Source organism: Heterodontus francisci, chromosome 13 (genome assembly GCF_036365525.1).
Source record: "Heterodontus francisci isolate sHetFra1 chromosome 13, sHetFra1.hap1, whole genome shotgun sequence".
Taxonomy (NCBI): domain Eukaryota; kingdom Metazoa; phylum Chordata; class Chondrichthyes; order Heterodontiformes; family Heterodontidae; genus Heterodontus; species Heterodontus francisci.
Window position 1 is genome coordinate 55,631,094 of NC_090383.1, and position 1,102,868 is coordinate 56,733,961.

General features: G+C 43.8%; 5 protein-coding genes, 1 non-coding gene and 1 pseudogene across 14 annotated transcripts; 4 read left to right on the top strand and 3 right to left on the bottom strand.

Annotated features, from left to right (window-relative positions):
- Positions 1 to 242,136: 242,136 nt before the first annotated feature.
- pde10a (phosphodiesterase 10A) lies at positions 242,137 to 807,416 on the top strand. The gene is made up of 23 exons (XM_068044845.1): positions 242,137 to 242,397; positions 386,457 to 386,585; positions 422,372 to 422,431; positions 503,543 to 503,571; positions 505,236 to 505,356; positions 506,803 to 506,852; positions 556,813 to 556,950; positions 562,401 to 562,556; positions 563,338 to 563,388; positions 576,711 to 576,769; positions 583,920 to 583,971; positions 589,883 to 590,025; positions 597,919 to 598,011; positions 639,954 to 640,140; positions 679,151 to 679,293; positions 704,260 to 704,343; positions 704,890 to 705,040; positions 726,455 to 726,610; positions 743,549 to 743,721; positions 750,257 to 750,368; positions 760,600 to 760,680; positions 765,581 to 765,669; positions 803,906 to 807,416. The coding sequence occupies exons 1-23, from the start codon at positions 242,334 to 242,336 to the stop codon at positions 804,006 to 804,008; spliced, it is 2,424 nt and encodes an 807-aa protein (XP_067900946.1). The 5' UTR covers positions 242,137 to 242,333; the 3' UTR covers positions 804,009 to 807,416.
- LOC137376665 (histone chaperone ASF1 pseudogene) lies at positions 683,728 to 685,849 on the top strand (annotated as a pseudogene).
- A 43,082-nt stretch (positions 807,417 to 850,498) lies between the features above and the next one.
- rbbp9 (retinoblastoma binding protein 9) lies at positions 850,499 to 867,022 on the bottom strand. 3 transcript variants are annotated; one of them, XM_068044847.1, is made up of 6 exons: positions 866,595 to 866,929; positions 858,018 to 858,060; positions 857,812 to 857,917; positions 857,129 to 857,214; positions 855,115 to 855,161; positions 850,798 to 851,006 (listed from the first exon to the last, which is right to left on the bottom strand). In XM_068044847.1, exons 1-6 carry the CDS (start codon positions 866,709 to 866,711, stop codon positions 850,893 to 850,895), a joined length of 513 nt encoding a protein of 170 aa, XP_067900948.1. In that variant the 5' UTR covers positions 866,712 to 866,929; the 3' UTR covers positions 850,798 to 850,892. The 3 variants fall into 3 exon arrangements, with proteins under 3 accessions (XP_067900949.1, XP_067900947.1, XP_067900948.1); XM_068044848.1 differs by lacking the exons at positions 855,115 to 855,161; positions 866,595 to 866,929 and adding an exon at positions 866,961 to 867,022 and having other exon boundaries at positions 850,499 to 851,006; XM_068044846.1 differs by lacking the exon at positions 855,115 to 855,161 and having other exon boundaries at positions 850,499 to 851,006; positions 866,595 to 866,924.
- A 31,068-nt stretch (positions 867,023 to 898,090) lies between these two features.
- On the bottom strand, positions 898,091 to 917,430 carry LOC137376791 (glycine N-acyltransferase-like protein 3). Its single transcript, XM_068045801.1, has 5 exons — positions 917,110 to 917,430; positions 916,314 to 916,421; positions 914,695 to 914,812; positions 901,153 to 901,279; positions 898,091 to 898,925 (listed from the first exon to the last, which is right to left on the bottom strand). Exons 1-5 carry the CDS (start codon positions 917,185 to 917,187, stop codon positions 898,508 to 898,510), a joined length of 849 nt encoding a protein of 282 aa, XP_067901902.1. The 5' UTR covers positions 917,188 to 917,430; the 3' UTR covers positions 898,091 to 898,507.
- Positions 917,431 to 947,190: 29,760 nt separating this feature from the next.
- Positions 947,191 to 1,000,970, top strand: LOC137376390 (protein transport protein Sec23B). 6 transcript variants are annotated; one of them, XM_068044849.1, is made up of 20 exons: positions 947,191 to 947,297; positions 957,948 to 958,183; positions 960,612 to 960,669; positions 963,422 to 963,508; positions 963,696 to 963,932; positions 965,542 to 965,624; positions 966,448 to 966,592; positions 967,550 to 967,708; positions 974,147 to 974,262; positions 977,082 to 977,205; positions 980,074 to 980,154; positions 980,672 to 980,761; positions 988,509 to 988,615; positions 991,896 to 992,049; positions 992,159 to 992,236; positions 993,825 to 993,986; positions 995,301 to 995,387; positions 997,115 to 997,270; positions 997,841 to 997,906; positions 1,000,118 to 1,000,970. In XM_068044849.1, exons 2-20 carry the CDS (start codon positions 957,963 to 957,965, stop codon positions 1,000,205 to 1,000,207), a joined length of 2,301 nt encoding a protein of 766 aa, XP_067900950.1. In that variant the 5' UTR covers positions 947,191 to 947,297; positions 957,948 to 957,962; the 3' UTR covers positions 1,000,208 to 1,000,970. The 6 variants fall into 6 exon arrangements, with proteins under 6 accessions (XP_067900950.1, XP_067900953.1, XP_067900951.1 ...); XM_068044852.1 differs by having other exon boundaries at positions 957,948 to 958,064; XM_068044850.1 differs by lacking the exon at positions 947,191 to 947,297 and adding an exon at positions 947,318 to 947,520.
- A 6,515-nt stretch (positions 1,000,971 to 1,007,485) lies between these two features.
- On the top strand, positions 1,007,486 to 1,069,948 carry LOC137376391 (glycine N-acyltransferase-like protein 3). Of its 2 annotated transcripts, XM_068044857.1 has the most exons (7): positions 1,007,486 to 1,007,639; positions 1,009,396 to 1,009,473; positions 1,032,910 to 1,033,081; positions 1,038,342 to 1,038,449; positions 1,045,363 to 1,045,483; positions 1,060,550 to 1,060,682; positions 1,068,425 to 1,069,948. In XM_068044857.1, the coding sequence occupies exons 3-7, from the start codon at positions 1,033,004 to 1,033,006 to the stop codon at positions 1,068,834 to 1,068,836; spliced, it is 852 nt and encodes a 283-aa protein (XP_067900958.1). In that variant the 5' UTR covers positions 1,007,486 to 1,007,639; positions 1,009,396 to 1,009,473; positions 1,032,910 to 1,033,003; the 3' UTR covers positions 1,068,837 to 1,069,948. The 2 variants fall into 2 exon arrangements, with proteins under 2 accessions (XP_067900958.1, XP_067900957.1); XM_068044856.1 differs by lacking the exon at positions 1,009,396 to 1,009,473.
- Positions 1,026,783 to 1,026,856, bottom strand: trnai-aau (transfer RNA isoleucine (anticodon AAU)). Its single transcript has one exon. It is a non-coding gene; the product is annotated as a tRNA-Ile (tRNA).
- Positions 1,069,949 to 1,102,868: the final 32,920 nt, after the last annotated feature.

Sequence of the window (1,102,868 nt, forward strand, 5' to 3'; positions counted from 1 at the left end):
TGGCAGACAGGAAACAAAGAGTAGGAATAAACGGGTCTTTTTCCGAGTGGCAGGCAGTGACTAGTGGGGTACCACAGGGATCAGTGCTAGGACCCCAGCTATTCACAGTGTATATTAATGATATAGATGAGGAAATTAAATATAATATATCCAGGTTTGCAGATGACACAAAGCTGGGTGGGAGTGTGAGCTGTAAGGAAGATGCGGAGAAGCTCCAGTGTGATTTGGACAGGTTGAGTGAGTGGGCAAATACATGGCAGATGCAGTATAATGTGGATAAATGTGAGGTTATCCACTTTGGTAGCAAAAACAGAAAGGCAGATTATTTTCTGAACGGCGATAGATTGGGAAAGGGGGAGGTGCAGCAAGACCTGGGTGTCCTTGTGCACCAGTTGCTGAAAGTAAGCATGCAGATGCAGCAGGTAGTTAAGAAGGCAAATGGTATGTTGGCCTTCATAGCAAGAGGTTTCAAGTACAGGAGCAAGGATGTCTTGTTGCAATTATACAAGGCATTGGTGAGACCACATCTGGAGTATTGTGTGCAGTTTGGTCTCCTTATCTGAAGAAGGATGTTCTTGCTATGGAGGGAGTGCAGCGAAGGTTCATCAGACTGATTCCTGAGATGGCAGGACTGACGCATGAAGAGAGATTGGGTTGATTAGGCTTGTATTCGCTGGAGTTCAGAAGAATGAGAGGGGATCTCATGGAAACCTACAACATTCTAACAGGACTGGACAGACTAGATGCAGGAAGGATGTTCCCAATGGTGGGAGATCCAGGACCAGGGGTCACAGTCAAAGGATAAGGGGTAAGCCATTTAGGACTGAGATGAGGAGAGATTTCTTCACTCAGAGAGTGGTGAACCTGTAGAATTCTCTACCATGGAAAGCAGTTGATGCCAAATCATTAAATATATTCAAGAAAGAGTTAGATATAGTTCTTATGGCTAATGGGATCAATGGATATGGGGAGAAAACAGGAACAGGTTACTGAGTTTGGATGATCAGCAATGATCGTATTGAATGGCGGAGCAGGCTCGAAGGGCCGACTGGCCTACTCCTGCTCCTATTTTTTTCTAAAGGATGACATAATGACAATAGTAAGAAAGAACCTTGGCTCAGTAGAATCAGTATGGGTGGAGATTAAGAATGACAAGTTTGAGGGAACACTGGTGGGAGTAGTCTATAGGTCCCCTATTCTGTTGAATAGAGCATTAAGCAAGAAATAATTGGAGCTTGTAACAAAGGCAATGTAATAATCATGAGAGACTTTAAACTTCATATAGGCTGGACAAATCAAATTGGCAAAGGTAGTCTGTAAAGTGAGTTTGTAGAATGCTTTCATGACAGGTTCCCAGAACAATATGTTGTGGAACCAATTAGGGATAAAGGTATTCTGGATCTAGTATATTGCAATGATGCAGGGCTATTTAGTAATCTCATTCCTCTGGGAAAAAGTGATCATAATACAATTGGATTCCATATTAAGTTTGAGAACAACTTACTTAAGTCCAAAAAAAATCTTAAACTTAAACAAAACCAATTACATAGGTATGAGGGAAAGCTGGCTAAGGTTAATTGAGCAACTAGACTAAAGGATATAGTGGTAAACAAACTGTGGGAAACACTTAAAGAAATGATTAAAAATTTTCAACAAAAATACATTCCATTAAAAAACAAAGGATCAATGAGAAAGATCCATCTGTGTCTTACTAGGGAGGTTAAGGGTAGTATTAGATTAAAAGAAGGACCTTATAACATTGCAATTAAGCCTGAGGATTGGGAGAGTTTCAGAAACCAGCAAATGGTGACCAAAAAGTTGATAAAATGGGGAAAAATAGAATGAGAGCTCTTATAAGTATATAAAAAGGAGAGTAGCCAAAGTAAAAGTAGTCTAACAAACTTGATTAAATGTTTTGAGGAGGTGACAGCTGTGTAGATGAGCTTAAGGCAGTTGATGTAGTCTACATGGACTTCAGTAAGGCTTTTTTAAGGTCCCACATGGGAGATTGGTTAAAAAGGTAAGAGCCCATGGGATCCAGGGCAATTTGGCAAATTGGATCCAAAATTGGCTTAGTGGCAGGAGGCAGAGGGTGATGGTCAATTGTTGTTTTTGCGAGTGGAAGCCTGTGACCGGCGGTGTACCACAGGGATCGGTGCTGGGACCCTTGCTGTTTGTAGTGTACATTAATGATTTAGACGTGAATATAGGAGGTATGATCAGTAAGTTCGCACATGACACAAAAATTGGCGGTGTTGTAAGTAGTGAGGAGGAAAGCCTTAAATTAAAGGAAGATATAGATGGGCTGGTAAGATGGACAGAACAGTGGCAAATGGAATTTAATCCTGAGAAGTGTGAGGTGATGTATTTTGGGAGGACTAACAAGGCATGGGAATATACAATGGATAGCAGGACCCTAGGAAGTACAGAGGGTCAGAGAGACCTTGGTGTACTTGTCCATAGATCACTGAAGGCAGCAGCACAGGTAGATAAGGTGGTTAGGAAGGCACATGGGATACTTGCCTTTATTAGTCGAGGCATAGAATATAAGAGCAGGGAGATTATGGCGGAGCTGTATAAAATGCTAGTTAGGCCACAGCTGGAGTACTGTGTACAGTTCTGGTCACCACACAATAGGAAGGATGTAATTGCACTGGAGAGGGTGCAGAGGAGATTCACCAGGATGTTGCCTGGGCTGGAGCATTTCAGCTATGAAGAGAGACTGGATAGGCTAGCATTGTTTTCCTTAGAGCAGAGAAGGCTGAGGGGGGATCTGATTGAGGTGTACAAAATTATGAGGGGCATTGATAGGATAGATAGGATAGGATAGCCTGTGTGGAGTTTGCAAGTTCTCCCTGTGTCTGCGTGGGTTTCCTCCGGGTGCTCCGGTTTCCTCCCACAGCCAAAAGACTTGCAGGTTGATAGGTGAATTGGCCATTATAAAAAAAAATTGTCACTAGTATAGGTCGGTGGTAGGGGAATGTAGGGACAGATGAGGATGTGGTAGAATATGGGATTAGTGTAGGATTAGTATAAATGGGTGGTTAATGGTCGGCACAGACTCGGTGGGCCGAAGGGCCTGTTTCAGTGCTGTATCTCTAAATCTAAATCTAAATCTAAAGATAGGAAGAAACGTTTTCCCTTAGCGGAGGGATCAATAACCAGGGGGCATAGATTTAAGGTAAGGGGCAGGAGGTTTAGACGGGATTTGAGGAAAAATGTTTTCACCCAGAGGATGGTTGGAATCTGGAACACACTATCTGAAGGGGTGGTAGAGGCAGGAACCCTCACAACATTTAAGAAGTATTTAGATGTGCACTTGAAAAGCCATAGCATACAAGGCTAGGGGCCAAGTGCTGGAATATGGAATTAGAATAGATAGATGCTTGATAGCCGGCACAGACACGATGGGCCGAAGGGCCTGTTTCTGTGCTGTATAACTCTATGACTCTATGACTCTAAATGTTGGTCCCTTAGAGGCAGAGACAGGAAAAATTATCATGGGAAATGAGGAAATGACAGACAAATTGAACAAATATTTTGTGTCTGTCTTCACAGTAGAAGACACAAATTACATACCAGAAGTAGAGGATAACCGAAGAGTGAGGAACTTAAGATAATTAATATCATAAAGTATTAGAGAAGCTTAAGGGACTAAAAACCAACAAATCCCTAGGACCTGATGGCCTACATTCCAGGGTTCTAAAAGAGGTAGCTTCAGAGATAATGGATAAATTCTTTATGATTTTTCCAAAATTCCATAGATTCTCGAGCAGTCCCAACAAACATAAAGTTAGCAAATGTAACACTGCTATTCAAGAAAGGAGGGAGAAAGAAAACAGGGAACTACAGGCCAGTTTGCCTGACATCAGTCATCGGGAAAATGCTGAAATTTATTATTCAGGAAGTCTTCCCAATGCACTTAGAAACCATAGTATGATTAGACAGAATCAACATCGTCTTATGAAAGGGAAATCATGTTGGACAAACTGATGAGTCTCAGGATACGGGGTAAACCTGAGCACCAGCAACAGGCAGAAAAGGAAGGTGAGGATGCTCCGAATTATAACATCCAGGAACGGCCTCAACAAAAACGGGCACTGGCACATCATCGCATCCTCAGGACAAGGATAAATTATCTTCAAATTTCAGAGAGGCAATGTCAGAGATGCCTAAGAGATGTCATGTGAAATGGTCACAGAAATTTGCAGGATCCTGCAGCATGACCTGCTGTCGCTCAGCTTCGGTGGGAATCCCATGCCAGTTGCCTTCAAGGTGACTACTGCACTCTATTATTTCTCCAGCGGCTCCTTCCAGGGATCCACGGGAGACATATGTGGCATCTCGCATCAAAGAGGTGATCAATGCCCTTTTTCGATGTAATTTCATCAACTTACCTGTCGACAAGGACAGCCAGGCAGCAAGGTCTGTGGCACTCAGCGCCATCGCTGTGTTCCCTAGAGTGTAAGAGGTGATCGATTGTCCTCATGTGACCATTAGACCAGCCTGCTGTCTTTGTTAATCACAAAGGCTTCCACTCTTTAAGCGTACAGCTGGTTTGCGACCATAGGAGAAAAATCATGCATGTTTGCGCACATTTCCCAGGGAGATGTCATGACTCCTACATTTTGAGGAACTCCCAGCTGCCAGCAGTTTTTGAGGAACCAGCCGAAGTGGACGGCTAGATCCTGGGTGATAAGGGTTACCCACTTTGTTCATGGTCAATGACACCAGTATGTCATCCACAAAGTGTCACTGAAGAGGGGTACAATGTCGCTCACGCATCCACCAGAGCCATCATTGAACACACCATTGGCATGCTGAAGATGTGATTCTGTTGTCTTGACTGGTCTGGAGGGGCTCTTCAGTTTGCGCCACAGAGGGTGTCACGAATAATCGTTGTCTGCTGTGCTTTGCACAACCTTACAATTAGACGTGGCAATATTCTGCAGGTGGAGGAACAGGTGGGACACCAGTCCTGTTCAAGTGAGGATGACTATGAAGAGAGTGAGGAGGAGGACAACAATGACAATTATGCCATCATCGATATGAGGGCCATTGGGAGACGTGCAAGGGACATCAGGGAGAACCTAATTTATGCACATTTCAGCCAACAGTAAGCCAAATCATCAAGGAACGTTGGGAGGAGAAACATAACAATTCCCCACAGAAATTCCCTTTTCCATGAGGACTTATGCATCGCTGCAATCTTAATGAAGCATTGCTGCACTTTCATGTGATTGGCATTCGAAATCATCTAAGGGCTATGAAGAATGCGACTACACACCACTGCAAGCAGCATTAAGTTATGGCCATAGCGGCATGACAGTATAGGAAAAATTATTAATCATGAATGGGAAAACAGCCATCATTGAAGAGTGAAGGCTCAAATTCCAATGAAATATGGACACTGGACATTTCCTGAGATGCTTTGTAAGCATTATTACTTTCCTGCCATAGGCATCCAAAAAATGTCTTCGTATCCACCTGTAACCGAGCAAAACATGACTGAGAGTGGATCAAACTTTGCATGAAATAAAAATGTTTGAATACATCTTTGCAATCGTTACAATTTGTACAGCACCCGTGTCACCTTCATGCTCAAAACTGTTTCAATTTTCTTTTTCAGCCACTACATCTCGGTGCTACCCCAGCATTAGCAGATGAGGTGGAGGCAGTCTGCTCAGTGTGCTGCCCTGTTCCTGTGGATGACTGTGGCGAGCGTCGTCTGGAGGAACAGAGCCTTGATGGCTCTATCCTACTGGGGGTGTGCAGCACTGGTGCTTGCGTATCCCCCATGTGCGCGCCTGCTGGAGTTAAGGGGGTCAATGTCAGGGGAGAAGACAAGACGCTGCTTACCCTGGGGGTGTCCTGAGAGGAAGGCCCAAGGCAGTTGGCATGTGCTCCTCCTCCATCTGTGTGCACAATGGCACCTGCTTGTCTCCCTGAGGGGAAGGAGCACTTGGAGGGAGGTCCAGATTCCTCATCCCCCTCTCGCTTAGTCTCAGCTGCATGGAGTCCATGGGAACAGCGATGGACTGCAGGTTAGATCACATATGGCTCGAGACTCAACACAGAGCTCTCTACTGAGGAAGCCATATGCTCAAATGCCTGGGACATGGCAGACATCATGGCTTACATGGACTCCTCCACGGCACGTGCAAAACCACACATGACCTCAGACACCTCTGACATATTTTCCACATGGCTTTGCTGCACATCCAGTAGACTTCTCATAGCAACAAACAGAGGATCGTCATGAGCGTGGGGCTGGGAAAGGGTCTGGTCCTCTACAATCCTCTGATTGTCAAGGTCCCTCAGCTGCTGGGATGCATCCGTGACCCAGATTCTAATTTTAACCCCCCCACGGACCGTGTGGATGTATCTGCGCTGGTGGAGGTGGAAGAAGAGGCAGGTGACGGTGCACCCTCTGGGCCATTGGCTTCTTCTTCCTTCCCAGAGTAGGGATTCTTGGCCCACCTGGTGTTCTGCGACTTGAGTGCAGGTACCTGCAGTGCAGACACAAACAGAGGCATTTTAAGCATGTGCTTCACATGAGTTTACACAATTTCCTTTAGCTACCACATACGACTGCAACAGCAGTCTTACGCCTTGTGGCTCTTGCTTGCCATCACCTCTCGCCCTGCCTCTCTCCTCTATCGCGATCTCCGAAGCCTCCTCCTCAGCTGTGGTCAGCAGCCTGATTTCAGGGACTCCCTTCTCCTGTCTTAGCCCGCTCACGCTGACTGGGGCTTCGTTTATCTTGCTACAGACAGTACAGATTTAATGACATGGCAAATGATGCATCACAACCATTGCATATATGCATCAACATCACTCATTCTGCATTGGCTTTTGCATGACACCTCCAAGCACATAAACAATGTCAATCTTCAGCTTTTATTAAATGGCACCCAGGCTGCTCACGTATACTACTGCTTTCCTTGCATACCCTCTGCCTTAAAGACACAGAGCCATGGAAGAAATCAATGGAGCAGCTTTGCCAGGACCCCACTTACCCTCGCTGATCTAAGCAAGTCATTGATTCGCTTGTGGTACTGCACCCATGTTCTAAAGTTACTTCACAGTTTGAGAGCTCCTCCGCTACCTCCATTCAGGCCGCCTTGGTGAAGCGGGAAGGTCTTTGCACTCCATCTGCAGGGAAGGGACTTCCCGCCTTTCCCTGACGGCTTGGAGGAGAACCTGCAGGGAGGCATCACTGCTCTGTGGGGTAGGACGCTGTTGCTGACTGCCATGTCATTCACTTTGGTTGTAGGAAAAATAAATGATATGAAGTTGGTGGTGACTTTCACAAAGTAAGTGAGGCAAAAACATTTTAATTTAAGTAAAGACTTCGAATTCAGTTTGTCTGAAGATACTTACATGAAAGGAAGGCTGCTGATCCTTGAGGCTGAAAGCACAGAATGCTTTATATCTGTGGTGATCATGGTGCTTGGTGCAGTGATGGATTCCACCAATGAGAGACCACACCCACAGCATGATCCCATGTGTACCCTGTTCCCGTCGCCACATGGCTAATGTAAGTACAAAATTGCAAAAGAAACAGGAATGTCGGCAGGAGCGTAAGTTATGACAACTTCCAGTCCCGCTGTTGGGATCACAGCGGCACTCATAAGATTCCACCCACAGTCTCAGGACAAGGGGCCAATCATTTAGGACTGAGATGAGGAGAAATTTCTTCACGCAGAGGGTTGTGAATTTTTGAAGTTGTCTACCCACGAGGGTTGTGGATGCTCCATTGTTGAATATATTTAAGGCTGGGATAGACAGCTTTTTGATCTCTCGGGGAATCAAGGGATATGGGGAGCAGGAGTTAAAGTGGAGTTGAAGCAGAAGATCAGCCATGATTGTATTAAATGGTGGAGCAGTCTCAAGGGTCTACTCCCACTCCTATTTTTTATGTTCTTGTGTCCTGGATGTAGTGCCAAAAGAACTTCACACAAGTGGTCAAGGTCAGTGAATACATCTTAAAAGCCACATCCTTACAACTGAACCGCTACCACTCCTATTTCTTATGTTCTTATGTTTCTCTAGGATGACTGGCATACTGACCATTTACCCTACTGTAAATACTGACGTAAAGCAATTATTCAGCATGTCCACCAATTCCATCTTTTCATTGACAACATTACTGTTAACAGTTTTGAAGGGGCCCGTATTGCTTCTCACCACCCTCTTTTTCCCAATATAATAGTCAAAGTTTTTTGTGTTGATTTTGATATCACTTGCAAGTTTCTTTTCATACTCCCTTTTTGTTGCTCTTACTATCTGCTTTGTCACCCTTTGCTGTTATTTGTATCTTTCCCATTCGCCAGTATCCATGCTTTTCTTTTTGCATTTTGTATGCTTTCTCTTTTAGTATTGTATGTTATCCATTACCTCTTTACTTGTCCATGGCTGCCTTTTTGGCAAGTTGGGCTTTTGCCGTTTAGGGGTATAAACTGGTTCTGTATCATATTAAAATCTTTTTGAACACCTCCCACTGTCCTTCTGTCATTTTACCCATGAACAGATTGTCTCAGTTTACTGTGGACAATCTCTGTGTCATCCCATTGAAGTTAGCCTGACCTAAATCTCAAATCTCAGTAGCTGTTTCACATTTCTCCCTTTCAAACACTATGTTGAACTTGATCATATTCTGATCATAAATGTTCATGCACCATGCTGTTAATTAAATCTGGCTCATTACTCACTACTAAATCTAATATACCATGCCCCTTGTTGGTTCGAGGACATATTGCTACAGAAACCTATCCCAGACACACTCAAGAAATTCACTACACGGGGAATTTTATGCTCTCCCCTGCATGGGTTTGGAGGCAGGGAGGGCATATAATCAGGTGGGATGGTGGTGAGGAGGAGACCCCCGCCACCTTCCCACCTCTGCTGAAATTAAGTCTGGGGCGGGAAGGCCTGTAAACGGCCTTCCTGCCCCACTGCCAATTGAGGCCCTTAAGTGGGCAATTAATGCCCAATTAAGGGCCTCATCCTGCCGCTGCCACAATTAGCCCAGCAGTGGGCCTGTCGCTGTATGGGAAGCACAGCAAGAAAAACCATGCAGGTTGTATGCTGGCTCCAGGGGGTGGGGGAGCCCTCTCATTAAAAGGCACTTCATGCCTGAACAAGGGACCCAGCATCGGGAAGCGGGGAGCAGCCTGCTGAGAGCCAACCCCTGCCCTTGCTGACGACACCCCACACATCCCCCTCCATTGCAACCCCCATCCCTGCAGACCACTTCCCTGACTTACCTGTGGCCTCGGGCAGGTGCTCCCCAGCAGCAGCCACCGCCTCCGCAGTGGCACTGCTCAGTTAAAGAGTTGACAGCCTCTGGTTGGCCAGCAGCCCTCAATGGGCAAGACTTCCGTTGCCGGGGAATGCATACGCGATAAACACACACGCAGATAGAGACATAAAATGTAGAAAAGAATAAAGGGGAAAAATTTGAGGCAATTTCGGGATTATAATTACAATCCTTTAAATTCAATGTGGAGTCTTTGCTTGCCAGTAAGTCCTGCAATTCGTTGGGACCCAGTGCACGCTTCAACTTGTTTCTATGTCGGAGTCTTTTCTCTCTTGAGGTTTATGTGTCTTCTGTGGGTCCGGTGGCTTGGAAGAAAGCAAGAGACAGACAGCCATGAGAGAGAGGCTTTCTTGTTCCAGCTTCAGTTGCAAAACTGCCATCTCAATTCAAACTGTCCTGTATCTCATTCAAAAGCCTGGATTAGCCAGTTAGTCATGTGACCAGCTCGTTTAACCGGTCCTGGCTTTTGTAGATTGTATCATCTTAGCAGTCCCTGGAATGCACTTCCTCACACCTTCAATGTCCGGTGATCAAAATCCATCAGGGTTAATTGGCCCAGGGAGTAATTCTTTGTCGCCACAAGCACCGTTTCTTAGTATGCAAATGTACTCCAGTCAAAGGTCTGGTGATCTCTTGAACAAGTCATTCGTTCACTCCTGTAACAGTTTAAAATCAATGTTCATATGACAAAATTAATATGCCTCATTTTTGGCAGGTGGGGGTCTGCATGGAAAAAGAAAAGAGAATATGAATGCAAGCTAGTGAGAAACATAAAGACAGACTGTAAAAGCTTCTTTAAGTATGTGAAAAGGAAAAGATTAGCGAGGACAAATGTGGGTCCATTACAGGCGGAGACAGGAGAGTTTATAATGGAGGATAGGGAAATGACGGAGAAACTAAACAATTACTTTGTGTCTTTCTTCACGTTTGAAGGTACAGAAAATTTCCCAGAAATACGAGAGAACTAAGGGACTTGTAAAAATGAGGAACTGAAAGGAATTAGTATTAGGGGAGGTGGTGGTGTAGTGGTAATGTCAGTAGACTAGTAACCCAGAGACCCAGGCTAATGCTCTGGGGACATGGGTTCGAATCCCACCACGGCAGATTGAATTAATAAATCTGGAATTAAAAAGCTAATTTAGTGGTGATCATGAAACCATTGTCGATTGTTGAGAAAACCCATCTCATTCACTTGTCCTTTAGAGAAGGAAATCTGCTGTCCTTACCTGGTCTGGCCTACAGGTGACTCCAGACCCACAGCAATGTGGTTGACTCTTAAATGCCCTCTGAAATGGCCTATCAAGCCATTCAGTTGTATCAAACCGCTACAAAGCCTAAGAAAAGGAATGAAACCGGGCAGACCATCGACCTAGGCACCGGAAATGACAATGGCAAACCCAGCCCTGTCAACCCTGCAAAGTCCTCCTTACTAACATCTGGGGGCTTGTACCAAAGTTGGGAGAGCTGTCCCACAGACTAGTCAAGCAGCAGCCTGACATAGTCATACTCACGGAATCATACCTTGCAGACAATGCCCCAGACATCGCCATCACCATCCCCGGGTATGTCATGTCCCACCGGCAGGACAGACTCACCAGAGGTGGTGACACAGTGGTATACAGTCAGGAGGGAGTTGCCCTGGGAGTCCTCAATATCAACTCTGGACCCCATGAAGTCTCATGGCATCAGGTCAAACATGGACAAGGAAACGCCCTTCTGATTATCACCTACCGCCACCACCCTCCACCCTCCCCCACCCCGCCAGCTGATGAATCTGTGCTTCTCCATGTTGCACACCAATTGGAAGAATCACTGAGGGTAACAAGGACACAAATTGTACTCTGGTTGGGGACTTAAATGTGCATCACCAAGAGTGGCTCAGTAGCACTACTAGAGACCGAGCTGGCCAAGTCCTAAAGGACAGAGCTGCTAGATTGGGTCTGCGGCAGGTGGTGAAGGAACCAAAAAAAGGGAAAAACCTACTTGACCTCATCCTCAGCAATCTACCTGTTGCAGATTTATCTGACCATGACATTATTGGTAGGAGTGACCACAGCGTCTTCACATTGAGGGTACACACCATCGTGTTGTGTGGCACTACCACCATACTAAATGGGATAAATTTCAAACAGATCTAGCAACTCAAAACTGGGCATTCATGAGGCGCTGTGGACCACCATCAGAAGCAGCAAAATTGTATTCAACCACAATCTGTGACTCATGACCTGGCATATCCCCCACTCTACCATCAAGCCAGGGGACCAGCCCTGGTTCAAAGAAGAGTGCAGGAGGGCATGCCAGGAGCAGCACCAGGCATACTTCAAAATGAGGTGTCAGCTGGTGAAGCTACAACACAGGACTACTTGCATGCTGAACAGTGGAAGCAGCATGCCAGTCTTCTGTGGGCCCTGACAATAATCCGGCAATAGTACTGAAATCTTGTGCTCCAGAACTAGCCATGCCCCTAGTCAAACTGTTCCAGTACAGCAACAATACTGGCATCTACCCAACAATATGGAAAATTGCCCAGGTACGTCCTGTGCATAAAAAGCAGGACCAATCCAACCTGGCCAATTACCACCCTATCAGTCTACTCCTGATCATCAGCAAAGAGATGGAAGGTGTCGTCGACAGCGCTATCAACTGGCACTTGCCCAGCAATAACCTGCTCAGTGACGCACAGTTTGGGTTCCACCATGGCCACTCAGCTCCTGACCTCATTACAGCCTTGGTCCAAACATGGACAAAAGAGCTGAACTCAAGAGGTGAGGTGAGAATGACTGCCCTTGACACCATGGCAGCATTTGACCAAGTAGGCCATCAAGGAGCCCTAGTAAAACTGGAGTCAACGGGAATCAGGGCAAAACTCTCCACGGGTTGGAGTCATACCTAGCACAAAGGAATATGGTTGTGGTTGTAGGAGGTCAATCATCTCAGTCCCGAGACATCACTGCAGGAGTTCCTCAGGGTAGTGTCCTTGGCCCAACCATCTTCAGCTGCTTCATTAATGACCTTCCTTCTATCATAAGGTCAGAAGTGGAGATTTTCACTGATGATTGCACAATGTTCAGCACCATTCTCAACTCCTCAGATACTGAAGCAGTCCATGTCCATTTGCAGCAAGTCATGGACAACATCCAGGCTTGAACTGATAAGTGGAAAGCAACACTCGCACCACACAAGTGCCAGGCAATGACCATCTCCCCTTGACGTTCAATGGCATTACCATCGCTGGAACCCCCATTCTCAACAACCTGTGGTGGGGGGGGGGGGGTGGTAATCATTGACCAGAAACTGAACTGGGACAGCCATATAAATGCTGTGGCTACAACAGCAGGTCAGAGGCTGGGAATTCTGCAGCACATAACCCACCTCCTGTCTCCTCAAAGCCTGTCCACCATCGACAAGGCACAAGTCAGGAGTGTGATGGAATACTCTCCATTTAACTGGATGGATGCAGCTCCAACAACACTCAAGAAGCATGACACCATCCAGGACAAAGCAGCCCACTTGATTGGCACCTCATCCACCACCTTCAACTTTCACTCCCTCCACCACCGACGCACAGTGGCAGCAGTGTGTACCATCTGCAAGATGCATTGCAGCAACTCACCAAGGCTCCTTCGACAGCATCTTCCAAACCCACAACCTCTACCACCTAGAAGGACAAGGGCAGCAGATGCATGGGCGCACCACCACCTGCAAGTTCCCCTCCAAGCCACACACCATCCTGACTTGGAACTATATCGCCATTCCTTCACTCTCACTGGGACAAAATCCTGGAACTCAATTCCTAATAGCACTTTTGGTGTACCTGCACCCCAAGGACTGCAGCTATTCAAGAAGGCAGCTCACCATCACCTTCTCAAGGGAAATTAGAGATGGGCAATAAATGCTGGCCTAGCCAATGACTCCCAAATTCCCCGAATGAATAAAACAAAAGAGGTCGTACTCAAAAAGTTAACTGGATTGAAGGTTGATACATTCCCTGGACCAGATGAGCAACACCCAGAGTGTTGAAGGAGGTGGCTATAGAGACAATGGATGCATTGGTGGTTATCTTTCAAAATTCTGGAGATTCTGGAAGGAATCCTGATGATTGGAAAGTAGCAAATGTAAATCCACTATTTAAGAAAGGAGCGAGAGAGAAACCAGGGAATTACAGACCTGTCAGTTTGACGTCAGTAGTAGGGAAAATGTTAGAATCTATTGTAAAGGATGTGATAACTAGACACTTAGAAAATAATGATATGATTGGGCAGAGTCAACATAGATTTATGAAAGAGAAATCATGTTTGACAAACCTGTTGGATTTTTTGAGGATGTTATTTGTAGCATAGATAAAGGAGAACTAGTGGGATGTGGTGTATTTGGATTTTCAGAAGACTTTTGATAAGGTCCCACACAGGAGGTTAGTAAACAAAATTAGAGCACATGGGATTGGGGGTAATAAACTAGTATGGATCGAGAATTGGTTAACATACTGAAAACAAAGCATAGGAATAGGTTGCGTTTGCTGACAACACAACCACTAGGTGGCACAGTACTTGCATATGCACAAATGTAGCCTCATGCACTGAAACGTCACTGTCTGTGATATTTTTTGGCAGCTGCCAGTAGTAAAGATGGCGCTGCTCAATTTATCACAGGATCAAAAACAAATAAAACCCAAATGCCTACAGTGGCTGCGATCGCCGCCTCCATCCCACTCCCAACAGTACCCCACTCCCTCCTGCCATAGCACTTCTCTTTGCCGTTGCCTCCCACACCCATCTGCTCGCTGCTTGATCCATGCTTCGCCACTTCTCCCCCCTCAGCCACTCTCTCCCCGCTTCACCATCACCTGTGGGCCACTCACTCCCAGCCTCGCCTCTTCATCCCCTCTGCCCTGCCTCTGCTCCCTGCTCCCTCCCACTTCCGCTCCCCGCTCTATCCCTCTCGCAGTCTCCCTCCCCTCCCTTGCCTATCTTGTCACTCTCTCTCTCCGCCGTGCGGGAAGAAAGGTGGCGATCACGGGAGGGAGCATGGACCAGAAGCAGGAGGGAGCAGGGACCAGAGGTGGGCAGGAGCAGGGAAGCAGAAGCAGAGCATAGGAGAGGAAGCGGCAAAGCCGGAGCGACTGGCTCACAGGTAGGTGAGCGGGGGGTGGTGAAGCGGGGAGCGAGCGGCCGAGGGTGGAGAAGTGGCAAGGCAGGGAGCAAGTGGCGAGCAAACGTTGCAGTAAGTGATGGCGTTTTCACGCGCATGACGAGTTAGTCCTGGCAAGCCAGGTGCTGACGTAGGCTGTGCACAGGCAGCACCATACTGACAGCAAAAGTCCATTCTGCGTGTGTGTGAAGCCGGGAGCGCTCTAATAACGTCGGTGCTGGGTTGTGTTGTCAGGAGTCAGTTTGTGGGAATAAAAGGGTCATTCTCAGGATGGCAGGCTGTTACTCGTGGGGTACCGCAAGGATCAGTGCCAGAGCCACAGCTGTTCACAATCTATTTGGATGTGGGGACCAAATGTAATATTTCCAAATTTGCTGATGACACAAAATTAGGTGGGAATGTAAATTATGAGGAGGCTGCAAGGAGGCTTCAAGGGGACTAAGTGAATGGGCAAGAACACAGCAGATGGAATATAATGTGAATAAGTGTGAATTGATCCAATTTGGTAGAAATAAACAGAAAGACGGAGTATTTCTTAAATGGTGAGAAGTTGGGAAATGTTGATGTCCAAAGGGACCTGGGTGTCTTTGTTCAGGAGTCACTAAAAGCTTGCATGCAGGTGTAGCAAGCAATTAGGAAGGCAAGTGGTATGTTGGCCTTCATCGCAAGGGGTTTTGAGTACAGGAGTAAAGAAGTCTTGCTGCAATTGTATAGAACCTTGGTGAAACTGCACTTGCAGTATTGTGTACAGTTTTGGTCTCCTTATCTAAGGAAGGATATACCTGCCATCAAGGGAGTGCAATGGATGTTCACCAGACTAATCCCTGGGATGGCAGAATTGACTTATGAGGAGAGATTGAGGAAACTGGGCCTGTATTCTGTATAGTTTCTAAGAATGAGAGGTGATCTCATTGAAACTTACAAACTTCTTACAGGATGTGACAGGGAGGATGTAGATAGGATATTTCCTCTGGCTGGTGAGTCTAGATCTAGGGGACGTAGTCTCAGAATAAGGGGTAAGCCATTTAAGACTGAGATGAAGAGGAATTTCTTCACTCAGAGGATGGTGAATCTTTGGAATTCTGTACCCCCAGAGGGCTGTGGAAGCTCAATCATCGAGCATGTTCAAGAGAGAAATCGATAGCTATCTGGATACTAATGACATCAAGGGATAATGGGGACAGCACGGAAGGTAGGTGTTCAGCTATGATCTAATTGATTGGCGGAACAGGCTCAACGGGCTGAATGGCCTACTCCTGCCCCTATGTTCCTATATTTTACTCACATATTTCTTATTTCTCTCACCTGGTTTAATTAATTTACATCTTTTAATTTTCCCTTTACCTGTAGTGCCTAAAGCATAATTTCAGACTGTTACTCTAGTCTCTTCCCTTTTATTTGAAACTGTTATCTATACTATCTTTTCCACCTGAGCCCTCCCCACACCTGCTTGTTTTAGGTCCTTGTGACTGCCGTATCTATCCTTTCCACTAGGACCCTGGTCTCAGCCCAGATCAGGTGAAGCCTGTTGCAATGGTACAGTCCCTTCCTATCAAAGTACTGGTACCAGTATCCCATGAAATGGAACCCCTCTTTCCCACACCACTGTTTCAGCCATGTGTTCACCTCTCTGATCTACTTATCCATATGCCAATGATCCAAAGATTCTAACCCTTGGGGTCCTGTTCTTTAATTTAGTTCCTAGTTCCTGATACTCTCCAAACAGGAACTCTTGCCTACTATTTCCTATTGTTACGACCAGGTGAGAAAGTGTCTAGGGGTCCCTCTCAGCCTTCACCCAGTCTTACTGTAACAGGATTTTATTTTTAAACACACTGTGTTTTGAGCTCCCCCTTGGTGAATCCTTATTCACCGTTTTCCAATTATAAGGCAAAGAAATGAGCTCAAACAGGCATTCTTAGGTTTAAAGAAGAAAAGTGAAATTTATTAAAACTTAAACTTAAACTCTAATTCGGTTAACGCCTACGGATAAACCACACGCCCACACTAGCATGCATAGGCAATACACATGTACATATAGGGACAGAAAAGAACAGAAGAAAAAAATAAAGTGGAAAGGTTTGAGGCAGTATCTGAAGAGTTGTTAGGGTTGTTCGAGCTCACTGTCCTTGCTTGTCGGTAATTCCTGCTTTTCGTTGGGGCCCAGTATTCTTCTTAAACCTTGTTCACTGTCGAAGTCTTTTCTCCCTTGGGGTTCAAATGTCTTCAATGGATTCTGAAGCTGGTGAGAAAGAGATGGGAGCAGACGGTAGAGGCTGTGGCGAGCCAGCCACACGAGGTCTTTTCAGTCCAGGAGCCAAGAGCATTCTGACAGTTCAATAGCTGTCTCTACAATTTAAAACTCCCCAAGTTGGCCAGCTGGGTAGTCACATGACTGGTATAACCAATTCTGACTTTGTATATTGGGTGGGTCAGGGAATGGCCCTTTGTCTACAAATACTGTCTGTCAATATGCAGAAATGCCTTTCCAGCCATAGCAGGCCTTCTCTTCTTCCCAGCAACTATTTGAAATTTAATGTCCATGTGGCGAAATTAATATGCCTTATTCTTGGCAGGTGGGAGCCTGCATGACATTATGTTCTTGGCCCCAAAATGGATCACAATGACTGGATCCTTTCCCTTTCCAATATCTTTCCAAGCTGGTTTTAGATGTCCTTTACTTTTGCAACAGGTAGGGAACAAAACATGCGGGACTCTTGACCTTGCTTACAAATGACGCTATCTGTTCCCCTAATGAGTGAATTCCCTACAACCATCACATTCGGCTTCCCCTCCTCCGCGCCCCCCCCACCCCACCCCCACTTTGGGCAGCCTCTTGTGCCAAAATGTCATGGTCCACATTCTGGTTGCCCGTCCGATAATCTTTATATCTTTATCCTTATCCTCACATGTAGCAAATACATCATACCCGTTGGATAGGATCAGTTTCATTGGTTCCTCATTCTCAATCTCACCTGGGTTCCCTTACTCTGTACACCAACTCCTTTCTGAACCTGTACCTCTCTACTAGGTGTCTGGAGTTTGCAGACGACACAGGGTGGGAGTGTGAACTGTGAGGAGGATGCAGAAAAGCTCCAGTGTGATTTGGACAGGTTGAGTGAGTGGGCAAATACATGGCAGATGCAGTATAATGTGGATAAACGTGAGGTTATCCACTTTGGTGGCAAAAAAAGAAAGGAAAATTATTATCTGAACTGTGATAGATTGGGAAAGGTGAAGGTGCAGCGGGACCTGGGTGTCCTTGTGCCCCAGTCGCTGAAAGTAAGCATGCAGGTGCAGCAGGCAGTTAAGAAGGCAAATGGTATGTTGGCCTTCATAGCAAGAGGATTCGAGTACAGGAGCAAGGATGTCTTGCTGCAATTATACAAGGCCTTGGTGAGACCACATCTGGAGTACTATGTGCAGTTTTGGTCTCCTTATCCGAGCAAATGTTCTTGCTATGGAGGGAGTGCAGCGAAGGTTCACCAGACTGATTCCTGGGATGGCGGGACTGATGTATGAAGAGAGATTGGGTCGATTAGGCTTGTATTCGCTAGAGCTTAGAAGAATGAGAGGGGATCTCATTGAAACCTACAAAATTCTAACAGGACTGGACAGACTAGATGCAGAATGGATGTTCCCAATGGCGGGGGAGTCCAGGACCAGGGGTCACAGTCTAAGGATAAGGGGTAAGCCATTTAGGTCTGAGATGAGGAGAGATTTCTTCACGCAGAGAGTGGTGAACCTGTGGAATTCTCTACTGTGGAAAGCAGTTGAGGAAAAATCATTAATTATATTCAAGAAAGAGTTAGATATAGTTCTTAGGGCTAAAGGGGTCAAGGGATACAGGGAGAAAGCGGGAACAGGGTACTGAGTTTGGATGATCAGCCATGATTGTATTGAACGACGGTGCAGGCTCGAAGGGCCTAGTGGTCTACTCCTGCTCCTATTTTTCTATGTTTCTATGTTTGTATGGAATAAACTGTGCATATACTGCCCCCCCTCCCTTATGTATCGGAGTATCATCAACTCGCCCTCCAGCTCAATGACTCTGATCCGGATAGTTTGGAGACGGAGACATCTACTGCAGATGTGTTCACTCAGGACAGTCTCACTATTCACAAACTCCGACATAACTGCTGCCCAGACACAACCTGCTCTGCCATATCTTAGTGTAAATGATTTATATTATTTATATCTACATTTTAGCTTGTTCTAAGTTTTCTTTTCTTTTCCTACACACTAACTTGCACTAAGCAGTGGATAACATTTTTAATTTCTTACTACCGCAAGTTTACAAGAACCACCACAAGTATCGGACTCTGGGTCAAAATCCTGGAACTCCCTTCCTAACACCACTGTTGGTGTACCTGCACCCCAAGGACTGCAGCTATTCAAGAAGGCAGCTCACCACCACCTTCTCAAGGGCAATTAGAGATGGGCAATAAATGCTGGCCGAGCCAATGATGCCCACATCCCATGAACGAATAAAAAAAAAGCAGCACCTCCTTCCCTCTCTGCACTGAATTCCCAGGGGGTGAGGAGGGGCTGGGGGGCGTGCTGGGAGGGATGAGGAGAGGTGGGGTCGGGGGATGGGGGCATTTGGGGGTGACCATCCAGTGACAGCCACCTTGACGGCTGCTGGCAATTCCTGACCAACAAGTCCACTGGGAAGCAGGTTTTGTTCCAGGAGGCTGCAGATGTCATCAGTGACCTGCCATGAAAGCCTGAGCTTCCTGAGCACTGGTGCTCACACATGCCAAGAAAGCTGATTCTCTGCCTGTAGACCTTGTGTTGGGTGTCTCGCTTCTTTGGAGCTGAATCTTGTGACGGAGGTTGGCAGGGGGATATCACACAAAATGGCAAGGGGTGGCGTCGGGTGCCATGCCCAACATTGTCCTGACCCCCAGCCATTTTGTCTGGGGTAGGGAAGGCCAAGGATGGCCTTCCTACCCCAGGCCAATTGACATCCTTAAGTAGCCACTTAATGGCCATCAAAGGGCAGCCTCCCACATCTACTCTGATTTTATTGAAGTTGGAGGGTCCTGCCGCTGCATGGAGGCACCACCAGGTGAGACCTGGCGACCTCCTAGTGGGCCCTCCTTACCTCCTGTGGGGGTAAGCCATGACCCCTGGAGGCCACCCCCAGCAGCAATGGCCGACCCTGAAAAGACACCCCCCCCCCACCACAACCCTCACCAACTACCCGCCCCACGCCATTGCTGGGGCCTGGCTGACCGTCCCCACCGACCCCAATCCGATTTAACTGCATCCTGGAGTCTCAAATATCTTCTCCACTGTCAGCCTCTTGCAATACTGGCAGTGGCTACCACTCCGAGTGCTGCTGCTGTACTGTAGAGCTGCTGGCCATCTGATTTTCTGGCAGCTGTGGAGGATCCCTTAAAGGGATCGTATCCTCGACACCGGGCAGTTAATTGGCTGCCCGCCATGAAATTGACTGAGGGTCTGATAGTTGGTCGAGGCGAGGTCTCCCCCCACCTTCGGGCCCGCTGCCGGAACCCCTGTCACCGAGCTAAAATCCTGGCCTCTGTGTCCATCCCTATACCCTGTAAAGCTGCATGTGGCTGAAGAGAAGGCAGCTGGTGCTGCTGCTGGTGTTGCTCTGGCTGCTTTTGGTGCTTTTGGTGTTGGTGTTGCTGCTCCTCTTGTTTTTCATCAGAAGTGCAAGGTAGAGCTGCAGAAGATGAATGAAATGCAATGCAGCTTAATTGACTTCCAAGAAGTTGGAAATCTCCTGTTATGCAGAGAAAGCACACTCTCAGAAGAAGTGCTGTGAGAACCAGCCTCTCACCTGGCCATGGCTGGAGCTCTTCAGTTTCACTGTTCAAAGCCTTCCCAGCTGTCGGTTTCACTGAAGAAGCACTCCCTGCTGTGCATTCAGCTGCAAGTTTCTGACAGCTCAGGAAACAGATGCGTTGGCTATTAAAGCCAGGATGGCTGGTTATATCAGCAAGTTAATTACCTATTTGCATATCTTAATTACTTACTTGACAGCTCCAAGGGAGTTCCCTGCTCACCTGCACACCTGCCCAGGTGAAGCCCAGATGTGGGCGGGATGTTATCAGGTTCCCAACCCCACATCACTTTTAGGAGCTAATATAAAAGCAAAATACTGTGGATGCTGGAAATCTGAATAAAAACAGAAACACAAGAACACAAGAAATAGGAGCAGGAGTAGACCACATGGCCAGTCAAGTCTGCTCCGCCATTCAATACAATCATGGCTGATCCGAGGCTTCAACACCACTTTCCCTCCTGTTTGCCATATCCCTTGATTCCATGAGAAACCAAAATTCTGTCTATCTCAGCCTTAAATGTATTTAACAATGGAGCATCCACAGCATTCTGGAGAAGAGAATTCCAAAGATTCAAAACCTTTTGAGTGAAGTAATTTCTCTGCATCTCAGTCCTAAATGATTGGCCCCTTATCCTCAGACTATGCTGGAAAAACTCAACAGGTCTGGCAGCATCTGTGGAGAGAAAAACAAAGTTGACGTTTCAAGTTGGATATGACTCTTCTTCCCGCATGCACTCAAACCTGCCTCCTCTTACCTGTTAAAATTTGGCCCTAGCACTGTTAACACTTCACTCTTTTCATGATCACTTTGTGCTACCATTTCAGATGATAACTTGCTGCATCAAATATCTCCTCATCTCCCCTCTAGTTCATTATCACTAACAAACTACATGAATTTACTTCTGATCAATTGGTGGAATACTTGATTAATCCTTTCCATCCCGGGTCCTTGGCACTTTGCTGTATGGCTGTGAAACATGGGTGACTTACAGCTACCAGGAAAAGAAGCTCAATCATTTCCATCTTCACTGCATAATGCAGTGCATTATGGGTATATGCTGGCAAGAGAAAAATCACAAATGTGGCAAATAATCTCAAAGGCAGAGCTCCCAAGTGTGTTGGCATTAATCAAACAGATGCGACTTCAGTGGATCAGACATGTCCACAGGATGAAAGATGGTCGCATACCCAAGGACCTTCTGTATGGTGAGGTAGCCGGGGCCAGATGATCAGTGAGGTGCCCAAAGCTCCGCTTCAAGGATGCTTGCAGGTGTGACATGAAGGCCCTAAATGTCGACTATTGCACTTGGGAGTCACTAGCTGACAAAAGAAGGGAACGGCGACACAGCCTGTGGACTGGTGTGCACTACCATGATGACTAATTGCTACAACATCTTGGCAACAGGCACCAACGTCAAAAACAACAACTCACAGCATCACTTGGCAGCTTCACGTGCAGCACTTGTGGCAGAAACTGCATCTCAAGGATTGGCCTTCACAGCCATCAACAAAGGTGCACCAAGAGTAGACACCACACCTAAATGGATTGTTCGCTGCGTGTCCATCATCTTTCATAGATGGAAGGATGCCAACCATCAATCCCAGTCTGATACATTCATCTGATGTTAACTGGAGCCTGATAACCTACAAGACTGGTGCGGCCACTCAGCATTGCTTTCAGACAGGAATGATTATCAGGAACGATGCTATAGATCCCAACCTGTTACATTATACACTCATCACAGGAATCACACACATGGGTGTAAATAGAGAGATGCTTCAAATGCTTAACAAGTAAACCTGTTATCAGATTACATTGCAAGTATTTCTACAGAGTATTGGATCTATATTGCGGAAACCTTACATCACATGTCAAGCACAAGTAACAGAACATAAACAATTCACATATATATCAAGCCAACAGTCTGTATCAAGCCAACGGGATAACCTTGAACTCCAGCAGCAGTGGAAACACGCCAATATTGGATCAGCTACCCATTCCACCACTCCAACTCTGCTCCATTTTATTTCTAAACATTAGTAATTCAGTGCAGTGACAGACATTCCCTAAAAAAGTCAGTTAATACATTCACACCAGGGAACACTTGCGGAGCATCTTTTGAGAAAAATTTTACAACTTTATTTTAGCAGATTAGTTGTTATAATATTGTGCTAAATTGTTCTCTTTACTTGGCACAAAAATATTATAATCTGGACAGATGGCGATGGAAATTGAAGCCAGGCCCAGTTACACAAGATCTCATTCCTACTTTGCCTATCAAAATTGCCTGGTAGGTGTGTTATGAGACCAAACAAATGAAATACATTGTGCAATATGTTGTCTCCCATTTGTTCCCAGCGATACTGAACATGTGGTATGCCAGTGTATTCCTTGCATAATGTTATGGAGGATCCTTTGGGTATTTAACATTTAAAAGGTTGGCTTCCATATTGTGATTTATTGTAATCAGGAAACTGGCCTATTAAACAAACAAAGTATTTCTTGAAAAGTTTTAAAAAATTCAAGTCCTTCAGGTGGTTGTGAGAATTATTTATGCTGTGACAAGGCACCACAGGGTGTTTCTAGGAACATATCTGAAGTGGGTGTTCCAGCCACAGCACAAATGGCACAGTAGTGGCTAAAGATGGTGGCAGTGAGATGAGGCCTCGCCTCTGGAAGCCAGCCATTTTGAAACTCTTCTTTGGCTCAAAGGGGAAATGTGGGGAGAGGAGGCCATTATCGGCCATTGGAGCGTGGCCTGGAGGATGGAAGCTGCATCGGGTAGTGGTTCTGTAGGAGGGGAGCTGGAGGAGTCCAGATTGTAGGTAAAGGGGTTCAAGGGTCTTCACTGCAACCGCAGGGGTGGAAGAATCCAGATAGGAGGCAAAGGGGTCTTCAGGACTGCTGCTGCAGTGATCCGGATGAACAAGGCAGCACTGCATGCAGGGCTGGCAGACCTTAAAAGATGGTGCCAGCACCTGCCTGTCTATCAAGTGATGCCGAGATCAGCGTCTCGTTGCCTGCACCCACTTGACCACTGGATGGGTCCCGGGCCTCCATGTCATTAATTGGCCAGCAGCCGTGTGATCGCGGTCAGCTGGCTGCATTTTCCTCGTGCAGCAAAAGCACCCGCTTCAGGTGCTGCCACCAAGACCTGCGCGTGCGTATAAAATTCAGCCCACCATGTTCAATGTTCCTCATTTACTATCTTAATGTTACAACATTGAACACACTACTTACTCCGTTTCACTGACAATTATGCATTTAAAATACAAATTACATATTGAAAACTAAATACAATTTTAAAATTGTTCCCCTTTTTACATTTTTGAGTCTTCCCTAACTTTTATACCCTGCAGTATTTCAGCTCTCAGATGACTTTCACAGTTGATTGTCAACTTTCCATACATTCAAGCATGTCTATCATCACCTTGAGACATTGGTAATGTGCCTTGGAAACAAACAGCTAGCTACTGGACTTATGCCTCCACATGATCTCACTTTGGCCTTCAAAAACAGTAACGCATCACCTCAGATCTGGTTATAAGTTTAAAATGTCAAATGATTTACCACAAGATGAATAAGTACATAAGTAACAACCATACAATAGCGATGTATTTACAGTGGTTGTCCTTCCATCTAATTCCTCGAGTGAACAAAAATCATAAGATCTCAGGATACAAATTTCAAGGGAGTTCTCACAATCGCCCTCTGTAATTTCAGCAGAAGATCACCTAAAAATGTAAGAACAAAAGAACTAGGAGCATGAGTAGACCATGCGGCCCCTCAAGGTTGCACCTCCATTCAATACGATCATGGCTGATCTTCTATCTCAACACCACTTTTCGGCCCGCTCCCCATATCCCTTGATTCCCTGGGAGATCAAAAATCTGTCAATCTTAGTCTTAAATATACTCAACAATGGAGCATCCACAGCATTCTGGGATTGACAATTCCAAAGATTTACAATCCTTTGCGTGAAGAAAGTTCTCCTTATCTCAGGACTAGATGATTGGCTCCTTATCCTGAGTCTGTGACCCCCACCACCTCCCACCTCCTCCCCGTGTTCTAGATTCCCCAGCCAGGGGAAACAACCTCTCAGTGTCCATCCTGTCAAGCTCTCTCAGGATCTTATATGTTTCAATGAGATCATCTCACATTCTTCTAAACTCCAGGGAGTATAGGCCTAATTTACTCAACCTCTCATCAGAGAACAACACTCTCATTCCAGGAATCAATCTAGTGAACTTTCAATGTACCACCTCCAAAGCTAGTACATCCTTCCTGAGATATTGTGATCAAAACTGCACACAGTACACCAGGTGCAGCCTCACTAAATCCCTATACAATAGTAGCAAGACTTCCTTATTCTAGTACTCCAATCCCCTTGCAATAAAGGCCAACAAGCCTTTTGCCATCCTAATTACTTGCTGTACCTGCTTGCTAGCTTTCTGGGCTGGATTTTACCAGCCTTCTGAAGAGGGGTTGGGAGTCAGGAGGCCTCATATAATGGCAGCGGAAAGCGTCGGGAGGAGAGCACAAACTCATCCAGCTGCCATGGGATACTCTGATCAGCGGGAACAGCTGTGGCGCTGTTGTCCGCCAACCGGAGGTAGGCAATCAATTAAACCAATTAATTGGCCAATCAAGGCCACTTCCCACCCACACCGGCATTTTACTGGCATCAGGACGGGCCCCTGCCGGGTGGGGCAGCCACCAGGTAAATCATGACAGCCTTCCAGTGGGTTCCTGGGCAGGGGGATACATCCTTAATGGCTGGTCCATGGCTTACAGAGAGTGATCTCTCAACATGGAGGCACCTTCTTCTTCCTGCAGCCACAGCAGCGGCCACCTCTATCGATGGCACCGCAGGGCCTGCCGAGTTGTCGGCCCTCTGATTGAGCCGGTAGCTCTGAGAGGTGGGCCGCTGTCCTTAATTGGACAGTGGTCCCGACAGTAGCCTCTTAATTGGCCACCACTGCTAAAATGGCAGCCATAGTCACACTGCCTGTCCATAGAGGCTAGTGACCCACAGTCGGTCCCGAGGGCAGGACAACCTGTCTTTTGATAAAATTCCGGTCTCTGAGTTCCTTTTACAAGTACACCAAGTCTCTCTGAACATCAACATTTAAAAGTTACACGCCTTTTAAATAATATTCTGCTTTTCTATTCTTAATACCAAAGTGAAAAACCTCACACTTCCTCACATTATACTCTATCTGCCAGCTTGTTGCCCACTCACCTAACCTGTCTATATCCCTTTGCAGCCTCTTTGTGTCTTCCTCACAACTTAAATTCCTAATTAGGTTTGTATCATCAGCAAATTTGAGTATATTACTCTTGGTCTGTTGGACAAAGTCATTGATATAGATCGTAAATAGCTGAGGCCCCAGCACTGAAACTTGTGGCACGCCTGTCAACTTGAAAATGCCCTGTTTATCCCTATTTTCTGCCTCCTGTCCATTAACTAATCCCTCCTCCATGCCAATATATTACCCCCAACTCCATGAGCCTTTATCTTATGTATTAATCTTTTGTGTGACACCTTATCAAATGCCTTTTGGAAATCCAAGTATAATACATCGACTGGTTCTCCTTTATCTAGCCTACTAATTATATCCTCAAAAAGCTCTAATAAATTTGTCAAACACGATTTTGCTTTTGTAGAATCATGTTGATTTTGTCTGATCATACTATGTTTTTCTAAGTGCATTGTTAAGATTTCCTTAATAATACATTCCAGCATTTTCTTGATGACTGATGTCAGGCTAACTGATCTGTAGTTACCTGTTTTCTCTCTCCCTCCTTGAATAGCGATGCTACCTTTGGTAACTTACAATCCCACTGGGACTGTTCTGGAAGCTAGGACCTAGAATGTAGGCCATCAGGTCCTGGGGAGTTGTTGGGTTTTAGTCCCTTCAGTTTCTCCAATATTTTTTTCTCTGCTGATATTAATTATCTTAATATACTCACTCTTATTGGTCCCTTGGCTGCCCTTTATTTTGTTCAATATTTTGTTCAACGTCTCTGTCATTTCCTCATTCCCCAAGATAATTTCTCCTGTCTCTGCATCTAAGGGGGAATGTTTACTTTAGTTACTTTCCTTTGTCATGAAAACCCACAAGCCAAATGGGAAAATATTAATTTCATCGGTAGGAACCTTGCCTGAGACTTTTGCTGGAAATTCTTACAAATAACTTCTTTTAAAAAGAGTAACCTGACAGCCAAGATGGCCACTGATATTTACATTTGAAACACCAAAGGATTAGACGGGAGGCAGCATGACTGATTCAACCCAGCCAGAACAATGGGGTGCCCTCTGATTAAATTACCTGAAATGACTTTATCAACACGGCCGTCAAGAGCTATCAGCACCCATTGACTTTGAAAGAGCCAAACCCCTCCAAGTGTGACTGAACAGCTTAAGGTGTGGCAACTTGAATCTCAGAGAAGATTCCAGCAGAGCCTCATTAACCCAACAAAGATCTTTGGGAATATCATGTGACTGCTGTGGCAGCTCTGGAGAGGCTAAGCTTTGTCAGTCAGAAAGGTGAACAGTAAACTGAAAGCCATCAAGGAGGCAACTCTCTCTCTCTCTCTCCAGTAAAGATCCAGAGAAACCTCGGCTGCAACTGCTAAAGCCTCAAAGCTACAGATCAGCACAGCCAGCAACTAGGGAACAAAGATCAAACCCCCTCTTCTGCTTTCCGGAGCCTGAGAAGCAACCATGCATGTGGCCCAGCAAGGCCTTCAGGACAAAAATTTCAACTAAGGACTCTGGGACTGATGTTCAGTATTTAAATTCCATTTATTACAGACACTACTCCAACCACCCAATTCTGTTTTCCCTCTGTAATCTATTTGTGTGTGTGTATGTGACTCTTGTTTGAATGTGTGCGTGGATGCAGACATATTTTAGTAATTTTAACCGGGGATAGAGTGTTAAGGATAATAAACTTACATCTTCCTTGTTTAAACTCAAGAAAACCTGTCTGATTGGTTCTTTGGCAATTATATTAGAGGAACAGGAGCAAGTGCTTACTGAGGTGGTAAGTTCAATCACTGTGTAAACAGGATAAACCCTGTGGCGGTCAAACTAGAGAAGGGGCAAAAGGGGAGCCTGAGACCCCTCCCTCACTTGATCGTAACAGAAATTTGAGGGCTCTAGTCCGTGATCGGAACCCACAGACAAACGAGAAATTGGAAGTGGGAAACCAAATTGATCTCGATCAAAAAAAACTCCAATACAGGTTTTCTTCTGGTTTTTGCTGCAAGAATACCAACATGTCCGCATCCAAGGTGAGTACCTTCCCAAGCCAGGGTGAAGTAACTTAGAATAAGTTTTTATTTATTCATTCATGGGATGTGGACTTCACTGGCTATGCAAGTATTTAATGCCCATCCCCAATTGCCCTTGAGAAAGTGGTGGTGAGTTACAGGCCCTATCTATGTCAGAGTTGAGGAATGCAGCTGGGCAGTTTGGGATTACTTTCTGTGCAAAAGCTAAGAAATCCAAAATCCTAAGACTTTGTGACCAACCTTTTTCACTCGAACCTGAAGAGTCAGAGACAGGGTTAGAATCAAACTCAGGCAGGGTAATTTTTATTTTTAAAATTTTTTTTTAGAGATACAGCACTGAAACAGGCCCTTTGGCCCACCGAGTCTGTGCCGACCAACAACCACCCATTTATACTAACCCTACAGTAATCCCATATTCCCTATCACCTCCCTACACCAGGGGCAATTTACAATGGCCAATTGACCTATCACCTGCAAGTCTTTTGGATGAGGGAGGAAACCAGAGCACCCGGCGAAAACCCACACAGACACAGGGAGAACTTGCAAACTCCACACAGGCAGTACCCAGAATCAATTTGTACATAGGAAATTCGAATTGGAATTCCAGAGAGAAGAGAAAGAAAAAGAGAGAGAAGAGAGGGAAAGAGAGAGAATTTTCCAGAAGGAGAAGGAGGAAAGGGAGCTAGGGGGCGACATGGTAACTCCAGTGAAAGCATGGCCAGTGTGGAAGCTACACTTAATTCAGGACCGTGTGCTGAGCTCCGAAAGTTCTCCCAGTTGATTCCAAAGGTCAATGAGGGAGATATAAGAGCAGTTTTTTTTCATGTTTGAAAAGCTTACAAGATAGATGAAATGGCTGGCCGAGATCTGGACGCGTTAGGGAACTGGAGCTGGAGCTGGATGAACTTCGGATCATTCAGGAGGCGGAGGGGGCTATTGAGAGGAGTTATAGGGAGGTAATCACACCTCAGGTAAAAGAAGTAGGTAGATGGGTTACCGTCAGGGGAAGTAGAGGGAACCAGCAGGCCGTTTCCCTCAACAACAGGTATACCGTTTTGGATACTGTTGGGGGGGGGGACTTACCAGGGGTAAGCAATGGGGTACAGGTCTCTGGCACAGAGTCTGTCCCTGTTGCTCAGAAGGGAAGGGGGAAGAGGAGCAGAGCATTCGTCATTGGGGACTCCATAGTTAGGGGAACAGATAGGAGGTTCTGTGGGAACGAGAGAGACTCACGGTTGGTGTGTTGCCTCCCAGGTGCCAGGGTTCGTGATGTCTCGAATCATGTTTTTGGGATCCTTAAGGGGGAGGGGGAGCAGCCCCAAGTCATGGTCCACATAGGCACCAACGACATAGGTAGGAAGAGAGATGGGGATTTAAGGCAGAAATTCAGGGAGCTAGGGTGGAAGCTTAGAGCGAGAACAAACAGAGTAGTTATCTCTGGGTTGTTGCCCGTGCCACGTGCTAGCGAAGCGAGGAATAGGGAGAGAGAGGAGTTGAACACGTGGCTGCAGGGATGGTGTAGGAGGGAGGGTTTTGGTTTCCTGGATAATTGGGGCTCTTTTTGGGGTAGGTGGGACCTCTACAAACAGGATGGTCTTCACCTGAACCAGAGGGGTACCAATATCCTGGGGGGGAGATTTGCTAGTGCTCTTCGGGGGGGTTTAAACTAATTCAGCAGGGGTATGGGAACCTAAATTGTAGTTCCAGTGTACAGGATGTTGAGAGTAGTGAGGTCAGGGATAAGGTTACAAGGACGCAAGAGGGCACTGGCAAGCAAGAACTTGGTTTAAAGTGTGTCTACTTCAACGCCAGGAGCATCCGGAATAAGGTGGGTGAGCTTGCAGCATGGGTTGGTACCTGGGATCTCAATGTTGTGGCCATTTCGGAGACATGGGTAGAGCAGGGGCAGGAATGGATGTTGCAGGTTCCGGGATTTAGATGTTTCAGTAAGAACAGAGAAGATGGTAAAAGAGGGGGGGAGGTGGCATTGTTAATCAAGGAGAGTATTACGGCGGCAGAAAAGACGTTTGAGGACTCGTCTACTGAGGTAGTATGGGCCGAGGTTAAAAACAGGAGAGGAGAGGTCACCCTGTTCGGAGTTTTCTATAGACCTCCGAATAGTTCCACAGATGTAGAGGAAAGGATAGCGAAGATGATTCTCGACAGGAGCGAGAGTAACAGGGTAGTTGTTATGGGGGACTTTAACTTTCCAAATATTGACTGGAAATACTATAGTTCGAGTACTTTAGATGGGTCAGTTTTTGTCCAGTGTGTGCAGGAGGGTTTTCTGACACAGTATGTAGACAGGCCAACCAGGGGCGATGCCACATTGGATTTCGTACTGGGTAATGAACCCGGCCAGGTGTTAGATTTAGATGTAGGTGAGCACTTTGGTGATAGTGATAACAATTCGGTTAGGTTTACCTTAGCGATGGGCAGGGATAGGTATATACCGCAGGGCAAGAATTATAGCTGGGGGAAAGGAAATTATGATGCGATTAGGCAAGATTTAGGATGCGTAGGATGGGGAAGGAAACTGCAGGTGATGGGCACAATCGAAATGTGGAGCTTATTCAAGGAGCAGCTACTGCGTGTCCTTGATAAGTATGTACCTGTCAGGCAGGGAGGAAGTTGTCGAGCGAGGGAGCCGTGGTTTACTAAAGAAGTTGAAGCGCTTGTCAAGAGGAAGAAGAAGGCTTATGTTAGGATGAGACGTGAAGGCTCAGTTAGGGCGCTTGAGAGTTACAAGCTAGCCAGGAAGGATCTAAAGGGAGAGCTAAGAAGAGCGAGGAGAGGACACGAGAAGTCATTGGCGGATAGGATCAAGGAAAACCCTAAGGCTTTCTATAGGTATATCAGGAATAAAAGAATGACTAGAGTTAGATTATAGCCAATCAAGGATAGTAGTGGGAAGTTGTGTGTGGAATCAGAGGAGATAGGGGAAGCGTTAAATGAAAATTTTTCGTCAGTATTTACAGTAGAGAAAGAAAATGTTGTCGAGGAGAATACTGAGATTCAGACTACTAGGCTAGATGGGATTGAGGTTCACAAGGAGGAGGTGTTAGCAATTTTGGAAAGTGTGAAAATAGATAAGTCCCCTGGGCCAGATGGGATTTATCCTAGGATTCTCTGGGAAGCTAGGGAGGAGATTGCAGAGCCTTTGTCCTTGATCTTTATGTCGTCATTGTCGACAGGAATAGTGCCGGAAGACTGGAGGATAGCAAATGTTGTCCCCTTGTTCAAGAAGGGGAGTAGAGACAGCCCTGGTAATTATAGACCTGTGAGCCTTACTTCGGTTGTGGGTAAAATGTTGGAAAAGGTTATAAGAGGTTATTTATAATCATCTTGAAAAGAATAAGTTCATAAGCGATAGTCAGCACGGTTTTGTGAAGGGTAGGTCGTGCCTCACAAACCTTATTGAGTTTTTTGAGAAGGTGACCAAACAGGTGGATGAGGGTAAAGCCGTGGATGTGGTGTATATGGATTTCAGTAAGGCGTTTGATAAGGTTCCCCACGGTAGGCTATTGCAGAAAATACGGAAGTATGGGATTGAAGGTGATTTAGTGCTTTGGATAAGATATTGGCTAGCTGAAAGAGGACAGAGGGTGGTGGTTGATGGCAAATGTTCATCCTGGAGTTTAGTTACTAGTGGTGTACCGCAAGGATCTGTTTTGGGGCCACTGCTGTTTGTCATTTTTATAAATGACCTGGATGAGGGTGTAGAAGGGTGGGTTAGTAAATTTGCGGATGATACGAAGGTCGGTGGAGTTGTGGATAGTGCCGAAGGATGTTGCAGGGTACAGAGGGACATAGATAGGCTGCAGAGCTGGGCTGAGAGATGGCAAATGGAGTTTAATGCGGAAAAGTGCGAGGTGATTCACTTTGGAAGGAGTAACAGGAATGCAGAGTACTGGGCTAATGGGAAGATTCTTGGTAGTGTAGATGAGCAGAGAGATCTTGGTGTCCAGGTACATAAATCCCTGAAAGTTGCCACCCAGGTTAATAGGGCTGTTAAGAAGGCATATGGTGTGTTAGCTTTTATTAGTAGGGGGATCGAGTTTCGGAGCCACGAGGTCATGCTGCAGCTGTACAAAACTCTGGTGCGGCCGCACCTGGAGTATTGTGTGCAGTTCTGGTCACCGCATTATAGGAAGGATGTGGAAGCTTTGGAAAGGATGCAGAGGAGATTTACTAGGATGTTGCCTGGTATGGAGGGAAGGTCTTACGAGGAAAGGCTGAGGGACTTGAGGTTGTTTTCGTTAGAGAGAAGGAGGAGGAGAGGTGACTTAATAGAGACATATAAGATAATCAGAGGGTTAGATAGGGTGGATAGTGAGAGTCTTTTTCCTCGGATGGTGATGGCAAATACGAGGGGACATAGCTTTAAGTTGAGGGGTGATAGATATAGGACAGATGTTAGAGGTAGTTTCTTTACTCAGAGAGTAGTAGGGGCGTGGAACGCCATGCCTGCAACAGTAGTAGACTCGCCAACTTTAAGGGCATTTAAGTGGTCATTGGATAGACATATGGATGAAAATGGAATAGTGTAGGTCAGATGGTTTCACAGGTCGGCGCAACATCGAGGGCCGAAGGGCCTGTACTGCGCTGTAATGTTCTATGTTCTATGTTCTATGGACCTTACTACTACAAAGCAATCTAACAGGAAAAGTCCATGAGGTTTACTCACTGTTGCCAGCTGAAAGTTCATCAGACTATGAATTGACTAAATTTTTTTTTATTCATTCATGCGACGTGGGCATTGCTGGCAAGGCCAGCATTTATTGCCTATACCCAATCGCCCTTGAGAAGGTGGTGGTGAACTGCCTTCTTGAATCACTGCAGTCCAGTGAGGTATGTACACCCACAGTGCTGTTAGGAAGGGAGTTCCAAGAGTTTGACCCAGCAACAATGAAAGAATGGCGATATAGTTCCAAGGCAGGATGGTGTGTGAGTTGGAGGGAAACTTGCAGGTGGTGGTGTCCTTGTCCTTGTCCTTCTAGTTGGTAGAGGTCACGGGTTTGGAAGGTGCTGTCTAAGGAGCCTTGGTGCATTGCTGCAGTGCATCTTGTAGATGATACACACTGCTGCCATTGTGCGTCGGTGGTGGAGGGAGCGAATGTTTGTGGATGGGGTGCCAATCAAGCAGGCTGCTTTGTCCTGGATGATGTTGAGCTTCTTGAGTGTTGTTGGAGCTGCACCCATCCAGGCAAGTGGAGAGTATTCCATCACACTCCTGACTTGTGCCTTGTAGATGATGGGCAGGCTTTGGGAAGTCAGAATTCCAAGCCTCTGACCTGCTCTTGTAGCCACGCTATTTATATGACTGCTCCAGTTCAGTTTCTGGTCAATGGTAACCCCTAGGATGTTGATAGTGGGGGATTCAGTGATCTTAATGCCATTGAATGTCAAGGGGAGATGGTTAAATTCTCTCTCCTTGGAGAACATCATTGCCTGGCACTTGTGTGGCACGAATGTTACTTGCCACTTATCAGCCCAAGCCTGGATATTGTCCAGGTCTTGCTGCATTTCTACACGGACTGCTTCAGTATCTGAGGAGTTGTGAATGGTGCTGAACATTGTGCAATCATCAGCGAATATCCCCACTTCTGACCTAATGATTGAAGGAAGGTCATTGATGAAGCAGCTGAAGATGGTTGGGCCTAGGACACTACCCTGAGGAACTCCTGCAGTGATGTCCTGGAGCTGAGATGATTGACCTCCAACAACCACAACCATCTTCCTTTGCGCGGGGTATGACTCCAACCAGCGGAGAGTTTTCCCCTGATTCCCATTGACTTCAGTTTTGCTAGGGCGCCTTGATGCCATACTCGGTCAAATGATCGCTTCACCTCTTGAATTCAGCTCTTTTGTCCATGTTTGAATCAAGGCTGTAATGAGGTCAGGAGCTGAGTGACCCTGACGGAACACAAACTGAGCGTCACTGAGCAGGTTATTGCTAAGCAAGTGCCTCTTGATAGCACTGTCGATGACACCTTTCATCACTTTGCTGATGATTGTGAGTAGACTGATGGGGCAGTAATTCGCCGGGTTGGACTTGTCCTGCTTTTTGTATACAGGACATACCTGGGCATTTTTCCACATTGCCAGGTAGATGCCAGTGTTGTAGCTGTACTAGAACAGCTTGGCTAGGGGCATAGCAAGTTCTGGAGAACAGGTCTTCAGTACTATTGCCGGAATATTGTCCGGGCCCATTGCCTTTGCAGTATCCAGTGCCTTCAGTCATTTCTTGATATCACGCAGAGTGAATCGAATTGGATGAAGTCTGGCATCTGTGATGCTAGGGACTTCAGGAGGAGGCCGAGATGGATCATCAACTCGGCACTTCTGGCTGACGATTGTTGCAAATACTGCAGCCTTATCTTTCGCACTGATGTGCTGGGCTCCCCCATCATTGAGGATGGGGATATTTGTGGAGCCACCGCCTCCAGTTAGTTGTTTAATTGTCCACCACATTCATGACTGGATGTGGCAGGACTGCAGAGCTTAGATGTGATCCATTGGTTATGGGATCGCTTAGCTCTGTCCATCGCATGCTGCTTACTCAGTTTGGCTCGCAAGTAGTCCTGTGTTGTAGCTTCACCAGGTTGACACCTCATTTTGAGGTATGCCTGGTGCTGCCCCTGGCATGCCCTCTTGCATTCTTCATTGAACCAGGTTTGGTCTCCTGTCTTGATGGTAATGCTACCCTCGGGGCATATGAGCTAGTACCGGAATCATACCGCCAGAAATTCCATAACCTCCGGAAACAGCCTGATCAAACTTACCTCGAGTTTGAAAGAAGTAAGCATCTGGCTTTTGACCCGTGGTTAAGGGTCCTTAAATTACAGTGCATGTATGAAAACCTCAGAGAAGTGATTCTTCTCGAGGAATTTAAAAACTCTCTGCCCCTTTCTATAAAAACTCATGTGGAGGAACAACACGTTCAGAGCCAGGCAAGCCGCAGTTCTGGCTGATGAGCTTGCTCTCATATATAAGTCCATAGCCCGAGGGAAACCCTTCCCTAGTCACCCCCACAAATCCGAAAAGGATAAAAATAGGAGGATGATAGGAGCCCAAACAGTCCTGGAAGACAGAGGAAAGCTGGACACACAGGGGGCCCTGCTTAAGCCAAAAAAGAAGTGCTGAGAGTAGGAGTGAGACCCGGAGGCCTGTGTGTTTCCATTGTAACAAGGCAGGTCACTTCCGAGCTGACTGCTGGAAGCTATGGGGAAAGCCTGGAGCATTAATCAGGGCACACCCAACCAGTGCAAGAAAAGAGGCCCTGATGGAAAGTACAGCAGAGCAGGCTGTGGCTTTAACTGCAACAGCAGGAAGGCCCAGAAATCATACTGCCGTGGGTGCAGAAAAATGTAACAAGATCCCTGAAGATTATCAGGATTTTGTATCCAAAGGGAGAGTAACCCCATACCCTCGAGTGGGGCAAGCAAGCCCATTGTCATGCTCAGGGATACAGGGGCTACCAGATCCCTTTTGCTGGGAAAAGGCCCCAGAGAGTGCAGTAAATATGAGAATGGTAGTGAATGGTATCGGAGGGCGGTGTATGTCCGTTCCTTTATATCGGGTACACTTGGAGTGCGATCTAGTTTTGGGACCAGTGACCACGGAGATTATCCCTCGTTTGCCTGTTGACTGGGTTGACCTGCTCCTAGGTAATGATCTGGTGGGGGCGAAGGTGGTAGCTTCCCCAATAGTGGTAGAGAGACCGAAGGGGTTCAGAGAGAAGGGGCAGTTGCAGGAGGCAGTCCCTTTTTCCCCTGATTGTGTGGTGACTTGGGATATGGCTAAACCTGAGAGGAGACTGAACTGGTGCTGCAGACAGATGATCCTGCTGTCTGGTTGTCTGGAACCTTCTTTGGGGAATTAGAGGACCCAGGGAATAGTTTAAACTAATCTTTTCTAGTTGAGGCTCAATAAGCCGACCCAGTATTGAGGAAGTTAGCACAGGCTGCCCAAACTGAAACTGAAGCAGACGAAGACCCTGATTGCTACTATGTAAAGAATGAGGTACTGATGAGGAAGTGGAGCTCTCCTCACAGAGTTGCGGACAAAGAGTGGACAGTGGCTCACCAGATAATGGTGCCGCCAAGGTATCATAGAGAAATATTAGGAATGGCCCACGAACTTATAATGGCTGTACATGTCAGTGTACGAAAAACTAAAGCCCGCATAAGACAGCAGTTTGACTGGCCAAAACTCCACAAAGATGCAGTGAAATTCTGTAAAACTTGCACATGTGCCAGGTTGTGAGGAAGCCCCAACCTGCAGTAAAATCTGCACCTCTAATTCCTGTACCAGCTTTTGGGGAACCCTCCAGCACAGGGCTGGTGAATTGTGAGGGACCCCTGCCGAGAAAAAAAGGGGACAGACAAGCGCAGGTCTGGCAGACAGTTAGGGAGGAAGGGGATGAAAAGGACAGTGAGGACAGGTTAAAGGAGGATTCCCAAATGGAACCCCCTACTGTCCGGTCAGCCAACCCTGAAATGTTGGGAAAATTAGACGCCACACTCTCCTACGTAAATGCCGGCCAAAGAAGCACCCTACCAAGGCTACTAATAGCATTTACAGAAACATGCAAGGACAAGGAAAGTCCCCAAAAAGGCAACCCAACAGTGAGGGTGATGCTTCAACTAGTCGGTATGCTGCAGGCAAGTGCAGTGGAATCTGAACAGATACCTATGAGCAGGAATGTCCCAGAGGACATGGGGGGAATTAGCAAAGAGACCCTCCCCACAGTAAACGGAAAAAGGAAACAAAAATGCCCTAAAGTGAGCAGCACTTGTATGACTCACCAGAACACTCAAAGTGAGGTCAGGGTAGATCTATCCAATGCAGAAACCAATAATCAGGGCTCAATCCCAAAGTTAATCAAATCCAACAATTTCACTTCAGACTCCAGCCAGAGCAAGGCCCTGAGGAAAGCTCAGGCACCTCACATGGGCTTGAAACCAATTTATCACCCAATACCACCATAGGGAGAGAAAATATCAAGCTATTGGAACCTGAAGAGTTAGAACCACGTGTTGCAGAAACAGCAGCTGAGGGGTGCTAGCTTGTGCATGCAGAACATGCCCTAGACATTCATGGAAATTTACAGACACCAAGCTTCCCCAACAATGACATGTTTATTAAGATGTTGATCCCCAGATTATTGCAAACTGATACTAAAGAAACTTTAAATCCATTGGACGACACCTAAGCATCCCAGCCCAACCTCAAGGGAATAGATCAGTTAAATCGAACTTGCTGCTGCAGAGAATAAAAAAGACAAGCTGCAACAATTTTAAGATTCCTGAGTGAATGAGGGTGAATGAAAAAATTAACGTGCATTTTCCCTTTGTTTTCTTTTCAACTCTTGTAATGAAATGCTCCCATTATCGCATTCATTCTGCATGGTACGGAGGCGTCATGAAAACCCACAAGACAAATGGGAAAATATTAATTTCATCAGTTGGAACCTTGCCTGAGACTTGTGCTGGAAATTCTTACAAATAACTTCTTTTAAAAAGCTGGCAGCCAAGATGGCCACTGAAATTTACATTTGAAACAACAAAGGATTAGACGGAGATAACATGGCTGATGCAACCTAACCAGAACAATGGGTGTTCTCTGAGTAAATTACCTGAAATGGCTTTATCAACATGGTTGTCAAGAGCCATCAACATCCATTGACTTTGAAAGAGCCAAACCCCTCCAAGTGTGACTGAACAGCTTAAGGTGTGGCGTCTTGAATCTCGGAGAAGATTCCGGAAGGGCCTCATTAACCCAACACAAAGCTTTCGGAATATCATGTGACTGCTATGTAGCTCTGGAGAGGCTAAGCTTTGTCAGTCAGAAAAGAGAACAGTAACTAAAAGCCATCAAGGAGGCAACTCTCTCTCTCTCTCTCCAGTAAAGATCCAGAGAATCCTTAGCTGCAACTGCTAAAGCCTCAAACCTGCAGACCAGCACAGCCAGCAACTAGGAGACAAAGATCAAACCCCCTCTTCTGCCTTCCGGAGCCTGAGAAGCAAGACTGCAACCATGCATGTGGTCCAGTGAGGACTTCAGGACAACAATTTCAACTAAGGACTCTGGGACTGATGTTCAGTGTTTAAATTCCATTTATTACAGACTCTACTCCAACCACACAAGTCTGTTTTCCCTCTGTAATCTATTTGTGTGTGTATGTGTGACTCTTGTGTGTACATGTGCATGGATGCGAAGCATATTTTAGTAATTTTAACCGGGGTTAGAATGTTAAGGATAATAAACATACATCTTCCTTGTTTAAACTCAAGAAAACCTGTCTGATTGGTTCTTTGGCAATTATATTCGAGGAACAGGAGCAAGTCCTCACTGAGGTGGTAAGTTCAATCACTGTGTAAACAGGATAAACCCTGTTGCGGTCAAACTAGAGAAGGGCGACAGGGGGAACCTGAGACCCCTTCCTCACCTGGACATAACAACTTGCAAAAGAGCTTACAATTTCTTTTTATATTCCTGGCTACTTTACGCTCCTATTCTATTTTTTCCCTTTTTGTCAACTGTTTGGTTGCCTTTTGCTGGTTTCTAAAACATTCCCAATCCTAAGGTTTACTACTATTCTTTGCAACATTATAAACCTCTTCTTTTAATCTAATACTATCCCTAACTTCCCTAGTCAGGTACAAATAAAAGATTCCATGTTGCTACTTTGGAAAAAAGCAGAGATATTCTTTCCATTGTCCTTGCCAATATTTATTCCTCAACAAACACCTAAAATCAAATTATCTGGTCATTATTATTTTGCTGGTTATAGGGCATTGCTGTGTGCAAATACGTTATAAAATGCTTTGGGATGTTTTGAGATTGTGACAGGCATTATATAAATGCAGGTCTTGCTTTTTATAATCCTTTGCAAACTATTGTTCCTTGAAATTCTTGCCACTGTGAAAGTCTAATTAAATCTACTGTTTCTGGGAGATTCCAATTGATTTGTTTTCTTTCAGGAATTTCAAATCAATCGGTTCTTTTCAAACTGACTGTCTAATTCAAACAGAATTGGTCTTTTACTATGCTAGAAAGGAGTTATTGCAACTTTCTGGACTATCTGACCAGTCAAATTTAAAAAGGAACTTCCAGCCATAGACAAACTGATAAATCACACAATATTGTTTAAGTTTGAATTATGCCTCTCACCAGCCTGTAACCAATGAAATTTAGCTTGGTACAAGAATCTGAACTGCAGTTGTTTTTCTTGAAAATTGCTTACGCTCTGTGACTAGACATGAAGGGACAGCTAAATATACCTAATTTTTGTCATACCTCTATGATAGAACATTTTCCCTTTTTACCAGCATAACAGCAGCTTCTTAGCAATCTCTCAAATAATCTCCCAATGATTTGGCATCCAGTGGAAAGTGTGATATGGACACTGAGGGCTGAATTTTCCAGGTCCTGCAGAGGAGGGTTAGGAGGTGGGTCCAGGAGATAAGTTGCAAATTAGTGCGTCAGGTTGGCTATTCAATGCCTGCCCACTGCCAAGCAATCTTGCAGAGGCAGGGTCAATGCAGCAGCAGCTACCCACCTGGCAGCAACAGGTAGCCAATTAAGCCCATTAATGGGCCAACTGGGGGAATGTTGATGGCACCACTGGGCTCTTCTCAATGACTGATGGGCCTCCCCACTGAGGACAAAGCCCAGTAGGCCACTGGAGGCAGACTCCCAGTGGCAGGCTGGGGGACCATTGAAGCCTCCATTCTATCACCCCAACACAGACCTGCTGGAATGTGATGACCACAGCTGTGGGATTTCCCTCCACAATGATGACCTGACAGCTGTGAGCATGCATGATTTTTAATTTTTCTCAATGCTGCAGAGGGTGCCTCCATTTTGAGGTGACCTCACGGTCTCCTGCCTGCCTCAGCAGCACCCATCACTCCTGGTGGGGCTGCCAGCCAGATATCACAGGGGGCCCTCCTATTGGGCTTCCTGCTTCTATGCTCTGCTGTTCATAATTGAATGGAATTCCCAGAAGCAGCATCTTAATTGGCCACCATCAGGAAGATTGAAACCGATGTTCCACCACGGCCGCTTCCACGCCCAACCCTGAATTGAGGCTGAAGTCAGGATCACGACTAAACTGGGAAATTTCAGTCCTGAGTGTCTGGATTGTAAAATGTTCCATTTCCCAGTATTAACTTGCTTCATCTTGTCACATGCAACAAAGTCAGTCTTAAGATTGCATGGTCTTGGTTGACTGTAATGCTAGCCTTTGATCCAGTGGCAGTGAATCAAGACTTAAATGTAGTTCTGCAGCAAGATGTACATGACATGTACATGACTTTAATGTGTAAACTTGATATTTTACATTATATAGTGTTATGACCAGGTGAGAAAGGTGTCTAGGGGTCTCTTTCAGCCTTCACCTGGTCTTATTGTAACAGGATTTAATTTTAAACACATCGTGTTTTGAGCTCCCCCTTTGGTGAATCCTTGTTCACCACTTTCAAATTATAAGGCAAAGAAATGAGCACAAACAGGCCTTCTTAGGTTTAAAGAAGAAAAGTGAAATTTATTAAAACTTAAACTCTAATTCCGTTAATGCCTACGGATACACACCGCACCCCATGCTAGTATGCAGACATGATATGCAAATAGAGACAGAAAAGAGCCGGAAAAAAAATAGAGAGGTTTGAGGCAATCTCTGAAGAGAGTTTTTTGTTACTGTGCTTCGAGCTTGCTGTAGAGTCCTTGATTGTAGGTTGTCTTGCTTTTCGTTGTGGCCCAGTATTCTTCTTAAACCTTGTTCACTGTAGGAGACTTTTCTCTCTTGGGGTTCATGTGTCTTCAATGGATCTTCAGTTCCGTGAGATAGAGATGGGAGCAGACAGGAGAGAGATGTTTTCAGTCCAGGAGAAAAGAACTTTCTCAGTTCAAATTCTCTGTGGCAAGTTCAAATTCAAAAATCTCCAACAGCCAGTTAGTCATGTGACTAAACTGGCTTGACCAGGTCTTCTGTGTATTGGGAGAGCAGGGACTGGTTCCTTTGATCCAACACTGTCTGCTAGTATGCCAAAAAGGTCTTTGTGGCGAGGGGCCTGGAAATTACTTGCCCTCTTTTCTTCCCAGCAACAATTTTAAGTTTAATGTCAATGTGAGGAAACTAATGTGTCTCATTCTTGGTAGGTGTGGCCTGCATGACAATAGACTAAAGATACCAGTTCTTTAAGGATGTTGTCTAAGCATAGTTAAAAATAAAAGCAAAGACTGGTTTATACTTTTGTCTTCTTCATCTCTTCAGTGTCTAGTGGCACATGAGGCAACTCTTTTCTTTCACTGCTGTACATTCAGCAGATCATGCTCCAGAACAAAATCCCACTTTTTACTTAGACATGTCATGAGCCTGACTCTCAACTCGCTACCAGGACAACCGGTAAGGGGATCACCCCTCCACTCCCATCGACATGAGTACCTTGCTGGATATCATTCCAGTATTTAGAGGCCAAAGCTCTGGTCTGTTGTTTGCCTGGGCACTTATTAATTTACGTACGGAAAATGGTTTTATTCAATTAGCTATAAATCTAAATTACTGGGCTTTACCTGTTTTTTGCATCATTAAAGGATTCCACTATACTTTGTCTTTACCAATAAAAGGACTTTCTGGGCTGCCCTTTGAACTTGGCAGTGCACCCGCATTCGCTGGCCGCCGCCGAGCCCCCGCGATATTAATCGCGAGGGCTCATTTCCATTTCCGCACCACCCCCCTGCCCCCATATTACCCGGGGAGAGGCGGGACATTCAACGCAGTGAGGAAGCCTTTGACAGCTGTGCAGCAGGTGCTGGGCCCTATTTAAGCGCCCCAGCACCTGTTTCCTGACAGCTGTCAAAGAAATACTTGCCTGACTACTGAAGAGTGGAACTGCTGTCAATCTGGCAGCAAAGCAGAAAGTGCTGCAGAAATCCAGCAGGTCAGGCAGCATCTGTGGAGAGAGAAGCAGAGTTAACTTGTCCAAGTTCACAGAGCTGAAAGTTAACTCTGCTTCTCTCTCCACAGATGCTGCCTGACCTGCTGAGTGACCCCAACACTTTCCGCTTTGCTGCCACATACTTACCCTGCTGTGTCCCAGTGTCCTGTGAAGTTGTGATCCTCTTCTCCCACTCAAGTGTAACATTCCTTCTCGTAGGCGTGCCGTACCGGGGTGAATAAAAATTTGCACATTCCAGGACGTGAGACTTAAATAGACCATAAAAGGTATTACAGAGGTTTACAGAGAACACAATGACACAAATGGGAATGCACAGGTGTCACAGCAATGTAAATACATCTTTCACTAAATGTTCCTCACCAACATGTGTGTCCTTTTATCTGTGTGAATGATGTGTGCCAGCATGTAGCACCAATGTCACATCCCTTTGCACCGTTGGCCCTTCAGGAGACCCAACGTATGCAATAACATCATTGCCAGGCCACCATTACTCATGAGTGTCTCCACGGACTCAGTGACATGGACATTGGCTCAGTCAGCTGCTGCCTCTAATGGTTTACACAGGGATGCTGCAGATGTGGACTGGTGCACAGCAGGTGAGCGAGGGTGATGGGTGGCTTGCAGAGTTCATGTCAGTTCCTATGGAGCAGACAGCCTTTGTCTGATAAGCCACTTCCGTACATCCCTACCTCACTGCTAGCCCTGCGTGCACAGCCTGGGTGCCATCTGCCCTCCCATGCATCTTTCATGTTGTAGGTCCTCAGCGTCCTCATAGTCCGAGGAGGAATCCTGTTGATGTCTCTCCTCATCATGCCAGGCCTGGCCCCTATTGGGTGCGTAGTTGTGCAGAGCAGCAAAGAAAGGAGCTGGCCTTTTCGGCCTGTAGTACATGCCGATCTCCTGCTCAATGGTGACTCATGTAGCTCAGTGGCTGGCGTTGTATCTCTCCTCTGCAGCAATGATGGGGTCTCTCAATGGTGTCAGGAGCTATGTCTGCAAGGGATGACCCTTATCTCTAAGAAGTTACCCCTCCATCTGAGTCAGTTCAGTGAACAGTGGTTTTAGTTTTAGTTTCAGAGATACAGCACTGAAACAGGCCCTTCGGCCCACCGAGTCTGTGCCGACCATAAACCACCCATTTATGCTAATCCTACACTAATCCCATATTCCTACCACATCCCCACCTGTCCCTATATTTCCCGACCACCTACCTATACTAGGGGCAATTTATAATGGCCAATTTACCTACCAACCTGCAAGTCTTTGGCATGTGGGAGGAAACTGGAGCACCCGGAGAAAACCCATGCAGACACAGGGAGAACTTGCAAACTCCACACAGGCAGTACCCAGAATGGAACCCGGGTCGCTGGAGCTGTGAGGCTGCGGTGCTAACCACTGCGCCACTGTGCCGCCCTGCAAACTCCACACAGGCAGTACCCAGAAGCCTGGGAAGCCTGGTGGCAGCCGGGAATGGCGCAAGACCCAGGTGTCATGGCAGCTGCCTGAAAAACAGTCACACATTCAAAGCAAGCATCTGCAGTGGTCACATACCAGCTTCACCTAGATTGAGAGGGCTCCTTTAATGGTGATGTCTGCAGGTGGTAGCCTGGCAGTAGGCCTGATGGCCACATGAGTGCAGTCTATGAACATTACAACCTATGGATCTCTGGCAATGGTGCCAGAACCAATGGCCCTCTGGGCCTAGCTGTCAGAGTCTGCCCTGAAGCAGATATCCTCACTGGCCCTCCAGTGCAGGGCATTGGTTACCTCCCTGCTGCAGTGGTGCACTGCTGACTGTGTGACCCCACAAAGGTCTCTGGTGGGCCCCTAAAAAAGTGCAGAGGCGTCAGGCTTGAGAACCACTGCCGCTATGAGGACCAAAGGCATGGAATGTCCACTGGAGCCCATGGACTGCCAGTCATCCTTGAGCAGGGCACAGAGACATGTCACCACCCTCTCTACATGCGCAATCGCCTCTTACACTGGTGCTCTGACATCCGATGGCATGTCATGTGGAGCCTTTGGATGCACAGTAATTGTAATGACGATCTTCCTTTGGGAGCTGCTGCTCACGACCAGGGGCCTGTACGTGGATCACACCTGCACGTTGATATTGCCTCTGGCACATACGGATCCTCACATGCAGAAGATCAAACAATGTAGGATGAACCATACCTATTTCCATGTGATAAATAAAGTTGAACCCTGCATGTATTCGAAGGTTCCTATCAGGACAGGGATTGGTGTTGACGGGTACATCAGCTGCTTTCCTGGATCAACTATGTGGCGTTCCATGGCATTGCCCATCTTGGCCAACACTCAGAGTGGCACAGCATGACCACATCAAGATCCTACCAGCTGAATTGATTGCCCCCACCATCCATACAACTTTAATGCTCCTGCCCTTTCTGGCACCCTCCCCACACACAGGGTGCCTAGTGTGTCATTGCCCCCTCACAAACACAAACACAAACAAACATAGAGCGTATGCTGTTAACGGAGGGATGGTACACAGTACCTCCCTTCATGCCAGCAGAGCTTTCCCACCAGTAATCCCAGACCCTTTCCCTTTTAGAATGCAGAGTGAGACCCCTGTGTATCCCCCCTCCCTCCTCCCTTTAGGTATGCAGAGTGAGATGCCTGAAAAGAAACTTGCCTTCTGCCGCGAAACCTTCTACCTCTGTGGACCCACCGGCTTTTCCAATCGTGAATGGGACGGCAGGTGACAGCCGCCTGTTCATCGAAAAATCAGGAGGTGTCAGTCGAGAGGCGGCGGGCTGCATAATCAGCAAAGGTAAGTACTGTTTACCGTATGCTGATTTTGGTGCCGCCACTATGCGACAGGGGAGCCGCAATGAGGTCCCGCCACCACCGGTAATATGCGGCAGGCCCTTCTTGATGTCACGGGTCGAGGCGGGCCTCTTCCCGCAGAATTTTATCGGCCCCCGCGTCGCGTCCCGCGGTGTTGAGAGGCCGGTAAAATTCAGCCCTCTGTGTGTGATACAATTCATTGGCTATATTCCTCCAGGAAGAATAGATGAAAGCAGGATTTCACACAAAAACTTTACAGATTTGGCCAAATGTCAATTTTAGATCTTCTAAATCTCCAATGTTCTGGAAGAGAACCTGTATGAAGTGCGGTAAAATTATTTATATTTAAATAGTGCATGAGTGCAGTCCAATGTCACCTAATCCTGCAGGAACCATGTAATTTTACAGGTAATGGTGAAAAGAGAATTAGCCTTGTAAATGATACAAGAAAATGCTGATTTGTCTTTTTGAAAATTTATTTTCAGAGCTGTCTTCAATGATTTTTTAAAAAATAGTATTCATAATCTTAAACTCTGGTTTCTGCTGAGTTAGCTGGTTTAAGATGCAGGGCCTCAGCATCCTGTGACCAAGGAGAGGGGAAAAAAATCAGGTATCCTGTTCTTGATCCTGAAATCCTGCTAGACAAGTGCCAGGTATGAACATTATGAGAGGGCAGGGGTGCACTCACCCACCATGGGAAAATAGCTTGCTATCATTTGTCTTCAAAAATGGATATTACAAATGGCCACTGGGGTGAGGTACTGGAGGGCAACTAGTGGCTCTGGAACCATACACCAATATGAGTTAACTTGTTAGGAAGAGAAGAGAAAATTGGAAAAATAAATAAATTTACCTATACAGTATATTGTTATGAAAATCCATTGTACAGAATAGTTTGTAAAAACACGCTTCAGGTATTTTAAAGGTTACACATTACCTATGTGTTGTTGTTGGCAGTAATGGGGAGCATTGTTACTAACAGCACCTTTGTGATTGAGAGCCAAATGATAACTGTAAGCTGCTGCCAGGTTTCAAATAATCCCTTCTTCAATGAAGCGAGCAGCAAGGAAGCATTAGAAAAGCGAGCTGGCCAGTTGGGGAACGAGTACACCTCAGCAGAAATATATCCCTTGTACCATATTTCCTCTTCTTGTGAGTTACACCAGTAATGGCGATGAAAGGAAATATAGGCTAGTCTTCTGTCCACCACAGTGCCTTTGCAATTTTCTTAAACAAAAATTTGCATTTAACATTATGTTAACATAATTAAATCTCTCAAGGTGCTTCAAAGAGTGTTTTCAGACAAAATTTGACACCGAGCCACACAATATTTTAGAATAGGAAAAGTTTAATCATAGAGGTAGGTTTTAGAAAGCGTTCTAAAGGGGGAGAGACAGGTGGAGAGGTTTCGGGATTGAATTCCAGAGATTAAGGTCTAGACAGCTAAAGTCATGGCTGCCAATGGAGAGGGGAAGGAAATCAGGGATGCATAAGAGGCCAGAATTGGAGGAAAGCATATTTCTCAGAGGGTTGCCACGCTGGGGGAGGTTACAGAGATAGGTACATAAGGATTAGAACTTTAAACTTGTGCTGTTGCTTGGCTGGGAGCCAACGTTGATCAGTGAGTACAGAGGTGATGGGTGAACAGGTCTTGGTGCGAGTCAGGATATGGGTGGCAGAGTTTTGGATGAGCTCAAGTTTACGGAGGGTGGAAGATGGAAGGCCAGCCAGGAGAGCATCGGGATAGTCAAGCCTGGAGGTTGTAAAAAAATTCAGGACACACTTTCTCAAATAATCATGTCCAAGGAACAGTTCTCCAGATGTGCATACAGAGAGCCATTGGTAGATTTGGTAAAGTTTGCTTCTGAGTTATGGTAAGTTGGCCTACATTTACATTCTGACGGCCAAAACAATGGCAATAATTTAAGTAAGGTAATTTGATAATTATCACCAGTGGAGGAAAACTACATGGTCAAATAGGAGTGGAGGTGTCAGCTGATACAACCTGCTGTTGCCCAGTATTATCAGCTCGGAAGGAAATTCTTATTTACTGTTCAACAAGTAGTTTAGACGCAGTTTGTAATCCCAATGTATTATGTCATGTTAAATGCAACATTGTACTTTCTAGTACCAAACCCCACATTAAAATGTTAAATTCCTGCAGCATGAACCCAGCAATTCATGCACAGGTTCATTTCTCAGCTCTGCTTCCATATATTTCTTTAACAAAAAGGTTAGCATATTCATTACCAAATGGCTCAAAGAGTAAAAGATTGTAGGAGCATGTGTTAATCCTTCAACTGCTGACAGGTCTAGAATATAGAATCATTGGAGTTTTACCACACAGAGCACTGTTTGCCCATCATGCCTGTGTCAGCTCTCTAAAAGAGAGGGACTCTCCCCCACAGGGGACATGGTCCTCTGCCCTACCCTTTCCCCATAAACTTTTAACATTTTTCATTTTCAAGTATTTATCCATTTCACTTTTAAAGATGCTACTGGTTTAGTTTCACAAGTCTCCCTACTCTTTCCTTTTGCTTTTTTGATGATGATCAATTCACCCAACCACTCAACATAGTTTTCCTTATTTACCTTCTGATAGATTCATTGAGTCGTTTACGCCACAAAAGGAGGTCATTCGGCCCAACGAGTCCATGCTGGCTCTCCACAGAGCTATGCTGTCAGTCCCATTCCCCAGCTCGATCCCTGTAGCCCTGTAAGTCTCAAAGCCTTTCATCATTCTGAACGTCTCTATTAGAACTTCACTTAAGCTTCTTTGTTCTACTGAAATGAAGCCCATATCTTTAATATTGTCATGCAGGCCCCCACCTGCCAAAAATGAGGCACATTTATTTCGCCACATGGACATTAAATTGTAAAATTGTTACTGGAAAGAAAAGAAAGCCTATTACAGGGGGTTGCCAAGCCCCTGACTGGAAAGACATTTGCAGAGAAACAGACAGTGCTTGGAAAGGACAAAGGGGCCACTCCCTGCTCCAATTTAATCCACAATGGGCTTTTGATTACCAGACATTGAAGGTGGAGAAGCTAGCATTCCAGGTTAACTGCTAAGATGGCCGAATACACAAACAGACGTGGTCAGACCAGATTAGTCACATGACTAACTGGCTGTTGGAGTTTTTTGAATTTGAACTTGTCACAGAGAATTTGAACTCAGAAAGCTCTTTGCTCCTGGACTGGAAAAGACTTCTCTCCTGTCTGCTCTCATCTCTCTCACCAGCTTCAGAAATCATTGAAAACATATGAAGCCCAAGAGAGAAAAGTCTTCTACAGTGAACAAGGTTTAAGAAGAATACTGGACCCCAACGAAAAGCAAGATCTACCTGCAATCAAGGACTACAGTGAGCTCGAAGCACAGTAACAAAAACTCTTCTTCAGAGATTGCCTCAAACCTCTCTATTTTTCTTCTGCTCTTTTCTGTCTCTATTTGCATGTGCATATTACATCTGCATATTAGCATGGGGTGCGGCGTGTATCCGTAGGCGTTAATGGAAGAGTTTAAGTTTTAATAAATTTCACTTTTCTTCTTTAAACCTAAGAAAGCCTGTTTGTGCTCATTTCTTTGCCTTTTAACTGGAAAGTGATGAACAAGGATTCACCAAGGGGGAGCTCAAAACACGGTGTGTTTAAAATTAAAACCCTGTTACAACAAGACCAGCTGAAGGCTGAAAAAGACCCCTTACACACCTTTCTCAACTGATCGTAACAATTTCCTATCTCTGGTATCACCAATGAAATTCTTCTGCACACTTTCTATGATCTTGGACGTCCAGGTCAGGACACAATATTCAAACCCCAATATGACCGGTGGTTCACATGTTTATTTTTATCTCTCTTTTATACTAGAGGCCCCTATTATTAAAACTTAAGACTGCTTATGTTTTTTATTTCAATGGCTTTGCCTATTTTTAAAGATGTGTGTATTTAAATCTGTCAGTATCTCTGCTCTTCTGCTCCTTTTTAATGATTCTTAAAGGTTGGACTAAAATGCACCCGCTGTTAGAATCAGAGAAACTTAAACAGTAGAAGAGAGAATTTACGGGGAGAAAGAGCAATGAATGGATGGCAGCAAATGGCCACGGATAGACATGCTTAGTGAGGAGCTCTGGAGTGAGCCGACTGCCCAGGAGTCATCTGTGTCTTAACTAGCACCAAGTCCCATTCACCTATCACCCCTGTGCTCGCTGACCTACTTTGGCTTCCGGTCAAGCAATGTCTTGATTTTAAAATTCAGATCCTTGTTTTCAAATCCCTCCATGGCCTCGCCCTTCCCTATCTCTGTAATTTCTTGCAGCTCCACAACCCTCTGAGATATCAACGCTCCTCTAATTCTGACCTCTTGTGCATCCCCAATTTTAATCACCCATTGGTGGTAGTGCCTTCAGTTGCCTAGGCCCTAAGCTCTGGAATACCTTCCCACACAGGAGTGATGCAGTGGTTAGCACCACAGCCTCACAGCTCTAGTGACCCGGGTTCAGTTCTGGGTACTGCCTGTGTGGAGTTTGCAAGTTCTCCCTGTGACCACATGGGTTTCTGCCGGGTGCTCTGGTTTCCTCCCACAGCCAAAGATTTGCAGGTTGATAGGCAAATTGGCCATTGTAAATTGCCCCTAGTGTAGGGAATGTGGGATTAATGTAGGGTTGGTATAAATGGGTGGTTGATGGTCAGCACAGACTCAGTGGGCCAAAGGGCCTGTTTCAGTGCTGTATCTCTCTCTACCTCCCTATTTGCTTTCTTCCTTTAAGGCAATCCTTACAACCTACCTCTTTGACCAAGCTTTTGGTCATCTGACCTAATATCTGCTTATGTGGGTGAATGTCATATTTTGTTTGATAATGCTCCTGTGAAGTGCCTGGGGATGCTTTATTACATTAAATGTGCACTATCTTCTTCTTCTTTGGCCTCCTTATCTCGAGGGACAATGGGTAAGCGGCTGGAGGTGGTCAGTGGTGTGTGAAGCAGCACCTGGAGTGGCTATAAAGGCCAATTCTAGAGTGACAGGCTCTTCAGCAGGTGCTGCAGAAAAATTTGTTTGTCGGGGCTGTGACACAGTTGGCTCTCCCCTTACGCTTCTGTCTTTTTCCCTGCCAACTGCTAAGTCTCTTCGACTCGCCACACTTTAGCCCCGCCTTTATGGCTGCCCGCCAGCTCTGGCGAACACTGGTAACTGACTCCCACGACTTGTGATCAATGTCACAGGACTTCATGTCGCGTTTGCAGACGTCTTTAAAGCGGAGACATGGACGGCCGGTGGGTCTGATACCAGTGGTGAGCTCGCTGTACAATGTGTCTTTGGGGATCCTGCCATCTTCCATGCGGCTCACATGGCCAAGCCATCTCAAGCGCCGCTGACTCAGTAGTGTGTATAAGCTGGAGATGTTGGCCGCCTCGAGGACTTCTGTGTTGGAGATACGGTCCTGCCACCTGATGCCAAGTATTCCCTGGAAGCAGCGAAGATGGAATGAATTGAGAAGTCGCTCTTGGCTGACGTACATTGTCCAGGCCTCGCTGCCATAGAGCAAGGTACTGAGGACACAGGCCTGATACACTCGGACTTTTGTGTACCGTGTCAGTGCGCCATTTTCCCACACTCTCTTGGCCAGTCTATACACAGCAGTGGAAGCCTTTCCCATGCGCTTGTTGATTTCTGCATCTAGAGGCAGGTTACTGGTGATAGTTGAGCCTAGGTAGGTGAACTCTTTAACCACTTCCAGAGCGTGGTCACCAATATTGATGGATGGTGCATTTCTGACGTCCTGTCCCATGATGTTCATTTTCTTGAGGCTGATGTTTAGGCCAAATTGATTGCAGACAGCCGCAAACCTGTCGATGAGACTCTGCAGACACTCTTCAGTGTGAGATGTTAAAGCAGCATCGTCAGCAAAGAGGAGTTCCCTGATGAGGACTTTCCGTACTTTGGACTTCGCTCTTAGACGGGCAAGGTTGAACAACCTGCCCCCGATCTTGTGTGGAGCAAAATTCCTTCTTCTGAAGACTTGAATGCATGTGAGAGCAGCAGGGAGAAGAAAATCCCAAAAAGTGTGGGTGCGAGAACACAGCCCTGTTTCACGCCACTCAGGATAGGAAAGGGCTCTGATGAGGTGCCGCTATGTTGAATTGTCATGGAATGAGGTGATGATACTTAGTAGCTTTGGTGGACATCCAATCTTATCTAGTAGTCTGAAGAGACCACGTCTGTTGACGAGGTCAAAGGCTTTGGTGAGATCAATGAAAGCAATGTAGAGGGGCATCTGTTGTTCACGGCATTTCTCCTGTGTCTGATGAAGGGAGAACAGCATGTCAATGGTCGGTCTCTCTGCACGAAAGCCACACTGTGCCTCAGGGTAGACGCGCTCGGCCAGCTTCTGGAGCCTGTTTAAAGCGACTCGGGCAAAGACTTTCCTCACTATGCTGAGCAGGGAGATTCCACGGTAGTTGTTGCAGTCACCGCGGTCACCTTTGTTTTTATAGAGGGTGATGATATTGGCATCGCGCATGTCCTGAGGTACTGCTCCCTCGTCCCAGCACAGGCAAAGCAGTTCATGTAGTGCTGAGAGTATGGTAGGCTTGGCACTCTTGATTATTTCAGGGGTAATGCTGTCCTTCCCAGGGGCTTTTCCACTGGCTAGAGAATCAATGGCATCACTGAGTTCCGATTTTGTTGGCTGTACGTCCAGCTCATCCATGCCTGGTAGAGGCTGGGCTGCGTTGAGGGCAGTCTCGGTGACAACATTCTCCCTAGAGTACAGTTCTAGGTAGTGCTCAACCCAGCGGTCCATTTGCTTGCGTTGGTCAGTGATTATGTCCCCTGATTTAGATTTGAGGGGGGCGATCTTCTTGATGCCATCATACATTCCTCCGATGTTTCTGGTGTCTGAGGCCAGCTGAATATGACTGCATAGGTGTTGCCAGTAGTCATTTGCGCAGCGCCTGGCTGTTCTTTGTGCAGTGCTTCTGGCTGCTTTAAGTGCTACGGATGTTAACTCGCTGGGGGCTTTCTTGTAGTTCAACAGTGCAATGCGCTTAGTGGCTATGACAGGTTCCAGCTCTTCAATATGGGATTGAAACCAGTCTGCATTCCTCTTCGCACTATAAATATATCATTATGATATATTCAAGATAATTAAATAATACTCATTATGACCGATAACAACAGTATAACTGTACCAACTGTGTGACTTTGCCATGCTTGCAGTTATATTACAAAGACTTTAAACATATAATGGTAGAGATCCTGCTGGGTTGCACGAGTTTTGCCACATAATTCACCTTAACTTGGCCAAACCAGTGTAAAAGATTGAGGAATTTCAAGCACCAGTTAGGTCCGGTGCAAATTAAGTAATCTTTTGTGCTGGTTTAAAAAACATCATGCTGGAAGCCAGTCTTGCCCACAAAATTGGCCATGCACGCAGGTCAAATTAATGAGTATGGCGAGTTTCCACGAATTACTCCAACTTGTGGCCCTTTGATGAGGCTCTTCAAATTAAACGCCTTTTTAGGCACAAAGATAATAGTAGGCACTCTTTAAAGTTTAGTATTGAATTTACTAAGAAACTAACGAGTGGGCACCACTGAAACTAGTAAATGGTTCAGTATAGATTTTTTAAAAGTCATTTTCGGTTATTTAAAACCAGGTAGTGGACTAAACACTCTTCTTAAAATGTTTGTGAGAAACCTAATTTCAGCTCTCTTACTAAGGTGCACAGGGCTACCACTCATAAATAAATCAAGGAATACTTAAAAATAGCAGGGGGAAAACAATTACATTTTAAAATGCTGTACAATTGAGCTGGTTCATGTAAGATTTTACATTTGCAATTATACAAGTTTGAGCAGAAATTTGAAGCATAACTCCACCAGAAAACCAGTGCAATCCTGACCACAATTTGTACCCAGATTGCTGATTGCACCAAAGTGGAAAATCTGACTCATACTCTTTTATATTCTCAGGTACTGCAGCACAAGGATCTGATGGAGCACTGATTACTGGTAAGTGAGCATGAGGTAAACTTTTTCAAAGAGACGGGTGCTATTTTTTAATACACTGCATATTAGAAGGGACTTCAGAACTGTTTTGCATTTTAAATTCAGATGACTTGTACAAACTGTGCGAGATTTACTTTTGTGGTTCATGATATCATTGAAACTCCTTTCACATATTATAATAGTAGCTTCCTAGATCTGGGAGAGAGTACAGGGCAGTACATACGAACATACGAATTAGGAGCAGGAGTAGGCCACTCGGCCCTTCGAGCCTGTTCTGCCATTCAATAAGTTCATGGCTGAACTGATTAGTCCACATTTCCACCTACCCCCGATTACCTTCCAGCCCCTTGCTTATCAAGAATCTATCTACCTCTGCCTTAAAAATATTCAAAGACTCTGCTTCCACCACCTTTTGAGGAAGAGAATTCCAAAGACTCACGACCCTCTGAGAGAAAAAATTTCTCCTCATCTCTGTCCCTTATTTTTAAACAGTGACCCCTAGTTCGAGATTCTCCCACAAAAGGAAACATCCTTTCCACATCCACCCTGTCAAGACCCCTCAGGATCTTATATGTTTCAATCAAATAGCCTCTTACTCTTCTAAATTCCAGCGGATACAAGCCTAGCCTGTCCAATTTTTCCTCATAAGATAGCCTGCCCATTCCAGGTATTAGTCAAGTAAACCTTCTCTGTACTGCCTCCAATGCATTTACATCCTTCCTTAAATAAGGAGACCAATACTGTACACAGTACTCCAGATGTGGTCTCACCAATGCCCTGTATGGCTGAAGCATAACTTCCCTACTTTTGTATCAATTCCCCTAGCAATAAACGATAACATTCTATTAGCTTTCCTAATTACGTGCTGTACCTGCATACTAACTTTTTGTGATTCATGCACAAGGACACCTAGATCCTTCTGCATCTCAGAGTCTGCAATCCCACACCATTTAGATAATATGCTTCTTTTTTATTCTTCCTGCCAAAGTGGACAATTTCCCACTTTCCCACATTACACTCCATTTGCCAAGTCTTTGGCCACTCATTTAACCTATCAACACCCCTTTGTTAGCCCCCTTATGTCCTCTTCACAAGTTACTTTCTTATCTATCTTTGTGTAATCAGCAAAGTTAGCAACTATACCTTCGGTCCCTTCATCTAAGTCATTTATATAAATTATAAAAGGTTGAGGCCCCAGCAAAGATCCCTGTGGCACACCACTCGTTACATCTTGCCAACTAGAAAATTATTATTTATTACCCATTATTACCCATTATGCCTACTCTGTTTCCTGTTAGCAAGCCAATCTTCTATCCATGCCAATATATTACCCCCTACACCATGAGCTTTTATTTTCTGCAATAACCTTTGATGTGGCACCTTATCAAATGCCTTCTGGAAATCTAAGTGCAATACATCCACCGGTTCCCCTTTATCCACAACACATGTAACTCCCTCAAAGAACTCCAATAAATTGGTTAAACATAATTTTCCTTTTACAAAACCATGTTGATTCTGCCTGATTACCTTGAATTTTTCTAAATGCTCTGCAATAATGTCTTTCATAATAGCTTCTAACATTTTCCCTAAGACAGATGTTAAGCTAACTGGCCTGTAGTTTCCTACTTTCTGTCTCCCTCCCTTTTTGAATAAAGGAGTTACATTTGCTATTTTCCAATCTAATGGAACCTTCCCCGACTCTAGGGAATTTTGGAAAATTAAAACTAATGCATCAACTATCTCACTAGCCACTTCTTTTAACACCCTAGGATGAAGTCCATCAGGACTTGACTTGTCAGTCCGCAGCTCCAACAATTTGTTCAGTACCACTTCCCTGGTGATTGTAATTTTCTTGAGTTCCTCCCTCCCTTCCATTTCCTGACTGACAGCTAATACTAGGATGTTACTTGTATCCTCAATAGTGAAGACCCATGCAAAATATCTGTTCAATTCATTTGCCATCTCCTTATTATCCATTATTAATACCCCAGATTTACTTTCTATAGGATCAATGCTCACTTTGTTAACTCTTTTCTTTTTCAAATATCTCTAGAAACTCTTACTATCTGTTTTTATATTTCTGGCTAGCTTTCTCTTGTACTCTAATTTTACCTACCTTATCAATCTTTTAGTCATTCTTTGCTGCTTTTTATATTCTGTCCAATCTTCTGACCTGCATCCCATCTTTGCACAATTATAGGCTTTTTCTTTAAATTTGATATTATCTTTAACTGTTTTAGTTAATCACGGATGGCGGGTCCCACCCTTGGAATTTTTCTTTCTCGTTGAAATATATCTATTCTGTGTATTCTGAAATAGCCCCTTAAATGTCTGCCATTGCATCTCTATTGACCTATCCCTTAACCTGATTTGCCAGTTCACTTTAGCTAGCTCTGCTTTCACACCCTCATAATTGCCCTTATTTAAGTTTAAAATGCTAGTCTTGGACCCACTCTTCTCTCCCTAAAACTGAATGTAAAATTAAATCATATTATGATCACTGCTACTTCGGGGCGCCTTAACTATGAGGTCATTACTTAATCCTGTTTCATTGCACAATACCAGTTCTCATATAGCCTGCTCTCTAGTTGGCTCCAGAACATATTGTTCCAAGAAAATATCCCAAAAATATTCTATGTACTCCTCATCTAGACTACCTCTGCCCATTTGATTTTTCCAGTCTATATGCAGGTTAAAATCCTCCATAATTATCCCCCAGTAATCACACTGAGGGATTTACTCTTGAGGACAATGCATGACTGTTAGAATTTCAGAATGTTAATGAAATTAGTAATATTAGCATAGATGAATGTATTATTTTAGATTGAATTAAGAAACCAAAAATAGATAGAACAGCCGGGCCGGGTGATATCAATCCGAGGGTAAATGGGTGCCATGTTGTACAAATCCCTTGCCTATGTTTTTAGTAGCTCACTGCACTCTGGTACAGTTCTCATAGTAAGGAGGCTAATGTAGTCACCATCTTTAAAAAAGGTGACAAGACGGACCCGGATAACTATAGGGCCATTAGTTTGATATTATTAATAAGAAAGATGCTTGGGGGAATCATTAAGAATCCAATCTGTGATTACTACGATAGAAAGCGCCATATTATGGACACCCAACATGACTTCAAAAAAGGGGATCTGGTCTTACAAATTTAAGAAGTCACCAAGATGGTAGATGAGGGAAGACTAATAGAGCAAAAAACCTTTGGCGTGGGTTTCCACCGGGTGCTCCGGTTTCCTCCCACACCCAAAGACTTGCAGGTTGAAAGGTAAATTGGCCATTGTAAATTGTCCCTAGTGTAGGTAGGTGTAGGAGGTTGGTGGGGATGTGGTAAGGAATATGGGATTAATGCAGGATTGGTATAAATGGGTAGTTGTTGGTCAGCACAGACTCGGTGGGCTGAAAGGCCTGTTTCAGTGCTGTATCTCTCTATGACTCTATGACTCTAAGTTACCACACAAGAAGCTTCTCTTTAAGTATTAGTGGCAATATAATGAGCTAGATTGGGAACTGACTAGAAGGCCGTAGACAGAAGATAGCTTTAAAGGATTTGGATCTGTTTCGATACCAATCACCAGTAGTGTTCTGCAGGAATCTGTGTTGGGACCATTAATCTTTACTATATTTATTAATCTAGATGCAAGTGTTGGGGCACAATCTGCTAATTTTCAGATGATTTTAAGGTTTGTTCAAGTGTCAGGACTGTAGACAATGCTCGATGACTTCTTGATGTTTTGGAAGATTGGGCTCATGACTGGAAAATGGTGTTTAATTTGGAAAAGTGCAGTGTTATGCATGTGGGCAAGGTGAATGCTCAACATATGTACGCTCATCAGAGACAAACATTAAAGAAGGTGAAGAAAGAAAGAGATCTGAGTATTCGAGTGCATAGATCTCAAACGATTCGTGAGCAATGCCATGAAGTGAATAGGGTGTTGGGTTGCATTCATAGGACAATTGACTATCAGACAAAACATTTTATTTTGTCCTTGAAGAAGACCTTGGTCTGGACTCAGATGGAACACTGTGTCCAGTTTTGCTCTCTGCACATTGTTGGTAATATTGATGCTTTTTAAGGGTGAAAAATAAGGCCAAAAGACTAATTCTCAATTTAAAGCATCTTAGTTATCAGCTAAAAGAGCTGGGACTCACTTTAGAGATGTGTAGACTTAGGGGTGATATGATTGAGGTTTATAAGATCATGAAGGTAATAGTTTGAGTTCACTGTTAGTTCCAATTTAAAAGGTTAGGGAGGAGCAGGAGTCACAATTGTAAGTTGTATAAGGCCAGATCTAGGTTAGATGTCAGCATCTGGTTTGCTTCCCAGAGAATAGTGGACTTCTGGAACAGGCCTTGTGCGCTGGACACCAATTCACTGAATTCCTTCCAGCAAGGGCTGGAGCGAAAATCACCCCTTACTAAAGATAGATACTGGAAGGAATTATCAGGACAAGAGTGATTTGAATCGTTGACGTCGGTGGGAGAGGGTGGGGGAGGGGGCAGCCGGATACAGAATATTCCAGATTTTTTTCTGCCCTAATTGATCTGAGATGTTAATCTCTTTTTTCGTGTCTTCCAAGAAGGTTTTGTGGTTTTGGGTGGGTGAAGAGTGTATATATTGTGATATTCAAGGCATTACAATTGTTTGGGACAGGCTAGATGAACCAAAGGATTTTCTTCTGTCTGTCATTGTTTCTATGCTCATAGGTAGGGTGTCAAGGCCTTAGAGTGGGTGTATTTATTTGAACAGCTCAGGGATGTGGGACTTCAGTTACATGGTGAAACCAGAGAAGCTGGTAGCATAGTAGATTAAGGGAAGATTTTATACTGGTGCTCAAAATCATGAAGGATTTTGACAAAGTAAATAAGGAGAAACTGTTTCCAGTAGCAAAAGGGTTTATAACCAGATGACACAGATTGAAGGTAAGTGGCAAAAGAGCCAGAGACGAGATTAGGAGAAAAATTTTACGCAATGAATTGTTATGATCTGGAATAGACTGCCTGAAAATGTTATGGAAGCAGATTCAATAAAAACTTACGAAAAGGAATTGGATAAATACTTGAAGGAGAAAAATTTGCAGGACTATGGGGAAAGGGCAGGGGAATGGGACTAATTTCTTTCAAAGAGCCAGCAGTGCGATGAAGGGCTGAAAGGCCTCATTCTGTGCTGTGTCATTTTATGATTCTATGAAATTATGTAATAAATGATGAGTGTAGCTTGAGCAGTTCATCACTATTGCTGACCTCACGATTATGTTAGTCGTTTAGTAGTACAGAACTTGAGTATTGCTGAAAATAGAGACATGTTGTCGAAGCTTTTCGTCTTGCGCTCATGAGGTCAATCGCGAGAATAACCAATCAGAGTCAAGCTGCCTGGTTTTATTTTTAAACAAAGCTTGGCAGTTAACTGTCAGTTACCGTAAACTGGTGCATTCGCCATGGCAATGCCTGTACCAATCAGAGTTCATTTGACAACCAATAAGCACTCTCTTCTCATGCAATATAAGTTGTTGTTTTCCCTTACACTGGTTATTCTTGCGATTGTCTTGATGAGTGCAAGATAAAAATCTTCGATAACATGTCTTTATTTTCAGCGATTACATTAATGTTAAACTTGTCCCTGGCACCTCTTCATTTTATCATGTGTAGGCTATCACTGTAAACAAGGGTGAACTGTGAGGATTTTGCTTTTGATTTTTATTGTGTTGAGCAGCCATCTGTATTGAGGACTCTCAGCATGTTCTGTGTCTGTAAGCCATGATGGCATTCATACAAGAGAATGTGAGGCGATGATTAAAAATAATTAGCCATTGACTCAGTTCTATATTTAGAGTATTCTATATGCAGTAATTATAGACGGTCCCTTTAATGGTATCTTTAGAGCATTGGCATGTCTTACCAACAGCAATTTGCATGTACATAATGGCATCGTGTCCTGACAGTATTTTATAAGAGCAAGAGTGGAATTTGGGAACAAAGGAATAAAGGTATAGTTGAAAAAATATATTTGAAGGGGCCTTTGAAGGCAGAGATACAAATAGAAAAGCAAAATTGTCTTGGAAGTGAGTTTCAGCTAATCCATAAAAGATCACACACTGATCATAGAGCAGAAAGGCTACAAGAACAAGCAATAATCCAGAATCAGAGGAACAGAGCATATGGATGCCGATGTATGCCATCAGGAGAATAAGGTGTGGCAAAGGCGTATAGGACTTGAAAACCAGAAGGTAGATTTGGGGCACAAGAAGGCATTTCAGCTGGATGAAGAAGGGATTGGTGAGTATGGTGAACTTTGTGCAGGAATAAATTGGTTTAGCTGAAGTTTATCAAAGATAGAGACATGGAGGCTCGTGAGGAGACCACCTGAGAAATTAAACCTTGAGATGGTGAAAAGATGGATGAGACTTTCAGCAGCAGTAGAGTAAGGTCAGGAAATAAGTAGGCAATATTCCAGAGGTGCAGGAGAATGGGCTTGATGATGGAACAGATGTGGAATTGAAAGCTCAGCTCACAGTTGAATGAAATACCAAATGTGTGTCTTGCCAAGTTTAGGCTGAGCCAGCAGCCAGAGAAGCTGAAGGAAGATTGAACCAGAGTTACGTAGATACGATTAAGCCAAGCAAGGTGGATTCAGTTTGTTAAAGTTTACTGCAGGAAGTTTTGGCTTATCCAGGATTTCGTGTCAAGAGAGACAGCACCCAGCATCCCTGCAGTCAAAGGTCATGGTGGAGAGGTTGATTTGAATATCATACGCATACACATAGAAGCCGACTGCATGTTTGCAGATGATGTCACCCAGTGGTTGTATGTAGATGATAAATAGAAGGGAACAAAGGGTGGAACTCTGGGCACACTGAAGGAGGTCAAGGGAAATTTTTCAGGAGATGACATAACTGCTTTGGGACAGGTGGGAATGGAACAATGAGAAAGCAGTGCCGCATCAGAGGGTCATGGAGAGGAAGATGTGGAGGGGAATAGAATTTCAATGTTAATTGCTTACTAATTGTGTTTAATTGTATGCAGGTGGTGGGCATTAACTGGTGTTTCACTTGAATCCCTATAAATAGTGTTACGACTGACAACTCCAGTCAAAGCCCCCAATCAAAATGTGCAATACTGAATGTGGTGGGAGAAATGCACTGTTACTTCAATCCCGTCCCTCCACAGGTTGCCTAACATACCACTTTAAACTTTCCAAATTAAAGAAAGACCTAGTCAAAATGTACCATCTATTAACCCCTGAATGAGGCTAATCAAACCAGATGTCCTTAAATCAACAAATTAACTGTTTAATCAGAAAACTAAATTTTAAACACTATGAAGATATAAACAACATTTAAAATAGAAAAAATTAGAGTCCTTGCAAATTTACAGTCCAATGTTGCTTGAAGTCCTCACAGCCGTCCAATGGGGAAAAAAGGTTCTTCCACAGTAGAACAGTCTGTAGTCTAACTCCAGCAGTAAATGATGCTTTCCTTCTCCTTTTCAACAATTAACAACTAGCAAACACGTCCAATAGAATTAATCTGACTTTAGAGTTTTTGAGGGGTAAAAGATTTTTACAGTCTAACTTCCCTTCCTTCAGTTGAAATTACCAGAAATTTCGGTTTTGGCTTGACTTTTTTTAGAATTTTGAGAGATAATAATTAAACAGACAAAATTCTCTTCCTTCAGCTTAAATGGCAGAGAGCTAGTCTTTCAGGTGCTAACACCAGTTGTCTGTCTGTGTTCTCTGTTAGAACAAACTGTCTCCTACTAAAAAGCCAGTTCAAAACTGAACTGTAACAAATGTATCGCATGATGCTCAATCCAAGTGGCTGTACCCTTTGAATCAAAGTCTCCGAATAGCTGTATCCAAGGCAACGAAAATGCACCTTCTCGGTAACTCCAGAGGCCTACTGGTTCTTAAAGCAGTACAGCTCCTTTTCCAGCCTTAAAGCCAAACCACATATTCCCGACTGGGATACATATTTGTCTTTAGCTATTCTGGCTAAGAATTATGCTGTAGGATTGCATGCTGGGAATTTTGGGGATGCACGTCCATTTTAATGAGAATGCATATCATAAAATGGCCCTGCACGCAAATTCCCGATACATGCTCCTGACACACAAAACTTTTAAAAGAGCTATAATCAAAATAAATGCTCTGCAAAATTTCAGCAGGTATAATCTACTCACTTTAATTCAAAGTTGATGAAGTGAAATTTTCTGATAATTCACATTTGTTAGGAACTAAATTCTAATATTTCTATCTGATGTTATATTGCTTCATTCAAAATATTGGATAATTTGAGTTTTTTAAGTATAGAGAAAAGCAATTTTGAATCAGCAGCTGTAGACTGTGGCCAAAATTTTACTTGTTGCTTGGCAGTAGGCTGGGAAGCTGAAAGGCTGGCATAAGGACGCGGGAATGCATCAGGGGTGTGCCTGACATCTTCCTGCTGCCATGCCATGGAATGCGGGAAAATTGGCAGCTGTGGTGCCCTCTGGAAGCCCAATTGAGACAGCGGAGTGGCCAATTAAGCGCCTCTTCCCACTTTCGCAGGCATTTTGCTGCGTGGGTAGGCAGTCCAGTTCAACCTGGTAGCTTCTCAGCAAGGTCCAGTGGGGGCACCTCCTTTGTGGGCACTCCATGGCCCATGAAGGGGCCCCCCAGTGCCAATAGATGCCACAACAACAGTGGTGCTGCCTGCCCTCAACAACAACAACCACCACCCCCCACCCCCACTGCCTGCCTGGCCCTGGCTTCCGCAGACCCCACTATCTGTCTTTGAAGGTGCACAGCCATCAAGGTTCCCTCATCTTGCAGCTGCAGCCCCATAAATGGTTAACACTAGCAGTGGCACTGCTGAGCTGATTGGACAGGCAGCTCTTGGAGATGGGCCACCACCCTTAATAAGGATGGCAGCCCTGGCAGGAATATGCCACCTCGGGTCCTGCTGCCAGTCGAAGCAGGTTCGCCTCCTGTTTTCGGCCCCGGCAGTGGGACTTCAACTGCTGATATAAAATTCAGCCTCAACTTTATATTTTCAAAGTATGTCAGTATTTGGCCAGTTGAGGGCGCTGCACAACATCAGTTCACTAAGATAGATATTTTCTTCCTCCAAGTGACGAAGGGCACAACATTTCACCAAGATACTATTCCCATCGGAATCACTGAACTGAACAATGATATGCATGCTATGGCACGGTTTTCTGGATAGTTTCAATTGTTCTTTAAGAAGTAGGATAAGATTTGTAATAATGCCACTATTAAACTGCTGTAAATTGATATAAAACAAAATTATCAGCAATTGGCATAAGGTAGCTTCAGTTTTTAATCTTGTCGAAAACCTATCCAAGGTCCTGTCCTCTCCTGAAGACTTTGCCAGTGTGTGGTTCCACAAGGCACTGGGTGTCCTCAGTACAATGGTGTCATTCTTCATGAATGGTGGCAGCCTGTTCAACTATGAGGGGTATGACAGCCAAACCACTTCCTTCTGTCATGGGGCCTTTATTATTGGCTCTGTAGTAGCTATAGTAGTCATTATCTTAAATTCTGCAGTGCTTGGGCATATTTCCCAGTGCCACATGAAAAGGGAGCCCGTGCTCACAGCTCAGAAATCAGAGAAGACCCAGTGATGTACCTGTTTTACTACTGCTAAAATCTCTGATTGGGCACATAATTTTTTCTAAAACTGTGTGATTTTACTTTCCCCAATGTTCTTCCTTTCTTTTATAAAGGTGCTGAATTCAGACTGGAATAAGATTTCACAGATAACAGCTTCTCTTTGGCACCTTGCCTAAGTTGCCATTCTTCATGTGTGACCCTGGACACTGGGTATGCTACCTGATTGTGGAGGAGAGCCAACACAGCTCAGCCCAGTATGCTCTGTCCTCAACTAACAATGTGACAAGTGTAGTTGCAAATTTGCATCTTTAAACAATAGTGATTGCACTTTAAAAATAAGCAATCTGAACATGGGGATAGAGCTGTGTGGGTTCTTTTAGTTTGTGTTGATCATGTGAAGTCCTTTCCACTCAGTACAGTTCTGCATGTGAAAACTGTTTTCTTTTCGGTCCTGGTGCTATATCAGCAAGTACCATGCTCCCTATGTTGACGTAATGGTGCTATATAGAACTTTTCAATTCCCATGGTGTTTTAGGGGACCTTATTTAAGGAAGGATATAAATGTGTTGGAGGCACTTCATGCCCTACACGCTAAGGGTGACACCAAAATATGAAGCTAAAATCTTTCAACTTAAATAATGATAAAATAAAAAATCCCTGCAAAGATCTAAAATAAAAACAGAAAATGCTGGAAATACATTGCAGATCTGTATATTTCTAGTTTTTTCTGCTTATATTGAAAAGCATTTATTTTTATTTTATTTTTGTAATTAAGAAGAAGTAAAAACTATATGAAAAATAAGCGATTTTGTGTGAATCACTGAAATTATGTGAGTTCCTAATAAAGATTTTGTTTATTATAGAGACGCGGCTGGACTTTCCTCTGCCTACCATGACACTGCTCCATGTGCCATGTAGATCAGGCTGGTGCCAATAACTCCACTCTACAGAAATTTAGATGAACTGTCCTTTGGTCCAAATGAACTGTCCGTGTTTATGCTCCATGTGAGGTCATTGTTCTCTTAATTACCTCTTCCCACCCTGCCTGTGTATCCCTCTATTACCTTCTCATGCATTCATCAAGCGTCCCCTTAAATGATGGGCATATATCAGTTGACTGAGGTGGCAGGTGAACATGTCTCTACTGCCTGAAAGACCAGCACAGTTCCTTCCTTAGCTACAGTGCCTAAAGGTTCTGAGCTCACAGGCGCTGCTTCTAATAAGAGGTTGCTGTCTGATAAGTGAAATCAACAGGAGTCACTTGGTTCCATGCAAAATAGCTTGTAAATTCTGGCTGGGTGTATGCAGAAGTCCATTAACCAGATCTATGTAGTTATGGATGAATGGCTGGATATCTACATTGCAGTCTATAATGGAGCACCTGGTAATCCCAGGGAAATCCATAGTAAAGGCCTTCGTGGCCGGTTAGAGTATCTCTTATGAATGCTTAAGTTGGTGGTATGGAGATCTTGCACTCTAAACTATAAGGGGGAATCAGAATGAGAGAACCTTGAGGCAGTGATCCAAAGATCTGATTTCTGCCCAGAGGTCTCTTCTGATATAGGTCAATGGTCATGCTAAGAGAGTACTTAAAGCAGTGGCATGGCTAGAGTATGCATGGTTGAGGTGACACCTCTAACTACTCATGCAGGGTATCTGTGCAAGTAACAGTAATGGTGCCAGAAAATGGACAGGACCAGCCAATCACAGCAGCAGCAGATATGACTGAATTCATTGCAAGGCCATCTCATGAGCCAGCTGTCTGTATCCCAAACAGCTCTCAGTGAAACCTGCAGCTAGTAAATACATATTTTTTCCACATGGAAATCACCTAGAAGTCTTTGGTTAGGGTTAGACATTACACACAACACAGTAACACTAAGAAGCAAAGGAAGAATGTGCATTTATTTATCACCATTCTTGATCCTGACAAAAGTGCTTCATGGTGAATGAAGTACCTTTGGGTTGTATTTACTGTTGTAATGTAGGGCAACGCAGCATCTGGAATGTGCAGAGCGATATCCCACAAACAGCAATAATGTACAAGACCAGATAATCCGGTTTTAGTACTGTTGATTGAGGGATTGGTGTTGCTTAAGACACTGGGAGAAGTCCTTTGTTCTTCTTTGAATAAGTGGAAAGACTGTGATAAAACTCACTGGCAGCACTCACCCATGACACTAAATTGATTCCAATGTATCCGAGCTTTGTCCAATATTTTAGTTCTGATTGCTTGGAAGAAGGTATCAGCACAACAAAGGATGGACATTGAAAGTAGTTGAGGAAGTGCAGGGGACAGTGTTACAGAACATGTCTTGACTCACTTTATTGTCTCTATGTGGACTGGAGGGTCCTTCAAAGAGCATCTTAGCTGAATTTATCTGGTATTAATGCCTGGCACTCCAGCTTCTCAGCTCCACTGCATTTCAGAAGCTATAGCTAGTTAATGTCTGTTTCCTGCTGTGGCATTGATTCCGGATTTGCCCCCTAGTCCTCCATGGTTGAGGCCTCTTTGTACTGCAGGTGACAGTGATGACTCTTGAGTAGGGTGCTTTTTTGGAAGACATCCCCAATCTGTCCAGCCATCTGAAACACTGCTTCAAGATGCCATTTGTATATTTGGTTGCCTGAGTCTCTGTCTGTATTAGCCAGGGCTGAAGAGGCCTTGGTCTCCAAGTGTCTCCTCACCTGCACAAAAGCCTTTCACGCTGAAAGCACTGAGATGCTGCTTGGGAAGTCAGCATTAAGCTACATTATACGGTGTTGGTAGTCTCTGGCCAGCTGCACAATGATGAAGTAGAACACTTTTCTCCACATGTGGACCATTGCATTACTGTTAGGAGCCCAAATTTCCATTTGCATATCATCAGTCAACACTGTACTTTGGAAAGTCCAGCACAAAGTCCAGACATCATTTAGTGGGGAAGATGAATGTGTTGGTCCCACCTGAATCAAACATCACCACCTGTTTAAAGAATCTTTGGACACCAAATTGGCTTACTTCTGATATCACTGTTAGCCTGAAAGGCACTGTAGAGCTGTAGTCACAGGAATAATCACTGCACTTCCACTTACAGAAGAACATAAGAAATAGGAGCAGGAGTAGACTATGTAGCCCCTCAAGCCTGCTTTGCAGTCAATAAGATCATGGCTGATCTGATCTTGGCCTCAATTGCACTTTCTTGTCTGTTCCACATAAACCTTGACTCTTATAATTCAAGAATCTGTCCATCTCAGCCTTGGATATATTCATTGACTCAGCCTCTACAACTTTCTGGGGTAAAGAATTCCATAGATTCACCACCCTCAATGAAGAAATTCATTCTAATCTCCACCTTAAATGACTTTGCCTTTGCTGTTGCAGTACTGCTGAGCAGTTGTCCCCTTGCCTGGAGTCCCTCTGCTGCAGTACTGCTGAGCTGTTGACACTTCCTGCATTCTGCCAAGGTGACTGCTCCATACTTCTCTCCTTTTTAGGGATTGCAAGTGGCTATGCAGGCGGAAGTGGGACATGGGAGGGAGGCACTACAACTGTGCTGGCAGAGGGGCTTTGGCATCACCTCATCCTGATAGACGCATGGCTGCATCTTGGCCATGGGCCATCTTCTTTCACAGTTCATCACCGCACCCCCCCACCCTCCCCAGTTAACTCCCCTGAGAGCAGATGGGAGCATGAGCTATATGTGATACCCCAGTAGGGGGTCTAGGGGCTGCCACTAGCAGAACTGTCATGTCAATCTGTCTGCCGAAGTATGACTATCTCCCACTTTCCACTTGCATGACAACAGGGCCCAGAGCAGGAGGGAGGCAACCCAGACTGGAAGAGGCATCCCAGATCTTTGGCCTATGTCCACAGCGGAGGACAAGGCACGAGAATTACCAGGGACCCAGGGCGGTTGCTCTATATCTGATGGAGAGACTAGGGTCTCCATGTAACAGAATGAGGATTGTCTCCCATCAACCTACATTTCACTTCTGCAGACATAAATCACACATGGTTGGCATGAAGAGATCTGCACAGCCTAACCCACACACGTTTGCGTTGTCTCATGCAGGTCGGCATTCACAGGAAATTCCAGCAGAAGGGGGACAGCCGTCAACCTCTGAGGAGAAGCAGTCAGAGGATGCACCATCACATGACTCTCCTGCACCTTCCACCAGCGCAGATACTTTCACCTCGGTAGGTTTCCACTCAGCTTTAGAATCGGGGTCACAAGTTGGTGAGAGCACCGAGCACACGCCCAAGCTGCTGGCTGAGGCTGAGACAGCCAAGACCTCTGACAGTCGGAGGACTGTGGGTGGCCAGGCCCATGCTGAGCCCCAGGCTGATGACGAGCCTCTGGTGTTGACAGCACAGGGCATGCTTGAGTTGTAGAGAGGGGTAAGGCAACATCTGGCAGAGATGCCAGAGGCAATGCGCAGTCACGAGCGAACAATGAAGGAGTCCATCCATGCCATGACTGCTGCCGTGTCTTAGGCAGGTGAGTGTATGGCTTCCTCCATCAAGAGGTTAACAACCCTCATGGAGAGCCAGATCCAACAAATGCACGCAGACCTGCACACCATCACCTTGGCCATGAGCTTGATGCAGCAGTGGCAAGGCAAGAGAAGGACAAGGTGCCTGGAGTCTTCTCCAGCTCCTCGTCCTTCTCTGGTCAGCTGGGAAGTTCAAGTGAGCCTTGAAAGGAAGGAGGATAGGCTGACCGCCACATCTGGGGCTCCCTCAGGGCACTCCAAGCATGGACACTAGCTCCTCAGCCCCTCCAGTGAGCCCAGCTCCAATGGTCACGACACCTGAGAGAGTGCACGAAACCCTCAAGTAGCCGGGGCTTTCCCGGCTTCAGGCAGCCAGAGAGCGGCCGCCAAAGTCATCAGAGGCCAAGGGGCAGCCTGATCAGCAGTCTGGCTCCAGCCCAGCTGCTAGCACTGGGAACACACTTCATAGAATCACTCGTAAACGTATAAAGAAAATCACCTAGAGACACTTAGGGTTTCATGGGTTTTTGACATTTGACATTTGCTTCATCATATAAAGCTCTTTTGTTTTTGAAATTAACCTTCATTGTGTAAAAGTGATTATTTTATCATGCATTAATTGTGAGGAAATCATGAGGACAAACTTTTTCACACAGCGAGTGGTTAAGGTCTGGAATGCACTGCCTGAGAACATGGTGGAGGCAGGTTTAATTGAAGTATTCAAAAGGGAATTAGACAGTTATATGAAAAAGAAGAATGTGCAGGATTATGGGGAGAAGGCAGGGGAATGGAACTGAGGCAATTGCTCATTTGGAGAGCCAGGGCGGACACAATGGGCCAAATGGCCTCCTTCTGTCATTCTGTAAGCTACTGACTTCACCCTTCCTCCTTAGTTGCTGCCAATGTAGGCACAGTCTACATTTAAATATGACACCCCCATGGGCCATAGTGCATGCTTCAGCTGGGCACTAGGCGTGGAAGACAACTAGAAAGCAGGCAACAGACTGCATGCCTTGAGGCGAGTCTTTTTGTTTTTACTCTGAGTGGCTATCATGGTGGTTGGAAGTGGGTTAGTATGACATTGCCTTTTGCCTCCTTGGCCCGTTTCTCAATCTGCCTGGCCTCCGATTCTAAGGCTTTAACATCCAGTGCTCCTTGCTCATCTCCCTCCTCCATGCCGTCCACGTCAGTGGAGGTGGAGGAATATCATTCAATCATGTCCTTGTCATGCAAGGCCTCCCCCTCTGTACATTCCTTAAAGGCACAAAAACCCCAAAAGTAAAGGCAGTCAATTGTGGATAACAAAGGAAGTTCGGAATTGTATAAGATTAAAAGAAAAGGCCTATAAAGTTGCCAGAAATAGTAGTAAACCCGAGGATTGGGAGGATTTTAGAATACAGCAAAGGAGGACAAAGAAACTGATAAAGAAAGGGAGAATAGAAAATGAATGTAAGCTAGCAATAAAATATAAGAATGGACTGTAAAAGCTTCTGTAAGTATGTAAAAAGGAAACGTTTAGCTAAGACAAATGTGAGTCCATTACACCAGAGTCAGGAGAATTTATAATGGGGAATAGAGAAATGGCAGAGAAGTTGTGTCTGTCTTCACTGAGAAAGAAACAAGAAAGCTCCCAGAATTAGAGATCCAAGGAATTAGGGGGAATGAGGAATTGAAGGAAATTAGTATTACTAAGAAGGTTGTATTGGAGAAATTAATGGGACTGAAGGTTGATAAGTCCACAGGACCTGCTATTCTACATCCCAGAGTGTTGAAAGAGGTGGCTATGGAGATAGTGGATGCATTGCTGATCATCTTCCAAAATTCTATAGATTCTGGAGCAGTTCCTGCAGATTGGAAGGTCACAAGTGTCACCCCACTATTTAAGAAGGGAGGGGGAGAGAAAATTGGGAATTATAGAACTGTTAGCCTCACATCAATCATTGGGAAAATGCTAGAATCTATTCTAAAGGATGTGATAAATGGACACTTGGATAATAATGATCTCATTGGGCATAGTCAACACGGATTTATGAATGGGAAATTATGTTTGACAAACCTGTTGGAGGTTTTTGAGGATGCTACTAACGGAATTGATGAAGGGGAGTCAGTGGATGCAGTATATTTGGATTTTCAGAAGGCTTTTGATAAAGTCCCCCACAGAAGGTTGGTTAGCAAATTTAAAGCACAAGGGATAGGAGGTAATATACTGGCATGGATTAAGGATTGGTTAACAGGCAGAAAGCAAAGAGTAGGAATAAACAGGTCATTCGTGCATTGGCAGGCTGTGACTAGTGGGGCACCCCAGGGATCAGTGCTTGTGCCCTAGCTGTTCATAATATATATCAATGATTTGGATGTGGGAACCAAATGTAGTATTTCCAAGTTCGCGGATAACACAAAACTAGGTGGGAATATGTGTTGTGAGGAAGATGCAAAGTGGCTTCAAGGGGATTTGGACAGACTTAGTGAGTGGGCAAGAACGTGGCAGATGGAATATAATGTGGAAAAATGTGAGGTTATCCACTTTGGTAGGAGGAATAGATGTGCAGAATATTTCTTAAATGATAAGAGATTAGGAAGTAGATGTACAAAGGGACCTGGGTGTCCTCGTCAATAAGTAACTGAAAGCTAACATGCAGGTACAGCAAGCAATTAAGAAGGCTAATGGTATGTTAGCCTTTATTGCAAGAGGATTTGAGCACAGGAGAAGCAAAGTCTTGCTTCAATTGGAAAGAACCTTGGTTAGACCACACCTGGAGTACTGTGTGCAGCTTTGGTCCCCTTGAAGTGATTTATGACTTTAACCCTTTAACCCAAGTCAGGAGTCCATCCCTATAAATCTCCTTTAATCAAGTTCAAACCAGACAAATTCTCAGATACTTATTTGGGTCCAAAGAATTGTACTAGCTTTCCCTCAAAGAAAGAAAACCAACAGAGAATAGTACCATCTTTTGGATAGCTTATTTTTAATATTTATGGCTAAGTCATAAATATCCCAGATATTATAAGGGTCTGAGAAACTCTCTTCAATATGGATCTCTCCACTTAAAGAGACACAGAGAGGGGGTTCTTGTAGTTGTATGCAGAATACTACGTGAGATGATTTATTAACATTTATAGATGTATTAAAGAATTTAACATGTAATAAACTTCTTAAGTGGATAAGTATATCACAATATCAAATATTACTGAGAGACATCACACACATTCTTATTTTTAACATAGAATCCAAAAGTTTAACCTTGCGAATATTACAGCAAAATTATCTTAAAATATCCAGAATATCCATCAAAATTTAAAGTCAACTTTTACCTTAAATCCCCAAGTAAGGCATGGGATGAGAAGTGTTGTTTGAGGATACAACACTTCTAAACTTGGCTTTCAAACCCTCTCATTTTTATACTGCTTCTAAGGTGTTATCTGACTTCTAGCATTTATGTGACCTTCCTGTGTTCCTTTTAAAATCCATATTTTTAATTACCATTCCCACTTAATGTTTTACTGGAAGTCAAAGTTGTGAGCTTTTATCTGGTCAAAATGTTTATAATTGTATTTACTTAAGCTTTCTCGTTCCTGTGAGTACATTTCATTTATTGTTATTTGCCCTTCCCATGGTACCCCAAAGCAACCTCTAGAGCCGACCTGCCTGCACAAGCCAATTAAGTCTGTTGCTACCTCTTACTGACAGGATATTTCAATGTGTGTGTTTATCTTCCAAGCCCCTGACAACAGAGAGACAAATTGATTTCTCAAATTGTTCATAACAGGGACCTTGAAATTTTCTAACTTCTTAAAGGGGAATGTCTGTGAGTTCTAAAAACTGACCATCCATTCAATCTCTAACTCTAAAAGGCATAATACGCTATTTCCCAATTCTACTTAAGCCTTTTATACCTATATTCCATCACACCCTTACCTTAGGAAGGATATTATTGCCATAGAGGGAATGCAACAAAGGTTCACCAGAGTTGTTCCCGGGATGGCGGGACTGTACTTTGAAGAGAGATTGGGGAAACTGGGCCTGTATTATCTAGAGTTTCGAAGAATGAGAGGTGATCTCATTGAAACCTACAAAATATTTAAAGGGATAAACAGTGTAGCTGCAGCTAAGATGTTTCCCCTGGTTGGGGAGTATAGAACCAGGGGACACAATTTCAAAATAAGGGGGAAGACACATAGGACTGTTACGACCAGGTGAGAAGGTCCTTCTAACAGAACTTAGGGATGCAGGTTTCACTGTAGGTTGGGGTCTCCCCTCAACCTGGCACATGTGGCAACTCCTGCAGTACTCCATCACATAATTGTGGAGTTTTGGCAAGTCAAACTGCTGTCTTATGTGGGCTTTGGTCTTTCGTATACCGGCATGTACAGCCTCTGTAGTCTCATGGACCCTTCTTAATATTTCTCCCCGGTCCCTCTGCGGCATCACCAATTGGTGAGCTACTGTCCACACCTTGACCTCAGGTCTGTGAGGAGAACTCCATTTCCTCATCAGTACCTCATTCTTTAAATAGTAGCAATCAGGGACTCTCTCTGCTTCACTTTCAGATTGGGCAACCTGTGTTAACTTTCACAATACTGGGTCAGCTCACTGAGCCTCACCTAGGGAAAATCCATTTAATTCATTCCCTGGGTCTCCTAACTTTCCAAAGAAAGTCTAGGTGAGGTAGACCTCATGGTCATCCGCCTGCAGTGCCAATCCAGTCTCCTGTGGGGGAGCTGGTTTGATCAGGCGCTGAACCACTACAAATTCAGGGAAACTGCAGGGAACCATCTTCTGCCACGGCCCTGTCTCTCTGACCTCTTGCAGTCTTTCTTTCACTCCTGGGGGTCTATTACCTTCACCCCCGCTAGATCATTACCAAGGAGCAGGTCAACCCCGTCCACAGACAAACTAGGGACAATCCTTACGGTCACGATCCCGCAACTAGGTTGCACTCCAGGTGCACCCGGTGTACAGGTACAGGCAGACACTGCCGTCCAATACCATTCACCACCATTTTGGTGTTCACTGCACACTCTGGGGGAAAGGTCAGGCCTTTTCCCAGTAAAAGGGATCTAGTGGCCCCATGTCCCTGAGAATCACTATTGGGTGGCTTGCCCAACTTGTGATGTATGGGGTGTCTTTCCCTTCAGACACAAAACCCTGATAACCTTCAGGAATCCTATTAACTTTTCCTGCACTGGCCGTAGTAAGCTTTATGGATTGCACTCTTACTGCAGTTAAAGCCACAGCTTGTTCTGTGCTTTCCATTAGGGTCCCGTCTTCACTGAGTGGGTGTGCCCTGATTAACCCTATCGGTTTTGCCTTTAGTTTCCAGCAGTCGGCTTTTAAATGCCCTGCTTTATTACAATGGATGCACACAGCTCTCTGGGTCTCACTCTTACTCACAGCACCTTCCTTTTTGGCTGGAGGAGGTCTCCCTGTGTCTCCTGCTTTCCTTTCTCTCCCAGGACTGCCTGGGCGGAGATCATCTTCGCACCCTATGTGCTTTTTGGATTTGTGGGGATGATTAGAAAAGGTTCTCTCCTGGGAAACTGACTTATAAATTAAAGCAAATTCATCAGCCAGAACTGTTGCTTGCCGGGCTCCCTGAACCTGCTGCTCCTCTACATGGGTCTTTAATGAGAGTAGGAGAGAGTTTTTAAATCCCTTTAACAAAATTACTTCACTGACAGTTTCATAGCTGAGTTGTATTTTAAGTGCCCTCAGGCACTGGTCAAATGCCAGCCGCTTACTTCTTTCAAACTCCAGATAAGTTTGATTAGCTTGCTTTTTGAGGGTTTTAAACTTTTGGTGACAGGCTTCGGGTACTAATTCATATGCCCCGAGGGTAGCATTTTTGGTCAATTTATAATTTGATGAACTCTCATCTGGCAACAAGGGATAAACCAGTTAGCCTTCTTTGTATTAAAAGAGATCAGATCTCAGCTGGCCATTTTAGCTGCCTTGCCAGTTTCTCAAAAGACACAAAAAAAATTCTTCCACATCTTCCTCATTGAATTTTGGAATGAGTTGAGCAAACTTTAGCAATTTTGTACCCAGCCCTGAATTACATTCCTTCATATTGGCAATGCTTTCACTGGGGTTACTCCCCTAATTAACTCAAGCTGCTTCAGCTCTCTTTCTTTGGATTCTTTCTGGAATATTCTTTCTCTCTTTCTCTCCTGCCTCTCTCTTTCCCTCTCCTTTCTTTAATTTTCTTCATGTTCCTTCTGGAAGGCTCTTTCTTTCTCCCTCTCCTGTCTCTTTCACTTTCTCTCTCTTTACCTGTCTTCTCGTTTAAGTTTCCTTGGTTCCAATTGTATCTTTGCTAGCAGTACCCTCTCTGGCTCTGCTTCTAACACTGCTTCTGCTTCTTCAGATTCAAGGGGAAAATGGTGGGTCACTCACCTTAGGAGTTCAGACTTCCTAGACTTGCCACATACAGTGATCCCACATTGCTCAGCCATTTTTCTCAATTCCTCCATAGACAGTGCTTTTGACTTATCACAAGTTACATCGCCCCAGCTTGGAGAGCTACTCGCTTCAGTTGCAGACATGTTAGTATTCAATCACACACAACCACAAGAAAACCTGTATTAATCTTTGCTCTTTTTGATTGGGAACAATTTGGCTTCCCACATCCAATTTCTCTCATTCATCTGTGGGTAAAATTCCAGATGCTAGCACCCAAATTTCTGTTATGACCAGGTGTGAAAGGTGTCTAGGGGTCTTTTGTTGTCTTTACCTGGTCTTATTGCAGCAGGGTTTTATTTTTAAACACACTGTGTTTTGAGCTCCCCCTTTTGTGAATCCTTGTTCACAGCTTTCCAATTATAAGACAAAGAAACCAAGTCACACAGGTTTTCTGAGGTTTAAAGAAGAAAAATGAAATGTTATTAAACCATAAACTTAAACTCTAATATGGTTAACACCTACGGATATACGACGCGCCCACATAGCATGCACACGCGATACACAGATTTAAATAGGGACAGAAAAGAGGAGAGGGAAATATAGTAGCAAGGGGTTTGAAGCAATATCAGAAGAGCTTCTTGTTTACTGTGCTTTGAAATCACTTGACTGCAGGTAGTCTTGCTGTTCGTTGGAGCCCAGTGTTCTTCTTAAATCTTGTTCACATCAGAGACCTTTCTCTCTTTGAGGTTCACGTGTTTTCACAAGATTCAGTTCCATGGGAAAGAGATGGAGGCAGGCAGGACTGGCGAGGAGGTTCTGTTCCAACCAGGAGCACAAGGCTTTTTGAGTTCAAATCCTGTTTTCTCCAATTTAAAACTCTCAGTTCAAACCTCTGCAACGGCCAGTTAGTCATGTGACTAAAACTGGTCTGACCACTTCTCCTGTGTATTGAGGAAGCAACGATTGTGTCCCCATTATTCCAACACTGTCTGTTACTACGCAAATGTCTTTCCAGTCAGGGGCTTGCAATTTTAAGTTTTAATGTTCATGTGGCAAAATAATGTGTGCCTCAGTCTTGGCAAGTGGTTGGGGGGGGGGGGGGTGGGTTTCCCTGACAATATTGATGACTAATATAAAAGAAAATTCAAATCTCTTACAAACACATAAACAGTAAAGGAATGGTGGTGCAGATTAGGGACAAGAAAAAATATATTCTTGTGAAGGCAGAGAGCATGGCTGAGGCCCTAAATGAATACTTTGCACAAGTCTTTACTGGAGAAGAAAAGGATATTAATGTAGCAGTAAAAGAGGAGGCAACAGCAATATTGGATAGGATGAAGATAGATAAAGAGGAGCTACTTAAAAGGTTGGCAATTCTCAAGGCAGAAAGTTCACCTAGTCCAGATGGGATGCATTCGAGGTTAGAGGGAAGTAAAGGTAGAAATTGTGGAGGTTCTGACTGACCAGAACCCTCTGCAGAGAGGCTGACATACCTCTGACAGCCAATGCTGTTTCCTGGCCATTGCCAATGATTGGGTGGGCATGCCCTTCCTACCAATTTCACATTCATTCTTCATCACATTTGAGGCTATAAGCTGGACATCATGTGCTGCATTCACCTTGTCCGCACACATCAGGTCATTGATCATTTTACTGCACTGCAGCCATATATGAGCAACAATCCCACAGCTGCTCACTTCCTCCATGATCTCCATCCAGGCTTGCTTTGTTTTCCAGGCCGGTCTCCTCCTCCCATGCCAGGGAAGAGGACCACCCTCCTAGCCCAAGTAGCCAGCAGGAACACCTGCAGGGAGGCATCTGTGAACCGTGGGGCCACCCTTGATTTCCCTTCAGCCATCTCGGGATGTGTTTCGGTTACCAGGGCTTCCTCTCTGGTCTCTCTGGGGCTGCTGCTTTTGCAACTACTATTGGGTACCATTTAAATATAGCACCAGCCTTGACTATGCAGGGACCTCCGCCTGCCGCACCACCCAATTGGATGACTCCCCCTCCTGCCGGACATTAACTGGCCAGCTCTGAGAAGATTTGGAATGCAAACCTGCCCCCGCATCTATGGCACCCGCTTCTCGTCCCTATGTCAGGACTTCAGGGCTTCCAGGAAATCCCGGCCACAGTAACAGGAGAAGGCCATTTAGCGTCGCCATTCAATGAGATCATGGCTGATCTGTGACCTAACTCTATATACCCGCCTTTGCCCCCTAATACCTTTGGCTAACAAAAATCCATAAAAATCAGATTTAAAATTAACAACTAATCTAGCATCAATTGCCATTTGCAGAAGAGAGTTCCACACTTCCATCACCCTTTGTGTGAAGAAGTGTTTCCTAATTTTACTGTTGAAAGGTCAGGTTCTCATTTTTTGACGATGCACCCTCTCCTGGACTCCCCAACCAGAAGAAATAATTTCGCCAACACTATCCTGTCCGTTTCCCTTAATATTCTGAAAACTTTAATCAAACCCCCTCTTAACCTTCCAAATTCCAGGGAATACAACCCTCATTTGTTTAATCTCTCAAAGCATTTTACAGCCAATGAAATACTTTTGAAGTGTAGTCATTGTTGTAATGTAGGAAACACAGCAGCCAATTTGCACACAGCAAGTTCCTACAAACAGCAACGTGATAATTGCCAGATAATTTGTTTTTGTGATGTTGATTGAGGGATAAATATAGGCCAGGACACCAGGGAGAACTCCCCTGCTCGTCTTCAAAATAGTTCCACAGGATCTTTTACATCCACCTGAGAGGGCAGACAGGGCCTCAGTTTTAACAGCTCATCTGAAGACAGCACCTCCAGCAGTGCAGAACTCCCTCAGTACTATACTGGAGTGCCAACCTACATTTTTGTGCTCCAGTTGTCGAGTAGACTTGAACGCACAACCTTATGACTTTGAGGCATACAGTGCTAACAACTGAGCCATGGCTGACACCAATCTAAAGGAAAAATTCCCAAATTGAGAGAACTTAGGAAGATTATAGTTAGGGCATCCAATGATCTTATCTACTTCTTTAAACCATGGGTTGGAAACTATCTGATCCTGGGGATTTGTCACTCTTTGTTGCCATTAATGTCTACATTACTGTTATCTTGCTTACATTAGTTTTGTTGAGTCCCCGATTTAAGTTTCTTTGGAATGTCTGGCAAGCTAACCTCTTCTTCTACTGTAAAAACTGAGGCAAAGTAATTATTCAGCATATCCGCATTTCCTTATTTTCATTGATAATATCACCATTATCAGTTTTCAAGGGGCCCACATTAATTTTAACCACTCTCTTTTTCCTAATCAGAAAAATTTTTGTTTTGATTTTGATATTCCTTGCAAATTTCTTTTCATATTCCCTTTTCATAGCTCTTACTATCTTTTTAGTCATTCTTTGATGTTCTTTGTATCTTTCCCATTCACCAGGATCTGTGCTATATTTAGCATTTTTATATGTTTTTTCTTTTAGTTTTATGTTGTCTTTTACCTCTTTAGTTATCCATGGGTGCCTTCTCTGATAAGTAGAGTTCTTGCCCCATAAGGGTATAAACTGGTTCTGTATCGTATTAAATTCTTTTTTGAACACCTCCCACCGATCTTCTGTCATTTTACCCATCAACAGATTTGCCCCGTTTACTGTGAGCAGTCTCTCTCATTTCATTGAAGTCAACCTTACCTAAATCTAGAATCTTAGTAGTTGTTTCACATTTCTCCCTTTCAAACATTACATTGAAGTCGATCACTTTATGATCACTATTAGATAAATGTTCATGCAACGTTAGACTGTTAACTAAATCTAGCTCATTTATCTAATATGACCTGCCCCCTCATTGGTTCTAGAATGTATTGTTGCAGAAAACTATCCTGAACACAATCAGGAAATTAACTACCTTTCTGACATGCGCTAATTTGCATATCCAAATTTATATGAAAGTTAATATCTCTCATTGAAACCATTCTGCCTTTGCTACATGTTTGTCTAATCTTGGCACATATACAAGGTACCACTTCACAGCTACTACCAGAGGGGCTATACACAACTACCACTCCAGTCTTAATTCCTTTCCTATTTCTTAATTCTGCCCATAAATTTTCCACTGCTTGCTTAACTCTCATTATATCCTCTCTTATCATTGAACTGGGTTCACCCTTAATCACTGAGGCTATTCCTCCAGCTCTACCATTTTCCCTATCTTTCTTGTCGACCTTATAACCTGGTATATTTAGTTCTCAGTCCTGAACGTCTTGCAGCCCTGCCTCAGTAATGGCTACCGTGTCATACCCGTCCAAGTTGAATTTGTGCCTGCAATTCATTCAATTTGTTCTTTATACTTCATGTGTTTGCATGAAGAACGCTTAGTTGGCCACACACCTGAACTTGTCCTTATGCTCTAATGTTTTACTCAAACGTTTCCTATTTCTCTCTCCTGATTTAATTACTTTACATATTTCCCTAATCTCTCTTCCTTTACCTGTAGTGCCTAAAGCACTATTTCTGACTGTTACTCTACTCTCTTCCCTCTATTTGTTCTCTTTGTTTTCAAACTATTTAAAACTATTATCTATGCTACCTTTTCCACCTGAGCCCTCCTCACAACTTATTAGTTTAAACTCCTTGTAACCGTCCTATTTATGCTTTCGGCTAGGATCCTGGTCCCAGCCTGGTTCAGGTTGAAGCTAGTGGAACATTTCAGTTGTATATCCCAGAAATTTTTTAAATGGGATGTGAGGGTTTCTGCCTCTATCACCCTTTCAGGTGGTGAGTTCCAGACTCGCACCACCCTCTGGATGAAAACATTTCCCCTCAACTCTCCTCTAATCCTTCTGCCAATTACTTTAAATCTATGCCTCCTGGTTATTGACCTCACTGCTAGGAGAAATAGGTCACTCCTATCCACTCTATCTACACCCCTTATAATTTTATACACCTCAACTAAATCACCCCTCTTTGCTCCAAGGAAAACAGCGCCAACTTATCCAATCTTTCCTCATAGCCAAAGTTCTCTATTTCTGGCAGCATCCTCATAAATCTCCATTGAACCTTCTCCAGTGCCATCAAATCATTCTTACAGTGATTAGAACTTTACACAGTACTCTAGTTTTGACTTAACTAGTGTTTTATACAATTCTAGCATAACATCCTTGCTCTTGTTTTCTAGGCCTTAGCTAATAAAAGAAAGTATCCCATTTACCTTCTTAACCACCTCATCTACCTCTCCTGCTACCTTCAGGGATCTGTGGACATGCTCTGAAAGGTTCCTCTGATCCTCGCCACTTCTCAGTATCCTACCATTTATTGTGCATTTCCTTGCCTTGTTTGCCCTTCCCAAATGTATTACCTCACACTTTTCTGGACTGAATTCCATTGCCACTTTTCTGCCACTTCAGTTATCTGTAGAGACTGGAAAATCTAGGGTTGTTCTCCTTACAGCAGAGACGGTTAACAGGAGATTTGGAAAAGGTATTCAAGATCATGCACAGTTTTGATACAGCAAAAAAGGAGAAACTGTTTCCGGTGGCAAAAGAGTCAGTAACCAAAGGACACAAATTTAAGGCTATTGGCCAAAAACAAAGGGCAACATGTGGAAACATTTTTTACAAAGCAAGTTGCTGTGATCTGGAATGCAATGTCAGAAAGGATGGTGGGAGCAGATTCAACAGTTACATTCAAATAAATTGGATGAATATTTGAAGGGAACATATGAACAGGGCTCTGGGAAAAGAGCATGGGAACAGGACTAATTTCAACGCTCTCCCAAGCACCGGCACGATGAGCTGAATGGCTTCCTTCTGTGCTGTGTCATTCTATGATTCCATGGGGGCTAAATTGGGCTTTGTAGCAATGTTTTATGGGTGCTAACTGGCTTCTTAAAGATCGAAAGTGACATGCACAATGTGCGCACCAGATTAGTAAAGGAATTTGCATACATGCACCTAATGACAGCCAGAACAGATACAGGGCAGGCAGATCACGACATCAAACAGTATACAATGCTAATTTAACCTCAGCGCTGCCATTTTTGGAGCTCCACGATGCAGCTTATGCCCTCTTTTAACCTCGCACAGCTGAATACGCTGTTAAACGGCATGAAGAACCTGTCAACCAGTGCTATTTAAAGGGATCAGGAACTACTTACAGGTTAGTTCCTGAACTATTTCCTCTGGTTGCTGGTGCAATTTTGCACGTTTTGGTGCTTTTCCATAATTGTCTGAAGTTTCAGTAGTCTAAAAGGAGTGCTCTGGCTGGTGATGAAGTATGTTTTTGGTGAGTCAAAGGCTTGTGCTGAAACCAGTTGCTTGCAGACATGGGTGTCCTGGTAGAAATTTCTCTTGGAATTGAGCATGACTGAGAAAGTGATGTGTAGCCATGTGGAGCGGTAAAAAATCTGCTAGAAGAGGGAGGAGGAGGGGGAGAAGGGCTCTCAGCAGAAGGCCATATCTGGAGATGGTCTTTTACCTCATGTTCACTCTCAATCAATGCTTGAGACAAATGCACTTAACTAAACACAGCTCCAATCTGCAACTGCTGCAGCCACAACTCCAACCTCAGAGCAGAGCAATGATCACATTTCCTGTGGCTGTCAAGGGTGACTGTAGCTCTGGAATACTGGGCAACAAGGGTTATCCACTGATGACATGGCTCCTGGCTGCAGTCCAGAACTCACACACACGTGTACAACAGGCATACAATGAGAGCCATGCTGCCACAAGGAATATTATACAGTACACCACCAGCATCCTCAAGCAATGCTTCCGCTGCCTGGACCACTCTGGAGCAGCCCTGCAGTAATTACTTGAGCAGGTATCAAGATTTGTGATAGCATGCTGTAAGCTGCACTACCTGACCATTATGAAAGAACAGCACATACCATCACCCATCAGGCAAGTAGCTGAGGAGCAGGAACATAAGAAAGTGGAGGAGGAAGTAAAGGAGGAGGAGGAAGCTGAAGGAGGAGGAAGCAGTCTGAGCTTCCAATACAGCATTCACACTGTTGATGGGAGCTGTTTATGCTACAATGCAAGCTGCAATGTTGGCCATCAGACCCTGCATAATGGTGGGTTCAACAGGTGTGCTGATGGAAGTGACCACCATTATATGTTGGAAAGTATGGGCTGCAAGCTTTGCGCAAAGCCCTGTGACAAGCTTTTGCTGGAGTCCTCCATGCTCCTTGACATCGAGCACAGGATTTCTAGCAAGCTTTCTAGTGCACCAATGTGATTTGGTTGCATACATCCATTAGCCTTCTTCTATAGCTTGGCCTATCAAAGTCCTCATCCAAGTCCTCTGCAGCAGAACTAGGGTGCAATGTTAATTGTATATTAATTGTATGTAGGTGGTAGGCAGTAACTGGGGATTCTTTTGTGCTCCAAAGAAAGGAACAGACTAAAACTATGGTTGTTGGATATGGAGGTGCATGTTTGTATTGTGTATCTTTGTAAATAAGTTCTTATAAAAGTGTGTAAATATTGGCTCCAGTTTTATCCTTCGCCACCTAGCTTTCTGGAATATAACATACAACCTCACCCTTCAGCAAGCTCTCCTTTCACCCTGCCCTGGGTGCAACTACTTGTGCCCAGTTTCTCACCATATGCAGCGCCCTTCTCTAACCTAGCCTCTAAAATACAATCTTGTATTGTAGTCTTTGAGCTGCTGGCTGTGAGTGTGAGATTGAGTGACAGTGACTGTTCACGCTCACTTTCTTCTTCCTCTTCCTCCACTGGGCAGATTCCAGTTCTTGATTATCTGAAATGAAAACGGGACAAGGATTGGCTTGTGGTGAGGGGAGAGGAGAATGTAAGAAGTGTGTGCTTACACCATCTGTAGTTTATAGGAACATAGGAAATAGGAGCAGGAGTAGGCCATTCGGCCCCTCAGGCCTGCTCCACCATTCAATTAGATCATGGTTGATCTTCAACCTCAGTGCCATTTTCCCGCACTATCCCCATATCCCTTGATATCTTTAAGATCTAGGAATCTATTGATCTCTGTCTTGAATGTACTCAATGACGGAGCCTCCACAGCCCTCTGGGGTAGAGAATTCCAAAGATTCACCACCTTCTGAGTGAAGCAGTTCCTCCTCATCTCAGTCCTAAATGGCCTACCTCTTATTCTGAGACTGTGTCCCCTGGTTCTAGACTCCCTTAGCCAGGGGAAATATCCTTCCTGCATCAACCCTGTCGAGCCCTGTAACAATTTTGTACGCTTCAGTGAGATCACCTTTCATTCTTCTAAACTCCAGAGAATATATTTTATGAGTGAGAAGAGGTTGAGGGATGAGGGAGAACTAGGATGAGAGAAAGAGGATTAGATATGCAGATATCATCAATTGCTTCAGCCCTGATAGTGGCCACAGTCTCAATGATGCCGCTCCCCATGATGGCCAGTTTGCACACACTGACATCTATTCAACCATGAGAGTCACATCATACATAGAAACATAGAAAATAGGAGCAGGAGTAGGCCATTCGGCCCTTCGAACCCGCTCTACCATTCATTATGATCATGGCTGATCATTCAACTCAGTAACCTGTTCCCGCTTTGTCCCCATATCCTTTGATCCTTTTAGACCCAAGAGCTATATCTAACTCCTTCTTGAAAACATACAATGTTTTGGCCTGAAGTGCTTTCTGTGGTAGCGAATTCCACAGGCTCACCACTCTCTGGGTGAGGAAATTTCTCCTCATCTCAGTCCTGAAAGGTTTACCCCATATCCTTAGACTATGACCCCTGGTTCTGGACTCCCCCACAATCAGGAACATCCTTCCTGCATCTACCCTGTCAATACAAACCTATTGCATGACACTCGATGACACACTTCCCTGTTTCTTGCAGGAGAAGGTGGCACATAACAGCAGACAGCAAGAACTGACAGGAGGAAGACAAGCTCGTTTGTATGTTTTAACCCCTATTGAAGGAAAGGTCCTAGCCATCATGGGAAGGGGCATCGCTGAGGCTGTGGCCACTGGCAGGGCTGAAGCCATTGATGATGAACAATGATGTTGATCCTCTGTTCCACCTCATCCACCAAAGACTCCAGGGTAGTGTCTAAAACCTTGATGCAAGCTCTCTACCATAGTTAGCCATTGTTGAACCTTCCACAGCACATTTTTGAAAGTACTCTCACCACCTCCAGCAGCCACATTGCACCTCCCCTTTAAGAGGCACAGGCTAACTTTAAGTAGTGCTAGGTATACGTGATATCACGCCCCCCCCCCCCCCCCCCCCCCGTTGATGTGTGCAGCCAATGAACAGGGTGGGGAGGGCTAGCCACACTCAGCAATCATTTAAAAGAGCAAGCAGCATATTATTTATCTATCCCTTTGTTGAATAGAAGGACCACATGAGTAAATAGAGAAAAACTGTTTCCAGTGGCTTAAGGATCAGTAACCAGAGGACACAGCTACATAATTGGCAAAAGCACCAGAGGGGAGATGAGGAGACTTTTTTTTAACATTGCAAGTTGTTATGATCCGGAATGTACTGTCTGAAAGGGTGGTGGAGGCAGATTTAGTAGTAACTTTTAAAAGGGAATTGAAACGTTTCTTTGGGCTATGATGAAAGAGCGGTGGAGTGGAACTAACTGGATAGAACTAACTGGATAGCTCTTTCAAAGAGCTGGGCACAATGGGCTGAATCTATCAAAACCTCACAGAGATGTTCAAAATTCTATTAAAACTGCCCCTTATCTTCTCTGCTTTAAGGAGAACAATCCCGGCTTCTCTAGTTTCTCCACAGGTCTGAAATCCTTCATCCCTGGTGCCATTGTAGTAAATCTCCATCTGCACCAAGACAGATGGTGGAGACCGGTAGGAATCTGATCTGCTACGTACCAATCAAGTAGGAGTATTGAGGAGAACTATTGGATATTACAGAATGTAATCTGCAAGCCTCGCATCCAAAAATGTGTTGAAAGAATACTTATTCCGTCCTTCCGTTACACAACTGGGATCTGTTGTGAATCAGTTTGTTTTTAAACGCTTGCTGCAAATAGTTTTGCATTCTTCAGCGATACAGGCAGAAAATGCTGGAGATGCACAGCAAATCAGTCTGCATATGCAGAGAGAAAAGGCAAGTTAAGGACTTTCCAGGTGTGTAATTTGCGCTCGATAACCGCGGCCGGAAAATTGCACATTGCGTTACTATCTTACAGACGCTTAACACAGTTGTAGTAAATGCCTCCCCATTGATCATTATTTTAAAACCGTTTGCTCTGTTGGGTATTTGCATTGCAATCATAGGCATGTTTTAATAGAACAAAGAAATTGCTTATGAACATACATACGCAGTATGTAATTCTATGGTGAGTCACCCTCCACTCCACTGAAACCAACCTGGACCTCAATGTCGTTTTGAATATATGAGCCAATAGCTCACAATATGACCTTTATCATTTCCCTGAGCACTCTGAAGTAAATAGCATTTGCTTCCACAGCACCATCAGCCGTAAGCAGGTGAATCTTCCTTAAAACCATTTCAGCATAGATTCACTTGGATACTACCAAAAATGAGGCTTGACGTTATAAAGAAAGGTACACATTTGATGGACTGAATGGTCTGTTTGTGCTGTACTCAGTCATTGCCTTTACCCAGTTAGCTATCAATCATAACAGACCAGGGAAACTCAAAATAGGAAACTTCTGTTCATTTGCGAGCCTTACTTTGTGGAATGCTTTAGTGTTTGGTGAAAATGTTGTTCGAGTAAAATTTTGCACCTGCGGATGTCAGTTGGCTAAATAGATATTGTAACATTTTATTGCAACGTTGAGGTGCCGTATGTACTGAAGGTAACAACTTTTGCAGCATCTGATCATTAGGCACCTGGAGGAGTGGGGAGGCCCTCTATTTAGGATGAGACAGGTTTCATTTTATCCCTGCCATGTCTGTGACCTGAATTTCCTCTGTCTATTCCTGTGTCCATTTTGGCTGCTGTTCTAGACAAAAACCTGTAATACTTTTTTTAACTTTGGGCCCCTCTGTTACATCTGCTCTCCTCTCTCAATCATGCTACCTTTTAATTTTCCCCTCTTTGATACTTTGCCCTTCCAAATTCCTACCCTAACCCATGACTACTCCTTTGCCTTCCTACTCTGCTGCCATCATTCCAGGCTTGACACCCTCTTGGAAGCCCACAACAACTTTGTGATTCTTTTGACATTTTCCAAAGAGCCCTTTGAGGCACCAATCGCTGCATCCTTACAAACAAACACCAACCATCCCAATCCTCTTTCACTGACCTACCCAATCAGCTTGGGGGGTAACCTCGCTATCCTTCTTCCAATCTTGCATACGTCACCCAGCACTACCCACTTGAACACTGCTAATAGACCAATCACCTTCCCCCTCTTCATTTCCCTCCAGAATGTCCATTCACTCATTAACAAAGCCCTTGCCATTCATTGTCTTATTGTGGATGATTGCACTGACATCCTGGTTTTGACTGAAATGCAGTTTGCAGCTGGCAACACCTAGTTCCTTCCTGAAGGCTCTTGTCTGGATATACTTTCCATCACTTGCCCTGTCCAAACACCCGCAGTGGTGGCATGACTGGTCTCTCCCCATCTCTTGTCCCTCTCCTCCTTTTGAGCAGCTCATCATGTTCCATCCCTCTCACCTTCTTTAAAATACTCATTGTCTACCAGCCACCACCAGCTCCACACCCCCTACATGTCCCATCCCTTGTTTCTCGCCAAGATATTGTCCCTACTCTCCTTACTCAATCTCTGCACTGATTCTTCATGCTCGGTTACTTCAAGCATTGTCTTAGCTCCCATTTCCCTCTCTCCTCTGAATTTACTGCCCTCCGGTTCTCCCTAAACATTTCCCTCCATATAAATTCTCCTACTCATATTTTAATGGCTACTCCCTCAACCCATCCATCCCCTGTTTCTTCCCTACTGTGCTTTTGATTACTGGCAAGGTTATATCTGAGCACGAAAACAAAAGCAAAATACTGTGGATGCTAGAAATCTGAAACAAAAAAGAAAATGCTCGAAATAGTCAGCAAGTCAGGCAGCATCTGTGGAGAGAAAAACAGTTAACGTTTCAGGTCTGTGTGACCTTTCATCAGAACTGGCAAAGGTTAGAAATGTAATAGGTTTTGAACAAGTGGGAGGGGGAGTGTGATAGCGTGGAGGGCAGGAGAGATTAAATGACAAAAGTTTTCATGGTGCAAAGCCAAATGAAGAAACAAACGATGTTTGGATGAGTTGCAAATGGCAGTATAGCATGTTAATCTGTTAATTGTATAATCAATGGTTTGATTAGATGCAGGTGAAGGGTGTTAATTGGGGTCTTAGTTGAACATTTCTAAGCAGACACTCAGAGACTGCTGAAGGGTTTTGAGTGAGGAGCTATATGTTTGTAATCCTTTTAATCGGCACAATAAATGTGAAACTGAGTGCATGTAGGCTGCAGCATTATCTGTCCATAACAAGCTTTCTGGAGTTTAATGTGGTAGCAGAGGATGGTTTCCACAACCTTCAGCTTTAGGCAACTAGGATTTTTTGGGGGGTGGATGGAAAACTGAAATCTTGGGGGCTAATGTAGAAAATATGGCAGAAAACCAGTGTAAATTGTCAAGGTATGATTACCCTTCAATGTTCTTGGAGTCTGAACTATATGACCAGTGGAAGAATCAAGTGGACATGTGAATACAGGTTATCAAAGAGGAAACAAGGTAAGGCCTTGGTGTTGCCATTTCCTACCAAAAGTATAATCAGAAGTAGTGTTTTGTGAACTGGATGCTCGCCAGCTGGATACTGATGAAGGGTTGGATCTCCTGTTAGAATTCTTAAATGAAATTTATAAGAAAGATGACCTATATGAGGCATGGTCAGACTTTGATAGATTTTGGAAAACAGATGGTTATTCAATGGAGGAATATATCATGGACTTTAACAGACTGTATAGAAGATTGAGGAAATTCAATTTGGAGATCCTGGTTCAGTGCTAGCTTTTTAAATTGCTAGATTGTGCTAGAGTTTCACATACGGACAGATTCCTGATTCTAACTGGGGTTTGGTTCTTGGACAAAGACTGTCTGTTGGGACAAATTTCTGCTGCCTTACAGAAATCCCTGGGGCAGCAGTCATTTCTTACAACCCTGGTAGAACATGCAGGGCATTCTGCGGTGACCCAAAGAATGGAGGACTCGATGTGTATTAGATTTTGAAATAATCCAGATACTGGAAGCAGGCATAAGTGCAATGGAAGAGTTAAAGACAGAAGGATTGAAGATGAAAGCACCTTTAGCAGGTCTGACTATTACAGTGGAAGACAGAATTGGAACAGCAATCATAGACAAATGAATTCCAGGAATGCCCAAGGAACAGTTAATAGGTACTTGAGATGTGACAAAGTATCATTAGGCAATGAACTGCCCAAAGCAGAGGGGCAAAGTCTTCGAAATAAAACACAACACTGAATTCTGAGGCAGGAGAAGAAGATATTGATGGGATCTGAACAAATTTTACTAGTCACAAGGAGTTTTATTCCTTTGATGAATGTTAGTTGCAGATTTGTTCAACTGTGCTGTATTGGATAGTGCTTGCACATTGACAGTATGTGGAACTGATTGGTTACAGTGTTATCTGGATTCACTCAGTATTGAGGATCAACGCAAGGTTAAAGAGTATAAAAGTACTACCAGCTTTAGGTTTGGTGATGAAAACACATTGAAGTCACTGTAGAGAGTAGTAATTCAATGTAAAATAGCTGGGGTAAGCCACTTTCAATACTGATGTAGTCTCCAGTAAGATACCTTTACTGTTGAGTAAACCTTCAATGAAAAAGGCACAAGTGAAACTTGATTATGGAACACGTTAAGGCATTGTTGGGAAGCCAGTAATTTTGCATTTTACCCATTCAGGGCATTATTGTATCCCCTTAACAAAACCTGATGTTTCTAGTTAGTGTTTTGGAGAAGTATTGAAGGTATCAGGTGTTAAGAATCAGAGATAAAAGGCAAATTGTCTTAAAGTTACACAGACAATTTTCTCATCCTTGTCAGAGATTAAAAACCCTGCTAAAGGATGCCGGTATGATTGATGAAGCATATATGAGGATAATAGAAGCGATTTAGTGAAAAGTGTGAAATCTGTAACCAGTATCGGAGGATACCATCATGTCCTATTGTCAGCCTTCCATTGGCAGGTGATTTTAAAGAGGTCGTTGCCATGGATTTAAAGGTATGGGACAAAGACAGGAATATTTTAATTCTACATTTTATAGACCTAGCAACTAGATTTAGTCTTTCTACAATAATACATTGTAAGGACGAAAGTGTGATTACAGACAAAATTATGGAGAAATGGATAGGGACTGGGCATGGGGCACCAACTAAGTTTCTGACTAATACTGGAGGGGAATTTGCCAATGACACGTTCAGGGATATGTGTGAAAACATGAACATTACGGTTATGAATACTGCAGCTGAAAGTCCTTTCAGCAGTGGGCTTTGTGAAAGGAATCACGCAGTGGTTGTTGAAATGTTACATAAAATCTTAGCTGACCAGCCAAACTGCAAGTTGACAACTGCCCTGGTAGGGGCGGTTCATGCAAAAAATTTGCTTCAGATGGTTGGAGGATATAGTCTCTATCAGTTGGTCTCTGGGTGGAATATCAAATTGCCTTCTGTACTGTGTGACAGTCCTCCTGCTCTAGAAGGTATTACAATTAGTTCAATTTTTTTCTACATATTTGAATGCTTTACATGCAGGGATATGGGCTTTCATCAAGGCTGCGATTTGAGAAATTCGCGGAGCTCTGAGGAATTTACTTCGAGTTTGGTCCATTATAAAAGAGAGGGCCATAGGGAAAGGAAGGGCTCCGGTAAGGTAATCGGTCGGGGTGGTAATACAGTAGTCATCAAGCATGGAAATCAAACTGTTCAGGTTCATTCCTCGCGATTAATCAGGGTTGATTACAAAATCTCAGAATCTGAGCAGCTGATAGAGGGAAAAAGAGGCACCTTGTTCCTCAAATACTCTTTTCGTCTTTTGTGATGAAGGTCCTGAGGCACAAGTAGATCAAGAATTGGATGATAATGTAACTGATCATGATGCTCAGGAAAGAGCTTTCTCATCCAAAGGCCAATTGCCCCGAATAGGTACTTGTGTGACGCATTCCAGAGGGTCTTGTAAATGGAGGGATGCGACAATTGTGGAGTGTGCAGGAAAATCTACAGGAAAGTTTAAATATTAGTTAAATGTTCAAGATGATCAAGAAGCAAGATCCATAGACTGGCAGAATGGGGTGAAAGTGTGGAGGGTAAGAAAGCGCAGTGCAAGTTCTAATAGTGGGTCTAGAAGTGACTCTTGTATAAGGAAGTGATCACGTATCGGAGAAACAGCCTCCAATAAAGTGCGAGGGAGATCTTCTAGCAGTAGTTTCAAAAGACATCAAAGTGCTAATAGAGGCCATAGTCTGAACAGATTCCACAATGAAACAAAGGCTAGAGGGCCGTCTCGGAATAGAACTAGAAGCAGAAATGCTCATAAGCAGGAGGTTTTAGTGGCTGCCAATAAACTTGAGGATAAAAGCCACATTTGTGTAAGGTGATACGCTACTCTCTAAGTATCTGAAATCACTTGGAGGCTGCAGATATGCAAGGAAAATTATGGAAACTGAACAAATGGGTCTTGTGGAGGCAGTGGATATGCGGTTCTATTTGTCAAATATTTTGGGTGAAACTCTGAACAAGGGACATACAGAAGATAGGATACCCATTGAATGTTCTGTGGATAATTGTCCCACAAGGAACAATGTACATTACAAGAAGTGTGAGTGAGAATAGACTACATATTGATCTTGCTGGATTGAAACAAATGCTGGAGAGAGAGAATTTCCAAACTTAAATGTGCAGATGCAAGTCATCAGCTATCTGATTCTTTTCACAAAAAGAAATGCGAGTACAAAGAAATTGTTACAGGTGCCAGAGGAGAGGCATCTCACATTGTAATACTTTGTACCCAAGATGGAATTTATTTTGATTTATTTTGTAATGTTCTTTGAGCATGTTAATACTTTGTGCATAATATGGAATTTATTTTGAAATGATGTTTGAGCATGTTAATCCAATTTGTATTGTAAAGGAAGGGAATCTGTTAATTGTGTATCAATGGTTTGATTATATGCAGGTGAAGGGTGTTAATTCGGGTCTTAGTTGAGCACTTATAAGCAGACACTTAATGAGACTGGTGAAGGGTTTTGAGTGAGGAGCTACATGTCTGTAATCCTTTTACTCGGCACAATAAATGTGAAACTGAGTAAATATAGGCTCCAGCATTATCCTTCTATAACTAGCTTCCTGGAGTTTAACATAGCAGCTGTATGTACCAAATCCGGCCCTTAGTGTGTGATAGGGTATGGGGGTGCAGGGTTTTGTAAAGGGATTGAGAAAGAAACATGGGGTGTGGGAGGAGGGGGACAAACCAGCAAAAAAAAGAAAGATTGGGGGCAGACATTTACTATCTAAAATTACTGAACTCAATAATTGTGTCCAGAAGGGTATAAAGTGCCCAGTTGAAACATTAGGTGCTGTTTTTTGAGCTTCTGTTAAGCTTCATTGGAACACTGTAGCAAGCCAAGGACAGAATGGAGCAAGGTGGAGAATTAAAGGGCACTTTACATCCTCCCAGCTGTTTTTTTTTGCTAGTTTGTTTTTCCCCTCGAACCCATTAATCATCATTTCCTGACCCCCATGCTGGTTGACGTTGGAAATAATTCCCTCTCCTCAGATGCAGTTTTCCCCCCCATCACTTTCAAACCATTGTCATCGCCCCATCTCCTCAAAACAAAAGTACCCTCAACCGTCTGTCAGCTCCCATCTCAATTTCAACCTCCCTATCTTCTTCAAAGTCCTTGAATATGTTGTCACCAACCTTCCTACAACTCCCTTTTTGAAACTCTCCAATTAAATTTACACCTCTGCCACAGTACTGAAATTACATTCTCTGTAACTGTGATCAGACTGCATTATCTCCTTGTCCTCCCCTGACTTTAATAAGGTCGATTACACGTCTCCTTTGTTCAATTAAGTAGGATTGCCTGCACTTGATTCCACTCTTATCTATCTGGAGTATGTTCAGCAATGGCCCTGCACAGTTACCTCCAAATTCCTCCAAGCACATATAAGCTCCTCTTCCTCATCTGCATGCTGTCCCTTGGCAACACCATCTGCAGACATGGGTTCAGCTTCCATATGTATGTTTGTCAGCCATCTCAATTTTCCACCAACTCACTTGATCCCTCTACTGCCTCTGTATTGTCAAATTACTTGTCCCACAGCCAGTCTTAGATGAGCTAAAATTTCCTACAGCTTAACATTGGTAACACCAAAACCATCATCTTAAGGCCCCATCAAACTCTGTATCCTTGCCACTGATTCTGTAACCCCTCTCCAGCCATTGTCTCAGGTAGAACCAGGCTGCTCGCAACATCAGTCCTATCCAACCCTAATCTGATGTTCTGTCCATCATGTTCGCGGGAATGAATCTAGGAGAATCACTCAACACTCAAGTCTGCTCCAATGTCAAACAGTTTATTTAGTTACGCCAGTGGGGAGCAGGTCACTGGGCTGTCCAGATGCCTCTCCACCGAACAAAGGAAAATCCACAACAGATATACAGTTACTCAGCCCATCCCAGCTGGACATAATCCAATCATAACGGTTAGTGATTACATATATTACATTCATTACCAATAAATTTATTAATTTTGCATCATGTGGTTGTGGGGATAGCTCATGGTACGCCCCTGACCATCTCAGCTTGTTTACCAAACCCCCCCCCCCCCCCCCCTTATCAACTACCCTTGAGTCTTCACAATGAATCCTTCTACCTCTATCAGGCCTGCATTCCTAGTTGCTTTGTGTAGTCCGCAATTAGACAGAGCAGCTGTCTTATGCACTGATATGGGGGGCCCGCCTTGGTCAGGCTAATTGCCTGTGCTAAGCAGTACCATGCTCAAGGCTGCAAGCTAACTAACTTGTCCCACAATGCCTTGGGTACATACCCCATTTTGTAACAATATGTGGCTACACTTTCATCATATATAGATATATGTGTGTGTATTTAGCTGCATTGGCCACAATTTATCCCTCGACAATCACAAAGACTATCTACTTCCACGTCCATAAATACCACTCTTATCCCAGCCCAGCTGCTGTTGAAATTCTCATCCATGTGTTTGTCAGTTCTAGACTTAATTATTCCAATGCTCCCCTCGTTGGCCTCCTATATTGCATCCGCTGCAAACTTCATCTCATCCAAAACCCTGCATCCCCATACCCTATCACACTAAGGGCTGGATTTGGTGCTGGAGGTGGGACTTCCTGTACCGGGCTGAAAAGGCAGGGGGAGCCCTGTCTCTGCCTTTTTGTGCCCCCCGGAGCGATCCTCTGGTCTTTTTAAATCAAAGTTTCAGGAGATGGGATCCCTGTCCCTTTTTAAAAGGATGGGGATCCTGTCTCCAAGAGCAGCTGGCCAATCAGAGGACCAGCAGCTCAGAAGTATCAGCAGCGCCACCAGGAGCAGTGGCCACTGCCAGCACTGCAGAGGCCTCAGACCCAGGCCCACAGTGGAACCCCGTAACAGAGGTAAGTGAGGCGGGGTTGCTGGGACCAGTCCGGTAGGTCCTGGCGAGCGAAGGGTCGGGGTGTGGACCTGCAGTCCAGGGGGAGGGAGGTCCCTGGAGGGTAAAGTTGTTCCTGGCAGCAGCCCTCCATGGGCCACAAATTGCCCATGAAGGAGGGACCCACCCACAAACCTGCAGGGAGGGCGCCAAGTTTTACAAGGCGTCCTCCCCGTGCAGCAGAGGACCCCCCCTCCCCACTGGTACAATCCCAGTGGTGGTGGGAAGATGCCCTTAATTGGTCCTTTAATAGGCCACTTAACGGCCTCAATTGGCCTCTGGGCAGGAAGGCCACTGTCGGCCTATCATGCCCCCTCGGAAGATCACTGGGCGACAGGGAGGCAATGGGCCCTCCACCCTGCCACCCCCTCACCCCACCATCCCTCTCAGTACTCCATACCCTGCCTCAGGTGGCCTCACAAAATCCCAGCCCAAGTTCCACTCACTCATCATCCCTGTTCTCTCTGACCTACATTGGATTCTGATTTCCCAACACCTCAAATTTAAAATTCTCATACTTTAAATTCCATCATGGTCTTAACCCTCACTACCTCCATCACCTCCTCCAGCCCTATAATGTCCACCTCCCCATTTCTTTGACTCAGGCTTCTTGTACATCTCTCCCTCCCTTCACCACACCATTAGCACCCGTGCGTTCAGCTGCCTAGGCCTCACTCTCTGAAATTCCCTTCCTTAACCCCCACCCCACTCCACCCTCACTTCCTTTTGAAGACGTTCCCTGAAGCCCATTCCTTGAGCATGCTTTTGCTCGCCCTATCCCAATACCTACTTGTTTGTCTCAGTGTTCATTTTTTGCTGACAACTCCATGAAGGGCCTTTGGGTGTCTTTTTTTTTCTATATTAAAGGTGTTATATAAATGTTTGTTGTAACATTCTGTAATTCTTTGGCAACATCTGCAGAGTGAGGATAACAATTGTCATAGAGCCATACAGCACAGAAACAGGCCCTTCGGCCCATCGTGTCTGTGCCGGCCATCAAGCACCTAACTATTCTAGTCCCATTTTCCAGCAGTTGGCCCGTAGCCTTGTATGCTATGGTGTTTCAAGTGCTCATCTAAATACTACTTAAATGTTGAGGGTTCCTGCCTCTACCACCACTTCAGGCAGTGTATTCCAAATTGTGTATTTATTTAGTATCAAATCTACAAAACAATTGTCACATGAGACTGACATTCCTCCTACTCCATTTAAATAGACTGTGGTTGAAGCTGCATCAAGTTAGCTTCCCAATATGAGTATCAGAGGGGTAGGCTGAGAGTTCACAACAGCAATTATCTGCATCACAATTCTCCAATCTAAGTTGAGTGTGTAGGTGCACATATGCCCTCCAGAGAGAAAGAAGCCAGCTCATCCTACCATTTTCAGTGGCCTGTTGCAGAGTGGAACTGGCAGAAACCTAACAATGTTACTACACCATATTGCCTTTAATGTAGTAAAATGTCCCAAGAGTGTTATCAAACAAAATCTGACACTGAGCCACATGAGATTTCAGGATATCAGGAAAAATAAGAAAAAGGGAATGGGGAAGATTCGTAAAAGCTCATTGGGCAGAATTTTTGATTGTATTCAAAAGTGGAACTGGAGGCAGGAGGGCATGAAATTTGGCGTTGGAGAGTGGCGTGCCATGTTGCTGGGATGTTCCTGCCTCTGGGCCATTTTCATTTCTGGAGGCGCGGGTTGGTGACTGCTACCCATCCACAAGCAACAGGTCGCCTATTCGGCCAATTAAATGGCCGATTAAGGCCATTCAGCAGAAGCTGACTAGAATTTTTCATTCGGCTTGCAGGCCCCCCACTGAGGCCAAAACACGGTTGGGGGATGGAGGCAGCCACCCGCGGCAGACCGGGGAGGGGCCAGAACTCCATCTCGGCTAGGGAACGCTCCCTGTCGGCCACAGCTGTGGCTGCCGGCCATCCAATGGAGGGACTGCCCCTCCACCAAACAGACAGGAAGCCGTGGCTTTTTAAAATTGTGAGGTGCCATCTCTCTCTCTCTCTCTCTCTCTCTCTCTCTCATATGCATCAGTAGCTCCCACTTCAAACAGTGGAGCTGCTGATGTGCCATTGCTGAAGGACCTCCCATTGGCCCTCCAGCCTCAGGAGCCCACTTACCATTCTCAATTGGACAGCGAGCACACTCCCTGGCCACTAATTAGCCATCCCTACAGAAATCACATCAGACGTCTAGATCCGAAACTTCACCCAACATCCGGGTCCCAAACCCAAAACAAAAATCCAGTCCATTATTGTTTTTAACCACCAATTTCTCACCGAATACAGAAGTCATTTAGCATTTCCTACCTTATCTATCCAGAAAGATCCAACAATCATGAACACGACATCTACCTGTCCCTGAAGTGATGACGAGGTTTTAGCATTAACTACCTTATCCAGAAGCCTAACCCAGGTACTATTCGTTCTTTCTGCAAAGTAGGATTTCAGTCTTCATTCATTTGATTTTGTGGCCACTTGACCTACAGTCATTAAAATTGAACGAGTGTTGTAGATCCTGAGGGGACTTGACAGGGTGGATGCTGAGAGGTTGCTTCCCCTTATGGCAGAGACTAGAACTAGGGGACACAGTTTAAAAAATTAAGGGGTCTCTAAGGCTGAGTTGGATAGATTCTTGATTGACAAGGAAGTCAAAGGTTATGGGGATAACAGGAAAGGAGAGTTGAGGCCACAATCCGATCAGCCATGATCTTATCAAATGGTGGAACAGGCTTGAGGGGCCAAATGGCCAACTCCTACTCCTAATTTGTATGCTCGTATGCATACTATTTAATATTTATACACCTTTCAAAACTGAATGCTTAAGTTTTTCTCGACTTTGTTCACAACTCTGAGACTAAATAGCAGTGTCATGGCTCTTTAAGACTGGATTCATTCAAATCCCTCTTTGTAAAATCCTGAAAGAAGCAAATTCCTGACAAAGCTATAAAGGCAAATTATCTTCATCATTTCCTTTTGAGTTCTTTGATTCATTCTGGGCGTCACCGGCCAGGCCAGAATTTCTTATCCATTTTTAGCTTCCCTAAAAAGGTGGTGGTGAGCCACCTTCTTGAATTACTGCTGTCCATGTCTTGAAGGTGCTTCTGTAATGCTGTTAGGCAGGGCTTTTCAGGATTTTGACCCACTGGAGATGAAGGGACAGCAATGATTAATGTCCAAGTCAATATGATGTGTGACTTTGGGGAATTTGGAGGTGCTGGTGTTCCCATACACTTGCTGCCCTTGTCTTTCTAGGTATTGAAACTCAAATTTTTGGGAGATGTAGCTGGAAAGAAATGCGGCATGTTACAGATAGTTCGTTCTGTAGCCACCGTACATCAGTTTTGAGGATCGTGGTGTTTAGATCAGTGGACAAAGCAACTATCAGGCAGAGTGCTTTTCCTGGATAGTGTTGAGTTTCTTGACTCCTGACTTGTGCCTTGTAGATTGTGGAGAGGGAACCACTCTGCAGAATATGATACGCAGCCACTTACTTGCTCCAGTAGCCACATCGTTTATGTGGCTGATTTAAATTGAATTTTTGGGTTTTGGACAATGATAATTCCACTGACCTGTCAGAGGGAGGTGGTTCGGGCTCTCTCTTGTTGGAGATGTTCATGCCTACCCCTTATGTGGCGCAACTATTACAAGCCACTTATAAGCCCAAGTCCAAGACTTGTTGTATATGGACATAGATTCCTTCATTATCTGTGGAATTGTGAATGGAGATGAACACTATGTAATCATCAGAGAACAGCCCCACTCCTGACCTTTATTGTGGAGGGAAGGTCATTAGTGAAATTGGGTTCTAGGAAGCTGCTCCGATGAGCTTCTGTAGTAATGTATTGGCTCTGAGAGGATTGGCCTCAAACAATCACAACTTTCTTTTGTGCGAGGTGTGATTCCAGTCACTGGAGAGTTTTGCCTCTCAGAGCCACTAACTTCAGTTTTGCTAGGGCTCCTTGGTGCTACCTTGACGAATATTGCCTTGATATCAAGGGCAGTCACTCTCATCTCTGCTCTGAAATTCAGCTCTTGTGTCCATGTTTGAACCAAGGTTGTCACGAAATCAGGAGCAAGTGGTTTTGGTGGAACCCAAACTGAGCATTGGTTATTAGTGAGTAAGTGCCATTTTATAACACTGTTGATGACTCCTTCCATCACTTTGTTGCTGATCGAACTGTAATTTGCCATGTTGGAATTTTCCTCATTTTTGTGAATACCTTGCATTGTAGGTTTATTTGTGATATACAGGCCCACAGGTTTTCTGTATATCCTGACCTATGGTATATAGGATCAATTTCTACTTTATTTCTTTTGCTGATGTCTGGTGGAAATGTAATGAGCAGAGGATGCCTTAAATCAATGTGGACAATTGTAATTCATTTATAGATGCCTGGCTCTTGGAATGTATTGTTACACACTGAATCTAATTCAGATGCAACTTATGGTGTTCAGATTTAATTATGGAATTCTATTTCGTTACAACAAAGTGTATCAATTAATTATTTTTACAGCCACATAGCACCCTTCTCAGTTGTAACAGTTTTTGATCTTAGCTTACAGGACCTGCTGACTTTTGTATGCTATATAGCATTCCACATTTCACAAACGTTGGTTGTAGATTGCATCTCATACTAATAGTTTGGAAGTATTTTGTCTATCATATGAAAGAATGTATATACAAAAATATTTTGTACATAATTGGTAAATTTAGTGCAATTATTTACATAAAGACTCAGGTGAATTACATGAAAGAAGTGGATTCAGATGGTAAGTGGAAGCACTGGGAAATTGTTCCTCAAACTTTAACCAGAGGAATCTACCCTGAATAGAAGTTAGAACTTAGAAGTTAGAACAGAGGGCAGGAGAAACTTCATTTCACAAGGCAATGTGAGGCTGTGGAATTCACTTCCAATATTAATGGTTGAGGCAGAAATCTGTCAACATTCAAGATTAGATCAGATAAGGTGGAGGAAGGTAAAGGGGATGAAAAGATATGGGAACAGGGTGGGTACATTTGATGCGGATTATTTGCTCGTTCACCAACATGGACTGGTTGGAATGAATGGCCTGTTTGTGTTGTAACTTCTGTGTTTCTATCCCATGCCCCCCTTGTGGATTTGCACACACCAACAGAAATTGTAAAATCAGGCTCAGGACCTTTGTTCTATGTACACATGTACATTTGTGAGGTGGAATTTGGTGTGGTTAATGGAAGCTCACTAGGTTTTATATTAATTATTATGCATATTTTTTGCATGCTTAGTATTGACCTTCACAATTTTAATTTTTGTTGTGCTGAACTTCTACTTGCAATTTCAGATGGCTGCTGCTGCAATTTAAATATACCCAGGAAGATTTTGGGGATGGCTATGGGCGTGTCAACCTCCATTCTCTGAAATGATTTGGATAAGGAGGATCATTTCAAGATGGGTCATCATTTACATGTCCAAAGACACCTCAGTTGTGTGAATTCTTGCCACTACCCAAGGACATTGGCATACCTCCAGTTCACTGTGGATGCACTGACAGAGCTATGTCATCTTCCATGGTCTGCAAATTATGTCAAGGACTGGTATAGCTCTTCCTGATGTTTTGAAGTTCACAACCATATTAATCTTCTTTGCCATGGTTTCTTTTCAAGCCACTGCAGAAGACAGGCCAGTCAGTTTGCAGTTCTATCCTCTGTAGAGCAAGTCACTTCTGCCATGTTTATCCTAGTACGTGACTTTATCATTTTCCATGGGAAAAGAAGTCAGCAACTGGAGATTGCACAGTACCAGTGTGGCCATCCAAAGTTCTCAGTACCTGTCTAATTTCTACATGAATAGGAAGGGCATCAATTCTCTTAATGTGCAAATTGTGTTTGACCACAACCATTATCATCCTGCATGTTAACATTCCCCTGCAAATCCATGTTTGAAGGTGGTACAGCACATTCAGATGACTCTCAAAAGACCAAAGTTAGTCCTGACCTCAAACCCAGACAGCAACAGAGAACAGATATAACACCCATGCCAAATCACAAGGGAGTATATCATAGGAACTCTGTAGTGATCTGCTATTTGAACCATTCGGGCAATTGCTGCTTTACAGATTACCTTTATCTGTTGTATACTGCATAATTATGCAATGCAGAGAGTGATAAGCATGCAACTGAATGATAAGGAAGTCAATGGAGCAGACCTACAAAGAAGACTTGGGAGAGGAGGGTGCAAAGATAGAGCGATGTGCAGGCTGAGCGAGTGGCTGAAAAATGTAGCAAACAAAAATTGCTATGAGCCTCCTTAGATAGTCAAGAATATAATCCTTTAGATGCCAGATGAGCCTGAAAAAGCTCATGCTCAACATGGCTGTACTTTCCAGTACCTTCCCATTCTCAAGAACTTGCTCAATCCTTGACATGGCCCAGCTAAAATAGGACGGCTGAGTGGACATCTTCAGAAAAACTCATCTCATCGAACGACACTATGTGCTGGGAACCCAGGTGAAGGTCCAGTTCACCATCATAAAAGGATGTAGAGGTAGTGGAGAGGGTGCAAAATAAATTGACAAGGATAATACCAAACCTACAAAGTTATACCTATGAGGAAAAGATGAGCAGACAGGGTTTCTTTTCTGTCAAAAAGAGAAGGCTGTGGGATAATCTAATAGAGGTCTTTAAAATTCTGAAAGATTTTCATAAATTCAGAGCATCTCCCCTTGATATTCAATGGCATGACATTTGCTGAATCCACCACTATCAACATCCTAGGGGCTACCATTGACCAGAAACTCCACTGGAGTAGCCATATAAATACCATGGCTACAAGAGCAGGTCAGAGACTAGGAATCCCGTGGCGAGTATCTCTCCTCCTGACTCCCCAAAGCCTGTCCACCATCTGCAAGGCACAAGTCAGGAGTGTGATGGAATACTCTTCACCTTGCCTGAATGGGTGCAGCTCTCGCCACACTCAAGAAGCTCAACACCATCCAGGACAAAGCAGCCCACTTGATTGGCACCCCAACTGCAACATTCACTCCCTCCACCACTGCACAGTGGCAGCAGTGTGTACCATCTACAAGATGCACTGCAGCAAAGCACTAATGCTGCTTAGACAGCACCTTCCAAACCTGTGACCTCTACCAACTAGAAGGACAAGTGCAGCAGATGCATGGGAACACCACCACCTGCAAGTTCCCCTCCAACTCGCACACCATCCTGGCTTGGAACTATATCGCCGTTCCTGCACTGTCGCTGGGTCAAAATCCTGGAACTCCCTTCCTAACAACACTCTGGGTGTACCTACCCCACATGGACTGCAACTGTTCAAGAAGGCAGCTCACCACCACCTTAAGGGCAAGGAATGAAACCAGACGGACCACCAGGCATCGACCTAGGCACCGGAAGCGACAACGGCAAACCCAGCCCTGTCGACCCTGCAAAGTCCTCCTTACTAACATCTGGGGGCTTGTGCCAAAGTTGGGAGAGCTGTCCCACAGACTAGTCAAGCAACAGCCTGACATAGTCATTCTCACAGAATCATACCTTTACAGACAATGTCCCAGACACTGCCATCACCATCCCCGGGTACGTCCTGTCCCACCGGCAGGACAGACCCAGCAGAGGTGGTGGCACAGTGGTATACAATAGGGAGGGAGTTGCCCTGGGAGTCCTCAACATCGACTCCGGACTCCATGAAGTCTCATGGCATCAGGTCAAACATGGGCAAGGTAACCTCCTACTGATTACCACCTACTGCCCTCCCTCAGCTGATGACTCAGTACTCCATGTTCAACAGCACTTGGAGGAGGCACTTAGGGTGACAAGGGTGCAGAATGTATTCTGGGTGGGGGACTTCAATGATCATCAAGAGTGGCTCGGTAGCACCTCTACTGACCGAGCTGGCTGAGTCCTAAAGGACATGGCTGCTAAACTGGGTCTGCAGCAGGTGGTGGGGGAACCAACACGAGGGAAGAACATGCTCTACCTCATCCTCAACAATCTGCCTGCCGCAGATGCATCTGTCCATGACAGTATTGGTAGGAGTGACCACTGCACAGTCCTTGTGGAGACGAAGTCCCGCCTTCACGTTGAGGATACCGTCCATGTTGTGTGGCACTATCACCATGCTGAATGGGATAGTTTCGAACAGATCCAGCAATGCAAAACTGGGCATCCATGAGGCGCTGTGGGCCATGAGCAGCAGCAGAATTGTACTCAACCACAATCTGTGACCTTATGGCCTGGTGTGTACCCCCCCACTCTACCATTGCCATCAAGCCACAGCAACCTGGTTCAATAAAGAGTGTAGGAGGACATACCAGGAGCAGCACCAGGCATACCTCAATGAGGTGTCAACCTGGTGAAGCTACAATCCAGGACTACTTGCATGCCAAACTGCATAAGCAGCATGCGATAGACAGAGCTAAGTGATCCCATAACCAACGGATCAGATCTAAGCTCTGCAATCCTGCCACATCCAGCCGAGAATGGTGGTGGACAATTAAACAACTAACTGGAGGAGGTGGCTCCACAAATATCCCCATCTTCAATGATGGGGACGCCCAGCACATCAGTGCGAAAGATAAGGCTGAAGCATTTGCAACAATCTTCAGCCAGAAGTGCCGAGTTGATGATCCATCTCGGCCTCCGACTGAAGTCCCCAACATCACAAATGCCAGTCTTCAGCCAATTCGATTCACTCCGCGTGATATCAAGAAACGACTGAAGGCACTGGATACTGCAAAAGCTACGGGCCCTGACTATATTCCGGCAATAGTACTGATGACCTGTGCTCCAGAACTTGCCGTGCCCCTAGCCAAACTGTTCCAGTACAGCTACAACACTGGCATCTACCCTGCAATATGGAAAATTGCCCAGGTACATCCTGTACACAAATCAGGACAAATCCAACCCGGCCAACTACCGCCCCATTAGCCTACTCTCAATCATCAGTGAAGTGATGGAAGGTGTCACCAACAGTGCCATCAAGCAACACTTAATAAGCAACAACCTGTTCAGTGACGCTCAGTTTGGGTTCTGCCAGGGCCACTCAGCTCCTGACCTCATTACAGCCTTGGTTCAAACATGGACAAAAGAGCTGAACGCAAGAGGTGAGGTGAGTGACTGCCCTTGACATCAAGGCAGCATTTGACCGAGTATGGCATCAAGGAGCCCTCACAAAACAACTGAGGTCAATGGGAATCGGGGAAAACCCTCTGCTGGCTGGAGTCATACCTAGCACAAAGGAAGATGGCTGTGGTTGTTGGAGGTCAATCATCTGAGCTCCAGGACATCACTACAGGAGTTCCTCAGGGTAGTGTCCTAGGCCCGACCATCTTCAGCTGCTTCATCAATGACCGACCTTCAATTATGAGGTCAGAAGTGGGGATGTTCGCTGATAATTGCACGATGTTCAGCACCATTCGTGACTCCTCAGATACTGAAGCAGTCCGTGTAGAAATGCAGCAAGACCTGGACAATATCCAGGCTTGGGCTGATAAGTGGCAAGTAACATTCGCACCACACAAGTGCCAGGCAATGACCATCTCCAACAAGAGAGAATCTAACCATCTCCCCTTGACATTCAATGGCATTACCATCGCTGAATCCCCCACTATCAACATCCTAGGGGCTACCATTGACCAGAAACTCCACTGGAGTAGCCATATAAATACTGTGGCTACAAGAGCAGGTCAGAGGCTAGGAACGCTGAGGCGAGTAACTCACCTCCTGACTCCCCAAAGCCTGTCTGCCATCTACAAGGCAGAAGTCAGGAGCGTGATGGAATACTCTCCACTTGCCTGGATGGGTGCAGCTCCAACAACATTCAAGAAGCTCGACACCATCCAGGACAAAGCAGCCTGCTTGATTGGCACCCCATCTACAAACATTCACTCCCTCCACCACTGACGCACAGTGGCAGCAGTGTGTACCATCTACAAGATGCAATGCACCAAGGCTGCTCAGACAGCACCTTCCAAACCCACGACCTCTACCAACTAGAAGGACAAGGACAGCAAATGCATGGGAACACCACCACCTGCAAGTTCCACTCCAAGTCACACGCCATCCTGACTTGGAACTATATTGCCGTTCCTTTACTGTCGCTGGGTCAAAATCCTGGAACTCCCTTCCTAACAGCACTGTGGGTGTACCTACCCCACATGGACTGCAGTGGTTCAAGAAGGCAGCTCACCACCTTCTCAAGGGCAATTAGGGATGGGCAATAAATGCTGGCCTGGCCAGCGATGTCCACATCCCATGACAAATAAAAGAAAAACCCTGCTGCTGGGCGACAGGACCTGGATTTAAATAAATTAATTAGATGAATAAATTTAAATCCACTTGCCTTGAGTCTTCAGGGCTCACTGATTTTCGGCACAGCGGCCAACGCTCCCGTGCCTTCAATTCCCAGTCTTCGGAAAGCAGGCGTGACGTTGGTGGGAAGGGGTTGTAGCTAAGGTTTTTACTGCATTGGGTGGACGGGGTCAAATAAGCATCAGAGTAGGAGATGGTGAGAAAGGGTGCACTTTCAATTTTGGGGGCGTGGGAGAAGGTCAGAATTCAAAGCTAAGTGTTTTAGGGCGGGATAGGGCAAGAACCTACTGTAATTTTTATTGGTGAGTGGGAAAGGGGCGTTACAATTTTTTGTAAATTTTCGGAGGGTTGACTTTAAAAATACAAATTTGTCGGCTCTTTAAAAATGGTGCCAGCACCTGCGCACAGGCTTCAGACAGCCCGCCCTTCCACATGATGTGGGGTTGGGGGCGAGCCATCCCTGCCATTTAAATGAGCCGCCACGTGGGAGAGCGACGGCAGGCTCTTGAAATTCAGCCCATTGTGCTGACAAAGTCAAACAACTGGAAGCTTTTGCTACCATTAATATCATGTGCCCAAAGAAAGTTGGCAAACACACACTCGGGGTTAAGATTGAAACCGGAGCTAGCACAAATATTCTACCAGTAAAGGATATGTACCAGAGTCGTTGGAAATCAATGATACAAATGACAACTGCAAAGTTACTGGCATAAAACGGGTCACCCATCCCTTGCAGTGGCACACTGACAATGCAGTGCAGCTTTGGCAAGTCAGCATGGAAACTGCAGATGTTTTACCCTGTAGACACGAGTGGGCCAGCAGTGGCAGGATCAGCAGCATGTGGGGACCTCAACATTGTGAATAGCCACGAAGTCACCAAGGTACCCTTTACAGCAGAAGAGACCAAAGGTACCCGCATTGAGTCTGTCCACAACCTGCAACAAATGTACCCAGACCGGTTTGACACCATAGGAGATTTCAAAGGCAATGCCGTACTGAACTTCAGAGGATGCAATTCTGTCAATCGACCCTCCCAGAAAGTGCAGTGCACACATACAAGAAAAGCTTAAGCACGAGTTGGATGACATGGAACGCAATGGCAACATCCATTCTGTGCATCATCACACAGACTGGTGCAACTCAATTACGTGCGTGCTAGAGAAGGATGGAGCAATCAGGGTATGTCTAGATCAGAGGTGTATAAACCACTCCCTGAGGAGATGCCCCCACAAGATTCCAACACCAAAGGAATTGAATCCCAAGTTCACAGGAGGCAAATTCTTCTCCAAGTTGGATGCGAAACATGGATATTGGTCGCTACACTTGGCTAAGGAATCTCAGGAAGTCACCACCTTCAGAACACCATTTGGAAGATATTGCTTCTAAAGACTCCCCTTCGGTTTATCTGTCAGTCAAGATCCGTTTCAGCAGAATATGGATAGAATTATAGAAAACGTGCCTGTCCGCATTGCCAATGATATTGCGGTAAAGAAGAGCATGATTGAAATCTTCATGCACTGATGGCAGTAGCTGGTCACGAAGGGCTTGTTTTAACAGCAAATGCCAGGTGAATGTAAGTCAGATCCATTTCTTTGGCTCCATCTATTCAGGTTACAGAATCCGTCCTGACTCGGGCAAAGTCAAAGATGTAAGGCATATGCCTACCCCACTAAGCAAGGAAGATCTACAGGGATGTCTTGGACTTTTCAACTGCTTGCTGGGTGATTGTGATTTCACCAAGTTCTTCTCTTCCTTCAAACTCCTGATTTTACAGCTGTTACTGGAATGTTTGTATCGTCTATAGTGAAGACAGAAGCAAAATATTTGTTCATTTCATCCGCCATTTTCTTATCTACTATTAACTCCCCAGTCTCACTCTCTAAAGGACCAACACTCACTTTACTTATTTTTTTCCTTTTTACATACCTGTAGAAACTCTTTTGCTATCCATTTTTACATTTCTAGCTCTCTTCCTCTCATACTCTAATTTCTTTCTCCTGATTTAACCTTTTTGTCATTCTCTGCCATTCTTCATATTCTGACCAATCATCTGACCTGCCACTCAGCTTTGCACAATTATATGCTTTTTCCTTAAGTTTGATGCTTTCTTTAACTTTAGTTAACCACGGATGGTGGATCCTCCCCTTAGAATCTTTCCTTATAGTAGGAATATACTTATCCTGAGTATTCTGAAATATCTGCTTGAATGTGGGTGGCGCAGTGGTTAGTACTGCCGCCTCACAGCTCCACTGACCCGGGTTCGGTTCTGGGTACTGCCTGTGCGGAGTTTGCAAGTTCTCCCTGTGACTGCGTGGGTTTCTGCTGGGTGCTCAGGTTTCCTCCCACAGCCAAAGACTTGCAGGATGATGGGTAAATTGGCCATTGTAAATTGCCCCTAGTGTAGGGAGGTGGTAGGGGGTATGGGATTAATGTAGGATTAGTATAAATGGGTGGTTGATGGTCAGCACAGCCTCGGTGGGCCGAAGGGCCTATTTCATTGCTGTATTTCTCTATAACTCTAATGTCTGCCACTGCTTCTGCATTGATCTATCTCCTAGCCTAGTAACTGAGTTCACTTCAGCTAGCTCAGCTTTCATGCCCACATTGTTGCTCTTATTTAAATTTAAAATACTAGTCTTCAACTCGCTCTTCTCTCTTTCAAACTGGATGTAAAATTCAATCATATTGTGGTCGCTGCTACCGAGAGGTGCCTTTTACTCTGAGGTCATTCATTAATCCTGTCACATTACACAATACCAAGTATAATATAACCTGATCTCTGGTTGGTTCCAGAACATGCTGCTCTAAGAAACTATCCCAAAAGCATTCTGTGAACTCCTCATCCAGGCTACTATTGCCGATCTGATTTTTCCAGTTTAGATGTAGATTAAAATCACCCATGATTACTGCCATTCCACAAGCACCCACTATTTCTTCTTGTATACTTCGTCCTACATTATGGTTACATTATGGATAGTGACCATAACTATGATTGATTTAAGGTAGTCATGAAAAAGGACAAAAATAGACTAGAAATAAATAAAGGTACTGAATTGGGGGAAGGTCGATTTCAATATGATAAAACAGGCCAAAGTGGACTGGGAGCAGTTGCTTGTAGGAAAGTCTACATCAGACCAATGGGAGTCATTCAAAGAGGAAATAGTGAGAGTTCAGAGCCAACATGTACCCGTTAAGGTGAAGGGTAGGACCAACAAGTCCCGAGAACCCTGAATGCTAAGGGATATAGAGGATTGGATCAGGAAAAAAAAAAAGGAGGCTTATGGCAGATTCAGAGCGCTGAAAACAGCTGAGACACTAGAGGAGTATAGAAAGTGTAGGGGGTACTTAAAGTAATTAGGAGAGCCAAGAGGGAACATGAAAAAACCCTGGCTGGCAAGATAAAATAAAATCCCAAGGCGTTTTATTAGGATATTAAGGGCAAGATGATAACCAGGGAAAGGGTAAGACCCATTAGAGACCAAAGTGGCAATCTGTGTGTGGAGCCGGAGGACATAGATGAGGTTTTAAATGATTACTTTTCATCTGTATTCACTATGGAGCAGGACGATGTAGGTGTAGAGATCAGGGAGGGGGATTGTGATATACTTGAACATATGAGCATTGAAAGGGAAGAAGTATTAGCTGTTTTAGCAGGCTTAAAAGTGGATAAATCCCCAGGCCCAGATGAGATGTATCCCAAGCTATTGTGAGGCAAGGGAGGAGATAGCAGGTGCTCCTGACACAAATTTTCAAATCCTCTCTGGCTACAGGAGAGGTGCCAGAGGATTGGAGGACTGCGAATGTGGTGCCATTATTCAAGAAGCGTAGCAGGGATAAACCAGGTAATTACAGGCCAGTGAGTCGAACATCAGTGGTTGGGAAACTATTGGAAAAGATTCTGAGGGACAGGATTAATCTCCACTTGGAGAGGCAGGGATTAATCCGGGATAGTCAGCATGGCTTTGTCCGGGAGAGATCATGTCTAACGAACTTGATTTGAATTTTTCGAGGCGGTGACTAGATGTGTAAATGAGGGTAAAGCAGTTAATGGAGTCTACATGGACTTCAGTCAGGCTTTTGATAAGATCCTGCATGGCAGATTACTTAAGAAAGTAAGAGCCCATGGGATCCAGGGCAATTTGGCAAATTGGATCCAAAATTGGCTTAGTGGCAGGAGGCAGAGGGTAATGGTCGAGGGTTGTTTTTTTGCAAGTGGAAGCCTGTGACCAGTGGTGTACTACAGGGATCAGCGTTGGGACCCTTGCTGTTTGTAGTGTACATTAATGATTTAAACGTGAATATAGGAGGTATGATCAGTAAGTTCGCAAACGACATGAAAATTGTTGGTGTCGTTAATAGTGAGGAGGAAAGCCTTGGATTACAGGACAATATACATGGGCTGGTAAAATGGGCAGAGCAGTGGCAAATTGAATTTAATCCTGAGAAGTGTGAGATGATGCATTTTGGGAGGACTAACAAGGCAAGGGAATATACAATGGATGGTAGGACCCTAGGAAGTACAGAGGGTCAGAGAAATCTTGGTGTACTTGTCCATAGATCACTGAAGGCAGCAGCATAGGTAGATAAGGTTGTTAGGAAGGCATATGGGATACTTGCCTTTATTAGTCGAGGCATAGAATATAAGAGCAGGGAGGTTATGATGGAGCTGTATAAAATGCTAGTTAGGCCATAGCTGGAGTACTGTGTATAGTTCTGGGCACCACACTATAGGAAGGATGTGATTGCACTGGAGAGGGTGCAGAGGAGATTCAACAGGATACTGCCTAGGCTGGAGCATTTCAGCTATGAAGAGAGACTGAAAAGGCTAGAGTTGTTTTCCTTAGAGCAGAGAAGGCTGAGGGGGGACATGATTGAGGTATACAAAATTATGAGGGGCATTGATAGGTTAGATAGGAAGAAACTTTTTCCCTTAGTGGAGGTGTCAATAACCAGGGGGCATAGATTTAAGGTAAGGGGCAGGAGGTTTAGAGGGGATTTGAGGAAAAATATTTTTACTCAGAGGGTGGTTTGAATTTGAATGTACTGTCTGAAGGGGTGGTAGAGGCAGGAACCCTCACAACTTTTAAGTATTTAGATGAACACTTGAAATGCCATAGCATACAAGGCTATGGGTCAAGTGCTGGAAAATGGGAATAGACTAGTTAGGTGCTTGATGGCCAGCATGGACACGATGGGCCGAACAGCCTGTTTCTTTGCTGTATAATTCTATGACTCTACAGTTAGGGGGCCTGTAGACCACTCCCAATAGTGACTTTTTGCCCCTACTGTTCCTCACGTTCACCCAAATTGATTCTACACCCTGATCTCATGAAACAAGGTCATCGCTAACTCTTGCACCAATGCCATTCTTGCTACCCCTCCACCTTTACCTAGCTTCCTATTCTTCTTGAACATCATATACCCCTCAATATTCAGGGCCCAATCCTGGTCATCCTGCAGCCACATCTCCGTAATGGTTATCAGATCAACTTCTGAAAATTCAGAAATGGTAAGAATGTAGAACTCAGGGAATAGTTGAGGTTAAAAGTAAGCTAGATAAGCAAATAAGGGAGAAGGGAATAGAGGGCTAGGTGAGGATGGATGAGAAGTGGCTTGAGTGGAGCATAAATAGTGGCATGGACTAGTTGGGCTGAATGGCTTGTTTATGTGCTATATATTCTCAGTAATTCTATCTACATTACATGTGAATAATCCAGAGAAACAGCCATTTTGGTGAAATACTTTGTCACTTCTAAACAATTTATGTATTTTCAATCCAGCAGAGTGTCCAAGATATCAAAATCAGCTGTCTCATTGGTCATGAGGAATAGAGCAAGAACCATCTCCTCATGTGGAATCAAGGTCTTGATGGTTGCCTGGCCCTCTGCCTGCTGTGATTCTCTCCTACTGGTAATGCACATCTTTGTGCAAAAAGACAGCTTGCTTCAGTTTGGTATTGATGTGGGAATGAAAATCAAGTTTGGGGCAGGGAAGCACCATATAATTTGCTGCCTGATTTGCCTTGCTACTTCTGTTGCTATCCCACCCAACTTCAGATAGGATAGCAGAGAAAAATGTAGGCCATGTGTCTTCTACTTCCTAAATGTGTACCTTCTAAATGGCATGTTAGTGGGAGGAAACAGTGAAGTGGATGGTTGCTGAAAGTCAGGGTTTGCCTGAAAGTATGAAGATGGATCCCAAATGCTCTGGGGGCATAGTCACAGGATCGGTGATAACAGTGATGTGTTAAGGTTAGGATCTCAAACAAGGAAAGCTCAGTTGTGTAGGTTCTTGGAATGGTCACACTGCCCTTGGTGGCTTGCAACACACTGAGGTAGTCGTATGTCACTGCACTGTACATTTTGGAAGGAAGAATGAGAGGCAATATAAACTAAATAGTACAATTTTAAAGGGGTTGCAGGAACAGAGGCACCTGGGGGTTCACATACACATATCGTTGAAAGTAGCTGGAAACGTTGATCTGGCTATTTAAAAAAAAAAAAATCATATAGGGATCCTTTGCTTTATAAACAGGAACAGAGTACAAAAGCAAGGAAGTTTGATGTGTATACATCGTCCATTCTGAGGGTATCGACCCCTCCACTATTACTTGTGAGGCAACTACCTTCAAATAGTTGTTCCTCACCCAGTTATGTGAGGCAGTAATCTCAGGCCAATTCTGACCTCTCGAACACTCCCAATTTTAATTGCTCCACCATTGGCGGCTATTCCTGCAGCTGCCTAGGCCCTAAGCTCTGGATATCCCTCGCAAAATCTCTCCACCTCTCTTTCCTCCTTTTAAGACCTTCAAACCTACCTCTTTGACCAAACTTTTGGTCATCTAACCTAATCTCTCCTTGTGTCGCTTGCTTTTGTTTTATAACGCTCCTGTAGAGCATCTTGGGATGCTTTTTATTACATTAAAAGCACTATATAAATGCATGTTGTTATTGCTAAACCTTTTTAAATAACTTGTTGGGCCTCACCTGGAGTATTGTGTCCAATTCTGAACACCATAGTGTAGGAAAGATGACAAGGCCTTGGGGAGGGTGCAGAGAAGATTTACTAGAAATATGTCCGGGATGAGGGACTTCAGTTATTGGTTGCATTTTCTAGTGTGTTCTGGGTGGAAGCCTGGAAATGTAACACCATTATTTAAGAAAGGAGGGAGAGACAAAACCGGGAACTACAGACCTGTTAGCCTAACATCAGTAGTAGGGAAAATGCTAGAATCTGTTATAAAGGATGTGATGACTGGACACTTAGAAAATAATGGTAGGATTGAGCAGAGTCAACATGGATTTATGAAAGGGAAATAATGTTTGACAAACCTGTTGGAATTGTTTGAGGATGTAACTAGCAGACAGATAAGGAGGAACCACTGGATGTGGTGTATTTGGATTTTCGGAAGACTTTTGATCAGGTCCCATACAAGTTAGTAAGCCAAATTAAAGCACATGGGATTGGGGATAATCTACTGGCATGGATTGTGAATTGGTTAATGGAGAGAAAACCGAGGGGAGGAATAAATGGCTCACTCTCAGGATGGCAGGCTGTGACTACTGAGCTACTGCAAGGATCAGTGCTTGGGCCTCAGCTATTCACAATCTATATCAATGATGTGCGGACCAAATGTAATTTTTCCAAATTTGCTGATGACACAAAACTAGGTGAGAATGTGAGTTGGATGCAAAAAGGCTTCAAGGGGATTTAGATAGGCTAAGCGAGTGGGCACGAACATGGCAGATGGAATATAATGTGGAAAAATGTGAAGTTATCCACTTTGGTAGGACAAACAGAAATAGAATATTTCTTAAGTGGTGAGAGATTGAGAAGTGTTGATGTCCAAAGGTTCATAAGTCACTGAAAGCTAATATGCAGATGCAGCAAGCAATTAGGAAGGCAAATGGTATGTTGGCCTTTATTGAAAAGGGATTTGAGTAAGGAAGTCTTGCTGCAATTGTATAGAGCATTGGTGAGACCGCACCTGGAGTGTTGTGTGCAGTTTTGGTCTCCTTACTGAAGGAAGTGTATACTTACCATTGAGGGAGTGCAACGAAGGTTCACCAGACTGATCCCTGGGATGATGGGATTGTCCTATGAGGAGAAATTGAGGAGACTGGACCTATATTCTCTGGAGTTTAGAAGAATGAGAGATGAGCTCATTGAAGCATGCAAAATTCTTACAGGGCTCAACAGGGTTGATGCAGGAAGGATGTTGCCCCTGGCTGGGGAGTCCAGAACCGGGGGGGACAGTCTCAGAATAAGGGGCAGGCCATTTAGGACTGAGATGCGGAGGGATTTCTTCACTCAGAGGGTGGTAAATCTTAGGAATTCTCTACCCCAGAGGGCTGTGGAGGCTCAGTCACTGAGTATGTTCAAGACCGAGATCGTCACTTCTAGGTGTTAAAGATATCGAGGGATATGGGGATAGTGTAGGAAAATGGTGTTTGATGTAGAAGATCGGCCATGATCTGGTTTAATGGCGGAGGAGGCTGGAGAAGGCAGATGGCCTACTCCTGCTCCTATTTCCTATGTTCCGTCTTGTTAAACGGGCAATTTTTCTCAAAGTGGCATTTTACCAAAATACCCACATGAAGTTAGACAGCCTTCTCAAACTTCATATGCATTACTATAGCAGGAATGAATTGCTGGGACAAGGTTCCCTATTGCATTATCATTGCATTAATGGTGGAAGTCAACTGCTAGGAAAGAAAAATTCTTCAATCTCTATACTATCTCAACATTGAGTTATGCCACATTTTTTTCTCTGTACATTTGAGTTCAATTCTCAGTTCTGAAATATGATCAAAAGAGATGCATTTTCAGGAATTACGCCAAGGTCACAGTCCCTGAACTGCACAGTAAGGTTTCTGTATCTCTGTCTTGTGAACAATGAGTTTCCTTTTTTTATATTTCAAATTTCTTAAGTTTCCATGCTCAGAAAATCTGGCCACAGGGCATATGTTATTATATTCATCCTGCTTGCTGACAATTGATCATTGCATCAGTCTCAGCTTGTGCGTCACAAAAGCTTTGGAATGGTGCCAGATAAAACTGTAGCTGTGATGCTGCTGAGAAACAAAGGCATTTGCGGGGAGGGCTGCAAAGCCTTATCAAAACAGACTGGCACTTTGACGCAGTTAATACTCAAATCTGTAGATATGCTGCATGACATTTTATACCCAGGGCGCGTCTTGCTACTGTTCCACCGGCGAGAATCAGGATGTGCAATGCACTTGAGAAACATCTTCCAGAGCTTGTTCTTTCCCTTGTTTGTTTTTGCCTCTAGCCATTTTTTTCTCAATCTCTCCTGAAGGCACTGACGTTTGCTAAGATATGGGGCCAGAGGCACCACCATCCTCTCATCTAAAATTATACATTGACGGCTGGAAGGCCGTTTGACTTGTGGGGACCATTGTAATCAAACCTGGTTCTATTTTCTGGTAACAATCAGATCCAGGAGCTTGGCTGATTTTTTTTCTCTCCTGGTCCAGGGACGCTGTAGCTAACTGTAGTGTCTGAACTACCACCATCAGCATTCTCATCAAAGACCAGGAGTCAAAGCAGGGATTTTCCTGTCTGTATAGTGGTCATTTAAAAATAAATCTGCAGCATTTATCTTCCTGAACAAACTACAGAATCTTAAAGCTTTTGGTTTTCATAAAAATAACAGGCAGGTCAAATACACAACTCTAATTGAAAAACTTTAAAAGGTGCACTGTATTTGTGAAAGAAGCATTTGGCCAACCTTCAGGGGAAAAAGCCATAGAATCACAAATCATAGAAATTACAACAGAGGAAGAGTTTTATTTTCACTTAAATAAAAGCAAAATACTGCAGATGCTGGAAATCCAAAATAGAAACAAGAAATTCTGGAAATACTCAGCAGGTCTGGCAGCATCTGTGCAGAGAAGCAGAGTTAACGTTTCAGGTCAGTGACCCTTCAGAACTGGCAAATATTAGAAATGTAAAAGGTTTTAAGCAAGTAAAGCAGGGGTGGGACAAGAGATAACAAAGGTGAAGGTGTTGATAGGACAGGATCACAGAGAATAACTGACCAGAAGGTCATGAAACAAAGGCGAACGGTATGTTAGTGGTGTGCTGAAAGACAAAGCGTTAATACAGATAGGGTGTGAATGACTGTAAAGCACAGAGCACTCCAAGCACAACATAAAAAAACACATTAAACAAAACCAAAACAGTGGGTAAGCACAGTGGAAACAAACTAAACAAACTGAAAAAACTAAAATAAAATAACCAAATAAAAAGGAAAAAGTAACTAAGCATAAAAAGGAGGACCCGTCATGCTCTGAAATTATTGAACTCAATGTTCAGTCCGGTAGGGTGCCTAAATCAATAAATGAGATGCTGTTCCTGGAGCTTGTGTTGATGTTCGTTGGAACACTGCAGCAATCCCAGGACAGAGATGTGCGCATGACAGCAGGGGTGTGTTGAAATGGCCAGCAACCAGAAGCTCGGGGTCAAGCTTATGGACTAAGCGGAGGTGTTCTGCAAAGCGGTCATCAAATCTGTGCAACCCACAAACTGCAGGAGCAGTTGTTCCCAAATAAGGGGTTAGTCACATGACTAACCTGCTGGCCAACTTGGAGTTTTGAATTGTGCTCACAGGACAGTTTGAAGACAGAGACTGCAGATTGTAACTGAACCTGGAACAAGAGAGCCTCTCTCCTGGCTGTGTGTCTCTCGTTTTCTCAGCTATCTCTGCACCCACTGAAGTCGCTGAAACCTCAAGAGAGAAAAGACTCCTACATCGAAACAAGTTAAAGCGCCCCAACGAATGGCAAGACTTACTGGCAACCAAAGACTCCACATCGAACTCAAAGGACTGTAATTACAACCCAGCTATTTCCTCAAACATTTCCCCTTTTATGCTTTCTACTTTTTCTGTCTCTATCTGCCTTTGTGTTTATCGTGTATGCATGCTAGCGTGGTCGCGTCACATACTCGTAGTCGTTAACCGAATTAGAGTTTAAGGATAATAAACTTCCATCTTGCTTGTTTAAATGTAAGAAAACCTGTCAGATTGATTTATTTGCCTTACAATTGGAAAGAGTAAACAAGGATCCACTGAGGGGGAGCTAAAACACGGTGTTTTTAAAATTAAACCTTGTTACGGTTAAACCAGGCAGAGGCTGAGTGGGAACCCCTAGACCCCTTTCTCACCTGGTTGGTTCAAACAAGGTGTTCCAAAGCTGTAATGAGGTCAGGAGCTGAGTGGCCCTGGCGGAACCCAAACTGAGCATCAGTGAGCAGGTTATTGCTAAGCAAGTGCCACTTGATGGCACTTTCCATCACTTTACTGATGATCAAGAGTAACTGCTGGAGTGGTAATTGGCTGGGTTGGATTTGTCCTGATTTTTGTGTATAGGACATGACTGGGCAATTTTCCATATTGTCAGGTAGATGCCAGTGTTGTAGCTGTACTGGAACAGCTTGGCTAGGTGTGCGGCAAGTTCTGGAGCACAGGTCTTCAATGCTATTGCTGGAATGTTGTCAGGGCCCATAGCCTTTGCAGTATCCAGTGCCTTTAGTTGTACTGAATCGAATTGGCTGAAGACTGGCATCTGTGATGCTGGGGACTTCAGGAGGAAGCCGAGATGGATCATCAACTCGGCACTTCGCTTCTCTTATTTCCTTCTTCACTTCCCTCTAAGCTTTCTATATTTATCCTGGTTCTCACTTGTATTATCAACCTTGCATCTGTCATACACACCCTCTGTCTGCTTCACCTAACTCCCTATCTCTTTGATCATTGAGGGAGCTCTGGATATGTTTGTCCAACCTTTTCCCCCTCCCAGGAATGTACCTCGACTGTACCCAAACTAGCTCCTCTTTAAAGACAGCCCTTGTTCTGTTACAGTTTTGCCTGTCAATCCTTGATTCCAGTTTATCTGAGCCAGATCCATTCTCACCCCATTGAAATTAGCCCTCCCCCAATTAATTATTTTTACTCTGGATTGCTCCTCGTCTCTTTCCTTAGATAACTTAAACCCTATGCTACTATAACCACTGTCCCCTAAGTGTTCCCCTACTGATACTTGTTCCATTTGACCCACCTCATTTCCCAAAACCAGTTCCAGCAGTGCCTCCTTCCACATTAGACAGGAAATATACTCATATGGAAAATTCTCCTGAACATACTTCAGGAAATCTTTCCCCGCCTCAGCCATTTACACTGTTACTATCCCAGTCTATATTATAATTAAAATCCCCCATTATAACCACTATATAGTTTTTGCACTTCTGTTATTTCCTTGCAAATTTGTTCCTCTATACCTTTCCCACTAGTTGGTGGCCTATAAAATACACCCAGTAGTGTAATTGTACCTCTAATGTTTCTTAGCTCTAACCAAGTAGATTCTATCCTTGATCTCTCTAGGACATCCTCTCTCTCCAGCACTATAACATTGTCCTTAATCGCACAGTGGTGCAGTGGTTAGCACTGCAGCCTCACAGCTCCAGGGACCCGGGTTCGATTCTGGGTACTGCCTGTGCGGAGTTTGCAAGTTCTCCCTGTGACTGCGTGGGTTTTCGCCGGGTGCTCCGGTTTCCCCTCTCAGCCAAAGACTTGCAGGTTGATAGGTAAATTGGCCATTGTAAATTGCCCCTAGTGTAGGTAGGTGGAAGGGAATATGGGATTACTGCAGGTTTGTATAAACGGGTGGTTGCTGGTCGGCACAGACTCAGTGGGCCGAAGGGCCTGTTTCATTGCTGTATCTCTAAATAAATACTGACACCTTTCCTTCCCTATCTTTCCAGAACACCTTGTATCCAGTCCTGCCCTTTTTTGAGCCGGGTCTCCATTAGTGCCACAACGTCATATTCCCACGTGGTTATCTGCACTTTCAGCTCACCAACCTTATTTACCACATCCATGCATTCACTTACATGCACAGTAAATCTATTTTAGACCTTATTGTGCTCCCTGTTACTCTGACCCCACATAATACCCTAATATTTCTTACTCTGATATATCTGTCTCTCCCAATTCCTTGTGCATGTTGTTTTTCCTCTCTGATGCTACCTCTTGGTTCCCAACCTCTGTCAAGTTAGTTTAAACCCTCTCCAATAGCACTAGCAAATCACCCTGCAAGGAGATTGGGGCCTACTCTGTTCAGCTGCAGCCCACCCAGCCTGTGTTGGTGTCATCTCCCCCAGAAACTGTTCCAATGTCCCAGGAATCTAAAGCCCTCCCTCCTGCATCTTCTCTCCAGACACACATTAACCTGCTCTATCTTCCTATTTCTATACACACTAGCAAGTGGTACTGTGAGTAATCTGGAGGCTACTAGCTTTGAGGTCCTGCTTGCTAGTTTCTTTCTTGGCTCCCATAAAACTGCCTGCAGGACCTCATCTCTCTTTCTACCTATGTCATTGGTACTGATATGAACCATGACTGCTGACTGTTCTCCTTCCCCCTGAGAGTGCTATGCAGCCGCTCAGTGATATCATTGACCCTGGCACCAGGGAAGCAATATACCATCAATTCACATCTGCGGCTGCAGAAATGTCTGTCTGCTTCTCTAGCTATAGAATCCCCTATCACCATTGCTTCCCAATCTTCCTTCTGTCACCTGTTCAGCTGAGCCATCTGTGGTGCTGTGATATTGTCACTGGCTGCACTCCCCGGAGGAACCATCATACTCGCCATTATTCAGAACTGAATGCCAGTTGGAAAGCAAGATGCAGTCCTGGGACTCCTGCACTACCTGCATCACCCTTCTTGATTGCCTGGTGGTCACTCATTCCCTCTTGGCCTGCATACCATTAAGCTGCAGGGTGGCCACATGTAGAAATGTGCTATCCATGAAACTCTCAGCCTCGAGGATACACCACAGTGACACCAGCTGCCAGTCCAGCTCAGAAACCCAAAGCTTGCACTGCTCCAGCTGACAACACTTCCTGTACAGGTGATTGTGTGGGACAATATGTCCTTATGCACAAATCCTTAAAGGTGGCACAGCAAGTTGATAAGGTGGTTAAAAAAGGATATGGGTTACTCAGGTTTATAAATATAGGAATAGAATATAAAAGCAAACAGATCATGCTAGCACATTGTAAAACATGAGTTAGGCCTCAGCTGATGCATTGTGAACCATTTGGGGCATCGCACTTCAAGAAAAATGGAAAATGCTTTCAATGGGGGACAGAGGAGGTTTATCGGGATGTTACCAGGGATGAGGTTCTTGAGTTATGAGGAGAGATTGGAAAATATAGAACTATTCTCCTTGGAACAGAGAAGGCTAAGATGTGACAGAATAGAGGTTTTCTTGATGCAGAGAGGGTTCAATAGAATAGATAGAGAAAATCTATTCCCTCTGGCGAGTGGCTCAATAATCCGAGGTCATGGGCTGGATTTTAAGGAGCCCTTGACATCAGGATCCGTGGCAGGGGGAGCCTGAAGATGGCCCTGAATGAGGCCCGCCACGGACCTCGACGCCAGCAGGGCCTGGCCCACTCCTCCCAGTGGTGGCGGGGCACCGTGGTGGCCCCCCCCCCCCACCCCCTCCCACCATTCGTGACAAGAGTGTTTCGTCTTTATGCTTTCCGATTCCCTGATGTTGGAAAGAATCACACTTTAAAACTTGGAAAAGGCTGGAGTCAGTCTTTTTATTTCAGCACCATGCTCTGGCCATAGGGCTGATTCAACTGGTTCTTGTGCTACATATAACATGACTTCCCCCCACTGGAACACTTACACATAGGAACTAATTAGCTAGGAACTAGTTGTTAACACTTTACAGATAGTATACACAATATATAACATATATAACAGCGCAATCACCATATGCAAATAAAGTAAATTAATAGATTTGCATGTACTTACCATTAATCTTGAGTTCCTGCTGTGATCTTTGGCCCGGTGGCTGGCACTCCCGAGCCTTCGGATCCCCATCTGGGGAAATGAGGCACAACATTGATGGGGAGGGGGGAGGAGTTAAGTTTTTCAGTGCGGGGGGGGGGTTGGCGGGGAACGGGGTCAAACTAATGTCATGGGTGTAGGGGATCGTAGGAAGGGTTGTAGTTTAAAGTTTGTGCAGTTTGGTGGGGGGGAAGGTTAGATGGTAAAGGTGTTTTGGGGGGGAATGGCAAATTAATTTAATTGGTTTGGGGGTGAAAGGGGGCAAAATAAATGTATTTACTGAATGTCATTTAATTTCTCTTTAAATATTTAAATTAGCCAGTAGGACTAACAGCCCTTTAAGAATGGCTTCAGCACCTGTGTACAGGCAGCTGACACCATTGCCAGGGGACGGCCCACCCCCTATACGTGATCAGCGGGGGGGGGGCGGCCTGCCCCGGCTATTTAAATGAGCTGCTGCACTTGAGTTTGTGGCAGCTCACGGGCCTCCATTTTTTCGCTCACCGCCAAAATCGGCAGTGGGCACATATAATCCAGCCCCATAGATTGAAAGTTATTGGCAATAGATATAGAGGGGAGCTGAGGAGAATTTTTTCACTGAGTTGCTGGGATCTGAAATGCTTTAGCTGTAAAGGTGATAGAATCAGCTTCTATGAATAATTTTAGAAGTGAGTTGAACAGGTACTTGAGGATGAGGAACTTAGTGTTACAGGCAAAAAGTGGAGGCGGGTGCTGGACTAAAACAACTATTTCAAAGAGCCAGCAGAGACATGATGGGCTGAATAGTCTCCTTCTGTGTCGTAAGTTTCTATGGTTTTGCTGCCCTTTCCCCATATCCTTTCATATTAATTTTCAAATACTTATATAGTTCCTATTTAAATGATGTACCATCTACCTCATTGGCTATTTATGATCTATCATTCCAGGTTGTTATAACCCTCTATATGAAAACATTTTTGTTTAACTTTTTCCTTCATTCCTTTCATGATAATTTTGAAGCAATACCCCTTTTGTTACCAATTCACCAGTCGGCGGAAACAATCTTTTACTATTTATCCTCTCTAAAGCTTCCATAATTTTCAACGTTTCTAGCAGATCACTTTGTAACCTTCTCTGTTCCAGTAAAACTTTTTTGAATTTTTCTTCATAACTTTCACCTCTTATTTCTGATTTAATTCTTTCCAAAGCTTTTATATCCTTACAAATAATGACCCAGATTTTCACAAATTATCCTCCCTGTGATCCAACTAATTTCTTGTGCAAATTCAGAATCACTCCCTTGCTTTTATCAGCAATAGGTAAAATCCAAACTCTCATTTCTTCTCTTTATGACAATCTGCACTTTCAGCAATAAACATCTATATTCATACGTCTCCAGATCTCTCTCTTCTCCCCATCCTTCTCGCAGTTTTGCAATTTAAGGTATCGTTCCCATCAATGCTCGTATTCCTAATTTTTCACATTTCTCTGCATTGAACTGCAGCTGCCATCTTTCTGCCAAGTCTGCTGATGTGTCTACCTCATCCAGTAATCTCTTGCATTGTTCCACACAGTTTGCCATGATGTCTAATTTGGTACCATCAGTAAAGTTTGATATCATTCCTCTTGTATCAAATGCTTGTACATAAAAGATGTCTCAGCATAGATTCCCAAGCCACATCTCTACTCATATCCCAGCAATACAAATGCTCTCTATACATTTCCTTTTAATATCATGTGGTTTAATTTTTATAATATGCCTTTTATGTGGCACCTTATGAAATGCTGCCTGAAAATTAATTTATACAAAATCCAATGCATTCCCTGTATCTCTACACCCAGGACTATCCTCAAAAAATTCAATGAAATTAGTCAAGTATAACCTGAACATCCCTGATTAGCCCATGACTTCCAATGTTGACCCATTTCATCCCTTTATTATACATCCCGATGTTTACTCACAACTGAAGTAAGATTATTTGGTCAGTCCTGAAATCTCTTTTGTTGAACATTTGCCACCCTCCAATCCTTTGGCAAAACTCTTGCTTTTAAGGATGTTTGAAAAGTTATGGTCAGTGCCTCTGCCTTTCCCAACTCCTTCAGTATTCTGGATACAAATCTGAGTCTGCTGATTTTTTTAAAACTTCTACTTCCATTAATTTAATTAATATATTGGCCTTTTGAATATTCATCTACAGTTGTGCCTCTTTCACGCACCCCCCACCCCCGCCAAGATTCTTCCTGTTCTACTTTCACCTTCTTATGTAAAAACTGGAGTGAAGTACTTAGTAAGCATTGCAGCCAATCCCTATCTCTCAAGTACAAGATGTCTCCCTTCATCTCTAAGTGCTACTGGCCTTTCTTTGACTGTCCCATTAATGAACAGCTTATAAAAGCTCTTTTAATTTTTCTTCAAGTTTCTATTTATTTTATGCATCTTCTTTCATACTTCCTCAGCTTGCTAATCTTCCATTTTTCTTCCTTTCCATATCTTTTTTTCTCATTGTCTTTTCTATAACATCTGCCCCATATTTATCATATGTCCTTTTTTATTGCTCTGCCATCTATTTATCCATGGAACCTCCACCTTTGTTGAATCCCCTATATTCCTGGTAAGAAAGTATTTCACCTGCACCTAATGTACCTAATATGCGTTTTTTTGTCACTCTGATGATTCACAAGGCATGGTGGTGATGGGTTTTGATATGATTGTAAATAGTGCAGGAAAGCTTTTACAAACTTTTTTTCATGAAGACTGTGGCCTTTAACTAGCGTTCATTTCTGTCTGTACCAATACATACACATGCAGTAAATGTTCTATGTTATCTGTCATCTCAAAAAAAAAAATCTTATTAAGTGTGGGCAACATTAGCAAAGCTGCATTTATTGTCCATGCCTAATTGCTTTGAGAATGTGATGGTGGGGCCTCTCTTTGAATGGCTACAGACCTTGTGGTAATGGTGTTAGATTCAGAATTTTGTAGTGATTTTTGTTCGCATTTTGACTCTGTGACAATGAAGGAATAATGGCATATGTTTAAATAGGATGATGTATGACATCATTATTAAGTTCCCATGATGTTTCTGCTTTTTATCTATCCCGGTGGCGTAGGCCACCAGAAGCTAAGTGATATTTGGGTAGTAAGTTTAGTGAGTTACTGCAGAACATCCTGCGGACAATACATAATGCAGACTATGCTGCTGTGGAGGATATAAATGTTGAGTTCAGTTACGGAGGCTCTGAACTATCAGACATGGTATCTTGACAGTCCTGCCTGAAGATCTGAACTGACTTCATGCCATGAACAATCTGCCATCTGCTAGTCCTAGCAAGGCAGGAATTCAGTAAAAGTGAATTCACAATTATTGGTGAATTTGCTCGTGTCTGCAACAGTGTGTTGCGCTAGTGCTCTCAGTAAATATGACGTCACATCATCACTAATATTATAGGAGGGATTTAAACTGCCCCTGCCCTAAGGAATTGAGTGGGTGACTTACCTTCTCCATCATGATTTTAAAAGGCCTGATTTGTCAGACGTGTGTGGCACCTGCCTGAATCAGGCAAAAGCCTCATATTTTATGTAAATTGAGCTCCTATTACGTCAATTGGATCCCAACACCAGGAAGTCAGCAGGACACCCTCAGTGGCAGCCCTGGCAACACGAACCTGGTCAGACCACAGAATGGGCCCTGATAGATACATCAAAACTTTCCTTTTTGGGGTCGTACAGAGCAGGAATGCTCCTCTGGACCTCACTAGAGAAGTGTAGGCCCCTCCTTCCTGGATTCCCACCCTCCTGCCAGGATTCCCACTCGCCATATCCTGAATTATCGATGGCCCTGTTTTGGGCGGGATGTCAGCCAATAACATGTTAATGAAGCCTGGCTGTTAAAACTGACTGGGAATCCCACTGCTGGACTGGCTGGCTGCTTTCCCACCCAGGAGATAAAATTCTCAGCATAATATTTTTCTTGAGAAAGAAGTTGTTTAAAATAACTTTCATATAAAACTGAGCATCAGCCAATGGTACAGTGCTTGGGGGCCACATCTGTCATTCTACACCATGAGGTGGTCTAACAATTGTTTGTGCTCAGGATTTCCCATGTGGTGAGTTTGATGTCAACTTTGAGAGAAGGTAGAGAATATAAGACAAGCCTTTTGTCACAGTGATTGAGGGATTACAGGTCAGTTACCCTAGTCATTCTTGCGCCACAGTGAGGAGGGTCAAAGAAAGAATCTACTTACTCCATTGAGGCCCCTATCTCTCAAATAATGATGAGCAGAGGCCCAGGCAGACAGGAATTTGATCAGGATTAGGTAACTCCTGAATATGACAGGACTGAAGAAGTTATGTAGATCCTACTGATAGATTTGACTTTCAGTGGTTTGCCATTGAGTAGTCTACTTATCCATCAGTATGTTAAATATTACAAGAAAATCTTACTATGTAAGATTACTATAATTAGTTATGCTTAAGCTGGGTAATTTGAAATGCTCAAGGTGATTTGATATCTCCCATATCTTTGTTCATGGAAATTCTGAAAACTATTCACTAAGGAGATGTGTACCTTAAGTGACTGCTTCTGGTGATGATTCATGGAAACTAGTCACCTAATTAAGTCAATGAATTGTGTTTGTTGATTTTAAAATAGCTCTGTGTATAGGAAAGTAGTCCCAGTCCTCACACCAGAAATGTAAACTAGAGAACAACAAATGCTTATTTGTTGAAGCTTTATGCAGGTAGTAAACTCTGAATTCATTGTACTAATCAGCTTGCCTTAACCAAGGAATAAACTGGTCTTATGACTTAAAAGTATATTACAATCGTTGCATTTTGGAATGGTACTTAAATTATGCCATTATTATGTTGCATTGCCACATGTCAAATTATTTTATAGGCACTGACTTTGAGGAAATTAGCACCAATACTAGTGTGTGTACCTTTTAATTAAAGAGACATCACCTTCCTCAGAAAGAATTTTTTGTTGAAGTGAAGTTATCCACCTGTATCTACGCTTACCCCTATACATGGACAAAAGGAATTTTCCCCTATCTATAATTTCCTTTAATGCAAATTGTGAACAAATGTTAGTGATGCACATCCTGATTGAGAAGAATAGTGGAATCACAAGCAGGCTTGTGTATAGTGTCATGCCCAGTAAAGGCATGTCCTATTCATAACTTTAAATATGGTCTATATTCAGCATAGAATCCTCTGGAGTTCAATTTCTTTTCAAACGAACCACAATGGACTTTAAAATGCTGCATCAGATTGTTGCCGAGGGTCAGGTAACTTTTATAATTTTGGCCCAGACTCTGAAGTATCTCAAGTCTCTGGACAGTTCCTAATTGAATGTCCATGGGTGGAGTGCCTCCCTTGAATGGACATAGCACGATGAAACCATGGGCTGGATTTTACAGAGGCCTCGACATCAGGTTCTGTGGTGGGGGGAGGCATGAAGATTGCCCCGGATGAGGCCCGCCACTGACCTTAACACCGTCAGGGCCCGGCCCAACCTCCATGGAGGCGGAGAGGCCTCATGGTGGCACCCGGCCACGTGGCGACAGGCCCTGCATTTAAATATTTAAATAAATCTACATACCTGACTTAATTGCAAGCCTGCCTCTGCCTCCGGTCCCATTGCGCTCTTCATGCCACTGGCCAGCACACCCGCGCCTTCCGATCCCCGTCCGGGGAATCAAGGCACCACACTGGTCGGGAGGGGGGGAAGAGGTCAGTTTTTTTTGTGCAGTAGTGGGAGGGAGCAGCGATAAAGTCTTCTTATGGGTGGATGGGATGGTGGGAAGGGGTAAAGTTTATAGTTGATGCACTTTGAGGGGGGAAAGCTCATTTGTAAAAGGAAAGTGTTTTGGGCTGGAAAGGGCAAGTATTTAATGTGGTTTTTGGAGGGGTGGGAGAGGTGCAAAAATATCTGTTTTAATTTTTTAAAATAAATGTTTACTGTGTTCTTAAAAAATCCCGCAAGGGTTCAAAGCCCTTTAAAAATGGTATCAGCGCCTGCGCACAGGCAGCTGATGCCATTGCCAGTGTTGGATGGGCTGCCCCCTCCATGTGATTGGGGGGAGGGGCAGCCTGCCCTGGCTATTTAAATGAGCCACCACGCTTGGAGTCACAGCAGTTCTTTGGTGTGTGAGCTGCCATATTTTTGCCCACTGCTGATTTTCAGCAGCGGGTCTATAGAATTCAGCCTCATTCATGGAACTCTCTCCTCCTATTGTTTGTGGTCTCACCCAAAGTCAATATCTATAGACTCCTCGGGCTGAATTTTACATGGCCCCCAACGTTGGGCTCCGTGGCGGGGGGGACGAAAGATCATTCCAGCAGCAGCCCGCCACAGAGCCCAACTCCGGATGGGCCGAACCCGATCTTCCTGGCAGCGGCGAGGCTCCATGGTGGCAAGACCTACGGTTGGGTTTTCTACAACATCATAGGGAGGGGAGCAGGATTTGGCAACAATAGTCAGGTCAATTTCAGGCGGATTAAGGGTCAGAGTTGGCATGTCGATAGTAATGGGAGTAGGAACGGAGGGAGGAATGGCATGAATAAACTGATGATTACACTGAGCACAGTAATCAGGGGAGGCTCAATGATAACGGAGGGAAGGATAATGGTAACATTGGGTGGGTCAAGGGTGAGGGGTTCAGGCTGGAAATTTGCAGGAGGAGGTTGGAAGGTGGGGAGACTTGCCCTGAATTCTACACGCACCAGTTTCTCCAATGATAATGCAAACTACATGGCCACTCAAGGATTGCAAGGAGAATGGGAGGAGACAAACGATAGTGAGTGTGTCTTCCACCTGGCTGCAATTTTAAGGCGGCTATAAGGGAGCTTTTCATTGCCAAGATGTTTTAGCTCACTGGCAACAGAGGGCTGAATCGCCATGCTCTTCTTATTTATTGTTCAGAAAAACCGCAGCGACATGGGTCTCATACACTCAATTTGTCTAATACCATGGGAAGAAGAACAAAGAGAGACTAAGGAGGGGTTTTTTCCCTCAACTTACGATGCCTGAATGCCAACAACAGGCAGAAAAAGGTGAGGATGCTCTAAATGATAACATCCAGGAATGGCCTTATCGAAGACGAGCACTGGCACATCATCACATCCTCAGGACAAAGACAAATTACCTTCAAATATCAGACAAGCAAGGCCAGAGATGCCTAAGGATGTCACGTGAAATGGTTACAGAAGTTTGTAGAATCCTGCGGCATGACCTGAAACTACTTGGCTTTGATGAGAATCCAATGCCAGTTGCCCTCAAGGTGACTGCTGCACTCAGTTTATTTGCTAGCGGGGCCTTCCAGGGATCCACGGGCAACATATGTGGCATACCACAGTCTGTGACCCTTAGGTGCAACAAAGAGGTGACCAATGCCCTTTTTTGATGTGCCAATGATTTCATCTACTTACTTGTAGACGAGGACAGCCAGGCAGCCAAGTCTGTGGCCTTTGGCGCCATCACTGAATTCCCTAAAGTGCAAGGAGTGATCGACAGTACTCAAGTGGCCATTAGAGCTCCCTGGGCCCAGCCTGCTGTATTTGTGAATCCCAAAGGCTTCCACTCTTTAAACATATAACTGGTTTGCGAGCACAGGAGAAGAATCATGCTTGTTTGCATACGTTTTACAGAGATCTGTCACGACTCATATTCTGAGAAACTCCCAGCTGCCAGATGTTTTTGAGGAACCAGCCGAAGTAGATGGCTGGATCCTGGGTGACTAGGGTTACCCAGTTTGTACATGGTTGGTGACACCTGTATGGCATCCCCAAAGTGCTGCTGAAGAGAGGTACAATGCTGCTAACACATCCACCATAGCCATCATTGACCACACCATTGGCATGCTGAAAATGCGATTCTGTTGCCTTGATTTGTCTTGAGAGGCTCTTCAGTATGTGTCACAGAGGGTGTCACGAATAATCGTTGTCTGCTGTGCCTTGCACAATCTTTCAATTAGACACAGCACCATTCTGCAGGTGAAGTAACAGGAGAAACACCAGTCCTCCTGAGATGAGGATGACTATGAAGAGGGTGAGGAGGAGGACAACAATGCCAATGATGCCATTACAGATATGAGGCCATGGAGAGACATGCAAGGGACATCAGGGAGAACCTCATTTGCACGTTTCAGCCAACATTAAGCCACTTCATCAAGGAGCGTTGGGATGAGAAACATAAATATTTTCCACATATATTCACATACGCCTGATGTCTTATTCATTGCTGCAATGTTAAAGAAGCTCTGCTGCACCTTGATGTGATTGGCAGATGAAATGTTTTATGGGCGACAATGGCTGCAAATACATACCACTGCAAGCAGCGTAAGGTTGTGACCACAGAACCACAAATGTAAGGCATGTCAGTAGTGGAAAAAGTGAATAATCTTCAATTGACAAACAGCCATCATTGAAGACTGAAGACTCGAATAGCAATGAGAAATGGACACTGGACATTTTCTGACACGCTTTGCAAGCATCAATGCGTTCCTGCCATAGGCCTCCAATGAACATTTTCGTTTTCATCTGAAACAAAGTAAATGATTTTTGAGAGTGCATGAAATGTTAAAGTAAATAAAGATGTGTTGAAACTTATTGAACAGTTACACGCTATTTACATCACCCGCGTCACCTTCATGCTCAAAACTGTTTCAATTTGCTTTCTCTGCCACTACATCTAGGTGCTCCCCCGACATTAGCAGCTGAGGTGGAGGCAGTCTGCTCAGTGTACTGCCAAGTTGCTGTGGATGACTGTGGCTGGCATTTTCTGGAGGAGCGGGGCCTTGATGGCTCCATCCTACTGGGGGGTCTGCAGCAATGGTGCTTGAGTATCCCCCATGTGCGCGCCTGCTGGAAGTATGGGGGTGAATGTCGAGGCAGAGGGGGGTGAACAAGATGCCATTTACCCTAGGGGTGTCCTGAGAGGACGGTCCTGGCCAGCTGGCACGTGCTCCTCCTCCAGCTAGGTGCACGATGGCACCTGCCAGTCTCCTTGAGGGGAAGGAGCACCTGTAGGGAAGTCCAAGTTCCTCATCCCCCTCTTGCTTAAACTCTGCTTATGAAATCCTGGCCACTGTCTCTGAGCTTGAAACTTAACGAGAGCTGTAAGAAACCAGTTAGATCGTAAGTAGGTGCGAACGGCCACCATCCATCCCCCATTGTGTAGCAATGGCTTCGACCTTCAAATCATTCTGGGTGGACAATAGTTGTATTGATCAGGTGGTTGCTCGACCAAAACTAATTGGCAGATATCAAATCTGATTACTTCAAGCACCAGAGAGAGACTGAGCAGTCTGCAAAACAACAGCTGCAGAGACCGCAGCAAAGGCAAAACACCTGTACCTTAACTAGAGATAACTACATCTTAAGGCCTCCAGGCCTGTTCCTTTTCAAGCCACCTGTACAGAAAACTGACCTCCTAGTAATAAGACGATAAGCAAGTAACTTTGTGACCTGCTGAAAACCCACCTCTTCAAGAGAATCCTGCAACAATTTCGATATACAACTCTGGCTATCGTGTCCACCTAACTAGACTTCAGGAGTGAAAACGCTGCCTTCACCGGGCCCACAATGCATGCCTTTTCCCCAAGACGAGCGAAATCATGTGACTTATGAACTATTTCTTTGTGTGCACTTTTGCAAAAGTGCACTCTCTTTAACAACTTTCTCGTGTGTGTGTGTGTGTGTGTGTCCGCCATTTATTGCCCATCCCTAATTGCCCTTGAGAAGGTGGTGGTGAGCTGCCTTCTTGAACTGCTGCAGTCCATTAGATTAGAGATACAGCACTGAAACAGGCCCTTCGGCCCACCGAGTCTGTGCCGAACATCAACCACCCATTTATACTAATCCTACATTCCTACCAAACATCCCCACCTGTCCCTATATTTCCCTACCACCTACCTACACTAGTGACAATTTATAATGGCCAATTTACCTATCAACCTGCAAGTCTTTTGGCTTGTGGGAGGAAACCGGAGCACCCGGAGAAAACCCACGCAGACACAGGGAGAACTTGCAAACTCCACACAGGCAGTACCCGGAATCGAACCCGGGTCCCTGGAGCTGTGAGGCTGCAGTGCTAACCACTGCGCCACTGTGCCGCCCATGTGAGGTCAGTACACCCAAAGTGCTGTTAGGAAGGGAGTTCCAGGATTTTGACCCAGCAACAGTAAAGGAACAGCGATATAGTTCCAAGTCAGGATGGTGTGTGACTTGGAGGGGAACTTGCAGGTGGTGGTGTTCTCATGCATTTGCTGCCCTTGTCCTTCTAGATGGTAGAGGTCGCAGGTTTGGAAAGTACTGTCTAAGGAGCCTTGGTGCATTGCTGCAGTGCATCTTGTAGATGATGCACACTGCTACCACTGTGCGTCGGTGGTGGAGGGAGTGAATGTTTGTGGATGGGGTGCCAATCAAGCAGGCTGCTTTGTCCTGGATGGTGTCGAGATTCTTGAGTGTTGTTGGAGCTGAACCCATCCAGGCAGGTGGAGAGTATTCCATCACACTCCTGACTTGTGCCTTGTAGATGGTGGACAGGCCTTGGGGAGTCAGGAGATGAGTTACTCGCTGCAGGATTCCTAGCCTCTGACCTGCTCTTGTAGCCACGGTATTTATATGACTACTCCAGTTCAGTTTCTGGTCAATGGTAGCCCCTAGGATGTTGATAGTGGGGGATTCAGCGATGGTAATGTCATTGAATGTCAAGGGGAGATGATTAGGTTCTCTCTTGTTGGAGATGGTCATTGTCTGGCACTTGTGTGGCGCGAATGTTACTTGCCACGTATCAGCTCAAGCCTGGATATTGTCCCGGTTTTGCTGCATTTCTACACTGACTGCTTCAGTATCTGAGGAGTCACGAATGGTGCTGAACATTGTGCAATCATCAGCAAACGTCCCCACTTCTGACCTCATAATTGAAGGAAGGTCATTGATGAAGCAGCTGAAGATGTTTGGGCCTAGGACAGTACCCTAAGGAACTCCTGCAGTGATGTCCTGGAGCTCAGAAGATTGACCTCCAGCAACCACAACCATCTTCCTTTGTGCTAGGCATGACTCCATCCAGTGGAGAGTTTCCCCCGATTCCCATTGACTGCAGTTTTGCTAGGGCTCCTTGATGCCCTACTCAGCCAAATGCTGCCTTGATGTCGAGGGCAGTCACTCTCACCTCACCTCTTGAGGTCAGCTCATTTGTCCATGTTTGAACCAAGGCTGTAATAAGGTAAGGAGCTGAGTGGTCCTGGTGGAACCCAAACTGAGCAGGTTATAAGCAAGTGCCGCTTGATAGCACTGTTGATGACAATTTCCATCACTTTACTGATGATTGAAAGTTGACTGATGGGGCAGTAATTGGCCGGTTGCACTTGTCCTGCTTTTTGTGTACAGGACATACCTGGGCAATTTTCCACATTGCCAGGTAGATGCCAGTGTTGTAGCTGAACTCGAACAGCTTGGCTAGGGGCGCGGCAAGTTCTGGAGCACAGGTCTTCATTACTATTGCCAGAATATTGTCAGGGCCCATAGCCTTTGCAGTATCCAGTGCCTTCAGTCGTTTCTTCATATCAAGCGGAATGAATCAAATTTGTTGAGGTCTGGCATCTGTGATGCTGGGAACTTCAGCAGGAGGCTGAGATGGATGATCAACTCGGCACTTCTGGCTGAAGATTGTTGCAAATGCTTCAGCCTTATCTTTCGCACTGATGTGCTGGGCTCCCCCATCATTGAGGATGGGGATATTTGTGGAGCCGCCACCTCCAGTTAGTTGTTTAATTGTCCACCACCATTCACGGCTGGATGTGGCAGGACTACAGAGCTTCGATCTGATCCATTGGTTATGGGATCGCTTAGCTCTGTCTATTGCATGCTGTTTATGCAGTTTGGCAGGCAAGTGGTGCTCTGTTGTAGCTTCACCAGGCTGACACCTCATTTTGAGATATGCCTGGTGCTGCTCCTGGCATGCCCTCCGGCACTCTTCATTGAACCAGATTGCTGTGGCTTGATGATAATGGTAGAGTGGGGGACACGCCAGGCCATAAGGTCACAGATTGTGGTTGAGTACAATTCTGTTGCTGCTGATGGTCCACAGCGCCTCACGGATGCCCAGTTTTGCATTGCTAGATCTGTTCGAAAGCTATCCCATTTAGCACGATGATAGTACCACACAACACGATGGACGGTATCCTTAATGTGAAGACAGGACTTCGTCTCCACAAGGTCTGTGTGGTGGTCACTCCTACCAATATTGTCATGGACAGATGCATCTGCGGCAGGCAGATTGGTGAGGGCAAGGTCAAGTATGTTTTTCCCTCTTGTTGATTTCCTCGCCACCTGCCGCATACCCAGCCTAGCAGATATGTCCTTTAGGACTTGGCCAGCTCGGTCAGTAGTGGTGTCTGCAAGCCACTCTTGGTGATGGACATTGAAGTCCCCCACCCAATGTATATTCTGCGCCCTCGCCACCCTCAGTGCTTCCTCCAAGTCGTGTTCAACACGGAGGAGTACTGACTCATAAGCTGAGGGAGGGCGGTAGGTGGTAATCAGCAGGAGGTTTCCTTGCCCATGTTTGACCTGATACCATGAGACTTCATGGGGTCCTGAGTCCATGTTGAGGACTCCTAGGGCAGCTCCCTCCCTACTGTATCCCATTGTCCCGCCACCTCTGCTGGGTCTGTCCTGCCTGTGGGACAGGATATACCCGGGGATGGTGGTGGCAGTATCTGGGACATTTTCTGTAAGGTATGATTCCGTGAGTATGACCATGTCAGGCTGTTGCTTGACTAGTCTGTGGGACAGCTCTCCCAACTTTGGCACAAACCCCCAGATGTTAGTCAGGAGGGTCAACAGGGCTGGGTTTGCCATAGTTGTTTCCGGTGCCTAGGTCAATGCCAGGTGGTCCGTCCGGTTTCATTCCTTTTTATTGACTTCGTAGCGGTTAGATATAACTGAGTGGCTTGCTAGGCCATTTCAGAGGGCATGTAAGTGTCAACCACATTGCTGTGGGTCTGGAGTTACATGTAGGCCAGACCAGGTAAGGACGGCAGATTTCCTTCCCTAAAGGATATTCGTGAACTAGATGAGTTTTTACACCAATCAACAATGGTTTCATGGCCATCATTAGCTTTTTAATTCCAGATTTTCTATTAATTGAATTCAAATTCCACCTTCTGCTGTGGTGGGATTCGAACCCATGTCTGGTTTACTAGTCCAGTGACAATACCGCTATGCCACCACCTCCCCATAACAATAGCAAAAAGTGATTTACTTTAAATAATTCTATATAACATACGGCTCACATATGCGGTTTATTTTGGGTCTTGTGAATTCTTCTACGAAGTAACTGATGCAGAGAGCGACTTTTAAGAGAGTAATATGGTAAGCAGTCTAAAGGCTATGTACCACACTGTTAAATCCAATCTCCTCATTAATTTGAGTTTAATGGACATCTTTGATTACCAGATCAAGCTCAGGCACGAATGTATACAATTTTTGTTTAAGTTATTTAGACCATGAATGAATATTAACATGCTCATTCTCTGAAGTTCCAGCATTGGGCATTCACACACCTGTTATTTACCTGATATTGTTTGTCTGAGTTTTTCCTATTAAGTTTGGGGGAATGGGGCTAGATGAATTGTTCTTGCAGAGAGCCAGCATAGGCATGACTGGCTGAATGGCATCCTTCTGTGCTGTAACCATTCTATGATTCTAAGTTGAGGGAATATCAACTCTGGGCTGCCAAAGGTAAACATTAAGTACCCCCATATCAGAGTAAAGATCTATCTGCTTTAAGAATATCCAACCTAAGAAGGGTGCCTACACATGTACCCATTACTCATGCCAACTGTAATCCCAGCTCTGCCCTCTCATCCCATCATTGTGGGATGGATGTAAAGCCAAGGTCCAAAGACAAACTGTCCCCTTTCTCATTGAGCCAGTCAATATCCTTGTGGATTAAGCTAAAGGGGCACTAAATTCATGAAACCATTATTGATCTATTTTGTTTAAATTTGGAGAGGAAGAGCCAGAAGGACCTTATATCAACTTTATCATAATGATTTCATGCAAAATTGAGAAAATAATACCTATCGACATGATTACTTAAATTTGTGTGTTTATTTATATTTATAATATATACACACAAAATGCAGAAGCATTTTCAGTTTTCATTTCAGATTTCCAGTATTTGCAGTTCTTTGCTTTTTATATGCCTGTGAAGAAGTTTGTTTATTATAGTGGTAAACCAAATTGGGTGCTGGGGAGGGTGTGTTGAGAAAGGAGAATAATATATAATACATCATAATTTAAGACCAGAAAATAGTTCCAATGATAAATCTTAAGATCAAATCTGAAGTTAATAGTAAGGATAAAGGTTTGTATTCTCCAGGAGAAACTTCAGGCTTGACACCTGCACTTAGCAGACTTTTATACTTGCACTGTGTGATTCAACGTTTCATTCTATTGGCCTTACACCAGCTGTTTCACTGATATCAAGTGGAAACAGCAATAACATGTATGAACCAAGGCTGTAGAGACTCTAAAATTTGATGAGAAAAGTTCCTCTATCCATTACATTTATTGCTCAATCTAAGGTGCATTTCATTGGAACAGGAGTAGGCCAATTATCCTCTCGAGCTTGTTCCGCCATTCAGTGAAATCGTAGCTGATCTGCGACCCCACTCCATATATCTGCCTTTTCCCCATATCCCTTAATACCTTTGGATAACAAGAATCTATTAATCTCAGTTTTAAAATTAATAATTAACCTAGCATCAAATTGGCTTTTGCAGAAGAGTTCCAAACTTTTCCCACCCTTTGTGTGTACAAGTGTTTCCGAATTTCACTCCTGAAAGGTCTGGTTCTAATTATTAGACTATTAACCCAGTCCGAGACTCACGAATTAATGGAATAGTTTCTCTCTCTGCACCCTTTCTATTCCTCTTAATATCTTGAAAACGTCAATCAAATCACCATTTAACCTTCTAAATTCAGGGAATACAACCCTAGTTTGTATATTTCTCCTCATACTTTAAACCTTGATGTCCAGGTATTATTCAGGTTAATCTATGCTGTGCTCCCCCACAAGACCGATATAGTCTTCACAAGGCGTCGTGCCCAAAACTGCTCACAATGAGCGGAATCTTTATGGTCTTAGAATATGAGCGTGAGTCGGGACAATTCCGGAGTCCCGACTCCCCCCACTGGCTGTCAGCTCGCCCGCCTGGGAAACCTTCCCAGCCGGGTGAGGCTCCTGAGACTGCAGGCCCTATCAGAGGAAGGATGGCAGCACGCCCCCCCCCCCACATCCCCCACCCCCAGTGGTGTGCACTTGAAATTTTAAAATGTTTTATTTTTTCTTACTTTTTCTTTTCATCTCTTTTCTCTCTGTCCTTTCATCCAATCTTTCTTTCCTTCTCTTTTTTTTTCCTTTGTTTCTCTGTTTCTCAACCTTTAAATCTCATTGGTTAACGTTATAGACTGCTGGTCCCTAAGGTCTCAGATCCATTCATATCAGTTCATACCTCCAGCAATTTGCAGTGTGAAGAGAGCAGGGAAAATGTCTAACTAACGGGGCACACTGCGAAAATCCTCCCTCCAGCAAAATCTGGGCCAGTATGTAAGAAAAAAGAACTAGGAACAGAAAACCATGCTGCCTGCTGCAGGACTAGTAAGACTGGTTTTCTGTTACATATCACATGACTCTCCAGTGCAACCATGAATGTGGCCCAACTGGAACACTTACACAAAACAACTAGTTCCTAGCTAATTAGTTCCTAACACTTTACAGATCGTCTAACAATATATAACATCCCTCTTTCTTTAAAACATAATGCCCCTATATCAATATAACTGTCAATATAACTAAAGAAGATTATCAACCGACTTTTGGAAATAATATGAACCCCTTTTTAGAGTCTTTTATAGCGTGTATTTTTCTAAAAAATATTATTCACTATCGCTTGGGTGGTCAGATGCTGTGCCTCCATTTTGTAGATTTGACATTTGTTGCACTCAGTGGTGAGTTGGCACGCTGTACAGGCGATGTTGTGTCAATTGCTGGTGATAATGTTGTCTCGCTGGGTAGTGATGTTTCCGGTATTGTTGATGGTCTTTTCTATTGTTCCAGCTCAGGTGTAGGTTGAATATGGATTCTGTTCCTTCTCATTTGGTTACCGGTTTTGGTCTCCATGATCTATGACCTTGGAGTCTCAGATTCAACAACAACTTTTGCTGGGCTCCAGGTTTTCATGATTGGATCCTGTACATGTACAGTTTGTCCTTTTAACAGCTCGGGTAGGGACTTAGCATACTTGTTGAAGTGTTGCTGTCCTCTTACCTGTGCTTCAGTGAGTTGTCTCATTTCCTCCTGGTCACTTGTTACATTCACTAGGTGATGAATCTTTATGCCTAGATCTTCTATCTCGTGTTTCGCCTGTGGTGACAACCGAGATAGGGTGTCTGCAGCACCATTTCTCTTCCTGGCTTATATTTCAGAGTGAAATCGTAACTCTAAAGTCTCGAGTAACCTCTGTAGTCTTGCTGGTGCTTTACATAGATTTTTCTTGTAGATCTGCTCCAGTGGACAATGATCACTCTCCACTGTGAACTTCCTCCCATAGAGATATGTGTGGAACTTCTCTCATCCATGCACGACTACCAAAAGCGCTTTTTTTTTATATGTTGGCATATCTTGTCTCAGATGATAGACCTTTGGATACAAATGCTATTGGCTTTCCCTCTTGTACCAGGGCTGCTCCCAGTCCTTTTGTGGAAGCATCTACTTGCAGAGTGACAGGTTTCTTTCTGTCGTAGTATGACAAACTTGTCTCCTTGCATGCTACCTTTTTGAGTTTGTTGAAACTCCTAACACGTGACTCTGACCACTGGTACGCTACATGTTCTTTCATCAGCTCCCGCAGGTTTGCTGTGTGTTATAACATGTGCGGAATAAAGGAGCTCATGTATTGGATCAAACCAAAGGAAACTTCTCAACTCTCTGTTATCTCTTGGGGCTTCCATCCCAGAGATGGCTGAGATTCTTTCAGGACTCGGCTTGACTCCGTCAGGTGTGTACACCATTCCGAAGAACTGGCACTCTGTCACTTTCACAAAGCATTTTTCTGCGTTTAGCTTAATCCCAGCTTTCCTAATTCTCTCCATGGCTTCATGTAAATGGTTGTCATGATCTTTTCCATCTACACCATATATCTGGACATAATCTGCTATGCCGACTGCTTATTTGCATCCTCTGTCTGTCTCGTCTACTTTCTGTTCTGGCCTACTTTGAGGCCAAAGGGTAGACGCAGGAATTTGTACCGTCCAAAGGGTGTGTTGAATGTTGTCAACAATGAAGATTCTGCGTCTAGCTTCACATTCCAGTAGCTATTTCTGGCATCAAGCTTGCTGAAAACTTTTGCTCCTGCCAGTGCCGGTGTGATTTCTTCCAATGTTGGAATAGGATAGTGATCCCTCTTTATTGCTTGATTAAGATCTTTGGGATCCAGGGAAATTCTTAGCCAACCATTTGGCATCTCTCTCACCATGATGGAATTTACCCAATCTGTAGGCTCTGCGAATCTGGTGATCATCTTCTTTTCTTCCATTTCTCGGAGCTCTCTTTCAAGCTTTCCTTTTAGTTCTACTGGTACTTTACATAGGGTTCAATCACTGGTTTCATTGCTGGGTCAATAGTGATGTGATACTCAAACTCTTCGAAGCATCCAACCGTCTCATCAAAACACTCTGGATACATTTGTACCAGATCTTTTTTGCTTCTGATCAAAGGGTGCTTTTCAACAGGTGTACTGTCTTCAACCCTCAGTGTCATCTCCTTCACCTCATGGTTTACTGAGATAACCTGCAGCTCTTCACAGGATAGCTGCACCATCTGTTTCTGTGACGTAGAACATACAGTTAACATCTTTTCCTTTGTGTGTCCCTCTGATTTGGGTTGTTCCTAGCTGTCAAATCTCAGTTCCCCCAAATGCTGTTAGCATGATGATGTTTGGTTTCAGAGCACCTTTCCTTGGATAACCATTTTCCTCCAAATTTTCAGGAAAAATCTTCTGGTATAGTCTGAGTGGGATGATGTTACTCTGCACTCCAGTATCAATCTTCACCTTCAGATTTATTGTCGTGGGTTTATTTCTCACCCTCTTCCTGATCTGAATGGTTGTGAATTTCTTTTCTCTGGGAACTGTCACATCCAGACATTTCGAGCGATTGTATGGTTCCTATGTCTATTATGTTCTCAAACCCATCCTCATCTTCCAGGGTATGGATGTTTTGGTTTCTTTTGCTACTCATTCGTCCTGTTACTCTGGCTCTGATGACTCGTCTACCACCTTCTTGCCTTGTTCTGCATATCTTTTCCCAGTGATCGGTCTTTCCGCAAGCTCTGCAGATTGATCCATAAGCGGGACATTTCCTTCTGTCCATCAATTCACATGGTCGTCCACAGCTCCTGCACTGTTTGGTGTACATTCTTTTGTTGTTTCACTGCATCAATCTGCTGCCTTTCTCTTGGCTTAACTGAAGGCTAGCCATTTGGAAGGTCAGTGTCTTCATCTGTCTGCTCGTGGCTTCATGTGCTCTGGCAATGTCTACAGCCTGCGATATTGTGAGCTTGTCCTTTCCGATTAGAGCTTTCCATACTTCAGGATGTGCAGAACCCCAAATTAGCTGATCTATCAGCCATTCATCTGTGTCCTTATATTTACATTTTTTGGCTGCATTTTTCAATCTTGTTACAAAACTGTCAATAGGCTCACCTAGATCCTGTCTGAGGCCTTGAAATTCATAATTGGTATATCCGATGATTGATTTGATTTTGGCTGGAGATAGCTGCTGAATCTTTCAAAAATTTTGTCTGGGTTTCTGCTGCCCTTTTCACTTAGGTCCCAGCTGTTAAATAAATGTAATCCTTTATCTCCAGCCCACAGAAGGATATAGCTGACCCTCCCCTCTTCACTAGTGCCTTTTAGGAAACTACTGAATGTCAACCTGCACCTTTTGTTTAAACTTCTCATGTCTGTATGACATTATCAGCTTCCCATGTAATTATGGGCTGTAGCTGTGCATTCATTCCTGTCCCAGCTGACATTTCATTTTTCGTTTTCGCATGAGTCACACTCAGTTTTTCTTTCTCTCTGGCACTAATTTGGGTCAATTTTCCCAATCTATTTCTTTTAAAATGCTCTAGGTTTACTCACAGCCACTCGCTGCCACCATGTTACATATTTTTGTTGTTTTCTGGTTCCCAGATGTTGGAAATAATCACACTTTAAACTTGGAAAGGCTTGAGCTTTTCATTTATTTGTTCAGCCACCGTGCTGCCTGCACTGCACTGAGACATTGGGTGGCTTCTGCTTATGCTGCAAATGGAAGCAAATGGAAATTGGTTACCAGATGCTGCATCACCGGGAGGTCCACAAGTGCTGTTATGGAGTTGGCCACCACTTCCACATTAGAAGGGATGGGCTCCAAGCACTGTGCCAAATTGGAGTCTGACTTCTCCATGCATGACAGTCACAAGAGGCTATGTGGCATGCCTACCAATGCACCCAGCATCTGGTGTGCATGCCCCTCACCGTTCTCCTGTATGCCATCCTGTTGAAGTCATCATCTGAATTCTCTGCAGCAGAACTCATCTGCGACCTCCCTCTCCGATGAGCTGGCACATTCCCCCTGGCCTGGCTGCAAGCCACCCATACCCAGTGACCCTCCATGTGCTGATTCTGACTCTATACTATCCTCTGTTAAATGTGCAGAGCCAATATCTGAGCTGCTGGCTGAAATAGTCAGATCAAGTGACTGTATTTCTTCATCAGAGGCCTGCCTGCCTTCAGAAAATCTATTAAATTTATCTGGACTCAAAAGTCAACAGCTTCTTGCTGAGGCTACAGTGGCCAGTCAGGCCGTAGTTCTTGACTATCTGAAAGCAGGAATGTGTTAGGTTGAAGGAAAGGTGGGGTGGTGGAGTGGAAAGTAAGAGGTCCATGGTCCCACTATCTGCAGCTTGCACTTCATGCCAGATAGCAGGATGAGGGTGAAGTGGGATTTGAGAAGGGTCATAAGGCAGGAACATACCATCATCCTGAATGTTCTCAGTGCTGGATGCTGTGGCCTTAGTAGCAGCCATCCCTATGAGATGGAGCACCATCCGGACTGCTCAGTCGGTTCCGGCGTACGTGTCCCCGAATGGTCCTGTGCTGCTTCATGTGGTTATGTGCTATCTTGTCCTGCAAGAGAGAGGGAAGGACATCAGTGATTGTGTAGCACTGTGTTTGAGTGGTGTGCTCGCCATAGCTGAATTGCTGGAGTAACTTGGTAGCTGTGAGAGGTGAGTGTGAGGCTGGTAGCATTGGTATGTGTGAGAGGGTGAGGTAGAGTATCTGAATGTTAGGCATGAGTCCTGAGTGCTGATGGGTCAGTGATGGGGATGTGGTGCATTGAGCAGTGTGAGATTTTGGTGGTGAGGTGGGTAGGAAATGTCATGTGAAGATGCATTCATTGACCTTGACCAGCCATATGAGGTGTTATAAATGCTGGACTTTGAACATGCTTCTGTTTTTCAAAATTGTGACTTTTTTCCAAAAGTTTAAGATGAAGTCTGGAAGGTCAGGTGACCCCCACATCCACTCTGCTAAAGGATAAGACAGATCAAAGACCTTTTTTGAGAAAAAAAAAAACAGACTGCAGGGTTAACATCTGAAGAACAATGGGTTTTGCCCTCCCAGACTTTCAGGTCATGAATCAGGGAGTCAGTGATTCTGAAGATGCAAATGAACCAAGTAGCTCTTAAGACCTGGAAACATTGGAAGGCCTAGGTGGCTCTGTGAAACTAGAATCTGGACTCTGCATATTGGAACAGCTCTATAAGCTATTGACTTTTGACTCCAGATAAAGTTAACAGATTTTCTGAAGGTAGGCAGACTGTAAGGACGACAGCCAGTGGTTATAGGAACATAGGATTGCAGCCTCGAGAAAGAGAAAGGAGATATCTACTCTCGGAAGCCTGATGTAACAAAAGACTGCAAAAACTTGAACCTGTTTTGAAAGTTGGAGCTTGTGGAGAAGTGGAAGACCAGCAGGATCATCAGGAATCGCTTTATTCATGGACGTCCAGGTCAAACGTGCTCGGAGAAGTGAGCAAGCAGGACATTCATTTTTGAAAAAAATCAGGGAGATCAAACCCATTGCAACTGGGAGGAGTTTGGGACTTTTAACGACAAAGATTTTGCCATCAAAGGACTGTGTAATTTAGAAGTGTGGTATGAGGTTTTCAGGTATTTTAATAAGTAAAGAAAATACCTTTCTTTGTAATCTGGGGCATCAGCTACTTACAAAATACTGGTTGGTCAATGGGGGACTTTTTTTTCAGTTTAATTATAATAAAAGTCTTATAGAGTCATAGAGTTATACAGCACAGAAACTGGCCCTTTGGCCCACCGTGTCTGTGCCAGCCATCAAGCATCTACCTATTCTAATCCCATTTTCTAGCACTTGGACCGTAGCCTTGTATACTATGGCATTTCAAGTGCACATCTAAATACTACTTAAATGTTGTGAGGGTTCCTGACTCTACCACCCCTTCAGATAGTGTGTTCCAGATTCCAACCACCCTCTGGGTGAAAGAATCTTTCCTCAAATCCCCTCTAAACCTCCTGCCCTTTACCTTAAATCTATGCCCCCTGGTTATTGACACCTCCACTAAGGGAAAAAGTTTCTTCCTAGCTATCCTATCAATGCCCCTCATAATTTTGTATACCTCCATCAGGTCCCCCCTCAGCCTTCTCTGCTCTAAGGAAAACAACCCAAGCCTATCCAGTCTCTCTTCATAGCTGAAATGTTCCAGCCCAAGCAACATCCTGGTGAATCTCCTCTGCACCCTCTCCAGGGCAATCACATCCTTACTATAGTGTGGAGACCAGAACTGTACATAGTACTCCAGCTGTGGCCTAAATAGTGTTTTATACAGCTCCATCAAAACCTCCCTGCTCTTATATTCTATGCCTCGGCTAATGAAGGCAAGTATCCCATATGCCTTCCTAACTACCTTATCTACCTGTGCTGCTGCCTTCAGTGATCTATGGACAAGTCCACCAAGGTCCCTCTGTACTTCCTAGGGTCCTACCATCCCTTGTATATTCCCTTGCCTTGTTAGTCTGCCCAAAATGCATCACCTCCCACTTCTCAGGATTAAATTCCATTTGCCACTGCTCCACCCATCTTACCAGCCCATCTATACTGTCCTGTAATCTAAGGCTTTCCTCCTCACTATTTACAACACCACCAATTTTCCTGTCATCTGCAACTTTACTGATCATACCTCCTATATTCACGTCTAAATCATTAATGTACACTACAAACAGCAAGTGTCTCAGCACCCCATGGTACACCACTGGTCACAGGCTTCCACTCGCAAAAACAACTCTCGATCATCACCCTCTGCCTCCTGCCACTAAGCCAATTTTGGATTCAATTTGCAAAATTACCCTGGATCCCATGGGCTCTTGCATTCTTAAGGTTCCGCATGGGAGATTGGTTATCAAAAGCCTTACTGAAGTCAATGTAGACTACATCAACTGCCATACCCTCATCAATACATCTCGTCACCGCCTCGAAAAATTCAATCAGGTTTGTTGGACACAATCTCCCCCTGACAAAGCCATGCTGACTATCCCTGATTAATCCCTGCCTCTCCAAATGGAGATTAATCCTGTCCCTCAGAATTTTTTCCAATAGTTTCCCTACCACTGATGTTAGACTCACTGGCCTGTAATGACCTAGTTTATCCCTGCTACCCTTCTTGAATAATGGTACTGCATTCGCTGTCCTCCAGTCCTCTGGTACCTCTCCTGTGGCCAGAGAGGATTTGAAAATTTGTGTCAGAGGCCCTGCTATTTCCTCCCTTGCCTCACATAACAGCCTGGGATACATCTCATCTGGGCCTGGGGATTTATCCACTTTTAAGCCTGTTAAAACAGCTAATATGTCCTCCCTTTCAATGCTAATTCGTTCAAGTATATCACAAACCCCCTCCCTGATCTCTACACCTACATCGTCCTTCTCCATAGTGAACACCGATGAAAAGTAATCATTTAAAACCTCACCTATGTCCTCTGGCTCCACACACAGACTGCCACTCTGGTCCCTAATGGGCCTTATCTTTCCCTGGTTATCCTCTTGCCCTTAATATGCTTATAAAACACCTTGGGATTTTCCTTTATCTTGTCTGCCAGTGTTTTTTCATGTCCCCTCTTCGCTCTCCTAATTACTTATTTAAGTACCCCCCCACCCCTACACTTTCTATCCTCCTCTAGGGCCTCTGCTGTTTTCAGTGCTTTGAACCTGCCATAAGCCTCTTTTTTTTTTTTCCTTATCCAATCCTCTATATCCCTTGGCATCCAGGGTTCCCTGGACTTGTTGGTCCTACCCTTCACCTTTTACGGGAACATGTTGGCCCTAAACTCTCTGTTTCCTTTTTAAATGACTCCCACTGGTCTGTTGTAGACTTTCCTACAAGTAGCTGCTCCCAGTCCACTTTGGCCAGATCCTGTTTTATCATATTGAAATCGGCCTTCCCCCAATTCAGGACTTTTATTTCCGGTCCCTCTTTGTCCTTTTCCATAACTACCTTAAATCTTAGAGTTATGGTCACTATCCCCAAACTGCTTCCTCACTGACACTTCTACCACTTGTCCAGCTTCATTCCCTAGGATTAGGTCCAATATCACCCCTTCTCTTGTTGGACTTTCTAAGTGCTGGCTCAAAAAGCTCTCCTGTATGCACTTTAAGAATTCCGCCCCCCCACCCCCCCCCCCCCCCCCCTTTAAGCCTTTAGACTCAGAATATCCCAATTGATATTGGGGAAGTTGAAATCCCCTACTATTATTACCCTATTATTTTTACACCTCTCTGAGATTTGCCTACATATCTGCTCCTCTATCTCTCTCCCTGACAGTTTGGAGGCCTGTAGTACACTCCCAGCCAAGTGATTGCCCCCTTTTTTTGTTTTTAAGTTCTACCCCTATGGCCTCATTTGAGGAACCATCTAAGATCTCAGACCTCCTTACTGCAGTAATTGACTCTTTGATCAACAGTGCCACGCCACCACCTCTTTTACACCCTCCCATGTCACGCCTGAAGATTCTATGCTGTGGAATATTGAGCTGCCAGTCTTGCCCTTCCCTCAACCATGTCTCTGTAACAGCAATATCATATTCCCATGTGTTAATCAATGCCCTCAAGCCTTACTAGTCGACTCCTTGCGTTAAAACAGATGCAATCCAGCCTTGCATTATTTGCTTGTGCCTTAACAGGTGTATATTTGCTCTGCCTGCCAGACTGTCTCAGTTTCTCTTCTATATTTGACTGTGCATAACCCCCTACTGTACCTCCGCTCTGTTTTCCCATCCCCCTGCCAAATTAGTTTAAACCCCGCCCCCCGCAACAGCACTTGAAAACATCCCAGCAAGGATGTTGGTCCGTTTCCGGGTTAGGTGCAATCCGTCCAGCTTGAACAGGTCCCACCTTCACTAGAAACAGACCCAGTGATCTAGGAAACTAAAGCCTTCCCTCCTGCACCATGTCTTCAGCCATGCATTCATCTGCTCTATCCTCCTATTCCTATACTCACTAGCATATGGCACCAGGAGTAATCCAGAGATTACAACCTTTGAGGTCCTGCTTTTTAATCTGCTACCTAGTTCCCTAAATTCTTGATGCAGAACCTCATCCCTCTTTCTGTCTGTCTTTGGTAGCAATGTGTACCACGACCTCTGATTGCTCACCCTCCTCCTTCAGAATGTCCTACAGCCGCTCGGTGACATCCTTGACCCGAGAACCAAGGAGGCAACGTACTATCCTGGAGTCATGTTTGCGGCTACAGAAATGCCTGTCTGTTCCCCTTACGATTGAATCCCCCATCACTACAGCCCTGCCACTCTTCTTCCTCCCCTCCTGTGCAGCAGAGCTACCCATGGTGCCATGAACTTGGCTCTTGCTGCTTGAACTTGGCTCTTGCATGAAATATTGTTGTGTAATTCTTTAAATTGGTCTTGGGGATCATATCTCGTATTTTAATGTTAACTGTCTCACTGAGGTCATAACAGAGAACATTTTTCAGCATTGCTGTCTGGTGCTTGGGGCCAGACTCCTAGAATTGACCTGGATGGCAACCTGCTCACATTCCCTTCTCAGGCTGCACCTTGAGGACCTCCTGTTCCCCTTGTCAGAGCATGGCATCTTTCCTCCTTTCCACCTTCATCGCTAAAGCCTCTCGTGGCATATCAAAAAACCTAGAAGTCATCTCCCTTGCCTGTTTCTCCATTTGCTGTGTTTTTCCTTCCAGCCAACTCTTACAGTCTGTGACAGCTGCTGTGATCTGATTGTAGCTCCTCTTTAAGACAGGCAAGCTGCCTTTAAGATGCTCAGGCTCACTGTGTATCGTGCTAGCCATGCATGCTGCTGGACCTCCTGTTGAGCGGCAGCTAGTTAGCACAGTGTTTTGCACTGGACTGCTTGCTGAAATCATTTAGATATTTTGATGAGCAGGCAGCCCGAAGTTTGCATGCTGCCTGCATCAACGAGACCTGGTATGGAGTAACTGTGCATTGCGGTCCCTATGCCCAAAAACAGGCCTTATCCAATTTTCCCCAAACATTTGACTCTTGGTTGAAAGTTTGTATCCTTGTTGGTGATGAACAGTTTTATCTGCCCATTTTTCAATCAATTAAGCTAGTCTAGTTCCCCTTCATCTCGCTAAAATTTATTCCTTTCTACACCCTCCAGTGGATGTGACAGGAAACAATAAGTGCCAGGGGAGACCTTTACTGAGATCTTTAAAATATGAAAGGGCACAAAGATGAATCCAGAATATTACTTCAAGGCAAGTCACACCAGTATGATAAGTGGATATACATTTTAATAAGATTTTAAGAAATAAGAAACTTGCATTTCTATAGTGCCTTTCACAACCTCAGGAGATCCCAAAGCACATTACAGCCAATGAAGTAATTTTGAAGTGTTAGTTACTGTTGTAATGAAGGAAACACAGAAGCCAATTTGTGCACAGCAAAGTCCCACAATGCATCAAAGAACAAAGAACAGTACAGCACAGGAACAGGCCATTTGGCCCTCCAAGCCTCCGCTGATCTTGATGCCTGCCTAAACTAACACCTTCTGCACTTCCGGGGCCCATATCCCTCTATTCCCTTCCTGTTCATGTATTTGTCAAGATGTCTCTTAAACGTCGCTATCGTATCTGCTTCCACCACCTCCCCTGGCAGCAAGTTCCAGGCACTCACCACCCTCTGTGTATAAAAAAAAACAACTTGCCTCTCACATCCCCTCTAAACTTTGCCCCTCGCACCTTAAACCTATGTCCCCTAGTAACTGACTCTTCCACCCTGGGAAAAAGCTTCTGACTATCCACTCTGTCCATGCCGCTCATAACTTTGTAAACCTCGATCATGTCGCCCCTCCACCTCCGTCGTTCCAGTGAAAACAATTCGAGTTTTTCCAACCTCTCCTCATAGCTAATGCCCTCCAGACCAGGCAACATCCTGGTAAACCTCCTCTGTACCCTCTCCAAAGCCTCCACGTCCTTCTGGTAGTGTGGCGACCAGAATTGCACGCAATATTCTCAGTGTGGCCTAACTAAGGTTCTGTACAGCTGCAACATGACTTGCCAATTTTTATACTCTATGCCCCGACTGACGAAGGCAAGCATGCCGAATGCCTTCTTGACTACCTTATCCACCTGCGTTGCCAGTTTCAGTAACCTGTGGACCAGTACGCCCAGATCTCTCTGCCTGACAATACTCCTAAGGGTTCTGCCATTTACTGTATACCTCCCACCTGCATTAGACCTTCCAAAATGCATTACCTCACATTTGTCCGGATTAAACTCCATCTGCCATTTCTCCGCCCAAGTTTCCAACCGATCTATATCCTGATGTATCCTCTGACAATCCTCATCATTATCCGCAACTCCACCAACCTTTTGTGTCGTCCGCAAACTTACTAATCAGACCAGCTACATTTTCCTCCAAATCATTTATATATACTACAAACCGCAAAGGTCCCAGCACTGATCCCTGCGGAACACCACTAGTCACATCCCTCCATTCAGAAAAACACCCATCCACTGATACCCTCCGTCTTCTATGACCGAGCAAGTTCTGTATCCATCTTGCCAGCTCACCTCTGATCCCGTGTGACTTCACCTTTTGTACCAGTCTGCCATGCGGGACCTTGTCAAAGGCTTTACTAAAGTCCATATAGATAACATCTACTGCCCTCCCTTCATCAATCATCTTTGTCACTTCCTCAAAAAAAATTCAATCAAATTAGTAAGACACGACCTCCCCTTCACAAAACCATGCTGTCTCTCGCTAATGAGTTCGTTTGTTTCCAAATGGGAGTAAATCCTATCCCGAATAATCCTCTCTAATAGTTTCCCTACCACTGACGTAAGGCTCACCGGCCTATTATTTCCTGGATTATCCTTGCCACCCTTCTTAAACAAAGGAACAACGTTGGCTATTCTCCAGTCCTCTGGGACCTCACCTGTAGCCAATGAGGATGCAAAGAATTCTGTCAAGGCCCTAGCAATTTCCTCCCTTGCCTCCCTCAGTATTCTAGGGTAGATCCCATCAGGCCCTGGGGACTTATCTACCTTAATGCTTTGCAAGACACCCAACACCTGTTCCTATTTGATAATGAGATGACTGAGACTATTTGCACTCCCTTCCCTCGGCTCATCATCCACCAGGTCCTTCTCTTTGGTGAATACTGATGCAAAGTACACATTTAGCACCTCGCCCATTTCCTCTGGCTCCACACATAGATTCCCATCTCTGTCCTTGAGTGGGCCAACCCTTTCCCTGGTTACTCTTGCTCTTTATATACGTATAAAAAGCCTTGGGATTTTCATTAATCCTGTTTGCCAATGACTTTTCATGACCCCTTTTAGCCCTCCTAACTCCTTGCTTAAGTTCCTTCCTACTGTCTTTATATTCCTCAAGTGCTTTGTCTGTTCCTAGCCTTCCAGCCCTTACAAATGCTTCCTTTTTCTTTTTGACTAGGCTCACCATATCCCGCGTTATCCAAGCTTCCCGAAACGTGCCAAACTTGTCTCTCTTCCTCACAGGAACATGCTGGTCCTGGATTCTAATCAGCTGACATTTGAAAGACTCCCACATGTCATCAATCAATGTTCATGTGGTGAAATTAATTTTCCTCGTTCTTGGCAGGTGGGGGTGGGGGGGGGGGGGGGGGTTGGTGGCTTTCCTGATACCTCCGCACCCAGGGGAATGAAATGCGATTTGAAAAAAATGGTGCATTTCATTACAGGCTTTGAGAGAAATAAGATATAGAAAGAAAAACCATACATTTCTCTCATTCATTTCCATTCATTCATCAATCTTAAAGCCTATTAAAATTGTGTTTTCTGGGTGCCAGGGCTGTTTTCATGTCCCCTTTTTTTCCTCAGGAGAGTTAGCAGTGGGTGGGTCTATCCTGAACTCTCTGAATCATGCAAAGACTTTAGACTACAGGGGATGGTGCTTCCCTTTTCCTCTGAATGTGGGGGAGGATTCTTTGTCACATTCTCCTTTGATCTCTGGGATACTGCTACCTGCAGGTATGTGTGTAGATTGACTGCATGCTCCTGTGTCACGCTGGTGCAGTGGTTAGCACCGCAGCCTCACAGCTCCAGCGACCCGGGTTCAGTTCTGGGTACTGCCTGTGCGGAGGTTGCAAGTTCTCCCTATGACTGCGTGGGTTTCTGCTGGGTGCTTCAGTTTTTCTCCCATAACCAAAAACTTGCAGGTTGATAGGTAAATTGGCCATTGTAAATTGCCCCTAGTTTAAGTAGGTGATAGGAGAATGGTGGGGATGTGGTAGGGAGTGTGGGATTAATGTAGGATTAGTACAAATGGGTGGTTGTTGGTTGGCACAGACTCGGTGGGCCGAAGGGCCTATCTCAGTGCTGCATCTCTGTATGACTAGATGAGGCATCACCCTCATGGTTTCTGTGCCCCCTGGAGGTCTCCCTTTGTCTCTGCATGTTCCTGTATATGCTGTTAGCAATTCTGGTGGGGTGCTTCTAGAATCTGCATTTACATAAGAGGATGTGGAGTCAAACTTTTCACATTTTTCGGGGTTGGTTGACCAGACAGTAGAGTCCTTTAAAGTGCCCCCATGGACATCTTTTCCCCTTCTCTTTCTAAACCTTTGCCAGCCGTGTGCTTGCCTGTCCCCTTTTGTTCTCAGCGGGGGTCCCTTACAGTTCACTAGCTCTCTGCTGGAGGGTCCTCCAAACATTGGTACAGGACTTAGAGGTGCAAGTTTCACTGTAGGTTGGGGTTTCCCCTCAACCCCTGGCACATGTGGCAACTCCTGCAGTACTCCACCACGTCTTTGTGGAGTTTTGACCAGTCAAACTGCTGTCTTATGTGGGCTTTGGCATGTACAGCCACTGTAGTCCCCCTAGGCCCTTCTTAGTATTCCTCTCCAGTACCTCTGCGGCACCACTAACTGAAGAACTACTGTCCACTCCTTACTCACAGGTCTGTGTGGAGAACTCCATTTCCTCATCAGTACCTCATTCTTTAAATAGTAGCAATCAGGGACTCCCAAGTCTACATGGACTTCAGTAAGGCTTTTGATAAAGTCCAACATGGGAGATTGGTTAAGAAGGTAAGAGCCCATGGGATCCAGGGCAATTTGGCAAATTGGATCCAAAATTGGCTTAGTTGCAGGAGGCGGAGGGTGTTGATCGAGGGTTGTTTATGCGAGTGGAAGCCTGTGACCAGTGGTGTACCACAGGGATCGGTGCTGGGATCCTTGCTGTTTGTAGTGTACATTAATGATTTAGATGTGAATATAGGAGGTATGATCAGTAAGTTCGCAGATGACATGAAAATTGGTGGTGTTGTAAATAGTGAGGAGGAAAGCCTTGGATTACAGGACAATATACATGGGCTGGTAAGATGGGCAGAGAAGTGGCAAATGGAATTTAATCCTGAGAAGTGTGAGGTGATGCATTTTGGGCAGACTAACAAGGCAAGGGAATATACAATGGATGGTTGGACCGTAGGGAGTACAGAGGGTCAGAGAGATCTTGGTGTACTTGTCCATAGATCACTGAAGGCAGCAGCATAGGTAGATAAGTTGGTTAGGAAGGCATATGGGATACCTGCCTTTATTAGCCGGGGCAAAGAATATAAGAGCAGGGAGGTTATGAAAGAGCTGTATAAAATGATAGCCAGGCCACAGCTGGAGTGCTGTGTACAGTTCTGGTCGCCACACTATAGGAAGTATGTGATTGCCTTGAAGAAGAGATTCACCAGGATGTTGCCTGGACTGGAGCATTTCAGCTATGAAGAGAGACTGGATAGGCTAGGGTTGTTTTCCTTAGAGCAGAGAAGGCTGAGGCGGGACCTGATTGAGGTATACAAAACTATGAGGAGCATTGATAGGGTAGATAGAAAGAAACTTTTTCCCTTAGCGGAGGTGTCAATAACCAGGGGGCATAGATTTAAGGTAAGGGGCAGGAGGTTTAGAGGGAATTTGAGGAAAAATATTTTCACCTAGAGGGTTGTTGGAATCTGGAACACACTGCCTGAAGGGGTGGTAGAGGCAGATACCCTCACAACATTTAAGAAGTATTTAGATGTGCACTTGAAATGCCATAGCATACAAGGCTACGGTCCAAGTGTTGGAAAATGGGATTAGAATAGATAGGTGCTTCATGGCCAGCATGGACACAATGGGCCAAAGGGCCAGTTTCTGTGCTGTCTAACTCTCATACTCCATGACACTACATGTCGGTCATGCACCATCTTCATTCTCTCTTGTTTATCGAGCAATGTCTCCTGCATCTCGGAGAATTTGGATAGATGCTAGCTTCGCAGAGCCGTCCCTATTTGTCAGCCAAACATGATCTATGCTAGTGATAGTAAGCCCATATCCATTGGTATAGCTCTAAGGTGTAACATGGCAACACGAAAATCTTGTTTTTTTTGTCCTACACTTCAGGATATGTGATTTAACTGTGCAAACCCTTCGCTCAGCAAGACGGTTAGATCTAGGTGGTGAGGACGTCACATGGTTTACGCCCCATTTGGCGTAAACATCCCTGAAAGGTCTGCCTGTGTACTGTGGGCCATAGTCAAAAATAATTTCTTCAGGTGCACTGAACAGACTGAATATGGCACTCAACGTGTCTGCGACAACCGCACTTGAAGCGTCTTTTATCTGCCTGACAATTAGAAATTTGGAGAAGTAATTAATAACTGAGATAAAGTTGTGTCCATTCACAGTAAATAATTCAGTGGTGATTTTGGACCAAGGGACTGACAGAATCTCGTGTAGATATTCTTTACATTGTTGTGGCTGGTGGCTCTGGCGTGCCTCGCACATCCTCACTAACATTTCGATGTCACCATTGATCCCTGGCTAATAAATACTGTCTCATGACAGTCGTCTCATTTGCTCTTTACCCATATGGCCTTGGTGAAGTTGTGACGATATCCTGTCGGAGAGTTTTGGGCACAAGCACGTTTTCCTTTGAAGGTTACGCCTCTCTATAAGACGAAAAGCATCTGAGAATTTCTGGGACCTCTTTTATCATATCAGGCCATCCTTCTATGATGACTGTCCCTAGTGCCTTCAGTTTTGGGTCATTGGCTGTTTCTGATTGCAGTTGGACACATTTGTGCTGACCAAAATGCAATAAATCGATTTTGAGCACGTCTTCAACCTTGACGTCCATGCCGTCGTGTGGGACTAGTGGGACTTCTTCATTCTTGTTTGGATTTGGCAATCTGCTTAGCATATCCGAGGTGACCATTTTGGTACCCGGTTTGTGCAACCATCGAAGTTGTCCCCCTGTACTTTCACTAAAAGTCACTGTAGTCGAGGTGGTGTACTTGTCAATGGTTTGTGCCAGATCATCTCCAGTGGTTTATGGTCAGTTTCCACAATGAACCGCTTACCAAACAGGTAGGTGTGGAACCTTGTGATCCCAAACACCAGAGCAAGTGTTTCACACTCTATGTTTCAGTAATTGGATTGTGCTGAAGATAAACTTTTGGATCCGAATGCAATTGGTTTGCCCTCCTGCAGGATGCACGCTCATAGCCCTTTCTGTGAAACATAGACTTCCAGGATTGTCTTCTTCCTTGGATCACAGTACTGCAGGATACAGGTTTCTGCTGACAATGCTTATTTGAGAGTCTCAAACATATGCTGATGGTCCTCCTGCCACACATATGGTACTTTTTTTAGCGCCGCAATGATGATGATTTGTCAGAAAAATGTGGAATCTATGGTGCCAAGAAGTTGAAAAATCCAAGATATCTCTGTAGATCTTCTTTGTCTTGTGGAGTAGGCAATATGCCTTACATCTTCAACTTTGCCTGGGTCAGGACGGATTCCGCAACCTGAATAGATGGAGCCAAAGAAATTGATCTGATTTACATTCACCTGGCACTTGCTGTTAAAAACAAGCACTTCATGATGAGCTACTGCCATCAGTGAGTGAAGATTTCAATCACAGTCTTCTTTGGTTTTGCCCATTCTCACAATGTCATCGACAATGCATTTACATCCAGGCACGTTTTCTGCAATTCTGTCCATATGCTGCTGAAACGGATCTTGACTGACAGATAAGCCGAAGGGTAGTCTCTGGAAGCAATATCTTCCAAATGGTGTTCTGAATGTGGTGACTTCCTGAGATTCCTTAGCTAGGTGTACTGACCAATATCCAAGTTTTGCATCCAATTTGGAAAAAATTGGGTTCCTGTGAACTTGGGATTCAATTCCTCTAGTGTTGGAATTCTGTGGGGCATTTCTTTAGGGAATTGTTTTGACGCCTCGGATTTAAACATATCCTGATTGCTCCATCCTTCTTTAATACGCACGTAATTGAGTTTGCAAGTTCTGCCTGTGACCGCGTGGGTTTCCTCCGGGTGCTCAGGTTTCCTCCCACATGCCAAAGACTTGCAGGTTGATAGGTAAATTGACCATTGTAAAGTTGCCCCTAGTGTAGGTAGGTGGTTGGGGATGTGAGAGGGAAAAAATGGGATTAATGTAGGATTAGTATAAATGGGTGGTTGATGGTCGGCGCGGACTCATTGGACCGAAGGGCATGTTTCGGTGCTGTATCTCTCGATGACCTCATCAACACAATACGTGAGGTTCACAATGTGAGACATCTGCTCATCTTCTGGCTGAGAATCTCTCCACTCTGAGTCTTGTCTCAGGGCTACTTCGCTGTGGACTTCGTGTATCACCTTGCGTTTGTGCAGGTCCCTGGTGTTCTCCTTGCTGCTGTTGCCATGCTGCTGCGCCTATCTTCTGTTTGTTTGAGTCCTATTTTGATCTCTGGCTATGTCTTTGGAGCCAGATTTCTTGCATAGGCGGGCCCAGTGTCCTTTTGCACCGCACGCCTTGCACAGGTCTTGAAATGCAGGACAGCTTCGCAATGAGTGGGACAAACTGCAGTTGCCACACAGCTTGCTTGCTTTTTGTGACCTTGTTACCGTGCCAATACTGTCGGCTGCATCTAGTGCTTGCAGATGTTGTTGTCCGGCTATACTGGTTTTATATTTCCTGTCATCTTTTAGCAGCGCATCAATGCTGTGACCTTTTTTTTCCCAAGAGGTCTTTTTGAAATGCTTCAATAGGTGTTGAGACAATCACCAGCTCCATTATTTGTTCTGACAGCTCAGTTTCTGAAAAATCGTATTCGTTCCCTTACTACGGCATCTATTAACAAATTGATCTCTTGAGTCCTGTGACTTTTGCCTGTAGGACAGCAACTCCAGGCGGTGAATTCTAAAATTCACTCTTGCCTGAAGCTGATCATCTCGCACTTTCCATATCTTTGCGGGATCTTTCTGGTCATCTTCAGATGAGTCAGAGATATTGACTCTGTAACCCCTCATTTCCAACTGCTGTCGGTATTTTCACAGCCTGCTTCTCTGGTTCTGCAACAGCTTGGTCTATGAAGCATAACTACATTCTTTGTTTAAAAAGTTTGAACTCTGATGGGGCATCAATAACCTTCCAGTTCATGCTGAGAAATTTGATATCCATCCTTTTGCTTTCTGCTTTATATTTCACTTTGTTCAGCTCTGTGTGTGTCTTCAGCAATGTACTTATTTTGACTTTTTTTATTTGTGTCTTAAAACTTGTTCTATTGACTCTGCGTTGTTCCCAATTGCAGCCCACTCTTTTTTATCTTTGTTTAAATTTAAGTGCGCTTTTTCTTTGTTCAGTGCAGGGCTCCTGACAACCCTTTACATTTTAAATAGCACAGTCCTGACTCAGCTGACTGCTTGCCCAACTCCCGCAAATATACTGACAATTTGTGCAGTAAGCAAGCCTTATTTTCTTCCGTTTCCTGTACTACAGGAACTTCTGACTTCTAGTACTGCTTTTAAATCTTGTTTGCTGTTACACCAATGGTCTTCAAGCTTGTATTTTGTCTTTTAATGAAAGCAATCACTGCTGTACACCACCGCTGCCACCATACCATGCGTTTCTTTGTGTTATCTTATGCAACACAATGAGGTACGTGGATTCCAGTTTCTTGAAGATCTCTAGAAAGTTTATTAACAGCTGAAACTAATGCATACAATACAGAGCAAACTCTGTACAGATCCTTTGTCCAGGGTGTTGCAGTGCACAGTGACTGTGGCTTCTAGTCACAAGACTACATCCTGATACATAGTTCATTAGCATACTGAGGTCTTAAAGGGACATCAGACTCAAAAGCGATAATACAAGAACCGTGGTGGATTGAAGGAGATTATTGACCCTCTTGCAGCGCTTGGGCTAGTTTCGGAGTGTGACCCCAAGGCTGCTGACCTCCTTTGTGATATCCGTCCAGGCTTGCTTGGTCAGGTGGGAGGGTCTCTTCCTGCTGTCCCTTGGGAAGAGGAGTTCCTGCCTTTCCCTTAAAGCCTGGAGAAGAATCAGCAAAGAGGCATTGCTAAACCATAGTCATCCAGTATCTTCCACCTGATATGGCCCCTCCTGGCTATGGGTCAGCTTCTGGCCTGATGAGGCCTTGGTCAGCAGCGCAGCAGTACAGGATCTCCAGCCGGGGGTTCAGCAGCACAGTATACTGGACTTTAAGCACCTGCCACTGCTCCCGGCGGCGGGCGAAGAAAATGGCAGCCTGCATGAACGGGCCGTGCACCGCTGAGCCAACACAATCTCCCATGCAGCAGCTCATTTAAATACCCCAGTCAGCTCACACTCCCCTCCCCCCCCCCCAAAATCACGTTGAGAGGGCAGGCTCTCCAACGCTGGCAATTGCGTCAGATGCCTGTGCAAAGGCGCTAGCGTCCTTTTTAAAGGGCAGCCAGCCCTGCCGGTTAATTTAAATTTTTAAAGAGATACCCTCCCCACAATGTACTGAACAAAATTCTATCACCCTTTTCCCACCCTTCCCCAATAACAATAAAATTAAGTATCTGCCCTTCCCCTCCAAAACACTTAACTTACAAATACGACTCTACCCCCTCCCCCCGCCCACAAGACTGTACAAAGTTCACAGTTCACCCCTTCCCGCCATCCCCTACATTGAAAGATGATTTCACCCTGTCCCCACCCCCGCACTAAAAATCTTACGTTACCCCCTTTCCCACCAGTGTGGTACCTGCTTTCTTCAGACGGGGAAATGATGGCACAGGTGTGCCGGCCGCCGCTCTGAAGATTGCGGCGGGACCGTAAGATAGCAGGTAAGTGTACTTTAATGTATTCATTTTATTCATTAACATATTTAAATGCAGATCCTGTTGCCCAGCGGCGGGGGGTGCTGCCATGGAACCTCTCCGCCTCTGGGAGGATCTGGCCTAGCCTGCCCAGCAGCGGGGGGCTCCGTGGCTGGCCACTGCCTGAATGATCTTCCGCCACCCTGCACCCCCCCCCCCCCACCCCTCCCCAGCCACGGAGCCTGACATCAGGGGCCCTGTAAAATCCAGGCCAGAGTCTCCAGCCAGTGGGGTCAGCAGCACAGGGTCTCCAGCCAGTAGCACAAAGGGAAACCAGGATCAAACTCAACAAGTGAAGCTGGAGTTTAAGCAGGGCTGACAGTGTTTTAAATATGGCTCCAGCACCTGAGTTTGTCTCAACTGATAACGCCATCGGCATCTTGTCACCCGCCCCTATCCTCCAATGGGATAGGCCTCGCGCCTCCTGCATTCTAATGGGCCAGCCACCGTGTGATTGCATTGGCAGGCTGCACAAGTGACATGCGGTGATGCCACCATCATCTGCCACCGCCAGAACCCGCCACAGGCTGATAAGATTCAGCCCTTTATGTGCAGATTTCTCTCAAGTATTGTGTCTTTGAAATTCTTGGCTAGCTTTACTGTGTGAATTCTGGGCGAGTTCTGTAATGTTTCTAGTTGGCACCTTTAAAGCAATGCAAAAGATGATTGTTATCTAACATTTATAAATTTGCAGCAACATTTTGATAAGTTTCTGGATTTAATATTGACAAGATTGCTTGTTTCAGTGCCATGTTGTGTCTTTATTTTGCTAAAAAGTTACAACAGTCTTCATTTGTTTCATTTATATTCACAGTACCTTGCACAAACAACAACATTCTGGGAGATAGATAATCACAGAATAAAATTATATAAGTTACAAGACTTGTGTTTAGGTTCAGCCTGCCTGACCCACTAGATTACACTGTCTTTTCCAAGACTGAACTACAGCAACACTGTCATAGTACTTGTTGAGTGCTGAACCTGGCATGAGCCATAGTGCTGTTTCGTTCCCTCACGCACTGCCAAGTGAGCATGATACTGGCAATGGAGTCTGGTTGTGCTCCCTTGCTGTTACTGCTGCCTATTTAAATTTGTTGTATGTTTCTGAATTTTCAAAACATTGCATTGGATTATTAAGTTGACTTGGTAAAGCTTTCTAATACAGTTTATGAACTTAAAAGTAGTCAGCACTGTTTTCAGTTTAGTGCTTAACACATGTATTGTTTATTAAGATCCAGATATCTGTTTTGAAGGATGGAATTTTGCCAGTAGGAAGTCAGATCAATTTTCCAAAGAGTTGCAACTTAATATGCAATTCATACGTTACTGCAATTGTCAGTAACAGGTGAATTGCAACTACAACACATTTTCAGTTCAGATTGTGGAAATTTCCAAAAAATATTAAGGCGCAACCATTTTCCCACAGTTAAGTTGCGATTTCATTGTGACCACTTCATCTGACTTAAATTGCTTACTATCGAAGGCAGTGTCAAATGTTCTCTGTAAATCTGTCAGCTACATAATCTGTATTATGGCAACTCCTTTGAGCCACTTAGTATTGTACTTTCTATATTTTATCTTTTATATTGACGTCGGCACCCAGACAGGCAATGTAGCTTCAGTGCTGGAGCCTAGATAGGGATTTAAATTCCCACTGTCAGACAAGTTGATATATTTAGGTATAATTCTGAACACATTTTATAATACGAACATATGAATTAGGGGCAGGAGTAGGCCACTCTGCCCCTCGAGCCTGCTCCGCCATTCAACAAGATCATGGCTGATCTGATTGTAATCTCAACTGCACATTTCCGCCTACCCCTGATGACCTTTCACCCCCTTGCTTATCAAGAATTTATCTACCTCTGCCTTAAAAATATTCAAAGGTTCTGCTTCCACTGCCTTTTGAGGAAGAGAGTTCCAAAGACTCATGACCCTCTGAGAAAACATTTCTCCTCATCTGTCTTAAATGGGCGACCCCTAGTTCTAGATTCACCCATAAGAGAAAACATCCTTTCCACATTCACCCTGTCAAGACCCCTCAGGATCTTATATGTTTCAATCAAGTCGCCCCATTACTCTTCTGAACTCCAGTGGATACAAGCCTAGCCTGTCCAACCTTTCCTCATAAGACAACTCGCCCATTCCAGGTATTAGTCCAGTAAACCTTCTCTGAACTGCTTCCAACTCATTTACATCCTTCCTTAAATAAGGAGACTAATACTGTACACAGTACTCCAGATGTGGTCTCACCAATGCCCTGTATAACTGAAGCATAACCTCCTACTTTTGTATACAATTCCCCTCGCAAAAAATTATAACATTCTATTAGCTTTCCAAATGACGTACCGTACCTGCACACTAACCTTTTGCAATTCATGTGCTAGGACACCCAGATCCTTCTGCATCTCAGAGCTCTGCAATCTCTCAGCATTTAAATAATATGCTTTTTTAATTCCTCCTGCCAAAATGAACAATTTCACATTTTGCAACATTATACTCCATTTGCCAGATCTTTGCCCACTCACTTAATCTATCTATATCCCTTTGTAGCCTCTTCATAACTTACTTTCCTACCGATCTCTATGTCATCAGCAAATTTAGCAACCATACCTTCGGTCCCTTCATAGGAACGTAGGAGCAGGTGTAGGCCATTCAGCCCATCGAGCCTGCTCTGCCATTCAACACAATCATGGCTGATCATCCACTTCAATGCCTTTTCCCCACACTATTCCCATATTCCTTTATGCCGTTGGTATTTAGAAATCTGTCAAGCTCTGCTTTAAACATACTCAATGACTGAGCTTCCACATCCAAGTCATTTATATAAATTGTAGAAGTTGAGGCCCCAACAGCGATCCCTGTGGCACACCACTTGTTACATCTTGCCAACCAGAAAATGATCCATTTATGCCTACTCTCTGCTTCCTGTTAGCCAGCCAATTTTCTATGCCAATGCCATGCCAGTATGTTACCCCTTACACCATGAGCTTTTATTTTCCACAACAACCTTTGATGTGGCACCTTTATCAAATGCCTTCTGGAAATCTAAGTACAGTACATCCACCAGTTCCCCTTTATCCATAGCAATGTTACTTCTTCAAAGAACTCCAATAAATTGGTTAAACATGATTTCCCTTTCACAAAACCATGTTGACTCTTCCTGATTACCTTGAATTTTTCTAAGTACCCTGCTATAACATCTTTAATAATAGCTTCTAACATTTTCCCTATGACAGATATTTAGCTAACTTGCCTGTAGTTTCATGCTTTCTGACTCCCTCTCTTTTTGAATAAAGGAGTTACATTGGTTGTTTTCCAATCTAATGGGACGTTCCCGAATCAATGGGAATTTTGGAAAATTAAAATCAACGCATCAACTATCTCACTAGCCACTTCTTTTAACACCCTAGGATGAAGTCCATCAGGACCCGGGGACTTGTCAGCCCGCAGCTCCAATGATTTGCTCAGTACCACTTCCCTGGTGATTGTAATTTTGTAGAGTTCCTCCCTCCCTTCCATTTCCTGATTTACAGCTAATTCTGGGATGTTACTTGCATCCTCTATAGTGTAGACCAATGCAAAATCTGTCAAATTCATCTGCCATCTCCTTATTTTCCATTATTAATTCCCCAGACTCAGTTTGTTAACGCTTCTTTCTAACTCTCTATAGAAGCTCTTACTATCTGTTTTTATATTTCTAGCTGGCTTTCTCTCATACTCCTAATTTTTCCCTCATTATTAATCTTTTCATCATTCTTTGCTGTTTTTTATATTCTGTCCAATCTTCTGACCAGCCTCCCATCATCGTACTATTATATGCTTTTTCTTTCATTTTGATACTATCTTTAACTTTTCTAGTTAACCAAGGATGGTGCGTCCTCCCCTTGGAATTTTTCTTTCTCGTTGGAATGTATCTATTCTATATATTCTGAAATATCCCCTTAAATGTCTGCCACTGAATCTCGATTGACCTATCCCTTAACATACTTTACCAGTTCATTTTAGCTAGCTCTGCTTTCATGCCCTCATAAGTGCCCTTATTTAAGTTTAAAATACTAGTCTTAGATCCACTCTTCTCTCCCTCAAACTGAATGTAAAGTTCAATCATATTATGATCGCTGCTGCTTAGGGGCACCTTCACTATGAGGTCATTAATTAATCCTATCTCCTTGCACAGTACCAGGTCTAGTATAGCCTGCTCTCTGCTTAGCTCCAGAATGTGCTGTTCTAAGAAACTATTCTGAAAGCATTCTATGAACTTCTCATCTAGGCTATCTTTGCCCATCTGATTTTGCCAGTCTATATGTAGATTAAAATCCCCCATGATTATCACGAGCTTCCATTATTTCTTCCTTTATACCCCATCCTACAGTGTGGTTACTGTTAGGGGGCCTGTACACCACTCCCACAATTGACTTGTCTTTATCATTTCTCATCTCTACCCAAACCGCTTCTACATCCTGGTTTCCTGAACTTAGGTCATCCCTCTCTATTGTGCTAATATCATCATTAATTAACAGAGCCACCCCTCCACCTTTTCCTACCTTCCTATCCTTCCTAAATGTCATGTACACTTCAATATTCAGGTCCCAATATATGTCATCCTGCAGCCATGTCTCTATAATGGCTATCAGATGGTACTTAATTATTTCTATTTGTGCTATCACTTCATCTGTTTTGTTTTGAATGCTACATTGTTACGACTGCGGCGGGTGCAACGTACTGTTAATTCAGCCCTGGCATTCCAAGATGTGCTGTTCTAAGAAACTATCCTGAAAGCATTCTATGAACTCCTCATCTAGGCTACCTTCGCTGCATATTATTAAGTTTACACACCCAATCGGAAAACAGCCCAATTAAACACTCTTGCAACCCCAGAATGAAACAGACCAAACCAGGTATCTTTAAACAGCAACAAATTAACTTTTCTGTTTTTGAAAAAACTAAATCTTAAGATTATCTATGTTTAAAGATTTTATAACGCCCTAGTTTTAACCTAACTCCCACATTTGCACACATACAATGTTAAACTAACAGTCAACCAGTTTTAAAGTGGAGTTTTTAAAATTAGCTGTCTTTTAACAATAAATAAAGTAAATTTTTGTAGGTTATGTTCCTGATGGATGAGGTCTTCTAATGTGAAAACAGACAAAGATCACTCGAAGTCTTCATCCGGACTTGATGCAAATAGTCCATCAGTACATAGGCATTCAGCTCCGGCTACAGTAGAATTAAACAGTTCTTTGAACAATGAACACATCAATACAAATAATTTCTTGAAAAAGAAAAGCTTATTTTCTTTACTCAAAGATTCAACCCAGCCCATAGCTCATTGTAGAATTTTTGGCTGAGAGAGAATAAACAGCTGCTTTTCTCTTCAACAAATACAAGAAATGCTGGATTCACTCAGCAGGTCTGGCAGCATCTGTGGAAAGAGAAGCAGAGTTAACGTTTCGGGTCAGTGACCCTTCTTCGGAACTGGAGAAGGGTCACTGACCCGAAACGTTAACTCTGCTTCTCTTTCCACAGATGCTGCCAGACCTGCTGAGTGAATCCAGCATTTCTTGTATTTGTTTCAGATTTCCAGCATCCGCAGTATTTTGCTTTTGCTTTTCTCTTCAGTTCACCTCGCTGGAAAGTGTCTCAAAACGAACTGGTTTCTGCCAGTTCCACATAGATGGTAGATGTAATCTAATCGTAGAAATATTTGTCATACTCCCATTCAGTGAATGAAATTGATCTGTCTTGTACAGCACCACACAGCTCGGGGAAAGTTCTGAAGATGGGTCACTGACCTGGAACGTTAACTCTGCTTCTCTTTCCACAGATGCTGCCAGACCTGCTGAGTATTTCCAGTATTTCTTGTTTTTAATTTCAGGGAAAGTTGTCTTGTAGGTAACCATGGGACTCCCTGCAAGCACAGAAGTTTGAATTGTTTGCTTATTTAAATATAGCACAATGCCACAAAAGAACGTCGCTCTCTTCAAAACTTATCGATGCCACTCTTCCATTTTCATTATGAATTGCCTCTGTGGTTTTATAGTTTACACATTATATCAAACTCCCTTATTCTGCAGATGAAATAAAGATATGCTAGCCTAGACAATGCATGCCAGAAGATTATTCAGCTATGGAGACCATCACAGCTGCAACCATTCCTGCCTTCACATGACATCAACACGTGCACTTTCCAGCATGAATATGGAATATCAAGGTTACTATACTCTTTGTACCAAATAAAGATGATAGTCTGTGTTTAAGGTAGTTGGAGTTTATTTACAAACGTGTATCATCTATGGCTGCCACTACAGTACTCCTCACATGAGGCTCTGTACAATCTGTGACATCACATCCTGCAATGATGTTTACAGTCTATTTACATATCTACCTTGCAACAACCGACATCACATGATACTACATCTCCCCCCCACCCCCCCCCCCAAGTCTCTGACTTCATTCATCAGGTTAAGTAACACTGTGGCGTTCTCACGACTCTGCCGCAACACGTTCTCCTTTTCACTTGAAGATGTTTGGGGCTTAAAGTCTCTTAGTTCTTCCTTTTCACTTTCTTGTCTTTGAGTGGAACTACTTGATGACTCCAGTCTCTATCTGGGTTGTCCTCTGGGTTGTCTGCTGATTGTCGTATCACCAGTTCATCAACACTCTCTCTGATGACTGATTCTCTTGCATTTCTTCCATTTGTTTCTTCTGTGGAACTGGTACCAATGATCATCTGTTCATTCTTGTCATCCCCTGGTCGGTCTGGATGATGTATAATCCCGGATATGGTGATTTCTCTATCACTTCTCCGTATCTATTCCCGTCTTTAACCCAAACTGATTCTCCAGGTTGGATGTCTGACAGATTTCTTACTCTGTAGGTCTATCATAATTCTCAGCTTGAATTGACAGCTCTCTAACCTCTCTCTCCCTCAATTGTTCCAAGTCTTCTGCACTAATTCATGTCTTTAGTGTACTTGGGAGAATAGGAAGTTGTGTCTTCAACCTTCTCGTTAATAATTCAAAGGGGCTAACCCATTCTGAAGTGGTGTAGATCAATAGCTTAACAGTGCCAGTTGAAAACCTTTATTTTTCTTCAATTCATACACCTCTCTCAGCTTCTCTATTGGCCTGAGGGTATCTCGGTGAATTGGTGACATGAACAAATCCATATGTTTCAGTAAACTCTTTGAAACTTTTGTTCACAAGTTGTGGCCCATTGCCAGATATCTCAATATCTGGAATGCCATATGTAGCAAAATTTTCTCTCAAAGATCTGATCACAGCCTCTGACTTCTGGCCATGTAGTAGCTTAACTTCAACTCATTTCGAGTAACAGTCAACGACAATAAGGAACATCTTCCCTAGATGCTCAAACAGATTCATTCCTAGACATCTGGATGGAAACGAAGATGAAATGAGTGGCTCTCTCACCTCTTAACTAATAGTAGCACACGTAGTGCATGTGGACATAATTTTTTCGATATCTTTTGATATCTGGAGCCACCATACTGAGTTGCTCGCTCTTGCTCCATATTTATTGATCCCTAAATGACCTTGGTGTAATTTCTCCAAGATCTTAAAGCTATTGGGATGACAAATCTTTCATTGTAGACTAGCAAATCATCCACAATACTCAGATAACCTCATTGCTTATGATATTTCCTTAAAACCGGCTTATGTGGCATATATGCAGGCCAACTTTTTTTCATTTATGGGATGTGGGCATCGCTGGCTAGGCCAGCATTTATTGCCCATCCTTAATTGCCCATGAGAAGGTGGTGGTGAGCTGCCTTCTTGAACTGCTGCAGTCCATGTGGGGTAGGTACACACACAATGCTGTTCGGAAGGGAGTTCCAGGATTTTGACCCAGCGCCAGTGAAGGAACAGCAATATAGTTCCAAGTCAGGATGGTGTGTGGCTTGGAGAGGAATTTGCAGGTGGTGGTGTTCCCATGCATTTGCTGCCCTTGTCCTTCTAGTTTAGTTTAGTTTAGTTTAGAGATACAGCACTGAAACAGGCCCTTCGGCCCACCGAGTCTGTGCCGACCATCAACCACCCACTTATACTAATCCTACACTAATCCCATATCCCTACCACATCCCCACCTGTCCCTATATTTCCCTACCACCTACCTATACTAGGGGCAATTTATAATGGCCAATTAACCTATCAACCTGCAAGTCTTTGGCATGTGGGAGGAAACCGGAGCACCCGGCGGAAACCCACGCGGACACAGGGAGAACTTGCAAACTCCACACAGGCAGTACCCAGAATTGAACCTGGGTCGCTGGAGCTGTGAGGTCGTGGGTTTGGAAGGTGCTGTCTAAGGAGTCTTGGTGCATTGCTGCAGTGCATCTTGTAGATGATACACATTGCTGCCACTGTGCGTCAGTGGTGGAGGGAGTGAATGTTTGTGAATGGGGTGCCAATCAAGCGGGCTGCCTTGTCCTGGATGGTGTTGAGCTTCTGGAGTGTTGGAGCTGTAACCATCCAGGCAAGTGGAGAGTATTCCATCACACTCCTGACTTGTGCCTTGTAGATAGTGGACAGGCTTTGGGGAGTCAGGAGGTAGGTTACTCACTGTAGGATTCCTAGCCTCTGACCTGCTTTTGTAGCCACAGTATTTTTATGGCTATTCCAGTTCAGTTTCTGGTCAATGGTAAGGCCCAAGATGTCGATAATGGGGGAATTCAGCGATTGTAATGCCATTGAATGTCAAGGGGAGATGGTTAGATTCTTTCTTGTTTGAGATAGTCATTGCCTGGCACTTGTGTGGCCTGAATGTTACTTGCCACTTATCAGCCCAAGCCTGGATACTGTCCTGGTCTTGCTGCATTTCTACACGGACTGCTTCAGTATCTGAGGAGTTGCGAATGGTGCTGAACATGGTGCAATCATCAGCAAACATCCCCACTTCTGACCTTATGACTGAAGGAAGGTCATTGATGAAGCAGCTGAAGATGTTTGGGCCTAGGACACTACCCTGAGGAACTCCTGCAGTGATGTCCTGGAGCTGAGATGATTGACTTCCAACAACCACAATGATCTTCCTTTGCGCTAGGTACAACTCCAACCAGCGGAGAATTTTCCCCCTGATTACCATTGACGCCACTTTTGCTAGGGCTCCTTGATGCCATACTCGGTCAAATGCTGCCTTGATGTCGAGGTTGATCACTCTCACCTCACCTCTTGAGTTCAGCTCTTTTGTCCATGTTTGAACCAAGGCTGTAATGAGGTCAGGAGCTGACAATATTCTCATACCTTGTTGTCTTTCTGCAAGTTTCTGATTTCACTCAATTTTTTAGCTGTTGCCAGTAAATTTTCAGTAATTGTTCAAGCAAAGACTGCTACTTACTTCAAAAGTAAGACATCTCTTTCTTCAGGTCTTCCAATTGCTGCTCATGAGAATGCATCTGCTGTTATCCGAAGAAGGGTCACTGACCCGAGACGTTAACTCTGCTTCTCTTTCTACAGATGCTGCCAGACCTGCTGAGTGAATCCAGCATTTCTTGTTTTTGTTTCAGATTTCCAGCATCCGCAGTATTTTGCTTTTATTATATGCTGTTATTTCTTGTTTACTGGAACATATTCAGTCGTCAAATTAAACCTCATTAGTCTGAGTCGAAATCTTTTTTGCCCTTGGAGATAACTTTGCTCGCTCTTTTTTAAATTCAATCATGTCACAAATGGCTCGTGGTCAGTTTCAATCTTGAACTTAAGGCCCAATACGTAGCCCAAAAACTTTTCGCATGCGCACGTTGCTGCCAACGCTTCCTTCTCAATAACTGCATATCTCTGTTTGATTTCAGTTAACAAACGAGAAGTGAAATACACAGGCCTGTGTCTTCCATCCTTCTGGATTTGAAACAAGATTGCACCTAATCCTATTGCTGATGCATCCATTGCAATTATGGTCGTTAGGTGTGGTTCATAATGTGATAACACCTTTGATGAAGTTAACATCTCTTTGATTTTCTCAAAGGATTTTTTCTGGCTTTCTCCTCAATACCACATATTACTGCTCTTTAGCAATTGTCGCAAGGGCTCGTTTATCGTAGATAAATTTGGTAAGAATTTCCCTACCTGACTTACCATTCTCATGAGTCTTTACAGTTCTGTTATGTTCTTAGGTTCTGGGAAATCTTTTATTGCCTTCATTTTCTGTGGGTCTGCCATGATACCTGACCCATCAATTATGTGACCAAGGAACCTCACTGTTGTCTGCGACATTTAACATGTGACCTGCTTCTTCTAGTCTTTTTAATACTGCTCTTACCCTGTGTCATGTTCTTTCTGGTTTGCTCCGTGAATTAAATCGTCGTCCATGTGACAAATTATTCTATCGAAAGCCTTCCAGGATTCTTGACATTGTTCTCTGAAAGATCTCCGGTGCCGATGTTATACCAAATGGTAACCTATTGAAACAGAATCTCCCAAATGGTGTGAAAAATGTCAACAATTTAGACTCTTCGTCCAATGGTAACTGCCAGAATCCACTGCATCTAATTTTGTAAATATGGAGCTTTGTCCCAGTTTTGCTAAACTTTCATCCACTGATACCATTGGGTGGATCTCTCTCTCTACTGCTTTGTTAAGTTGAGGGAGGTCTACACAGATTCTTATGGATCCATTTGGTTTCTTTACTGGAACCGTACCAGAAGACCATCTAGTTGTTTAAGTTACTGCTGATATCACTCCTTGGTTCACCGATGCTTCTATTTTTTAAAACCTTTTTCCAGTAGTGGGTGTGGGACCTTTCTCAGTGTAAATAAACATACAGGCTCTCCTTCTTTTCTCAGACTTAATTTTCCCAATCCTCTAAATAGCTTTGGGAATTTAGCCCTAAAATCTATTGGTTGGTTCTCTTGTCCCTTAATTTCTTCCACCCTAAATCAGTTGTAGGTCGATACATGTCTTCCTGCTGAGTAATGAACAACTCTGATTCTTAATAATACACAGCGTTTCAGGAATCTCTTTATTCTTGTATCTTAGTCATTCTCAGTTCCTCTATAACTTTCAGCTTGATGCCTGCAGGCCCATATACTTGTTTGTTGTTCTAAAGCTTCCCTTCTTAAGTCATAGTTCCTTACCCAATAGAATAGAAACCGCTGCTCCTGTGTCTAATTTACAGCTAGTTTTATTTTCTCCGACTATGATATCCGTTGTCCAGCAATTTTCATTTGCTCCTTGTATTTCTTCTAAGAAAGGAGTTTCAATCGTTTGCTCATCTTGTACCTCGTTTATTCACATGTTTAAACAATTTGTCCCTTTGCTGGTCTGCATCATTTGCTTCTTGCTGCAACATATAGACTAGAAATGTCCCTTTTTTCTACATAGGAAACATTCCGCCTCCCTGGCTGGGCAATTTTCCCGACTTTACCTCTCTCGGCCACGCCTACTGCAATTCAGTGCTGCTACCTCTTTTGGACTTTTTTGGTGCCATTGAACCATAGAAAAATTACGGCACAGAAGGAGGCCATTGAACCCATCTTGTCTGCGCCGGCTGAAAAAACTAGCTGCCCAATCTAGTCCCACCTTCCAACACCTGATCTGTAGCCTTGCAGGTTGCAGCACTTCAGGTGCATGTCCAGGTAGCTTTTGAATGAGTTGAGGGTTTCTGCCTCCACTACTATTCCAGTCACTGAATTCCAGATACCCACCACCCTCTGGGTGAAAAGGTTTTCCTCATGTCCCATCTAATCCTTCTACCAATCACCTTAAATCTGTGCCCCCTGGTAATTGGCCTCTCCAGTAGGAGAAACAGGGCCTTCCTGTCTACTCTATCTGGGGCCCCTCATAATTTTGTACACCTCAATTAAGTCACCCCTCAGCCTCCTCTGTTCTAAGGAAAACAACCCTCACCGATTCAATATTTCCTCATAGCTGCAACTTGCAAGCCCTGGCAACATTCTTGTAAATCTCCTCTGTACTCTCTCCAGAGCAATTATATCCTTCCTGTGATGTGGTGACCAGAACTGTACGCAATACTCCAGCTGTGACCTAACCAGCGTTTTATACAGTTCCAGCATTACATCCCTGCTTTTGTATTCTATACCTCGACCAATAAAGGAAAGCATTCCATATGCCTTCTTCACCACTCTATCTACCCGTCCTGCCACCTTCAGGAACCTGTGGACATGCACTCCAAGGTCTGTCACTTCTTCTACCCCTCTCAATATCCTCCCATTTATTGTGTATTCCCTCCCCAAATGCATTGCCTCACACTTCTCTGGATTGAATTCCATTTGCCACTTTTCCGCCCAATCAACCAAACCATTGATGTCATTCTGGAGTCTACAGCTATCCTCTTTACGATCAACTACATGGCCAATTTTTGTGTCATCAGCAAATTTCCCAATCATGCCTCCCACATTTAAGTCCAAATTGTTAATATACACTACAAACAGCAAGGGACTCAACACTGAGCCCTGTGGAATGCCAGTGGAAACTGCTTTCCATTTGCAAAAACATCCATCAACTACTACCCTTTGTTTCGTGTCACTGAGCCAATTTTAGATCCAACTTGCCACATTCCCCTGTATCCCACAGGCTTTCATTTTACTAACCAGTCTGCCATGCAGGACCTTGTCAAATGCCTTACTAAAATCCATGTAGACCACATCCACTGCACTACCCTCATCAACCCTCCATGTTACTTTCTCAAAAAACTCAATCAAGTTAGTAAGACAGGAACAAAAACAAGAAATGCTGGAATCACTCAGCAGGTCTGGCAGCATCTGTGGAAAGAGAAGCAGAGTTAACGTTTCGGGTCAGTGACCCTTCTTCGGAACTAGTAAGACAGGACCTTCTCTTAACAAATCCATGCTGACTATCCCTGATTAATCTGTGCCTTTCTAAGTGGCAGTTTATCCTGTGTCTCAGAATTGATTCTAATAATTTACCCACCACTGAGGTCAGACTGACCGGCCTATAATTATTTGGCCTATCCCTAGCACCCTTTTTAAACAATGGACTAATGTTTGCAGATCTCCAATCCTCTGGCACCTCGCCCGTATCCAGTGAGGATTTGAAGAGATCCTCAGTGCATCCACTATTTCTTCCCTGGCTTCCTTTAACAACCTGGGATGCAATCCATCCGGCCCTGGCGATTTATCCACTTTCATGGATGTCAGACCTTCTAGTACTTCCTCTCCCATTATACTAATGGTATCTAATATTTCACACTCCTCTTTTACTACAATGTCTGCATCATCCCTCTCCTTTGTGAAGACAAGAGACAAAAAACTAATTAAGAACCCTGTCCACATCTTCTGCATCCACGCATAAGTTCTCCTGTACATCTCTGATAGGGCCTCCTTTTCCTTAGTTATCCTCTTGCTCTTAATGTACTGATAAATCATCTTTGGGTTTATCTTGATTTTTACCTGCCAATAATTTTTCATGTCCTCTCTTTGCTTTCCTAATTTCCTTTTTTACTTCTATACTCCTCTAGGATTTCTAAAGTATTAAGTTTCTTGTGATTGTCATAAGCTTTCTTTTTTTGCTTTAATTTACCCTGTAAGCTTCCAGATAACCAGGGGGCTCTAGATTTGGCTGTACTACCGTTTATTTTTGTGGGGACATGCCTACACTGTGCCTGTAGAATCTCTCTTTTGAATGCCTCCCACTGGTTTGCCACTGATTTTTCTTCAAGTAGCTGTATCCAGTTCACTTTCGCCAGGCCACCTCTCAGTTTCGTAAAATTTGCCTTCTCCCATTCCGTTCCATTGTTTTCACAAACTCCACTCAGTCTAATGTCTTCGAGATTGGACTCTCCCTGTCCCTTCGAATTACGGGTCGGTTTCTAACCTCCCAACGTCTGCTTAGCTGAATGGGTTTTTGTAAACTCAGGTCTTCCCTTGACTGTTGTTGATCTGACGGTGCATCGTCAATAACCCCGAATACGATTCTATCTCGAATCAATTCCTCATGCAAGCTTCCATACTCGCAATCTTCAGCGATCTTGTATAGGTCATTAATAAATGATGCAACGCTTTTCCCTTTTCTCCGGGTTAGCTTATTAAATTTTGTCCATTCAACGATAAGGTTTTTCCTAATCTTGAAATACCCTTCTATAGCTTTCATGACTTTAGCATGAGTAGTTTGTTTCTCATCAATTTCTTGGGTTATGAGAATGTCATCTGCACACTCCGCCATGGTGTATAACAATGTACTGACCTGCTCTTTGTCTGGTCTCTGAGCTAAACTCGACACAAAATGGTACCTCAAACCTCCGGACCCATATCGGCCACGCTTCGGCTTGCTTCAGACCTGCTACCTGCTGGAAGGCCTCTGGCAAGGTCAATGAATTTTCCATCCTCTGTTTTATCGATGTTTTTGTTATATCATTTCTTTTCTACGATCACTATTCAACTGCCACCATGTAATATCTGGGTTGCTATACTCTTTGCACCAAATTAAGATAGGGTTATAGTCTGTGGGTTAAGGTAACTGGTGTTTATTTATAAACGTCTATCATCTTTGGCTGCCACTACGATACTCCTCACCCTGAGGCTCTGTACAATCTGTGACATCACATCCTGTAATGATGCTTACAGTCTATTTAAATATCTACCTAGTAACAACCTACATCACATTGTACTACAGAATCGACCGCTATTGATCAGTTGGAGGCTGATTCACTGCTCCAGACCACAGGCACTGACCCTAATTATAAAGGCCCAGCTGTGCACTAACTCAACACAAACTGAGAACCAATCAAGAGAGCTTTCTGGTTTGTATAGCCAGCAGTTCAGTGCTTTTACTTACATTGCCATAGGTGGAGTCCGTACGAAAGTATATAAGTATAAAAGGAATTTAAGAGTACTTGCACATACAGGGAGATTCATTCAAATGAACAACTAAAATTTTCAAAGTCTGAAAAAGTGCAGTTACAAACATAGGCTTTGCAGCTGAACAACTGCAGAATTTCTTTTACACAACATTTGTAAACCAACTGGAGGTTGGAATAGGAAGCCTGGGAAAAGGGAATGCCCAAGGTTTCCTTGTGTGGCTGAGAATAGCACTCTGCTTCTCCTGTTCCACAAAGAAACCTGAAATGAAAATTTAAAAACTTAACTGCCCAGACTTCTTCCAGACCAAACTCCCCGTCCAGCAGTCTGGCCTGACGGGGAAGAAATCACTGGCCCCATTTAGGTCTCTGACTAAAGCAGCAGATCAGGCCTCAGTGTGTATAATTAAACAGGATCCACTGCCTTCCTTCAGTGTCTTGATTGCTTGCTCAGAAGAGCAGCTCAATATTCAAACCCATCGCGAAAGCAGCAGGATTGGAGGAGATAAGTGACTGTCCTCATTTTAACTGCTCAGCTCCCATCAAGTGGGAAAGTTAAAATTGGCACCTAAACTTTGAATGGGGCTTGTTTCCATTGTATTTCCAATGGTCAGTGCTATGGAAATCAACACATGTTCAAACATATTGCGACAGAATTTACTGTAAAATAATGGTAAGGCTAACCGTGCTTAGCGATATTTATGTGAAAATGAGACAGCAACTTCAGGCGAGTACAGATGTACAGTTCAGCTGTGCCTGCAATCTGATTCCTCTGGACTTTGGGAGATTTGGTGAAATTGGACAACCTGATGTTAGAGATGAAAGTGTTGATTATGCTGACCACTCACCTGTTTGATAGATCTGTCAGCAGCAAATTGTCAAGTACTGCAGATGATCCCTACGCTAGCTTGGAAGGAATTAAAAGCAGTAAATTTGAGCGTGGTGGTCACCTTGATATTTATCCCTCTGTTAAAGGTCACTTGCTAGTAAAGTTCTGCAACTGCTTAATTCCTTGCTCGCGCAGAACCAGTGAAGGCGACTGGCCAGGTTGGTGTGCCAGGGTCTGCAGATAGTTTTGGCACAATGATGGGTGTCAAAAGTTTAATTCAGCTGCCATTCTGCTTCTCCTGCTGAAACCTGAAATAAGATTAAAACTTACCTGCCGGAACCTCTTCCAGACCAAAATCCCCTCCCAGCAGTCTGGCCTCACAGGGAAGCCATCATGCCTTCTTTCACCTTCTATTACTGCTATTAAATACTGTGCCTTAACAGGAAATCCTATCATTTAAAAAAAAATAGATTTGCCATACTGCACAAGGCTCTATAGCTTGCAGTCAATCCCTGAGCTAGGGTGAACTTTTGTATTGTAAGAGTCCCCTTAAGCACCATTTCAGATCCTCTCAAGATAATACATTTGTTGAATGTATCCCAGAAGGAAAAAACAGTTTGATCCAGTTCAAATTTCAAATGGCCTCAACTGGTTTCCACTGGACGCTTTATTTGTAGCTGTCTTTCTGATGATTGTGAAGATGTTTAGTTGCTTTTGGATTAACATTACTAATTCTTCCATCCTCTGATCCAAAAAAGCACAAAAATACCGGAAGAACAAAAGCATCCACACAAAAGCCTCTGTGTGCTCCTTTGCACATATGTGTGGAATTTCTCTTTATTTCCACTCATTGTGCTGAACGCAAGGAGCAATCCCACCATAAATGTGTGAAATTGCACAAACACGTATTTTTAAATATAATTCGAATTACACGGAACTTGTTAACAAGCCCCTGCAAATTCTGTGCGAGAGCATTTTAGACCAGACCAGTCCGGAGAATTTTACTGCCCAAATGCAGTGGTGATCTGGCAAAACCAATTGCAGCCCTCCCACAGCTATTTCACACCAGCAGGATCATCCACTGCATTGAGGAGTAAAAGCAGCGAAGGATTATTTTTCCCCCTCTCCTCCAAATTATTTTCATTTAACAGTTGCAAATTTTAAGATTACATCAGCGTATTCTCTGTACATTAGTAGATTTTGCAACATGAATGTCACAATGTTAAGCATTTTCCCCTAGATTTCTTTCTTTAGGACTTTGTGTTCCATTCAGTCTTTTCTCTTTTTTCTGATTAACATGGATTAATTTATGAAGTGCCTGCCACAAAATTCTCTTTGAGGATCAGCAGTTTTTCTTCCCACAGGAATCTTCTGCCTGTGTCACAGATCATGGTCGTTAGTTGTTGCCTCATGCTCGAGGGATTTCTAGGATTCATTTTCTACATTAAAAAGTGATGCACATTTAAAGGAAGCGTTATCACCTCAGTGAGGAGTTTGTAAACTGGCCTAGTTCCTGGGACAGTCTGTTCCAAAAATTTTGCTCTTACGCAGCTGTGTTGACCAACTTGGAGATCACACTGCAGCAACCCAAACTTTTCCCGAGTTGTGCATTTTTTCAACTGGCTTTCAGAAAAACTAGGCTAACAGCTAAATGTAAGTAGATAAGGAGGCCGGGTTCAAGCAAATGAACGACACATTGGGCACTGATATTTTCACGGAAAATGATCAATGACTGCCATTTAGTGGAGACAAAACACTGGAATCATTTAAGAAACAGTATCCTTTTCTCCCTTGGAATCCAAATACACACACTTGCAGAATGAGTCACTGACAGCAGCAGTAACAGTGGCTAATATTTAAATAAAAACAGAAAGTGCTGGAAATACTCAGCAGGTCAGGCAGCATCTGTGGAGAGAGAAGCAGAGTTAATATTTCAGGTCTGTGATCTGTGACACTTAGTTTTTATTTCAGATTTCCAGCATCTGCAGTATTTTGCTTTTATTTTGGTGGCTAATACTTATTGTCCTCAGTGAAGCGAATTTTTTGCACCCCAACTGCAGGCACTGCTGAGGTCTGGTCAGCACAAAAAGAAGCTCTCCTATTTATGAACAAAGCAAACTGACTCGTAGAACACTTTCAAATGATTTAAAAAGGCAAATTACATAACATTGAATAGTAATTTTAATTATATTAACTGTTAGATTGCCACTTTGGTAGGAAGAATAGAAAATCAGATTATTTTTTAAATTATGAGAAACTTAAATGTTGAGTGTCCTCGTACAAGAAACACGGAAAGCAAGCAATTAAGGAAGTTAAAAAGCGTGTTGGTCTTTGTTGTGGGGGTAGGTGTCTGCTAGAGTACAAGAGTAAGAAAATCTAGCTACAATATGAAAAGGAAGAACAGGGTTATGGGGAGAAGGCAGAGGGGAATAGATCTGAGGGAGTTGCTCTTTCAGAGAGCCGGTGTGGACATGATAGGCCGAATGGCCTCCTTCTGCACTGTGACAATTCTGTGATTCTGTGAGTTGGGCTTTGAAGAGACCATGCCTGGAGTACTATGCACAGTTCTGGTCTCCTTATCTAAGAATGGATATACTTGACTTGGAAGCAGTACAGTGAAAGTTCACTAGATTGATTCCTATGATGAGAGGTCGAGTAGTGTGGGTCTCTACTCTCTGGAGTTCAGATGAATAAGAGGTGATCTCATTGAAACATGCAAGATTTTGAGGGGGCTTGACAGGGTAGATGCTGAGAGCTGGAGAGTCTAAAACTCGGACTCTCAGGATAAGGGGACAATCATTTAAGACGAAAATTAGGAGAAATTTCTTCACTCAGAGGGGTGTGAATCTTTGGAATTCTCTAGACAGATTTTGGATTCAGGGGGAAATCAAAGGATACGGAGATTGGGCAGGAAAGTGGAGGTGAGGTCCAAGATCAGTTATAATCTTATTGAATGGCAGAGCAGGTTTGATGGATCATAAGGCCTACTCCGGCTCCTATTTCTTATCTTCTTATGTTGAGGTCAAGGGAAATCTCTGCCTCTGTCTCCCACACTGTAAAGCTTAAATAATAGTTACAGAAATAAAACAACTCAAATGTTGGGACCTTTTTAGAGTATCGCAGCACTATTTACTACTAAAGTATACTGAAAACCAAACTTCAATTTAAAAAATTAAAAACTTCATCTGCTTTTATCTTGTTGTGCTTTCTCTTCCTAGTCACCCTTCTTTCTTGTTCACTTTGCCCCATTTTTGCCTTTTATAACTTAATACTTTTTTTGTACCTACCCAGTCTTTGCTCACCTATTTTCCCTAAAGAAGTAATCTTCTAATTAGGCTGTTTCCCTTTTTTTTCCCAAGAACACAAGAAATAGGAGCAGGAGTAGACCATATGGCCTATCGAGCCTGCTTCACCATTCTAAACAATTATGGCTGATCTTAGCTCCACTTTCCTGCCCACTTACCATATCCCCTTCACTGAGAGACCAAAAGTCTGCCTGTCCCAGCCTTCAATATATTCAACGATGGAGCATGCACAACCCTCTGGGGTAGAGAATTCCAAAGATTCACAACCCTTTGAAGTCATTTATCCTCATCTCAGTCCTAAATGATCGGCCCCTATCCTGAGACTGTGTCCCCGTATTTTAGATTCCCCAACCAGCGGAAATAATCTCTCAGTATCTATCCTATACAGCTCCTTTAGAATCTTATATGTTTCAATGAGGTCATCTCTCATTCTTCTAAACTCCAGAGAATACAGCCCCAATTTACTTACCCACTCATCATAGGACAACCCCCTCATTCTAGAGACCAATCTAGTGAATCTTCACTGTACTGCCTCTGATGCAAGTATATTCTTACTTAAATGTGGGGACCAAAACTACACACAGTACTGCAGATGTGGTCTCACCAAAACACTGTACAATTATAGCAACACTTCCTTATTCCTGTACTCCAATCCCCTTGCAATAAAAGCCAACATGCTGTTTGTCTTCCTAATTGCTTGCTGTACCTGCACGTTAACTTTCTGTGTTCTTTGTACAAGCATACCCAAGTCTCTTTGATCAACACTTACAAGTTTCACACCTTTTAAAAAATATTAAAATATTCTGCTTTTCTATTCTTACAACCAAAGTGAATAACTTCACACTTCCCTAAATTATACTCAATGTGCCATCTTGTTGACCACTCACTTAACCTGTCTATATCCCTTTGCAGCCCCTCTGTGGCCTCCCCACGGCTTACCTTTCCACCTACCTTTGTGTCATCAGCAAACCTAGATACATTACTCTCTGACTTTTCATCTAAGTCATTAATATTAATTGTAAATAGCTCAGGCCCCAGCACTGATCCTTGCAGCACTCCACTATTTAGTGCCTACCAACTTGAACATGCCCTGTTTATACCCACTATTAACTTCCTGTCCATTAACCAATCATCTATCCATGCTAATATATTCTAACTCCACGAGCCCTTGTCTTGCCAATTAACCTTTTGTGTGGCACCTTATTGAATGCCTTTTGGAAATTCATATGTACTACAGCTACTGGTTCCCCTTTATTTACCCTACTAGTTACATCCTCAGAAAACTCTAATAAATTTGTCAAACAGGATTTCCCTTTAGTAAAACCATGTTGACTTGTTCTAATCATACTGTGCTTTTCTGAGTGCATTGTTAAGACTTCCTTCATAATAGATTCTAGCATTTTCCCAACAACTGATGTTAGACTAACTGGCCTGTAGTTCCCTATTTTCTCTTTCCCTCTTTTCTTGAAAAGTGGTGTAATATTTGCCAACTTCCAATCTGATGGGACCATTCCCAATCTAAGGAATTTTTGAAAAATCATAGCTAGCGCATCCACTAGCTCTGCAGCTATCTCTTTCAGAACCCTAGGGTGTAGTGCATCAGGTCCTGGAGATCTGTCAGATTTTAGTCCCTTAAGTTTCTTCAATACTTTTTCTCTGCTGATATGAATTTCCTTAATTTTCTTACTCTTTTTAGCCCTAGGTTACAGTCTATTTCTCGTCGGGAATTTGTGTCTTCCACTGTAAAGACAGACACAAAATTTTTGTTCAATGCCTCTGCCATTTCCTCATTCCCCATGATAATTTCTCCTGTCTCTACTTCTAAGGAACCAACATTTACTTTAGCTATTCTTCCTTTTGATATACCTATACAAGTTCTTACTATCTGTTTTTATATTACTGGCTAGTTTGCCCTCATATTCTATTTTTCCTTTTTTATCAACTCTTTGGTGATCCTTTGCTGGTTTCTAAAATAATCCCAATCCTCAGACTTGCTACTCTTTTTTGCAACATTGTAAGCCTCTTATTTTAATCTGATACTATTCTTAACTTCCTGAGTGATTCACAGATGGGTCTTTCTTGCTGAGTCTTTGTTTTTCAAAGGAATATGTTTTTGTTGAACATTGTGAATTGTTTATTTATTTAGACATACAGCACTGAAACAGGCCCTTCGGCCCACCAAGTCTGTGCTGACCAACAACCACCCATTTATACTAATCCTACATTAATCCCATATTCCCTACCACCTGCCTACACTAGGGGCAATTTACAATGGCCAATTTACCTATCAAGCCTCAAGTCTTTGGCTGTGGGAGGAAACCGGAGCACCTGGCAGAAACCCACACGGTCACAGGGAGAACTTGCAAACTCCGCACAGGCAGTACCCAGAACTGAACCCGGGTCGCTGGAGCTGTGGTGGAGGCTGCGGTGCTAACCACTACGCCAATGTGCTGCCTTTCTTTAAAGGTTTCCCATTGTTCATTTACTACCATATCTTTTAGTCTATTTACCCAGTTTACCTTAGCCAGTTCTCCCCTCATGCCTACGTAATTGGCTTTAAGTTTAAGATTCTTGTTTGTAATTGGAGTATGTCACTTCCAAACTTAACATGGAATTCAATGGGATTATGATCAATGCTTCCCAGTGGATCTTTTACTATGACATTGCTAATTAACCCTGCTTCATTACACAATACTAAATCTCAGATAGCTTTATCCCTCATTTGCTCCACACGTATTGCTCCAAGAAACTGTCCACAAAACATTCTACAAACTCATCTTCTAGACCACTCCTTCCAATTTCATTGTCCCAGTCTATATGAAGATTAAAGTCCCCCACAATTATTACATTGCCTTTCTTATAAGCTCCAATAATTTCTTGTTTAATGCTCCGTTCAACGGTATAACTATTGTTAGGGGGCCTATAAACTACTCCCACCAGTGTTTACTGATTCTTGCTATTCCTTATTTCCACCCATACTGATTCTACTGATTCTACTTCATGATCTTCTGAGGCCAGATCCTTTCTCACTAATGCTCTTATGTGGTTAGCACCGCAGCCTCACAGCTCCAGTGACCCAGGTTCAATTCTGGGTACTGCCTGTGTGGAGTTTGCAAGTTCTCCCTGTGTCTGCGTGGGTTTCCTCCGGGTGCTCCGGTTTCCTCCCACATGCCAAAGACTTGCAGGTTGATAGGTAAATTGGCCATTAGCAATTGCCCCTAGTATAGGTAGGTGGTAGGGAAATATAGGGATAGGTGGAGATGTGGTAGGAATATGGAATTAGTGTAGGATTAGTATAAATGGGTGGTCGGCACAGACTCGGTGGGCCGAAGGGCCTGTTTCAGTGCTGTATCTCTAAACTAAACCATCAGTGCTACCCCTCCTTCTTTGCCATTCTGTCTGTCTTTCTGAAATATTGTGTACTCTGGAATATTTATTTCCCAACCTTGATTACCATGTAACCACGTCTCTGTGATGCCAATTAGATCTAAATCAAGTACCTCTATTTGTGCCACTAGTTCATCTATCTTATTGCAAATGCTTCGCGCATTCAGATAAAGAACTTTTAATTTCATTTGTTGCTTCTATTCCCTTCAGTGACCTTATTTGCTGATGTACATTTTTTGTTCAACTCTCTGTCCCTTCCATTATTTGTCTTTACCCACAACATTATACTGTCCCAATGCCTTGGCCTTTCTCCTTGGATTTCTAAATCTCCTCTCTCCCTAACCCTCCCTCCCTCTGTTGGTTCACAACCTCTAGTCTTGTCTTCTGGCTCATTCTTGAGTTTGTACACATTGTTCCATCCTCCACACTCTGATTATCATTATCCTTATTGCTCTCTTGCCTTCTCCTCTCTCTTTAATTTATTACATCTTCCCTCACTTTATCCCTCTCCCCCACTATTTAGTTTAAACCCCTCTCTACTGCCCTAGTTATACAACTCGCCAGAACACTGGTCCCAGCACTGTTCAGGTATAGACTGTCCCAATGGTACAACTCCCACTTTCCCCAGTACTGGTGCCAGTGCCCCATGAATCGAAACCCATTTCTCCCACACCAATCCTTGAGCCACACATTTAACAGTCTAATCTTAATAACCATATACCAATTTGCTCATGGCTCAGGTAATAACCCAGAGATTATTACCTTTGAGGTTCTGCTTTTTATTTTAGCCCCTAGCTGCTCATACTCCCTATGCAGAACCTCTTTCCTCGTTCTATCTATGTCATTGGTACCCATTTGTTCCGTGACAAATGGATCCTTCCCCTCCCACAGCAAGTTCCTCTCCAGCCCTGAGCAGATGTCCTGAACCCTGGCACCGGGCCGGCAACACAGCCCTCTGGGCTCTCACTCTTGCCTGCAGAGAACGGTGTCTACCCCCTGACTATACTGTCCCCTACTCCCACTGCATTGCTATTTACTCCCCCCCACTTGAATGGCTTCCTGTACCTCAGTGCCATGGTCAGTTTGCTCATCCACCTTGCAGCCCTTGCGCTCATCCGTACAAGCTAAAAGAACCTCAAACCTGTTGGACAATTGCAAGGGTTGAGGCTCCTCCACTTCTGCCTTCTCAATCCCCTTACCTGCCTCACTTGTAGTCACACCCTCCTGTCCCTGACCACTGACCAAATCAGAAGACGCTAGCCTATGGGGTATGACTGCCTTCTGGAACAAAGTGCCCAGGTAATTTTCCCCCTCCCTGATGCATCGCAGTGTTTGTAGCTCGGCCTCCAGCTCACTGACTCGGAGCTGAAGCTCCTCGGGCCACAGACACTTTCTGCAGATGTGGCTGCCGTGGATCACACTGGTGTCCACCAGCTCCCACATACTGTAGCTGCAACACATCACCTGCCCTGCCATCCTGATTAGTTATTTAAAACACAATTAATTGTTTACTTAATTAATAGGAAATATTCACCAGCCAATCTATTAATCTTTACCACTATTAGTAAATGAACATTACAATTACTAAAATTACCCAAGTTTTGAAAGATAAAATGAGAAAAAACTCACTAACCAACTACCTATTTTCCTGTGACGTCAACTTTGATCTTTCTCAGAACATGGTCGGTCTGCTCTGGTGGCCTGGACTGGACTGAATAGCTCTTTTAAGTTCTCCACTGGTCTCACTCTCTCTCACTCTTTCCCGCCACCACCGCTCTTTTAAACTGTAATAAAAACAAGAAATACTGGAAATACTCAGCAGGTCTGGCAGCATCTGTGGAGAGAGAAGCAGAGTTAACGTATCAGTTCTGATGAAGGGTCACTGACCTGAAATGTTAACTCTGCTTCTCTCTCCACAGATGCTGCCAGACCTGCTGAGTATTTCCAGCATTTCTTGTTTTTATTTCAGATTTCCAGCATCTGCAGTATTTTGCTTTTATTTTAAATTGTACTAGTCTCACTCAGTCTCGCTCCTTCCTGCCGCCACTCTTTTAAATTCTCCGGGTTTCGCTCAGTCTTGCTCCTTCCCGCTGCCGCTGTTCTTTTAAACTGTGCTGGTCTCGCTCAGTTTCTGACTGTGGTGTTGTGTAAAATTCTAGCCTTCGAGGGGCAGATTTGTTGGGGTGAAATTGGCCGTGGATGGTAGCATTAAATGAGTTCTAGCAAATCAGCGGCCTGTTTTACACTCTTCCCGATTGACTCAGCTGCCTCCCAAAAGTCCATGGCATTAAAATCAAATGTCGAAGCTGAGGCACCTGTAATTTTCCTCATATAGTGAGTGTATGACACTTCCCCATGGAGCAACAACGATGTAACACATGACCCAGTATCATTGTGCTGCAGTCATCCTTTTCCATTTAAATTTGGGAAAAAGCAGCAAAAAGACCGATTCTTTCTTTTGGGCCTCCTTATCTCGAGAGACAATGGATACGCGCCTGGAGGTGGTCAGTGGTTTGTGAAGCAGCGCCTGGAGTGGCTATAAAGGCCAATTCTGGAGTGACAGGCTCTTCCACAGGTGCTGCAGAGAAATTTGTTTGTCGGGGCTGTTGCACAGTTGGCTCTCCCCTTGCGCCTCTGTCTTTTTTCCTGCCAACTACTAAGTCTCTTCGACTCGCCACAATTTAGCCCTGTCTTTATGGCTGCCCGCCAGCTCTGGCGAATGCTGGCAACTGACTCCCACGACTTGTGATCAATGTCACACGATTTCATGTCGCGTTTGCAGACGTCTTTAAAGCGGAGACATGGACGGCCGGTGGGTCTGATACCAGTGGCGAGCTCGCTGTACAATGTGTCTTTGGGGATCCTGCCATCTTCCATGCGGCTCACATGGCCAAGCCATCTCAAGCGCCGCTGACTCAGTAGTGTGTATAAGCTGGGGGTGTTGGCCGCTTCAAGGACTTCTGTGTTGGAGATATAGTCCTGCCACCGGATGCCAAGTATTCTCCGAAGGCAGTGAAGATGGAATGAATTGAGACGTCGCTCTTGGCTGGCATACGTTGTCCAGGCCTCGCTGCCGTAGAGCAAGGTACTGAGGACACAGGCCTGATACACTCGGACGTTTGTGTTCCGTGTCAGTGCGCCATTTTCCCACACTCTCTTGGCCAGTCTGGACATAGCAGTGGAAGCCTTACCCATGCGCTTGTTGATTTCTGCATCTAGAGACAGGTTACTGGTGATAGTTGAGCCTAGGTAGGTGAACTCTTGAACCACTTCCAGAGCGTGGTCGCCAATATTGATGGATGGAGCATTTCTGACGTCCTGCCCCATGATGTTCGTTTTCTTGAGGCTGATGGTTAGGCCAAATTCATTGCAGGCACACGCAAACCTGTCGATGAGACTCTGCAGGCACTCTTCAGTGTGAGATGTTAAAGCAGCATCGTCAGCAAAGAGGAGTTCTCTGATGAGGACTTTCCGTACTTTGGACTTCGCTCTTAGACGGGCAAGGTTGAACAACCTGCCCCCTGATCTCGTGTGGAGGAAAATTCCTTCTTCAGAGGACTTGAACGCATGTGAAAGCAGCAGGGAGAAGAAAATCCCAAAAAGTGTGGGTGCGAGAACACAGCCCTGTTTCACACCACTCAGGATAGGAAAGGGCTCTGATGAGGAGCCACCATGTTGAATTGTGCCTTTCATATTGTCATGGAATTGTGATGATACTTAGTAGCTTTGGTGGACATCCGATCTTTTCTAGTAGTCTGAAGAGACCACGTCTGCTGACGAGGTCAAAGGCTTTGGTCAGATCAATGAAAGCAATGTAGAGGGGCATCTGTTGTTCACGGCATTTCTCCTGTATCTGACGAAGGGAGAACAGCATGTCAATGGTCGATCTCTCTGCACGAAAGCCACACTGTGCCTCAGGGTAGATGCGCTCGGCCAGCTTCTGGAGCCTGTTCAGAGCGACTCGAGCAAAGACTTTCCCCACTATGCTGAGCAGGGAGATTCCACGGTAGTTGTTGCAGTCACCGCGGTCACCTTTGTTTTTATAGAGGGTGATGATGTTGGCATCGCGCATGTCCTGGGGTACTGCTCCCTCGTCCCAGCACAGGCATAGCAGTTCATGTAGTGCTGAGAGTATAGCAGGCTTGGCACTCTTGATTATTTCAGGGGTAATGCTGTCCTTCCCAGGGGCTTTTCCGCTGGCTAGGGAATCAATGGCATCACTGAGTTCCGATTTGGTTGGCTGTATGTCCAGCTCATCCATGACTGGTAGAGGCTGGGCTGCATTGAGGGCTGTCTCAGTGACAGCATTCTCCCTGGAGTACAGTTCTAGGTAGTGCTCAACCCAGCGGTCCATCTGTTTGCGTTGGTCAGTGATTATGTCCCCCGATTTAGATTTGAGGGGGGCGATCTTCTTGATGGTTGGCCCAAGAGCTCTCTTCATGCCATCATACATTCCTCTGATGTTTCCGGTGTCTGAGGCCAGCTGAATATGACTGCATAGGTGTTGCCAGTAGTCGTTTGCGCAACGCCTAGCTGTTCTTTGTGCAGTACTTCTGGCTGCTTTAAGTGCTGCGGATGTTAAATCGCTGGGGGCTTTCTTGTAGTTCAACAGTGCAATGCGCTTAGCGGCTATGACAGGTTCCAGCTCTTCATTATGAGATTGAAACCAGTCTGGATTTCTCTTCGCACTTTTGCCGTAGGTGGTCAAAGCTGATTCATAGATGGCGTCTCTGATGTGGGCCCACTTGGTCTCAGCATCCCCTGTGGGAGTGTTTTGAAGGGCTGTTACAAGTGAATTTAGAAATTTTTGTAACAGCTGTGGGTGAGAAATTTTGCTCGTGTTGATGCGCGGGTGGCCCTTCTGCTTGGAATGATGCAACTTCTTTGGTCTGAGTCTAACCTTGCTGCACACCAGGGAGTGGTCGGTGTCGCAGTCCGCACTGTGGAAGCTGCGTGTGATTTGAACACTGTTTAAGGCGGCTCGCCTTGTGACAATGAGGTCTAGCTGGTGCCAACGACGTGATCTTGGGTGCCTCCATGAAACCTGGTGACAGGGTTTAGTGTGAAAGAACGAGTTGGTGATGCAGAGGTTATGATAGGTACAGAACTCAAGCAGTCTCTGCCCGTTCTCATTCATCCTTCCAACGCCATAGCGCCCAAGGCAGGAGGGCCATGAGTCATGGTCGGCCCCAACCCTGGCATGAAAGTCCCCCAGCAGGAATAGGTGTTCGGTGTTGGGGATGCTGCTAATGATGTTATGGAGTTGTTCATAGAACTGGTCTTTAGCTTCAGGTGCGGAGCAGAGTGTTGGAGCATAGATGCTGAGTAGGTGTACTGGACCAGAGGTGGTGAGCAGTTGGATGGACAGTATGCGTTCCGAGCCATTTGAGGGAGGCTCTATCATGCTGAGCAAGGAGTTTCTGATGGCGAAGCCCACTCCATGCTGTCTTGGTTCTTCAGGATCCCTGCCCTGCCAGAAGAAGGTGTAGTCTTGCTCTGCTAGAGAGCCACTCGCGGGGAGGCGAGTCTCCTGAAGTGCTGCAATGTCCACATTGAATCTACTGAGCTCGTTGTTAGTGATGGCGGTCTTCCGAGAATCGTTGATTTGTGTAAGGTCTTCCGACAGGCCAGGACACATAGTTCTGACGTTCCAGCTTGCAAAGCGAAGGGCTGGTACCTTCTTTCCTTTTTGCATGTTGTTTGGTGCGGTGTATCAGTCCACCTTTCGGGCAATGACCCTGAGCTCCAAGCACCCATTGAAGCAGGCAGACTGTGGCGGGACAGAACCTTATTGACCGGGGGCTGCCCAGTTTGAGGCGGGCGGTAGCTGTCCAGTGAGGTGCAATGACCTCTCCCACCGACAAAGGCAACCCGTGGCACCCAGTTTCTACGCCAATTTATCTGGACTTATAACCCGTAACTGCTGCCTTCCGTGTTGTTTTAGTCGCTGTGAGGCAACTATGGAGTGACCTCTCCATGGCGCATGCCTGGGCAAATTTATGGAGGTTGAGAGTTGCCCAGTCGTCAAAACCCCCCTCTCGGCCTTTCTGGTGGGGTCCAAAGGAGTGCAGGACACGACGTTTGGCACCAGTATGGCTGCAGGAACTGCCGGAAACATCCCAAAGGTGACACATGACCGCCTACGGGGTTCCGCTCCGGATTTTCTGTTAGGGTTTACTCCCTTAGCCTTGGTCTCTCCCGAGACGCCCACAAGGCAGTGGGGTTGTTGGGGCCCCTACACAGGTGTAGGATGGTGCCGGTGGGAGGAGGGGATGCAAGGGGGAGGGGTAGAGGGAGGGGGTGGGGGGGGGGGTGCAGGGGAAGGGGGTGCGGGGTGAAGATGGTGCGGGGGGGGGCGGGCTGGGACGGGGTTGTGAGGGGGTGAGCTGAGAGGGTGGAGCAGGGAAGGGGACGGGGGTGGGGGGGGTGGAAGGAGGGTAAAGGGGGGGGAGGGGGGGGGGGAAGCTGGTGCAGGTAATAAGCCATTTCCTCAGTGCCCACCATCGACGTCCGGAAAGCTCATCCACGTCCTTCGGGAGGTGAAGCATCATTTGGCAGACTTAGAGGTGATTACATTTGCTAAGGGTTTTTTTTTGCAGTGGTTTAAGTAAAGGCATGCAGCATTGCCGACAGTGCGCTGCAGATGCTCTCCGAGCCATCTCCCGCGGGCGCTTTGAAGTTGCGGCCGGGGGGCGCCGTTCGTGGATTTTTTGGGTGTTCGGGGCACCTTTTCTCAGGACTTCTCTCGGGTCCCGCAGCTCCTTCTTCACCTCAATGGACTTACCGCATGCCGTGGCTGCAGACACTCTGGACTGTGAAGACAGCAGGATCGAAGATTGAAGTATCGGCAGCTGTTCTCGTCAGTTTCATCCGGATCAATTTCATTGAGAAAACAAAGAGCAGGTGTGGCTGGGGGAGGGCAGTGGGCCCAGGTAACATACACTAAACTAACTGTTAACTTTTAGATAGGGCTAAAATGAACTGATTTAAAGAGCAGGGAAATTTAAACAGTTTAAGAGGGCAGATTGGGGGAGAAAACGTTAGGGATGGGAGTAGATGGTCATGGATAGAGTTGAACAGCAAGGGAGCTTCCTAGGGAGCTTCCAGCCCAGGAGCCATCTTGAACTAAGCAGAAAAAAGACCTATTAAACTAACATAAAAAGAGCAGCAACAATGAAATGCTTAATTAAATTTAAGTGAAAGAAAGAACTTGCCTTTATATAGCATCTTTCATGTCCTCAAGACGTTCCAAAGTGCTTCATAGCCAATGAGATATTTTTGCAGTGTAGTCACTGTTGTGACAGAAAAATGTAGCAGCCAACATGCACACAGTAAGGTCCCACAAACAACTGGCACTAGGAATCGACATAAACACTGTATTTATGCCCAAACAGCTGGTTAGGACATGCTCTCGCCACCAAAATGCTGTGCAGCCTTTTTAATGATCGCGACCAGGTAATTTAAGTGACAGTCAGCCCCTTAATGAGCCTCTGGGTGGCCACCCTAGCACAGACATCCACTCCTTTACCAAGATGGTGTCTTGCACTAAACACAGGCTAAAGTGGCATCTCAGCTGAAGACTTCACCTTGACTACCGTGGAGGATCGTTATTGCCTGAGCACATTCTGAAAATCGCCCCCACAAACTTTACTTTTACTGTAGGCAGTCCTAGACAAAATTTGTACCAGTGTGTATTTCATACATATAACTTTTCAGATGATGAATATTTGACATGAAGGTCATATTTTTGTGTCAAATGACTAATAACCTGCTGCACATCTGCTCTGCAGTCAGTAGCAGAACGCCATTTTTTTGAGAGCGATGTCTCCTCTGATGTAATTGATAAATTTTTCCAACATCTCTGCCAAGAATAGAGTTAGGCAAAATTTTCATTCCTGTTGCAGTTTACAGCTTATCATTCAGTAATACTGACCTAGTTTTGCTGACCAACTACAAAATTATTCAGTGCTGTTGACTGATGCTGAAATGGGTGCAAAGATGTCTGAGGCACCAGCCCCCCAGTTCCCCACCCATCTATGAAGCTTCAGAATATTGAGTCATAAAACTATAGAATGATTTGGCACAGGAGGCTGCCATTCGGTCCATCATGTCTGTATCCTGTCTTTAAAAGAGCTATCCAATAGTCACACACTCCTGCTCTTTCCCCATGGCCCTTTGAAATTTTCCACTTCAATTATTTATCCAATTCCCTTTTGAAAGTTAGTATTGAATCTGCTTCCACCACCCTTTCAGGCAATTCATTCCAGATCATAGCAACTCGCTCCGTAAATCTTTTTTTCCTGCTGTCCACTCAGATTCTTTTACTAATTCTCTTAAATCTATGTACTTTGCTTACCAACCCTTCTGCCACTGGAAACAGTTTCTCTCTATTTTTGTATCAAATCCCTCATGATTTTGAACACCTCTGTCAAATCTTCCATTAACCTTCTCTGTTCTAAAGAGATCCCAGCTTCTCCACATCTCTGGTACCATTCTGGTAAATCTCAACAGCAGTTTCTAATGGGGTTCTACATGGCTCAGCACTAGATCCCTTGCTTTTTGTGGTATATATCAATGATTTAGACTTAAATGTAGGGTGCATGATTAAGAAGTTTGCATTTGATACAAAAATTGATTGTGTGGTTGATAGAAAACTGTTGCTATCAATGGACTGGTCAGGTGGGCAGAAAAATGGCAAATGAAGTTCAATCCAGAGAAATGTGAGGCAATGCATTTGGAAAGAGCAAATAAGGCATGGGAATAGACAATATATGGTAAGATACTGAAAAGTGCAGAGGAACAGAGGGACCTTGGTGTGCAAGTCCACAGATCCCTGAAGGCAGCAGGACAGGTAGAAAAGGTGGTCAAGAAGGCACACGGGACACTTTCCTTAAAATAAAGGCAAAATACTGCAGATGCTAGAAATCTGAAATAAAAACAAAGTGCTGGAAATACTCAGCAGATCAGGCAGTATCTGAGGAGAAAGAAGCAGAGTTAACATTTCAGATCTGTGACCTTTCATCAGAACTGGTACATTTTCCTTTATTGGCAGAAGCCTAGAGTATAAGGGCGGGGAGTTTATTCTGTAACTACAAAACACTAGTTAGGCTCCAGTTACAGTACTGCATACAGTTCTGGTCACCACATTACAGGAATTATGTGATTGCACTAGAGAGGGTACAGAAGAGATTTAAGAGGAAGTTACCAAGAATGATGAATTTTAGCTATGAGGAATGATTGAATAGATTTTAGATTAGATTAGAGATACAGCACTGAAACAGGCCCTTCGGCCCACCGAGTCTGTGCCGACCATCAACCACCCATTTATACTAATCCTACACTAATCCCATATTCCTACCAAACATCCCCATCTGTCCCTATATTTCCCTACCACCTACCTATACTAGTGACAATTATAACGGCCAATTTACCTACCAACCTGCAAGTCTTTTGGCTTGTGGGAGGAAACCGGAGCACCCGGAGAAAACCCACGCAGACACAGGGAGAACTTGCAAACTCCACACAGGCAGTACCCAGAATCGAACCCAGGTCCCTGGAGCTGTGAGGCTGCAGTGCTAACCACTGCGCCACTGTGCCGCCCTGATGTTGTTTTCTTCAGAACAGTGGAGGCTGAAAGAGATTTAATTGAGGTGTACAAAATTATGAGGGGCCTTGATATCTAAGAAGGATTTATTTGCCTTAGAAGAGGTCAATAACCAGGGGGCATAGATTTAAAGTAATTGGCAGAAGGATTGGAGGGGGAGTTGAGAAGAAATATTTTCACCCAGAAGGTGATGGCTATCTGGAACTCACTGCCTGGTAGAAGCAAAAACCCTCATCACATTTTTAAAAAAACTTGGATATGCGCTTGATTTGCTATAACCTACTGGGTTATGGACCAAGAGCTGAAAAGTGGAATTCCGCTCTTTTTTGGCTGGCGCTGACATGGTGAGCTGAATGGCCTCCTTCTGTGCCATATATTTTCTATGTTAATTTTATTCTTCCCTGTTTCATGGTTTTCTCCATTGTGAAGTGCTCATTGGTACTGGCTTCTGGTCATCTTTATACTGCTTTCTGCCTTTTAAAATTACCTGAGAGGTACTGCTTAACAGTGTCCTCAATCACATTTGAATGTGATTATTCTGGGACTTCATGTTCCAACTAATGAGCATTAAGATGCATTCATATAGTTTGTAGCTTTAATCCAAATTAAAGTGACTTTGGACTGTAGTATGTGTCGAGCACAATTTTGCCCTACTCTGGCATAAATTAAAGTAGGACCTCATTACTGTTATTAATACTATTTTAATCGAACTCCACAAAGCACATCTTCATCTTGCTAAATTTGTCAGACTTGAAGGTATTTTAAGTAAATATAATATACAAGGTTCATTGGCCTTCTCAGTAATCATTTTCAGTCTTCAATAAACTGGTAATAATGATTTGATAAATCATTAGTCCATGAGGATGAATGATACCATACATCAGTGACAGTAAGTGCATTAGCTGTCAGTATCAGCACTGAAAGCCATTACTGGCCAAAAAAAACACACATCAATAAACTTCATTGTATTAAATTATAAAATGAGACACATATCTGAGTGGTTTCAAGGCTGAGAACTAATCCAGGTTTTAAAATAACTGTTGAATTGTCAACACTACAATCTACAATATCATTTGAGTTTCAGTAATTTCAGGATGTTTCAACATATTGGCAGGACTTAAAGCAAGTAAACTTTTTTTTTTATAGATGTAGTATATTTTAATTAAATAAAAACAAGAAATGCTGGAAATCCTCAAGAGTTCTGATGAAGGGTCACTAACCTGAAACATTAACTCTGCTTCTCTCTCCACAGATGCTGCCAGAGCTGCTGAGTATTTCCAGCATTTTTTGTTTTTATTTCAGATTTCCAGCATCTGCAGTATTTTGCTTTCATTTTGATTAAATGTTTGTTTCTTTAAAGAATGCACAGTCCAATTCAAAGTTACAAAATCCAGCCAAAATTATTGAAAAACAGCATTATTTTTTTTAACATATTGGGCTTGATTTTGCATATTTAAATTCAAAGCTGCAGCACCTTAATGAGCAAAAATTGTTGGTAAACCAGGGGCTGACTGCTCAGTGAATAGTCAGCACCTGGAAATGGGAGTTGGTTCCGGCTCCCAACCCCACATGGTCTGCTTTCAGCCAATTAAAGGTCAGGGAGTGGGCTCACTATCCAATCAGGGTCAGTGGGTGGGCTCCTGATGCTGGAGGGCCAATGGAGAAAGACCTTCCAGCACCTGTGATCAGAAGCCCTACTGGCTGAGGTGGGAGCTGCCATTCTGTAGATGGAGAGAGGGCGAGAAAGGCAGGTAAGTTTTTTATGTTTTAAAAAGATACAGCTGCCTGGCCATGATCTTGAAGGGGCAACCCCTCCAGGGAACGGCCAGTGACCGCTGCTGTGACCCGCTGGCCATTATACGTCCGATGGGAGGGTGGGTAGTGGGACCTTGTATGATCCATTGCCTTAATGGGCCCTGTAATTGCTAGTAATTGGCTATCTGTTGGAAAGCCACAGGCAGCCAGTGTGACCCTGATCGCCCTCATTCACAATGGCTCGGGGTCGGTATCTTGGCAGGGAACCAGCATGGAGGCCGGCGGCACCAAAGTACACACCTGCCCACCTCCGATCTGGACCTTGAATTGATTTAAAAACCTAGCCCCAGATGTTTATTTACATACAGAATGATGTAAAATGCATTGGATTCCATCTTTGTGTTTCCTGTGCAAAAGTCACTACGCCAAAAGTGGTGATCAAGGCTGTTCCGATTCTTCTAACACACCAAAAGAACGTTTCGTAGCAACTTGGCCTTCATGAACATATGCCCTTTTAACTCGGGAGCGTCAGAAAAAATAAAAAGAAAACTTTTCCGCTGTGGATCAACTAAGTATCACACACATTTTATATGCTTGCCACATTAGTGTCCTTCCAGGAAGCAGAAATGCAGTAAAACCAACTTATCAATAACTGATGGGACAGTCTCAAGGTCTTTTCACCAATTACCAGTTAAATAAAAACTACTGTTATCTGTTAACAACTGAAAATACACAAGGAAAGTAAGACATTTAATAGCAACATATTTAATGTGAAGTTAATTGTCTATAATGCCCTCTTTTAACTCAATTATAATTGATATAATTGGCAAGTATTTACAGTAAAAGATACATATTTTTTCATCTTTTACTGTAAATATTTGCCAATTATATCAATTATAATTGAGGTAAAAGAGGGCATTATAGACAATTAACTTCACATTAAATATGTTGCTATTAAATGTCTTAATTTCCTTGCGTATTTTCAGTTGTTAACAGATATTCTGTACGTGGCGCAGGTCTGGCCCATACCCCACTCCTGCGCCGTGGCGGTCACCCAAGCCATTTTCCGCTTCATCTGAGGATCCAAAATGGACCAGGTCCTGAGGGACACGATGTTCAAACCTCTGGATAAGGGCGGGAAAAATGTACCCAACGTGGCCCTCATCCTGATGACCACCTTCGTGTGCGGCTGCATCAAGCTGTGTGTAGACCTCCAGTACGCAAACTCCAAGTGTCACTACGTGCTGAGGTTCTATCTGTCCCCGGTGTTGCGAAGGATGGGCCTGGTCACATTGCCGCGGAACGCTCCATGCAGTTGGACCGTGCCGTACCACCTATCCTTCGTGGAGCAGTTTCTGCGGGAAAGCACCTTTGACCACCGATCCATCAGGCAATGGTCTGCACGGAATGTCCTCAAGGCCCTACGGGAAAAGGAGACGGTGGATCCTGTCGGATGGTTCCCCGAGCAGACTGCCAAAGTAATTTGGCGGAATGCCTCATCACCAGAACTTTCAAACAAGCACCAAGATGTAGCTTGGCTGGTGGTGAGAAGAGCCCTCCCCGTCAGATCCTTCCTGCACGCCCGAAGTCTCGCCCCCTCTGCACAATGCCCCCGCGGTGGCTGTGGTGGGGAAGAGACGGTTGCCCACCTCCTCCTGGAATGTGTCTTTGCAAAGTGGGTGTGGAAAGAGATGCAGTGGTTTTTGTCGAGGTTCATCCCAAGCAGCTCGGTAACACAGGGGTCTGTGCTCTATGGGCTGTTCCCAGGGACACACACCGAGCAAACATCAACTGCTGCTGGAGGACTATCGACTCGGTGAAAGACGCCCTTTGGTCTGCCCGAAACTTGCTGGTCTTCCAGCGCAAAGAGTTGTCCACGACCGAATGTTGCAGACTGGCACATTCCAAGGACCAGGACTACGTGCTGAGGGACGCACTAAAGCTTGGGGCAGCCGCAGCAAAGGCTCAATGGGGAAAGACCACAGTGTAAAGTCCCCCCACCAAGCTGAACCGAGGGGCTGGATCCATGGGAAACCCCTCAAACTGTATTGGGAAAATTTTCGTTTGCTGTAAAATGTAAAGATGTAATTGGCATGACAAATGTGAAATGGAAGGGTTGTGAGGCAACTGATGATTACAATGAAGCAAACGGACCTCCTTTGCACTGTTTGTAATTTTTGACTTGGTGCTGTTTGAAACTGGTAATGTATTTTTTTTACAGATTTTTATGAATAAAGTATATTTTGGAAATAAGAAAATATTTTTTTTCTCAAAATTGATAACCCTGTAAAATAACTTTAAATTAATAAACATAAGTTAATTACCTTGAAAATAATTCATATTTCTATAAGCTTATAATTTACTCTTTCTGATGACTTATTTTTCAGTATTTAATAAAGGTATATGTTGTCAGCCAGTGGTAATATAGTAAAAGTAGATCCAGTAGGACATTTCTGGACATTTAGGTCAGATCATGAGAGCAACTGGTTTTGTTTCATACAATCTTAACATGAGTACCATCTTGGTCTTTTCTCTGACAGAAATGCTAAACATATAGCATGGTGATTTAAAAAGATAAGTTGTGGTAATTTAGCCTCGCATTCTGCACACTGCCAGCATCGTTACTGCAAGGTTTATTTTCTATTTAATATGGAGGTACATTTTTACATAAACATTAAAGCCAATTGGTCATATGAGACAGTCTGTAATTGTCTAGGGTCTGTCTAGCATAGCTTGCTTAGTGTTATAAAATTTTACCCAAGTTTTTGCTCCAACAACTACTCTTTACCAATTTACCCAAACAATAAATATGATGATTTGAGTTTTGTTGCTGTAGTTAATATAATCCGCACGTTGCTCATTAGTACTAGCTCAATCTGCTGATGACTTGGGGAGGGTCAGGATCTGGACCTTGGTGGGGTCAGGCATTATAGAAAACAAAATGACACATATTTTGCTAAGTTATTACAGGTTATATAGCCAATCACACCAGTACATTGAAAATAAAAATCTAAAACAATTTTCTGTTTGCACTCATTGGATTGCATTTGTGACACCATCGTGCAGTGCAACCCATACAATATATTTTCCCTGCCATCTATAATCAATGCCGCAAGGGTTTTGTGCAACTTTGCTGCAGAAGAAGTAGGATCATTGGGAAATGGTGTCACATTGTGATAGATGTCCAATAAGCTGCACCATGCTGTAGGATATAAGGTCATGTCATTCCCTTCACAGTAACTCATTGATTGCAGTTGTGCAATTCAGAGTAGAGTGCCTAGTGAAGGCCAGTTTCTACCTCAGGAAAATCAATCATCTCCCGTTGCTCTGAAGCACTCCCCAGCAACCAGTTGCAAAGTTGCATCAACAGAAGCTACTCTATCAAGTATAAGTTGGTGGGTATTGGGACCAAAGAGGGGAAGTGGGAAAAAAAAACTTTCGGCAGAAAGGCCTTGAGCATTGATACCACTACCCTGAGTGGAACCGTTAATTTTGTCGGTATTTTTAAATAGTCAGTGAAGGAATGCTTCACTACTTCCTAACATATTTTTATAAAGTTGAATTGGAGTCTTTAGTAACTTGCACCCAAAATGAAAATAATTAATTCGCTGCACTTTATGGGTGGAATTTAATGAGACCCTTGGGAGCAGGTTGGGAGGCCGGTGGGGGTGGGGGGTGTGGGGTGTGGGCTGTAAAATGGCAAAGGGAGGTGGAGGTTGGCATGCCCATCACTCCTGATGTCATGGAAATCTATCAATGGCGGGGAAGATGGAGGATGGCCTTCCCACCCAGAGGCTGGTTGAAGCTCCAGACCTCATTATGGCCTTTCTCCAAACATGGACACAAGAACTGAATTCCAATGAGGTGAAAGTGACTGCCCTTGACACCAAAGCAGCATTTGACCAAGAGTGGCATCAAGGAGTCCTAGCAAAATTGAAGTCAATGGGAATCAGAGAAAGCTCACTACTAGTTGGAGTCATACCTAGCACAAAGGAAGATGGTTGTGGTTGTTGCAGGCCTATCATCACAGCCCCAGGATATTGCTGAAGGAGTTCCTCAGGGCAGTATCCTAGTCCGGGCCATCTTCAATTGCCTCGTCAATGTCCTTCCCTTCATCATAAGTGGGGATGTTGGCTGATGATTGTACAGTGTTCCAATTTAATTCACAACTCCTCAGATAATGAGGAAATCCATGCCCAAATGCAGCAAGACCTAGACAACATTCAGCCTTGGGCTGATGAGTGCCAAGTAACATTCTTGCCACACAGGTGTCATGCAGTGACTATCTCCAATGAAAGAAAGTCTAACCACCTACCCTTGACATTCAATGGCATTAGCATTGTTGACTACTAACATCCTGGGTGTCATCATTGACCAGAAACCTAACTGGACCAGCTATATAAATACTGTGACTACAAGAGCAAGTCAGAGGCTGGGTAATCTCTGGCAAGTGACTCATCTGCTGACTCCTCAATGCCTTTCCACCATCTACAAGACACAGTCAGGAACGTGATGGAATAATCTCCACTTGAAATCATTGATTGTCTCTGCTTCCACCCACTTTGTGGGCAGCGAGTTCCAGGTCATTACCACCCACTGCACCTCTGAAGTTGTGTGATACTGAACACATGGATTCTAACCTGAAAAATGGGATGTTTAAGGAATATCATACCTACAGGCAGGTTCTGAGGTCAATCTCTGATGATGTGCAGCAACTGACAGGTGTGACTTTCAAGTCAATAGCTGTCTTTAGCAGCAATCTCATGAAAGCTTTGTGTTCCTTGGAGCCACCAATGGAGTGAGAGGCATCTTCACTGGAATCTGCAGCAGATCCCAGCTAAGGAGTGACCAGGAACTAGACAGTGCCTCCAACTCTTCAGGAGCACAGACTGCAACTCTAGTGGCAATAGGAGACAGAATGGAATATAGTATGAGTTTCAACTTCCAGACTGTGATGACTGCTGTGTCTCAGGGCTTTCAGCTAACATTAGGCCAGCCATCTCACTGATCAATAGGACCACAGATCCAGAGCCTGGTGGAATGGTGATGGCTTGTGCCCACCTGCCTGATACTGCCATTACTTAACACAGCAGCATATGCCAAACCTCCAGTCTCCCTCTTCAGAGTACCATGCCAGTGGAACATGAAAGGTGAGATCCGGCTTCCCCCGAACAGGCTTTAGAGATGCAAGCAGCAGTCCTTCCCTGTCAGCATGAAGCTGCCATATGACAAGGGCCATATTAGTTCAATGAGCCTTTTGTAGAACATGAGCAACTAATCATTTCCTGCAATTCTATCCTTCAGGTGGCATATAGAAAAAGCATGAGGATAAGTTGAAAGCAAAGGCACGCGCAGGCACCTAGTGAAGCACACTATTACGAAAAAGAAGGTTGGTTCTGTGCACTTTGGAATTCACTGCATTAAAATAGAGTTAACATCCGTAGCACTTAAAGCAGCCAGAAGCACTGCACAAAGAACAGCCAGGCGCTGCGCAAATGACTACTGGCAACACCTAAGCAGTCATATTCAGCTGGCCTCTGACACCGGAAACATCGGAGGAATGCATGATGACATTAAGAGAGCTTTTGGGCCAACCATCAAGAAGATTGCCCCCCTCAAATCTAAATCAGGGGACACAATCACTGACCAACGCAAGCAAATGGACCGCTGGGTGGAGCGCTACCTAGAACTGTACTCCAGGGAAAATGTTGTCACTGAGACCGCCCTCAATGCAGCCCAGTCTCTGCCAGTCATGGATGAGCTGGACGTACAGCCAACAAAATCGGAACTCAGTGATGCCATTGATTCTCCAGCCAGCGGAAAAGACCTTGGGAAGGACGGCATTACCCCTGAAATAATCAAGAGTGCCAAGCCTGCTATACTTTCAGCACTGTACGAACTGCTTTGCCTGTGCTGGGGCGAGGGAGCAGTACCACAGGACATGGGCAATGCCAATATCATCACCCTCTATAAGAACAAGGGTGACCACGGTGACTGCAACAACTACCGTGGAATCTCCCTGCTCAGCATAGTGGGGAAAGTCGTTGATCGAGTCGCTTTAAACAGGCTCCAGAACCTGGCTGAGAGTGTCTACCCTGAGGCACAGTGTGGCTTTCGAGCAGAGAGATCCACCATTGACATGCCGTTCTCCCTTCGCCAGCTACAGGAGAAATGCCGTGAACAACAGATGCCCCTCTACATTGATTTCATTGATCTCACCAAAGTCTTTGACCTCGTCAGCAGACGTGGTCTCTTCAGACTACTGGAAAAGATCGGATGTCCACCAAAGCTACGAAGTATCATCACCTCATTCCATGACAATATGAAAGGCACAATTCATAGCGGCGCATCATCAGACCCCTTTCCTATCCTGAGTGGCGTGAAACAGGGCTGTGTTCTCACACCTACACTGTTTGGGATCATCTTCTCCCTGCTGCTCTCACATGCGTTCAAGTCTTCAGAAGAAGAAATTTTCCTCCACACAAGATCAGGTGGCAGGTTGTTCAACCTTGCCCGTCTAAGAGCGAAGACCAAAGTACGGAAAGTCCTCATCAGGGAATTTCTCTTTGCTGACGATGCTGCATTAACATCTCACACTGAAGAGTGTCGCCAGAGACTCATCGACAGTATTGTGGCTGCCTGCAACGAATTTGGCCTAACCATCAGCCTCAAGAAAACGAACATCATGGGACAGGATGTCAGAAATGCTCCATCCAACAACATCGGCGACCACGCTCTGGAAGTGGTTCAAGAGTTCACCTACCTAGGCTCAACTATCACCAGTAACCTGTCTCTCGATGTAGAAATCAACAAGTGCATGGGAAAGGCTTCCACTGCTATGTCCAGACTGGCCAAGAGAGTGTGGGAAAATGGCGCACTGACATGGAACACAAAAGTCCGAGTGTATCAAGCCTGTGTCCTCAGTACTTTGCTCTACGGCAGCGAGGCCTGGACAATGTATGTCAGCCAAGAGCGACGTCTCAATTCATTCCATCTTTGTTGCCTCCGGAGAATCCTTGGCAGCAGGTGGCAGGACCATATCTCCAACACAGAAGTCCTTGAGGTGGCCAACATCCCCTGCATATACACCCTGCTGAGCCAGCGGCGCTTGAGATGTCTTGGCCATGTGAGCCGCATGGAAGATGGCAGGATCCCCAAGGACACATTATACAGCGAGCTCGTCACTGGTATCAGACCCACCGGCCGTCCTTGATCACAGGAAAGTGCAACGGCAAACCCAGACCTGTCGACCCTGCAAAGTCCTCCTTGCTAACATCAGGGGGCTTGTGCCAAAGTTGGGAGAGCTTTCCCACAGACTAGTCAAGCAATAGCCTGACATAATCATACTCACCGAATCATACCTCACAATGTCCCAAACACCGCCATCACCATCCCCAGGTATGTCCTGTCCCACCGGCAGGACAGACCCAGCAGAGGTGGTGGCACAGTGGTAAACAGTCGGGAGGGAGTTGCCCTTGGAGTCCTCAACATTGACTCCGGACCCCATGAAGTCTCATGGCATCAGGTCAACCATGGGCAAGGAAACCTCCTGCTGATTGCTACCTACCACTCGCCCTCCGCTGATGACTCAGTACTCCTCCATGTTGAACACCACTTGGATGAAGTACTGAGGATGGCAACGGTGCAGAATGTACTCTGGGTGGGGGACTTCAATGTCCATCACCAAGAGTGGTTCGGTAGCACCACTACTGACCAAGCTGTCCGAGTCCTAAAGGACATAGCTGCTAGAGTGAGTCTGCGGCAGGTGGTGAGGCAACCAACAAGAGGGCAAAACATACTTGACCTCGTCCTCACTAATCTGCCTGTTGCAGATGTATCTGTCCATGACAGTATTGGTAGGAGTGACCACCGCACAGTTCTTGTGCAGACGAAGTCCCACCTTCACATTGAGGATAACTTCCATCAAGCATTTGCAACCATCTTCAGCCAGAAGTGCTGAGTGGATGATCCATCTCGGCCTCCGCCTGAAGCCCCCAGCATCACAATGCCAGTCTTCAGCCAATTCGATTCACTCCACATGATATCAAGAAACGACTGAAGGCGCTGGAGACTGCAAAGGCTATGGGCCCTGAAAATACTCTGGTAATAGTACTGAAGACCTGTGCTCCAGAACTTGCCGTGCCCCTAGCCAAGCTGTTCCAGTACAGCTACAACACTGGCATCTACCCGGCAATGTGGAAAATTGCCCAAGTATGTCCTGTACATAAAAAGCAGGACAAATCTAACCCAGCCAATTACCGCCCCATCAGTCTACTCTCGATCATCAGTAAAGTGATGGAAGGTGTCGTCGACAGCGTTATCAAGCGACACTTGCTTAGCAATAACCTGCTCAGTGACGCTCAGTTTGGGTTCTGCCAGGGCCACTCAGCTCCTGACCTCATTACAGCCTTGGTTCATATATGGACAGAAGAGCTAAACTCCAGACATGAGAGTGACTGCCCTTGGTATCAAGGCAGCATTTAACCGAGTATGGCGTCGAGGAGCCCTCGCAAAACTGGAATCAGGGGGAAAACTCTCCGCTGGTTGGAGTCATACCTCGCGCAAAGGAAGATGATTGTGGTTGTTGGAGGTCAATCATCTCAGTTCCAGGACATTACTATAGGAGATCCTCAGGGTAGTGTCCTAGGCCCAACCATCTTCAGCTGCTTCATCAATGACCTTCACTCCATCATAAGGTTAGAAGTGGGGATGATTGCACAATGTTCAGCACCATTCGCGACTCCTCAGACACTGAAGCAGTCGGTGTAGAAATGCAGCAAGACCTGGACAATATCCAGGCTTGGGCTGAGAAGTGACAAGTAACATTCGCGCCACACAAGTGCCAGGCAATGACTATCTCAAACAAGAGAGAATCTAACCATCTCCCCTTGACATTCAATGGCACTCCAGTCGCTGCATCCCCCACATTCAGCATCGTGGGGGTTATCATTGACCAGAAACTGAACTAGAGTAGCCATATAAATACCATGGCTATAAGAGCAGGTCAGAGGCTGGGAATCCTGCGGCAAGTAACTCACCTCCTGACTCCCCAAAGCCTGTCCACCATCTACAACGGACAAGTCAGGAGTGTGATGGAATGCTCTCCACTTGCCTGGTTGGGTGCAGTTCCAACAACACTCAAGAAGCTCAACACCATCCAGGACAAAGCAGCCCACTTGATTGGCACACCATCGACAAATATTCATTCTCTCCATCACCAACGCACAGTGGCAGCAGTGTATACAATCTACAAGATGCACTGCAGCAACGCACCAAGGCTGCTTCAACAGCACCTTTCAAACCCATGACCTCTACCACCTAGAAGGACAAGGGCAGCAGTTACACCAACACCTACAAGTTCCCCTCCAAGCCACATGCCATCCTGACTTGGAACTATTTCGCCGTTCCTTCACGGTCGCTGGGTCAAAATCCTGGAACTCCCTTCCTAACAGCACTTTGGGTGTACCTACCCCACATGGATTGCACCGGTTCAAGAAGGCAGCTCACCACCACCTTCTCAAGGGTAATTAGGGTTGGGCAATAAATGCTGTCCTAGCCAGCGATGCCCACATCCCATGAATGAATAAAATATATCTCTACATATTGGTTGCCAACAAAGGGTCATTATAATTTATTGTAGGGAAGACCCAGCACATGCTGGAGCAGATCCCTATGCAGCAGGATAACGTCCACATGGTATCTTCTAATAGAACATGCTTTGTTTACAGCTCACTCAATTGTGAAAAATCCAGATCATTAGAGTGTGCAATAAAAACAGAAAGTGCTGGAAATACTCAGCAGGTCAGGCAGTATCTGTGGAGAGAGAAGTAGTTGCTGAGTATTTCCAGCACTTTCTGTTTTTATTTCAGATTTCCAGCATCTGCAGTATTTTGCTTTTATTTCATTAGAGTGTGCAATTTGTACAACTCTCAAAGGTTACATCGTAGAGAGAGTTTACTTAACACCCCATCATCCTTACATTTTACAAAGAGGCTTTCAATAATTCCACGAACACAGAACCTTTTGACTACATTGATTAGACCAAGAATGTAGGTTAGTGGCTACTTTATATTCTACAAGTGAGGTAAATGTGGATACTGAAGGCTCATTTAAAAAGAATTATGCTGTATATTTGAGCATGCATTATTTTGTTCAGTCTCTACCATTCCTTTCCTTAAAGATATGACTTATGCTTAGTGTCAGCTTGGTTCATATGGGTGTTTAAGTTCCCATAGTACTATTTGGAGAAGAACAAGGAGTTCTATCAGTATCTTCATCAACATTCTTCCCTCAACCAACAGCACCACATAGTCTTCATAACTGAGCCCAATTCTGTTCTTACACGACATCCATTCTCTTTGAACTTTAACAATTACCCAATATCTATGAAATGGGAACCCTGAATAATTTTTCCCTTTCCAGCCCAAACGATCCACCCGGAAGGGTTCTTCCTCTGCTCTGAGGGGCCTAACAGCTTTGCCTCTCAGAATTTGTAATTTAAGTGCACACCACCTCGGGCACCTCCATGTTGTGCCGTCCACGCGGTCTCCCACCTGTCTCAGCAGCGCTTACCTCTCCCAGTGGGAATGCTGAGGTTCCAGAGCTGCCAGCTCTCTGATTGGACCAGTAGCATTGGAAGCCCGCGATGGCGAGCAGCAAGGTGACCAAATAGGAGGCCACCTCTGGAAAGATTGCGCCGTCATGCGCACAACCCAGTTAGTGCGGGTTTGGGACCCCCATTTTGTCCCAACATCTGGTCCCAAATCCCTAAGAAAATCCAGCCCATCTTATTGTCAACTTTGAAAGCTGAAACAATATCAATTCTATCAGACTGATGCTCAGGTAAAGACACATATACTTAACAGGCAATTGGACAGTTTATTCACAGTACTTCTTTAATTTATTAATTTCTCCTCAAAATGTCAAAACAACAAAGATGCTGCTCCATTGCTGCACTTCAACATAAAATTGATCCTTGAAGTTGCCCACTTCTTACATGCAAGATGCTTGTATCTCCGTCCACTTCATTCTAACTGCTGAGGGGAGCAAGTAAGCCTGAGATATGCAATTGAAAATCTTTCAAAAATATACAGAAACAAAGGACATTAAAAACTGTTGGCTGAATTTTAAGTTTGCAATATGCTGGAAGTAGGGCTGTCTGGTAGCCCACGGGAAACCTGTAACTAAGTGCAACGCACCTGTCAGTGGCTTTTTAATCCTGCATTGCAGTACCATATCATTTATGGGTTTCCCTGCCAATTAGTGTCAGTGGTGTGATGATGACCCACATGAAACAATTTCAAATCCTGTTTTAAAGGGATGCACCAAGCATGCAATTTGATGGAGTTTGGAGTTGGGAGCACATTAAAGGAATTGGTAGAATGGAGTCCTGACATTCAAAAGTAGCACTTTGTTTTAGTGAAGACTCCTTGGATGTTCTCCGGGGGACTGTAAGGGCCTGTAGAGAGATACTCTGCCCCACTGACAGGAAGAAAAAGCTTGCAGGTCAAACAAAGGTGTGGCTGGAGGTTGTCCATGAGATCAGCAGCAGGACACATACCAATTCTAGATTTGATCCCGACATTCCATACATACTAACACTAAACTACAATACATCAAAAGAAAAATAGTGCAGACTTCAGATAACATGGAGCCAAGAAGATACACTCATGTTTTTCTCAATATCTCCTAATGATTCTGATACCATGGTTATATGGTCCACTTAAGCTCTTCAATCACTTTATTACTATAAACAGTAGCCAAACAACATGTCCCAGACCCTCAAGACATGGATGAATGACTTTACTTCAACTAAGCCTGTTTCACAAAGCATCCCTTATCAGCAGAATTGAAAGCTGTTTTAACTCAACTTTACTGATCTTGCAAATAATGAGATACGTTGGTAAAGTGTACCCACATTTCCACAACCAACTGCATGAAGCATCAAACATGACAGTCCAATGAGTGTGTGCAGGCCTTTACAAATGGCTTTCATACTATGAATGCAACCTTAAATAGGATGCATAATATCCTAGCCTTGGCAATTCATCATCCCAGTGATCTGCAGCAAGGTATTCTCTGGCTCATTGCTAGCAGGGGAGAATGAGTGGGCCATGAGAGGGTTGATTCTGAAAGGGAACATACAAGTGGGAACTTGGCTCAATGTGCTTCCACTTTTCAGCCATTCTCCCCCACCCTCATCTCAGTCAGTACCCCACATGTTGCCTCGTGTCCTGAAGACCAAGTCTGTCCCTGCACAGATGCAGTGGAGCAGTCTTTGCTGGGGCCCTCACAGAGTCCAAACCACAGAGAACATTGGCCAAGAGCAGCTCAGCAGTCAGAAGAGGGATCTGATCAGCCTGTCTCTACCTCTGCTGGTACACTGTGTACTTTGATGGGTATACTGGTGGAACCTTAAGCAATAATGAGGGCATCCCAGCCAGCAAAGATCGCTGCTGCTGATGTATTGGCCACATCACTTTCCGCCTCCTCCTCCTCCTGCTTCTCCTTGGAATTGTCTGAACAGGCTCTGTGCCCTGTGCCTTGTTCCTCTTGCAGGTTCATACCTGACTGCTGTGCAATGGTGTGCAGAGCACAGCACACCACAACCCTTCTGGAGACCCTGGCTGGTGCGTAATGAAGGGTGCCTCCAGATTTGTCCACGCACCTGAAGCACATGTTCAGAATGCCAATGGCTTGCTCTGTGACACATCTGGTTGTTATATGGCTTTCATTTTATTGCTTCTGGCCCTCATTGCTTGTGTTCTCACAGGTGCCATCAGCCACGTTTTAAGTGGGTATCCCTTGTCTCTGAACAGCCAGCTGGTCACTCTGGTTTGAGGTGCAAAGAGATCAGAGAGGGTGGACTGTCGCAGGAAGAAAGCGACCCGAGAATCTTGCTCACACCCACATAAAGATCTTTTTGTGGTTTCACACCAGCTGCACATTGATGGAATGGAAGCCCATGCAGTTTTTGAATAATCCTGGGTGATCTGGAGGTGCCTTAATTGCCACGTATGTGCAACTGAGGATGTCCTGTACCTGTGGGAAGCCAGCCAGAGCCACAAACCCAGGTGTCCGCTCATTCTGATTGGCATTATTGCAGGTAAAATTGACATAATTGCCAACCTTGGCAAACAAGCCATCAGTCACCTGTCTTCTGCACTGCGGGCCTCCGACTGTGAGATCTTGTAGATATCTTTGACAGAACCCTGGAAGAATCCAGAGGTAAAGAAGTTGAGTGCGGTAATGACTTTGATAGCCATCAGTGTGGCCAACAATCCAGTTGGCAGCAGGTGTTGTGCAGGTAGGCTGCAAATGTCTTCCACCACCTAATGCAAGACCCGGAGCCTCCTGAGATTTTGGTATTCTAATATGTCAAGGAAGCTTATTCTCTGCCTGTGTAGTGGGTATGTCCTCCTGCGAGCTGCTCCTCTTTGCTGATTCACTGTCTGCTGTGGAACTGCAGGTTGTTGCTGCCTGTGAAACTCCTGCGTCTCTTGATGTTGATGTTGCTGCTGCTCCTGCTGGTGCTGGTGCTGGTCGTCTTGGTCCTCGTCTGATATCTAAAGTAACACAAATATGTGTGACACCTATGCTGGTCTGATAGATCAGAACTCCAAAGTGCAGAGCATAAGTAAAAACCTCCAAAGTGTAGGTTGTATCTCCAAAGTTGTCGAAGTAGCCTCCAAAGTGTGTAAAGTAACCTCTCAGCACAAGTATTGTGGACAAAGCCTTTCACACAAGCAGGCAGGTGAGGTTTCAGTACTTATTGACATTTTTCCTGTCATGCATTTAAGCCCCTTCAATTGTCATTGAGTTCTCTCCTTGCTTTCACTGTCAAGTTCCAGGAAGCCTGGAAAGCCCATGGACCCACAATTAAATTCCAAAAGTCATATTACTTTTGCTCCAATTGAGCAATTAAGATATTGAAATTGACAGCCCCCTCTCCTGAGGGTTGCACTCATGCAGCCGAATGCGATGGAGTTAAATGTAGAAGCATGGTTTTTTGAAAGGGAAATCATGTTTAACTGATTTATTGGAGTTCTTTGAAGGAGTAGCTGCGCTGTGGATAATGGGGAGCCTATTGACATACTGTACTTGGATTTCCAGAAGGCATTTGACAAGGTGCCACATAAAAGGTTATTGCGCAAAGTAGGAGCTCATGGAGTAAGGGGTGACATATTAGCATGGATAGAAGATTGGCTGGCTGGCAGAAAACAGAGAGTATGCAGGAATGGGTCCTTTTCTGATTGGCAGGATGTGATGAGTGGAATCCTGCAGGGGGCTGTGTTGGGGCCTCAACCTTATACAATTTATATCAATGACTTGGATGAGGGGAGTGATGGTATGGTAGCTAAATTTGCAGATATGCTAATATGTTACCCTTACATCATGAGCTCCTACTTTGCGCAGAAACCTTCTATGTGGCATCTTGTCAAATGCCTTCTGCATCTCTTTCAAGGCAGATTACGACCATACAAACATATGACTTAGGACCAGAAGTAGGCCATTCGGCACTTCTAGCCTGCTCCGCCATTAAATAAGATCATGGCTGATCTGTTGGTGTCTCGAATTCCACACTCTCATCCACCCCCAATAACCTGTGATTCCCTTGTCTAACAAGAATATATCTACCTCCGCCTTAAAACTATTCAATGACCCTGCCTCCATCACCTTCTGAGGCAGAGAGTTCCGAAGTCGCACAACTCTCTGAGAGAAAAAAATTCTCCCCATCTCTGTCCTAAAAGGGCAACCTCTAATTTTAAAACAGTGCCTCCTAGTTCTGGACTCCCCCCACAAGAGGAAACATCCTTTCCACATCCATCTTGTCAAGACAGTTCAGGACCTTATAAACTTCAATCAAGTCTCTCCTCACTTTTCTTAACTCCAGTGAAAACAAGCCCAGTCTGTCCAACCTTTCTTCATAAGACTGCCCGTTCATTCCAGGTATCAATCTAGTAAACCTCCTCTGAGCCGCCTCCAAAAGCACTTACATCCTTCCTTAAATAAGGAGACCAAAACTGCACACAGTATTCGAGATGTAGTCTCACCAATGTGCTGTGTAATTGAAGCATAACATCTTTACTTTTATTTTCAATTCCTCTCATAATAAAGAATAACATTCCACTAGCCTTCTTTATTACTTACTGTACCTGCATACTAACTTTTTGTGACTCATGCACTAGAACACCTAGATCCCTCTGCACCTTGAAATTCTGCAATTGTTCTCTGTTTAAGTAATACTCTGCTTTTTAATTCTTCCTGCCAAATTGAACAACTTCACATTTTCCCAAATTATACTCCACCTGCCAGATTTTTGCCCACTCACTCAACCTATTTATATCAGTCTGCAAGCTCCTTATGTCCTCTTCACAACACATTTTCCTACCTATCTTTGTGTCATCTGCAAATTTAGCTTCCATGCCATCACTCCCCTCATCTAAGTCATTAATATAAATTGTAAAAAGTTGAGGCCCCAGCACAGCCCCCTGCAGGATTCCACTTGTCACATCCTGCTAATCAGAAAAGGACCCATTTATGCATACTGTGCGTTTTCTGCCAGCCAGCCAGCCAATCTTCTATCCATGGTAATATGTTACCCCATACACCATGAGCTTCTACTTTGTGCAATAACCTTATATGTGGCACCTTGCCAAATGCCTTCTGGAAATCCAAGTACAGCACATCAACGGGCTCCCCTTTATCCACAGCGCATGTTACTCCTTCAAAAGAACTCCAATAAATTGGTTAAACATGATTTTCCTTTCAAAAAACCATGCTGACTACTCCCGATTACCTTGAGTTTTTCTAAGTGCCCAGCTATAGCCGCCTTAATGATCAATTCGAGCACCTACCCCATGACTGACGTCAAGCTAACTAGCCTATGGTTACCTGTTTTCTGCCTACATTCCCCCACCCCCCTCCCACACTTCTTGAATAGAGGGGCTATATTTGCTACTTTCCAGTCTGATGGAACCTTTCAAGAATCTAGTGAATTTTGAAAAATTAACGCCAGCGCATCTACTACCTCATTAGCCACCTCTTTCAAGACCCTAGGATGAAGCCCATCAGGACCCAGGGACTTGTCATTCTGCAGCTCCATCAGTTTACTGAGAACCGCTTCCCTGGTGATTGTAATTTCACCAAGTTCCTCTCTTCCTTTCACCTCCTGACTTACAGCTATTACTGGAACATTTTTGGTATCCTCTATAGTGAAGGCTGAGCAAAATATTTGTTCATTTCATCCGCCATTTCCTTATTATCTTCTATTAACTACTCATTCTTACTCTCTAGAGGACCAACACTCACTTTACTTACTCTTTTCCTTTTTTTAAATACCTGTAGAAACTCTTGCTATCCATTTTCACATTTCTAGCTAACGTTCTTTCATACTCTAATTTCTTTCTCCTGATTAATTTTTTTAGTCATTCTCTGCCATTCTTTACATTCTGACCAATCATCTGACCTGCCACTCATCTTTGCACAATTATATGCTTTTTCCTTAAGTTTGATGCTTTTCTTAACTTCTTTAGTTAAACAAGAACTTTTCTCTTTTGTAAGAATATACTTATTCTGAGTATTCTGAAATATCCCCTTATATATCTGCCACTCTTTATTGATCCATCTCCTAGCCTAGTAACAAAGTTCACTTCAGCTAGCTCGGCTTTGATGTCCACATCGTTGCCCTTATTTAAGTTTAAAATATTAGTCTTAGACCCACTCTTCTCTCTTTCAAACTGGATGTAAAATTCAATCATATTGTGGTCACTGCTACCTAGACGTGCCTTTACTCTGAGATTATTATTTAATCCTGTCACATTACACAATAAGTCTAATATAACCTGCTCTCTGGTTGTTGCCAGAACGTGCTGCTCTAAGAAACTATCTTGAAAGCATTCTATGAACTCCTCATAGAGGCTACTACTGCCAATCTGATTTGTTCAATTTATATGTAGATCAAAATCACCCATGATTATTTCCATCCCTTTATCACAAGCACCCTATATTTCTTCTTGTATACTTCTTCCTACATTGTGGTTACTGTTAGGGGACCTATAGACCACTCCCACTAGTGATGTCTTTCCCCTACTATTCCTCATCTCTATCCAACCAATTCTACATCCTGATCTCCTGAACCAAGGTCACTTCTAACTATTGCACCAACGCCATCCTTGATTAACAGTGCTACCCCTCCACCTTTATCTAGCTTCTTATTCTTCTTGAATGTCATATACCCCTCAATATTCAAGACCTAATCCTTGTCATCCTGCAGCCACATCTCTGTAATGGCTATCAGATCACATTTATTTACTCCAATATGTGCTATCAGTTCGTCTACTTTGTTATGAATGCTACATGCATTCAGATACAGAGCCATTAGTTTTGTGTTTTTGTTATCTTTGTAATATCTAGTCTTGGCTATCAAGATAATTATGTGTCCTGTAAATATCCATTACCTGTATAATCTAGTTATGGAACAGCCTTGGAGAGATGTCACCAGGTTTGATAGTTGCTGTGTTCTTAGGTTTTTTTCTCTCTGTCCCTTCCTGCCTTTCTCTGACCTTCGTTTCCCGTATTACTATTCTGCTCCCCTGTCTTGACTCTACCCCTTGGTATGCTACATCTAACCAGGCTTGATCCCTCACCTCCTCCTTGTTTAGTTTAAAGCCCTGTCTACTTCCCTAGCTATACGGTTTTCTAGAACACTGGTCCTAGCGCGGTTCAGGTACAGACCGTCCCAACAGTACAGCCCCCACGTTCCCTAGTACTGGTGCCAGTACCCCACAAATCAAAATCCACTTCTCCCACACCAGTCTTTGAGCCACATATTCATTTTACTAATCTTATGGCACGTGGCTCAGGTAGTAATCCAGAGATGATTACCCTTTAGGTTATGCTCTTCAATTTGGTGCCTAGCTCCTCAGACAGTCTATGCAGAACCTTTTTCCTAGTCCCACCTAGAATTGGAGCCAGCTCTCCTACGTGATCACACTTTTCCAGGACTTAACCCCTCTCACCACCTGCACACAATCCCACACACTCACCGACATTAAAACTCCCTCCTGTATCTCTGATAGTTATATTAACTGGTCAGCCATTCACGGATTATCAATTACATAGGTTGTTTGTCCCAACCACTTTGAATGATCAGTGATTAATGAATAATAACAATTTGTCCAGGCAGTTATGGGGGACATTACTAGATAGGATGACACCAATGACACTACATTCAAGAAATGTTAACGTATAAATTATCGTTTGTTTGATAAGAAAAATACCCAGATAAATATGAATGTTTAAGTCAGATGAAAGCAATCAGCAATTGACTTTAATTGTATGTAGCAGGAAGGAATCTAATAAATAATCTATATAGGAAAAATATATCATGTTATCACATTTTCACTGCTACTAAAAATGTCAGCAAGCATATTAATCATCTTTTCTATTACTTTTGGAACTCATCTTGCTTAAACTAGCATAATAATTATACATGGATTTCCAAATTCATAATTCCATATCAACCTACATATTCCCCACCTTGAGGGTGAAGAAAAGCTGATCCCTCAAAGTTACTATATGTAATGATAGTACACTTGATACATATAATTACATTACTATTCTACAAACACCCGTGACAAATATATTTTGCAAATCTATGCTTTAAGCTCCGATGTTCAGACTTCCAGTTTCAGCTTCCTATGATAGATACATAACAAATATACAGAAAAAGCAAACAATATACTTCCATGCTTCAATCAGTTGCTTGAGCCCTACAATTTTACCCGCAAATTCCCACTGTTCAACTGTCCCTGCCTTGGCAGGTGTTTAAAGCAGAGATTGACAGATTTCTAAACACAAATGACATAAGGAGATATGAGGATAGTGTGGGAAAAAGGCATTGAAGTGGATGATCATATTGAATGGCAGAGCAGGCTCGATGGGCTGAATGGCCTGCTCCTGCTGCTATGTTCCTATGTAACATAAAATTAGTAATTGACTGGGACTGTTACTCAGTTTGGTAAAACACAAACAGATTTTATGAATTAGCACTCTCAATAGAGATTCTTGTGTTATGAAACAAACTATATGTTGGTTTTTGAAAGAACTGCAGAAACACAAGTAAAAAGTATTTGGCCTTTAGTCAGTCTTGTTAGCAAGACTAAAAAATTTACCAAGGCAATGTTTGGTCAGGAACATTCTTATCAGTAGGCACAAGTGAGTATGAGCAGATAATGGTGACAAAGACAGCTGTGGAGAGTCCACGTTGGAGACTGCTGTCCTTTTCTTGCTCTGCTCAGCTGGATAGAGATGCTGAACCCAGGGTCTATCGATTAACAGGATAATGCTAGAGGCTCGGCAGCAAGTGTACGATGTGGTGGCAGTCCTTCCAGGCACACATTCCACAATGGCTCAGAGGATGGAGGAGTCCAGCCCAAACATTTGCAGGCCCTTTCAAAGATACAATCTTCCATTGAAAGTCTGGCCTCCTCTATGGGAACTGTATCAACGCATGCTAATGCAGGCCCAGATGGTGACCTTGCAAATTCTGACACCAGCATGTCTACCAGCTTCCATATGTAGTTAGTTTAGACGTTGGACAGAATTTAGTGAGGCTGTTTGGAGCGGGAATGGAGGCATGTGGTTTGTCCCACTCACTGCGAGATGGTCCTGCATTTCAAGATCTGTGCAAGGAATGCGGGGGAAAAGGACACTTTCCCCGCCTATGCAAGAAATCTGGCTTCAAAGACATAGCCAGAAGTTACAATCGGACACAAACAAACAGATACAACACTGGCATCTACCCGGCAATGTGGAAAATTGCCCTGTACACAAAAAGCAGGTCAAGTCCAACCTGGCCAATTACCTCCCCATCAGTCTACTCTCAATCATCAGTAAAGTGATGGAAGGTGTCATCAACAGTGCTATCAAGCAGCACTTGCTTAGCAATAACCTGCTCAGTGATGCTCAGTTTGGGTTCCGCCATGGCCACTCAGCTCCTGACCTCATTACAGCCTTGGTTCAAACATGGAAAAAAGAGCCGAACTCAAGAGGTGAGGTGAGAGTGACTGCCCTTGACATCAGGGCAGCATTTGACCGAGTATGGCATCAAGGAGCCCTAGCAAAACTGGAGTCAATGGGAATCATGGGGAAAACTCTCTGCTGGTTGGAGTCATACCTAGCGCAAAGGAAGATGGCTGTGGAGGTCAATCATTTGAGCTCCAGAACATCACTGCAGGAGTTCCTCAGGGTAGTGTCCTAGGTCCAACCATCTTCAGCTGCTTCATCAGTGACCTTCCTTCAATCATAAGGTCAGAAGTGGGGATGTTTGCTGATGATTGTACAATGATCAGCACCATTAGTGATTCCTCAGATGCTGAAGCAGTCCATGTAGAAATGCAGTAAGACCTGGACAATATCCAGGCTTGGGCTGATAGGTGGCAGGTAACATTTGCGCCACAGAAATGCCAGGCAATGACCATCTCCAACAAAAGAGAGTCTAACCATCTCCCCTTGACATTCAACGGCTTTACCATCGCTGGATCCCCCACTATCAACATCCTAGGGGCTACCATTGACCAGAAACTGAACTGGAGTAGCCATATAAATACCATGGCTACAAGAGCAGGTCAGAGGCTAGGAATCCTGCGGCGAGTAACTCACCTCCTGACTCCCCAAAGCCTGTCCACCATCTACAAGGCACAAGTCAGGAGTGTGCTGGAATACTGTCCACTTGCCTGGATTGGTGCAGCTCCAACAACACTCAAGAAGCTCGACACCATCCAGAACAAAGCAGCCCGCTTGATTGTCACACCATCCACAAACATTCACTCCTTCCATCACCGATGCACAGTGGCAGCAGTGTGTGCCATCTACAGGATGCACTGCAGCAACTCACCAAGGCTCCTTAGAAAGCACCTTCCAAACCCGCGACCTGTACCACCTTGAAGGTCAAGAGCAGCAGATGCATGGGAACACCACCACCTGCAAATTCCCGTCCAAGTCACACACCATCCTGACTTGGAACTATATCGCCGTTCCTTCACTGTCGCTGGGTCAAAATCCTGGAACTCCCTTCCTAACAGCACTGTGGGCATACCTACCTCACATGGACTGCAGCGGTTCAAGAAGGCAGCTCACCACCACCTTCTCAAGGGCAATTAGGGATGGGCAATAAATGCTGGCCTGGCCAGTGATGCCCACATCCCATGAATGAATTAAAAAAAAGAAAACAGGCGCACCAACATGGCAACAGCAGCAAGGAGAGCGCCAGAGACCTGCGTAAACGCAAGCCGATACACGAAGTCCACTGCGTAATAGACCTGAGACAAGACTCAGAGTGGTGCGATAATGAGCCAGAAGACGAGCAGGCATTTCACACTGTCACCCTGACACATTCTGTTAATGAAGTCAAACAACTGGAAGCTTTTGCTACTATTAATATCATGTGCCCAAAGAAAATTGGCAAACACACACTCAGGACTAAGATTGACATAGGAGCTACTGCAAATATCCTACAATTGATCCTGAAGGATATGTAAAAGGGTCATTGGAAATTAATGATACAACCAACAACTGCAAAGTTAACTGCCTACAGATAGGTCATCCATCCCTTGCAGTGGCACACTAACAATGCCATGCAGCTATGGCAAGTTGACATGGAAACCACAAATATTTTACCTGGTAGACACGAGCAGACCAGCAGTGGCAGGGCGACCAGCATGTAAGGACAGCAACATTGTCACTAGCCATGAGATCACCAAGGTACCCATTAGAGCAGAAGAGCCCAAGGGTACCCGCATTGAGTCAGTCCAGGACTTACAACAAATGTACAGAGATAGCTTCGATGCCATAGTTGATTTCAAAGGCAATGCCATACCGCACCTCAGAGAGGATATATTTCTATCAATCGACCCTCCCAGAAAGTGCAGTATGCGTGTACAAGAAAAGCTTAAGTGCATGTTGGACGACATGGTATGAATGGCATCATCCGTTGTGTGCATCATCACACAGACTGGTGCAGATCAATTACGTGCGTACTGAAGAAGAATGGAGCAATCAGGGTATGTCTAGATCCGAAATGTTTAAATCTCTCCCTAAAGAGATGCCCCTACAAGATTCCAACACTAGAGGAATTGAATCCCAAGTTCAGAGGAACAAATTCTTCTCCAAATTGAATGCTCAACATGGATATTGGTCAGTACACCTAGTTGAGGAATCTCAGGAAGTCACCAACATCAGAACACCATTTGGAAGATATTGCTTCCAGAGACTACCCATCAGCTCATCTGTCAGTCAAGATCTGTTTCAGCCGCATATGGACAGAATTATAGAAAACGTGCCTGGATGTATATGCATTGCTGACAATATTGCAGTAATGGGCAAAACCAAAGAAGAACATGATCGAAATCTTCATTCACTGATGGCAGTAGCTCGTCACGAAGGGCTCGTTTTTAACAGCAAGAAGTGCCAGGTGAAGGTAAGTCAGATCAATTGCTTTCACTCCATCTATTCAGGCTGCAGAATCCATCCTGACCCAGGCAAAGTCGAAGATGTAAGGTATATGCCAACTCCACAAGACAAAGAAGATCTACAGAGATATCTTGGATGTTTCAACGTCTTGGCACCATACATTCCAAATTTCTCTGACAAATCATCATTGAGAGAGGTCCTAAAGAAAGAAGTACCATATGTGTGGCAGGAGGACCATCAGTATACGTTTGAGTCTCTCAAGCAAGCATTGTCAGCAGAAACCTGTATCCTGCAGGACTATGATCCAAGGAAGAAGACAATCTTGGAAGTCGACGCCTCACAGAAAGGACCAGGAGCGTGCATCCTGCAGGATGGCAAACCAATTACATTCAGATCCAAAAGTTTATCCTCAGCACAATCCAATTACTGAAACATGGAGCATGAAATGCTTGCTCTGGTGTTTGGGATCACAAGGTTCCACACCTACCTATTCAGTAAGCTGTTCATTGTGGAACCCGACTACAAACCACTGGAGATGATCTGGCGTAAACCATTGGCAAGCGCACCACCTCGACTACAGTGACTTTTAGTAAAAGTACAGGGGTATGACTTCGATGTCTGCTACAAACCAGCTAGTAAAATGGTCACCTCTGATAAGATGAGCAGATTGCCAAATCCTGACAAGAATGAAGAAGTTCTGCTGGACCTACAAGTAGACAGCATGGACATGGTGGTGGAAGATGTGCTCAAAATCGATTTTTTTTGCATTTTGGTCAGCACAAATGTGACCAACTGCAGTCAGAAACATTCAGTGACCCACAACTGAAGGCACTGTGGGGAGTCATCATAGAAGGATGGCCTGATACGATAAAAGAGGTGCCAGAAACCCTCAGATGCATTTGGCCTTATAGAGATGAACCCGGTATCTCGAGAGGCGTAACCTTCAAAGGAAAATAAGTGATTGTGCCCAAAGCTCTCCGACAGGATATCGTGTCACAACTTCACCAAGGCCATTTGGGTATAGAGCAAACAAGACGACTGGCACAAGACAGTGTTTATTGGCCAGGGATCAATGGCGACATCAAAAAGTTAGTGAGGAAGTGCGAGGCACGCCAGAGCCACCGGCCACAACAAGTAAAGAGTATCTACACCCTCACGAGATTCTGTCAGTCCCATGGTCCAAAATCACCACTGATCTATGTACCGTGAATGGAGACGACTTTATCTTATTCACTGCTTATTTCTTCAAATTTCCAATTGTCAGACAGGTAAAATACACTTCAAGCACGGTTCCCACAGACACATTGAGTGCCAGATTCAGTCTGTTTGGTGCACCTGAAGAAATTATTTCTGACAATGGGCCACAGTATACGGGCAGACCTTTCAGGGATATGTGTGCCGAATCGGGCGTAAATCCTGTGACGTCCTCACCACATTACCCGAGATCTAACGGTCTTGTCGAGTGAATGGTTTGCACAGTTAAATCACTTATCCTGAAGTGTAGGACAACGACATCTCAGTGCTACACTTATGGCTATGGGCTTACCGTCACCAGCATGTTTGGCAGACAAGTGAGAATGATTCTGCCAAGCCATGACCTGTCCAAATTCTCCGAGATACGGGAGACACTGCTCAAAGAATAAGGGAGAATGAAGATAGTGAATGACCAACATGCAGGGGCGGAACTACCTGAACTACACGTAGGACAAAAGGTCAGGGTCATACACCCCACAATGAGAACATGCTTACCCGCGGAGGTACTCAAAGTCTGCAGTGAACCTAGGTCTTACGAGGTTACAACATCTAACGAAGCAGTGTTGAGGAGGAACCAAAGCCAATTAAGAGAAGTGTGCAATACTCCAATTGTGCACAGCAGACTCAAAAGAGCACATTCTGACGATGAGGGTGTGACGGAACAACAGGACAACAACCAACACATTGACAACACGTCTGCAAGCTAAGAACAGCCAAGTGTGAAATCAACGTCCCTAGAAGGTTACACCATAACAAGATCTGGAAGGGTTGGCTGACCACCAAAACAATATACGGACTCTTAAGCTTCTGCACTCATAAATTTCACAATCCCTATCTTTATATGTGTAAACTTTATAATCCCTATTCCTGTATAACTAATTTTAATATTGTCTAATTTTATGTGTTTTTACTTGTAGCGTACAAGACTTATCTTTGGAAAGAAAGGGGATATTGTATGATCACTTAAAGAGTGATGTCCCTTTAAGAATTCAGTGGGCTAATGAGCTAAGTACCTACCAGGATGTAGTCATGTGACTAGAAGCCATAGTCACTCTGCATTGTAACACCCTGGAGAAAGGTTCTGTATTTAGTTTGCTCTGTATTGTATGTACTCGTTTAGCTGCAAATAAACCCTCTAGAGGTCTTCAATGAACTGAAATCCATGTACCTCACTGTGCTGCTTAAGATAACACAAAGAATCTCATGACAGAGTAAGAGGTGACTTGATTGAAACAAATAAGATCCTGAGGGGTCTTGACAGGGTGGATGTGGAAAGGATGTTTCCTCTTGTGGGAGAATCTAGAACTAGGGGTCACTATTTAAAAATAAGGGATTGCCAATTTAAGACAGAGATGAGAAATTTTTTCTCTCAGCGGGTCGTGAGTCTTTGGAACTGTCTTCCTGAAAAGGTGGTGGAAACAGAGTCCTTGGATATTTTTAAGGCAGAGGCAGATAGATTCTTGATAAGCAAGGGGATGAAAGGTTATTGAGGGTAGGTGCAAATGTGGAGTTGAGGTTACAATCAGATCAGCCATGATCTTGTTGAATGGCGGAGCAGGCTTGAGGGGCCGAATGGCCTACTCCTGCTCCTAATTCGTATGTTCATATGTATGTTTGACCTTGCTCCCTACTTTTTTCAACCCAGTGGGCTGTTATCCAACAATGGCCCCTTTTAACATTCTCTTACCTGATCCTGGACTGTCGCCCACACTGTGACTTGGGACCAGATCCCTGGACCTGGATGTTTCATTGTTTGTGACATTTCTAACCTTTGCCAGTTCTGATGAAAGGTCACGGACCTGAAACGTTAACTCTGCTTCTCTCTCCACAGATGCTGCCTGATCTGCTGAGTATTTCCAGCATTTTCTATTTTTATTCGGGGTGGCACAGTGGCGCAGTGGTTAGCACCGCAGCCTCACAGCTCCAGCGACCCTGGTTCGGTTCTGGGTACTGCCTGTGCGGAGTTTGCAAGTTCTCCCTGTGACCGTGTAGGTTTCTGCCGGGTGCTCCGGTTTCCTCCCACAGCTAAAGACTTGCAGGATGATAGGTAAATTGGCCATTGTAAATTTCCCCTAGTGTAGGTAAGTGGTAGGAGAATTGAGGGAAGGTGGGGATGTGGTAGGGAATATGGGATTAATATAAATTGGTGGTTGATGGTCAGCACAGACTCGGTGGGCCAAAGGGCCTGTTTCAGTGCTGTATCTATGACTCTATTTCAGATTTCCAGCATCTGCAGTATTTTGTTTTTTATTTTAGTGGACATGAATTAAGTTGCACCAGGCAACAGAGTGGCCACACAACTGCTAACACAGCACTTTTTTGTGCATTGCAGAACTGGATGCAACAAAAAATGAAGAAGAAGATGGGGTAACCCTGATAATAAAGGATGAGATAAAAGCAATAGTGAAAAAGGATCTTATCCCAGAAAATCAGAATGTAGAATCAGTATGGATGGAGCTACAAAATAACAAAGGGAAGAAAACACTCGTGGGGGTAGTTTATAGATCCCATAACAGTAATCATAGTGATGGACAGGAAGTTAGAGGAACGTGTAAGTAGGGCAATGTAATAATCATGGGGGACTTTAATCTTCATATGGACTGGAGGACTAGTTCGTGGGATGCACTCAAGACAGTTTTTTAGAACAATTATGTCAAAGAACCAATTAAGGAACAGGCTAGTTTCAATACAATATTATGCAATGAGACAGGGTGAATTAATAATTCTATAGGAAAAGATGCTTTGCGGAAGAGTGATCATAATCTGATAGAATTTCATATTTAGTTTGAGAGTGATGTGATTTAAGTCTGAAACTAGGGTTTTAAGTTTACAAAAGCCAAATACAGAGGTGGTAGAGGGGAGTTGACTGAGGTAGATTGGGAATTTAGGTTAAAAGATATGATGGCAGATAAGCAATCACAAACATTTTTAATAAATAAAGAAAGCTTGGTCAAAGAGGTCATTTTTAAGGAGTGACGAAGAGAGAGAGAGGCAGAAAGGTTTACAACAATGACAACAGCAGTTTATATAGCAAGCTCCAACATAATAAAACATCCCATGGCTCTTCACAGGAGCATTATAAAACAAAATATGACTCCAAGCCACATAAGGAGAAATTGGGCTAGATATAATGGGCCCCCTGGAGAGGGTCCAGGAGACGGGGGCCCATAGAATTGCGAGGGGAGATGGGGGGCGGGGTGGGTGGGTGTGGCAGGCCCATTGCCTTCCCATCACAATATGATTTAGTCGGGGATGGGAACCGCCGAAGAAAGCCTTCCCACCCAGAGGAAAATTGAGGCCCTTAAGTGGCCTATTATTAGTCCTCTGCCATGTGGGGAAGTTGCCCAGTGAAATGGGGTGACCTCACAGTGGGCTTGGGTTGAGGGGCTTCCTCTGTGGGAAATCTATGGCCCACGGAGGATCCGCCGCAGCAGTCCACCCACCTCCAGTAACAACGCCCCCCCAGCCATCTGGTGGCAATCCACCCACCTCCCGTAACACCTCCCCGCACATATCGCCCATCCCCCTCCTCCCATCCGGACTGACCGCAGCAACCCCCTGCCTCACTTACCTCCTGTAGTACTGGCAGTGTTCATCACTGCCGGTGGCACTGCCAATACTACTGAGCTGCCGGCTCTCAGTTTGGCTCTGGGAAGCAGGATCCCTTAAAGGGGATAGGGATCCTGGCGCCTGGCTGTTAATTGCCTGAGTTTCATTGAATCATGCTGGGTGGGGCTCCAAAAGGCCGACACAGGTTTCCCACCACCTTTTCGGCCCAGCACCAGGATCCCGACTGGCACGACTAAATCCAGCCCATTAGGTCTGATGACCAAAAGCTTGGTGAAAGAGATAGGCTTTAAGGAGTGTCTTAAAGGAGGAAAGTGAAGTAGAGAGGCGGAGAGTCGTAGGGAGGGTATTCCAGAGCTTGGGGCCTAGGCAACTGAAGGGGCAGCCAGCAATGGTAGAATGATTAAAATCAGGAATGCTCAAGAGTCCAGAATGAGAGGAGCGCAGATATTCCGAATGTTGTGGCTGGAGGATATTACAAAGATAGAGAGGCCATGGAGGGATTTGAAACCAAAGATGAGAATTATAAAATCAAGATGTTGCTTGACCAGTGTAGTTCAGTGAGCACAACGGCCAGCACTTGGTGCGAGTTATGACACAGGCAGCAGAGTTTTGGATGACCTCCAGTTTACGGAAGGTAGAATGTGCGAGACCAGCCGGGGTGCATTTGAATAGTCAAGTCTAGAAGTAATGAAGGTATGAATGAGGGTTTTGACAGCAGATGAGCTGAGGCAAGGACAAAGTCAAGCGATGTTATAGAGCTTCCAGAGCTTAGGGCCTAAAGAAAATGTTCATTTATACAGCAGCTTTCATGACCACAGAATATTTCAAAGCACTTTACAACCAATGAAGTACATCCGAAAGATGGCACCTCCGACAGTACAGTAGTCCCTCAGTATTGCGCTGGAGTGTTACCCTTGATTTTTGTGCTCAAGTTCTGGAATAGGACTTCAACCCACAACCTTCTGACCCAAAGGCAGGGGTGCTACCAACTGAGCAACAGCTGACACTCACAGCTAATATTTTAAAGAAATAATTCATAATTCTCAATGAGTCATAGAGTCATTTACAATACAGAAGGAGTCCACTCAGCCCATCGAGCCTTTGCTTGCTCTCCACGGAGCAATCCAGTCAGTCTCACTCCCCCGCTCAGTCCCCAAAGCCCTGCAAGTTTATTTCCTTCAAGTGGTCATCCAGTTTCCTTTTGAAATCATTGATTGTCTCCACTTCTACCACCCTCGTGGGCAACGAGTTTCAGTTCCTTACCAGCTGCTGTGTAACAAAGTTCTTCCTCACATTCCCCTGCATCTCTTTCCCAAAACCTTCAATTTGTGACCCTTAGTCCTTGTACCATTAGTTAATGGGAACAGTTTTTCCTTGTCTAACTTATCTAAACCTGTCTTAATCTTGTACACCTCTATCATATCTCCACTCAATCTCCTTTGCTCCAATGAGAACAACACCAGCTTTTCCAACCTAACCCTACAATTAATCCTTCATCTCTGAAACCATCCTAGTAAATCTCCTATGCAGCCTCGCAAGGACCCTCGCATCCTTCCTAAAATGCCTCTGTTTATGAAGCCCAAGATTCCAAAAGCTTTGCTAACCACTCTTCTGCCACCTTCAAAGACGATGGATATGCACCCCCTGTCCCTCTGTTACTGCACACTCTTTAGAACTGTGCTATTAAGTATATATTGTCTCTCTCTACTCCTTCTGCCAAAATGCATCACCTCATACTTGTCAGTATTAAATGCCATCTGCCACCTCTCTGCCCATTCTGCTAGTCTATCTAGGTCCTGTTACAGGCAGTTCATATCATCCTCACTGTTTGCCACACCTCCAAGTTTGGTGTCATTGGCAAATTTGATATTCTGCTATATTCCAAGATCCAAGTCATTCATATATAGCAAAAAAAGCAGTGGTCCTAACACTGACACTTGGGGAATACCACTGTCTAACCTCCTCCAGTCTGAAAAAACAGTCAATAATTTTGTTGAGCAGCCTTTTATGTGGCACTTTGTCAAACGCGGTCTTAAAATCCATATCAACATCATCCACTGCATTCCCTAACCTTCTCTGTTACTTCATCAAAAAATTCAGTTAGATTAGCCAGCACTATCTGTTGTTAAGACCAGGTGAGAAAGGGGTCTAGGGGTTCCCTCTCAGCCTTTGCCTGTTTTGACCATAACAGGGTTTAGTTTTTAAAACATCCTGTTTTTAGCTCCCCCTCAGTGAATCCATGTTCACTGCTCTCTAATTGTAAGGCAAAGAAATCAACCAGACAGGTTTTCTTAGATTTAAACAAGAAAGGTGAAAGTTTATTAACCTTAAACTCTATTTCGGTTCATGACTACAAATATGCAACGCGACCATGCTAGCATGCACATGCGATAAACACACACGCAGATGGAAACAGAAGAGTAGAAAGAATAAAGGGGAAAAGTTTGAGGCAATAGCTGGGGTTTATTTACTGTCCTTTGAGTTCGATGTCAAGTCGTTGCCGGTAGGTCTTGCCGTTTCATTGAGGCCGTGTGCACGCTTTAAAACTTGTTTCGATGTAGGAATCTTTTCTCTCTTGAGGCTTAAGTGACTTCATTGGGTCCGGAGATTTATGAGAGAGAGAGAGCTAGCCAGGAGAGAGGCTTTCTTCTTCCAAGTTCAGTTGCAATCTGATCCAAACTGTTCTGTGAGCAGTTCAAAACCAAACCTGGGCCAGCATGTTAGTCATGTGACCAGTTGTTTTTTAACAAACCCTCCTGCGTTTTTGTGTATTCCTTTCATCTTAGCAGACACCCGCAGTGAGGTGGGGGGGAGGTGGGGAATGGAATGCTGGCTTGTTCCACATTCAGTGTCTGGTGATCAAAATCCATTTATGTTAATTGGATCAGGGAACAGTTCCCTTGTCTTTTCAGGAAACTGTCTCTTAGTATGCAAAAATGTTTCTAACCACTGCTGTGATTTCTTTAAACAAGATATCTTTTCAGTCCAGCAACATTTTAAAATTAATAGTCATATGACGAAATTAATATGCCTGATTCTACGCTGGTGGGGTCTTCATGACACTGTCTTTTACAAATATATGCTGGCTACCCTTAATTACTCAAACCTCTCCAAGTCCTTGTTGATTTTTTTCCCCTGGTTATTGTTTCTAAAATCTTACACACCACTCATGTCAAACTAACTGGCCTGTAGTTTCTAGGACTGTACTCATACCCTTTCTTGAATAAGGGTGTCACATTTGTCCCTCCCAAATCCTCTGGCACCTCCCCTGTATCCAGAGAAGATTGGAAGATTATGACAAGCCCTTCTGCTGTCTCCACCCCCACTTCCTTTAACAACCTGAGATGCAAGCCATCTGGACCAGGTGACTTATCTACCCTAAGCATAGCCAGCCTTTTCAGTATGCGTTCCCTTAAGGAATAAAAATTCCACTGGAAAAGTGGTTTGGCCATGGCTAATTAGAGAAGTTAAGGAAGTATTAGATTAAAAAGAGGCTTACAATGTTGGCAAAAAGCGTAGTAAGCTTAAGGATTAGGAGGGGCTTAAACATCAGCAAAGGATGACCAAGAAATTGATGGAGGGAAAAAATAGAACATGAAAGTAAACTCTCAAGAAATATAAAAACAGATTGTAAGAGCTTATACAAGTATGTAAAAAGAAGAGATGAGTAAACTTGGGTCCTGTAGAGCCAGTGACAGGAGAAATTATATTGGAGAATAGGAAATGACAGAGACATTAAACAAATATTGTGGGCAGAATTTTAACTGTTGAAGGGGGAGGGTTTGGGTGCGGGTAGAGTTTCAAGCTTCAAAAAGTGCTGGCAGGTTGGGGAGCCTGTCATGATCCCACCCACTTTCAGGTTAAACCAGGGCACATTGGAGGCGAGCAGGAAACCCCCATAGAGCTGTTGAGCAAGTAATTTAAATATTTAAATTGTGAGTTAATTATGTTTTTTACCTAGTATTCTGGCTTTAACAGCTAGCAACAGGTTTCCTGAGTTGCATGAAAATCATTAGGGTAAGTAAGGAGAGAACACAGCGGGGAACCATTGTTCAATCAAACTGACAGGTTTGAAAGCACTGCATAGCTGCTTGACTGCCTCTGGGAAAGGCTTGTGCTCACAGCACTTGTTCAGAAAGTATGCTTTCACTGCTTCAAAGGTGCTTTCCAACATTTTGGAAATCATTTTACCTACCTTGAACTTTAATAACTTTGATCTGTTCTTCTCTGCTGTCAGCCTTCACTGAAGCATGGGAGTAGCTTATTTAACTCTACCTTGGATCTCTTTATAAGGAACAAGAGGTGCAACAACAGCAACACCAACTCCAACAGCACCAGGAACAGCAGGACCAACATGAGCAGCAGCACCAGCTGCATTCTCCTTAGTCACATGCCACTCCACAGGACAGAGGGATGGACACAGTTCGAAGAAGCTGATACCCCCAACACAGGGTCTACAAACAGAGAATAAGCTTTCTTGATATGTGTGAGCACCCGTGCCTCATGAAGCTCAGGCTTTCACGGCAGCTCATTGCTGACATCTGCAGCCTCCTGGAGGAAGACCTCCTTCACTGTGGACCCAGTGGGCATGCATTGCCAGGAGCCATCAAGGTGACTATCACTGGAGAGTCACCCCTAGTTCTCTGCCTCTTCCTGGTGTTGTGCACTGTCTTCTCCTGTAAGGAGAGAAATACAAGTGAGAGAAATGGATTGTGCAGGAAGATACAATGATAACATTTGTGGAGGGTGACTGATAGATGAGTGTGAGATGTCAATAAAATGAGGGAGAGGGTGAGTGTTGGCTGTTCATATGGGGATATGAGGAGGTGCCTAGAGAGAGAGGAATGAGTGGAACTGTAGGGTGTGTTGGTCTGAGGAGCGCTGTGTAGGAAAATGCTGGGGAATTAATTAGTATTAATAAAGAAAAAGTACCATAGAAATTAATTTGACAAAAAAAATAAAATCCCTTGGATCCGATGGCCTACACACTAGGATTTTAAAAGAGTTGGCTGTATTGGTTTTGATTTTCCAGAATTCCCTAGATTCTAGCATGGTCCCCATGGATTGTAAGGTAGCAAATGTAACCCGGCTGATCAAGAAGGGAGTGGAAGAGTAAACAGGGAACTGTAGGTCAGTTAGTCTGATATCTGCAGTAGGGAAAATGCAAGAATCTATCATTAATAATGGTATCAGGGCACTTGGAAAATCACAATGGGATGGATTTTGTGGAGCAGGTGGGGCTTCCAGCACTGGTCAGAAAAGGCGGGTGGAACCCCGCCTCAGCTTTCACATGCCCCCCAAAGCGATCCGCCTGTCTTTTCAAACCTAAGTGTAGCGCACCAGGATCCCTGTCCTTTTAAAGACAGGGATCCCACCTCGAAGAGCTGCTGGCCAATCACAGGGCCGGCAGCTCAGCAGTACCACTAGGTGCAGTGGCATCTGCCGGTACTGCAGAGGCCTTGGATCTGGGCCCAACGCTGGAACCACAGACCTCCAGTAAGTGAGGCGGGTCGACAGGGCCTATCCAAAAGGCCCTGGCAAGGGAGGGTAGGGAGGTGTGTGAAGTCTAGGGGGAGGGATGTCCATGGAGTTGTAGAGATCCTCCGTGGGTCACAGATTGCCCACAGAGGAGGGACTGTCCCGTAGCCCGCAAAGAGTGCACCTCATTTGACAAGGTGCCCTCCCTGTGTAGCGGAGGCAACCCCAGCCACTGGTTAGATTCCAGCAGCAGCAGGAAGAGGCCTTAGGTGGCTATTAATAGGCAAAATCATTTGGCGACGGGGAGGTGACGGGCTCTTGGTGCCCCACCAACCATCGTGATTCTATGAGACCCCCACGTCTGACCATGCCTCAGGGGGGCCCATAAAATCCAGCCCAATATGTCTAGACAGACTCAACATGGTTTCATGAAAGGGAAATCATGTGGTATATTAGGATTTTCGGAAGCCATTTGATAAGATGCCACATAAGAGGTTGTTACACAAGATTCAGGTTCATGGGTTGGGGATAACGTGTTAGCATTGATTGGGGATTGGTTAACGGACCAAAACAAACAGTAGGAATAAACAGTCATTTTCAGGATGGCAGGGTGTAACTAGTAGAATGCTGCAAGGATCAGTGCTTGGGCCTCAGCTATTTGCAATATATATCAATGACTCAAATGAGGGGCCTGAATATAATATTAGCAACAGCAACTTGTATTTATATAGTGCCTTTAACATAATAAAACATCACAAGATGCTTCACTGGAGGGTTCTAAAGCAAAATTTGACACAGAGCCATAGACATCAGGGCAGATGACCAGAGCTCGGTCAAAGAGGTAGCTTTCAAGGAGCTTCTTAAAGGAGGAAAATTAAGTAGAAAGGCAGGGAATTTTTAGAGCTTAGGGCCTTGGCAGCTGAAGGCATGGCCACCAATGGTTGAATGATTAACACTGGGAATGCTCAAAAGGCCACAATTTTTTTTACTTATTCATGCGATATGGCTGTCACTGGCAAGGCCAACATTTATTGCCCATCCCTAATTGCCTTTGAGAAGGTGGATGCCTTCCATGTGGTGTAGGTACACCCACAGTGTGTTAGGAAGGGAGTTCCATGATTTTGACCCAGCAAAAGTGAAGGAACAGCAATTTATTTCCAAGTAAGGATGGTGTGTGACTTGGAGGGGAACTTGCAAATGGTAATGTTCCCATGCCTTTGACCTTCTAGGTGATAGAATTTGTGGGTTTGGAAGGTGCAGTCGAAGGAGCCTTGGCAAGTTGCTGCAGTGCATGTTGTAAATTGTACACACTGCAGCCACGGTGTGCCGGTGAGGGAGGGTATGAATGTTTATTGTGGTGGATATTATATTCCAGAAAACCAGTTGGTGAAGGATAGAACTAGAGCTGATCTTTCACACTTTCATAAGCATTTATTTGCAGAGTTAAGTTATATATTACAAGGCCCTCCTAACCCAACCACCATAGCTTCAGATACAAAGACAGAAAATGTTGGAAATACTCAGCAGGTCAGACGCCACCTGTGGAGAGAGAAACAGAGTTAACATTTCAGGTTGTGAGCTTTCATCAGAACCATATATTCAGCATGTGTCTGTTTATAGGGGTACAAGTGAGTCCTCAGTTAATGCCCATCACCTACATACAATTAAATGTAATTAATATACAATTACCAGTGGTTAGGGTGCCAGTCAAGCAGACTGCCTTGTCCTGGATGTCGTTTAGCTTCTTGAATGCTGTTGCATCTCCACTCATCCAAGCACATGCGGTATTCCATCCCACTCCTGATTTGTGCCGTGTAGATGATGGACAGGCTTTGGGAGTCAAGAGGTGAGTTGCTGCAGAATTCCCAGCCTCTGACTTGCTGTTGTAGCTACAGTATTTATGTGGCTGGTCCAGTTAAGTTTCTGGTCAATGATGACTCCCCAGGATGTTAATAATTTTTTTTTATTCATTCATGGGATGTGGGCGTCGCTGGCCAGGCCAGCATTTATTGCCCATCCCTAATTGCCCTTGAGAAGGTGGTGGTGGATGCCTTCAATGTGGTACACCCACAGTGCTGTTAGGAAGGGAGTTCCAGGATTTTGATCCAGCGACAGTGAAGGAACAGCGATATAGTTTGAAGTCGTGGTTGTGTTCCCATGCATTTGCTGCCCTTGTCCTTCTAGTTGGTAGAGGTCGCTGGTTTGGAAGGTGCTGTCTAAGGAGCCTTGGTGCATTGCTGCAGTGCATCTTGTAGATGGTACACACTGCTGCCACTGCATTGGTGATGGAGGGAGTGAATGTTTGTGGATGGGGTGCCAATCAAGCGGGCTGCTTTGTCCTGGATGGTGTCGAGCTTCTTGAATGTTGTTGGAGCTGCACCCATCCAGGCAAGTGGAGAGTATTCCATCACACTCCTGACTTGTGCCTTGTAGATGGTGGATAGGCTTTGGGGAGTCAGGAGGTGAGTTACTTGCCGCAGGATTCCTAGCCTCTGACCTGCTCTTGTAGCCACAGTATTTATATGGGTACTCCAATTCAGTTTCTGGTCAATGGTAGCCCCTAGGATGTTGATAGTGGGGGATTCAGAGATGGAATGCCATTGAATGTCAAGGGGAGATGGTTAGATTCTCTCTTGTTGGAGATGGTCATTGCCTGTCACTTGTGTGGCACGAGTGTTACTTGCCACTTATCAGTCCAAGCCTGGATATTGTCCAGGTCTTGCTGCATTTCTACATGGACTGCTTCAGTCTCTGAGGAGTCACGAATGGTGCTGAACATTGTGCAATCATCAGCAAGCATCCCCACTTCTGACCTTATGATTGAAGGAAGGTCACTGATGAAGCAGCTGAAGATGGTTGGGCCCAGGACACTACCCTGAGGAACTCCTGCAGTGATGTCCTGGAGCTGAGAAGATTGACCTCCAACAACCACAGCCATCTTCATTTGCACTAGGTGTAACTCCAACCAGCTGAGGGTTTCCCCCTGATTCCCATTGACCTCAGTTTTGTTAGAGCTCCTTGATGCCATACTCGGTCAAATGCTGCCTTGATGTCAAGGGCAGTCACTCTCACCTCACCTCTTGAGTTCAGTTCTTTTGTCCATGTTTGAACCAAGGCTGTGATGAGGTCAGGAGCTGAGTGGCCCTGTGGAACCCAAACTGAGCATCACTGAGCAGGTTATTGCTAAGCAAGTGCCGCTTGATGGCACTGTTGATAACACCTTCCATCGCTTTATTGATGATTGAGAGTAGGCTGATGGGGCAGTAATTGGCCGGGTTGGACTTGTCCTGCTTTTCGTGTACAGGACATACCTGGGCAATTTTCCGCATTGCAGGGTAGATGCCAGTGTTGTAGCTGTACTGGAACAGCTTGGCTAGGGGCGCGGCACGTTCTGGAGCACAGGTCGTCAGAACTATTGCCGGAATATTGTCAGGGCCCATAGCCTTTGCAGTATCCAGTGCCTTCAGTCGTTTCTTGATATCACGCGGAGTGAATCGAATTGGCTGAGGTCTAGCATCTGTGATGCCGTTGAATGTCATGGGGAGCTGATTAGTTTCTCTCTTGTTGGAGATTCTCATTGCCTGGCCTGGCACAAGGGTGTTGCATGAATTTTACTTGCTACTTAGCAGCCCAAGCCTGAATTTGTCCAGATCTTGCTGTATGCGGACATGGACCGTTTCATTATCTGAGGAGTTGTGAATGGAACTAAAAACTCTGCAATCATTAGCAAATGTCCCCACTTCTGACCTTATAATGGAGGGAAGGCCATTGATGAAGCAGCTGAAGATAGTTGGGCCGATGACACTGCCCTGAGGAACTCCTGCAGCGATGTTCTGGGGCTGAGATTGTTGGCCTTCAACACCCACAACCATCTTCCTTCTGACCAGTGGAGAGTTTTCATCTGGGGTCAAATATGGCACCAAAATTGCAAACAGTCTGGTTCAGCCTAAGTTTCCAGGGAGATGGATGGAGTTGGTTGCTAGAGAGCAGAGTTTGTGGTGGGGACCGAAGACAACAACTTCTGTCTTCCCAATATTTAGTTGGAGGAGATTTCTGCTCCTCCGATACTGGAAGTTGGACAAGCAGTCTGAAAATTGTTACGACCAGTTGAGGAAGGAGTCTAGGGTTCCCTCTCACCCTTCACCTGGTCTTACTGTAACAGGGTTTAATTTTAAACCTTTTTTTTAGCTCCCTCTTAGTGAATCCTTGTTCGCTAACTTCCAATTATAAGGCAAAAAACTAGCCAAACAGGTTTTCTTAGATTTAAAGAAAAAAGGTTGAATTTTATTAAACTTAAACTCTAATTCGGTTAATGCCTACGGATAGGCATTGCGCCCACGCTAGCATGCATACGCGATACACACATGCAGATAGAGACAGAAAAAAGCAGAAGAAATAAAGTGGAAAAGTTTGAGGTAATATCTGAAGATGGTTTTGGTTATTGTTCTTCGAGCTCGCTGTAAAGTCCTTGATTGTAGGCAGGTCTTGCTTTTCGTTGGGGCCCAGTATTCTTCTTAAACCTTGTTTGATGTAGGAGACTTTTCTCTCTTGAAGCTCATGTATCGTCAGTGGGTCCAGAGGTTTGTGAGAAAGAGATGAGAGCAGATAGGAGAGGTCTTCTCACTCCAGGAGCAAACAGTCTTTTCTGAGTTCATAAACTCTGTGGCCAGTTCAAAAAACCCTGGACCAGCCACTTAATCATGTGACCAGCTGGTTTAACCAGTCCTGGCTTTTGTGGATTGTATCACCTTAGCAGTCTCTGGAATGCTGTTCCTTACACCTTCAATATCTGATGATCAAAATCCATTGTGGGTCGAATGTGTCAGGGAATGGTCTTTTTGTCTCCTCAAGCACTGTCTGTTAGAATGCAAATGTTTATCAGCTAAGTGTCTGCCAGCCCTTGTAACAGGCCTTCTCTTCTTCCCAGCAAGTTTAAAATCAATGTTCATAGGACAAAATTAATATGCCTCATTCATGGCAGGTGGGGGCCTTCATGACACAATTTAGAGATTGTGGAGCAGTCGGGAGAGGTGATGGTGAAGTAAAGCTGGATGTCGTCAGCATATTTGTGGAAACTGACGCTGTGTTTTCGGATGATGGTGCTAAGAGGAGCATGTAGGTTTCTAAGTTTGCTGATGATACAAAGTTAGCTGAGAAAATAAGCTATGAGGAGAACATAAAGAGACTGCAAAGTGATATAGACAGGTTAAATGACTGGGCAAAAGGGCGGCTGAGGGAGTATAATGTGGGGAAGTGAGAAATCATCCACTTTGGTAGAAAGAATGAAAAAGCAGAATATTTATTAAAAGGTGAGAAACTATTAAATGTTGGGATTCAGAAGGACTTGGGGCTCCCTCTACTCAAGTCATATAAAGTTACCATGCAGGTACAGCAAGTATTTTGAAGGCAAGTGGTATGTTAGCTTTTATTGCAAGGGGTTGGAGTATTAGAGTAAGGAAGTCTTGCTGCAGTTATATAGGGATTTGGTGAGACCACACCTAGAATACCATGTATGGTTTTTGTCTCTTTACTTAAGGAAGGATATACTTGTCTTCGAGGGGGTACAACAAAGGTTCACTAGATTGATTCTCTGGATGAGAAGGTTGTCCTATGAGCAGAGATTGAATAGAATAGAATTATATTCTCTGGAGTTTAGAAAAATGAGAGATGATCTCATTGAAATGTATAAAATTCTTAAGGGGCTTAACAGAGTAAATGCTGAGAGGCTGTTTCTCCTGGTTTTAGAACCTAGAACTAAGGGTGATAAATCAGAATAAGGGGTTGACCATTTAGGACTGAGATGAGATGTTTTTTCACTCAGTGTTGTGAATCTTTGGAATTTTTTACCCAAGAGGGCTGTGGATGCTCAGTTGTTGAATCTATTCAAGACTATGATTGACAGGGTTTTGGGCACTGAGGGAATCAAGGGATATGGGGATAAGGCAGGAAAGTGGAGTTGATGTAAAATTTCAGCCGTGATCTTATTGAATGGCGGAGCAGGTTCGAAGGGCCATGTTGGACTGCTTTCCTATTCTATCTTGTTTTGTTACTTTGAACACATATTACTTGGAACAATTGCAGAATCCAATCTTTATCTTTAACAAGCTCATGTTACACAACCCAACATGAGTACTCAATCAAATCATACAGTACATTTCTATATGATTATATGGAGACGTGGTGGTGTAGTGGACTAGTAATCCAGAGGCTCAGGCTAATGCCCTGGGTCATGGGTTCAAATCCCACCACGGCAGCTGGTGGAACTTAAATTCAATTAATTAATAAAAGTCTGGTATTGGAAGCTAGTCTCAGTAATGGGGCCATGAAGCTATCATCGATTATTGTAAAAACCCATCTGATTCACTAAATGTCCTACGGGGAAGGAAGTTACCTGTCCTGACCTGGTCTGGCCTACAAGTGTGTCCTGACCTGGTCTGGCCTACAAGTGACTCCAGACCCACTGCAATGTGGTTGACTCTTAACTGCCCTCTGAAATGGCCCAGCAAGCCATTCTGATGAAGGGCCACTGACCTGAAATGTTAACTCTGCTTCTCTCTCCACAAATGCTGCCAGACATGCTGAGTATTTCCAGCATTTCTTGTTTTTATTTCAGATTTCCAGATCTGCAGTATTTTGCTTTTATTATATAGCAAGCCATTCATTCAAGGGGAATTAGGGATGGGCAAAAATGCTCACCTTGCTCACATCCCATGAAAGAATAAAAAACATTATTGAGTTCAGGATTCACCATAAGAATTCAGATACATCAGCTTTACAATACAACTTGTATTGTTAGTTGCTTATTACCTAAATTCGTGTCAGTTTATGTGTCTAGACATTTATCATCTTCACTTGGAATTTTCAATCACATCATTAAATGGCCCATCCTGACCCTTTACATGTGTTCATCATTTATTTTTGCACTTTATTTGAACCATATTTTTTAATAAATTGTTTGTAACTGATCTCTTAATAAAGCTATCCAGCAATACCCTTTGTCGATTGCAAGTCCTGTTCAACTAATGCATATTAACCCTCATTGCTTACATCCTGCCATGTCCATGTTTGGATGATATTGGATTGCATAGGATTACATAGGATAAATGGCACAGAAAAAAGGCCATTTGGCCCAACTGATCTATGCTGGCATTTTGCTCCATTCGAGTCTCATCCCACCTTTCCTCATCTAAATCTATAACCGTAACCCTCTATTCCCTTCTCCCTCATATGCTTGTCTATCTTCCCCTTATCTTTGCTTCAACCACTCCCTGTGGTAGCGAGTTCCACAGTTTGAGCACTCCTTGAGTAGAGAAGTTTCTTCTGAATTCCCTATTGGATTTCTTGGTGACTATCTTATTTTGATGGCCTTGAGTTATGCTCTTCCCAAAAATGGAAATATTCTTTCTGTATCCACTCTATCAAAACCTTTTATAATTTTGAAGGTCTCTATTAGGTCACCCCTCAGCCTTCTTATTCCAAGGGAAAAGAGACCCATGCTTGTAAATCTTCTATGCTACCTCTCCAGTGCCTCTATATCCTTTTTATAATATGGCGACCAGAACTGCAAGCAGTACTCTATAAGTGTGATTGATACATGTTTAGCATAACTTTCCTACTTTTCAATTCAATCCCTCTAGAAATAAAGCCTAGTGCTTAGTTTGTTTCTTTTATGGCCTTGCTAACCTGTGGTGCAACCTTTAGTGATTGGTGTATTATTTACTATTATTATTATTATTTACTGTGAGATCCCTTTGTTTCTCTACCCCACACTTGCATCTTCCAGTTAATAAGTTACCACTCTATTCTTCCTACCAAAGATAATAAGTGACCTCCCAATTCTTTCTACCTGGGCTGTTCAGATTCTTCTCATTCATATGCATATCGTATCCTTTTTTTTAAGGTCAGAAGCCATTCATTGTTAGGTCCAGTAGATGCTTGACATTGGATTTGATTATTTGGTTTCATTTTCTGACAACGCAATCACTGGGTGGCGCAGTACTGGCTCATGCGCAAATGCAGCTTCATCGATTGAAACGTTACTGTCTGTGGCATCTCAGGCAGCTGCCAGTAATAAAAATGGAGCTGCACAATTTGGCACAAAAGAAATTGAAGCCAAACCCCCTCACCTCTCAATGGCTGCTCCCTCCCGCGATTGCCACTTCTCTTCCCCGCTCCCTCCCATGCCCACCTTCTTGCCGTTCCATCCTGCCACTTCAGACTGCTCGCCATTCCCTCCTGCCACTCGCTCCCCAACTCACCGCCCAGAGAAATGGTGGGGGGTGGGGAGCGAGCAGGGTGCCAGCGGCGAGGCGGGAAGTGAGCAGCGGGATGGAGCGGCGAACAGACAGAAGCGGCAAAGAGTCAGGAGCGGCGAGCAAGTGGGAGCAGTCTTGAGCAGGTGGGTGTGGGAGAGAACAGAGAGAGGGAGTGGCGAAGAGAAGTGGTGATGGAGATGCCGATTGCAGGAGGGGATGCAGGCGGTGAATGCAGCCATTGAGGGGTGAAGCAGTACTTGGACGTCATCACGGCTCACGTCATTACATGGTGACATTGACGTGCGCACGTGCACACCGAGACTGACAAGCTGGCAAATGTTCGGACGCACTGATGAGGTCAGCGATCACTCTGTGCATGCTCTGCATTGTCAGGAGACACTCCATTATTATTTACCACTCCTGGCATCCATTCTGGCTCAATCAGATCATCCAGTATAACCTACAGGATCCCTCCACCAAAGTGTGAATTTAGTCCATCCTCTTCTGCTCTATTAGCACATGCTATAGTAAAAATAAAGTCTTGCATTTCTGTAGCACCTTTTATGACCTCAGGATGTCCGAAAGTGCTTTTCAGCCAATGAAGTACTTTTGAATTGTAATTGCTATTGTAATGTAAGAAACGTGGCAGCCAATTTGTACACAGCCAGTTCCCATGAACTGCAATGTGGTAATGACCAGCATAATCTGCTTTTAGTGATGGCAATTAAAGGAGAAATATTGGTAATGACACCAGGGATAACTCCCCTGTTCTTCTTGGAAATAGTGCCATGGGATTTTTTTACGTCCACCTGAAAGAGCAGATGGGACCGAGCCTCAGTTTAATGTCTCATCCAAAAGATGGCACCTCAGACAGTAGCTCCCTTAGTACTGCACTGGAATATCAACCTAGATTTTTGTGCTTATGTTCCCTGTATCAGGACATGAACCCACAACCTTCTGTCTTAAAGATAGGAATACACAAGAAATAGGAACAGGAGTAGACCATATGGGCCATCGAGCCTGCTGCGCCATTCAATATGATCGTGCTGATCTTAGGCTTCAGCTCCACTTTCTCGCCCGCTCCCCATATCCCTTGATCCCCTGAGATACCAAAAATCTGTCTATCCCAGCCTTAAATGTATTCAACGATAGAGCATCCACAACCCTCTGGGGTAGAGAATTCCAAAGATTCACAACCCTTTGAGTGAAGTAATTTCACCTCAACTCAGTCCTAAATGATCAGCCACTTATCCTGAGACTGTGCCCCCGTGTTTTAGATTCCACAAACAGCGGAAATAATCTCTCAGTGTCTACCCTATCCAGCCCCTTCAAAATCTTGTATGTTTCAATGAGATCACCTCTCATTTTTCTAAACTCCAGATTACTAAATTACTCAGCCTCTCATCATAGGACAACCCCCTCATCCCAAAGACGAATTTAGTGAACCTTCGCTGTACCGCCTCCAATGCAAGTATATCCTTTCTTAAATGTGGAGACCAAAACTGCACACATTACTCCAGATGTGATCTCACCAATTGTACAATTGTAGCAAGACTTCTTTATTCCTGTATTCCAATCCCCTTGCAATAAAGGCATGCCATTTGCTTTCCTAATTATTTGCTGTATACCTGCATGCTAGTTTTCTGAGTTCCTTGTACAAGCACACCCAAGTCTCTTTGAACATCAACACTTACAAGTTTCACACCTTTTAAAAAATATCCTGCTTTTCTATTCTTACGACCAAAGCAAATAACTTGACACATCCCTACATTATACTCCATCTGCAATTTTGTTGCCCACTCACTTAACCTGTCTCGATCTCTTTGCAGCCTCTCTGTGTCATCCCCACAGCTTACCTTTCCACTTGCCTTTGTATCATCAGCAAATTTAGATACATTACTCCCTGTCTCTTCATCTAATTCATTAATATAGATTGTAAATAGCTGAGCCTGCGGCACTCCATAATTCATTGCATGCCATCTTGAAAATGCCCCGATTATGCCCACTCTTTGCTTCCTGTCAATTAGCCAATCCTCTATCCATGCTAATATATTACCCCCAACTCTATGAGCTCTTATTTTGCCTATTAACCTTTTTTGTGACACCTTATCGTATGCCTTTTGGAAATCCAGGAAAAAAATCTGCTGATTCCCTCTTATCTACCCTACTAGTTACATCCTCAAAAACTCTTAAGAAATTTGTCAAACAGGATTTCCCTTTAGTAAAACCATGTTGACTTGTTCTAATCATACTGTGCTTATCTTAGTGCATTGTAAAGACTTCCTTATTCAGAGATTCCAGCATTTTCCCAATGACTGATGTTAGGCTAACTTGCCTTTCGTTCCCTGTTTAATCTCTCCCATCTTGAAAAGCGCTGTAACATTTGCCAACTTCCAATCTGATGGAACCGTGACCGAATCTAAGGAATTTTGGAAAATCACAGTGAGCGCTTCCCCTAGCTCTGCTGCTATCTCTTTTAGAACCCTAGGGTGTAGGCCATCAGGTCTCGGAGATTAGTCAGATTTTAGTCCCCTATGTTTCTCCAATACTTTTTCTCTGCTAATATTAATTTCCTTAATTTCCTCACTTTTTTTAGCCCTTAGGTTACCATCTATTTCTGGTATGAAACTTGTGTCTTCTATTGTGAAGACAGACATAAAATATTTGTTCAATGCCTCTGTCATTTCATCATTCCCCATGATAATTTGTCCTGTCTCTGCTTCTAACGGACCAACATTTACTTTAGCTACTCTGTTCCTTTTTATATACCTATAAAAGCTCTTACAATCTGTTTTTATATTACTGGCTAGTTTACTCCCATTCTATTTTTCTTCTTTTTTATCAACTTTTTGGTGGCCCTTTGCTGGTTTCTCCCAATCATCAGACTTGCTATTCTTTTTTGCAACATTGTAAGCCTCTTCTTTCAATCTAATACTATCCTTAATTTCCTGAGTGAACCACTCATGAATCTTTCTTGCTGAGCTTTTGTTTTTCAATGGAATGTATTTTTGTTGAACATTTTGAATTATTCCTTTAAAGATTTCCACTGTTCATTGACATTACTAATTAACCCTGCTTCATGACACAATACTAGATCTAAGATGGATTTAGCCCTGGTTGATTCCACAAGGTATTGCTCCAAGAAACTGTCCCCAAAACATTCTATAAATTCATCTTCTAGACCACTCTTGCCAATTTCATTGTCCCTGTCTATATGAAGATTAAACTCACCCATGATTTGCCATTGCCTTTGCTACAAGCTCCAATAATTTCTTGTTTAATGCTCTGTCCAATGGTATAACTATCATTGGCGGGGGGGGGGGGGGGGGGGTGGGGGGTTGCTATAAACTACTCCCACCAGTGCTTTCTGATTCTTGCTTTGCCTAATTTCCACCCATACTGATTCTACTTCATGATCTTCTGAGGTCAGATCCTTTCTCACTAATGCCCTTATGTCATCCCTTACTATCAGGGCTACCCCTCCTCCTGTACCCTGGAATATTTATTTCCCAACCGTGATCACCGTTTAATCATGTCTCTGTAATGGCAATTAGATCTAAATCATGTACCTCTATTTGTGCCACTAGTTCATCTATCTTATTGCAGATGCTTTGCGCATTCAGATAAAGAAACTTTAAATTTTTTACTTCTATTCCTTGCAATGACCTTATTCACTGATGTACAATTTTTATTAAACTCTCTGTCCCTTTCTGTCCCATTCTGCTTGTCTTTACCCACAATGCTATACTGTTGTGATGCCTCAACCTTTCTCTTTAGTTTCTAAATCTCCCTACACTTGAACCCTCCCCCACTCATCAGTTCACAACCTCTAGCCTTATCTGCTGGCACACTGTTAAGTTTGTACGCTCTGTCCCTTCCTGCCACACTCTGATTATCATTACCCTTATTGCTATCTTGCTTTCTTGCCTTCTCCTCTTTCTTTGAGCTATCATATCTTCCCTCTCTTAATCCCTCGCCCCATTATTTAATTTAAAGCCCTCTGTACCGCTCTAGTTATATGATCGCGCCAAAACACTGGTCCCCGCACAGTTCTGGTGAAGACTGTCCCAATGGTACAGCTCCCACTTTCCCCAGTACTGGTGCCAGTGACCCGTGAATTGAAACTAATTTCTCCCACACCAATCTTTGAGCCACGCATTTAACTCTCTAATCTTATTGACCCTACTATAATTTGCTTGTGGCTCACGTAATAATTCAGAGGTTATTACCTTTGAGGTTCTGCTTTTTAATTTAGCCTCTAGCTGCTCATACTCCCTATGCCGAGCCTCTTTCCTAGTCCTATCTATGGTGTTGGTACCCACATGACTACAACTCGCTTTTGTCTGCAGAGACGGTGTCTGTGCCCCTGACTATACTATTTCCTGCTACCACTACATTCCTATTTACTTCCCCCACTTGAATGGCTTCCTGTACCACGGTGTCATGGTCAGTTCGCTCATCCAATCTTTTTTTCTCTCAGAGGATTGTGCGACTTTGGAACTCTGCCTCAGAAAGTGGTGGAGATGGGGGTCATTGAATATTTTTAAGGCCTAAGTAGATAGATTCTTGTTAGGCAAGGGAATCAAAGATTATCAGGAGTAGATGGGAGTGTGGAATTCGAGACACAAACAGATCAGCCATAATATTATTGAATGGCGGAGCAGGCTAGATGAACCAAATGACCTACTTCTGCTCTCTCCCACTGTAGGTTCCTCTTCAGCCCTGAGCAGATGTCCCAAACCCTGGCAACACAGCCTCCTGGACTCTCACTCTTGGCTGTAGAGACAGTGTCTATCCCTCTCACTATACTATCTCCTGCTACCACTACATTCCTATTTACTCCCCCCCCCCCCCCCCCACACCCCGCTTGAATGACTTCCTGTGCCACGGTGTCATTGTCAGTTCGCTCATCCAACCTGCAGCGCTCGCTCTCATCCATACAAGTTAAAAGAACCTCAAACCTGTTGGACAATTGCAAGGGTTAAGGCTCCTCCACTTCTGCCTTCTCAATCCCCTTACCTACCTCACTCACAGTCACACCCTCTTGTCCCTGACCACTGACCAAATCAAAAGACCCTACCCTAAGGGGTGTGACTGCCTTCCAAAGTGTCCAGGTAACTTTCCCCTTTCGTGATGCACCGAAGTGTCTGTAGCTCGGCGTTCCAGCTCACTGACTCTGAGCCAAAGCTCCTTGAGCCACAGACACTTCTTGCAGATGCGTTTGCCGTGTATCACACTGGTGTCCACCAGTTCCCACATACTGCAGCTGCAGCACATCACCTGCCCTGCCATCTTTATAATATGTTAATTAATTTTCTTAATTGATTTATAATTAATTAACCCCACTACTACTGAGCCCCTCTACTAATAAACTTTACTACAGTTGATAAACCTTACTACAACCAATAAAACCTTACTAATACATTACCCGAGCCTCAGAAGATTCTTATTCTTATTATTTCAAACAATGCTATACGAACTCCAATTAAAATTCCTTAATTTAGATAAGAGACAGAGAGAAAATGTTCACCAACCAATCACATCTTCTTTTCTGGAACGTCACACATCAATTCCTCTTTACCCCTCTGCACCGAATTCTCACATGAACCAAATTCCCACACTCTGACAACGTCTCACTCAGACGACGTCTCCTCTCCATGCGCCCCTTGGCTACCAACTAAGCCGTTGCTGACATGATACACATTTCATACTGATTGACTGGCTCCTCTGATGTTAACTAAGTGCTACAGAATTACAATTGCAGGTGTGTTCTGACCATGCACACATTTTGTCTCAGGTCTGACAGGTATCATATAGTTCAAAATAATGCATTCCTGTCTGTTGCCATAACAAAGAAATAAGAAGTGTTGTACTTGAACACATTTTCCGGGTGCAGAGGATTTTTCCCCCAAAAGTCTAACTGCTGCTGTAATGATCCTGAACTTTTTTCCCCAAAAATTTTTATCATAAAATTATAAAAGTACATTACATAATAGTTCAAATTTGACTTTACATAAAGTTCAATACAGACCAGTTTCTTTCAATACAGTACATGAGATGCCTCACTACACTTGCCATAATTGTTTTATTTACAATGTACATTTCATGTCAAACATTGTCAGGTGCATGTAGCCTGAGGGATTTTACCTGAGATGTCAACCTGGTGAAACTACAACACAGGACTATCTGCGTGCCAAACTGCGTAAGCAGCATGCGATAGACAGAGCTAAGCGATCCCATAACCAACGGATCAGATCTAAGCTCTGTAGTCCTGCCACATCCAGCTGTGAATGGTGGTGGACAATTGAACTACTAACTGGAGGAGGTGGCTCCACAAATATCCCTATCCTCAATGATGGGGGAGCCCAGCACATCAGTGCAAAAGATAAGGCTGAAGCATTTACAACAATCTTCAGCCAGAAGTGCTGAGTTGATGATCCATCTCGACATCCTCCTGAAGTCCCCAGCATCATAGATGCCAGACTTCATCCAATTCGATTCACTCCGCGTGATAGCAAGAACTGACTGAAGGCACTGGATACTGCAAAGGCTATGGGCCCTGACAATATTCCAGTAATAGTACTGAAGACCTGTGCTCAGAACTTGCCGCGCCCCTAGCCAAGCTGTTCCAGTACAGCTACAACACTGGCATCTACCCTGCAATGTGGAAAATTGCCCAGGTATGTCCTGTACACAAAAAGCAGGACAAGTCCAACCTGGCCAATTACCACCCCATCAGCCTATTCTCAATCATCAGTAAACCGATGGAAGGTGTCATCAACAGTGCCATCAAGCGACACTTACTAAGCAATAACCTGCTCAGTGACGCTCAGTTTGGGTTCCGCCAGGGCCACTCAGCTCCTGACCTCATTACAGCCTTGGTTCAAACATGGACAAAAGAGCTGAACTCAAGAGGTGAGGTGAGAGTGACTGCTCTTGACATCAAGGCAGCATTTGACCGAGTATGGCATCAAGGAGCCCTAGCAAAACTGAGGTCAATGGGAATCAGGGGGAAAACCCTCTGCTGGCTGAGTCATACCTAGCGCAAAGGAAGATGGTTGTGGTTGTTGGAGGTCAATCATCTGAGCTCTAGGACATCACTGCAGGAGTTCCTCAGGGTAGTGTCCTAGGCCCAACCATCTTCAGCTGCTTTATCAATGACTTTCCTTCAGTCATAAGGTCAGAAGTGGGGATGTTTGCTGATGATTGCACAATGTTCAGCACCATTCAAAACTCCTCAGATACTGAAGCAGTCCGTTTAGAAATGCAGCAAGACCTGGACAATATCCAGGCTTGGGCTGATAAGTGGCAAGTAACATTCGCGCCACACAAGTGCCAGGCAATGACCATCTCCAACAAGAGAGAATCTAACCATCTCCCCTTGACATTCAATGGCATTACCATCGCTGAATCCCCCACTATCAACAGCCTAGGGGCTACCATTGACCAGAAACTGAACTGGAGTAGCCGTATAAATACCATGGCTACAAGAGCAGGTCAGAGGCTAGGAATCCTGCGGCGAGGAACTCGCCTCTTGACTCCCCAAAGCCTGTCCATCATCTAAAATGCACAAGTCAGGAGAGTTATGGAATACTCTCCACTTGCCTGGATGGGTGCAGCTCCAACAACACTCAAGAAGCTCCACACCATCCAGGACAAAGCTTGATTCGCACCCCATCTACAAACATTCACTCCCTCCACCACCGACGCACAATGGCAGCAGTGTGTACCATCTACAAGATGCACTGCAGCAATGCACCAAGGCTCCTTAGACAGCACCTTCCAAACCCGTGACCTCTACCAACTAGAAGGACAAGGGCAGCAAATGCATGGGAACACCATCACCTGCAAGTTCCCCTCCAAGTCACACACCATCCTGTCTTGGAACTATATCGCCGTTCCTTCACTGTTGCTGGGTCAAAATCCTGGAACTCCCTTCCTAACAGCACTGTGGGTGTACCTACCCAACATGGACTGCAGCAGTTCAAGAAGTCAGCCCACCACCACCTTCTCAAGGGCAATTAGGGATGGGCAATAAATGCTGGCCTGGCCAGCAATGCCCACATCCCATGAATTAAATTTAAAAAAACATGGTTTCCAACCCTTTGGTGTACTGTGACAGGAGGGCTCTAGACTGTGGCCTTTCCCCACTGAGCCTTTGCGGCTGCTGCCCCAGGTTTTAGCGTGTACCTCGGCATGTAGTCCTGCACCTTGGAATGTGCCAGTCTACAACACTTGGTTGTCGACAGCTCTTTACACTGGCAGACCAGCAATTTTTGAGTAGACCAAAGAGCATTGTTCACCAAGTTGATGGACTTCCAGCACCAGTTGATGTTTATCTCGGTGTGTGTCCCTAGGAGCAGCCCATAGAGCACTGAATCCTGAGTCATGGAGCTGTTGGGATTGTTACGACTAGGTGAGAAATGTGTCTAGGGGTCTGTTACTATCTTCACCTGGTCTTATTGTAACAGGGTTTAATTTTAAATGCACTGTGTTTTGAGCTCCCCCTTTGTGAATCCTTGTTCACAACGTTCCAATTATAAAGCAAAGAAATGAGCACAAACAGGCTTTCTTTGGTTTAAAGAAGAAAGATGAAATTTATTAAACCTTAAACTTGAACTCTGATACAGTTAACACCTATGGATATACGACGTGCCCACGCTAGCATGCACATGCAATACACACATGCAAATAGGGACAGGAAAGAGCAGAAGAAAAGTAGAACAGTTTGAGGCACTCTCTTGCCACTGTGCTTGGAGCTCGCTGTAGTCTTTGATTGAAGATATGGCCTTGCGTTTCGTTGGGGCTCAGTGTTTCATTTAAACCTTGTTCACATAGGAGACTTTTTCTTTCTTTGAGTTTACGTGTCTTCAATGGTTTCCGAATCTGGTGACAGCGAGATGAGGGCAGACAGGAGAGAGGTCTTATCAAACCAGGAGCCAGGAGCTTTCTCTGTTCAAAATCTGCTTTTCCAGCTTAAAACACCCCTAATTGGCCAGCAGGTGGTCACGTGACTGACTAGTTTGACCAAGTCTCTTCTGTGTATTGGGGAAGCAACCACTGGGTCCTTTTTGTTCCAACACGGCTAGTACTATGCAAATGTCCTTCCAATCAGGGTCTTGCAATTTTAAATAAAAACAAGAAATGCTGGAACCACTCAGCAGGTCTGGCAGCATCTGTGAAAAGAGAAGCAGAGTTAACGTTTCGGGTCAGTGACCCTTCTTCGGAACTGACAAATATTAGAAAAGTCACAGGTTATAAGCAAGTGAGGTGGGGGTGGGGCAAGAGATAACAAAGGAGGTCTAGATTGGACCAGGCCACATAGCTGACCAAAAGGTCACGGAGCAAAGGCAAACAATATGTTAATGGTGTGTTGAAAGCCAAAGCATTAGTACAGATTAGGTGTTAATACACGGAATATTGAACAGCAGCAAGTGCAAACCTGAAAAAAAACAGTGGGTAAGCAAACTGAACAATTAAGATGAAATGAAATAAATGCAAAAAAAAGATTGTAAAAAATGTAAAAAAGAATGTAAAAAAAAGGAAGAAAAAAATAACTAAAAATGAAAGTAAAATGGGGGGCTGTCATGCTCTGAAATTATTGAATTCAATGTTCAGTCCGGCTGGCTGTAGTGTGCCTAATCGGTAGATGAGATGCTGTTCCTCGAGCTTGCGTTGATATTCACTGGAACACTGCAGCAATCCCAGGACAGAGATGTGTGCATGAGAGCAGGGGGGAGTGTTGAAATGGCAAGCAACCGGAAGCTCAGGGTCCTGCTTGCGGACTGAGCGGAGATGTTCCGCAAAGCGGTCACCCAGTCTGCGCTTGGTCTCCCCAATGTAGAGGAGACCACACTGTGAGCAGCGAATACAGTTTTAATGTTCATGTGGCGAAATCATGTGTGCCTCAGTCTTGGCAGGTGGGCGGTTTGCCTGACAGGATGAACCTCAGCAAAACCACTGCATCTCTTTCCACACCTGCTTTGCAAAGGCAAATTCCAGAAGGAGGTGGGCAACGGTCTCTTCCCTACTGCAGATGCCTTGAGGGCAGCATGCATTGGCGCTGAGACTCCAGGTGTGCATGAAGGATTTGATGGGAAGGGCCCTCATCACCACCAGCATGTTGCTTGTTTGAAAGTTCTGGCCATGGGGCATTCTGCCAAATGAGTTTGGCAGTCTGCTCAGAGAACCATCTAACAGAATGCAGCATCTCCTTTTCCCACAGGGCCTCGAGGAACTTACATGCAGAACATTGCCTGATGGACTTGTGGTCAAGTGTGGTTTTTTAGTAAATTTATGGCAGCAGCGATAGATAAAAGCAATGCTTGCTATGTTTATCTGGAACTGTGATAAAATTGCTAGCGCATAAAGGTACATATCTTTTTATCTTGCGCGCAATTTTTCAAAAAACATTATATGAAAAAGCGTTCTTGAGATTTAGTCCAGGGAGTATTTGTTCGGTTTACCAGATTAATCAACCTGCTTGCAATTTTAAACTTCTTTGCGAAATGAAGCATATCTTATCTATTTGTATTCCGGATTATTTGAATATGAATATAACTTCCTGGAAAAGCTTTTAAAACAACGAGTTGTGGTTCAGGAAAGGTTTAAAGATGTTCATTTTATAACTTGGAACTGTGCGCATTTAAAGAGCTCTGCTTTTCGGATTTCTTTTTGCGATTTAGGTGAAAGATTAAAGTTGTAGATGTAACTGATTCCGACTGTCTTGATTTTGTTGAGTTGAATCTTTTGTCAAACAATAATCTAAATATACTTGAAAAAATAATGTGCAAATCAGTTTTAATGATGACTTAAATCTAACATTTTGCACGTATCTTGTCATCATAACGAATTGGAGATTCGAGTGAAAGGCTGGTTGGGTCGAGAACTAAGTTTAAAATGTTCACATTTTCGGAATTTGCTAGATTTGGTGCGTTTCATATTACGAACTCTGTGACTGTGTTGGAAAGCAGAGGATGCCGTTGAGATGGAAACGAAAATAGCGAAACATTTTTCAAAACATGTTATTAATCATATGGATATTTCGTTTCCTCGCTAATTCATTATTTCTTATGATTAGAAGATATGTGATCTAATTTTCAATATTTTTTTTCCAAATTGTCCTTTTGGATATGTGACAGATCTTTCATATTAAGAACTACATTGCTGTAATCAGACAGTGATCTGTATTGGTTATTCTTCCTCTGCACCTTTACCAAAAACGCAGTGGAAATCTGATGGTAAACTCCCGTCGAGCAGACAGTGGTCACCCAGAACCTGTGTTTCATTCGGCTCCGAAAAAAACACAAAACCAAAACGAACTGCAGGTTAGATGTGCTTGCACTTAATAATACACAAAGATGAAAATAAGTAAAACGAAATAACTTTATTGAATCTTATTCCTTGCAATTTGGATGTGGGTATTGGGGGTTGCAATTTAAACTTAATTGTCCGCTTTTGCATATTAACTACAGGACACATTTATCCGCAGATACTTTATAGTTATTTCACATTATTGCGTTATAAAAACATTAGCTGGATTATGTTTACATAAATGAATTTTACTCCAGGTCAAAACTTGAAATACAATCTCAAAATGATGGTTAGTCTCTTGTTCGAAAATAAGGCTTTTAACTTTGTTTCTGCGGCGCTGTTCTTTCTTTCACATCTTAAACATCACACAGACCAGTGAATGAAAGGCACGTGTAGATCGAAATAATTTGGAGGGAAATGTCCGAGCGCTGTTTTAACTTTGTTAGTACATGTAAGTAAAGCCTCTAGAAGCGTTTTGAAATGGAATATTGAACTGAAACGAGATAACCTTGTCAATAACGCCATCGGCATTGCAAAACTGATTGGCATAGTCATTTTGTAAAAGAAAAACAAAATGGGGATGATCTGATTACTTTTTGCATCTAGACCCGCTAATCCAAATTAAGAGTTAAATATTGAGTGGATGGGCCTCTAGACAGGTTTTCTTCGCTTGAACAAGACACAGTTGCTGCACGTTCGTTGAGCAACTTCACAGCTTTTGAATACCTTTCGAAACCCCCGTTCTCAAACATCTATTTCTGTCAAAAAATGATATTGTTTTTCTGATATGCTTCACATACTCTGACAGTTGGGATCAGCTTTCCAGTTTGGATTAATGTGTAAAGGTGGTGGAAAGGTGGCTTTGTATTTAAAAAAGGGGGCGTTAGATATACATTCAGTATTCCTAAGTAAAGATCGTAATATTGAATTCCACTTTAACATTAAATGTATGGTGTTTATAGGTACGCATTCATTTGTGACTATAGCTTCAACAGCGACCCATGGTAACACAAGTACATGTTCCAGTCCATTGAAAGCGGCACTTTAGATCGTGTTGCACCAGTTGCTACAAGGTGCAATAACTAGAGATTTAAGATTAACAGTTGAATAAATTCATGGTTTGACCTAATACCTGTCATATCATAACGCCGTTAAACCAAATACGGAATTGTCAAAATGCTGTTTTCTGAAACGTATGTTGAAATTGGAGCTAAAATCGGGTTCATCACGATGTGATTATTTTTGCCTGAATTCGAGTTCACGTTACAATGCTGCGTGTCATAACTTCGAGAATAATAAATCAGAATTGGCAAATTTTGTGCCTTCATAGATTGACCAAACTATATTTTATATGAATGACTTACATGATTAATGATTGAATTTAACGTGTGTAAAATGTGAGTGTTACAGGACTACGTGTTCTTACTGTCACGTCTTTTGATAATGGGCACGGTTCGCTATTGATCCTGAGGCTCATTGCCTCATTTTTTTCCACGCGATAGGCTTAAGACTCCAAAAGCACTTAAAGTCATAAGGGACTGTGTGGGGCTCAGCAGACGTCAGCAAGTCGTAAATAGCACATCTGCAGGAAATCCCTTGGAAGGCCTCTCCTACAAGACAATGCACAGTGAGACTTTCTTCTGCCACATTAAAATGAATTGCAATGAGGTTTATTGCTTTATGTAGACACAAGCTACATGTCAAAAAACGGACCCATGTTATTAATACAATGTCCTACGAACAATTACCTTTTATCAAGATTAAAAACAGTAAGAATTTTACGATTGCATGTTATCCTTTGGGGTTTTTTTAAGTCGATACAAAAATCAGAGATCGAAAACGCGTATCAGTGTTGCAGTAAAAGACATGATTAAAGGCTGTAGCTATAACTTTTTGAAAAACCTGTGTATGATTTTTTACCGCGTTTGAATCGAACTCTATTATCCTTACATCTGTGGTGTGTGGTCATCAAATGAAATTACGACAGCCTATGTTAAAAAAAATGAAATTAAGGGATTGAAATGGGATCGTGAACTTTAAATTCTCAGTGCAGGGAAACTCAAACTGGCATATTGTGTGTTTGGGTAAACATAAAAGCTTTGCGCCTGTCACAGACCTTAATCAAGATTCAGTAACAGGAACATAGGAGCAGGAGTAGGCCATTCAGCCCATCGAGCCCGCCCCGCCATTTAATATGATCATGGTTGATCATCCACTTCAATGCCTTTTCCCCACGCTATCCCCATATCTCCTCTTGTCATTTGTATTTAGAAATCTGTCAATCTCTGCTTTAAACATACTGAATGACTGAGCTTCCACAGTCCTCTGAGGTAGAGAATTTCAAAGATTCACAACCCTCTGAGTAAAGACATTTCTCCTCATCTCTGTCCTAAGTGGCTTCCCCCTTAACTTGAAATTGTGTCCCCTGGTTCAAAACTCACCAAGCAGGGGAAACATCTTAGCTGCATCTATTATAAAAGCAAAATACTGCAGATGCTGGAAATCCAAAATAAAAACAAGAAATGCTGGAAATACTGAGCAGGTCAGGCAGCATTTGTGGAGAGAGAAGCAGAGTTAACGTTTCTAATAACCTTAGGGTAGATGCAGCTGATCTATATTTGTATTATAGTCTGTCCCTTTAAGTTACAAGGGTTAAGGTTGGCTGCCGGGCTGCCCACACTGTGCTAATGTAATCTGTGTGTAAATTGAGGATTTATAGTGTATCCCTAGAAACACCTGCTTTCTTTTTTCTCCCTCACCTTCTATAATGAGGTGAGCAGCTTATTTTTTTTTAAACCATGTGCTTGCCTTAAACCTGTCCTTCATGTTTTTGCTTTTGGACAAAGCTATTCATTATTCTGCCATTAACACTCTCTCTGGGCCAATGCTTTGTCTTTAACTACAACTATTAACACTTCTTTTGCCTTTTGTTCTGTGACTTCTCTGTCGTTAATCTCTCCTGCCTTCTGCCCTTTCACACACCTTCCGTTTTGTTCTTCTTCCCCCTCCCGCCTTTCACATTTCAACGTCCATTACATTTCTAAGGTTTGCCAGTTCTGATGAAAGGTCACAGACCTGAAACGTTAACACTGCTCCTCTCTCCATAAATGTTGCCAGACCTGCTCAGTATTTCCAGCACTTTCTATTTATATATCGCCTTATTTCCTATTATGTCTTTTCCAGATTCTGTACGTTGGAAGATCTGATCTCACTGCAGCAGATTCAGAAAAAAAGTGTTTTGTAAAGAGCAGAAAAAGAGGTGTCAGTAACTGGAGCAACCTTGTGGACTTTCTGTTGCAAGGTCATAAAGCAGAATCTGTGACGCCTGGCACATATTTAAGACATACCTCATTCCCAGTCATTCATTTACAATTTTACCTTTACTAAAAAAATACAAATAAATAAGTGGATCGCTGCAATGTTTCGTGGTTTACAGGTCTTTGCATTGCCCTGGTTAGTTGCAGTAAGAAGCGGCCGATGAGATCCCCACCCCCTCTCCCTCCCCCTCCCTGTCCCCACCCCCTCCCTCTCCCTGTCCCCACCCCCTCCCCCTCCCTGTCCCACCTCCCCTCCCCCGGGCACCGCTCAGCAGAGCCGGCCCGGCCCGGCCCGGCCTCTCAATGTTTGCTCCTGACAGGCAGACGATCCACCCTTCCAGCAGCATCCTCAGTGCTGCAGACAGCACTTTCCTCTCTCCCACTCGAGGAGCTCAGAACAATCTCCGGCATCAACTCCTTCTTCAGGATTATAGCGTGTGGGAAACGGAACGCAGGGCAGAGCCGGGGCTCTCTCCCGGATTGGCCGGTAGCAGCACCGGCACCGGGCAGACATGGGAGACAGAGCCGAGTCCTCGGGCTGCTTGCGGAGATTTGCCAACTGCCTCTTTGGCCACAGTAGGTTCCCTCAGTCACCTCCCGCCGGTTTCCCTCAGCCTTTGGCCGCTGATATGGGGGGGTGGGGGGTTGTGTGGAGGGGGGGTGGGGGGTTGTGTGGAGGTGGGGGGGGGTTGTGTGGAGGTGGGGGGGGGTTGTGTGGAGGTGGGGGGGGTTGTGTGGAGATGGAGGGGGGGGTTGTGTGGAGGTGGGGGGGGGGGGTTGTGTGGAGATGGAGGGGGGGGGTTGTGTGGAGGTGGGGGGGGGGGGTTGTGTGGAGATGGAGGGGGGGGGGTTGTGTGGAGATGGAGGGGTGGGGGGGAGGAGGGGGGGTTGTGTGATGGAGGGGTGGGGGGAGGAGGAGGGGTGGGGGGGAGGAGGAGGGGGAGGAGGAGGAGGAGGAGGAGGGGGGTGGAGGAGGAGGGGGGTGGTGGAGGAGGAGGAGGGGGGTGGTGGAGGAGGAGGAGGGGGGTGGGGGGGAGGAGGAGGGGGGTGGGGGGGAGAGGAGGGGGGTGGGGGGGAGGAGGAGGGGGGTGGAGGAGGAGGAGGAGGGGGGTGGGGGGGAGGAGGAGGGGGGTGGGTGGGGGAGGAGGGGGGAGGTGGGGGGGTGGGGGGGAGGAGGAGGGGGGTGGAGGGGGGGTGGGGGGAGGAGGAGGGGGTGGGGGAGGAGGAGGGGGGGGTGGGGGGGGAGGAGGAGGGGGGGTGGGGGGGAGGAGGAGGAGGGGGGGGGAGGAGGAGGAGGGGGGGTGGGGGGGAGGAGGAGGAGGGGGGGTGGGGGGAGGGGGAGGAGGAGGAGGGGGGGTGGGGGGGAGGAGGAGGAGGGGTGGGGGGAGGAGGAGGGGGGGGGGGAGGAGGAGGGGGGTGGGGGGGGAGGAGGAGGAGGGTGGGGGGGGAGGAGGAGGAGGATGGGGGTGGAGGAGGAGGAGGAGGGTGGGGGTGGAGGAGGAGGAGGAGGGTGGGGGTGGAGGAGGAGGAGGAGGGTGGGGGTGGAGGAGGAGGAGGAGGGTGGGGGTGGAGGAGGAGGAGGAGGGTGGGGGGGAGGAGGAGGAGGAGGAGGAGGGGGGTGGGGAGGAGGAGGAGGAGGGGGTGGGGGGGAGGAGGAGGGGGGGGTGGGGGGGAGGAGGAGGGGGGGGTGGGGGGGAGGAGGAGGGGGGTGGGGGGGAGGAGGAGGGGGGTGGAGGGGAGGAGGAGGAGGGGGGTGGGGGGGAGGAGGAGGGGGGGGAGGAGGAGGGGGGTGGGGGGGGAGGAGGAGGGGGGGTGGGGGGGGGAGGAGGAGGGGGGTGGGGGGGGAGGAGGAGGGGGGTGGGGGGGGAGGAGGAGGAGGGAGGAGGAGGGGGGGGAGGAGGAGGAGGGGGGTGGGGGGGAGGTGGTGGTGGGGGAGGGGTGAGGAGGTGTAGGGGTGGGAGACGAGGGGGGAGAGGGGATGATGGGGAGGGGAGGAGGCGAGGTGTGGGCACAGGAGGAGGAAGGGGTGATGGAAGTTGTGGGGAAGAGGGAGGGGATTAGGAGAGGGGGAGTAGAGCTTGGGAAATCCGGTGGTGGACAGGCACCTGGGCTGGGTAATGGTGGGTGGGAGCCTGTCGGACTGAGAGGGTACGGGTTGGTGAATGATGGGTGAAAGCTTTATGGGGATGTTAGTGGATTGGATTTTGGGAGAGTGGGGTCAGTGTCCTGGATGGTGGGTTTGGGTGCATGACTGTGGATGTGAGCGGTGAGAGGACAGGGTGGTGCTCAGGGACTCGGCTAAGGGTGTGATGGTTGTTTTGGGGGAGGGCGGTGGGAGTGACGACGTTGGCTTTATGATGGTTATAGTGACGGGGAGAGGGAGCTGCTCTCAGTGCCACACGCGCTTGTGGTAATACTGTGGCGGGCTCTTGCCCTGGTTTCCGAGTCGGCTCAGAATTTCCCTCAGAAGGAGCAGCCCCGCGGATTCCTTCGATTTATGGCGTACAGCAGACCAGGTTTAAGATTGTTACGTCGTCAGAGATTCCGAGCAGGTCTTAGTAACAGCTTTTATCCTCAATAATATCTATTACACCACCTTCATATTGAGAGCGGGCGAACAACACGAGGGGAATCGTGTCCCTGCACCTGGAAACAGGTTCACGTGAGAGTAATTGGGCCTGGGGCGGTGGCTCCTTCACCTCCCTGTCACTGGGCGGGTGTTGGCCGCGGCCACCCCATCTGTACCCCCACTTCAATCTTTTTGGTGGTCTGTCAGGTTCTGGAGAAATGGGGAGGAGTAGTAAACATCAACTAGTCTCATGGTCTATTCAGTGAGTATGGCACCTTAGAAGATCAAGGAATTTTGTTTTAGTGGCTGCAGTGTCAGCCATGTATTGTCCAAAAGCACCTGCTGAATTTGTTGGTGATATGAAGGCTTCGTTTTAGGTTTGAGTTATTATTAGATCCTTAATTTACTACGTTTGATTCTTGTGACCTAATGACATTTTTTTTCCAAAACCAAGTTCAAAAGTGGAAGTTTTGTCTTTAAAAGGAGTGACTAGAAATGCCAACATAGCATCTTTTAAGTTGTTTTTAAGTAATCTAGCTTTCTCAGTTTGTTTCCAGTTTTCAATTCATGTTTTGATGTAAGTTTCTTATGGAGGGTCTATAATCCAGAAACTTTGGTAGCTTGTATCTTGTCACAGTTCGCCTTATATATTTTATATTTGCAATAATTTACGTTTACAAAAAAAATCAATAAAACATGGGAAGTGCTTGATAGATTAACAATTACTTCAACATATTTTAGTCAAAGATTCTTTGGGTTAGCTTTTCTTTGCACTGGTAGTTATTGTAACAAAGTAGTAATAACAGGAATGTTAAATTCTAAAAAGTTCTCATCAACCAGAGAGTAATATTTCAAGTATTTGTATGTTTCAGTGTAGTACTTGTACTAAATAGCTGTTTTCACAAGGGTATTGACCCATATATCTGGGAAATTCTCTCGAGTTGAAAGCATTAATTCTTTGCTGGATACTATTTTACTGCCCCAGCCAGATGACCATTCTTCTTGTGCGAATCTAGTTTATCAGTGTTGGTAGGCGATTGAACTTGTGTGGTGTGGAGGTTGGGGTGTGATGAGACGGTGGTGGTCAGCAAGACTTCTCTGGTTGACCTTAAGTTTTCTCCAGTTATCGAAATTCTGTCTACCGACAAAATTGTCATCGGCTCTGCAATTATGCCATGGGATGCGAGTGGGCAAACACTACTACAGTTGTCTGAAGTTCCTAAATCCTATTTTTCCAAAGGTTAGTTGTTTTAAAATAAATACATCAATTCTTTCATTAAAATATACTTTGGTGTAATTTCAAGCCATGGTTTATGAGAAGGAAAGAGCCAGAAGCACCAGGCTGTCATTTTTATCATTGTCATGTGCATCATATTGGCAACATTTAATTTCAACAAAAATTAAACTGATGCCCCAAAACATTTCATTCAACTTTTCAGGGTTATTAATGGCTCTTAAAATGTGCAAAATTGTAATTTAAATGATGAAACATTGTATTGCGTTTACATTTAAAAATGTAACATCCTTCATGAAAAACTGGCAAACGTTTTACATCCTGAGGGAGAATTGCTGTGAACTAGTCTTCTGTCACTGAAATGCTATGATTTGACATGTTTATTATGTTGTATATTTGAAAATAAAAAATGTTTTGTGTGGGAAGGTCACTATCACTTTTGTCACATTATTGTACAAAATCTTTTGAGTTTGAATATGTATTTGCAAACAAAAAGTGGTTATCATACGCATTCTTGAAGATAATACCTCTTTCGTCCAAGAGTATTTTCAAACTTCCTTTTGATGTAATTTATTTAACAAACCCTAAGCTAGTTTGTTCCATTTCTCTTCAACCTATCACCTGATTAGGTCTAGTTGAGTGAATGTGAAGGATTCCCTTGCATGTGATGCCTTGGAATTGGATTAGGCTGCAGGTGTGCAACATTGCCAATGTCAGTTTAACCAGCCTACCCACAAAATTAAACTGGATTAGGTAGCATGACTGAAACCATTGTTCCCAATCTCTCCTCTTTAATATAAAGAAACCTGATATGGTGGGTTGGTTGAAACATTCTGTTTGGAATATAAAACTCTTATACCACCAATGTTGCATATTAAGGTATGCTTTCTAAAAAATGAGACAAATTTGTAGCCTTGCATTCCAGTTCACAAAGTAATACTATACCACCTTCATAGCTTGGCATTGCATCATTGTAAAGCATTGTAAACCATTGTATGGTTGGGGTAATAGTGAGGTTGGTCTGCAATTAGTTTGAAGCTGTTTCAAGATAATCCAGATAGTACATCAGATGCTTTTACATATTTAACATGGGATGCTGGTACATTTTTAATATCAGTAAAGAACTGATGGGACTTAAATATAGTTGGTGTCCAAATGGAGCTTTATGTCCACCTTTAATTGTATATATGGGTAGAAGTGTGGTGCTGTACTTTAGCTGAGTACAGAGCAGTGTGAATTCAGCAATTTAAGTTTGTAATTTGGTTTAGTTTATTTCGTGAGAATGTGAATCAAAGTTCCAGTGGCAGCAATTTTACAGCTTACCAGATGCTAGATAAAAGATGTATTGCTGTAAATCAGGTGATATATTATGTTGTAATTCAGGGGAAATAGTAGTAGAACCTAAATATTCTGATTACTGAAATACACTTATTTAACAGCTACTTGATGTCATTGTTACTATGACTTACTGTAATCTCTAATCTGGTGTATTTTGATGCAATTATCTGTGAAAATAATGAAACAGAACACATGTCTCATATAAAAGCAAAATGCTGCGGATGCTGGAAATCTGAAATAAAAACCAAGTGCTAGAAATACCCAGCAGGTCTGGCAGCATCTGTGGAGAGAGAAGCAGAATTAATGTTTCAGGTCTGTAACCTTTTCAGAACTGGCAAAGATTCCGGTTTTCTGATTAGGCACTCTACAGCCTTCCGGACAGAACATTGAATTCAGTAATTTCAGAGCATGACTGAACCGTTATATTTTATTTTATTTTGTTTTGTCATTTTTTTTTTTTTACCATGTGCCTGATTTAAACTTGTTTTTTCCTGTTTGTGCTTTCGGACAGAGCTGTTCATTATTCTGTCATTAACAGTGTCTGCACTAATGCTTTGTCTTTCACCACACCACTAGTACACTCCCTTTGCCCCATGACCGCTTTGTCAGTTAACCTCTCCTGCCTTCTACCCTATCACACACTTTACCTTTTGTTCTCTTCCTCCCCCCCTCCCCCCCACTACACTTGCTTAAAACCTATTACATTTCTAACCTTTGCCAGTTCCGATTAAAGGTCAAAGACCTGAAGTGTTAACTCTACTTCTCTCTCCACAGATGCTGCCAGAACGCATGTCTATATGCACACAGATACAAAAAAAGGCTGAGAATCCAGACTTGTATCTTCAAAAAAGACCTTGATGTGTGCCTCCTCCTCTAACATGTAAAATAGGAGCTTTGTTTTGTCTGATTGTTTCCAGTGTTAAATGGTCAGCTTGGTCCCTATTGACCAGAGGCACATGGTTAAGTTTTTGTGTGTAACTTCTTCCAATATGGTTGGATCTATGTTGCGTGCACTGCAAATTTTGAAAAATATAGGAGCTGCTTCATAGCTTTGTTGATCAGAATCTGTGACTTAGGCAGTGGTTCAATAAAGGGGTTATTGGATCCTTTTTGTGGTTGTTACAATATAAATCTATAACTACACGTTTTACAGTATTTTGATACATTTTTGTGAAGAGATTTTGGGGAATGCTGTGTGAAATAACATTATTTAAGAGTGCAGGAATTAAACCATGATTCAAATCTAGGATTTCTGGAGAACTTTTAGGGTGCATTTACATTACATCTGTTCAGATGTCAAATGGTTTCGCTGCAGTTGTGTAAATGCATTGTGGAGGTGGAGTCCATTTGATTTCCCTTGCCTGGACCTAAATACCTGATTATACTTACTGGTTTCAGTGATTCTGTCTAATTCAAAAAGAGGAACCTCATTGTTTCAATATAACAGCAAATCCCTGGATAATTTCCAAGAAATTGACTTATTTGACAGTCATATTCTGTAAAAAGTTTAATGAGAGTTAAGTAACTGCTATATACTAGAATATAATTTTACTTTCCTCTTCTAAAGGAATGGTTCCATCGACACCGTCTATCCTTCAGTATCCTGACTAAATATTCACACTTAGTATTTGAGCCTAGATAGTGAGTGCTGGCAGCCAATTTATTTTAGAGACATCACAACTGAGCCTGTCCTCTCCTAATTGCACAAGTGCACTTTCCTGCAGAGGTCGCTAGATAGTAATGATAAACCGAAGTTGTGGGCAATGTGAACAGAAAATGCCATAAATTCTTGGGGCGAAAGGGATCAAAGGATATGGGGAGAAAGCGGGAACAGTTTACTGAGTTGGATGATCGGCCATGATCATAATGAATGGTGGAGCAGGCTCGAAGGGCCGAATGGCCTACTGCTCCTATTTTCTATGTTTCAACAGATCTGGCAGCATCTGTGTAGAGAGAAGCAGTTAATGTTTCACATCTGTGACCCTTCATCAGAACTGGCAGAAGTTAGAAATGTAACAGTTTTTGAGCAAGTGAAGGTGGGGTGGGGGGGAAGAAATACTAGAAGGAAGGACTGTGACAGGATGGAGGGGGAGAGATTAAATGACAGATGTCGTGAGACAGAATGCAAATGGAGTGCTAAATAGTCTAAAGACAAAGCACGAGTCTATAGAGTGCTAATGGCAGAATAATGAACAGCTTTGTACGAAAGCAAAAACATGAAAAATAAGTTTAAGACTAGCATATGGATAAAAGAAAATATATATACAAAAAATAATGGGGCTCATGGTCTGAAATTATTGAGTCCAAAAGGCTGTAGAGTGCCTAATCAGAAGATGAGGTGCTCTTCTTCGAGCTTGCTTTGATGTTCACTGGAACACTGCAGTAGGCTGAGGCCATAAATGTGGGCATGGGAACAAGATGGTGAATTAAAATGGCAAGCAACCAGAAGCTTGAGATCATGCTTGTGGACCGAATGGAGGTGTTCTGCAAAGCGGTCAACCAATCTGCGTTTGGTCTCCCCAATGTAGAGGATACCACACTGAGCATTGTTTTTCTTATCTTTTTGTTATATGCCAAAGGTAGATGAAACATTGGTTGATCAAACATTGGTTTGTTTTCAGTTTTTTTTCTTCACCCCTTTGCTGCCTCTGTGCTTGCTTAAAGCCTGTTACATCTCTCAATTTTTTTTTTAGTTCTGACAAAAGATCATCGACCTGAAACATTAACTCTGTTTCTACCACCATAAATGCTGTCTGTCCTTCTGAGTATGTTCAGCATTTTCTGTTTTTATTTCAGATTTTCAGCATCCGCAGTATTTTGCTTTTGTATTAGCGTTTAATTCACTACCTATTCTCTTCCAGGATTGCCCACCTTAAAGTTCTGCTCTTTTCTTCGATGGGATTTCCATTTTTCTCCTTTACTTTGTTCAACTTAATTGCTTTCTATTTCCCTTCTCATGTTTGATCAGGTATCTACCAAAAACTCACTTTCACAGCCATATCTCTTTCCTCAGCAACTGATTCCGGTTCCATGTGGATTCCTATTAAAATTCCATGCTTCATATTTCCAATCCACCCATGATTACAGATATTCCCAAGATATTTGGCGTTTCTCAAACTACTGCTCTTGTCGCATCCTGGGATCTACATTCAACACCATGCAAAGCCAGATGTATGCTCTCGACCTTTTTCTCTCCTGGCCTGCAGTTCCATTTCATTCTTCACATCTGTCCCTTTTTCAGAAAAAAGTGTTGTCTTTCAGGTGTCAAGGAGCGCAAGTTTTAGCAGCTCTTGGATGCCAGTGCCGATCCAGATCCTCCTTCCCCTTCGCTTTCCTTTGACCCCACCCTTTTTCCAAAATCATCCTTTGCTGTGTTTTCACTAACACCTTTGACTTTCCCCACTCTGACCCGAATGGTTGGTCCTCAGCAGAGGCCCCAATTTCATTCCCTTACACCCCACATCAGTGAATTCTGAGCTCTTTATTTCCCCCATGGCCCCGCCACCCCCACCACCATTGCCTTCACCCCCTCCCCCCTGTGTCCACTTCTTTGGCCCAGAATATTCAACCCCTTAGCGCACACAGAGTGGATCCTCTCTCCTGTCTTCAGAATTCTTGTTGCACCTGGACCCCTTCGTCTGGCCTCTTGCCCTTTCTAGATCTTTTCATTGAGAACTGCCGGCATGACATTGGCCGCTTCAATTTCTCTGCTCTCCTCACTCATTTAACCTATTTCCCTTTGAACTTGCAGCACTCCATTCTCTCAGATCCAACATTGATATTGTCATTAAATCTGCTGACAAGAGTGGTGGTCTTTGGTGAACTGACCTCTACGTAGCGAAAGCTGAACGCCAACTCTGACACCTCCCCCGGACCACGATCCTGTCGCCGAACATCAAGTCATTGTTTCAGAGACTGTCATTAATCTGGTCTCCTCTGGAAATCTCTCTACGGCCTCTGACCTCACAGTCTCCCAATCCCACACAGCCTGCTTCTGCCTCCTCCCCAAGATCCACAAACAGGACTGTTTTTGGGAAGGATGTGATGGAGCTTGAGTGTTCAGAAGAGATTTACCGGAATGGTTCCAGAGAGGAAATTTAGCTACAGGGTTAGGTTGGAGAAACTAGGGTTGTTCTCGGAACAAAAGGGGTTGAGGAGAGATCTGATAGAGGTGTACAAGATTATGACAGGTTTAGATAAGGTAGACCAAGAAAAACTGTTCCCTTTAGTGGATGGTACTAGGACGAGGCATGCACATATTTAAGGTTTTGGGCAAGAGACACGGTCAGGGGGTGGGGGGGGGGGGGGGGTGGGGTAGCGGAATTTGAGGATGATTTCTTTTATGCAGTGAGCGGTAATGCCCTGAAACACTCTCTTTGAGGGTGGTGGAAGCAGAGACGATCAATTATTCAAAAGGAAGTTGGATAGGCACTCTAGGGAAATCAACTTGCAGGACTACGGGGATAGATCGAGGGAGTGGGACTGATTGGACAACTCCTTCTGTGCTGTAATGACTCTCGGATTCTGCTCTCGTAGACCCATCGTTTTGGCTTGTTCTTGCCCCATGGAACTTGATTCTTAACTATCTCTACTCTTTTTTTCTTTTTTTTTCAGTATCTTCTGACCTACATTGGCAAATTTTCTGATGGCTTCCGCATTTTGGCCCTAACCTGTCTCCTTTTCCACGTGCATGTCCAATCCCTCTGCACTTTCATCCCCCACCAGGATGGCTTGAGAGCTCTCCATTTCTTCTTTGAAAGGAGGCACATCCAGTTCCCATCCACCAACACCCTCCACTGCCTGGGTGAACCTTTTTCACATTGAACAAGTCCTTTGACTCCATTCATTTCCTCCAAACAAAAGGTGTTGCTATGGGAACATGTATGGGCCCTGGTTATGCCTGTCTTCATGGGAAATGTGGAACATTCCAATCCTAGTCAGGTTCTGTCCCTTTTTTTTCCTTTCTGTTACATTGATGGCTATATCAGTGCCGTTTCTTGCTCTCACCCCGAACTGGAAAATTTCATAACTTAGCTACCAAATTCCATCCCTCCTTTGCCTTCATATGGTCTATCTCTGGCTCTTTCCTTCCTCAACTTCTTTATCTCCATTTCTAGGGATAGGCAACATTCAATATCCACTGACTTCAACGGCTACCTTGACTACACTTCCTCCTATTCTGCTTCCATTCTCATAGTTTCTCAGTTTTCGTCGGATCTGCTCTGATGATACCACCTTCACGCCATTGCTTCCGACGTGTCTTCCTTTTCCTCAGCCGAAGAGTCTCCTCCACTGTGGTTGATAGGGTCGTCGACTGTGTCTGATCCATTTCCCGCTCTTCTCCTGTTCCTCCTCCCTCTCGATGACAGTTGGGTTCCCTTTGTCCTCACCTTCATCCCCCCAGCCTCCACCATTTCAGTATGATGCCAAAACCAACACAAACCTACCTTCCTCTCCCCATTCAGCATTATGTAGGGACTGTTCTCTCAGCCACACTCTAGTCCGCTTCTCCGTTACCCTCAACACCCCTTCCTATTCCCACAGCACCTTCCCAGGCAAGTGCAGGAGATGCAACATCTGCTCTTTTACCTCCTCTCTTCCTGCCTCAAACACACTTTCCAGGTGAAACATTGATTTACTTATACTTTCAATTTAGTATTTGCTATTTACGATGTGGTCCCCTCTACATTGGGGAGACCAGATAGGATTGGGTGGCCACCTTGCAGAACATCTCCATTCAGTCTGCAAGCTTGCAGTCATTTGTCATTTTCCATCCCTCTCCCAGTCTGACCTTTTTGTTCGCGGCCTCCTACACCGTTCGTATGAAACTTAATGTAAGCGTGAGGAACAGCACCTCATCTTTCGATCAGGCACTTTACAGCCTTCCAGACGCGACATTGAATTCAACAACTGCAGATTGTAACTTCTGCCCCCATTTTTTGGATGTCAGCTGTTGATTCTGCTATTCCCATTTACGCCACCTCTAGACCCATCTTTTGTGTTGTATGTTCTTTGTTATCTTGAGCAACACAATGAATTAACGTGGATTCCAATTCTTTGAAGATCTCAAAACAGGCTTATTAACAGCTAACTATTATATACAATACAGAGCGAACTATATACAGTATTTTTGTCTCGGGAGTTATAGTTGGAGCGACTCTGACTTCTAGTCACAGGACTCCATCCTGGTACTTAGCTTATTAGTATACTGAGCTCTTAAAGGGCCATCACTCTTAAGGCAATCATACAACATCCCCTTTCTTTCCAAAGATAATGCTCATACACTATGTCAAAACACAAAATTGAATAACATCAAAATTATTTACACGGGTATAGAGATTATGAAATTTACATGTGCAGAAGCTTAAGAGTCCATATATTGTTTAGGTGGTTTGACAACTCTTGCTTGGAGAATTTGCCTCTCAGCTGTTGCTGTTTTTTCTGAGGTTTCTCCCCCTCTGCCTTCAGTCTGCTAATATACACTGCTGCTTTTCTCAGGGCGACCACTTTTGAGGCCTTTTCATTCTTGGAAAGTTCCTGCACCTCATCTCGAAGAGCCAACAGAGAGTGCTTCAAATCGTTCCTCCTCTGTCTCTTCAGGAGATTGCGTGTCCTTCACCTCTCCTCATCCTCTGTGTCTGAAGGCCTGGGGCTCAAAGTTGAGGAATTGTTGGGGGAGGAGTACTTGGCAGCATGGAGGTACCTGTCGGTTCTGGCTGGGTTTGGTGCTGGCGGTTCTCTGGAGAGCAGAGGTCAGGGTGCGGCATAATTGTGCTGTTGCTGGATTTCCAACTGGAGTCTGCAAGCGGGTTCCGGTCCTTGGAGATTTCCCCTTGGCTCCCCACTGCCAGCCTTTGCTTCTCAGTGGTTATAAGGTCAATCTGTTAGTGTTGGAGTGCAAAGAAACACTGCCTGTTGACAAAGAGCTTTCACCATCTGAATTTGGATCTTCATTCTCTTGGTGTGGTGTCTCTGGAAAGGGGCTGATACTCTCCAAACCAGAACTGAGATCCTGGAAAGACTGCGACTCAATGTCGGTACCCTTGGTCTCTTCTGTAATAGGTACCTTGTTGACCTCGTGGATGATCACGATGCTGAGGTCCTTGCACACTGGTAGTCCTGCCATTGCTGGTCCTCTCGTGTCTATTAGGTTAAAATATTTGTGGTTTCCATGCCGACTTGTCATAGCTGCGTTGCATTGATAGTGTACCACTACAAGGGATGGGTGACCCATTGTCTGCAGTTAACTTCAGTTGTATCATTAATTTCCATTGACCCTGGTACATATTCTTCAGGATGCGGACTGGAAGGATATTTGTACTAGCTCCCGTGTCCATCTTAGTCCTGAGTGAGCTTGCCAACTTTCTTTGGCCACATGATATTGATAGTAGCAAAAGCTTCCAGTTTTTTGACTTCAACACAATGTGTCAATCAAAATGTGAAACGCCTGATCTTCTGGCTGAAAATTGCTCCACTCTGAGCCTTGTCTCGGGTCTATTTCGCTGTGGACTTTGTGTACTGGCTTGCATTTACGCAGGTCTCTAGTGTGTGTCCTATTACGATGTCTGGCTGCGTCCTTGGAGCCAGATTTCTTGCATAGGCGAACCCGGTGTCCTTTTACATCACATACCTTGCACAGGTGTTGAAATGCAGGACAATTTGCGGTGAGTGGGACAGACCACTCTTACCACACAGTTTGCTTGCTTTTTGTGACCTGTTTACCGTGCCGATACCGTTGATTGCACCTAAGGCTTGCAGATGCTGTTTTCCAGCTACAATGGCTTCGTATCTCCTGCCATCTTCTAGCAGTACATCAATGCTGTGACCTTTCTTTTTCCCCAAAGGTCTTTTTGAACCGTTTCAATAGGTGTTGAGACAATCGCCAGCTCCATTATTCGCTCCAACAGCTCAGTTTCTGAAAAATTGCATTTGTTGCCCTTATTCCGGCATCTACTGGTGAATTGATCTAATGATTCCTGTAGGACTTCAACACCAGGCAATGCATTCTAAAATTTACTCTTACTCGAAGCTGATTATCTGGTACTTGCCATTATCTTTGTGGGATCTTTCTGGTCCTCTTGAGATAAGCCAGAGGTATTGATTCTGTATAACCCCTCATTTCCAACTGCTATCAGTATTTTCACAGCGTGCTTCTTTGGTTCTACAACTGCTTGGTCTGTAAAGCATAACTGCATTCTTTGTTTAAAAAGTTTGAACTCGGATAGGATGTCAGTGGCCTTCCAGTTCATGTTGAGAAATTTTGATGTCCACCTTTCTACTGTTCTACTGCTTTCTGCTCTGTAATTTTGTTCTGTGTGTTCCTGCAGCACTATTTATTATAACTTTTCTATTTGTGGCTTAAAGGTTGCTTCAAGACTTGTTCTATTAACTATGCGCTGTTTCCCTTTTTAAGTTTTTTTTTAGACTAGCTGTTTTGATGGAGAGTACCATGTTGACAGTGTTGTCTGTTTACTTTGCTTTCAGCACTTCAGTCTGTATGTTTGCACAGCTGTTCAATAGGCAGTTTTTTCTAGAGATTATTTATGTTCACGCTTGAGTGGTTTAATGATTTTTAAGCTTGACTGCTTCAATGGAGACTCTGCAGTGTTCGGGGGTTTCACGCACTTTTTCTTTTTGGACGCCTTCTGTAATGGTGCTGACCTCGATCAGCCTGAGAGGGGAATTGAGGGTTTTCCCCGATTATTTATTTTTTTCTCTCCCGTGGAGCGTTTAAAAATTTTTTTTAAAAAAATCTTTTTTTAAGCACTTCAAAGCTTTTTTACATCAGGATCCCTCGACCGTCGGTACAATGACTCACCTGATCACAGGACTGTATTTGCAGCCTGTCGTGCAGTGCTCTGTCTCCTTCAGCTGGAGGTAAGTTTTTTTTTTCTTCTTTCCACTGTTTCGGCCAGTATTTCTTTCAGTCTTTTCAGGTACTTTTTTTTAAAAAAAACATTTCAGTGGTTTGCTGTTTGGCCTGTGGTCTTCAAGGTTATAGCTTTTTTCATCACAGCTGCCACTGTGTCATGTGTTCTATGTGTTATGTTGAGTAACACAATGAGTTCTGTGGCTTCCAATTCTTGGAAGATCTCAAACATGTTTAATAATAGCTAACTATTAAATACAATACCTTCGTCCAGGGAGTTGTAGTGACTGGCTTCTAGTCACATGACTCTGTCCTTGGTACTTCAGCTCATCTTACTGAGCTCTTAAAGGGACATCACTCTTAAGGCGATCATACAACATTTTGTTTCTTTATTTGTCCAATTACCATCTCCTTTTACTTTGCACCATCATACTTTTTTGTCATTTAATCTCTCCTGTCTTTCACCCTATCACAGACCTCCCCTTTTGTTCTTTTCCTCCCCTTCCCCCATTTCCTCTGCCTCTATACTTGCTTATAACTTGTTGCATGTCTAACATTTTCCAGTTTTGGCGAAAGGTCATTGATCTGAAATGTTAACTGATTCCCTTTCCACAGATGCTGCCTGACCTGCTGAATGTTTGCAGCATTTTCTGTTTTTATTTATAATTGGTTTGCCAGGTTAACATGTTTACCATGGGGAGCATCACCGCCATGGCTGATTCTGTCCACTTCCCTTCCTTCCCACCTCCATATACACAGAAGAGATTGCAACAGATATTTTGTGATGGTGTTCAGAAGCAGGGATTTTGGCCAGTTTCCACTTCTTGAACCCAAGGTACTAAGGTTAATTTAAGTGCTGAGATTAGCTATCTGAGCAGAGTGGGGGCCTTCCTGGTTTGGCCCATCGATATACTGGATAGACTTATTAAGCTGCTGTGAGAAGCTTCGATCATTTTTCGAACCACATTTTTGGTAGGGTAGCAACATTATCTAACCAACAAAATCTTTTATAAAGAAGGGATTGAAAAGACTTTTTAGTGTTAACAGATATTAGTTGTGGTTGTTTGGCTGTTAAAAACTAATTTATTATAGATTGATTTAATAATTAGAAGTGGATTATCACTCAAATGTCCAGTGATCAAAATCATAAACCCCACAGTTTCAACATAATACCTGTAGTACATTGTGCTGTCTATTGATATTAATTGATACCCATCAGTATTGAAGAAAAGGATGCAATATGCTATAAGCCACCTCCAGAAACTGTACTGCATATATGCTACTAATAAAAATGGATATCCAGGGCATTAATGTGGTTTTGACACATCAAAATTGTGTTCAAATGTACTTGCCCTGAATTTCTAGCACTTTAGCAAACATGTGAGGGCATTAGAGAGAGTACTGAAAAGATTCATGAGAATGGTTCCAGGGATGAGGAACTTCAGTTATGAAGATAGATTGGAGAAGTTAGGACTGTTTTCCTTGGAGAGAGAAGGCTGAGAGATGATTTGATAGAGGTATTCAAAATCATGAGGGGTCTGGACATAGTAAATAGGGAGAAACTGTTCCCACTTGTGAAAGGATCAAGAACGAGAGGGCACAGATTTAAAGTAATGGGTAAGAGCAGCAAAAGCGACATGAGGAAAGTGGTTGCCGTACCATTGGGACGGTCTACACCTGAACTGTGCTGGGGCCGGTGTTCTAGCGAGCCGCATACCTAGGGAAGTAGAGAGCGTTTTAAACTGAATGGGGGTGGGGGGAGGGATCAAATTTGGGAAGATATGGTAAATCAAGAATTGGAGACAAGGCAAGAGAGAAAGGTATTAATATAGGAAATGATAGACTGACAGGAAGGGACAGAGCGTGCAAGTCTAAGAGTAAATCAACAGATAAGGCTAGAGGTTACAAAAATAAAAGGACAAAACTAAAGACTCTGTATCTGAATGCACGTAGCATTCAAAACAAAGCAGATGAACTCAGAGCACAAATAGAAATAAATAAGTATGATCTGATAGCCAGTACAGAAACGTGGTTGCAGGACGACATAGATTGGGACCTGACTGTTGAAGGGTACATGGCATTTAGGAATGACCGGAAGCTAGGAAAAGGTGGAGGGGTAGTTCTGTTAATTAAGGATGGTATTAGCGCAACAGAGAGGGATGACCTAAGTTCAGGAGACCAGGATGCAGAAGCAGTTTGGGTAGAGATGAGAAATTATAAAGATAAGAAGTCACTTGTGGGAGTGGTGTACAGGCCCTCTAACATTCACCACACTGTAGGATGGGTTACAAAGGAAGAAATAATGCCAGCTTGTCCGAAAGGTACAGTGATAATTATGGGGGATATTAACCTACATATAGACTGGAAAAATCAGATGGGCAGAGGTAGCCTAGATGAGAAGTACATAGAATGTTTTTGGGATAATTTCTTGGAACAAAACATTCTGGAGCCAAGCAGAGAGCAGTCTATACTAGACCTGGTATTGTGCAATGAGATAGGATTAATTAATTACCTCATAGTGAAGGCACCCATAGGTAGCAGTGATCATAATATGTTTGAAATTTACATTCAGTTTGAGGGAGAGAAGAGTGGGTCCAATTCCAATATTTTAAACTTAAATAAAGGCACTTATGAGGGCGTGGAAGCAGAGCTAGCTAAAGTGAACTGACAAATTAGGTTAAGGGATAGCTCAATAGAGATGCAGTGGCAGTCACTTAAGGGGATATTTCAGAATACACACAATAGGTACGTTTCAACGAGAAAGAAAAATTCCAAGGGTGGGACCCGCCATCCGTGGTTAACTAAAATAGTTAAAGATAGTGTCAAACTTAAAGAAAAAGCCTATATTTGCGCAAAGATGGGAGGCAGGTCAGAAGATTGGACAAAATATAAAAAACAGCAAAGAATGATGAAAAGATTGATAAGGTAAAATTAGTGTATGAGAGAAAGCTAGCTAGAAATATAAAGACAGTTAGTAAGAGTTTCTATAGATATTTTAAAAAGAAAAGAGTTAACAAAGGGAGCGTTGGTCGTAAAGAAAGTGAGTCTGGGGAATTAATAATGGATAATCAGGAGATGGCTGATGAACAGATATTTTACATCAGTGTTCACTCTCAAGGATACAAGTAACATCCCAGTATTAACTGTAAGTCAGGAAATGGAAGGGAGGGAGGAACTCAAGCAAATTACAATCACCATGGAAGTGGTACTGAACAAATTGTTGGAGCTGCGTGCTGACAAGTCCCCGGGTCCTGATGGACTTCATCCTAGGGTGTTAAAAGAAGTGGCTAGTGAGATAGTTGATGCGTTAGTTTTAATTTTCCAAAATTCCCTAGATTCTGGAAAGGTACATTAGATTGTAAAATAGCAAATGTAACTCCTTTTTTCAAAAAGGGAGGAAGACAGAAAGCAGGAAACTACAGGCCAGTTAGCTTAACACCTGTCTTGGGGAAAATATTAGAAGCTATTATTAAAGACGTTATAGCAGGGCTCTTAGAAAAATTGAAGGTAATCACGCGGCGTTACCATGGATTTGTGAAAGGGAAATCATGTTTAACCAATTTCTTGGAGTTCTTTGAAGTAGTAACATGTGCAGTGGAGAAAGGGGAACCGGTGGATGTATTGAACTTGGGTTTCCAGAAGGCATTTGATAAGGTGCCACATCAAAGGTTATTGCAGAAAATAAAAGCTCATGGTTTAAGGTGTAACATATTGGCATGAATAGAAGATTGGCTAGCTAACAGGAAACAGCGACTAGGCATAAATAGGTCATTTTCTGGTTGGCAAGATGTAACGAATGGTGTGCCACAGGGATCTGTGCTGGGGCCTCAACTTTTTATATAAATGACTTAGATGAAGGGACCAAAGGTATGGTTGCTAAATTTGCTGATGACACAAAGGTAGATAGGAAATTAATTTGTGAAGAGGACTTAAGGGGGCTACAAAGGGATATAGATAGGTTGCGAGTGGGCAAAGACCTGGCAAATGGGGTATAATGTGGGAAAATGTGAAATTGTCCACTTTGGCAGTAATAGGAAAAAAGCATATTTTATCTGAATGGTGAGAGTTTGCAGGGATCTGGGTGTCCTAGTGCATGAATGACAAAAGGTTAGTATGCAGGTACAGCATGTAATTAGGAAAGTTAATAGAATGTTATCGTTTATCACAAGGGGAATTGATACAAAAGTAGGGAGGTTGTGTTTCAGCTATACAGGGCATTGGTGAGACCACATCTGGAGTACTGTGTACTGTACTGATCTTATTTAAGGAAGGATGTAAAAGCGTTGTACTGAGAAGGTTTACTAGACTAATACCTGGTGGAATAGGCGGGCTGTCTTACGAGGAAAGATTGGACAGGCTAGGCTTGGATCTGCTGGAATTTAGAAGAGTAAGAGGTGACTTGATTGAAACATGTACGATCCTGAGGGGTCTTGACAGGGTGGATGTGGAAAGGATGTTTCCCCTTGTGGGAGAATTTAGAACTAGGGGTCACTGTTTAAAAATAAAGTGTCGCCCATTTAAGACACAGATGAGGAGAAATTTTTTCTCTGAGGGTCTTGAATCTTTGGAATTCTCTTCCTCAAAAAGCGGTGGAAGCAAAGTCTGATTCTTTTTAAGGCAGAGGTAGATAGAGTTTTGATAAGCAAGGTGGTGGAAGTTTGTCAGGGATAGGTGGAAATGTGGAGTTATCAGTTCAGCCATGAACTTATTGAATGAGGGAACAGGCTCGAGGGGCTGAATGGCCTATTCCTAATTTGTATGTTCGTATGAGGAAAACTTTTTCACGTAGCGAGTGGTTAAGGTCTGGAATGCGCTGCTTTAGAGTGGGTGGAGGCAGGTTCAATTGAAGAATTCAAAAGGGAATTAGACTGTTATATGAAAAGGAAGAATGTGCAGGGTTACGGGGAGAAGGCGGGGGAATGGCACTATATGAATTTCCCTTTCAGAGAGCTGGTGTGGACATGATGGGCTGAATGGCCTCCTGCTCTGTAACTGTTCTGTGATTCTAACAGTAAAAATGTAAGTTGACTCAGCTCTGTATAGTTACCCTAGTTAGAATGGGTGTAAAATCTGATGTGTAAATTGTCATTGAGTCCTTGTGGCTAGATTTGAAGAGTGTTTCATTCTCCGCGTTTCATGGTTTGCAGAACTGAGTGCTCCCAGCTGCAGATGTTTGCTTGGTGATCAATATGGTGTTCATCTATATATTGAACTGTGACACAAAACCTTTCAATGGTCAAATGTAGTTTGTTTAAATTTTACAATCTAAATATTTTAAATTTTGCTTTTCAAACAATGAGTTTGTGAGAACTGAAAAACCAAGTTTTAGTATATTGAAAATGGCACATCTAGAATACACAGTTATCGTATTCTGGACTTTGCACAAAATGTTGGGTGCTTTTGACCTGTAGCCTGAAAGTGATGAGGACGTGCCAAAGTTCCCAGACCAAGCAATTAAATGCCAAACAACCTGAACCTGTCGTTTGTTAATAATTTGACTTGTGAAATTAAAGGAAACTGAAATTACTTAATCAGAAAAGTACATTACATTGTATATTGCATTTGTAAAATAGCGTATCATCCTTGTTAAACTATGGGAGATGCATTTGCATTATTGTTTAAGAAAAATAATTGTGTGCACTTCCTGTTCATAACATTTCAGGTGTCTTTCATACATTACCTAATGCAAATTTTTATTTCACTTGAAGTATAAACAAACAACTTGCAATATACAGAAAATATCAGAGTTGCAATTGTCCGCCTTTACTTAACACAAATTAGACTTTATTGTTTTAATGGGAAACTACTACATATTGGCAGCAGAATGTATAATAAAGAAACTGGTTTAAAAGATAATTTTAAATGGAACTAGTATTTTCAAACTTATGTTTTTGATATAAGGGGACTGAATTGTTTTGAACTATTGCGCTATTTACTTTGTGTTTTGCAGATTTCCGTTATACCTTTTCTTTAGATTCAGTAGTTGAGCAAGTGTTCTCACTGTATTAATGAAATTTTATATTGGCCAAGTTCTAAACACGGTCTGTTAAAGCTAATGACAACTAGATTAAGTTTGTGATGTGGAACAAAGTTTGTATTAGCCTGGATTTTTCAGTAGTAATGACAGCGAAACTGCCATTTCACATCTAAAACTGACAGCAACTTGTGGAGACCGCACATGCGCAGTTAAATGTGGAAATCCAGAGGTTGCTGTCAGTGATTCTGCGCTTCTCCAAGGGTTGCACTGGTGAAGTTGCTGTAGACTGCAGTTTATTAGAAATCACTGAACTGACGAGAACTTCCCCTTTTATGCAGTAATATCACTTCAAAAAAACCCCAAAAAGTTATGCCTGTTAACAAGATGTAACTTTTTTTATTCTTTTGCGGGATGTGGGCGTTGCTGACTTTGCCAGCATTTAGTGCCTGTCCCTAATTGCCCTTGCGAAGGTAGTGGTGAGCCACCGCCTTTACCTGCTGCAGTCCACGTGGTGTAGGTATTCTGTGGGGAGGCGGTGGAGTAGTAGTCACATCACTGGACTAGCAATCCAGAGGCCCAGGCTAATGCTGTGGGGACACAGGTTCCAATCCCAACATGCCAGCTGTGGAATTTAAATTCAATTAATAAACCGGGAATTAAAAAAGCTTGTCTCAGTAATCATGCAACTAGTGTCGATTGTCATGAAACCCATCCTTCAGGGAAGGAAATCTGCCGTCCTCACCTGGTCTGGCCTACATGTAACTCCAGACCCACAACAATGTGGTTGACTCTTAAATGTAATCTAAAATGGCCTAGAAAACCACTCAGTTGTGCCAAACTGCTAGAAAAAAGTCTAAAAGGAATGAAACCAGATGGACCACCTGACATTGACATAGGCACCAGAAACGACAACAGCACACTCAGCCCTATCGACCCTGCAAAGTTTTCCTGAATAACATCTGGGGGTTTGTGCCAAAGTTGGGAGAGCTAATCAAGCAAGAGCCGGACATTGTCATACTCACGGAATCATACCTTACAATATCTCAGACACCACCATCACCATCCCTGGATATATCCTGTCCCACCGACAGGCAGACCCACCAGAGGTGGCGGCACAGCGGTATACAGTTGGGAGTTGCCCTGGGCGTCCTCAACATTGATTCCGGACACCATGAAGTCTGATGGCATCAGGTCAGGAAACCTGCTAATTACCACCTATTGCTTGTTTGTTTCCCCCCCCCCCCATAGCTGATGAATCAGTTCTCAGAAGCACTGAGAGTGGCAAGGGGACCAAATGTACTCTGGGTGGGTAACTTCAATGTCCATCACCAAGAGTGGCTGGATAGCACCACTACTGACCGAGCTGTCCGAGTCCTAAAGGACAGAGCTGCTAGACTGGGTCTGCAGCAGGTAGTAAGGGAGCCAACAAGAGGGAAAAATCTACTTGACCTCATCCTCACCAATCTGCCTGTCACAGATGCATCTGTCCATGACAGTATTGGTAGGAGTGACCACCGCGCAGTCTTTGTGGAGATGAAGTCCCATCTTCACATTGATGATTCCCTCCATTGTGCTAAATTGGGTAGATTTTGAACAGATCTAGCAACTCAAAAATGGGCATCCATGAGGTGCTGTGGGCCATCAGCAGTAGCGGAATTGTATTCAACCACAATCTGTAACCGCAAGGCTTGGCATATCCCCCACTCAACCATTACCATCAAGCCTGGAGATCAGCCCTGGTTCAATGTAATGTGTAGGAGAGCATGCCAGGAGCAGCACAGGGATACCTTAAAAAAAAACTGAGGTGTCAATCTGGCTAAATACAACAAAGGACTACATGCATGCCAAATAGCAGAAGCAGCATGCAATACCTAAGCGATTCCATAAGCAAAGGATTGGATCTAAGCTCTGCAGTCTTGCTACATCCAGTTGTAAATGGTGGTGGACAATTAAACAACTAACAGGAGGAGGAGGCTCCACAAATATCCCCATCCTCAATGATGGGGGAGCCCAGCACATCAGTGCAAAAGACAAGGCTGCAGCATTTGCAACCATCTTCAGCTAGAAGCGCCAAGTGAATGATCCATCTCTGCCTCCTCCTGAAGTCCCCAACATCACAGATGCCAGTCTTTAGCTAATTCAATTCACTCCACGTGATATCAAAAAACGACTGAAGGCACTGGATACTGCAGCGGCTTTGGGCCCTGGCAACATTCCGGCAATAGTACTGAAGACTCATGCTCCAGAACTGGTGCGCCCCTAGCCAAGCTGTTCCAGTACAGCAACCCAACAATGTGGAAAATTGCCCAGGAATGTCCTGTCCACAAAAAGCAGGACAAATCCAACCTGGCCAATTACCACCCCATCAGTCTACTCTCGATCATCAGAAAAGAGATGGAAGGTATTATCGACATTGTTATCAAGTGGCACTTACTAAGCAATAACCTACTCTGTCTGGGTTCTGCCAGGGCCGCTCAGCTTCTGATATTACAGCCTTGGTCCAAACATGGATAAAAGAGCTGAACTTGAGGTAGGTGAGAGTGATTGCCCTTGACATCAAGGCATCATTTGATCGAATGTGGCATCAAGCAGCCCTAGCAAGGCTGGACTCAATGGGAATTCTTAGGAAAGAGAATTATTTTTTGTGTATTTATAGATTTAACTTTTTTTAAAAAGGCTCAGGACTGGGAAGGGAATTGTAATGTTAACCTCTTTAGGTTTTAGTTACATTAATCTGTTGAATTGGTATGCTCTGCTGTTACAGCTTGATGCAAATAATTTTGTGGAACATCATGTTCTGGCATTAAATCTTATGCCATTAATATTAACTGTTGGATATTTGGCGCAACATTTAATGGAGGTGATGGGGTTCTTGCCCTCCGGCTGAAGAACTGGTGAGAGACCTGCATCATCGCTTTTCGGGAAGGCCTGTCGTATTATGTGCCAATCAGCAATCAGGCACTTAACTGGGCAGCAGTACGCCTTCCCTGGGATTGAGGACTCCGGGGCAGACGTCCCGCCTGCTGAGAGCTGCCGGCCAATCAGAGGCCAGCAGCTCTTTTATTCAATAGCACCACTGTAGAGGTGGTGGCTGCTGCTGGTAATGCATCCATCTGAGGACCAGGATTGTCGGTGGCCCTAGGCCACAGGTGATTGAATTACTTTGAAGTACTATGACTATTCTCCTGCAGACAAGTGTTTCAGCAACTTTGAGTACAAAATAAAATGTTTGATTAATATTGGAGTTGGTTGAGGGAGGAATGTTGACCAAGGCATTGGGAGAGCAGCTACTCTGTTCAGATCTTGCTGTGGAATCATAAAATGGTTACAGCAAAGAAGGAGGCCATTTGGCCGGTCATGTTCCTGTTGGCTGTCTGCATGACCAACTCACCTAGTTCGACTCCGATGCCTTTTCCTTGTAGCCCTTAATTTTTTTGCTTCAGATAATTGTTGAATTCTCTTTTGAAAATCGCGATTGAAACTGCCTCCACCACACTGTCAGGCAGTGCATTCCAGATCCTAATCACTCACTGCGTAAAAAGCTTATTCCTCATTTGGCTGTTGCTCCTTGTGCCAATCACCTTAAATCTGTGTCCTCTGGTTCTCGACTCTTCCGCCAACAGGAGCAGTTCCTCCCTATCTACCATGTCCACACCCCTCATGATTTGAACACACCTATCAAATTTCCTCTCCGTCTTCTCTAAGGAGAACAGCTCCAATTTCTCCAATCTGTCCACGTAACTGAAGTCCCCCATCCCAGGAACCATTCTTGTAAATCTTTTCTGCACCCTCTCTAATACCTTCACACCCTTCCTAGACTGTGTTTCTCAGAATTGGACACACTACTGCAGTTTGAGGCTGAACCAGTTTTTTTTTTTTTTACAAAGCTTCACCATAGCTTGCTTTTGTACTCTATGCCCCTATTTATAAAGCCTGGCATCATGATGCTTAACCGCTTTCTCAACCTGTCCTGCCACCTTAAATGATTTGTGCATGTATACCCCCAGGTTGCTCTTCTCCTGCACCCCCGTTAAAATGGTATCCTTTATTTTATATTTCCTCTCCTTGTTCTTCCTGCCAAAATGTATCACTTCACACGTCTCTGTATTAAATTTCATCAGCCGCGTGTCCGCCCATTCTATGTCTTCTTGATGTGTATCACTATCCTCCTCATAGTTCACAATACTTCCAGGTTTTGTGACGTCCACAAATTTTGAAATTGTGTTCTGTATGCCCAAGTCTAGGTCATTAATATAGATCAAGAAAAGTAGTGGACCTAATACTGAACCCTGGGGAAACCCACTGTGTGCCTTCCTCCAGTCCGAAAAACAACCGTACCCCACTACTCTCTCTTTCCTGTCACTCCGAGCACTTTGTATCCATTCAGCCATTGTCCCTTTCATTCTGTGACTTCAGTTTTGCTGACGAGCCTGTTTTGTGGCACTTTATCAAATGCTTTTGGAAGTCCATATTCACCATATCAACCACATTCCCCTTCTTAACCCTTTCTGTTGCATCATCAAAAAAGCTCAATCAAGTTAGTTAAACACGATTTGCCCTCAACAAATCATTAATTCATACTTGTCCAAGTGGCTGATTATTATTTGTTTAGGCTTTGCCACCACTGAGGTTAAACTCACTGGCTTGTGGTTGCTGGGTTTATTCTTGCACCCTATTTTGAACAAGGGTGTAACATTTACAATTCTCCAGTCATATGGTGCCACCCCTGTATCTAAGAAGGATTGGAAGATTATGACTAGTGCCTCTGGTATTTCCACCCTTACTTCCCTCAGTATCCTTGGATGCATCCCATCCGGTCCTAGTGACTTATCAACTTTAAGTACAGCCAGCCTATCTAATACCTCCTCTTATGTCAATTTTTAGACCATTTAGTGTCTCAACTACCTTCTCCTTCACTGTGACTTTGGCAGCATCTTTTTCTTTGGTAAAGACAGATGCAAAATACTAATTTAATAGCTCAGCCATGCCCTCTGTCTCTAGGTGTAAATCCCCTTTTTGGTCTCTAATCGGCCTCACTCATCCTTTTACCACCTTTTTACTATTTATGTACCTATAGAGGACATTTGGATTCCCTTTTATGTTAGCTGCCAGTCTCTTCGCATAAACTCTTTGCTTCCCATTAATATTCCGCTTCCCATTAATTTTTCACTTCCCCTCTGAACTTTCTCTCATATTCTCACTTGTATTATCAAGCTGACGTGTCATATGTACCCTTTTTCTGCTTCATCTTATTCTCAATCTCTTTTGTCACTGAGGGATCTCTGGCTTTGTTTGTCCTACCCTTTTGTTACAATTTTGTCTGCCAATCTTTGATTCAAATTTACTTGGGCCAGATCCGTTCACACCACATTGAAGTTGGCCCTCCCCTGATTAATTATTTTTACTCTGAATTGTTTCTTGTCCTTTTCCATATCCAAGCTGAACCTTATGCCATGATCACTGTTGCTTAAATGTTCCTCTGACCCTTGATCCACTTGGCCCACCTCATTTCCCAAAACCAGGTCCAGCAATGCCTCCTTCCTTGTGGGCCGGAAGCATACTGATCAAAAAACTCTCTTGAACGCCCTTCAGCAACCTCTTCCCCCTCTTTGCCCTTAATATTATTACAATCCCAGTTTATTTTTATTTTTTATTTATTTAGACATTGACATAGAGAGATGCAACACTGAAACAGCCCTTCGGCCCACCGAGTCTGTGCTGACCAACAACCACCCATTTTATACTAATCCTACGTTAATCCCATATTCCCTACCACATCCCCACCATTCTCCTACCACCTACCTACACTAGGGGCAATTTACAATGGCCAATTTACCTATCAACCTGCAAGTCTTTGGCTGTGGGAGGAAACCGGAGCACCCGGCGGAAACCCACGCGGTTACACGGAGAACTTGCAAATTCCGCACAGGCAGTACCCAGAATCGAACCCGGGTCACTGGAGCTGTGAGGCTGCGGTGCTAACCACTGTGCCACTGTGCCGCCCAGTTTATATTAGGATGATTGAAGTTCCTCCATTATAACTACTGTATTATTCTTGCACCCCTTGGTAATTTCCCTGCACAATTGCTCCTCTATATCTTTCCTATTAGTTGGTGTCCTATAGAATATACTCAGTAGTGTAATAAAAACAAGAAATACTGGATTCACTCAGCAGGTCTGGCAGCATCTGTGGAAAGAGAAGCAGAGTTAACGTTTCGGGTCAGTGACCCTTCTTCTCCGAAGAAGGGTCACTGACCCGAAACGTTAACTCTGCTTCTCTTTCCACAGATGCTGCCAGACCTGCTGAGTGAATCCAGCATTTCTTGTTTTTGTTTCAGATTTCCAGCATCCGCAGTATTTTGCTTTTATCTCAGTAGTGTAATGGTACCTCTATTGTTTCTAACCCATTAGATTTTGTCCTTGGCCCCTCGACAACACCCTCTCTCTCCAGCAATGTAAAAATCACCTGACTCAATACTGCCACTCCTCCTCCTTTGTTTCCTTCCCTATCTTTCCTGAATACCCTTTCTACTGAAATATTTTGTATTCAGTCCTGCCCTTTTTTGAGCCATGTTTAACATCCACCTGCATGTCTGGAAAAGGTGGGGACTTGATTCTGACACCTAATTTGAAGGTCAGCACTTCTGAGAATGTAGTCCTCCCCCAGTATCACAGCGAAGTTGCAACCTAAATTATAAGCTGATGTGTTATGAGTGGGGAAAAATGTCTTGCATTTATATAGCACATTTTCACGACCACAGTGCTTTACAACCAAGGAATTCCTTTTGAAGTGCAGTCACTGTTCTAATGTGGGAAATGTGGCAGCCAATTTGTGCACAGACAAATAATCTGCTTTTGTGATGTTTTATTGAGGGATAAATATTGGTCTGGACTCCGGGGATAACTTTCCAGCTCCTCTTCAAAATAGTCCTTTGGGATCTTTTACATCCAAAGGGGCCTCAGTTTAACATCTCATCCGAAAGGAGGCACCTCTCACAGTGCAGCACTCCCTCACTATTGCATTGGACTGTCTGTCTTCATGAGGCTTGGACTTGTACCTTTTCACTCGATGAGAGTGCTAAGAACTGACTTTTTTTTAATTTCCAAAATATACTTTATTCATAAAAATCTGCAAAAATTACATTGCCAAACAGTTTCAAACAGCACCAAAAAATACAAACATTGCAAGGGAGATCAGTTTCCTTCTATACTATCATGAGTTTCTTCACAACCCTTCCATTTCACTATTGTCATGCCAATTACAGTTTTACATTTACAGCAAATGAAAATATCAACGATACAGTTCGAGGGGTTTCCCATGGATCCAGCCCCTCAGTTCAGCTTGGTGGGGGGGACCTAACACTGTGGTCTTTCCCCATTGAGCCTTTGCTGCGGCTGCCCCAAGCTTTAGTGCGTCCCTCAGCACGTAGTCCTGGACCTTGGAATGTGCCAGTCTGCAACATTCGGTGGTGGACAACTCTTTGCGCTGGAAGACCAGCAAGTTTCGGGCAGACCAAAGGGCGTCTTTCACCGAATTGATAGTGCTAAGAACTGACCTAAGATGGATAACCTTTGTATGTTCTGAGGGGAGGGGAGGGAAGAGAAGAGGCTGGTCACCTAACCTGATGCTGTGTATCCACTATTTAGGTTGTACTGGATATTCATATAACAGCTGAACCTGTTTGAAAATTCATTCAAAACACTTTATTTTAAGTGTATTTATTCAAAGCTGCAACCTCAGCTTCTGGTTTTACTCCTGACGAAAAGTCATACTGGTAATGAAAATGCGAATGATTGAGCTTCCATTCTTCCTTTCCAGTCCTGTTGTTCACACTTGTGTTTGGTTATTGTGTGTTGTCTTGCATGTTAACTGATATATTGTAGTTGAGTGATTAATTCAATGAACGAATATCTATGCAAAAATCAAAATTGTTTCGAGATTATTGCTGAATGCGTAACTCAAGGAAAGCTCCCCCAAATTCAGTCAAAGTCAATACCAGACTTCGTTTAAGAATGTGATATTAGATCCAATGTCTTGTATTTCCTCAAAGAATCATTTGAAAACAAATGGTCTCAAAGCCAGTTTCTGGGCTCAAGATTTTAAAAAAACGAGCGTTGGTTTGGTGGTTGAATGTTTTTTTCAGTTTTTGTGTTTTCCTGTTAAAATGTCTGTCTATTTATCACTCCAGTAAATTGTAGTATAGAAACAGTTCATGTTTTAACCATGGAAACCGTTTCAGAAGGGCATAATTTGTGTACTTGTGGCACTGAGTTCTTTTTATCCAGCCAGTTCTGTGCCAGTGTTTGACAATCTAAAATCATGTGACAGCACCCTGTGATGAGTAATGAGCACTACTTTTGAAGCTTTTCAAACAAACTGTTTCTTGGATCACTTAATTGTCAATATAAGCAACATATTAAAAATGAAGAAATACTTCCTTAAAAGCAGAAAATGCCTTGATAATGGGTGCAGGGAGTTTTTAACATTTCTAACAAGTGTAAATTAAGATTCAATGTTTGCTAATTTGTTCACACCTTTTTTTCCTATCTTGCTTGCTCTCTTGCACCCTCTTCTACTCCCCTTCCAAACTGCATCACTTCCTGATAAAGCGGATGGCTTCTTAATCTGCTGCAAAGGTTCTGTATGTACCATCACGACGACTAAATGCTGGCAGCTGCAAATGGCCTGGAGTGACTGACCATTCCCCCTCCACTGTTTGCCTTGTTCTGATATTCTAACTGATGGGAGATAATTTCTGTGGAATTGCTGGTAAAATCCAACATCCGAGCATTGCGTGACAGAGTACACTTGTACGGCTAGCTGGTGTGCCATTAGGCTACCTCGATCACAAGCACTATTTTCTGTTTTTAAAAAAAACTTACAATATGTAACCATATCTAAGTCCATTGCCAAATCCAATTCACTGTTTCCTCTAAGCAAGTGTAGTAACTTTAAAGTTTATTTTGTATAATATTTGTGATTATAGTTATTAGTTCTGCTTTAAAAATAATAACTGATGTAAATATTGCTGGCTTTCTAAAATGTTCCCACTGTGTGAAACACTTGATGCAATTAGCAGTTTAGATGGCTTATCCACAGCAGATCCTGACCTGGTCACTGTGAACCAAAACCCTAATCTTAGCACCAGTTTTTCTCAGAAGTGACTGGATAATCATTTTACTAAATGCTGCCTGCACCTGTTAACATGGTCACAGTCATTGGAAATTGAACTTTTATTTATCCATCTGAATACAAAATCTGTCACAATCTCTAACCAATGTGTATTATCAGGGTTATTTTCTGCTGGTAGGTGTCTTAAGTGAGAAGTAGAACATTTAGTTTCATTAAAACATTTGGCTATGAGCGCCCTGTGTTAATACATTATATCTCTCTTATTGTAATAACTAGAAACCAAAATTTTCTTAGTTTGACAGGCTGTTTTAATTCCTGACCAGGTCCATTGGAGATGATATGGTATTTCAGATGGTAGTGTTTGATGACCATGATTTGAGCTTAAAGATGTTGCATTTTGTTTTTGTTCCAAATTACAGCTATCTTGTACCCCACAGCCCCCCACACATCCCGGACAGTAGCAAAAGATTTATTCAGTTATTCTGTATTAATTTTAGCTGCACTATTTTTGTTATTGGATTCTTGCAGGGCTATGGGGGGGGGGGGGGGGGGGGTGGGATTGAGTGGGTGAGTGGGACTGACTGGATTGTTGCACAGAGAACCGCCATAGACTTGATGGGCCAGATGGCCTCCTATGCTGTAAATGACTCTATGATTGTCACCTCATGTAAATTGTAACTTTGGGGATTAGTACAAAAGAACTGGCAAAACCACCTCTTTCTGAATGTGGACTTGCATCATACATGGATCAGAGGGCAGACAACTATAGAGACATTGTGCCAATTACTGTCTGTGTATTAATATATTACGGACAGGTGGTAAGTGGTGGGGTGGTTTCCACTTTTCACCTTGCAACTGACCGCAGATAGTGTTCTGTTACAGGTGATGTGTTAATTCCAGTGTGTTTTAAGGGTCAAATAACAGACAAATGACAGGTTTTCTCATAGGTTTAAAAAAAGAAAGGTAACTATTCTTAAACAAGTCCCAAAATGGTTGCAACCTCACCTGCTCATGCAGTCACACACACATGCACCCACAAGAATAGATAAATAGGGAGAAAAGGGTAGGGTGCAATTAAAGTCCAAATTACTGCACAAGAGTCCGTTGCTTAAAAAGCCTTCAGAGTTTCTTTTGGGAGAAATATTTTATAAGTGTTGTCGGCCTGAATGTTCCTTGTCTTGGAGTGGTTGAAGTGGTGTGGTCTTGGTTAAAGCTCAGCCCAAAGTTGTGAATCCTGGTTTACTTTCACAGATGGAGAGCTGTATATTATATACATTTTAATCTAATTAGTGGGGGTGAGGGTTCAATTGAAGGGAAGTTTTAAAAAATCAAAAAGAAATCAGAGCAGAGGTAGTGAAGAGGCGAACGGTAATCAAAGTGTGACAGGAATGGGCAGAAGATATAAGCAGAAGAGTGCAGCAGAAATTAGAACCAGAATGAATAATAATGGCAAAAAGTCAAAGCTTAAGGCTCTTTATCTGAATGCACACAGCATTTGTAACAAGATAGATGAGTTGACGGTACAAATAGAAATTAATGAGTATGACTTGATAGCTATTAGAGATGTGGTGGCAGGGTGACCAAGACTGGGAACTCGATATTCATGGGTATTCGTTGTTCCGGAAAAATAGGCAAAAAGGAAAAGGAGGTGGGGTAGCTTTGTTAATGAAGAAAAGTATCAGTGTGGTGGTGAGTAGTGATATAGATGCAATAGATAGTGATGTGGAATCAGTTTGGGTGGAAATAAGGAATAGCAAGGGGGAAGAAGTCACGGGTGGAAGTCGTCTATAGGTCCCCGAAAAATTGCCTCACTGTAGGACAAAGTATAAATCGGGAAATAACGGAGGTGTTTAAGTAAGGCACTACAATTGTCTTGGGTGATTTTAATCTGCATATTGACTGGACAAATCAGATTGGCAGAGGTAATATGGAAAACGAATTTGTAGAGTGCATCAGGGATTGTTACTTAGCGCAATATGTTGCAGAACCTACCAGGGAACAGGCTATTTTAGATCGAGTAATGTGTAATGAGGTAGGATTAATAAGAGATATTGTAACTAAGGATCCTCTAGGGGAGGACGATCACAACATGGTAGAATTTCAAATTCAGTTTGAGGGCGAGCAACTCTGGTCTCAAACCAGTGTCCTCAACTTAAATGAGGGCAATTACAGAGGTATGATGAAAGAGTTGTCTAAAGCAGGCTGGGAAAATAGACTAAGGGGAAGGTCAGTGGATGAGCAGTGGCAGACATTTAAGTAGATATTCATAACGCTCAGCAAAAATTTATCCTGGTCAAAAAGGACTCGATGAGAAGGATGAACTACCTGTGGTTAACAAAGGCAGTCAAGGAGAATATCCAATCAAACACTGCGGCATACAAAGCGGCAAAAACTAGTGGTAGGCCACAGGCGTTGTTCAAGTTGTTATTCAGCAGGGTTCTTCTGCTTGGCTGGATTGTATCTCAGCCGCTGGCTTCTGTGGTCTTTGTTTATCTCCCCTCTCTCTCCCAGGGAGCTATCTCTTAAGGTAAAAATACATCACATTTGAGTCTCTGTCAGGTGACAAAGGGCCCTCTGATCCAGGATATGGAAACCATTGCTATCTGTTGTCATCAATGAATGGGGAACATTCAGTTATAATGGTGCTATTTCACACCTAGTCATATTGGTTTGGGCTGTGCAGTCAGTCTGTCTACAGAATCTTTGTTAGTCCAGTTCCTGTGGGTAGGAGTCATTAACATGAAATGGGCTTCTTTCCGTTTCAATGTGTTTTCCCTAAAGGTAATTCAAATGCAATTAATGAGTTTCAACTTTGCAGACAGGCTTGTTTATTGACAGTAAAGGAGGGGGTCACCTGACCTCTCCTCCATCTTGGCTGTAGCCTAAATGTGTCCGTTTTCTTGTGGCTTAGTTCAAACGGCGGACTTTAGTTTCATAATTCCTCCAGTTCATTTATTTTTCATCACTGCTCTTTCTGTGAGCGTAACATATACAAAAACAGAATACTGTGGGTGCATAGAGAAACATAAATTGAGAATCTACCTGCTTGAAATTATATAAAACTAGAGACAAAAATTCAAATTTGTCACAATTACATTGATTATTAATATGTCAAGGAATACATGTGCAAGTAGCTCAATACAGTCAAACAGTATCATTCGATATTTGTAAGGATTAGTTACATTAGGTCACAAAATTATCTATTATTTTCCTCCTTGCACCTACAATACAAAAGTACTTAAATGGCTATGAAGTGCTTTGTGACATCCTGAGGACATAACCAGCACTACCATGACAGATAAATTAAAATTTTTACTCCTATCCTTTTGGAAGAAAAGGCAATGGAAGGCAGTGTTGAGGGTGCCATAGTTGACGCCAGGTATCAGGCTGTATGTGCATAGGGTTAGCCATTTGACCCCTTGAGCCTGCTACGCCATTCAATAAGATCATGGCTGATCTGATTGTGGCCTTAAATCCACTTTCCTGTCTGCCCCTCATAACCCTTGTAGATCAAAAATCTGTCTAACTCAGCCTTGAATATATTCAATGACCCAGCCTCGACTGCTCTCTGGGGAAGAGAATTTCAAAGATTAACAGTCCTCTGAGAGAAGAAATTCCTCCTCATTTCCGTCTTAACCAGTTCCCCATGAGGGGAAACATCCTGTCAACATCTACCCTGTCAAGCCCCCTCAGAATCTTGTATTTCAAAAAGATTACCTCTCATTCTTCTAAACTTCAATAAGTATCGGCTCAGCCTGCTCAACCTTTCCTCATAAGGCAACCCCTTCATCCCCGGAATCAACCTGGTGAACCTTCTCTGAACTGCCTCCAATGCAAGTATTCTTCTTTGGCCTCCTTGTTTCGCGAGACAATGGGTAAGTGCCTAGAGGTGGTCAGTGGTTTGTGAAGCAGTGCCTGGAGTGGCTATAAAGACCAATTCTAGAGTGACAGACTCTTCCATAGGCGCTGCAGATAAAATTGGTTGTGGGGCTGTTACACAGTTGGCTCTCTCCTTGCGCTTCTGTCTTTTTTCCAGCCAGCTGCGAAGTCTCTTCGACTCGCCACACTTTAGCTCCGCCTTTATGGCTGTCCGCCAGCTCTGGCGCTCACTGCCAACTGACTCCCACGTCTTGTGGTCAATGTCACAGGACTTCATGTCGCGTTTGCAGACGTCTTTAAAGTGGAGACGTGGACGGCCGGTGGGCATGATACCAGTGACGAGCTCGCTGTACAATGCATGCTTGGGGATCCTGCCATCTTCCAAGTGGCTTGCATAGCCAAGCCATCTCAAGCGCCACTGGCTCAGTAGGGTGTATAAGCTGGGGGTGTTGGCCGCCTCGAGGACTTCTGCGTTGGAGATACAGTCGTGCCACCTGATGCCAAGTATTCTCCAGAGGCAGCAAAGATGGAATGAGTTGCGTTGTCGCTCTTGGCTGACATACGTTGTCCATGCCTTGCTGCTGTAGAGCAAAGTACTGAGGACACAGGCTTGAAGACTTTTGCGTTCCATGTCAGTGTTCTGTTTTCCCACACCATCTTGGCCAGTCTGGACATAGCGGCAAACGCCTTTCCCATGCGCTTGTTGATCCCTGCATCGAGGGACAGGTTACTGGTGATAGTTGGGCCTAGGTAGGTGAACTCTTGAACCACTTCCTAAGCGTGGTCGCCGATATTGATGGATGGAGCATTTCTGACATCCTGTCCCATGATGTTCGTTTTCTTGAGGCTGATGGCTAGACCAAATTCATTGCAGGCAGCCGCAATCCTGTCGATGAGTCTCTGCAGACGCTCTTTTGTGTGGGATGTTAATGCAGCAACGTCAGCAAAGAGGAGTTCCCTGATGAGGACTTTCCGTACTTTGGTCTTCGCTCTAAGATGGGCAAGGTTGAACAACCTGCCATCTGATCTTGTGTGGAGGAAAATTCCTCCACACAAGTGAGAAGATCCCAAACAGTGTAGGTGCGAGAACACAGCCTTGTTTCACGCCAGTCAGGATAGGAAAGGGATCTGATGAGGCACTGCTATGCTGAATTGTGCCTTTCATATTGTCATGGAATGAGGTGATACTTAATACATTTGGTGGACATCCGATCTTTGCTAGTAGTCTGAAGATACCACGTCTGCTGACGAGGTCAAAGGCTTTGGTGAGATCTGTGAAAGCAATGTAGAGGGGCACCTGTTGTTTGCGGCATTTCTCCTGTAGCTGGCGCAGGGAGAAAAGCATATCAATGGTGGATCTCTCTGCTCGAAAGCCGCACTGTGCCTCAGGGTAGATATGCTCAGCCAGTTTCTGGAGCCTGTTTAAAACGACTTGAGCGAAGACTTTCCCCACTATGCTGAGCAGGGAGATTCCACAGTAGTTGTTGCAGTCACCGCGGTCACCCTTGTTCTTATAGAGGGTGATGATATTGGCATCGCGCATGTCCTGAAAGTATATCTTTCCTTTAAATAAGGAGATCAAAATTGTATGTGGTACTCCAGGTATAGTCCTGTCCTTTCGTTGCAAGACTTCCCTACTTTTATACTCCTTCCCAACATTCCATTTGCCGCCTTAACTACTTGCTGTACCTGCATGCTAACCTTTTGAGATTCATGTACGAGAACACCCAGATCTCTCTGTACCACAGCATTCTGTAGTCTCTGTCCATTTAAATAATTTGTTTTTCTGTTCTTCCTGCCAAAGTGGATAACCACATATTTCTCATATTATACTCCATCTGCCAAATTTTTGCCCACTCACTTAACCTATCCCTTTGCAGATTCTTTGTAACCCCCTCGCAACTTGCTTTTCAACCTATCTTTTTGTATCATCAGCAAATTTAGCTGCAATACACTCCAAGTCATTATCGATTGCAAATAGTTGAGGCCCCAGTACTGATCCCTTTGGCCCTCACTAGTTACACAGTTTGCCAACCTGAACATGACCTAGTTATCCCAACTCGGTTTCCTGTTAGTGAGACAATCCTCTTTAATTGTTTGATTCCTTTTTAAGTGTGAATGCAGGAAATGTATGAATATTCTCAAAATTGGTTACAGATCAGCAAAGTCTCATAAGTTCCTGCATTTGTTGATTGATTTTGGTATGTCTGAGGTGATGGTTAATCTCCCACTAGAATATTCTGGGATACTACTGCTATCTCCTCCTCGCCATGATGCTGCTATATATTTCTTGAGTATGCTTCTGAAATCTTATTTGGAACATTTTATACGATCCAGACAGACCTCAATAAGCTTAGGTGGCCACAAAATAGAAATGGACGCGCTCATGAATCAACACTCCTCTGAGATGATTACATGAGGAAAACAGTGGCTCCATTTTAATTTGTTTTTCTTTTGAATTGGTGCTTTTGCACACTCATCCTCAGCTAAAATCTATATTTTTAAACTGGTTTAGAGAGCAACAGAATTACAATAACTGTGTGTAGGACTTTGAACCATAATGACAAGTTTTAGAATGATCAACCAAAGAAAAGAGAGTTACACAAGGTTATGACCTTACAAGCTACCCAAAGAATAGGCAGACAATTAACCCATTTAAGATGACACTGGCTAGGAGAGAGCTGATACCTTAAAATGCTAAAAACTGCTAGTTCATCAACTACTTTTTGTTGACATGAGAGGGTGAGGGAGGGTCATTATGGCACAGAAAAAGACCATTTGGCCCATGAAGTCCATCCTAACTCTGTATAGCAATCCAGTCACTGCCATTCCCTAGCTCTATTCCATTCCCCTGTTCTATCCCCTTAGCTCTTCAAATTTATTTCCCTCTAGTGCCCATCCAATTTCCTTTTGAAATCATTGATCATGTCCACTTCCTCCACCCTTTGCAGGCAGTAGGTTCCATGTCATTACCACTTGCTGCATTTAAAAAAAAGGTTTTCCTCACATTCCTGCTGTCTCTCTTGCCCAAAACCTTAAATCTGTGCCCCTAGTCCTTGTACCATCAGTTAATGGCAACAGCTATGCTTTGTCTATCCTATCCAAATCTTGTACATCTCTATCAAATCTCTCCTCCATCATCTTTGCTCCAAGGAGAATAATCGTAGCTTCTCCAACCTAACCTTGCAGCTAAAATCCCTTATCCCTGGAATCATTCTGGTAAACCTCCTCTGCACCTTCTCGAGCACCTTTGCATCTTTCCTAAAGTGTGGCGACCGGAACCGGGTGCAATACTCTAGTTGTGACCGAACCAGAGCTTTATAAAGGTTCAGCGTAGCTTCCTACTTTTGTGCTCAATACCTCCTATGAAGCCCAAGATCCCATATGCTTTTCTAATTGCTCTCTCAATATGTCCTACCATATGATCTATTCACATGAGCACCCCCCCCTCCCCCAAGTCCCTCTGTCCCTGTACACTCTTCAGAACTGTACCACTTAATCTGCTTTGCCTGTCCCTATCCCTTTTGCCAAATGCACCACCTCCACATTTCTCTGTATTAAATTCCATCAGCCACTTGTCTGCCCATTCTGTTAGCCTATCGATGTCCTGTTGGATTCAGTTGGTTCCATCCTCATTGCTCCACCTCCAAGTTTGTTATTATTGGCATATTTTGAAGCTTTACTGTGTTCCAACATCCAAATCCTGTGTGTATGTATATGTATCCAAAAAGCAGTGGTCCTAGCACTAAACTTTGGGGAACACCAGTGTTCACCATCCTCCAATCTGAAAAACAACTATTTACCACGACTTGCTGTTTTCTGTCCTTAAGCCAAATTTTTATCCAAGTTGACACTGACTGTCCTATTCCATGAACCTCAAGTTTGTTAACCAGCTTTTTATGTGGTACTTTTTGTCAAAGACTTTCTTAAAATTCCTATAGACAACATCCATTGCTTTCCCTTCATCAACCTTTTCTGTTATTTCATCAAAAAATCAATCACATTAGTCAAACACGATCTGCCTTTTACAAATCTCTTCTGGTTCTCCTTAATTAACTCAAACATCTCCAAGTGCCTGTTGATTTTTTTCCCCTGCTTGTTTCTAAAATTTTGCCCTCCACAGACTGGCCTGTAGTTACTAGGAATGTCCTTTCAACATTTCTTGAATAAGGGTGTCACATTTGTCACTCTCCAATCTTCTGACACCTCCGTATCTAGTGAAGGTTCAAAGAGCAAGCCTTTCTGCTATCTACTCCCACTTCCTTTAGCAACTTGGGATGCAAGCTATCCAGACCAGGCGATTTATCCACTCTAAGCATAGCCAGCTTTTCCAGTACATCCTGCCTGTCAATTTTTACCTCATTCATTGCCTCTACCATCTCCGCTTCTACTGATATTTTGTCAGCATCCTCTTGTTTAGCAAACACCAATGCACATTACTCGTTACGTATTTTAGCCTTGCCCCTGTGCCTCTAAGCATATGTCACCCTCTTTAATAATGTTGCTGTGGGTTCGTGATCTATATTCAGGCTAAAAGAGTTTTATCCATATGTAGAGTTTGGAATCCTGCTCTGATAATATGAGACACCACAGTAAGTTAGCAATGGAGACTTTTTAGAATGTTTCATTGGAATATTGTGGTGTTATAGTGTTTAGGAACTCCAACGGACTGTGACGTAAGGTAGATTTACACTCAGAATTTACCTCCTTGGAAAGTTCACAGTCTTATCTACATCATTGTGAGGTGATTTCACCAGAAGTGTAGCATGGAGGAGATACTTTGCTACAGAGAGCCATCTAAAACTGCTTTTGCACTTCCCATAGCAGCTGATTATAGTGACATTAGCAGAAGTCTGTGTTCTCGCACCCACACTTTTTGGGATTTTCTTCTCCCTGCTGCTTTCACATGCATTCAAGTCCTCTGAAGAAGGAATTTTCCTCCACACAAGATCAGGGAGCAGGTTGTTCAACCTTGCCCGTCTAAGAGCGAAGTCCAAAGTACGGAAAGTCCTCATCAGGGAACTCCTCTTTGCTGACGATGCTGCTTTAACATCTCACACTGAAGAGTGCCTGCAGAGTCTCATCGACAGGTTTGCGGCTGCCTGCAATGAATTTGGCCTAACCATCAGCCTCAAGAAAAGGAACATCATGGGGCAGGACGTCAGAAATGCTCCATCCATCAATATTGGCGACCACGCTCTGGAAGTGGTTCAAGAGTTCACCTACCTCGGCTCAACTATCACCAGTAACCTGTCTCTAGATGCAGAAATCAACAAGCGCATGGGAAAGGCTTCCACTGCTATGTCCAGACTGGCCAAGAGAGTGTGGGGAAAATGGCGCACTGACACTGAACGCAAAAGTCCGAGTTTATCAAGCCTGTGTCCTCAGTACCTTGCTCTACGGCAGCGAGGCCTGGACAACGTATGCCAGCCAAGAGCGACGTCTCAATTCATTCCATCTTCGCTGCCTCCGGGGAATCCTTGGCATCAGGTGGCAGGACCGTATCTCCAACACAGAAGTCCTCGAGGCGGCCAACATCCCCAGCTTATACACACTACTGAGTCAGCGGCGCTTGAGATGGCTTGGCCATGTAAGCCGCATGGAAGATGGCAGGATCCCCAAAGACACATTGTACAGCGAGCTCGCCACTGGTATCAGACCCACCGGCCGTCCATGTCTCCGCTTTAAAGACGTCTGCAAACGCGACATGAAGTCCTGTGACATTAATCACAAGTCGTGGGAGTCAGTTACCAGCGTTCGCCAGAGCTGGCGGGCAGCCATAAAGACGGGGCTAAAGTGTGGCGAGTCGAAGAGACTTAGTAGTTGGCAGGAAAAAAGACAGAGGCGCAAGGGGAGAGCCAACTGTGTAACAGCCCCGACAAACAAATTTTTCTGCAGCACCTGCGGAAGAGCCTGTCACTCTAGAATTGTCCTTTATAGCCACTCCAGGCGCTGCTCCACACACCACTGACCACCTCCAGGCACTTGCCAATTGTCTCTCGAGATAAGGAGGCCAAAGAGAGAAAGAGAGCAGAAGTCTAGGAGCAGGTTGTCTACCGACTCTCTTGGCAGTAATGCTGTGTGATGCATGGATCGCAGCATAGAAAAGGAAAGTAATTTTAAATTCAGAACAATATTTTAATTGATGAGACTAATGCTTTTTGATCTTAATGCACTCTTCTATTGAGACTATTGTTATAAAATCACACATGCAGACTGCGACAAATGAGGTCATTGCAGAACAAGTTGATGTAAATTTGGTTAACATTTCCTGTGTGCATCTTTGAATATTTACTAAGTTGCATATGATTCAGCTTTAATGGGATAAAGACTTGGATTGTGGTTTCCTTTTGGGGTGCAGTTAAATGCTGCTAACAGAATGGCATTGGGTTATGGATAAGATACCGTTTTAAAATTGATAGCTGAGCAGGGTTCCAACTCAACAAATGGCAAAAAACCGAGCCCAAGTGTACAGTTGTCTGTTATTGTAAATTGTATTTGCAAGATTTAAAGCTGCATTTTCAACACTTTTTATAGTTGATACTTATGAAGCATGTTTGCATCAACTTTTATTGTGATCAAGTGAACAAAAATCTGATTTCCCTCCCCCCCCCACCCCCCCCCCCCCCCCCAACCCCAAAATACTATAGTTTGAATTAGGCTCATTCAGTTGCTTTTGAAGGGATCATAGCTTTTTCTCTCTCTGGTTTATGCAAATTCCAACCATGAAGTAGGCCGAATTTCAGTTTGAATAATGAATGAGTCCACAGTGCAAATCTTAATCAGTAAAAGCAGCCTTAAGGAGTGGGGCATGAAGATATGTGCATAGCTGCAATTGGAGATCCAATTCTGTTGTGAGGGTTAAGGCACAACATTGAATCAGGTTGCAGGAGGGGCCTTTCTGTTTATGAATGTGTAATTTTGGATGCTGTTTAGCTGTCTTTTAAGAAATCAACACAAGCCTCTTACTTTTGTTTAGCTAAGTTAACAGTATAACGGTAGATAAGGATCCAGTCTGTAGCTGAGTATAGTGAACCATGGCTGCATTAAAATTTGTTATGTTACCTGTTTTCTGTTTTGTGTAAAGAGGTAAAGTTGGAGGTTTGTAGCTTCAGATTGTGTGATCCTATAATGTAACCTGATTTTAGTGGATTAGAAGTTCTTAATGCAGTGTAAAGTTTGTTTTCATGTAAAGCTAATTTCCTGCTGCTAATGTTGGTGTCGTTACCAGCCATGATACCTTGTGGCTCAAAGCCAGCGTAACTATATAGTACAAATGACCTTTTATGCAGATTTAGGTTTCAGTTTTGGAAGCTGACATCAGGAACAGTGCATTTATTTAGGGCGAGGCGATGGCCTAGTAATATTGTCACTGGACTAGTAACCCAGAGACCCAGGTATTGCTCTGGGGACATGGGTTCGAATCCCACCACAGCAGAAGGTGGAATTTGAAGTCAGTTAATAAAAATCTGGAATTAAAAGCTAGTCTAATGGCCATGAAACCATTGTTGTTTGTCATAAAAACCCATCTGGTTCACTAATGTCCTATAGGGAAGGAAATCTGCTGTCTTTACCTGGTCTGGTCTACAGGTGACTCCAGACCCACAGCAATGTGGTTAACTCTTAAATGCCTTTTGAAATATCCTAGCAAGCCACTCAGTTGTATCAAACCGCTACAACGTCAATAAGGAATGAAACCGGATGGACCACCCGGCATCAACCTAGGCACCGGAAATGACAATAGAAAATCTAGTCCTGTTGACCCTGCAAAGTCCTCCTTACTAACACCTGAAGGCTTGTGCCAAAGTTGGGAGAGCTGTCCAACAGACTAGTCCAGCAGCAGTCTGAGATAGTCATACTCAGGGAATTATACTTTACAGTGTCCCAGACACTGCCATCAACATCCCTGGATCTGTCCTCCCAGCGGAGGTGGCGGCACAGTGGTATACATCTGGGAGGGAGTTGCCCTGGGAGTCCTCAACATCGACTCCGGACCCCGTGAAGTCTCATGGCATCAGTTCAAACATGGGCAAGGAAACCTCCTGCCGATTACCCCCCCCCCCCCACCCCCACCATAGCTGATGAATCCGTACTCCTCCATGTTGAACAACACTGAGGGTGGCAAGCGCGCAGAGTGTACTCTGGGTGAGGACTTCAATGTCCGTCGCCAAGAGTGGCTTGGTCGCACCATTACTGAATGAGCTTGCCAAGTCCTAAAGGACATAGTTGCTAGACTGGGTCTGTGGCAGGTAGTGAGGGAAAAACATACTTGACCTTGTCAGTGAGGAATCAACCTGGTAAAGCGACAACCCAGGATTATTTGCATGTGAAACAACGTAAGCAGCATGTGATGAGACTGAGCTAAGCAATCCCACAACCAACGGATTAGATCCAAGCTCTGCAGTCCTGCCACATCCAGTCATGAATGGTGGTGGACAATTAAGCAACTAACTGGAGGAGGTAGCTCCACAAATATCGCCATTCTCGATGATGGAGGAGCCTAGCACGTCAGTGCAAAAGACAAGGCTGCAGCATTTACAACTATCCTCAGCCAGAAGTGTCGGGATGATGATGCATCTTGGCCTCCTCCTCAAGTCCCCAGCATCACAGATGCCAGTCTTCAGCCAATTCGATTCACTCCACGTGATATCAAGAAACGACTATAGACACTGGATACTGCAAAGGCTATGGGCCCTGCAGCATTCCAGCAATAGTAGCGAAGACCTGTGCTCCAGAGCTTGTCGCGCCCCTAGCCAAACTGTTCCAGTACAGCTACAACACTGGCATCTACCTGGCAATGTGGAAAATTGCCCAGATATGTCCTGCACACAAAAAGCAGGACAAATCAAATCTGGCCAATTACTGCCCCATCAGTCTACTCTCAATCATCAGTAAAGTGATGGAAGGTATCTTCAACCACGGTATCAAGCGGCACCGACTTAGCAATAACCTGCTCAGTGACGCTCAGTTTGGGTTCTGCTAGGGCCACTCAGCTCCTAACCTTTATTACAGCCTTGGTTCAAACGTGGACTGAAGAGCTGGACTCGAGATGAGAGTGACTGCCTTTGACATCAAGGTAGCATTTGACCAAGTATGGCATCAAGGAGCCCTAGTAAAATTGGAGTCAATGGGAATCGGGGGGGAAAACTTTCCTCCACTGGTTGGAGTTGTACCTAGTGCAAAGAAAGATGGTTGTGGTTGTTGGAGATCAATCATCTGAGCTCCAGGACATCACTGCAGGAGTTCCTCAGGGTAGTGTCCTAGGCCCAACCATCTTCAGCAGTTTCATCAATGACCTTCCTTCAATCATAAGGTCAGAAGTGGGGATGTTCATTGATTGCGCAATGTTCAGCACCATTCACGACTCCTCAGATACTGAAGCAGTCCGTGTAGAAATGTAGCAAGACCTGGACAATATCCAGGCTTGGTCTGATAAGTGGCAAGTAGCATTCACGCCACACAAGTGCCAGGCAATGACTATCTCCAACAAGAGAGAATCTAACCATCTCCCCATGACATTCAATGGCATCGCAATCGCTGAATCCCACACTGTCAACATCCTGGGGGTTACCATTGATCTGAAACTGAACTGGAATAGCCATATAAATACCATGGCTACAACAGGGCAGAGGCTAGGAATCCTGCGGCAAGTCACTCACCTCCTGACTCCCCAAAGCCTGTCCATTATCTACAAGGCACAAGTCAGGAGTGTGATGGAATACTCTCCACTTGCCTGAATGGGTGCAGCTCCAACAACACTCAAGAATGCGACACCATCCAGGACAAAGCAGCCTGCTTGATTGACACTCCCTTCACTACCGATGCACAGTGGCAGCAGTGTGTACCATCTACAAGATGCACTGCAATAACTCACCAAGGCTCCTTAGACAGCATCTTCCAAACCTGGGACCTCCACCATCTAGAAGGACAAGGGCAGCAGATGCATGGGAACACTACCACCTGCAAGTTTCCCTCCAAGCTACACTCCATCCTAGCTTGGAACTATATTGCCGTACCTTCACTGTTGCTGGGTCAAAATCTTGGAGCTCCCTTCCTAACAGCACTGTGGGTGTACCTACCCCACACCGACTGCAATGGTTCAAGATGGTGGCTCACCACCACCTTCTTGAGGGCAGTTAGGGATGGGCATTAAATGCTGTCCTAGCCAGCAACGCCCACATCCCATGAACGAATTAAAAAAAAAAAGGTTCTGCACATTTAAAAAAAAAATCAGTGATTGTTATCTGTAAGTAGAAGAAAAGCTTGGAGGTATGAAGGTGTAGGAGATTCTTTGCAGTGCTAACATTATTATGGCATATATTTGTCTTTTGTAATCATGAACTCATTTTGTAATATCCTTGCAGTGATTAGACAGTTGGATCGGTTGGTTTCCGATCATGATCCAGGGACAAAGAAAAGTCATTGGTTATGTTTTAAATCTTTTCACTGTCCGTTTATTTACAGAAAGTGCAGGACCAAATTGACAGTTGGCAATTTTTTGGGGTTATTTTTTCATAAAATTGTTTAACTTTAGAGAAAACGATTTTTATGCTTATCAAAGTGCTTTTTCTACTTGTTTCTACTTTTTCACTGTGTTCATTTCAAGCATTCCTGGGCCACGCACTGATACAGTGTGAAGTGTCCTATAGTCTGTTTTAGAGGTGTATTATAACCCACACAAGAGAAAGGTATCCTATTGCAGCTGCTTACCTTTCTTCATTTCTCTTATGGCCTCTTTCACTGACTACACTCTGGATCCACACCTTCTGGGAACTGGACAATGACCATAGAAACTCCATTCACATAAGATCTTTGTAGAAACTAGAAAGAAAACTTTTATCCTATTGGAAGGAGCTGGACTTGGGCCAAGGTGTCTCAGATGGAGTTCTAATTCCTCATTTTAAGCTTTAAAAAGCAATCTCTCCATTTAATGTGATTTACTCAAGGAATGACAGACATAGTCTTTAAATATAAAAATGAAGAAAACTCCAGTTAAAATCTTTCTCACAGTAGTAATGATATAATCTCCTTTGAACTTTCTTTCATTCAAGATATACTAAGTAAAAAAAACCTCCCTATTCTGGTTGATAAGGATCATAATTTTAATCTGGCTCCTGTGGGGGGGCGGTGGAGAAAGGATCCAGAACATGGAATTGTTTAATCTGACACTGATTTAGGACCTGCTATTGTAGGAGGAGTTCTGTATTGCTTTTTCTATCTTGCGTACTTGATTTTGGGAATAGTTGGTACTGACATCAGTTACATATGGATCAGAGTTCCATTCTACTGTAGTATCTTCCTTTACCTTAAGCACATGAGCACCCAAAACCCAGTAAGCCCATTTAACGCAATAGAGGAGTTATTTTGTTCATAGCTTTTATACTATTGTGCTAGTGAAGGTGTTAAATGAACGTATAGAAAATGCTAAACTTAAAGCCCAAATACTTCATTAAGTTTAAGAAACAGCACATCCTGGAAGACCATTTTGAGTGAATACCCAACGAGCTCTTTCAACTCTTGTCATCATCAATGCCTCATGCATTTCCATGTGGAAAAAGATGGGGAAGTAATATCATTTTTGAATTTCCTCTAAGATTTAATTTTTTAAAATGAAGTGGTGAAAGTTTGTAGTTGATGCTCCTCTAGTCTCATATGCTTTAAAAAAAAACACTTCAGCCAGCTTCCTCAATGGATTAGTAAGTAGCACAGTTAATGGCTCAGCCATACCAAGCAAGAAGACCCCAGATATGATCTCCTCCCTGTGCTGAGAGTTTATTTTCACTGAAGCACCGGTAAGGCTCTACAAGTGGCCTCAGAACCCTTGTAAGGGGAAAAACGGCCTGTGTTCCTTCTTCTGATTGGAGTTCCTGCTTTAGGTGCATATAAGCTTAGGATGTGTTTGGGCTTAGCTATGATTTTTGGCCTCCGATCCTATAACTTGTTGACATTCACCGCTTGGTTGAGTTACTAGAGGTTGACTGGCAACTATGAAGCCATAACGTAGCCAGTAGTCTGCATTCTTAGTTAGGGAAAGGAGAAAATTAGCAGCGGACAAAAAAAGCTTCAAATGTTGTTTGGCGAAAGTAAGACTAATTTTTCTTTTTACATAGTCTAGTTAAAGGTGGTGGAAATTTTAGTTTGTGACCATACTTTTAATGAATCAGTGTTGGCGAGCTGGCGAACAAGTTCATATCAGAGTCACATTCAAGCATAAAATGGTTACACCACAGAAAGAGTCCATCCGGCCCTTCTAGTCCTTGCTGGCTGTCTTGACTCTTGGCTCCCTTGTAACCCTGCAAATTATTTCTCCAGATAATTATCCAATTCCTTTTTGAAAGCCGCAATTGAATCTACCTCCAGAACACACTTGGGCAGTGCATTCCAAATCCTACCCCCACAGTGCTTTTTTAAAAATAGTTTTTCCTTATGTCTCCATTGGTTCTTTTGCATTCACCTTGAAATGGTGTCGTTTGGTTCTCTACCCTTTCTCCAATGGGAACAGTCTCTCCTTATCTGTCCAGACCACTCATGCGTTTGCACACCTTTATCAAATCTCCTCTCAACCCTCTCTTCTCTAAGGGGAACAACCCCAACATCTCTAATCTATCCATGCAACTGAAGTTGCTCATCCCTGGAACCATTCTCGTAAATCTTTTCTGCATCCTCTCGAAAGCCTTCACATCCTTCCTAAAGTGTGGTGCCTAGAATTGGACACAATACCATCAGATGAGGCCGAAACATTGCTTTCTAAAGGCTCACCACAACTTCCTTGATTTTGTACTCTATGCCTTTACTTATAAAGCCTAGGATCCCAAATGCTTTATTTAACCCCTTTCTCAACCTGCCCTGCCACCTTTTAATGATTTATGCACATATATCCCAGGATCCTCTGCTTTTGTATGCCTTTTATAATTGTATCCTTTATTTTACATTGCCTCTCCTCATTCTTCAGGCCAAAATAAATCACTTCATACTACTCTGCATTCAATTTCATCTGCCAATTCCACCAGCCTATGTCTTCCTATCTTCCTCTCAATTCACAATACTTCCAAGTTTTGTGTCATCTGCAAATTTTGACCCACTTCATTTCTCAGAACCAGATCTAGCTTGTTCCTCCTCGTTGGGCTGGAAATATACTAATGTAGAAAAATCTTCCTCCCCTTTGCCCTTTACACTATTACTGGTCCAATTTCTAATAGGATAATTGAAGTCCCCCATTATAACTACTGTATAGTTTTGCACCTCTGTAATTTCTTTGCAGATTTGTTCCTTTGTCTATTTTCTGCTAGTTGATGGCCTACAGTAGTGTGATGGTAGCTTTTATTGTTTCATAGCTCTAACAAACATTCTGTCCTTGACCCCGTGATGTCATCATGTTCTTCCAGCACTGTAATTTTCTCCTTAATGCTGTCACTCCTCCTTTCTTTCTTTCCCTATCTTTCCTGAGCACCTTGTATCCAAGAATATTTAATATCCGGTTCTGTTCCTTTTTGAGCCAGGTCACCGTTATCACCACACCATCATATTCCCTCCTGTCTATTTGTACCTGCAGCTCACCAGCCTTATTTATTGCACTCTGTGTTCACATACATGCACAGTAAACTAATTGAGCTTATTGCATTCCCCTTTGCTCTGACCCGCCTAATGCCTTACTATTTCTTACTCTAATGCTATCTGTCCCTCCCAATCCTTTGTGCATCTTGTTTTCCCTTTATGTTTCATTCTTGTTCCCATCCCCCTGCCAAGTTAGTTTAAACCCTCCTCTGTAGCACCAGCAAATCACCCTGCAAGGACTTTGTTCCCAGCCTTGTTGAGGTGTAACCCATCTGGCCTGTACTACTCCCACCTCCCCCAGAACTGGTTTCAATGTTCCCAGAATCTGAAGCCCTTCCTCCTGCACCATCTCTGCAGCCAAGCATTCATCTTCCTATTTCTATACTCACCTAGCATGTTATTCAAGGAATATGATGATTTTGGAAAAAATCATTTTGTTTACTATCCTCACTGGATGTAAAGGATCAGTTATCAAAATAGATATGTGGTTCAACTAGACCAAATTCAAAGCACTGAAAATTAAGCATACAACCTTTTTGTTGGATTTGAATTTTGAAATGTTAGCAGTTTTCATCAAGGAATGATCTTATGCACACTTGTAAGCTTTGTACATGTGATATAGCTATTCACTTTATCAAAAGTTTATTAAAAATGATTGATGTCCACCTTCAAGGCCCTTTTTATTGAAGCATAGATTCCTGCTTTGGCTCTTTTTTTTTCTACTGTGATTTGTTCTAGTGTGTGGTTATTTTTCTAATGGAGCTCTTGTCTGTTCACTCATGACTTCATGATGTATTATGAATATTTTGAAGAGTATTAAGTAACATTTTAGAGCATGTAGTAATACCTTATCTGTGTACATAATTTCAACTTTATTAGGTTTGTATACTTTAAAAAGATTATCTTCCTGAATTGAAGAATGTGTGACTTCCAAAATATTTAAGGTTATGTTCTACTTGGTTTTGCAAAAAAAAAAAATATTTTCTACTGCTGCTATGGCTTAGTGGAATTTGCACAGGATGAATTGGTACTGAACCGTACAGATCAAAAAGGTTTTGGGTTGAATCCTCAACTTGTGCTGAGGTAGATGATCTCAACTGGTTTATTGGTGACAGCATAACTATTGACCTCAGAAATCCAGAACACGGATGGGGAAAGATGAGCTCTTAATCTCTATCTAGGGACTGTGGCTGGAAAGTGCATATGTATAAATGCTGAGTGAAGATAATCTTGAAACCACAGAACATTTCTGCAATTTCCTCCATATTTGGTTTGCCTTCGAAATTCTGGGCATATCTTTCACTTTTCATCATTTGGGTGAAGGTAAATTGATGGAGCAGATCATCCGACTGTTGTACAACCTGATTGAAAACAGTGGCCTGAAAATAGGGCAACTTTTAGAGCAGTGGGTAATCTGCTCTGCAGGTGGTGAAGTTTAAAATTCTATTTCTTGACAAATGGCTACTTAGCTGAGGGATGTATTGATCTCCAGCGCAATGTCACAAGCTGATTTGGATACCAGTTCGGGAGGGTTTTCAATACTTGTGGATGTATGATGTACCATGAGTCACTGTCATTGAGTAGAAGGGAGAAAATGCAATAACTCCTGTGAAAGAAAGAAAAGTTACTGTTTAAAACAAGGGAATTGATTTTAGAACTAATTCACCACACTGAAATCTAATATAAGTACGTTTTGAGTGTAGAATTAGACAACAGATTTAAAACCAACGGTTCTTAAGTAAGGCTAGAGATTAGAAAAGCATTTTTTGGATGCTATGGTTCTTCCTTAGTGTTGACCACCATAACTTGGGTGATTTGCTGTTTTATAAGAACACGAGTATTATATGATGCAGTACACATATATTCTGTTGCTCGCTGCTCCCTATCTGTAAACCCCTTCAATTCCACAACCTTCCGAAATATCTGTGCTCTTCCAGTTCTTGCCTTTTGAGCACTCCTGACTTTAATTGCTCCACCATTGGCAGTTGTACTTTCAGCTGCTAAAGCCTTAAGATCTGGAATTCCATCCCTACACCTTTTCATCTCTCTCTCCTCCTTTAAGACTCTCCTCAAAACCTACCTCTTTGACCAAGCTTTTGGTCAGTTATCCTAATATTTCCATATATGGCTTGGTGTCCGATTTTGTTTGATAACACTCCTGTGATGTGCCTTAGGATGTTTTACAATGTTAAAGGTGCTGTATAAATGCAAATTGCTTCTGCTAAGGTGTAACTATGTTTATTTAAGACCACAAAGTGCAATTGTTGAGTAGATACAGCCTCTGGCTAATCAAGTTTAATCATTGTTTGGTGAGGGAACTTTGTACATTAGAAAGTGCTTGTTAGTCTCAAGCCAGGTTGATTAATGTTTTTCCCTCTAAGAATGTTTTTCTTTTATATAAAAAATATATGCCCAGACTTTTCTATTCTAATTCTGGCCTGACCAATCTCTCAACTTCCACCCTCCTGTAAAATGTAGCTCATCCAAAATTGCTACCTGGATCCTATCATATTCCAAGTCCTGCTCACCCGTTACTTGCCCTTGCTGACCTATGTTGATTCCTGGTCCTTGAACCCCTCCAATTTAACCTTTTCATCCTTGTATTTACATTCCATCATTGCCTTGCCCTTCTCTATCTCTAACAATCCCTGAACTCTTCGTTCCTCTGACTCTGGCCTCCTGTGCATCCTCCCTTCCCTTAGCCCCACCATTGGCATCTGTGCCTACACCATTTTGGCCCATATTTCAGAATTTGCTCCCAAAACCCATCTGCCTTTCAATTTTACTCTCTTCCTTTGAAACTCTCAGATCTTGCTTTTGGTGACTCCTCCTTATATTGTTTCCTTTAATTTGGCATTTTTTTTTCATTGTACCTCGAAAGCATTTTTCGTATATCAAAGGTGCTATGTAAATGTAGATTGTTGATGGGCATGCACTAAAATTTTCCGTTGTCTAACATGCTTTCTGTTTCATACTTCTTGCTACACAAACCCCTTACATGCTCTCACTTGCATTTCATTACATTTGGCTGAAATTTTGCACTTTGCAAAACTGGCAAATCACAACTGAACAAGTAGCCAGTGTACCAAATGGCAAGCAGGCTTGAAATCCACCAAATGTGACTTTAAAAAAAAAAGCCACAAATCAGAATTAGGTTGTCCAGAATAGCTTGCAGTTAAAGAATGGAGAAGGAGAACCAATACAATTCTGAGTGCTTCTGTCTACCATTTTTCCCTTCTGACTCTTGTATTAAAAAAAAGTTTAACTTATAAAAATGTACTCTCAATTTTTTTTTAAGATAATCACATTTACCTATAACACTGCTTTTTGTCTTGAATAGCTTTAATTTAACTTGGAAGCTTCAGCCTGTCTCAAAAGTCTAGAGTTACAGTTGATTATTTTTCTTCTAGTTTTCTCACTCTCTTTCTGAAGGAAGATATCAACTAACCTGTGTCTGTAATTTGCAGTCTGAACATGTGCATTCTGAAGAAAGTCCCAGAATATATTAAGATTCTCCCCATCCAAATATGCCAAAAGTGGATTTGAGTTTTCATTTTTCCAGCAGTTTTGTTTTTCAAAAAAAAGCTTCAAAATGAATGTTGTCCAGGCCCTAAGCTCGGGAATGACCTTACTATGCCTCTCTTTGCGTCTCTCTTTCTTTCTCTCTCTCTCTCTCTCTCTTTCCTTGAAATTGCGACTTGTCGGGAAAACCCTATGTGCCAAATGGGAAACATTAATTTAATCGGTTGGAAACTTATCTTAGACTTTTAATGGGAAAAAACCCTACAAGTAACTTTAAAAAAAAACTAGCAGCCAGGATGGCCACTACCATTTATATCTGAAATACCAGGAGATTGGACTGGAGACAAAAAAGTCTAACAACGAACCCAGCCAGGACAATGGCTTACTCTGAAGTGATTGAATTACCTAGAATGGCTTCATTGCACGGCCATCAGGCCATCCCCATCCATTGACTTTGAAAGAGCCAACCCTCTCCAATTGTGAATGGACATCCTGCGGCATGTAGAACCTTCAGTTTCATTAGAAGATTCCAGAAAAACCTCATTAGAAACAAAGACCACCTGTTCATCTCTGGAAAAAAACAAGTTTTGTTACACAGACAAGCACTCGGGCATTAACTGAGTGGACAGTAGCTGAGAAGGCTGCTGCTGCCCTGTCTGTCTCTGTGTCTTGCGCTCTCGCTCGCTCTCGTGCTCTCTCTCCACATCTCCTTATGTGGTTTGGTGTCGAATTCTGTCTGATAATGTACCTGTGAAGCACTTGGGGACATTTTGCTATGTTAAAGGTGCTATATAAAAGCAAATTGTTATTGTTAAAAGCTTTACTCAGGTAATGTTTTAGATTTGTATTATGAAATGCCTGATTTTTTTTTTTCATTCAGTGATGAAGCCTAGCTGAGAGTGCATGGGATTGTTTATGCTTAGCAATTGTAAATCATTCTTGACAGTTTATATTTATCTATGTAGAAATGTCAAATTGTCTTTGCTCAGTGCATAACAGTATTTTAGTTTAGAGGGACCTGGGTGTATATGTGCATAAGTCATTGAAGGTGGCAGGACAGGTTGAGAGAGCGTTCACTAAAGCATACAGTATTCTAAGCTTTATTAATAGGGGCATAGAGTATGAGAGCACGAAGGTTATGTTGAATTTGTATAAGACAATAGTTCGGCCTCAGCTGGAGTATTGTGTCCAGTTCTAGGTGCCGCATTTAAGGAAAGATGTGAAGGCAGCTCCACAGGGGTTCCCTGCTCGCCTGCAAACCTGCCCACCTTAAAACTGGAAGTGTGCAGGTTCATGTCAGGTTCCTGACCTAAAGCTACTTTTTGTGGCTCTAGTCCAAATCAGCAAGCGCATGGGTAAGGCTTCCACTGCTATGTCCAGGCTGGCCAAGAGAATGTGGGAAAATGGCGCACTGACAGGGAACACAAAAGTCCGAGTGTATCAGGCCTGTGTCCTCAGTACCTTGCTCTATGGCAGCGAGGCCTGGACAACGTATGCCAGCCAAGAGCGACGTCTCAATTCATTCCATCTTCGCTGCCTCCGGAGAATACTTGGCATCGGGTGGCAGGACCGTATCGCCAACGCAGAAGTCCTCGAAGTGGCCAACATCCCCAGCTTATACACACTACTGAGTCAGCGGCGCTTGAGATGGCTTGGCCATGTGAGCCGCATGGAAGATGGCAGGATCCCCAAAGACACATTGTACAGTGAGCTCGCCACTGGTATCAGACCCACCGGCCGTCCATGTCTCCGCTATAAAGACGTCTGCAAACGCGACATGAAATCCTGTGACATTGATCACAAGTCGTGGGAGTCAGTTGCCAGCGTTCGCCAGAACTGGCGGGCAGCCATAAAGACAGGGCTAAAATGTGGCGAGTCGAAGAGACTTAGTAGTTGGCAGGAAAAAAGACAGAGGCGCAAGGGGAGAGCCAACTGTGCAACAGCCCCGACAAACAAATTTCTCTGCAGCAGATGTGGAAGAGCCTGTCACTCTAGAATTGGCCTTTATAGCCACTCCAGGCGCTGCTTCACAAACCACTGACCCACGGAAAGATCCATTGTCTCTCTAGATAAGGAGGCCCAAAAGAAAGAAATATAAATCCCCCACTTGCACCTGAGCCTGCCTCCCCTTGGCAACTAAAATTCTACCCTTTGTATTTTGGGGTATATAAATGTAAAATGATGTAAAGCTACTGACAGCTTCTACTGCCAATAAAAGACTGTATAAAACCATAATTTAAAAAAAAACTAAAGCTACGTTCACTTAAATTTTACTCCATTGGAATATGGAAATAAGTCATCATGGACTGCTTAGTAGAAACTTTGCATATTTATCCAAGTTCTGATTTTTCTTCGATTTACCAAACAATCATGAACTTCTCTTTGGCATTAGAAATGTAGCTTTAAAATTGGGCTGCCTTTCAAGTAAGTTTGGTGTTTTTAAAACATTGTGTCAAAAATCTCATTTCATGTGCAGAGGTGTTGGACATTTTATTGTTGAGGCAAGCTGTCTATAATTATGACTTCCCATTCTGGTTCCTAGTCATAGCAACCAAAACATCTTGTCTAGCGCTGACTGACTCATACAGCATTGGAACAATAAGAATATAATCTCCTAGATCAACTGATGGATTTGTCATTCTGCCAGCAGATGCAGCTTTAGAGTTTACACATTTTGTTATAGATGCAAAAGAATCTTTAAAAGAAAGAGAAAAAGGCTCTTTGCTTCTAACTTGGAGCTGAAACTGATGAGCACTTTACAATTTGCCAGTTTCCCTGACCCCTCTTCGGTATAATTACGAATGCGTCGGTGCCGCTTCCTGCTCTCATCTCGAACTGGAAAATTTCATGAAGTTTGCTTTTAACTGCCACCTCTTCCTTACCTTCAAATGGTCAATCTCTGACTCTTCCCTTCTTTGACTTCTCTATCTCCATTTCTGCCAATTTCCACTATAAACCCACTAACTCCCAAAGCTACCTTGACGACATTTTCTATTACCCTGCTTCCTATAAGGACTCTATTCCATTCTCTCAGTTTCTTTGTCTCCTTCCTATCTACCGTTGATGCTACCATCCACACCAGTGTTTCTGAAATGTCTTTATTTTTCCTCAGTTGAGGTTTTTCCTCCATTGTGGGTGTTACTGACATTAGTGAGACTTCTCGGTTATGTTTGTCCTCACTCAACTCCCTTTTCTTCCAACTCGAACCTTTTAACAGTACTCTGGAATACAAAGGGTGCAGTGGATATCACACACAATTCTACTCACCAGCCTGAGAGGGCAGCTCCTTTACCAATTATATAGCTCAAATGGTTTTTCACTATCTTTATTGCCATGATTCTTTCTCATAAACTCATTTTTGGAGTTCAAAATATCGTTTTGAAAATCATTAAAACTTTATAAAATAAATTTTAAAAATGATGCAATATATTCAAACTAATCAGTTGAATTATATCCATTCTTTGAATCTTGAGTGTGTTGTTTGGAGGCCTCTGCCTCCTCCCAGCTCCATTCATGTAAGTTGCTAGCCGCCTTTGTTATAAGCAATCCTTTGGGCTGGATTCCCTGGGTGAAGTCTGCGATAGCATTGTCTGCCTCAGGGCAAGCCAATTTTGGAGAGGAGACCTCAAACAGGCATTCAGCCCCTTATTTGGGAATATAAAGGGCATGTTTGCAGGAGTGTAGCCTACTCCTTGGATAAAGGAAGCCTCATGTTTGCCCTTACCCAATAAAGCATTTGTTGCTCTTCCTGCCAGAAATGTGCACATGCTTCCTGTCTGCTATTTTGGGGCCTTTTTCGGCGATATTGCCTGGGAACGATGCTGTGAATGAAGTATTTACAGTTAGAAATAACATCTAAAACAAATACACAAACTGTAATTCTGACAAAAAATAAGCTTAACCATAAAATTGATTGATATTAGAAATACCTGAAAGAACCTTCCTTCAAATAGGAGTACACCAGGGAAACCCATAATTTGTCAAAGAGCTAGAAAGCACTGAGGACCTCTAGCTCCTAGGAAGGAATTATATGCGAGAGAGATCCATTATGGGAGTTGCAGTTTCCACCCTGCTCCTGTCCAGTGTATAGCCTAACCCGGTCTCTGAATTTACAAATAACACTAGGCATGAGCAGTGGGGAAAAATTACACACTTTCAGTTTTTCATCCCTTTCATATATTTTTCAGTCATTAATGAAAATTGAGTTGTGTTGTTTGGGATGAGCTTTGTTTTATTTTTCTTAGTTACAACCATTTGTGCCAATGTTGGTTGTTTGTCAAGTTATGTTTAATAATCAACCATGACTCTGTATGTTGCTCCAGAAAGTATACAAAAATATTTGTGAAGCTGCAGTGAATAATGTCACGGAACTGTGTTTTTCTTTGTTTGAAATGGTGTGCCTTTAAGATTCTGTTTAAAAACACTGTACCTTTAAGACAGAGAGAAGTTTAGATTTCTGAGAACACTGCCACAGCTGCATCTGTTATCTAGGCAACAGCAAGAGAGAGGTCACATGGTGTAATGTTTCAATTTAACTGTATTTCAAAAACAGTTGAAACCAATTTTGAGACACACCAGCGAAGCCTGCTTGCCTTAAAAGAAGAGAATTCTCTCAGCAGAAATTCCACAATGAGCTACAGGTTGTGTTAATTGCCTAAGGAGAAAAAAATCCTTTTGAAGAGAACATTCGTATTGCTGGAGGTAGCAAAATTCCTTTTTCTTTACTTCCAATCTAAGGAGTCTTTGCTTCAAGATTGGATCTCTCGACTGACTGTATTTTTTGGAATTCGCAGTAAAGCTTCGACTGAAATCTACCAATTTTAAAATCCAAACATAGATTTATCGTTATAACCTATGTTGAAAGAACTAGTTGACGCCTGCTGCAGCTGAAGTGCTTTGAATGCCTATCAAGAAATGACAGTTTCATCAAATCTGCGTGGAGACTGAGTGGCATCCGATTTTTTTTTTTTAACGCGAGGATACCTCACCCATCAGGAACGGAACCCACAAAGACTTATAACCCAGCTATTGTATTCTTAGGAAACAGCTAATTTTTAAAACATTTTTTCTTTACTGGTTAACTGTTGATTTTTGAATGTATGTGTGTGAATGGGGGTGTTAGGTTAAAATAAGTTATGAGGTCTTTAGACAGGTTTATCTTAATAGTGTTTAAGATTTAGTTTTTGATAAATAGTTAATTTGTTGTCTAAAGATACTTGGTTTGGTCTGTTTTGTTCTGGGGGTTACTAGAGTGTTTAATTTGGCTGTTGTCTGGTTGGGTGGGAAAGCTTTAATAATATGCTGCGATCTGTGGAGTGATGGGACTGTGAATTGACAATGTCTTGCTTCCACCTCAGTTGTAACAATAGGAAAATATTAAAGAAATCAAAATATAACTTTGCCTACAGCAGGTGGATTCCATACAATAAACTTAAAATTATTTTCATCCTTTTAATAATTTACTGGAGGATGCACTTTTTTAGCTATTCAGCATACTATTAACTGGAAAATTAAGTCTATTTATTTGCAGAACAATGCTTAGAGAATAAAGGTTACCTGAGAGTGAGTACATTGCAATACAAGAGGCCAGATCTTCTTGGAAAAATAATGGCCTGATAATGATGCATGCTGTTATTAATGCTGCAAATTCAGGGAATTAAGAGATATGCCATGAGTTGTGAATCTCCAGGATATGCTGGTTGATTTATGCCACTTCAACTTATCGCTTTGTACAAATGGCATCTGGCCCTTGGCCTCCCTTTTATTTTTGAGATGTCTGCTTTAAGACTTGGTTTGCTTGTGTAACCTCCTGTAATAAGATGTCTGCCTTGAAAGTACTTCCGTGTATTATGACTGAGTTGAGAGGAGTGCACTGTTTTTTTTCTAGTTCCACTTCTCCACAGGTCACAACATATATTTAAATGTTTACCTAGTTACTGATATGGTCAATCATAGATTCTACTCTTTATCCCAGAATAAAATGCGCCAACTAGGTTTCTTTAATAATAAACTGATAATTTTGTTAAATAAGTCATCACCAGTATTGAAGCATAGCATTGACACACAGATTGAAATATGAAAGTTCTCTTTTTCCTTAGCTTCTCATACATATATAGACACACACATACACACGCATATATATAAAGATAGGAAAAAAATACTTTGGCCAAATATTTACTACTACTTGAAGAAAAAAAGTGAAGATGGGGAAAGATGTCAGAAATCCTTTTTTTGATCTGGCATCCCAAATACGCGTAGATGGCTGTCACCGGGATCTTTCTCTGGAGCAATCTGTTCAGGCGGCATCGAGGATTTATCCGGCAGGTTTTCCCCAATATCTCAGGATAAATACAGCAACAGGGGTTTCAAGCAGGCCTTTCAGGACGAATGTAGCATCAATTTTTCTCTTTCTTACACTTGCTTCAAAGAGCTTCTCAGAGATGGAAAAACTGGCAGACATTTCAAAGAGATGGAACAGGCTGAGCTGGGGTGACTGCTCTCCCAGCTGGTTTTTTTAAACACGATCTCTGTCCAAAGCGAAAACAAAGACAATCTCAAGTCAAGCCTCCTGACCCCTATTAATCTTGACCTGTTACTTCTCCGTAAACATCGTCTCCAAGTCAATAAGCCCCTAGAGTCATAGTTATACAGCATAGAAACAGGCCCTTCGGCCCACCGTGTCCGTGCCACCCATCAAGCCTATCTATTCTAATCCCATTTTCCAGCTCTTGGCCCATAGCCTTGTATGTTATGGTGTTTCAAGTGCTCATCTAAATAGTACTTAAATGTTGTGAGGGTTCCTGCCTCTACCACCCCTTCAGGCAGTGCATTCCAGGTTCCGGCCACCCTCTGGGTGAATCTTTTTTCCCTCAAATCCCCTCTAAACCTCCTGCCCCTTACCTTAAATCTATGCCCCCTGGTTATTGACACCTCCGCTAAGGGAAAAAGTTTCTTCCTATCTACACTATCTATGCCCCTCATAATTTTGTATACCTCAGTCAGGTCTCCCTTCAGTCTTCTCTGCTCTAAGGAAAACAACCCTAGCCTATCCAGTCTCTCTTAATAGCTGAAATGCTCCAGCCCGGGCAACATCCTGATGAACCTCCTCTGCACCCTTTCCAGTGCAATCGCATCCTTCCTATAGTGTGGCGACCAGAACTGTACACAGTACTCCAACTGTGGCCTAACTAGCGTTTTATACAGCTCCATCGTAACCTCCCTGCTCTTATATTGTATGCCTCGACTAATAAAGGCAATTATCCCATATGCCTTCCTAACCACCTTATCTATCTGTGTTGCTGCCTTCAGTGATCTATGGACAAGTACACCAAGGTCCCTCTGACCCTCTGTACTTCGTATGGTCCTACCATCCATTATATATTCTCTTGCCTTGTTAGTCCTCCCAAAATGCATTACCTCACACTTGTCAGGATTAAATTCCATTTGCCACTTCTCTGCCCATCTTACCAGCCCATCTATATTGTCCTGTAATCTAAGGCTTTCCTCCTCACTATCTATGACACTCGCACGTCCTGTGCATTACCCCTGAAATAATCGAGAGTGCCAAGCCTGCTATACTCTCAGCACTCCATGAACTGCTTTACCTGTGCTGGGATGAGGGAGTAGTACCACAGGACATGGGCGATGCCAATATCATCACCCTCTATAAGAACAAGGGTGACCTTGTTTATAATAAATAGTTAATTTGTTGTCTAAAGATACTTGGTTTGGTCTGTTTTGTTCTGGGGGTTACTAGAGTGTTTAATTTGGCTGTGACAAACAGTGACTACAACAACTACCGTGGAATCTCCCTGCTCCGCATAGTGGGGAAAGTCTTTGCTCGCGTTGCTTTAAACAGGCTTCAGAAGCTGGGTGAGCGTGTCTACCCTGAGGCACAGTGTGGCTTTCGAGCAGAGAGATCCACAATTGACATGCTGTTCTCCCTTCGCCAGCTACAGGAGAAATGCCGCGAACAGCAGATCTCCCTCTACATCGCTTTCATTGGTCTCACCAAAGCCTTTAACCTCGTCAGCCGATGTGGTCTCTTCAAACTACTAACAAAGATTGGATGTCCACCAAAGCTACTAAGTATCATCACCTCATTCCATGACAATATGAAAGGCACAATTCAGCATAGCGGCGCCTCATCAGACCCCTTTCCTATCCTGAGTGGTGTGAAACAGGGCTGTTAGTTTTTTTTTAGTTTAGAGATACAGCACTGCAACAGGCCCTTCGGCCCACCGAGTCTGTGCCGACCATCAACCACCCATTTATACTAATCCTACACTAATCCCATATTCCTATCATCCCCACCTGTTCCTATATATTTCCCTACCACCTACCTATACTAGGGGCAATTTTATAATGGCCAATTAACCTATCAACCTGCAAGTCTTTGGCATGTGGGAGGAAACCGGAGCACCCGGAGGAAACCCACGCAGACACAGGGAGAACTTGCAAACTCCGCACAGGCAGTACCCAGAATCGAACCCGGGTCCCTGGAGCTGTAAGGCTGCGGTGCTAACCACTGCGCTACTGTGCCGCCCATATGTTCTCGCACCTGTACTGTTCGGGATCTTCTCCCTGCTGCTCTCACATACGTTCAAGTCTTCCGAAGAAGGAAATTTCCTCCACGCAAGATCAGATGGCAGGTTGTTCAACCTTGCCCGCCTAAGCGAAGTCCAAAGTACGAAAAGTCATCATCAGGGAACTCCTCTTTGCTGTCGATGCTGCATTAACATCTCACACTGTAGAGTGTCTGCAGAGACTCATCGGCAGAATTGTGGCTGCCTGCAATGAATTTGGCCTAGCCATCAGCCTCAAGAAAACGAACATCATGGGACAGGCCGTCAGAAATGCTCCATCCATCAATATCGGTGACCACGCTCTGGAAGTGGTTCAAGAGTTCACCTACCTCGGCTCAACTAACACCAGTAACCTGTCTCTAGATGCAGAAATCAACAAGCACTTGGGAAAGGTGTCTGCTGCTATGTCCAGACTGGCCAAGAGGGTGTGGGAAAATGGCACACTGACACAAAGTACAAAAGTCCGAGTGTATCAAGCTGGCGTCCTCAGTACCTTGCTCTACGGCAGCGAGGCCTGGACAATGTATGTCAAACAAGAGCGACGTCTCAATTCATTCCATCTTCGCTGCCTCCGGAGAATCCTTGGCATCAGGTGGCAGGACCGTATCGCCAACACAGAAGTCCTCGAGGCGGCCAACATCCCCAGATGTGCAGAGTATTTCTTAAATGGTAAGAGATTAGAAAGTGTAGACGTACAGAGGGGGGTGTCCTCGTTAGTAAGTCACTGAAAGCTAACATGCAGGTGTAGCAAGCAATTTGGAAGGCTAATAGTATGTTGGCCTTTATCGCAAGAGGATTTGACTACAGGAGTAGTGAAGTCTTGCTTCAATGTATAGAACTTTGGTTAGACTGCGCTTGGAGTACTGTGTGCAGTTTTGGTCCCCTTACTTTAGGAAGGATATGATTGCCATAGCGGGAGTGTAATGAAGGTTCACCGGATTTGTTCCCAGGATGGCGGGACTATCCTATGAAGAGGAATTGGGGGAACTGGGCCTGTATTCTCTAGAGTTTTGAAGAAAAAGATGATCTCATTGAAACCTACAAAATACTTAAAGGGATAGACCGGGTAGATGCAGCTAAGATGTTTCCCTGGTTGGGGCGTCTAGAACCAGGGGACACGATTTCAAAATAAGGGGGAAGCCACTTAGGACCTAGATAAAGAGAAATTTATTTACGCAGAGGGTTGTGAATCTTTGGAATTCTCTACCCCAGAGGGCTGTGGAAGCTCAGTCATTGAGTATGTTTAAAGCAGAGATTGACAGTTTTCTAAATACAAATGACAAGGGGATATGAGGACAGTGTGGGGAAAAGGCAGTGAATGGGATGATCAGAGATGATCATATTGAATGGCGGAGCATGCTCGATGGCTTGCTCCTATCTTCCTATGTTCAGGGGTAAATTTAAAATAGTTAGGTAGACTTTTCACCCTTTCAGATTTCTTTGCTTTTTCTTCGATTGTGACTCCCACTTCAGTAACTAAGCTTTTTAAATTTTCAGTACTTAATTTATTTAACTTGTCATGGGATATGTCCCCCAACTCTACAAACTCCTCAGCATTTAAGGCAGCCATATCATTTGTTTCTAGCACCATAGAGTAAAAAAACCAGGAGAATACAAAGAAACCTGTGTTTACATTTCCATAATTTTAGTGGTCAGTTTCCTCACATTTCCAAATCTCTCACTTATCTGATGGTTTAGACGCCAGCTGCGAGGCCCCAGTTTGTTGCGGCGATGTACTAAGGGGTGTGGGTGGTTCCCACTGTTCACCTCCCAACTGACCACAGCAATTGTTTTTGTTACTAGGGTTTTTAACCCCTTGTGTTTTATTTGTCAAATACAGGCATGACAGTTTTTCTTGTAGGTTTAAAGCAGATTATTTATTGAATAATATTCATTCCCAACATATTTGCAACAGCACGTGCACACACACAAAAGAATAAATAGAGAGGAAAAGGGTAAGTGGTTTGAAGTGAGGTAGATGTTTGGGGTTCACGGTAAACCTGTTGCATCTTCTCGGAGGACAGTTTCTTTTAAAGTTGCAGGCCTGGGTTGTTTGATTTTCCTGCTGGTTGAGACTTCAGTCTGGAGGCAATGGTCACTTTCAGTCTTTTGCACCGAGTCAAAGAGGAGAATTCGCATCAGGGCTCCTTCTTTTGGTTTTTGCTGGATCGCTCAAATGGATGGGCTTTTGTGATATTGTGATTATCTCTCTCTCCCTCTCTCTCTGTCTCTCCTGTCTGTCTGTCTCTCTCTGTCTCGCTCTCTCCAGAGAGCTACCTTTCAAGGTAAAAAATCTCACTTGTTGCCTCTGTTCAACGATGCAGTGTCCCTTCCCTGTGGTGACCAGCAATGGACCAGGATGTGGATACTTCACACCTTCGTTGTTTCTGAAGAACTCATTCAATTCAGGAATGTCTCTTGATGGGTTCAGAGTGGGTGTAATTGACACCTGTTAGATTGGAATGTATCTTTTTGTCCTTAAGACACAGTGCAACAGTTTGAATATACAGGGCCAGGTCATCTGACCGGTGGCCATTTTGCAACACAACGTCCACTTTTTTAAAGGAAAAATCAATTTTATAACTCTTCCGTTTGGGTTCTGTATTTTCATCGCTGCACTTCTCGAGTGACACAACTGTGGAATTGACTAAGTTGAATAATATATACTATAATGGTAATAGTTTTGGCATTTCACTCCATTCTTTTTGAGTATTGCTGAAAATAGTCATGTTGCTGAAGTCTTTTGTCTTGCACTCATCAGGACAATCCGCAAGAATACCAATCTAAGGGCAAGCAACAACTTTATACTGTATGAGATGAGAGTGCTGATTGGTTGGTAAGTGAACTCTGGTAAAGGCGTTGCCATGAAGAATGCACCAGTTTATGGTGACTGACAGTTAACTGCCAAGCTTTGTTTGAACTTTAAACCAGGCAGCTTGACTCTGGTCAGTGCATTGCCCTGAGGAATGAACCAGCGAATGGCTGCCACTTATTTTGTTTAGCTGGAACAGGCAAAATGTGTGTACATGTTCTTTCTGTCTGCAAAGAACAGAATGCGTATTACTATATGTAGCCTCCAGTACGTGCAAATGTGCCACACTACGAGCCCTACTGACAATCTAAATTAGTTGTCAGCGTAATTCTTAGTACATTGGACAACATTTGCTAAATAATCCTCAATCACGGAATCACTTCCAATGTTGGACTCTGTGTTCTGAGTTTTGCAAGCATGGGCTCGTTGGGTACAGCCTGTACCTTGCCCGTTGCGAACAGCAGAAGGGACATGTTGTTTGATGCGATCTGCCAGTCTTTGGGATGTATGGCCTATATACCTAGTGTCATGCTAGGCCCCCACCTGCCAAGAATGAGGCACGTTAATTTTGTTATGAACATTGACTTTAAACTGTTTCTGGAGCGAGATAATGCCTTGTTAAACAGATCAGCTGTGGCTGGAAAAAGACTTTTGCATATTAACAGACAGTGCGTGGAAGGACAGAGGATCATTCCCTGACACACTAACCCACAATGGACCTTGATCAGCAGGTATTGTGTGTAAGAGGAGCATTCCAGATACTACTAAGGTGATACAATCCAGGACTGGTTAAACCATCTGGTCACATGACAAGCTCTGGAGTCTTCTAACTAGCCCAACAGAGTTTGAACTCAGAAAGACTGCTCCTGGACTGAGAAGATCTCTCTCCTGTCTGCTCCCATCTCTTTCTCACAGGTGAAAGCTCAAAGGGAACCTAGACCTCTTTCTCACCTGGTTGTAACACTAGCATCACACTGGCATTAAAATTCACATATCGCATTACTCATTTGTGTGATAGGCAGAACGTCATTTTGATTTGATGGCAGCATCCTGTTAGTGGTGAACACCACATGTGTTGCTACTGCATAGTAGCAGCGTGAAACAGCTAGTTTCACCTGTTGCTTAAATTTTTGGGATAGATTACCCTTCCAGGGTAATTTGAGGTAGACTGGACACTTCTCATGTCTGGAAATGACGACCTTAGGCCTGTTTATAAGTTTGCACGATATACAGCGACAAATGGGTAGCCGTTGTCACGCAGGATGCTTTTGATTTGCCCTATTTCAGCATCAAGCTTGCATGGTAAGCAAATGCCTTGGCCCTATTTACGAGGTTGCAGTAAGGTCAATTTTATAGCACATGGAACTGTAAGAATCCCAACGTGTGTATTGACCAGTGAAGGTAGGTTTGCGGTAGACCGTGGTAGAGAACCCCTTCGCAGATTTATCAACTAGCACGTCAGGGAAAGGGAGCTCATTTGACTGCTCCATTTCAAAGGTGAATTTGAGTGCAGAATGGAGCCAATTAAGATATGTAAAGAAATAATTGCAGCTGCGGATTCAAGTATAGCAAACGTATCATCTACATATCGGAAATATGCAAGAGATAGGAGGTTAGGTGTCATTCCCTTGAAGACACATTTCTCATGGAACCCAATAAAGATGATTGCGAGAGCTGGGCCTAGAGGAGATCCCATGGCTATCCCATCCATTCTTTTTGGCAGGGTTGGGCAATCCTAGGAAGTAACATTGCAGAGTCTTCACACTAGAAACTAGATGAGCAAAGTCCATGATGGAGAAATTATAAATGATCTATAGAAGGAATAGGCTTGTTGAATTGAATGACCTTTCTTGTTGCATGCTTGCCTTTGATGCTCTATACAGTGACGATTTTAATCTTCTCTTGATTGGGGCAGTTGCAGATTAGAGATAAAATGCTTTTCACTTCAAGTCTCCCACAACCAGTTCTGGAGCAGCATTGGTGGAAGACTGTAAGTTAGTTGCCCAGTCAAGCTGTTAATAGGATAAGGTTGTGGGAATTGTTACAGGCTATGAAGCTAACCATATTGGGTTAAAATATGACTTACAAAATGTCTGGGAAAAAGTAACTGATTTAGTCCCACAATGACTCAGTATCCTACAGAAGCATTTATGAAAGGCTCTTCAGTGGTTCAACTAGTTAAGGAAATGAGTAGCTGACGTATACAGATGAGTCCCAGGTTCAAACCCAATCTGTACTGAGCAAGCTAATTAGCCACGATGATGGGGGGTGGGGGGAAGGGGGTGTGATTTGAATCAGTGCTTGCAGGTTAGTAAGGGGGAATGTGGTGAGACTTCCCGTTTTGCCATTCCATGTTGGAAGTCCAGATGTATGGGTGCCATGCGAGGACATGTTTAGACTTTGTTCCAATGCTCCTCACATCTGAATAGCCAACTGACGCACTCTCTCGTCTCTCACTATTTAGCCTTCCAATTGGAAAATACCCACTTGGCTAAGGTACCAGAGAGGTTGCTTGAAGTGGAACCATATCCTGGCATGGAGCAAATGCCTTTACCTAGAGGAGCAGAGGGAAAAGATGGTGCAGTTTAAAAGAAAAAAAAAATCATGTGCATAGGAAGCGCCTGCTTTGGTTTTTGACCTACTGAGTACATGGCGCTGTGTCCTAAATGTTGTGAAATTTGTGCTTATAAGGCACTTATGCCCAAAAGCGGTATGGAATAAAATGCTTGTGCTGTGTTGCTGTCTTTGGCCATTAGTGGTGAGACTAGAGTACCATTTAATTATAAATAATTGAGGCAGACAAAAGGGATCTTAGAAGCAAACTAGTTCCTATTATGTTGCAGAAATGCATTGAGAAGATGGAAAGAAAAAGCTGTATCATAAATGGTTTGCATTTTGTTAGCTGACAGCAGTTGCTGTGGTTTGACTAATGTATTTTTCAAAATGTAACTGTTGCAGTAATTTAGAAGAATTAGCTTTTAAATGCCTGAACACTTTAGTTCAAAAACCATTGCTAATTGCAAATTTGTTTTCTAAAGCAAACTTTAAAATATAAACTGTACAAGTTATGAGGTTTCTTGCATACTTCTTTTACTGATAGTTTTGGTCACCTCTCATAGTTATCAACATTCATAAATTACTGGTGCTTAAAGGAATCCATCTTTAATTAGCAATCATACATGGAAAAACATTTTCAAAGCATTTTTTGATTCATTTTTGTATCTAGGAAAAATCGCAGTTTCTTTTTTTGTTGGATTTCAAATAGTGGAAAGTTCAGCTCTTGACTATGGTTGTTTATCTGAAAAAGATGAATACCTGCATCTATTACATTGAAAACTTATCTGGCTTCAGTGTAAAAAGAAAGTAAGTCCTAAGTATTCCAAACAATGGCACTGTAATAATTTTAATTTATTACCTGCAACCCCTCTTTTTCCCCCCCCCCCTTCCCCTTCCCAGCTCCCCCCTCGAGGCGGCCAACATCCCCAGCTTATACGCACTACTGAGTCAGCGGCGCTTGAGCTGGCTTGGCCATGTGAGCCGCATGGAAGATGGCAGGAACCCCAAGGACACATTGTACAGCGAGCTCTCCACTGGTGTCAGACCTACCGGCTGTCCATGTCTCCGCTTTAAAGACGTCTGCAAATGCGACATGAAGTCCTGTAACATTGATCATAAGTCGTGGGAGTCAGTTGCCAGCAATCGCCAGAGCTGGCGGGCAGCCATAAAGGCGGGGCTAAAGCGTGGCAAGTCGAAGAGACTTGGCAGTTGGCAGGAAAAAAGACAGAAGCACAAGGGGAGAGCCAACTGTGCAACAGCCCCGACAACCAATTTTTTCTGCAGCACCTGTGGAAGAGTCTGTCACTCTAGTATTGGCTTTTATAGCCACTCCAGGCACTGCTCCGCAAACCACTGACCACCTCCAGGCGCTTACCCATTGTCTCCCGAGTCAAGGCCAAAGAAAGAAGAATAATTTCAAGAAAAATATACATGACATTAGTTAGACAAGGCTAGTACCGTATGTTAAATAGTGGTTTGCATCTGTTTGAGTAAAAGAAAGTATGTAGGAATGCATTTAGACCAACCTAAACTGAAACTTGTTAACAGCAATTAGGTAAAATATAGTTTAGTTTAGAGATACAGCACTGAAACAGGCCCTTCGGCCCACCGAGTCTGTGCCAACCATCAACCACCCATTTATACTAATCCTACACTAATCCCATATTCCTATCACATTCCCACCTGTCCCTATATTTCCCCACCACCTACCTATACTAGGGGCAATTTATAATGGCCAATTTACCTACCAACCTGCAAGTCTTTTGGCTTGTGGGACGAAACCGGAGCACCCGGCGAAAACCCACGCAGACACAGGGAGAACTTGCAAACTCCACACAGGCAGTACCCAGAATTGAACCCGGGTCGCTGGAGCTGTGAGGCTGCAGTGCTAACCACTGCGCCACTGTAAAAGGTACAAAGTATGAAACAGCCTTTCAATCTGGTGATAAATGCATAGATATAAAGAGCTAAGGGACTAGGCAACTGAAGGCACAGCAGCCAGTAGTAGAGGGAAGATTATTGGGGATCTGCAAGAGGCCAGAATTGGAGGGGTGCAGAGATCTCAGAGGGTTTTAAAGCTGGAGGAGGTTAGAGATGGGGAGAAGTGAGCTCATTGAGGGATTTGAAAACTAGAATGAGAATTTTAAATTTGAAATGTTCCCGGACTCTGAGCGAGTGTAGGTTAGTGAACGGGACTTGCTGCGAGGTAAGACGTGGGCAGCAGAGTTTTGAATGAGCTCAAATTGATGGAGAGTGCCAGGTGGGAGGCCAGCCAGGAGAGCATTGGATTAATCAAGTCTAGAGATGATAAAGGTATGGAATTGAATGCAGATGAGCTGAGACGGGTAGAGTAGAGTGATAGAAGTGGAGGTAGATGGTCTTGAAGTTGGAGGGCTATGGGGTTAGAAGCTCAAATTGGGATCAAATAAGATGCCAAGCTTTCAAACAGTCTGGTGCAACACAAGAGTTTACCAAAGCCATGAGGTGTGAAGCATGGAAACTAACAACATCTATGGCATGGAACGAGGCTGTTCCATCCACTGAGTCCGTGCTGGCTGAGATAGAGTTATCCAGCAAGCTACGGCACCTCAAGTGCATATCCAAGTGTATTTAAAATGCAATGAGTGTTTCTGTCTCCACCACCCTTTCAGGCAGAGAGTTCTAGACTCCCACCACCCTCTGGGTTAAAAAAAAATTACTCAACTCCCCTCTAACCCTTGTACCACTTGCTTTTAATCTGTGGCACCCTGGTTCTTGATCTCTCTGCTAACTGAAATAGATCCTTCCTATCCACACTATCCAGGCCCCTCAATTTTTTGTACCTCAATTAAATCGCTCCTCAGCCACCTCTCTTCTTAAAAAAAGACAACCCGAGCCTCTCCAATCTTCTTAGCTAAAATTCTCCATTCCTGGCAACATTCTTGTAAATCTCCTCTGTACCCTCTCTAGTGCGATCACATCCTTCCCGTAATGTGGTGACTGAAACTGTCCGCAATATTCCAGCTGTGGCCTAACTAGTGTTTTGTACAGTTTTAGCATAACCTTCCTGCTTTTACATTTTATGCCTTGTCCAGTAAAGGAATGCACCCCGTTAGCTGCTTTAACCACCTTTATCTACCTGTCGTCCTGCCTTTAGGGATCTGTGGACAGTTGCTCCAAGGTCTTTCTGCACCTCTACACTTCTCCGTATCCTACCAATTATTGTGTATTCCCTTGCCATGTTTAGTCTCCCCAAATGCATTACCTCACAATTCTCTGGATTGAATTCCATTTGCCACTTTTCTGTCCACCTGAACAGTCCATTGATAACTTCCTGCAGTCTACAGCATTCTTCCTCACTACCAACCACATAACTAATTTTATATCATCTGCAAACTTCTTAATCATGCCCTTTATATTTTAAGTCTAAATCATTCATATATACCACGAACAGGAAGGAGCCTAGTACTGAACCCTGCAGAATCCTCCTGGAAACAGCCTTCCTGTCAGAAAAACATCCATCGATGATTACCCTTTGCTTCCTGCCATTCGTTGAATTTTGGGTCCAAGTTGCTACTTTTCCTTGCATCCTATGAGCTTTTAATTTCTGACCATTCTGCCATGTCAAAAGCCTTGCTAAAATTCATGTAGACTATCGACCCTCATTAACTCCTTTAAAAGTCCAGTCAGATACAAGCTTCCCGTAACACATCCATGCTGACAATCCTTGATTAACTCATGTCTTTCATTCATGAAATGAAGATTTATGCAGTCTGTCAATTTTTTCCAATAATTGGCCCACCATGGAGGGTAGGCTGACTGGTCTGTAATTATTCAGGCTGTCCCTTGCCTTTTTTTAAAAAAAGGTACAACGTTAACAGTCCTCTAGCACCATGCCTGTAGCCAGAGAGGATTGGAAAATAATGGTCAGAACCTCTGCTATTTCTTCCCCGCTTCTCATCAGCCTCAGATGAATTTCCTCTGGATTTGGTGATTTATCCACTTTCAAGGATGCTAAACGCCTTAATATTTTCTCCCTCACTATGTTTATCCTATCCAATATTTCACACTTCTTAACTGGTGTCTGCTTCGTCCCCTCTTGTGAAAACACACAAAGTATTCATTAAGAACTTAGTTTAGTTTAGTGATACAGCACTGAAACAGGCCCTTCGGCCCACCGAGTCTGTGCCGACCATCAACCACCCATTTATACTAATCTTACACTAATTCCATATTCCTACCACATCCCCACCTGTCCCTATATTTTCCCAACCACCTACCTATACTAGGGGCAATTTCTAATGGCCAATTTACCTATCAACCTGCAAGTCTTTGGCATGTGGGAGGAAACCGGAGCACCCGGAGGAAACCCACGCAGACACGGAGAACTTGCAAACTCCGCACAGGCAGTACCCGGAATTGAACCCGGGTCACTGGAGCTGTGAGGCTGCGGTGCTAACCGCTGCGCCACTGTGTCACCCCATGTCTTGCCCCTCTACACACTATGCCCATGTCTTGCACCTCTACACACAACTTACCTTTTTGGTCTCTAATTAGTCCTTATATTTCTCTTTATGTATTTATTAAACATTTTTTGGTTTTCCTTGATTTTAACTGCCAATATTTTTTATGTCCTCTCTGTGCTTTCCTTTTTTAATTTCTCCTCTGCACTTTCTATATTCTTCTAGGCTTTTATAGAATCATAGAATGGTTACAGCACAGAAGGAGGCCATTAGGCCTGTCATCTCTGTGCTTTTTGTAGCCCTGCAGATGTTTTTCTCTGGCTGTTCATTCTCCCACCTCTGAGTGCTCTGCAGCCGCTCAGTGACATCCTTGACTCTGGCACCAGCTAGGCAACATACAATCCTGGATGCTTGTCTGTTCCCCTAACTATAGAATCCCCTATCATTGTTTCTTTTCCAATCTTTCTGCTGCCCCACGTACAGCTGAGCCAGCTGTGCTGCCGTGAAATTGGCTGTGAACAGTATACTAGTTGGAGAGTTAGATGCACTCCGCGAACTCCTGCACTACCTGTCTGGTCCTCGTTGACTGCCTGGCGATCATTCATGTCCTCTCTGCTGCATACACTTAAGCTGAGGGGTGACCACAACCGGAAACGTGCTATCCATGAAATTCTCAACATCGCGGTTGCACGCAGTGACGCCAGCTGCTGCTCAAGTTTCGAAACCTAGAGCTTGAGCTGCGTCAGCTGATGACACTTCCTGCAGATGTGGCTGTCCTGGACATGAGAAGCGTCTTGGATTTCCCACAGGGAACAGGATGTGCGCTCCGCTCCAGGACTGCGATGCCCTGCCATGCCTTTATTTAGACTATTAACTATCTTAATCAAAATAATCATGAGTCTGTTTTGATGTCTTACCAGTTACTCACCAATCAGCTGCTTCCCTTGTGCTGATGTCACTTTATTTTATAGGGAGTTAATTTTACTGTTTTACTTATTTGTAGTTTTGTTAACTAGTTTAACTAGTTAAGCAATATTAATGGAGTACGTTCCAGCTTTCCAGTCCTAGTTTAAACCACTACTGAAGTTCAGAGGAAAAAACCTTAATACTCACCAAAAGATCACCTGCCCACTGTCCTGTGATTTCACTCCTTGGTTTTTTTTGTTTATTTGTTCTCTCTCTCTTTCTCTCCCTCCCTCTCTCTCTGCAGTATTGCATCTTGGCATTTGACATAGGCTTTCCTTTTTTGTCTTATCCTGCTTTGTATGCTCTTTGACATCTCGGGGTCTAGACTTGGGAGCTCGCCCTTTTTCTTTGTGGGAACATATTTGTTCTGAATCCTCTATATCTTCTTGATTGCCTTCCACTGCTCTGATACAGATTTACGTTCAAGTAACTGTTTCCAGTCCACTTCTGCCAAATCACATCTCAGCTTAGTAAAATTAGCCTTTCCCCAACTTAAAACTTTTACTCTTAGTCTATCTTTGTCGTCTTCCATAACTACATTAAATGTAACTGAATTATGATCACTACCATCGAAATAATGTCCCACTGATTTCCCTTCGACCTGCCCAGCTTCATTGCCTCAAACTAAGACCAGAACCATCCCTTCTCTTGTTGGGCTTGCTATGGACTGGCTAAAAAGTTCTCCTCATGTATTTTAAGAATTCTGTGCCCCCATACCTTTTCATAATTTTATCCCAATTAATATTAGGTTAGTTGAAATCCCCTACTATTTACTTAACTATTGTTTCTGCACTTCTCAGCAATTTTCCTACACATTTACTCTTCTATCTCCCTCTGATTATTTTGGGGTATACTCCCAGCAGTGTGATTGCCTCTTTTTATTTGTTGTTCCTCCGTTCAATCCACACTGCCTTATTTGATGCTATATCCAGTATTCCATCCCTCCTCACAGCTGCAATTGCTTCTTTAACCAATATTGTGACCCCTCCTGCTTTTTCATCCCCCTCTCTGTCCCACCTGAAAACCCTGTAACTGAAATGTTGAGCTGTCAAATCTGGCTGCCTTTAAGCCATGTTTCACTGGTATCTATGATATCATACACCCTGTGCCCTCAGCTCATCTGTCTCATTCTCTGGGCTACCCATATTGAAATATGTACCACTGATCATTGAACAACCACTTTGTTTACTTTCTAGCCTTTGTTTCCTCAACCTTTCAAACTCACTAATTTGCTGGCTTTTATTTCCAGCTTTGGTTCTCTCCCTTCTGAATCTACGCTCAGGTTCCCATCCGTCTGCCAAGCTAGTTTTAAACCCTTCCCCTCAGAACAAGTAAAATGCCTTGCCATGATATTGGTCATAGCCCTGCTGAGATGCAACCCATCTGGCTTGCACAGTTTCCACCTCCCCCAGAACTGGTCCCAATACCTTTGGAATCTCAAGTCCTGTCTCCTTCATCATCTCTCCAGACATGCATTCAGCTGCTCTATCCTCCCATTTCTATGCTTGCTCGCGCGTGGCACTGTGAGTAATCAGAAGGTTACTACCTTTTGAGGTCCCGCTTTTTAATTACTTTCCTAGTTCCCTAAAATTTACTAGCAGGACCTCCTTATCCCTCTTTCTACCTATGTCATTGGTACCCATATGGACCATGACCTCCTGGCTATTCACTCTCCCCCACCAGACTGATCTGCAGCTACCAGTGACGTCCTTGACCCTGGCACCAGGGAGACAACATAGCATCTTGGAGTCATGTCTGCATCTGCACAAACACCTGTTTGTTCCCCTAACTATTGAATCTCCAATGACTAATGCTTTCCTCGCCTTCCTCAACACCCCTGCCACACCCAGCCCCGCACATTGAACCACCCATGGTAGTCCGGCCTTGGCTCTGGTTGTATTTCCCAAAGGACCATCATCCTCACCAGTTTTCAGAACTGAATATCAGTTAGAGAGTGAGATGCACTTGAAACTCCTACACTGCCTGCCTGGTCCTCCTTGACTGTTTGTTTGGTGTGCACCTATTTGCTTTCTGTCTGCACACTGTTAAGCTGCGGGGTTACCACTTCCAGAAAAGTGCTAACCACGTAGAACTCAGCCTCGCAGATGTACCACAGTGACTCCAGCTTTTGCTCAAGCTCCGAAACCCAGAACTCGAACTCCTCCAGCTGATAACACTTCCTACATGTGTGGTTGTCCAGGATTTGAGAACTTTCCTTGAGTTCCCACATGGAACAGGATGTGCATTTGATGGAACTGAGGTGCCCTGCCATGCCTCTATTTATTGGACTGTTATCTAAACTTACCAGAAATAAATATCAAGACATACTTGAACTTGAGCCTACTTAAAACTTATCAAATTTAAAACTTACCAAGTTTCAAACTGATTAGATCACGAAGTCGATTTCTCAGTTTAACCCCACTGCTCTAACTAAGAGAAAAAAGGACAGCGGTGATATTCACCAACCAATCAGCTACCTGTTGACTTGTGACATCACTCCTTGATTTTTTTTTTTCTCTTGAATGTACTCTGCCACTGCTCCTCCTGCCACTGGTCAGGTCTCAAACTGACCTCGGTGTGAAACTGCTGGTCTGAGTTGGCAAAGTGTGTGGTATTATTCCAGCTTCACATTGCAGCCATAAGCTGTTGTTACAGATCCCAGGTCTGAAATCATGTGACTTGTACAGTTGACAGCATCCCAAAATGTAAACTTGTCAGATTTGCTAGGGCCAGCTGCTGGAAAGATGCTTTTTTAAATTGGGTCTTCCTTGTATCTGGCCTTAGCAAATTTAGCAAGTTTATTCTGTGGTTGCTGTCAGCTGCATGAGATGTATGCACTGGGTGCTGGCCATTCCGCTAACTGCAATATAAAAATAGTTACAGTCAATATATCGTTGCTTTACACTGTGCCTTGGCTAGTAAGCTAAGTCGCAATAAGAAGAATTATACTTTCTGTGAATCTTAGCTGTTGGCCAGGGGTGTGGTAGTAAAATAATGCCTCAAGGTTTCAGAAGTGATCAACTGTGTGTTGTGAATACATTTCTTTTTATGAACAAGCTTGTAGTTAATGCTACTTTTCAACAAAATACTCAAGTACTTCTGTACAGTTAAACAATTAGTGATTCACTAAAATTCTGGTAGCACAATTAAGTACCTTTCACAGAGGAAGATGAAAATAGCTGGATTCATTCCAACTTGCTAAGCATTTTCCCCCAGTACTCAAATGTAGCATGGGCCATAGTTAGTGATATTAAATCGATGGTAATAAAAAGCTGGAGGTAACCAACATTACTATGAACATAAGAAAGTGATGGGGAGGAAAAGACCAGTTGGTCCGTCAAGCTTGTCTCACACCTTAATACCTTTGGGTAACAAAATACAATCAATCTCGGATTGAAAATAAGCAATTGACACAGCACCAACTGCCATTTGCAGAAAAGAGTTCCAAACTTCCACCACACTTGGCATGTAGAAGTATTTCCTAACTTCACTCCTAATGGTCTGGCCTTAATTTTTGGGGTATGTTCCCTTGTCCTAGGCTCCTCAATGAGCAGAAATAGCTTCTCTCGATCTACCCTAACAGTTCCCCTTAATATGTTGAAAACTTCAATCAAGTTGCCTCTTAATCTTCTAATTCTAGGGAATACAACCCTAGTTTGTGTAATTTCTCCTCAAAATTTATCCCTGGAGTCCAGGTAACATTCCAGTAAAACTACACTGTGCTCCCTCCAAGGCCAATATATTGTTCTTAAAGTGTGGTGCTCAGGAATGAACACATTAGTGCTGGTGTGGTCCAACCAAGGTTTTGTATAGTTATAGAATGACTTCTAACCCCTTGAATCCTACTCCTGTAGATATAAAGGCCAGCATTTCATTAGCTTTTTTGATTTTTTTTTTTGTTATCTGTTCATGACGTTTTAATGATTATATGTACTTTGACTCCTAAGTGTCTTTGGGCCACCACTGTTTCTAGCTTTTCATCATTTAGAAAGTACTCCGATCTATCCTTTTTAGGTCCAAAGTGGATGAACACTCACTTGTCTATGTTGAAATCTATTTGCCACAGTTTTGCCCATTCATTTAATCTATTAATATCTTTTTGCAATTTTATTCTTCCATCTGCACTGCTTACAATACTGACTATTTTTGGGTCATCAGCAAACTCATATGTGGTCTTTTATCCTGTCTTCTAAGTTGGTAATAAATATATTGAATAGCTGAGGCCCAGCACAGATCCTTGAGGGACACCACTAGTCATATCCTGCCACTTAGAGTACCTGTCCGTTATCCCTACTTTCTGTCTCCTGCCATTCAGCTAATCTCCTAACTAGGCGCCTTCAATTCCATGAGCTCAAGCTTTAGCCAACAGTCTTTTATGAGGGACATTATTAAATGCCTCCAAGTGCATATGAAATCATCCATAGACATTCCACTGTCCACGACTTTAATCACTTCTTCAAAAAACTCAATCAAACTAGTCAGGTATGACCTACCAGCTACAGGTTTATGATGGCTTTCTCTGATCAACTCAAAACTTCCATGGTGTTAAGTCACTCCATCCTTAATTATAGGCTCTCAAAGCTTCTCAACAACAGGTGTTTGTCTAACTGATCTATAATTCACAAGCAAAATATTGCAGATGCTGGAAATCTGAAATAAAGGAGAAAATGCAGGAAATACGCAGCAGGTCAGGCAGCATCTGTGGAGAGAGAAAAAGAGTTAATGGGCTGGATTTTATTAGCGTGCTGTGCTCCGCGGTGGTGCGCCGTGAGAGCAGCGGCCTTCCCACGTGGAAATTCTGCCGCGATATTATGCGCGGGGGCTGATTTAAATAGAGGGTGTGGCTGCCATATCCCCGGCGACAGCGTCCAACACCACCGCGCAGGAGCCGGCACTGTTTTTAAAGGGCTTCAAACCGTTCAGTAACGTTTTAAACTTTAAAGGTCCCGATCTCTGGGAAATAAAAAAATTTTTTTATTTCAACTCTAAATCATGTCTCCCTCCATGCAATGGGTAATTTTATATATAAATTGCCCTCTCCCCTCATAATAAACTTTTTAATTAATATCCCGAACTTTCCCCTCCGAAATTTGTTCCCTTTGACTCTCAACCCCTCTCCACCATCCCTGCAGCCAATAAAAATGGTTTTCCCTGCTCCCCAATTCCTCCTGCCCTGAAAATTTTATTCCTCCCAACTTCCCACCAAGTTCGCACCTCGGAACTCCATATGAATTTTACCATCCCCTCGACGCCTTGAGTCGCAACAGGGGGCCCATAAAGTTCAGCAGGGAGAGGCCCGCCTCGACCCCCGACATGGAGAAGGGCCTGCCGTATGGAGTTCTGAAGGCGCGCAAGCTGCGTTCGGCAGCCGTAAAATCGGCATGGGGCAGCTGCCGCCTGCAGATAAGTTAATTTAAATCTCAATCATTTGAATATTTAGATGAAGGTTCTGCTGCCAGGCGGCGGGGTGGGGCCGCACAGAGGGCCCCCCGCTGCCAGTAATATGCAGTGGGCTCGTCTTGATGTCGGGGGTCGAGGCGGGCCTCTCCATGCTGAATTTTATGGGCTCCCCTGATGCGACTCAAGGCATCGAGGGGGTGGTAAAATTCAGCCCAATGTTTCAGGTCGATGAGCTTTCATCAGAACTAGTCTATAATTCCCTGGCTCCTTCTTTCTTCTTTGTAATAGTGCAGTAACATTTGCAATTTTCCAATTAAAGGAATGGTTCCTGAATCAAGAGAACTTTGGACAACCTTAGGGCATTTGCAATGTTGTCACCTATTTCCTTCAAAACTGATGAAAACTATCTTGTCGTGGGGATTTGTTGCTCTGGTGCCATTATTTTCTTCATTGCTGTTAATTTGCTTACGTTAATTTGGGTGAGTCTGCATCCCTGATTCAGTATTCATTTTGTTATGGACAGGTGAACAATGTTGGGGAAGGTTTCCCCCCCCTTTTTCACCCCTTGACTGACCAAAGACGGCATGTTCTTTTTCTAAACGGTGCTTTTTTTAATCGCTGAATGTTTTAATTTATCAGGAACAGACAAATGACATGTTTTCTCATAAGTTTAAAAGAAAACTAAATGTTTATTATACAACACCCGACGTATTCACAACACCACCCACTCTCTCACTCGTATAGATACACACGCACCGACTCAAGAAAAGCGAGAGATTATAAAGATAACATGCATTAGGTCTGATGCTTTTAAATAGCTCTCTGTTAAATTTGCTTTTCCCCGGGTTGAAGACTTGAAATGATGCAGGCCTGTAACCTTGTTTACAGACGAAAGACTTGGGAGGTTCAAAAAGACGGATGTGCTGTTGCAGACTGTTCTTGTTATGTTTCAGTCAATGGCAAAGTCCTGGTATGATTTCTCAAGTGTGGAGTTCAAGGCCCAAACTCCAGTATCTGTCTACCTGCAGTTTAAAACTGGTAATCTTAGGCAGGGTCCTTTCTCTTCGATGGCATAGAAGGATCTCCTTTGTCTGCCCAGAATATACCTTTATTAAGCCTCCTTATAAGAAACCGAGTTTCTGTCATGTAACCATAATTTCTCTTTCCATTGTCCTCAGAAATGGTTTCTGATGGTGAGGCCATTGTTAGTCAGTGGGTGTCATTCATCTTCATCTCACCTTGATGAAATAGGGCTTTTCCCACCCATTCTTTGGAATCAGCATTTGGAGTCAAAATGTTGTTAACCTAATCAGTTGGAGAAGCAACCATTGCCACAGAAAAGGTAATTTGCATTTTAATAATTTCTCAGGGATGTGTCCAGGTTTGTATTGAATGAGTTCGCCCAGACTTGGCCAGATATGAAAATTAGCTCAGAGTTTTTGTAGCTCTATGTGTATTGGCAGGAGAGGAAAGGTCACCTGATCTCTTACTTCATTTTGTTTCACAGGAAAATTGTCTGTCTGTGGGTTTATTTTGTAAGTTCATTTTATAGTTCATATGTTTGGATTGCATGGGCATGACCGCTTCCTTGGAATGTCTGGCATGTTATCCTCTTCCCCGACTGTAAATACTGCTGCAAAGTTATTTAACATGTCCGTTTCCTTATTTTTATTTATAAAATCACCATTGCTCTCAACCACTTCCTAAATATAATTGTAAAAGTTTATGTTGATTTTGATATCCTTTGCAAATTTCTTTTCTTACTCCCTATTATTAGCTCTTGTAATTTTTTGTTACACTTTGCTGTTCTTTGTGTCTCTCCCATTCACCATGATCTGTGCTATTTTTTGCATTCTTGTATGCTTTTCTTTTAGTTTTATGTTGTATTTTACCTTAGGAATAGCAAGAAACAGGAAACACTGGTGGGAGTAGTTATAGGCCCCTTAACAGTTATACTGTTGGACAGAGCATTAAACTAGAAATTATTGGAGCTTCTAACAAAGGCAGTGTCATTAATTATAGGGACCTTTAATCTTTTAGATTGGGACAATGGAATTGGTAAGAGTGGTCCAGCAGATGAGTTTGTAGAATGTTTTTGGGACAGTTTCTTGGAGCAGTATGTTGAGAAACTGACTAGGGATAAAGCTATCTTAGATCTAGTATTATGTAATGAAGCAGGGTTAATTAATAATGTCATTGTAAAAGATCCACTGGGAAATAGTGATCATAATACTATTCTATTCTATGCTAAATTTGAAAATGACATACTCCAATTACAAACAAGAATCTTAAACCTAAACAAAGCCAATTATGTAGGTATGAGGGGAGAACATCAGTGGTTGGGAAACTATTGGAAAAAATTCTGATGGACAGGATTAATCTCCACTTGGAGAGGCAGGGATTAATCAGGGATAGTCAGCATGGCTTTGTCAGGGGAAGATTGTGTCTAACTAACTTGATTTTATTTTTCGAGGAGGTGACTTGATGTGTAGATGAGGTAAAGCAGTTGATGTACTCTACATGGACTTCAGTAAGGCTTTTGATAAGGTCCCGCATGGGAGATTGGTTAAGAAGGTAAGAGCCCATGGGATCCAGGGCAATTTGGCAAATTGGATATAAAATTGGCTTAGTGTCAGGAGGCAGAGGGTGATGGTCGAGGGTTGTTTTTGTGATTGGAAGCCTGTGACCAGTGGTGTACTGCAGGGATCGGTGCTGGGACCCTTGCTGTTTGTAGAGTACATTAATGATTTAGATGTGAATATAGGAGGTATGATCAGTAAATTCGCACATGACACGAAAATTGGTGGTGTTGCAGGTAGTGAGGAGGAAAGCCTTAGATTACAGGATGATCTAGATGGGCTGGTAAGATGGGCGGAGCAGTGGCAAATGGAATTTAATCCTGAGAAGTGTGAGGTGATGCATTTCAGGAGGACTAACAAGGCAAGGGAATATACAATGGATGGTTGGATCCTAGGAAGTACAGGAGGTCAGAGGGATCTTGGTGTACTTATCCATAGATTACTGAAGGCAGCAGCACAGGTAGGTAAAGTGGTTAGGAAGGCATATGGCATACTTGCCTTTATTAGCCGAGACATAGAATATAAGAGCAGGGAGGTTACGATGGAGCTGTATAAAATGCTAGTTAGGCCATAGCTGGAGTACTGTACAGTTCTGGTCACCACACTAGGACGGATATGATTGCACTGGAGAGGGTGCAGAGGAGATTCACCAGGATTTTATCTGGGCTGGAGCATTTCAGCTATGAAGAGAGACTGAAAAGGCTAGGTTGTTTTCCTTAGAGCAGAGAAGGCTGAGGGGGGACCTGATTGAGGTATACAAAGTTATGAGGGGCATTGATAGATTAGATAGGAAGAAACTTTTTCCCTCAGCGGAGGGGTCAATAACCAGGGGGCATAGATTTAAGGTAAGGGGCAGGAGGTTTAGACGGGATTTGAGGAAAGTGGAGGGTGGTTGAAATCTGGAACGCACTTTAAGAAGTATTTAGATGAGCACTTGAAACGCCATAGCATACAAGGCTATGGGCTAAGTGCTAGAAAATGGGATTAGAATAGCTAGGTGCTTCATGGCTGGCACAGACACGATGGGCTGAAGGGCCTGTTTCTGTGCTGTATGACTCTCTGACTCTAACTGGCTAAGGTAAATTGGGTAAATAGACTAGAAGCTATGGCGGTAAAAGAACGGTGGGAAAAGTTTAAAGAAAGTATTCAAAATGTTCAACAGAAGTATATTCCAGTGAAAGACAAAAACTCAGCGGCTCACTCGTTAAGGATAGCATTTGATTAAAAGAAGAGGCTTATAATGGTGCAAAAAAGAGTAGCAAGTCTGAGGATTGGGAGTGTTTTAGAAACCAGCAAAGGGCCACCAAAAAGTTGTTGTTAAAGGAAAAATAGAATAAATTAGCCAGTAATATAAAAACAGATTGTAAGAGCTTTTATAGGTATAGAAAAAGGAACGGATTAGCTAAAATAAATGTTGGTCCGTTAGAAGCAGAGACAGGAGAAATTGTCATGGGGAATGAGGAAATGGCAGAGGCATTGAACAAATACTTTGTGTCTGTCTTCACAGTAGAAGACGCAAGTTTCATACCAGAAATAGATGGTAACCTAGGGACTAAGAAGAGTGAGGAAATTAAGGAAATTCATATCAGCAGAGAAAAAGTATTGAAGAAACTTAAGGGACTAAAATCCGACAAATCCTTGGGACCTGATGGCCTACACCCTAGTTTCGAAAAGAGATAGCTGCAGTGCTAGTGGATGCGCTAACTACGATTGTCTAAAATTCCTTAAATTTGGGAACGGTCCCATCAGATTGGAAGTTGGCAAATGTTACACCACTTTTCAAGAAAGGAGAGAGAGAGTAAACAGGGAACTCCAGGCCAGTTAACCTAACGTCAGTCGTTGGGAAAATGCTGGAATCTTTTATGAAGGAAGTCTTAACAACGCACTCAGAAAAGCACAGCATGATCAGAACAAGTCAACATGGTTTTACGAAAGGGAAATCATGTTTGACAAACTTTAGTGTTTTTTGAGGATGTAGCTAGTAGGGTAGATAAAGGGGAACCAGTAGATGTAGTATACTTGGATTTCTAAAAGGCATTCGATAAGCAGCCACACAAAAGATTATTAGGCATGATAGGAGCTCATGGAGTTGGGGTAATATATTAGCATGGATAGAGGATTGGTTAATGGACAGGAAGCAAAGGCTGGGCATAAACAGGGCATTTTCAAGTTGGCAGGCAGTGAATAGTGGAGAGCCGCATAGATCAGTGCTGGGCCTGAGCTATTTACAATCTATATCAATGACTTAGATGAAGAGACAGAGAAATGTATCTAAGTTTGCTGATGATACAAAGGTAGTTGGAAAGGTAAGCTGTGGGGAAGACACAGGCTGCGAGGAGACATAGGTTAAATGAGTGGGCAACAAGATTGCAGATGGAGCTTAATGTAGGGAAGTGTCATGTTATTCACTTTGGTCCTCAGAATAGAAAAAATAATTTTTTTTAAAAGGTGTGAAACTTGTAAGTGTTGATGTTCAATGAGACTTGGCTGTGCTTGTACAAAGAACACAAAGTTAGCATGAAGATACCAGCAATTAAGGCAGATGGCATGTTGGCCTTTATTGCAAGGGGATTGGAATACAGGAATAAAGAAGTCTTGCCACAGTTGTACAGGGTTTTGATGTGACCACATCTGGAGTACCATGTGCAGTTTTGGTCTCCACATTTAAGAAAGGATAAATGCTGGCCTGGCCAGCGACGCCGACATCCCATAAGTGAATAAAAATAAAAATTGGAGGTGAAACAGTGAAAGTTCACTGGATTGTTCGCTGGGATGAGGGGGTTGTCTTCTGATGACAGGCTGTGTAAATTGGTCCTATATTCTCTAGAGTTCAGAGGAATGAGAGGTGATCTCGTTGAAACATACAAAATTCTGAAGGGGCTGGATAGGGTAGAGACAGAAATTGTTTCCATTGGTCGAGGAATCTAAAACATGGGGGCACTGTCTCAGGATAAGTGGCTGATTATTTAGGACTCAGATGAGGAGAACTGACTTCACTCAGTGTTGTGACTCTTTGGAATTCTCTACCCTCGAGGGTTGTGGATGCTGCATCTTTGAATACATTTAAGGCAGTGATAGACAGATTTTTGGTGTCTCAGGGAATCGAGGGAAAGTGGCGTTGAAGCCGAAGATCAGCCATGATCCTATTGAATGGCGGAGCAGGCTCAATGGGCCATATGGTTTACTCCTGTTCCTAGTTCTTGTGTTTAGTTGTCCGTGGTGTTTTTTTGGCAAGTAGAGCTCTCCACTTTGTGGTATAAACTGGTTCTGTATCACAAATTCTGTTTTTGAACACCTCCCACTGATCTGCCATTTTGCCCATTAATAGATTTGCCCAGTTTACTGTGGATAGTATCAGTCTCGTCCCATTGCAGTCAGCCTTACCTAAATCTTAGCTGTTTTGGATTACTCCCTTTCAAACACAATTTGTGTATTGTAAAAGTCTGTAAGCCTGGTTTGGCTATTAAAAACTTTCCAGGCATATAATTCCAAATCATCTTTGTCATACTTGTGTGTGAAGCTGTTTTCTGTTGTGTACTGCATAAAAAGACAAATGTCAAAATAACATTGGGAGAGTTTTCTCATTCCAGTTTCCTGACTGAAAGTCACACACATGGATCATAAGATCATAAGAACTAGGAGCAGGAGTAGGCCGTCCGGCCCCTCGAGCCTGCTCCACCATTCAATAAGATCATGGCTGATCTTTTCGTGGACTCAGATCTTCAAGTTAGTGAAAGTTCTTGCTCATCATCATTTCCATGCTACTGTGAACTCACTTTGTAGCCATCAGACAGTAATTATGCATAGATTGTCATGTTTTCCACAAACAGGTCATGTCCCTGTGTCCAGTTGTGGAGTTGGTGTACCAATCAGAATGTGTTCAAATTGCAGCTGAAAAGTGAGTGATAGGAATAATTTTTTTACATAAATGAAATAAGGCCTGCATTTATATAGTGCCTTTCACAACCCCAATCTGTCCCAAAGTGCTTTACAGTCAATTAAGTATTTTTGAAGTGTAGTCACTGTTGTAATGTAGGAAGAAGGGTGGCTAATTAGCACACAGCAAAATCACACCAACAGAATGTGCTAAAGACCAGATTATCAGTTTTTTAAAAATGTTGGTTGAAAGATAAATATTAACTTGGATACCAGGGAGAACCCCTGTTGAATATAGTGCCATGGGAAATTTTACAATCTCCTGAGTATGGTTTAATGGCTAGGATTTTATGGTAACAATGATTGTGAGGCGATCAGTGCTCACCTTCATTGAAGGGTAAATAGATCCAGGGGATTTCAGACTTTGGTCCCATTAATTTCTCCAGTACAAATATCCTTAAATCCCTAATTTTCACTAGATCCTTGGTTCCCTGTTTCTAGAATTTTTTTGTCTTCTACCATGAGTCGGATACAAAGTATTTGGTTAATGTCTCTACCATTTCCTTATTCCCCATTATAATTTCTCCTGTAGGAGACCCACATTTACTCTCTCTAATGTCTTCCTTTTTAAATAGCTATAGAAGCATTTACAATCTGTTTTAATGTCTCTTGCTAGTTTACTGTCATTCTATTTTTCCCTCTATCAGTTTCTTTGTCATCATAGAAACATAGAAAATAGGAGCAGGAATAGGCCATTCGGCCCTTCGAGCTTGCTCCGACATTCTTTATGATCATGGCTGATCATCCAACTCCGTAGCCTGTTCCGGCTTTCGCCCCATACCCTTTGATCCCTTTAGACCCAAGAGCTATATCTAACTCCTTTTTGAAAACATACAATGTTTTGGCCTCAACTGCTTTCTGTGGTAGCGAATTCCACAGGCTCACCACTCTCTGGGTGAAGAAATTTCTCCTCATCTCAGTCCTGACAGGTTTACCTTGTATCCTTAGACAATGACCCCTGGTTCTGGACTCCCCCACCATTGGGAACATCCTTCCTGCATCTGCCCTGTCAAGTCCTGTTAGAATTTTATAGATTTCTATGAGATCCCCCCTCACTCTTCTGAACTCTAGCAAATATAATCCTAACCGACGCAATCTCTCCTCATACGTCGGTCCCGCCATCCCAGGAATCAGTCTGGTAAACCTACGCTGCACGCCGTCTATAGCAAGAACATCCTTCCTCAGATAAGGAGAGCAAAACTGCATACAATATTCCAGGTATGGCCTCAGCAAGGCCCTGAATAATTGCAGCAAGACATCCCTGCTTCTGCACTCAAATCCTCTCGCTATGAAGGCCAACATACCATTTGCCTTTTTACCACCTGTTGCACCTGCATGCTTGCCTTCAGTGAGTGGTGTACGAGAACACCCAGGTCTCGCTGCTTATTCCCCTCTCTGTTTATAGCCATTCAGATAATCTGCCTTCCTGTTTTTGCTGCCAAAGTGGATAATCTCTCATTTATCCAAATTATACTGCATCTGCCATGCATTAGCCCACTCACTCAACTTGTTCAAATCACCCTGAAGCCTCTACATCCTCCTCACATCTTACCCTCCCACCCAGTTTTGTCTCATCTGCAAATTGGGAGATATCACATTTAGTTCTCTCATCTTAATCATTAATGTATGTTGTGAATAGCTGGCGTCCTAGCACCGATCCCTGCGGTACCCCACTAGTCACTACCTACCATTTGGAAAAAGACCCATTTATCCCTACTCTTTGTTTCCTGTCTGCCAACCAATTTTCTATCCATCGCAATACACTACCCCCAATCCCATGTGCTTTAATTTTACACGTTAATCTCTTAGGTGGGACTTTGTCAAAAGCCTTCTGAAAGTCCAAATAAACCACGTCCACTGGCTCCCCCTCATCAACTCTGCTAGTTACATCCTCGAAGAATTCTGGTAGATTTGTCAAGCATGATTTCCCTTTTGTAAATCCATGCTGACTCTGCCCGATTCTACCACTATTCTCTAAGTGCTCTGCTATAAAATCTTTGATAATGGACTCTAGAATTTTCCCCACTACCAACGTCAGGCTGACTGGTCTATAATTCCCTGCTTTCTCTCTACCTCCCTTTTTAAACAGTGGGGTTACATTAGCTATCCTCCAATCTGTAGGAACTATTCCAGAGTCTATCGAATCTTGGAAGATGACCACCAATTTCTAGGGCCAGTTCCTTAAGTACTCTGGGATGCATACCATCAAGCCCTGGGGATTTATCGGCCTTCAATCCCATCAATTTCCCCAATACCACTTCTCTACTAATACTGATTTCTTTCAGTTCCCCTCTCTCTCTAAACCCTGTGTTCCCCAACATTTCTGGGATGATATTTGTGTCCCCCTTTGTGAAGACAGAACCAAAGTGTGCTTTTAGCTGGTCAGCCATTTCTTTATTCCCCATAATAAATTCCCCTGTTTCTGACTGTAAGGGACCTACATTTGTCTTCAGTGTTTTTCTCTTCACATATCTATAGAAACTTTTACAGTCAGTTTTTATGTTCCCCGCAAGCTTGCTCTTGTACTCTATTTTCCCCTTCTTAATAAATCCCTTGGTCCTCGTTTGCTGAATTCTAAACTGCTCCCAATCCTCAGGTCTGTTGTTTTTCCTGGCAAATTTATATGCCTCTTCCTTGGATTTATTGCTATCTCTAATTTTCCTTGTAAGCCTTGGCTACCTTTCCCGTTTTACTTTTGCGCCAGACAGGGATAAACAATTGTTGCAGTTCATCCATGCGCTCTTTAAATGTTTGCCATTGCCTATCCACCGTCATCCCTTTAAGTAACGTTTCCCAATTCGTCATGGCCAACTCGCGCCTCATATCTTCGTTGTTTCCTTTACTAAGATTCAGGACCCTTGTCTCAGTATCAACTATGCCACTCTCCATCTTGATGAAGAATTCTATCATCATAGTGTCATCCTTTGCTAGATTTTAAAATCCTCCCAATCCTCGGCCTTACTGCTGTTTCTGGCAACATTATAAACCTTTTCCTTTAATCTAACTCTCCCTGTAACTTCTGTTATTAGCCATGGTTGGACCACTTTCCCTGTGGGGTTTTTATTCTTTAAGGGACTACTTAGTTGTTGTAAATTATGATTTCTTTAAATGCTTGCCTTTGCCAATCTACCGTTAATCTAGTTTCCCAATGTACCTCAGACAAGTCAGCCCCTCATACCTACGTGATTGCTTTGTTCAGATTTAAGGCTGTAGTTTTGGACTTAACTAACTCACTCTCAAACTCCGTGATAAGATAGAAATTTTATATGATCGCTGTTCCCAAGAGGCTCATTTACTACTAGGTTATTCATTAACCCCGTCCATTGGAGAGCATTAGATCCAAAATAACCTATTTCCTCATTGGTTTCTTGCTATACTGATCTCGAAATGTTCTTGGATGCATTCCATGAGCTTGTCTTGTACACTATTACAGCAAGTTTGGTTTGTCCTGTCTATGTGGAGGTTGATGTTCCCCATGATTACTGTATTACCCTTGTTACATGCACCTCTAATTTCCCTATTTATACTGTGTCTATAAACTACTCCCACTGTTGTTTTCTGCCCCTTGTTTCTTCGTTCAACCCAAACTGATTCTACTTTATTTTCTGAGTTAAGATGCTTTTTCCCTAGCCCATCCTTTATTAGGGTAATCCTGCCTCCTTTTCCATTTTGCCTATCTCTTCTAAAAGTCAATAATCCTAGAATATTTAATTCCCAACCTTGGTCACCTCTCCATAATGGCTATTAGATCAAACCCATTAATTTCTTTGTGTGCTTTTCACTCATCTATTTTGTTGGCCTAACCATCAGCCTCAAGAAAACGAACATCATGGGGCAGGGCGTCAGAAATGCTCCATCCATCAATATTGGTGACCACGCTCTGGAAGTGGTTCAAGAGTTCACCTACCTAGGCTCAACTATCACCAGTAACCTGTCTCGAGATGCAGAAATCAACAAGCGCGTGGGTAAGGCTTCCACTGCTATGTCCAGACTGGCCAAGAGAGTGTGGGAAAATGGCGCACTGACACGGAACACAAAAGTCCGAGTGTATCAAGCCTGTGTCCTCAGTACCTTGCTCTATGGCAGCGAGGCCTGGACAAAGTATGTCAGCCAAGAACGACGTCTCAATTCATTCCATCTTCGCTGCCTCCGGAGAATACTTGGCATCAGGTGGCAGGACCGTATCTCCAACACAGAAGACCTCGAGGCGGCCAACATCCCCAGCTTGTACACCCTACTGAGTCAGCGGCGCTTGAGATGGCTTGGCCATGTGAGCTGCATGGAAGATGGCAGGATCCCCAAAGACACATTGTACAGCGAGCTCGCCACTGGCATCAGACCCACCGGCCGTCCATGTCTCCGCTTTAAAGACGTCTGCAAACGCGACATGAAATCCTGTGACATTGATCACAAGTCGTGGGAGTCAGTTGCCAGCATTCGCCAGAGCTGGCGGGCAGCCATAAAGACAGGGCTAAAATGTGGCGAGTCGAAGAGACTTAGTAAAAGCAAAATACTACGGATGCTGGAAATCTGAAACAAAAACAAGAAATGCTGGATTCACTCAGCAGGTCTGGCAGCATCTGTGGAAAGAGAAGCAGAGTTAACGTTTCGGGTCAGTGACCCTTCTTCAGAACTTTAGAAAATATTAGAAAAGTCACAGATTATAAGCAAGTGAGGTGGGGGTAGGGCAAGAGATAACAAAGGAGAAGGTGCAGATTGGACCAGGCCACATAGTTGACCAAAAGGTCACGGAGCAAAGGCAAACAATATGCCAACTTAGTAGTTGGCAGGAAAAAAGACAGAGGCGCAAGGGGAGAGCCAACTGTGCAACAGCCCCGACAAACAAATCTTTTTGCAGCACCTGTGGAAGAGCCTGCCACTCCAGGCGCTGCTTCACAAACCACTGACCACCTCCAGGCGCGTATCCATTGTCTCTCAAGATAAGGAGGCCCAAAAGAAAAGAAAGAATTTTGTTGTGAATGCTTTGCACATTCAAATATAGTACCTTTAGCTTTAATTTTTTTCTGTTCTTCCCTGATGTCACCCTAAATGGTGACATCCAAAAATGCAGCATTAGTTTCCCGTGTATACTGAAGACAGCCAGCTCTACCTCACAATCCCTCCACCTTCTGTAAATTTTCAGATTGCTTGTCCGGTATCCAGTACTAGATGAACAGAAATTTCCTCCAACTAAATATCTGGAAGACTGAAGCCATTGACTTTAGAGCCCGCCACACATACCTAGCCATGGACTCCATCCTTCTCCCTGACAACTGTCTGAGTCTGAGAGATTGTTCACAAACCTGGTGTTATATTTGGTCCTGAGAAGAGTTTTCGACCACACATCTACGCCATCGCCAAGACCGCTTATTTCTACCTCTATCGCCTGACTCCTCCCAGCCTCAACTCATCTGTTGCTGAAACCCTCAGCCATATCTTTGTTATCTCTCGACTTGACTATTCCAATGCACTGCTGGCTAGCCTCCCACATCCAAACCTCCATAAACTCGATGTCATCCAAAGCTTTGCTGCCTGCAGCCTAAGTTGCAGCAAGTACCGTTCACCTATCACCCATGTGCCCGCTGACCTATATTGGCACTTTGTTAAACAATGTCTCTCTTAAAATTCTCATCCTTGTTTTCAAATCCCTCCATGTCCTCTCCCCTCCCTATTTCTAATCTATAGCCCCACAACCCTCTGAGATATCTGTGCTTCTCCAATTCTGGTCTCTTGATCATCCCTGATTTTAATCGATCCACCATTGGGGCCATGCCTTAAATTTCCAAGGCCTTAAGCTTTGGAATTTCTTTCCTAAATATCTTTGTCTCTCTTTCATCCTTTTAAGACCCTCCTGAAAACCTACTTTTTTGACCAAGCTTTTAGTTATCTACCCTGATAATCTGCTTATGTGGTTCAGTGTCAGATTTTGTTCCGTAGTGCTCCTGTGAAGCACCTACAGTTGCTCCATTAGGTTCAAGGCGCTGCTGGTACTACCACTAATGCCCCATTATCTTTGCTAGTTTCTGTCCCTTCCTAACTTGCTCTGCTGATTTGTCCTATACCTTTGTCATTTCTCTTATTGCTTTTGAATTTACACTTTGCCTGAATCCTCTCTCCCCTTCCCCCACCCCCCCCCACCCCCGCTTCATTAATTTAAAGCCCTTTCTATCACCCTGCTCATTCAATTCACTCAGATACTGATCCCAGCCTGGTTTAAGTAGAGCCTGTCCCAATGGAATGGTTCCCTCTTTCCCCAGTACTGGTGCTAGTGCCCCATGAATCAAATTCCCTGCCTCCTGCACCACTATTTAAGCCACACATTTAAACTTCTAATCTGTTTATCCCTATGCCAATTTGCACATTGCTCAGGTGACAATTCAGAGACTGTTACCTGTGAGCTTGTGTGTTTCAATTTCAACCCTAACTTCTCAAGCTCACTCAACAGAACCTAATTCCTAGTTATACCTTTGTTGTTGGTCCCTATGTGGACCACAACAACTGGATCCTCCCTCTTTCACTCCAAGTTCTTCTTCAGCTGCAAGGAGATGACTTTAACCCTGGCGCTGGGCAACCTAGTGTTTGGAGATCCCAGTTGCAGCTGTAGAGAACAGTATCTATCCCCCCACTGTACTGTCCTCGATTGCTACCACATTCGTTTTCACTCCCCCCACCGCCCCCCCCCCCCCCCCACTTGAATGGCCTTCTATAGTATGGTGCCGTGGGTAGCTTGCTCATCCATCCTGCAGATCTTCCTTCTATCCACACAGCAAGAACTTCACACCTGTTAGATAAGGGCAAAGGCCAAGGCTCCTCCAGCACTGCACCTGGCATCCCCTTACCCACCTGACTTGCAGTCACACCCTTTTGTTCCTGACTGCTAACCAGACCTGTATTATCACCTGCACTAAAGGATTTCCTCCTGGATCAAGATGACCATGTAACTTTTTCCCTGTCCCCTGATGCCTGGCAATGTCTGCACCTTGGATTCCAACTCAGCAGCTTTGAGCTAAAGTTCCTTGAGATGCAGATACTTAGTGGTTTTTAGGGATCATGATGCTCTCCACAAATTTCCACACACTGTGACACATCAGCTGCATTACCATTTCTATCTAACCATATTTTTAAAATTTCTTTTTATTCATTTCATGGGATGTGGGGGTCACTGGCTATGCCAGCATTTATTGCCTATTCCTAATTGCCCATGAGAGGGTGATGGTGAGCTGTCTTCTTGAACCGCTGCAGTCGATGTAGGATAGCTACACTCCCATTGCTATTAGGAAAGGAGTTCCAGGATTTTGGCCCAACGACAGTGAAGGAACGGTGATATAGTTCCAAGTGAGGATGGTGTGTGGCTTGGAGGGGAACTTGCAGGTGGTGGTATCTGCTGCCCTTGTGGTAGAGGTTGCAGGTTTGGAAGGTGCTGCCTGAGTAGCCTTGGTGTGTTGCTGCAGTGCATCTTGTAGATGGTACACACTGCTGCCACTGTGCGTCAGTGGTGGAGGGAATGAATGTTTGTGGACGGGGTGCCAATCAAGCGGGCTGCTTTGTTCTGGATGGTGTTGAGCTTCTTGAGTGTTGTTGGAGCTGCATGCATCCAGGCAAATGGAAAGTATTCCATCACACTCCTGATCTGTGCCTTGTAGATGGTGGACAGGCTTTGGGGAGTAAGAAGGTGAGTTACTTGCTGCAGGATCCCTAGCCTCTAACCTGCTGTTGTAGCCACGGTATATATATGGCTACTCCAGTTCAGTTTCTGGTCAATGATAACCCCCAGGATGTTGTTAGTGAGAGATTCAGCGATTGTAATGCCATTGAATGTCAAGGGGAGATGATTAGATATTCTCTTGTTGATGATCATTGCCTGGCACTTGTGTGGCATGAATGTTACTTGTCACTTATCAGCCCAAGCCTGGATACTGTCCAGGTCTTGCTGCATTTCTACACAGACTGCTTCAGTATCTGATGAGTCACGAATGGTGTTGAACATTGTGCAATCATCAGCAAACATCCCCATTTCAGACCTTATGATTGAAGGAAGGTCATTGATGAAGCAGCTGAAGATGGTTGGGCCTAGGACACTACCCTGATGAACTCCTGCAGTGATGTCCTGGAGCTGAGATGATTGACTTCCAACAACCACAACCATCTTTCTTTGTGCTAGGTATGTCTCCAACCAGTGGAGAGTTTTCCCCCTAATTCAGATTGACTCCAGTTTTGCTAGGGCTCCTTGATGCCATACTCAGCCAAATGCTGCCTTGATGTTAAAGTCATTCTCACATCAGCTCTTTTGTCCATGTTTGAACCAAGGTTGTAATGAGGTCAGGAGCTGAGAGACCCAGGCGGAACCCAAACTGAGCGTCGCTGAGCAGGTTATTGCGAAGCAAGTGCCGCTTGATAGCACTGTCAATGACCCCTTCCATCATTTTACTGATGATCGGGAGTAGACTGATGGGGCAGTAATTGGCTACGTTTGATTTATCCTGCTTTTTGTGTACAGGACATACCTGTCCAATTTTCCACTTTGCCTGGTAGATGCCAGTGTTGTAGCTATACTGGAACAGCTTGGCAAGGGGCAGAGCAAGTTCTGGAGCACAAGTCTTCAGCACTATTGCCGGAATGTTGTCAGGGCCCGTAGCCTTTGCAGTGTCCATTTCCATAATTGAGCTTAATGTATTCAATCGAATTAGCTTATTTTTAGTTTTAGACTAATTACTTGATCTAACTTATAGGTAGATTATGCTGTGATGTCACAATGTGATTTTTCTCACGTGCCGTTCAAACTTAGCCTGCCCTTTTTCAGTGCTCCACTCTGCTCTTGGCCTCGCCCTTTTTCAGTGTTCCGCTTGCCAAGAAACTCCACATTCAGATACATGAAAGGCATGAAGTTGCAGTGCTTACTAGAAACCCACTACACACATCAGAGAACAGTAGGGCTTGTACAGTCAAATATGTGAATTTTAAATGGTGTGATAAGTCTTAATTACTACCAAAAGGAAAACCTCTCCAGCACTGAAATTTTACTTTTAAAGTGTGGAGTTTCATTTCTTCAGAATTTAAATATTGTTGGAGATATTTTAAATTAGATTTTTTCTTTCTGCCTCTTATCTCTCTTTCTTTCTTAATCCCATCATTTCTTTCCCCCTCAATTTTGCCTTTTGTACCTGATTTGGCATCAAATTAAATATTCCAACTTACACATTGCGGTTCAGACTCTCTGTCTCAGTAAGGATTCTTGAATCTGATTGATAAAGGAGGCACATTGTTGTTTGTCATGTTCACGTAGGTTTCAGAGCCCCCCCTGTGGATGGTGCCACACTATTCTGGCTCTCTAATTATCACAAGTCGCAGTGCAAAAGTCCACAGAAGTCTAAATGTAATGAACGGCTAGCATGCTTGTTTGCCGCTTACCGCATAATCCAGGCTGTTCTTTCATCCAAAAGCTGGTACCTGCTACGGTACTCCCTCAGTACTGCACTGGAGTGTCAATCTAGGTTTTGTTCTCGATGTTCTGGAGTGTGTTTTGAACCTATGATCTTTCTGACTGTTGAGATGAAAGTCCTGCAGACTGAGCCATGGTTAATACTTTACAGAGAATTTTCATATTGCAGTTGGTAACTAACACTGATTTCATAAAAATTACAATTTCTTCGAAGCTTCTTTAAATATTTATTTTGTCCCTTCCTACAGATAAAATTTGATTTGTCATCAATCTCTGAACACTTAATTCTTATCATCCTGTCCGCAGTAAGCTTGCAAAGTTACTGTGGTCAGAGTTAAATATGCAAATACACAAATATAGTTTTATTTTGTGTTGTGAGTGCCAGACTTGCATTGGAAAAACTCTGACTTGGGCCAGAGTACTACCAACTGAGCCCAATTGACTTGTCTAACTGCAGCTTTGTGAACAAGTGTATATACATCAAACTGCATTTCTGAAAGAAATTAGTTTCAGTAACTTTGTTCTTGTAGTTTATTCTTTCCTATCTCTAAAATCTACTTGAACATTTTAATGCCTTCCGTCACTCACACCATTATGCTATCAGAATGATTAGTCTCACTGATTACAGTGTCTGTATTTCAGCAATGAATGGGTTTCATTTGATACATGAATATCTGTATAATGAGTAGCGTTCTATTCCTCAGTTACTGTCGGATGTTCCATTAATTATTTAGTAAAATGATATTTAAATATTCAGTATTTTCACCAGTTTTTCAATAAAGTACTGAGATAAAAATGAAGGATTTTGTCTACTTTTGGCTTGATAGCCCCTTTTATCCAGTCACAATACGTAACGTGTATTTTATTTATTCCAAGTTGCTTCACAAAAAGGCATAAAGAAAACATGCTGAAATAGGAAGAAAGAAATAAGGAGTTTAAGATACAGTTGAGCAATCATGTCCGCAGCCTAACTCGTGCAAATGTTTCAAAGGTTTATTCTTTTTATTTGCCATCAAATTTGCTAGAGTGAGGAACCAAGCCACATATTTCAAACATAAGCATGCTATTTGATTCAGTTACATCTATTACTGACAGCTCATTTTGAATTGGACTGAGAGTTATTAAAATCTTTCAGGAGTATTAAACAGATTAAATTATTTAAATCATTGTCAATTTGGAATCTTCTGGGGAATCTTCCGATTAACCACACCAGTCAGATTGTACAATTAGAAAGTACAAGAAAAGAATACAAAATAATGTGGAAACACAGGATAGTGACAGCAACTGAAACAATTAAGAGCAAGATTCTCTGTTAGTTACCAAGCATTCATTTCCAAACTTATTTAGATAGCAGGGTTTGTGAAAATATTCTCGATGTTAAGGAGTTAAAACTTGTTGAGAATAATCACAAAATATAGAAGTTGAACTATCTAGAATAACAGGAACAGAAAAACACCCAAAAATGTAATGTGTAGGAGATTTTCAAACTAAATCCACAGGAACTGCCCAGAAGTACAATTCAACTCTTATTCCTTCTTAACTTGGGTTATGTCCAGGGAGAGAATTTTGAACTTGCAAGTCTGTCACTACTGGTGATAGTGATGGGAACAACTTGTTTTGAGTACCATTCTTCCCACAATGTATTGATACCGATATCAATATTGACACCAAGTAAGGCTAGTGACAACACTACTATATTATTAAAAAAAAAATATTTTTCAAAATATACACTTGAAAATCTGGCTGGTTCTGGGAAACTATTTAAATTATTCACATTCTAATTGACATAACCACAATCAAGACTCTCATATCTTTTCTCCTTGTCTCATCTGAAGATTTATTTATTTTATTTATTTAGAGATACAGCACTGAAACAGGCCCTTCGGCCCCCCGAGTCTGTGCCAACCAAGAACCACCCATTTATACTAACCCTACAGTAATCCCATGTGAGCCGCATGGAAGATGGCAGGATCCCCAAAGACACATTGTACAGCGAGCTCGCCATTGGTATCAGACCCACCGGCCGTCCATGTCTCCGTTATAAAGACGTCTGCAAACGCGACATGAAATCGTGTGACATTGATCACAAGTCGTGGGAGTCAGTTGCCAGCATTCGCCAGAGCTGGCGGGCAGCCATAAAGACAGGGCTAAATTGTGGCGAGTCGAAGAGACTTAGTAGTTGGCAGGAAAAAAGACAGAGGCGCAAGGGGAGAGCCAACTGTGCAACAGCCCCAACAAACAAATTTCTCTGCAGCACCTGTGGAAAAGCCTGTCACTCCAGAATTGGCCTTTATAGCCACTCCAGGCGCTGCTTCACAAACCACTGACCACCTCCAGGCGCGTATCCATTGTCTCTCGAGATAAGGAGGCCCAAAAGAAAGAACAGTAATCCCATATTCCCTACCACCTACCTACACTAGGGGCAATTTACAATGGCGAATTTACCTATCAACCTGCAAGTCTTTGGCGGTGGGAGGAAACCGGAGCACCCGGCGAAAACCCACGCGGTCACAGGGAGAACTTGCAAACTCTGCACAGGCAGTACCCAGAATTGAACCCGGGTCCCTGGAGCTGTGAGGCTATCCCTGGAGCTGTGAGGCTAGTTCTTTAATTCATAAGCTTTGCTTAATTAATACATTACAACATTAGAAAAAGCACCCTGGACTTGTGGATATTTGTATTTGCCTTCTGCCAAAACAGGCCTGTCATTCTGAAATTGCGGCAGAAACGCAATGAAAAATCTTATTTCAATTGCTTTTGCCTGGTGCTAGTTTAGTAGCTTGGGCTGAATTTAGTTAACCTGTCACGGATTCGGACGCCAGACCCCGAAGTGGGCGCCACTGCTACTCGTCACCTGTGCATTGGGCTCACTGCAAACATGTGGCAGGTTGCCAATTATCATAATGGAGACATGGACCCTGTCCAATTAACATGATTGTGGTGGGCGCAGAGGCACTAATTACCGCACAGATGATTCCCGAGCAGGTGCTGACGCCACATGTAAGCCCTGCCAGCCCTGCTTGCATTGTAGCCTTAGAGTCATTTACTCTTTGCGAATCACTGCTGAACCTGGTGTGAAAGACTCCTGGACTATCACCCCCCACAGCCCCTGGGAAGTATGCTGCAGTATGGCAGAGGCAAGACACTGGGTGGCTCCCACGGTTTAACAATGCTCTCCTGGAGAGTCTTCTCCAGGCTATAAGGGAAAGGCAGGAGGTCCTCTTCCCCAGGGATGGCAAGAAGAACTGTTCCCGCCTTACCAAGCAAACTCGGATGGAAGTCGCAGAGGAGGTAAGCAGTTTGGGGGTCACCCCCATAGCATGGGTACAGTGCAGGAAGTGGTCTGCCAAGGTGAGTGCTCCACACTTCTGTCTTCTTTGGGGCTTGCATGTGGCCAAGCGGAAGGCAGTGTGACATGGGGAGGGATGCGATGGCAAAGGGGGTTAGGCGTCACCACATCCTGCCAGATGCATGGCTGCATATCTCACTTTCTTTCACATTACCTTCCGAGAGTGGACATGGGGAGGAGTTATGTGAAAAGTTCCAGGAGGGAATAAGGGGCTGCCACTAGCAGAACTGTTCTGTCGTTCTTCCTGTGAGCTCTTTATATCTCCCTCTTTTTTCCACTTGCAGGACAAGCGGGCCCATAAGAACAGGGATACCTTGTGGACTGGCGGAGGAATTCCAGACATATGGCTGAGGAGGGGGCACCAGAGTTAGTGGAGACTCAGGGCGGCTGCTCAGTAGTGGATAGTAAAATTGGAGTCTCTGTGCAAGAGAGTGAGTATTGTCTTCATTCGACATCCAACACGCTGGCAAATCCACATCACGCATGGTTGGCATGACCAGGTCTGCAATGCTTAACCCACACGTTTGTGTTCTCATGCAGGTTGGTGTCCACAGGAGGCTCCAACAGGAGGGGGACGGCAGTCAACCACTGAGGAGGAACGGTCAGAGGATACATTGTCATATTACATTCCTGTACCTTCCACCAGTGCAGATACTTTCACCTCGGGTTTCTGCTCTGCTTTAGAATCAGGGTCACAAGCTGGTGAGAGCACTGCACGTGCCCCCAAGCAGCTGGCTGAGGCTGAGACAGCCGAGGCCTCTGACAGTCGGAGGCTGAGCTCCAGGCTGATGATGAGCCTCTGGTGTCGATAGCCCAGGGCATGCTGGAGTTTGAGAGAAATCAGGAAACATCTAGCGGATCTGCCAGAGGCCATGCGCAGCCATGAGTGGACGATGGAGGAGTCTATCCATGCCATGAGTGCTGCCATGTCTCAGGCGTGAGCGCATAGCTTTCTCATTGAGAGGTTGACAACCCTCTTGGAGAGCCAGATCCCACTAATGCGCACAGACCTGCACACCGTAGCCTTGGCCATGTGCTGGACGCAGCAGTAGTGCAGCGAGAAGGATGAGGCGCCTGGAGTCTTCTCCAGGTTCTCGTCCTTCTCTGGTAAGCAGAGAGGTTCATGTGAGCCTTGAATGGGAGGAGGAGAGGCTGTTCTCCACAGCTGCGGGCTCCCCTTAGGGCGCTCTGACTCGATAGTGGCTCCTCAGCCCCTCTGCCAGTGAGCCCAGCTCCAATGGCGGCGATGCCTGTGGAGAGTCCTGCACCTGTGCAGGAAACCCTTGGGTAACTCGGGCCCTCAAGGCCTCAGGCAGCCAGATGGCAGCTGCCAAAGTCATCCCAGGCCAAGGGGTAGCCTGATCAGCAGCCTTATTCCAACCCAGCTGCTAGTGCAGGGGTCACATCTCGTAGCAGCACACAAAAACGTATAAAGCCCTCCTTTGGTAATTGTCTCAGATGTTCCAGAGTGCGTGGTTAAGCTGGGGGCTAGGCATGGAACCCAAATAGAAAGGAGGTAACAGACTGAATGTATTGAGCTGAGTCTTTTTTGAGTTTACTTTGAGATGCCATCATGGTGGCTGGAAGCAGATAAGTATGAGATTGTCTCTTGCCTCCCTGGCCCTTTGCTTAATGTGCCTGGCTTCCGTTACAAAAAGGGTTCAAAGTCCAGTGCTGCCTGCTCATTAGCCTCCTCCATGTCCTCCTCGTCAATTGAGGCCCGGTGATCAATCATGTCTTCTTTGTGCAAAGCCTCGCTCCTCTGCAGTGCTAGATTGTACAGAGCACAGCAGACCACCACGATATGCGAGACCCTTGGGGCATACTGCAGGGCTCCACCGGATTCATTGAGGCACTGGAATCGCATCTTCAGCAGCCCAATGGCCTGCTCAATGGTCACTTGGGTGGAGCTGTGGCAAGTGTTGTACCTCTCCTCTGCTGCATTGCGAGGGTTCCTCACAGGCATCAGTAGCCATGTCTTCAGTGGGTAGCCCATGTGCCCCAGAATCCATCCCTGAAGACGAGTGGGGTGCCTGAAAAGCTGTTGCGCCTGAGACTGTCGAAGTATGTAGGAGTTGTGGCTGCTTCCCGGGAATCGCGCACGCACCTGAAGGAAATGTTTTCGGTGGTCGTAGAACAGTTGAACATTGATTGAATGAAAGCTCTTCCTGTTGCTGAAGGCGGCTGTTTGCTCCGCTAGAGCATTGAAGGCCATCTGCATACAATCATTTCCATCTTGTACCTGGGGGAATCCAGCGATGGCCCTGAAGCCGATGGTCCTCTCGGCCTGACTATCAGGGTTGGTCCGGTAGCGCACATAGTCCCCGGCACTCTTGAACAGGGAATTGATCACCTCTTTGCAGCAGTGCGTTTCTGCCTGGGAGACTCCACACATGTCCCCGGAGTATCCCTGAAATGATCCAGATACGTACAAGTCAAGTGCCACGGTGATCTTCAAGGCCACTGGCATAGGGTGACTACCGAATCCCACAGGTTGAAATTTGTCCTGCAGCATGGTGCATAAGTCAGTGACGGTCTCCCTGCAGGGCCATAGTCTTCGCTGACAATGCCGCTCAGACATTTGGAGTCAATGCCGATAAAGTGTCTGGTGCGGTTGGGCCCTTCATGGTATGGCCAGCTGCTGTTTCTCTCGAGGTGGAGCTTCACGGGCAGGTGCAGCTGCCTCCATCCAAGGTGCTGCATCATGTCACGGGGGTCCACAAAGACAGGGTGTATGAGACCCATGCCAGGTGATCAGTAGGCCTCCAGAGCGTTGTCCTTGCAGAGATGAAGTCGACTTGGCACCTTGCCTTTTCTACTCCTCTTAGCTTTCTCGCTAACGGCCCTCAGTGCCTATTCTTGCTGAGAGTCAACCCTGTCAGTCGATAGTGTGGCCACCCATGCAAATCACCCAGCAGTATGGCCACCCGGTACAACTACCCGGCACTAAGTCCACCCATGCAGAGTTCACGGCACTGCAGGATGACAAGAGCCTTCATTTCCTCCTCTTCTATTCTGTGCTCATCATGGCTGCCTTTCGTCGTGACACTGAGGGCCAACATCTTTCAATGGCCGGGGATCCAAAGGTACTTGAGGGTTGGCCATCTTCCACTTAGTTCCAAGCCTGCCCAATGAATTGCTTTCAACTGCATGCAAATATATTCTATCTATCTGTTCAGCAATATAAATTGTAGTCCCATCGCGTTGGGGCGGCATTGCTTGGCATTTTCCTGCTGTCACGATGTTGGATTTCTAGGCGGACACGTGCGACGCTATTTTCCGGCACCCCGCCTCCCCCCACCCCCCATTGTCTCAATTCCCGCTCCAAACAGCATCACCAAATTCAGCCCTTTGTTCTTAATTCCTGCAGTATAGAAAGAATGAGTTAAGATAATGCCACTTTTAGGAAAGTAAGTACTGTACATTAGTGGCATACTTACATTTCTGATAAGGATTGCAGTCAAAGTTTACGGGAGACATTGTGAATACATAAAGATCCCTTTACTATTAGAGACTCTTGAGACTCTCTTTCATTAATGGTGCTTTCTCAGAATTTTCAGGGGTAGAACTGGAGTGTAGTGTACGCTTTGATCAAAATCCTCAACGTTTCTACTTGAGGCCATATTTTATGAAGCTAATTATTTTAAAAAGTAACCTTTTTGGTTGTTAAGTATCAAGATTAAACAGAGTTAGTGAGCATTTAGAAATAGAGGGATAATCGAGGACAACCAACACAGAATTGTTAAAGGCAAGTCCTGTTTGAAAAATTGAATGGACTTATTTGAAGAAGTGACCAATGCAGTAGTTACAGCATGTACGGATTTTCAGAAAATGTTTGATGAAGTGTGTCACAAGCCTCATACCATAGGTCTGTATTTTTCTAACCAGGCAAAATGTAGTGTTACAGCCAGGTGAGGAAGGGGTCTCGGGCTGCTCCTTTCGCCCCTTCTCTGGTTTGACCGCAACAGGGTTTATCCTGTTTACACAGTGATTGAACTTACCACCTCAGTGAGCGCTTGCTCCTGTTCCTCTAATATAATTGCCAAAGAACCAATCCGACATGTTTTCTTGAGTTTAAACAAGAAAGGTGCAAGTTTATTGCTCTTAACACCCTAAACTGGTTAAAATTACTAAAATATGCTACGCATTCACGCACGCAAGAGTCTCACGCACAGACAAGAATAGATTGCAGAGGGAAAACATTTTGTGGTTGGAGTAGAGTCCAGAATAAATGATATTTGAATATGGTGTATCAATCCCAGAGTCCTCAGTTGAAATTGTAGCCCTGAAGACTTCGCTGGGCCACGTGCACAGTGGTGGGGTTGCTTTTCTCGAGGCTTTTGAAGGCAGAAGAGGGGTTCGATCCTTGACCCCTAGTTGCTGGCTATGGCGGTCTGACTAGAGAGAGAGAGAGCTGCTTCATTGATGGCTTTTCCAGTTACTCTTCTCTGCTTTTCTGTGTGATAAAGCTTACAGTCTCCCCAGAGCTGCACAAGCAGTCACATGACATTACCAAACCTCTCTGCAGTGGTAATGAGATCCTTCTGGAATAGAAACATAGAAAATAGGAGCAGGAGTAGGCCATTTGGCCCTTCGGGCCTGCTCCGCCATTCAAAAAAGATCATGGCCGATCGTCTAATTCAATACCCTGTTCCCGCTTTCTCCCCATATCCCTTGATCCCTTTGGCATTAAGAAATATATCTTTCTCCTTATTGAATATATTTAATGACTTTGCCTCCACTGCCTTCTGCGATAGAATTCCACAGGTTCAGCACCCTCTGAGTGAAGAAATTTCTCCTCATCTCGGTTCTAAATGGCATACCCTGTATCGAGACTGTGACCTCTGGTTCTGGACTCCCCAGCCATCGGGAACATCCTCCCTGCATCTAGCCTGTCTAGTCCTGTTAGAATTTTATAGGTTTCTATGAGATCCCCTCTCATTCTTCTAAACTCTAGTGAATATAGGCCTAGTCGCCCCAGTCTCTCCTCATATGTCAATCCTGCCATCCCAGGAATCAGCCTCGTAAATCTTCTTTGCACTCCCTCCATGGCAAGAATATCCTTCCTCAGATAAGAAGACCAAAACTGCACACAATACTCCAGATGTGGTCTCACAAAGGCCCTGTATAACTACAGTAAGACATTCTTGCTCCTGTACTCAAATCCTCTTGCTTGCTGCACCTGAATGCTTGCTTTCAGCGACTAGTGTACAAGGACACCCAGGTCTCGTTGCACCCCCTTTCCCAATCTATCACCATTCAGATAATATGCCTTTCTGTTTTTACAACCAAAGTGAATAATCTCTCATTTATATTGTATCTGCCATGCATTTTCCCACTCACCCAACTTGTCCAAATCATGTTGGAGCCTCTTTGCATCCTCCTCACAGCTCACGTTTCCACCCCCCACCCCACCCCAGCCTTGTGTCGTCTGCAAACTTGGAAATGTTACATTTAGTTCCCTCACCCAGGTCATCAATATATATTGTGAATAGCTGGGGCCCAAGCACAGATCCCTGTGGTACCCCAATAGTCACTGCCTGCCACCCGGAAAAAGACCTGTTTATTCCTACTCTCTGTTTCCTGTCTGTCAGCCAATTCTCAATCCATGCCAGTGTGTTACCCCCAATCCCATGTGCTTTAATTTTTCACACTAACCTCTTATGTGGGGCCTTATCAAAAGCCTTCTGAAAATCCAAATACACCACATCCACTGATACTTCCTTATCTGTTCTACTAGTTACATCCTGAAAAAACTCCAGTAGATTTGTTAAGCATGATTTCCCTTTTGTAAACTCATACTGACTTTGCCCAATCCCATTTATGCTCTCCAGGTGTTCTGCTATCACATTCTTTATAATAGACTCTAGCATTTTCCCCACTACTGATATAAGGCTAACTGGTCTGTAATTCCCTGTTTTTTCTCTCCCTCCTTTTTTAAATAGTGGGGTTACATTTGCCACCTTCAGATCTGTAGGAACTATTTCAGAGTCTATAGAATTTTGGAAGATGACCACCAATGCATCCACTATTTCCAGGGCCACTTCCTTTAGCACTCTGGTAGATTAAATAGATTATCAGGCCCTGGGGCTTTGTCAGCCTTTAACCCCATTGAATCGTCTCAGATTCCAGGCTCTACTCCTCAAGCTGTCCGGTCACACTTGGTGGAGGTTGGATCGTTCAAAGTCAATGGGTGTTGATGGCTCCTGACGACTATGTTGATAAAGCCATTTCAGGTAAGTCAATCAGAGAACACCCCATTGTTCTGGCTAGGTTGAGTCAGTCATGTTGTCTCCAGTCTAATCTTTTGGTGTTTCAAATGTAAATTGCAGTGGCCATCTTGGCTGCCAGTTTACTTTTTTTAAAAAAAAGTTATTTGTAAGAATTTCCAGTAAAATGTCTCAGGCAAGGTTCCAACCGATGAAATTTAAATTTCCCATTTAGTATGTAGGGTTTTCATGACCGTAGCATGGATAGAAAATTGGTTGACATACGGGAAACAGAGTCGGAGTTAATGATTGTTGCTCAGGTTAGAGAGGATTGGAAGTATCAGACACCATGGGTCATTATAGTGCCATCTTTTCTCCTTGATTTATATATATATATATATATATATATATATATATATATATATATGTATGTGTTTGGACTTGGGTATAGAGGGAACACAATCAAAATTTGCTGATGGCAAGCAGTACGGCAGACAGGAGATGCAATTGAATGTGAATAAATGTGAGGAAATACATTTTGAGAAAAAAACAAGGAATGGAGTTGGCGTTAAATGGAAAGGCATAGAAGGGTGTTGGTGAAGAAACATCTAGGAGTTCAAGTGCATAATTTGCTGAAAGTGAAGGAAGATAAAACTGGATACTAAACTTAAAGTTTTTTTATAAAGAGGGACAAAGATGACAAAAGTAATTATAAATTTATAAAAACACTGGTTAGTCCACAGTTCCACGTGCAGTTTCATTTGTAAAGTAGCCTGCCAGTGTGCTATCACTCATTTTGCAGTGCTACCCAAGATGACTTTCGCCCTGATAGAGCATAGTCACCAGGATGATTCCAGGGCTGGAAATCTCGAGAGATTTAAGACGCTGGATTTATTTCCACTGGAGCAAAGAAGGCTAAGAAAATGTTTAATAAATGCTTTCAAGATAATGAAAAGTTTTGTTAGTGAGTAGGGAAGGACAATTTCCTCTGCTTGGGGAGTCCGTGACAAGGGCTCATTAATTTAAAGGTATAACTGAGGAGAGAAGTTAGGAGAAATTTCTCAGCGCTGTTGGCGCATCAAATGCTTTACCACCAAGAGTGCTTGAAGCAGAGATCTTTTTCAAGGAAAAATTGGATAAATGTGTGAAGCAAAGAAAGATACAAGGTTGTGAGGAGAACCAGGTAGTAAAATTAGTTTTAGATTGTGCCGACAAAGAGCCAGTGCAGGTATGATGGGTCATATAGTTCTATGTTGTAAATGTCTTCAACTTCAGAGAAGACTTTGTGGCTTAAGGAAGCATACAAATGTGGGTAAAGTCGGCTAAAACTTTTCTTATGTTAAATCTGATGTTGAAGTGCACAGAGAGCTTTTGAAAGATCTTACTGCAGCAAACAGTTTAGTGTGCTCTAAAGCATAGATTTCCTCAATCCCGATGTTAATTTCAATCTAGCACCATCTATAGGGGACCTGTGGTGTCTAAAAGTCCTCAGACTGGCTGATCAGCCAGTCAACTTGCAGTATTCTCAGACAGCAAAGCAACAGTAACAACTACTTGTATTTACATAGCACCTAGTGCCACTTCCCTGGTAAATTGCTCTTTCAGCGAGCTAGCGCAGACATGATGGGCTGAATGTCCGTCTTCTGTGCTGTAACATTTCTGTGATATTAAAGTGTCTCAAGGTGCTTCATACAAGCATTATCAGAGAAAATTTGGCACCGAACCACATGAAATTTTAGGGCAGAAAATCAGAAGCTTGGTCAAAGGTAGGTTTTAAGGAGCGTCTTAAAAAGGAGGGAATAGAGGGAGAGGGGTTTAGGGAGGGAATTCCAGAGCTCGGGGCTTTAGCAGCTGAAAGCACAATTGCTAAAGGTGGAGGAATTAAAATTGGGGGTGTTTAAGAGGTCAGAATTGGAGGAGCACTGATATCTTGGAGGGTTGTGGGACTGGAGGAAATTTCAGAGATAGGAAGGGGCGAGGCCATGGAAGGATTTGAAAACAAGAATGACAATTTTAAAATCGGGACATTGCTTAACCGGGAGCAAATATAGGTCAGTGAGCACAGGGGTTATGGCTGAACGGGACTTGGTACGAACTGGGACATGGGGTGCGGAGTTTTGGATGACCTCAAATTTGCGAAGGGTAAAATGCATTTGACGGACCAGGAGCATATTGGAATTGGCAAGTCTAGAGGTAACAAAGGCATGGATGAGAGTTTCAGCAGTAGATGAGCTGAGGCAGGGGCAGATTTGGGCGCTGTTACGGAGGTGGAAATGGGAGGTCTTAGTGATGATGTGACATCAAGATTGCAAAGAGTCTGGTTCAGCCTCTGGAGTGGCTGGCTCGGGAGCATAGTTTGTGTTGGGGACTGAAGATAATGGCTTTTTCCTTTTCTGACTATTTAGAGATAGTGGAGGAGCTGAGAGAGGTGTTGGTGAGGTAGAACTGTGTGTTGTCACCCAGGTGCAGCATGTAGATGAGATATAGAAGGGGACAAGGATCGAACCTTGGAAGGGACATTGGTAAATAGCATGTATTATAATTCACATTTGAATTTTTAAAAAAATAATCCTTGGGATGTGCATGTGCTGGCAAGGCTAGCATTTATTGCCCATCCCGAATTGCCCTAGAATCATAGAATTGTTACAGCACCCATCGTATCTGTGCTGGCCCTCAGGAGCAATTTACGTACTGCCACTCCCCCGCCCTCTCCCCATAGCCCTGCACAATGTGGTGACCAGACTGTATGTAATCCTCCAGCTGTGGCCTAACCAGTGTTTTATACAGTTCCAGCATCACATCCCTGCTTTTGTGTTCTATACCTCGGCCAATAAAGGAAAACATTCCATATGCCGCCTTCACCACTCTATCTACCTGTCCTGCCACCTTCAGGGACCTGTCGATATGAACTCCAAGGTCTCTGACTTCTTCTGCCCCTCTCAATATCTTCCCGTTTATGTGTATTCCCTCGCTTTATTTGGCCTCCCCAAATGCATTACCTCACACTTCTCCGGGTTGTATCCCATTTGCCACTTTTCCACCCACTCAACCAAACCATTGATATCATTCTGGAGTCTACAGCTATTCTCTTCACTATCAACTGCACAGCCAATTTTTGTGTCATCAGCAAATTTCCTAATCATGCCTCACATTTTAAGTCCAAATAATTAATATATACCACAAACGACAAGGGACCCAACACTGAGCCCTGTGGAACGCTACTGGAAACAGCTTTCCATTCACAAAAGCGTCCGTCAACTACTACTCTGTTTCCTGTCACTGAGCTAATTCTGGATCCAACCTGCCACATTCCCCTGTATCCCATGGGCTTTCATTTTACTGACCAGTCTGTCATGCGAGACCTTGTCAAATGCCTTACGAAAATCCATGTTGACCACATCCACTGCACTTCCCTCATCAATCCTCCTTGTTACTTCCTCAAAAAATTCAGTTAAGTTAGTAAGACATGACCTTCCCCTAACAAATCCATGCTGACTATCCCTGATTAATCCGTGGCTTTCCAAGTAGCAGTTTATCCTGTCCCTCAGAATCGATTCTAATAATTTACCCACCACTGAGGTCAGACTGACGGGCCTGTAATTATTTGGCCTACCACTCGCACCCTTTTTAAACAATGATACAACATTCGCAGACCTCCAATTGTCTGGTACCGTGCCTGTATCTAGTGAAGATTTGAAGATGATCCTCAGCGCATCTGCTATTTCCTCCCTGTCTTCCTTTAACAACCTGGGATGCAATCCATCCAGCCCTGGTGATTTATCCACTTTCAAGGATGTCAGACCCTCTAGTACTTCCTCTCTCATTATGTTTGTAGCTAACATTTCACACTCCTCCTCTTCAACTACAATATCTGCATCAACCCTCTGCTTTGTGAAGACGGAGACACAAAACTCATGAACTCTGCCTACATCTTCTGCAGCCACGCATAAGTTCCCTTGTACATCTCTGATGGACCCTACCCTTTCCTTAGTTATCCTCTTGCTCTTAATGTACCGATAAAACACCTTTGGGTTTTCCTTGTTTTTACCTGCCAATAATTTTTCATGTCCTCTCTTTGCTTTTCTAATTTCTTTTTTTTACTTCGCCCCAGCACTTTCTATATTCCTGTAGGCTTTCTAAAGTATTAAGTTTCTTGTGATCGTCATAAACTTTCTTTTTCTGCATTAATTTACCCTGTATGCTTCGAGATAACTAGGGGGCTCTAGATTTGGCAGTACCACCCTTTATCTTTGTGGGAACATGCCTACACTGTGCCTGTAGAATCTCGCTTTTGAATGCCTCCCACTGGTTTGCCACTGATTTTCCTTCAAGGAGCTGTATCCAGTCCACTTTCGCCAGGTCACCTCTCAGTTTCTTAAAATTTGCCTTTCTCCCCCCACCCCCCCCCCCCACCCATTTGGAATTTTTACTCCTGTTTTATCTTTGTCCTTTTCTATGATTATGTTAAAACTAACTGTATTATGGTCACTATCTCCGAAATGGTCATCCAGTGTTACTTCATCCACTTGCCCAGCTTCATTACCGAAGACTACGTGTAGAATTGAACCCCCTGTCGTTGGGCTTGTTACATGCTCGCTAAAAAAGTTCTCTGGAGTGCAGTTCAAGAATTTTGTCCCCTTTGTGCCCTTCACACAGTTTGTATCCCAGTTGATATTGGGGTATTTGAAATCCCCAACTATTATTGTCCTGTAGTTTTTGCACTCAGAAATTTGCCTACACATTTGTTCTTCGATCTCCCTCTCGCTATTTGGGGGTCTATAGTACACTCCTAGTAGTGTGGCTGCTCCTTTTTTATTTCTGAGCTCCACCCATATGGTCTCGTTTGATGACTCATTTAGCATATCATCCCTCCTTAAAGCTGTTATTGATTCCTTAACTAATAATGCTACACCTTTTTTTTTTATCTCCCTCCCTATCCCGTCGGAAAACTCTATATCCACAGATGTTGAGTTGGCATTCTTGCGCCTCTTTAAGCCAAGTTTCCATTATAGCAACAATATCGTGTTGCCATGTGTCTATCTGTGCCCTCAGCTCATTGGCTTTATTTACTATACTCCTTGCATTTAAATAAATGCCCTTTAACACTGCCAAATTCCTGTGCTGCACACTTTTTAACCTTTTGCTTCTTCTGTCTTTGAGTCACTCGCTAATTTTCTGCCTCCTGTCCCCTGCCCTGAAATTGTCCTAAGACTGTGCTCAGGTTCCCATCCCCCTGCCAAGCTAGTTTATACCATCTCCAACAACACAAGCAAACCTTCATGCAAGATATTTGTCGCAGCCATGTTCAGGTGTAGACTCCCCAGAACTGGTCCCAATGCCCCAGAAATCTGAAGCCCCCCCTCCTGCACTATCTCTGCAGCCGTGCATTCATCTGCTGTATTTTCCTATTTCTATACTCACTAGCACATGGCCTTGGGAGTAATCTGGAGATTATTACCTTTTGAGGTCCTGCTTGCTAATCTTGCTCCTAACTCCCTAAACTCAGCCTGCAGGACCTCATCCCTCTTTCTTCCTATATCGTTGGTACCAATGTGGACCACGACTTCTGGCTGTGCACCCTCGCCCTCCAGAATGCTTTGTAGCCCCTCGGTGCTATCCATGACCCTTACACCAGGGAGGCAACATACCATACTGGAATTACGTCTGCGACCACAGAAACGATTATTTGTTCCCCGAACTATAGAATACCCTATCACTATTGCGCTCTTGTCCATTCTCCTCCCTCGCTGCACATCTGAGCCACCCATGGTGCTCTGGTGATGACTCTCGCTGCACTCTACAGAGGAACCCTCTCTCCCATTGGTACTCAGAACTGAATACCGGTTAGAAAGTGGGATGCTCTCTGGGGATTCCTGCACTACTTACCTTGACTACTTGTCTGTCTGGCAGCCACCCAGTCCCCCTCTGCCTGTGCTTTTTTAAGCTCCGGGGTGTCTACCTCCTGAAACGTACTATTCACAGAGTTCTCTGCCTCGCGGATGCGCCACAGTGACTCCAGCTGCCGCTCAAGTTCTGAAACCAGGAGCTCAAGCTTCTGCAGCCGGTGACACTTCCTGCAGATGTGTTTGTCAAGGACACCTGGTGCGTTCACAACATCCCACATATCATAGGCACATTCTGCTTGGCCGAGCTGCCCTTCCATTACTTAGCTTTACAAACTAGTTATTGCTAGTGTAATAAGTGGGATAACTTACCAGTTACTTGCCAATCAGCTTCTTCACCTGTACCGTGGAGGCTGAAAAGGCAGAAAAGAAAAGAAAGACTGCAAAAATCACCTCTTTCCTCTCGTCAGTGAAATCCTTCACACACAACTCTCAGCCTCGTTCTGTCCAAACAGCACTATTCTAATTAGTAATTATTAATTACACTAATTTAAAAACCATAGTACTCACCTGAACACTTACCAGGTAGATAAAAAAACTTTTTTTTCTCTGATTTTTTAAAAGATATTTACAGACAATAACAGCTGTTACTTACTGATTTCACTGACGAGAGGAAAGAGGTGATTTTTGCAGTCTTTTCTGCCTTTTCAGCCTCCACAGTACAGGGGAAGAAGCTGATTGACAAGTAACTGGTAAGTTATCCCACTTATTACACTAGCAATAATTAGTTTATGAAGCTAAGTAATGGAAGGGCAGCAACCAATCAACTTAAAGATTTCCCATGCTGTCACTGTTAGTTTTTTTTTCACTTTTCAAATCCAGTGCCGCCGACATAGAGAGCCTGCTACCGACTGCTGCTGCTTCGCTCCTCAGCTAAGTAAGGGCCTTGAGCTCTGCTCTTTCTTTATACAGGTCCCGCTCCAGATCCTCCTCCTCCCAGGTCCACAGCCGACTGCTGCTGCTTCGCTCCTCAGGTCTTTTGTGGAGACGGACGCAAAGTATTCATTAAGAACCATACCCACATCTTCCGCCTCTACGCATCGGTTACCTTTTTGGTATATTATGGGCCCTACCCTTTCCTTAGTTATCAATGCATTAAGAGTAAGAGGATTAAATATCTTTGGGTTCTCCTTGATTTTACTTGCCAATATTCTTTCATGCCCTCTCTTAGCTTTCCTAATTTCCTTTTTGATTTCACCCCTGCATTTTCTGTACCCCTCGGCTTTCTGCAGTATTTAGTTCTCGGTGGCTGACATAAGTTTTCCTTTTCTGCCTTATCTTACCCTATCAGCTCCTTGACAACCAGGGGGCTGTAGATTTGATCGTCCCACCCTTTTTCTTTGTGGGAACATGTTTACTCTGACCCCTTTGGATGCTTCCCACTGCTCTAACACTGATTTACCTTCAAGTAGCTGTTTCCAGTCCACTTTTGCTAAATCACTCCTCAGCTTAGTAAAATTGGCCTTACCCCAATTTAGAACTCTAACTCCTGTTCTATTCTTTTGCAGAATTATGTTAAAATGGACTGAATTATGATCACCACCAAACTGCTCTCCCACTGCAACTCCTTCCACCTGCCCAGCTTCATTTCAAAACACTAAGTCAGAACCGCACCCTTTCTCGTTGGACTTGCTACATACTGGCCAAAAAGGTTCTCCTGAATGCGCTTCAAGAATTCTGTTCCTTCCATTCCTTTCACGCTAAAATTATCCCAGTTAATATTGGGGCAGTTAAAATCCCCTATTACTCCCTGTTGTTTTTGCACTTCTCAGAGATTTGCCTACATATTTGCTCTTCTCTCTCTCTGACTGTTTGGGGATCTATATCCCCAATAGTGTGACAGTCCCTTTTTTGTTCCTTAGCTCAGTACATATGGCTTCATTTAATCCTTATAACATATCACCCCTCCTCATAGCTGTAATTGTTTCTTCGACCAAAACTGCTACCCCCCTCTTTTTATCCCTCTCTCTATCTTATCTAAAAACCCTATAACCAGGAACGTTGAGCTGCCATTACTGTTCCTCTTTAAGCCATGTTTCTGTAATAGCTATGATATCATGTTGCCGTGTTTCTATCTGTGCCCTCAGCTCGTCTGCTTTATTTGCTCAACTCCTTGCGTTGAAGTATGTATCCTTGAACACAGCCAAATTCTTCTTTTTATTTTCTAACCTTTGTTACCTCTGCCTTCCAGACTCATGCACTAATTTTCTGCCTTCATTTCCATTTCTGATTTTGTCCCATCTGGATTTACCCTCTGGTTCCCATCCTCCTGCCAAACTACTTTTAAACTCTGCCCAACATCACTAGCAAACCTCCTGCAAGGATCTTTGTCCCCGGCTCTGTTGAGGTGCAAACCATCCAACTTCTGCAGGTCCTACCTCCCCCAGAACTCCCCAATGCCTCAAGAACCTAACGCCTTCCCTCCTGCACCATCTCTCCAGCTTAACCTCCTATTTCTGTACTCAGTAGCGCGTGGCACTGGGAGTAATCTGGAGATTACTACCTTTTAAGGTCCTGCTTTTTAACGTCTTTCCTAACTCCTTAAACTCTGCCCATAGGACCTCATCCCTTTTTCTACCTATGTCGTTGGTACCGATACAGACCACGACTGCTGGCTGTTCATCTTCCCCCTCCAGAATGTTCTGTAGCTGCTCAGTGACGTCCATGACCCTGGCACCAGGGAGGCAACGTACTATTATGAATTCACGTCCGCAGCCGCAAAAACGCCTCTCTTCCCCTAAGTATAGAATCCTCTATCGCTTTTGCTCTGCCAGTCTTCCTTGTACTCTTTGTACAGCTGATTCACCCGTGGTGCCATGGACTTGGCTCTAGCTGCACCCCCCCAGATGAACCATCACCCTCATCAGTATTCAGAACTGAATACTGGTTAGAGAGTGGGATGCACTCAGGGGACTCCTGTACTACCTGCCTGTTTCTTTTTGACTGGTGGTCACCCATTCCCTGTCTCCCTGTGTACCCTTAAGTTGCGGGACCACATCTATAAACGTGTTATCATGTAGCTCTCAAACTCATGGATGCACCACAGCAGCGCTAACTGCTGCTCAAGTTCTGAAACCCAGAGCTCAAGCTGCTGCAACTGACGACACTTCTTGCACAAATGGTTTTCCAGCACACAGGAAGTATCCTAGAGTTCCCACTCAAAACCCTGTCCTCTGCACTATGGTTTCAGCTAAGCAACTAATCTTCTAATCGATTTGTCCCTATGCCAATTTGCACGTGGCTCAGCTAACAATCTAGAGATTTATACCTGTGAATTGCTGCTTTTTTAATTTTAACCCTAGCTCCTCAAGCTCTCAGCAGAACCTCATTCTGAGTTCTTTAGACTTTTGTCGTTAGTTCCTATGTGGACCACAACAACTGGAACCTCCTCTTTCCACTCCCAAGCTCTTCCCAGCTGCAGTCCTTAATGCTGGCGCCAGGCAGACAACATAGCCTTTGGAGCTCCTGGTCATGGCTACAGAGAATAGCATGTATCCCCTGACTCTACTGATCCCTATCACTACCATGTTCCTTTTCACTCCCCACCCCCACCCCCTACTTGAATGGCCTTCTCTCTCCGTTTCACCATTCGATTGAGAATAACGGGGGAACTTGAGATATTGAAATCCCCACTTGTGTGAAGTATTCATTTGCAAACTGGTCCTGAAAATAGTTTTGGAAAGTCTGCTTGAAAGGAACTGTTGGACTCTGGCTGTTTGATTTCAACCACTTTTTAAAAATTATATGTAGGTTTAAACACGCTTTGCTGCTTAACAGAGAAAATTCTTGGTTTTTCAGAACGTACAGGGTTTCCATTGTCCGCCTTCCTCTGTAATGGAGTGTTGCTTGTAGCTTTCCCATAACCTTCAGTTCAATCCCTCCTAGACCATGTAACTGAGAACTGGTTGTAAGCAATGTGTCGACAACCATGGCTGTTGGTCTGACAACACTGTGACACCTGCACCTGTGTCCAATTTGAAATTAGTAATATATCCATTGACATAAATGCCCACCCCCCCAGATGCCTGATTGGGGCCATTAATTTCCCCGAGGAAGTCTCCTGGTTTGTCTTCTAATGGAGTTGTTCCACTTCATTCACAGCTCTGTGTGTGAAGGCTTTTTGCTTAGCATTTTTGTGAGATGAGGTCTTTCCGAAACGGTCTGTCTTATTGCAATTAAAGCATTCAGCTTTATTAGCAGGACACTGTTCACATTTGTGGGTCTTTCTGGTTTCGTAGAGCTGGCAGGGTTTCATCGCATCTTGCATCTTTCCCGCGCGCCCCCCCCCCCCCCCCCCCCCCACCACCTCCCCCAGCGTACCTTCTTATCTGCAGAGAGCTTTTCTGTCCTGGGCTGCAGGAACTGCACCGTCATCAGATTCTTTCTGATCTAAGGCTTCTCTTCAGCCTGAAGAATGGCTCTATTTTGTCTTCTGACCTCTGCCTGTCACACCATCTGAATTGCTTTCTCAAGAGTGAAATCTTTTGACTTAAGAGATCTGATAAAGACTCGTCAGCTATTCCCACTAGTATTTGGACCCTGATCAATTCAGACTGTTCTCCATATTCACATCCTTCAATCAACCTGTACAAATCATTATGAAAGCGTCTACTGATTCGCCTAGCTTTTGGATCCTTTTATTAAACTTTGCTCTTTCCAAGATCTTATTGCTACTTAAGTTAAAGTATTTATCGAAGGCTTGTAAAACATCATCAAACTCGTCTGAAGCCTCATTGATGCCTTGACTTATGATCATGTCATTAGCAATTGCACCCATGGGAGGGTACAGCATTTACTTGCTCAACCTCGGATTTGGTGTATAGTTGAAAAGCTATTCTAAGTCTTAGAAATCATTTTCTTCACATCGACCAATTCTGTATCTGATTGGGTCATTCAGAATGCTGGAAGCTTTCAGGCATCGTATATTTCAAATCAATTTTTTCTTGACTCTTTAGGATTTCTCCTCTGGGGACAGTGCGGGAAAAAGGCATTGAAGTGGATGATCAGCCATGATCATATTGAATGATGGGGCAGGCTCGATGGGCTGAATGGCCAACTCCTGTTCCTGTTATCCTTTTAAGAATTTTTTATTTGCGCTAATGGAGGTATTCCTACTCTTTGGAAGTTTCCTGCTCAGTTTGGGAGTTCCTGCACTTTTCTAAGGCTTCCCGCTCTTTTTGGGTGTTCCCATGTTTTTTTTTCTGCGGTCTGCTCGAGTAATGGCCCCTGACTCTGGACTGGCGTTTGCAAGGGATCGACTGTTTTCTCCCCCGTCTCACCTGCCCAGTGCATAATTGAACAATAAATGCACCCTGTCCAAAAGGTTTCTCACCTGATCCCTGATTGTTGCTCGGTTCTGTGACTCGTAGCTCGATGTCTGGACCTGGTTTCTGCTCGCAGACCACCACGCTTCTGTGGTGCAGCCTGAATGCCTGCACGGCTGACTCACCGACTGTCTGTGTCTTCCTTCGACTACGGAGCAGCTCTGGAGCTCGTTGCAGTCTCCCTTCCATATCTGCCATATTTTTGTATGAGGTGAGGCCTTTCAATAATTTCTAGTTGTGTTCACTGTTGCCACTATTTTTAAAAATTTTTATTTAGAGATACAGCACTGAAACAGGCCCTTCGGCCCACCGAGTCTGTGCCGACCAACAACCACCCATTATACTAATCCTACATTAATCCCATATTCCTACCCAATCCCCACCTTCCCTCAATTCCCCTACCACCTACCTATACTAGGGGCAATTTATAATAGCCAATTTACCTATCAACCTGCAAGTCTTTGGCTGTGGGAGGAAACCGGAGCACCTGGCGAAAACCCACGCGATCACAGGGAGAACTTGCAAACTCCGCACAGGCAGTACCCAGAATTGATGTTGTATATTGCTGTTAGTGTAGTTTGAGCATTAGTTACAGATGTCTCGGAGTCTTTGTATGGCTAAATAGTAACTTGTTTATTTTATATACATAACTATTTCTCCTCTCATTAAGCATGTTCAGCTAGCAACTCTCATGATGCTTCTAGCTTCTTCCAAGCCTAATACTCATGTGGCTATTCTTTCTTTTCTTCTTTCTTCTTTTGGGCCTCCTTATCTCGAGAGACAATGGATACGCGCCTGGAGGTGGTCAGTGGAGTGACCTCTCTGGTGGGGTCCAAAGGAGTGCAGGACACGACGTTTGGCACCAGTATGGCTGCAGGAACTGCCGGAAACATGCCAAAGGTGACACATGACCGCCTACGGGGTTCCGCTCCGGGCTATTGCATCATCACTAAGTGGGTTACTCTCTGTCTCAAACATTAACCCTTTCAGACCCTAATACAACAGTCAATGACTTTTAAAGAATTAGGAATGGTACTGCACTGACTCTCATTTTGGAGAAGGATGATTTTCCACGTACATATCATCCTCTATTCCTCTATATACCTGAAGACAGATGTAGACAGATGTTATCTAGGAAGGGTCATCAGCATCAAGTTTTGATTTATGGTTCTTCCTAATTGACCCTGCGCGTTGAACAAGCACTTTGCCAGTTTTATATCTTGTGTGATCACTCATTGTGGGTTTTACAAAGTTTGACATTACAGAGCAGCAGTTTAAAATTAGAATGCTAATTATAACCATGTCACTGATTATAGTTCACTACCTAATGAAAGTTTTAAGTGTTATTGTTATCCCATAACACAGCGAGGCTTGTCAAGGTCATCAGTTACTTGAGGCAGCTTTTAATGGCTCAGACAGTGGGACAAATAGAATAAATGGAAAAGAAAAGAACAGACTTAAACATATTTTGTACTTAAATGAAACTTACATTTATGGCTAGATTTGCATGTCTGTGTGCTCCCAATTTCATTTGCATTTTCAGCAATTTCCATAACTGTGTTTTAATAGTTTCTGTGAAAATTACTCATTCTTACAGTGGATGTTGTAAAATTGCAATGACTGGAGCAGTATTCAACCTGCATTGGATTGCTCTGGACCGATGCTGTTGAGTTGCTGTCTCAAGCACAGAGATGTAGGTGATGAATGGTCACATGGCTGTGTTGAATTTTAAAAAGTAGTTTTTTGCACACAAGAGTGCAGCGCCTTTCTTTGCTGTTGTGCAGATGCAGACATATAACATCACAGAATGGTACAGCACAGATTTCTGGGGTTCAGTTCATAGGTGGATTTTTTTTGCCAGTGACTAATGCCTGCGATTTTACAATCCATTTGACTGGGAGGAGACGTAATGTCAGTGATACAAAATAGGAATGCTGGTTGATACTCCACCACTCTAACAGGGATATTGGTGCCTAATCTATCCTATGACTGCCCTGCTTGAGATTACTAAATCAGGTGGTATGACGGTGCTTCAATATTTTTAAGTATTTTTGAGGACTCCTGTATTTTAGAATTATGGACATTGTTTTATTTGGGAAAACTGAAAATGATTCCATGGATGTTTTTTCACTGGGGTCATTGAAAGGACACTGAAAGGTCCTGTTTGGAAATAACATTTACTGCAAGTCACCTGTCTTTGGATAAATAGCCAGCAGGGGCTTTTTGACCTGGGCGAGATATTGACAGAGAAGTGACAGGTCAAGATATATAGGGGTCAGGAGGCGTGACTCTTGAGATATTGTTTTTGATTTCACTTTGGACAGTGTATTGGGGCGTGAACTGTTTTCAAGACAATTGGAGAAAACCAGCCATGAGCGCAGTCACCATCAGCACCCTGTTCCATCTCTCTCAGAACTTCCTGAGAATCAAGTGTAAGAAATAGAGATAAAAACAAGAAATGCTGGAACCACTCAGCAGGTCTGGCAGCATCTGTGGAAAAAGCAGAGTTAACGTTTCGGGTCAGTGTCCCTTCTTCGGAATTTTGCTTTTATTTTAATAAATAGAGAAACTGATGCTGCATTTCTCCTGAAAAGCCTGTCAGAAACCTCTCGTCTCATTTCTCCTGGAAAGCCTACCAAACTGATCTTGAACGTCGCCTGAAAAGAACTGTTCTAGAAAGATCCCAGTGACAGCTGTCTACACATATTTGGGATGCCAAATCAAAAAGGGACAACTGACATCTTTCCATATCTCTTTCTTCTTGAAACATTTAGCAAGTATTTGGCCAAAGTATTCTTTTTTGTCTTTTTTCTTGGTAAACTCTAAAGAGAAAATCTCTCTTTTTCGGTTAAGCTATGTGTGTTTGTGGGGCTAAGTTAAAAAGTAACTTTCATATTTCAATCCATCTGTTAATGCTTTGCTTCATTACTGGTTGAGTCCTCTTTTATAATAAACGGATTATTTTGTTTAATAAAGCAACCTGTTTAGTGTATTTTTATTCTGGGATAAAAATAGAGTATTATTGTATTGGTAACTGGGTAAACATTTAAATATATGTTGTGACCTGTGAAGAAGTGGAACTAGAAAAGCAGTGCACTCCTCCTGCCTCAGTTGTAACACAGGATAGACCAGGGATCAAATCTGGGACCTCTGTGGTCAATGTGGCCATACAAAATTAATATTGTTGCAAATATAGAAAACATATTAAATACTACCACTTCACTCCTGCCAATAAAGTTGTATTTCTCATGCTGTGGTTTCTTCTAATTTACTACAATTTTACTTTTTCTATCTTCTATGGACAGTGGTATTCTGAGTTTTGAAGGAAGTTAAGTCATGATTTTAATCTTTCAAAGACTGTTGATGTTATCACTATCTAATTAATCAGGATCGACTGCAACCATTGTGATGGGTATATTGAGTTTAAGACTGGATATAACACACTAGTTATATAGCAAAAACGTACAGCCATGAACTACAGTCTGAAAACCCCGCCTTTAATGTCATTCATCTGCCACTAGCTTCTTGAGCCTTTGCACGTACCTTCTGTCCTTGATCAATCACTCTTAGCTCATCCTTTCCTTATCTCATCGCACGCTGTTCTCCCTGACTCCCTGACTAGTTCCATCCTCCTCAGAAATATTCCATGTCTGATGTCAAACTAACCCCCAAAAGTTTTATTATTTGTATTTGGCTTATCGCCATTTACTTATGTCCAAAGCTGTTCATTTGAACTGTTCATAAATTGGCATTCAGTCCAGTGTTCTTGTGCCTTATCAGACTGTTGAACCATCGTGTTCACTAAAGTAACTCCGATTCTATTCCTATATACCAATTAGCTTTTACTTTCCATCAGCATCCTAGTTAAGCGAGGTTAAATGAGAAGTCTAGCACAACTTTGTAGTGTTATTTATTTATGTATTTATCCAACTATGGCACCTTGTCAGGCTATCATTACCTAAGAATAATTATCTCACTAGCCTTGTTTCTAGGGAAATGAAACCTTAAGCAATTTCCAGTAAAATGAAATTTACAGCACCTACCTATTCCTTTACGTATTTCAAGCTGATTATACCTCTATGTTGCTTTCATTGATCTCACCAAAGCCTTTGACCTCATCAGCAGATGTCGTCTCTTCAGACTACTAGAAAAGATCGGATATCCACCAAAGCTACTAAGTATCGTCACTTCATTCCATGACCATATGAAAGGCACAATTCAGCATAGCGGCGCCTCATCAGACCCCTTTCCTATCCTGAGTGGTGTGAAACAGGGCTGTGTTCTCGCACCTACACTGTTTGGGATCTTCTCCCTGCTGCTCCCACATGCGTTCAAGTCTTCAGAAGAAGGAATTTTCCTCCACACAAGATCAGGTGGCAGGTTGTTCAACCTTGCCCGTCTAAGAGCGAAGACCAAAGTACGCAAAGTCCTCATCAGGGAACTCCTCTTTGCTGATGATGCTGCATTAACATCCCACACTGAAGAGTATCTGCAGAGACTCATCGACAGGATTGCGGCTGCCTGCAATGAATTTGGCCTAACCATCAGCCTCAAGAGAACATCATGGGACAGGACGTAAGAAGTGCTCCATCCATCAGTATTGGCGACCACGCTCTGGAAGTGGTTCAAGAGTTCACTTACCTAGGCTCAACTATCACCTGTAACCTGTCTCGATGCAGAAATTAACAAGCGCATGGGAAAGGCTTCCACTGCTATGTCCAGACTGGCCAAGAGAGTGTGGGAAAATGGCACACTGACACGGAACACAAAAATCTGAGTGTAACAAGCCTGTGTCCTCAGTATCTTGCTCTACGGCAGCGAGGCCTGGACGACGTTTGTCAGCCAAGAGCGACGTCTCAATTCATTCCATCATCGCTGCCTCCGGAGAATCCTTGGCATCAGGTGGCAGAACTGTATCTCCAATGCAGAAGTCCTCGAGGTGGCCAACATCCCCAGCATATACACCCTACTGAGCCAGTGGCGCTTGAGATGGCTTGGTCATGTGAGCCGCATGGAAGATGGCAGGATCCCCAAAGACACATTGTACAGCGAGCTGGTCACTGCTATCAGACCCACCGGCCGTCCATGTCTCCGCTTTAAAGATGTCTGCAAACGCGACTTGAAGTCCTGTGACATTGATCACAAGTCATGGGAGTCAGTTGCCGGTGATAGCCAGAGCTGGCGGACAGCCGTAAAGGCGGGGCTAAAGTGTGGCGAGTCGAAGAGACTTAGCAGTTGGCAGTTAAAAAGACAGACGTGCAAGGGGAGAGCCAACTGTGTAACAGCCCCGACAACCAATTTTATCTGCAGCACCTGTGGAAGAGTCTGTCACTCTAGAATTGGCCTTTATAGACACTCCAGGCGCTGCTTCACAAACCACTGACCACCTCTAGGCGCTTACCCATTGTCTCTCGAGACAAGGAGGCCAAAGAGAATATTCTAACCATATTTCTAACTTCTAACAACCAGTGTGCCTGATATGACCAAAAGGTTGGTTAGATGACAGGTACTACAGTCCAAATGTTGTTAGGAGTCTACCATCTGAGGTGTAGTGAGGTATTAATTCATTTTTTTTGTATAGAAATAGTAAATAATAAATGTGTATTGAAGCGACTTCACTATAATTAAAAGAAAAGGAATGGTTTACTTCCCTGCACATGTTAAGCTACCTGTCTCACAGTAACATTAACTTGAAAGGACAGTGAAGTTAAGTAAAATATAATTCAAAATTTAAATATGGTTTTCTATTTGTCCCTTTCAAAGAATGTTCAATCAAATCAATTGCAGCCTGAAGGAAGAGTGCTTGGTGATTCCAAGGTGAACAGTAAAATGTCAAGATTGTTCAAATAACAATTGGCTCCTGGAACTATATAGATTACTGTTGAAGTGGTTGATGCAAAAACAAATTTTACATGCAGATGCTATAATTAGTCAGTAAGTTGTATAACGCATGTGAAAGCAGCAGGGAGAAGAAAATCCCAAAAAGTGTGGGTGCGAGAACACAGCCCTGTTTCACACCACTCAGGATAGGAAAGGGCTCTGATGAGGAGCCACCATGTTGAATTGTGCCTTTCATATTGTCATGGAATGAGGTGATGATACTTAGTAGCTTTGGTGGACATCCGATCTTTTCTAGTAGTCTGAAGAGACCACGTCTGCTGACGAGGTCAAAGGCTTTGGTGAGATCAATGAAAGCAATGTAGAGGGGCATCTGCTGTTCACGGCATTTCTCCTGTATCTGACGAAGGGAGAACAGCATGTCAATAGTCGATCTCTCTGCACGAAAGCCACACTGTGCCTCAGGGTAGACGCGCTCGGCCAGCTTCTGGAGCCTGTTCAGAGCGACTCGAGCAAAGACTTTCCCCACTATGCTGAGCAGGGAGATTCCACGGTAGTTGTTGCAGTCACCGCGGTCACCTTTGTTTTTATAGAGGGTGATGATGTTGGCATCGCGCATGTCCTGGGGTACTGCTCCCTCGTCCCAGCACAGGCATAGCAGTTCATGTAGTGCTGAGAGTATAGCAGGCTTGGCACTCTTGATTATTTCAGGGGTAATGCTGTCCTTCCCAGGGGCTTTTCCGCTGGCTAGGGAATCAATGGCATCACTGAGTTCCGATTTGGTTGGCTGTATGTCCAGCTCATCCATGACTGGTAGAGGCTGGGCTGCATTGAGGGCAGTCTCAGTGACAGCATTCTCCCTGGAGTACAGTTCTAGGTAGTGCTCAACCCAGCGGTCCATCTGTTTGCGTTGGTCAGTGATTATGTCCCCCGATTTAGATTTGAGGGGGGTGATCTTCTTGATGGTTGGCCCAAGAGCTCTCTTCATGCCATCATACATTCCTCTGATGTTTCCGGTGTCTGAGGCCAGCTGAATATGACTGCATAGGTGTTGCCAGTAGTCGTTTGCGCAACGCCTAGCTGTTCTTTGTGCAGTACTTCTGGCTGCTTTAAGTGCTGCGGATGTTAAATCGCTGGGGGCTTTCTTGTAGTTCAAAAGTGCAATGCGCTTAGCGGCTATGACAGGTTCCAGCTCTTCATTATGAGATTGAAACCAGTCTGCATTTCTCTTCACACTTTTGCCGTAGGTGGTCAAAGCTGACTCATAGATGGCGTCTCTGATGTGGGCCCACTTGGTCTCAGCATCCCCTGTGGGAGTGTTTTGAAGGGCTGTTACAAGTGAATTTAGAAATTTTTGTAACAGCTGTGGGTGAGAAATTCTGCTCGTGTTGATGCGCGGGTGGCCCTTCTGCTTGGAATGATGCAACTTCTTTGGTCTGAGTCTAACCTTGCTGCACACCAGGGAGTGGTCGGTGTCGCAGTCCGCACTGTGGAAGCTGCGTGTGATTTGAACACTGTTTAAGGCGGCTCGCCTTGTGACAATGAGGTCTAGCTGGTGCCAACGACGTGATCTTGGGTGCCTCCATGAAACCTGGTGACAGGGTTTAGTGTGAAAGAACGAGTTGGTGATGCAGAGGTTATGATAGGTACACAACTCAAGCAGTCTCTGCCCGTTCTCATTCATCCTTCCAACGCCATAGCGCCCAAGGCAGGAGGGCCATGAGTCATGGTCGGCCCCAACCCTGGCATTAAAGTCCCCCAGCAGGAATAGGTGTTCGGTGTTGGGGATGCTGCTAATGATGTTATGGAGTTGTTCATAGAACTGGTCTTTAGCTTCAGGTGCGGAACAGAGTGTTGGAGCATAGATGCTGAGTAGGTGTACTGGACCAGAGGTGGTGAGCAGTCGGATGGACAGTATGCGTAACTATGGTTAGCACCGCAGCCTCACAGCTCCAGTGACCCGGGTTCAATTCTGGGTACTGCCTGTGTGGAGTTTGACCACGTGGGTTTTTGCCGGGTGCTCCGGTTTCCTCCCACAGCCAAATTTTCCTCCACACAAGATCAGGGGGCAGGTTGTTCAACCTTGCCCGTCTAAGAGCGAAGTCCAAAGTACGGAAAGTCCTCATCAGAGAACTCCTCTTTGCTGACGATGCTGCTTTAACATCTCACACTGAAGAATGCCTGCAGAGTCTCATCGACAGGTTTGCGTCTGCCTGCAATGAATTTGGCCTAACCATCAGCCTCAAGAAAACGAACATCATGGGGCAGGATGTCAGAAATGCTCCATCCATCAATATTGGCGACCACGCTCTGGAAGTGGTTCAAGAGTTCACCTACCTAGGCTCAACTATCACCAGTAACCTGTCTCTAGATGCAGAAATCAACAAGCGCATGGGTAAGGCTTCCACTGCTATGTTCAGACTGGCCAAGAGAGTGTGGGAAAATGGCGCACTGACACGGAACACAAAAGTCCGAGTGTATCAGGCCTGTGTCCTCAGTACCTTGCTCTACGGCAGCGAGGCCTGGACAACGTATGCCAGCCAAGAGCGACGTCTCAATTCATTCCATCTTCGCTGCCTTCGGAGAATACTTGGCATCAGGTGGCAGGACTATATCTCCAACACAGAAGTCCTTGAAGCGGCCAACATCCCCAGCTTATACACACTACTGAGTCAGCGGCGCTTGAGATGGCTTGGCCATGTGAGCCGCATGGAAGATGGCAGGATCCCCAAAGACACATTGTACAGCGAGCTCGCCACTGGTATCAGACCCACCGCCGTCCATGTCTCCGTTATAAAGACGTCTGCAAACGCGACATGAAATCGTGTGACATTGATCACAAGTCGTGGGAGTCAGTTGCCAGCATTCGCCAGAGCTGGCGGGCAGCCATAAAGACAGGGCTAAATTGTGGCGAGTCGAAGAGACTTAGTAGTTGGCAGGAAAAAAGACAGAGGCGCAAGGGGAGAGCCAACTGTGCAACAGCCCCAACAAACAAATTTCTCTGCAGCACCTGTGGAAGAGCCTGTCACTCCAGAATTGGCCTTTATAGCCACTCCAGGCGCTGCTTCACAAACCACTGACCACCTCCAGGCGCGTATCCATTGTCTCTCGAGATAAGGAGGCCCAAAAGAAAGAAAGTTGTATATACATTCTTTCACAAGAACTACATTTTTATGGACTACTGGAACAAGAATGCTGGAGCATTTCTGATATATTTTATATTGTTTTGTTCATAGAATCATAGAAAGTCTACGGCATACAAAGAGGCCAGTTGGCCCATCGTGTCTGCGCTGGCCTGTTGTGTGATCTTTATATTCATTGAGATGAAAGAGTCAGCAGTGGGCAGAATATCTTCTTTGCAACTAGTATGTAGACTGAGCACTCCCAAATGAATGCACAGTGGTGCAGTGGTTAGCACTGCAGCCTCACAGCTCCAGTGACCCGGGTTCAATTCTGGGTACTGCCTGTGTGGAGTTTGACCACGTGGGTTTTTGCCGGGTGCTCCGGTTTCCTCCCACAGCCAAAGACTTGCAGGTTGATAGGTAAATTGGCCATTGTAAATTGCCCCTCGTAGAGGTAGGTGGTAGGGGGGATGTGGTAGGAATATGGGGTTAATGTTGGGTTAGTATAAATGGATGGTTGATGGTCGGCACAGACTTGGTGGGCCGAAGGGCCTGTTTCAGTGCTGTATCTCTAAATAAAATAAATAAACCTCCCTGTACGTAACCTCAACCTTGAAAGAACTCCCTGTAACTGTAACTTGTTCTCCTTGATTATAAGCATCAAGCAAACAGTGATCATGGGACAAGGTGTTGCATCTCATTTGGGGGTCACTTGGTTAGTGAAGGCCCAGACCATAATTTCCCATGGTCACCTGTCAGTTGCATCTATCGGGTTTTTTTTTATACTTGTCCGTGGGATATGGGTGATGCTGGCTAAGCCAGCATTTATTCCCCATTCCTAATTGCCCCTGAGAAGATGATGGTGAACTGTCTTCCTGAACCGTGCAGTCCTTGGGGTGTAGGTACGCCAACAGTACTGTTGGGAAGGGAAGGTATATCACAAACAGGCTTAAAAATAGAGCTCAGTATAAGCATCATCCTACCACAATTAGTTGAAACTCTAATTTACAATCAATTAGTCATAATATTTAAGTTAGCTCCTGTTAATTAGCAAAAAGATCTGATGTAGGGATGTTCCAGGATTCTTACAACATGCAAGGGGAAGTCTAAACACAGATGCCATTTGGTACCCTGCTACAATAATAATTGGCCCATTATTAGAAACTGTCCCTTGTGTTTCTTAGTGCTATGTATGAAGGAATATGTACTAGTTCCCCCTATCGAAACTGTACGGGGTCAGTGGTTAAAGTGGAATTTAAAAGTTGGTGCTGTCCCTGCAATATTTGGACTGCCCGCAACCCTTAACCTCCACAACTTTTGATGTCAATAATGGTGTGGAGGGCTACCATAGTAACAAAGATGGCAGATGATTTCATCAAATATATTAACCCCTGTAATGGATTTCCCTCCCATACTTTCAAATTAAACCTTTCCCTTCTAAGAAATAAAGCATTTTCTGGAAATAAAGTTAGCGTGACCCTAAATCAAAGCCAAACATAACCTCACTGTAAAGCAGAACTCCTTATCCCTACTAAAAGTACCCCGTAAGACAAGAATCAGAACCGTCTCTATGCAAAGTGCTGGAGATCCAGATTTTGATCCAGATCTGCTTGTTCAGCTTGCTTTTCAATACTCTTTAAAATAGACAGCAAGGAGAACAATAAAAAAATTGTGTTCATTTAAAAAGAATCTTCTTTCTGCACAGGTTTGATGACGGTACCTGGTGGTTGTATCAAAGTAACTTGGGCACACTTTTCCCAGTGTTGCTAATACCATAGTAGAAGTGTGAGGTGATGTATTTTGGGAGGACCAACAAGGCAAGGGAATATACAATGGATGATACGGACCCTAGAAAGTACAGAGGGTCAGAGTGACGTTGGTGTGCTTGTCCGTAGATCACTGAAGGCAGCAGCGCAGGTAGATAAGGTGGTTAGGAAGGCATATGGGATACTTGCCTTTATTAGCCAAGGCATAGAATATAAGAGCAGGGAGGTTATGATGGAGCTGTGTAAAATGCTAATTAGGCCATAACTGGAGTACCGTGTACAGTTCTGGTCACCGCACTATAGGAAGGATGTGATTGCACTGGAGAGGGTGCAGAGGAGATTCACCAGGATGTTGCCTGGACTGGAGCATTTCAGCTATGAAGAGAGACTGGAAAGGCTAGGGTTGTTTTCCATAGAGCAGAGAAGGCTGAGGGGTGACTTGATTGAGGTATACAAAATTATGAGGGGCGTTGATAGATAGATAGGAAGAAACATTTTCCCTTAGCAGAGGTATCAATAACTAGGGGGCATAGACTTGTGGTAAGGGGCAGGAGGGTTAGAGGGGATTTGAGGAAAAATTTTTTCAGAGTGGTTGGAATCTGGAACACACTGCCTGAAGAGGTGGTAGAGGAGGAACCCTCACAACATTTGAGAAGTATTTAGATGAGCACTTGAAACGCCATAGCATACAAGGCTACGGGCCAAGTGCTGGAAAATAGGATTAGAATAAATAGGTGCTTGATGGCTGGCACAGACTCGATGGGCCAAAGGGCCTGTTTCTGTGCTGTATAACTCTATGACTCTACGCCCCTGATCTCACTAAATAACACCTCACTGGAAGTGGTTGGCAAATTATGCTACCTTGGGTCCACGGTGACAGACAATCTGTCCCTCGATGCAGAGATCAATACACGTATAGGGAAAGCAGCTACTACCTTTGGATGACTTGAGAAACGTACATGGGATAATGCCAAGCTGACTGTTAGGACCAAGCTGATGTTTATGAGGCTTGCGTTCTCAGCACCTTGTTGTATGGCTGTGAAACATGAGTGACTTACTGCTACCAGGAAAAGCAGCTCAATAATCTCCATCTTTGCTGCCTGTGGCGCATTATGGGTATATCCTGACATGTGGCAGTCCACTCAAAGGCAGAGCTCCCAAGTATGTTGGCACTAATCACAGAGGTGGCTTCGGTTGATCAGACACATCCGCAGGATGGAAGACAGTTGCATACCTAAGGACCTTCTGTATTGTGAGGTAGCTGGGACCAGACGACCAGTGAGGCACCCAAATTTCCACTTCAGGGATGCTTGCAAGCGTGACATGAAGCCCCTAAATGTCGACCATTGCAACTGAAGTTACTAGCTGGTGAAAGGGAAATGGCAACACATTCTGTGGACTGGTGTACACTACCACGACGACCAGTTGCTGCAGTAGCTTGACAACAGGCGCCAACGTCAAAAACAATAACTCTCAGCATCACTTGGCAGCTTCATGTGCAGCACTTGTGGCAGAACTTCTTCTCAATGATTGGCCTTCACAGCCATCAGCAAAGGTGCACCAAGAGAAGACACCCCACCTAAATGGATTGTTTGCTGCATGTCCATCATTTTTCATAGATGGAAGGGTGCACTATCTTGCTGTTGCAGGTTACGACGTGAAGCCAGCCTCATGCATATCTGAGTGGGATTAAGATGTGAAATGTGCTGATTAAGCAGCTGCAAATAAAGGGGAACGATTAACATTCCAGGTGTAACCCACATTAGAATTGCGGGTTACACCCAAAATATAAATCTATCTATCTATCCAGCTGCTAATTGACCTGTTGTGCATTGCTGGTAATTTTTTTTAACTTTCAGATTTCCAGTATTCAAAGTTTTCTTCTCTGTTCTGAGTCTCAGTGCCAATTGCAGTGGCATTTACTGCAGAATTATATGTTCTGTAGACATGTGTCACCTTCAGCAATATTGGTGAGAGACCACTTTTGATCCCCAGCAAATCCATGTCTTGGTCAAGTCCAAATTAGCATTCACTGCTGATTTTTCTGCCTTTCCCCTTTTTAGTTTTGCATAAAACTGGAGAAATGAATTATTTCATCAATTTGTATTGATATTTTGTTAGTTTACCAATGCCAAGCCTACTTCACTTACAGTACTGCACATGATAAAGTATGTGAGAAATTAGGCATTGCTTGACAAACAAATCAAGAAGGGAGATCTGAAAAATAACAAGCTTCTGAAGAGTTCCTCAGAACTCCAAACATTCAAGGCTTGATTTTCTCTTTGTGCGCTGAGTACAGGTACTGTTGGCCAAGGACAGATAGAGTATTGCAACCAGCATACTTGCAAAATTTAGTTCCAAAATGAAAATATCTTCAAGGGACAGTATGTGTCCACTCTTCTGTTGGTAACTTATTCAACAAATTGTGTGTGCCCTGTCTACAACTTCTCCATTGCACCCAGCTCTGTGTTCAGCATTGGTGTCCAAAGGATGGGAAAGAAAGAATTGTCTCATCTAATGTTTTGCTTTGATTGTGCCTAATTAATCTTCCACCTTAAATTGGAAGTGTTACTGTGTGTTGAGATACTGGCTGTAGCTCAAAAGTGGAAGTACAAAGGAGTAACATTTAGGATTGTACAGTTCAGATGCTTCCTTTGCAGTAGGTGCGATTTACAGAATATTGCTGATTATTTCCTTATAATTGATAAAACCGACTGCCAAACTGGGTGTTAGTTTTCAAATAAACTTTAAACATCTAATGTCAAATAACACTGGACTTTGATGAATTTCTGAATGATAAGCGTACTTGATATAGTTTTACCCACTTTTACAGAATTTAATCTGCAAGTAATGAAGGCATGAGTACATTTACAAATGTAGATTTGTGTGAAAAACATCCTGCTATTTAACAGTTTCCCACAGGTCAGACATTTCAATCCAGGGACACATTCCACAAAAACAGTGCAGAATCTAGTAAACACTGAGCCAAGGAAGGAGTTAATAACTGTGGTGACCAAAGCTTGGTGAAAGGTGTATTTTAAAGAGAGAAGGGAAGTGGAGAGGCAGAATTGTTTAGGCAGGAAATTCCGATCCGTTGGGCCTAGGTGGCTGAAGGCAAAGCTGCCAATAATGGGAGGGTGGATGCACAAAATTGAGAGCTGGAGGAATTCAGGGAGTAGGGGGTGGGGGTGTTGGGGAAGAGGTTGTTGGGCTGGAGAAAATTAGATAGCGAGGGATGAGGGATTTTAAACATGAGGACAAGAATTTAAATTGGAGGCATTGGCAGACTGGGAATCAATGTAAATTAGCGAGGACATGGGTGATATATGAGTGGAACTAGGGGGTGGAATCAAATATAGGTAGCAGAGGTTAATGGAGGGTGGAGGATAGGAGGTTGCCTGGGGAGCATTGAGTAGTCAAGTCTTGAGATGATTAAAGCATGGATGAGGGTTATAACAGCATATCAGCTGAGGTAATGGTTGCATATGACCAGCTAAGTTTCTCAATTTAAATGAGAAACCCAAGGGTTTTTCTGCCCATTCCTTCAGCTTTTTGTTAGTTACTTGCCTGATAAGCTAGTCAAATTTCCTCACATAAAATTATAAAGAGCAACATACCCTCTAGTTTTGTTTTGGAGTGTGCAGGTAATTTATTTAAGTGTGCAGCCCTTTAAATTTTCTTGTGTGATAAGTTGACTTGCGCATGGAATGCATGGGGACTTTCTGGTTGCTGCACAGCTTACAGGGCGCATTGGTTGACAGTGTGCCAAAACATGTGCAGAAGGCTACATAAAATTGGTTCTGCAACTGGACAAATAGAAAATGAAATTCAGCACCTTTGAGTAATGTGAAGTATTGCACAGGAAGACATGGAAAAGAATCGGGAATAATTGGAGCTATGTTGCTTTTGAAGTTCAGATAATGTGGCAAAATAATTTTTTGATAAAAACGTCTGAAGATATCTGACGAGAACAAATCTGTGGAAATTATGCTGAGGCTTCAGTTGGCACTGTCAGAGTACACGTTTTCATGTTTTCTTTTGGTCGCAAACACAAAACTAGTGGAAGGCAAATGGTATGTTGGCCTTTATTACAAGGAGGTTGGGGAAGTTGGAGGACAAGAGTAAGGAGGTCTTGCTGCAATTGTGTGGGGTTTTGATCAGTCCACACCTGGAATACTGTGTACAGTTCTGATCTCCTTATCTAATAACATACTTGCCTTGGAGGTGGTGCAGCAAAGGTTCACAAGAATGATTCCTGGGATAAGAGGATTTTCCTATGATGAGAGGTTGAATAGAATAGGCCTATAGTCTCTGGTGTTTAGAAGAATGAGAGGTGATCTCATTGAAACAGGAGAGATTCTGAGGGGATTTGATTGTGAGGGATGGGTGGTGCTGAGAGGCTGTTTCCATTGGCTGGAGTGGTCAGAACTAGGGGGCATAGTCTCAGGATATGGGGTAGATCATTTAAGACTGAGATGAGGATGGATTGCTTCACTCAGGGTTTTGAATCTTTGGAATTTGCTACCCTAGAGGGCAGATGATGTTCAGTTGTTGTGTATATTCAAGGCTGAAATATTTAGATTCTTTTGGACTCTAGGGATCTGGGGCTCAGGTGGGAAAGTGAATTTGAGGTACTTCTTGGGTACCTCTTGAACAGTACTCAAGAAGCTCAACAGCATCCAGATACAGCAGTTCACTTGATTGGTGCCCCTGCCACTGGACTCCAGATGCAGTCCTTCCATCACTGGTACGCTGTGGTTGAAGTATGTACTGCCCAAAGGATGGACTACAGCAACTCAACAAGTTTATTTTAACAGCACCTCCCCCACCCCACACCTGTGACCGCTATTACTGAGAATATCAATGTTGCGGTAACATTATTGCATCCAAGTCATATACTATCCTGACTTAAAAACATGTCACTCTTTCTTTATTGTTGCTAAATCTACGTTCTGGAACTGTCTACCTGACACCATCATGGGAGCAACAACACTGGAGGGACTCTAGAAGTGCAAGAAGAATTTTCACCTCTACATTCTCTCAGCGATGTAGTCTTGCCAATATCAAAAATAAGCCTAACAAAAGTAATATAAAGGAGTATAGAGAGGGAACTTGGTCATGTGGCTATTTTAGGTGCATCAAAAATTGGTATTTTAAAAAGCCTGTGAAAGACTTCTGAAACATAGAAGCAGGAGTAGGTTATTCAACCCCTCAAGCCTGTTCTGCCATTTAGATCATGGCTGATTTGTCTATCAACACCATTCAAGTGCCTTTGCTCCATGTGCCTTGATACTGTTACCCTTTGAAAATAAGCAACTTACAGTGTGAGCAGTATGACAGCTATTGTTGACACTTAGGCATGATGGAAACAGATATTCAATTGATGACCTAGGAATGAAATGGACAGGAAGTGTGTGTTTTACGCTAGACTTTTAATACATTTTGTTGATCTCCCATGGCATTACACATGGTGAATCAAGACCAGGGGCAGTCCTCAGGTGAAATGGGATAGAGTCAGGGATAATTGGAGCAGGGCATGCAGATGTAACTCAGTTGCCATTTTAAAGGCCTTTGGCCTTGCACTACAAACCCTTTTGTCATTTAATCCCTCCTGCCTTCCACCCTAGTTCTTTTTCCCACCCTTCCCCCTTTCTCTTGTTCAAAGCCTATTACATTTCTAGCTTTTCCCAGTTCTGATGAAAGCCCACAGACCTGAAATGTCAACTGTTTCTCTCTCCACAGATGCTGCCAGTCCTGCTGAGTATTTCCAGCATTTTCTGTTTATATTTCAGATTTCCAGCATCTGCAGTATTTTGCTTTTGTATTCGTGTTTAATTTACTGCCAGTTCCCTTCCAGGAATGCCCAACTTAGAGAAGTTCTGCTCTTCTCCCTGACGGAATGTCTGTTTATCTTTTCTAGCTTGTTCACCTTCATTGCTTTCTATTTCCCTTCTCGTGTTTGATCAGGTGTCTATGAAAAGTCGCTGTCACAGCCTCACCTGCTCCCTTACCAACTGTCTCTGGCTCCGACTGATTCCATGTGGATTCTAACTGAAATTTTGCACTTCATGTTTCAATCCACCCATTATTATAAAGACCTCCTCCTCACCCTGAATTGGAAAATTTGATCACCTTTGCTTCCGTTTTCCATCCTTCTCTTGCCTTCACACATTCTATCTCCAACTCTTCTCTTCCCTTCCTTGACTACTTTGTCTCCATTTCTGGGGATAGGTTATCAACCAATATTCATTATAAGCCCAATGGCTCCCACAATTGCCTTGACTACACTTCCTCGCAGCCTGCTTCCTATAAGGACTCTATTCCATCCTGCCAGTTTCTCTGTCTCGGTCGCATCTGTTCTATGCTAGCACTTCCGATATGTCTTCCTCTTTGTACAGTTGAGTATTCCCTCCCACCGTGGTTGACAGGGCCCTCGACTGTGTCCATTACATTTCACAAGCTTCTGCTCTCACCCCTTCCCCAGAAACATGATAGGGTTCTCCTTGTGCTCACCTTTCACCCCACCAGCCTCTGTATTCAACTGACCATCCTCTGCCCTTTCCATGATGCCATCACCAAACACATCTTCCCCTCCCTTTTCAGCATTCCAAAGGGAATATTCCTTCTGTGATGCCCTGGGCCACTCCTCAGTCATCGACCAGGGTCATTCGGCTGCAGATTTCATTTCAGCCGAGGTTCAAACGTGAACAGAAGACCTGAACTCCAGAGGTGAGAGTGAATGCCCTTGACATCGAGGTAACATTTCACAGAGTGTGGCTTCAAGGAGTCCTAGCCAAATTGAAGTCAATGGGATTCGGGGAAAACTCTCCACTGGATGGAGTCATACCTAGCACAAAGGAAAATGGTTGTGGTTGTTGGAGGCCAATCATCTCAGCCCCAAGACATCGCTGCTAAGGGTAGTGTCTTAGGCCCAACCATCTTCAGCTGCTTCGTCAATTACCTTTCCTCCAACATAGGTCAGAAGTGGGGATGTTCACTGATTGCACAGTGTAGAGTACCATTTGCAACTTCTCAGATACTGATGCAGTCTGTGCCTGCATGCAACAAGACCTAGACAACATTCAGGTTTGGGCTGACTTGTGTCATGCAAGTGCCAAGCAATGACCATCTCCAACAGGGGTGAATCTAACCATCTCCCTTTGACATTCAATGGTATTACCATTGCTGAATCCCCCACCATCAACATTGACCAAAAACTGAACTGGATCAGCCACATAAACACTGGCTACAAGAGCAGGGCAGAGGCTGGGATTTCTGCGGCAAGTAATGTGCCTCTGATTCTCCAAAGTCTATCCACCAGCTATAAAGCACAAATGAGGGGTGTGTTGGAATACTCGCCACTTGCCTGGATGAGTGCAACTCCACCAACACTCAAGAAGATGGTGGTGCAGTGGTAATGTCACTGGACTAATAATTCAGAGGCTGAGGCTAATGCCTTGGGGACATGGGTTCAAGTCCCCCCAAGGCAACTGGTGGAATTTAAATTCAATTAATTAATACATTTTAATAAAAATCTAGAATTGAAAGCTAGTCTCAGTAATGGTGTAATAAAAACCATCATCAATTGTCATAAAAACCTATCTGGTTCACTAATCCCTTTTTAAGGAAGGAAATCTGCCATCCTTACCTGGTCTGAACATGCATGTCATGTGGTTGACTCTTAACTGTTGTCTGAAATGTTCTACAAGATATTCAGTTGTCAAGGGAAATTAGGGATACGCAACAAATGCTGGCCTTGCCACATCCATTCTAAGAATAAAAAAAAAACAAGGCAAAGCAGCCCACTTAATCACCACCTTAAACATTCACTTTCTCCATCACTGGCAAACAATGGCAGCAGTGTGCACCATCTACAGGATGCACTGTAGCAACTTGCCAAGCCTCCTTCGACAGCATCTTCTAAACCCACGGCCTCTACCATCTAGAAGGACAACAGTAACTGATGCATGGGAATGTCACCATCGGCAAGTTCCCCACCGTCCTGACTTATACAAACATATGAATTAGGAGCAGGAGTAGGCCACTCGGCCTTCGAGCATACTCCGCCATTCGACAAGATAATGGCTGATCTGATTGTAACCTCAAGTCCACATTCCTGCCTACCCCGATAACATTTTACCGCCTTGCTTATCAAGAGTCTATCTACCACTGCCTTAAAAATATTCAAAGACTCTGCTTCCACTACCTTTTGAGGAAGAGTTCCAAAGACTCAGTTTAGTTTAGTTTAGAGATACAGCACTGAAACAGGCCCTTCGGCCCACCAAGTCTGTGCCGACCATCAACCACCCATTTATACTAATCCTACACTAATCCCATATTCCTACCACATCCCCACCTGTCCCTATATTTCCCTACCACCTACCTATACTAAGGGCAATTTATAATGGACAATTAACCTATCAACCTGCAAGTCTTTGGCATGTGGGAGGAAACCCACGCAGACACAGGGAGAACTTGCAAACTCCACACAGGCAGCACCCAGAATTGAACCCGGGTCGCTGGAGCTGTGAGGCTGCGGTGCTAACCACTGTGCCACTGTGCCGCCCTCACGACCCTCTGAAAGAAAATATTTCTCCTCATCTCTGTCTTAAATGGGCGACTACTTATTTTTAAATAGTGACCCCTAGCTCTAGGTTCTTCCACAAGAGGAAACATCCTTTCCACATCCACCCTGTCAAGACCCCTCAGGATCATATATGTTTCAATCAAGTAGCCTCTTACTCTTCTAAACTCCAGCGGATCCAAGCCTAGCCTGTCCAACCTTTCCTCATAAGACAACTCGCCTACTCCAGGTATTAGTACTGTAAACCTTCTCTGAACTGTTTCCAACACATTTACATCCTTCCTTAAATAAGGAGACCAGTACTGTATACAGTACTCCAGATGTGGTCTCACCAATGCCCTGCATAACTGTAGCATAACCCTCCCTCCTTTTGTATTCAATTCCCCTCACAATAAATGATAACATTGTATTAACTTTGCTAATTATGTGCTGTACCTGCATCCTAACCTTTTGCGACAGGAGAACACCCAGATCCCTCTGTATCTCAACTCTGCAATCTCTCATCTTCCTGCCAAAATGTTCCCACATTATGATGTTTAGATTTAGAGATACAGCACTGAAACAGGCCCTTCGGCCCACTGAGTCTGTGCCGACCATTAACCACCCATTTATACTAATCCCATATTCCTACCACATCCTCACCTGTCCCTATATTCCCCTACCTATACTAGTGACAATTTATAATGGCCAATTCACCTATCAAACTGCAAGTCTTTTGGCTGTGGGAGGAAACCGGAGCACCCGGAGGAAACCCACGCAGACACAAGGAGAACTTGCAAACTCCACACAGGCAGTACCCAGAATTGAACCTGGGTCGCTGGAGCTGTGAGGCTGCAGTGCTAACCACTGCGCCACTGTGTCGCCCCATATCTTTGCCCACCCACTTAACCTATCTATATCTCTTTGTAGCCTTCTTATGTCCTCTTCACAACTTACTTTTTGACCTATCTTTGTGTCATCAGCAAATTTAGCAACCATACCTTCGGTCCCTTCATCCAGGTCATTTATATAAGTTGTAAAGAGTTGGGGCCCCAGCATAGATTCCTGTGGCACACCACTCATTACATCTTGCCAACCAGAAAATGACACATTTAAGCTACTTGTGTTTCCTGTTAGCTAGCCAATTTTCTAACCATGCCAATATGTTACCCCCTACACCATGAGCTTTTATTTTCCGCAATAACCTTTGATGTGGCACCTTATCAGATGCCTTCTGGAAATCTAAGCACATTACATCCACCGGTTCCCCTTTATCCACAGCACATATTAATACTTCAAAGAACTCCAAAAAAATTGGTTAAACATAATTTCCCTTTCACAAAACCATATTGCATAGACAATAGGAGCAGGCGTAGGCCATTCGGCCCTTCGAGCCTGCTCCGCCATTCATTATGATCTTGTTGACTCTGCCTGATTACCTAGAATTTTTCCAAGTGCCCTGCTATAACGTCTTCCATAATAGCTTCTAACATTTTCCCTATGACAAATCTTATGCTAACTGGCCAGTAGTTTCCTGATTTTTGTTTCCCTCCCTTTTTGAATAAAGGAGTTACATTAGATATTTTGCAATCTAATGGAACCTTCCCCAAATCTAGGGAATTTTGGAAAATTAAACCAATGCATCAACTATCTCATTGGCCACTTTTAAGACCTTAGGATGAAGTCCATTAGGACATGGGAACTTGTCAGCCTGCAGCTCCAAGAATTTGCTCAGTAGCACTTCCCTGGTGATTGTAATTCTCGTGGGTTCCTCCCTCCCTTTCATTTCCTGATTTACAGCTATTTCTGCGATATTACTTGTATCCTCTATAGTGAATACCTGTTGAATTCATCTGCCATCTCCTTATTTTCCCTTAATTCCCCAGACTAACATTCTACAGGACCAATTCTCACTTTAACACTTTTATTTTTTAAATATCTATAGAAGCTCTTATTATCTGTTATATTTCTAGCTAGCTTTCTCTTGTACGGTAATTTTTCCCTCATTAATCTTTGTCATTCTTTGCTGTTTTTTATCTTCTATCCAATCTTCTGACCTGCCACCCGTCTTTGTGCAATTATATGCTTTTTCTTTAAGTTTGATACGATCTTTAACTTTTTTTTAGCTCACCATGGACGGTGGATCCTTCCTTTTGAATTTTTTTCTCTCGAAATGTATCTCTTCTGTGTATTCTGAAATATCTGGAAATCACGTTTAACCAATTTATTATAGTTCTTTGAAGTAGTAGCTAGTGCTGTGGATAAGGGGGAACCTGTGGATGTGCCGTACTTAGATTTCCAGAAGGCAGGAAAAACACTCATCTGTTCCATGTAATAATCCTCAACTCCCTTTTAGCTGCTGGGTTTCTCAAGACCCAGAAAACACTGTTATCCAGCATTAAAGCTGGAACAGAGAGAAAAAAAATGCTCGCACGTACCCTCGTTCAAATAATTGAATGAGTAACCCACCTCCTAGAAGCAGAATGGTAGCCCATCTTGCTCCGTTAAAACAGGAATTGGGTAGGTTTGAAATGAGTTGTGTTCAGTTTGATGTTTTTTACATCCTGCCTGTTTTTGGGGCTGAAAACTCCCCGTTGTGTAATGTTGGTAGCCTAGTTTAATGATGTCCTGTATATGCAAATATTAATTTGCCTGAAAAAAAAACTTGACACTTCACTTATTGGAGCCAAATCTATGGAAACAATCACAGCTCAGCAGGAGTAACTTGTAAAGTGTCAACAGGGCTTAAAGCCATGTCTTATAAGGGGCTAGTTTCCACTTGAGATTGCACTGGTTTGGTCAGGCTTCAATTCAATGCTAAAATTAATTTGAATAATAAAATCTTCCATGAATCAGCGTAATCGAGTGGCGTAATAGAGAGTAATGGTTTTTTTATTCTTCCCATTAACATATTCCTTTTTCAGTTTTATTAATAAAGCTGAAAATGTGTTTCTCAGCAAAGATAAACCATTTTAATAAGGATATACAGTCCCATACCTGTGAGTAACATGATTTAAAATCACTGAAACTGACTTAAACTATACTGAGCCATTTAATAGTTCCATTGGTGTACACCATTGAGTTTCTTGGTCAATTAAATATCTTGTAATATGAATAAAACCTTTAACATGTGCTTACTGATGCGTGTGCGACTAAATTTAAAGAGCCTTCCCAAATCACCACAGCCGATGGAGAGTCTCAATTTTGGACTGGTGGTGTGGCTGCTTTTGTGGGCAGGTCCTGATTTCAGTGAATTAAATCTTGAATCAACATAAAAGATTGCGGAGAATAACAGATGTAGGTTTCTTTGGACATAACTTGCTCACGTTTAGAATTCCCCAAGCTTTTTGCACTGCTTCAACTATTTCAGCCCAGTTTGCATGATATAACTGATAATTGTACATCAATTGTGTTTAATTATATGTAGGTGGAGGGCATTAATTAGGATTTCACTTCACATATAAGGAGACACTTATTGAAACTGTGGTGTGGTTGAGTTAGGAGTATACGCATGTAATGTTTCACTCAAAATAAATGTTAGACTGAATAAAGATTGGCTTCAGTACCATCCTTCACCAACTGCTTTCTGGAATATAACAATAACTAGTGGAAACCCAACCTTAATGTACTTGTACTTTAGAGTAATTGTGAAGCACCTACCTTCTTCACTTGTTGCTCCTTACAACATTGCTTTCTGTATGGTTTCTGAAAACAATTACTGTAAAGGATTGTGGTAAATACAGGCATAATTCTCTTCCTTATAACATTTTTTGGAGGGGTGGGTACACAGCTGTGGAATGGTCCCTTTTTTAAATGGAAACTTCCTAGTCTTCGTATTTTTGGATTTCAGAAAATTGGACGATGCATGGAAGCTGTCTTAACAGAATATTAATGTTTTCCTAAGTTAATAATTGTGTTAAATTGGTCTATGCCGTTCCAGATCCAGCTACTTAAAATGTCGTCAAAAGAATACTGTTGACAATATCACAAATCAAAAAGGATTTTTTTCCTGGCCCTTCTTCCCCTCCTGAAGGTACTGTCTCCGAAAGAGATTCAATTCCACTGGTGCTAGCAGTCCTTTGGCTACAAACATGACTATTTTGCATATGCAAGCAAAAACATTGAAAATCAACAGGCTATTTGAGCTTTACTTATGAAGGTTATGGTGTGCAGACATTTAAAATCTGTATAAATATCTGCAACAAGTTGCATTTATATAGTGCTCATTAGATTCAGAGATATCTCAGATAAATATCTTACAGGGCAGTGGATAGTGGGAAGAAGTGAGCAGGATGGAGGAAGAGAAGAGGGTTGGGGAGGGGGCAAAAGCACGTTTCAAGAGTGGGGTCTTGGGGCTTTTGAGGACATAGATGGAGGTGACACAGTTGAGATACTGAGTTCTGGTTAGCGGGGCAAAGCAGCTACTGTTAGTGGAATAGAGCAGTTTGAGAAGTGAAGGGTGACTGGACATGGGGCTGGAAATGAGTGGAAAGTAGGGAGGATGGCTTGTATTTTATGGATGGTGGAAATAGAGTTTGCCTATGAAGTGAAGGTTTGGATCTTGAAAGCAGAGGGGGAGAGATAGGGCTGCAGTTCTTTGATGCTTCTGCAGTGAATTAAAGCATTCTTGGTGCTAGATCGAATGTGAGAATGGAAGCTGAACTAGGAGTCACCAAAGCTCAGCATCACTTGGTTCAAACTCACACAGCAATGGAGTAGGCAGATGGGAATTGAAGTTGGAAGTTGTAATATAGACATAAAGTGCTGGAAATACTCAGCATGTCTGGCGGCATCTGTGAAGAGAGATATAGAGTTAATGTTTCAGGTTTGTGACCTTTCATCAGAACTGGCAAAGGTTAGAAATGTAATAGGTTTTGAGCCAGTAGGAGGGAAGAACAACAAGAAAAGGGAAGCTCTGTAATAGGGCGGAGGGCAGGAGAAATTAAATGACAGAGATGTCACAGAACAGAGGCAAAGGGAGTGCTAATAGTTGTAGTAAAAGACAAAGCATTAGCCCAGAGAGAGTGTTGGTAGCAGCATAATGAACAGCTCCTGTCCAAAAGCATAAGCATGCAAAACAAGTTTAAGACAGGCACATACTTAAAAAATAAAATAAAATAGAAAAAGACAATCATGCTCTGAAATTGTTGAACTCAATGTTGAGTCCAGAATGTTGCCTAATCCGAAGATGCGGTGCTGTTCCTCTAGCCTGTGTTAAGGTTCACTGGAACACTGCAGCAGGCCAAGGACAGAAATGAAGGCATAAAAACAGGGTGGTGAATTAAAATGGCAAGCAATTGGAAGCCCGGGGTTATTCTTGCAGACTGAGTGGGAGGTGTTTTGCAAAGTGGTCACCCAATCCGTGTTTGGTCTCCCCAATGTAGAGGTGACGACATTGCAAGCAGCAGAAATGTGTGCTTGTTTGTGGGATCTGAAAAAGATTGTTTTAGTTTTACTGACATTTAACTTGAGGGCATTTTGACTTCAAATCTTAAATGTTGGATAGACATTGGATGATGGCAGTAGCCCTGGAGGGGATGGAGAAAGCAAGAATAGAACTGAGTTTTGTTGGTACATACAGAAAACTGACTGCTTCTAGATGATGTTCCTTGGGTTAACATGTAAATGATGAAGAAGGAAGTAAGGATTGAGCTCTGGCGTGCATCAGAGATGACCATGCATACACAGAAGGGAGACCTTTAGAGATGATGGAATGTGTGAAGCTATCTAGGAAATAACTGTGCCACTGATGTGGACTGTCGAGGAAAAATGCATCCAATACTGATTTTAAAAAAAAAAGCTAGATAGATGTTCTAAAAATGCTCCTGAAACCATGTGTGCTAGAAAATGATTAAGAACATAAAACTTTAATTCATCCAGAATCTAGTGCTGTCTTCTCCCTACCTTATCCATAATGTAACTTATTCCCTGTCATTTCTCTTGTCTATCTTTATGCATCGGTAATCCAAAGTGAAAAACAGCATCCTGACCATTTCAAGATTAACTACTATCAGTCATCCAGTTTATTTGCATTACTTTGATGTAGTCTGCATTGTAACAATTCTGTGAAAAAACTTGAGGCAACATGCTGAGGAAGAGGGTCCAAGGCAAATCTTCTAGCAATCTACTCAATAGGTTTTTAGTTTTCTCTTGAATCTTCTATTGATCTTCAAACCCTTGAACCATTTGAATTATATAGCTAGGCAGGTCAACATGGCATAAGCTCAGACTCTTAATCAACAAGGTTCAAGTGAACATAATGGTATTGTTGGCATGATGTATTAGTTTAATATTGTAATTAATAAAGTCCTGTATATTTACATGGCCTGACAGAGAACCAATTTTGTGCTCTGGAGTGTGAGACAGATTTTCTTTTCTGGAGTATAATTCTAGCTGAATCAGTTAATATTGAATTGTATGACACTATTAAAGAGATGGCTGAACCTATTTGGTATGGTATTGAAGGATCTAGGAAAAGTGCAGATAGATACGATTGAATGTTGCGGAGACCATGGTTTTTAAGCTGATTGGGTAATAAAATTGGTATATCAAGGCTGTAAATTTCATGACAAAGTTAGATAGGTAATTTGGAGTTCTGTTTGATTTACTCTTGGAGACAGGGAAACACTTCATCTGTAGGAGATAAAAGTGCTTTGCATACAGTCCATGATAACAGTGGATTATATCCGGTCTCTGAAAAGAATGGACTTTGATATCTTGCATTTTTTATTACTTAAATGGTATTTCTCAGCTGGAGCAAGTGGACAATGGGCATCTCTCCATTTGGACCAAGGGGAGGAAAATGCCAGTGTAGTGTTCAACACGGTACTGTGGGTATTTCCTGACAAGTGGTCAAGAGCAACAGTGGGAGATAGTTAGGAGCAAGCTGCCTACACCTCCAGTTCTACTGACTGTGAGGGGATGTACAGCCTGGAAGGGAAGGATTAAAAAGGTGTTTTCTCTCATAAAGCGAGTAAGTAGCCTTGAACCCTCCAAAAAGTTGCAGAATCTAGAACATGGGAACGCAGTCTCAGAATAAGGGGTTGATCATTTATGACTGAGATCAGGAGAAATTTCTTCACTCAGTTTGTGAATCTTTGGAATTGTCTATTCCGGAGGGCTGTCGATGCTCCATTGTTGACTTATTTAAGGCTGAGAGAGACAGATTTTTGGTTTCAGGGAATCGAGGAAAATGGAGAGTGGACGGGAAAATGGAGTTGAGGCAGAAGATCAGTCATGATCATATTGAATGGCGGAGTAGGCTCAAGGGGGCGTATGGTCTACTGCTACGTATGTTCTTAACAATGCCTGTTCTGTCTATGGTTCTAAGTTTCATACAAAAATATCCATAATATAGCATTTTAAATGAGCTTTTTCCACCGTCCCCCTTTCTGATTTTTTTTTGACTGCCATTTTTTCAGTAACTGAAATTTTTAATTGCCAAAATTAAAAAAAAAACTAGCTAAATTGCTTTTTGGACTCACTGGACCAAATGGCCTCCTCTGTGCTGTAACCATTCTCTGATTCTATTCTATTCTATAATTAAGGGCCTAAACAAAAGCTTTAAAATGATCGATTTCACAATGGCATTAAATTTATCCATTGAAGCGTCTTTTGGGTATTTAATGGCATCATTAAAATTTTTATTTAAGGCTTTAGGTTCTCCCTAAAGCTTAGCATTGACTTAATATTTTTGTCCACAGCTGTGACTCTGAGCTGATTGTGAATTGTGCTGTTTGTGCATATGCAGTGTATCTAGTTTCACTGGATGCATCAGTACCATTGAGTCAGCATTACCAATGAAATATTTAACTTGACTTATAAAACTTTTTGTCTAGTGGCTGAGGGCGAAGGCCTGCACTGAAGGCTGAGAGGTGATTTGATAGAAGTACTCAAAATCATGAGGGGTCTGGACAGAGTTGATGCGGAGAAACTGTTCCCACTCATGAAAGGATTGAGAACAGGAGGGCACAGATTTAGGGTAGTGGGTAAGAGAAGCAAAAGCGACATGAGGAAAAACTTTTTCACGCAGCGTGTGGTTAAGGTCAGGAATGCGTTGCCTGAGAATGTGGTGAAGGCAGGTTCAATTAATGCTTTCAAAAGGGAATTAGACTGTTATATGAAAAGGAAGAATGTGCAGGGTTACGGGCAGAAGGCGGGGGAATGGCACTAAGTGAATTGCTCTTTTGAAGAGCCAGTGCAGACACAATGGGCCGAATGGCCTCCTTCTGTGCTGTAACAAATCTCTGATTCTGTGAAGCTGCTTCTGTTTGATTAGTGCTAACACACTTGGAGCTCTGCCTTTACCAGGACGGCTGCATTTGTGATTTTGTCCTGCTAGTATATGCCAATAATGCCCGCAGAAAGCGAAGATGGAAATTGTTCAGCTTCTTTTCCTGGTAACTAAGTTGCCCATGTTTCACAGCCATACAGCAAGGTGCTGAGAACACAGGCCTTAAAAAACACCCAGTAAACTAAATTAAGTGATCTTTCACCTCAACGCCTCAAAAGCACCCACAGCCCTATGATCCGTCTTCAGGCCATAGTTCATCTGTGTTGTCACAAAAACGTGCTCTGTCGAATGATGATTTTAAATCCACCAACTAGAAACCTGAATTGAATTTTTTTTAAAAAGGTAAAAGGTGATTCGATGCTGGCAGCTAAAGATGGCCACCCTAATTTGCATCGCTGTATTTTCCACATTCCAATGCATTGAGACGGAGGTGGCGTGTCTGCACAGACCCATCAAGGACAATGACCTGGGGAATCTGAGTGAACCACCTATCCTGCTCCCATTAACAGGGCATCAAGGCCATTACTTGATTATTCAACCAGTAGAGATGAACCACTGAAACCTAACCACTTGAACAATGGGACCCTAGCTGTGGGAAGAGAATTCCTAGACATGGACTGATTAAGTTGTAAGAGAGAATACACACTAGTAACCACCATGCTTGAATCACTGGGTGACAGTCATGTGACAGGTCCACCATCGATGTTCTTAAGTTGGTGTTTTCTCTGCCTCTGACTTGTTCTGGTAGCCGCAGCATTTCTGTGGCTGGTCCAGTTCAGTTTCTGGTCAATGGTGACCCCCAGGATGTTGATGGGGGATTCTGCAATGGTGATGCCATTGAATGTCAAGGGGAGATGGTTAGATTCTCTCTTGGCACTTGTGTGGCGCGAATGTTACATGACATTTATCAGCCCAAGCCTGGATAGCGTCTAGGTCTTGCTACATATGGACATGGGCTGTTTCAGTATCTGAGGAGTCACGATTGGTGCTGAACATTATGCAATTATCAGTAAACATCCCCATTCTGACCTTATGAAGGAGGGAAGGTTATTGATGAAGCAGCTGAAGATGGTTGGGCCTAGGACACTACCCTGAGGGGCTCCTACAGTGCTGTCCTAGGACTGAGATGATTGACCTCCAGCAACCACAGCCATCTTCCTTTGTGATAGGTATGACTCCACCCAGCGGAGAGTTTTCCCCTGATTCTCATTGACTTCTGTTTTGCTAGGAATATATGGTGGGATGAATGGGAAACAAACATGGCACCTCAAAATAGTTAAAAAGTCAACCGTGTCTGACCTATTTCCCGCACTTCTACCCTCATCCCTTTCCCTCCCTCCCAGAACCGCGACAGGGTTCCCTCTGTCCTCTCTTTCCACCCCATTAGCCTCCACATCCAAAGGATCATCCTCCGCCATTTCCACCACCTCCAGCGTGATGCCACCACCAAACACTTCTTTCCATCCCCTCCCCTGTCAGCATTCCGAAGGAACCGTTCCCTCCACGACCCTGGTCCACTCCTCCGATACCTCGTCCCCTTCCTATGGCACCTTCCCATGCAATTGCTGGGGGTGCAATACCTGCCCTTTTACCTCCTATCTCCTCACCATCCAAGGCCCAAAACGCTCCTTCCAGGTGAAGCAGAATTTACTTGTACTTCCTTCAATTTAGTATACTTTATTCGCTGCTCACAATGCAGTCGCCTCTACACTGGGGAAACCAAACGCTGCTTGGGTTACCTCTTTGCATGAAAGCATGACCCCGAGCTTCCAGTTGCATGCCATTTCAAAACCCCTGCTTTCATGCCCATGTTTCTGTCCTTGGCCTGCTGCATTGTTCCAGTGAACATCAACGCTAGCTCGAGGAGCAGTACCTGATCTTTCGATTAGGCACTTGTGCAGTGAACATTGAGTTCAATAATTTCAGAGTATGACTGGCCTTTTTAAATATTTTTCTATTTTTTAAACCATGTGCTTGTTTTTCAAGTAGACAGAGCTGTTCATTATTCTGCCATTAACACACTCTCTGTACTAATGCTTTGTCTTTCACCACAAGCATTAACACTCTCTTTGCCTTTGTCCCATGAAAGCTTTGTTATTTAATCTCTCCTGCCCTGTGCCGTATCACACACCTTCACTTTTGTTCTCTTCCCCACCACTCCCCCACCTTCACTTGCTTAAAACCTATGTCTTTTCTGACCTTTGCCTGTTCTGATGAAAGGTCACAGACCTGAAATGTTAACTCTGTTTCTCTCTCTACAGATGTTGCCTGACCTGCTGAGTATTTCCAGCACTTTGTTTTTATTAAACAGTTTTTCTTAAGGGGTTTGATTAGATGTTTTTATAGTGATTGCTTGTTCATTCTTTTAATGGTTTAAAAATCAAAATTTTCTGAGGCTTCATAAAGGAAAGAAAATAAGCAATAGTTGTTGCTTGACTTTTCAGTGAAGCACTTAGCATGTTTTGCGCTATGTATACTATGCACCCTATGGACAATTTGCCAGATGCTATACTTTTAATTATGTAGATCACCCTACAAATTACTTTTCATGAAAAGCACATTGCAGGCAGGGGTGTTCTTGCAGAGAGGATATTTCATATGGTTTATTGAGTCAGTGTGGAAGCCATAAATGCTTTTTTAAATTGGTGTATGGTACATCAAATAAGGAGTTTGTTTATGCGCATGCAGTGTATAAAATTAATCATTCTCAGCGCGAATACCTTGCAGGCAAATTAGGCTATTTTACAGGGTAATAGTTCTAATTCCTGGGTGAAGCCAGTACAAGCGCCTTGTGAATGTAAATCAAGGCATAAAAATTCTGTTCGAGTAAATTGCAGTTGCATGATTCTGATACCCGGACAACATCTCCTGTTTCAGTGTCGAGGAGAACTATAGTGAGTTGCCATCAACATTGTTCAGCATTATTTAGTTGGCAGTTAGACCTTAGGAACATTGAGCCTGCTCTGCCATTCAATTTGATCAGGGCTGTTCTGCACCTCAACTCCATTTACCCGCCTTTGTTTCATATCCTTTACCTAAGAAAAATCTATTGATGTCTGCTAGCTTTTAATGATTTGTGTATTAGCACTCGACCTCTTGCTCCTCTGTGCTTCCTAGTTTCTCAACATTTAAAAAAACATCCAACATTTCTTTCCTGGGTCGAAAGAGGATGACCTCACATTTGCCTATGTTGAACTCCAATCTATTATAGTTTTATCAACTCATTTTTAATCTGTGTACGTCTCTTTGCAGCTTCCTGCTCCAATCTGCACGACTTGCTGTTCTTATTAACTTGGTGTCCTCTGCAAACCTGAGATATACAACACTCTATTCCTTCATCCAAGTTATTAATGAATATGGTGAAAAGTTGGGGCCCTAGATACAGATCCATGGGGAATACCACTTGTCAGATCCTGCCATCAGATACATTCCCATTGACCATTGAGACTGGAACATAGGAACAGTAGTAAGCCACTTAGCCCCTCAAGCCTATTCTACCATTCATTGAGATCATGACTGATCTGTGAGCTAACTTTATATATCTGCCTTTGCTCCATATCCCTTAATACCTTTGGTTAATGGAAATCTATCAACCTCGAACTTAAAATTTACAGTTGATCGACCGTCAACTATTGTTTGCGGAAGAGTGCCCCAAATTGCATCCACCCTTTGTGTGTAGAAGAGTTTCCTAACTTCATTGCTGAAAGGTGTGGCTCTAATTTTCAGGCTATGTCCCCCTAGTCCTAGATTCCCCAACCAGGAGAAATAGTTTCTGTCTACCCTATCAGTTCCCCATAATATCTTGAAAACTATGATCAAGTCACCTCTTAATCTTTCAAATTCCAGGGAATGCAATCCTAGGCTGGGATTTTATCTGGACGACAGGAGTGTCAACCACTCACTGAAGCGCAGGTGAGAGCCTCACGTCGCCTCCTTTGGGGAAGGCTCGCCAAATCAAGTGTTAGTTAGGCACTTAAGTGGCGAGTCTTCCCCAGGATCAAGGATCCTGGTGACGGAAGTTTCACCCTCAGAGCTGTCAGCCAATTGGAGGCCTGCAGCTCTTGAACTGAACAGTGCCACCACGGAGGAGGTAGTGGCTGCTGCCGGTACTGGGCTCACTGGAGGTGAGGGACCAGACCACAGGTAAGTCAAGGTGGGAGGGGTTTCGCAGGGTGAGGGTAGTGGGGAAGGGGGGAACAGGGGGATCAGCAGCAAGGGCTGTGGGATGGCTCCCGGTGGGGCCCCCCCCCCTTCCCAATGATGGGTCCCTAGATCAGGGACTATGTGCCTTTTAATGAGGGACCTCCACCATTAATTGCCCACTTAAAAGCCTCAGTTGGTGGCCGGGTGGAAAGGCCGTTCATAGGCTTTCCTGCCCCGGACTTAATTTGGGTGGAGGCGGGAAGGTGGTGGGGACCCCAGCCCACCACCATCCCACCATCTGCCTCCAAAGTCACTGTGGGGGAGATCATAAAATTCCCCTCCTAGTTTCCATTTATGTAATTCCATGCTTGAAATCGATCAGTATTCAGAGTGTGTTCTGCCAAAGCAGCACAAACCAATTTGGGAAACAAACTTCAGTCCAATATGTCAATAGTTGATTGTAGCCCTGTTTCAGGGTCTATAGGGTAGATTTTCCTATATGGATGACTGTCGGGCGCTGCATACCTCAGTTGTGCTGTGCTTCGCAGAGGAGGAAGGAAGTGATTCATGTGACTCTGTCCCGGCTCATTTGCAAGGCTTGGTATACTCCTGAGGCATCCCCATCCATTGGCCGGACTTGGTACTGGAAAGCAGAACAGGAAAGTGGAGGATAGCTGTAGGCCTAAAATACTTGCAGCTCCAATCCCTGCACTGGCCTTAAAAGTTAAAAAAGAAAATTCAATACTTGCCTGCAAATTCTTTGGATTGTATCCAGGATCCCTGCACAACCTCCACTCCGCAGGGCATGTGTTACAAGCTCTTGAGCCAGGTTTTTTAAAACATCCCTCAGCTAAGGCACCTACCTCTAGGCACTGGTTCCATAATGTCAATTTGGGAAACCCAGGAATCATGAGGCAATGCAATGAGGATGAAACCCTGACTTAATTGGTCTCCATCGCTTTTTCCTCCACACTGTGCCTAGGGAATGTCGAAGAGGAAAAGTCACCCTTATAACTTGTGACTTTCAAAATGGTTCATGACTTTTCCATTTTAGAGCTACCTGCATACAATTTTTGATCATGCAAGTTTGTAGCTCCATAAATAATAATTTTGTCGTGTAGCATGCATACTGATTACTTTTGGAGTTTCATTCTGTCTTTTAGTTTCCCTGCAGTGGTCACCCTACTCTGTGAATTTCTGTTGACCAACCAGGAATTTGTATGGTCAGGATGCAGCCCCTGCAGAAATGGTCTACAGGGTATCTATTCCAGATTTTAAGCAAAGCTTCAGGGAGTGCCTGCACTTTCTTACTCTTACTGTCTTTTACCTTTGCAGGTCTGACAGATGAAAATGTAAAGTCGTACCTATCCCTTCATTCCCATGTACTCGACGAATTTGTGGCAGATAATGTTAATGTTGAAACAGTGGAGAGATGGCTGATGAGAAAACATGGCAGACAAGACAGTAAGTTTACTGCTCAACTCTAGTTATTGAGCTATATTTTTGTATAATCTACAGTTCATTTAATGAAATGTCTTAATTAGCACATGAAGCTAAAACATTGTGCATACTATATGCCCTACATAGTTGTTAGTACTAGAAAATGTAGACTTGTACAGTCTAGTTGTAATAGTTGTATTTCCACTTGCAAACCTGTGCTGTTTGGGTGTAAGCACTAATGCACTGACTCTTGGAGCTTAATACCTAGGTTTTTGTTTCCTTTAAAGGCAAGATTTTCGACATGGAAGGAAGTAGTTAATAAAGAAATAATTACATTTGAATTATCATAATGGAAAGCCACTCGAACCTTAAAACGTGTGTTTTTGAGACATTAAGAGAAATTATGTATATCAATATACGTTGAATCAATCTAGATTTTATGTGGCACTGCACTCGTGGCATGAAGGCTTTTGCTGTGCACCATTTTCCTCTATTTTCTCCGTATCTGTTTACTCAATATGGATTGAGCAATAAGCAAAAATATGAATGAAAAGAATTTTCTCCATGTAATTTTACAGAATTTACTTTCAAATCCAAGACAGTGCTTACTATTTGCTATCACTTTGCTTTTTGCCTGTTTCTCCCCTTTATCGCTTTATTGTTTTTATTTTCCTTGCTGCTGTACTTTCCTTATTTGGTGTCTCTGTTTTCTCCACTGGTTTTTCTTTACTTTTGCTTTGAGACAGCGAGCAGCAACAAAATAAATACCAAAATAATCTGGAAATTTTAGTGACCACTTTGCAATCTTACCAGTAGAATAAAAATTCTAGAGAAATGAAATCAAAGCTCTTTGTGAAGAATCCCATTGAATTGGGAGCGCTGCTGTTAGCATTTCATTTTTTTTCTGTGCATTGTTGTCTAGTATTTCCTACATTTTTTTCTGGAGCAAGTACTTTCCATTTAATTGGATTTCTTTTATATATTTTCAGAAGTTAATTCAACAGGGGAATTTTCTGCCATCTCATTTCTGATTCTGTGCTTGCTAGTACAAATGGTTTTATGTGCTAGTTAAGTGTATATTGTGTTGTAATTGTATTCAGGTGGTAGGCATTAACTGGGGATTCGCTTGTTCTCCTATATAGGGCAGAAACTGATTGCTGGGTTTGAAGGTTCATGGTTGTAATTTGTGTCTCTGTAAATAAAAGCTTGGAAATGTGTAAAGATTAGGGTCCCGTTCCACCCTTCATTTCCTGGCTAACTGGAGTAGAATACTATTAAAGCATTGCAGTGTTTGACAAAATATTTTTTATTTTAGTTTGTCAAAATGATGGAAATTTGAAGTAATTTAGCCTTTGAGAGAATATTTCTGTATGACCAATTTGTTTCTAATTGGCTTGAAGTCAACCTGTCTTGTTTACATAACTGGGGTGTATTTTCTATGTGGATCATTTCGACCATTCGTTGAAACTTCGGCAGAAGAGCCATGGAAACTCTAGGAAGATGGCACAAATGCTGTTTATCGCCAAAGTTACAGTGGACGATTGCAAGAAATCCTATGGCAAATCACCCTGAGCTATATATTGCTGGTTTCCTCATCATAGAACTAAATCTGATGGGTGTGTGCATATTCACTTTTGTTCTGACAATATTACAATGTTAGTTTATTTTTGGATGGCTGCTGAATTACAGATAATAAAAGCAAAATACTGTGGATGCTGGAAATCTGAAATAAATGCAGAAAGTGCTGGAAAAATGCAGCAGGTCTGGCAGCATCTGTGGAGAGAGAAGCAGAGTTAACATTTCAGGTCAGTGACCTTTCATCAAAACTGGCAAAGGTTAGAAATGTAATAGGTTTTAAACAAGTAAAGTGGGTGTGGAGGGAAAGAGAGCAAAATGTGTGATAGGACAGAGGGGTGGAAAGATTAACTGACAAGGTCATGGGACAAAGAGAGTGTGATAATGGTGTGATGAAAGACAAAGCATTAGTGCAGAGGGAGTGTTAATGGCAGAATAATGAGCAGCCCTAGCCAAAAGCACAAACATGAAAAAACAGTAGGCAAGCACATGGTAAAAAAAAAAGATGGAACAAAATAAAATAAAAATAAAAAAGGGCCAGTCAGGCTCTGAAATTATTGAACTCTGTGTTAAGTCCAGTAGGCTGTAGTGTGCCTAATTGGAAAATAAGGTGCTGTTTCTCGAGCTTGTGTTGATGTTCACTGGAACACTGTAGCAGGCCCAGGACAGAGATGTGGGCATGAGTGCAGGGGGATGTGCTGAAATGGCAAGCGACTGGAAGCTCTGGGTCCTGTTTTCAGACTGAGTGGAGGTATTCTGTGAAGCGGTCACCCAATCTGCGTTTGGTCTCCTCAATGGTCTCTCTCCAGAAGCACCGCCTCACCTTATCTCAAAGGTGCTGTTCTGCTCCGCAGTTTCATTTCATCCTTCGTCTTATCCAACGCATTAACAAAAAACTTTTTTTCTTCCTTTCAAGTTTAAGGCATGCAAGCTCCAGCAGCTGATGGAGCCTAATGCCCCTCCAGATGCTTCTTCACCTTTTGTGCTTTTAGGCTAGGGCTGCTCATTATTCTGACATTAACACTCCCTCTGCACTAATACTTTGTCTTTCATCACACCATTAGTACACTCTCTTTGCCTTTGTCCCATCACCTTGCCAGTTAATCTCTCCGGCCCTCTGTCGTATCACGCACCTTCCCTTTTGTTCTCTTTCCGCCCACCCGACTTTTACTTGTTTAAAACCTATTACATTTCTAACCCAGTTCTGATGAAAGGTCACTGACCTGAAACGTTAACTCTGCTTCTCTCTCCACAGATGCTGCCAGACCTGCTGCATTTTTCCAGCCCTTTCTGTTTTTATTGCTGAATTACAGATCTTTGGTATATGTGTGCTAGATTTCACTTGGGCACAGTGCAGATTTTATTTGCATCCTGCCATTTTGGTTTCTCATTTCCACTTCTCCCCACTATATTTTATCATTCAAGAGGCCTGAGCACTGGTGAAATGCAACCTGTTAAGACTGGTATGTTTGAATGCCAGCTGAAGTTTGGTCTTGAACTTGTCACCTTTTGATTTGGAGTTTTGTCTATAGACTGCTACCTGTTGCTGGACATTAATAAATTAAATTCTTGAATTCTTCCTTCAAGCAACATTGACAGAGGTTCACCTTGTACAACAGTCTAATTCTGTACAATTCATGACCTTTTCAAAGCAGTTTTTTCTGCATCACTCTAATAATACAATATACAGATTGGCTTGGGATGATGCACATTTATAATAAAGGAGACTTTAAGTTCAAAGTTGAAGTTTATCTGGCATTTAGAGTCATAGAGCCATTTACAGCATAGAAGGAAGCCATTCAGCCCATCAAGTCTATGCTGGCTGTCTATGGAGTAATCCAATCAGTCCCACTCCCCCACTTGATCCTGTACCCCTGCAAGTTAATCTTACAGATTCTCATGCTTTCTTAATCTGTCATTTATTGGCATTAAAACGGTAACTGCCTCTTTAAGCACTGCGACATCTACAAAAGATTTTCTGGTTTTGGCATCAGGTCAAAAGCTGAGGATGTAAACATTGTAATTTTCACACAAAAGATTTGTTTGAAGTCATTGCCAAATTTGTTAGATGTTTTAGATATATTGCACTAGATATGCATTGCATTCATCCTACCCAGCCTGTGTTTTAATATTCACAAACTGACAACATTAGTACGATAACCTGGAATGACTACATAAATGGAGCAAATGTGTATCAAAGTGTTTTCATAGTCTTCAGTCTTTAAGGTCAACATAGCTTAAATAAAAATTGCAAGTGTTGAAATTGCAGTGCAGGTGAATCAGCATGAGGAAGATAGGCCTAGATTTTGCCGTTAGTGGCAAAGCAAGGGTGCCCGCCATTGACCTCGAAGAAAACTGCCCACGAAGATCTAGTGGTCTCTGTGGTGGGGTTTTCCCCTTTCCTGATGGCAGTTTTAATCTGATGCCAAGTCAGATGGATGTCTTGGAATCAAGCATGCAGTGATCATGATGGAGAAATTTGACATTCCACAAATATAAAATTAATTTTGAGGGCCAGTGAGGGTGTTTGGCAGTAATTATGAAGTTCTTGACCCCGGAAGTGCAGAAGGTTTTAGTTTAGACAGGCATCATGATCGGCGCAGGCTTAGAGGGACGAATGGCCTGTTCTGTGCTGTCCTGTTCCTTGTTGTTCTTTGTTAATTACTTCAAAATTAATTATGAGATTCACTAATGTCCTTTAGGGAAGGAAATCTGCTGTCCTTACCTGGTCTGGCCTACATGTGGCTCCAGGCCCACAACAATGTGGTTGACTCTTAGATGCCCTCTGAAATGGCCTAGCAAGCCACTCAGTTGTATCTAACCGCTACGAAGTCAATAAAAAGGAATTAAACCGGACGGACCACCTGGCATCGACCTAGGCACCGGAAACAACAACGGCAAACCTAGCCCTGTCGACCCTGCAAAGTCGTCCTTACTAACATCTGGGGGCTTGTGCCAAAATTGAGAGAGCTGTCCCACAGACTAGTCAAGCAACAGCCTGACATAGTCATACTCATGGAATCATACTTGACAGACAATGTTCCAGACACTGCCATCACTATCCCCGGGTATGTCCTGTCCTACCGGCAGGACAGACCCAGCAGAGGTGGCGGCACAGTGGTATACAGTTGGGAGGGAGTTGCCCTGGGAGTCCTCAACATCGACTCTGGACCCTATGAAGTCTCATGGCATCAGATCAAACATGGACAAGGAAACCTCCTGCTGATTACCACCTACTGCCCTCCCTCAGCTGATGAGTCAGTACTCCTCCATGTTGAACATGACTTGGAGGAAGCACTGAGGGTGGTGAGGGCACAGAATGTACTCTGGGTGGGGGACTTCAATGTCCATCACCAAGAGTGGCTCCATAGCACCACTACTGACCGAGCTGACCGAGTCCTAAAGGACATTTCTGCTGGACTGGCTATGCGGCAGGTGGTGAGGGAACCAACAAGAGGGGAAAACATACTTAACCTCGTCCTCACCAATCTGCCTGCTGCAGATGCATCTGTCCATGACAGTATTGGTAGGAGTGACCACCGCACAATTGTTGTGGAGACAAAGTCCCGCCTTCACATTGAGGATATCCTCCTTCGTGTTGTGTGGCACTGCCACCGTGCTAAATGGGATAGACTTCGAACAGATCTAGCAATGCAAAACTGGGCATCCATGAGGTGCTGTGGGCCATCGGCAGCAGCAGAATTGTACTCAACCACAATCTGTAACCTCATGGCCCGGCATATCCCCCACTCTATCATTGCCATCAAGCCAGGAGGCCAACCCTGGTTCAATGTAGAGTGCAAGAAGGCATGGCAGGAGCAGCACCAGGCGTATCTCAAAATGAGGTGTCAACCTGGTGAAGCTGCAACACAGGACTATCTGCGTGCCAAACTGCATAAGCAGCATGCGATAGACAGAGCTAAGCGAGCCCATAACCAACAGATCAGATCTAAGCTCTGCAGTCCTGCCACATCCAGCCGTGAATGGTGGACAATTAAATAACTAACTGGAGGAGGTGGCTCCACAAATATCCCCATCCTCAATGATGGGAGAACCCAGCACATCAGTGCGAAAGATAAGGCTGAAGCATTTACAACAATCTTCAGCCAGAGTGCTGAGTTGATGATCCATCTTGGCCTCCTCCTGAAGTCCCCAGCATCACAGATGCCAGACTGTAGCCAATTCGATTCACTCTGCGTGATATCAAGAAAATACGGAAGGCAATGGATACTGCAAAAGCTATGGACCCTGACAATATTCTGAAGATTTGTGCTCCAGTACTTGCCGCGCCCCTAGCCAAGCTGTTCCAGTGCAGCTACAACACTGGCATCTACCCGCAATGTGGAAAATTGTCCAGATATGTCCTGTACACAAAAAGCAGGAGAAGTCCAACCTGGCCAATTACCGCCCCATCAGCCTACTCTCAATCATCAGTACAGTGATGGAAGGTGTCATCAACAGTGCCAACAAGCAGCACTTGCTTAGTGACGCTCAGTTTGGGTTCCAACAGGGCGACTCAGCTCCTGACCTCATTACAGCCTTGCTTCAAACATGGACAAAAGAGCTGAACTCGAGGTGAGGTGAGAGTAACTGCCCTTGACATCAAGGCAGCATCTGACTGAGTATGGCATCAAGGAGCCCTAGCAAAACTGTGGTCAATGGGAATCGGGGGAAAATCCTCCGCTGGCTGGAGTCATACCTAGCGCAAAGGAAGATGGTTGTGGTTGTTGGAGGTCAATCATCTGAGCTCCAGGACATCACTGCAGGAGTTCCTCAGGGTAGTGTCCTAGGCCCAACCATCTTCAGCTGCTTCATCAATGACCTTCCTTCAATCATAAGGTCAGAAGTGGGGATGTTCGCTGATGATTGCGCAATGTTCAGCACCATTCGTGACTCATCAGATACTGAAGCAGTTCATGTAGAAATGCAGCAAGACTTGGACAGGATCCAGGCTTGGGCTGATAAGTGGCAAGTAACATTCGTGCCAAGCAATGACCATCTCCAACAAGAGAGAATCTAGCCATCTCCCCTTGACATTCAATGGCATTACCATCGCTGAATCCCCCACTATCAACATCTTAGGGGCTACCATTGCCCAGAAACTGAACTGCAGTAGCCATATAAATACCATGGCCAAGACAGCAGGTCAGAGACTAGGAATCCTGCGGCGAGTAACTCACCTCCTGACTCCCCAAAGCCTGTCCACCATGTACAAGGCACAAGTCAGGAGTATGATGGAATACTCTCCACTTGCCTGGACGCGTGCAGCTCCAACAACACTCAAAGCTCGACACCATCCAGGACAAAGCAGCCCGCACGATTAGCACCCCATCTACAAACTCCCTCCACCACCGACGCACAGTGGCAGCTGTGTGTACCATCTACAAGATGCATTGCAGCAATGCACCAAGGCTCCTTAGACAGTACCTTCCTAACCCGCAACCTCTACCAACTAGAAGGACAAGAGCAGCAGATGCATGGGAACATCACCACCTGCAAGTTCCCCTCCAAGTCTCACACCATCCTGACTTGGAACTATATCGCCGTTCCTTCACTGTCGCTGGGTCAAAATCCTGGAACTCCCTTCCTAACAGCACTGTGGGTGTACCTACCCCACATGGACTGCAGCAATTCAAGAAGGCAGCTCACCACCACCTTCTCGAGGGCAATTAGGGATGGGCAATAAATGCTGGCCTGGCCAGCGATGTCCACCTCCCCTGCATGAATAAAAACTCAGTTAGACCTTACTCAACAAGGTATAACTTTTCAAGGGTTTTTAGAGTGTGAGTTTTCAGCATATAAGTGCACGTTTTCATCAAATCATGATTGCAGTCTGTGGGATCCTCTTACAGCGCACCCAGTGGAGGAGCGTAGATTCATTGATAGCTTCTGGATTTCCGCATTCTGCGCATGCATGGACCCCTGAAGTTGCTGTCCGTTTCAGTGGCGTAATGACAGCGAATGCTGACAGTTTTATCATCAATACCACAGCAAAATCCAGGCCTTAGTTTTAACATTTTGATTGTCATTTCACAGTTCCAGCATTTGCCTTTTTTTGATCTCTGCACTGATTTATTGATTCTGTTTTTGTGTTCCTACTGATATAAGAATGCTCGCGTTGAATTAAAAGTTGATATTCTAAGAGGGATATTTGCTTGCAGCAAAGAATGTTGATTGATGTAATGCTGAGTTTGGTATCAAACAAACTAATTCAGAAAGCTAGTTTGTCAAACTGAGTGGCTTCTCTTTTCAAAGCTCCTGTAAGTGGTATTGGATAATGGCAGCTGGCCAGCTCCGGCTCCTCTTCTGTTATGATATGTGAAAGCTATACCTTAAACTGGAATGTATAAAAAGCTGCAACTAACCCAGCCTGGCCAAAATGGAGATATCAATAATGTAAGTCACCCAAAACTGACTATATAGTATATTTTATAACAAAGCTTTAAAAATAATGAGAGCACCTACTTTGAGCCAGACTATAAGTACTGCATCATCTCACACTTACTGACATTGAATTCTGGCAGCCACTTTTTAGCCCATTTCCTCAACTTATCAATATCATTTTGCAGTTTCTTTTGGTCTTCCAAGGAATTAACCATATTTCCTATTTTGGTATCATCTGCAAAAATTATTGAAGTATATCATGGTAGTGTAATGTTTGTCAATGGACTAGAAACCCAGAGAAAATGAGTTCAAATTCCATCATGGTAATTTGAGAATTTTGAATTTTTTAAAAATAAAATTAAAAACTAGTGTTGATTAAAGCGGCCATGAGGTTCTAGTTGTCATTTTAAAGAAAACACTTGTGCACTAATGATCTTTAGGGAAGACAACCTGCTCTTGCCCTATCTGGCCTACAGGTGATTCCAGTCCCACTATGGTGGCTGACTCTTAAGTACTCTCTGATGTGGCCTAGCAAGCCACTAAATTACATCAAACATCTGTGGTAGGGGAAATTTTAAAGTCTTTTTATTAAATGTGAAATTACCATGTATTTAGATAAAGAAAATATAGTTAGAAGTAGTCAACATGGATTTCAAAAAGGAGTAAATACAAGAAATGCTGGTAATACTCAGGTCTGGCAGCATCTGTGGAGAGAGAAGCAGAGTTAATGTTTCAGGTCAGTGAAATGTTAACTCTGCTTCTCTCTCCACAGGTGCTGCCAGACCTGCTGAGTATTTCCAGCATTTCTTGTTTTTATTTCAGATTTCCAGCAGCTGCAGTATTTTGCTTTTATTTCAAAAAGGAGTAGTGTGCTTGACAAATTTCATAAAATTCTTCAAAAAGGTGGCATGCGTGACAGATGGATGAAATACAGTGTACTATTGTAATGATTAAGGCACTGTTTTTCTCTAGTTCCACTTCTCCACAGGTTATAACATATATTTAAATGTGTACCCAGTTACCGATGCAGCCAATTATATACTCTATCTATTTTAGTTTCAGAATAAAATCTACCAACCAGGTTTCTTTAATAAACAACAAAAGTATTAATTTATTGTAAAACAAGACTTAGTCTATAAAGATGCAAAGCTTTAACAGTTTGAAATATGACAGTAAATATATATATTCCCTTCTAAATATCCAACACACACACACCCCGGTTAAAGGAAAAATAAAGATGCTTTAGCCAAAGTACTTGATAGTTCTTGACGAAAAAGAATAAGATATGTTCCAGATGGCATACAGTCTGGTGTCTGAGTACATGTAGATGGTGTTACGACCGACCGCTGAAGTCAAAGCCCCCAATCAAAATATACGATTCTGATTGCGGTGGGAGAAATGCACTGTTGATTCAGTCCCGTCCCTCCACAGATTGCCTAACATATTTTAAACTTTCCAAATTAAAGACCCAACTAAATGTACCATCTATTAACTCCCAAATGAGGTTAATCAAACCAGGTGTCTTTAGATCAACAAATTAACTGTTTAATTAGAAAAACTAAATTCTTAAACACTGCTAAGATATAAACAACATTTAAAATAGAAAAATTAGTGTCTTTGCATATTTACGCTCCTACCGAAGTGAAATCTTCCAATGTGGAAGGTCCAAGGTTTCTTGAAGTTATCTCAGTTGTCCAATGGGGGAAAAAGTTCTTCAACAGTAGAAAAGTCCATAGTCTAATTCAGCAGTTGAATTGATGCTGTTCTTTTCCAGCGATGAGTTTTAGCAATTACAGTTCAGCAGTTAAAGGTATCGGTTATTTTCTTTTAAGAAATTAATTTGGCTTGACATCAGAATTCTGAGAATATAATAAATAGGGTTTAAATAAACTGAGAGAGCGCTCTCATTTCCTTTAGTATATGCTGGTCCAGCTGTCTGTGTCTCAAAAGCCAGTTTTTCAGCAAGTTTCAAACTTCAATTGGCAACAATGTATCTCGTGTCCTTGGGCCTGAGTGTTTCCTACAGCAATGAGAATGCATCCTTTGACTCAGTTGCTGGAGCTTGTTGCCTTAAAGCAGTACTGCTCCTTTTCCAGCCTTAAAGGCACACCGCATTCTTCCCGGAAAACAAACTACAGGATCATAACGGGTCACTGGGATCTTTTCAGAAGCAGTTTGTTCCGATGTCAAGAGGAAGTATTCCAAATGCTTCTCGGGAGAAATGTGGCATCAGGCCGTACAACTATCACACACTGGATTTTTTTGTTGTTGCAGGGTTTCTCAGAGGTGGAGAAAAGATGAGCTAGGTGTTTCTTACAGCAAGCTACAAACCCAACTCATTCAAAACAGTATTCAAAAATGAAACCTGCTCTGGAGCACCATAAATCTTGACATGTCACTTCTCTTGTAAAAACTCCTATAGTCAGAAGACACCTGTTTACTTAGTTGAAGACATGTGACGTCCAGTAAATGTTTTTAAACAGTCCTTCCGGTGATCCTTTAAAAAAATGCGTCCGTGGAATTCCTTCAGTCTCAAATGAATCATTCTCCACAATTCTAAAACATGAGTCCTCAAAAAATATTTTAAAAATAGAAGCACTTTCATAACAGCATAGACTTTAGGAAAGCCATTGACAAAGTCAGCTGGAGGCGGGCAGTCAATGCTTGGCAGTGATGTCCAAATCCCATGATTGAATTTTTAAAAAATACACAGTGAACAGCACTGGTTACCAAGGGACACCATGGGCTGGATTTTCAGAGTGGAGGCAGGAAACAGGAGCCTGGTCTAGTTTTTGGGCTGAAACCTGTCACCTCTCGGAAGCTGATTCAGATTGCAATTTTCAAGTCTGAAAGCCTTAATTGGTATGAAGATGGTTTTCCTGTCCTCTTAGAGTCAATGGGATTGAAAATGGCAGTGAGTCAGATCAAGTGTAGGGCTCAAGTAGACTTCCACAGCAGCCATCATTGAGGCTGCTGGTTGTCTTGAGGGAGAGATCTGCTTTCCATAACACCAGCGGGAAGCAAGCTGTCACAGGGGAGCTGGAGGCCCGGCATTAAGGGCAGGGCAGACTCTTGCTTCATCGATGGCCATCTGGATCTAATGCTGCAGTTGTGAGGGAGAGGAGGGAGGACCTCTTCCCAGAGGGTGGCAGGAGGAGGTCACCTCATTGTGCAGTAGGAGCACCTTTCTGTTCAGTGTTCTCCCCCTCCACTCCGCTCCCTCTTCCTCCTCCTCTCTTACCTCCTGCTCTTTCCCCAATGAGCTGTCTCCTTCCAGTGCCTCTCTGTCCTCAAGGTCCATATCTCCCTGGAGGGCCATGCTTTGGAGAGTGCACAGACCATCACAATGGCTGAGACCTTTGCAGGAGGGTATTGGAGGGTGCTACCAGACTGATCCAGGCAGCGGAATCGCATCTTCAGAAACCTGATGGCCTGTTCAATGATTGGCTGTTGAGCAGGTGGCATTGGTTGTTTTGCCTATGTGCCTCTTTACTCGACTCTCATAGAGGGGTCAGTCGCCTTCAAGGGATTTCCCATGTCCCCTTGGATCCATCCATGCACTTTGTGGGATGGTGTGAAGATCTGAGGCAGCCTGGACTGAGGCAAAGGATGAAGGAGTCATGGCAGCTGCCAGGAAAGCGAGTGCAAACATAGAAGAAGCTCTTGTGGTAGTGGACCATTTGTAAATTGAGGGAGTGGAAGCCCTTCCTGTTGATGGATCTCACTGGCTGGATGCTTTGATGGCCACATGGGTACAGTTGATGCCCTGAACCTGAAGGAATCCATCGATGGCGTCAGAACCCAGTACTCTCTGTTCCAGCAGAGGCACATCTGTCAAAGTGGGTGTGGTCCCTGCCCTCTTGAAAAGGGCATCCTGACCTGTTTGATGGCTTCATGAGATGCCAGAGCTGATCCTTGGAACGACCAGGTTGCATAGAAGTTCAGACAGCTACAGATAGCGGTCTGCAATGGGGCCGTGAGGCCCAGGTCATTGTGGATTAGAGCACACTGAACTGAGACCATCTTTCTGGGTATGTGCATGTCTCCTATGGCACCGGTGCTCTGTCATTTACAGGTAACTGACTCTTGGGCTGTGCTCCCAATATCTTTGGGGTAGCACCTTCCTCCCCTTGCAGCCCCCCTGGTATGTTCCTCTGGCCTCCTGCTGCCCAGGAGATTGCATCTGCTGCCACTCATCCTGGCTGCTCTGTCTAATGTCAGAGTTGCCTGTTCCCATCTGATCTCCGTCAGCTGGGCCTTGAACGCTGACCTGGCCTCTCTATGTGAACAGGTGCCACAGTGACACCACTTCGCTATCTGGTCTCACGTCAATCTCTATTGTAACATTTAACTCCTAGATCTGCAACAGTATTCTAAGTGCGACACATCTGAGGCAGCTAAGCTTCATTTGCTGCCTCTACTTTAAATTAAAAAGCCATTTCCATTGCCCTCATCTCCCTCCACAATGCTCATGTCCTCACTAGCCTGCCGTGTTTCCCCCCTCCCCCCCCATGCTTTTCCCCCATTTCCCAACCTTTAAAAATAGTTTCCTGCTCCTGACAAGCCTGTTAATGAGCTCTTCAATGAGCTCAGCAGGCAATTAATTGGAGGTGAGTGCCTGATCCATTACCTCCCTCCCGGCTCTGAGCGGGTATTGAAAATCTGACCCCATTTAACCATTTCCAGCAAATCCCCTTAATCTTCTCTTGTAATCCCCGCTATGGAATCTGTGTACAGTACATACACTGTATTTCCCCCATCATGTGTTTTGATGTTTGTATGTTTTATGAAGTTTGCCAGGCACAATTGTCCTTTCTCAAATCTAAATGTGATTATTTCTAACTGTTTTCTTTATCTAGATACATGATAAATTTTACTCTTAAGTAAAGACTCTAGTTTGTTTCCTACACATATATTAAGCTAACTGGTCTGTAATTATCCAGGATAATGTTCTTTTTCTTTTAAAAAGAAATGGGTACTAGATTGCCATGCTCCAACATACATCCACTAGGATTTCTGCAATTTTCTCCCTCAACTCCATCAGTCGCTTAGGATGGAACCCGTCAAACCTCAGTGTTTGTCTTCCCTTAGCTTCACTAACAACTAAAATTTTCTTTCTACCATCACAATGTGCTCTCCACTACTTCAGGATTCATCTCTCTTTTCACCAGTAAAGACTGATGTAAAGCACATTTAATATATCTACGGTGTTTTGATCTTTTTACACGTTGTTAGTCACTGTATAATTATTTGCTAGTGTATTTTACGCTGTTTAGATATAGCTTTCCCTTATGGAATTGCTCCCATCTGATCCAGAACTGGTGCCAATGCCCAGCAAAGTGGAATACCCCTTTCTGGCAACTCTCCTGGAACCATGTTAAAATGCACATACAGAAAAGAATTTGGTTGGTTTGGATTTCAACCAGTTTTAAGTTAACAAGTCAGATATACTGATGCAGCAATAATTTAAATTAGAACAATTTGCGTTCACGTTACATATATATTGATCTTGCATGGATCTTCTTTTAATGACATAGTATTAAACAGTTTTTAAAAATTTGTTTATTTGTGAGTGTCATTGGCAAGGCCAGCATTTATTGCCCATCCCTAATTGCCCTTGAGAAGTTAGCGGTGAACCATCTTCTTGAACCATCCATGTGTGTAGGTGCACCCACAGTGCTGTTGGGAAGGGAGTTCCAAGTTTTTGACCAAGTGACAGGGAAGGTACGGCAAAATATTTCCAAGTCAGGATGGCGTATGGCTTGGAGAGGAACTTGGAGGTGATGGTGTTCCCATGTGTCTGCTTTGTCTTTCCAGTTGATGGAAGAATATATCATGGTCCTTAACAAATTGTACAAAGGGTAGACAACATTCATTTTGGGGATCTCTGGATCAATATTAGCATTTAAATTTCTAGATTGTGCTGAGACATCTCATGTACAGACAACTGGTTCTAATTGGTGTCTGGTCCTCAGAGAAGGTAACAGATCCACAGATGCTGCCTGATGTGCTGAGTATTTCCAGCATTTTCTGTTTGTGTGTGAGAAGGAGACTTGGTTGAATCAGATGTCTGCTGCCTTAAAGCTCCTGGGGAAACATTCACTTCAGTCTTCATGGAACAAATGAGGCATTCCGCTAGGGCAAAAAGTATCGGAGACTCATTGGCTACCAGGTTTCAAAGTAGTCCACATACCAGACACAGGTGTCAATGCAATGGAAGGATTAAAGACAGACAGAATCGTGATGAAAACATGTATAACAAATCCAGTTATATTAGTAGAAGATTAAATTGGAATAGTCATAATGTGCAAATAAATCCCAGGAATGCACAAGGAAAAGTTAATAGATGCTTCAGATGTTACTCTAAGTGACATAATGTGGTGCTTTTCCTATATGAAAGAGGCTGGGTTTTTGAAATAACACGAGAAGACGACAGCTGTGAGGAAGAGAATGAATATATTAAATCTGAACAGATTATATTGGTCACAGAGTTTTGATCCTGTGATGCATAAGTTGTGAACTCCTTTAATTTTGTGGTATTAGTATTTCAATGGTATGTGGGGTAGGTTGGTTAAAACATTCTCTTGATTCACTACATAGTGATGATTGATGCAAGATTAAGGGATATAAAAATACTACTTGCTTTAGGTTTGGTGATGACAACACCTTGCGGTCACTAAAGAGAGTGGTAATTCCATGTAAAATAGTTGGAGTAAGCCATTTTGTAAGTACTGATGTGGACTGTATAAAAAAAAAAGGCACAAATGAAACTTGACATGGAACACAATAAGGCAATTATTTTTGGGAAATCAGTTGATTTGCAGTTTACCCAGTCAGTATCCCCTTAACAAAACCTGACATTACTCATCAGAGTGTTAGACACATATTAATGGCATCAGGTAATAAGGATAAGAAGAGGGAATAAACAAACTCTCAAGTTACTTAGACAATTTGCTCATCTTGTCAAAGGTTAAAAATCCTGCTAAAAGATGCAGGTGTAGTTGATGAGTACAGAGGCTAATAGAAGAGATTAGAGAGAATTGTGAAATCTGTAAGAAGTATGAAAAAATGCTCCTACGTCCTGTTGTAAACCTTCCAGTGGAACATGACTTAACAGAGTCGTTGCCATGGATCTAAAGGTATTGGATAAAGACACAAATGTTTTCATCTTATATTTTATTGACCTGGCTGTAAGATTTAGTATTTATATGCTAATAGTAAGGACAAGAAAATTACTATAGATAAAATTATGGAAAAATAGATAGGCCCAGGACTTTGAGACACCAGCAAGGTTTTTGACCAATACGGTGAATTTGCGAACAAGAGTTCAGAGAGATCTGTGAGAATATGATTATCATTGTCAGGAATACAGCAACTGAGAGCCCTTTTAACTATGGCATTTATGAAAGGAATCATGCTGAGATTGATAAAATGGTGTGTAAAATTTTGGCTAATCAACCAGAGTGTAAATTGACAACTGCCCTAGCATGGGCAGTTCATGCAAACAAATTCTCTTCAGATGGTTGGAGGATATTGTAGTTTAAGAGTCTGAAAGGGTTAATGTTTGGGCCTGTGAGAGTAACATCTCCCACTGTGATGTTGATGATGTAAGAGATCACGTGTAATGGCTTTGGGGAGAAGCAAGAAGCATCAAGAAGGAGCAACAGCTAGACAGGCTTATGGAAAGTGTATTTAGTCCAAGTAAATATAATAAATGAGTTACTGTTTGATCTACAACGACTTTGAGACCTCTGTAAACCAAGCTCAACCTAGCATCTGAAATGCTAACAACAATATACAACAGATATAGTCCTTGCCAACTAGTCTATGGGTGAAATCCCAAATTTCCTTCTGTTCTTTGTGATAATCCTCCTGCTCTGGAAGGTACTACAATTAGTTCCATTTTGTTTCTAAGTATTTAAATACTTTGCATGCAGTGAGGTATCTGCGGTATCTGAGGAATCAGAAAATTCATAGGGCACTGAGGCATGTTATTCGACCATCTGACACCAATCAATTCAGGATATTTGGTATACAATAAAAGAGAAGGTCATAGGGAATGGAAAGGCCCTAGTAAGATAAGTTGTGATGTGGAGATAATACTTGTTAAACATTTGTCACAAAAACGTGCTCGGTCGAATGATTTTTTTTAAAAAATCTGCTGGCTGGAATTCTGAATATTCGTCTGGTGGAGACAAACCACTCATACCTTGCAAACTTTGAACTCTGCCTGCTGGCCATGACCACTGAGGCATATTTCCTGCTGCAGACTGTAGTGTTCAGTGTTTAATTGATCTGTGTTTGATTGTGTTAGTCTGGTCACCGATCGATACTCACTGTGCTTAATAACAAACCTGAGGGTGGTGCTAGTGGGTAGATAAGTTTCTGGAAACAGACAGATCCTCTCGAAGGAAATCAGCTGCATTGCTGCTTCCTGGAGAACCACTAAATCAGCGTCCACATCCTCAAACTGGAAGCCTCAGGACCACCAAAGGAAAGCTGCGCGACCACCGAATTCAGCCTGAAGCCAACCAAGTCACCAACCTCCAAAGACTATATGCCGCATTTTATTTCTCTGGATGCTATTTTGACCAGTTTATCCTTCCACACTATGTAACCTATTTGTGTGTGTGTGAGAGAAAGAGAAAATCGGAGTGCATTTTATTATTTTACTTAGATCTGTTTAAGTACAATAAAGCTGGTCTCTCTATTTGTTAAACTCAAGAAAACCTGTCTGATTGGTTCTTTGTATGATCATGGCATGTAAACAGTTAAACACTCACTGAATTGGTAAGTATATCCACTTCAAAAAGGAATAAACCTGTTGTGGACAAATAAGGAGAGGAAAAAGAAGGGAGCCCTTCGATGACGCCTCACCTGATCGTAACTGAAATTTGGAGGTCTACAGCCAAGATCAAACCCAAAGACAAACGAGAAATTGGAAGTGGGAAACCAAATTGATACCTAACAATTTGAAAAAAAAATTTAATGCAGGTTTTCTTGTGATTTTCAATGCTACAGTATTAAATGTCCACATTTGAGGCCAGTACCTTCCTAGAACAGTGTGAAGTAATTTGGGACAGTTTAAAAGCCCTATCCATTGAAGAGTTGAGTGTATCTCGGCATTTAGAGATAAATATTCATCCAAAAGCTAGGAAACCTGAAATCCTGAAACTTGTGGCCAACCATTTTGAAATTTAAACTGAAGAACCGGGGACAGGCAAAGAATCTGAAACAGACAGATGAACATTAGCCAAGGTACAACTGGAACTGTGAAGACTAGAACTAGAATTCAAGAAAAAGAAAATGAAAGGAAGAAGGAATTCCAGGAATGGAAGAAGGAGAGAGAATTCCAGGAAAGGGAAAAAGAAATAGCTTTCCTGAAGGAAAAGCAGGAAAGGGAGTTAAGGCAGCTTGAATTGAATAGCGGAAGACACAATGTACCAAGTGAATGACACCACTAGCGAGGGAAGTACCCCTAGCTCAGGACCGAGTTCTGAGCTCTTAAAGTTCTCCCAGTTGATACCAAACTTTGCTGAGGGGTATGTAGAAGCATTTTTCATCTTATTTGAAAGGCTTGCAAAACGGTTGAGGTGGCCAGAGGAGGGTTGGACCCTGCTACTGCAATACAAATTAACAGGAAAAGCCCATGAGATTTATTCCCTATGTTTGATGTTACGAGCGAGGTGGGAGCAATGCACTGTCAATTCACATCACTCCACAGGTTGCAGCATATTATTAAAGTTTTCCCACCTAACTGGAAAACAGCCAAATTAAACACTTTATTAACCCCCAGAATTTTAAAAAAAATACACCAAACCAGATATCTTTAGACAACAGCAAATTAACTATTTATTAATAAACTAAATCTTAACATTATGAAGATAAACTTTTGTCTAAAGACCCTATGACCTAACCTCCATGCTCTCACACATACATTCATAAACTAACGGTTAACCGGTTTAACAAAATGTTTTAAAAATTAGCTGTTAATAATAAATAACTGGGTTGTAACTTTTTGTGGGTTATGTTCCTGATGGGTGAGGTATCCTAGTGTAAGAAATAATCAGATGCCACTTGAAGTCTCCAGGCAGATTTGATGAACAGTCTTTACTTGATAGGTGTTCAAAGCACTTCGGTTGCAGCAGGCTTCACACAATTTTTTAGACAAGGAGTATAGCAATGGGTCCACTCGGCAGTCTCTCAGTAGAAACTTAACTGAAAATTCCAGCAAACACAAACAGACGACAGAGAGTCACTCTCGAGGCAGAGAATTCTTAGAGTTTCGAAGTAAAAAGGAATTTACTACCTTCAATAACGCAAATGATCTTTTCTCAGGGTTTTTCTCTCTACTTAGGCAAATACAGCCTGTAACTCAATGTAGTTTTCTGCTAAGAGAAATAAGCAGCTTCTTCCTTCAGCATGCTTCGCTGAGCCCTCTAGTTCAAACTGGTTTTTACGCAGTTAAAAGTTACAGTACACCATATGACCTCCCCACTCTCCTGCTGTTGCCTAGGTAACAGGTGCAGTTGCTTCACACACTGTTCAGTCTTAAAGCATCTCGCTCTGTCTTAAAGGAACACTGTTTTAAACAGAGAAGAAAATAAATAGTTCCGTGACACTGGCAAAACTTAATCAAACTATGAGCTGGCCAAAAATGCTATCTTGAGTGCATATGAACTGGTACTGGAGGCGTACCGCCAAAATTCTGAACTCACTGAAAATGGCCTGAATAAACTTACATTGAGTTTGAAAGGGTTAAGTAACTCGCTTTCGACTGATGGGTATGGGTGCTTAAGATAGAGCCCATCTATGAAAATCTGAGGTGATCCTCCTCAGCGTTCAAAAACTTGCTTCCCCTTTCCATAAAAATCCACATGAAGGAATAAAAGGTTCCATGAGCCAGGCAGGCAGCAGCCCTGGCTGATGGTTATGAGCTTGTCCACAAGTCCTTGCCCCAAGGGAGACCCTTCCCTAATCACCGCAAAACCTGTAAAGGATTGAAGGTGAGAGGCTGACAGGAGGATGAACAGCCATGGGCGAGAAGGGAAAGCTGGAAACACGGGACCCTCCTCAGGCCAAAGGGATAGGTGCTGCGAACAGGAGTGATGCCCGAAAGCCTGTATGTTTGCATTGCAACAAAGCAGGTCACCATTGAGCTGACTGCTGGAAGTTATGGGGGAAACCCATAGGATTAGTCCGGTTACACCAGACTAGGGCATTAAAAGAGGCCCTGTTGGAAAGCACGGCAGACCAGGCTGTGGCTCTAACTGTGGCAGTAAGTCACTGTAAATGTACTGCTGAGTGCGGCAGAACTTAACAAAATCCCTGAGTTACCAGGGTTTCGTGTCTAGAGGAAAAGTGACCCTATACCCCTTGAGTGAGGCAAGTAACCTATTTGTGTGTGTGTGCAAGTTGGAGCGTATTTTATTATTTTACTTAGATTGGTTTAAGTACAATAAAGCTAACCTCTTTTGTTAAATTTGAGAAAGCCTGTCCGATTGGTTCTTTTTTTGATCACAGCACATAAACAGTTAAACATTCACAGGGGAGGCGGTGGCGTAGTGGTATTGTCACTGGACTAGTAACCCAGAGACCCAGGGTATTGCTTTGGGGACATGGGTTCAAATCTCACCACAGCAGAAGGTGGGATTTGAATTCAATTAATAAAGCTGGTCTAATGATGGCCATGAAACCATTGTCGATTGTTGTAAAAATCCATCTGTCCTTTAGGGAAGGAAATCTGCTGTCCTTACCTGGTCTGGCCTACAGGTGACTCCAGACCCACAGCAATGTGGTTGACTCTTACATGCCCTCTGAAATGGCCTAGCAAGCCACTCAGTTAGGGCAATTAGGGATGGGCAATAAATGCTGGCCTAGCCAGCGACGCCCACGTCCCATGAATGAATAAAAAAAAAAGTGGTAAGTATGTCCACTTCAAAAAGAAATAAAGCTGTTGTAGTCAAACAAGGAGAGGGAAAAGAGGTGAGCCCGTCGACCCCTCCTCTCCTGATTATAACACATGGCAATCAAACAGTTAACGTTCATTCCTCATGATTAATAGAAATTAATTATAAAATCTCTGACTGTGAGCAGCTGATACAAGTAAATGAGGCACATTGTACCTTAAATGCTCATGTTTTTTTATCATGAGGGTCTCGGGCTGGATATTGGTAATGGGAGTGACCATGATGCACATGATAGAATTGTCACATCCACAGTTGAAACAACATCTATGTCTATAATAAGAGCAAAATACTGCGGATGCTGGAATTCTGAAAAATGAGAACAGAAAGTGCCGGAAATACTCAGCAGGTCTGTGTCTACCATGTCAAGCCCCTTTAGAGTCTCGTATGTTTCAATGAGAAAATCTCTTATTCTTCCAAATTCCAGTGAGTATGGACCCACTTTACTCAGCCTGTCATCATAGGATAACCCTCTCATCCCAGAAACCAATCCAGTGAACCTTCACTGTACTGGTTCCAAGGCAAGTATATCCTTCCTTAGCTATGGAGACCAAAACTCTGCACAGGACTCCAAGTGTGGTCTCACCAAAGCCCTATACAATGGTATGTTTCAGACCGGTAGAAAGCGCTGTGGGTGGTTCCCACTGTTCACCTCCCAACTGACCTCAATCGTGTTTTGTTAAAAATGTGTTAGCTCCTGAACGTCTTTCAGGTCAAATAAGCAGACAAATGACAGGGTGTTCTCGTAGGTTTAAAAAAATAACTTTTTTACACAATTCGCAAAGTGATCGCAATCTCACCCACACATTCACTCAGACACTCCTATATAAGAATAGATTGATAGCGAGAAAAGGGTAGGTAGTTTAAAGACCTTGGTGAGGCCACACCTGGAATATTGTGTGCAGTTTTGGTCTCCTTATCTGAGGAAGGATGTTCTTGCTACAGTGGGAGTGCAGCGAAGGTTTACCAGACTGATTCCTGGGATGGCGGGAATGACGTATGAGGAGAGATTGAGTCACTTAGGATTATATTCGCTGGAGTTCAGAAGAGTGAGGGGGGATCTCATAGAAACCTATGTAATTCCAACAGGACGTGACAGGGTCGATGCAGGAAGGATGTTCCCGATGGTGGGGAAGTCCAGAACGAGGGGTCATAGTCTAAGGATACGGGGTAAACCTTTTAGAACTGAGATGAGGAGAAATTTCTTCACCCAGAGAGTGGTGAGCCTGTGGAATTCGCTACCACAGAAAGCAGTTGAGGCCAAAACATTGTATGTTTTCAAGAAGGAGTTAGATATAGCTCTTGGGTCCAAAGGGAACAAAGGATATGGGGGAAAAGCGGGAACAGGTTACTGAGTTGGATGATCAGCCATGATCATAAAGAATGGTGGAGCAAGCTCAAAGGGCCGAATGGCCTACTTCTGCTCCTATTTTCTATACTTCTAAGTGTTTGTGGTTTACAGTAAGACTGTTGAATCTTCTCAGGAGAACAGTCTCTTTTAAATGTACAGGCCTGGGTGTTTGTAGTCTTGAACTTGTTGAGGTGTTGTAGAGTTCTAGTAGTTACAACACAGAACAAAGCTGGTGGTGTGGATGATATCTTCACAGATAAAGAGTCTTAAAGCCACTTTGTGATATCTCTGCTGCAGTGGTTGTTCAGTTATTGTTCAGAAAGGGGGTTCTTGCTTGGCTGGATCTCTTTTACAGCTGTTAGCTGGACAATCTGGAGGTGTTGGCTTGATCTCCCTGTCTCTCTCCAGAGGGCTACCTTTCAAGGTAAAAAAAAAAAATCTATCACATTCGAGTTTCTGTTAGGTGACACATGGTCCTCTTCTCTAGTGTACCCACACAATGGGCCAGAATATGATAACCATGGCTTTCAATTGATGTCTGAATTGGGACCATTCTGGTAACATGGTGCTACTTCACCCTGTCATGCCCAGTAAAGACATATCATGTTCCTAACTTTTAAGATATGAGCTTTATTCAATTTGGACTATTTGAAATTGATTTTTCCTTTTTAAAAAAAAGTGGACATGTGCTGCAAAGATGGCCGTCGAAGGAAAGATGACTTGGCCTGTGTATTCAAAAACTGCCTCACTGTCTCGTAAGGACCAAAGGATGCATTTCGAACTAAGAGGAACTACACCATCCTAAAACCATCAAGAGACATTCTTCAATTGAATGGTTTTATTCCGAGACAAAGAAGGTGTGAAGTAGCCACATCATAACAGAATAGTACCCATTCAGACATCCATAGGTAACCATGGATTTCACATCCTTATCCATTTTGTAGTTACACCAGGGGAGAAAGCCATGTGTCAAATAACAGAAATGCTAATAGATGAATTTTTACCTTTAAAAGCCAACCCTCTGGGGAGAAAAGGAGAGATCACAGCAACATCACAGAAAGCAGCCAGGTCAGGGACTGTGGAAGGATCCAGCCAGGCAAGAAGAAGAAGCCCTGCTGCTAATTTAACACTTCATCTTGCTGCAGCAGAGAACTGAAAGTGACCACCACCTCCAGACTGAAGCCTTAACCACCAACATCTCAACAGGTTCAAGACTACAAACACCCAGGCCTGCAGCTTTAAAAGACACTGTCCTCCTTAGAAGATTCAACAGGTTTGCTGTGAACCACGAACACCTACCTCACTTTAAACCACTTACCTTCTTCCTCTCTAGCTATCTATTTTTTCTTGTGTATGTGTGTTTGATTGACTGTGCGAGAGTGGTATTGCGAACATTTTGGGGAAGGAATATTTAATAAATAGTTAATTGTCTGTTTTTAATTTACAATAAAACCTGTCATTTGTTTATTTGACCCTAAAAAACACTCGGGGACTAACTCATCATTTTAAACAAAGCATGATTGCGGTAAGTTGGGAGGTGAACAGAGGGAACCACCCACACCCCTTTCCACCTGTCCATAACCATGCCTGTTCATTTTGGTTTGGGCTGTGCATTAGTCTGTCTCCAGAATCCTCTGTTCGTCCATTCATGTCGATAAGAGCTATTAATATGTAATCGTGCTCTTTTCAAGTTCAAAGGGGTTCTCCCCAGTGCTATATCAGATGAGGTTCACGAGGTCCAACTCTACAGACAAGTTTTTGATTTCCTGTACAGGAGGGGCAAAGTGACCGCTACTCCATTTTGACTGTGATGCAAGTGTCCATGTTCTTGTTTTGTTTAATAATTGACTTTTTAATTCATAATTATTCCATTTCATTGTTTATTTCATCACGACTCCTTCCATGCATGGCAAGTAGCAAAATGTCCTTATTCTCGTACTCCAATCCCTTTGCAATAAAAGGCAACATGCCATTTGCCTTCCTAATTGCTTGTTGTAACTGCATGCTAACTTTCTGTGTTCCTTGTATGGGGACACGAAAATCTCTCCAAACATCAACATTTAAAAGTTTCACCCCTTTAGAAAAATATTCTACTTTTCTATTCTTGCTACTAACCACACTTCATCACATTATACTCCACCTGCTACCTTGTTGCCCACTCACTTCACCTGCCTATATCTCTTGGCAGCCTCTTTGTGTCCTCCTCACAGCTTACATTCCCATGGAACTTTGCATTGTCAGTAAACGTGGATACATTACTCTCGATCTGTTCATCAAAATTATTAATATAGATTGCAAAACATTAGGAGACCCCAGCACTGATCCTTGCAGTACTTCACTAGTTCCAGCCTGCCAACTTGAAAATGCTTCATTTATCCCTACTCTCTGCTTCTCGTCCATTAACCAATCCTCCATCCGTGCTCATATATTATCCCCAAGACCATGAGTCCATCATGCGTATTAATCTTTTGTGTGGCACCTTATCGAGTGCCTTTGGAAATACATCTGCTGGTTCCTCTTTAACTACCCTACTAGTTACATCCTTCAAAAACGCTAATAAATTTATCAAAATCAACTTCCCTTTTGTAAAACCATGGTGATTCTATCTGATCATACTATGATTTTCTAAGTGTATTGTTTAGACTTCCTTAATAAGAGATTTCACTATTTTCCCAATGACTGATGTCAGGCTAATTGGCTTGTCGTCCCTGTTTTCTCTCTTCCAACTTTCTTGAAAAGCAGTATTACATTTGCTAACTTCCAATCTGTTAGGACTGCTCTACAATCTAGGGAATTTTGAAAAATCATAACTAGAGCATTCACTATCTCTGCAGAACCCTAGGTTGTAGGCCATCAGGTCCTTGGGGATTTGTTGGCTTTTAGTCCCTTACGTTTCGCTCATACTTTTTCTCTGCTGATGTCAATTACTTTAAGTTCCTCACTCTTGTTAACCTCTTGGTTACCCTCTATTTCTGGTATATAATTTATGTCTTCTACTATGAAGACAGACACACATTATTTGTTCAAGGTTTCTGCCATTTCCCCATTTCCCATGATAATTTCTCCTGTCTCTGTCTCCAAGGATCCAATGTTTACTTTAGCTACTTTCCCTTTTTATATACTTATAACAGGCTTTTACAATCTGTTTTTATATTCCTGGCTAGTTTACTCTGTCTATTTTTTTTCTCTTTTTATCAACTTTTTGCTCGCCCTTTGCTGGTTTCTAAGACTGTCGACCCTCAGGCTTACTTACTACTTTTCTTTGGAACGTTGTAAGCTGCTTCTTTTAATCTAATACTATAAATAACTTGCCTAGTAAGCCACTGACTGATCTTTCTCGCTGCGTTTTTTTAATGAAATGTAGTTTTGTTGAAGATTTTGAATAATTTCTTGAAATGTTTCCCACTGTTTACCCAATCAACCTTAGCCAGCTTTCCCCTCGTATCTATGTAATTGGCTGTGTTTAAGTTTAAGATTCCCCCTAGTTGGTTCCACGATGTATTCTAGGAACCTGTTATGAAAGCATTCTACAAACTCATCTTCTAGACTACCTTTGTCCATTTGATTTGCCCAGTCCATGTTAAAATCAAAGTCCCCCACAATTATTACATTGCCTTTGTTACAAGCTACAGTTATTTCTTGGTTAATGCTCTGTCCAATGATAAAACTATTTTTAGGGGGCCCATAAACTGCTCCCACTAGCGTTTTCTGATCCTTATTATCTCCAGTCTCCACCCATACTAATTCTACTTCACAAAGAACATGATGCTGATTATCTTTAGTGATGCTTCACATGCTAATATTCCTGATGGGCACTCAAGTGCAGCTGGTTCCATAGTATTTCTTATGGGGGAGGATGGGAAATGTCTTTTAGCTTGGGAAGCTTAGAAAATAAAAATATTTGTTAAAAGTATTCTGGTTGCTGAAACACTGGCTCTTGTGGAGGTAGTGGATATGGGATTATATTTGGCACATATTTTAGGTGATATTTTGAGCAATGCGCTGCTGAAGATGTTATATTGATTGAATGTTATGTAGATAATCATCTATTGTAGAATAAAAGGTTACAGATTGACGTTGCTGGCTTGGAATGAATGCTGGAGAGAAAGGAAATCTCTAAAATTAAATGGGTAGATTCAAGCCATCGACTTTCAAATTCTTTTACCAGAAGAAGTGCATGTATAAAGTAATTATTAGGAGTTGTGGAGGAGGGGCACCTCGCAACGTAGTGCTTTGTGCAGAGTATGGAAGCTCTTAAGTTATTTCATTTTGAAATTTTGATTGTACATATAAAGTCTAATTTTTATTTAAAGTGAGAGAAGGAAATTTGTTAATTGTACTGAAGTGGTGGGCATTAACTGGGGACTCATAGGAGCAGGCTGAAATTGATTGTTGGATTAGAGGTGCATGCTATGTAATATGCAGTGATGAGAAATTTCTGTCAAATGGCAGATTTCTGACACTAGGGTTTTCGCAATCCGCCATTGGCTTCTTATGGCACACCAAAGCTTTCAATCTGGCCCTGTCTGTTATTAGTCAGTGTCTGTCACTGACAGCGGGCTGCCTGGGTGGTGTGAGCGCTGATTGGTGGTTCAAAGTGCAGGCACGCTGAGATTGGCCACCTCTGCTGTTGTTAGGCAGTTGAGTGAATGTGGGTGAAGAGGAAGAGAGAGGCTGAGGGGAGAGGAGGAATTCGGCCAACACGCAGCCAGAGGTGTGGGGCAGTGTGCTACTGAGGGAACACAGAGTCAGGCAGCCCTTTAAACCACCACTGACACGGAAGTGGAGGGGACAAGTGAGAGAAGACATGGGAGAGAGACACAACAACACAGGAAAGGTTGGTGTGGGGGTGGGGGAGAGAGAGACAGACAGACACTTGGGGGAGAGAGAGAGAGAGACAGACAGACACTTGGGGGAGAGAGAGAGAGAGAGACAGACAGACACTTGGGGGAGAGAGAGAGAGAGACAGACAGACACTTGGGGGAGAGAGAGAGAGAGACAGACAGACACTTGGGGGAGAGAGAGAGAGAGACAGACAGACACTTGGGGGAGAGAGAGAGACGGACAGACACTTGGGGGAGAGAGAGAGACGGACAGACACTTGGGGGGGAGAGAGAGAGAGAGACAGACACTTGGGGGAGAGAGAGAGAGACAGACACTTGGGGGAGAGAGAGAGAGACAGACACTTGGGAGAGAGAGAGACAGACAGACAGACACTTGGGGGGGAGAGAGAGCGCGAGACAGACACTTGGGAGAGAGGGAGAGACAGACAGACACACTTGGGGGAGAGAGAGACAGACAGACACACTTGGGGGAGAGACAGACAGACAGACACACTTGGGGGAGAGACAGACAGACAGACACGGGGGGGGGGAAGAGAGAGAGAGAGACAGACAGACACGGGGGGGGGAAGAGAGAGAGACAGACAGACACTTGGGGGAGAGAGAGACAGACAGACACTTGGGGGAGAGAGAGACAGACAGACACTTGGGGGAGAGAGAGACGGACAGACACTTGGGGGAGAGAGAGAGACGGACAGACACTTGGGGGAGAGAGAGAGACGGACAGACACTTGGGGGAGAGAGAGAGACGGACAGACACTTGGGGGAGAGAGAGAGACGGACAGACACTTGGGGGAGAGAGAGAGACGGACAGACACTTGGGGGAGAGAGAGAGACGGACAGACACTTGGGGGAGAGAGAGAGACGGACAGACACTTGGGGGAGAGAGAGAGACGGACAGACACTTGGGGGAGAGAGAGAGACGGACAGACACTTGGGGGAGAGAGAGAGACGGACAGACACTTGGGGGAGAGAGAGATACGGACAGACACTTGGGGGGGAGAGAGAGAGACAGACACTTGGGGGAGAGAGAGATACGGACAGACACTTGGGGGAGAGAGAGAGAGACAGACACTTGGGGGAGAGAGAGAGAGACAGACACTTGGGGGAGAGAGAGAGAGACAGACACTTGGGGGAGAGAGAGAGAGACAGACACTTGGGGAGAGAGAGAGAGAGACAGACACTTGGGGGAGAGAGAGAGAGACAGACACTTGGGGGAGAGAGAGAGAGACAGACACTTGGGGGAGAGAGAGAGAGACAGACACTTGGGGGAGAGAGAGAGAGACAGACACTTGGGGGAGGGAGAGACAGACAGACAGACACTTGGGGGAGGGAGAGACAGACAGACAGACACTTGGGGGAGAGAGAGAGAGACAGACACTTGGGGGAGAGAGAGAGAGACAGACACTTGGGGGAGGGAGAGACAGACAGACAGACACACTTGGGGGAGGGAGAGACAGACAGACACACTTGGGGGAGAGAGAGACAGACAGACACACTTGGGGGAGAGACAGACAGACAGACACGGGGGGGGGGGGGAGAGAGAAAGCGAGACAGACACTTGGGGGAGAGGGAGAGGCAGACACTTGGGGGAGAGAGAGAGAGACAGACAGACACTTGGGGGAGAGGGAGAGGCAGACACTTGGGGGAGAGAGAGACAGGCACAGGAGGGGGAGAGAGAGAGAGACAGACACGGGGGGGGGGAGAGAGAGAGAGAGAGAGAGACACGAGGTGAGAGAGAGAGACACATGGGGGGGGGGGAGGGAGAGACACACACACGGGGGGGAGAGAGAGACACACACACACGGGGGGGGAGAGAGAGAGAGACGCACACGGGGGGGGGAGAGAGAGAGAGACACACACGGGGGGGAGAGAGAGAGAGACACACACGGGGGGGAGAGAGAGAGACACACACGGGGGGGAGAGAGAGAGACACACACGGGGGGGAGAGAGAGAGAGACACACACGGGGGGGGAGAGAGAGAGAGACACACACGGGGGGGGAGAGAGAGAGACACACACACGGGGGGGGAGAGAGAGAGAGACACACACGGGGGGGAGAGAGAGAGAGACACACACGGGGGGGAGAGAGAGAGAGACACACACGGGGGGGAGAGAGAGAGAGACACACACGGGGGGGAGAGAGAGAGAGACACACACGGGGGGGAGAGAGAGAGAGACACACACGGGGGGGAGAGAGAGAGAGACACACACGGGGGGGAGAGAGAGAGAGACACACACGGGGGGGAGAGAGAGAGAGACACACACGGGGGGGAGAGAGAGAGAGACACACACGGGGGGGGGAGAGAGAGAGACACACACGGGGGGGGGAGAGAGAGAGACACACACGGGGGGGAGAGAGAGAGAGAGACACACACGGGGGGGAGAGAGAGAGACACACACGGGGGGGAGAGAGAGAGAGACACACACGGGGGGGGGGGAAGAGAGAGAGAGAGAGAGACACACACGGGGGGGGAGAGAGAGAGAGAGAGACACACACGGGGGGGAGAGAGAGAGAGAGAGAGAGAGAGAGACACACACGGGGGGGGGGAGGGAGAGAGAGAGACACGGGGGGGGGGGAGGGGAGAGAGAGAGACACGGGGGGGAGGGTGGAGAGAGAGAGACATGGGGAGAGAGAGAGAGCGTGATCAAGATCACTCCAAACAGCTGGACATGTATCTGGAATACTCTGGATTGCGACATCGTGTGTGGGCAGACATTGACTACTTGTGCAAGCAAAAGCAGTGCCAGGTAACTCACTAAATCAGTTTTCAACATAGTGGTGAGATAGTACGTTAATAAATTAGTCTTCTCATTTATAATTGTTCACAAAAATGCACATTTTTTGTTGTTTTGATTAATAGTAAAATAAAGTTCTGATGCCTTTATCTTTTTGAAATTTTCTCACTGGCCCGCTACATGGGACAAAAATTGTAATGTGGTTGCTCACGAAAAGGTTGGACGCCCCTACAGTTTCCGACCTTCAGACCCAAAAGACCGACTTTAAAAAAAAATCAAAACTGTCAACTGTCACTAGGAACTGCTGCTTCCGAACTTTGGGCAGCTTCGTGGTTTTCCAGAGGACTTTTTAAAAAAAAAGCACTGACAGTTCTGGTATTAAAATTTACTTCATTTTTCATAATTACATGATCTAATTGTATTAAATGGCCTTGAATATTGAAGTCATTTTGGTTATTTTATACAAATGCATTAGTCCACTGTATTGATGGTAATCGCAGGTAAACAAAAGGAAAACTAATGGTTCAACATGTTTGAATTGGCCTGGAAGTATTTGCATTCATTACAGATCATTAACAATGCTATGATTACATGATTCCTTGTCAAAAAAAATTTCAAACTTTTTTTTGTCTTCAGCCACTAATTTTCAGACCATTTGGTCTTTGGCCACTCTCACCCCTGAACGTGTGTCTCAGTAAGTAAAAGCTTGTAAATGTTTAAAGAGTATGCTCCAGTTCTATCCTTCATCAGCTGGCTGTCTGAGTTCTAACATTGTGTACCCATTGATGACTTTGTAAGCATAGGGTTGGCTTGCTTATATTCCCTATCTGTTGCTCTCCGTCCTTAGGCTTTTCTTGTACTTTGTAATTATCTGTTTGGTATACATTCTCAGATGAATTGAATTTTCCTTAGCTCAACATCAGCAAAAACTAAAGCCAGCTGCCAGTATCTATATGCCTTTGACCAACACAAACAACAACTCCCATTTATATAGCCACCTTTAGCAGCATAAAACTTCCCAAGGCGCTGCACAGCATTGTTACACAAAATTTGACACTGAGTCATATAAGGGGATTTTAGAGTTGATGGCTAAAACTTTGGCCAAAGAGGTCGGTTTTAAGGCATGTTTAAAGGAGGAAAGAGAATTAGAGAGGCAGAGAGGTTTAGGGAGGGAATTTCAGAGCTTTGAGCCATAGCAACCAAAGGCTTGTCTATCAATAGTGGAATGATTTTAAATCAGGGATGTGCAAGAGGCCAGAATTGGAGGGGTGCCGATATCTGAGGATTGGAGGGCTGGAGGAGGTTGCAAGGTTGGAAAGGGTGAGACCATCAAAGGATTTGGAAACAAGGATGAGAAGTTTAAAATCAAGGCATTGCATAACTGTGACAGCCCATCATGCACAGGGGTGATGGGTGACTGAGACGGTGTGAGTTAGGCTACGGGTAGCAGAGATTGGCATGAGCTTAAGTTTATGGAGGATGGAAGATGAGAGGCCAGTCAGCAGTATGTTGGAGTAGTCAAGTCTTGAGGTAACGAAGGTGTTACAATCAGGTGAAGAGGAATTGAAGGGCCCCCCCTCTTGTCCCTTTCCTTGTTTGACTGCAACAGTGTTTTTTTAACGTGGATATGCTTGCCAATTCAGTGAATATTTAACTATGTGCTATGATCATAAAAGAACCAATTGGACAGGTTTTCTTAAGTTTAACAAAGAAAGAGGTTAGCTTTATTGTACTTAAACTGATCTAAGTAAAACAAAATACACTGCAACTTACACGCACACACAAATAGGTTACAGAGTGGGGAAGGATAGATTAGTCAGATTACAGTCCAGAGCAATAAAAAGGGGTATACGTTTGGTGGGGTTTGGTGATTTGGTTGGCTTCCGGCTGAACTTGGTGGTCCTGAGGCTTCCGGCTTGTAGAAATCACTAGCAGGTTCGGTGGTCCTCCTGGAAACAGCGACGTGGATGAGTTCCTTCACGGGGTCTCGGTCTGCCGCAGTGATAGGCTTAGGTGGTTACGGCCAAAAGACAGGGTTCGAAACTTTCCTGGTGGACTGGATAGTGAGATAGAGAGACCCCTTACTTGGGTATCTTCTATTCAGTGTCCAGTTGCTTATCTGCTGCAGAGAGAGAAAAGCAAACTTAAAACACACATGATGGCTCAGTGCGTATTTCCTCTTGCAACTTAATTAGTTCATGAAAGAATTCCCTTCTCTCAATCAGGGTTCCATTGTTCAAATTATTACTTTTGAATGGTTCGTCTCCACCAATTTAATGTCCTAAGATTGCCTTTAATGTCTTGTTAATGGGGACTGGCCAGGTGAGTCAGTCCAAACTTCCCAAGTCGTTGTTCTGGAGGGTACTGGCCAGACAATTCGACTCCCTCTCGATGCATTGGAATGCAGGGGATTTTGATGCAGTTTTCAGTCGCCGTTTTAGCTGTTAGCAGTCACCTTTTGTCTGTTCCTTTTTCCTTTATTAAAATTTAATTCAGGTTTCCAGCTGACTGATTAAACAATTATCATTCGACATAGCATGTGTTCGTGACAAAGGCATGGATGTGGGTTTCAGCAGAAGATGAGCTGAGGCACAGGCAGAGTCTGCATCAATCTGATGATTTTCTTCGGCTACATCGTCTGGTAATCACTTTGGTTACCTGTGGAACCTGAATACAGCTTTCTACTCATATCTGTTCTGTTGCCAACACTGAATTTTTGCACCTTCAAAACATTGCCAGCTTGCACTCCATTGTCATTCCCACTGTTGCTGAACTACTAATTCATGCATCAACATTTCACGAATTGACTTCTCTAATGCTTTCCTGCTGGTGTCCCTGTATGCACTCTTCACAATCTGCAGTAGTCCAAAAATCTGCAGCTCACATTCTTTCTCATACAGTTCCCAGCTCCCCTCATTTCCCACACTTGTCTAGTTCCACTGACTCCCATTACTATTCAAGTTCAAAATCATTATCATCATCCTTAAGATCTTCCGAGCAAAGTTTGCCAGACATACATATATACTCACCACCTGTTATTCTGACTGATTTACTATTTGCTTCTTGTTATCTTCACTCCACCATCCTACTCCACTTCGTTCCTACCTCCTTCCTGATCTTCAAAAGTGTCTTAAAAGTGCTTCCATTTGACTGTATCTTTGGTCCCTCATACCACATTTCCTACTTTTGGAGTTTGATATCCACTTTTTCTTCCTTTGTTAAATGTTCTTTCTGTTATATATGGAACACACTATACATTGCTAGTTCTTAATAATTCAGGTCTGTGTTTTTAATCTCTGCAGTGAATAAATCTATCTAGCAAATAGAAATCCTTGTGACAATGTGAAATAATGTTTGGAGCAGGTGTACACTGTTAACAAACATCTTGAGCTTCCATATGGAAGTTGACATATCTAAATAGAAAATTGAAGCTGTGTTCTGGGATTTAAATGGTGACCATCAAATTGCATTGGTTCAAAACACTGACAGGAATTAACTTCATCTACAATGAGTTTAGTTTAGAGATACAGCACTGAAACAGGCCCTTCGGCCCACCGAGTCTGTGCCGACCGTCAACCACCCATTTATACTAATCCTACACTAATTCCATATTCCTACCACATCCCCACCTGTCCTTATATTTTCCCTACCACCTACCTACACTAGGGGCAATTTCTAATGGCCAATTTACCTATCAACCTGCAAGTCTTTGGCATGTGGGAGGAAACCGGAGCACCCGGAGGAAATCCACGCAGACACAGGGAGAACTTGCAAACTCCACACAGGCAGTACCCGGAATTGAACCCGGGTCGCTGGAGCTGTGAGGCTGCGGTGCTAGCCACTGCGCCGTCCTAGGTAAAAACTAATAGACAAATGCATGGCTTGATCTTCCATATCCTTTTCTAATCTGAAGACACCTCAGAGTACCTCCAACTCAGTGTCCTTCCCATGGCAAATGGTAAGTTAGGAGAAGTGTTTTACTTGGTCGTCTTCAGACATTTTATCTCATGGCCATCATAAAAGCTAGCCTGAGTAGCCATGTCCATGCTTCCTATTGTTACGATCCCGTTAGGGACTTAACTCTTAAAAAGAGAGTCTAATTCCTTGTTATTATTGAAAGAATTATGCCACAAGATTTCACATTTTAAACAGAAACTTTACTGTACAAGAGTTAAACAAAGCAAAACACTACTAATTTAACACTACAACTTGAGACAGTGGCGCAGTGGTTAGCACCGCAGCCTCACAGCTCCAGCGACCCGGGTTCAATTCCGGGTACTGCCTGTGTGGAGTTTGCAAGTTCTCCCTGTGTCTGCGTGGGTTTCCTCCGGGTGCTCCGGTTTCCTCCCACATGCCAAAGACTTGCAGGTTGATAGGTAAATTGGCCATTAGCAATTGCCCCTAGTATAGGTAGGTGGTAGGGGAATATAGGGACAGGTGGGGATGTGGTAGGAATATGGAATTAGTGTAGGATTAGTATAAATGGGTGGTTGATGGTCGGCACAGACTCGGTGGGCCGAAGGGCCTGTTTCAGTGCTGTATCTCTAAAACTAAAAAAAGTTATATTTTAAATTTAAAATCCTACAGAACACTCCCATATGACTTTTACTTCCACCCCCAAGAATTTCTCTATATGTTACAGGATCTTGGCCATTTGTTTACTTCTCCTGGGACCAATCCAAAGTGTACCACAGCTCTTAAGAATTCACTGTGATTTCCTCAATGTTTCAGTTGTCTTGAGGTTTGAGATTTCCTGCAAATTCTCCCTCCGGCTTTGGCTAGGCAAATCCTCCAGTTAACCTTCAACACCTCGTGAATCTGGATTTCTCAGCTTGAGCGTGGGCCTTTTCAAAAGCCAACCTGCTTTTCCAAAAGCCAGCTAACTGTCTGAAAGCCAAGCTGCTTTCCAAAAACCAGTTTGCTCGTCTGAAGCCAACTTGCTGACTGAAAGCCAACTCACTCCCTCTGCATCAACTATCTCTGTAGCAATGTAGTTCACGTGGGATGCCCCAGATAGCAATTTAAGCTAATTATTTCTAACTCCAAAATCTTCGCTGATTCCTGATACCCACATGAATAATTAATATTGCTAAGAAAGACCGAGCAAACTCTTTTGACATGTTCCAACTGCCCAACTAAACAAGGCCACCTGTAGTTTTTATGGCTTTTACCTCTCTAACTGTTTCTGTAAGCACTCATGGAGAGATTTTTGAACACTAAATCTTCTCTTTGTTCTGGCAAATTATGTGAATAATTTAAACCCCTGATGACAGCAGCTTCAGCTACACTGGCTGGGATTTTATGGGCCCCTCTGAGGTGGGGTTGGAGGTGGGGGGTACACAGAGTATCGTGACAGGCACAAAGGGCCGGGCCTGTTGCCTCCCCATCACCAAGCGATCTTCCCGGTTTGGGGGAGGTGGGGGGTGCGGTGATGATGACGGATAGACTGAGGCCAGCCTTCCCGCCCAGAGGCCAATTGAGGCCCTTAAGTGGCCCATTAAGAGCCTCTTCCCACCATCGCTCGGATCTTACCAGCGGCGGGGGTAGGGTGCCTCTGCCACGCAGGGAGGGTGTAACATGAAATGCTCTCCCTGCGGATTTGGGGGGGGTGCCTCCTCTGTGGGCAATCTGTGACCCACGGAGGGCCTCCACCGGGAACCACTCCTCCCCCGGGTCCCCCTCCCCTTGGACTGCACGACTACACCGAGGATCGAGGAACAGCATCTCATTTACCGATTAGGCACACTACAGCCTGCTGGACTGAACATTGAGTTCAATAATTTCAGAGCATGACAGCCCCCCAGTTTACTTTCATTTTTAGTCATTTTGTTTTTCTTTTTTTTTACATTTTTTACAATTTTTTTTTTTGCATTTATTTCATTTCATCTTAGTCTGTTCAGTTTGCTTACCCACTGTTTTTTTCAGGTTTGCACTTGCTGCTGTTCAATATTCAGTATATTAACACCTAATCTGTACTAATGCTTTGTCTTTCAACACACCATTAACATATTGTTTGCCTTTGCTCCGTGACCTTTTGGTCAGCTATGTGGCCTGGTCCAATCTAGACCTCCTTTGTTATCTGTTGCCCCACCCCCACCCCACTTGCTTATAACCTGTGACTTTTCTAATATTTGTCAGTTCCGAAGAAGGGTCACTGACCCGAAACGTTAACTCTGCTTCTCTTTTCACAGATGCTGCCAGACCTGCTGAGTGGTTCCAGCATTTCTTGTTTTTATTACTTGTTAGTAAGGACCATCTTACCTGCAGTGAACTGGAAAGTTGTGATCAGTTTAACTCTTTAGATTCTTTAATGGGGGTTAGACTCCTTACCAATCCTTGGCAATGCTGGAAAAGCTGCCTATCTCAGATATTGGATTACTGAGTCTACCGTGGAGGGTTGACTTGTTTTCCAACTTTCATTGGTAGATGTGGAACCACTTCAGCCTCAAAAGGAGCCCACTTAGCTTCTATCCTGTCATTGCGAAGAGATATTCACTTGTTGCTCAACTAATGTTTGCAAAAGGATGGGAATTGCTGGTGGTAGGATAGTGGGTGGGGGTGGTTCAACCAGAGAGGGATAAGAAAGAGTAAGGGGAAGCTTAATAGAGGACACCATGTTGTTTTCTGATAAGTTCTGTATGGTGGAAAATGGGGGTGAGTGTGCATCACCTGTACTGCCATGCTTCAAAGCTCCATCGACATCTCCACACTTTTTTTGCCAGGAACTTATTTGTCAGCTTAAACTAATTTGTAATGACTTCTTGCCTGACTCTTACCTTCTCATTTGCAAGCAGGCACAACTTCTAGGGGAAGATGATTTCCAGTAACTTGAGTACATGATAAACAATGTTAACTTTTTAATGATTTAACAGCTTCTGAAATTAAGATTATCTTAATTCAAATAGGGCATCTTAATTGTATAATTCTAACAGTTCATGGAATTTTGTCTATGTAGGTGAAATGTTCCAGCTGTTGGCCTCCACTTCAGATGTACTGGCAGCAGACCGTTCTGGGGGTGAGTCCATTGAATGAGGAAGCATTAAGTAGTATAATGAAAGCAAAATACTGTAGATGCTGGAAATATGAAATAAAAACAAAAAATGCTGGAATACTCAGCATGTCTGACAGCATCTGTGGAGAGAGAAGCAGAGTTAACTTTTCAGGTCAGTGACCTTTCATCAGAATAAGTAGTAGTTGCTTAACAGTAAAGATAGCATCTATAATATATTAATGCATTAAGAATTAGACCTGACTAATAAATTGAGAAAATTTAAAAAAAGAATAATATTGTCTGACAATACAAATGGATTTTTCATTTTCTTCTGGTTTACAGGTTTCAGATTACATTAGTGCTTGTGAATTACTTCAATTTTTTTAGTTAAAAATCACCAGAAGAATAACTTGAACATGCACAATTCTTATTCCCTTTTCTCCCTGCTTCTTACCAACTTTCTTCATTCCTTCCTTATTCTCTATTTCTCATCTTTTTTCTCCTTCCTTCCTTTCTACCTCGTCCTTCCTTTCTACCCCTTCCTTCCTTCCCTTTTCATGCTTTTCCTTTGTGTGCTCCATTCCCCTCCATCCTGCTTATTCCTCCATTCCTCCCTCTGCTTCCATTCTCCCACCCTCTGCTTCCTACCTTCCTCCTTTTCCTCATTCCCTCCCTCCCTCTCCCTCCTTCCCTCCCTCCCTCCCTCCCTCCCTCCCTCCCTCCCTCCCTCCCTCCCTCCTTCCCTCCCTCCCTCCTTCCCTCCCTCCCTCCTTCCCTCCCTCCCTCCCTCCCTCTCTCCCCCTCTCCCCCTGCTTCCTCCCTCTCTCCCCCTGCTTCCTCCCTCTCTCCCCCTGCTTCCTCCCTCTCTCCCCCTGCTTCCTCCCTCTCTCCCCCTGCTTCCTCCCTCTCTCCCCCTGCTTCCTCCCTCTCTCCCCCTACTTCCTCCCTCTCTCCCCCTACTTCCTCCCTCTCTCCCCCTACTTCCTCCCTCTCTCCCCCTACTTCCTCCCTCTCTCCCCCTGCTTCCTCCCTCTCTCCCCCTGCTTCCTCCCTCTCTCCCCCTGCTTCCTCCCTCTCTCCCCCTGCTTCCTCCCTCTCTCCCCCTGCTTCCTCCCTCTCTCCCCCTGCTTCCTCCCTCTCTCCCCCTGCTTCCTCCCTCTCTCCCCCTACTTCCTCCCTCTCTCCCCCTACTTCCTCCCTCTCTCCCCCTACTTCCTCCCTCTCTCCCCCTACTTCCTCTCTCCCCCTACTTCCTCCCTCTCTCCCCCTACTTCCTCCCTCTCTCCCCCTACTTCCTCCCTCTCTCCCCCTACTTCCTCCCTCTCTCCCCCTACTTCCTCCCTCTCTCCCCCTACTTCCTCCCTCTCTCCCCCTACTTCCTCCCTCTCTCCCCCTACTTCCTCCCTCTCTCCCCCTACTTCCTCCCTCTCTCCCCCTACTTCCTCCCTCTTCTCCCCCTACTTCCTCCCTCTTCTCCCCCTACTTCCTCCCTCTTCTCCCTTCCTTCCTCCTCTTCCCTCGCTGTTCTTTTGATGTCCTCTCTTCCTCCCTCCCTCTTCCTCCCTTCGCTTCCTCTCACCACTTCCTCCCTTGCTCGTCTTCTTTCCTCCTTTTCACCCTCCTCCCTCCCTCCTCCTCTTCCTTCCTGTTAATTGTATATCAATTTTGTTTAACTATATGCAACTGGAAGGCATTAATTGGGATTAAGTAAAGGTTGGTTCCAGTACTATCTTTTACTAACTGGCTTTCTGGAGTATAATGCTTTTTCGTCCTTCCCCCATCTCGCCCTTCCCCACTTCAGGCCCCCCCCCCCCAGTCCTCGCCCCCCCCCCCCCCCCCAGTCCTCGCCCCCCCCCCCCCCCCAGTCCTCGCCCCCCCCCCCCAGTCCTCGCCCCCCCCCCCCCAGTCCTCGCCCCCCCCCCCCCAGTCCTCGCCCCCCCCCCCCCCCAGTCCTCGCCCCCCCCCCCCCCAGTCCTCGCCCCCCCCCCCAGTCCTCGCCCCCCCCCCAGTCCTCGCCCCCCCCCCAGTCCTCGCCCCCCCCCCCAGTCCTCGCCCCCCCCCCCAGTCCTCGCCCCCCCCCAGTCCTCGCCCGCCCCCCCCCCAGTCCTCGCCCGCCCCCCCCCCACCAGTGCTCGCCCCTCCCCCCGTCGCTCCCCGCACCGTCACAATCTGTCTTGTCTCTACAGAATTCAACTGATCTGCTGTGTATTTCCACCTTTTTCAGTTTTTATTTCAGATCTCTAACATTTGCAGTTTTTCCGTGCTGACTTAAGGTAACAGTAAATGATTTACAGTGATCGTTTATATTCTGCAAAAGGCGTATAACCAAGTAATACTCATTAAATATGTTCCATCGTAAATGGCTCAAGATGAGATATTTTTATATTTGTTGCTCATAAACCTTTTGTCAGAATCTGAGAACGGTTTTGTTCATAAAATTTATGTTTTAATCTTTTTAATCAATTTAAGAATCGCTGAATTTATTTTTCAATTCCATAATCTGTGCATAAAATTACCTGGAATCTACAGCATAGAAGTAGGCCATTTGGCCCAACTGGCCTTTGCCACATGAGCCTTCTCCTACCCCTCTTCGTCTAACTCTATCAACATATCCTTCTATTCCTTTGTCATGTTCTTACCTAGCTTCCCCTTAAATCCATCTATGGTATTCCCCTCAACTATTCCTTGTAGTGTTTGCTGCATTCTAACCACTGTTTGGATCAAGAAGTTTCTGCTAAATTCCCTATTGGATTTATTAGTGACTATGTTCTACTTATGACCTCTAGCTTTGGACTCCCCTAAAAGTGAAAACATTTTCTCCATGCCTACCCTATGAAACCCTTTCATCGTCTTGAAGACCTCTATTTGGTCACCCCTCGGCCTTCTCTTTTCCAGAGAAATGATCCGCAACCTGTTTAGCCTTTCCTGGTAAGTATGTTCTCTCAGTTCTGTCATCATCCTTGTGAATCTTTTTCGCATCTTCTCCAATGCCTCTATATCCTCCTTTGCAATATGGAGTCCAGAACTGTACACAGTACTCTGATGTGGTCTAACCCAAGTTCTGTGCACGTTTAACGTAACCTCTCTGCTTCTCAATTGTACCCCTTTAGAAATGAACCCCAATGCTTGGTCTGCTTTTTTATGACCTGATTAACTTGTTTCGCTACTTTTAGTGCTTTGTGTATTTGTACCCTTAGACCCCTTTGTTCGTCAACCCAATTTGTCCAAGCTGTATGTCGCCTCCTTATTTTTCACACTTTTCTCACACTTAACTGTATTGTAATTAATTTGTCAATTACATGCCATTTTGCAATGTTGTGTTTTATTTTGCCACAATCATCTTCAGTATGAACTATACTCTTCGCTCACAATTTTGTGTCTTCTGCAAATTTTGAAATTGTACTAGTGGCTACCATTAACTCTTCATCTCAGATTTCCATTCTGTAATCAATTTGCAATCCATTGTTCACTGACTACACAAACTCTGACATTAGTCAGAACTTTACTGTGTGGTACCTTATTCCTGCATTACTGAAGCCTTCTGACAGTCAACACTTCAATTTTCACACGTGGAGGAGTTGTTCAAAAGGCACTTTCTTATTTCTCTGCTGCAGTTGGTTGCCAACTCGTTTCAGCAAGGTTCAACTGTCTTAGCTGGAATTGATCTCTCTCTGTCGCTCGCTCTCTCTCAGCCTTGTGCTGGAATTCAAGATGGCTTTTGATCTCTCTGTGACTGGAGATTGCAGACTGATGTACTCATGACTTGATGACTAATGACTTCCTTTGTTCTCCAGAAAGGTTACCTTTAAAGGTAAATTCATCAAGTGTTTGTTTCACCCATGTGACTTTAGGCTTTTGGTTCCTGAGAGGCTATACAATAGCTTCTAATTTCAGCCCATTTTGATAAGATGACAGATGTTCACACTTTATTATAGTGATCGATGCTGGAGACAGAGAGTCTGCTAGTGCCTTGTTTTAGCTCACTTTGTGGATAGCTCACATCCGTGAGTGCTGAGTTGTTTAATTTCAATGCAGATGGAATAAATGAGTTTCAATTCTAGCAGACATGAATATGTATTTCAATGCAGAAGGAGGTAGGTCATGTGACTTTGTTGAAGACAAGTGTACCAGTCTTTAAAAAATTATTTTAATGACTCTTCGGTTTATTTTTGTATTTCCATCGCTGCACTTCCTGTGAGTGTGGCACCTCCCCCAAAAAGGAAACAAAAAATGAAATGCCTTGGATTTCCATTTTTTGTTTCTTGTGGTTTAGAAAGAAAGAAGATATAGGGTCACACCAATATACACATTCATTTCATGCATTCCTCAGGCTTTCATCCCTGATTCTGGTACAAGCTTTTGTTGGTACGCTATTTTTCACATTGTCACGGAACTGTATTTTTTCTCCTCTGTTTAAAACAGTGTACCTTTAAGACAGAGCGAGAAGTTGTAGATTTCTGAGGAACAGTGTGCCAACTGCACCTGTTACTTAGGCAACAGCAGGAGAGTGAGGAGGTCACATGGTACAATGTTTCAATTTGACTGTGTAAAAAAACAGCTAAAACCAGCTTTGAGAGACACCAGCGAAGTGTGCTTACTGGAGGAAGGAGCTGACTAGTTCTCTCAGCAGAAATTCTACAATGAGCTACAGGCCGTGTTAATTAGCTAAGGAGGAAAAAGAACCTTTGAAGAGACCATTTGTATTGCTGGAGGTAGCAAAACTCCTTTTCTTTACTTCCAATCTAAGAAGTCTTTGCTTCAAGATTGAATCTCTCTTGTCTGATTGTGTTTTCTGGAATTCGTAGTAAAGTTTCGACTGAGAGACTGTCGGTTTTGAAATCCGAATGGACTCATTGCTATATTCCTTGTTTAAAGAACTGTTTGACGCCTGCTGCAGCCTAAGTGCTTTGATTGCCTATCTATTGAAGGACTGTTTCATCAAATCCGCGTGGAGACTTCAAGTGGCAATTGATTATTTTTACACTAGGATATCTCGCCCATCAGGAACGTAACCCACAAAGACACATAATAAATAAATAATTGGGTTACGAAACAGCTAATTTTTTAAACTTTTTTTAAAAACGGTTAACGGTTGATTTTTGTGTGTGTGAGAGAGAATCGGGGAGTTAGGTTAAAATAAGAAGTTATAAGGTCTCTAGACACAGGTTTATCTTAATAGTTTTTAAGATTTCGTTTTTAATAAATAGTTAATTTGTTGTCTAAAGATATCTGGTTTGGTCTGTTTTATTCTGGGGGTTACTAGAGTGTTTAATTTGGCTGTTTTCCAGTGGGTGGGAAAGCTTTGCTCCACAGGTCGCAGCATATTAATGGGACTGAATTGACAGTGCATTGCACCCGCCTCGGTCGTAACAGCATTCACATCGGCTAGGGCATCGTTTCTTCCCGCTATGTGTATAATTTTCAAGTTAAATGGTTGGAGAAGTTAACTCCATCGAAATGCATGGCATTTTTGAATTTTTTCAGCAATGTGAGCAGGTTTTGGTTGAATCTCTTTGTGTCTGTTATTCGTGCAGACTTTGAAATGTTGAAGAGCTAGGAGAAGCCCTAAAGCTTCTTTTTCTATGGTGGAATATTTCTTTTGGTGTTTATCTAGTTTTTTTGAAAAATAACCAATTGGTTTCCCAGAGCCTGAATTATCATCTTGAAGTAAAATTGAGCCTACTCCAACATCAGAGGCATCCTGAAAGGTTTATTAAAACTTCGGGCAGCCAATACTGGGTTGTTTAAGATTGCTTTCAAATTTTCGAGTGCTAGCTTGCACTGCTCTGACTGCACCACTTTGCAATTTTCTTCAGGTCTGTTAAGGGAGTAGCTCAGATGCTGAAGTTGGGAAAAAATTTACGGTAGAACCTACACATTCCCATGAAACACATGATTTCCCTCTTGGTTTTTGGAATGGGGAAATCTACCAGGGCTTGCAGTTTGCTGCCCTTGGCAACACTCAACCCTGGCCTACAATGTGACCTAAATAGGTTACTTTGCCTATGGTAAATTCGCTTTTTGCCAAGTTGGCCACCAGGTGTTGCTGAAAACTAGCAAGGCATTGAGGTAAACAACACAGTTGTTCAAAGCAGCTACCACCTGGTTCATTAATCTTTGGGATGTGGGTGGTGCATTTTACAGACCGAAAGGCATTATTTTGCACTGAAAGAGGCCGTCGGGGGTGACAAAGGCTGAGATTTCCTTTGCCTGATACTTGCCAGTATCATTTTAATAAATCTATTTTACTGATGTAGGTGAAACTTCCTTCTTGGTCTATGCAGTATTCAATATGGGGGATTTGATATGAGCTGGTTCTTGTAACTGCATTGACCTTGTGGTAATCAATGCAGGATCTGGTTGAACCATCAGGCTTGGGAACTACTACAATAGGATAGCTCCAGCTGCTTAGGCTGGGTTCAATTAAATAATTTTCCAGCATGTATTGAACTTCCTTGCGGACCTGAGCTAGCTTATTGGGGTTCAATCTATAGGGGTTCTGTTTTATTGGTGGGGTCTCTCCTACATCTATATATTTTGTACTGTTAAGGGTGTGCAATCCATTTCTTTTTATTCTTTCATGGGATGTGGGCATTGCTGGCTAGGCCAGCATTTATTGCTCATCCCTGATTGCCCTTGAAAAGATGGTGGTGAGCTGCCTTCTTGAACTGCTGCAGTCCATGTGGTGTAGGTACACCCACAGTGCTGTTAGGAAGGGAGTTCCAGGATTTTGACCCAACGACATTAAATGGCGATATATTTCCAAGTCAGAATGGTGTGTGTCTTGGAGGGGAACTTGCAGGTGGTGGTGTTCCCATGCATTTGCTGTCCTTGTCCTTCTAGGTGGTAGAGGTTGCAGGGGCGGCAAGTCTAAGGCGCTGCATTCAGATTGCAGTTTCCTCTGCAGATGTGGGTTTAAATCCTAATTCTGACAAGTTGTCTTTTGACTTAACTAGAGGCATTTGGGAGCAGCGGTGAAGAGCAAAGAGAGAGCATGAAAGAATATTGACAAGAAAAATCAAAATGGCGGCGCAGTGGTTAGCACCGCAGCCTCACAGCTCCAGGGACCCGGGTTCGATTCTGGGTACTGCCTGTGTGGAGTTTGCAAGTTCTCCCTGTGTCTGCGTGGGTTTTCGCCGGGTGCTCCGGTTTCCTCCCACAGCCAAAGACTTGCAGGTGATAGGTAAATTGGCCATTGTAAATTGCCCCTAGTGTAGGTAGGTGATAGGGAATATGGGATTACTGTAGGGTTAGTATAAATGGGTGGTTGTTGGTCAGCACAGACTCGGTGAGCCGAAGGGCCTGTTTCAGTGCTGTATCTCTAAATAAATAAATAAAATAAAATAAATAAAGTTTGGAAGATGCTGTCGAAGGAGCCTTGATGAGTTGCTGCAGTGCATTTTGTAGATGGTACACACTGCTTCCACTGTGCATTGGTGATGGAGAGAGTGAATGATTAAGTTGGCAGATAGGGTGCCGATGAAGCAGGCTGCTTTGTCTTGGATGGTGTCAAGCCTCTTGAGTGTTGTTGGAGCTGCACGCAGCCAGGCAAGTGGAGAGTATTCCTGACTTGTGCCTTTTTGATGGTCGACAGGCTTTGGGGAGTCAGGAGATGAGTTACTCGCCACAGAATTCCCAGTCTCTGACCTGCTCTTGTAGCCACAGTATTTATATGGCTGCTCCAGTTCAGTTTCTGGTCAATGGTAACCCCCAGGCAGTTGATGGTGTGGGATTCAGCGATGGAAATGCCATTGGATATTAAGGGGAGATGATAAGATTCTCTCTTCTTGGAGATGGTCATTGCATGGCGCAAATGATACTTGCCACTTATCAGCCCAAGCCTGAATATTGTCCAGGTCTTGCCACATATGGATACGGACTGCTTCAGTATCTGAGGAGTCGTGAATGGTGTTGAACGTTGTGCAACCGTCAGTGAACATCCCCACTTCTGACCTTAGGAAGGAGGGAAGGTCATTAATGAAGCAGCTGAAGATGGTTGGGTCTGGGACACTGCCCTGAGGAACTCCTGCTGTGATGTCCTGGGGTTGAGATGATTGGCCTCCAACTACCACAATCATCTTCCTTTGTACTAGGCATGACCCCAAGCAGTGGACAGTTTACCCCCTGATTCCCACTGACTTCAGTTTTGGTAAGGCTCCTTGATGCCATATTCAGTCAAATGCTGCTTTGTTGTCAAGGGCAGTCACTCTCACCTCACCTCTTCTCTTGAGCTCAGCTCTTTTGTCCATGTTTGGACCGAGGCTGTAATGAGGTCAGGAGCTGAGTGGCCCTGGCGGAACCCAAACTGAACATCAGTGGGCAGGTTATTGCTGAGAAAGTGCCACTTGATAGCACTGCCGACGACACCTCCATCACTTTGCTGATGATTGAGATGGAGCAGTAATTGGCCGGGTTGGATTTGTCCTGCTTTTTGTGGATAGGACCTACCTGGACAATTTTCCACATTGTCAGTAGATGTCAGTGTTGTAGCTGTACTGGAACAGCTTGGCTAAAGGCATGGCCAGTTCTGGAGCACAAGTCCTCAGTGCTACTGCCGGAATGTTGTTCGGGCCCATAGACTTTGCAGTATCCAGTGCCATCAGCTGTCTCATGATAACATGTGGAGTGAATCAAATTGGCTGAAGACTAGCATCTGTGATGCTGGGAACCTCAGGAGGAGGCTGAGATGGATCGTCTACACGGCACTTCTGGCTGAAAATGGATGCAAATGCTGCAGCCTTGTCTTTTGCACTGATGTGCTGGGCTCCCCCATCATTGAGGATGGGGATATTTGTGGAGCCTCGCCCTCCGGTTGTTTAGTTGTCCACCACCATTCACGACTGGATGTGGCAGGATTGCAGAATTTTGATCTATCGGTTGGATGTGGGATCGCTTATCACATGCTGCTTCCACTTTTTGGCATGCATGTAGTCCTGTGTTGTAGATTCACTGGGTTGACTCCTCATTTTCAGATATGCCTGGTGCTGCTCCTGGCATGCCTTCCTGCACTCTTCATTGAACCGGGATTGATCCCCTCCCAGCTTGATGGCAATGCTAGAGTATGGGAAATGTGGGCTATGAGGTTACAGATTGTGGTGGAATACAATTTTGCTGCTGATGGCCCACAGTGCGTCATGAATGCCCATTTTGAGTTGCTTGTTGGAAATCTATCCCATTTTGCACGGTGGTTGTGCCACACAACATAATGGAGGGTATACTCAATGTGAAGATGGAACTTTGTCTCCTCAAGGACTGTGGGGTGGTCACTCCATGGACAGATGCATCTGCGACAGATAGATTAGTGAGGATGAAGTCAAGTAGGTTTTTCCCCTCTTGTTGGCTCCCTCACCACCTGCCGCAGACCCAGTCCAGCAGCCACGTCCTTTAGGACTCGGCCAGCTTGGTCAGTAGTGGTGGTAATCAGGAGGAGGTTTCCTTACCCATGTTTGACCTAATGCCATCAGACTTCATGGTGTCCGGAGTCGATGTTGAGGACTCCCAGAGCAACTCCCTCCCGACTGTATGCCACTGTGCCGCCACCTCTGGTGGGTCTGTCCTGTCAGTGGGACAAGACATACCCAGGGATGTTGATGACGTCCTTACAGACTTCCTTCAACTCCTATAGTAATATGGTTAGGTCCTATCTTTGCCGTTCAGAGGTAGTCATTCATTGTGTCTAATCTCTTTAGAATTTCAGTGTTTTCCGTTTTGGCAGTAGGGGGTTCAATTTTAGAATTTTCAGGGTTCTCTTCCTCATCCAGTTCGTCTTCATTACTGTTCTGCTGTCCTATTGCTTTTATTGCCTGGCAGACACACACTAACTAGTCTGTCTGGTTCTGACGGTAATATCTTTTTAACATGTTAACATGGTACAGTCTTTATTTTTTCTACCTATCTAAGTAGTTTACATTGTTCACCTTTTTCCCTACCCTATATAGGCCTCTACACCTGGCTTTTAGAGGTTCTCCCTGCAAGGGTAACAGCACCAGACTTGGTCCCCTGGTTTAAACTCATGGACTGCAGCTTTCTTATCTGCCTGCCTGCCTTTTCATTTTTTCCTGAGAGGTTTTGAGGTGTTTCTTTGCTACCTCGCAGGCGAGGAAAAGCTGGACACAATTTAGTAATGAGGTCTCCTCCCTTGATCGAGGATCTTTTCTTTGATTAATTTTAGGGGGCCTCTCACCTGATGTCTGAAAATCAATTTGACGGAGCTAAAATCTGTGGGTTCATTGGGTAGCGAAACAGCAAGAAAATTACTCCTTTTGTCCCAGTCGTAGGGTATTTACGACAATATGCTCGGAGCATAGTTTTTAAGATCTGATGGCACTGTTCCAGTGCCTCTTGTGATTGTGGGTGATATGCTGAAGATTTCAGCTGGTCGCTGCCAAGGTTTTATGTGACCTCCTGGAACTTTTGAGAAATGAAATTGTTTCCTTGATTGGAATATATTTCTCTGAGAAGTCTCTATCAGGTGAAAAACTGAGTTAACTCCTCCTGAAACATTCTTTGGAAATTTAGAAGAGGTGTAACATAGACCCTCCTTAATTGAAGCCCAGCAGGCAGACCGATTTAAAAAGGATAGTGCAGCCTATTCTGAGGCAGAGGTAGAGAAACTGCCTGAGTGTTGCTATTTTAAAAATGAAATCCTAACAAGGAAATGGAGACCTCCATGGCAACTGCAGAGGAGAAATGAACAAGTAGCTCACCAAATTGTAGTTCCATGAAATCCCTATGGCTGGGCAAATGGGTATCAGAAAGTCCCAGGTCCGGATAAGCCAACACTTTTACTGGCCTCATATCCACAAAGCTGAGATTATATTTTGTCAGACTAACTTTGGCAGTAATTTTCCTCAAGTGTATGGCTTCTGGGAATTAGGTGGCCATATCCATGATGTTGAAAAGGTATGATCACCTGTCCTGGTTGTGTGTAGGAGTCCCATCCAATCGAGTAGAACTCTACTGAAAGGTTCCTTGAAAGCAGGAATGGGGATCAGTGGAGCAGGTTTGATTGTAGGTTGTGGTTTCCCAACAACGTGGCAAGTACAGTAGGTAGGTCCCTTGGATCTCTAATTCTGGGAGATTTCTTGTATCTTCCTCAGTGAAGACAAACACAAAGTAATCATTTAGCTTCTCTGCCATTTCTCTATTCCCCATTATAAATTCTCCTGACTCTGCCTGTAATGGACCCACATTTGTCTTAGCCAAACGTTTCCTTTTTATGTACCTATAGAAGCTTTTACAATCTGTTTTTATATTTTTTGCTAGTTTACATTCATAGTCTAGTCTCCCTTTCTTTATCAGTTTCTTGGTCCTCCTTTGCTGTATTCTAAAATCCTCCCAATTCTCGGGTTTACTATTATTTCTGGAAACTTTATAGGCCCTTTTAATCTTATACAATCCTTAACTTCCTTTGTTCGCCACTGTTGACTGACTTTTCTTTTGGGGATTTTGTGACTTGAAGGAATGTATAGTTGCAAACTATGTAATAATTCTTTAACGATTATCCACTGTCTATGTACTGTCATGCCATTTAATGTATTTTCCCAATTCACCTCAGCCAGTTTACCCGTCATACCTTCACAATTTCCTTTGTTCAAATTTAACTCCATGGTTTCAGATTGAACTACCTCACTTTCAAACATAGTGTAAAATTCGACCATATTATGGTCATTCATCCTTAAAGGTTCTTTTCGAACAAGATTATTAATTAACCCATTCTTATATAATACTACATCTAAAATAGCCTGTTGCACCACGGACATTTGACAAATTTATTGGCTCAGCCATAGACTTGGGGGCAATTAATCTGGATATAAAGTGTATAGCCAACCTATTGCCATCAAAAGACAGTCCACTTGAAAATGCATTTCTCCCTCTTTAGTGAGACACCTGGCATTGTTTTTGCTTGTACAAGTAGTCACTGTCTGCCCGTACACTGGGGGCTAGATTTTACATTCCCGCCACCGTGCTGCTGCAATCTAATGCGTGGCGGCTCATTATAATACACTGGTCGGGCTGCTGCGCCCCCCTCCATCCCCCAATCACATGGTGGGGTTGGGCTCTGTTACGTTGGCAACGGCGTCAGCTCCCTCTGCACAGGCGCTGGTGCCATTTTTAAAGGGCTGCCAGACCTGTCGCAAAATTTACATATTTAAACCCGTAGCCCCCCAGTACACGATAAATAAAATGTCACCCCTTCCTCAGCCCCCCAACAAAAAAACACAGCTGGTAAGATCACTGTGCATGTTATTTAAATGTATGCATTTCCTTTATTTAAATATTTAAGTTTGGGTTCCCCAACTGAGTGGCGGGGCACGGGATTGCCAGGGAGCCTTGCCTCCGCCAGAAAGATCGGGCCCGGTGTCGACTCCGTGGCGGATCCCTGCCGGTGCAATCCCCACCCAAACCCTGCCACAGAGCCTGACGTCGGGAGCTCTCTCTTTTTCCCTCTCTGTGTCAATCCCTATCCCCTCTCTGTGTCCATCTCTCACCCCTCCCTCTCCCCCGTGTCCATTCCTTCCCCCGCTCTCCTGCTCTCTCCTTGCCCTCCCCACTCCCCAAACCCATCCTCTCTCCCCGACCCCCACCCCCCGCCCTCTCCCCACCCCTGCCTCTCCCCACCTCCTATCCTCCCTCCTCTCTCCTTCCCCTCTCCTCCTCCCCCGCCTATCCTCCCCTGCCTCTTCTCCCCCGATCCCTCCTCTTTCTCTTCCCCCCCCCACCAACCCCCACTCTCTCTGATTGTTGCTGAGAGCAGGAACAGCAGTTTCTGAACTTCGGACAGATTCGGGGTTTTCCGGTGGACTTGTAAAATAATCAGAACCCACCGGAAACCACTCTAGAGGGGTATAGGGACACCTTTCCTTTAAAACAAAATCCTGATAGCCTTCAGGAATTTTTTCTACTTCTGCCACACCTGCGGGTTCCTTACCACAGTTAGGGCCACAGGTGGGTATGCCTTGCTACCTGCTTGGGCGCCCTTTTCTTGGCTAGCCTTCTGCACTCCTACAAGATTGATTGCCTTTCCCTTTAACTTCCAGCTGTCAGCTTTTTACTGCATTGGGAACACAATGGTCTGTGGAAAACATTCCTGCCCTCTGCATTTTCTTTCCTTACTGATGGAGGGCTTCATGCATTCTCACCTTTTGTTTCCCTGTCACTAACACCCCATTTCTTAGCGCTTTCCATTTTCTGTCCTTTCTGAACCTCTGGAAATTAATATTATGGAAGGATTTTCCCTGCGATAAGATTTTCTGAGTAAGCTCATTGTCGTTTGCCATGGCGGCGGCTTCTCTCGCCCTGATAATTCTGTGCTCCTCAATCTGGGTTCTATATTATATTTTCGAATGGAATTAACCCTCTCAAATTTTTGTATGAGGTCTAACTTTAGAGATTGTATCCAGCAATCAAAAGCCATATTCTTTCAAATTCAGTCAAGTCTGGGCAGATCGTTTCCTAAATTTCTATCAACAGCCTTCGGGTACCAATTCATACGCATTTAGAATCGCCACTTTTGTTTCTTCGTAGTCAGAAGAACTCTCTTCTGACTTTGAGAAAAAGCCTCATGAGCCCTACCTATCTTCCTTTGCATTTTAGTCTTATTAACTATTTTCTCAAAGGAGATAAAATAAGATTTGACCACCTCTCCTTTAAATTTTGACACTAGTCTTGAGTGTCTCAATGTCAAAGTTTTGTTTCAAATTGGGGATACTGTTTGAATTGCTGGCAGCATTCTCACCTTGTGCTTGCAGCCTTTCTACTTCAAACTTACTTGCTATTGCTTCTCTTTCCTCTTTTTCCTTCTGCAATTGCATTTCCTCTCTCTCTTTTTATTTGCAACTGCATCTTTTTCCTTTTGAAACTGCAATTCCACTCTTTGCATTTCTAAATGAAGTCTAGCTAGGGCTACCTTTTTTGTACTTCAGGGGCAAGATTAAAATGGCTATCTAAATTCTTCACTATTTCCGGTTTCTTTGTTTTTTGTTGGAAAGTGACTCCCACCTGGGCAGCTAGGGTTTTTAAATCTTCAATACTCAATTGATTTAATTTATCATGGGATATGTCTCCCTGCTATACGAATTCCTTAGCGTTCAATGTGGTCATGTCTTTTGTTTCCAGCACCATGGAGAAGAAAAGAAGATTACAAGAAAGCCTGTTTGTTTAATTTTCCACAGTTTAAGAGGTCAATTTTTTCCCTCTCGTTTTCCAAATCTCTCGTTTACTCAATGTTCCAAAAATTCGGGATGAGCCCTCAAGTTTTTATGGGCCGATGGGAAATGGGATGGCTGGCTTCCACTTTTGACCTCCCAAATGACCGCGAACAGTGTTTTGTTAAAACTAGTGTTTCAGCCCCTGTGTTTTAATGGCCAAATAAACAGACAGTGACAGGTTTTCTTGAGTTTAAAAACAGAAGATTAAGTATTTATTGAACATCGATTTGGGGTTGTAGCCCCTTGATGAAATCGTGCTTCTGGTTGGGGGCTCACTAGAGAGGGACCAGTGAGGTAGGTGCGTTGGAGCAGCTACTGGCAGGTTGTTCAAGTCAGAGTACCAAAGCCCAAGTGCTATGGGCATTGTACATTCCAGTTGCGAGTCCTCCACGTAGCAATGTTCCCACGTGGTGTTCCCACTTCACTGCCAGCTGTGGTTGAGGCAGGCGGCTGACCTTTGTTGCCCCGTAGCCTGGGATGACCTTGGCAGCCGTCCTCTAGCTGCCTGAGGCCTGGAGGACCCCCACATGCTGAGGAGCTCCTGCACAGGTGAAGTAGGCTCCTCTGTCATTGCGGCAACCTGAGGTGTTAGGGTCACTGGCAGAGGGGCTGAGGAGCCACTATCCACTCCAGGAGCCCCCAGAGGCAGCCATTCCTCTTCCCTTGTAAGGCACACTTGCACCTCCCTGTTAACCTGAGAGGGACGAGGACCTGGTGGAGACTCCAGGTGCCTCATCCTTCTCTCGCCTTGCCGCTGCTGGATAGAGCTAATGGATGGCAATGGCACCCACTGACTGGCCTGCTGGGTGTGGCTCTCCATCAGAATTGCCATTCTCTTGATGGAGGAAGCCATGCGCTCAAACGAAAGGGAGATCACAGCACTCGTGGCCAGGATGGAGTCCTGCACTGTCCAAACCTCTGGAATCCCCGCCAGATCTTTATGTACCTCACGTTGGACTTCCAGCATCTGCTGCCTCATGAATGACTCCAGAGGTATGTTATCTGCCTGGAACTTAGCATGGGCCTGGTCTCCCACACCTCTCCAAGGGTCAGTGGCCTCGGCTGTCACAGCCTCTGGCAGCTGCTCAGGCGCGTGTGTGGTGCTCTCACCAGGTTGAGAATCTACTCTCGAACGCATATCCACCGAGGTGAAACTACCTGCGCTGGTGGAAGGTGCTGGGGCAGGTGGTGACGCTGCACCCTGTGAGTTCCCCTCCACCACCTCAGAGATGGATGACTGTCCCCTGGAGACGGCAGCTCTCTGTTCTTGTGGTTGACTTGAAAGAGAGAGCACAATGATCAGAACTTCTCTCCTCTCCAGACAGGAGCCCACAGAGGTGCCTGCATCTCACATTGATGTCTATAAATAGGAGGACACATGAACACCAGCCCTCATGCTCACCTGAGACTTCGCTTGTGCATGCTATTGAGGCAATTCACCCTCCTGCGAATGAACTCCAGCCTCTCTGTCCATGATGGAGTAGCTGCCATTTTCACATGCCAGCTCCAGAGCCGCAGCCTCCTTCGCCATCAGGATGGCAAACAATGGTAGTCCATCTCCGGTCTGGGCCTTCTACTTCGTGTCTGGGATGACCTCCTGCAGGAGCATAGAAGAAGAAAGTTAGTTGCCACAATAGAGCAAAAACAATGTCTAATCACCTAGAATGGTTTCTGCTTTGTCAGAGGCCAATAGCATGCATGTGCCATTGGATATATCTTTTGCCACCTGGCGAGGATTGGTAGTGAGAGGCTCCACTCCACTGGACAGAGCTGCATCTATTCCTTGTGAAGGAAATGCTGCAGCCTCCTCCCACTGTGAACAACATGGTAGCCTCTCTTTCCCAATCAACTGCGCCCTACCACTTATCCATTTGCTCGCCCCCAAATGGCACCGTAGAGTTATACAGCACAGAAATAGGCCCTTCGGCCCATCGTATCTGTGCCGACCAGAGAAAGTAATTGATGTGCTTGCAGCACTGCAGCCAGGTTTTTCGGCTGACCGCACGACTACTGACTTGCTTGTAACCTCCATCCAGGCTTGCTTGATTAGGTGGGGAAGTGTCCTCCTTCTGTCCCTGGGAAGGAGGACCTCCCTCCTTAGCCGAGTAGCCTGGAGGAGAATACGCAGGGAGTCAACACTGAACTGTGGGGCCACCCGGGATCTTGCCTCTGCCATGCCTACAAGTGGCTGTCTCCAGTGGTATCCTTCATTGGAACGTCAGAGGGTCTCTTGCTGCTCGGGGGGCTGGCAGGTCAGAGGGTCTCTTGCTGTTCGGGGGCTGGCAGCCTTTTCAACATGGTGCCATTGTCGTCCAATGACGACGCGGCCTCTGACTGATAGCTCACCTTTGGGCACTGATTTTCTGGCAACCCTGCCTACTGGTCTTAATTGGATGGCCGACACAAAATTGCTGTGGGAACGGGAGTGGGAGCGGGCCTTCGCCACTCACTTCCACTTCTGCCTTCCCTTTCTCGTCGCCTCCGGTGAAGTCCAGTCCGTGATCTTTCCTATGACCTGTGTTAAGTTATCTTGTCTACAGTTCCTTGTACTTGTTCCATCTCCCTTTTTAAATATAGGAATAATATTAGCTGTCCACCAGTCCTTAAGCACTATTCCCTTTTCTAATGAAGTTTTACATAGATGTAATAATGCTTCTGCTCTCTCTTCCCTAACTTATTTTAGTGTGCACCTTTGCAATCCAGCTGGATGAGGGATTTTATCCTCTCTAAGTTTGATTAGCTTATCAATTATCTCCCCTTTTCTATTGTAAATGTCGTCATGATCTCTCTACGTAGGATTACATTAGATATAATGCCATTCGGCTCAGCCAGTCCATGCTGGCATTTCTGCTCCAGTTGAGCCTCTTCCCATCTAAACCTTCATTATAACCCTCTATTCCCTTCTCCCTCATATGCTTGTCTAGCTTCCCCTTAAATACATCTGAACTATTTGCTTCAACCACTCCCTGTGGTAGCGAGTTCCACATTCTCACTACTCTTTGCGTAAAGGAGTTACTTCTGCATTCCCTATTGGATTTCTTGGTAACTATCTTATGTTGATGGCCTCAAGTTATGCTCTTCCCACAAGTGGAAACATTCTCCCTTTAGCCACTCTCTGAAGGCCTTTCATAGTTTTAAAAACCTGCATTAGATCACCCCTCTGCCTTTTTCAAGAGAAAAGAGCCCAGCCTGATCATCCTTTCCTGATATGTATACCCACACATTTATGGTATCATCTTTCTAAATCTTCTCTGCACCCTCTCCAATCTCTTTCCCATCTTGTTTGTGTTCCTGATAAATATGGAGGCAAAGTAACTAATCAATATTTCTACCATTTCACTGTCATTACCTGTGAGTTTATCTTGTGTGTATCTTAGTGGCACAACTTCTATCCTGATTTTCTTTCCTATTTCTGTAAAATACTTTACTATTTCTTTTTATATTCCTTGATGATTTATTTTAGTAGGTCCTCTTTGTTTTTCAAATTTTTCTTTCCTAACCTCTTCGTATTCAACAACAACGTGCATTTATATATAGCTTTTAACTTAGTGCAATGTCCCAAGGTGCTTCACAGGAGCATTTTCAATCCAGATTTAGCACTAAACCACATAAAGAGATACTAGGATTGATAGCTAAAAGCTTGGTCAAAGAGAGAGGTTTTAAGGGATGTCTTAAAGAATGAGAGAGAGAGGGCGGAGAGGTTTAGGGAGGAAATTCCATATCTTACGGCCTAGGCAGCCGAAGATGCTGGTGCAGCAATTAAAATTAGGGATGTACAAGAGGCCAGAATTGGAGGAGTGCAGAGATCTCAGAGGTTTGTAGGGCTAGAGGAGATTACAAAGATTGGAAGGGGTGAGGACATGGCGACATTTGAAAACAAAGATGAAAACTTTAAAATCAATACATTGCTTGACTGAGAGCCAATGTAGGTCAGTGAGGACGGGGTGATAAGTGAATGGGACTTGGTACGAGTAAGGATACAGATAGTAGCGTTTTAAATTAGCTCAGGTTTATGTAGGCTGGAAGATGGAATACCGGCCAGAAGAACATTGGAATAGTCAAGTTTAGAGGTAGCAAAGGCCTGGATGAGGGTTTCAGCAGCAGCGGGTGGGTGGGGGATGTCAGGTGATGTTACTGAGGTGGAAGTAGGCAGTCTTGATGATGGGGCAGATGTGTACTCAGAAGCTCATCTTAGGGTCACATATACCAAGGTTGCAAGCAGTCTGGTTCAGCCTCACGCAGTTGCCAGGGAGGGGGATGGAGTCTGTGTCTATGGAATGGAGTTTGTGCTTTCCTCCTTTGTTGTCTGCGTACTTAGAGTATGCCTTTTTCTTTAGTTTCAATTTTACCCTCATCATCCATTATGTTTCATTATTAGCTAATTGGTTCTTGTTTTCCTCTTTACCTAGTTCCCCTCAATATTAGCTTTATTCTAAATTATTACTTTTGTCTTCATCATCTATCTTTCTCAGTCATTGGTGTGTCAGCCATAACTCAGTTGGTAGCACACTTGCCCTTGAATCAGAAGTTTGTGGTTCAGTTCCCACTCCAGAGTGGGAATCTAGGCAGACAGCCTAGTGCAGTTAGGAATAGGGAGTGCAGCAGTATTGGAGGCGCTGTGTTTAGGATGAGGTGTTAAACCGAGGCCCTGCCTGCCCTCATTGACGTAAAAGATCCCATATCACTATTCAAAGAAGAACCTATGTCCTGGCCAATATTTATCCCTCAACTAGCATCACTGCAAAAAGATTATCAGGTCATTATCACATTGTTTTTGGGAACTTGCTGAGAGCAAATTGGTTGCTGTGTTTCCAACCTTACAATCGTGATTATACTTGAAAAAATATTATCTGTAAAGCACTTTGGGATGTCCTGAGGTTGTAAAAGTTGTTATATAAATGCATGTCTTTTTATTTTAAAGCTTCTTATAATGGTTATTGTCTCGATATTCCCCCACACAACTTTTCTTACCTTTTCCCATTCATTTCCCATTGCTACATCCAGCAGTGATTGGTTGGAGTTCTTGCATACTGGGCACGGAAGGAGTTCTGAGCACTGTAAAACCTCAATTCCCTTTAGCCCTTTCCTTGTCTCTTCCTACCAGTTTATTTGTGGTTAGTTGAAATTCCCATGATTATTATTCTCTGTCTTCTACTCATTTCATATTATATATTCCACTTCCTGTCCATTATTAGGTAGCCTGTAGACTTACCCCTGTTAGTGTGATGGATCCCTGCTTATCCTTTATCTCAATCCATATGGATTCTCTTTCCATCTTAATGTTAGTTGTGAACCTTTGTCTACTTCCATTATGCTATCTGTAATTAGTACATTTACCCCACTCCATTTCTCCCTCCCTTTCTAAAAACATTATATCCGGCAGTATTTTACTATCAGTCCTTTTCTTTATGCAGCAATATTTCAGCTATCCCTACTACAGCTGGCTCCTTTTCAAGAATTATTGCCTGCAGTTACCCTGTTTTGTTTTGGATGCTGTGCGCATTGCTGTACAGGCAATTTAATTTGATTTATATTAACTATTTTTCTTTATTTTTAACCATCATTTTATAACAACAACAACTTATATTTATATAGGGCCTTTAGTGTAATAAATGAAACCAGCTGAGAGCAGTCCCACCCAACCCGATGACAGTGGACAGGCGTTAGAGGAAGATAGTGTGGTCAACCATGCCAAAGGCTTCAGACAGGTCGAGAAGGACGAGGAGGGAAAGCTTACATTTGTTACAGACGCTTAGGATATAATTTGTGACTTTGATCAGAGCTGTTCCGGTACTGCGGCACAGGCGAAAACATGATTGGAGGGATTCAAACGTGAAGTTCCAGAAAAGGTGGGAACATATTTGGGAGGCAACAACTCGTTCAAGGACCTTGACGAGGATGTGGGACGGTAGTTTGCAGCATGGTGGGATCAAGGGTTTTTTGAGGAGAGGGGTGATGATGCCAGATTTAAAAGAAAGAGGGACAACACCTGGAGAGAGAGAACCATTAACAATATCGATTAACATGGGGACCAGGAGGGGAAGTTGGGTGAACAGCAATTTAATGGAAATAGGATTGACGGAGCAGGAGGTGGGTCTCATGGACAACATGAACTCAGAGAGGACATGAGGGGAGATGGGAGAGAAATTAGACAAAGGTGAGAGTTCAGGCCAGGGCAGGAGGGAGAATTGGAGGAACATAAGAAATAGGAGCAGGAGTAGGTCATTCAGCTCTTCGAGCCTGGTCTGCCATTCAATGAGATCATGGTTGATCTACTTCAACACCGTTTTCCTGCACTATCCCCATAACCCTTGATGTTTTTAATATGTAGAAATCTATCGATCTCAGTCTTGAACATACTTGATGACTGAGCCTCCACGGCACAGAGAATTCCAAAGATTCACCACCCTCTGAGTAAAGAAATTCCTCCTCATCTCAGTCCTAAATGGCTTGCTCCTTATTCTGAGACTGTGTCCCCTGGTTCTGGACTCCCCAGCCAGGGGAAACATCCTTCCTGCACCTACCCTGTCGAACCCTGTAAAAAAAAAAAAAAAAAAAAATTTGTATGTTTCAATGAGATCACCTCTCGTTCTTCTAAACTCCAGTGAATAAAGTCCCAGTCTATTTAACCTTTCCTCATAGGACAATCCCTTCATCCCAGGAATTAGTTTGGTGAACTTTCTTTGCACTCCCTCTATGGCAAGTATATCTTTCCTTAGGTAAGGAGACCAAAACTGCACACAATACTCCAGGTGCAGTCTCACCAAGGCTTTATATAATTGTAGCAAGACTTCTTTACTCCTATACTCAAATCCTTTTGTAATGAAGGTCAACATACCATTTGCCTTCTTAGTTGCTTGCTGCACATGCATGTTAGCTTTCAGTGACTCATGAACAAGGACACCCAAGTCCGTTTGAAATTCAACACTTCCCAGCCTCTCATTTAAAAAATACTCTATTTCTGTACTTCCTACCAAAGTGGATAACCTTACATTTCTCCACATTGCATTCCATCTGCCAGATTTTTGCCCACTCATTTAACCTCTCCAAATCCCCTTGAAGCACCTTTTGCATTCTCCTTACAACTCTCAACTCCACCTAGTTTTGTGTCATCTGCAAACTTGGAAATATTACATTTAATCCCCACATCAAAATCATCGCTATAGATTGTCAATAGATGGAGCCCAAGCACTGATCCTTACAGTACCCCACTAGTCACAGCCTGCCAATCTGAAAATGACTCATTTATTCTGACTCTGTTTTCTGTGCGTTAACTAGTTCTCAATCCATGCCAGTATATTCTCCCCCCCGCCCCCCGCCCATTCCCATGTGCTCTAATTTTGCTTACTAACCTCTTGTGTGGGATCTTATCAAAAAGCTTTCTGAAAATCTAAATATACCACATCAACTGGGTCCCCCTTATCAATTCTGCCAGTTACATCCTCAAAAATCTCCAACAGGTTTGTTAAACATGATTTCCCTTTCATAAATCCATGTTGACTCTGCCCAATGCTACCATTATTTTCTAAGTGTCCTGTTATCACGTTCTTTATTATAGATTCTAGCATTTTCCCTATGACTGATAGGCTAACAGGTCTGTAGTTCCCTGTTTTTTCTCTCCCTCCTTTCTTAAAAAGTGGGGTTACGTTTGCTACATTCCAATCTGCAGGAACCATTCAAGAGTCTAAAGAATTTTGAAAGATGGGCATCTACTATCTCTACAGCCACCTCTTTCAACACTCTTGGATGTAGATCATCAGCTCCAGGGGATTTATCTACTTTAAGCCCCATTAATTTCTTAATACTTTTTTAAAAACTAATAATATCTTGCAGTTCCTCATTTATACTAGTTCCTTGATTCTCCATTATTTCTGTGAGGTTTTTTCTCTTTTCCTCCATGAAGACAGACATGAAGTAATTGTTTAGTTTCTCTGCCATTTCCTTATTCCCCACTATAAATTCTCCTGACTCCTCTTGTAATGGACTCACATTTGTCTTTGCTAATCTTTTCCTTTTTACATACCTATAGAAGCTTTGACAATCTTTTTTTATGTTTGTCGCTAGCTTGCTCTCACTTTACTTTCCCTTTCTTAATCTTTTCTTGGTCCTCCTTTGCAGAATTCTGAAATTTACCCAATCCTCAGGCTTATCTTTTTTTTTAGTTAACTTTATACGCTTCTTGCTTTGCTCAAATACAATCCTTGATTTCTTTCGTTAGCCACAGTTGGAACACTTTCCTTGCTGGATTTTTGTACATTAAAGGAATGTATTCTTGTTGTAAATGATGTATTAGTTCCTTAAATGTTAACCATTGCCTGTCTACTGTCATATCTTTTAATCTAGTTTCCCAATCCACCATAGCCAATTTGCCCCTCATATGTTCATAGTTTCCTTTGTTGAGATTTAAGACCCTAGTTTCAAACTTAATGTCAAATTCTACATATCATGCTCATTCCTTCCTAAAGGCTCTTTTACAACAAGATTATTAATTAGTCCCTTTTCATTGCACAGTACTAGATCTAAAATAACCCATTTCCAAGTTGGTTCCTCAACGTACTGCTCTAGAAAACCATCTTGCATGCATTCCAAGAATTTGTCCTCCACAACATTAGTGCTAATTAGGTTTAACCAGTCTGTATGTAAATTGAAGACCCCCATAATGATTACTGTTTACCCTTGTTACATGCACCTCTAATTTCCTGATTTATACTGTGATTACATTACCACTGCTGTTTGGTGGCCTATGAACAACTCCAACCAATGTTTTCTGCCCCTTGCTGTTCCTTAGTTCCACCCAAACTGATTCTATGTCTTGACCTTTAGAACTAAGGTAATCTCTCACTACAATACTAATGCCCTCTTTAATTAACAGAGCTACCTCATCACCTTTTCCCAGCTTCCTGTCCTTCCTGAATGTCACATACCCTTGGATATTCAAGTCCCAGCTTTGGCTCCCTTGTAGTCACGTCTCTGTAATGGCTATCAGATCATACATATGAATTTCTATTTGAACTGACAATTCATCTGTTTTATTGCGAACGCTGTGGGCATTCAGATACAGAGCCCTTAATTCATTTTTTTTTTCACAGTTTTTTGTAAACTCTGGCCCTGTCTGCTGGCACATTCTTAAGTTTGCAGTCACTGGCCCTTCCTGCCATTCTCTGATCATCTTAACCTTTATTGCTACCTTGATCTATTGTCGTGTCATTTCCCTTTTAATTTACTCACTTTTCCCTGACAGAATCCCTTCCCCTCTTTATTTAGTTTAAAGCCCTCTCAACTTCCCTAGCTATATGACTCATCAGAACACTGGACCCAGCATGGTTCAGGTGAAGTCCGTCCCAATGGTACAGCTTCCACTTTCCCCAGTACTGGTGCCAGTGCCCCACGAACTGGAACCCACTTCTCCCACACCAGTCTTTTTGAGCCACGCATTCATCTCTCTAATCTTATTTACTATTATTACCTTTGAGATTCTGCTTTTTAATTTAGTGCCTAGCTCCTCATATTCCCTATGAACCTCTTTCCTAGTCCTATCTATGTAGTTGGTACCTATTTGGACCACAGTCACTGGATCTTTCCCCTCCCACTGCAAGTTCCTCTCCAGCCCTGAGCTGATGTCCTGAACCTTGGCACTGTGCAGGTTTGCAACACAGCCTTTTGGACTCTCGTTCTCGGCTGCAGAGAACAGGATCTATCCCCCTGACTATACTGTCCCCTACTACCACTGCATTCCTTTTAACTCCCCCCACTTGAATGGTTTCCTGTACCGTGGTGCCATGGTCAGTCTGCATAATGCGCACTATAGCCCTCGCTCTTGTCCATACAAGCTGCAAGAACCTTGAACTTGTTGCTCAATTGCAAGGGTTGATACTGCTCCACCTTACCTACCTGATCCACAGTCACACCCTCCTGTCCCTTACCATTGACCAAATTAGATGACCCTATCTTAAGAGGTGTGACTGCCTTCTGGAACAGAGTGTCCAGGTAAATTTCCCCCTCCCTGATGCATTGCAGCATCTGCAGCTCAGTCTCCAGCTCATTTACTCTGAGATGAAGCTCCTCAAGCTGCAAATACTACAGACGTCGTTGCCATGGTCTGCCATGGTATCCAGGAGCTCCCACGTACTGCAGCAGCGACACATCACCTGTCCTGCCATCTTTACTATTAGTTAAATTAAATTTATTTTCTTAATTTATAGTTCACCGAATTCTCTCCCTCACCAAATACCTGGCTTCACACTCTGTGCACTCAAGCAGCACTCAGTTTGGCCAGGTGGGCTAGCGACAGAAGTAGTTAATCCGATGGTCTCGATCTTAGTAATAAAGAAGTATGAGCTCCTCATACTTATGGTTGGAGGTGAGGGTAGAGGGGGCTTATGTTCTTTTGCTGTATTTGTTCTCTAACCATTACTCATCTATTTTGTCTTCAGTCTTATGTTATCTGCCAGATTCATCCCCCCTTTTTAAAATCCCATTCACAGTCCTATTTATCTTTTCAGCTAAGACTCCGGTCCCATTCTAGTTTAGGTGAGCCTATTCCAGTTGTGCAGCTCATTTCTGTCCCAATACTGCTATCAGTGTCCCATGAAATAGTACCCCTCCTTCCAACACTAGTTTTTCACCCGGGCATTCATCTTCCTGATCAGTCTATCGTTATGCCAACCAGCATGTGGCTGGGGTAGTAATCCCAAGATATGGCTTGGGTAGTAATCCCGAGATTACTACTGGATCTTCCTCGTCCCTTTCAAAATTCCTCTTCAGTTGCTCAGAGACATCCTTTATCTTTACACCAGGTAGGCAACGTACCTGTCTGGACTCAGTGTGACTGCCAAGGGCGTAACCTTTTCCCCTAATTATTGAATCCTCTATGACTGTACCTTTCTAACCTGCTCCTTCACCCACCCCTTCACCACCCGCCTTGGACTGTTTCCTGCTACACTGTACCATAGTTGGCATTTTGGTAATTCTCCCTGTGGCTTTCTTAATCTCACAGATAGCAGGTGCATTGTACCTGTTGAATAGAGCCAGAGGCTGCAGAACCTCCTTCTCTGCCTCTGATATGTTCCCCCTGCCCTGCTGAATGACAGTCTCACTCTTCTGTTGCTTCTGTGCTTTCCTCTGTACTCTGAAATAAGTGTAGGGTTTATTTACACAATTCAAACACCCAACCTGGCCCTAACCAGTGTTGGTTGGTGAACTCTGAACAACAACTTTGGAAAGGTACTGCACAAACAAATCATTTTTAAGGCTAAACAACTCTATTTAGATGATTGGCACAACTCCATACAACCTTTCTGAAGTAATCTTTGTTACAGGTGATTAGTGCACTGCACTCAAGGCTGTTGTGCTTTCTTCAATGTTGTCCTCCTTGGCGGGCTAAAACCTTTGCCTGCAGTACTCTTCTCCAGTGTCCTCTTGTTAATAGATTTTTCTTGCTTGAGGCATGAGTATTATTTTTTAGGCCTCAATGATTTGTAGTTTATGCTTTGATCATGAGCATGTCTTAAATGATTAGCAGGTAAGACAACTGAGACTAGGTGCACTGAACATGTAATTTATCAGATATGTCCTGCCTTTGTTTCGCATTTCTATTGTTCAGTCAATCTCCTTCATCACCTTATTTGCTGACAGACTTGACTACCTCCTGTGGCTTCTTAATTGTTACTTCATTTGATGTCAGACTCAATCACGTTGTCTATTGTCAGATTTAACTGTTTCAGCAATCTCTTAATTGCTTCTGATGGGCCCTTTTTGTTGATAACAAAGCTTGTTAGAGAACTTGTGGCTTCTGTTGGCAGTTTTGAATTGACTGGAGTTTTTAGGCATGTCCTGTTTTTTGAAAGCATTGCCTAGTTTTTGATATGTTTGTTGATTTGTTCAATCTTTGTACCAGACAGTCAGTCTCCATGAAAGCCATTATTTTCTCTAATCGTGAGTTGCATCTTAATCATCTGTAAGTAGCAGGAGTTTGCACTTGAGTTGACGTTGCTTAACATGTAGCAGCATCAATTTGTGCAATAGTTACTTACTTAGTTACTTACTTAGAGATACAGCACTGAAACAGGCCCTTCGGCCCACCAAGTCTGTGCCAACCAACAACCACCCATTTATACTAACCCTACCCTACCCCCATATTTTCTACCACATCCCCACCATTCTCCTACCACCTACCTATACTAGGGGCAATTTACAATGGACAGTTTACCTATCAACCTGCAAGTCTTTTGGAAGTGGGATGAAACCGGAGCACCAGGCGGAAACCCACGCAGACACAGGGAGAACTTGCAAACTCCGCACAGGCAGTACCCAGAATCGAACTCGGGTCGCTGGAGCTGTGAGGCTGCGGTGCTAACCACTGCGCCACTGTGCCGCCCAATAGTGTCCAAAGGATTTAACTTTTCATATCTCATAAGCAATCCAGAAATTCTTCCCTTTCCTTAGGTGACCGAGTGTCTCTAACTCGCACTTGACCTCAGCAACTCTGAACTGGAGTGACTCAAGGCAGAGACATTTCTTGTAGACGTGGCAATCCTGGATAGTACCTTTGTCAACAAACTCTCTCATACTGCAGCTCCCACACACTGCCTGTCCTGATGTTTCCACTCTACTTATTTGTTATTATCAGCAATTTATTGTTGGAGCTAATAGAATCACTTGAGATCTAGGTTATATTTCGTCGATGAAGGTAGTGATGAATTAAAAACTGCTGGTCAGCTGTGAGAGAATGACTGCTACTTGAAAAATATAGTGTATTGACATGTGAAGACTGGATCATGCCCAGCTGTCATGCCCTTCATGGTTAAGTAATTCACAGACATACAAGGTAGGTGGTAGACTGAACCTCAGCATTGCGTCAGGAGAGAAGTAAGTAGAATGGATAAGTCGTTCCAGTTAAGCAGCCGCTCACAGACTTGGTTTGGCATGATGATAGTTGAGCAGGTATCTAGATCTCTAGCTGCTCCAGAATTTCAGAACTCTGCAAAGACACAATAATGGGCAAATACTTTTGACCCAAATCTTTTTAATTTTTGTTTCCAAATTAAGAGGAAGAAGTACTTAAAAATACTCCCCTACATTGCTGTTCTATTTTAATTGTGATGTATATAAACAGAAGCAATGTGTACAAACAGTACATTATAACCTTGAGGTCCATTAGATCATACATTTCCGGCAAGAGACACCCTGCTTTTCTGTTACACTTTGATCACAACTTGTTACATAGCTTTCGATGTCTGTTGTTTTCTTTCCCTTTATCTGTTTGTTATTGGTCTGCATCACAATGTAATTCCAGTTGACTCAAACTGTAAAGGCAGCATTTATTTTTCAATAAGGCACACAACTAACATTCATTTACCAAAAGCTTATACAAAACATATACATGAAAGTACATAAAACTCAATACAAAACATATAAAAAGGCCAGAAAAATTTCAGAATCTACCATTCTTATAGTCCCACCTTGATGAAATGTGGCATAGTATTCATTCCTCACAATTAATCACTTTTTCCCCTAATAAGGTAATTTCAATAAGCATTTGGCCTCTAGGGGTAGGTCTTTTTGTAATGCATTTTAAACAAAGCAAAGCAAAACTAAAAAAACACAATCAATGTTACCTGCACAAGCAAAAGAATTAGGGACAACATTCTCAGCCAAGGGTGCTGACCTACATTGTACGTAGTCTCTGACCACTGACTCCCAATTTTTTGATCGCTTCTCTTTGTTTATTCTTCTTAACTAGATGTTTTTGGGGTGTTGTCATTCTTTCTATTATAGATTTCAGATTTAGAGACAGAGGGGGTATGGGACGTCCAAACTGAGCTACTGCTTTTAATGCTTCCCCGTGCAATCTGAGGTTCGTTCTTAATTTGGTGATATTGTGGACCAGTACAGGAAACAAAACATTACTTCCTATCTGGGTGGATTTGAAGCAGAATGTGGACTCCGAGATGGGGCACCATGTTGCCTCATGCTTCATTTTCAGAGCAGCGGTGGTGACACAGTAAATCCCCATGTATATCATGTTCTTTTCCCCACTTCTGTACACTCATATCACAGTTTGGTGATTCCTGGTCTAAAATGAATCCGCAAGGAGCCTTCCCTGGGTTCCTGATATTGCATCTACATATATAGATTCCTCCTCTTTCTGGGCAGCACTCAAGGCTTGTGCTATTCCAAGTGTGATCTTGACAGATCAAGATGGTTGGGTACCATGCATAGGATATATGAACGTCTTGTCCCAGGGTCCCTCTGGTCATGGGGACTGTGCCAGTGAAGGTGAGATGTCCTGGAATTCTCGTTAGCTCCACTCATTGCTTGATAGGGTGACATTCCTGTGGTCTTGTTGTGGGGGCCTGGGTAGATCATATGTCCATGAGACATAATTAGCCCATTGAGTGGGGTGATCTGTACATAGCTTTCTAAGCTTGTTTTCAGCATCTTATTTTCCCTCTCCACCATCCTTGAGGATTGTAATGATGAGAAATATGTACCTGGATGAAATTTGTTTCAAATGTGATCCTGATCCCTGAATACTATCCATTATTTTGGCACTTCCCATCTGCAGATCACCTTACCCAATAATGTTCTAAACTATTAGCACATAAATACATATAATTCAAGCAATCAATTATGCATGAACTTAAAAGATTCTGCAGCTCTCCCTTTACCTGTATCCAACTTATGCATAATTCTTACTAAATACCATTTCGTTCTAATCTTCAATTATTCCGATCCAAATTCTGTATCCCTTTTACTTTAATTTTACTGTCTGTGACTGTGAATACTGTATTTGATTCTATCCTAATTGTTTTAAAGTCAGTTTCTCTATGTAGTATGTATCAGTGCTTTGATGACTTCAAAAAAAAAAGGTCTCATTCTACTGGCCACATTAACCATTTCATGTTGCTCTGCTGTCAAGCTGAGCATATCTGAGACCTGTTCTACAGTGCAATTTCACCATGCATTTCCGCATGTTAGTTGCTTCACGTGACAAATCACATCTGCATGCTCACACCGGTATCCCGATATCATGCCATATGTTCCGTCCGAGAAAAGCCGTTCTTGGACTTTCGGGTGATTTTTAAATTTATTTTTATTTTAGAGATACAGCACTGAAACAGGCCCTTCGGCCCACCGAGTCTCTGCTGACCAACAACCGCCCATTTATACTAACCCTACAGTACTCCCATATTCCCTACCACCTACCTACACTGGGGGCAATTTACAAGGGCCAATTTACCTGTCACCTGCAAGTCTTTGGCTGTGGGAGGAAACCAGAGCACCCGGCGAAAACCCACGCGGGCACAGGGTGAACTTGCAAACTCCGCACAGGCAGTACCCAGAATCGAACCCGGGTCCTTGGAGCTGTGATGCTGCGGTGGTGTCTGTCTGAGATCTTTGCTTATCTCCTGCTGTATGGTCCCGATGTCTCAGGTAGTGGCCAGACTATCAAATATGGTTTTCTTTAAAACTTCATAGGCCAGGATACAAACATCTCCAAAAGAAAGCCATCAATTACAAATCTTAACTACACTTCCCTAACTCTTACTAAAATGTACATGGATACCAGATTGATATATTCTATTAAATTACAGCCAGGGTGATTTTTCCAATTCCCAATTGATGGCGTGATTTTTCCTGTCTCTATTTCTTAACCTCAATCAATTCCTATCATTCAATTTTGCACATCCCATGAGATCATAGAAACATAGAAAATAGGAGCAGGAGTAGGCCATTCAGCCCTTCGAGTCTGCTCTGCCATTCATTATGATCATGGCTGATCATCCAACTCAGTAGCCTGTTCCGGTTTTTGCCCCATATCCTTTGATACCTTTGGACCCAAGAGCTATATCTAACTCCTTTTTGAAAACATCCAATGTTTTGGCCTCAACTGCTTTCTGTGGTAGCGAATTCCACAGGCTCACCACTCTCTGGGTGAAGAAATTTCTCCTCACCTCAGTCCTGAAAGGTTTAACCCGTATCCTTAGACTATGACCCCTGGTCCTGGACTCCCCCACCATCGGGAACATCCTACCTGCGTTTACCCTGTTAGAATTTTATAGTTTCTATGAGATTCCCCCCTCACTCTTCTGAACTCCAGCGAATATAATCCTAACCAACTCAATCTCTCCTCATATGTCAGTCCCACCATCCCAGGAATCAGTCTGGTAAACCTTTGCTGCACTCCCTCTATGACAAGAACTTCCTTCCTCAGATAAGGAGACCAAAACTGTACACAATATTCCAGGTGTGGCCTCACCAAGGCCCTGAATAATTGCAGCAAGACATCCCTGCTTCTGTACTCGAATCCTCTCGCTATGAAGGCTAACATACCATTTGCCTTTTTTACTGCCTGTTGCACCTGCATGCTTACCTTCGTACGAGAACACCCAGGTCTCACTGCATATTCCCCTCTCTCAGTTTATAGTCATTCAGATAATAATCTGCCTTCCTGTTTTTGCTACCAAAGTGGATAACCTCACATTTATCCACATTATACTGCATCTGCCATGCATTAGCCCACTCACTCAACTTGTCCAAATCACCCTGAAGCCTCTTTGCATCCTCCTCACAACTCACTCTCCCACCCAGTTTTGTGTCATCTGCAAATTTGGAGATATTACATTTAGTTCCCTCATCTAAATCATTAATGTATATTGTGAATAGCTGGGGTCCTAGCACCGATCCCTGCAGTACCCCACTAGTCACTGCCTGCCATTCAGAAAAAGACCCATTTATCCCTACTCTGTTTCCTGTCCGCCAACCAATTTTCTATCCATCGCAATACACTACCCCCCAATCCCATGCGCTTTAATTTCACATGCTAATCTGTTATGTGGGAATTTGTCGAAAGCCTTCTGAAAGTCCAAATAAACCACATCCACTGGCTCCGCCTCATCAACTCTACTAGTTACATCCTTGAAGAATTCTAGTAGATTTGTCAAGCATGATTTCCCTTTCGTGAATCCATGCTGACTCTGCCCAATTCTACTACTGTTCTCCAAGTGCTCTGCTATAAAATCTTTGATAATGGACTCTAGAGTTTTCCCCACTATCGACGTCAGGCTGACTGGTCTATAATTCCCTGCTTTCTCTCTGCCTCCCTTTTTAAATAGTGAGGTTACGTTAGCTACCCTCCAATCTGTAGGAACTGTTCCAGAGTCTATCGAATCTTGGAAGATGACTACCAATGCATCCACTAAGGGCCACTTCCTTAAGCACTCTGGGATGCATACCATCAGGCCCTGGGGTTTTATCGGCCTTCGATCCCATCAATTTCCCCAACACCATTTCTCTACTAATACTGATTTCTTTCAGTTCCTCTTTCTCACTAAACCCTGTGTTCCCCAACATTTCTGGTATGATATTTGTGTCCTCCTTTATGAAGACAGAACCGAAGTGTGCATTTAGTTGCTCAGCCATTTCTTTATTCCCCATAATAAATTCCCATTTCTGACTGTAAGGGACCTACATTTGTCTTCAGTGTTTTTCTTTTCGCATACCTATAGAAACTTTTACAGTCAGTTTTTAATGTTCCCCGCAAGCTTGCTTTCGTGCTCTATTTTCCCCTTCTTAATCAATCCCTTGGTCCTCCTTTGCTGAATTCTAAACTGCTCCCAATCCTCAGGGCTGTTGTTTTGCCGGACAAATTTACATGCCTCTTAGTTGGATCTAATGCTATCTCTCATTTCCCTTGTAAGCCATGGTTTGGCTACCTTTCCTATTTTACTTTTGTGCCAGACAGGGATAAACAATTGTTGCAGTTCATCCATGTGCTCTTTAAATGTTTGCCATTGCATATCCACCGTCATCCCTTTAAGTAACGTTTCCCAGTCCATCATGGCCAACTCGTGCCTCATACCTTCGTAGTTTCCTTCACTAAGATTCAGGACCCTTGTCTCAGAATCAACTACGTCACTCTCTATCTTGATGAAGAATTCTATCATATTATGGTCACTTCATTCTGTTCCATTCATGAGCCCTGGAGGAACTTTACAGTCCAGTACAATATTCTCATAATATCTTTAAAATGGAAATCAAACATTCCCACGTGACTCCAGGCATTAACACATCTTGTTTGTCTTACACCTGACGTTTTATCATTTCACAATTATCCCAAATTCAAATAAAACAGTGTTGTTGGGCTGACAGGTTTTATCAATATTCAATTTGTTTATCCCCAAAAGAAACCATTTTTTATTGAACAATCAGGAACCACCTAAACTGCTTTTCCATCAGTTTTTTGTTGAACGAAAATTTGATTTTTCCTTAAATTTCAGGTAAATTTTCCCTTTGAGTGCTTGAAATAGCAACTCATATCAATTTATTTTTATCAATTCAAATCTCATAAATAATTATGCCCAGGCTTGGTGGTTTTGCATGGAGTTTAACATTAAAGACAGAAGTGCTTGCAGCTAGTTTAGAGTGAACTTCCTATTCTCTCCTTCTCAAGCACTTTGTCTCAGAAGATAACAAATGGCCTGAATGGGTTAAGGCCAGGTCTTTGAAAGGCAAAGCCTTTAGTCCAAATCATTACCATCATGTTGTGACATAAATTCTTAAATTCTTTTTAAAAAAACTGCTAGATATTTGTTGTGGCATCAGTACTCATGTGGCTGTGGAAACCATTATCACCTGTTTACAAAAACCATAAAGAATCCACTGTGGCTCTGCCCAGAGCCAAATGGATTAACTTGTTCAATTATATCTGTCAATTTTGAAGCTTAGAATTTAATAATATCCAATATATAATTTTAGACTCCACTAAAAAAAAGTTGTGTGGTGGTTTTAATTTTTTAAAAAGCTGTCAGCAGAAAGGGTTAACTTCTCTATTTGTTTTCAGGTGGCAGAGGAAACTTCTCATATGTTTGTATTTGCATCACTTTACATAACTTTTTTTTAAAAAACTTTCCCAATTGGGAAAAAAAATACTTGTGGCTTTAAGATGTTCTGAGTTTATCAAAAAATTGTGTAGTTGAGCATTAAGCCTTGGCCTCGTGAATGTGATTTTCTCAATTGACAACCCCCAAACTTAGCTTTTCCACCAGAAGGATAAAAAGTTGCTTGGTGAATCACAAGGGCTGATCTTCAGCATTCTCTCATGGATGGTTAGAGAGTAGCACTGGCAGAAAACAGATCGCCTTCACAGGCTTCAGAAATAACATGCATCAGTCAAGGAATGGACTGAAATGGATATAAGTTCTACTGATAATTCTATTCACCTGAAATATTTATATGCTTTGTCCATATAAATAAATGTACTGTTGATTGAAGGAGGCACAAAGGTTAAGGGCAAATACTTCTAATTTAAAATATAGGGATTGAACCTGCAGTAGCACCAAGCCAATAGTACTTTATGTTTGTGTAGCTTCAGATCGTGTGCACCCCACTCCGAAACAAATCTGAAAGACATGCTGATTGTCTTGTCCACATGTGGCTTTGGAGGAGGTGAAGGTGGTCTCTATGAGCTCAGACATCGACTCAATATTTCCTATAAACTAAGAGATACCAGAATGATTTCAACCATTTTCCCCATCTTGAGAGTAGAGTGCCAGTAAAACATACTACCCCTGGCTTTCTTTTCTGTTTTATGACTATTGGATTTTGCTGTGTTTGAATGTATTTCCCACTTGTGAAAGAATCAAGAATGAGAGGGCACAGAATTAAAGTAATTGGTAAAAGAAGCAAAAGCAACATGAGAAAAAACTTATTCACACAGCGAGTGGTTAAGGCTTGGAATGCACTGCCGAAGAGTGTGGTGGAGGCAGGTTCAATTGAAGCATTCAAAAGGGAATTAGACTGTTGTATGAAAAGGAAGAATATGCAGGGTTACAGGGAGACGGTGGGGGAAGTAGCACTGTGAGTTGTTCATTCAGAGAGCTGGTGCAGACACGATGGGTCAAATGGCCTCCTTCTGCACTATAACAGTTCTGTTCTCTTCTGTGAAAAAGAACCAAACTCCATTTTAAACAGTTTTTTCCCAATTCTTTTTGGTATTTTTTCTTCAACTTTGCCCAAATGTATCCTTATGGATTGTAAACAACAACAATCATTCGTAACATTGTCAACTTCAAAGGAAAACATTTCAGTTAGAGAAGACAGCACTTTAGATTAGACTCCAATTGTTTCCAAACTTTTTAACTTTTTGTAAGAGGTTTCTAACCCAAGGATTTTTTTCGTACAACCAAGATGAATAAACAATCACCTGAAATATCCCAAATTCCAATTCACGCTGTTACGACCAGGTGGGAAAGAGGTCTAGGCGTCCCTTTCAGCCTTCACCTGGTCTTAGTGTAACAGGGTTTAATTTTTAAGCACACCGTGTTTTTAGCTCCCCCTTGGTGAATCCTTGTTCATCGCTTTCCAATTATAAGGCGAAGAAACCAGCACAAATAGGCTTTCTTAGGTTTGAAGAAGAAAAGTGAAATTTTATTAAACTTAAACTCTAATTCGGTTAACGCCTACGGATGCACGACACGCCCACACTGACATGCGTATGCGATACACACATGCAGAAAGGGACAGAGAAGAGCAGAAGAAATAAAGTTGAAAAGTTTGAGGCAATATCTGAAGAGTTTTTGTTACTGGTCTTTGAGCCCATTGTAGAGCCCTTGCTTTTCATTGGGGCCCAGTATTATTCTTAAACGTTGTTCACTGTGGGAGACTTTTCTCTCTTGGGGTTCACTAACTGGTCTGACCATGTCTTGGCTCTGTGTATTGTGTGTCAGGGAATGGTCCTTCGTCTGCAAATGCTGTCTGTTAATATGCAAGAATGTCTTTCCAGCCAGGGGTCTGGCAACCGCTTGTAACAGGCCTTCTTCCCAGCAACAATTTGAAATTTAATGTCTATGTAGCAAAATTAATATGCCTCATTCTTGGCAGGTGGGGGGCCTGCATGACACCTCCATACCCAGGGGAATGAAATGCGATTTGAGAAAAGCACATTTCATTAAAAGGGTTGAGAGAAAATATATAAAATACAGAAAGCCATGCATTTCTCTCATACATTCCCATTCATTCATAAATCCTAAAGCTTATTAAAACTGTCTTTTCTTGGTGCCAGCGCTGCTTTAATTCCCCTTTTTGGCATCCCAGTAACCATGTGGTTCTTTGGGGAAGTTTTTCTTCAGTTTGCCCATTTCCATGGCTGTCTAGGGTCTTTGTTTATGTTGAGGTCTGAAAAGGGGGATGGGTGGTTTCTGTTTGGTTCTGACTGTGGGGGGAGGATTCTTTGTTAATCTCCCCTTTGTTCTCTAGGACACTCCTGCCTGCAGGTATTAGTGCAGACTCTAATGCACTCCCCTGTGGTACTTGGACTAGGTGAAGCATCACCCTCACAGTTTCTCGGCCCCCTAGAGGTCTTTCTTTGTCTCCGTTAGTTCCTGTAACTGCTGTTAGCAACTCTGGTGGGGTGCTTCTTGTGTCTGTATTTGTGTCGGAGGATGTGGGGTCAAACCTTTCACATTTTTCGGGATTGGCTGACTAGACAATAGGGGTTTTCATTCCTCCCGGTCTTCCTTTAACCTGCCCTCTTGGTCCCTTTTCCCCCTTCCCTGTATAACCTTTTGCCAGCCTTGTGCCTGCTTGTTCTTGGCGGGGATCCTTTACAGTTCACCAGCCCTCTGCTGCAGGGTCCTCCTAACACCAGTACAGGACTTAGGGGTGTAGGTTTCACTAGGTTGGGATTTCCCCGCAACCTGGCACATGTGGCAACTCCTGCAGCACTCCATCATATCTTTGTCGAGTTTTGGCTAGTCAAACTGCTGTCTTATGCGGGCTTTGGTCTTTCATATACCAGCATGTACAGCCACTGTAATCTCGTGGGCCCTTCTCAATATTTCTCTCCGGTGCCTCTGCGGCACCACTAACTGTTGAACTACTGTCCACTTCTTGCTCTCAGGCCTGTGAGGAGAATTCCATTTCCTCATCAGTACCCCATTCTTTAAATAGTAGCAATCAGGGACTCCGTCTGCTTCACTTTCAGACTGGGCACCCTGTGCTAACACCCGCAATACTGCGTCAGCTCGCTGAGACTCTCCTAGAGAAAATCCATTTAATTCATTCCCTGGGTCTCCTAACTTTCCAAAGAAAGTCTCAGACAGACAGACCTGGTCATCTGCCTGCAGTGCTAATTCAGTCTCCTCTGGGGGAGCTGGTTTGATCATGGCCTGATCCACTACACATTCAGGGAAACTGCCATTGCCCTGTCTCTCTGATTTCCTGCGGTATTTCTTTCACTGCTGTGGGGGGGGGGCTATCACCTTTACTCCTGCCAGATCATTACCTAGGAGCAGGTCAACCCCATCCACATGCAAATTAAGGACAATCCCTGCATTCACCAGTCCCGAAATGAGGTCGCATTCCAGGTGCACCCGGTGTACAGGTGCAGGCATACACTGTCCTCCAGTACCATTCACCACCATTTTAGCGTTCACTGCACTCTCTGGCTGAAAGGTCAGGCCTTTTCCCAGTAACTGGGATCTAGTGGCCCCTCTGTCCCTGAGAATTACTATGGGCTTGCTGGCTCCACTTGAGGGGTATGGGGTTACTTTCCCTTCGGACACGCAACCCAGATAACCCTCAGGAACCCCATTAAATTTTCCTGCACTGCAATAGTAAGCTTCCTGAGTCTCACTCTTACTGCAGTTAAAACCACAGCTTGTTCTGCTGTGCTTTCCTTCAGGGTCCCGTCTTCACTGAGCGGCTGTGCCCTGATCAACCCTACCGGCTTTCCCTTTAGTTTCCAGCAGTCGGCTTTTAAATGCCCAGCTCTATTACAATGGAAGTACACAGGTCCCCATGTCTCACTTTTGCTCTCAGCACCTTCCTTTTTGGCTGGAGGAGGGCCCCCTGTGTCTCCTGCTTTCCTTTCTCTCCCAGGGTTGCCTGGGCTTCTATCACCTTCCCACCCGTTGTCCTTTTCCGATTTGTGCTGGTGATTAGGAAGGGTTCTCCCCTGGGAAACAGACTTATAAGTTTAAGCATACTCATCGGCCAGAACTGTTGCTTGTCAGGCTGTCTGAACCCGCTGCTCCTCTACATGGGTCTTTATGGAGAGTGGGAGAGAGTGTTTAAATTCCTCTGACAGAATTACATCTCTGAGATTTTCATAGCTGAGCTGTACTTTAAGAGCCCTCAGCCACTGGTCAAAAGCCAGCTGCTTGCTTCTTTTAAACTCCAGATAAGTTTGATTAGCTTGCTTCTTGAGGGTTCTAAACTTTTGGTGATAGGCTTCGGGCACTAATTCATATGCCCGAAGAATAGCATTTTTTGTCAATTCATAATTTGATGAACTCATCTGGCAACAGCGAATAAACCTCACGGGCTTTTCCAGTTCGCTTGCTTTGTAGCGAAAGAGACCAGGTCTCAGCTGGCCATTTTAGCTGCCATGCCAGTTTCTCAAAGGACACAAAAAATGCCTCCACATCATCATCATTAAATTTTGGGATTAGATGAGCTAGTTTTAACAATTCTGTACCCAGCCCTGAATTACGGTCCTCCATATTGGCCTTGCTTTCACTGGGGTTACTTTGTCGCCCTCTAGTTAACTCAAGCAGCTCCAACACACTCTCTTAGTATTCTGTCTTGGATATTCTTTCTCTCTCTCTCTCTCTCTTTCTCTCTCTCTGTCTCTCTCTATCTCTCTCTCTCTCATTCTTTCTCCTGCCTTTCTCTCTCTCTCTCCTCTCTTGCTTTCTCTTCACGTTCCTTCTGGAAGGCTCTCTCTTTCCTCAAATTCAAGTTTCCTCTGTTCCAATTGTATCTTTGCTAACAATACCCTGTCAGAGTCTGCTTCTAACGCTGTTTCTGCTTCTTCAGATTCAAGGGAAAAATAGTTGGCCACTAGCCTTAGAGGTTCATGTGCCTTCAGTGGGTTTTGAACTTCCGTAACAAAGAGACGGGAGCAGACAGACAGGCAGGAGGTCATCTTCAGTCCAGGAGCAAAGAGCTTTCTGCCAGTTCAAACACTGTCTGTCCAATTTAAAACTCTCAGTTCAAACTCTGCAACAGCCAGTTAGTCATATGACTAACTGGTCTGACCATGTCTTGGCTCTGTGTGTTGTGTGTGTCAGGGAATGGTTGTTTGTCTACAAACACTGTCTGTTAATATGCAAGAATGTCTTTCCAGCCAGGGGTCTGGCAACTCCTTGTAACAGGCCTTCTGTTCTTCCCAGTAACAATTTGAAATTTAATGTCCATGTGGCGAAATTAATATGCCTCATTCTTGGCAGGTGGGGGGCCTGCATGATAGCACCAATCAACATTTAAAATTCAAAACTTCCAGTGTTTTATGAGCAACCCTTATGCCTGGAATTGAAGACTCCCCCCCCACCCCCATACCTTGACATAATAACTTGGAAGTTCATTGTGGCCACAAATGAACTTCCAGTTTTCTCAACAGTTCTGTTAATTTTTTAAGTTTAATTCAGACCAATACTTATTAACTAAACACAGAACAGAATAGCATGTGCTTTGTAAAAAACAATAATAAATTATATAATTTGTCTTGTTCGTTCTTCAGGTGCCTTTCCAAATGACTATAATTAAACTAAAGAAGTTAGTTGTCACTGTTAAAAATAAAACCTTCAACAATCTTGCAGCAAAAGAGTTAAAGACAGCTCTGCAGCCTTGCGGCCCTTCAACAGTAGAAAAGGGAACCGAATCTTTCCCATATTTCCTTTTATTTATCATTTTTTTCCCCCCTTAAACCAAATTCCAGTTCCTGATGTTTGCTACTTAAAAACAGTCGGTAAGACATGTCTTTAATTTAAACTGCAAAAAAGCAATAGCAGTTTTTAAAGTCTGGTCCAATTAAAGCCAAGTGTTTTAAAACTTCAAATTGGATTTCTGCCAGACATTTTCAAGGCTGAAGCTTATCTCTTACAAAACAAATTACGCATTGCCTTTTCACAGTTGCGAAACCAACCTTTTAAATGAAACTAAAACACAACAGCATCTTTAAATTAAAAATGTAATTCAGTTTTTATATCCCATTTTTGGGTGCACAATCTTAAATTGAAATGAACACACTCAAGAATCACATTCACACTTGCTTAATTCCAAACAACTTAGAAATATTGATTCCTGTAATGGGTTTTGAAATCAAAGTGCCAAAAATCAGTAAATTCCCATTCCTGAGACCGAGGAACACACACAGCTTCAACTGATTCACAACCAAAACATGATTCAAGTTTCGTACAAAATAAACTTGTGGATATGTGTATAGACACAAAGGCAGGATAAGTAACAGACTTATGCCTCTAATATCAACAGCCAGACTACGAAGAGTTAACAACTTTTTAGCTCTGCAGAAATAGCACAGATAAGAACAGACATTCATTTGCAGAAGCTTCCAATATCCAAACACACCAACACTGAAACACATTCCCTTAAAAACAAAACATGTCACATACACATTCCTTTCTCACAACAGTTTTTACTTTTGTTGTGGGCCATTTAACTTATTTTCTTTTCCTCTTAGCTGTTTTCCCCAAACCAGAATTTTCTTTTATTTTTGAACTGTCTCTGGTTTGCCATGAGCCAACAGCTTTTAGCAAACCATGGTGGCGGGTAGTACCTTGCACATTCTTAATTGTGGCTTTTGTTACGACAGCTACAGGGACTGATATGCCTTCAGGGGAGTGTGTAATAACAAGAACATGGGTGATCTCTTCATTATCAGACAGAAAAGCATCCTGATCGTCATCCTGTTCTAGGAGGAGCTTGCCCCCTCTCGTAATCGCGGACACCAGAGCTTGCTGCCTGCCCAACTTCGCTTTTAGTTCGTAAATTTTCAGCCCACACTGAGTTTGGTCTGCCTCTCATGGCGCTGGTTAAGTTGCACATTCTCCCAAGTACAAGTATTCAATTCTTGCTCCTGCTGCTTGCATTTAACCATTAACCTGTAAGCAAATAAAGCTTTGTTGCTGCAACATTGCTGCAGTTTGCTGTTTCTCCATTTCTAAACTCTGGACTTGTTTTTCCAATTGTTTAATCTCCTGACCTGTCTGTGCTCGCAGCTCTTGTAATTGTTGTTTCAACCTCTCTACCTTAGTTTTTGTAAGCAAATAGTCCCCTTGCTTTGTCTCCTTTTAACTTTTTACTGTCTATTCTCCCTTGAGTAAGCACAACCACTTCATCAAAGGAGCTCTCTCTCTTTGTTAAACATTCTGTCAACAAAATCTGTACCTCACTATCTTTGTCTAATTTCTCTTTGTATGTTAACAGAATTTTATTCTTATTCTTTCCTGACATCTTTTCAGTCACCTTTAATCTACTGGCAGGTTCTACTGATGCCTCAACCCCGAGGCTTTCCTTCCCTGGCATGAATGATGGCTGGCCAAACACCACCAAGTATTCCAAGTCCTAGTCTGGTCCCAGCTGGGATGCCATTTGTCCAATTTAGAACCTTACTTATAATTTGTTTTTAGACCAGACAATAAGAATTTGGACAAGGATCCATCTAATCTAGTGATATCAGGATGATTTATTAAGGCTAAAAGCAATACTTAAAAAATCCAAGGCAGTTGCTATCCTTGTCCAGATGGCCTTTACTCTCCACCAGCTCTAGTGGCACAGACAACTTGTGACTCCTCTTTTCTTGTCTCTCTTTGTTATCTTCAAATCTGTGCACTGATCCCCTCCAGGTCTGTTCTTTTATTCTTCATAGCCAGTGGCTTCTCTTGTGCACTGATTGGTTGGTTCATACATATCGCTGTTTCAAGTGCCATTTTGTTTGTCAGTACTTTTGTTTGTTTGTGCATGTGATCATAATTAATGTACAATGTATACAAACAGTCCATTATCACCTTGAGGTCCATTAGATCATACATTTCCAACAAGACTCATTCTGCTTTTCCATTACATTTTGATCACAACTTGTTACATAGTTTTCGATATCTGTTTTCTTTCCCTTTATCTGTTTGTTATTGGTCTGCATCACAATATAATTCTGGTTGACTCAAACTGTATAGGCAGCTTTTTTTTCAGTAAAGCACACAGCTAAAATTAACTCTTCATTTACCAAAAGCTTATACAAAACATATATATGAAAGTACATAAAATTCATAATACAAAAGATATAAAAAGGCCAGAAAAATGACAGACCAACATTTCTTGCGTTCCCATAATCTGGCCTCTTGAAACTAACTCACTGATGTTAGGTGGATTCTTCTATACCTTACAGTTTTTTTCTCTTTTCTCCCTTCTCAAACAGAAGTGTTACACAGTCAACCACCTAGTCCTGTTTTTAAAAAAAAAATCCCTCATGGGATCCTTTGCTGAAGTACTTGAGACGGAGACCATTGCATCTTCTTAAGTCAGCTTTGAAATAAAGTAAGGTCTAGGAATTTTGGGGGAGAACTTGGGCAGTGTGATGACTTTTGGTTTGCTCCAGGGAAGAAACGGTGCAGACGCAATAGGTCAATCACCTTGTTCTGTGGCAAATAGGGGCCTGGCAGGTACTCCAGGAATGATGGAATGATAGTCAGGATTTGAATTCTCCATAACCATTAAGAGATTTATTTTTGTTCAACGCCCTTTTCCGAGTAATAATATATTGAATTAAAGCTAAAGAGTTTGAAAATTCATCAAAAAGAAAATGACAAACGGGGATTAGAACTCAGTGCCTCTAAGAGTACTGTTATGGACAGGTGGAAAGTGGTGTGGGTGGTTTCCACTGTTCAGCTCCCAACTGACTGCAGTTGTGTTTTTAAAATAGTGTGTTAACCCCTGAGGATCTTTTGGGTCAAATAAACAGACAACTGACAGATTTTCTCGTAGGTTAAAAATATAACTTTTTCCACAATTCCCAAATTTTTAACAACCTTACCTCCACACACATTCACCCACACACATATACACAAGAATAGATAGAGAGAGAGAAAACGGTGGGACATGGCTTAAAGTCCAAAGTGAGGTAAGAGTTTGGTGGTTTACAGTAAACCTGTTGAATTTTCTCAGGAGCAAAGTCTTTTTAAAGATGCAGGCCTGGGGTTTGTAGTGTTGTACTACTTGAAGTGTTGTCGAGCTCTAGTGGTTACAACTCAGCACAAAGCTGGTGGTGTGGATTTTATTACCTTCACAATGAGTCTCAAAATCACTTTGTGATGTCCCTGCTGTCGTGGCTGCTCAATTGTTGTTCAGCAGGGTTCTTCTTGCTTGGATGGATCTCTTGCACAGCTTCTGGCCCTCTCCTCTGGTGTGACCACACAATGGACCAGCATGTGATAACCACGGCTATCAATTGATGTCTGAATGGGGACCATTCTCTTAACACAGATTCATTTTGGTCTGGGCTGAGTCAGTCTGTGTCGAGAACCATTGTTAGTTTGTTCATGTCAAATTTCAAAGGGGTTCTCCCCAGAGCTATTTCAGATGATAACGAGTTCCATCTTTGCAGACAGGTTTGTTGATTTCCAGTACAGGAGAAGTCACGTGACTGCTACTCCATTTTGACTGTAATACACATGTCCATGTTCCTGTGGTTTTGTTTAACAGTTGACTTTTTAAATTTATAATTCTTCCATTTGATTGTTTCTTTCATCGCGACACCTTCTGTGCATGAAGGTACAGTTCAAAATCTCCTATTTTCTATGAAGGATTTTAATAAAATTAGATAAGGTGTTATTTACCCTATTAAAACGTTCCTTCTCCAGTTTTAATACACAGTGAAGGAGCTTTGAAGTTTAAAAAAAAAAGTGTATTACATAACATTTGGCTTTCATTAATGTTGCAGCATTTATAGGTACCCCAGACCAACAAGAGCTTAAATCCTCATCCTTAATTACTCCCCACCTACCTTTCTCCTTGCCTCACTGATGACTGTTCGAGTCGTCCTGTGTTGTAGCTACACAAGGTTGACACCTCATTTTTAGGGATGTTTGATGCTGCTCCTGGCATTCCCTGCTGCATTCTTCATTGAACCAGCGTCGATCCCCTGGCTTGATGGTAATGGTAGAATGGGGGATCTCCCAGGCCATGAGGTTACCGACTCTGTTTGAATACAATTCAGCTGCTGATGGCCCATAGCACCTCATGAATGCCCAGTTTTGAGTTGCTAGATCTGTTTGAAATCTATCCCATTTAGTACAGTGACAGTACCACACCACAGGATGGAGGGTATCCTCAAAGTGAAGATGGGACTTTGTCTCTACAAGGACTGTGTGGTGGTCACTCTTACCAATACTGTCATGAACAGATGCATCTGTGACAGGTAGATTGGTGAGGACGAAGTCAGATAGGATTTTCCCTCTTGTTGGCTTCCTCATTACCTGCCACCAACTCAGTCTAATAGCTGTGTCCTTTAGGATTTGGCAGCTCTGTCAGTAGTGGTGCTACTGAGCTATTCTTGGTGATGGACATTGAAGTCCCCCACCCAGAGTACATTCTATGCCCTTGCCACCCTCAGTGCTCCAACATGGAGGGGTTCAACTGAGTGGGGTGGGGTGGTGGGGGTCATGGTAAGTGGTAATCAACAGGAGGTTTCCGTGCCCATGTTTTGACCTGATGCCATGAGACTTCATGGTGTCTGGAGTCAATGTTGAGGACTTCCAGGGCAACTCTATCTCAAGAACACAAGAAATAGGAGCAGGAACAGACCATACGATCCATTGAGCCTGCTCCGCCATTCAAAACGATCATGGCTGATCTTAGAATTCAACTCCACTTTCCCGCCCGCTCGCATTATATCTTGATTCCCTGAGAGACCAAAAATCTGTCTGTCCCAGCCTTAACTGTATTCAGCGATGGAACACCTGCAACCCTCTGGGGTAGAGAATTCCAATGATTTACAACCCTTTGAGTGAAGTAATTTCTCCTCATCTCAGTCCTAAATGATGGGCCCCTTATTCTGAGTGTGCCTCCATGTTCTAGATTCCCCGACTAGTGGAAATAATCTCTGTGTCTACCCTATCCAGCACCTTTAGAATCTTCCATGTTTCAATGAGAACCCCTCTCATTCTTCTAAACTCCAGAGAATACAGGCCCAATTTACTTTGCCTCTCATCTTAAAACAACCCCCTTATCCCAGGGACCATTCTAGTGAACCTTTACTGTACTGCCTCCAATGCAAGTATATCCTTTCTTAAATGTGGAGACTGTATACCACTGTGCTGCCACCTCTGGTGGGTTTGTCCTGTCAGTGGAACAAGACATACCCAAGGATGGCGCTGATGGTGTCTGAGACTTTGTCTGTAAGGTATGATTCCATGAGTATATGTCAGACTGTTGCTAGACTTGCCTGTGGGACAGCTCTCCCAATATTGGCACAAACCCCCAGATGTCAAGTAAGGAGGACTTTGCAGGGTCGGCAGGGCTGTGCAGTTGTCGTTTCCAGTGCCTAGGTCTATGTCAGGTGGTCCGTCTGGTTTCATTCCTTTTAGACTTTTCTCGAGTGATTTGGTACAACTGAGTGGCCATTTCAGAGGACATTTAACCACCATGCTAAATGGGATATATTTCGAACAGATCTAGCAACCCAAAACTAGGCATCCATAGGCGCTGTGGGCCATCAACAGCATTAGAATTGAATTCAACCACAATCTGTAACCTCACAGCCCGGTATATCCCCCACTCTACCATTGCAATCAAGCCTGGGTATCAATCCTGGTTCAATGAAGAGTGCAGGATGGCATACCAGGAGCAGCACCGGGCACACCTAAAAATTGAGGTGTCAACCTGGTGAAGCTTTAATACAGGATTACTTGCATGCCAAACAGCGGAAGCAGCATGCGACAGACAGAGCTAAGCGATCCCACAACCAATGGATCAGATCTAAGCTCTGCAGTCCTGCTGCATCCAGTCGTGAATGATGGTGGACAATTAAACAACTAACAGGAGGAGGAGGAGGAGGCTCCACAAATATCCCCATCCTCAAAGATGAGGGAGCCCAGCACATCAGTGCAAAAGACAAGGCTGAAGCATTTGCAACCATCTTCAGCCAGAAGTGCGAAGTGGATGATCCATCTCGGCCTCCTCCAGAAGTCCCCAGCTTCACAGATGCCAGTCTTCAGCCAATTCGGTTCACTCCATGTGATATCAAGAAATAGCTGAAGGCACTGGATACTGCACAGGCTGTGGGCCCTGACAACATTCTGGCAGTAGTACTGAAGACCAATGCTCCAAGACTGGCCACGCCCCAAGCCAAGCTGTTCCAGTACAGCTACAGCACTGGCATCTACCCCACAATGTGGAAAATTTCCCAGGTATGTCCTGTACACAGAAAGCAGGACAAATCCAACCTGTCCAATTACCGCATCAGTCTACTCTCAATCATCAGCAAAGTGATGGAAGGTGTTGTCGGCAGTGCTATCAGGTGGCATTTGCTCAGTATTAACCTGCTCCCTGACGCTCATTTTCGGTTCTACCAGGGCCACTCAGCTCATGACCTCGTTACAGCCTTGGTCCAAACATGGACAAAAGAGCTGAGCTCCTGAGGTGAGGTGAGAGTTATTGCCCTTGATATCAAGGCAGCATTTGACCATGTGTGGCATCAAGGAGTCCTAGCAAAACTGGAGTCAATGATAATCGGGGGTTGGGGGGTAAGTGTCCACTGGTTGGAGTCATACCTTGCACAAAGGAAGATGATTGTGGTTATTGGAGGTCAATCATCTCAGTCTCAGGACATCACTGCAGGAGTTCCTTTGGGTAACGTCCTAGGGCCAATCATCTTCAGCTGCTTCATCAATGACCTTTCCGCCATCATAAAGTCAGAAGTGGGGATATTCGCTGACGATTGCACAATATTCAGCACCATTCATGACTTCTCAGATACCGAAGCAGTCCGTGTCCATATTGTTACGAAAGTGCCTCTATATGTTTTATTAAGTATATGTTTTTTGAGCACTTATATTTAAATTGTGAAGATGGATTCATTGGAAGGCTGAAGATTTCATAGAAGCTGGACTTTGCTTTGTTGTTGACAGTTCATTGAAAAGCCACGGAGATGTTGTTTAAAAGCAGCCTTGCTGGAAGTCGTGTGCTTTAAGCAATAAACAACAGAAACATTGGTGATGTTTACAGAGAAGTGGCAGGTCAAAATTTATAGGGGTCAGGAGGCTTGACTCTTGAGATATTGTTTTTGGTTTAGCTTTGGACAGTGTGTTGGGGTGTGAACTGTTTTTTGAAGACAGTTGAACCAGCCAGGAGAGCAGCCGCCATCAGCTCCGTCTTCCATCTCTCTCAGAACTTCCTGACATTAAGTGTAAGAAATAGAGAAACTGATGCTGCATTTCTCCTGAAAAACCTGCCAGAAAGTCCTGATGCCGCATTTTTCCTGGAAAGCCTGCCAAACTGATCCTCAACGTCGCCTGAAAAGAACTGGTCTAGAAAGGTTCCAGTGACAGCTGTCTACGCATATATGAGACGCCAAACCAAAAAGGGACAACTGACATCTTTCCATATTTTCTCTTTTTTTCTTCAAGAATTAGCAAGTATTTGGCCAAAGTATTCTTTTTGTCCTTTTTCGTAACAGACCTCTACAGAGAGAATTTCTGGGTTTTTTTGAGTGTGCGTGTGTGTTAATCTGTGGGGAATTTAAAAAGGGGAATTTTCATATTTCAATTGGTGTGTTAATGCTTTGCTTCATTACTGCTTAAGTCTTGTTTTATAATAAACTGATAATTTTGTTTATTAAAGAAATTTGGTTGGTGTATTTTATATGATTGAATGCATTGGGATCTGGGCAAACATTAAAAAAAAGTTACCTGTAGAGAAGTGGAACTAGAAAAGACTCCTCCCACCTCAGTCATCACATATAATTGGGGCTCATCCGGGATAACCCAACACCAATGAAGTGCAATTGTAAGTGGGGTAATAACAATTAAAATGAGGAAAAGTAAAATAAAACAGATTTCTTGTGCATTACGGTAAAGCTTACATTACCAGAATGTCTTTGTCAGTTGCTACGACCTTTCTGGGGAAGGAGGATGTATCCCTGTGTGATTTGAGAAACTTAACCAAGGCTAGGCTAAAAGATTGGACAGCATTGTTGGTATTAGAGTTAAAACTAGGAGCTAAGAAAGCAGACATAATTGCAGTAATAGCATACCATTTGAAATTGGAAGAAAAAGGCAAACCAGATGGAAGTGCTGTTGAATTAGCTAAAATTCTGTTATAGATGAACAGCTTTAACTTGAACAGGGAACAGAGATGCAAAAACTTGAACTACAATTTCAAGGAGAAAGAGAAGAAAGGGAATTCAAATTTTAAAAGTTGGAACTAAGACAATGGGGTGGTCTTGACTCCAGTGCAAGTTCTGGTAAGGAAAGATCTGACTCCAGCCCAGGACCCAGTGGGGAGCTGTTTAAATTTGTGCAAGCCCTCCCGAAGTTTGAGGAAAGGGACATAGAGGCATTTTTCATTTCTTTTGAAAGAATAGCCAGAGAGATGAAGTGGCCAAAGGAAAGCTGGACACTGCTTATGCAAAGCAGGTTGATGGACAGAGCTCATGAAGTTTATGCCATGCTTTCTGAGAAGGCTTTTGCCGATTATGAGATGGCAAAAAAGGCTATTCTCGTGGCTTATGAGTTGGTCCCTGAAGCATAGAGGTAGAAATTTCGGAACCGTCGGAGACAGCCTGGGTAGACTTAGATAGAATTTGAGAGGGTAAAGCAAATTAATTTTGATCATTGGATGCAACCACTAAAGGTAGAGGTTGCGTATGAGAATCTGAGGGAACTAATTCTTCTGGAAGAATTTAAAAATTCATTCCCTCTGTTAGTAAGAACCCATGTAGAGAACCAGAAAGTTTTAACGGCCAGACAGGCAGCTGAAATTGATGATTATGTCTCTAGGGACAAGCCAGGATGTACAACCTTAGCCACATATTCTGTGGATGCAGGGGAATCCTTTCCTATAAAACAGCATCCTTATCACTTGAGTCCAGAGAAACAGGCCCAGGTAAAGGCAGAAATCCAATACATGCTGTAAAACCACCTAATTGAACCCAGTCAAAGCAGCTAGAGTTTCCCAATTGTGGTGGTATCTAAACCTGATGGTTCAACTAGATTCTGCATAGACTACAGAAAGGTTAATGTAGTAACAAAGGCAGACTCCTACCCAAATCCTCACTTGGAAGACTGTATTAACAGTGCCACATTTCTTACAAAAATATATTTGTTAAACAAATACTGGCTAGATCCTTTAACACAACGATCTAAAGAAATATCGGCCTTTGTGACACCAGATGGTCTTTTCCAATGCAGAGTGATGCCATTCAGGCTGAAAAATGCCCCAGCCACTTTTTAGAGACTTATGAACCAAGTCGTAACCAGTGTTCTTAATTCTGTGGTTTATCTTGATGACGTGCTGGTATATAGTGACACTTGGAAGGACCACTTGAACAACTAGAAGCTCTGTTTAGGAAATTACAGTCAGCTGATCTAGTAATAAACCTTGCCAAAAATGAATTTGTGAAAACCAAACTAACTTACCCAGGGCATATTGTAGGACAAGGACAATTGTTGTCAAGAACAGCAAAAGTACAAGCATTGGTGGAATTTCGTACCCCTAAGACTAATCAAGAAATCATGAGGTTTTTGGGGATATGTGATTTCTACTGAAAGCTTGTACCAAATTTTACTACTATAGCTGCTCCCCTGACAGATTTGTTACAAAAAATGAACCAATGTCGAGTGGTCAGGGGAGTGACAAACATCTTTTGAGAGGCTGAAAGCCATTTTGATTAGTGAATCAGTGTTGGCTGCTTCAAAGTTCTCTAAGCACTTCAAGGTTTCAATTGATGCTTGTGCCCAAGTTGTTGGAAGCATGAACTGATAATAGTGCAGTGAGGGAAGCGGAACATTTGAGACAAAAAATATATCTCCTTAACCAATGAGAATTAAGGATTGAGAAATAAACCGAGGAAGGGCTGCAAATGAGGGTGAATTAGAGTGCAAGAATTTAATGTCAAATCAGGTTGCGTATGAGAATCTTAGGGAACTTGGGCAAAATTTTTTAAAACCTATACAAGCATGAACAAGTCTTAACTATTGGGGCATGCTCCAAGATGCCCTGCTCAGGTAAAATCTGGCCCAATCATAGGATCGCCGATAAATTACTGAATGATAGGTGAAACTATGCAAGATATGACTACACTGCTGAGGCTATAAATGTAGGTGATATTCCTCAAGTGGCACAAGCAATAAATAAAACCTGTGCAGAAATTCCAAGAAGCATTAAAAATGATTGAATTTTGTGAGAGAGATGCTACAGAGATTTTACAAAACCTTTCATCCTTATCGGACACTAATGGCTGCAAAACAGATGAGGGATTAAGCTCTTTTTGTTGTAGATATTGCCCCAAAAGTTTTCTGAAGTCTTTACTGGCAGCTTTATGAAGATCATGAACATCCTGGGGAAAGTTGATTAAATTTGAGAAGCTAACAAGGTCTGGGTACTGTTATGACTGAGGTGGGAGGAGTGCACTGTCCTTTCTTCTACTTCTCCACAGGTCACAACATCTATTTAAACGTTTCCCGCTTACTAATACAACCAATCATATACTCTTTTTTTTAAATCCCAGAATAAAATACACCAACCAGCTTTCCTTAATAAACAACAAAATTATCAGTTTATTATAAAACAAGATTTAACCAGTAACAAAGAAAAGCATTAACGCACCGATTAAACTATGAAAGTTCCCTTTTTAAAATTCCCCAAATACAGAAATTCACTCTGCGAGGTCTGTTACAAAAAAGAGACAAAAAAACTACTTTTGCCAAATACTTGCTAATTCTTGACCAAAAAAAAGGAAGATATGGCAGGAAGTCAGTTGTCCCTTTTTTGATCTGGCATCTAGATGTACGGAGATGGATCACTAGGATCATTTCAGAAGCAGTCCTTTCTAGAAATGTCGAGAATTATTCTAGTAGGCTTTCAGGAGAAATGTGGCATCAAGGTTTCTCTGCCAGCACACACTTTAATTGTAGGATTTTTTTCAGCTCCTCAGGAGCTAGACAGCACCAGGAATTTTTTGCTCTTCCACGCTGAATTTTGACACAATTTCTTCAAAAAAGTAGAGATGCAGGTGAGCTGGGAGATTTAATTTTCCTTGGCAGGAAAACACCAACTGTCTTCAAACAGTTCACACCACAACTAACTGAAAGCAATGTCCAAACCCCAGACAGAGAATAAACATTGACGTGGTTTCTCTGTAACCATTTTCCCCCAGGTCACCAAGGGTTCTGCTGTTTTCTGAACCCAAATCACAGTTGGCTTCCAGCACAGGCAGCTTTCAAACCACATCTCAAGTCCTGTTGGTGAACTTGGTTTAAAAAAAAACATCCATGGAATCTTTTCAGTTTTAACACATGTCCTCAAAAAATAAAAATTTTAAAAATAATGGAAGCACTTTTGTAGCCACTCAAATGAGAAAGACAGCATTTATGTAAAAAGAACTGTTCTGCTAAATGTTTTTTGATAGGCAGCTGCAGACCACGGTCAATTGTTGTAAAAACATTCCTTATTCTCCTACAACTGCAAGGGTAAAAATTGGATTGCTCCTGTTTTTAGTCACGATCCGTAATTTATATGTGGCTAGTCCCGTTGAGGCAGGCAGCATGCACGCTTTGTGGTGCTTCCTCATTTGAATGATTTTAGTGTTCAGTTGAGCATGATCCACACTGCTGGCTGCTGAATGCTAACAGAGGGCACAGCATTGTGCATGGCTAGCATGTGGTTCAGCTAGTTGCACCTCTTAAATGAAGCCTGCCCTTCTTAAAGAGGAGTTGCACATTATACTGAGGTTGCTGTAAGGACAGGGACATCAATGGAGCAAAAGTCAAGATTCCCAGTCTCTCGGATACAGTGCTGGAGGCCTTTGCCCAGGAGGTCGACAAAAGGAGAGAGGATGTGCTTCCAAGGGGGGCTAGGAGGGCTTCAAGGAACATCCTCAGTAAGGAATGGCAGCAGGTGGCCAGGGAGTTCAATTCCTGGAGTCTGGGGCTGAGGTTCTGACAGTAGTGCAGGAAAATGTTTGATGACCTCAAGTGGGTGGTCAAGGGCAAAAGACATCTCCTACCCACCACCGCCAATCTCTCATGTTTCTGAATGCATCACACCCCCATCACTCACCCATCAGCAGACCCTATCAGTCAGGACTTGGGCCTAACATTTAGATATACGAACAAATGAGATAGGTGCAAGAATAGGCCACCTCACCCTCACACATCCACCAATGATATCAGCTTCACACCCACCTCTCGTAGCCTCCATATCTTTCTACTATTTAGCTATGGCAGGCACATCACCCAAACACTCTTTCTGCTCGCTTGCAAGACAAGGTGGTGCATAACCGGATGGGGCAGGCCCACCTGCATTATCTAAGACTGCCAGACGAGACTGTGCTGAGCATCATGGGACCAGCTGTGACAGAGGCCGTTGCATCTGTCGCCACTGAGACCATTCAGGATGGTGATATGTTCCTGCCTTGTGACCCTTCTCAAATCCCACTTCACCCTCATCTTGCTATCTGGCACGAAGTGCAGGCTATAGATGGTGTGACTGGAACACTTGCTTTCTTCATCCCATCCATTTATGATTTTCTGCTATGAGGTACCCAAGATCTGCCACCTGTCCGTCCCCTGCGGCCCTATGAGAAAAGGCAAGAGCTGTTACAAACCTCTGAGGAAGACACACCATCACTTGATCTGACACTCTCAGTCACCAGCTCAGTTACTGGCACAGTAGGTGCCTTAGAGGATAGTGTAGAGTCAGGATTTGCACATGGCTAGTCATCGAGCATGAGTGGGCTGCAGCCAGACCAGGGGATTAGGACAGTTCATTTGTCAGCTCCCCGGAAGGGAAGGTTGCTGATGAGTTCTGCTACAGGGAACTCAGCTGAGGACTTCAATGTGGCAGCCTACAGGAGAACGCTGATGAACATGCTCACAGAGATGCTTGGTGCATTGGCAGGTTTGCCAGACAGCCTGTTGTCATGGTCAAGGAGTATGGAGGAGTTTAGATCCAACATGGCACAGGGCACAAAGCAGAACTTGGAGCCCATCCTTTCCAATGTGCCTTTGTTGGCCAACTCCATGACAGCACTTGCAGACACAGCCGCAATACATTGTCTGTTGGATGCTGTCTCAGCTTCCACTGCAGCCCAAGCAAAAGCCACCCAGCATCTCAGTGCTACAGTGGAAGCTTGAGCAGCGGTCATGAGATCCATGCTTCTTGCCATGCAGGCTCAGACTGCTGCCATAATGGCTGCAGTTTTTAATGGTCAAAGGGCCATATGGGCTTGGGGAGTGCTATTGGTTCCATGGAGTACAAATCTGCTGCCTTGTCATTCGTGCTCCCACCAGTGCAACTCCGCCAGTGCCCTTGCGGTTGCTCTTGAGGAAGTCAACCCAGCACACTGCCACTCAGTGAGGTGGTGCAGTACGAAGTTGGGCCCTCAGAGCCCAGAGCTGTTCGAGAGCGACCTGCAAGACCATCTACTGTTTCCCTGAGTGAAAGTCAGCAGCCTTCCACCGGCCATGCTGCAGCCAGTGGGGCAGCACTGTGTGGAAGCGCTAGGACAGGCAAAGACACCCACAAGTCACGAAGAGAATGCACAAGGTTGAACAGTTCAGATTTGTGTCTATTATCAGATGTGTTCTTGAATAAAGTTGTTATGGAAAAGTTTTTTGTTGGTTTCTTTCATTGCAGGATTTTGGCCGAGATAACTGTGATAGGATGTCACGGATGGAGAATTCACAATCACAGAATTGTGACATAACAGAGGAGACCATTTGGCCCACCGTGTCTGCACTGGCTCTCTGAAGGAACAATTTACCTAGTGCCTCTCCCCTGCCTTCTCCCCAGAGCCCTGCACATTCTTCCTTTTCAAATACCAATCCAATTTCTTCTTGAATGCTCGATTAACCGTGCTTCCACCTCACTCCTAGGCAGTGCAGTCCAGATCCTAACCACGTGCTGCATGAAAAGGTTCTTCCTCATGTTGCCATTGCTTCTTTTGCCAGTTACCTTAAATCTGTTTCCTCTATTCTCGATCATTCCAACAATGGGAACAGTTTTTCCCTATCTACCCTGTCCAGACCCATCATGATTTTGAATACCTCTAACAAATCTCCTCTCAACCTTTTCTTCTCTGAGGAACACAGACCCAACTTCTGCAATCTGTTTCCATAACTGAAGTTCCTCATCCCTCGATACATTCACGTGAATCTTTTCTGCACTCTTTCTAATGCCTTCACTTCTTTTCCTAAAGTGTGGTGCTCAGAACTGAACAAAATACTCCAATTGAGGCTGAACCGGTGTTCTATGCCAGTTTAACATAACCTCCTTGCTTTTGTACTCTGTGCCCCTATTAATAACTCTTTATTAACTGCTCTCTTAACCTGCCCTGCCACCTTCAATCATTATGCACAAATACACGGTTACGACCGACTGCTCCAAAGCCCCCAATCAAAATATACGATTCTGATTGTGGTGAGAGAAACGCACTGTTAATTCAGTCCTGTCCCTCCACAGATCGCCTAACATATTTTAAACTTTCCAAATTAAAGAAAGACCCTGTCAAATTGTACTATCTATTGACCCCCCGAATGAGGTGTCTTTAAATCAACAAATTAACTATTTAATTAGATATAAATAACATTTAAAATAGAAACATTAGAGTCCTTGCAAATTTACGCTGCTGCAGGAGGTGAAAAAAGTCCAAGGTTGCTTGAAATGCTCATAGCCGTCCGATGGGGAGAAAAAAGGTTCTTCAACAGTCGAACAGTCCGTAGTCTAATCCCAGCAGTAAGTGATGCTTTCCTTGTCCAGCGATGACCACAGTAGATCAACAACTCACAACCACTTTCAATAGAATCAATATGGCTTTAGAATTTTTTAGGTTTAAAAATATAGTCATAGTTTAAATTCTTCCTTCTCTCTCCTTTCAGGTGCTAACACACAGTTGTCTCTCTGTGTCTCCATCTTAGAACAGGCTGTTGCACTATAAGCCAGTTTGAAATTAAATTGTAACAGATGTATCTCTCTATGCTCAGCCCAAGTGGCTGCATCCAAAGCAACGAGAATGCACCCTTTGAATCACAGTCTCCAAATGGCTGTATCCAAGGCCACAAGAATGCACCTTCTTGGGAACTCCTGAGGCCTGCTTGTTCTTAAAGCAGTACTGATCCTTTGCTGTCTTAAAGACACACCACATAATTCTCAAAAAAAAACTTCAAGATCATAACACCTCCGTCCCTGGCGGAATAAAACGCCATTCCTGGAATGCATTTCATTACAATGGGTAAAGAATACATTTGAAAAAATGCTAACATTTTTTTTTCCGCATTTACAGGCATACACTTTTCAAAAATGTTAAGACTACAGCAACAAGTTCCACCAGGACATTTTGGCTTTAAATTTTCAAAAGGTTGTCCCAATTAACCCATTTCCATTTCCAAGCATTGTCTTCCAATTGTTTCGTGTTTTCCTTCCAAGTATCCCTATTATCCATCACTTCAGCCAGGTGAACTGCACAGCTAGGAGCACTGACCACTGCTGGGTTCACTATTGTCTGAGAAGTTTCGCGAGTACCCTTTAACCTGTGTGGCATCACATGACACTGGAAAACCCTGTCCGGTGTAACAGAAGCTGATTTTTTCTTACCCTGGCTTCTCAAAGGAGTTTGACAAGTTTCCTCCAATACATTTGTCTTTTTAAGACACATTGTGTTGCCTACTCTGTCCATACAGTCTTTTAAATAAGAATTTGGGTAGGAGCCTGCCTTCTTTACCACAGTGACCTTTCTAGCGTCTATGCAAGTTTGAGCCGACCCACCAGGTTTAGACATCAAGACCATCTGTGAATTCCAGCTGTCCTGACTAGGTTCAACTAAGCTGCCCTTCAGCATGCATTGTACCTCTGCTTCCACTTGGGCCTGTCTGTCTGGACCTAAACAACAAGGATGTCGTTTTAAAGGAATGGTACCCCCTATACCCACATCATGTGTGGCTAAGGTTGTACATCCTGGCTTATCCCTTCAAACTTTTTGAAACGTTGTGAAAACCCTGGTGAGGACTTCATGCTGTTTTGCCTCTAAGTGTAAAAGCCTATTGTTTAATTTTCCTAGCCATCCTGTATTTGCTAATCACAGTTGGAGGTTCAATCTGAGAATTTCCTAGGCCTGCTTCTGCCTCATCCTCACTATCCTTTTCCTTTTCAACAGTCCCAATTACCTGACATACCTGTATTGCCTTATCCTCCTCCCTGCGGCATTATAGTTTGAGCATATTAATGTGACATAACTGGTTCTTCTTCGTGCAATCAGGGATGTCAATTAAGTAATCTACCTCACCCATTCTTTTGATCACTCCATATGGGCCACTGAACCGTGCTTTTAATGGTTCTCCTTGTGATGGTAACAACAATAATACTTCATCCCCTGGTTTTATGGTAGGTTGTGGTTTTCCCACCATTTGACAGGTTTGGCATGTCCTAAAAATTGTCTCACATTCTTTGTAAGACTTGGCTAGTAATAATGCTTGCTTATGTGTGATTTGGTCTTCTGAATTCCCCTATGTCCTGCAAAAGGAATGTCATGTACTAACCTTAATAATCCTGGTCGATCTGTTCAACAACTGTCCAGTCTTTGTCAGCAAGCCTATGAGGCAGTCTCCATTTCCTCCTCAAAAACCCTGTTTATCATATAATAGGCTTCCGGTACTCCTTTCGCCTCAACTTCTGATAGAGCCGCCTGTGCTATTCCGTATATCTCTAGATCAGCTTGCTGTGCTGTGATGATAGACGATTTGTTGAACATCTCATTTGGATTATCTAAATCCCCAAATAAGGTTTCAGATACTTAGCTATCAACTTGTGGTGCCCCTTTTACTTCCAACAGTGGATCCTGTTTAGCCATTGCTCAGGTAGCTGCACATGCAGGAAATATTCCCGGAACTTTTTTTTTTAGAGATACAGCACTGAAACAGGCCCTTCGGCCCACCGAGTCTGTGCCGACCAACAGCCACCCATTTATACTAACCCTACAGTAATCCCATATTCCCTACCACCTACACTACGGGCACTTTACAATTCCCAATTTACCTATCACCAGCAAGTCTTTGGATGTGGGAGGAAACAGGAGCACCCGGCGAAAACCCACGCAGTCACAGAGAGAACTTGCAAACTCCACACAGGCAGTACCCAGAATTGAACCCAGGTCCCTGGAGCTGTGAGGCTGCGGTGCTAACCACTGCGCCACTGTGACGCCCTACTTGTTCCTGTAATTGCTGTGTTTGCTTAATTTCACTTGGTGCCTCTGTAACTATAGGAGAAACTGATACTTTTGATCCAGCCAAATCATTTCCTAGGAGTAGATCAATTCCCTTTACTGGTAAACTGTGGACAACAATGATAGAATTCTTCATTACGATGGAAAGTGAGAGAGTTGATTTTGAGACTAGGGTCCTGAATCTAAATAAAGGAAACTATGAAGTTTTGAGGCGCGAGTTGGCTATGATAGTTTGGGGAACGCTACTTAAAGGGTTGACAGTGGATAGATGATGGCTAGCATTTAAAGAGCGCATGGATGAATTATAACAATTGTTCATTCCTGTCAGGCACAAAAATAAAACAGGAAGGGTGGCTCAACTATGGCTTACAAAAGAAATTAGGGACAGTATTAGATCCAAGGAGGAGAAATATAAAATGTCCAGAAAAAACAGGAAACCTGAGGACTGGGAGCAGTTTAGAATTCAACAAAGGAGGACAAAGAGGTTGATTAAGCAGGGGAAAATAGAGTATGAGCATAAACTTGTGGGGAACATAAAAACGGACTGTAAAAACTTGTATAAATATGTAAAGAGAAAAAGATTAGTGAAGACAAATGTGGGTCCCTTACAGTCAAAAATGGGGGAATTTATAATGGGGAACAAAGAATTGGCAGACAATGAAATACATACTTTGGTTCTGTCTTCACAAAGGAGGACTCAAATTACCTCCCAGAAATGTTGGGGAAGGAGGAAATGTGAGAAGGAGGAACTGTATAAAATCAGTATTAGTAGGAAAATGATGTTAGGGAAATTGATGGGTATGAAGGATGATAATGGGCATTGTAAATTGCCCCTAGTGTAGGTAGGTGGTGGGGATGTGGTAAGGAATATGGGATTAATGTAGGATTAAGATAAAAGGGTGGTTGTTGGTCGGCACATAATTGGTGGGCCGAAGGGCCTGTTTCAGTGCTGTATCTCTCTATAAAGTCTATAAATTCCCAGGGCATGATAATCTACATCCCAGAGTACTTAAGGAAGTGGCCCTGGAAATAATAGATGCATTGCTGGTCATTTTTCAAAATTCTATGGATTCTGGAACAGTTCCAATGTATTGGTGGGTAGCTAATGTAACCCTGCTATTTAAAAAAGGAGGTAGAGAGAAAACAGGGAATTGTAGACCAGTTAACCTGACATCAGTAGTGGGGAAAATGCTAGAGTCCATTATAAAAGATGTAATAGCAGAGCACTTGGAAAACAATGACAGGATCGGACAAAGTCAACATGGATTTACAAAAGATAAATCTACTGGACTTTTTCGAGGATGCCACTAGTAGAATAGATAAGGGAGAACCAGTGGATGTGGTGTATTTGGACTTTCAGAAGGCTTTCGATAAGGTCCCACATAAGAGATTAACATGCAAAATTAAAGCACATGGGCTTGGGGGTAAGGTACTGACATGGATAGAGAACTGGTTGGCAGACAGGAAACAAAGACTAGGAATAAACGGGTCTTTTTCCGAGTGGCAGGCAGTGACTAGTGGGGTACCGCAGGGATTTGTGCTCGGGCCCCAGCTGTTCACAATATATATTAATGATATAGATGAAGGAATTGAATGTAATATATCCAGGTTTGCAGGTGACACAAAGCTGGGTGGGAATGTGATCTGTGAGGAGGATGCAGAGAAACTCCAGTGTGATTTGGACAAGTTGAGTGAGTGGGCAAATACATGGCAGATGCAGCATAATGTGGATAAATGTGAGGTTATCCACTTTGGTGGCAAAAACAGAAAGGCAGATTATTATCTGAACGGTGATAGATTGGGAAAGGGGGAGATGCAGCAAGACCTGGCTGTCCTTGTGCACCAGTCGCTGAAAGTAAGCATGCAGGTGCAGCAGGTAGTTAAGAAGGGAAATGGTATGTTGGCCTTTATAGCAAGAGGATTCGAGTACAGGAGCAAGGATGTCTTGCTGAAATTATACAAGGTCTTGGTGAGACCACATCTGGAGTATTGTGTGCAGTTTTGGTCTCCTTATCTGAGCAAGGATGCTCTTGCTGTGGAGGGAGTGCAGCGAAGGTTCACCAGACTGATTCCTCGGATGACAGGACTGATGTATGAAGAGAGATTGGGTCGATTAGGTTTGTATTCGTTAGAGTTTAGAAGAATGAGAGGGGATCTCATAGAAACCTACAAAATTCTAACAGGACTGGACAGACTAGATGCAGGAAAGATGTTCCCGATGGTGGGGGAGTCCAGGACCAGGGGTCACAGTCTAAGGATAAGAAGTAAGCCATTTAGGACTGAGATGAGGAGAAATTTCTTCACCCAGTCAATGGTGAACCTGTGGAATTCCATACCACGGAAAGCAGTTGAGGCCAAATCATGAAATATATTCAAGAAAGAGTTAGATATAGTTCTTAGGGCTAAAGGAATACGGGGTGAAAGCGGGAACAGGGTACTGAGTTCGGATGATCAGCCATGATCGTATTGAATGGCGAAGCAGGCCTACTCCTGCTCCTATTTTTCTATGTTTCTCACGCCTACAGTAACTATCCCAGATATTAAGTCACTCTCTAGGCACACTTTATACAAAGGTATGAGTATACACACTCTGCCAATTTCATTAACTAAATCTTTAGCGTTCAAGGCGCTCTCTGGTGAAAACCTTATATCTTTCTCCAGCAAGAGTGTTTGGGTCGCTCCTGTGTCCCTGAGTATAATGATAGGTTTTCCTGCCTCAATTACAGGGTACGGAGTTACTCTCCCATTTGACAAAAATTCATTATTTTATTCTTAACCTCTGCACTCCTTTCAGTTTTAGTATCTGGTTTCACATTCACAGCTGTCGTTAAAACTGTAGTCTGGTCTGCTATACTCTCAGTCAGAGACTTTTCCTCTGCACTAACTTTGCATACCCTAACAAGTCCTATGTGTTTACCTCGCAATTTCCAGCACTCTGAACAAAGATGACCCGTTTTGTTGCAATTATAACACTTTGGCTTGCGAACCTCAATTCTACCTTCTGCACCTTCCTTTCTGACCTGAGGAAATGATCCTGGGGCATTCCCAGCTGTTCCTTCTTGTCCCCGGCTACTTGCCTCTTCAGAAAGCATGACATGAGCTCTACCTACGAGCCTGCCCTGCATGAGCAATGCCCAGCTTTCTTTCTGCCATTTCATCTGTTTGGCTATTTTTTCAAAAGATATGAAAAATGGCTCTATGTCCCTTTCCTCAAACTTAGGAAGAGCCTGTATAAATTTAAACAACTTCTCGCTGGGTCCTGATCTAAATTCAGATTCTTCCCGACCTGAATTTTCCCTGGATTCAAGACTGCCATTTTGTCTTAGTTCCATCATTTTTGACTTAAATTCCCTCTCTTCTCTTTCACTTTCTCTCCGAAATGCTCTCTTTCTCCCTTTCTTCTTTTTCCAATTCAAGTTTTTTTTAATGCTATTGCTTTTTCCTTTTTCTCTTTTTACAATTCATGTTTTTTCATTTCTAACTGAATCCTATCCAACACCACTGCATCACTCTCAGATCTACTACCTTCTTGTCTCTTGTATTCCCTTCCTTGTTCCTCATATTGCCCTTCATCTGTATCATCATCATCTTCTACTAATTCCAGATGTTTGGCTATTTTGTCAGTTATCTCTGCTTTTTTGGCACCTGATTTCAATTCCAACCCCAATTTCGCTGCCAATTCTTTTAATTTGTTCTTGTTAGCGTTATCAAGTCACACAGGGAAACATTCTGCTTTCCTAAAAACTCTGCTACAACCACTAATGCCATTACAATGGCATAGACGGTACCTTTTATACAAGAGAACTGGTTCTTTTAATTCTTTGTAATTGGCGTTAGATTTAGATCCCAACAATCGAGTTTCCAATGGATATGATCTTAGACTCGAGTGCAATTAATATGATGCCAAACGCAGGATCCCAATTTAAATATGTTATCCCAGAGACGAGTAATTACTATGATTCCAAATGCGAGCCCTCCAAATTAGTCTGATTCTGATCCCAGATGCGAGCCACCGAATTAAATAAGATTCAACTGTGAGCGAGCCCCCAATTATGGTATGATTCAAATCCAGCAACCCAATTAATATATGATTCAAATCTCGAGCGAGCCCCCAATTAATATGTTACGACCGACCGCTCCAGTGAAAACCTCCCAATCAAAATATACGATTCTGATTGTGGTGGGAGAAACACACTGTTAATTCAATCCCATCCCTCCACTGATCGCCTATCATATCATTTTAAAATTTCCAAATTAAAGACCCAGACAATTGTAACATCGACTGACCCCCGAATGAGGTGTCTTTAAATCAACAAATTAACTATTTAATTAGAAGAACTAAATTCTTAAACACTACTAAGATATAAATAACATGTAAAATAGAAAAATTAGAGTCCTTGAAAATTTACGCTCCTGCAGGAGTTGAAAAAAGTCCAAGGTTGCTTGAAGTCCTCACAGCCGTCCTATGGGGAGAAAAAAGGTTCTTCAACAGTAGAACAGTCCGTAGTCTAATCCCAGCAGTAAGTGATGCTTTCCTTCTCCAGCGATGACTACGGTAGATCAACAATTCACAATCAGTTTCAATAGAATTAATCTGGCTTTAGAATTTTTGAGGCTTAAAAATATAGTCACTGTTTAAATTCTTCCTTCAGTTCAAATTATCAGAGATCTCTCCTTTCAGGTGCTAACACACAGTTGTTTGTCTGTGTCTCCCTCTTTGAACTGGCTGTTTGCACTATAAGCTAGTTCAACATTAAATTGTAACAAATGTATCTCTCGATGCTCAGTCCAAGTGGCTGCATCCAAGGCAGCCCTTTGAATCGCAGTCTCTGAATGGCTGTATCCAAGGCCACTAGAATGCACATTCTCGGTAACTCCTGAGGCCTGCTTGTTCTTAAAGCAGTACTGATCCTTTGCTGTCTTAAAGACACCACATATTTCCCGAAAAAAAACTTCAAGATCATTACAACACCCAGATCCCTCTGCTGCTGCACCCACTTTAGAATTGTACCCTTTGTTTTATATTGTCTTTCCGCGTTTACCAAAATATATCACTTCACACTTCTCTGCATTAAATTTCATCTGCCACTTATCTGCCCATTCCACCAACCTCTCTATGTCCTGTTGAAGTTCTGCACTATTCCCCTCACAGTTCGCAATGCTTCTAAGTTTCTTATCTGTAAATTTTGAAATTGTGCCCTGTACACCAAAGTGTAGGTCATTAATATGTATCAGGACGAGCAAGGGTCCTAACACAGACCCCTGGGGAACTCCACTATAAGACTTTCTTTAGTCTGAAAAAATCTACTAACCACTGCCCTCTGTTTCCTGTCACTCAGGCAATTTTGTATCCATGTTTCTACTGTCCATTTTATTCCATGAGCTGTAACTTTGCTCACAAGTCTATTGTGCGGCACTGTATCGAATGCCTTTTGGAAGTCCATATACATCACATCAACAGCATTACCCTCATCAACCCTCTCTATTACCTCATCAAAAAAACTCAAGCAAATTAATTAAACATGATTTGCCCTTACCAAATCCATGCTGGCTTTCTTTAATTAACCTGCATTTGCCCAAGTGACTATTAATTTAGTCCTGAATTATTATTTCTAGAAGCTTCCCCACCACTGAGGTTAAACTGACTGACCTGTAGCTGCTGGGCTTATCTTTGCACCTTTTTTTGAATAAGGATGTAACATTTGCAATTCTCCAGTCCTCTGGCACCACTCCCGAGTCTAAGGAAGACTGGAAAATTATGGCCAGTGACTCCGCAATTTCCACTCTCACTTCCCTCTATCCTTGGATGCATCTCATCTGGTCCTTGGGCCTTATCAACTTTAAGTACAGACAGCCTATCCAATTCCTCCTCCTTATCAATTTTAAACCGTTCAAGTCTCTGAATTACCTCCTCTTCCACCATGACCTGCGCAGCATTTTCTTCCTTGGTAAAGACATGCAAAATATTCATTTAATACCTCAGCCATGTCCCCTGTCTCCATGCATAAATCCCCTTTTTGGTCCCTAATCGCCCCCACTCCTCCTCTTACCATTTGTGTTATTTATATGCCTATAGAAGACTTCTGGATTCCCCTTTATGTTTCTGATGAAAGGTCACTGACCTGAAACGTCAATTCTGCTTCTCTCTCCACAAATGCTGCCAGACCTGCTGAGTTATTTCCAGCACTTCTTGTTTTTAGTTCAGTTACCATTTTTTGGTTCTAATTTATCTGGGTCAGATCCATTCTTATTCCATTGAAGTTGGCATTCCCCAGTTAATTATTCTTACTCTGGATTGTTCCTTGTCAGTCTAAATCTTATACTTTGATCACTGTCCCCGAAATGTTCCCCTACTAACACTTGATCCACTTGGCCCACCTCGTTTTCAAGAACCAGGTCCAGCAGTACCTCCTTTCTCATTGGACTGGAAACATACTGCTGTAGAAAATTTTCCTGAAAACATTCTCTAGTAACTCTTGCCCTTCTTCACCCTTTACACTATTACTTTCCCGGTCTATATTTGGATAATTAAAGTCCCCCATTATAACTCCTCTATAATTCTTGCACCTGTATGTAATTTCTTTGCAAATTTGTTCCTCTACACCTTTCCTACCAATTGGTTGCCTGAAGACTATAGCGAGCAATGTTATTGCAACATTTTTGTTCCTTAGCTCCAGCAAAATAGACTCTGTCCTTAACCCCTCTGGGATATCCTCTCTCTCTAGCACTGCATTGTTATCCTCAATCAATACTGCCACTCCTCTCCCTTTCTTTCCTTTCTTGAACATATTTTACCCAGGAATATTTAATATCCAGTCTGCCCCTCTTTGAGCCAGGTCTCTGTTATAGCCACAACTACATATTTCCAAATGGCAATCTGCCTTGTAACTCACCAAAGTATTTACTACAGTCTGTGCATTTACATAGATGCACAGTAACCCTAATTTAGACTTTATTGCTTTCTCCCTTACTCTGATAATTTACTGTTTCCTGCTCTTGTGCTATCTGTCTCTCCCAGTATTCTGTGTACCTTGGTATTCCTTTCTGATATTACCTCCTGGTTCCCACACCCTTGCCAAGTTAGGTTAAACCCTCCCCAGTAGAACTAGCAAATCGCCCTGCAAGGAAATCGGTCCCAGCTCTGTTTAAGTGCAACCCATCATTGTGGAACAATGGTGGTGATGGGATCCCATCCTAAGGGAACGGGAGTCTCAGTAGGCATTCACAGACAGGCCATCCAGAGCAAAGGGGTCCCAGATGCCTCCTCTCTACCTCCTCTTCCTCCTGCTCCCAAGGTGGCGTCTGTATGCCTGGTGGCAAGGGCCGCACCCTCACAATAGCAAGGTTGTAGAGGATGCAGAAGACATTTGGAGACATGCTCCAAATCATGTTGTAAGGCTCCCCCTGAGCAGTCCAGGCAGCGGAATTGTTTCTTGAGAATGCTGATTGTCTGCTTTGATACGTTCCTATTGGCAGCTTGGCTCTCATTGTGGGCAGGTTGTTCTTGCATGGTCAGGTGACAGAGGGGAGTCTTGAGCAATGTCCCAACTAAGTTGCATGTGTGCATGGCTGCAAAGCAGCCTGGGAGGAACTGCACAGGCCACACTCTGTGATAAGTAACATGTACGCAATCGTACAAAAAAATTTAAAGGGACTGTGCACTGAAAAATAAGAACCCTGCACAACAACTAAAAATTTTAAAGGGGACATTGGTGTTGAACCATGTGTATGGGAGGTATCCCATGTTGCAAGGCAGCCAGTCTCTGGTGCTTCATGGTGGTCTGAAGACTCCTGGAATGGCAGACTCCCTCAGGATAAATGCATTGTGGCTGGTGCCAGGATAGCGGACGTTCACCAACTTGATGGTTTGGGCATGGTTGCACACCAACTGCATGTTAATCGAGTGGAGCCCTTTGTGGTTTCTGTACCTCTCCCATTTTACAAAGTTACATGGTGCAATTGATGGCTCCCGGCACCATTGCGAATCTTGCTGCCCTAGCAAAACCATGTGTACACTCCTCCTGCTTCCTTCTGATTGGAGAGATGATGAATCGATTCTCCCCTGGTATAGAGGGCCTCTGTCACCTCTTGGATGCAGCATTGGACGGCAAACTGGGAAATGTTGGCAATGTTGCCTGCTCCTGATAAATGGATCCAAGCCAAATGGTGAAGAATGAAGCTAGACCTTTTTCTTGATAGTCTGTTTATTCACAGAATGCAGCATTACATATCTCTGCTTCCTGCCTCCACCCCCGTGTCGCAGCAGGCTCTCTTTATACTTCTTTTGAAATAGAAAATTAAGGGAAGGGACTATATATCCCCAATGAAGGAGCACCAATACCATACGGTAATAAAAAAAGCTATAAAGGAAACGTTACTTAATCAAACTAAAATATCATTTCAGATGGTGATGATGCACTCCAGTCCCTCTGGTGCCCACTGGTCACGGAAGGCCTCAAGTGTACTGGTGAACAGAGCATGCTTCCTCTCCAGGGATGCCCGGGTGCAGACATAGCCGCGTAAGACAGGCAGACAGTCAAGCTGGACGATCCCCTCGACTGCCCGCTGTCTGGACCTACTAATGGCCACCTTGGCCAGGCCCAGAAGCAGTCCCACGATGAGGTCCCCTGTCTTGCCTGCTCCCCTCTGCACCGGATGGCCGAAGATCAGGAGCGTGGGACTGAAGTGTGACCAGAACTTGAGGAGCAGCCCCTTCACAGGCGCCCTTTATATCTGCTCTGAGTCCTTAATTATACAATGCCCTTCACCACTGTGTCTTTAACAACATAATTAATCTACCATTCACAGCTCCCACCTAGAGGGATCCTGTTGCGTACAAGTTGACAGCAACGGTTAACTTAATGGTCACCAGCAGTGCTGTCCTCACCCTGTTGTGCGGCTGCAGGTCCTGTTGAAGGAAGTGGCACAGTCTATGACCATCTCCTTGGTGAATCTCAGCCTCCTCAAGCATTGCTCCTGGCTGAGGTGGAGGTAGGAGAAGTGCTCCCTGAAAACATATGGTGTATGGGTCGGGCTCCTGTGGAGAGCCATCTCCATCTGCGCTCAGCTTCCCCTGTCTGCAACCTCGGCTCTATCTCCCTATTGTGTTACAGACCAAGAGGGACTGCAACTACAGCCCTCTTAACTGTAGCAGCCTTTCTGTGGACAGGTCATAAAACTCCTTTGACCTCCCTGTCAGGGTGTAGTAACACTCCTTCCAAAACTGACAAGTCAGCAAAACTGTGCCAAGAACACAGCACAGTACTTCCACCAACTTTGCAAGAGCAAAAGCCAGTGACGCTCACATCCCATGAAAGAATTTTAAAACATTTTGAGGGCCTCCGGCTTCTATGGTGCCAGGGTGCTGAATTTTATTTCACATCAGCTAGCATTTGTGAGAAGTTAAGGAACTTAACTTTGTTGCAAAAACAATTTGAAATTTGGAAATGGAGTGATCTGCACTCACTACTTTTCAATACAAAAAAAACCTGTGCAGCATTTTCCATAGTCAAAATTACAGAAATAATTAAAATGCTTATGTGCAATAAAGCTATTTAAGTGAAGGGGATACCAATAGTTGTCAGAGTCGAGTAAATGGAATAACAGTAAATGATCTTTGAGCTCACTTGCATTGGTTTTAATTCAGGGCCATGGCCACACTCTCCTGAAGCTTTTTAAATTATCATTTTCATCATTTATATGGTCTTGGACATCTGCAGAAATGTAATTGCAAAGAATTTAGACAGCTAATTTGCAGCAATGGGACTCCACTGACAACAACAGCTTGTATTTATATAGGACCTTCAACATAATAAAATGTCCCAAAGTGCTTTACAGGGGCATTATAAAACAAAATACAGCACCAAGCCATATGAGGTGACATTAGGGCGAAAGATCAAAGCTTGGTTTTAAGGAATGCCTTAAAGAAGGAAAGCAAGGTGGAAAGGTTTAGGGAGGGAATTCCAGAGCTTAGGGCCTAGGCAACTGAATGCACTGTAAGATTTGGTTCAGGGGTCACAGATACTCAAAGAAGGGGGTTGAACTCATAATGTGATCTTACAGCAGTTTATGAAAAAGCAACAGTTTAAGTATAATGTATGTTAAGAAGCAACAGTTTAAATATGATGATGCGTAAGCTAAATAGAGAGAAAAGGCATACGACCCGTAACAGGTTGAATGGATTACCGATCCCAGATCATACGGTGTTGGCAGTCTCCCCGATGGGTGAGGTGTTGGTGGTCTTTTCGGTTCTTGGAATCATCAGTCTTCTTGAGCTGGCCAAAGTGTTAGGCTTTAGCCTAACACTCGGCTGAAGCCGAGCTTGGGTAAGCTCTCCTTCTGTCCGAAGAAGACTATTTCCCCCCACCCCGAGCACCTGTTTATATACTTTATTTTTAGGGGCTGGTGAGTTTCCCATGCCTTTCACTTGTTTGATTCCAATTGTCCAATCACTGAGGGGCAGATACTAAAAATAAATGCCTCCCATTCCCATCACTCTGATCCCAAAGCCATCTTGAGGCTTATCCCTTGCGAGGTACCGTTTGTAAATGTCTGCCAGACACTCGTCTAGACAGCGTACAAGGTTTCATATTATCAGCTTTAGTAATGTCTTGTTTCAGAGACTGCGCGATTCATGTCCTTGGCAGAGATATCAGGCCTACGCTGATCTGTATCTGTCAACCCAGCAGATTGCTATAGAATCTTTCTTAATAAGAGAGAAAGCGCTATTTCTGTAATTTTCAATTAATCTTCTTTCATTAGACAGACATTTCTTACAGCACTGCTACTAATAACAGAGTGATTAAAATCGGAGATGCTCAAGAGGCCAGAATTAGAGGAGCACAGATATCTCGAAAGGTTGTGGGACTTGAGGAGATTACAGAGATTGGGAGGGGTGAGGCCAGGGAGGGATTTGAAAACAAAATTGAGAATTTTAAAATCTTCATGAATTGGTGGATTTAATGTAATTAAATTGGAGTGTGTTCCTTATCGAAACCACTTTTTCTAGACAGTACTTAAGAGTGCCCCACCTGGAATACTGCTTGAATCTACTCATTTTTTTCTAGTAAAAGAGCTACTGATGGATACAGGTGGGTTGGCTAAGCCTCACATTGAAGACCATTATTGGGTATCTCTAATGTATCAATTACAGTGCAATCTAGACAGCTATGCCTTGGGTTGACTTGCAATAGTGACGCCTGTGTGAAACCCACTGTCTGCCTCTCAACGGCTGTTGAGTGATGTGGAATGCTTTTACTTGGCCATAGATGCCTAGGTACTTAAATCCCTGTCATTATCTGGTTTAAAATCTTCAAGCGTCAAACCATGATGGTTTCGCATTTTGGAATGTGGTGTGACATAGATTAAATCCTCCATTCTGCAGAATTCCTGATTTCAGGTGTATTGATGCGGAGGAATACCCAGCAAAAGCCAGGCACTATCCCTCAGAAAGGGTGAATCTTACCTGGACTTCTCTCACATATCTCCTGCTAACCAGCTCCAAGCAGCATTGACATTAGCAGCTGGTTGTCCTTTCTTTTGCTAATGTTTATTTTGGAGGAGGCAGATTTTTTTTCAGATTTCTTAAAGCATCTCAATGGATAAGATAACTTAATCTTGCAGCATTAGTTGAGACTGAATTGCTGTAGTCATAGAAATTTAATTGGGAATATTTATCTTTAAAAGGAGGCACAGACTTTTTCCAATATTCAAAGGATTACTAATGAAATATTGGCCAGTTCTCTCCACTGAAAATATCCTAGGGTTTAAACGCATGATTAAGAAAGATAATATTTTGAATGAAAATTCATCTTTTTATATGTATACCAGTTGATCTGCAGTAACATTGTGCATGAGGAGTCAAGACCAAGTGTAGTAATTGGGTAAAGCGAGATTAGAGGCCAGGTGATATTTGGATCAGGGCATGCAGACCTAATTTTGTTCCTATTTTGACGTATATTCTGTCCTCATTTATTATATATTTCTATTACAAATTTTTATGTGCATATTCATAATGGAAACTTCATTTGCTCATGTGTCATACAGTAACTACCCTTTGCTGCCAGGGATGGCACTGCAACATTTCCACTGGGGTAGGGATGCCGCAAAGATCCAGCTTGGCTTCAAGCTGGCTTCAGCTATTTACAAGTATTTTTATCAGTAATTTAGATAAGGGGGATTGATTGAATGAATTTTGTCCAAGTTTGCTGATGATACAAAGCTAGATGGGAAAGTAAGCTGTGAGGAAGACACAAAGAGGCTGCAGAGGAATATGATGTGATTGATCAGGCAAGATGGAGTATATCATGTGGGAAAATGTAAAATTATCCACTTTGGTAGGAAGAGTAGAAAAATAAAATATTTTAAAAGGTGAGAAACTAGCGGATTTTAATATTCAGAGGGATTTGGGTGTCCCTGTACACTAATCACTGAAAGTTAGCACATTCAGCAAACAATTAGGAAAGCAAATAGTATGTTCGCCTTTATTGCAAGGGGGTTGCAGCTTAAAAGTAAGGAAGTCTTGTTGCAAATATATAGGGCTTTGGTGAGGCAACATCTGGAGTACAGTGTACAGTTTTGGTCTCCTTTTGTATGGAAGGATATACTTGTCTTAGAGGGGGTGTAATGAAGGTTCACTAGATGGATTCCTGGGATAGGTAAATTGTCATATGAGGTGAGATTATTAGAATGGACCTATATTTTCTGAAGTTTAGAAGAATGAGACAAGATCTTGTTATAGAACAGGAGTCTAAAAAGATAGTTAAACATAAAGAGACAGAAAATCCTATTAAAATGAGTTAAAATGTCTGTATAGCAATGCACACAGTGTCCAGAATTAAACAAGGGAGCTGGAGGCCATCACGCATTGGGAGGAACCAGATATAGTCAGGATTACTGAGACATGGCTACAGAAAAATCAGGACTGGGAATTAAACACTGCAGGGAATAACAGATAGAGAGGGAAAAGGGGGAGGTGGAGTAGCTGTACTTATTAGGAATAACATAATGGCAAACATGTCAGTAGAAAGAAGGGGCACCGCTATCAGCAATACAAAAGTAGAATACATATGGATAGAGATAAAAGGTAATAAAAGATCAATCACACTAATAGATGTAGTCTACAGACTACCTAATAGTGAAAGGGAGATGGAGGAAGAAATATGCAGACAAATTAGGGAGTTGAGTAAAAAACATAGAATAAGAATCATGGGGATTTTAACTACCCCGATATTAATGGGAGAGAAGAGGTAGGAAAAGGGGATTGGAGTTCCTACAATGTGTACAGGACTCCTTTCTAACCCAATATGTAAAAAGCCCAACAACGGAAGATTCACTATTGGATCTAGTAATGGGGAATGAACCAGAGCAGATAAGAGAAGTAAAAGTAGGGGAACATTAGTGACCATAGTATAATATGCTTTATGATGATGATAGAGAAGGACATTAGTATGACAAAAACCCGGTTAATAGATTAAAGAAAAGCTGATTTTGAGGGACTGAGAATGGAACTTTGGAAAATAAAAAGGGCAACAATATTGGCAAAGATGTAGAACAACAATGGGAAATATTTAAAACAGTGTTCAACAGAGTGCAGGAAAAATACATTTTGCTCAAAGGAAAGAACAAACGAAACACTAGTGAGACTCCATAGATGAAAAAGATACAAGGGAACAGTTGAGGGTTAAGAAAGAGGTGTACATTAAGTACATAGACAGGGGAGGAGTGCATGATAAGAGAATACAAAGAGATTAGGAAAGAAATCAAAAAATCAATTAGGAAGGCAAAGAGGAACCATGACATTAAATTATCAGGGAACATAAAACAAAATAGTAAAATATTTTACAGGTACATCAATAAAAAAAGGAAGGCTATGATGGGAATAGGACCAATCAGGTATAGACTTAATGCCACATGTAACGATAGAGATGGCTGAGATGTTAAAATAATTATTCACTTCAGTGTTTGCCAGGGAGATAGAACAGGTAGACATGACATTGAATAATGAGATGAGTGCATTTCAAATAAAAAAGAAGGGGATGCATTGAATAAACTAAGAAAACTCGAAGAGGATAAAAGCCCTGGTCTGGATGAACTAGATCCACATATTTTAAAAGAATTTAGGGAAAAGATAGCAGAGACATTACTACATAAATTTAATAATTCATTAGAAAAAGATGTAGTGCCAGAAGACTCGTGGATAGCTAATATAATTCCTATATTTAATAGAGTCATAAAGTAATTTACGGCACAGAAGGAGGCCATTCGGCCCATCTACAGAACTATGGTGTGAGTCCCACTCCACGGCTCAATCCCCGTAGCCCTACAAGTCTCAAAGCCTTTCATCTTTTTGAACCTCTCTTATTAGAACTTTGCATCAGCTTCTTTGTTCTTCTGAAATGAACCCCCATATCTTTATTGTCTTATCTCTGGTATAACCAGTGAAATTCTTCTGCACCCTTTCCATGATCTTGAATGTCCAGCTCAGGACACCATATTCAAACCCCAATATACCCAGTGGCTCATATGTTTATTTTAATCTCTCTTTCATACTAGAAGTGGGACAGAACATGTCCTGGGAATTATAGACCAATCAAGTTAACATAGATGGTAGGAAAAATAATGGAATCCCTACAAAAAAAGAGAATAGAAGAACATATGGAAATGGAGAATATAATAATGAATTGTCAGCATGGATTTCAAAAGGGAAAATTTTGCTTGACCAATCTTATTAAATTTTTTGAGGAAGTAACAGAGATAGTAGACAATAGTGAGGAAGAACGTTTTTAGGCAGGGAATGTTAATGACCTGGAACTTGCTGCCCAGGAGGGTGGTGGAAGCAGAATCAGTCAATGATTTCAAAAGGAAATTAGATTGGCCCTTGAAATAAATAAACTAGCAGCTCTACAGGAACTGAGTGGGAGTGGACTGACTGGATTGCTCCATGGAGAGCCGGCATGGACTCAATGGGCTGAATGGCCTCCTTTTGTGCCATAAATTACTCTATGGGCTGGATTTTGTGCTAGTGCCAGGCCGAAAGGGCAGGGGAAAGCCCACCTCTGCCTTTTTGCACCCCACCGGAGCGATCCTCTGGTCTTTTTAGATCAAAGTTTCAGGAGGCGGGATCCCCATCCCTTTAAAGATGGGGAACCTGCCTCCAAGATCTCCCAGCCGATCAGAGGGCTGGTAGCTCAGCAGTATTGGCAGCGCCACCAGGAGCGGTGGTCACTGCTGGTACTGCAAAGGCCTTGGACCCAGGCCCAGCACTCGAACCCCGGACCAGAGGTAGGTGAGGCGCGGTTGCTGGGACCAGTCTGGAAGGCGCCAGTGAGAGGGGTGCGGGGTGGTCGTGCAGCCCAGGGGGAGTGAGGTTCCGCAGGGTAAACTGGTTCCTAGCAGAGGGATAGCACCCCCTTGTTTTACAAGGCATCCTCCCTGTGTGGCGGCGGCAGGAAGAGGCCCTTAATTGGCCTTTAATAGGCCACTTAATGGCCTAACTTGACCTCTGGGCAGAAAGGCCGCTGTCGACCTCCCACCCCGCCTCCAATTCCACCTCAGCAGGCCACACAAAATCCCGGCCTATAATTCTATGTTAATGCAGTGGATGTAATTTGACTGGATTTTCAAAAGGCCTTTAATAAGGTACCCTGTAATAGACTAATGAATAACGTCAGAGAATGTGGAGTCAGGGGACAAGTGGCAGAATGGATTGCTAACTGACTTCAAGACAGAAAGCAGAGAATGGAAGTAAAGAGTAGTTATTCAGAGTGGCAAAAGATCAGAAGTGGTGTTCCACAAGGATCAGTGCTGGGACCACTGCTGTTCACAAATTTACATGAACAGTTTGGACTTTGGAATCAAAAAAAAAAATTTCTAAATTTGCGGTTGGCACCAAATTGGAGGAGAAAGTCGATAGGAGGAATGCAACAAATTACAGAAGGACATTAATAAACTTGCAGAGTGGGCAAATAATTGGCAAATAAAGTTCAGCATGGATAAATGAGAGATAGTACATTTTGGTAGGAAGAATAGGGAAGTCACTTATTACTTGGAAGGTGCAAGTGTAGGCGAGTAGAGGACTCAGGGATCTCGGAGTACAAATACACCAATCACTAAACGTTGCGCCACAGGTAAGCAAGGCCATAAAAAAAGTTAACTAAACACTAGGCTCTGTTTCTAGAGGGATAAAATTGGAAAATAGGGAAGTTATGCTAGACCTGTATTGAACCTTGGAGGAAGCACACTTAAAGTACTGCGTGCTGTTCTGGTTGCAATATTATAGAAAGATATAGAGACACTAGAGACAGTGCAGAGAAGATATACAGAAATAGGTGGGTATACGTATCAGGAAAGGCTGGGGCTGAATTTTGCTGCTGTTGGCACAGGGGCAGATGAAGTGGAAGCGGATGAGGACTCCAATCCCGCTCTGTGCCTCACGGCCACTGGTATCACGCACGGGGCAGCCAATTAGCGACCCCGCAGCGTATTTGTTACTTGAAAGGTCGCATGCAGGCGGGTTGCTGAGCAGTGTTGGGGGCGGGGCCACACCCAGAAAAGGCTGCTGGAAGCCCTTTAAACAGGCTTGCAGGAATCCAGTTGACAGTTAGATTCGTACCTGAAAGCAGAAAAGACAGTTGGTAGTCGGTGTGGAAATCGGTGAGGAGGATACAAGCCTCTCTGCAAGGATTGCAAGAGGAGTGGCAGTGCTCAGGAACAGGAAAGCAAGGGAGAAAACATACAAGCAGCAGAACCAAACACCACTTACGAAAGGGAGAAGTTTCAGCATGGCCCCCAGATTTTCTGATGAATCTTTGCAAGTCCTCCTGCAGGCGACAGAAGTGAGACGGCTCATCCCTCCAAGCTTGCCATTGAGGACCATTCGAGCCTCAGGATGGGCACAGGGGCAGCAGCAGATTGCATATAAGAGCTCCTCTTAGGGTGCCCCAGATGCATCCTGCATCTCCTTGGTCCCTTTGACAGTAGCATCGGAACCACAAACTCCCAGGGTGTCAGAGGGTTTTCCTGAGAATTATCATATTCACCCTGAAATGCCGCGGCCTGCACAGCTGCAAGCAAGCAGAGGACGACCGCCAAAGTCATCAAGAGCAGGGCGGCAGCCTGATCAGCCATCTGCCTCTGGTGAGTCTGGCAGTGAGGGATCGTCCACACGCAAGGCCACTCGCACACGTATAAAGAAATAACTGAAACATCACATCTGGTTCCCTATTGCACTTTCCAATTATTTATTTGAATTGTCAAGGCAAAAAATGTAATAAATTTTGCGACATGACATTTTACCATGTCGTTGGTCGTTCCTGAAGTTGCATCCGAAATCGTAGCCCTACATGAGAAGGTTTAAATGCGAAGTCACACACTTGGGTTGGGTTCATCATGATGTAAAGATGTGCATGGTCAGATCATCTCTCCCCCTGAAGGTGAGTGTATCTGCCCTCTCAGCACCTGTTGATGCCTCCTCTCATACTGCCATGTCAGTTATTTTTTCGCTGAAAATCCTCTCAAGAGAAACGCCTGCCTATTAGAGCCTCCCGGGTTTCTCTTGCACTTAACTCCAACTGACATTCACCTTCCTCTCCCCAACCCTCATGTGACTGCTGCCCATCTTCATCCGAAACTCCGTCTTCGTCTAAGGAAGCCTCGCGCTCACCTTGATCATCCTCCAGGGCCTCTCCCCTTTCAATCGCCTGGTTATACAAGGCACAGCAGACGACAATAATTCTGGACACCCTTGATGGTGCGTGCTGCGGGGCTCCACCTGAGAGGTCCAGACACCTAAATCTCATTTTTAGTAGACCAATAGTTTGTTCAATGGTCACTCTGGTAGCCACATGGCTCTCATTGTAACATTCCTCTGCATTATCCTTTGGAATCCTCACCGGTGTCATTAACTATGTCTTCAGAGGATAACCCCTGTCACCAGGTATCCATCCCTCCAGGCTTTCAAAAGGACTGAAAAATGCAGGCACCTGGGAGTTTCAGAGAATGAAAGCATCGTGACAGCTCCCAGGGTAATGTGCACACACCTGCATGATTCTGTTATGATGATTGCAGACGAGCTGAACGTTCAGTGAATGGAAGCCCTTGCGGTTAATGAAGGCCCCTGACTGACCTGCTGGTGCTCTAATGGCCACATGTGTACAGTCTATAACGCCCTGTACCATTGGGGACCCAGCTGTTGTGCTGAAGCTTCTGGCTGTCTCAGCCTGACTAGTGTTGTTCGTCTTGAATGTGATGAAATTGTTTGCACGTCGGAGCAATGCATCAGTCACAGCCTTTATGCAGTGATGCGCTGCTGCTTGGGAGACTCCGCACGTGCCATTGAAGCCTGGAATAAGCCACACACATAGAAGTTCAGCGACACTGTAACCTTCAGAGCGACCGGCATCGGATGGCCACTGAGGCAGTTTGAGGTTATATCCATTGCCAGCATCTCACAAAGAGATGTGACAGTCTCCCTTAACAGCCGCAGTCTTCTTCCGCACTGGCGTTCTGACAGCTTCAGGCAACTCGGACGCGGGTGGTGTACCCTGCCCATTGGGTAAGCTCATCTCCTGACATATGTTCGCACCCGGCCCACTCTCCCACCTTCTCTCTGTACCACAGAACGAGGATGCACTGGGCCAGCTGGTTGCGCATTCCCTTGCCCAGTTGTCCTCCTATACCTCCTTGGCGCATAGTCCTCCCCATTTGATGACCTGGCTCCAGAGTTCACAATTCCCAGTGTTGTATTGATGAACAGATGCAATGAGGCGGCACAGTGGTGCAGTGGTTAGCACCGCAGCCTCACAGCTCCAGCAACCCGCGTTTAATTCTGGGTACTGCCTGTGTGGAGTTTGCAAGTTCTCCCTGTGTCTGCGTGGGTTTCCTCCGGGTGCTCCGGTTTCCTCCCACAGCCAAAGACTTGCAGGTTGATAGGTAAATTGGCCATTATAAATTGCCCCTAGTATAGGTAGGCGGTAGGGGAATATAGGAACAGGTGAGGATGTGGTAGGAATATGGGATTAGTGTAGGATTAGTATAAATCGGTGGTTAATGGTTGGCACAGACTCGGTGGGCCGAAGGGCCTGTTTCAGTGCTGTATCTCTAAATAAATAAAAAAATAAATAAATGAACACAGGTATTAGCTTCCAGCTGTTAGGACAGGCACACACAACCCTCTTACTTTCACCCAATTACTCAAAGCAGCTGGGGCCCGAGCAGGAGTGAGTAACACTCAGGTGAACCCTTCTGCACAAGTTGCAAATAACACCAATCGTTAAGACACACAAATAACATCAGATTAAATAAGCAGCAAAAACAGTACCTCCAACTCCCTCACCGATTCACTGCCTGTCGCTCTTTTAAACCGTTAGACCCCCATGACTCGATTTAGGGCTGTAAAATCAGACGGCCCACGTAAATTTTTGTCAATTACTTTCTCAATGACCTTAATGACATCTCAATTGCTTTTAGTTGGGTGGCAAGCGGAGACTCGATCTCGCCCGACTTCCTATGTGCATTAAATGGCATCTATGCGTCATGACGCCGGGAACCCGAGCCGACGTCATCGCACGCCATTTTATCTCCCGGATGCCTCTGACAGGAGCCGATTCCCGACGGTAAAATTCCGGCCTGGGTCCCTTTTCTCTTGGAAAAAAAAAAGCTTGAGCATGATCTAATACAAGTCTTTAAAATTATAGAGTGGATACAGTGGATTTGATACAGTGGATACAGAGAGAATGTTTTTTCTTGTGGGAAGAGTATAACTAGAGGCCATCAATATAAGGCAATCACCAAGAAATCCAAAAGGGAATTCAAAAGAAACTTCTTTACTCAAAGAGTGCTCAGAACGTGGAACTTGTTACAACAGGGAGTGGTTGAAACGAATAGCATAGATGCATTTAAGGGGAAGCTAGACTAGCATATGAGGGAGAAGGGAATAGAGGGTTACAATGATAGATTTAGATGAGGAAAGATGGGAGGAGACTCAAGAGGAGCATAAACACCAGCATGGACTGGGTGGGCCAAATGGCCTGTTTCTGTGCTGTATATCCTATGTATGTATGTAATCCTATGTATATCAATGGAACTCAACAGGTGGGCGGAACAGTGGTAAATGGAATTCAATCCAGAGAAGTATGAGGTAATGCATTTGAGGAAGGCTAACGAGGCAAGGGAATACACAATAAATGACAGGATACAGAAAAACATAGAGGAACAGTGGAACCTTGGGAGTGCGTGTCCACAGACCCCTGAAGGTGGCTGGTCAGGTAAATAAAGTAGTCAAGAAGGCATATGGAATAGTTGCCTTTATCTGCCGAGGCATAGATTATAAGAGCTGTGAGCTTATCCTAATACTGTATTAAAGCACTAGTTAGGCCATAGCTGGAGTGCTCCATGCAGTTTAGGTCACTGCACTGTAGGAAAAATGTGATTGCACTAGAGAGGGTACAGAGGAGATTTACCAGGATGTTGTTATCTGGACTGGAGAATTTTAGTTGTGAGGAAAGATTGGATAGGCTAGGGTTGTTTTCTTTGGAACAGAGGAGGCTGAGGGGAGACCTAATTGAAGTGCATAAAATTATGAGGGATCTAGTCAGAGTGGGTAGGAAGGCCCCTTGGTTGAAGGGTCCATAACCAGGGGCATAAATTTGGGGTAAGAGGTAGGAGATTTTGAGGGGAAATCTTTTCACCTAGAGGATGATGGGGATCCAGAACTCATTGCCTGAAAGAGTATTAAGAGGCAGAAACCCTCAAAACATCGAAAAAGTACTTGGATATGCACTTAAAGTGTTGTAACCTACAAGACTATGGACCAAGAGGTGGTAAGTGGGATTAGGCTGGATGGCTAATAGTCGGCTGGTGTGGACATGATGGGCCAAATGGCCTCCTTCCATGCTGTAAATGTCATTGATTCTATGAAACTGTGTCATTTTATGAAGCACCAATGAGATTATAATAATTATCTAGCATTTTATGATACAAATGATGCCGTTGTATATTTTTTAGTCTTTGTCACTAGAAATTGGTAAAACAAACAAGAGCTAAAGAAAAGCAGAACTAAATTCAATTAGCTTCTGAGTTTCCTTTTTTGTTTATTTGTCCTTGGAATGTGAGCATTGCTAGCAAGGCCAGCATTTATTGCCCATCCCTAATTGCCCTCGAGAATGTGGTAGTGAGCTGCCTTCTTGAACTGCTGCAGTTCATGTGGTGTTGGTATATTCACAGTGCTGTTAGGTAGGGATTTCCCAGATATTACCCCAGCGACAGTGAAGGAACGGCGATATAGTTGATGCATTTACTAATTGTGTCAGGTTTAATTTCTACTAGCCAGCCCTCAGCTACATCCAAAGATCCAAGACCATAATAAAGCAACCTCATTTTCTTAACCTCGAAGGCCTATCTCATTTGTCCCAGATCCTTGCATCCATTCTCTGCTACTTTGGTGGCCTCTCTGTTTGACACCCCACAATTCCCTCACAGTTGTTTCCACACCTAGGCATCCCTTTCCTCATGATCCAGGAGCTCAGCGCCCCATCCATTGCTTGCAAATCCCATCTGCCATCTTTCATTGCTCCCAGCCCCTCCCCCCAACCTGATGTTCCCAAACTCCTCAACACATGGTTCCATGCTTAGTGTCAGGATAGTTTTTGCTGGACCCCCATCTTTTCTTCTTGAGAATCACATAATATGTATGTTTTTGACTTTGACCTGGATAATGACTTTAAATTCTTTAACCACTAACCGCTTTTATTAAAAGCACAGTTTTGTGCTTTAAAGAACTTTAAAAGCTGATCGTAGGTCACTGGCAGCTATTGATCTATGGTGGTGTGGCAAAGGGGTGCAAAGAAAACCCCAGGACTTGGGCTAAGGGTGGAATGGAGGGGGCTGGAACAATGATAGGGAGTAGCAGAGAGAGGTAAAACCACCTCGGGGCTCTGGATCTGGAAAGGTAGCAGGCAGAAGTGTTGGATGAAAGACATGATTTTTACAGGTCTCGGGGCAGCCTGCACTATGGAGGACAGCTCCATCTATCACTGAGATGGAGTTTGGAGAATTACATCAAAGTATAAGTGTAAGTTGCCAAGTGAACAGAGACACTAAATGAAAATAACCTGAGAGTAAAGTGATACAGGGGAGGAAATGTGATGAGAGCCAATTCACTCCACATCATTTCTTACACTACAATAAAATTGAATTTTACAAAAAGATGACGCCAGTTAGAAAGAAAAAAAGAAATACTTGCATTTATATAGCACCTTTTGTGATCACCGGATGTCCCAACATGCTTCATAGCCAATGAAGTACTTTTTGTAGTGTAGTCACTGTTGTAATGTAGGATACGCGGCAGCCAATATGCACGCAGCAAGCTCCCACAAACAGCAGTGTGCTAATAACCAGATAATCTATATTTGTGATGTTGATGGAGGCATAAATATTGGTCAGGACACTGGGGATAACTTACCTGCTCTTCTTTGAAATAATGCCATGGGATCTTTTACATCCGCCTGAGAGGGCAGACAGAGCGTTGGTTTAACGTCTCACCTGAAAGACGGCACCTCCAAGAGTGCAGAACTCCCTCAGTACTACACTGGAGTGTCAGCCTAGGTTTTTGTGCATTAGTTCTGGAGTGTGACTTGAACCCACAACCTTGTGACTCAGAGGCGAGAGTGCTACCAGACATGGCTAACAGTTCTCAAGCCCATTTCATGTCAATTCACATTGTGCTTCCTTCATTTTTTTGTCCTGCCTTCATTTTTTTGTCCTGCCTTGCCTATCTTTTTTTTATGTGTGTTTTGTGTAAGGTGGTTAACCCTGTGAGTGCCATATTTGCTGCCTTCCTCCTTGATCTTCATCACTAATTTCTGCAGCTATGTAGTGATTACTAGCAGGGTTTTTTGTACTTGCCAGCACGTGCTTGCGCATTCATGTCACTTCCTCCCAAATAATGTGATATCTTAAAAAGATAGATAAATTATTTCCCTTAGACTTTTCAAATATACGTTAAGAATACGTGATTTCTACTTCAAACCAGATATAAAGTGTGACTCGGTGGATTACTGAAAAATAGTCAGCAAATTAGACAAACAGCAAATTGTATGCTGGCCTTCATCGCAAGGGGTTTTGAGTACAGGAGTAAAGAAGTCTTGCTGCAATTGTATAGAGCCTTGGTGGGACTGCACCTGGAGTGTTGTGTACAGTTTTGGTCTCCTCATCTAAGGAAGGATATACTTGCCATAGAGGGAGTGCAGTGGAGGTTCACCAGACTAATCCCTGAGATGACGAGATTGTCTTATGAGGAGAGATTAAGGAAACTGTGCCTGTTTTTTTTGAGTTTCGAAGAATGAGAGGTGATCTCATTGAAACTTACAAAATTCTTATGGGGTGGATGTAGTTCGGATGTTTCTCCTGGGTGGTGAGTCTAGAACCAGGGGACATAGTCTCAGAATAAGGGGTAGGCCATTTAAGACTGAGATGAGGAGGCATTTCTTCACTCAGAGGGTGGTGAATCTTTGGAATTCTCTACCCCAGAGGGCTGTGGAAGCTCAATCATTGAACATGTTCAAGACAGAAATCAATAGATATATGGATACTAATGACATCAAGGGATATGAAGATAATGCGGGAAAGTGGTATTGAAGTAGATGATCAACCATGATCTAATTGAAAGGCAGTTGAATAGCCTACTCTTGCTCCTGTGTTCCTTTCAGGGTGCCGTCTGTGTTTAACTCAGTGGTTTGTTTAACAGTACACCAGTAAATCTCCTCATGCATTCTCTCTAACAATCTACAAAAATATTTGGACTGCCTTATAGAATCATTGAATGGTTACAGCACAGAAGGAGGCCATACAGCCTATCATGTCTGTGACGGCTGTCTGCAAGAGCATTTACCTAGTCCATGTGGTGGTACCATCCTCCAGCATTTGCATAATTGAGAAGAGTAATAATTTTTCATCAGCACTTCACTCATTCTTCCCTCATTCCATAGGAACATTGCACATTTTAGGAGAAGGAAGAGTGAACAAGTTTTATCCCTTTTCCATAGCTCTCAACCCCTACATTCCCCTTCAGACCATACCCCTCTCTTCCCTTCCTCTGCAGAAACCTATGTAGCAGTCTCTTGATTTCATTTATATCATTTGGTTTAATGGCCTACTTCTGGTAAATTAATTTTTATGTTTATGTACAATAGTGGTCTGAAACACCTATTTTCTTGTAAAATGTTATCGAGATCTTGAAATCTTTATCAGGGTGATTGTTTTTCTGGACAGTCCCTTTCATAACTTCTAATAGGTCAGACCAAAGTCTTCCTTTTTACAACAATAATAAGCCCAATTTCTTGAATTTTATACTCGTAATTTAGAGACTGGATATTGCCCAACATTTCATCCTCAAAAACAGTGATATTCCATTCCACAAAGCTCTGGTTGGGATCTAACCAGTGCCTTATATGATGACAATATCTTCTCTTTTTGATTTACATTGTGCCCCTTTGCTAATGCACCCATTTTTATTGGAAGAATATCTGTGACTTTGGTCTAGTGCAAAGTACCTATATGTGATTTACGAGAAAGATGATGAAGAAAATTTGGCAGAAGGCAGTGACAAATACCCTCAGAAATGGCAACTAATATTTTTTTCTTCTTTCACCTCAAATTTCCTTTGATGCCTAATTATTTGTTTTGTTTTTTTCATAGATAAAGTCATTCCTCGGGAGATTAATAGAGTAAGTACAACAATAATGTTCCACTGCTTTATCACTGGGACGACTTGTAATTGCTTGATTATGTGACACCATTTCAGTTTATCTGTGAAAATTAAAACAGCAATGCCACAGGAGGAACATTTAGCGAGGTTTTCCAATTACCACACCTGGGAGCACTGTAGAGATCTGAATGGACTGAAATTTTAAAAGAACAGAAGTAAAATGTTTAATTCATTCATCAGCCCCACTTGATAACCTCATGAAATTCCTAATTAGCCAAAGTAATTCCTAATTAGCGAACTCTAGGGAAGTTTCTATTCCTGCGTAAAGTTAACTTCGAGGGATCCACTGGTTAGAACGTTCCTTTTCAAAGTAGCTGTGCATTTTTCCCTTAACCTAACTTTGAAAATTGATTACAAATGTATGGCACTGTCTTATTCAATGTTACTTTAAAACTGCATGATCCATCACCTCCCAAGTGTTGGTCCAAAAGCATCAAACACATATTTGAAGTACTGAAGTATTCTCATGTACAGATATCAGCATGTTCTCCGTAAGACATCCTGACAATTCGTGTCTATGTTATGGTCAATAGTCCTGGGGTGAAATAGATATAATACATTGAACACAGTATATAATGTATGTGATATCAGATTATACGCAATGTGGGGCTTTTAAAATTCATATTTGACATCACTAGTTGTTGATGTAGCACCGTTTTCCTTCCGACTCTCCCCAGCCTATCCTGCAGTGTGGGCTTATCCCTTTATCTAAAAGAAAACAATAACCCCTTAATATTTTTGTTTTCAATTACTGTGATCTGCAATTTCAAATGATGCTGTATACTTTCAGGCTCACTTCACTTCACTTCACTAGTTGCCTAAATCATTGTGCACCTACTTCATTCAACATTCCCCCTGCATAATTATTTTTCAAAAGGAAATTGAGGGATCATAGATCGATCAATGAATGTAAGATAGTAAAATTAAATCTGCGGATTTCGCTAACAAAAGCTGCTCAAACTTTGCAGTACTTAGTTTTTTTTTAATTGTTCAGTTGAGTTGTTGACTGACATCAGTGATGCTACACCTAATGCATTCATACCATTATGTATCAGCTACACGCAGCTGAGTGTTACAAAAGAGAATTTAATTTGAAAGCAAAGGATATGAAAGGCATTTTTTTAAGCAAATCTAAATTTCAAAATGATTTTCTGTTGATTATTGTTCAAGGATGCAGCATTCTTTAGTATTAATGCAATTGGCAATCCAGCAATTATCAATGCTTTAATCCTGAGGCATACTATTTACCAACTTTAGCATATATGAAGTGCAGGAATGCAGAATATTTCATATCTTCATCCCTTACCTGAAGCCCATCAGCATTCCATAGTTATTAAAACTGTTTTAAAAATGACTTCTGACAGAATTTTTGTCTGAATATATTACTAATATTCTGGTCTTTAGAATATATGTAAATACTGAAAATTGCTTGCCTTTTTGATATTTTTTGTACAGCATGTTACTAGAAGCCCCCCCCCCCCCACTCCCCCCCATGAATTTTTTAAAATAACTTTTTCCATGAAATGGCTATAGTTAGCATTAATTTAGCTACTGTTGATGGTTGTAAATGCTGAAAGGTTATTCATTTTCAAAGACAATGCATTATTCCTCTAATTTGCCTAGTACCTGGACACTAATATGCAAGCAGTGGTCTATGAATTAAACACCCACATAGAACAGCAGCCGGACCTTGGCACCAACAACAAACTACTCTTGTTTGAATTGTCTAAAATCATAAAAACAGGTAGGGCAGAACATTTATGAAATCCTGCATATAGGGATTAATTGCCCCTTAAGGGCTTCACTTGGTGGTGGGGCGGGAAAGCCGCCCATGGGCCTTCTCGCATGGACTTAATCGGGGTGGTGGCGGGGTCCCCACCCATCATCATTACATCAAATTAAATGCCTTCCCCACCTCCAAACTTGCCACAGGGAGAGCATGAAATACTGCCCACTGCAAAGGAAACAGCCACTCACCTGTGATTTTCCCCAAATTGGCCAATTAATAGCCAGAGGGCAGGCATGCCATCCAATTCAGGACGGCAGGTGGGCTCTCTAAGCTGGAGGGCCAATAGGAGGCCCTTGGAAGCAGCAGCAAGATGCCACGGCAGGTATATGAGGAAGAGGGCGCCCCAAAATGGAGGCATATTCTCTCCAACTTGTTGATATTTAAAATAAAAAATAGATCCAGCAGCTGGGCCAACACTATGTTGGGGGAAACCTCTCCAAAGGTTCCTCTATGGCTGCCTGGAGTGCTGACACCCCTATTCTGCCGTTGGGAGCTGCCTCCAGGCAGCTGCACTGTCCGCTGCCAATTGGCCTTAAGTGTCCATTAACAGGGACAATTGGCTACCATCCTTCCTCTGGGAAAATGACCTGGGGGCGGGATGGAGCTGGGGAACCGGGATGCCAGCCGGCGGCAGTATTTTTTGATGGGGGCTAAAAATCCTCCCCCACGATTCATCACACCTCCATTACAGCCCTAGAATGTTACAACTCCTTTGCACCGTTGAAGTTTTCAGCTAAATGTTAACCGGACTTTCAATTTTCCATTTCTCTTGTGGAAAAGTGCCTGGATTCTCCATGGTGCATCCCCACGGTACCAAAGAGGAAGTCTGCAGCTCACTGTGCAAAGCATTGCTGGCACAGACTTGTGTGGGTGATGGGCTGGGAGAAAACAGAGAGTATCATCCCATCAAAAAAAATTATTAGATATACTGTGTCACTTTAATGTCAAGAGAAAATTCCACCCTGTTGTTGCTCCTGAAACTGAATGCAACATTGTGGAACTGAAGAATTGTGTTTTTGGTCAAGATTCTGATTTCTGACTTCAATAACCTTTAGCAACACATGGTTCAAGACCTGTTGTGTGATTTTTTTTTTTGCTGTTACTTACACTGTTGATATATTTTTTGATTGAAATTTGTTTTAATACTGAATAATCTATAGCAATTTTGTGCCACAGCTCTGTCAATTTTTAAATAAGCAAAATGAAAACCAATAACTGGCAGCAGGTTTTAATTTTATTTCTCTGCTTTTCTGTTTTTCCTTTTAGAAATTTGAGTAAAATCTCAAATACACATTATTCACCCTTTTATCTGTAAAGCATTGTAAATGCAGTGTTGTAACTGTCTGTCCTTATGATTTACACCCTTCTTCACTGCAATAAATGTCGCTCTGTTTTTTGCAGCTGTCATTGCTGATGGATTTGCATTATATTTTGTGGGAGATTGCATCAACGTGAGTACAGCATAACAGGTGACCAAAACAAAGGTGGACTTCACCATGATATTGCAATATTTTAGAAACAAAGGCTGCATTCTCCTTGAATTGACAGTAGTGATAAGGGAATATGACTGAAGGCCTTGCCACCCAATCTTCCAACCTTTACTGCTGTTATCCTACCCAAATTGGAGTAAGACAGTGGAAGTAAATCCAACTGTCAGTGTCTTCAGATAGGAATCATTAGTGAACTGTTTTGATGTTAACTAATCTCCACAAGTGGAAGTGAATAGCTTACCTGTACAAATTAATGGCCCTGTTATATTCCAGAACCAGTTTAGAAAGCAATTGCGCTGATCTGACTTCCACCTACACTGGGGGAAAGATTTTTGCCCTTATAAGGGGGCAGAAATGGAGGCAGGCGGGTGCGTAATTTCGCACCACCGACTGGCATTGTTTGTCGGCACCATCCCGCACTCAAACCATTTTGCTGGAGGCCGGATCGGGAGTGGAACGTCTATCTGCCTTCAAGCAGTGGGTAGCTTGTTAGGTTCATTAAGAAGCCAATGAAGGCGAATGATCAGAGGCTGACTGGAATTTTCCAGTGAGCTTTCGGGCCCCCCTTGGCATCGAGGGCATGCCAGCTGCCTGGAGGTGGCCTCTTGGCAGCAGACCAAAGGCCGCCCTGTAGAGGAATTCACCACGACCCTCTCCCCTACAGTGATGGCCTGGCTGCTTTTACTGTTTTATAATTAAATTTTTTAAAAGGTAACTGAGAGGGCACCCCCCCACATGTTGAAGCACCCTCTCAGATACTTACCATTCATTGCAGCTGGCTGCTTTTCTGAAGCTGTAAGGCCTCTGATTGGTCCCCCCAGCTTCAAGAGCCTGCCTACCACCCATAATTGGATGGGAATCTGTCTCCATAACAATTAAGGGGGCTCCCTGGTCAAAATCCCAATGAGTGACTGTTACCCTTCCAGAAATGAGTTCAGGGCCTGGAAACAGTCCCAGATCTTGTTTCCCACCCCTAAGTGAAAATTCAGCCCCAGAAACTGCTGTCAATTTCACAGCGCAATGTCCACGAATGCTGACAGTTTCGCCATCATTACAATGGCAAAATCTGGGCCAGTAGATACATTGCACTTAAATGTGACTTCACAACATATATCTACAGACTTTGAAATGCAAATTCCCTTCTAATTCCTCATCTAGGTTTTTCAGTATTTTTCTGATCTTGTGAAAGTTTATGTTTCAAGTAAAGTAAATCAGTAAAATGAAGAAATTGTGACAGAAGTACAAAGTGAAGGTGCTGCAATTATTTTCTGATGAAGCTGCTATAGGTTTACATTTACAGGAATTGTTTTCAAATATTCTCCTACCTGAAAAATAAGATTCTGTCATACCAAAATTAGAAGTTGAAAATGCTTTTGTTGTTTCATTCTTCTGCTCCATTTCCTTTTCATAATCTCATTAGCCAAAGGGCAGTTGGGCAGTTGGTGCCCAGATCTTCACTAATGTAATTCCAAATCCAATTACTAAGAGATGAACCAGGACATAGCTGTCTGGCCTCCACTCAGTGCCTCTGTCCAACAAATAGCTTGGCTGGAAACTCATTCACGGTACCTACATTACATATGTCTGTGGTATAACATGACCTTGGAGTCATCATAAAGTAGTACCATAGTGGCTCTGATGTCATCACAACTGGACACGATATTTAGGAAATGAAGTTCCAGTTAACTTTGAAACTTCATTTCATCAAATGCAGTGCTTCACTTTTAATATATTTAATGTATTTAACCCTTACACTGCTAGCCCTTCCTCTCTGACTGAACAATTTTGCAAGCTTTCTTTTCATGCACTGGTGCCTTATCCGCCCTTTGTTATTCTTAGAAGATTTTTTTGCTACCTGTTGTAACGTTATCCTTCCCATACCTTCTACTTTTTTAAAAACAAGCTATGTTTTAAATGCTTCCCGTTTTGGAGGTGGGAGCAACATCTTTCTTTTAAAGAAAGTAGATTTTGTTGAGGTGAAAACTGACTTTTTTTTAGAGATACAGCACTGAAACAGGCCCTTCGGCCCACCGAGTCTGTGCCGACCATCAACCACCCATTTATACTAATCCTACACTAATCCCATATTCCTACCACATCCCCACCTGTCCCTATATTTCCCTACCACCTACCTATACTAGGGGCAATTTATAATGGCCAATTAACCTATCAACCTGCAAGTCTTTGGCATGTGGGAGGAAACCGGAGCACCCGGAGGAAACCCACGCAGACACAGGGAGAACTTGCAAACTCCACACAGGCAGTACCCAGAATTGAACCCGGGTCGCTGGAGCTGTGAGGCTGCGGTGCTAACCACTGCGCCACTGTGCCGCCCTTAGGATCTTTATTTTGTAGTCAATTAAACATCAGATTAGTGATGAGTACTGACCAGGTGAAGCATTTGCGGTTGAGATTCTGCTTTTGCGCCTAATATCCATTTAAAATTGCATTGGTAAGGTTACAGTTCACGTTTCCGATTAAATTTGGGCTGCGTTTGCTGACAAAGCAACCACTAGGTGTCACAGTACTTGCACATGTGCAAATGCAGGCTCTTCAATTGGAAAGTCAGTGTTTGCGAAGTTCAGGCAGTTGCCAGGATTAAAGATGGTGCTGCTCAATTTATCATAGGAAATACTTATGGCTAGATCGTTCTCGCAAACTAACCTTACATTATGTTGGATGGAAGCCCAGTAATATGCTACTATGTAGTTATAAGAAACTAACTGTAATCCTCAGATCCATTTCATGTTCCAGTTATCCTATTAAATACAAAAGGAATTTTATGATTGAATTTCCATTGGAAGATAATGAATTGGCACCCTGATCGGGCAGAGTATAAAATGTGCTGCCAATTCGTTATGTGATTCATTTATATGACTGAGCAGGACTGATTTCAACCGAACGCAGCTACTAGCTCCCGCCCCACCGGCCGCTGTCCACTCCCTCACCTCCCCTCAGCCGCTTGCTCCAAACCTCGTTGCTCCCCCCTACTCCCCTCCCCGATTGTTCCCCGGTCTCCGGCTGCTTGCTCTAGGCCGCCCCATTTCCCTCCTTCGGCCACTCGCTCCCACGTTTGATCAGTCTCCACATGCCGCCCGAAGAAGCAAAGTGGCCTGTAAGGGGCGACGTAGGAGCAAGTAGCTGAGAGAAGGGAAGTGGCGCAGCCTAGAGTTAACGTCTGGGAGGGGGAGCGAATGGCCTGACAGTAGGGTAGGGCGAAGTGAGGAACAATCGGCCGGGGAGTGGGGGGAGCATCGAGGTCTGGTGCGAGCGGCTGAGGGGAGGAAGTGTCGAGGCCTGGAGTGAGTTGCCGAGGGGGGAGAGCTCCAGCCTCGAAGTCTCCCATTCAGTCACTTCCTCCAGCCGAGTGGATACCTGATTATGCTTTATCGCGCATGCACGAAGATGAACCAGGCGCAATGACGTTGGTGCTGCGCGGTGACGTCATCCCATGCATGAACCACTTAGTGCTGGCAAGATGTAGCTGCACATGTGCAAAGCTTGGCGCACTCTGATGACATTAGCGGGCAGCTGCGTTGTCAGGAATCAAAATGTATTGACTTATGACTTATCACAAACACAAAGATTTTTGTTTCTGAGTCAGGATCCTGCGTCGGGAGCATTTATGAGTTCCGACCCTGCATCGCGTCATGTCTGACTCTCGACGCCATTTTCACAAAGCTGACCAATTAGTGGCCAGATGGTGCGTTCGCCGTCCAATAAGAAGCAGCAGAGGCAGGGAGTATGCTGGAGAGGAATGTGGCGAGCCCAATTTAACGGGGAACTAGCAGCCATTATTGTAATTGCCAATCTATTCTGCACTGGAAGGACAGACACCTGTGCAACGGCAGCCCCACGATTCTCCGATGCCTCCCTTGAGGTTCTTTTAGAGGCGGTGGAATCGTGGTGGAGCATTATATTACTGGAGAGCAGCAGGTGAATGCCAGCCAGCCAGCCCAAGCAGGCCTGGCTGGAGGCAGTTCAGGAAGTGAGTAGCCACAGTGTTGTCAAGAGGACATGTGTACAGTGCCGGAAGCACTTCAATGACCTTCTGAGGTCTTGCAAGGTGAGTGCAATGCAGCACCTAGATGACAGGCCTCCAGGTCTTTAATCACAAGCATACCCATGAGCTGAGCAGCCTAAGGACGCATAGTCCTCCTGAACATTGAACAAATGTATGCCCAGCAGCAAAGCTCACAGCATGAGCAGTTTTGACAGTGGTAATACTGAAAGGCAATAACATCATGCATTAGTACAATTTGAAGTAGTGAAGAAGGGCACTATGGTTCAAGTTCTGACGCTGTTGACCATGGAGGAGAAAAGAACACAAAGGCAGACAAAGATCTCTTTTGGGTGGTGGAATGCCCCATCTAGCAATTCTGACATCCATGGAAGAGGTGGCCCTTGACATCCAGGGGGAAAGCACATCAGAGAGTGGGTGATGGCAAGATAGGAGTCTGTTCAAGAAAGGGTGAAATTACCTGAACATCTCCAGAAGACAAGGATGGAGCTCCCTCCTTCCTGGTTTCCTCCATGCCAAAGCAACTGCTAACAGAGATGATTTAGCATAACCATATCTTATGTCTCCCACAGGGCGAATTGTGAAGGGGGAGCCAAGCCAGGCCAGAATAATCTCCTATAATAAAAACAAGAAATGCTGGAACCACTCAGCAGGTCTGGCAGCATCTGTGAAATAATCTCCTCATCGTCGTCTTGAGAAAAGGAAGAAGCGAGTGAGCCTGCACTGTTACATTAGTCAAGCACACAATGATGAGGTCCATTCTAATCCTAACGTTTAAAATAGTAAAGGAACTAGTGGCAAGCTTAATAAAATATATAAAAAAGGAAAATAAAATAAATTGAATAAAATAATTAAATAGTTAATTAAAACACATTAAGGATGGCAGGGCAGGTGATGTGTCACGGCTGCAGCATGTGGCAGCTCCTGGATGCCTGTGTGATCCAGGGCAAACACCTCTGCAGTAAGTGTTTGCGGCTCGAAGAGCTTTAGCTCAGTGTCATTAAACTGGAGGCTGAGCTGCAGACACAGCGACACAGCAGGAAGGGGTAAGTTACCTGGACATTTTGTACCAGGACGCAGTCACACCCCTTCGGATAGGGTCTTCTGATTTGGTCAGTGGTCAGGGACAGGAGAGTGTGGCTGCAGCTGAGGCAGGTAAGGGGACCGAGAGGGCAGGAGTGCAGGAGCATCAGCCTTTGCAATTGTCCAACAGGTTTGAGGCTCTTTAGATTGTTTGGATGAGAGTGGGGGCTGCAGGGTGGATGAGCAACCTGACCATGGCACCTTGATACAGGAAGCCATTCAAGTGGAGGGAGAGAAAAGGAAAGTAGTGGTAGTAGGGGAAAGTATAGTTAGGGCGATTGACACTGTTCTCTGCAGCAAAGAGCGAGAGTCCAGATGGCTGTGTTGCTTGCTGGGTGCCAGGGTTCGGGACATCTGCTCAGGGCTCGAGAGGAACTTACAGTGGGAGAGGGAGGATCCAGTCGTCGTGGTCCATGCAGGTACCAACGACATAGGCAGGACAAGGAAAGAGGTCCTGCATAATCAGTATGAGGAACCAGGCGCCAAATTAAGAAGAAGAACCTCAAAGGTACTAATCTCTGGATTATTACCTGAGCCAATTGCAAATTGGCAAAGGGCAAATAAGATTAGAGAAATTAATGCTTGGCTGAAAAGACTGGTGTGGTAGAAGTGGGTTCTGGTTCATGGGGCACGGGCACCAGTACTGGGGAAAGTGGTGGCTGTACTGTTGGGACGGTCTGCACCTGAACCGTGCCGGGACCAGTGTTCTAGCGAGCTGCATAACAAGGGAAGTAGAGAGGGTTTTAAACTGAATAGTGGGGGCAAGGGATCAAATTTGGGAAGAGGTGGTAAATCAAAGAGTAGAGACAAGGCAAGAAAGGTATTAATATTGGAAATGATAGACAGTGACAGGAAGGGACAGAGTACAAATCTAAGAGTAAATCAGCAGATAAGGCTAGAGGTTACAAAAGTAATAAAAGGACAAAACTAAAGGCTCTGTATCTGAATGCACGTAGCATTCGAAACAAAACAGATGAACTGAGAGAGAAAATAGAAATAAATAAGTACGATCTGATAGCCATTACAGAGACATGGCTGCAGGGCAACATAGATTAGGACCTGAATATTGAAGGGTACATGACATTTAGGAAGGACAGGAAGCTAGAAAAATGTGGAGGGGTACCTCTGTTAATTAATGATGGTAATAGTGCAATAGGGAGGGATCGCCTAAGTTCAGGAGACCAGGATGTAGAAGCAGTTTGGGTAGAGATGAGAAATTATAAAGGCAAGCAGTAACTTGTGGGAGTGGTGTACAGGCCACCTAATATTAACCACACTGTAGGATGGGGTATAAAGGAAGAAATAATGGCAGCTTGTCAGAAAGGTACAGCAATAATTATGGGGGTTTTTAACCTACATATAGATTGGATAAATCAGATGGGCAGAGGTAGCCTAGATGAGGAGTACATAAAATGTTTTCGGATAATTTCTTGGAACAAAACGTTCTGGAGCCAACCAGAGAGCAAGCTATACTGGACTTGGTATTGTGCAACGAGGTAGGATTAATTAACGACCTCATAGTTAAGGCGCCCCTAGGTAGCAGCGATCATAATATGATTGAACTTTACATTCAGTTTCAGGGAGAGAAAAGTGGGTCCAAGACTAAACTTAAATAAGGGCAATTATGAGGGCATGAAAGCAGAGCTAGCTAAAGTGAACTGGCAAAGTAGGTTAAGGGTTAATAGAGATGCAGTGGCAGACATATAAGGGGATATTTCAGAATACACAGAATAGATACATTTCAATGAGAAAGAAAAATTCCAAGGGTGGGACCTGCCATCTGTGCTAAACTGAAACAGTTAAGGACAGTATCAAACTTAAAGAAAAAGCTTATAATTGCGCAAAGATGGGAGGCAGGTCAGAAAATTGGAAAAAATATAAAAAACAGCAAAGAATGACTAAAAGATTGATAAGGAAGGTAAAATTACAGTACAAGAGAAAGCTAGCTAGAAATATAAAGACAGATGGTAAGAGTTTCTATAGATATTTTAAAAAAGAAGAGTTAACAAAGTGAGCATTGGCCCTATAGAAAGTGAGGCTGTGGAATTAATAATGGATAATAAGAAGATGGCAGATGACTTGAACAGACAATTTGCATCGGTCTTCACTATTGAGGATACAAGTAACATCCCAGTATTCGCTGTAAGTCAGGAAATGGAAGGGAGGGAGGAACCCAAGAAAATTACAATCACCAGGGAAGCGGTACTGAACAACTTGTTGGAGCTGCGGGCTGACAAGTCCCTGGGTCCTGATGGAGTTCATCCTAGGGTGTTAAAAGAAGTGGCTAGTGAGATAGTTGATGCGTTAGTTTTAATTTTCCAAAATTCCCATTGATTCAGGGAAGGTTCTGTTAGATTGGAAAATAGCAAATATAACTCTTATTTAAAAAGGGAGGGAGACAGAAAGCAGGAAACTACAGGCCAGTTAGATTAACATCTGTCTTAGAGAAAATGTTAGAAATTATTATTAAAGATGTTATAGCAGGGCATTTAGAAAAATTCAAGGTAATCAGGCAGAGTCAACATGGTTTTGTGAAAGGGAATCATGTTTAACCAATTTATTGGGATTCTTTGAGGGAGTTACATGTGCTGTGGATAAAGGGGAACCGGTGGATGTATTGTACTTAGATTTCCAGAAGGCATTTGATAAGGTGCCACATCAAAGGTTATTGCAGAAAATAAAAGCTCATAGTGCAGGGGTAAAATTGGCATGGATAGAAGATTGGCTAGCTAACAGGAAACAGAGAGTAGGCTTAAATGGGTAATTTTCTGGTTGGCAAGATGTAACGAATGGTGTGCCATAGGGATCTGTGCTGGGGCCTCAACTTTTTACAATTTATATAAATGAAGTAGATGCAGGGACTGAAGGTATGATTGCTAAATTTGCTGATGACACAAAGATAGGTAGGAAAGTAAGTTGTGAAGAGGACATAAGGGGGTATATAACAAAGGGATATAAATAGGTTAAGTGAGTGGGAAAAGACCTGGCAAATGGAGTATAATGTGGGAAAGTGGGAAATTGTCCACTGTGGCAGGAAAAGTAAAAAAGAAGCATCTTATCTAAATGGTGAGAGATTGCAGAGCTCTGAGATGCAGAGGGATCTGGGTGTCCTAGTGCATGAATTGCAAAAGGTTAGTATGCAGGTACAGCAAGTAATTAGGAAAGCTAATAGAATGTTATCATTTATCACAAGAGAAATTGAATACGAAAGTAGGGAGGTTATGCTTCAGCTATATAGTCCTTGGTGAGACCACATCTGGAGTACTGTGTACACTGTTGGTCTCCTTATTTAAGGAAGGATGTAAATGCATTGGAGGCAGTACAGAGAAGGTTTAGTGGACTAATACCTGGAATGGGCGGGCTGTATTAATAGGAAAGATTGGACAGGCTAGGCTTGTATCCGCTGGAATTTAGAAGAGTAAGAGGCTACTTGATTCTGCCTGTGCGGAGTTTGCAAGTTCTCCCTGTGACCACGTGGGTTTCCGCCGGGTGCTCCGGTTTCCTCCCACAGCCAAAGACTTGCAGGTTGATAGGTAAATTGGCCATTGTAAATTGCCCCTAGTGCAGGTAGGTGGTAGGAGAATGGTGGGGATGTGGTAGGGAATTTAGGATTAATGTAGGATTAGTATAAATGGGTGGTTGTTGTCGGCACAGACTCGGTGGGCCGAAGGGCCTGTTTCAGTGCTTTATCTCTAAATAAATAAATAAGATCCTGAAGGGTCTTGACAGGATGGATGTGGAAATGATGTTTCCCCTTGTGGGAGAATCTCAAACACTGTTTAAAAATAAGAGGTCACCCATTTAAGACCGAGATGAGGAGAATTTTTTTCTCTCAGGGTCAAAAGTCTTTGGAATTCTCTTCCTCAAAAGGTGGTGGAAGCAGAGACTTTGAATATTTTTAAGGCAGCGGTAGATAGATTCTTGATAAGCAAGGGGGTGGAAGGTCATCGGGGATAGGTGGAAATATGGAGTAATCAGTTCAGTCATGAACTTATTGAATGGCGGAGCAGGCTCGAAGGCCGAGTTGCCTACTCTTGCTCCGAATTCATATGTTCCCTGGTGCGGACACACTCACCTTGCTGGGGCCTCATTACGATCTTAGAATGGGTGGCACAGGATGGCCATCATTTCACAAGGGAGATGGGGGAGACAGAGGCAGCTGTGAGCAGTCCCCCTCAGAAGATGGAGGATCGACACAGCCATGCTTAGCTGGGCAGAGATGCACAGCCTCAGGAGTCTGGAAGAGTGGCCAAGTGGTCTAAGGTGCTAGATGAAGATTCTAGTCCATATGGAAATATGGGTTTGAATCCCACTGCTGCCAGAATTTGAATCGGTTTGTCTAGCGAGACCAGTGGGGAGGGTAAAAGAGCAGCCCGGAGAGCAGGAGCACAGGGAGACTGGCGGGGAGGATTTAAGAACAGTCCAGAGGGCATGAGCACAGGGAGACTAGCGGGTAGGCTAAGAGAGTGGCCCGGAGAGTGAGAGCACAGCGAGACAAGCAGCGAGGATAAAAGAGCTCTGGGGAGGGGTCAGAGCGGACTGACAGCGTTCGAAAGAAAAAAAAACAAAGTGTGATGTCACAGGAAAGCAGGTAAGTGATTGGTTGGTGAATATTTCTCTTTTTCTCTCTAAACTAGGGCATCCTTTAAAAATTGGAGCGATTATAACAGTGAGTGAATTGGTAAGAGTAGTAGCACAGAGCATGTCGAGAGGCATTAATTAAAATTAATAGTTTAAACAAGGTACCAACTAGGTTCTAAAAGAGGGAATAGAGTTTTTTTTAGATCATGGATGGGCAGCTGCGACCTGTTGCTTGCATTTCCTGTGGCATGTGGGAACTTCAGGACACTTTATGTGTCTTGCAGGAACCATGTATGTCGGAAGTGTCTCCAACTGCTTCAGCTTGAGCTCAGGATTTGTGAGCTTGAGGGGCAGCTGCATTAGTTGTGAAGCATCAGGGAGCAGGAGGGTTTCCTGGATCATACATTCCAGAGGTGGTCACCTCAGACGCAGTGAGAGTTCAGGTTAGTAGATGGTAGAGGCAGAAGATACAGGAGTTTTTGAGGTGCGTGACACTCGTACTCAGCATTGGAGACTGCTGGGAGTGATGACACCTTGAAGGAGTGCAATTCAGACCTTAGCACCAGTGGGCATGAGACTGCACAGGAGAGAACAGCAAAGAGTAGGAATGTACTTGTTGCAGGAGATTCCATAGTTATAGGGACATTCAGGCATTTTTGTAATAATCATCGTGAGTCCCGCATGATGTGTTGCCTACCTGGTGCCAGGGTAAAGGATATCATGGAGAGGATGCAGAATATTCTGAAGGGGGAAGGGAGTGAGTCAGAAGTTGTGGTACATGTTGGCACCAATGACATAGAGAGAGCAGGCATTGAGGTCCTGCAGTCAGATTTTCAGGAACTAGGGTGGAAGTTAAAAAGTAGGACTTCGAAGGTAATAATCTCTGGATTACTCCCAGTGCTGCACGCTAGCAAAAGTAGAAATAGAAATTTAGGGAGAATAAATGCTTGGCTTGAAGCATGTTGAGGAGGGAGGGCTTCAGATTCTTGGGACATTGGGACCAGTTCTGGGGCAGGAGGCACCTATTCAAAAGGGATGGGCCACAGCTCAACAGGTCTGGGACCAATGTGCTCGCGGTGAGGTTCTTTAGTGTGGTTGGGGAGGGTTTAATTGGCAGGGGGATGGCCTCCAGCATGTAGAAGTAGAAAAGAGGAATAAAGTGCACAACATGAGATTGTTGGATAATACTAGAGAAGGGAGTGGTACCATATCAGATAGGTGCAGACTAAGAAGGACTACGAAGAATACAAAGGTAGGTTTACAATGCGTGTATGTAGACACACAAAGTGTGGTGAATAAGGTTGGTGAGCTACAAGCACAAATAGCTATGTGGGAATATGATGCAGTGGCAATAACGGAAACGTGGCTTAAAAATGTTGAGGACTGGGCACTTAATATTCAAGGATACAAAGTGTTCAGAAAAGGTAGGGAAGGAAAAAGGGGAGCTGCGGTGGCAGTACTGATTAGGGAAGACAATGTCGTGTTGGAAAGACTGGATGGCCTTGAGAGGGCAAGGACAGAACCCATTTGGTTTGAGTTGAGAAGCAATAGAGGGATGATCACATTTCTGGGGGTATTCTATAGGCATCCAAATAACGAGAGAGAGATTGAGGAGCAAATCTGCAGGAAAATCACAGAGATGGACAAGAACTATAGAGTGGTGATATTGGGGGACTTTAATTACCCAAATATCGGTTGGGATAGTATTAGGGTAAGGAGGGAGAGGAATTTCTGAAATGTGTTGAGGAGAACATCCTTGACCAATATGTTCTCGATCCAACTAGGAAGGAGGCATTGCTGGATCTGATGCTGGGGAATGAGGAGGGCCAAGTGGACCAAATGTCTGTGGGGAAACACATGGGTAAGAGTGAACATCGCATCATAACATTTCGACAAGTAATGGAGAAGAGCAAGGAACAATCTAAAGTAGAACATCTAAATTGGAAGAGGGCTAACTTCAATGGGATGAGAAGGAATCTAGGCAGGATAAAATGGAACCAAAGACTGACAGGAAAAACTGTAATAGAATAATGGGTGATCTTTAAGGAGGAGATGCTTCAAATGCAGGCTAGGTACATTCCAACAAAGGCGAAAGATAGGAGATCCAAAGCCAGTGATACTTGGATGACGAGAGAGATAGAGAATATGATGAAACAAAAAAAGATGGTGTATGATGTATGTCAGGTGAATTCTTCAGTGAGAACCAGGCCAAATGCAACAAGTTGAGAGGGGAAGTGAAAAGGAAAATGAGACTGGCAAAGAGGGAACACGAGAACAGCATGGCAGTCGATATAAAGGGGAACCGAAAGATCTTCTACCGGCATGTAAATAGTAAGCGGGTAGTAAGAGATGGGGTGGGGCCAATTAGGGCAAAGTGGGTGGCATATGCTTAGAGGCATAAGGCAAGGCTAGAATACTTAAACATCGATACAAAGTACTCATTACGCAGGACGACAAAATATCGGTAGAAGCGGAGATGATAGAGGTAATGGTTGGGGTGAAAATTGGGAAGCTGGAGGTACTAAAAAGGTTGGCTTTGCTTAGGGTAAAAAATTCACCTGGTCCAGATGGCTTGCATCCCAGGTTGCTAAAGGAAGTGGGGGTGGAGATAGCGGAAGGACTTATAATATTCCAGTCTTCCCTTGATATGGGGGAGGTGCGAGAGGATTGGAGAGTGGCGAGAAAGGATGTAAAGATGGTCCCAGTAACTACAGGCCAATTAATTTAACATCAGTGATGGGTAAGGTTTTAGAAACAATAATCAGGGACAAAATCAACAAGCACTTGGAGAGCTTTGAGTTAACTAAGGATAGCCAGCATGGATTTGTGAAAGGCAGATCGTGCTTGACTAATCTAATTGAATTTTTTGATGAGGTAACAGAGAAGTTTGATGAAGGGAAAGCAATGGATGTTGTCAAGATGGATTTTAAGAAAGTATTTGGCAAGGTACCACATTAAAGAGTGGTTGACAAAATTGAGGCTCATGGAATAGGAGTCAGTATCAGCTTGGATAAAAAATTGGCTTAAGGACAGAAAACAGCGAGTCATGGTAAATGGTTATTTTTCAGATTGAAGGATGATAAACAGTGGTGATCCCCAAGGGTTAGTGCCAGGACCATTGTTTTTTTGATATATATAAATGACTTGGCTATTGGAACAGAAAGTAACATTTCAAAAATTCCTGATCATATCAAACTTGGAGGAGTGGAAAACAGTGAGGATGATACAAGTCGACTGCAATAGACAGGCTAGCAGAATAGGCAGACAAGTGGCAAATGGAATTTAATACTGAAAAGTGTGAGGTGATACATTTTGGCAGAAAGGATGGGGAAAGGTCCTGTAGACTTCCTGGGACAGTGCGCAGGGACAGAGAGACCTGGGAGATCATATGAATAGATCTTTGATGATGGAAGGACATATTGAGAGAGTGGTCAGAAAAGCATATGGGATCTTAGGCTTCATAAATAGAGGTATTGAGTACAAAAGCAGTGAAATTATGCTGTACATTTATAAAGCTCTGGTTAAGCTACAACTAGGAGTATTGCGTCTAGTTCTGGTTGCCAATCTTTAGGAAGGATGTGAGGGTCCTTGAGAGGGTGCAGAGGAGGTTTACCAAAATAGTTCCAGGGATGAGTGATTTTAGCTACAAGAAGCTGCGGATGTTCTCCTTGGAGCAAAGGAGGCTGCGGCTATTTGATAGAGGTGTACAACATTATGACAGGTTTAGATGGTAGAAAAAGAAAATCTGTTCCTATTAGCTGATGGTACAAGGACTCAGAGACATAGATTGAAGGTTTTGGCCAAGAGATGCAGGAGGATGTGAGCAAGAACGTTTTTACGCAGTGAGTGGTAATGACCTGGAACTCACTGCCTACGAAGTTGGTGAAGGCAGAGACAGTCAACGATTTCAAAAGGAAATTGGATGGACACTTGAAGGAAATAAACTTTCAGGGCTATGGGGATAGAACGGAGTAATGGGACTGACTGGATTGCTCTACTGAGTGTTGGCATGGACTCATGGGCTGAATGGCCTCCACCTATGCTGAAAATGACTCTATGACGAGGTGGGTGTTCCTGGATCGGCAATGTGAGATGTGTGCCCACATGTCTGAGTTCCCTGAGGTGAAGTGGAATCATGGACAGAGAATGAAGGAGTCCATTCTTGACATGTACACAACCATGTCTAAGGCTTTTGAGCACATGAGCTCCTCCATTGAGAGTGGCCAACCTCACGGAGAGCCATATGTGGCATCACTCTAATTGGATGCAGGAACAGCACACAGATATACACAGAATGTATGGCACATTATGTAGCATTGACTGGTTGGTGGCGCTGGTGGTAAAAAAAATACATGGAGTAGATGTCTGTTACACCCCAGCTAGTGGTACCCTCTGATGATTAAGTGCTCCATGAAAGTACTGAGGGAGTCAGAGATCTTCAGGGGGCCACCTCTCATGAGGCACTATGATCATCAACTGTTACCTTGGCCCCTCTGATTGAGGAACCATCTACACAGCAAGGCCCTGTAACAGAGACTGCCACTGTATTGATGCCAGTGCAGCAACCTGTGGAGGTACACCCACTGACACCTCTAAGATGAGGATGACTGGCATGGGCATCTCAGCTGTATGCAGACACAAGTGAGCAGGTTGCCTCCACCTGATCCCAACCACAGGGAGAGCGCCCGGTAGGAGCGGCAGGGAGCATCGTTCTGATGAAAGGTCATGACCTGAAACATCAGCTCTGTTTCTCTCTCCACAGATGCTGCCTGACCTGCTGAGATTTCCAGCATTTTCTGTTTTTCTTCCAGATTTCTAGCATCTGCAGTATTTTGCTTTTGTTTTAGTCACTTTTTTTCTAACCTAGAATGTGTATTGAGGAAGAATTTCCTCTGTGCAATACATAACGTAAAATTACAAATGCATTCTTTTTCAAAGGACTTTTGGTATGCAGGGCACAGAGAATGTCCCACTCATTGTGAGATGGGTTAGTATGAAACCATACTTGTTCAGTTCACAAAAAAGGAACAAGCCTCAATTTATTAGTGACTGAACTAAAATGGGTCAATTTGTTACTGTAGGATTTTTATGTATAGTTCATGTAATATTGACAAGGTTTATGGTTAGTGGGAGTTGGGTGGGGTGGATGGAGGGGAGGGATTAATTGGAATTTCTTGACAAGAGTTAAAATAACTAGTTCCTATATCTATTGGTCTGTATGAAAAATTAACAAAAAACCGAATGGTCAACATATAACGGAAACAAAGTCTTGAGGGAGAGAAATTCAATAGCCCTGACTTTTGAGCATGCCCGTTGGAAACAGGGTGGGTAAAGCACAAAATTCGTCTCCCCACCCCGTTTCTGTGATTGTGGTGTGGGAAGCTTTGGTTTCTGTGCAACCCCAGTGCAGTTTTGGTCACTGCACTATAGGAAAAATATGATTGCACGAGAGAGAGTACAGAGTAGATTTACTAGGATGTAGCTATCTGGACTGGAGAATTTTAGTTATGAGGAGAGATTGGAAAGGCTAGGATTGTTTTCTTTGGATCAGAGGAGGCTGAGGAAATACCTAAAATTATGAGGGGTCGAGATAGAGTGAATAGGAAGGCCCTATTCCCCTTGGTTGAGGGGTCCATAACCAGGTGGCATAGATTTGGGGTAAGAGGTAGGCGCCATGAGGCAAGAAGCCCTCTAAAGTGACCCTGAGAAGGAGTGGGAGCATATGGCCTGGGTAGTGGCACCACGGACCTAGCAGAGGTACCAAAAATGATTTAATGATCTAATGATCTCACTCAGATGGTCAAGGTGAGTGAATGCATCACCACATCACATCACGCATGCACCACAACAGACACCTCTCACACTGCTCAATGCACCAACCACACACCCATCACTCTCTCAGCAGCACTCCCTGACACTTAGCATTCATCCCGACCATCCTTATATTACACCTCACCCACACACACCTTCCAAGCGTACGAGCTGCACACATACCTCTCACTGCCTCCACATGCCTCAAGCTATTCAGCTATGACAGGGATCACCTAAAGACACTGATGACATTGTGTCCTCCCTCTTGCAGGAGAAGATGACACAAAACAGGCGGGAAAACCAGAAGACCGAAGGAGGACCACGATGGATACACCCCCACAGCTCCCTGGTGCGGTACTGTGCAGCCAGTGGCACCGATGCAGTGGAGGCCATCCTGGTTAACAGTAAGTTGCTGTCTCATGCACCTTCTCCATTAATTTTTCATCCTCATCCTGAAAGGTGCCATGAAGTGGAAAATGCAGATGGAGTGAGCATGGACCTTCTGATTTCCTCTCTACCCCCTTCCTTCACCCCTACCCTCCCCTTATGCTTTTCTGCTTTCAGGCTACAGAAGGGTGAGAGGAGAAGAAAAAACACTGTCACTCGACCCAATGCTCACATCCACCAGTTCAGAAACAGGCACTATGCATACCTTAGAGACTAGTTTAGAATTGAAATCTGCACATGGTGAATCACCAGGCACAAGTGGGTTGCAATCAGGCCAAGGGGATAGATCAGCTCATGTGCAAACTCACTGGAGGGTGAGGTTGCACACCAGTTCTTCTGGAGGGGACTCAGATGAGGTCGTTGTTGGGGCAAACTGCAGAAGAACACTGATGAACATGTACATGATGTTTGGTGCATTGGCAGGTCTGCCAGCTGGCTCCACACATTGGCTAGGAGGAGTCCGGCTTCATCGTGGCACAGAGCACGATGCAGATCTGAGAGCCCATCCTTTCCATCATGGAAGTGGTGGGCACCTCCATGCAACACTCAGACCAAACCATGATGGAACGTCTGCTGATGACATCTTAGCTTCAACTGCAGCACAGGCAGAGTCCTATCAATATAATGGTGCTGTAGTGGAAGCTCAGACAGAGGTCATGAGATCCCTGGCTACTGGCATTCAGACTCAGGCTGCTGCTATCCAGTTTGTGACTCTGCCATTCAGGCAGATAGCTGCGATCATGGGTGCAGATCTCGGTGCTCAATGTGGCATGCAGGCTCTCACAGCAATCCAGCAATCTTCTCCAGCAGATGACGAGGTGTACTGAGCTGCCGCCCCGGGGCAGGGGCAGTGGCACTGACGCTGTGATGCATTGACCAGCTGTCCTCTTTCAGGTTAACAGCATTTGTGCTCCCACCACTGTCACTTCATCAGTGCCCTTGCTGTTGTCTGTCAGCAAGCCAGCCCAGTCTGCTGCTACCCATGCCAAAGTGCTGTAGTCCGAAGCAGGGTCCTCAAGGCCCAGAGCTCCTTGAGGGTGTCCTCCAAGACCATCTGCAATCTCTATCAGTGAAAGTCTGCAGCCTTCTACCAGCCATGCTGCAGCCACTTGTGTCGCACTGTGTAGGCGCACTGGTGCTAAGGGCAGTTGTTCTGGTTTTTTTTGTATTATTGATTTTTGAATTCTGAACAATATGTTTTCAAAATATGTTGACACATATTGCAGTGCCAATACAGTAGCGAGTAGAACCGCCCAATGATATTGCATCACATAGTCCAGTGAACTAGATGAAGAAACAAAAATAGTCAACATAAAAGTTGCTCTGTACACAATGATCTTTTGTAACTTAGATAAGTTTTTCTCATTAACATAGAAAATAGGAGCAGGAGCAGGCCATTCGAATGAACATCCAACTCAGTAACCTGTTCCCGCTTTCCCCCCATATCCTTTGATTCCTTTCGCCCCAAGAGCTATATCTAACTCCTTCTTGAAAACATATAATTTGGCCTCAACTGCTTTCTGTGGTAGCAAATTCCACAGGCTCACCACTCTCTGGGTGAAGAAATTTCTCCTCAGCTCAGTCCTGAAAGGTTTACCCCGTATCCTTAGACTATGACCCTTGGTTCTGGACTCCCCCACCATCGGGAACATCCTTCCTGCATCTACCCTGTCAAGTCCTGTTAGAATTTTTTAGGTTTCTATGAGATCTCCCCCTCACTCTTCTGAACTCCAGCGAATATAATCCTAACCGACTCAATCTCTCCTCATATGTCAGGAGTCAGTCTGGTAAACCTTCGCTGCACTCCCTCTATAGCAAGAACATCCTTCCTCAGATAAGGAGCCCAAAACTGCACACAATATTCCAGGTGTGGCCTCACCAAGGCCCTTATAATTTCAGCAAGACATCTCTGCGTCTGTACTCGAATCCTCTCGCTATGAAGGCCAACATACCATTTGCCCTTTTTACCGCCTGTTGCACCTGCATGCTTACCTTCAGCAACTGGTGTACGAGAACACCCAGGTCTCGTTGCATATTCCCCTCTCTCTGTTTATAGCCATTCAGATAATAATCTGCCTCCCTATTTTTGCTACCAAAGTGGATAACTTCACATTTATCCACATTGTACTGCATCTGCCATGCATCTGCCCACTCATTCAATTTGTCCAAGTCACCCTGAAGCCTCTCTGCATCCTCCTCACAACTCACCCTCCCACCCAGTTTTGTGTCATCTGCAAATTTGGAGATATTACATTTAGTTTCCTCATCTAAATCATTAATATATATTTTGAATAGCTGGGGTCCTAGCACCGATCCTACTCTTCGTTTCCTGGCTGCCAACCAATTTTCTATCCATCGCAATACACTACCCCCAATCCCATGCAGTTTAATTTTACACGCTAACCTCTTATGTGGGACTTTGTCGAAAGCCTTCTGAAAGATCAAATAAACCACATCCACTGGCTCCCCCTCATCAACTCTACTAGTTACATCCTCGAAAAATTCTAGTTGATTTGTCAAGCATGATTTCCCTTTCGTAAATCCATGCTGACTCTGCCCAATTCTACCACTGTTCTCCAAGTGCTCTGCTATAAAATCTTTGATAATGGACTCTAGAATTTTTCCCTCTATCGATGTCAGGCTGACTGGTCTATAATTCCCTGTTTTCTCCCTACCTCCCTTTTTAAATAGTGGGGTTACATTAGCTACCCTCCAATCTGTAGGAACTGTTCCAGAGTCTATAGAATCTTGAAAGATGACCACTATTTCTCGGGCCACTTCCTTAAGTATTCTGGGATGTATATTATCAGGCCCTGGGGATTTATCGGCCTTCAATCCCATCAATTTCCCCAACACCATTTCTGTGCTGATACTGATTTCCTTCAGTTCCCCTCTCTCACTAAACCCTGTGTTCCCCAACATTTCTGGTATGTTATTTGTGTCCTCCTTTGTGAAGAAAGAACCAAAGTATGCATTTAGTTGGTCAGCCATTTCTTTGTTCCCCATAATAAATTCCCCTGTTTCTGACTGTCAGGGAACTACATTTGTCTTCAGCATTTAAGCTGAAGTATATGGCCCATTTCGAGGACAATCATGCAGGTGTGGCAAACATAAATAATGTATTCAAGCAAATAGAGATTTTTTTCTTTAATATTTATTTAGTACCTCAGGGATATTTCAGCGTTATTATATCAGCGTGGGCCACTCTGTAATAAATATGGTGGGCTCAATGAAAAAGTGGAAGGCAAAAATAAGACTGGAGATGTAAGACAGGGCAGTGGGGACATCTTATTCAAGTTTACCATTTTACATAGAAATGTATAATTTTATTCAGGAACAGATGTAGTTTAAATGAAAATCTTGCTAGACTTTTTGAAAGAGAAAAGTCCGCTTTCAGAGTTGTATTGAGGCAAAAAGACTTGGGCTGCCAGGCTGCTCTATGATGTCTCTGATGAAAAATGTAGTCCTCACCTGTTCCTATTGAGTATAGTAGCAACTCAGACCATACTGCAATTTGATCTGGAGATATCTTCTCCCGAGAAACCACAATGTGGGCTGGATATGCAAAGTACCAAGCCAACAACGTACTTTAATTGGATTGGGAAACTCGCAATTGCCTCTCCAGTTGGTTTGAATTCACAGCCCTTATTTGCAATGAAGCAGTGCTGATAGCCACTTCTGAACAATTATTACATTCTAAACTATGTAGCTTGTTTATTTTAAATGATTGCATGTCTTCAAGGACTTGCATTCCAGGTAACTGTGGACATTGACGCACTGTCACAAAGGGCAACTCTGGTAGTAGCATCCAGCTATCTCTTAATTTGCATTGATCCTTCAGACACACAGTAGTTGAATTTTATTTAGTTTTTTTTTAGTTTTTAGAGATACAGCACTGAAACAGGCCCTTCGGCACACCGAGTCTGTGCCGACCATCAACCACCCATTTATACTAATCCTACACTAATTCCATATTCCTACCACATCCCCACCTGTCCCTATATTTCCCTACCACCTACTAGGGGCAATTTATAATGGCCAATTTACCTATCAACCTGCAAGTCTTTGGCATATGAGAGGAAACCGGAGCACCCGGAGGAAACCCACGCAGACACAGGGAGAACTTGCAAACTCCACACAGGCAGTACCCAGAATTGAACCTGGGTCGCTGGAGCTGTGAGGCTGCGGTGCCAGCCACTGCGCCACTGTGCCGCCCCAATGAAAGCCTTAATGCTGCAATCAAAAATAGGCCATTTAAATGTGTTATAAAATGCCCCTAAGGTAACTTTTTCTTTATTAAAAACAAAAATTTAGTTACATCGCGAGGACCCACATCCTTCCTAAATTGTAGTAACCAGAACTGGACACAGTTCTCTAATTGTGGCTTATCCAGAGCTTTATAAAGTTTCACCATAACTTCCCTGCTTTTGTACTCAACCACAAAGAAAAAGCCTCCAAAAAGGAAACAGGTCATCACCCAAGCCAGTGGCAAGAGGAGGCTACTGTCTGAGACAGACTACAGCAGTTCCTCCTCATTGGATGAGGAAGGGCCGGAAAGATGGCACCTACAAAAGAAGCGGCAGAACTCAAAGCAGCTGGAAGAGCAAGCCCCCTAGCTCCAGGGCACTGGAAGCTGTGACGGGCCCAGCGCGCTCCCAACCCCAAAGCACCGAACCCAGCGAGATGCCCAGCGAACCCCAGCTCCGGGAGACCGAGAGCAGTGAATCGTCTGGCACACTCCAGCTCCGGAAAGCCGGGAGCAGTGATGGCTTTGAGGAGGTACACAGGGGAAAGACACCACTGGCAGAGGACAGCCCATGCCTTGCTGCCTGCAAGATCCTGCCCCCTCCCCCCGCCCCGATGTCACCCCAGAGGAACAAAACCCCCATGAGTAACCAGTAGGGGTTTCTGAGCCCAACGAATGTGAAACAGCTTGTGTACACTAAGGGTATACAGGAACATACCCAAGGACTAGGACTAGCAAGGACATCTGGTGTGGTAAGCAACACCCAACTGTAAGATGGGTATAAAGATTGCTTCGATTAACGTGCGTAGTGTTAAATCCACTACGCGATGTGGTTCGACCTTGGACTACCTCGCCAAGGTCAAAGCTGGCTTGCTGGTTCTGCAGGAGTTTCAAATCCTGCACCTCAGCACTTACAAGCAATGTTCGGGATGCTGGTCCTACGGGTCATTGATCTAGTCAGGGGGAAATGATTCCCGTTCCTCTGGCCTGGGTATTCTGCTGCAGGGTGGCCCCTTCACCATCTCCGAAGTTAAGGAGGTGGTGGGCGGTCGCCTCTTTCTAGCAGATGTCATGTCGAACAATGCTCCGCTCCGGTTAATCAACGTGTACACCCTGGTTCAATGCAGCGAGCAGCTGACCATCCTCCAGCAGCTCCCACTGCTGCTGGCGACATCCAGGCAGTGGTGACATTCTTGGCGGTGACTTCAACTGCATCATTGATGCAGCTGGATGATCCAGCAATGATGACAGGAAACTGGACGCTACGTCCAGATCCCTAATGGAAACAGTAAAAGATGCCAAGCTGCACGACGTCTTCAGCAAACCTAGAGACGGAGCGCAGGGTAGATACACCTGGTCAAGATCAGACCGGTCTGCCCATTCCAGGATTGACTTCCTGTTTGTGTCCTGTGCTGTCATGGTCAGATCCACCGACGTCAAGCTGGTGTTCTTCTTTGATCACTGCCTGTTACTGGCTGACTGTCACTTACAGGACGACCAGCAGGTTGGCAGGGGGACATGGAAGCTGAATGTTACACTGCTAACCCCAGAGAACATTATGGAACTCAAAAGGGATTACAAAGGTTGGAGAACCGTGAAACCCTTTTTGAGTCTCCGTGGGAAGCGATCAAGGCAAACATCAAGAGGTTCTTTATTTTCAAAGGTGTTCAGAGGGCGAGAGAGAAATAGAGGGAAATGTCCTGACTCCAGAAAAGAATGCAAAATCTGCTCTGGCTGCAGTTGATGGGTATCGAGGTCAAGGAGGATCTCCAAAAGGTGAAGAACCAGCAGGCCTCGCTTTTTGCCACAGAGGCCTCCAAGATCATCTTCTGGTCCAGAGTCTGCTCCGTTGTGCAGGATGTTTCTTCTTCCAAAAGGTACACAGAAAGAGGTCTGTGATCAGCAGCCTGAAGGAAGAGGATGGTGAAGTAATGTTTTCGCAGTCTGACATACTAAGGATTAGCAAATCCTTTTTTGCTGGGCTGTACGATGTGAAGCCCATGGAGAGCACAGCCTCCCAGTCCTTCCTATCATCTATCACGGAGTTCTTAGATGACAGCATGCGGGAGAGTCTGGACACCTGCTAACTCTGGATGAGCTGACAAAGGCCGTCAAGTCCCTCGAGACGAGTGAAACTCCCGGAAGCGACGGCTTACCGGTTGAGTTGTATTCGGCTCTGTGTGACTGGGTCGGCCCAGACCTGCTGGGTGTCACGAGTATGCTTCTGACAGGCAGCATGTCAGAATCCATGAGGAAAGGCATCATCACCCTCATCTACAAGCAGAAGGCGGAGAGGGCGGAAATCAGAAATTGGCGTCCCATCTCACTGCTTAATGTAGACAACAAGATTCTGTCCAAATTAATCGCCAGTCGGGTCAAGTCTGCTGTGGAGTTGGTGATTCACCCTGACCAGACCTGTACTGTACCCGGCAGGAAGATCTCTGATAGTCTCACACAACTCAGGGATATAATCGCCTATGTACTGGACAGGAGGGTGGACACCTGCCTCATCAGCTTGGACCAGGAGAAGGATTTTGACAGGATATCGCACACATACAAGATGGACGTGTTCTCCAAAATGGGGTTTGGGGAGGGAATCCGCAATTTGAACAAACTGCTCTACACAAACATCAATAGCGCAGTCTCAATCAATGGGTGGGAATCAGAAAGTTTCCCGATCCAATCTGGAGTCAGACAGGGCTGCCCTCTCTCCCCTTTCTTGTTTGTTTGCTGTATAGAACCCTTTGCTGAGACCCTTAGGAAGGATGCGGGCATAAGAGGAGTGACAATCGCAGGCAGCGGAAGCACTCAGGTCAAAGCCTCCATGTACGTGGACAACGTCGACGTCTTCTGCTCAGATCCGCCGTCCGTTCGCAAACTGATGAGCATTTGCGACCAGTTCGAACTGGTCTCGGAACCAAAGTAAATCACGGCAAGAGCGAGGCCATGTTCTTTGGGAACTGGGCCGATCGATCCTCTGTCCCCTTCACCGTCAGGTCAGACTACCTGAAGGTGCTGGGGATATGGTTCGGAAGGGCCAGAGCGTGCGCCAAAACCTGGAAGGAGCGAGTAGCCATGCTAGACCATAAACTGAGCATGTGGGAGCAGCGTTCCCTCTCCATTGTGGGTAAGAACCTGGTTATCAGGTACGAGGCGCTCACGTTGTTGCTGTATGTGGCGCAGGTCTGGCCCATAACCCACTCCTGCGCCACGTTGGTCACCTGAGCCATTTTCCGCTTTATCTGGAGATGCAAAGTGGACTGGGTCTGGAGGGACACAATGTTCAAACCTCTGAATAAGGGCGGAAAAACGTACCCAACGTTGCCCTCATCCTGATGACCACCTTTGTGTGCGGCTGCATCAAGTTGCGCATAGAGCCCCAGTACACAAACACCAAATGTTACTGCGTGCTGAGGTTCTATCTGTCCCCTGTGTTGCAAAGGATGGGTCTGGTCACATTGCCATGGAACACTCCATCCAGTTGGACCATGCCGTACCACCTGTCCTTCTTGGAAAGGTTTGTGCAGAAAAACACCTTTGACCACCAAGCCATCAGGCAGTGGTCTGCATGGCCCTACGGGAAAAGGAGATGGTGGATCCTGTTGGATGGTTCCCTGAGCAGACTGCCAAAGTCATTTGGCAGAATGCCTCATCACCAGAACTTTCAAACAAGCACCAAGACGTAGCTTGGTTGGTGGTGAGAAAGGCCCTACCCGTCAGATCCTTCCTGCAGGCCTGGAATCTCACCACCTCCACACGCTGCCTTCAAGGTGGCTGTGGTGGGGAAGAGACTGTTGCCCACCGCCTTCTGGAATGTGCCTTTGCAAAGCAGGTGTGGAAAGAGATGCAGTGGTTTTTGTCAAGGTTCATCCCAAGCAGCTCTCTAACACGGAGGCTGTGCTCTATGGGTTGTTCCCAGGGATGCACACCAAGATAAAGATCAACTGCTGCTGGAGGACCATCAATGTGATGAAAGACGCTTTTTGGTCTGCCCGAAACTTGCTGGTCTTCCAGTGCAAAGAGTTGTCCATGACCGAGTGTTGCAGACTGGCACATTCCAAGGTCCAGGACTACGTGCTGAGGGACGCACTAAAGCTTGGGGCAGCCACCGCAAAGACTCAATGGGGAAAGACCACTGTGTAAGGTCCTCCCGCCATAGTGAACCGACGGGCTGGACCCATGGAAAACCCCTTGGGCTGTATGCACCAAATATGAGTTTGCTGTTAAATGTACATTGTATGTAAAATGGAATGGAAGGGTTGTGAGGCAACTCACTCCTGTATTGAAGAAATCTGATTTCCTTTGCACTTTCTGGAATGTCAACTTGGTGCTGTTTTGTAATGTATTTTCTTACAAATTTTATGAATAAAGTATATTTTTGAGCAAATAAAAGTACTCAAAACATCTGTTTATGAAGCTCAAAACCCCATCTGCTTTGCTAACTACACTCTCAGTATGTCCTGCCACCTTCAAAGATCTGTGCACATGAATCTCCACCCCCCTCCCCCCAGGTCCCTTTGACCCTGCACAGTCTTTAATGCTGTGCCTTTAAGTATCATATTGCCTCTTCCTGTGCCTTCTGACAAAATGCATCACCTCACATTTGTCTGTATTAAATTCCATCTGCCATTTGTCTGCCCATTCTGCTAGCCTATCTATATCTGTCGCAGTCGATCAGTACCCTTCTTACTGTTTGCTACACTTCCAAGTTTGGTTATCACAAGAAAAAAAACTTGCATTTATATAGCGCCTTTCATAACCACCGGATGTCTCAAAGCACTTACAGTCAATGAAGTACTCTTTGAGGTGTAATCACTGTTGTAATGTAAGAAATGCAGCAGCCAGTATGCGTACAGCAAACCCCCACAAGCAGCAAAGTGTTAATGACCACTAATCTGTTTTTGTGATGTTGATTGAGGACCACCTGGGATAACTCCCTTGCACTTCTTCAAAATGGTGCTATGGGATCATTTACATCCAGTATCATTGGCAAATTTTGAAATTTTACTCTGTATTCCAATATCCAAGTCATATGTAGTCCAAGCACTGACCCTTGGGGAACACCACTGTCTACATTCTCCAGTCTGAAAAACAACCCTTTACCATGACTTGCTGTTTGCTGTCCTTAAGCCAATTTTTTATGCAAACTGACATTGACCCTCCTATTCCATGAGCCTTAATTTTGTTAGGCAGCCTTTTATTTGTCAAACATGTTCTTAAAATCCATATAGACATCATCCACTGCATTCCCTTTATCAACATTCTCTGTTAACTCATTAAAAATTCAATTAGATTAGTTAAGCACAATCTGTCTTTTACAAATCCATGCTGGATATTATTAATTAATTCATACCTCTCCACGTGCCAGTTAATTTTGTCCCTGATTATTGTTTCTGAAACCTTATCCACCACTGATGTTAAACTGGCCGGCCTGTAGTTACTAGGAATGCCCTTACACCCTTTCTTGAACAAGGGTGTCACATTTGTCACTTTCCTATCCTCTGGGGACCTCCCCGGTATCTAGGGATGATTGGAAGATTATGACAAGCCCTTCTGCTATCTCCACCCCCACTTCCCTTAGCAACCTGGGACGCAAGCCTCTGGACCAGGCGTCTTATCCACTCTAAGCATATCCAGCCTTTCCAGTACTTCCTGCCTTTCAATTTTCATCCTATCCATTACCTCTACCATCTCCACTTCTACCAATATTTTATCAGCATCCTCTTCCCTAGTAATCACCAATATAAAGTACTCATTCTCTAGCCTTGCCTGCGCCTCCAAACATATATCACCTTCTTTGTCCCTAATAGGCCCCACACCACCTCTTACTTACCACTTACAGTTTACATGCCGGTAGAAGGTTTTTGGGTTCCCTTTTGTATTAACTGCCATTCTGTTCTCTTGTTCTCTCTTTGCCAGTCTTATTTTCCTCTTCACTTCCTATCTCAACTTATTGTATTTGGCATGGTTTTCACTTGAAGAATTCACCTGACATGCATTTGTTTCATCATATTCTCTCTCTCCCTCCTCATCCAAGGAGCTCTGCCTTTCCCTCTTGTTGGAATGTACCTAGCCTGTTCCTGAAACATCTCTTTAAAGATCGCCCATTGTTCTATTACAGTTTTTCTTATCAAACTTTGGTCCTTTAGATTGTTCCTTACTCTTCTCCATTACTAATCTACACCTTATGATATGATGATCACTCTTACCCAAGTGTTCCCGCACAGACTCTTGGTCCACTTGGCCCACCTCATTCCCCAGCACCAGATCCAGCAATGCCTCCTTTCTAGTTGGACTGAGAACATACTGGTCAAGGAAGTTCCGCTGAACACATTTTAGAAATTCCTCTCCCTCCTTTCCCTTTACTCTAACATTATCCCAATCAATACTTGGGTAATTAAAGTCCCCCAATATCACCACTCTATAGTTAAGTTGAAAACTAACATCACATTAGATGTTATAGGCTAAGTAAACTGAACTGAGCAATTGAAGTAACCAATAGGAATCTGTGAATCAGTTTAGTACTAAAGGTCATAAATTGCTGTCCAATAAATAATTCTATATATAGATAATGGCAACACAGGCAATGTGTTGAGACTGAAGAATAATAATGATAATGAGCCCATACCCCATGATCAAACCTGTATAAAATGTCTGTGTCTTGAGTCACTTTGGTTTAATCAGTGAGCTAGAATGTGTGATAGAACCACTTCAATATATAATGGAGGAGGAGGAAAACTGTATAATTTACAGTCATAGAACACACTCACACCACATAATGTAGGCGCAGGAAGAGAAGTGTGTAACTGACAATCTGCAAGGTATGGGAACCCAGCCAAAGCAGCAAGGAGCATCCTTGGAAACTGCTTCTCTCCAGCAGTTATGATGTATACAGTAACTGTATGGATAAGGAGGACGGCTGCAGGGAGGATCACATGAATGATAATTAAGACACCATGGAGCAATAAGCAATTCATGGAGCCGGGATGGGGGGAACAGAATTGAAAGATTGTAGTCTTTGATAATTAGGGGGCTAGAGGGTATCCTTTGCAGTTGCGATCGAGAGTCCAGAGGAGTGTGTTACCTACCCCGTATCAGGATAAGGGATATTTCGAAACAGCTGGAAAGGAACTTCGAAGGGGAAGAACCAGTTGTCGTGGTCCATGTTGGAATCAACAACATAGGAAAGAACAGCGAAGAGGTCCTGCAAAGGGAGTATCTGGAGTGAGGATCTAAATAATAGAAATAAATAAGGAATAATAGACCTTGAGGTTGGTAATCTAGTTACTGCCCAAGCCACATGTTAATTGGCATTGGAATATACAGATCAGGAAAGTGCATGTGTGGCTGACAATGGTATTGGACACTGGCACCAGTAAAAGGATAGGAAGGGGCTGTGTAGCTGGGGCAAGCTAAAGCCGAATGGAACATCCAGCCTCGACCTAGGCACCAAAAACGACAGTGGCAAACCCAGCCCTTTCGACCCTACAAAGTCCTTCTTACTAACATCTAGAGATCTGTGCCAAAATTGGGAGAGCTGTGCCACAAACTAGTCAAGTAACAGCCTGACGTAGTCATACTCACGGAAACATACCTTACATCCCATGTCCCAGACACCACTATCACCATTCCTGGGTATGTCCTGTCCCACCGGCAGGACAGATTCACCAGAGGTAGCAGCACAGTGGTATACAGCCGGGAGGCAGTTGCCCTGGGAGTCCTCACGATTGACCCTCATGATTTCATGAAATCAGGTCAGACATGGGCAAGGATACTTCCTGCTGATTACCACCTACCACCCTCCCTAAGCTGATGAATCAGTACTCCTCCATGTTGAACACCACCTGGAAGAAACATTGAGGATGGCAAGGGCAAAGAATATACTCTGGGTGGGGAACTTCAAAGTCCATCACCAAGAGTGGCTCAGTAGCACCACTATTAACTGAGCTGGCTGAGTCATGAAGGACATTTCTGCCAGACTGGGCCTGTGGCAGATAGTGAGGGAATGAACAAGAGAGAAAAACCTACTGGACCTTGTCCTCACCAATCTGTCTGTTGCAGATGCATCTGTCTATGACAGTATTGGTAGGAGTGACCACTGAACAATCCTTGTGAAAACAAAATGCCGTCTTCACACTGAGGATACTGTCCATCATGTTGTGCGGCACTACCATCGTGTTAAATGGGATAGATTCAGAACAGATCTGGCAGCTGATAGGTGGGCATCCATGAAGCACTGTAGACCATCAGCAGCAACAGAATTGTATTCAACCACAATCTGTAACCTCATTACCTGGCATATCCCTCACTCTACCATTACCATCAAGCCAAGGGATCAACCTGGTTCATTGAAGAGTGCAGGAGAGCATGCTAGGACCAGCACCAGGCATACTTAAAAAGAGGTGTTAGCCCTGGTGAAGCTACTATCCATGCCAAACAGCAGAAGCAACATGAGAGCTAAACGATCCCACAGCCAACAGATCAGATCTATGATCTGCAGTCCTGTCACATCCAGTCGTGAATAGTGGTGGACAATTAAACAAATAGCCAGAGGAAGAGGCGCTACAAAGATTCCCATCCTCACTGATGGAGGAGCCCAGCACATCAGTGCAAAAGAAAGGCTGAAGCAGTTGCAACCATCTTCAACCAGAAGTACCAAATAGATGATCCCTCTCAGCCTCTTCCTGAGGTCCCCAGCATCACAGATGCCAGTCTTCAGCCAATTTGATTCACTCTACGTGATAGCAAGAAACGGGTGAAGGCACTGGATACTGCAAAGACTATGGGTCCTGACAACATCCCGGCTGTAGTACTGAAGACTTGTGCTGCAGAACTAGCCATGCCCCTAGTCAAACTGTTGCAGCTCAGCTACAACACTGGCATCCACACAGCAATATGGAAAATTGTTCAGGTATGTCCTATCCACAGAAAGGAGGACAAATTCGGTCCAGTCAATTACCACTCCATCAGTCTACTCTCAATCATCAGCAAAGTGATTGAAGGCGATGTCGACAGTATTATAAAGCAGCACTTACACAGCAATAACCTGCTCGCTGTACTCAGTTTGGGTTCTGCCAGGGCCACTCGGCTCCTGACCTCATTACAGCCTTGGTCCAAGCATGGACAAAAGAGCTGAACTTGAGGTGAGGTGAGGGGAGAGTGATTGCCCTTGACATCATGGCAGCATGTGACTGAGTGTGGCATCAAGGAGCCCTAGCGAAATTGAAGTCAACGGGAATTAGGGGAAAACTCATTGCCGGTTGGTGTCATGCCTGGCACAAAGCAAGATGGTTGTGGTTATTTGAGGCCATTCATCTCAGTCTCAGGACATCATGGCAAGAGTTCCTCAGGGTAGTGCCCTAGGCCCAACCATCTTCAGCTGCTTCATCAATGACCTTCCCTCCATCATAAGGTCAGAGGTGGGGAAGTTCTCTGATGATTGTACGATGTTCAACACCATTCGCAACTCCTCAGACACTGAAACATATGCAGCAAGACCTGGACAACATTCGGGCTTGGGCTGATAAGTGGCATGTAACATTCCTGCCAAACAAGTGCCAGGCAATGGCCATCTCAAACAAGAGAGAATCTAACCATCTCCCCTTGACATTCAACGGTATTACTATCACTGCATTCCAAACTATCAACATCCTGGGGGTTACCATTGACCAGAAACTGAACCGGAGCAGCCACATATATACTGTGGCTACAAGAGCAGGTCAGAGGCTGGGAATTCTGTAACGAGTAATCCACCTCCTGACTCCCCAATGCCTGTCCACCATCAACAAGGCACAAATCCACTTGCTTGGATGAGTTCAGCTCCAACAACACTCAGAAGATGAACACCATCCAGGACAAAGCAGCTCACTTGATGATCACCCCATCCACCACCTTAAACATTCACTCCCTTCATCACCGACGCACAGTGGCATCTACAAATTTCACTGCAGCAACTCACCATGCTTCCTTTGACAGCACCTTCCAAACCCGCAACCTCTTCCACCTAGAAGGACAAGGGCAGCAGTTGCATGGGAAAACCACCATCTGCACATTCCCCTCCAAGCCACATTCTGACTTGGAACTATATCAGCATCCCTTCAGTGTTGCTGGGTCAAAATCCTGGAACTTACTCCCTAACAACATTGTGGGTGTATCTACACCAGATGGATTGCAACGGTTGAAGAAGGCAGCTCACCACCACCTTCTCAAGGGCAATTAGGGATGGGCAACAAATGCTGGCCTTGCCAGTGATGCCCACATCCCATGAAACAAATAAAAGAAAAACTCCTGAACTGAACTGGGACCAAGGTCCTAATGGAAAGGATAAGTAAGATTGTAGATGGAGTTTAAACTAGTAAAGGAGAGTTTGGGTGTGTATAATACCCCAATGATAAAAAAAAAAGGATGAGAATGAAAGTCAGAGCTGAAGATAACAAATACCCGAACAGAAACAGTTATAGGAAGTAATAAAATACCTGTTGAAAATAAAGCAGGAGGAATGAAAAATAAAAGCATATTAAATTGCCTGTATAGTAACTTATGCAGCATCATCAACAACATAGGGGAATTAGAGGCATTAGTTAGGACTGAGGAAACAGATGAAATAGAGATAAGACACATGGTTGCAAACAGGGCAGAACTGGCAGTTTAATATTGCGGGCTGTAATGTATTTAGAAAAATAGGAAAGAATCAGAAATAGCCTAATGGCTGTAGCAAGAAGTAACATAACTGATAAAAAGAAATAGCATCCATTTGGATTGAGATAAAGGATAAGAAAGAATCAGTCGCACTATTCGGGGTATACAGATCATCAAATAGAGGGAGAAATATGTACAAATATATATGAAGTGAGTAAAATCACAGAATCATGATCATGGGGGAATTTCAGTTGCCTGCAAATAAACTCAGGGATAATGAGGGAACAGGGAGCAGGGTGTGTATTTTTTTCACAGTATATACAAGACGACTTATTGGCCCAATATGTAAAGAGCCCAGCAGGAAAGGATGCATTGCTGAACCTAGTAATTGGAAATGAACTGAAGCAGTTAGAGAAGTAAGCATGGGAAAATATCTAGGGAAATGTGATCACAATATCTTAAATCTTCTTACACTGATGAGAGAGATAGTACAAAGACCAAGGTAAGTGGTAGATTGGGGAAAAAAACAACTATGAGGATGGAGCTAAGGAAAGGGAAATTGGAAAAAAACACTGACAAAGTAACAGAACAATAGTGCGCAATATTTAAAGAAGAGATCAGTAGAGTTGAGAAGAAATATATTCCAGTAAAAATCAGAACAAACTAGCCAAGAATTAGAAGCCATAGTTAAAAATAGAATCTAAAGAAAAGGACATTCTCAAAATACATAAACAATAAAGAAGATGACAGGGAGAATATAATGAGCTTAGAAAAGAGGTTAGAAAGACAATTAGGAAGGCAAAGAGGAAATATGAAAATATCAAAAGGATACTTAAAAAAGCATTCAATAGGCACATTAGTATCAAAAGGAGAATTAAGATAGAATAAGGTCACTCGGGAGTGAAAAAGATAAAACCACAGGAAATTATACTGAAATGGCAGGATACTAAATAGATACTTTGCCTCAGTTTTCATTGAAGAAGCTAACACACAGGAAATTAAGGAATCAAGAGAAATTAAGGGATATTACAGTACTTGAGATGGAAAGAAAAGAGATACCGGACAAACTAGCTGAATTTCAGGAGGACAAAAACCCAGTCCAGATGAATTGAACCTACAGGTGTTATGGAAGAGATCGCATAAGTGTTAGTATCCATATATAAATATTAGTAGGAAAAGGAATAGTACCGGAGTAGTAGCAAACAGAAATTGTAATTCTTATCTTCAAAGAGAGAGTAATTCAGCGAATGTGAAACCAGTGAGCTTAATGCCAATGGTAGGAAAGATATTGGAAGCTTAAAAAAAATCTGGAGGCAAAAAAAAAGAAAACTAATAGCGTGGATTTCTGAGAGGAAGGTCATTTTTAACCAAGCTTATTGCATTCTTTGAAAAAGTAATAGAAAGGTAAACAAGGACAATGCAATGTAATACAAGGACTTTCAGAAGGCCTTTGATAAGGTGCTACGTAAGAGACTCATGAAAAAGGTCAAGACATTTGTAGTCAAGTAGCAGAATAGATTAAAAGATAGCTACAAAGCAGAAAACAGTGGACAGGAGTGAATGGAAATTTCTCAGACTGGCTGAAAGTGTCCTGGAGGCAACGTTGTTAGGACCACTGTTCACTATATTTCTAAATTATTTGGACTGTTATCATTTAATTTGCAGATGATACTAAATTATGGGAGGATATAGCTAGTACTACACAGGACTATACCAAACTACAGGAAGACATAAAAAAGTTATGGTAAATCTATATGGAGCCTTGGTTAGCCGACATTTGGGGAAGAATTTTCGGGCTCTGCCAAGATTGGGAACAAAGGCGGACGGGGCCCGAAAATACTGGCGTTGGATGGCGTGCTGGTTTCCCAACCCCATTCCGGGTGCTGGCCAATTTTGCCAAGGTGGGTTCAGGACCCAGCAGAACTACCTGACCTATGAGGTGTGTAGTCTTGTGTAGGGCACTGAAAGGAGGCTGACTGGGATTTACTGGGATTTTCCAGTCAGCCTCCAGTTTCCTGAGGTGACGGGGAGCTGTTTAACTGCCTGAAGGCAGGCACCCAATGGCAGGTGGGGAGGGGGCAACACTCCAGGCAGGCCTACAGGCCCTCCCTGCCTGCATGGGTGTGGGTGCAGCCAAAGGCTGTCCTGTAGAGGGACTTCCCTACCCACCCGACCTCCACAATGGTGGCCTGGCTGCTGATTCTGTTTATTTAAATTTCTGAAAAAGCTGGTGAGAGGGCACCTCCATGTTGAAGCATCCTCTTAGTTACTTACACTTTACTGCAGGGTGCTGCCCCTCTCAAGCTGGAAGACCTCTGCTTGGCCCTTGGGATTCGCAAGCTTGTTTGCCGCCCTTAATTGGACAGGAACTTGTCTCCATGCCAGTTTATGGGACGCGTCTGTGAAAATTCCAGATCAGTGATTGCTCCTCTGGATCGGGTTCTGGAAACAGTCCCGACTCCTATTTCCCACCCTAATGCGAAAACTCAGCCCTTGGAGTACTGTGTGCAGTTCTGGCCTCCATGTTATAAAAAAGATATTGAGGCATGGGGGGAAAAAAACAAAAAAAGATTTACAATGCTGATACCAGAACTGAGAGGATACAATATTAGGAAAGACTGAACACGGTAGGGATCTTTTCTATAGAAAAGAGAAGATTGAGAGATGACCTGATAAAGATCTTTAAAATTATGAAGGGCTTGAAAGGATGGATGTAGACAAAGTTTCATCCTTGTTGAGTCCAGATCATAGGGTATAAACATTACAGACAAATTAAGAATTGAGAAGAAAGAACTTTACACAGAGAAGGGTGAGAATGTGGAACGAGCTACCACGTAGAGTGGTTGAAGCAAATAGCATTGACACATTTGGGGGAGATGTAATGCATACATGAGGGAAAAGGAAATAGAGGGATGTGGGGGCAGGTTAGAAAAAGGTCATTAGAGTGGAGGATAAACACCAGCATAGAGCAGTTGGGTCAGGTGAACTATGAGGTGTGTAGCCTTGTGTAGGGCACTGAAAGGAGGCTGACTGAGAATAAAAGTCCCTTCTCCCTGTTAATTATAAGGATAAAAGGAGTTGGAAACTGTTTGGCAATGTAATTTTTACAGATTTTTATGAATAAAGTATATTTTGGAAATAAAAAAAAAATTTAACTTTAGGTATGCTTAAATCAATTACTTGTGAGCACATGTCCATGGCAATCTTATTCAGTGTAGGAAATGGAAAAGTTGGCACTGGCCCAGTAGAGCCTATTCTGAGGTTTCAGCTAAGGAATTAAGATGGAGCAGGCTAGAGGGAATCTTACTCTGAATGTAACCCATGCTGTACATGACTTGGGATTACAGGAGTGTTGTCTTCCTGCTGATTAGGTGAAAAGTGCAAATGTGCCTTTCTCAGTACTGAATACAAAAAACAATTGAAGTATAATTATTATTAAGATGCTTCGTATACTGTACCAATTAAAACACATTAAAAACAACCTCTCATGCAAAGTGAATTCACTGGTGACCTATTGAAAAATGCATCATGACTTGACTCTTGAATCATTTGACTATTATTTTGTTGTTGCAGGATTAGAGTTTGTATCAATCTAATGATGTATCTGGCATCCCTTGGATGTACTGTTGAAAGAAGTTAGCATTTGATTGTTTTCAGCTTTTTTAAAAGTTATATAACAGTAGAAAGATGCTAAATGTAACAAAAATGGCTGGTAATGGAAATAACATTTTGGAAATAGTGATCTTTAGCCTTTATAAACTGCATTTATTACACAGATCTTTCCAGAGAATTGAGGGATAGGTATGTCTAGGAGATTCCAGAGTTTTCCATAAAACTGTCAAGTTCCCAATTTAAATCTTCACATTTCAGAAATGTTATGACAGAAGTGATAAACAGCCATAATCCTCAGGTGTTTCTGATGGTGATCGTCTAGTTGAGTTTAGTGTCATTGCTGTATGGTGATATTCCACAGAGAAGTATGGTATTTTAATCTCTTCTATGAATAATATGCATAGTTTCTTCACTGAACCATTTTGGATGCAGTAGGAATGAGCAGCAGCAAGCATTCCCAATGTTTGGTTTTGGCAATATGCGTCTTAGTTCAAAGCTTCCAATAGGAGAAGTAGGCCATTCAGCCCCTTGAGCCTTCTCCATCAGTCAATTAGATCATGGCTGATGTGTACCTTAGTTCAATTACCCACTTTAATTCCATATCCCTTGATGTCCTAACCTAACAAAATTCTGTTGACCACAGTCTTGAAAGCTCTAATTATCTCAACATCCACAGGCTTTTGGGACAGAATTCCATATTTCTACTGTCTTTTGTTTGAAGAAGTGCTTCCTGATTTTCCTCTTAAATGACCTAGCTCTAATTTTAAGATTATGTCCCCTCATTCCTGATTTTCCTCTTTAGAGGAAATAGTTTCTCTGGGCTAAATTTTCACAGCTCATTGGTGTCAGACTGGGAGGCGGGAGGGCTGGCAGTATGAGGAGAGGTGTCGGGAGGGGAGCCTGATGTCTTCCTGTCGCCATGGCATGTTGTCAGTGGCGGGCACCTCAGCAGCTCAGCTGCCCACTGGGCGGCCAATTGAACCATTTAAGAGCCCAAGTAAGGGCCACTTTCCACCCTGGTGGACAATTCACTTGTGTTGGGAGACCACCAGCGGAGATGGTGGCGTAGTGGTAATGTCACTGAATTAGTAATCCAGAGGCCTGGGCAAATGCCATGGGGACATGGGTTTAAATCCCACCATGGCAGCTAGTGGAATTTAAATTCAATTAATTAACAAAAATCTAGAATTGAAATCTAGTTTCAGTAATTGTGCCATGAAACTATCATCGATTGTCGTAAAAACCCATCTGGTTCACTAAGGGAAAGAAATCTGCCGTCCTTATCTGGTCTGGCCTACACGTGATGCCAGATCCACAGCAATGTGGTTGACTCTTAACTGCCCTCTGAAATGGCCCAGCAAGCCACTCAGTTGTCAAGGGTAATTAGGCATTGGCAACAAATGCTGGCCTTGCCAGCGACACCCACATTCCATGAAAGAATAAAGAAAAAGGTAAATTCTGGCAGCCTCCCAGCGGGTTCCCAGGGGTGGGCCCTCCTTGATGGGCACTCCATGGCCCACATAGGGACCCCCTGGCGGCAACGCGCCAACAGTGCACACCATCCCCACGATCGGCAGGGCCAGCTTGACCCCGGCCTCCCCACAAAAACCTACCTGCTCAGCTCTGCTGAGCTGCTGGCCCTCTGATTGGGCCGGTAGCTCCAGGGGGTGGGCTGCTGTCAGGTTGGCGGCTCGTTAATTGGCCGCCACCAGCAAAATGCTGCCCCCCGATCCTGCTGCCCTCCGGAGTGGGGTCAGCTCCTGCTTTTGGTCCCAGTGGCAGGACTTCAGCATCTACCGAAAAATTCAGCCCTCTGTATCTGCCCTATCAAATCCTTTTAACATTTTAAACACCGTGATCAAATCACCCATAGTTCTTCTTCACTTAGAGTGTCACAGCCGTACTGATTGTAATATTTGGTTTTCAGTAGTTACATTGTACAGTTAACTGGTTGTTTTTGTTCAGATAAAATATAAGCAGAAACACCCTGTATTATTACTGATACTGAATTATTACAAAATATCTTAAGGTTTGATTTGATTTGATTTAGAGATACAGCACTGAAACAGGCCCTTCGGCCCACCGAGTCTGTGCCGACCATTAACCATCCATTTATACTAATCCTACACTAATCTCATATTCCTACCACATCCTCACCTGTCCCTATATTCCCCTACCACCTACCTATACTAGGGGCAATTTATAATGGCCAATTTACCTATCAACCTGCAAGTCTTTTGGCTGTGGGAAGAAACCGGAGCACCCGGAGGAAACCCACGCAGACACAGGGAGAACTTGCAAACTCCACACAGGCAGTACCCAGAATTGAACCCGGGTCGCTGGAGCTGTGAGGCTGCGGTGCTAACCACTGCGCTACTGTGCCACCCTTGTTCTTATAGAGTTCTTATATTGGCATCGCGCATGTCCTGTGGTACTGCTCCCTCATCCCAGCACAGGCAAAGCAGTTCATTGAGTGCTGAAAGTATAGCCACTTGGCATTCTTGATTATTTCAGGGGTAATGCCGTCCTTCCCAGGGGCTTTTCCACTGGCTAGAGAATCAATGTATCAATGAATCAATATATTATTAGAATTTGCATATAGGGAGGCCAGACAAGGCAAGGGAATGAATAATAAATGGTTGGATACAGAAAGGTGTAGAGGAACAGTGGGATCTTGGAGTGCATGTCCACAGATCCCTGAAGATAGTAGGACTGGTAGATAAGATGGTTAAGATGGCATAAGGGATATTTTCCTTTTTGAGGCATAGAATATAAGACAAGGGAGGTATTCTAGAACTGTACAAAACACTCATTAGACTCTGGCTAGAGTACTGCATACAGTTCTGGACACTGCTTTATAGGAAAGATGTGATTTCATGAGGGAGGATGCAGAGGAGATTTGCGAGGATGTTGCCAGGAATGGAGAATTTTAACTGTGGGATTGTTTTCTTTGGAACAGAGGAGGCTGAGGGAAAGTTTAATTAAGGTACATAACATTGAGGGACCTAGATAAAGTAGCTATAAGGGATCTGTTTCCATTAGCAGAGAGGTCAGTAACCAAGGGCATAGATTATAAATAATTGGCAGGAGGATTAGAGGGAAGTTGAGAGAATTTTTTCGCCAGTAGGGTGGTGGGGATCCTGAACACACTGCCTGAAAGGGTGGTAAAGGCAGAAACCCTCATCGCATTTAAAAAAATACTTAGATATGCACTTGAAGTGCCATAATCTACAGGACTACGGACCAAGAGCTGAAAAGTGGGATGAGGCTGAATAGCTCTTTCTCTGCAGGCATGGACGTGATGTACTGAATGGCTTCCTTCTCTGTAAGGTTGACAATCAGAAATTGAAAATGGCGGTTGTTACGCATCGGGCGCTGATGACATTCAGTCACAATACACTGTTCAGATATAATCACTCCTCAACTAGCATGAACAGCATCTTTACTATGTGTTAGTGGTATATTTAATTTGTGACAAATTTGGGTCTGCCTTAGAAACTTAAGTGGTCACAGTCTTAATGTAAACACTCTTGCTTTTAAGGGGGTCGTCTTTCACTGCCCTAAATGTACTTCTATAGTAGCACAATTCAGGGTCGGAATGATAGCCCCTGGTGACCTGAACTGGGCATTCACGTCTTTTGCATATGCAATTCTTCGCTCTCTCCAAAGAGAGGCCTTGTTAACGCTAGACGAGGCAAAGTTTAGTTCAAATCATAAGCTGCTTTATTCCAGAGTAAGGTGAAACATACTGCGAAGATATGATCGGATGTGCTCAATTCAATCAATACAACATATATTCACTTTGATACAATAGAAAGAGCACAAATGCTACCAGCTCCAATGGGTCATCTTTTAAAGATAATCCTGCTGCATTCTGTCCTGCAACACAGATCACAGCTTTATCTCTCTCTGCAGTTCCCGATCTTTGCAAATTTATCGCAGCGCTTTGTTGCCTGTGCAATTCTATTTCCAAAAGCCAAACTCCATTGTCATCTTCAAATTAACCACCTCCTCTGGGTAGAATGGAGACCAGCCTAACTGGGCAATGTCCCCTGCTGAGTTGAAAGCATGAGTTTCATTCCAGCAGCAATGAGTGGATGGTCACTGGATTGTCAAATCATCTTTCATTGCACTTTAGAATGTTAGATTCAGACATGCCATCTAAATGTAATACATAATTGAAAGCCCTGCTGTCCTGTGAATTTAATCCCATTAGAACAAGTTTCATAAAACCAAAACCACATTTTAAAATAACTCATATGCACAGCAACTACTATTTGCATTTATATACTGCCTTTAATGTCGTAAAATGTCCCAAGATGCTTCACAGTTGTGATTATCAAGCAAAATTTGACTCTCAGCCGCATGAGATATTAGGACAGCTGACCAAAAGCTTCGTCAGAAAGGTAGGTTTTGAGGAATGTCCTAAAGGAGGAGAGAGAAGCAGAGAGGTTTAGGCAGAGATTTCCAGACCTTAGCCCCAGCAGCTGAAATTACAGTGGTGGAACGAGGAAAATTGGGGATGTGCTAGAGGTCAGAATTGGAGGAGTGCAGAGGTCTCGGAGGCTTATAGGACTGGAGGAGGTTACTGATGTAGGGAGGGGTGAAGCTATGGAGAGATTTGAAAACAAAGATGGCAATTTTAAAATTGAGCTATTGCCAGACTAGGAGCCAATGTAGTGAGCATGTGTGATGGGTGAACAGAATTTGGTGGAGTTAGGATATGGGCAGGACCCTCCTACATTGCTGGTGCTAGATGTACTGACGCCATTTTGTTCAGGGCTTTAGCACACCTGTAGGGAGCAGCCGCCAGAAGTATGTGGAGTAGGCAGATTGTGACGTCAAGCAGCGTGTAATGCTGATTTGATACACTGCCATTTAGGAGTTCAACATTCCAGCTAATGCCCTCTCTTAACCTCGAATATGTTTACAACAGCAGAAAGGACCCCCCCCCACCACCACCACTACTACCCACCAGCATTATTTAAAGGGATCAGCAACTACTTTCAGGTTAGTGGCTGATTGATTTCAACCAGCTCTTGCTGCAATTGGAGAAGTGTTTCATAGTTTCCAGAGTTGTTTAAAGTTGCTGAAGTCCACAGGGATACCACACGCTTAAGGAGTTGGTCCTGATTCCAAGGATTCTGCAGAAATCACTTGATCCCAGATAGCGGTGCAATAGTTTGCATCCCCCTTGGCCTACAGCATGGCAGAGAGAATAAACAGTGAGGACACAGAGCAGGACAAGCTGCTGAAAGAGGGAGGAGAAGGGCCAACATGAGGTCATAGCCACCCAGAGTATTTATGGAGCAATTCTCCTACCTGAACCTCAGGGAGGAACAGTGTTTCATATGTCTCTGCTTTACTAAGGAAGTCCTCACTGAAATGTGCCATCAGCTGAAACCTCACAGAAGGGCGGCATTGCCAGTGGCTGTGAAAGTGACTACAGCAATGAACTTTTATACATCTGGTTCCTTCCAGGCTGGAGCAGGTGATGTTTGCAACACCTCCCAGTTTACCATTCACTATTGCATAAGGGAGGTCATAGATTTTTTTTTTAGATTTAGAGATACAGCACTGAAACAGGCTCTTTGGCCCACCGAGTCTGTGCCGACCATTAACCACCCATTTATACTAATCCTACACTAATCTCATATTCCTACCACATCCTCACCTGTCCCTATATTCCCCTACCACCTACCTCTACTAGTGGCAATTTATAATGGCCAATTCACCTATCAACCTGCAAGTCTTTTGGCCGTGGGAGGAAACCGGAGCACCCGGAGGAAACCCACGCAAACACAGGGAGAACTTGCAAACTCCACACAGGCAGTACCCAGAATTGAACCCGGGTCACTGAAGCTGTGAGGCTGCAGTGCTAACCACTGCGCCACTGTGCCGCCCACATGAGGCTCTGTATGCCAAGAGAGCTGACTCCTTTTCATTCTCTGCTACCAGACTGAAGCAAGCAGAGCAAGCCAGTGCAGCGAGCATGTAGCTTCTTGAGGTTTCAGGCTTCCCCATGGTTCAATGGTGCCATTGACTGTACATACATTGCTTTGCAGGTGTCATATGTCAACTCTGAAATGTACCGCAACCGGAAGGGATTCCACTCCCTCAGTATCCAGCTGGTGTGTGATCATATGTAGCATGCCATGCAGGTCAGTGGCTGGTATCCTGGCATCAGTCATGTTGCCTTCATTCTGCAGCAGTCTAATATACCATCTGCATTTGAGCCATCACAACAAACCAGAGGGGTTGGCTTCTCAACGACAATGGGTGACATGTGCATAATGAAAGCCATGCTGCTACACAAAATGTAATAGAACAGACCATTGGTGTGCTTAAACAATTCTTCCACTGTATGGACTGCTCTGCAGAAATCCTGCAGGATGAGAAGGAAGGAAGGAGGCAACCAACACAGCCCCTTTCTGGCTATTCAGCGGATTGCTCTTCTTGTCCTGGTATGGCTGTCTGTGATCAACTCATCCAACTACGGTACCATTGAACGCAACCCCAATTCCCCACTCGCCAACAGTCCCATACCTTACCTTCCCTCTGTTACTGACGGTCACAGCATCCTCTTGGCCACGATGCTAAAATAAAAGCCACCACAAAGCAAACACTCCAAATCAAATCAGACCATTAAATATTTCATAGAATAGTCAACTATTCATCCTTACTGCCTGTAATCCACGTGCCTTTTCCTGTCCGAGTGCTGCTGCCTCATTGGCTGTAGCATGGCCAGTGGAGAGCTGCTAATTTTCAATACAGGACGACCTTGCGTAGCTCTGACCCTAGAAGGCTTGGCTTTGGGCTGCATCTTGGTATAAGTGGCAACAGTCTGGACTGGCTGGCTGACAGGCTACAGCAAGGGAACTGGCAGAGCGACAGTGGCGGGAGGACAAATATCAGTGCTGCCACTGCCACTCTCCCGAGATGGCGCCTCAGCAAGCCTTTTAATGTATTGGATGATAGATTGCTGGATGCTGTGGAGTACCCTGCAATCCCCTTTGAACACTGGTATCCACAGCTACGATGGTAGCAAGCTGAGCTTGCATGACTTCAGTCTGAGCTTCCACTGTACCACTCAGATGTTGAGTGGCTTCTGCTTATGCTGTGATGGAAACTGAGACATTGGCGATCAGATTCTGTATCATTGGATGGGTTTGCAAATGTTCACGTGGAGTTGGCCACTAATTCCTCCCTGGAGAGAATGGCCCCCAAGATCTGCACAAAACCCTGTCCCAAGTTGGTGTCAAACTCTTCCAAGCTCCTTGACGTTGACTGCTTTCTAGAAGACCTGCCAATGCACCAAGTATTTCAGTAATCCCACCCATCAGTCCTCATCTGTCTTTTATGCAGCAGAACTTGTGTGAAACCTCACCCTCTGGTGAGCTGGCATCCATACTACCTTTATCTCCTGCCCAGACTGCAGCTCAGTCATGCCAAAGTCTCACCAAGTGCAGATCCCACCTCTAAGCTATTCTCGAAAGTACTCAGTAATCTGAGCTGGTACCTGCGAGTGTTAGAGTGAGTGACTGTGTTTCTTCTTCAACACTGTCTTTTTTGAAAATCCAAATAAATTACATCTACTGCATTACTGTGGAACAAGGGTTTGGTATAAGCATACTGTCATCTTCAATGGTTTCAGCCCTGCCACTGGCCACGGCCTCAGTCATGGCCATTCCAATGATGGCCAGCACCATCTCCTCCTTGGGGGTAAGGACATGCTGCCATGCCTATCCCCACTGATTAGGTGCTACTGCTTCCAGTTATGTGCCACCTTGTGGCTGCAAGAGAGAGGGAAGAGTATCAGTGTGTGTGGCGCAATGTGTTTGAGTGATGTGGCTGTCATGGTTGAATAGCTGGCAATATGTGAAAGCTGTGAGATGTGGGGTTGAGGCTTGCAGCAGTGGTAAGTGTATAAGGTTGAAGTGAAGCTATGAATGTTAAGTATGAGTCGTGGTTGATAGAGATTGTTGGTAGCTGAGTGATGGAGGTATTGTGCATTGAGCAGCATATCAGACTAGTGGTTCAGTTGGTGGGATTTGGCATTTGAACATACATTCCCAGACCTTGACCATTTGTGTGAGGTCATTGAACTTCTCGTGGCATTGAAAACATGTCCTCAGAACTAGACTCCTGGCATTGACCGCTACAGCTATCTGCTCTCACTGCCCTTGCAGAGTTTACCTGAAGGGCCTCCTGGCTGCCTGTGGATTGAGGATCTCTCTCCTCCTGTCCAGCTGCTCAACCAAGGAATTCAATGCAGTGTAAGAGTCCTGGAAGCATGCTCTCTGCCCTTTTGCGCAATAATTCAGTTTTCTTCTTGCTCACACTCTCTTCTGCAACCAGTTCCAGCACTTGCTCCAACCAGAATGCACTTCTCTTTAAGAGGAGTAGGCTGGCTATAAGTAGTGCAGGCTAGCTTTAAGTGGTACGAGCGTCACACAGACTTGGGTCCCCTGCCAAGGGGTGCAGCTGCTCAGCAATGTGTTTAGCGCAGGCTGTTTGCAGCTATCATGCAAATCAGCAGGCAGCATACAGAGCTGGGTGTTGTCAGTGTACACATGGAAACTGATATGTTTTCGGATAATGTTGTCAAGGGGCAGCATATTTGAAAAATAGGAGGGAGCCAAGGATCGATCCTTCAGGGTATCCAATGATGACGGTGCGGAAGTGGGAAGAAAACCCATCGCAGGTGATAATCTGCCGACAAATGGATAAATAGGAATGGAGCCAAACGAGTCCAGTCCCACCTAGCTGGACGATGGAGGAGACATGTTAGAGGACAATGGTGTGGTCAGTTGTTTCAAAGCCTGTAGGCAAGTGGAGATGGATGAGGATGGATAGTTCACCATGGTTACAAACAGATAAGATGTAATTTGTGATTTGATAAGGGCCATTTCATTGCTGTGGCAGGGTGGAAACCTGATTGGAGGGTTTCAAACATGGAGTTGCAGGAAAGATGGGCACAGATTTGGCAAGCAATAACACCTTCCAGGACTTTGAATTGGAAAGAAAGGGAAGGTTGGAGATGGGGTGGTAGTTTGCAAGGACAAAGGGGTCAAGGCTGTGTTTTTTGAGGTGGCGGTTGATAATGGCAGATTTGGTGGGAAGGAGGAGACATTAAAAATATCAACCAACATGGAAGCCAGGAAGGGAAGTTGGGTGGGCATGTGTTTGGTGGAATTATTTTCAAGGGGGCAAGATGAGGGTCTCATAAACAAGATTAACTTGGAGAGGGCATGAGGGGAGATAGGAGGAGGGAAACTTGAGAAAGATGGGAGTTCAGACTGAGGGCAGGGGGAATCATTGGGGAAGTCCTAAAGTCTGGAATTCCCTCTCTAAACCTCTCCAACTCTCTACGTCTCTTTCTTCCTTTAAGGCACTCCTTAAAACCTACCTCTTTGACCATCATCTGCCTTAATATATCCTTTGATGGCTCAAATTCTTAGTTTTAGAGATACAGCACTGAAACAGGCCCTTCGGCCCACCGAGTCTGTGCCGACCATCAACCACCCATTTATACTAATCCTACACTAATTTCATATTCCTACCACATCCCCACCTGTCCCTATATTTTTCCCTACCACCTACCTATACTAGGGGCAATTGCTAATGGCCAATTTACCTATCAACCTGCAAGTCTTTGGCATGTGGGAGGAAACCGGAGCACCCAGAGGAAACCCACGCAGACACAGGGCGAACTTGCAAACTCCACACAGGCAGTACCCGGAATTGAACCCGGGTCCCTGGAGCTGTGAGGCTGCAGTGCTAACCACTGCACCACTGTTTGATAATGCTCCTGTGAAGCACCTTGGGATGTTTTATTACTTCAAAAACAATATATAGATGCAAGTTGCTGTTGTTTGGATTGGTGGGCTCGGGCAGGGGTTCTCAACCGGAGGTCCACAAAGTCCACCAAAGAAAGCTTACACAAAATGAAGCTGCTGCTTAATATCAGCGATCAAACCCAGAATGATGCTGCCATCCAGCAGTTCCCCAGAAACTGCAGCTATAAAAAATCTCACATTGAGCGTAGTTTCGGTCCCTGTTTATGCAGAAGAGTCCTTGAGAGTTCTTCATCTTGAACTACACAGGGATGGAGAACAAATCCATGGGCAATTCCTCTTCAGTTGGCTGCCTTCATGGTTGAGTCTGGTGAACAAGGAGAAACAGATTAAACTGTTGCTCAGGTTCATCCATTTATTATGTTGTGTTTCTCGATGTCACACCTGATGCTTTCTATCTCTACTCCAAAATGTCCACAACAGAACGTCAGGATTTACAGTCACAGGCGTGATGAAATTCTCTTTTAAACAACCGTACAATCTCTCATGTAAAGAAGAGCGGAACAAGAACCTCCAACTGCAGCAGCCCCTTTGAATTAATTCTAAATGTAATGTGATAATTAGGACAGTGCCATACAAAGAAATGGAACATATTGAGGGTGAGTAAACCATAAATTCAAACTCCTCAGATCCTTGTAGGAACTGTGACAATTAAAGACACCAACAGACTGATTTGGAGCCAGACACTGCAGTGCCAGAGCAGAATGGGGAGGGCAACTGAGAGATCAATGGTTCCAGTAAATTAGTATCAAGAAACAAAAACAGGGTCCATATATAGATTCCAAACTCTATTCCCAACAGACAGACTCTACTGACCTTACTACATAAAATGGGCAACTGCCATCAGCATGGTGGATGGGTTTACACTGGGCCATTGGCAGGATGTCAGCCATCTTAATGTTCTGACATTTAAATTCAGTACCATTTACCAAGCTCACTCACTCACCAACTATGATATGGGTAAGACAGGGCCCCATATTAGGGGTTCGGCAGAGGTATCCTCACCTTGGGATTGATTCTCCTTCCTGATTACCAATTGCAGTTTGCTCTTACTCAGGGTTGTCCCTTCATGAAACAAGTTCCCTTTGTTGTCTTAAATCTACCTCAATCATAAATTGATTGTGGATCTAGTAAATGGAGCAGAGGGGGTTCCTCTACTGCATATCTAAAAGTTCAGATCACAATTAAGTAAAGCAATAACAATAGCAAATGTGTTTAATTGCATAACTAATTTTTATACAGAAAAAAATATTTGTATTGTGTTATGGGGGTCTATGGGATTTTTATGACCCGAGAAGGGTGCCCCAAAAGCAAAAAAGTTGAGAACCTCTGGGCTAGGGGAAGGGAGGAAAGCAGCAAGGCAGTTGAACGGATGGTCTCAATTTTAGTGATAAAGACATCCATGAACTTTCTTGAAAAAGATCATAAAATAAAGAAATTTACAAATATGGATGATATTAAAAGTGTATGTTAAGTTTGATAGTTATTTTAAAGTATTCCTTATTACTAGTTTGGCTGATTACTGTATAGTGAATGTTCACTTACATTTTCAAATGTCAGCAATCAACATTAAAATTAAACCTGTATCAACTGATGCTGTTGGAGGAGGCATGACAATTTAGCCTTTTAGGCTTTTTGTCCCCTGGTAATTGCTGCACTACAAATTAAAGTTATAATTTTAGTATAAAATATGCATTTGTTACATTTATCCAAGCTTGGGTACATCACAGCCCAAATTACTTCTGTACTTAATGATCAAAGTCAGTCGGTAAATTGACTTATAACAGCCTAACTCATACATTCTGTCAGTTAAAAAAGATTCTGTTTTTAATTTTTTAAGAAATAATTTCCTAGATTGTGTGTAGACCTAAGTAAATTTTAAAGCCAATGTTTTCTCAAATTAGCAAGTTCCTTTAAACATTTATAAATAATGTGTACTTCAACAACTCTTAAATGCCTAGAATTATACCTGACTGCTATCCTGTTTTTTCGGAACATGGCAGCCCGCTGGCTGTAGACTGGCACAATATTAGATGTCTTGGAGACTGACCCAGCCAGAAAAATGGTATGCCTGTGGGATGGGGTGAGTGTGAGAATTGGGGAAGTACGAGGCAGCTGTGGTCCCACATTATTCTTGGAGAGCCCAGAAGAACATTCCCGCTCCTTCTGGCTCCACCAAAGTAACTTTAGCAGTTAGCAATTAACAGTCTCCTTCTGTTTCTCAAGGTTTTACTGAGCAGAGTATCCACGGTGGACTCTTCCCATAGTGGGTAGTTAAAATGACAATGGCACGGATTTTGTGGTTAGTGGGGAAGGACGGAGCTGGCAATTCATTATGCTGACAGTTGGGCACAGACTTTTTGCGAGCTTCTGAGTGGCAACATACTGTCAACAGGCATCTGATCCAGCGTGGCACTCACTACAGGGGATCTGTAGTATGTGTGAATAGGGAAAGGAACATATGAACATAGGAGCAGGAATAGGCCATTCATCCCTTCGAGTCTGCTCTGCCATTCTAGATCACGGCTGATCATCTACCTCAACGCCATATTTCCGCACTATCCCCATATCCCTTGATGTCATTAGCAACTAAAATCTGTCGATCTCTGTCTTGAACTTACTCAGTGACTTAGCTTCCACCAACCTCTGGGGCAGAGAATTCCAAAGATTCTCCACCCTCTGAGTGAAGAAGTTCCTCCTCATCTCAGTCCTAAATGGCTTGCCCATTATTCTGAGATTGTGTCCCCTGGTTCTAGACCCCACAGCCAAGGGAAAAATCCTTTCTGCATCTACCCTGTCTATCTCTTCAAGAATTTTGTATGTTTGTATGAGATTGTCTCTCATTCTTCTAAACTCCAGAAAATACAGGCCCAGTCTCCTCCATCTCTCCCCATAGGACAATCCCACCATCCCAGGAATCAGTCTGGTGAATCTTTGCTGCACTCCCTTTATGCCAAGTATATCCTAGCTCAGGCAAGGGGACTAGAACTGCACACAATGAACTGAATTTTACCGGCCCCTTGATGCTGCGGGTCACAGCGCACGTGCCGGTAAGATCCAGCAGGGAGAGGCCCGCCCTGACCCGCGACGTCGAGAAAGGCCCGCCGCATATTGCCGGTACAATGGTACAACTTTAAATATTAAAATTTTGCTGAAGGGCTTAAAGCCCTTTAAAAATGGCGCTGGCACCAGGGACACGGCGTCCGTCCCCTGTACCTCATCAGGGGCGGCCACTCCACCCCCTCTATTTAAATGAGCCCCCACATGTAATATCATGGGGGCTCAGGGATGGCGCATCCACACAGGATGCATGCCACCATTAGAGTGCCCTACCGCAAACTGCAGAGTACTCGTAAAATTCAGCCAAATATTCCAAATGCAACCTTACCAATACTCTATACAATTGAAGCAAGACCTCTTTGTTCCTGTACTCAAATCTTCTTGCAATAAAGGCTAGCATACCATTTGCCTTCCTAATTGCTTGCTGCACTTGCATGCTAGCTTTCAGTGACTTATGAACAGGGACACCTAGGTCCCTTTGAACATCAAAACTTTCTAATCTCTCACCTCCTTTTCTCCTACCAAAGTGGATAACCTCACACTTATCCACATTGTATTCCATCTGCCATGTTCTTACCCTCTCACATAGCCTGTTCAAATCCCCTTGAAGCCTCTTTGCAACCTCCTGACAACTCACATTCCCAGCAAGTTTTGTGTCATCTGCAGACTTGGAAATATTAAATTTGGTCCCCACATCCAAATCATTGATATAGATTGTGATCGGCCGAGGCCCAAGCACTGATCCTTGCAGTAGCCCACTGGTCACAGCCTACCAACCTGAGAATGACCCATTTATTCCTACTCTCTGTTTTCTGCCTTACCCAATCCCCAATCCATGCTCGTATATTACCCCCAATCTCATGCGCTTTAACTTTGCTTAGTAACCTCCTTTGTGGGACTTTATCTGAAAGTCCAAATACACCATATCCACTGGTTCCCCCTTATCCAGTCTGCAGTAACACCCTCAAAAAACTCTAAAAAGTTTGTCAAACATGATTTCCCCTTCATAAATCCATGTTGACTCTGCCCAATCAGACCATTATTTTCTAAGTTTCCAGTAATCACATCTTTTATAATAGATTCCAGTATTTTCCCTACTACCGATGTCTAACAGGTCTGTAGTTCCCCGTTTTCTCTCTCCCTCCTTTCTTAAACAGTGGGTTTATATTTGCAACCTTCCAATCTGCGGGCACCATTGCAGAATTTTTAGAATTTTGAAAGATGATCACCAATGCATCTACTTTCTCTGTAGCATCTCTTTCAACACTCTAGGGTGAAGATCAATAGCATCTCCCTTCATCCAATAAAATTGAAGAATCCTCATTGAAGATTAGAATTAAATCATGTACAGAAATTGAAGAGAGGGAAAGAGAGACAAAGACGACAGAAAGAAAATGTTAAATATTTTAATTTTAATCTCTTTAAAATCATCAATACTGATATAAATTTTGAAGGAGTAAGACACTGCACTTGTAGAATTCAATTTCTAATGCCAGGGAAGTTGTTTGTCAATAGCAAAGACTGGTCAAGTCATTAAAAAGTCACTTATACTTGAGTGCACCAGTCCTAACTCTTGGTGTGTTTAGTGGGTAGTTGGTAGGTATTGCAACTTAGTTCCCTTGCATGGATTACAATGCTGAGTCTATTGTCAAAGTATGAGTTTTGCAAACCCTTTGGAGGAGCTGGGTAACTCAGACAGTGTTTAACTGTGTATGTGCAGACTCCAGAAGTTGCTATCCAATTTACTCCATTATTATTGAATGATTTTGTTTGAAAAAAAGTACAACAGAATCATAGGATTGCTGAACTGCATTTTGTACATGCATATCAGAATTTGCATTGTAGATTGAGAATTTTTGTGTAAGAAAATGCATGTACTAGTAAACTGTACCAGGTGAGGAGTATGTTTTCATCTTTCAGGTTTCTTTTCTTTGACCATAATTTACTTGCACTGTCATTGCTATTACTGCAATTATGTTCTTACACATAGAATAAAACGTAATCCAGAGTCAGTTACAAGACATTAATGAGGGGTTGAAATGATGCAGTGACTGCAAGAGCACAGCATGACTGGTTAATCTAGAAGTCATGATCTAATTGAATGCCAGAAATGGCACAATGGCCTACGCCTGTTCTTTATGTTCCTTCCTATGTTCCTACCTAACCTCTCAGACAGCAATTCTATGAAGCTCACTACTACTTGTATTATTTTTCTAATATGTAGAGATCAAGGAATTTTGCATTATAATAAAAACACTGACTGTTCAATATAGTGAATTAAAAATAATTTTATTTAAATGATATTTATCATGATTCAAACTAGTGATGTTAAACCATTGTACTCCAGTGAAAATTTATTTCACAAAATCACGGCACCCAAAATATCCATCTTTTTGGCATACTCCTTTGGCATTATTGTAGAAAATAAACCTGCACTTAAGAGAAAAACTGGTGGAGAAAACATGGAATGAGAAGTTTGCTGATTTCAGAATACCATTAGTGCATTATTGCTTGATTAAACAGGTATAAATCGGTAGAGTCTAATTTGTTTTTTTTTTCCACCAGTCACTGTGCTTGTTTGCACCAGTGGGATTAATAGACAATCAGAGGCTTGTTCCTGCTGCACCAGTTGGATATGGCATTACAATAGCGTCATATGTAGCTAAATTCAGGAAAACGCTGTTAGTACAAGACCTTGTTGGGGTAAGAATGAAAAATGACAAAATAGCTCTTCTAGTTTCTGTTTCACATTGATGTTGATTTTGTGTTTTGTGATATTAGAACATAATGCACTGTTAAAGGGAAAGGCATCTCCATAGGAACATTTTAATTTTAAGTATTCCACGACCCCTATCTAATAGAGAAAAATATGCACTCAGAATTTGTATTACCTACTTGAACTTGAGGCCCCTCTCCCTGCTAAGACACAAAAATGGTGACATTGGCTGTGCATTCAGGAGCAGTTCCATAGAAAAGAGTATGGTCAGGTTTTCAGCTGGCCTGAAACCAGCAGAACCCTATGAAAACCATGCTTCATATGTCAATGCAAATGAAAATTAAGTACCAATTCTACCTTCCTTAAACTTTTTGTTGAAGTTTATCATTTGCATTATAGAAGTATTTTGATTAAAATTTTAGTTTTAATTACTACAACCTTGGAATTATAGGATTCCTACATAAATGTTATCATTTGGTTCTTGTGGAGGACACTGGCACATCCTCTTTTTTTGAATAGCATCATAATTTGTTCAATAATGTTTTTGCCTGAACAGAGTTTGTTAAATTTACTGTTTCTTTAGGCTTCCCAGTGCACACTGGGTAAAGTACAGTGTAGTGCAGAACTGAGTCATTCAGACTGCACAAATCCCAGGTTTTATCCCAAGTCTGCTGAATCAGTTGATCTCAGCAGAAGCAGTGGAGATGGCATTACAGTTGGTTTCAGTGTCCCTATGCCGCTAGTCAACATTGAATCCATTAATAAGCACTCTCCAGTGACCCCTGCTGGCAAACATGCGTATCACTATGATATAATGGTCAGCAGGGCTTTTCTATCATACCCTACTTGAACAGCCTTCCAGCACCCACATTCACTGGGCTTGCAAATTAATAATTGCTAGTTGGATGAGGTACTGGTACGATGCTGCCACCCAAGACAGATTTTTGATCTACAAGGGAGTCAAGAGTTATGGGGGGCAGGCAGGAAAGTGGAGTTACGATCATAATCAGATCAGCCATGATCTTATTAAATGGCGGTGCAGGCTCGAGGGGCAGAATGGCCTACTCCTGCTTCTGTTTCTTATGTTCTTATAAAGCTGTTCACTAGGTGATGCCTTAAGGATAAAAGGGGACATAATTTGCAAGATTGGGAGTGGGAGAGGTTCGAGCATGAGAATAAATTCGTTTTTTCTTTTCATTCCTTATTTTCCCACATGAAATGCAACTAAGGGAAAATTACTCCCAGGCTGCCACCAATGCCACATTGAACCAGACACTAGAAGGTCCAAAAAGAAACAGCTTATAATGACACACTCCTGCTCATTTCATTTCTCTTTTTGTGGGATGTGCTTCGTATCTTCCCTCAGTGATGTGCCTGGGATTGGGATTTCAGTGGTGTGGGCGAATAGTAAAAGTTTTATTTTGTAATAATTTATGCTTTTCCAATGAAATGTAATGCACTTACAGCCCAGAAACTTCTAGCTACACTTGACATCCCATGATTGCAAAGCAAAACTACTAAGCAATATTGTCACAGATAAATTTCAATGATTTTTACGAAGAGTGCAAATTCTTTTTGTATGTACATAACATTTCAACATCATTAAATCCCATTAAGTCATTTTGTGTTTATGCTCAGATCAGGATTGTGCTAATTTCAGCAAACCTGTAGCATCAAATGAAATGAAAAGTCATAAAAACATAAAAATACAAAACCATGTGTATTTAAAATTTTAAAACATAGAATGGAGCCTTTCCGCTCATTGCACCTATGCAGCTCTCTGAAAAGTCTTTCTTGTGCGTTTTCCTGCCCTTTCCGAACACATTTTTAAAAATTCTTTTTCAGATATTTATCGAGTAATATTTAAAAAATTATGAACTCTGTTGTACCCAATAGGGAATTTAATGTCTTTCCAAGCTGTTATAAAAAAAATTCCCTAACCTCTTCCTTTATTCTTTTGGTGATGCTCTTAAATTCATACCTTCACAATTTTGAACACTTCTATCAGATCTCTTAATCCTCTTTGATGAAAAGTGCTTCAGTTCCTTTATTTCTCCCCACAACCAACATTCCTCAACCCTGTTATCATCTCAGCGAATTGCTTCTGCACCACTCCATGGTTTTTACTTTCTTTTTATAATAGAATGCCCAAACCTTGACACAAAATTCTAAATGCAACCTAACCAATGATTTATATAGATTTAGCGTTATCTGTTTGCTTTTATACACTATACCCTTATTTCCTACATGACAGCAGTGACTATACTTTAAGAGTACTTTAAAGCACTTTGGGACATGTTTGGATTGTGAAAGGTGCTATATAAATGCAAGTTCTTCCTTATTTATAAAACTTAGTATTGTATTTTTTTTAAACAATTGTATTCACTTGTTCTCCCACTTTAAAGAATCCAAACATCTCTTTACTCTTTTATTCATTTTGAAGTGTTACCACTAATGTATAAGTTCTCTTGTTCCTCTCCACTTTTCTGCATTAAATTTCACGTGGCATCTCTCTTTCCATACTACTCCCAATGACCTTCTGAGGTCAATTAAGGTCCTCCACAGTTAACTGTGCATCCTGTTTTTGTGTCGTCTGACAATTGTGATACTGAATCCTTGAAAATACATAGGATATTCTCCCTGTGTCTGCGTGGGTTTTCTCCGGGTGCTCCGGTTTCCTCCCACAAGCCAAAAGACTTGCAGGTTAATAGGTAAATTGGCCATTATAAATTGTCGCTAGTATAGGTAGGTGGTAGGGAAATATAGGGATAGGTGGGGATGTTTGTTGGGAATATGGGATTAGTGTAGGATTAGTATAAAAAAAATGGGTGGTTGATGTTCGGCACAGACTCGGTGGGCCGAAGGGCCTGTTTCAGTGCTGTATCTCTAATCTAATCTAATCTAATATACAGCACAGAAACAGGCCATTTGGCCCAACCAGTCCATGCCAGTGTTTATGCTCCACTTGAGTCTCCTCCCATCTTTCCTCATCTAAATCTATCATTGTAACCCTCTATTCCCTTCTCCCTCATATGCTTGTCTAGCTTCCACTTAATTGCATCTATATTATTTGTTTCAACCACTCCCTGTCGTAATGAGTTTCACATTCTGAACACTCTTTGAGTAAGGAAGTTTCTTCTGAATTCCCTTTTGGATTTCTTGGTGACTACTTATATTGATGGCCTTTAGTTATACGTTTCCCACAAGAGGAAACATTCTCTCTGTATCCACTCTATCAAAACCTTTCATAATTTTAAAGACCTGTATTAGGTCACTCCCTCAGCATTTTTCAAGAGAAAAGGGACCCAGTCGGTCAATCCTTTTCTGTTAGGTATACCAACCCATTTCTATATATCATCTCTGCACCATCTCTCGTGTCTCTATACCTTTCTATAATATTGCAACCAGAACTGCACGCAGTACTTTAAGTGTGCTCTAACCAAGGTTGAATACAGGTCTAGCATAACCTCTCTATTTTTCAATTTTATTCCTCTAGAAATAAAGCCTAGTGTTTGGTTAGTTTTTTTATGGCCTTGCTAACCTGTGACACAACCTTTAGTGTATTTTTACTCCGAGACCCCTTAGTCCTCTACTCCACCTACACTTGCACCTTCTAAGTAATAAGTGACCTTCGTATTCTTCCTACCAAAATGTACTACCTCTCATTTATCCATGCTGAACTTCATTTGCCAATTATTTGCCCATTCTGCAAGTTTATTAATGTCCCCTGTGATTTGTTGCATTCCTCCTCAGTATTGACTTTCTCCCCCAATTTGGTGTCATTCACAAATTTAGAAATTGTTTTTTTAATTTCAAAGTCCAAATTGTTAATGTAAGTTTGTGAACAGCAATGGTCCCAGCACTAATCCTTGTGGAACACCACTTCTGATCTTCTGCCACTCTGAATAACTATCCTTTAATCCCATTCTCTGCTGTCAGTCTTGAAGTCAGCAAGCAATCCATTGTCCCTGACTCCACATTCCCTGACATTATTCATTAGTCTATTACAGGGCACCTTATCAAAGGCCTTTTGAAAATCCAGTTAAATTACATCTACTGCATTACCATAGAGTCATAGGCCAGAATTTTGTGTGGCCCCCAAGACTGAATCAGAGACAGGGGGCACAGATTTTCGTGGCGGGGAGGGGGGAGGGGCAGAGGGTCCGTTGCCAAGCAATCTTCCCGGGGGTGGGATAGGCCAACGATGGCCTTCCCACCTGGAGGCCAATTGAGACTCTTAAGTGACCTATTAATGGCCAGTTAAGTGCCTCTTCCTGCCACTGCCTTGATTTTACCATCTGCGGGGGGAGGTTATGGGGGGGGAGGTGGTGGGTAAAGACCTGTTAACCGACCTGAACTCGACGGGACCTGACAATGTGTCGGGTTCAGGTTGGGTCGAGTTGCTCTTCCAGGTCCAGCTTTCGGGCTCGGGTCGGTGCGAGTCCGGGTCGGACACAAACAGTAAGTATTGCTGTGCTTGGAAGTTGAGTTTAGTAAGTGTCAAAAGTTTTAAGGCCTACCTGAGCTGGGAGTCTGGGACGTCAAGGAGGGAAACTCTGAGCCTGCGCAGTGAGTGAGTGGGCATCTCTATGAGGTCATCGTGCTCATGCTGCAGCTTCCTGCAGATTCAGAATCACAAGGTAGCTAAAGTGAACATTCCTGTGGTCGGGTTGGGCGCGGGAAAAAATGGAGGGACTCGGGCTGGGTCGGGCTCGGGTCCGATGTGGTTCTGTCGGGTTCGGGTCGAGTTTTTTTTTCCCAGACCTGAGTAGGCCTTTGGGGCGGCGGGGGTCTGTGCTACTATGCACAATGAGTCCAACCCTGACCTGGAAGGTACCACAATTTACACCCATCCAATCCCAGAAAGATCCATTCACCATCACTGTTTTGTGTCCTTTAGCCAACTTTTCATATTGTGTGCCTTAATTTTATCAATATTCCCATTGTTCTGCTTCTTACTTTACAGTATAATTATCCATAATATTGAAGAATTTTTGTTTTTCAAACAAAAAATAAAATTGAGAATGAAGTGCAGTAAGCTCTTATTCTAATTTTGTACAATTAATATATAATACTTCATGCCATGTTTATTACATTGCAGGTGTTTGTAACTATTGTTCGGAAACACCCATTGTAATAGAATAATTTCAAAATATCTGCCTAAAGCTTTTGCTGTTATCCTTTTGAAACGTCCATAAAAATTAAATCATAAAAGAGTTAATTGGTTAAAGCTTGAAGGATTTTATGAAAGTGTGTTACATGTAGGGAAAATGCACGAGTACTTGTCATTTTGTATATTAAAGAATGACAGCTTCATTGGTTTATGCAATAAAGATTGCAAACAAACATTGCACATTCTTGTGTTAGAGAAGAATTGTGAAGTGGTGCCTTTCATATTGTATCTGTTGCACACTCACATTCTTTTTCTTCCTTTTAGGATAAGCGATTTCCCAAAGGGACAGGGCTGGACGCAGCGACTGCTATCCAATCTGTCCTCTGCTTGCCAATAGTCACTGTCAGCAATGATTTGATAGGTGTTTTGGAGTTGCATCGACATCGCGGCAAAACTCCTTTTGACATTGAGCAACAGCAGGTGGATTTCAAATGTATTGAGTAGATGTCTCATTAACTTCTCTGAGACTTGAGTATAACGTGAAGATGTAGTTTTTAGCTAATATTTCCATGACATTCAGCAGTCCTAAAATATTTAGGCATGGGTAATCCAGAAAATCAGTATGAATCCAAAAGGCATTTTGATGATTGATTATTATGTGTGTAAACTATTATAGAGAATGTAAAACTTTTTGCAATGACTGTGAGATAAAAATTCAAGTAATATGGAATGGGAGTTCTACCAATGACTGAGTGGATAAGTATGCCAATGAGCTATGTATACCAGGACGATGACAGGTGTATACTGTGTTCACTGATATCAGCAAAAGTGGCAGCAAAGACACTACAATTGGTCAATCTGTCCTTGGATCATGATCTTATTGAATGGCAGAGCAGGCTCGAGGGGCCAAATGGCCTACTTCTGCTCCTAGTTCGTACGTATGGGCTAGGAAGGGAATAATTCAGCCAGGGTTTCGGCTCTTGATCAATATCCAAAGGAAATAGTAAATGTGGATATTGATTAAAGACAGGATCAGGTTTGGTTATGTCCGCCACGGTCAAATATTCATGATCAAAGTCCATACATGGAAAATGGTCAATTGTTGAGGAAATGGAAGGCTGCCTGTGCTCTTTGAACCATACCAAAACAAAAGTCGATGTCTTCAGAACAAGAGGGGCAAGAATTGGAGAAGGGGATGGAAAAGTTATCCTAGTTTAGTCAGATCATATGTTAAGTCCTTCTTTTGTGTTTTTTGTTCCAGATTGCCACTGCACATTTAGCATGGGTGTCGGTAGCGATACATCAAGTCCAGGTAGGATTCCAGCATTTTCTGATTTTGTTTCAGATTTCCAGCATCTTCAGTATTTTATTTTTTGTTCAAAACTTAAAATATCTTGTAATAAATCAAAACATGGAATAGATCGGTAATGTTGTAACCATTTGCAAATTATGTTGGCTAATGTAAACCAGAAAACCTTACACAAGTTCTGTTTGAACAAAAGCTTTGAACTGAAAAATATATTTTCTAAACCATTTATTTAGTATTTGACAATTTTATCAGACTTAGTAGGAATAGGTTGCAGAGCCAAATACATAATGTTGTAGAGCATTGAAAATTAATGTAACTCCCCCCAAAAAGTAAGTAAATTATTTTAAAATTAATGAAATCATTACCAAGATGGGTGGTTTAAAGCAGGGGTTGCCACCCTTTTCTTTAGTGAGAGCTACTTCTGATAAAGGAAAAATATCATGAGCCATCCTCCCCTGCTTGCTCCCCTCCTCACTGCTGTCTCCCCACCCCCCCCCCGCCCTGCTCACTCCCCCCACCCCCTGCCGCCCTGCTCACTCCCCCCCCCCCCCCGCCGCCCTGCTCACTCCCCCCTCCCCCCGCCGCCCTGCTCACTCCCCCCCCCCGCCGCCCTGCTCACTCCCCCCTCTTCGCCACTTTCTCCGCACCTTGCCGCTCACACCTCTCTTCTCTTGCTCCTATCCCCTTGCCGCGCTCTCGTCCCATTGTGACATCAGTACGTGGTGACGTCAGGTGCGCATGCAGATTAACGCTGACAAGATGACGTGGGCGATCAGACTGTGTTTCAGGAACTTTATGCGAGCTACCCAAAGGCTGACGCAAGCTAGCAATCGACGTGTTGGCGACCCCTGGTTTAATGTAAGGTAATATTGTTTGCTTGGCTGGGAGGGGGGGTTAAAAAGACCTCAACATTGCTTGACATAAACTACAGCAAGCACATCCAGCATCTTGTATAATCAGTCATAGTACATCCCAGGATAAGTCATTCAAAACAATCTTTTTAATGTGAAAAAATGTGCTTTTTTCCCCTCTGAAGTACCACTGGACCATCAACCTTTCCATTCAACTGGTAGCATCCCAGAGCCATGTCACCTGGGCCTAGTTCACAAAACCATCTTTGCAATGTAATATCTGGTTCAGTCTATCATATATACGGCTGCCAGGACATATCCTCACACATCTGACTGCACTAAAATAAAGTATTATAATTAAAACTTCAAATAGCTATAATGCTTAGCCATAAATTTCCTCATTGCATTTGTTATTTGTCCCAACATGCCCCCATAAAAAATCACACACTCTACTCCAGTATACCCTCCAATGGTAAACAGTGTGCCAAACCATGCCTGACACAAGCATGTGCGGACAACTTTTATCATTTTCACCCTCTGGTGCTACTATGTGCTCTCCTACACCTCTCTACTCAGCACCATCCTTGGCCACTTCCCACATTCTCCCTTGCACTCTCTCACAGCTTTCACAACTCTCCAGCTGTGAGAAGTTGCTAAAGAAAAAGGCATAGTTTCAGATCACTGAAGAAAAAGGACATAGAGAAAAAGGGGGCAGTAACAGACAAAGAGAGAGTAACAATGGGGAAAGAGGAAGATTAATGGAGACACAAGATAGAGTAGCAAAGCAATACACAAAGAGTACCAGGAACAGGTTAATAGAGAACAAGGCAAAGAATAACAGAGTGAGAGAGAGAAATGGAATGACGAGAATAGCATACACGAGAAAAAAGTGAGAGAGAGAAAGGAAACCTTTTCCAAAAAGCACAATGTATTTCACCAACAGAACCAGTGCATCCACAGCCTCACAACCTGAAGGGTGCCATTGAGTGGTTCAAGTCCCTAATGGACAAACTAAATCCTCAAAACATAGCTGCAAAATCTCAGTGAGAAACAAATTGACATTTGATCAGTACATGTTCTCTTTGGCCTACTTATCTCGAGAGACAATGGGTAAGCGCCTGGAGGTGGTCAGTGGTGTATGGAGCAGCGCCTGGAGTGGCTATAAAGGCCAATTCTAGAGTGACAAGCTCTTCCACAGGTGCTGCAGAAGAATTTGATTGTCGGGGCTGTTACACAGTTGGCTCTCCCCTTGCGCCTCTGTCTTTTTTCCTGCCAACTGCTAAGTCTCTTCGACTCGCCACACTTTAGCCCCGCCTTTATGGCTGTCCGCCAGCTCTGGCGAACGCTGGCAACTGACTCCCACGACTTGTGATCAATGTCACAGGATTTCATGTCACGTTTGCAGACGTCTTTAAAGCGGAGACATGGACGGCCGATGGGTCTGATACCAGTGGCGAGCTCGCTGTACAATGTGTCTTTGGGGATCCTGCCATCTTCCATGCGGCTCACATGGCCAAGCCATCTCAAGCGCCGCTGACTCAGTAGTATGTATAAGCTGGGGATGTTGGCCGCCTCGAGGACTTCTGTGTTGGAGATATGGTCCTGCTACCTGATGCCAAGTATTCTCCGGAGGCAGCGAAGATGGAATGAATTTTTTTTTTTTTTTTAGAGATACAGCACTGAAACAGGCCCCCCGGCCCACCGAGTCTGTGCCGAACACCCATCCATACTAATCCCACACCAATCCCACATTCCCAACAAACATCCCCACCTGTCCCTATATTTACCTACCACCTACCTATACTGGTGACAATTTATAATGGCCAATTTACCTATCAACCTGCAAGTCTTTTGGCTTGTGGGAGGAAACCGGAGCACCCGGAGAAAACCCACGCAGACACAGGGAGAACTTGCAAACTCCACACAGGCAGTACCCAGGATCGAACCCGGGTCCCTGGAGCTGTGAGGCTGCGGTGCTAACCACTGCGCACTGTGACGTCACTCTTGGCTGACATACGTTGTCCAGGCCTCGCTGCCATAGAGCAAGATACTGAGGACACAGGCTTGATACACTCGGACTTTTGTGTTCCGTGTCAGTGCACCATTTTCCCACACTCTCTTGGCCAGTCTGGACATAGCAGTGGAAGCCTTTCCCATGCGCTTGTTGATTTCTGCATCTAGAGACAGGTTACTGGTGATAGTTGAGCCTAGGTAGGTGAACTCTTGAACCACTTCCAGAGCGTGGTCGCCAATATTGATGGATGGAGCATTTCTGACGTCCTGCCCCATGATGTTCATTTTCTTGAGGCTGATGGTTAGGCCAAATTCATTGCAGGCAGCCGCAAACCTGTCGATGAGACTCTGCAGGCACTCTTCAGTGTGAGATGTTAAAGCAACATCGTCAGCAAAGAGGAGTTCCCTGATGAGGACTTTCCGTACTTTGGACTTCGCTCTTAGACGGGCAAGGTTGAACAACCTCCCCCCTGATCTTGTGTGGAGGAAAATTCCTTCTTCCGAGGACTTGAACGCATGTGAAAGCAGTAGGGAGAAGAAAATCCCAAAAAGTGTGGGTGCGAGAACACAGCCCTGTTTCACGCCACTCAGGATAGGAAAGGGGTCTGATGAGGAGCCACCATGTTGAATTGTGCCTTTCATATTGTCATGGAATGAGGTGATGATACTTAGTAGCTTTGGTGGGCATCCAATCTTTTCTAGTAGCCTGAAGCGACCACGTCTGCTGACGAGGTCAAAGGCTTTGGTGAGATCAATGAAAGCAATGTAAAGGGGCATCTGTTGTTCGCGGCATTTCTCCTGTATCTGACAAAGGGAGAACAGCATGTCAACGGTCGATCTCTCTGCACGAAAGCCACACTGTGCCTCAGGGTAGACGCGCTCGGCCAGCTTCTGGAGCCTGTTTAGAGCGACTCGAGCAAAGACTTTCCCCACTATGCTGAGCAGGGAGATTCCACGGTAGTTGTTGCAGTCACCTCGGTCACCTTTGTTTTTATAGAGGATGATGATATTGGCATCGCGCATGTCCTGAGGTACTGCTCCCTCGTCCCAGCACAGGCATAGCAGTTCATGGAGTGCTGAGAGTATAGAAGGCTTGGCACTCTTGATTATTTCAGGGGTAATGCTGTCCTTCCCAGGGGCTTTTCCGCTGGCTAGAGAATCAGTGGCATCACTGAGTTCCGATTTGGTTGGCTGTATCTCCAGCTCATCCATGACTGGTAGAGGCTGGGCTGCATTTAGGGCAGTCTCAGTGACAACATTCTCCCTGGAGTACAGTTCTAGGTAGTGCTCAACCCAGCGGTCCATTTGTTTGCGTTGGTCAGTGATTATGTCCCCTGATTTAGATTTGAGGGGGGCGATCTTCTTGATGGTTGGCCCAAGAGCTCTCTTAATGCCATCATACATTCCTCTGATGTTTCCGGTGTCTGAGGCCAGCTGAATATGACTGCATAGGTGTTGCCAGTAGTCGTATGCGCAGCGCCTGGCTGTTCTTTGTGCAGTGCTTCTGGCTGCTTTAAGTGCTACGGATGTTAACTCGCTGGGGGCTTTCTTGTAGTTCAACAGTGCAGTGCGCTTAGCGGCTATGACAGGTTCCAGCTCTTCATTATGAGGTTGAAACCAGTCTGCATTTCTCCTTGCACTTTTGCCGTAGGTGGTCAAAGCTGACTTATAGATGGCATCTCTGATGTGGGCCCACTTGGTCTCAGCATCCCCTGTGGGAGTGTTTTGAAGGGCTGACACAAGTGAATTTAGAAATTTTTGTAACAGCTGTGAGTGAGAAATTCTGCTCGTGTTGATGCGCGGGTGGCCCTTCTGCTTGGAATGATGCAACTTCTTTGGTCTGAGTCTAACCTTGCTGCACACCAGGGAGTGGTCGGTGTCGCAGTCCGCACTGTGGAAGCTGCGTGTGACTTGAACACTGTTTAAGGCGGCTCGCCTTGTGACAATGAGGTCTAGCTGGTGCCAACGACACGATCTTGGGTGCCTCCATGAAACCTGGTGACAGGGTTTAGTGTGAAAGAACGAGTTGGTGATGCAGAGGTTATGATAGGTACACAACTCGAGCAGTCTCTGCCCATTCTCATTCATCCTTCCAACGCCATAGCGCCCAAGGCAGGAGGGCCATGAGTCATGGTCGGCCCCAACCCTGGCATTAAATTCCCCCAGCAGGAATAGGTGTTCGGTGTTCGGGATGCTGCTAATGATGTTATGGAGTTCCTCGTAGAACTGATCTTTAGCTTCATGTGGGGAGCAGAGTGTTGGAGCATAGATGCTGAGTCGGTGTACTGGGCCAGAGGTGGTGAGCAGTCGGATGGACAGTATGCGTTCCGAGCCATTTGAGGGAGGCTCTATCATGCTGAGCAAGGAGTTTCTGATGGCGAAGCCCACTCCATGCTTTCTTGGTTCTTCAGGATCCCTGCCCTGCCAGAAGAAGGTGTAGTCTTGCTCTGCTAGAGATCCACTCGCAGGGAGGCGTGTCTCCTGACGTGCTGCAATGTCTACATTGAGTCTACTGAGCTCGTTGTTAATGATGGCGGTCTTCCGAGAATCGTTGATTTGTGTAAGGTCTTCCGACAGGCCAGGACACATAGTTCTGACGTTCCAGCTTGCAAAGCGAAGGGCTGGTACCTTCTTTCCTTTTTTCGTGTTGTTTGGTGCGGTGTTTCAGTCCACCTTTCGGGCAATGACCCTGAGCTCCAAGCACCCATTGAAGCAGGTAGACTGTGGCGGGACAGAACCTTATTGACCGGGGGCTGCCCGGTTTGAGGCAGGCAGTAGCTGTCCAGTGAGGTGCGATGACCTCTCCCACCGATAAAGGCAACCCGTGGCGCCCAGTTTCTACGCCAATTTATCTGGACTTATAACCTGTAACTGCTGCCTTCCATGTTGTTTCAGTCACTGTGAGGCAACTATGGAGTGACCTCTCCATGGCGCATGCCTGGGCGAATTTATGGAGGTTGAGAGTTGCCCAGTCATCAAAACCCCCCTCTCGGCCTTTCTGGTGGGGTCCAAAGGAGTGCAGAGCACGACATTTGGCACCGGTATGGCTGCAGGAACTGCTGGAAACATGCCAAAGGTGGCACAGGGGTTCCACTCCGGATTTTCTGTTAGGGTTTACTCCCTTAGCCATGGTCTCTCCCGAGCCGCCCACAAGGCAGTGGGGTTGTTAGGGCCCCTGCACAGGTGTAGGATGATGCCGTTGGGAGGAGGGGGTGCGAGGGGGAGCTGGGAAGGGGGCTGTAAGGGAGTGGGGGGGGGGTGCAGGGGAAGGGGGTGCGAGGGGGAGCTGGGAAGGGGGCTGTAAGGGGGTGGGGGGGGTGCAGGGGGAAGATGGTGCGAGGGGGGGGCTGGGACGGGGTTGTGAGGGGGTGAGCTGAGGGTGGAGCAGGGAAGGGGAAGGGGGGGGTTGTGGAAAGGGGGGAAGGGGAAGGGAGGGGAAAGCGAGTGCAGGTAATAAGCATGTAATACATACAAAACAGCACACTCCAGGACCCAAACTGAACTTGCCAATCTTAGTTAGATCATAGTTGAAGTATTTTGGACAGATTTCATTTGTAGGAAAGATATAAAAGCAATCCAAAAATGCAATGTAGATTCACTAGGATGCTATCCAGGATGTTACCACGAATCAAGTCTATAAATTCTTTTTAAAGGAAATTGTGTGAAAAAGAGAAAAATTGAGCATATAGAAGTGAGCAGGAGAGTGGATTTAAATCAAGTGGCTCATGTGGAGAATAGCATTGGTACAGACTTGGTGGACTAGAAGTTTCTGTGCTATCGCATTCTAGAGCTCAGAATTTCCTGAAAACAATGGCATAGTATGGTGTAATTCTGATTTTCAGTGCAAAACATCAGGGAAATTTAGGTGTAAGTGATGTGCCCATTTTTCCACATTTGCACAATCTTTTATACCAAGTCTGCAAAACCTGTTTTGCTCATTAATAAAGCTCTTTAACACATACAAAAATTCAGCTCACATAAGTTTCCTGAATTTAAATCTTAAATTTTAGACATCACAGGACCCAATGTTATATTTATGGTGTTTTATTCTGATTTTTTTAGGCTTTTTTTGATTTCTCCTCATTGAATCCTAACCATTTGATGGCTTTAAACTTTAAGCTTGAATTCTCATGCATAAAGAGACTCTTAGAGGCATATGTTTTACACTTGAAATTTGAAGCCCAATTATTTGCACTGATTTCCATTTGTTCTACGATTTTTACGTTCCAGCATATGCTGTTGACATTGTCAGGTTGTATCCTGGGTGAAGGACTTTAATGTTCATTATTAAGAGTGGTTCAGTAGTGCCAGCACGAACCAAGCTGGCTGAGTCCTGAAGGATGCAACACCTGCTGCAATCTGGCAATTAAGAGGGTCAATACTATTGAATAATCTACTTTACCCTATCATCACCAGTCTCTGTTTTGCAGTTGTGGCTGTCATGATAGCATTGGTAGGAGTGACCACAGCATAGTACTGTTTTTACATTGAGGACACTGTCCATCATGTCATGTGGCACTACCACTATAATAAATTGGATAGATTAAGAACAGATCTAGCAGCTTAAAACTGGACATTCTTGAGATGCTCTAAGTTATCAACACCAATGGAATTGTATACTGCTACAATCTGTTACCTCATGGTCCAGCATATCCCTCGTTCTATCATTATCATCAAGGCAGGGGAGCACCTTATTTCAATGAAGGGTGTGAAAGATTACGCCAAGACCAGCACCAGGCTGAAAATGAAGTATCAACCTGGTGAAGCTAAAACACAGGATTACATGCATGCTAAGCAGTAGAAGAAACATGCTATAGACAGAAAGAGCCAAACCATACCACATTCAAATGATCAAGTCAAAGCTCTGCAGCCCTACCACATCTAGTTGTGGATGATGGTGGACAATTAAGCCCAACCACCTTTTGTTGATATTTAATGTATTACCATCACTGAGTCCCCCACCATCAACATCCTGGGGGTTGTCATTGCCTATAAACTGGACCAGCCACATAAATACTGTGGCAACTATAATGTCTACGTCAGTGGTAGGGTATTCTGTAAGGGGTAGTTCACCCCCTGACTCCTTAAGGCATATTCATCACCTACAAGGTACAAGTCAGGTGGATGATTGAATACATTTCACTTGCCTGCTGGATGGGTGCAGCTGGGACTACGCTCAAAGAAGCCCAACACCATCCGGACAAGGCAGTCTGCTTCATCAGCACCTCATTATAAAATCATACAGCTCAGAAGGAGGCCCTTCGACCCATCATACCCATGCTGACTCTTTTGTAAAGCTTGCCAAATAGTCTTACTTCCCTGATCTTTCCCCATAGACCTGCATTTTTTTCCAAAAGTCTATATCCACTTCCCTTTTGTAAGTGAGCCTTGAAAGGCAGGATGCGAGGCTGACCTCCACATCTGGGGGCTTGCTTCAGGGTTCTTTGAGTGTTGACAGCAGCTCCTTAGCTCCTCTGCCAGTGACCCCCAGCTCAAGTGGCCGCAACAACTGAGGCCTCAGGCAGCCAGAGGACTCCCGCCAAAGTCATCCCAGGCCAAAGGACAGCCCGATCAGCAGCCTGCCTCCACTCAGCTGCCAATGCAGGGGTCACACTGCGTCGAAGCACACGAAAATGAATGTAGAACATTACCTAGACACACTTAGGGCTTCATAGATGTATTAATTGGGGCCTTTGCATTGGTTCCTGCAATTGCATTAATAAATAAATGCCAGATTCATTTCTGTAAATGGCTCATGCTTTCATTGCTGAATTGTGAAATTCAACCTTTAAGAACAAAGAACAAAGAAAATTACAGCACAGGAACAGGCCCTTCGGCCCTCCAAGCCTGCGCCGATCCAGATCCTCTATCTAAACCTGTCGCCTATTTCCTAAGGGTCTGTATCTCTTTGCTTCCTGCCCATTCATGTATCTGTCTAGATACATCTTAAAAGACGCTATCATGCCCGCGTCTACCACCTCCGCTGGCAACGCGTTCCAGGCACCCACCACCCTCTGCGTAAAGAACTTTCCACGCATATCCCCCCTAAACCTTTCCCCTCTCACTTTGAACTCGTGACCCCTAGTAATTCGAATCCCCCACTCTGGGAAAAAGCTTCTTGCTATCCACCCTGTCTATACCTCTCATGATTTTGTACACCTCAATCAGGTCCCCCCTCAACCTCCGTCTTTCTAATGAAAATAATCCTAATCTACTCAACCTCTCTTCATAGCTAGCACCCTCCATACCAGGCAACATCCTGGTGAGCCTCCTCTGCACCCTCTCCAAAGCATCTACATCCTTTTGGTAATGTGGCGACCAGAACTGCACGCAGTATTCCAAATGTGGCCGAACCAAAGTCTTATACAACTGTAACATGACCTGCCAACTCTTGTACTCAATACCCCATCCGATGAAGGAAAGCATGCCGTATGCCTTCTTGACCACTCTATTGACCTGCGTTGCCACCTTCAGGGAACAATGGACCTGAACACCCAAATCTCTCTGTACATCAATTTTCCCCAGGACTTTTCCATTTATTGTATAGTTCACTCTTGAATTGGATCTTCCAAAATGCATCACCTCGCATTTGCCCGGATTGAACTCCATCTGCCATTTCTCTGCCCAACTCTCCAATCTATCTATATTCTGCTGTATTCTCTGACAGTCCCCTTCACTATCTGCTGCTCCACCAATCTTAGTGTCGTCTGCAAACTTGCTAATCAGACCACCTATACTTTGCTCCAAATCATTTATGTATATCACAAACAACAGTGGTCCCAGCACGGATCCCTGTGGAACACCACTGGTCACACGTCTCCATTTTGAGAAACTCCCTTCCACTGCTACTCTCTGTCTCCTGTTGCCCAGCCAGTTCTTTATCCATCTAGCTAGTACACCCTGGACCCCATGCAACTTCACTTTCTCCATCAACCTACCATGGGGAACCTTATCAAACGCCTTACTGAAGTCCATGTATATGACATCTACAGCCCTTCCCTCATCAATCAACTTTGTCACTTCCTCAAAGAATTCTATTAAGTCGGCAAGACATGACCTTCCCTGCACAAAACCATGTTGCCTATCACTGATAAGCCCATTTTCTTCCAAATGGGAATAGATCCTATCCCTCAGTATCTTCTCTACCACTGACGTCAGGCTCACCGGTCTATAATTACCTGGATTATCCCTGCTACCCTTCTTAAACAAGGGGACAACATTAGCAATTCTCCAGTCCTCCGGGACCTCACCCGTGTTTAAGGATGCTGCAAAGATATCTGTTAAGGCCCCAGCTATTTCCTCTCTCGCTTCCCTCAGTAACCTGGGATAGATCCCATCTGGACCTGGGGACTTGTCCACCTTAATGCCTTTTAGAATACCCAACACTTCCTCCCTCCTTATGCCGACTTTACCCTTGCTTCCTCAATGGGCTGCCAGTGTAGGCACAAGCCACATTTGGTCAGCGTCTCAGAAGTGTCAGAGTGCGTGGTAAGGCTGAGCGCTAGGCACTGGAGTGAGAAAAGAAGGAGGCAACAGGCGGAATACAGTGAAATGAGTCTTATTGAGTTCACTTTGGGAAGCTATCATGTATGTATGAGGTTGTGTCATGCCTCTAATTGCATGTCTCTCAATGATCCAAACCTTCGGTGCAAGGGAAGCAAGATCCAGTGTTGCCTGCTCATTAGCCTCCTCCACATCCTCCTCATTGGATGAGGACTAGTGCTTAATCATGTCCTCTTCATACAAGGCCTCCCCCCTCTGCTGTGCTAGTTTGTGCAGAGCACAGCAGACTACCACAATATGTGAGACCGTCACTGCGGCATACTGCAGGGTTCCAGCGAATCTATCGAGGCACCGAAATCTCATCTTCAGCAGCTCATTTCATGGTCGCTTTGGTGGACCAGTGGCAGGTGTTATACTTCTCTTCTGCTGCATTGCAAAGGTTCCTCTCAGGCGTGAGTAGCCATGTTTTCAATGGTAGCCCTTGTCCCCAAGTATCCATCCCTGAAGGTGAGCAGGGGCCCTGAAAAGCTGTGGCACCTCGGATTATCGAATTATGTAGGCATCATGGCTGCTTCCTGGGAAGCAGGCACACATCTGCAGGCTGCGTTTCCGCTGTCGCAGACTAGTTGTATGTTGATGGAACAGAAGCCCTTCCTGTTGATGAAGGCATTAGTCTCGATGGCCACCTGCACGCAGTCAATGACACCTTGCACCTGGGGGAATCCAGCGATGGCCCTCTCCGCCTGTCAGGTTTGGTCCAGTACCACACATAGTCACCAGCCCCCTTGAATAAAGCATTGGTCATCATCTTCATGCAGCGGTGGGCTGCTGTGTGAGAGACACCACACGTCATAGGAACATAGGACTTAGGATTAGGAGTAGACCATTTGGCCCTTTGAGCCTGCTCTGCCATTCAATAAGATCATGGCTGATCTCGTTGTGGTCTCAACTCCTCTTTCCTGTCTGCCCCCCATAACCCTTGATTCCCTTGTCTATCAAAAATCTATCCAATTCAGCCTTGAATAAATTCAGTGACCCAACCTCCATTGCTTTCTGGGGAAGAGAATTCCACAGACTAAGGACCCTTTGAGAAAAAAAAAAATTCTCCTCATCTCTGTCTTAAAAAGGAGACCCCGTATCCTTAAACTGTGTCCCCTAGTCTCTAGTCTCCCCGACAAATGGAAACATCCTTCCAGTATTCACTCTATCAAGTTCCCTCAGGATCTTGTATGTTTCAATAAGGTCACCTCTCATTCTTCTAAACTCCAGTGGATATAGGCCCAATCTGTTCAACCTTTCCTCATAAAATAAGCCCTTCATCCCCGAAATTAGTTGAGTGAACCTTCTATGAGCTGCTGCTAACGCAGTTATATTCTTTTTTCAAATAAGGAAACCAAAACTGTACACAGTACTCCAGATGCCATCTCACCAAGATCCTGTACAGCTGCAGTAAAAATTCCCTACTTTTATACTCGATTCCCTTTGCAATAAATGCCAGCATTCTATTGCCTTCTTAATCACTTGATGTACCTGCATACTAATCTTTTGTGATTCATGTACCAGGACACCTCTGTACCACTGAGTTCTGCAGTCTCTCTCCATTTAAATAATATGCTGCTTTTCTATTCTTCCTGTCAAAGTGGACACATTCACATATTCCCACATTATACTCCAGTACTCCTGCCCCTATTTCCTATGATCTGCCAAATTTTTGTCCATTCACTGAACCTATCTGTATCCTTTTGTAGACTCTTTACCTTCTTTTGACAACTTAACTTTCCTTCCTATCTTGGTGGCATCGGCAAATTTAACTACCATACATTCAGTCCTTTCATCCAAGTCATTGATATAAATTGTATAAAATGTCCCCAGTGGATCCCTGAAAAGAGTCAGATAGGTAGAAGCTGAGTGCCACAGTGATCTTTAGGGCCATGGGCATTGGTGTCCACCAAAGTCCATGGGTCACAGCTTGTCCTGCACCATGGCACATAGGTTGGTGATGGCCTCACTGGAGAACCGCAGTCTTCACTGAGACGGCCGCTCGGACATTTGGAAGTAGCTGAGGCGAGTCCGGTACACACTCTGGCATGGATAGGCACTTCTTGACTTGGTTGGCTGCTGCCGCTCTCTTATTGGAGCTTGACGAGCAGGCCCAGCTGCATCCTGGCCCTTCTTCCCTCTGAACCGCTGCTGCTCAACAGGGGGATCTACAAAGACTTGGTGTATGAGACCCATGCTAGCTGATTTTTACTCCTCCCGTGTGCTATCCTTGCAGAGAAGAACTTGCCTTGGGAATTTCCCATTGCTATTCCCCTCTGAAGACACGCTAATGCCCCTCAATGCCCACCCTTCCAGAGAGCCAGCATCTGAGAGTGAGCCCACCCGACATTTGCACCCGAGAGTGCGCCCACTTAACCCTTGCAAACGAGAGTGAGCCCACCCGTACAGAGAGCCCAGCACCGCAGATCGACAATGGCCTCCACTCCCCCCTCTTGCCTTATCCATTGCTCCCCATGGCTGCCTTCCCACAGCGTCACTGCGGCCTTGCCTTGGTGTCGATACCTTTAAATGGCTGGGGATCTGAAGGCATGTGATCCCCATGCATCATTGACTAAATTTAAAACATAAAATTATATGTTTAATTCAATGCGGATGCATTCTATCGAGCTGTTCACCAATTTAAATTTCAGTCCCGCTGCGTCGGGGCAGCAGCTCCATCTTGAAGCTTTCCTACCACTGACAAAATCCAGAACCGACGTCATGACGTCAGGTTTCTGGGTGAGTGTGTGCACCACGACTTTTACGCCCCCCCCCCCCACTGCCCCACCCCCATGCCTCCACTCTCTCTCCTGCTGGCTGGATAAAATCCAGCCCTCTGACATACACGTGCTTAACTGAACTTGTTGGGGGCAAAAACCCTTTTAAAATATTGCCCTGATATGAAACCTCCTTTTTCAGGTTTCCAGAGGTCTTGCCAGGCAGAGTAAAATGAATGATTTTCTGCTGGATGTATCCAAGTAAGTGATTCATTTTGATTTGACAAATATATTGTTTGAGGCAATAATATATGACAAAGTAATATATCCTTATTATTGAACATTGGCTTGACTTTTGCTGCAGTATATTAAGAAAACACAGCACATTTGAATTAGGCAACTGCAGACCCTACACCAAAATTAGGTGAAACAAATCATGGTTTTAGAAGGGAAAGCCCTTTGACTTCATTGATGACATTACAGTTGAGGTTAATAGTGAAATTCCTAATGCTAAAGATTATTTGTACTATTAGATACCTTTTGGGTAAAATTTCACATGAAACTTTTGGAATAGAACTTCAAGTAGAAAACTAATAAGAGGTGTAGGTCCCAATATTTACAAGGGAGCAGAGGAGCATGGTTGCGGGACAAAACTTGGAAATGCAGAGGTGCTGCTGAATTAAATGCCAGGACCTCATTGCAGTTTTTTTACTCCGTTTCCTGCCTGACAGCCGGCCAGGTTGAGAGGCTGGCTGACTGCCGGGTGGGAAAGCCAGCAGCAGAAAGCTGCAATTGGGTATGGTCCCTGGCAACCAGGAAAGAGAGAGAAGGGTGGGGGAGGTCGAGGTTGGACCAGTAATCCAGAGGGTGGGGAGCGGGAGAGATTATGGGCAGAAAGGGTGGGTCAGGGCAGAAAGGGTGGGGAGAAATCACCAGGCAGAAGGCTCAGAATCACAGAATCGTTACAGTGCAGAAGAAGGCCATTCAGCCCATCGCATCTGCACTGGCTCTCCGAAAGAGCAATTCCCTTAGTTCCATTCCCCACCTTCTCCCCATAACCCTGCACATTCTTCCTTTTCATATAACTGTCTAATTCCCTTTTGAATGCTTCAATTGTAATTGCCTCCACCATGTTCTCAGGCAGTGCATTCCAGATCTTAACCACTAGCTGTGTGGAAAAAAATTTTCTCATGTCACTTTTGCTTCTCTTAACAAATATTTTAAATCTGTGCTCTCTCATTCTCAATTCTTTCACAAGTGGGAACAATTTCTCCCTATCTACTCTGTCCAGAACCCTCATGATTTTGAATACCTCTATCAAATCACTTCTCAGTCTTCTCTTCTCCAAGGAAAACAATCCTAACTTCTCCAATCTATCTTCATAACTGAAATTCCTCATCCCTGGAACCATTCTCTTGAATCTTTTCTGTACTCGCTCCAATGCCCTCACATCTTTCCTCAAGTGTGGCGCCCAGAATTGGATACAATACTCCAGCTGAGGCCAAACAAGTTCAACATAACTTCCTTGCTCTTGTTCTCTGTGCCCCTATTAATAAAGCCCAGGACACTGTATGCTTTAATAACCGCTCTCTCAACCTGTCCTGCCACCTTCAATGACTTCTGCACATATACATCCAGGTCCCTCTGCTCCTGCACCCCCTTTAGAATTGTACCCTTTATTCTATATTGTCTCTCCATGTTCTTCCCACCAAAATGAATCACTTCACATTTCTCTAGGTTTGGAGTGCGAGTTGGATGATCACAGCAGAAAATTTGCTTGCGGGGCAAGGGGCAGCACGCCTGTTCCTCCTGGCCCACAAACAGTGCAATAAAAAGCACTTACTTGCTTGACCTGGCTGTTCACGTCTCCATTTCACTGCCAGGTTTCCTAAGTGCGAGGGAACCTGGCTGCCCAGTATTATATTTTAAATTGGCTCCCAACTGCATTGTGGGAACCTGATTTAAATGTAATGAGTCATTCTACCTCTCCATGGCAGGGTTCAGACATGCCATGCATACAAACACTGTAAAAATATGTGCTGGCAAGTTAAACCATTCTAGATTTTTACCTCTCCCAACCCCTCTCCTGCCCATCATGGGGGATTAAAATTCCCCCTGTAATGTCAGACTGGAATATATTGTTGAGTAAAGTGAACTTGAATGATTCTTTCTCATATTTGTCAAATTTGTTGATGACACAAAAATAATTGTAAAAACAGACAAAGCTACTAAATTATAGGTGTTGAAAATGCAGTTACATGGTAGGCTGGAAGAGTTATGCTACGAGATGGTTGGGGTTCTGTAGGCTGAATCCCAACCTTTTGTTCTTGTGAAGCATTCACTGGTGATTTTTATGATGAGGGACATATGACTTTGACCATTCTGGCCATCAATTACAACTACAGGTTATGCAATCATCAAATTGGAAATATAACATTCCATCCGAAAGCATCACTAAAACAAGATTTTAATCAAATCAAAGCTACTCTAAGGACAAAAAAGTTACATACATAGAAGTTCTACGGGGTTTATCTGATCTTTTAAAAATGGATAACTAGCAGGCTGCAAGACAGAAAGCACAGAGTTGGGGTAAAGGCAAGCTAGCCAGAGTGGCAGAAGATGGAAAGTGGGGTCCCACAGGGATCTTTGATGTAAGCACTGTTGTTCACAATTTTTATTAAGTATTTAGACTTTGGAATTCAAAACATAATTTCTAAATTTTTGACTGACTCCAAATTGGGGAGGGATTAGTCAATACTGAGGAGGACCTCAACAAATTACAAGACACATTAAAAAAAATCTTGAAGAATGGACATATAATTGGCAAATTACTTTTAACATAGTTAAGCGTGAGGTATTACATTTTGGTAAGAAAAATAAGGATGGCACATATTTCTTGAAAAATAAGAATCCAAATGGGGTGGAGGAGCAAAGGGATCTAGGAGTATAAAGACATAAATCATTAAAAGTAGCAACACAACTTAATAAGGGCATAACCAAAGCAACCTAATGCTAGTTAGGCCACAGCTGGAGTACTGTGTACAGTTCTGGTCACCACACTATAGGAAGGATGTGATTGCACTGGAGAGGGTGCAGAGGAGATTCACCAGGATGTTGCCTGGGCTGGAGCATTTTAGCTATGAGGAGAGACTGGATAGGCTAGGTTGTTTTCCTTAGAGCAGAGAAGGCTGAGGGGGACCTGATTGAGGTATGCAAAATTATGAGGGGCATTGATAGGATAGATAGGAAGAAACTTTTTCCCTTAGCAGAGGAGTCAATAACCAGGGGGCATAGATTTAAGGTAAGAGGCAGGAGGTTTAGAGGGGATTTGAGGAAAAGAAATTTCACCCAGAGGATGGTTGGAATCTGGATCACACTGCCCGAAGGGATGGTAGAGACAGGAACCCCACAATGTTTTAGAAGTATTTAGATGAGCACTTGAAATGCCATAGCATACAAGGCTTCTGACCAAGTGCTGGAAAATGGGATTAGAATAGATAGGCGCTTGATGACCAGCAGAGACACGATGGACCAAAGGGGCCTGTTTCTGTGCTGTATAATTCTATGACTCTAACCAAGCACTAGGGTTTATTTCTAGAGGGAAAGAATGGGAAAATAGAGAAGTTATGCTAAACTAGTATCGAACCTTGGTTTGATCACACTTAATTCTGGTCAACATATTATAAAAATGATATAGATGCACAGAAGAGGATGCAAAAAAGATTTACAAAAATGATGCCAGAAATGTGATGTTCTATGCGTCAGGAAAGAATGTACAGGCAGAGTCTCTTTTCTTGTGGAAAGAGAAGGCTTAGGGGTGACTTAATAATGGTCTTTAAAATTATGAAAGGTTTTAATAAAGTAGACACAAAGGCCAGAATTTAACACCTTCTCTACCCCACCACTGAGAGCAGGCGGGGAAGTGCGGCGTAAAATCATGTGGGAGGCGGGGGTGCCATGCCTGTCACCAACCCGCTCCTATTGCTATTTCACTAGTGGTGGGGAGGTGGCAGATGGCCCGCCTGCCCCAGGAAAATTGAGGTGCTTAAGTGGCCAATTGATTGCCACTTAAGGGCTTCCTCCCACCACCGCTGGTATTTTACCAGCGGCTGATGGGCACTTTAGCACCTGAGGAGGCCAGCCAGTAGTACCTGGCAGCCTCCTTGCAGGCTGACGGGTGGCCCTCCTGATCGACCGCCCCTGCTAAAACTACCCCCCCCTGCCCTGCTCTTTGACTCATCATCGGGGCCTAGCCGATTGTCCCTGGAAAGTCCTGACCCCACTTACCTGTTCTGAGGCCAGCGTCCATCATGGCTTCTCTCACTGGGTCCAGTCCCAACAGTGGCCACTGCTCCCGGTGGCCCAACTGGGACTGAAGAGCTGCCAGCCCTCTGATTGACCAGCAGCTCTTGGAGGTGGGACCTCTTGCATCAGAGAGGCGCAAGTTCTGACCGAAGCCAATTAAGGGCCTGGGCCACACAAAATAACAGCGTGGCTTCCAGGCCCAGCGGAGGCGGACTGCCCCCTGACTTTTCAGCTGGTGGGCGGGCCACTGCCTCAACGTTAAATTCCGGCCAAAGAAAGTGTTTTCACTTGTGGGGAAGAGCAATCAATATAAGGTAGTTAACAAGGAATCAAATAGGAATTCAAAAGAAAGTTCTTTACCCAGAGAGTGGCAAGAATGTGGAACTTGCTACCACAGGAAATGCTTGAGGTGAATAATATAGATGCATTTGAGGGTAGGCTAGGTAAGCATATGAGGGAGAAGGGAATAGTGGGTTACGCAAGACAGAGAGGAAAAATGAGGAATGAATTAGATGAGGAAAGATGGGAGGAGGCTTGAGCGGAGCATAAAAGCCGACAGGGACTAGTTGGGCCAAATGGCCTGTTTCTGTGCTGCATGTTCTATGTAACACTATGTAAGTCTGGGATATTAAACTCTGGAAGGTTCAACAGAAGTTTACTTTATAGCAACTTCCATATGAAATTTGTACACTGATAATTATTTGCCATATGGCATATAAGACAAAAAATTTGGAATCGATACAAAATCTTCTTCATCTTCTCCTTTCACATTATTTATTTATTGTATATAGACTCATCGTATAATTCAGGCCACCTTAGAGCATTCTTAACACCAGCCTGAAAAATGTGGGCCGCTAGGTAGATTAGTTGGTGGACATAATTCAGTGAATTGGGACATAGTTTGTATTTGCTGCAAGGAAATTTGTAGTCGCCTCGAAGGCCCCATCGGTGAGCACTGTCCCTGCCTAGTTCGAAAGTTGAGAAATGCAAACAACCATGTTGCCAATTGAATCCTGGTTGATGGTCTTTGGGGTCAGAGATGATACAGTGATTTACATCTGCTGTCTACAACAGTGAGTTGATAAGGAGAAGTCAAAGGAATCAGGAACGATTGATCATACAAGAACACAGGAAATAGGAACATGAGTAGACCATATGGCCCATCAAGTCTGCTGCGCTTCAGTACAATCATAGCTGATCTTAAGCTTCAATTCCACTTTCCTGCCGGCTCGCACATCCCTTGATTCTCTGAGAGACCAAAAATCTGTCTATCCCAGCCTTAAGTATATTCAACGATGGAGCACCCACAACCTCTGGGGTAGAGAATTCCAAAGATTCACAACACTTTGAGTGAAGTCATTTCTCCTCACCTCAGTCCCAAATGATTGACCCCTTATCCTGAGACTGTGCTCCCATGTTTTAGATTCCTTAACCAGTGGAAACAATCTCTCAGTGTCTACCCTATGCAGCCCCTTCAGAATTTTGTATGTTTCAATGAGATTGCCTCTCGTTCTTTTAAACTCCAGAGAATATAGGCCCGATTTACTCAGCTTCTCGTCATATGACAACCCCCTCATCCCAGGACCAATGCAAGTATATCCTTTCTTAAATGTGGAGACCAAAACTGCACATAATACTCCAGATGTGTATCACCAAAACCCTGTACAATTATAGCAGAACTTCTTTATTCCTGTACTCCAATCCCCTTGCAATTTACCTTCCTAATTGCTTGCTGTACCTGCATGTTAACTTTCTGCATTCCTTGTACAGGCACACCTAAGTCTCTTTGAACATCAACACTTTCAAGTTTCACACCTTTTAAAAAATATTCTTCTTTTCTATTCATACGACCAAAGTGAATAACTTCTCACTTCTGTACATTATCCTACATCTGCCACTCACTTAACATGTCTGTATCTCTTTGTAGCCTCTCTGTGTCCTTCCCACAGCTTACCTTTCCACCCAGATATCATCAGCAAACTTAGGTAAACTCTCTGTCTCTTTATTTAAGTCATTAATATAGATTGTAAATAGCTGAGGCCCCAGCACTGATCCTTGTGGCATTCCACTAATTTACTGCCTGCCAATTTGAAAATGCCCCTTTTATGCCCACTCTTAGCTTCCTGTTAACCAACCCTCTCTACATGCTAATATATTACCCTGAACTCCATGAACCCTTATCTTGCCTAATAACCTTTCGTATGGCACTTTATCGAATGCCTTCTGGAAATCCAGGTATGCTACATCTGCTGGTTCCCCTTTATCTATCCTACTAGTTACATCCTCAGAAATCTCTAATAAATTTGTCAAACAGGATTTCCCTTTAGTAAAACCACCTTGACTTGTTCTAATCATACTGTGCTTTTTCTAAGTGCATTGTTAAGACTTCCCTTAATAATAGATTCAGCATTTCCCGACAACTGATGTTAAGCTAACATCAGTTTCTCTCCCTGTTTCTTTCTCCCTCTTTTGAAAAGCAGTGTAACACTAGCCAACTTCCAATCTGATGGTTCCTGAATCTAAGGAATTTTGGAAAATCATAGTTAGCACATCCACTATCTCTGCAGCTATCTCTTTTAAAACCTTAGGGTGTAGGCTATCAGGTCTTGTGGATTTGTCAGGTTTTAGTCCCTTAAGTTTCTCCAATACTTTTTCTCTGCTGATATTAATTTCCTCACTCTTTTTAGCCCCTAGGTTACCATCTATTTCTGTTATGAAACTTGCGTCTTCTACTGTAAAGACAGACACAAAATAGTTTTTCAATGCCTCTGCCATTTCCTTATTCCCCCTGATAATTTCTCCATGGGATCCTGGGTGTCTTGTACTGTAGGTGGATAGAACCACATGATACTTTATCTCACATGATACTTTAATCTACAAAGATTATTTCAAGTGGTCTTAGACGTGACAAGAACAACCCCCTAAAGTGTTCAAACTGTCCTTTTTTTCTACATGGCATACAAGGTTATAATCCTTATAGCACTTGGTTCAATACAAGCAGAGCAGATCCTTTGCAACAGAAGAACAAAAGTTAGTACAGATAATTTAGAAAGCAATCTGAATGGTGTGGATGACTGTACTTCAACCCATTCTTCTTTTCTTACAGAACCTACTTTGATAATATACTAGCAATAGATTCCTTACTTGAGCACATTATGGTGAGTACCTGGCAATGTTTTATCCAATTTATCTTGGAAGATTCCATGACCGAAATTTTACATTGGGTGGGAGTCCCCACCCACCGGCCAAACAGTCAGGGCCAAGCCCACCTCCGCCAGGCCTGGGAGCTGCGCTATGATTTTACGTGGCCCAGGCCCTTAATTGGCCGCGGACGGTACTTCCACCCCTCTGAGGCAGGAAGTCCCGCCTCCAAGAGCTGCTGGCCATTCAGCAGGCTGGCAGATCTCAGTCCCAACAGCGTCACTGGGAGCAGTGGCCTCGGCTGGGAGTGCAGCCAGGGAGAGGAGCAAGAGTGATGCTGGCCCCAGAAAAAAGGTAAGTGTGGGCAATAGGAGGTTGGTCGGGAGAGTGGCGGGGTGGGGGGGAATGTAGTTCGGGGGAGCGGTGGACCGTGGTGTGCCCTCCCCCCCAACCCGCAAGGAGGCCACCAGGTTTCACTGAGCGTCTTCCTGGGGGTCCTGAGCCACCTAGCCACCTGATAATATACCTGCGGCGGTGGGAGGAGGCCCTTAAGTGGCAGTTAATTGGACACTTAAGGGCCTTAATTGACCTGAGGTGGGCGGGCTGTTTCTCACTACCACCACCCCTCGTAAAATTGCAGCGGAGGCAGGAAGGCGATGGAAACGGCACCCTGCCTCCCACTCCGTTTTATGGACCCCCACCCCGCCTCCAGCCCACTCCTGTGGGGGAGGGGAGTAAAATTCTGACCCATATTTCAGGAAGTGATGTTTGACTTCAGTAAGAAATGATGGAATAGTATGGTTTACTGCCTTCTGCTTGTAAGTCCTTGAGTTAGGCATATGTTGTAACACTTTGGCATAGGGATGACAGATGATTATTATTTTGGCAGTCTGCTGCTGTTGCACTTGTTAATGTTAACCATTCATGAGATGCATTGCACAGGGAACAATACTTGTGGCTTTGGAAATCAATGCTTAGTTCCTAAAAGCAGAAAGTAAAGATTTTTAAAAAAAACTTTTTGATAAATTTTGATGCTCATCAAGGGCGGCACAGTGGCGCAGTGGTTAGCACCGCAGCCTCACAGCTCCAGCGACCCGGGTTCAATTCTGGGTACTGCCTGTGTGGAGTTTGCAAGTTCTCCCTGTGTCTGCGTGGGTTTTCGCCGGGTACTCCGGTTTCCTCCCACCACCAAAAGACTTGCAGGTTGATAGGTAAATTGGCCATTATAAATTGCCCCTAATATAGGTAGGTGGTAGGGGAATAGAGGTGGGGATGTGGTAGGAATATGGGATTAGTGTAGGATTAGTATAAATGGGTGGTTGATGGTCGGCACAGACTCGGTGGGCCGAAGGGCCTGTTTCAGTGCTGTATCTCAAAATAAATTTAAAAAGATATACTTTAGTATTGGAGAACATAATGTTGATTTAACATTCTGTAATCAGTATCAGCATAAAACACTTTTGGATTGGGCACTGCATGGATGCTGAGTAAACCCCCTCTACCATGACGTTATGTCTTAACTAACCTCAAAAGAACATAAGCAAGTGTTATATTTCAACAACTATAAACTTAATTTTGGCATGAATTGAATTTTAAAAACGTTTGCCTTTGTAAGCAGTGTCAAATATACATATTAAAATCCATGTTGTTTTTATTAACCATGTGACAATAAGATAAGTGATGGTTGTGGCAATTATAGAATGGTTACAGCACAAGCTGTTTGGTCTTTTGAGTCTGTGCCGGCTCTCTGCAAGAACAAGCCCTATCCCCAGAAGTCTGCAATTTTTTTTCCCTTCAAATACTTTCTAATTCCTTTTTGAAAGCCACGACTGAATCTGCCTCCACCACCCATTCAGACAAAGCATTACAGATCATAACCACCACCACATTAAAAAAAAATTCTTCGTGACACCTTTGGTTCTTTTGCCTGGTTCTTTTGGCCGGCAGCTCTTGTAGGCAGGACTTCCTGCCTCAGAGGGGCAGAAGTACTGAAAATCTGTGTTCTCTGTTTCTAGACCCTTCTGCCAATGGGAACAGTTTGTCACTGTCTGCGCGATCTGGACACCTCATAATTTTGACATCTCTGTCAAATCTTCTCTCAACCCTCTCTGTTGTAAGGAGAACAACCCAGCTTCTCCAGTATGTCCCTGTAACTGAAGTCCCTCATTCCTGGAATCATTCTGGCGAATATTTTTTGCACCCTCTCTAAGGGCTTCGCATTCTTCCTAAAGTATAGTGCTCAGAATTGGACATAATACTCCAGTTGTAGCTGAAACAATGTTGTATAAAGGTTCATCATAACTTCCTTACTTTTGTAATGTATGAGCTGAATTTTGTCTTAGTGTCTTGGGACCCAACAATACACTGGAATCGTGGGGGGAAGCGATCACGCCTCAACCATTTGTAGGACCCCCAGCCGCATTGTATTTCTGTCAGGCAACTAATTAGTTGCCGTTGGGGTGCAGTTCCTTTAAAGGATGGCCGCCTGCCCCCGGGAGCTGCTGGCCAATCAGAAGTCCAGCAGATCAGCAGTCAGCAGCACCACCAGGAGCAGTGGCCACTGCTGGGACTGTGCCTAGAAGAGAGGACACCATGGGAGCCAGCTGCCCTCCCAACCAGGTAAGTGGGTCTGCCTGACTGGCCCCGGCAAGTGGCGGGGGCTTGGTGAGGGCAAGGGCTGGTTGCCGCAAGGGCGGCTATTGCAAGCTGGTGGGGGCCCTCTGTGGGCCACAGAGTGCCCGCTTAGGAGGGCCCCTCCACACGAGACTGCAGATAGGCGGCTCGGGTTCACCAGGTGGTCTTCCCACATGGCGGAGGGTCCAAATTTACCAGCGGCAGCAGTAAGAAGCCCTTAGATGGCCACTTAAGTGGCTCAATTGGCCTCTGGATGGGAATGCCATCCTCCATTTTCTCTGCCACCAGTAAACTGGCATGACAGCGGGAGGATGACGGGCACTCCACCTCCACCTTCACCTTCCCTCGCAATTTTACAGGCATCCCTGCCTCCCAGACCATCTGTAGAGGGCTGATAAAATCGAGCTCCACATCTCCTTATAAAGCCCAGGATCCCATATGCTTTTTTAAGCACTTTCTCAACCAGCATTGCCACCTTCAATGATTTGTGCTCTAGGTCTCTCTGATCCTGAACCCCCTTTAGAATTGTACCATTTAGCTTATATTGCCTCTCCCCTTTCTTCCTGCCAAAACATATCACTTTGCATTTCATCTGCCATGTGTCCACCCATTCCATCAACCTGTGTATGTCCTCTTGAAGTCTATCACCATCCTCCTCACTGTTCACTGCACGTTCAAATTTTGTGTTATCTGCAAATTTTGAAATTGTGCCCTGTACAACCAAGTCCAATTAATCAATACATATCATGAAAAGCAGTGATCCTAGTACTGACCTCTGGGGAACCCCACTGTATACTTTCCCCCAGTTCAAAAATTAACCATTCACCACTACTCTGTTTCCTGTCCTTCAGCCAATTTCATATCCATGTTGCCACTGCCCCTTTAATTCCATGCGTTTCAACTTGACTGACAAGCTTATTATGACTTTATCAAACAGCTTTTTGAAGTCCGTATACACTTGATCAAACTTCTCTGTTACCTCATCAAAGAACTCAGTCAAGTTAGTTAAACATGTCTTGCCTTTAACAAGTCCGTTTTGACTTTCCTTAATTAATCCACACTCGTCCAAGTGACTAGTAATGTTGTCCCAGTTTATCGTTTCTAAGAGCTTTCCCACCACCAAGGTTAAACTGGCGGGCCTGTAGTTGCTGGCTTTATCCTTTACCCGTTTTTGAACAAGAGTGTAACATTTGCAGTTCTCTGGCACCACACCCATATATAAAGAGGATGGAAACATTACAGTTAATACCTCTGCAATTTCTACCCTTACTTCCCTCAGCAACCTAGAATGTATCCCATGGACCTGGTGATTTATCTACTTTAAGTACAACCAACCTTTCCAGTACCACTGTTTTAACAATTTTTAGCCCAACCAGTATCTCAACTACCACTTCTTTTACTGTGACTTTGGCGGTATCTTATTCTTTGCTAAAGACAGATGCAAAGTACTCATTAAGCAACTCAGCCTTGCCCTCTGTCTCCATGCATAGGTTTCCTTTTTGGTCCCTAATCAGCCCCACTACCATTCTGCTATTTATATGCCTATAGAAGACTTTTGGATTTCCTTTTATGTTAGCTGCTAATGTCTTCTCATACTCTTTCTTTGCCTCTCTTATTTCCTTTGTCATTTCCCCTCTGAACTTTGTATATTCAGCCTTGTTCTCACTTGTATTATCAACCTGATGCTTGTCATATGCCCCCCCCTTTTCAGCTTCATCTTACTCTTACTGATTACTAGTGTATCCAGTTGACTTTACATTTAGACTTGAGGTATAAATGTCAGTAAATCAAAAACAAGCCAGCAAGAATAAAACACCATGGTTCAATAAAGAGATAAGGGCAAAATTGAAACTTTAAAAAAGGGCAAGCGCTAAGTACCAAGACAAGAAAGGAGGGGATGACAAAAGGGAATCTAAAGATTCTTCACAAAGCATTTCACAAAAATGGACACCATTAATTAATGCACACACATTACAGCAAATTATGAATTTTTGATTATGGAAGTTTTTTCTAGTGTTATGCATGTTACTTTTTTTTATTAATTGCTGAAATTACTGAAGCTTATTTCTAATTTCAACGGTTTATTACTTTTTATTATTGATGCGCACATTACTATAATTTATTACTGATACAGACATATTAAAATTTATATATTTTGGTTATTGATGCGTACATGTAACTGAGGCTTATCTTATCCTCGCACTCTCACCTTGGGAATCCCCCCAAGAATTCATCCTTGGACCCCTCCTCTTCATCGTCTTATGTTCAATATCATCTGCAGATATGGGGTCAACCTCCACGTGTACACTGATGACACCCAACTCTATCACCCCTCTCAACTGCTCCTTTACCTTTGTACTATTGGACTACTTGCCTAACATTCACTTGCATCCAAGTTCTTCACCTGTAGCATCTGCATTGTGTGAAGGGTGTAATTGTAGTATGACAAGTTTTCATCAGTACTTTCCATCATAAATGTGAACATAAGAATTTGTAATTGGAAAGGTTAATGGGAAATTTATTAATTTCTGGTATTGCTGTACATGTGTTACTGCATTATATTAAATTTTTTGTTCGACCTGGGCTAGTTTGCAAAAGATATAATTACAGCCAACTGAATCTCATTGATGAAGCCTGACAGATGGAGAATTGCATAAAAAAATCAATACTTTTTTTTTAGAGATACAGCACTGAAACAGGCCCTTCGGCCCACCAAGTCTGTGCCGACCATCAACCACCCATTTTATACTAATCCTACACTAATTCCATATTCCTACCACATCCCCACATTTTCCCTACCACCTACCTATACTAGGGGCAGTTGCTAACGGCCAATTTACCTATCAACCTGTAAGTCTTTGGCATGTGGGAGGAAACCGGAGCACCCAGAGGAAACCCACGCAGACACAGGGAGAACTTGCAAACTCCACACAGGCAGTACCCGGAATTGAACCCGGGTCGCTGGAGCTGTGAGGCTGCGGTGCTGACCACTGCGCCACTGTGCCGCCCCTAACAGGTTACATTTCATAGAGGCTTGATGATGATGAGAAGCATCATGGTAATGCCTTGATAGTTATGGGATTTATGCACCTTTTAAAATACCTTCATTTTGGAAACATTGAGCACAGGGTTCTACTTTGCTGTGAAATCGCAAAAGCTCCAATTATCCCTCCAATTGATTCTCACTGCATTGCAATCTCAGCCATTTTCAACATCAAAACAGCCATTGACTCTTTTTATTCTGTCACTAAGTTTTAATCTACTATTGATTATCTTTTTTAATTCTTTTCCCAGATAAATGCAAAAAACTTGGTGAATGCAGATCGCTGCGCTTTCTTTCAAGTTGACCACAACAACAGGGAGTTATATTCAGACTTGTTTGACATCGGTGAAGAGAAGGAAGGAAAACCAGTCTTCAAGAAAACCAAAGAGATTAGGTACCAAGTTATTGTATTATAAACACTGAATGTAACATAGCCTTTCCATCGAAAATATTCCAAAAATAGGGGAAAAAATTGAGTGTAATAGTGAAGATTAACTCAATTTTATGCTTTTTTGAACTGAAAGTTGACTTTGTTGCAGGTCTTTAATGAGGACAATTGCTTTGCAATTATGCTGTTGTTACGACTGTGGCGGGCGGAGTGCACTGTTTTTCTGTTCCACTACTCCACAAGTCACAACATATATTTAACATTTTTCCCAGTTACTGATACGGTCAACCATCAATTCTATTTTTATCCCAGAATAAAATACACTAACCAGGTTTCTTTAATAAACAACAAAATTGTCAGTTTATTATAAGAGAAGACATAACCAGTAATGAAGCAAAGCATTAACACACAGATTGAAATATAGAAGTTTCCTTTTTACCTTAGTCCCTTACACACACACATATATATATATACCAGTTAACTGAAAAAAAAATTACTCCTTAGAGCACTATTGCAAAACAGGACAAAAGGAATACTTTGTCCAAATACTTCCTAATTCTTGAAGAAAAAAAGAGAAGATATGGAAAGATGTCCCTTTAGAATACAGCATGGCTTGGAGGATGAACAGAGGCCAAACAGAGCAATGCAAGCTGCTGAAGAGTGAGGAGGATGAGGGGGAGAAGGGCTCTCAGCAGGTGGCCAGGAGCTCCTGGTGTAGGAGGTAACAGATTAGCATGGATAGAAGATTGGCTGGCTGGCAGAAAACAGATAGTATGCATAAATGGGTCCTTTTTTGATTGGCAGGATGTGATGAGTGGAGTCGCGTAGGGGTCTGTGCTGGGGCCGCAACTTTTTAAAATTTAGATCAATGACTTAGATGAGGGGAGCGATGGCATGGCAGCTAAATTTGCAGATGACACAATAGGTTGGAAAATATGTTGTGAAGAGAACATAAGGAGCTTGCAGACCAATATGTATACGTTGAGTGAGTGGGCAAAAATCTGGCACATGGGGTATAATGTGGGAAAAGGTGAAGTTGTTCGCTTTGGCAGGAAGAATAAAAAAGCAGAGTATTACTTAAACAAAGAATGACAGCAGAATTCTGAGGTGCAGAGGGATCTAGGTGTTCTAGTGCATAAGTCACAAAAAGTTAGTGTGCAGGTACAGCAAGTAAGAAAGAAGGCTATCCTTTATTATGAGAGGAATTGAAAATAAAAGTAAGGATGTTATGCTTCAGCTATTTAGGGCATTGGTGAGACCATATCTTGAAAACTGTGTGCAGTTTTGGTCTCCTTATTTAAGGAAAAATGTAAATGCATTGGAGGCGGTTCAGAGGAGGTTTACTAGATTGCTACCTGGAATGAGCGGGTTGTCTTATGAGGAAAGTTTGGACAGACTGGGCTTGTTTTCACTGGAGTTTAGATGAGTGAGGGGAGACTTAATTGAAGTTTGTAAGATCCTGAACGGTCTTGACAAGAGGATGGTTCCTTTTGTGGGTGAAGCCAGAACTAGGGGCCACTGTTTTAAAATTAGGGTTTGTCCTTTTAGGACAGAGATGAGGAGAAGTTTTTTTTTTCTCAGAGGTTTGTGTGACTTTGGAACTCTGCCTCAGAAGGTGGTGGAGGCGGGGTCATTGAATATTTTTACGACGTAGGTAGATAGATTCTTGTTAGGCAAGGGAGTCAAGGAAGCGTTATCCGGGTTAGATGGGAGTGTGGAATTCGAAACACAAACAGGTTAGCCATTATCTTATTGAATGGCAGAGCAGGCTTGAGGGGCTGAATGGCCTACATCTGCTCCTAATTCGTATGCTTGTACGTCCTTTGTTTTTATTTGATGTCCCAAATACATGTAGATGGCTGTCACTGGAATCTTCCGAGAACAGTTGTTGTCAGGCAGTGTTTAAGATTTGGGTTTGGGCAGGCTTTCCAAAAAAAAATACAGCAACAGGGATTTCAGGCAGTTTGTTACAATGGCTTCTCAGAGCTTCTCAAAGAGATGGAAAACGGGCAAGCTTTTCAAAGAGCTGGAACAGGCTGAGTTGGAGCTTGTCCCAGGCAGGTTGATTCTTTAACTCTTTTTCAAACCATTGTCCATATCCCATCTGCCTGCCCAAAGCGAAACCAAAAACACCTGAGGAGTCAAGCCTACTGACCCCTCTAAATCTTAGTTTAGTTTAGTTTAGAGATACAGCACTGAAACAGGCCCTTCGGCCCACCGAGTCTGTGCCGACCATCAACCACCCATTTATACTAATCCTACACTAATCCCATATTCCTGTCACATCCCCACCTGTCCCTATATATTTCCCTACCACCTACCTATACTAGGGGAAATTTATAATGGCCAATTAACCTATCAACCTGCAAGTCTTTGGCATGTGGGAGGAAACCAGAGCACCCGGAGGAAACCCACGCAGACACAGGGAGAACTTGCAAACTCCGCACAGGCAGTACCCAGAATCGAACCCGGGTCCCTGGAGCTGTGAGGCTGCGGTGCTAACCACTGCGCCACTGTGCCGCCCTATCGACCTGTTATTTCTCTCTAAACATCTTTCTCAAGTCAAAAAGCCCCCTTCTGGGTATTTATCTGAAAACTGGTTTGTTTGCAAGCTCAGTCCGAAAGACCCGCTGACCTCTTTTTTTAAGAAACACACATAAAGTTCCAGCATCTATGGAATCTTTTTTCAGTTTTAAAACCCAAGTCTTCCAAAAAAAATTAACAAAAAAATGGAAGTCCTTGGAGCAATGAAACACCATTTTTAAATGAGTTTCAGTACAAAGTATGCAGAAACAGAAGTTGAAAAGTTTTAAAACACATTTACACATGCAAATCATTCACTCTTTACGCACAGTTAATACAGTTCTGCTTTGTACCATCTTTGCACTCAGATAACTCAAAGCAAATGCAGTGCTGTATAACTAAACTAAAACTAACAAAGTTAGATTCTAGATAAAGCATCTGCAATTACATTATTTTTGCCTGCAATGTGGATTATCTTTAAGTGATAATAGTAAACTCCATCGGAATAGCCTGGCATTCGGTTTTAAAATTTTCTCACAAAGCTTAGGGGGTTGCGATTAGTATATACCAGTGTCTTTCTGCAGTTGTGGCAGACATGGACTTCAAAATACATAAGTGCCAATAATAAACCTAAGGTTTCTTTTTCTAATGTTGAATATTTGTTTTGGTATCATAGAGTATTAGAGAGATACAACACTGAAACAGGCCCTTTGACCCACTGAGTCTGTGCCAACCAACAACCACCCATTTATACTAATCCTACATTAATCCCATATTTCATACCACATCCCCACCATTCTCCTACCACCTACCTACACTAGGGGCAAATTACAATGGCCAATTTGCCTATCAACTTGCAAGTCTTTGGCTGTGGGAGGAAACCGGAGCACTTGGCGGAAACCCATGCGGTTACAGGGAGAACTTGCAAACTCCGCACAAGCAGTACCCTGAACCTCCTGGAACTGTGAGGCTGCGGTGCTAACCACTGCGCCACTGTGCCGCCCACTGTGTCAATTTAGCCACTGGCCTTTCTATAACTGATTCATCGTCTTGTAACAGGACAGCACCAACCCCAAGGTGACTAGCATCAATCACTACCTTGAAGGGCTTAGTGAAATTTGGAGCAGCCAACACTGGTTCGTTAAGCAAAATGGTTTTCAGCCTCTCAAAAGATGCTTGGCACTGCTTGGACCACACTACCTTGGTCTTTTTTGTAGCAAATCTGTCAGTAAAGAAACTACTGCACTAAAGTTTGGTACAAACTTGCAGTAGAAACCACACATCCCCAAAACCCTCATGCTTTCTCGCTTAGTCTTAGGGGTAGGGAACTCCACCAATGCTTGTACTTTTGCTGTTCTTGGCAACACTTGTCCTTGCCCTACTATATGCCTGGGATAGGTTACTGTTGTTGTTGCAAATTCACTTTTGGCAAGGTTTATTACTAAATCAGCTGATTGTAATATTCTAAACAGAGCTTCTAGTTGTTCCAAGTGGTCCATCCAAGTGTCACTGTATACCAGCACATCATCAAGGTAAACCACACAGTTAGAAACACTGGCTACCACTTGGTTCATTAGTCATGAAAGGTTGCTGTGGCATTTTTTAGCCTGAATGGCATCACTCAGCACTGGAAAGGACCATCTGGTCTGACAAAGGCCGATATTTCTTTAGCTTATGATGTTAAAGGGAATTGCCAGTATCCCTTTAACGAATCTATTTTTGTAAGAAAAGTGGCACTGCCCACTCTGTCAATACAGTCTTCCAAATGAGGAATTGGGTAGGAGTCTGTCTTTGTTACTGCATTAAACTTTCTGTAGTCTGTGCAGAGTCTAGTTGAATCATCAGGTTTACGCACTAATACCACTGGGGAACTGCAGCCGCTTTGACTGGATTCATTTAGGTGGTTTCCAGCATGTATTGGATTTCTGCTTTTACCTGGGCCTGTTTCTCTGGACTTAAGAGATGCTGTTTCATAGAAAAGGATTCCCCTACATCCACATCTTGTGTGGCTAAGGTTGTACATCCTGGCTTGTCCCTGCAGACTCTCTTAAATGCCATGAATAGTCTTGATAGGTCTTCTCATTGTTCTGCATCTAAATATTAAAGCATAGTGTCCAATCTCCCTAACAGTTCAGTATTAGCTAATCGGATTGTAGGAGGTTCAATTTGAGAATGGTCTGGGCCTCCTTCTGCCTTATCCTCACTATCCCTTTCATCCTTCACTGTCCCCTCTACCTGTCACACCTGTACTTGCTTATCCTCCTCCCAGTGATGATATTGTTTCAACATATTGATATGATGTAGCTGAATCCTTTCCCAGCGATCTGCAATGTCAACTAAATGATTTACCTTACACATTTGTGACCACTTTATGTGGACCACTGAACCATGCTTTCAGCCATTCTCCCTGTAAAGGCAGGAGTACTAAGACCTCATCCGCTGGTTGAAATGTTCAGGTCTTGGCATGCTTGTCTGCCCATTTCTTCAGAGTTGTTTGGGAAATTTTAAGGGGTTCCTAAGCCACTTTGCAGGCTCTCGAGCCATTTCCGGAACATCGATACATAATCTAGCACAGAAGATTTGTCCCTCTGTTCCAAAAACTTTAATTAGTTTGAGAGGACCTTGTATCTCGTGTCCATAAACTAATTCAAAAGGACTAAAACCGGTAGATTCATTAGGTGAATCCCTAGTGACAAACAAAATAAATTCTAGCCCTTTATCCTAATCATGGGGATATTCACAACAGTATGCCCTGATCGTCATTTTGAGGGTCTGATGGTACCTTTCTAAAGCCCCTTGTGGCTGTGGGTTGTATGCTGAAGACTTTAACTGTGTTACACCCAAATTATTCATAACCTCCTGAAAAATTTTAGACATAAAATTAGAACCTTGATCCGACTGAATCTCAATTGGTAATCAATATCTAGTGAAGAACTGGGTTAACTTCTCTACCACGACCTTAGCAGAAATTGTTCTCATGGGAATGGCCTCTGGGAACTGAGTAGCCATATACATGATGTCCCGCTTTTGTTTTCAGTAAAGGTCCTACACAGTCGACCAACACCAGACTAAATGGTTCCCCAAAAACTGGTATGGGAATTAGAGGTGCCGGTTTAACGGCAGGTTGCAGTTTTCCCACAATCTGGCACGTATGGCACGTTTTACAAAACTGCACCACGTCATTGGAAAGACCTGGCCAGTAAAAATGAGGACCTATATATGATTGGGTCTTCCGGATCCCCGCATGTCCCGCTATAGGAAATTTATGGGCTATCCTTAATAGTTCCCCGCGATACTTGGATATCTGGTGAACAACTGTCCATCTTTTGTCCACAGATCTGTGAGGAGGTCTCCACTTCCTCATCAGAATCCCATCTTTAATATTGTAGCCTTCTGAAACTCCGTTTGCCACAACTTCTGTTAGAGCTGATTGTGCCACAGTATTTAACTCTGGATCAGCTTGCTGTGCTTTGATCAGGGAAGACTTATTAAACATTTCCTGTGGATTATCCAAATCCCCAAAGAAAGTTTCTGATATTCGACTATCTGTGGTGCCAATTTTACCTCCAACAATGGAACTTGTTTAGCCATTGCTTGGGTCACCACACATGAAGGAAAAGTTCCCGGAACCTTGGAGAAGCTACTACTTTCGCTGTGGCCAAATCGTCCCCCAGGAGTAGGTCAACTCCGTCTACTGGCAAACTATGGACAACTCCTACAGTTACCGTTCCAGATATTAGGTCACACTCTAGGTTCAACTGATATAAAAGTATAGATGTGTACTTACCGTCAATACCATTTACTAAAACCTTGGTATTCATTGTGCTCTCTGATGGAAAAATTATGTCTTTCCCCAGCAAAAGAGTTTGTGTGGCCCCTGTATCCCTAAGTATAACTATAGGTTTACCTACCTCACTTGAGGGATAAGAAGTTACTTTTCCTTTTGACAAGAATTCCCTATAACTCTCAGGTATCTTATTCACAACGCCTGCAGTCACAGTGGTTTTTCTACTTGGCCTTAAAGCTGCAGTTGGAGCTACAGCCTGATCTGTCATACTCTCGGTCAGGGTCCCTTTCTCTACATTGACTTTGTGTACCCCAATAGGTTTCTTGCAGCATTCTACACCAAGTCGAAATGGTAATACGTAGGCTTGCAGACCTCACTTCCATCCACAGCTTCTTCCTTTCTGGCCTGAGGAGGAGATCCCAAAGCATTCCCAGCTATCCCTTTTTGTCCCCAGCTACTTGCCTTCCTTTCACCCTCCCACCTTCTATCCTTCTTAGGTTTGTGGGGGTGATGGACAAAGGGTTTGTGCTTATAAACAAGCTCATCAGCAATTTCTGCTGCCTGTCAGGCCGTTGATACCTTCTGGTTCTCGACATGAATTCTTACTAACGGAGGGAGTGAATTTTTAAATTCCTCAAGGTTCTCATACGTGGCCTCTACCATTAGTGCCTCCAACAACGATCAAAATTAATTTGCCTTACCCTCTCAAATTCTAAATAAGTCTGCCCTGACTGTCTCCGGAGGTTCCAAACTTGCTGTGGGGCTTGTCCCTGGCAGGTTGATTCTTTAACTCTTTTTCAAACCATTGTCCATATCCCAACTGCCTGTCCAAAGCGAAACCACAAACATCTGAGGAGTCAAGCCTCCTGACCCCTATAAATCTTGACCTATCACTTCTCTGTAAACATCTTCCCCAAGTCAAAAAAGCCCCCTGCTGGGTATTTATATGAAAACCGGTGCCTTCCAGTAACTGTTTGTTTGCAAGCTCAGTCCAAAAGACCTTCTGATTTTTAAGAAAAAACACTCAAAGTTCCAGCATCTATGGAATCTATTTTCAGTTTTAAAACCCAAGTCCTCCAAAAAAAATGGAAGCACTCATAACACTGTGATAATAGCATATAAATGCTTAATGTGTCTAAAATTCCTTTATCTTCTATAATAATGAGTGTTCACACATTTATTTCAAATGGTTAACAAAGCAATTAATACAGCAGTGAAAGGATATTATGTCAACATGCTAAACATTTGCATATTAGTATCATGCAGAATAATGGCATGGTCTGGTGTTTTAACTACTAGAGAAGACTGGACATGATGTCTCTCTTTCTGTTCAGTGACAAGCAAGGATAGGCAGGAACTGATGTCAAAGCTTCCAAAATATCCTGAAGCATTGGACAGTGATCTGTGAGGCAGTTTATGAATGTTCTTATCTTTTGGAATGCAGCTTGGTATACTAAAATACTTCCTGTTGCTCAAAATCCATCAGAGTTATTAGAAGTGTCGATAATTGCTGATTCATTGCTATGTTAGTTTGTCTTCTGAATACAGAAGAAAAATGACAAATTAGCTACCTCTTTTCTGCTGCTTAGGTTTTCTATTGAAAAAGGAATTGCTGGGCAGGTAGCACGAACAGGAGAGGTTCTCAATATTCCTGATGCCTATGCAGACCCTCGCTTCAACAGGTAATGCGTGTGCAAAGCACTTTGAATAGTTACTTTAACGTGTGAACTGATGTTTGAGACCATATACAAACAGAGTATTTTGACACCCCAGTCATCCGGATTATGAGTCACCACAAACACCTTTTTCTAGGAGTGTACCACCTTCACAGTGTCCTTGGTGTTGATCAAAGCTCTATATGGGACTAACTCTTGAACTTTATTTCCATTTTTCCAACTATGTTCAATAGGTTTGTCATTCACGGGGCTGCCTCTGCATTCTGGGAATGCAACTCACTGAATCGGACGCTTAGGCTTGACCACCAGATTTGTAAGACATGGAGAGACTTTTTTCTAACTTTGTGTAGGTCTTGAATAGCGAATATGTGAGCCTCATTAGACCTGTTAATTTTAGGCAGTTGTATTTAAATTGTTCTCATGCTGAAATTAAAAATCGTTTTTCCTATTCACTCCTCCATTGCTGCTCACCTATTTGAAAAAAGTGCCTTTGGGAGTTCCTGTTCTGTCTTTTCAGTTTGATTTGTAAAAGTGTGTCTGACTGTTCAGTATAGGGTGAAAGTTATTGCTTTGTGATTTTTATATAAGAATAACTTGCAGTTTTATAGAATCTTTTGATGTAGTCAATTGGCCCAAGGCATTTTATAGGAGTGATAACAGAAATAATTTGACACCGAGCCTCTTAGGGCAAAATGGTAGGTTTTAAGGAACTTCTTAAAGAAGAAGAGAGGAGTATAATGGAGGAGAAATTCAGGAAGGAAATTAAAGCCTAGATGGCAGAAGGTACAAATTGGGGAGTGTATTGTTCTTGGAAGGTTGTAGGGTTGGAGTAGGTCACAAAAGCGTGAGGCCATGGAGGGATTCAGTCACAAGGGTGAGAATTTTAAATTTGGTGTATTGCTGGATTGGAACACAGTCTGAGTCAACAAGCACAGGGGTAATGGGTAAATGGAACTTGGTTCGAGTTGGGAAAACGGCAGCAGTATTTTGAATGAGCTCTAGGTTGCGGAAGGTAGGACCAGAAGACCATTGAAACTATACAGGTAACTAAAGCATGAATGACGGTTTCAGCAGCAGATGGGCTGCAGCAGAGGCAGACACAGGCAATATTATGGCAATGGAAATAGGTGATCATGGCATTGGAAAGCATCTGCAGAGACAGTCTGTCACACAAGGAAAGAGGAGGAATTGCTGAATAGTTTATTCCACAGCGGCACAGTGGTGCAGTGGTGGGCGGCACAGTGGCGCAGTGGTTAGCACCGCAGCCTCACGGCTCCAGCAGCCCAGGTTCAATTCTGGGTACTGCCTGTGCAGAGTTTGCAAGTTCTCCCTGTGACCGCGTGGGTTTCCACCGGGTGCTCCGGTTTCCTCTCACAGCCAAAGACTTGCAGGGTGATAGGTAAATTGGCCATTGTAAATTGCCCCTAGTATAGGTAGATGGTAGGGGAATTGAGGGAAGGTGGGGATGTGGTAGGAACATGGGATTAATGTAGGATTAGTATAAATGGGTGGCTGATGGTCGGCACAGACTCGGTGGGCCGAAGGGCCTGTTTCAGTGCTGTATCTCTAAATAAATATGATCACATCCCAAAGGAAACCACAGGTACAGGAAGTTGAGGATGTGACTGTCAGTCAACAGGGTAGGAAGAACTGAGGGGAGATAAAGAAGAAGATCATGCAGATAATGACCATGACCAACAGGTACAGTGTTATTTGCTACCTTTTAAAGATAAGGAGAAAGACTGCAGGAGGACGGCCATATTGCTGACCTAGGCACCTTGGAGCAGAAGGATATCCAAAGGGGGAGGAGCAAACTAGAAACATGATAGATATAGAAGGTCCAATAATTAGGGGAATTTATTGAATTCAATTCAGTCACAAGTGTGAAGTCCAAAGAGCATGTTGCCTACCAGGTGTCAGGGTATGGGATATCTGGATGTACCTGAAAAGGAATTTAGAGAGGGAGTGGGGAGATCCAATTTTTGTTGTCCAGGTCAAAATGAACAATACAGGAAAGAACAAGGAGAAGGTCCTGCTGAGAAAGTACCAAGTGATAGAATCTAAATTAAAAGGAAGGACCTTGAGGGTAATAGTCTCATGATTATTACCCAAACTACCTGAAAATTGGAATAGGGATAAGCAGGTTAATAAAATTAACACATGGTTAAAGGATTGGTGTGGCAACAAGGGGTTTCATTTCATAGCTCACTGGCAGCAGTACTGGCACAGGAAGGAACTGTTGGCATGGCTTCATTTGAACCAGAATGGGACCAAGGTCCTAGCTGAAGGACAAACAGGGCAGTCGAAAGGACAGTAAACCAATAAAGGGTGGTGGACAGAGATGGGTGTGCCTCAGCCAAAAATAAAAGTAGCTGAAAGATTAAAAACGAGATGAGAGCGAAGTCCTGTTCATCAATAGTGTTAAAGGTAATATTAATACTTTTGTAATATAATTACAAAATAACGGACAAAAATACAACTGAATTGATAAAAAGAAATGATAAGTTAAAATAAGTATTAAAAATAGCCTCAGGGCATGAAGGCAGGACCAGGTCTATTGCCCAAATATAAATTCTATGCACGGAACATTAAGAAATTAAATTATTAAATTAGAAGCAGAAATTCAGGATAAATTCAGGGATAGTGCATTGGCCATCACTGAGACCAGCCTACAAGTTGAACATGACAGGGAGATAAATATTTCAGGTAATAAGGTCTTCACAAAGAACATGGAAATTGAAATATGTGGAGGAGTAACAATATTGAAAAGGAAAACTATTACAGCATTATAAAGAGGGGATATCAGTAGTGGTGAGCAAGCAGTAAAAACGCTATGGGTAGAATTGAGGAATAGAAAAGGATGCAAGACTTGTGGCAGTTGTTTATAGGCCTCCAGATAGCAGTGATTGGGTAGCGAGATACGTAAACATGGAGATCAGAGAAGTTTGTTGCAGAAATAGAGTAGTTATAATGGGAGACTTTAATTTTCACACGGACTGGAGGAAACAGAACAGCTTGAATCCCAAAGCCAATGAATTTCTTGAGTATTCCAGGCAGTTTTCTGGAACATTAACTTCTTAATAGGCAAGACAGTGGAATCTATACAAGAGATGGAAGGGCATCTAGAGACAGAAAATATAACAAAAAATAGTTGGCATTGATTCTAAAAGTCTAAGTCATTGAAGAGGTAACAGCAAGAGTAGACAATGGTAATGCAGTAGATTTTTTTTATTCTTTCAAGGGATGTGGGCATCACTGGCAAGGCCGGCATTTGTTGCCCATCCCTAATTGCTCTTGAAAAGATAGCGGTCAGCTGCCTTCTTGAACAGCTGCAGTCCATCTGGTGCGGGTACACCCATAATGCTGTTTGGAAAGGAGTTCCAGGATTTTGACCCAGTAACAGTGAAGGAACAGCGATATATTTCCAAGTCAGGATGGTGGGGAACTTGCAGGTGGTGGTGTTCCCATGCGTCTGCTGACCTTGTCCTTCTAGGTGGAATAGGTCGCAGGTTTGGAAGGTGCTCATGAAGGAGGCGTGGTGAGTTGCTGCAGTGGAGGAGTAAATGTTCAAGATAGTGGATAGACTGCTGATCAAACGAGCTGCTTTATCCTGGATGGTGTCGAGCTTCTTGAGTGTTGTGGGAGCTGTACTAATCCAGTAGATCTCATATGATAGAATCTGCAGTCTGCTGGACCAGTGGGGGAATTGGTGCGAGCTGTTATCTGAACAGAAGACTTGTCGAATGTTCTGTTAGGTGCACTGACCCTGGTTTCAAAGCTGGGTTTTATTCTGAGACAAATCCTAACTGAAAGGAAAATTGAAACAAACTAAAATTTCAGCTTTCTGAGGATACAGAAACTGGTTGGAACCAGATAAAAAGGAGACAGAGCCATCCAAGCCCAGATTACACAGGCGCAAGAGAGCCAGCAGGCTGAAGAAAGTGAAGGCTAGAACCAAGAGCTATCAATATCAGTAGTTGTAGCTATTTCTGTTACTGTTACTGAAAGTAACTGATCAACCAGACCCGGCCATACAGTGTACAGGGTTGTCACTGAAAGGCTCAGATAAAGGTAATACTGGTGGATCCATGGCATTAAGACTGTCATGAACAGAGCTGAGGAGGTTCTGGAGAACTGCGCCATTTTGGGTGAAGACCGTATCTGTGGAGTTCGAATTGAAGGGGAACTGCTGTCTGATGAGAATATGTGGCTATATCTTTGAAGAAAGAAGCTGGAGATCTACCTGAGGAAGTTCAGAAATTTGAAGAACTTTGTGGCTGTAATTGGTACCATATATTCTGAGTGGATTTCCCAATATATGCGTGAGATCTATTTTAATTCATGCTTACTTTATGTTGATTTTGGTTTGATTGTTAGGGTAAAAATTACAAAAGTGAAATTTTATTAGTTTTTGTTATTGGGGCTGTTCGGTAAATTTGGTTCTTTTGGTTTGTTGATCTCCACGGGGTTCATAACAAAATTAGGGGTTCATGTGAGATTGATCCAAATTAGTCCTTTGTCAGGCAAGCCCCCACCTGTCAAGACTGAGGTACACATTATTTTGCCACATGAACATTAAAATTTAAAATTGCAAGCCCCTGACTAGAAAGACATTGGCATGGTAACAGACAGTCTTGAAACAAGGGACAAAGGGCCATGCCCTGACTCATTCAACCAACAATGGACTTTTGATTACTAGACATAGAAGATGGGGGGGGAGCTAGCATTCCAGGTTGACTGCTAAGATAGCAGAATCCACAATCACAGAAGAAGTGGTCAGACCAGTTTTAGTCATATGACTAACTGGCTGTTGGAATTTGAACTCAGAAAGCTGTATGCTCCTGGAACTGAAGCAGAACCTCTCCAGTCCTGCCTGTCTCCATCTCTTTCCCATGGAACTGAATCTTGTGAAAACACATGAATCTCAAAGAGAGAAAAATCTCCTACATGAACAGGTTTAAGAAGAATACTGGGCCCCGACGAACAGCAAGACTACCTACAATTAAGTGAGCTCAAAGCACAGTAAACAAGAAACCCTTCTGATATTGCCTCAAACCCTTCTCCACTATATTTTCCTCTCCTCTTTTCTGCCCCTATTTGCATGTGTATATTGCGAGTGCATGCTAGCGTGGGCACGTCGTATATCCGTAGGCATGAACTGTATTAAAGTTTAAGTTTAAGGTTTAATAAACTTCACTTTTCTCCTTTAAACCTGAGAAAACCTGGTGTGTTGGTTTCTTTGCCTTATAATTGGAAGGCTGTGAACAAGGGTTCACAAAAAGGGGGGAGCTCAAAACACAGTGTGTTTAAAATAAAACCCTGTTACAACAAGACCAGGTGAAGACAGTAAAAAACTCGTAGCCACCTTTCTCACCTGGTCGTAACACTATACTGAACGTTTACAGAGTTTTAACAAATAAGATTTCACATTTACTTCTGCTGTATTCAGTGGGAAATCAACTTGAGTAACTTCGCTGCTCAGGCCTTTGGACAAAAGATAATTTTAAGGCTATAACAGGGAACATAGGGATCAGCTTAAAATTGGGGCTAGGAAGGCAGAGATCATTGAAGAATTGGCTCATCACTTGAAGCTTGAGAACGAAAAGGATATTTCTTCTAGTGTTCAAGCAGAACTAGCCAAAATTGAATTAGCAAAGGACAGGAAAAGGAGACAATTTGAAATAGAGAGAATGAGATTGGAAAAGGAAGAAAACAAAAGACGAAGCGAAACAGCAGAAAAAGAAAGAAATGTGAAAACTTGTATTAGAATTAGAGAGGGAACAATAAATGAAAAAACTTGAAAGAGAAAAGTTCAGTCCATGAACATGCTTTGGAGGTGAAAGGTGAGGATGACCCAGAGCAAACTCCTCGTAGTTTTGATTACAAAGAATATACTTCTCATTCCTAAATTTAGTGAGGAGAGAGTAGAAATGTACTTGGTGTCATTTGAGAAAATTGCCACGAATCTGAATTGTCCTAAATCATCTTGGACACTGGTCCTACAGAGTGTTTTCATGGGGGAAGCTTTGGAGGTTTACTCGTTTTTTTCAGAAGAACACTCGGGTGACTATGACTAAGTAAAACTGCTATCCTCAACACCTATAAGTTGGTACCAGAGGCCTACAAACAGAAATTCAGGTCATTATCACCCGCTGCGTAAAAAAGATCTTCCACACATTCCCTCTGCATCCCTTGCCCAAAACCTTGAATCTATGCCCCCGCGTCCTTGTACATCAGCTAATAGGAACAGCTTTTCTTTGCCTACCTACCTATCTATACCTGTCATCATCTTGTACACCTCTATCAAATCTCCTTTGCTGCAAGGAGAACAAGCCCAGATTCTCCAACCAAACCTTGTAGTTCAAATCCCTCATCCCGGGAACCATTTTGGTAAACCTCCTCTGAACCCTCGCAAGGACTCTCACATCCTTCCTAAAGTATGGTGACCAGAACTGAACACAGTACTCTAGTTGTGGCCGAACCAGAGCTTTATAAAGTTTCAACATAAATTCTCTTTTGTGTTCAATACCTCTATTTATGAAGCCCAAGATCCCATTTGCTTTGCTGACCACCCTCTCAATATTTCCTGCCAACTTTGAAGACCTGATCCCTCTGTTCCTGTACACTCTTTAGAACTGTGCCATTGAGTCTATATTGCCTCACCCTATCCCTTCTGTCAAAATGCATCACCTCACACTTGTCTGTAATTAATTCCATCTGCCACTTTTATTCTCATTCTGTTAGCCTATCTAGGTTGCTACGACCAGGTGAGAAAGAGGTCTAGGGTTCCCTTTCAGCCTTCACCTGGTCTTACTGTAGCAGGGTTTAAATTTAAGCACATCGTGCTTTTAGCTCCCCCTGGGTGAGTCCTTGTTCAGCACTTTCCAATTATAAGGCAAAGAAACCAACACAAACAGGCTTCCTTAGGGTTAAAGACGAAAAGTGAACTTTTATTAAACTTAAACTCTAATTCCTTTAGCGTCCACGGATACACAATGTGCCCACGCTAGCAAGCATACGCCATACACACATGCAGATAGGGACAGAAAAGAGCAGAAGAAATAAAGTGGAAATGTTTGAGGCTATATCTGAAGAGTTTTTGTTATGGGTCTTCGAGCTCACTATATAGTCCTTGATTGTAGGTAGATCTTGCTTTTCGTGGGGCCCAGTATTCTTCTTAAACCTTGTTCAATGTGGGACACCTTTCTCTCTTGGTTCATGTGTCTTCAGTGGGTTTTTGGAGTTCTGTGAGAAAGAGATGGGAGCAGGCAGACAGGCAGGAGAGTTCTTCTCAGTCCAGGAGCAAAAAGCTTTCTCCCAGTTCAAACACTATACAATTCAGAAAACCCCAGGTTGCCAAGCAGGTTAGTCATGTGACCAACTGGTCTGACCATGTCTTGGCTCTGTGTATTGTGTGTGTCAGGAAATGGTCCTTTGTCTACAAACACTGTCTGTTAATATGCAAAAATGCCTTTCCAACAAGGGGCCTAGCAACCCCTTGTAACAGGTCTTCTCTTCTTCCCAGCAACAATTTGAAATTTAATGTCCACGTGTTGAAATTAACATGCCTCATTCTTGGCAAGCGGGGGCCTGTATGATACCTCCACACCCAGGTGAATGATATGCGATTTGAGAAAAGCGCATTTCATTAAAAGGGTTGAGAAAAATATAAGACACAGAAAACTATGCATTTATCTCATTCATTCCCATTCATTCATGAATCCTAAAACGTACTAAAGCTGTCTTTTCTTGGTGCCAGTGCTGCTTTAATTTCCCCTTTTTGGCATCCCAGTAACCATGTGATTCTTTGAGAAAGTTTTTCTTCAGTTTGACCATTGCCATGACTGTTAGGGTCTTTGTTCCTGTTGAAGTCTACCAAGGGGTGGGGACGGTGGGAGGTAGATTTAATTAGCACTAGGTTGGAGTTTTTTTCCAAGAGAGTCAGTCGTGGGCGGGTCTATCCTGAACTCTCTTTCATTGTTTTGTTGAGTCATGCAAAGGCTTTTGACTTCAGGGGATGGGTGGTTCCCTTTTTCTCTGACTGTGGGGGAACATTCTTCGTAAATCTCCCCTTGGTTCTCTGGGACACTCCTGCCTGCAGGTATTTGTGCAGACTCTATTGCACTCCCCTGTGGCACTTTGACTGGGTGAGGCATCACCCTCATGGTTTCTCTGCCCCCTAGAGGTCATTTTTTGTCTCTGCATGTTCCTGTGAATACTGTTAGCAACTCTGGTGGGCTGCTTCTCGAGTTTGCATTTACGTAGGAGGATTGGGGTCTAACTTTTCACATTTTTCGGGGTTGGCTGACCAGACAGTAGGGGTTTTCATCCGTGATTCCTCCCGGACTTCCTGTAACCTGCCCTCTTGGTGGCTTTTTCCCCTTTCCTGTCTAACTTTTTGCCAGCCGTGTCTGTCTATATCCTTTTTGTTCTCGTCGGGGGCCCCTTGCAGTTCACCAGCCCTATGTTGGAGGGTCCTCCTAACACCGGTACAGGACGTGGGGTGCAGGTTTCCCCTCAACCTGGCACATGTGGCAACTTCTCCAGTACTCCACCACATCTTTGTGGAGTTTTGGCCAGTTAAACTGCTGTCTTATGCGGGCTTTGGTCTGTCATATACTGGCATGTACAGCCACTATAGTCTCGTGGGCCCTTCTTAATATTTCTCTCCGGTACCTCTGCGGCACCTCTAACTGTTGAAGTACTGCCCGTTCCTTCCTCTCAGGTCTGTGAGGAGAACTCCATTTCCTCATCAGTACCTCATTCTTTAAAAATAGTAGCAAACAGAGACTCAGTCTGCTTCAATTTCAGACTGGGCAGCTTGTGCTAACTCTCTCAATACTGGGTCAGCTCGCTGAGCCTCAGCTGGGGAAGATCCATTTAATTCATTTCCTGCATCTTCTAACTTTCCAAAGAAAGTCTCAGACAGACAGACCTCATAGTCATCTTCCTGCAGTATCAATTCAGTCTCCTCTGGGTTTGATCATGGCCGCATTCATTACACATTCAGGGAAACTGCAGGGGACCGTCTCCTGGCACTGCCCTGTTTCTTGTGGAGTTGATTAGGAAAGGTTCTCCCTGGGAAACCGACTTATAAATTAAAGCAAACTCATCGGCCAGAACAGCCGCTTGCCGGGCTCTCTGGACCCTCTGCTCCTCTACATGGGTTTTTATGGAGAGTGGGAGAGAGTGTTTAAATTCCTGTAACAGAATTACTTCTCTGAGATTCTCATAGCTGAGCTGTACTTTAAGAGCCCTCAGCCACCGGTCACAACCCGGCTGCTTGCTTCCTTCAAATTCCTGATAAGTTTGATTAGCTTGCTTCTTGAGAGTTCTAAACTTTTGGCGATAGGCTTCGGGCGCTAATTCATACGCCATCAGAATAGTATTTTTGGTGATTTCATAATTTGATGAACTCTCATCTGGCAACAGCAAATAAACCTCATGGGCTTTTCCAGTTAGCTTGCTTTGTAGTAAAAGAGACCGGGTCTCAGCTGGCCATTTTAGCTGCCTTGCCAGTTTCTCAAAGGACACAAAAAATGCCTCCACATCTTTCTCGTTGAATTTTGGGATTAGATGAGCTAGTTGTAACAGTTCTGCACCCAGCCCGGAATTACACTCCTCCATATTGGCTATGCTTTCATTGGGGTTACTCTGTCACCCACCTAGCTAACTCAAGCCGCTTCAACTGTCTTTCTTCGCATTCTTTCTGGAATATTCTTTCTCTCTCTCTCTCTCTCTCTCTCTCTCTCACCTGCCTTTCATTTTCTTCACATTCCTTCTGGAAGGCTCTTTCTTTCTCCCTCTCCTGTCTCTCTCTTTCTCTTTCCCTGTCTTCTAATTCAAGTTTCATTTGTTCCAGTTGTATCTTTGCTCGCAGTGCCCTGTCTGGGTCTACTTCTAACACTGCTTCTGCTTCTTCAGATTCAAGGGAAAAATGGTGGCCCCCTAGCCTTAGAAGTTCGGACTTCGTAGACTTGCCTCGTACAGTGATCCCACACTGCTCAGCCAATTTCCTCAACTCCTCCATAGACAGTGCTTTTAACTTATCCCAAGTTACTTCACCCTGGCTTGCTGAGCTACTAGCTTCAGTTGCAGACATGTAAGTATTCAATCATACACAACCACAAGAAAACCTGTAGTAATCTTGCTCTTTTTTACTTGGGAACAATTTGGCTTCCCACTTCCAATTTCTCTCATTTGTCTGTGGGTCAATTCCGGATGCTAGCACCCAAATTTCTGTTACGACCAGGTGAGAAAAAGGTCTAGGGTTCCCTTTCAGCCTGGTCTTACTGTAACAGGGTTTAATTTTTAAACACACCGTGTTTTTAGCTCCCCCAGGTGAATCCTTGTTCAACGCTTTCCAATTATAAGGCAAAGAAACCAGCACAAACAGGCTTTCTTAGGTTTAAAGAAGAAAAGTGGACTTTTATTAAATTTAAACTTAAACTCTAATTCGGTTAACGCTTACAGATACACGACGTGCCCATGCTAGCATGCATACGCCATACACACATGCAGATAGGGACAGAAAAAAGCAGAAGAAATAAAGTGGAAAGGTTTGAGGCTATATCTGAAGAGTTTTTGTTACAGGTCTTCGAACTCACTGTATAGTCCTTGATTGTGGGTAGATCTTGTTTTTCGTTGGGGCCCAATATTATTCTTAAACCTTGTTCAATGAAGGAGACTTTTCTCTCTTGGTTCATGTGTCTTCAGTGGGTTTTTGGAGTTCCTTGAGAAAGAGATGAGAGCAGGCAGACAGGCAGGAGAGGCTGTGGCGAGCCATCCAGGAGAATTCTTCTCAGTCCAAGAGCAAAAGCTTTCCCCCAGTTCAAACACTGTACAATTCAGAAAACCCCAGGTTGCCAAGCAGGTTAGGCATGTGATCAACTGGTTTGACCATGTCTTGGCTCTGTGTATTGTGTGTGCCAGGAAATGGTCCTTTGTCTACAAACACTGTCTGTTAATATGCAAAAATGCCTTTCCAACCAGGGACCTGGTAACCCCTTGTCACAGGCCTTCTCTTCTTCCCAGCAACAATTTGAAATTTTATGTCCATGTGGTGAAGTTAATGTGCCTCATTCTTGGCAGGTGGGGGTCTGCATGACAATGTCCTGGTGCAGGCAGTTGCCATCATCCTCACTGTTGCCTCTCCTCCATGTTTTGAGATTTTGCTCTGTATTCCAATATCCAAGTCATTTATATATCACAAAAACTAGTGGTCCCAGCCCTGAACCTTGGGGAACACCACTATCTACCATCCTCCAGTCTGAAAAACAACTATTTACCATGACTCAGTGTTTTCTGTCCTTCAACCAATTTTTTATCCAATTGGACACTGACCCTCCTGTTTCATGAACCTCAATTTTGTTAATCGACCTTTTATTTGGTACTTCATCAAATCCTTTCCTAAAATCCACTGACAACATCCACCACATTCCCTTCATCTGTTACTTCATCAAAAAATTCAATTACATTAGTCAAGCATGATCTGCCTTTTACACATCCATGCTGGCTATTCTTAACGAACTCAAACCTCTCCAAGTGCCTGTTGATTTTGTCCCTGATTATTGTTTCTAAAACCTTACCCACCAATGATGTTAAACTAACTGGCCTGCAGTTGCTAGGCACATCTCAGAGAGGTGTAAAAATAATAGGGTAATAATAGTAGGGGATTTCAACTTCCCCAATATCACCTGGGATAGTCTTAGTGCAAAAGGCTTAAAGGGGGCGGAATTCTTAAAATGCATACAGGAGAGCTTTTTGAGCCAGTAGGTAGAAAGTCCTACAAGAGAAGGGGCAGTACTGGATCTAATCCTAGGGAATGAAGCCAGACAAGTGGTAGAAGTGTCAGTGGCTGGAATTTACCAGTGGGCGGACGGGAGCCAGACTCCGACGTAATTGTTGGTGCCGAACTCGCTTCCGCCCGGCCTGGGGATCCGTCCCATATTTTACGGATCCCCAGGCTTTAATTGGCCTGTGGCGGGACTTTCACCGACTTGAGCGGTGGCCACTGCTGGGACTGCAGCCCAGCCAGCCGAGGAGGATACCAAGGAGCCGGGACTGAAGGTAAGTTTGGGTTGCCTCACCAGGGGAATCAGTCGTGCCCTGGTGAGGCTAGGGTGGACGTTTGGGGGGAGGGGGGTGTCTTGGATCCCAGGGTTGGGTTGGGAGGCCCTCTATCGGGCACCCGAGGCGGGCGAGGGCCCTTAAGTGGCTGTTAGGTGGCCACGTAAGGGGCGGTGGGCCGCTTCATACCCCCGCCGGACCTCCGTAAACTTGGTCGGAGGCGGAATCGGGGCGGTTAGGCCTCCCGGAGCCTGCCGCTGAATCTTACGCCGCCCCCACGCCACCATCCAACCCTCAGTGTTAACGTTACAGGTCAGTGACCCTTCTTCAGAACTAGCTAATGTTAAATATGTGAAAGGTTTTAAGCAAGTAAAGCGGGGGTGGGGCAAGAGATAACAAAGGAGAAAGTGGAGCTAGGGCAAGGTCACAGAGAATAACCGACCAGAAGGTCATGGAGCAAAGGCAAACAATATGTTAATGGTGTGTTGACAGACAAAGCATTAGTACAGATCGGGTGTTAATGGACTGAAAACTGAACAGCCACAAGCACAAACATGAAAAAAGTGGGTAGGCAAACTGAACAACCAAGATGAAATAAAATAAACATAAAAAAATATAAAAAAGAAAAAAATAACTAAAAATAAAAGTAGAATGGGGGGTCCGTCATGCTCTGAAATTATTGAACTCAATGTTCAGTCCAGCAGGATGTAGTGTGCCTAATCGGTAAATGTGATGCTGTTCCTCGAGCTTGCGTTGATATTCACTGGAGCACTGCAGCAATCCCAGGACAGAGATGCGAGCATGAGAGCAGGAGGGAGTGTTGAAATGGCAAGCAACCTGAAGCTCGGGGTCATGCTTTCGGACTGAGAGGAGGTGTTCCACAACGCGGTCACCCAATCTGCGTTTGGTCTTCCCAGTGTAGAGGAGACCACATTGTGAGCAGCGAATACAGTATACTACATTGAAAGAAGTACAAGTAAATTGCTGCTTCACCTGAAAGGAGTGTTTGGGGCCTTGGATAGTGAGGAGAGAGGAGGTAAATGGGCAAGTATTACACCTGCGATTGCAGGGGAAGATGCCGTGGGAAGGGCATTAAGTGGTGGGGGTAATGGAGGAGTGGACCAGGGTGTCGCGGAGGGAAAGATCCCTTCGGAATGCTGACAGGGGAACGCATCTTCCCCAAGGAAGGATACTTGCCTTTATTAGCCGCGACATAGAATATGTCGCATGGAGGTTATGATGGAGCTGTATAAAAAGCTAGTTAGGCCACAGCTGGAGTACTTTGTACAGTTCTGGTCACCACACTATAGGAAGGATGTGATTGCCCTGGAAAGGGTGCAGAGGAGATTCACCAGGATGTTGCCTGGGCTGGAGCATTTCAGCTATGAAGAGAGACTGGAAAGACTCAGGTTGTTTTCCTTAGAGCAGAGAAGGCTGAGGGGAGACATGATTGAGGTCTACAACATTATGAGGGGCATTGATAGGTTAGATAGGAAGAAACTTTTTCCCTTAGCAGAGGGGTCAGTAACCAGCGGGCATAGATTTAAGGTAAGGGGCAAGAGGTTTAGAGGGGACTTGAGGAAAAAAAATTTCACTCAGAGGGTGGTTGGAATCTGGAAAGCACTGCCTGAAGAGGTGGTAGAGGTAGTAACCCTCACAACATTTAACAAGTATTTAGATGAGCATTTGAAACACCATAGCATACAGGCTATGGGCCAAGTGCTGGAAAATGGGATTAGAATAGATAGGTGCTTCATGGCCGGCACTGACACGATGGGCCGAAGGTGCCTGTTTCTGTGCTATGTAACTCTATGACTTTATGACTCATTACAACCTTTAATGAATAAGGGTGTCACATTTGCCACTCTCCAATCCTTTGGCACCTCGCCCGTGTCTAGGAAGACTCCTGCACCACCTGCCTCTTCCTCGAGAGAAGGAAATGTGTCTGATAGGTGGTATAGATCGATGAAGATTGCACAAGACTTTGAGAGCCTTAGGGATGTGATTCAGATGGAAGAATTCAAAAATAGTATCTCTTCGGGAATAATTTTCCACCTGAAAGAACATAAAGTTCATAAAATAAAGGAAGCCGCTGTAGTAGCAGATGATTATGAATTGGTTCACAAGAACAATGGTCACAGGCCCCAATTTGGAAACTTACAGAGAAATTGGAGAGATAGGAAGTTTGATAATGAAAAAATATCTGGTTCTATCAAGAAAAATGGTGACGGTAAAGACACAGACACTCCTCAGGTTAGTAAAAGAGAAAGTCTGCAGGAAAAATTTGGTTCGAGGGGACCGACATGCTATTTTGTCATAAAAACGGACATGTGAAGGCTGAGTTTTGGAAGTGGAAAAACAAGCCCTTTGCATTTGTACTGTCAAATGGTGTTCCCCGAGGAAATACGGTCCTAGCAGGTAACGTTCACGACAAGCAGGTAGTTTCTCCCATGTTCACTGATCGAATGAATCAGGTTGCAGAAAGCTATGGACATTTTCTGTTTGAATGTGAAGTACCTATCTGATGAGGCAGGCAAATCAGTTGTTGTCCTTAGAGATACAGGGGCGGCACTGTCACAGATGTTGGCAGTTGACATCAATTTCCACCCCCCACCCCCCCCACCCCAGGTAGTTCACTGAATGCAAAGGAGTTAATTCAGGGTATTGATGGAAATTATTTACCCATTCCCTTAGATAGGGTTGAGTTAAAATGTGATACCATTGGTGTCGTTCCTAGTTTGCCTATTGAAGGTGTGGATTTTTTTCTAGGAAATGGCTTAGTTGGGGATAAGGTATCAGCGTCTCCACTAGTTTTGGGAAGCCAGCTGAGGCTGCTGAAAATGAGGTTTTGCAGGAAGAATTTCCTGGACTTCTCCCAGATTGTATTGTGATTAGGTCCCAGGCTCATAGGGTCAACCAAGAGATGGGTTCCGTTGTTGTGGAGGACAATTCAGATGTTTGGTTGTCTGAAACCTTTTTCAAGGATTTGGATGGGAATGTTGGTGTTAAAGGTTCCTAGGCTAACAATGGTGAATTGTTTGGCAGATCTTCCTTGTTTGAGGCACAAAAGGCAGACCCTGAATTAAGGAGCTAGGCTCAGATGGCGTGTTCTGAAGCAGAGGCTGAAGAGGTCCCTGAGTGTTACTATGTCAAGGATGGCATTTTGATGAGTAGGTGGAGACCTCCCCAGAGGCCCGCTGATGAGAATCGGGTTGTAGTCCATCAAATTGTTGTCCCTCTTTGCTACCGCAGTGAAATTTTGAGAATTGCCCACGAGATTCCAGTTACATGTCATTTGGATATTCAGAAGACTCAGGCTAGAATAATCGCGCATTTTTACTGGCCAAAGCTGCATAAGGATGTGGTTATGTCTCTGTTATGTTTTGTAAGATATGTCACACATGTCAGATGATTTGGAAACCACAGCCTTCGATTAAGCCAGGCCCATTAATGCCAATACCCACTTTTAATGAACCATTTAGTAGGGTTCTTGCGGATTGTATTGGATCCTTACCTATAATTAAGTCGGGTCATAAGTATCTCCTGACCATCATGGATTTGTTCACTCAATTTCCAGAGACAGTATCATTGAAGATCATAGCGAAAGTTCTGATTGAGGGGTTAGTCCAGTTTTTCACTAGGTATGGGTTGCCAAAAGAAATTCAGTCTGACCAGGGGTCATATTTCATGCCAGGGGTATTTCAGGAGGTCATGTGTAAAATAGGAGTGAAGCAGCTTAAGTCGTCTGCTTATCACGCACAGTCCCAAGTGCTTTGGAGAGGTATCACCAAACCCTAAAGAGTATGATTCGGGCCTATTGTCTTGAGTATCCCCAGGATTGGAGAGGGATATCATTCATGTTATTCGTAACTAGGCACACGCCAAATGAGTCTACTTGTTTCAGTCCCTTCAAATTGGTCTATGGGCATGAGGTTAGGGGCCCTTAAACTCATTAAGGAGAGATTTTTGGCATAGGGCCCATGATGAAACAGATGATGAGAGTTCTCAGATTGAGCCTCCTGCGATGAAGCTGGTGAACACAGAGGTGTTGGAGGGTCTAGATGTGGTGCTACAACATCTACCTGAACAACAGAGGAAAGACATAGTTGACCTGTTGAGGGAATATAAGTCTGTATGCACAGACAAGCCAGGTCATAATTCTATGGCTGTGATTCTATGATTCTAAACAAAACTGCTATAGACTCCCTCCCAGCGAACTGGCCAAAGTCAGAGAGGAGGTTCAATACATGTTAAATAATTATATAATTGAACCCAGTCAAAGTAGTTGGAGTTCTCCTGTCGTTCTGCTACCAAAACTAGACAGTTTTCAAAGATTCTGCATTGATTACCAAAAGGTTAATGCGGTAACTAAGATGGACTTAAATCCAATCCCAAGGCTCGAGGATTGTATTGATAGAGTGGGGGAACTCAGACTTCGTTAACAAGATCAATTTCCTATGGGATATTAGAAAGACTCCTTGATTGACCAAACCAAAGAAATTTCTGCATTTGTGACACCAGATGTTCTGTTCCAATGAAAACTCAACTCATTTGGTATGAAAAATGCATCGGCTACATTTCAAAGATGAACCAATTAAATGATTGGTTGAGTAATTTTGTTGAGTACATCAATAACTTCTTGGTGTACAACGACACTTGGAGTGATTATGTCAGACATTTGAGAGCTCTATTTGACAGGCTGGCCAGGGCTAACCATGTCATAAACCAGGCAAAGAGCAAGTTTGCCAAGGCCAAGGTCACCCATTTAAGACATATCGTGGGTCAAAGTCAGGTAATACCACAAGAGGCCAAGGTAGAGGCAATAATAGACTTTCCTGTACTCAAGACAAAGAAAGAAGTGTTACGATTTCTGGGTATGTGTGGCTTCAGCACAGCAGTCACCCATTGACAAATCTGTTAAGAAAAACATGAAGTTCGAATGGTCAGAGTCATGCCAAATGGCATTCGAGAAATTAAAGGTTATTTTGATAAAGGAGCCAGTTCTTGCAGCCCCAGATTTTAATAAGCCATTCAAGGTGGCTATCGACAGCAGTGACATAGGGATAGGAGTGGTGCTGCTCCAAGATGATGCTGGTATGGAATGGCCCATTAGTTATTTCTCTAGGCATCAAATAAAGTACTTAACCATTGAGAAAGAGGCTTTAAGTCTTGTACTGACTCTTCAACAGTTTGAGGTATATGTAACCAGAAGTCAGGTAAATGTACTCGTTTATACAGACCCACTTATGTTTGTAGAAAAATTCAGAACAAAGAACCTTCAGCTGTTTCGTTGGAGCTTGATGTTACAGCCATTTACACTAAAAATTGTGCATGTTGCAGGGGAAAACAATGTAATTGCTGATACTCTGTCCAGAGTTTAAAGAAATGGTATAAGAGAGAAGGAAGGCTCTGAATTTTGGTAATTTTTATGATCGTTGAATCCTGCGAATCCTGATTGTTACATTTACTTGGTTTTGTTATTGGTTAAGCCCTTATAATTTTATAAATACAATATGTATCATTGTGGAATATGAAAGTGTTACCTGTACAGTATGTAATGAGCTACTTGTTAAAATATTTATGTTGTTAAGAACTTGCTGTATTTCGAAACTGTTATAAACAAAACTATACTACGGTAAAGCTTTTTTTTCCGCAAGGGGAGCGGTGAGATGGAATCTGCAGTCTTCTGGACCAGTGGGGGAACATGTGCAAGCTGTTGTTTGAACAGATGACTTGTTGAATGTTCTGTTAGGTGCACTGACCCTGGTTTCAAAGCTTATTTTTTTCTGAGACGGACCCTAACTGAAAAGGAAACTAAAACTTCAGTTTTCTGGGGAAGGAAAAACTGGTTGGAACCAGAGAAAAGGGACATAGCCTTCCAAGCTCAGATTACGCAGGGGCAAGAGAGCTGGCAGGCTGAAGAAAGTGAAGGCTGGAACCAAGAACTGTTAGTAGGGGGAGGCATTGGCGTAGTGGTATTGTCACTGGACTAGTAACCCAGAGACCCAGGGTATTGCTCTGGGGACATGGGTTCAAATCCCACCACAGCAGAAGGTGGAATTTGAATTCAATTAATAAATCTGGAATTAAAAAGCCAGTCTAATGATGGCCATGAAATCATTGTCGATTGTTGTAAAAACCCATCTGGTTCACGAATGTCCTTTAGGGAAGGAAATCTGCTGTCCTTACCTGGTCTGGCCTACATGTGACTCCAGATCCACAGCAATGTGGTTGACTCTTACATGTCCTCTGAAATGGCCTAGCAAGCCACTCAGTTAGGGCAATTAGGGATGGGCAATAAATGCTGGCCTGGCCAGCGACGCCCACATCCCATGAATGAATTAAAACAAAATACGAGTTGCTGCAACTGTTTCTGTTACTGAAAGTAACTGATTAACCTGACCCGGCTATTGAGTGCACAGGGTTGTCACTGAAGGGCCCAAATAAAGGTAATACTGGTGGATCCATGGCATCAAGACTGTCGTGAGCGGAGCTGAGGAGGTTCTGGAGAAGCACATCGTTTGGTTGAAGACCGTGTCCCTGGAGTTCAAATTGAAGGGGAACTGTTATTAGATTAAAATTGGTGGCTACATCTTTGAAGAAAGAAGCTAGAGGTCTACCTGAGGAAGTTCAGAGGTTTGAAGAACTTTGTAGCTATAATTGGTGCCAGACTTCCCAGTAAGTCTGTGAGATCTATCTCTGTTGCATCTGGTAGTTAATGGGTAATTTGTAATATATATATTGACTGTGATTTGTCTTTACTTCATGCTTAATTTATGTTGATTTTGGTTTGATTTAAAAGTGAAATCTTGTTCATTTGTTTTTTTTATTGTGGTCATTTGGTGAATTCGATTGTTTTGGTTTGTTGATCTCCAGGGGTTCATAACAAAATACATAGATTTTCAAAAGGCCTTCAATAAGGTAACCTTATGACAAAAGTTAAGATATATATGGAGTTGACTAAAAAATGGAAAGCAGAGAATAGGGGTGAAGAGAAGTTAATTCCACTGTTATTCATAATTTACATGAATAATTTGGATTTAGGACCAAGTAACTCAATATCAAACTCAACATCAAAATTTGCAGCTGATACCAGGCTGGGGGTATAGCTAACACTGAGGAGTGCAGCATAATACAAGAAGATATTAGAAATGTCCTTTAGGGAAGGTGGCAGCACTGTGCTATACAATCGAGAGGGAGCTGCCCTGGAAATCCTCAACATTGACTCTGGACACCATGAAGTCTCATGGCATTCGGTCAAACATGGGCAAGAAAACTGCCTGTTGATTACCACCTACTGCCCTCCCTCAGCTGATGAATCAGTACTCCTCCATGTTGGACACCACTTGGAAGAAGCACTGAGGGTGGCAAGGGCACAGAATGTACTCTGGGGGGGAATTTCAATGTCCATCACCAAGAGTGGCTCAGTAGCACCACTACAGACCCAACTGGCGAGTCCTGAAGAACTGGGCCTGTGGCAGGTGGTGAGGGAAAATACTACTAGTCCTTGCCCTCGCCAATCTACCTGTCACAGATGCATCTGTCCATGACAGTATTGGTAGGATTGACCACTGCACAATCTTTGTGAAAACAAAGTCCCTTATTCACACTGAGGATACCCTCCATCATGTGTGGCACTGCTGCCGAGCTAAATGGGATAGGTTTAGAACAGATGTGGCAGTTCAAAACTGGGCGTTCATGAGGCACTGTGGACCATCAGCAACAGCAGAATTGCATTCAAACACAATCTGTAACCTCATGGCCCGGCATATCCCTCACTCTACCATTGCCATCAAGACATGGGATCAACCCTGGTGCAATGAAGAGTGCAGGAGAGCATGCCAGGAGCAGCATCACGCAAACCTAAAAGTGAGGTGTCAACCCAGTGAAGTTATAACACAGGACCACTTGCATGCCAAACAGCGGAAGCAGCATGCAATAGACAGAGCTAAACAATCTGTCACGCACACCAGAAGTTCAATGATAACAATAATCATGAACAAACTCTGAAGAGTTATAAAAACTGACTTTGTCTTTTAAAAAAAAAGAATCTTTATTTTAATAAGTGAACAATGCATCCAAAATGGCTGCCAAAGGAAAAACTTGGCCTTTGTGTATTCAAACTGTCTGACGAGAACAAAGGACAAATCTTCAAAGCCAAGAGGTGTCAATTGAACCCCTGCTACTCCAATCCTAAAACATTGCAGAATTGAATGTCTTCTTCTGAAACAAAGAAGGTGGAAGTCGTGGGCCATTGTGCAGTCACCATGGGGAAAAGACCAGAGTGTCTCCCACCAGGAAGTGAGAAGTAACACAGCTTTACATTAAAAAAAGACAGAGAGAGAGAAAGAGCAACATCCAGCAGCTTGTTTTCCAGCAAGCCAGAAGGCACGTGCCCTGCTGTAGAATCCTATATCTACATTAGACAGCAGTGAACTAGAAGTGATCCATTGTCTTCAACTGACCTTTCAATCAAGAGAGAAATCTACAATCATCTCATGCCTGCACCCATCGAGAACTTGATTTCCAAGAGAGTTCAACAGGTTTATTGTGATCTCCCTGCCCACTAAAAATTACTTTCCCTTTTTTCCCTCTCTGTCTTTTGTATGTGTGTGAGCAATTGTGTGAGTGGATGCGGTTGCGACAATTTTGGGATAAGGCATGTTGATCAATAAACAATTGATTTTCTGTTTTTTTAACCTACAAGAAAACCTGTCACTGTCTGTTTATTTTAAAAAAAAATCAAGGGGTTAAATCCTAATAACAAAATGCACTTGTTGCGGTTAGGTGGGGAGTTGAACAGTGGGAACCACCCACATCGCAGCACGTGGCCGTAACACATCCCACAACCAACAGATCAAATCAAAACTTTGCAGTCCTGCCACATCCAGTCTTGAATGCTGGTGGACAATTAAACAACTAACAGGAGGAGGCTCCAAAATATCACCATCCTCAATGATGGAGGAGCCCAGCACATCAGTGTAAAAGAAAAGGTTGAAACATGTACAGCCATCTTCAGCCAGAAGTGCCTAGTGGATGATCCATCTCAGCCGCCTCCTGAGGTCCCCAGCTTCACAGATGCCAGTCTTCAGCCAATTCAATTCACTCCATGTGATATCAAGAATCAGCTGAAGGAACTGGATACTGCAAAGGCTATGGGTGCTGACAACATCCCAACTGTAGGACTGAAGGCTTGTGCTGCAGGACCAGCCCCACCCCTAGGCAAGTTGCTCCAGTCAGTTACAACCAGGGATAGGCACCAGCAAGTTGCACCACGAACATTTGACAAAATTATTAACTCAGCCATGGACATGGGGGCAATTAATTTGTGTATAAAGTGTATTGCCAACCTAATGGCATCAAAACACAGTCTGATTTAAAATGCGTTTCTCTGTATTTAGTGAGTACCTGGCATTGTTTTTGCTTGCACAAGTAGTCAATGTCTTAATGCAGCGATACAGAGAATCCGAATAGATGTCTATCTGTCAGATGTAATCTTGATCTCTTTCTTTCCCCTCTTGCTCTGTCTCTCCCTCTCTGAGTCAATCCCTCTCCCCTCTGTGTCCATCTCTCACCCTCTCTCTCCCCTCTCTATCTCCATCTCTCCCTCTCTCCCCTCTGTTTCTGTGTCCCTCCCCTCTTTCTCCCCTCTGTATCCATCTCACTCCCTTCTGTGTTTCTACCCCACTCTGTGTCCATCTATCTCCCCCCTCTGTGTTCACCATCTCCCCCTCTCTCTCTCTCTCCCCCCTCTCTCTTTCTCCCCCTCTCTCGCTTTCTCCCTCTCACCCCGCTCTCTCTCCCCCTGTCTCTCCACCCTCTCCTCTCTCTCTCCCACCTCCCTCTCTCCCCACTCCCTCTCTCCCCCTCTCCTCCCCCTCCACCCCTCTCTCTCCCCCCTCTCCATCTCCTCCCTCTCCCTCCCTTCTCCACCCTCTCACTCTCTCTCTCTCCTCCTACTCTCGCTCTCTCTCTCCGCCCCCCCCCCCCCTCTGGGGGATAAGTGGAAAGTAACATTCAGGCTACACAAGTGCCAGCAATGATGATCTCCAATAAGAGAGAATTTAACCATCTACCCTTGCCATTCAAACGAGCGGGCAGGAGAGAGAGTGGGGGGAGGAGGGGGGAGAGAGGGAGGGGGAGAGAAGAGAAGGCTGAGAGGAGATTTGATAGAGATATTCAAAATCATGGGGAGTCTGGACAGAGTAGATAGGGAAAAACTGTTACCACTCGTGAAAGGATCGCGAATGAGAGGACACAGATTTAAAGTAATTGGTAAAAGAAGCAAAAAAGTGACATAAGAAAAAACATTTTCTTGCACAGTATGGTTAAGGTCCGGAATGCACTGCCTGAGAGTGAGGTGGAGGCAGGTTCACTTGAGGCATTCAAAAGGGAATTAGACAGTAATATGAAAAGGAAGAATGTGCAGGGCTATGGGGAGAAGGTGGGGGAGTGGCAGTAGGTGAAATGTTCATTAGGAAAGCCAGGGCAGACATGGTGGGGCAAATGACCTCCTCCTGCACCACTCAACCAGCGATAATCTGCTCACCGATGCTCATTTTGGGTTCCGCCAGGCCACTCAGCTCCCGACATCATTTACAGTCTTGGTCCAAACGTGGACAAAAGAGGTGAGGTGAGAGTGATTGCCCTGGATCTCAAGGCAGCATTTGATTGATTGTGGCATCAAGGAGCCCTAGCCATAATGCAGTCCATGGAAATTAGGGGAAACCTCTTCACTGGTTGGAGTCATGCCGAACACAAAGTAAGATGGTTGTGGTTGTTGAAGGTCAATCATCTGAGCTCCAAGACATCACTGCAGGAGTTCCTCAGGGTAGTGTCCTAGGCCCAACCATCTTTAACAGCTTCATCAATGATCTTCCCTCCATCATAAGGTCGGAAGTGAGGATGTTCACTGATGATTGTACGATGTTCAGTACCATTCACAACTCCTCAGATACTAAAGCAGTCCTTGTCCTTACGCAGCAAGACCTGGATGAGTGGCAAATAACATTTGGGCCACACAAGTGCCAGGCAATGACGATCTCCAACAAGAGAGAATCTAACTGTCTACCCTTGACATTCAACAGAATTACCATCACTGAGTCCCCCACTATAACATCCTGGTGGTTACTATTGATCAGAAACTGAACTGGACAAGCCATATAAATACTGTGGCTGTAAGAGCTAATCAGAGGCTGGGAATCCTGCAGCAAGTAACCTACCTCCTGACTCCCCAAAGCGTGTCCACCATCTACAAGGCACTAGTCAGGGGTGTGATGACATACTCTCCACTTGCCTGGATGAGTGCAGCTCCAACATTCAGGAAGATCAACACCATCCAGGACAAAGCAGCCCGCTTGATTGGCAGCCCATCCCCCATCTTAAACATTCCCTCCAACACCGACGCACAGTGGCAGCAGTGTGTACCATCTACAAGATTCACTGCAGCAACTTATCATGCCTCCTTCAGCAGCACCTTCCAAACTCGCAACTTCTTTCACCTGGAAGAGCAAGGACAGAACACGCATGGGTACACCACCATCTGCAAGTTCCCCTCCAAGTCACACACCATCCTGATTTGGAAATATATTGCTGTTCCTTCACCGTCGCTGGATCAAAATCAAAACTACCTTCCTATCGGAACTGTGGGTGTACCCGCACCAGGTGGACTGCAGCGGTTCAAGAAGGCAGCTCACCACCACCTTCTCAAGGGAAATTAGGGATGGGCAAGAAATGCTGACCTTGCCAGCAATACCCACACCCCATGAAAGAATTTTTAAAAACTTGCAGACTGGGCAATTAAGTGGCAAATTAACTTTAACATAAATCTAAATTAAATATTGGGAAGACCGAAGCCATGCCTTCTGTCCCTGCCACCAACTCCAATCCCTAGCCATTGAGTCCATCCCTCTGGCAATTGTCTGAGGCTGAACCAAAATAAAGACAGAAAATGCGGGAAATGCTCAGCATGTCAGCCAGCATCTGCGAAGAGAGAAATAAGGCTGGATTTTAGCTTCGGAGTTGGGAAACTGAAGTCGGGACCGTTTATGAGTCACGAACATGCCCTTGGCGGGAACAGAACAGAGTCCCAAATTTCATGGGGATGACCCCTTAATTGATGTGGTGATGGGTTCTGCGGTGAATTAGGGGCTACAGGAATGGGAATGGAGGCGGGCCAACTGAAGTGCGGGCCTGATTTAAACTCATCATGACAGCCATTACTGTGGCTACTGCTTAAGTAGTGAGAGTGCACAGTGAAAAAAAATGGAGAAGCTTGGGCTGCATTTGCCACAGCAGTGATGTTGCAGGAAAGCTGAAGGCTTGGATCCCAGGGCAGGACAGCTTCTCATTTTTCGGATGCCAACCTCAAGGTCATGTTGGAGACCATGATGGAGAAAAGGAGGTCCTCTTTGCAGAGGGTGGCTGGAGGAGGCCACCCACACAGACCAATTACCCTGGGTAGAAATCATGAGGAGGAGCTGGATACAGTGTAGAAGGTTCAATGGCAAGGCGAGTTCTACCCCCAACCCTCAGGACAGATCTCTGGATATTCAGCCTCCAGCAAACTCACTATCTGAGGAGCCTCAGGGCACATTCTGATGCTGAACATGGGAGGAGTGTGTGCCCAACGCTAAATACTGAACCCTGAGAATGACTCTGAATCATAGTGCTGCTGGGGACCTGCCAACACTGATACTTGCAGCTTCTAATGATTTGGAGCAGATGCTATTGGCCCTAGAGGACAGCAGTGCCTTATCATGCTCTCTTTTCTCCTTGCAGGAGAAATGGGCACATAATGCCTGAGAGAGGGCCAGGACAGGCGGAGGGGTACCGATCCTGCAGATCATCACGGCAATGGAGGAGCAGGTGATATAGCCAGGATTGCGCTGACATCCACAGGATGCATGACACACTGTGTAGCCTGCACCGGTCAGTGGTGCTTGTAGTGCAGAGATGGTTGGAGCAGATGCCAGTTGCACCCCAGCTGGTGCTCCCCTCCAGCCATCCAGAGCACCCGCCAAGGGCTGAGGCAGTCACAGAGGGGGATGAGGGTGTCATCCCTCAGGGGTACCTTCATCATCCTTAGCGTCCTCTGACATTAGGAGCTCTGTGCAACACAGCCATGTGATGGAGGCTGCCCCTACAATGATTCAAGGTGCCTCAGCCTCTCGAGGTGTCCCCCACGGGTACCTCCACAAAAAGGGCGACCACCACATACAATTCAGCCGCAAGCCCTGACAAGTGAACAGGCTGCCTCCACCTCCTCAGAGGCAACAAGTAGAACGCTGTGTAGAAGTGGGCAAGCACAGAGCACTATGTGGATCACTGGAGTGTCTTCTTGCTGTAGTTGTTCATTGTTTTTCTTTACGAGCACTAGTAAATAATGTCATCTTTAGACACATGTGTTAGTCTCCTTTTATTGATACGGGACAAAAGATGAGCTATGAAGTAAAGAAGGAGAGCAAGGGTTCATCAACAGTGATGTTGAAGCCTCTGGCCAGATGTGCTTCCTTTGTTGGCAGAGAGTTTAGATCTCCCAGGCTGCTTCTTCAATGGATGTGTTAGCTCTATACCATGGTTTTCATCCAGGGTCAGAGGAGCTCAGCCGAAACATTCCTGAATCAAATGATCCCTGACATTCATGGCATCCTGATGAGATCTTCGCACCTCACGCCGTGCCCAAACACCTCCGTGCGTAGCCAGAGCTCATCGGTATTCTGCTTTCTCCCACTCAGACTCCTCTTCCTCTGTCTCTCCCACCTCCTGGTCCTCCTCGTCCTCCAATCAGCTATCTCCTTCCAGGCCCACATCATCCTCAAGGTAAACTCCTCTCTGGAGGTCCGTGTTGTGGAGAGCGCAGCAAACCACCACAATGAGAGAGACCCTTGCAGGAGTGTATTGCAGGGTGGTACCCAACAGGTCCAGGCACTGGAACTCCATCTTCAGAAGCCCGATGGCCTGCTCAGTGGTTGACCTAGTGAGCAGGTGGCATTTATTGTATCACCTCTGTCTGGGGCTGTCGCAAAGGGTCTTCAAGGGATATCCCTGGTCCCCTAGGATCTATCCACACATTTTTTGGAGTGGAGAGAAGAGCTGCAGCAGCCTGGATTGAAAGAGGATGAAGGAGTCATGGTGGCTGCCAGGAAAGAGAGCACAAACATGGAGGAAGCTCTTGTTGTGGTCACAGACCAGCTGAACATTGAGGGAATGAAAGCCCTTCCTGTTGATGAATCTTACTGGGCGGTCACTGAGTGCCTTGATGGCCATATTGGTGCAATTAATAATGCCCTGCATCTGGGGAAATCCAGCGATTGTGGCAAAACCCACTGCCCTCTGTGCCTGCAAAGCCACGTCAGTCATGAACAGAATATACTATCCAGCCCCAGCAAATAAGACACCTGTGATCTGCGAGACACAGCAATATGGAGCCGTTTGCGAGATGCCACCAAGGTCCGCACCTGGTCCTTGGAAGGAGCCAGAGGCAAAGTGCTTCAAGGCCACAGTGACCTTGACAGCTACTGGCAGGGCATGGCGACCGGTGCTGCAAGGTGTGAGGTCTTCAGCGACGAGGAACGGTGTCAGGAAATTGGCATGCCAGTTGGCGCCGGTATTTTTGGGCCCTGCCCACCTTCGATCCCACCCAAAAAACTTCAACCCATAGGGTTAACGTTTCAGGTCAGTGATCTGTTGTCAAAGACTACAAGATATCTCAACACATTAGCAGCTTTTACCTAAACTGAAGGATCAAGGTATAAAGAACCTTCAGGAGAAAAAATTGAAGAGAAAGGAAACCCAGATTGCAACATGCGTCTGCAGTGAAATGACTGATCAGCCAAGCACCTGATCACCTGTTTTGTGACTGCTGGATTAGTGGCAATGATTGCAGCATGCTGGTTCTCTGTGCCACTCCATGACATCATCCCCACAAGTTAGCCTTGCACCATGTGCAAGGAGATAGAGTTGAGTTTAAAGCTGCAGCTGACCATTACTGTTGCCGGATGTGGCAAACTTGTGCTGCTTAGTAGCTTCAAGCGCCCTTGTAGCAGATGGCACAGTTTCACATATGGCTGTCTGATGGCCTAGACATTGTGACGACAGTTCCCCATGGTTGTTATCACTAAGTATGGTTGGTACCATCTTGACAGGAGTAGCACATCAGGCTATACAGGTTGTTGACCATCTTGACATGCCAGTTTTCATGTAATGTCACTGAAAGCATGACCTAATCCAACATTATGGTAAATCAAGCAGGCACATGTTAGTGGGGCAATTGGATCCACTGGATCGAGTTCATTTGGGAAGAAATGTCTCTGCATGAATTATTCGACTGCCAAAGAGAGAGGCATGTTCAAACCTGTCTGCATATCTGGGTATTGATGGATGGGCACCGAGCATTGCTTATGTAGTTTGCCTGCCTGGTATATCTTAAAAGCTAAAAAAAAAACTTACTTAGGTATACCGTGCCCTTTAAATGAACTGCCAGCTAACTGTTGGTCCCTAGAAACCCAGCATGTTGTTTCCACCACTGGACATCTTGGAATTCCAGCCTAGTGGCAAACCTGCTGACTAAAACTTAGCAGGATTGGCTGAAGCAAATGGACTGATCTGACTTTTTTTATTTGTTCATGAGATGGGGATGTTGCTGGCCAGGCCAGCATTTATTGCCCATTCCTAATTGCCCTTGAGAAGGTGGTGGTGAGCTACCTTCTTAAACTGCTGCAGTCCTTGGGGTGTAGGTACACCAACAGTGCTGTTAGGAAGGCAGTTCCAGGAATTTGACCCAGAGACAGTGAAGGAACAGCGATATAATTCCATGTCAGGATGGTGTGTGGCCTGGAGGGGAACTTACAGTTGGTGGTGTTCCCATGTATCTGCTACCCTTGTCCTTCTAAGTGGTAGAGGTCGCAGGTTTGGAAGGTAAAGCCCTGCTCGGGTCTGGAAAAAAATCCCGACCCGAACCCGACAGAAGCACATCGGACCCAAACCCAATCCAGCCCGAGTCCTTCCATTTTTTCCCGTACCCGAGCCTGACCCAACCATCGTGCACTCACTGTACTTACCACTTTTGCATGGATGGAATGGAAGGAAGCTGCAGCATGAGCGCGATGACGTTATAGAGATGCTCACTGCGCAGACTCAGAGTCTGTGGAGTCCGGATGCACGTTTCCCTCCTTGATGTCCCAGAATCCCAGCTCAGGCAGGCTTTTCAAATTTTGATGCATACTTACTCAACTTCCCTTTTCCTCCCAGCAGAGCAAAAGGTAGTACTGTGTGTGTCCGACCCGGACCCAGCCCGACCCAACCCGAGCCCGAAAGCGGGACCCGGAAGAGCGACCCGACCCGAACCCAACACATGTCGTCGGGTTCAGGTCGGGTAGCAGGCCTTTATTGGAAGGTGCTGTCGAAGGAGCCTTGGTGAGTTGCTGCAGTGCATCTTGTAGCTGGTACACATTGCTGCCACTGTGCATCGGTGGTGGAGGGAGTGAATGTTGAAGGTGGTGGATGGGGTACAAATCAAGCATGCTGCTTTGTCCTGGATAGTGTCGAGCTTCCTGAGTGTTGTTGGAGCTGCACCCATCCAGACAAGTGGTGAGTATTCCATCACACCCCTGACTTGTGCCTTGTAGATGGTGGACAGGCATTGGGGAGTCAGGATGTGAGTTACTCGCCAGAGAATTCCTACCCTCTGACTTGCTCTTGTAACCATAGTATTTATGTGGCTGGTCCAGTTCAGTCTGTGGTCAGTGGTAACCACAGGATGTTGATAGGGTAGCAGTCTTTAAAGGGGCACTCACCTGCAGGCAATCAAATCATTAGGATCGATGTGCCATTGTGTTTAGTGGATTCATATAGTAGTTCTGAGTTGCAGTTTCTTTCTTTCTGATGTTTTATTCACCCTGATTAAGCACTTACTGCTTAACATGGGTCCTATTTTTTCTCCATTCCTTTGGAAGAAGCAACCGTTAGAGGAACAGAGTAGCAGCCTCAGTAACCAGGACAAGCAGCAATTGGGCCTGTTAGAAGACAGCAGGTGAGTGGGAGCTGCTTGTAGAAGACCTCACCCAGCCAAAAGTGAGAGTAATTTTTTATGAAACAGTAACAGAAAATGCTGGCAACATCTGTGGAGTGAGAAACACAGTTAACATTTCAGGTCAATGACCTTTCGTCATAACTGGAAACGGTTAGAGATGTAACAGGTTCAAAGCAAGTACACAGGTAGGGAAAGGGGAAGGGGAGGAAAAGAACAACAAAAAAGCAAAAGGGAAGGTCTGTGATAGGTTGGAAGATAGAAGAGATTAATTGTCAATAGAGATGATGGTGCGAGGAAAAGAGGATGGTAATGGGACAAGTAAAGTAACAAAAGATGTGTAGAGTGGAAGTCTTCTTTGGCCTCTTTGTCTCGAGAGACAATGGGTAAGTGCCTAGAGGTGGTCAGTGGTTTGTGAAGCTGCGCCTGGAGTGGCTATAAAGGCCAATTCTAGAGTGACAGACTCTTCCACAGGTGCTGCAGATAAAATTTGTTGTTGGGGCTGTTACACAATTGGCTCTCCCCTTGCGCTTCTGTCTTTTTTCCTGCCAACTGCTAAGTCTCTTTGACTCGCCACACTTTAGCCCCGCCTTTATGATTACCCGCCAGCTCTGGCGATCACTGGCAACTGACTCTCACGACTTGTGATCAATGTCACAGAACTTCATGTCGCATTTGCAGACGTCTTTAAAGCGGAGACATGGACGGCCAGTGGGTCTGATACCAGTGACGAGCTCGCTGTACAATGTATCCTTGGGGATCCTGCCATCTTCCATGCGGCTCACATGGACAAGCCATCACAAATGCCGCTGGCTCAGTAGGGTGTATATGCTGGGGATGTTGGCCGCCTCGAGGACTTCTATGTTGGAGATACGGTCCTGCCACCTGATGCCAAGGGTTCTCCGGAGGCAACGAAGATGGAATGAATTGAGACGTCACTCTTTGCATTGTCCAGGCCTCGCTGCCGTAGAGCAAGGTACTGAGGACACAGGCTTGATACACTCTGACTTTTGTGTTCCATGTCAGTGCACCATTTTCCCACACTCTCTTGGCCAGTCTGGACATAGCAGAGGAAGCCTTTCCCATGCGCTTGTTGATTTCTGCATCGTGAGACAGGTCACTGGTGATAGTTGAGCCTAGGTAGGTGAACTCTTGAACCACTTCCAGAGTGTGGTCGCCAATATTGATGGATGGAGCATTTCTGATGTCCTGTCCCATGTTCGTTTTCTTGAGGCTGATGTTTAGGCCAAATTCGTTGCAGGCAGCCGCAATCCTGTCTATGAGTCTCTGCATACACTCTTCAGTGTGAGATGTTAATGCAGCATCGTCAGCAAAGAGGAGTTCCCTGATGAGGACTTTCCATACTTTGGTCTTCGCTCTTAAACGGGCAAGGTTGAACAACCTGCCACCTGATCTTGTGTGAAGGAAAATTCCTTCTTCTGAAGACTTGAACGCATGTGAGAGCAGCAGGGAGAAGAAGATCCCAAACAGTGTAGGTGCGTGAACAGCCCTGTTTCACGCCACTCAGGATAGGAAAGGGGTCTGATGAGGAGCCACTATGCTGAATTTTGCCTTTCATATTGTCATGGAATGAGGTGATGATACTTAGTAGCTTTGGTGGACATCCGATCTTTTCTAGTATTCTGAAGAGACCACGTCTGCTGACGAGGTCAAAGGCTTTGGTGATATCAATGAAAGAGTGGAAGTGCTAATGGGAAAATACAGAATCATCATCAACAGCTGTCATCCAAAAACAAACAAAAAAATGGGAGCAGAAGTTATGATCTGAAACTGTTGAACTCAAGTGGTGAGTCCGGAAGGTTGTAACATGCCTAATTGAAAGATGAGGTGCTGTTCCTCGAGCTTACGCTGAGCTTCATTGGAACACTGTAGGAAGTCAAGGTCAGAGTGGGAGTGGAGCGGAGAATTGAAATGACAGGTGACTGGAATCTCAGGGTCATGCTTAAGAACTGAATGCAGGTGCTCTGCAAAGCAGTTACCCAATCTGCATTTAGATTAGATTAGATTAGAGATACAGCACTGAAACAGGCCCTTCGGCCCACCGAGTCTGTGCCGAACATCAACCACCCATTTATACTAATCCTACACTAATCCCATATTCCTACCAAACATCCCCACCTGTCCCTACATTCCCTACCACCTACCTATACTAGTGACAATTTATAATGGCCAATTTACCTATCAACCTGCAAGTCTTTTGGCTTGTGGGAGGAAACCGGAGCACCCGGAGAAAACCCACGCAGACACAGGGAGAACTTGCAAACTCCACACAGGCAGTACCCGGAATCGAACCCGGGTCCCTGGAGCTGTGAGGCTGCGGTGCTAACCACTGCGCCACTGTGCCGCCCTTTTTTTTAGTCTCCCCAATATACGGAAAACTGCATCATGAGCCATGAATAAGATATGCTAAATTGAAAGGTACAGATTTCCAGCATCTGCAATATTTTGCTTTTGTATTAGTCATTTTTTTGCATTTCTGAGAGGAACACTGCTTGAAGAGACTGTGCTTCTGTAAGCAGGCTGTCACTTATCTATGCAGTCTGTTACAGCAGGTCCTGCTGCCTGCTGGAACAGGAGGTTGTGCTTTGCCAGTGATTTTTAAAGTCATGGTTGCCCTTAACTTTTTAGCCAAAGACTCATTCCAGGCTGCTACGGTAGACGTCACCCAAATCTTCCATTCTGGAATTCACAAGACTTTACCAATTTGCTCATTGTCAGATCAAACCAGTACCTTCCCAATGGATGCCAACAGCCAGAATGAGAGAACTCAGATTTGCAGCACTAGCTGGCTTCCTGCTTGTCTGAGCCATAAAAGGTTCCACTCGTGTAGCCATCAGGACACCAGAAAATGAGCCAGCAGCTTTTGTGAACAGGAAGGCCTCCCACTTCTATGTATTCGCTGCAGAAGGATAATGCAAGTGTGTGCCAGTTTTACTGTCAGCTGGTCTTTTCTCTTTCTCTTTTGGGCCTCCTTATCTCGAGAGACAATGGATACGCGCCTGGAGGTGGTCAGTATGACAACTTTATCTTGCAACAATCATTCATCCTCCCACTTTTCCACCTATCCAGGATTGACAGAGGACAGCTGGTAAGGAACAAGAGTACCCCTTACAAGCATGGCTGATGACACCCCTCTGTAACCCCACCAAGCCTGAACAATAGAAAGATCATCAGAGCTATGGGTCTGCCAGGAACATAGAGCATTCCATTGACATTTTAAAGCAAAAGTACAAGTGCCATGATTACTGTTGCGGTTCTCAACAATATGGTCCAGACATCATTGCAGTTCATTGTATTCTGCATAACCTGGCAATGCAAAGCAGATGGGAGTTAGAGGAAGCACAGTAACACGAGGCACCATCAGACAAGAAATAATTGGATCGAGGCAAGGGATAACCACAAGGAGAGGCCAGGGAGCAGTTGATAGAGCAGTGCTTTGGGTGACCTTAATCTCCCTACACAAACAGTCACAAAAAGCCCATCTGTGTTAACGATCCTTGTTACCCCTTCATCACTCGCTTGATTCTTATTAAAGAACATTGAAGTCGTTCATCCAACCTAAATCAATGACATTCTGACAATTCAGACTAGCAAGCTGCAATGAAAAGGACCTATAGACCAAAGTGCTAAATGTGATAAAGGTGATGATTTCAAATTGCACACACAATATGTAGTGAATTTTTATCTAGTGTTCAACCCATAATGCTTTTCATAAAAGAAAGATTACTAACTTGAGATTTCTATGGGCTTCAGCAGAGCTAGTAGAGATATTCTGAGGATCCTTGAGATGCTCATATCCAGTGAATTCTAGGACTTGAGCCAGAGAAGAAGCGGCTCCAAACTGCAGTACATAGGTTTCTGCCAGTATAGTCTGGTACTGCTGGCTTTCTGGTTAAACAGTGGGAGCAGGCATACTGAAATACTGAGAGAGGGAAACTCGTGTCACACCTATCGTGCCACTACCATTACATGGGTCTGTAGCTCATTGCTTTCACTGATCTGTAGCAGAACAGACTACAAAAGATCAGTGACTCTTTGAGAGTTCTTATCCATGTCGTCCACCAGTCTCTCTAAGTTGGAGTCCGGAGCTCCCATGGTAGCTATTTGCACATCGGTGTTCTGAGGACACGGCTGCAGCATCGCTAGAGGTGCCACAATCCCCCAGGTAGACTGCAGAGAGCTGATGCCATGGAGGAGACTCCTTGGTACTTGTCATGATGCTGAAACTACTTGGTAAGCCTTCCAATATTTGGCATATGTGCTAGAGTAAAGCAAAGAATTTTCTACAGATAGATAGCTGGACCCTTCCAGCCTTTATCTCTCTTCTCAGCAGATCTGATAGAGGACCTTGCCTTCTAGAAATTGTCTCCTCAGCTATTCCTGCAGTTAGTACCTGCTACTGCTCACTAGTGCTGGGTACTTCACCATGTGCAGACCTCTCTAACTCCCTATTAAACCCAGCTGTGGTACCAATCTCTGCTTTTGATTGGGAGTGATGCCGACAATGTCTCTTCAGAAAGATTCTCCTTCTTTGATGCATCACCTTCAGAAGGCTGTGATTGCTGAGAAGGAGAGATAGCCCCACACAGTCCGAGTACTTTATGTTGTCCCTGGTTGTAATGATTGAACACAATCGTGATGTGGCGAATGTTTTACAAACCTGCAATAAATTACTCTTTCTCTAGAGCATCACCCAGTGACTGAAATCAAGTACAACAGTTGTAAAGTATTTGCTTTCGCAAGATTAGGGTGGTGAGCAATAATATGAAACTTGTCCCAAGAAACTCTTGAGGAAGGTTTTGTGCTAGTCCTGAGGGCTGAGATTGATTTTTTTTAAATGGCAAAACTCAGCATATACTAGAAATTTGTGCATGCCATTGCAGTGAAATAAAATAAAATTGGCCTGGATTTTATGGTCAGCAATGATGCACACTGCTGACCTCGAAATAAGGTATGAACTTACCTAACATGACAGTGAGGGCAAGAATTTCAGTTGGCCCTGTAGCGTTCTCTAACACAAGCAAAAAGGACAGATCACACGTTGCAGTGAATAAAAGTGACGCCCACAGAATTTGTCAAGACTAAGCTGTTGCAGTATCTGTCATGTTAAAAAGTCATTGGAACAAAAGCTTAAGTCAGATAAACTTGATCAAAATCATAAAAAGTCATGTAGTAGGTCATGAGATTCTTTGTGTTATCTTAAGCAACAGAATGAGGTACCTGGATTCCAGTTCCTTGAAGATCTCTAGAGGGTTTATTAACAGCTAAACTAGTACATACAATACAGAGCAAACTATTTACATAACCTTTGTCCAGGGTGTTACAGTGCAGAGTGACTATGGCTTCTGGTGACATGACTACATCCTGGTACTTAGCTTACTGAGTTCTTAAAGGAACATCACTCTTAAAGTGATCATACAACATCCTTTTCTTTCCAAAGATACATCTTATACCCTGAAAGTAAAAGCACATAAAATTGGACAATATGAAAATTCGTTATACAGAGATAGAGATTATAAAATTTACAAGTATAAAGATAGGGATTGTGAGATTTACAAGTGCAGAAGCTTAAGAGTCCATATATTGTTTTGGTGGTTTGATATCCCTTCCAGATCATGTTATGGTTTAACCTTCTGGTGATGTGGATTTCGCCCTTGGCTGTTCTTGGCTTGCAGATGTGTTGTCAATGTGTTGGTTGTTGTCCTGTTCTTCCATCACACCCTCATCGTCAGAGTGTGTTCTTTCAGGTCTGCTGTGCACAATTGGAGTAATGCACACTTCTCTTAATTGGCTTTGGTTCCTCCTCAACACTGCTTCGTTAGATGTTGTAACCTCGTAAGACTAAGCTCACTGCAGACTTTGGATAACTCTGTGGGTAGCTATATTCTCATTGTGGGGTGTATGACCCGGACCTTTTGTCCTACATGTAGTTGAGGTAGTCTGCCCCTGCAAGTCAGTTTTGCACCATCTTCATTCTCCCTTATTTTTTGAGTAGCGTCTCCTGCATCTCCGAGAATTTGGACAGATGATGGCTTGGCAGAATCATTCTCTCATGTCTGCCAAACATGATCTCTGCTGGTGACGGTAAGCCCATATACATAGGTGTAGCTCTGAAGTGTAACATGGCAACACGTAAATCTTGTTTCGTTGTCCTACACTTCAGGATAAGCGATATAACTGTGCGAACCATTCGCTTGACAAGACCATTAGATCTAAGGTAATGTGGTGAGGACATCACATAGTTTATGCCCCATTTGGCACACATATCCCTGAAAGGTTTGCCCTTATACTGTGGCCCATTGTCAGAAATAATGTCTTCAGGTGTACCGAACAGACTGAATATAGCGCTCAATGTATCTACGACAACCATGCTTGAAGCGTCTTTTACCTGTCTGACAATTGGAAATTTGGAGAAATAATCGGTGACTAAGATAAAGTCGGCTCCATTCATGGTAGATAGATCAGTGGTGATTTTGGACCAAGGGACTGACGGAATCTCGTGATGGTGCAGAGGTTCTTTACGTTGTTGTGGCTGGTGGCTCTGACATGCCTCACACATCCTCACGACCCTTGCGATGTCACCGTTGATCCCTGGCCATTAAACGGTGTCTCGTGCCAGTTGTCTCATTCACTCTATACCCATAGGGCCTTGGGGAAATTGTGACAAGATGTCCTGTCGGAGAGCTTTGGGCACAATAACTTGTTTTCCTTTGAAGTTTACGCCTCTCGAGATACCGAGTTCATCTCAATAAGGCCAAAAGCATCTGAGGGTTTCTGGCACCGCTTTTATCCTATCAGGCCATCCTTCTATGATGACTTTCCACAGTGCCTTCAGTTGTGGGTCATTGGCTGTTTCTGATTGCAGTCGGTCACATTTGTGCTGATCAAATGCAATAAATTGATTTTGAACACGTCTTCCACCTCGATGTCCATGCTGTCTACTTGTAGATCGGGGAGACTGCTTCATTCTTGTTTGGATTTGGCAATCTGCTTAACGTATCCGAGGTGACCATTTTGGTACCTGTATTGTAGCCGATGTTGTAGTCATACCCCTGTATTTTCACAAATAGTTGCTGTAGTCGAGGTGATGCACTTGTCAATGGTTTGTGCCAGATCATCTTCAGTGGTTTGTGGTCAGTTTCAACCATGAACTGCTTGCCAAACAGGTAGGTGTGGAACCTTGTAATCCCAAACACCAGAGCAAGTGTTTCACGCACTATGTTTGAGTAATTAGATTGTGCTGAGGATAAACATTTGGATCTGAATGTAATTGCTTTGCCATCCTGCAGCATGCACACTTGTAGCTCCTTCCTGTGGGGCGTCGACTTCCAGGATTGTCTCCTTCCTTAGATCATAGTACTGCAGGATACAGATTTCTGCTGACGATGCTTGTTTGAAAGACTCAAACATATGCTGATGGTCCTTCTGCCATACATATGGTACTTCTTTCTTTCGGAGCTCTCTCAATGATGGTGCTTTGTCAGTAAAATTTGGAATGTATGGTGCCAAGAAATTGAAAAATCCAAGACATCTCTGTAGATCTTCTTTGTCTTGTGAGGTAGACATATGCCTTACATCTTCGACTTTGCCTGGGTCAGGATGGATTCCATAACCTGAATAGATGGAGCCAAAGAAATTGACTTACATTCACCTGGCACTTCTTGCTATTAAAAACAAGCCCTTTGCGACAAGCTACTGCCATCAGTGAGTGAAGATTTCGATCATGCTCTTCTTTGGTTTTGCCCATTACCACAATACCATCGCCATGTATATACATCCAGGCACATTTTCTATAATTCTGTCCATATGCTTCTGAAACAGATCTCGACTGACAGATAAGCTGAAGGGTAGTCTCTGGAAGCAAGATTTTCCAAATGGTGTTCTGAAGGTGGTGACTTTCTGAGATTCATTACTTAGGTGTACTGACCAATATCCGTGTTTAGCATCTATCTTGGAGAAGAATTTGACCCCTGTGAACTTGGTATTCAATTCCTCTAGTGTTGGAATCTTGTCAGGGCATCTCTTTAGGGAGAGGTTTAGATGCCTCGGATCTAGACATACCCTGATTGCTCCATCCTTCTTTAGCATGCACGTAATTGAGCTGCACCAGTCTGTGTGATGATGTACAGAATGGATGATGCATTGCGTTCCATGTCATCCAACTCGCGCTTAAGCTTTTCTTGTACGTGCGGGCTGCACTTTCTGGTAGGTTCGATTGACAGAATTGCATCCTCTCTGAGATGCAGTACGGCATCACCTTTGAAATCTCCTATGGCGTTGAACCTGGCCAGGTACCTTTTTTGTAAGTCCTGGACTGACTCAATGCGGGTACCCTTGGTTTCTTCTGCTGTGATAGGTACCTTGATGATCTCGTGGATAGTCACGACGTTGATGTCCTTACACGCTGGTAGTCTTGCCACTGGTTGTCTGCTCGTGTCTGCCAGGTAAAATATTTGTGGTTTCCATACCGACTTTCCATAGCTGCATTGCATTGTCAGTGTGCCACTGCAAGCGATGGGTGACCCATTGTATGCAGTTAACTTTGCAGTAAACGGTTGTGTCATTAATTTCCAATGACCCTGGTACATATCCTTCAGGATTCGGCTGGAAGGATATTTGCACTAGTTCCTGTGTCAATCGTAGTCCTGAGTGTGTGTTTGCCAACTTTCTTTGGGCACATGATACTAATAGTAGCAAAACCTTCCAGTTGTTTGACTTCATCAACACAATGTGTCAGGTTCACAATGTGAAACACCTGCTCGTCTCCTGGGAGAGAATCACTCCAATCTGAGTCTTGTCTCAAGTCTATTTCGCTGTTGACTTTGTGCATCGGCTTGCGTTTACGCAGGTCTCTGGTGCTTTCCTTGCTGCTGTTACCATGTTGCTGTGTCTGTCTTCTATATTTTTGTGGCCTACTGTGACTTCTGGTTGTGTCTTTGGAGCCAGATTTCTTGCATAGGCGAGCCCAGTGTCCTTTTGCATGCTTGCCTTGCACGCGAATGTTGAAATGCAGGACAACTTCCCGGTGAGTGGGACAAACCACACTTACCACACAGCTTGCTTGCTTTTTGTGATACTGTCGGCTGCACCTAGTGCTTGCAGATGCTGTTATCCAGCTACAATGGCTTCATGTTTCGTGCCATCTTCTAGCAGTCCATCAATGCTGTGACCTTTCTTTTTCCCCAGGAGGTCTTTTTGAAATGCATCAATAGCTGTTGAGACTATCTTCAGCTCCATTATTCGCTCCAACAGTTCCGTTTCTGAAAAATCACATTCGTTACCCTTACTTTGGCATCTATTGATGAATTGATCTATTGATTCCTGTGGCTATTGCCTGTAGGACTTCAATTCTAGGTGATGAATTCTAAAATTCACTCTTACCCGAAGCTGATCTTCTCGCATTTTCTACATCTTTACGGAATCTTTCCGGTCTCTTCAGATAAGCCAGAGGTATTGATTCTATAACGCCTCATTTCCAACTGCTACCAGTATTTTCACAGCCTGCTTCTCTCGTTCTGCAACCACTTGGTCTATGAAGCATAACTACATTCTTTGTTTCAAAAGTTTGAACTCAGATAGGATATCATGGCCTTCCAGTTCATGCTGGGAAATTTGATATCTATCCTTCTGCTGTTCTTTTGCTTTGTGCTCTGTATTTAACTTTGTTCAATTGTGTGTGTGCCTTCAGCACTTTACTTATGACATTTCTATTTGTGGCTTAAAATTTGTTTTAGAACTTGTTCTACTAATTTTGCTCTATTCCCCCTTTAAGATTTTTTTTAGGCTAGCTGCTTTGATGGAGTGTAACAGGTGCTTGACAGTGTTTTTTTCCTTTCAGCGCTTCGCTTGAATGTTTACACAGCTGTTCAATAGGCAGTTCAAGGATTTTCCTCTGCTTTTTTTGGCTAGCGTTTATTTATCTTCTTCACGCTTGACTGGTTTATTAATGTTTTCCGCTTGACTGCTTCAGTGAGACACTGCAGGTTTTGGGGGTTTTCCGTGCTTTTTTTCCTGTCGGACCTTTTTTTTCATTTCGTGCACTTTTCAGGGTTTCCCCCTTTTTTCTGTCGCTCACACGGAACCTTTAGAAAATGAATTTTTTAAAACTCTTCAAAGGCTTTTTTTGTAATGGGATTTCTCAGTCATCGGCACAATGACTCACCCAATCGCTTGCTTTTCAGCCACGCTTCCATTCTATGGAGCTTTTCTCAGTCTTCTCAGGTATGTAGCTTTCTTTCATTCTTTTCAGGTACTTGTTTCAAAGTTTCTTCATTTGTTTGCTGTTTTACCTGTGGTCTTCAAGCATATCTCTTGTCTTTTCACCATCATTGCCACCGTGTTGTGTGATTCTTTGTGTTATTTTAAGCAACAAAATGAGGTATGTGCATTCCCATTCCTTGAAGACCTCTAGCGGGTTTGTTAACAGATAATCTAGTACATAGAATACTTAGCAAACTATATACAGAACCTTTGTCCAGGTTGTTACAGTGCAGAGTGACTATGGCTTCTACTGACATGACTAAATTCTGGTACTTAGCTCTTAAGTACTGAGTTCTTAAAGGGACATCACTCTTGAAGCAATCATACAGCATACTATTTTTTTTTTAGTGATACAGCACTGAAACAGGCTCTTCGGCCCACCGAGTCTGTGCCAACCATCAACCACCCATTTATACTAATAATTTAAACTGTGCATCCATTTTCCGCAAGCAGTGATGTATTTTTTTTAGAGATACAGCACAATGGATTTAAAAAGTTAGATAAATCATGTTAAAAAGTCAATATACTTTGAAACATTTATAAAGTCTGATAAATCTGGTTAAGAAGTCATATTCTTTTAATCATTTCAACGTCAAATAATACTTGTTAAAAAATCACATACTTTGGAACATCATAGAAAGTTACAATATTTTGGTCACATTATTACAGCAGAAGTTAGACAGAGACAATTGTTAGAAGGAAAGATCGACTGTAAACATTGGAGAGAGAAGCAGAGGAGAAAATGGATCACGGATATAATGGACTGGATACAGTTGACCTATGCAGAATGTATATGGGCTGCGCAGGACAGACAGAGGTGGAGATCCATAGCAGTCAACCTTCTGGAAGAAGATGAAACGAGCAAACAAATGAACCTTGGAACATTTAAAAAGTCAGATCATGTTACAAGTTCAGTTAAATTTGAGGAGAGTAGAAAAATCTGTCTGACCGCCATTTTGGAAGTTGAAATCAATAGCAGCATCCTCACTAAGTATTGGCAAACTGACTCTGGAGGCTTTTTCCACCTGTAAAAACACCAGCCCTAAAATGTTGTTATGAAAATATGTTGTTAATAGTTGGCAATCAGCCCAAATTCTCACCAGTGTCATTTCTTCTGTTTTAATTGTGAGGTCGGCGAGTGCAATAGCAAAACTTCCGGAATATTGCAGAATGGCACAATGCAATTTCTAGATTTCCATACTACAGTGTGTGCATACTTCAGAAGTTGCTGGGCCTCTCACTGGTGCAGTGAAGGTGACCGGTGACAGCTTCGCTGTTATTATCACAGTAAAATATAGGCCATTTAGTTTTCCCAATATAAATTTGGGGGAAGGGATGGAAATAGGAATAGGAAAGAAAATGGCAGCTTTTTGGTCTTGTATAGTAGTCTAAAGCTTTGAGTTACTTCCTGATAAATTCTACAATACATATAAAATTTTTCAATAATTACTTTATTGTATTACTAATAGTATAGACAGAGCCAAAAATCAACATAATAGCCTGCAGTTCCTGCTAATGCAATTCACCCAAAATTAGCCAAATAATCACAAATGATTGCAGAATTTTAAGCACAAATGACCTCCAGCATACATGGAATTTCCACAATCCTTTGTGCAAGTTATAAAGTCATGCTGGAAGCCGGCTCCGCCCACGAAACTGGCCACGCCACAGATCAAATTAATCACCATGGTGAATTTCCACTAATTGTGCCTGTTTGTGGGCCTTCAAGGGGGTTCTCAAAGTTAATTTTTTTGAGTTGCAAGATTACTGATAAACACTTTTTTAATTTACTAAGAAACTAATAAATGGTTCTGTATAGTTTGTTTAACGCATTTGCAGTTATTTAAAATCAGCTTACTCAGGTTGTGGTCTAGACACTCTGATTCAAAATGCTTATTCTTCTGCGATAAACCTATTTTCAACAGTATGAACTACACCAGGTTAGCACTTTTAAATATATGAAGGAATATTTTATATTGGAATTTTTTTTAAATTACGTTCTAAAACATTGCCGGGTTGTGCTGGGTCATGGAAAATTTTATGTTCGGCGATAGGCAAATGAGTTTGGCAGAAACATGAAAAATAAAAAACACTTAGGGAAACTAGCACAATTTGTGCCCAGATCGCTTAATGTGCCCAAAGTGGAAGCTCTTGGACAATATTTATAAAAGCTCAAGTCAGTGTCACAGTGCAACTTGGTAACAGATCAAGAACCAGAAAAGTGAGCAAAACTGTTATGCTTCTTATTACGTGTGGTTGACATTCATAAAAACAGGTGATATTTGAGGCTTCAAATGGTGATGATATGTTGTTTTGTTCAACGTAGGAATAGTTACTTGGGATCCAAAGCTTGTTTACATTTGGATCCTGGAAGGTTTCCAGATTGCATGCTAATGATATTTGGTAGTCTTTAAAAGTTTGTTGATAATTTAAACAATCCATTTAAATTGCCTGGACAAACAGAAAAAAGTCTGACTGCACTCTCTCAATGCTTTCATTTGTAGATCCTCATTAACAGTTGTGTGGATAGTTTTAAAGATTTTGTTGTATGCTTTATGTTGTTCAACAGAGAAGTAGATCTGTACACGGGGTACACCACACGAAACATCCTGTGTATGCCTATCATCAGCCGAGGGATTGTCGTTGGCGTTGTGCAGATGGTGAACAAAACAAGTGGAGCTGCCTTTACTGAAACTGACGAGGACAACTTCAAAATGTTTGCAGTTTTCTGTGCTTTGGCCTTACACTGTGCAAATGTAAGTAACTTAAGTAACATCTGCATTGATGTCCTAAAGCTCTGATCTTTACCCAATATCTACCTTTTAAAATTTCTAATTTAAATATGTACTTTGGAATCCCTCATTCATATGAGTAAACTATTCAGGTTACTAATGGAAAGTTTATCCATTTTGAGCCATGGCTCCCGAGTTATTTTAGATGGTGTAGGCGTAATTACAAGTCAATGTATCAGGCACAGAGCTTTACTTGCAGAGAATACATACTGGGAATTTGGGCATTAGCTTCTCATATTTTTCAGTCCATTCATTTTAATTTCAATGGATGGAAAATTATGTAGACCTGTACAATGGTCAACATTGTTGCATAAAACAAAAAAGCAAAATACTGGAAATCTGAAATAATACCAGAAAAACTTGAAACACTGAGGAGGTCAAGCAGCATTTGTGGAGAGAGACAGGTTGGGTTCATTTTCCATATTTTCTGTCTGGTTCGGGTGAAGGGATGTAAAGCCTGAAAAGTTATCCTAACCATTTTCCATTCTCCACAGATGCTGCCTAACCTTCAGAGTGTTCCCAGCCTTTCCTGTTTTTATTCCATATTATTAGATTTTCTCATTCTGAGCGCTGTAATGTTATTCACAGGTGAATTCCTGATATTCACACGGACGCATAAGTGTCTAAGAGCACAAACATGGAAAATTACATCACGTTTCAACACACCAACAGCAATTTATTCACTAGACTCTGTAAAGGCTAGGGGCTAGATTGGTGCATGCACACCAGATTTGAATCAAATGGGCAATTGCTGCAAAATATGGGGCTGGATTTTATTTCGGCGAAGGGAGTCCCAATGATGGGCCCTTTATCAGACATCCAGCCGAATTCAATAGAGGGCAGGTAATAACTGCCCGCCGAGAGGGACATAATCCTTTTAAGGGACAAGATACTGCCCCAAGAGCTGCCAGCCAATCGGAGCCCCTGCAGCTCAACAGTCCCAGCAGCTCCATTGGGAGTGGTGGCCACTGCTGATACTACAGGAGGCCCAGAGCAGCAAAGACGGAGCAGGACCTGGGAACAAGGTAAGTGGGGTTGGGGTCACCGGAGCCAGTCAGGCAGGCCCCAGCGAGGGGGTGGGAGGATAGTTGCTGAAGGTAGGGGAAGGAGAGGTCTCGCCACAAGGGCAAACATCACCACTGGGAAGTGCTCCATGGCCCATGGATTTCCCCTGGAGGAGGGCCCCCCTCCCTGAGGTATCATGTAGCCTCCATGCGGCAGCGGGCCTCTCCGACGTTGGTTAAATGCCAGCGGAGGTGGGAGGTGGCCCTTAATGGGCGAATTAAGTGGCTTAATTGGCCTCCCAGCGACCTTCCCATCTGCCACACTGCCCACTATGGACAAAATGGAATGGGGACAGGACAATGTCTGGCACGCTGCCCTACGCCAACTCATGCCATTTTGTCAGCCCCCCACCTCCCATTCAGCTCCAAGTGCCGGATAAAGTCTAGCCCATTGTGTAGATTTTGTAGCATCTTCAATGTTAGTGAGTGCTCTGGTATAGACTGGGATTGACTAGTACAATGGTCCAAATTGTTGAATAATACAAAAAAAAGCAAAATACTGGAAATCTAAAATGAAAACAGAAAATGCTGGAAGCACTAAGCAAGTCAATCAGCATTTGCAGAGAGAGAAAGTGTAAGTTAACCTTCCAGATTTTCTAATCCTTTCTCTGGTTCTGATGAAAAAGGCATGAAAAATGCCTTTCCATTCTCCACAAATGCTGTCTGACCTGCTGAGTGTTTCCAGCATTTCCTGTTTTTATTTCAAATTATTGGGTTTTCTCATGAGTGCTATAAACTGGGTAGCAGTTTATTTGTAGGTGTCAGTTATACAGATTTCATGTTTCATCTAAGGAAAGTGTTCAGGAAAGATAGAGAAGGAAAGAAAGGAGGAAGGGTGGCTGGAATGATTAAGGTGAATAATACAGTGATGGGGACAGGATATCCGAGAGGGGTCAAGGACAGAATCTTTTTGGTTAGAGCTAAGCAACAATAGAGGTACCATTACATTGCTGGGGGTAATCTATAAGCCATCAACTAGTGGGAAAGATATAGAAGAGCAGATTTGCAGCAAAATTAGAGAGGTGCAAAAATTATAGAGTAGTGATAATGGGGGACTTCAATTATCCTAATATAGACTGGAATAGTAATAGTGTAAAAGGCAGAGATAGGGAAGAATTTATGACATCTATTCAGGAGAATTTTCTTGAGCAATATGTTTCTAGCCCAATGAGAAGGAGGCATTTCTGGGTCTGGGTAATGAGGTGGGTCAAGTGGATCACGTGTCAGTTGGGGAGCTTTTAGGGGACAATGGTCATAGTATCATAGGTTTAGGTTAGCTATGGAAAAGGACAAGGAGCAATCTAAAGTAAAAATACTAAATCAGAGGAGGCCAATTTCAGTGGGGTGAGAACAGATCTGTCCCAGCTAAATTGGAATCAAAGATTAGCAGGCAAAACTGTAAGGGAATAATGGACTGCCTTTAAAGAGGAGATGGTTTGGGTACAGTTGAAATACATTGCCAAGATGGGGAATAGTAGGGAAACCAACGCCAGAGCTCCTTGGATACTGAGAGAGATAAAGAGTAAGATGAAACAGATAAAGGGTGCATATGACAAATGCCAGGTTGCTAACACACATGAGAACCAGGCTGAATGTAGAAAGTTCAGAGGGGAAGTGAAAACAAAATTAAGAGAAGCAAAGAGAAAGTATGGGGAGAGACAGGCAGCAAACATAAAAGGGAATCCAAAAGTCTTTTCTAAGCATATATAATAAAAGGGTAGTAAGAGGAGGGGTCGATTAGGGACCATAAAGGGGAGTTACACATGGAGGCAGAGAGCATAGCTGAGGTACTAAGTGAGTAATTTGCATCTGTCTTTACCAAGGAAGATCACACTGCTAAAGTTGTAGTAAAAAAAAAGGTAGCTGAGATACTGGATTTTTTTCAATTGTTTCATGGGATGTGGGCGTCACTGACAAGGCCAACATTTTTTGCCCATTCCTAATTGCCCTTGAGGAGATTTTGGTGAGCTGCCTTCTTGAACTACAGCAGTCCATGTGGTGCGGGTACTCCCACAATGCTGTTAGGAAGGGAGTTCTAGGATTTTGATTCACTGAAGGAATGGCGATATACTTCAAGTCAGGGTGGTATGTGGCTTAAAGGCGAACTTGCAGGTGGTGGTGTTCCCTTGCAGCAGTTGCCCTTGTCCTTCTAGGTGGTAGAGGTTGCGGGTTTGGAAGGTGCTGTCGAAGGGGCCTTGGTTTGTTGCTGCAGTGCATCTTGTATATGGTACACACTGCTGCCACTCAGCACCAGTGGTGGAGGGAGTGAATGTTTAAGTTTGTGGATGGGATACCGATCATGTGGACTGCTTTGTCCTTGATGGTGTCGAGCTTCTTGAGTGTTGTTGAAGCCATGCTCTGACCTGCTCTTGTAGCCACAATATTTATATGGCTGGTCCAGTTCAGTTTCTGGTCAATGGTAACCCCCAGAATGTTGATAGTTAAGGATTCAGCAATGGTAATGTCATTGAATATCAAGGGGGATGGTTAGATTCTCTCTTTGTTGGAGATGGTCATTGCCTGGCACTTAATGTGGTACAGATGTTACTTGCCACTTATCTGACCTGAATGTTGTCCGGGTCTTGCTGCAGTTGGACACCGACTGCTTCAGTATCTGAGGAGTTGCGAATGGTACTGAACACTCTGCAATCGTCAGCAAATATCCCCACTTCTGACCTTATGATGGAGGTAAAGTCATTGATGAAGCAGCTGTAGATGGTTGGGCCTAGGACACTTCCCTCAGAAACTCCTGCAGCAATGTCCTGCGACTGAGATGATTGACCTCCAACAACCACAACCATCTACCTTTGTACTAGGTGTAACTCCAACCATTGGAGAGTTTTTCCCCTGATTCCCATTGACTTCAATTTTGCCAGGGCTCCTTGATGCCATACTCAGTCAAATGTTGCCTTGATGTCAAGGGCAGTCACTCTCAGCTCCCCTCTTGAGTTCACCTCTGTTGTCCATGTTTGGACCTAGGCTGTAATGTCATCAAGAGACGAGTGGCCTTGGTGGAACCCAAACTGAGCATCAGTGATAATAAAAACAGGAAGTGCTGGAAATGCTCAGCAGATCTGGCAGCATCTGTGGAGAGAGAAAAACACAGTTAGTATTTCAGGCCTGTGGCATTCATCAGACCAGTTCTGATGAAAGGTGTCAGGCAAGCCCCCACCTGCCAAGAATGAGGAAGATTAATTTTGCCACATGAACACTGATTTTGGACTGTTGTTGGTAAAGAAAGAACTTGCTTTAAAAAACAATTGGGGACTTTGGCTGGAGAGAGACATTATCATATCAAGAGACAGTACTTCAAAGGACAAAAGGGCTATTCCCTGATCCAATTAATCCACAATGGACTTTTGATTACCAGACGTTGAAGCATTCCAGGTTAACTACTAAGATGGCCAAATACACAAACAGACGTGGTCAGACCAGTTTAGCCACATGACTGGCTGACTGTTGGAGTTGTTTGAATGTTGAACTTGCCACAGAGTGTTTGAAACTCGAGGTTGTTCGCTCCTGGACTGGAAAAGACCTCTCTCTTGTCTGCTCTCATCTCGCTCTCAACAGCTTTGGAAACCATTGAAGACACGTGAACCCCAAGAGTGAAAAGTCTCCTACAGTGAACAAGGTTTAAGAAGAATACTGGGCCCCAACGAAAAGCAAGACTACTTACCAAAGGACTGTAAACAAGAAAGTCTTCTGATTGTCTCAAACCTCTCCATTTTATTTTTCCTCTGCATTTTTCTGTCCCTATTTGCATGTGCATATCGTGTATGCATGCTAGCATGGTGGAAACCTCATTTCTTTCCCCAGCAAGATTGTTTGGGTCACTCCTGTATCCCTGAGTATAATGATAGGTTTCCCTGTCTCACTTACAGGATACGGAGTTACTCTCCCCTTTGACAAAAAATCATTATAACTCTCGGGTATTTTGTTCTTAACCTCTACATTCTTCTTAGTCTTCGTATCTAGTTTCACATTCACAGCTGTTGTTAAAGCTATAGCCTGGTCTGCTATACTGTCAGTCAGAGTCCTTTCCTCTGCACTAACTTTGCGTGCCCCAACAAGTCCTATGCGTTTACCTCGCAATTTCCAGTGCTCTGAACGAAGATGATCTGTTTTGTTGCAATGATAACACTTTGGCTTACGAACCTCAATTCTACCCTCAGCACCTTCCTTTCTGACCTGAGGAGGTGATCCTGGAGCATTCCCACCTGTTCCTTCTTTTTTCCGGCTACTTGCCTTCCTTTCACTCTCCCACTTTCTATCCTTCTTGGGTTTATGGGGGCGACGGACAAAATAGGTTGGCTTATTCACAAGCTCAAAATCATCAGCAATCTCTGCTGCTGGCCTAGCTTTCAAAAGTTTCAGGTTATCTATATGAGTTCTCACTACTGAAGGAATGGAGTTTTTAAACTCTTCAAAGAGAATCAATTCTCGAAGGTTCTCATGTGTGGTTTCTATCTTTAATGCCCGTATTCAATGGTCAAAATTCATTTGCTTCACCCTCTCAAATTCTAAATATGTCTGCTCAATCAATCTCCCTAAGTTCTTAAACTTCTGACGGTAAGCTTCAGGGACTAACTCATACGCAGCGAGGGTAGCCTTTTTTGCCATCTCAGAATCTGCAGAAGCCTCTTCAGAAAGCATGGCATAAGCTGCATGAGCTCTGCCTACCAGCCTGCCCTGATTAAGCTTTCTTTCCGCTATTTCATCTGTTTGGCTATTTTTTCAAAAGATATGAAAAATGCCTCTACATCCCTTTCCTCGAATTTAGCAACAGCCTGTATAAATTTAAACAACTTCTCACTGGGTCCTGATCTAAATTCAGATTCTTCCTGACCTGAATTTTCCCTAGATTCAAGACTACCCTTTTGTCTTAGTTCCATCTCTTTTAACTTAAATTCCCTCTCTTCTCTTTCACTTTCTTTCCGAATGCTCTCTCTTTTTCTCTTTTCTCTTTTTCCAATTCAAGTTTTCTTAATTCTTTTTCTGCCTCATGTTTTTTTGTTTCTTTTTCCTTCTGAAGCTCCAGTTTTTTCATTTCTAACTGAATCCTAACCAATTCCACTGTATCAGTCTCGGACCTATTACCTTCATGTCTCTCATATTCCCTTTATTGTTCCTCGTATTGCCCTTCATCTGTATTATCATCATCTTCTTCTACGAATTCCAGATGTTTGGCTATTATTTCAATTTTTTGGCACCTGATTTCAATTCCAACCCCAATTTCGCTGCCAATTCTTTTAACTTGTTCTTAGTTAAAGTTATCAAGTCACTCAGGGAAACATTCTGCTTTCCCAAAAACTCTGCTACAACCACTAATGCCATTACAATGGTATAGATTGTACCTTATTATACAACAGACCTGTTTTTTTAAATTTCTTTGTAATTGTTGTCAGAGTTAGATCCCAACAATCAAGTTTCCAATTGATAAGATCCCAGACTCAAGAGAAATTAAATATGATGCCAAACGCAAGACCCCAATTTAAATATGTTCTCCCGGAGACGGATAATTACTATGATTCCAAATGTGAGCCCTCCAAATTTGTCTGATTCTGATCCCGGACACGAGCCACAGAATTAAATACGATTCAACTGCGAGCGAGTCCCTAATTAAGATATGATTCAAAACCAGAAACCCAATTAATATGTGATTCAAATCTTGAGTGAGCCCCCAATTAATATGTTATTCAAATCCCGGGATGAGCCTCCAATAAATATGTTATGACCAACCGCTCCAGTCAAAGCCCCCAATCAAAATATACAATTCTGATTGTGTTGGGAGAAACGCAGTTAATTCAATCCCATTGCTCCACAGATTGCCTAACATATCATTTAAAACTTTCCAAATTAAAGAAAGACCCAGCCAAATTGTACCATCTATTAACCCCTGAATGAGGCTAACCAAACCAGGTGTCTTTAAATCAACAAATTAACTGTTTAATCAGAAAGACTAAATTCTTAAACACTATGAAGATATAAACAACATTTCAAATAGAAAAAATTAGAGTCCTTGCAAATTGGCAATCCAATGTTGCTTGAAGTCCTCACAGAATGTTGCTTGAAGTCCTCACAGTCGTCCGATGCGGGGGAAAAGGTTCTTCCACGGTAGAATAGTCCGTAGTCTAACTTCAGCAGTAGGTGATGCTTTCCTTCTCCAGCGAATTTCAACAATTAATGACTTGCAAACACTTTCAATGGAATCAAGCTGACTTTAGAGTTTTTGAGGAATAAAAGATCGTCACACTCTAACTTCCCTTTCTTCAATTTAAATAACAGAGATCTCTGTTTTGGCTTGACATTTTTTTTAGAATTTTAAGAGATAATAATTAGACTAAAATCCTATTCCTTCAGTTTAAATGGTTGAGAGTTTTTTTTTCAGGTGTGCTAAACACCACAGCTCTCTGTGTCCTCTGTCTGTGTTCTGTTAGAACAAACTGTCTTCAACTAAAAGCCAGTTCAAAATTGAATTGTAACAAATGTATCGCTTGCTACTCACTCCCAGTGGCTGTGTCTATGGTAACAAGAACGCACCCTTTGAATTGCAGTCTCCAAATGGCTGTTTCTAACGGCAACTGAAAATGTACCTTTCTATAACTCCTGAGGCTTGCCGGTTCTTAAAGCAATACTCTGAAAACCTTAAAGGTAAACCGCATATTCCCGAAAAAAAATGCAGGACCATGACAATAGGCGTTAACCAAATTAGAGTTTAAGTTTTAATAAATTTTACTTTTTTTCTTTAAACCTGATAAAGCCTGTTTATGCTCACTGCTTTGCCTTATAATTGGAAAATTGTGAACAAGGGTTCAACAAGAGGGAAGCTCAAAACACTGTGTTTAAAAATCAAACTCTGTTGCAATAAGTCCAGGTGAAGACAGTAAAAGACCCCTAAACACCTTTCTCACCTGGTTATAACAAAGGTCACAGACCTGAAACGTTAACTCTATTTTTCTCTCCACAGATGCTGCCAGACTTGCTGAGTATTTCCAGCACTTGCTGTTTTTATTTCAGATTTCCAGCAACCACAGTATTTTGGTTTAATTTTGTATTTATCTGCACATCAGTGAGCAGGTTATTGCTGTGTAAGTGCCACTTGATTGCACTGTTGACAACACCTTCCATCACATTGTTAATGATCGAGAGGAGACTGATGGGGCGGTAATTGACCAGATTGGATTTGTGCTGCTTTATTGTGTACAGAGCATACCTGGGCAATTTTCCACATTGTCGAGTAGATACCAGTGTTGTAGCTGTACTAGAACAGCTTGGCTAGGGGCACGGCTAGTTCTGGAGCACAAGTCTTCAGTACTATTGCCGAAATGTTGTCAGGACCCATAACCTTTGTAGTATCCAGTGCCTTCAGCCGTTTCTTAATATCACATGGTTTGAATCAAATTGGCTGAATACTGGCATCTGTGAATCTGGGGACCTCAGGAGGAGGCCGAGATGGATCATCCACTCAGCACTTCTGGCTGAAGATGTTTGCAAATGCTGCAGCCTTGTCTGATAAGAACATAGGAAATAGGAGCAGGAGCGGGCCATTTGACCCCTTGAGCCTGCTCTGCCATTCAACTAGATCATGGCTGATATTCTACCTCAATGCCATTTTCTCACACTATCCCCATAATCCCATGACATCTTTAATATGTGGAAATCTGTCGATCTCTGTCTTGAATATACTCAATGACTGAGCCTCTGTAGCTGTCCGGGGTAAAGAATTCCTAAGATTCACCACCTTCTGAGTGATGAAATTCCTCCTTATCTCAGTTCTGAATGGCCTGCCACTTATTCTGAGACCATGTCCCCTGTTTCTAGACCCCCCTCCCTCCCCAGCCAGGGGAAACATCCTTTGCTGGACTCCCCCATCATTGAGGATGGGGATATGTGTGAAGCCTCCTCCTCCTGTTAGTTTTTTAATTGTCCACTAGCATTCACAACTGGATGTGGCAGGACTGCAGAGCTTTGATCTGATCCATCGGTTAGTTCTCTCTTGCATGCTGCTTCTTTTGTTTGGCATGCAAGTAGTCCTGTGTTGTAGCTTCATCAGGTTGATTTCGCATTTTTAGGTATGTCTGGTGCAGCTCCTGGCGTGCCCTCCTATACTCTTAATTGAACCAATGTTGATCCCTTGGCTTGATGATAATGGTAGAGTGAGGGATATGCTGGCTCATGAGGTTATGGATTGTGGTTGAATGCAATTCTGCTGCTGCTGATGGTCCACAGCACCAGTTTGAAAGAGCTAGATCTGTTCTGAATCTGTCCCATTTAGCACAGTGGTAGTGCCTCACAGCATGATGGAGTGTATGCTCAGTGTGAAGACGGGACTTCATGCCATGAAGACTGATGCTATTTGGATTCCCAGGGCAACTTCCCCCCGACTGTATACCACTGTGTCGCCACCTCTGCTGGGTCTGTTCTGCCAATGGGACAAAACATATGGGATGGTAATGCTGGCGTCCAGGACATTGGCTATAAAGTATAATTCCATGAGTACGACTGTATCAGGCTATTGCTTGACAAGTCTGTGCCAACTCTCCCAATTTTGGCACAAGCCCCCAGATGTTAGGCCAAGTGGTCCATCAGGTTTAAAAATTAATAAAGAGGAAGTATTAGAAATACTGGCTGTACTTAAAGTTGATAAGCTACCAGGATCTGATGGGATGGATCCAAGGATGCTGAGGGAAGGACACATGGAAATTATGGAGGTACTGGCCATAATCTTCCAGTCCTCCTTAGATACAGGGTTGGTGGCAGAGGACTGGAAAATTACAAATGTTACACCTTTGCTCAAAAAAAACAGGTGTAAGGATAAACCCAGCAACTATCAATCCATCAGTTTTAACTCAGTGGTGGGGAAACTTTTAGAGATGATATTCCGCGACAAAATCAACAGTCACTTGGACAAGTGCAGATTCATTAGGGAAACCCAGCATGCATTTATTCAAGGCAAATTGTTTTTTACTAACTTGATTGAGCTTTTTCAATGGGGTAACAGAGAGGATTGAAGTGGGATATATGGACTTTCAAGAGGCATTAGATGAAGTACCACATAATAGACATACCAGCAAAGTTGAAGCCCATGGAATAACAGGGAAAGTGGCAGTGTGGATGCGAAGCTGGCTGAGTGACAGGAAACAGAGTAGTGGTGAACAGTAGTTTTTCAGGGGTTGGTACTAGGATCACTGCTTTTTTTAATATATAATAATGACCTAGACTTGGGTGTGCAGGGCACAACTTCAAAATTTGCAGATGACACAGAAAAATTGTAAACTGTGAGGAGGATAGTGATAGACTTCAAGAGGACATAGACAGGCTGGGAGAATGAGCAGACACATGGCAGATTATATTTAATACAGTGAAGTGCAAAGTGGTACATTTTGGTAGGAAGAACGAGGAGAGGCAGAATGAAGGGCACAATACTATAGGGCTGCAGGAATAGAGAGCCCTGGGGGTATATGTGCACAAATTGTTGAAGGCAGGGCAGGTTGAGAAAGTAGTTAAAAGGGCATGTGGGATCCTGGCTTTTATAAATAGAGGCACAGAGTACGTAAGCAAGGAAGTTATGAAGAACCTTTATGCAACTCTGATACAGCCTCAAGTGGAGTATTGTGTACAATTTTGGGCACTGCACTTTTGTTACATGTTACGACCAGGTGAGATAGGGGTCTAGGGGTTCCCTCTCAGCCTTTGCCAGGTCTAACCGTAACAGGGTTTAATTTTAGAAATGCTGTTTTTAGCTCCCCCTCAGTGAATCCTTGTTCACTGCTTTCCAATTGTAAGGCAAAGAAATCAGACAGGTTTTCTTAGATTTAAACAAGAAAGGTGGAAGTTTATTACTCCTAAACTCCAGTTCGGTTAACGACTACAAATATGTGACGCAACCACACTAGCATGCATACGCGATAAACAGACATGCAGATAGAGACAGAAACAGTAGAAGGAATAAAGGGGAAAAGTTTGAGGCAATATCTGGTAATTATTTACGGTCCTTTGGAGTTCAGTGTGGAGTCTTCGGTTGCGGTAAGACTTGCTGTTTGCTGGGGCCCAGTGCACACTTTAACTTGTTCCGATATAGGAGTCTTTTCTCTCTTGAGGTTTACGTGTCTTCAGTGGGTCCACAGGCTTGTGAGAAAGCGAGAGAGCGCGAGCCAGGAGAGAGGCTGACTTGTTCCAGGTTCAGTTACAATCTGCAGTCTGACCCCAAACTGTCCTGTGTCTCGTTCAAAAAGTCTGGAGCAGCCGGTTAGTCGTGTGACCAACTGTCTTAACCACTCCTGCATTTGTGGATTTCAGAGCTCTTGGTGGGGGCAAGTAGAACTGTCTCCCACCCCAACAAGATGTGGATCACCATTGCCCAGCCCAAACTCTGTTAATTGAATCAGTGAGCAATTCTTTTGTCTTTCCAAGCACTGTCTCTTAGAATGCAAATGTCCTACAGCCAAGTGTCTGGTGATCTCTTGTAAAACAAGTCTTTTCTTCACTCCAGCAACAGTTTAAAATTATTGTTCATATGACAAAATTAATATGCCTCATTTTTGGCAGGTGGGGGTCTTCATGACACCTCCACACCCAGCGGAATGAAATGCGATTTTTTTTTTGAAAGAGCATTTCATTAAAAGGGACTAGAGAGAAGATAAGTACAGGAAAACATACATGCATCTCTCTCATTCATTCAGAAATCCTAACAGTTGTTACAGCCTGTCTTTTCTTGGTAGCAGTACTGCTTTAAACTGCCCTTCTTGGCATCCCAATAAACATGTGGTTTTTGGGGAAGTTTTTCAGTTTGCACATTTCCATGACTGCCTAGGGTGTCTTTGTTCTTGTTGAGGTCTGAAAGGGGAGGGTTAGATTTAATTAGCCCTAAGTGGGAGTTCTGCTTGGGGGGGTGGGGGGTGCGGAGTGGGCGGTTCCACTCTGAACTCTCTTTCAGTGCTTTGATGAGTCATGCAAGGGCTTTTCACCTTAGGGGATGGCTGGTTCCCTTTTTTCTGTCTGCGGAGGAGTATTCTTTGCTAATCTTCCCCTTGTCCTCTGGGACACTCCTGCTTGCAGGTATTTGCCCAGATTCTACTGCATTCCCTGCGGCACTTCGACTAGGTGAGACATCACCCTCACGGTTTCTCTGCTCTATTGAGGACTTTCTTTGTCTCTGTAAATGTTGTTCGCCACTCTGGCGGGGTGCTTCTAGTGTCTGCATTTACATAGGAGGAGGTGGGGTCTAAGTTTTCAAATATTTCGGGGTTGGCTGACCAGACAGTAGGGGTTTCCATTTGGGAATCCTCCTGGACTTCCTTTAACCTTCCCTCTTGGACCCTTTTCCCCTTTCTTTTCTAACCCTTTGCGAGCCTTGTTCCTGCCTGTCCCCTTTTGTTCTCAGCAGGGGTCCCTTACAGTTCATCAGCCCTCTGTTGGAGGGTCCTCCAAACACCGATCCAGGACTTGTGCAGATTTCACTGTAGGTTGGGATTTCCCCTCAACCTGGCACGTGTGGCAACTCCTACAGTACTCCATCACATCTTTGTGACGTTTTGGCCAGTCAAACTGCTGTCTTATGCGGGTTTTGGTTTCTCATATGCCGACATGTACAGCCACTGTAATCTCATGGGCCATTCTTAATATTTCTGTCCGGTACCTCAGCAGCACCACTAACTGGTGAACCATTGTCCACTCCTTGCGCTCAGGTCTGTGAGGAGAACCCCATTTCCTCATCAGTACCTCATTCTTTAAGCAGTAGCAATCAGGGACTCCGGCTGCTTCAGTTTCAGACGGGACAGCCTGTGCTAACTCTCTCAATACTGGGTCAGCTCGCTGAGCTTCAGCTAGGGAATATCTATTTAATTCATTCCCTGCGTCTTCTAACTTTCCAAAGAAAGTCTCAGACAGACAGACCTCATGGTCATCTGCCTACAGTGCCAATTCAGTCTCCTCTGGGGGAGCATGATTTGATCATGGCCTTGTTCATTACACATTCAGGGAAACTGCAGGGGACAATCTCCTGTCACTGCCCTGTTTCTCTGACCTCATACATGAAACACAAAAAGTTAGCATGCAGGTACAGCAAGCAATTAGGAAGGCAAATGGAATGTTGGCTTTTATTGCAAGGGGATGGAGTATAAAAGTAGGGAAGTCTCGCTATGCCTGTGTAGAGTGCTGGTGAGACCACACCAAGAGCACTGAATACAGTTTTGATCTCCTTATTTAAGAAGGAATATATTAGCATTAGAGGCAGTTTAGAGAAGGTGTGGAGAGAGATGCAATGGTTTTTGTCGAGGTTCATCCCAAGCAGCTCTGTAACACAGGAGTCTGTGCTCTACGGGCTGTTCCCAGGGGCGCACATCGAGATAAAAATCAGCTGCTGCTGGAGGGGCATCAATTTGGTCAAAGACGCTCTTTGGTCTGCCCGAAACTTGCTGGTCTTCCAGTGCAAAGAGTTGTCCACGACTAAGTGTTGCAGACTTGCACATTCCAAGGTCCAAGACTACATGCTGAAGGACGCACTAAAGCTTGGGGCAGCCGCTGCAAAGGCTCAATGGGGAAAGACCACTGTGTAAGGTCCTCCCGCCATAGTGAACTGAGGGACTGGACCCATGGGAAACCCCTCTGGCTGTATACACCAAATATGGGTTTGCTGTAAAACGTACATGGCATGTAAAATGGAATGGAAGGGTTGTGAGGCAGCTCACTCCTGTATTGAAGAAAACTGAATTCCATTGCTGAATGACATTTTTGGAATGTCAACTTGGTGCTATTTTGAACTTTGTTGTAATGTATTTTTTTTTTACAGATTTTTATGAATAAAGTATTTTTAGGGGGAAAAAAGTTGTTCTCCTTAGGGAAGTATGAGAGGAGATTTGATAGAAGTGTTCAAAATCATGAGGGGTCTAGGAGGTAGAGTGAAACTGTTCCTTTTGACAGAAGGTTAAGAATCAGGGTGGAACAATTTAAGGTGATTTGTAAAAGAAGCAACGGCGACATGAGGAAAAGCTTTTTCACGCAGCGACTGGTTTGGATCTGGAATGCACTACCCAAGAGTGTGCTGGAGGCAGATATAATCAGGGCTTTCAAAAGGGGATTAGATAAGCAACTGCAGAGGAAAAATAATTACAGGGATACGCAGAAAGGGTCGGGAGTGGGTTTAGCTTACTTATTCTTGCAGAGAGCTGACACGGACATAATGGGCTGAATGACCTCCTGCTGTGCTATAACCGTTCTATGATTTTAAACACATTCATAACGAATATTGCACATTGTGGTTTCAACAGTCTAATAATTCAGTAACTACAACATTTCCAACATTGGGTGCTATGATCCCCGTGGAGACCAACAAACCAAAAGAACCGAATTTACTGAACAGCCCCAATAAAGAACAAAAATGGACAAGATTTCACTTTTGTAACTTTTACTCTAACAATCAATCCAAACTGAACACAGATTTACTAGGCAGCCCACTCAGCAAAGATGGCACCAAACAACCACAATGTTCTTCAAAACTCTGAACTTCTTCAGGTAGATTTCCAGCTCCTCATATTTTCCAATAGCCAGCTCCCAGAATCAGCTTCCAGTCTCAGCAACCTGTCTGCAAAACAATCTGTCTGCAGCCTGCTTGAACTGTCCAGTCTTGTAATATGAGCCTGGATGGCGCTAGTGACACACTTCTGGTCAAAAGAATCTGTGTCTTGTCTGGTTCCAACCAGTTTTGTCTCCCCAGAACCCTGAAATTTTTAGTTTCACGTTTAAGTTAGGGTCTTAAAAAGCAAGCTTTGAAACCAGAGTCTGTGCACCAAACCAAATTCAACAAATCATCTGTTCAGACAACAGTTTGCACACTATCATCCACTGATCTCAGAGACTGTGGACTCTATCACATGGTTCCCTTACAAAACAAGGATATCTTTATTTCATCTAGTGAAATATGGTCTAAGATCCAGTTTCTTATTAAAATGATTAATAATAGGTAATCTGACATGACTTAATATATTACAACGGGATATTTCTGAAATTGAAAAAATGATAACAGTTCTTGGAATCTTGGTCGACCTAGTAACTAACAGTATAAAAAAACTGAACAGGAATTTGAAGCATGTTAATGTTTAGCCCTCAACTGGATGGTGCGTGGCTCTCTAAGTCAGCATGCAGCTCTCAATCAGTGAACTAGCACCGCCTCTCTGTCTGTATATTGTTCTCTTTCTCTCTTGCGCATTTGGCATGTGACCCCCACCCCACCCCTCCCTATCGTTCAGTGTGTAACTTCTCCCAGTCAGTGTGGATCTCCCCCGGTTGGTGTGGGGGTCTCACACCCAGTTGGTGTGTGGCTTTCTCTCGTGATTCATGTGTAGCTCTCTCTCTTGTTTGGTTTGTGGCTCTCTGTCTCTTGGTCAGTGCATAACTCTTCTTCTGTTGATCAACATTTGGCTCTCTTAGACCGGCAGAAAGCTACACAGAATATCAGCTGCTGTCAACTGGTCAGTGTGTAGGTCTCTCCCAGTCAGTGTGAAGCTCTCTCATTTGGTGTTTAACATTCTGTCTTGGTTGGTGTGTAATTTTCATAGAATCATAGAATGGTTACAGCACAGAAGGAAGCCATTTGGCCCATCGTATCTGTGCTGGCTCACTGCAAGAACAACTCAGTTATTCCCACTCCACCGTCCTTTCCCTGTGGCCCTGAAAATTTTGTCTCTTCTTGTGCTTATCCAATTCCCTTTTGAAATCCACAAATGAATCTGCCTCCAACCCTCTATCAGGCAGTGCATTCCACTCATTGCGTAAAAAGGTTTTTTCTTGAGTCGCTGTTGGTTCTTTTGCCAGTCACCTTAAATCGGTGCCCGCTGGTTCTCAACCCTTCAACCAGTGGATAGACAGTTTCAGTCTATCTACTCAGTCTAGACCTCGCTGTATTTTTAACATCTTTTTCAAATCTTTTCTCAACCTTCTGTTCTATAAGGAGAAAAACCTCACCTTCTCAATCTATCCATGTAACTGAAGTCTCCCTCTCTCGATCAGTGTGCAGCTCTGTCTCTTGCTGTTTAGCACTCTCTCCCTTGGTCAGTATGTAATTTTCTCTTGGTCGGTCAGTGTGTAGCCGTCTCTCAGTGTGTGTCTCTCTCGCTCATTGTGTAGTTCTCTCGCTCGTGGTCTGTGTGTGGCTCTCTCCCAATCAGTGTGTCGCTCTCTCAGTCAGTCAGTGTTTAGCTCTCTCCTAGTCAGTGTGTAGCTCTCTGGTCCTCCCGGTCGGTGTGTAGCTGTCAATCTCCCTCCCATTAGGTGTGTAGCTCTCTCAGTCGGTGTGTGGCAATCTCTGTCTCAGTCAGCGTGCTGACTCTCTATTGTGATCTGTGCAACGCTGTCTTTCCCGGTTGGTGTGTAGATGTCAGTGTGCCTCCCAATTGGTGTATAGCTTTTGTCTCAAACAGTGTGTGCCTTTCTCTCTCGATCAGTATGTGGCTATCTCTCTTGGGCAGTGTGTAGCTCTCCACTGGTCATTGTGTAGCTCTCTCTTCCAGTCAGTGTATAGCTCTCAGGCAGTCTGTAGCTTTCCACTGGTCATTGTGTAGCTCTCTCTCTCCCTCTTGGTCAGTGTGTAGCTCTCTCTCAATTGGTGTGGCTCTCTCTCAGTGGTGGTTCTGTTTCTCTGTCAGTGTGCAGCTCCCTCTGTCTCTAGATCAGTGTGTGACTCACTCTCTCTCTCGGTCAGTGGCCGACCTTAACGGTGAGACAGTGACCTCACCTACCAGCTGGAAGGCCGGGGTGAGCCCACCTCCACATGTCTGAAAGACATACTGCTATTTTGTGTTGCTCAGGCACTTAATTGGCTGCAGTCGTGACTTCCGCCCCTCTGAGGTAGGATGTCCCATCTCCAAGAGTTGCCAGCCAATCAGAGGGCCAGCAACTCTTCAGTACCAGCAGCGCCACCGGGAGCAGTGGCCACTGCTGGGACTGCACCCAGCAAGAAGACGACCATGAACATCCACCTCCAAAAAGGTAACTGGGTTTGGGCCTTGCTGGGGACAATCAGCTCAGCCCTGGTGAGGGGCAGAGTGTAGGGCAGGGGGTTTGTTTTAGCGGTTGTGGACCATTCTGCTGGGGGGCCCTCTGTTGGGCACAGGTGCCCGATCAGGAGGAACCCATCCCCCAGTCCACAAGGAAGCTACCAACTATTACTGGGCAGACTCCTCAAGTGCCGAAGTGCCCGTCCACTGCTGGTAAAATATCAGCAGTGGTGAGAAGAGGCCCTTAAGTGGTTGGTAATTGGCCACTTAAGGGCTTCATTGGCCTAAGGGCAGGTGAGCTGTTTGGCACCTCCCCTGCTGCTGGTAAAATAGCAGAGGGAACAGGTAGACAACGGGCATGGCACCTCCCATGGATTTCATGCTCCCCACTTCCTAGCCCGCACATTAAAATCCGGACAGTGTGTAGATCTCTCTTGGTTATTGTGTCGCTCTGTCTTTCCCTCTCAGTGTGTCTCTCTCTCTTTCGGTCGGTGTGTGTCTCTCAGTCGGTGTGTAGCTCTTTCTCTCGGGTAGTGTGTATTTCTCTCTGTGTCTCTCTCTCTGTCTCTGTCTGTGTCTCTCTCTCTCCCACCCCCATTCCTTCACTCTCTCCTTCTGATTGTGTCTAGACCTCCCAGTCTGTGTGTATCTCTCACTCGGTTGGTGTGTAGACCCCTCTTCAGTCGGTGTGTAGCACTCTCCTCGATTGGTGTGTAGCTCACTCCCAGTCAGTGTGTAGCTCTCCTCTGGCCAGTGTGCAGCTCACTCTCTTGTTCCCTCTCATTCGGCAAGTATCTCTCTCTCTATGTGGTGTCTATATCTCTCTCTTTTTCTCGCTCTCTCTCTCACTCTCTCTCCATCAATGTATACTCTGCTGGTTGATGTGAGGCTCTTGATCAGTGTGTATCTCTCTCTCTTGGTCGAAGTATAGGTCTCTGTCTCTCTCGTTCTTTCTCGGTCAGTGTGTGGCTCTCTCTGTCACTCAGTCAGTGTGTAGCCCTGTTAATTGTATATTAATTGTGTTTAATGGTATGCAGGTGCTGAGCATTAATTCAAGATTCACTTGTGCTCCTAGAAATGGGAAAAGACAAACTGGTGGTTGGGTTAGGATGTACATGTTTCTAATGTGTATCTCTATAAATAAATGCTCATCAAGGTGTATAAAGATTACCTGCAGTTCTATCCTTCATCGCCAGGCTTTCTGGAGTAGAACATGGTAGCAGAGAATGGTTGCCTAAAGGTGAGGGTTGGAAACAAAGAAGCAAGTATTTTCAGGCATAAACCTAAAATTCTAGCAGCCATTGCAGAAAATCAACTGTGCAGCTAAAACATAATAATATAAGAATTAGGAGCAGGAGTAGGCCATTCGTCCCATTAAACCTGCTTCGCCGTTCAATAAGATAATGGCTGATTTGATCGTGGCCTCAACTCTACATTCCTGCCTGACCCCATAACCCTTGACTCCCTTGTAGATCAAAAATCTGTCTAGCTCCGCCTCGAATATATTCAATGATCCAGCCTCCACCGCTTTCTGGGGTAGAGAATTCCATAGATTAACAACCATCTGAGGGAAGAAATTCCTCCTCGTCTCCATCTCAAACGGGAGACCCCTTATTCTGAAACTGTGCCCCCTAGTTCTAGATTCCCCCACAAGAGGAAGCGCCCTCTCAGTATCTACCCTGTCAAGGCCCCTCAAAATTTTATGTTTCAATAAGATCACCTCTCATTTTTCTAAACTCCAATGAGTATAGGCCCAATCTGCTCAAGCTTTCCCCCGAGACAACCCCTTCATCCCAGAAATCAAACTACTGAACCTTTTCTGACCTGCCTCCAATCCAAGTATATCCCTCCTTAAATAAGAAGGCCATAACTGTACGCAGTACTCGAGGTGTTATCTCACCAACGCCCTGTACAGTTGTAGCAAGACTGCCCTACTTTTATATTCCATCCCCCTTGCAATAAAGGTTAACATTTCACTTGCCTTCCTAATTACTTGCTATACCTGCATGCTGACTTGTTGTGATTAATGTACCAGATCCCTCTGCACCACAGCATTGTGCAGTCTCTCACTATTTAAATAATAATCTGCTTTTCTATTCTTCCCACCATAGTGGACAACCTCACATTTTCCCACATAATACTCCATCTGCCACATTTTGCCCACTCACTTAACCTATCTATATCCCTTTGCAGATTCTTTATGCCCTCGTCACAACTGGCTTTCCCACTTACCTTTGTAGCATCGGCAAATTTAACTACAATATGCTCTATCCCTTCATCCAAGTCATTAATATAGATTGTAAATAGTTGAGGTCCCAGCACTGTTCCCTATGGCACTCCGTTAGTTATAGTTTGCCAACCTGAAAATGGCCCATTTATCCTGACACTGTTTCCTGTTAGTTAGCCAATCCACTATCCATGCTAATATATTACCCCTAACACCATAAGTTCTTACTCTTAACTTGTGTAGTAACCTTTTGTATTGCACCTTATTGAATGCCTTTTGGAAATCCTAATATACTACACCTACTGATTCCCCTTTATCCACCCTTTTGTTACATCTCAAAGAACTGGAAGGCTGTTTCCACTGACGATCCACAGGGCTCAGAACTGGGTCCCCTGCTTTTTGTGGTATACATTACCGATTTGAATGTAAGTGTAGGAGAATGATCAAGAAGTTTTCAAAAATTGGCCATGTGGTTGACAGCGAGGAGGATAGCTGTAGACTGTGGGAAGATATCAATGGACTGGTCAAGTGGGCAGAAAAGTGGCAAATGGAATTCAGCCCAGAGAAGTGTGAGGTGATGCATTTGGGGAGGTCAAACAAGGCAAAGGAATGCACGATTAATGGGAGAATACCGAGAGGCGTAGAGGAAGTGAAGGACCTTAGAGTGAATGTCCATAGATCCAAAAGGTAGCAGGACAGGTCGATAAGGTGGTTAAGAAGACATATGGAATCCTTTCCTTTATTAGCTGAGGAATAGAATATAAGAGCAGAAGGTTATGCTGGAACTGTATAAATCATTAGTTAGGCCATAGCATGAGTACTGTATGCAGTTCTGGCCACCTCATTACAGAAAGGATGTAATTGCACTAGAGAGGGAGCAGTGGAGATTTACGAGGATGCTGCCAGGACTGGAAAAATGCAGCTATGAGGAAAGATTGGATAGGCTGGGGTTGTTCTCCTTGGAAAAGAAAAGGCTGAAGGGAGATTTGATTGAAATGTACAAAATTGTGAGGGGCCTGGATAGAGTGAATGTGAAAGGCCTATTTACCTTAGCAGAGAGATCAGTGACGAGGGGACATCGATTTAAAGTGATTGATAGAAATATTAGAAGGGAGACGAGAATTCTTTTTTCACCCAAAGGGTGGTGGGGGTCTGGAACTCAACTGCCTGAATGGGTATTAGAGGCAGAAACACTCAACTCATTTAAAAGGTGACGGGACACACACCTCGCGTGCTGTAACTTGCAGGGCTACAGACCAAATGCTGGAAGGTGGGATTAGGCTGGATTGCTCGTTTTTGGCCGACGCAGACACGATGGGTCAAGTGGCCTCTATCTGTGCCATAAACTTTCTATGATTCTATTCTAACTAATAAATTTGTGAAACACAATTTCCCTTTCAGAAAACCATGTTGAATATGCTTGCTTGTATTATGATTTTACAGATGTCCTGTTACTACTTCCTTAATAATGAATTCCAGCATTTTGCCTATGACAGATGTTAAGCTAACTGGCCTATAGTTTTCTGCTTTCTGTCTCCCACTTTTCTTGAATAGGGGTGTTATGACCAGGTGAGAAAGTGTCTAGGGGTCCCTCCCAGCCTTCACCTGGTTTTACTGTAACCGGGTTTTATTTTTAAACACACTGTGTTTTGAGCTCCCCCTTGGCAAATCCTTATTCGCCACTTTCCAATTGTAAGGCAAAGAAATTAGCACAAATAGGCTTTCTTAGATTTAAAGAAGAAAAGTGAAATTATTAAAATTTAAACTTAAACTCTAATTTGGTTAACGCCTACAGATACAGGATGTGCCACGCTAGCATGCATATGCGATACACACATACAGATAGGGACAGAAAAGAGCAGATGAAAAAAATAAAGTGGAAAAGTTTTAGGCAATATCTGAAGAGCTGTTACAGTTCTTCAAGCTCACTGTAGAGTCCTTGCTTGTCGGTAATTCTTGCTTTTCATTGGGGCCCAGTATTCTTCTTAAACCCTGTTCCCTGTGGTAGACTTTTCTCTCTTGGGGTTCATGTGTCTTCAATGATTCCAAAGCTGGTGAGAAAGAGATGGGAGCAGACAGGAGAGGCTGTGGCGAGCCAGTCACGAGAGGTCTTTTCAGTCCTGGAGCCAAGAGCTTTCTGTCAGTTCAAACACTGTCTCTACAATTTAAAACTCCCCAAGTTGGCCAGCTGGGTAGTCACGTGACTAGTATAACCACTTCTGGCTTTGTGCATTGGGTGGGTCAGGGAATTGTCCTTTGTCTACAAATACTGTCTGTTAATATGCAAAAATGTCTTTACAGCCAAGGGGTTTGGCAACCCCTTGTATCAGGCCTTCTCTTCTTTCCAGCAACAATTTGAAATTTAATGTCCATGTGGCAAAATTAATATGCCTCATTCTTGGCAGGTGGGGGCCTGCATGACAAGCGGTGTTACATTTGGGGTTTTCCAACCTGCTGGGAACTTTCCAGAATCTAGGGAATTTTGGAAGATTACAACCAATGCATCTATTATCTTTGCAGCCATTTCTTTTAAGAGCCTAGGATGCAGGCCATCAGGCCCAGTCTTTAGCCCCATTAATTTTCCTTGTACTTTTTCTGTGGTCATAATGATTGTTCCTCTCCCCCTTTTGCCTTCTGTTTTTTTTCCTATTCTTAGGATGCTTTTAGTATCTGTGAAGACAGATACAAAATACTTGTCCAAAGTCGCTGTCATTTCCTTGTTTCCCATTATTAAATCATCAGTCTCATCCTCTGAGAGACCAACATTTACTTTATCTACTCTCTTCCTTTTTATATACTTGTAGAAGCTTTCACTATCTGTTTTTATATTTCTTTCTAGTTCACTCTCATATTCTAATTTCTCCTTCTATATTTTTATTCATCCTTTGCTGGTTTCTAAAATTTTTCCCATCTTCTGGCCAACCACTAATCTTTGCAGCATTGTACGCCTTTTCTTTCAATTTGATACCATCCTTAACTTCCTCTTTCTTTTTCAGTGCAGTATATCTTTGTTGAGAGTTATGAAATATCTCCTTAAATGTCTGCCACTGCTTATCTACCATCTTACCTTGGAACCTATTTAGCTAACTCTGCCCTCATACCTTTGTAATTGCCTTTATTTAAGTTTAAAATATTAGTTTCTGACCCTAATATCTCACCCTCATGCTGAATGTGAAATTCTATCATGTTATGATTACTCTTCCCTAGAGGATCCTTTAGTATGAGGTCATTAATTAATCCTGTCTCATTACATATTACCAGGTCTAAAATAGCTTGTTCCCTGGTTGATTCCCCAATGTATTATTCTAAGAAACTGTCCCAAATACACTCTTTGAACTTGTCCTCATGCCAATTTGCCATTTTGATTTGTCCAATCTAATGAAGATTGAAATCGCCCATGATAATTGCTGTACCTTTGTTACAAGCTCCCATCATTTCTTGATTTATGCTTTGTCGTTCTATAGTGTAACTGGTGTTAGGGGCCTATTAAGTACTCCCACCAGTGACTTCTTTCCCTTGCTATTTCTTATCTCCACCCAGACTGATTTTACATCTTGATCTTCTGAGTCAAGATCATTTCTCCCGACTGTACTGATCTCATCCTTTATTAACAGAGTTACCCCACATCCTTTTCCTTTCTTCCTACCCTTTCAAAATATCAAATACCATTGGGTATTCAGTTCCCAGTCTTAGTCACCTTGCAACCATGTCTCTGTAGTGGCTGTCAGATCATACCCATTTATTTCTATTTGTGCCATCAATTCAACTATCTTGTTACAAATGCTGCATACATTCAGATAAAGAGCCTTTAATTATGTCTTTTTACCATTTTTCCCTACTCTGACCCTATTTGCTGGTGCTCACTTATGTTTGTATGCTCTGTCCCTTCCTGTCACACTCTGCCCTATTGCCTTGTCCTTTCTTTAACTTTGTAAATCTCCTCTCACATGAACCCTCTCCCCTGCTTTTTAGTTCAAAGCCCTCTCTACAGCCCTAGTTATTCGATTTGCCAGGACACTGGTCCCAATGCAGTTCCTCTTTTCGCAGTACTGGTGGCTGGAGCATGGCTACCTGACCCGAACCCGACGGGACCTGACGACGTGTTGAGGTCAGGTCGGTCTTCCAGGTCTGGTATTCCAGGTCGGGTCGGGCCAGGTCAGACACACTCTAACAGCCTTGCATTACAATTGTGTTAGTGAAACACTGGAAACCGCAGATCTTTTGAAGTGTGCTTCCTACTCTGCTTGGTATTTCAACTTACGGTGTACTAATCAATAAACAGTTCTTGTGTACATTATAGCAGAACTCAGCCCCAGGCTCATAATTATCCGGTTAGCCCTTTCTTGCCCTTTCCTGATTCTCGGGGTGGTGAAGGTCTTTGCCATTTTAATCTTAATTAAATATTTACAATGTAATCAGTTGCTGCACTGTTATGTAATAAGATTTTTAATGAGTTCTATTTTTCATTGACACAAATTTAACCTTTTTGTGTTTTGGTTTATCTCTTGGTTTTCCTTCGCACTTTGTATTCTTGGTGACAAAAGCAGTTTAACAGCTTCAATCTGTATTAATAGGAACTTGGTCCTTTTCTTTAATTGCACAGTTTTCAAATGAATTGACTGCATCCCTTTAGGGGTTGGTAAGACTTCTCGTACCTGCGATTTAAAGGGGAAAGAATGAATTATGCTCTGATAAATAGCTGCTTTTAGTTTAATGTGGCCTCAGTGTTTATGGATAATTAATGAAAAATGAGTGACATTTTTGATATACAAAGCTGAGCATTAGTACTTAATAGTTGATATATAATTTTGAATATATTTTAATTTCTTAATTCATGTGACATCGCTAAATACAAAGCAGTCTTAAATCAGTTAATTTTTTCGTTTGTAAAATCTGACCTACCGGATTAAAATATTAAATCAAGGAGAGACATTTCAAAGATTATTGGACTAGTAATCCAGAGGCCTGGATTCATGATCCAGTGACAGCCAGGACGTCAAGGCAGGAAACACTCCGCACTAGTCTGAAGTGAGCGATTCCATCGAAGGTAGAGCACAACCTCTTTAATATAGGAATGCGTATAATAATTAATCACTCAGGACCTTCCTGGTCTCTGCATCTCAGCTGCTCACTGGATAAACTTGTAGCAAGTATTTCAACCTGTAAAGCAGGAGTCTAGGTAATGTATAATATTTTCTGAGCCTTCGGGCAATGCTGTGTTTATTTTAAGCAATACAGATACTGGTACAGTGTGGGACAACCTGTCTGGGCACAACTCCATGGAATTCTGTTTAACGTGTAACCAAACAATCACTAACTTCTATGGTAACAATCTTTGGCTCACCACCTCCGGTACGTGGCTCCAATCTTAATGTACTTTTTAAACAACCTTTCAAGTCCAGTTACAGTTTTTGTTGCTTATCTGCACAAGCTTAAAAAGTGAAAAACGGAAGCTAGGTTAACTGAACATTCCGGTGGTCGGGTTGGGTTGAGTCGGGTCGGGAGCGAGAAAAAATGAAAGGACTTGGGCCGGGTCGGATGTGGTTCTGTTGGGCTCGGGTTGGATTTCATTTGCAGACCCGAGCAGGCCTTTACTGGTGGCAGTGCCCCATGAATTGAAACCCATTTCTTCCGCACCAATCTTTGAGCCATGCATTCAACTGTTTGATCTTATTTACCTTCAGCCAATTTGCTTGTGGCTCATGTAATAATCCAGAGATTATTACCTTTCTGGTACTGCTTTCTAATTTAGCCCCTAGCTACTCATACTCTCTGGTAATGGCATCTACTCGACAATGTTAAAAATTGCCCACATATGTCCTGTCCACAAAAAACGAACAAATCCAATCTGGCCAATTACTGCCCCAACAATCTACTGTTAATCATCAGCAAAGTGATGAAGTTGTCAACAGTGCTATCAAGCAGCACTTATTCAGCAATAACCTGCTCACCGATGCTCAGTTTGGGTTCTGCCAGGGCCACTCGACTCCAAACCTCACTACAGCCTTAGTCCAAACATGGACCAAAGAGCTGAATTCCAAAGGTGAGGTGAAAGTGACTGCCCTTGACATCAATGAGCTATAGAAAAATTGAAGTCAGTGGGAATCGGGGAAAACTCTACTGGTTGGATTCATACCTAGCACAAAGAAAGATGATTGTCGTTGTTGGAGGTCAGTCATCTCAGTCCCACGACATCGCTGCAGGAATTCCTCAGGGCAGTGACCTAGGCCTAACCACCTTCAGCTGCTTCATCAATGACCTTCCCTCCAACTTAAGGTCAGAAGTGAGTGTGTGGGGATAGTTGCTGATGATTGCACAGTGTTCAATATCATTCTCAACTCCTCAGGTGCTGAAGCAGTTCGTGTCCACATGCAGCAAGACATGGACAACATTCAGGCTTCGGCTGATAATTGGCGAGTAGTATTTCTACCACACAAATGCCAGGCTATGACCATCTCCAACAAGGAAGAATGTAATCATCTCCCCTTGAAATTCAATGGCATTTACATTGCTGAATCCCCCATTATCAACAACCTGAAGGTACCATTGAGCAGAAACTTAATTGGACAGGTTATATAAACACTGTGGTTACAAGAACATTAAGAGACTTGAAATTCTGCGGCAAGTAACTCACTTTCCAATTCTCCATACAAGTCTCATGTCAGGCGTGTGATGGAATACTCCTCACCTGCCTGGTTGAGTGCAGCTGCCACAACACTCAAAAACCTTGACACCATCCAAGACAAAACAGCCTGTTTGAAAGCACCCCATCCACTTACTTCAACATTCACTCCCTCGAACACTGGCACACAGTGCATACCATTTACAAATTGTACAGCAACAACTCGCCAAGGCTCCTTTGACAGCACCTTCCAAACCCGCGACCTCTATCACCTCGAAGGACATGGGTAGCAGATGCATGGCAATACCAGCACCTGTAAGTTGCCCTCAAAGTCACACACCATCCTGACTTGGAAATCTGTCACTGTTCCTTCACTGTGTCAAAATCCTGGAACTCCCTCCCTAACAGCACAGTGGATGTACCTACACCTCACGGACTGCAACAGTTCAAGAAGGCACAGTGGGCGGCACAGTGGCGCAATGGTTAGCACCGCAGCCTCACAGCTCTAGCGACCCGGGTTTGGTCTGGCTACTGCCTGTGTGGAGTTTGCATGGGTTTCTGCCGGGTGCTCCTGTTTCCTCCCACAGCCAAAGACTTGCAGGTTGATAGGTAAATTGGCCATTGTAAATTGCCCCTAGTGTAGGTAGGTGATAGGAGAATGGTGGGGATGTGGTAGGGAATATGGGATTAATGTAGGATTAGTATAAATGGGTGGCTGTTGGTCGGCACAGACTCGGTGGGCCGAAGGGCCTGTTTTAGTGCTGTAGCTCTCTATGACTCTAAGGCGGCTCACCATCACCTTTTCACGGGCAATTAGGAGTGGGCAATAAATGCTGGCCTTGCCAGCAATGCTCACATTCCATGAATGAATATAAAAAAATTAAAAATTGTCATGGTATGATTACCCTCCGATGTTCTCAGAGTCTGAACCATATAACCAGTGGGAAAATGAAGCAGATACGTGGACACGGGTTACAACCCTACCAAACAGAAAACAGAGTACAACCTTGGCTTTGTTGCTTCCTACAAGAAGTAAGATCAGAAGTGAAGCATTTTGTGAAATGGATGTCCATCAGTTTGATAGTGATGATGGTTTGAACCTTTTATGTTAGAGTTCTTGGAAGAAATCTACAAGAAAGATGATCCATAAAATACCTATGAAGCATGGTCAGAATTTGCTAGATTTTGGAAAACACCCGGTCATGCCCTTGAAGAAGATATCATGGACCTTTAACAGATTGTATAAAAGGTTGACAGAATTCACTTTGAGGATCCTTGGATCGGTACTATATTACTGGTGTTGTAGCCAGATGTGAAAGGGATCTAGGGTTCCCTCTCAGCCTTCATCTGGTCTTACCGTAACAGGGTTTTATTTAAAACACACCGTTTTTTCTTTAGCTCCCCCTTAGTGAATCCCAGTTCATTAACTTCCAATTATAAGGCAAAGAAACTAGCCAAACAGGTTTTCTTAGGTTTAAAGAAAAAAGGTTGAACTTTTTAAAACTTAAACGTTAATTTGGTTAACGCCTACGGATACTCAACGCGCCCACGCTAGCATGCACATGCGATACACACATGCCGATAGAGACAGAAAAGAACAGAAGAAATAAAGTGAAAAAGTTTGAGGAAATATTTGAAGATGGTTTTGGTTACTGTTCTTCGAACTCGTTGTCAAGTCCTTGATTGTACGTAGGTCTTGCTTTTCGTTAGGGCCCAGTATTCTTCTTAAACCTTTATTCGATGTAGGAGACTTTTCTCCCTTGAAGTTCATGTGTCCTCAATGGGTCCAGAGGCTTTTGAGAAAGTGATGGGGGCAGGTAGGAGAGGTCTTCTCACTCCAGGAGCAAACAGTCTTTCTGAGTTCAAACTCTTTGTACAATTCAGAAAAACCCAGGTTGCCAAGCAGGTTAGTCATGTGACTAGCTGCTCTGACCACGTCAGTTTGTGGATTCTCTTGTCTTAGCCAACCCTGGAATGTCTCTTCTTACATTGGTGCAGGGAATAGCCCCTTTGTCCCTCCAAGCACTGTCTGTTAGTATGCAAATGTTTTTTTTCCAGCTACAGCTGATCTTTTTAACAAGTCATTTCTTCACTCCAGCAACAGTTTAAAATCAATGTTTATATGACAAAATTAATATGCTTCACTCTTGGCAGGTGGGGGTGAGGGGTGGTGTCTGCATGACACTGGACTATATTAAAGTGTCTCATATGGGTAGGCTCCTGCTTCTAACTGGTGTTCGGTTCTCAGAGAGGGAGACTTTGGTGGACCACATGTCTGCTGTCTTCAAAAAATTGCTGGGGAAACAGTCGTTTCCCTCAGCCTTCATGGAACAAATGAGACATTCTGTGGTGACAGAAAGAATAGAAGACTCAATGATTGCCAGATTTAGAAATAATCCAGACACAAGACACAGGCATCAATACAAAGGAAGGATTAAAGACAGGCAGAAAAAGAACAAAAGCACCTTTAGCAGATCTGCTTGTTACAAGAGAGACAAAATTGGAAATGAATAATGCGTGAACGAATGTGGGTTTATTAAGGAAAGCCAGCACAGATTTGTTAAGGGCAAATCATGTTTAACTAACTTGATTGAGTTTTTCGGTGAGGTAACAGAGAGGGCTGATAAGGGTAATGTGGTTGATGTGATGTACTTGGACTTCCAAAAGGCATTTGATAAGTTGCCGCATAACAGGCTCGTCAGCAAAGTTAGAGCCCATGGAATAAAAGGGACAGTAGCAGCATGGATACAAAATTGGCTGAATGACAGGAAAGAGAGTAGTTGTAAATGTTTTTTTTTTCGGTCTAGAGGAAAGTATCTTGTGGGGTTCCCCAGGGGTCGGTGTTAGGTCCCCTGCTTTTCTTAATACATATTAATGACCTTGACTTGGTTCTATAGGGCATAACTTCAAAATTTGCAGAAGACACAAAACTTGGAAATATTGTGAACTGTGAGGAAGATGGTGATAAACCTCATGGGGACATGGGCTGGTGAAATGGGCTGACAAATGGAAGATGTAATTTAATGCAGTGAAGTGATTCATTTTGGTAGGAAGAATGAGGAGAGACAATATAAATTAAAGGGGCCAATTCTGAAGAGGATGTAGGAGCAGAGGGACCTGGGGGTATATATGCACAAATCATTCAAGGTTTTAGGGCAAGTTGAGAAAATAGTTAATAAAGCATACGGGATCCTGGGCTTTATAAATAGGGGCATAGAGTACAAAAACCAATTTAAGGTGATTGGCAAAAGCAGAAAATGTGACATGAGGAAAAACATTTTTACACAGCGCATGATTAGTATCTGGAATGCACTGCCTGAGAGTGTGGTGAAGGCAGATTCAATCGAGACCTTCAAAAGAGAATTGGATAATTATCTAAAGAGAAAAAAGTGCAGGACTATGAGGAAAAGGTCAGGGAGTGGGACTAGGTGAGTTTCTTTTGCAGAGAACTGGCACGGATGCAATAGGCCGAATGACCTCCATCTGTGCTGTTAGCATTCTATGAATGAATCCCAGGAATGCCCAAGGAACAGTTAATAGGTGCTTCATGTGTGACTCGAAGTTATGCGATGAACTGCCCAAAGCGAAGAAACAGGATCGCCGAAATGACACATTACGAAGAGAATTCTGAGGAAGAGAATGAAGATAATGATCAACCCAACCAAATTATACTGGTCACAAGTTTTAGTCCTGTGATGAATGTGTTAGTCGTGGACTTCTTTAACTGTGCAGCATTAGATACTGCTTGTACCTCAGCAGTAAATGGATCAAAGTGATTAAAATGTTATCTTGATTCACTGAATAGTGAGGATTGACACATGGATAAGGAACATGAAAATACTACATGCTTTAGACTTGGCAATGACAACACATTGGGGTTACTAAAGAGAGTTGTAATTCCATGTAAAATAGCTGGAGTAAGCCATTTTATAAGTACTGATGTAGGCTCTAGTGAGATATCTATGCTGCTGAGTAAACCTTCTATGAAAAATGCTCCAATGAAAATTGACATGGACATAGTAAGGCAATTACTTCTGGAAAGTCACCTGATCTGCAGTTTACTCAGTCAGGACACTATTGTATCCCTTAACAAAATCTAATGTTTACCATCAGATTATTAGACAAGTGGCATCAGGTGGTAAAAATCAGAGAGGGAAACAAACAAATTATCTTAAAATTACACAGATAATTTGCTCACCCAGTTTGTCAAAGGTTAAAAATTCTGCTGAAAGATGAGTAAGGCAATTACTTCTGGAAAGTCACCTGATCTGCAGTTTACTCAGTCAGGACACTATTGTATCCCTTAACAAAATCTAATGTTTACCATCAGATTATTAGACAAGTGGCATCAGGTGGTAAAAATCAGAGAGGGAAACAAACAAATTATCTTAAAATTACACAGATAATTTGCTCACCCAGTTTGTCAAAGGTTAAAAATTCTGCTGAAAGATGATGGAGGTGTAGTTGATGAAGAGTATATAAGGCTAATAGAAGAGACTAGTGAGAATTATGACATCTCTAAAAAGTATCAAAGGGTGCCGCCATTGGCACATGACTTTAACAAAGTAGGCGTCATGTATTTAAGGTATGGGACAAAGAAGAAAATATCTGCATCCTACTTTATAGACCTAGCGACTAGATTTCGTCTCTCGACAATAATGCATAGTAAGGACAAAAGAGTTACTAAAGACAAAATCATGGAGAAATGGATAGGGACCGGACTTGAGACACCAACAAAGATGCTGACTGATAATGGAGGAGAATTTGGCTATGACAAATTCAGAAACATGTGAAAACATGAACTTCATGGTCATGAATACTGCAGTGGGAAGTCCTTTCAGCAATGGACTCTGTGAAAGGAATCACGCACTGTTTGATGAAAAGCTGCATAAAATTTTAGCTGATCAACCAGACTACAAGTTGACAACCATTCTAGCATGGGTGAATCTTGCAAAGAATTCATTCCAAATGGTTGGAGGATATAGTCCCTATCAATTAGTCTATGGGCAAAATCTCAAATTGCCTCCTGAGCTGTGCAATAGTCCTCCTGCCCTAGAAGCTACAACAGTCAGTTCCATTTTTCTGCACATTCCAATGCTTTCCATAAAGGAAGACAGGCTTTCACCAGGTCTGAGGTTTCGGAGAAAGTTTGGAGAGCGCTGAGGCGTCGTGAAAGCCCATCTGAGATAGACTTCAATTCAGTAGATTTAGTATACTATAAAAGAGAAGGTCATAGGGAATGGAAAGATCCTGGTAAGCTAATAGGTCATGATGGTAAGACAGTACTTATCAAATACAGCAATCAATTTGTTAAGTTTCATTCCTCACAATTAATCAGAATTAATTACAAAATCTCAGACTCAGAGCAGATGATAGAAATAAACAAGGCATCTTGTACCTCAAATGCTCATATGTTTTGTGATGAAAGTTCTGAGGAACAGGATGCAGTAGATCAAGGGATAGGTAGTGGTAATGTGAGTGATTATGGCACATTATCGATCCAATGTTAGAGTAAAGGAGAAGGAAGGGGAGGAATTTCTGAAATGTGTTAATGAGAGCTTCCATGATCAGTATGCTCTTGGTCCAACTAGGCATTGCTGGATCTGGTGCTGGGAATGAGATGGGTCATGTGTCTGTGGGGGAACACTTGGGTAAGAATGATCATCGTATCCCAAGGTTTGGATTGGTAATGGGGAAGAGCAAGGAACAATCTAAAGTAGAACTTCTAAATTGGAAGAGGGCTAACTTCAATGGGACGAGAGGGGATCGAGCCAGGATAAAATGGAACCAAAGATTGACAGGAAAAACCGTAATGGACCAATGGGCGATCTTTAAGGAGGAGATGTTTCAGGTACAGGCTAGGTACATTCCAACAAGGGTGCAAGTTAAGGAAGCCAAAGCCAGGGCTCTTTGGATGAAAGGGGAGAGAGAGAATATGATGAAACAAAAAAAATGATGTATGATGCATGTCAGGTGAATTCTTCAAGTGAGAACCAGACCAGATACAATAAATTGGGAGAGGAAGTGAAGATGAAAACAAGACTGGCAAAGAGATAATATGAGAGTAGAATGGCAGTTAACATAAAAGGGAATACTAAAATCTTCTACCGGCATGTAAATAGTAACAGGGTAGTAAGAGGTGGGGCCTCTAAGGGACAAAGAGGGTGATATATTCTTGGAGACGCAAAACAAGGCTTGAATACTTATTGAGTACCTTGTATTGGTGTTTACTAAACAAGAGGCTGCTAATAAAATATCAGTAGAAGCAGAGTTGGTAGAGGTAATGGATTGGGTGAAAGGATGCACTGGAAAGGCTAGCTATGTTTAGAGTGGATAAGTCGCCTGGTCCAGATGGCTTACATTCCAGGTTGCTAAAGGAAGTGGGAGTGGAGAAAGCAGAAGGGCTTGCCATAATCTTCCAATCTTCCCTAGATACAGGGTAGGTGCCAGCTGATTGGAGAGTGGGAAATGCGGCATCCTTATTCAAGAAAAGATGTAAGTACAGTCCTTGCAGCTACAGACTGGTCAGTTTAATGTCAATGGTGAGTAATGTTTTAGAAACAATAGAATGGGCAGACAAGTGGCAGATGAAATTGAATACAGAGAAGTGTGAGGTGATGGATTTTGGCCGAAGGGATAGGGAGAGGCAATATAGACTTAATGGCACTGTTCTAAAAAGTGTGCAGGGACAGAAGGACTAGGGGATTCATGTGCATAGATCTTTGAAGGTGGCAGGACATACTGAGAGAGAGTGGTCAACAAAGCAGATAGGATCTTGAGCTTCATAAATAGAGGTATTAAGTACAAAAGCAGAGAAGTCATGCTGAATCTTTATAAAGCTCTGGTTAGGCCACAACGAGAGTATTACATCCATTTCTGGTCACCACACTTCAGGAAGGATACGAGGATACTTGAAAGGGTGCAGAGAAGATTTAACAGAATTGTTCCAGGGATGAAAGATTTTAGCTATACGGTTAAGTTGGAGAAGCTGGGGTTGTTCTCCTTGGAGCAAAGGAGATTGTGAGGAGATTTGATAGAGGTGTACAATGTTATGACGGGTTTAGATAAGGTAGACAAAGAAAAGCTGTTCCCATTATCTGATGGTACAAGGACTAGGGGACCCAGATTGAAGGTTTTGGACAAGAGATTCAAGGAGAATGTGAGAAAGGACCTTTTTTACACCGCTAATGATAATGGCCTGGAACTCACTGCCGATAAGGGTGGTGGAAGCAGAGACAATGAATGATTTCAAAAGGAAGTTGGATGGGCACTTGAGGGAAATAAACTTGCAGGGCTAAGGGGATAGAGCAAGGGAATGGGTCTGATTGAATTGATCTACAGAGAGCTGGCATAGACTCGATGGACCAAATGGCTTCCTTCTGTGCTGTAATGACTCAATGACATGACAGAACTATCACATTCACAGGCCAATTGTCCAGAGTTGGTATTCGGGTGACATATATTGCAAAGGGGTCTAGTGTATGGAGGTATGTGACAACTGTGAGACTTGCAGGAAAAGCTACTGACAAGTTTAAATATTGGTTGAATGTTCAGGATGATGGCCAAAAATTGAGGTACCTGGACTGGCAGAATGAGGTGAAAGACTAGAGAGTAAGAAAGCGTGGTGCAAGTACTGGTAGTGAGTCTGGAAGTGACTCTTGCTTGCATCAGAGAACAATCATGTACCGGAGAAGGAACCTTCACCAGTGCAATAGGAGATCTCATAGTAGTAGTCCCAGCAGACAAAAGTGGAAGTAGAGGCTATAACTTGAATGGATGAGATGATGAAGTAAAGGCCACAGTACAGTTTCGTAACAGAACTAGAAGCAGAAGTCCTCATGATAATGATGTTTTTGTGGATGCCAATGAACTTGAGGATAAATTTAGAGAGGCAAAATGAAGGGAGTTAGATAGTTGGAGAGAGCTTAGAGTTTATTCTGAGGTACCAGATAAGGACCAAATAAGCCTTGTCACATAGCTGGGTTTGTACTTTGTTTTATTTGTTCATGGGATGTTGACGTCACTGGCTAGGCCAGCATTTATTGCCCATCCCTAATTTCGCTTGAGAACATGTTAGTCAGCGGCCTTTTTGAAGCGTTGCAGTCCTTGGGGTGTAGGTACACCCACAGTGCTGTTAGGAAGGGAGTTCCAGGATTTTGACCCAGCGACGGTGAAGGAACAGCGATATAGTTCCAAGTCAGGATGGTGTGAGACTTGGAGGGGAACTTGCAGGTGGTTGTGTTCCCATGCAACTGTTGCCCTCGTCCTTATATGTGGTAGAGGTCGCGGGTTTGGACGGTGCTGTCGAAGGAGCCTTGGTGCATTGCTGCAGTGCATCTTGTTGGTGCATTGGTGGTGAAGGGAGTGAATGTTGAAGGTGGTGGATGGGGTGCCAGTCAAGCAGGCTGCTTTGTTCTGGGTGGTGTCGAGCTTCTTGAGTTTTATTGGAGCTGTACCCATCCAGGCAAGTGGAGAGTATTCCATCACACTCCTGACTTGTGCCTTGTAGATGGTGGACAGGCATTGCGGAGTCAGGAGGTGAGTTACGTGCCGCAGAACTTCTAGCCTCTGACCTGCTCTTGTAGCCACAGTATTAATGTGGCTGGCCCAATTCAGTTTCTGATCAGTGGTAACCCCCAGGATGTTGATAGTGGGGGATTCAGCAATGGTAATACCAGTGAACATCGAGGGGAGATGGTTAGATTCTCTCTTGTTTGAAATGCTCATTGCTTGGCACTTGTGTGGCGTGAATGTTACTTGCCACTTATCAGCCCAAGCCTGGATGTTGTCCAGTTCTTGCTGCATTTGGACATGGGCTGCTTCAGTATCTGAGGAGTCGCAAATGGTACTGAACACTGTGCAATCATCAGCGAACATCCCCACTTCTGACCAAATGATGAATGGAAGGTCATTGATGAAGCAGCTGAAGATGGTTGGGCCTGGAACACTACCCTGAGGAACTCCTGCAGTGATGCCCTGCGACTGAGATGATTGACTTCCAACAACCATAACAATGTTCCATTGTGCTAGGTATGACTCTAACGGAGAGTTTTCCCCTTGATTCCCATTGACTCCAGTTTTGCTAGGGCTCCTTGATGCCATAATCGGTCAAATGCTGCCTTGATGTCCAGGGCAGTCACTCACACCTCACCTCTGGAATTGAGCTCTTTTGTGCATGTTTGCGGTCAGGAGCCGAGTGGCTTTGGCAGAACCCGAACTGAGTGTCAATGAGCAGGTTATTGCAGAGCAAGTGCCGTTTGATAGCACTGTTAGTGACCCCTTCCATCACTTTGCTGATGATCGAGAGTAGACTGATGGGGCGGTAATTGGCCTGGTTGGATTTGTCCTTTCTGTGTACAGGACATACTTGTGCAATTTTCCACATTGTCGGGTAGATGCCAGTGTTGTAGCTATACTGGAACAGCTTGGCTAGGAGCACAGCTAGTTGTGGAGCACAAGTCTTCAGTACAATGCTGAAATGTTGTCAGAGCCCAGAGCTTTTGCAGTATCCAGTGCCTTCAGCCGTTTCTTGATATCATATGGAGTGAATTGGATTGGCTGAAGACTGGCATCTGTGATGCTGGGGACCTCAGGAGGAGTCCGAGATGGATCATCCACTTCGGCTCTTCTGGCTGAAGAGGGATGCAAATGCTTCAGCCTTGTCTTTTGCACTGATGTGCTGGGCTCCCCCATTGTTGAGGATGGGGATATTTGTGGAGCCTCCTCCTCCTGTAATTGTCCACTACCATTCATGACTGGATGTGGTAGGACTGGAGCATGTTCTTGCAGATGGGATTCATAAGGCTAAAGTGAGGCTAGTTGCTAGGAGTTTTGAAGAGTGACTGGTTGGTACAGCTGTTAGAGTTGTTTTTCCCACAGCTGGAAAAGTGATCTTAAAAATCTTTTTGCCCTTTTGGCCATATATTCCTGGGAGTGTAGGTCAATCAACATAATAGCCACATTTCTGCAGGGTGATTTGTTTCAGCAGGAAATGGTTCTAAAACTGTCAAAAAGGCAGCAGATACAGAGAGAAAACTATGGGAACTAAACAAATGTGCCTGCGGCCTGAAGGATGCCTCCAGGGTGTGTTTTTTTTTGATGAGATCTGTTTTGCTGAAAATAAGCTGTGTTCAACTAAAAGCAGATCCCGCGATATTTCATTGACATCATAAAGGAAATCTTTCAGGCATCTTTATTACGATTTGATGATCTCTTATGGGATGGTACTACAGAATTTTTGAAATTAGAGTAGAATTTAAAATTGGGAGTCAGGCTTGTGGGGCTTTTAATTATATTGGTTTAGATATTAAGCAGAACAGGTCTGGAATAACTTTAAATCAACAATCCTATTTAGAGAGTGTTACTGCCATCCCAATTAATGGTACTGAGTCATCACAGAACAATGAGGTTACAGCTAAAGAGGAGACAGAATAATTGCAAAGCTTGACTGGTCAGTTGAACAAGTACTAGTTTTGATGTGTTGCAGTTAAGTACCATGATGAAACACCCACAAGTTGAGAATGTGTTTTAAGGGCAAATAAAACATTAAAAAAGAAATCTGAATAAATGCATACTAAGTTCCTATCCTTAAGTGACCCAAAGAACATGAAACTAGTCATTTTTAATGATGCTTCAAATGCTAATCTTGCTGATGGGTATTATAGTGTAGCTGGTTTCATAATATTTCTGGTGGGTAAGAATGGGAATTGTTGTCCTTAGCTTGGGGGGCTAAGAAAATAAAAAGACTTGTTAAAAATACTGAGGCTGACAAAACACTGGCTCTGGCTGGCACAATGATTATGGTATTCTATTTGTCAAATATTTAAATGAAATTCTGTACAATGGGTGCACTGAAGATAGTTTGCCCATTGAATGTTATGTGAATAATCGTTCATTGTGGGATAATATACAATCTACGAAAAGTGTGAGTGAGAAAGTATTACGATTGACCTGGTGGTTTGAAACAAATGTTGAAGAGAAAGGAAATCTCTAAAATTACATGGGTGAATGCAAGTCATCAACTTTCTGATTGTTTTTACAAAAATGCATGTACAAAGAAATTGTTAAAAGTCCTAGAGGAGGGGTGTCTCACATTGTAATGCTATTTGTAGAATATGGAGGTCTTTGATTTACTTTGTTTAGAAATTTTGAGTGTACATATTAACTCTAATTTAAATTGAAAGAGAGAGAAGGGAATCTGTTAATTGTATATTCATTGTGCTTATTTTTATGCAGGTGGTAGGCATTAACTGGGAATTCACTTGTACTCCAATAACTAGGAACAGACTGAAACTGTAGTGGTTGGGTTAGGAGGTGCATGTTTGTTTTGTATATCTCTGTAAATAAAAGACTCTGAAAGTGTGTTAATATTGGCTCCAATTCTATCCTTTGCTGGAGTACAACAGATCTGTCTTTGTCAGTTCATGTGCATCTCTCTCTTGGTCAGTCTGTGGCTATCTCTGTCACTTGGTCAGTGTGTCACTCCTTCTCTCTAGGTTGGTCAGTAGCTCTCTCAATCATACACTCACTCTTTCGGTTGAAGTGTACCTCTCGCTTGATCAGTGTGCAGTTTTAATCTCTCACAGTTGATGTGTACCCCTCTTGCGATCATTGTGTAGCAGTCTCTCTCACTTTGTTGGTGTGTAGTTCTCCCTCTGTCGATGTGGAGCTCTACCTCAATCAGTGTGTCCCCCTGTCTCTATCTGTCTGTCGGTGTGAGTGTGTCTCTGTCTCTCAGTCAGTTATCCATTTTATCAGCTGGTAATGTGTTCCATGCTTAAAAATTTTGTCACAAAACATATTTAGGATATTTAATTTAATAATTAGCTACTGAAAACATTAATCGTAATATTTTTAAATCTTTCCACTTGCTGTATTTTGTGACAAATTGCACTTTTCTTTTTGTGTAAAACATTAGCTCTTATTTCCTTCCATTTTATTAGATGTGATCCACAACAGTCAAGCAAGCCAATATGTAAATGAACATGTTACTCATTTGGATTTCTTCCACACTTTAAATCATCTGAATGCACTAGATGCTGTAGAGTCATTTGCAGCACAGCAGGAGGCTCTTCGGCCCATCGAGTCCATGCCGGCTCTCCACGGAGCTGCTCAGTCAGTCCTACTCCCCCACTCGATCCCCATATCCCTCTAAGTCTATTTCCTTCAAGTGGCCATTTAATTTGCTCTTGGAGGACCCCGCCAGTGCCGATCGCTGCACCCCCCCCGAGAAGACACCCCCCGCCTCCCCCCACCCTCACTAAACCTCCCCCCCACCCCTTTGCCTGGGCCTGCCTGAATGGCCCCTGCGACCCTGACTCCACTCACCTTTCTCAGAGTTTCTGCAGTACTGGCCTCATGCAGTACTGGCAGTTGCCATTGCCTCCAGTGACGCTGCTGGTACTGCAGATCTGCCAGCCCTCTGATTGACCAGCAGCTCTTGGAGGCGGGAGCTTGTCCTTAAAGGGACAACATCCCCAACGGTGCTGAGTTAATTGCCTGCCCGCCATCAATTAGCTTCGGGATCTAACAGAGGGCCGAGGCAGGGTCTCCCCCCGCCTTCCAGCCCGCCAAAGGGACACCCCCCCCCCCACCCCCTCACCATAATAAAATGCAGCCCAGTATCTTCTCATCCATTTGGTAGACATTTACTTATTGCACGGAGATACGTGTTTACTGATTGGTTCATAAGTGAAAATGGCCAGTTGGAAATTTTTTCCTGATTTGAATTTAATGCCAGTTTACTATCACGATGTCTCCTGTTCGTTAGCTTGTGTGATAACAGTAAGCCACTGCACATAACACCATGCCAGATTGAAATATGGCGAAGTTCTTGCTGATCTGTAGAAAACTGCAAATAATAGACATAATTATATTAACTAAGTTTGCAGTTGTATTGGCAGTTTGATTACTTCAGTAAAATGAGATGGAAGAATCACTTAGTGCAAGTGGCAACCATATATATGAAAGGTATTGTACATCATGTGTGGCTTGACTAATGTAACTGGCATGTTATAAAATAGATGTGTGTGACCTTTTCCTCATTTTCCCTGCTTCATTTGTTTATTAGATGTACCACAGAATACAGCAGTCAGAGTGTATTTATCGGGTCACAATGGAGAAGCTGGCTTATCATAGTGTTTGCACGGTTGAAGAATGGCAGGGCCTCATGAGATCTATGCTTCCCAAACCTCTTTGCAAAGACATTGAGCAGTAAGTGAACTTTAATTCAACACACAGGTTTAGCAGATTTTGTATTCTAAGAATGATGGTAATGTTCACAATGTAAAAAAGGGAACATCATAAAGGGAAAGGCCTTTGATTTTGGAACTACTTATTTGTGTTTTTTAAGAAGGTCTTAGGCTGTATTCATAAACATTTAAAGATCTCCAGTAATTGAGAATGGGACACAATAGTTCCTTTGCAACCAGTTGTGGGGGACATGTTGTCTTCTACAGAAGGTCAGTTGTATAGTGGAGACATGAGGGTAGATGTTTTATACTAAAAATAAGGTGTTTTTTTAACTAGCAGGACTAGTTTAAGTCAGTTGATTGTCATATGAACATACGAATTAGAAGCAGAAGTAGACCATTTGGTTTCTCTAGCCTGCTCCGCCATTCAGTAAGATCATGGCTGACCTGTTTGTGACTCGAATCCCACACTTCTTCCTTTCCGCTACTCCTGATAACCTTTGATTCCCTACCTAACAAGAATCTATCTACCCCACCTTAAAAATATTCAGTGATCCCTTTTCCACAACCTTCTGAGGCAGAGAGTTCCAAAGTCGCAACCTCTCTAAAGCCTTGACATCCTTCCTAAACTGTGGTGTCTAGAATTTGCTGCAATATTCTAATTGGGGCCTAACCAGTGCCTCTTTTCATAAAGCCAAAGATCCTGTCTACCTTCCTAACAGTCTTCTCAACTTGTCCTGCCACCTTTAAAATATATACACTTCCCCATGTCTCCCTATTCCTGCAGCCCCTTTAAAATTGTATCCATTAAGTTAATCTAAGTAATTGGACCCTGCTTAAAATATGCCAAAACACAATTCAGGCAGTATTGTAAAAACAGTGCCCAAATGTAGAAAAGAAACACATAAAGGAAGACCACAAGCTGCACCAATGGTATGTCAGAAACTGAGCTCTGAATTGTGAGAAGCTGTATCGTGATTCCTTACAGTTGTTGGGACCTGAACACAAAATTGAAGAATCCGTATCAGAATCCCTCTGATAGATCCCTCCTCACCTTAGTAGCATTCAATTGGCTACAATTGCTGGAAGGTACCCGCTTCTGCACTTTATCCCGTATTACTATATAATTGGCTGCTCTGGGAGATGTGGAGGTGCAATTCAGGCTCGGGTATCATTTGATCCTTCACCCCTTGACTTTGTTTTTATTTGGGGTTTTCCAGAATACCATGTTGTAATGTGACAAATCCTGCTACTGTGTGGAATGATGTATTTGTATGTTAAAATGACACTTGGACAGTCAATATTTTTTAATGGCCAAATAACAAAACTTTGAAGATTCTTCGCACAGTGACAATTCTCTTATCAGTTTAAACAATAGCAGTTGATACTCTGTATAGATTTTCAGATTTACACATTTTCATTAAAGAAAATGAATCCAGAGTTTCAGCATTATTGAAAAAGAGGCAAACAGTGAACCAGCAAACTTATGTACATAGAAGTTACACAGAAACAGATCTTTTGTCCGTGTCAGTATTTACCCTCCAAGCAAGCACATAGTTTTGATCACATTTAGCCATGTTCCCATATCCCTCAATACCTTACTTTCATCCGCCCATCTAGTCTAATTTTGATGTCGACTTACTTTTTGCTTGAACTGCTAACCCTGGGAGCCTCACAATTCTCTGCTTGAAGAAATTTATCTTGCAGTCTATTCTGAATGTGTTACATTTAATCTTGTATCATTTTTGATCCCTCAGTTCCTGGAAACCATGACCTTCTACCTATCCTGTCCCATCCTATCATAATTTTTAAAATTTCTATCATCTTGCGCTATAATGTGTGTTATTCTAATGATAAAAGAACCACCTTTTCAAGCCTTCATTGTCAAAATGGAACTCCATGCCTTTCAGGACTACCTTCACCAAAGACTGCAGCAGTTCAAGAAGGCAGCTCACTACCTCGTCAAGGGCAATTAGAGAAGGGCGCCAAATCACAGCCTTGTCTGCAAAACACACATTCCAAGGATTTTTTTGTGTTTGAGGTGATCTATCTCCTCATTCCAGTCAGCTGTCTAGTGAAGCTGCATTCCAAAGTCTCACTATCCTTTCTGTAGTGTTGAGTCCAATACTGTGCGCAGTACTGTAACTGAGGTCTTGTTCGGGTTTTATTGAGGTTAATTACCTCTTGGCTTTTCTGTTCAAGCACCACTTGTGCCAGCCCTACGAAATCTTGAACTCAAAGTATTAGCTGGTGCTTCCTGCCGCTGTGTGCCGTGCATGCAGGGTGGGCAGATTGTGATGTTAGCCTCTAAAGCTGATTTGGCACATGACCTGCCATTTTGGACCACGCAGGCCCTTTAGCGCTCTCGTAATCACTCATAGCTGAGCATGCACCGAGGAACCCCCTGCCCCCGCCCTCAACTAGTGTTATTTAAAGGATTAATAATGCAAATTTCAGGTGAAGTGCTTTTGACTTTCTTTTGCTGGTGCAGAGTTAGTAAAAGTACTGTGTTGATTGTCACTGAAGGTGTTTTGCAAATTTTTTGGAGTTACAAAAGAGTGGTGCTGGATTTTGACAGGAGGTCAGAGCAGTTGGAAGGCATGTCAGAACAAAGCTTGCTTCAGTAATGGGGATATTAGTTATCGTGCCTCTTGGGCTGCAACATTTTATGGACATGGAGTAAAGGCAACAGAGACGGGATAGTTTTACAGAGGGAGGAGGAGGAGGGCTCTCAGTAGAAGAGCCTACACACCAACAGTCTTCAGGGAGCACATCTCCTATCTTCACTTCAGCTAGGAGCAGTGCATTTGATGCCTGTGTTTCACAAAGGAGGTGGTGACCGAACTTTGCCACCTCCTGCAACCCAAATTGCAGCCGCATGTTGCAAACTGGCTGCATGGTCGTCAAGGTCACTGTCGCCCTAAACCTCTACACCAGTGGATCCTTCCAGGCAGGAGCAGGAGACGTTAGCAACATCTCACAGTTACCCTCCTTCGCTGCATCAGGGAGGTCATAGAGGCCCTCTATATAGTAGAGGGGTCTTCATCGTCTTCTTACTGACCAGAGAGAAGCAGGAGGAGTGAACACATGTCTTTGCCAGGTTAGTGGAATTTGATATGGTGCAGGGTGCAATTGAATGAATGCAGGTGGCTCAGTGGGCCCCAGGTGTTAACAGGGAGATGTTCTGTAATCACAAGGCCTACCACCCCATTAACATCCAATTGATGTACGACCATATCCAGAAGATCCCTTTGGTAATTGTCGCTATACTGGCAGTAGCTACGATGCATTCATCTTGCACAAGTCAACCATATCCGCCATCTTCGGCCCACCATGAAAAACCTGAGGCTGGCTACTGGGTAACAAAGGATACCTGTTCTAAACTTGGCTCATGACTCCCCCCTGCCATCTGACCATGTGAAGACAGGGCATATAAAATGAGAGCCAAACAGTCAACAGGAATCGTTGGTGTCCTGAAACAACTGTTCCATTGTCTGAACCACTCGGGAAGCCCTCCAATACATTCTGAAGTATGGCTCGTGATGGCCTGCTGCATCCTCCACAACCTTGCTATCATGAGGGCGCAGGCCTTCTCAGGCCCCCTCAGGAGAAGGAAGAAGGGATCTGGGAGCCCTTCACTCCAGGCAGGATGTCCATGAGCAGATACTCAGACTGTGGTTACTCTGAGATGTCATTCCCAAATCACAGTTGCTGCACAATTCTGCATCTTTCACTCCATCTGATATGTACCACACAGCGTCCTCTTGGCCAAATTCTTGAAATTAAAGCTACCAACAAAAAAAAATCATCCCTCAATAAGTTTATCCAACACATTTCCAATCACATACAAAACTGAACTATTCACCCTAGTGCCTGTCTTCAGGGTGCCTTTGCTTGTCCTAGTGCTCCTAAATGGTAAGCTGCTGACTTTCACTGGAGGAGACTGCAGATGGCCTTGCAGGACAACCTTGAGCAGTTCTGGATATTGTGGGCCCAGCTTCAGGCTGCTCCATCTCAGTATGGTTAGCTGGCTGGCTGAAAGGCAACAGCACGGGTACTGGCGCAGTGGTCATGGTGGAAATACAAATGCTGTCATCCTGAGAGAGGAGAGCAGGTTCATGCAATATGGAGCCATTGGTACTCTCCCGGCGTGGCACCTTAGCAATCCGAGTGATCTGTTGGAGGACAGGTTGCTGGAGTGCTCTGAGAGCCTGCATGCCCCTTTGAGCATTGGTATCCACAGCCATGATGGCAGCACTCTGAGCCTGAATAGCACCAAGCTGGGCTTGCATGGCAATAAGCATGACCTCAGTCTGAGCTTTCTCTGCAGCACTCAGATGTTGAGTGGCTTCTGCCTGTGTTGTAATGGAAACTGAGACATTGGCCAACAGGCACTGCATCACAGCTCGGTTGATATGTGCTGTCACGAGTTGGCCACCACTTCCACATTGAAACGATGGGCTCCAAGCAATGTGCTAAGCCCTGTGCCAAATTTGAGCCAGGCTGCTACATGCTCCTCGACAGTGATGAGAAGCACTGTGGCAGGCCTGCCAATGCACCAAGCAACTCTGTGTGCATGCCCATCAGTGTCCTCCAGTATACTACCCGATCAAAGTCCTTATCTGAGTCCTCTGCAGCAGAACTTGTCTGCAACTTTGCATTCCAGTAAGCTGACACACTATCCTTTCCCAACTCATGCCCGGTAACCCACCATGTGCTGATCCTTAATGTGAGAAAAATTACACCTGCCAAGAATGAGGCATACTAATTTTGTCATATGGAACATTAATTTTAAACTCTTACTGGACTGAAAACATGGCTGCACCTGCATTCTAAAAGGACAGTGGCTGGAAACATTTGCATTCTAAAAGACAGTTGCCTGGAGAAGACAATGGAACTGCTCCCTGATTCAATTAACAAAATGGATTTTGATCAAAAGACATTGAAGGTGTGAAAGTCAGCATTCCAGCCCCCTACTGAGGATGTCGACTAAGATTGAAAGAATCCACAAAACCTCGCTGGGCAGGTTGTTCCAAAAAGGAGCCAGTCACATGACTGGACTGCTGGCCCAGATTTGGTTTGAAGTGTGCCACAAAAAAAAGGCAGACTGCAACTGAACTTGAAGAGAGAGCATCTCTCCCTGTCTCTCGCTCTCTCACAAAAAGAAGAGACTGCAACTGGATATCTCCCTCTCATGCAAAGACAGGGACCCACATTAGAAACTAAGCATCAAGACAGAAACTATCGAAACAAGTTTGAAAGTGTGTATTGGGCCCCAACGAGACGGCAAGATTTAACTGCAATCAAAGACTTTACATCAAACTCAAAAGACAGTAAATGAACTCCAGCTATTTCTTCAAACCTTTCCCCTTGATTCTTTCTCCCTTTTCTGTCTCTATCTGCGTGTGTGTTTATCGCATATGCATGTTAGCATGGTCATGTCGCGTATTTTTAGTAGTTTTAACCGAATTAGAGTTTTAAGGTTAGTAAACTTACACCTTTCTTGTTTAAATCTAAGAAAACCTGTCTGGTTGATTTCTTTGCCATTACAATTGTAGGACAGTGAACAAGGATTCACTGAGGGGAAGCTAAAAACACAGTGTTTTAAAAATTAAACCTTGTTGCAGCTAAACCAGGAAAAGGCAAACCAGGAAAAGGGAACCCCAAGATCCCTTTCTCCCCTGGTCATAACAATAAGATAAGGTGTCTACAGTTGGAGCCAGCCAGAGGGCCGTGGAATGGATTAATTAAGGAAATAAGCCCACTCCAGTCTCTGTGATTCATCCAGTGCTGTGCATGTGCACAACTTGGCCGGGCCAGCCTGGCCTTTTGGGGTTTTCATTTTCACCAGCCAGCGAAGCCTAAAAACCAATGAAACACTGAGTTGTCTAGAGGGTCGCAACTCCGCATCATCAATAGGGAACAATAGGGGCCTGTCACACTCTCCCAAGTCAGCCCGCAGCCATAGTCCCTGTTTTATATTGGAGCAGGTGGGCCTGAGGTGGACTTTTAAAAACATTTTTAAAAAGGGAAACATGTAGGAGCTGTGCAAAGATACAGATGAACAGAATGGTGGTGCTGGACAACCGATTTTCCAACCCTTTTCATTATGAGGTCACCTTGGACTGCATCGAAAACCTGTCCGAGGATTTGAAATGGAAAATCATTTATGTGGGTTCAGCAGAAAATCAAGAACATGACCAAGTCTTGGACTCCATAATTGTGGGAATTGTACTTGCTGGAAAACACGTTGTCTTTCAAGGTGATCCTTCCCTCATTCCAGATGCAGATGTGGTTGGCAAAATTGTCTTTTTAATAACTTGCACTTAGCCAGGTCAAAAATTTATCAGGATTGGGTATTGTGTAAATAATGAAAACAGCAATCTAGAGCTGTGTGAAAATCCTCGTGTGAAACCAGATTTCTCTGATCTCCAGTGAAACATTGTGGCATCAACGTCACAAGTTACAAGGTTCTATATCAACTGGTAACAGTAGTGAAAAAAAATGATTCCGAATATACAAATCCGAATATGTAATTCATTCTTTCCACAAGTACATTGTCTTCAGCTTCAAAGTAACATACGGGAAAAATAGGAAAAAGATAAAGCCAAAGGCAATATAATGAATGCGTGAATCATTTGCAACAAAATATATGAATTAATAGCAGAGCTGGGAATTAATGGGTTTGATCTAATAGCCAAAGACGTGGCTGCAGAGTGACAAACGTTGAAAATTAGGTAGTCCAGGAAACTTAACTTTTAGAAAATAGGCAAAATGGAAAGGAAATGGGTGGAGCGCTGATAACAAAGGATGAGATAAAGGCAGTAGAGAGATAGGATCTTAACTCAGAAAATCAGGATGTAGAATCAGTTTGGATGGAGCTAAGAAACAACAAGAGGCATCAATCATTGGTGGGAACAGTTTATTGGCACCTAATAGTAATTGTAGTGTCGGGCAGAGTAAAAGTCAAGAAATTAGAGTCTCATGCAGCAAGAGCACTACAGTAATCATAGGGGACTTCAATTGTCATATAAAACAAATAGGCAGTAATAGTATGGAGGACGAGTTCATGCATATATACGAGCGTCTCGAGGAAATAGTGGTCATAATATGATAGAATTTTATATTGAGTTTGAGCATGATTTAGTTAAGTCTGAAACGAAGGCCTTAAATCTAAACAAAGCAAACTTCATAGGTATGAGGGGCAAGTTGGCGAAGGTAGATTGCAACAAATATACGTAGAAACGTAGAAAATAGGAGCAGGAGTAGGCCAGTCAACCCTTCGAGCCTGCTGAACCATTTATTATGATCATGGCTGATCATCCAACTCAGTAACCCGTTCCCGCTTTCCCTCCATATCCTTTGATCCCTTTCGCCCCAAGAGCTATATCTAACTCCTTCTTGCAAACATACAATGTTTTGGCCTCAACTGCATTCTGTGTTAGCGAATTCCACAGGCTCACCACTGTCTGGGTGAAGAAATTTCTCCCCATCTCAGTCCTGAAAGGTTTACCCCATACCTTAGACTATGACCCCTGGTTCTGGACTCCCCCACCATCGGGAACATCCTTCCTGCATCTGCCCTGTCAGGTCCTGTTAGAATTTTATAGGCTTCTATGAGATCCCCCCTCACTCTTCTGAACTCCAGTGAATATAATCCTAACCGACTCAATCTCTCCTCATACGTCAGTCCCACCATCCCAGGAATCAGTCTGGTAAACCTTCGCTGCACTCTCTCTATAGCAAGAACATCCTTCCTCAGATAAGGAGATCAAAACTGCACACAATATTCCAGGTGTGGCCTCACCAAGGCCCTGCATAATTGCAGCAAGACATCCCTGCTCCTGTAGTCGAAACCTCGCGCTATGAAGGCCAACATACCATTTGCCTTTTTTACCGCCTATTGCATCTGCATGCTTACCTTCAGCGAATTGTGTACAAGAACACCCAGGTCTCGTTGCATATTCCCCTCTCTCAGTTTATAGCCGTTCAGATAATAATTTGCCTTCCTGCTTTTGCTACCAAAGTGGATAACCTCACATTTATCCACATTGTACTGCATCTGCCATGCATTTGCCCACCCACTCAACTTGTCCAAATCACCCTGAAGCCTCTCTGCATCCTCCTCACAACTCACCCTCCTACCCAGTTTTGTGTCATCTGCAAATTTAGAGATATTACATTTCGTTCCCTCATCTAAATCATTAATGTATATTGTGAATAGCTGGGGTCCTAGCACTGATCCCTGCGGTACCCCACTAGTCACAGCCTGCCTTTCGGAAAAAGACCCGTTTATTCCTACTCTTTGTTTCCTGTCTGCCAACCAATTTTCTATCCATCGCAATACACTACCCCCAATCCCATGCACTTCAATTTTACACGCTAATCTCTTATGTGGGACTTTGTCGAAAGCCTTCTGAAAGTCCAAATAAACCACATCCACTGGCTCCCCCTCATCAACTCTACTAGTTACATCCTCGAAGAATTCTAGTAGATTTGTCAAGCATGCTTTCCCTTTCGTAAATCCATGCTGACTCTGCCCGATTCTATCACTGTTCTCCAAGTGCTCTGCTATAAAATCTTCGATAATGGACTCTAGAATTTTCCCCACTGCTGCTGTCAGGCTGACTGGTCTATAATTCCCTGTTTTCTCTCTACCTCCCTTTTTAAATAGTGGGGTTACCTTAGCTACCGTCCAATCTGTAGGAACTGTTCCAGTGTCTGTAGAATCTTGGAAGATGACCATCAATGCATCCACTATTTCTAGGGCCACTTCCTTAAGTACTCTGGGATGTAGATTATCAGGCCCTGGTGATTTATCGGCCTTCAATCCCATCAATTTCCAAAACACCATTTCTCTACTGATACTGATTTCCTTCAGTTCCTCCCTCTCACTAAACCCTGTGTTCCCCAACATTTCTGGTATGATATTGTGTCCTCCTTTGTGAAGACAGAACCAAAGTATGATTTAGTTTGTCAGCCATTTCTTTGTTCCACATAATAAATTCCCCTGTTTCTGACTGTAAGGGACCTACATTTGTCTTCACCAATCTTTTTCTCTTCACATACCTACAGAAACTTTTACAGTCAGTTTTTATGTTCCCCGCAAGCTTACTCTTGTCCTCTATTTTCCCCTTCTTAATCAATCCCTTGTTCCTCCTTTGCTGAATTCTAAACTGCTCCCAATCCTCAGGTCTGTTATTTTTTTGGTGAATTTGTATGCCTCTTCCTTGGATCTAATGCTATCTCTAATTTTGCTTGTAAGCCATGGTTTGGCTACCTTTCCTGTTTTACCTTTGCGCCAGACAGGAATAAACAACTGTTGCAGTTCATCCAAGCGCTCTTTGAATGTTTGCCATTGCCTATCCACTGTCATCCCTTTAAGTAACGTTTTCCAATCCATCATAGCCAACTCGCGCCTCATACCTTTGTAGTTTCCTTTATTAAGATTCAGGACCCTAGTCTCAGAATCATGTCACTCTCCATCTTGATGAAGAATTCTATCATATTATGGTCGCTTATCCCCAAGGGGTCTCGCACCACTAGATTGTCAATTATTCCTCTCTCATTACGCAATACCCAGTCTAGGATGGCCTGTTCGCTAGTTGGTTCCTCAACATATTGGTCCAGAAAACCATCCCGTATACACTGCATGAATTCCTCCTCTACGGTATTGTGACGAATTTGATTTGCCCAATCTATATGCAGATTAAAGTCACTCATAATTACAGATGTTCCTTTATCGTATGCATCTCTAATTTCCTGTTTACTGCCATTCCCAACATCACCATTACAGTTTGGGGCTCTATATACAACCCCCACTAATGTTTTTTGCCCCTTAGTGTTTCTCAGCTCTACCCATACAGATTCCACATCATCTGAGCTAATATCCTTCCTCACTATTGTGTTAATTTCCTCTTTAACCAGCAGAACAACTCCACCGCCTTTTACTTTTTGTCTGTCCTTCCTAAATACTGAATACCCCTGGATGTTCATTTCCCATCCTAGTCATTCTGCAACCATGTCTCCGTAATCCCAACTATATCATACCCGTTTGCATCTGTTTGCGCGATTAATTCATCCACTTTATTGCGAATGCTCCGCGCATTAAGGCACAAAGCCTTAAAGCTTGTCTTTTTAACATTGCTTGTCCCCTTCCCACTATTTTTCACTGTGGCCCTATTTTATTCTGGCCCTTGATTTCTCTGCCTATCACTTTTCTGATTCCCCTTACTGTCTTTTGTTCTTGTATTTGATTCCCCCCTCCTCTGACTCCTTGCAAACGTTCCCATCCCCCTGCCATTTTAGTTTAAACCCTCCCCAACCACTCTAGCAAATACTCCCCCAGGACATCAGTCCCGGTCCTGCCCGGGTGTGACCCGTTCAGTTTGTACGGGTCCCACCTCACCCAGAACCAGTCCCAATGCCCCAGGAATCTAAAACCCTCCCCCTCACATCATCTCTTCAGCCACGTATTCATCCAATATATCCTGCTATTTCTACTCTGACTAGCACGTGGCACTGGTAGTAATCCTGAGATCACTACCTTTGAGGTTCTACTTTTCAAAGTACTTCCTAACTCCCTATATTCTACTTTCAGGACCTCATCCTTTTTTTTCACTTACGTTGTTTGTACCAATGTGTACCACAACCACTGGCTGTTCACCCTCCCCCTTCAGAATGTCCTGTAACCTCTCTGAGACATCCTTGACCCCAGCACCAGGGAAGCAACATACCATCCTGGAGTCTCGTTTGCAGCCACAGAAACGCCTATCTGTTCCCCTTACAACTGAATCCCCTATAACTATTGCATTCCCACACTTTTTACTCCTCCCCTGTGCAGCAAAGCCAACCGTGGTGCAACGAATTGGGCGTTGCTGCTTTCCCCTGAGAGGCCATTTCCCCCAACAGTATCCAAAATAGTATATCTGTTTTGCAGGGGAATAGCCACAGGAGATTCCTGCAGTGTCTGCCTACTCCTCTTGGTCACCCATTCCCTTCCTGCCTGTGGAGTCTGAGCCTGCAGTGTGACAACCTCTCTATACGTGCTATCCACGATACTCTCCGCCTCGTGGATGCTCCACAGTGTCCCCTGCCGCCGCTCCAGCTCCAGGAGCTGGAGACACTTCCTGCAGACATGCTAGTCCCGGGCACTGGAATTGTTCCCGGCTTCCCACATAGAGCATGAAGAGCACAACACGGCTTTGAGCTCTCCTGCCATGACTTACCCCTTTAAATTAAACCTTTTGGAAGATGCTTAATATCAAATAATATCAATTACTCTAGGGCCCTTCTTCCCTGGTCCTCGCTACTACAGAACTCCCTAAAAAACACTACTTACTATTTATGAAAATAAACTGTAGACCTTTCTTACCTTAGTTTCGAAGCCAGCTATTTAGAGCTATTCCCTAACAGCAGTTACTCACCAACCAATCACCTTCCAGCTTTCCTGTGATGTCACTGTTGACTTTTTGTTTCAAAACTCCGTGCGCCTGGACTGCCCTCGCACAGGTCTGACTGCTCTCCATGGGAAATGTGGTCCAACTATGGAGAACAAATAAAGTTAAAGCTAGTATAAGATTAAAGAGCGAGGCTTATAACGTTGCCAAAAAAGGTAGGGAGGATTTTAGAATTCAGCAAAAGATGACCAAGAAATTATAAAGAGAGAGAAAATAGAACGAGAGTAAACTAGCGAGAGACACAAAAACAGATTTTAAAAGTTCCTATAGGTATGTAAAAAGAAAACAAGTAGTGAAAGTAAACGCGAGTCCCTTCCAGGCAGAGACAAGACAAATTATAATGGGGAATCAGGAATATACAGAGACATTAAATGAATACTTTGTATCTGTCTTCACGGTAGATGATACAAACACATTCCAGAAATAGCAGGGAACCAAGTGTCTAGTGGAAATGAGGAACTTAGGGGTGTTATTATTATTAAAGATGTTAGTACTGATAAAATTAATGGGACTAAAAGTCGACAAACCCCCTGGACCCAATCGCCTGCATTTTAGGGTTTTGAAAGAGATAGTGGATGCATCTTCCAGAATTCCCAAAATTCTAGATCAGTCCCTTGGATTGGAAAGTAGCAAATGTAATCCACTATTCAAGAAAGGAGTGAAAGAGAAAACAGGGAACTATAGGCCAGTTAGCCTGACATCAGCATTAGGGAATATCTATTATTCGGGACACGATAACAGAGCACATAGAGAATCATATTATGTTTTATGAAAGGGAAGTTGTGTTTGACAAATCTGTTATTTTTGGGGTTGTAACTAGCAGGATGAATAAGGGGGAACCAGTGGATATAGTGTATTTGGATTTTCAAAAAGCGTTTGCAAGGAGCCACATAAGAGGTTATTACATAAAATTAGGACTTATAGGATTGGGAATAATATATTGGCAAGAACTGAGGATTGGTTAATTGACAGAGAACAGAGACTTGGAATAAACGGAACATTTTTGGGTTGGTAGGCTGTAACTAGTGGGGTACTGGAAGGATCAGGACTTGAGCCTCACCCATATGCAATCTATATCAATGGCTTAGATGAATGGTGTAATATATCCAAGTTTGCTATCAATACAAAGTTAGGTGGAAAGTCAGCTGTGAGAAGGATGCAAAGAGGCTGCAAAGGGATTTTTTTTTTTATTATTCATTCATGGGATGTGGGCGACGCTGGCCAGGCCAGCATTTATTGCCCATCCCTAATTGCCCTTGAGAAGGTGGTGGTGAGCTGCCTTCTTGAACCGCTGCAGTCCATGTGAGGTAGGTACACCCACAGTGCTGTTAGGAAGGGAGTTCCAGGATTTTGACCCAGAGACAGTGAAGGAACAGCGATATAGTTCCAAGTCAGGATGGTGTGTGACTTGGAGGGGAACTTGCAGGCAGTGGTGTTCCCATGTATTTGCTGCCCTTGTCCTTCTAGTTGGTGGAGGTCGCGGGTTTGGAAGGTGCTGTCTAAGGAGCCTTGGTGCATTGCTGCTGTGCATCTTGTAGATGGTACACACTGCTGCTACTGTGCATCGGTGGTGGAGCAAGTGAATGTTTGTAGATGGAGTGCCAATCAAGCGGGCTGCTTTGTCCTGGATGGTGTCGAGCTTCTTGAGTGTTGTTGGAGCTGCACCCATCCAGGCAAGTGGAGAGTATTCCATCACACTCCTGACTTGTGCCTTGTAGATGGTGGACAGGCTTTGGGGAGTCAGGAGGTGAGTTACTCGCCTCAGAATTCCTAGCCTCTGACCTGCTCTTGTAGCCACAGTATTTATATGGCTACTCCAGTTCAGTTTCTGGTCAATGGTAACCCCTAGGATGTTGATAGTGGGGGATTCAGCGATGATAATGCTGTTGAATGTCAAGGGGCGATGGTTAGATTCTCTCTTGTTGGAGGTGGTCATTGCCTGGCACTTGTGTGGCACGAATGTTACTTACCACTTATCAGCCCAAGTCTGGATATTGTCCAGCTCTTGCTGCATTTCTACACGGACTGCTTCAGTATCTGAGGAGTCACGAATGGTGCTGAACCTTGTGCAATCATCAGCGAACATCCCCATTTCTGACCTTATGATTGAAGGAAGGTCATTGATGAAGCAGCTGAAGATGGTTGGGCCCAGGACACTACCCTGAGGAACTCCTGCAGTGATGTCCTGGAGCTCAGATGATTGACCTTCAACAACCACAACCATCTTCCTTTGCGCTAGGTATGACTCCAGCCAGCGGAGGGTTTTCCCCCTAATTCCCATTGACCTCAGTTTTGCTAGGACTCCTTGATACCATACTCGGTCAAATGCTGCCTTGATGTCAAGGGCAGTCACTCTCACCTCACCTCTTGAGTTCAGGTCTTTTGTCCATGTTTGAACCAAGGCTGTAATGAGGCAAGGAGCTGAGTGGCCCTGGCGGAACCCAAACTGAGCGTCACTGAGCAGGTTATTGCTAAGCAAGTGCTGCTTGATGGCACTGTTGATGACACCTTCCATCACTTTACTGGTGATTGAGAGTAGGCTGATGGGGCGGTAATTGGCCGGGTTGGACTTGTCCTGCTTTTTGTGTACAGGACATACCTGGGCAATTTTCCACATTTTATTTTATTTATTTTATTTTATTTTTATTTCGAGATACAGCACTGAAACAGGCTCTTCGGCCCACCAAGTCTGTGCCGACCAACAACCACCCATTTATACTAATCCTACATTAATCCCATATTCTCTACCACATCCCCACCATTCTCCGACCACCTACCTACACTAGGGGCAATTTACAATGGCCAATTTACCTATCAACCTGCAAGTCTTTTGGAGGTGGGAGGAAACCGGAGCACCCGGCGGAAACTCACACAGACACTGGGAGAACTTGCAAACTCCGCACAGGCAGTACCCAGAACTGAACCCGGGTCGCTGGAGCTGTGAGGCTGCGGTGCTAACCACTGTGCCACATTGCAGGGTAGATGTCAGTGCTGTAGCTGTACTGGAACAGCTTGGCGAGGGGCGCGGCAAGTTCTGGAGCGAAGGTCTTCAGTACTATTGCCCGAATATTATCAGGGCCCATAGCTTTTGCAGTATCCAGTGCCTTCATTCGTTTCTTGATATCATGCGGAGTGAATCGAATAATCTGACATCTGTGATGCTGGGGACTTCAGGAGGAGGCCGAGATGGATCATCAACTCGGCACTTCTGGCTGAAAATTGTTGCAAATGCTTCAGCCTTATCTTTCGCACTGATGTGCTGGGCTCCCTCATCATTGAGGATGAGGATATTTATGGAGCCACCTCCTCCAGTTAATTGTTTAATTGTCCACCACCATTCACGGCTGGATGCGGCAGGAGTGCAGAGCTTCGATCTGATCCATTGGTTATAGGATCGCTTAGCTCTGTCTGTCGCATGCTGCTTACGCAGTTTGGCATGCAGATAGTCCTGTGTGGTAGCTTCACCAGGTTGACACCTCATTTTGAGGTATGCCTGGTGCTGCTCCTGGCATGCCCTCCTGCACTCTTCATTGAACCAGGGTTGGTCTCCTGGCTTGATGGTAATGGTAGAGTGGAGGATAAGCCGGGCCATGAGGTTACAGATTGTGGTTGAGTACAATTCTGCTGCTGCTGATGGCCCACAGCGCCTCATGGATGCCCAGTTTTGCATTGCTAGATCTGTTCGAAATCTATCCCATTGAGCACGGTGATAGTGCCACACAACACGACGGACGGTATCCTCAATGCGAAGGCGGGACTTCGTCTCCACAAGGACTGTGCAGTGGTCACTCCTACCAATACAGTCATGGACAGAAGCATCTGCGGCAGGCAGATTGGTGAGGACGAGGTCAAGTATGTTTTTCCCTCGTGTTGGTTCCCCCACCACCTGCCGCAGACCCAGTCTAGCAGCTATGTCCTTTAGGACTTGGCCAGCTCGGTCAGTAGTGGTGCTACCGAGCCACTCTTGGTGATGGACATTGAAGTCCCCCACAGTTAGTGGGCAAGAACATGGCAATTGGAATAATGAGAGGAATTGTGAAGTTTTTAACTTTGGGAAGAAAAATAGATAAGCAGAGATTAGGAAACATTGGTATCCAGAGGGACCTGAATGCCCTTGTACATGAATCACAGAAAGTTAACATGCAGGCACAGTAAGCAATTCGGAAAGCAAATGGTGTGTTAGCCTTTATTTAAAAGCAATTGGAGTATAAGAGTAAAGAGGTCTTAGTTCAAATGCATAAAGCTTTGGTGAGACCACACCTGGGGTGCTGCGTGCAGTTTTGGTCTCTTTACCTATGGAAGGATATACAGCCTTGGAGGGAGTGCAATGAAGGTTCACTGGACTGATTCCTGGGATGGGGGGTTTATCCTAAGATGAAAGATTGAGTAGACTGAGCCAATATTCTCTGGAATTCAGAATAATGAGGTGATCTCATTGAAACATATAAAATTCTTCAGGGGCTTGGTAGGCTTAATCCTGGGAGGTTGACTCCCTGGCTGGGAGTCAAGAACTAGAGATCACAATCTCAGAATAAGGTGTCGGCCATTTAGGACTGAGATGAGGAGTACTTTTTTCTCTTGAAGGGTTGTGAATCTGGAATTCTTTACCCCTGAGGGCTGTGGCTGCTCAGTCGTTGAATATATTTAAGACAGAGATCGATAGATTTTTGAATTTTTTTCATTCGTTCATGGGATGTGGGCATCGCTGGCTAAGCCAGCATTTATTGCCCATCCCTAATTGCCCTTGACAGTAGTGAGTTGCCTTCTTGAGCCTCTGCAGTCCTTGGGGTGTAAGTACACCCGCAGTGCTGTTAGGGAGTTCCAGGATTTTGACCTAGCGACACTGAAGCAATATCGTTTCAAGTCAGGATGGTGTGTCGCATGGAGGGGAACATGCAGGTGGTGTTGTTCCCATGCATCTGCTGCGCTTGTCCTTGTAGGTGGTGAAGGTCATGGGTTTGAAAGGTGCTGTCGAAGGAGCCTTGGTGTGTTGCTGCAGTACATCTCGTAGATGGTATACACTGCTGCCACAGTGGGTGGTGAAGGGAGCAAATGTCGAAGGTGGTGGTTGGGGTACCAATCAAGCGGGCTGCTTTGTCTTGGGTGGTGTCGAGCTTCTTCTGTGTTGTTGGAGCTGCACCCATACAGGCAAGGAGGGAGTATTCCATCACACTTCTGACTTGTGCCATGTAGATGTGGACAGGCATTGGGGAGTCAGGAGGTGAGGTACTCGCTGCAGAATTCCCAGCCTCTGACCTTCTCTTGGATACTAAGGAAATTAAGAGATATGGTGGAATTAAGATCGAAGATCAGCAATGATTGTATTGAATGGCAGTGTAGGCTCAAAGGGCTGAATGACTGACCTCTGCTCCTATTTTTTTAATCTGCTGTGAACTAATTCTATCTGCTCATCCACCGCACCAAGCCAACCTTCTTTCAGGGTATAATTACTGCTGTTATTATTTTCTAACAGAATCACAGAATTGTTACAGCTGTTATGATCCTGTAGTTTTTTTTCCCAGAAGAATGCGGTGTGCCTTTAAGGCTGGAAAAAGAGCCGTACTGCTTTACGGCAGCAAGCTCTAACAACTGAGTCAAAGAATGCATTCTCGTTACCTTTGAGACTGGCATTTGGAGACTGCGATTCAAAGGGTGCATTCTCTTCACCTTGGTTCCAGCCACTCAGACTGAGCATCAAGAGATATATTTGTTACAATTTAATTTTGAACTGGCTTATAGTGCAAACAGCCTGCTCGAACAGAGGACTCAGACAGACAGCTGTGTGTTAGCACCTGAAAGAAGAGCTCTCAGCCCATTTCAACTGAAGGAAGAGAATTTAGTCTGTTTATTCGTTATTCTCTCTCAAAATTAAAAAAAAGTCAAGTCAAAACAGAGATCTCTGATAATTTAAACTGAAGGAAGAGAAGTTTGACTGTGACAATCTTTTATCCCTCAAAAACTCTAAAGTCAGATTGATTCTATTGAAAGTGTTTCCAAATTGTTAATTGTTGAAATTCATCACTGGAGAAGGAAAGCATCACTTACTGCTGGAATTAGACTATGGGACTGTTCTACTGTTGAAGAACCTTTTTATCCCCATTGGACGGCTATGAGGACTTCAAGCAATCTTGGACTTTTTTCACCTCAGGCAGGAGCGTAAATTTGCAAGGACTCTAATTTTTTCTATTTTAAATGTTGTTTATATCTTAGTAGTGTTTAAGAATTTAGTTTGTCTAATTAAACAGTTAATTTGTTGATTTAAAGACACCTGGTTTAGTTAGCCTCATTTGGCTGGGTCTTTCTTTAATTTGGAAAGCTTAAAATGATATGTTAGGCGATCTATGGAGGGACGGGATTGAATTAGCAGTGCATTTCTTCCACCACAATCAGAATTGTATATTTTGATTTGGGGCTTTGACTGGAGCAGTCAGTCGTAACATATTAATTGGCGGCTCACTCAAGATTTGAATCACATATTAATTGTGTTTCTCATCTGTGGATTTGAATCATACCTTAATTGGGGGCTTGCTCGCAATCAAATCATACTTAATTCGGTGGCTCGCATTTGGAATCATATCAATTGCTCGTTTCTGAGATAACATATTTAAATTGGGGTCTTGCGTTAGGCATCATATTAATTGCTCTCAAGTCTGGGATCTTATTAATTGGAAACTCGATTGCTGGGATCTAAATCTGACAGCAGCTACCAAGCAATTAAAAGAACCAGGTCTCTTGTATAATAAGGTACAGTCTATACCATTGTAATGGCAATAGTGGTTGTAGCAAAGTTTCTGGGAAAGCAGACGTTTCCCTGAGTGACTAGTTAGCTTTAACAAAGAACAAATTAAAAGAATTGGCAGCGAAATTGGGGTTGGAATTGAAACCAGGTGCCAAAAAAGCAGGGATAATTGACATAATAGTCGAACATCTGGAATTAGTAGAAGATGATGATGATACAGACGAATGTCAATATGAGGAACAAGAAAGGGAATATGAGAGACATGAATGTAGTAGGTCCGAGAGTTCTTCTTTCTTTTGGGCCTCCTTATCTCGAGAGACAATGGATATGCGCCTGGAGGTGGTCAGTGGTTTGTGAATCAGCGCCTGGAGTGGCTATAAAGGCCAATTCTGGAGTGACAGGCTCTTCCACAGGTGCTGCAGAGAAATTTGTTTGTTGGGGCTGTTGCACAGTTGGCTCTCCCCTTGCGCCTCTGTCTTTTTTCCTGCCAACTACTAAGTCTCTTCGACTCGCCACAATTTAGCCCTGTCTTTATGGCTGCCCGCCAGCTCTGGCGAATGCTGGCAACTGACTCCCACGACTTGTGATCAATGTCACACGATTTCATGTCGCGTTTGCAGACGTCTTTATAACGGAGACATGGACGGCCGGTGGGTCTGATACCAGTGGCGAGCTCGCTGTACAATGTGTCTTTGGGGATCCTGCCATCTTCCATGCGGCTAGGTCCGAGAGTGATGCAATGGAATTGGCTAGGATTTATTTAGAAATGAAAAAACTGGAGCTCAACAAGAAAAAGGATTAAGAAAACTTGAACGTCAAAGAGAAAGTGGAAGAGCAGAGTGGGAATTTAAGTTAAAAGAGATGGAACTAAAACAAAGGGGTGGTCTTAAATACAGGGAAAATTCGGGTCAGGAAGAATCTAAATTTAGATCAGGACCCAGTGAGAAGTTGTTTAAATTTATACAGGCTCTTCCTAAATTCGAGGAAAAGGACCTAGATGCATTTTTCATATCTTTTGAAAGAATAGCCAAACAGATGAAATGGCGGAAAGAAAGCTGGACATTGCTCATACAGGGCAGGCTGGTAGGCAGAGCTCATACAGCTTATGCCATGCTTTCTGAAGAGGCTTCTGCAGATTATGAGATGGCAAAAAAGGCTATTCTCGCTGCGTAATAGTTAGTCCCTGAAGCTTACCATCAGAAGTTTAGGAACTTACAGAGATTGGCGGGGCAGACATATTTAAAATTTGAGAGGGTGAAGCAAATGAATTTTGATCGTTGGATACGGGCATTAAGGATTGAAACCACATATGAGAACCTTCGAAAATTGATTCTCTTTGAAGAGTTTAAAAACTCCATTCCTTCAGTAGTGAGAACTCATATAGATAACCTGAAACTTTTGAAAGTTAGGCCAGCAGCAGAGATTGCTGATGATTTTGAGCTTGTGAATATGCCAACCTATTTTGTCCATCGCCCCCATAAACCCGAGAAGGATAGAAAGTGGGAGAGTGAAAGGAAGGCAGGCAGCCAGGGACAAGAGGGAACAGCTGGGAATGCCCCAGGATCACTTCCTCAGGTTAGAAAGGAAGGTGTTGAGGGTAGAAGTGAGGTTCGCAAGCCAAAGTGTTATCATTGCAACAAAATAGGTCATCAGAGTGCTGGAAATTGTGAGGTAACCCCATAGGATTTGTTGGGGTACGCAAAGTTAGTGCAGAGGAAAAGACTCTGACTGAGAGTATAGCAGACCAGGCTATATCTTTAACGACAGCTGTGAATGTGAAACCAGATACTAAAACTAAAAGGAGTGTAGAGGTTAAGAAGAAAATACCTGAGAGTTATAATGATTTTTTGTCAAAGGGAAGAGTAACTCCGTATCCTGTAAGTGAGGCAGGAAAACCTATCATTATACTCAGGGATACAGGAGCAACCCAAACACTCTTGCTGGGGAAAGATATGAGGTTTCAACCAGAGAGCGCCTTGAACGCTAAAGTTTTAGTTAATGGAATTGGCAGGGAGTATATACCCGTACCTTTGTATAAAGTATGCCTAGAGAGTGACTTAATAACTGGGGTAGTAACTGTAGATGTTGTCCACGGTTTCCCAGTAAAGGGAATTGATCTACTCCTAGGAAATGATTTGGCAGGATCAGAAATATCAGTTTCTCCTATGGTTATAGAGTAGCCATGTGAAATTAAGGAAACAGAGCAATTACAGGAGCAAGTTCCGAGAATATTTCCTGCGTGTGTAGTTACCCGAGCAATGGCTAAACAGGATCCATTGTTGGAGGTAAAAGGGGCACCACAAATAGATAATCAGGCACCTGAAACCTTCTTTGGGGATTTAGATAATCCAAATGAGTTGTTTAATAGATCGTTTATCATTGCAGCACAGCAAGCTGATCCAGAAGCTGAGGTGAAAGGAGTTCTGGAAGGCTATTATATGGCAAATGGGATTTTGAGGAGGAAATGGAGACTGCCTCATAGGCCTGCCGACGAAGACTGGACAGTTGTTGAACAGATAGTGGTACCACCTAAATATTGACCAAGTTTGTTAAGGTTAGCACACAACGTTCCTTTTGCAGGACCAGGGGAATTCAGAAGACCAAATCACACATAAGCAAACAGGTCTTACAAAGGATATGAGACAATTTTGTAGGACATGCCATACCTGTCAAATGGTGGGAAAACCACAACATACCATAAAACTAGCACTGCTAGTTTCCATACCAGTGATTGAGGAACCATTTAGCAGGGAGGAGGATAAACCAGTACAGGTATACAGCTAATCGGGACTGTTGTGAAGGAAAAGGATAGTGAGGATGAGGCAGCAGTAGGCCTGGGAAATTCTCAGATTGAACCTCCAACTATCCAATTAGCGAATATAGAATGGCTAGGAAAATTAAACAATAGGCTTTTACACTTAGAGGTCCTAACCAGGGTTTTCACAATGTTTCAAAAGGTTTGTAGGGATAAGCCAGGATGCATAACCTTAGCCACACATGATGTGAAAATAGGGGGAACCATTCCTTTAAAACACCATCCTTGCCACTTAGATCCACACAGACAGGCCCAAGTGGAACCAGAGGTACAATGCATGCTGAAGGGCAGCTTAGATGAACCTAGTCGGGACAGTTGAGATTCGCAGATGGTCTTGATGTCTGAACCTGGTGGGTCGGCTCAAACTTACATAGACTCTAGAAAAGTCACTGTGGTAAAAAAGACAGACTCCTACCCAAATTCTTATTTAAAGGACTATATGGACAGAGTGGGCAATACAATGTGTCTTAAAGAGACTGATGTGTTGGAGGCAACTTGTCAAATTCCTTTGACACCCAGGGTAAGAACAAATCGTCTTCTGTTACAGTGGACAGGGTTTTCCAGTGTCAAGTGACACCACATCGGTTAAGGGGTACAGAAGAAAATTCTGAGAGAATAGTAAACCCAGTAGTGGTCAGTGCACCTAGCTGTGCAGTTCACCTGGCTGAGGTGATGGGCTATAGGGATGCTTGGAAGGAAAACACGAAACAATTGGAAGACTATGCTTGGAAATTTAAAATGGGTTAATTAGGACAGCCTTTTGAAAATTTAAAGCCAGAATGTTCTGGTGGAATTTGTTGCTGGATGCCTATAAATGCGAAAAAAAGTTAGCGCTTTTTCAATTTGTATTTTTTACCCATTGTAATGAAACGCATTCCAGGAATGGTAATTCATTCCACCAGGGGCGGACGTGTTATGATCCTGTAGTTTTTCTTCCAGGAAGAATGCGGTGTGCTTTTAAAGCTGGAAAAAGAGCTATACTGCTTTAAGTCAGCAAACTCTAAAAACTGAGTCAAAGAATGCATTGTCGTTACCTTGGATACAGCCATTCAGAGACTGCGATTCAAAGGGTGCATTCTCGTTATCTTGGATACAGTCACTCAGACTGATCATCGAGAGATACATTTGTTACAATTTAATTTTGAACTGGCTTATAGTGCAAACAGCCTGCTCGGACAGAGGACTCAGACAGACAGCTGTGTGTTAGCACCTGAAAGAAGAGCTCTCAGCCCATTTCAACTGAAGGAAGAGAATTTAGTCTGTTTATTCGTTATTCTCTCTCAAAATTCAAAAAAAATCAAGCCAAAACAGAGATTTCTGATAATTTAAACTGAAGGAAGGGAAGTTAGACTGTGACAGTCTTTTATCCCTCAAGAACTCTAAAGTCAGATTGATTCTATTGAAAGTGTTTCCAAGTTGTTAATTGTTGAAATTCATCACTGGAGAAGGAAAGCATCACTTACTGCTGGAATTAGACTATGGGACTGTTCTACTGTTGAAGAACCTTTTTCTCCCCATCAGAAGACTGCAAGGACTTCAAGCAACCTTGGACTTTTTTCACCTCCGGCAGAGCGTAAATTTGCAAAGACTCTAATTTTTCTATTTTAAATGTTGTTTATATGTTAGTAGTGTTTAAGAATTTAGTTTGTCAAATTAAACAGTTAATTTGTTGATTTAATGGCACCTGGTTTAGTTAGCCTAATTCGTGGGTTATTAGATGGTACAATTTGGCTGAATCTTTCATTAATTTGGAAAGTTTAAAATGATATGTTAGGCTATCTGTGGAGGGACAGGATTGAATTAACAATGCGTTTCTCCCACCACATTCAGTATCGTATATTTTGGTTGGGAGCTTTAACACAGCATAGAAGGAGGCCATTCTGCCAGTCGTGTCTGCACCGGCTCTCCGAAAGAGCACTTTACCTAGTGCCACTCCCCAGCCTTCTCCCCATAGCCCTGCTTATTCCTCCTTTTCAGATAACAATCCATATCCCTCATGAATGCCTGGATTGAACCTTCCTCCACCATACTGTCAGGCAGTGCTTTCCAGATCTTAACCGCTCGCTGCATGAAAAAGCTTTTCCTCATGTTGCTATTGCTTCTTTTGACAATGACCTTAAATCTGTGCCCTCTTGTTCTTAATCCCTCCACCAATTGGAACAGTTCCCTGTCCAGACCCATCATGATTTTGAATACCTCTATCAAATCTCCTCGCAAGCTTCTTTTGAAAGAAAACAGTCTCAACTTCTCCAATCAATCCACATAACTGAAGTTCCTCATCCTTGACATCATTCTATTGAACCTTTTCTGCACTCTGTCCAGTGCTTTCACATCTTTCCTAAATTATGGCACCCAGAACTGGACAAAATACTCCAGTTCGAGGCCAAACCAGTGCTCCATACAAGTTTAACATAACCTCTTTGCTTTTGTAATCTATGCCCCTATTAATGAAGCCGAGGATAATATATGCTCTATTAACTGTGCTCTCAATCTTCACCTTCAATGATCTGTGCACATATATATCCAGGTTCCTCTGCTCCTGCACCCCCCTTAGAATTGTACGCTTTATTTTATATTGTCTCTGCGTTCTTCCTACCAAAATGAATCACTTCACAGTTCTCTGCATTAAATTTCATCTGCCACTTTTCTGCCCATTCCACCAATTTGTCTATGTCCTTTTGAAGTTCTACACTATTCTCCTCACAGTTCACAATGGCTTGAATTTTATTCGGGTGCTGCGCTCTGCGGCAGTGCCTTTTGAGCACAGCGGTGTGCCCTCATTCAGCAGCCGCTGTTGAGTCCATGTGATATTTCACATGGGCTCATTTAAATAGAGGGGGCGGAGCGGCCACCCCGATGACGTAGAGGGGGCGGCTGCCGTATTCCTGGCAACAGCATCTGACGCCACCACGCAGGCGCCATTATTAAAGGGCTTTAAGCCCTTACAATTAATTTTAATTTTTAAAGGGAAATCATTAATAATTTTTATTAAATATAAAATTAAGTGATGGAGGCCCTTTTCCAACTCCCCAATGGTCATTTCATTGTCCAAAATGACCAGCAATTGATTTTTCAAATACCTGAACTTCCCCACCCACCCCCAACCTTCAATACTTTGCCCTTCAACCCCTTCCCACCATCCCCTTATCCAATCAAAATTATTTTTCCTGCTCCTCCACCCCTCCCACCCTGAAAATTTAATCCTCCCCCTCCCACCAGGTTCTCGCCTCGGAACTCTGGGTGGAGATCCGAAGGCGCGCAAAGGCCGAACGAAGGCTGTAAAATCGGTGTGGGACGGCAGGTAAGTTAATTTGAATATCTTTGATGTCACTTTACATATGGAGATGAAGGGTCCGCCGCCAGGCAGCAGTGGGGTCGCACCGAGGTCCCCCTGTCGCCAGTAATATGCGGCGGGCCCTTCTCGAATTTGCGGGTCGAGGCGGGCATCTCCCCGCAGAATTGTACCAGCCCCTGCACCGGTAAAATTCAACCCAATGTTTCCAAGTTTTGTATCATCTGCAAATTTTTTTATTGTATCTTGTACACATAGGTCTAGGTCATTAATATATATCAGACAGAGTAAGGGTCCAAACGCCTTGGGGAACTCCACTACAAACCTTCCTCCAGTCCGAAAACATCCATTAACCATTACTTTCTGCTTCCTATCGCTCAGCCAATTACGTATCCATGTTGCTACTGTCTCTTTTAATAAACATGTAGTGACGTCTACTTGGTTAGGTGCGGGCAGTGGTGAGCAGGTGGTGGAGGGAATCTGCCTTCCTGAGAAAAATGGTGAATCACCTGTAAAGCTATTACAATATTAGTTTTTCGTGGTAGTCCAACATCTCTCTATAGAACAACAACTTGTAATGCAAATTGGAGCATATATATGACAAATATGTGTAAATATTTATGATTATTGTGGAAATTTCTATATATTGTACTGATATTCCTTTTTATATAATTTTCTGTCAGGTTCCACTTTGATATCAGTCCCTATGAAGACCTCTGGCCAACTATTTTTGTCTATATGGTTCACAACTGCTGTGGAAAGAACAGGTACAGACTATAAAATAACCCCATTTTTATACTTTTTTAAAATTAGCACAGGATATCTTGATGAGTCACAGTGGAGATGAAATCTGTACTTCATTTTAGTAACAATCATTTTGGTGCCTTGAAATTGTATTACTTTTGGTAGAAGTGCTGGATAAGCGTCATCAGATATTATTCATCAGTATGGATTTCCCTAAGCGTAACATTTACTGAAGTGGTGCTGCTCTTTGAAGGCTCTCGGGGTCTCATTCCAGATCAGGGTTGCATCACCAAACCTCTGCTATCTGCTTCAAAGCCACTGGAGTTGGTAACATCCTTAGATGTCTGTGAAGTTTCATGTCGATAAGCCATCAGAATTCCCCTGCAAAAGATGCCTTAAATTTCGTAGAACATTAGTTCCTTATTGGATTTGTCACCTTACCTATTAAAAGCTATATGTGTTTTGGAATCCTGACAAATTACAATAGCACTTTGATCTCTGGGACTAGTGACATTTCTGGTCTTTATTTAATTGCTGTCTTTCCTCTTTCTATTTTCTTCTCTATCTAGCTTTGATCTGGAGAAATTGTGTCGCTTCACAATGTCAGTAAGGAAAAACTACCGTCGTGTGCCTTACCACAACTGGAAGCATGCGGTCACAGTGGCACATTGCATGTATACTATCCTGCAGAGAGTTCAGGGGACATTCTCAGAACTGGAGGTAAGTGAATGAAATTTTTCTGCCATTGCAAGCCACAATTGTGAATTGTCTTGGTTATGCACCCACCAGGGACATTTATTAACATGTATTCATCTTAAAGACAAGTTATAGTCCCAGTCAAATAGCACTTTGAGTTGAAAAAAAATCAAGTGGCATATACTGAATGAGCAGTAAATAGTGCTGTGTTCACTATGAATCTGTTAGCCTTCCACCACATCACTATCCAAAATGCAGAGTTTGTTGTGACTCAAGGTCATTGTAGTTAGTATGTACCATTTTATTGCAATAGTATATACAAACCCGCTTTACAACTAGGGGATACTTGATTTCAAGCCATTGAATAATAATGATGAGAAAGAGAATAACAACCAAGCACCACAGATGCAAATGATTTGTGTAGGTCCTCTACGCACATTATTACGACCATGTGGTGTGATGTAGGTGGTTCCCACTGTTCATCTCCCCACCTGACCGCAGCAAGAGTATTTGTATTCGAATTTAGCCCCTTTGGTTTTCTATTTTTCAAATATACAGACTGCGACAAGTTTTCTTGTAGGTTTTAAAAACAGAAAGTTAATTGTTTATTGATCAATACGCTTTATCCCGAAATTGTTGCAACCACATCTACTCAAGCATTTGTTTGCTCACACACACAAGAAACAGACAAGAGACAGATAGAGAAAGGAAAAAGGAAGGTGGCTTTCAGTGACGGGGGGAGGGGGAAGGAAGGTTATGATAAACCTGTTGAATTCTCTTGGAAATTAAATTCTAGATGAATGTAGACCTGAGATGAGTGTAGATTTCTCTCTTGATTGAAGATTTAATTGAAGACAGTCGTTTGCTTCTAGCTCTCACTGCTGTATACTGTAGATGTCGGGTTCTGCAGCAGGGCAAGCTGCCTTGCTGGAACACAAGCTGTTAGATGTTACTTCTCTTGGGTGTCTCTGTCTCTCACTCTCTCTTTCTGGGTCTCCTTTTTTAAGGTAAGGCTATTATCTCTCACCCATTGTTAGGTAATGCTCTGGTTTCTTCCCAATAGTGATCGCACAATGGCCCTGGATGTGGCGACTTCACACCTCCTTTGTTTCAGAAGAAGACATTCAATTATGGAATGTTTTAGGATAGGTGCAGAATGGATTCTATTAACACCTTTTAGCTTTGATGATTTGTCCTTTGTCTTTGTCACGACAGTTTGAATACACAAAAGGCCAAACCACTTTTCTTCATTGGCCATTTTGGACCATTTTTCACTTTTAAAAGTAAAGGTTCTTTTTTTGAAGACAAAGTCCGTTTTTCATAACTCTTTAGAGTTAGTCTGTGATTGTTGTATCATCGTACTTCTGGTGTGTGTGACAATGTGGAACAAATTCTGAGGGATGAGCATTAATGTTCAGGAGTTTACAACTATATTCTGTCTATCTTTCTTTCTTTTGGGCCTCCTTATCTCGAGAGACAATGGATACGCGCCTGGAGTGGCTATAAAGGCCAATTCTAGAGTGACAGGCTCTTCCACAGGTGCTGCAGAGAAATTTGTTTGTCGGGGCTGTTACACAGTTGGCTCACCCCTTGCGCCTCTGTCTTTTTTCCTGCCAACTACTAAGTCTCTTTGACTCGCCACATTTTAGCCCCGTCTTTATGGCTGCCCGCCAGCTCTGGCGAACGCTGGCAACTGACTCCCACGACTTGTGATCAATGTCACAGGATTTCATGTCGCGTTTGCAGACGTCTTTATAGCGGAGACATGGACGGCCGGTGGGTCTGATACCAGTGGCGAGCTCGCTGTACAATGTGTCTTTGGGGATCCTGCCATCTTCCATGTGGCTCACATGGCCAAGCCATCTCAAGCGCCGCAGACTCAGTAGTGTGTACAAGCTGGGGATGTTGGCCGCCTCGAGGACTTCTGTGTTGGAGATACGGTCCTGCCACCTGATGCCAAGTATTCTCCGGAGGCAGCGAAGATGGAATGAATTGAGACGTCGCTCTTGGCTGACATACGTTGTCCAGGCCTCGCTGCCATAGAGCAAGGTACTGAGGACACAGGCCTGATACACTCGGACGTTTGTGTTCCGTGTCAGTGCGCCATTTTCCCACATTCTCTTGGCCAGTCTGCACTGTCTATCACAGTGTAGAATAAAATACAGTAATGGAGAAATATTTAATGTTCCAACAACACAATTGTATCTTCGCGCAGGTTTTTATAAATTTCTTTCTGTGTCTTGGGATTTCTGGGGGCCATGATTAATGAACAAAGAGGGCATGAGGCCAAGTGTTGGAAAATGGGATTAGAATACATAGCTGCTTGAGGGCTGGCACGGACATGATGGGCCAAAGGGCCTGTTTCTGCTGTATAACTCTATGAGTCTATGACTCTACGATTATGAAGTTAACAGTCCTCAAGGATGACTTAAGATTGGGCAAAACAGCCCTTCTTTTCCTTCCCTTCAGGAGGCATAATGGAAATTTGGAACCAACTCTCAATTAAAGCAATTTTTGATAATTCCTTAAAAATGGCTTGACATTTGGTTATGGAGATGAGTGGAGATAACAAGAATCATTTCACAGTAAGTGGATCTAAAATTCTGTGGAACACAATGATTCCTTTGTTAAGACCACAGAAATAAGATCTGTGGAATATAATTGTTCAGAGTTGAATAATGGAATTTACAAAATTAGATAGATAATAGGAATTTCACGCAAATTATCTTTGGGTCTCCGGAGAAAGTTCACAAACTTTTCCTCAGATGAAATAAGTTGAATAGGGTTCCATGCCTCTTGACTAGGATAGTGCGGAAAATTCTAGAGTCCCTTGTCAAAGATTTTATAGCAGAGCACTTAGAGAACAGTGGTAGAATCGGGCAGAGTCAGCATGGATTTACGAAAGGGAAATCATGCTTGACATATCTACTAGAATTCTTCAAGGATGTAACTAGTAGAGTTGATGAGGGGGAGCCAGTGGATGTGGTTTATTTGGACTTTCAGAGGGCTTTCGGCAAAGTCCCACATAAGAGATTAGCATGTAAAATTAAAGCGCATGGGATTGGGGGTAGTGTATTGCGGTGGATAGAAAATTGGTTGGCAGACAGGTAACAAAGAGTAGGGGTAAATGGGTCTTTTTCTGAATGGCAGGCAGTGACTAGTGGGGTACTGCAGGGATCGGTGCTAGGACCCCAGCTATTCACAATATACATTAATGATTTAGATGAGTTAACTAAATGTAATATCTCCAAATTTGCAGATGACACAAAACTGGGTGGGAGGGTGAGTTGTGAGGGGGATGCAGAGAGGCTTCAGGGTGATTTGGACAAGTTGAGTGAGTGGGCTAATGCATGGCAGATGCAGTATAATGTGGATAAATGTGAGGTTATCCACTTTGGTAGCAAAAACAGGAAGGCAAATTATTATCTGAACGGCTATAAACTGAGAGAGGGAAATATGCAACGAGACCTGGGTGTTCTTGTACACCAGTCGCTGAAGGTAAGCATGCAGGTGCAACAGGCGGTAAAAAAGGCAAATGGTATGTTGGCCTTCATAGCGAGAGGATTCGAGTACAGGAGCAGGGATGTCTTGCTGCAATTATACTGGGCCTTGGTGAGGCCACACCTGGAATATTGTGTCCAGTTTTGGTCTCCTTATCTGAGGAACAATGTTCTTACTATAGAGAGAGTGCAGCGTAGGTTTACCAGACTGATTCCTGGGATGGTGGGACTGACGTATGAGGAGAGATTGAGTCGGTTAGGATTATATTCACTGGAGTTCAGAAGAGTGAGGCGGGATCTCATAGAAACCTATAAAATTCTAACAGGACTTGACAGGGTAGATGCAGGAAGGATGTTCCCGATGTTGGGAAAGTCCAGAACCAGGGGTCATAGTCTAAGGATACGGGGTAAACCTTTCAGGACTGAGATGAAGAGAAATCTCTTCACCCAGAGAGTGGTGTGCCAGTGGAATTCGCTACCACAGAAAGCAGTTGAGGCCAAAACGTTGCATGTTTTCAAGAAGGAGTTAGATATAGCTCTTGGGTCTAATGGGATCAAAGGATATGGGGCAAAAACGGGAACAGGCTACTGAGTTGATCAGCCATGATCATAATGAATGGCGGAGCAGACTCGAAGGGTCGAATGGCTAATCCTGCTCCTATTTTCTATGTTTCTATTTATTTTAATTCTGGCAGTAGTGTGTGTGTTGCTGCCATTGTTAAAATAATATTGATTGGAATATCCTGATTTTTGTGTTTAGATGTTACAACTGAGGCAGGACTTTTCCATAGGTCACAACATCTATTTAATTGTTTACCCGGTTACCAATATAGCCAATCATATACTCTTTTTCTTTTATCCCAGAACAAAATACGCCAACTAGGTTTCTTAAATAAACAACAAACTTATCAGTTTATTATAAAACAAGACTTAACCAGTAACAAAGCAAAGCATTAACACACAAATTAAAATATGCAGTTCCCTTTTTAAAAATTCCACAATTACACACACACACTGGAAAAAAATACAGCAATTCACTCTGCAGAGATGCGTTACAAATAGACAAAAAAACGTTGGTCAAATACTTGCTAATTCATGATGAAAAAGAAAGATATGGAAGGAAGTCAGTTGTCCCTTTTTGGTCTTGCATACAGATATACGGAGATGGGTCACTGGGATCATCTCAGAAGCAGTCCGTTCTGGAGATGTCGAGAATCATTCTAGTAAACGTTCTAGGAGAAATGTGTGGCATTAAGGTTTTTCCGCCAGCGCACACTTGAATTGCAGGATTTCTTTTTAGTTCCTCAGGAGCTATACAGCACCAGGGATTCTTCTTTCCACACTCTATCTTGGCAGGATTTCTTCAAAAAGGTAGAGAAGGAGTTGAACTGGGTGGTTTCTTTTCTCCTTGGCAGGAAAAGACCAACTGTCTTCAAACAGTTCACCACAACCAAAGAAACAGCTTTCAAACAACATCTTGTCCTGTTGGTGAACTTGGTAAAAAAAACAACACATCCATGGAATCTTTTCAGTTTTAACACAAGTTCTCAAAAAATATATTTTTTTTTAAAATGGAAGCACTTTCGTAACACCTTCATCCTGACAGGAATGAAACACCATTTTTAAATGTATTTCTTTACAAAGAGTGAAAACAGAAGATGAAAAATTATTAAAACACATTTACACACTCATTCTCTTTACCTGCAGCTAATATAGTTTGGCTTTGTACCATCTTTGCATTCAGATAGCTCAAAGCAAAGTTAGATTCTAAACAAAGCATCTGCAATTACTTTATTTTTTCCCACAGTGTTGTAATAGTAAACTCTATCAGAATAGTCTGGCATTCCGGTTTTTGAATTTTTTCACAAAGGCGAGGGGGTTATAGTTTAGTTTAGTTTTAGTTTAGAGATACAGCACTGAAACAGGCCCTTCGGCCCACCGAGTCTGTGCCGACCATCAACCACCCATTTATACTAATCCTACACTAATTCCATACAACAAACAAATTTCTCTGCAGCACCTGTGGAAGAGCCTGTCACTCCAGAATTGGCCTTTATAGCCACTCCAGGCGCTGCTTCACAAACCACTGACCACCTCCAGGCACGTATCCATTGTCTCTCGAGATAAGGAGGCCCAAAAGAAAGAAGAAAAAAGAAGAAACACTAATTCCATATTCCTACCACATCCCCACCTGTCCCTATATTCCCCTACCACCTACCTATACTAGGGGAAATTTATAATGGCCAATTAACCTATCAACCAGCAAGTCTTTGGCATGTGGGAGGAAACCGGAGCACCCGGAGGAAACCCACGCAGACACAGGGAGAACTTGCAAACTCCACCACTTTATATGGATCACTGAATCGTGCTTTCAGCAGTTCACCCTGTAAAGGCAGTAATACTAATACCTCATCCCTTGGTTGAAATGTTCGGGTCTTGGCATGCTTGTCTGCCCATTTCTTCATAGTTGTTTGCAAAGCTTTCAGGTGTTCCTGAGCCACTTTGCAGGCTCTTGTGAGCCGTTCCCACAACACGGATACATAATCTAACACAGAAGATACATTCCTCTGTTCCAAAAGCTTTTTTTTAATTAGTTTTAGAGGACCTCTTATCTCATGTTCATAAACTAATTCAAGAGGACTAAAACCGCTAGACTCATTAGGTGAATCCCTCTTCGTATCCCAATCATGGGGATATTCATGACAGTATGCCCTGATAGTCGTTTTGAGGGTCTGATGGTACCGTTCTAAAGCTCCTTGTGTCTGTGGGTGGTATGCTGAAGACATGAACTGTGTTACACCCAAATTATTCATAACTTCCTTAAAATTTTAGACATAAAATTGGAACCTTCATCCGACTGAATCTCAATCGGTAATCCATATCTAGTGAAGAACTGGGTAAACTTCTCTACCACTACCTTAGCAGAAATTGTTCTCAAGGGAATATCCTCTACGAACCGAGTAGCCATATCCATGATGGTGAGTATATATTGATGTCCCACTTTTGTTTTCGGTAAAGGTCCTACACAGTCTACCAACACCCTACTAAATAGCTCCCCAAAATCTGGTGTGGGAATTAGGGGTGCCGGTTTTATCGCAGATTGCTGTTTTCCCACAGTCTGGCACATTTTACAAAACTGCACCGTGTCCTTGGAAAGACCTGGACAGTAAAATGTCGACCTATACATGATTGGGTCTTCCGGATCCCCAAATGTCCCGCTATCGGAATTTCATGGGCTATCCTTAATATTGTCCAGCGATACTTGGGCAGTACTACTATCTGATGAACAATGTCCATTCTTTGTCCGCGGGCCTGTGAGGAGGTGTCCAATTCCCCATCAGAATCCCATTTTTAATATAGTAGCTTTCCGGAACTCCCTTTGCATCAGCTTCAGTTTGAGCTAATTGTGCCACTTTATTTAACTCTGGATTGGTTTGCTGAGCCTTGATCAGAGAAGACTTACTGAGCATTTCCTTTGGATTATCCCAATCCCCAAAGAAAGTTTCAGATATTTGGCTATTGGTCTGTGATGCCACTTTTACCTCTGACAATGGAACTTGTTTAGCCTTGTTTGGGTGTTTACAACATGAAGGAAAAATTCTTGGAACCTTTTCCTGCAACTGTTCTGTTTCTGTAACTTCACTGATTTTTCCGGGACTACTGGAGAAACTACGACCTTTACTCCAGCCAGATCATTCCCCAGGAGTAGGTCAACTCCATCTACAGGAAAACTATGGACAACTCCTACAATTACCATTCCAGACACTCTAGGTACACCCAATACAAAAGTATGGGTATATACTCCCCGCCAATACCATTCACTAAAACCTTGGCATTCAATGTGCTCTCAGGTGGAAAAGTTATGCAAAAGAGTTTGGGTGGCTCCTGTATCTCTAAGTATGCCTATAGGTTTACCTGCCTCATTTGAGGGATAAGGAGTTACTTTTCCTTTTGACAAGAATTCCCTATAACTCTCAGGTATCTTGTTCACGTCCCCCGCACTCACAGCTGTTTTTGTACTTGACCTTACAGCTGCAGTCAGAGCTACAGCCTGATTGGTCGTACTCTCAGTCAGGGCCCCTTTCTCTGCATTGGCCTTGTGCACCCTAATAAGTCCCATGGGTTTACCCCGCAACTTCCAGCATTCTGCACAAATGTGTTCCAGCTTGTGGCAATGGTAACACTTCGGCTTTTGGACCTCACTTCCACCTTCAGCACCTTCCTTTCTGGCCTGAGGAGGAGGTCCTGGGGCGTTCCCAACTGTCCTTTCTTGTCCCTGGCTACTTGTCTTCCTTTCACCCTCCCACCTGCTATCCTTATCGAGTTTGTGGGGGTGATGGACAAAGGGTTTGGACTTGTAAACAAGCTTGTAATCATCAGCAATTTCCGCTGTCTGGCTGTTGAAACTTTCTGGTTCTCTAACATGGGTTCTTACGAACAGAGGGAGTGAGTTTTTAAATTCTTCCAGGAGAATTAGTTCACTAAGGTTCTCATATGTGGCATCTACTTTTAGTACCCACACTCAATGATTAAAATTAATTTGCTTTACCCTTTCAAATTCTATATAAGTCTGCCCAGGCTATCTCCGGAGGTTTTGAAATTCCTGCCTATACGCTTCAACGACCAACTCATAAGCAGCGAGAATAGCCTTTTTTTACTATCTCATGATCTGCAGAAGCCTCCTCAGAAAGCATGGCATAAACTTCATGAGCTCTGCCCATCAACCTGCTTTGCTTAAGCAGTGTCCAGCTTTCCTTCAGCTACTTCATCAGTCTAGCTATCTTTTCAAAAGAGATGAAAGATGCCTCTACGTCCCCTTCCTCAAATTCCAGGAGGGCTTGTAACAAATTTAAACAGCTCTCGACTGGGTCCTGCGCTGGAGTCAGATCTTTCCCCACCAAAATTTTCACTGGCTTCAAGACCACCCCCTCGTCTTAATTCCATCTTTTTTAATTAAAATCCCTTCCTCTCCGTCTCTTTCTCTTTGAAATTCAAGCCAAATTTTTCCAATTCTATTGCTTATTCTTTTTCTTTGTCAAGTTCAAGCTGCCTCATCTGTAACTGAATTTTAGCTAATTCAACTGTACTACCTTCTAATTGTAAATGCTGTGCTATTACTGCAACTATGTCTGCTTTCTTAGCTCCTGGTTTTAACTCTAGCACCAACAATCTGCCAAATCCTTTAGCCTAGCCTTGGTTAAGTTTTTCAAATCACTCAGGGATACATCCTCCTTCCCCAGAATGGTCATAGCAACTGACAAAGACATTCTGGTAGTGTAAACGTTACTGTAATGCACAAGAAACCTGTTTTTTTAACTTTTCCTCTTTTCAATGAGTCTCATCCCGCTTACAAATTGCACGTCGTCGGCTTTGGGTATCCCGGACAATGAGCCCCCAATTCTGTGTTACGACTGAGGTGGGAGGAGTGCACTGTCTTTTCTAGTTCCACTTCTCCACAGGTCACATCTATTTAATTGGCTATATTGGTAACCAGGTAAACAACAAAATTATCAGTTTATTATAAAACAAGACTTAACTAGTAACAAAGCAAAGCATTGACACACCAATTAAAATATGAAAGTTCCCTTTTCAAAAATTCCCGAATTACACTCAAACGCATACACACTGGGAAAAAGTACAGAAGTTCACTCTGTAGAGGTCTGTTGCAAAAGAAAAGACATGAAAACTACTTTGGCCAGATACTTGCTAATTCTTAACGAAGAAAAGAAAGAAGATATGGAAGGAAGTCCATTGTCCCTTTTTTGGTCTGCCATCCGGGTATACGGAGAGGAGTCACTAGGATCGTTTCAGAAGCAGTCCATTCCGGAGAGGTCGAGAATTATTCTAGTAGACTTTCTAGGAGAAATGTGGCATCGAGGTTTTTCCGCCAGCACACACTTGAATCACAGGTTTTTTTTCAGCTACTCAGGAGCTAAATGGCACCAAGGATTTTTTTTCCCACACTGGGGGCTGAATTTTACTGGCCCCACGACGCCACGGGTCGCGGCGCAGTGGCCGGTAAAATGCTGTGGGGAGAGGCCCGCCTCGACCTGAGATGTTGAGAAGGGCCCGTCGCATTTACTGGCGGCGGGGGGACCTCGGTGCAGCCCTCCACTGCCCGGCGGCGGGCCTTTCATCTCCATATGCAGATTGGCAGTAAATGTATGCAAAATAACAACTGCCATCCCACGCCAATTTTACGGCTTCCGTTCATCCTTCGTGGGCCTTCGGAACTCCGCATGGAGTTCCGAGGTGAGAACCTGGTGGGAAGGAGGGAGTAATAAAAACTACAGGATGGGAGGGTGGGGAAGTGGGGAAAATAAATTTAATTGGTTGTGTGAATGGTGGGAAGGTGTTAGAGGCCTAATGTTAGAGGGTTGAAGGAGAAAGTTCAGGTATTTGAGAAATCATTGGATGGTCATTTCAGACAATGAAATTTAGAAATGGAAATTAATTGTGAGGGCTTAAAGCCCTTTAAAAATGGCACTGGCGCCTGCACGGTGGTGCTGGACGCCGTTGCCAGGGACATGGAGGCTCCTCGGCGGCCGCTGAATGCGGCACCCCACTGAGTTCAAACGGCGCCGCCACAGAGCACGGTGCCGGAGTAAAATTGAGCCTTGGATCTTGGCAGGATTTCTTCAAAAGGTAGAGAAGGAGGTGAGCTGAGAGATTTCTTTTCTCCTTGGCAGGAAAAGACCAACTGTCTTCAAACAGTTCACCATAGCCCAAAAAAAAATGTCCAAACCCCAAACAGAGAGTCGACCTCCTGACTCCATAAACCTTGACATATGGCTTCTCTGTAACCATTCTTTTTCCAGATCACCAAGGGTTCTGCTATTTTCTGAGCCCAAATCATAGGTAGCCTCCAGCACAGGTGACAACATCTTGTCCTTTCAATGAATTTGGTAAAAAAAAATATATCCATGGAATCTTTTCAATTTTAACACAAGTTCTCAAAAATATAAAATATAAAAAAAAGGAAGCACTTTCATAACAGTATGTAAAAGTGACTTTCATCTCCCTGCAGAAGATTTTGTTTAAAGTCAAAATTAAAAGCAAGAACAGCGTCAGCAGCTCAGAGTTACTGACGTAAGGTGACTGAATACGTAGGTTTCCATTTTCATTATTCGGCACAACAGGGTTATTACTACAGTGGTAGAGTCAGAGGGCGGAATTTTGTGAGCCCCCACAGGAAACAAGCTGGGAAACGGGGCGGAGGGAGCCATAAAATATCAACAGGGGTCGGAGTGCCTATTGCCGTCCTGTCGCTCCATGGTTAATTTGGGAGCAGGAAAGGCCAAAGTGGCCGTCCTGCCCAGAGGTCAGTTGATAGCCACTTAAGGGCCTCTTCCCATCACCACTGGAATTAAACCAGCAGCAGGAGAGCCTTCACTACACGGGGAGGTCACCCAATAAAACAAGGCAGCCTCCCTGTGGGCTTAGGGGTGTCCCTCCTCTGTGAGCAATCTGTGGCCCGTGGAGGGCCCCTGGCCACAAAGGCCGCCCCCCTCGTTAACACCAACCGCTCTCCCCCCCCCCCCCCCGCAGTGCGTGTAGGAGCACTGCTGCGATTTATTCACCATATACCTCTTAGCTGGGTAGGTTGGCTGGTCAGTTCAAAGTGCCCTGGGATACTGTGGACCTGTGTATCATGGTGACTTGACATAATCTTTCGTTGCTAGGTGTGCGACCTTAATCCTTCAACATTGGAGAGCATGTATCCTGTTAAAATTTTGAAGTTGTTACTTGCATACCATAATATGCCTGGGCCCTGGTGACACAAAACAGTCATTATCTGGGTGGATAAGGAAGGAGCTTGAGATGGGACACAGTTACAGCATGTCTCAGCTCCTTATTTATGCTCTCCCAAATTCCTTCAGAAATGGGAATTGGTACTTCTTGGCTCCGGACCCTTAAATGTACATGTCACCAGAAACAGGGCTATTTGGACTGTTGTTATCTGCCCAAAATTCCACTAATCCTACCTCTATTGTCCCTGACAAATGAGCGGAGATTTTTGTTACGGGGACTGGCACTCAACACCCAGCACATTTCCGGGTCCTGACCCCACACCATGTCTGAGTCAGTGATGCAACACAGTCTTCAAATGGAAATCACTTAATTGGCCTAGGAGCGAGTCTGGTGCCCCATTAGAGGTGCCACAAGTGTCCTGGAGGTGGGAACAGGTCACTGAAGGCAATTTTAAAAGGCAAGCAGCAGCCATGGCTGGGCATGTGTCCTCAGGCGGCACCCCGTTTCTCTGGTGTTTCCCTAGAGGCACTCATTTATGTAGTCACACAGAGGAGAGAGCTGTTTTTCCAGCCTCAAGAAGGAGAAATCCATTCAGCGAGACCAAGAGGCTGTGGATGGAGGTGGCCACAGAGGTCAGCAACCAGGGACCCACAAGAAGAACCCGCATCCAATCTAGGAAAAGGTTTTAAGGACCTCTTGTAGTCTAGTAAAGTGAGTGGCCAGCAGCACCAGAATGCACGTGAGCTGACTTCACAGAATGTCCATAGTTTCCCCTCATATTGTGAGAGTAAGTCAACAGTCACTATATTGAGATGCAGCCACCCTCACATATGGGGCTCTATTCAGAAGGGGACATCAGTGAGGGGAACATCAGCCCTCATGTGTGTCATGCTGGAAGAGATGAGGGAGGACAGCCTACTGAAGAATCATTCTCCTCTCATCCTGCAGGAAAAAAGAGCTCCTAATATGTGGGAGATGGCCAGAAAGGAAGGTGGAGTGGCCCAGCTCCACATGCTAACAGCAGTGGAGGAGGGGCACTAGAGATCACAAGGGTGCTGTCAAGGCATTTGGTGGAGTATGACGAGACAGGAGGCACTGAGCAACAGTGTCATTAGATGGCTTGTTCTTGAGGTGAAGGGCATGGAGGAGACTCCTGCCCAGTGCGAGCTATGGATCTTAGACCGCTGTCATCTGAGAGGATGGTTGGCTGGGGCACTTGTTGAGTAGGACTAGTTTTCATTACCATTCTGTCTCCCACAGGGCCAGTTGCAGAGCAGCACCAAAGTCGACCTGCCAATTTGGTGCTAACATCCTTGGCAGTGAGGGTGGCATACATCAAAAGGAGGAAGAGGATGAGGCAGGGTCAGCTGTGAGCAGTCCTCCCCCGCCCCCCCTCCCGGTGTTGTCTCCCAGCCAAGGAGGGCTTTCCTCGAAAACCAGAGGCAGATAAGTTCCCATTTGTCGGAGTTCCCCGAGGTCTTTAGGAGCCATGGGCAGGCAATGGAGGAGTCCTTGCAGCTCTTGTGCTCCCTCATGACTCAGGGGTTCGAGCACCTGAACTCCATTGAGAGCCATGTGCAGCACCAGGAGCAGCGTGCTGCTATGCACAGGAAGTATGACACTTTCTGTCGCATTGACCGCTCCGTGTAGCTCATGGCGCAAAGATGCTCAGAGTGGATGCCAACTGCATCCCAGTCAGCAGCATTCAAGAGCTCTAGGAGAGGGCTGAGACAGTCCTAGCAGCAGACAAAGGGGTCACCCCTTGTGGAGGCACTGATGTCACCCTTCGGCTCCTTGCCCCTTCCAACTCAGGAGCCATTTGTGTGCCAGGATCCTGTGACAAGGCAGCCCCTGCCATGACGCAGTTGCAGCAGCCTGTGGAGGTGCCCCCACTTGCACCTCCAAGATGAGGACCGAAGCCAGCGGGGAGCACCCTGTTGAAGTGTTCAGGAGAGGAAGGTGCCACTTAATGGGTCACCTGTGTGCTATTGTCTACATCTGTCTTATTTTATTTGTGTCACAATATAACTTCTTTAACAAAACATCTGTCAGAATGGTGAAATAATGTTTCATCCCAAAAGGGGGACCTAGCATTGTGGTGTGGATAGCGGGGACATAGAGCTTAAGTATGCTATGTGACAATGCCTTACAATGTTGGTTTAGGAACCCTGCATCTGCATGCTCATGGCTTCCATTGGGACCACAGGTCAGGTAAAGTAGCTCTATATGCTGGAAGGTGAGTTTAGAGGTCTTCAGCCACAAGGGGTCGGGGGTAATCAGGTGAAGCACTGGTGAATCAGTGTCACCCTTGCTGCCATGTCAGTTTGCAGTTCACCCTGAGGTCTGGGACAGCGTTGACAGGTGTCCTTCGCTGCCTGGGTGCCAGCTACCTCTTGAGCAAGCCCTTCCTCCTCCTTTTCTTCCTCCTCCAAGATGGAGTGGTATTCCATCTCCAGGCCTCCTTCCAGCATCTTATTGTGCAGGGCGCAGCGGATGACCACAGTATGGGACACTCTGGCTCGCTTGTACTGGAGGGCACCACCCGATCGGTTAAGGCAACAGAAGCATCTTCAGGGGGTCAATGGTCAGTTCAATGCAGGTCCATGTTAGGAGATTGCTCTGACTGTAACATCTCTCTCTCTCCATCCCTTTCTGGGTTTCGAACAGGCATCTGGAGTCAGCTCCTTAGGGATAACCCTTATTCCCCCAGCAGCCACCCATAGAATCTGGGTATGGGCCTGAAGAGGTGCGGCACCTAGGACTCTCGCAAGATAAAGGAGTCATGACAGCTAGCCTTAAAAACACTCAGGGACTAAAACACTATTTTTAAAACATTATCTGTGGTCAGTTGAGAGGTGAAAAGTAGAAGTCACCCACACCACTTCTCACCTGTCCGTAACAGTGGATTTTAAAATGTAAAGAATGCTAAAGAATTTTCTTTTAAAAAAAGGCTGAAAAATAATAAATAACTTCCTTATGTGTTGCTCTGGGGCGTGTTTACCACAAGCCAATTAGGAACATTCCAGTATTAATGACATAGTGATATATAATTTCATTAACAGAAGATTTTAAATACAGGAGAGATGAAAGCAGCTCAGTAAATGGCCTATGCTTGTTTTATATTGTATTCATTGTTGTAGTAAAACACACAAAGCTTGAGTAAGATCCAGCTGAGAAATGAATTGATTAAGCCAGCAGTATGAATCAAAGCAGAGTTGGGCTTGACTGTGAGGCTTCCCACAGTTATAAACATGGTGACATTCACTGTCAAGGTCACAAATAAATTGTGGCTTCTTGGTTGAGGTAAGTGGCATCTGGTGCCTGTGAACAGTACTTCAGGAAGAGGCCAAAAACCTATGGACAGAAAACCGGAAAATTAGCAAGGGAAAAAAATCAACATAAAATGATTGATTTTAATTGCAATTGCAGCTACTTTACAAGAACAATAACACACAGTTGCACTTTCCTAGTACCTTTACAACAGAAAATGCCACTTCATAGAGTGCATAGTCAGAGCCAAACAGGGATAGTGAAAAGCACCAGATAAGGGGATCAATGGCATGATCAAAGAGATAGGTTTTACAAAGATTTTTGAATTTGAGAAGAAGTGCAGGAAAATTAAGGAGTATGGGTAAATTCTTGCTACCAATGATAAGTGGAAAGGGAGTACAATAGACAAGTCAAGAATGAAGGGTTTGTTTGAAAACTCAGAGCTGGAGAAGAGGCAGAGTCATGTACTGGCATTGATTGGGAACAGGTTGTCTGGGTGATGGTACAACTTAATTAAGTAAGAGAAAAAAACTAAGGTTTTAGCATGCGACTGTGTAGTGTTTGTTAACCAGGATAGGAATCTTGAAATTGGCTGCTGAAAATCAGTGAAGGTCAGCAAGTATTGGATCATCAGTGCACAGCTAGAGAGGGGGATTAGATTAGGGGATAAATCGCAGAGGCCGGGATTTTATCAAATTTGAGGATGTCCGACCACCAGAACCAAAGGCGTATTGTGAGCACATGCGGACAGGCATCAGGATCCCAGACGGGATAATAGCAGCGGACCAATCAGAGGGCCGGCAGCTCGGTAGCCTCAGCAGCGCACCGATAGAGGTGGCCGCTGCTGAGGTTGCAGGAAGAAGAGGGCACCTTATGTTGAGGCGACCTTGAAGGCCAGTTAAGTTGCTTTTATTTCATGTGCCAGGGCCAGGCAGGCAGGACCCGGCAATGGGAGGGGTGACCCCTTCAGCGGCGGCATTGGAGCCACGGGGGGTGGCCATTGTCATCGGGGGGCCTCTGCCTGGGCCATGCAGCAGCCATTAAGGATAGATAAGAATAGAACCATGTGAGGACAATGCCACAGAGGTGGATTGCAGAAGAACCAACAGAGGAGCATACTGTAGTTGACTGTATTGAGAAGACTAGGAGCAATGAAGTAGTCGGATGTCGTTGGTGACTTTGAGCAGGATGATCTTGGTGATGTGAGCAAAGGGGAAATCAGACTGAAGGAATCACACAGAGTATAGTGGGAGAAATTGTGTAGAGTTGGGTGGAAATAAAACATTTGAGAACTTCAGAGGATGGTGATGCAGTGAAGTGGACTGAGGAGTTGAGATTGGACTTCTTAAGGACCATTGTTTTGAAAGGAGGAAAACTATAAGGTTAAGGAGCAGTTGATATAAACAAGCATCGTTCTGAGGAGTTGTAATTGAGTAGAATTAAAATGGCTCAGATTTTGTGCTCAGTGGTGAAGGAGCAACGGCCCCAATTCATTATGCCTAGAACTCTGCACAGACTTTATGTAGTCATTTGAGTGGCAATTTATGGTATTTAGAGATCCTTTTTGGCACAATGACCTCTACAGGGGATCTGTGACATGTATGAGCAGGCCAAGCAACAGCATGGCTCTTCAACTAATCAGAATGAAAAATCCTGACCTGAGGCACGTAGAGAACCAGAGCTGAAAGTTCGAATATTTCATTCAATGTAAAATTATGGAGAAACCAAAATAAGGAGAGGGAAAAAAAGATGAGATTGAAAGAGAAAAAAAGATAATTTTTTTAAATCTCCATCAATAATTAAATTCTGAAGAAATAAGAAATAAGATTCCACACATAGGAAATTTAATTTTCAGAACACGAGAGGTTTTTGGTAATTAGGACTTATTGCACCATTGAAAATATACTTGCACCAGTCCTAACATTTTCTGGCATGTTTAGTGGTATCTAGTAAATACAATAACTTCACACGTATGTTTTAATGCCACATCTATTATGAGATTCCAGTGTAAATAAGCTTGTGAAGGAGCAGGGATATTGGATTTCCACATGTGCGGACGTCGGAAATGGCTGTCTGATTTGTTTTATAATAATGGTGAGCACAGATAGCCATCAATGTTATTCCTATCACAAAATGTGGGCCAAAAGGTTGTCAGTCTCATGGAGATCAGTCTGTTGGGAAGTGAAGAAACTATTGCATTTTATGGAATCAGGGGTTAGTTCAAGTCATAATGAAGAGTCCATAGAAAGTATGTGGCGTGTGTAACTACATGAACGGGCTCAGGCACATGCCTTTAATTTTGAAGTGCTGGTCATGAAATAAGAATGCTGGTTTAGTTGGTTGGAAGAGAGGGATTTACGAATTTAAGTAGACTATTTTCAATCTTCCCAGCAGCTATCTCTGTTCATCTAGTTCTTATGTTATAGTAAATCTCTGAATTGAAATAAAAACACATATTTAATGTCTAACTTAATTACGTTTGAGAGGTCTAAAGTAAAGGGTGAGTTGCACAAGCTTATGAAGGGCAAAGAATTTGGGGAGGTGCAAAAATATCAGGGCCTTAACCATACATACTTAATGGATAGTCACTTAAAATGCTGCTATTTCCCATATACAAGCGCCCATCAGTTTGATCTAATTTAACAGCACTACATAGTGTAAGAAAGGAGACAATAAAATGGAATTCTTCAACTGAGCACCTCTATTCCTGTTGGATTCCATCTCTACTTCAGCCCACCACCTCTGAAGCTGTCATCCACACCATCACTATCTTCAGGTTCAGCTTTTCAACATCTACATTCTGACCTCATAAGTTCCATTCTACACAAACTCTCACTCATCCAGACTACCAGCATCTACACACCCAGGTGTACTAAATCCAGTTCACTCATCACCTCTGGCCTCACAGGCGTTGGCTGCCCACCCACAACATATCCCCATATATATTTACAAATCCTTCACAGCCTCACTGCACCCTACCTACTGATTCTTCCTGCCTAACTTTCCATCTTGTACTATCTGCTCTCTGAGTTTGAACTATGGTGCATTCCCCTTTCCTCCTGCCAAAATCCACCATTAGTAACAGAGCCTTCAGAATCACAGCCCTTCTCTGGGATTCTCTTCTTGAATTCCTCCATCTTCCTAATCTCCCTCCAACTGCAAAGCCTCCTGAAAACTGACCTCTTAAACCTCACCTAATTTCTCCAAATTTATCTTTCTCTTGTGAGGTACTCTGTCACCCAAACTCACATGAGCTGGGCCAAGGATTTATTTTTTCCATTGCAGGTTAAACATAAGTTTAGGTTGTCTTTCCATTTCAGACTAACATGTGATTGCACAACAATTACAAAAAAATTACATTAATAATCAGATAGATAGAAGCTCAAAATATATCATCCTGTTTTCTGCAGATCCATTACATAAAGTTAAGAGTATATCTAAACACTACTTTTCTCTTAGTCATTTTTTAAAAAGCCTCTTATCAAAACCTATATTCTTAGAAACAAGATTGCACATGCAAAAGCAAATGTAAACTATAGGATAATGAATAACACATGTTTGAATGCCTTTAATTTGTATCTGACTTGATTTCTTTATTGGACATTCTGAATTACTTCTTCAATATAGGTGTTGTTTTACCGAAGTATTGAGACAATTGAAGGTGGTTGGTAAACACCTTGGTGGGGAAGATTTCTTTTGTGTGCTGTCTAACAAAATCAGAAAATCATTCTTTATGATTTTAAAAACTGCCCAACTTTGGGGAATTAACAAGGAATTGCATAGTGTCTCTGCAACCTCTGGTGAGCCATCTTAAAATATGCAATACAACTTGATAGATTTAGGAGGCAGCATTATACATTGAGTTAATACTATCTATGTAATAAACTACGTTGACCAAAAATTTATTGAATCTGTATCCATGGGCCTTCTGGTGCACTTTTGCTGTAACTCTGGTGGGAATGCAGCAGAAGGTTACGGATGCAACCAGTCCAGTCATTCAGTGGGAATTTCGGGGAATTGGGCCTTGTCTGGGGTGGAGTCTCTGTCCACCTCATACATGGTCCCTCACATGAGTGGAGCCAAGGATTCACTGTTATGGGAGTTCCCACTTCCCTGGCCTCAGTGGAACCCATGCTGGTTTAGAGGGTAGTATGTTCGGTGACATGAAGCGTAATGGCTTGCAGAAGGGCACAAATGGGCCCAACTGAGGGAGGAGGCTGGGAGTGGTCCAGGCCAGGCAAGTGACCGTCCCTCCCTCCCAAAAGACAGCAGCTGCCAGAGTTTGCAGCCTCTGTGGGCTGGTGAGAAACTGAGATGGAACCATAGTGGTGGGGGTGTCTGCTTGGCCTATGCAAATGAGGTGTCCTCTCACAGATCCATTATCATACATCTAGCACAGGCAGCCCTAAAGGTTACTGGCAGTCGTGATCCCAGCTATAGCTGCAAGCATTGTTCATATGTCTAACTGCAGGGTCTATTCCATTCCCCACCCTGCAGTGCCCCCCCCCCCTCCTAACCTGTAGATCCGTGGCAACTAACCCCCGTTGAGCTCAAATGAATAGGCCATTTTGACATAATGAAAAGCATCTTTTACTGCATGTTTACTGACATAACCTGCAGGGAGCGGGTCGGTCAGAAAGTCGGGGGAACCCACAATTTGGGATTCCCCCGAACGCTGTAGTGTTGTAACTGCATGTCTCCGATGTCGGTGATTGGTTCCTGCCTGGAGACACAGCCTGATTGACAGCGCCAATAACGGGGTTGGGGTCGATAATGGGGATGGGGGGGGGGGGGTTTCATCGGGATTGATCAGGTTTGGTGGGGGAGTCAACCAAATGGGGATCAATCGGGGGACTACCAGTCCCAGGGGGGAGGTCAGGGACCTCATGTTGGGGGGATGGGGCGGTTGGTGGTGGAACAGGAGGCTTGGTTGTGGGGTTAGGAGGGTGGTGAATGCATAGTCAGAGGCCTTGTGGGGATGGTCGTAGGGGGTGTGCCCAATCACAAAGGTTTCACAGATGTGAAGGCGTTTACCTCCTGAATCCACCAGGTCCTTGCCTTGAGGAAGCTGCTGACTTACCCGAATCTCGTGAAACCCGGCCGACAGCAGTTAAATTTCAAAGCAGAATGACAATGAGGTCCACAGCCTCGTTAACATTTTAAAAGTTGTAACCCACCTCCTTGGATCGGATGGGCCAACTTCCAGCCTCAGTTAAAGCCAGAAATGGGCTGGTTGGAGACGACTTGCGTCACGAAACAGGTTTATGAGACTTTAATCCATGACTTGACCCAAACCCACCTAATTTTACGAAGATAAAGTTCATCCCAATGAGCCTAGATAGCTTACAGGAAAGACCAAACAGTCTTCATTGTTTCACTTTGCAATGGTATCCAAAAAGCAACATTCCACAAACAGTTCCATCCAGCTTCAGTACTCTCCCTTGCCTACCTCAGGTTTCCAACCAATCCTAATCCTTTGTAGGTAACATTTATTAGAAACATTTTAATAGAAATTACATTTATTTGGTGAAATGTTCAGAACTTCTCCAAAGGAGAGGCAAAAGTAGAGTCCAAGTTCTGATTAGGCTGATGGTTCCAGTGTGGAATTGTCAGAAGCTTGGGAGCAGGTCAGAAGCCTGCCAGGAGCTGGTGCTCAGTCATGAAGAATGGTATATGGAGTGGTGAGCAAATTAAGATTTTTCTGGATGAAGTTACACTTGCTTACAAGTGTCATTGCAACTTCATGAAATTTTCATTTGTTCCTCCCAGATCAGCTGTCATTAAAAAGGTTGTCATTCAGCTGCTCCGGAGTGGGGATGATGCCAACGTAACCATTTTTAGGAAAGTGCTCTGTTTTAACTGTAGACAATACAGCAATTGCTAAAAGGCAGTAGTTGCTGGGATAGCTTTGCCCCTGATTAGCACTATTCCATGATGTATGCTAACCATGAGAGGAAAAGTAAAGGCAAATGCTAGCCTTCTCAGTAGCAGATCACAGGGTAAACAGATTACTGCACCTTAGTGAGCAGCTATCTGAAAGCTAAAAGCTTTTTCTAACATTAATTTCCATCTTACAAGTCAACAGTTCCTTTAAGTGACACAGGAAATGAAAGTGACTTTAATTAAATTTGACTGTATACAATGGAAAAGAATACAAAGCTATAAAAATGACCCCAACATGAGGATTGCTATTTACTTTGCAGCTGTCGTGAAGAATTATAATTTAACTTGATGTCATTTTGTCTTTCAATCCTTTTCAACTGATTTTCTTGGAATGGTAAGTGCTGAAGATAAATTTGGGGAATGTAACAAAGAACACTACAAATGGTGAAAATCAGAAATGAAACAGCAAATGCTGGAAATACTAAACGGTCTTTCAATATCTCAAAAAGAAAGTTTAATGCTTCAGGTAGAAACCCTCTGTCAGAATTTTCTAGTGAAGGCTTGTTAATGGATGCATTATTCTGCATTTTCCACTTTCAGATGTTGACATTTGTGCTGTGTATTTCCAGCATATTCTATTTTTCAGATTATGAGGAACTAGGAGTTGCTAAAGTTATCAGTATTAGTAGCTATGTTCAGCTCCTTCCTCCTGTCAGCTATCTCCCAAACAATACTCATAAGTTCACTAGTTACTTAAACAAAAATAAGATACCAATTTCAGTATTAGAAAGTATTTATTGCACAGGAACAGGCCATTTGGCACAACAGGTCAGTGCCGGTGTTTATGCTCCAAACCAGCCTATTTTTGGAGTGAAAGATAGTTCTTTGATTTATTTAAAAAAAGACTATTAGCAGTTCTTAAGTTGCCAAGTTACAAAGTAAGTTTTCACGATGAATTGGTAGAGCTATTATTGGGTAAGAGTAGAATTGTAACCAAGTTTTTCTTGTCTCCCTTATCTTTTTCTGTGAAAAGCGGAAAGGTCTCCTAGTGGCTTGCTTGTGTCATGACCTAGATCACAGAGGTTACACGAACAGCTATCTACATAAGTTTGACCACCCACTGGCTGCCTTGTACTCCACCTCCACAATGGAGCAGCATCACTTCTCCCAGACAGTTGCTATTTTACAGGTAGGGTTACCATAGACATGATTTTCAGAAATACCGTTAAACTGCACAGGGCAGAGAAGCTCTTCCGGAATAAGTCAGTTGTGTGTGATGTGATGTTAAGAATCTGTGTATGTGTGTCAGCCCTGATAGCAATAGATCCATTTTTAATGAACTTATTCTTTTCCGGAACTTCAAGATCGTGGGACTATTTACCTCACTTCTACGATCAACAGGTTTTTAAAATCTAAACTGGGAATTGCCAAACCACTGATTCTACATTTACTTTGTCTTATCTAAATGCTTTCCCCAATGTTTATGGTATCCTGCAGTGCAGGTTTTGGCCATAGGTTCTAGCCTTTATCTAGGTTTCTAATTTAATAAAGGCTCCTCAACAATAGATTGCAGTCGCTAGGTTTACTTAGGATATCAATGCCAACCACTTTAGGAAAAATTGCACTCAAAGTGATATGTTTTAATATTGTACTAAAATATTTATTTTGTGATTGCTATGAATTTAGACCCGTAAATTGCTCAGAAAGTACCAGGCGTGTAACCAACCCAGCACCCTTGTATTATGTAACTCAAAAAGCTCCCCTGAGACTAATCTCAAGTTTGGAGAGACAGAATCTTTAATCTAATTGTACTGCTGGGTGGTTTCACAGTTCAACTCAACGTGTATTCTATAGATACATTACATGCCCACCATTGAACTTGCTGAAATACCAGAGATAAATCCACCTTCTCCCCAGTGCTTTATATATACCAGAATAAATTTAGCTGTGGACCCCATTCAAGAGAACAACTAAAATGCACCTAAGCTGGTATCATACTGGTATGAAAACTTCTCATACTGGAATTTCCTCACCTACTTATTTAATACTCTGGAGTAGAAACCATCACATTGTAGGGATTTTCCATCAGAAATCCCACTATTTTCTCCATTGCCACTTTTACTTAAATATACTATGTTGCTCGTCTTGACTTATTTTAGGTTCCCTTGTACCATTGGTATTTTGTTCTCTTTCTCCACTGTGAAAATATTATAAAGTACATATTTAACACTTGCCATTTCGTTATTGTCTGGTATAGTCTTGTTTCTATTAGTCTTTAATAGACTAATATGTCCCTTTACCATTCTCTTTGAATATTAAATATTTTTTGTTCACTTTGATATCCCTTGCAAATTCTCTTATTTCCTTTTTCTGTGAATCCCTTTGTTGCTTTGCTTTTTATACCACTCTCCACCTGCTGATTTCTACTTTTGTTTACATTTGTGTAAGCCTTTTCTTTTAGTTTGTTAATTGGCTCTTACCTTATTTATTCACCATGGTTGCTTAGCAACACAAGTGGAACCTTTGCCGTTTAGGAATAACTAGTGCTTTGTATCTAAATATTATTTGAATAATTCCCACTGTTGTCTGTTAACCGTGCAGCTCAGATAACTCTGGTGAATAAATTTCTCATCTCTTTGAAGTTTGACTTCAATTTAAATCTTGGTTGTAACTCTCTTTTCTTCCTCTCAAATCTAAAATCACTTCATATGGTCGCTATTCCCTTACCGTCAGATAATTAACTAATTCTGATTCGTTACTCAGTGGTGAACCCGTAACAGAGGTAGGTGAGGCGGGGATGCTGGGACCAGTCCAGAAGGCCCAGGTGAGGGGTGGGGTGGGGGGAGGGTCGTTCAGTCCAGGGGGAGGATGTCCCCGGGGTAAAATTGTTCCTGGTGGGGGTCTGCCATGGGCCACAAATTGTCCACAAAAGCGGAAACCTCCCCCCCCCCTCCAAGCCCATAGGGAGGGCGCTTTGTTTAACAAGGCATCCTCCCATGTGGCAAAGAACCCTCCTGCCGCTGGTAACATCCCAGCGGCGGTGGAAAGAGGCCCTTAATTGACCCTTGATAAGCCACTTAAGGGCCTCAGTTGGCCTGTGGGTGGGAAGGCTGTCGTCAGCCTATCCTGCCCCGGGGAAGATTGCTGGGCAATGGGGAGGCGACGGGCCGTCCACCCCGCCGCCCCCGCCACCCGTTGCGATTCTCTCTGCCCCCCCACCCCCCCATCTCTGACCCCCACCTCGGGGGGGCCCATAAAATCCAAGCCTTTATGTCTGTGCGATATGATTTCTTTTGCATTCAAGTATCAACTTCAAAGAAATTCCATTTTAAAGTAATTTACCTTCAGTGTTGAAGTGAAACTATTTCAGGACCTCCAAATACATTAAAGTGCAACTATCAAGTGATACATAAGAGTCCTCTTTCATACTGAAATTACTCCTTTGACTTCCTGGAATAAATTTTGATCACAAAATTCGACTCCTTAGCATCCATTTTTTTGGAACCACAAGTGTCTTTTCGGCTCTAAAATGACGTCTGTGTCACACACGCACACTTTGGGCTGAATTTTACATCGCCGCCACCTTCTTGGTGGCGGCGGTAAAAAATGCAGTCCACACACGTTGGCTTTACTCTGCGGAGCCACCGCAATATTAAATGTGACAGCTTATTTACGTGGCCAGGGTGGAACATCCCTTCCCTACCGCCACCCCCACCCGCTCATGATGTGAAGGGGGCGGGCATTCCGTCCCCAGGAAAGGCGTCCGGCGCCTCTGCACAGACACCAACGCCATTATTAAAGGGCTTCCAGCCATTACATTTAATTTAAATTCTTAAAGGAATATACGCTTTAGATTTAATGTAAAAAATCAAAGTAATGTTTCCATCCCCTCTCCCACCCCCCAATATCCATTTAGTTCATTACTTACCCTTCCCCTTGCCAAAAATACTTACCTTGTGATCTTTCCCCCCTCCAAAGTTCATCAACCTTTACCTTCAACCCCTTCCCACCATCCCCTCCACCATTTAGAATAGTTTCTTCCCGCTGCCCCTGCCCCCGCACTGAAATACTTACCTGCTCCCCCCTCCCCACCAGTGTCCTGAACAGAGATCCGAAGACGTGGCAGTGCTGGCCGCCGCCACCACCAATATGGCACTGGAATGGACGGCGGGAGCGGGTAAGTATTTCATTCATTGATTAGCATTTTTTTGACTATGTTAATGTTGGTCCTGTCGCCGAGCAGCAGGGGGCTGCCATGAGGCCTCACTGCCGCTGGGAAAATGGGACTAGGCCTTCCCGGCATCGAGGCCCATGGTGGGCCTTTCCCGGAGACATTTTCCAAGCCCCCCCCCGCCCCCCCCCCATGACCCCCAACGTCTGGGGGCCTGTAAAATCCAGCCCTTCTTGTGCAAACCACACCGGACATCGTATTGATGAGGGCATTAGCCACACGAGGGCATCTGCCCGAAGTACGCAGAATAAGCAGATTGTGTTCTACCCACTGATTTGATGCTTGCGCTGCCACTTTGCAGTTCCAGCTAATCCCCTTTCTTAAATACACATAGCTAAACACGCATTCAGCGACAAGAGGGAGCCTCCCCACCCCCTCCCCCCCGCCTAACTTACAGGTTAGTTGCTGTTGATTTCCACTTACTGTTGCTGCAATTGTAGAAGCGTTTGGTGGTTTTTAGATTTCTTTAAAGTTGGTAAAGTCTACAGGGAGCAGGGTGGCATGTGCTGAAGGGCTTAGTCCTGACTTCAAGGCTTCATATAAATCACTTGCTCCTACACAGTGCACTGATGGGCATTCCTCTTGAAACACAGCATGACTGGGAGAATGGGCAGAAGAGACACAAAGCAAGACAAGCTGCTAGAAGAGGAAGAGGAGCAGGGTTCTCAACAGGGATCCATATCCACTCAGGGTGTTCAGGGAGCAAGTCAGCAAGGAACAGTGTGTGAAAATTCTGCACTTCTCTAAGGATGACCTCACTGAAATCTGCCAGTTGCTATAGCTATAACTACAACATCAAAGCATGGCAAAGACTGCCTTGCCAGTGGCCGTGAAGGTGACCATGGCCATTGTCACACTCACGAGAAGTGCAGTGATGAAAATACTGAAGAGTTATAAAAAATTGATTTCTCCTTTTTAAAAAAATGGACAATATGCTGCAAAATGGCCACTGAAGGTCAGACTAACTGGGCCTGTATATTCAAACGGTCTCACTGTCTGTTACAGACAAAAGGATACATTCCAAGCTAAGAGGTGCCAATTACACCCATCCTGAAACCATCAAGAGACATTCCTGAATTGAATGAGTTCTTCTGAAACAAAGAAGGTGTAAAGTAGCCACATTCCGTTCCATTGTTGGTCACCACTGATAGGGAGCCATGTGTCTCCTAACAGAGGCAAATGTGGGAGATTTTTACCTTAAAAAGTAACTCCATGGAGAGAGAGGAGGGAGAACACAACAACATCACAAAAAGCCTGTCCAGCCGAGAGCTATGAGGGATCCAGCAAAAAATAAAGAAGGAGCCCTGCTGTGTATTCTACACTTTAACTTGGTGCAGCAGAGAACTGAAAGTGGCCGTAGCCTACAGACTGAAGTCTTGACCACCAGAAAATCTACAAACAACCCAGGCCTGCAACTTTAAAAGAGAAACTGTTCTCCAAGAAGATTCAACGGGTTTACCGTGAACCCTGAACACCTACCTCATATAAAACCACTTCCCCTTTTCTTCCCTATCTATCTATTCCTATGTGTGTGTGTGCAAGTAAATGCATGCGTGGGTGCATCATAACCATTTCAGAAATGAATAATTATTCAATAAATAGTTAAACCTACAAGTTGGGAGGTGAGTGGTGGGAATTACCTACATCCCTTACCACCTGGCCATAACACCATGAACCTTTCGATATGCTGGGCACCTTCCAGACTAGAGGAGCAGGCATTTGCAAGATCTCTCAGTTTGCTATCCACTGTTAGATAAAGGAGGTCACTGGGGCTCTGTATTCCAAGTGAGCTGAACACATTTCATTCTCTCACTAGAGAGCAGCAAGTGAAGTAAACAGGTGAAGCAAGCACGCAGCTTCATGAGGATTGCAGGCCACCCCATAGCATGAGGTACCATTGACTGCATGCACATCGCTTGTCAATTCTGAGATGTACCACAACCAAGAGGGATTCCTTTCCCTGAACGTCCAGCTGGTGTGTGACTGCACATAGCAAAGCATGCAGGTCAGTGCCTGGTATCCTGGCAGCAGTCATGATGTCTTAATTCTCTGGCAGTTCCTCGTGCCATCTGCATTTGAGCCACAATGACAAACCAAAGGGTGTCTACTGGGTGGCAAGGGCTACCTGCTGATGACATGGGCGGCACAGTGGTTTGCACCGCAGCCTCACAGCTCCAGCGACCCAGGTTCAGTTCTGGGTACTTCCTGTGTGGAGTTTGCAAGTTTTCCCTGTGTCTGCGTGGGTTTCCTCCAGGTGCTCCGGTTTACTCCCACTGCCAAAAGACTTGCAGGTTGATAGGTAAATTGGCCATTATAAATTGCCCCTAGGATAGGTAGGTGGTAGGGGAATATAGGGACAGGTGAGGATGTGGTAGGAATATGGGTCCCACTAATATGGGATTAGTGTAGGATTAGTATAAATGGGTGGTTAATGGTCAGCACAGACTCGGTGGGCCGAAGGGCCTGTTTCAGTGCTGTATCTCTAAATCTAAATCTAAAATCTAAATTATTCCGGTGTACAACCCACACATAGGTGGGCAACAGGCATAAAATGAAAACCATGCTGCTACATGTAATGTGATAGAGCAGACCACTATCCTGCTGAGACAATGCCTTCTCTGCCTGGACCACTTTGGAGGAGTCCTGCAGTACTAGGCATGGTGGTCTGCTGTATGCTGCACAACCTAGTCATTATTAGAGTATAGCCTTTGCCACCAGCTATATGGCGTCCAGCTGAGGAGTAGGAACATAAGGAAGGATGGATGCAACCCTTTCTGGATGGCCTGTCCCTGAACAGCTCATCCGAGTGCAATACCAGTGAATGCAACCTCAATTCCCCATTCATCAACAGTCCCACACCTTTACCATCCCTCTGTCACTGACAGTCACAGAGTCTGCTTTGCCACAATGCAAAAATAAAAGCCAACACAAAATAAACATTCCAGATCAAATTTATAAATCAAACCATGCCATCTTGCATACAGGTATCAACTAATCAGCCTTGTGCATTCCCTTAGTGCCTGTCTTCTGTGTGCCTTTTCCAGCCTTATACTCCTACGCAGTGCAACCCCAGTGGCTAGAGCATGTCTGTTGGAAGGCTGCTGACTTTCAGTGGAGGAGACTTGCCTTGCGGGCGGATCACGAGTAGCTTTGGGCCTAAAAGGCCCAGCTTTGGATTGAGTCATCTTGGCATGGGTCGCAGCAGCCTTGGCAGGCTGGCTGTCAGGCACTAGCAGAATGGCAAGGGTGGGAGGACGAATGGTGTCCTCCTGAGAGAGGACAGCAGGTTTGTACTCCACAGAGCCATTGCAACTGTCCTGAGCTGGTACCTCAGCAGTCCTAGTAATCTGTTGGCAGATAGATTGCTGGACTTTGTGAGACCCTGCAAGCCCCTTTGAACACCAGTATCTGCAGCCATGATGGTAGCAGCTTGAGCTTGCATGGCAGAATGTTGACTTTGTATTACTAATATCTGAGTTTCCGCTGCAGCACCTGGATGTTGGATGGCTTCTGCTTGTGCTGCAGTGAAAGCTAAGACCCCAGCCATCAGACATTGCATCATGGTCGGGTCCACAATTGTGCTAATGGAGTTGGCCACCATTTCCATGCTGGAAAGAATGGGCTCCAAGCTCTGCTTAACAGCTTATGCTACGTTGGTCCCAGACTGTTCCATGCTCCTTGACATTGCACACAAGTTTTCTGGCAGGCCTTCCAATGCACTAAGCATTTAATTGTGCATACCCATCAGCCGCCTTCTGCAGCATGCCCTATCAAAGTTCTTATCTGAGTCCTCTGCAGCAGAAGTCATGTGTAAACTCACCATCCAAGGAGCTGGCATCTGCATTAGCCTAGCCCCTTGCCCTAGCTGCAGATCACTAGTGCCAGGTGACTCACCACATGCAGATCCCAACTCTAAGCTAGCCTCTAAGTTACAAGCAGTGTCAATATCAGAGCTGGGGGCTGCAAGTATGAGAGCGAGCGACGGTGATCACTATCTTCCTGCTCTTCCGTGTTTTTACTCCTCCACCCTGTCTAGCAAGGTTGCAGTTCTTGGATATCTCAAAAGAGAGAGGCACAAGTGTAGGATTGTTGTGAGGGGAGGGAAAGAAATAAGAAGTGCATGATTACACCATCTACAGCTTTTAAATCAAAAGAGGAAGTGGGATGTGAGAAGGAGGATTAGGTCTGAGAATACCATCATTTCAATTTGTTTTCAGCTCCGCTGCAGGCCACAGCAGTGACTGCTTCAATGATGGCGTCCACCAATACCTCCATAGGAGTGAGGACATGAAGCTGTGTCCATTCCCCACTTGCTGCTGCCTCCAGCTATGCACCATCTTGTCCTGCAACAGAGGGAAGTGTGTTAGCAAATGTGGTGACGTCTGTTTGGGTGATGTGACTGTCATGGTTGAATAGCTGACAGTGTGTGCAAGTTGTGAAATCTCTCACCATCTCCTTCACCAAAGTACAGCGTCAGAGAACCTTGGAGCACGCTGTCTCCCATGTTTTGCCATAGTCTTCTTCCTACTCAGACTCTCTTCCAAAAATGCTACCACCACCTGCTGCAGCCAGAATGCACCTCCACTTTAAAAGGTGCAGCCTGGCTTTAAGTGGTGCTAGCCTTGCACCTCAATAGGGGGCCCATCAACACACATTTAACACTGGGTGCATGCAGCAATTATGCAAAATAGAAGGCAGCACAAAGTTGGCGGCTGCCTGTCTCCGAAGCAGCAGGCAGGGGTTAATAACATATTATGATCCCTGTGCCCATTTTTGGCCCCTGTCCAATTTAGCCCCCTTTGATTTTTACATGAAAGGATTTCAGTTGCCTCTCACAAAAGATTTGAATCATGACAGTACAGTTTCCTGGATGCATCTCTCAAGTAGTCATTCTTCATGCATGAGCCTGTCCTAGATGATATAATCCTCCAAGGATGGGCAGGTTGCTGACCTGGAATAAATTGTAGTACTCTGCTGAGATCGGCAAACTAATAATGAACCAGGGATCGACCTTGAGACCTTCCTGTTCTAAGTGCCGCAGTATTGTAGTCACTGCACAAGAAGCATAAAGGTACTGGTAGGGACTTATTGGGCATTGAAATCTTTGAAGTTTCCTTTAAAGTTGGATCTTTTACTGTGGTTCTAGTCAGTTCCCTCAGCCTGGTGAGTAAAATTTCACATTTCTGCCACTTCGTATGCCAAAATGTTGACGCTGATATTTTTCTCTTTGTTTCCCCAGACCACTGACCATTTCATTATAAATCTTTCTGCAGAAACTGATTGGAGTAGTGCATTAAATACTGGTCTTTCACTTCTGAGTTCAAATCTAGCCTAGATCAGTGGGATGAAAATTTCCTTTGCCTGCTGGTGGTAAGCAGGCTTTGTGAAATGAGTTTGAGCAGTCACAATCCCATTGGCACAAAATGTTTCATATATAACTCTGTTACGACCAGGTGAGAAAGGTGTCTAAGTGTCCCTCTCAGCCTTCACCTGGTCTTACAGTAACAGGGTTTAATTTTTAAAACACCTTGTTTTTAGCTTCCCCTTGGTGAATCCTTGTTCACCGCTTTCCAATTATAAGGCAAAGAAACTAGCACAAACAGGTTTTCTTTTCTGTCTCTTTTATCTCTCTCTTTTGTTCCCATCTTTCTTTCCCTCTCTTTATTTTGAGTTCTGTACAGGATTTTACATTGAATTTAATATTCTAACTTACACTTCCTAGTTTAGACACATGTGGGCAGAATTTTTTATTTGCATTGGAGTTGAGATCAAAGGTGGCATTGGAGAATCCGTGCCGGCTTGTCGCATGTTCCCACCTCTGGGCCATTTTAAAAGTGGATGGTTGGGGGTTGGTGACAGCTACTCAAGGAGTGGGTAGCCAATTAAGGCTTTTAAAGGGCCTATTAAAGGCACTGGGGAGATGCCAACTGGAACTTTACAGTCAGGTCCCCTATGTCGACCAAATCCCAACGGATGCATGGAGGCAGTCTCCCAGTGGCAGACCAGGGGACCAGCATGCCAAATAACTTTCTTAACCTCCCCCCTCTCCATGGATGTGTCTGTTCCCCTTCCAAAATAGCAGTCTGGCAGCTGTGGCCAGCATAAGTTTTAACTTTATTAAGAAGTCTTCGGAAGGGACCTCCACCTTGCGGCACCCTGTCTCACTTACCTACATCGGCAGCTCCCACCTCTTAAGATGGAGCTGCCGATCTCTCAGCTGGAGGGCCTCCTATTGGCCTCCAGCCTCAGAAGCCCACCCGCCACCCTTAAATGGACAGGAAGTGCGCTTGCTGGTCACTAATTGGCCAGTCGTTCAAAAATCATGTCAGGCCTCAGACATGATGTGGGGTAGGGACCCAGAAGTGGTCCCAATCCAAAAACAAGATTCCTGCCTTATGTCTCAGTAAGGATTCTTCAATCTGTTTGGTTGATGAGACACACTGTTGCTTGCCCTGTTCACACATGTTCCAGATCCCCTGTTGACAGTACAGTCTCTAATTGCCAGAAATCACAGTGCAGAAACCCACAGAAAGTCTGTGGGCAAGTGTAAGTGTAACAGACAGCGAGTGACATTTGTTCATTGCTAACAGCAAAAACCTGGCCACTGTGTTTATGAAGTCACTAAGTATTCAAAATATTCCATGTTAAATACTCTGAGGGAAGTTCTTTTCAGTGACAGAAGACCCTATATTATTGGAGGTTGGGTTGGGGGGTAGTCATTGACCTCATGTGGCGCGTTGCCGCAATGGTGGCTCTTGCTACCAGAGAGCCCCCTCCATGGATCATGGAGTGCCCATAACGGAGGTTCCACCCCTGACCCCAGAGCTCACTGGGAGATTGTCAGGTTTCACCGGGTGGTCTCTGCACGTGGTGTTAGGCCCTCCTGGTGCGGGCAAAGTGCCCGTGGAGGCAAGAAGTGGCCCTTAATTGACCATCTGGCAGGCAGCCAGGCCACCACCTTTCCCGCCATTGGCAATATGGCATGGCGCGGGAAGATGCTGGGACCCCTCCTGATGCCTCCCCCACCGTTTTGCCAGCCACCCTGCCTCCCAGCCTGTCACCAATGGATTGGGAAAATTCAGCCTTCTATCTTAGATGAATTGAAAGAAACAATGTTTCATTGCACCATTGAAGGGTGTAAAAAAGAGCAAGGTGTAGTGCTATTGAACTGAAAGGGGACTGGAGGTTATGTGCACTGAGGGCCTGTTATCTGGCGGAAGCTGATGAATTTAAAAAGGAATAGAATTGGAAGATGTATCAAGGAGGTCATTGTTATGAAAAAGCAATAGATTGGAGAGAACAGCAGCCTTGCAAGGTGGTTTGCTAGTACTACTGGTGAAGCTTTAAACTAACTTGGCAGGGGTGTGGGAACCAGGAGGTAATATTAGAGAGGAAAATCAAGATGCACACAGAAGGCAGGATAGTGGAGTTGGCGAGGCTCCCGGCGCCAAACCAAAAAATGGTGGGAACCCCAGCTTGGCTATTTGGAGACCCCCGGCTGTATTTAACGCTGTCTGGGCAATTAACAGCCTGGCACCAGGATCCCTATCCATTTCAAGATGAAGATCCCACCTCTAAGACCTGCAGGCCAATCAGAGTGCCAGCAGCTTAATAGTATTGGCAGCGCCACTGGAAGCAGTGGCCACCGCTGGTACTGCAGGAGGCCATGGAACCAGGCCCAGCGCTGGAGTCCCAGACCCAAAGTAAGTGAGGCAGGGTTGTCAGGGCCAGTCTAGCAGGCCCCAACAATGAGGGGATGGAGAGTGGGCATTGAGTGCAGGGGAGGGGGATCCAGGTTTTCTGCCGGTGGCCCTCCTTGGGCCACAGGTAGCCCGATAGTCCATGGTGAAGTGCCCCCCGCCCCCCGACAAGCCTTCAGGGAGGTCTTCTCATTTTACTGGGTGATCTCCCCAAATGGCGGAGGCCCTGCTGCTGGCTTAATGCCAGCAGCAGGGGGACGAGACCCTTAGGTCTCTGATAATAGGCTTAAGAGTCTGAATTGGCCCCTGGGCGGGAAGGCCAACTAAGTTGCTGGGTGATGGGCCCTCTCTTCCTCCCGTCACAATTCTTTGGGCCCCCCCCCCCCCACCACCTCCTAACCTGTCTCTGGAAGGCCCATTAAATCCAGCCCAGAATTGCAAAAGACAGATGGCATTAGAGTAGGAAATAGTAAGGTAATAGGTGGGGTCAGAATATGACGGAATGTAATTAGTTCTAAATTAGATTTCCTGTGCATGTATGTAAATATGCGGAGTGAGGTAAATAAGGTTGGTGAGCTGCAGGTGCAGATAGCCGCGTGGAAATATGATGTTGTGGCAATAACAGAGACCTGACTCAAAAAAGGGGAGACTGGGTACTAAATATTCCTGGATACAGGGTGTTCAGGAAAGATAGGGAAGGGAAGAAAGGAGGATGGGTAGCAGTATTGATTAAGGAAAACATTACAATGCTGGAGAGGGAGGATGTCCTAGAGGGGTAAAGGACAAAATCTATTTGGTTAGAGCTAAGCAACAATAAAGGTAGCATTACATTGCTGGGTGTATTCTATAGGCCACCAATTAGTGGGAAAGATACTGAGGAATAAGTTCGCAAGGAAATTACAGAGAGGTGAGAACGGATCTGGCTCAGGTAAGTTGGAATCAAAGATTGGCAAGCAAAATTGTAACGGAACAATGGGCTGCCTTTAAAGAGGAGACAGTTTGGGTACAGTCAAGGTATATTCCCCCAAGGGGCCAGGGTAGGGCAAACAAATCCAGAGCACCCTGGATGACAAAACATAGAGAGTAAGATGAAGCAGAAAAAGAGTGTGTATGACAGATGTCAGGTGGATAATACAAGTGAGAACCAGGCTGAATATAGAAGGTTCAGAGTGTAAGTGAAAAAACAAGTAAGAGAAGCTAGGAGAGAGTATGAGAAGAGACTGAAAGCTAGCCTAAAAGGGAATTCAAAAGTCTTCTATAAGCATATAAATAGTAAAGGAGTGGTAAAAGAAGGAGTGGGGCTGATTAGGGACCTAAAAGGGAGGCAGGGGACTGTGGCTGAGGTACTAAATGAGCACTTGCATCAGTCTTTACCAAGGAAGAGGATGCTGCCCAAGTCATAGAGAAAGAGGAGGTATTAGATAGGCTGGCTGTACTTAAAGTTGATTAATCACCAAAGCCGGATGAAATACATTCACACTAAGGAAAGTAAGGAAGGAAATTGCAGAGGCACTGGCCATAATCTTCCAATCCTCCTGAGATACAGAGATGCTGCCAGAGGACTGGAGAATTGCAAATGTTACACCCTTGTTCAAGAAAGGGTGTAAGGATGAGCCCAGCAACTACAGGTCAGTCAGTTTAAACTTGGTGGTGGGAAAGCTTTTAGAAACGATAATTCGGGACAAAATTGACAGTCACTTGGACAAATGTGGATTAATTAAGGAAAGCCAACATGGATTCATTAAAGGCAATTCGTGTTTAACTAGATAGAACTTTTTGATGAGGTAACTTGTATAAGACACTAGTTTGGCCTAAGCTGGAGCATTGCGTCTAATTCTGGGCGCCGCACTTGAGGAAAGGCGTGAGGGTACTGAAGAGAGTACAGAAATGATTCACAAGAATGGTTTCAGGGATGAGGAATTTCAGTTATGAAGATAGTTTGGAGAGGTTAGGAATGCTTTCCTTCGTGAAGAGAAGGCTGAAAGGTGATTTGATAGAGGTATTCAAAATTATGATGGGTCTGGACAGAGTAGAGAGAGAGAAACTGTTCCCACCCGTGAAAGGATCGAGAACGAGAGGGCACAGATTTAATGTATTTGGTAAGAGAAGCAAAAGTGACATGAATCACGCAGCGAGTGGTTAAGGTCAGGAAGAGGTACTGCCTGAGAACGTGGTTCAGGCAGGTTTAATTGAAGTATTCAAAAGGGGATTGGACAGTTATATGATTGGGAAGAATATGCAGGGTTCTGGGGAGAAGGCAGGGGAATGGAACGGAGGGAGTTTCTCTTTCGGAGAGCTGGTGTGGACACGATGGGCCGAATGGCCTCCTTTTGCGCTGTAACGATTCTATAACATAGAGAGTTGCTGAGAGTAATGTAGTTGATGTGGTGTACATTTACAAAAGGCATTTGATAAAGTGCCACACAACAGGCTTGTTGGCAAAGCCATTCTAAAGGGGGTTCAGGAGCAGAGAGACCTGGGAGTATATGTGTACAAATCACTGAGGTGGCAGAGCAGATTGAGAAAGTGGTTAATAAAGCAAATGGGATCTTGGCTTTATAAGCAGGGGCAGAGAGTACAAAACCAAGAAAGTTATGATAAACCTGTATAAAACATTGGTTTGGCCTCAATTGGATTATTGTGTTCACTTCTGGGCACCACACTTTAGGAAGGCTATGAAGTCATTAGAGAGGGTGCAGAAAAGATTCACAAGAATGGTTCCAGGAATTAGGAACTTCAGATACATGGATAGGTTGGAGAACTGGGGCTGTTCTCCTTGGAGATGAGAAGATTAAGATGAGATTTGATAGAGATTTTCAAAATCATAAGCAGTCTGGACAGAGTAGATAGGGAGGAACTGTTCCCATTGGTGGAAGGATTGCAAACCAGAGGGCACCGATTTAAGGTGATTGACAAAAGAAACAATAGTGACATGAGGAAAATCTTTTTCATGCAGGGAGTGTTTAGGATCTGGAATGCACTGCCTGAGAGGGTGGTGGAGGCAGATTCAATCATGACTTGGAGAATTGGACAATTATCTGAAAAGGAAAGGGGAGTAGGACTAGGTGACTTGCTCTTACAGAGAATCAGCATGAACATGATGGACCAAATGGCCTCCTTCTGTACTGTAACCATTCTATGATTCTATAGAAAACCCTAAGTTAATGAAAATAGAAACAGAGAATAAGCTTCAACTCCATCAGAATCTGTTAAAAGCTTTGAAAATATTCAAGGCTGACCTGATTCATCAAATGTTCAAGAGCAAGATTTCAAAGTCAAATAGTTATGCTGAAAACTGTACTGGTGGAAAGGAATTAGGCCAGAACTTTCACAGTGATGGATAGTTTTACTTAACAGCAAGCTTATAGCGAGTACAACTGGAAATTCAGTAGGCCTGGAGGCTTAAAGGTTGAGTTGATCATCTTTCGTAAGGATAGTGTGAAAATGAGCAGATTTCATGGAAAAGTAGTGTGAAAATAAGATAATTCAAAGGACAACATAGGATGGAGGCAATTCAGATGAAGTCCGTGGGGTCATGTGCAGCGCAACTATAGTTCTTATTGGGATCCAGGAGCAGAGGATCCAACGGACTTGGTGAAATAAAGCTTAATGACGATCATATTGATAAAACAGAATGGAAAAGTGAAGGGAAGTTCTTTAACAAGATAATTGAATTTAGACTTGGAAAAGAAAAGTGAACCAAACAGTTCAGCCTTCTCTTTATGCTAGCTAGCTGCTCTACCATCAGGATGTAGGGTAGATGAAAAGGAAGATTCAGAGGTTATGAGAGAAAGCTCTGGTCAGAGGTCAGAAGGCGGCACAGTGGCGCAGTGGTTAGCACCGCAGCCTCGCAGCTCCAGGGACCCGGGTTCGATTCCGGGTACTGCCTGTGTGGAGTTTGCAAGTTCTCCCTGTGTCTGCGTGGGTTTTCTCCGGGTGCTCCGGTTTCCTGCCAAAAGACTTGCAGGTTGATAGGTAAATTGGCCATTATAAATTGTCACTAGTATAGGTAGGTGGTAGGGAAATATAGGGACAGGTGGGGATGTTTGGTAGGAATATGGGATTAGTGTAGGATTAGTATGAATGGGTGGTTGATGTTCGGCACAGACTCGGTGGGCCGAAGGGCCTGTTTCAGTGCTGTATCTCTAATCTAAAAAAAAATCTAATCTAATCTAGAAGTAGCAGCAACCAAAGATGCAGTAGTTTACATTTTTGTGTGTAGTTTATTTAAGGAATTCATGAGCAGAGATAAAGTTGGCTCAAGGTGCTTTCCGACAGACCAAGATGACAAGTGTGATTGATGGAGGAACAGTAGAATCAGATCTGACGGAAATCTGAATTTAACACATGCTACGCGTGACATAGGAGAGCATGATGCTGGGTGCAAAAAGTAGAAGAATAATTCTTCCCTTTGTTTTTTATATGTGTCTGTACATTCTGACTGCATTTAGATCAACTTTTTCTACCAGGGACATTTAAGCCACAGCAACCTACCAAAGGTGAGACATGAATAACAATGCAAATGTTAATTGTGGCCCAGATTTTCTGTTGAGAGTCTGAACAGCACCACAACTTCCGGTGATTGCACTTGCGCCGAAAACCAGAAATTGCAGTGTGCCTTAATGGTCTACAGAGGAGCGTATAATGATGGTCCCACCACACTACATAAAGTGGCAGGGACCCATAATTGTATAATTTGGGCTGATTGCCCACAAATAGCACTGGATTTAAAGCTGGTATCAGCAGGCGCAGAGCCTGCTTGGGAGCGCATCCACACCTGTAAATACCATTAACAGGAATATGCCTTTTCTGTTTAACTTTTACTTGGCGCCTTCACTTGATTCCCATGTCCAAGGGAGATAATTTCAGTGGTAACAATTCAATGTTATTTGACCTTTTTTGAAGTTATTTCGATTGAAATTGCTGTAGTATAATTGCTGCAATTAGGAGTCTTGCACTAAAGCACAATTATTAATCATCTGTTCAAATCCAATACTGTACCATTGTCTCATCTATTTTACATGTTAATCTGACAACATCGGATCACAGAGAGTCAGAACATGTTATTGGTCACTAAAATCACACTGCGCCCTAATGTCATGTTCGATATTTATTTTTAGGGCAACTGTGAACAGTTTGTGTTGATCAGAACAGCAATGATTGGATCAGAAATCAATTTGTTTTAACTCCAACTGGATATGATGACATTTCAGGGCCTTGATGGGGAAACAACAGATGTGACAGAGGAGGAGGGAAGGAAATCTCTGTATTATCGTTCTATAACTTAGGAAATCTGAAACACCATAATCAGATTTATGAAGCATTTCCATTTTACCTGGTAGACCTTAAGGCTTCTCATTCTGCGGGCTGGTACACTTCCTGTTTTCTCAGCAAATGATATTTTTGGATTCTGTTTCTGAGCTGTTTCACAGATTTGCCTTAAACAGCGTCGGAAGAGATTCCATTCCAGCCTTAAGGATGCAGTTCATGTTCTGCTGAAGAAGGGGAAAATGCCAACCAGATCATCAGAGTTGGTGTGTTAATACTTAATGAGGTGTTAAAGTGTGCCAGCTGTAATTGTGGCAATGTTTCTTTTTAAAATAAAGTGCTTTTTAGAACCATCAATAAATCCTCCGCCACAACAGCAAGTTCCATCCCATAATCAATTTACACATCTTTCTTTATGTATCTATAAATCAACATTTTAAAATTCTAAAAAACAATCCTGCATTATTACGTTGCAAGATTCTGTAGCAGGTTCGAAGAGGGTTTTCTATAACTAAGTTGTATTGTTACAAATATCACCCTTCTCTGGGTCATTAGAAAAGTGTTTACAAGTATTTAAAATATAATAAAAGTTTTAAATAGTGTTTAAAAATATTTTAAATCATAATGAAACACTTGCCTTTGAGCTGAAGACTGAGCACAAAAGGCGTGTCTTCAGCTTATGACGGCATTAAGGGGCGCGGCTTCACCAGCAACGCACCTCGCTGCTCTTTTTGACATTGGACCATCCTGTAGCAAGAAGTGGAAGTTCTCGCTGCAGCCAACGAATCAGGTAAGTTTGTATTTCTTAGTGCATTCAGCGGCGACTGCCACCGACCACAAAATCCGGGTTAATATTTTCATTTTCAGTAAAGTGGTGACGATTAAAACTAGTTTCTGTACTGTTTTTTGAACTTTTTCTTCCCACCAGTTGGAAGGACATAATATTTTCGCCAACCTGAACGCTGATGACTATGAACAGTTGCTAGAGATCATTCGGAAAGCCATCATTGCTACTGATCTTGCACTCTATTTTGGAAACAGAAAACAGTTAAATGATCTGCTACAGGCAGGAGCATTGAACATCAACAATCAAACACACAGGTAGATGTCTTCTATATTTAAACCAAAGTCGTAAATTATTGAATCATGATTGTTATATGCTGAGGAAACCATTGTAGAAATTGTAACAGATTTATGGCAGGGTTTGAACTCTCCCTTACAAAAGCAAAATACAACGGATTCTGGAAATACTCAACAGGTCTGGCAGTATCTGTGAAGAGAGAAGCATAGTTAGGGTGTCAGGTCTTTCATTAACCGGGAAAAGTTAGAAATATAGATTTTGAGCAAGTGAAAGGCAGGAAGAAGAAAAGGGAAGATCTTTGATAGGGTGGAGGGCAGGAGAGATTAAATGACAAAAGGTATAAGGTGCAAGGCCAAAAGGAAGAGCTAATAGGACAAATAAAGAAACAAAAGATATGTCTAGACGAGGATGGCAGGATAATAAATAGCTGCTGTCTGAAAGCGAAGGAAACAAGAATGAAATTAGAGAAAAAAAACAAACCAGCAAAGAAAAATGAAACAAAATGGGAGTGGAAGCTACGATCTAAAATTGTTGATTCAGTGTTGAGTCCAGAAGGCTCTAAAGTACCCTGTTGAAAAATGAGGTCCTGTTCCTCAAGCTTGTGTTGAGCTTGATTGGAAAACTGCAGCAGGCCCAGGACAGACTGGGAGCAAGGTGGAGAATTAAAACAGAAAGCAACTGGAGGTTCGGGGTCATGCTTGTAGACTGAACAAAAGTGTTCCGCAAATGGTTCCTTTCAGCATTCCAAAGGGACTGTTATCTCCACAATACCCTGGGTCCCTTTCCTACGGCACTTTTCCACGCCAGTGCAGAAGATACAACACCCCGCCCTTGTACCTCCTCCCTTCTCACCATCCAATACTCCAAACACTCCTTACAGATGAAAGAGTGATTTACTTACACTTCTTTCAATTTAGTATACTGTATTTGCTGCTCACAATGTGATCCCATCGATACTGGGGAGACCAAATGCAGGCTGGATGACCACTTTGCGGTACACTTCCGTTCAGTCCACAAGCATAGCCCTGAGTTTCAATCACCTGTCATTTTAATTCTTCACCTTGCTCCCACTCTGACCTTTCTGTCCTTGGTCTGCTGCAAGGTTCCAATGAAGCTCAACACAAGCTTGAGAAACAGCACCTCATCTTTCAACAGGGTACTTTACAGGCTTCTGGACTCTACAATTCAATTCAACAATTGAATTCAACAATTTTAGATTGTAACCTCTGTCCCCACTTAGTTTAGTTTCTCTTTGGTTTGTTTTTTTTTCTTTCATTTTTCATATTTCCTTGCTTTTGATTTTGGACAGCAGCTATTACAGGATCTGCCATTCACACCTCCTCTAGACATGTATTTTGTTTCTTTGCTTGTCCTATTAATGCTCCCTTTGGCCTTACACCATGAAACCTTTTGTCATTTAGTCTCTCTTGCCCTCCATCCTAACACAGATATTTCCTTTTGTTGTTCTTCCTAACATCCCCCCCCCCTTTTTCACTCGTTCAAAATCTGTTACATTTCTAACTTTACCCAGTTTTAACGAATGATCAGAGACACAAAATGTTGGGCTGCAATTTTACCAGGCATTTTGAATTTTACAAGGAGTGCAAGGGAATTATGGAGCTTCAGAGGCTCACCCGGTATAAGGAGGTAGTTGATTAGTGAGAGGCTGGCTCCAAATGGCAGCTGTTGGGAACTCTAGTGTGGCTTGGCAGGGAGAGTGGAACAGTGTGGGCATTGGCAGTTGAGAGCAGGGACAAATGTGCCAGCACTGTGGGGTATACTGCTTGAATGCCATCTCGCTAGTGGTAGTTATGTGAATAGAGCAGGGTGGGGTGAGAGGCCCTGGAAACTGAATGCATCTATCTGCCATGGGCCTCATTGACTCAGGCTTCAAGATCTCCTGTGAGGAGGCGCATCAGAGAGGGGAGGGACCTGCAGCCACAAGCAGCAGGCCAGCAGCAACCTGAGGACCAACAGGAGCTTCAGCCTCGGAGGGAGAATGCAGGAGTAGGGTGCAGAGGGGCACACAATCAGTTTTGTGCACAAAAGAGGTCACCCACCAGAGAGGTTACCCATCGTCAGAGGCTCAGCTTCCTACATATGTCAACGCAGCAGTATCGCCAAAGACTGTGCCTTTCCAGGGAAGCCATCACAGTACTGAGTGCTATGATGGAGGATGAGCTAGGCCCTATGGGAAGTGGTGGCCACCCAATGCCTGTGGCGCTTATGGTCACCATGGCACTGAATTTCTATGCCTCCAGATCAATACAGGGATCCTCTGGAGATATGTGCGGGATCTCCCAGAGCAGCTCATTGCCGCATCCAGATGGTCACCATCTTTAAGAGGGTCAGCCAGTCCATGCGCTTTTATACCGATGTGGACAGTTAAGCTGAGAGGGCTATAAGGTTCGGGGCCATCGCTGTATTCCCCTATCTGCAAGGTGTCATCGAATGCAAGCATGTGGCAATCAATGCACCCACAGACTAGGCAGTGGCCTTCATCAACAGGAAGGGCTTCCACCTGCTCAATGTGCAACTGGCCTGCAACCTTCGAGAACTGTTCTTTCAGGTCTCTGCAAGGTTCCCGTGAAGCAGCAACGATGCCTACATATTAAGGCAGTCCCAGATGCCAGACCTTTTCAAGCCTCCTGCACACCTTCAAGGATGGATACTAGGTGATAAGGGGTACCCACTGAAGACATGGCAAGAAGGGATGGCTGTGAGGAACCCAAGTACTGATGCATAGAAGAGATGCAACGCCTGTCACGGGACAACTCGAGTGACCATCGAGCAGGCCATAGGCCTTAAGATGCGGTCCAGATGCCTTCATCGATCCAGTGCAGCCCCTCTGTATTCCCCAGCAAGGGTCCCCCACATTGTGGTGGCGTGCTGTACTTTGCACAACATTGCGCTACAGAGGGGAGAAGCTTTGAACAATGGGGATATTGTGAAGCACGTTGCCTCTTCCAATGTAAGGATATGGAGGCAGATACAGGCCAGTTGGTGCATGATGAGGAACCCCAGGGACCACAGTCAATATGCAATGAGATACGCACAGGGAGGTTTGTAACACACTAATAAAGGCACGTTTCAGGTGGTCCTTTATGACTGTTTCATGCAATCCAGTAAAGCTACAGCCCTCTTGCTATTTCCTTCATTGCATTTACCATTTACCTGCACCCATTAAGACGACTGCGGCATGGAGACTGTATTGACCTCACATGGTGTGGTCCTTCCCATCAGTCCCCTTGAGAGAGCCAAAGCACTGCTGAAAGCCCAGTGGACCACCTGAAATGATAGGATTCCTTTTGCTTTGCAACATCACACATTTATTGGACAACAAAAAGAACGCAAGGCAGCACGCATGAACAAATGTAAACCCATGAACCCAGGTCCAGCTAGGTGCTCTTTCTAAATCTCTTGTGTGTTCTTCTAAGTGGTGCTCCCCGCTGTACTGTCAGCTTAGGTGGAGGCAGGCTGCTGACCTTGGTGCCCCGTGGCTCCAATGGTCTTTGCGATCGTCCTCTGGCTGCTTGAGGCCCAGAAGGCCCTGGCATATTGAGGGCCTCCTGCATACGTGCAGGCGACACCTCTGTAGTTGTGCCTATGTGTGACACTGGTGTCACTGACAGAGGGGATGAAGAGCTGCTCCCCATACCAAGAGCTCCCTGAGAGATGCCCCCAGATGCATCAGGCTACTGCTGCTCTGTCCTTTCAAGGCACACATGTCCCTCCCTGCTTAACTAAGGTCAAGGATCGGTGCCTCAACCCCCTCTCGCCTAGCCATTGCTGCACAGAGCTTATGGAGGTGGCAATGGCAAGCAGGACTGCGTGTATTTCCAGCATCCACAGAGTGTTCTGCTGGATGTGGCTCTTCATGAGCGTTGCCAATCTTGCAATGGAAGAAGCCAAGAGAGCACACACCAGAGACATGATGGCACTCATGGCCTGGATGGACTCCTCCCCCATCTGTGCCAGAGTGCACACAGACTCTAGAAGCTCCTTCAGTTGTTCCAACCCATCGCACTGCAGCTCCAACAGCTTCTGCCTAGCTGACAACTCCAGAGGCATGTCATCAGCCGAGGTTCAGCATCACGCGGGCCTCCCACAGTCAATGGCCTAGGCAGTCACAGCCTTCGTCAGCTGCTCAGGCCCATCAGTGATGTGCTCACCAGGTTGTGAACCTAAATATACTTGCGAACGGATACCCACCAACATGAGAGCATCTGTGCTAGTGGAGTGTGCAGGGGAAAGAGGTGACGGTGCACCTTCTGAGGTTCCGTCCTCTTCAGAGGTGGACAACTTGCTGCTCTTGATCGTGACCTGTGTAATTAGAGGGTGGAGTTCATGTGACCAGTGGTTGCCAGAGGCTCTCTTGTGCCCATCCAATAGGCCACTCACTCCCTTGGGGTTCCACTCATTTCTGACCATCTGCTATTGACTAGGCCGCATGCTGGCTTCCAAGCTTCAGTGCCTCCTCCTCCATTGGCATAAGGATCACCAGATAAGAGATGCTGCCTCCTTTCTTGACCCTTTCTTTGGCATTGTGGGCAATCTTCTCCTCCAAGCACAGAAATTACCATTGTTTGTCGGCCGCCAAAGACGCACACAACACCTAAACTGGTGGCAGCCTGACTGTCCATGATGGTGCCACAAGGTTGCATCCTGCATGCAGCCACTCAGTGGCGGCAGTATAAGAGTCATCTCTGACAGACCTGGAACCTTCATGGAAAGGCTGACATATCACTGGCAGGCAACGCTACTGCCTGGCCTGTGTCAGTGGCTGGGTGAGCATGGCCTTTCAACCAACCTCACATTCGCGCCTAGTTCCCCTAGTAACTTAAGGCTGTAGGATAAGTAATGTCTGGCGCACTCACCTTGGCAGAACGCGTGAGGTCATTAACCCACATGCGGCCCTGCAGCCAGGTTCAAGCGATGACCTCACACTACCAACCTCCTCTGCGATCTCTGTCCAGGCTTGCTTCATCTGGCAGGCCAGTCTCCTCCTCCCATCCCTGGGAAGGAGGACCTCCCTCCTTGCCCAAGCAACCTGGAGGAGAATCTACAGGGAGGCATCACTGAACCATGGGGCCGCTCTGGATTTCTTTCAAGGCTTCATTGTGCTGCCTTTGTGGGTGGGTGGAATTGTCGAGTGCTGGCAGCCCCTTTAAATATGATGCCAGCACTTCCAGCGGCATGACATCATGCTGCCCGCGCCACCGTTGTGGACGGCTCCTCCGCCGCCCAGCAGTTAATTGACAGGCTCCCACTGAATTGAGCTCTCCAGCACACCCCCTGCCCAAGCAACAGCAGCTCCCACTTCTAGTCCTGGCAATGGGACCTTAGGGCTTTAAGCAAAATTTAGCCTGTTAACTCTGTTTATCTCTCCACAGATGCTACCAGACCTGCTGAATATTTCCAGCATTTACTGTTTTTCTTTGAACTCTCCCTTGTAGCCTAGCAGTGAACAGTTGAGTTCCACGTTTCAAGTCTGATATTCAAACTGCAAAATTGCGCATTACTGAGATGTGTTTCAAACAGTTAGCATAAGTATTGCCAGTACCTTCCCAGCCACTCTACCATCTGTCTCCATGGAGTAGGGAACATCTTGAATCAGAATTTTACAGTACAGAAATCTTCATCCCATTATACCTGTCCCACCTCTCAAAGATAGCCTAGTTCCTTTCCCTCTACCCTTTTAATCCACTTCCCTTTTAAAAAAATCTATTATTCTATTATGAATTATGTTTCCACCACTGTTTCAGGCAGAGTATTCCATGTCCGACTAGCCCTCGATGTAAAATAAAAGTTTCCTAACGCCTAGCAATCTAGAGGGTGGTTGGAATCTGGAATACACTGCCTGAAGTGTTGGTAGGGGAAGGAACCCTCACAACATTTAAGAAGTATTTAGATGGGCACTTGAAACGCCATAACATACAAGGCTACGGGCCAAGTGCTGGAAAATGGGACTAGAATAGTTAGGTGCTTGATGGCCGGCACAGACACAATGGGCCGAAGGGCCTGTTTCTGTGCTGTATAACTCTATGACTCTCTCCTTTCTTTTGGTGTTCCTAAATTTATACTCTCTATTTACCAACTCACTGGCTGCTGAAAATTTTTGCCAATTTACTTTTTGAAAACCTCTCATTTTGAAAACTTTTAGCAGATCTCTTAATCTTGTTATAATTTTTCTAGTCTTTCCTCATAAAGAAAACCTGGATGTGTTCTCATCAATCCACTTGGAATGAAGTGAGCCTGTTTATAGATTTCAAGAAACTTTAGCACATGAGGCTGTTCGACCTAATGTGCCTGTGCTGTCTTTCTTCCAGTTGCCTTGTTTGTGTCAAAGACCCTTATGAGAGAGAGTTAAAAAGTGCCAGGGTGTACTCAGTGAGGGAAGCTGTTTCTGCTGAGTTAATAGGAATATGCAAAAAACAAAAATAGTTCTTAATGGAAAAAGTACATCAAAATTAGTGGTATCAAACAAGTAATGAACTGAACAGAATCTTCTAAGGTCATTTATTTTTCAGTTTTATTTTGTTTTTTCTCCAACAGAGACAGGGTGATTGGTCTAATGATGACTTCTTGTGATCTCTGCGCCATCACTAAGTTATGGCCAGTTTGCAAGGCAACAACCAACGATATTTATGCTGAATTCTGGGGAGAGGTATATGCCTGTTCAAATTTGCTTAGTTACAAACTAGTTATAGTAGTACCAAGACATCGCCAAGTCATTGCAGAGATCTTCTGAAACATACAGGTGTAATGCCCCAGTATCCTTCCTATAACAAGTAATAATCCTATAAGCCACTGGTATTTACCACAAAACCATAGCCAGAAATCCCCTGTACTACACCAGGTGCAATCAGGCCACTTTTAACAGGCCCCATCTCCTTGGACCCCTGAACAAAACCAGCGATTGCAGAAAGGACAGCTGGATCGGTGTTTGGAGCATCACTCATCGGGAACATTGTCTTAAACTCAGCTCAGCCCCAACATTTCTAAACCACTCTCAGCTCAGACTCGGAATTTTTATCGAGTTATAGAAATTACAGCACAGGAGAAGGCCATTCAGGTCCCAGTGCTGGCAACGCTCTCTCTCTCCTGTCACCCCATTCCCTGTAGATCCTTTTTATATTCCTCCTTTTCCAATATTTGTGTCCCTCCCTTTTAAATGAACTTTTAGCTTCTACCTCAATAGCCACATATGGTGAAGGATCCTGTGGACTAACAGTCCTCAGTTCAAGAACCTGCCTTCTCTCTTTGCCCTTCTCTCTTGACTTCTATTTCCAAGTTGCCCAATTGGCCATCAATGGAAACAACCTTTCACTATTTACCCACATTAAGGTCCCCAGGTTTCACTCACTCCGTAACTCACCATGTTGCTGTTACTCTCTGCTCTACAGCAAATTTTAGTCCCTACACCCACCTCTTTCCATTCTCCCTCCCAATTGATCCCCAATTCCTGAACCCCAATCTCCTTCTCTTCCCCAAAATTATTGTACCAATAAAGTTAAGAATCAGCCAACATTTTAGTCTGAACCAAGAGACTAATGTCTGGGTTGCTCTGGTGCTACTAGGCAAAAGCTGATGCTCAAGGTTGCACTGCCAGATGGTACTGCTCAAGCAGATCTGTGTTGATGTGCATGTGACAAATCAATTTGCTAATCTAATTTGTGTAGTCTGTACACAAGAAAGACAATACAATTTGGATCCAGATTTTCTCCCTTCCAATTTAATAACACCATCGCACTCCCAACATTGCCCCCTCCTTTCCTTAATGCCTGATTCATGTCGGTGCATAATTCTGATTAAAAAAACCTATACCAAATATTACTCCTTTTCAATGCCAATGGATGTTTTAATTTCTGACTTGCAGAGACCAGCAAAACATTTGCAGTCAAATTAGTATCTTTATTGTAACATACTTCTTTAAATACAGGATTTGTAGTTCTACTTTCACCAACGACTTTAACGCAATCAAAACTTCTCACTCTGGAAAAAGCTACATAAAGCTGTCCATGTGTAAAAACAGGTCTAGGGAATATAAATACAAATTTTGTCAAGAGTCTGATGTTGTGACTTGTCTATTGTCATAGAATGTGAAAGTCTGATTGGGAACTGTTTTCTCCTGAGTTGAAAGGGCAGGTCTAACCATCTCTCCTTGACATTCAATGGCATTACCATCGCTGATTCCCCAATATCAACATTCTGGGGGTTACCATTGACAGGAAACTGAACTGGACCAGCCATGTGAATACTATGGCTACATGAGCAGGTCAGAGGCTAGGAATTCTGCGGCAAGTAACTCGCCTCCTGTCTCCCCAGTGCCTGTCCAGCATCTACAAGGCAAAAGTCAAGAGTGTGATGGAATACTCTCCACTTGCCTGGATGGGTGCAGCTCCAACAACACTCAAGAAGCTCGACACCATCCAGGACAAAGCAGCCCAGATCGACACCCCATGCACCACCTTCAACATTCAGTCCCTTCACTAACGCACAGTGGCAGCAGTGTGTACCATCTACAAGATGCACTGCAGCAACTCACCAAGGCTCTTCCAAACCCGTGACCTTCACCACCTAGAAGGTCAAGAGCAGCAGATGCATGGGATCACCCCCATCTGCAAGTTTCACTCCAAGCCACACACCATCCTGACTTGGAACGATATCGCTGTTCTTTCACTGTTGCTGGGTCAAAATCCTGGAGATGTTCTTACAGCCCAAGGACTGCAGTGGTTCGAGAAGGCAGCTCACCACCACCTTCTCAAGGGCAATTAGGGATGTGCCATAAATGTTGGCCTAGCCAACGATGCCCATATCCCATGAATGAATTTTTAAAAAATAAGTTTAGATCTGAAGGGCTCAATACTATTTGAGAGTTGAACACTCTATTTTCTTGAAATCTGCCTGTTATAATTTCAGCATTGATCATCGAAGGAAACAGCTTCCTAACTATACATCTTGTTCCATGACCAAGTCCTTGTTTAGGATTCAAGTTTCGTAGCAACATTGTAACTGCTCTTTCCTTGAGTAAATTTGTGCGGTGGAATGCCCATTGGAGTTAGACTGTGTAGAAACACTGGAGTGTATAAACTGTTATCTTTTTTTTTATTCATTCATGGGATGTGGGCGTCGCAGGCCAGGCCAGCATTTATTGCCCATCCCTTGAACTGAGTGGCTTGCTAGGCCATTTCGAGGGCATATAAGAGTCAACCACATTGCTGTGGATCTGGAGTCACCTGTAGGCCAGACCAGGTAAGGACAGCAGATTTCCTTCCCTAAAGGACATTAGTGAGAACCAGATGGGTTTTTACAACAATCGACAATGGTTTCATGGCCATCATTTGACTAGCTTTTAATTCCAGATTTATTAATTGAATTCAAATTCCACCTTCTGCTGTGGTGGGGTTCGAACCCATGTCCCCAGAGCAATACCTGGGTCTCTGGGTTACTAGTCCAGTGACAATACCACTACGCCACTGCCTGCCCTAATAATTTTTGTCTATAGAATCAATGCTGATGTACTCTTTGAATTCATCTGACAGCTTTTCTAAAACCTTTTCATTCAAATCTAGTGAATCTTCATTTTTAGTGCAAAGAATAGCTTTCAAATAATTTGTATCAAATTATTGTCTCTGCCATTTTGCCATACTTAATCAACTACATCATATTATTCACCCCTCCCATGCCATCCCCACGCCATTCCTTCTATCCCTCCCATGCTATTCCCATCCCTCCCATCAAGCCTACCCCATCCCTCACAGAAACAATCTCTCCAGCCAGGGTAACTTTGTTGTTGGACTCCCCTTACATTCTGCTCCACTAACCTCACCACCCTGCTGCCACCACCAACCGTTGGCAGCCACACATGTGGCAATCACTGCAGTCTTCTGCGTGCCCCACATGCCTCAGGGTGTGCCTGGCACCGCCTACCAAAAAAACCACCAACAGATGTGCTTCCTAAACTGACCAATCAAAACAGTCCAGACAGACAAAAACGAGTATAGATTTTGTGGCATTTTCAGTTCATTTTCATTCTCGGGTATAATTCCCCACATGCTAGGAGTTCTCTAGTGCCGAACCCAAAAGGCCAATGTCTAGGTTTGTGGCTCAGCAGTCAGAGTCATACAGCACCAAAACAGGCCCTTCGGCCATCGTGGTCATGCCAGCTATCAAGCACCTATCTATTCTAATCCCATTTTCCAGCACTTGGCCTGTAGCCTTGTATGCCATGGTGTTTCAAGTGCTCATCTAAATACATGGTAAATTTTGAGGGTTTCTGCCTCTAACACCCCTTCAGGCAGTGTGTTCCAGAATCCAACCATCCTCTGGGTGAAAAAGATTTTCCTCAAATCCCCTCTAAACCTCCTGCCCCTTACCTTAAATCTATGCCCATCATAATTTTGCATACCTCAATCAGGTACCCCCCCCCAGCCTTCTCTGCTCTATGGAAAACAACCCAGTCTCTCTTCATAACTGAAATGCTCCAGCCCAGGCAACATCCTGGTGAATCTCCTCTGCACCCTCTCCAGTGCAATCACATCCTTCCTATAGTGTGACAACCAGAACTGTACACAGTACTCCAGTTGTGGCCTAACTAGCGTTTTATACAGCTCCATCACAACCTCCCTGCTCTTGCCTTTATTAGCCAAGGCATAGAATATAAGTATCCCAAATGCCTTCCTAACCACCTTATCTACCTGCCTTCAGCGATCTATGGACAAGTACACCAAGGTCCCTCTGCACTTCCTAGGGTCTTACCATCCATTGTATATTCCCTTGCCTTGTTAGTCCTCCCAAAATGCATCACCTCACACTTCTCAGGATTAAATTCCATTTGCCACTGATCTGCGCATCTTGTCAGCCCATCTATATTGTCCTGCAATCTCAGGCTTTCCTCCTCACTATTTACGACGCCACCAATTTTTGTGTCATCTGCGAACTTACTGATCATACCTCCTATATTCACATCTAAATCATTAATGTACACTACAAACAGCAAGGGTCCCAGCACCGATCCCTGCAGTACGCCTCTGGTCACAGGCTTCCAATCACAAAAACAGGCCTCGACCATCACCCTCTGCCTCCTGCCACTAAGTCAATTTTGGATCAAATTTGCCAAATTGCCCTGGATCACATTGGCTCTTATCTTCTTGACCAATCTCCCATACGGGACCTTATCAAAGTCTTACTGAAGTCCATGTAGACTACATCAACTGCTTTACCCTCATCTATACACCTCGTCACTTCCTCAAAAAATTCAATCAGATTTGTTAGACATGATCTCCCCCGGCAAAGCCATGCTGACTGTCCTTGATTAATCCCTGCCTCTCCAAGTGGAGAGTAATCCAGCCCCTCAGAATGTTTTCTAATAGTTTCCCTACCACTGATGTTAGACTCACTGGCCTGTAATTACTTGGTTTATCCCTACTGCCCTTCTTGAATAATGGTACCACATTCGCTGTCCTCCATGATCAATACTAGGACATTTTACTATGTAGGACATCACGGAGCAGCCTGATTCTGTCCTCACTTGATGTTCGATCAGTTAGTGCTTAGCAATTAGAACCCAGAGCTCTGGTTGGTTCTCCTTTCTGTGGCCCAGGAAGGCTGAGTACAATCTCATCATCCTTACTGGTGCTGCATCTGAGATCAGCTAACAATACAGACTGAGAGTTGAACTTGTTCTGTTCCCGGTCTTCTGGCTTTGTGTTATTTTGAATGTTACCTTTACTTTTCAGAGGAGCTGATGCAATCACTTTTACATTTAATTCAGTATTGAGACACATGAAAGAAATAAAATTTTGACGTTAGCCACTTGCTATCTGTGCTCGGATTCCCAACCCTCCCAGAAAGACCAGGGGTTTACAGATATCAGGGTTCCTATCTCAAGCACTGCTTCCAGCACCCCGGGAGATCAACTTAAATTTTCTGCTTTAGTCAGCCCACGTGTACATCAGACACCTATGTGAGGTACTGTAAATACTCATTATTAGCTTGGCATTGGGATTGCGCACAAAGTTATATGGTATTCATTTTAAACAATCATTTCCTAGCCTTTTCAATGGAGTTTGTTACTGGCTGCTTCTCAGTGCTGTCACCCACAGAGAGCCATTGCCGGTTGGAATGTAGTCAGGAATCATGGGACGTGGGTGCGTGGCAAGGACAAGCTCTGTAATCAGTGGGTGGGAGAGAGGTGAGTTTCAGGAGTTGTCGGGAAGGAACAGAGAGGGAGAAACTGGGGAAAAGAGGTGTGGGGAAAGATAGAGACTGGGGAAAGGGTGTTGCATTATTGCTTTTATGTAGCAATAAGGAACCAAACAATCTTTAGTTGGGTGGTCATAAACTGGGTTCTTTATTTGTAGAGTAACACATTTACAAGAGAGCTCGGTCTTACATGTGACTAGGTGTCTTGCTCACCGCAAACTAACTGATCACATGCTAAATGACATCACTTCCAGTGATGCTGCATGGAGTAGTTACATTGTTAAAGCAATATCAAAACATCCCCTTTCCTAAAATAGAAATACACAAACATAAACTATGTACATAATGGAATGAAATCACTTTGAAAAATATTTACACATGCATTGACTCTAATGTTCTTTAGTCTCTGAACCATACAGGTGGTCTACTGACTCGACCTGATCTTTTCACACTAATTTGATGGAGAACTAGACTTACCAGCTTTCTTTGTTTGACTCTTGTGTATATTCTGACAATCATCCTGTATTCAGTGCTTACGCTGGTCATTTTCAATTGCTACATTCTGCAGATCTGAGTGTGACCGTGTTCTATGTGCAACAGGAAAAGATAGGATTGTCAGGCACAGTATTAGCCAGTTCTCCTAGCTGACTTCAATTTCTTCTTAGCACTGCTCCCAAGGGGTGGTTACTTCATAACATTTTGGTTCATTGCTGACTTTGGACATTTCTGAAGGAAACCACACTTTTTTTGTTGGGGATAAATTACCCTGATTTTCTGCCCTATCTGTAATGGTGGTAGTTCCACACCTGGTTGCTTATCGTATGTTGTCGTCATCTTTTCTTGTTTTGCTAGGAGCCTATCTTGCATTGAGGAGGATTTCATGAGATGGTGACTTGGAAGTGTTGTCTTAACTTGTCTTCCAAATATGATTTCCGCAGGGAATGGCAGCCCTATGTCGATTGGTGTCGCCCTCAGGTGTAGCATGGCTATATGTAGATCCTGTTTTGTTTCACAACACTTTACAATCAAAGATTTGATTGTACGTACCATTCTTTCTGCTAGGCCATTCGACCTAGGGTAATGGGGTGAAGAAATGACCTGGTTTACACCCAATCTCCTGCACGTGTCTTGGAAGGGTTTGGCAACGTATTGTGGACCGTTGTCCAATACTATGTTCCACGGGACCAAACAAGCTGAAAATTGCACTGATGGTGTTAGCAACTGATGCACTCAAAGTGTCCCTTAATTGATGTGTGACCGGAAATTTAGAGTAGTAATTGGTGACCAACATGTAATTGTCGCCTTTGTGAAGAAATCGGTGGCTATCCTTGACAACAGGATGTCATGAGGAAGGAGTGGCTCTTTATGCTGGCTTGGTTAGTTCTGCTAGCAAACATCACATGACTTTACCACTCACTCAATGCCACTGTTCATACACAGCCAGTAGATGGCCTCATGCGCAAGTCCGCTAGACTTGTCAACACCCATATAGCCACAAAAGTGGGGATTTTGAGAGGACGCCATTTCAACTCCTTGTTTAGCCTTCTGGCTAAACAAACCCAGATGGTGCCATCCTTTTTGACTACAGATGTTATCGAGCTTCACCAATCTGTGTACTGTTGAACACGCCTGATGATTCCTCGCCTCTCTAAAGTATCCAGCTCTGTTTTCAGCTTGTCCATGACATGGAGACTACATTTCCTTGGTGGATCTATAGAAGGATCCACGTTGTACTTTACATGTAGAACAGCTTCTCCTTTGAAACTTCCCACTCTGTCAAAACGTTCTGGGTAAATCTTGAATGGACTCAATAGGATTCTGGTCCTGCGTCTTTGGCACACTGCTAATCCTATGGATTATTATGAATTGTAGCTCGCTGCGTGTCAACAAGCCTGCAACTGCTGGGCGATCTGTGTTGATGTAGAAAACCTGTTGTAACCAAACTGAGGTTCCATACATGCACTTCAACCCTAGAATACTAATGCAGCTCATAGGTGTACCATTATATGTGGTGCGGCCTTTTGTTTTGGTTGTATCATTCCATCTTGCCAGGTACATGTCCTTCACTATTCGCAATGGCAAAATGTTTGCACTTGCCTCGTATCAACCTTGAGCCGCAACATGTGGTGTTCAGTTTTTTCTGGGCACACTTTGTCAACGGTTATGACCGCTTCCCTCTCTGGAACCACATCCATTTGGTCTGTAAAGGTTACTGTGTGGAACGCTTGTTCACCTTCTGTGCCTTGTGTGACAGTGATGTAAATACCAATCTCGAGTACATGCCTGCATTTGATTTGGCTTTTGGTGGGTGTATTCCTGTTTCTTCCACCAGGTGGTGTCTGCTTATCAGGTCACGGTCTGCTGTGGCTCTCGGCCAGTTTTCCATTATTGGAGCTCTTGCACAGCCTTGCCCAGTGCCCTTTCTTGCCACACACCTTGCAGTTTTCCGTGAAGGTGGGACAATTCCTTGGTTGGTGCATTAGGCTGCACTTGCCACATATCTTGCCTGGCTGAGGTGTCCTGATTACCTCATCTATACCTGTTGTACCAAGCGCCTGTATGCACTGCCTACTTGCAGCAATTACTTCAAACTCCCTTTTTCCTTATCTAGTAGCTGTTTCTGGAAGCTTCTATCAGCATAATGCATTCTGATAATTCCACCTCTCAGAAGTTGCAGAGTTTGCCTTTCTCGCAGCACCTGCTCACAAATTGGTCAATGGTCTCTCTTGATTGCTGCTTGTATGTCATCAGCTCTAGGCGATGAATCCTGAAATTAATCCTGATTTCGAGCTGGTCCTCTAATGTAGACTATAGTCTTGCTGGGTTCTTCTCCGCTTTAGAAAGCCCCGAGGTGTGATTCCGGTGTAGCCCATCATTACCGATTTGCTACTTTTATCTTGATGGCTTGTTTTTCCAGCTCCATGACTGCCAGATCCAAAAAGCACAACTCTATCCGTTGTTTAAAAAGTTGGAAGTCGTAGAAGAAATCTTGGGCTTTCCAATTCATGGAAGGATATTTAGTGGACATGGTGCCAAATTCCCAGTGTCACAAATGCAATGACGCTTTCCCCTTTAAATTGCAGCCTCTCTTTTTATCCCTTGGGCCTTTCCCTGGAGGGAAGAAAAAAAACTTGCACGCCTACTGTGCCTGCAGCATAGAGCTTCGGCAACGCTCAGAACCCATGCCTGCAGCACGGCATCTCTGCCTGTAATTGGGGAGGCCCCCCTCCACAAAGCACCTGCCGCATAATGGCAATGCAGATCTGCGGCTTCAATGAGAACGGACCTTACTCACAATTTCCGAGCACGGATTCGCCCAATTCCTGCTGTTTGTTTCTGGTCACCATTGATCTGAACAACCCCCTTTGTGTACACACTTGTCATGAGCACCCACTTTACGAAAGGTTGTCAACTTGCCTGTGCCAAATCGCCACCTCCCCCAAACAAGAGTTACGCTGTCCTGTCCGTGTTGGACAATGATGGGAGAGATCACCAGTCTCGACATCCTGCCCAAGATCGCTGGTCCCTGTGAGTGCATTTCCTTAGCTTCTCGGTAGCAGTGTAACCTCGGAGCTGTGATCTTCCCTGCGCGTTGCTATCGCCATGTTTCGAGCGGTGTGCTACTGCAGAGACCACAAGCTGCTGCCATGTCAAGGACAGTGCACTTGAAAGTCGGAAGAAACTTCAGAAACCATACTCTGCCACGACTGCCATCATATTGTGTCATTGCTTTTATGTAGCAATAAGGAACCAAATAATAGGTTGCGTGGTCATAAATTGTGGATTCTTTATTTGCAGCGTAGCCGTTTACAAGAGAGCTCAGTCCTACACGTGTGACGAGGTGTCTTGTTCAATTCCAATGAACTCACATGCTGAATGACATCACTTCCTGTGATGGTGTGTGGAGTACTTATTTTGTTACACAAAGGGTTTGTGGGAAGAGATAGGTACTGGCTGTGTACCTCATATTTAACCAACTTTGCAGTTTTAACCATAGCCAGCCAAGCTTCCCAGGTGTCAAGAAAACCAACAGTTGAAGGGAGGTGACAACAGCTTCAGGAAGGTAAGTGCTTCAGCCCTGCCCCCTCCCCCATCTTCCCCATTAGACCACCCCCATCCCTCCCACAGGATTAAAGATTGGACGTTAACCTCCCCCCACCTTCCCCGGGGTCAGAGATCAGACTCCCACGTTCCCATTTGCAGCAACAGGCAACTTACCTTAGCCTGCTGTGGAATGCTCCCCACCCGACTGGAAGCCAAGCCTGTCAATCAGTCTGACAATTGACTAAGAAATCTGTCAAACCAAAACTACATACAGCCGTGGAGTCAAAATTCCACAGCAAAAGAGGGGAAACCCAGGTTTCCTGACAAATTCTGACCCCTCTTGCCAACCCAACCCTCCTCTGTCAAGATTCAACACTCACTGTCAGATCACACTGGAAGAACGGCCAACTTCAGCAACACAATAGAGGGATGGACAGTAACTCTGCCATACTCCAGCAAGTATCACCATTTTTGTAGGACGAAGAGGGATCTGTAGAAATGTTTTGCTGGTGTAAGTTTAATAAGACAGTTTTGATATAAATTCTTTTCATAATTTCAGTTTTGACCCTTTTGTGTTCTGTACACTTATTAAAATAGCTGTAAAATTCAATTTTGCTTAATTTAATCAAATCATGTTCTTCGTGTAGGGCGACGACATGAAAAAAATGGGAATGCAACCCATTCCTATGATGGACAGGGAGAAAAATGAAGAAATCCCCAGCGGCCAGGTAAATGACTAACTTGAATTTGAGATTGTAACTGATGTTCAGAAACTCACGATTGATCATCGTGAGTGTATTGTGGATCTTCTGTGATATGAGAATTCCAAGGACCCAGCACTTCATTAATCATCCTGCTCATGGTTTAATTTCATACTAATGCTCATGATCCAAGTTACGTGAAATGCTTGCACGTACATACCCTCAGCATTTTAAGAATTAGATTATGTTTTAGTCTTTTTACAGAAAATCAGTTATGATTGTCTTGCTTCATAATTTTCATCAAATCTGAAAGTCATAACTGTTACGGTTCTCAGAACTCCTTTCAAGCGCAAAAAGGTAGAATACCCAAAACTACGCAGTATTCCAGATGCAGCCTTAGCAATACATGTTGAGAGTAATTTGGTTTAGTTTGTAAGGGCAGTTTCATGGATAGTCTAATCTTTGTGGCAAAGAAATCCATGAACTCAACAACAACTTGCCTCTGGCCTTTATAGATATATTGCCATTAATGTAATAAAAGCATCCCAAGCTTCTATATAGGAGTATGATTGGGCTAAATTTGACAACTACTCACATTCTTGTTCACTATTGCCAGCACCTCATTTGAGTGGCTGACTAATTGATAAATGCTGTAATTGTTTATGTCTTGCTCCTCGCTTAACATTTTTTGTGGTGACAACACCAGTTATTCCTGTCTTTGTAAACTCAGTGCCGCTTTCAATATCACCATCCACCTTTACATAGATATAAAAATCATGTCTACATTTAAAAATGTCATCATTTACATATAATCTGTTGGCTGTTTGCATTCTCCAGAAGAAGCTCTTCTATAGTTGCTTCACCTGCAATTCCCCAGTGTGATAACAAGTTTATGACAGTCAAACCAGTCACCTTATTCTATGCACAGCGAATAATCTGCGTGGTCTGTAGGATGTCAGTGTTGCCCATCTGCTTTTCTTTCTCTATTTGTCCAATCAAGCATTTTATTATGACTTGACCTAAAACATGAATGTGGCTAGTATTTTGAGCCAAACAGAGTACTTCAAATCCTAATGAATGGTGAAATTATCTACAGTTAGGGTAACTTTTCTCTTCTGTCTTGCTATAAACCTGTCCAATTCTTCGACCCACTCTGAGAAGTTCTGCTGTCATCCAAGCATTGTGTTGATTATTCATGCACTTGCTAGCTTGTGTGCATTCTTAAAGTGTTGCTATTTCACAAATTTGCTAACTCATTGAAGAAGACCTTGGGCTGTATTTTAGTGCTCTCCCCTGTGGCAAGTTTGGAGGCAGGGAGGCTATTTAATCGGGCAGAGTGGGGACCCCGCCACATTCCCGCCTCCATCCCGATTAAGTAGGTGGGAAGGCCCGTGGACGCCCTTCCTGCCCTGCTGTCAATTGAGGCCCTTAAGGGGCAATTAATGCTCAATTAAGGGCCTCTTACCACCACTGCTGGTATTAGCCCAGCGACAGTCAGGGCTGTCACCAACAGGGAGCACGACATGCAAATCCTTGTGGGGTTGCTTGTGGTCTTCCAGGGGAGGGTTCCCTCATTCAAAGGCACTCAGTGTCTGATCGTGGGACCCGGCATCAGGAAGGGTGGGGGGCCAGTGCCACCCCTGCCCCCCTCCCCCACAACCCAAACCCTGCGACACCCCTCCGGCTATTACTTGCCTGTGACCTGGATCACTTCATGTTCCTGGGCCTCCGGTGGGTGCCGTTCTAGCAGCAGCCACTGCACGCGCCCCCCCCCCACCCCCCCCCCCCCCCCCCCTCCCCACTGCCCTGGTGGCGCTGCCGAGCAAAAGAGTTACTGGCCTCTGATTGGCCGGCAGCTCTCGGTAGGCAGGACTTCCCACCCCCGGGTTCCTGATCCCAGGAAAGGCCTGCTGATTGCTTGAGTGCTTTGTAATATAGCAGGCCTTCCCCAAAGTTGGTGTCAGAGATCCTCTTTGCCTCCATAAAATTCCCCTCATTATTCACTGCTCCTGCTAGAAAAAGCCGGGTATGCAAAACACTATTTCCTACCTGAGCATTTCTTCCTTTTGAAGCCAAGAATTTTGCTGAGCAAGAATTGGTAAACCAGGAAAAAGGAAGCCTCTGCATGAAAAAACATCCTCTGGATGGTTAACACAGAATAATGCAGGGAACTAAGTATGATACTCGCCTTCAGCTATTCCCAGTGTGATAGGGTTTGGTCATACCACTGATCATTTGAAACACTACCATGCCACTTCTTGAAATTGTGAATCCAGCCAGTACTGCCTCTGAAATTGTGATACCAACTAGTACGGCTTCTGAAATACAAAAGGGTGGAAGTTTTGTTACAAAGCTTTGATTAGACCTCATCTGGTGCACTGCATTCAGTTCTGGGCCCTGCACCTCTGGAAGGATATTTTGGCCTTGGGAAGGGTGCAGCAGAGATGCACCAGAATTACTATTTTTTTATTATTAATTCATGGGATGTGGGCATCGCTGGCAAGGCCAGCCTTCATTTCCTATCCATAATTGCACTTGACAACATGGTGGTGAGCTGCCTTCTTGAACCACTACAGGCATGTGGTGTAGGTACACCCACAGTGCTGTTAGGTAGGGAGTTCCAGGATTTTGACCCAGTGCCAATGAATGAACAGTGATACATTTCCAAGTCAGGATGGTGTGTGACTTGGAGGGGACCTTGAGCTATTAGATTTGTTCTGAATCTGTCCTATTTGGCACAGTGTTAGTGCCACACAACACAAGTCTTTATCTCCCAAAGGACTGTGCAGCAGTGACTCATACCAATACCGTCATAAACAAATGCATCTGCAACAGGTAGGTTGGTGAGGATGAGGTCAAGTAGGTTTTTCTCTCATGTTGGTTCTCTGACCAACTGCTGCAGGCCCAGCCTGAAATCTATGTCCTTTAGTATTCGGCCAGCTCAGTCAGTAGTTGTGCTACCAAGGCACCCTTGGTGATGGACATTGAAGTCCCCTACCCAGAATACATTCTGTGCCTTTGCTATCTTCAGTGTTTCTTCCCAGTGGTGTTCAACATGGAGAAGTACTGATTCATCAGCTAATCGAGGTGGTAGGTGGTAATCAGCAGGAGGTTTCCTTGCCCATGTTTGGCCTGATGCCATGGGACTTCATGGGGTCCGGAGTCAATGTTGAGAATTCTCAGGGCTACTCCGTCCCGACTGTATACCACTGTACCTCCACCTCTGGTGGATCTGTCCATCTAGTGGGACAAGATGTATCCTGGGATGGTGATGGAGGAGTCTTGGACTTTGGCTGAAAGGTATGATTTTGTGGGTATGACTGTGTCAGGCTGTTACATGACTAGTCTGTGGGACAGCTCTCCTAGTTTTGGCAGAAGACCTCAGATGTTTGTGAGGAAGACTTTGCATGGTCAACTGAGCTGGGTGTGCCTTTGTATTTTCTGATACCTAGGCCTATGCTGGGTGGTTTGTTCAGTTTTATTCTTATTAGTCTTTTTTGTAACAGTTTGATAAACTGAGTGGTTTGCGAGACCATTTCAGAGAGTAGCTAAGAGTCAACCACATTGCTATACGTCTGAAGTCACATGTAGGCCAGATAGGGTAAGGACGTCAGATTTCTTCCCTAAATGACAACAGTCCAGTAGTTTCATGATCACCATTACTCTTCTTTGGCCTCCTTATCTCGAGAGACAATGGGTAAGCGCCTGGAGGTGGTCAGTGGTGTGTGGAGCAGCGCCTGGAGTGGCTATAAAGGCAAATTCTAGAGAGACAGACTCTTCCACAGGTGCTGCAGAAAAGTTTGTTTGTCGGGGCTGTTACACAGTTGGCTCTCCCCTTGCGCTTCTGTCTTTTTTCCTGCCAACTGCTAAGTCTCTTCGACTCGCCACACTTTAGCCCCGCCTTTATGACTGCCCGCCAGCTCTGGCGAACGCTGGCAACTGACTCCCACAACTTGTGATCAATGTCACAGGACTTCATGTCGCGTTTGCAGACGTCTTTAAAGCGGAGACATGGACGGCCGGTGGGTCTGATACCAGTGGCGAGCTCGCTGTACAATGTGTCTTTGGAGATCCTGCCATCTTCCATGCGGCTCACGTGGCCAAGCCATCTCAAGCGCCGCTAACTCAGTAGTGTGTATAAGCTGGGGATGTTGGCCGCCTCGAGGACTTCTGTGTTGGAGATACGGTCCTGCCACCTGATGCCAAATATTCTCCGGAGGCAGTGAAGATGGAATGAATTGAGACGTCGCTCTTGGCTGACATACGTTGTCCAGGCCTCGCTGCCATAGAGCAAGGTACTGAGGACAAGGTACCATTACTGATATTGGCTTTTTATTCCAGATTTATTTAACTATCTGGATTTAAATTCCTCAGATCCCATGGTGGGATTTGAACCCATGTCTCTGGATCATTAGTCCAGGTTAGAGCTAAAAGGGTTAAATATACAGGTTGCGTAGACCATATTTGTATTCCCTTGAATAAAGATGATGAAGGGTTGATTTCATTGAAATATTTTAAGATAATCAAAGGAATTGCTAGAATAAATAGAGAAAAACTATTCCCTCAGGTGGAAGATCCAGAGCAAGGCAGTATAACATTAAAATTTGAGAACAGTAGCTCAGGGATAATATCAAAGCAGTTCTCACCAATGGTACTAGAAATCTGGAACTCTTGCCCCTTTCTTCCCCCCCGCCCGAAGAAAAAACAAAATAAGCTGGTGAGAGCATTTCAAAACAGATTTTGATCATTTTTTGCTCGGCAAGGGTATTCTGGGTTTCAGAACCAAAGCAGATAGATCGAGAAGATATGGATCAAACATGATCGAATTGAATGTCTAAACAGGCTTGAGGGGCTGACTAGCCCACTCTTATTATATTTGTATTTTTATGGTAATTTAAAGAGCTGTCTCTATTTTTCTTTTACACAGGTTGTTTTTTTTAATGCTGTAGCCATGCCTTGTTATCGTACACTTGCAGAAATCTTCCCAACGACAACTCAACTGTTAAAATCTTGCAGGTAGGTGTTTCCATCATTGTCCATCTTAATTTGCATCACTACATTAGATATTGTATTTCACCCAATCATATTTAAATATTGAAGAAAATGAAAAGCGTAAAAATGTTTTGTAAAGCTTTTGTAGTTCTGCTTAATGGTCCCAGTAGAGAGTGGCTCACTTAAAGCAACTATAGTAAGTACTTACCACCAAAGGTCCCATTGTGGAATAGATATTGGATATTAAGAGACATACAGAATAGTCTGGAAACCAGCAATCTTCCTCCTTTGTTCAACATGCCATTCAGTATTAAATGTGGCAAACTCAGTTCAGCTCTCTCAATGATATGAAACTTTTCAAATGCAATAATATGGTTGCCATAATCATTTGAAATTATTTTTAGTTTTCATTTGTTATCTTTCATGGGTCAGGAAGAAAACATGTCGACAATGGCAATTGATAAAGATGCCTGTCCCTTTAAGAACCCCCATCATCCCATACACTACTTATGCCTTTTGTCATGCAGGCCCCCACCTGCCAAGAATGAGACACATTAATTTTGCCACATTAACATTGATTTTTAAACTGTTACTGGAGTAAAGAAAGAACCTGTTTTTTAAAAAAATGATCATACCAGCTCCACCAGAAGAGACTGCATTGGCACTGCAGGCAAATGACCATGAGGTCTGCCTATCTGAGACTTTCTTTGGAAAGTTAGGAGACCCAGGGAATGAATTCAATGGATTTCCCTAGCTGAGGCTCAGCGAGCTGTACCAGTATTGCAAGAATTATCACAGGCTGCCCAGTCTGAAAGTGAAGCAGAGGGAGTCCCTGATTCCTACTATTTAAAGAATGAGGTATTGATGAGGAAATTGAGTTCTCCTCACAGACCTGAGAGCAAGAAGTGGACAGTAGTTCACTAGTTAGTGATGTCACAGAGGTATTGGGGAGAAATATTAAGGGCCCGAGACTACAGTAGCTGTACATGCCAGTAGATGAAAGAGCAAAGCCCACATAAGTGGGCAGTACAGTGGTTAGCACCGCAACCTCACAGCTCCAGCGACCCGGGTTTGGTTCTGGGTACTGCCTGTGTGGAGTTTGCAAGTTCTCCCTGTGACTGCGTGGGTTACCGCCGGGGGCTCCAGTTTCCTCCCACAGCCAAAGACTTGCAGGTTGATAGGTAAATTGGCCATTGTAAATTGCCCCTAGTGTAGGTAGGTGGTGGGGATGTGGTAAGGAATATGGGATTAATGTAGGATTAAGATAAAAGGGTGGTTGTTGGTCGGCACAGACTTGGTGGGCCGAAGGGCCTGTTTCAGTGCTGTATCTCTCTATACAGTCTATAAGACAGCAGTTTGACTGGCCAAAACTCCACAAAGATGTGCTGGAGTGCTGCAGGAGTTGCCACATGTGCCAGGTTTAGGGGAAACCCCAACCTACAGTGAAACCTGCACCCCTGAGTCCTGTACCAGTATTAGGAGGACCATCCAGCCGAGGGCTGGTGAATTGTAAGGGACCCCTGCCAAGAACAAAAGGGGACAGGCAGGCACACGGCTGGCAAAAGTTTAGAAAGAGAAGGGGAAAAAGTGATCAAGAGGGCAGGTTAACAGAAGTCCAGGAGAATCCTGGATGAAAACCCCTACTGTCTGGTCAGCCGACCCCGAAAAATGCGAAAGGTTAGACCCCACATCTTGCTATGTAAATGCAGACTCTAGAAGCACCCCACCAGAGTTGCTAACAGCATTTACAGGAACCTGCAGAGACAAAGAGAGAGCTCTAGGGGGCAGAGAAACTGTGAGGGTGATGCCTCACCTAGTCGTAGTGCCACAAGAGAGTGTAGTCGTCTGCACAAATACCTGCAGGTAGGAGTGTCCCAGAGAAAAAGGGGAGATTAACAAAGATTCCTCCCCCACAGTCAGAGCAAAGGAGAACCACCCATCCCCTGAAGGCAAAAGCCTTTGCATGACTCAGCAAAGCACTGAGAGAATTTTCAGGGTAGACCTGCCCCGAGGGAAAAAAAAATGACCTGAACAAGAACAAAACCCTAGGCAGTCATGGCAATGGGCAAACTGAAGAAAAGCTTTCCCAAAGAACCACATGGCTACTGGGATGCCAAAAAGGGGAAATTAAAGCAGCTCTGCCACCCAGAAAAGACAATTCTAATAGGCTTTAAGATTGATGAATGAACTAAAATGAATGAGGGAAACGCATGGTTTTTCTTTCTGTACCTTGTATTTCTCTCAAATCTTTGAATGAAATGCGCCGTTTTTTTTTCAAATCGCATTTCATTCCCCTGGGTGTGGAGGTGTCATGCATGCCTTCACCTGCCAAGAATGAGACACATTAATTTCACCACATAATCATTGATTTTTAAACTGTTACTGGGGTAAAGAAAGAACTTGTTTTAGGAAAAAAACAGACTCTTGACCGGAATGACATTTGCATAGTAACAGACAGTACTTGGAAAGGACAAAGGGGCCACTCCCTGCTCCAATTTAATCCACAATGGATTTTTGATTACCAGACGTTGAAGGTGGAGAGGCTAGCATTCGAGGTTAACTGCTAAGATGGCTGAATACACAAACAGACGTGGTCAGACCACTTTAGTCACATGACTAACTGGCTGTTGGTGGTTTTTGAATTTGAACTTGCTACAGAGTTTTAAAACTCAGAAAGCTGGTTGCTCCTAGACTGAAAAGACCTCTCTTCTGTCTGCTGTCATCTCACTGTCACCAGCTTCGGTAACCATTGAAGACATATGAATCCCGAGAGAGAAAAGTCTCCTTCAGTGAACAAGGTTTAAGAAGAATACTGGGCCCCAACGAAAAGCAAGACTACCTACAAACGAACCCTACGGCGAGCTCGAAGCACAGTACAGAAAAAATGTCTTCAGAGATTGCCTCAAACCTCTCCACTATTTTTTCTTGTCTTTTCTGTCTCTATTTGCATGTGCTTATCACGTATGCATGCTAATGTGGGGCATGGTGTGTATTCGTAGATGTTAACCGAATTAGAGTTTAAGTTGAATAACATTTCACTTTTCTTCTTTAAACCTAAGAAAGCCTGTATATGCTCATTTCTTCACCTTAAATTTGGAAAGTGGTGACAAAGATTGTCCAAGGGGGAGCTCAAAACACAGTGTGTTTATAATTAAAACCCTTTACAATAAGACCAGGTGAAGGCTGAGAAAGACCCGCAGACACCTTTCTCACCTGGTCGTAACACTTTTCACATAGCTCTTGCATTGAGTCACATTCACATTGCTCCTGCAAGAAAAAGAAAACCAAGTGCTTCGGGCTGTATGTAGCCTGGACATTTTATTTAAAAATAGAGTAAATCTTGCTTTGGAATCTATCAGTTACGGAGAGTGCTACTGGAAACTATGGTTATAACTACAATGCTTTCCACTAAATCAGAAATTTGTATCTGCCTAACTTTGTCAACAATTCCAAAGGGTTTGAAGAATAAAGTTTCCTAAATAGTGAAAAAGGTTGGTTAGGTCTCGAATGATGAAAAGTTGTTGCTTTGTGTTTAAATGAGAGAAACATGGGATATGATCTCAGGTTTTCTTCTTCCCAAAGCTGCAAAAGAAAACCATCCCAGAAAATTTAGGAATAAAACTCTTCCAAACATGCATTTGTCATTGTAAAGAAACTCTTAATCATGATATGGAGCAGAGCCCTTTGATCATAAAAACAATCCTCAACAAAAATATCAGCACAAAAGAATTTTATTCTCTCATGCCTTTTTTCCCTGACCCCAAAATGTCAAGACCAATACACCTTAAACTGGATTCATCAGTGTCCGCACGTGACATCTCTGTGAGATGTTCCTTTGTAATTTAAGGATGTGAAATGGAAATTAGTACAGCTGCCTATTTCAAATGGTTTTGCTATAATACCAAACTCACAACTCAGTCAGTTCACCTCAGATGGAAAGGTGGACTCCAGCAAGAAACAGAGGGCACTTCATGGGTATACCTGGTTAAGTACCCTTGCACAAGCAAAGACCTTGGAGGAATTTACCAAGGCCGCAATCATCATAAGAGTAGATCAAAGCACTGGTGATATTGGGGGGAGTCCTGCTGGTACTTGAGAATTTTTGTCTCCCAACTCTGAAGGAAAAGAAAGAAAATGAAGCAATGTCATCTGTCCTAGTAAAGGTAAGATTTTATTCAGTTAATTTAAAGCATACATTACTGCTATCCTCAAGGTGGCATTTCCTAAGTACAGCCCTGAAATACTGCACATTTCCCAAGGCAACAGATGACTAGATTGATGGTGCTATTTGAGAGAATGGACAGCTGTAACCTATACCAACTAAAAATTACCACCCGAATAATTTCAGTTCCTTTATAATCAGGCATCCAATCCAGATTTAATTTTTAACATCATATTCAAATGAGATTTTTTGCATCTGTCAAGACTCAGACAGAGAAAATGTCACACTACAAACAGAGTACGCCTTTTTCTTTCCAATATCTACTTAAATGTAGTAAGACCCAGAGGATGAACACAGAAACCCATCACTGCAATTAGTTCCTGGAATATAATCATATGATGTCATGTGGTCCTGTCTTCAGTGAGAAAATATACACTCTTATTTGATTGTAGCTTAAGCTGTAAACTACTAGATTAATTTATTGAACGTGAAACAACTAAAAGACCAACACTCAGTATAAAAGGTAGTTACAGTAATGATAAACTTTACTTTTTTTCAATGTCAAAACCAACAAATCACATTTCCTGTACTAATCTTCAACATAAACCCAATGCTTAAAGAACAGTTACTTAACGTTTTACGTGGCTGTTTGCTGTCATGATGCATTTTGACTATCCCTCTCACTAGCTTCTGACTGACTACTGTCGTAGTGCAACTCCACCCAAGATTTTGATTCAAGTTCCTTTGAAGATATTTTTGAAAAAGGATGTTTAAAAAGTGTCTCATAAGTAGATTAGGTGGTCTGTTTTGAAAATTCAAAATGGTGTTTTCTCGTACAAACATTCCTGCCAAGTATACAGGCACTACAAAAACAGCTAGTAGAACATAAGAATATAAAAATAGGAGCAGAAGTAAATATGGCCCCTCGAGCCTGTTCCACCATTCAGTACAATAATGGCTGATCTGCCTCAACTCCACTTTGCAGCCTGCTCCCCCTGGAATCATAGAATGGCTACAGCACACCAGGAGGCCATTTGGCACATTGGGTTGGATTTTACCTTAGGCGGACAGGAATTCGCCACCGACATGAAAGTTGGTGGCGAGCCCGCTTCCGCCTAGCCCAGGGATCTGTCCTGTATTTTACAGGTCCCCGGGCTTTAATTGTTCCGAGGCGGGACTTCCACCCACTTGAGGGAGGAGATCCCGCCTCAGTGAGCTGCCGGCCGAACAGCGGGCTGGCAACTCTTAGTCCCGCAACACCACTGGGAGCGGTGGCCACTGCTGGGACTGCAGCCCAGCTGACGCCATGGAGCGTGGAGATGAGGTAAGTTGGAGTAGCCTCACCAGGGGGATCTGTCCTTCCCTGGTGAGGCTGGAATGGTCGTTTGGGGGGAGGGGGGGCGTCTTGGGTCCCAGGGGTGTGGGTTGGGAGGCGGGGGTGGCCCTGAATTGGGCACCCTGTGCCCGACTGCCACGGCTCCCACCACCCACCTCACCCCCCCCCCCCCCCTCTGCGTGCGGAAAGGCTGGCAGCTATTGCTGGGCGGCCTTTCACGTCCCCAGCACGCCCACTTGCCACAGGTAAAATACCTGTGGAGGTGGGTGCGGGTCGTTAAGTGGCCACTTAAGGGCCTTGATTGGCCTCGGGGCGGGCGGGTGGGTCGTTTGCCCCCCACCCACCCAACCGCCATAAAGTTCACCGGAGGCGGGAGCAGGGCGGGTAGGCCTCCCGGAGCCTCCTGCTCAATTTTACTCCGCCCCCACGCCAGCACCCGACCTGCTGGGGCGGCGTTAAATTCAGCCCACTGTGTCCATGCCAGTTGTCTGCAAGAGCAGCTCAGCTCGTCCCACTCCCCTGCCCTTTCCCCGTACCTCTGCAAATTTTTTCTCTACAGGTACTTATCCAATTCCCTTTTGAAAGCCAAAATTGAATTTGCCTCCACCACACACTCAGACAGTGCATTAAAGATCCTAACCACTCGCTGCATAAAAACAATTTGAACTTGTGTCGTCTTTGTTTCTTTCTCCAATCAACTTAAATCGGTGTCCTCTGTTTCATGATCCTTCCGCCAATGGGAACAGTTTCTCTCTATCTACTCTGTCCAGACCCCGCATGATTTTGAACACCTACATACGAACTTACGAAATAGGAGCAGGAGTAGGCCGCTCAGCCCCTCGAGCCTCCTCCGCCATTCAAAAAGATCGTGGCTGATCTTATTGTAACCTCAACTCCACATTCCCGCCTACTCCAGATAACCTTTCTCCTCCTTGCTTATCAAGAATCTATCTACCTCTTTTTAAAAAATATTCAAGGACTCTGTTTCCACCACCTTTTGAAGAAGAGAGTTCCAAAGACTCACGACCCTCAGAGGAAAAAATTTCTCCTGTCTTAAATGGACGACCCCTTTTTTTAAACAGACCCCCCCCCCCGCCCCCAAGTTCTAGATTCTCCCACAAGAGGAAACATCCTTTCCACATCCACCCTGTCAAGACTCCTCAGAAACATGTATGTTTCAATCAAGTCACCTCTTATTCTTCTAAACTCTAGCGAATACAAGCCTAGCCTGTCCAACCTTTCCTCATAAGACAACCTGCCCATTCCAGGTATTAATCAAGTAAACCTTCTCTGAACTGCTTCCAATGCATTTACGTCCTTCCTTAAATAAGGAGACTAATACTGTATACAGTACTCCAGATGTGGTCTTAGCAATGCCCTGTATAACTGCAGCATAACCTCCCTACTTTTGTATTCAATTCCCCTCTCAATAAGTGAAAACATTATATTAGCTTTCCTAATTACTTGCTGTACCTGCACACTAACCTTTTGCGATTCATGCACAAGGACACCCAGATCCCTCTGCACTCCAGAGCTCTGCAATCTCACCATTTAGATAATATGCTTTTTTTATTATTCCTGCCAAAATGGACAATTACACATTTTACCACATCATATTCCATTTGCCAGATCTTTTCCTACTCACTTAACCTATCTATATCCCTTTGTAGCCGCCTTGTATCCTCTGCACAACTTATTTTCCTACCTATCTTTCTGTCACCAGCACCTGCGGTCCTTCATCTAAGTCAGCTATATAAATTGTAAAAAGTTGAGGCCCTAGCACTGATCCCTGTGGCACACCACTCCTTACATCTTGCCAACCAGAAAATGACCTATTTATGCCGACTCTCTGTTTCCTGTTAGCTAGCCAATCTTCTATGCATGCCAATATGTTACACTCTGCACCATGTGCTTTTTTCCGCAATAACTTTTGACGTGTCACCCTATCAAATGCCTTCTTAAAAATCTAAGTACAGTACATTGACCAGTTCCCCTTTTTCCACAGCACATGTTACCACTTCAAAGAATTCCATTAAATTGGTTAAACTTGATTTCCCTTTCATAAAACCATGTTGACTCTGCCTCATTACCTTGAATTTTTCGAAGTGCCCTGCTATAACATCTTTAATAACAGCTTCTAACATTTTTCCTATGACAGATGTTAAGCCAACTGGCCTGTAGTTTCCTGCTTTGTCTCTCTCCCTTTTTGAATAAAGGAGTTACATTCACAATTTTCCAATCTAATTGAACCTTCCCCGAATCGAGGGAATTCTGGAAAATGTAAAACTAATGCATCAACTATCTCAATAGCCACTTTTAAGACCCTAGGCTGAAGTCCATCAGGACCCAGGGACTTGTCAGCCAGCAGCTCCAACAATCTGCTCAGTACCACTTCCTTGGTGATTGTAATTTTCTTGAGTTCCTCTCTCCCTCCTTTCCATTTCCTGATTTACAGCTTTTTCTGCAATGTTACTTGTATCCTCAATGGTGAAGACCGATGCAAAATACCTGTTCAATTCTTTTGCCATCTCCTTATTTTCCCTTATTCTCCCGATTCACTTACTATAGGACCAACGCTCACTTTGTTAACTCTTTTTAAAATCTCTAGAAACTCTTACTGTATGTTTTTATATTTCTAGCTAGCTTTCTCTCATACTCTAATTTTTCCCTCCTTATTAATCTTTTAGTCATTCTTTGCTGTCTTTTATATTCTGGCAATGTTCTGACCTGCCACCCATCTTTATGCAATTATATGCTTTTTCTTCACCGAATCACAGAATCATTACAGTGCAGAAGGAGGCCATTTGGCCCATCGTGTCCGCACCGGTTCTCTGAAAGAGCAACTCCCTTAGTTCCATTCCCCTGCCTTCTCCCTTTAATCCCGCACATTCTTCCTTTTCATATAACTGTCTAATTCCCTTTTGAATACTTCAATTGAGCTTGCCTCCACCAGGTTCTCAGGCACCTCATTCCAGACCTTAACCACTCACTGCGTGAAAAAGTTTCTCCTCAAGTCACTTTTGCTTCTCTTAACAAATACTTTAAACCTGTGCCCTCTCATTCTCCATCCTTTCACAAGTGGGAACAGTTTCTCTCTATGTACTCTGTCCAGACCCATCATGATTTTGAATACCTCTATCAAATCACCCCTCAGCCTTCTCCTCTCCAAGGAAAACAATCCTAACTTCTCCAATCTATCTTCATATCTGAAATCCTCACCCCTGGAACCATTCTCGTGAATCTTTTCTGTACTCTCTCCAATGCCCTCACGTCTTTCCTCAGGTGCGGCGCCCAGAATTGGACGCAATACTCCACTGAGGCCGAACTAGTGTCTTATACAAGTTCAACATACCTTTCTTGCTTTTGTACTCTATGCTCCTACTAATAAAGCCCAGGATACTGTATGCTTTATTAACCACTCTCTCAACCTGTCCAGCCACCTTCAATGAGTTATGTACATATACACCTAGGTCCCTCTGCTCCTGCACCCCCTTCAGAATTGTACCCTTTATTCTATATTGTCTCTCCATATTCTTCCTCACATTTCTCTGCATTGAATTTCATCTGCCACCTGTCTGCCCACTCCACCAACTTGTCTATGTCCTTTTGAAGTTCTACAGTATCCTCACAGTTCACAATGCTTCCAAGTTTCATATCATCTGCAAACTTTGAAATTGTGCCTGTACACCAAGGTCTAGGTCATTAATATATATCCGGAAAATCAAGGGTCCCAACACTGATCCCTGGAGAACTCCGCTACAAACCTTCCTCCAGCCTGAAAAACATCCATTAACCACTACTCTTTGTTTCCTGTCACTAAGCCAATTTCATATCCATGTTGCTACCGTCCCTTTTATGCCATGAGCTACAAGTTTGCTCACAAGTCTGTTGTGTGTCACTGTATCAAAAGCCTTTTCAAATTCCATGTACACCTCATCAACAGCATTGCCCTCACCAACCCTCTCTGTTACCTCTTCAAAAAATTCCAGCAAGTTAAACATGATTTTCCCTTAAGAAATCCATGCTGGCTTTCCTCAGTTAACTGACATTTGTCTATGCAACTATTGATTTTGTCCAGAATTGTTTTTCCAGAAGTTTTCCCACCACCAAAGTTAAACTGACTGGCCTGTAGATGCTGGGCTTATCTTTACACCCTTTTTTGAACAAAGGTGTAACGTTTGCAATTCTCCAGTCCCCTGGCACCACCCCGGAGTCTGAGGAAGACTGAAAAATTATGGCCAGTGCCTCTGCGATTTCCACCCTCTGTATCCTTGGATGCATCTCATCCGGCCCTGGTGCTTTATCCACTTTAAGGGCAAACAGCCTATATAATACTACTTCTTTATCAATTGTAAACCCCTCTAGTGTCTGACGTACCTCCTCTTTCAACAATGTCCGGGTTGCATCTTCCTCCTTGGTAAAGACAGATGCAAAGTATTCATTTAATACTTCAGCTATGCCCTCTGCCTCCATGTGTAAATCCCCTTTCTGGTCCCTAATCGGCCCCACTCCACCTTTTTACTATTTATATGCCTGTAGAAAACTTCGGGATTTCCTTTAATGCTAGCAGCCAGTCTCTTTTCATGCTCCCTCTTTGCTTCTCGTATTTGCTTTTTCACTTCGCCTCTGGGCCTTCTACATTCAGCCTGGTTCTCAGTAGTATTTTCTACCTGGCATCTGTCAAAAGCATACTTTTTCTTTATCTTAATCTCTACTTTTGTCATCCAGGGATCTCTGGGATTTGTTTGCCTTACTTTTCCCCTTGACTGTGCCCGAACTATCTCTTCTTTGAAGGTAGCCCATTGTTTCCTGCCAGCTTTTGACTCCAATTTATTTGCCCCAGCTCCATTCCTACCCCATTGAAGTTAGCCTTCCCCCAGTTAATTATTCTTACCCTGAATTGTTCTTTGTCCTTTTCCATCGTCAGCTTAAACCTTATGATACAATAATCACAATCCCCCAAATGCTCTCTTACTGACACTTGATCCACTTGGCCCACCTCATTCCCAAGAACCAGGTCTAGCAGTGCCTCCTTTCTCTTTGGACTAGCAACATACTATTGTCGAAAATTTTCCCGAATACACTCAAGGAACTCTAGCCCCTCACTGCCCTTCACACTACTATTATCCCAGTCTGTTTGGATAATTGAAGTCCCCCACTATAACTACCCTATAATTTTTGCACCTTTCTGTAATTTCCTTGCAAATTTGTTCCTCCATGTCCTTCCCACTAGCTGATGTCCTATCGACAACACCGAGCAATGTAACCGCACCTTTTTTGTTCCTTTAGCTCTAGCCAAATTGATTCTGTCCTCGACCCCTCTGGGACATCCTTTGACTCCAGCACTGCAATGCTCTCCTTAATCAAAACTGCCACCCCTCCCCCTTTTTTCCCTTTCGTATCTTTCCTGAACACCTTGTATGCAGGAATATTTAACACCCAGTCCTGCCCTTCTTTGAGCTAGGTCCCTGTTATAGCCACAACATCATATTTCCACATGGCAATCTGCGCCTGTACCTCACCAGTCTTATTAACCACACTACGTGCATTCACAAACATGCACATTAACCCTGATTCATACTTTATTACTTTCTCCCTTACTCTGACCCCCACCTAATAACATACTTTTCCCTACTCATGCTATCTATCTCCCCCAGTATTCTTTGCATCTCAGTATTCCTCTCTAATACTTGCTCCTGGTTCCCACACCCCTGATAAGTTACCAGTTTTGCTTCCCTCCAATCTGATCTCCCTCTCCCGTTCCCATCCGCCTGACAATTTAGTTTAAATCCTCCCCAACAGCACTATCAAATCTCCCTGCGAGGATATTCGTCGCAGTCCAGCTAAGATGCAACCTGTCCATCTTGTACAGGTCCCACCTGCTCCAGAACCGGTCCCAATGTCTCAGAAATCTAATGCCCTCCCTCCTACACCAGTTTTCCAACCATGTGTTCAATCGCTCAATTCTCCTTATGCTCACTTGCATATTTAGACTGGGAGTGATCCTGAGATTACTGCTTTTGAGCTCCTGCTTTTTAATCTTCCTAGCTCCCTAAAACCTGTTTTAAGGACCTCATCCCCCTTCTTACCTCTGTCATTGGTGCCGATGTGGACCACGACCTCTTGCTGTTCACCCTCCCCCAGAAGAATGTCCTGCAGCCGCTTAATGACATCCTTGACCCTAGCACCAGGGAGGCAACACACCATCCTAGAGTCACGTTTACTGCCGCTGAAACGCCTGTCTGTTTCCCTAACTAATGAATCCTCTATCACTATTGCTCTTCCATTCCTCTTCCTCCCCTCCTGTGCAGCTGAGCCACCTGTGGTGCCACAAACCTGGCTCTGACTGCACTCCTCTGAGGAACCATCACCCTCACCAGTATCCAAAATGGAAAGCCGATTAGCGAGTGAGATCGTCTCAGGGGACTCCTGCACTGCCTGCCTGGTTCTCTTAGACTGCCTGGCAGTCACCCATTTCCTATCTGCCTGCATACTTCTAACATACGGGTGTGACCATCTCCCTAAACGTGCTATCCACATAGTCCTCCACCTCGCAGATGCAGAACAGTGACTCCAGCCACCGCTCGAGTTCCAAAACCCGGAGTTTAAGCTTCTGCAGCTGGTGACACTTCCTGCAGATGTGTTCGTCTAGGACACGTGGTGCATCCATGACTTCCCACATACCGCAGAACGTGCATTCCACTCGGCAGAGCTGCCCTGCCATACTTTAACTTTACATACTATTTATTATAAGTAGAATAGTTTACTAGGTACTCACCAAACAGCTCCTTCTACTGCACCGAAGCAGGAACCAAATACTGGAGGGTTAAAAAAGCATGAAAAAAGTAGAAAAATGGAGCACCTCCTCCTCCCACCCCCTCCTCGAACTCGCCACTCATCAAACTCGAATCTCCATACTCAGCTTGCAGTCTGCACACCATTTAAATTTGATACTATATTTAACTTTTTCAGTTAACCACGGATGGTGGGTCCTCCCCTTGGAATTTTTCTTTCTCATTGGAATGTATCTATTCTGTGTATTCTGAAATAGCCCCTTAAATGTCTGCCACTGCATCTGTTTTGACCTATCCCTTAACCTACTTTGCCAGTTCATTTTAGCTTTCGTGCCCTCATAATTACTCTTATTTAAATTTAAAATACTAGTCTTAGACCTACTCTTCTCTCTCTCAAACTGAATGTAAAATTCAATCATATTATGATCGATGCTGCCTCTGGGTGCCTTCACTGAGGTTATTAATTAATCCTATCTCATTGCACAATACCAGGCCTAGTATAGCCTGCTCTTTGGTTTGCTCCAGAACTTGCTTTTCGAAGAAATCCCAAAAACCTTCTATGAACTCCTCATCAAGGCTACATTTATCTATCTAGTTTTTCCAGTCTATATGTAAATTAAAATCCCTCATGATATCGTCATACCTTTCTTTCCCATTATTTCTTCCTTTATACCCCATCCTACCATGTGGTTACTGTTACAAGGCCTGTACACCACTCCCACAAGTGACTTCTTGCCTTCAATATTTCTCATCTCTGCCCAAACTGCTTCTACATCCTGGCTTCCTGAACTTAGGTCATCCCTCTTTATTGTGCTAATACCATCATTAATTAACAGAGCCACCCTTCCACCTTTTCCTAGCTTCCTGTCTTTCCTAAATGTCATGTACCCTTCAATATTCAAGTCCGAATCAATGTCATCCCGCAGCCTTATATCTCTATAATGGCTATCAGATCATACTTATTTATTTCTGTTTGCGCTATCAGTTCTTCTGTTTTATTTTGAATGCTATGTGCTCTTCTTCAGAGTTCTGAAGAAGGGTCACTGACCTGAAACATTAACTCTGCTTCTCTCTCTACAGATGCTGCCAGAACTGCTGAGTATTTCCAGCATTTCTTGTTTTTATTTTTAGTTCATAACCTCCATGCTTTTATAGCCTACAGCTCTGTTTATAAAGCCTGGGAACCTTTATGCCTTTTTAACCACATTCTCAACCTGCCCTACGACCTTCATTAATTAGTGCACATATATTCCCAGGTGTCTCTGTTCCTGCATCCCCTTTCGAATTTACCCTTTATTTTATTTTGACTTTCCTTGTTCTTCCTACCAAAATGTATCACTTCACACTTCTCTGCATTAAATTTCATTTGCCACTTGACCACCTATTCTATCACTGTTCTCCTCACAGTTCATAATTACTTCCAAGATTTGTGTCATCTGCAATTTTTGTAAGCATTCCCTGCACATCTAGCTCATTGAGATATATATATATATACACACATCAAGAAAAGTGGTCCTTGTACTAACACTTGGGGAACCACATTATATACCTACCTCCAGTCTGAAAAACAACCGTTCATCACTACTCTCTGTTTCATGCCTTTTGGAAATCCACATACACCATATCAACTGTATTGCCCTCAGCAACCCTCTCTGTTACTGCATAAAAAAACTCAACCAAGTTCGTTAAACACAATTCGCTTTTAACAATTCCATGCTGTCTTTCCTTTATTAATCCACACTTGTCCAAGTGATTTGTCAATTTTGTCCTGGATTATTGTCGCTATAAGCTTTCCCACTACCATGGTTAAACTGACTGGCCTGCAGTTGCTGGGTTTATCCTTACACCCTTGTTCACAAAAGGGTTTAACATTTTCAGTTCTCCAGTCCTCTGGCACCACCCCCATCTCCAAGGAGGATTGGTAAATTATAGCCAGTGCCTCTGCAATTTCTACCCTTACTTCCCTCAGCATCCTCCGATGTATCTAATCCGGTCCTGGTGACTTATCAACTTTAAGTACTTTCTAGTACCCTCCCTTTATCAATTTTTAGTTGCGGCTGCAATTGACACCGCAGTTGCAGAAGGTGCACTTTCCGCACATATGCAGTCGTAGTGCCTAAGATGTCACAGCCAGCGACGTCCTAGGCAGCTGCCTGCATCAAAGATGGCCATCCCCGGCTTGCACACAGGAGCTCACAGGAGTGGGAGGGAAGGACACCTCTTGAAGGGCGTGCGCTCATTAGCATTGTGGTTGGTAAGAGGTCAGCGGGCCACTTTAGCATCAGCAGTGGTTCAGCTGTTGGATTTTTATAAAAATTTACATATTTATATTATATATATATATATATATATATATATATATTATATTTATCACACATAAAGCATATTAAACCAGCAGATGTTCCTGGTTACTCAGAGACCTCCATACTGATTGGTTCGGCAGTATGTCTGTGTCCAAATAACAACAGGCTGTGAGTCAGCCAAGGTGTCCAGAGAGTTTGAGTCAGTGTTAAAAACGAACTCTCCAAACACCATGAAATATCTAAACAAGGATATACAGCTAGTTACATCTGTTCATTCACCCCCTTTAAAATTGCACTGTTTTGCTGATGTTGCCTTTCCTCAATCTTCCTTCAAAACTCCATTATTTAAAACACTTCTCTGCATTAAATTTCATTTAATGCCACGGAGGATGAACAGAAAGTAGTTTGATACAGAGAGTGACAGAGGGAAGAACATTAGGAACAGGAGGAGGCCATTTAACATCGAGTCATATGAGGAGATATGGGGCAAATAATCAAAGATTGATCAATAGATAGGTTTTAAACAGCGGATTAACAGAGGAAAGCAAGATAGAGAGGTGAAGAGATTTATGGAAGGAGTTCCAGAGTTAGGATTCAGGCAGCTGAAGGCATAGCCACTGATGGTGGAGTAGATTAAAATTGAGGTTGCTCAAGAGGCCAGAATTAAAGTCGTACAGGTATTTCAGATGGTGTGGGCCTGGAGGGGATTACAGACATAGGGAGGAGTGAGGCCACTGGGGGATTTAAAAACAGGGATGAGAATTTTAAAATTGAGGCATTACTTAACCAGGAGTCAATGTAGGTCAGCAAACACAGGGGATGGTAGGTGAACGAAACTTGGTGCAAGTTAGGATACAGGCACTGCAGGTTTCGATGGCCTCAAGTTTACAGAACCTAGCACATAGGAGGCTGGCCAGCGGTGCATGGAATAGTCAAGTTTAGTGGTGGTAAAGGCATAGATGAGGGTTTCAGCAGCAGATGAGCTGAGGCAGGGGCAGAGTCAGGCGATGTTATGAGAGGTGAAAATAGTCTTAGTGACGGCTTGGATGGGGTTGTGGTTGGAAGCTCATCTCAGGGTCAGATATGACACCAAGTTTTCAAATAGTCTGGTTCAACGTCAGACAGTTACCAGAGTGAGGAACGGAGTCAGTGACTAGGGAACAGAGTTTCTTATGGAGACAAAAGACAATGGCTTCAATATTCCCAATATTAAATGGGAAGAAATTTCTGCTCATCCAGTACTGGATATTGGACAAGCAGTGAAACCATTTAGAGATAGTGGAAGGGTCAAGAGCAGTGGTGGTGAGGTAGAGTTGGGTGTCGTCAGTATACATTTGGAAAATGATGCTGTGTTTTCAGATGATATGACCGAGGAGCAGCATGTAGATGGGAAATAGGGGGCCAAGGATAGATCCTTGGAGGACACAATCGGTAACAGTGTGGGAGTGGGAAGAGAAACCATTGAAAATGATGCTCTCTCTACAATTAGATAGCTAAGAGTGGAACAAGGCGCGTGTGCAGTCCCACACAGGTGGTCGACAAAGGGGAAGGGTTGGAGGAGGATGGTGCGGTCAATCATGTCAAAGACTGCAGACAGGTTGAGAAAGGCTAGTTTACCTTTGTTACAGACACATAAGATGTTATTTGTTACTTTGATAAGGGCTGTTTTGGTACTGTGGCAGGGTCTGAACCCTTTTGGAGGGACTCAAAAGTGATAAAGATTTACAGGATTATAAAAGATATGATTCTCTGCCTTCCTTCCCATGATGGATTTGTAACTCCTGTCAGGTCTCCAATGAGCAGTTACTCAACAAGTGGCATTTGCTCTGCTCCAGACTTGACCAATTATCTTCAGTCACAATCCAAGTATCTCATAAACATCGCCCTCTGGCTGTGGTCCATCTGTACCCCTCATTGACTCCCTAACATTATTCCCACTAACTGTCAATTCAAAGCTTCTGCGTTGTAGCTTTGTTAATTAATTTAATGTCAATTTCTCTCTCTTGAGGATTGGCACAGCTCCCAGGTAGGTTAACTGGAAGGTAAGGTTGTCCTGTTGTGGCAGGCTGTTATATGGTTACAGCCAGTGTTCTGTTGAGCTTCTACTAACTGACTGGATTACTCTAGAGAGCTGGCATGGACTTGGGCCGAGTGGCCTCCTTCTGTGCATAATGACTCTGGCTATTGCAATGCCACTAGAACAGGCTAGAAACTGCCATATCCTTGATAGGACTCTCCCCCATACGGAAGGTGTTCACTGTACCTAGAATGCTTTTTTTTCCCTAAAAATATACTTTATTCATAATATTTGTAAAAGTGCATTACACAACAGTTCAAATTTGGCATTGCATGAAGTGCTGTACAGTTCAGTTTCTTTCAGTACAGTACATAGCACTTTGAGGTGCCTCACTGCACTTAAAATTACAGGTCATATTTAAAATTGACACTTACATTTTATGTCAAACATTTTCTGGTGTCTACAGTCCATGGGGCTTTACACAGGTTCCAGCCCCTCGGTGTACTATGGCAGGAGGGCCTTAGTCTCAGGCCTTTCCCTATTGAGCCTTTGCGGCAGCTTCCCTAAGCTTTAGTGCATCCCTCAGCACGTAGTTTTGGACTTTGGAATGTGCCAGTCTGCAACATTCGGTCATGGACAGCTCTTTGCAGTGGATGACCAACAAATTTCATACAGGCCAAAGAGCATCCAGCGGCAGTTAATGTTTGTCTCGGTGTGCATCCCTGGGAACAGCCTGTAGAGTACTGAGTCCTACGTTACGGTGCTGCTTAGGATGAACCTTGACAAAAACGACTGCATCTCCGTCCAGACCTTCTTTGCAAAGGCACATTCCAGAAGGAGTTGGGTGACAGTCTCTTCCCCACCGTAGCCACCTCAAGGACCGCATGCAGTGGTGCTGAGACCCCAGGTGTGCTTGAAGGATCTGACAAGGAGGGCCCTTCTCGCCATCAGCCAAGCTAGGTCTTGGTGCTTGTTTCAAAGTTCTGGTGATGAGGCATTCTGCCAAATGACTTTGACAGTCTACCCGGGGAACCATCCAACAGGATCTGCCATCTCTTTTTCCCCACAGGGCATCAAGGATGTTGCATGATCAAAGGTGTTTTCCTGCACAAACTTTTCCACAAGTGATGGGTGATACGGCATGGTCCAACTAAAATGGAGCATTCCGCGGCAAAGTGGCCAGACCCAACTTTTGTTACACTGGGGACAGATAGAACCTCAGCACATAGTGACACTTGGTGTTTGCGAATTGAGGGTCTATACACCGCTTGATGCAGTCATGCACAAAGGTGACCATCAGGATGAGGGCGACATTGGGTACATTTTTCTCCCCTTCAGCTAGAAATTTGTACATTGTCTTCCTGCAGACACTGTCCATTTTTGATCTCCAGCTAAAGTGAAAGATGGCTCAGGTGACCGCCATGACACAGGATCCAGGCATGGGCAAGACCTGTGCCACATATAGCAACACTGAGAGCACCTCACATCTCATGACTAGATTCTTGCCCTCAATGCCCCTTTTCTGTTTGACCGTGGCTAAACGCTCCTCCCAGTTTTGGACACACATCCCTGCCCCTCTGAACCTTATCCCCAGCACCTTCAGGGAGTCTTTCTGTCAAGTAGACACTTTGAGCTGAGACACTCAGTTAGCAGAATGATAGCCACTAATGCACTTGAGTATCAGAATAGTTATTTTTGCTGTCTTTCATAATGAAGTTGATTTCCAAAGCACCATTTATTTCTAACAGCTACACTAACAAAGCAACTTGTATTTACATTGTGCCTATAGTGCAATGACATATCCCAAGATGCTTCACAGGAGGGTCAAAGGGTGAAATTTCACACCATGCCAATAAAGGTAACAGTATGGTGTCAGACCTCCAGCTTGGTCAGAAAGGCAGTTTTTCCGGAACATCTTACAGGAGGAAAGAGACATGGAGTGGTGGGGAGGTTTACGGAGGGAACTCTAGAGTTTTGGGTTTAGGGAACAGAAGGCACAGCCACCAATGGTGAAGCAATTAAACGGGGGGGGGAATGCTCGAAAGTGCAGAGTTCGAGGAGCACAGAGATCTTGGAGGGTTGTGGGGCTGGAGATTATAGGGATGGGGAGGGGGCAAGGCCATGGACAGAATTGAGAACAAGGGTGAGAATTATTATGAGGCATTGCTGAACTGCAAGCCAAAATAGGCTATTAAGCACAGTGATGATGAGCGCACGGGACTGTGAATTAAAAGCTTAGTGGCATTTCCTTGTAGGTGGCAACCGCCATTGATCGAGGCTCAGTTACGATATTTGCCATGACTCATGACACTGACACAGGAATGTGTGGGGATCCACTCTAGGCGGGAAGCAACAAAGGTGGAACCAGCGAGAGCACCCACATTCACACTTCACCCATGAAATCGTGGGCTGTGTGAGCCAGTGTTTGGGCAGCTCACTCACTTGGCTCAAGCTGCACATTTTGCCATTTTTGCATGCTATCTCCTCATAACTAAATGCTGCCCAAGCATTTGATCCCTTCGGCCATCCTCCCTGTTTGAAAGATACCAGCTGACAACCACAGAGCTTCAGAAAGCTCTGTACAGTTGTTTTAGGGGTAAGATTCCGTAAGGCAGCATGAGTTTGTGTGCAAGTCTCATATTGTTTTCTTCCATTGTTGTGGCCCATGAAATGTCTGACTCTCCCAGTGTGAAACCACACTGAGAAGAGGCTCCTCTGGTGAGGGAAGTGGAGTGGTGTGTAGGCATGCGTACATATGATTGAACAGCGCATTAGGCTAGGGGTAGGATCATTGTCGTTCAGGGATGGTGACACGAGGCTAATGTCCTCCTGGCCATTGGTGAATTGTGCGGGATCACGCGAGTCAGTTAGAAACATGGGACCTGCTTCATCCAAAGACACCAACAAGGAAATGGCACTAAGTTTTTAATTCTCCAGCTATGTTTCCAGCTGTAAAATACTTCTCGTTGTTGCTGAGGGATCTCGGAAATATCAACTGCAGCAGCTGCCATGATTGGCTCAGCAGGTGACCAAGATGTTTGCCAAAGAGTGTTTGGGCCAAGTCTCTCCAGAGGCAAGCCCAGTTACCTCTGCACAATGATAATGTACTTTCAGGGTAACAGATTCTGAACCCAAAAGCTGCAGCAGCAGGTAGCTTGGCTATCATGTGTCTGCAGTATGTACTCCGTGTCACCAGCCGTCACAGTCACTCATGTAATGGAGTGAACTATGATTTTCATGCTTCAGCTTCACAGCATGACTGGTGAGCCCTCCATAGAATAATTGTAGATCAGCCAGTGACTCTGCAACACGCTTGAAAGAGGCTGCCTGCAAGAATGTGGAATAGGAGCACTCCCGATCCAGGACATCTTTGTGGAAGACCAGTGCTGAGATGCATTCCTTCATGGATGAGGAGGTGTGGAGCAGGTGCTTTATCCTGCCATTTTCCAACTCAGTCTGATTGTTGGTGTTCCCGAAAGTTAGAACATTATTTTGGAAATATGATGCCCACATCTACTCCTGTGGAAGCCAGTTTATAAGCAAATACTCCTAGAGGGGTTAGTGGTGATGCCCAATCTTTTCCACTTATCTTGTTATTTACTCCTCAGTGGATGCACCAACCATGTCTCTGCAGGCCAGAAGCAATTGTTGCTTCTGACCACTGTCCAATACGTAGCTGCAGATCTTCCTCCTCATGCTGTGCATAACATGGATTTGGTAGAGGACCAATGTGACAGCTGGGAGGTGCTTCTTGATTGCATTTATCTCATTGATGTCCTTACCCACAATCACCCGTCTTCGCCTGATTGCTGCAAGCTCCCATAATTTCAACAAACACACCCACAATCTCATCCGACAAGTTAGCTGTCTCATTCCTCACCATGGCGTAGAACACAGCCCTTCCCCCTGCCACCTAGTACAAAGAGTAGCCATCCATGAACAGCAGTTCAAGAAAGGCCTCCAAATGGGACTTCATTGTCATTGTCATGAATACAATGAATTGGGTGTGGTTTACTTACGGGCCAACATGCACCATTGCCCAGTTCTGTTAAATCTTCTCCAGTTGTCCATGTTGTCACCATCTGCTTTGAGCAGTGTCTTAATATTTCTGATGTCACTTGGTTACAGTCTTATTGAATGTCCATTGAATGTAATCCTTCAGCTGCTTGTTCCTGGCCCACAGTTTGACCAACTCTTCTACCTTATCCCAGTTGAGTTGCAGTCTCCTGACATCGAAGCATAAACATTCCGGATCCAGAACATGGCCAGTATGTACAAGATGGTACGAAGTAACATACAGCCTGTTTTTAACTGCATTACATTTCAGTGTCATGATGGCCACACAGCCCATGGTGAGTTAGCTGGCAACAAATGTGCAATGTCAATGAACAATCCAGACATTAAAATCTATGAGGTTCTGCATATGAGTTTAGAGCAAGTTCCTCAAACACTCAGCAGAACTTCATTCCTGGTTGTGCATATGTCAATGGGCCATAACAAGCTCCCACACCAGCACCTCCAACCCCCACTTCCCCCACTTCAGATTTGTCACCAGCATGAGGAGACGTCCTCAACACTGTGACCAGGTAGGAAGCAACCTCAGAACATCTCTGATGACCTACAGTGGCTGCAGCTCAGACTCCAGCTCAACAATTCTGAGCTGAGTTCCTCAAGATACAGACATTTGTTACAGATGTGGTTGTCTAGGATCATGATGCTCTCCACAAGCCCCCACCTGCTGCAGTCACAGCACACACACCCCCACCTGCACTGCTATCCATATATACCCTTGCAGTATTTATTTCATTACGTAACTGAAATCAATTTAATGTGTGCGGCTCCTTCTAAACTGTTCTGCCTCCCACTCATTTATTCTGTTCCTTCTTCATGTTTATTAGCTCCGTTATTTTACTGTTTATTCAGCCCATAATTGTTATACCTCAGCTCTAACTTTAAGAAAACTTCCGAAGCCTTTCATGCCACTTTCCTCTATTTAGTTATTTTTCATAATCTTGCCCTGGGTCTGCTAAATTCATGAAGCATTAAAGTCAATTATATAATCAATCATACACGTGACTAAGTGATGAAATAACTTTGTCACTTAACTACAGTTCCTCGAGCACCACAACTCCTCTGACGTCATTTCAGATTTTTTGGCAGATTCTTCCCTGTATCATGGAGAGACTACTCCTTGCTGTTCTACTCATGCCTCACGAGCACTTCTGTCTGTTCCTCTTGCGATTTAAGGTTTCTGCTTGGCTCTACATGAGCTGGCTGTGGAGTTAGCACTCTGGAGTCGCTCTTAATACCAAGACATCGTCTGTGATCCCATCATGGTATGTCTGGCTCAAAGCTTAAAGGGCGCAAAATTTAGCTGTGTAGCGCCAGTACTTCAGGTGCCATGGGTGCCTTTTGTTATGGCCACGTGGTGCAATGTGGGTGCTTCCACTCTATCTTTTCTCCGCTGGTCCAGTCTCTTCCCACCTACATCCGTGACTCTTCTGACGCCCTACGTCATTTTGACAATTTCCAGTTTCCTGGTCCCAACCGCCTCCTCTTCACTATGGACGTCCAATCGCTCTACACCTCCATCCCCCACCAGGATGGTTTGAGGGCTCTCCGCTTCTTCCTGGAACAGAGGCCCAACCAGTCCCCATCCACCAACACCCTCCTCTGCCTGGCTGAACTTGTTCTCACATTGAACAACTTCTCCTTCAACTCCACGCACTTCCTTCAAGTAAAAGGTGTCGCTATGGGTACCCGCATGGGTCCTAGTTATGCCTGTCTTTTTGTGGGATATGTCAAGCATTCTTTGTTCCAGTCCTACTCAGGCCCCCTCCCCCAACTCTTTTTCCGGTACATTGATGACTGTATCGGTGCCGTTTCCTGCTCCCGCCCCGAACTAGAAAACTTTATCAACTTTGCTTCCAATTTCCACCCTTCTCTCACCTTTACATGGTCCATCTCTGACACTTCCCTTCCCTTCCTCGACTTCTCTGTCTCCATCTCTGGGGATAGGTTGTCTACCAATATCCATTATAAGCCCACCGACTCCCACAGCTACCTCGACTACACTTCTTCACACCCTACCTCCTGTAAGGACTCCATTCCATTCTCCCAGTTTATCCGTCTCCGACGCATCTGCTCTGATGATGCTACCTTCCATGACGGTGCTTCTGATATGACCTCCTTTTTCCTCAACCGAGGATTTCCCTCCACTGTGGTTGACAGGGCCCTCAACCGTGTCCGACCCATTCCCCGCACCTCTACCCTCACCCCTTCCCCTCCCTCCCAGAACCGTGACAGGGTTCCCCTTGTCCTCACTTTTCATCCCACCAGCCTCCATATCCAAAGGATCATCCTCCGCCATTTTCACCACCTCCAGCGTGATGCCACTACCAGTCGCATCTTCCCCTCCCTTCCCCTGTCAGCATTCCGAAGGGATCGTTCCCTCCGCGACACCCTGGTCCACTCCTCCATTACCCCCACCACCTCGTCCCCGTTCCATGGCACCTTCCCCTGCAATCGCAGGAGGTGTAATACCTGCCCATTTACCTCCCCTCTCCTCACTATCCCAGGCCCCAAACACTCCTTTCAGGTGAAACAGCGATTTACTTGTACTTCTTTCAATGTAGTATACTGTATTCGCTGCTCACAGTGTGGTCTCCTCTACATTGGGGAGACCAAGCGCAGACTGGGTGACCGCTTTGCGGAACATCTCCGCTCAGTCCGCAAGCAGGACCCTGAGCTTCTGGTTGCTTGCCATTTCAACACTCCCCCCTGCTCTCATGCTCACATCTCTGTCCTGGGATTGCTGCAGTGTTCCAGTGAACATCAAGCTCGAGGAACAGCATCTCATCTACCGATTAGGCACACTACAGCCTGCCGGACTGAACATTGAGTTCAATAATTTCAGAGCATGACAGCCCCCCATTTTACTTTCATTTTTAGTTATTTTTTCTTCATTTTTTTTTACATTCTTTTTTACATTTTTTACTATTTTTTTTGCATTTATTTCATTTCATCTTAGTTTGTTCAGTTTGCTTACCCACTGTTTTTTTCAGGGGTTTTTTTCAGGTTTGCACTTGCTGCTGTTCAATATTCAGTGTATTCACACCTAATCTGTACTAATGCTTTGTCTTTCAACACACCATTAACATATTGTTTGCCTTTGCTCCGTGACCTTTTGGTCAGCTATGTGGCCTGGTCCAATCTGCACCTTCTCCTTTGTTACCTCTGGCCCCACCCCCACCTCACTTGCTTATAATCTGTGACTTTTCTAATATTTGTCAGTTCCGAAGAAGGGTCACTGACCCGAAACGTTAACTCTGCTTCTCTTTCCACAGATGCTGCCAGACCTGCTGAGTGATACCAGCATTTCTTGTTTTTGCTTCCACTCCCCACCTAACCGCAGCAAGTGCGTTTTGTTATTGGGGTTTAACCCCTTTGGTGTTTTATTTGTCAATTAAACAGACAGCGACAGGTTTTCTTGCAGGTTATAAAAACAGAAAATCAATTGTTTATTGATCAATACACCTTATCCCGAAATTGTCGCAACCGCATCCACTTACACATTCGCTATTGCACACACACGAGAATAAGACAGAGTAAAAGGGGAAAGTGATTTTTAGTGGGGAGAGGACATGATAAACCTGTTGAATTCTCTTGGAAATCAAGTTATCGTTGGGTGCAGGCCTGAGATGGTTGTAGATTTCTCTCGATTGAAAGCTCTGTTGAAGACGGTGGATCACTTTTAGTTCACTGCTGTCTACTGTTGATATAGGATTCTACAGCTGGGCACGTGCCTTCTGGTTTGCTGGAAAACAAGCTGCTGGATGTTGCTTTGTCTTCTCGCTATTGCTGTCTTTTTTAAGGTCAAGCTTGTTACTTCTCACCTCCTAGTAGGAGACACTCTGGTGTCTTCCCCATGGTGACCACACAACGGCCAATGACTTGGCTACTTCACACCTTCTTTGTTTCAGAAGAAGATATTCAATTCTGGAATGCTTTAGGACACCTCGTAGCTTTGAAGATTTCTCCTTTGTCCTTGTCAGACAGTTTGAATCCACAAAGGCCAATCCCTTTTTCCTTCAGCAGCCATTTTGGACCATTGTTAACTTTTTAAAATAAAGGTTCATTTTGAAAAGGCAAGCTCAGTTTTTTATAACTCTTCAGATTTAGTCCATACTTTGTATCATCACACTTCTTGAGTGTGTGACACCTCTCCCAAAAAGGGAAAAAAATTAAATTCCTTGGATTTCATTTTTATGTTTGTCTTAGGTTTAGAAAGAAGGAAAAAAACAGTAAGAAGGTTTAGGGTCACACCACTGTACAAATTCATTTCATTCACTTCTCCATCTTACAACTGCTACAGTTAACATTACTTGTAGCAGCTAAGTTTTTTTTCCTCATCCTTCCTTTGGTTGAGGTAACATTTTTTTTTAAAAATGCATTTCTTTTGGTTACCTGTTGCCAAATGGGGTTGTAGTTTCTCTCACCAATTTGTACTACTTCAGGAAAGTTAATCTCCATAAACATGTAATTGTTGGTGAAACTTGTAGTATAAAAATTTCTTTTATGGCTGGTTGCAAGGTTCCCTTCCAGTACAAGCTTTAACCCTTTAACTACTGCTTCCACAATACATGGTATTAACCATTCAGGTTCTGGCACATTGATAGTTCTTGTTTCTAGGGCGATAGTGAGTGATGCATTGTTTTTAGCACCTGCGAGGCATCTGGGATTTCTTCCTGCCTCTTGTTCTTGTTGATTTCTGACTCTACATTGTTGGGTTTGGTTAGTTTTGGATTTGGAACCTGATGGTTTGATTTTTAGTTGGTAGATCCACACTCACCTCACTTTTAGTTTTCTTATGATTTTCACAAGTGTCATTAACTTTAGGGTATGTTACCTTCCCTTTTTCTTTTACTTCAGAGATAGGTGTTTCCCTAATCTGCCCTGCATCCTCTGGAACACTACTGCTTGTAGGTGGTTGTCCAGCTTCCACTACATGCCCCTATGGCACTTCAACTCGGCGAGGCAACTCCCTCACTCTTGACTTTCCTGTTTGGGAATTTTCCTCATCCCTATTTAATTCTTTAAAAAAGGTTTCAGTTAATCATATCTGATGTTTTTCCTTCAACTCGGCTTTTATTTTAGCTCCTTTAGAACTTTTTGGCTCTATCTGGGCATTTTTAAATTCGTCTGGCTCTGTCACCCACATGTCGGAATTTTGGTATTTCTCTATCCCTCTGCATCTTTACAAGGTTTTGTTTGTTCCCCTCAGTTTCTCCTGACTCCATGGACTGTTCTGGATCCTCTGGGTGCAATGCTGCCAAGTAATTGCACAGCAATAGGTCTATCCCTTGTATGGGTAAGCTCCGAATGATCCCAACCATCATTAACCCAGTGACCAACTTATTCTGTAGATAAATTTTAACTAAGGGAACCTTCAAGCATTTGCCAGTAAGCCCTTTTACTAATACTGTGGTATTTGTTCTGCTTTCTGGTGACATTTCCATTAGTTTGGCTGCAAGTAGAGTTTGAAAACAACTGGTGTCCCTGAGGATGGTTATCTCCTTGTCTGGTGCCTTTGACACAAAAGGAGTCATTTTTTCCTTTGTGCAAAACGTTCTGGTATGTGCTCTGCTCTTGAGTTATAATAGAAAACAGACTTACCACTTTCAAAGCCACAGACATGGGCTTGACTGCAGCACCTCCTGTTGGTTTTTTGGCATATCAACAATTGGCCTGGACATGCTCAGATTTGCCACACTGGAAACATGTCAGGCAGATCCCTACTGGTTTATCACCTGGGTTCCTTCTTTTGAAGGTTGGAGACTGGTCTGATTTTCCTTCCCTGCTCTCCTTTTCTCTTGAGCCCATTTCTGCTTCCTCTGCATCCCTGCTATCTCTGCCTAGCCTGTAGAGGTTCCTAGACCCAAATTTATTCTGAGGTTAGCGATTTGTGTATTAATTCTGTTATGACCAGGTGAGAAAGGTGTCTAGGGTCTTTTACTGTCTTCACCTGGTCTTGTTGGAACAGGGTTTGATTTTTAAACACACTGTGTTTTGAGCTCCTCCTTGGTGAGTACTTGTTCACCGCTTTCCAATTATAAGGAAAAGAAATGAGCACAAACAGGTTTTCTTAGGTTTAAAGAAGATAAGTGAAATTTATTAAACTTAAACTCTAATTCGGCTAACGCCTAAGGATATACAACGCGCCCACGCTAGCATGCATGCGCGATACACACATGCAAATAGGGACAGAAAATAGCAGAAGAAAAATAGAGAGGTTTGAGATTGTCTCCGAAGGGGGTTTCTTGTTACTGTTTCTGTGTTTCCCGCTCGCCATAGAATCTTTGATTGTAGACAGGTCTTACTTTTCGTTGGGGTCCAGTATTCTTCTTAAACCTTGTTCACATAGGAGACTTTTCTCTCTTTGAGTTCACATGTCTTCAATGGGTCTTCTGTTCCGTGAGAAAGAGATGGGAGCAGACAGGAGAGAGGTGTTCTCAGTCCAGGAGCTAACAGCTTTCTCAGTTTCTTTCTCTCAGCAAGTTCAAATTTAAACAGCCAGTTAGTCATGTGACTAAACTGGCCTGCCCAGGTCTTCTGTGTATTGGAGAAGCAGGGACTGTGTCCTTTGTTCCAAAACTGTCTGCCAGCATGCAAATGTCTTTCCAGTCAGGGGCTCAGCAATTCCTTGTGAGAGGCCCTCTTTTCTTCCCAGCCGCAATTTTAAGTTTTAATGCTTATGTGGTGAAATAATGTGTGCCTCAGTCTTGGCAGGTGGGGCCTGCATGACAACACATTCTGATTAAAGTTTCAGGAATGAAGAATGATTTGTATGAAGGCAATCTGCCTTATTAAATAAATTGATAAAGTATTTTCCCTGATGACCCTGTTATTTCCTTTTACTGTAAACCCATAAACCCAGGAGATTACCTGACTGCAGGATAGGAGAAAGAGAGGGAAGAGGTGCTTGGTCATGATACACCAGACATCATGAGTGTGGGCCAGACTTGATGGACCAGATGGTCTTTTTCTGCCTGTTAATTCATGTTTGTGTTAAAATGTTGGTTCACATTTTGTTACTAGACATTATAAAATCATTGAAAGAAATAAAACACTTTTTCTTAATGTAGGCATTCTGATTTTATGTGGCTGACTATTTTACATTTCTTGGAATGCATGTTAATATCTAAGGTCGAAAGTTCCATCAAGGTCCAGAAATGAATTTATCTGGAAGACAATTTGTAGCTTTAACAGTTTGCAGCATGATCCAACTCATATAGTATTAGATTAGACCAGTGCTGGCCTGTACATTAGCTACAAGTCACATTGCTAACTGGGACTCTTGATGTGGCTAATTGTATTTCTGGTTATTAGATTAAACATGAGTAATAGACACAATTGTTGATCTCAGTACTTTTATTTGCATGTACTTTAACCTTTTTATACACATGTTGGTAAAAATTCTTCTTTCTTTCTTTTGGGCCTCCTTATCTCGAGAGACAATGGATATGCGCCTGGAGGTGGTCAGTGGTTTGTGAAGCAGCGCCTGGAGTGGCTATAAAGGCCAATTCTGGAGTGACAGGCTCTTCCACAGGTGCTGCAGAGAAATTTGTTTGTTGGGGCTGTTGCACAGTTGGCTCTCCCCTTGCGCCTCTGTCTTTTTTCCTGCCAACTACTAAGTCTCTTCGACTCGCCACAATTTAGCCCTGTCTTTATGGCTGCCCGCCAGCTCTGGCGAATGCTGGCAACTGACTCCCACGACTTGTGATCAATGTCACACGATTTCATGTCGCGTTTGCAGACGTCTTTATAACGGAGACATGGACGGCCGGTGGGTCTGATACCAGTGGCGAGCTCGCTGTACAATGTGTCTTTGGGGATCCTGCCATCTTCCATGCGGCTCACATGGCCAAGCCATCTCAAGCGCCGCTGACTCAGTAGTGTGTATAAGCTGGGGGTGTTGGCCGCTTCAAGGACTTCTGTGTTGGAGATATAGTCCTGCCACCTGATGCCAAGTATTCTCCGAAGGCAGCGAAGATGGAATGAATTGAGACGTCGCTCTTGGCTGGCATACGTTGTCCAGGCCTCGCTGCCGTAGAGCAAGGTACTGAGGACACAGGCCTGATACACTCGGACTTTTGTGTTCCGTGTCAGTGCGCCATTTTCCCACACTCTCTTGGCCAGTCTGAACATAGCAGTGGAAGCCTTACCCATGCGCTTGTTGATTTCTGCATCTAGAGACAGGTTACTGGTGATAGTTGAGCCTAGGTAGGTGAACTCTTGAACCACTTCCAGAGCGTGGTCGCCAATATTGATGGATGGAGCATTTCTGACATCCTGCCCCATGATGTTCGTTTTCTTGAGGCTGATGGTTAGGCCAAATTCATTGCAGGCAGACGCAAACCTGTCGATGAGACTCTGCAGGCATTCTTCAGTGTGAGATGTTAAAGCAGCATCGTCAGCAAAGAGGAGTTCTCTGATGAGGACTTTCCGTACTTTGGACTTCGCTCTTAGACGGGCAAGGTTGAACAACCTGCCCCCTGATCTTGTGTGGAGGAAAATTCCTTCTTCAGAGGATTTGAACGCATGTGAAAGCAGCAGGGAGAAGAAAATCCCAAAAAGTGTGGGTGCGAGAACACAGCCCTGTTTCACACCACTCAGGATAGGAAAGGGCTCTGATGAGGAGCCACCATGTTGAATTGTGCCTTTCATATTGTCATGGAATGAGGTGATGATACTTAGTAGCTTTGGTGGACATCCGATCTTTTCTAGTAGTCTGAAGAGACCACGTCTGCTGACGAGGTCAAAGGCTTTGGTGAGATCAATGAAAGCAATGTAGAGGGGCATCTGTTGTTCACGGCATTTCTCCTGTATCTGACGAAGGGAGAACAGCATGTCAATAGTCGATCTCTCTGCACGAAAGCCACACTGTGCCTCAGGGTAGACGCGCTCGGCCAGCTTCTGGAGCCTGTTCAGAGCGACTCGAGCAAAGACTTTCCCCACTATGCTGAGCAGGGAGATTCCACGGTAGTTGTTGCAGTCACCGCGGTCACCTTTGTTTTTATAGAGGGTGATGATGTTGGCATCGCGCATGTCCTGGGGTACTGCTCCCTCGTCCCAGCACAGGCATAGCAGTTCATGTAGTGCTGAGAGTATAGCAGGCTTGGCACTCTTGATTATTTCAGGGGTAATGCTGTCCTTCCCAGGGGCTTTTCCGCTGGCTAGGGAATCAATGGCATCACTGAGTTCCGATTTGGTTGGCTGTATGTCCAGCTCATCCATGACTGGTAGAGGCTGGGCTGCATTGAGGGCAGTCTCAGTGACAGCATTCTCCCTGGAGTACAGTTCTAGGTAGTGCTCAACCCAGCGGTCCATCTGTTTGCGTTGGTCAGTGATTATGTCCCCCGATTTAGATTTGAGGGGGGTGATCTTCTTGATGGTTGGCCCAAGAGCTCTCTTCATGCCATCATACATTCCTCTGATGTTTCCGGTGTCTGAGGCCAGCTGAATATGACTGCATAGGTGTTGCCAGTAGTCGTTTGCGCAACGCCTAGCTGTTCTTTGTGCAGTACTTCTGGCTGCTTTAAGTGCTGCGGATGTTAAATCGCTGGGGGCTTTCTTGTAGTTCAAAAGTGCAATGCGCTTAGCGGCTATGACAGGTTCCAGCTCTTCATTATGAGATTGAAACCAGTCTGCATTTCTCTTCGCACTTTTGCCGTAGGTGGTCAAAGCTGACTCATAGATGGCGTCTCTGATGTGGGCCCACTTGGTCTCAGCATCCCCTGTGGGAGTGTTTTGAAGGGCTGTTACAAGTGAATTTAGAAATTTTTGTAACAGCTGTGGGTGAGAAATTCTGCTCGTGTTGATGCGCGGGTGGCCCTTCTGCTTGGAATGATGCAACTTCTTTGGTCTGAGTCTAACCTTGCTGCACACCAGGGAGTGGTCGGTGTCGCAGTCCGCACTGTGGAAGCTGCGTGTGATTTGAACACTGTTTAAGGCGGCTCGCCTTGTGACAATGAGGTCTAGCTGGTGCCAACGACGTGATCTTGGGTGCCTCCATGAAACCTGGTGACAGGGTTTAGTGTGAAAGAACGAGTTGGTGATGCAGAGGTTATGATAGGTACACAACTCAAGCAGTCTCTGCCCGTTCTCATTCATCCTTCCAACGCCATAGCGCCCAAGGCAGGAGGGCCATGAGTCATGGTCGGCCCCAACCCTGGTAAAAATGGTAAGATGGAAAGGGTGTGTTGACCCTTGTGAGAGCTTTACTTCCTTGGTCATGGAATAGCAGTGGATGTTTTTTAAGTAAATATATACATGACGTACATTTATTACATTGTGCGAGTATATTTAAGGTGTTCTCTACTAAAATTAGTACATGAGGCTGTAACCACACCTGTGGCAGCAATTTCTATTGGGCAACTCTGGATTAGACAAAGGCAACAAGAATTTTGCCACATACCAGCAAGTCCCAACGCCACAGCCAAAAGCGAGAGGCAACTCCACTTCAGCAAGAGGCAGGACCTGCGGTGACATATTGCCGGCAGCGGCCAATTAACAGGTCATCACTGGGGCCGCCCTCAATTTAAGGGCAACAGCCCGCCTCTAAGAACTGCCGGCCTGATCAAAGGGCTTGCAGGTCAACAGTGCCACCACTAATGTTGGCTAATCCTGAGGCTGCAACTCCAGGGAGAAGGCTCCTTAATGGCGGGGTGCCCTCAAAGATTGGTGAGGTAGGTTTGGAGAAGCTGGGCCCTGGCAACTTGGTGGGGGAGGGGTGGGTAGGGGTATTGGAGCACTGGTGACGGCCCATTGCCCCTGGGGGGCCTCTCCATGTGTCATGGAGTGCCAATAAAGGAGGGAGCCCTTCCCCAGGAGCCTGTTGGGAGGCTGCCAGGTTTCACTGGGCGGTCTCCACACATGGCAGTGGGCCTGCCTGATGCGGGCAAAATGCCTGCAGAGGTGTGAAGTGGCCCTTAATTGGCCATTTAAGTGGCTCAATTGGCCATCCAATAGGTGGCACCAACTATTCTGCTACTGGCAATATGGCACGGCAGCGGGAAGGTGTCGGACCTCCCTCCCGCTGCCTTCCCTGCCATTTTGCCAGCTCATCACCAACGGACTGGGAAAATTCAGCCCATTGTCTTCGAGGGCTGATGCATGATACTAAGATTTGGAAATTTATAGCAAGTTTATGAAATTTATCCAGCAACAATTCAATATCTATCCTTATGTCTTAAATTACTATCTTAACAATTATCTAAATCCTTAAAATATATTTGTTTAACACACTTAAAAACACTATTCAATCAGCTTGAAACAGTCAATCCATTTGGCAGTCCAGCATGATGTATATCCATTCATGGAGTTCTATGCATTATTGGTGCTGTACAAATTTCTTTAATATTACTTTTAACGTTTTTGTATTTCAGACAATGAACTCCACTTTTTAATTGAGGTTTTAGCTTCCAACTTTAAGTTGGATTATATTCATCTCAATTACATAAGCTATGGAGGAAATTGAGAACAGTTTGATTTGTCAGTTCTCACCACAAAAGGAACCAGCAGTATGTAGCGCAAACATTTTAGATTTTTTTTAAACTATCTGGACTGCAGATTATTTTTCCAGTAAATTCAAACATTCTTACATGTCTTGGTTCACTGTCTAGGTTCTGCTGTAATCATCAAACAATTTAGAGATTTTAAATGGGCTTGGGCACAGAGCTTGGTGAAACAAACAGAATGAAGAACTTTAAATTGTGAATTTGGTGAGAGTGGGAACTTGGTTGTGGGGAGGTGCTAAGTAATTTAAACCAAGGGGTAACAGTAAATGAGTAAATATATAAATAGTAGTAATTTAATGCTGCAGGAGGGAGGGCTTTAGATTCCTGGGACACTGGGACCAGTTCTGGAGAAGGTGGGACCTATACAGGCCAGACGGGTTGTACATGAATAGAGCTGGGACAAATTTATTTGCCGGGCAATTTGCTAGTACAATTGGGGAGGGTTTAAACTAACTTGGAAGGGGTGTGGGAACCAGGAGGAAATATCAGAGAGAAATACCAAGGTGCACAGAATACTGGGTGACATAAATAACACATAAATAGGTGGGGTCAGAGTAAGGGAGAAAGTAATAAAGTCTAAATCAGAGTTAATGTGCATATATGTGAATGCACAGAGTGTTGTTAATAAGGTTGGTGAGGTACAGGTGCAGATTGACATGTGGAAATATGATGTTGTGGCTATAACAGAGACCTGGCTCAAAGAAGGGCAAGACTGGGTATTGAATATTCTTGGATACAAGGTGTTCAGGAAAGATAGGAAAGGGGAAAAAGGGGGGAGGGGTGGCGATATTGGTTAGGGAGAGCTTTGTAGTGCTGGAGAAAAAGGATGTCCCAGAGGGGTCAAGGACAAAATCAATTTGCCTAGAGCTAAGGAACAAAAAAAGTGCAATTACATTGGGGCGGCACAGTGGCTTAGTGGTTAGCACCGCAGCCTCACAGCTCCAGCGACCCGGGTTCAATTCTGGATACTACCTGTGTGGAGTTTGCAAGTTCTCCCTGTGTCTGCGTGGGTTTCCTCCGGGTGCTCCGGTTTCCTCCCACATACCAAAAGTCTTGCAGGCTGATAAGTAAATTGGCCATTATAAATTGCCCCAAGTATAGGTAGGTGGTAGGGAAATATAGGGACAGGTGGGGATGTGGTAGGAATATGGAATTAGTGTAGGATTAGTAAATGGGTGGTTGATGGTCGGCACAGACTCGGTGGGCCGAAGGGCCTGTTTCAGTGCTGTATCTCTAAACTAAACTAAACTAAACTACATTGCTCAGTGTTGTCTATAGGCCGCCAGCTAGTGGGAAGGACATGGAGGAACAAATTTGCGAAGAAATTTCAGAGAGGTACAAAAATTATAGGGTAGTTATAATGGGGGACTTTAATTATCCAAACATAGACTGGGATAATAATAGCAGTGAGGGGCAAGAGTTCCTCGGGTGTACTGATGAAAATTTTCTACATCAGTATGTTTCCATTCCGAGAAAGGAGGCACTGCTAGACCTGGTTCTTAGGAGTGAGGTGGGCCAAGTGGATCAAGTATCAGTAGGAGATCCTTTAGGGGACAGTGATCGTTGTATCGTAAGGTGTAGGCTGACGATGTAAAAGGACAAAGAGCAATTCTGGGTAAGAATAATTAACTGGGGGAAGGCCAACTTCAATGGGTTAAAAATGGAGCTGGGACAAATAAATTAGAGTCAAAGGTTGGCAATATAAACAGTTGCTAAACAATGGGCTACCTTCAAAGAAGAGATAGTTCAGACACAGACATGGTATGTTCGCTCAAAGGGGAAAGGTAGGGTAAACAAATCCAGAGCTCCCTAGATGACAAAAGAGGTGGAGATTAAGATAAAGAAGAAAAAGTGTGCGTATGACAGATACCAGGTCAAAAATACTATTGAGAACCAGGCTGAATATAGAAGGTAGATGGGAAGTGAAAAAGCGAATAAGAAAAGCAAAGCGAGAGCATGAAAAGAGACTGGCAGCTAACAGTAAGGGGAATCCCAAAGTTTTCTATAGACAGATAAATAGTAAAAGGGTGGTAAAAGGAGGAGTTAGGCCAATTAGGGACCATAAAGGGGATTTATGCATGGAGGCACAGGGCATAGCCGAGATATTAAATGAACACTTTGCATCTGTCTTTACCAAGGAAGAAGATGCAACCCAGGCAATAGTGAAAGAGGAGGTAATTCAGACACTAGAAGGGTTTAAAATTGATAAGGAGGATGTATTAGATAGGCTGTCTGTATTTAAAGTGGATAAAGAACCAGGACCGGATGAGTTGCATCCAAGGATACTGAGGGAAGTGAGGGTGGAAATCGCGACGGCACTGGCAATAATTTTTCAGTCTTCCTTAGACTCGGGGGTGGTGCCAGAGGACTGGAGAATTGCAAACGTTACACCCTTGTTCAAAAGGGAGTGTAAAGATAAGCCAATCAGGCCAATCAGTTTAACTTCGGTGCTGGGGAAACTTGGAGAAAGAATAATTCAGGACAAAATTAACAGTCACATGTACAAATGTGGGTTAATTAAAGAAAACAAGCATAGATTTCTTAAGGGAAAATCATGTTTAACTAACTTTCTGGAGTTTTTTGAGGAGGTAACAGAGAGGGTTGATGAGGGCAATGCAGTTGATGTGGTGTACATGGACTTTCAAAAGACATTTGATACAGTGCCACACAGCATACTTGTGAGCAAACTTATAGCTCATGAATAAAAGGGACGATAGCAACATGGATATGGAATTGGCTGAGTGACAGGAAACAGAGTAGTGGTTAATGGATGTTTTTCGAGCTGGAGGAAGGTGTGTAGTGGAGTTTCCTGGGAGTCAGTGGGTCAGTGTTGGGACACTTGCTTTTCCTGGCATATATCAATGACCTGGACCTTGGCGTACAAGGCACAATTTCAAAGTTTGCGGATGATACAAAACTTGGAAGCATTGTGAACTGTGAGGAGGGTAGTATAGAACTGCAAAAGGGCATAGACAAGTTGGTGGAACGGGCAGACAGGTGGCAGATGAAGTTCAATGCAGAGAAATATGAAGTGATTCATTTTGGTAGGAAGAACATGGAGAGACAATATAAAATAAAGGGTACAATTCGAAAGGGAGTGCAGGAGCAGAGGGACCTTGATGTATATGTGCACAAGTCATTGAAGGTGGCAGGACAGGTTGAGAGAGCAGTTAATAAAGCATACCGTATCTTGGGCTTTGTTAATAGGGGCATAGAGTACAGGAGCAAGGAAGTTATGTTGAACTTGTATAAGACACTAGTTCGGCCTCAGCTGGAGTATTGTGTCCAGTTCTGGGCGCCACACTTTAGAAAAGATGTGAGGGCATTGGAGAGAGTACAGAAAAGATTCACGAGAATGGTTCCAGGGATGAGGAACTTCAGTTATGAAGATAGATTGAAGAGGTTGGGACTGTTTTCCTGGGAGAAGAGAAGGCTGAGAGGTGATTTGATAAAGGTATTCAAAATCATGAGGGGTCTGGACAGAGTAGATAGGGAGAAACTGTTCCCACTTGTGAAAGGATCAAGAATGAGAGGGCACAGATTTAAAGTAGTGGGTAAGAGAAGCAAAAGCGACATGACGAGAAACTTTTTCACGCAGCAAGTGATTGAGGTCTGGAATGTGCTGCCTTAGAGTGTTGTGGAGGCAGGTTCAATTGAAGTATTCGAAAGAGAATTGGACTGTTAGCTGAAAAGGAAGAATGCACGGTTACGGGGAGAAGGCAGGGGAATGGCACTAAGCAAATTGCTCTTTCAGAGAGCCAGTGCAGACACGATGGGCCAAAATGTCCTCCTTCTGTACTGTAATAATTTTGTGATTCTGTGAATAGATCTAAGGGGATAAAATGAAGTCGAAAATACTGACTTTAAAGGTATCAAAATTGCATTTAATAAAAATGGCTATACATCAATAAGAGTTAAGAGGATACTAAACTAAAACATGTATATAACATAAGAGATATATATAAAACTCAATAAAATAATGGGATGAATGAGATCCATTGCCTGCAGTCCCAATGCCATGTGGGAACTCCATGATGCTTTATGTGGCCATGATAACTACAGGTGCAGCAAGTGCCTCTAACTACTCGAGCTCTAGGTTTCTAAGCTTGAGTGGCTGGAGACACCACAGGGCATATTGGAGGCTGAGAATTTCCAGGAGGTGGTCACCACACAGCCACAGAGAGTTCAGAAGGATAGTAAATGGTTGGCCATCTGGCAGGCTAGGAAGAGGCAAGTGGTGCACGAATTCTCCAGGCTCAAGATATGTTTGGAGTTCATGTGTGTAAATACATGGAGCATGGTAAATAAGGTAGGTGAGCTACAGGCACAAGTAGCCACTTGGGATATGTTATTGTGGCAAAAAACAGAGACCAGTTTCAAACAAGGGGAGGAATGGGCACTCACTATTCCTGGCTGCAATGTATTCAGGAAAGATAGAGAAGGGAAAAAAGAAGCATTCTTCATTGGAAGCATTTAGGAAACAGTGATCACAATATGGTTAGGTTTAGAGTAGTTATGGAAAAGGACAAGGAAAAATCAAATGTGAAAATAGTCAACTGAAGGAGAGTTAATTTCAATGAGTTGAAAAATGATTTGGCACAAGGTGGATTAGAGTCAAAAATTAGCAGGTAAAACAGTAAATAAACAATGGGAAGCCATCAAAGAGAAGTTTGTTCAGGTACGGACTAGACATATTCCCACTAGGAGTAAAGGAAGGACATCCAAAGCCAGAGCTCCCTGTATGACTAAATAGATAGGCCAGGATTTTAGCAGCAAGCCATGAGTCCCAACAACATGCATAAATTCAGGTCTTGAACCAACGCGGGTGGACGGCAGGACTGTGGCAGCAGTTTTACCGACGGTGGCCAATTAAGGACAGCGGCCAGCCTCTCCAAGCTGCCAGCCTAATCAGAGAGCCAGCAGCTCTGCAGCCTCGGAAGTGTCATCAATAGAGGTGGCAGAGCAAGTTTGGAATGCTGTTAAAAGGCAGACAGGATCTTTGGTTTTATAAATCGAGGGATAGAGTTCGAAAGCATGCTATGTTGTGCCTTTGTGAAATATTGATAAGGCCTCAGCTGGAGTATTGTGGCCAATTCTGGGCACCACACTTTAGAATGGATGTCGAGCCTTAGAGAGAGCCCAGAGGAGATTTATTAGAGTGCTACCAGGAATGAAAAACCCCGCTATCATGGAGAAACTGGGGTTGTTCTCCTTAGAGCAGAGAAGGTTAAGGGGAGATTTGATAGATATTTAAAATTATGACCTGTTCTCATAGAGAAAGTGAGAAGGTCAGTAATCAGAGGATACTGATCTAAGGAAATTGGCAAAAGAGGGGAAAAATATTTAAACATTGAGCTGTTATGTTTTGGAATGCATTGCATGATGCGTGGTGCAACCAGATTCAATAATAACTTTCAAAAGCGAATTGTATAATACTTTAAAGGAAGCAAATTGTAGAGCAATGGGGAAAGAGCAGAGAAGTGGGACTAATTGAATAGCTTTCAAAGAGCTAGTATGATGGGCTGAATGACCTTCCTCTGTGATATATTGTTCTATGATACTAGGCCCATTGAATATTTTGATTATTTAAAGTATTGGTAGAAGAGAAGTTTTCACTAAGTTCAATTCAAGGAACTGGAGGTAACTTGCATCCAAATTACTTTGGACTCCATCTCTTGGAATTAATTTCAGTAGTCTCAGTCCAGTTCTAATAGATATAAATGCACAACATTTAGGTAAACTGACTTGGATAAGCTGCAAGGATGCACAGTTCAGAAAATAGCAAAGTTACGTTGGTGCAGAAAGCTTTTGTTTTTTGATGTTAGGATTTGTGAATATTCTTCCAGTGCAGTTCTGTATCCCATCTCATCCAAGGACATATTCTGATTTAGGTTCATCATTCCACTGCTGGTTGCAAGTGAAGCAGTAAGAGTTCAGTTCTGAGCACTGCCATTGTCGATTAATAAGCATAAATGATTTTAAAATGTTGAATTTCAATAAATAAGATGGTAAGATTATCCTCTTGATACTGTAGGAAAGCATTTTAAAATTTGTGTCATTCTGTTTTTAGGGAAAACCTCGCTCAGTGGGAGAAAGTAGCCCAAGAAGGTAGCACCTCCGGGTTGACCTTTGGCCAGACAGCTCCCTCGAAGAACGTTCCTGTAAAAAATTAAGAATTGATGGAACCGGTGCTCTATACTGAATGCTCCACTGTTAAGTCTTTGATTCTGAATTGGGAAGAGAGACCTGTTACTGTCGTTATTACAGTGACATTACCTCATGAGCTAATAACACGAGGCATTTGGAGGTTTAACATTTTTAAAGCATCAGATCTAGCTGTCTTAGCGAATCTGTTGGGTTTGAAAATCGCCATTTTGTTTTAGAGAACATCGGCCCTTTCTTGTATGCTGTATTGCTGTGGCCTTAATGTTTACACTGAGACAGGTACTTTCCATGCAATTTTATGCTTGGTATGACATCTTTGAATATTCTGTCTGGATTGAAAAACAGTACTGGTCTGAAGTCATTATTTTCATCAAAGATGGTTTACATATTAGTACAAATCTTACTAGAGGATAGAACTGCATCGTAGTCTGAGAGTAACAAATATTGTTGAAATATTACTTGAACTCATGATAGCATGTTTCATTGATGCAAATTACAAAAAAAAGACTAAAACATTTCAGCCATCGTCAGGCACTTGCTACTTTAAATGGGAATGGCAAAAACTGCTAAAGAAATTCATAGCCAGGTCTCTATTGGGGATGTAAGTGAAGGCAAGTCATGGAATGCAAAACTCCTTTGAAAGGGAAGGTGAAGCTATGTGTTTCTCCAGCCCTGTAGCAGGCTGATTAAGGCACTTTTTTTACATCAAAACAGTAGTTGTGATGAACAGCAGTAAGGTGATGCTTTTCCAGCCTGCATTTAAAACTAGCTGAATTTGAGGTTGGTAAATAATTTACAAAAATACAAAATTAATCATTTTCCCCACATCCAAACAGTAACTTATTTGTTTACCTGTCTCCTAGCATGTGATACTGGGCAGAAAATATAGAACAGTAGCAATGCAGTAAAGAGTTTTTCAAGATTACTGCCTGCATTAGTGACACTCGAATTGCAAATTCATGAATGTTTTTTTTCCCTCTTGGTTTTTAAATGGAAGCGATTGAGAGATGTTAAGTGGGATTTTTACCATTCCCTCACTGAGTTTTCAGGTTGGTGATACACTATGGGGGTGTCTCACTACAGGAGGGCACCAACTGATTACTCATAACTGCCCTACAATAAACGCTATACCAGTTGACTGAACCATCACAATGTTATTGATAACGAAAGTAGTTGAATTATTGAATACCAGCAGTCCAGTATTTGAGTATATTTTAGCAGATCTTTGACTGGAGTAACATACTGAAGTAAGCCATCACATTTGGGAAAGGTTAATGTGAAACCACCTGACTGGTCACACTGGAAGTGAGTTTCCTGCTAACAGATCAAAGGTTGGTATCAATGTGACAATGTGCAGAAGACTCATTCCAGGAGTGTCTGACTTTTATGTCTTCATGGCTCACTTACCTGAGTATCATTCATTGCCAAGGGCCACTTATAAATAACAAGACAAGAACATCTCACCAAACAGCACTGATATTAAAAATTAATTTTGTGAAGTTAGATATAAAAATACTTTGCACAAGCTAAATTATAGATTTAACTAGTCATCTAGGTGAACTTGACGGAATAAGACACGTGTCAATAGAAACCTAGGCTTGAATTTTTCCAGGCCTTTGGCAATGGACTGGGAGGTAGGAAGGCTGGCAAAGTGGCATGGGAAGGCGTTGGATGAGTGCCTGACATATTTCCACCACCATGCCATTTTGCCAGTGGAGGGAAAGGTGGCAGATCGGCCGCCCACTAATAGCCCAAATGAGACACATTAGTGGCCAATTAAGGCCCACTTTCTACCTCCTCATTTTTTGCCCATGTCCGTGGGGGGAGGGGCCGTCACCACATGGTGAACCCGTCCAATGAAACCTGGAGACCTCCCAGTGGACTTTGAGGACAGCACTCCCTGGCCTACAGAGGGCCCACGAACCACCCACCCTCCTCCACTCCGGCAGCTATGGCTGCCTTCATGGCAACGGCACCGCCTGCCCTCAGTGACCCACCTCCCAGCACCGACCCAACAGACCTTGGCTACCCCCAGCCCCACTTACCATCTTTGAGGGTGCCTCAACCATTGAGGCGCCTTCTCCTCACAGCTGCAGCCTCAGCACTGGCCACCACTAGCATTGGCGCTGCTGAGCCGCTTTTCTTAACTGGGGCGGTGGCCACTTAATCGACCACTGCTGGCAATATGCCCCCCGGGTCCTGCCGCCGGCTGAAGCAGGGTCACCTCCCGCTTTCAGCCCCAGCGGCGGGACTTCAGCTATCGCTGTTAAATTCCGGCCATAGTCCCCAAGTTGTTACAGGTAGCCAAGCCTCGGGCCCCAGGCATATGTTGTTTAGCCCTCCTGACTAAATTGGGATGTGTGATTGCTAGCCAACTCTCAAGGGTTGTAAAAGAAATAGTGGCAACATGTTCTTGAGGGAGTTTGTACCCCTCCTCATCTTAGCTAGACAAGGAAAAGATGGCAGCTGGAGAAGGGAAAAATGGAAACTAAATCACACATAACAGACCACAACAATGTCTCTTGCATAAGCAGCTTATGATTATTTGTACTGCACACTGATCATTCCATCAATGATGTGTGAATATTTAATACTTGCAAAATGAAGGAAATCCTTCAAATTGCCAATACATTGAATCATTTGAACTTCATTTGCATCCCTAAAATCCATTGTGGAAAACGTACCATAGAACTGTAAGATATGTGATGGACCTTTCAAAGTACTTCTAATATTGCAGTATGTTGCACTAGTCTATTCAAGAGGCTGTCTATCTTATTTGCTTTAGTTTCTTCTGGAAGTTATAGAGGATTTTTTGCGCTCTTTCAGTGTGCTTATTATAATGGAATGCTTTGTGTGCATGTAATATGTACAAACAAACTGGAACTTTGTAGCATATTACCAATCACGCCTGCTGCCTAAGCAGCTTCAACGTCACCTGTAAATACGAGAATATACTGGCTAACTGTCTACTTCAACTTTACTATAAAATGTAATGTTTCAGTGTAACAAATGTTAATATTTAGGCAACTGTTTACTGCAAGTGATCTTGGTTATGTACATTTACAAAGTAACAAAATGTTACTGTAAATTAATTTTGACAAAAAGTCCGAAGTTTTGGATGGGCTTTTCTGTTACAAGAGAAGTAATTCCAGAGTAGTAACTGAGTAGTAACTGAACATTGTCTGTAAGAGGAAAAAATGAAATTGAATGCAAGTGCAATAATTTTGAGATGTCTTAACTTCCGGTTTATAAATTATAAATATTGTATATGTTCCGTAAGTTTTTTCATCTATTCGTTTGCAGGCTTTGTATTAAAAAAACTATGCTCCTTAGGTTTGTACTACAGAGCATTGAAAACCATTTATTACATCATTGATTATTTATAAATAAATGCTCAAACCAACCAACCAGAATAAGGCAGTACCAGAGTTTCATGTAACCTTATTATTGCAATGGATGTGCATTGTTGAAATCTATACATGAGTTAGCATAAGAAAAGGCCATGCAGATTATCAAAGCTAGTAGTACCTTAACTCTCCAATAAGGAAAAGTCAAAGGTGCAAAAATGCCATGTAGTTCACAAAACCAGCGCTCTCTAACACTCCAACTCAACCAGCCGAACACCAAGTGCATTTTGAACACTCTAATACCTTTACATCTACTACCTTACCTGGCAGATCATACAAATCTAGCATCTGTTGTAAAATTTTATTTAACTAATTTAAATCCTGTGGTCATACTGGCTTGACTCACCTTAGTTGTAAATTGGGTTCATTTTTATTTTATTTAGAGATACAGCACTGAAACAGGCCCTTTGGCCCACTGAGTCTGTGCCGACCAACAACCATCCATTTATACTAATACTACATTAATCCCATATTCCCTACCACATCCCCACCAATCTCCTACCAACTACCTACACTAGGGGCAATTTACCTATCAACCTGCAAGTCTTTGGCTGTGGGAGGAAACCAGAGCACCTGGCAGAAACCCATGCGGTCACAGGGAGAACATGCAAACTCTGCACAGGCAGTATCCAGAACTGAACCTGGGTCATTGGAGCTGTGAGGCTGCAGTGCTAACCACTGCACCACTGTGCCGTCTGTTTAATGTATGCCATTTAACACTACACACAATTCATTGAAACCCCCTCAACCTTTTAATAATATAGAACTTAGCTAATTTTTTTCTATTAACATATTCCCTTTAAACTTGGAATCATTCTCGTTGCACTTTTCTGCAACATTTCCAATGAAGTGTGGTAACCAACTTTGCACAGTATTCCAGGGTCAGAACTGTGCATTATAAAATCATATCATAACCCAATTTATACACCACTGTTCTGGCAATGCATCCCAACGTTCCATTTGTTTTTTGAATTGTTTTTCTGTAGTATTTCAACACTGAAAGTGGTACATCTATTATTGCCCCTGGTTAGTCATAGCCATGGCTCAATTAGAGCACTCTTATCTCCAGGTAAGAAGATTGTGGGTTCAAGTCCTACTGCAGGGACGTGAACATAAAAATCTAGGCTGACACTCCAGTGCTGTATTGTTGGTGATGCTGTCTTTTGGATGAGATGTTAAACCAAGGTACTGTCTGTCTCTAATGTAGATGTGAAAGATCCCATGGTAATAATTTGAAGAAGAGTAGTGGAGTTACAACTGGTGTCCTGGCCCTTAATCAACATCACTAAAAAGAACACAGTGTGGCACAGTGGCGCACTGGTTAGCACCGCAGCCTCACAGCTCCAGTGACCCGGGTTCGATTCTGGGTACTGCCTGTGCAAAGTTTGCAAGTTCTCCCAGTGACTGCGTGGGTTTTCGCCGGGTACTCCGGTTTCCTACCACAGCCAAAGACTTGCAGGTCGATAGGTTATAAATTGCCCCGAGTATATAGGTAGGTGGTAGGGGAATTGAGGGAAGGTGGAGATGTGAGAGGGTAATGGGATTAATGTAGGATTAGTATAAATGGGTGGTTGATGGTCGGCACAGACTCGGTGGGCCGAAGGGCCTGTTTCAGTGCTGTATCTCTAAATAAACAAGGCTGCATTTGCTGACAACGCTACCGCTAGGTGGCGCTGCTGTGACTAAAACGTCACAGTCTGCGACTTTAGGCAGCTGCCAGGACTAAAGATGGCGCTGCTCAAATAATCACACGGAAGCAACCGAACAAACACATGGCAGCACACAGTGGCGGAATGAGAGAGCGAACGAGCGGGCCGGGGAAGTGGGGGGGTAGCGGAACGGCCGGCGAGTGGACGAGCGAACGGGCCGGTGACGGAGGGAAGTGGGGCGGCCGGAGACAGCAGCGGGGGAGGAGGAGTGCATTTTTCTGCGCATGCGCCATAAACTTGCAACAGCAAAAGACGCACCGGCCAGTCCCCGCAACTGATGATACCAAGGTCTTCAGCCGCTCGCTTCCCGTGGCTCTCTACGGCCTCTCGTTTCCAGCCCTCTCCATCCAGCTGTTCCCTCTAGCTGCAGATCCCCCATCCAGCCGCTTTCTCCCCTACTTCTCAGCTGTACTTCAGGCATTGCAACTGTCTGGTCCCTGCCTTATGCATCCCCCTCTTCAGGAACTTCTGAATTTTACTCCCTTCCACTACACCCCCCTCTCCCCTCTCCCCCCCCCCCCCATCCCCCTCTCTCCTCCAACCCCCCTTTCCCCTCCTCTCCCCCCTCTCCCCTCCCTCCCCTCCTCCCCCCTCCAACCCCTCTCTCCCCTCTCCCTCCTCCAACCCCTCCCTCCCCTCCAACTCCCCCCTCCATCTCCTCCCCAACCCCCCTCTCCCCCAACCACCCACCTCCCCCTCTCTCCCCCACCCCCCACTCTCTCCCCCACCCTCCACCTCCCCCTCTCTCCCCCACCTCCCACCTCCCCCTCACAACCCCGCTCCCCCCCACAAGGACCACACCACAGTTGAATATCTGAAGTGCAGTTGCAAAGTCGGGAAAATAGCATCAAAAACCTCAACAATTCCAGGTTTAATTATTGAGAAATTTTATTAAGTACATTAAGCATTCGAGGCACTGCTGTGCATGGATACACAAGTGCTGAGTAGCCAGCATTCCCGTGAGACAGACAGGCCGAGTCTCTGCTATGCAGAACTGAAGAGATTGTTCCCGGAGAGCCTTGTGGTGAATGAACGCGTGGCTCTCTATTCCACTACTGTATTGTCCATGTGAAGAAGGCAAAGTCACCAGAGTCTGAGCTCAGTCTATTCTTGGTGAATGTTCCCCAAACGCATCCCAATGAGCGTCCCACTTCATCCATAAATGCAAGGTTCCTTTCCACATCACGACAAGCTCCGCAGCTTGATCCAGTTGCCTTCGTTGCTTGAATGCTGACCTTAAGTCTCAAGGATTGTTTTCTCGACAGCATGTTTTACATGAAAAGAAATAAGGAAAGAACTTCAGTGTCAGAGCTTCCTCCCTCCAATGAAATTACTGTTGAGCATGCTTTATGTCCTGCAGTAAAGGCATGTACTGATAACACCGCTAATTAATCACTTCGTACCCACCTCAGCTGTAGGAGTCAGGATGATGTTACTGCCTCTATCTCGTGTTGGTTCAATGCTGCTCTCGGAAAACATGAATGATGTGAGAGTGCTGGAAAAAGAAGCACATTTCTTTTGTACTATGAACATAAAGCAGGCCATTTAGCCCAGCTGTTCCCTGCTAGTGGTTATGCTACTCCTGCGCCTTCCCATCCGCTCCCATTTAATCCAGCCTACTACTATCAGCATCACCTTCCATTTCTTTCGCTCTTATCTACCTTTGCCTTAAAGCAACATTGAGGATGGAGAAAGGTGTGGCTGCACTCCCACCTCACCAGTTGTGTACACAACGAGAGCATTCACATTTGTGCTACCACTGGACACGGCATGTTTGTTTCTTTTAGTGCTCAGTCTCTTCTGCTGAATGTTCCCCAAGTGTTTGACCGCTTTTGGACGCCCTCTCTGCTTGACAGGCAGCAGCTGGCAATTGCGGAGTCTCACAAGGCTCTGCATGGTTGTTTCAAGGGCGGATGGGGAAACAGGTGGCTGTGTGTCCATGTGCACTGCTCTGATGGGTGCAGGAACAGAGCAACTTACAACAGGGACTGGAGCACATGTACTGCCTGCACACAGCCCCAGACAATGGAAAGAATTTTAGTGCAGTGCAGTGGACTGGAGCACATGCAGTGCCCCAGACAATGGAAATGTTTTCAGAATAACTTACAACAGGGACTGGAGCACATGTAGTGCCCCAGACAATGGAAATGTTTTCAGAGCAACTTACAACAGGGACTGGAGCACATGTAGTGCCCCAGACAATGGAAATGTTTTCAGAGCCAATTACAGCAGGGACTGGAGCACATTTACTGCCTGCACACAGCCCCAGACAATGGAAAGGGTTTTAGTGCAGTGCAGTGGACTGGAGCACGTGCAGTGCCCCAGACAATGGAAATGTTTTCAGAGCAACTTACCTTGGAGCAATCTCCTCTTTCTGATAAAAATCAAGCAGACTGAAATCTTCAAAATGACTAAATAATTGCGAGAAAATGCCCGACAAAACCGCTCCTCCTTCCACTTTCAGAAACTCGCTCCGAAGTTTGACGCATGCGTGAATATCCGTTGGCGTTACATAAAGCGCATGCGCAGAGGCCGACCAGGCGCATTGCCCGAAGATGCACACGTCACGCGATGACGTCATCGGCGCATGCGCTAACCAGTCCTGGCAAGCCGGAACGCAGCGTATGCGCAGAGAGCAGGAGACAGTCTGCGCATGTGCGCACCGCGGCGCAGCCTGATGATGTCAGTGGTGGCCAGCGTTGTCAGGAATCACTTTGAAAGAACAAATCATCTGGTCATTATCACATTATAGTCTGGGATCTTAAATGCGTGAACCCTGATGTTGGAACCAAATACAGGCCCCAGGCGGGACTGCGGTGAAAATTTTAAAAGGCTGCTGGGACCACAGTCCAATTAAGGACAGTGACCTGCCTCTCCAGGCTGCTAGCCCAATCAGAGGGCCAGCTGCTCTCCTGCTGTACTGCCTCAGCAATGCAACCAATAGAGGTGCCGCTGTTGAGGCTACAAGGAGGAGAGGGCACTTCCATCTTGAGGCACCCTTGCAGGGCTGATCACAGATGTATTGATGTGTCAGGGCCAGGCAGGCAGGCCTCAGCAATCGGGAGTGAACCCTCCAGTGGTGACGCGGGGCTGTGGGGCCCTTCCTTGATCCATAGTGCCTCAGGAAAGCCAGCCCCCCCCCCCCCCCCCCCACCCAAGGAAGCTGCTGGGAGGCCACCTCAACACGGCGGAGGGCCATTTCAACACCAGTAAAATGCCGGCAGCCTGGTGGTATATGGCTGTCAATAGGCCAATTAATTGCCCACCACCTCTAGTTGATAGGCAGCCGAGCCATTGCCGTTCCTGTCACTGGGGAATATCCCCTTGCAGCAGGAACACATTGGGCTTCCCTCCTGACACCTTCCAAATGCCATGCTTCTGCCTCCCAGCCTGTCTCCAAAGCCCAGAGAAAATCCCAGCCACTGTGTGCAAACTGTAAATACACTTCAAAAGTACTTAATTGGCTGTAAAATGCTTTGGGATGTCCTGAGATTTGTCTTTTTTATGTGCTAATTCTACTCTCTTCATTAATCAGCAGTTGTACACTCAATATGTAAAATCCTTCTGCAAGTCATTAACTGCACCATATGTTTCTCCTGAGCTTTTTAAAGTGTCACTGTCAGGGAAACCCTCACCTGCCAAGAATGAGGAAAATTAATTTTGCCACATGAATATTGATTTTAAACTGCTGATGGTGAAGAAAGAACTTACTTTAAAAAACAATTGGAGACTTTGGTTGGAGAAAGACATTAGCATAGCCACAGACAGTACTTCAAAGAACAAAGGGGCTATTCCCTGCTCCAATTTAATCCACAATGGACTTTTGATTACCAGACATTGAAGGTGGAAAGCATTCCAGGTTAACTACTAAGATGGCCGAATATACAAACAAACGTTGTCAGGCCAGTCTGGTCACATGACTGACTGTTGGAGTTTTTTGAATTTGAGCTTCCAGCAAGTAATTTGTAATCAGAAGGCTGTTAGCTCCTGGACTGAGAACACCTCTCTCCTGTCTGCTCTCATCTAGCTCTCGCCAGCTTTGGAAACCATTGAAGACATATGAACACCAAGAGAGAAAAGTCTCCCACAGTGAACAAGGTTTAAGAAGAATACTGGGCCCCAACAAAAAGTAAGAGCTGTCTACAATCAAGGACTCTATGGCGAGCTGGCAACACTGAAGCAGTAACAAGAAACCCCCTTTAGAGACTGCCTCAAAACCTGTCCATTTTATTTTTCTTCTGCTCTTTTCTGTTCCTATTTGCACGTGTGTATCGCGTGTGCAGGCATAGGTGCTAATGGAATTAGAGTTTAAGATTTCATCAATTTCACGTTTCTTCTTTAAACCTAAGAAGGCCTGTTTGTGCTCATTTCTTTGCCTTATAATTGGAAATCTGTGAACAAGGATTTACAAAGAGGGAGCTCAAAACACTGTGTTTAAAATTAAATCCTGTTACAATAAGACCAGGTGAAGACAGTAAAAGACCCCTAGACACCTTTCTCACCTGGTCATAACAGTCACCTAGAAATTTTACAATCTTTTAGAATTGGCCTCTGCATCCAGTTCCATTTTACTCACTTAAAAAAAATCCTCTCAGGTCTGTTGTAATTCATTAACCCCTCCCATTCTGCTATCACGCCTCTTACTCTTCTTTCCTTAACCAGCTTCTTATCCAGTTCCATGGTTTACCCTGGATTCCTGTGGCTTTTATTTGAATTACAAATCTTTCATGTGGAACTTTGTCCAAATCTTTATACAGATGGGGAGTGCCACTTTTCTTTTGTAACATCCTCAAATTCAAATGTAGAAATAGTGGAGAACCAGGGTTTAATGAGATTGAGGAGCTTAAAGTAAGTAATATTAGTAAAGGGAAAAACTACTTGAAAGACTAATGGAACTTAAAGCTGACAAATTCCCTGGACCTGATGGCCTACATCTAAAAGAGGTGGCTGGAAAGATAGTGGATGCACTGGTTATGATCTTTCAAACTTCCCTAGATTCTGAAACAATGCCAGTGGGCGAGAAGGCAGAACATGTAACACCGCTATTCAAGAAAGGAGAGAGAGAGAAACCAAGGAACTACAGGCCAGTTAGCCTGACATCAGGCATTGGGAAAATGCTGGAATCCATTATTAAGGAAGTGCTAACAGAGCACTTAGATTTGTCAGATATCATTTTTCTTTCATAAAACCATGTTGACTCTTGTCATGTGGGCCCCCACCTGCCAAGAATGAGGCACATTAATTTCACCACATAGACTTTAAATTTCAAATTGCTGCTGGGAAGAAAAGAAGGCCTATTACAAGGGGTTGGCAAGCCCCTGGCTGGAAGGGCATTTTTGCATATTAACAGACAAAGGACCATTCCCTGACCCACCCATTACACACAGCCAGAAATGGTTATACTAGTCACGTGACTACCCCACTGGCCAACGTGGGAAGTTTTAAATTGTAGAGACAATGTTTGAACTGGAAGAAAGCTATGTGCTCCTGGGTTGAAAAGACCTCTTCCCCTCCTGTTTGCTCCCACCTCTTTCTCACGGAACTGAATCCCACTGAAGACACATGGACCCCAAGAGAGAAAAGTCTCCTACAATGAACAAGGTTTCAGAAGAATACTGGGCCCCAACGGAAAGCAAGATCAACCTACAAAAGGACTCTACAGTGAGCTCAAAGAACCGTAATAAACTTTCAAATATTGCCTCAATCCTTTCCACTTTATTTTTCTTCTGCTCTTTTCTGCCTCTATTTACCTGTGCGTATCGCGTATGCATGCTAGCGTGGGTGCATCATGTATCCATAGGCGTCGACTGAATTAGAGTTTAAGTTTAATAAAATTTCACTTTTCTTCTTTAAACCTAAGAAAGCCTGTTTGTGCTCATTTCTTTGCCTTATAATTGGAAAGCAGTGAACAAGGATTCACCAAGGGGGAGTTCAAAACACTGTGTGTTGAAAAATCAAGCCCTGTTACAGTAAGACCAGGTGAATGCTGAGAGGGACCCCTAAACACCTTTCTCACCTGGATCGTAACAGGAATTTGGGTGCTAGTGTCTGGAATTGACCCACAGCCAAACGAGAAATTGGAAGTGGGAAGCCAAATTGTTACCGATCAAAAAAGAGCAAGATTTCAATACAGGTTTTCTTGTGGTTGTGTGTGCTTGAATACTAACATGTCTGCAACTGAAGCTAGTAGCTCCCCAAGCCAGGGTGAAGTAACTTTGGATGAGTTAAAAGCACTGTCTATGGAGGAGTTGAGGAAAATGGCTGAGCAGTGTGGGATCACTGTAATTGGCAAGGCCAGGAAGTCTGAACTCCTAAGACTGGTGGCCAACCATTTTTCCCTTGAATCTGAAGAAGCAGAAACAGGGTTAGAAGCAGACCCAGACAGAGTATTGTTAACAAAGATACAATTGGAACAGAGGAAACTTGAATTTGAGGAAAAAGAGAGGAAGAAAGAGCGAGCCTACCAGAAGGAACGTGAAGAGAGAGAGAGAAGGAGAGTGAAAGAATATTCCAGAAAGAATGCGAAAAAAGAGAGCTAAAGCAGCTTGAGTTAACTAGGGGGTGACAGAGTAACCCCAGTGAAAGCATAGCCAATATGGAGGAGCATAATTCAGGACTGGGTACAAAATTGCTAAAACTCGCTCAACTAATTGCAAAATTCAATGAGGAAGATGTGGAGTCATCTTTTGTGTCTTTTGAGAAACTGGCAAGGCAGCTAAAATGGCCAGCTGAGACCTGGTCTCTTTTACTACAAAGCAAGTTAAGAGGAAAAATCCATGAGGTTTATTCACTGTTACCAGATGAGAGTTCATCAAATTATGAACTGACCAAAAATTCTATCTTTGGGGCATATGAATTAGTACCTGAAGCCTATCGCCAAAAGTTTAGAACCCTCAAGAAGCACGCTAATCAAACATATCTGGAGTTTGAAAGAAGTAAGCAGCTTTTGACCAGTGGCTGAGGGCTCTTAAAGTATAGCTCAGGTAAGAGAATCTCTGAGAAGTAATTCTGTTAGAGGAATTTAAAAACTCTCTCCCACTCAAGACCCATGTAGAGGAGCAGAGGGTTCAGAGAACCCGCCAAGCGGCTGTTCTAGCTGATGAGTTTGCTTTAATTTATAAGTCGGTTTCCCAGGGGAGAACCTTTCCTAATCACCCCCACAAATCTGAAAAGGACAAAGGGTGGGAAGGTGATATCCACCCAGGCAGTCATGGGAGAGAAAGGAAAGCAGGAGACACAGGGGCCCCTCCTCCAGCCAAAAAGGAAGGTGCTGTGAGCAAGAGTGAGACCCGGAGACCTGTGTGTTTCCATTGTAATAAAGCAGGGCATTTAAAAGCTAACTGCTGGAAACTAAAGGGAAAACCTATAGGGTTAATCAGGGCACACCCACTCAGTAAAGACTGGTCCTGATGGAAAGCACAGCAGAACAAGCTGTGGTTTTAACTGCAGTAAGAGTAAGACCCAGGAAGCTTGTGGCTGCAAGTGCAGGAAAATGTAATAGGATTCCTGAGGGTTATCAGGGTTTTGTGTCTGAAGGGAAAGTAACCCCATACTCCTCGAGTGGGGCAAGCAAGCCCATAATAATTCTCAGGAGTCACTATATCCCTTTTACTGGGAAAAGGCCTGACCTTTCCCCCAGAGAGTGCAGTGAACACTAAAATGGTGGTGAATGGTATTGGAGGGCGGTGTATGCCTGTACCTGTACAATGGGTGCACCTGGAGTGCGACCTATTTATGGGACCGGTGACGGTAATAATTGTCTCTAGTTTGCCTGTGGACGGGGTTGACCTGCTCCTAGGTAATGATCTGGCGGGGGTGAAGGTGGTAGCCCCACCAGTAGTGAAAGAAAGATCACAGGAGGTCAGAGACAGGACTGTAGCAGGAGACAGTCCCCTGCAGTTTCGCTGAACGTGCAGTGGATCAGGCCATGATCAAACCAGTTCCCCCAGAGGAGACTGCATTGGCACTGCAGGCAGATGACCATGAGGTCTGTCTGTCCGAGACTTCCTTTGGAAAGTTGGGAGACCCAGAGAATGAATTAAATGGATTTTCCCTAGCTGAGGCTCAGCAAACCGACCCAGTATTGCAGTAGCTAGCACAGGCTGCCCAGTCTGAAAGTGAAGATGAGGGAGTCCCTGATTGCTACTATTTAAAGAATGAGGTACTGATGAGGAAATGGAGTTCTCCTCACAGACCTGAGGGCAAGGAGTGGACAGTAGTTCACCAGTTAGTGGTGCCACAGAGGGAAATATTAAGAAGGGCCCACGAGATTGCAGTGGCTGTACATGCTGGTATGCGAAAGACTAAAGCCTGTATAAGACAGCAGTTTGACTGGCCAAAACTTCACAAAGATGTGGTGGAGTACTGCAGTATCACATGTGCCAGGTTGAGGGGAAATCCCAACCTACAGTGAAACCTGCGCCCCTAAGTCCTCTACCGGTGTTAGGAGGACCCTCCAGCAGAGGGCTGGTGAACTGTAAGGGACCCCCGCTAAGAACAAAAGGGGACAAGCAGGCACAAGGCTGGCAATAGTTTAGACGGAACGGGAAAAAGTGTCCAAGAGATCAAGATAAAGGAAGTCCGGGAGGAATCCCGGATGAAAACCCCTACAGTCAGCCAACCCTGAAAAATGTGAAAGGTTAGACCCCACATTCTATGTAAATGCAGGCACAAGAAGCACCCCACCAGAGTTGTTAACAGCATTTACAGAAACCTGCAGAGGCAAAGGGAGAGCTCTAGGGGGCACAGAAACCATGAGGGTGATGCCTCCCCTAGTCAAATTGCCACAGGGCAGTGCAGTAGAGTCTGCACACCTACCTGCAGGCAGGAGTATCCCAGAGAACAAAGGAGGGGATTAACAAAGAATCCTCCCCCACAATCAGAGAAAAAGGGAACCACCCATCCCCTGAAGTCAAAAGCCTTTGCATGACTCAGCAAAGCACTGAAAGGGAGTTCAGTATAGACCCGCCCACTACCGCCTCCTTCAAAAAAAAGACCTCAACAGGAACAAAGACCCTAGGTAGTCATGGCAATGGGCAAACTGAAGAAAAACTTCCCCAAAGAACCACATTGTTACTGGAATGCCAAAAAGGGGACAATTAAAGCAACACTGGAGCTGAAGCAGGTTAAAAAATATCGAGTGATGCTTTTAATCAGAAACTGTGTTTACAGCTGTTGATACTGCCAAGTAACCTGATTCATTTTATGGGCAGCAATATCCAGGTTGAGAATAGGTGCAAGGCACACAGAGACATATTTGCAGAGTGTAGATTTGCTGTATCAGTTCAAAAAAGGAGCTGAAGGGGTTCATTGCTCTGGCTAATATCACTGCATACAAAAGATAAGTTGGATGTTGAGAATATACCTAACAGTCACAGTGGTCTGCTGGAACTTGTTTTGATTGTCTTCAGAAGTGAGAGAAGAATTCCCTGCTTTTCTTTTCTCTGAATGGGCCTAGGGTTTGTTTTCTACATATTTTTTGTCTCTCCTAGAAGATTACATAACTACAAGTGACAGGGAACATTGGGAGGTGTCAAGGCTTAGTTCTGCCATGACTGGAACAAGTTTAATTATTGTACCTGAACATACCTGGAGCACAATTGGTTTCAACATTCATTGCCAGATCTGGCTAGACCAGGGCCTTTGCTCTTCTCTACCAAAACTACTCACTACTCTAGGATCATCCTGGAATGCACATATAATACCTGGTTGCTTTCCTCCAAATTACTACAAACTATCACCTTAAACACCTCCCTCCTGGCCCTTACACCCTAACCTTCAACAACAAGTGCAAGGAGCTCACAGACTTCTCTGTCACTAAGACTGACATCTGTTAAGCTGCCGGTGCCATATTCCTTCCCTGAACATATATCTTCCTCCAGCTCGTCGCCCATCACCCCTCATGCCCTCTCCGAGCTTCTCTTATTCATGAGACCCAGCTCATGCTCGCTTGACCCCATTCCCACCAACTGCTAAACACCTAGTTTCCCTTTCTGGCCCTGATGCTAATTGACGTGTAAATGGTTGCCTCTCCTTTTCAAAATTGCCGTCATCACATCCTCCACAAAAATCCACCCTTGATTCTACTACTCCATTCCCAATCTACCTTTCCTCTTAAATTCTTGAGCATGTTGTTGCCTCCCAAATTCATGCCATCATTCCCACAATTCCATGTTTGAATCTCCCCAGTCAGGGTTCTGCCCGGCCCTAGCTCTAAAATGGCTCAAATCAAAGTCATACATACTATGTGACTGGGACCCTGATGCATTCGCCCTCCTCGTCATTCTCTACCTCTGTGCAACCTTTAACCAGTTAACCACACCATCCTCTGCATTGTACAACTGAATGACATTATCCTGGCTTGTTTCCACCATTACCTATCCAAAAATAGCCACAGCATTTCCTGTAATCTCTTTTCATCCCCAGACCATTATCTCTGGAGTCCACTAAGGATCAATCCTTGGCCCCTTACTTGTCCTCATCTACATGCTGCCCCTCAGTGACATCACTGAATGCAAACACCATAGTTGGAATTTTACATTCGGCGGGAGGCGCCGCCCACTGGCCGAAAAGCCGGTGTCAAGCCTGCCTCCGTCGGGCCTGGGGAGCAAGGCCGGGATTTTTTGCTCCCCAGGTCTTTAATTGGTCTTAGGCGGGCCTTCCATCTCCTTGAGGCAGAAGTCCCGCCTAATGGAGCTGCCGGCCAGTCAGTGGGCCAGCAGATCTTAATTCCAGCAGCACCACCGGCAGTGGTAGCCACTGCTGGGACTACACCCAGCCATCGGAGGCAACAGGAAGGACGGCCCTGGAAAAAAGGTACGTTTTTAGTGCCTTGCTGGGGACAATCAGCTAGGCCCGGCGAGGCAAGGGGAGTCAGTTGGTGGTGGTGTGGGGGAGTGTTGTGCATTGGGGGCGGTGGGACTTCAGGGGCGGTCCTTCGAGGGGCACAGTGTGCCCTATCAGGAGGGTCCTGCCCCCAGCCTGCAACAAGGTCGCCTGGTTTAACCAGGCGGGATTTTGAGGCCTTTGCCGTTTGGCTCCTGAGCGTAAAATACCCACAGCGGGGGAGAGGAGGCCCTTAAATGCCAGTTAATTGACCACTTAAGCGTCTTGATTGGCCTGGGGTGGGCGGGCTATTTCTCACCTCCGCCGCCACCCAGTGTAAAATTGTAGGAGGGGTGGGAGGGGGTCATGAACTGCCCCCCACCCCCCTCTTCCCCCCCCCCCCCATTCAATTTTACCCACCCTGCCACCAACCTATTCGTTTGAGGGCCATAAAATTCCAGTCCTTGTTTCACATGTACATTGATGGCACCCAGGTCTGCCTTACCAGCTCTTGACCCAATTCCATTCCCCTGCCCTGCCACTGTCTCAAGTTGAAGCCAACTGTTCACAACATCAGCATCCTATTTGACCACAAATTGAGCTTCCTACCCCATATCCCCTCCAGCATACTTGCATCATCGCCATTTCCAGCCCTGCCTCACCTCATTTGCCACCAAAACCCTCATCCTTTATTTCCAGGCTCGACTATTCAAGTGTTCTCTGAACCAGTCTGCCATCGTCTACCCTACATAAACCTCAGCTCATTCAAATCTCTACTACCTGTAACCCTATGCCCCATCAAGTTCTCACCTATCAACCTTGTGCTTGTTGGCCAATCCAGGGCTCCAAAATTAAAATTCTCATCCTCGTATTCAAATCCCTCCGCTGCCTTGTCCCTCATATCTCTAACTTCCTTCGGTCATACTACCCTCTTGAGAACTCTGTATTCCTCCAAACTCTTACCTCTTTTGCATCTTCCAATCCCTTTGCCCCATCATTGGTGCTCAATCATAGCAGCCATCTAGGCTGTTGAATTACCTCGGTCATGGTCTCATGCCATGCAGCAATTGAAATACAAAACCCAAACCAAAGAGTCAGGAATAAAATTGGATTTTCCTTTAAAAAATGGATAATGTGCTGCAAAATGGCTGCTGACAGTCAAATGACCTAGCCCTGTATATTCAAACTGTCTTACTGTCTGGTAAGGGCAAAAGGATACATTCCAAGCTCAGAGGTCTCAATTATACCCAACCTGAACCCATCAAGAGACATTTTGAACAGTATGGGTTCTTCTGAAACAAAGAAGATGTGAAATAGTCACATCCTGGGCCACTGTTGGTCACCACAGGGAAGGGGCGCTGCGTCTCCCAACAGAGGCAACATTTTTACCTTAAAAAGTAGCTCTTTGGAGAGAGAGAGAGAATCTGAAAATCATCAAAACCATAAAATAAAAGCAAAATAAAAGCAAAATACCGCAGATGCTGGAAATCTGAAATAAAAACAATAAGTGCTGGAAATACTCAGCCGGTCAGGCATCATCTGTACAGACAGAAACAAAGTTAACGTTTTAGGTCTGTGACCTTTCATCAGAACAGATTTGATGAAAGGTCACAGACCCAAAATGTTAACTCTGCTTCTCTCTCCACAGATGCTGCCAGACCTGCTGAGTATTTCCAGCATTTTCTGGTTTTATATCATCTACAGCCTGTCCAGCCAAGATCTGAGATCTCCAGCAAAAGCCAAAGAAGGTGCCCTGCTGTGAATTCTACACTTCATCTTCTGCAGCAGACAACTGAAAGTGATCACTGTCTCCAGTCTGAAATCTCAACCAACAGAAAAATCTACAAAAAACCCAGGCCTTCAATTTTAAAAGAGAAATTGATATCTGAGAATATTCAACAGGTTTACTGTGAACCCCGAACATCTACCTCACTTCAAAGCACTTACCTCTTTTCCTCTCTATCTCTTGTGTGTGTGTGTGCAAGTGAATACATGTATGGGTTCCGTTGAGACAATTTCGGGAATGAATCTTGCTCAATAAATAGTTAATCTATTTTAAACCTACAAGAAAATCTGTTGCTGTCTGTTTATTTGTCAAATAAAACACAAAGGGGTTAAAATCCTAGTAACAAAAATACTTGCTGCGGTCAGTTGAGCATTGAACAGTGGGAACCACCCACACCCCTTACCACCATGTAACACCTCCATGAACCTCTCTGTCTCAATCCTCCTTAAAACCTACTTCTTTGACCAAGCTTTCTGTCATCCTTACTAATATCTCCTTTTTTGGCTAAGTGTCAATTTTTGTCTTATAATACTCCTGTAAAGTTCTTAGGATGTTTTTCTACATTAAAGGCACTATATAAATGGAAGTTGTTGTATTGGTCATGCCCTATTCCAGATTGTTAATTAATGTAGCAATTAGAAGGGGATCTAGCATCTCGTCCAGTGACACTCCACATGTGAATTGATCCTTTTGGGAGGTTACCCCATTTAAACCCACCCTTCACTGAGTCACTTATTATTCATCTTGTAATTTCTTCATTCACGCAGTATGTCTTTCCTAGAATCTTATAACAAAGGCTGGATGAGCTTAAGATTAATGATCTTTTGCACTATGGAGTCCTGTTTCATCGCTGCATTGTGGAAACACGCAACTAAAAACAGGACACTGGAGAATAGAGGAAGGCAGTAAGCACTGATATTGTTCCAAGCAGACTTTATGATACCCCAGATCACAGAAGTTCTTTCACATTAGGCATATTTCTGTGAAAGAAAGAGGCTGTATTTATTTGGAGGCTTTCACATCCTTAGGACATCTGAAAGGACTTCACAGCCAATGAACTACTCATGAAATGTAGTCACTTTTTTTAGGCATATCTGGCAGCCAATTTACACGCGGCAAGATCCTATCAATAGCAATGAAACGAATGATCATTAATCTGTTTTGGCAGAATGAAACCTATGCAGTCTTTCAACAGGCAGGTGATTAGAATATTAATGATCACATCACTCAAGTAGATAGGATGTGAGTTATAGCTCCTTAGATGTCGAATTAATTATTTGGCCACACATGAAAAAAGCCTATTTAAATTTTTGTTCAGCATGATGTTGGATTGCTTTCTCATTTGAATTTGTCTCGTTACCTTAAACCACAGATTACACACACTTACAGTTGTGACAATGCAAGATCAGGTCTTTATTGAGAAACCATTCTTCAAGATTCCATGAGTGCCCCTATACAGTGATTTGCTCACACGCAGGTGACAGTATAACCAATTATTGTGAAACCAAGATGCATGCACTTAACTAAAATGCATTTTTTCTTTCTCATTCCTTTCCAATTATCTCACTACCATGTTTACATTGCCTTAATTAGTTCAGTACCATTTTTCATAAGCACCAGTGATCAGATGGATGCATTCTAAATCATTGCAGACATTGCTGAGTGTTTACTTTCATACTTTGCATCATCCTCTTTATCCATGGAGGTGCCTGTTCCTTGCACCTCGTTACACAATACTTGGCTTACAATCCCATATTCAGCAGAAAGCTCTTTTAATGCATCTTTGGAGCCTAATGTAATGTTTGCCGGTTCCACAGGCTGTCCAAGAGATTGAGGTACTCACATAGTGTGGACTCTCGTTTTCATGCTGCCTCTTAATTCTTCTCTCTGGGTAACAATTCTATAGTAATTCTAGGCCATTCAACAGTATTGTCCACTTGTAGTCCTTGTTTCGAACACACCATCTGTGGTTAATCAAGTTACCAGCACAATTAATTGAAACAACACCAGCGTAAGAACTGGGTATATCGTCGTGCTCATCACACCAGTAGCTGTTGTACTCCTTCCATACAGGGACTCCCACCAGCTCCTATGTCCAACCTGACCTGAAGTTTTGCAGTGTTCTCAATTTCAACAATGTGATGATTGATGTCCACAACAATCTCTTGATTCATACACTAAAGCTGTTGAAAGCTTGTACTGCATTTCCCTATCTGTTTCTTCCAAATAGCAGCATGCGTAGGGTTGAAGTAAGGTTACTGCAGATTCAAATTCTCAAGATGCCTTTTTAAAGTCTGCTGGTCCATGACCACTTTGTGTCAATAAAATTGCAAATGACCACACTCCATAATTAGAAAAGATTATTAGTTATTATTGGTTATTAATAACAAAACTGTTACAAGGACTCAAATTATGTACATACAATTGCCAAAACCCATTTCGACAATTACTCATTCATTTAACGACCAAACTTCAACATTGCATGAGCCAGATCATTCCAAACAGGATGTTAAATTTCCAAGGACCTAATAAATATTATCACACACATACTTGTCGTCAAACCTTTAATAGAATCTCAGATCAGTTTCTGAGTAGGACTGAGAAACTTTGTTATATAGAGTGTGCATCGTGCTCTCTGAGGCTCAGGTGACATGGTGACTCAAATAACCAAAATCTACAATGAGGAATTCAACTTGTCAGGTGGTTACAAACTGAGTGATTTTCTTTTAATTAAAAAAAAAGTCAACAGATGAAAGTCTCCGCCAAACAAAGGCGGTGGAGGGGTGCCACCACCACCCGGTAAATGGGACCTGGAACAAGCAGAGATCAGGGTCACAAATAAACAATTATCAAACTGACAATCCCCCAAGTGAGCCTTAACCCATTCAGGTCCAAATGGTCCCAGGACTGTGTGACAAGTGGCCAGTTCTAACTGAATAAAGATCAAACTATGTTCCTTTGCAATTCATTCAGACTCAATTGTACATTTTGGCAAAGATTGGCCCACGCTGTCATATTCAGGCCCTGCGGTTCCCTAATGATATCAAGACTGAGTGTGTATTCTGCTAGAAATCAATTGAGCCATTGGTTAGAATCTTCCAATCCTCTGTCAACATAATTTTGTGCACCAATCCCTTTGTTTTAGCCTGGGTTCATACAAGATTGAGTGGTGATATTTTTTTAAACTGTCAGCAAAAAGGGTTAACTTCTTTGTATGTTTACCAGAAGACGTCAGATGCAATTGCATAATTTCATGTATTTTTTTAAAATCCCGATTGAGAAAGAACCAAACGTTAGGTTACTTTTTCTCATGTCTTTGTAACTTTTAAAACTTGCACACTTCTGTTAATCCTTAGCAATTGAGCTTTCATAGTGAAACAAAGGGGCAGAAATTTGTTTTGGGCGGTGGTGCAAATCAGGCGATATCGGATCAGCTGTTTACTATATACAGCGCCTGATATTCGGTTCTGTTGACTGTTCTGCGCTACCGCCTGTAACAAATATCTACTCCAAAATCTTTAACATTCTTGCACAAACGGGTTAAAGAGGGCACAGCTTGTGGACTCCAAAACATTCATATTGGCTTTTCAAAAAAATATAGGTTGAACGCAAAAGAATTCTTACAACTTTTGACAGTAGAAGAGGGACAGAATCTTCCTCTTTTTTCCTTTATCACGTCATAGATTAATTTAGTATTTTTGTCCTCTCAACTCAATTTATAATTTCTGATTACTTCTTACTTGTCAAAATCTTAAAGGGATGGGGAGGAGACAATCACATAGTAGCCCTCAAACTTGCAGTAACAATGCTTTGTAAACATTCAAACTGATTTAAAACGAGATCACGCATTTTTAATGTAAACTGCATAAAGCATAAGCAATTTTTAGCTGTAATCTAATTAAAACAAAATATTTTGAAAAATTCAGATTGTCATCATAGTGCTTTTTACAATTACACAAGTAAACTTCAGTCAAAATAAATCCACACCAACATCATTATCTTAAAATGTAATTCAAAGTTTTCCCCAACTTTGGGTGCACAATTTTAAACTGAAATGAACATAATCAACCATATTCAACTTATCATACTTCCATGCAACTTAGAAATATTCAACCCTGCAATAGGTTATAAACTCAAAGTGCCAAATTTGATGTGACATTCCCTGGTCACGAGCCCAAGAAATATTCACAGTTTAAATCAGTTCAGCTGCTGAATCCCCCAGTATCAACATCCTGAGGGTTACCATTTACCAGAAACTGAACTGGACCAGCCACATAAATGCTGTGGCTACAAGAGCAAGTCAGAGGCTAGGCATTCTGCACCAGGAAGTGGTGGTCCAGTGATAATATCACTAGACTAGTAATCCAGAACACAGGCTAATGCTTTGGAGACATGGGTTTGAATTCCTACCATGGAAAATGGTGAAATTTGAATTCAATTAATAAAAAAATCTGAGGTTTAAAAAAAAAGCTAGACAATTACATTGTCAATTGTAAAAACCCATCTGGTTCACTAATGCCTTTTAGGGAAGGAAATCTGCTGTCCTTACCTAGTCTGGCCTACATGTGACTCCAGACCCACTGCAATGTGGTGGACTCTTAACTGCCCTCTGAAATGGCCTAGCAAGCTACTCAGTTGTATCAAATCACTACAAGGCCTAAGAAAAGGTATGACCTATACCTTTAATACTGCAGTGGTTCAAGAAGGCAACTCCTCAAGGGCAATTAGGGATGGGCAATAAATGCTGGCACATCCTACAAACAGATAACAAAAACCTCCTCTCTCCCCAATGCCTGTCCACCATCTACAAGGCACAAGTCAGGAGTGTGATGGAATACTCTTCACTTGCCTGGATGAGTTGGGTGCAGCTCCAACAACAGTCAAGAAGCTCGACGTGATCCAGGAAAAAGCAGCCTGCTTGATTGACGCCCCATGCATCACCTTCAACATTCACTACAAGATGTACTGCAGCAAGGCACCTTCCAAACCTGCTACCTCTACCCCTAGCAGGGCAAGGACAGCAGATGCATGGAAATACCACCATCTGCAAGTTCCCCTCCAATAAATCTGCAATTAAAAGCTATTCTAATGATGGCCGTGAAACCATTGCCGATTGTTGTAAAAACCTATATGGTTCACTAATGTTCTTTAGGGAAGGAAATCTGCTGTCCTTACCTGGTCTGGCCTACAAGTGACTCCAGACTCACAGCAATGTGATTAATGCCCTCTGAAATGGTCTAGCAAGCCACTCAGTTGTAAATAACCGCTTCGAAGTCAATGAAAAGAAATGAAACCAGGCGGACCACCCGGCATCGACCTTGGCACCGGAAACGACAACGGCAAACCCAGCCCTGTCGACCCTGCAAAGTCCTCCTTACTAACATATGGGGGCTTGTGCCAAAGTTGGGAGAGCTGTCCCACAGACTAGTCAAGCAACAGCCTGACATAGTCATACTCACGGAATCATACCTTACAGACAATGTCCCAGACACCGCAATTACTATCCCTGGGTATTTCCTGTCCCACCAGCAGGACAGACCCAGCAGAGGTGGCGGGACAGTGGTCTACAGTAGGGAGGGAGTTGCCCTGGGAGTCCTCAACATCGACTCTGGACCCCATGAAGTCTCATGGCATCAGGTCAAACATGGGCAAGGTAACCTCCTACTGATTACCACCTACCGCCCTCCCTCAACTGATGAGTCAGTACTCCTCCATGTTGAACACCATTTGGAGGAAGCACTGAGGGTGGCAAGGGCACAGAATGTACTCTGGCTGGGGGACTTCAATGTCCATCACCAAGAGTTGCTCGGTAGCACCACTACTGACCAAGCTGGCTGAGTCCTAAAGGACATAGCTGCTAGACTGGGTCTGTGGCAGGTGGTGGGGGAACCAACACGAGGGAAAAACATACTTGACCTTGTCCTCACCAATCTGCCTGCCGCAGATGTTTCTACCATGACTGTATTGGTAGGAGTGACCACCGCACAGTCCTTGTGGAGACGAAGTCCCGCCTTCACATCGAAGATACTGTCCATTGTGTTGTGTAGCACGATCATTGTGCTAAATGGGATAGATTTCGAACAGATCTAGCAATGCAAAACTGGGCATCCATGAGGCGCTGTGGACCATCAGCAGCAGCAGAATTGTACTCAAAAACAATCTGTAACCTCATGTCCCGGCATATTCCCCACTCTACCATTACCATCAAACCAGGAGACCAACCCTGGTTCAACCATGGAGCCATGTGCAAATTGGCTTAGGGATAAGAATATTAGGGAAGTAAACATGTGGCTAAGGGAGTGGTGTGGGAAAGAGGGGTTCCATTTCATGGGGCATTGGCATCTGTTTTGGAACCAGGGGGATCTGTACCGATGGGACGGTCTCCACCTGAACCGATCTGGAACCAGTGTTCTAGCGAAACGGATAAATAGGGTGGTCTCTAGGACCTTAAACTAGTGACTCGGGGGGAAGGGAAAGGGAAAACGACAGGGAGTATGATGGTAAATAAAAAGGTAAGCAGCAGGCTAACATGTGTGCAGGAGGGTTTAAGTTCAAGGCAGACGATGAAAGAAGCAGAAAGGAAGGATAACTCAGGAGTTATTATTAGAGATGTTGGGAATCATGGGGGTAAGAAAGCTAGCATAAAGGCACTTTACCTGAATGCTCGTAGCATTCGTAACAAGGTTGATGAGTTAACGGCACAAATCATCACGAATAAATATGATTTGGTAGCCATTACAGAGACATGGTAACAGATTGGTCACGACTGGGAGTTAAATATCCAGGGGTACCAGACTATTCGGAAGGACAGACAGGAAGGTAAGGGAGGTGGTGTAGCTCTGATACTCAAGGACGACATCAGGGCGGTGCTGAGAGATGATATAGGTTCTATGGAGAATGAGGTTGAATCCATTTGGGTGGAAATTAGAAACTCTAAGAAGAAAAGTCATTGATAGGCGTAGTCTATAGGCCACCAAATAATAACATCACATTGGGGCGGGCAATAAACAAAGAAATAACTAATGCCTGTAAAAATGGTACGGCAATTATCATGGGGGATTTTAATCTACATGTAGATTGGTCGAACCAGCTGAGTCAGGGTAGCCTTGAGGAGGAGTTCGTTGAGTGTATCCGTGATAGTTTTCTTGAACAGTATGTAATGGAACTGACGAGGGAGCAAGCTATCCTAGATCTAGTACTGTGTAATGAGACAGGAATAATTAATGACCTCATGGTTAGGGATCCTCTTGGAAGGAGTGATCACAGTATGGTAGAATTTAGAATACAGATGGAGAGTGTGAAGATAAAATCCAATACCAGGGTCCTGTGCTTGAACAAGGGGGACTACAATAGAATGAGGGAGGACTTGGCTAAAGTAGACTGGAAACAAAGATTTTATGGTGGGACAGTTGACAAGCAGTGGAGGACTTTCAAAGTGCTCAGCAAAAGTATATTCCAGTGAAAAGGAAGGACTGGAAGAAAAGGGGTAATCTGCCATGGGTGTCTAAGGAAGTAAGGGAGGCTATCAAATTGAAAGAGAAGGCATACAAAGTGGCCAAAAGCAGCATGAAACTAGAAGATTGGGAAAACTTTAAAGGTCAACAGAAAGCCACGAAAAGAGCTACAAAGAAAAGTAAGATAGAACATGAGAAAAAATTAGCACAGAATATAAGACAGATAGCAAAAGTTTTTATAAATATATAAAACGAAAAAAAGTGGCTAAAGTAAACGTTGGTCCTTTAGAGGATGAGAAGGGGAATTTAGTTATGGGATATGATGAGATGGCCGAGGCATTGAACAGGTATTTTGTATCGGTCTTCACAGTAGAGGACATTAATAACATGCCAGTAATTGACAAAGAGACGAACGTAGGTGAGGACCTGGAAACAATCATTATTACGGAAGAGGTAGTGTTGGGCAAGCTAATGGAGCTAAGGATTGATAAGTCTCCTGGCCCTGATGGAATGCATCCCAGGGTACTAAAAGAGACGGCGGGAGAAATAGCAGGTGCACTGGCGGTAATTTTCCAAAATTCGCTGGACTCTGGGGTAGTCCCAGCTGATTGGAAAACAGCAGATGTGACGCCGCTGTTTAAAAAGGGAGGTAGACAAAAGATGGGGAATTATAGACCGGTTAGCTTAACCTCTGCAGTGGGGAAGATGCTTGAGTCTATTATCAAGGAAGAAATAGCAGGGCATCTCGATAGAAATTGTCCTGTTGGGCAGATGCAGCATGGGTTCATGAAGGGCAGGTCATGCTTGACAAATCTTTTGGAATTCTATGATGACATTACGAGCAAGGTGGACAATGGGGACCCAGTGGATGTGGTGTACCTAGATTTCCAAAAGGCCTTCGACAAGGTGCCGCACAAGAGGCTGCTGCATAAGATAAGGATGCATGGCGTTAGGGGTAAAGTATTAGCATGGATAGAGGATTGGTTGACTAACAGGAAGCAAAGAGTGGGGATAAACGAGTGCTATTCTGGTTGGCAATCAGTCACTAGTGGTGTGCCTCAGGGATCGGTGTTGGGACCGCAATTATTTACAATTTATATAGATGATTTGGAGTTGGGGACCACGTGTAGGGTGTCAAAGTTTGCAGATGACACTAAGATGACTGGCAGAGCAAAGTGTGCAGATGACTGTGAAACTTTGCAGAGGAACATAGATACATTGAGTGAGTGGGCAAAGGTCTGGCAGATGGAATACAATGTTAGTAAATGTGAAGTCATTCATTTCGGTAGGAGTAACAGTAAAAAAGGATTATTACTTGAATGGTAAAAAGTTGCAGCATGCTGCTATGCAAAGGGACCTGGGTGTCCTTGTGCATGAATCGCAGAAGGTTGGTCTGCAGGTACAGCAAGTAGTTAGGAAGGCAAATGGAATTTTGTCCTTCATTGCTAAAGGGATTGAGTTTAAAAGCAGAGAGGTTATGTTGCAGCTGTATAAGGTACTGGTGAGGCCGCACCTGGAGTATTGTGTGCAGTTTTGGTCTCCTTACTTGAGAAAGGATATACTGGCACTGGAGGGGGTGCAGAGGAGATTCACTAGGTTGATTCCGGAGTTGAGGGGGTTGGCTTATGAGGAGAGACTGAGTAGATTGGGATTATATTCATTGGAGTTCAGAAGAATGAGAGGGGATCTTATAGAAACATATAAAATCATGAAGGGAATAGATAAGATACAAGTAGAGAGGATGTTTCCACTGGCAGGCAAAGCTAGGACAAGAGGGCATAACCTCAAGATTAGAGGGAGCAGATTTAGGACTGAATTAAGAAGGAACTTCTTCACCCAGAGGGTTGTTAATCTATGGAATTCCTTGCCCAGTGAAGTAGTTGACGCTTCTTCAGTAAACGTTTTTAAAGATAAGGTAGATATCTTTTTGAACAATAAAGGAATTAAGGGATACAGTGAGAGCGCAGGTAAGTGGATCTGAGTCCACGGAAAGATCAGCCATGATCTTATTGAATGGCGGAGCAGGCTCGAGGGGCCGGACGGCCTACTCCTGCTCCTAGTTCTTATGATCTTATGAAGAGTGCAGGAGGGCATGCCAGGAGCAGCACCAGGCATACCTTAAAATGAGGTGTCAACCTGGTGAAGCTACAACGCAGGACTACTTGCATGCCAAACTGCAGAAGCAGCATGCAATAGACAGAGCTAAGCAATCCCATAACCAACGGATCAGATCTAAGGTCTGCAGTCCTGCCACATCCAGTTGTGAATAGTGGTGGACAATTAAACAACTAACTGGAGGAGCTGACTCCACAAGTATCCCCATCCTCAACGATGAGGGATCCCAGCACATTAGTGCGAAAGATAAGGTTGAAGCATTTGCAACAATCTCCAGCCAGAAGTGCCGAGTTGATCATCCATCTCGGCCCCCTCCTGAAGTCCCAGCATTACAGATGCCAGACTTCAGCCAATTCGATTCACTCCGCGTGATATCAAGAAACAACTGAAGGCACTGGATACTGCAAAGGCTATGGGCCCTGACAATATTCCGGCAATAGTACTGAAGACCCTAACCCTAACCCTAACGTGCTGAAGAACTTGCTACACCCCTAGCCAAGCTGTTCCAGTATAGATACAACACTGGCATCTACCCGGCAATGTGGAAAATTGCCCAGGTATGTCCTGTACATAAAAAGCAGGACAAGTCCAACCCGGCCAATTACCGCCTCATCCGTCTACTCTCAATCATCAGTAAAGTGATGAAAGGTGTCATCAACAGTACGTACCATCAAGCAGCACTTGCTTAGCAATAACCTGCTCAGTGATGCTCAGTTTGGGTTCCGCCAGGGCTACTCTGCTCCTGACCTCATTACAGCCTTGGTTCAAACATGGACAAAAGAGCTGAACTCAAGAGGTGAGGTGAGAGTGACTGCCCTTGACATTAAGGCAGCATTTGACCGAGTGTGGCATCAAGGAGCTCCAGCAAAACTGGAGTCAATGGGAATCAGGGGGAAAACCCTCCGCTGGTTGGAGTCATACCTAGCGCAAAGGAAGATGGCTGTGGTTGTTGGAGGTCAATCATCTCATCTCCAGGAGATCACTGCAGGAGTTCCTCAGGGTAGTGTCCTAGGCCCAACCATCTTCAGCTGCTTCATCAATGACCTTCCTTCAATCATAAGGTCAGAAGTGGGGATGTTTGCTGATAATTGCACAATGTTCAGCACCATTCACAACTCCTCAGATACTGAAGCAGTCTGTGTAGAAACGCAGCAAGACTTGCACAATACTCTTGGGCTGATAAGTGGCAAGTAACATTCATGCCACACAAGTGCCAGGTAATGACCATCTCCAACAAGAGAGAATCTAACCATCTCCCCTTGACATTCAATGACATTACAATTGCTGAATCCCCCACTATCAACATCCTAGGGGCTACCATTGACCAGAAACTGAACTGGAGTAGCCATATAAATACCGTGGCTACAAGAGCAGGTCAGAGGCTAGGAATCCTGAGGTGGGTAACTCACCTCCTGACTCCCCAAAGCCTGTCCATCATCTGCAAGGCAGAAGTCAGGAGCGTGATGGAATACTCTCCACTTGCCTGGATGGGTGCAGCTCCAACAATACTCAAGAAGCTCGACAGCATCCAGAACAAAGCAGCCCGCTTGATTGGCACCCCATCTACAAACATTCACTCCCTCCACCACCGACGCACAGTGGTTGCAGTGTGTACCATCTACAAGATGCGCTGCAGCAATGCACCAAGGCTCCTTAGACAGCACTTTCCAAACCCGCAACCTCGAAGGACAAGAGCAGCAGATGCATGGGAACATCACCATTGCAAGTTCCCCTCCGAGTCACTCACCATCCTGACTTGGAACTATATCGCCATTCCTTCACTGTCACTGGGTCAAAATCCTGGAACTCCCTTCCTAACAGCACTGTGGGTGTACCTACCTCGCATGGACTGCAGCGGTTCAAGAAGGCAGCTCACCACCACCTTCTCAAGGGCATTTAGGGATGGGCAATAAATGCTGGCCTGGCCAGTGACGCCCACATCCCATGAATGAATAAAAAAAAAAGCCACACACCTTCCTGACTTGTAACTATATCACCATTTCTTCGCTGTCACTGGGTCAAAATCCTGGAATTCCCTTCTTAACAGCACTGTTGGTGTACCTACATCCAGGACTCGAGAGGAGGCTGTAGAAGAGCTCAAGATACAGAGAGACGGGGAATCAGCAGTGGAAATCCAGTCCTGCGAGTGCATGCTTTGAGTTGGAGAACCAAGCAGAGTTCGAGGATCTGGTGAGAAACCATCTATAACGGTACTAAGCAGGCACCACCAGGAAAGTCCGTAGTGAAGGGCTGATCTGAGATTGGCATCATTACACATGGCACCAAGAGAAAAAAAAAAGCAACAAGGCTGCAAATGCTCGATTCTCTAAGAGAAGAGAGTTAAAAGAGATAGAGGTTATTATAAGGAGGAAAGTAATCCTTAGTCTAGCAGCGAGATTTTGAAGGCTGAAATAGCCATAGCAGGAATCAGCATGGAGCTGAGAAAAAAAATTACTGGAAACTTCCTATAGTGGAGGGAAGAACACAAAAGTGAAAGCAAAACTAATTAAAGCAATGGAAATTAGATTCTCAAATCCAGTGAGGTTTGGACAATCAAACCCAAAATTGGTCACTCTGGCAAAAATGGTTCCTCAGGTTCAGAATAGCTTCTAAATTGGACAGCCAGTCTGAGGCAGAACAAGTTAACACTATTATATTCAATTGGGGCTATATCAGATGATGTTATTGCAAGTTTTAAAAGCTTTTGATTCTTATTTTAATTTGCAGAGCAATACGATTTTAGAAAGAGCAAGTTTCAACAGAAGGGTTCAGAAACTGATCGAAACAGTTGATTCTTTCATCAATGACCTATACAGCTCACAGAGGGATGTGAATATGGAGAACTTAAAGCAGAATTGATAAGAGACCACATTGTAGTAGTCATTGCTGATGAATTCCTATCAGATCTATTGCAGTCTAAAGAAGACCTCACCCTGGACAAAACTATTCAGCTGATGAGACAAGCAGAGGTCTGGAAGAACAACCGATCAATCCTGCTACAGGCAACACTCCAGTACAAGGGAAAACAAATATTAGAAACTTTGCATGTTCTAAAGAATCAGGAGTTCTCTCTTTTAAGTAGAAGAGCTGGTATTGATCTTCATCTTATAAAGAACGTAGAAGTGGTTAAGCAACAAGAATCTGGGATTCGTTTCCAATTGTTTACTTGTCTAGGCAGACTGAAGACCAAATATAGTATCATGTTGCGGAAGGATGCTAAACCTGTGTGTATTTTCACACCTAGGAAGGTTCCACACCCGCTAATGAAGCAAGTCCAACATCAATTAGAAGACAAGACCAGGATGGGAGTCATTTCTCCTGTCACTGAACCTATCGAGTGGTTTTCAGGAATGGTTCCAGTTCCTAAATCTAATGGCGATCTTCACATTTGTGTAGTCTTAACTTAATAAGGCTGTGACACAAGAAGTCCAACCAATGTCCTCAGTGGACAAAAGCTTGGAAAAATTATCCAAAAGTGCCATGTTCACAAAACTTGATGCGAATAGTAGTTTTTGGCAAGTTCCATTGGATAAGAAGTCAAGGTTATTGACAACCTTCATTGCTCCTTTTGGAAGATTTTGCTTTAACCATCTACCATTTAGTATCACATCATCAACGGCAATATTCCAGAGAACTATGTTGAATATTCTACAGGGCCTTGAAGGTGTCATATGCCATATGGATGACATTTTAGTTCATGGAGAGTCCATTGGAGAACATAATGTAAGGGTTCGAGCAGTTTTTAATCGCCTACAGGATGAAGGCCTAACACTCAATGAGAAGTGTGAGTTTTCAATAATATCTATTTGTTTTTTAGGGCACAGCATCAGCGGTAACGGCATAATGGGAGACCCGCAAAAACAAGAGCCATTAGTGAACTTTCACTTCCTACTTCGATCCACGATCTTCAAAGGTTTCTTGGCATGGTCAATCAATTGGCAAAATTCTTACCTAATTTAGCACAAGTTACTGAGCCTTTACAACAACTGTTAAGAAAAGCTCAAGCATCATGCTGGGAGGCACATCAACAACAAGCATTTCAAAGGATCTAGGAGATGCTGATTTCGACAGAAGCCTTAGGTTAGTATAACCCTTCACTTCCAACAACAGTTGCAGCTGACGCCTTATCTACAGGGGTAGGGGCATCCTTTTCCAAGAATAGCCAGATGGAAGTCGAAGACTGTTTATTAAACGTCGCGAGCATTGTCTGACATGGAAACGAGATACACCATAATAGAGAAAGACACTCTTGCTGTCATCTGGGCTTATGAGAAGTTTTTGGGCTACATTATAGTCCTAAAGGTTGTCATAGAGACAGACCACAAACCCCTAGTTCTCTTACTTGACGAAAAGGAACTCGCTAAGATGCCTCCGCGGATCCAGAGATTCCAGTTGAGTTTCATGAGGTTCACATATGATACAGTGTACGTACAGGGCAAGCAACTAACGACAGCAGGTGCATTGTCCAGAACGACGGTCGACTATCCTACTCAACAGAATGTTAACTTTATTGACAAAACTGAGTCATACTCACAGGTCACTGCATCATAATGGCCGGCAAATTCAAATAAACTACAACAAATTCATCGGGTGCAGATGCAAGATGAAGAGTGCATCAATGACCGCCAATATTGCAAGTAAGGTTGGCCACAACAGAGTCCTAGTGGTAAAAGGATGCAAATTTTCTTCGATCACAGAAGACACTTTACCATAGTGGATGATTTGCTGGTATATAATGAGAGATTGGTGATTCCAGACACACTCTGGGTAGAGATCTTGGAGAAAATACATCAGGGTCTTATGGGCATAACTAAATTTAGAGCACGGGCTCAGGCGTCCGTGTGGTGGCCAAGAATGTCAAAGGATATTGAAGAAATGGTCTCAAATTGTCAAGTGTGTGCAATTCACAAACAGGATCAAAGGGAAGCTCTTATATCAACCCAATTCCCAACCAGACTGTGGTGATGTTTGGCGATGATCTATTCATCTTCGATGGAAAATCTTATCTGATTATAGTAGATTACTTTTCAAGAGGGATTGCGGTTAAATGTATGTACATAACAACTGAAGCAATCATTCAAGTGTTACAAGAAATCTTCGCAACACATGATCAGATAGTGTCCGACAAGCGACCACAATTTGCAAATGAGTACCTAAAAAGCTTTGCAGAAATCAGTGGATTTGTGCATATAACAAGTTCTCCTAGGTATCCACAGTGTAATGGAGAAGCTGAGTGAGCAGTCTGAACTATTAAAGCACTGTTAAAGAGGAATCAGGAATTCCAATCAGTGCCTCTGAATTACAGAACTACTGTAATGGAAATGGAAAGAAAACTTAAGATGCAACTTCCAATTTACCTCAGAAATTACTACTAGGGATACAAATCCAGGATTATCAGAGAGTTCAAGACAGAGAAAAGTATTACCAGAAGAAACAAACCCATAATTATGACAGGATGTACTGTACTAGCAACCTACCAAAGTTGTCAGAAGGGCAAAAGGTATGGGTATGAGACCAAAACAGAGAAGGAGCTTTTCTCCACAGAGAGGAGAATCAACAGCGATCTTATTTACTAAGAACTTCAGAAGGTACTGAAGTTAAAGGAAGCTTATTCCTTTACATCAAAGAAGATGTTGTGGGACAACTCAATAACCACACGGAGTGACTCAGGTACAGGTTTCGATCATTTATTCAAGCGTACACAAGGAGAGACCACCTTGGGTAGTCCGAGTTAGTACTCTGATTTTACACACAAAGATACAAACTTATATACTATTCTTGTCACGTAATATGGTCAAACAATGGATGATTGATTATGCACTCTAATGAATACACCATTTTATTCTTATCAGTGCTCACTGCACATGTCTCTAGCCCGGATCCATTATCTCTTTGTTTCACATTTTGCAGCCTGGACTGATCCCAGCTCCAACCTTTACTCCCTAATCCTGCACGCAGCTTGTCTGTTTCTTTTCTCATATTCTGCTGAGTTACCTTCCCAATACATTGCTTATTTCTACTTATTTCTACTTAACCCCTTCAGTTCCCCCTTTTGGCCCTTAGCCTAGGCCAAGATGGCCAACAGACCTAAATAGTGATGTGCTCAACTTTCATTGCTCTCTGCCACTCATTGATACTAGCCAGGTATCAACTTTAGGGTTGCAAAGGCAATTGACTACACCATCTGTATGACTCAGCTCTGCAGTAAGGGCTCACAAACAACCTGTCTCACCCCCAAGTTCTCATGTCCCCATACTAATGGCCTCTCTTTGTGTGTCCTCCTGACCCTGTAAATTAGGCATGTCAAACGTATGATCATCACTATTTGGGCAATGACCAAGATGTGGGAGATGATCCTGAACCAGGGGTGTATCTGTACATTTGAACCAGAGGTCCTCCTATCATGTAGTATCATCGTTCTGATCGGCTTCCTCTTCCAGTGCCTTAGTTTGTTGTTGTAACGTGTAATACACTCTATGTACCTGCTGTAACCCGTCACGGATGGCTGTGAGGTGAGTGGGCAGCAGTGAGATAGAATATGAGAACTGCCTCAAGTACTGTGTGAGGTTTTCCTTTATGTTCTCGGTAACCTACAAGCTGACCATTTCCCTTTTAAATATCTCCACCAGCTCTACCTTTCCCACCCTCGCCAATACCTGTGGGTGCAGACACACTGTGTGATTAGTTATTGAACAGGATGGGTTGTGTCCATACTGATACTCCCGTTGTATCGTGGTCAGACAATATCTCCCTTTTCCTACATAGGCAATGTGGGTCAGTTCCATTACTGCCCATATAGCTTCCAATGTACAATGGACTGTTATGTTAAATTCACATTTTGCCTTTTCAGTCATATATATTGGATGTGGACACACCACGGCAGAGGCTCCTACACTACACCTATCTAAAGTAGTACCTATCATTTCCCCCTCTATCGCTACAGCATATGGCAGTATATCATGATATCTTGCATAATACTCTTTCCTTATAACCTCATTATTTTCTACTTCACATAACATCTTTCTGGGTGTTGATTCTGGTATAACCAGAATCGCCAAGACCACACCTGTCAATAGGCTATTATTGACAATACATTTCTCATCAGCTTTATACACACGTGTGAAACCTCTGAGCTGGCAACCAGTTGGTTGTTGGTTCTAACGTTGGGACAATTTAGACAAGTGTGCGTTTGATATACATAGGGGAACATCTCCCTCATGGAGTTGTCTCAGATTTTCCCACGTCTGCTCAAGCATCCAAGATCCATAAGTACTGCAGACATTGTTCCTGGCCACGTCCTCTGAGATATTACGCCCTTCACCAATTAGGTCGTTAATAGTCCATGCGTGACTCTCAAGTACTGCAACCAAATCCTGAACTGTCCATGTCAGGGTTTGGTCCACACCAAGCTGTCCACTCTGGATCCTTTGTCCCTATTTTAGGATTTCGTTAAGTTGGATGCTTATTTTGGTCCACCAAGGCCAGGTCCATTGAATTTACAACTGAGGTTCCCATGTTAAATAATGTGGCGGCATCATTCACCAGGCTACGTTTTTGCAGTTCTTTCCCTGAGCAGGGGGTGGAACCCGTGGCCTCCCCCCCCAGCATTCGACCAAGATACCTGTGTTATTACTTGTTTTACCAAAGTCTCATACAGTGCTTGGGTCTCCACTGGGCACCACTGGGGCAATTTAATGTTAGAAATGTTTAGGACAACGGATACCAGCTCATGGTGTACATTATCATACAAGATTTTACTCGTTTTTGTCAGCACTAGTCCATTCTCTAGCCCAGGGCTCAACGTTGGGCAAGGGGGATCCATTAATTGTGTCCTTAGTATCAGGGTTTTCCCCGTTGTGTCGGTTACCACTGTGGTGGTATGAGGTGGGGTTGTGGACTGGGGCGGCTTCGGGAAAACTCACCATGACCCATGCCCGCCACATTGGTAGATCCGATGGCCTTAATCTCTGGCTTAAAGGTGAGGTAACCTCATCCTTTACTGCATCCAATCCTCACACAGTCTTGCAGTAGAGACCAACAAATACTAGCACGCCCCCCCCCCCCCATCCTTGTGGCAGTCCTGTTGCAAGGGCTCACAGTTCTCTTCGGGCTTGTGTGCACATGCCATGGTTAAATTTAGAAATGTGATGCAGCCCCACTGGCGGAAAACTGACATACCTCGTGGAAAGGTTGCCCTCGAAGAAGGTGACTTGCCTGTAGTCTTGTTGGGGGGTGGGGGTGCAATTAATCCTCCCACATTACAGCGGAAACATGTTATCTGTCGTACACTAAGCTCCAGGGTATTCGTCTTCCCCTTGCGTCCTGCGGTTGAGCTGTTGTGATATAATCCGGTTGTCTCTTGGCGGTTTGAACCTTCACTGATCCCCAGTCCCAGAAGTATCAGCATTATGAGTAGCATTCTGTAAGATATAATGGGCCTTTCCAGTCATCACTGGTCAGCTGTAATTAACTCTGCAAGACAAAATTAGTCCGTTACATATTTCAGTTGCGTCCAGTGTTTCCAGCGTCCCTTCCCTCTAAAGTCCACACAGGCATAGGTATCGCTGATCATTATTATCTCGTAGGGCCCTATCCATTTAGGTGCAAACCCTGGCTTCTCGGGCATTACGATGCTAGGCACCTTCGCCTGTTTCTCTTTTGTGTCTGTTTCCATAACGCGTATGATCTACTGGTCTCTAACTTCCTGTGTTAGCTCATGCAGTTGCCTGCATAGTTCTCTCACAAATTGTTTAACCCTTTCTCTTGCGGGCCCTACTTCCTCACTACCTGCTACAACATCCCCTGGCAATCTCATCGCCCTTCCTGTCATTAACTCATACGGGGTTAGCCCCGTCATTCTCTTGGGCGTGGCCGTGAGTCCCATTAGGATCCCGGGCTACAGGTCAACCCATCCCCGTCCTGTTTCCTGGATGGCTTTAGCCAATGCTCTCTTCAAAGTACTATTCATCTGTTCCACCATGCCTGAGTTTTGTGAGTGATAGCGAGTATGAAACTTCTGTTTTATGCCTAATAATTCACAAGCTTCCTTGATCACCCGACCTGTGAAATGTATCCCTTGATCCAAATCTATCTATAACCTGGGGATTACTTCTTCAGCCATTATTCAGGCCATCGTACTGGCTGAGCAGTCCCGCGTGGGAAAGGCTTCCGCCCACCTCGTAAACTGGTCGATGATGACCAAGCAGTAGTTCTTTCCCCGACGGGTGGGAGGGGCCCTGTGAAATCAATCTGTATCTGCTCCTATGGCCCCTTCGGTTGAGGTTGGTGTGACATATGGACCTTTATTAGGTGTCGTGAATTGTGCTGTGTACTCACCAAACACCTCTGGCAATGTTTTGCTGCATCCCTTCCCATAGCTTGCCACCACCAGCATCTGCTCATTCTCCCCAACATAGCTTCTCTCCCACGGTGTACATTCCCATTCTCCTGTCATTACTATATGTTCTCAGACCTTCACTGCCCTTGATGCGCAGTTGCGTGCTGCCACACAGCGGGGCACGCCACTCACTACAGGGGACTGCTTGGTTGAAAAGTATCCTACTGGTCTCATGTGATCCCTGTGCCTCTGGATTAGTACCGCGCTATATAATCCGTCCTCATTGTGGGCCTGCAGGTTTTCCCATGCAGGGGAACCCTAGTGCCGGCATGCGGATGAGCACCTGTTTTAATGCAGAGTATGCTTGTTCCTCGCCCCAGTCTGTAGCGTCCTATGATGACTTCCCCACTTTGGTCAGGTCCTGTATGGGTGCCGCAATTTTCACAAAGTTCTCTATGAAGTTCCAACAGTAGTTAAATAGGCCCAAGACCTTTCTAACTCCTCTTACGTGCACCGGTCTAGGCATTCTATCTATGGCCTCCTTCCTGCTCTGGGGGAGCTCCCGTTTACCCTGTGTGACCCGGTACCCTTAAGTGTTGGACCTCTCATTGTCCTAATTGAGCTTTCTTCGGGCTCACCTTGAATCCCACCATCTCCAATAGTTTTAAAACACTCAGTAGGGCCCCTACATGCCTCCTTGCGGTCTTTGAGGCAATCAGGCTGTTGTCTACATATTGGACTATTGTGCTGTCCTCGTCTATGCTTGCCTGACTCAGGTGAACCAGTGAAAGAACGCTGGGCTATTGTGAAATACCTGAGGCAAGCGTGTCCAAGTGTACTGCCAGTGCCCTACCATGAATGCAAACTTGTCCTGTGATTCCTCATGCAACAGGATAGCCCAAAATCCGTTCGCTACGTCCAGTACGGAGAAAATCGTATGGTCTGACCTCGAGCCACTGAATATAGTAGCAGGACTAGCTACTATTGGGTGTCACTATGTTCAGGGCTGTGTAATCGATGGTTAGTTGGTAAGATCTGTCGGGCTTCCCGACTGGCCAGATGGGGGAATTTGTAGTAGACTGTGTCCTTCTCACTATTCCTCCACGTTCCAGGCTTTGTACTATTTCCCACACCACTTCCTGTGCTTCCCGTTTAATGGGGTATTGTTTTCTTGGGGAATGCTTTGGTCCTGGTATGTAGACGGGTGCCATATTCACCCTTCCACAGTCATCTGTGTGCTGTGCCAAAACTCCGGTGACTTGTCGGCACAGAATTCCCCAGGGACCCTGGCATTCCCATGGGTCCGGGTCAGCCTCGATCACCGCCATTACATTGCGAGCAATCATAGGAGTTCTTTCCCCCTTGAGTGGAGTACATATTAGTATCTTACAATCACCTGGGTTAATCACCTGGGACCCCAGCTCTATTAAAAGGTTAATGCCCAGGATATTCCCTTCCGTTGTTTTGCATACTCATATCTGGATGGGGATCATTAATCCGCTCACTTCTAGAGGAATTGTTTCACTGCGTTTTGCTCCGATTCTCGTCCCCCCTATCCCAGATAAAGTTACTGTTTGTGTCGTTACTGGAAAATCCAGGTCCGTGATTGATACAGATGCCCCAGTGTCTATTAACATACTGCACTGCCGGCCCCCGAACAGCACGTCAGCAAATGTTCAGGGGTCCCCGGCCCTGGATGATCCAAGGGCCGATATCCCTATGTGTTGTTCCCGGCCATATCCCAGAACAGTTACCGGACCTCTTCAGCTGTCAAGTGCTGTTGCCCTGACCCGCTACTAGAGGTCTATCTAGGCTCTTGTCTTTCTTTTCCTCCACCAGGTGCCCAGCAGTCATTCCAGCTATGCCCGGGCTTTCTGCAGTTTATACACTGGTTGTTGGATGGTGCCTGTCTTTCCTTTGGCACCTCACAGTCCTTTGCCATGTGGCCTTGTTTGCTGCTGCTATAGCTCCTATTTTACTTCCCTGTTGGTCTGAGCCAGTAGCTAAAGCCTGGCTCGGGTATCAAATTAAAACAGACCGGTGCCCGACTCGACAACAGCCAACCCGGACCCGAGTCCTTTAACTTTTTAAAATGCCCGACCCGACCTGAAAATAACAAACACATTTTTGAAAAAGATTATAGACTAAAACAAAAACAATATGAAACAAAACAGTACAGGCCAGTCCGACCTGACCTGAGCCCGCATGCTGGACGCTGAATACAGACCCAATCTGACCCGAACCCGATACATGTAATCGGGTTTGCTCGGGTTTGGGTTGGGTAGCCAGGCTTTACTGGTAGCCCATTGCATGATATCTATGTAATTTCCTCCCACTGACAAACCCATTTTTAGGACTTTCTGGTGCTCTCAGCCGAATCCTTCCTTTAACATTTTCAAAAATATTTCTTCATTATGCGTTGGGAATCCACTGTATTGTACATATGCATCCCACTTCTGCTCTGCATAGTCCATTACAGACTCCCCTTTCTTCTGGGCAACAGATGTGATATATCCCTAATTGGATTCACCTTTTCCCAATTTCTCCTGCACTCCATTCTTAAAGGCCCCATGATTACCTGCTATCGCGTCAGTGGTTGTCCCCTTATCCATCGCCGTCCACCCACCTGCGCAGTAGTTATAGTGCATATATCCCCAAAGCACTTTGCCTTCACCAAGCCCTGTGTGCTCTTTGGGTGCATACAGTGGAACTCTTGCATTTCACCAAGTTTAGTCCAAAATTCCCTATTATCATTGCGGGGCTTAAGACGGAGCAGTTCGAAAAGTAACATCTGTCTTTCACCTGGATTAAAGGGGACATGCATTATCTTTTCCGTTACCTCTTTTGTTTCTACTTCACTGCCGTCTTCATCAACCTTAACATTACCCTTTTCATCCTTTACTTTCTTTTTGGAGGTTTTGGTCTGTACCATCATAGGGGCCATTTTGGGAAATTCAAGAGTGGTGCCGTGGGATGTTCCCCGTATCCGGCTGCCTCTTCTGCCAGGCTTCCCCAATCAACTGCATCATTGGTGTTGTTATCGGAGGCGGGGGATACTGCTGCCACCCGACAGTCCTTAGTCTTTGTTTGCTGCATATGGGCGTTCACCCGCCTGCATAGTTGCAAGTATAATGCAGTCACGATAACTGCCCCTTTCTGTTCCTTATCCTTTTTCTGACCTATCCAGCAAGTTTTCTGCTTCTCGGGGTTTCCTCTGGATCCCACCCATCCTGTTGCATCTTTTTAATAATCTTTTTATGTTGTTCTGTCATAAACTTAGTCATGGAGCCCTCCGGGCCCCAAGCGAAATGCATTTTGTTACTCAACTTCTTTTCTGACATTTTACTAGCCTCCTGATGCCGTCCAACACAGTCGCCTATCCCCTTCGTCTCTCCTGACTAGTGCGGCTATACATCCTGTATACCTTATGGTAAGTGGTTCTAACCTCTGCACAGCTTCGGACTTACTATACTGCCAGCGCGGTTCTGCTTCCTTACCCGGCGCCTCCTGTCCTGAGTCCTCCTTTAGATTCTTTGGGTACTCGACCGGACCTTCACTCGGGTAGGCTTACTGCCCTAACTATGGGTGGTAAATAAATATACTCACCCATTTGTAGCACTGCTCCGATGGTCCGGTGCACCTATCCTGCCAACTACGGCAAACTGTTCTGGGACAACTCAATCACCACACGAGGAGACTCAGATCCAGGTTACGATCATTTATTCAAGTGTACGCAGGGAGAGATCACCTCGGGCAGTACATCAAAGAAGTCAATTAGTCATACATTTGGACAAATCAGATGTTGAGCTGGAAATTCAGAAATCTCAGGATACTACAAACCTCAATGAAGGCTGTCCAAGTCAATGTGAAATTCTTTGAAGATGTGACAAAACACATTGATGAAGGAAGAGCAGTGGATGTGGTGTATATGGATTTTAGCAAGGCGTTTGATAAGGTTCCCCATGGTAGGCTCATTCAGAAAGTGAGGAGGCATGGGATACAGGGGAAGTTGGCTGTCTGGATACAAAATTGGCTGGCCCATAGAAGACAGAGGGTGGTAGTAGATGGAAAGTATTCAGCCTGGAGCTCGGTGACCAGTGGTGTTCCACAAGAATCTGTTCTGGGACCTCTGCTCTTTGTGATTTTTATAAATGACTTGGATGAGGAAGTGGAAGGCTGGGTTAGCAAGTTTGCCGATGACACGAAGGTTGCTGGAGTTGTGGATAGTGTGGAAGGCTGTTGGAGGTTGCAACGGGACATTGACAGGATGCAGAGCTGGGCTGAGAAGTGGCAGATGGAGTTCAACCTGGAAAAGTGTGAAGTGATTCATTTTGGAAGGTCGAATTTGAATGCGGAATACACGCTTAAAGACAGGATTCTTGGTAGTGTGGAGGAACAGAGGGATCTTGGGGTCCATGTCCATAGATCGCTCAAAGTTGCCACCCAAGTTGATAGGGTTGTTAAGAAGGCGTATGGTGTGTTGGCTTTCATTAACAGGGGGATTGAGTTTAAGAGCCGCGAGGTTATGCTACAGCTCTATAAGGCCCTGGTTCGACCACACTTGGAATATTGTGTTCAGTTCTGGTCGCCTCATTATAGGAAGGATGTGGAAGCTTTAGAGAGGGTGCAGAGGAGATTTACCAGGATGCTGCCTGGACTGGAGGGCATGTCTTACGAAGAAAGATTGAGGGAGCTAGGGCTTTTCTCATTGGAGCGAAGAAGGATGAGAGGTGACTTGATAGAGGGGTACAAGATGATGAGAGGCATAGATAGAGTGGATAGCCATAGACCTTTTCCCAGGGTGGAAAGGGCTAAAACATTGATAGGTAAATTGGCCATTAGCAATTGCCCCTAGTATAGGTAGGTGGTAGGGAAATATAGGGACAGGTGGGGATGTTTGGTAGGAATATGGGATTAGTGTAGGATTAGAATAAATGGGTGTTGATGGTCGGCACAGACTCGGTGGGCCGAAGGGCCTGTTTCAGTGCTGTATCTCTAAACTAAACTAAACTAAACCAGGGGGCATAATTTTAAGGTGATTGGAGGAAGGTTTCGGGGAGATGTCAGAGGTAGGTTCTTTACACAGAGAGTGGTGGGTGCGTGGAATGCACTGCCAGCGGTGGTAGTAGAAGCAGATACATTAGGGACATTTAAGCGACTCTTGGATAGGTACATGGATGATAGTAGAATGAAGGATAGGTAGTTAGTTTGATCTTAGAGTAGGTTAAAGGTTCGGCACAACATCGTGGGCCGAAGGGCCTGCACTGTGCTGTACTGTTCTATGTTCTAAGAGACAAGAGTTCAGGGAAAGACTCCCAGTCTTCCACATCAGACGACAACAAGATCAGGGAGAGTTGTGAAGCCTCCAGAATGAATCTATGATGTCAGAGACTTGGGGGAGATGGGGTAGTATGTAAATAAAAAGTGAATGTATGTAAATTTGTATTTGGATAAAGACTTGGGTGGGGAGAGGAGATGTAGTATAAGGGTCTGAAAGAGTTAATCTTGAGAGTGTGCAAAGATTACCTCCTACCATGATGATGTAAGGGATCACATGTGAGAGAGACTTGAAGCAAGATGCAGCTTGGCTTTTGGTGGTGTCACACTAGTGTGAAGATGTATATACTTCTAATATAATAAATATCAGTGTTCTAACTAACCCGGACTGAAGTATCTCTATCAGTTAGACTAAGTAAGGTGGCAGCATAATGAACAAACATACAACAATCTATGCGTTTTATATCCAAGAAAAACTCCTTTCGTTGCAGTTATGTTGGAGTGCTAACATTAATAGTAGTTAACTACCAGTCTGCCCACTGGAAAAGTGCAAGAAAGATTTTGCCTTCATATCACCCTTTTTTTACATCCATGTTCCAAACCACTTCACATTCAAGAAATTAGTGTGCAGTCACAGTGATGTAGGCAAACACGGCAGTCAATTTGCACAGAGCAAGGTCCCGAAACCAGCAGCTGATCTAAATGACCAAATAAGGTTTTAGGCATTGCTGGTTAAAGGATAGATGCTGGGCAGGATTGTTGTCTTTTGAAAAGCACTGTGGGATTGTTTACATACATCTGACCAGGCTGAAATGGGCCCCAGTTTAACATCTAATCTGAACAACTGCACCACTGATAAAGCAGCAGTCCCTCAGCACTACACTGAAAGCCCCAATTTAATCTTGGGATGGGAATCAGGTGAGTAGGGGGTCATGGCAGGTAACAAACCAACCCAGATCCGACAGCACAAGGCCCAAGAAACTTGCCTCATTCAGTCTCCCGCCAGAAACCGAGTGCACAGAAGGAGTGGAGCTTGGCCCTCAGGTAAATCACGGGGAAGAGCTTCGGGTGGGCCTCACAATTTGGCGGCGGGGGCGGGGGTGGGAAGGCGGAGGGAGGCCGGGGGGAGGGGAGGTATGTTCCTGCTGTTCTTGACCTAATTAGGACTCAAAAAAGTAAAACGATTTGGGCCACTTCTGGCCCCGACTCCTCTTCCCTCTTGCTTGGCCTATCAGGACTGCAATCCTGATTATGTTATCATCAGAACTGATCTTCAGTACCCAGATGATCTCCAATGCAGGTCCTTCCCCCTCGCTCAGAAGAGGTGGGACGAGCGAGAAAATTCCACAGGTTATTTTAACTTTCCACTCATTCAGTTTTCTGCCAGGCAGGTAGGTTTAAAAACTTCTCCTGAGTTATCAGGCTAGATTATGTGCTCAATCCACACCCTTTAGTGTCAGAGGCAAGATCTCTACTAAATAAATCAAGCTGAGAGCTGTAGATTCTTCCTCCTTTCCAGCCACTAACATACAGGCTAGCACAGCAGTAACTGCTTGTCACGGCAGGTGCATTCTGCATCCAGGCAAAGTTCAACCCACAACAAATGCATGAGGCATATGCCAATCATTGCAGAATACATAAAGAGTCCTCCTGCATCTTGGGGGGTACCAGGCTGTCAGGGAGAGGCCACCTATCATAGGCCTCATTCATTCAGGTTTCAGGGACCCTGTTGAAGATGAGGTGCAGCAGAGCAGGAGGGAGTGCCAGGCACCTTCAGCGGCACCACAACAACCTGTGAGCACACAGGAGGATCAGCAGAGGTTTCCAGATAGTGGAGCCATGTTGTCGCCTTCCTTCATTCCTTCAGGATGCATTGGCTCATTGAACATTTGCGCAACACAGAAGTGGGCAGGCTCCAGAGTCGACTCCTCATAGCATGTTGTTTCGCCTCCAGCCTCTTCACAGAAGCTGGGTTGTAGCGAGGGGCTAAAGGCCTAATGGAAGAGAGAGGGAGGAACACAAGAACACAAGATATAGGAGCAGGAGTTGCTCGTGTGGCCCATCAAGCCTGTTCCGCCATTCAAAATGATGAAACACAACAGATCCTATCTTGTGCATTTGAAAGACACAATGACCCGGGAGAACCTCATGATTCAATGTGCATTCTTTATTCTCTTAAGTGAACTCCTACGAGATGCTCCCCCTGTGCAGTCAGCTGAGGTGGAGGCAGGCTGCTGACCTTTCTGTCCCTTGACTAGGGATGATCCTGGCAGCTATCCTCTGGCTGCCTTACGTCTGGAAAGCCCTTGCATGCTGAGGGCCTCCTGCACAGAAGCAGTACCACCCTCTGTTGGCAGTAATGAAGTAGGATCTGATGTCACTGGCAGAGGGGCAGAGGAGCAGCTGCCCACACGCACCCTGAGAGGAGCCCCCAGCTGCGGGAAGCAGCCGCTCCTCCTTCCTAGCAAGGCAGACTTCTGCCTCCCTGCTGACCTGAGAGGACAGAGGACCTAGTGGTGTCTCCAGGTGTCCCTGTCCTGCTCTTACCTTGCAACTGCTGTCTTGCGCCCATGGTCAGGGCAAGGGTATGGAGGTCTGCATGAATGTCTGCAGACACTGAGTGCTCTACTGGATGTGGCTGTCCATCAGACTCACCAATCTCTCAATGGAGGCAGCACTTGTGCCCCAGTCAGAGACAATGCCTAGCTCAAGGCTTGGATAGACTCCTCCATTGTCCGTGCTTGAACATGCATACCCGCTGACATCTCTGCTAAATATTGCCTGACCTCTCACTACAGCTGCAACATTTCCCATGATGCTGCTGAAAACAGAAGCACGTCATGAGCACTCAGTCTGGGCCTGGCCTCCCACAGTCCTCCTACTGTCGGAGGCCTGAGATTGTCACAGACTCCGTCAGCTGCTTGGGTGCATGTGAGATTTCCTCACCAGTTTGTGTGCCCAGATTTATACTCGAGTGCAAACCCACTGACATGTGAGTACTTGTGCTGCTGGAGGGTGCAGGAGTATGAGGTGATGATGGACCTTCTGAGGCTCTCTCCTCTCTCTCAGAGCTGGCAGGCTCCTCTGCAGTCTCGGAGCCTCGTTGATTTGGCACCACTTGACCTGCATGAGAGAACAGAGACCTGTAAGAATCAAAGGCCTCCCCTCCCTCCATAGTACACACCCAAACGATGCAGATCCCTGTGGGTACCAGGAGCCTGATAAGCAGCATGACTCCGTCACTGCAGATGCATCCTTGTGCCCCATGGTGACCTTACTCACTGTCATGGGAAGGTGGCCCAGTCTCTCTATCTGTGATGCTCCGGGCATCCTGAGGTCCAGCCAGCTCCATGGCCTCCTCCTTCATCGGGGTCAGGACATGGATAATGAGCAGCTCACTGCTAGTCTTGGCCGCTCTCTCCGATTGTGTGCTATCTTCTCCTGCAGGCAGAGGGAAGACAGCAAGAACAATCACGAGACATAGCCTGGTGGCAGTCGAGCTGCCACTGATGGGGGCAGACAGATGCCTCCTGCATGTGGCCCCTTTCTAGGGACTTCACCAGGTTCTGCTGTGACAGGGAGCTTCCTTTCAGGGCTACTTCACCCTTCTGTAGTCAGTCAGCTGGCATCCTCTGACCCTTTGCCTACGTCCAGGAGGGGGTTGATCCCTCTCCCCAATGCATCCTCCTGCTTCACCAATGCAAGGCCCAAGAGGATGAAGGCATTAAAAGGCACTCACTTTCACAGTACAGATGAAGTCTATGAGCCACTTGCAGCACTGAATCCATGTCCATGGCGTCACCCCACAGCTGTGACCTCCTCTGCTATCTGGAGCCAGGCCTGCTTGGTTTGGCTCCCCAGTCTCCTCCTCCTCTCCCTTGCAGCCTGCAAAAGCACCTGGAGGGAGACATCAGGGATGCATGTGGCCTCCCAGGGTCTACTTTCAGCCATCTCTGTGTGGACTCTGTCACCTCCTCCTCTCACAGGCCTTCATAATGCAGAGCTCAATGCAGGGCTGACAGTCATTTATAATTGGCGCCAGCACCTGCCGAGGCATCACCTGACACTGTACTTCCCTCCTCCGGGCCCGAACACAACCACGACCATGCATTTGGTCAGAGTTCACAGCTGATTATCTTAATTGGCCGGCTGCCGCTGAATTGCATGTGCTGGCTGTTCCTGCCCCCAACGTGCCTTGCGCCGGTTGCCGGTCCTGATGGTGGGACCGATTTCTTAAACATAAAATTCAGCCCACTGAGTTCAACAATTTCCGATCATAACCTCTATTTTTCTTTTGACTGCAGTGTTGGTGGTGATTCTGCTTTCCCATTTAAAGATCCACTAGACATATTTTTGTCCCGTTACTTGTCCCATTACCATTTCTTTTTGCTTTCACCATCACCCCTTTTGTCATTTAATCTCTCCTACCTTCCACCTTATCAAAGACCTTCCTGTTTGTTCTTTCCTCCCATCCCCTTTCCCTTTTTTCCTTAAAAACTGTTACGTCTCTAAGCACTCCCAGTTCTGATCAAGGGTTCATTGACCTGAAACATTGTTTCTCTCTCCACAGATGCTACCAGACCTGTGGAATATTTCCAGCATTTTCCGTTTTTATTTCAGATTTCCAGCATGCAGCACAAGTTAAGATTTTTTATTTGTTCTGATGTGACACAATCGCAATCATCACTTAATACCATTAAACTGCAAAAGATACAATAAATCTGTTTAACTATTCCAGTTATTATCAGCACTGTAAGTTGGCCATTCTGAAATCCAGTTTATATACGTTATGTAGCAAAACCACCAGCTGCTTCATAATTTTAGCACTTCAGTTTAAGTTTATGAAAAAGTGAGAAGAAATGGTTTCTGATTATAAAGGTGCTTTTATCATCTTGCAAACAACTGTTATTAATTCAGGAAATTTTTCATCCTGAAAATGCCCTCGGTCTGTGAATTTGTGCAATTCTGCCTGGAGACTATCTGCTACTTCCTGCTGTTCAACCCATGGGAGGAAAGGGTCATCAGTTGAAGCAAACTGAACGATATGAGCACAATTGCATCGAATCTTGTCCCATTGCCACGGACTGCTGAAGTATCCTTTGAGAGAAAACAGGGACAATTTTACATCAAATCAAATTCAAAGTCTGACTTCAGTACATGTCAATGCTTTCATTAATTATTAGATTAAATCTGAAAGCCCCCATGAATTTTGCTGAAAAGCAAATTGTATGTGATAGCAATTTTTTAATTGTTTGTTGCATTTTATAATTGGAGAGTAAAAGTGCCTTTTGATTTTTTCGTGGGAACTTGTAAATTTGGCATGCTCGACCTTTGCCTCTGTTCTTTGCCTGAACTATCCATGAACTTCCTGAATGACTTTACAGGTGGCTGCATCTGAACTGGCACAACAATGTAAACAACTTACAAATGAAAGGTAGATGCTTTCCTAGAATAAAGCATAGTGCCCATTTCTCAGGTGTTATTTGTACGTCAGACCCAGAAGAATTGGCACTCTTAAGTCTTGGGTGCGATCGTGAGCCTTTCACAATCTCAGGATGTCCCAAAGTGGCAGCCAATTTGTGCACAGCAAAATCTCACAAACGGAAATGTGATAATGACTGTATAATCCGTTCTGGTGATGTTGGTTGAGGGATAAATATTGGCCAGGACTCCTCTGCTGCTCTTCCAAAATAATGCCCTGGGATCTTTTTGTGTGCCTGATAGGCAGATAGGACCACAGTTTACTGTCTCATTAAAAAAAATACAGCAATTCTGACAGTGCAGCACTCCCTCAGTACTGCATGGGAGTATCAGAGTGGATTTTGTGCTCATGTCTCTGGAGTGTGACCTGAACCCACAACTTTTTGGCAGGAGGCAAAGTGTGCTACCACTGAGCCATGGCTGACACCTGTATGCAGCACCAGCTCAGCCAGGGGCAAGGTGTTCAGTTCGGGTCACCATACTACATTGTGGACATCCTGGCTTTGGGACAGCTAGCATAAGGCACCTGGCTATGAGGACAGACTATGGCATCTGGAAAAAAGATTCAAGGATTACCTTGTTGAGGATATCTGGATTCTAAGCCGCACAGATAAACTGCACATTGCTTGACAGAACCCAGAAATTCTGTAACTAGAAGAGATGGTGTCTAGGTCAGAAAAGAGATGGGGAACAGTCATAACGTTTCAAACAGGAGGCTGTGAGGTCATCAAATTTCTGTCAGTCTGAGATTAAGAATACCACATATCAAAAGCACAGTCTCACAAGGGTATAGTATTCTGTACTTTTTTCTGTATTTCTCAACTTGCTAGGATGCCATTTCTGCTGCTGTATGCCCATTAAAAACTGCAACATTAACATTTATTTCCTTTAGGTAGCACTGGCCTCATTATTTATCTAGCGAAGCTCCTGGCCTGGATTTGGCCTACCACCAGGAAGCTGCTAAAAAGGAGCTGCGGTAAAGGAACTGACATAGTTTCTTCAGGAGGCTGCAGTTGCCGTTAAAAAGGAAGTTAATTGTGTTGGAAGGTGCAGCACCCAGAGTCAAATCCTTCAATAATGCAGTTGGTCCTTCAAGGTGGGTATCACGCATACCGGAAGTGCAATAGTACAACAGTCATGGACTAACTCTGAAGAGTTATGAGAAACTGACCTTGTTTTTAAAAAATGAATCTTTATTTTAAGAAGTTAACAATGGTCCAAAACTGCTGCCAAAGAAAAGGGGATTGGCCTTTTGTGTATTCAAACTGTCTGACAAAGACAAAGAACAAATCTTCAAAGTCAAAAGGTGTTCATCTTACACCTATCCTAAAAACATTGCAAAATTGAATGTCTTTTTCTGAAACAAAGGAAATGTGAAGTAGCCACATCCTGGGCCATAGTGCAATCACCATGGGGAAGAGATGAGAATGTCTCCTACCAGATGAGAGGTGACACAATTTTACCTTCAAAAAAGACAGCCAGAGAGGCCGGGGTGGGGGGGTGGGGGGGGCGGTGCGGAGGGAGAGAGAGAAAGAAACAGAGCAAGAGAGAGAAAGAAAGAGAGCAAAAGAGAGACTCAAGCAGGAGAGAAGCAACTTGTAATAGCTTGCTTTTCCAGCAAGCCAGAAAGTATATGCCCTGCTGAAAAAATCTGGCATCTAACCTTTCTCCCCAACACTTTAAACCACCTTCCTTTTTCCCTTCTCTATCTGTTTCTTCTTGCAGGCGTGTGTGTGAGTGAATGCGTGAGTGGATGTGGTTGCGACAATTTTGGGATAAGGCGTATTGATTGATTAACAATTGATTTTCTGTTTTTACAAACCTACAAGAAAACCTGTCGGTGTTTGGTTATTTGAAAAATAAAACACCAAGGGGCTACACTCTAATACAAATACACTTGATGCAGTCAGGTGGGGAGTTGAACAGTGGGAACCACCCACGTCACACCACGTGGTTGTAACAGTGGGCCAGAGGAAGGTTGCCCAGTTCAACACCGGAGTGCAACGTCTCCACAGGGCAGCCACCTGGAGAAGGTAGCCCAAGGAGGACCTGGCAACCTCAAAAAGAATTGGCCACGGTTAAGACTGTCCAAGGTTTTCCTGCACAAAGTACATCAGCAAGCATCTATTTCAAAAAGAGTTTCCCCTTGATGTGTCACATCTTGACAGAGGTCACATGCAAAACACTCAACCTTACAGCTCTTTTGAAGCTTCACATGCAATTCCGCAGTACAGGAAAGCATCCATGCTACCTTCAACATCAGACTGGAACTAATGTCATACTAACATTTGTAAAGCTGAAACCCTAAAGAAAGCTTCCAACAAAATCCAACTGTATGATCAATGTTATACACTCTTCCACTCTGGGATTGCCACCTGGTTGTAACATTCCCTCTAATCTGCGCGGGTGCACACCCGCTCAGCAGTCCAGAACTTACCGCGCAGAAGACAAACAGGGCACGCACAAGAAGTGGTTCCTTTAAGATGTGCCCATGTGTAGCCGTGCAGCAATCTTAAAGGGACTGCTCACTGCAATAAATGAGCCACACACAGTGAAGGAAATTCGGGGAAACATTGCTTGGGTGTCATTCCGAGTGTACTCCAAACTTCCAATAGCAGAAAACTGCCATTCACCTTCCAGGATAAAGCAGCATACAACAGCAGCAAGCAAAGCTGCAAAGGACAAGGTCCCCGAAAATTTCTACATTTTGCATGTTTGAGGATGTCACATTGGAATTCCAGTGGTTTAATAATAAGTGTGGGACAGATGACGCTGGAAGCCTCCCTTAATCTCAGGGCTAATACTATCGTGTTTATTCACTCCCTACTCACACACACACATGCACTCAAGTACAAAACAGTATATAACCATGTAAGTGATATTTGAAGGGATGTTCTGCAGGCAAAATTCCAACATTGTTTCTATAGGAGTCTCTGGCTGAAAAGCAAAGCACAGCAGGAGGGTAAGCTAGAGTACACAGGGAAATCAGGCCAAAGAAGCAAGTACAATGAGTCTGGGTGATCCAGACTGCAAAAGAAATCCATTGGTAGACTGGGAATGGCTTGAGGCAGATCAGGACAGGCCAGCTCAGATTAGTAGGGTTGGTTCCTAGGAACAGCTCCCAGTCAGTCAGGTAGCCACCGCGGAAAATCGAATGAGCAGTGAGTGGAGTCATAATTTAGGAGGAGGGTCTTGCAGTGCTTAGCATGGACTGCAGTCATCTAGGAAGAGCCAAAGCTTTTGCAGAGAAAAAAACTTTCTAAAATTACAACTCAATAACAGAATCTCCAGCAAAGTAGTTCAACTTGAGCTCTGGGCTCCTGGCCCAGGAGCAGGATTTTCCAAGAAAACAATTTCCTGGGATTAATATCACCATACAGACAATTCTGGGTAAGAAGCAGCGCTGGATTCGGATTCTTATGTAACAAATGTTACTTTGGCAACTGAGCAAAAAATTCACAGTGGCAGTTCAAACCAACTTCATAAAGATTTTGGGAAGCAATTTAATTGGTCACTTCCTACTATTTGTCAATTTGGTATTAATAGCTTTCAAAAAGATTGAACAACTCGATTGCTCAGTTTTCTGTTGCGCACTTACTTGCTCTTTATTAGTATTTAGCAACAGAATTGAACCACTTTTGATTTGTTTGCATTTAAATATTTAAGCATTTGATTGACTAAGGTGAAGATTTGTCTCTTAAATCACTAAATCACGAACTTTTACCTCATGGATGTTTGATGGCCGGAGATGCTGTAGTTTTGGTTTTGCAGCTATCAAAGGCATGACATAACAGATACAAATGAAATGCAAGACTTTCCATTGTATATATTCAGTATTGATACTTATCAATTATTTCTTCTTCACTTTTTGTACATTGGCCTAGAGGGTGAGCTTCAGTAGGCCTTTAGACCACCAAGCATCACAAACAATTACAATCCTTTTCTCATTCAATATCCATACTTATTCACTACCTATAGGGTTGGCAAATTGTAGACCCCTAGTGCCAACTGACTTCAGCCAATTCAGCACAGCACAGACCTGAGATCTAACCCAGGACTTTCCTGGTTTGTACGTCTCAGCTACTCACTACCTTAACCAGCAGAGTCATCAAGGCAGCAACACATCATTTAACATTCATCAGTATCACATAATGTGCAACTCTCTTTCCCCTAAAGATTCAGAATAACAACAAACAATTAAACTCTTATGTGGATGCTGGGTCAATTGCAACTTTCAAGACTGAGAGTAATAGATTTTTGTGAGGTAACATATCAAGAGATAGGGAGGAAAGGCAGCTAAATGGAGTTGAGGTACATAAGAACTAAGAGCAGGAGTAGGCCATTCAACCCTTCAAGTCCGCTCCTCCATTCAATGAGATCATGGCTGATCTTCTACTTCAACACCATTTTCCTGCACTATCCCCGTATCCCTTGATGTTTTTAATGTGTGGCAATTGATCGATCTCAGTCTTGAACATGCTCAATGACTGAGCCTCCACAGCCCTCTGGGGCAGAGAATTCCAAAGATTCACCACCCTCTGAGTGAAGAAATTCTTCCTCATCTCAGTCCTACATGGCTTGCCCCTAATTCTGAGACTGTGTCCCTTGGTTCTAGACTCCCCAGCCAGGGGAAACATCCTTCCGGCATCAACCCTGTCAAGCCCTGTAATAATTTTGTTTGTTTGAATAAGATCACCTCTCATTCTTCTAAATTCCAGAGAATAAAGACCCAGTCTATTTAATCTTTCCTTATAGGACAGTCTCTCCATCCCAGGAATTAGTTTGGTGAACCTTTGTGTATCTTTCCTTAGGTAAGGAGATCAAAACTGCACAAAATACTCCAGGTGCAGTCTATATAATTGCTGTAAGACATCTTTACTCCTATACACAAATCCTCTTGTAATAAAGGCCAACCTACCATTTGCCTTCTTAATTGCTTGCTATACTGTGTATTAGCTTTCAGTGACTCATAAACAAGGACACCCAAGTCCCTTTGAAGTTCAACACTTCCCAGCCTCTCACCATTTATGCAATACTCTGTATTTCTGTTTTTCCTACCAAAGTGGATAACCTCACATTTCTCCACATTGTATTCCATCTGCCAAATGTTTGCCACTCACTTAGCCTCTCCAAATCACCTTGAAATGTCTTTGCATCCTCCTCACAATTCACACTTCCACCTAGTTTAGTGTCATCTGCAAACTTGAAAATATTACATTCAATCCCCACATGCAAATCATTGATATAGATTGTGAATAGCAGGGGCCCAAGCACTGATCCTTGTGGTACCTCACTAGTCACAGCCTGCCAACCTGAAAATGACCCATTTATTTCTACTCTTTGTTTTCTATCCATTAACCAGTTCTCAATCCATGCCAGTATATTCGTCCCCATCCTATGTGCTCTAATTGTTTTTACTAATCTCGTGTGTGGGACCTTATCAAAAGCTTTCTGAAAATCTAAATATACCACATCCACTGATGACCCCTTGTCTGTTATTTATTAGATACATATTAGCCATGATGTAAGTGAATGGCGTAGCAGGCTGAATGGCCTACTCCTGTTCTTACGTATTCTTCAAATGTATATATATGAAGCTGGTCTAAATCAAGTACCAAAATTATAAAACACAGAAGAGAGGGTAAATCCATTTCAAGAATTAAAGACATAGTGGTTAGATGTACTGTTATGAAGAGAAGTGAATGGAAGGAAGATAGGAGACAAAGGAAATACATTACCACTTTCTCGTTCAGTGGCATCTCCAAGGTCAGATGTATATGCAGATACCAATATAATACCATATACCTTGTGTGTTTCAGCATATCTAAAATAAATATATATAACATAATCAGCAAACATACCCAATGCTTTGTGGGAAAATACCTTATTAGTTTCCTACTGCATTTCCTTAGTTGTTAGCTCAGCAGTTTAAAGCCACTGGGGTTTTTAATTTTGGATAATGTTCAAAAATGGAGGCACTCTGATTTTTAACTCAAATATCCCACTATGTCAGGTGCACGTTGTACTTGCTAGGACTACTTTTTCACCAATATAAGGTTAGAAGCTATTCATACCATCCTGGAGTTATGTTAAAACCTGCTTAAACCTGCCCCAGGCACATTCACATGTACAGTAACTTAGGGTTCAGAATGCTAACATCACAACTCAATAAACTTTTATATTGAATTCAACTATATTGCTTAGCCATCTCTAAAATAAAAAGCCTGGATATAACAAAATCAATATTTCTTCCATCTGGTTTTTAACAATAACAGGAAGATAGAGTAATGCTGCTGGTTGTTATTTCTTGACTTATGGAAGATTTATACAACAACTTTTGAGTGGCTGAAAAATGATACACTAAATGAATCACTATTTTGTGCACTCAAACCCTACTTATCAACCTTTCACAAGCTCATACCTCATAGCTGCAGCGGCACCAGAACTGTGTCCAATGATAACAGTCCGTTCATCGCATTGCAGTGTTTTGTCCATAAAAGGAAGCCATATTGTTTTTCTAGCTGTAACTGAACATTAGGCATGGATTAAATAAAACAGACTATATCTTTCAATAAGAAAAAATAGTTTTATCAGTAATTACAAAGTCAGCTTTCAAAAATCACTTACTAGGATCTGGCATGTTTTGAAGCAAGCACTGAAAATCTGGAATCTGCAAAAATATTTTGAAAAATGTATTAAGGAAATATGGAATACAATCTGATTAAACAATTTCTCTCTACTGTGCATCAATAAAGTGCAGTCAAGTGTACTGGATTGGTACAGAGAATATTGTTACAATCACCTGGTTCATGGTTTGTATTAGTTTTCTAGAGGTAACTTTTAATTTGGAACTTGAATTTTTTTAAATGTAAGACAAATGAAAACACCTGGTTTGAGAAGCTGGCAACCTAAAACTTAGGGTGGTTACAAGTCAAATGGTGGCCCATGTTTATTTAATATGGTCATAATAGGAAGTGTGAAGACCCTGAACAATAGGAATCTTTGAATTTCTTGATGGAGACAGTGTTTCTGCAGCTGCCTCAATCAGGGGTTTAAATTATTCATATGATTTCCCAAAACAAAGAGAAGATTTGGTGTTGGAAATAATTCGTTTAAATTGCTATCTGGGACATCCCACATTGCTATGGTCATGATCCTGTCTTTTTTTTTTCTCTCCGGGAAATATGTGGAGTGTGTTTAAGACAGCAAAGGCTCAGTAGTGCTTGAAGAACAAGCAGGCCTCAGGAGTTACTGAGAAGGTGCATTCTCGTTGCCTTGGATACAGCCATTCGGAGACTGCGATTCAAAGGGTGCATTCTCATTGCCTTGGATACAGCCAGTTGGACTGAGCATCGAGAGATGCATTTGTTACAATTTAATTTTGAACTGGCATATTGTGCAAACAGCCTGTTCTAACAGGGGACACAGACAGCTGTGTGTTAGCACCTAAAAGAGCTCTCAGACCATTACAACTGAAGGAAGGGAATTTAGTCTGTTTATTTATTATTATAAGATCTCTCAAAATTCTAAACAAAAGTCAAACCAAAACAGAGATCTCTGAAAATTTAAACTGAAGAAAGGGAAGTTAGACTGTGACAATCTTTTATCCCTCAAAAACTCTAAAGTCAGATTGATTCTATTGAAAGTGTTTCCAAATTGTTAATTGTTGACCTACTGCAGTCATCACTGGAGAAGGAAAGCATCACTTACTGCTGGAATTAGACTACAGACTGTTCTACTGTTGAAGAACCTTTTTTCTCCCCATCGGACGGCTGTGAGGACTTCAAGCAACCTTGGACTTTATTCACCTCCGGCAGGAGCGTAAATTTGCAAGGACTCTAATTTTTCTATTTTAAATGTTGTTTATATCTTTGTAGTGTTTAAGAATTTCATTTTTCTAATTAAATAGTTAATTCGTTGATTTAAAGACACCTGGTTTGGCTAGTCGTATTCGGGGGTTAATAAATGGCACAATTTGGCTGGGTCTTTCTTTAATTTGGAAAGTTTCAAATGATATGTTAGGCGATCTGTGGAGGATCGGAATTGAATTAACAGTGCGTTTCTCCCACCACAATCAGAATCGTATATTTTGATTGGGAGCTTTGACTGGAGCGGTTGGTCGCAACACCATGGAGATAGATGGTGCAGGGGGTGCCTGTTGGTGTTTCGATTTGTGTGCTTGCTGATAGACAAGCTCATCCTTCATAGCTGCAGCACCACCAGAAATGTGTCCAATGATAACAGTCCATTCATTGCACTGCTTTTGGAAAAGCAGTTGGCTTTTGGAAAGCTGTTGGTTTCAGACAGGCTATTGGTCACAGAGAAAGCTATTGACTTCGAAAGCAGCTGGGCTCAGGAGCAAAGAGGCCATAAGGAACCAGGGGTGTTTCTGATTTGGGGCAGGCAGATTCGGGAGATATCAGACGTCAGAAGATGGCTGAGAAACTAAGGATATGTGAAGTGAATTTCTAAGAGCTGTGATACACTTTGGATTGGTCCCAGGAGAAGTGAATAAACCACCAAAATCCTGTAAAGTATAGAGGAACTTTTGGGGAGGAAATAAAAGTCAAACAGGAGTGTTCTGTTAAGATTTTAAGTTTAAAGAATAAGAAATTTCAAGTAGTGTTAAGTTAGTAGTGTTTTGCTTTGTTTAACTCAAAGTTTTTCATTTAAAACGTGAAATCATGCGGCACAATTCTTACAGTAATAACTGGGAATTCAACTTTCTCTTTTTAAAAGTTAATGGTCCCTAACGGGATTATAACAATATAGATAATAAAAATGCAGAATGAAAGGACACATATTTAAAAGTTGTAAACATATATTGTAAACTACTGAAACTCCTGCTTAAATCACCTTAAAGACTATGGCCTCAGGTAGGTTTTTCAATTGCATTAGTTTCATAGGTGATTTTTAGGACAGAATATTCTCAGTGAATGTGATTGTACCAGTGCCACATCAAATAGTCTATGCAATTTTTCCTGATAAAAGTAATGAATTGGGCTTTGAAGGCAAAGAATCGTTAGAGGAGGCTATTTGACCCATCCTGCTTGTGCTAGCTCTTTGAAACAGCTATCCAATTAAATCCATTTCCCTGCTCTTTCCTTTTCAAGTATATATCTAATCCCCTATTGAATTTGGTTCTACTACCTTTTCAGGTCATGCAATCCAGTTCATAATAATTCGCTGTGCAAAAACATTCTCATCTCCCCTCTGGTCCTTTTGCCAATTATCTTAAATCCCTCCTGCCAGTGGAAACGTTTCTCCCTATTTACTCTATCAAAACCCCTGATTGGAGATTCTGTGATGTTACTGAAATAGTCTATTCCCCTGCAATGTGATTACATCTACCAAGTTTGAAGATACCTGTCATCACATGCAAGACTGATCAGGGAACACTGCAGGGCAGTTCCTCTGTTTATTTGGGTTTTTTGACTGCTCATCTCTTTAACATTAGATCCCTTCCCTAATTAGTACCTCCTCTGTCACACTCGGGTGTAGGATGCACTATATTGTTATGATCCTGTGGGGTTTTTTTCAGTAAATATGCAGTGACTTATTTGGGGATTTAGATAATCCAAATGAGATGTTTAACAGATCTTCTATCATTGCAGCACAGCAAGCTGATCCAGAGATATACCAAATGGCGCAGATGGCTCTGTCAGAAGCTGAAGTGAAAGGAGTTCCAGAAGGCTCAGTGGTGCAGTGGCTAGCACCGCAGCCTCAGAGTTCCAGTGACCCAGGTTTGATTCTAGGTACTGCCTGTGTGGAGCTTACAAGTTCTCCCTGTGACTGTGTGGGTTTCCACCGGGTGCTCCGGTTTCCTCCCACAGCCGGTAAATTGGCCATTATAAATTGCCCCTAGTGTAGGCAGGTGGTAAGAGAATTGTGGGGATGGGTAGGGAATATGGGATTAATGTAGGATTAGTATTAAAAAAAATGGGTGGTTGATGGTCAGCACAGACTTGGTGGGCCGAAGGACCTGTTTCAGTGCTGCATCTCTAAATTAAAATTTTAAAAAATAAAGGCTATTATATGACAAAGGGGAGTTTGAAGAGGAAATGGAGACCGCCTCATAGACCTGCTGATGAAGACTGGACAGTTGTTGAACAGACAGTGGAATCACCTAAATATCGCCAAGGATTATTAAGGTTCGTACATGACATTCCTTTTGCAGGACATAAGGGAATTCATAAGCCAACATTATTATTAGCCAGGTCTTACAAAAGATGTGAAACAATTTTGTAGGATATGCCATACCTGTCAAATGGTGGGAAAACCACAACCTACCATAAAACCAGCAGCACTAGTTCCCATACCAGTGATTGAGGAACCATTTAGCATGGTATTAGTAGACTGTGTAGTACCAAAAACAAAAGCGGGCCATCAATACATACTTATTATCATAGATATGGCTACTCGATTGCCAGAGGCCATTCCTTTGAGGACAATTACTGCTATAGTAGTAGAAAGGTTAACCCAATTCTTTATGAAATATGGGTGGCCACTTGAAGTTCAATCAGATCAAGGTTCTAATTTCATCTCTAAAATATTTCAAGAAGCCATGGACAACTTGGGGATTAAACAGTTGAAATCTTCAGCATATCACCCACTGTCAGAGGGAGCTTTAGAGAGATTTCACAGAACTCTCAAAACAATGATTAGGACATACTGTCATGAATATCCACATGACTGGGATAAAGGACTAGACTTTCTTTTATTTGCCACCAGAGACTTACCGAATGAGTCTAGAGGCTTCAGTCCTTTTGAATTGGTTTACAGACATGAAGCAAGAGGTCCTCTAAAACTTATAAAAGACAGATTCTCGGAACAAAAGAATGAAACTTCGATACTAGGTTATGTATCTGTGTTCTGGGAAAGGCTCACATAAGCTTGTGGTGTGGCTCTGGAACACCTGAAAGCATCCCAAGCCAATACGAAAAATGGGCAGACAAGAATGCAAAAGCCTGCGATTTTCAATCAGGGGATGAAGTCTTAGTTTTGTTACCATTGCAGGGAGAACCATTAAAAGCATGGTTCAGTGGCCCATATAGAATGATCAAAAGAGTGGGTAAGGTAGATTACTTGATTGACACCCCTAATCGCCTGAAGAAGAACCGGTTGCATCACATCAATATGCTCAAGCAATATTACCACAGGGAGGAGGTTAAGCCAGTACAGGTATATCAGGTGATCGGGACTGTTGGGAAGGAAAAGGATAGTGAGGATGAGGCAGAACTCCAACTATCAGATTAACGAATACAGAATGGCTAGGAAAATTGGACAATATGCTTTACACTTAGAGGCAAAACAGCGTGAAGACCTGACCAGGCTTTGCACAGTATTTCAAAGAGTTTGTAGGGATAAGCCGGGATGCACAACCTTAGCTACACATAATGTGGGTATAGGGGGAGCCATTCCTTTAAAATAACATCCTTGCCGCTTAGGTCCAAACAGACAGGCCCAAGTGGAAACAGAGGTCCAATGCATGCTGAAGGGCAGCTTAGTTGAACCTAGTCAGGACAGCTGGAATTCGCAGGTGGTCTTGATGCCTAAACCTGGTGGGGCGGCTCAAACTTGCATAGACTCTAGAAAGGTCACTGTGGTAAAGAAGGCAGGCTCCTACCCAAATTCTTATTTAGAAGACTGTATGGACAGAATGGGCAACATCATGTATCTTAAAGAGATAAATGTGTTGAAGGGATACTGTCAAATTCCTTTGACACCCCAAGATAAGAAAAAAATCAGCTTCTGTTACACCGGACAGGGTTTTCCAGTATCAGGTGACGCCAGACAGGTTAAGGAGTACTCGAGAAACTTCTCAGAGAATAGTGGACCCAGTAGTGGGTCAGTGCTCCTAGCTGTGCAGTTCACCTAGCTGAGGTGATGCACAATAGGGACACTTGGAAGGAAAACATGCAACAACTGGAAGACAGTGCTTGGAAATTTGAAATGGATTGATTGGGACAACCTTGTGAAAATTTAAAGCCGAAAATGTTCTGGTGGAACTTGTTGCTATAGTCCTAACATTTTAGAAAATTGTATATCTGTAAATGCGGGAAAAAAATGTATTAGCGTTGCTTTTGCAATTACTATTTTTTGCATTGTAATGAAACGCATTTCGAGAATGGCATCTCATTCCGCCAAGGGCGGAGGTGTTATAATCCTGTGGGTTTTTTTTCGGGAAATATGCAGTGCGTCTTTAAGACAGCAACAGATCAGTACTGCTTTAAGAACAAGCAAGTCTCAGGAGTTACCGAGAAGGTGCATTTTGGTTGCCATTGGATACAACCATACAGAGAGGGAACCAACCAGCTTCAGAAAGTGCATCCTGGTTGCCTTGGATACAGCCATTCAGAGACTGAGGATCGATATACAATGTTGCGATCGACTTTTAAACTGGCTTCTTATTGAGACAAACTGTTCTAACAGGCAGCTGGGCCAGCATGAACTCATAGTCACAGAGTTATACAACACAGAAATAGGCCCTTTGGCCCATCGTATCTGTGCCGGCCATGAAGTACCTATCTATTCTAATCCCATTTTCCAGCACTTGGCCCGTAGCCTTGTATGCTATGGTGTTTCAAGTGCTCATCTAAATACTTCTTGAATATTGTGAGGGTTAGTGTCTCTAACATCTCTTCAGGCAGTGTGTTCCAGATTCCAACCACCTGGGTGAAAAAATTTTTCCTCAAATCCCCTCTAAACCTCCTGCCCCTTATCTTAAATCTATGCCCCTGGTTATTGACCCCTCTGATAAGGGAATAAAGTTTCTTCCTTTCTATCCTATCAATGTCCCTCATAATTTTGTACACCTCAATCAGGTCCCCCCTCAGCCTTCTCTGCTCTAAGGAAAACAACCCTAGCCTATCCATTCTCTCTTCATAGCTGAAATGCTCCAACCCAGGCAACATTCTGGTGAATCTCCTCTGCACCCTGTCCGGTGTAATCACATCCTTCCAAAGTGTGGTGACCAGAACTGTACACAGTAATCCAGCTGTGGCCTAACTAGCATTTTATACAGTTCTATCATAACCTCGCTGCTCTTATATTCTATGCCTCGGCTAATAAAGGCAAGTATCCCATATGCCTTCCTAACCACCTTATCTACCTCTGCTGCTGCCTTCAGTGATCTATGGACAAGTACACCAAGGTCCCTCTGAACTTCCTAGGGTCCTAACATCCATTGTATATTCCCTTGCCTTGTTAGTCCTCCCAAAATGCATCACCTCACACTTCTCAGGATTAAATTCCATCTGCCACTGCTCCGCCCATCTATATCATCCTGTAATCTAAGGCTTTCCTCCTCACTATTTACGACACCACCAATTTGCGTGTCATCTGCGAACTTACTGATCATACCTCCTATATTCACGTTTAAATCATTAATGTACACTACAAACAGCAAGGGTCCCAGCACCTATCCCTGAGGTACACCAGGAGTCACAGGCTTCCACTCGCAAAAACAACCCTCGACCATCACTCTCTGTCTCCTGCCACTAAACCAATTTTGGATCCAATTTGCCAAATTGCCCTGGATCCCATGGGCTCTTACCTTCTTAACCAATCTCCCATGCGGGACCTTATCAAAAGCCTTACTGAAGTCCATGTAGACTACATCAGCTGCTTTACCCTCATCTACACATCAAGTCACCTCCTCGAAAAATTCAATCAAGTTAGTTAGACACGATCTCCCCCTGACAAAGCCGTGCTGACTATCTCTGATTAATCCCTGCCTCTCCAAGTGGAGATTAATCCTGTCCCTCAGAATTTTTTCCAATAGTTTCCCTACCACTGATGTTAGACTCACCAGCCTGTAATTACCTGGTTTATCCCTGCTACCCTTCTTGAATAATGGTACCACATTCGCTGTCCTCCAGTCCTCTGGTACCTCCTTCTGTGGCCAGCGAGGATTTGAAAATTTGTGTCAGAGCCCCTGCTATCTCCTCCCTTGCCTCATAGAACAGTCTGAACAACTGAACAGAGATCTCTGTTAATTTAAACTGAAGGAAGAGAATTTAAACTGTGACTATTGTTCATCCCTCAAAATTCTAATGTCAGATTGATTCTATTGAAAGTGGTCGCGAGTTATTGATCTGCTGTGGTCATCACTGGAAGAAAAAGAAGTTTGAAGCTTCGGATGTCGGACTGTTTTCCTCATCGGACTCTGAAAGATTGCGAGTGGACTTTAATCAGAGGATTGTTCATCGGGAAGGGTAAATTTGCAAGGACTCTTAATTTTTCCTTTTTTAAAATGTTTTTATCTTAGTAGTGTTTAAGAATTTAGTTTTTTCTAACAAACAGTTAATTTGTTAATCTAAAGACACCTGGTTTGGTTAGCCTCATTTGGGGGTTAATAGATGGTTCAATTGTGGTTTTCTTTAATTTGGAAAGTTTAAAGTGATATGTTAGGCGATCTGTGGAGTGACGGGACTGAATTGACAATGCGCTATTCCCACCACAATCAGAATTATATATTTTGATTGGGGGCTTTGTCTTGAGCAGTCGTGTCGTAACAATTTGGAGAACAACACAACTACAAGTTGCATCCTCCCAACCCCAAAGCTACTGTACCATTCTTACTTAATGTCAGACAACCACTGGGAAAACCAAGAATGAAACAATATTTCCAGTGGCTGGCCTTCACAAACACATTTTGACCTTGGGGTTGCCACCTACTACATGACATCTGCACAGCAGGAGATGACAACACTAGCATGCCATAAAACCTTTATAGTGAGAATTTTAAATTTAAAAACATCTATAAATGGGACAGATCCTAAAGCAATGGATTCCTTGAGCATAAGTACAAGATGGCTTCTGAAAGTGACCTAGCCATGCAAATAGGCCCTTAAGGAAACTTGGTCTTCAGTTGCACTGACATTAAGATCTCTGTCGGTCACCATGAGTGGCATCTGCCAGTCACATCATAGGCAAGTTTGGCCTCTGTGAGTCTAGGTTAGAGAGAGAGAGTGAGAGTATGAATCAATTAGAAGTCCCCACAGAGTCACAGCCTTTGACTGGCAGAACAAATTTTTCTGAGCAAGAACAGCAGGAGAGGAAGCGGAAGCAAGATGTCATTTCAGCAGAGGGCCGAGTCCGCCTGCAGGATCCGCAAGCTCTCTCTCTCCCTCCGGCAATGTTTGCTGCCAGGAGCCGGCGCTCTCCCCTTCCCACCTGGAATAAATGCTCCCGGTTACTGACCTGATTCAGTTTATCCTTCACCCATTTGTACCAGTTACTGTCCTCCACGTCCCCGACCCCATTGCCGGGCACGATCACGGCTCTGTACCGCCGCTCTGCACCGCCGCTGAGAGCCATTGCAGAGGCGGATCTACCTCAGACCCAGAGGCTGCTGCTACTGCCAGGCACACAAAACCTTCGCTTCAATGGCTGTTGTACCACAAACCTGAATGCAAATCTCACTCCTTATAGATTATAGATTTTTGTTTTAAAAACAATCTATTTTGATTAATTTATTTTTAATCAAATTTGTCAAGACTTTTATCTCTAGGACTGACGTACTCAAATTCTGGGTTTAAAAAAATACACATAAAAAAAAACACGGACCCATTTATTGACCCAATCTGGCAGCATCTGTGGAAAGAGAAGCAGAGTTAACGTTTCGGGTCAGTGACCCTTCTTCGGAACACTGACGGGTCACTGACCCGAAACGTTAACTCTGCTTCTCTTTCCACAGATGCTGCCAGACCTGCTGAGTGATTCCAGCATTTCTTGTTTTTGTTTCAGATTTCCAGCATCCGCAGTATTTTGCTTTTATTGACCCAATCTGTCTGACTCTGATCATATATATCATTCCTAACATCTGTTCGATGTTCTGGCTTAATGCTTTTACCACCAAAAATATTGTATCCTGACATTGCATCAGCCTGTTCAGGTCACTGATATGATAGTGTCTATTCAAGGTCTTCAGGCAGGGCACATGCATCTACATGCACAATTCTAATTCAGTAATCTGCTCCAACCGTGCAGGAAGAGGCCAACAGCACGTTGCACACACGGAAGTCTGCAGTAGGCTTCCACAGTGCGGCTATAAACGGTTCTACACAACTCAATTTCAAGAGCTTCGCTATAAAAATGAGTTGCTATTTTTTCAAACATAACCCAGATATATTGATAGTTGGTTTATAAAAGTAATTCCTGGTTTATTTAATCTCCAACAGGTCAGAGCTCTTTACAACAAGTATTTTACTGCATCTGAAAAGGCTTGACAAAAACTTGTAAAAAGAGCCCTATCTCTTATCCCCACACATATTCCCCACCATTTTTCACACCAGCCAACGGAGAGAAATTAAGTGCCAGTCTTGCAATGTGAATTCAGCCCGACCAGGAACCTAAGCTCCAGGAGTCCAAGGCCATTGTTTCCAGGCTGGATTAAAATCCAGGTTCCAAAGGGTTAATAACCAATGCCTAACCTATTGCACAAAGCAGCTCCCCACCTCTTGCACGTCAAAAACTCTGCTGTCTCAGCAGATTTAAGACCCTAAAATAGGAAAGGTAGAATACCCCAGACTCAATGGGCAGAATTTAAAAATGCTGGAGTGGGGTGGTTAAATCAACAAAAAATGCCACCATGTTGGAAACCAGACATGTCCTGCTCACTATCCAACCTTCCGACACACCAGTGAGTTCACACTGGGGAGAGGCCATTCACCTGCTCAGAGTGTGTGAAGGGATTCACTCAGTCATCCAACCTTCTGACACACCAGTGAGTTCACACTGGGGAGAGACCATTTAAATGTTCTGACTGTGAAAAGAGACTAGCGTGCATTCAGAGGCTTACAACAAAAAACAATGATGATGTGGTGGGTCTTTTGTTTGATTATGTTAAACAGCAATTAATTTGAAATTTAACCCAGCATTTTGGCTTCAACATCCAGCCTACAGGTTTCCCGAGCAGTGTAAAACTGACCAGGGTCAACAAGGTGAGAGGACAGTGGAGATTGATGGTTTTGTGAAACGCGATAGGCTGGAAAGCCTTCAAACACTGATCCAGGACAGCTGCTTCCCTACCTAAGTGTAAGACTGTGCTCAGAGGACTTGTTTTGAGAGTGTGCTTTCACTGCTTTACAGGTAATTTCCAACATTTTGGAAGTCATTTCACCTATCTTGGACTTTACCCACCTTGATCTGATTTTCCCGGTTGTCAGCCTTCACTGCAGCATGGAATCATCTTATGCAGCTCTAGCTTGGACCTCTGATGAGGAACAGGAGGAGCAGCAACACCAAACACCAAAAGCACTAGCAGCAGCAGTAGAAGGAGCATCACCACCAGCAGCAGCAGCAGCCTTCTCCTCAACCACATGGCGCTCCACAGGACAGAGGAGATGGGCACAGAGCTTCAGCTTCAGTCGTGATACTCCCAGCACAGGGTATATAGACAGATGATCAATTTTCTCAGCATGACTGAGCAGCTGTAGCTCAAGAAGCTTAGACTTTCATGGCAGGTCATTGCTGACATCAACAGCTTCCTAGAATAGACTTCCTTGAAAGAGGGCCAGGTAAGCATGCATTGCCAGTGGCCATCAAGATCACCACAGACCACTTTGCCTGCAGCTCCTTCAAGGAATCTGCTTGTGACACCTGCAAGATTTCACAATCTGTTGTTCACAAGTGTATCTCCCAGGTGACCACTGCCATATTTGCCAAGACTACCACGTATGACCACTTTGCTACTGATGGGGCCAGTCAGAATGAGAAGCAGTCGTAAAGATGGCGCTAATATGTGGGCAGAAGCTCATCTCAGGGTCAAATATGACATCAAGGTTGCGAACAGTTTGGTTCAGCCTCGGACAGTTGCCAGGGAGAGGAATGGAGTTGGTGGCCGGGGAGCAGAGTTTGTTGCAGGAACTGAAGATAATGGCTTCAGACTTCCCATATTAAATAGCAGGAAATTTCTGCTTATGTAGTACTGGATGTTGGACAAGCAGTGGAAGGGTGAAGAGAGGTGATGGTGAGGTAGAGCTGAGTGTCATCAGCGTACATGTGGAAACTAACACTGTGCTTTTGGATGATGTCATTGAGGGACAGTTTGCAGATAAGAAATAGGAGGGGACTATGGATAGTTCCTGGGGGACACCAGAGGTAACAGTGCAGGAGTGGGAAGAAAAGTCATTGCAGGTGATTCTCTGGCCATGATTAGATAGAAAAGAATGCTTTAGACAGTCCAGCCAGTGGAAACAGCCTCTCAGCACCTACCCAGTCAAGCCCCCTTAGAAGCTTATATGTTTCAATGAGATCAAGTCTCATTCTTCTAAACTCCAGTGAGTGCAGGCCCATTCTACTCAATCTCTCCTCTTAGGACAACCTTCTCAACTCAGGAATCAATCTAGTGAACCTTTGTTGCACCCCCTCTAAGGCAAGGAGGGGAGACCAAAACTGTATGCAGTACTCTAGGTGTGGTCTCAGCAAGGCCCTTCCTTATTCTTGTACTCCAATTCCCTTTCAATAAAGGCCAAAATCCTATTTGCTGTCCTGATTGCTTGTTGTACCTGCATGTTAACTTTCTGTGTTTTGTGTACAAGGACACACAAATCCCTATGAACACCAACATTTAATAGTTTTTTCACCATTTAAACAATATTCTATTTTTCTATTCTTCCTACCAAAATGAATACCCTCACATTTCACCACATTATACTCCATCTGGCACCTTCTTGCCCACTCACTTTACCTGTCTGTAACCCTTTGAAGACTCTTTGGGTGAATTTTCAGGCCCCCCGGGTGGGAATGGAGGCAGGGGGGCACCCTGAAAATACTGGTGCCGGGCAGCATGGGGCAGAGAGCAGAGGGCAAGGCTGCCAATCACAATTTGGTGGCCACTTACCCAGAAGGAGGGCTACAGCTGGCAATGGGGGCATGACTGTCAGATATTGGGCCCAGTGGTGATGAGGGGCAACACTCTTTGCAGGAAGGGTGGAACCCCAAGCAGAAGGGGGGCACGGGAGAGGAAAGTGGGTCAGGAATGCAACAGAGACCATACCATCAATACATGATCTGCCACCAAAGGCGAAGCTACCTGGAGATTACCAAGACCAAGACAGGAGACTACATCTCCCCAGGCAGACGGTCACAAATATATGTGACCTCATCACCAAAGACCTCGCAGCACTGGTCACCACGCCCTGCCAGTAGCCATCAAAGTCACTGTGACCTTAAACTTGTTCACCTCTGTTTTTTTTTTCAAGGATCTGCTTTGGAGCTTGGTGCCATCTCACAAATGGCAGCATACCACTTCATCTCTCAGGTCACTGATGCTCTCTTTGCCAGAGCTGTGCAGTGCATTCAGCTCACGACAGACGTGACCTAGCAGGCACAAAGGACAATGGGTTTTTGTTGCCATTGCTGATTCCAACAGGTGCAGGGCATTATTGATTGCACCAATGTGGCCATGAAGACACCGATGACTGTCCAGTGAGATCTATCAACACTCACTCAACGTTCAGCTGGTCTGTGGCCACAACAAGAGCTTCCTCTATGTGTGCGATCACTTCTTGGTAGCTGCCATGACTCTTCCATCCTCTGCCAGTCCATGCTGCCTCAGATCTTCACTCCAAGCCCCAAAGTGTGTGAATGGATCCTAGAGGACAAGGGATATCCCTTGAAGAGATGGCTACTCACCTCTATATGGGAGCCCCAGTCAGTAGCACAGAGGTGATACAACCAAAGCCATCTGCTCACTAGGACAACCATTGAGCAGGCTGTTGGGCTTCTGAAGATGTGATTACGGTGCCTGGACCAGTCGGGTGGTACCCTCCAATATCCTCTTGGAAGGGTCTCCGACAATGTGGTGGCCTGCTGTGTTCTCCATAACATGGCCCTCCAGAGAGGTGTGCATCTTGAGAATGGTGAGGCCCTGGAAGGAGACAGCTCATCGGGGGAAGAGCAGAAAGTGAGAGAGGAAGAGGAGGTGGAGGGAGATGGCGCAGAACAGAGAGGTACCTCTGCTGCATAACAAGGTGGCTGAGCACAGCTCAGGGCATGAATAGCTTGCAAGGCTGCTATGAAGTTCAGGGATCTCCTGATTCAGGAACGTTTCAACTGAGCCCCTCTGGCCCAAGTTGAGAGGCTTGGCATGGAAGGGAGTCTGCGGTACCTGTGCTAACACATGCATGGAAGATGCAGCCTGGAACATCTAATCACTTACTGCTACTAACGGAAGCACATTTGACCAGAGGTTTTCCCCTCATCGTGGAGGCTCCTGTTAGATCTTTCCTCACCTTACACCACTTTTCCTGTCACAGCAACAATAAAAGTAGTCCCAGACATGTGCTTTAATGTGTCATTATTTATAAAGTATACAGAGAGGAAATCAGTTCACAGAGACAGTAGGAAGACACTTCAGTGCCCCACTCAGTGCTCTGCACTACACAGAGGCCTCTGTCCTTGGCCACTCCTATGCAGTGCTCCCCTTATGGTCTTAGGGAAGTGAAGGCAGCCTGTTCACTCATCTCAGCTTGTGGCTGAAATGCATGTGACGGTCGTTCTTGTCATGGAGGTACCCATCAGGGCATCTCCAGAGGCTGCTGCACCTGTATCACTGCAGGGGCAGCCTCCATCACTTGGCCCTGCTACAAGGATGGTCCCTCATTTGGAGGGGGCAAGGAGGCTGAGGATGATGAGGGTGCCCCGTGAGGGGTGTTACTCTTCAACCACCTCCATTAAGACTCAATCCTTGCCAGGCACACCAGATGCCTGGTGGAGGACACCAGCTGCTCCACAGCTGGCGTCCCCTCTGCGCCACCAGTGCCACTGACCAGTCCAGGATACCCAGCATCTCATGGATCCCATAGACATTAGTGTGCAATTCCTGCATCCACTCAGAGCGATGCCGCTTTTTGGTTCTCTAAGAGGTTGGCCACTCTCCCAGTGGAGGAGCTCATGCGCTCAAAGCTCTGAGCCATGGTGGCACACATGATCCAGATGGACTCCTTCATCTTCTGCCCACAACCCCACATGCCTTAGGGAACTCCATCTCCTGCTGTTGTTCAAGGTGTAGCCTTCTTTCTTGTGACTCCTGAGACTCTGCACCTGTCCTCCATTCTCTGAGGAGGACTGACCACAGCTCTTTCTGCCTCTGGCACCTCCTCCTGCACACCAGCACCATGATCATTGCTCTTTGCCACCATGGCCGGGATTTTATCCGGGCACCGGGGATTTCGACTGCCAGCAAAAGCGCCACCAAGAAACCCACGTTGCCCCTTCTGTGGGAGGCTGCTGAATCATGTGCCAATTAGGCACTTAACTGGACAGTGGCAGGCCTTCCACAGGATCAAGGGCCCTGGCAACAGAAGTCACGCCTTCTGAGAGCTGCCGGCCAGTCAGAGGCTGACAGCTCTTTAACTGAGCAGTGCCACTGGAGAGGCAATGGCTGCTGCTGGTATCACACTCACCTGAGGCCTAGGGGTGGCGCTGGATCCAGACCATAGGTAGGTCAGGGAGGGAGGGATTTAGAGGGGTTGGGGTCGTGGGGGAGGGCGGTGTAGGGGGGGTCCGTAGCAAGGTCAGGGATTGGCTCTCAGTGGGCCCCCCTTCCCAATGCCGGGTCCCTCGTTTTTCACCCCCACCCCCGGAGCCGGTTTTTTCTCACCGTGCTTCCCGTGCGGCGACAGTACTGCCTGTTGCTGGGTTAATTGCGGCAGCTGCTGGATGAGACCCTAAATTGGGCATTAATTGCCCACTTAAGGGCATCAATTGGCAGCGAGGTGAGAAGGCCATTCAAGGCCTTCCTGCCCCAGACTTAATTTTGGCGGAGGCGGGAAGGTGGTGAGGTCTTAACCGCCACCATCTCACCCGATTATATGCTCTCCTGCCTCCGAACCCGCCATGGGGGAGAGCATAAAACTCCCCCCCTCCCCCATACCTACACTTGGGTGAGGATCCACCAAGGTGAGAGTGTCTGCGCTGGTGGACGGTGCGGACGTATGGTGTGATGGTGCTTCTTCATCCTCGTGCAGCTCAGGTCCTGCAGAGGTAGCGGGAGAGAGTGCCCTGCGTTAAATGTCTGCATCTTTTTTTATTCTTTCATGGGATGTGGACGTCGCTGGCAAGACCTGTATTTGTTGCCCATCCCTAATTGTCTTTGACAACTAAGTGGCTTGTTAGGCCATTACAGAGGGCAGTTAAGAGTCACAGAATTACAGAATCGTTACCGTGCAGAAGGAGACCATTCGGCATATTGTGTCTGCACTGGCTCTCCGAAAGAGCAATTCCCTCAGTTCCATTCCCCTGCCTTCTCCCCAAAACCCTGCACTTTCTTCCTTTTCATATAACTGTAATTCCCTTTTGAATGCTTCAATTGAACCTGCCTCCACCACGTTTTCGGGCAGCATATTCCAGACCTTAACCATTCACTGTGTGCAAAAGTTTTTCCTCATGTCACTTTTGCTTCTCTTACCAAATACTGTAAATCTGTGCCCTCTCATTCTCGATCCTTTCATGAGTGCGAACAGTTTCTCTCTGTCCACTCTGTCCAGACCCCTCATGATTTTGAATACCTTTATCAAATCACTTCAGCCGTCTCTTCTCCAAGGAAAACAGTCCTAACTTCTCCACTCTATCTTCATAACTGAAATCCTCATCCCTGGAACCATTCTCGTGAATCTTTTCTGTATTCTCTCCAATGCCCTCATGTCTTTCCTAAAGTGCGGCACCCAAAACTGGATGCAGTACTCCAGCTGAGGCCAAACTGGTGTCTTATATAAGTTCAACATAATTTCCTTGCTCTTGTTCTCTATGCCCCTATTAATAAAGCCCAGGACACTGTATGCTTTATTAACCACTCTCTCAACCTGTCCTGCCACCTTCAATGACTTATGCACATATACACCTAGGTCCCTCTGCTCCTGCACCCCCTTTTAGAATTGTATCCTTTATTTTATATTGTCTCTCCATGTTCTTTCTACCAAAACTAATCACTTCACATTTCTCTGCATTGAACTTCATCTGCCACCTGTCTGCCCATTCCACCAACTTGTCTATGTCCTTTTGAATTTCTACACTATCCTCCTCACAGTTCACAATGCTTCCAAGATTCATATCATCTGCAAACTTTGAAATTGTGCCCTGTACATCAAGGTCTAGGTCATTAATATATATCAGAAAAAGCAGTGGTCCCAACACTGATCCCTGGGGAACTCCACTGCAAACCTTCCTCCAGCCAGAAAAACATCCATTAACCATTACTCTTTGTTTCCTGTCCCTCAGCCAATTTTGTATCCATGTTGCTACCGTCCCTTTTGTTCCATGAGCTACAAGTTTGCTCACATGTCTGTTGTGTGGCACTGTATCAAATGCCTTTTGAAAGTCCATGTACACTTCATCAACAGCATTGCCCTTATCGACCCTCTCTGTTACCTCCTTAAAAAACTCCAGCAAGTTAGTTAAACATGATTTTCCCTTAAGAAATACATGCTGGCCTTCCTTAATTAACTCACATTTGTCCATGTGACTGTTGATTTTGTCCTGAATTATTTTTTCTAGAAGTTTTCCCATCACCGAAGTTAAACTGACTGGCCTGTAGATGCTGGGCTTATCTTTACACCCTTTTTTGAACAAAGATGTAACATTTGCAATTCTCCAGTCCTCTGGCACCATCCCAGGGTCTAAGGAAGACTGAAAAATATGGCCAGTGCCTCTGCAATTTCCACCCTCACTTCGCTTGAATGCATCTCATCTGGTCCTGGTGCTTTATCCACCTTAAGTGCAGACAGCCTATCTAATACTTCCTCTTTATCAATTTTAAACCCATCTAGTGTCTGACTTACGTCCTCTTTCAACATTGCCTGGGTTGCATCTTCTTGCTTGGTAAAGACAGATGCCAAGTATTCATTTAATATCTCAGCTATGCCCTGTGCCTCCATGCGTAAATTCCCTTTCTGGTCCCTAATCGGCCCCATTCCTCCTTTTACCACCCTTTTACTCTTTATATACCTATAGAAAACTTTGGGATTTTCTTTAATGCTAGCTGCCAGTTTCTTTTCATGCTCTCTCTTTGCTTCTCGTATTTGCTTTTTCACTTCCCCTCTGAACCTTCAATATTCAGCCTGGTTCTCAATTGTATTTTCTACCTGGCATCTGTCATAAGAACACTTTTTCTCCTTTATCTTAATTTCTACCTCTTTTGTCATCCAGGGAGCTTTGGATTTGTTTGCCCTACTTTTCCCATTCGAGGGAACATACCTTGACTGTGCCTGAACTATCTCTTCTTTGAAGGTAACCCATTGTTCATCCATTGGTTTTCCTGCCAGTTTTTGACTCCAATTTATTCACTCCAGCTCCATTCTTGCCCCAATGAAGTTGGCCTTACCCCAGTTAATTATTCTTACCCTGGATTGCTCTTTGTCCTGTTCCATAGTCAACCTAAACCTTATTATACAATGATCACTATCCCCTAAATGCTCTCCTACTGATAATTGATCCACTTGGCCCACCTCATTCCCAAGAACCAGGTCTAGCAGTGTTTCCTTTCTCGTTGGACTAGCAGCATACTGTTGTAGAAAATTTTCTCAAACATGCTCTTGGAACTCTTGCCCCTCACTTCCCTTTACACTACTATTATCCCAGTCTATGTTTGGATAATTGAAGTCCCCCATTATAACTACCATATAATTTTTGCACCTCTCTGTAATTTCCCTCCATGTCCTTCCCACAAACTGGTGGCCTATAGACAATGTAACTGCACACTTCTTGTTCCTTAGCTCTAGCCAAATTGATTCTGTCCTTGACCCCTCTGGGACATCCTTTTTCTCCAGCACTGTAATGCTCTCCTTAATCAATACCGCCACCCCTCCAACTTTTTTCCCTTTCCTATCTTTCCTGAACACCTTGCATCCAGGAATATTTAACACCCAGTCCTGCCCTCCTTTGAGCCAGGTCTCTGTTAAAACCATATTTCCACATGGCATTCTGCACCTGTACTTCACCAGTCTTATTAACCACACTCCATGCATTCACATACGCGCACATTAACCCTGATTCAAACTTTATTACTTTCTCCCTTACTCTAATCCCACCTAATAACTGACTATTCCCTACTGTTGTGCTATTTATCCCCTCCAGTATTCTGTGCAGCTTGGTATTCCTCTCTGATACTTGCTCCTGGCTCCCACACCCCTGGCAAATTACTAGTTTTGCTTCCCTCCAATCTGAGCTCCCTCTCAGGTTCCCATCCCCCTGACAATTTAGTTTAGAATATCCCTGCGAGGATATTCATCCCAGTCAATCATATTGCTGTGGGTCTGGAGTCACATGTAGACCAGAACATGTAAGGATGGCAGATTTCCTTCCCTAAAGGACAGTGAATGAGATGGGTTTTTACAACAATCGACGATAGTTTCATAGCACCATTACTGAGACTAGCTTTCAAATTCAGGTTGACCTATTGACCTGTGGGAGACACAAGAAGAGATGATGAAAGTTAGCCTAGGAGAGTGAAAAACTCTGCAGTGCTGAAGCTACCCAATATTACTCTTGTGTGCGACATGCTATTGGATAGACGGAGTGCACTGCACCCCCTTAATGAACACTTTGCCTTCTGTATTCACACTCACCTTGCCAGAACATATGAGGTCGTTGAACCTTTTCCAACACTGGATTCAGGATCTCTGTGTCTCACTTCTGCTGCTCACCATGGCAGCAAACTGGTGCCAGGCCTGCTTGGTCTCATCTGGTGGCCTCTTCTAGCCACCCTCCAGGTGTCCTGATCTGGGTGCTAGTCCTTCGGCTCTCTTGAATCATCTCACCTCCCCTTGGATCCGTTGAAGGCTTTGGCACGAACCACAGTCCTCTTCTTCAGGACAACCAGAAGTCTCAGTGATGGCTGCTTTGGGGAGCCTAAATCAGTCCCACACTTAATCTGACCCGTCTCCGTTCCTGCCCCCACTCGCAATAATTGGACAGAAAGCCTGTCTCCATACCAATTACAGGCTTCCCCACATGAAAATCATGACTTTAATCAGTTTCCCATCAGAATCAGGTTTCTGCCCCAAAAACAAACCCAGCTCCCGTTTCCCACCGCCCTGGCAATAATTCAGCCCTTTGTGTCCTCCTCACAGCTTGCTTTCCCATCTAGCTTTATATCGACAGCAAACTTGGATACATTTCACTCTGTCCCTTCATCTAAGTCATTACTGTCGATCGTAAATTTCTGAGGCTTTAGAACTGATGCTTGCAGCATCCCACTCGCAACAGCCGACCAACCAGAGAATGACTGTCTATTTCTACTCTCTGTTTTCTGTCCTTTATCAATCTTCTATCCATGCTAATATACCAATCCCAGGAGCCCTTATCTTGTGCAACAACTTTTTGTGTGGCACCTTGTAGAATGCCTTTTGAAAACCCTAATATACTAGGTCCATTGGTTCACCTTTATCTACCCTCCTGGTTACATCCTCAAAAACCGTTAGTAGATATGTCAAATGCAATTTCTGCTTCATAAAACAATGTTAACGCTGCCTAATATAATGATTTTCTAAGTGCCCTGTTAACACTTCCATAATAATGGATTCCAGCAATTTCCTGACTACTGATGTCAGGCTAACTGGCTTATAGGTCCCTGTTTTCTCTCTCCCTCCTTTCTTGAATAGCAGTGTTACATTTTCTACCTTCCAATCCATTGGGACCATTCCAGAATCTAGGGAATTTTGGAAAATCACAACCACTGCATCCACTATCTCTGCAACCACCTTTTTTTAGAATCCTAGGATGTAGTAGGCCATCAAGTCGGCTTTTAGTCCTGTTAATTTTTCCAGTACTATTTCTTTGCTCATACTGAAATGCTTAAGTTACTCATTTTCACCAAATCCTTGCTTCCCTATTACTTCTGGAATTTTATTTGTGTCTTCTACTATGAAGACTGACACAAAAGAATTGTTGAATGTCTCTGCCATTTCCTTATTCCTCAGGATTTCTCCTGTCTCAGCCTCTAAGGGACCCATGTTTACTTTTGTTACTCTCTTCCTTTTTACATACTTGTAGAAGGTCTTAAAATGTGTTTTTAATTTCTTGCAACTTTATTCATTCTATTTTCTTCATCTTTATCAATTTTTTGGTCATCTCAATTCTCAGGATTACTACTCTTCTTGGCAATATTAGCCTCTTCCTTTAATCTAAATATTATTTTTAACCTCATTAGTTAGCCATAGATGGATCACTTTTCCCGTAGGGATTTATTTCTCAATTGAATGTATATTCATTGAGAATTATATTTCTTTAAATACTTATCTACCATCATACCTTTTATTCTAATTTTCCAATTTACCTTAGCCAACTCACCCTAAAATCCTAAGTAATTGGTTTCATTTAAGTTTAATACTCCAGTTTTGGACTTGTGTTCATCATTCTCAGACTAATGTAAAATTCCTATCAGATTGTGACCACTCTTCCCCAGTGGATCCCTTACTATGAGATTATTAATCAACCCTGTCTCATTACACAAGATCTAAAATAGCCCTTTCTCTGGTTGGTTCCATGACATATTGTTCTAGGAAACTGTCACAACTGCATTCCATAAACTCATCCTCCCAACTACTTTTGCCAATTTGATTTGTCCAGTCTCTATGAAGATTGAAGTTCCCCATGATTGTTGCATTGCTTTTGTTACAAGCTTCTCTTATACCTTGGTTAATACTCTGTCCAGCAGTACTGTTAGGGGGCCTATGAACTACTCCAACCAACATTTTCTGCCCCTTGTTATTTCCTATCTCCATTCACAGTGATTCTATTTCCTGCTCTTTTGAGCCAAGAGCCCTTTTCATTCCTGTCCTTATGTCATTGTTTATGATCAAGTATATACTTTCCCCTTTCCCATTTTGTTTGTCTTTTCAAAATGTCAGTACCCTAGAATATTTAGTTCCCAACCTTGGTCACCATGCAACATCTCTGTAATGGATATTAGATCAAATCCATTTATCTTTATTTGTCCACCTTGTTATGAATGCTTTGCGCATTCAGATAAAGTGTCTTTAATTTTAACTTTTTACCATTTTTCCCTGATTTTACCTTGTTCACTGATGCACTATTACTATTAAACTCTTTGTCCCTTGGTATCACACTCTGCTTATCTGTACCAAAGTTGCTACACTGCTCTATCACCTTGACTTTTCTCTTTAAGTTTATAAATTTCTCCTTACATGAACCCTTCCCATTTCTCTTTTTAGTTTAAAGCTCTATCCACAGTCCGAGTTATTCAATTTGCCAGAACATTGATCCCAGCCCAGTTAAAGTGGAGTCCATTCCAATACAGTAGTTCCTTCTTTCTCCAGTACTGGTGCCAATGACCTATGTATTGAAACCCTTGTCTCCCATACTACTCTTTGAGCCATGCATTCAACTCTCTGTCTGTTTGACCCTCTGCCAATTTGTGTGTGGCTCAGGTAGTAATTCAGAGATTATTACCTTTCAGGTTCTGCTTATTAATTTGGACCCTAGTTCCTCAAACTACCTCAGCAAAATCTCATTCCTCATTATTCTTATGTTATTGGTTCCTACGTGGATCATGACAAATCGACCTCCCCCTACCACTTCAGATTCTTCTCCAGCCAGAAGGAGATGTCCTTAACCCTGGCATCGGGCAGGCAACACAGCCTTCAGAACTCTCGAAAAAAAAACAGAAAATGCCGGAAATACGCAGCAGGTCAGATTTCCAGCATCCACAGTTTTTGTTTTGCTTTAGAACTCCTGATAATGACTGTAGAGAACTGTGTCTATCCCCCTGACTATACTGTCTCCTACTAGTACCACATTTCTTTTTACTCCCCACACTTGAATGGCCTCCTGTACCATGGTGATTTGATCAGTTTGCTTATTTACCCTGCAGATTTGCCCCTCATCCACACAGGCATCAAGAACCTGATACCAATTGCATAAGGGAAAAGACTCCAGCATTCAGGTTGTGTGATGACTTTGTACAGACAAGCATTTTGACGGGCAATATTTGTACCATGGAATCTGGATTGTCCACATTATTGGATGACCTCTGTGGATTCACACAGTGTCAAGAATGCAAATTTATCCAATAAACCAAGAAACTCAAGGAGAGGATTGTTATTGTGGTTATTGAGGTAAGGCAGTGGAAAAAGCAGCAGTAGGAAGAAGGACCATTTCTCACACTGCTGTTGTCACAAGCGAATGTTTGTGCAACTTCTCCACCTGCTTGTAATATGTGCCTGAAGATAGGGCAGCCAACAAAAGGGCAGTGATCTCCAAAATCGGGAGAATTTTATAGGATGGAACAGATAGTACTTCAGAAGAGTCATGAAAAACAGAAGAGCAGACTGGGACAGGAAGGGACAGAGAGATTAACGGTAGGTAGCCAAGACTAGTTTATTCATCATGACATTCTGTTAAACTAGGTCCTGGATTCTAAAATACAGAAACAACAGAATCTCTCATGGACAAGATGTCATTTGCTCACCATAATTCGTGACAAAATTAGATAAACACAATTACAAATGAAGAGCACCCTTCAGTTCCTCCAATGATGCAGTTCTCTTACATTCACTCATGCCTATTTTTCAGTCTATCACTGTCGATTCCAATTCAGCTGACAAGATAATTAACAAAATACTTTTCTGCAAAAGGTTGAGTTGTTGTTACTATATGTATCATTCAATTACAAAATATTTAGTCACTATCTGTAAGATTGTACACCAGAATAATCAATTTATGCCCAAGCCAAATCTCTTACCTGTTAGCAAAGATGCACTTATAACATAATTTAATTATATAATGCAGACAACTTTCAAATGGCATTGGCCACTCAGGTTACCTGCCTTAAACTGGATAGTAACTGATGCACATTGCAGTTACAATGCAGTTTACATTGCAAATCCAATTTGCAGCAAAAGAAAATCAGTAAATGACTGTTTTTACAATGGTCATTGAAACATAATGCATTTTTACTATGTCTTCCCCGACAGTTTCTAAAATTTCAAATTCAGAATGAACTTTGTTAAGGATTCATAGACAGTTCATCATAGATTAAGCTTTATTAAAGCTATCCATTACATTGTATTTACTAACTATTGTATATGGGTCAGCAGTATCCTGTTTTTGCCAATATCACTCAACCCCATTACACCGTACTATTGTATTCATGAGGAACTTACAGTGCTGACGTCTGGAGATTCCTTGGATTTTCTTGCCTGTCTTTGCCTCAATAGAAGCTCTGGAATAATGTTATTCCAAATGGATAGCAGCAGAATTGTGACATTTATATTGAAATAAAAGTCCACTAACTTGCAACATGTCACTGAGCTTGTGTCCCAAGTGAAAGTAGTGCCAGAGTGTAGAAATCGAGACATTCCCTATGTGACTTTTGCCATTTTAACATGAGTTTACATAACACAAGCTGTTAAACTTGTGTTTTAAAATAACCTAACTGATCAGTTATTTTAAAACACAAGGTTAAAGGCTTGCAGCAGGGTTGTCCAACCTTTTTTAAGTGGAGGGCCACATTACAATTTTTGTCTTACATAGGGGGCCAATGAGACAATTTATCTTCCTATTCATCAAAACACCAAATGTGCATTTTTATGAAGAAGCATTAAATGAGAAGACGAATTTATTGACCTACTTTCTCATCACCATGTTGGACACTGATTGAGTAAAATACCTGGCATTTCTTTGCTTGCACAAGTAGTCAATGTCTGTCCGCACACTTGTTTAGTGATGCGGAGTATTCTGGATAGATGTCCATTTGTCAGGAGTGGTCATGATTATTCTCTCTCCCTCCTCTCTCCCTGTCTGTCTGTGTGTGTGTGCGGTGTGCATGTCTCCCCCTCCCTCTCCATGTCCCCCCCTCTCTGTGTTCCCCCCTCTGTGGTGTTCCCCCCTCTGAGTTGCTCCCTCCACTCTCTGTGTTGCTTCCCCCCTCTCTGTGTGATATCCCCTCCCCGTGTCGTCCGTGCATTCTCTATCCCCCTCTCTCTCTCTGTCCCCCCCCTTTCTCTGTCCCCTCACCTCTCTCTCTCTGTCCCCCCACCTCTTTCTCTGTCCCGCCTCTCTCTCCCCCTTCTCTCTCTCTCTGTTCTTCCCCTCTCTCTCTCACTGTCCCTTACCTTTCCCTCTCGCTGTCCCCTGCTGTCTCTCTGTCCCCCCTTCTCTTTCTCTCTGTTCCCCCACTCTCTCTCTCTGTCCCCCTCTCTCTCCCCCATTCTCTCAGTGGGGCGGGGGTGGGGGTGGGGGGTGGGAAATGGAATGCTGGCTTGTTACCTATTCAATGTCTGGTGATCAAAATCCATTAGGGATAATTGGATCAGGGAGAAGTTCCATTGTCTCTCCAGGCAACTGTCTCTTAGCATGCAAATGTTCCCATCCGCTGCTGTTATCTCTTTAAACAAGTCATCTTTTCAGTCCAGCAACAGTTTAAAATTAATGTTCATATGATGAAATTAATATGCCTCATTCTTGGCAGGTAGGGTCTACATGACAAGAGAGAAACAGAGTTAACATTTCTGGTTGATGACCTTATGTCAGAACTGGAAAAAGTTAGAGATGTAACAGGTTTTAGGCAAATATAGAGGCAGGGATGGGGATGAGGGGGAAGAACAAAGAGGAAGGTCTGTGATAGGTTGGAAGGCAGGAGAGATTCAATGACGAAAAGGGGTGATGCAAGAAAAAAGGGGGCAGTAATGCGACACGTAAGGAAACAAAAGATCAGTCTAGTTGAGGTGTAAATGGGAATAGCAGAATCATCATCAACAGCTGCCATCCAAAAATGGGGCGGCAGAGATATGATCTGAGATTGTTGAACTCAGTGTTGAGCCCATAAGGCTGTAAAATGCCAAATCGAAAAATGATGTGCTGTTCCTCAAGTTTCTTTGGAAGAGTGTAGGAGGGTGAGGACAGAGAGGTCAGAGCAGGAATGGGACAGACAATTAAAATAACAGGTGACTGGATGCTCAGTGTCACACTTGCAGGCTGAGTGGAGGTAGTCTGCAAGGAGGTCACCCAATATGCGTTTGTGCTGCCCTATGTAGAGGAGGCTGCATCGTGGACAACAAATACAGTATACTAAATTGGAAGAAGTACAAGTAAATCGCTGTTTCACCTGAAAGGAGTGCTTGGGGCCTAGGATGGTGAGAAGGGAGGAGGTAAAAGAGTAGGTGTTGCATCTTTTGTACTAGAATGGAAAGGTATCATGGGAAGGGGACGGGGTGTTGGGGGTGTTTGAGGGTGTCGTGGAGGGAGCAGTCACTTCAGAATGCTAAAAGGGGAGGGGAAGGTGTATTTGGTGGCGACATCACACTGGAGGTGGCGGAATACAGAGGCTGTTGGGGTGGAAGATGAAGACAAGGGGAACCCCATCGTGGTTCTGGAGAGAGAGGGGAAGGGGTGAGAGCAGAAGTGCAGGAACTGGAACAGATGCAGTAGAGGGCCCTGTCAACTATGGTGGAGGAGAATCCTTGGATAAGGAAAAAGGAAGACATATTGGAAGCACTGGTATGGAAGGTGGTAGAGTTACAACAGATGCAGCAGAGACAGAGAAACTGGAAGAAAGGATTAGAGTCCTTACCGAAAGTAGTCAAGGTAGCTGTGGGAGTCAGTGGGCTTATAGGGGATATTTGTCAGCAGCTTATTCCCAGAAATGGAGACAGAGAAGTTAAGGAAGAGTCAGAGATGGAACATATGAAGGCGAGGGAAAGTGGAAATTGGCAGCATAGTTGATGAAATTTTCCAGTTCGGGTTGAGAGCAGGAAATGGCACCATTACAATCATCAATGCACCGGAAAAAGAAGTGAAGGAGAAGACCTGAGTAGAACTGGAACAAAGGATATTCCACATATCCCACAAGAAGGCAGGCATAGCTAAGACCCATAAGGGTTCCCATAATAACAACCTTTTATTGGGAGGAAGTGAGTGAATTTAAATGAGAAACTCTGCAATGTGAGGATAAGTGCCGTCAGGTGGTCATCGTCAGCTGTCATTCGATTCAAGGTCACTCTTGGCAAATGGACCTTGATAGAAGCCTGCACGTGACTTTGTTTAATGTGGGAACCGTGGGGCACCATCATTACCCACATGATCTTGACAGATTGGTGGTCAGATTTTGGTGACGTTTTGAACCACGATGACTGGGACCACCTTGCCACTGCAGCCTTCTTCCTCCTTCACAGCCAGTGAGACGTATACTTTTTCTTCGCCTGTTCAGCTGTTGAGGATTTTTGGACTGCACTTTGTCTGGCACATCCCTCTGACTTTGCCACCATGGGTGGCCCTACCAGGAGGAAGGAGCTCCCGACGGCATCGCTCAAGAGTTCGTTGGAGCACACAAGTCTCTCCACCGCATCAAGGTGGCAATCCACGGAGGGAGGTGGAGGAGGGTGGTGGTGGATAGGGATTGTTTGGGCCTCTATTCAAAGATGTAATGGAAAGCCCTCAGACCATCCTAGTGGGGGATGGATGGAAGAGTTGCAGATGTAATAGGAAGAGACTGGACAAGAGGAGAAAAAATAAAATCGAGATAGGAAGAAATCAGTTCTGTGGGGCAAAAACAAGTTGAAACAAGCACCTACCAGGGCAGTCCCTGTTTGTGGATCTTGGGAAGGAGGTAGAAGCAGGCTGTGCGAGTATGGATGACTATGAGGTTGGAGGATGTGGAGGGAAGATATCCAGAGGAGATGAGGACAGTGACAGACCTGGAGATCAGTGGTGAGATTATGGTCCATAGGGAGGCAGAATGAAGTGTCAGAGAGTTGTTCAGCCTCCACTAGCTAGAAGTCAGTTCACCAAACAACAACAACACCACCCTTGTCAATATGTTAAATTACAATGTTAGGGTTTGGCCTGAGAGAACAAAATGTTGCAAGTTCACCGGGAGATACATTAGAGTGAGTGAGGGAAACAGAGAAATTGAGATGGTGGTGTCACACTGGCAGTTCTCAATGAAAGGATTTAGAGAGGTTTGGAAGCCAGAAGGAGGAGTCCAGATGGAACAAAAATTCGAAAGATGGGAGAAAGGGTCTGCTGTGTCGGGGAAGACTCCTGGCCAAAGAAGTGGGCATGGAGTTGAAGGCGATGGAAAAAGAGCACCGCATCATACCGAGCTCAAAATTCATTGAGGTAGGTCATAAGGGGATGAAGCTGACGCCTTCTCTGAGGAGTGATTGTTCGGGGTCAGAGAGGATGGTGAAAACACGGCAAGAGGTGAGATTGCAAGAAGTGTTGGGGTCAAAGGAAAGTGAAGCATAAGAAAGATCTGGACGGTTGTGGGTATTGTTATGGAATTTCCCTTTTGTGTTAAAACTTGGGAATATATATTTTTGAAACTAAAGAAGAGATTTCAGGGATTCATCTGGAATCTATATTTTTAAATTGAAGGGACTGAGCTTTGGGTGTTTTTTTTTTAAAGGAGGTTCGGCAGGAGGTTGACCAGTGGACAGGTTTTTACTGAAGCACATGTGATTTCGAGTAAACACCATGGGGGATTTGACTTAAGAGCTATTTCCTGTTGTGACAAGGCAGAATTTATGATTAGCATGGGACTAGCCTGGAAAGTTTTGGTTTCACTTTGAAGTGTTGAAAGCCATCTTCTTTTTTGGACTAAAGAGGCAATTGGAACTTTTTTATAGACCTGCCAGGAGTTCAGAAGAAAATCGTTACCTCTCTTTGAAGAATCCCTGCTCTGGAAAAGCAAAAGCTTGTATGAAGTTGTACTGTTTCCTCCTGCATTTTGAAGAAATCCTGAATATTTGCAGATACCTTGCATCTTCAAATGAACTTTGCATTGAATCTGTGAGAACTGAAACCTCTGTTGCTACGCACCTGCTGTAAGACCTATGTGAAGCCTTCTGCAGTTGAATTTCTTTGAACTTCTACCCAAACAGACTGTTTATCAATCTCACCTGGAAAGGTTCCTAGTGGCAGCCAACTATTTGACTTTGGGACATCTTGCCAAAACAAAGGACTTCCATCTCTTCTTTTAGTATAAGTTATTTTTATTTCTTCCATTTCTTTGTAACAGCTGTAAACAAAAAACCCTTTTTTTCCCAGTTAACCAGTTTTTGGATATATGTGCATGTGAGGGCTAGGATAAAAAAATACTGGGCTTTACTATCTCAATTTGCATATATATTTACTTTGTTATTGGTTAAGACTTGGTTTATAATAAATGGATAATTTTATTGTTTATTAAAGAAACCTGGTTGGTGTGCTTTATTCTGGGGACCAATAGAATATCTAATTGCCTGTTTTGGTAAGTTGGAAAATGTATTGATATGTTGTGACCTGTGGAGAAGTGGGACTGAATTAACAGTGCACTCCTCCCGCCTCAGTCGTAACAGTACCCAAGAGTTATTGAAGCTTGCAATCTTTGACACCTGAAAAGAAGAAAAAATGTTGTTAAAGCACCGGACGAAGCAAAGGATGAAATCAAACTATGGGCCAGGACAAATTTGAGATAGAATGAGTCAGTGCTGCTGAATAGAAAAGTTGAGGGTGTGCATGTGGCAGCTCTGTAGTTTTCTTTTGCATTGGATGCCTTTGTTTGCTTGCTAAATAGATTTACCTAGAGAATAGTCTCTCTATTTGGACATATGTAGACACTGGGCTGAATTTTACAAACCCCACCCCCCCCCCACCGGCCCTGCCGAGGTCAGGGTTTGTGGCAGCATGGACCAGAAAATGCCTCTGGGAGAGGGACTCCATGTACCCCGACGCTGGGAAGGCCCGGCCCAATATTGTCGGTAGCAGCACAATATTGTGGCAGCCCACCCGCCACTTGGCAATTTGACGCCCATAAACATACCTAAATAAATTTTAATTAATTGATTATACTTATGCCGCTGCCTTCTATCCCAGTGCAATCTTCCTTCCACTGGTCGGCACTCCCATGCCTTTGAATCCCTGTCCGGGGAAACAAGGCAGAATACTGATGGGGAGGGAGGGAGGAGGTAAGTTCCTCAGTGTGGGAGGTGGGCAATGGGATCAAAGTGACATCATTGGTGTAGAGGATGGTGGGAAGGGTTATAGTGTAAAGTTTATGCACTTTTTGGGAGGGAAAGGTCAGGTGGACAAGGTAAGTGTTTTGTGGGGGAGAGGGCAAGTCATTAATTTAATTGTCATTGGGGGGTGGGAGAGGGGCAAAATAAATGTATTTAATTATTTTTTATTCCTTTTGGCTTCAAATATTTAAATGTAACAGTAGGGCTCAAAACCCTTTAAAAATGGCATCAGCACCTGCGCACAGGCAGCTGACGCCATTACCACAGATGGACAGCCCACCCCCTCCACATGATTGGGTGGGGGGGTGGCCCACCCCGACTACTTAAATGAGCTGCCGTGCTTAGGATCGCGGTGGCTCTGCGACATGCAGCTCGCACGGGCAGGTCATTATTGTTTTTGCCCGCCGCCAATTTTGGCGGCGGAAATATAAAATTCAGCCCACTGAGGGAATGAATTACCTCCTGCGACGTCATCAAAATTTTTTTGGATGCTGGAAATCTAAAATAAAAACAGAAAATGCTGGAAATATTCAGCAGATCAGGCAGCAATGCATGAGGACAGAGAAACAGAGTTAATGGGCAGATATTTAGCTGGCCAGGGTGGGGTGTGGCAAGTTTGGGTGCAGGCTGGGGTTAATTCCCCAAAAAGTGCCAGCATGTCAGAAACCTGAAATGACCCCGCTCACTTCTGGCTTTAACTGCTGCGTGTTCGGAGGCGTGCAGGAAAACCTTGTGGAGATGCTGGGTCTGTCATTTAAATATGTCGAGGCAATTCATTCTAAATTTAACCCAACATTCTGGTTTTATCAGGCAGTGCATGGGTTTCTCCAGCTCTGTGAAACTTGCCGTGGTTAACAAGGTGGGAGCACAGTGGAGATTGATGGCTCTGAGACATTGAAAGGCTGGACAGTCTTTAAAGACTGAAACTACACAGCTGCTTGCTTGCCTAAGTGAAAAAGGCTTTTGCTCACAGCATTTATTCTGAGAGTGTGCTTTCACTACTTTATAGGTGATTTCCAACATTCTAGAAGTCATCTCACCTATCTCAGTCTTTACTCACCTTAATCTCCACTTCCCTGCTGTCAACCTTCACTGCAGCATGGGAGCAGCTTATGCAACTCTACTTTAGACCTCTGATGAGGAACAAGAAGAGCAGCAACACCAACAACACTAACAGAAGCAGGAGAAACAGGAGCAAAAGCAGCTGCCTTCTCCTCATGGCACTCCACAAGGCAGAGAGAATGGACACAGAGCTCCAGCTCGAAGGAGGTGATACCCCCATCACAGGGCACACACACAGAAGATCAGTTTTCTCAACATGACGGAGCAACAGTGCCTCAGGTGGCTCAGGCTTTCACAGCAGGTTGTTGCTGACATCATTAGCCTCCTGAAACAAGACTTCCTTCTCAGTGGACGTCATCATGATCACCAGAGCCCTGAATTTTTTCACCTCCAGCTCCTTCCGGGGATCTGCTGATGACATCTGTAGGATTTCACAATCTGATGAGCACAAGTATCTCTCAGGTGACCAATGCCATGTTTTGCCAAGGCTGCTACTTGTGTCCACTTTGCTACTGATGAGGCCAGTCAGAACGAAATGCTTTTGCTGCAATGGCTGGATTCCCACAGGTACTGGGAGTCATAGACTGCACACATGTGGCAATTAAGACACCCCCAGATCAACTAGCCATATTTATTAATCGAAAGAAATTCCACTCCCTCAATGTTCAGCTGGTATGTCAGCACTGGAAGGTTTTCATGCAGGTCTCTGCAAGATATCCTGGAAGCTGCCATGATGCCTTCAGAATGCACTAGTTGCATGTCCCGCAGGTCTTCGCACCGTCACACAGAGTGAGCAGGTGGCTCCCTGGAGCCAAGGACTACTCTCTAACAGCTGATGACACCTGTGAGAAACCCAACCACTGATCCAGAGGAAAGATATAACTGGAGCGACATTAACAAAAGGGTGATCATTGAGCAAGCTATTGGGTTGCTGAAGATGCAATTCAGGTGCCTGGACAGATCTGGGGGTGCCCTTCTGTATGTACCAGCAAGGGTGTCCAGAATGGTAGTGATCTGCTGTGTGTTGCACAACATCACACTGCAGAGAGGAGTGGAGCTCCAGGATGAGGAAGGTGAGGACCGCTTTGCATCCTCAGAGGAGGAGGAGAGTGGGAGGAGGAGAAGGAGTGAGAGGAGGAGGAGGAGCAGCAGCAGCATGAGGAGAAGCCTAATGTAGGCATGGTGCCTGCAGCCGCTCACCTAGCTGCCAGAGAAGCCCACTACGGACTCATCAAGGCATGTTTCAGATAACCTGAGTGTCTGAAGCCTGATGGCACAATAATGCTTAATTCAGTGCCTACCCGCACCCCCCACAACCACCACCACCCCACCCTAATCCTCCACTTTGGTGATACCATTCTCCTCAAGGCTAATCTGCATTGGAAAGCAGGAGGCAACAATGAAGATGACTGAACAATGGAGACTTGAAATAAAGTGTATGATTCATTTATATTTTCCAATACATTAAGAGAGTGATGTTTTTATAATCACCCAAGTGAATCACCTTGTGCAATTAAAAAATCTTTGTTTTCCTTTTCCTATTACTTCTACATGGCTTCAGCTGAGCTGGAGGCAGGCGTTCCTTTGCTCAGCCAACTGAGATGCCCGTGGTGGATATTCTCTGGGGTTTGGGACCCATGAGGGCCTGCAAAGACTGCCCAGATGCACCTGTGCAGGGTCAGACTCAGTCATCAGGGCAGGAGGCAGCATGTAGGGCTCTGGCTGAAGAGGAGGCAATGGAGGAGGAGTGGAAGTGTCTTGAGCAGAGCCCCCACTTCAATGTGCCCTTTCTCCATCTTCACTCTCATAGTCCACCCATACCTCCCTGCTAGCCAAGATCTGGAGAGCACTTTTCTGCACTCAGTGAGGCGCCAAATGACCAAACAACCTATTTAAAGGGGCAGACTGAGTATGCAGCCCATTGGTCAGGTACCTGCACTGGTGGATGGTGTGCATGAGTCGTGTGACGGTGCTTCCTCAGAGTGTGAAACATTCTCCGAGGACTCCTCAGCCTCCTTCTGCTCCAGCTCTTATGCCAGGCTTGAAGGACCTGTAGGAGATGAAAGACATGGATTAAAACTGACATGAGGAAAGGGTTCAAAGTCATCATTACACAGGTGTTAACATTTCAGTTAATGCTGACAGCAAATCAGCATTAGACAGTGTTCTTTGCCATGTGGCAGTGTGATATGGAATTCTATCACCAGGTATCTAGGAGAACCTCATCTCTCCATCGTCAATGGTCATGCACTCAGTCACTTTGCCAATCCCCATGGCCTCCTCTTCCACAGTGGTCAGGGTGGTTATCACCGAAGGCCCACCCTGCCCCGACACCCCCTCTTCACTGTCTCTCCCTGGTGTTCTGTGTTCTCTTCTGCAAGCAGAGAAAGCAGAGTTATGAATGTGAGAAATGGATTGTGTGGAGAGGATGGAATGACAACATTTATGGAGGATGACTGAGAGATGGGTGTGGGATGGCAATAAGATGAGGGTGTGTCAATGTTGGCTGTTCAGTGGGTGGGGGGGGGGGTGCGGGGGTGGTGAGTGAAGGTTCCTGGAGAGAAAGGAATGAGTGGAGCTGCAAGGCGTGCTGGTCTGAGGAGTGCTGTGCAGGAGAATGCTGGGCAGTCAGAGTATGGGGGTTTCCACCTGAGAGTGGGACTCCACTCACCTTTCCTGCCCTCATGAGGTCAATAAACCCCTTACGGCACTGAATCCAGGTACGAGGGACCACACTCATCCTGCTCACTGTGTCAACCATGCCTGTTTGGTCTGAGAGGCTGGCCTCTTCCTCCTGTTCATGGGAAACAATACTTCTCTGCAGGTCCTCACAGCCCAAAGTAGAACCTCCAGGGGAATCAAAGAACCAGAGGGCATTCTTCCCACATTGTGCTTCCATTCTTGTGGTTGTTGATGTCTCAGGAACCAAGCTTCAGTGCAGCCCTGCTGGCCCTTACTGAGGTGCCTTTACATAGAAATCTTTCCATTGACAGGTGTGGGTTACCATCACGCCCACACTCTGATTGCACGGGAAACCCGGAAGTGGGATACTAATGTCTAATGTACCCTAATTTTTTTCGAAGTGCGTGGACGATTTGTTTAAGTGTGCAGCCCCTTTAAATGTATTTGCATGGCCACCCATGTGTGGTAACCTGGAGGGGCCGACTTGTGCACAGCCTGGGCAGGCACCTACAGGTTGCTGCGCAGCTGCTCACCTTAGAGAAAACATTGCTAATGCCACAGCTGAATTGAACAGCCACAGCTAAGCCTGCTTCACCAACAATCAGATTCCCAACCATTGCTGCACACCCCATCACCCCCCACCCCCCACCATCACCACTATGAGCGGATTGGGTTCTTTAAAATTCTGCCTATTCTTTCAGGTTGATGACCTTTCATCAGAACTGAAAGATGCTGAAATAGCGATTAAATCCTCTGATTATCTTAATGGACACAAACTGTATTGTAGACAAGTCAGCATTTCCAAAAGCAATCTGTAATCCTGCATCCACAGCAGTGAAGCAGAGCATTGAGGAAGCAAATCCTTTCTTTACCCAATTAGGTTTTTAGTTCTTTTAATTTTGAACTACTCCTCTTGGGTGGTTGCTTGCCAACTGGCTTATTCAAGTACAAGCCGAGGATTGTTCGTTAGTGCATTTGTTTTCTTTCAGTGTCTTTACACAGCTAGGTTAGGTATCCAGTCTGAAGCCAGGTTCTGCAAGTTGCTGTGGTGATCTGTTTTCTCTATGTGGTCTTTGAAGAGGTGTATTAACAAACCTCGTGTTACAATTCCTTCAATCAGGTTTCTGCCCCTGCCACACAGCTCTTACCAAAGACACAATTGACATCATAGTTGACTGTGACAAAGGTAACCTCTCCCACCTCAGGGTTCTCAACCTTTCTGGGGCCTCTGACATTGTTAACCATGAAATCCTGCTCCAACATCTCTCCACCATTGTCTAGCTTGGTGGGACTGCACTCACCCGGTTCCATTTTTATCTGTTTAGTCACAGCCAGAGAATCATCTGCAATGGCTTCTCTTGCCACTCCAGCACCATTATTTCTGGTGTCCCTCAAGGATCTATCCCTGACCCTGTCCTATTTCTCATCTACTGCTGCCCCTCTGCATCATCATCTGAAAACAGTCAATTTCCACTTGTATGCTGATGATACCCAACTCTACCTTACCTCCACCTCTCTTGACCTTTCCACTGTCTCTAAATTGTCAGACTGCTTGTTTGACATCCACTATTGGATGAGCATAAATTTTCTCTAAATATTGGGAAGACTGAAGCCATTGTCATCGGTCACTATCTCCGTTCCCTTGACACTGGTTTCATTCCTCTCCCTGGCAACTGTCTGAGGCTGAACCAGACTGTTCCCAACCTTGATGAACTTCCTACCGCACTGTCACTAAGGTTGCCTATTTGCACCTCTGTATCATCATCTGATTCTGCCCCGCCTCAGTTTCTCTGCTGCTGGAACCTTCATCCATTTCTTTACTGCCTCTAGGCTTGATTATTCCAACGCAATCTTGGCCTGCCTCCCTAGTTCTACCTTCTGCAAACTTGAGGTCATTCAAAACTCTGCTGCCTGTGTCCTAACTCGCACCAAGTCCTACTCACCCATCTCCCCTGTCCTTGCGGATCTCCATTGACTTGCAGTTAAGTAAAGCCTCAACTGTAAAATTCTCATCCTTGCTTTCAAATCCCTCTGTGGCCTCACTCCTCCCTATCTCAGTGATCTCCAAACTTACAAACCCCCAAATCTCTGCTCTCCACCAATTCTGGTCTCTTGAGCATTCCCAATTTAATCGCTCCACCATTGGCAGCCATGGCTTCAGCTGACAGGGCCTTAAGCTCTGAAATTCCCTCCCTAATTCTCTCTGCCTCTCTCCCTCTCTTTCCTCCCTTAAGGCAGTCCTTAAAACCTACATCTTTGACCAAGCTTTTGGCCATTGGCTCAATACCACCTTATGTGGCTTGGTGTCAAATTTTGTTTGATAATGTTTGTAAAATGCCCTGGGACATTTTATTACTTTAAAGGAGCTATATAAATGCAAGTTGTTGTTGTAATTTAACTGTGATTTTGTTTCAGCCTGTGTGAAGCTAATTGATCATTTATATAACTTTTATTTATCATATGTATTTTTTACTATAGATCCTCAATCCATAGGTGTTGTTTCCATTATGTCCTGCATGATGGGGAGGTTCATGCTGGTGGCTATATTTAACTAGCTGGCTCAAATCTCACTTCCCTTAATCTCAAGGAATCTTCCACATCTAAGTGACAAATGTAGGCCCAATATTTACGGGGAGCTGGGGAGGGAACAGGGACAATAGTTTGCAGTGGATGAAACCTGGAAAAACTGGGAACGCAATGGTCCACTTGAATTTAACAGCTGAACGTTATTATTACTTTTTACTCCATTTCCCACCTGGCAACCAGCCAGATTGAAGGCCGATGGGAAAGACAGCAGCAGCCAGGGACTACTCAGACAGTCTCCTGGCAATCGGAAAATATCGAGGAGCACAGCAGCAAGGAGGGAGGGAAGGATTGAGGCATAGTTGGGAAACCCAGTCGATTGTAGGGAGTGAGGAAAAGGTCAATGGGCAGAAGGGGGGTGGGGGTCAGACTGGCAGTCATGATAGTGACTCCTGTCTGGATCCTGCGCACAGCTGCGATGTTGGCCTACTATGAGAACCATGCTGCCACAAGCAATATTGTCAAGCAAACAATCAGCTTGCTCAAGCAACACATTTGCTGCCTGGACAGTTCCAGAGGAGCTTTGCAGAGCACCGCTGAACGGGTCTCCAGACTTGTCATTTCTTTTTATTCATTCACGGGATGTGAGCGTCACAAGCCAGGCCAGCATTTGTTGCCCATTCCTAATTGCCCTTGAGAAGGTGGTGGTGAGCCACCTTCTTGAGCTGCTGCAGTCCATGTGGTGTAGGTACATCCACAGTGCTGTTCGGGAGGGAGTTACAGGACTTTGACCCAGCAACAGTGAAGGAATAGCAACATAATTCCAAATCAGGATGGTGTGTGGCTGGGAGGGGAACTTGCAAGTGGTGGTGTTCCATTGTGCCCTTGTCCTTCTAGATGGGAGTGGTCATAGGTTTGGAAGGTGCTGTCGAAGGAGGCTTGGCGGCTTGCTGCAGTGCATCTTATAGATGGTACACAGCTACCACTGTGCACCGGCAGTGGAGAGAGTGAATATTTAAGGTGCTGATTAAACAGGCTGCTTTGTCCTTGATGGTGTTGAACTTCTGTGTTGTTGAAGTTGCACTCGTCCAGGCAAGTATGGAGTATTCCATCAGACTCCTGACTGGTGCCTTGTAGATGGCGGAAAGACTTTGATGTGAGTTAGTTGGCACAGTATCCCCAGCCTTTGTCCTCTTCTTGTAGCTACAGTATTTATATAGCTGTTCCAATCATTATCTGCTGTGTGCTCCGCAAATTCAAGAGAGCTGAGAAAGCTTTAGACAAGCCAAGAAAATCAGAGCTGCCAGTAGAATGGTTAAAAAGGCAATTGAGTAAGTCAAGTAAAATTAATGAGGGATGATGTGGTGTGTTCTTTATTTTGTACCATTATGAATAGAAAAATCCCCTTGTGTTTCTGAGATGGATAAGTAGGGACTTTGAAGAAAGGGAGAAAAGAGACAGAACAGAGGCAATGAGCCAATTTTTAACCTAACTTGCCCATTGGCAAACTGAGGGGATTGGGTGCTGTTTTGGCATCCTGTCCGATTTTACTCTCCATTGAATATTGGGCAGGGTGTAAAACTGCAATCCACCTGATCCCATAGTTTTTCTGCCTGACAGGTTAGGTTAAAATGACCTCAATGTTTCATCTGAATGATGTCACCTCTGACAATGCAGCACTTTCTCAGTACTGCATTGATGTTTCAGACTAGATTTTATACTCAAGTCCCAGGTGATCATTTTGACTTTGTGCGATAGTGTAAAATAGATGATAACTAATCAGCAGCCCATTTTACAGCTCTCCTGATTTGCCTTTCTATTATCTTTAATGCAAAGGGAAATCAATATGTTGGACATCCTAGAGAGTTGTACATTGACCATTTTAGGTAGTTAAGGGTTAATAGTCAAATTTCCTTGTATCTTGGAGCAACAGACTCCTTTTCTATGCTGACAATGGCAACTGCTGCAGGAGCACTGATCTGGCGACAGATGTGGTACCCCAAACCTTGAACAGATGACTCTTGCTCATGTGCACATTAAATACAGTGTTACGACTGAGGTGGGAGGAGTGCACTGTCATTTTTAGTTCCACTTCTCCACAGGTTACAACATATATTTAAATGTTTACCCAGTTACCGATCCGGTCAATCGTATACTCTACTCTTTAACCCAGAATAAAATACACCAACCAGGTTTCTTTAATAAACAACTAAGTTATCAGTTTATTATAAAACAAGTCTTAACCAATATGGAATCAAAGCATTTAACATACCAAATGAAATATGAAAGTTCTCTTTTTTACCTTAGCCCCTCATACACATACATTGGTTAACCGAAAAATAGAGATTTTTTTCTTTAGAGTTGTGTTTAAAAAAAAAGAAAAAGAATACGTTGGCCAAATACTTGCTAATTCTTGAACATAAAAGAGAAGATATGGAAAGATGTCAGATGTCCTTTTTATTGTTTTTTCTGGCGTCCAAGGATACGATGACGGGTAACAGGAATCCTTTTCTGGAGCAATTTGTTCAGGGCGATGTCTTTATTCAGCAGGTTTTTCCAGCATCTCAGGAGAAATGTGGCAACAGGGGTTTCAAGCAGGCCTTTCAGGAAGAATGCAGCATCAATTTCTCTATTTCGTACACTTCTAAGAGCTTCTCAAAGAGATGGAAAAACTGGAAGCCTTTTCAAAGAGATGGGAAAGGCTGAGTTGGGGTTTTGTCCTTGGCAGGTTGATTTATTTTTTAGCTCCTTTTCAAAACACTGTCCATACCCCAACTGGCTGTCCAAAGTGAAACCAAAACAATATCTCAAGATACAAGCCTCCTGGCCGCTATAATGTTGACCTGTCACTTCTCTGTAAACATCTTCCACAAGAGAAAAAGTCCCTGCTGGGTATTTATCTGAAGACAGGTGACTTCTAGTGCATGTTGTTTGCAAACAAGACCTCTCAGTCCTTTCAATGACCCCAGTGAAAAAAGCATCCATGGAATCCTTTTCAGTTTTCCCAAATAATACACATCCTCAAAATTTAACAAAAATTGGAAGTACTTTTTAAACAGCAGTTTCTACATGTTGCCGAATATGCAAAATTAAAATGCTGTTATCTTTGAGTAATGGTCTAAAACAGGTGATATCCAATTTATCTCCTGTCATACACCAAGCCCTGTTTTTCCCTCCATTGGCTTCAGTGGAAAGGATAATCAAGCCTGGTGTAAAATGTGTAGCTAATTCAATCTCACCCATTTTATATCACCACCCAAAGTTATAATGACCATCCTGGAGCCTTATCCACTAGATGTGGAGAATACCTTTACCCCACTCCCCCACACAAGAAATTAAGTCATCACATGTTTCAGCTTGAAACTCTGTGGTTTCATGGGTGCACTGAAACATGTTGCAATCTTTGGCCCTGTTGGATATGATGTAAAATGAGCAAAATTGTTCTGTTCATCCGTTTTGCACCCTACTCAATTTTCCTTTCTGAAGTCAGTGCAGGGGAACATCAGTGGCTAGATTTTATGGGCTCTTTGAGGAGGGTTAAGAGGTGGGGGGGGGGGCATAGAATCATGACAGGTGGCAGAGGGGGCGGAGGGGCAGAGGGTCCGTCGTCACCCAGTTGTCGAGTGATTTCCCTGGGGGTGGGATAGGCCACCGATAGCCTTCCTGCTCAGAGGCCAATTGAGGCCCTTAAGTGGCCGATTAAAAGCCTTTTCCACCCACCCTGGGGGTCTTTGATGTTGTGGAAGGCCAGCTGCTGTCCACTTAAATGTCTTATTGGTACTAAATTGGGCGGCGCAGTGGTTAGCACTGCAGCCTCACAGCTCCAGCGACCCAGGTTCAATTCTGGGTACTGCCTGTGCGGAGTTTGCAAGTTCTCCCTGTGACCGTGTGGGTTTTCGCCGGGTGCTCCGGTTTCCTCCCACAGCAAAGACTTGCAGGTTGGTAGGTAAATTGGCTATTATAAATTTCCCCTAGTATAGATAGGGGAATATAAGGACAGGTGGGGATGTGGTAGGAATATGGGATTAGTGTAGGATTAGTATAAATGGGTGGTTGATGGTCGGCACAGACTCGGTGGGCCAAAGGGCCTGTTTCAGTGCTGTTTCTCTAAATAAATAAAATAAATTCAGCAGGCCTTCCAGAGAAGAGGCATTGTGGGGATCTGTCACTTTTTCCAGAACGTTGGGGTCCCCATCGCCAGAATAAAATCCCAGCCGTAATGTTTGTTTTCCAGCAAGAAATGCCTGTGAAATACATGAAGAGAAACTTCCAACTTGGTCATTGATACTGATAATTATTTGTACATTTGTGCTAGAGGTGAATATTAATTGCAGTTTGAATGTCACCTTGCATATGCATTAGTGACGGGTGAAAGATAACATGTAGGGTTGCTGATAGAACCTCTGGTAAATATTTAACTAAACCGCTTGAAGCTCAATGAATGTACAACATGCGTTATAATTTGCTTAAGTTTTAATATATTTCATAATACAGCTACTTTTTACGTGCCATGAGTATGATTGTGATTATTTTAAATGATTCTTGTGTCTCACAGTAGTGCAAACTCAATTTGAAAGAATTGGAGATGCAGAAAAATTGGAATACAGTAGCAATTAACCCTAAAAGTACACATTGTGCAATTGTTTGCTGCAGGTTTACAGTAAAATTAAACAGTAAAGGTTTATGACAGTCATTTGCTGGTACAGTTCCTTTTTCTCCTTTAAGAACTATAAAGAATTTGGTCCAGTTGCAAGTTGTGGGGAGAGGGAGGAACTCATCAAGCTACTGCAGAGGTGTAAACTGTGACAATGAAATTCTATTTTTAATTTTAATTGATTTACTAAAAGCATTGACTTGTGCTTTAAAAAGGAATATAAGGCAATGAAATCAAGTACTGAATGTATCAGGTTTGGAAATGAACCACATTGGTGTAAAACCTGGGACTTCCTTAAAACCAAGTTTCTTAAATAAAGTGTAAGATGAATGGTTAGTTTTTTCAATGGTGCAATACACAGGATAGCCAAGGTCCTGCATTTTTTTTGCAAGTGTGGTTACCAGCATTTCGGCATATTTCTTCCTGCGATGCTCTGGCACTGTGTACAGCAAACCCATTGCACAGTACGGATAGGTCAATATCCAGGACACGGGATTTCCAGCTTTATCCAGAAGACAGCAGTTAGGGAAGTTTAGAATGGCATTTTCCACAAATCGGAAACCAGTATCATCACCTCCAAACTTCCAGTTTCTGTTTACTAACTCCGCATGTGACAAGTGCAAATTACTTATTCTGGAAGCAAAATCAGTCCTTGAAAAAAAGAATAAAATTTCATTTATAGTAACTGTAATTTGCCCTATAACTACAGTTCAAGAGATATCTGGGCAGATTTTTCTGCTCTGCCTCCCAGCCAGCGCTGGACACGAGCCCTGTGATTTCCTGTCCCAGGCTATTAACATGGCCCCTAGCAGAGCAGAGCATTGGCTGAAGGGGCAGACCTTCATCTGCATCAGGCCTTCCAGATTGGAACCTTCGGACTGTCTATGGAGATTGATAGCCAGAAGTTCCTGGTATGACTGTAACATCTGGGCTGGGTTTAAAAGTGTGTAAAAAGTTACAGTGATGATCATCATATCTGCTTGGATTTCAATGTCCTGGTGTCAGGTCCTCTGAACAGCTTCGTTGACCTTTAGCCTGTCCCTGGGATACCAACAGACCCTTCATTTTGTAAGAATACAAACTATGTTCCGATTAACTTATCCATGCACATGTATCAATCAAGTATATTTTGAAATCTTGCTGCCATATTTCTATACACCATATCTTTACATACATTGTTATACATCCTACTTGTTATATGAACTGGTTTTGTATTAGTTTTGAAATTATGTAACTTTTGTCATGGTTGAAAACATTATTCACCCTTAATAATTTCATTTGTAAAACAATAGGAGATGTGCAGACCTTTTCCTGGAAAGCACATGATCCCCTCAGAGTTCAGATTCTGGAAATCATGTGGTATGCTCAGTTTGCAGTGATCAGCAGGATTCCTGGGAATTGCACGACCCTAATTCCTGTAAAACATGTGACCACTTATCTCTCGAGAGCAAAGGGGCCATTTAATGGGTGGCGCAGCCTTAGGTGACTGTCACTTTAACAAACCAGTGAGAAAGTGATCACTTGCACCTGAGACCAATGAAAAAAACTGGGGAGAGTCATTCATTTGGGAGTATAAACCTCCAAGAAAGGGTTAAAAGACTATGCCTAGTAGCCTTTGGCACACAGCTTTGCTGAAGAAAGAAAAAGAAGAAAGAAGTAAGATGTGGCCGGAACTAGTGTCAATTTGTGTCCAAGCATCTGGAGAGTAAAGGCTGTGTGTGATTTGTAAACTATCGCCTGGTTGTTAAGTATAATTTTGCTTCTAAATAAATCTTAATTTGTTGCACCGGAACCACTGTCTGCAACTGTTTTGTCTTGTCCAAGAACCCAAATAATGTTCATAATTGCCCAGAACCTTTGGTTGAAGGCCCAGGGCAGGTCATGGTACCATTTCTTTTGGGTGCCCATTAGTTCGTGTCACAGGGAAATGAGGTAGGAGTCTGGGAATGCCATTCCCATCTCATCTAAAAGCCTTCAACTGGCCTGCAGCTACTGTAAGTGTAGTCCAAGCTTGCCTGTGGTTCACCTCAGCCCCCAGAAAGCCCCTAAAGTGCTAAGGCAACGTGCAATGGACTGAGACATGATTCTCTCGACCTCCTTCCTTTCTCCTGACCACTATGATCTGGGCAAGAGTCAGAAAAAGGATCCCCGTAAATGCATTTATTTTAGCAAGCAGAATTTATATAATTAGATATGTGCTTCTGATTTAAATATGATTCTGCCACTATCATTTACCATTGGTGTGTTGGTGCACCAGGAAGAAAGGGTCCCTAAAAACTAATCTTTGATCAAATTAATTCATTCCCAATGATTTCTTTGGATGTTTTAATATTGAGTATATTCAGTGGGCAGAGATTTGAACCGATAACCAGGAAGGCCCATTTGTAAGGCTTGAGTTGTTCTTGGGACTTGTCTTTATATTTTTAGAATGAGTTCCATTTCCAGAGTGATTCACTTGCTGAAGTTATTTTTCTGGCTTGTGTTTGGCAAATTCTGACTCTTCCAGCTTTTTGATTATATTGATTCTAAGTTTTTTCTCCCAACGTCCCCATTATGCTCCTTCTCTGTTGAAGCTCTGCCTTCTGCTGGGGTACAGTTCCACAGATGGTGGTGCCGTCTGGTACCTTACCCAAGTGGTCATGTTTCATTTATAAACCTGAACAGTGACTGGCAGTGCACTGCTTGGACACTGCCAAGTGGGAGACTTTCATAGCTGTGCCTGATTCCACCCTCACCTACCATCAATGGGTGTGCACACACTCACATGCACACATTCATGCGTACACAATTTCCAGCAGGGATCACTGAATGGCGATCCAGAGTGGAAATACCAGCTTATTTAACTTTTACTAGTCCACCCCATTTTAGGTATACCTACCTCTGTGGTGGCATGTCACTAGGATTCTCCAACATCATAAGGTAGCTTAGTTCTCCATCCAGCTCCAGTGTAGCGTTTCTGCAGCATGCAGCTTTTTGTATCAGATCCATGAAAGACCAATTGATTCCTTCAGTTGAATTAACATAATTCTATATCAGATATTATCAGAAAAAAATACTTGGACATTGTATTTACGTAGCTAAAGCCCAGAAATCACACAGTGATTCTTGACAACACAGCAAGCCGTTGATGTCATCAGACTGCGCCAAGTTGCGCACATGCGCAAACAGACTCCTGCTGTGCCAGTGCAGCACCACTTAGCGGTTGCGTTGTCAGCAAATGCAGCCTAATAATGGGTGCCTTTTAGAAAGAACTTACATTTATATATTTCTTAGGGTTTCCCCAAGTGATTTACAGCCAATGATAATGTGTCACCCATAGCTCAGTTGGTAACACTCATACCTCTCAGTTACAAGGTTGCAGGTTAAAATCCCACTCCAGAGACCTTAGCACAAACACCTAGGCTCAGGGAGTGCTGCACTTTTAGATGTTCTGACTTTTGGATGGGACATTATACCAAAGCCCCATCTGCTGTAAAAGTACATGTAAAAGCTCTCAGGGCACTATTGCAAAGAAGAGCAGGGTAGTTATCCCCAGTGTCCTGGCCAACCTATATCCTTCGATCAACAAAAGAAATTATCTGGTTATTATCACATTGCTGTTTGTGGAAGTTTGCTGTTTGCAAATTGGCTGCTGTGTTAACTGCATTACAACAGCAACTACACTTCAAAAGTACTTCATTGGCAGTGAAGTGTTTTGGGACATCCTGAGGTTGTGAAAGGTGCTATATAAATGTAAGTTCTTTCTTTTGAATTGTAGTAATGTGGATAAACACAGATAAATGACCAGATAACCTCCTTTGGTGATGTTGGCTGAGGGATAAATGTTCACCAGAACATTGGGAGAATGCTTCTGCTTTTCAAATAGTGCCATGGAATCTTTTATGTCCACCTCAGCAAGCAGACGGGGCCTCAGTTAAATATCTCATTCAGAAATGACCAGTACTGCATTGAAATGTTGCCCAAGATTATGTGCTCTGGAGTGATGTTTGAACCCATGACTTTCTAACTTAGAGGCAAGAGTGCTGCCACTGAGTCAAGGGTGATATTTTAATTAGCTCGCAATATACAGAGTTAAGAGTAATCGAAGTTGCAAAGAAGGGAAGGGAGTTCTAATAAAGACTGTTATCTGGATTAGTATGTTTTTAATCCAAAAAGAAAATCTGCAGTGCAGGATCTCATTCTAGAAAATGAAGTGCGACAAGTATTGTAAGGTTTGGAAACTACAAGGAACAGAAAGCAGAGCATAATTAGATTTGATATAAAAATTGAACAAGGGAGGAAACAGTCAATGGTAAAGGTAATTGACCAGAAAAAGAGCAAATTTCAGTAAGATAAAAAGGAAACCAGCCCAGAGTGTGTAAAGAATTAGAAATGTTCAGACAGGAGATAATGAAGGTACAGACTACACTTATTCTCACAAGAAGTAAAGATATTGAGGCAAAAGCTGGAGCTCACTGTATAAGTGAAGAAAATAAAAATTAAAATGAAACTTAAAAAGAGATGAATGACAAATCTAGGGCTAATAATGTGGGAAAAGAATCAAGCCAAATATAGAAAACATAGACAGTACAGTAAAAAGGATTAGAATGATTAAGAGAAGGCAGGAGGAAGAATGGCCAGTAAGATATAAGAAAATAAAAAAGGGTTTTATAAAAACAAAAAAAAAAGTTGAAAAAAGGTTAGGGCTGATGAAGGAATGGTAGTGTCATGTAGGCCCCCACCTACCAAGAATGAGGCACATTAATTTTGCCTCATGGACATTAAATTTTAAATTGTTGCTGGGAAGAAGAGAAGGCCTGTGACAAGGGGTTGCCAGGCCCCTGGCTGGAAAGACATTTTTGCATATTAACAGACAGTGTTTGGAACAAAGGAAGCTATCCCCTGCTCCAATACAATCCACAAACAGACATGGTCAAACTAGTTAGTCACATGACTAACCTACTTGGCAGTCTGGGTTTTTTTTCTGAATTGTACAGTTTGAACTGAGAGTCTGCAGAAAGCTATTTTGCTCCTGGATTGAAAAGAACTCTCCTGGCTGGCTCGCCGCAGCCTCTCCTGTCTGCTCCCATCTCTTTATCACGGAACTCCAAAATCCACTGAAAACACATGAACCCCAAGAGAGAAAAGTCTCCTACAGTGAATAAGGTTTAAGAAGAATACTGGGCCCCAATGAAAAGCAAGATCTATCTACAATCAAGGACTCTACAGTGACCTCGAAGCACAGTAATAAAAACCCTCTTCAGAGATTGCCTCAAACTTTGCCACTTTATTTTTTTCTGCTCTTTTCTGTCTCTATTTGCATGTGTGTATCACGTATGCATGCTAGTGTGGGTGTGTTGTGTATCTGTAGGCGTTAACCGAATTAGAGTTTAAGTTTAATAAATTTTCAATCTTTCTTCTTTAAACCTGAGAAAATCTGTGTGGGCTGGTTTCGTTGCCTTATAATTGGAAAGCGGTGAACAAGGATTCATCAAGGGGTAGCTAAAAACACAGTGTGTAAAAAATTAAACCCTGTTACTGTAAGACCAAGTGAAGGCTGAAAGGGAACCCTAGACCTCTTTCTCACCTGGTCATAACAGAAATTTGAGTGCTAGCATCCAGAATTTTACCCACAGACAAACAAGAGAACTTAGAAGTGGGAAGCCAAATTGTTCCCAATCAAAAAAAAAGAGCAAAATTAATATAGGTTTTCTCGTGGTTGTGTGTGATTGAATACTAACATGTCTGCAACTGAAGCTAGTAGCTCTCCAAGACAGGGTGAACTAACTTGGGATAAGTTAAAAGCACTGTCTATGGAGGTTTGAGGAAAATGGCTGAGCAGTGTGGGATCACTGTACGTGGCAAGGCTAGGAAGTCTGAACTCCTAAGGCTAGTGGCCAATCATTTTTCCCTTGAATCTGAAGAAGCAGAAACAGGGTTAGAAGCAGACCCAGACAGGGTACTGCTAGCAAAGATCCAATTGGAACAAAGGAAATTTGAATTAGAAGACAGGGAAAGAGAAAGAGAGAGACAGGGGAGGGAGTAGGAGAGAGCCATCCAGAAGGAACATGAAGAGAAAGAAAGAACCTTCCAGAAGGAACGAGAGAGAGAGGAGAGAGAGAGGGAGAGAGGGAGGGAAAGAATATTCCAGAAAGAATGCAAAGAAAGTGAGCTGAAGTGGCTTGAGTTAACTAGGGGGTGACAGAGTAACCCCAGTGAAAGCATGGGCAACATGGAGGAGCATGATTCAGCATTGGGTACAGAATTGTTAAAACTAGCTCATCTAATCCCGAAATTCAATGAGGAAGATGTAGAAGGGTTTTTGTGTTTTTTGAGAAACTGGCAAGGCAGCTAAAATGGCCAGCTGAGACCTGGTCTCTTTTACTACAAAGCAATCTAACTGGAAAAGCCCATGAGGTTTATTCCCTGTTGCCAGATGAAAGTTCATCAAATTATGAACTGACTAAAAATGCTATCCTCGAGGCATATGAATTAGTACCCGAAGCCTCTCACCAAATGTTTAGAACCCTCAAGAAGCAAGCTAATCAAACTTATCTGGAGTTTGAAAGAAGTAAGCAGCTGGCTTTTGACCAGTGGCTGAGGGTTCTTAAAGTACAGCTCAGCTATGAGAATTTCAGAGAAGTAATTCTGTTAGAGGAATTTAAACAATCTCTCCCACTCTCCATAAAAACCCATGTAGAGGAGCAGAGGGTTCAGAGAGCCTGGCAAGCAGCCGTTAGGGCCGATGAGTTTGCTTTAAATTTATGTCAGTTTCCCAGGGAAGAACCTTTCCTAATCACCCCCCAAAAAGGAAAAAGGGTGGGAGGGTGATCTCCGCCCAGGCAGTCCTGGGAGAGAAAAGAAAGCAGGAGACACAGGGAGCCCTCCCCCAGCTTAAAAGGAAGGTGCTGTGAGCAAGAGTGAGGCCCAGAGACCTGTGTGTTTCCATTGTAATAAAGCAGGGCATTTAAAAGCTGACTGCTGGAAACTAAAGGGAAAACGTGTAGGGTTAATCATAGCACATCCACTCAGTGAAGAAGAGACCCTGATGGAAAGCACAGCAGAACAAGCTGTGGCTTTAACTGCAGTAAGAGTGAGACCCAGGAAGCTCACGGATGCAAGTGCAGGAAAATTTAATAGGATTCCTGAAGGTTATCAAGGTTTCGTGTCTGAAGGGAAAGTAACGCCATACCCCTCGAGTGGGGCAAGCAAGCCCAGAGTGATTCTTAGGGACACAGGGGCCACTAGATCCCTTTATTGGGAAAAGGCCTGACCTTTCCCCCAGAGAGTGCAGTGAACACCAAAATGGTATTGGAGGGCAGTGTATGCCTGCACCTGTAGACCGGTTGCACCTGGAGTGTGCAGGTTTCAGGACCGGTGACCGAAGGGATTGTCCCTATTTTGCCTGTGGATGGGGTTGACCGGCTCCTAGGTAATGATCTGGCGGGGGTGAAGGTGGTAGCCCCCTCAGAGTGAAAGAAAGACTGCAGGAGGTCAGAGAGACAGGACAGTGGCAGGAGACGGACCCCTGCAGTTTCCCTGAATGTGTAGTGGATCAGGCGATGATCAAACCAGTTCCCCCAGAGGAGACTGCATTGGCACTGCAGGCAGATGACCATGAGGTCTGTCTGTCTGAGGCTTTCTTTGGAAAGTTAGGAGACCCAGCGAAGGAATTAAATGGATTTTCCCCTAGCTGAAGCTCAGAGAGTCGACCCAGTATTGTGAGAGTTAGCACAGGCTGCCCAGTCTGAAAGTGAAGCAGAGGGACTCCCTGATTCCTACTATTTAAAGAATGAGGTACTGATGAGGAAATGGAGTTCTCCTCAGAGACCTGAGAGCAAGGAGTGGACAGTAGTTCACCCGTTAGTGGTGCCGCAGAGGTACCGGAGAGAAATATTAATAAGGGCCCACGAGACTACAGTGGTTGTACATTCCGGTATACAAAAGACCAAAGCCCACATTAGACAGCAGTTTGACTGGCCAAAACTCCACAAAGATGTGATGGAGTACTGCAAGAGTTGCCACATGTGTCAGGTTGAGGGGAACCCTCAACCTACAGTGAAACCTGCATCCCTATGTCCTGTACCAGTGTTAGGAGAACCCTCCAGCAGAGGGCTGGTGAACTGTAAGGGACCCCCACTTAGGACAAAAAGGGACTGGCAGGCACAAGGCTGGCAAAAGGTTAGACAGGGAAGGGGAAAAAGTGACTAAGAGAGCAGGTTAAAGGAAGTCCTGGAGGAATCCCAGATGAAAACCCCTATGGTCCAGTAAAGGCCTGCTCGGGTCTGCAATTGAAACCCGACCTGAGCCGAGCCCAACAGAACCACATCCGACCTGAGCCCGACCCGGCCTGAATCCTTTGATTTTGTCCCGTGCCCGACCTGACCCGACACAACCCGACCACCGGAATGAAGTTGATTATATTAAAGGGGTTGTGCTCTACCTTGGATGGAATTGCTCACTGCAGACTAGTGCGGAGTCCAGATACACATTTCCAGCCTTGATGTCCTGGCTGTCAATGTGTCTGACCCGGCCTGACCTGACCCGAGCCCGAATGCCAGACCCAGAAGAACGACCCAACCCAACCCAAACCCGACACGTCGTCGGGCCCAGTCTGGTTCAGGTCGGGTAGCCATGCTGTACTATCCGATCAGCCAACCTCGAAAAATTTGAAATGTTAGACCCCACATCATCTGGCATAAATGCAGACTCTAGAAGCACACCACCAGAGTTGCTAACAGCACTTACAGGAACCTGCAGAGACAAACAAAGATCTCTATGGGGCTGAGAAACCATGAGGATGAGGCCTCACCTAGTCAAAGTGGACTCTGAAAAGTCTAGTTGTGGTCTCACCCACCCATTCTGCACCAGAAGTCTGCCTGCACCACTTTGAATCAGGCCATGTCTGAGGCGTTCCAGCACACCTGCTTGAAATCAGCAGGCACCTATTTAATAAACAAAGTGATTCCTGACAACGCTGGCCACCACTGATGTCATCAGGCTGCGCCGCGGTGCACACATGCGCAGACGGTCTCCTGCTCTTTGCGCATGCGCTGCGTTCCGGCTTGCCAGGACTGGTTAGCGCATGCACCGATGACGTCATTGCGTGACATGTGCCTCTTCGGGCAACGCGCCTGGTCGGCCTCTGCACATGCGCTTTATACAACGCCAACGTGTATTCACGCATGCGTCAAGCTTCAGCGCGAGTTTCTGAAAGTGGAAGGAGGAGCGGTTTCGTCCAGCATTTTCTCACAATTATTTAGTCGTTTTGGAGATTTCAGTCTGTTTCATTTTTATTAGAAAGAGGAGATTGCTCTAAGGTAAGTTATTCTGAAAACATTTCCATTGTCTGGGGCACTGCATGTGCTCCAGTCCACTGCACTGCACTAAAACCCTTTCCATTGTCTGGGGCTGTGTGCAGGCAGTACATGTGCTCCAGTCCCTGTTGTAAGTTGCTCTGTTCCTGCACCCATCAGAGCAGTGCACGTGGACACACAGCCACCCGTTTCCCCATCCGCCCTTGAAACAACCATGCAGAGCCTTGTGAGACTCCGCAATTGCCAGCTGCTGCCTGTCAAGCAGAGAGGGCGTCCAAAGGGATCAAGCACTTGGGGAACATTCAGCAAGAAGAGACTGAGCACGAAAAGAAACAAGCATGCCGTGTCCAGTGGTAGCACAAATGTGAATGCTCTTGCTGTGTACACAACTGGTGAGGTGAGAGTGCAGCCACACCATTCTCCATCCTCAGTGTTGCTTTAAGGCAAAGGTAGATAAGAGCGAAAGAAATGGAAGGTGATGCTGATAGTAGTAGGCTGGATTAAATGGGAGCGGATGGGAAGACGCACGAGTAGCATAACCACTAGCAGGGAATAGCTGGACTAAATGGCCTGCTTTATGTTCATAGTCCAAAAGAAATGTGCTTCTTTTTCCAGCACCCTCACATCATTCATGTTTTCCCTGAGAGCAGCATTGAACCATCACGAGATAGGGGCAGTTACATCATCCTGACTCCTACAGCTGAGGTGGGTACTAAGTGATTCATTGGCAGTGTTATCAGTACATGCCTTTACTGCAGAACATTAAGCATGTTCAACAGTAATTTCATTGGAGGGAGGAAAGCTCTGACACTGAAGTTCCTTCCTTATTTCTTTTCATGTAAAACATGCCGTCGAGAAAACAATCCTTGAGACTTAAGGTCAGCATTCAAGCAACGGAAGCAGTGCAGGAGAGGACGCAAGGATGGGTTAATTCCTGCATCTGAGGTGGGTAATAAGTGCTTCATTGGCGATATTATCAATTGGTGCCTTCACTGCAGAACCTAAAAAGGTGTGCACAACAGTAATTTCAGTGGATGGAGGGAGGCAAGCTCTGACACTGATTTGCTTTATTTCTTTTCATGTAAAACATGACTTCGAGAAAACAATCCTTGAGACTTAAGGACAGCATTCAAGCAACGAAGGCAACTGGATCATGCTGCGGAGCTTGTCGCGATGTGGAAAGGAACCTTGCATTTATGGATATGTTTGGGGAACATTCACCAAGAATAGACTGAGCTCAGACTCTTGTGACTTTGCCTTCTTCACATGGACAATAAAGTAGTGAAATAGAGAGCCAAGCGTTCATTCACCACAAGGCTCTCCAGGAACAATCTCTTTAGTTCTGCATAGCAGAGACTCAGCCTGTTTGTCTCATGGGAATGCTGGCGACACAACACTCATGTATCCATGCACAGCAGTGCCTCAAATGCTTAATGTACTTAATAAAATTTCTCAATAATTAAACTCGGAATTGTTGAGGTTTTTGATGCAATTTTCCCAACGTTGCAACTGCACCAGATATTCAGGAGGTGGGGGGGGGGGGCGTGGGGGGAGAGGGGGAGAGGTGGGAGGGTGGGGGGAGAGGGGAAGGTGGGGGGAGAGGGGGAGGTGGGGGGAGTGGGAGGGAGAGGGGGAGGTGGGGGGGAGAGGGGAGGAGGGGGAGATTGGGGGGTGGGGGAAGAGGGGATAGAGGGGAGTGGGGGAGGGTGGGGGTGAGGAGGGTAGAGGAGTGTGGGGGGGAGAGGAAGAGGGGGGAGGTAGAGGGGGTGTGGGGGGAGATGGGGGAGGTAGGGGGTGGGAGGTAGAGGGAGATGGGGGGAGAGGTAGAAAGTGGGTGGGGGGGAGAGGGGGTGTGGAGGTGTAGTGGGAGGGAGTTAAATTCAGAAGTTCCTGAAGAGGGGGATGCAAAAGGCAGGGACCAGACAGCTGCAATGCCGGCAGTACAGTTGAGAAGTAGGGGAGAAAGTGGCTGGATGGGGGATCTGCAGCTGGAGGGAACGGCTGGATGGAGAGGGCCGGAAACGAGAGGCCGTAGAGAGCTGCGGGGACCTTGGTGTCGCCGGGTGCGGGGACCAGCTGGTATGTCTTTTGCCGTTGCAAGTTTAGGGCGCATGCGCAGAAGAACGCACTCCTCCTCCCTTCCCCCCCGCCCTCGCTGCTCTCTCCGGCCGCTCCCCCCCCACCCCCCTGCTTCTGTCTCCGGCCGCTCCACTCCCCCCCACCCCCGCTCACTGCTCTCTCCGGCCGCTCCACTACCCCCCCAGCCCCGGCCCATTCGCTCGCCCACTCGCCGGCCGCTCCACTCCTCCCAGGCCTGCTCTGCTCCCCACCCCACTCCCCGGCCCGCTCTGCCCCGCTCCTCTCCCCTCCTCGGCCCGCTCTGCTCCCCTCCCTCCCCAGCCCGCTCCTCTCTCCCACCCGTTCCCGGCCCCGGCCCTCTCGTTCGCTCTCTCACTCCGCCATTGTGTGCTGCCATGTGTTTGTTAGGTTGTCTCCGTGTGATTATTTGAGCAGCGCCATCTTTAGTCCTGGCAGCTGCCTAAAGTCGCAGTGTGTGACGTTTTAGTGGTACATGCTGGATTTGTGCATGTGCCACAGCAGCGCCACCTAGTGGTAGCATTGTCAGCAAATGCAGCCTTTAATAAATGAAAATAAAGACCCAAATGCCATTTTCAATCACTTTAGCATGCTATTCATCAGTTTGACAATAGATCCACAACTCATGGGTGGGACAGTTGGGGGGGATGCCATTTCTAACATTATTAAAGAAATCCTCAGCTGCTCAGTGTTTTGCGCAATTTGACTGCTAATGTGCAATTGCTGCCTTTTGGGCTGTTGTACCTGACATCAAGTCTTCCCAAAAGTTATCTGGCTGAGTCTGCATTGAAAATTCAACTGGTAGCTTCTGGCAGATTTCAGCTTTCTGGTTTTGGTGACTAAGATGCCAAATTAGCTAGGAGGAGAAGTAGGAGCAGGAGACAAGATCCAGAACCTGCAGCTGCAGAGACAAGAGAAAAGCTTGCAGGAGACCTTACCCCACTAGACTGCATAGGCTTAAAACTGCAGTTCATTGAGGAGCAGTGTCTGAGACAGCCTTGCTTCACAAAGGACCTATCTCAGAGATACATCACCTTCTGCAGCCCAGTATCATATCACAATAGTCCTTGCCCTCGGTTCTGAAAGTCACTGTAACAATGAAGTTTTGTGCCTTGAGGTCATTCCTGGCTGCAGCAGATAACGTTAACTACAACTGTGCATGCCTGAATCAAGCAATTGATGGATGCATCATTCCCATCTTAGGTGAATCACCCCCATCTTTGATGCCCTTGTCCCCTTTAAAATCCTGACTCTCTCTCACCTTCATTGTTCCCCCTAGTACAGCCCCTATCTCTGCTCCCTCATGTCCTAGGAACACAGACTTGATCCACCATTGGCAGCTCTGCCTTCAGCTGCTTAGGTGTTAAAGTTTGGAATTCCCTCCCTAAACCTCTCTGCCTCTCCACCTCTCCCTCCTCCCGGATTAAAATATTCAAATTAGCAGAATGCCAACATTTAAATAAAATTGGGTCCAATCTTACTGTCAGGCTGCGATCTTCAGAACAGTGGCCGGCACTCATGCGCCTTCACTTTCCCGTCTGAGGAAAGCAGGTGCTGCAGTGATGGGGAAGGTGGGAACTTAGATTTTTAGTGTGGAGTGAGGGGAACAGGGTCAAATTTACATCATTAGTGCTGGGGATGGTGGGAAGGGGTGACCTGTGCACTTTGTTCAATTTGTCGGCAAAGGTGGGAGGCGGGGTGCGGAGGGAAGGTCAAGTGCGGAAGGCGAGTGCTTTTGGGGGAGGTGGCAGGGTGAGGGCAAATAATGAATTTTATTGCTATTGGAGGGAGGGAAAGGGGTGGCAGATTTTTAATCAGTACAGTGGGGTGGGTATAACTTAAAACATTTAGATTAGCTGGCAGGGCTTTAAAAATGGGGGCAGTATCTGCGCACAGGCAGCTGACACCATTGCTGGCGTCAGGGAGCCTGCCCCCACCATATGATTGGGAGGGGACAGCCCATCCAGCATATCATTGTGGGCTCGCAGCGACATGGCGGTGCACAGCACAGATGTGCGGGCCACCATTCCTTCGCCCTCTGCCGCTCCCGGCGGTGGGTGCATAAAGTCTAGCCCATAGTGAGTGAACATCATTAGTTTATTCCATGTCACACCAAACACACTACTGCCCATTTCAACTGCATCTTCACCAGTGATCCCGTAACTGCATTAGGTGCTCTTCTTAAATCTTTTCTGGGTGATCCTACATGGTGTTCCACCTGCACTGACAGCTGAGGTGGAAGCAGGATGCTGACCTTGCTTCCCCCTGGCTTGGGAAGAACTTGGCGGCCGTCCTCTGGCTGCCATAGACCTGGAGGGGTCCCTGCAAAGGTGCAGGGACAACCTTCGTAGGTGGAGATGATGGAGGCACTGGCATCACTAACAAGGGGCTGTGGAGCACCCCAAGAGGAGCCCCCAGATGTGGTAGACAGCCACTCCTCCCCCCCTTATAAGGCACATTTGTACCTTCCTGCTGACCTGAGAGGGAAATGGACCTGGAGGAGACTCCAGGTGCCTCGGCCACCTCTTGTATTGCCAGTGCTGCATGAAGCTCATGAACAAAGTGTTGGAGTGCAGGTCTGCACACATCTCTAGCATTGATTGGCAAGTTTCATGGAGAAGCACATCCAGCAGATCTATCTCTCAATGGAGGAAGTCAGATGCACAATCAGCAGAGACCGTGCAACACCCAAGGCCTGGATGGACTGCTCCATTGTCTGCGTTGTGTACACAGAGCTTCTGTCACCTCCGCCAGCTGTTGCCTGACCTCTCACTGCAGCTGCAGCATTTCTCGTGTTGCCACCAACACCAGAGGCACGTCATCAGCCTGGGCCTGACCTCCCAAAGTTCTCCAACTGCCAGTGGCCTCAGCTGTCACATCCTCCATCAGCTGCCTGGGCATGTCTGTGCTGTGCTCACCAGGTTGTGTGAGATGTGTGCGACTACCTACCGACCTGAAAGTATCTGTGCAGGTGGAGAGTGCAGAGGAATGATCTGACATTGCACCCTCTGAGGTTCCCTCCTCCTCAGAGGTGGCCGGCTGTCCTCCAACCTCTTCAGCTCCTCTCCCTTGTCGTTCATCTTGACCTGCATGAGAAATCAGACATTGAAGGATTGGGTCTGCCCATCATGACATTCCAACCACACCAACTGTGCAGCTCTATTGATGAAGTGGTGATCATGTGTGCAGCATCGCTCTTTCGTACCAGATACACACTTGTGCCCCAGGAGATGCTCACTCACTCTTTTGGAGAGGCACCCCTGCCTCCCCATCAGCTATAGTGTGGCCACTTTGTTGCCCTGCCAGTTCCATAGCCTCTTCCTCCATCGGGATGAGGATATGAGGATAAGGCCCTCTACCACCAGTCTTGGCATGCTTCTTCCCATTGTGGGTAGTCTTCTCCTGCAGACACAATGATGAACAAAGTTAGTCTCCCAGTGTGGAAAAGCCCCAGATCTCTGATGGTGATAGTCCAGCGGGCCATGATGGGGGCATACATATGCCTCCTGGATGCAGGCTGTCTCTCAAGGGGCTGTGCATAGTGTAACAATGACTGACATGCACTTCTCACTGAAATTCAGCACAGCCACTGGCAGCATGTCCGAATGCCCTACTCCAATGAATGTTACTGGGTGACCTCTCCTTTAAAAACAACTGTTCCTTCTCATTGAGCCAGTTGCAATGTCCAAAGGGTCTAAAGTGTTTAGAGTTCTCACCTTAACAGCCCGGATGAGGTCATTGACCCACTTCCTGCACTGAATCCATGACCTGGGTGTGACCACATAGCTGCTGAGCTCTTCCACAATCTCTGTCCAGGCTAGTTTGGTCAGGCGGGCAGGTCTCCTCATCCTACCCCTGGGGAAGATGACCTCCCTCCTTGTCCTTGCCGCCTGGAGGAAAACTTGCAGGGAGGCATCGCTGAACCGAAGAAGCAAGACTGGCCGCGAGGGATGACGGGGCGCCGTAGGAGAAGAGTAAGAGGTGACTTGATTGAAGCATATAGGATCCTGGGGGGTTTTGGCAGAGTGGATGTGGAGAGGGTGTTTCCCCTTGTGGGAGAGTCTAGAATTGGGGGTCACTGTTTGAAGGTGCGGGCTGCCCATTTGGGACAGCGATGAGGAGAGATTCTTTCTCTCGGAGGGTCGTGGATCTTTGGAATTCTCTTCCTCGGGGGGCGGTGGAAGCAGAGTCTTTGAATGTTTTTAAGGCAGAGATAGATAGATTCTTGATAAGCAAGAGGGTGGAAGGTTATCTGGGGTAGGTGGAAATGTGGACTAATCAGTTCAGCCATGAACCTATTGAATGGCGGAGCAGGCTCGAAGGGCCGAGTGGCCTACTCCTGCTCCTAATTCATATGTTCGTATGTTTCTAACTGTGGGGCCACCCTGAGTCTTCCCTTCAGTCATGGCCAGTGCAAGCTTTGACCGGCACCTTGCCTAGTATGTAGCAGACCAGGTCCAGGGGCAGTGAAGGCAGCAGGCAAGGTCCAGGGGCACTGAAGGCAGCAGGCAAGGTCCAGGGGCAATGAAGGCAGCAGGCAAGGTCCAGGAGCTGTAGAGACAGCAAACAAGGTGCAAGAGGAACAGAGAGCACTTAGAGTTCTGTTTCCCATTCAGGCAGGAGTGAATGCAGGGCTGACAGCCCTTTAAATATGGTGCCAGCACCTGCCATAGCACGAGATGACGGTGCCATCGGTGTCCCCTTCCCCGCCTCAGGCCCTTGATTCCACGGACCTCACGCCTCCACTCCCTTAATTGGCCAGCCGCCGCAAGATAGCGGTCAGTCAGCCGCATTTCCCTTGTGTGGCGACAGCACCTGCTTCTGGTGTCACCACCGAGAGCCTCACTGCCAACTTAAAATTCAGCATTCGCAAAGATACAAGGGATTTACATTCCAGTTACCGCTAAAATACTTTATTCCAGCTAATGCTTTGTTAGCTAACAGACAGAAATTACTGATGCTGTGCATCTATGAAAAGTACTGAAAATATATTTAAAGGACCTAGTAAACCTATTTTTAAAAAATACCTTCAAAATTGATGATTCGTTTCCATTCAACCATATTGGTGTCCATCAGCAATGGCCTCACCTTGTTTGGGTCCTTTGTGAAGAATGAGCATTTGTAGGGATACTCATTTGTCTCTTTCTGAATTTTAAATAGAGGAATTAAAAAAATGAAGTAAATCATCTTAATTCATTCATGATAATTCTGAGGCCTATTAGTTGTCATTTTCAGGTCAAAATGATATAATTTGTGGTAAAAGTTCCAGGTAGTCCTGTGAGCAACATGAGAACTCACAGGCTACACTCACACATGAAGAATGGAGACTCAGATGCATTATCAGAGCTGCTGCCACAGTAAAGCTGTACTTTGTAGAGCAATCACCTTCCAGAGAAAGGAAACAAGGGCAGAAAATAAAGGTTGAAATTGGAAGGAGAATAACAACATATTCCCAATAAGCATTCTAGAAGTAGAACATGGCTTTTGAATACAAAGAGAAAACAGTTATCTAAATAATCTAGTTAACAATTCAATTCAGGTTTAGCAGAATATATTATTGCATGATAAATATAACTACAAAATTTTACATCATTACTACTTTTAATTTTCTCTCCTCCTTTCTTACTTGGTGTTAAAAATATAAAAAGCAAAAATATATTTTGGGCAAGATCTTCTCTGGTCACCATGCATTATGACACTTAAACATGTTGTGAAGGTTTCCTATATTCATTATTTCCTATCTTCATTATTTCCAATGAAATCATAATTCCTTCTTTCAGAATGCGTTTACAATTTTACCAGAAAGAGAACCTCTCACTGGGTATGAATTTCATCTTGATTTTCCTCTCTGTCTGGCTGATTATCATTGGATTGTGCTCCTGCCAACTGACCATTGTGGCACAAGTCAGGAGGTGGGCTGCCTACTGGGGACAAGTTTTGTGCTGGCAGCTTACCCACTAACTGACAGCAATAAATCCGAGGCCATCCCCTCTGGGTGACTGCTGCACTTTGTCTGCCCAATTACTGTGCGCAGACCTCCACCGTGTTTACAATGTTGCTAAACAGAAAAGCCAGAGGAAATCTTTCACTCTTGACAAAAACAAATAGAGGATTATATTGGGCTGAAGATATAACTTTAGAAATGGATAAAGGTAGGCTGGAACTGGAGTGCTGCCTTTATAGGGATGGTTGTCATACAATATACACCTTAATGCATTCTGTTTGAATTTGAATAATGTAGAAAATTCATACAAGCCTTTGGACACTGTGCCTGTGTTGATCACTTTTTATTTACTCATCAACAATTTTGCAGTTGAAGAAAATATTAATGATGCCTGGACTGTGTAATCAGTAATGCTAAAGGACCATTATCCGAGTGAAATTACTCACTGAATGTTTATTTTTTGATTGGGGAGAGAGAGAGAAGCAGTGTGTCACCTTCATTACAATGACACTGCATACAACTGAAATGATGATTCATCACAAAATGGTTTGCCTCATAGGTGTTAAAAGCTTGTGAATAAATCTCAGATATATATTTGCCAAACCTTTGTTGAAGCTGAATATTCCTTTAAAAATGTAGTACTTCACTTTGTTCTGTAATCCTGAGTTGTATAAAACCTGTTCAAAAAGTAAGTTTACTCACTTTTCTTTTCGATTGATACATTACAATGCTGAAGTCAGGAAATGAATCCACAGCAATCTCATATTCAAACAGTTTTCCTCTGTTGATACTTAGAATATAGCCATAAATCTGGAAATAAACAATTTTCAGTTACAAAGAGGAAGATTTTAGCATAACATGAAACAAAGCAGATAAGGACAGAAAGCATGCAGTGAGATTGCATCCCTACATTCAAGACAATTCCTTCCAAGGGACCAGTGGGTAAAGGAGAAAGGCAGGGTAATAAGGATGGGGAGGAGGGGAATTGTTAATCTGAGTACATTAATTGTCAGTGTCAGCACTGAGAGGTGATGCCACCAATTGAAAGTCAAATTCCCCCCATGTTATTAATAAAATGAATGCCATTGAAGTGATGGATACCGTTGTAGTGATTTTGTAGCTGTCATTTATATATTATCACCCGTTAATTCAATTACTGAGTTGTAGTTACTCCCTTATCCCAGCCTATTCTCAATGATGTATTGGAATAGTAAAACTCAAGTTGACAGCAAATTATTTGACCCTCTGTTTTATTTGTACTCTGTCATTGTTCCACTTGACAGCAGCTTCAACCACATGAACAAAGCTCCTTGATAAACTTTAGGTGCTCTACAAACACAGTTGTAATGTAGGAACATACAGGACTGGAATGACCCTTCCAGTCCATCAGACCGGCCGCAGAGTTTTCAACAACAGAGACAGTTGACTGCCTATTATCTCTCAATTCATTATCTCATCAAATGCTTATTCCCACTTAAAATTATTTGGAAAGGCTTACTTGTACTGCTTGAGGCAAGTACTTTTGAATATCTCTCTCCAAAGTGATCAGGTCCTGTGCAGTTTGTAGCTGTAACATCTTGTAAAAATGAATAGTTTCTTCAAGTTCCGGTGTAACCAGTTATCAGTTCTTAGTATAACATAGGATTGAAGTAGTTCTCTGTATACAACCACTGTTGTTGTTAATGCGAAAAATCTATTAATATTTTAGTTTTCTTTCTTCTGGTCGAATTGGCTTCAATTAGAATCAGTTATTTTTGCTCTATAATTGTGGTGACTTTGCAGTTTGATGGAGTCTTTCACTTTTCCTGTACTTTGTAAATGTAAAGGTTTAAAGTTCACCAAATGCACTGCGTCAAATAAATTCAGATAAGCAGCAGGTTAATATTTAACTACACAAAATGATTTGCTGACATTACAATTTAAATAAATACCTCATAGTAATATTTAAACAAGAAATATGATGATTAAAGTGCAATGAATTAATTATTGAATTTTATAAAAATCCAATAAATATAGGTATTAAAAAGTACATAGATCTGAAAATGTATACCTGTATAAACAAATCTTAACATCTATTTCTCAGTACTTTATATACTGCACTTCCTTTCCAGAAAACTCTACTCCTTATTGTGGTGCCTGAGGACTGGAGGATTCCAAATGTTACACCCTTGTTCAAAAAAGGGGACAAAGATAAACCTGACAATTATGGGTCAGTCAGTTTAAGGTCAGGGAGAAAATTAACAGACCCTTGGTCAAGCATGAATTAGTAAAGGAGAGCCAGCACAGATTTGTTAAGGGCAAATTATGTTTGACTGACTTGATTAAGATTTTTGATGAAGTAACAGAGAGGGTAGATGAGGGCAGAGCAATTCATGTTGTGTATATGGAGTTTCAAAAGGAGTTTTGATAAAGTACCACATATTGGGCTTGTTAGTGAAATTGAAACCCATGGGATAAAAGGGGCAGTAGCAACATGGATCCAAAATTGGCTAAGGGATAGAAAGTTGTGGTAAGTGGCTGTTTTTCGCACTGGTGGGAGGTATATAGTGGAGTTCCCCAAGGTTCAGTACTGAGACCACTGCTGCTTTTGATATACATTAATGACTTGGACTTGGGGGTACAGGGCACAATTTTAAAATTTGCAGATGACATGAAACTTGGAAGTGCCGTAAACAATGAAAAAAATAGTAATAGATTTCAAGAGGACATAGGCAGGATGGTGGAAGGGCAGATGAAATTCAACACAGAGGAGTGTGAGGTGATATATTTTGATAGGAAGAATGAGGAGAGGCAAAACTCCTTTTGAAACTCCATATACACAACATGAATTGCTCTGCCCTCATCTACCCTCTCTGTTACTTCATCAAAAATCTTAATCAAGTCAGTCAAAGAAAAATGAGGAGAGGCAAGATATGCCAAATGGTACAATTTTAAAGGGGGTGCAAGAAGAAAGAGAGTTCGGTGGGGTATTTGTGCACAAATCTCTGAAAGTGGCAGGACAGGTTAATAAATTAGTTAATAAAACCTATGAGATCCTGAGCTTTATAAATAGAGGCATAAAGTACAAAAGCCAGGAAGTTATACTAAACCCTTAAACAACACAAGTTCGGCCCCAGCTGAAGTATTCTGTCCAATTCTGGACACCACACTTTAGGAAGGAGGTGAAGGCTTTTATGAAAGGTACTGAAGAGATTTACTGCCATTGTTCCAGGGATAAGAGATTATTGTTACAGAGATAGATTGGAGAAGCTGGGGTTGTTCTCCTTCGAGCAGACAAAACTAAAAGGAAATTTGATAGTGGTTTTAAAAATCATGAATGGTTAGATAGAGTAAATAAAAGTTTCCAACGGCCGAAGGGGCGATAATGAGACGACACAGATTTAAGGTGATTGAACATGAAGAAAACCTTTTTACGCACTGAGTGGTTAGAATTTGGAATACACTTTCTGATAGGGTGGTTGATGCAGATTCGATAGCAGGCTTCAAAAGGGAATTGGATAAATACTTGAAGGATAAAGAATTGCAGGGATATGGGGAAAGAGCAAAGGAGCGGGACTAACTGGATTGTTCTTCAAAAGAGCTGGTGCAGACTCAATGAACCTTCTCTGTAGTATTATTCTATGATACTATAAATTGCACCCAAAATACCTCCAATTTTGAGAAGTGTTTTTTCTTGAGTTTCCACTCAAACTCAATTGCACATCATCAAATGCAAAACCTACCATGGACCAGCACAATTGTATAGCGTTTTAGAATAAAACATTTTAAAAAGAATTTTGCTTTAAAAAATAGCCTTTAAAATATTTAAGAGTGATAAATAGCTGCAGTTTGACTAATATGGCTGAAAATGGGTTTATCACAATAAAATAAGCATTTTAATCAGAGTGTCTCAAGTCCACCACCTGTGAGCAACCCCATTTTAAAATAACACAATTACTGGAGAAAATTACTATATTCTGGTAAAGTCTATTTTTTTAATAAAGAAAACAGACTGTATGCCTGTTTATATGTGATATAGAGTAAGGGAAATATGAAATGATTGCATATTTGTTGCAACTTTTGTTTTGTAATCCATAAATTTCAGAAAATTAGCCAGAGACTAGAGACAGAGAGATAGGGCAGAATTCTAACCGCCAAGGGAGGGGTGGGTTTGTCTGCAGGCAAGAGCGTGGTTAAATCCCAGTGTTATGGTGAGGGGTTTTTCTTGTAGGTTTAAAACAGAAGATTAATTAATTATTGAGCAAAATGCCTTATCCCAGAATTGTTGCGACCTTATCCACTCACACATTTACTTGTGTGCATGCGCTCACACACAAACACACACACACACAAGAAGAGACAGATGGAGAGGAAAAAGAGTAAGTGGTTTTAAGTGGGGTAGGTTTTGGGGGTCACAGTAAACCTGTTACATTCTCGCATAAGTCAAGTTTTCATTGGTTGCAGGCCTGAGGTTTTGTAGGTTTCTCTCTTGGTTGAAAGTTCAGTCGAAGACAGTGGATCACTTCTAATTCACTCCTGCATAAGAAGGGTGCTTCCCTTCTGGCTTGCTCAATTTCTCCCAGCCCCTTAGCTGAAAACAAGCTTCTTGGTGATGCTTATTTCCGAGTGTCTCTCTTTCTCTCTCTCTTCAGGGAGCTACTGTTACGGTCAAAAATGGTTTCATACCTTTGCCTCTGTTGGGAGATGTGGATTTCCCTCCTCGTGATGACCAACAATGGTCTGGGATGTGGATACCTCACACCTTCTTAGTTTCAGAAGAACCCATTCAATTCAAAAGTGTCTCTTGATGGGTTCAGGATGAGAATAATCCATTTATGATGTTTCCACTTAACGCCGTCTTTGTTTCAGAAGAACCCATTCAATTCAGGAATATTTCAGGATTGGTGTAATTGACCCCTCCCAGCTCAAAAGGTATTCCTTTGTCCCTGTCAGACCATTTGAATATACGAAGGCCAGGTCGTTCACCTTTGGCTGCCATTTTTAGCAGCATTGTCCATTTTGTAAAAAGGTAAAATCGACATTTATCACTGTTCAGTTTTAGTCTGTTTTTTTCATCGTCGCACTTTTTGTACATGTGACACCCAGAAAAATGCTAGTGTGTCTAAAACCCAACATAATCCAGCTCACTTCTGATCTGTACTGGGACGTATTTGGAGGTGTGTGGGAAAACCCCGTGGAGCTGTCACGTCTGTCATTTAAATATATAAATATCCAATTAATTGTTCTATTAACCTAGCATTCTGGCTTTCACAGCTAGCACATGAGTTTCCCGAGCTCTGTGGAACTTGCCTGGATCAATAAAGTGCAAGCACAGGGGGGAGACTTTGGAAAGCCTTTAAAGAATGAAACTGCGTTGTTGCTTCCATGCCTATGTAAAAGGCTAGGCTCACAGGACTTGTTCAGAGTGTGTGATTTCACTGCTTTACAGGTGAGTTCCAATTTTTTGGAGGTAATTTCACCGACCCGGGACTTTGTTCACATTGATCTGCACTTCTCTGCTGTCAGTCTTCACTGCAGCATGGGAGAAGCTTATGCAGCTATACCATGGACCTCTAATGAGGGACAAGAGGAGCAGCCAGACCAACACCAACAGCACCAGCACCGGCACCAGCAGGAGTAACAATAACTTGGGAAAAACATACTTGATCTCATCCTCATCAATCTACCTGTCGCAGATGCATCTATCCATGATGGTATTGGTAGGAGTGACCACCACACAGTCCTGTGGAGATAAAGTTCTGTCTTCACACTTGGGACACCCTCCATTGTGTTGTGTGACACTACCACTGTATTAAATGAGATAGATTCAGAACAGATCTAGCAGCTCAAACTGGCATCCAGGAAGCGCTGTGGGCCATCAACATCAGCAGAATTGTATTCCACCACAATCTGTAATCTCATGGCCTGGCATATAAAGGCCTGCTCAGGTCGGGAAAAAGAACCCGACCGATCCACAGCGGACCCCAGCCCAACCTGGCCCAAGACCCTCCAATTTCGCCCGACCCCACTCGGCCCAACCCGAGCTCAACCCAACCATCCCTTTACTTACCTTCCAACTGGGAAGCTTCACGAAGCTGCAGCACGTGCGTGATGATGTCATAGTGATGGCACTCGCTCACTGTGCAGACTCAGTTTCGTCCCAGACTCCCAGCTCAGGTAAGTTTTTTTATTTTTAATACTTACCAGCAGAGCATTTACCGTGTGTGTCCGGCCCAACCCGACCCGAGCACGACCCGGACTCGGCCTGACCCAACCCAAGCCCGAAAGCCAGACCCAGAAGAGGGGCCCGATCCGACCCGAACCTGACACGTTGTCGGGTCCCGTCGGGTTCGGGTCAGGTAGCAGGCCTTTACTGGCATATCCCTCACTCCACCATTACCATCCAAGGGATCAACCCTGGCTCAATGTGGAGTTAAACAACTAATAAAAGGAGGAGACTCAGCGAACATCCCTATCTTCAATGATGGCGGAGCCCAGCACTTGAGTGCAAAAGACAAGGCTGAAGCATTTGCAACCATCTTCAGTCAGAAATGTCAAGTGGATGATCCATTTCAGCCTCCTCCTGAGTTCCCACTGTCACAGATGCCAGTCTTCAGCCAATTTGATTCACTCCAAGTGATATCAAGAAATGGCTGAGTGCACTGCGTCATGCAGGCTCCCACCTGCCAAGAAAGAGGAATATTAATTTCGCCACATGAACATTAATTTTAAACTGTTATTGGAGTGAAGAAAGAACTGGTTAAAAAAAAAACCACAATGGATCCTTGGCTGAAAAGACATTTTTTGCATATTAACAGACAGTACTTGGAAAGGACAAAGGGGCTACTCCCTGCACATATTTAATCCACAATGGACTTTTGATAACCAGACATTGAGGGTGGAGGAGCTCACATTCCAGGTTAACTGTTAAGATGGCCGAATACACAGAAAACGTGGTCAGACCAGTTTAGTCACATGACTAACTGGCTGTTGCAGTATTTTGAACTTGCCACAGAGTTTTGAACTGGCAGAAAGCTCCTGGCTCCTGGATTGAGAACATCTCTCTCCTGCCTGCTCCCATCTCTTTCTCACGGAACTCCAAGATCCATTGAAGACAAATGAACCCCAAGAGAGAAAAATCTCTTACAGTGAACAAGGTTTAAGAAGAATACTGTGACCCAACGAAAAGCAAGACCTACCTACAATGAAGGACTCTACAGTGAGCTCAGAGCACAGTAACAAGGAACTCTTCAGATATTGCCTCAAACCTCTCCACTTTATTTTTCTTCTCTCTTTTCTGTCTCTATTTGCATGTGCGTATGCATGCTAGCATGGAGCGCAGGGTGCGTCCGTAGGCGTTAACCAAATTAGTGTTTAAGTTTTAATAAATTTAACTTTTCTTTGTTAAACCTAAGAAAGCCTGTTTGTGCTCATTTCTTTGCCTTATAATTGGAAAGCGGTGAACAAGGATTCACCAAGGGGGAGCTCAAAACACGGTGTGTTAAAAATAAAACCCTGTTGCAGTAAGACCAGGTGGAGGCTGAAAGGGACCCCTAGACACCTTTCTCACCTGGTTGTAACAACTGACTACAGTAAAGGCTATGTGGCCCAATGACATCCCAGCTGCAGTGCTGATGATTTGTGTTCCAGAATTAGCCACACCCCAAGCCAAGCTGTTCCAGTACAGCTACAACACTGGCATCTACGCGACAGAGTGGACGATTGCCCAGGTATGTCCTGTCCACAAAAAGCAGGACAAATCCAATCCCGCCAATTAACACCCATCAGTGTATTTCCAATCATCAGCAAAGTCGACTGTGCTATCAAGTGGCATTTACTCAGCAATAACCTGCTCACCAATGCTCAATTTGAGTTAGAACCCATCACAGCCTTGGTCCAAACATGGACAAACGAGCTGAATTCCAGTGGTGAGGTGAAAGTGACTGATATTAACACCAAGACAGCATTTGACCGAGTGTGAAATCATGGAGCCCTAGTAAAATTGAAGTCAATGGGAATTAGAGGGAAACCTCTCCACTGGTTGCAGTCCTACTGGGGACAAAGGAAAATAGTTGGTGGTTGTTGGGAGGCCAATCAGCTATGCCTCAGGACATCACTGCAAGAGTTCCTCAGGGCAGTATCCGAGGCTCAACCAGCTTCAGCTGCTTCCTCAATGGCCTTCCCTCTATCATAATGTCAGAAATGGAGATGTTCCATATAAGGTTTAGTTCGGGAGTCTCCCAAAGACAGGGTCGAGCTCATAATGTGATTTTAATGTAATTTATTAAGAAGCAACAGCTTAAATATAATGTACAGGTTAAATAGACTGAAAAAGCATACAACTGTGACAGGTGAGAATGGTTTACTAATCCCAGGGAATGAACAATGAATGGACGGATGAAGCTGATTTCTGCCGCTTGGAGGTGGCGATCTCTTGTCTGTTCTGTTTGCAGCCTTCTTCTCTTTGTCTTTGTCTTCTCAAGCTGACCGAAGTGACAGCAGGTTCTTTCCCAGTCTTTTTCTGCCTGTCGAAGACTTCCCCTTTTGCCTCTGAGCACCTGTTTATATACTTTATTTCTAGGGATTGGTGGTTTACCCTATGTCAATCACTTGTTTGATCCCATTTGGCCAATCAACAGAGGATAGGTAACCAAGGAGATGTAACCTCCCCTTATCCATCACTTTGACTCGAGGTCATTTTACAACTTACCTTTTTCTGCGTGCCATTTGTTAACCCCTGCCAGACACTTGTATAGATAAGAGGGTACAGGGCTGCACAAGACTCCCTCTTATCAGCTTAGGAATGTCTATAGTGTCTACTGCCTTCTATATGGCCCCCTCAGGAATATCATTCTCCTTGGCCCTTATCTTTGTTTATACCAGTCATGTCCCTGGCTGCTAAGAACTGTTTCTCTGTCCCTTCCTGAGAAAGAGAGGAAAGAAACAAAGAAACAGCTTTCTGCCAGGCAATCACAGTACCATGCCTACTAATTCTATAATAATTCTTAAAGTTGCCATTTCTTACAACTCCCCACACTGAGAGATTTCACACAACTGATTTCTAGCTAACTCAGTTATTTCTAAACTACAAACTTATTTCCCTAATTTCTTGATTACATATCTTGGATAACATACTAAAGCTACTAAAATTACCAATACCAACCCCTGGACGATTACCAAGAATAGAGCCAGCATCCTCAACCAGGGATAAAAGCAAAATACTGCGGATGCTGGAAATCTAAAATAAAAACAAGAAATGCTGGAACCACTCAGCAGGTCTGGCAGCATCTGTGAAAAGAGAAGCAGAGTTAATGTTTCGGGTTAGTGACCCTTCTTCGGAGGAGGGAGTTTGAATGAAATTATAAACTAACTAATAACAGGCGCACTCTCCTAATTTCTGGATTTTCTGTTCTATTTCTTAATTCTGCTGCACCATTTTAACCAGATGTTTTTCTGATGTGCTGGTTCAATCTAGGATCAAGTTAAGGTTTAAAGATAGTGGGAGAATCGGGTGGTTGAACTGGGATATGGCCTTAAGAGCCTCACTTTGCATAAAGATGTTAACTTTCAATCTTGTGACATTATGTATAGATATAGGGAACAGGAGATGAATTCTCACATTGAACAACTTCTCCTTCAACTCCACGCACTTCCTTCAAGTAAAAGGTGTCGCTATGGGTACCCGCATGGGTCCTAGTTATGCCTGTCTTTTTGTGGGATATGTCGAGCATTCTTTGTTCCAGTCCTACTCAGGCCCCCTCCCCCAACTCTTTTTCCGGTACATTGATGACTGTATCGGTGCCGTTTCCTGCTCCTGCCCCGAACTCGAAAACTTTATCAACTTTGCTTCCAATTTCCACCCTTCTCTCACCTTTACATGGTCCATCTCTGACACTTCCCTTCCCTTCCTCGACTTCTCTGTCTCCATCTCTGGGGATAGGTTGTCTACCAATATCCATTATAAGCCCACTGACTCCCACAGCTACCTCGACTACACTTCTTCACACCCTACCTCCTGTAAGGACTCCATTCCATTCTCCCAGTTTCTCCGTCTCCGACGCATCTGCTCTGATGATGCTACCTTCCATGACGGTGCTTCTGATATGACCTCCTTTTTCCTCAACCGAGGATTTCCCCCCACTGTGGTTGACAGGGCCCTCAACCGTGTCCGACCCATTCCCCGCACCTCTACCCTCACCCCTTCCCCTCCCTCCCAGAACCGTGACAGGGTTCCCCTTGTCCTCACTTTTCATCCCACCAGCCTCCATATCCAAAGGATCATCCTCCGCCATTTTCGCCACCTCCAGCGTGATGCCACTACCAGTCGCATCTTCCCCTCCCTTCCCCTGTCAGCATTCCGAAGGGATCGTTCCCTCCGCGACACCCTGGTCCACTCCTCCATTACCCCCACCACCTCGTCCCCGTCCCAGGGCACCTTCCCTTGCAATCGCAGGAGGTGTAACACCTGCCCATTTACCTCCTCTCTCCTCACTATCCCAGGCCCCAAACACTCCTTTCAGGTGAAGCAGCGATTTACTTGTACTTCTTTCAATGTAGTATACTGTATTCGCTGCTCACAGTGTGGTCTCCTCTACATTGGGGAGACCAAGCGCAGACTGGGTGACCGCTTTGCGGAACATCTCCGCTCAGTCCGCAAGCAGGACCCTGAGCTTCCGGTTGCTTGCCATTTCAACACTCCCCCCTGCTCTCATGCTCACATCTCTGTCCTGGGATTGCTGCAGTGTTCCAGTGAACATCAACGCAAGCTCGAGGAACAGCATCTCATCTACCGATTAGGCACACTACAGCCTGCCGGACTGAACATTGAGTTCAATAATTTCAGAGCATGACAGCCCCCCACTTTACTTTCATTTTTAGTCATTTTTAGTTAATTTTTCTTCCTTTTTTTTGCATTCCTTTTTACATTTTTTGCATTTATTTCATTTCATGTTAGTTTGTTCAGTTTGCTTACCCACTGTTTTTTTCAGGTTGTTTTTCTTCAGGTTTGCACTTGCTGATGTTCTATATTCAGTATATTCACACCTAATCTGTACTAATGCTTTGTCTTTCAAAACACCATTAACATATTGTTTGCCTTTGCTCCGTGACCTTTTGGTCAGCTATGTGGCCTGGTCCAATCTGCACCTTCTCCTTTGTTATCTCTTGCCCAACCCCCACCTCACTTGTTTATAATCTGTGACTTTTCTAATATTTGTCAGTTCCGAAGAAGGGTCACTGACCCGAAACGTTAACTCTGCTTCTCTTTCCACAGATGCTGCCAGACCTGCTGAGTGAATCCAGCATTTCTTGTTTTTGTTTCTAATACCTCTGTGTTCGCCAGCTTCACTGCAGCAGGCTCAATCTGGGAATACTCAGTCTCAGACTCATCCTTTGGTTCATCAAGTGCACCAGTATTACCATCTACATTCTCTACCACCTGTGCTACACCTACTGACTGACTATGCTCATGGTCATAGTACCTGTTCAGCATATTCACATGGCACATCCTTTGACTTTTCCATCTGTCTGGGGTACTAACTACATAGATTCACCTTACTGAATTTCCTTTTGATACAGTATGGTCCACTAAACCTAACTTTCAATGGTTCACCAGGCAAAGGCAACAAAACTAGCACCTTACCTCTGGATTGAAAACTATGTGCATTAGCTGTTCTAGCCATTTGGGCTTTCATCAGCTGCTGAGAAGCCTTGAGATGTTCTCTGGCCATCTCACGTCTCTCTCGGAACTCTGACACATAATCCAGGAGGATAGTTTCCTCCGGCTGTGCCAAAAATATCTCCTTAATGAGTTTAAGGGGGCCTCTAACCTGATGCCCATAGACCAATTCAAAGGGACTGAAACCAGTTGACTTATTTGGTGTGTCTATGGTAGTGAATAACAAAAATGATATCCCTTTATCCTAATCCTTGGGATACTCAAAACAATAAGCCCTAATCATACTGTTTACAGGTGACGTCCTGAATCATACAGGTGATAAGCAGACGACTTGAGTTGCTCCACTTCCAAATTACACATGACATCCTGAAATATACCTGACATGAAATGTGACCCCTAGTCAGACTGAACTTCTTTTGCCAACCCATACCTAGTGAAAAACTGGACCAACCCCCCAATCGGAACTTTTGCTGTGATTGTCTTCAATGGTATTGCCTCTGGAAATTGAGTGGACAAATTAATGATGGCCAGGATTTCGATATGACCCGACTTAGTCGGAGGTAAGTATCCAACACAATCCACAAGAACCCTACTAAACGGTTTGTCAAATGGAGGATCAGTATTAATGGGGTTGGCTTAATCGAAGGCTGGGGCTTCCCAATCATCTGACACGTGTGACATGTCTTCTAGAAGTCAGCCACATCCCTGTGCAACTTTGTCCAGTAAAAATGCATCATTACCCTAGCCTGTGTCTTCTGAATACCCAAATGATTTGCAACTGGAATCTCATGGGCAATTCTCAAAATGTCACTGCGGTAGCAAGGAGGGACAACAATTTGATGAACTGCCACCCAATCTTCATCAGTGGACCTCTGGGGAGGTCTCCACTTCCTCATCAAAATATCATCCTTGACAAGGTAACACTCAGGGACCTTTTCATTCTCTGCCTCTGAACACGCCCTCTGAGGCAAGCTCCTCAAGTCTGGTTCTGCCTGTCGTGCTTCAATCAAGGAAGATCTGCTGAACAATTCACCATTGTTAGCCTTAGACCCTTTATCACCAACATCCCTATCCAAATCCTTGAAAAAGGTTTCAGCAAACCAAACAACCAAATTGTCCTCCACAACAACTGAATCCTTCTCATATTATTTCACCCTATGAGCCCTGGGCATCGTCACAACACAATCTGGGACTATTCCAGGAAATTCTTCCTGCAAAACCTCAGTTTCATCAGCCTTAGTTGGCTTCGCCAAAACCACTGGTGATGCCAATACCTTGTCCCAGCCAAGTAATTCCTGAACAGAAAGTCTACACCCTCTACGGGCAAACCAGGAACAACACCAACGGTAACAGCGACCAAGTCACATTTTAAATCAACCCTATATAAGGAAACGAGTAAATAAGTTCCATCAATCCCCTGAACTAACACCATTGCATTCAGCGAACTACTGGGGAAGAAATTCATGTCAGCTGTCAACAGTAGTGACTCTGTTTCTCTAAGGATAATAATTGGCTTGCTTGTCTCACCAGATGACGATGGAGATACTTCCCCCTCAAACAAAAAACTACGATAGCCTTCTGCAACCTGATTCACTTTATCAGTGAATGTGGGAGAAACTACCTGCTTGTCATGAACGTTACCCGCTAGGAAAGTATTTCCTGTGGAGGACACCTTGTGACTGTACACATGCAATGGACTTGTTTTTCCACTTCCAACACTCAGCCTTCAATGTTCTTTCTTAGGACAAAAATAGCATGTCGGTATCCTCGAAGCAAACTTTTCCTCCTAGCTTTCTCTTTTATTAACCTGAGGTATGTTTGTGTCTTTGTCTTTGCCATCTTTCTCAATAAAATCAGATCTCTTTTCATTATCAAACTTCTGATCTCTCCAATTTCTCTGAAAGCTTCCAAATTGGGGCCTATGACTACTAGTGTTGTGAATCAATTTATAATCATCTGCCACTACTGCGGCATCCCTAATTTTACCAATTTTATGTTCTTCCAGATGGGACCTTATTCATGAAGGGACACTATTTTTGAATAATGGGGGAGACAGTGGCGTAGTGGTATTGGTACTGGACTAGTAATCCAAAGGCCCAGACTAATGCCTTGGGGACATTGGTTCAAATCCCACCATGGCAGCTGGTGGAATTTAAATTCAATTAATAAATTCAAATAATTAATGAAAAAATCTGGAATTGAAAGCTAGTCTCAGCAATGGTGCCATGAAACTATCATCAATTGTCATAAAAACTCATCTGGTTCACCAATGTCCTTTAGAGAAGGGAATCTGCTGTCTTTACCTGGTCTGGCCTATATGTGACTCCAGACCCACAGTAATGTGGTTGACTCTTAACTGCTTTCTGAAATGGCCCAGCAAGCCAATCAGTTGTCAAGGGCAATTAGGGATGGGCAACAAATGCTGGCCTTGCCCGCGATGCCCAGATCTCATGAAAGAATTTTTTTTTAATTCCTTCTCTCTAGCAAATTCCACATATGTCTGGCCTTGTTTCCGTTTTTAAATTTTTAGCTGTAGGCTTCTGGTGTGAACTCATAGGCATTGAGAATAACAGTCTTCACTTTGTCATAGTCTTGTGAGTGATTATCTGAAAGAGATGAGTACATCACCAAAGCTTTCCCAATGAAAACGCACTGTAGGTGCATTATCCAAGATGATTTTGGCCAATCCAGATTCATGACAATTTTCTCAAATGACACAAAGTACATTTCTACCCCCCTCTCACTAAATTTAGGTACCAAGCGCACATTATTTGTCAAATCAAAACTACGAGGAGTTTTCTCTTAGCTTTTACCTTCAATTCACATCAAGGGCTTTGAGCTTTTCCTTTTTCAATTCGAATTCTAATTCAAATTTTCGCATTTCTCTTTCTAATTCAAGTTTGCCCTTGTCCTTTTCTCATTCTAACTCAAGACGTTTTCAGCAAAGATAGCACTAGTTACAGCCACAAAGTCCTTCAAATTTGCAAACTTTTCAGGTAGATCTCCAGGACCCATCTTCCAAGATGCAGACACAGATGTGATGCCTTCTGGTCCATAGCAAGCATTGCAGTCTTTCCCTCAATGTTTTGGTCCTGTTGCCTCTCGAACAACCTCAGCCCTGTTCAGGACAGTCTTGATGGCATGGTTCTGCTAGTAACTCTTTAAGGTACTGAAAACAGTTGTAGCAACTCATATTTGCCAAGGGCCAGCTCCCAGAAAACATGTTCCAATCACAGCAACTTGTCTTTCTTTAAAAACAACAGCTTGCTGCTAGCTTCACCACTGCAGTCTGTAATCTGAGCTTGAATAGCTCTGGTCACACCTCTGATCATATGACTCTGTGTTCTCTGTTTTTAACTGGTCCTAACCAGTCCTGTTTTCCCAGATTTCTGAAGCTTTTGGTTTTATTTTCCAGTAAAGAACTGTCTCAGAAAAAATACAAGCTTTGAATCCAAGGTCAGTGCACCTAGCAGTACATTCAATAGATTAACTGTGCAGATAGCAGTCTGTATACGCGGACTCCATCACAATATTCTATCATCCCTTTGTGCCTTTTGTTCATTTTTGTCCACTTTCGTGTCTCCTTGTCCCGTTCTAACTATGGGATTCCTATGATTTTTGGGATGATATTGATGAAATACATGAAACCAAACCCTGGTTCTCTCTATTCCTCCGGCCCAACTGGATCTTTGGTGTTATCCTTATGCCATTCTTGGCACATTGGCATGCTACCTTTAATCCTTCCCCCTCTTGTGCCCATACCATGAACGTTCATTAGTATCAGGCTTTTCCCATCTACACTGATCACAATAGACCGTCATGTCATACCCATCCCCTGAGTTGAAACTCAACAGTTTCTTTTGATCTGGTTTGTCCTGTGAGGTTGTGTTTGTGTACAGTAGAACTGATCCTTGCCTTATGATGCTGGCTATGCCTGGGTGATATTGATGAGTATTATCAGTCCTAGTATGAGTCTGGATGTCATCTTTCTGTTGATATGAAAGCAGAATTCGTGAAGCATTTACTCTTTCCCAGTTTTTAACTGATTAATATGAAATCATTTGGGTCTCTTCTCTTTCTTATCTGGAAACTGGACCAGATACACTGTGGGTCTTGCTCTATCAACTGTTGGGTATGGTCCCATCCATTTGGGTTTGAAAACATGTTCTTTCCTCAAGTAATTTGGGACCATAACCACTTCTCCCACTTGGTACGCAAATGGCCAGAACTTCTTGTCAATTTTTTTTAAATTTGCTGCTGGCTTTTCCCGATGCATTGGGCCACGAGCTCATTCGTTTTTTGAATGTGTTCCACCATTGACTTTAGCCATCTTTGGTTGATCATCTCTTGCAGGAGTGGGTGAGAGATGGCGTGAGTAGGTGGACAGGTATCCTTATTAGCCGGCCCTTCGTGGCTTGATAAGGTGAGATATCCATGTTGCAATGTGGAGTTGCTCTCAACACCATCAGGCACATGGGTAACACGTTAACCTATGGTGTGGGGTGGTCTGCACAAAGCTTTTTTAGCATTCTTTTGAGGGTTTGGTTACCCTTTTCAACTACCCCGATGACTGTGGGTGATGTGCCACATGTAACTTATCATTGATCTTCATAAGGTGCTGCATATCCAAAAGACTTTCCCAGTGAAGTGTGAACCCTGGTTGCTGTCAACTTGAAGAGGTAATCCCCACCTGCAAACCACCTCACACAGTTGTAGTTTTGCTGCTGTGAGGTTCGTGTTATTCTTACAGAGGGAAAGCCTCTATCCATTTAGTGAATTTGTCTATTAAGACTAGACAATATCTCTAGCCTGAGGACGCTGTGATGAAATCTATCTGAAGGTGTATCCAGGGCCCATCTGGTGGGGGCAGTGTATGTAACTGTGCCCAATTAGAATGGTTGCTTGGGTTATGCTGGAGGCAGGGAAGACACCTCTGAATCTTGGCCTCAAAATCTGCTTCACAGCCCGGATACCAGGCCATGGTGGAGAGCTTCTTCAGGATGACCTTTGCTAAATAGTGCCCTCTGGTGGGGTGAGCATGCAACAACTCAAACAATTTGTCTTCCATGGTCAGGGAACACAAGCAACAGAGAACCCAGAGATACTGTCAGACATGAGGATGAGAGCTGACATACTAGAGTCGGTCTGATTGTGTCCAAGAGGTCGTGGTCAGCAGGGGCAGGCCTTTCTGGTTTCCCCAAGATTGCAGTGGAAAAGGGATTGTATGTGGCCTGCAAGGAAGCTAGATCGTTGACTGGACTACCTACTGCTACAGGTAGTAGGACAGTTTCTCGGGGTTTTACCCACATGGGGGCTTCTATGGCAGCGTGATTTGTGGCCTGTTCTGCCTTTGGCAAGAGGTTCATTGGGGCAGGAGTGTGCTCTAACCTTGCCTTTATAAACAGGCTCTGTGCGGTCTCGCAATACTGCATCAAGAATTCGAAATAAGCCAGCATGCAATAAAGGTTTAGCGTCAATCGTTAAAAACTATTCTGCACATACAGTGGTAAAGACAGAAAAGTGTAAATGGCATAGGCACTGTTGGACCACGTTAACACTTTGGGAATTAGTTACCCGAATGGCAGCAGGAGTAGGCCATTTGGCCTGTCGAGCCTGTTCCACCATTCAAACAGATCATGGCTGATCATTTATCTCTATGCCATTTTTCCCCACTATCTCCATATCCCTTGACGTCATTAGTATCTAGCTATCTATTGATTTCTGTCTTGAACATGCTCAATGATTGAGCTTCCACAGCCCTTTGGGGTAGAGAATTCCAAAGATTCACCACCCTTTGAGTAAAGAAATTCCCTCTCATCTCAGTCTTAAATTGCCTGCCCTTTATTCTGAGACTGTGACCCCTGGTTCTAGATTCACCAGGAAACATCCTATCCACATCTACCCTGACACGCCCTGTAAGAATTTTGTAAGTTTCAATGAGATAGCAGAAGAGAGAGAGGTCACATGGTATAATGTTTCCACTTACTTGTGTAAAGAACGTCTGAAACCAGTTTTGAGAGACTCTCCAGCAAAGCGTGCTACTGAAGAGAAGAGCTGTCTATTCTTTCTCAGCAGAAATTCTACAAGGAGCTACAGGCCAAGTTAATTGCCTAAGGAGAAAAAAAGCCCTTTTCTTTACTGCCAAACCAGCAAGTATTTACTTCAATAAAAGTAAAATACTGCGGATGCTGGAAATCTGAAATAAAAACAAGAAATGCTGGAATCACTCAGCAGGTCTGGCAGCATCTGTGAAAAGAGAAGCAGAGTTAACGTTTCGGGTCAGTGACCCTTCTTCGGAACTCAGTTGCTGCCAGACCTGCTGAGTGGTTCCATCATTTCTTGTTTTTATTTAAGTATTTACTTCAAGATTGAATCTCTCTTGACTGATTGTGTTTGCTGGAATTTGAAGTAAAGTTTTGACTGAGAGACTGTGGGTTTTAAAATTCAAGTTGATCTAATGCTGTGCTTATCGTTGAAAGAACTGTTTGATGCCTGCTGCAGCCGAAGTGTTTTGAATGCCTATCAAGAACAGACTATTTCATCAAATCTGCATGGAGATTTTGAGTGGCATTTGATTATTTTCACATTATAATACCTTATCCATCAGGAACGTAACCCACAAAGACTTATTTATTTATTCTTAAGAAACAGCTAATTTTTAAAAGCACTTTGTAAAACCAGTTAACTGTTAGTTTTGAATGTATGTGTGTGAATGGGGGAGTTAGGTTAAATTATGAAGTTATAAGGTCTTTAGACATAGGTTTATCTTAATAGTATTTAAAAAAACTTTTTAAAAAATAAATAGTTAATTTGTTGTTGTCTAAAGATACCTGGTTTGGTCGGTTTTATTCCGGAAAGTTACTAGAGTGTTTAATTTGGCTGTTTTCCAGTTGGGTGGGAAAACTTTAACAATATGCTGTGACCTGTGGAGTGATGGGACTGAATTGCAGGTGCATTGCTCCTGCCTCAGTCGTAACAATAGTCATATAGATAGGGGTCAGGACTGTGACTCGGATCCCATCTATGTTTAGCTGTAAGAGAAGGGATCCTTGCATTGATGTTTGAGTTGAATTATCAAACCCTGTTAGAACTTGGGGCACACTCTTCATGGGGTCGGGGTGATGGTCGTAGATGATGGTAGCAGAGGAGCCAAAGTTGACTAAGAGTAATTGTTAACGGCCTCCGTTATCGATGGTGCAGACTGCCAGTCTTCCCCTACCATCATATCGGAGAAGGGAAACCACCTCTCCCTGGGAGGCTGGTAGGAGTCACTGGGGTGCCTGGTTTACTGGCCTGGTGGAATGAGACATCACGGCCGCCAGTGGCTGGGATCTGGTGTGAATTCTCATGGCCTCCATCGCTGACTCCACTCTCTAGTTGCTTCTCGATGGGGTCAGGACTCATCTGTACAGGAGGAGGAAACAAGGGTCACTGTTCCTGTCGACCTCCACAATGCGCCTATTGCGGCAATAGCGGGCATAATGCCTAGGCGGTTACAATTAAAACAGCCCCTTCTCTGCATGGAGTTCCTGGATGGTCCAGATTTCTGGTTAGGCAATGGGCCTTTAACAGCTCCTACCTTAGCCTTCATGGGTGCATGGGAATGCTACCATGAAATTATTCCCAGATCATACAGGAATGGGGAAGCAACTCATCCCAGGGCATTGTCTTAGTGTTATAAATGCCCAACCCGCTATGGACTAATGGGTGGAGGCCAATCAGAAAGAGGCTTTTGAAGTTTGGTGTGTCAAAATGGTTACCCCCTTCACCTCCTGCATGCCGGTAGCAATCATGGAGCCCATCTGCGAACGTGCTCAGGCTTTCGTTGGGAGTCTGTTTGATGTTAACTAGAACCTGGTGAAAGTCAATATTTTCCTCCCCTGGGGCCCTCATAGTCATCCTCTATTTCCTGAGAAAGCCTTTGATCAAAATGTCTCGGCTCAGTTATCGTCTTAACTCTGGGGAGCATGCAGCTAGGAGGACTTGTTTAAGGTCATCCTTCTCCAGCTCCGGGTGTGAGATTTCAAAAATTTCCCATTTGGGTGTAAGGAGGAGGGGGTCGGTGTTCATATCCAACGTCACCCCCAACTTCTCTTTCAGAACCTTAACCTCGGTAGGGGAAGGGGGCCTGTGCGTGGTTGTGGTGATAACGTCTTCCCTGACCTTAGTGGACATGGATGTCTCCTTCCCCTTCAATTTTGGCCTTGGCCTGTCCTGTGACTCTACCTTGGGTGACCACATACACCATAGCACATGGGAAAGGTGGAGCAGAGTGGGTAACGTTCTCAACTATATTGTCCCAACAAGGGCCAGGGTCGCCTGCTCTGATTTTGGAGACAGAAGCCACCACTGCCCGCTTTTGGCTGATTTGTGCCTGGAGTTGACAGATTTTCGCTAAACATGGGGCGTGGTCTGCTTCAGGGGAGGCAACAGTTTGTTGCCGAACTAACTCCCTCACAGCGCCCCTTGCATCTTCTAACTCTGGTGTTTTCTGCCTGTAATTCATTATTTTGTTCCAATATCTGCTCTAGTTTTTTTCCTTGTATAGTGTGCTCTGTCACGTGCTTTCTGTTTCCAGTGTAACTGATTGTGCAGGATGGCAATGCTGTCCTGCCAACCTTCGCTTTCTTTTTGTAATTGATCCATTTGCTTTCCTTAGTTCTTGTTTTATTTCTGTTTAACTGTGAGGCAAATAAATGTGCCCCATAGGCCAACTTATCCCAGTCCTTTTTTAACTTAAGTTTGCGCTTCTGAACCTTCTCAAACAGCCTACCGAGAATGCACTTGTAATCCCCATCATACTCCGGATATCTTTCGCCCCAGCTGCACCTGCCTTCTCTGTCAGACTTTCTATCGGCTGTTCCCTGTGATATGCCAATGCCATTGTACTTCTGGCTTTGTTTAGGAACTCTCCCTTAACAACATCTGGAATTAAATCGTTGTTTCTCACAAACTCAAGCCCATGATTTGGACCACCATGAATTCCACTTCTGACATCCCTGATGATTCCACAGTGTTCCATTTTCAACTTCTCAGGTCATGAGGCAGTCCCTGCCCATATGCAGTAAGACCTGGACAACATTTGGGCTTGGGCTGATAAGTGACAAATAACATTCATGCCACACAAATGCCAGGCAATTACCATATCCAACAAGAGAGAATCTAACCATCACCCCTTAACATTCAATGGCATTACCATTGCTGAGTCCCCCACCTTCAACATCCTGGGAATTACCATTGACCAGAAACTGAACTGGACCAGCCACATACTGTGGCTACAAGAGCAGGTCAGAGACTGGGAATTCTGTGCTGAGTAACTCACCTTCTGACTCTCCAAAGCCTGTCCACCATTTACAAGGCATAAGTGTGTGTTGGAATACTCCCCACTTGCCTGGATGAGTGAAGCTACAGCAACACTCAAGCAGTTCAACACCATCTAAGACTAAGCATCCCACTTCATTGGCACCCACCCCATCCACCACCTTAAACATTCACTCACTTCACCATCAGCGCACAGTGGCAGCAGTTGTACCATCTACAGGATGCAATGCAGCAACTCGCCAAGACTCCTTTGGCAGCATCTTCCAAACCCATGACCTCTACCACCTAGAAGGACGAGGACCAGCAGGCACATGGGAACACTGCCATCTGCAAGTTCCCCTCCAAGCCACTCACCATCCTGACTTAGAACTATATCACCATTTCTTCACTGTCGCTGTGTCAAAATCTTGCAATTCCCTTCCTAACAGTACTGTGGGTGTACCTACACCACATGGACTGCAGCAATTCAAGAAGGCGACTCATCACTGCCTTCTCAAGGCAATTATGGATGAGCACTAAATGCTGGCCTTGCCAGCAATGCCCACATCCCAAAACGAATAAAATAAAACAACAGCATCTGCCTTCTCTGCAGCCACGTCACTCCACAAGACAGAGGGGTTGGACACACAGCTCCAGCTCGCAGAAGGCGATAGCTCCAGCACAGCATATAATGACAGAGGATCAGCTTCCTCAACATGATGGAGCAATAGTGTCTCAGGATACTCGGGCTTTTGTGGCAGGTCGCTGCTGACATCTGGAACAAGACCTCCTTCCAAGTGGACATTCATTGCCAGTTGCAGTGACGGTCAGCACAACACTGAATTTCTTTGTCTTCAGAACCTTTCAGGGATCTGCTGGTGACATCTTCAGAATTTCACAATCTGCTGCCCACAGGTGTACCTTGATACCATGTTTGCCAAGGCTGCCATTTATGTCCAATTTGACAATGGTGAGGCCAGTCAGACACAGAGGGCTCCTGCATTTGCTGCAATGGCTGGATTCCCACAGGTACAGGAAGTCATAGATTGCACACATGTGGCATTCAACGTGCCTGTAGTGTGAGGGTTTGAAAGGGTTAATCTTGAGAGTATGTAAAGATTACCTCCTACCATTATGATGTAAGAGAGCACATGAGAGAGAGACTGGAAGCTGGATGCAGTGTGGCTTTTGGTGGAGTCACACAGACTCGTGTGAAGATGTATATAGTTCTAATATAATAAATATCAGTGTTCTAATTAACCCAGACTGATGTATCTCAATCAGCTAGATTAAGTAAGTTGGCAGCGTACCAAACCAACAAACAACATGGTGATCAGTGGTGAGATCGAGAACGAGTTTCAGGCTACACCCAGAAGAAGAATTTGAAAGAAGTTAAAAAAGCTGACCTGACAAAGAGGAGTAAAAAGCTGCAGGACTCGAGAGGAGGCTGTAGAAAAGCTCCGGAGCTCCAGACACAGTGAGTCGGGGAATCAGCGATGGAAATCCAGTCCGGCAAGTGAAGACTTGAGTCAGTGAACCATGCAAAGTTCGAGGATCTGGTGAGCAACCCTGAAAGAGGGTTAAAAATCTGTCCATCACGTTTCTAGGCAGGCAGCACTGGGAAAGTCCATGGTGAAAGGCTGATCCGAAATAGACGCCATTACACGTAGTGTCAGGAGAAAAAAAAGCAAGCGTCGAGGCTGCAAATACTTGATTCTCCACGAGAACAGAGTTGAAAGAGATAGCAGTAAAGCTATAAAACAGAATTTAAAATAAGGGAAACGATAATCCTTAGTCTAGCGGCGAGATTTGAAAGCTGAAACGGTCATAACAGGAATCAGTGTGGAGTTGAGAAAAAGCACGGGAAACTTCCGATAGTGGAGGGAAGAACACGAAAACGAAAGCAAAACTAATTAAAGCAATGGAGATTAGATTTTCGAATCTAGAGAGATTTGGACACATGGAAGGTCCAAATTAAACCCAAAATTGGTCACTCTTGTAGAAAAGGTTCCTCAGATACAGAATAACTTCTAAACTGGACAGCCAGTCTGAAGCAGAACAAGTTAACACTTTATTATATTCAATGAGGGTTATAGCAGATGACATAATTGGAAGACAAGGTATCAATGAAACATCTACCAAATTTGGAGAAGTTTTAAAAGATTTTCATTCTTATTTTTATTTGTGAAGCAATAAAATTTTAGAAAGAGCAAGGTTCAACAGAAAGGTCCAGAAACCAGGCAAAACAGTTGATTTTTTCATCAATAACCTATACAGGTTTGCAGAGGGATGTGAATATGGAGACTTAAAGCAGAATTGATGAAAGACCACATTGTTGTAGGCATTGCAGATGAGTCCTTATCATAACTATTGCAGTCTAAGCAAGACCTTACCCTGGATAAAGCTATTCAACTGGCAGAGGTCCGGAAGAACAACAGATCAATCCTGAGAGGTGAAGAAAGACCTTAGTTCAGGAAACCTCCAGCAACTGTACAGTTCCGTAACAAGAGGGCTGTGGAAGAGGCAGCAGGAAAAAAGGTACACTGAGTGGTGTTACAGCTGACTGCTCCAGTCAAAGCCCCCAATCAAAATATACGATTCTGATTGTGGAATTAAAGAAAGACCCAGCAAATTGTACCATCTATTAACCCATGAATGAGGCTAACTAAACCAGGTGTCTTTAAATCAACAAATTAACTGTTTAATTAGAGAAACTAAATTCTTAAACACTACTAAGACATAAACAACATTTAAAATAGAAAAAAATTAGAGTTCTTGCAAATTTACAGTCCAATGTTGCTTGTAGTCCTCACAGCCATCCGATGAGAAAAAAAGATTCTTCAACAGTAGAACAGTCCATAGTCTAATTCCAGCATTAAGTGATGCTTTCCTTCTCCAGCGATGGATTTCAACAATTAACAACTTGCAAACACTTCCAATAGAATCAATCTGACTTTAGAGTTTTTGAGGGATAAAAGAGTGTCACAGTCTAACTTTCCTTTTTTCAGTTTTAATTATCAGAGATCTCTGTTTTGGTTTGACTTTATTTTTAGAATTTTGAGAGATAATAATAATTAAACAGACTAAATTATCTTCCTTCAATTTAAATGGCTGAGAGCTCTTCTTTCAGGTGCTAACACCAGCTGTCTGTCTGTGTTCTGTTAGAACAGACTGTCTTCAACTAAAAAGCCAGTTCAAAAGATAATTGTGACAAATGTATCGCTTGATGGTCAATCCAAGTGGCTGTATCCAAGGTAACAAGAATGCACCCTTTGAATCACAGTCTCCAAATGGCAGTATCCAATGGCAACCAAAATGCATTTTCTCTAACTCCTGAGGCTTGCTGGTTCTTAAAACAGTACAGCTCCTTTTCCAACCTTAAAGACACACCACATATTCCCCGGAGACAAAAAAACTACAGGACCATGACAGCAGGGAAAGCGAAAGATGCCATTAAACCCTGCCAGCGATGTGGCACCAAAAGTAAGCACAGATGCAGTGTCCTGCAAACAAAGCAGAATGCTTCTACTGTAAGAAGATAGGGCATTTGGTAAAATGTGTAAGACAAAAATATCTACTTCCACAGATGCAAAAAAAATCATTGAAGAAAAGAGTAGGCAACGAAGTCAAACAACCTTCTTCAGAAGAACAATCAATATACTTCCTTGGAGAGATCCATGATCCTAGTCAGGGATTTTAGTCTGCAGGTATCTATGTCAATGAGCATATCACTAATTTTAAACTCGACTCTGGAGCGAGTGTAATAGTGTTATCAGATAAAGAGCCGTGCAACCAGCAGAAACCCAATTGCATGGCCCGGGAGTGGGTGAACTCGAAGTAAAGGGGAAACTACAGGCAACACTCCAATACAAGGGAAAGCAAATATTAGAAACTTTGTATGCCCTAAAGAACCAAAAGTTCTGTCTTGTAAGTCAAAGATCTTGTATTGATCTTCATCTTATAAAGAAAGTAGAAGACGTCAAGCAATTGAGAATCCAGGAGTCACTTCCAAGAGAAATTTCCAAAATTGTTTACCAGTCTAGGCAGACCGAAGACTGAAGTGGGAGTTTAACAGTGGGAATCACCCACACCCCTCACCACATGGCTGTAACAAGTACCTTTCACAAACTCAGGACATCATAAAAGACTTTGCAGCCTATTAAATAATTTTGTAGTTTATGTTGCAATGTTGGAAATAAGGAATGTATGAAGGAAACAGGGTGAGGGAATCTATGACCCCTGCGAAGCAATCTCTAGTGGGGAGGGGGAAATAGAGGTTTGAAGCTGAATAACAGCTGAGGGAAGGGAAGGATACAGGGCTCAATGAGTAGTTCAGCAATGAAGAGGGGTAATAATATAGTGAGTGAATGGTAGGAAAGGTAAGCATTCGTGAGAAAGCAAAAGGGTAAGGCACGTAAGCATGATTGTTGGGATAAGAGAGCATCTTTATTTTTTAATCATTCTTCAGGATGTGGTTGTTGCTGGCAAGGTTAAAGGTTACATATGAACATATGATTTAGAAGCAGAAGTAGGCCATTTGGCTCTTCTAGCTTGCTCTGAGATTCAATTAAATCATGGCTGAACTGTCTGTGTCTCGAATTCCACACTCCCATCTACCCCCGATAACCTTTGATTCCCTTGCCTAACAAGAATCTATCTATCCCTGCCTTAAAATTATTCAATGACCCTGCCTCCACCACTTTCTGAGGCAACCAAAGTCTACAACCCTCTGAGAGAAAAAATTTCTCCTTATCTCTGTCCTAAAAGGGCGAACCCTAATTTTAAAACAGTGCCCCCTAGTTCTGGACTCCCCCACAAGAGAAACATCCTTTCCACATCCACCTTGTTAAAACTGTTCAGAATCTGACATATATCAATCAAGTCTCCCCTAACTCTTCTAAACTCCTAAACAAGCCTAGTCTGTCCAATCTTTCCTCGTAAGACAACCTGCTCATTCCAGGTAGCAATCAAGTAAACCTCCTCTGAACCACCTCCAATGCATTACATCTTTCCTTAAATAAGGAGACCAAAACTGCACACAGTTTTCGAGATGTGGTCCCACCAAAGCCCTGTATAACTGAAGCATTACATCCTTACTTTTATTTTCAATTCCTCTCGTAATAAAGGATAGCATTCCATTAGCCTTCTTTATTACTTGCTGTACCTGCATACTAACTTTTTGTGACTCATGCACCAGGACACATAGATTCCTCTACATCTCAGATTTCTGCAGTCGTTCTCTGTTTAAGTAATACTCTGCTTTTTAATTCTTCCTGCCAAAGTGAACAACTTCACATTTTCCCACATTATACTCCATATGCCAGAATTTTGTCCACTCACTCAACCTACCTACATCGGTCTGCAGCTCCTTATGTCTTCTTCACAACATATTTTCCTACCTTTCTTTGTGTCATCTGCAGATTTAGCTACCATGCCATTGCTCCCCTCCCCCCCCCCCCACTCATCTAAGTCATTGATATAAATTGGAAAAAGTTGAGGCCCTAGCACAGACCCCTGCGGGTCTCCACTCGCACATCCTGCCAATCAGAAAAGGACCCATTTATGCATATTCTCTGTTTTCTGCCAGCCAGACAATCTTCTATCCATGTTAATATGTTACCCACTACACCATGAGCTCCTACTTTGTGCAATAACCTTTTATGTGGCACTTTGTCAAATATCTTCTGGAAATACAAGTACAGCACATCAACAGGTTCCCCTTTATCCACAGCACATATTACTCCTTGAAAGAACTCCAATAAATTGGGTAAACATGACCTCCCTTTCACAAAACCATGCTGACTATTCCCAATTACCTTGAGTTTTTCTAAGTGCCCAGCTATAGCCCCCTTAATAATCAATTCTAACACCTTCCCCACAACAGACATCAAGCTACCTGGCCTATAGTTACCTGTTTTTTCCCTCCCCCACCCCCCGCACACTTCTCAAATAGAGGGGTTATATTAGCTATTTTCCAGTCTGATGAAACCATTCCAGAATCTAGCGAATTTTGAAAAATTAATACCAACTCATCTACTACCTTATTAGCCACCTCTTTTAAGACCCTAGGATGAAGCCCATCAGGACCCGGGGACTTGTCAGCGCACAGCTCCATCAGTTTGGTCAGTACCGCTTCCCCGGTGATTGTAATTTCCCCAAGTTCCTCTCTTCCTTCTACCCCCTGAGTTACAGCTATTACTGTATTACATTTATTGCCCATCCCTGGTTGACTCTCAGAAGTGGGCCTTTGCTTGAACCACTACAGTCCATGTAGTGAAGTTACTCCAAAAATAGATAGTGATTTCCAGGATTTTGAATAAGTGATAATGAAGGCTGAGTTTAGGGAGTTAGGGAAGTGATTAGCAAGCAGAAGCTCAAAGGTAGTTATCTCTGGATTACTCCCAAGGCCACATGCTAGTGAGTATAGAAATAGAAGAATACACCAGATGAATGTGTGGCTGGAGAGATGGTGCAGGAGGGAGGGCTTCAGATTTCTGGGGCATTGGGACAAGTTCTGGGGAAGGTGGGATCTGTAGAAGCTGGCCAGTCTACACCTGAGCAGGACCAGGACGAATATCCTTGCAGGAAGGTTTGCTAGTGCTGTTGGGGATGGTTTAAACTAGTTTGGCAGGGGGATGGGAATCTGAGGGAAGTTTCAGATAGGACAAATTCAGGGCAGGGAACGGGAGGCAGAAAATTAGTGAGTGACTCTGAAGGACAGAAAAGGGAAAGGTTAAAAATTGTGCAGTGTTTTGGCAGTGTTAAAAGATATTTATTTAAATGCAATGAGTATAGAAAATAAAGCTGATGAGCTGAGGGCACAGATAGACACATGGCAGCATGATATCATTGCTATAACAGAAACTTAGCTTAAAGAGAGGCAAAAATGGCAGCTCAATATCCCCAGATATAGAGTTTTCAGGCAGGATAGAGAGGGGGATTAAAAAGGTGCAGGTGTAGCATTATTGGTTAAAGAATCAATTACAGCTGTGAGGAGGAATGATATGGTAAACAAACCATCAAATGAGGCCATATGGGTTGAGCTTAGAAATAAAACAAGGGGCAGCTACACTACTAGGAGTGTACTATAGGCCCCCAAATAGTGAGAGGGAGATAGAAGAACAAATATATAGGCACATTTCTGAGTGCAAAAACAATAGGGTAATAATAGTTGGGGATTTCAACTATTATCGATAGGGTACTAATATCAACTGAGATACACACAGTGTGAAGGGCACAGAGGGTACAAAATTCTTGAACTGCATTCAAGAGAACCTTTTTAGCCAGCACAAGTAACAAGCCCAATGAGAGGGGGCGCAATTCCAGATTTAGTCTTAGGAAATGAATCTGGGCAAGTGGATGAAGTAGAAGTGGGAGACCATTTTGGAGATAGTGACCATAATACAGTTAGATTTAGCATTATTATGGAAAAGGACAAGAATAGAACTGGAGTAAAAGTTCTAAATTGGGGGAAGACAAATTTTACGAAGCTGAGAGGTGATCTGGCGAAGGTGGACTGGATTCAACTACTTGAAGGAAAATCAGTGGCAAACCAGTGGGGGGCATTCAAAAGTGAGATTCTAAGGGCACAGTGTATACAAGTTCCCAAAAAGAAAAATGGTGGTATTGCCAAATCTAGAGCCCCCTGGTTATCCAGAAGCATACAGGGTAAGATAAAGCAGAAAAAGAAAGCTTATGACAGTCACAAAAATCTTAATACTTTAGAAAGCAGGTGTGATGTAAAAAAGGAAATTAGAATAGCAAAAAGAGGGAATATAAAAATATTGGCAGGTAAAATCAAGAAAAACCCAAAGACGTTTTATCAGCACATTAAGAGCAAGAGCTTAACTAAGGAAACTACAGGGATGTACAAGGTAACTTATGCGTGGATCCAGAAGATGTGGGCAGGGTTCTTAATGAGTACTTTGTCTCTGTCTTCACAAAGGAGAGGGATGATGCAGACATTGTAGTTAAAGAGGAGGAATGTGAAATATTAGATACGATAAGCATAATGAGAGGAAGTACTAGAGGGTCTGACATCAGTGGATACATCACCTGAGCCAGATGGAATGTATCCCATGTTGTTAAAGGAAGCCAGAGAGGAAGTAGCAGATGCTCTGAGGATCATCTTCAAATCCTCACAAGATACAAGCGAGGTACCATAAGATTGGAGGTCTGCAAACGTTGAACCATTATATTAAAAACGGTGTGAGGGATAGACCATATAACCATAGGCTGGTTAATCTAACCTCAGTGGTGGGTAAATTATTAGAATCAATTCTGAGAGATAGGATAGGTAAATTGTCACTTAGAAAGGCACGGATTAATCAGGTCAGATTAATTAGTCAGCATCGATTTGTTAAGAGAAGGGCATGTCTTACTAACTTAATTGGATTTTTTGAGGAAGTAACAAGGAGGATTGATGAGGGTAGTGCAGTGAATGTTGTCTACATGGATTTTAATAAGGATTTGACAAGGTCCCATTTGGCAGATGGTCAGAAAAGTAAAAGCCCAGGGGAATGTGGCGAGTTGGATCCAAAATTGGCTCAGAGACAGGAAACAAAGGGCAATGGTCGATGGATGTTTTTACGAATGGAAGGCGATTTGCAGTGGCGTTCCACGGGGCTCAGTGTTGGATCCCTTGCTGTTTGTAGTATATATTAATGATTTGGACTTAAATGTGGGAGGCATGATTGGGAAATTTGTTGATGACACAAAAATTGGCCGTGTAATTAATGAAGAGGATAGCTGTAGACTCCAGAATGATATCAATGGTTTGGTTGAGTAGGCGGAAAAGTGGCAAATGGAATTCAATCTGGAGAAGTGTGAGGTAATGCATTTAGGGAGGGCAAACAAAGGAAAAGAATACACAATAAATGGGAGGATATTGAGAGGGGTAGAGGAAGTGATAGACCTTGGAGTGCATGTCGACAGGTCCCCGAAGGTGGCAGGACAGGTAGTTAAAGTGGTGAAGAAGGCATATGGAATGCTTTCCTTTATTGGCCGAGGTATAGAACACAAAAGCAGGGATGCAATGCTGCAACTGTACAAAACGTTGGTTAGGCCACAGCTGGAGTATTGCGTACAGTTCTGGTCACCACATTACAGGAAGGACATAATTGCTCTGGACAGAGTACAGATGTGATTTACAAAAATGTTGCTAGGGCTTGAAAATTGCAGCTATGAGGAAAGATTGGCTAGGCTAGGGTTGTTTTCCTCAGATCAGAGGAGGCTGAGGGGTGACTTAATTGAGGTGTACAAAATTATGAGGGGCCTAGATAGAGTAGACAGAAAGGACCTGTTTCCCTAATGGAGAGGTCAATTACCAGGGGGCACAGGTTTAAGGTGATTGGTAGAAGGATTATAGGGGACTTGAGGACTTTTTCACCCAGAGGGTGGTGGGTGTCTGGAATTCACTGCCCAGATTGGTGGTGAAGGCAGAAACCCTCAACTCATTTAAAAGGTACCTGGAACTGCACCTGAAGTGCTGTAACCTGCAAGGCTATGTACCAGGTGCTGGAAGGAGGGATTAGATTGGGCGGCTAGTTTTTTCAGCTGGCGCAGACACAATGGGCTGAATGGCCTCATTCTGTGTAGTACCTTTTCTATGGTTCTATGGAATGGCAATATATGTTCAATTCAGGGTGTTGTATCTTGGAGGGGAGCTTGGTGATGATGGTGCTCCCATGTACCTGATGCCCTTGTCCTTCTGGGTGATCAAGGCCATGGGTTTGGAAGGTGCTGGCAAAGAAGCTGTGGTGACTTGCTGCAGTGCATCATGTGGATGGTACATACTGCCGTCAAGGTAGGCTGCTAGTGCAGCCAGTGGAGATTTAAACTAGTGGATGGAGTGCCGATCAAGTAGACTTTATTAAATTCCTTCGGGGGATGTGGTCGTCACTGGCTCGGCCAGCATTTATTGCCCATCCCTAATTGCCCTTGAGAAGGTGGTGGTGAGCTGCCTTCTTGAACTGCTGCAGTCATTGGGCTGTAGGTACACCAACAGTGCTGTTAGGAGGGGAGTTCCAGGATTTTGACCCAGCGACAGTGAAGGAATGGCGATAATAGTTCCAAGTCAGGATGGTGTATGGCTTGGAGGGAACTTGTGGTAGTGTTCCTATGCATCTGATGCCCTTGTCCTTCTAGGTGGTAGAGGTCGCAGGTTTGGAAGGCACTGTTCAAGGAGCCGTGGTGAGTTGCTGCAGTGCATCTTGTAGGTGGTACACAGTGCTGCCACTGTGCGTTGCTGGTGGAGAGAGTGAATGTTAAAGGTGGTGGATGGGGTGCCAATCAAGACTGCTTTGTCCTGGATGATTTTGAGCTGCTTGAGTGCTTTTGCAGTTGCACCCATCGAGGGAAGTAAAGAATATTCCAGCATCCTCCTGACTTGTGGGGAGGCTTTGAGAAGTCATGAGGTGAGCCACTTGTCACAGAACACCCAGCTTCTGACCTGCCCTGGTAGCCACGGCATTTATGTGGCTGTTCTAGTTGAGTTTCTAGGCAATATCTCCCAGGATATTGATGATGGGAGAACTCAGTAATGAACCCTTGAGGCTTTCTCCTGTTAGAGACGCTCCCTGCTGTTTCGATACTTGCAGACGCTCCCAGGCCATCAGTGACGTGGCGCTGCCTGGCGGGTGCTGAGCTGTACTTCCTGTCAGTGACGTCAGGAAGGGGCTCGAGAGCCAGATCCTGCTGTGAGAGTCGGTGCCGGAACCGGGACTTTGCAGGTATGTGAACCGTTCACCTCAAGCCTCAACTCCTCGCGGTCCAGTAGGGGTACGGCCTTTCCCCCGATCCGCCTGACCTCCGGCCGAAGCAGCGAATGGTTGAACTGTGCGGCCTGTGTGATTGACCCTCAGCAGTCTCCGCGGCTCAGAGCTCTGGTCATGGACGGTGTGTAAATCACTGGGCGGTTGGTCACAGACGATCTCAGTCTGATGTGGACTGGTGGTGGGTGTGATTGATTTGGATCCATTGGCACCTTTTATTAAGCAGTTGGATTGATACCGGTTGAGAGTTATGGTGAAAAGACGGGAAGGGCTGGGATTGATCTATGGCAGAAGATTGGCCGCCTTGCTTATTGTTTATTTCCTATTTGGACATTCTTATGAAAGTAGTAAACTGGATGATGCACCTCATAAGTATTAGCTTATCTGCTTTCTGATCGCTATCCATGCAAAATTCATCATGTTCCATTTCTTGTCCTCACATTACTAATCATGATGCTGCTTTGTGCATCGTTATTGATTCATAGTGAAAAGTCAACTCTAATTAACAGCAACTTGCATTTATATAGTGCCTTTAAAATAGTAAAATGTCCTGAGGTGCTACACAGGGGTATTATACAAAATTAGCCACTGAACCTAATGAGATATTAGGAAAGGAGTTGATTGAAAAAGTATGTTTGAGGAGTGCCTCAAAGAAGAGGGGCGGCGCAGTGGTTAGCACCGCAGCCTCACAGCTCCAGCGACCCGGGTTCAGTTCTGGGTACTGCTTGTGCGGAGTTTGCAAGTTCTCCCTGTGACCGCGTGGGTTTCCGCCGGGTGCTCTGGTTTCCTCCCACAGCCAAAGACTTGCAGGTTGATAGGCAAATTGGCCATTGTAAATTGCCCCTAGGTAGGTTGTAGGAGAATGGTGGGGATGTGATAGGGAATATGGGATTAGTGTAGGATTAGTATAAATGGGTGGTTGTTGGTCGGCACAGACTCGGTGGGCTGAAGAGCCTGTTTCAGTGCTGTATCTCTAAATAAATAAAATAAAGAGAGAGAGTTGGAGTGGTTTAGGAATGGAATTTCAGAGTTTAGGACCCAGATGACTGAAGGTACGGCTACAAATGATTGAGCAAAGAAAATAACATAAAGTATACCATTTGGTCGCTTGGGTCTGTTCAGCTATCCAATATGATCATGACTGATGATCTGCCTCAACTCCACTTTCCTGCCCACTCTCCATATCCCTTGATTCCCTGAGAGATCAAAAATCTATTGATCTCACTCATGAATATACTCAATGATAGAGCATTGACAACTCTCTGGAGTAGACAATCCCAAAGATTCACAACCATTTTGAGGTAATTTCTCCTCATCTTTCAGTCCTAAATGATCGGCCTTTATCCTGAGACTGTGCCCCGTGTTCTAGATTCCACAGATGGGGGAAACAACATCTCAGTGTCTACCCTGTCAAGCTCCTTCAGAATCATGTATGTTTCAATGAGATGACCTCATTCTTCTAAACTCCAGAGAGTATAGGCCCAATTTAATCAGCCATTCGTCATAGGACAACTCTCATTTCGGAACCAATCTAGTGAATGTTTGCTGTACTGCTTCCAAGGCAAGTATATCCTTCCTTAGATAGGGAGACCAAAACTGCACACAGTACTCCAGGTTTGGTCTCACCAAATCCCTGTACAATCGTAGCAAGACATCCTTATTCTTGCACTCCAACCACCTTATGATAAAGGTCAACACACCATTTGCCTTCCTAATTGCTTGCTGTACCTGCATGCTAACTTTGTGTTTCTTGTGAATATACTCAAGTCTCTGAACATCAACATTTAAAGTTCAACATCTTTTAAAAAATATTCTGCTTTTCTATTATGACCAAAGTGAATAACCTCATACTTCCCCACACTATACTCCATCTGCCACCTTGTTGCCAACTCACTTAACCTGTCTATATCCCTTTGCAGCCTCTTTGTATCTTCCTCACAGCTTACATTCCCATCTAATTTTGTATCGTCAGCAAACTTAGATACATTACTCTTGTTCTCTTCATCTAAATAATTAATGTAGATTATAAATAGCAGAGGCCCCAGCACTGATCCTTTGTGGCTCTCCAATTGTTACAGCCTGCTAACTTGAAAATGCCCAGTTTATCCCTACTGTCTGCTTCCTGTCCATTAACCAATCTCCATCCATTATCCCCAACTCCATAGGCCCCTATCTTGTGTATTAACCTTTTGTGTGGCATCTTATCGAATGCCTTTTGGAAATCCAAGTATACTACATTTACTGGTTCCCATTTATGTACCCTTCTAGTTACATCCTCAATAAAACTCTTAATAAATTTGTCAAACACAATTTCTCTTTCGTAAAAGCGTGTTGACTTTGTCTTATAATGCTATGATTTTCTAAGTGCATTGTTGAGACTTCCTTATTCATAGATTTCAAGATTTTCCCGATGACTGATGTTAGGCTAACTGGCTTGGAGTTCTCTGTTTTCTCTCTCCCTCCTTTCTTGAATAATAGAGTTACATTTGCTAACTTCCAGTCTGCTGGGACCATTCTAGAATCTAGGCAGTTGTGGAAAATCATATGCAGTGCATCCACTATCTCTGCAGCTACCTCTTTTAGAAATCTTGGATGTAGGCCATCAGGTCCTGGGGATTTATCGGCTTTTAGTCCTTTTAAGTTTCTTCAATACTGCTAATGTTAATTACCTTATGTTTCTCACTCTTACTAGCCCCTTGGTTATCCTCTATTTTTGGTATATAATTTGTGTCTTCTACTGTGAAGACAGACACAAAATGTCTGTTCAACATCTCATTACCTATGATTTCTCCTGTCTCTGCATTTAAGGGACCAACGTTTAGTTACCCTCCTTTTTATATACATGTAAAAGCTCTTACAATCTGTTTTTATATTCTTGGCTCACATTCTGTTTTCTTCCCTTTTTGTCAACTTTTTGGATGCCCTTCACTGGTTTCTAAAACACTCCCAATCCTCAGGCTTGCTACTATTCTTTGCAACATTATAAGGCTCTCCTTTTAATCTAGTGCTATCTTTAACTTCCCTAGTGAGCCACGTATGGATCTTTCTTGCTGAGTTTATGTTTTTTATTGGACTGTATTTTTGTTCAATATATTGTTCCAGGAAACTGTCACAAAAGCATTCTAGAAACTCACCTTCCAGACTACCTTTGCCAATTTGATTTGTCCAGTCGATATGAAAATTAAAGTCCCCCACAAATATTGCATTGCCTTTATTACAAGTCCAATTATTTCTTGCTTAATTCTCTGTCCAGTGGTATAACTATTCTTAGGGAGCCTATGAACTACTCCCACCAGCATTTTCTGACCCTTGTATTTCCTGATCTCCACCCATACTGATTCTACTTCCTGATCTTCTCAGCCATGGTCCTTTCTCACTAATGTCCTTATGTCATCCTTTGCTATCATGGCTACTACTCTTCCTTTTCCATTCTGTCTGCCTTGTGGAAATGTTTTAATTTTAATTTGGGCTCAAACTCTCTGAGAACTTCATTCCTAGTTCTACCTATGTAATTGGTTCATATGTGAATCAAAACAACTGGATTCACCCCTTCCACTGCAAGTTCACCTCCAACCACGAGGCGATGTCCCTAAATCTTGACGAGGGATGAATGAAAGGCCAGAATTGGAGGAATTGCAAGTTCTGAAGGTTGTAGGGCTGGAGGAGGTTAGAGATAGGAAGGGGTGAGACCATGGAGGGATTTGAAAACAAGGATGGAAATTTTAAAAATCAAGATGTTGTCAGATGTAGATCGGGGTGATGGATGAACAGGACTTGGTGCAAATTTGGATGTGACCAGCAGAGTTTATGGATGAGCTCAGATGTATGGAAGGTGCAAGGTGGGAAGCCAGCCAGAAGAATCTAGTCTAGACATAGTTGAGTCTAGAGGTAACAAAGACATGGGGGAAGATTCAGCAGAAAATGAGCTGGGATGGAGACAGCTGTTGTTATGGAGGTGGATGTAGGTGGTCTTTGTGATGAAGAAGATAAGGGGTCGAAAGCTCAGGGTCACATAGAATGCCACAGTTGCTAATGCTCTGGTTCAACCTAAGACAGTGGCTAAGGGAGAGTGATGGCTAGGGACCAGAGGTTATAGAAGGAACCGAAGTTAATGGCTTCATAATGTAGTGGCACCTAGTGCTGATGTAGCCCTGGATGTCCTCAGCGTATGTGGAACCTGATGTGATTTTGGATGATGTCATGATGGAGAGCATGTAGACAAGAAATAGGAGAGGCCCAAGGACAGATCCTTGGGGGACCCCAGAGGTAACAGAGCAGGAAGTGAAAGCTATTGCAGATGATTCTCTGGTTATGACTTGATAACTAGGAATGGGACCAGGCCAAGGCAGTCCCACCCAACTAGATAACAGGGGAGAGGTATTGGGGAGGATTATGTGGTCAACTGTATAAAAGGCTGCAGACAGTTCGAGAAGGATGAGGGATACTTTACTACCTTCACAGTCACATAGGATGTTATTTTTGACTTTGATAAGGGCCATTTCAGTGTTGTGACAGGGGCAGAAACCTGAGTGGAGGGTTTCAATCGAGGAGATGCAGATAGATGGCATGCTTTTGGGAGGTGACATCATGTTAAGGACTTTAGAGCGGAAGGGGAGGTCGGAGATGAGGCAGGAAGTTGCAAGGATAGAGGGGTCATCGATAGATTCCTTGAGGAGGTGGGATGATGATGGTAGATTTGAAAGGAGGGGGGGGTGGTGTTGGTGGTGGTGGGACAGGGCCTGAGAAGACGGATCCATCAACAATATCAGCTAACATGGGTACCAGAACGGGAAGTTGGGTGGCCATCAGTTTGGTGGTTATAGAGCTTAGGGATCAGGTTGTGGGTCTCATGGACAAGATTAATTTGGAGAGGGCATGAGAGACGAAAGGAGAGTTTAAGTTAGGGTGGGCAGGATCTTAGGGGAAGGGAGGGAAGTGGCAGAGGCAGCTGAATGAATGATCTCAGTCTTACTGACAAAGAAGTCCTTGAGCTCCTCGCTCCTCTTCACAGAATTGTTACAGTGCAGATGGAGGCCATTCAGCCTATCATGTCTGCACTGGCTCTCCTAGTGAGCATTTCGCCTAATACCATTCCCCCGCCTTCTCCCCATAACTCTGCACATTCTTCCTTTTCAGATTACAGTCTAATTCCCTTTTGAATGCTTTGACCCTGCCTCCACCACGCTCTCAGGCAGTGCATTCCGGACCTTAACCACTCGCTGCGTGAAAAAGTTCATTCTCATTTTGCTTTTGCCAAATACTTTAAAACTGTGCCCTCTGGTTCTTGATCCTTTCACAAGTGGGAACAGTTTTTCCCTATTCACTCTGTCCAGACCCCTCATGAATTTTAATACCTCTATCAAATCTCCTCTCAGCCATCCCCTGAAAAACAGTCCCAACTTCTGCAATTTATCTCCATAACTGAAGTTCCTCATCCCTGGAACCATTCTCGTGAATCTTTTCTGTAATCTCTCCAGTGCCCTTACAGCTTTCGTAAAGTGCGGCGCCCAGAACTGGACACAATACTCCAGCTGAGGCCAAACTGATGTCTTATATAGTTCATTATTAATAAACCCTAGGATACTGTATGCTTTATTAACTACTCTCTCAACCTGTCCTGCCACCTTCAATGACTTATGCACATGTACTCCCAGGTCCCTCTGCTCTTGCACCCCCTTTAGAGTTGGAAGTGAGGGTTGAGGAGAAAGCTGAGAGGGGTTTAAGAAGACAACTGTGGGTTCTCATATGACTGTCCATATTATGCTAGGAATGTTTCTCAACACAGCACACTAGAAGTCAGATTGACCCGAGGCTTAATATTTTCTTGGTTTCATTTGGGCTCTCTTCTTGGACTAATCAGATACGACATGCTTCCAGCTTTGTTATGTCATTGTGAATCACTTTTTACCACTTTTCCCTGTTGCAAGCACCATGAATCAGTTGAGATGACACTTTTTGCCTTTTTTATTTTTAGCACTGGCCTGTAGATAATTATTATATGTTTTGAACGGACCACCATGAGAGCACCAAGCTTCTGCTCAGCATAGTATACCTTCTTGGGTAGTTTAGTAACAGGCATTCAGATTAAGTGACCAGTCCACCTTAGTTGTGCCTTTACTCTCATTGACTCTGGCCTTCGCATATTTGCTTTTTTGATGACAGTGTCTCGCATCTTGTTCCACTGGAGAATTTTCGTGACTGTTCTGAGGCAACCTTGATGGAGGTGGTTGAGTTTTCTGATATGGTAACTCTAAGTGGTGCAGCTATCACGCACATATAGTCAGGATGTTATAACTATTGCTTGTTGACCTTAAGGTTTAGTTGCCTGTTTAATGCTTCTGTTGTTCCATAACCTCTTTCTTAACCTTTCCAAAGCACTATTGGCTTTAAACAGTCTGGTTCCTCTCATCATTTAGGAGTGCATCATGTGTCATGATGCTTCCTAGTTAAGTGAACCTATCTACTGCAGACGAGGTGCATCTTTCAATGGTGATATTGGGTGGCACACAAGGTTTCCAGGTGCAGGGTGGTGTATAAATAAATCTGACTTATTTCTTAAAACATCTTAGAGTTGCTGAGGGTAGTGCAGTTGGTGTTGTGTATATGAACTTTCAAAAGGTGTTTGGCAAAGTACCACATAATAGACTTGTTCACAAAATTTAAAGCCCATGGGATTAAAGGGACAACGGCAGCATGGATTCAAAATTGGCAAAGGAACAGAAAGCTAAGAGTAATGGTGAATGGTTGTTTTCAGACTGGAGGGAAAATACAGTAGTGTTCCCCAAAAGTTCATATAAGGACCACTGCTTTTTTTGATATAAATGACCTGGACTTGGATACATGGGGCATAATTTCAAAGTTTTCAGATGGTATGAAACTCAAATGTAGTAAACATTGAAGTGGATAGTAATAGACTTCAGGAAGGCATAGACAGACTGTTGATATGGGCAGGTAAATGATTGATGACATTTAATGCAGGGAAGTGTAAAAAAGTTAATTTTGGTAGGAAGAATGATAGACAATATGAACTAAATGGTACAATTTTAAAGTGGGTGCAGGAACAGAGCGACAAATCTTTGAAGGTGGCAGAAGGCTGTAAAAAGAGCATATGGGATCATTGGCTTTATTGCTCTATCAATGAAGCCAAAACGCAAGCAAGGAATGCTAAATGTTTAGAAAATACTGGTTAGGCCTCAGCTGGAGTATTGCATGTGATTCTGGGAACCACACCTTGAGAAGGATGTCAGGCCTTAGAGAAGGTGCAGAATGGGGGTGGTGGGCACAGTGGCGCAGTGGTTAGCACCACAGCCTCAAAGCTCCAGTGACCCGGGTTCAATTCTGGGTACTGTCTGTGCGGAGTTTGCAAGTTCTCCCTGTGTCTGCGTGGGTTTCCTCCCACATGCCAAAGACTTGCAGGTTGATAGGTAAATTGGCCATTAGCAATTGCCCGTAGTATAGGTAGGTGGTAGGGAAATATAGGGACAGGTGGGGATGTGGTAGGGATATGGAATTAGTGTAGGATTAGTATAAATGGGTGGTTGATGGTCGGCACAGACTCAATGGGCCGAAGGGCCTGTTTCAGAGCTGTATCTCTAAAAAAAAAAATAGATTTACTGGAATGGTACCAGGATTGAGGAACTTCAGTTACGTGGAGAGACTGGAGAAGCTGGGGTTGTTCTCCTTGGAGCAGAGAACATTAAGAGGAGATTTGATAGAGGTGTTCAAAATCATGAATAGTTTTGATACAATAAATAAAGAGAATCTATTTCCAGTGGCAGAAGAGCCAGTACCCACAGGACATGGATTTACAGTGATTGGCAAAAAAAAGTTTTTATTTACATAGTGAGTTATTGTGATCATAAACGCAATGCCTGAAAGGGTGGTGGAAGCAGATTTGTTAGTAATGTTCAAAAAACAATTGGATAATTATTTTAAGGAAAAAACTTTACAGGCCTGTGGGGAAAGAGCTAGGGAGTGGGACTAATTAGTAGCTCCTTCCAAGAGCCAGCACAGGCATGATGGGCTAAATGGTCTCCTATGCTACTTCATTCTATGATCTGGGAAATGGCCCATGATAACTTGGAGGTCTTTTTCTGTGTAGGCAACAAGGGCACCCAAACAAGTAATTACATAGAATCTGCCACACACAAACAGGCCATTCAGCTCAACTGTGTTTGTATTCAACATGAGCCTTAATTACCTCTTCTCAGTCTGTCCCCATAGCCCAATCTTCCCTTCTCCTTCATGTATGCATCAAGCCTGTCCTTAAATGCACCAATGCCATCTGCTTCAACCACTCCATGTGATAGAGTTCCACATTGTTACTAGTCTCTGTGTCAAGAAATTCTTTCTAAATTCTTCATTTGATCTATTAGTAGTTATCCTATATATATGCCCCCCTTTTTTGGACACCCCCACAAGTTGAAACAGTTTCTTCACGTCCATTCCATCTTTGAAGAACTTTATTAGGTCTCCTCATAGTCTCTTTTTCAGAGAAAATAGGCCCAGTCTGCTCAATCTTTCTTGATAGTCCTCTCAATTCTGGTAACATTCTTATAAATCTAGTCTGCACTTTCTCCAATGCATCAATATCTTTTGTAATATGGAGACCTGAACTGCACACAGTACTCACGTGTGATCTAATCAAGGTTCAATATAGATTTAACATTTCATCCCTGCTTTTTTTATTCTACTCATCTAGAAATGAAACCCAGCACTTTATTTGCAATCTTTATGGCCTTATCAATTTCTAGCTGGTAAAATAACAACAATCTTTTAATACATATCTAAATTCTGAAATGAGATCCAGACTAATCTCATCAGAATTTTTATTTGCTCATATGATAGCCAGTTACGGATTGTATTTCATTCTTGTATTTGGTGAAAAATTTTTCCTTTTTTAAAAAAGAATTGTTCTAGGTCTGGTGATTAGATTATTTTGCCTTTACATGTAGCATTTTTCTTCTCTTTCTGCACCCCTACCTCTGATTTCAACTCCTCTTTTTCCCTCTCCTTTCCCCTCACCGCACTGTGCAGTGTGCGTACGTGTACAATTCTCTTTGGTCAAGGGTGTTTGATGCACTCTGGGGTGCCTCATCAATTTTGGTTTTCAGAGTCTATAATACTCATTCAGTTCATATAATGGCAAAGCCTTCTGTGTAGCCTTGATTCCTGGAGCAAGCTGCATTCTAACATATTACTACATCAAACTAACTTTTGCTTTAAGAGAAGTTGAATAGTCCAGACCAGGGTCTTTACTATACCTTTCCGGCGCACCAGTGGTGCTTTTCTATAGCATATTTCCTTTCCTGCATTCTGAGATGGCATGCTGTACTTCTACAACTTATTCAAGCGTGCAAGCCCCGGAGTGGAGCAACATGCCTAAAGAGGGCAAGGACATTAAAATGTTAGTCAAACCAAATTGAACAATTGCAATTTTTATGAAAGGAATCCAGTTGTCTTGCAGTGCACTACTTGGCAGATGCCGGTATACCACAATTTCTGTGTTTGACATGGGAGCTGTTCTTCCTTTTCTTATATCAAAAAGGCACGGGGTAATGGAGCCATTCTGCAAAGGCACTGGCTAAAGGAGACGCTCAAAATGTTTGTTATAAAACCAAATTAGCTACTTAGTTCTATTTAAGGCACACTGGGAAATTTTCATGGAGTTGTTTACAGGAGCAATGTAATGGCTGACACACAATGCATTATCCTACTAAGATGGAATTGTGTTTAATGTTGTGAGAACTAAACTCAGCTTGAAGTTAATTGCTGTTTGTTTAGGGAAATGTTCAGGTTGGTGGTTGGTTGTGAATTCCTGGTGTCAGGTCAAAAAAAAGAGTATGAAATGACTGCATTCTTTATACTTTTATATATTTCTGTTTAATATACTTAGGATACTCTGTGTTATCTGAACTGTGTTGAATGCTTTGTAAACTTTAGTATTTTCAATGATTTGGGTAACTGACATTCACAGTGTTATGTTTAATATCAAGTAATACAGTGCTATTTGCTTGCTGTCCAGATGATGGACTCCTGAACTGCAGAATTGTACAATGTTGGGATTGAGCCGAGCCAATCCCACACATTTGGATTGTGTGGATTGATTTCACTTTTCAATTCTAGGGCAGCAAGACACTGCTTCTACAAATGCAGTTAATGTTATGCTGTCTAATCAGGTGTCTTGAATAATTTAGCTTAGTATATATTGTGGAATTTAATCGTTTCATAGTATCTATTGTTAAATATAATGAACAACAATGTTGTATATGTGAAGAGCATATTGTCAGAAAATTGATGTGTATTCGACTCTGGGCTAATATTGTATGTGTACATGGAGAAAGATATAAAGCAGCATGACCCTGTTGTTAAGTCACTTCAAGAAAATGGGAAGGCATGGAAACGGGAAAGAGGGGTGTGACCATGTCTATATATACTTCATTTTAATAAAAATCTCCTCTCCAGGAAACCTACATAAGAGGGTGGTACTTTTTAATATATCAGACTTGAATTATGCTAACTTCATATTTGCAGTGTATATGTGAGGCGTTCAGAGCAACTCACTGTTCTTGAATTTAATAGAGTGTCATCTTCCTTTTTTTATTACAGAACTCCCCAGTGGTCATGGCAACGTATCAGGAATTCATTCAACAGAATGAAGAGCGTGATGGTGTTCGGTTCAGCTGGAATGTGTGGCCGTCAAGTCGACTCGAGGCTACGCGCATGGTGGTTCCTTTGGCTTGTCTCTTAACTCCTTTAAAAGAGCGCCCAGATCTGCCACCAATACAGTATGAACCTGTGCTGTGCAGCAGGGCCACCTGCAGGGCTGTTCTTAATCCGCTGTGGTACTGTATCTGGAATCTCACTATTGGTATACTTGTTTTAAAAGACACAAACTGATTAATTTTAAAATCCGTTTTATTATTTATACATTTATACCTATTTTCCTTCCTCAATAAACCTATGGCAATGAAGTTAGAATCGGTAATGTTTCAGCGTGAACCTCATCGCATGTCAACACTGATTGCACTGCCAGCCATTACTGGAAGAAAACAGTCCCAACAACGAACAAGACTATATAATACAATTTAATAATTTTAAAAGTACGCAGTAGCCCCAGGTACCTGAAATGGTTACAAGGCAGTAATATGATCTTAGGTTTGCGATGACAGTTAAGAGCCATGAAAAAGCTTTGTTTTCAATGTTTTATTGTAGACATCTGAACTCCTTTTGGTTAGATTACTCCCTTTTGGCCAGTTTATCCATTTCATCTGATCTTATTACATTTACAAGTTTGTTTTTAGCTCCTGAATTTGTAAGCTTATTTATTGCAAGGTTCTTGTGCCTACAGTGTTGTCTTGGGCCAGTTTGTTAATTAACACTATTGCCACAAAATTCACATCACAGTGCACCTTGCAGCGTTTTCCAACATGGATTTAATTTTGGTTAATAGCACAGGAATATGTGGTAATTTCCCTTTTTGTACATGTGTTGAATTTGATGACTAGTGCATGAATCTCATCTTTTCTTCATAGATCTTTAGACTAATCTTTGGGGAGTCTCAATTTACACTAGAGGTTTTCATTTTCACATTAGAGGCTGTTGATAGTCTATCCATCATTTGTTCTACATTTCAAGAGTGAGTGTTAGTGTGATTGAGGTGCTGTCTTATTTGAAACTGAATGAAAGGATGGCCACTCACAGTGCTAATGTCCTTGAAGCAACCAGAATTGATTATATTCAGCTTCCTTGCATTGCCAGCTGCAGTAACTCTTGTCAATTTCCCTGATTTTTCAGTCAAGAAAACTGTAATGGATGAACCAAGAATATTTTTACAAATGTGTATTCTTACTTGAACAAGATGTGGTACTGTCTCAACATTATATACATTGAGTAAAAACAGCTGAAAATATTTTAACTGCTCTTGAAAAATTTTTAATTCATGGAAAGCTTTGCTTTGAAATAGTGAGTATAGCATACTTTGTATGTTTTTATGGAGATTTTAATAAAGATTAAATCACTCTTTTACTCCTGATAATGCAGTTTTTACATGGAACATAGGAACAGGAGTGGGCCATTCAGCCCGTTGAGCCAGCTGTACCATTCACTTAGATCATGGCTGATCACCTACCTCAATGGCACTTTCCCGCGCTATCCACATATCGCTTGATGTCATTAGTATCCGGATATCTGTCGAATTCTGTCTTGAAAATGCTTAATGATTGAGCTTCCACAGAACTCTGGGATAGAGAATTCCAAAGATTCACCACCCTCTGAGTCTAGAAATTCCTCCTCATCTCAGTATTAAATGGCCACCCCTTATTCTGGGACTATGGGGTAGCTACGTACCTATAGCGATAATGACCCAGTATGTTCCTGCTTCATTGATATAGTGCCAATATAGTAGACTTGGTGTGATGCCTGCCACTATTCAAATTTGAAGATGATTTTGGAGTATTATGATATCGGCTGTTCTTGTGCTAGCTGTAAATGCATCAGGTAGAAAGAATGCAGACTAGAAATCAACTCTCCATAAATCTCAAAAATAAAAGCAAAATACTGTGGATGCTGGAAATCGGAAATAAAAACGAGAAATGCTATGGAAGTACTCAGCAGGTCTGGCAGCATCTGTGGAGAGTTCTGAAGAAGGGTCACTGACCTGAAAAGTTAACTCTGCTTCTCTCTCCACCGATGCTACCAGACCTGCTGAGTATTTCCAGCATTTCTTGTTTTTACTCCATAAATCTCATTCACAATGAGGACAAGTGAGTCTTACCATTCAAAATAGTGGACTGGTACATCTCAATAGAGCACCAACATAGCATGTGGTGACAGGGATGCCACACAAAGTCAGTGTGTCATTCCTCCGAGTCCAAAATCTCAGCTGAGATGTTGAGTGGAGACCAGGCTCTGTCTTAGAAGTAGGAATGAAAATTCAGTTATCCGTTGAAAGCATGCAATGACTGATCAGACTGGACTTGGGATGGCAAAGGAAAGACAAAATATGTTCAACATTCCTTTTATTTTAAATTATAACATTAAGCACAAGTGGCAGATTAGGAGAATACATGATTACATTCACAAGTTTCACCCGTCCCAGTGAGTTTTGTATGTACATGGGGAACTGAAGTGACAAGAGGTAACATTACCCATTTTAGGAATGTTCAAAACAAATAAAATGATTAATATATGTTAACATAATGAAAACATAAAGTTGTTTTCCAAAAGTAATTAAAATAAAATGTTGATTTTTGTCTTTTTATTTAAAAACAGTCAAGTGGACTACAGAGCAAAACTATGGGCATGCAATTTTTGTTTCCAGAGGAACCAGGTAAGGTTAGAGGAGTTTTAACATTGTACTGTGCATGTTATAATATGTAAGCTATTAAAAGAAAAAGTAAGAGTTGACTAGAAAGAAATGAAAATAATGAACTCTTTTTAGCTTTTCATTTCTGTGTTCTTCATTTAATGTTTCATATCTACAATCCCTGGAATGCTGTGGATATTGTTATGAAGGTACTTCCATTTCTTGTTAAATATTTTTTGTGGACTCCTATTTAAAGTGTGGATGGATTCATTTTGGAAGATTTCATAGATGCTGAACTTTGTTTTTTGTTGAAAGTTCTCTGAGAGGTCTTGTTTGAAAGCAACCTTTACTGGAAATCACATGCTTTAAGCTCAATAAACAACAGAAACCTTGGTGACTTGGAGAAGATGTTTACAAGAGAAGTGACATGTCAATATTTGTGATGGTCAGGAGGTCGCTTTTGGGATATTGTTTTGACTTTCTAGTTGGGGTGCGACAGTGTTGAAAAGCATTTGGAGGTCAGCCTGCCAAAAAAGAAACCCCCAGCTCATCTTTCCTACACCTAAGAGACCTGGAGAAATCCAGTGCGTCAGCTCTTCTTTCTCTACCTCTTTGAAAAAACCCTGCAAATCTAGAGTGTGATAACTGAAGCCCCTGATGCCACATTTCTCCTGGAAAGCCTACCAGACTATTTCTTGACATCTCCAGAACGAACTGTTTTGGAAAAGATCCCAGTGACCCGTCTCCGTATATCCGGACACCAAACCAAAAGGGACAATTGACATCCTTCCATATCTCTTCTTTCTTCAAGAATTAGCAAGTATTTGGCCTAAGTATTCTTTTTTTATAAAAGATCTCTGCAGAGTGAATTTCTTTATTTTTTTCAGTGAGTGTGTGTGTGAGGTAGTTAAGAGGGAACTTTCATATTTCAATCTGTGTTAATGCTTTGCTTCGTTACTGGATTAGTCTTGTTTTATACTAAACTGATAATTTTGTTATTTATTAAAGAAATCTGGTTGGTGTATTTTATTCTGGGATAGAGTATATGATTGACCATATTAGTAACTGGGTAAACATTTAAATATATGTTGTGACTGTGGAGAAGTAGAACTAGAAAAGACAGTGCACACCTTCCGCCTCAGTCGTAACAATATTTCAGGGATAGGGCACTACAGCAGAGTTTTGCAGAAGAATTTCTATTCAGTGGAAAATGTTGGAATAATTCTGTTCAAAACAATTGCAAGCACAGAAAACTCACTTTGCAAACTTCAAGGGCTTCACCTAGTGAAAGGTTATGTTGCTACTTTGTTGGCTGCCTTTGCGTATCCCACTTGTTTACTACCTAGGCTGAATCCAACAATGCGCAATCTCTGCACCCTTTTTATCCAGAGCTAAGCCGTTAACTATATATCCAGTTCATCTCTGCTGTCTTTTGCCAAAGGAACGTTTCTCACTTATGCCTTAGGCCTTCTGCTGCTGAATCCGTTATCAACCCACCAGTCAAATTCTCAAGTGCTCTCCTTGCTGGTATCCATTCTTCATAAGCTTCAGCTAATCCAGACTCTGACCCAAGTCCTCTGCTGCATAATCATCATCTGTCCCCCTCCATAATGCTGGTTATGTGAAATATTAACACAGCAGCAACTTGCGTGTTTTTACACCCACCCCCCCCCCCCCCCCCCCCACAAAAGACCTAAGTAAAGTGTAACAGTGGAATTTTCCTGCTATGCCTCTTTAAATTATGGAAAATACCCATTGGTACAGTTGTAAATTTTGTCCTTCCACACATTGGGCTGGATTTCAAGAAGCCCTTGACGTCATGATCTGTGGTGGGAGGTGGCCTGAAGATGGCTCCGGATGAGGCCCACTACAGACCTTGACGCTAGCAGGGCCTAGCCCAATCCTCCCGGCGGCGGTGAGGTTTTGTGGTGGCCTTCCGCCGCTGGGCAATGGGACCGCAATTTGAATATTCGAATCAAAATTAATTTACATACACTTACCTTGGATCTTGAGGGCCCGCGGCGATCTTCGGCGCAGCAGCCGGCACTCCCGTGCCTTCAGATCCCTTTCTGGGGAAACGAGGTGCGACACTGATGGAGAGGGGGGAGGAGGTCAGTTTGTCAGTGCGGGGGGAGGGGTGGTGGATGGGGTTAAAAAAATGTAATGGGTGCGGGGAATGGTGGGAAGGGATGAACCTTGAACTTTGTGCAGGTTGTGGAGAAGGGAAGGTCAGATGTAAAAGTTAAGTGTTTTGGGGGGGAAAGGGCAAATCGTTATCATTGTTATTGGGGGGATGGGAAAGGGGCAAAAGAAATTTATTTAATTTTGGTGTATATTTCTCTAAATATTTAAATAAGCCAGCAGGGCTGGCTGCCCTTTAAAAATGGCACCACACCTGCGCACAGACAGCTGACGCCATTGCCGGGGACAGACAGCCCGCCCCGTTCATGTGATTTGGGGGTGGCTACCCAGACTATTTAAATGAGCTTAAGATCGCGGTGGTTCTTTGGCATGCAGCCTTCACGGGTGGACCGCCATTTTTTGAGCTTGCCGCTGAGATCGGCAGTGGGCTCATAGAGTCCAGCCCATTATTTATGCTCGGCGGAGGAATTTTATACTTTGAAGTGAATTGAGTATTAGTATCATATAAGTGTATCAGCACAACCTTAAGATATATTGAATTAAGTGTGAGATTTCCTGCAATGCACTACTATTACTATGCTAAAAAAGCTTAGTGACAAAATTACTGTGTTATCTTTAATTATCTGTTCTGCAGTTTTCACCATCTTACTCGGGCATTTCTGAAGTAAATCAGCCAGCTGAACTACTGCCACAGTTTTCAACTATTGAATATATTGTCCAGGTAATGTGAGGGACATGTCTTTTCATGATGTTGGTATTACACTTGCGGAAGTGTTCTATATATTACATTGTGATAACTTGCTTCGTATAAATTGAATTCACTGGGTGATTCGAGTCATATTGACTAATTGTTAATGCCTATGAGTGCATTAATTCTGCTAATGGTCTTCTAATTGTGTGTTGAGCAGCGAGGTTCGCCTGCCCCTCTCATCTTCCTGTACGTGGTGGACACTTGCTTAGAGGAAGATGATCTTCAGGCCCTCAAGGAATCCCTACAGATGTCTCTGAGTCTGCTCCCTCCCAATGCACTGGTTGGTCTGATTACTTTTGGTCGAATGGTGCAGGTCCACGAACTGAACTGCGAGGGGATTTCTAAAAGCTACGTTTTCAGAGGCACAAAGGACCTAACAGCAAAACAAATTCAGGTGTGCTTGGGTGGTTGTTGGAAAGTTCAAAGTAGATGACATTCATATTATTTAAAGTAAATCTCTTTACGAAGCAATGTGAACATTTCAGCTTTCAGGCATTTTTACATACAAACCTGCAAATTAGTAGCAGGAGTAGGCCACTTGGCCCCTCAAGCCTGCTCCACCATTCAATAAGATCATGGATGATCTGATTGTAACCTCAACTCCACATTCCCGCCTACCCCCCATAACCTTGCACCCCCTTGCTTATCCAGACTCTATCTATCTCTGCCTTAAAAATATTTGAAGACTCTGCTTCCACTGTCTTTTTAAGGACGAGAGTTCCAAAGACTCACAACCCTCTGAGAGAAAAATTTCTCATCTCTGTCTTGGTCACCTCATTACAGAAAGGATGTAATTGCACTAGAGAGGGTACAAAGGAGATTTACAAGGATGTTGTCAGGACTGGAAAAATGCAGTTATGAGGAAAGATTGCATAGGCTGGGGTTGTTCTCCTTGGAACAGGGACGGCTGAGGGGAGATCTGATTGAAATGTACAAAATTTTGAGGGGCTTGGATAGAGTGGAGGTGAAGAGTCCATTCACCTTAGCAGAGAGGTCAATGATGAGGGGGCATAGATTTAAAGTGATTGGTAGAAAAATTAGAGTGGAGATGAGGAAAAACATTTTCACCCAGACAGTGGTGGGGGTCCGGAACTCACTGCCTGAAAAGGTAGTTGAGGCAGAAACCCTCAAATCATTCAAAAGTAGTCTGGATATGCACCTCAAGTGCCGTAATCTGCAGGGCTACGGACCAAATGCTGGAAGGTGGGATTAGAATAGGTGGTTTGTTTTTTGGCCGGCACGGACACGATGGGCCAAGTGGTCTCTTTCTGTGCCTTAAACTTTCTATGATTCTGTTCTATAAATGGGCGACCCCTTATTTTTAAATAGCGACTCCGATTCTAGATTCTCCCACAAGGGGAAACATCCTTTCCACATCCATCCTGTCAAGACCCCTCAGGATCTTATGTTCATATGTTCATTGAATTCAGCTATGTGAAAATATGGTATTTGCGTATAGTTCAATGTATCAATCTGCAGCACTGTTAATACTTTCTCTACCAACGTTAATTCAGCTTCCTCACACTACAGAAACTTTTGAAGTGTGATCAGCATTCATTGTGCAATTATTTTATATAAAATGAAAATTGACTTTTAATGATTCAAATTTTATAAAGACATCCTAATGAGGTTTTTCCTTGCTGAAGAAGAAGAATTTACGACTTCCTACAGAGTTCACAATCTTCAGACTACTAATATATTGTAACTTTTGTTGTGGTACAAGAGCTTAGGACCAGAATGATTTGATTGAAATAAAAACAGAAAATCACAGACCTGAAATGTTAACTCTGCTTCTCTCTTCACAGATGCTGTCAGACCTGCTGAGTATTTCCAGCATTTTCTGTTTTTATTTTGGATTTCCAGCATCCGCAGTATTTTGCTTTTATTTTAATGTTTGATTGAATTTCAACTATCTCCATGTTGTCAAACTACTTTAAGTGCTAGATTAATTTCTTGTATTGAAATACAAGTGTTTAATTTTAATTTTCCCCCACATCAAACAGGATATGTTGGGTCTCACAAAGCCATCTGCAACAGTTCAAGGAGGGGCCCCTCAACCACAGGAACATCCTGGCATATCCAGCAGGTATTATGGCTGCAGCCAGATATGACTTTTTTCAAGCAACCCCTAGCAAAATATTTAGAATTTAATGGACAAGATATTTCTAAATATAGTTTGGGTATTTTTTTCCTATGTACCACCCTCAGTTGTTAGTTTTTTTTGTCAAAATTAAATCATTTCAACAGTCAAGCTTCTGTTGTCTATTAAATGCAGGTTCAACATTAATTTGCTAGAGTTTAAATGATAATCTCTGTTAATGTTCATTCCTCCATGAACAATCTTTTATCAATCTGACAGTTTGGGATTCCAAAGAGTTTGGCTGTCCCATCCCATTTAAAATAGCATCACAGTAACACTTCATCCTCAGATCTGCTTCTCAAAGATTCACCAAATGACTCCTTTTATTTCTGACTAAATTTTATTAGAATGTATAGTATGTTTATTCCAAAACACAGTAGTAGGAGTCTGTCTCTGGCCACTCACTTTATACTAAACTGATAAAAAACCTACTGTTGAGTTTCTTCTGATCCCTTCCTTCATTTCCAGTATCAGTTTGTTAGGCCTTGGTAGTGAGGTTTTTTCGATTGTCTCAAATGCTCTTCTTGAGTGGATCCATAATTAAAACCACTCATTAAAAAAAAATCAAATCCCCAGGCTCTTATTCCAAATTCAGTTGATTTCAGATAGTAACATTTAAAGCAAACATATCCCAATTGAATCCTTTAGCAATTCCTGACATTATTTACAGAATTAAATACCTAACTGCCTGGCAGATTTTGTGATAACCTTTACTTATTTAAGAAGACTCCAGTTAAATCAGTAAGATGATATGCCTATTTTCTTTAAGGTTCTTGCAGCCTGTTCACAAGATTGACATGAATTTGACAGACCTGCTTGGAGAACTTCAGAGGGACCCATGGCCTGTACCTCAAGGAAAAAGACCGTTGCGATCTAGTGGTGTGGCCCTATCCATAGCTGTTGGTTTGCTGGAGGTAATGAGCTGCAGCTGCATATTTGTGATTTTTTTTGGGGAGGATATTAAATGACCTAAACAAACAGAGGCTTTTCCCTCTCCCTAGTGATTTATTGCTTGACATTTTGTCCTTTTTTGAGAACTTTGTGAATTAATTTCCTTCAGACAGTACCTATGCTGAACAGCTTTTTATTGATATCTAAATAAGGAGGTATATACATATGATGTAAAACTTCCTGAAACAGTAAAATATTATGGTCAAGAGGTGTGGTTGTCACAAGGGATGGTGAGACAATCTCTCCAGCTCCTCTTCTATGTGGAGGGAAAACATGAACACACAAGTTTGGGCTGCCCTCATTGAACAACTAGCAGTTGTTGATGGAATCAGATTAAGAGAGGCTTGGGAACAAGTCATCTCTTCCCCTTTGGAAATCCTTGAGTGGAGGCAGATATCAGAAAAAGAACATTTATTGTATCTAATACAGTTTTTTGATGGATACATTGCTGTCTTTATATTTCACCTCTTTTATTCTGGAACAGAGGGAAAGGTGGCTGCTTGTTCCTAAGTCTTTGCCACCTTGGATCTTCCTCCACTGTCAGCCACTGGAAATCTTGTTGATCAACTTCTAAGCTAGCAATCAACAAGTGTTCCAGTCAGCAACGTTCAGTGCTGGCTAGATGCTAATCTATGGGGTATTCAGTGGAGCTATTCATCTTGAGGAAAGAAGATTCACACGAGAATTATAGCTGATAGTTTTCAGAATACCAAAAGTTGGGAGAAAATATTGAAATTATTTATGTACAAGAAATTTTTAAACTATGCCTAGTGCTCATGCAGTACTGTTGCTACAAGTTGGCCTGTGAATTGAAGAGGTTTTGCTGAGAATGTACTGCCTTTATCTCAGATCATTCATTGGGTTATCTTGATCTCTTGTTGGGTGAAATAAGTTATTAATATTTGAATGCCTTCCTTCAGGGTAGCTTTCCTAATACTGGAGCTAGAATAATGTTGTTCACTGGAGGACCACCTACCCAGGGCCCAGGTATGGTGGTGGGGGACGAGCTGAAAACGCCCATTCGCTCCTGGCATGATATAGAAAAGGACAATGCACGATTCCTGAAAAAGGCAACCAAGGTTTGTCATTGTTTCTTCTTTTGTTTGACATTGCATGGAATGTAATATGGACCAAATTTAATTATTTGAATAGTTTTTTATATGTAAAATCTCTTGGGATTTAGAGGAGTGAATAATCTATTTATATTTGCCAAGAGTCTTTCACTTTGAGTGACAGTCCAGTCATTTTGGGTAATAAATATAAATCTATTTTGCTATTTTGAGCCAACTGTGTAACAGCCCCGACAAACAATTTCTTCTGCAGCGCCTGCGGAAGAGTCTGTCACTCTAATATTGGCCTTTATAGCCACTCCAGGCGCTGCTCCACAAACCACTGACCACCCCCCAGGCGCTTACCCATTGTCTCTCGAGACAAGGAGGCCAAAGAAAGAAGATTTTGCTGTACATTACTCTTCAAAATAAACACAGGTTGTGGGTAAAGATTATCTTTGTCCATTATATTTAACAAAATTGTGAACCTGTTTATAAAGGATATATAGTTACAAATGTAGTGCACAGAGGAAATCCCCCTCCTAGCTCTGTTCATTCTAGCTTTATCTCTTTTGACCGAGACAGTTTTATACATCTGTGGTTCATTTGCTTTGCTGGTTTTGTATAAATGATTGATTTATAGCTGCCCTCTTATCTTCACTGCTTCTTTTTGGGAATAGAGAAATGTAGGGACAATTAAACTGGGGGGAAAAAAGTTCTCTTGTATTTATTTCTGAGATTATTTGACAGAATCATACAGCACAGAAGGAGGCATTTTGGACCCTTTTGTCTGTGCTAGCTGTCTTGAAGTGCATGTCCACAGGTCCCTGAAGGTGGCAGGACTGGTAGACAGAGTGGTGAAGAAGCATATGGAATGCTTTCCTTTATTGGCCGAGGTATAGAATTCAAAAGCAGGGATGAAATGCTGGAACTGTATAAAATGCTGGTTAGGCCACAGTTGGAATATTGTCTATAGTTCTGGTCACCACATTACAGAAAGGACATAATTGCTCTGGAGAAAGTACAGAGGAGATTTACAAGAATGAATATTTTTCGTCAGTATTTACAGTAGAAAAAGAAAATGTTGTCGAGGAGAATACTGAGATTCAGACTACTAGGCTAGATGGAATTGAGGTTCACAAGGAGGAGGTGTTAGCAATTTTGGAAAGTGTGAAAATAGATAAGTCCCCTGGGCCAGATGGCATTTATCCTAGGATTCTCTGGGAAGCCAGGGAGGAGATTGCAGAGCCTTTGTCCTTGATCTTTATGTCGTCATTGTCGACAGGAATAGTGCCGGAAGACTGGAGGATAGCAAATGTTGTCCCCTTGTTCAAGAAGGGGAGTAGAGACAGCCCTGGTAATTATAGACCTGTGAGCCTTACTTCGGTTGTGGGTAAAATGTTGGAAAAGGTTATAAGAGACAGGATTTATAATCATCTTGAAAAGAATAAGTTCATTAGCGATAGTCAGCACGGTTTTGTGAAGGGTAGGTCGTGCCTCACAAACCTTATTGAGTTTTTCGAGAAGGTGACCAAACAGGTGGATGAGGGTAAAGCAGTGGATGTGGTGTATATGGATTTCAGTAAGGCGTTTGATAAGGTTCCCCACGGTAAGCTATTGCAGAAAATACGGAAGTATGGGGTTGAAGGTGATTTAGAGCTTTGGATCAGAAATTGGCTAGCTGAAAGAAGACAGAGGGTGGTGGTTGATGGCAAATGTTCATCCTGGAGTTTAGTTACTAGTGGTGTACCGCAAGGATCTGTTTTGGGGCCACTGCTGTTTGTCATTTTTATAAATGACCTGGAAGAGGGTGTAGAAGGGTGGGTTAGTAAATTTGCGGATGACACGAAGGTCGGTGGAGTTGTGGATCGTGCCGAAGGATGTTGTAGGGTACAGAGGGACATAGATAGGCTGCAGAGCTGGGCTGAGAGATGGCAAATGGAGTTTAATGCGGAAAAGTGTGAGGTGATTCACTTTGGAAGGAGTAACAGGAATGCAGAGTACTGGGCTAATGGGAAGATTCTTGGTAGTGTAGATGAACAGAGAGATCTTGGTGTCCAGGTACATAAATCCCTGAAAGTTGCTACCCAGGTTAATAGGGTTGTTAAGAAGGCATATGGTGTGTTAGCTTTTATTAGTAGGGGGATCGAGTTTCGGAGCCACGAGGTCATGCTGCAGCTGTACAAAACTCTGGTGAGGCCGCACCTGGAGTATTGCGTGCAGTTCTGATCACTGCATTATCGGAAGGATGTGGAAGCTTTGGAAAGGGTGCAGAGGAGATTTACTAGGATGTTGCCTGGTATGGAGGGAAGGTCTTACGAGGAAAGGCTGAGGGACTTGAGGTTGTTTTCGTTGGAGAGAAGGAGGAGGAGAGGTGACTTAATAGAGACATATAAGATAATCAGAGGGTTAGATAGGGTGGATAGTGAGAGTCTTTTTCCTCGGATGGTGATGGCAAACACGAGGGGACATAGCTTTAAGTTGAGGGGTGATAGATATAGGACAAGATGTTAGAGGTAATTTCCTTACTCAAAGAGTAGTAGGGGCATGGAACGCCCTGCCTGCAACAGTAGTAGACTCGCCAACTTTAAGGGCATTTAAGTGGTCATTGGATAGACATATGGATGAAAATGGAATAGTGTAGGTCAGATGGTTTCACAGGTCGGCGCAACATTGAGGGCCGAAGGGCCTGTACTGCGCTGTAATGTTCTAATTCTAATAATTCTAATGTTGCCAGGGCACGAAAGTTGCAGCTATGAGCAAAGATTGGATAGGCTAGGGTTGTTTTCCTTAGAACAGAGGGGACTGAGGGGTGACTTAATAGAGGTGTACAAAATTATGAGGGGCCTAGATAGAGTAGACAGGAAGGATCTGTTTCCCCTAGCGGAGAGGTCAATTACCAGGGGGCACAGTTTTAAGGTGATTGGTAGAAGGATTATAAGGGACATGAGGGAAAACCTTTTCACCCAGAGGGTCTCTGGAATTCACTACCAGGAACAGTGATGGAGGCAGAAACCCTCAATTCTTTTAAAAGGTACCTGGACATGCACCTGAAGTGCTGTAGCCGGCAAGGCTATGGACCAGGTGCTGGAAAGTGGGATTCGATTGGGCGGCTAGTTTTTTTGGCCAGCGGGGACGCGACGGGCTGAATGGCCTCCTTCTGTGCCATAATTTTTCTATGGTTCAATTGGGCTCACCCGCCACTCTTTACCATAGCCCTGCAATTTTTCCTTTGTAAGTAGAGATCCACTTCCCTTTTGAAAGTTTGCTGTTGAATCTGCTCTATCAATGTTTCAGGCAATGCATTCCAGTCCATAGCCTGCTGAACTAAAATATTTTCCTTGTTTCACCCCTAGCTTTTTTGCCAATTATTTTAAATCTTTCTCCTCTGGTTGCTGACCCTTCTGCCAGTAGAAACAGTTTCTCACAGCCTACTCTATCAAAATCCCTCAGACGATTTGATTAATACTGTCTTGTCTATTCAACTCTCAACTGCCCCTATCAATTTTTTCACTTTGGATCATGCACAAATTGGCTGTAAGAGGCCATTTTAGTCCAAGCCCTCAGCCAGTTCAATTCTGGGATGGGCATTAAGACACGTGCAGTAGCACCCCAAAGAAAAATTGCCTACTGATTTTCTTCTCTCCAGCAGTGTCTGATTACTGTTTGATTCATTTCAGAGATAGGATTGAGATAGGAAATTTAGTAGTTGGGAAGTTTGCAATTTAAATTGTGATAGTGAATAATCATTGCACTCCTAAATTATTGATTATATCTTGTTGAATTGTTAGCGTAGCTCAGCTGGTACAATGCTTCTGACTTGGAAGCTTGTTGGTTCAAGTCAAACTCTTGTACTTGAGCATATAATCTGAATTAACATAGATATAGTGCTGAGCAAATGTGCACTGTCAGTGGTGCCATCTTTTGGATGAGATATTAAACCATGGCCACATCTGGCTGCTCAAAAATTGACCTACAAGATCTCATGGTACTGTTTGAAAAACAGGAAGTTCTGATGTCCTGTCCAAACATTCTTCCCTCAATCAACACCACCAAAAATAGATATTTGATCATTCATTTGCTGCTTTTGGAACCTTGCAGCACACAAATTGGCTGCTGTGTGACTGCACCTAAAACAACAGTCATTCTTGATATACTGAGATGTAATAAGAGATCATAAGAAATAGGAACAGGAGTAGGCCAGTCTGCCCCTTTAGCATGCTCCACCATTCAATAAGATCGTGGCTGATCTGATTGCGGCCTTAACTCCACTTTCCTGCCGGCCTGCCATAACCATTGACTCCCCTGTAGATCAAAAATCTGTCTAACTCCTCATTGAATATATTTAATGACCCAGCCTCCACTGCTTTCTGGGGAAGACAATTCCAAAGACTAACAACCCTCAGAGAAGAAATTTCTCCTCATCTTCATCTTAAATGGGAGACCCGTTATTTTTAAATTGTGCCCCCATTCTACATGCCCCCACGAGGGGAAACATCCTCTCAGCATCTACCCTGTCAAGCCGCCTCAGAGTCTTATACGTTTCAATAAGATCACCTCTCATTCTTCTAAACTCCAATGAGTATAGGCCGAACCTTTCCTCATTAGGCAACCCCTTCATCCCAGGAATCAACCTAGTGAACCTTTTCTGAACTGCTTCCAATGCAAGTATATCCCACCTTAAGCAAGGAGACCAAAACTGTACACCGTACTCTAGGTGTGGTCTAACCAATGTCCTGTACAGTTGTAGCAAGACTTCCCTACTTTTATACTCCTTCCCCCTTGCAATAAAGGTCAACATTCCATTTGCCTTCCTAATTACTTGCTGTACCTGCACGCTAACTTTTTGTGATTCATGTACAAGGCCACCCACATCCCTCTGTACCGCAACATTCTGCAATCTCTCTCCATTTAAGTAATATTCTGCTTTTCTATTCATCCCGCCAAAGTGAATAGCCTCACGTTTTCTAACATTATACTCCATCTGCCAAATTTTTGCCCACTCACTTAGCCTAACTATATCCCTTTTCAGACTCTTTGTGTCCTCCTCACAACATGTTTTCCTACCTATCTTTGTATTGTCAGCAAGTTTGGCTACAATACACTTGGTCCCTTCATCCAAGTTATTACTATAGATAGTAAATAGTTGAGGGCCTAGCACTGATCCCTGTGGCACTCCGAGTTACTGTTTGCCAACCTGCATATGCCCATTTATCCCAACGCTGTTTCCTGTTAGTTAGCCAATCCTCCATCCATGCTAATATATTATCCTCAACACCATGAGCTCTTATCTTGTGTAGTAACCTTTTATGTGGCAGCTTAGGGAATGCCTATTGGAAATACAAATACACTGCATCTGCTGGTTCCCCTTTATCCACCCTGCTTGTTACATCCTCAAAAAAAGCCTAATAAATTTGTCAAACATTATTTCCTTTTCATAAAACCAAGTTGACTCTGTCTAATTGAATTATGATTTTCTAAATGTCCTGCAACTACTTCCTTAATAATGGATTCTAGCATTTTCCCAATGACAGATGTTAGATTAACTGGCCTATAGTTTCCTGCTTTTTGTCTCCTTCCTTTCCTGAATAGAAGTGTTACATTTGTGGTTTCCAATCCGCTGGGACCTTTCCAGAATCTAGGGAATTTTGGAAGGTTGCAATCAATGCATCCACTATCTCTGCAGCCACTTCTTTTAAGACCGTAGGATCCAGGCCATCAGGTCCAGGGGACTTGTCAGCCTTTAGTTCCATTAGTTTTCCTCGTACTTTTTCTCTAGTATTGTTTTAAGTTACTCCCTCCCTTTTGCCTCCTGATTTTCTACTATGCTTGGGATGCTTTTTGTCTTCTACTGTGAAGACAGATACAAAATACTTGTTCAAAGTCTTTGCCATTCTTTGTTTCCCATTATGAATTCCCCATCTCATCCACTAAGGGACCAATGCTTATTATAGCTACTCTCTTCTGTTTTATTTACTTGTAGAAGCTTTTACTGTTTGTTTTTATATTTCTTGTTTTTTTACTCTCATACTCTAATTTCTCTTTTTTTTTAGTCATCCTTTGCTAGTTTCTAAAATTTTCCCAATTTTCTGGCCTACCGCTAAACTTTGCAGCATTGTACGCCTTTTCTTTCAATTTGATGCCGTTCTTAACTTCCTTAGTTAGCCACAGATGGTGCATCCTTCTCAAAGAGTCTTTCTCAATGGAATATATTTTTGTTGGGAGTTATGAAATATCTCCTTAAATGTCTGCCATGTAAATTACGTAAATGCTCTCTTTTTCATTCTATCATTTGTTCCTTCTTTGAAAGACCACTTGCTTTTATTTCCATCATTAAAGCTCTTATGCATGACTTTGTCATCTCCAGACTTGACTATTCCAGTGCTGGCTTTGTTGGTGGGTTTGTTCTTTTTCAGTTCCATTCAATTCAGATATGTTTCTGTGATTTTCAACTATTTCTTCCTATAGCACTATGAGGCTTTAGCGAACCGTGCAGCAGTAACTGGACATTGCATTGACATCTATGCTTGCGCTCTGGATCAGACTGGACTTTTGGAACTGAAGTGTTGCTGCAACCTGACCGGGCAAGTGATTACCAAAAAATCAAATACTGTGAGGTCTAATTAACGCAAAGAATATCTCTTGTTAATTGAAACAATGCAACATGCTTAATACAGCATAGATTGTAGTTATGTAACTTATAGATCAACTTTTTTTTTTCCAATTCCCCTAACCTAATGAGATGTGTATCTTTTTCTCCTGTTATGAGACCCATCAGGGTTCCTGATGAATCAAACTACTCAGGCACTTGTTTGGCATGAACATTCAGAAAAGTGATGGGATGAAATGCAAACAATTTTTACCCATTTTAACCTCCTTAAATTTTAGATTCTGAGGCCTCAGAATTTTGTTTAAAATGTTTTGCTTGTCAAGATGAGATATATTATGCTGTAAAATGGTACACATTCTGATTGTGGACGGCAGATGGCCGCATCAAGCATACCAAATAAGCAGCGACGTGGGGCATGGCAGGCACCTGACAGCCACCAGTAATGTGTGACCACCTGCTCCACTGGGAAGGAGGTTTTGTTCCAGGAGGCTGAAGATGGCAGCAATGACCTGCAAGACCCTGAGGCACTGGTGCTTAGACATGTTGATAGAACTGATCCTCTGTCTGTATGGCTTATGTTGAGGATTTTGTCTCCTTCCAGCTGTAGCTTGGTTTCTGTCCCCTCTGCCCTGTGGAGGGGTATGTGGCTGAGGAAGCGGCAGCTGTTGCTGGTGTTGCATCTGCTGCTGCTGGAGCTATTGGCAATGGTAAGGCTTCTGCTGTTGCCTTTCAGTGGAGGTAGAACGTGGAGCTGCATAAGCTGCTCCACTGCCCTGATGAAGGCTGGCAGCAGGGAAGTGCTACACAGGTGAAGGGCCTTCCAAGAATTGGCAATCGCCTGTTAAGAATGATTGCACTCTCTGAGAGGAGTGCTTTGAACAGCAGTCTCTTAATGGCCATGGCTGGAGCTCTTCAATGTAACTGATGAAAGGCTTTTCAGCTTGTCAGTTTCACTGAAGACGCTCTTCCCGCTGTGTACTCACCTCACTGACCCTGGCGAGGTGCAGACACAGCATGGAACCCATGCGGTGTTAGGAAAGAAGGATTCCATGGTTTAAAAAGCTCTTAATTGCCTTTTTTAATCACCTTAATTGCTACCCACCAGCCCCATGGGGGCTCCCTACTGGACTCTGAACCTGCCCAGGGAAAACCCGGAAGAGGGTGGGATCACACTGGGATCCTGACCCGATGTGAATTTCTGGGACTTTCCCACCCTGCACGCTGTGGACCCACCTCCACCTGACAGGGAAAATTCTGCCCTAGGTTTCTGCTAAAAGGTATATGCATGATCGCGAATGTAAAATCTTTTATGAACCACGGCAGTCAGTCAGAAATAGGATGTAATTGGTTGTATTTTTTCTTAGCATTATAAAGTATTGATGTATTTAAGAGTGGTAACTTGGTACATTTTTGTTACTACAGCTGAAAATGGGCATACCACAAAAAATAAACATTTTTGTTAAGAGTGTCAAGCCCTGCATCTATGCATAACCTGATTTTAAATCACTGAAAATAACTGTTTTTAAAACTATGCTGAACCACTTATTAGTTTCATTGGTATACACTAGTCGCAAGCAAATTGCTTGTTTTAATTTGTAAATATTTTAAAATGTGCCTGTTAGTGTCTGTGCACCTTGGAAAATGAGCTCTATTTGAAGAGCCTCCTTGAATTGCTGCAAATAGGTACAATCAGTGGAAATAGTCATTCACATTATTCCAATCTGGGGAGTTGCCAGTTTTGTGCGCACAGCAGGCTTTGCGCAAAATGATTTTCAAACCAGCATTAAAGATCATGAATACTTGATTAACGCTTGACGTAACTGCACTTGAGTTTTCGTGATATCTTGTAATGGCTCGGCCGATTTCACCTGGATTGCACTGATAAAACTAGTGGAAATTCTACCCCTACTCGATGGTGGCCCCAACAACATATTTCATCCACTCGGCGGAGTGGCCCTTTTTTTCAACCTCACACCTGTTTTTGCAACAACTTTCAGTGAGATTATTAAGTAATGGCAAACATAAAGTTTACATGCTCGAAATCTGGAACAAAAAGAGAAATTTCAGGAAACATTCAGAAGGTTGGTCAACGTCTGTGAGGAGAATAGTAAACAGTTCAGGTCTGGGCACTTGGTCAGGACAGAATGTCAAACTACCATTTTGTTACATGGGCCATTTCCCATTGGAAACTGGGTTGGAGATTCCCAAATTCATTTCATGTGGGACCCTTGCAGACAGTAGAGACATGCATCCCCTTTCTCTGAGAAGGATTTGAACCCAGGTTCCAGCAGCTAATGGACTGTATTATTACTGCTGTGTGCCATTGTCCATGGTAGCTTCCAACATATTGGCTCAACCCAATAGAAAAAATTAATGGGGTAAATTTTCAACTTGCCACCTGTGTGTGGAACTTGTGTTGCAGATGGGCCAATGGTTATTGAAACAGGCTGGTTTTCAATTTCGTCGCGTTTGATGGATGCTAAATTCATGATTTCTATAATGAGCAGCCAATCCACAACACCAGTTTTACCCCCCAGAGGCAAGTTGGAAATCTACCCCACTGCGTAGATTAAAAACTCAGTCGTCAAGTAGATAAAGATATCTTATCAATATAGTGGATGCCTGGCTGAGATGTTTTCATAGGCAGATTTGATTACAGGCTTCCATCTGCAACTGGTTGTCAGCACTGTGAGGGGAATAACAGATGTGCTTCTCATATTAAGTATTGTACTGATGGATGTCACATGGTGTGTTAAATAACTTTAGAATCTGTGTCCACCTTTATAAATCTAGAGGTTACATTGTGATGGGGGACTCCTTCAACACTTCCCTCTTCAAGCAAACATTCCAAAGGGTTTTCAGTAAAGGTCTGCAGGGAGATTTCAGAATGTCATTTGGTGCTACTTTAGAGCTTAAGGTAAGCAGGTACCTTTAATTTAAATGTAATGTTTAAACTTTGCTGAGTTAATTTCTCATAGTCAACCAGGTTATCACTAGGATTCTGGTATCACTGTCTGGTATGTGAAGTACTTGCTTAGTTTTTCTTTCTCTCACTTGCCTTCGTTATCTAGTTCTTCTATCTCCACTAATTGAGTCAATGTTGTACTAATTACAAAGTGATTCTTGATAACGCAGCCGGCCGCTGACATCATCAGACTGCGCCAAGCTGCGCACATGCGCAAACGGGCTCCTGCTCTCTGCGCATGCGCTGCATTCTGTATTGCCAGGACTGGTTGGCGCATATGACGTCATCACGTTACGCGGGGAAGCAGGGAGACAGTAGAGGGGAGAGCGGCCAAAGACCTTAGTGGCGGCAGGTGCGGGTACGCTCTGCTCCTCCCCCCACCCCCACCTCTCTCTCCGCCCCCCTCCCTCGCTCCCTCTCCGCCCCCCTCCCTCGCTCCCTCTCCGCCCCCCTCCCTCGCTCCCTCTCCGCCCCCCTCCCTCGCTCCCTCTCCGCCCCCCTCCCTCGCTCCCTCTCCGCCCCCCTCCCTCGCTCCCTCTCCGCCCCCCTCCCTCGCTCCCTCTCCGCCCCCCTCCCTCGCTCCCTCTCCGCCCCCCTCCCTCGCTCCCTCTCCGCCCCCCTCCCTCGCTCCCTCTCCGCCCCCCTCCCTCGCTCCCTCTCCGCCCCCCTCCCTCGCTCCCTCTCCGCCCCCCTCCCTCGCTCCCTCTCCGCCCCCCTCCCTCGCTCCCTCTCCGCCCCCCTCCCTCGCTCCCTCTCCGCCCCCCTCCCTCGCTCCCTCTCCGCCCCCCTCCCTCGCTCCCTCTCCGCCCCCCTCCCTCGCTCGCTCTCCGCCCCCCTCCCTCGCTCGCTCTCCGCCTCCCCTCCCTCGCTGGCTCTCTGCCCCCCCCCCTCCGCCCGCTCTCCACCCCCCCTCCGCCCGCTCGCTTGCTGTTTCCAGCCATTGTGCGCTATCATGTGTTTACTTTGGCTTGGTGTGATTATTTGAGCGGCGTCGTCTTTAGTCCTGGCAGCTGCCTGAATGTCGCAGACTGTGACATTTTAGTGGCACAGGCTGCATTTGCACATGTCCTTGTGCAGCGCCACCTAGTGGTTGCATTGTCAGCAAACGCAGCCTTCTAATTAAGGCAGCGCTCACCCATCTTCCTTGGTGAAAACAAAACTACTCTATTATCATAGTGTGATCTTGTTCTGGCTCCATTGGTGTGAAACTAACACTCTCAACTGATGGCAAGGAAGCAACAACTATTATACTGCATCATTCTTCATGCATAGGGCCACATGTGGTGTTGAATGTACCTTGTTGAATCTGACATTCTTTTTGAGCCTTGTGACAACTAGGTTATATTTTATGGTGACTGTCTTTAGTAAACCAGATACTTTGCCAACCATCACTGTGATTGTGGTTATGTATCATCTAAATTTTATTTTGGTTAACAGTGCTGTGTAAAGTGATTTTATTCAGATGAGAGTAATTAAAATTTACCTGCAAATCAATGTGGTCAAATTATGCTTTTTAATAGAAAGAAATCAGTTTTTGGAAGTTGCCATTTTTGTGGCAGTTCGTTCACTTTATTATTTAAACACTTGTTTTATTTCAAATTGATTTTAAATTCTTGACTTACCTCCTGTTAATACAACTGTGCATCATCACTTGCAAAACCTAAAATTTTTAAATCAGAGACATTAATCCTTTAATGCAGGTCTGCTTGTTCATCAATATATGCACTATGAAATCAGTTCCTAGCACTACAATGCCCAAAACACACTGCACAGTGTGTGTGAGCAATACCCAGGAGTGATCATAAGGCTGTAATCTCATTTTGGTTCAGAATACAGTTATATATGTTTGCAACTTTAATCTTACAGTTTGTGATATTGTGTGATCCTGTCAATGAGATTGGTGCTTTTTGTTCAATGCCAGATATCTGTTATTTGATTCAAAAGCTGTATACCAGCAGAACAGTGGTAGAAGAGTGACAACTGACCTCATTATCTTTGGTTTGAAGGAGAGGAAAATTCAGCCAGAGTTCCTACTCCTGATTTGCTGTCCAGTGACCTCTGCAAGAATCAATCTGGCTGTCTGATGACAGGCCCAGGCTTGGTTCGCACCCACGAAATACAGTATGCTGACAGAGGTCATACGTGACTACTTGGCTGAGGTGATGGATAATTTGCATCACTGTGGAATCCAGTCAGGAGCATTACCTGTAGGACAACAGACAATGGAGGAAGGGTCCACAAGCTGGAATAAAAGTTACATTATATAGCCACGCACTTACTTCAGAATTCCAGCGCAATTCTTTCTATCATGGGGTTTTAAAGTTTGTGAATGTATGGTATCTGATTCACTGCATCATTTTTGTTACTGCTGAAGATTTTTTGGTAATACAGTAATTCAGTAGTTCAGCTAATAATTCAACTGTTGCTGATTTGAGTCAGCAAGCCCACTGATGAATTTGGATCCATTGTGATGGGGATTATTTTTATTGGTCGATTGATCCATCTCAGGGAGAAGTAAAAACATAGTGCCCATGTTGTCTACTATCCCAAATACAAGGTTAGTGTATTGATAGCAGCCAATGCTACTCTCCTGCCTGAAGGAGTTTGTAAAGACATTTGTCTTGGATGATAGCTAGCTGCTTTTGAAGTTTATCTGCCAACCAAAGAATTGTCTGACCTAATACATTTGAGAATAATGACCGACTACTTATATTCCAAAACTTTGCATTTTATCAATGTTCTTTCAGGAACAGATGTGTGAGAAAGGATTACGTAGATTCACGAAACTGACTCCCATCTCAAATATTTCATTTCTTTTAGACAACCAGAGAACTGAAGATTGCTGGGGCAATTGGGACCTGTGTGTCTCTGAACACGAAAGGCCCTTCTGTGTCTGAGAATGTAAGTTTGAGGTTATTCTATATAGGTACATGGAATATGTAATTATCTGGCAATTTTTAAAAAGTTAGTTAAAATTGAGCTAATATTTTGTTCTTAAATGACCAGCTGATGACTTTGAGTAGGAAAAAAGTACATAATCAACAAAGCTTTTAATTTATCTGTTGATTTTTAAAAACCCACAGTTTTGAACATCAGGTAATGACAATCGGTGATGGAGCATGTTAATCAGAAAACATTTCTTAGTCTTCCTATGAATCCAAGTATCAATCTGCAAATTCTCTAGACATTGTGTAAAGACGGGTTATAATTAGCAACCATTTAAGACTATTTTACATTTTTTCTGAATTTTTTTATCAATGCAAATGTTGCTGTACTTGATTATTTGAAGTGACTAATCTGTTTTTTGCAGCAGGTTTGATGTGCTCCAAGGTTTTATTTAAAACTGAATTTGAAATGTATATGGACAATTCAAGCAAACATGTATTTGAATAAGTTTCACAGTCTTTTGTTCCTTTAGGAGCTGGGTATAGGTGGTACATGCCAGTGGAAAGTTTGCAGTTTGGATCCCTGCACTACCCTGGGAATCTACTTTGAAGTAGTAAATCAGGTGAGCCTTGCTACGATTTCTCTCTCTCTGTTAATGCAAAAATATCAAGATGGAAATTCCTTCCATTCACAAACCTTGCTGAAGTTTCTCATGAAAGCCTGCTACTAAACTGAAAGGACTGGGAATCCAGGGCAAAACTCTGATGTGGATAAGAAATTGGCTGAAGGAAAGAGCACACTGTGTTCTTATTATGGAAGTGATGTCAGAGTGAAGTAATTGAGTGAAGTGTCAAGTATCTGTTCCTCATATATTCAAATATTAAGGGGAACAGATAGGGTCGATAAAGAGAAACTATTTTCTCTGGTTGAGGAGTCTAGGATTAGGGGGGAATAGTTTAAAAATTAGAGCCAGGACTTTCAGGAGTGAAATTAGGACACGCTTGTAGAGACAAAGGATAGTAGAAGTTTGTAACTGTCTTTCACAAGTGGCTAAATCAATTGTTAATTTTAAAACTGAGGTTGATAGAGTTTTGTTAACTAAAAGTGTCAAAGGATATGGGACAAAGTTAGTTGCAGATCAGCCATGATCTCATTGAATGGTGGAATAGCTCGAGGGGCTAAATGGCCTGTAGCTGCTCCCCTGTTTCTCTACGTACAATTTTGATTCCAAAAGCCAGTGCCAGCTGGTTGAATCTGCAGTTGATACTAAATTGGTTATCCATTGCCTGTTGTTCATTTAAGAAAAAGGAATCCATTCATTGTCTCTGTTATTCTGTATGCAAATGTGGTAACTAATTCGCACATAGCAAGGTCCCAACAACATCAAGTGAGTGACTAGATAATCAATAGCTTGAGTACTGTGCTCAATTTTATTCACAACATCAGGAAAGGTAGTGCAGAGAAGAGGCATGAAACTGATCACTTGTGTCCAAGGAATGAGTTAGTAGAAAACACTGGATAAACTCAGGTTTTTTGGCCTTGAAAGGAGGCAACTGATGAGATCTGGTAGAAGTATCCGAGATATGGAAACAATACAAATAAGGTAAACCTGCTTACCAAGACACAAAATTAAGGAACTATGTGCAATTGGTTTAGGAGCAATTTAAGATAGATGCAAAGAGTGATCAACATTTGGAACAATCTTGCAAATATGGTAATAGTAGTAAAATTCATTTTAAGATATAGTTCAATGATGCAATACAGAGACTGGGAGGATTTTTGGATGATCTGTGATCCCAGCTGTAGTGCTGAAGACTTGAGCTCCAGAACTAGCCAAGCTGTTCCAATACAGCTACAGCTCCGGCATCTATCCGACAAAGTGGCGAATTTCCCAGGTATGTCCTGGCCACCAAAAGCAGAACAAGTCCAATCCGGTCAATTACCACCCCATCAGTCTACTCTCAATCATTAGCAAGTGATGGAAAGTATTGTCGACAGTGCTATCCAAGTGACACTTACTCATCAATAACCTGCTGACTGATACTCAGTTTGGGTTCCACCAGGAATACTAGATTCCAGCCCTCATTACAGCCTTAGTCCAAACAATAGAGCTGAATTCCACAGATGAGCTGAGAGTGACATGCTCTTGACATCAAGGCAGCATTTGATTAAGTGTAGCATCAAGGAGCCTTAGAAAATTGAAGTCAGGAGAAATTAGGGAAAATTCTCCACTGGTTGGAGTCATACCTTCGTGTACAGGGTACAATTTCAAAGCTGGCAGATGATACGAAACTTGGAAACATTGTGAACTGTGAGAACGATAGTGTAGAACTTCAAAAGGACATAGACAAGTTGTTAGAATGGGCAGACAGGTAGCAGATGAAGTTCAATGCAGAGAAATGTGAAGTGATTCATTTTGATAGGAAGAACCTGGAGAGACAATATGGAATAAAGGGTACAATTCTAAAGGGGTTGCAGGAACAGAGGGACCTAGGTATATATGTGCATAAGTCATTGAAGGTAGCAGGATAGGTTGAGAGAGTGGTTAATAAAGCATACAGTATCCTGGGCTTTATTAATAGGGGCATGGAATACAAGAGCAAGGAAGTTATGTTGAACTTGTATAAGACACCAATTCGGCCTCAGCTGGAGTATTGCATCCAACTCTGGGCACAGCACTTGAGGAAAGATGTGAGGGCATTGGAGAGAATACAGAAAAGATTCACGAGATTGGTTCCAGGGATGAGGATTTCAGTAATGAAGATAGATTGGAGAAGTTAGAACTGTTTTCCTTGGAGAAGAGAAGACTGAGAGGTGATTTGATAAAGGTATTCAAAATCGTGAGCGGTCTGGACAGAGTAGATAGAGAGAAACTGTTCCCACTCGTGAAAGGATTGAGAACGAGAGGGCACAGAGTTAAAGTATTTGGTAAGAGAAGCAAAAGTGACATGAGGAAAAACTTTTTGATGCAGCAAGTGGTTAAGGTCTGGAATGCACTGCCTGAGAAGGTGGTGCAGGCAATTACAATTGAAGCATTCAAAAGGGAATTAGACTGCTATGTGAAAAGGAAGAATGTGCAGAAACGGGGAGAAGGCAGAGGAATGGAACTGAGGGAGCTGCTCCTTCAGAGAGCCGGTGCGGACACGATGGGCCGAATGGCCTCCTGCGCTGTAACAAATCTGTGATTCTGTGGAATAAGGAGCTGGCAGCGAAACAAAACAAATATTTTGGGCTGGATTTTGTTCCCAGCCCGACGTTGGGTTCCATGGCAGGAGGTGCCGGAGAATCTGAGTGGCAGCAGCTGCCACGGAACCTGACGCCGGGATTGCTGGACCTGATTCTCCCATGTGCAGGATAGGCTGATATCGGCCTTCACGCCCAGAGGCCAGTTGTGGCCATTAAGTGGCTATTGACGGCCAATTAACAGCCTCTTCCCGCCGCCACTAGGATCTTACCAGCGGCGGGGGGGGGTGGGGGGGGGGCCTCCGCCACGTGGGGGCGACACCTTGGAAAATGAGGCACCCTTCCTGCGGGCTTTGGGGATGGGGATCCCTCCTTGTTGGGCAATTTGTTGCCCATAGAGTACCCCCCGCCCCCCCCCCCCCCCCCCCGGAACCACTGTAACCCCCAGGCCTCCTCCCCCTGGACCGAACCCCCTCAGCCGGATCCTTCTGGGCAGACCCTGGCAACCCCAGCCCCACTTACCTGCATCCCGGGGTCTCCTCCATCTTGGCCACTGCAGGCCTTCTGCAGTACCAGAAGTGGCCACCGCTCCTGGTGGCACTGCCAATACTATTGAACTTCTGGCCTTGTGATTGGCCGGCAGCTGTTGCGGTGGGGTGGGAGAGTAGGATCACTGTCCCCATTAAGTGTTTAAAGGGACGGGGTTCCTGCCTCTTTCAACTTTGACCTCAAAAGACTGGAGGATTGTTCCGGGGTCAGAAAAAATGCAGAGCCAGGGTTCCCCCTGCCTCTCAGCCCTGTGCCAACCCCCACTTCCTGCATAAAATCCAGCCCTTTGTGTCTGTCTTCATGGAGGAAGATACAAAATCCTCCTAGAAATACTGAAGAACCAAGGTGTGAATGAGGAATTGAAAGAAGTTAGTATTTATTTAAAAAAAAATTAGGACTGGATAAATCGCTTGGACCTGATGATCTACATCCTAGAGTGTTGAAAGAGGTGGCTGTAGAGATAGTGGATGCATTGGTGATATTATTCCAAAATTCTATAGATACTGGAATGGTTCCTGAAGATTGGAAGGTAGCAAATGTGATCCCACTATTTAAGAAATGAGGGAGAGGCAAAATGGGGAACTACAGACCTGTTAATCTGGCATCAGTTACAGGGAAAATGCTAAAATCTAGTATAAAGGATGTGATAACTGGACACTTGGAAAATAATGGTAAGATTGGACAGAGTCGACATGCATTTATGAAAGGGAAATCATGTTTGACAAACCTGTTGGAGTTATTTGAGGATGTAACGAGCAGAATAGATAAGGGGAACCAGTGGATTTGGTGTATTTGGATCTTCAGAAGGCTTTCAATAAGGTCCCACATAAGAGGTTAATAAGCAAAATTAGAGCACATGGAATTGGGGGTAATATTTTGTTCCCAGCATGGATTGAGAATTGGTTAATGGACAGAAAACAGAGAGTAGGAATAAACGGGTCATTCTCAAGTTGGCTGGCTGTAATTAATGGGGTACCGCAAGGATCAGTGCTTGGTCCCCAGCTATTCACAATCTATATCAATGATTTGGATGTGGGGACCAAATTTTCAAGTTTACTGATGACACAAAACTAGGTGGGAATGTGAGTTGTGAGGGATGCAAAGAGGCTTCAAGGGATCTAGACAAGCTAAGTGAGTGGGCAAGAACATGGGAGATGGAATATAATGTGGAAAAATGTGAAGTTATCCACTTTGGTCAGAAAAACAGAAATGCAGAATATTTCTTAAATGGTGAGAGGTTGGGAAGTGTTGATGCCCAAAGGGACCTGGGTGTCCTTGTTCATAAGTCACTGAAAGCTAACATGCATGTGCAACAAACAGTTAGGAAGGCAAATGGTATGTTGGCCTTCATTGCAAGAGAATTTGAGTACAGGAGTAAAGAAGTCTTGCTGCAATTGTATAGTGCCTTGGTGAGACCACACCTGGAGTATTGTGTACAATTTTGGTCTCCTTACCTAAGGAAGAATATACTTGCCATAGAGGGTTTGCAACAAAGGTTCACCAGACTGATTCCTTGGATGGCAGGATTGTCCTGTGAAAAGAGATTGAGGAGGCTGGGCCTGTGTTCTCTGGACTTAAGAATGAGAGGTGATCTCATTGAAGTATACAAAAATCTTACAGGGCTCGACAGGGTTGATGCAGGAAGGATGTTTTCCCTGGCTGGGGGGTGGGATTCTTGAACTAGGAGAGACAGCCTCAGAATAAGTAGTAGGCCTTTTAGGACTGAGATGAGGAGGAATTTCTTCACTCTGAGGGTAGTGAATCTTTGGAATTCTCTACTCCAGCAGGCTGTGGAGACTCAGTCATTGAGTATGTTCAAGACTGAGATCGATAGATTCTGCATATTAAGGATATCCAGGGATATGGGGATAGTGCAGGAAAATGGTGTTGAAGTAGAAGATCAGCTATGATCTAGTTAAATGGTGGAGCAGGCTCGAGGGGCTGAATGGCCTACTCCTACTCCTATTTCCTATGTTCTTATCTAAAAGATGCACTGACTTAACTCACCAAGCGACCTTCAACAGTACCTTCCAAACCTGACCTTTACCACCTAGAAGAACAGGGACCGCGCACACATAGTAACACCAGCACCTGCAAGTTCTCCTCTGTGTCTCACACCATCCTGACATAGAAATACATTGCCATTCCTTCACTATTGTTGGGTCAAAATCCTGGAACACTATCTAACAGCATTGTGGGTGTACCTGCACCATAAGGTCTGCAGCGGTTCAAGAAGGCAAGTGGTTCACCAGCACCTTCTCAAGGACAATGAATGCTGGCCTGACGCCCACATCCCACAATTTGTAAAACATTCTACAATAGGTGAAATCTAACACCCCCTCTGTCCCACCCTCGCTCCCATACATATATTTTTTGTGATTATGCGAGGTTAAGATGCCGTATTTTGGTTTGGTTGTTAGAGCTGTTGATTGATCAGATTTACACCAATTTATTGGTTATTTTTAAGTGTCTGATCATTTAAATAACTCCTCTCGTGCTGGGTACAGCACTTGTTACTGACACTTATTTACCATTAAAGTATTAGCATGTTTTCCTTTTTGATAGTAAACTCACTATCTTTTTCTGTGATGCACTAGCTGAGGCAAAACTGTTCTGTTCAAATTCAGTGATAAGAGGTGAATACATTTCGCATAGGGTGTACTACTTCTCAAATGTTTCTCTTTCCCCAAAGGAAAACAGTTGCGATTAAGATGTTGAGGGTAGCATGTAACCACTGTTATGGGACCATGCATTAGTGCTTCAGTGGATTGTGTTGTCTTGCTGCAATTTGCAGCCTCTCTTTTTGCTCCCATGATTTGGAAAAACAATGATAGATTATTTAAGTTTCAGATACTTGAGGTAAGATTGAAGTACAAAACCATAAACAGAAAAAATCTGCAAGTTACATTGCATTTTCTGCCTTCCCACTATTGGCTCTCCATATACTGTGTTTTGGTTGAGAATAAGTGAAGGGTTCTTGTGCTTCTGTCAATGCTGCTGCTTTTAACTAGTCAAAAGGAGGTGAACAAGAGTGGCCAAGTATAATTTACCCTATAAATTTTGATCCCTTGCTTCCTGCGGAAAAGTGCCCAGCTTCAGCATTGGGAAAATTAGCTGAAATAGGAACTTTTCAGAAGAGAGTCATGTAAGGTGGCACTAGTTTAGGATTAAAGAGCTTTAAAGTAGTATATTTTTGGAACTGTGTGAACATCAAAAGTGTTGTGCAGTATTTCAGTGCTCTCCTGGCTGGTCTCCTATCTTCCACCTTCCTTGTGCCCATATCCTAACTCACACCAAGTCCCGTTCCCCATCACCTCTGCTTACTGATCTACATTGGTTCCCAGTCCACCATTGCAAGTTCAGAGAGAGACAAGTTAGAGTGAGCATGGGGAGCACAGAAATTGAGACGGCTGAAGTCACGCTGGCAGTTCTCAATGAAAAGATCTAGAAAGGGTAAGAGGCCAGAGGGAGGGGTCCCTGTGGATTGGGAATTCTGATAATGGGAGAAAAGATCTGCTGTGTGGGGGGAAGATTCCCAGCCGAAGAAGTTGGCACAAGGTTGGCATTTGTTAAGGTGGTGGCATAAGGGAATGAAGTTGAGGCCTTTGCTGAGGATTGAATGTGCAGGCTGATGAGATGGAAGGTGGGGACCAGGGTAAATCTATTGTGATTCTGCAGAAAGTTGGTGACAAGGAGGGGCAAGGCAATGGAGAGATTTTAAGACGAGAACAAGAATGTTAAAAATCGAGGACTGATCGCTCGCTGTATTTGCTGTTGAGATATGGTGACCATTTTGTGGAACACTTCCGTTCAGTCTGCAAGTGTGACCCAAGCTTCAGGTCGCCTGTCATTTTAATTCTCCATCCCACTCCCACTCTGACCTCGTCCTCCTCTACTGTTCCAATGAAGCTCAACATAAGCTTGAGGAACAGCACCTCATCTTCAGTGAGGCAGTTTACAGCCTTGAAAATTCAACATTTGAGTTGAATAATTTCAGATCATAAACTCTGCCCCCATTTTTTCAGATGGCGGTTGTTGATTATTCTGCTACTTCTATTTACAGCTCCTACAGACCAATCTTTTGTTTCTTGTCCCATGACTATCTCCTTTTGCCTTGAAGCATCATCCCTTTTTGTCATTTAATCTCCTTCCTTCCACCCTATCACAGACCTTCCATTTTGTTCCGGGCTGATTGATTTCACTGTGTATATTTAAGGTTAGTTTGTTAGTAATGAGGGCTATAAAGTTGTCAAATGTCCATGGGTAGTTTTCATTTGATATAAATTTACCAGCTTTTGATTGCGTTCCCAAGATCTTGTCCTTTCAGATGTGGATGTCTCTAAAGATATCAGGTAGAACAATGATGCAGCTTGGAACGCTGGTGATAACATGCTTGTCAGTAGTGCTTACAAAAGTGAAGAATTAAGAATATCATAAGCATATTATTTATCATTCAAGTGGAACTTGTTATGTAATGGTTCAATTGATTGTGTGCATCAGTATGCTAAATAAGCCCAGGAGCAATAATGAGTTCTGTGTTGTTTCTGGTAGACATATTTAAGTGCATTATTTACAAGTAATCTGTTTGATTTACCCTGATATAAACATTCTATTCAGCTTCTGTTATAATTTTGCAGCATAATGCACCAATTCCTCAGGGTGGACGAGGTGCTATTCAGTTTGTCACCCACTACCAGCATTCCAGCGGTCAGAGACGCATCCGAGTTAGTACAGTAGCCAGAAAGTAAGTTTGTTGCAGGTCCTTTAATGCATAAGCAGCTTTAATTTTATCATACACTATTTGGATTAAGCTTTAAAATTCACTTTTCTTTTCAACAGTAATGCTTTAATTCAAGTTGCACTCAGATTTGTTAACTTTGTACTTGTCTGTTACTCTAATAACCTACAAGAAACGCTGGAAATACACATCAGGTCTGGCAGCATCTGTGGAGAGAGAGGCAGAGTTAACGTTTCAGGTCAGTGACCAGTTCTGAAGAAGGGTCACTGACCTGAAAAGTTAACTCTGCTTCTCTCTCCACAGATGCTGCCAGACCTGCTGAGTATTTCCAGCGTTTCTTGTTTTTATTTCAGATTTCCAGCATCCGCAGTATTTTGCTTTTACTGTAATAACCTACTTCGATCTATGTTATCTATTTCTCATCATTTTAAAGTCTTCAAATCATTTTTTCTCAGATGAAAGCCTGTTCACTTCTGTAAATTAATCTTTCTAAATTGCAGCCCAAAATCCCAGAATCATCCCTGCTTTTTTGGACGGGCTGTAACACATTCTAGCTAACATTGTGGGCAGTTTTCTAAATGTGACCAGTTTGGAATTATAATTAAATGTTCTTGAGATCTTGTCCAATATTTTTAGTTTCCTAACTTTTCACACAGATTAGATGGATTAATGCTAAACTATCTCTATTGTGGATGTGCTTGTTGTTTCCAGTATTGGTGCAAATAATTCTACATCAAAAATATGTACCATTCCTTAGCCCATTATATATTTCTGAATTATATCAGTCTTCCTTATGTTTGTCATCTGGATTGATATTAGTAAATCTATATAATTATAGTCAAAAGTTTTATGTCTAGTGTACATCTGTCGTCCATTGGGAATCTATACACCACATCTGAAAGTATCACATGGTGCTCTTCTCATGCAAAGTTTCCATTTACACCTGATTGACTCAAATATCATTCATCATAAAGTGATATAATCTGATTAAACAGTACTGACTGCCTCAAATATTAATAACTAGGTAGGAAAGCAACTAATTTAAAAACTAGCATGGAAGTAAATTACCAATGAAGAAACTGCAAGCAAATGCCAATAAAGAATTAGCAAGGAGGAGAATGACATTGCTCACTATATTTTTTGAAAATGCTTTCAACTGCCATCTTGTTTAGTCAGTATTTTATGAATGTAGTACTAAAATAAGGCTTGTAGTATAATGAAGACCTAAAATAATTCACGCAAAAAATTCAGATTTACCCAGAAAATTGTCTATATTTGTTCTTCCCAGAGATGTACCCTCTCCCAGGGGTCTGGGCCTGAATTTTGCTTCTTTCCTGCAACTTTCATTGTTCAGCTGACTCCTGACGTTTTTCAGGCCTCTGCACAAGCACAACCTCAGAATGAAATGTCAGTCATGCAGCAGCTGCTCCAACCATAGAATTTTAAAAAAAAGAAAGCAAAATACCTACAGAACTTTGGAAATCTAAACCAGAGCAGAAAATTCTGGAAACACTATGCAAGTCGGGCAGCGTCTGTAGAGAGAACAAATCAGTCAACATTTCAGATATGGACCTTTTATCAGAACTGCAACATTTAAAGATGGAGGTATTTTAAAAGGAACAAAACAAACAGAATAGGGAGGGGAAAGTGCACACATACAGGTGCACGCACAGACATATAAATAAAATAGTGTCAGCTGTGGCTCAGTTGGTAGCACTCTTACCTCTGACTCACCAGGACTTGAGCACATTTATCAAGGCCAACGCTCCTGCGCTGCACTGTCGGGGGTGCTGTGTTTCAGTTTCAGATGAGATGTTATACCAAGGTCTCATCTGCCTGCTCTGGTGGATGTAAAAGATTCCATGGCACTATTTCAAGTTATCCCCAGTGTCCTGACCAATATTTATCCCTCAATCAACATCACAAAAACAGATTATCTGGTCATTATCATATTGCTGTTTGTGGGAGTTTGCTGTGCGCAAAATTGGCTTGCCACATTTCCTGCCTTACAACAGTGATTACACTTCAAAAAAAAGTACTTCATTGGTTGTAAAGCACTTTGAGACTTCCTGTGGTTGTGAAAAGCTCTATATAAATACAAGTCTTCTTTTTAGAATGACCTATAAAGTGCTTGATTGGAGAACAGGAGATGGTTAAGTGGCAGAAATGATCTTGGCATGAGACAATAGACTTAATACAAGAAGTCAAATAAATAAGGCAACTACAAGACATGGAGAGTGTGAAAAAAACTTAGAGGTGGAGGTTAGGCAGGTAGAGAAGCAGCAGCCTTAAAGTTTGATAGAAAAAAAACAGATCAATGCCAAGGAAACTCCCCATCCTAAGCTTTGCCAGAGATAGATATGTGTGTGTTTTAATATCCTTCTTCCCCTTGTTCTGTTCCATTTTCAGTGCCTAGATGGGATGCCCTGATAGGTTGCTCCCACCCAAGTTCAGTATTTATGCTCCTAGTCTAAACAGGCCTGACAGAAGACTGGACCCCTGGAACAATGGGCTTGCCCTAGCCTAAGTAATCCAAATCCATTCCCACCTGGTGCCCAGAAGGAAAACCACAGAAACCTAATTTTATTATGTACTAGAAGTATCTTCTTCCATATCATTTATGAATAATGTTGGGGGATCAAAACAAGACTTACAGAACTCATCTGAACATTCCCTCCCTGTCATTGCTATCCACTTTCAATTTCAGTGAGCGTATTTATCTATCGTTAATTCCATGAGCCTTAATCACCTCTAAAAAGCTTGTATCTGAAACTTTATAACATGGCTTCTAAAAATGCATGGAAATTATATATCCAGTGGATAACTCTCCACGAAATCAGTTCCTCCGCAAAGCATTTTACTTGTTGATGCACCATCTATTGCTTCAAAAAACACATGCTGGTACATTCTCCTATTGCCTCTGCTCTTTTACTGAATATTTGTGGTAGTCCTGTAAATCCTCTTGAGCATTTTCCCCACTATAGATGTTACATGTACTAATTCCTTGCTGTTCTACTTTGGCCAACAATAATGTAATCCAGTTCACAAAAGTTTCCTGGCTGTGTGGACTGTTTCAGTGCAGCAGGGTTGATTCTGGGATTGGAGGGGAGAGTGGAGAAAGAATGGCCATTTTAAACTGACTTGGCTTCTCTTTATTTTCCAATATAAAAACATTGGATTCCTAGTAATTACATGATGAACTGTACTTCATAACTGAAACAATTATTAGAAACAGAGGGGTCACAATGAGATTTAGCCTACTGCTAATATTTGCTTTGATTCTTAGCTGGGCAGATGCACAGAGTCAACTTCAGAACATAGAAGCTGCATTTGATCAGGAAGCATCAGCTGTGCTGATGGCAAGACTGGGAGTTTTTAGGGCTGAGTCTGAAGAAGGCCCTGATGTACTTCGTTGGTTGGACAGGCAGCTTATCCGACTGGTAAGGACATCAAGTACCTGTGTTCAATCTAAAGACAGTTGACTAGTTTTAAATGGATTCTGTACCAACTTTAAACCTACTAACTACTTTCTCCCCCTTTTTCCATCAGTGTCAGAAGTTTGGCCAGTTCCACAAAGATGATCCTAACTCCTTCAGACTTTCAGAAACATTTTCCCTTTATCCACAGGTAAGTAGAATAACAAAATGAATTGCTTGGAGAATATATAAAGTTATAATCCTAAATTGTTTAAAAAAAAAGTGTTCTGCAGGTTGATAGGATAATCTGTGAAAATGGCCTCAAACAAGGAAATACTCTGCAGTACCTTCACAAAACCATTTCCTGAAGATTCAGTTGCAGCCATCTTCAAATAGATGGAGAGTGTATTGTGACAGCACACACAAATTGCTTCTAATAATGCTTTTCAAGCTCCCTTGTTGCCTCAGTTGGTAAATACATTGTATGACAATACTGAATACTACAGACTTGGGATGACCTAGATTCAATCCCTGGGCAGTGCTGCGTTAGCTTATCTCAGTCATAGGTGTAGTGGGATGCTACAGTTATCCTAAAGAAGGGTATAAATCAGCCAGAGGTTCTACTTCTAATCAACTAGTGGCTCTCCTGTAGAGTTTGTGTCATTGACTACACTTCAAAAAGTACTTCATTCGCTGTAGAGCACCTTGAGACTTCCGGTGGTCGTGAAAGGCGCTATATAAATGCATGTCTTTTCTTTTTGAACATCTGGTGGGTAAAGGAATGGTCTTGGGCATGATTTCATCCCCTCTCAAAGTGTGTGAATGGCCTATCAAAATTGTCCAGGCTCACCCATGAAGAATCGCTATTTGAGAAAGGAACTGTAACACAATAGGGCGGCACAGTGGTTAGCACCGCAGCCTCACAGCTGCAGCGACCCGGGTTCAATTCTGGGTACTGTCTTTGTGGAGTTTGCAAGTTCTCCCTGTGTCTGCGTGGGTTTTCTCCGGGTGCTCCGGTTTCCTCCCACAAGCCAAAAGACTTGCAGGTTGGTAGGTAAATTGGCCATTATAAATTGCCCCTAGTATAGGTAGGTGGTAGGGAAATATAGGGACAGGTGGGGATGTGGTAGGAATATGGGATTAGTGTAGGATGAGTATAAATGGGTGGTTGATGGTCGGCACAGACTCGGTGGACCGAAGGGCCTGTTTCAGTGCTGTATCTCTAAACTAAACTAAACAATATAAGTCAGGAGAATGGGGAAAAAATAGCAAGCTCTATCGACTGTGCCTATGCAGTAGGGTCAATTCTGGTATTGGAGGAAGTGCTCAGCAGTGATCTATAGAATTTATTAATAGCTTAGAATGTCAGTAGGAAATGCTTCTGTATCCATTGAGAGTTAGTTGTGTTTACTTCCTTCTATAATTCAGCAACAGTCAATGTCAAATAGATCTCAAGGAAAGCATTCTGAACAGGAGGCTGCCTTTGAATGAATGTCCTTTAGAAAAAAAGTTCTACTCAGGAAGGCACTTCAAAAAAAAGAAACCCTGCAAGAGAGATTTCTATGTATTTCAGTCCAGAAACTGCATTACATCACATCTCCTGGACAGAAGGATCTGCTCAACTGACATGCTCAGGTCCTCTACCAGCCATTGGGACAGGCATATTTCTTCCTCCAGGATGCTAATTATGTCACTGAAGCTCAGCCTGGGGAGCTTTCTTCTGTGGGATTTGATAGGGCACAAATGTATTCTGACTTAGCCTGTGATGTCTTGAGTAACTTTTTATGGTATCATTTTAGTTTATGTTCCATCTGAGACGATCCCCTTTCCTTCAAGTTTTCAATAATAGCCCTGATGAATCGTCATACTACCGCCATCATTTCATGCGACAAGATCTAACGCAGTCTCTCGTTATGATTCAGCCTATTCTCTACTCTTACTCTTTCTATGGACCCCCTGAGGTGAGCCATAAATAATACATTAAAAAGTTGTTTTACCAAGTTTATTCCACAATTGAAAGATACTGCATAACTGAGTTCTGAAGTTTTTATGCTCAAAATGCTTGCCCTAATTATGTCTTACATGACTTTTATGTGGCATCGTTTTAAAGCAAATTAAATCTGGAAGATCCTACTTTGTGGTTTTTAACCTATCTCAACCAAAATGGCAGTGTGATGTATAATTGGTCTCTGCACCTGGGTTGTTAAGGGAAAATAGCATTGTTGATCCTGATTGTTACCCATCAGCTCATGCTAGAACTGCTTGTGTATTGATTGAAGCCTTTCCCTGTAGTAGAATAGCCTGTTGTCATTCATTGTTGAGGCAAACACATCACAATGGCCACTTAGGCAAGATACTTAAGGGGACTAGGGCCCGTAAACTGTAGTCCAACAAGAAAACAACCCCTATGTATCCTGTTGCATACTGTATTCTAGTGAGAGTCTGTATATCTCATGTTTTTTTCCCCCTCAGTTTATGTTTATGCTCTTTTCTGGTTCCTTACACTTTTGTGTTGTAAGTACAGTAGCCAAATGTGGACACCATGCCCTCATCTTTATATTCTACAATACATTTATACAGTTTTATATACTACTCGTAATTTATTTCCTGCCTTGAAAAATGCAAACAAACAGGAGCTCTAAACTAAAAATAAAACGCTGCAGATGCTGAAGACCAGAAACAAAAATAGAAAACCCTAGAGACAGTAAGCAGGTCAAGAAAACATGAGTCACTTGACGTTTCAGGTGTAAACCCTCCCTCAGAAATGAAAGATATTAAGAAGGAACCAGAAAAGAGGAAAAAGTGGGAATAAAACACAAAACCAGACACAGGAAATGAGAGTGACCAGTAAAATGCTGTGGTGGAGATCAGGAAATGATTAAAGGGCAGAGCGATGTGCACAGGGAATCGAAGGAGGCATAATGAACACTATAAAAAGATATGTACAAAACACTTGGGATGGGAGAAGAGCTAAAGGGACATGGGTAAGTAGAATGGAAAGCATGAAACATTGAAAAAGTGGAACAGACAGCAGTGGCCCTGGTGTCTGGTGAAAGAAATAAGTAAGTAGGTTGATGCCAAGGGTGTAGACCACCCCGCCAGCAGTGTTCCAAGGGGGAAAATGGAGGTGCCCACCCCAGCACTCGCATCCTCCATCTCCACTGGATGGTGCTTGGGAGCTTATATATGTTCTGCAGAAATAGTATCAGTATTTGTGTAATAGAGGTCTTGTTTGTCTTAAGTAATGGTAATCATTTGTTCATCCTTGCCTTCAGCCAGTTCTTTTAGACAGTAGCAGCATCTTACCAGACCGAATACTCCTCATGGACACTTTCTTCCAGATTGTTATCTATCATGGAGAGGTTAGTGTTCAATGAAATAGTTTTAGAAAATGTAATTCTGTCTATACTGGTAGTTTTCAGAAATACACCAGAAAACAATCAGTTCCTCTAAAGTTCATCATTTCACATCAGCTTGATAGGCCAGGTGTCACTAACTTTTGGTGAGGGTCTTAACTCCCAAACAATAATCAGCACAAGGGCGAATTTCACAGATCTATCATAAGACAATTCCATGTCTTTATTTTTATCAGTAGTATGTGTGGTTGGATATATAATTAAATTGAAGTACATGGAATTGCTTTATACATATATTGACAGAAAAAGCAGCAAATCATGAACATAAATCTTTTTATTTATCATTGAATGCAGGACACTAAATATATATTACTACTTTTAACTTTTTTGTGAATTAGAAAAGTCAACATTGTTTTTATAAGCAAGTCATTTAAATTTTGATTGTAGATCAGGCATAGCCAGTGTCATGTGTCCTATGCCATGCACCTTCGCCAACTATGTGCCAAGACAAAGGATTAGCAACCTGATCCTCAGAGCTGTGCCCCAACTGCATGCTCCCAGCAACAAGGGGTTCAATAAATTTACATGCCATTCTGTAGGTCAATCAATCCATGTGAGTGGCCAATAAATAGCCTTAGCGTTTTGTATAGGCTTCTTAAATGTTCAGCCAACAATTTTCATCTGTACTCCTCAGAAAAGATTGGGGATGAATCAGCAGCAGAGAAAACAGGGAATGCAGGACTGACCAAACGTTGCAACAAATTTACAGAGGCTGCATTTGTTCAAGGAATGATATAATGAATAACAAAGGGCAAAAATAGAATGAAACTTCTCATCACCTACTGAATTGTATTTAGAGGAAAGGACACTTAGTAACTGAAGTACATTGATCTTACTGAAAGCTTCAGATGATGGGTATACTGGAAAACACTTGTATGATTTCAGCTGAGCCCCTATCTGAGAGTGTTGCCTTGTATTCCTTATTCTTCGTATAATAGCTAATCAGTCTAGCAAATGCTATCTCTCAGGAATTTTATTTTAATTATTAGAGTATCTTATGTAGTAACATGTTCCAAGATGATCCAGAGTTTAGAATAGGTATTAATAATTTGCTGAAGTTCTTTGGGATTTTAATGGCACTTGAGACAACATAAATTAGTAGTAGATACATTTCTGCAAGCTCTCCTGGATGATGCACAGGAAATCCTTCAGACCTGATTCATAACTGTGTCTTATTCAAACACTTTCAAACTGGCTGGATAAATATACTGTCCCCAGTCCAGGGGAGAGTAGCAGTCTCTAATAATTGATCTAATACAGCACAAAAACTTTCAAAGTATGCAAACTAATAATGTTTGATCAAATATAATGTTAATTTACATAGTTCTTTCAAACTGATGCAGACACTTTTGTATAATGAGTTGTAATGAACTATGGCCCAAAATCCCCGTAATTTTTTATTAATGGATCTACCAGTAGTATCTCTAGTAATGGCACAGACGCGCCAAGTGGCCTCTTTCTGTGCCGTAAACGTCCTATGATTCTAATGTGTAAGTATTGAACAGTGATTAGTAGTTGGTCGCACTATTTTTTAGTTTGTTTAGAAATGTCACGCATGCACTAGACAATTATTTTTTTCCATTTTTTGAAGTAAATATTAGAAATCTTTTTCTAAGTGTGCTTAAAAAAAAAAATTATTTGTATATTGTATGAAGGTTTTGCTCTTTCTTTAGACTATAGCTCAGTGGCGGAAGGCTGGCTATCAAGACATGCAGGAGTATGAGAACTTCAAACAGCTTCTGCAAGCTCCCCTGGATGATGCACAGGAAATCCTTCAGACTCGATTTCCAATGCCACGTTATGTTGACACGGAACATGGTCAGAGTCAGGTGCATGAATCATATTTAATACTTATCCATCTAAAGGGCACGCCCTTGAAGAAATGCTGAAACAAAACTTTGGGAAAGAAAGAAACCATTTGATTACCCTCCATTCTCTTCTAGCTGACAAAAAGTGAGGTCTTGTCATATCCATTTAAAAGGATCGTGTGTACAAGTTGCTTTTAATGTTTCCAAGTGTAACTTCTAACAGTAAAACACTGTGCTAATATTGTAGCTTGAGATTTTTCCCTCTAAATTATTCATATAACTATACTTTAGGCAGTTCAAAAAAAAGTTACTAGCAGTGTCTCAAATCTGGTGTGTGCTGATTTTTCTCATTTGGTCAAACCTGGTAAACATGGTAAGTTGACTGAGAGTTTGTGGGGGCAGGCAGGATTGCAGATGCTTTTGCTTTCATTTTCCACCTATGTGTTCACAAAAAAAAACTCTGACTGACCACAGGATGTTACGGCTTTGCAGATGTGCCTAGCTCAATCCAAAATTTGCAATGTGAAAAAGAGAAATGTTTTTTAAAATATCTTTTGAAGTTGACCCTAATTGGCTTTTTTTTCCCTTTAGGCTCGATTCCTTCTATCGAAAGTGAACCCATCACAGACTCATAATAATTTGTATACGTGGGGGCAGGTTGGTATCCTCTATGAAGATTTTATTAAATATGCCATATTTTCATGGTAAATAGCTACCTGCCAAACAGTTTTTATACCCAGAAGTCCTGCTTCTGTTTCTGCACAGTCCCCAACCCATTCATGTCAGCATCATTGGGTAATTTACTGTCTCTTTGGTAGGAAAAGATACAGATTAGTACCCTGGTATGATCTCAGTTGGGATTGCAGTATCATTTCTGCAGGTGGCCACAGTGACCCTATATTGGCGGAGTTGTGGGGTGGGGGGGGGGGAGGGGTGCGGATAAAGGCAGAATTCCTCCTCACTATCTACTGAGCTCTGCTGAAACATGTGTATGTGTGGGTATCCAATGAAGAAAGGATTGGGTTCATCTGTTTGCTACCCATGGTTAGATATCCTGCTAGTCCTCTCTATCCAGGACGTGAAGAATGAACATTTGACTGAATTACTAGAAAAGTGCGGATCTGTACTTTAGCATGAGTCAGCATCTTGGACAAAATTGGAAAGAAACCTAAAACCTAATGTTTGATATTAGTGATAATACAAATATTGGAGCCACTAAAATGTCTGTCATTGGCAAGAGACATGTTGAATTACCTGCCAATATTTCCATAATTGGTGTTTAACTCATTTAGGGAACATAAAGCCTAATTGTTTAATAATTAACAGTACTGAGTACAAGAATGGATGTAAAAGTGTTACCTAAACATTTATAGATATTAGCCTGGAAGTTATCAGTCAGCAACAAAGCAAGGGTGTTTTCCGCTGACCTCAAAGAAAGTTGTGCTGAGAGACCTAGCGATCTCTGTAGCAAGAACGTTAACAGTCTTGATGGGAATTGATTGCAGCATAGTTTAATGGGGATTCCCAGTGTCGAACTGCAATGATGTCATCAAACTAACCAGCCAGCCAGTCACATTAAAGAATTTCCACAGGCAGCCAACCAAAAGTGTCAGCTGTGGCTCAGTTGGTTATATGTTCAAGTCCAACTCCAGGACTTGAGCACAAAAATCAAGTGCAGTACAGGGGTATTGCTACATTACTGGAGGTGCCATCTTTTGGATGAAAGGTTAAATCTGTCTGCCCTCTCAGGTGGATGTAAAAAATCCCATGATACTATTTTGAAGAGGAGTAAGGGAGTTATTCCCGGTGTCTTGGCCAATATTTATCCCTCAATCAACATCACAAACAGATTATATGGTCATTATCATATTGCTTTTGTGGGTGCTTTCTGTGTGCAAATTGGCTGCTGTGTTTTCGATATTACAGCAGTGACTACACTTCAAAAAGTACTTCATTGGCTGTAAAGCACTTTGAGATGTCCTATGGTCGTGAATGGCGCTGTATAAATACAGGTTTTTTTTTTAACCAGGAAATGAAAAGCACTAATCAAATCACTAAAAGATTTTACAGAGTGCAAAATAAACATTGGGATATAAACATAGGGATACAGTAGAAATTGAAATATCATGAACAAACTTCAATTAAAAAAAGGTTTAAAATATCTAGTAATTAATCATCATGGAGACATTAGACAACATTCCACAAATATAAAATTGTTTTTTCAGGGCCAGATCGGTTGTTCAGCAGCTATTACTCAGGTTACTGTTAAAAACCCAGTTACACCTCACCGAACAAGGCTTAACTTTTTATGGGATTTTAAACAGTGATTTGAGAGCGGTTGCTTTCACTGATTGATGGCTCTGGGAGAAAGTCCACAGTGTAGCCTGTGGTGAAGCAGTGAATGACAGACTGCAACTTCAGGATTTCCAAGTTAATCTCCACTTGTGCTGAATCCTAAAGTTTGCAGTCAGGTTTAGAGGGGTAATGATGACGAACACTGAGTTTGTCATCAAAAAACCCACAAATTCCAGGCCATTAAGATACTGCCATGACCACTTTTATCCCTTAATATTTTACATTTTGGTTGCACTGTTAGAGAAATTGTATGTACTAAAATGTATTAGTAATAGGAGGAGGGGGAAAGGAGAGGATACTTTTTTCTTAAACTGAATCAGCCATTCAGTACAATCATGATTAGATAAAAATCAACTGTGAAAATTGATTTGGTAATATATTTTTGTAGGCAGAAAGAGTTTCTGCAAAAGAACAGCAAATTATGTAAAACAGTTTTATATGATTTTGGTTCACAGACTTATCCTATTTTAATAAGCCATGATCGCATTTTTATTTGGCCTATTTCTTCTCTAGGAATCTGGAGCACCTATCTTGACTGATGATGTTAGTCTTCAAGTTTTCATGGACCATCTAAAAAAGCTAGCAGTGTCTAGTGCATCATAAATCAATCTAACAATGGAAGAGCACAAGAAAAATGCTGGAAAATATTGAATGTTACATTTTTTTCTTTATTTTGGATTATAACAGTCTTGTGTCTCATCTTGCTTATGTTTGGTTACTTGGTATTTGATTGTGTTTAATTATTGATCTCACTCATTCCCAAAATCACTGCATTCTTAGAGAAACTTTGTTTTCTGGTAACATTATGTTCCTCTTTATTTTATCATTCCATCAAATATCTTCTATAAATGCAACAGCTAGTAATAAATAACTTAAGAATATTGACTGTGTATCTGTCTAAACTACTTTACAAGTTATTTACACAGATAATTGGTTTCTTTAGCCTGCTTTAAAATTATAATGTTTTAGGGTGCCTGTTCGTTAAAAGTAATTGTAAACGTATGTAGAAAGAATACTAAATTTGAAGACTATTTATGTTGCAAAATTATTCAGTGTAAATTTTCCAATAATTTGGGAAGATCATTTATGGGTAGCCTGTCATTATGTAGTTTATCTTTAGTCTGTTAGATACATCAGCTATGTAGAGATGGGAATCAGTTTGGGTGCAGGATCATACGAACTGGATTTGATTTTCCCTTTGTTTACACTTCTGCCTATCTGTGTAGACTTTAAGTTTTCAATCTGATCTTTCAATATGTAAATGGATTTGACTCTGACTTCTTGAACCTGAACTATGTAAAGTTAACCATTCTCATTTTTCTGGTAAAGATAAAGATCTAACTGCAAAAATATGCAGTGATGAAAATGGAATACACTTTTAATATTTGTGCATTTGTTAGCTAGTTCACAAGAAACAAAGTTACAAAATCAACGTAAAAGCATTGACACATTTATACATTTTTCCACAAGAAAATGCAAGTGAGATTTCAGTTGTATATTTAGTCAACCTTAAATGCTGGGTTATTTTTGAGTCAGTATGTTCTGCCACTGTCCTAATACCTTATTTTCTTACATTCAGAAGTGTGGCTTTCTGTATCTTAAATTGACTTTAATCAGTTATTCACAGACCCAAAAAGGAGCTCTGTCATCAGACTCTTGGGTCCTAATGAAATGACATCAGTGATGTATTTTATTCATTTAATAGCCAGTTAATTTTTGGACAGCCACTCTTTATAAAAAAAAAACCAGACAGCTCCAAAATGGGGTAGGCGCCCAAATAGATTGTGTGCCAGATTGAAAAGGTGAAGAAAAAGTGGAGTGTAATGTACCAATCAAGTTATCGCGGTTGAAAAATACTAGCTATTTAGGGTAACAAACTATGTAGGAAGGTGGCAGACAGGGGTCACAGAAGGAATGAGCAGACTCAAAAGCTAAATGATTGCAATGATGATGTAGAACTGTTAAAAAGATAACCAGCGAAGGCACTGAACTGGAAATACAGGAAAAGGGCAGTAGATTAAAGTAAATAAAAGCATTTTGTTTTATTCTTTCATAGGATGTGAGCATCATTGGCAAGGCCAGAATTTGTTGCCCATCCCTAATTCCCTTGAGAGGGTGGTGGTGAGCTGCCTTCTTGAACCGTTGCAGCCCATCTGTTCTAGGTACACTCACAGTGCTGTTAGGAAGAGAGTTCCAGGTTTTTGACCAGCGACAGTGAACGGCGATGTAGTTCCAAGTTAGGATAGTTTGTGGCTTAGAGGGGAACTTGCAGGTGGTGGTGTTCCCACGTGTCTGCTACCCTTGTCTTTCTAGATGGTAGAGGTTTGGAAGGTGCTGTCGAAGGAGGGTTGGCGAGTTGCTGCAGTGCATCTTGTATATAGTACATACTGCTGCAAACACCGATGGTGAAAAAGCAAGTCAGGATGATAGTGTGCTGGAACAGAACATACCTCCTGAATCAACTGGGAGAGGCAGTCTTTGACTTCTGGCTGCACTTCCTGAATTAGTTGAACATTTTTCTGCTGAATTTTTGAGTTCTGAGGCAGGATTGGCAAAAGGAAAATACATTTGACAGCTGAAATTAAGAAATGTACAACTGAATTGGCTGCTAAAATCTTGCCAATTTTCTTAATTGTAGCTTTTTCCCAATTTTCGTCACAGATCTGGCCTTCAACTCGGCCACAGTAAAAATATCCATGCAGTCCCTGTGGCCAAGAAGGGGGGGAAATGAGAAATGCAAAACAATTTGTATTTATATAGCAGCTTTAATGTAGTAAAATATACCTACGCACTCACAGCATTATCAAACAAAATTTGAGACAGAACTACATCAGACATTAGGGGCGGCACAGTGGTTAGCACTGCAGCCTCACAGCTCCAGCGACCCGGGTTCAATCCTGGGGACTGCCTGTGTGGAGTTTGCAAGTTCTCCCTGTGTCTGCGTGGGTTTTCTCCGGGTGCTCCGGTTTCCTCCCACAAGCCAAAAGACTTGCAGGTTGGTAGGTAAATTGGCCATTATAAATTGTATAGGTAGGTGGTAGGGAAATATAGGGACAGGTGGGGATGTGGTAGGAATATGGAATTAGTGTAGGATTAGCATAAATGGGTGGTTGATGGTCGGCACAGACTCGGTGGGCAGAAGGGTCTGTTTCAGTGCTGTATCTCTAAAACTAAAAACAATGAGAGGACATCAACCTGAAAAGTTAACTTTGTTTCTTTTTACTTATGATATTCAGACATGTAATTAAAAGCTTAGTCAAAGAGGTAGGTTTTAAGGAGCGTCTTAAAAGAGGAGAGAGGCAGAGAGATTTAGGGAGAGAATTCTGGCGCATAGGGCCTGAGCAGCTGAAGGCATGGAATAGGGTGCAAGACAATAAGATTTGAGGGGAAAGAAAAAGCCGTGGAGAATGTCTGAAACAGATGGAGAAATAGAGAATAGACAAATAGAGTAACAAATGAGAAAGGTCACTTCAAATGATGGGAGGGGGGTTCTCCAGCAAATAGAAAGAAAAATTATTTGCATTTATTGTGGGGATGGGGAAGGAAGTTTCTTAGCTTTTCCACCTGAAACAAAAACCAAAAAAAGGAACCCCTTATCATGTGTTTTATTGAATTATTGTAGATAACTTGGAATCCAGTGAAGTAGGCCAGTCACTAACCTTTTTACATAGTGTTTCTATATTAAAGTTACAGATACAACTACTTCAGTTTAACTTTGTAAGTGCCTGCCTATGGCTAAACTTTTCTCAACTCCATGATCTCCCCTGAAAGCTACTGGTTTAGATTTCCAAGTTAAAAGTTAAGGATATCATATAGCCCCTTCAAAAACCCAAATCATGCTGTCCATCTCATGGCAAATAAACAGAAATTTAATGTTTGGTTTGTCACAGCAAGTGAAGAACTTTTGTTTAAATAGAATATAGTATTGATTCTGCTATGATACTGTGTAGAATTTGGGGCATAAATGGATATGGCACACTTTGGACTTATTGCTGAGATGTTATGCAATTGTGTCCACTCATTCTTTAAATATATCAGCACACTGGGGACGATTTGCTATCATCTACGATAGTTTCCAGAGTAGGTGGAATCGATGCTAAACAGTCCATTATACAAGTTTTTGTAGCTAAAGTAATGAAGGTTGGTGATGGTGACTGAAAAAATATTTATATAGCACCTAGTCAGATTAAAACATTTTACAAACTTAGGAATTAGGAGCAGGAATAGGCTATTCGGCCCCTTGAGCCTGCGCTGCCGTTCAATAAGGTCATGGCTGATCTGATTGTAACCTCAACTCCACATTCCCGCCTACCCCCGATAACCTTTCACCCTCAATAACCTTTTATCCCTTTGCATATCAAGAATCTATGAACTATTTTACAGCACTTTCAGCAATTAATTACTTTGGTGGTGCATTAACTGTTTTGGAAGCAAACTTCTGACCCTCTGGTTGGTGCAGCCCTCTGTTTTATGGGTGAAGCAAGGAACAACCTCTTTTACAAGGTATTCAATGAATGATCCTGCACGTAATGCATCTTTCAACTATGTTATGCTCTTCAGATGATGGCAGCTCATGGTCGCAGTGTTGTCCTCCACTGCTCTTCAGACACAGCAGTTGTGGTTTCCTTGGAATTGTTGAGTGAACTCACCTATATAGAGGAATCAACTATGTGGATATGGAGGTCTGCATTATAAGCACAGTTTTGAAACTGGCAACATGTGGAAATATTTTAAAACCCAAGAGTATCGTGTAAGACTATGAAGTACTTCAAATGTTGATCAAAGTGGTTACTGACCTGCACAATTGTTTTGGAAGTGTCTGTATCTTGTTTACATCCATTGTAGAATGTGAAATTATGTGTGATCAATTATGGTAAAATAATAAATGCCATGTTAGAATATAAAAGGAAAAAATGCAACGTGATTAAATCTAGAGGATTAGCAAGGTATCTTCTCCTTGCTTACTTTATGGAATAGTAAGGCAAACCTGCTTTCCACAGGTAAATATAATTATTCAGAATGATCCCTTGCTGTTACTTCTGAAGCTACGGATCTGGACAACCTTATGCTTTCAATTATCATGACTCCTTTTAGTGCAACTTTTGCTGGGATCTTGCTGGTCATGGTCTGGTGTGTCTATGCCGGCTCTCGACAAGAGTAACACGGCTAGTCCTACTCCCCCACCATTACCCCGTGGCCCTGCAAATTTTCACTCTTCAGGTGTTTATCCCGTTCCCTTTTGAAAGCCACAATTGAATCTGCTCCCATCACACACTCGGGAGTGCATTCCAGATCCCAGCCCTTACGCTGCGTAAGAAGGTTTTTCCTCAGGATGATATTGGTTGTTTTGCCAGTCATCTTATATCGGTGTCCCCTGGTTCTCAACCCTACTGCCAATGGGAACCGATTCTATCTACTTTGTCTCGACTTCTTGTGGTTTTTAACACCTCTATCAAATCTCCTCTCAACATTCTCTAAGGAAAACAATCTTCAATCCACATAACTGAAGTTTCTCAGCCCTGGAACCATTATTGTAAACCTTTTCTGCAGCCTCTCTAAAGCCGTCACATCCTTCCTAAAGTGCAGTGTCCAGAATTGGGCACAATATTCCAGTTGACGTCAAACTATAGTGTTCTATAAAGGTTCATTATAATTTCCCTGCTTTTGTACTGTGTGCCTCTATATTTATAAAGGATCCTGTCTGCCTTAACAGCTTTCTCAACCTGCCCTGCCACCTTCAATAATATGTCCTCATATATCCCTACATTTCTTTGTTCCTGCACCCCCTTTAGAATTGTACCCTTTATTTCCTATTGCCTCTCCTCATTCTTCCTAACAAGATGATCACCACATTTCTCTGCATCAAATTTCATCTCCCATGTGTCTTCCCAGCCTGTCTATGTCCTCTTGAAATCTATCCCCATCGTCACCATTCACAATACTTCTGAGTTTTGTGTCATCTGCAAATTTTGAAAGTGTGCCCTGTACACCAAAGTTGAGGTCATTAATATATATCAAGAAATGCAGTCGTCCGAGTATTGATTCCTGAAGAACCCCACTGTATATGTTCCTTCAGTCTGAAAAGAAGTCACCATTACTCTGTTTCCTGTCACTCAGTCAACTTTGTATCTATGCTGCCATTGTCCCTTTTATTCCATGAGCTTCAACAATCCTATTATGTGGCATATTATAAAACACTTTTTGGAAGTCCATGTAAATCATTATCATTCCCCTCATCAACCCTCTCTGTCACCTCATGAAAAAACTTAAATCAATTTAGTTAAACATAATTTGACTTTAACAAATCAGGCTTTCCTTAATTAATCCACACATGTCCAAGTGACTATTAATTTTGTCCTGGATTATAATTTCTAAAAGCTTTCCCACCACCGAGGTTAAACTTATTAGCTGTAGTTGCTGGGTTCATCCTTATCCCCCTTTTTGAACACAGTAAAATGTTTGCAATTCTCCAGTCCTCTGTGACTACATCTGCATCTAAGGAGTATTGAAAGATTATGGCCAGTGTGTCTGCAATTTCCTCCCTTACTTCCCTCAGTGTCCTTGAATGCATCCCATCTGGTCCAGATAATTTATTAACTTTAAGTACAGCCAGTCTTTCTAATACCTCCTCTTTATCAATTTTTAGCCCACCCAGTATCTCAAATACCTCCTCCTTCACTACGACTTTGGCAGCATCATCTTCCTTGGTAAAGATGGATGTAACATACCCATTTAGTACTCCAGCCAAGCCCTGTCTCCATGCATAGATCCCCTTTTTGGTCCCTAATTGCCCCACCCCTCATCTTACTACCTTTTACCATTTACATGTCTATAGAAGACGTGAGCTAGCAGTCTCCTCTTATACTCTATTTTTGTCTCTCCCTTTTTCACTCTTACCGCCCACCCCCGAACTTTCCATATTTAGCTTGGTTCTCACTTGTATTACCCTGTCTTACCCTCCCTTTTTCTGTTTCATCTTACTCTCTGTCACTTTTGTCATTCAGGGAACTCTGGCTTTGCTTGCCCTTTCTTTCACCCTCATGGGAATGGACCTCGACTCCACCTGAGCTATATCCTCTTTAAAGGCAGCCCATTGTTCCATTAGTTTTGCCTGCCAATCTTTGATGCCAATTTACCTTGGCCAGATCAGTTCTCACTCTATATAAATTGGCCCTCCAATGTATTTTTACTTGTCCCTTTGCATAGCTAACCTATGATCACTATTCCCTAAACTATTCTACTGATGCTTGATCAACTTGTCCTCTCTCCTGCACCATCTCTTCAGCCATGCATTCATCTGCTCTATCCTCCTATTTCTATGCCCACTCGCCTGTTGCACCGGCAGTAATCTGGATGTTTGAGGTCCTGCTTGCTAGTATGCTCCCTTGGAGCTCATTCCTATTAGGTCTCACAGTGCTCTTACTCTCCATCACTCCTTTTATCCCCGCTGTGCTCTCCGGGCTCCCACTGTTCTCACAATGCTTTCTAGCTCAGCGCCAGTCTATCTCTGCTGTTCTCACAGTGCACTCTCTCTTCCCGCTGCTCCTTTTATCCCTGTTATGCTCCCGGGCCTCCCGCTATTCTCATTGGTGATGATATGTGCCTTTCCATTCCATATTTAGATCTTTTGCTTTTTACAAAATTGCTTTCTTAAATCATGATTATGTTCCATGGTTTTAGCAAGGCTTTTCTGATGCCTCCATCAGTAAATATACCATGATAACTGAGCCACATACACCAGAAAGATCCATGTTTGATTCTACGTCTTTCCCACTAAACAAGGCGTTACGCGATGACATCATCTACACATGAGCCAATCAGTCCCGGCCATGCGGAATAACTCATGCGCAGAGCTGTCTGATGACATCAGCTGCCGGCTGAGTAGTTCAGCCACTCATACAATCCAGTTAATTGTAGTAACCAGAGGAGGAGTGAGATGAAGTAAAGTTCACTCCAATTAAATTGCTTTAACCCCGGAACAATAATTTCAGATCCTAGTAATCCTGCTGTGAGATAGATAGCTGTTCAGGAACAGGTAAGGTTACCAGCTTTTGCAAAATTTGAAACTGTTGACAGCACCTGGCTTTTAACAACTTGCATTTCAATAGCGCCTTTAATGTAATAAAATGCCCCAAGGCGCTTCACAGGAATATTATCCAACAAAGAAGGAGGCAATCGGACAGGTGACCAAGAGCTTTACCAAAGAGGTAGCTTTTTAACGGGGGAGAGAGGTTTCGGGAGAGAATTTCAGAGCTTGTCCGAATGGGCTGAAGGTATAGTGACTAATTGAGGAGTGAAGGAAATGGGGGACTGACTGAAGGTCAAGGTAGAATTCCTGGAGGATTGTAGGGCTGGAGGAAGTTATAGGGAGGGGAAAGGCCATGAACACCTATCAGCACACACTAAGGTTTCAAAGTAATGTCATTTGGACGGCCTCAACATTTCCTCCATTCAGTGTTTTTGTAATAATTCTGTGTTTGCTGCAGGGAGCGAACCTCCGAACCACTCATGCGTCTTGCAGTAAAAGTGGAGGTGGTGAAGAAGAACGGGAATTGACCTTTTAAGCAGTCAGAAGGGTCATCTATATTCATAAATGTGTGTGTGATGAGTAAAAAAATGAATAAGTAACAGGAGATTGGTCAGTAATAATTTGAAATAATATGTATCCACAATAACGTTTATGGCAAACTGCAAGTCGTATCAAGTAACTTATAATTTATACTGTACATTGGCAATCAGTAATATACATTTGTACTACTTGGTTGGCAATTAACGAAGCCCAAAAACATTAGGTGCTTTTAGAAAGCAGTAATGATTTCAGTGAAACATGTGGTTTGATACATTGTAAGCAATTGCACGAAATGTCATGGGACAAGAATCAACAGTAAAATATTTAACAATGCCTGCAGTCAGTGCAATTTTTTTGATAGTGACGTGCGTAGAGTTTTAGTCGTCGTCTTTGGCCTCCTTGTTTCGCGAGACAATGGGTATGCGCCTGGAGGTGGTCAGTGGTTTGTGAAGCAGCGCCTGGAGTGGCTATAAAGGCCAATTCTAGAGTGACAGGCTCTTCCACAGGTGCTGCAGATAAAATTGGTTGTCGAGGCTTTTACACAGTTGGCACTCCCCTTGCACTTCTGTCTTTTTTTCCCGCCAACTGCTAAGTCTCTTCGACTTGCCACACTTTAGCCCTGCCTTTACAGCTGCCCGCCAGCCATAAAAGTTTGAGTTTTAGTGCACATCTGTTAAATAGGAGATTGCAAGTCAATGTCAGAACGACAAAACTTTTTTGCACAGATCGTACACGAGGATGCAAGGGATATTTTGAAATTCTAAAATGAGTGAAACTTTTTTAAAGTTTACGCAGTCAGTGCACGCCACGTACATTTGTTAGCGTCAGGAACAAGATGTAGATCATACTCTACAAGTTGAACACTGAATTGTTTCGAGATCTAACTGTTTAGAGAGGAACAGCGTGGGAGGGTGGTCTGGCCCCGATTGATTTGGCGACTGCCGTTCTATGTAGGAAGGCTAGTTGGATGAAGATGTCATTAGAGGGATAGCTTCACTCCAAGGGCATACAGACAAAGGAAGACATTCATTAATTTTTAATGCAGCAGCAAGAGAAACAAACAGTTTCAGCTTACCATAGGATTTTGTGTAAAAAGAAAAATAGACCTAATGAGAAGTTCCCAAAATGGTCCATACACACTATATTAAATTTAATGAAATAACCTACAGATGTGATGAATGTGTAGAATCACTGCAGTACTGATTTATCTCTTCACGTGCAGATCATAGAATGGCCTCCTTCGGTGCTATAACCATTCAGCCCAGCGTGCCCATGCCAACTCTCTGCAAGAGCAATTCAGGTATTCTCTTTCCCCGAAGCCCTGCAAACTTTGAATCTTCAGGTGCTTATTCAATTCCTTTTTGAAAGCCACGATTCACATGTGCCTCCATCACACACAAGCAGTGCATTCCAGATCCTAATCACTCACTGTGTTTTAAAAAAAAAAGTTTTTCTCATTTTGCCTCATTAACCCTCTCGGTTATCTCGTTGAAAAATTCAATCAAATTAGTTAAACATTATTTTCCATGCTGGCTTTCTCTAATTAATCCAAAGTTGTCCAAGTAATTGTTAATTTTGTCCTAGATTATTGTTACTAAAAAATTTCTCACCACCAAGGTTAAATTGTCTGACCTGTAGTTGCTGGGTTTATCCTTACAACCTTTTTTGAACAAGGATGTAATTCTCTAGTCCTATGTATCTAAGGAGGACTGGAAGATTTTGGCTAGTTACTCCACAGTATCCTCCCTTACCTCCCTCAGTATCCTCGCATGCATGCCATCCGATCCTGGTGACATATCAACTTTAAATACAGCCTACCTTTCGAAGACCTCCTCTTTATCACTTTTAGCCCATCCAGTGTCTCAACTACCTCCTTTTTCACTATGACTTTGGCAGCATCTTCCTTGGTAAAGACAGATGCAAAGTAGTTATTTTGTACCTCAGCCAGTGCTCTGCCTCCAGGTGTAGATCCCTTTTTTTAATACGTAATTGGTCCCACTCCTCATCTTAGTGCTCTTTTACTATTTATATGGCTATACAAGATTTTTGGATTTCTTTTTATGTTAGTTGCCAGTCTCTTCCCATACACTCTTCCTGCCTCTGTCATTCCCCTTTTCACTTCCCTTTGGAACTTTCTATATTCAGCTGCTTCTCATTTGTATTATCAACCTGACACCTGTCATACACACTTTTATTTTTCTATTTCATCTTACTCTTATCTTTTTCGTCATTCAGGGAGCTCTGGCTTTGCTTGCCCTACCTATTCCCCCCCCCCCCCCCCCCATGGGAATGTACCTCTACTTTATTTGAACCACCCTCACTTTAAAGGCGAAAGCTGAGAAAGGCGGGATAAGGAATTCAGCTGAAGATGAACTGAGGTATGGTGGAGGTGAAATGCAAGGTTTACCGAGAAAACTCCAGAGCTTTGGGGTCCAGGGCTGAAGGTACGGCTGCCAATTGGGGAACAGTCAGGGATGCCCAAGAGGTCAGAATTTGAGAAGTGCAGTTCTCGAAGGGTTGTTGGGTTGGAGGCGGTTATAGAAATGAGGGGCGAGGGCGTGAGGGACATTAAATGTTTAACCAACCACCTTCATCTCGTTCACTGTCCTAGATGACACATTTACTTCCCTTTCCCAATGCTTAGGTCAGTTTGATGTGTGTTCACTGTCCAGGAATGTTTCAGGCAAAGCTGGCAAAATATATGCCACAGGCTTACTGACCTTTGCTCTGGCATGCAAGATCTCAATCTTGTACCAACCCACCCTTTATGGGCGGGAGAGAGTCTTGTTAGAATCGCAGGACTTGAGTACCATGCTCTATTCCCATCCCTGAGTCATAGCATGGGGAAAAGGAATGGGATTGGGCTGCCCGCTGTGGGACAAAAATATATATTTAGAAGAATGACAACCAGCATCACACTTTAGTATCGAAATAAAATAATTTTATTTTTCACAATACAGCTGAGTTTGAAGTAGACATTTCAACAACAATAAAAAACTTGTATTTACATAGCACCTTTTTAAAGCAATAAAATATCCTAAGGCGTAAAAAACAGGATGAGGTCCTACAAGCAGAATTTAGGGAGTTAGGAGCCAAGTTAAAAAGTAGGACCTCAGAGGTAGTAATCTCAGGATTGCTACCAGTGCCACGTGCTAGTCAGAGTAGAAATGAAAGAATAGTCAGGATGAATGCGTGGCTTGAGAGATGGTGCAGGAGGGAGGGGTTCAGATTTTTGGGACATTGGGACCGGTTCTGGGGGAGGTGGGACTATTACAAATTGGACGGTCTACACCTGGGCCGGACTGGAACCAATGTCCTTGGGGGTGCTTTTGCTAATGCTGTTGGGGAGGGTTTAAACTAATGTGGCAGGGGGATGGGAACCAAATGAGGAGGTCAGTGGACAGTAAGGAGGTAGTAACTAAAGCCTGTAAGGAACTAGATAATGAAGTCAGCGTGACTAAGGGGAAGAGTAGGCAGGGAGCAGATGATGAACGCAAAGGGACTGGTGGTCTGAGGTGCATTTGTTTTAATGCAAGAAGTGTAGTAGGTAAGGCAGATGAACTTAGGGCTTGGATTAGTACCTGGGAGTATGATATTGCTACTACTGAGACTTGGTTGAGGGAAGGGCACGATTGGCAACTAAATATCCCAGGATATCGATGCTTCAGGCGGGATAGAGAGGGAGGTAAAAGGGGTGGAGGAGTTGCATTACTGGTCAAAGAGAATATCACAGCTGTGCTGAAGGAGGGCACTATGGAGGATTCGAGCAGTGAGGCAATATGGGCAGAACTCAGAAATAGGAAGGGTACGGTAACAATGTTGGGGCTGTACTACAGGCCTCCTAACAGCGGGCGTGAGATAGAGGTACAAATATGTAAACAGATTATGGAAAGATGTAGGAGCAACAGGGTGGTGGTGATAGGAGATTTTAATTTTCCCAACATTGACTGGGATTCACTTAGTGTTAGAGGTCTAGATGGAGCAGAATTTGTAAGGAGCATCCAGGAGGGTTTTCTCGAGTAGTATGTAAATAGTCCAACTCGGGAAGGGGCCATACTGGACCTGGTGTTGGGGAATGAGCCCGGCCAGGTGGTTGAAGTTTCAGTAGGGGACTACTTTGGGAATAGTGATCACAATTCCGTAAGTTTTAGAATACTCATGGACAAAGACGAGAGTGGTCCTAAGGAAGAGTGCTAAATTGGGGGAAGGCCAACTATACCAAAATTCAGCAGGAGCTGGGGAATGTAGATTGGGAGCAGCTGTTTGAAGATAAATCCACATTTGATATGTGGGAGGCTTTTAAAGAGAGGTTGATTAGCGTGCAGGAGAGACATGTTCCTGTGAAAATGAGGGGTAGAAATGGCAAGATTAGGGAACCATGGATGACAGGTGAAATTGTGAAACTAGCTAAGAGGAAAAAGGAAGCATACATAAGGTCTAGGCGGCTGAAGAAAGACGAAGCTTTGGAAGAATATCGGGAATGTAGGACCAATCTGAAACGAGGAATTGAGAGGGATAAAAGGGGTCATAAAATATTTTTAGCAAACAGGGTTAAGGAAAATCCCAAAGCCTTTTATTCATATATAAGGAGCAAGAGGGTAACTAGAGAAAGGATTGGCCCACTCAAGGACAAAGGAGGAAAATTATGCGTGGAGTCAGAGAAAATGGGTGAGATTCTAAATGAGTACTTTGCATCGGTATTCACCGAGGAGAGGGACATGACGGATGTTGAGGTTAGGGATAGATGTTTGATTACTCTAGGTCAAGTCGGCATAAGGAGGGAGGAAGTGTTGGGTATTCTAAAAGGCATTAAGGTGGACAAGTCCCCAGGTCCGGATGGGATCTATCCCAGGTTACTGAGGGAAGCGAGAGAGGAAATAGCTGGGGCCTTAACAGATATCTTTGCAGCATCCTTAAACACGGGTGAGGTCCCGGAGGACTGGAGAATTGCTAATGTTGTCCCCTTGTTTAAGAAGGGTAGCAAGGATAATCCAGGTAATTATAGACCGGTGAGCCTGACGTCAGTGGTAGGGAAGCTGCTGGAGAAGATACTGAGGGATAGGATCTATTCCCATTTGGAAGAAAATGGGCTTATCAGTGATAGGCAACATGGTTTTGTGCAGGGAAGGTCATGTCTTACCAACTTAATAGAATTCTTTGAGGAAGTGACAAAGTTGATTGATGAGGGAAGGGCTGTAGATGTCATATGGACTTCAGTAAGGCGTTTGATAAGGTTCCCCATGGTAGGTTGATGGAGCAAGTGATGTCGCATGGGGTCCAGGGTGTACTAGCTAGATGGATAAAGAACTGAAATAAAAACAAGAAATGCTGGAACCACTCAGCAGGTCTGGCAGCATCTGTGAAAAGAGAAGCAGAGTTAACGTTTCGGGTCCCTGGGCAACAGGAGACAGAGAGTAGCAGTGGAAGGGAGTTTCTCAAAATGGAGACATGTGACCAGTGGTGTTCCACAGGGATCCGTGCTGGGACCACTGTTGTTTGTGATATACATAAATAATTTGGAGGAAAGTATAGGTGGTCTGATTATCAAGTTTGCAGACGACACTAAGATTGGTGGAGTAGCAGATAGTGAAGGGGACTGTCAGAGAATACAGCAGAATATAGATAGATTGGAGAGTTGGGCAGAGAAATGGCAGATGGAGTTCAATCCGGGCAAATGCGAGGTGATGCATTTTGGAAGATCCAATTCAAGAGTGAACTATACAATAAATGGAAAAGTCCTGGGGAAAATTGATGTACAGAGAGATTTGGGTGTTCAGGTCCATTGTTCCCTGAAGCTGGCAACGCAGGTCAATAGAGTGGTCAAGAAGGCATACGGCATGCTTTCCTTCATCGGACGGGGTATTGAGTATAAGAGTTGGCAGGTCATGTTACAGTTGTATAAGACTTTGGTTCGGCCACATTTGAAATACTGCGTGCAGTTCTGGTTGCCACATTACCAAAAAGATGTAGATGCTTTGGAGAGGGTGCAGAGGAGGTTCACCAGGATGTTGCCTGGTATGGAGGGCGCTAGCGATGAAGAGAGGTTGAGTAGATTAGGATTATTTTCATTAGAAAGACAGAGGTTGAGGGGGGACCTGATTGAGGTGTACAAAATCATGAGAGATATAGACAGGGTGGATAGCAAGAAGCTTTTTCCCAGAGTGGGGGATTCAATTACTAGGGGTCACGAGTTCAAAGTGAGTGGGGAAAAGTTTAGGGGGGATATGCGTGGAAAGTTCTTTACGCAGAGGGTGGTGGGTGCCTGGAACGCGTTGCCAGCAGAGGTGGTAGACGAGGGCATGATAGCGTCTTTTAAGATGTATCTAGACAGATACATGAATGGGCAGGAAGCATAGAGATACGGACCCTTAGAAAATAGGCGACAGGTTTAGATAGAGGATCTGGATCGGCGCAGGCTTGGACGGCCGAAGGGCTTGTTCCTGTGCTGTAATTTTCTTTGTTCTTTGTTCTTTACTTCACAGGGGTGGTATAAAGCAAAATTTGGCACTGAGCCATTTCAGGTGATATTAGGGCAAAGCAGATAGGTTTTAAGGAGGGAAGAGATATTTGCATGTTGGAGACAGCAGGCGTCAATCAGGGTGCAATCATGCCATTGGTCACGATGCATGAAACTCAAGTTATGGGGTCCACTCCAGATGGAAAGCAGCAAAGGTGGAACCTGCAAGAGCATCCACATTCACACTCCACCTAAGAAATTATTGGCTCTGTGCTTCCATGGCTGGTTGGTTCACACATGTGGCACAGGCTATACAGTCTGTCCTTTTCCCTTTACCACACAGTTTCTTCATACTGAATGTTTCCCAGGTCTTTGATCCCTTCAGCCGTTCTTGTTGTTTGACAGACACCAACAGACAACCCTGGAGCTTCAGGAGGCTCTGTGAAGTTGCCTCTGGATGGGGGTCTGCAAGGAAGCAGGTGCTTGTGTGTAAGTGACATTGCTTTATTCCATTATGGTGACCCATAAGGTGTCTCGTTCTCTCAGTATGACAGGCCACTGAGAGGAGAGCACTGAGAGGTGGCATTATTGTCATCCAGAGATGGTGGCGTGAGTCTGATGTCCTCGTGACTCTCTCTGAAGTGTGCACCATCACCAAAGGCAGTTGGAACAATGGGACCTGCTTCATCCAAAGTCACCTCATGCATGTAGTGCAACACATTACTTGGGTCAGCAGTTTCATCTGGACATTCATCTCATCTCCCAGTCCTTGCCAGTTGTGAATCTGACATTCCATTCTTCACTGGAAAATCTCTGTTTTGCTGCGGATCAAGATGTCATGTTGTCAATGTGTGATGTCTGCAGCTATTCAGTAGATTTCATAGCTGTTTAAGGGCCTTGCAGAAGCCATGTCTGACACATGTCTGAGATGCTCACCGATGACTGTTGGGGCTAGTCCCCTAGAGACAAAACCAGATGCCTCTGTACGACGGCAGTTTGTTTGCAGGGCAACAAATATTGAATCCAGAAGATGCAGTTACAGGTAGCTCAGGCGCAGTGTGTACTCCATGTAACCAGGAGTCACAGTCACTCTGCCCATGTCCTGCTGTTTGACGCTCACTGCACGGAGGTAACGAGGATTTTTGTGCATCAGCTTCACAGCGTAACTATAAATTCTGCATAGAATGACTAGCTCTATAGGCGACTCTGCATTGTTTGTTTCAAAAAGGGGTCCTGCAAGAATGTGTATGAGCGCTCAGTATCCAGAACGTCGTTGTGGAAGACCGGCGATAAAATGCATTCTTTCATGGAGTGTTGCAGGCGTTTTATCATGCCATTTTCCGATTCAGTCTAATTGTTGGTGTTATTCCTGAAAGTTAGAATGTTATTTTGGAAATGTGCTGCCCACATCTCCTTCTGTGGAAGCCAATTAATAACCAGATACTTCTGCAAGGATAGGTGAGCTTCCCAATCCTTACCAAACACCTTGTTGTTTGCTCCTCCAAGGCTGCATGACCATCTCCCTGCAGATGTCAAACAATTGCTGCTTTTGAGGATGGTCTAAGGTGTAACTGCAAATCTTCCTCCTCATGCTCATTATAACATGAAATTGGCACAGTAGCACCCTGACAGCTGGGAGATGCTTCTTCAATGCCTTTATCTTGTTGATGTCCTTATCCATAATTATCATCTGTAATGCCGTGACTAGAACTGTTGCGATATTCCTGCTGCGGTCTAACTAGTGTTTGTATAGTTGTCGCATAATCTCCTTACTCTTTCCTTTATTGGCCAACACATAAAATATAAAAGTAAGTATACTGCATGCCTTCTTAATCACCTAATCACCCTGCCCTGCTACCTTCAAGAATCTGTGGACTTGCACTCCAAGGTCCCTCTGTTCATCTACACTCTTCAGTATCTGAACATTTATTTTGCATTCCCTTGCCTTGTTTTCCCTTCCCAAATCATTACCTCTCGCTTCTCCAGGTTGAATTCCATTTGCCATTTTTCTGCCCACCTGACAAGTCCATTGATATCTTTCTGCAGTCTACAGCTTTCTTCCTCACCATCAACCATATGAACAATTTTTTGTATCATCTGCAAACCTCTTAATCATACCCCCTACATTTAAGTTTAAATCATTAATATATACCATGAAATGCAAGGAACCTAATACTGAACCCTGCGGAACCCCATTGGAAACAAATATTCTTGTGACTGGAAGACAGTCAACAGTTACCCTTTGCTTCCTGCAACTGAGTGAATTTTGGATCCAACTTGCCACTTGTCCTTGGATCCCATGAGCTTTTACTTTTCTGACAAGTCTGCCATGTGGGACCTTGTCAAAAGCCTTACTAAAATCCATGTAGCCGACATCAAACACGCTACCCTCATCAACTCTCCTTGATACCTCCTCAAAATTACATTCGTCTGACATGATCTTCCCTTAACAAATCCATGCTAATTGTCCTTATCTGTGCCTTTCTCAATGACAATTAATACTATCCCTCAGAATTTGTTTCTAATGATTTGCCCACCAGTGACGTTCGACTGATTGGCCTGTAATTATTCGGTCTGTCTCTTCCTTTTAAAACAATACTTCATGTGAGCAATCCTCTGGCACCATGCCTGTACCTGGAGAAGACTGGAACATGGTCAGAGCTTGTGCTATTTACCCCCTTGCTTCTCTTAGCAGCCTGGCATACATTTCATCCTGGCCTGCCGATTTTTATCCATTTTCGAAGATGCTAAACCCCTTAATATTTCACCCCTCACTATGTTTATCCGCCCCACTATGTGGGGCGGCACAGTGGCGCAGTGGTTAGCACTGCAGCCTCACAGCTCCAGCGACCCGGGTTCAATTCTGGGTACTGCCTGTGTGGAGTTTGCAAGTTCTCCCTGTGTCTGCGTGGGTTTCCTCCGGGTGCTCCGGTTTCCTCCCACATGCCAAAGACTTGCAGGTTGATAGGTAAATTGGCCATTAGCAATTGCCCCTAGTATAGGTAGGTGGTAGGGAAATATAGGGACAGGTGGGGATGTGGTAGGAATATGGAATTAGTGTAGGATTAGTATAAATGGGTGGTTGATGGTCGGCACAGACTTGATGGGCCGAAGGGCCTGTTTCAGTGCTGTATCCCTTAAAAAAAAAAATCCAATATTTCACATCTTTCTCCTCAACTACAGTACCTGCATCATCCCCCTCTTTTGCGAAGATAGACGCAAAGTATTCATTAAGAATCATGTCCGCGTTTTCTGCCTGCACTCATTACCTTTGTGGTCTCCAATCAGCCCTGCTCTTTCCTTAGTGATCCCCTTGCTTTTTATGTATTTATAAAACATCTTTAGGTTTTCCTTGATTTTACTTGCCAATATTTTTTTTCATGCTTTCTTTGCTTTCCTAATTTGCTTTTAAATTTTCGCCCTGCACTTTCTATGTTGCTATAGGCTTTCTGTAGTATTGAGCTCCGAGTATCTGACATAAGCTTCCCTTTTTGCTTTATCCTACTTTTATATGCTGTTTGACATCTGTCAGGGTGGGTGTATTGCGGGGGTGTCTAGCTTTGGGAGTCCCACCCTTTTTCTTGGAATATATTTGTTTTAAACCCTGTTGCCTCCTATTGCTCTGACACTATTTTAACTTTAAGTAGCTGTTTCCAGTCCACTTTTGCCAAAACAAATCTTGACCTTTTAAATTGGGGAAAGGTCAGTTTTACTCTCTTACTCTGTCTATCTTTATCCTTTTCCATAACAACTCTAAATCTAACCGAACTATGATTACTACTACTAAAATGCTCTCCCCCACTTCCACCTGCCCAGGTTCACCTACCCAGATTCCTTCCCTTAAACTAAGTCCAAAACTGCCTCTTCTCTTAATGGGCTTGCTACATACTAGTTTAAAAACGTTCTCCAAAATGCACTTTAAGAATTCTGCATCTTCCATACCTTTTGCACTGATTTTATTCCAATTGATATTAGGGTCATTAAAATCCCCTACTATTACTGCCTTATTCTTTTAGCACTTATCAGCAAGTTGCCTATACATTTACTCTTCTCTCTCCCTCTGACTGTTAGGGTGGGGGTCTATAGTATACTTCCAGCAGTGTGATTGCTACTTTTCTTGTCCCCAGTTCAACCCATTTGGACTCATTTAATGGTCCTCATAACTGGTTATTATGTCCTTCTCTATTCTGTCTGAAAATCCAGTAACCAGGCATGTTGAGCTGCCATTCCTGCCGCCCTTTAAGTCATGTTTCAGTAATACTATGATATCACTCACCCAAGTGTGTATGTGTTCTCAGCTCATCTTTCTTATTCACTAGACTCTTTGCATTAAAGTAAATATCACTAATTACTGAACAACACCTTTTATTGTCTATTTTCTAGCTTTTGTTTCCTTGACCTTCCATACTTACTCATTTTCTGCCTTCCATTTTCAGCTTTGCATCCCTCCCTTCAGAATCTACACTCCGGTTCCCATCCCTCTGCCAAGCTAATCAAACCCTCCCCAATAGCACTAGCAAACTTCCCCCAACGCAATATGCGTCCCAGCTCTGATGTGGTGCAAACTGTCTGTCTGGCTTGTAGAGGTCCCATCTTCCCCCAAGATCCCAATGCCCCAGAAATCTAAATCCCTCCCTCCTGCACCATCTCTCCAGCCATACGATTATTTGCGCTACCTGCCTACTCACTAGCACGGGGCACTAGGAATAATCCAGAGATTACTACTTTTTTGAGATTTTACTTTTTAACTTCTTTCCTAGCTCCCTAATATATGCCTGCAGGACCGCATCCCTCTTTCTACCTGTGTCATTGGTATAGATATGAAACATGGCCTCTCGTAGTTCACCCTCCCCTGTGCTCCCAGAGTGCTATGCAGCCACTCAGTAACATTCTTGACCCTGGGACCAGGGAGGTAACATAACAACATTCTGGAGTCACGTCTGCAGCTGCAGAAACACCTGTTTTGTTCCCCTTACTATTGCTTCCTCTATCCCTATTGTTTTTCTGACTTTCTGACTTCCACCCTCAGAGCCTCCTCCCTGCTCTCTTTCCCCCCGTCACTGCTGAGCCATCCACGGTGCCGTGGACTTGGTTCTGCCATGTACTCCATGTCATGTAGCGTTACAGTCTTATTGAACTTCTACTAAATATAACCATTCAGCTGCTTGTTCCCAGCTTGCAGCTTGACCAGCTCTTCCACCTTCTACACCTCATCCTAGTTGAGATGCCACCTCCTGGCATAGAAATATAAATATTTCAGATTCAGAACATGGCAGGTATGCACAAGCTGGGGTGAGGTAACACACAGCCTGCTGGTCACACTGAATTTCAATGTGATCCATTGCTTCTGGTGTCCCGGACAAACATGTGCAGTGGGTGCAAGTGTCATCAGCCAGAACAGCTTGATCTCTGGGTTTTGAAGCTTGAGCAACAGCTGGCATTACTGCAGTGCATCCGTGAGGCTGAGAGCTACATGGATAGCACTTTTCTGCATGTGGTCACCTCGCAGCTTAAGGTGTGTAGCCAGAGAGGGAATGGGTGAACACCAGGTAGTGAAGGAGGACCAGGCGGATAGTGCAGGAGTGCCTGGAGTGCATCTTGTTCCAACCAGTATTTAATTCTGGTGAGAGTGATGGTTCATCTGAGAAGTACCGCAGAGCCAAGTCCCCAGTACCATGCGTGGCTCAGCTGTACGGTGGGGGGGCAGGAGGAAGAGCAGGAAAGCAATAGTAATTGGAGATTCTATAGTTAGGGGAACAGGCCGGGGTTTGTGTGGCTGCAGATGTGACTCCAGAATGGTATGTTGACGTCATGGTCTATATTGGTGCCAATGACATGGGTAGAAAGAAGGATGAGGTCCTGTAGGCAGATTTTAGGGAGCTAGGAAAGAGACGAGCAAGCAGGACTTCAAAGGTAGTAATCTCCAGATTATTCCCGGTGCTACATGCTAATCAATAGGAATATGATAGAAATAGTTAGATAGATATGTGGCTGGAGGGAGGGCTTTAGATTCCTGGGACACTGGGACCCGTTCTGGGGAAGATGCAACCTATACAGGCCAGATGGTTTGTACCTAAACAGAACCTGGACCAATGTCCTCACGGGGCGGTTTGCTCATGCTGGCCGGGATTTAAACTAGCTTGGCAGGGGGGTGGGAACCAGGATGTAGCATTAGAAGGATAAACAAGTTCCACAAAGGATTGGGGGAGAGCGATTGCACTAGAGTAAGAAATAGCTAGATAATAGGTGGGGTCAGATTAAGAGGTAGTGCAATAAGGTCTAAATTAGGTTTACAGTGCATGTATGTTTGTTTTAAATGTGCAGAGCGTGGTAGATAAGGTTGGTGAGCTGTAGGTGCAAGTAGACATATGGGAATATGTTGTGATGATAATGGAGACTTGGCTCAGAAAAGGGCAGGACTGGGTGCTAAATATTCCTGGATACGAGATGTTTAGGAAAGATAGGGAAGGGAAGAAAGGAGGACGGGTGGTAGTATTGAGGAAAGAGAATATTACAATGTTGGAGGGAGAGGATGTCCTCGAAGGATTATTTGGTTAGTGTTAAGAAACAATAGAGGTACCGTTACACTACTGGGTTATTCTATAGGCCACCAACTAGTGGAAAAGATGGAGGAGCAAATTTGCAGGGAAATTAGAGGTGCAAAAACTACAGAGATATTGAGGACTTAATTATCCTAAATATAAACTGTATAGCAATAGTGTAAAGTCAGAGGGGGAAGAGTTTCTGAAATTCAGGAGAATTTTCTTCAGTATGTTTCCAGTCGACTGAGGAAGGAGGCATTGCTGGATCTGGTTCTGGGCAATGAGGTGGGTCAAGTGGATTAGGTGTCAGTCAGGGAACTTTTACGGCACAGTGATCATGGTATCAAGGTTTAGGTTAGCCATGGAACAAGGCAAGGAGCAATCTAAAGAAAAAATACTAAGTTGAAAGAGGGCCTATTTTATTGGGGTGAGAACAGATCTCTTCCAGATAAATTGGTATCATAGATTTGCAGGCAAAACTGTAATGGAAGAATGGGCTGCCTTTTAAAGAGGGGATGGTTCAGGTACAGTCAAGGTAAATTCCCATGGGTGGTGGGGGGGGGGAAGCTAAGCCAACCAAAGCTAGAGCTCCCTGGATGATGAAAGAGATGGAGAGTAAGATGAAACAGAAAAAGGGTGTATATGACTGATGTCAGATTGATAATACAAGTGAGAACCAAGCTAAATATAGAAAGTTCAGAGGGGAAGTGAAAAAGGGAATATGAGCGGCAAAAAGAATATAGGAGACTGGGAGCTAATATAAAAGGGAATCCAAAACTCTTCTAACAGCATATAAGTAGTAAAAGGGTAGTAAGAGGTGGGGTGGAGCCAATTAGGGACCAAAAAGAGGATCTCTGCATAGAGGAAGAGGGCATGGCTGAGATACTAAATGACTACCGTCTTTACCAAGGAATAAGATACTGCCAAAGTCGTAGTGAAAGAGAAGGTAGTTGTGACACTGGAAGGACTAAAAATTGATAAAGAGGAGGTGTTAGAAAGGCAGGCTGCAGTTAAAGTTGATAATTCACCAGGACTGGATGAGATGCATCCAAGAATGCTGAGGGTAGAAAGGGAGGATATTGCAGAGGTACTGGCCATAATCTTCCAATCCTCCTTAGATGCAGGGGTGGTGCCAGAGGACTGGAGAATTGCAAATGTTACACCCTTGTTCAAAAAAGGGAGTAAAATTAAACCCAGCAACTGCAGGCCATTCAGATTAGCATTGGTGGGAAAGCTTTTTGAAATGATAATCTGGGACAAAATTAACAGTCACTTTAAGTGTGGATTAATTAGGGAAAGTCAGGACACATTTGTTAAGGGTAAATCATGTTTAACTAACTTGATTGAGTTTTTTTGATGAGGTAACTGAAATGGTTGATGAAGGTAATGGACTTGACATATTTTATATGGACTTCCAAAAGGCATTCGATGAAGTGCCAGCAAAGTTGAAGCCCATGGAATAAAAGGGATGGATATGAAGTTGGCTGAGTGACAGGAAACAGAGCAGTGGTGAATGGTTGTTTTTTTTTGAAACTGGAGGAAGTATACAGTGGGGTTTCCAGTATGAGGACCACTGTTTTTCTTTATATATTAATGACATAGATTTGGGTGTGCAAAGGCACAATTTAAAAATTTGCAGATGACACAAAACTTGGAAGTATTGTGAACAGTGAGGAGGACAGTGATAGATTTCAGCAGAACATAGACAGGCTGGTGGAATAGGTGGACGTGTGGGAGGTGGAATTTAATGCAGAGAAGTGTGAAGTGATACGTTTTTGGTAGGAAGAATGAAGAGGGGCAATATAAAATAAAGGGTACAATTCTAAAGGGGGTGTAGGAGCATAGGGACCTGGGGGTATATGTACAAAAATCATTGAAGGTGGCAGGGCAGGTTGAGAAAGTGGTTAATAAGGCATATGGGATCCTGGGCTTCATGAATAGAGATAGAGTACAAAAGCAAGGAAGTTATGGTGAGCCTTTAAAACTCTAGTTTGGCCTCAAATGGAGTATTGTGCCCAATTCTGGGCACTGCACTCGAGGAAGATGTGAAGGCTTTAGAGAGGATGCAGAAATGCTTTGAGAATGGTTCATGGGATAAGGAACTTTAATTACAGGGATAGATTGGAAAGGTTGGGGTTGTTCTCCTTAGAGAAGAGAAGATTGAGAGGAGAATTAAGAGGTGTTCAAAATCGTGAAGGATCTGGACAGAGTAGATCGGGAGAAACTGTTCCTATTGGTGGAAGGGTTGAGCACCAGAGGAAACCGATTTAAGGTGATTGGCAAAAGAACCAATGGCGACATGAGAAACAACATTTTTTTGCAGCAAATGATTAGGATCTGGAATGCATTGCCTGAGAATGTAGTGGAGAAGATACAACCACGGCAAAGGTATCCTCCCTTCCCACTCCCAAGTTCTCTAGCCGTGAGAAGATGTCCTTAACCCTATCACCAGGCAGGCAAAACAAATTTGGAAATCTGGATGTGACTCCAGAGAACAGTACCTGTCCCCTATCACTACCACTTTCCTTTTCACCCCTGACCACCCCCCCATGACCTCCTGTGGCATGGTCAATTTGCTCAACAACCCTGCAGACTTTGCCCTCGGCCACACAGGCAGCAAGCACCTCATACCGGTAGATAAGGACAAAAGCCAAAGCTCCTCCAGCACTGCACTGAGGTCCCCTGACCTGTCTAACTCGCAGTCACACCCTCCTCCCTGACCACTAACCAGATCTGCACCACTACCTAACCTAAGGGGTGTGACTGCCTCCAGGATCAAAGTGTCAAGGTAAGTCACCTCCTTCCTCATCTCCCGTAGTGCTTGCACCTCAGACTCCAGCTCAACAATACTGAGATGAGTTTTTCAGGATGCAGATACTTGCTGAACTGTGGTTGCCTGGCATTGCGATGCTGTCTACACACCTCCACATGTTGCAGGTGTGGCACACTATCTGCACTACTGTCATATATACCTCTATTCTATTTATTTCACGACATAACTAAAATTGAATTAAAGTTAGGGACTTTCTTTGAACTGCTCCGATTCCTGCCCCTGTACTCTGCTGTGCTGCTTGGTTTTGTTTATCAGCTGCTTTTATTCTACTCTTTACTTAACCTTGATTTATTATTGATGTGTCAGTGTCCTCTATATTAATTATAAATTTATCTCCCAGATCTGCTTAATTAGTCGAACATTAAACTTAATTATGCAATGAATTATACACTTGACTAAGTATAAAATAAATCCGTCACTTAGTATTTCCTCGGGCACCACCACTCCTCTGACATCACTTTAGATTTTTTTTGTCAGTTTCTTCCCTGTTTACAGAGCGACTGTTCCTCATCGCAAATCTCACGATTGATTCTGGATGAGCTGGCTGTGGAGTCAGTATTTGGATTCACGCTTAAGACCAAGACATCAGGTGGCTGCAAGCCGCTTTCGACCATGACCCCATCAGCATTATCTCATTCTCGACACTTAAAGGGCCCAAAATTGGCTCCATCGCGCCAGTAGTGCCAGCACTACGGGTACAAGCTTAGAAGCAAAGTGGTATCCGCATCACTTCCACCTACCTCTGATGTGGCCCATGCAGAATGAAGTGAAAACTTTAGTGCGGGCATTACAAGCGTGTGTCGGAAGTATGCAGAATAGATAGATAATGACATCAGTCAGAGTCTAACGCTGCTGTGATGCCAGCGCTGCCATTTAGAACCTTGCCCTCTAATTACTCCCCTCTTACAAACATGCAGAGCTGAACATGCGTTCAGCAGCATAAGGGAACCGCCACCAGCCCTAGTGGTGACATAACTAACATATCACAGTTTACTGTCCATTGCTGCATCTAGGTGACAGGCTGTGAATGTGTGGACAGCAGACTGCACACATGTATTGTGGGCACTGCATCTCAATGCTGAACGTAATGGCACCACAAAGGTTAATGTCTGCTCTGTGCAGTTAGTGTGTAACCACGCCCAGTTCATCATTCTGGTGGCAGTCATGATGCCTTAATCTGCGCCAGTCTGCTGTTCCAGCAATCTTACAGCCACCATGTCAAAACTGAGGGTGGATGATGAGGGCCATCTGCTTTACACCTGGCTAATGACTCCCATGCCCCTGCCCACAACCCAACCGTTCGTGGCAGGCATCAATATAATAGCAGTACTGCCACGAGGATCATCATTGAGCAGACAATTGGGGTACTGAAGCAAAGCTGCCCTGACTGCTCTGGACTAGTCTTCCAGCACTCATCTGAATGGGTGTCCTGATTTGTGGTGCTGTGTTGCATTCCTGAGGGCACAGCCTTGCCATGACGGATTCAGCGACAACGTTAGGAGGAGGTAGCTAGCACATCCATGTATCGGATGGGTTGTCCGCAAGTGCCTGATTCAACTCCAGTTCCCCTTAACCATGTATCGCGATCACCACGACGATTTCCAAGAGCTATCCACTTTAGACCTTTAATTCCCACCATCATCAACCGTCGCCCTTGATAGTGTGCTGTCCATCTGTTGCACCATTTTGCATCATAGTGATCTATTAATGGATCAAATCAAAGCACTGTGATATGTGAATGACACACTACACTATTCGAACTGTCCCAACAACATTACCTACCGCTAATTTCTCTCTCCTCTGTGAAACGGACCAGTGGCTACTGTCATGCAGGCCCCACCTGCCAAGAATGAGGCACACATTATTTCGCCACATGAACATTAAAACTTAAAATTGTGGCTGGGAAGAAAAGAGGGCCTATCACAAGGAATTGCTGAGTCCCAGACTGGAAATACATTTGCATGCTGGCAGACAGTGCTGGAACAAAGGACACAGTCCCTGCTTCTCCAATACACAGAAGACCTGGTCAGGCCAGTTTAGTCACATGACTAACTGGCTGTTTGAATTTGAACTTGCTGAGAGAAAGAAACTGAGACAGCTGTTTGCTCCTGGACTGAGAGTACCTCTCTCCTATCTGCTCCCATCTCTTTCTCATGGAACAGAAGACACATTGAAGATACGTGAGCTCAGAGAGAAAAGTCTCCTATGTGAACAAGGTTTAAGAAGAATACTGGGCCCCAACGAAAAGTAAGACCTGTCTACAATCAAAGACTTTACGGTGAGCTGGAAACACAGAAACAGTAACAAGAAACCCCCTTCAGAGACAGCCTCAAACCTCTCCTTTTTATTTTTCTTTTCTGTCCCTACATGCATGCTAATGTGGGCACGTCTTATGGCCATAGGTGTTAACCAAATTAGAGTTTGTTTTAATAAATTTCACTTTTCTTCTTTAAACCTAAGAAAACCTTGTGTGCTCATTTCTTTGCTTTATAATTAAAAAGCAGTGAACAAGGATTCACCAAGAGGGAGCTCAAAACCCTGTTCCAATAAGACCAGGTGAAGACGGTAAAAGACCCCTAGACGCCTTTCTCACCTGGTCATAACACTATCCATAGTGGACATAGCATATCTTCAATAAGGCATACTTGAATTGGTTGGGAATTTTGTTCCTTCATTTCTTCTCTGTTGCAAGCGGTGAGGTGAAACATTTCTTAAATAGACTGTTGCCTGTAACAAAAACTTGCAGTTCTTTAGCACCGCTTAACATAGTAAAGTATTGGCCTGTATGGGGATTGAACCCACGACCTTGGTGTTATTAGCACCACGCTCTAACCATCTGAGCTAATAGGCCCTGATATCAAGTGTGCCAAGCCCGCTATACTTTCAGCACTCTACGAACTGCTTTGCCTGTGCTGGGGCGAGGGAGCAGTACCACAGGACATGCGCGATGCCAATATCATCACCCTCTATAAGAACAAGGGTGACCACGGTGACTGCAACAACTACCGTGGAATCTCCCTGCTCAGCATAGTGGGGAAAGTCTTCACTCGAGTTGCTTTAAATAGGCTCCAGAAGCTGGCTGAGCATGTCTACCCTGAGGCACAGCGTGGCTTTCGAGCAGAGAGATCCACCATTGACCTGCTATTCTCCCTTCGCCAGCTACAGGAGAAATGTTGCGAACAACAGATGCCCCTCTATGTTGCTTTCATTGATCTCACCAAAGAACTTTGACCTCGTCAGCAGACGTGGCCTCTTCAGACTACTAGAAAAGATTGGATGTCCACCAAAGCTACTAAGTATCACCTCATTCCATGACAATATGAAAGGCACAATTCAGCATAGCGGCACCTCATCAGACCCCTTTCCTATCCTGAGTGGCGTGAAACAGGGCTGTGTTCTCGCACTTACACTGTTTGGGATCATCATCTCCCTGCTGCTCTCACATGCGTTCAAGTCGTCAGAAGGGATTTTCCTCCACACAAGATCAGGTGGCAGGTTGTTCAACCTTGCCCGTCTAAGAGCGATGACCAAAGTAAGGAAAGTCCTTATCAGAGAACTCCTCTTTGCTGACGATGCTGCATTAACATCTCACACTGAAGAGTGTCTGCAGCGTCTCATCGACAGGTTTGCGGCTGCCTGCAACGAATTTGACCGAACCATCAGCCTCAAGAAAACGAACATCATGGGACAGGATGTCAGAAATGCTCCATCCATCAATATCGGCGACCACGCTCTGGAAATGGTTCAAGAGTTCACGAACCTAGGCTCAACTATCACCAGTAACCTGTCTCTCGATGCAGAAATCATCAAGCGCATGGGAAAGGCTTCCACTGCTATGTCCAGACTGGCCAAGAGAGTGTGGGAAAATGGCGCACTGACACTGAACACAAAAGTCCGAGTGTATCAAGCCTGTGTCCTCAGTACCTCGCTCTATGGTAGCGAGGCCTGGACAACGTATGTCAGCCAAGAGCGACGTCTCAATTCATTCCATCTTCACTGCCTCCAGAGAATCCTTGGCATCAGGTGGCAGGACCGTATCTCCAACACAGAAGTCCTCGAGGTGGCCAACATCCGCAGCATATACACCCTACTGAGCCATCGGCGCTTGAGATGGCTTGGCCATGTGAGCCGCATGGAAGATGGCAGGATCCCCAAGGACACATTGTCCAGCGAGCTCGCCACTGATATCAGACCCACCGGCCGTCCTTGTCTCCGCTTCAAAGACGCTTGCAAACGTGACATAAAGTCCTGTGACATTGATCACAAGTCGTGGGAGTCAGTTGCCAGCGTTCGCCAGAGCTGGCGTGCAGTCATAAAGGCGGGGCTAAAGTGTGGCGAGTCGAAGAGACTTAGCAGTTGGCAGGAAAAAAGACAGAAGTGCAAGGGGAGAGCCAACTGTGTAACAGCCCCGACAACCAATTTTATCTGCAGCACCTGTGGAAGAGCCTGTCACTCTAGAATTGGCCTTTTATAGCCACTCCAGGCGCTGCTCCGCAAACCACTGACCACCTCCAGGCGCTTACCCATTGTCTCTCGATGATAAGGAGGCCAAAGAACATAGTAAAACATCCCAAGGCACTTGTGCTTGCAGACAAGGTTAACTGTTGAAACTCCCTCCCATCTATTGAAATAATCTTAACTGTCAAACTCTAGGCCTGTGAAAATGGCAAGGAATTGCTCTGTTGTATCAACTGGATTAGCCAGGAAGGCTGCAAATGGGAAGAATCAAATTAAAGGAGACCGAAGGTATATCGTAAACAAAATGAGCGGGATGAGATAACGAATTGCAGGCACAACTCGTACCTGGTCATTCATCGTTTTTAGCTTCATGTTAATCTATCATAAGACATTTGATAAAGTGCCATTTAATAGACCTAGGAGGTGTGTAGAATCCGATCACAGGGAATAAAAACGGTGCAGAATTTGGATGTCACTATAAGGTCAGGAGTGGCAAAGAAATGGACTAAAGTGCAGGAAAATCAATTCCTGACTAGGAAACGCACTGTAGCAAAATAAAGCTGATAAACCAGTTTACAATGTCACATAGACTTGATAACAGAAAATACAGATTTAAGGTTTCAGTTCTGAGAAAGGGTCATCAACCTGAAATGTAAACCTTGTTTCTTTCTCCACAAATGCTGCCTGACCTGCTGACAATTTCCAGTATCCCCAGTGTTTTGTTTTGGAATACCGATTTAAGCATGGTCGGGGGAAGGCACATTGCTAAATGAGCACAATAAATTTTTTATAAATATCTAAGTACTCACATCTGAAGTGATTTACAGTTAGTTACCCGGTTTAAAGATGATTTCTCTCTTCTGGACTCGCTTGGTGCCTCCAATGCGAAAGGTCCAAAATTTGTGCCAAATTAAGGTTTGGCGATGTCCTCTTGTAATTAAAAGTATGCATGTACATGACACCATCATGTACGATTGGAATTGTTTATGCACAAGAAATTCTGATCTACGCATGTGCAAACTCAGCCTGACAACAATAATGCTTTTTGATGATGTCATCAAATTTTTGGAACCCTACATGTGTGAAGACCAGATTGGGCAGGGTGTGCGTGTGCAAATCTGCACATGCGTGAAGGTGGCCTCCTGTTCGTTGTCAGGAGTCACTCCCTTTTCAGTGTCCATCACCAAGAGTGGCTCGGTAGCACCACTACTGACCGAGCTGGCTGAGTCCTAAAGGACATATCTGCTAGACTGGGTATGCGCAGGTGGTGAGGGAACCAACAAGAGGGGGAAACATACTTGACCTCGTCCTCACCAATCTGCCTGCTGCAGATGCATCTGTCCATGACCGTATTGGTAGGAGTGACCACCGCACAGTCCTTGTGGAGACAAAGTCCCGCCTTCACATCGAGGATACCGTCCATCGTGTTGTGTGGCACTACCACCGTGCTAAATGGGATAGATTTCGAACAGATCTAGCAATGCAAAACTGGGCATCCATGAGGCTCTGTGGTCCATCAGCAGCAGAATTGTACTCGACTACAATCTGTAACCTCATGTTCCGGCATATTCCCCACTCTACCATTACCATCAAGCCACGAGACCAACCCTGGTTCAACGAAGAGTGCAGGAGGGCATGCCAGGAGCAGCACCAGGCATACCTCAAAATGAGTTGTCAACCTGCTAAAGCTACAACACAGGACTATCTGCATGCCAAACTGCGTAAGCAACATGCGATAGACAGATAAGTGATCCCATAACCAACGGGTCAGATCTAAGCTCTGCAGTCCTGCCATATCCATCCGTGAATGGTGGTGGACAATTAAACAACTAACGGGAGGAGGTGGCTCCTCCAATATCCCCATCCTCGATGATGGGGGAGCCCAGCATATCAGTGCGAAAGATAAGGCTGAAGCATTTGCAACAATCTTCAGCCAGAAGTGCCGAGTTGATGATCCATCTCGGCCTCCTTCTGAAGTCCCCAGCATCACAGATGCCAGACTTCAGCCAATTCACTCTGCGTGATATCAAGAAATGACTGAAAGCACTGGATACTGCAAAAGCTATGGGCCCTGACAATATTCCGGCAGTAGTACTGAAGACCTGTTCTCCAGAACTTGCCGCGCCCCTCGCCAAGCTGTTCTAATACAGCTACGACACTGGCATCTACCCTGCAATATGGAAAATTGCCCAGGTATGTCCTGTACACAAAAAGCAGGACAAGTCCAACCCGGCCAATTACCGCCCCATCAGCCTACTCTCAATCATCAGTAAAGTGATGGAAGGTGTCATCAACAGTGCCATCAAGTGGAACTTGCTTCGCAATAACCTGCTCAGTGACACTCCGTTTGGGTTCCACCAGGGCCACTCAGCTCCTGACCTCATTAGTATCCTAGTAACTAACCTAAATCTGTGCTTAACTCACTTAAACTTATGCCTCTGAACCTTCCTAACCGATGTAGCTTGAGTAGCTTATCCATTTGGTCTGATTCTAATCCTTTTCATTGTTTTAAAAACCTCAATCAGATCTCCTTAAACTCAATGCCTTCCTAGAGCAAAAATACACAGCTTTAATAGCTTATCCAAGTATCAGGGGTCCCTTTTCAAGGTAGGTAGCAAACTAAATGACCCTTCCCTAAATATTTTCCATAGCCTCTGTTACCCGTCAGGTGAGAGATCAAAAGTGGAGAGTGTTTTCTCGATGTAGTCTGACCAGGGCCTTATATGGAGAAAGGATAATACTTCGTGTTTTGTATTTAATTGTCTTGGCAGTACATCTGGATATCCTATTTACTTTTACAATAGCCTTGCCGCATTGGTTGTTAAACTTCACTGACCTGTGCAGTAACGCTACATGGTATAGAAATGATTGGAGTTGCCCATCTCCAGTTGTAGCAAGCTAACTTTACCTATGTTCAAAGACATCTGCAAGATACAGGCTGAGTTACTTATTTCAGACAGATCTGCTTACAATATAAAAGCAAAATACTGCAGATGCTGGAAATCTGAAATAAAAACAAGAAATGCTGGAACCACTCAGCAGGTCTGGCAGCATCTGTGGAAAGAGAAGTAGAGTTAACGTTTCGGGTCAGTGACCCTTCTTCGGAACTGCTTACAATCTGTTTTCTCATCTAAGGTCCTTACGTTCACACGCATTCTCGTGTCATCCATGAACTGGCAGATAGTTTCCTTAACACCTTCATCCAGATCATTAATGAAGATTTTGAAGAGAAAAGGCCCTAAATGCTAATCTTTGCGGAACTCCGCTAGTGACCAGTTCCCTCTAAGCTTTGCGGGTGCATGGCTGGACGGCAATCAGGAATGTGCTACGTAGGGGAATAAAAGGCCACGTGCAAGCGGTGGTCCCTTTTAAGATGCGCTCATGTGCGGCCATGCAGCAATCTTAAAGAGACCGTGAAATCCAACAAATGGGCTGTGCACAGTGAAGGGACTTAAAAGAGAACATTGGTTCCCACATACTATGGGACTTCTTTCTGTCTTCAAGAACGTAACCAGTTTCTTATCCAACCCAAAATCTGTCTGACAATCTTTCCAAACTCTGTCTTTATTAGTAGTCATTTGGGCCATTTATGTTACATATATTTGCATGCTCATTAGCATTTATCATATTGTTGTCAATACCACCTGCTCCTCCTCCTTCATTGGTACTGAATTTGAATTCAAGACATTGGTAGGTTGGCAACTGCTGGGATACTTCAAACTGGTTTGATGTAATGCCTGTAATAGTGTATGGAAACAAGTTTGCTGAAAAATCAGACTTTTACTTTTTAAAAAAAAAAATTTGGCAGGTTGCAAACCTGTATATAGAACCATAAACATGACGATGATTATGACCGTTTGTAAATCATCCTATCTTAAATTTTTTTAAAGTGCAAGTAATTATTCAAGAATTTTATGTTTGTTACTGCATTAAGTTTGGGTAGAAATTACATCCATGAGCATGTGGGTGAGAGTTACTTGAAGATGTACTCCTGCAACTATGATGCTCTCTTGATTACTTTTGTACTCCAGATTTTGCTTTACATTGGGTATCCACATTTCAGGATAACTGGAAACAGCAGTAACTGTAGAGTTCAACACAGGAACAAGACATGAGTTTTTATCAGCAAGGGGAAGAGGACAAGGATTTCCCCACTCTGTTTATTGTGCTCACCAATTTTTGATGATCATAAAAATATAAAGGAGTCATTTGAAATTTCCCAAGTGGAAGTCTGCTGCGTCATTTAAAGAGGAAGGAACTTATATGTATCAAATATTATAAGTAATTTTGAAATGTATTATATCATTTGTATTTTTTACAAAAATATGTCTCTTCTGGCTCCTCTTCCTCCTCAACCAGTAGAGGAGTTGCCAAATACTTTGTGAAATCAGTGCCCTTTTAAGTATTGTCAAAGTTATCAAGTGTTGCTCTGTTCTGTTCAAACAGGACTGACATCTGCAGCAGCCAATATATCAGTCTGTCAACAACAAGAGCCTTGCCACTTTGGTTGAAAGTCATTTTGGTTTTGCCTCCTACAAAGATGGTTTTATTACTGGCTGAAGAGAAACTACTGATTTTAGAAAAAGCTTTGTGGAATTACCTGCCAGCTGCAATAAAAGTAAGGGTGAAATATTCTGTATTCTGTATTCTGTATCTTATGCTGGTATGCAGTGTGGAAGAATCTTTGTGCTTTCATCTATGATCAGTGGAATTTAAATATACAGTATTTTGCACATTAAGTCATTTGCACAAAAAGGTAAATTTAAATGTACTAATGTAGGTACAATCGGTGATAAATTATAATAGTTACATAAAAATACGTATGTATGCAGAACAGTGTCAGATGAAATTTAACACCGACAAGTATACAGTATCACACGTAGAAAGGAAAAATGAGTTACATGTATACTCGGTGAATGATCAAAAAATATCTGAGGATAAAGTTGAAAAAGGCCTAGGGGTTTTGTAGTCTCATTAGTTAATGGGGGAGAAATACTATTTTGAAGGAGACATTAAATGGGTGGTATCGCATGGACCACCTGTTAAATGCCCCGCTTGATGCACTGTTCTATTGAGATCGATGGAACTCAGCGTCAGGTGGGATGCACAACGGGCAAATGCAATATTGCCTGTTTTGCATTACTATTCAAGTCGAATTTTTCTTGCAACTCTTCTGACCACTGCAGAGCGGCAGCCAATAAGGCCGATAAATGCTGAGCTGTGTAGCTAAAACAGTAGATAAAACTCTGGTGCTCTGGTCAGACCACATCTTCAATGTTGGGTTCATTTCTGGCTGCCAACAAACAAAAGAAACATTCAAGTTCTGGAAGTAGTGCAAAGGGGAACTACAAGGCTGATCCTTGGGTCTTAATTTTTATTGGGGGATGGAAGCACATGGTGGGTGGGTGGGAGGGAGGGAAACACCTAGCATGAGACCTGGGCTGTTATAATTTCCGGGCCACGCTTTTTAATATTGCAGCCTTGTGTCTCTCTCAAAATCGGCAGGACTGACATCAGGGCCAATAGGTAGGATCAAAAATCTGTCTAACTCAGCCTTGAATATATTCAATAACCCAGCCTCTACTGCTGTCTGGAGGAGAGAATTCACAAGATTAATGACCCTTTGAGAGAAGAAATTCCTCCTCATCTCCGTCTTAAATGGGAAACCCCTTTTATTAAGTTGTGCCAACTAGTTCTAGATTCCCCCAAAAAGGGAAATATCCTCTCGGCGTCTACCCTGCCAAGCGCCCTGAGAATCTTGTATGTTTCAATCAGATCATTTCTCATTCGTCTAAACTCCAGTGAGTATTGGCCCAACCTGCTCAACCATTCCTCAAGCCAATGCCTTCATCCAAGGAATCAGCCTAGTGAACCTTCTCTGAACTGCTTCCAATGCAAGTATAACCCTCCTTAAGGAGACCAAAAATGTATACAGTACTCTAGGGCTGGTCTCGCCAGTGCCCTATATAGTTGTAGCATGATGTCCCTACTTTTATACTTAATCCCCCTTGCAATAAAGGCCAAATCCACAGTTTGGGTGTCACAGTAGGGAGGTGATACACAAACCATTATCAAATAATGATCACAACATGATTGAATTCAAGGTAGCGTTTGAAAGTGAAAAGCACGAATCAGCTACTAGAATTTTAGACTTTGGTAAGGCTGAATTTACTGGGATGAGACACAGACTGTCCACGGTAAACTGGGTAGATCTGTCAATGGGTCAAATGACTGAAGAACAGTGGAGAATATTTAAAGAAACATTTAACGAAATACAGAGCGAGTATATACCCCTGAGAGGAAAAACCTCCACTTCACAGAAAAAACAGCCATGGACAACTAAAGAGATTAGGGATTGTATAAAACAAAAAGAAATGGTTTACAAAAATGCAAAACGCAGCACAGATCCGGCTGAATGGGATCGATACAAAGACCAGCAAAGAGTCACAAAGCAGCTTATAAGAGCTACTAAAAGAGATTATGAAAGGAAACTTGCAAAGGACATCAAAATCAATAAGAAATTTTATAGTTACATAAAGGGAAAACGGGTGGTCAAGAGCAATGTAGGCCCACTAAACGCTGAAACTGGAGATATTGTCATTGATAATGGGGAAATGGCAGACATGTTGAACAATTACTTTGTCTCAGTATTTACAGTTGAAAAGGAGGATGACTTTTCAGGACTTCCGGCAAAAGCCGATAGGGGACAGGGACTTAATACAATTAAAGTAAGTAAATCATCAGTAACAAGGAAACTAATGGAACTAAATAGTGAGAAATCCCCAGGACCTGAGGGTTTCCATCCGAGGGTGTTAAAGGAAGTAGGGGAGCACATTGTAGATGCCCTAACTATAGTCTTTCAGAGTTCCCTAGATTCAGGAGTGGTCCCTCTGGATTGGAAAGTTGCACATGTCACTCCACTTTTTAAGAAGGGTGAAAGGGGGAACCAAAGAAATTACAGACCAGTTAGCCTGACATCTGTGGTGGGCAAGTTGCTGGAGTCTATAATCAAGGATAGGGTGACTGAACACCTAGAAAAATTTCAGATAATCAGGGACAGCCAGCATGCATTCATGATGGGAAGGTCATGCCTGACAAATCTCATTGAATGTTTTGAAGAGGTGACTAAGGTAGTGGACAGGGGAGCGTCTATGGATGTTATTTATATGGACTTCCAGAAGGCAGTTGATAAAGTCCCACATAAAAGACTGTTAACTAAGGTAGAAGCCCATGGAGTTGAAGGCAAATTATTGACATGGTTAGGAAGTTGGTTGAGTGGTAGGCGACAGAGAGTGGGGATAATGGGTAAGTACTGCAATTGGCAGGATGTAACTAGTGGTGTCCTGCAGGGATCTGTGTTGGGGCCTCAATTATTCACATTCATTAACGACTTGGATGATGGCATAGTAAGTCATATATCCAAATTTGCTGATGATACAAAGTTAGGCGGCATTGTAGACAGTCTAGATGATGGCATAAAATTGCAAAGAGATATTGATAGACTAGGTGAGTGGGCAAAACTGTGGCAGATGGATTTCATTGTGGGCAAGTGTGAGGTTATCCATTTTGGACCAAAGAAGGATAGAGCAGGGTACTTTCTAAATGGGAAGAGGTTAAGTACAGTGGATGTCCAAAGAGACTTGGGGTTTCAGGTGCATAGATCTTTAAAATGCCACGAGCAAGTACAGAAAATAATCAAAAAGGTTAATGGAATGCTAGCCTTTATATCCAGAGGATTGGAGTATAAAGACACAGAGGTTATGCTGCAGCTGTACAAAACCCTGATTAGACACCACTTGGAGTACTGTGAGCAGTTCTGGGCACCACACCTTAGGAAGGATATATTGGCCTTGGAGGGAGTGCAACGTAGGTTTACTAGAATGATACCTGGACTACAGGGGTTAGGTTACGAGGAGAGATTACACAAATTAAGCCTGTTTTTGCTGGAATTTAGAAGGTTAGGGTGATCTGATCGAAGTCTTCAAGATATTAACAGGAAAAGACAGGCTAGATAAAGATAAAGTATTTGCACTGGTTGGAGATTCTAAAATATGGGGCATAGTCTAAAAATTAGGACCAGATCGTTCAGGAGAGATGTTAGGAAGCACTTCTTCACGCAAAGGGTGGTAGAGGTTTGGAACTCGCTCCCACAAACAGCAGTTGAAGCTAGAACAGTTGTTAATTTTAAATCTGAGATAGATTTTTGTTAAGTAAAGGTATTAAGGGATATGGGCCAAAGGCAGGTATATGGAGTTAGGCTGCGGATCAGCCATGATCTCATTGAATGGCGGGACAGGCTTGAGGGGCTGAATGGCCTACTCCTGTTCCTATCTTCCTATGTTCTATTAATGCTTTTGGTGTCGTGATAAATGGTATTTCTGGAGCTTGCATGGAAAGTTCTCTGGAGAAAGAAAAGTCAGAAACAAAATAAATGTTTTTTGTGGTTTGGATGTTTTAGAACCTCCTGATCTTATGTAGGTTACCATAGTGAGTCCACCCTATCAAACAACAAGAAATGATCCTGCTTTATTCTTTGAGCTCCTCTGCAAGTTCAGAAGCCAGAACTTGATAAAAAGGTTAAGGGAACTAATACCCCAATTATACTGCAGAACCATTTCAAGCTAATCTGCAATATGACTCATCCCCTTATTTACACTTTGGGGCAATCTCGTTTTTTTTCGTTTTAGAGATACAGCACTGAAACAGGCCCTTCGGCCCACCGAGTCTGTGCCGACCATCAACCACCCATTTATACTAATCCTACACTTATCCCATAATCCTACCACATCCCCACCTGTCCCTATATTTCCCTACCACCTACCTCTACTAGTGGCAATTTATAATGGCCAATTTACCTACCAACTTGCAAGTCTTTTGGCTTGTGGGAGGAAACCGGAGCACCCGGAGAAAACTCACGCAGACATAGGGAGAACTTGCAAACTCCACACAGGCAGTACCTAGAATTGAACCCGGGTCACTGGAGCTGTGAGGCTGCGGTGCTAACCACTGCGCCACTGTGTCAAAAGACACAACCAAGGTAATTGCACATGCTCAAGATGTGTACCTAAGTAGTACTCAAAAGTCACACATGCAACTTTCAAGCACCATGTTTTGTCAGAGTTGCATTCACAGCTTTATTTGTTGTGTCTTTCAGACCAAGGCAAACAGAGTGGAAAAATTGAACTGTTAGGCTGCACAAGCATACAGAACTTCAGCTCACATGTGGCTGTGTAAAATGTTGCAGCCGATAGCAAGCAGTTCCAACAGCAGTCAATGAACAATGCTGCTGGTGTCTCTTTGTCTCCAGAAGCAGGGAGCAAAACTGTCTTGCAAGATGGTGTTCCCTGTCTTTCGAGGCATATACTCCACCTTGCACCATCTTCAGAGGCTTGGTTGTAATATATGTGCGGTATAAGAAGCTGGACCAACCCAGCAGCTGAGCCCTGACCTGGGGGCTAGGTTGAGTCTCCAAGCAAACCAAGTCCTAAACAAAGGCAGAGAGATTCATTCATCCTTAACACAATAGGAAAGCAGGTAATTTTTTCTTGTATTTTGGCTTCTTGGTTGCCTCATCAACTGCATCATCAAGGTCTCAGCTTACCCAGCAAGGAGATTGTGAAAATAATTTAAATTGTTAAATTTACATAATCTCTTGTGTAGATTATTATCCAGATTATGTAGATATAACTGGTGACAGTTATATGTCTTCTGTCATTTATAATAGATTTGGATCATATGCTACACGCCCTTCTGCTGGGAGAGAGTCTGAGTTAGATTTTTCCTCATTCGGGGGTGTCTTCATTGAGTTACTTCATAATGCAAAGTGAGACCAATTTTCCAGATTTCATGGCAGTAAAATGTGCTCTGTTTTATTCTAGACTTATGGAACTATTCTAAACATTAACAAAGGCAAGATACATGATCTGGAAGTTATTGTTGATTCTTGGCCTGGCTTCAGTACTGTAATATGTCGACCATGTAAAAAGGTATGCAAATGTGCTTGGTAAGAAATAATGTACTTTATTACCAGTAAAGAACAAGATATGAAGCAATAAAATATGCAGTTAATAGTAAAAAGAGCAGACCTGAAGTTAAGATATGGGTTTTCTCCCAAGTCTCTTTATTTATGTCCATGGCAGATGGCAGTTTCCATTGGTGAACTTGTATTCCCTATGAACCAAAATTTGTAATTTAAAACTGGCTGTGAATGAGAGTTGTATGCCCCAGTGCTAATAATATACCCTTGTAATATGGAATTGTGTAAGGGAATTTAGAGGGAATGTTTGTTATACACTGCTGATTACTCTGAAAGGCAGAAAACTACTCTGCTGTCAGACTTCAGGCTAAGTCTACAAATTGTGTTTATTAGAGGAAATATATTTACTCAGAAGCAAAATTCGAGAAAGAGAATGACATCATTTCGCACACACAAATACTTCAAATTGATTTCAAATCAAAATAACAAGTGTTTGATTTCTTACAATCCTTTTAACAGTTTTCTAATGTTCTTGTGTGGAGCTGCATTTCCTGATGGAGTTCTCTCTTTATGACGTAGAAGATAAACAGTTAAACAGTCAACTAAACAACAGCTGCTGCCCAGATTTACCCCTCCTTACCTATGATTTAGAAGCCAGCTTCTTTGAAGTGAAACTTAAGTTCTTTCTCAACAGGTCATAGAATATTACAATGCAGGAATACATTCAGCTTGTCAAGCCTGTGCTGGTGTTTTCTCCACAAGAATCACATCGTCTAATCTCATTCTTCTGTCCACTCCCCATAACATTTACTATTTTTCATATAACTAATTCCCTTTTGAAAGAGCATAGGAACAAGAGCGGGCCATGCAGCCCCTTGAGACTGTACCACAATTCACTTCGATCATGTCTGATTATGAATCTTCATTCCATCTTCCTGCATGGCGCTGTATCCTTATTATCTTTGCCTAACGAAAACCTATCAATCTGTTTGACAGAGTATTTACCTAGCCTCAATGACTTTTTTGAGGGAGAGGTTTCAAGATTTCCACTCCCCTAAATGTAAAGAAGTGCTTTCGGATGTCGCCCTTGAACTACCTAGCTCTAATTTTAATGCCCTCTTGTTCTGGACCCTACCACCAAAATAAATAGTTTCCCTCGAATTACCTTATCACATCCCTTATTTATTTACCATTTTTATTTGTTCTTGGGATGTGTGTGTTGCTGGCAAGGCCAGCATTTATTGCTGATCCCTAATTCCCCTGGAGCAGATGGTGATGAGCCACCGCCTTGAACCACTGCAATCCATGTGGTGCAGGTACAACCACAGTGCTGTTAGGGAGTGAGTCCCAAGAAGGAACGGTGATATATTTCCAAGTCAGGATGGTGTGTGGACTTGGATGGGAACTTGCAACTAATCCCATGAATCTGCTGCACTTGTTCTTCTCGATGGAGAGGTCACGAGTTTAGAAGGTGCTGTCAAAGGAGCCTTGGCGAGTTGCTGCAGTGCATCTTGCATATGGTGTACACTACTGCCACTGTGCGCCGTTGGTGGAGGGAGTGACTGTTTAAGGTGGTGGATGGGGTGCCGATCAAGTGGGCTGTTGTGTCTTAGATGGTGTTGAGTTTCTTGAGTGTTGGAGCTGCACTGATCCAGGCAAGTGGGGAGTATTCCATCACACTTCTGACTTGTGCCTTGTAGATGGTGGACAGGCTTTGGGGAGTCAGGAGGTGAGTTACTAGCCGCATAATTCCCAGCCTCTGATCTGCTGTATATGGCCACAGTATTTGTTATAGTTAAGATTCTGGTTAATGTTGATTGGGTGGGTGGGAGTGGGGGGGGTGGTGGAATTCAGCGATGGTAATGCCACTGAATGTTGAGGGGATTCAATTCTCTCTTGTTGGAGATGGTCATTGCCTGGTACTTGTATGGCGCGAATGTTACTTGCCACTTATCAACCTAAGCCTGACTGTTGTCCAGCTGTTGCTGCATGCCAGCACATACTGCTTCAGTATTTGAGGAGTTGCGAATGGTACTGAACATTGCAATCATCAGCGAACATCCCCACTTCTGGGCTGAAGAGGGTTGGGCCTGGAACAATAGCCTGAGGAACTCCCGCAGTGATGTCCTAGGGCTGAGATGTTTGGCCTCCAACAACCACAGCCATCTTCCTTTTGTGCTAGGTATGACTCCAACCAGTGGAGAGTTTTTGCCCTGATTACCATTCACTTTAATTTTGCTAGGTCTACTTGATGCCACACTCGGTCAAAGGCTGCCTTGATGTCACACTATCTCTGGAATTGATCTCTTTTGTCCATGCTTGGACCAACTCTGTTATGAGGTCTGGAGCTGAATAGCCCTAGGAGAACCCAAACTGAGCATCGGTGAGCAGGTTATTGCTGAGTCAGTACCCCTGGTAGCATTGTCGTCGACACCTTCCATCATTTTGCTGATTGAGTGTGGACTGACGGGGCAGTAATTGGCTGGATTAGATTTGTCCTGTTTTTGTGGACAGAACATACCTGGGCAACTTTCCACATTGTGTTTCAGCTATACTGGAACAGCTTGGTTAAAGGTGTGGCTAGTTCTGGAGAACAAGTCTTCAGTACTACTGCCTGAATGTTGTTGGTGCTCATAGCCTTTACTGTTTGAAGACTGGCATCTTTTATTAACTTAATTGAATTTAAATTTTCCCAGCTGCCACAGAGGGATTTGAACACGTGTCTCCAGGGCATTAGTTTTCTGGGTTTCTAATCCAGTAACATTACCTCTATGCTACCCACCCCTAGTCATCTTAACCACCTCAATTAGATCACCCCTCCAAGGCCAATATATCCTTCCTCAATTGGATAACTTCACACTTACCCACGTTAAATTCCATCTGCCACAGTGTAGGAGATGGTTTCATGGTGCAGCTCAATGTTGCATTTAAAATACTTAGGTTAGCTAAAAATCCATATGAAAAGATATAATACCTTGAAGTAACTGAAAGGGTTGATGGTATTTATGTAGGGCTGAATTTTACCTTCGGTTGAACGGGAGCCCTCCACCCACTGAAAAATTGGCGATCTTGCCTCCGCCTGGCCTGGGGATCCAGTCAGAATTTTATGGCCCCAGGCCCTTAATAGGTCTGAGGCGGGACTTCCTCCTCACTGAGGCAGGAAGTCCTGCCAAATGGAGCTGCTGGCCAATCAGCGGGCCAGCAGCGCTACCGGGAGCAGTGGTCACCGCTGGGACTGCAACCCAGCTTCACGAAGAGGAGGAAGGATGGCCTCGGGAAAAGGTAAGTTTTTGGGGCCTTGCCGGGGGTGATCAGTCAGGTCCCGGTGAAGCAAGGGTCGTCGATTTGGGGGTGGGGGGTGGGGAAGAGAGGGGCATGCTGGACATTGGGGGTGGTTGGGGCATCGGGGGCAGCCCTCTGTCAGGCACAGGGTGCCTGATCAGGAGTGCCCCCTCTCATGCTGTCAGAGAGCCTCCTGCTTTTGTCAAGCAATTTTTCTCAGGCCTGGGCTGCCCAACCGGCCACGGGTAAAATCCTCGTGGCAGTGGTTGGAGGCCCTTAAGTGGCTGTCAATTGGCCACTTAAGGGCCTTGATTGGCCTGGGGCAGGCACGCTGTTACCCGCCACCGCCCTGTGTAAAATGGTGGTGGTGTGAGCAGGTCGGGAAGGGCCCCCCAAGCCTCCCACTCCATTTTTACGCCACCATCCCGCTCTTTGGAAGGGCGTAAAATACCAGCCATAGACTTTCCAAAGACATTCAACAAAGTACTGCATTTATAGACTTGTTAGCAGAGCTAAAGCCCGTGGGCTTAAAGAGACAGTGGCAGCATGGATACAAAATTGGCTAAGGGCCAGAGAGCACAGAGTAGTGGTGAACGGTTGTTTTTCCAGCCAGAGATTAACAATGTGAAATGGGGTATACAGGGCATAACTTCAAAGTTTGTGGATGATTCAAAATTTGGAATTATAGTCAACAATGAGGAGGGTAGTAACAGACTTCAGGAGGATATAGACTGATGAAATGGGCAGACACATGGCAGATGAGATTTACTGCAGAGAAGTGTGAAGTGCTACATTTTGGTAGGGCGGCGCAGTGGTTAGCACCGCAGCCTCACAGCTCCAGCGACCCGGGTTCGATTCTGGGTACTGCCTGTGCGGAGTTAGCAAGTTCTCCCTGTGTCTGCATGGGTTTTCACCGGGTGCTCCGGTTTCCGCCCACAGCCAAAGACTTGCAGGTTGCTAGGTAAATTGGCCATTATAAATTGCCCCTAGTATAGGTAGGTGGTATGAAAATTGAGGGAAGGTGAGGATGTGAGATTAATGTAGGATTAGTATAAATGGGTGGTTGATTGGCACAGACGCGGTGGGCCGAAGGGCCTGTTTCAGTGCTGTATCTCTAAGTAAAATAAAATAAAATAAATAAAAATAAGAATGAGGAGAGGCAATATTAACCAAAATGGAGAAATTTTGAAGGGGGTACAGAAACAAGAGACCTGGGGTGTATGTACACAAATCTTTGAAGGTGGCAGGACAAGTTGAGAAGGTTGTTAAAAGAGCATATGAGATTATTGACTTTATTAATAGAGAAATAGAATACAAAAGCAAGGAAGTTATGCCAAACCTTAATAAAACCCTGGCATATTGTGTTGAATTCTGGGCATCACACTTTAGGAAGGATGTCAATGTTAGTTTTATATTAAAAAGCAAAATACTGCGGATGCTGGAGTTAATGTTTCAGGTCTGTGACCTTTCATCAGAACTGTTTCTCTCTCCACAGATTGTGCCAGCCCTGCTATTTCCAGCACTTTGTTTTTAGTTGTAAATTAATTGTGTTTAATTGGATGCAGTTCATGGACATTCATTAGGGATTCCCTTGGGGCCCCTATAAATAGGAACTGGTCCAGAAGAAATATATATAGGAACTGACTGGAACTGGGATTTGAGTTTAGTCAGTGCATGTTTGTAATGCGCATCTCTACGAATAAATGCTTATAAAATTGTGTAAATATTGGCTCCTGTTTTATCCTTCACCACCAAGTTTTCTGAATACTAACAGTCGAGGCCTTTAAGAGGGTGCTGAAGATATTTACTAGAATGGTACCAGGGATGAGGGTCTTCAGTTACGTAGATAGATTGGAGAAGCTGGGTTGTTTTCCATAGAGCAAAGAAGGTTAAGAGGAGATTTGATAGCGTGTTCAAAATCATGAATGGTTTTGTTAGAGTAAATATAGAGAAACTGTATCCACAAGCAGAAGGGTCAGTAACCAGAGGACATGGATTTAAGGTGACTGGTAAAAGAACCAAAGGTGACATGAAGCATTGTTTTACAGTGAGATGTTATGATCTGGTATACGCTGTCTGAAAGGGTGATGGAAACAGATTCAATAGTAACATTCAAGAGAATTGAATAAATACTTGAAGGAAAAGGGGCGGCACTGTGGCGCAGTGGTTAGCACCGCAGGCTCACAGCTCCAGCGACCCGGGTTCGGTTCTGGGTACTGCCTGTGCAGAGTTTGCATGTTCTCCCTGTGACCGCGTGGGTTTCCGCCGGGTGCTTCGGTTTCCTCCCACAACTAAAGACTTGCAGGTTGGTAGGTAAATTGGCCATTGTAAATCTCCCCGAGTGTAGGTAGGTGAATAGTGCAGATGTGGTACGGAATATGGGATTAATGTAGGATTAGTATAAATGGGTGGTTGTTGGTCGGCACAGACTCGGTGGGCCGAAGGGCCTGTTTCAGTGCCGTATCGCTCTATGACAAACATTTACAGGCCTACAGGGAAAGAGCAGTGGAGTCGAATTAATTGGATAGCTGTATCATAGAGCTGGCACAGGCACAATGGGCTGACTGGCCTCTTTCTGTCATGTATCATTCCATCATTCTATAATTCTAAAGTAATACAGAAATAATACAAATACAGAAATGTACAGAGTACATTAGAATATGGTGCAGGATGGAGCACACAGTGTTGTGAGTTGTTAAAAACTTGAAGTACATTCTTTCCTTTTCAGGCACCCAGTATCAAGATCATGTTTAACTCTTGAGTCACCCCCCCACCAAACTTTAATTTAACAGGTCCAAGAACGAAACTGTAAAGTATTCGCATTTTGAAAATATTTGTATAACAAATAAGAGGTGTGACATACCAATAAATAATTCATTTTTATTCCCCCTGTTTAGTTATATTCTTCCATATTATGTGGCCAATTAATCAGGTGAGGTTGTATTACTGTACAGAGCAAATAAGAGGTGTACAAGAACAAGCGGAGGGAGGTTTCTTCCCTGCTTGTGGTGATCATCTCCCCCAGTACCAAATAGGAAAATACAGAAATACAGCCATCTCCTTCCCACTTTATAGTTTAGTGCACCAATACAATGCATTTGTTGAGCTGCCGAGTAATCCATTACAGGTTCATTACTCCACCATGTTTTACTGTTTACCTGGCTTAATGCAAACTAGTTATGCCAGTAACTGAATTCTTTCTCTCTTGTCTGTTTTGTTTGTTCTGCCTCTTTGTTTTCCATCAATTCTATATTTCAGGCTTTTCCTGTTTAGCTCTATCTATCTATCACCTCCTTTTCTTTGCTCCTCCACTGAAGATGTGATTCTCTTTTGGGCTATAGTTCCACAGGCAATTTTTCCGTTGCCTTCCTATCTATGCCTAGATGGTGAGCATTGGCAGCCTGTTCAACCCTGGAAGACATTGCAGGCCAGGCTTGCAGTTACTATGTTGTTACATAAACTACCATACTTATCAAGACAACTAAATTGGTAAGGTGAGATGTGGGGCTCTACTATGTATTTGAACTAAAATTTAGAATTTGCCATGTTTTTAAAAAAAAATGTTGAAGAATTGTCCTTTTAGTTTATCAGATGAATTAATTAATCATAACTTTGTCTTGCTTTTGTTCTCTACTCTTTAGGAAGAAATTTGCAATCCAGATGAATCTACACTTGCAGTGTTTTCCAAAGATGAGAGCAGTTTGCACAATCTTCTCATGGATGACAATGTTGTCAGTTGGACAACTTGTTTCATGTTTGGAGGTATGATGTATACAAGGAAGGCAAAATACCTTTCTTTATATAACATTTCATTCAAAAATCTTGGCCATCGTAGTTATTGCCAATCTATAAATTGTTCTCTTTAACTGTCCCCATCATATTTTACATATAAGTTTACATATCAATACAATAATGACACAGCTTAGGTTCATTATGTGAAAGATTGTGGCTAGATGTTCTAGTTTTTTTTTTTATTTCCAAAATATACTTTATTCATAAAAATCTGTAAAAATTACATTGCCAAACAGTTTCCAAACAGCACCAAAAAATACAAACATTGCAAGGGAGATCAGTTTCCTTCAATACTGTCATGAGTTTCTTCCCAACCCTTCCGTTTCACAATTGTCATGTCAATTACAGTTTTACATTTACAGCAATTCAGAATATTAACGATACAGTTCGAGGGGTTTCCCATGGATCCAGCCCCTCAGTCTAGCTTGGTGGGGGAACCTTACACTGTGGTCTTTCCCCATTGAGCCTTTGCTGCGGCTGCCCCAAGCTTTAGTGCGTCCCTCAGCACGTAGTCCTGGACCTTGGAATGTGCCAGTCTGCAACATTCGGTGGTGGACAACTCTTTGCGCTGGAAGACCAGCAAGTTTCGGGCAGACCAAAGGGCGTCTTTCACCGAATTGATAGTCCTCCAGCAGCAGTTGATGTTTGTCTCGGTGTGCGTCCCTGGGAACAGCCCGTAGAGCACAGACTCCTGTGTTACAGAGCTGCTTGGGATGAACCTTGACAAAAACCACTGCATCTCTTTCCACACCTGCTTTGCAAAGGCACATTCCAGGAGGAGGTGGGCGACCGTCTCTTCCCCACCACAGCCAACGCGGGGGCACTGTGCGGAGGGGGCGAGACTTCGGGTGTGCATGAAGGATCTGACGGGGAGGGCCCTTCTCACCACCAGCCAAGCTACGTCTTGGTGCTTGTTTGAAAGTTCTGGTGATGAGGCATTCCGCCAAATGACTTTGACGGTCTGCTCGGGGAACCATCCGACAGGATCCACCGTTTCCTTTTCCCGTAGGGCCTTGAGGACATTCCGTGCAGACCACTGCCTGATGGACCGGTGGTCAAAGGTGTTTTTCCGCAGAAACTGCTCCACGAAGGATAGGTGGTACGGCGCCGCCCAACTGCATGGTGCGTTCCGCGGCAATGTGACCAGGCCCATCCTTCGCAACACCGGGGACAGATAGAACCTCAGCACGTAGTGACACTTGGAGTTTGCGTACTGGGGATCGACACATAGCTTGATGCAGCCGCACACGAAGGTGGTCATCAGGATGAGGGCCACGTTGGGTACATTTTTCCCGCCCATATCCAGAGATTTGAACATCGTGTCCCTCCGGACCCGGTCCATTTTAGATCCCCAGACGAAGCGGAAAATGGCTCGGGTGACTGCCACGGCGCAGGAGTGGGGTATGGGCCAGACCTGCGCCACGTAGAGCAACAACGTGAGCGCCTCGCACCTGATGACCAGGTTCTTACCCACAATGGAGAGAGATCGCTGCCCCCACATGCCCAACTTTTGTCGTACCTTGGCTACTCGCTCCTCCCATGTTTTGGTGCACGCCCCGGCACTTCCGAACCATATCCCCAGCACCTTCAGGTAATCTGACCTGACGGTGAAGGGGACAAAGGATCGGTCAGCCCAGTTCCCAAAGAACATGGCCTCGCTCTTGCCGTGGTTAACTTTGGCTCCCGAGGCCAGTTCGAACTGGTCGCAGATGCTCATCAGTCTGCGCACGGACAGCGGATCCGAGCAGAAGACGGCGACGTCATCCATGTACAGGGAGGTTTTGACCTGAGTGCCTCCGCTGCCTGGGATTGTCACCCCTCTTATGCTCGCATCCTTCCTAATAGACTCAGCAAAGGGTTCAATACAGCAAACAAACAAGACCGGGGACAGAGGACAGCCCTGTCTGACTCCAGATTTGATCGGGAAACTTTCAGATTCCCACCCGTTGATTGACACTGCGCTACTGATGTTTGTGTAGAGCAGTTGGATCCAATTGCAGATTCCCTCCCCAAACCCCATTTTGGAAAGCACGTCCATCATGTAGGTGTGCGATATCCTGTCAAAGGCCTTCTCCTGGTCCAGGCTGATGAGGCAGGTGTCCACCCTCCTGTCCCGTACGTAGGCGATCGTATCCCTGAGTAGCGCGAGGCTATCAGAGATCTTCCTGCCGGGTACAGTACAGGTCTGATCGGGGTGAATCACCAGCTCCAGAGCAGACTTGACTCGACTGGCTATGACTTTGGACAGAATCTTGTAATCAACATTAAGCAGTGAGATGGGCCGCCAATTTCTGATTTCTACCCTCTCCCCCTTCTGCTTGTAAATGAGGGTGATGATGCCTTTTCTCATGGATTCTGACATGCTACCGGCCAGGAGCATACTCTCGTATACTTCCAGCAGGTCCGGGCCGACCCAGTCCCACAGGGCCGAGTACAACTCGACCGGTAAGCCGTCGCTCCCGGGAGTTTTACTCGTCTCGAAAGACTCGACGGCCTTTGTCAGCTCGTCCAGAGTTAGCGGCTTGTCCAGTCCCTCCCTCCTGCTGTCATCTAAGACCTCTGTGATAGATGACAGGAAGGACTGGGAGGCTCTGCTGTCTGTGGGCTTCGCGTCATACAACCCAGCATAAAAGGATTTGCTGATCCTTAGTATGTCGGACTGCGAAGACGTTACCGAGCCATCTTCTTCCTTCAGGCTGCTGATAACAGAGCTCTCTCTGTGTACCTTTTGGAAGAAGTAACGCGAGCACGTCTCATCCTGCTCGATGGAGCGGACTCTGGACCGGAAGATGATCTTGGAGGCCTCCTTGGCAAAGAGCGAGGCCTGCTGGCTCTTCACCTCTTGGAGGTCCTCCTTGACCTCGACCCCCATTGACTGCAACCGGAGTAGATTTTGTATAATTTTCTGGAGTCGGGACAGTTCCCTCTGTCTCTCTCTCGCCTTCTGAACACCTTTGTGGATGAAGAACCTCTTGATGTTCTCCTTAATCGCTTCCCACCAGTGAACTGGAGACTCAAAGAGGGGTTTCACGGTCCTCCAACCATTGTAATCCCTTTTGAGTTCCTCAACGTTCTCTGGGGTCAGCAGTGTCGCATTGAGCTTCCACGTCCCTCTGCCAACCCGCTGGTCGTCCTGTAAGTGACAGTCGGCCAGTAAGAGGCAGTGGTCGGAGAAGAACACCGGCTTGACGTCGGTGGATCCGACCGTGACAGCACGGGACACAAACAGGAAGTCAATCCTGGAACGGGCAGACCCGTCCGATCTTGACCATGTGTATCTGCGCTGCGCTCCGTCTGCAGGTTTGCTGAAGACGTCGTGCAGTTTGGCATCCTTAACTGTTTCTACTAGGAATCTGGACGTAGCGTCCAGTTTGCTGTCGTCACTGCCGGATCGTCCAGCCGCATCGATGATGCAGTTGAAGTCACCGCCTAGGATGACCGGCCTGGACGTCGCCAGCAGCAGTGGGAGCTGCTGGAAGACGGTCAGCCGCTCGCTGCGTTGTACCGGGGCGTACACGTTGATCAACCGGAGCGGAGCGTTGTTGTACATCACGTCTGCTACGAGGAGGCGGCCGCCCACCACCTCCTTAACTTCGGAGATGGTGAAGTTACCTCCCCGCAGCAGAATACCCAGGCCGGAGGAACGGCAGTCATTACCCCCCGACCAGATCGATGGCCCGTGGGACCACCATCGCGACCACTGCCTGTAGGTGCTGAGGTGTGGTATTCCACACTCCTGCAGAAACAGTAGGTCAGCTTTGACCTTGGCAAGGTAATCCAAGGTTGAAACACATCGCGTAGTCGATTTAATGCTACGCACATTAATGGAAGCAATTCTTACACCCATTTTTTACTAAAAATTAGTTGTTGCTTCCCATACCATTTGTCCTCGCTAGTCCCAGTCCTTCCCCTTCGGGATGTTCCTGCATACCCATCGTATGCGCAAGCAGTTTCACGTTGGTTGGGCTCAGAAACCCCTCCTGATTTTTCATGCAGGGTTTGTGCCGCTCGGGTGACATCGGGGGGGTCTTGTAGGCAGAGAGGATTGGGTTGTCCTCAGCTGCTTCCATCTGTTCCTCCTCGAAAACATCACAGCTCCCGGTCTCCCGGAGCTCAGGTGCGCCAGACGTGTCTTTGCTCCCGGTGTCCCGGAGCTGAGATGCTTTGGCCACGTCGTTACGTGTGGGGAATTGGGGTTGGGGCACGCCGGGCCCATCACGCTTCCAGTGCCCGGGGGCTGGGATGCTTTATCATCCATCTCGGAGTTCTGCCGCCTCTTTTGAAGGGGCTGTCGTTCCAGCATTTCCCCGTCCAGTGAAGAGGAGTTGTTGCAGTCTGATTCAGAAGAGAGCCTCCTCTTGCCACTGGTTTGGGTGGTGGCTTTGGGATGTTTTTTCTTTGTGGTTTTCCTCTGGACCACTTGCCACTGACCTGTTTGTCCATCTGCTGCCTCCTCCTCCATTGATTCTGTCTGCGGAGGAGGGGTTTCCGGGCGCTGGGTAGGTGCTGGGTCGTTGGTTTCAGCCGCCTCCCCTTCCTTCTCAGGTTGAAGTTCCTCACTGCGGAGAAGGTTGCTGGTCTGCTTTCGAACAGCGGACGCCTTCGTCGAACCTTCGCCCGGCCATTCCTTGGACCTTGCCGCCTGAGCATAGTTGAGACAACGTTTGGGGCAGGTCTTGTAGAGATGGCCTGCCGCACCGCACAAGTTGCAACACTTAGTCTGCTTACAGTCCTTGGTCTGATGGCCTTCCTCCTTGCAGTTCTTGCAAACAACCGTGCTGCAGTTGGCTGCCATGTGACCAGATTTGCCACAGGTGCGGCAAACTCTGGGCTGCCCAGCGTAGACCAAGAAGCCTCGACTTCCCCCGATAGCGAAGCTGGAGGGAGGGTGGATGATGGCTCCACTGGGATCTACCTTCAAGGTCACCTTGACCTGCCGCTTGCTGGTCCAGATCCCAAAGGGGTCCTTGACATCAGTGCTGCTGCCGGCCACCTCGACGTACCTGGCGAGAAAGATGTTCTAGATGACACTAGATGTTCAGTAAAATCTTTACATTACTCCAGGGTAAAAGCTGCTATCCAGCTTTGTGACTCAGAAAACCTACCACACATCATCACCATGAGGACTGCACAGGTTCAAGGATAAGACTTGGGGCAACTAGGGATGGCAATAAATGCAGCCTTATCAGTGCCACTCATAGCTTAGAAAGGGAAAGAAAATTAACCTACAATAATTTATAATTTATACACTATATTTTGTGGTATGAATGACTACATATATTTGCATTATATTATGTCACAAATAATTTTAGAAGTGCCTTTGCTGTTATGCCTATTTCCATTTCTCATTGCATCACATCTGTTATTACTAAAAATTGCTTTATTCAAGTTTTTTTTCCACAAATACTTACCACTGACTTCCCTGTGATTTTAATATACTTCCAGCTTGGCCTTCCTAATTTGTGCCTGCTAACTCCCTTCACCAAAAGCTGCACAGTAACTGAGAATGCTGTCAGATATTTTTGTTACGTTAACAATTTTATTGCTTCTCTCTTTCTTGTACTGCAATAGAAATATTAAGTACAGAAGTATGTATATTATACATACAGCAGTGCCATTAGTAACAGGAGGATGACTTGGAAATAGCTAATTAATTCTTCCAATATTACCAACGAATGAACGAACCCCTGACCTATAAATAACTGATGAATTCTCCTGATCTGTAAAAAAAAATAGAATTGTATGAGTTTCATATGCTGCAACACTAATACCAAGTAGAATATGTTTACAAAGCTCTACATATTAATTTCATTATTATTGTTTCCAACAATCATTTTAATATATAAATAGATAAATAATGATGGCATGACATTTACTTTCAGAAGGCTAACCTATTTTTTTTAAAATAGCTTGGGTCAGATGTTGTGCAAGTAAAGCTATGGGCACACGTGTGTGTGCCTCTTTTTTTTTTTCTCGCTCGCTGGCTGGCATCCTTCCATCTGTGAAAGATGATGGACACGCAGCAAACAATCCATTTAGGTCAGGTGTCTTCTCTTGGTGCACTTTTGTTGATGGCTGTGAAGGCCAATCCTGGAGAGGCAAGTTCTGCCACAAGTGCTGCATGTGAAGCTGCCAAGTGATGCTGTGAGTTGTTTTTTGACGTTGGTGCCTGTTGCCAAACTGCAGTAGCAACTGGTCATCGTGGTAGTGCACACCAGTCCACAGGCTGTGTCGCCATTTCCCTCTTTCACCAGTTAGTGACTCCCTAATGCGATAGTCGACATTTAGGACTGTCAAGTCACACATGCAAGCATCCTTGAAACAGAGCTTTGGGCGCCCCACTGGTCGTCTGACCCCGACTACCTAACAATGACAGGATCGGACAAAGTCAACATGGATTTACAAAACGGAAATCATGCTTGACAAATTTACTGGAATTTTTTGAGGGTGTAACTAGTAGAATAGATGAGGGAGAACCAGTGGATGTGGTGTCTTTGGACTTTCAGAAGGCTTTCAATAAGGGCCCACATAAGAGATTAGCGTGCAAAATTAAAGCATGTGGGATTGGGGGTAAGGTACTGACATGGATAGAGAACTGGTTGGCAGACAGGAAATAAAGAGTAGGAATAAACTGGTCTTTTTCCGAGTGGCAGGCAGTGACTAGTGGGGTACCGCAGGGATCAGTGCTAGGACCCCAGCTATTCACAATATATATTAATGATATAGATGAGGGAATTAAATGTAATATATCCAAGTTTGCAGACGACACAAAGCTGGGTGGGAGTGTCAGCTGTGAGGAAGATGCAGAGAAGTTCCAGTGTGATTTGGACAGGTTGAGTGAGTGGGCAAATACATGGCAGATGCAGTATAATGTAGATAAATGTGAGGTTATCCACTTCGGTGGCAAAAACCAAAAGGCAGATTATTATCTGAACAGCGATAGATTGGGAAAGCATTTGGGTGCTCCATGGATGAACACAGCTGGAAGTGAAAATTCTGGGCAGCGTAGTGGAGGTGGACAGACAGACGTCTCTGCCTTATTTTCCTTTTTGTTATGAATGGGAACTGAGCATTCCCCAGATTATTATCTGAACGGCGATAGATTGGGAAAGGGAGAGGTGCAATGAGACCTGGGTGTCCTTGTGCACCAGTCGCTGAAAGTAAGCATGCAGGTGCAGCAGGCAGTTAAGAAGGCAAATAGTATGCTGGCCTTCATAGCAAGAGGATTCGAGTACAGGAGCAAGGATTTCTTGCTGCAATTATACAAGGCCTTGGTGAGACCACATCTGGAGTATTGTGTGCAGTTTTGGTCTCCTGATCTGAGGAAGGATGTTCTTGCTATGAAGGGAGTGCAGCGAAGGTTCACCAGACTGATTCCTCGGATGGCAGGACTGACTTATGAGGAGAGATTGGGTCAATTAGGTTTGTATTTGCTAGAGTTTAGAAGAATGAGAGGGGATCTCATAGAAATCTAACAGGACTGGACAGACTAGATGCAGGAAGGATGTTCCCGATGGCGGGAGATCCAGGACCAGGGGTCACAGTCTAAGGATAAGGGGTAAGCCATTTAGGTCTGAGATGAGGAGGGATTTCTTTACCCAGAGAATGGTGAACCTGTGGAATTCTCTACCACAGAAAGCAGTTGAGGCCAAAACATTAAATATCTTCAAGAGTTAGATATAGTTCTTAGGGCTAAAGGGATCAAGGGATACCGGGAGAAAGCAGGAACAGGGTACTGAGTTTGGATGATCAGCCATGATCGTATTGAATGGTGGTGCAGGCTCGAAGGGGTGAATGGCCTACTCCTGCTCCTATTTTTCTATGTTTCTACCTCCGCATACAGAAGGTCCTTGCGTATGGGACCGTCTTCCATCCTGCGGACATGTCAGATCCACTGAAGCTGCCTATTTGATTAGTGCCAACACAGTTGGGAGCTCTGCCTTTGAGAGGACTGCTACATTTGTGATTTTGTCCTGCCAGGATATACCCATAATGTGCCGCAGACAGCAAAGATGGAAATTATTGAGCTTCTTTTCCTGGTAGCTGTAAGTCTCGCATGTTTCACAGCATACAGCAAGGTGCTGAGAACACAGGCCTTATAAACCATAAACTTGGTCCTAAGGATCAGCTTGGTGGTGTTCGCAAGTCGGCGAAAGGTGGTAGCTGCTTTCCCTGTGCATGTAGCGAGCTCTGTATCGAGGGACAGATTGTCTGTCACCTTGGACCCAAGGTAGCAGAATTTGCTAACCACTTCCAGTGGAGTGTTATTTAGTGTGATCGGGAACAGAGATGCAACACCTTGTCCCATGACCATGGCTTTCTATCGCTGTGGCTATTGGTATCACAAGTGTGAGCAATTCGAATCTATTTCCTGTTTGGTCATGGGGAGGGGAAAATCTATCAGCGCCTGTAACTTTGCTTCTTTGGGCAACACTTACCCTTGATCCACCATATGCCCTAGATAGGTTACTTGAGCTTTAGCGAACTTGCCCTTTGCAAGATTTACCACGAGGTCAGCCGACTGTAACCTATTGAACAGTACAGCACAGTACAGGCCCTTCGGCCCACGATGTTGTGCCGACCCTTTAACCTACTCTAAGATCAAACTACCTACATTCCCTTCATTCTACTATCATCCATGTACCTATCCAAGAGTCGCTTAAATGTCCCTAATGTATCTGCTTCTACTACCACCACTGGCAGTGCATTCCACGCACCCACCACTCTCTGTGTAAAGAACCTACCTCTGACATTTCCCCTAAACCTTCCTCCAATCACCTTAAAATTATGCCCCCTGGTGATAGCCCTTTCCGCCCTGGGAAAAAGTCTCTGGCTATCCACTCTATCTATGCCTCTCATCATCTTGTACACCTCTATCAAGTCACCTCTCATCCTTCTTCGCTCCAATGAGAAAAGCCCTAGCTCCCTCAACCTTTCTTCATAAGACATGCCGTCCAGTCCAGGCAGCATCCTGGTAAATCTCCTCTGCACCCTCTCTAAGGCTTCCACATCCTTCCTATAATGAGGCGACCAGAACTGAACACAATATTCCAAGTGTGGTTTAACCAGGACTTTATAGAGCTGCAGCATAACCTCGCGGCTCTTAAACTCAATCCCCCTGTTAATGAAAGCCAACACCCCATACGCCTTCTTAACAACCCTGTCAACTTGGGTGGCAACTTTGAGGGATCTATGGACGTGGACCCCAAGATCCCTCTGTTCCTCCACACTGTCAAGAATCCTGTCTTTAAGCCTGTATTCTGCATTCAAATTCGACCTTCCAAAATGAATCACTTCACACTTTTCCAGGTTGAACTCCATCTGCCACTTCTCAGCCCAGCTCTGCATCCTGTTAATGTCCCGTTGCAACCTACAACAGCCCTCCACACTATCCACAACTCCAGCAACCTTTGTGTCATCAGCAAACGTACTAACCCAGCCTTCCACTTCCTCATCCAACTCATTTATAAAAATCACAAAGAGAAGAGGTCCCAGAACAGATCCCTGCGGAACACCACTGGTCACCGAGCTCCAGGCTGAATACTTTCCATCTACTACCACCCTCTGTCTTCTATGGGCCAGCCAATTCTGTATCCAGACAGCCAAATTTCCCTGTATCCCATGCCTCCTTACTTTCTGAATGAGCCTACCATGGGGAACCTTATCAAACGCCTTGCTAAAATCCATATACACCACATCCACCCCTCTTCCTTCATCAATGTGTTTTGTCACATCCTCAAAGAATTCAATAAGGCTTGTGAGGCATGACCTCCTCACAAAGCCATGCTGACTATCTCTAATCAAACTATGCTTTTCCAAATAATCATAAATCCTGTCTCTCAGAATCCTCTCCAATAATTTGCCCACCACCGACGTAAGACTGACTGGTCTGTAATTCCCAGGGTTATCCCTATTCCCTTTCTTGAACAAGGGAATAACATTTGCCACCCTCCAATCATCTGGTACTACTCCAGTGGACAGTGAGGACGCAAAGATCATCGCCAAAGGCGCGGCAATCTCTTCCCTCTCTTCCCTCGCTTCCCGTAATATCCTTGGGTATATCCCGTCCGGCCCCGGGGACTTATCTATCCTCATGTCTTTCAAAATTTCCAGCACATCCTCCTCCTTAACATCAACCTGTTCGAGCATATCAGCCTGTTTCATGTTGGCCTCACAAACGACAAGGTCCCTCTCACTAGTGAATACTGAAGCAAAGTATTCATTAAGGAATAAAAACAAGAAATGCTGGAATCACTCAGCAGGTCTGGCAGCATCTGTGGAAAGAGAAGCAGAGTTAACGTTTCGGGTCAGTGACCCTTCTTTGGTCACTGACCCGAAACGTTAACTCTGCATCTCTTTCCACAGATGCTGCCAGACCTGCTGAGTGATTCCAGCATTTCTTGTTTTTATTTCAGATTTCCAGCATCCGCAGTATTTTGCTTTTATTCATTAAGGACCTCCCTTACCTCCTCCGACTCCAGGCACAAGTTCCCTCCCCTATCCCTGATCGGCCCTACCCTCACTCTGGCCATCCTCTTGTTCCTCACATAAGTGTAGAACACCTTGGGATTTTTCTTACTCCTACCCGCCAAGACTTTTTCATGTCCCCTTCTAGCTCTCCTAAGTCCATTCTTCAGTTCCTTCCTGGCTACCTTGTAACCCTCTAGAGCCCTGTCTGATCCTTGCTTCCTCAACCTTAAGTAAGCTTTTTTCTTCCTCTTGACTAGCTGTTCCACATCTCTTGTCATCCAAGGTTCCTTCACCCTACCATCCCTTCCTTGCCTCATCGGGACAAACCTATCCAGCAGTCGCAGCAAGTGCTCCCTAAACAACCTCCACATTTCTGTCGCGCATTTCCCTGAGAACATCTGTTCCCAATTTAAGCTCCCCAGTTCCTGCCTAATAGCATTGTAATTCCCCCTCCCCCAATTAAATATTTTCCCATCCCGTCTGCTCCTATCCCTCTCAATGACTATAGTAAAGGTCAGGGAGTTGTGATCACTATCACTGAAATGCTCTCCCACCGAGAGATCTGCCACCTGGCCTGGTTCGTTGCCAAGCACCAAATTAAACATAGCCTCCCCTCTCGTCGGCCTATCTACATATTGAGTCAGGAAACCTTCCTGGACACACCTGACAAAATCTGCTCCATCCAAACTATTTGCACTAAGGAGGTTCCAATCAATATTAGGGAAGTTGAAGTCACCCATGACAACAACCCTGTTACTTCTGCACCTTTCCAAAATCTGCCTCCCAATCTGTTCCTCCGTGTCTCTGTTGCTATTGGGGGGTCTATAGAAAACTCCCAATAAAGCGACTGCTCCTTTCCTGTTTCTGACTTCCACCCATACTGACTCAGTAGACAAACCCTCCTCGACAACCTCCCTTTCTGCAGCTGTGATACTATCCCTGATTAGCAATGCCACTCCCCTACCTCTTTTACCTCCCTCCCTATTCCTTTTGAAACATCGAAACCCCAGAACATCCAACATCCATTCCTGCCCCTGTGATATCCAAGTCTCCGTAATGGCCACAACATCGTAGCTCCAAGTACTGATCCATTCTCTAAGTTCATCACCCTTATTCCTGACACTTCTTGCGTTAAAATAGACACATTTCAACCCATCATACTGGCTGCAACTTTGCCCTGTCAACTGTCTAACCTTCCTCACAGACTCTCTGCACTCTGTATCTGCCTGTTCAACAGCTACCCCATCCGCTGATCCATAGAAGAGGGCTTCGAACTGGTCTAGGTGGTCCCCCCACCAGGTGTCACTGTACACTAACAGATCATCCAGCTACATTACACAGTTGGGCAGGCCAGCCACTACCTGGTTCATCAGTCTCTGAAAGGGCATCATCTGGCACTGGAATAAGCCATCTGGAGTGAAGAGGGTTTCCCCCTCTCCTTGTTAGACCACAACAGGTTTAATTCTTTCCTTAAAGAGGATATACTGGCCAATTCAGTAGGTGTTTGATTACTTACTTGCAATGATCATAACCAGAACCAATCAGACTGGTTTTCCTGAATTAACAAATAAAGGGGTTAACTTTATTGTATCTAAACCGAACTGATAATAAACAAAACACCAACTTTCACTCTCCTACATACACTAGAGGTTTCCACACACACAAATAGGTTACAGAGTGGGGAAAGGTAAATTGTTTGAGTTAGAGTCCATTTTAAAAAATAATTATACAGTCTGGAGTTTGGTGCTTCGGCTGGCTTCTAGCTGAATTCAGTGGTCCTGAGGCTTTTAGTTTGAAGAGGTAGATGACTGGTTCGGTGAGTCTGTTGGAGATAGCGATGCGGATGATTTCTTCCAATGGGGTTTCTGATTGTAGCTGGAGTATGCAAAGATAGTCAATCAACAGGCAGGATTTCAAAGCTTTCAAGCTGGAATAGAGAGAGAGACCCTCACTTAGGGTCTGCTGATATCAGAGTCCAGATGCTTCTCCTTTGTAGAGAAAGCACCAGCTTAAAACCACAGATGGGGAGGGGTTTTTCACATGACAGTCACTCAGTGATTCAAAATAGCAGTTAACAATATTTCTTCTTTCTAAAAGAAAGAGAATGAACAGTTCCCTTAAACTTGGGTCTTGGCTTTTGCTGGGGACTGAGCAGACATTTTATCTCTCTCCTCAAGCATTGCAGTGTAGGATACAGTGTTGCAAATTAGGTGATCATCTTAAGCTGAAAGGGATGACTTTGCTGGCAACTTGTCTTTAAAAATAAAAATATAAATTCAGATCTCCAGTCAATGGACCAAAGAAAATTATCATTCAACAAAACACATTGGCAGGAAGGAGGTAAAAGGGCAGATGTTGCATGTTGCCTCCATGGGAAGGCAAGGGGCTGTTGGGGATGATTGAAGAGTGGACCAGGGTGTCGTAGAGGGAATGGCCCTTTTGGAATGCAGAAAGGGGAGGGGAAGATGTGTTTAGCGTGGTGTCATGCTGGAAGGTGGCTGAAATGGCAGATGATGATCCATTGAGTAATGAGGCTGGTGGTGTGGAAGTTGAGGACAAGGGGAACCCTATCATCGTTGTGGGAGGGAGAGGAAGGGGTGAGAGCAGAAGTGCAGGAAATGGGACGGACCTGGTTGAGGGCCTTCTCAACCATAGTGGGTGGGGGGGGGGAGGGATTCCTCGGTTGAGATTAAAGGTAGTCACATCAGAAGTGTTGTTATGGAAGGTTGAATCATCACAATAGATACGACTGAGAAACTGGGAGAATGGAATGGGATCCTGACAGGAAGTGGGTGTGAGGTCGTATAGGTGAGGTAGCTGTGGGAGTCAGTGGGCTTATAGTGAATTTTGGTTGATAGCCTGCCCCAAAAATAGAGGCAGAGAGGGGAGGAGTCAGAGATGTGAAGGTGAGAGAAGGGTGGAAATTGGATGCAAAGTTGAAATTTTCCAGTTCAGGGTAAGAACAGAAAACAACACTGATGCAGTCATCAATGTACCAGAAAAAGAGGTGAGGAAGGGACCTGAGTCGGACTGGAACAAGGAATGTTCCACATATTCCACAAGAAAGCAGGCATAGCTCCTCCTCTTTTCTCTTAGGCAGTCTCTCTGGAATGAGGATGACTTTCTTCCACTCCAGGGTTGTGGGTCCTTAGGTGACTGAATAGTCCAATTCTGGATCCACATTCTCTGTGACAGGTAGAATAGGCGGTGTTTGATGAGGTGAGTAGATGGGATGATCAAATTTCCGCATGCTCCTTCCACTGCTTGCGCTTGGCTGCTACCTGGGCATGGCGACGTTGTTTGAACTGGCTGGCACCTTTATGGATGCTTCTCCATTTTGGGTGGTCTTGGGCAAGAGATTCCCACGAATCAGTGGAGATGTCACATTTTTTTCAGCATAACAACAAGCCCTTCGGCCCATCATGTTTGTGCCAGCCATCAAGCACCTATCTATTCTAATCCTATTTTCCAGCACTTTGCCCGTAACCTTGTATGCAATGGCATTTCAAGTGCTCATCTAAATACTTCTTGTGTCAGGCATGTGGACGATGTGACCCGCCAACATAACTAACTAGTCATGACCAGTGTCTTGATTCTAGGGATGTTGGCTTGAGAGAGGACATTGATATTGGAGTGCCTGTCCTGCCACTGAATCTGCAGGATCTTGCCAAGGCACCACTGGTGATCTCTCTGCCCTTGCTGAGAGGAGGCTCCCAAGGTATGAGAAGTGATCCACATTGCCCAGTGACCCACCGTGGATCTTGATAGTCGGTGTGGGTGGGGGGTGGGCAGTGTTGTGCTGCAGGAGCAGACTGGTACAGGACTTTTGTCTTCCGGAAATTTTCCAGTTTAGGCCAAGAACAGGAAACAACACCGATGAAGTCATCGATGTACCAGAAAAAGAGATGAGGAAGGGGACCTGAGTAGGACTGGAACAAGAATGTTCCACATAGTCCACAAAAAAGTAGGCATAGCTAGGTCCCATGCATGTACCCATAGCAACACCTTTTATTGGAGAAAGTGAATGGAGTTAAAGGAGAAATCGTTAAATGTGAGAACAAGCTCAGCCAGATTGAGGAGGTTGGTGGTGGATGAGGACTGGTTGGGCCTTCGTTCAAGGAAAGAGTGGAGAACCCTCTGACCTTCCTGATGGGGGATGGAGGTGCAGAGAGATTGGATGTCCATATTGAAGAGAAGACGGTTAGGGCCAGGAAACTGGAAACTCTTAAAGTGGCAGAGGGCATCTGAAGAGTCATGGATGTAGGCGGGAAGAGACAGGAAAAGGGGAGAAAAGATGGAGTTGAGAGGATGAAATCAGTTCAGTGGAGCAGGAACAGCCTGAAACAGTAGGTCTACCAGGGCAGTCCTTTTTGTGGATTTTGGAAAGGAGGTAGAAGTGGGCTCCTTGGGGTTGGGGGACTGAGGTTGGAGGCGGTGGAGGGAAGATCTTCAAAAGAGATGAGGTCGGTGACGGTCATGATTTTGTGTCTTTGATCTCCAAGATTGAATTGTAGCACTTGTACTGCCTGAAGAGTTATTGCTCAAGCTCTCATTTTCTTTGTTAAGGAATTGATGTGAGTCTCCTTGAACTGGTGAAGGATGTTGCAGCTTGCAAAAAATTCACATTAAGCATTGCAAGCAATTCCTGTGCAATGATACTTGAAGATCCAAAAGACTTGCTTGACATCGCCCCAGAAAGGTAGGCACTAATTTTCTGTAGCAGATCAACTTATAAGCAATATCATTCTCACAAATGGTCCTGCTTTCTGCACCAGGGTGTGGGACACAGTTTGCATGTACAGTGAGCTTTTGATCCCAGCCATGGCTTGTGCTTCCACCTGAAAGAAGGGACGAAAGAGGAAGTGAATCAAAATGGCTAACCACCCTTCAATATTCATGTACTCCGACTAATAGCTGGGCAAAGAATGCCACTGGGAAACAACTGGAAGGCGATCTTTAGCCTATTATTTTTGATGGAAAGGGTGTAGTGTGGGAGAGAAAACAGAAGAGGAAGATTAATTATCTGGGAGGGAATGTTAACTAAAGGTTTGATTCTCACCACCTCTCTTGCTAACTATTTCTTACTGAAGCATATTTGTTTTATGCTTCATGAGGAATTTTACTTTGATGCAGGGATTCACTACTGATCCCTCTGCTTCCAAAACAAAAGCGAGACCTGGATGCCATTAAAGAGCAGCAGCGGCAGGAAGTAACGAGACAGAGCAAGATCCAAAGGCCGTTAAACAGCTAGGCAGTTCAGGCCAGTCTAGGCCACCAGAGCAGAAAACCGCATTCTGAGGGGAAAAAAAATCAAAGTGTGATGTCACAGGAAAACAGGTAGTTGATTAGTTGGTGACAGTTTTGTCATTTATCTTTCAAAACTCAGGTAATTTTAGTAATCGTAAGGTTTATTTACCAACAGCAGTAAACCTTAATAGATTGGCTGGTTAGTATTTCCTATTAATTAAGTAAATCATTATTTAGTTATTTAAAACCCAATCAGGATGACAAGGCAGGTGATGTGTTGTGGCTGTAATACATGGGAACTTGTGGACACCAGTGTGATCTACGGCAAACACACCAGTAAGTTTCTGCAGCTCAAGGAGCTTCGGCTCAGAGTTGATGAGCTGGAGGCCGAGCTACAGATATTGCGATGTATTAGGGAGAGGGAAAGTTACCTGGACACTTTGTTCCAGAAGGCGTTCACACCTATAGGATAGCATCTTCTGATTTGGTCAGGGACAGGAGGGTGTGACCGCGAGTAAAGCAGTTAAGGGGATCGAGAAGGCAGGAGCCTCAGCCCTTGCAATTGTTCAACAAGTTTGAGGTTCTTTCAGCTTGTATAGATGAGAGCAAGGGCTGCAGGATGGAGAAGTAAACTGACCGTGGCATCATGGTATAGGAATCCATTTAAGAGGGGGGAGTAAATAGTAATGTAGTGGTTGTAGGGGACCGTATAATCAGGGGGACAGATACGGTTCTCTGTGGTCAAGAGCGAGTGTCCAGAAGGCTGTATTGCCTCCTGGTGCCAGGGTTCGGGACATCTGCTCGAAGCGGGAGAGGGAGGATCCAGTGTTGTGGTCCACATGGGTACGAATGACATAGATAGGACTAGGAAAGAGGTTCTGCATAGAGAGTATGAGCAGTTAGGGTCTTGATTATAAAGCAGAACCTCAAAGGTGATAATCTCTGGATTATTATCTGAACCACGAGCAAATTGGAGTAGAGTAAATAAGATTAGAGTTAAATGCGTGGTTCAGAGATTGGTGTGGGAGCAATGGGTTTCGATTCATGGGGCACTGGCACTAGTACTGGGGAAAGTGGGAGCTGTACCGTTGGGATGATCTTCACCTGAACCGTGCTGGGACCAGTGTTTAAGGGAAATAATAATCAGAGCATGGCAGGAAGGGACAGAATGTACAAAATTAAGAGTTTGCAAGCTGCTAAGGCTAGAAGTTGTGTAAATAGTAAAAAGACAGAACTAAAGGCTCTATTTGTGCGGAGCAGTCATAACAAATGAATTGGTAGCTCAAATAGAAATAAATATGTATGATCTGATAGCCATTACAGAGACATGGCTGCAAGGTGACCAAGGCTGGGACCTGAATATTCAAAGGTACAGGACATTTATTTCGAAAGGATAGGAAACTGGGAAAAGGTGGAGGGGGTAGCTTTGTTAATTAAGGATGACAGTATAATAGAGAGGTGACTTTAATTCTAAAAAAAATCAAGATGTGGAATCAGTTTGGGTAGATATAAGAAATAGTAAAGATAGAAAGTCACTTGTGGGAATAGTTTAAATGCCCCCTAGCAGTAACCACACTGTAGGGACGGGTATACAGGAAGAAATAATGGGGGTTTGTGAGAAAGGTACAGTGATAATCATGGGTGATTTTAATCTACAGATAGATCGGATAAATCAGTTTGGTAAAGGTAGCCTGGAAGATGAGTTCACGCAGCTTTTTCAGGACAGTTTCTTAGAGCAGCACATTCTAGAGCCAACCAGAAAGCAGGCTACTCTCGATCTGGTGATGTGTAACCAGACAGGATTAATTAATGACCTCATAGTAAAGATGCCCCAAGTTAGCAATGATCACAGCATGATTGAATTTCGCATTCAGTTTGAGAGTGAGAAGAGTTGATCTAAGACTAGTGTTTTAAACTTGAATAAGGGTAATTATGAGGGTTTGAAGACAGCTGTCTCAAGTAAACTGGGAAATTAGGTTAAGTGATAGATCTGTAGAGATGCAATGGCAGACATTTAAGGAGATATTTCATAACACTCAGCAAAGATACATTCCAGGGAGAAAGAAAGACTCAAGGGGAAGGATGCACCTTTCATGGCTAACTAAGGAAGTTAAAGTTAGTATCAAATTGAAAGAAACAGCGTATAATTCAGCGAAGAGTATTGGCAGGTCAGAAGATTGGACAGAATATAAAAAACAGCAAGGAATGACTAAAAGAATAATGAGCGAGAAAGCTAGATAGAAATATAAAAACAGATACTAAGAGTTTCTAAAAGTATTTAAAAAGGAAAAGAGGAAGTAAAGTGAGTGTTGGTCCTCCAAAGAGTGCGTCCGGGGAGTTAATGGAAAATAAGCAGATGGCGGAGGAATTGAACAGATTTTTTGCATCTGTCTTCACTGTAGAGGATACAAATAACATCCCAGAAATAATTGTGAATCAAGAGTTGAAAGAGAGGGAGGAACTTGAAACAATTACCATCACCAGGGAAAGGGTACTGAGAAAATTATTCGTACTAAAAGCTGACAAGTCCCTAGGTCCTGATTGATTTCATCCTAGGGTCTTAAAGGAAGTGGATGCATTGGTTTTAATTTTCCAAAATTTCCTAGATTCTGGGAAGGTCCCATCAGATTGGAAAATAGTGAATGTAATTCTGCTATTCAAGAACGGAGGAAGACCGAAAGCAGAAAACCACAGGCTAGTTAGCTCAACATCTGTCAAAGGGAAAATGCTGGAATCTATTACATACGAGCATACAAATTAGGAGCAGAAGTAGGCCATTCGGCCCCTCGAGCCTGCTCCACCATTCAATAAGATCTTGGTTGATCTGTCTGTGTCTCGAATTCCACACTCCCATCTACCCCCGATAACCTTAGATTCTTGTTCGGTAAGGGAATCAATCTGCCTCCGCCTTTAAAAAATATTCAGTGACCCCGCCTCCACCACCTTCTGAGGTGGAGTTGCAAAGTTGCACAACCCTCTTGAGAAAATAATTCTCCTCATCTCTGTCCTGAAAGGGTGACCCCTAATTTTAAAACAGCTCCCCCTAGTTCTGGACTCACCCCCCCCCCCACAAGAGGAAACATCCTTTCCACATCTACCTCGTCAAGACCGTTCAGGATCTTTATCAAGTCTCCCCTCACTCTTCTAAACCCAAGTGTAAATAAGCCCAGTCTGTCCAATCTTTCCTTATAAAACATGCTCATTCCAGGTGTCAATCTAGTAAACCTCCTCTGAACATCATCCAATGCATTTACATCCTTCCTTAAATAAGGAGACCAAAACTGCACACAGTATTCGAGATGTGGTCTCACCAATGCCCTGTATAATGGAAGCATCACATCCTTACTTTTATTTTCAATTTTTCTCGTAATAAAGGATAGCATTCCATTAGCGTTCTTTATGACTTTCTGTACCTGCATACTAACATTTTGTGACTCATGCACTAGAACATCTAGATCCCTCTGCACCTCGGAATTCTGCAGTCATTCACCGTTTAAGTAATACTCTGCTTCTTTATTCGTCCTGCCAAAGTGAACAACTTCACATTTTCCCACATTATACTCCATCTGCCAAATTTTTGCCCACTCACTCAACCTATTTATATCGATCTGCAACCTCCTAGTGTCCTCTTCATAAACATACTTTCCTACCTATCTTTGTGTCATCTGCAAATTTAGCTACCATGCCATCGCTTCCTTCATCTAAGGCATTGATATAAATTGTAAAAAGTTAAGGACCCAGCACAGACCCCTGCGGGACTCCACTCGTCACATCCTGCCAATCAGAAAAGGGCCTATTTATGCATACTCTGTGTTTTCTGCTAGCCAGCCAATCTTCTATCTATATGCTAATATGTTACCTCCTACACCATGAGCTCCTACTTTGTGCAATAAACTTTTATGTGGCACCTTGTCAAATGCCTTCTGGAAGTCCAAGTACAGTACATCAACGGGCTCCTCTTTATCCACAGCACATGTTACTCCCTCAAAGAACTCCAATAAATTGGTTAAACATGATCTTCCTTTCACAAAGCCATGCTAACTATTCCTGATTAGTTTGAGTTTTTCTAAGTGCCCAGCTATAGCCTCCTTAAAGATCGATTTCTAACACCTTCCCCACGACAGATGTCAAGCTAACTGGCCTATAGTTACCTGTTTTCTGTCTTTTCCACACCCCTCTCCCATCCCTTCTTGAATAGAGGGGTTAAATTTGCTACTTTCCAGTCTGATGGATCCTTTCCAGAATCCAGCGAATTTGGAAGAATTAACACTAACGCATATATTATCTCATTAGCCACCTCTTTTTAAGACCCTAGGATGAAGCCCATCAGGACCCGGGACTTGTCAGTCCACAGCTCCATCAGCAGACTATTATTAAGGAGGTTATAGCAGGTCATTTAGAAAATATCAATGCAATCAGGCAGAGTCAATGTGGTTTTGTGAAAGGGAAATAGTGTTTGACTAATTTATTAGAGTTCTTTGAGGAAGTAACGAGCAACATGGTTAAAGGGGAACCTGTGGATGTGGTGTACTTGGATTTCCAGAAGGCATTTGACAAGGTGCCACATCAAAGGTTACTAAACAAAATAAGAGCTCATGATGTAGGGGGTAACATATTAGCATAGATAGAGGATTGGTTAGCTCACAGGAAACTGAGAGTAGGCATAATTGGGTTGTTTTTAGGTTGGCAAGCTGTAACTAATGGAAGGCCACAGGGATCCGTGCTGGGTCCTCAACTATGTACAATCTATATCAATGATTTGGATGAAGGGACAGAATGTATGGTTGATAAATTTGCTGATGACACAAAGATAGGTAGGAGAGCAAGTTATGAAGAGGATATAAGGAGTCTGCAAAGGGATATAGATAGTTAAGTAAGTGGGCAAAGATTTGGTAGATGGAGTATATTGTGGGAAAGTGTGAACTTGTCCACTTTAGCAGGGAAAATAGAAAAGCAACATATTTAAATGGAAAGAGATTGCAGAACTCTGAGATGCAGAGGGATCTGGGTGTCCTAGTACACGAAACACAAAAGATTAGTATGCAGGTACAGCAAGTGATTAAGAAGGCAAATGCAATGTTGTCATTTATTGCAAGGGAATGGAGTATAAAGGTGAGACGTTTTGCTACAGTTGTACAGGATATTGGTGATACCACATCTAGAGTATTGTGTACAGTTTTGGTTTCCTTACTTAAGAAAGGATAGAATTATATTGGAAGAAGTTCAAAGAAGGTTCACTGGACTGATTCCTGGGATGAGATGGTTATCTTATGAGGAAAGGTTGGACAGGTTGGGTCTGTATTCATTGGAGTTTAAAAGGATGGGAGGTGATCTTATTGAAACATACAAGATCCTGTGGAGACTTGACTGGGTGGATGTCGAAAGGATGTTTCCCCTTGTGGGAGAGATTAAAACTAGGGGGCACAATTTAAAAGTAAAGGGTCTCCCATTTAAGACAGAAATGAGAAATGTTTTGTCATAGGGTCGTGAGTCTGTGGAATTCTCTTCCTCGGAGAGCGGTGGAGGCAAGATCATTGAATGTTTTCACGGCAGAGGTAGACAGATTCTTGACACCAAGGGAGTCAAAGGCTATCAAGGGTAGGCAGGAAAGTGGAGTTGAGCCCACAAGCAGATTAACCATGATCTTATAGAATGGCAAAGCAGGCTCAAGGGGCCGAATAGCCCTGCTTCTATTAGGATGCAGTGATATCACAGTAACCATATCACAAGTGACTGGGTTCTATTAAAGCAATACTAGCTTCAATTTTAATAGATCTCCTGTGCTGGTATTATTGTATTTTGGATGGCCTGCTCTCTAGCAACATTCCTTTTGTGTTTCTTCAATGGAGACAGTATTTTACTGAATACTTTCACCCAGAGCAGCCAAGTGGTCAGGGGCATAGAGAGCATTAGTTCTGCTTTCCCCTTCTGCACCCCCCCCCCCCCCCCCCCCAGTAAACTGTCAACACCAGATTCAAAATGGACTGGAAACTTAACCATATTATGTAAATAAAGATGATCCCTTACAATAAGGTGGTGTCAGCTTGTTATTGGGCAAATAATAACACATTGGCAACTAGTTGAAAAATGTTTACTGATTAAATGTTAAAACAATAAAGCTGATGCTAAAAGACTTGCCATTGAGACTGTTTCTAGAAATCAAATCATTGTGGTAGCATGTCCAAGCAGTCCAAGGCTGGATTAAGGTTCCAGTCTTTGTGGGTTAGTATTCCACCACTGCTAGAATTTGCAGTGCTTCACCACAAAACCCCATGTATTTGAAGAAAACTAATTTGCATGGTTATGGGGAAGAAGCTGAGGTGTGGGATGAAATTAGACAGCTCTTTCAAAGAGCTGGTACAAACACGATGGACCAAATGGCCCCATTCTGTGCTGTAAGATTCTATAATTATACCGTTATACTGCTAAGGATTGCTTCATGTAAGACTTTGAGAAAGCAGCTATACCAAAATAGATGTGGTATTTAGAATTTTATTTAATACAAGATAAAGAACAGTTAACAAGTGATTTGTCTTACCATCTAAGGCAATAGATATGGTAAAAACAGTATTCCTCACTTATCTGGGTAAATACTTAAACCCTGCTTCCTGGTGTTCATCCTTCGATTCTCTTACCATAAGTTCTATCTTTCTCCCAGTTTATATCCTGTTTCCCTTCCAGCTGTGTCATTTGATCACCCTGTGGTCCAGGTTCTGTGGTATTGTTCCCTTTACTTTGCATGCAACCCCACTTAATATGCAAACTTGCCTTTGAATTATGTAAAGATTGTAATCTTTGTCATTGTCATTCCCTTGATCAATAGCCATGATGCTGTGATCAGATGATCAGTACCTCACATTCTGATCAAACAGTTTATTGTTGCATCACCTGAAACTTATTCTACCTTCATAACATTGTATCACCCAAAACTTGTTAACCTGATGTTTGAATTCTACCATTACCACCCAGCTTGCTTTAAGCTAATACTTTAAAAATATAAACAGTGTTGAGTGTCCTTGGGTTGCATCTTTGGGCCTTTATTCTGGACCTACCCTGTGCCATACCTGACTTGAAAGTACTTGGTGCTAACATTGGTTGATAGAAATTGAACACATTCATTTCTGCAGTGAGGACATCAGTTAACTATGATGAACACAAATTTCTTCCCACACCAATTTTTTTTTGTTTTTGAAGGGCTGATGTTACCTCGAGAATAAGTCATCTAGACCTGTCACATGCACAGACAGTAAACAGAAATTGGAAGTTTGGAGGTGATGATAAAAGTCTCAGATTTGTGAGAGGGATCATAGCGAATTTCCCCAGCTACTGTATTCTGGATGAAACTGATAATCCTGTCTCCTGGCTACTGAACTACAGCTATGGTGCGATGGGATTACTGTATACTCTACCAGAGCATCGCAGTAAGGGCTATGCCAAACTACTAGTGACCAACATGGTGAAAACTCTGCAAAACCTTGGATATCCTATTTATTGCTTCATTGAGGATGAAAATAGCAAGTCGTACCAATTGTTTGAGAAGCTTGGTTTCAAGGAAGCCCCTGGCATTCGATTTGCATGGCCATGGTGCAGACCTTTTGAAAGGTAACCTTTGGAGCAGGGTACCTGGTCGAATTTTTTTTGCTTCATCTCTGTATGAAAAATAATGTATTCTGCCACTTAACCAAATTTACTTTTCAAGTATTGCTGTAGCAGAACTGTTAGCATTTTCTAGAAAATGCTGGCAATATTCCGGTCAGGCAGCATCTGTGGAGAGGGAAACAGTTAATGGGCTGAATTTTATGAGTGCGCAGCAAATCGCGGCAGTGTGCTCTGATCTCGGCGGTCTGCTCGCGCGGATCCGCCGTTGCTGAGCCCTGGTGCTATTTCGCACGGGGGGCTTATTTAAATGGAGAGGGCGGAGTGGCTATCCCTCATGACGTAGAGGGGGCAGCCGCTCCATCACCGGCAATGGCGTCCGGTGTCACCCTGCAGGTGCAGGCGCCATTTTTAAAGGGACATGGAGGGCAAATTAAAAGTTAAAACTTAATTAACCGATTGAAGCCGCACTCCCATCACCATCCCCCCCATGACCATTTAATGTATTTTACAAACAAAAACTTTTCTTCCCATTACCAACTTTGTCCCCCGAACTTTGTTACCTTTTCCCTTCAACCCCTTCCCACCATCCCATGAGGTAATAAAAAGTGTTTTCCCCGCTTCCCCGTCCCCAGCACTGCTGATTTCGCTCCTGCCCCCTCCCCACTAGTGTCACACTTCGTAACTCTGAATGGAGTGCAGAAAGTGCGGGAGTTGCGGCCGGAATATCAGTGCAGGACGGCCGCCAGGACAAGGTAAGTTAATTCGCATGTGTTTAATTTAACTTTAATATTGAAATGAAGGCCGATCGTTGCGGGGGGGGGGGGTGGGCTGCACCAAGGGCTCGCCGCCACCAGTACAATGTGGCGAGGCCTCCTTGGTGTCTGGAGTCGTGGCGGGCCTTCCCTGGAAGAATTTTCTGCCCCCCACCACAACCCCTGACGTCAGAGGCAGAGCCTCCCAGTCCTTCCTGTCATCTATCACAGAGGTCTTAGATGACAGCAGGAGGGAGAGACTGGACAAGCCGCTAACTCTGGACGAGCTGACAAAGGCCGTCGAGTCCTTCGAGACAAGTAAAACTCCCGGAAGCGACGGCTTACCGGTCGAGTTGTACTCGGCCCTGTGGGACTGGGTCGGCCCGGACCTGCTGGAAGTATACGAGAGTATGCTCCTGGCTGGCAGCATGTCAGAATCCATGAGGAAAGGCATCATCACCCTCATTTACAAGCGGAAGGGGGAGAGGGCAGAAATCAGAAATTGGCGGCCCATCTCATTGCTTAATGTTGACTACAAGATTCTGTCCAAAGTCATAGCCAGTCGAGTCAAATCTGCTCTGGAGTTGGTGATTCACCCCGATCAGACCTGCACTGTACCCGGCAGAAAGATCTCTGATAGCCTGGCGCTACTCAGGGATACGATCACCTACGTACGGGACAGGAGGGTGGACACCTGCCTCATCAGCCTGGACCAGGAGAAGGCTTTTGACAGGATATCGCACACCTACATGATGGACGTGCTTTCCAAAATGGGGTTTGGGGAGGGAATCTGCAATTGGATCCAACTGCTCTACACAAACATCAGTAGCGCAGTCTCAATCAATGGGTGGGAATCGGAAAGTTTCCCGATCAAATCTGGAGTCAGACAGGGCTGTCCTCTGTCCCCGGTCTTGTTTGTTTGCTGTATTGAACCCTTTGCTGAGTCTATTAGGAAGGATGCGAGCATAAGAGGGGTGACAATCCCAGGCAGCGGAGGCACTCAGGTTAAAACCTCCCTGTACATGGATGACGTCGCCGTCTTCTGCTCTGATCCGCTGTCCGTGCGCAGACTGATGAGCATCTGCGACCAGTTCGAACTGGCCTCGGGAGCCAAAGTTAACCACGGCAAGAGCGAGGCCATGTTCTTTGGGAACTGGGCTGACCGATCCTTTGTCCCCTTCACCATCAGGTCAGATTACCTGAAGGTGCTGGGGATATGGTTCGGAAGGGCCGGGGCGTGCACCAAAACCTGGGAGGAGCAAGTAGCCAAGGTACAACAAAAATTGAGCATGTGGGGGCAGCGATCTCTGTCCATTGTGGGTAAGAACCTGGTCATCAGGTGCAAGGCGCTCACGTTGTTGCTGTACGTGGCGCAGGTCTGGCCCATACCCCACTCCTGCGCTGTGGCAGTCACCCGAGCCATTTTCCGCTTCATCTGGGGATCTAAAATGGACTGGGTCCGGAGGGACACGATGTTCAAATCTCTGGACAAGGGCGGGAAAAATGTATCCAACGTGGCCCTCATCCTGATGACCACCTTCGTGTGCGGCTGCATCAAGCTGTGTGTAGACCTCCAGTACACAAACTCCAAGTGTCACTACGTGCTGAGGTTCTATCTGTCCCCGGTGTTGCGAAGGATGGGCCTGGTCACATTGCCGTGGAACGCTCCATGCAGTTGGACCGTGCCATACCACCTATCCTTCGTGGAGCAGTTTCTGCGGGAAAACACCTTTGACCACCGATCCATCAGGCAGTGGTCTGCACGTAATGTCCTCAAGGCCCTACGGGAAAAGGAGACGGTGGATCCTGTCGGATGGTTCCCCGAGCAGATCGTCAAAGTCATTTGGCGGAATGCCTCATCGCCAGAACTTTCAAACGAGCACCAAGATGTAGCTTGGCTGGTGGTGAGAAGGGCCCTCCCCGTCAGATCCTTCATGCACACCCGAAGTCTCACCCCCTCCGCCCAATGCCCCCGCAGTGGCTGTGGTGGGGAAGAGACGGTTGCCCACCTACTCCTGGAATGTGTCTTTGCAAAGCAGGTGTGGAAAGAGATGCAGTGGTTTTTGTCGAGGTTCATCCCAAGCAGCTCTGTAACACAGGAGTCTGTGCTCTACGGGCTGTTCCCAGGGACGCACACCGAGACAAACATCAACTGCTGCTGGAGGACTATCAATTCGGTGAAAGACGCCCTTTGGTCTGCCCGAAACTTGCTGGTCTTCCAGCGCAAAGAGTTGTCCACCACCGAATGTTGCAGACTGGCACATTCCAAGGACCAGGACTACGTGCTGAGGGACGCACTAAAGCTTGGGGCAGCCGCAGCAAAGGCTCAATGGGGAAAGACCACAGTGTAAGCTCCCCCCACCAAGCTGAACTGAGGGGCTGGATCCATGGGAAACCCCTCGAACTGTATCGGGAAAATTTTGTGTGCTGTAAATGTAAAAATGTATATGGCATGACAATGAAATGGAAGGGTTGTGAGGCAACTCATGATTGTACAGAAGAAAACTGATCACCTTTGCACTATTTGTATTTTTTGACTTGATGCTGTTTTTAACTAAAATAAAAACAAGAAATGGAACCACTCAGGTCTGGCAGCATCTGAAAAGAGAAGCAGAGTTAACGTTTCGGGTCAGTGACCCTTCTTCGGAACTGACAAATATTAGAAAAGTCACAGGTTATAAGTAAGTGAGGTGGGGGTGGGGTAAGAGATAACAAAGGAGGTCCAGATTGGACCAGGCCACATAGCTGACCAAAAGGTCACGGAGCAAAGGCAAACAATATGTTAATGGTGTGTTGAAAGACAAAGCATTACTACAGATTAGCTGTTAATACACTGAATATTGAACAGCAGCAAGTGCAAACCTGAAAAAAGACAGTGGGTAAGCAAACTGAACAAACTAAGATGAAATGAAATAAATGCAAAAAAAAAAGATTGTAAAAAATGTAAAAAAGAATGTAAAACAAAAAGGAAGAAAAAATAACTAAAAATGAAAGTAAAATGGGGGGCTGTCATGCTCTGAAATTATTGAACTCTATGTTCAGTCCGGTTGCTTGCCATTTCAACACCCCCACCCCCCACTCTCATGCTCACATCTCTCTCCTGGGATTGCTGCAGTGTTCCAGTGAACATCAACGCAAGCTCGAGGAACAGTATCTCATCTACCGATTAGGCACACTACAGCCTGCCAGACTGAACATTGAGTTCAATAATTTCAGAGCATGACAGCCCTCCATTTTACTTTCATTTATAGTTATTTTTTCTTTTTTTTTTTTACATTTTTTACAATCTTTTTTTTGCATTTAGTTCATTTCATAGTTTGTTCAGTTTGCTTACCCACTGTTTTTTTCAGGTTTGCACTTGCTGCTGTTCAATATTCAGTGTATTAACACCTAATCTGTACTAATGCTTTGTCTTTCCACACACCATTAACATATTGTTTGCCTTTGCTCCGTGACCTTTTGGTCAGCTATGTGGCCTGGTCCAATCTAGACCTCCTTTGTTATCTGTTGCCCCACCCCCACCTCACTTGCTTATAACCTGTGACTTTTCTAATATTTGTCAGTTCCCGAAACGTTAACTCTGCTTCTCTTTTCACAGATGCTGCCAGACCTGCTGAGTGGTTCCAGCATTTCTTGTTTTTATTTCAGATTTCCAGCATCCGCAGTATTTTGCTTTTATTTTGCTGTTTTTAACTGTTTGGGAATGTAATTTTTACAGATTTTTATGAATAAAGTATATTTTGGAAATTAAAATTTTTTTTTTTAAAAACACCTGATGTCAGAGGGCTAGTAAAATTCAGCCCAATGTTTCAAGTCAGTGACGTTTCATTCGATGTGATGAAACATTAACTCTGTTACTCTCCACAGATGCTGCCTGACCTACTGAGTATTTTCAGCATTTTCTGGTTTTGTATCAGATGTCCAGCATCCACACTATTTTGCTTTTGTGTTAATGTTTTCGAGTTGTGCAATGTACAGTTTTGCAAGCGAAATGTAATGAGCAGAATGGAATCTTTTGCGATTTCTGTTGCTAATTTTGTGCTGATAAGTATATGGTTACCATATTAAAACAGTTCCCAAGGATTAAACATTGCCAATAAGTTTTCTGGTAAGTGGAAGAATCCAGTTTTCCTGTGCCTTTGGATAATCTACTTTTGAAGGGTTAAAAGTAAGCCGACATGTCAACTTAGTGTCATGTAATTTTGAGTCAGTTAAATGGATGCAATTGGGGTGTAACTGCGAGGGCAGAGATCTGTTTTGCTCAGTCTCTACCCACTATGTGCATTTCTGGAGGGTGAAGCCTGTCGCAAGAGGCTTCCAACCCAGAGACTCGCCGACAACATCAGCGACGGACCTGAGTAGACACTGAGCACAGCGACCAAGGAGTTAAAGAAGGGAAGTGAGCTTCCAGTGAAATCACCAACAACAAAAGCTGCATCTGTAAAACAGCTATAGGGATGTCGCAGCCAGGGAAGGAGAAGATGAGTAGCTGATATGTGTTTCTACTTAATAGTCTAGAAAGAAAAGGCATTACAGGACACCTCAGTCTCATTCTATGCCATGTTGGAAATCCTGGACGTTTCTCATGGCATGGATGACCACATGTGCAGGAAGTGTTGCCAGCTAGAGCAGCTCGAGCTCTGGGTTTCAGAGCTTGACCAGTGCCTGGAGTCATTACAGTGGATCTGCGAGTTTGAGTTTCTTGGATAGCACGTTTCTGGATGTGGTCACCCCGCAGCTTAATACAGTACAGACAGAGGGAATGGGTGATAGCCAGTTTGTCAAGGAAGACCAGGCAGGTAGTGCAGGAGTCCCCAAAGTGTATCCTGCTCTCTAACTGATATTCAGTTCTGAAAACTGGTGAGAATGATGGTTCCTCTGGGGAGTGCAGGCAGAGCCCAGTCCACAGTACCATGGGTAGCTCAGCTGCACAAGAGAGGAAGGAAGAAGAGTGGAAGAGCAAGTAGTGGATTAGATAGTGAGGGGAACAGATAGGCGCTTCTGTGGCCGCAACAATGACATAGGCAGAAAGAAGCATGAGGTCCTGCCGAGCTTAGGGAGCTAGCAGAGAGACTGAAAAACAGGACCTCAAAGGTAGTAATCTAGTACTAGTGAGTACAGAAATAAGATAGATCTGATGAATACATGGCTGGAGAGATGGTGCAGGAGGGAGAGCTTTAGATTCCTGAGGCTCTTGGGACCATTTCTGGGGGAGGTGGGATCTGAGGATATTGGTCCTGGCTCTATTGAGGTGTAACCTGTCCGCTTCTACAGGTCCCACCTCCCCCAGAAACGGTTCCAACGCCTTAGAAATCTAAAGGGGTTTTGCTAGTGCTGTTGGGAAAGGTTTAAACTCACTTAGCAGGGGATGGGGACCTGAGGGTAGATTCAGAAGGGAGAAAAGTTGGAAATGGAAGGCGGATGTCTAGGGGCTGAAAGGAGAGGATAACGAGAAAAAGGGAAGCTTATGTCAGATACTGAGGGCTAAAAATGGCAGAAAATCTAGAGGAGTATAAATACATGGTGTTGTGGAGGCAACAGTCGCTTTGGAGTGCTGAAAAGGAAGGTATGATGCTTAGTGGTGTCATCATGCTGGAGGTGGCAAAAATGACATGATCTGTTGAATATGGAAGCTGGAGTGAGTGTGGGTGAGAACAAGGGAACCCCATCATGGCTCTGTGAGGAACAGGTGAAAGTGTGGACACTGTCAAGGGCCCTTTCAACCACAGTAGGGGGAATCCTTGGTTGAGGAAAGTGTCAGAAACATTGGAGGTACTGCTATGGAAGATGACCTATTCGGAACAGATGCAATGGAGAGGGAGAAACTAGGAGAATGGAGCCAGCGTCCTTATAGGAAGTAGGGTGGGAGAAGGTGTAATCGAGGTAGCTGAGGAAGTCACTGGGCTTATGGTAGATATTGGTCAACAACCTATCCCCAGAAATGGAGTCAGAGAAGTCAAGGGAGGGAAAGGAAGCATTGGAACTAAAGACTGAAAGTTTTTTTCTCTGTAGAATTTCTTCTTCTTCTTCTTCTTTGGCCTCCTTGTCTCGAGAGACAATGGGTAAGCACCTGGAGGTGGTCAGTGGTGTCAGTCGCTGCGAGGCAACTATGAAGTGACCTCTCCATGGCGCATGCCTGGGCGAATGTATGGAGGTTGAGAGTTGCCCAAGCGTCAAAACCCCCCTCTTGGCCTTTCTGGTGGGGTCCAAAGGAGTGCAGAGCACGACGTTTGGCACCAGTATGGCTGCAGGAACTGCCGGAAACATGCCAAAGGTGACACATGAATTGATGGTGTTACATACCCAGAATATCAAGAACCTATATATTCTCTTTACATATGCTGACTGATCTGTTTTTGCTGTTAAGATTTGAAGTTGTTCACATGGATATTGTGCAGTTTGTAGTAGTTAGTTTTGACAGTTTTGGGGAAAACTGACTTTTAAGGCTTTTTTAATCAAATATATTTTCACTTGACACTGATTGTCGCATATTAAATGACCCAATATTTGCTGTATGCTATCTACTGTTAGACTTGCCTTTGCCTGTTTAATTACCATATTTTGTATAGCAAATAGCTGGAAGTGAGATGTAACCAGCATGGTGCCCTGTACAGGACATCTGGGATCTGAGTGAACAGGGCAAACAACTGTGTATCTCCTTAACCAATCAGATTGAAGGATTGTGAGATTAACAGAGCAAGGACTGAGAAGGAAGTGTAATTTATAATGGTGATTTCAATGTTAAATCAGATTCAGAAAGAGAATTGGAAAGGAAGAGAGAAATAAAATTAATTTTAAAAAAAAAGTCCCAATTATCATCTGAATGATTTTTAGTGCTGAAGAAGTTGACTGGCAGTAATTAACATTTATCACGTCATTAAAAAGGTACTTAGACTTGAAATTACACAACTGTCTGTGGTGACTTTGCTTCATATCTACAGTGTAAGCACAGGAAATTCATGCCGCTTGAAACATTTGAATGGGGAGCCAGACAGCGAGATCCAGTTTTTGCGAAGCTGTCATATTCTGAAGGATCCGTGATGAAATAAATACTAAACTGGAGGAATTATGACAGTTTAAAAAGTCACCGTTAAACTGAAACATAAGAAAATGGGCACATCTGTATCAGACAAAATGGAGTAGAAGTCAGGTGACCCCTCCTGTACTGCAATTAACAAGCCTGTCTGCAAAGACGAAACTCATTAACTGCCTCTGAATTAGGTCTAGGGCAAACCCACTGAAATTGAAATGAGCCCCATTACCTATTAATGACTCCTACCTGCAGGAATGGGACGAACAAAGGTTCTGTAAGACAGACTAACTGCACAGCCCAAACCCAGATGAATGGGTGTAAAGTAGCACCATTGCAATAGAATGGCCCCATTCAGATGCCAAGATAGCAATGGTTTCCATATCCTGGACCATTGTTTGGTCACACAAGGGGGGAAGGGCCCTGTGTCACCTGCCAGACTCAAGAATGATGGATTTGTACCTTAAAAAGGTAGCCCTCTGGAGCGAGAGGGGAGATTAAGAAAAGACCAAAAAAAACAGTTCCAGCCAAAGGCTGTAAGGTCACGAGGAAGAAGCCCTGCTGCTGATACTACAACTTGCTGTAGCAGAGACAAGCACCTCTGATCTGAGGTTTTAACCACCGGAAATCTACAATGCTCCAGCAAGTTCATGACTACAAACATCCAGCCCTGCCCCTTTGAAAATATTTTCCTCCTGAGAAGATTCAACATGTTTGTGTGAACCACAAACTCTTACATCACTTTGGACTTTAATTGCATCCTACCCTTTTTCTCTCTATTTGTCAATTCTTGTGTATGCATGTGTGTGTGAAAGCATGAGTGGGTGAAGGTTGTGAACTATTTGGGTTTTGCTGTTAAACATAAAAGTTAACCTTCCTTTTTTAAACCTATGAGAAAACCTGTTGTTTGTCTGTTTATTTGACCCCAAAATACTCAGGTACTAACACACCATTTTTAACAAAACACTTGGGCGTTGGGAGATGAGAAATGGAAGTCGTCCGCACCGCTTACCACCTGCCATAATAATTTGGGGGCTTGAAGCCAGGATTCTGAACAATCAGATTACATGAGAGATTTGGAACCAGGATGACAATGGACCTCTAAAACTGTGGAAAATTGAAGAAACAGATTTTCTCGTATCATTCTGTTCTTCTCTACAGTGCTAGGAACAAATGACATGGCCACATTTAATGCTAAAGAGTAGGAAGACATATGCCATGATTAAATTAAATCAATTAAATATTGAGTTAAAACCCTAGCTGTCCAGGTGGGAGTCACTTTCAAATAAAAAAACAAAGAAACCTGAAATAGTGAAAAATCTAGCTAGTCATTTTGATCTTCCTCCAGAAGCAGAGGAAACAGACATGGGACCTGAGTCTGGAAAAAATAGCTCTCGCTAAAATGTAAACGGACAAGGAACTTGTTCTACAAAAATTAGAGATGCAAATGAAAAAAAAGGAAAAAGAGATGCAATGTTGAAAGGAAAAAGAGAGATGCAGATGCAAAGGGAGGCAGCAGCAACAGAGTTTGAGCTAGACAAGCTACAAAAACAAAATGGAAATGCCCCCAGCAGTTCAAATATTCTCCCTAATCCAGAGCAAAGCTTTGATGTTTTGAGACACTCGTGATTAGTGCCAAAATTTAACGAGGATGAATCAAATGAGGCCATATGGGTGCAGCTCAAAAATAAAAAAGGGGCAGCCACACTACTAGAAGTGTACTATAGATCCCCAAATAGTGAGAGGGAGGTAGATGAACAAATATGTAGGCAAATTTCTGAGTGCATAAAACTACAGGGCAATAATAGTTGAGGATTTCAACTACCCCAATATCAACTGGATGCAAACAGTGTGAAGGGCACAGAGGGGAAAAAATTCTTGAACTACATGCAAGAGAACTTTTTTATCCAGCACGTAACAATCCCAACGAGAGGGGGCACAATTCTAGATTTAGTCTGCAGTAATGAAGCTGGGCAAGTGTAGGAAGTAACCGTGGGTGACCATTTGGGAGATCGTGACCATAATACAGTAAGTTTTAGCATAATCATGGAAAAAGACAAAGATAAAACAGGAGTAAAAGTTCTAAATTTGGGGAAGGCAAATTTTAAGAAACTGAGAGGTGACCTGGCGAAAGTGGACTGAATACAGCTACTTGAAGGAAAATCAGTGGCAAACCAGTGGGAGGCATTCAAAAGCTAGATACTACAGGTGCAGTTTAGGCATGTCCCCACAAAGATGAAGGATGGGTACTACCAAATATAAAGTTGCCTGGTTATCTAGAAGCTTTACAGGGTAAGTTAAAGCAGAAAAAAATAGCTTATGACGATCGCAAAAATCTTAATACTTTAGAAAGCCTAGAGGAGTATAGAAAGTGCTGGGGTGAAGTAAAAAAGGAAATTAGAAAAGCAAAGAGAGGAAATGAAAAATTATTGGCAGGTAAAATCAAGGAAAACCCAAAGATGTTTTATCAGTACATTAAGAGCAAGAGGATAACTAAGGAAATGGTAGGGCTGATCAGATATGTAAAAGGGAACTTATGCGTGGATGCAGAATATGTGGGCAGGGTTCTTAATGAGTTTTTTGTCTCTGTCTTCACAAAGGAGAGGGTTGATATTGATATTGTAGTTAGAGGAGGAGTGTGAAATATTGGACAAGATAAGCATAATGAGAGAGGAAGTACTAGAGGGTCTGACATCCTTGAAAGTGGATAAATCGCCAGGGCTGGATGGATTGCCTCCCAGGTTGTTAAAGGAAGCCAGGGAGGAAACAGTGGATGCGCTGAGGATCATCTTCAAATCCTCACTAGATACAGGAGAGGTACCAGACAATTGGAGGTCTTCGAACATTGTACCATTGTTTTAAAAAGGTGCGAGGGATAGGCCAAATACTTATAGGCCAGTCAGTCTGACCTCGTGGTGGGTAAATTGTTAGAATCTATTCTGAGGGACAGGATAAACTGCCGTTTAGAAAGGCATAGATTAATCAGGTATAGTCAGCATGGATTTGTTAAAGGGAAGTCATGTCTTACTAATTTAATTGAGTTTTTTGAGGAAGTAACAAGAAGAATTGATGAGGGTCGTGCAGTGGATAGGTTTTATCTGGACTTTAATAAGGCATTTGACAAGTTCCACATGGCAGACTGGTCGGTAAAATAAAAGCCCATGGGATACAGGGGAATGTGGCAGGTTGGATCCAGAATTGGCTCAGGGCCAGGAAACAAAGGGTAGTGGTCGACGGACATGATTGCTCTGGAGAGAGTACAGAGGAAATTTACAAGAATGTTGCCAGGGCTTGAAAGTTGCAGCTATGAGGAAAAATTGGATAGGCTAGGGTTGTTTTCCTTAGAACAGAGGAGGCTGAGGGGTGACTTAATAGAGGTGTACAAAATTATGAGGGGTCTAGATAGACAGGAAGGACCTGTTTTCCCCCAGCCAAGAGGTCCATTACCATGGAGCACAGATTTAAGGTGTTTGGTAGAAGGACTACAGGGGACATAACGAAAACCTTTTTCACCCAAAGGGTGGTGGGTGTCTGGAATTCACTGCCAGGAATGGTGATGGAGGCTCAATTCTTCCTCAATTCCTTTAAAAGGTACCTGGACATGCACTGAAGTGCTGTAACCAGCAATGTTATGGACCAGGTGCTGGAAGATGGGCTTAGATTGGGCGGCTAGCTTTTTTTTCAGCCGGCACAGACATGATTGGCTGAATGGCCTCCTTCTGTGCCGTAATTTTACTATGGCTCTATGGAGGAGGAGGTCAAGTCCTATTTTATCTCCTTTGAGAAAATTGCTACCAGGCTGAAATGGCCAAAAGAATATTGGACCCTCCTCTTGCAAAGCGAATTGGTGGACAGAGCTCGTGAAGCTCATTCCATGTTATCAGAAGGAAGCTCTTCCCATTACGAACAGACTAAAACTGCTATCTTAAATGCATACAAGTTAGTCCCTGAAGCCTATCGGCAACAGTTTTGGAATGCGATGAAACGACCTGACCAAACCTTTTATGAATTTGAAAGAGTTAAACACATGGCTTTCGATCGCTGGATTCAATCTCTAAAGTCAGACTTCCCATATGAAAATCTGAGAGAAGTGATTTTACCAGAAGAACTTAAAAATAGCATCCCCCTTAACATAAAGACTCAAATTGAGGAGCAAAGAATTACAAGGGTAAGAGAAGCTACTGCGATGACAGACAACTATGAGCTTACTCATAAATCCCTTTTTTCAGGGAAAACCCTTCCCCAGGGGTTCGAGAAGGACAGAAAATGGAATAATGATAAAAGAAGGGAACCAAAAGTGAGAATGCAAGAAGCCCGCCACCAGTAAGGAAAGAAAGTGCAGAGGACATGAATGTCTTCCACAGACCATTGCAGTAAAGCAGGGTATGTGAAAGCTGACTGCTGAAAGTTAAAGCAGAAGCCAGTAGATTTTGTAGGAGTTCACAAGGCTAGCCTAGAAAAGGGTGTCCAAGCAGGCAGCAAGGCAGACAAGTCTGTGGCCCTAACAACAGTGATGGACCCCTCACAGAATACTGCCATAGATGTGGCAGAAATAGAAAAGATTCCTGAGGGTTACCAGGATTTTGTTTTAAATGGAAAGGTGTCCCCATATCCCTCTAATGAGCCAGACAAGTCTATTTTCCTGCTCAGAGATAATAGGGCCACTCAATATTTAATGCTGAACAAAGGCATGGCCTTTCCACCAGAGAGCTTGCTAAAGGCGAAGATTCTGGTCAAAGGTGTTGAAGGTGGGTACGTGTCCGCACCCCTATATCGGGTCCTTCTGCAGTGTGACCTAGTCTCTAGATCAGTTACAATAAGGATTGTTCCTAGTCTGGCTGTGGCCAGAATAGATTTGCTGCTAGGTAATGATTTGGCTAGAGGTAGCAGCCCCAGTAGTTTTAGACCAGCCAAATGAGGCCAAGGAGACAGAACAAATACAGGAGGAAGTCTCTGGAATATTCCCTGACTGTGTGATAACCAGGTCCATGACTAAGCAAGCTAGAGGAGTGCAAAGGAAACCCGACCCAAGTCTGAATGCTGGACCCGGAAGCCCGACACGACCCGAACCCAACACATGCCATCAGATCCCATTGGGGTCAAGTCAGGTAGCAGGCCTTTACCCATGTACTGATGTAAAAGCCTGCCACCCAACCCAACCCCAACGGGTCCCAACAACGTGTCGGGTTCGGGTTGGGTGAGGTCAGACTTCTGGGTCTGGAATTCGGGCTCGCGTCGGGTTTCCTTTGCACACCTCTAAAGCAAGCTCCAACAGAGCAAGCTGAGCCAGTAATTCAGCCAGAGGACCCTGAGGTCTGGCTGGCTGAAACATTCTTTGGAGATTTAGGGGAGGAGAAGGAGGTATACAGTAAATCCTCTTTAATTGAAGCCCAGCAGGCACACCCTGAGTTAAAAAGAATAGAACAGAGCTACCTGTTCTGAGGCAGAGGGAGAGAAAATGCCTGAATGTTATTACTTTAAAGGTGGAGTAATAATGAGAAAATGGAGACCTCCGCAGCGACCTGCAGAGGAGGAGTGGACAGTGGTCCACCAAATTGTAGTTCCCCCTAAATATCGTAGGGAAATTTTGAGGATTGCCCATGAAATCCCTTTGGCTGGGCACATGGGTATCAGAAAGACCCAGGCCCAGATAAGACGACACTTTTACTGGCCTCAACTCCATAAGGATATGGTTAAATTCTGCAAGACCTGCCAGGTTATTGGGAGACCACAATCAAACCTGCTCCACTAATCCCTATACCTGCTTTCAAGGAACCCTTCAGCAGAATTCTGGTCGATTGCGTGGGACCCCTACCTAAAACTAGGACAGGTTACCACCAATACCTCCTAACCATCATGAATCTAGCCACCTGATTCCCAGAAGCCATACCCTTAAGGAAAATTACAGCTAAAGCTGTATATCGAGGGACTGACCCATTTTTCACCCGATACAGCCTGCCCAAAGAAATTCAGTCCAATCAAGGAACTAATTTCATGTCCCGAACATTCCAGGAAGTCCTACACAGTCTTGGTATTGACCAGCCGAAATCTTCAGCATACCACCCACAGTCTCAAGGGACTCTGGAACAATACCATCAAATCCTGAAAACATGATCAGGGCATATTGTTGTGATTACCCCCATGATTGGGATGAAGGAGTAGCTTTTTTTCTTGTTTGCTACCAAAGATTCACAAAATGAATCCACAGGCTTCAACCCTTTTGAATTGTTTTTTGGACATGAGGTGAGAAGCCCCCTGAAATTGATCAGGGAGAAATTTCTGGATCAGAGGGAGGAAACCTCAATACTAAATTATGTGTCCACTTTTCAAAGAACAAAGAACAGTACAGCACAGGAGCAGGCCCTCCAAGTCTGCGCCAATCTTGATGCCTGCCTAAACTAAAACCTTCTGCACTTCCGGGGATCGTATCCCTTTATTCCCATCCTATTCATGTATTTGTCAAGATGCCTCTTAAACGGCGCTATCGTACCTGCTTCCACCACCTCCCCCGGCAGCAGGTTCCAGGCACTCACCACCCTCTGTGTAAAGAACATGCCTCGCACATCCCCTCTAAACTTTGCCCCTCTCACCTTAAATCTATGTCCCCTAGTAACTGACTCTTCCACCCTTGGAAAAAGCTTCTGACTATCCACTCTGTCCATGCCACTCATAACTTTGTAAACTTCTATCGTGTCGCCCCTCCACCTCCATCGTTCCAGTGAAAACAATCTGAGTTTATCCAACCTCTCCTCATAGCTAATGCCCTCCAGACCAGGCAACATCCTGGTAAACCTCTTCTGTACCCTCTCCAAAGCCTCCACGTCCTTCTGGTAGTGTGGCGACCAGAATTGCACGCAATATTCTAAGTGTGGCCTAACTAAAGTTCTGTACAGCTGCAGCATGACTTGCCAATTTTTATACTCTATGCCCCGACCGATGAAGGCAAGCATGCCGTATGCCTTCTTGACTACCTTATCCACCTGCGTTGCCACTTTCAGTGACCTGTGGACCTGTACGCCCAGATCTCTCTGCCTGTCAATACTCCTAAGGGTTCTGCCATTTACTGTATACTTCCCACCTGCAAGAGACCTTCCAAAATGCATTACCTCACATTTGTCCGGATTAAACTCCATCTGCCATTTCTCCGCCCAAGTCTCCAACCGATCTATATCCTGCTGTATCCTCTGACAATCCTCATCACATTCCGTAACTCCACCAACCTTTGTGTCGTCCGCAAACTTACTAATCAGACCAGCTACATTTTCCTCCAAATCATTTATATATACTACAAAGAGCAACGGTCCCAGCACTGATCCCTGCGGAACACCACTAGTCACATCCCTCCATTCAGAAAAGCACCCTTCCACTGCTACCCTCTGTCTTCTATGACCGAGCCAGTTCTGTATCCATCTTGCCAGCTCACCTCTGATCCCGTGTGACTTAACCTTTTGTACCAGTCTGCCATGAGGACCCTTGTCAAAGGGTTTACTGAAGTCCATAACATCCACTGCCCTTCCTTCATCAATCATCTTCGTCACTTCCTCAAAAAATTCAATCAAATTAGTGAGACACGACCTCCCCTTCACAAAACCATGCTGCCTCTCGCTAATAAGTTTGTTTGTTTCCAAATGGGAATAAATCCTGTCCCGAAGAATCCTCTCTAATAATTTCCCTACCACTGACGTAAGGCTCACTGGCCTATAATTTCCTGGATTATCCTTGCTACCCTTCTTAAACAAAGGAACAACATTGGCTATTCTCCAGTCCTCTGGGACATCACCTGTAGCCAATGAGGATGCAAAGATTTCTGTCAAGGCCCCAGCAATTTTTTCCCTTGCCTCAGTATTCTGGGGTAGATCCCATCAGGCCCTGGGGACTTATGATTTGATTTTAGATTTGATTTAGAGATACAGCACTGAAACAGGCCCTTCAGCCCACCAAGTCTGTGCCGACCATTAACCACCCATTTGTACTAATCCTACACTAATCCTATATTCCTACCACATCCTCACCTGTCCCTATATTCCCCTACCACCTACCTATACTAGGGGCAATTTATAATGGCCAATTTACCTATCAACCTGCAAGTCTTTTGGCTGTGGGAGGAAACTGGAGCACCCAGAGGAAACCCACGCAGACACAGGGAGAACTTGCAAACTCCACACAGGCAGTGCCCAGAATTGAACCCGGGTCACTGGAGCTGTGAGGTTGCGGTGCTAACCACTGCGCCACTGTGCCGCCCCTTATCTACCTTAATGCTTTGCAAGACACCCAACACCTCCTTTTTGATAATGAGATGACTGAGACTATCTACACTCCCTTCCCTAGGCTCATCATCCACCAAGTCCTTCTCTTTGGTGAATACTGATGCAAAGTACTCATTTAGTACCTCATCCATTTCCTCTGGCTCCACACATAGATTCCCTTCTCTGTCCTTGAGTGGGCCAACCCTTTCCCTGGTTTCCCTCTTGCTGTTTATATACGTATAAAAAGCCTTGAGATTTTCTTTAATCCTGTTTGCCAATGACTTTTCATAACCCCTTTTAGCCCTCCTGACTCCTTGCTTAAGTTCCTTCCTACTGTCTTTATATTCCTCAAGGGATTCGTCTGTTCCTAGCCTTCCAGCCGTTACGAATGCTTCCTTTTTCTTTTTGACTAGGTTCACAATATCCCACGTTATCCAAGATTCCCGAAACTTGCCAAACTTATCCTTCTTCCTCACAGGAACATGCTGGTCCTGGATTATAATCAACTGATGTTTGAAAGACTCCCACATGTCAGATGTTGATTTACCCTCAAACAGCCGCCCCCAATCTAAATTCTTCAGTTCCTGCCTAATATTGTTATGATTAGCCTTCCCCCAATTTAGCACCTTCACCCGAGGACTACTCTTATCCTTATCCACAAGTACCTTAAAACTTATGGAATTATGGTCACTGTTCCCGAAATGCTCCCCTACTAAAACGTCGACCACCTGGACAATACTATGTCCAGTACGGGCCCTTCCCTAGTTGTACAATCTACGTATTGTTTCAAGAAGCCCTCCTGGATGCTCCTTACAAATTCTGCCCCATTCAAGCCCCTAGCACTAAGTGAGTCCCAGTCAATATAGGGGAAGTTAAAATCACCCACCACTACAACCCTGTTACCTTTACATCTTTCCTAAATCTGTCTACATATCTGCTCCTCTATCTCTCGCTGGCTGTTGGGAAGCCTGTAGTAAACCCCCAACATCGTGACTGCACCTTTCCTATTCCTGAGCTCCACCCATATTGCCTCGCTGCATGACCCCTCCGAGGTGTCCTCCCGCAGTACAGCTGTGATATTCTCCTTAACAAGTAATGCAACTCCCCCATCCCTTTTATATCCCCCTCTATCCCGCCTGAAGCTTCTAAATCCTGGAACATTTAGCTGCCAATCCTGTCCTTCCCTCAACCAAGTCTCTGTAATAGCAACAACATCATTGTTCCAAGTTCTAAGTTCATCTGCCTTACCTGTTATACTTCTCGCATTGAAACAAATGCACTTCAGACCACCAGTTCCGCTGTGCTCTGCAACATCTCCCTGCCTGCTCTTCCTCTTAGTCTTACTGGCCTTATTTACTAGTTCCCCCTCATTTATTTCACTTGCTGTCCTACTGCTCTGGTTCCCACCCACCCCCCCCCCCACCCCCACCCCCACCACACTAGTTTAAACCCTCCCGAGTGACGCTCGCAAACCTCGCAGCCAGGATATTTGTGCCCCTCCAGTTTAGATGCAACCTGTCCTTCTTGTACAGGTCCCATCAGTCCCTGAAGAGATCCCAATGGTCCAGATATCTGAAACCCTCCCTTATACACCAGCTGTTCAGCCACATGTTTAGCTGCATTATCTTTCTATTTCTAGCCTCACTGGCACGTGGCACAGGGAGTAATCCCGAGATTACAACCCTAGAGGTCCTGTCTTTTAACTTTCGACCTAACTCCCTAAACTGCCCCTGCAGGACCTCGTCATTCTTCCTGCCTATGTCGTTGGTACCGATGTGTACCACAACCTCTGGCTATTCACCCTCCCCCTTCAGAATGCCCCCTGTCCATTCAGAGACATCCTTGACTTTGGCACCAGGGAGGCAACATACCATCCTGGGGTCTCTTTCACGTCAATAGGAGCGCCTATCTGTGCCCCTGACTATAGAGCCCCCTATAACTATTGCTCTTCTGCGCTTTGTCCCTCCCTGCTGAACAACAGTGCCAGCCGTGGTGTCACTGCTCTGGCTGCTGCTGTTTTCTCCTGATAGGCCATCCCCCCCAACAGTATCCAAAACGGTATACTTGTTAGAGAGGGGGATAGCCACAGGGGATTCCTGCACTGACTGCCTGCCCCTTCTAGCAGTCACCCATCTATTTGCCTGCACCTTGGGTGTAACCACTTCTCTAAAACTCCTGTCTATGACACTTTCTACCACCTGCATGCTCCTAAGTGCATCCAATTGCTGCTCCAACCGATCCATGTGGTCTGTGAGGAGCTGCAACTGGGTACACTTCCTGCAGATGTAGTCACCTGGAACGCTGGAAGCGTCACGGACCTCCCACATCTCACAGGTGAAGCACTTCACCCCTCTAACTGACATTTCTAGCACTATTTAATAAATAAAAATAAATAAATACTTATTAAATCCTTACTAAATTGTTATAATTAACTATATGGTCCCTAGTGCTAGATTCCTACTATAAATATTAAATGCTAACTAAATACAGTAATCTCCTCCCTCTGGTTTAGTTACTCTACTTACTAATAAGTTAATTAGGGTTTTAATCAATTTTTCTCAATTTTTTATTTTCAAATTCAGTACAAATTCCCTACCAGCCAATCAGGTCACAGCTTTCCCCTGTGACATCACTTTTTCAGTTTTTTTACCAGAGGTATGTTTTTTATACTTACTGGTCCGGAACTCCGCTCTCCGAGTCTCCTCCCTGGATGGAGGCCGCAAATCCCCGAGGTAAGGTTTTTATATTTACCGGTCTGGAACTCCGCCCTCCGAATCTTCTCCCTGGATGTAGGCCGCGAATCCCCGAGGTAAGGTTTTTATATTTACCGGTCTGGAACTCCGCCCTCCGAGTCTTCAACAGCATTGCCCTCATCAACCCTCTCTGTTACTCCAGCAAATTAGTTAAACATGATTTTCCCTTACAAATCCGTGCTGGCTTTCCATAATTAGCCCGCATTTGTCCATGTGACTATTAATTTGGTCCTGAATTATTGTTTCTGGAAGTTTCCCCACCACCCAAGTTAAACTGACTGGGCCTGTAGTTACTAGGCTTATGTTTACATCCTTTTTTGAACATGGGTGTAACATTTGCAATTCTCCGGTCCTCTGGCACCACCCCGAGTCTAAGGAAGACTGGAAACTTATGGCCAGTGCCTCCGCAATTTCCACTCTCACTTCCCTCAGTATCCATGGATGCATCTCATCCGGTCCTGATTCTTTATCAACTTTAAGTAGAGATAGTTACGACTGAGGTTAGATGAATGCACTGTCTTTCTCTAATTCCACTACTCCATTGGTCACAACATATATTTAAATGGTTTACCCAGTTATCTATGCACCCAATTACATTCTTCATCTATATTAGTTTCAGAATAAAAATCTGCCAACCAGGTTTCTTTAATAAACATCAAAAGTGTTGATTTATTATAAAACAAGACTTATTCAATAAAGATGCAACACTTATTAACACACAGTTTGAAATATGAAAGTATAAATATCTACCCTTCTAACATATCCTAACACACCCACACACACATACACACTGGTTAAAGAAAAATGAAAGAAAATGGCTCTGCCGAGATCAACTTTAAAAAAAACACTTTGGCCAAGTTACTGTCAATTATTGAAGAAAAAGGATAAGATTTGGAATGTTCCAGATGGCCCTTTTGTCTGGCGTCTGGGTACACATAGACAGGTGTCACTGGGATCTTTTCAGAAGCAGTTGTCGAGAGGAAGTCTTCCAGAAGCTTCTCAGGAGAAATGCTGCATCAATTTCTCCAGCCCTCACACTGGATTCTCAGGGTTTCTGAAAGAGATGGAACAGGATTGGTTGGTTGCTTCTCTCTCACTGCAGGCTGCAACTCCAACTGACCATTCAAACAGTCCAGCCCCAAAACAGAAATAAAAACTCCTGACAGCCATAAAACCAGACAGGTGACTTCTCTAAGTCCAAACAGTTCCATAGTCCATAAGGCTCTGGCTGTTTAAGACATGTGACTTCCAGTAAGTGTTTTTAAACAAAGTTCCAAGTGTCCTTCCAGTGAACCTTAAAATAAAACAAGCTCAAGCATCTTCTCAGGTATTTTCCACAGTCTTTTAAACACAAGTCCTCAAAAAAAATTAATAACCTTCATGACAACAGCCTATCTAATACCTCCTCCTTATCAATTTTAAATCCTTTTCGTGTATTAATTACCTCCCCTTTCACTCTGGCCTGGGTAGCATCTTCTTCCTTGGTAAAGACAGATACAAAGTATTAATTTAATACCTCAGCTATTCCCCCGCTTCCATGCATAGATCCCCCTTTTGGTCCCTAATCGGCCCTACTCCACCTATTACCACCCTTCTGCTATTTAGATGCCGATAGCTGCCAGTCTCTTTTCATACTCTGTCTTTGCTTCTCTTATTTGCTTTTTCACTTCCCCTCTGAACCTTCTGTATTCAGCCTGGTTCTCCATTGTATTATCTATCTGACATCTACCATAAGTACACTTTTTCTTCTTCACCTTCTTTATCTCTTTTGTCATCCAAGGAGCTCTTGATTTGTTTGCCCTACCTTTCCCCTTCGAGGGAATATACCTTGACTGTGCCCGAACTATCTCTTCTTTGAAGGAAGCCCATTGCTCAACTACTGTTTTTCCTGCCAACCTTTGAGTCCAATTTATTCGGCCCAGATCCATTCTTACCCCATTAGAACATAAGAACATAAGAAATAGGAGCAGGAGTAGGCCATTCAGCCCCTCAAGCCTGCTCCACCATTCAAAAGATCAGGGCTGATCTGTTCCAGGCCTCAACTCCTCTTTCGGGCCTGATCCGCATAACCCTCGACTTCCCGAGATTTCAAAAATCTATCTACCTCCTCCTTAAATACATTTAGTGACCTAGCCTCCACAACTCTCTGAGGTAGAGCATTCCAGAGATTCACCACCCTCTGAGAGAAGAAATTCCTTCGCATCTCATTGAAGTTGGCTTTCCCCCATTAATTATTCTTACTCTAGATGGTTCTTTGTCATTTTCCATAACCAACCTAAATCTTATGATACAATGATCTCTGTCCCCTAAATGTTCTCCAACTGATATTTGCTCCACTTGACCCACCTCATTCCCAAGAACCAGTTCCAGCAGTGCATCCCCTCTCATTGGACTGCAAGCATACTGCTGTGGAAATTTTTCCAGAACTCTAGGAACTCTTGCCCCTCTCTGCCCTTTATACTACTACTATCCCAGTCTATATCTGGATAATTAAAGTCCCCCATTATAACTACTCTATAATTCTTGCATCTCTCTGTAAATTCTTTGCAAATTTGTTCCTCTTCATCCTTTCCACTGGTTGGTGGCCTATAGACTACACCGAGCAATGTAATTGCACCTTTTTTGTTCCTTCGTTCTAGCTAGATTCTGTCCTTGACCCCTCTGGGATATCCTCTCTCTCCTTAATCAATACCACTACTCGTCCCTCTTTTCTTCCTTTTCTATCTTTCCTGGACACTTAGTATCTAGGAATATTTAACACCCAGTCCTGCCCTTCCTCGACCGAGGTCTCTGTTGTAGCCACAACATCATATTTCCACATGTCAATCTGCATCTGTAACTCACCAATCTTATTAACCATGCTCCATGCATTCACATACATGCACTTTAACCCTGATTTAGACTTTATTACTTTCTCCCTTACTCTGACCCCACCTAATAACTTACTATTCCCTCTCTAGTGCTATCTATCTCTCCCAGTATTCTGTGCAATTTGGTATTCCTCTCTGATAATTCCTCCTGGTTCCCATGCCCCTGCCAAGTTAGATTAAACCCTCCCCAATAGCACTGGCAAATCACCCCACAAGAAAATTTGTCCCAGCTCTGTTCACATTCAACCTGTCCGGCCTGTACAGGTCGCATCTTCTCCAGAACTGGTCCCCGTGTCCCAGGAATCAAAAGCCCTTCCACTTGCACCATCTTTCCAGTCATGCATTCATCTGCACTATCCTCCTATTTCTATACTCACTTGCGCGTGGTACTGGGAGTAATCCAGAGATTACTACTTTTGAGGTCCTGCTTCTTACCTAGTTCCCATAACTCTGCCTGCAGGACCACATCCTTCTTTCTACCTATGTCATTGGTACCAATATGGACCACGACTGCTGGCTGTTCACCCTCCCCCCTCAGGGTGCTCTGCAGCCATTCAGTGACATCCTTAACCCTGGCACCAGTGAGGCAACACCTGGATTCATGTCTGCGCCTGTCTGTTCCCTTGACTATCGAATCTCCTATCACTATCGCTCTTCCAGTCTTCCTTGTACCCCCCTATATAGCTGAGCCACCTATGGTGCCAAGGCGTTGGCTCTGGCTACACACCCCAGATGAACCATCACTTTCCTCAATATTCAGAACTGAAAACTGGTTAGCGAGCACTCCGGGGTCGCCTGCACTACCTGCCCATTCCTTCTTGACTGTCTGGTGGTCACCCATTCCCTCTCTGCCTGTATACTCTTAAGCTGCAGGGTGACCATGACTATAAACACGCTATCCACGAAGCTCTCAACCTCACGGATGCTCCACAGTGATGCCAGCTGTTGCTCAAGTTCCGAAACCCAGAGTTCAAGCTGCTGCAACTGATGACACTTCCTGCACATATGGTTCTCCTGGACACGAGAAGCGTCCTGGAGTTCTCACATAGCACAGGATGTGCAATCCGGCGGTTGGAGCAGCCCTGCCATTCCTCTATCTATTAGAATAATAAACCTTGGTACTACAACTAAACCCTGCTACTAATAATACTAATAACCCTACCAATAGTAATAACAAAGTGACTCCTGACAACTCAGCCCAACGCTGACGTCATCAGAGCGCTCCCAGCTTTGCAGATTTGCAGAATGTGCTCTTGCTGTCAGTATGGTGCTGCACATGCGCAGCCTACGTCAACACCCGCTTGTCAAGACTAATTCGTGCATGCATGCGAAACGTCATCGCGTACTTTAATGTCAGCTTGCTGCTTGCTCCCCGCCTCGCCACTTCTCCTCCCTCAGCCACTCACTCCCCGCTTCACCCCCGACCTGTCGGCCACTAGCTTCTCCCCTCTTGGCCACTTACTGCCTGCTTCACACCACCCCCCGCCCCCCCCAATCCCCACCGCCAACAACCTGTCGGTCACTTGCTGCAGGCCTCGCCACTTCCTCCCCTGTGCTCTGCCTCAGCTCTCTGCTGCTTCTGGTCCCTGCTCCCTCCCATGATCGCCACCTCTCTTCCCCACACAGGGAAAGTAGGGGACAGACAGCATGACAAGATAGGCAGGGGAGGAGAGGGAGACTGCGAACGGGAGGGAGCGGGGAGCAGAGGCAGAGTAGTAGGGAGGAAGCAGCGAGGCCTGGAGTGAGTTGGTGGGAGAGGGGGATTGCAGCAGGGAGCGAGCAGCTGAGGTGGGAGAAGTGGCGAGGCGGGGAGAGAGCGGCGAGCAAACAGGCACAGGAGGCAGTGGCGAAGAGAAACGCTATGGCAGGAGGGAAAGGGGTACTATCAGGGGTGGAATGGAGGTGGCGATCGCAGCCACTGTGGGAACTTGGGTTTCATTTGTTTTTGTGATAAATTGAACAGCGCATCTACTGGCAACTGCCAAAAACATCGCAGACAGTGACATTTCAGTGCGTGAGGCTGCATTTGCGCATTGTGCACATACTGTGCCACCTAATGGTTGCGTTATCAGCAAATGCAGCCTAGTAATAAACCCTACTGTTATGACCAGGAAAGGGGTCTCAACCTCCCCTTTCACCCCATCATTGGTTTGACCAGAACTGGGTTTATTCTTTTGACACAGTGATTTAGATTACCACCTCAGTGAGCACTTGCTCCTGTTCCTCTAATTATATTTGCATATGAACCAATCAGACAGATTTTCTTGAGTTTAAACAAGAAAGATGTAAATTTATTAACCTTATAACTCTAAGCCGGTTAAAATTACTAAAATACGTGACACATCCACACTCACATTCACACAAGAGGCACACACACATACAAATAGATACAGAGTGGAAAATCAGATTTGGGAGGTTGGAGTAGAGTCTTTAATAAAAATGGAATTTAAATTGCAGAAGTGTAGTCCCAGTGTCCCTTAGTTGAAATTGAAGTATTGAAGTTTTCACTGGGCCATGTGCACAATTCGGGCTTGCTTCTCTGGTTCCAGAAGGCTGAAGAGAGGCTTTATCCATCCTCTTTTGCTGACTGTGAGGATCTGTAGATTTGAGGTTTAGCTGCAGCCGAGGCTGCCCTGGGACTTTGCTGGAGAGGGAGAGAGAAATGCTTTTTTTCTTGGAGTTCAGTTACTGTCTGCTTTCTCAGGCACAATTCACAAACTCTCAGAGTTACACAGGTAGTCATGTCATGCATCCACCTCTTTGTTTTAAACAGCACCTTCTGGGAGGATCTTTGAAATTCAAGGCTGTTCAGACGTCCTTGGTAGGGGTGGATATGGCTCTTTCAAAGTCAATGGGTGTCGATGGCTTTTGACGACCAACATTGACAAAACCATTTAGGTAATTGAATCAAGGAGCACCCCTATTGTTCTGGCTAGACTGGGTCATCACCTCTGTCTCCCAGCTGACCTCTTTGGCTTCTCATAGGCAAATTGTGTGTGACCATCTTTACTGCTCTGTTCTGCCTTTTAAAAGTTATTTGTAATAATGCCCAGTAAAAAGTCTCAGGCAAAGTTCCATATGACAAAATTAATATTTTCCATTTGGCATGTGGAATTTCTATCACACTACCAATAGTAATAAACCTTATCAATAATAATAATAACTTTACTACTGCTAATACTAAACTTTATCAACACTAATAAACCTTATCACTATTAATAGATCCTACCAATACTAAAACATTACCAATAGTAGTAATAACCTCACTAATAGAAATTAACCTAACCAATTGTAATAAACTTTATTTAAAAATAAAAGATAAGACTCACCAGCTACCCACTTGTTAATTGTTATTAATACTTAATATTTTAATGTTTAACTCCCAGTTGTTTAGACTCAGTCCCTAAGCAGTAATACTTGCCAGCCAGTCAACTCACCACTTTTCTGTGATGTCACAGCTTGATTTCCTTTTCTCTCTCAATAAAGGAAGTTCCCTGACCTTAGTGACCTACATGTGTTTGCACTTGGATTTTTTTTATCGTTCTTGGGTTGAGAGTGCCACTGGCAAGACCAGCATTTATTGCCCATCCCTAATTGCCCTTGGGAAGGTGGTGGTGAGCTGCCTTCTTGAACCGCTGTATTCCATGTGGTGTGATACATCCACAGTGCTGTTCGGGAGGCAGTTCCAGGTTTTTGACCCAGTGATAGTGAAGGAATACTGATATAGTTCCAAGTCAGGATGTGATCAGTTAAAATGAATGAGCAGTAAAGAGCATGTTTTCTTAAACTCTGAAATCTGTTTTTGTTTGTTACAGACTGAACATATTATTGTTGTTATGCCAATGTGTTTTGTTGAATGATACTTTTCTTTAATCCACTGACTGGAGATCTGAATTTATATATTTTTTAATACATTTTTAAAAAGACAAGCTGTCAGCAAAGACATCTTTCCAGCTTAAGTTGGCTACCTAATTTGCAGCACTCTATCCTACATTGCAAAGGACTGTAAGGAGAGCGACGAAACGTCTGCTCAATCCCCAGCAAGAACCAAGGCCCAGGAAGTTTAAAGGAACTACCTGTTCTCTCAGCAAGCAGAGAAATACTGCAAACTGCTATGTTTGAATGACTCAGTGACTGTCATGTGATAAGCCCCTCCCCATCTGTGGTTTTAAGCTGGTGTTTTCTCTGCAGCAAAGGAGAAGCAACTGGACTCTGACATGAGCAGACCCTAAGTGGGGGTTCCTTGTTCTCTCCATTCTAGCTTGAAAGCTTTCAAATCTTGCTTGTCGACTGACCACTTTAGCATACTCTGGCTACAATCAGAAACCCTGTTGGAGGAAAATCATGCGCATCGCTATCTCCAAGAGACTCACCAAACCAGTCATCTACCTCTTCAAACTAAAAGCCTCAGGACCACCGAATTCAGCTGGAAGCCAGCCAAATCACCAAACTCCACAGACTGTATACCTTTTGTTTATGGATTCTAACTCAACCAGTCTACCTTTCTCCACTCTGTAACCTATCTGTTTGTGTGTAAACCTCTAGTGTGTGTATGAGAGTGAAAGTTGGCGTTGTTTATTATTTTATTAGTTCGGTTTAGGCACAATAAAATTAACCTCTTTCTTTGTTGACTCAAGAAAACCTGTCCAATTAGTTCTTGTTATGATCATAGCAAGTAAGTTATCAAAAACCTACTGAATTGGCAGTCTATCTACTTTAAGAAAGAATTAAACCTGCTGTGGTCAAAAAAAGAGAGGGAAAAGAGGGAAGCCCTTAACTATCTGGAACAGAGCAAAGGCAGTCGGGATCCAGGAGTGCCATAAATACAGCTCAGGGATCGGAGCACGACCTTACCTACCTGGAGAGGAGCAGAGGCAGTCAGGAGCCAGGAGCCATTTCAGCTGCTGGAGAAACTGAGTAAAAACAACTGTGACATCACAGGAAACTAGTAAATTGATTGGCTGGTAAGTGCTTCGTGTAAGGGACTTTTTAGAATTAGAACATTACAGCGCAGTACAGGCCCTTCAGCCCTCGATGTTGCGCCGACCTGTGAAACCATCTGACCGACACTATTACATTTTCATCCATATGTCTATCCAATGACCACTTAAATTCCCTTAAAGTTGACGAGTCTACTACTGCTGCAGGCAGGGCGTTCCACGCCCCTACTACTCTCTGAGTAAAGAAACTACCTCTCACATCTGTCCTATATCTATCACCCCTCAACTTAAAGCTATGTCCCCTCGTGTTTGCCATCACCATCCGAGGAAAAAGACTCTCACTATCCACCCTATCTAACCCTCTGATTATCTTATATGTCTCTATTAAGTCACCTCTCCTCCTCCTTCTCTCCAACGAAAACAACCTCAAGTCCCTCAGCCTTTCCTCGTAAGACCTTCCCTCCATACCAGGCAACATCCTAGTAAATCTCCTCTGCACCCTTTCCAAAGCTTCCACATCCTTCCTATAATGTGGTGACCAGAACTGCACGCAATACTCCAGGTGCGGTCTCACCAGAGTTTTGTACAGCTGCAGCATGACCTCGTGGCTCCGAAACTCGATCCCCCTACTAATAAAAGCTAACACACCATATGCCTTCTTAACAGCCCGATTAACCTGGGTAGCAACCTTCAGGGATTTATGTACCTGGACACCAAGATCTCTCTGTTCATCTACACTACCAAGAATCTTCCCATTAGCCCAGTACTCTGCATTCCTGTTACTCCTTCCAAAGTGAATCACCTCACACTTTTCCACATTAAACTCCATTTGCCATCTCTCAGCCCAGCTCTGCAGCCTATCTATGTCCCTCTGTACCCTACAACATCCTTCGGCACGATCCACAACTCCACCGACCTTAGTGTCATCCGCAAATGTACTAACCCACCCTTCTACACCCTCATCCAGGTCATTTATAAAAATGACAAACAACAGTGGCCCCAAAACAGATCCTTGCGGTACACCACTAGTAACTAAACTCCAGGATGAACATTTGCCATCAACCACCACCCTCTGTCTTCTTTCAGCTAGCCAATTTCTGATCCAAAGCTCCAAAGCACCACCTTCAACCCCATACTTCCGTATTTTCTGCAATAGCCTACCGTGGGGAACCTTATCAAACGCCTTACTGAAATCCAAATACACCACATCCACTGCTTTACCCTCATCCACCTGTTTGGTCACCTTCTCGAAAAACTCAATAAGGTTTGAGAGGCACGACCTACCCTTCACAAAACCATGCTGACTATCGCTAATGAACTTATTCTTTTCAAGATGATTATAAATCCTGTCTCTTATAACCTTTTCCAACATTTTACCCACAACCGAAGTAAGGCTCACAGGTCTATAATTACCAGGGCTGTCTCTACTCCCCTTCTTGAACAAGGGGACAACATTTGCTATCCTCCAGTCTTCTGGCAATATTCCTGTCGACAATGACGACATAAAGATCAAGGACAAAGGCTCTGCAATCTCCTCCCTAGCTTCCCAGAGAATCCTAGGATAAATCCCATCTGGCCCAGGGGACTTATCTATTTTCACACTTTCCAAAATTGCTAACACCTCCTCCTTGTGAACCTCAATCCCATCTAGTCTAGTAGCCTGAATCTCAGTATTCTCCTCGACAACATTTTCTTTCTCTACTGTAAATACTGACGAAAAATATTCATTTAACGCTTCCCCTGTCTCCTCTGATTCCACACACAACTTCCCACTACTATCCTTGATTGGCCCTAATCTAACTCTAGTCATTCTTTTATTCCTGATATACCTATAGAAAGCCTTAGGGTTTTCCCTGATCCTAACCGCCAATGACTTCTCGTGTCCTCTCCTTGCTCTTCTTAGCTCTCCCTTTAGATCCTTCCTGGCTAGCTTGTAACTCTCAAGCGCCCTAACCGAGCCTTCACGTCTCATCCTAACATAAGCCTTCTTCTTCCTCTTGACAAGCGCTTCAACTTCTTTAGTAAACCACGGCTCCCTCGCTCAACAACTTCCTCCCTGCCTGACAGGTACATACTTATCAAGGACACGAAGTAGCTGCTCCTTGAATAAGCTCCACATTTCGATAGTTCCCATCCCCTGCAGTTTCCTTCCCCATCCTACGCATCCTAAATCTTGCCTGATCGCATCATAATTTCCTTTCCCCCAGCTATAATTCTTGCCCCGCGGTATATACCTGTCCCTGCCCATCGCTAAGGTAAACCTAACCGAATTGTGATCACTATCACCAAAGTGCTCACCTACATCTAAATCTAACACCTGGCCGGTTCATTACCCAGTACCAAATCCAATGTGGCATCGCCCCTGGTTGGCCTGTCTACATACTGTGTCAGAAAACCCTCCTGCACACACTGGACAAAAACTGACCCATCTAAAGTACTCGAACTATAGTATTTCCAGTCAATATTTGGAAAGTTAAAGTCCCCCATAACAACTACCCTGTTACTCTCGCCCCTGTCGAGAATCATCTTCGCTATCCTTTCCTCTACATCTCTGGAACTATTCGGAGGTCTATAAAAGACTCCCAACAGGGTGACCTCACCTCTCCTGTTTCTAACCTCGGCCCATACTACCTCAGTAGACGAGTCCTCAAACGTCCTTTCTGTCGCTGTAATACTCTCCTTGATTAACAATGCCACACACCCCCCCCCCCTTTTACCATCTTCTCTGTTCTTACTGAAACATCTACATCCCGGAACCTGCAACATCCATTCCTGCCCCTGCTCTACCCATGTCTCCGAAATGGCCACTACATCGAGATCCCAGGTACCAACCCATGCTGCAAGCTCACCCACCTTATTCCGGATGCTCCTGGCGTTGAAGTAGACATACTTTAAACCAGGTTCTTGCTTGCCAGTGCCCTCTTGCGTCCTTGTAACCTTATCCCTGACCTCACTACTCTCAACATCCTGTACACTGGCACTACAATTTAGGTTCCCATTCCCCTGCTGAATTAGTTTAAACCCCCCCGAAGAGCACTAGCAAATCTCCCCCCCAGGATATTGGTACCCCTCTGGTTCAGGTGAAGACCATCCTGTTTGTAGAGGTCCCACCTACCCCAGAAAGAGCCCCAATTATCCAGGAAACCAAAACCCTCCCTCCTGCACCATCCCTGCAGCCACGTGTTCAACTCCTCTCTCTCCCTATTCCTCGCTTCGCTATCACGTGGCACGGGCAACAACCCAGAGATAACAACTCTGTTTGTTCTCGCTCTAAGCTTCCACCCTAGCTCCCTGAATTTCTGTCTTAAATCCCCATCTCTCTTCCTACCTATGTCGTTGGTGCCTATGTGGACCACGACTTGGGGCTGCTCCCCCTCCCCCCTAAGGATCCCAAAAACACGATCCGAGACATCACGAACCCTGGCACCTGGGAGGCAACACACCAACCGTGAGTCTCTCTCGTTCCCACAGAACCTCCTATCTGTTCCCCTAACTATGGAGTCCCCAATGACTAATGCTCTGCTCCTCTTCCCCCTTCCCTTCTGAGCAACAGGGACAGACTCTGTGCCAGATACCTGTACCCCATTGCTTACCCCTGGTAAGTCGTCCCCCGCAACAGTATCCAAAACGGTATACCTGTTGTTGAGGGAAACGGCCACAGGGGATCCCTGCACTGCCTGCTGGTTCCCTCTCCTTCCCCTGACGGTAACCCATCTAACTACTTCTTTTACCTGAGGTGTGAAACCTCCCCATAACTCCTCTCAATAACCCCCTCCGCCTCCCGAATGATCCGAAGTTCATCCAGCTCCAGCTCCAGTTCCCTAATGCGGTTCTCGAGGAGCTGGAGTTGGGTGCACTTCCCACAGATGCAGTCAGGAGGGACACTCTTGGCGACCCTTACCTCCCTATGTGTAAATAGCTAGCTTAGGACACCAGAGTTAAGGTAGATCTATAAAAAGAACTAACACATTAAAATAAAATAAATAAAATATAAAATAAAAAAAGAAAATATAAGATAATTCAAATAAATACCTAAAATACAAATCTGTGTAATTAAGAAAAGTATAACTTTAGTTGGAGGAGGTACTAGCATTTAATAAGCACAGTAAATTCTACTATATATAGGAATTATTCTAAGTTAATTAAAAAAAGTAATTAAAGTAAATTAACTAATAGCATAAGTAACAATAGCAGGACAGGTGTTATGTTGCAGCTGTGGTATGTGGGAGCTTTTGGATACAAAGGCGACCCAGGACAAACACATCTGCAGAAAGTGAAAGTAGCTAGAGGAATTCCGGATCAGGATTATTGATCTGGAAGCTGAACAGCAAACACTGTGCAACATAAGGGAGGGGGAGAAATACCTGGACACTTTGTTCCGGAAGACAGTCACACCTCTTAGAACAGGGTCATTTGTTTTGGTCGGCAGTGAGGGATAGGAGGATGTGACCATGCGTGAGGCAGGTTATGGGTCCAAGGTTATGGAGGAGCCTCAGACTTTGCAATTGTCAAACAGGTTTGAGGTGCTCTCAACCTGTGTAGATGAAAGCAAGGTCTACAAGCTGGATAAGCAGACTGGCCATGGCACTGTGGTACAGGAAGCCATTTAAGTAGGGGAGCAAAAAGGAATGTAGTGGTCGTAGGGGATAGTATAGTGAGGGGGATTGACACTGTTCTGTGCAGCCGAAAGCATGAGTCCAGAAGGCTGTATTGCCTACCCAGTGCCAGGGTTTGGGACATCTGCTCAGGGCTGAACAGGAATGGAGGGGGAGGATCCAGTTGTCATGTTCCATGTAGGTACCAACGACATAGGTAGGACTAGAAAAGAGGTTCTGCTTAGACAGTATGAGGAGATAGGCACAAAATTGAAGAGCAGAACCTCAAGGGTAATAATCTCTGGTTATTACCTGAGCCATGTGTCAATTGGCAGAGGGCACATAAGATTAGTGAAATTAATGCATGGCTCAAAGACTGGTGTGGGAGAAGTGGGTTTCAGTTCGTGGGGCACTGGCACCAGTGCTGGGGAAAGTGGGGGCTGTACTGTTGGGACAGTCTGCACCTGAACCATGCTGGGACCAGTGGTCTAGCAAACCGTATAACTAGGGAAGTAGAGAGGGCTTTAAACTAAACAAGGCGGGGGCGGGGAGATGTGAGGGATCAAGCTTGAGTAGAAGTAGCAAATCAAGGGGTAGAGTGAAGGCAGGAGAGCAGAATAGTAATATGGGAAATGAAGGTCAGAGAATGGCAGGAAGGGACAGAGAGAAAAACCTAAGAATGCACCACCTTTCAAGACTAGGTGTTACAAAGATAACAAAAAGACAAAACTAAAAGCTCAGTATCTGAATGCATGTAGCATTCATAACAAAGTAGACGAACTGATAGCGAACATTGAAGTAAATTAATATGATCTGATAGCCATTACGGAGACGTGGCTGCAAAATGACAAGGATTGGGTCCTGAATATTGAGGGGTATGTGACATTCAAGAAGAATAGGAAGCTAGGTAAATGTGGAGGGGTAGCACTGTTAATCAAGGATGGTATTGGTGCAATAGTTAGAGATGACATTGGTTCAGGAGATCAGGATGTAGAATCGGTTTGGGTGGAGATGAGGAATAGTAGGGGAAAGAAGTCACTAGTGGGAGTGGTCTACAGGCCCCAAACAGTAATCACAATGTAGGACAAAGTATACAAAAAGAAATATTGGGTGCTTGTGATAAAAGGACAATAATCATGGGTGATTTTAATCTACATATAAACTGGAAAAATCAGATTGGCAATACTAGCCTGGATGAGGAGTTCATAGAATGCTTTTGGGATAGTTTCTTAGAGCAGCATGTTCTGGAACCAACCAGAGAGCAGGTTATATTAGACTTGATATTGTGTACGGTGACAGGATTAATTAATGACCTCAGAGTAAAGGCACCTCTAGGTAGCAGCGACCAAAATTTGATTGAATTTTACATCCAGTTTGAAAGAGAAAAGAGTGGGTCTAAGGCTAGTATTTTAAACTTGAATAAGCGCAACTATGTGGCATGAAAGCTGAGCTAGCTGAAGTGAACTGGGTTACTAGGCTCCAAGATAGATCACTAGAGAAGCAGTGGCATACATTTAAGGGGATATTTCAGAATACTCAGAATAAGTATATTCCTGCTATAAAGAAAAATTCTAAGGGGAGGATCCACCATCCATGGTTAACTAAAGTTAAGGAAAGCATCAAACTTAAGGAAAAGGCATATAATTGTGCAAAGGTACGTGGCAGTTCTGATGATTGGTCAGAATATAAAGAATGGCAGAGAATGACTAAAAGGTTAATCAGGAGCAAGAAATTAGAGGATGCGAGGAAGCGAGCTAGAAATGTAAAAACGGATAGCAAAAGTTTCTCCAGGTATTTAAAAAGGAAAAGAGTAAGTAAAGTGAGTGCTGGTCCTCTAGAGAATGGGGAGCTAATAGTAGATAATAAAAAAATGGCAGATGCAATGAACAAATATTTTGCTTCTGTCTTCACTATACAGTATACAAAAAACATTCTGGCAATAGCTGTAAATCAGGAAGTAGAGGGAAGAGAGGGACTGGGTGAAATTACAATACTAGGAAAGCGGTACTGCCAAACTGATGGAGCTGCAGGCTGACAAGTCTCCGGATCCTGATGGACTTTATCATAGGGTCTTAAAAGAGGTGACTAATAAGGTAGTAGATGCGTTGGTGTTAATTTTTTAAAATTCGCTAGATTCTGGAAAGGTTCCATTAGACTGGAAATTAGCAAATATAACCCCTCTATTCAAGAAGAGGCATAAAACAGGTAACTATAGGCCAGTTAGCTTGGCGTCTGTCATGGGGAAGGTGTTAGAATTGATCATTAAGGAGGTTGTCGCTGGGCACTTCGAAAAACTCAAGGTAATCGGGAATAGTCAGCAAGGTTTTATGAAAGGGAGATCACATTTAACCAATTTGTTGGAGTTCTTTGAAGGAATGACATGTTCTATGGATAAAGGGCAGCCCGATGACGTACTGTACTTGGATTTCCAGAAGGCATTTAACAAGGTGCCACATAAAAATATATTGAGCAAAGTAGGAGCTCCTGGTGTCAGGGGTAACATATTACCATGGATAGAAGATAGGCTGGCTGGCAGAAAACAGAGAGTATGCATAAATGGGTCCTTTTCTGATTGGCAGGATGTGATGAGCACCGCAGGGGCTTCAATTTTTTACAATTTATATCAATGACTTAGCTGAGGGGAGCAATGGCATGGTAGCTATATTTGCAGATGACACAAAGATAGGTAGGAAAGTATGTTGTGAAGAGGACATAAGGAAGTTGCAAACCGATATAGATAGGTTGTGTAAGTGGGCAAAAATCTGGCAGATGGAGTATAATGTGGGAAAATGTGAAGTTGTTCACTTTGGCAGGAAGTATAAAAAAGCAGAGTATTACTTAAATGGAGAACAA

Bases quoted from the DNA above. Each gene is read 5' to 3' on its own strand.
- pde10a (XM_068044845.1), top strand. From the start codon at position 242,334: ATGGGAGACAGAGCCGAGTCCTCGGGCTGCTTGCGGAGATTTGCCAAC. The intron at 556,951-562,400 runs GTAAGAATGAAA...TCTTCCTTTTAG, and splicing joins TAGTACAAGACCTTGTTGGG to GATAAGCGATTTCCCAAAGG. The intron at 726,611-743,548 runs GTAGGGTTACCA...TCTTCCCACCAG, and splicing joins AGACAGTTGCTATTTTACAG to TTGGAAGGACATAATATTTT.
- LOC137376791 (XM_068045801.1), bottom strand. From the start codon at position 917,187: ATGTTACAGCTACAAACTGCACAGGACCTGATCACTTTGGAGAGAGAT. The intron at 914,813-916,313 runs GTGAGTAAACTT...TTTAAAATTCAG, and splicing joins TGTATCAATCGAAAAGAAAA to AAAGAGACAAATGAGTATCC. The intron at 898,926-901,152 runs GTAGGTATACCT...CTTTTTTTCAAG, and splicing joins AGTGACATGCCACCACAGAG to GACTGATTTTGCTTCCAGAA.
- LOC137376391 (XM_068044857.1), top strand. From the start codon at position 1,033,004: ATGGTTTTATTACTGGCTGAAGAGAAACTACTGATTTTAGAAAAAGCT. The intron at 1,038,450-1,045,362 runs GTATGCAAATGT...TCTACTCTTTAG, and splicing joins TATGTCGACCATGTAAAAAG to GAAGAAATTTGCAATCCAGA. The intron at 1,060,683-1,068,424 runs GTAGGCACTAAT...TTGTTTTTGAAG, and splicing joins CTTGACATCGCCCCAGAAAG to GGCTGATGTTACCTCGAGAA.
- LOC137376390 (XM_068044849.1), top strand. From the start codon at position 957,963: ATGGCAACGTATCAGGAATTCATTCAACAGAATGAAGAGCGTGATGGT. The intron at 992,050-992,158 runs GTAAGGACATCA...TTTTTCCATCAG, and splicing joins ACAGGCAGCTTATCCGACTG to TGTCAGAAGTTTGGCCAGTT. The intron at 997,907-1,000,117 runs GTTGGTATCCTC...TTTCTTCTCTAG, and splicing joins ATTTGTATACGTGGGGGCAG to GAATCTGGAGCACCTATCTT.
- rbbp9 (XM_068044846.1), bottom strand. From the start codon at position 866,711: ATGGCTCTCAGCGGCGGTGCAGAGCGGCGGTACAGAGCCGTGATCGTG. The intron at 858,061-866,594 runs GTCAGTAACCGG...ATATTTTTGCAG, and splicing joins TGAAGGATAAACTGAATCAG to ATTCCAGATTTTCAGTGCTT. The intron at 857,215-857,811 runs GTATGAGCTTGT...TATTTATTTTAG, and splicing joins GGTGCCGCTGCAGCTATGAG to ATATGCTGAAACACACAAGG.